This window comes from Periplaneta americana, chromosome 4, assembly GCF_040183065.1.
Source record: "Periplaneta americana isolate PAMFEO1 chromosome 4, P.americana_PAMFEO1_priV1, whole genome shotgun sequence".
NCBI lineage: Eukaryota > Metazoa > Arthropoda > Insecta > Blattodea > Blattidae > Periplaneta > Periplaneta americana.
In genome coordinates, this window is record NC_091120.1 from 96,115,641 (window position 1) to 97,269,073 (window position 1,153,433).

A 1,153,433-nucleotide genomic window follows, 5' to 3' on the forward strand; every position below is an offset into this window, starting at 1 on the left:
ATTATTGGGTAAACTGGAAATATGCTTAACTTTTTTTGACCAGTGTAGAAAGGATTTCTATATTAATAGGCATCGTTTTAATGTGAAAAATAAGATGACTTTTCATCAATATCCGCCTCCAAGTAATAAATAAGGTTCGGATAAAGTAGCTGTATCAGGATAAACTGTATAGCTGTATAGAATAGGGCCTTGACTTGTTTTCAGACTAAGTAAACACTACCCTCTTCCACTAGCTAAAACTCTACCTGTTGGGAAGAGTACTCCCCACCCCCTAGCTAAAACATCAGTGAATGGACAGTACAGCCGATAGGAACTGAATATACGTCGTCACTACTGTCGGCTGAGGGATACGGTACAATTAGTTAATGTTTGTAAACAAAACGCACGGACCAAGGATGCCTATCCTGATACAACTATTTTATCCGAAACTTTAATAAATCTCATTGTCCACCGCTGTGGAGTAACGGTTAGCATGCCTGACCGTGTAATTAGCGGGCCCCAGTTCAAGTCATAGTTGAGGTTTTCCCTCAATTCATTAAGAACAAATACTGGGTAACTTGCAGCGCTGGATCCTGGAATCATTTCGTCGGCATCAACACTTTCATCTCATTCAGACGCTAGATAACAATAGCAGTTGATAAAGCGTCGTAAAATAACCAATATAAAAAATAAATATAAATCTAACTGCAAATTAATTTTGAGACTATGTGGACTGCAAAATGCGTGGTGAAGCTCTCTTCAAAAGGAACAAAACATCGAATCTAAATACTTTAAAAGAACGTGTAAATACACTATTTGAAACGAAAAGAGTTTGTGGACCGAAATTTCACTATAAATAGAATCAGAACGCTTACAGAATGAATGGTTTCGACAAATTCAAAGCTTTTTTTTTTTACATTTAATTAATAATCTCAATGCTGAATACGGTAGACTTATTTCACTTAGGCACAACTTTTCTGGTCCGCAAAGATTGTTGTTTATATTACTTTATGTTTCACCTAACATTAAATACAAACGTGCAAATGATTATATTAGACTCAGTTTTACTAAGAAATGGCTTATTCCAGTGTTCTAGAGTTTGCCAAATTATATTTGAAACATATTTTGACATACATATTTGATGTTCGAGTTGGAATTGTATCTACAGTAAAACGTTTAGTTGAGAGAAAATTAATTATTGACATAGGGAATCAGTTCTTGATTTCGTTGCTGAATTTCGAAGTTTTGAAAACCCGAAGCAATGAAGCAAGGCAGGTATAGTGGAGAACATGCTCTTTTTCCAAGCATTAAAATCCATACTGAACACATGTTACGCGTGGGTGAAGTACTAGAGATCTTAGAGATTTATAATTTTGAAAGGAAGGAGTTTCAATGTATCACTGATATGTTCAAATTCAAGTATAACTTACAATTTTCGGTCATAGCAAATAGGAAAATAGGTTAATATTAGAAAAGATTACGATATACTGCAGAACTATAGGTCCAAATACAAGGTGGCAGTGAAATAAACCTGCAGATTAAAAGGGACGATAGGTACACTTAAATGAATAGAAAATCTACAATTATGTTTCGATTAATACACGGTTAATTAGAAAATTAAGTTGGAAGTTTCAGCAATCTGACAACATCGCTGCTAACACAGTCCTCTTCCTTCTCGTAATACAGATGTAAGAAGTCAACGAATTCTGGCTACATACAACTTTGTAATCTGATTGCATCATTCAGTGGCTTGAAATTAATGGTTTTTTAAGTTAAATTTACATGAAAACCGCCCACGCTATTGAAATACATCAGAGGGATAAATGAATCTTTATTAGATTTTATATCGATATGGCAAAAAATTACGATCCTACTCGTAATAGTTACCGAATAATAGGGTGTTAAACATTTGGGAACAACATTTTTTTTTATAAAACTATGAACTTCCACCAATGTGGTGTTAAACTTTTTTTTTTTACATATAACATGAGCTATTGCCTCTGTAGGGTTATTTCACTTTCACATGTATACTTAAACTATACACTCTATAAATAACGTTTGTTTTTATTTAGAGATTATAGAGAATGTCTTTTGTGTGTATTCAGAAAAATATAAATCATCATTTAATTTAGGTATGTCTTATGATTAAAGTTCAATAAAATATTCTTAAAACGGTAATATCATTCAAAATTTGATAAAGGAACTGAATTGTTACGAAACTGTTAATGAGAAACTACGTACCACCTTTACAGCATTAATTTCGTTTCTTTCTTTACTAGTAAGTAAGTTCATTTTTTTATTTCGTTATGTTTCAGTATACTTATAGGCCTATTTTACATCTGGACTGTATAGTTTTCGAAGATAATTTACATCAGGGTCTGCATGTTTGGAGTTGAAACTTTGGAAATATTCATCCTCGGAACGTACGTTACACAACTAGTTATCGTTTGTTTCATTTGTGCCGGTTTGGAATGTAGCGGCCATTAATAAACTTCAGAATAAGGAAATGTTATACGTGTAGGAGCACAGGAAACCATAAAGTAATCCTGAGCTCAGGAAGTAAGCACAGACCTTCTGGTTAGGCAAGTAGAACACTGTCCTGTGCCAATGAAGGAAATGTGTGAGTCTTGTACATAGATTTAACTTTCGTGCAAGAACTGAAAGAAATATAGTCATGATTTCTTCGGCGCTATTCACACTTAGTTGAAACAAACTAGATTCATGAAACTAGTTGGAATAAACCGTAGTTCAGTAAAACCAGCGGAATGAAAATCAATAAAGAAGAAATTAAACACATTTTACAATAAAGTTCGCGAAAATTAAGTTTCCTCCTCCAATACATACATCGCCGATTAGTTACATATTACCCTAGATCATATACATCCAGATTGCTCTGCGTTATAGGCTTTGACGGTAACAACTTTTGTTAGGTTTACTATGCTGCCATCTAGTTGTTACATAAGGAGTCACGTCATAACTCCCATTTGAATTGCATTAGCGACTATACTGTCATCTCGTGTTCGTTTACTCGCGGACGGGTGGTGATCCTGACGGTTGTCTTCAAAGTGCAACCGATTTCAACATAGGAATGAGTAATCTATATGTGATCTGGGATATTACACTAGACTTCAGATGCATACAATAGTAATATACGTTACAAGAGCGGTATGTTGACGTTTTCATGGTCGAGGAAGAGATTGAAAAAGCGAAACGTAGTTGAGCTTTTTTAATTTCCGAGAACATGAAAACAAACATACCGTTCGTGTATCGTACATTATTTTGTGCGAAGATCGTTTATTACATACCTGCAAGACGAATTTCTAATTAGTTGCAATGAAATCTCCATGTTGGTTTCTGTTTAATGACGGCAACTTCGGAACACCAAAATATCTTTCTGTAACATTGTTGCTGTAAAATGTTTTCTGTGTTTACTATACTCCAGCAGGCCGTGATTTACGTCTGTCTTTTTTTTCCCCCGGTCTATAAATGCGAACTTAAAACAAACGGTAAGGTTATGTAATGATTTATTTTTCATTTTAATATTTTAACAATATTATTTATATAACATATTGCAGTAATAACATCGGCATCTGGAATCTCGTTGATTTTTTCACGGCTTTCTTAATGTTACTTGTATCAGGAATACAATAAGTTTCGTGGAGTAGTAGACTTTACTTAATTTTTGCAAATATTTAAAAACAATAATTAACATTGCAATTTAGGTGAAATTGCAGTGGTAAGTTTCCAATTTATAATTATTACTATGTTAAACGTCTCTAAAAATAATATGTTAAAAGCCTAAAGTAGTAAAATGAATGTGGCGCTTAAGCGGTAAGAAGAGGGAAATTGTTGTGTGTGTTACGTTGGGAATACTGAATGTGGTATTTCACACTTACCGCGTATTGGTTCTGTGCGGAAAGCAAGCAAATACGCACGATCTCGAACAAACAATTTTTCTTCCTCCGACACATATCGTTAAGTAAGATGTACTGTCTGATTGTAAATGTAGGCCCTACATATCAGCCAGAACCTCAACCAGAGGAATTTTACTCAGTATAGTTTATAAAATATCACGAAATTAGCCGAGTTTGCCCTATAAAGCAAAATTACTGCTCCCGACAATATTGTAGTAATGTTTGATATCACCACAACCACCAACACTATCAGCATTATTGTCATTACAAAGAGTTTAAATCACGTTATTTGTACGGTGTAATATCTTCGCTTTTCTTCAGGTAAATCCACTCTGTCGGTTACATTTTAATTCGATGTGAAAATGCATCGTGTTGACGAAAATACAGAAATTTCTAATTGGCAATAAAGAACCCAACAGAAAAGTAAATTGAACACATTTTCACTTTTCAAATTACCAAATCGTCAAGTGGTCGGTGTTGTCATATTCTCAAGATTCATCACAATAATCATCTTCCATCAAAATTATCGCCAAAATGTGATAATTTGACGTACGATGATAAGGTAAGCGACAACAAACGAATTGTAGGTTTAATTACATTTTTAATATGTAACTTAAAGACGCTCTATAAACTACAAGACTATCTAGCACCGGTGGAGTTGGTGATGGCGAAATTGTATTTGTCAATATGTATCCGAGAATTCACCTTAGATTATGTCGCATTCGCCTTATAGCTGGGAAGAATTTCGAGAAAAAAAAAACAGCATGTAATCAGTTAAAATGAGATTCAAACCCAGGCTTAAGCTCAACTTCGGATCCCGAGCCCCACTTACCCTCTATACCAGTGGCAGTTTCCATAAAAAATAAAAAATACAATAACTAAAATAACAATAACAAAATTTAAAACCTTTAAAATTGTGAAACAAAATGTAAATAATAAAATGCGATAATGAACCAAAAAAGTCATTAAAATAAAAACAAGCATTAATGAGTGACTAAAGATATGAATGTTGGGAACAAAAAATACAAAAAGAAAAAAAAATTAAAAAGAATCCCCTATTCGTGACTATTGAGTTTTGAACTCATTAATTAACTAATAATGAACCTGTGTTCTATGTTATCGTAATTCTCTTATTTAAATAAAGTACAATTTAACAAGCACTAATTAGATAAATCGATAGGGAACTGAAACCAAGCCTATAAAAACAGCACAATATAAAAATGTTGAATGTAGCCTACTGTAATAACATTAACGGTGAACATATATTGTACACTAAAATTACACGTACAGTAACTAAATTTACCACTTTGTTGGAAAAGTAACACATTATGATGATGCAATCGGTAGTGTAGACTTAATAATGAAATTCTGATATTTATTTTCTATAAAATATTGACTTGAAGATATTCATATCAAAACAAAATCAAGAATACATACAATACACACGTGCACGTACACACACACACGCACACGTACACACACATGCACGCGCACACGCATTACATAACATAACAATACAATACAATACCATAACATACATACATACATACATACATACATACATACATACATACATACGTACGTACGTACATACATACATACATACATACATACATACATACATACATACATACATACATACATACATATTCGTGATTTTGTTTCATTAAGTTTAATTCTTTAAGCTAATTTTAAGCAAGAAAGGAAATAAACGTAGTAGCAGTTAATATGTTTAGCGACATTTTAACAGCAAAGATTATTCAGCGTTGAAATTCAACGTGGGCGAGTAATGACCGAGATTTATCTGGAGCTGTTAATAAGGGATAGAGTTCTTACACGTGCCGAGACTAATAGCTTCGCTTCTCTTCCGGAAGAAGCCATACTAAAGATTTTATTCCCCATTAAAATTCAACGCCACCGTCCGGATTTGAACCCGCTAACCATGGATCCAAGGAAAAACTTTGTAACCGTTATACCACTTCTTCTTCTTCTACGTCACGGTTTAGGCCTTTCATTAGCCTGTTCCGGCTCCAAATTGTTGCTGCCTCCATCTTTTCTTAGGTCTTCCTAATTTCCTTTTTCCTCGTGGTGAGTAATTGTATGCTGCTTTTGGTATTCTATTGTTCGTCATCCTTGTTAGGTGGTTTTCCCAATTTGTTCTATATTTCACTATTGTTGTATTTAGTTCCTCTACTTTTAGTTGATGTCTTATTTCTGTATTGTGTTTTTTGTCTGTTCTTTGATATCCTGCTATTGGCCTGAGGAATTTCATTTCAGCAGCTTGTATTCTAGCTATATGTTGTGCCGTCATTGTCCATGTTTCGGATCCATAAGTAATTGTAGGAACTGCCATCGTCTTATATAATTTCATTAGAGAGTCTTTTCTGGCTTTATTTTTCAAGATTCTTTTTAGTGTCCCTGTTATATAGTTAAACTTGTTTAACTTGTTATTTATATCTGTTTCTGTTGTGTATGATATTTCGCAACCTAGGAAATTGAATTTTGAGACTTGTTCTATTGCTTTATTTTCTAAAATTATCTTTGTCCGAACTGGATAAGAGCCCTTGAAAGCCATTGCCTTTGTTTTTCCTGATGATATTTCCATGTTGTATTTTTTTGATATTTCGTTTAATTTATATATCATTCTCTGCATTTCGTCCTCTGTTTTTGCAATTAAAATCTGATCATCTGCAAAGGCTAACGTTTTTATTATCATATTTCCTAAATTAATTCCTCCTGTTGTTATTTGTTTCCATGATCTTATCATGTCGTCTAGATATATATTAAAAAGAGTGGTTGATAATGGACAACCTTGTCTAACTCCTCCTGTTATTCTTATAGGTTCTCTTTGGTTTATTTTTATTTTTGTTTTTCCGTACATATCTTTAATTACTTCTATCAAATGTAATGGGATTCCCTTTTCATTTAATATATTCCACAATTTTGGTCTAGACACTTTGTCAAAAGCCTTCTTATAATCTATGAAAAGGATATGAGTTTCTAAGTTGAATTCCCTTCTTTTCTCAATTATTTGCTTTAATGTAAAAACGTTATCTATGCAGCTTCTCCCTTTCCTAAAACCTGTCTGCTCTTCTGATATTATTATGTCGACTATATTTGATAGTCTTTGGCTTATTATTTTTGCGTATACTTTATATGTTGTACATAGTAAGCTTATTCCCCTATAATTTTCTGGGTTTGTTTTATCTCCCTTTTTAAATATCGATATTATCTTCCCTATTTTCCATTCTTCTGGCGTAGTCTTTTGTTTCCAACATTTGTTATAAAAATTTAATAGCCTTTCTTGAAAATTTCTCGGGGCATATTTTAATAATTCTATATTTATATTGTCTATTCCACATGCTTTATTATTCCTACTTTTCTTTAGTGCTTCTAACATCTCTTGCATTTCTAAGTCATCTACTTCTATGTACTGTTTGTTTTTTCCTATAGTTTCTTCTTCATTTTCTTTATCAGTCCATAATTTCTTATAATAATTTTCTAATTCTATATCTTGTATAATTATCAGATTTGTTTTATCTTTTTCTTGGGAATTAAGGCTTCTTATAAATTTATATACTTTGTCCTGTCTTCCATGTAAATTGTGTTCCATTTCTGCTATGTAGTTTTCCCAATGTTCTCTATTTAGTTTCCTAGTATATCTTTTTACTAATGCTCTTGCTCTATTATATTCTATTTTATTCTGATCATTCTTGTTATTAAGATATTTCAGATAAGCCTCTTTTTTATCACTCACTAATTTCTGAATTTCGGGATCCCATTTTTTTAAGCCTTTTTTCCTCCCTTCTACTTTCTTTGTCCCTAAAACTTCTTTTGCTGTTTTATGTAAGAGTCCTCTAATACATTGCCATTCTTCTTCAATTTCCTCTTTTGGCTCTTCTGCGTTTGTATAATCTCTTAACCTTCTTTTATATAGGTCTTGTATCGATTCTTCTTCTAGTAACTTTATTTTATAGATTTCTTGTTTTTCCTCTTCTTTCTTTTTTGATTCTTTATTCCAATTTCTACACCATTTCTTTTGTATATTTATTTTGCTAATCAGTAGAAAATGATCGCTGTGAATGTCACTTCCTCTAAAGACTCTTGTGTCCCTAACCAGGTTTTTCATTTTTTGTTTAACCATAATGTAATCTATTATTGAGCATGATCCTCTCTCACTTCTCGTATATTTATGAATTTCTTTATGTTTGAAGTAGTTATTAGTTATTCTCAGTTGATTAAAGCATGCGAAATTTAGTAGCGTTTTTCCATTATTATTTAATGTTTCTTCTCCATTATTTCCTGTTACATTTGTGATTGGTGTTTTCCCAATACGAGCATTTACATCACCTGCTATGATTAGATAATCATTTTTATTTGTTTGATCTACTACTTTTTGTAGTTGCTGATAGAATTCTATTGTATCTTGCTTTCTGCCCTCTTCTGGTGCATAGATTCCTATTAGTGTAAGATTTCCTTTTGGTATTTTGCATCTTATTTTCATTATTCTCTGGTTTACCCATTCATATGTTGTTATTGTGTTTCTTAATTTTGTGCTTACTAATATTGCTACTCCTGCTTGAGCTCTTTCAGTTATTTCAACCCCACTATAAAATATTGTATAGTTATTTAGGTCTTGGCTTCCTTTTTGTTTCTTTTTCGTTTCTGTTATCACTGCTATGTCTATTTCTCTTTCTTTTAGTTCTCTTTCCAGTTCGGTTTCTTTGTGGTGTATTCCTCTAACGTTCCAGGTTGCTACTTTAATTTGATCTTGAATTCCAAAACGTTTGTCCTTATGGTTTGCTTTTGTCGTCATCCGTAGGTCAGTCCGGCTATCTCTTTGGAGCTTGTAAGTATTTTTAAATGTCCCCTGAGTACGGTACTAACGTTCTGCAGGGTTAGTCCTTTGGAGGGGCTGCCTCCTCAAAGCCTATGGACCTGCTTCCTTGTGTATTAACCCCGCAGGGAGGGTTGCCTCTTGCGCCTTCTGCCGTTGAGGTCTTCACTCTTGTTTCCCTGAGCTGGGTCTCTTATTTCATCCCCAGAGATTGGGTTGCCACTTCCGCCATTTTCGCCGTTTCGATGTTCCCATCTCCTCGCCATATCTGCCGTTGTGGTCTTCCGTGTTTGCAGCTTTCCAGATTGGTCCGTTGCTCCCACGTTGTGGATTATTCTTAGTTCCCTCACCTCTTATCTAACCGCAAGCCTAAGCTTCCCGGTTTTGATCGTCTGGTTCATTGGTACTAAGCCTCCCTACCTCATCAAGGTGATAATCCACAGGGAGGCGTTATACCACTGAACATGAAAAAAAAAAAAAGTAGTTAACAATAAAATAGTTATTTATGAGACAAGTTCGTAAAGGTTATCTTTTTGGCACGAGTGTGAAGTTTATGAAACGAGGCAAAGCTTTACATTCGTGCCAAATGTGTCATACAATGTTTTTCTACGATAGCACATATTTACATTAAATAAATATAAGATCACAATGTCATGGCCGTCTAAACTCAGAACCATTAAGAAGTAAGTATCCAAGGAATGGCAGCCTGTTTTATTCACGTTCACGGTTTCATGGCCGTCTAAATCGGCCATACAATCAACAAAGCTGTTAAGAACAGTTGAATGATAAATCTTGTTACAATGAATACTACAGGTTACTTCAGAATAATATGGGCTAAAATCTAGATATGAATGTTAAATTTATTATTTTTTTGTGTTATGTGTAATATTTAAGTAAGGTAAGATCTAGGTATTGCATTACATTCTTATTGAATGAAGTTTGTAGGCCTACTTTGAATACTACATTTTCTTTGGCAGTTGGTAAAATGAATAGCAGTGCCTAAAATGATTATTACTTACTTTTTTACGCACTAGAGTTAAAGGGTCACTTTAGGGATTAATAACAGTGGTTAAAATGCAACTTTAGCACTATCGTAGAAAAAATATACTTACTTACAAATGGTTTTTAAGGAACCCGCAGGTTCATTGCCGCCTCACATAAGCCCGCCATCGGTCCCTATCCTATGCAAGATAAATCCAGCTCTATCATCATACCCCACCTCCCTCAAATCCATTTTAATGTTATCCTCCCATCTACCTCTCGGCCTCCCCAAAGGTCTTTTTCCCTCCGGTCTCCCAACTAACACTCTATCTGCATTTCTGGATTCGCTCATACGTGCTACATGCCCTGCCCATCTCAAACGTCTGGATTTAATGTTCCTAATTATGTCAGGTGAAGAATACAATGCGTGCAGTTCTGCGTTGCGTAACTTTCTCCATTCTCCTCTAACTTCATCCCTCTTAGTCCCAAATATTTTCCTAAGAACCTTATTCTCAGATATCCTTAATCTCTGTTCCTGTCTCAAGGTTAGAGTTCAAGTTTCATAACCATACAGAACAATCGATAAAGAAAAAATGTATTTATGTTAAAAATAAAAAATTGGCAAATAAAGCTTCACTTGATTGCCTTATTCTTCTTAATCTTTCTTATTCCAAAATGTACAATCTTATAATGTTTTTTTTTATTATTATTATTTAATTAAACAGCGATGTGAAGATATACTAGACTACTGATGTCAGTGCTGTAGCTTGTATTTTACTCCTAAACGACTTTAGAAATCACTGTAGCTGCATTATTAACATTTCCTCCTAAATAACTTAACATAAAACTGTGAAGAAGAAAAAAAAAACACGATTCGCTAATATTACTAGAACAATTAGTCGTGCTAAAGTTTTAGAATGAGCAGAGTTACGATTTTTCAATAGTTTCCACTCATAATTGTTTATTACTCAACAATACAATACATGGCCATTGAAGCAATATAAACAATAGTAATATAATACACCTAGTTGTCAGATGTAGCTCCTATCTTATGAAACATTGGCATATTTGACAATAGGGGAATCAAAGTTGCCAAATTTTATAGTGCTAGTAAGCCTATTTTCGAGCGATATTGCTATTTCGATAATCGATGGCACAGTGATAATTATCGCACCCCAAACTGTGCGGTGCATGCACAATCCGGACAACTAACTGGTCGTAAGTTTTCGTTACGCCAACTAAACCGCCTGTTTGTACCTTTCTCTACCCGCGGAACGAGGGAGGGGCGAACAATCGGAGGCCTGCCTGCAGAACCTCGCTATTACGGCCGTAATAAATAACCGGCATTACAGAGGAATTGCGAAACTGGGGGGAGGGGCTGCAAAACTTTGTGCAGGGCAGTCAGCCAGGCGGCAAGCCTCATTCATACAATCAGCCCCCCACCGAGGGCTCACGGGATGCTCAGATTCTTATGCTTTCTGCTCAAACTGTATAAAAAAATTACGCGTCCTACGGTTATAAAGTCCTATTAATTTGTGTTGATGAATATTATAATAACCACTTATAAAAGAAATGGATGTGTCAATCACTATCAGGTAAATAAATAGCCTACGTTTAAAGTAGTGTTGTTGGATTTAATCCATTAATCTAACCGATTAATAGATAAATTTCTGTTGTAAGATTAATCGATCAAAAACATTTAATCGAATAATCGAGTCGATTAAAATTAATCGGTTGTAGTTGATATTAATTATTATTTTTAAATACAAACTGGTACTAAAAATTCCGACAATATTCATCCCTCGGAAATTGCTTACTTAAAAGCACAACAGTACTGTTGTTTTCTAACTGCAAAGCAGGTAGCGTAGGCAAAATCTTTGCACAAACACTTCAGAAAGAGATGGAGATATGAGGACAGTAACCTAGTCTTCCTCTAGTGAAAGTTGAAACACAATGCGAAACCGTTATTAAGTTTTATGGTTTTCCAAGAGAACTTCCACCTTGTTGTCAACTCATCTTACTACCATATGGAATACATGCTTTTCTGGGATTCGTTCCCCTCATCCCTTATAAAATAGCCATGTATACACTTTGTGCAAGTGAGAGCGTTACTATCTTTTTCTCTTTCTAAAATCTGGTAATTCGATTACAAAAGGGGCAGTCTTCTGTTTTTACCGCTGTACTTTTGCAGTTGCAGTTTCTGTACTGAGTTTGTATATGAAGGTTGTGCGTTTAGTTTGATAAGGGAAAAAAATCAGTTTTCTGTGGGCTATGAAAAGTATAAACTCCGTTATGTCATATGAGAATTTGAGAGGTAAACTCGGTGAAACGTTTGGATTTAAATTGAACGATCGTGGAGAAGTGTTTGACAGAAAAAATTTTTTCGTGTTTAATGATGTAGGAAAAATAGTTACTAAACGCAGGGCGGCACTTAATTCGAAGCATCTGAAAGCACTCACATGTTTAAAATCATGGATGAAGCAGTATTAACTAGGTGAGTCTTCATACTTTTTGTTATTTATATTTGTCTCGAAAATTCCCGGAAAAATTGACATAATAAATTATAACTCTCATAATAAATATGTTAGTAAATAATTAAAATAGTTGTTTTGTAATATAACAATACAATATATATAGATATACAACATTTAATACTTATGCTTATTACCAAACACAAGTTAAATTTAACAATAATTGTGTGTTACAGTATATTAAAACATTTTTTCAAATTGATCAAAACTCTATTAATCTATCGATTAAGTGATTAAATTTCAAATAGTTAATCGATTAAATATTTTGAGCTATCAACAGCACTAGTTTAAGGAGATTAAGTTTTGCAATAAAATAACTGCTTTTTAAGTTATATGTGGCGAGAACAATATTATGCAAACATTAATTTTGCATGGATTCACATATAACAGCTATTAGATACTGCAAATGCATCTAATATTATTTTGCTATTTAAAGAATTGAGGGCGCGCGAAACATCTCGGTTCAATTTTCGATGGGATCATGGATTTTCTCCATTGATCTATCCTCCCGGCCGCACTATGGCTGTGGGGTTTACCCAGCCTCTTACAGATTTGAGTAGTAGGGGTATTTCCTTGGGAGTGGTCGCCACACGGTTGATCCCTAGTTTAATCTCCCTTAATCTTACGACGAGGATGTATCTCGAGCTCGTCCTCATGCTGACGAACTAGGAAAATATCAAGAAAACTACCAGGTCCAGAATTGACCAGTATTTATTTACAAAGAACAGACAAATTTGTCCATGTCAAAATTAAGGGAACAGTCACTTCTCTCTATTATGATTCTAACATCAGACTAGCCTAAAACATAATAAATGCGAAACTGTAAGCCTGTCATACATGCTGAGATATGCTGCAATACTACCTGTAGGCCTATTGATACTCGTCTCGAGTTACATGATATCTGGGCCCTACATGTCGAGGCATGTATCGAATATCAAGTGACCATCGACGGTGACACCGCATATGAAACAGTTGCAAGAGGAGTCTGTATTAGGACTTGAAGTGGAAGCTCCTCTACAGTGTGGCTTCAGTTATTGTTCTAAAGAAAAAGAAACCGAAAAGAAACTGATTTATCGTCTATCAGAATTTCGGAATCCGCAATAAAACTTAGAATGTTGTAGTAATATAGATCTGATGTGTATATGTGGGTGGTGCTCACTATCTTAAAAAGGTTGAGAACCCCTGTTTATATCATAGCGTACGCACTTCCCTGGCAATCATTACATTGATCGATTTTCGGCGCGGAGTAGAATTATCTGGGTGTTTGTTCCTTATCTTTTACTTGCCATATGATGTTTCTGCTGTGACCCTGCATCATGCTGACTACACGATCAGGGAGGTCCGCAAGATATGCCTAAATAGGCCTATGTCTGGTGTTTATTCAACGATATACCCTCTTCTACACACCGTATTGACTCACAAGTCAGTATACGAGTAACATGACGACATGAAACATACAAAGAAAAAAGAGAACTGGTACTTAAAGTACAAGGTGGGCACAAAGTCCCATTACCCCTTATCAATACCTGAAATATACACACTATTTATGTAATTCCGGGCATAATGCAGACATACACCCACTTCACTCTAATTGTATGTCCTAAGTGTACAAAGGATCAGTATGTCCTTCATCATTCTATTCGCACAAAATAATGCGTCACCAGGTTCGGTGTGACATTCGCCTCAGCATTGCTGATGCAATCTGCCGGAAAGTGCGTCTCCAATTCATCAATGATGTCGTACCATACCTATGTAATAATGCCCTTGAAATTCCACAGCGCATTGTCACAGGTTTTCACAACGCTGGATTGGCTGTGGGTCACCCATCTTACCAGCTGACCACCTCGCAGCCCTGACCTCACAACCTGTGACAGTGCGCTGTGGGGTTTCATCAACAGCAGTGCTACAAGGAACGGTACGACACCATTATTATTTATTGAAAGACGTCGTGCGACGCGCTTTCCATCATATTACACCAGCAATGCTGAGGCTAAGGTAAGGTCACACTGAACCTGGGGACGCATTATTTTGTGTGAGGAAAATGATGAGGGACATACTGACCCTTTGGACACTTAGGACACACAGTTAGTGTAAAGTGGATGTAGGCTATGTCTGCATTGTGACCGGAATTACATGAATAGTGTGTGTATTTGAGGTATTAATAAGGGTAGCGGGACTTTGTGCCCGCTCTATAGATAGGATTATTAAAAAGGCATAATGAGATTCTACGCACACAGACTGTTATAGTACACTTTTTATCTCCGTCTAGAGAAACGTATAAAAATAGGATTAGATTTGATTAATGGGTAAAGATATGCTAGCAAAGTGATCAGGCGAAAGCCGGGATGAAGAGCACCGAGAGTTAAATGAAAATTCACAATGAGACTTGGGTACCCTGAGCTATGACGACCTCCCGCCTGGGATCTGTCGAGTGCTGCTTCCATATTTGCAATACGGCCGAATAAGCCAATCTGATGTTTTTAAATTCAACTTGCGAACACACCTGCTGTTTTCATTACTCTTGTGCTATATTGTAACGTCGGTGGTTCGTCGTTCACATAATAAAATTAGCGTCCCTTTCCTCATAACAGACATTTGAATAATGACCTGTTTCCACACGCTTGTTTTTATTCTATCCGGCTGGTTGGTTATAACTGTGATAACATCTCTTTCGTGGCAAGGCCAATTGGACCCTTGTTTCGCAGGTGGCAGGATACATTATGTTTAACAGACGGAGATAAACTATTAGATTCGTCTTGATTGACGATAGTTCGACTCGGTGCGTGGCAGGTAAGAATATCAGGATGAAATCTCACTTGCTTCACTATCGATACGCGCCAATCACAGCTTAATTTTATTCAGAAATCTGATCTCTGTGCGTTCCTAAACCATTCACTCTTGATTTTGAATGACAACATATTATATTACACATCACTGCGTGTATTGAAAGACCACAACCCTTAATATTAATTTTACAGAAGAAACTAAAAAATCGGTGTTAAAAAGATGGCACATACTCAACAGAGATGCTTTTAGTCATTTTGTAATAATTCAGGTATTTATAATGTAAGCAACGTTGTTTGTTATTTATTTTCTTTAACTATGCTTCAAATAATATAATATTTAAGTTGAACAATTTTCTTTATATTCACATAAGATAAATTTCCCTTTCAGTATTGCACACAAACGTGATACACTGTAATAAAAAACAAGAATTTTTTACTTGGTTATTTAACGAAGCTGTATCAACTACTGGACTGTTTATTGTCGATGAAAATTGTATTTGGTGAGATGAGGCCAAGGATTCGCCATAGATTACATGACATTCGCCTTACGGTTGGGGAAAACCTCGGAAAAATCCCAATCAGATAATCAGCCCAAGCGGGAATCGAACTCACGCCAGAGCGCAATTCCGGATCAGCAGACAAACGCGCTACCGCCTGAGCTACGCCTGTGGCTAGCAAGATATCTTAGTACTTAATTTATCAACTACAGAGTTAAATAGGTAGGTACTTGTAATTAATTTCACGCATATTGGCATTAAATAGCCATTAATTTCTTTAATTGTTTATAACATTGTTTTTAAATTTATAAAAATCGGTATTTTAAATTGATAGAAATAGTTAGGGTTATTAGCATCTATAATGGCAACTTGAGAACAACGCTTACCTATCAAATAATCAATAGTACCGTCAAATCGAACCGTTCCACTCGCCCAAATGTACAAAGACACTATCTCAAAGTAGGTATACAATTAATTACTGTTAGCGAACGAACAACGAACCATTGCTTTTGCTGACTCAGTTCGTGGAGGTTCAGAGAATGCAAACCATCGCTTGTTGGTATATCAAAGAGAATTCGAAGTCGCTTTGGAAGGGACATTTTCACTTCATCGTAGTTAGGTGTGAGAGCGAACACTAGAGCGATAAATGATTCTTTACAGTCTATCAAAATATCGAAATTAAATTGAACAGAAGATGTTATTGATCCAATCGGAGCATACAGAGATCAGGAAGTTTTATGGAATCCCGAGTATTCAGGTTAAACTACCCAACATGAAATTTACCTCCGTGAAAATAATACATGTTTTTAATCCATTTTCACGCGTAGATTCTGAAAATAATGCTTAAAATGTCACATCACGTCACAATTTTTACATATTTTAGATATCCTACAACGAAAACGAGTTCGCGTGCCACCTGGTAACACGCGTGTCATATGTTGACTACCTCTGTCCCACAAGATTACTTACATACCGTAGTTTTCCCTAACTATGGTCCACATTTGTCACATTTTTCTTTGTATATTCAGTACAATCATCCAGATTAAGTGAAATTTTGGCTTCGGACTCTTGTAAGTATCAATGCAACCACTTTTGCTAAATCGGTAGGACTTAGTGACATTTGTATGCAATGAATTATTCCAATACTGCCTCAAAAGAGCTTACCAGTCTGTAGACATCTTCAGCTTAGCTCGAAACGAGTCCGAGAAGTTTACACACAATATTACAAGAAGAACGAATCTTCTTTTCAGATCATTGTTGGCTATTACGTATTCAGTATTGCAGTGTTATGTATCACAAAATAAATGAATAACTAAATGAACCTCAGCACACCTACAATTATTAAAAAAATTTCCTACAATTTTAAAAATTTTTAAAGAAAATGTAGTTGGCTCGGTTTTTTTGCAGGTGAGTGTGTATCAAAGAACAAAAATACGGTATCAAAATAAACTAACACATTCTTAGGAAAATATTATGCAAATAAATTCACTGATAATGTTTATTTATCGTACTGAGAACTACATTCATTAGGCTTATTTCGATCCTTAGAATCTCCACTTCTTTTGTAATTCTGAAATTGAATCATAATCTGTATCCAATTCAATTTCATCGCTCTCATAGTCACTCACAGGGACGGTTGATTTCCTTCTACCCTAAAGTTTTCGTTTTACCGGACCATCATTCGTGCTAGTACCATTGATGCTGGAACAGTCTGTTTCTTTGTTTATTTGACTATAATGTTAAATGGTGTTTTAGACTATACTGAGATACCGTATTTGCAGAAGTAAATGATCACATTGATCACATTTTATTGAAACAAATATTTCAAAATGAAATACAACTATGGTCCACGAAAAATTGTGGTACATAGTTGAGGACTGACTTCTAGCCTTTAGGTTAAACATTTTTCACGTAGAGTCCTTAACTTCTGCAAGTATAATTATTACGTGAAAGCAAACACTATATAGCCAGGTTTAATTGTACAAAGAATCATATATCTACAACGTACCAGTTCTACAGAGGAGAGCTTAATAAAACAGACAATCACAAACTGAATGATTTCGTGTCTTCACACATTCAATAGAACGATGCACACTGACCTTGTTAAGCATCCATATCATTGCCACGTGTAATGGTAGATAGAAGCATCTATGGGGAACATAATTCCATAACAGTGGCGCCTTAAATGGCAAACACCGAACTCTTGGGTGACTAAGTAGTACATAATGCGTTTTGGACCATAGTTGGGTGCCTGGACCATAGTTATGGGAAATTACGGTACTTACAAAATGTGTTATTTGTTATACAATCTAACCAAGCCTTTATCAGTTATTAGAATACCGGTAATAAATCTGTCTTTTCTTCTAGAAGTAGACACGGCAAAGAGATAAACCCAAGTAGAGACCAGTCTGGCGCTTCTAATGGGGTTGTAAAGTCATATTAGTTCCTTAATAAAACGTGATGTAACTTATGTGAGAATATGTGTTTCTGTGTAGACGTAATGGTTTAATGAGTGAACTAGTACTCCTGACCGTAAAACGAGCGCGTCCCGTTGAAATTCTGGTTGGGACAAATTACCTGATTGGGGTTTTTCCTGAGTTTTCCCTCAACTAGTTGAAACAGTATTGCTGAGTAACTTTCGGCGTTGGACCTCGGACTCGTTTCGCCATCATTAATTCACATATCGTCATCATCATCATCATCATCCATACCATAGCCCTAGTTAAGTTCACGGTACGGAGTGCTGTACTTGTACCCAACCATTCACAAAATAGGAGTAGTAAGGACAATAAACCTTAGGCTGCAGTGTAAGCATTCGGTTCCCTCCTTCGTACAACAGAAAAAAATCACATTTCAGTAGACCTACTTACTCTTACTTTTCTTGGTTAAATTGCACACAAAGATTTTTTTTTTTATTCTTAGCTGTCATAGTGTCCTGTCAGAGAGAATGTTTTTCGTCACTGAAAAAGATCATTCTACTTTCACCAAAGTGATTGGAGCAAACTTAAAACATGGCGTTATGGACTGACTCATGCCGGTAACAATAGCGCAAACTAATCTGCTAATCCTATTAACTGCTTTCAATACGGTTTGACCTGTCAGAGGATTTATTCTTTTTTCCTCTCTGCACCGTTTTCTTGGAATCTGTAGAAACTGAATCTCTCAGACGAGAGAAACCAACTGCCTTGTGGTGTGAGATACAATAGCAGTAGCTGGTCCCACCAACGCTCTCGGCCGACTGATCAGCCTAGGACTGGTTTCTAGGCATGCAGTCACAAATAATTGAATTAATAATTGCGTGGAGTGAGATTCTCAATAGATTCCCATTATGCAAAAATATCGTTTAATTTTTGTAACAGGTGCTTCATTTATAAAATAAAAAATAGTTTTCATTTATATTTTTAATAGGTATATTCAGAATTCGTACAATTGTTTTCCTTGTCCTGATTAAGTTTAAAATAGGCCCATCAAACAAATGCTAAAAAGACAAAATAAGGCATTAAATCTTAAAATACGCAACGGAAACTAAATTAGGCAAAAAAAGGCAAAATAGAAACTGACCCTATCGTACCGAAATGTGCTGAAACATGTTTTTCTCGTTTAAATTATTTTGTATACCTAATCAATAGGGGGGCTGATGACCTAAAAATCTACTTAAAATGATCAATAAAAATACCCTTAAAATAATGGAAAAATTACATAAAAACAAACGAGAATGGCATTTAAATATTATTCAAAGTACTCGCACCACAACTTCTTAAAAATCAGTCACCTTATTTCAATGGCTGCCCACCAAACTCGGAGAGAGGAGGCAACTTCCTGGAATTTGACTAAGATAAATGAAGATCTCAAGGGAAAACTATAGATTTTAATGAGAGTTTACAATGTGTTTCAATCAGGGGTAGTCCATGTAAGTGCCTTTATTCTCCGTCGCCAGACCTTCCAGATGAGGGCGTGTGAATGACAAAACAAATTGTGGGCGCAGCGTGTATTTTTTCAATCTTTGTATTAAAAATACTGTCTACTGTCTACTACAGTAGATCCTTTCCAAACCATATTGGGGACACAATGTCCTATCGTCCAAGAAACGGTGAAAGTTTCCCCCCTTCCAAATGTAAATTCTAAAGACACTCTGGTACGACAAAAGAACAGTAGTGGTCAAAGCTCTCACTTAAACTAAGCTGTTGTGAAGCATTTTATATTACTTCCGTTGTGTGAGGTGAAGTCTTCAGTGGAATGAGTAATGAACTTTAGAGTTATTTCAAAGTATAAAACTCAAACTTCACTGTTATTCACCTATTCAGTAAGTAACTATTACTGATCTATTTGCTTAGAAAAAGATGTAACAGATCTATATGTAAAGAAAAAAAGTAAATTCCATTCTAAATTATCTAAAAGATCTTCAAAGTATTAAAAATAACCAAAAAATGCCGAAAAAAATATAAAAATAACATATTAGTTCAAAAACGTCAAAAATGCAAAAGATTCAATATAATAAATTATTTTTTACGTTGATATTAACACAGAAAGTATTTTCATATGAATAGGCATCATCCTAATGTGAAAAATAAGATGACTTTTCATCAACATACGCACCCTACTAAATAATAATCGGTTAAAAAAGGCATTTTGTGTAACTTTCGGGCTCTAGTCATGACCAAGGTCCGTCGATAAGTCTAAAAACTATTCAACAGCGACATCTACAGACCTTGGTCATGACTATATGGCATTTGCCTTACAGATGCGGGAAGCTCGAAAAAAAAAAAAAAAAAAAAAAAAATTCAACCAGGTGACCAGCGCAAGCGAGAATCCGAACCCAAGCCGAAACATAGATCCAGATCAAGAGGCAAAAGAGCTATCGTCTGTGCTATGTCAGTGGAAGATCCATAGTGCAGTTACATGATATCTGACAGATCACACACGAAACTGTTTCTGACTAGGGAAAGAAAACTTTTAATAAGAATTCATAAACCTAAAAGTTATAATATTCAATAGAAAATTTCAATTAATAGACCCTATAGAAATCGTTAATATATTTAACTCCCATGATTCAATTTAATTGAGAATCATACACTACAAATTACAAATTACAACAGTAATACACGTTGATATGATTTGGGCAACAAACGTATACTTGTTATCCAAATTTAATACCAAAATAAAATTTTAAATTGTTTTTAAATACATAATTGAAAGTTCGTAAATAGGTTCTGATTAACTTTTACAGAAACAGTAATAATTTTAAGAGTTAGACTGGACGCACACTTATCTAGCAAAACAGCTTTAAGCAAAAACGTTTTTGCTTAGACATGCTTGAACATACTGTATTTTTCCAATGATTAATATAGGAATGCCGCACACTTACCTAGCACGATTACAGCATGTTTAAGCAAGTTTAAACATGATTGAGCTAAGTGCAAAAACGATGTATACCACGATTAAGCAAGTTTAAGCATGATTGAGCAAAAGCAAAAACGCTGTATAGCACAATACAGCACTGGGACTACTCGTCACACAAACACCGACCATTGTTTGAAGGCAAAACACTTCGTTGTGCGCATGCGCATGGAATATGCAGAGCAGATAGAGCAGAGGCCAGAGGCCAGAGGGATCAGGTACAGCTGATAACAGTGTTGGCAATTGGATGGAAATTCCGTCAAAAGGGACGGAATTTCAATGTAGTGGACGGGAAAAGAATGGCATTGACGGGTGATGTATTTTCTGGAGGAAATTACGATTTACACCATCCTTTGACTATTTTAGCTGCTGTCATTTGTAATTGTTTAATTTTTGGGGGAGCGTACGCCAATAAAGCATATCAACTGCAGAAATAGAGGCAGATGATGTGGATGAATTATTATTATTATTATTATTATTATTATTATTATTTTAATCAAGATTGTTAAGGAAGTTGTGTTAATATTTGCTTTTATTTGTACAGTATATAGATATATTTAGTGGGTCTTACTTTTTTTTTAATTTTGACGGATTCTGGCGGATTTTCAGGTGATACACTGACGGGGATACAGTTTATGTGTTGGCAACACTGGCTAATAAGATGTGAGATGTCACTCTAGTAGGAGCCTGACAAAGAGTAATCTACCAGTCTGCCAGGTAAAACAAATAATCGATGCTCTGTGTCTATGACAGTAGAGACGATAGAAATGTCATTACGAATACGAAGTCGAACTAAATAATAACTTACCGTACCGATAGTTTATTGTTCTGGGTGGGTGCCGAGTGGACATCTAATCGTGCATGCATTAAAATATTCGTATTATTTTTTTAATCAGTACATAATTCACGAAGAAAAATATATTTTCGATTTAGTAACGCCCGATCCCTGCCCGAACCCGACAAGCATAGAGAATTTCAACCCGAGTCCATCCAGTGCCGTAACAGTACAACCACATCATTCTCCAGCGCCATTGCAAGGCTGATTTATGTTTCTGCTTCTGGTCCGCCATGACTCTAATGTTCTCGGAAAAAAAACAAACATTTTTGTTTCCAGCAAAAACGTTTAAAGCAAAATGCTTTTTGGGAAAACAAAATTGTTTCGGGTTACAGCAAAAAACGTTTAACTTTAACAATGCTTTAATTTTTGCCTGAAGATTACACCTTTCACCACTATATTTCTTTATTAATTTCTCGATTAACAAGCTTAAAACAGTTTCCCTTCTTCTTCACTTACTGTACGAGAATTTCTGACTTCCGTAAACGAACCAATTACAAAGAGGACGGTACCCTCTTGTCTTTTTGTATTCTTGAATTGACATTTGATTACTTCAACAGATAAATACAATTCAGCTTTCTGCATCCATTTGCTTTTGCAAATCACGATGGAAAACGGTGAGTTCTCAGATAATGATCTTGCTAGATCTTTTTAATTACATCGATAACATTCTCCATGCTTCTTATTCTTCGTATGTACCTACTTGTAAAAACTGATAAAGAGGACTATCATTTTGGATAATGAATACGAAAGAAATGTGATGAATTAGTTCCCTTTTAGAAGATAGGTCTACAAAAAAGCTATCTCCGCTTTGTTATATTCCTGTACCCTAAATGTGTAACACATAACGACAACAGCAATTATTATTATTATTATTATTATTATTATTATTATTATTATTACTACAAAAGTCACAAGTAACTGAGCTTACCTGCTGCTCAACAAATTGTACAGATTCTCTACCAACAGAGCACTTTCGTCATATAATTAGCAAACGCAAGTCCGTGGCTTAAGACAGCAGGAGAGAAACGAGAATAAAGTCACAATGTAAGTCCCTAAGGATAAAAAATAAGCCTCCACTTTCCTGCTGGGAGCAAGGAAAGAAGCTGAACAACGAGGGAAAAGCTGGAGTGAAATTAAAGCTTGGCACAGAACACAGTTCGGTGGCGTGCTTTCATAAAGTCCCCATGCTGCCCAGAGGAGCGACAGGAATTACTACTACTTCCTGCCGGGAAATGAACTCATGCTCATTTCCTAGCCACTCTACCGTCGATAATAAGCCGCAGTGGAGGATGAGAATGCCAAAATTTACGTATTTATCGAGGATTTCAGTAACCTTACGGACTTTTATTCTCAGTTCACATTTCGAGCTTTTTCGACCGACTGCCTGACATTGCACGAGACGTTATGTAGTGGTTAACATGCTACCTCTGCACGAAATGTTCGTGGGTTCGAGTCAAGCGATGAATTTTTAAAGCAATAAAAACTCGTTTCATAGCTTTCTTTACAAGAGAAATAAAGCTAGGACGCCAGTGTGTAAATGTGCGGCATGCACAGGAACTCTGTCCCTGAATGAGATGCCCCAAAGTATAACTTACTATAGAGAAGATTTATCTCCCACTCTAAAATTTAGAAGTAACACAACGAACACATAAGTGTAGCCTAAATGTGTATGTTTTGTTTTATCATCTAACTATAATTGCCAAACGGGCTCTCATGACGTTGGTTAACAGGACGCAAGGGGCTACATTTGAGAGAATGCAGGGCATCACATTAACAAATAAGGAAAATCTACGTCATTATGTGATTCACCACTGTGGAGTAACTACTGTTCTCCAACCAGGAGATCAACCGTGAAAGGAATGTGCTTACTATTGCGTCATCTATTGGAGCGAAGTAGATAGATAATATTACCGTTATAACGTCAGTTTAAAAACCATGTGCTCTCCTGCATATGTTATTTCCTGTATGGAGGGATTAAAAGGCCAGGAGATTAACAGTGATCTAATTTTGTAACTAGGGTAGTATAAAAATGTATCAGTGTTATTGTTTGTGCTGTGAGAGCTAGTCAATAGAGATACGAGTACCCACGTGTGTGACCTTATCACATCTTAGGACATCATTCACAGCATCACCCCGTTCGTTTCATTCCGCAGAGACTTTCTCGTGGTTGGAGAACAGTATTAGCATGCCTGACCTTGAAACGGCGCGGGCCAGGGTCCAAATACTGGTTGGGACAAGTTATGTGGTTAAGGTTTTTCCGAGATTTTCCCTCAACCAATCGAAGCAGAATTGCTGGATAGCTTTCGCCCATCATAATTAAAATTTCCCTCTTTCATCATCATCTCCGTTTCTTTCTCAAATTTCTGGCTTTCTCCGATGTAGATTGTATGTAGAAATTAGTTGCTGGTGGTTGTGCTACTTAGTGTGGGCTCTCCCCTGAGCTTATGGTAGCTCGTGGGACCGCAGTGATGTTTATGGAGAAAAGTAACGAAATCCAGTAGGCTATAAGTTAGTGGAGTTTAGGAATGGCGTGCAAGGGAATCTGTAGCGCAGGGTGCCTTAGAGGATTCAGTGGCGAGCGGTGACATTTTTCAGGGGGGAACAGCAGTAATAGAACTGTCATGACACTATTTAATAATAAACAGAAAAAAATATTTAAATGTGTTAGGTAATACGTATTACAACGAAAATAAGACTTACTGCTTACCACCTTCATGTGTACAACAACGGAATCCTCCTCTCTCCTTTTCGGGTAAATTTTTCTATGATGTCATCGCAAAAATGTCTTTGGCTTTGAATTTTGTTCAATAGAGCCTTTCCAATCGATAACAGTGAAAGTCGCGAAAGCCTGTCTTCGCATTGAGTGTTCCGTACGTAACTCTTTACCCGTTTTAAACAGGAAAAAGTACGTTCCACTGTGGGAGTGCTCACTGGAAATTGTAGCTATTAGGCAGCATAATTTATAAACTTATGGAAATGCCTAACTCGGTGTCTTTAAAAAACTTTGCTATTTCAGTCACTGTCCTGCTTGAAACGTCCGACAACCTATAAACAGCCACTAACTCACTTAAACAACAGGATTAAAATAATAAAACTTCCCAACGAAGTACCGATGCTTAACAAACGGTCCAAAATACAACATTGTGACTGTTGGCAGTCGTGACTGGCACCACTGCCGGATGGCGACGATTCAGACGATGCAGTTGGTAAGAGCTGCAGTGGGCTTGCATTTCGAAACGAGTCCCTTTCCATGTTTACTAAACAGCGTAAAACACACAATATTGTTTTAATTCATGTTACACTTCACAGACACACTTTCAATACTTAACTGATAATGCACAAAAACAATAAACGTACTAATATATTCTTCCTAACAAGAATAGAGACACGGAAATTGTTGACCAGGATTCGCCCAACTATTCACGTAGGCAAGGGAACAGCTTTAAATCTGCTAGTCCAGTCCGAGCTGACTGGTTCGCGTGGGCTGGACGAGTCCAATTCTACAGATGATGAGCGCTGAGGGAAGGAAACAGATTGAAGTCGCCAATATTGTCATGTTCTGTTCAAGTTTATCGAGTATAGCGAAGTTTGATATTCGCCGATGTTCGCTCTGTAGAGGAAGGCCTGTTCTGTTTGTTTCACCTTGTTATAAAAATATTCTATGTCCTCCGCTTCCATTCCTTAATGTTTTAACAGCTTATGGATTTTAGCACAGATCTTGTGATTAATTTTTCATATGAAATAATTCAAATTTTGTAATATCTTGTTTGCCTCTCTCATGTTCGAACAATGTACACCATTCCATTCCATGTAGTCTAATGGACGCACCCAAGCGGCCTACGTGCGAGGGTAGTCCCCAGTTCGTGTCCCTCCTTTATTGGAAAATTATTACATAGATACATAGGTAGATGCCATTAGATGATTCGAATTCATGGTCGTAACTTACACGTAATGTTAAAACTGTGTTCTTAGCCATTCCATACACCACAGTACCTCTTGAAAGCGTATCTTTTCGGACCGTAAGTTTCATTTTTTCCCTTGAAAAATATTGTTTAAAATATGAATGTGCTTTATGGTCCGAAGGTTCCGAATTACTGGAGTTTTTATTAGATTTATAATCAACGTAAATTAGCGACATGAAGTTCCTCACATTTTGAATACCTCATTGAAAGTAACTAGAGACGATAAATGAACTATGACTGTTACAATTAAAAATCCATTGCGTTGTTGTTATTATGAAGTTGTTCAGATAACACAAAACTCTTTCCAATGTTCATTTTTTATGAACGAACTGTGGCTCCTTAAGGAATTGTTCTCCAAGCTCAAGAAAGAAAATGAATGGACAGAAATTGAATGAAGACTGTAGTTGGAGAAAGTGTGGATAAACCATCTAGTAGTTTTCTGTGGCGGTGGGAATTCGAACATTCCATTTTATCTGATGTAAGTTCAGATCGCATGTACAAGTATTTTAAGTATAACTGAAAAAAAAAAAGATGATAATAAAAAGTTGAACTCTCAATAGGCGATAATTGCAGGGGCCAGTCATCTGCAACCATTTGACACATCAATAATAATCAAACAATTCAGAGTCATCATGCTCGAAGAATGGACAAGATGAATGGAAGTGTCAGATCTTCACGATGAATACCAACAATACGAATTAGGAGACTAAAACTTAGGCAAGTTTGTGAACAATAAAAGTTAAATCATAGTCAATCGGTATTAGCATTGTTCTTGATGGCCCGAAATGATAAAATTTTGAAGATACAGAAAATAAACGTAAAATTTTGAACATCAGCAGTGTAATTGGCAGTGAAAGTGGAAATATTGAGGACTTATATTGATGTACATAAGTATTTTCATTATGCAGTATGTAATTTAATTGCGTATATTTATTAATATGCAATATGTTAAAATCGAAGGACGTCTTATTGTGCAAAAGCTACGATAATTTTGACCGAGAGTTCATTCTACATTATTCATATACTAACTTGTTACTTCTAATTTTTTTCTTCGGGATTTTCTTCGGCCTATTCAGTCTGAGCCTTTAATCCCCTCAGTTAATATACTCGTAAGTGAATTTCTTTTAATAACTGAATGCTGTCTACATCATCAGCTATATTGCGGAGGGATTTTTCAGGACGATATCCAACAAATTGACTATTACAGACATTATTAGTAATGGAACATAAGGTTGAAATTCTGGATTTGTGCTGGCAGATGCGATGTTCCTGCTCTTTCTTCGTATGGAGGAAAAGGAGGAGGCTAAAAGCCGAATTCAGAGTCACGAGATTAAACTTTTTGTACTTGTATGAAAAGAAGTTGTCGCAGGGTCAGAAGTAAAATCCAGCTGACGTTGCATTATTGTAGAGGGACGCTTAAGGGAGGGTGGCGAGGAATATCTAATTGCGGCGGTTAATGGGGTGGTAGCGCTGTGTGGGGGTGGCTGGACGCACGGGTTGCCTAGAAGCAAGCAGCCCAGCTATAAGTCAAGTTGATGACTCCTCGGTGTGCTGTTATCCTGCACAGCGGTTCCACGGCATCGCTCGCTTTGTTACCGCCGAAACTAGAGCGAGACAGAACAAAGGCAGCAGACGCTCGAGGGTGAACTGAGACCTCGCCAAGCCCTTGTGGCATTTACGTGGACACCTCCCAATAAAGATAGGCCGTTCGGGGTACAGACCCTCTCAAAATTGCCGCGCTCCTTTTCCAACAGAATTTTTCGTAATGAAATGCTATTTCCGATAAACTGGTGTGAGGATACGGATTTCATCACCGTCTTCATCATTCAGTACGATTTTCCTTGGGTCTTCAATAGCTGGGGGAATTAACTATCCAACCATCACCTCACATCTCATCTGTTTTCAGAAACTTCATAAATATCCGTGCTGTGTCCAAGAGAGTTGCTTCTTGTGTTCCAAACAAATTCTTCGTCGGTATTTTCTGATATTCTATGGTAATTTATGTCTCGATATCAAGATATTCGTAGAATGGATATTTATTAGTGATATTTTAAATGATTTTAGGTAGTGCAGACATTAAATCCCATGAGGAAGCTTCTAAATTTTTTCTCCACTTTGAATAGATTTCTAGCCAGTTTTCATTAATAAGAATAGCTATAACAATATTATATAAGCTTCTCTGTTTTGAACACGTATAGTCAACATATGTCTTCTTATTACCATAACATAGGCTATAGTCTATCTTAAGTTTTTGACTGTAGTACTTTCATTAGACTTCCCACGAAGTAACTTAGTTATACCGATGTGAGAGGAAGATTTTCATATATCATTTATTCTCGGTAACTCATTATTTTGCTTCTACGAATATATTGCATATCACGTAAGTACACCAAACGAATTATGGTGTTTAAAAGCAGTGTAGCCTTTAGCTCATATCTTTCTTACTTACAAATGGCTTTTAGAGAAGCCTGAGATTCATTGCCGCCCTCACATAAGCCTGCCGTCGGTCGCTATCCTGAGCAAGATTCATCCAATCCCTACCATCATATCCCACCTCCCTCAAATCCATTTTAATATTATCCTCCCATCTACGTCTCGGCCTCCCCAAAGATCTTTTTCCCTCCGGCCCCCAACTCTATATGCATTCCTGGATTCGCCCATACGTGCTACATGCCCTGCCCATCTCAAACGTCCGGATTTAATGTTCTAATTATGTCAGGTGAAGAAACAATGCATGCAGTTCTGCGTTGTGTAACTTTCTCCATCTTTCTCTTCTGTAGGGGCGTGAGCATTCACGATCTCTTATTATGCAAAATAATTATGGGTTAATTTCTCAGTTTTAATAACAAGTCAGTCACGAAAGTAATGGTTTTACACTGTTAAAATGCTTTACTATATTGATATAATGGCTTAAAACCGGAAATAATAATAATAATAATAATAATAATAATAATAATAATAATAATACAGTAGTTACTCCGGCTTGGAAAATGGCTGGTGTTAACGGGTGTCCGCCTGGGAACAGGTTTCTACAAGTACGGCATTGTTCGAAAAGAGACATGGGCAGGTAACAGCCCGCTTAGCGATGATTCAGCGCATCAGCTTTCTGCAATAAAATTGCTTTAATTATACATTGAATTACAGTTGTAATTTATTGGTTCGCTTTGTAATTACTGGTACTATTAACCATCCTCTCTAAGGCATATTTCACTTTTTATTTTTAAATATTCCTAAAACACGCTGCATTTCTTCTCTATCGATAGAATTTAATCCTAGGCGCATTGTCCGTTTCATTCAGTTTATTGAAAACATTTGTCTTAAGACTAATTTCAACAATTTCATTGCTTATCGGCTTGAAAAGCAAGCCGAGCTTTCTTAACAATTTCGTGTGAGACCCTTCTAGCCTATAACTTATGTCATCGATTTTTCTTCAGTTACAACGCGATTTATGCGCCTTCTTCTAATTTAAATACGAGTCGGTTGCTCTCATTTTTACGCTAACGTTCGAATTGTTGAATCAGATGATTGTTCAACGTCAAGATATTTCCGTAGAAAAATAACTATAGCACAACACTTCTTATATGATTTCTTCGCGATATACGTATCATAAATGAAGATTTTCTGTTCTAATGTGTACTACACTGCCACGAACTAAACTGAACTGTATTGAATAGAAGTCAGTTGTATACTAATTTTCTAATCTTGACGTATCTTCAGCGTGTGTTATCTATCCACACTACGCAACGGAAAACCTTACGACTCTCAATTCAGGAGAAATGTACACACTATTCCTTCGGCAGTTGCGTTTGATCTATACAGTGTAAGGCGAAGGAATTTATTTGAACGAAATCTGATTTCTGGCGAATACTCTGTATATCTAAGTCAGATAATTAATGGTTGTAGGACGGGTTAGGAAGTCGCTAGTGGCCTTTTATAATTTATACTATCCGAGAATTTATCAGGAGAGACCTGAAAAACGAAGCAGAACCAAAGTCATGTAGTCGGGGCTTGGGTTCAAACCTCGAACCCTCTGAATGAAAGGAAGGAATATTGACCACGACACCACCATAAATAATACTGGTCCAAACATTGATGAGTAGAGCTGTTAAGAGTAATTCTGGCTTCAAATTATGCAGAAGAGTGTAGGAGACAGATTTGCAGGAATGTTCTGTTACAGTGAGGGTTTCACGACCTTCCCGCGCCTTTGCCAAAAGCCTGTGTGTGTATCCTAGAGAACGAGGGAGAGAAAGGGTGCGAGGGGACACGGCAGGCACGCAGCTACACCTGAGAGGATTCCGATGTCGTGGACGTTATTTGTTCTAATCCAATTGTGCTCGTTTGTCTCAGTTGTAAAGTTTCTACTGCCTTGTTTTCCTTTCTGTCAGCATTTCTATTTCCAAAACCCTGCATAAAAATATAGTATTCCCTATTTGTCTGGAGTTACGCACATTGATTACTCTTCTTGAATTTTATTCTGTTGAATTTGATAATGAAATAATAATTCTACAATTGAGGCGTTCAGAGCTGAAGTGGATCAAGTCACAAAATTTTCATAACTCGAGTTTAGCCTAATTCATTTTCTGATTATCTGAAGTTGGATCTTTTCCGAGCAGTAATGGATCAAGTATTAATTCCAAGCATTCGCCGGTAGGTGACACCAGTCACTTTTGGCTCAGATTATTTGTTCACGATGTTCTGAGCCATAGTGGATCAAGTCACCAAAGCTTTGTATCAATTAACATCACAATTGTTTATATTTTATAAATCTAGAATTTGAGAATGGCGTAATAAAATTATTGCTAGTGAAATTAGATAATTCACTAGAGCAAGTTAACTTTAAGTCCTACTATCTCAAAAGTACGTCTCATGGACTTGATCCACTTTAGCTCTGAACGCCTCAATTGTAAAGACAACCCATTCCCTATAAATACGTATAACAATATTCCCTTGTTAAAAGTATTATTTACTACCACCACCACCACCAATAATAATAATAATAATAATAATAATAATAATAATAATAATAATAATAATGATAATAATAATAATAACAATAACAATAACAATAATAGTTATAAAAATAACAATCACTCTCGTCCAGCGCTGTGAAACGAGCCCGGGTTCAAATCCTCATTGGAACAAGTTACCTGATTAAGGTTTTTATTCCTGGGTTTCCGTTCAACCCATTAGGGACAAATGCTGGGTAACTTTCGGCGCTGGATCCACTCATTTCGGTGGCATTATCATCTTTATTTCACTCAGACGCTAGATAAACATCGCAGTTGATAAAGCATCGTGAAATAAACCAATTTTAAAAAGTTATTCTATTATATGCAAATGACCAATTAATAATTCCAGACAATGAAAACAATTTACAAAGAGCAATGAAAAAATTAAGTGAAATTGCAAAACATTAGGATCTATTAAATTAAAATAAGCGTAAGTAAAACCAAATCACTAGCATTACAGTGAAAGATGAACAACGAGTTAAAATAAGAATAGTGTGACAAATGAAGCTACAATTCAACAACCAGGTTCATCATTCAACTATCTCGGAAGAATGAATTCAAATTTAAATATTGATGATATAGTAAACAGAAAGTACATAAATATAATTCTATAAATGACACGTTCAGATTAAATTTTGTAAAAATAGGTATCAAGAGAGATCTAAAATGAACTACATAATATAACAACAAAACAAATTTTAAAATCCAGAAGCGGAACGTGAACACTAAAACTCGGAGGAAATCATGGCTAGAAGCAGTCCAAATGAAATTGTTGTAACCGTTATCAGAATTGAATTAACAAGAGTAGGCCTATATTGTCAAAGAAATTAAGTTATAAGATCGAAATTACATTTTCGATTTCCAAAAGGAGCAATATCATGCAAGCCACAAGAGACGGAACAGACAAGGAGAGCCAGTCAAAAAATGGAAGGACCAGTGAAAGCATGAACAGGCAACTACAGTTTAACCCGAAATGTTAGGAGCAGAGAAAGAATAAATTAACAGTTACAAGAAGAACGAAGAAAATTTAGAACAGTCGTCTTCTTTAATCGATTATTTTACGACGCCATTATCAACTGCAAAGCATCGATAGAAGCGAGATGGTATTTTAGCGAGTCGAGTCCGAGATTTCACAGTGTAGGCCTAATTACTTACATTCGCCTGCCAGCTGGGGAAACTTACGAAAAGCCAACCAGACAATCGATCCGAGCTCATCATCGCAACATGAGTCCCGTTCTCTAACCAATAGACCACGTTGGTGGCTAACCTTCCAGGATCAAATTAAATTAAAACGGGTGTAAGCTGGTAATATAGGCTAATTCTGTGGAAGATATTCAGCTTGGTGTGAAGTATTTTCACTAGGGGAATTTGAGGAAGGCATAATATACACAATTAAAAGATGGTCTCTCAGTTTTCTAACCATTCGATCAATAAACTAAGCTAGTGAGGGAGTAAAATATGAAGATATAATTGAAGACATGCTCGGAGAAACGAGCTAACCCATACTTTTTTAAAATTGAGAAAAATTGAGTTCTGTGAATGAGGCTGAAAAAATATTATTCATATTTGTGGGCATGAGATTCAACCAGACAATATAAATTTATATTTTTGTTACAAAAAAGTTATTTATTATACCCCTAAACATGAAAACTTAAATAATAAAGAAAGAAAAATTATTTGAGAACTTGTTTCAACATTCACAAAATCTAACTTCTGCATAACAAATATTTCTATTCACTACTATAGTGGCGTCGCTGCTATTTCCGGCGTGACTCCTCCTCTTTGCTTACGCCTTAGAAAGTGAAGGCTCTATAAAGTCTAGGTAGGTTGTATCGTTCGCCATTTTTGTTCTTTCGTTGCCGAGCTACTGGACAAGGAATCTATTTGCCGTACCATTTAACATTGTCATGTCGTAGCTCCTATGATATTAAATCAAACGCACTGTAATTGAGCGGCAAATAACGTCCTCGTGTGCTTTCTGCGAACGCCAACGAAAGAGTCAAAATGGCGAGAGATTATATTAAGTATTTATCGAGCCTTAGAAAGTTCATAACGTCATCAGCAGCGAATGAAAAGACGTACATGTTTAAATGTAGCCACCTGCAATGTGATTGGCTGTCTGAAATAAGAGCGAAGGGACTATAACTCTAAAACATTTATTAAATCTTTCAACTAGCCTTTTATTAACATGTCACACTAGGTTTAATACAATTTTTAAAATATTATTTTGACTAGAAAAGTGTGAGCAGAAGACATTTAACAATAGTCACCGTTATCAAAGAATGGCTCACCGTTAATGTTCTCAGATTCTGAGGTAGATGGTGTATGGGTTCTGTAATAGCTATGATATATTGGTGGAACTTAATTAAGCAGTTCCTGTAAATCTTTGATTTTTGCAGAACTGATGGGTCTTGTACCATCATATTTAGGGGAAAATATCACATAACATTTTCTTCTTCTATTTCCGCCATTGTTTTTGTTTACATCCTAAGTTCAGTGCACCAACATAAACACTGTCCAAACACCACAGCTGACGTGGTTAATTTATTAGTTTCTTAAAATTCGTACATTATATGAGTAATGTTATGTTAATACTTTATTTTGTAAAACCAATAATGTACTGCTATAATAATTTCAAACTCTGTAAGAGTTTCTATTATTGTATTTTTAATTTATACTGCAGTGGTTATCCTACTTATCAAATACTTGCGCTACTCTCCACTAGAGAGCAGGTGTGATGCAGCGGTTGGTTAGCCCATTCTTGCCATTATAGAAAACGTCTTTCGAGAAATGCAAGAACTTCTACTTACTATATTATACCTAATATGATGGTTTGAGCATAGCCCAATATAAGAAATGGTAGTTCTCATAACCGACAACAGATGGCAGCACCTATATCGAACATTTTAATTTTGATGGTTTGCTCATTTTACTGTGCACGTCTTCAATTCTGTATTGTTACATATTCGCCCTCCTCTATTATCTCTTGGCTAATTGCCTCATAAGTGATGTCTTGTGGTGTCACTTGTGAGGTTCCAATCTGTTTTCGGATAGTTGACTAAGCAACATATTCAGAAGGACCACAAAAATAAATTTCTTCCTAAATAAGTAATGAACAGTAACACATATATTTTTTTTAATTTATAGTGTGTGTGTGTGTGTGTGTGTGTGTGTGTGTGTGTGTCTAATGCCTATCCACTTCATTTTGCATGATTCGGGTTCCGCATACTGTGGATAGATGCAGGACTATGACCCATTTTCAAAATGCACACCACTTGGGACGTTACTTATGCGTGATGTGTATCTGTGTAGAGTTATGTCGTGTACTAGGGTGAGTGTATGTTAAGTATTCTTGTAAGTGTAGTGTAGGGAATGGGTGAGGATGATAATGAAGGTGAGGAAGAGAGGAGGGGAAACCCGGTGCCGTCACGTAGTCTACTCCTGTAGAGTTCATTAGAAATTTTAAATGCAATTTTCTCAATAACAAGGAATCTGTACTTAACTCCTTACAAGGGCACCCGCGACTTTTCACCCGTTTCTCGTGCGCGAGCATCCAGCGTATCTTTTTAACAAATGAAGCTGTTGTATACGGTATTGCAAATTGTGGTGACACTCGAAATGCAATGTTTGCGACTGAAGGTTGTTTATCTACATTAATTAATTAATTCATTCATTCATTCATTTTAGTCTCCGCATTATCTTCCATATGTAGTCTATCTCAATGTAGTCTATCATCTGATATCTTTTTCTATTCTGAACTTTTTTTCCGAACACCGTTAGTTCCAGTGCGTCCTTCAGTATGCAGTTTCTCCTTAGTCAGTGACCCAGCCAGTTTCTTTTTATCTTCCTGTTCGGTTTCAGCATTATTATTTCTTCACCTACACTTTAGCACAGTTTCATTTCTTATTCTGTCTATCCATTTCACACTCTCCACATTTCTCCACATTGAAGAGGATAAAACCATTTGTGAGCAATACCACGGGACTAGAGAGGCTTTCGGCACTAGAAATGCTTTCAGTAGAAAAATACCTTATCATGAATATTTCCAATTTCAACCAGAAAGTTATCGATAAGTTCGCTAATAGAAAGGAGCGTAGAACGTAGGCCTACATTTTTTTTTCATGAAGGACTAAGTGATTTCAAGAAAGGACTACATTACTGTTTGATACCGTATTTTAAGTGTTTATACGACTTAGATAACAGTTGATTCTGTACATACAGTAGCCTACTTATGTTATGGTCTCACTTTCATTGTAGGAAGGAATCTGCTTTCTCATATTTCATTACTAATTTCTTTCCTTCAGGGTTAAATCTTCGTTGCGTGGTCTAAAGACCGTCTTCATAATGTAAAATTGATGTAGGGCCTATATAGTTAACTGCAACCAGCTATAAATTATACCTAAAATTGCCACTGATTAGTAGTAATGGTTATAGTAGTGGTACCGAATAATAATAATGGTAATAGTAAATTAATAGTACTAATAATAAATTATTAGTAGTTAGTTGTATTTTATTTAACAAAACTTTCAACTGAAAAGATTATTCAGTGTCGAAATTCAACGTGGGAGACAAATGGAGTTCTCTGTTAGGCCTACTGGACAGGATTCTTTTTACATGTGAAGTAAATCTGTGACACGAGACTCATTGCTTTACTTTTCTTCCGATGGAAGCCATAGTGAGGAATTTGTGTCCTTGACCACACTGAACAACGCGCAATAACAAAACTGTCATTTTAAGTGCTTCGAATTAAATATTCATGTCCCCTTTTCTATGCCTTCTCCTGTTCGTATATTCGCGACTATATCACACTTGTACTGGGGTACACAATAACCGTACTGCCCTCAGTAAACAAAACCCACTGGACAGCAGAAACGATCCGTTCTTGTCTCAAAGTAATAGGTAGGCCTATAAAAGTGTTCAATAATGCCAAGAGCATCGACACTTAAAAATATCCGCTGAATAAACTTTTTTTTTTTTTTGAAGTGGAACTTCTTTAGACAGGTTACTAGTCAAATGATATTAAAAATTATTCTGTGACGGACGTTTTAAGAGAGCTTCGAGGATTGTTGCTATGGGAATATGTATTACCCGACCATTCTGTTTGTGGAACGGCAGTTGCTTGTACTAATATACAGCGCGCAGCTGTTACGTCACCTGTAGAGTTCTATCTCTCTCTTATTCTAGTCATAGACTATGTCTCTCCCTTTCCCACAGAGTAAGAACATAAGGTCGCAGCGCCGTTGTTTACTTTCCACATACAAAATGGTCACCTAGTACGTTGCTATGTTATCGTGTGAATAAAGTGTTGATGTTAGTGGTTTTCCACCAATTTACACAAATTAGTGGAAGTGGGGCTGCATACACAAAAATGTTTGTTCTCTATCAGAGATATTTCCAGCGTCACGACATTTTCTCTAATGAGAGGTAAAATAAAGAAATACTGTTTAGTTAAATTTTTATTTATCTTAATTTTGTGTCTTCTCCACAAATAGAGACGCATTGTTCTATTTTATTACGACGAAGTGAAGGGAAGCGAATAGAAGTACTTAAAATGTGTATATTGAGAAGAATGGCGAGAATAAGAAACGTAGCTGTGCTGAAAAGAGTGTGTGAAGAAAGAATGATGCTGAAACTGATCAGGAAGAGAAAAAGAAATTAGTTGGGTCACTGGCCGAGAAGAGACTGCTGAAGGATGCACTGGAAGGAAAGGTGAACGGGAGAAGAGTTTGTGGCAGAAGAAGATATATGATAAACGGCATTAAGATATATTAATCATATGAGGAGACAAAGATAAAGGTAGAAAATAGAAAAGGGCGGACAATGCTGGATTTGCAGTGAAAGGCCTGCCCTTGGGCAAAAAACTAATGAATGTTCTATTTTGAAAAAGTTTGTTTCATTTTATGTGCTTCATTCTCAAGTAAATTTACTCGTGGATATTTAATATGAAATAATAAAAGCATTAAATAATTCAGGAGAAATTGCTGCACATACGAGTGGACAGAGAGACAAACTGTACTTCCTTTATGCACAAAGATACTGAAAAATGTGCATTTCTGTAAAAATTCTCTCAATAGGCCTACTACATTTTTGTCAACAGTAATCTCACTAGACGTTTTGATTTATCTAGAGAAAATCAAAACTCGAGTGGGATTTAATTGACTATTACACGATTAGAAGAAAGTATATAAAGATTAGAAGTAACGAAGTACTCCAATACAATAAAATATTAATTGACTTACGAAAATACAACTGTCTTCAAATGTATTATTGTACTATCTCAACATTACAAATATTACGCTAGATGCATGCTAGATGGCAGTAGTGAGCAATGCCTTCTCGTCGAGCTATTATACACGATGGCAATGTTACTAGTCAAGAAGGCTTTGTTGATTCAATTTTATTTTTATTAAAATGCAACATTCCACTTCAATTATCCAAATCCCAGTAATCAACGTCACTTGACAGATGGTTTTCAATAAATCTTAATATTAAACAATCTCTGATACGTGACTATCCATAATATCATAGCAGAAGCTATAACGTAACCTAACTAATATACACAAGTGTTAGAAAAGTTTTAATTAACGACGATGACATAAAAAATAAACATGAATAATTTTAAAATGAATAATTATTGAATGTACAATTTTCAAATTTGAATGTGGTTTGTAGTTCAATTGATGTTGGACATGTGCGTAATAGAAGTGGAACTCGTTGATTTAGGCGTACATGGTGTACTCAACTTATTCAGAATTTCCGAATGAATAATTTTAAAAGGAATAATTATTGAGTGTACAATTTTCAAATTTGAATGTGGTTGGTGGTTCAATTGATGTTATATTCGACGTGTGCGTAATAGAAGTGGAACTCGTTGATTTAGGCCTACATGGTGTATTCAACTTATTCAGAATTTCAGAATGAATAATTTTAAAAGGAATAATTATTGAGTGTACAATTTTCAAATTTGAATGTGGTTGGTGGTTCAATTGATGTTATATTCGACGTGTGCGTAATAGAAGTGGAACTCGTTGATTTAGGCCTACATGGTGTATTCAACTTATTCAGGATTTCCGAATGGTGCTCTTCATTTATTTGTAAATCGGATTTCAGAAGATGCATATGTATGATCAGTGATTTTTATTAATTCTTGTTCTTGAATGCCAATGCGAGTCATATTTGAAACTGCTGTGCATCGACTGGAGTGGTTTGTAATTTTATATACATTTTTGACGTCCAGACCAGCGCAGTTTCAAATGTTGGCAAACAAAGAAACAAATGCTAGGGACGTGATAAAATTAAACAAATGCTAGGGACGCGATAAAATTAAACAAATGCTAGAGACGCGATAAAATTGTGCGATAAGCAGCCATGATTGGTTGAAATACGTCCTTTCGTACCGTTTTATTGGTCAAAAGTAGTATGACGTAGTAAGAGTGTAATAGTCAGTATAATGTGTCTCTAATATGTATAAAAGTTGCTATAAACAGTTTCTCCATTTTCTAAAGTTAGGGAGGAAAAATGAATCGGTGAATATTGAGGCCTACAGTTAAACATTTTCTTACAGATATTCAAGTGTTAACAAATAGCTAAAACTGGCATCGTTGTTTAAATGAAAATTCAGATTCTCGGACGTATTCTTCACTGTGTACAGTAGATAAAATCGTGAACGATTCTGTATTTACAGTATTTTAGAACGCATCATTTCGGTACGATGTTTTGGTATCTTCATACAAAATTAAACACATTGCATGTTCTATGACAGGGGAATGAAACGTGAATAGACTCATAAATAAAATTTTTGTTCCTTTGTTTATTGTACGTAATTGGGAAACCTGTATTTTGACATTTGATTAGGATATTACAAATGGCTTTATACAAATAGAATATTGAAATTGAAGTAGCGCACTGAAATTATGTTATAATCATTTGTTCAATTCAAACGTTCATTTGTAACAATTAATCCTACTATTGCAGTATTGCGAATAGATACTGGGGAACTCTTTAAAGCAGATAGGTTGCGCGAGCAGCCAGTTTTGTATGTTAAAGTACACACGCAGTTATAGGGAAGTACAGAAAAGGAAATTCTACGACAGAGGCGAATATTCTTGCGCGAATCGGAAATGTTTTATTTTAATCTTTGGTTACTGAAGTTTCTAAAGAAAATTAATCGTTACAGCTTAATTATCGACAGCAGAGAATTAAACACAATGCCTTTATAATGCTATTATTTATGACACTCCATTAGCCGAACGCCTAGAGCGCCGGTTTTCCGCGATGGTAACCCGGGTCCGATCCCCTGTGGGTCCAAATGGAATTTGTGGCGGACAAAGACGGTGTTCGGTGGTAGGTTTGGCGGGTTACTCCCGTTTCTCCTAACGACATTCAATAATCATTGCATTACCATCATGCGGTGCGACTAAAAGAACTATAGCTTTGGTGAGTTGCCTAAGATGGAGACGATTGAGTGAATAACGGAAAGTCAAATATCCGCTATAAGAAGAAAATATATTATTTGTGTAATGGTCATTATTTTATATTGTTACCACTACAGTTATCATGATCGTCGAGATGTCCTCATCTGTGACTCAAGTAATAGTTTCTAAATAGAAGTAGGATAAACTCGGTTAATTTCGTGACACGGCTAATTTCGTGATATTTTTATTTGAATTTATCATTAATTTATACCAGGGACAAATGTAATTCTGATGGTGTAATATAAGTGGCAGAAAATGTATTATAACTAGACTTCAAAGTTGAAGTACATTTTCTCTGAAGTTAAACACACACAGAATAATACAGTTTCACAAAGCAGCTGACAAGGTAGTCCTCTCTCCACATACACATATTATGTCAGTTAGTTGGGGCTTTTGCAATTCAGACCCAATAATGAAAGAAAATTAATAAACGTTCGCTTGAAGGACAAAAGTAAATATTATGTAAGTCAGAGTATATTGTATTATCGTCTCTCGAGTGTAGAAATTTATTATTTCTCTTAGATGTATAAACAATCATAGAGTAATATTATTTTTACAAAGGTACTTAGTAATAGTAATAGTAGTAGTAATAGTAATAATAATAATAATAATAACAATAATAATAATAATAATAATAATAATATCAGAATATACATTATTTGTAATTGTACATAAATTACGTATAAGGAAACGAATGAACGTAATAACAGTAATTATAAAATATAGGCCAAAGAAACAGACTTGTCTGAGAACAATAAGATTATTATAAAAGAAACAACACTTACATAAAACATTTAAATATAATATGTTGTGTTTAATATAAATCTAAGTTCCTTATAAGCAAAACTCTAGTTCGTGGGGACAACTGAATATAGTACGAAAAACGAAGATAATATTAATACTTAAAATTAAAATAACTCAAGTATAACCTTCAGTAAGAGTTTATTAGTAAGAAGTCAGAATGAAAGTTTCGTAGGTTAACTTGGTAACAAAATAGAGTAAACTGAGAATCAAGTGAATTAAAATGAAGTACCGGTACCACACATTCACAAGATAGCCTACTTATTTAAAATATAGAGTATGTTAAATACAATATATTTGTGCTGATTTAAATTGCGTATTCTAAATATTTCCTATTTCTAATTTGGATTTATACATTACAATTTTTAATATAGATATCGGTACATCAAAATCATGTGATTATAAATGTTTAATCCATAATTCTGTATTTTTTCCAGCAGTTGTGACGCCGTTTGCATTTTTAAATAAAATATACTTACTTGAGGAGCATACTATCAAAGACAACTCCATTTTTTGCGATTTCAAGATATTGATTGTTTCTCATAGAATTTTGTATGCCGAATGCGATTCTGGTACTGTTTAGGTTCAAAAACGGACAGAACAGAGCGAAAACAGAACTTAATTGCACGCTTTATAATCAAAATGTAGACAACTCCACTATGGCTTTGTTTCAAATTGGGACAATTCCTTCAGTAGCCAATGAGAAGCCCTCATTATTATCACCTTTTGCCATCATACATCGCGAATCCAACATGTCTGATTGTTTATATAATCGGTTTGTGAATGAATAAGTACTGTTTTACGTAAGTTTGCTTTGAAACCGAGTTAGAAGTGACTTAGATTCAAAAGTAGACAATTTCACTTTAAATATGGCTTCGTTTGGTTTCAAAATAGACAACTGCATGACTTACTTTCAGTGATGGACAACTCCACTTTTTAAACGTAAATTTCGACCTGAATATTTTAATCACATTTTGAGACTGAAAAAATATTTCTATGACCCATGAGAATGTTTAAAAAAGTGTAAAAAAAAAAAAAAGCAAAAGTGGAGTTGTCCAACTTTGATACCGAGCTCCTCATTTCTACTTGTAAGGTTTTTTCTTGTAAAAGAAATTTAATAATTTATATTTTAAAATTTGTTCCGCTTGAATTGTTACACACATCGCAATAACTTCACCTTGTCCAAACTGTCCCAGCTTCAGTGCCAGTATGTACGAAACTTCCAACCAGTCGTAGACAATAGATAGTTTCGATATTCGTATATTAGGCCTATATGACAGCCCAGTCTCGCAGCACGAATGCAGCTTACCCCTACATCACTAGCCTCTTCCGAATTTCTACGCCCAAATTTGGAATTACTTTTTCATTTTGACACCAGACACATATAACAACTTAAGTGCCCTAACATAATAAAGAATGTCAAAATTACAGCCTTACTGTTTGGTCCAACATATCCTGTGGCTTTATAATTACAACGTAATTCTTCGTATAAGATTTTACATTTATGAATTAACTAGTTTTGAACAGTAATATGTAAGAGAATAAGGAACTTACTGTTTGTTAAATTATGTGTAGTTATCGATTACGTTAGTGTTATAAATCGACGGTATTAAGGTGAAAGACCGTAACCCACAACTTAAAAAAAAAATAGGAGAACTAAGACGCGAATTATTTATTTTATGTATTCATTTTTTATGAATACATCACATGACAATATAAATTTTTGTCGTTATTAATAAAAATAAAGATTCGGTAAAATGCTAACCCAATACCGAAGGGAATACAGAGCTTTGACAAGCTGCTATTAAGAGAATGAGGTCACAAATTCAAAGAATAAATTTTTAATTATACCAATAATAATAATAATAATAATAATAATAATAATAATAATAATAATAATAATAATAATAATAATAACAACAACAACAACAACAACAACAACAACAACAATAATAATAATAATAATAATAATAATAATAATAATAATAATGTCATTTTACATACAAGTAGAGTAGCTGTAAACAAAATAGTAAGTTATAGTGTGAAAATCTCAATTTTTGCAATTTTTTAAGGTTACGAATTTATCTTAACACCGTCGAAATAAGTAGTCTATTGAATGAGTCCAGCGCCGTAACGTCGTGGCCTAAGGCAATGATATTCAACCGGAGGTACGCGTACCCCTTGGGGTACACAAAGTAACCTTATTTTGTGAGAACAGGGACTGTTTCTGATTTGTATTAAGTAATATCGCTCTAAAAATGTTCAACAGGTATGAACTTAGAAGTTGCAAGAGGAAAAAATGCAACCCAGTGCTTTACGGCATTATAAGAAACATGTGGGAGAGAAGTCCAACCATACCGAACTATTGTAAGATGGTTGGAGACGAGGCATTCGCTTTCAATCAAGAGTTGACATCCAAAGAGCTTTAGATCGATCAGTGAGATAGAGATCCAGAAATGATGCTGCAGATGGAGTTCGTCTTCTAAGGATTTGGCAACATGTTGTTGACATAACAAGGGATTATCTTTGAAGTGTGTAATGCCAAAAATAACCTAAATGAATACTGTGAAACAGTAACTATGTTGCCATTACTTTTTGAATGCTCAGGTATTAAAAAAATCTCTCCATTTATAGCTGTAAATTTAAAAATCTGGATACTTATTTCTTTTCTAATTACTGTGTAAGTTATCAGGGATGTCGTAAAAAGGAGTCATGGATGAAACTTAAATTTTTAAAGAGGAGACAGATTTTGAAAATAGACTATGCATTTCTTTTAATTTGAATAAATAAAAAAACCATTCATCTGATCATAATGAAACTTATATGAAATAATATTTATAGGAAGGAGACGAAGTGTAGTCCTACAACATATGAAATCTGTACCTTAAAAATGGAAGAAAATAGAAATTTCACCCATAACCTCCCTTAATGTGCATAATCTTGGGATAAATTAACTCAATAGGTATTGAATATGAACAAAATCGATCCAATAGTTCATGAGAAATAGCTTACATATTTATATAAGTGGTATGAAAACCACTTTTACCTGTCAGAGAAGTTGAAGACGAGTATTTCCTGCAAAATTACGAAATAGATTATTTCAGCATTACAGTAGTACATCGTAAAAAAAAAAGATTGCATTCCATGATAGCAGATTTAAACCAACGACTTTGGGGAAAACATATAACAGAAAACGACTCGATAATTTTACAATTGCATGCAACTTGCCGAGAAAACATGGTCAAGAGAACAATATTTTTCGTAATTCTAAAGTAGCCTAACCTTCATGCATTACCTGAAATTAAAGGGAAATAACTGTGGGTTGGCGGACAGAGACCATGATGTATGCACAGTTTTACATTTAGATGAGTGATATGGAAATATATTCATGTATGGAAATTTTTGGTGGTTTTAGTGCAAGCCGACCGTATGAGAAAGAAATTTGTTGCATGATAGTATATGATATTGGTACATAATTGCCACAAATAAAATAGAACGCAAAATGTACAATAAACTAAACGCGTTTTTACATAGTTTGTGAATACGAGATTGAGACGAATAGGTATCGTTCGTGAAAAATAGAGGAAGCTCAGGCTAGATTAAGATCATGAAAAATGGATGGAAAATTGATCAAACACACAACATTGTTTCAATTAAGCAGATTTAGAAATTCAGAAAGTGTGATTATAAGTTAAAAGTCTGAAACATCATCACAGTCCGAGGTTTTGGGAAGAATTTTCCTAAAAACTAGCTTTTGTGAAATAATATCCGTTTTCTATGAATAACAACAGTTTGAAAAGCTTTTCGTGTTGCTCCTGAATGAAGTTGTCTCACTTGCTACTGTGTGTTTCTGATGCCGGTGCGAACCAACCGTTGGAAGGAGAACTAAATAAACAAGCAATAATTGACTCTGAAGTTAGTTCTGTCTCCGATTAAATTAAATTTGTATTAACAATGGAACGTGCTTAAACTAGTTACACTGTAACCGCGAATGGTTCCCCTCCTCTTACAGTTCCACTAATCGCCATTATTCTCTCACAATTCATTCAAAGAATCATTAACTTGCCTGTCCTTTTTAGAGTTCTGGAGGTATTGTTGAATAATTTATGTAGCCACATTTAAAACATCGTCGTCTCGATTCTGAAATCTTTTAATGCCACTCAAGTTGTCGAACATACAAAAGTAAGTACGGATCCTCGTCGTGTCATACTTGGCTCATGCTCGCTAACTTTGGGGTTCTTGAGTTTATTTGTTAAGTGGAAACATTGCCGTAGGACTCTTGGAGAGTTGGTCTTTTTGGAATGTGATGTAAGCAGCAGTTTTTCGTAGGAACCTACATATAAGATAGGAATGAGAAGGGAGTGGCAATTTCGGAGTCTCAAGGAAACAAGTTTTGCTCAGGTAAATGTCGTCGCCCTTTTAGAAGCCGTTCCACAGTAGTTAAAGCATGTCCTAGTCATCTTGCGCAGGTTATGTGGGCGGCAGCACGTGGAAATCTTATTGGGTAGACGCATTTTCCTCCACAGCGCATCCAAGGTCATGCTTCAACCGTCGTAGAGCGGCTTCTAGATTGAATTCGACTGACGAGGAAATAGCACAGTCTAGTACAGTAGTCGTCAGCACTCTCTGAAATGTGCAAAAGGTAAGCGGAGCCGTCCTGTGTGCACCGTCATGCACCAGGAAGAGGTAGAGAGCATACCCGCTAGCAGCTACGAGTGCACCATGGTGCACTGTATTCTCCGCGGGTAAGATACGCTAACCCCAGGGTGCTCTGTGCTGACGACCCCTGGTCTAGTATATACAGTCACGAAGCTTGAGTTGTGAGGGTGCTAGGAATAATTGACTGCGCCGTTACTATCTCGCATTGTCTATAATGAAGAGATAGTAGCGATCCTAGTGGTTAGTAACTATCTATGGATGTATATTTACTACGTACTGAGCTTCGTGACTGTATATACTGTACTACACTGTGGAAATAGTGTATATGTTTCCCCTGGCTCGAGCGTAGTATGGACAGATAACATAGACTGAAGTAGGGTGACCAGATTCACATCGATAAAGAAGAGGACACAAAGCTTCAAAAAGGAGGACATTGTTCGAAAAAAGAGGACAGAAAATATTTACTTAGATTTAGGCTTACTTTACTTTAATTTACTTTAATCTACGTCAATATCTATTTTATTACAAAATACAGTACACATTTAGGCTTATATCATACTTAAAAGTATGTTAATATCTATTTTATTACAAAATAATTATGAAAAAACTTAATAATAATAATAATAATAATAATAATAATAATAATAATAATAACAATAATAATAATAATAGTAATAATAATAATAATAATAATAATAATAATAATAATAATTTTACAGTTAGCTACATACGAAATTCAAGGGAACTATAATTATTAAAGAGGACAGAAAATATATTTTTAGATTTACATTCACACCTCGATCTCCCGATTTACTAGCTACCTGTAAGCAACGATCATAAGAAGAGGGAGCAAAAAGAGTTATTATGATCGTTGACAAAGAGTATATTCCAGCGATGCTGCTGCCACCTACAGGCAAGTTACTTGAAAATGGCGTCAAATCAGATAATTTCAAAATATCAGGCATACAAATTACGAAAAGGAGGACATTTCTTGACTTTTTAAAAATCCGCCCGGACCCCGGGCAAAGGCCTAAAAAGGAGGGCATGTCCAGACAAAAGAGGACGTCTGGTCACCCTAGACTGAAGAGACGTCGAGGATAGAGCATTAGTATACAGCTAACTTCCATTCAGTACAGTTCAGTTTAGTTCGTGGCAATGCAATATACATTATAACAGCGAATATTCATTTACGAGAAGTATATTACGAATAAATTGCGCAAAAATGCCATGTTGTATTTATTTGAAAATTTCGTGGCCTCAATAACCATCTGATTCACTAATTCAGAATTTAGTTAAACATGTGAGAGAAGAGATTTATTTTTAAATAAATAATAAAGCGCATAAATTGCCTTCTAACTGAAGAAAAACTCGATGACATGGACTATAGGCTATAACAGTCACTCTCGAAATCGTTAAGAAAGTCGGCTCAATAGGCAGCTGTATACAAGGCGAAAAAATTCCTTATGACTAAAAGATAACAGTAGTTCATAAATTGAATGAAGTGGACCATACGCCTTCACTTATGAATTCTCATGTAGGCTACTCGATGTTTGAAGAATGAAAATAATTTTTTTAAATTTTATTTTAGTAGGTTATTTTACGACGCTTTATCAACATCTAAGGTTATTTAGCGTCTGAATGAGGTAAAGGTGATAATGCCGGTGAAATGAGTCCGGGGTCCAGCACCGAAAGTTACCCAGCTGAAAAGGATTAGGTATATTCAAGCTGCAATAATGGAGTCACGAGTAGAATAGATCTGTAACAAGATGGCTGAATACAATTCAAGTAACTTGATATGAAGCGGCAAGTTGTTACTACAAAAATACACAATGAGAACTTATGTTGGCGTTTACGTGGTGCTGTTTATTTGATTCTATTCCAGATGAAACTTGATACCTAGTACAAGAAATGCACATTATGAATAATATCAAATTGTCAACTTATTTGTTCGTTTTTAATGAAGAGGGTAAATAAAATCCTGAGAGTAACCGACGTAAAACTACTGTTGTGCTTACATGGATATATAAATAATTATGCTATTTAGGAGAAGCCCTATATTTTCAAAGGAAATCACGTTATCACATCCAATCAGCATCAGGATCAAAATATCCGGATAAGGATATTCATACCGTAACATGTTTGGTTAAGAGAGGAGATATGACCTTCTGTAATTGTCATCGGATATCTCTGCTTTACCTTAAGACTTCGCTCATTATTTTGAAACATGGAAGAGTGGAAGGATTTACAAGCCGATCTTTAAAATTTTCGTTGATCTTGAAATTTTCGTTCTTTTCTTTTCAAGAGTTTTGATATATTTGACAGAATTAATCAATCTCTTACTACTCGGCAAGTTTCTGGAGAATAGTTTTTCGTAGATCCTAATAACGTATCTGATAGGCCTAGAGGCTAAACTTTGATGCTGTGTAAAAACTACGTTCTTGGTTTTCAGGCCCTTGTAGGACGTGAATGTTTAGCTGTGAACAATGAGCGTATTCCGAATCTCAGCGCTGAGCAATCTGATGGCATCACGGTGTTCCGAATTTCAACGATGACGTCACTGATGCTCCACCGGTGTCGCACCGATTCCATCAGCTTGCAGAGGTGGTGGCAGTAGCTATCCATCAGTGAATCTGATTGGTTCTTGTATAGGGCGGAAATTAGCAGACAAATGACATCGTGCACTGTTGTGTCATGGCGGTGTGTTCTGCTGTATTGTTTGTAATGAGCACAACGTAAAAAAAAATGTTACTAGCTTATGAGCGAACATGTCAACGGACCAGTTATTACCACAGGCTCAAGAAATAGATTATGCTCTTTTCTTTGAACGAGATGACAGTACGGATTTTTTTTTTTTTTTTTTTTTTTGAAGGCTCAGTGCCGAGCCGATTATACAGAACGTCCTCAAATTGTTATCCGTACAACTTGAACACTGAATTAAAAAAAAATAACCAAACAAGATATCGATGCGAAACTTTTTGCATTTGAAAGACAATCTCTCCAAGTTTTTTAAGATCATTTTTTGTCAGGTGTGACTACTAATTGATGACTGCAAATTAAATAAAATTACTACTCCACGAGAGAAAGCGCAATGTGTCTCGGTTTAATGAGACGAAATCAGACACACAAGTGCAAAGAAATTTCAAGACCAGGTGTGGAAGCGATTCACCTTCACCATCCTCTATCCGAGAGTAGCACACGGAGTTTATGGAAACTGGCAGCGTTCTACAGTGGAAGGTGCTGACCGACCAAGCACGAGCGCGTGCGTGATGCGTACCTGTGTACTCCTCGTAAATCAGTTCGCACTGCTGCCGGGCAATTACAGTTACAACGATCGATGATTCACAAAGTTCTGCATAATCATTTGCGTCTTTATGCCTACCAACTGCAGACAATAAACCACGACGCACAGAGTTTGCTGTTAGCATGGTGGTTCACATTGACAGTGATAAAACATTCCTCAAGAGTCATCTCTTCATTAAAGAAGCAACATTTCATATGTCCGGCTTACCAAACCGCCATAATATTAGGATCTGGAGCTCAGAAAACCCCCAAGACTCACGTGAACTAGCGCGCGACAGCCCAAAAGTGAATGTGTGGTGTGGAGTCATGTGCAATCAAATACCTGTCTCATTCTTACAGAAAAGAAATTGTGTATCTGAACACGCTTATTGACTTTGTGATCCTGTAGCTGGAAGACATTCAACTGATTCATTTTCTAACAGGATGAAGCAACTCCACATTGGGATTTGGCTGTGCGTGAAGTTTTGGATGAACAGTTTCCTGGAAGGTGGATTGGCAGAGATGGACCGGTTCTATGGCCACCTCGCTCGCCAGATATCACCCCCTCTTATAGGGTTATGTCAAATATGTAGAGCACCAAACACCTATTCGAGATTTGAACGATCTAAAGCAACGGATTGAGGCAGCCATTACGATTGTCGATGAATGAACCCTTGTGCGAGCCTGGTAGGAACTGGACTATCGCTTGGATGTCCTACGTGTAACACGGGGTGCACATGTAGAGTCTAGTAATTTTTGCATAAAACTTGAACAGATGTGCCTTCAAATGCAAATAGCCTCACAGCGATACCGTGTCTGGTTATTTTTAATTCTGTATTGAAGTTTTATGGAGACTTTGTGGACACCTGTATACCGTATGTCGATCTAATGAGCATTTCTAGCCTTTAAACGAGGTGCAACAGTGACGTAGAATCTCAGAATCGCATGCAGGCACATGCTAAATAGTTATCCTACGTCATTGTTGCACTTCGTTTAAAGGCCAGAATTGCCCATGCTGAACATGCCTGGTCTAATGTGTTGTCGAAAAGAGTTAAAAAATGAACTTAAAGTGAATTTCCATATGCACACGAAGAGGAAACTATTAGAAGCTTGGAGATCTGTCCATCTATAAGAAGACCGAGCTTTTCTGATTTAAGAATTAGCTTCAGAAACGAGAAGTTTAAGATAGATCACAGGACTCCTAACGAGTCTATATCAACTTAAGAAACATCTACATACACTTAATGAAAAATTAAAAATTAAATTATGATTTATTTAACGACGCTCGCGACGAGGTTATATCAGCGTCGCCGGCATGCCGGAATTTTGTTCCGCAAGAGTTCTTTCATATGCCAGTACATCTACTGACATGAGCCTGTCGCATTTAAGCACCCTTAAATGCCATCGACCTGGGCCGGGATCTAACCTGCAACCTCGAGCACAGAAGGCCAGCGCTATACCGACTACGCTACCCAGGCTGATAGATTCCATTATGTAAGAAATAAGAGTTGGATGATGCATCATGACCTCATATTACACTGGATTGTCCAGGTTCAAACCAGATTAGACGGAGGTGATTCGGGAAACAATGATATCTCTATAAGAAAGACCTAGAAGATATTTAAAAAATCAAACCCAGTAATGTCAACAAGTTGACCAACCACTGTTGCCTCCTGGGTTGATCACTTATGACTACGTGGTACAGCAGATAACTGAGCGCTAGGTTAAGAGAATCCATGTTAGGAAACCCCAATAGAACTCTTTGTAATTAGCTCAGTTTTTATGTTACCAATAGTACCATCACTAAACTCACCAATGCCAATATTTCTCGGTGAGGGAACTGAAAGTCCAATTTATATGGTCCATCATTCAAAAGTTGTATTATTCTTGCCGAAATAACTTTTCTGAGCAGTTTAGTGACTTAATTATTTTACAGTTAGTAGCATTATTGCCTCATGAAGAATTATTCATTAATTCATTACTGTACTACTTTCCAGTTTTCAACCGACGAAAGGGGAAGTAGTTTTATTTGTACGAACAAGTGAAAAGTGCGAGTGGACTAAATGGGTAGCGAATATAGCGCTGGCACATGAGGGAGAACGGAATAATTAACTGGCATCTCTCATGCAAAATGTCGTCTGCTAGCGATAAATTGAGACAAAGTAGCAAAACTTATCTTGCAGATTACGCGAGTTAAATGTGATGCGGACCAATAACCAGACCGTGTGCTATTATATTTTTCTACTGCAGTATTTCTGTAATACTGTACCCAAATCCTACGTAGGTCTAATACTCGAACGTTAAATATATTAGTGAGACGCTGAAAAATCTTTGCATCTTGAGGCACAGTATAACAGCAGCATCTTGACAACGTCCTCACTCGTTTGGAGTGAAGACGACATTTTACTTCAGATTTAGTCGGAATACAAGTAGAATATCAGAAGCATCCCTTTCTCGAGAACAACAGTGGCAACATTCCAAATTATTTTTAGGGCCACAGACATCAGTCAAAGCTTGAGGGGTCTAAAGCACAAGGAATATAAGTGCATATTTTTATTTACTAGTTAAACATAGGACAGAGAAGCTAAAATTTTCTTCTATTCAGTGCACAAAGGGCATAAGGCGTTATTAAAACAGATGCTGAATACTAGTGATGTAAAGAAAAACTACTTCATCAATCAACTCTTTGGTTTGGAGCACAAGGGATATGTTGCAGTTAGATTTCTTATGCTCCATTCTTTCCATTACATTGTTCTTACTCGCCGAGGCGATTGGAGCCGCGGAATAATGTGAACTATCGCGATGACGCTATACGAACGCAAAAGCAGTACAAGTGGCTCTCCGGGCTCCAGTACTCCATTGGCCTCGGTCGAGTAATACGTGATTACTGTCTGTTTCAACCAACAAAAAAGCTTCCAATGCTAATTTCGAGCTGCTATAGAGCTTACTATGCTCGGAATTGATGACTTAAAGATCGAAAATCAGTTTTATGTGGAATGAAAGTCAAGCGACAAGAGAGTGCAAAGAAATTGCTTCATGTCAGCTCAAATTAATCACGTTCTTGCCAAGCAATGTCACTGTCATGGCAGCATTTAGCGATTATTCAGGCTGACAGAAGAAAAGCCATTTCATAATCAAATTTTGGATCTTTGTTATCGGAACATTAATATTCAGACTGTAAGTCACAAATTCATAGAATATGATGGAATTTTGAAAGAATAGATAATGCTAGGAAGAATAGTGACTGGAAGGTGTTTGTTCCAGAACATATGGTGTACGAACTTATTGCAAGCCCGAAGTAAAATTATACCTTGCTACTCCTACTAAAACAGAACATTTACTTGTTCTACTCAAAGTGATGACCTTGAAATTAATGTATAATTAAAATCTCTGGATGAATGCCACCGTAAACCGTTCTAATGTTGCTCACTGAATGTATGTACAAGCATCAATAATACGATGCTGCATATCCTCTGGTATGATTGGAAAATTTCGACAGACAGCGTCCTTGACCGTTGGTTACTTTCGGTGCAGAACACGATAGGCTCTTAAGGCTTTGTGTGCTGGACATCTATCATGCTCGTACCATATAACCGTTCTGTTCCTCAAAGGCACAGGTATGGTCTTCAAAATATCAAGAAGAATGATTCTTAAGAATCTGGCATATCATCTGCTACTTAGAATACATTTTTTTTATGAAATGAGGCGGGATAACGGTATTACAATGCTATAAAGTATCATTTTACTTCAGACTTGCAGCAAGTACACTATGAGTTCCATATTTCCACATCTTTGGACCCTCAATGTTTTGTTTATTAGAATGGTACACTGTGATTCATTCTTGAACAGACCTTAAAAAGGTTAAATGATTCACTGAATAAAAAGTACATGGTGTCGTTAAAACATTAAATCATTATTCTTATCTCCTTACAAGATACAGTAATATACCCATTTATTAATTCCCCATTGTAGTTAAAGAACTTTTGTTTAAAACAATTTTTCATATGGAGCCTGAGTACAAAAATATTTTGGGTGAGAAAAACAAAAAATGGGGAAAGTAAATGACACACTCTGTATGTTTCAAAGACTTTAACTTATTTCATACTCTTAAAATTATTTGAATTTAGACTGAGTTTTTAATTTATACATTAGGCCTACAATATTTTTATACTTAGTTTGTACCGTTATTAAATCTGCAAATCAGTTTGGAACACAACAGATATCTATGCAACATCTTGTTATAAAATGGCTGTTTTCAACATTTTATGGTTTTAAATTTCTTCAAAATCTGTAATGAACTAATTCATATGACCAAAACTCAATATGTAAGCACAAAACACACATCGTAGACTTTGCATACAATTTTCCATTGTCACTTAACTTTAAACTCATTTTTCTCAGCATTACGTGTTTATCACTTGTATCCCTTGTGCTCTAGACCTCTCAAATGTATACAATTCAATTACACGTTATTTATACGGATGTAAAGTTCCCATACTTTTTGACCTCAGGACTGAAAATTTTTAATGTTGTCAACACCCATCCGGCCTTGCTTTATAGGACAGTGAGTGGACCTGGAAGTTTTGACGAGATGAAAAATCATAATTTCACCTGGTTTTGAACCCATGCCTGTCGTTCCACCAACAGAGTTCCCTCGGTTTAACTACCACTGCCACTAATAGTAATAGTAGTAGTATTCCAGTTATTGCTAGACCAGAGCGTTTAGAATAGAAAGTGTGGTAACTCGGCAAGGTGGTAATGGGACTTTTAAACCCCCTAGTGTCGCCGCGGCAACTGAGCGAAACATTGGCGTGGCGATCGTTCCAAGATTGCAGTTTTCCTCTTAATACTGTGGACAGAGCATGTAAAACTCGTTCTGCTATGGAATTAAGAAGATATTTCTTGTGGTGTTCGGGTGATTTTTATTGTGCCGTTTATGTGAGCGAGTAGTAATAAGCCTAATTGTTTTGTTCTTGATGTAAATCCAATTATAGATACTCTATAATCTGTAAGGAAGAGACTTTCTTTTATCCATCCATAGACTAGACTATTTTTCAGAAGTGGTGTAGAGCAATTCCACGAACACAGAAAACTGTATGCTCGTTCTTATATCTGTGATATCAATTTTTCTGCGGTTTTGATTGTGATTTTTTAAAATTATGATTTATTTAACGACGCTCGCAACTGCAGAGGTTATATCAGCTTCGCCGGTGTGTCGGAATTTTGTCCCACAGGAGTTTTTTTTACATGCCATTAAATCTACTGACATGAGCCTGTCGCATTTAAACACACTTAAATGCCATCGATCTCGGCCGGGATCGAACCCGCAACCTCGAGCATTGAAAGCCAGCGCTATATCAACTGCGCTACCGAGGGCGACTTTTGATTGTAAGAGCCGATAAATTTATTATTGCCAGTTAAGAGGTAGGACTTCCACGCAAGAACTGGCGACCAAAACCGTATGCTATAAAACATATTTTCCCAAACTTGCCTCGATATCTTAAAAAAATAGAAGAAGAGAAAATATCCAACGAAGAGGATTGTTATGAGAACGGATTGATATCCGTTCTCATAACAATGTATCCTTACCAAGTACCATCTGGCTATGACCAATTCCATTGACGCTAAATAATCCAGCTATTAATGCAGCATCGTTAAATATCCGAGTAAAAAATAATTGGATGTGACACTCGAAAATCAGAAGAACACGTTAGTTGATCATGCGCTTGTACACATTTATGTACCATTACTCCACACCTGAACGCCCAAAATTATGTCTAGTTACATTGACCGTAATTCCTTCCATTGAATGAACTCCAGATCAGCATTTCAGCTGTTTAGTGTGAGTTTTTCAAAATCGATACATTTTTTAGAGTCATAAACTGTGATGGGTTCGAGGAAAGTGAAAATACAAAAGAATTCAAAGGTGAATGAACGACCATGCATATACGTTGAACTCAAAGACTCCCTCGTCTGCCCTGTACAAAGGATTCTAGCATTACACGATTTTAGAAAATATATGACACGTAATTGACAATATAAAGAACACGTTTGCCTAAGAAAGAACCCTTGAATTATTTAGAGTGACAATTCAGAGCACTAGCGAAATATATTAATTCTTGTGGGATAGCAGATTTAAATATATTCAGACAGAAAAAAATAACTAGGATCCTCTAGAGCGATATTTTGGAATTAGAAAATGATTATCTTGTGATGATTACCATAGACTTTATACATGTGAAGATTTTTCAATCTATGTGCCGGTTAAAAAATGTGCTGTATTAAAGTGCTAATTGTGAACTCCTAATTGAATCCAAGCACCTAGCTTCTACTTCATTAAATATGCATGTTTAATTATTAATTATTTTATTTTTTATAATAGCACTTTAGTCGTAATTAACGTAAAAGTTATTTCGATAACAAAAGTACAGTATAATTCTACTTTGCATCTAGGCTAGAACTTAATCTAGTTTACAATTTTATTACAGTTGTTTATTACGTTTCCACATCATAAGAGATTTCTAATCGAGCATATGAGAAAGTAATAGACCTCATGGAAAAGTCGTTAATTTAATATTCTCCAATAAGTAGCATAAACTACTTAATACAGTGCTACCAAATTGTTTTAATTTTACAAAACACAAAATAACTTAGGTATTTCAAAAGGTCAAAACTTACATTATCATAGATATAATATCGAAGCTTAATTTATGAGTCTAAGTTGCACGTAATATTTTTTGTTCCCCTGAATTACGTATAAACCAGATACAACTGCAACTAATGACTAAATAGTAGATAAAAACTATTGGTGAAGATAAAGTGTCTCCTTCATTATATTACAATCTTTCTTGTGTATAAAAACTATAATTTCATGTCAATGCGTACTTTATAATGGCATAAAAATTTTCAGTTTTGCAATGCTGTACTTTTTTTTGCGTATTTCTGGCTGAAGCCGGCACGATGTTCCATTTTTCGGTTAATTATTATATTTACTATTCAGGGTTGTGTTATATAACTCACAATTTGTTAATATAGTAATATTACATTTTTAAAGAAGTAAAATATTGTAACTAAGTACTTTACAATACATTATTATCTAATGGGTTATTTTTAAAAACTTTTTCATTCACTTGAATAGCGATCTTGAAACTGGGCACTGAAAATAGGGCTAGCGCCACTCGGCTACGATCCACTGAACTAGAGGAAGTAACGTCTGGCAGTAGTAAAAAAGTATTGGTGAAAATATAATGTCCCATTTGATATATTATATTATACTTTCTTGTACATCGAAAACTATAATTTTGTGTCAAAATGTACTTACAACAACACAAAAATGTTCAGTTTTGCGAAGCTGTACTTTTTTTTTTTTTGCGTTCTTCTCTCTGAAGCTGACAGAATGTTCCAGTTTACTGTTGATTATTATACTCGTATTTACGATTCAGGAGTGAATGATATAACTCAAGAGTAGTTAATGTAGTAGTATTACATTTTTTAAATAAGTAAAATGTTATGATAAACTATAATATACTTTTATCTAATGGGTATTTTAAAAACATCTCCATTGACTCGAATAGCGCTCCTGAAACCGAGAACAGAAAGCAGAGCGAGCGCCGCTCTGCGACGAACCGCTGGACTAGTGGAAGTATCGTCACTTTCTCTTCTACCCCCTCTGGCTAGACCATTAAAATCGTTGAGCTTTCTGCTACTTAACACTACAGACAGGCAGACAGACAGATACAGACAGACAGACAGATACAGACAGACACATACATAGATACATAGACAGATAGACAGACGAATAGACAGACGGACGGACGGACCGGCAGAAAGAGAGACAGACAGACAGATTTATTCGTTCCATAATACTCTTACATTTGTTTTATAGCATAGAATAAAGAACATGTCCAATTCTTACGTTTAACATATAAATGCAATACATATAAAATTCAAATATGAAATATGTACAGAATTAATACCTTAATAACAGTAATATTTTATACACTGTAATATGTTTACCATTTAACAGTATTAAAATATTTACACAGTACTGTGAAATGTCAAGAATTTATCTACAGAATAGAAAGTGTGAGATATTAAGTAATTTTTTAGTTTTACCTTAAATAATGCAGGCTATGATTCTTAATGTCTTCGGGAAGACTATTGAACATTTTTATCGCCATGTAACATACTCCCCTTTGATAGCATGATAAATTTGATGATGACGTATGAAAAATCATTCTTTCTGCAGGTATTTATACTATGTATGGCTGAATTAGTTGCAAAATTTTCTTTATTACATAAGAGGAAATTTATTATAGAGTATATGTACTGATTTGTTAAGGTCAGAATCTCTAATTTTTTTAAAACATAACCTACATGATTCTCTAGCTTTTGCACCAACTATTATTCTAATGGCTCTTTTTTGTAATAAGAATATATTTTTACTATCTGCAGAATTTCCCCAAAATATTATTCTGCAGGACATAATGGAATGAAAATAGGCAAAATATATTGTCTTTAAGATACTGCTGTTTAGAAATTGTTGTAACGACCTAATTTCGAAGCATGCTGAGCTAAGTTTGGAGGTTATTTCTTTGACATGATTTTTCCAATATATTGTATTATTAATATGCAAACCAAGAAATTTGGTTGTTGATGTTTCTAGTAGAGGTATATTGTTGATAGTTGTGTCTAATGTTTCAGAGATTAACAACTGAAGGGTTGAGAGCCATAGTGAGTCAAGCGCCATTTATTAAAAACGGAGCAAGCAAGGGTTAAAGTCAGTGGCGGCTCGTGAACTTGTGGATTGGGAAAGCTGCAGTAGATTTTGGTCCATACAAATTTCACTTCTTGATACCATTACTAATAAGTATAGGACAAAAATAAATGCAATACATATCGAAAAACCAAAACTTTCTGACTTAGTTGGGAGAAGTCCGTGGTATCATTTGCTTTAAAAAAAATACCATCGATTTCAGTCTGAATTTCTGATCGGCAGACACTCAACTTGCAATCTACCTGTTCATTCTGAATTGTCTTAGAATTACCTTTAAACAGTGGCATGTTCCAAATGATTTTTGAGAGGCTCGTTTAGATTACTCACGGACTGTAGCAACCCAAGAAATACACCAGAGTCCTTCGAATCGTTTTTGCATCATGTCCCCTAAGGGGAAGTTCATATTGGTCACAAAATTTGATACAGTCAATATTTTTAAAAATAATTTCAGGATTTTTTTTCTCGCTTCTTGATTATGTTTGAGAATGTTTGTTCTGTTCGTTTCACTTAATTGCGCAGCATATTAATTTTGCCTAACATAGCCAATGAAACAACATTTTTCAGGTGAGATTGCGAAGATTCGTGCTTTTTTAATTTTAAGAGGCTAATGCCCTAAATCTGTCACACCACTCCTAGTCTATGCGGTATCACCACCGAAGAGGAGGCAACCACAAATGCTCAGCGTAAATTTCATTGTTATACTTCCTTGCACATATGCACTATTTCCGCTGGATGAAGCTTGAGTAACATTTAAGTCGGGTAACGAACGCCCTTTAATTTCACTTCATTGCATCAATTTTCTCCGCAAGGGAAAGTTGAGGAAAATAAAATTAATATTCTGTAATTCACACACACTCATGCTTGCACATTTGCACTGGTTAAGTTAAGGTACTAAAACGTCACACCAAAGCAACACTCAGATATACTGATAGTCAACAATTTTGTAAAACTGGAAAAGAAGACTCTTTCGTATTTTACGTGGTGTATGAAAAGGATTATACTCGTGCAATCATTTTCAGTTAAGGCAAATATTAGGTTCTGCTGGAGACTGGATATACTTACTTACTGGCTTTTAAGAAACCCGGAGGTTCATTGCCCCCCTCACATAAACCCGCCATCGGTCCCTATCCTGAGCAAGATTAACCCATTCTCTATCATCATATTCCACCTCCCTCACATCCATTTTAATATTATCTTCCCATCTACGTCTCGGCCTCCCTAGAGGTCTTTTTCCCTCCGGCCTCCCAACTAACACTCTATATGCATTTCTAGATTCGCCCATACGTGCTACATGCCCTGCCCACCTCAAACGTCTGGATTTAATGTTCCTAATTATGTCAGGTGGAGAATACAATGCGTGCAGTTCTGTGTAGTGTAACTTTCTCCATTCTCCTGCAACTGGATATACAGTATACGTAATAATAAGGCAAAATATAATATTAATTTCGTTATATTAACACGATAAGATTCTACAACAATAAGTATGTGAAGAGAAAATAAACATTTTGTCATCAAGTTTCAAGGGAATAGAGAATCCGTTTGACGTAGCATTACAATAGCGGTGTGGGAGCGGAGGAAAGATCTTCCCTTCTCGCCTGGCTCTGCAAGCCACTGCAGCGAAATATGAGTTTTAAACAGCGGCAGTTTCCCTCTGCTTCCCTTCACCTTTCTAACCCCTGACAGAGCAAGACACACTCTCTATGAACTGTCCCACCCTGCAGATCCCAGGACGACTTTGAATGCCGCGTCAATTCCAGTACAGTAGACGCGCAAAAATATAATGCATATGATAATAGTACATATTCCCGGCCAGATGAAATATAAAGCAATTTACCAATAAAAGCTGTAACAATTCTTCTACAAATTAAAATAAATATTATTTTTATTTTCCTGTCAAAGCAGGGAGTGCTGCAGCTCCGCAGCTCTTATGGACGAGCCGCCCCTGGTTAAAGTTAAGTAAATGCCATAGTTTAATGAATATTGACATATAATTTAGTTTTAATGTGTATACTTTGTATTACGTGCTATAGGTTTCCACTGAATTATGGTAAAAACTTAATTTTAACCCATGTTTTCTGTTTTAGTAGATGGCGATTGGCCCACTATGGTTCTGAACCCTTCAATTACTGTATTTAGATTTTCAGCAAATGGGCTCTCTGGTCACAAGTTATAAGTACCATGATGCAAGGATATTAGGCCTATGTAGAAAAAATTGAGCAACACAGTCTTTGGATAAGAAAATACTCATCGCTACTAGGAATCGAATCCGGGTCGTTATGACTTTTAGTCGAAAACTCTCTATATTTTGGCCACAGCTCCCGGTTGTTTACTCAGCTCATAATCCCGATGACCTCAGCCGCACAGTCACTTCGACATTACATGCTTCTGTGCTCACCGATGCAGCCCGAGGCCAGGCAGTAAGGCACACAACATAATAAAGAACAAAGAAGCCGTAGTGGAGAATACAAAAGTCTAGACTACATTACGCTAAACGAATCACACTAACAGAATTTGACTTTGTAATCAGGTTATTTTGAGGGCTAAAGCAGACAGCCAGACAAAGACCAAATGATGGAAATTATGTGGAGACGGGCGGAGTTTTCTTAAGGGTCGCAGAGGGGCCATATCCACCTCCATATTTCAAAAGAATATAATAACATGTAAAGTAATATCACCCTGCCGGATCAATACAGCGCCCGGGCTCCTCTGTAAATTGTGATTGGATACCAATGTTATGTTAAACACGGGCAACTCAATAGACCTCGAGGTGCTGTTACAATGTGGCAGGAGGGTAGAGTTACCCAACCAGTGTGCCACGTAACACCATCGTATCAAGTTAAACCTAAATTACATGCATTAATGAGGTCGTGACTGGCACTAGTAGATTTCAGCAGGCACAGAGCAGAGGTGTCTTGAATATTACGTGTGACACGAGTAGGTGAGATTTTAAAGAAAAAACAACATTCAGCGTAATTCTGTGGCTCCAACGCAAAATATGGCGTCATTTTTTTTTACAGTTTTTCAGGAACGAGAATTTGAAGTTTGAAGGACTGTTTCATAACAAGTGATTACAAAGATAAATAATAGAAATATGCGTCTCGTCTTTTGTCATAATAAAGGTACCACCAGGACGCACCACATCTCAAAATCTCTATTTCGCCAAAAATTGACATCACCTTTTGCCTTGAGATCACAGAATTTTAGAAAGAAGTCTTACGGAGGTAATAGGAATTAGTGTCCACACCTGTGGAGTAACGGTCAGCGCGTCTGGCCGCGAAAACAAGGTTCGAATCCCGGTCGGGGCAAGTTACCTGGTTGAGGTTTTTTTCCAGCATTTTCCCTCAACCCAATACGATAAAATACTGGGTAATTTTCAGTGCTGGACCCTGGACTCATTTCACCGGCATTATCACCTTCATCTCATTCAGACGCTAAATAACCTCAGATGTTGATTCAGCGTCGTAAAATAACCCAATAAAATAAAAAGTAAATAGGAATTAGTGTCGTGCATTTCAAGCGCTATGTTCGGTTCAAGTTTGTCGAACGTGACAAGAACCGAAAACTGCTTTGAAAAAGCGGATCTATCCAGATCGCTCAAATCTGCCCCTTCAAAATCGCTGGCCTCTCCTACCCTCCCCTGTCATAATACATATCATTATAACTTATAATATCTAACCTGTTAATAAATAAAATATATGATTTTATTTTCGTACTACACAATTCGTTGCAGCTGGCAACGTCCAATCGGAGAATAAACAAGATTATTTCATTTTTATAATACTCATAATAAACTTACAGTACTTTACCTGTTAATAAATAGAAACGAATCATTTTCATATTATACACAATTAGGGGAACGGAGGGTTGTACCGCTCAGAGGGCAATCGCGCTCATGCTAATATATCTCCTTGGTTTAAATTTTGAAGAGCTCAGGAGGTGATGCTATTTTGCGGACACTGTACTAAGTGCATAGTAGTTGAATGCTTACCGTGGGAAGGCACATTTCTTTGTTGTGAACGAGAATATTTTTGTTAGTATTTTGTTATAAGAACACGCATATTTCAAACTGAAGTTATGTGAACAAATATCCTTTAACATTATTAACAATGAATACGTTTATGTAGGGGATAAAGTCAGCTTCACATTGATATATTTATAAACATCTGTAATAAGCTTCTTTCGTCGCTACATGTTAAGAATTTCAATATTGCTATGGAGGGTTGTGGCGCTCAAGTGAGCGGTATTACCCTCCAGCTGAGGTTATTTCCTTGCAGAAAACAGTCCATTTAGGCCTATATTCTTATATTACTGCAATAAAATGTTATTTAAAGCATACAATATGTTAAATATTATTATGCTTTCTATTTTAACGAAGTGCGATGTCTCTATTCATTCTATTATTAATTAATTTCGTAATTAGACTATTAACAGATGCCGAAAAAAAGAGAAAGGTGTACAAATAAGGCAGCATGGACAATTGAGACCATGAAAACAGCTTTTAGAGCAGTTTCTTCAGGAACATCAATTCGGCAATCACCTCGGCAATTCAATATCTCTTTCAGCACACTTAAGGACAGAGTAAAAGCGGGAAAGTCTTATGCCCCCTCTTTAGGTGTTTTCAGAGAGGAACAAGAAAATGAAACTGAAGAGTATGTTTTGACGGTTTCTAGATTATACTTTGATATTACAGCTTCCGAGCTCAAAAAGATAGTTTTGAATATGCAGAAAAACATGAAATAAAAAACAATTTTTCCAGAGACAAAAGGGAAGCTGGAAAAGATTGGTTTTATGGTTTCCTAAGACGGCATCCAAAATTGAGCTTAAGGAAACCTGAAGCAAAAGGCGTTAACTGTATTCTGGCATTTAATGAGGATGAAATTCAACGAGCCTATAGCAATCTTGAATCACTGTTTTCAAAATTCAACTTTCCAGCCACGAGGATCTACAATGTAGACGAGACGGAGGTCTCAACTCTCCATATTCCTTCGCGCATTATTGCATCTAAAGGGACGACACAAGTTGGCGCCATTACGAGCTGGGAGAGGGGTAAGAATATTACGGTCTGTTGTGCAGTTAGTGCTGCGGGACATTACATTCCCCCGATGTTTATCTTCCCGCACCAACGAATGTCACCTCAGCTACGTGTGATGGACCTGCAGGAGAACTGTGCTCTAAAAATGGGTGGATGACGTCTGAACTTTTCACAGTCTGGTTACAACACTTTGCAAAGGAAACCAGTGCTTCCATCGATAACCCTGTTCTCCTTATAATGGACAACCACAGCAGTCACACATCACTTTCTTCATATTCCTTTTGGAAAGAGAAAGGCATCCACATCATTTCAATATCTCCCACAGATTGCAGCCCCTTGACCTCACCTTCTGTGGACCATTAAAATCATCGTTCAACAAAGAATGCGAAACTTTCTTGAAGACTCGTGCAGCTCAAAAAATTACTCCATACGACATTGCAAGCTTTTCAATCAAGCATATGGTAGAGTTTCTTCTATGGAAAAAGCGACCAATGGATTCAAAAGAAGTGGCATTTGGCCCTTGAACCCAAATGTTTACTCAGATGAAGATTTTATGGCTGCAATGAATTTGAGCCCACCAGGTGAAGATTCAGTTCTTTCATTGATTGACGACGAAAATCAGATTGAAGGAACAAGTCAGCAACTAGTATCAACCAGTGTGAAGGCAATATGTCACAAGAATGTACCCACAATATCTTCTGTACAGCCGACGACCTCTCAAATTCCATCGCATCCTTCTGCATTAAAACAAATCAAAATAGAAAATCAATACCAATCACCCAAATATCACCTATTCCTGGCCCCTCAAAAACCACCAGTGAAAGAAGATCCGGCAATACCAAACAGCATTCTGAGATACTTACAGCATCACCGATGAAGGAAAAACTAGAAGTCTTAGAGAAGCGCAGAGCTGACAAACATAAGACTAAGAAGTCTGAAAAACCAAAATCAACCATTGCTCCTTTATCAAAGATCAGGGCAAAGAACATTAAAAAACATAAGAAAGTTATTCGAAAGTACATCAGAAGATGAACTGGATGAAGATGATTTGTGTGACGATGATGAATTAGATGATATTAATCCAAACACACTTCTTCCAGAAGTGTAAGAGACTTGCGCTGTGTGTGGAGAATTCGGTGAAGATGGTGAAGTGTGGTGTCGGTGTACTGTATGTGCAAACTGGACACATAAGGAATGCAGTGGAGTTGATCGATCACATAATTATAAATGCGATCACTGCACCTAAATACGCATGAATGTTATTTACTATGTTGAGCGCCATTGCCCTACAGTGTCGGGCAATACCGCTCATTACTCATTTTCATTGTTTTCCTAATAGTTCCCTAAATATAATATTTTCTTAAGTAATACTATTTCAGATGTAAAGAAAACTATTTCATGTCTGCATTTTGTGAATGGAGTATTAAGATCGACCATTGTTTTGAAAACAAATAATGGTTTTCCTAAGGTGAGCGCCAATACCCTTCCTTCCCCTACAAGATATACTATCCGCTCTGTTAATAAAATAATAATATCCAACATATTGAATAAATGTTTTCAGTTTCATAATATTATACATAAATATAACATACTATCCAGCATGTTAAATAAATAATTTCATTTTCATCTAAACATTATCGTCGTGCATTACAGACACTCTGTTCTGTTCAAGTTTGCAGAGTATGGCGAAGTTCGATATTCGCCGATGTTCGCTATGCAGGAGAAGGCTTGTTGTGTTTGTTCCACCTTGTTATAAAAAATTTTCTGTCCTCTACTTTCACCACTTCATGTTTTAACTGCTTAAGAATATTAACATATATCTCGCGATTAGTTTGTCATGTGAAATAAGACAGTCTGTAAAATCTTGGTTGCCGCTCTCACGTTCTAACATTGCAGGACTCTGTTTTAAACAGCTTAAGAATTTCACCACATATCTTGCGATTAGTTTTCATATGAAATAAGAAGAAGTTTATGATGTCTTGCTTTCGCCCCCTCATGTTGGAACATTGCACAATACTAGTCGGTACTATGAACATATGCGTTTTTTCTTCAATATATTTTGTTTGATTTATTTATACGTATATTTTTGTGAATGCTTAGTCATATTAATAACAACAAAACTTACTTATACTCATTACTGTGCGTAACTTCGCAAGATATGTCTCTGGCATCCTTATGCAGCTAAAGCATAAAGGCGCAGGGAGAGGAAGAACTAAGGAGAAAGGCACTGAAGAGGAGGAGCTAAGGAGTATAAGAAAGGGGAAAGATTGAACAAACGCAAAGAGAGCTTCTGTTCTACAGAGACTCGGCAAGCTTGAACCGAACATAAGGCCTCTGACCAGTTTTCTATAGACTCATTTATTTTAGTATACATGCTTCACTTCTACGTATTGTTGGATGCCTAAGGAGTAGGGCGAGTTTCGTAGTATCTGATATCCTCTCTCATGTTCGAACATTGCACAACACTAATAGTAATAATAATAAAATCGCTGGATTTCTTGAAATACGAATCACAAATATATCTGTGAATTGCGCTACATCACACGACTCTAGTATAATAATTACTATAGGCCTAATAAAACTACCCAATTACACGTCCCACATGGCCCTTAGAGTGCTGGTATGTTAAGGCTCCCACCTCACGATACAAACGATACTGAATAGCAGTAGATGTCAGTCTCACCTGTTAGCCACCTTTGGTCCGTAGGAAACACATTAAAATTATTGTAGTCCCTAGAGTCGTGTATAACCGGTTACGAAAAGTAAGAAAGACATATTGCTACTGAACGCCTGGCGCTATAGACTGTATGCGAAGCTCTTGTGTCTCGCGGCGTGGTCCAATGTTCGGTTTAACGAATGTCCGACCCTCACTCGGGTGGACGGCTCTGGATCAAGAACGACGAAACTATTGAGCCATCCAGGAGTTCCAAGAATCCTTGCAAGAACGCGATTACCATCGTGTACCTTCCAATTGATATTTCTCCTCTCTTCCAATTCATTCATTCATTCAGGTAATGCAACAGCACGCATCATAAAGCTACAATCATTAGACTTAAAGAGTGCTTTTATTTTTGTTAATAACTTTTTATCTCCCTAAAAACGATTTATTAGAGAAATAATACTACATCCACTTAGAATAATTAAAAGACATAAGCTATATTAACAATTACTCAGAAGTAACCTAATATGTATTTTGAGTTTAAAGTATGAAAGTTACAATAGTAATACGTGTGTACATATTTGCTCTTCTATTTTGTAAGTAATTATAATTTATTTTATTTTTGTATTTGTTTACATGTCAGATTTTATGTATGCATTACGTTTCTTTCCATTGTTGTTACCGGTGTCCATTAGTTGATTTATATATCAGTTATGAAGATAAATGTACCAAAGTGTCCAATCAATTATAATCCTATTTCAACCTTAGTTACTTATGGCTTTTAAGGAACCCGCAGGTTCATTGCTGCCCTCATATAAGCCCGCCATCGGTCCCTATCCTGTGCAACATTAATCCACTCTCTATCACCATAGCCCATTTCCCTCAAATCCATTTTAATATTATCCTCCCATCTACGTCTCAGCCTTCCAAAGATCTTTTTCCCTCCGGCCTCCCAATTAACACACTATATGCATTTCTGGATTTCCCCACACGTGCTTCATGCCCTGCCCATCTCAAACATCTATATTTAATGTTTCTAATTATGTCAGGTGAAGAATACAAGGCGTGCAGTCCTACGTTGTGTAACTTCCTCCATTTTCCTGTAACTTCATTCCTCTTAGACCCAAATATTTTCCTAAAAATTTCTAGCTAACACTTTTTTTAATTAAGAAAAGTAAATTTCCTTCAATTATTACTCCATTTGTGTAGTTACAAAATGTCATCAGAGTTCCTGTATGATGAAATGCGCTTGGTATTCTGTCCTGTATAGCTATCTGTGGTTCTGTATAGCCAGGCGCAACCGCTTCAAGGCCGGATATTCGAACGAATGTCCAACCTCACAGGCTGATCTGCGACCAGTCGAATATAAACCTGTTCTAAACGTTCTTCTGCAGCACTCTGGTCCCTACAGACATAAGATACATAATCACATTTCTGTATGTTTAAACTTGGAAATTATTATCATGAAAATTATACAGTAATTGCCACCGCCACACTTCATTGTAGACCTAATCAATTTTCATCCCATTCATCTAAGAGACATGAATACTAGTAATCAAGTCTGCATTTTTAAGGAACTATCTTCTACTTTGCTTGTTTCTCAAAACTCAGGCGTCGGCGCAAACTCCAAAACTATCTGCTCTCTAGATCATCTGCCGTAGGGATTCCTTGATTTCATATCTTGCGGAAGAACCAAACAATTTTTTAACTGCTACTGCACTGGTTATAGCTATGGTTGTGTCTTATGAGGAATTTGAATGATAACCTATAAAAAATTGAATAAGTAGAAAATGCTGCCCTACACTGAATATTCCGTTCAATATTTTTGAGTCTGTTATTTAATCACGCTGTATCAAGTACTAGGTTATTAGCGTCGATGGAATTAGTGATAGCGAGATTTTATTTGGCGAGATGAGGCCATATACTTATCGTATATTTGCCTTACAGTTGGGAGAAATCTCTGAAAAACCCAACCAGATAATCAGCCCAAGCGGTAATCGAATCCAAGCCCAAGCGCAGTGGCAAACGCACCTGCCGCCTGAGTTACTCCTATGTTCCCGTTCAACTTTAATTACGCCTGAGTTCACAGGAAATTGAACTCAGGTCACCAGCTTTAAAAGCCGACTCGTTTTATAATATGCAAACCTAGCCCATATTTATAGCAAATTGTGCATGCCCCACACTATATTGATTATAAAATTACAATTAGTTTTGTGTGTATATAATGATACATATTCAGTGAAGGGCATAAACAAAAATGGCTGTTTTTACATTTTCCGCATATGAGCTGCCATGACGACCAGGAACCACTCAACCGCGATGCTGACCGCAGCAAGTAATTATTTCTGTTACACTGCAGTAGCAGCTTTAATGTTGAAACACGATGACGAGGATCATAAATTTACGTTCCTTATTCTATGTCCAGACAAATGTTTTATCCAATGTGTCGACATTTATGGAGCCAGAGCTGATGCCCCGTTTTGGTCACGTCTCAGTAGCTCAATACCCGTAGCTTTTCTACAATGCAACAGTGAATATTATTTTAAGGCTTTCTAATTTTGTCCTTATACAGGGAGGAAGTAATTTAACTCTGCTTATTTTAGCAACTTATGATATGGCGTTGTTAGCAGAAGAGGAGATGTTACTAAGGGATAAGGCACAGGAGCTAAATGACAGCTGTGAGCAGTAAGGAATGAAGATAAATGCCAAAAAGACGACGACAATGGTCATAGGAAGAAAAGTAAAGAAGGTAACCTTGCGAAATCTAAATGAGGCAGTAGACCAAGTGGACAGCTTCAAATACTTGGGGTATAGGCTACTATAAGCAGTAACATGAGCTGCAGCCAGGAATTCAAAAGGAGAATAGTAATGGCAAAGGAAGCTTTCAATAGAAAAAGGAGCATCTTCTGCGGACCTCTGGAGAAATAACTAAGGAAAAAACTAGTGAAGTGCTTTGTGTGGAGTATAGCATTATATGGGGCAGAAACATGGACATTACGACGAAGTGAAGAGAAGCGAATAGAAGCATTTGAAATGTGGATGTGGAGAAGGATGGAGCGTGTGAAATGGACAGACAGAGTTGAAAAGAGTGGCTGAAGAAAGAATGATGCTGAAACTGATCAGGAAGAGGAAAAGGAATTGGCTGGGTCACTGGCTGAGAAGAAACTGCCTACTGAAGGATGCACTGGAAGGAATGGTGAACGGGAGAAGAGTTCGTGACAGAAGAAGCTATCAGATGATAGACGACATTAAGATATATAGATCATATGCGGAGACAAAGAGGAAGATAGAAAATCGGAAAGACTGGAGAATGCTGAGTTTGCAGTGAAAGACCTGCCCTTGGGCAGAAGACTATGAATGAATGAATTCCTTGGATAGAGTACAACAAAAAATTTCCATACCATATTAGTCCCAAATGAATATTTTTCTCAGAAATAAAGAACTGTTAATACTGCTAATATGGCTTTCAGGTGAAGCTGACTTGAAAATTTTCGAAGGAAAAATTGTTTTGGATATCAAATCTGGTCCCAGAACAATTTTTCCCTTGACATTATTAAATGTTAATACTGTTTTACTCTATAAGTACTATCCTTACGATTCTGATTTTTTACTCTTACCATTAAAGAAACTGATAAGGAATGATTTATCGCTTTGCAGTTTTTAAATAAAATGGACGGTATTCTTGCAAATTAAGTAAAAGTATTAGCAAGTATCGTTATTTCCTTTCATTAGAAAGTCTGGCAATCCTACTGCAATGACCAAGGGACGGAACGCTGCTATTCAGACCGAGTGCGTGTGTTTTTTCGTAAATGATCCGGCGATGCGCTGTTGCTAAACCGAGCTTAATTTCTTAATTAACCATGCACCTAATTAAAAATGCATAATAGGTTTTTTAAATTTATTTTAATGTATTATGTTGTCCCCTTCAATCTGCAGAGTTAGGCTATATCACTTTCACTCTGTATATTGAAGAATTATATGTGCAGAATAATATAACTTAAGCCATTCCGACAAATACTAGACAGACACGTGGCATAAGTCCCGTTATGTGGGATCAGCATGTTAGCGGGCCTTCACACCAGAAACCAAAGGAACAAACATCTACGTTCTGTGAACTGGTGTATTGTGCACTTATACTCCCATTTTTTCTCCAGTATCTGTCGAATACAAAAAGTCTGATAATTAGGGCCCTGATGTTAGGCAAAATGCCTTTTTTAACTGAGTGTATGTGTGAAAGAGCTATTAGAGATAAACGCGTTTCCACACATTTGGGGACGATAGGCCCAATTTTTATTTTGCCTTTCTTGCCTATTTTAGCTCCTATTGTCTATTTTAAGGTTAAATGCCTTTTTTTAGCCTTTTTACGCCGTTATTGTTCATTTTTTATATTTTTAATGCATTTAAAATAAACCGCACATAAATTATATAAAAAAACAAAAAGAACGGTTGGACAAATTAAAAAATATATTCACCTCGCATAAATATTTGCTGAGAATCTTATTTTCCAGCAATACATATGTTTCCAAGAAGTCGTAAACTTTTTTCCTCTACCGATTCCATTTTTTAAGTCACTTAACAAAGATGTTTGAACAGTATAACCCTCAGTGCTCAGGTCACTTCGGGGTTTACCAGCGAAAGAAAGGGGATGAGGGAAATATTAAAAGCAAGTCTTCGGATCACGTTACTGTTGTCGCTTCCACGCACAAGTCACGCCTACTTTGAAGACTCTAATCCCTTCTCACACCCCTCTTTTTGAGACAATGCACAGTCGGTTTTTCTCGATCTCTGAAAGAAAGTAGAGACAATCCTTCTGAAATAAGTTGTTTTAAGTTTGCTCCAATCACTTCAATAGAAGTAGAAAGATCTTTTTCCACCATGAAAAACGTTCTCTCTGACAGTTGACAACTTAAAAAATCATCTTGTTGTGAGATGTCACCAAGAAAAGTGAGTACCGAATGGGATAGTTTATTAAGTATTTGTCTATTTTTTGTCTGTTTCCATGAATAATGAATGCCTATTTTTACTATTTTAGTGCCCATATACCTGCCTATCTTAACCAAAATAAATGTCTAAACATCCGGGCTCTACTGATAATAGTCGATCTATTATGGAAGGTTATATGTGTAGGCTTATGTATATCAAACAAAGTCTGCGATTCCGGTGTTATTTGGATATGTGATAAACGTGGGAGATGCAACTCTAGAATAACCATACAGCACGACAAAACGCCAATTGCCAACGGCTCATGCATTACATGGGGAAGGTTCCCCGTCACAGAAAACAAGGAATTGATTAAGGAAAGTGCGCGAACATCTTCAGCTATTGCCCAGGTGTTTCCAATGAAACAAATGTGAATCTACCAAGGGAAGAACCTCTAAAGAGAACTCTGCGTAAGATACGAAGAGACAATTTACCACTAGAACCACGGAATATAGATGATTTGCAAGATACAGATGATCGGTATAAGAGAACTCTAGACAGAAGTGCAGTAGAACCTCGATTTTCCGTCACCCTATTAACCGATTGATGGATTATCCGACTGACTTTCTCTCTCGCTCTTTTTTATGTAAAAAAATATTGTGACAGCGACGTGAGATTCGAACTCACGACCAGCGTCCCGCAAGAGAGAAGATCGCGCGGAGCACTTTGGGATGGCGCGCGGCGGAGAGGGGAAAGGGCCAACGCGGCGAGAGAGTGGAGAGAGAGTGCGCGCGCATCTGGTGCTGGTAGAGAGGAGAGGGCTCTGGATTTTTCTGGAGTGCCATCTCTAGAGACGCGTGGAACTTTCGAGGCTACGTCGCTGTGGTTATAAATTAAGGACGCGAAGGAACGACAGCAGTTTTCAGTTATTCAGTCAGTGAGTAAGCCAGAGCAAGCCAGACTTGTGTGCCGGAGTTCGACTCGAGTGTGCGTCCGCATCTGCGTCAGCATCCGAAGGCCTGAGTTCGAGTGCAGTGGACCGCAGTTGGAGGGACCTGAGTTCGAGTGCAGTGGACCGCAGTTGGAGGGACCTGAGTTCGAGTACAATGAACTGTCTCTGAAGGTCTGTGGTTCGAGATACTGTGAACTCGAGTGACTGAGATAGAAGAACTGTGAACTGAGAACTGATAGTTCTGATTTGTAAATAGTGCTTTGTAAATATTAGTTAAGATTAACAGTTCATTGTTGTTCGTACTAGTCTAAGTAAATTGTCATTGTCGTCGGTGGAGTGCTATAACGAATACTGTGTTGAGTGAAAATCCAATTGTTGACGAGAGCGTTTAAGGTGAATTGTAGAAAGGAATTATTGTTGTGACGAATAAATTACATTGTTGTTAATAATAAAATTCACAATATGAAGTAATATATGTACATTATATTAGTACGAATTTTTTTTTTCTACAGAGTGTTTGCTTTACAAACCTTTACCCTTATACATTATGGTCTACTCTTAAAGGGGCCGTGCTGTCTAACTTCTATGCAAAATGTTTTCTACAGGTGTCAAAAGAAAACGTGTTGTGCTACGAAAAAAAGTAAAAGTAATTGAATGGTTTGGAAAAAGAGAAACTGTGGTTCATCTCGCATCAGAATACGAGATAGGAATTACAACTGTGCATGATTGAATGAAAAATAAATATAAAGTGTATAAAACATGTAAATCTACAACATGAGACCTGTAGACCTACTATTCCTATCTTTTCACAGACAGCCGTCATAAGGAATTTTGTCGTTGAAAATCAGACTTAAATTAGTGAACGTCTGATCTATTATCTAGAATGTTAAAACAGAAGACCACGGAGGAAATTACGAAACTGTATTAATCTATGCAGTTAATTTATGAAAACCTTATATGGTACGGATTATCCGATTTTTTCGATTAACCGTTCACTCCACCCCCTTCATTACCACGGATAATAGAAGTTCTACTATAGATGATTTTTGTACTGTAAAGCTGCGCAAGATGAAAAAATGTTTACAAAGCAAAGTCAAAAGACATAAGTAAAAAACAAAGCAATAGCATTTGTGAAGGTATATGAAATCCTTCAATTTGGAATTTCTCGTTAGAGATTTTTCCTTCTCCATTCTGTCCTAGAATAGTGATAGAATTTTTGTCATCACGCTTCTCTAGCTGAAGAGGCGAATTGAAGCCGAAACAGAGAAAACGCCTTTGGAAAGTCCAAAGATTGCAAAGGATAATACCAAATGCAATCAAAGGATCAAACCTTTGGCAAAGATCTGTGAAAACACAAACTTGTATTTTAAGAGTGTGAACTCTATTTATTGCTTTGCATTTTCTCTGTTTCGGATTCAATTCGCCTCTTCAGCTAGAGAAGTGTGATGATAAAAATTCTGTCGATCACTACTCCAGGACAGAGTGGAGAAGGAAAGATCACTAACGAGAAATTCCAAATTGTAGAATGAAAAAATGCTAAATTTTCAACTGACAGGCAGCTGGGAGTGCTGCAAATATCAACATTCCGGACAGTGACCGGTACATTTAAGTCTGCTATCACAGACTTTCTTAAACTATACACGATCCATGTCCAAGACCTCGGACAGTGGCTGCCAGTAGTAATGGTACTTTTGAAAATAAAAACTAGACAGCATATGAAGCACTTCTTACATCACTTAAAGAAGAAGTACACCAAGATGGCTTACCTAGGAGCGTTTGGACGTAATCTAGCTCGAAATTTTTAAACATAAATGACAAAATACTGTATACAATCTACTAAATTTTATTTTTATTTCATGTACGACAATTCAGTTTTCATATCTACCAAACAGGTGACCAAGGGAGCGGTGACAAAGAGGTCGAAATAACAAAGAACGGTGGTGACAGAAAAGGCATGGTGATAAAAAAAAACCGGATGACTAAAAAGTAGTGACGAGATGGTATAATGACTAGTGTTTCGGTGTCGAGAATTCCGGATCCCATGACGACCTCTGTGTTTTAAGTGGAGGACCTGAGTCACGTTGACCCTACGTCGCGGTAGTTTCGCGAGATGTCCGTCTAGGAGAGTGTTATATCTAGAGAAAATTAAGATATGAACTGACGTGAGATCAGGGCGATACAGGGTTGTTGTGTCTCACAAGAAAACGAAGACAAGATAATAGTTACTAATAAGGATTAGTAAACACTTCCATCGTATGTCACCTATTTAACGTCGTTTATTTTGAATTGTGTGTTTATTATACCGAGAATTTGCATGAAAATGCATGTATTTATTGATAGGCCTTCGTTATAATTATTTAAGAAGTACTCGTATATCATTGCGTTTCGAACGAAGAATAATCGAATAAAACCAACTTTACGAGATTACAGGGTTGTTTCCGATCTCTGATAACGAATTTGAATGGTGTCATGTGCGTCAATAAACAAAATATGTATATTACATCATTAGGCCTATGCATGTTCCTGAATGTTTGTCTGATTCATATAGGCCTTTATGACGGCTCAAACATCGGCGCCAGCTACAGGGATTGTTTGTGTTGTCTGTCTCCTGGGACATTTTGCAGAAGAAGTTTCATGAGCGTGATCTCCTGCATATTATAAATCGATGCCTTGAACTTGGTGGCAAGAATAAGGAGTTTGCAAGAGTTGTGATCTGCCTTGAGAAGGACGATTAATCACGAAGTCCTGGATTCGATTGCCAATGACTTTGAGAGATGGCGCTGCTGACAGACGACCGAAACACGACCTAGTCCTGACCTTGGCTGGGCACTCTGTATATACGAACTAGCACTTGCGGCAGGCCTCAACTCTTTATGTATCCTAATTGGTTAGAAATTTTTTCTTTCAAAACCTTTTGAATTCTTCAGTGAACTGAGGATCACAGAGTTAGACAAGTGGCCGACATACTTTGAGCTCACATACGGGACATCATTTTATTTTTATTTAAATTTTTATTGTACCTGGGTTTTTGAATGTACTTCACTTCCACTCCTTCTAGTAGCAAACTTCCAACACAGCCAAAGCCGCAAGGTCATCTTACGGTCATAGTAAACAGTATAGAGTGAGTGAGTATAGTATGTTTCAGAAATATGATCGCATTTTTCAGTAAAGAAAGAGCATTCATTCACTACTGAATCATATTTTCGCACAGGTACTGTGCGTCAGTTTAGTTACGTCGCATCCGGGTTTCCCCCATTCGTTTCTGCTGGCTCTCCTGTAAAGACTAGTGGCTGAGCTGTCTTAGCTCTTTTCTGAAAACATTTGCTGTTAGGAATTGGACTTCTACGTAATATTATACAATTATTTCAAATAATTTAAATAAAAGGGCCTCGTTAAGTAAGTAATTGTCACGTGATTTCCCCCCTTTCTAAGAGCCTCTTATATAACCACATGGACAGACATAGATAGCATATCTGAGTAAATTTGTCTATGCGGATAGGGCAGAAGTGAAGATTGAATTGACAATACGTAAGGTACACTGTTATAGAGTAGGTGCAGAATCATTTCAACAGGCGTAAGATTATGGCTCGCCTGATTTGAGTGCTTTGCATTATTTCTTTGGGGTTACTGTGAAACAGTTGTGTTTTCTAAACATCCTACAACAATAGAAGAATTAAATTCAAGAAACCATACATTCAATTTCAGAAGATATGCTTGAAAACTTTTTTGATAATATGCACAAAAGAACTGAAGTCTGTATCGAAATGAATGACCACCATCTTCAATAATTTGTTTAAATATCCATATTTTGATTATTTTTTAAATTTAAATTCACTGTGAATATTGTATGCTAATGTGCTGTATAGTATACATTGCATAATAAATACGTCCGACTGGGTAGTTAACTTAGTGGATAAAAACACTTAGGATCTACTGTTAATACTGTACTGTATTTTGATTAGGGGAGACCCAGGCAAAACGAATAACCCGGGCAAAGAGAATAATGCCTATTTCTTAGAAACGCCAACAGGTAGCGCTTTCTGCATTGTTGGGGAAGAATCCCTACCAGATTTTGCTGCTGGAACTGACTTGTCGTCATTCTAGCTAGTGAGAGAAGAAGTCAGTGTGTGTTTGAAGAAAATTGACTGTTTTCTTAAAATATTTCAAGATAAGAGAAACATATGTACAACATACAGTACTGCAGAAACTCTTTGTTATGTGATAGTAATATATAGGCGATAGAATTAGTTCTAAAATGCCGTACTTACGAAGAAGATTATTGACGTTTATGTTTGTATAACCTTAAATGAAAAGCGAAGTGGCGTCTGCGGGCAAAGTGAATAGGGCAAAGTGGATAACTTATCCACTATGTAAGTGTCAGCTGTATTTTTGTATATATTTGTCTATTGTAATAAAGCGTGTTAGATCATTTTACATAGTGGAGGCATTAAGTCACACTAATTAAATTATAAATCAGCAACACTGATCTTAATTTTTAATTAAAAAGGTCGTAATGTGTTTTCAAATGGTTTAATTTTTCAAAGGGAAGACGGAACAAGCCAAATGGTTTGAAGAAGCCATGAAGAAAGCACTTGAAGAAATAAAATCTTCCAATCAGTGGTTCTGCTATCTGGCCATACAACCATAATGTGTTTGTTGATGAAGAGTTTACTCCAGATGAACTTACAGATCGCCCACTTGAGACAGAAATCAGCGAAACGACATCTGGCTCAGATTTAACAAATTCTGCGGTGCCAGCTTCTTCAGCGGCTGAAGAAACAGTTAATGCTTGCTCAGAATCAACCACCTCTGTGATGTCGGCATCTTCAGAGATTGACGAAATATTCAATACATCAATTACACTCATTAACATGGTGTTTATGTGTTGAATTAATTCTATTATCAGTGAATAGAAATTAAATAGAAAGGTGAAAATGTTATAGGGATATTCACTTTGCCTGGGTCAATTATTCGCTTTGCCCGTGTACCCGGGCAAAGCGAATAATTAACTATATTTTCTTTCTCAAATCATATCACTCTCCGTAGGTACGAGAAACGAATTGCTATTTTGTAGATATGTGGACAAAATGTGTCGCAACCAAAGTCACGAAGTTTTAATTTCTGGAACACAAAAATATAGCCTGTGGCACTGTTTATTCTTAGCTTATCCGCTTTGCCCGGGTTTCCCCTAAGTAAAAATCCGACGAAAATGATCGAACTCAAAATCGTAACATTTTCTAGTTTACGTAAATGGATGCACTACTTTTCTTCCCTCCTATAGCCCACCTAGTAAAGTTATTTGTATTGTATTTTACACTAGTGTCGTCAAACTTCTGTCGTGGAAGGGGGTAGCAAACAGTGTTTCCGATTCTCTATCGTTAATCCAAAGTTATAGTCAGGTTAATATTGGAAATATTAGTAAAAACATATGAGACTTGACAATGAGTGATTATAATGTAGATTATTTTCTATTCAATTATTACATATTCAGGACATAAGACATGTAGCGATTTAGTAGGAAGTTAGACAGGTAGATAGACAGATGTCCAAAGATTTTACTTTGTTCTTCATATTGGCTATAGGAGCCAATATGAATACTGGCAGAAAAAATAGAAATATATGAATTATTCCTTTCCTCTGCATAATAAATTCCAACGGATTCCTTCAGTGTTCAGAAATACGTATTTCTTAAACCTATAGTCTATTCCTGAAAGGAAAGTTTCGAATTAATAATTTGCGGAGATATAAAATTGCCTTTACAAAAAGTTTAAAAATTGTGCTGTAATTGAGGTGAAAATGTTGAAATATAGCCTAAATGCCAGTAGAAATTTATAAAATAAGTTTTTTGACTATTGCAAGGTCATATTTAGCTATCACAGTACCTTCTATGGTCAAATTTTATGCTAATGTAAAGCTAATGATTTGGATCGTTTTCCTTTGCGAATTTGTATTCTTGGTCTGTTTAGCCTCCGCTTCAGTGGGAATATGTACAAACACTTGACAAACACGAATAGCAGGACAACAACGTTCATGTTTGTGTAACGCTTTAATGTTTGACATGGGTGTGAGCTTATAGGAATGAACTTCTATCCCCACGCTCTATGTCGAACGACAATAGCTCTATATACAGACGTTTTGTGATACTCCAAATTTCGGTTTTGATACTTCAGTATAAATTCATAATTCTGCAGTCCAGTATTATAATGAAAATATATTTTCGGCATTCCACTCGTCATGCCATGGGAGTCAATTCTTCCTTTCAGTTTCTACGTCACCACCACCACCACCACCACCACCACCACCACCACCAAATTTCAATCACAAAGAATGTAAGTCACTTCCCTCATCTTTTTGTGGAGTCTAACATCTGAGTTACGAGTGAATTTACGAGCACATTACGTCATTTGTTTTAATAATTGAGGAGCAGACATGGAAAACGGTATAAGTGCCTCCGAGGTCAAATTTTGTTTTTGTCATGGAAAGTGATATACGTAGTAGTGCCAATGTCATAGTAATGGATATATGTGTCAAACATCCTTGCATATAGTCAAACGAGTGCAATGTAGACGGCACTCTATACGTGTCCCGTAGTATAGTCCTGATGAATGATATAAGTGCCACCTAGTGTATGTTCAGTGGAGGGTTACTCGCTGTGTTGATCTGCGGTGAATGTAGCGGTTTTGTAGCATTTATTATGGATAATAACAGGTTACTAACTGTAAAAGTATCTAAGGCAAAGAAGTATGTAAAAAATAGGAAAATACGGCAGCAAGGGAAGCCATACACAACTGCTAAGGGAGAGGGCTTGTAAAGTCATGGTTCCTGATGAGATGCAGTACCTACATTGTAGGTCGGTCAGAATGAAAAAAAAACATTCAAAGTGATTTCAATGAAATCTTAAGACTTTTTGGATGTGGCTTCAGATGCTGATAGGGGTCTAAATACGTTAACATTGCGCATTACTCAAGTATCATGGATTCGAATTGCTTGTGATCATCCAACTTTGGTCCTTACCAGAATAACTTGAGTGATTCTGAACAGTGGAAGACATGTCAGGTTCTAAGAAGAGGACGAACACTGCAGTCTATTACGAATCTGGAGAAGTTTGCTATGCTGACTCCTAAGAACTCTTTAAAGGCAGAGAAGAAGAAAAACCTTCTGACAACTCTAGGTTTCATCGACACTAAATAACATGATTTTTATAAGGATCTATGCCAGTAAGAAAAACAGTTTCTCATGCATACAAGTCAAATTGTTAGTGTTCTACCTTTTAATATTCACAAATCACTCGACTGTTTTTACCGTTTTCAAGGAAATTATACATTCCACTTATATCGTTGTCAGACTTTGATAATGTGGGAGTCAGTTACACTATATAATATTGTCAGTAATGGGTTGTTTCACAGCTCAATATGTTTGCAGGGAATTTAATTGGATGTTGAGACACTTTATGTTCAAACAATTAAATAGTAATTGCAAGTATGCAGTTTTTTGTGTTTTCCCACACGCTGTCATTTTGGCACATACACAGTTTTCCTTGTCCAGTCCACAATTGGTATTTCACAGAGTATATTTAGGTTACTGATTTCGTCTCGTCTAGTAACGCATCTTGAGAACTCTAATTCTGCACTTTGAATTTTTTTCTGTGTACTACATTCAGTACAGCCACATAAAAGCACTGTATGGCAAATACTTTATACAATTTTGGTTCTCTCTCTTTCCTTGTTTTTTTAGAAGATGTTTTTATGATGTTATACGCGTACTGAAATATATGTTATTTCTTGCAAATATTTGTAATTATAAATATGTCACAATCTCAGTAATTAAAATGGTTGACTTTTTCTCCAACTTTCTGTCTGATTACTATTTTATTTATATCTCCGTGGGAGCTTTTAGAAGGATCATCGCTTTGGCCTTGTTGCTGGTTATTTCTATTGACGTACTTGAGCGGTGCTCGACATCCTGGTTGTCCACCTAGTACGTCACTTCGCCCGACAGAATGCTCTCAGACGATATGTTATAGATAGCGCTACGATTTCCTTCATTTTCTTATCCAAATTATCCTATTGGCCGGTTGATTACGTCAGACGAAGAGAGAGGGAAAAGCGAGATTACCTGGCTACGCACAGATATATGTAACATTACTCAGGAGCCGGAGTCCGTATTGACAACACACTCAGGAGCCGGAGCCCGTATCGAGAACATTACTCAGGAGTCGGAGCTAGTACCGATAACATTACTCAGCAGCCAGGCCGTGTACCGACAACTTCATTCAGTCGAATCAACGTGCACTCAGGAAATAGAGCTCGAACTGTATTCTACACTGGTAACTTAAGTTCGTCGTGTTAGATTGTTCGAGAATAGTGTATCATTAAATTTTATTTTAGGAATCTATGGATTATATGAAACCTTGTTTGAAATATATACCTTGGGATTTAGTGCGGCAATAAGTTGTATCAGATTTGTTATTATTGGAGTAGGCAAATTTGGGTTGTGATATCATGGTTATTTTTGGTTGTATGTGTTAGAGATATTGTGGTGCATCGTGTATGGAAATCACTCGCTGATGATACGTCTTGGATTAAGTAATTGGGATTACGTGAAGTGATGTAATTGTGATATATGAGGTTGTATTGTATTGGGGGATTACGTTATGAGATATAACTTTGATATGTGAGGTAGTATTGAAGTTCCAAGACTGTTGGGGTGATAGCGTAGTGATTACGATCTCTTGGCTTACATCGTAATAGACGGTGTAATGAACTAGAATAGTATGGGTCTCTTATCTATTCTAGTACTTGCTACTCCATATTGGTTATTATTGGTTTCCACACCGGTATTCAGGAATCGAGTGCATTGTGTTTCATTTGCTATTCAAACGACTATTGGTATTTGAAATTATCGTCGGTTACTTATCATTTATCGTATCTCTCTCTCTCTCTTGGGCATTGTTTGATTGTAAAGTACAGAGATTATTGTTAGTGCTATCTGCACAGTTTATGTGAGACATATGTGGAATTGGTAATTTATATAGTGATCAGTCGTGTGGCAGTTTGTATTGGGTAAATTCTTTGTGAAATACTGAGCTCATGTGTGCGTTGAATTTGGTTAATCAGATTTTATGTTACCGGTATCTGTAATTGAATGGGGCATGTGTTATGAGTTGGTATACTGACTGGGCGTTCATGTTGAGGTTTATATCTAGTTGGCTCTATATATATATATATATATATATATATATATATATATATTGAGAGAATGTTTCAACGACTAAATGCTTAATAGGTCAGCAACTGATTATTGAGAAATGGGTGTATCAGATTGTATTACGACTTTTAAGTATGTTCGCCCAGTGTAGTTAAAGTTTCCACCATTCAGTTATTGGTTTACTGGTTATTCAGATTAATTTGTAATATTTTTATTCACTTAATTTCATGTCTATATGTTATTTCATTTATCATTCATGTATATTGTTAACCATTATTTGTTAATTATATCTGTTATACAAATTCACACTATTTATTTCTAAAAGTCTTCCACTGCGCACATCCAATCATCCAATGTACCATACATCTGGTGAATAACAGCCGCTATAAGAAGAAGTAGAGGAGGAGAGGATGATCGTACACCACATACTGTATTTCAAACTGTACTATAGCCTACAATAACTGAAAACCTCGGTGCAAAAACCGATCAAATCCATCTCTTTTTTAAAAATCAACATTTAGTATGCATGACATAGATAAATCTATGCTGCACACTTTTGTGCAAGAATCAGTCAACTCTGGTTTTTAGTAACGTCTGTACAGTTGAAAAGGACTTGACTGTTTCACTGATTTGCGTCAAAAAACAGACAGATCTTTCCGCTAGATGGAAGACAGGTCAATATTCTTTCCCCATAGTTCTATATTTCATACCACAGTCCGCTGAGTTAGCTCTGTGGTAGCCTATTCTTTATCCCTCGTAATTTACTGCAGACCATCTAGCGTCTGTGGAATTGGTGGTAGCGAGAGAGTATTACGGCGACGTGAGTCCGATGATACGCCATGAGTTTATCTGACATTCACTTTACATTTCAGGAAAAACCTCGGGGGGGGGGGAACCCAACTAGGTAATTAACCATACGAGAATTCGGAGTTACGAGTGGGTGCAGTCTTGGAATACGATCTCCATTCGTGAACCTTTAGACAACGCTCGTGGCCGATAGATTTGAATAACTAAATTATTCGAGAATGTGGTACAGAATAGATTATATTTTACGTGCGAACAGAGGACATCATTTCCAAATAAGATCTTCTCTTCTTTGCGCGAACTGTGGGGCCTCCAGTCAAAACCGACCTTTCTTTTTGCTGCAAGTAATGATTTTATTCAGTACACGAACATTGGAGGTCACCGGTCAAAAACTATTGTCTCTGTTGTACCTAGTGAAGAAGAGCTCAAATTATGTAGAAGCCTCTAATAGGTATTGAGAGCTATCCGATCGATTAATAATTTATTCGAAATATTTACATAGGCACAATTGTCATCAAAGGTAAGACAGCGTAAGAGAAAAGTGTCTTGATACTATTGTATGGAGTTGGGGAAGGGAACTGAAACAATGTTTAATTGTATAAATATATTTTACATACGTACAGTGTGATTGCTAATGGTAAAGGAATTCTTGAATGCTTAAAACATTAAATGCAATGACCACACAATTGAATACCTCGGTGCAAAAACCTGCCAAGTTCAGGAAAAAAAAAAAAAAAAAACATTCCACAAAAATTGATTGTGTATTAATTTCAAACTGATTTTTTACACAATAATTTACGAAATTAGTGGGTTCTTTTATGTGATTACCAATATTCTTGTTAGTCCTCTTACCATGTAATTTTTCTTAAATGGTAGAATTGAATTTTTTTTGTGTCCCGAAATAAAACATATTTTTTTCTCATGCTTGAATTTAATTTATTCCTTGTTTGAAAATGAATCTACGAAACTTACTTCAGTCTCAAATGAGTTACCGTTGAATGGTTAATCAAGGTTTTTTTAGTAGGTTATTTTACGACGCTGTATCAACATCTGAGGTTATTTAGCGTCTGAATGATATGAAGGTGATAATGACGGTGAAATGAGTCCGGGGTCCAGCACCGAAAGTTACCCAGCATTTGCTCATATTGGGTTGAGGGAAAACTCCAGAAAAAACCTCAACCAAGTAACTTGTCCCGACCGGGAATCGAAGCCGGGCCACCTGGTTTCGCGGCCAGACGCGCTAGCCGTTACTCCACAGGTGTGGACTGGTTAATCAATAAATGGACTTATGGTTGGAGCAAGCGGTACCGCTACTCTCTTCATGAAAGATGTATTTAAGAGGCTTGGAATACCTACATCTATTATTCCGGATGTAACCTTAGCTGCAATGAAAGGATCAATTGCTCTCCTGAAGCATCACCTATATTCGAAATCAAACCAAGTTCATTAGCATTCTTTACTTTTTGTAACACTTACCTCTCTAAATCTAGGTATATTTCCACTAATCTCAAAATGTATTTGCAGCTATGTACTTGTAGGAGTTTCATTGTAAAACAAAATCAATGGTTCAATGAACTTGTAAACATTTATACGGTTAAGTAGGCCTACTCTTTGTCCCTTGTGGCAACTCACGAATGGTGAGAAGATTTATAAATTAAAACGTCAATTATATATTTTCAAACATTTATTATTGTACTATATTTTAAAGCTTAAAGTGTTTAATGCAGTCAATATGAGTAAGCTTATAATAGTTTTTTTTAACTTAGTTATTTAACGACTGTTGTATTTCGGGACAAAAACAATCAAGCCTATCTTTAAAAAAAAATTATATGAACGAAAGAGAATTAACAAGAAGATTGGTAACCACATAAAAAACCCACTACTATTATTACTATTGCCAGATAACTGATCAACTGATACAGGATCATTAAAAGCAAACTATCGAATTTATTGATACTTTGTGAACAATTGAATGTATTATTGCAATATCCAGGAAGTTTAAATTATCCAATAGTTGTTGATTGGGTAAAGCAAATTTAGGCTCGGCGATTTTATCGATTATGCTACTGCGCGTTTTTAAGACATAATGCGACCATTCATTCCATAAGCGAAACAATCCAATATAGGCCTACGAGTGATATGTATCAACGCTTGATTAATCGCCTGCTCCAAATGTATTTTTTTAGATGTAATGTATTGACAATATTACCTTGCATTTATATTTATATTGTCAATGTAACGTTTGGTCAAATTTAAAAGTAAAGTTTGTTTTATGTGAAGTTTCCTTAGGGAGAATACAGAGAAGATCAAAAAACTTTCAGTAAAATATGTCTGTTTTTCCATGAGTTGAAATGGAATCCTTTGTAGTCATGGAACAGAGAGAAAGGAGCAGGACGCTGCTTTTTGCAACGTTACAGTACAGCGACTATAGATATGCAAGAGCTGCGAGCAATTCCATATCGACCAGGCTATTACACAACTCTCTCAAGTTGGGAAACACCAAATTCATTCGAAAGTGGATGCAAATCAAAATAAACACACAGCTTAATTTATCATCAAGTGAAGCGTAACTTCAATACTCGAGATCAAACGAGCAAAATATCAACCACGTGATTTTGATGTTATGTTTTCCTAAGACTTTATTAAACGAAATTTTCTAACATACTATTCGAATTTCAATTATAGCAAGAAAGAAAGGGATAAAATTTCTTTCAGTCTGCATTTGATAGAGTCCGGAATTTTTGGTGCTAAAAGTTAAGAATGACACTGAATGTAGATGAATAGATTTAGTGTTCGTGGGGAGAGTTTTAAGCCTAGTTCACAAGAGTCCGATATGTAATAATCAGGCTTCGTTCCTGGGCACAGAAACACATGAAGTTCAGAACGCATGGACGATAGTGTTGTGTTGGTCGAGTGGAGTGGAAGATGGAGCGCGCCGCTATTTCGTGTCTCAACATGTAAACAGTCCGTCATAGTACGGTACAAAATACATTTCACCCTGTACAGATGCAGTATATACAGTACATTCCTAGTGTAGACAATAAATGTCTCCCATTAAAATATTAACGTGAGTTATGACCTTCAATCAGGTGTCCCTACGCCGAAGCCTGTTACACGTACCGCAGCCAAGCAGCAATACACACAACGATAATGCACATTACGGACCCACCTGTGCTGTTGCAGTCACTCCTCCACATGAGTCATGACGTCATTTATACTCCGTGTACTCTAAACCTCATATTGGTTTTTCTGTGTCCCTAGACCGAAACCTGGTAATAATGGACAAAAGAGTCACAAGGACTGGACACTGGAGCTTGTAAATGGTGCGCTAGTTTATAAGTCATGGTTAAGAAGGTTAAAGACCTTTAACGGTACCAAGGAAAAATACTGAATGACAGGAGTGACATCTCAAAGAAGTGAGGGCATGGCTTCTATATTTATAAACTATAGCGAGGAATAATATTAATATTTAGCATCTGAAATTCCGGGCTCTATGATTACCTAAAGCCTCCAAACAACCCGCAACAATGTAGGTACGTATGGAGTATAGTTTGACGGCATTCAACGCTATTTAGTTCAGGTCTGCTGTTCAGTGAACAAACGAAAACAAAATAAAGCTAGACGGTTAGAACTGAATGTTCCAATAAAAGAATTTGGTAACGAGCACGTCATTAGGAGAGAAGAAAATGTATTTTATACAAAGAAAGAGAAATTTTTCATTTGAAACACTTAAAATGTTTCCAGTCATTGATTGTAATGTGTAAAGACTTAAAAAAACACGCACTCATAATTTGTTTTAGGTTATTTTAAGTTCTGTGCTGACATTTGTGTTTTTTTTAATTTGTTAATTCCAAACTTTAATTAGAACTGCAGTATCTACATGCGCTTTAATTATTGTAAAAATGAGGAGTAGACAAAATCTGGGAGCTAGGTAGTGACATTCTTATGGTAGCGCCTAAGTTTTTATTGAGTTCATATTTTTAAGACTTAGATTTCTTTTATATCACTACGACTAAAAATATTACATAATGTTAACAAAACGGTTGTAGGAAGACATTCAAATGCGCTTTTTAAATTAATATCGTTACATTTGTTGCGCATTCCAAAATATTGTTCTACATATCTTCAGAGTGTGTGTTTGCATTGGATATATATTTAATATCGTTTAATACTCGTATATTTCAGTAAATGTATCTTTATCTTAGCTCGAATGGTTTCTTTCATTGCTTGTGTGGGCAATTTGTGGTGGTATTTTATATATGAGTAATATTTCTATTGTTCACCAACTTATACACACGCGCACATGAATAAACAGATATAAACACAGTATCGGAGTGTGCGGCAAAACTGCTAAATCGCATCGTGAACAGTTCACTCGCAACTTGCTCTCTTTTATAATCGATATACGCCTAACTTGTATTCTAAGTAACCAAACGCAGGGCTCTAGTCATAATATTGAGTATTGGCTATTCCGGGGCATACGCATTTACTATCTGATGAAAGATTTTGCGATGATAGATTCAATTACGTTACTAAGAGTCGGGGACTACATGGCGTCAAGTTGGACCTTTTACACTATTTAAAACATGGCAGTCATTGTTCTGCATGGTGCATACGGAATATTTTCTTATCAATTAACAAATTATGTAATATTGTAAAATATAATAAACACAGAAATAATTCTTTATCAATTATCAGATTATGTAATATTGTAAAATAACAGACACAAGATATATTCCTTTATCAATTATCAGATTATGTAATATTGTAAACTATAATAAACAAAATAAATATTTCTTAATCAATTATCAGATTATATAATATTGTAAAACAAAATAAACAAAAGAAATATTTCTTTATCAATTACGAGATTATGTAATATTGTAAAATATAATAAACACAAGAAATATTTCCTTATCAATTATCACATTATGCAAAATTGTAAAATAACAGACACAAGAAATATTTCTTTATCAATTATCAGATTATGTAATATTGTAAAATATAATAAACACAAGAAATATTTCTTTATCAATTATGAGATTATGTAATATTGTAAAATATAATAAACACAAGAAATATTTCCTTATCAATTATCACATTATGTAAAATAACAGACACAAGAAATATTCCCTTAGCAATTATGAGATTATGTAATATTGTAAAATTTAATAAAGACAAGCAATATTTGTTTATCAATTATCAGATTACGTAATATTGTAAAATATAATAAACACAAGAAATATTTCTTTATCAATTATCAGATTATGTAATATTGTAAAATAATAGACACAAGAAATATTTCTTTATCAATTATCAGATTATGTAATATTGTCAAATATAATAAAAACAAGAAACTTTTCTATCAATTATGAGTTTATATAATATTGTAAAATAATAAACACAAGAAAATTTTTTATCAAATATGAGTTTATATAATATTGTAAAATAATAAATACAAGAAATATTTCTTCATCAATTATCAGATTATGTAATATTATAAAATAATAAACACAAGAAATTATTTTTATCAATTATGAATCCATATAGTAGGCCTACTGTAAAATAATAAACACTAGAAATATTTCTTTAACAATTATCAGTTTATGTAATGTTGTAAAATAATAAATATAAGAAATGTTTCTTCATCAATTAACAGTTTATAAACTATTGTAAAACAATTAACAATATTTACTTATCAATCACCAGATATATAATAATGTAAAATAATAAACATTGGAAATTTTATTTATCAATTATCAGTTTAATTGTAAAATAATAAACACAAGAAATTTTTCTTTGACAATTATCAGATTATGCAATATTGTAAAATAATGAACACAAGAAATATTTCTTTATCAATTATCAGCTTGTATAATATTGTAAAAACATTAAACACAAGAAATATTTCTAGATCAATTATCAGTTTATATAATATTGTGAAATAATTAAAACAAGAATTATTTATACAGTATATCAATTATCAGATTATGTAATAATGTAAAATAATAAACACAAGAAATTTTTTTAATTTATTATGACTTATGTAATATTGTAAAATAATAAACACAAGAAATATTTCTTTATCAATTATAGTATCAATATATATTTGTAAAATAATAAACACAAGAAATATTTCTATATCAAATATCAGTTTATATAATATTGTAAAATAATAAAAACAAGAAATATTTCTTTATCAATTATGGTATCAATATATATTTGTAAAATAATAAACACAAGAAATAATTCTTTATCAATTATCAGATTATGTAATATTGTAAAATTATAAACACAAGAAATTTTACTTTATCAATTATCAGAATGTGTAATATTGTAAAATAATAAACAAAAGAAATATTTATTTCCCAATTATGGTATCAATATATATTAGTAAAATATAAACACAAGAAATATTTCTTCATCAATTATCAATTTACATAATATTGTAAAATAATAAACACAAGAAATTCTTTTTATCAATTATGAATCCATATAGAAGGCCTACTGTAAAATAATAAACACCAGAAATATTTCTTTATCAATTATCAGATTATGTAATATTGTAAAATAATGAATACAAGAAATTTTTTTATCAGTTATCAGATTATGTAATATTGTAAAATAATGAATACAAGAAATTTTTTATCAATTATCAGATTATGTAATATTGTAAAATAATAGACACAAGAAATATTTCTTTATCAATTAGCTGATTATGTAATGTTGCAAAATAATAGACACAAGAAATATTTCTTTATCAATTATCAGAGTATGTAATATTGTAAAATATAATAAACACAAGAAATATTTCTTTATCAATTATGCTATCAATATATATTTGTGAAATAATAAACACAAGAATTATTTCTTTATCAATTATCAGATAATCTAATATTGTAAAAGGTTAAAAGGTATCCCCGTAATATGCCATGAAGGCACTTGAGGGGCATGGAGGTAATCTAATATTGTAAAATAATAAAAACAACAAATTTTTTATCAATTATCAGATTATGTAATATTGTAAAATATAATAAGCAAAAGAAATATTTCTTAGTCAATTATCAGATTATGTAATATTGTAAAACAAAATAAACACAAGAAATATTTCTTTATCAATTATGAGTTTATGTAATATTGTAAAATATAATAAACACAAGAAATATTTCCTTATCAATTATCACATTATGTAATATTGTAAAATAACAGACACAAGAAATATTTCTTTATCAACTATCAGATTATGTAATATTGTAAAATAATAAACACAAGAAATATTACTTTATCAATTATCAGAATGTGTAATATTGTAAAATAATAAACAAAACAAATATTTATTTATCAATTATGATTTCAATATATATTTGTAAAATATAAACACAAGAAACATTAATTTATCAATTATCAATTTATATAATATTGTAAAATAATAAACACAAGAAATATTTCTTTATCAATTATCAGATTATGTAATATTGTAAAATAATGAACACAAGAAATTTTTTATCAATTATCAGATTATCTAATATTGTAAAATAATAGACACAAGAAATATTTCTTTATCAATTAGCTGATTATGTAATATTGTAAAATAATGAATACAAGAAATTTTTTATCAATTATCAGAGTATGTAATATTGTAAAATAATAGACACAAGAAATATTTCTTTATCAATTAGCTGATTATGTAATATTGTAAAATAATAGACACAAGAAATATTTCTTTATCAATTATCAGAGTATGTAATATTGTAAAATATAATAAACACAAGAAATATTTCTTTATCAATTATGCTATCAATATATATTTGTGAAATAATAAACACAAGAATTATTTCTTTATTAATTATCAGATAATCTAATATTGTAAAATAATAAAAACAAGAAATTTTTTATCAATTATCAGATTATGTAATATTGTAAAATATAATAAACAAAAGAAATATTTCTTAATCAATTATCAGATTATGTAATATTGTAAAACAAAATAAACACAAGAAATATTTCTTTATCATTTATGAGTTTATGTAATATTGTAAAATATAATAAAAACAAGAAATATTTCCTTATCAATTATCACATTATGTAATATTGTAAAATAACAGACACAAGAAATATTTCTTTATCAACTATCAGATTATGTAATATTGTAAAATAATAAACACAAGAAATATTACTTTATCAATTATCAGAATGTGTAATATTGTAAAATAATAAACAAAACAAATATTTATTTATCAATTATGATTTCAATATATATTTGTAAAATATAAACACAAGAAACATTAATTTATCAATTATCAATTTATATAATATTGTAAAATAATAAACACAAGAAATATTTCTTTATCAATTATCAGATTATGTAATATTGTAAAATAATGAACACAAGAAATTTTTTATCAATTATCAGATTATCTAATATTGTAAAATAATAGACACAAGAAATATTTCTTTATCAATTAGCTGATTATGTAATATTGTAAAATAATAGACACAAGAAATATTTCATTATCAATTACCAGAGTATGTAATATTGTAAAATATAATAAACACAAGACATATTTCTTTATCAATTATCAGATTATGTAATATTATAAAATATAATAAACACAAGAAATATTTTTTATCAATTATGCTATCAATATATATTTGTGAAATAATAAACACAAGAATTATTTCTTTATCAATTATCAGATTATCTAATATTGTAAAATAATAAAAACATGAATTTTTTTTATCAATTATCTAAACACAAGAAATATTTCTTTATCAATTATCAGATTATGCAATATTGTAAAATATAATAAAGACAAGAAATATTTCATTGTGAATTATCAGATTATGTAATATTGTAAAGTAATAAACACAATAAATTTTTTTTCAATTATCAGTTTATATATGAGGCACTCAGAAGCAAAGTGATACAAGTGAAATTTAAAAAAAAATTGAGGTAAGTGCATGTTCTAAATCTTTAACGTCACTTCTGTTCAGAGAAAAAGTATTATAAGTGTAGTTCCAGTTAGTGCTGCTCCATGTTGGCGTTACTCTTATATTACAATGCATTCAGAGTTTTGTCTGAGAGGCAAACTAATATTAGTGCGTTGTTTACATAGTGTTGCTTTTTTTTTCTGTTTACGACTAATTCATTTGCCACAATGGAGAGAGGTAACATATTATTTATTCGAAACATCTTCGTGGAAGGCCTGCACACATTGGGCTGGACCAACTATACAATAAGGATAACTTTTGCTAAATGGAGCAACTTGCAATAGCTAAAGAAATTCATCCCACCCATACACTACTCTATATTTGATGACCTGAAGCATGAAGGATGGGCCTATAATAAGGACTGCAGGACGTGGAAGAGTGCGTGGAAGAGAAAGTTCAAGGAATACTCGCGGTAGGTGTCCTACAGATGTAATATTCAACCTATCAGACACTATATATTAAAAAAAGTTCTAAAAATACGTCATTTAAAATTGCAAGTCTCATCCAGATCTCAGATGTTGTCCAAACTGTCAGATAATATCCTGTGTAACTTCTACAAAATAAAGAGAGAAGAAATATCAATATATATCACAGACACCACTGATTGTTAAAACTTCAATTATGAAAATTTCTCCATGAAAATGGATAATTCCAGAACATAGCATACAAATTCCAGGAAATCATTCCAAAAATTATCCTCAATACATTCTTAAGTTAGATGCCATGGAACTACTCTGCAGCACATGTAAGGATCATCTTCAAATTTATACAGGTGGATCTCTAAACCCTGATGATGGGATATCAGGAGCAGGGTATTATATTTCAAAATATCAAGAAAGTTACTTCATACCATGTTCATCATCCTCCGTCTTGACACTGAATTGCTAGTTATTGATGGTGCTCTTCAGTGTGTTACTCAAATTTCTGAAAAATCTATTTGCATACTTACCGACTACAAGGAAGCTATATTTAATATAGTTAAATATGTACCAAACCTATACGCACATAGAATTATTCCAATTCAGAAACAACTAAGTAAACTAAAAAATCCAAAAGGAAATAACATTTCAATGGATACCTAGTCATTGTGGTATACCGGGAAACGAGAAAGTCAATAACGTTGCGAAATAGGCATCATATTTGCAACCAACATCTCTTCAAGTGATATCTCTATCCAATGCCTTTGCTTCAGTAAAGTCTCATTTTATAAACTTATGGAACAACAATTGGTTCTCTTCTGAAAAAGGAAATATTTTACAGTCCGTTCAAAAGAAACCAAATAACCTGGAAATGTACAAAAAATTGCCCAGACATGTTCAACATTTTTAACAAGAGCCAGAACAGGTCACATTGTCACACAATTACCTACACCGATTTCACCTTTCTGATACTCCTACTTGTCTGTGGTGTAATAATCATGATGAAGATCTTGAACACATTCTTCTATATTGTCCATCCATAAACCACAAAAGAAGTAAATTAAAATCATCAATATCAATTGCAGAAGACACAGCTTTGCAGTATACATTGATTATTCTGGCTACTAGCAACAGACATCTATAATGAAGACCGTTCAAATTACCCCTCACTTCTAGTGAAAAACAAAAACTGAATAGACTACAATGGACTTATGTTGTCAGCAAACAGCTGGATAAGTTAAGAAGATTGACTGAGTGATTCTTTTGGTTACACAGACACATTTTGTGTTATAATATGATAATCAGAAATCTCAAATGTTGTTAAGAGAGGAATGTTTGAATATTGTAAGAAACTTTTTGTTGTTGTTTTAAATAATATATAAATACTAAAAACGTTTGCACTTATATTACTTCTCCACAAAAATATTTTCGTGGAAAAATAATACAAGTGACTTTAGGACCCTATTTTACCTAAAATAATTTGCAATAGATAATTTCTATTTAGAAGTTAAAAAATATAGGTACCAACATACACAACTGTAAATTTACAGCACCGTAGTCCTGTACCAGATTTTTTAATTTCCTTCTCAACTTCAATGTCATTTATCTCAAAACTTACTAAATGTCACTTGTATCACTTTGCTTCTGAGTGCCTCATGTTATTATAAAATGATAGACACAATCAATACTTCTTTATCAATTATGCTATTAATACATATTTGTAAAATAATAAACACAAGAAATATTTCTTTATCAATTACCAGATTACGTAATATTGTAAAATAAGGTACACCAGAAATGTTTTTATCAATTATCAGTTTATATAATATTGTAAAGTAATAAGCACAAGAAATATTTCTTCATCAATTATGCTATCAATATATATTTGTGAAAAAATAAATATAAGAAATATTTCTTTACCAATTATCAGATTATCTAATATTGTAAAATAAAAAAACAAGAATTTTTTATCAATTATCAGATTATGTAATATTGTAAAATTAATAAACAAAAGAAATATTTCTTTCTCAATTATCAGGTTATGTAATATTGTAAAATATAATAAACATAAGAAATATTTCTTTATCAAGTATCAGATTATGTAATATTGTAAAATAATAAACACAAGAAATATTCTTTATCAATTATCAGATTATGTAATTTTGTAAAATATAATAACACAAGAAATTTTTCGTTACCAATTATCAGATTATGTAATATTGTAAAATATAATAAACACAAGAAATATTTCTTTATCAATTATCAGATTATGTAAAATTGTAAAATAATAATGACAAGAATTTTTTTTCAATTATGAGTTTATATAATATTGTAAAATAAAAACCACAAGAAATATTTCTTTAGTAATTATCACATTATGTAATATTGTAAAATGATAAATACAAGAGATTTTTTTATCAATTATGAGCTTATATAATATTGTATAATAATAAACACAAGAAATATTTATTTATAAATTACCAGATTATTTAATAATGTAAAATAATAAACACAAGAAATGTACCATATCAATTATCAGTTTATATAATATTGTGAAATAATATTCAAAAAGAAATATTTCTTTATCAATTATCTATATATTTGCAAATTAATGAACAAAAGAAATATTTCTTTATCAATTATCAGATGATGTAATGTTGTAAAATAATAAACACAAGAAATATTTCTTTATCAATTGTCAGTTTATATGACATTAAAAAACATTATCCACAAGAAATTTTTCTTGATGAATCATCAGTTTATATAATATTGTAAAATAATTAAGACAAGAATTATTTACATATTAATTATCAGATTAAGTAATAATGTAAAATAATGAACACAAGAAATTTTTTATCAATTATCAGTTTATATAATACAGTAAAATAATAAACACAAGAAATATTTTTTATCAATTACCAGATTATGTAATATTGTAAAATAATAAACACAAGAAATGTTTTTATCAATAATCGGATTATGTAATATTATAAAATCATAAACACAAGAAATATTTCTTTATCAATTACGGTATCAATATATATATTTGTAAAATAATAAACACAATATTTATTTTATCAATTATCAGTTTATATAATATTGTAAAATAATAAACACAAGAAATACTTCTTTATCAATAGTTATGGTATCAATATATATATATATATATATATATATATATATATATATATATATATATATATGTAAAATGATAAGCACAAGAAATATTTCTTTATCAATTACCAGATTATGTAATACTGCAAAATAATAAACACAAGAAATTTTTTTATCATTTACCAGTTTTATATAATATTAAAAAAAAATAAACACAAGAAAAATTTCTTTATCAATTCTGTTATCAGTATATATTTCTAAAATAATAAACACAAATATTCCTTTATCAATTATCAGATTATGTAATATTGTAAATTAATAAACACAAGAAACATTTCTATACCAATTATCAGATTATGTTATATTGTAAAATAATAAACACAAGAAATATTTCTTTATCAATTATGGTATCAATATATATTTGTAAAATAATAAACACAGGCAATATTTCTTTATCAATTATGGTATCAATGTATATTTGTAAAATAATAAACACAAGAAATATTTCTTTACCAATTATCAGATTATGTAATATTGTAGAATAATAAACACCAGAAATTTTTTTATCAATTATGAGATTATGTATTATTGTAAAATAATAGACACAAGAAATATTTCTTTATCAATTATCAGATTATGTAATATTGTAAAATATAATAAACACACGAAATATGTCCTTATCAATTATCACATTATGTAATATTGTAAAATATAATAAACACAAGAAATATTTATTTATCAATTATCAGATTATGCAAAATTCTAAATTAAAAAACATAAGTAATTTTTTTATCAATTATGAGTTTATATAATATTGTGAAATAATAAACACAAGAAATATTTCTTTATCAATTATCAGATTCTGTAATATTGTAAAATAATAGATACAAGAAATATTTCTTTATCAATTATCAGATTATGTCATATTGTAAAATATATAAAAAACACAAGAAATACTTCTTTATGAATTATCAGATTATGTAATATTGTAAAATAATAAATACAAGGAATTATTTTATCAATTTATTATCAATTTATATAATAATGTAAATTAATAAAGGGATGAAATATTTTTTAACAATTATGGTATCAATATGTATCTGTAAAATAATAAAGACAATTAATTTCTTTATCAATTATCATATTATGTAATATTGTATAATAATAGACACAATGAATATTTCATTATCAATTATGCTATCAATATATATTTGTGAAAAAATAAATACAAAAAAAATTTCTTTATCAATTATCAGATTATCTAATATTGGAAAATAATAAAAACAAGAATTGTTTTTTCAATTATAAGATTATGTAACATTGTAAAATTAATAAACACAAGAAATATTTCTTTATCAATTATCAGATTATGTAATATTGTAAAATATAACAAACACAAAAAATATTTCTTTATCAATTATCAGAGTATGTAATATTGTAATATAATAATGGCAAGAATTTTTTTTCAATTATGAGTTTATATAATACTGTAAAATAAAAAACACAAGAAATATTTCTTTAGTGTTTATCAGATTATGTAATATTGCAAAATGATAAATACAAGAATTTTTTTTATCAATTATGAGTTTATATAATATTGTAAAATAATAAACACAAGAAATATTTATTTATAAATTACCAGATTATGTAATAATGTAAAATAATAAACACAAGAAATATAATTTATAAATTATCAGTATATATAATATTGTGAAATAATATTCAAATAGAAATATTTCTTTATCAATTATAAATATATATTTGTAAATTAAAAACAAAAGAAATATTTCTTTATCAATTATCAGAATATGTAATATTGTAAAATAATAAACACAAGGAATTATTTTATCAATTTATTATCAATTCATATAATAACGTAAATTAATAAAGGCAAGAAATATGTTTTAACAAATATGGTATCAATATGTATCTGTAAAATAATAAACACAATTAATATTTCTTTATCAATTATCATATTATGTAATATTGTAAAATAATAGACACATGAAATATTTCTTTATCATTTATCAAATTATGCAATATTGTAAAATAATAAACACAATAACATTTTTTTATCAATTATCAGTTTATATAATATTGTAAAATATTACACACAAGAAATATTTCTTTATCAATTACCAGATTATGTAATATTGTAGAATAATAAACACAAGAAATGTTTTATCAATTATCCGTTTATATAATATTGTAAAATAACAAACACAAGAAATATTTCTTTATTAATTATGGTATCAATATATATTTCTAAAGTAATAATCACAATAAATATATTTTTATCAATTATCAGATTATGTAATACTGTAAAATAATAAAAACAAGAAATTTTTTTATGAATTATGTGATTATGTTTTATTGTAAAATAATAGACACAAGAAATATTTGTTTATTAATTATCAGATTATGTGATATTGCAAAATAATAAACACAACAAAATTTTTTATCAATTATCAGTTTATATAATATTGTAAAATAATAAGCACAAGAAATATTTCTTTTTTCCTAATTATGGTATCAATATATATTTGTAAAATAATAAACACAAGAAATGTTTCTTTATTAATTATCAGATTATATGATATTGTAAAATAATAAACACAAGAAAATTTTTTATCAATTATCAGTTTATATAATATTGTAAAATAATCAACACAAGAAATATTTCTTTATCAATAATGATATCAATATATGCAGTATTTGTAAAATAATAAACACAAGAAATATACCTTTATCAATTATGAGATTATGTAATATTGTGTAAATAATAAAGACATGAAATATTTCTTTATCAATTATCATATTATGTAGTATTGGAAAATATAAACACAAGAAATTTTTTTATCAATTATGAGTTTATATAATATTGTAAAATAATAAAGACGAGAAATATTTCTTTATGAATTATCAGACTATGTAGTATTTTAAAATAATTAACACAAAATATTTATCTATCAATTACCAGATTATGTAATAATGTAAAGTTATAAACACAAGAAATTATATTTATTAATTATCAGTTTATATAATATTATGAAATAATTTACACAGGATGTTTTTTCTTTATCAATTATAGTATCAATATATATTTGTAAAATAATAAACAGAATAAATATTTCTTTATCAATTATCAGATTATGTAATATTGTAAAATAATAAACACAAATATTTCTTTATCAATTATCATTTTATATAACATTATAAAGCATTAAACACAAGAAATATATCTTGATCATTTATCAGTATATATAATATTGTAAAATAATTAACACAAGAATTATTGATATATCAATTATCAGATTATTTAATAATGTAAACTAATGAACACAAAAAATTTTTTATCAATTATCAGTTTATATAATTTTGTAAAATAATAAACATAAGACATATTTCTTTATCAATTATGGTATCAATATATATTTTTAAAATAATAAACACAAGAAATATTTCTTTATCAATTATCCGATTATGTAATATTGTAAAATAATAAACATAAGAAATGTTATTATAAATTATCAGTTTATATAATATTGTAAAATAGTAAACACAAAAATATTTCTTTACCAATTATGGTACCAATACAGATTTGTAAAGTAATAAAAACAAGAAATATTTCTTTATCATTTATCATATTATGTAATATTGTAAAATAATAAACACAAGAAATTTTTTATCAATTATCAGTTTATATAATATTGTAAAATAATAAAGACAATATGTCATTATCAATTATCAGATTATCTTGTTGTTTAGTCGACTGTCCGAAGACAGGCCTGAAACTCACAAGTGATACCAATAAGAAAAATGACTTTTGAGGCAACTTAGCTAGGAGATAACGGCGTAGGTTGGCCACTTCCTTCCTCCACATTGCATACATCGTCTATTACCTACATGTAACACTAATCAGATTTCAGGTGTATGCTATACAAACAATTGTTCTTCCTGTGACACATATCAAGTGAGATGTATCATTGATTATAGATTATTATTGTAAAATATTAAAGTTAACAATATAATTATACAGGATGATTAATTGACTATGTTACAAACTTTTGGTGATAATAGAGGAGACAATTATGAACAATTTTCATATAGGAATCTATGTCCGTAAACGTTCCATTTGCTAGTTACAAGCTAGATATATTAGTATGTGTAACTAGCTAGAATCGAACTCAAGCCGTTCTTTTGAAGTCGGTTGCAGACGAGTGTTGTTGGAAACTTTGGTGATTTCTCATAAACATAGGATGAGCTAGTTGGCATCGTAAATTATATTTTGACTCATTAAACCTTGCTACTTTCCTTGTATTTCCTTTTGCTCTTCCATAAATCAAATGCATATCAGCAAGTTGCAAGCTTTAATGAGTCAAAATGTCATTTACGATACTAACTATCTGATACCATGTTTATTAGAAATCACCAACGTTTGCAGAAATGGGTCGCCTGCAACTAAACTTCAAAAGGATGGCCTTGAGTTCCATTCTAGCTGATTAGATAGACTAATATATCTAGGCTTGTAACCATCAAAGGAACGTACCCGGACTAGGTTCCTATATGAAAAATATTCATAATTGTCTCCTCTATCATCTCTAAAAGTTTGTAACATAGTTACTAAATCACCCTGTATAATGTGTGTATGTAACAGTCATTCGCACCAGTGATAGAACTTTTTTCCATACATACAATATAGAATATATTACTGGAAAGCCACATAATCGACATAAACAAATGAATACGAAGGATGCGACTGGATACCCCCAATTCATGTCACGAATTGGGAATACAGCACACTTCGCCGTCGTGTTATTCTTCATGCTGGTCCGTCTTTACTTCACTGAATACAGAAAACTGAATTTCTCGTCGTATCGAGCTGCACAAATTCATCTTGACCGTGTTTTAAAATTTCATCATTGATAGCGGGAGGGGCAGAGTGGTTGAAGGAGGGGTTCTCATTCCTGGCAGCGTATTAGAGACATCTGAATGCCGATGCCATGCCGGCGGTTGTGTTCCGCCAGGCCGCAGCTATGTCGCCTGACCAAACACAGCGATCTCATGTTCGATGTTCGTGCCATACTCGCTTCTGGTCGACCAGTCACAATATATTGTATCTGTCCCTTCTCCTTCCTGATTACTTATTTAGAAGTTGATTAAAGTATAGGTTCTACGTTGCGATTAACGTGAAAGAGTATCAAATAAACCCGGATTCAATTCTAGAAAAGAGAAGATTTATATCTGTTCTTAAGATTTGTTTTCTGATGTCTGTGTTGTGTTAGTAAGTGACTCCACTTTATGTTCAAGATAATCTCATTTAGATGTACACTATATGCAATGTTTGTAGTAATAAAGCTGTTATCTACAACGGCCTAATGCCAAAAAAAAAAATGCAGACAAGAGGAGGACGTTTATTGATGTTTATTGTTTTTTATGATTATGAAGGTGTATTGAACATTCATTCTACAGAGTCTTTCATACGTGACGAGTCTATCGAAAAATCAACTATTCTGGATAACTTTTTGAAATGATGTTCATCCTCACGAGAAAAAACCTTTCCCGGTGCCGTACGTCGATTTGGAAACAAACACCCCCTCCCCCTGCCGCCAGAGGAAGCTACTTATCCACGTGTAATGTGCATTTGATGCTAACTTAAAATGATCTGGAGCATGACCTTCTATACGCCAAGGATAATGGCACACGGCCATACTTATACACATTGTTGTGATAGACTGGAATGATAAAACGCCACGCAGCCGCTTAACGTTATTGCAGAAGAGAAAAAACTTGGAAACAATGTCGCTCAAATTAAGCGTTTATTCCGTAGACAAAGTGTTTCCAGGCAGGTGGATCGGTCGCACAGGCCCAGTCGTTGACTTCCTCGATCACCTGATTTCACTCCCCTGTACTTCTTTTTCTGGGGATTCATCAATGATCATGTCTATGCGATTAAATCACGCACTATTCCTGAATTAGTGGAACGAATTGAACACACGATACAAAATAATGGTTACGCCTTACATGCTCACCAGATCTATGAAGAGTTGAAACGTCGCTTACATTTGTACATTCAGCAGAACGGAAGACATTTTGAAAATTGTACACCATAATTTGTCAACAATTGAAACTGTTTTTACATTTAGTGTTTTAATAAAGGTTTGAGACACTAACCATTCTTTCGTTTAATAGCTCTGGCGGCGAGGGGAGGGGGGGTGTTTGTTTCCAAATCGATTGTACGGCACCGGGAAGGTTCTTTCTCATGAGGATGAACATCATTTTAAAAAAACCAGCCAAAATAGTTAATTTTTCGATAGACTCGTTACTTATGAAAGACCCTGCATTCCAAATTGGAATGCGCGTGGATGCTACATATTACAATCACTAATCACCGATTATGACTAGCAGGACGCCTGAAGCTTCGAAATCACTTGAATATCCATCCCATTGTCTTTCAAGATGGTGGTCATTTTCACGTGGCTGCCCAAGTGGTTAATTTGCACAACAGGTGATACTGGGAAATTCTCCGGATATGAGTCCCTGCGACTACTATCTTTCCCCTAAGATGAAAGATACACTTAGAGCAGTACATTTCAGAAATAAGCCATTATAACAATTGTACTGCAGTCATTTAGTTATAACTTAGAGCAAAGTGACGCTGTAGATCGCTTCTTTCGCCTTCTAGAGATGTGATGACGGGTACATGATACTTTTAAGAACTGTAATCGTGAATAAAGAATTTTTAATCTTAATTAAATTGTTGCTGCTAATTTTCGAATGACCCATTTAGTTATGTTCAGCAAGTTGGAAATTTGGGGAAAAGAGATGTTGTAACACCGGAGTAGTAAAATAATGAATGAAAACATACTGCACACATCACAATTCACAGATAACCAGATACTACTGGCTGAAGACTATGAAGACATAGAAAATATGACAAGAAAATTTATGGAGAAATATGAAATACGAAAACCCTCGATACAACTATAAGAGAGGAGGAGAGTTCATTATATTCTCCTATCGCACGAGCGTCATTCTCTGGTTATGACGTCACAGCCATGAAACTGAAATTATTAAGGAGAGTGACCTTTCGAGATGGAACAATGGGATCCCAGAACCAGGGAAGTGAAGGAAAAAATTCTTTGTTCCGGATTGAACCTTTCACTGTGTAACGAAATACTTCGACAAGCTAATACAAATCAGTCAGAAATAATGACTCCCAAGTCTTACGCAGTTTCTTAAACAGTAATAAACCAAGTCAATTAGCATTAAGAAGGCAGAAGGGAAACGCACAACGTTTTATGGTTCAGCGACTGTACGAATGCTGTCTTACGGAAGTGAGATTAGAATTGAAGGAAAACAACGAAAACAAATTAACGTCAGCTGAGGTTAAATTTTTAAGAGTTTTTAAGTTCTGGTAGATTACATAACCTAAGAAAAGATGATATTAGAGAAGATTTACTTTATGTTAAGAAATATTAAGTTACAAAGAGAACTTAATAGAAAATGAACTATGACATAGTGTAGATCTACTAGAAGTTGCAGTAATGTCGGAAGTTGAAGAACAATCTAGTCAAGTCGTAGATTTATCAAATAAGAGGTGAAGTGGAAACAGGATTTCAATAAGAATCGGAAAGGAAGTGGATGGATGGATGGATGGATGGATGGATGGATGGATGGATGAATGAATGAATGAATGAATGAATGAATGAATGAATGAATGAATGAATGAATGAATGAATGAATGAATGAATGAATGAATGAATGAAAGGTAGAAATAAAAAGTTAAGAAGAGAAGACAAAGAGAAAAGGAAAAGAAGCAAAAGAAGAAAGAGTAAAAAGATGAAGATGAAGTAAAGGGAAGAAAGAAGGGAGAAGAGAGAATGGAAGAAGAGAAGAAATAAAGGGAGAAACATATCTAAAGAAAGGAAGAAAGGGATTAAGCAGTAAAGGAAAGAAGAGAAGAAGGTAAAGACAAAATTGATGAATAAAATGAAAGTAGGAAGGAAGAAAGAAAGAAAATAGATGAAGAAAATAATCAAGCAAAGAAACATGAATTATTTAATGAATAAATTAATCGAACGATAATTAAATTGACTGACTGAAACAAATAAATTAATAAATGAATACAGGAATGAAATTAAGAAAGAGAAATGAAAGAGAGAAGTGTAAAATGGAATAGTATGCAGTGAAAAATTAATTTATTAATTAAAGGAAGAAGGAGTAATGAATGAATAAAAGGAACGAATGAAGGAAGAATGAATGAATGCATAAGTAACTAAATAATTGGCAGGAAGAAAGGGAAGGAGGAAAAAGAAAGAAAGAATAAATGAACAAGATGAAACAAAGAGAAAAACAATGGAATACACTGTTGACGGGCTGAATTAATTAATTAACAGCATATATGGATGAAATTCAAAAAGGAGGAAAGGAAATTAAAAAGTAAAAATTGAATGAAATAAATAATAACGAAAGAAATACACAATGAATGAAATAAAGGAGGGATTGGAAGAAAAAATGAATGATTTTATAAATGAATAAGAACAAAGGAAGGAATAAAGAAATAATTAAGGAAAAACTGCCAAAAACGGAACAACAAACTAATGAATTACTTAATACACTAATAAAATGAAGAAATGAGAAGGAGATTGAAAGAGGAAAATATAAATGAAGAAGAAAGGGAATACGAATGGGAGAAAGAGAAACGAATGAATGAATGAATTAATTAATTAATGGGAACAACGAGGGAAAAATTAATCAAAGTGAGGGGAAAGAAACCAAGAAAGAAAGAAAGAAAGAAAGAAAGAAAGAACTACTGAAAAAGAGAAGAGTCGTATGAAAGCGAGAAAGAAAGAAAAGAAGGACGAAAGAAAGAAATGACGAACAAATTAATGAAAGAAAGAACTAACAAAAGGAGAATACAGGAATAAATAAATAAAACAAGAAGGAACAAGTAAATGAAAGAAGAAGGATCGAATGAAAGAAAGAAGGGAAGAATGAATGAATGAATGAATGAATGGAAACAAAGACGAAAAAATTAATGAAAGAGAGAAGAAAGAAAGAACGAACTACTAAAAAAGAGAAGAGTCGTATGAAAGCGAGAAAGAAAGAAGGACGAAAGAAAAATGACGAACAAATTAATGAAAGAAAGAACTAACAAAAGAAGAATACAGGAATAAATAAATGAAACAAGAAGGAACAAGTAAATGAAAAAAGAAGGATCGAATGAAAGAAAGAAGAAAAGAATGAATGAATGAATGAAACAGAGAGGGAACGAAAGATAGAAAGAAAGGAAGAAAGAAGGAAAGAAAGAAAGAAGTAATGAAAAAAGAAGAGTCGTATGAAAGTGAGAAAGAAAGAAAGAAAGAAAGAAAGAAAAAGGAAAGAAAGAAATAAGGAAGGAAAAAAAGAAAAGAAGAAAGGAAAGAAGGAAGAAATTAAAGAACTAACAAAAGAAGAATAAAGGAATAAATAAATGAAGAAAAGAAGGAATAAGCAAATGAAAAAATAAGGATCGAATGAATGAATGAGACAAAGAAGGAAAACTTCATTAAAGAAAGAAGTAACAAGCAAATGAAAGAAAGAAGGAAAGAATTAATGGAAGAATAAGTGTCGTTAGAAAGCAAGAAATAAAAAAGAAAAGAACGAAGAAAGAAAGGACGAACAAATGAATGAAACAGAGAACAAAAGAAAAAAGGAGGAATATGTAAATGGAAAAAGAAGGAATGAATGTAAGAAAGAAAGAAGCGAAGAATAAATGAATGAAACAAAGAAGGAAAAATTAATAAAAGAAAGAAGGAACAAACAAATGAAAGAAAGAAGAAAAGAACTAATGAAAGAAAGAAGAGTCGTATGAAAACAAGAAATAAAGAAAGACAAGAAGGAAGAAAAAGGACGAACATATTAATGAAAGAAAGAACTAATAAAAGAAGAAAAATAAATGAAAAAGGAAGGAATAAGCAAATGAAAAAAGAAGGAACGAATGAATAAAAAAAAAGAAAGAAATAAATAAATAAAGAAAGAAAGAATGAAAGAATGAAAAAATAATGAAAGAAAGAAGGAACAAACAAATGAAACAAAAGGAAGGAAATAACTAATGAAAGAAAGAAGAGTCATATGAAAACGAGAAATAAAGAAAGAAAAGAAGGAAGCAATAAAGTACGAATAAATGTTTGAAGGAAAGAACAAAAACAGGGAATAAGTAAATGAATGAATAAAAGAAAGAAAGAAAGAAAGAAAGAAAGAAAGAAGAAAGAAAGAATGAAAAAATAATGAAAGAAAGAAGGAACAAACAAATGAAAGAAAGAAGGAAAGACCTAATTCAAGAAAAAAGAATCGTATGAAAACGAGAAATAAACAAGAAAAGGAGGCAAGAAAGTACGAACAAATGATAGAAAGAAAGAACTAACAAAAATAAGAAAGAAGGAATAAATAAATGAAAAAAGAAGGAATGAGTTAATGAAGAAAGTAGGAACGAATGAATGATGACACTTTATCTAGGCCTTAGAACAACTTTTATAAAGCATAATCGCCGCTTTGCCAGTTCGTCTTGAATCAACGGAGCAGCGATGCGAACTCTTTCGTTCCTCGGTCGCTGTGCTGAAAGAATATAGCGTGTTCCTTATTAAAACGTGAAATGGAATATTAATGCCGCCCGAAGCGAGATTCAATTCAATAATAACTGACGTAGGCGGTCGAGAAACTGTAATCAAAGTAGCGGAATTTTAAATTTCTCTCTTTGAGAACTAATCTCGCCATGTATCGTTGTAATATCCATCTAAACCAGTTTTAGAGCCCTCCTAACGAGCTTCCTTGACATATCAGGATACTGGCATCACTGTTACGGCTCGGCATCCGCCCGCGGTTCAATAAATACACAAGTCCAGCTTAATGCGCATATAATCTGACTAGGTGTAATTCAGTAGCGTGATTACCTGGTAACGAGCGTAATAAAGTAACTACATAGTTGGTAGGTACACTTTATTCGTTCTTATTTCTGATATTTTAATATGAACTACATCACAAAGTGCGTCTCATCTCCGCTACGTTTCATAATCTTCTTTACTGTTACTTCTGTTTTCTTCTTCCACTAATTCAAAACTGTTAGATTTTCAAAATGAATATTCTCAATGTCACATAAATCAGTTTTCAAGCGGCCTACTGGTCATGCAGCCATTGTAACAAGACTTTCCTTGGATCTCCTTTTCTGGATCTCCTTTTATTTTCGAAGCAAAGTTTAGTCTACTTCATGAAGGAGGGAAAGAAAAGTAAAACAGCAGAGATAAAAAATGAAGGAGGGGAAAGAGAGGCGTACGTGGAATAATAATAATAATAATAATATGTTATTATTATTAATTTATTTATACTGGCAGAGTTAAGACCTTCTCTTACACTCTATCAGGTCACAAAGTGCACAAGCAGTGAAAATTTAACAAAAAGTTAAAGAACAGAATACTAACATATTACAAAAAAATAATAACAGTATAACAAAATCGATACTAACAACATGAAAATAATACTATTATATAAAAAAGAAAGTAAAATACATTGGAATATAATAAAAGCAACTGATTTAGTACAAATAGTTAATATGGAAAACGTAAGGAAGAATATTACAAAATGGAATGTAATAATAATAATAATAATAATAATAATAATAATAATAATAATACTTACTGGCTTTTAAGGAACCCGGAGGTTCACTTCCGCTGTCACTTAAGTCGCCATTGGTCCCTATCCTGAACAAGATTAATCCAGTCTCTACCATTATATCCTACCTCCCTCAAATCCATTTTAATATTATCTTCCTATCTATGTCTCGGCCTCCCCAAAGGTCTTTTTCCCTCCGGTCTCCCATCTAACACTCTATAGGCATTTCTGAATTCGCCCATACGTGCTACATGCCCTTTCATCTCAAACGTCTGGATTTAATGTTCCTAATTATATCAGGTGAAGAATACAATGCGTGCAGTTCTGTGTTGTGTTACTTTCTCCATTTTCCTGTAGCTTCATCCCTCTTGACCCCAAAGTAATAATAATAATAATAATAATAATAATAATAATAATAATAATAATAATAATAATAATAATAATAGTAATAATAAAAGAAGAAAAGAGATACGAAAATTAAGTAAAATCCACAATAAAAAGGGTATGATAAATTCATCTGGTGATCAAGAGAACAAAAAAAGGGGTAAAGGAAGGAAAAGAAATATAAATATTTTTTACGGAACTATCGCAGAGAAAAGGGCTTATAATTGAAACGAATCTGAATTGAAAACGTGCAATTTTAGTTAATTTTGAAACTAGACAATATCCGACAGTCTCTGACATGGAATACGATAAACGAAGAATAAAACAAGAGAATAAAGATAATAAGGAGAAGGAAATAATACAGAGAAATTTAAATGAAAGAAAATAAAACAAACTGAGATAAAGTTTTATAAAAGGAGGCCATACTAGTCTTTGCGTATGGTTGCGAAACGTGAACCCTAACACAAAGGAACAGGAAAAGAATAGAATCAAGAAAAATAAGATTCTTGAGTTGTGTAGCAGGAGTAGCATGGAAATACGAAAGAAGAAGTGAAGACATATGAATCGCCTAGAATCCAACTGCACTTTATTAAAAAGTATGATTTTTCAGGAAAGAGGAAAAACTAATTTCATCTTTTCTGAAACATATTGGAAGAAGGAAATACATCCAATGTAAAGTGTACGCTTCAGAAGTGTACTTAAAGTACAAAACCTTAGATTTCGTTGATGTACTGAAAAATTTTTAGTGATTTATGTTAGGGAAAAGCTCATTTTTCCATCAAGTTGTGGAAGAAGTGCAGTTTGTAATTTTATTGTTAATATTTTTAGGTGGTACGGTAGGAGGATTTACCTCGCCTTAAATAGGAGTAAAGGATGTAATAATTCATTATTAAATATTAGATCGTCTCTCAATATCGACTCTTTAATAATGTTATATCAGAAATATTGTAAAAATGCACTGCATTTCAACACATGAATACATTTTTAAAATAAATATTAATTACTCTAGGAAAATTATATTTAAAACACTAAAGAAGACATCCAATATTTTTGTTTATCAACTGTTCAAAGACAACTCTGAACCTCACAAGTGATACCAACAAGGCACCACTTATGAGACAACTAGGCCTGGAGATAATGGAGTAGGATGGCCGCTTTTTTTCCCCCCTCCATTGCATATATCACTGATTAGCTACATATTATTACACTACTCAGACTTCAGATGTATACTAACAATTGAGCCGTTGAGAGCAGAAGTGGTGTAAGTGAAAAATGGGTATTGAGGGTTAAAGTAAACATTCTGTAAAATATAGCGGAAAGTAGCAATTAATATTAAATTAATTTAAACTATTAGTAGTCAGTGTATAGCACGAAGGGCATATTAATTTGCTACTTTGCGTTGTATTTTACAGAATTTTTACTTTAAACCTCATTACCCAATTTTGACTTAAACCACTTCTGCTCTGAACGGCTCAATTGTTCTTCGTCTGACACATATTGTCAAGTGAGATGCAGGCCTACTGCCTGCTAATAGATGTACATATCAGTCAGAACCTAAATCAGAGGCAACATCCAATATAGTGTCTTTGAATTGAATGTCTAAATGGAATAAGAGCCCATCCCATTACCAGTAACTTCTCAAATCTTTGACTTACTAATTTATCTTTATAAATATACATTCTTTCTTTGCATCGAATTACAATGACAGTTGAACAACACTGTAATATGTTCACTGTAGCATAGCCATTCGTTATCTCATGAAACAAATGCATGTGTGCGCCATAGCTTACAGCAAGAACTTTATTGGAGGTAAGTGAGCTATCTGCAAGTAAAAGCGTAGCGAGGTAAGGAACCTTCCTAGTCCAATTTCTTCTTTCCTTGATGCACAGGTAGGTTTAACGAGATAACATATTACCTAATTGCACATTTTAAATCACAATATATACAACGGATACTCTTTAGAAGCAACAAAACAACATGGCCGAGAACGAGAGGCTCTAATTGGTCGATTGTAATCATGGGTCTTAGACTCAAAACGGTGATTTTACTATTGAAGTCAACGTATATAAAGTACAGTTTTACTTCGACCGAGCAGTTTATCATATTCCCTGCAAAATTCTGCACTGAAACATATCTAAACCCCTTTTTTTCATAATTTTGGAGAAAGTGCAGTGTGATCCTAGGCTACTTATAAGAAAAAAGCTTGATGTGAATTATTTAACTGTAGAAATGAAATATCTCAGAAGAAAGTAGAAAGGACACATTAACTGTATGACAGAAAATCTAATTTCACACATAATATTGAATTATGTCCCCTGAGAAAGAAGACATACTGGAGGACAGAGCGCAATGGAAAGACCAGTGGAGACGGAAAGGACCAAGGAGCCCATACTGTGATGATGATGATGATGATGATGATGATGAAGATGATTATGATGATGATGATGCTAAAAAGAAGGGGGCAAAGACAAAGAAGATAGAAGTAGAAGATGAAGTATAGAAAAAAAAAAGATTAAAGACCATTCAATTTTTCTCCTGCTGAACAAAATACTCCTTGCTGGTGTGTTTATATGTATGTCAATACCGATTTTAATGTCGTGATTACTAACTAATACGAAATTAAATTTACTGAAACTTCAAAATCTGCATGTTTATTTTTTGTATTATTACAATAAATTGGTCATTTTCTCTCTGTATTGCAACGCGTGTGTCTGTCTCCAACAGATCTGGAAACAAAACTAATTACGGATTTAATTCGCATTCAATACTCGTGAAAACAATCTAAATGCAAGCGAACGTTGTAGATTAGCAAATAAAGTCTGTTTGCATTGAAACTAATTAACATTGCACAGAGACATAATAATTATTTTTCAAAATTAGTTCAAACGACGCATGACATATCCATAACTAATATTAACTTGCGTACACTACACAGCGTAGCATTAATTTTAAGAAACAAATTGTATTACCTTAAATATGTATACACAAAGGTGAATATATTTTATGCAAAACTATGCATACACATGACAGCAGGCCGTGGTGTACGCAATACTAGTTGTATAGTTGTCTTGAAACTGCATGGGCATCATGGTCTTGGCTGGTTCAACGCCAATTCCCATCTCATGCCACTAAGAGACAGCTCACGAAAACAAGTCCAGATATGGACTACTAAGTCTAAAGCTGTGTCTTAACGGGAGAATAAAATGTCCGACACTTGGTCTCAGACAGTTTCCGTGTTGAGATGGCCAGTTGGGCAGTATAGCCAGGGTTAGGCGTGTAAATTACCTTTACGTATTTTACGTGTAATTTACACGTAAAATACGTAATGTAGAAAACTGTTTTATATACGGAGTAATAAACTAAAATTTACTGATTTTGACAATCTAAACATCAATTACTTCATTCATTTTAAGTCCTGATAAGAAAAATGTCTGTTGCAGCATATTTTTATTTTTTTTTTTGTGATTTTATACTGTAGTTTTTACATAGATTATAACATTCGTTCATTCTTACTTTTATTCACTCTAATACTTAGAAAAATTGCAATGTTTTGCTTCAGGTTGTTTGTTGGAAAAACCCCATAACATCCTAACTATTTTTTAGAGGACTTTATATAGGCCTATATTATAAAAAACAACTAATAGTGAATAAACCCAACATTTAACAACTAATATCACTTGTTAAATACATTTTGACAATTAAAATAAAATTAATGAAACTAAACTGATTTTTATTGATTATAGTTCACTTTAACACTTTGTTAAAAACATAAAATTGTTTAGTCACACGTTAAAAAGTGTTAAACTGATTTTAATGATTTCCTGAAAGTTTTATTTTTGTCACTTGCGGGGTTTAAAAATAAATGATTCTAGTTCTAAAGGCCTTTTTATAGTATAACAGTTTAAGGTAAATATTATGATTTGAACATAACTCATTAAATGTAATAATTTTTCAAATTTTATGTGGTAAATGACTAATCATCAAAAAGTTGGGAAGCATAGCTGAATAGACTCTTTGTATGTTAGAACATAAACTTATTTTTTCTTCTTCGCTTCCACTGGCATTACTATCTTTGCTGATCGTAGAAAAATAGAATTGATGGTATGCAATTATTATTCTTAGTAATATTAAACCCTTATAAGTTATATAAATAATAGTCCATATGTACAGTTCTGTGTAGAAACCTTTCACTTCCTGTGGTATGTATTGCAAAATCTACTTAAGATCTCCATTTTCTTAACATTAATTGGTAGCCTCGAGTTATAAGCTGGGTTTGTTGCAGTTCAAACGGTAAATTTTCATCACAAACTGAACAAAGGAAGACTAAAAATAAAAGTTCTCGGAGGTCTTTTTTTAAGTATTTTACATTTATTATGTTAATTACGCATTATTTACACTATTTTACTGTAATGTAAATAACCTTTTTTACGCGTAAAGTCCCAACCATGAGTACAGCTGTCAGTCTTAGGAAGCCGCATCTTTCGCTTAGCGTTAGCGGGCTGTTCTTCGATACCCGGCTAGGTCGTGATGGAATCTGTGATGGACAAAGCAGAGGTTGAACAGGGTTTTCTCAGAGTACTCCAGTTTCCGTCCCATTCAACTAACACTCTCCACTTCCCTGTCATTTCATCTATAGAAAGAAGTTGGAGTTCCGGGTTCCGAAATTTATCAAATACGGGCTCTGGCTCCGTTAGAGTTAAGCAGGACGGCCCGCTTGCCAGCATTAGATTCACGAGTGCCGCTCAAGCCAACTGTCGGGCCTGAACAATAATCACACAATTGACCAATGCAAGCTAAGTGCATGAGTCCATTCTGGGTCCAGTTCTAGAAAAGCCAAAGTCGCCAATCAACATATATGCCTAACTTGGAGTCAGGCCACAAAGGGAAACACCGAAGGAGGAGAGTTCGATCCGGTGCTGTGGATTGAGTTCGGCGTAGCTCAGTGGTCAGAGCGCTTGGTACGTAGAACCAAGGACCCGGGTTCGATCCCTGGCGCCGGAGCGAATTTTTCTCCTCAAATATTAATTGTCAATATTACAGATAGTATTCTGTATGACAAATTAATAAAACCTTTAATATTCTCAAAGTAGCCAAGCTCTGTAAAAGGAAGAATAATTAAAATATGGCGTTACACTCATAACGTATCTCTAACAAAAGATAAGTGGTGGAAGAATTTCCCATTTATATGGATTATTTAAAAAAATAAGTCAATGAAATATTATATCACATTTCCAGTATTGATAATGCGTTGTCACATAATTATATGGAAGATATGGTGCAGGCTATGAGTGTTTGCATTGACTGTGGCACAGATAGAGACATCTAACGTTTCGAACCTCATATCTGCTTCATCATAAGGAAAGACAGGAAAAGAGGGAACCTATTTGTTGGATGTGTATCAAGACAAGCATATAGGTTCCTACTTTTCATGCCTTTCCTGATGACGGAACTGATTTATAGGTCCGATGTCTCTATAACTATGACAAGGAGCAAATACTCAAAACATATACCGCGTTTCTCCAATTACGCTTACATGGAAGACAGTAAAAATTACGATACTCCAAGTAATGTGTCGTGAAAGAAACGGAATACGTGCAGAAAAACGAGAAGGGACATGTAACTAAAATTCTACAGACTACTCTCTATATTGTGAAGCCTTAGATTTTTATATAGAGTAAAAAAAAACAAGAATGTACCGTAAGTAGTACAAATTCTTTTTCTTCGAACTGTTAAAGTTATGGAAAAATTATAAGAAAATAATACGGTGGGCTCTTAATAATTTATATTCTAAGGCTAAGGGAATTTGAAAAATCGAAACATCCAAAATTCGATTTGATCAGCATATTATTTATTTGGAGAATTCATATATACAGCTTGATTCACGGGGAGTTACCGCCATTTACTGATCTTATTTCCGAAGATATTCTGAGCAAAAAAGTCATATAAACATGGGCCCTATTCTCAATATTTTCGTAGTTGTACTAATTTGAAATTGTTTGTAAAATATCTTTTTTATTTAGTTTTAAGGGTAAAATAATATTACAAATAGAGAAGTATCATTTCTTTAATTGGCTAGTATTCTGAAGTTAAAAATGTGTTGTTACTACCTTAGTTGCTTTGCAAAGATTTTTTTCAACTAAAACTAAGGCCTACGTTATTCTTATGCACTTATCAAACAAATGTTACAAATCATGCGACTTCTAGAAACTTTTGATTCTTTACAGTTCAACTTTGTATCCTACTGTAAAGTATAATAATTTACAAGAATGACGTGATTTGTAACAATTTTTGTGGCAAGTGCGTAAGAAAAGTATAATTTTGTAAAGGATGGATAGAACAGAGAAAAATTCCCTCCGGCACCGTGATTCGAACCTAGGTTTTCAGCTCTACGTGCTGACGCTTTATCCACTAAAGCACATCTGATTCCAGTTCCGATGCCTGATCGAATCCACTCAGTTTAAGTTCTATATCTCAGTTTTCCCTTTGGTGGTCTACCCTTATGTACTGTGTCACAGAATATTTTACAGTGACACAATGTCCAACGCACTATGTACAGAGGTGCACTCATTACGAGTGAGTAAGAGGCCGAGATCCGACAGGATGAGCGCCGTCTTGAATCACTAATTACTTACGCATATCATATTATTATGATGTACCGAAGTACATATGATATTTCCGTGCAGGAATTCTGCGTTATGACATGATAAAGGATGGATAGAACAGAGAAAAATTCTCTCCGGCACCGGCTTAGTGGATAAAGCATCAGCATGTAGAGTTGAAAATCCAGGTTCGAGTCCCGGAGCCAGAGAGAATTTTTCTCTGTTCTATCCATCCTTCATCATATGATAACGCAGAATTCCTGCACGGAAATATCATATGTACTTCGGTACATCATAATAACGTGATTTTGTAGTTAAAAATCGAAAAAAAACAACAACAAAAACCTTTACGAAGCAACTATAGAATTCATAAAAATTTTTTAGTTCAGAATACTAGTCAATTAAAGAAATTATACTTCTGGATAGTTAATTCTCTATCTATAATATTCATTGACCCTTAAAACTAAATAAAAAAGGTACGGTATTTTACAAAAAAAAATACAAATTAGTGTAACTCTAAAAATACTGAAAACAGGACCATGTTTATATGACTTTTTTTTTCTCAAAAAGTCTTTGGAAATATGCTCTTTAAGTGGCGATAACTCGTCGTGAATCACCCTGTAGGCCTATATAAAATTATATACTCGTGTACAGTAATGGGTAAAGAACGTTCAGTGTATTTCAATTAACTGCTGACACGTTTTATCAATATTCATATAAGACGTAGGCTATCAATACAATTTAACTTTCTTTGGTAACCTTAACTCGCGATGCTTCTCGCTTCGATGTAGTGAATGTAGAAGAACCAGTAACACACCAACATTTGCGTACAGTTAATGAAGATTTCCATCAAAATTAGTGATCGGCGAGTAATGAAGACAGACACACACACCTCTGTAAAAAAAAATAGTGCTGAACATCCCGCTCACTGCTTTTATCTCTAGTAAGTCACAGGATGACACGAAATCTGTTAACAGTAGCAATGGCCAAATTCTGTTCAACTACGTGTCCATCATTATGATGTTTAAGAGCAGAATTTAAATTCTCTGAATCATTAATAACTGAGATTACCACAAAAAATCTTTGGACTTTCACCATTTTTATTAAAACCAAAAAAGTCCCGTCTTCAAATGAAAGCTTCAAGAATTCACATCAATTGTGAACTTTTAACATTGTTTTAAATGGGGATTTCATTAGTAATACGTATATGTTCGAATTAACCCAATTTCGAATTAACCAATCCATTTTTGTACCTATAAATAACTAGAAATGCATAACTTACAAGGTAATTTAAATATTACAGACCTTTTAAACGAAATCTACTACACATGAACAAAGTATAATACACGCTTTAACATTTTCCGTCATATCACGTGTTTAGGATCTTTGAATATATCAGTAGGCCATTTTTACCACTGTTGAGTTCTTCTTTTCTATTGTCGTGTGTTGTAGATGGCTTATGTTCATGTAACTGATTATAGATTTTTGTATTAATGTTTATGATATTGAGACGGTGATCAATCATGTTATGCAAATTTTCAATCTGGCATTTACCTTTGTGACTGGGAGGAAATCATGAAAAAATCCAGTCAGATCGGTCGTCCACGGGGTTTGAACCCGGGACCTCCCACATGCGAGTCTCAATTGTTACTTCTGATTCAACTCGGTTAGGTATTAAATTACAACCTTAGTGGAAAACATGAAGCGGAACGACTCAGTAAAGATAGATTTCAAATGCTGACAAACCAGTAACATAATGTAGGAATAAGCATAATTGAATAATCCTATAGCTGCTGCTGTTGATTGATTGATGTTGGTCATGATTATGATGATGGTGGTGATTATGAAAATTATGAAGAAGAACAAATATTGCATAGGTTAAGGGTGTTTGAGAATAAAGTTCTTAGGAAAATATTTGGGGCTAAGAGGGATGAAGTTACAGGAGAATGGAGAAATTTACACAACACAGAATTGGACGCATTGTATTCTTCACCTGACATAATTAGGAACATTAAACCCAGACGTTTGAGATGAGAAGGGCATGTAGCACGTATGGGCGAATCCATAAATGCATATAGAGTGTTAGTTGGGAGGCCGGAGGGAAAAAGACCTTTGGGGAGGCCGAAACGTAGATGGGAAGATAATATTAAAATGGATTTGAGGGAGGTGGGGTATGATGATAGAGACTGGATTGATCTTGCTCAGGATAGGGCGGGCTTATGTGAGTGCGGTAATGAACCTCTGGGTTCCTTAAAAGCCAGTAAGTAAGTAAGTATGTAAGTAAGTAAGAACAAATATTGTAAAATATGACAAAGATTACGTTTGTGATTAGGCAGTTTAGGTTTCTACTTGAAATTCGTTGACATCAGCTAGCCACACACGAGCGGATTTTTTTAAAAGATCTGTTCCCCAGACCAGATCATCGAAGCCGAACTGACGGACCTGATCCCCAGCGCAGATTCCTTCGCTAGCCACACACGACGTATGAGGCCGTGAATGCTGTGAGGGTTGCGTCCGCCGATGACGAAATCCGCTAGTTAGTGGTGAAGGTTTCAACATTTTAAGACTTCGTTGTGGCGCCCCATTAATCGAAAGACTAGCGCATTGGGTTACTAACCTAGAAGCATGGGATTAATTAGCTTTGAGTCCATGTGGAATTTAATGGAAAACAATTGCTGTGCTAGGTTTTCTCAGAAAATTCCAGTTCTCACTACCCAGTACAAAGGCACGATGTTAATAATAATAATAATAATAATAATATATCACTCACCTTATACTACAGTAAAAAGTGTAAAAAAGCTGAAAAGACAAATCTGAAAAATACTTTATAGCAGTGGTTCCCAAACTTTTTCAGCCACGGAGCCCTTTTTGATGCAAAAGTTTCTCGTGGAGCCCCAAGAAGTTTTTAGTGTTTAGTTCTATCTGTATATGTTCTATGAAGCATACTACATACAATATGTATACGGAAGTATAAATAATAAGGTATATATATATATATATATATATATATATATATATATATATATATATATATATATATATATATGAAACAATAGTAAAAAGAACTGGAGACAATATTATTTAAATGTACAAAATGATAATTATAACTAGTACCGTAGATAAGATACTTAAAAAATGTTACAATTTTACATTTACACCCGAATTAATGTGAAGGATGTGCATGTTTCTTGCGACAGAGTTTGTCAATGTCCAGCGTCATAGAAGTGAGTTGAAGATGCATATCGTCTTCTGCATCCAACGAGCTCGATATTTTGTTTTTGCAGCCGTGTACTTCGAAAAGGCCTTTGGTACGTACAAGAGACAGTAAGAACAATTGAGGACATCACCCGAATAAGGGCGTATACAGCAAAATGTAGTTCTGATATAAATTAATTTTAAATGTTTGTAAGTTGTCAGGCTCATCATAGTTGCGTCGAAAAAGTTTTTCATTACTGTTAAATAGTTTCGAGGATATTTAAAACAAAATTATTGAAACATAACAGCAAACAGTATGTTCTGCTATTAGTAAATATACATAATATGAAACTCTGTATACGCCCTTTTTCCGACGACAATATGTTTTAGTACTGTTTTTAATTATTCTGATGTTGTAGGTGTCTAACGTTGCATGAAAATTAATTATATATGGGAATATCTCGAACTTTATTAATAATTTTGTTTAAAAAAAGTAAAATAAAATAAATTCAACAAAGTAAAATGTACATTTACCATAACATATTAAATAAAAATATTGAATAATTATACAAGTAGGCCTACAAAATAACATTACATTTTTAGTTTATGGTTTTCTTGTTCTTACGTTTTTTTCTTCTTTATGCATCATCACTATTGTTGCTAGAATCATCTTCACCATTATGTGATGATGTCCTGGCTTTATTCAGCATTGAGTTCAGCCAACTTTGGCCATCTTCACCTAAAAACTGTAAGAGGCCTCTTAAGTCCTTCGCCTAGGAGGATTTCAGAGCCACTAAGTTCATTTGTGTTGGATTCAAAAGTTTCAACTGCGACACTTCCATTACCGTCTTGCAAATGTTGAAGGAAACAAATGATGCGGATGAGGTTCAAGCTGAAAATACCCCTCATGTACTGTATTGAGGACGATTTAAGTGTGTAGGCCTACCCGTTTTATCATTGAGAATGTCACCTGAAACCAGTTTATTCTGGACTGTTGTTAATTGTTTCTCTGAAATTTGCAATAGACTCAATAGAAAGTTTCGACACATCACATTTTTTACCCTCATTACAGAAAACCCTATATTTCCATACATTAACCCTATTCTTGAAAAACTGAAGCTTCTTAGTTTTTAGATTCACTCTTTCAAGGCAAGAAGTAATAAAATGATATTGTTCGAATTTCGAACCTATGTCCCAAAAGCGTTTGAAAATAGAGAGTTGATCGTCCTTTGAAATTTTTTGTGTACACATTTTCACACATCATCTTCTTACCGGTGTAAATGACTTCTTTTCCATTTCCTTGCCTTTGTGTATGACTTGCCACTGTTTCTATTTATTTTTCTTTCTTCGGTTTTCCATTTAGTTTTCTTCACAAGCTTCTTTTTTCCCATATTTTCGGTCATGATTCACTGCTGCAACTGACAACCTGAAGTAGGCCTAAACATCGAATGTTAGCCTACTACAGTACGGCTTGCAACAACATGTGATTGCCGCTGTAGTAGGCGCGTTTACTCGTTCAACGTAAACACGTAACATTGTTTCCTGTGTTACGTATTGAAGCTAGACTTACGAAAATCTACTACAGTGTACTACACTCATTCAACTATCTACTCCCTCGATCGTCGGAAAACGGGCGTATAAGGGTATACGCCGTTATTCGGGTGAAGTCCTCAATTTAGCTTTTGATCTTAATATCGAAAGATCCTCCCCTAACAACCCAAAATTCGGGAAGTGGTTTGCTTTTAAATGATGCCTGACAGTGTCTGCCCGAAACCATGTCCGTAAGGACCTCATATTCTATCGCAGTTAGGGCTGATGGTTTTGACTTCACTAAAAATGGATCTATAATCCACTCATATTTGTTTCGAATCGATTCCTGAGTTTCCCTTGGAAAGTATGAATTCATATTTTGAAGCAAATTATCATGGTACTCTTGTATTACTGATATGAATGAGTTATTCATTGTTATGTTATTTTCTTCTGTAAAGTTTGAAGTCAAAGAGAAACATGCCAGATTCTTATTCTAGACTCTTTCCATGTAGAACGTTATCTTTTTCTTCAGTGCGGCAATTTTGTCATTAACATTGAAAATAGTCTTCTGTTTCCCTTGTATGGATGTGATGAATTCGTTATTTTTTTTACAAAATGTGTGCTAAGTAACATAATTTGCACAACGATTTATGATGATTCAAATAATCTGCTAGCAAACTCTTTTGGTCATTCAAAACTCAAGACAAGCGACTATCATGTTTAATAAATAATTAATAACAATGACTTGTATATACTTTCCATATCTTCATACGGAATTTTGAGTAATTTTGAGTAGCTTACATTGCAAAGATCGTGCCTTAACAAAGTTGATAATTTAGACGACGTTCATTATTATTATTATTATTATTATTATTATTATTATTATTATTAATGATGGTATTTTTTTTTCGTTGCAAGGGCGTGTCGGTGTAGTACACAATGACTACTTGTGAAATTTTTTTAACTTTCTTGATCCTTTTAACACCGCCAGCAACAGGACCTACCATGGGCTTTGCGCCATCTGTGCATACATTAATGCAATTGTTCCTTGGTATCGTTGAAGGATAGATAGAACAGAGAAAAATTCTCTTCGGCACCAGGATTCGAACCCGGGTTTTCAGCTCTATGTGCTGAAACTTTATCCACTAAGCCACACCGAATTCCAATTCCGATGCAAGATCGAATTCCCTCAGTTTAAGCTCTATCTCTCAGTTTTCCCTTTGGTGGCCTACCCTCATGTACTGTGTCACAGAATATGTGACAGTGGCACAATGTCCAACGCACTATGTAAAGAGGTGCACTCATTACGAGTGACTAAGTGGCCGGAATCCGACGGGATGAGCACCGTCTTGAATCACTAAGTGATTATTTACGCATTCATAATATTATGATGTACGTACTTCGGTACATCATAATAATACCATAGTACCGGTATCGAGTTTCAATGAAGACATCTATCAGGGGAAAAGAAGTCAGAACCGCTTGTAGAGAATGGCAATGGCTTGCAGAACAAAATATCTTCATGAAAAGAATCTGAAAATTCGTACTGCACAAACAGCTAATCCGGCAACGTTCGTGGATTCGTGAAGTTGTAGCAAAAATTTAGTTTCATTGGTATGGGAAATTATGGTATTTTTAACATCATTTGATGGATCCTGGATCCCATTACGCAAAGTGTTATTTGATAATGGCACACTGGAGATCAAGTTTGCAGTTCTTTCGTCCACCATGCACTTCAATACCTTCACTAATAGTGGTTTTATAAGAATTCCGGCAAGGGTGTGATGTTTACCAGTAATACCCAGGTAATGACTAACCAAGTACGACGTTTCCAGTGCTTTATAGTTATTTGTCTTTACATGAGATAAAATTTTTGTCTGAACCGCATGGAGTTCGCCACATTTTCTTTTTAAGTAGTCTGCAGTTTTATTTGTGAAGTCAGGATGAGTTTCGAAATGCTGTCTAAGCCTGTCAGGGAGCATAGAACTATTGGGCAAAACTTTGTTGCATATCACACACTGTGGACGTCCATCAGCAAACTCAGTGAATCCCATATCCAAATATGAATCACAATATTTTCGTTGTTTTACTTCCTTTTTTGTACCTCTACACTAGGCATCGTAAACTCTGAAGCAGGATCATGTGTAGTATATTCTGAACTCAATCCCAAAGAATTCGCACTATCTTCTTCGAAAGTAAGGTTACAGCTGTTGTTATCCCCCTTTGACTGAGCATTGGTTGATGACTAATGACTATAGTAGATCTATTATTGCTGCTTCTATCTAGCAAGAAGAAATCAAACTATTTTCTGAGAAAGTACGTTTCGCTTGATGGAAGTAGTTTACGTTTTTCGCACTAGAGACTAGATGGAAACAGAAATGTTTGTTATTCGCAGTCGGAGCCCCTGAGACTTACTTGCGGAGCCCCAATGCAGTCATTTTTCCTTACTCTACCTGTTTATTAGGGCCTACATATCGTTTCTGAGAAGATAAATGAGAGAAACTTTTTCTGTCCTGAACAGTGAAAAATAATAATTAACATTTTATTGTTGAGAATCGCCTCTATAAAATTATTGTCTGTTACTTTTATCGATTTGTCCGTACATCGTTTATACACATAACCATTACAAAATAACGCAAGTCGCGTTGCGGTAATATTACTGACAAAATCATATTATATCTTCAAACACTATCCAGCAAATTTTGCGTTTCCCTTCGCTTAGACCTATTCTTTGGATTACGATTTCGCTTAAGTGATGTAGTAAGAAATGGATAAGAAAGACAATTCTAATGTAACAATTCAGGAAGTTAGCTTCAGTTCTTTCTTTGGAATTATCATAACACTCACAATCGCCATCTGCTGTTACGTATGTGGTTACTGACATCTATCTCGACTTAAGGGGGAAGTACATCATTGGCTTGCAAAAATTTAGAGAAATTAATTTTTTTATAGCTCAGCTACTATGAAAGCTAAATGAACAAAACTTTTCATTTAATATACAATATACATTACACTTTATAAAACACTATTCAGAATATTAAAATAGATAATAATTACCTGTAAAAATAATATCAAATTTGTATAATTTTTACAAGCGTAAAGCATTTACATAATAAAATTTACAATTAATAAATATTTGCATGATTCTTTTACAGAATTATTCTAAAGACCTACATCAACAACATAGTCTAAGATCTTTTACCTATTCTTTGAGGAAATATATTTTCTTAATAAAACAAAATTGAGAACATTTAATATTGAAGGTAACGATTAAGGAAAAAAAAATTGTCTCTTGAAGGAACAGGTAAAAGATCCTAGATTATGTTGTTGATGTTCTGATGTAAAATATTCCAGTAAAAGAATTATGCACTTATTTAATATGTAAATGCTTTGTGGTTGTAAAAAGAATTATGCAAATTTGATATTATTTTTACAGGGAATTATTAGTGTTTTATAAAGTGTAATCTACATATATTAAGCATGAAAAGTTTTGTTCATTTAGCTTTTACAGTAGCTGACATAAAAAAAAATGAATTTCACTAAATTTTTGCAGGCCAATGGTGTAGCTCCTCCTGTAAGCATCATCTCTTAATAGGTCTGCCGAGTCGCTTATTATTTTTTTTGGTCGATAATTAAGAATTATTTTCCCCTGTCTTACTTTCAGTATTATACGGATAAGTAATATTATCAATTTTTGTGTACGTTCTTTTTTCCGTATTATTCTAAATATTTTCAATTCTTAATCATTTCTATTTCAAATTTTATTCTACTTTCTTACTGTACATTTGATTTCAGGCTTAATAATCTCGTTAACAAGAAGCTGTTTTTTAATATAAGCTATTCAGAGTCTTCAAGTAATATTAGTACATATTATGGTTTCATGAAATTTTAGTAGAGTTTCTATTGTTCATTTCATATCTAATTGTGTTATTATTCCAGAATGCAGTATTATACAGTTACGAAGGCAGTTCGGAAGTTGATTTATAGAATATCAAACAGAAACAAAAAGTGAAACAAATGTATCATTACATCTATGCCTTACAACTATTGTTTTTACATAGGGTAATCAATAATAATCACCATTACCCCTGCGAAGAATGTGTGGTCTAGGCCAGGGATGTCAAGATAGGGCGACCTGCCATACATCCGAAGGGTTAAGGAAAACAATATCCTGTTATTGTGACATCCGAATCGTCACTGCAGGTCTATAGCCACCACGTTCGTCCGATCTTACAAACCATGATTTCTTTTTGTGGGGTTACTTTAAATTTAGGGGTTTTCATGACACTACAAATCAAAACAGCTAGAGAACAACATCTCTGAGGAAATCAGTAACACTGATGGTGTGATGTTGGCATTCGTAAAAGAAAACATGAAGCGCTGCGCCTAAACGTATCTAGCAAAGAACTGCCGCCACTTGTGATGTGCACGTACTTCACACGACCAAGGTATGCCTCCTGCGAATCTCTCTTCTATTAGTTTCCCTTGAAGAGAAGGGCACGGGCTAGGGACTGTCCTCGCACGTAGGCCGTTTGGATGAGCCCATTGTACTACTCGGAATAGAATGATATGCATGCTCTAAGGTCCACCGAGCTACAGATTCCCCTGCAGGCCTCCCCGAACTCCCCCACAATATGCAGAATCCCTTTTATCATTCTGCATAGGCATCACCGTGGTCCTTTAACTCCAGTTCCACGAGCAGCCATGAGATAAGGGGAGAGTCCACGATATATAGCACTACCGCCAGCAACTGATGACCACTTACCACGAGGTCCAAGTTTGGTGGCGACTCCCAGCCCTCTCTACATCAGTCGCAAGTCCGAGATATGGGTAACAAACGGAGATGATGATAAAAGAGGGAAAGTGCAGTTGTGATGGTGAAATGAGTTCGAGCTCCAACGCCGAAAGTTACCCAGCAATTCTGCAATTGAAGGGTTCTCTTGAAGAAAAAAACAATCATAGTCCAAGAGAAACAAAAAATAATCTGGCATGGGTGTTGTTGACACTTCAAGTATGAAATTCATCATGTCATTTCTTAAGATGTTATAGAAACTTGGAAAAACTGAAGTACATTTATAACTAAAACTGTCTCATAGAAATACACGTGTAAATGTAGGTAACTGTGAATAATGGTTATTTCAAGAAAAAAAAATACTCTGTTGTGGCTGAAGTGTGCCTCTTCTTTAATCTTATTTTCCTTTATTATATCCTGCTTCTTCTCCTTTCGTCCCTTACGTTTTTTCCATGGGGTTATTTTTGCACCTAAAGATGACTCCATAACTAATATTACAACAATTCACACGCCAAAGCATTTTTCTCTGAGATGGTTTTGCCGCGTACATAAGAAGCAGTACTGCGAATCTACTACACTTCAAAACTGTATGGATAAATGTTTCAAGGTGATAGTGTTCTGTCCAAGGACAGATCTTTCACTACAAACGCAGCATTCTCCAGTCTTTCCTATTTTCTGCCTTCCTCTTAGTCTCCGCATATGATCCATACATCTTAATGTCGTCTATCATCTGAAGCCAACGTGTTGATATTAAAGTTGGTTTTCTATTGAATATTGGCTCTATTTATGTTCCTGTTCCTCACAAGACAACCCGATAGGTTTCCACCTCATTTACTCCATTCCTCACGACACAATAGATTCACGGACGTGCTTGTAAGGGTATGGGTAGGCAATCCGCGTCACAACGCTAAGGTTCGATGAATATTCAGGTTTGGAGCAGGCAACCTCACTTTTTCCTAATCAGCCTCCTCCGAGCGTCGCCAGCTGGCGATCGGGTTATACTCGTACTATAAGATGATAATGGAAAAGACATCGGACGAAATGTTGATGGCTAACATGGGAAAACCCCGAGAAAAATCCAAGTACGACCTTGTCCGCCGGAAGTGTCATTTTAAGGAATTTCCAACGAAATATCCCAGGCATGACTGGGACCCGAAACCGAACTGCTTGCGTGACAGACCGAGATCAAAACTACTCAGATATCACTGGGATACATTCTATAGTTAGGCATACACATTTATGCCTTGTAACATCCTTGCACATGTCGAATAAAAAAACTTTCTTTTGATAGCACAACATTTCTGTATTTTTAAGCGATTAAGTCTTGAAGTCTATGTTGTAAGTTTGGAAAGGATGCTTTTATAATTCCCATTCTTTGTTTAGCAACCTTCATAAACTACAAACAGCATTCCTGTACCACTGTACAATAAGAGTGGCAGTAGAAACTGAAACACTGGATAAAGTCTGTTACATAGTCACTTTGTTCACCGCAGTTTCTCAAGACTTGTCTGGGATCGAAATCCAGCCCCTGAAGTTGAATACACCAGCAGAAAGAGCTTTGACTCCTGTAATTAGTTTCAATGTGAAAGCAGTATCCCGACACTCACTGAATTACATGAGGTGAGTCGGAAATGTACTAGTTAGCGTGAACAAGTTGTTCATTACAGTTTCACAGAGATCTTGCGTAGTTGCTATTGCACACCTAGAATAGCATACATAATAGCACTGATTATGAGAAAGATACAAATAAGAAACATTAGTACTCTTGCATTAATTCGACAACATAAATGGTAATTGCATTACCATAGAAATGTCTACCTACCACTTTTATCTACTAGATCTATCTTAAAATTATATGTTGACTACCTGATCCAAGATACCAAGATACTCAATCGTTTAGGGTCATGATAATGGTGATAGTACAGACGTGGACAAATTCTTTATTAGACTAAAACATTTTTCTTGGAAACATAATATAATTCGTCATATCAACTATCAGCATAATTCACAGTCTCTCTATTGTTGTAAATATGATTGTTTACATCTTCTGGTATATTTTTCCAATGGTCAAGTATATTTTTTCTGGCTATATTGGTACTACTGGTGTTCTAATTACATACTGCAGAAGATATTCTCCCATGGCCTGCAAGGAGACCGTACATGAACGAAATTGAAAATCTATGATCTATACTGAAGATGAAAGTGAACTAAAAGAGGCTTACAACAAAACATGGACTCATTTAAACACTGTCTTATATCTGGCTAAATGATGCTGATATTCAAAGAAAATGTCAAACTTTGGTTTCCAGCATCCCTGACAAAATCAAAGTGTTAATAAAGAATAAGGAAATGTTCACAAAATATTAGTAACCTCAAGACTCAATTTTCTGTTCATTATATCTGCGCAAAATACATTTTTGTTCATTATTTCTACCGATAAATACAGCTTCGTTGCACATATATTTAATTTATGTCTAGTAATTTGTCCACGTCTGTAGTTGTGGAGGTGCTGATAGAGTTGTCAGTGTTGAGGATAGTGATGGCCGCGTTGACGTTAGTGGTGGTTATGACGATGATGGCGGTCGGTGGCGGTAGCAACATTGTTGGTGATGGTGTTGGTGGTGGTGGTGGTGGTACTAATGTAGGGGTTACAATGGTAGCTTACCATGGTCACGGTGGCAGTGGTAGTGGTACTATTGCTGGTGGTAGTATTGTTGGCTGTGACATAATGGCGATTAATAGACCGCGGAACTTTATGCAAATTGCATGTTTTGATTGATCTGGAATATTGGAGAAGTAAAAGTGAATCTTTGCTAATCATTGTTTCTGCGTTCGAATGAAGCTGACTTTATTTTGCAAGAATGCCTATTCGAGAGTTTTTCTCTTTTGATGCATATTCATTTTTATTTTGCATGTTAAAATGGAATATATTAACGTCTTTCCTTGTTTTGTTCGATTTATTATCTAATTCAGATAATATCTGTGATAAAAATAAGAATAATACCCAAGAAATATAAAAATTATATGAGAGTGAATTAGTTAATTACTGTTGGGAACATGAAATTGCTGCGACAACAATGGATATTTCTCCCTAATGTATAAGTTGGGTTGTTTTTCACTTTAACATGAGACTGCCTCTGTATTATCGACGCGCTTTTTCCATTATGTCATTTACCGCGGGAAAGCATTTGATTTCTTGACAATGGTCTTTTAGTGTGCCCGCTCCAATAGCAATCCGACATTTGACCGTATACACCTTTAGTCTCGGCGCTCCAATGATATTTTTCCGCATGTAATGTTTCAGAAGGCAGGGAAGAAACCGCGCCGCGCCTGTATCTGACTTCGTAGAACCAGAAATGAATATTATATTTACCGTTTGCTTACGAGTTATACAAGCTGACGCATAGCATGATCAAGAGTGGAACTCGGAGCGTCATTACAATTTCTGCCGCTAGATTCGCATCGCAGTTCTATTAATTATGAATAGTTCCATTACTAAGCATTGTGTATCGTGAAAATTCTTTGATTAATTTTGCATTGCTGATCGAGTACCAAGATTATAAACATGCCAAGCATAGTATAGTCTTATTTCAGATTTATTGATGACTTGTTAAATAACAGTATGTAGATTTTTAGTGTGATTTAATGGAATTTACAATTTTGTTTTGTATAATCTCGTAAGAAGCGGTGTTTACACATCTACGACAATAAGGTCATATCTTGTTCAAAGGTGCCCGCAGGATCCAATCTCAGTGATAGCAAGATGGTTAGAAAATTAGAGGAAACGGATGGACGAGAAGAGAGAAAATTGAACATGAAAAATAGCCAGTTCTGAAATATAAATTATCCTGAACACGCATTTGTAGTTTAAACCACTCGCTTTTGTTGAATTGTTTACCGAGGATTTGAGAAAATATGTATCGAACACGTAAAGAAAAATAAGAAATGCTTAAAAAATAAAAATTTCAATGGTAGTAATTGCTACCACTGGCTACCCCCTATGGGCGCTCTTGATATTGTTGAGGTCATGAAATTGGCGCGCCCTAACTATTGCAGGAAATCACGAAGGATCGTCCATTGAAATGTTATTTGAAGAGACTTTAACCCACTCTTCTACAATTAGCCTCCTAATGTAGGCTGCAATACAATGTTATTGTAGAACAGGTATGTTCAGTGCGGACAATTCTAAATAATGTACAAATATTTGGTTGTTTGCTGCTGTAATAATTACGTGAAAGACAAAGAAAGTTAAAAAAGAAAAGTTGGAAGTTAAAAATGTATCTCATTCATTATGTATTTAAAATATGTACTTAACACATTTATATAAAAAAGAGATTTAATGAAAATGATGTCTTGGTGACTACTTTATATTCTTTTCATTTATATCACATCATTCAACTAAAGAAACCTCACGTGTATTTTTTACTGCATATATTTCAATTTTAGCGCATATTTCAATAGTTTTTACTGCATACTTGCATGCATACTTTCAGGTTTTTAATGTATGAAGTTCGGTGGTCTAGTGATTAATAACAGTAGAGGTGTTGATGATGGTAGAGACAGTATTAGTGGATTTGACGAAGCTAGAAGTGACGGTGATGACGATATATGTGGTGATGGTGGAGGCGTTGGTGAATGTGGAAAATTAAAGAAACATATATTCTTGTAATTACTTCCAATATTTCTGTTTTTCTTATTAATCTTCAAATTCTTAACTAACGTGATCTTCATAAATATTACCAAACTGCTACTTCCAGTGGCCATTCTAGTCATATCCATGACATTTTCCTCTAACTTGGTTCTCTTCCCCCTTCCGTCTAGCTCTTTCAATATTTACCATTCAAGCAGACAAATTATTTTCGTTCCTTTCATTCGTCAATGTGGATTCTCTTCTATTATTTTTTCATTCCCTCATTCTCTTGCCAACGTTTCCAATTTCTCATCTCCAGGGAATTAAAAGTTCGCTAGTATGATATTTGAAGTTCAGATAAGTTGCGGATTCCCTCTTCCTGTCAACTGTCTTTGCGGTCTTCTTATCAAGAAAAGTACAATTCGATTCTATCTGTAATTGAACCCCACATCAGAGCTAATGTAAAATCAATAATTCTCAGAACTGCTCGACCTAACTGAACACATCCACTAGCAATCCACTATTATAAAATAAAATTTCATTTTACAGTGATGAAAGCGGTATGATTTGGCCATTTCTTGAGTAAATCTTAATATTGCTACTTCGTTCATGAATGCATTCTATGTATTGTTTAAAAATGTTACCCTAACTAGTAAATTCTAAAGTTAACATACCCTTCTTTCAGTTTATTTATCTCTCTCTGCCTATGCAGTTTGTCTTTTATCGTCCTGTATTATCGACTACTATGATCAAAGTGCAAGATCAAAGAATATTGTAGTTTATACTCTAGAAAAATGGTTCCCAAAATGGAGGTCTTGTGAAGAGCTGAGGACATCGCGAGATGATTTACAAAATAAAATACAAACGCCTTATTAACATTACATTTATTGTATATTTAGAATCATACACAACGATGAACATAAAAATAAAATAGTTATAAAGTAAAGGTAATTAATAGGGCTATTCAACTTATAGGACAAATTTCCGATATTGGCCAATAACGTTTCAGAACCGCCTTAAAATTAACCAATCACAATTGTGTTTCTTGATAAGACGCTTTGTAAGGAAGCCTCGTACATACTGGATATGTAATCGCGGCAAATTCGGACAAATTTTAACTTTCAACATTGCGTTTTCAATACCTATAACATCAAGTAATAAATAAATATCTGTAAAAACCTTTCGTGTTTTTATTCTGTTAATGTAACATTTCAGCTTATCTTACTTTTGAGGTTAAGTATTGTTTCGTATTTCCGCTCAGAGTAGTTGGCAATAGATACCAATTTCTTTTTGAACTTCATTACAAAGAAACATAATGTCTTATTGCTGTGTTTTATAATAATCGGTATAATTTACGTAAGTAATTTGGTTTAGCAAGTTATTTGATTTTATTCGTTGAACAATCTTATAAAATTGGACTCGTGGCTTCATCTTAGCATAATTGAAGGGTTCAGAGCCAAGCGCCATTTATTAAAAACGGAAAAAGCAAGGGTTAAAGTTAAGTGAATACGATAGGTTAATGAAGATTGACATATCATTTAGTTTGAATGTGTGTACTTTATATTACTTGCTATATGTTTCCATTCAATTATGGTGATAACTTCATTTTAACCCTTGTTTTCTACGGTTTTAGTAAATGTCGCTTAGCCCACTATGGTTCTGAACCCTTCAATTTCACTCTCCATTCGGGCTCGTAAAATTATCATTAAGATGAAACAGCACTCGTGCAATTAATACAGATAAGTGTGCCTCTTTTTCAGAACGTAATCTCTAAAATCTGGATTAAGTATTCGATATACACGGTGATATCATTTTCAAGTTTGGGATTTCTCGTTTTTCTTTGATGGAAATCATAGACAAGAAATTTATTTTGTACGAATAAGAGGTTGCAAAAATTATAAAAAAATTTAAGAGCTTCTTTTGCGAAACTGAAGTTTCTTTTGATGCAAAAACTGGCAATTCTCTGCGAAAAATGGTATAGTTTCAATATTCCATCTGTAGATACATATTTCAATGAGTTTTTCCTTAATACTTTTTGGAAGTTCAGCCATTTGAACAGAACGGATTCAGTGTTCATCTATGGCGGTCGTAATTGTTTGGAGTTTCTTCCGGAAAATACAAAAAAAAAAAAAAAGCTATTGTTTAAATTTGTACTTCGGGTAGTATCCCGAGTAAAATTATAGCTGTTTGCGATTTTACGGCGATTTGTATTTTTCGAATGGAGTCGAGAACTACTGGGTGCTCATTTAAGTGTGTCATGACGTCACTGTTGTTGGGTCACCGATTTGAAGCGAGTTTCAGCTTATATGTTAGAGAAGTTGCCTATTATTTAAGGCGTTCTTCAATCTGAACTTGAGAACGTGTACGGTATAACTTGAACGTCGTAGCAACAGATGGCGGTCTGTACGGTCTGTGTGCTACCATAACCTCTTTCGAACTGTGTTTTGCGCCGGCAAGTCGTACGCAGGGTATTTGTTATCATTGGTTGCGTACGGTAACATTCCACAACACAAATCAAATGCTCCGTGTCCATGTTGACCGTCGAAGTTAATGTCAACAAATACGTAAGTAATCGTCTTAACCCTCTCCCCGTATCCCGACAGTACGTATTTCCAAACACTTCACATTCCTGCCACTGCCGGCGTTACCATACGTATCGGTACGTACTCTTCAGAATGAACGCCGTACTTGCTAGGCAACTTCTCTGCCTCTTAGGTTATACACCTCTGCGGAAGTGTAGGAAGATTGAATTCTCTAGGCTCATCAGCTGACCACATGACGGCATACAGCGAGCCATGACACATTTTGAACTGAACACCCAGTAGTTTCGTAGTAAAAGGAGATTCGCAAACTGAAGTCTTGCCCAAAGTGGGTCGCTCCTTTAAAAGTTTGAGAACTACTGCTCTAGAAGAAAGACAGTAGGATAAAATTCTTGTAAAAGAATTGAAAGTAACTATGATGATGATGATGATGATGATGATCGTGATCATGGTTATGGTGGTGGTGGTTTTTATGAGTAAAATAATAAGAAGAGAAATTCTAGTGATCGTCTTGACAAAAAGCATGCAAACATGAATACTTCATATGTAGCGAGAATTACTTGAAACTTGTGGTCTGCAAGGAATGTTGTCCATTTCCTTTATAACGAGTTTCGTTTCTATATATGTTGCGTGTCTTCCAGTAACATGCAGGATCTGTTTACAAACAAGTTATCTTAACTGTAACAGAAATTCTTATAAGTCATTCCTATGGTTCTTAAACCGTTTATATTTCTTATTGGATCTGCAGTTGACGTTAAATCCATGAATGGTGTTAAGTTTGCCTTAGTTCTGTAATTTAAATGTACAAGAAACATACAGGTAAATTATATTGCACATATTCAGAAGAGATATATCTTGTTGGTGATCGACATAGGTGAACAATATGCTGTAGAGGCAAGAAGACTATCGTACTCGTTGAGTTAGTTATAAATGGTTAAATCCACTCGGCTAGATTGTTCATCTGAAGACTGAGATAAGGATAATCTTGCAAATATAATGAATTTCTATATTCATTACCAGCAATATAGAAAGTTCAAATTACATTTCCCCTGATTAATCTACCTTTCCTTTCCCCCTCGTTTAGAAGGATTTTGTGTCGTTCATTTTCTCTCTATCTGTTTCCTCTTCTCTGCTCCATGTTACCATACTTGGAACCCTTCTCTTCAATCAAAAACTCCCTCTGTCTTTCTCTTTCTACTTCTCAGTCTGATTGAGCTTTAATTTCTTACGAAAGTGTAGAATTCTTAATCTGCTTCTTTAACAATCACAGGAGAGTTCCAGTTCCTTACGATTTTTGTCTGTATTCCCTGACACTACCAATGCATTATGGAAAGAACCAGTAAAGACTGCTTTGTTCGTGGAACTAGAAACTAGAATAAGTTCCGGTGAATTCTCCTAACAAAACCGGAACACCTAACCACAATCGTGAAAACGAATAGAAGCTAATATAATATCTGTTTTTACTTTCACATAATAATAATAATAATAATAATAATAATAATAATAATAATAATGTCAGAGCGACAGCCCATGGAGAAACAGCGCTGATCAACCAAAGTCCACATGCATCAGCAGAGATTAATCAATAGGCCTACGTGGGTAATGTGTGGACAGCATGATCAGCCATCACAGCTGACGTACGAATGTAGCTCCCAAATTCCTCACGATGCTGAGCGGCTATCAGTCCGGTCCCACACACTGGCAGAAATTTCATGAGAAAATGTCTTTCCTCATTAAGAATAGAACCAGCGCTCATTACGCCAAGGCACTACGCCTTAGACTAATATATAAATTATAAAAATAAAGTGTTGTGATGAGGAAAACAATATTGATTCGAGAAAATAAACAATAGCAGCGTTCCTGGCACCTAAAACAGATTTTGTAGATGTTGTCTATCTATGTATAGTAATATCTTATAGACAACTGGACGGATTCTTTTCACATTCAGTATCTACGAGTCATTTTATCTGGGAATGATGTGTATGAAACATATAAAAAAATAAATGGATCTTTATTTGGTATCTAAAACACGTGACGACGATTTAGATAAAAATAAAGCCAACGATTTCCTCACTAATATTTTTGTAGTAGGCCTGCATAGAAAAAAAACTAAGAAATAAAATGATAAAATTCTTGCAGAACAATTAATCAGAAGCAAAGAGATGTAAATATACTTAAGTTACTTTTTAGAAAATGGAGTTGAAAGTCTTTTAGCTTTCGTAAATTCGGTGAAATTTTTAATTTAAATTTTAATCTGCGATGTGGTTAAAATATATATCCCTTTGCCACTAAAATTTTAGATGCTTTAGCTTGCCCTGGAAGCACTTAACTCATGTTATTATAAATGTCATTTGCATCCCTTTGCTTCTAACCCCTTCAATTATTATTTAAGAGAAATTAATTGCATATATGATTATAATCATTGATAATTATCTACTATTTTTATGATTGCAGGTTAAGCTTTTAAGCCATCAGGAGCTGAAGACTTCAAAAGGACTAGAATTTGCCTGTTGTAAACTCTTCTTACGTGTTGATGGATTTTCAGGGAAAGAATTGGCTTTACAACGGTCTGAATAAGAATGCTGCAGGAATATATTTAGAATGTTATTTTATACCACTGACATCCGTTAACATATAAATCGCATTTTAATCCCAATTCTTCTTGAATAGAAAGCAACAATAGAAACTATTATAGTATGCTAATAGCAATTTTGTATGAATGTAAAATTTATAGAATAAGCTATCTTACCTTTCGGAATTACTATAAAGAATATGTTTTGTGTGCGATCCAGAAAACTAAATTTTATCTTCTTTTCAATAATGATTTTAAAAAAGTCACAAACGATGACAACCTCCGAAACATGATAAAGAACTAATTTTCAAGTGTCGTTCGACTGATCACTTCATTTCTTCTACATAAAGAAGATACCAGGAAGGTGAGGACGTTTTGGTGTAGTGAAAGCTTCTTGTGTGGCTTTTCAATCCACAGTAAATCTGTCTGTTAACTTAATACCATTATATATAATTGTAGTTCATAAAACAGCAAGGTGTGTTTTATTAGTTTTGAGATTATAATGATACAGTCAAGTTTCATTCTCCGTGCTTTAATACGTACACTGGCTAATTTGAAATAACTTCGATGTCTGTATACGACACCATTAAAGACACGCAACGAATTAATAAATAATGTCACTTTCATGGAAGTTAACTTCAGTAATATCCCTGCCTAATCAATATCTTCCCAGATCAAAGTGTTGTATGAAATAATGCATCACAAGAGTGGAAAACTTCACTGTAGCCAAGGATTTGACATATTTATTACAGGAATTTATAGATGTATAGCCCTATCGTGATCCTTTCAAACTTCCCACACTATAAAGCATAAAGTAGGGAAATTGAAGTGATAAAGCACGAAATGCAAGAGCAACGAAAAAAATGTAATTATCATTTATTAACAAATCTCTACGTGTGACCCATAATAGGCAATGATAACATACAACATGAAATAAATTTCTTGCCTTCTTCTTACCGCAGTAATCATACCATACATGCGTACTTATAAAGTTGGAGAGTAAGGCACATTACACACTTATACAAGGTTTTTAATATAACCCCACAAAAACAAATCCAATGGAGTGATAACGGTGAACGTGATGGTCACGAAATCGGTCCGTTGCGTTTGATACAGCGACCTGGAAATATGTTTTTGAGACAGTGTCGATCCTACAGACTCTAATGTGGGAGGAATTCCATCTTGTTGAAAGGAAACTTTTGGCTACAAATCAGTTACTTGAGGGTGCAAGAAATATTTCAGCACGTAAAGTTACATGACGACAGTTACTGTTAGGCCTACTTCATATAAGAAGAATATTCAGTGTATCTAGTCCTTAGTTACATCATATCGGACGTTCAATTTCGGGGCTATCTTGGATGTGTTCGTGTACTACTATCACCACTTATAACATGTTCAGTTACGTTCATACTTTAAAAAGTCGATCATAGCTCTTCCTGTCAATATGTTGAAGCCTATTTCACCGACATTCCTGTGTATATCTAACTGCGTTCAAATTAATATTCATTTTTCTCTTATGCCGACATTTCTTAGATAATCTAAACTCGTGAATTCTAAAAGTGATCATATAATTCGGCCCAAGACTTTATAATAAAATTACAAATCATTTTCCAAATTTCAAACATTTTAAAATTGAAACTTTTAAAAAAGAAATTTATAAAATTATTCATGATATATAATATTAACAAATGCATTTTTTACCTTTTATTTCTGTATACTATATTCATGTTTTTATTGAATATCACTGGCTTCTGTCTGATTGTCAAATTATATTAAATGTGTATTTTTCTCTCTTTTTTTCTATCTTCTTCTTTTTTTGCTCCTTTGTGTTATTATTGGTTTGAATTAAGTTACTTACTGTATTTAGTAATCCGTCCTTGTAAATTTTATGTTATATTGTTGATTAAGACCACACCGTACGGTAGTGGCTAGAAACATTTTTGTTTTATAAATTTAATTTGTACTCACTAGCTAGCTAGTTAAATAAATAAGTGAAAATAATGAACATATGAGCTTCTCCAATTGTTAACATCTTTTCAAAAATTCAAAATCCAGGCCGATACTTCTAAGTCGCTTTGGATTAAATATAATGAAAGCTTCATTGTGTGCTGATCAACATTCATTTAAAATGTAGGCCTATATCTATAATTCAATATCTGTTATTATTATTATTATTATTATTATTATTATTATTATTATTATTATTGACACGTCTTTTAGGTTTTCTACCGATGAACACGGTTATTCAGTTATTATTATATTATTACTAGTTACACATATATGAAGGTAAATCTCATTAACGTGGGTAACACGGAGCAAAGTGATCGCTCAAGATAATATAGGACAAAAACAAAGTGTAAGTCTCTATCATACAGACGTGAACCTGGGAAGTCATACTCGCTGGATTTAAAACCTGGAACGCTACAACCTTAGCTACTGCGAAAGATTGATTAGTAGGCCTAAGTAGGGCTACTACTGAAATAGTTTTGGAACACTTCAGTTTATTCCTTTGGAAATAATAGACTCTGGACTACAATAATTGTCTAGCAGAGTTTAGTTGTGCGGTCATATTCTTTTGTAGTTATATACAGTAGTTTCTAATTCAAGAAAACCTCCCTTGAAGCCGTTTTTCTGAAACAACCTGTAAAAATATCGTTAAATATTAATTGATTCTGATTAGACGTGATTTACGACTGTGAAATGTAATCAATTCTAAGACATAAATTATACCTGATAGCAAGCGCATAAATCAGTTAAATTCAATTTCAAAGATAAAATTTATGACAACATTGTTAATGGTATATGCTACAGAATGATACAGTATATGAGAGAGTTTACCATCTCTTTCACATTTTAATTACATAGTGACACACTAGTACAGACAAAGTTGTAGTATTTCATCCCCTTCTATATGACCTTTGGTGACTTTAGTAGGGTCTACTACACACGAAAAATAATTATAAAATTGCACATTGACTTGTTTTCTGGTAGCATTTTCGGTTATGAATCCAATTGACAGGGTTCGATTTGCGGCAGAAGTTGAAATTTATCTCTCTCACAGAAGATGAGCATGTCCGTCTTGTTTGCTGTCTTCATCAGCTGTTGTTCTTAAGCTAGTTTTCGTGGTGTTTTTTTTTTTTTTTTTTTTTTTTTTTGCGTCATACGAATCACTGTCTTCTTGGGCGGTCTAATGGTAACAATGTTTGCTATAGAAATCCGAGTTAGCTACTTCAGATACAACTGAGGGCAATGAACTCTCAAAAGGTAATAAATAATAAACATTCTTACCATTGTGTGATGAGAACAAGCTAGAGACTTAGTATTGTAGACTTTAAGAATGTAGCATAATTCAAGTTGAATTATCGGTTACATGCTCCTCAGCCAATCAAGTCTCTTGTTTTGCTGGTAGATGATCTGCGAGACATCTCGGTTGAATCGATAGTACTCTAGACATCTCTGTAGGATGTCTTGTGAGGCCATAGAGATCTCTGGCGTAAAACCAGGAAACAAAAACAGAATGAAATTGACTTATGAACGATCTAAAAGAAGGCAACCACAATAAACGATTTAGATTTAGATGCTAACCTCAGAGAGTACCACTAACTTACTTGTCAAAAAGTTCTCATAATTTGCATCATCATCATCATCATCATCACCGTCATCACCATCCTGGCAAACAGTGACTTGGTGATCCGTTCGGTCTCAAAAACAGCGCTTCATGAGACATAATTGTGAGCGCTTACCAGTAGGCTTAAGTCGGAAATTCAGAATAATAATAATAATAATAATAATAATAATAATAATAATAATAATAATAATGCAAACCACCGGCGTAATTCAGTCGGCTGAGGCACTTGCCTGCTGACCCGGAGTTATACTCGGGCGTGGGTTCGATTCCAGCTTTGGCTGATTACCTTGTTCAGTTTTTTCGAGGTTTTCCCCAATCGTAAGACAAATATCAGGTAATTTATGGCGCATCCTCGGCCTCATCTCGCCAAATACTATCTCGCTATTACCAATCTCATCAACGCTAAATCACCTAGTAGTTGATACAGGGTCTTTAAATAACCAAGTAAAAATAAAAAAATTAAATAATACTTAAATAATAAATAACAGTTTTTGGGAAGATTATTTATTTTAATTCTCAGTTGATTTATTTATTTCATGGTTTCAAACTTTTTCTTCTTTCTGCCCAAAACTTTGTTATCTTACTATTTCTTCTTATTTTGCTTTCTTTCTTTCATAAATTCTTGTGTTATTGTTTATTTTTCACAGACTGTAGTTTCATGACTTTTCAATTATATTGTATAACATATGTATGTGTTCTTGTATAGCCCCTACATATTATGAGCTATACTCGTTGGGGCATACTCAATAAATTTAAAAAATATATATGTGTATATATATACATTGATAATTGCCCTACAATAAGCACACAGCAATTCAGGCAATCTGTTTAACAGGTTGACTGCCACGGAGGTCACCGGTGTCCTCCCCTGAACATTTTCCTCCCAGCCACAGAGGACACCGGTGTCCGTTGCTACATGCTTGAATTTGCCAATGTCTCACTGCCACATGTCCGCTGGCTCAGCATTTTGTTTATGCATGTGTGTCCACTATAGCTCACAGTAACCTCAAGCATGTAGCAGTTCTTTTGGACTGTTTCATATTGGTGCAAGAATCTTCTTTATTTTTCTTCAAACGAATGTGAATATAAGAAACACATTTACGTACATACAATAGTTATGTGTGATTATTTTGATCAATTATAAGTTTTACACGGAAAGAATACAGAAAAATATTCAACCAATGGTTACGAGGTAGTGAATAATGTTCCAAGCCAGAGAGGCCAAGAGTGTCCGCTACTAAAAAATGTGTCATTTCAAGCTTAATTCCTTTTTATTTTGAAAAATATATATATTATAATCATTTGCAACCAATTTACAACATAATAGTGACTTTGGCCTGAGGAAGATATTTGTCAAATTTCGGCCAGGCAGTCAACCTAATTCTGAAGCTCACAGACATCCATCCTAAAAGAAAGTTTTCAAGTTCCAAAACAAGGTAATCAGAATAATGAAGGAAATACCAAGTATGGAATCTTACAGAACAGCCTTTAAGGGAGTACAGATTTTGACTCCGCCTTCCACTGATAATTTCTATATACGTATTAACAGCTACTCCTATAAGACACGCTACAGAAATTATGTTGATACTCCACATATAAAATTAAATAAAGCACAAAATTACCATAGAATTAATATTGGCGTAAAACTGTGTAAGTTATTGTATGATGTTGTGAAAAGTATGTACTGTATATAAGAAATTTTGAGGTGTATTGTCAAAATTGGTTAATTTGCAATTGTATAGGCCTATATAGGTAGTGTAGGCAGTCTTTAAAGAGGACAACAATGTTTAATTTGACATAAATATGAAATTATAAACTTTAATATTATCCGTACTTTTTATTATACCATACTCGTATGTAAACGTAAAAATACAGCTCTGTGCTGTCTAATGCAATAAAATATTCTATCCTATTTAAAGCCCCATAGCCTGCCTATGTTACATAACTTACTATACAAATTTGGATCTAAGATGGTATTAGTTGCACTTAACTATGAGTCATCTTCTGTTAGAGTCACTGTAATCAAATTTAATTGGAATTGATTTAGATAATTCATCATCATTACCATCATCATCACCCTGGCAAGCATTGGACCTAGTGATCCGTTGCGGTCTCAAGAAGAGTTTCATGCCAGCTCACAGTGTGCAATTTTCTTAATCTAGCTGGACAAAGTTAATAACTCCTCTTCTATTCAACAGATTTTCACGAAACTTTATGCTTCAAGGGACGTCCCGTGAACTTTTACCACCTGATCAGCAATGCAGCATTTGTACTTCATGCTATATATGATCTTCCATCCTTACAACGCGATCTTCCTGTCTTCTTCTGTAGTCTTGGAGAAAAGTTAAACCTGGGAGGCACATACTTCTTCTAGAATACAGTATGATCTGGTCTCTTTTATCAAGAATTGTATAGCTTGCTGTTTCACTCACGAATATAATTTTTTTCCTGATAGTCCAGACTTCACAGCCGTATGTAAGTATCGGTTTAGCCAATGTGTTGTATACTCTTAATCTGGCGTGCTTCTATACCAGTGACAAGCGCATTTTTCTGATCTTGACGTAGTGCGCGTGCATCAAGCGCTAGATATGGAAGGAGGAAGAATTATGTATCTGAATAAGCAGCCTGTTGGATTAAGAAGACAGTGGTGTACAAACTTCAAAATGAAATTTTATGTCGTTATTTTTATATGGTTTCTTTCTGTTTGATATTATCTATATTGTCTGTAAAACAAAAGTACTAACACCAATTTCTTAATATTGCTGTTGTGTTTTAAGCGTTAATAACATAATAAAGAATTAATAAGGATATCCACATAAATTCCATAGTAGTATAACTATATTGTACTAAGTGAATGAAACACACAATTCATAAAGGAAGTAATATCCCAAAGAAAGAGATTGAGTATGACATAAGTTGGAAATGATATTGATGATATCTTTAGCCTTATAAAAGAAATCAATAAACTAATCAAAACAATATTATAGTACAAAACAAAGTTACCTAGGTATATGTTCTAACTACATAACAAAACTCTTATCGCATTATGCCTTTAAGGTGATACTGGTGCGAAACTTCCTATCATCAGAATATTAAATTATTTTCTCGAAATCTGCTGAAGCTATAGAGCTGACGTTTTTGCAACACATGGACACAATATCTTTTATTTAGTTAATTCATTTCCTTACAAACATTTTCCATGCGAATATTTTCAAAATTTTCAACACACTACCTTCAGTAATATGTATATTATATTTACGAAAACATTGTTGAAGTACCTGTAAGGCTACTAAATAAATAAGTCTATATCTGAAAATTTCACTTTTCTATAAAAAAAAAAGAGAGTTGAGAAAATATTCTTTTTGAATAAAAAAACTTGTGAAAAATGTGCATTAAAATTAAAATTAAAATTTACATTCTTATAATGCACTTATACTTCTCAGACAAATCTAAAAATTAACGTGGATACAGTTTTGATAATTTCTCTTCCCTTTATCCATAACGAGTTCTACTCTTTCAGGGGCGAGCTAAAGTTTCTCTGTATATTTTATATTTTATGTTACAATTATTAGCAAAATAATAAATAAATAAATAAATAGAATTAGTGCTGACCATCGCTGTATATAGCTTGACCAAGTGCCATATAGGCCTACTACCTCTTTCGTCTGTCTCCCCCCTTTTCTCTGTAAAGCACTCAGGCTCTTCTGCCTATGGACATCTTTTGACATGACTGCTCTCGACTAAAGACGGCTTGAACACTTCATTTATTATAGATAGATAATACAGAGTCCTAAAATCTTTCTCTAAAGTTTCCGAAGATGTAATTCCAATGTAATGTAAGTGAAGTTTCTTTTGCTGTACTTGTGTAAAGGTGAAGACTAGGTCAATTTTGGAACATAAATATTGTATAGACATCAAGCCCTCTCCCTTTTTTATTTTATTTTTTTTTGTCTGAAAAGTTTTCGACGATTGAAGGTGCAGTAATTTAAATAATAAAATATAACATCTCAGAAACAAGGGAGACATAGCCTATTGTTCACACTATTTCATTTATAATTTTATCACATATAACAACAATTACGAGAAAATCCACAAACTATTAGAAAAACACGGAAATTTTACTTGAAGCAAGTAGAGATATAGTTTTGGAAGTAAATCTCGAAAAGACAAAGTATACTTATGATTATGTCTCGTGACCAGAACATTGTACGAAATGGAAATATAAAAATTGGAAATTTATCCTTTGAAAAGGTGGAAGAGTTAAAATATTTTGGAGCAACAGTAAAAATATAAATGACACTCGGAAGGAAATTAAACGCAGAATAAATATGGGAAATGTCTTTTATTATTCGATTGCGAAGCTCTTGTCATCCAGTCTGCGCTCATACAACCTGACAGAATTTATAAAACAGTTATATTACCTGCTGTTCTGTATGGTTGTGAAACTTGGACTCTCACTTTGAGAGAGGAACAGAGGTTGAGGGTGTTCGAGAATAAGGTGCTCAGAAAAATATTTGGGGCTAAGAGAGATGAAGTTACAGGATAATTGAGAAAGTTGCATAACGTAGAACCGTACGCATTGTATTCTTCACCTCACATAATTAGAAATATTAAATCCAGACGTTTGAGATGGGCAGGACGTGTAGCACATATGGACGAATCCAGAAAAGCATATAGAGTGTTAGTTGGAAGGCCGGAGGGAGATAGACCTTTGGGGAAGTCGATACGTAGATGGGAGGATAATACAAAAATGGATTTGAGGGAGATGGGATATGATGGTAGAGACTAGATTAATCTTGCACAGGATAGGGACCGATGGGGGGTTTATGTGAGGGCGACAATGAATCTCCAGATTCCTTAAAAGCCATAAGTAAGTAAGTAAGTAAGATATAACAAACAATATCTTGAAAAAATTGGAAGCAGATTTCGAATAAATTGCCATCTTTTGCATTTCATAAATCCAATTTCACATTAAAATTACTCGTAGATACTAAATATGAACAAAATCCGTCCAATAGATGGAAACAATTTACTCTACGCTTTAACCGAGACTGTACGTATAGTAAAAAACACTTTCGGTATCAGAGTAACTGAAAACATGTATTCCCTTGAAAATCTCTAATTTTGTGTAGCATCATAACATTTCCTTCTTTCACTTCATGTAACAAGATAGTAAAAAACGTTATCTGAAAATACCCTTCAGACTCCCCCACACACGACTGCAGTAATATACACCACAATCCGTGTAATACGTTCTTCGCACGCGTATTACAGTCGATAACTTCGATAAAGCACCCTGGAGGAAATTTCCGCTCGCAGGACCATTCCCGTTAATTTCAGCGCGGAAGCTATTAGGGTGACAATATTCAACCCAGCAGCTCACGCATAGCCGGCCATGATGTACGCAACGGCTACGTCGCAGCTTGAACGCCGAGGGAGCGAGTTCGTTTTCCATATTTAACCATAAGCTATTTAACACGAATGTTTGTCCTTTGTCATTCAGATGTGCCATGTTAAGTCTAATATCTGGAAGAAAACTTGTAAGGTGATATTATAGCAAGACTCTTTAAGAACTGCAAACGGCATCTTTTAACTGATTTACATTTTACCTCCCACGGTTACTCAGTGCTAGTGCGCTAACCTTACAACCAGAGGGCCTGGGTTCAAATTCCGATCTATTGTGAATATACAGCGTGATTCACGAGGAGTTACCGCCACTTACGGAGTATATTTCCTAAGTCATTTTGAGTAAAAAAAGTCATGTAAACATGGGTCCTATTCTCAATATTTACAGAGTTATACTAATTTGAAGTTGTTTGTAAAATATCCTTTTTTCTTTAGTTTTAAGGATAAAATAATATTACAAATAAAGAATGAACTATTCAGAAGTATAATTTCTTTAATTAGCTAGTATTCTGAAGCTAAGAATGTGTTAATTTCATAGTTGCTACGTACAGAATTTTTTTTGATACAGAATTACATTTCTCTTACGCACTTATCACTACAATTGTTACAAATGATACCATTCTTGTACAATCTTTAAGACTGTTCGGTAGTGGCAAAAAAACCGTCATATATGGAAACTCCCATCTTTTAAACATAATATAACCTACTGACAAGGTATGTAACAACATAGATGATTAAAATGGCTACTACAACTAAAAAAAATCAAATAATTCGAAAGAGTTCAAAGAGAATTTCGACGTGAGTATGTTTTTTTTATTTTTAGTTGGTTATTTAACGACGCTGTATCAACTACTAGGTTATTTAGTGTCGATGAGGTTGGTGATAGCGAGATGCTATTTGGCGAGATAAGGCCGAGGATTCGCCCGAACGCAACTTCAGACGGGCAGGTAAGCGCCTTAACCGACTGAGCCACGCCGGTGGCATGTGTATGGTGTGCGTAATGTACCTAATACGATTCCATAATATTTTGGTATCGAACATTTGTAGAAACAGATTCTGTGTTAAAAATATGCAGGAGGTCGCAGGCGAAACCCAATATGAGAAGCAGCTATCTCTTGGCTTGGACCCCCAAACTCCCCAGATTTAACCCTGTATGTGGGGTTTTGTTAAATACACTGTCTATTCACAGAAAACCAAGAAAATTGATGATCTGAGAGTAAAAATTACTCAAGCTTTTCAACAAATCATCCCTCTTATGTCACAACGGACATGGGCTGAATTGCATCATCGTTATGAGTTGTGCAGGGTGCGCAATGGGGGTCATGTTGAGCTTTGAGGAATCTCCCATCTTTCAATGTTTCAACAAATAAAGTTCAGTAGTAAATGTTTTACGGTGTTTTTATTTTATTCATACCTAAACGGATCATCCTGTATAGTCAAACGTGGAAGTGCGTAGTGTGTCCGATTTTTGCGTCTGAAAGGCATCTCAGCTGAAATTCATTGCCAACTTGTTGAGGTATACGGTGCGAATGCCATGTCACGGAAACAGGAGTGGGTTTGGTGCATTGAGTTCGATAACGGCAGGACAGATGTGCAAGATGACCAACGATGCGGCCGGCCAAGCACGTCCACCACAAATGACAATGTGTCCCATATTGAAGGTCTGATTCAGGACGATCGTCATATTCGACTTAGGTCTGCAACTCCAATGCACCTGGGCCCATTTCTTACGCTACGAACACTGCTAGATCAGTGGTACACTCTAGAAATTAGAGGACCAAAAGTGAGAAATAGTAACTTTCCGTGAGCCGCAATGCATTTCACTGTATTGAAAGTTAATAAAATGAGCGAATTTTTAATCATTCAATTATTAGTTGGCATTATTATTATTATTATTATTATTATTATTATTATTATTATTATTATTATTATTATTTTGTGAAAGCTTTTGATAAAGTCCGAAGAGACCTTTTATTCAACATATTACAAGATAAAAATATTCCAAATTTGCTATTACAAAATATAATAGAAATCTACACAGACAGCAAAATAAGTGTCAAAATAAATAACTAAAGGGTAAACATTGGTAATTTCGTGGAAGTGGCTATTTCGTGATACTTTTTCTTTGCTCTTTTGTGAACTAACCAATGGTGTTACGAGATTCAAATTTCCGCCAAGGGATTGCATATGTTGTCCAGTTTCCAGAAACATACAGCTAAGCTTTGTGCGACTATTGAAGTTGCTTCAGTGAGCTTTTATGTTTGAAGAGAGCAAGTTTGCGTCGACTTCTCAGGCATACAAATTTTGTGGATGTTTGTAATTACATTACAGGCTTATTACTAAAGGTAAGCATATGATATTTGGTACAAAGATTTATTGTATCTTCATGAAATTTTAGGGAATGTTTTTGGAATTTTAGATACATCTGTAGTCGCCATATAGGCTTAGCTTTACTGATAGAAATCTTAGCTGTTTGAGGCGAAATTTTGTTGAGCATTAAGTGTTACAATTTTTTAAATAGTATAAAATGTATTACAATAGGAATTTTAGAAATCTGAAGACAAGATGTGATAACAAAAAAGAAAACGGAGACGCAATGGGTTCAGTGTAGCTTCTGTTTGATTTATTATCATGCTAAGTGTCAATGATAAGTGCTAGATGACTTACTTGCAAGAATTGTGACAGAAGATGGAACATGGCTCCACCATTTTGGACCGGAGACAGAGGCAGACAATGGAGTGGCATTATGCAAATTCACCAAACAAATATAAATTCAAAAGTACACCTTCGGCAGGAAACGTTATGGCTACTGTGTTTTTCGATTCAGAAGGACTCTTGCTTGTGGACATCATGCCACACGGAACCACCATTAATTCTGACGGGTACGTTGCAACTCTCAAGAAACTTCAAGTTACACTGAGTCGTGTTCGACGACATCGGGAAAAGCAGGATGTTCTGCTATTGCACCACAACGCACAGCCATATGTCAGTCACAAGACCACAGACCAGATCAGAAAATTCGGAAACACTGAAACAGTCGCCTTACAGTCCTGAGCTGGCACCGTGCGATTACCATCGCTTTGGTAAACTGAAGGATCCCTTCGCGGAACGAGGTTAGAAGATGACTCCCTTGTGCACGCTGCTAAAGAGTGGCTCAGACGTGTTGGTCCAGACTTTTACCGTGCTGGTCTACAGGCCCTCGTTCCTAGGTTACGTAAGGCAGTTGAAAGGGACAGGAATTATGTGGAAAAGTGACATTTTGTTCCTTAAGGATGCATCTACATTCTGTGAAAATAGTAAAGCTGTAGGATAAAAATATAATTTTTTAACAAACGTTATGCATTACTTTTAGAGTTACCCTAGTAATATAGGCTATAGTAAAGTCCGTAATAAAAGTGTTTACCCTTTCAGGGCAAAGAAGATCCCTTTTCAATTTCAATTTTTACTTTGATTTCATTCTTATTATGTGTTGATATGTATTTCTATGTTTTCTTGCTATGAATATTAGACGGAATTACTATGTTTGAAGTCTTGTAACAATAAATGAGAATTTCATTTGACTTTAATGAATTTTTCCACAATTCTTCTACCTCTCACGAAATTATCAATGTAATATCACGAAATTACGAAGGTTATCACGAAATAACCAACCCTTCAGCTTAAGTTGTAAAAGTGGTTTTTGGCACATATTCAAGAACGTATCCAATCTTTTATGTCTCCAGATTTGTACAGCAAGTTATCGTCTTTTAGAAGAAAAAATCGGAATAAGGATATATTTACACATTTGCATTTTAAATTAGTTTTCATGAAATTATCACGAAATTACCAATGTTTACCCTATATCCGAAAGAAAATTAGTTAATAATGGAGTTCGACAAGGTTGTCCACTATCACCAACTTCATTTAATATTTATATAAATGAAATTATTTTAAAATGGAACCAAATCTACACATCAGGAATCAAAATAACCAATGCTCTAACATTAAATACCTTACTCTATGCCGATGATCAAGTCCTAATCACCAATTCAGAGGATAATTTACAAAGAGGATTATATACATTAAATAAAATATTAAAAGATTTTGGGATGGAAATTTCAGCACAAAAATCAAAAGTAATGGCATTTTAGGACAAGACCCAGTCAGAAATAAGATAATACACAATAACCAATGCCTTGAACAAGTACAAAATTTCAATTATGTGGGTTGTGAAATATCTTATCGAAATGAAAAAATGTGAACAAGAAAATTACCAAATTTACACAAATTCTAGGAATAATAAACAATACATTAAAATCTAAATTAGTACAAAAATCTACAAGAATAAAAATATATAATACACTAGCATTACCCTACCTTTTATACGGAAGCGAGATTTGGACATTACAGAAAAGACATGAACAGAATCGAAGCAACGGAAATGAAAAATTTCAGGACAGCAGGATATACTCTTTTAGACCAAAAAAGGAATGAAGAAATTTTAGAACAATTAGAAGTAGAGTCAGTAGAAGAAAAAATCAACAGATACAAATGAAATTGGCTAGATCATGTAAGAAGAATGGAAAATTCAAGAATCCTAAAAATTATGATGCCGTATAAACCTAGAGGACATCGTCGATCAGGAAGACCTTTTAGACGACTGCTAGATGGGGCCGAAACAGGTCTACAGAGGCCTAATTCGTGAAGGATGATAATGATTATTATTTTTATTATTATTATTATTATTATTATTATTATTATTACTGGCGGCCGGATAGCTCAGCTGGTAGACCAGCTGGCTACGGACTGGAAGGTCCGGGGTTCGATCCCATATGTTGACGGGATTTTTCTCGTTGCCAAACGTCCAGAACGGTCCCAAGGTTCACTCAGCCTCCTATAAAATTGAATAAAAGGCGGTCGGAGCGTGGTGCCAACCACACCACCTCATTCTAGTGCCGAGGTCATGGAAAGCATGGAGTTCTATCTCCATGTCCTCCAAGTGCCTTCATGGCGTGTGACGGGGATACCTTTACCTTTACTATTATTATTATTATTATTATTATTATTATTATTATTATTATTATTACCATTATCATTATTATTATTATTATTATTATTATTATTTACTATTATTATTATTATTATTATTATTATTATTATTATTATTATTATTATTATTTTAATATAAAGAAACAGACCTAACATAAAACTTATTACTTGTTATTTTGAAGTTGAAAGACGGAGTCTCATATTCTTCTGCAAAATCATATCAATACGAGCAAAATCATATCAGTACTGTAGCTTGAATTTGGAAATTTAGGAAATAAAGTGTCGCATACAACTAGAAGCCACTTAAAATCTATAATGACTTAATTTCTGTTAAGTGGTACGATACTTTTGTTGTCAAGTGGAATACATTACTTTCTGTTCAGATATTATGGACATTTTTAACATTTTCACTTTTTCTATCCTTGATTGGCAATATTTTGGATACCGGTACTTGTTATCAAAATTGGAATGCACTCTATTTTAATGTCTATTAAGATAAAAACGTTTATAACCAATTATTATATGTTGACATAATAACCACATAGACATGACATTATCTTTTTTAAACAAAACAATTACGTGTCGTTGAACACCTTCACTGATAGTAATATTAGCTCAAAAGCCGCAATACATGTCTTCGAGAGCTGCGTAATGAGTACCACTGGGCTAGACGCTATTATAATTGTGGAGGTTGCAAACAAAACTGGTAATTTCCACCGAAAACAAAAAATGAGTTTTTTACGGTTTCGGTATATTTAGAGAATATGCTACAATTTTTATTCTAACTCGGTCATTTCCATGAGAAACAGTAACTTATAGTAAAATCAGTATTTTCAATCAAAACCGGACAATTCCATATCATACTAATGCCAATATTTTCCTTGTCTTTTTCCTTTGTACCAAAAACGGACATTGTCAACACTTTGTGTGTGCTGCAATTAGCAATCCATTCAAAATGAATGCTTACAAAGTGTAAAGATTAACAAAACTCATTACTGATATTGTCACATAATTAGGTAACTTGTATTAGTTTAACTTTATAATATATAAAAATGACAAGTTTATTGCACAGATTTTTCTAATGGAATATTAAAGATTTTTCTGATATGTCTGATTAGATTCATAGAAGACTAAAGCGCCAAAGATAAAGTTTGTCAGATCAGCGATGGAATTTACATATATATGTGTGTATATATATATATATATATATATATATATATATATATATATGTGTGTGTGTGTGTGTGTGTGTGTGTGTGTGTGTTGTGTGTGTGTGTGTGTGTGTGTGTGAGCAGAATACCAAAACACATATTGTTCGAATACGGGTTGAACCTTATAAATGACATCAATAAGGCATCACTCATAACGCAAATAAGTCAGGAGTTTATGGTGTAGGATGGGTTGTTCCTTTTCCCCTCCAGTACATACATCCAATATAAAAGAAATAAAATAATTTAATTTTAAATAAACCAATGAATAAATAAATGAACATACTGTAGCATTTACGACATTTGTCACACAATGTTGTACCTCTAATCAGCTACAATTATTTTATGATATTAGTAAAGTAAGTTAACGCAATGAAAACAACAAAGTCTTACAACATTTTGAACATTTAAAGAGTACTGTTTTTGTACACAACACAGGAAGTAATTCCAACTCGGCGGCTCAGCAGAAAATTAAGAAAACTTTCCCCCTCTTCGTCTTTTAGATACAATGGAATTACTAGATGTAAGAAAAACAAATGAAACAGCTAAGCATCTTGTTTCACAAGAACTCTGTAGCATGTTTAAACTTAAACGACGCTCCAGGATTTTATGCTGGGTGTGTTTTCTAATCTAAGTACTTTGAGTTTTGAGGGTGAGCGCAAGTCGTAACCCACAGATGCCACCACTTGCTCAGACTGCGCTACTCTTTTGTTCCAGAGTTTCGTAGGGAGTTTTCTGTTTGGCTGATCTGACTTCGCCAACTCCTCCAATTGCACCCGAGATTGTGTTGGCACGTGGAAACTGCTGCAGGTTCTGATCAGCTGCGTTCCTCCAATTTATCCTTTCGTGGCAGTTCCCCTCTCTCACCTTGGTCGCAAGTGTCGATGCCATCAGATCGAACAAAGCCACACACGAACACGTGTGCGCTGATTGACTATTTCATAAAAACGAGAAGCATTCACTGCACTTCAGAAAAGTGGAATAAAGAAAATATTGTACATATTGTGTTGGTTCGGGGTCCGTTTCGGTAATTACAGATCGTTCTCAATGATTTCTTTGAATGTGAATAATTATATACTGTACGCAGAAAATAGGAAGTAACTTTTACTGAATCAAGCAATTACAGAGTAGACAAACAGTATGAAATCGGTAATTAATAGAAGTATATACGAAAGCCAGTAGGATGCTGGGGTTTATGATTTGCGTGTCTTACTTTTCAATGGACTTTATATTATAGCCTAGATCATATACTGTATACCCAGATAGGTCGGCCTTATAGGCTTTGAGGTTAACAAGTTTTGTCAGGTTTACTACGCTGCCATGTAGTTGTTACATAAGGAGTCACGTCATAATTCCCATTTGAATTGCATTAGCGACTGTACTGCCATCTCGTGTTCGTTTACGGCGGACGGGTGGCGATCCTGGCGGTTGTTCTCTTCAAAGTGCTGCCGATTTTGACATAGCGATGAGTTATCTGTTACTTATATGATCTAGTATTCCAGTTAAATCTACCAGAGTGACTCATAGATGTTGTTAATGCTGAGAAGCGTAGGCCACTTACTGTAGTTCGTCAGAGACTATCCAGAGTGCACCAGAGGGCGTGGATCTACATTATACTCGTCTCGCATTCGATGATGACGGACAATGTGTTGGATGTCACAAGGGAACAGGAGTACCAGTATAAAACCCCTGTGTTGTCCGGACCACAGGCTTGTCCAACACAAGTTATAAATTTAGGGTTGATCAAACCGGAATTCTAACCCCGAACCCCCTGGCTTATAAGCTCAGATTGCACTGAGTCACCGTGGCAGTGTTACCTAGACCTATATAGAGTGCAAGAGAAATAATCCTGGAAATTAAAATGGACGATAAGATGCACTTAAATGAATAGAAAACCTATATTACGTTTTGTGATTAAATGCACAGTTAATTCTGTGGTGTTTGGGTAAAGGGGGATAAGTCATTTTTTTGTGCTGATGGAATTTTGTTCCCCAGATGAACACACAAGTTGAATTATACAAGTGAGTATGCAAAAATCAAGAGAATACTAGCATTTTGTGTGTTTTATTTGTGTAGAAAATTATTTCCTATAAAGGTTCGAAGTTTAATTTTCATATATCTCCAAACTCATTTTTATGACATCTCCCTTTACCCAAACACCACAGAATTAGAAAATTAAGTTGAAAGTTTCAGCAGTCTGGCAACATCATCGCTAACATACTTCTCTTTCTGCTCGTAATACAGATGCAAGAGGTCAACGAACTCGAATTGTCTAAGGTGAACTATCCCCCACCTCCTTCTCTGACTACAACGTTGCAACCTGATCGCACCGTTCAGTGGCTTAACATTAGCGATTTTTAAATTAAATTCACACGAAAACCGTCCACGCTATTGAAATATTCCAGAAGGAAAAATCATTTTTTATTATATTTTCTATCGATATGGAGAAAAATCACGATCCTTCTCGCAAGTTACCGAATAAGAGGGCGTTAAACATTTGGGAACAGACATTTCTTTCTAACAAAACTATGAACTTCTCACCAATATGGTATTACACATTTTGTTATGTACAACATGAGCTATTCGGTCTGAAAATCTGCAGAACGAAATTTCTACAGTCAAGTCTTCAATTTGCCAGGCTCACCAGCGAATAGGGATTATATACAGTAGAATGGACACTCAGCAAATGTTCTGTTTTGTTTCTCTGTGCGTTGGCGTTTAGTTCTACTTTCAAGCGCTAGAGGTTAGTGTAATCGAGCACACGCTAAGATGATAATTGAATATAGGAGTTAAGACACAGGATCTAAACATCGCCTACCTTATTGCATAGTCCAGTTTCGCTTTGCTTCAAATAAATTCAAGTTAACAGCTTTTCCTTATTTCTCAGTGATAAACTAGTTGTAATAATAAGTTTTTATGTTTTATATATAATAAATTATATTATAAAATTATGTATCAAATTCGTTTAATATTTGTATACAATATAAAGGTATATGATTTTACTTCTCATGGGAGTTTTGTTTTTTCCATTTTCAGCGTTATCAAATCATTACATATTTTAATTGTTAAGGGGTCAACGTCTCAACTCTCATTATAAAGGAACTCTAGAGTCTAGACATTTCAGCTAATGACGGATTTATTATTTCATCGGTCCAATTTATTTTATTTGAATACATAATATACCTAGATGTATTAATTGCATGTCTGTTATATTCCGCTGTGCCGACTGCTAACTGATATGATGTCAGCGCCAACTCTAAGGGAAAAGAAGAATCTTACGCTCAAGCTAGTTTGAAGGTCCTTGAAATCAGTCCTGTTACATTAAAGATACAGACGCGAAGTGTTCATACTTGTAATTCCGTATACGCTGGGTTCACGTTTTAAGTTGTGACGATGGTTTTGATGATATTGATAATGATGATAGTGGTGGTGGTGATGACTCCGAACAGAAATCCATCTACTGATCAAATTGACAACTCAGGAAATTAACAAGTTATGTCGAGGAAGACGAACAGGCTAATTAATTGACCAAATCAATTAGCGTCTAAAAAAACTAATTTCAACACGCATTAATCAGTGTTATCGAGCGCATTCCTTCCTTGCAGCGACCAATTGGAGGAGCAGTAAAGCATTGATTTGGTCAACCGCGCAGTATGCTTTCAAAGCCCTTATCGTTATTCATGACTGCAGTCGGCCATACATCCGCTTTTCCTATGGGTGCTGTTCAATTTCATTCCACCTATTCCACTTTACAAATATATTACTTTGTAATCTACTCGACTCTCTGCTGCAAATACTAGATTATTCTGTGCCAACCATTTGCGTTTTTAATCCTATTTTTAAAAGTTAGGACTTCAAGTACTAGGAAGTGTCACAAACAAATCAACACATACTACGTTGCAAAAGAAATTAAATTAAGTAAGGTTTTATTAAATTCACGATACATACAAATAAGTGTTCTGCACGAGGTAAGGTCTTTCACTGTAAACCCAGCATTTTCCAATATTTCCTATTTTCTGCCTTCCTTTTAGTCTCTGCATTTCATCCACATATTTTCTGTCGTCTATCATCTGATGTCTTCTTCTGCCCCGAACTCTTCTCCCGTTCACCATTCCTTCCAGTGCATCCTTCAGTAGACAGGAATTTTTCGAACAAAATGGGAAACACTATTACAACAAATTAATGCCCTTTGATGTTTACACAAATCTCAAAACCCATACATCATACAAACATGTCAGGTTCATGAGGAGAGCATTAGATGTGCCCAATCTCTGAACATTGTTCCGGAAGATGCCTTATTTCATAAGAATGAACATTTCTTAAATGCTACAAAGATTCGTAACCTTCTGAGGAACAGAGAATTTGATATTTGGTATCGTCATCCACAGAAAGGGAAAGGCGTAGTTTTATTTAAACAATATCTTGGTGCCAACAAATGGATATATAAACACGAAGGACTCTCCAACAGCGAATGGCGCGATGGCATTAAAATGGTTGGAAATGTTGCTGCAGTACGTGCTGTGCCGGGAAGATCTCAGGACAACCGTTGTAGGCATTGCCACAACGAGGTTGAAACTCTTGCACACGTCCTGGGACCCTGTCCGCACGGCGAAGCTCTGCGAAACGCTAGACACCACCAAGTACGATCAATTATAGCCACTGCCCTTAAAGATGCCGATTATAACACCTTGAAGAAGTACATGGTCACTCCGTCTCCGTACACGGCGCATAGATATAATAGCTTTCAAGGAATCTACAAGATCTGGATTCATAATTTATGAAGCGTCCCTTTTCTCAGTAACTCTTTGTTCCATTCCACCAGCATGTGTTGTAGCCTTTCAGGTGAATATCCACATTTCAATTGCTTCTATTCGCTTCTCTTCTAAGATATTTCGTTTCCACTGCTGTTAATCTACTTCGATGAACAACTTACAATGCCATTCACAGTTTAGGTATATCATATATTATTAATTTATAGAGAAAGTCGTTGTAATTCAAGTGAGACAAGAAGATGTACCGTCAACGTTTTCCGCAATGAAGGTCGGCGAACTTAGGTACCAGTTTCTCAACGATTATTAGAAACTAGGAATCTCTTACCTCTTTTCGAAAATCACACAAACAGAAATTTCTTTAAAAATGGTACTGCTTTATGGAAGCGGGAGAGATTAAAATGTTGCATTTTAAAAAACGTTCGTGTTATTTTGTGCAGTAAACCATTATGATTTATTTTTAGACGTACAATAAAAAAGGACCAATATTGCTAATATTGTTAAATAAAATGGAAATTTACCATAAAGTTCTATTAATGAGATTGAAAGTTTGCATTTGCTGTTCATTTTATGTAAACAACAGTCCGCCCCTGCATTAGAACAGAGCATCTGTTTTTGTACCGGTATGTCTGTATCCGCTTGAGCTGTACTGTGTACTTGTAAACTCCCTCCTCCCCATCCAGCAGCGTTTCCAAACGCTTAATATTATAAACTTTAATAATTAGTTAAATATTGCAATTAGAAAAAAAATGTGAGGATATTTTTTCTTCCTTATGACATGAACAATCACCATTTAAAATAATGGCACTTATACCCCTTACATCCTGTATACTTTTCAGCATTACAATATTTTACTTTCACAAAATAAGAAAATAAAAAATAAAAATAAAACCATGGCGCTACAGCCCATGAAGGGCCAAGACTGACCAGCCGGCTGCTGGCCTCACGTCCACATACTGAAGCAAAGGTGGACGATCAGCCAACCAGAATGAAGGTATCGTGTGGCTAGCACGATGAACCCCCCCCCCCCAGTCGTTGTAGCTGGTTTACAAAACCGGATTTTCACTACCTATCGTAGCTCCCCAAGTGCATCACGATGCTGAGTGGGCACCGGTCCCATACATTGGAGGAAATTTCATTAGAAAATTTCTTCCCCATGAGGACTCGAACCAGCGCGCATTCTGTAACGCAAGTCCTAGGCAGGATGCCTTAGATCACGACGCCACGGCGCGGGACAAAATAAGAAAATACTCAAGCTAAAACTTGAACGTGTAACTTACTATGTAGTGAAAACATTATAGAGGGCACTTAGTTAGAATTCATATACATTCTTAACGTAAGCACCAGAAAAAGGGAGATTAGCATGATTTTTCTTCCGATTCTAATTTAATAAGACAGCCGTTCTGAAGTCAATGAGAAGGAAAATGTTCTTACCTAAGGCAGAAACCAAACCTGCTTTCTTCCAATGTACATCAAGTCGCTTTATATCCTGTAACACCTAACACCACAAAATTAAAGTTGATCTATGTCACCAAACCCTAGACAGAGTCAATAGAGTCTTAAAAACCGAGCCAGAAGGACTTACGTAAATAACTGTGACTGTTTGCGCTCACCACAATGTCGTATCAGAATAAGTTGAAAGGGTCTCAGAGTGTTTCGATTAAACTTGGAGTGGTTTGAACATAGGCTCACCCAGCCGATAGCTTTCCACCATAGCAGCGGAATCAGATCCCCAGTCCATTCTTGATGTGACGAATGAAGATGACCCGCGCCGATTTTCCGCCGTCTACGACTATTTTTATGCTCTACAGATCTACACCATTCTCATTCTACTATGATCAGTTAAATGCATTATCATCATATCATCGTAACTGGACATCTTCTTTACTTTAAATTCAGGAAATAGATTTTCGACATAGTTATTGTATTTTCTGTACATGTGCGCATCGAAATTTCGATAAAAATTTATACAGGCCTATACCCTTAATATGTACTTAACCCAAGTTTCTTCTAGCCTCTTTGAAATTAAATATGAAATCGATTGAATGATGTTACAGTACTTTTAAGAATATCAAGCCGCTTTTGTAAGGAAATTCTACATTTATTAAAAATTTTACAGTATTTATTAATATATCTATTGAATTATTTAAATAGTAGTGTAACCTTTACAAGAGAATCTGTACTTTAAAATTATGTGAATTAAAATATTTTATTACATATTGTGTATATTATTACATTACATATTATATTATTACGTATTGTGTGTGTGTGTGTGTATATATATATATATATATATATATATATATATATATATATATATATACACATATAGGGCGATTCACGAAAAGTTACCGGCACTTATGAAGTATATTTCCAAAGTTATTTTGAGAAAAAAAAATATCGTATCAACATGCGTCCTATACTCAATATTTTCAGAGTTAACTAATATGAAATTGTTTGTAAAATATCATTATTCTTTATTTTTAAAGGTAAAAGAATATACAGAAAAAGTATGAACATTCAGGAGTATCATTTCTTCAATTAGATAGTATTATGAAGCTAAATTCTTAAAGAATTTACAAGAGAGGCGTGATTTGTAACAATTGTTGTGAGAAGTGCGTAAAAAAATGTAATTTTATACTTAAAAATCGAAAAAAAAAATCTGTACGAAGCAACTAGAATTCATAACACATTTTTAGCTTCATAATACTATCTAATTGAAGAAATGGTACTCCTGAATGTTCATACTTTTTCTGTAATATTCTTTTACCTTTAAAAATTAAGAATAATGATATTTTACAAACAATTGGAGAGACAGAATAAGAAAAGAGATGGTAAAGAAATAATGATACTGAAACTGATTAAGAAGAGAAAAAGGAATTGGTTGAGTAACTGGCTGAGAAGAAACTGCCTACTTAAGGATGCACTGGAAGGAATGGTGAACGGCAGAAGAGTTCCAGGCAGAAGAAGATATCAGATGATAGACATCATTAAGATATATGGATCATAAAGAGACAAAAATAAGGCATAAAATAGGAAAGATTGGAGAATACTGGGTTTGCAGTGAAAGACCTGCCCTGGAGCAGAACAGTATGTATGTATGACGATACTACGAATATAAGGGTGCAGTAATCTCAGATATCGTAAAAATTGTTAGGCCTAAGAGTATTTAAATTGGATACGGCTAAATTCGGAGTAAACTATAGCAAAACTGTTCATTTAACTTTCTCTTATACATTCGCTCACTGCCTAGAATTTACACGTGGTTCACGAACTAGAAACCAGACTACGTTGTCCGTTTTAATCTTAACGTGTACCGCTGCACCAACATGAGCCGTTGAACTTATCGACAACAGCATTGCCATTTGTACTGGCCCCATTAATTCTCTACGGCCCGTAATACGACACCTGGTTAAATATTGCTTTGGTCCCTACCATTAACATTTGAAGCAGGACAGATAATGCTGCACAGGACATTTTAGTCACGGACTCTCTTTAGTTGGTAATTATACTTTCGCTTAATGATCCTTTGAAACTATATACCACCATTCTTTTATCAGTTTCATTCATATTCTTTTGAGGAATGTTTAACATATTAGGAATTCACTGCCTTGTTATATGGTTAGTATGGATGTTGTATATGGTTTACCAGACTAGATATGATCCCAGGATCAAGGGGACGGATCAATTAAACGTTGTATTAAGAAAAGATGAGAAAAATACTTAATATAGATAGTGTGACAGAAGGAAGTCACGACGCAGCTAATAGTAACTGAATAATTATCTTTGTCATCTTAAAATAACAACAACAAAAAATTAATAATAGTAGGTTATAACTTCCAACTAACAACATAATGAAACAATACAAATCTCTTGATATAGCTAATAAAAATTACAATATTCAATTTACATAGGAAAATATTAAATTATAAATATTTCCAAATGCACAAGATGGCCACAAGACACAAAAATATAATTATTACAATAAGGTTGAAAATTCCCAATATTGATAATAAATATAACTACAAAATAATGCTGGCTAAACAAAACTATTTTGAAAGGAGAGCTGAATTCGTACGTTAATAGCCTACAATTTAGAATTGGAAATAAAAAAAAAAGAGAAACGAAAAACAGTATTATAATTTACATACCACTGCATTTCTCGCTGACGACTCCGAACAGATAAGGCTGGAAGATCGACTTTCGAAGTACACAGCAAACCACACTGCTACAAGACAGTGATTCTCAACCGGTGAGTCGCGGCTCTCTGAAAAGTCAAAGAGGGGAATTGGGAAAATAATAATAATAATAATAATAATAATAATAATAATAATAATATTATTATTATTATTATTATTATTATTATTATTATTATTACTTACAAATGGCTTTTAAGGAACCCGAAGGTTCATTGCCGCCCTCACATAAGCCCGCCATCGGGCCCTATCCTGTGCAAGATTAATCCAGTCCCTATCATCATATCCCACCTCCCTCAAATCCATTTTAATATTATCCTCCCATCTACGTCTCGGCCTCCCCAAAGGTCTTTTTCCCTCCGGTCTCCCAACTAACACTCTATATGCATTCCTGGATTCGCCCATACGTGCTACATGCCCTGCCCATCGCAAACGTCTGGATTTAATGTTCCTAATTATGTCAGGTGAAGAATACAATGCGTGCAGTTCTGCGTTGTATAACTTTCTCCATTCTCTTGTAACTTCATCCCTCTTAGCCCCAAATATTTTCCTAAGCACCTTATTCTCAAACACCCTTAACCTATGCTCCTCTCTCAGAGTGAAAGTCCAAGTTTCACAACCATACAGAACAACCGGTAATATAACTGTTTTGTAAATTCTAACTTTCAGATTTTTTGACAGCAGACTAGATGATAAAAGCTTCTCAACCGGACTAAGTATATTATTATTATTAATTTTTAAAAGCTGTTCTATGACAATTTATGCATTCGACTATTATGATTTAAATAAAAACATAATTAAATTATTTTCTTATTTAAATGATACCAAATGTCACAGTATGTTCTACGACCTACATTCTACACCGTAGGCCAGAAGGCCGCGCAACGAGGTACGTTTGAAAAATACGTGGCTTGACACAGAGGCCTAAATGGCAATGAAGACTTGTCAACATTGCACTCGTTGCAGAAAACATCAAAGCACTTGTTAGTCATCATGAGAGAGTTTTTATACTGTGATGTAGCTGTAAACGAAGCAACTGACCAGCTTGCAAAAAATGGCACACAAATTCTTCAGTTGTCAATGTAAGAAGTTTCCTTCCATACTGTTTCCTCAGTTATTCATACTAAAATTAAGAATAAAAGGAACAAATACTGTCTGAAAGAATTAGAGACAGGAACTGAAACAATATGATAAAGTCATTACTAAATTGGCCATGTAAGGAAGCTGTTGCCAAAGTCCGACTGGCTATTGGACGTGATTGCTTAGCGAATTATCTGCACAGGTTGGGGATGTTGAACAGCCCAACTTGTATCCTATTTATCACGGGTGATGTTATGGATTCCGGACACCTGTGTCAGTGTCTTGCTCTAACATCTAGCACGATTTGTGACCTCTACTGGGAGACAAGAGAAAAAAATATATTCCAAATGGTTCGTAATTGATCTGTCTGCTGTCTGTACAGGCCAGTTACTTTATGGTGACAGCTCGGCGACGCGAGAGAGGAGAAGGTTCGACTGTGGGAGAGAGACCGATCCGAGACGGAGGGAGCGTCTTATGAATGGAGGGAGGGAAATAGAGTCATATTAGAAATGAAGTCTCACGTTGCACTCTCGCACGTTGCAGCGTCTGCATAATTTTGAGCTCCTGTCACTGTGTTCACTTCATACTCCGGAACAATAGTCACTAATAAACACTAAAGAAGTAAACTAATGGAAATACAATGAGCAGCAGTTCGGAGCAATAATAAACACTAAAGAAGTAAACTAACATGGAAATACAATGAGCAGCAGTTCGGAACAGTAATAAACACTAAAGAAGTAAACTAACATGGAAATACAATGAGCAGGAGTTCGGAACAATACTCACTAATAAACACTAAAGTAGTAAACTAATGGAAAAACAATGAGCATGAGATCGGAACAATAATAAACACTAAAGAAGTAAACTAATGTGGAAATACAATGAGCAGCAGTTCGGAACAATGGTCACTAATAAACACTAAAGTAGTAAACTAATGGAAATACAATGAGGAGTTCGGAACAATAATAAACACTAAAGAAGTAAACTAATGTGGAAATACAATGAGCAGGAGTTCGGAACAATAATAAACACTAAAGAAGTAAACTAATGTGGAAATACAATGAGCAGGAGTTCGGAACAATACTCACTAATAAACACTAATGTGGAAATACAATGAGCAGCAATCGAATCACTATATTTAACAGCGAAACACTAATTAACAATGAAATATACCCATGCGGAAATACCGGTAATATTCATCAGTGCTTGACTGTTACCTTTCCCATCATCATCATCATCATCATCATCATCATCATCCATGTAAAAGATGGAGCGGTCTTCTTCTCTGTACTTCTTTATTTTCCTCAAATACTGCAATATGATGCTCCATCACAATTTGGCGATTATTTTGTGTGTGTTTTTTTCCCAATCAAATCCTAATTTCAAAATAACTTTCCTCAAAGTCGAGATACCTCCCTGAAAGTCGATAGTCTTTCAATTTCAATAATATATATATTTTTAAGTGTGGGCCGCTGTTTCTGTGAAATATAGAACTCGTGCTTTGGTTCGTCTTATGACAGCTTCATTAAAGTTGTCCACAGTTGATTTTGGCGCCTATTATCAATGTCTTTAGTCTCCGTTATTATTTGGCTAACACAGCTCTCAGACACAGCGGTAAACTCTGCTACAAGTTTTCCAACATTCGTTATGTTTTTTCTTCCGACGCTATCTTCATAAAGCACTACACGTTGCTCACGACTTCTCGCGACTGCGAATGCAATACCCGACCTTTCAGTTTGCTTCTAACAGGCAGCATTTTCACAAACAGAAAATAGCAGTGAATCTAGACAACAAATACTACATACTAAACAAAAATAAAAACAGAAGCACTACAACTATTTAAGTAGGCCTAACTAAATGAAATGTACGTAACAAACACACTAAATTACAATATACAAGACAGTGGTGGTGTAGTAAGATCTTAGCGCGACTGTACGCCCACACTAACGCTCCCGAGATGTGACCGCTAAAGCAGCCAAGGGAAGACTAAAATGAACACCCCTTCGAACAAACACTGAACTCGCCCAAACCACTGCGTCGCCAGGCCAGAGCTGTCACCATAAAGTAACTGGCCTGTACCATCTATGTTTTTCTCTTCTTCCTATGTGGCATGTTTTCATTGTCCTTGAACAAATGAATTGTACTTCAAGTGCTCTGCATTAAAAAATTAGGACACGGTGCATATTTCTAGATAAGCGGCAATCGAGAAAGAGTAGAAAAAGAATGGCAAGGCAAACCGAAGTGTACTGGCACAACGTAAGTACAGATATGGATGGATTGCAGGCGGAGGGCGGAAAAACTCACGAGCACTTATGCCACTCGTATGGAACCATTATGTTCCCTCCAGTGTTGAGTTTTGACGTGGACGGTGAATGACAGACGAGTTTAACTTGGAGCCCACTCAGAGACTGAGTTCTGTTAAGTTTTACATGGGTCTTCCAGCCTTTTTTTCTCTTCCGAAGGATGCCGTCGGCTGATTTTAACCCGCGAATCATGGATTTATTACAAATATGGTAATCATTAAACCACCGAGAAAGACATTCTACGAACAATTGGTTTAATACTGCCTTCACTTCTACACACTTATCCCATATATTTCAGTATTAAAACGAGTTGAACATTAAAATGTAATTTTTCCACAATTGTATATAGGTATGTATTTTAACAGCCATTTTTAAACTCCTTTGCTAAAAAAAAATAGCTGTCAATACAAAACATATTAATAACCGTAGATTTCTATATCGATTAACATGGCGCACGATACCAATTTTGTAAAAGGAAAAAAAAAAGTTTCAACGGCGTGCAATGGACAACCAAGACGCTCTGCGGAGCCATACCGCACAGTTTGGCAACCATTTAGTCTACATACTTTTTCAGTATCTGAAACGACTAAACGGAATCAGCGTGTTGCCTTCAGTTCAGTCGAAACTCTTTCGCATAGTTGCTTAAAAATGAAAGTTCGTTCAACGGCTTGATTTTGTCACGAGATTCAAAGAACGAGTATTGCGGAAGGTTTGAATAAAGCCTTGGTTTTTCTGAACCGACGCATGCGACGTGCGAGGCGCGAGGCCAACCTCACCCAAATCCGGACTACACGAGAGATGGTGAGTGGTTTCTATGGCTGCGAGGTGCGCTGACCTCGCATCTCGCAGTTATAGAAACCACTCACTATCTCTCGTGTAGTCCGGATTTGGGCGAGGTGGGCCTCGCACGTCGCATGCGTCGGTTCAGAAAAACCAAGGCTGAAGCGTTAACAATACAAGATAGTATACAATTTGATACACGAGCTGTTTCCTATTCCATAAAGTGACATTTAAACATATTATGACCTACAAAGTTAAATTTTGCTACACTGTTTCTAAGAACATGTCAGTCTATCTCAAGCAGCCGACATTTGGCACGAGAAATTCTAGTGAATGTGTGAAAGTTATACTTTCTACCCTTCTAACTCGTATTTTTCTCTTCATTATAACTTCCTTTTTTGTCAGTTCAAAGCCTGGAACGTAGTAGAGCACAAATCCCACCAGATCTGCGAGGGATCGATACTCCGTCTCTTCGTTAAAAATCTATCAGCTGATTGAGCTGCAGTTGATGATATGGTGTTGTCTTTTTAGTATTTTGCCCGACGCAACGCCACCACATCGTGTTGAGTGCTGAACACCCATCTCACCTACAGCGATCCCAATGGATTTCTTCCTCCGTGATGTGAAGTCGTGGGACACGCAGTCGCCTCCCACTCCACGTGTCCTGCCTGCACTGGAGGGAGTCAGCTATTTCATGACCGACCTGGGAGAAACGACGGGCGGGAGCGCACTATAAAGCATTTAATGTCTGACGCGGAAGAAACTTTGTCGAGGAATTGCTTCCCTCCTCCCATATCCCTTTTACATGCTCTTCGCCTTAGGGTCGTAAAGTGGAGCAAGCGAGCAATACTGTAGAAAACAGCGACCTCTTATACATGGACGAGTACCCATGTTTGCCGCTCTCTATAAACAATGGCTCTGAAAAGTAGTCACGTTTGCAAGTGTCGATCTCACCACTCAGTGCTGGAGATGCATTGCCGGGACGTGCAGATGAGGTTCGCTGGATTTCCGATAACCGCCCTACAGGAGAATAGAATATCGCATTTTCTTAAATGCTTCACTCAAACTCAATTCCAGAATTCTCACAACTCCAGTAACAAGGACGCCTCCACTTCCAAAACCATTACAAAAAAAAAAAAGTTAAATATGATGCAATTTAAATTTTAATGGATTAGGTACAGCTTACAGCAGTAAAATTTTTTTAAATATTCAACATTTTTTTCCTCCATTACTGTATCTTGTACAATAATGAAAATTAGTATGTGTAAAATATTGTCCTTCTGCTATATGAAAAAAAATATTTTTACGATTTAAAAAAAAATACTTACTTCTTTTCCCAAAATTAAAAATGGTGGCAGTTCACTGTGCAGTGATGAAGCCTTTCCCTCATAACTCATAAACTTGTTAACTTTTTCATGTTCTCTCCTTTATTTTATTGCTGAAACTCATGTTTACAATAGCATACTCTTTCAACTACATTCCTTAATAAATATTTTTTTTTATTTTGTGTTAGAAAAAATACTGATATTTGACCATTTTTTAAAATGAATTTATTTTTTATCAGACAATCTATCGAAGTTAGAGAAGTGATCTTGCAACATATTGTAGATATGACATGCATAAATACACACAAAAAGTTCCATCAGAGAATGTTGGATAGTTTTTGAGTTATGTGGGAAACACTTCATCACTGCACAGTGAACTGAAGCAGTTAATATTGAATTTATTTAAACTATTAGTAGTCAGTGGACAGCACGAAGGACATATTAATTGCTACTTTGCGCTGTATTTTACAGAATTTTTACTTTAAACCTCATTACCCAATTTTGACTTACACCACTTCTGCTCTGAACGGCTCATATAGCAGAAGGACAGTGTTTTACACATATTAATTTTCATTATTGTACAAGATACAGTAATGGAGGAAAAAATGTTGAATATTCCCAAAATTTTGCTGCTGTAAGCTGTACCTAATCTATTAAATTGTTGGTGCAAATTATACAGTTTTACTGTCTCATCATAAGAACACAAAGGGGTAATTCTTCTGCAGATGAACACATACTCGAATATTTTCATGGAATCATAATATTTTAACTTTTTTAATACGAAAGCTTAGTTTTGGGCAAACTGTCTGTCTGGCGATTTCCCATTAACTATTTGATGGATCTTGTTCATAACCAGTTTTACCGCGTAGGGTAAACTTGGCTAATTCCGTGACTCATGTAATTCCGTTATACTGAATATAATGAGTATCACTGAATTATGTGTACATGACAAATTGTTGGTAGTTTGTTCAATGGATAGCAGCGCTAATCAGCTACCGTCTCAAGAAGTTTGGACTTCTGGGAGCAAGTGCACTGCTAACAGGAAGTCATTTCATAGTACGCCATTGCTAAGAAGTGTGGTTTGAGTTGGCCTGGTGTCGTACCCTAAAATAGGTTTAAAAAACAGGTATGTGTATAATTATACGTATAAATAAATATATATTTCTATAGAGATTGCTTTGAAGATTTAGAATATGTATATAGTTCTCAGTTAACTTATAAGATTTAGTCTATAAACCTTAAGTTGTTTGCACAATTTCTTAGGATTTTAAACATTTGGCAGCCATTATTGTATCACGGAATTAAGTGAACAGAATATGAAAATTCGTTAATGTACGTCACATGGCCTGTACGACTAGTCATCATCTATATTAATTATATCTGCTTAATTTTAAAACAAATTTGGATATATAAAATGTTTTATAATATTTATTTATAGTAATTAGATAATTTATATTACTGTAAGTAATCGAATATTAACGCCAATTAAAATGAAGAAAATTATGAATATGATATATCCTACATATTTAATAATGGCCATCTTTGCGTAGGGATCAGCACGTCTGTTCTCTGATCCGCAAGTGAGTTCGATTCTCGGAACTCTCAAGACATTTTCAGTCAGGAACTGGTCTGAAGCTTTATCTACCCAGATTCTTAAAGATAACTGAATACCTAAATCTCAACAAAGGGATGGATCAATTGTGATCTCTTTCTTGATTCGATGCGTCACTTTGTGAAGAACATCCCTCCAAGCAAACCTTTCCTTTTGTTGATGGACTCGCATGGAAGTCACGTAGGTCCAGAAGTGTTGGCTTTGGCGAGAGAAAACAAGATCCTTCTCTTCACCATGCCCTCTCATACCAGCCATATGCTGCAATTATTAGACGTCAGTGTTTATCGTCCCTTGAAGCAAGCTTTAGAAATGAGTTGGATAACTTTCATATGACGAAATCTAATGTTGCACCAACACGATTTGACAACCACAAGTTGTTCAACATGGCATATGAGAAGGCAATGACACCAACAAGTATCCGTTCAAGGTTTTATAAAATGTGAATTTATCCATTCAACCCATCTTCTGTGACAGATGAAGTCCTTACAGCTAGCAAGTTAACAGACAAGCCAACTCCTGGAAGCCAACAAACGCAGGGTGAACTTCCAGAAGAAAGGCATTGCTCAGCTGGCTGTTTCATCACAACAAAATGATTCTGTTCAGTTGCCTGTTCCAACATCAGAGAAACGACGTCAGGCTGTAAGAGATTTGTTGAAGACACCCACATATGATCCATCAAAGAAAAAGAGATCGGTTAACCGCAAAATAGATGTCAGAGCCAAGTGCCTTACGCCACCAACCAAATCTCCAGTTGATGCTTCACCGCAGAAGTCTACAAAATCTCCTCAAGGAAAGCCATTCACATCACGAGTCTGTTATAATGATGAAATTTAGGTTTGTGGAGTTTGTAATGGATCCTATAATGCTGACGTCAATAAACGAAATGGTGAAAATTGGATTGCTTGCTCATTCTGTAGGGAAACATATCATGAGAAGTGTCAAATTGCAGAAACTGATTCTGATATTTTTATGTGTGATAGTTGTGTCACTTCTGATTGCTGTTCCACCGTTCGCGGGTGCTCGATTCACTGACCTCTAGCGTTTGAAAGTTGAATTATACGCTAACGGACCGCATAGGCGCAGAAAAACAGACCACTCAGTGTTCATTCTTTACCATTTTTATTCGCTGGTTTCACTCTGTGAGTGATTTGAGGTTCCCAGGTACGAACCGTGCCGAGGGAAATGGATTTTAAGGACGATGTAAATCCTTAGCATGGTTTCCTCTAGGAGGAAAATATAGCTGGAAGGTCCCGTGTCGTAGATTTACGGCACTTAAAAGAACCCAGTTTTGAATGAGAGATGACAAGGAAAAATTTACGTTCCAGTTCTCGCACAGGTCAACATTTTGAGATGTGGTGATAATTCATGTTTAATTTTGGCACATACAACTTTTCGTATTATTGCTTTCTTACATAACTTATCTTACATATTCCATAAACGTGTTGTTTATACTGTGTATTTTACAGTCAATAATTGTTCAGAAATAACATTACTTTTGTATTTAATATACTATTATTGTTAACGTATTTTCTTAACGTCAATATAGATGTAACCAACCAAACATTATTTACATAAACATAAGAGTTTCTACACCTGTCTAAAATCACTCAACCTAGTCTCAAAACCTCTTTCCTTATGGTAGCCGAGTTTTTGAGTGACTCATTCTATTGGTTCATGAGAAACGTTTTTTTTTAATCGGGATGTTCGTTCAGCAAAGAAATTTTAAAATGTTACGTTGGTTCGGATGAAAGTTCTGCATATTTAAAGGACAAAACTAAAATTCTTTCAGTCAGTTATTAACATATTAATACACTGTTCTCTTAAATTGACTGAACATATTGGAATTAATTCAAGGCCTTTCCCAAAACACGGTAAGAAATGTTTCATATAAAACAATTTGTATCTCGAAGAGGAAGCAAAAACAAGCAAAATCGTACTAAACTTTTTATTGATATATCTCAAAGAATAACCCCCTGAAATTAATGACATTTCATCCTGTATATTTTTTTAAGAACGCACCTTTTTATATGATTCTGTTAAGTTAAAATGTGAATTCTGTAATGTGGAAAATAAAAATTATGGTTTATTTAACGACGCTCGCAATTGCAGAGGTTATAATCAGCGTCGCCTATAATGTGCATCGCAGCAATGTAATAATTATTCTCCATCGGTGTTAAAATAAATATAATGAACTAATGTTTTACAAGCGTGAAGTAACACATCTGTCCTTCTCTCTAACTTATTTTGGCAACTTCTCTTAATGAGAATACAAGACAATTAAAAAACTTAAGATATTTTACCAGTGGCGGCTCGTGGGTATTGAATTAAGGGGCGCTGCATACAAAAATAAACCAAGCAACTTACTTTATTTAAAGATTAGTTCCATGCGCCTTATCTTGTAAGTTATGTTTAAAAGAGACAGGCTCATGTTAGTAGATTTACTGGCATTTAAAAGAATCCTGCGGACAAAATTCCGGCACACCGGCGACGCTGATATAACCCCTGCTGTTGCGAGTGTCGTTAAATAAACCATAATTTAATTTTTTATATGCAGATTTGAACCTTAGAAATATCTAACTGGCGATGTTGTAGTTGGTTGTATAATATATATACACGATACATCAATAAATGAACAAAATAACTGAGCCAGAAATTGAATTCAGGATATTCAAGAGTACGTACCAGGGCGCTTGCCTCATTTATTGTGATGTTAGATGTTTCAGATTCCATTATGGTTTGAAAACATACTAGCAATGGCTCCTTCTTCTCATGAACAACATTTACTGTTCTTATTTTAAATCCATCTTGTTGCCCCAGCTGATGGAATTGTCTTTGAAATACATTAATCTAATACAGACTGTGTGGAGATCGAGAGAAGAAAGCAGGGATACTGGATAAATTATCAAAAAATATGCGAGCCTTTGTATTTTGTTTAGCGGCTCTTTCCATTATGAGATTCAACTGATGGGCACTTAATTTCACATTTCTCCTGAATTATTAAGGTACTGAACTGGATAGACTGTAAATATTGTACAGAATTAAACATTTTTGCACTTGTTATACTCACAACATTAAAGAAAATGTATTTAAAACTGCGCGCTACTGACAAACTGCTGCAAATTCTGCAGCGCCTGGAAACTCTGGATTCACGGCAAGGGTCAGCAGGGAGGAGGGGTAAAACTAACGCGCAAAGCATCCGAGACGAGACTGGCAGCTCCAGGGGAGGAAGTGGCTTCATCCTATAGTCCTTGTCTCTGGTTTCGCTCTGGCAGCACCAGGGGAGGAAGTGACTTCACTAACGATTGCGTTCATGTCATTGAGAACGAAATTTTTTTAAAACTTCGAGCCGCTAAATAGAGACTGTATAATAAATGTTTTTCACAACATAAAACGAGACAAGAGCCACAAATGTCTGGGGGTGCTGCAGCTCCGCAGCCCCTCTTCGAAAGCCGCCCCTGTATTTTACTATACTGATGGAGAGCTAATTACAGTAATAAAATTATAGATAATGAGATAGTCAATCATCAGATTTATTCGTAAGTTACTGTGCACCGTTCGAGTAGCATTCTATATTTTTAACTTCGACATTAGATATAGGGGTTAACTTTATACTCCAGGTTCCTCACTCCTAATGCGAGGACTGTGAATAAGTCGTTTGTCCCCACAATTATTCCTGTAGGGAAATTAAGTCGATAGTGCAAGAGCGATGACCTACTACCCAGACTTGGTCGCACGTGCTACTTGCTTTATCGTTAGGTACGCCTAAATGTTATCGCTTTGCAGGGTAGCGAAGTGAAGGGGCGATGAGCCAAAGAGCAAGATCCGCTGACGACGAATCGATTCGCCGCCGCTCCGTTCATTGCCATGGGGAGGAAATAGAATTGTGCTGCGTCTTCAGAAAAAACGGCGTTCTCTGAAATTATCTTCCACACAGGATTACCATGTTATCGTGTTCACTGACCAAGAGGCGAGTCTGCACGCTGGCTCGCTACTCGAAGAGCTCGCTGTAACAACGTCATTCTAATTCATTGGATGTCGCTACTTTATCCGTAGAAGACTCTCTAAATTCTATCAGCTAACTGTTTAGGCCTGTTTCAGAGTTGGAACATTAATACTATTCAAGTCTTGTAGTTTGTTTTGGATACTCGATCAAGACTATGTAAGATAATTCACAACGCCAGTTCAATGGCATGCCAACTGAATCAACTCATTAAAAGCGTTGATGAGAATTCGCAACTACCAAAAACAACAGAAAAGTTGGCAACGTCCATTGTTTTGCACAAATATAATTAAATGTATACTTAAATTAATAATAGAGTGGCAAGAACAAAATGTCTCAGACATAATTTCTCTATTTCTTTGTCTAGACATGTAAAATAATCTATATAACTTATAGCTTCCTGTAAACAAAAAGAAAAATGAATGGAATACAACACGGAAAGAAATAAAAATAAACACAAACCAGAGAGAAACGTCTTATAATATCTAGAAGTGCAATAAATAGATAATTGAAAAAGTTAATTCCGTTGACAATTGAGAAAACTTCGTAAATTAAATAATTAGATAATACGCATCCAGTACAGTCCGTGGTGTGAACAGCCCATGAAGTGCCAAAGTCGACCTGCTCGCCTCACGTTCACATGCTTCAGCAGAGGTGAACGATCATACGACCAGAATTGAGGTATCGTGTAGTCGTCACGATGATGATCCTCCCAGCCATAAAGCCGGTTTCTGAAGCTACCTATCATAGCTCTATAAATTCATCACGATGCTGGGTGAGCACCGGATCCATACACTGACCGAAATTTTATTAGAAAATTCCATCCCCACGCGGAGTCGAACCAGCGCGCATTCTTTAATGCGAGACCACGACGCAACGGCGCGGTACAAAACTAGGCATATGTTGACAGGCCTAATATATTTACACAAAGTATAAGATATGGCGGGTGATCTACCCAAAGGCACGTACCTATATCTCGTAGGCAATGACGTGGATATGCGAACCCCGACCTGCCCTAGGCTCACTGCATTGGTTTGTCTATTGTCTTTCGCGGTAATATTTATGAGAGAAGAGCAGAAAATTATACAGTGTTCCATATACAGAGCTTAGTAAATATTCATATGGACAACAGAGGACAATAAAAGGAGGAACAAAATACCTCTTCTGTGTTTTGGTATGCCTCGTAATGCTTTTCTCACATTAAAAATTATAACTATGTTATAGGCTAAACAGTATAGTATTTATTTTGCGAAATATTCTGAACGCTTCAACGTTAAATAATCTCTCATTTGCAGTAGGTACGCAGACTAATGAAAGATATATAGAATTATTATGCATGAGAGTGTAGGCAACAATCAAGAAAGTGCAAAACCTGTAGAAAAATGAGTAAAAGAGATAGAAAATAAGGCAGTCGTGTCTTATAGCAATACTTACGAGTTCTCTTAAGAAACTGAGAAATCAACATGTATATGAGTAAAAGAATTTCATGAACTTCTTCAAGTCTGAGTTAAGTACGTACATAGATGAGTAGGCTTACTGTACATAGACTATTATTTCTTTTTAAACTAACATTTACGTTAGCAGTTTTTTTGCTTGTTGTTTAGTCAACTCTCCAAAGATAGGTCTGAACCTCACAAGTGATACCAACAAGGCACCACTTATGAGGCAACTAGGCCAGGAGATAATAGGGTAGAGTGGCCAGTTCCTTTCCCCCTCCATTGCATACATCGCCAATTAACTACATATTACACTAGTCAGTCTTCAGATGCATACAAACAATTGTTCTTCCTCTGACATATCGTCAAGTAAGTTCTACTGCCTGATTATAGATGTACATATCAGCCAGAACCTCAATCAGAGGTTTTTTTTTTGCATTAAATAAAGAATATTCAAAGATAACAATAATGGTATAATGAACCAATAAGCACAATCATCAGCACTAAAATGATAATAAATTAAAAATAAATAACGATGTTTAAAGTCCTACAAAATTTCGTAGACATTATGTATTTCCCCATTCAGCATGGACAAATTGCAGACTTATTTTTTCATTAGACACAACTGCTGGTTAGACATTGTGTACTTCAAACCTCGTACATTCATATGTACTGACTTGAAAGCATAAGTACAGCTCATGCATTTTGCCAAGACACTCGCGATGTACAGTACGGGAACAACGCTTCAGCGGAGGGGGTAGGAGTAGAAGGGAATATCGGGCGTGTGTCTACCGAGTTCAAGGCAAAAACTAACCCATTCCCCTATAATTCATAACTAGACTGATACGATCTCGTGCGCAGCTCTGTAGGAAGAGTGGGGGAGTGTCTTGACAAAATGCATGCTCTGTAACAGCCTACATATAAAATGTATACCTCTATATAAGTATCTCATGTTTGTGAATATCTTTAGTTCTTATTTTTAGGCTCGATTGGAACTCCCGTGGTGTTAGGTCAGAGCAGGCATGCCAAAACCCTGCACATTATGCAGTCGCGCACATTGTGCAGTAGTCTCTGTGCGATGTGCCTTTCTATTCCCCTACCTGGAGGGAGTAAATCCCCTTGGAGGGGAACGCGACAGGGCTATACAGACTTGCAACAGCATATCAACTTTTCTTTCAGTAACGCGGTTTCAGTACGGGTGCTGATTTGGCTGTGTCGGTGAATGAGTTATGATAAATAAAGTGAGGAGTTCACAGATAACGAAGAAGAGAAATTACGAATCATATAACATAATTGGTATAATGTTTTCCTCAGCCAACAATAATTATTTTAAAATGAAAGGCTTTCATCAGCCCATGGCGAGGTAATAGTCTTGTGACAGTTTAGATCATATTAGTAAAGTTCTCAAAATATGATACAGCCAGCGCTTATTTCTTAATCGTACTCTCACGGCAAAACGAACTTGACAATGGCGTTGTTTCGGAGTCTGTACTAACACAGCCATCAAAGATTAGACGACTTACGACTTTCATTTCGTAAGTTTGTAAGTGATGAGAATATAGTCAGGAATACATATAAGGCTCTTGAGGTTGTAAGGAGCGAAGAAAGGAACTATTTGCAAGGCGGAAAAAAGTTCTGGAAAAATATATAATGGTAAATTTTCCATCTCACGTCACTATATTAATTTAATATTCTTACATTAATAAATCTTTAAACCTGACATAAATAGAATATCGTCGCTTCACAGCTTGTGAACTACACTTTTAGTTTCTTTCAGTAAAGCTTCCAACTTGTCGATACTTGCTCTCAACGTTTTCCAAATTAACTATATGTGAATTTAAATTCTAAGCTTAATTTATATAATTTATTAATATTAATGTTAATTTATATTCACATACAGCAAGGAAATTATTTCAGTATAAAAACTTCACAATGTCCTACTGCATGTGATTAATTGGGAGTATAATATTTTCTTCAACATTTGTACCAGTGGTCCCAATGAATAATAATGCTCGACGAACAATGAAAGAGTAGAGTCTATTATTTTAAAATAATTAGTACCTACTACGTAAAATGAAATACTTGTTCGTTTTTTGTTGTTTCGAAACTACTGCAATATTTTTTTTCTTCAAATCTATATAAAAATCATATTAATATATTATGCTTTACAAACCACTACTTTGTGAAGTATAACTGAGTAAGCCTAAGTTTTTGTATTACAATATTGCCAAGTATGGACATTGATAATAACAGTGTTTTTTTCCTTCTGCTAATTGTGTTTATAATGTCCAAATGCCTATTTAACCCAACCCTAGAAGTGCAGAATAGATTATTGTACACCCCTCCAGCTAAGAAAGGGTAAGAGTAACTCTCGAATGATGCAGTCTGCACAGACCGGCGATCCGCGCACAAAACTGCACATAAACCTCCAACTCGTGCGTCGCTCTGACCCAGGCATGCCAGAAATCATACTGAGCGAAAAGCATCCACGATGTTAACTACTCGCATTATTCAAGTTTCGGTTGAACCACAATGTAGAATGAATTACTATGGAATCATAACAAATTTCTTCGTTTTTTAACCATTTTATTCACCCTATTGCAATAATTGTGCTAATTTCATAGCACCTAAGTGAAACTGATATCATTATAACTTGCTTTCTTTTCCTGGCAAGGAGTTTCTTCATCAAGGAGGAGACCATTTCACTACTAAGTGGGTGTAAATAGAACTCCGGGGGCACGGACGTCCACCGTGCAGTATAATAAATGCAAGTAAGAGCCCTAATTTATATTCCAGCAAGGTATCACGTCGCCGAGGTCGACTTGAGGGTCAGGCGAAGCGGATGCCTCGTGAAGCAGCACTCGTGTCTTCAAATTGCGAGAGAAGCCTTCTCACTGCCCCTTACCGGGGTTTGGATTGAGTGCTCAGACATCCTTTACGTGATCACCTACCAGGCGCTCCAAAGGTTCGAATCTCTGGAAGGCATGTACTGTTTTAGCTTTCGTTTATAGAAATTAAGTGCGTCTGATTTTACAGCTTTCCATGCCGGAGACACGGCTTAAAGTGAAAATTACGGTGAACAAAGACGAAGTTTGAACAGATTTTCTCGAGATAATGCCGTTTAAATAACCTTCAGTTCATAATTTCACCACAATTCACAATATTATTTGCAGTTAGTGATGGCTTCCAGAAGAAAAGTATAATTGGAGGTTTCATGTCGTAGATTTAGGCATACGGCATGTTAAAGTTTCTGTCTCTGATGGCGAATTCCAGACAAAATTTTCCGGGCATTTCTCATCCATCGTAGAAAGATGGGAATGGTGGAGTAATATTCAATTTTTTCTGTATTGGTGGTTATGGGCCTAGAACCCCGCCTTCAGTCACGTTGGATACAAGTTAAACGACATTTCATACAAGTTGAGAGGATGCGAAAGCATTTCTTTCCCCTTCTACTTGCCCTGAGTTCGTCAGTAAGAGGGCGGTAGCTGTTACCTCTTATACCTGCACTCCCCAAGTTGTACATACAAGAAAATAAAATATTAAATAAAGTACGTAAGCGAATATAGGATACAGTGACAGATATGTTTGACAATCACATGGTTGAGTATATTTTAGTGTTGTTCTTACAATATTTTCAACTAGTAAATTATAGTAAGGAATGTTAGTTTGTATTATGAAGTTGGGGGGAGGGGATTGACACAGTACAGATTGTCCCATTGTGCGTGTTGTAGAGTAGCAACTAGCGGTGGAGAAAACATTTATCTTCTGCTGTCAGTAGCTTTTTAATGTGCCAGTTGATACAAAGAGCAATAAAATGAAATATAAACGCTTAGTATAGACTTACGAAATATGGATTATCAGTAAACATTTTCAATAATATAATTTTTCACTATGTTGAAAGTCGATTAGTCGAACGTTAGTAAGATGAATAGTAGCATCTTCCCCTTCACTGATAGTAGAGAGTGTGAGTAGAGGGGAAAGCCTATCAACCAAACTGAAATGTATATTAGCTATAAGTCGAGAATTTCTAACCTCGCTCTATACGGAGAGCTCTGTCAATCAAAACAGTGCAAGTAGCAGCGAATCAGTTTCCCCAATACTGTAATGTGTGTTTACATCTTGCGTCTCTGAGTGTGTACGTTGTGGACAGTAGGTACGATATATTTTACAATAGCCATGATATTGCAATTACATACTGTAGACGTCGTACGGGTTGGAATTATTAGTTGAAAAGACATACATCTCATTAAACAAAACTATATCTTCTATGAACTTTACGAGCGTCTATGCATTACAATGAATTATCATAAACATTTTCAGATCCCCTTATGCGAGCTACCACATTTTAATAGCAGGGCAGTAAATAATATGTACGTAATGTTGTTGCACAAGGAAGTTTTCTTTCTGTATATTTTTCCATGAATTCTTGAAAGCGACTATTTTCGATCTTGTGAAATGGAATATCCGCTAATACCAACATTTTACACAAGTCATTGTAAAATTCAGACCGATTAGCGGGAAAGTCGGAAGTGGAAGGCACTTTTCCATGCTTTGTGGACAATTCTTTCACACGTGTAACATGGGTTTTCGTGTTGCAATGTTTCTCTATAAAACGCCGTTGATGGTTTTTATTTATATGTTGCATACCTTACAGAAAATGTTTTCTTCTTTCTGCATGAAATACTCGTTACCAAATTATTCTATCAGAGCACTGATCGTCAAGCGCCTACCTTTGGTTTGTTTTGGCATGCTGACCGCGTACTTCATTCACTGAACAGCAGAACGCAACTGTGCAGCTGAGGGCTGGTGCCACGGAGCTATACTCTCACTACACTGCTGCGGATTGTTTGGATTGACCAAAGGCAGGGCTCTAGTTATGGCATACAGATGTACGATGAGACAAGTCTAAGTGCACATTAGTTACTGTATGAGCTTATGGAGCTACAAACTTTGATTTGGTTCTTTTTTTCATCTTCTTCGGCTTTTTCGGTCAACAGTTCTGCCGTCTTCATTCTCCACTTATATTTGTAATTCGAATCTTCCTCTTCCAAATTTCTATTTTCCATTTCAGTCTTCTTCTACCACCTTTGTTTGTACCCAGTGGTCAACATTGTAAAACATTTCTGCGCCATCGTTCATTTCCCATTTTTTTGCTCATGACTATAGACTAATATAATTTGCGAGTTTGGTTTTTAATTATTTTCACAACAGTTGTAATTGTATTTATTTCTCACCAGAGAAGTTCAATCTTTATTTTACTGTATCTCCTGAAGGCTTCTAGTAAGACAATCAAATTTAAGTGTACTTATTTTATTTTTGTAAATCAGTCAAGTGCCACGTTTCACTTCCATATAGCAATGTATTTTGTATAACATTCACAAATTTTTAATTTCTGTTTTTCGTTACATTTGTATTCCAAAATTTTCCGTAGTAGATCCTGGTAGCATTTTTAGATAGTAATTTTGTCTTGTGTCTCTTTTATATGTCCCTAAACTTGTGAAAGCTGGCCCTAGATATCAGAAACATTCGTATTTTCAACTTTTTATGTTTCAATAAGAATATCATCCACAACCTTTCCTATATATATATCTCCAGTTTTTTAGGTTGATATATAAACTCCATTTTCTACAGTTTTCTACAAGTTTGTTTATCAAACAGTATAAACCATCATCTTCATATCATTCAAGTAATACCTGGTAGTTGACGAATAAAAATTATTATAATGCTCTATTTTCTGTAGAAATAAATATTTTAGAGCATTTCTTATACCACTAATTGGGGACTTGGTCCAAGTAAAGATTAGAAGAAATCAGTGATAAGCCACATCCTTGCTTGAGAATTTTACTTTCACTAAATTCTTCTGTTAGTTTTTATTTTACATTGCTGTACAACCTACTAGCAATATTAATTCATCATATATATTTATATTTCTCATTACCGTCCACAGTAATTCTCGGGGAACTCTATTATATGCCTTTTCGAAATTTGTAAAAGTCATATGCACTCGTAACTCTTGAACATGATTCTTTTAGTACCACAAATCTAGAATATAGGACCCACATCTTTACTTTCCATCTGGGTGAAGCCATGCTAAAGGGTTTTATCCGCGAACCTCGGATCTAACGTCTATGGTATAATGGTTCTATTCGGTATATTTGGATTGTGTATTTTAGGCAAAGCTTTTAATTCAGGCACCGAGGGACTCGTTTGAACTACGTTTTTCTTCAGTGAATTCAATTGATTTGAAAACATCCTTTAATGTTCTTTTGTATTGAATAGTGGGATCTTTTTTTTTAATTTTCAAATTGATTTTCTAAAAGAAAAGTTTCTGTTTTACTAATATAGTCAACTTTATCCAATATTACAGTGGCATTTCCTTCATTAGCTTTTGTTATGATTAAATTTATGTCCGTAATTTTGTTGGAAAGATCTTTGATTAATTGCTTGTTTTGAGAAAACTAATTGTTGCGGTAATTATTATTCATTTTCAAGTTTTTTTTTTTTTTTTGCTATTTCATGTCTAACAACACTTTTTTTGGGTTCCTCAAGTTTTTGTAATGTTACTCCGAAATCTATAACAACTTGTTTAGTTGATTTAGTTTTGTTTTTTCCTTCCAAATTATATTTTTGTCCTTTCTTTAACAATTCTGTTTCTTCATGATTAAATAGGATATTTGACAAATTTACAATTCTATCTTGAAATACATGTTTGGTTTTTAATTGATTATTACTTTTCATAGAATTTGGATTTTGAGTTAATCTGAGGTTCTGAATTTTCTGAATTTTGATCCCTATAGACATTTTGCAATGGTTTCCTGCTCCGCAAAGAGAAATTCAATCACAGGTCTCCGCTTTGTACGTGTTTCACGTGCAGTGGCCATTTTAAAACTGAACTATAGCACAGCTATCTAACGAAAAACGGCGAAATTATATGACGAAATTCAGGAAGCTTTAAAGACGATATATATAAAATTTAGTTATTTTTCCAATGAAAGGCAACCGAGAAAAAAATTATATGCATTATTACTTATTGAACCGCCCACGTAATTTAATTCAAGCTACAATAATACGGGTAGAGAGGAGAGGTAAATGTAGGTGTCGATGTTCTTATCGGGCGGGACATGGAGCACCCCTAATCACGTCAGCCCGGTAGGTTTTTGAGCACCCGCAATAGAATGAGTTACGCACCAATTGTGCCGCCCGACTAAGCCGGCTCCGTTATCCGCCACACTACGAATTCCTCTCCAGTCATCAAATCCATAGACAATACCTCTAGTGATGATCTGCAGTACGCCACAGATCTACTTGGGTCTGCATTTCCCAATAATGTGAGTAAGCGGTAAAGTTTAGCATCGTACTAAACACTTGACTAGAATTCCACTACTCGCGAATGTGTAATGTTTATTCAAAATTCTCATCGTAGGACATAACGGAGTAAAATATCGACGGTGTTAATATCTTGATAACGAACAAATATCTGACATAGTAGGGTATTTACTATTTAAATATGTTCTTGTAAAGTTTGTGTTCATATCTGAACATAAGATGTGTTTGCAAAATATTCGGAAATACTTTTTTGTAGGGATAAAATAAAATTTCATTTCGTTCTTTTTTATTTTTTTCAATAAGCGTGGTTGCTGTTGAACACTATCGATATGAAAAATTATGGCTACATTAGTAGAGAAAATGTTACTTCTATGTTTATGAAAAAGTCAGCTACCATTGCCTGAGGTCGCTGTTATTTATTGTAAATGTATAAAATCACAATTTAAGCAACTGTTGTTAATATGATAGCAAATTATTTATTAAATTCAGCAAAGCCTCCAGTAAATGAAGATTATGAACGCTAACTAATGTGTGTTTAAGGCGAGATGTTGGTAACATTTCTGGATTAACAATTCGTCTTTCTCCGTGATCGGTAAACATAGGTTGTACGAGAATTGCAGACTTTTAGTCTGAAATTGAGGTACTATAAAAATGAAAGCAATAAAGGTCGCCATCCCGTTGTAATGACTCGATGAAAGCTGTTCGGCGAAGAACAAAATTAGATCGTTACTCAGATATGACTCGATTACCAAAGTTCGGTTTTAAACGTAGGGTGCGCCATATAAGCGAAGAAGAAATATCAGACGCGACCCCTCCTATCTAGAACTAAGGATAATGGGTTTATGGTACTGAACTTAAACATCGGTTCTGTATTAACAATGAGGTTTAATAAAATGCATTCTTTTCTCTGATGAATGTATACCCGAAAGCATTGTAAGAATTTTGAAAGATTGTATCTTTTTTCTTTCTTGTGAGGAGGTTGAAGAGGTAGGCTTATACATTAAAGCAGATTTCACTCTTCCAAGTAAATACATTTCTGCCAAAGGGCAGGTTTTTCACTGCAAACCCAGCATTCTCCAATCTTTCCTATTTTCTGTCTTCCTCTTTGTCTCCGCATATGATTTATATATCTTAATGTCTATCATCTGATATCTTCTTCTGCCCCAAACTCTTCTTCCGTTCACCATTCCTTTCAGTGCATCCTTCAGTAGGCAGTGTCTTCTCAATCAGTGACCCAGCCAATTCCTTTTCCTCTTTCTGATCAGTTTCAGCTTCATTCTTTCTTCAGCCACTCTTTCCAACTCTGCCTGTCCACTTCACATGTTTCATTTTTATCCTTATTCACATTTAAAATGCTTCCAGTCGCTTTTCTTCACTTCGTCGTTATGTCTGTTTCCGCACCATACAATGCCACACAACACACAGAACACTTCACTAGTTTCTTAGTTATTTTTCCAGAGGTCTGCAGAACATGCTCCTTTTTCTATTAAAATCTTCATTTTCCATTACTATCCTCCATTTGATTTACTGGTTGCAGCTCATGTTACTACTTATAGTACACCCCAAGTATTTGAAGCTGGTTACTTCATCTATTGCCTCATTCCGAATTCGCACGTTTACCTTATTTTTCTTCCGACAACCATGGTCTTCGTCTTCTTTGCATTTATCTTCATCCGATATTGCTCACAGCTGTCATTTAATTTTAGTAGCATAATCCTTAGTATCTTCTCCTCTTCAGCTAACAACAGCTTTCATTCTGGATCTGTTGTTATAACATTTTTATTTGATTGAATATCCTTAATATTTATAGGTTTTGTTTTTTTATCCCTTCTTTAGTTATTTTGTATAGTGATGATTATATGGACCATATCAGCGAGTCTTATGCTCTTTATTATTTTTCCTCCTACTATCACTCCTCCCTTGTTCTGAAAACAGTTCTTCACCAAATCCTCCAATAGATGTTGAACAGGGCAGGTGATAAAAGGTATTCTTGTCGCACTCCTCTTCCTATTTCACTTTCTTCAGACATTTCTTCTTATTTTCTGACTTTGACTCGCTGTTTCATAAAAAGGTTACATAACAGTCTTCTCTCTTTCAAATCCAATTTTCTTCAGGATCCCCATTAGTTTATCCCAGTCCACTCTATCAAATATCTTTTCTAGGTCCACAAATACTAAGTTATATACACTTCTTTATTCTTCTCTAGATATCTTTCGCCGATTGTTTCGCAACAGTCCAATTGCATCTCTCGTACCTTTTCTCTTCCTGAAGCCAGACTGCTCTTCTTCCAACTGTCCATCTTATTTCAAAGATAAGGCTAGAAACTACGAAATTGGCCAAAACATGTCCTTGAAATTTATGTTGCAACTGACTGGAAATTATGGAATTTTACCTACTGAAATAATAACAACTATCATGTTGTAATTTAATTATTATTTGGATAATTGCAATTAAACCATACTATGCCTGAGCAGTAATCTGAGTGTGGAAATATCAGCTTTGTTACGTGTCCTTAACTACATCTTCAAAGGCATTTATATTAATATCATTTAACAAATGAAAGAGTGAAACACAGGATTAAATGTTAGCATGCCTCCGTCATTTATTAGTTTATTACAAAAATAGTCATTCAATTGTTTCTTTAATGCTATAAATATTATTCAAATCAATCCCTAACAGTTAATGTCAGTTCTGTGACACATACTACAAGCGATATAAGTATGCACTGGATACAGGATACTGAATCTTGGATCAGAACAGCTCTCCAGTTGCTTGGTATGGACCACAGCGTAGGACTATTCAGTGAAAGGATTATTTGTAATTTTTAAATTAGAGAAAGAAAAACATATGTAACTGTTTTCCGGTGAGTATCTTTATTACCAATCAATTCTGAGATATGTATGTATGAACAGTATGTATGTACAGTATGTATGTATGTATGTATTATTATTATTATTATTATTATTATTATTATTATTATTATTATTATTATTATTATTATTATGTACGTATGTACGTATGTATGTATTTAATGCTCAACCAGATTGATTAAACATCATATTTGGTTTCTGGCAGACCAGTACAATCTCTCCATAGAGGATTTAAAATGTACAAGTTTTTTTACAAACATTTAAATGTTCCCAATTCATAATAAAATTTCTCTCATTACAAATGACGCACTGAGGTTATGTATGTATGTATGTATGTATGTATGTATGTATGTATGTATGTATGTATGTATGTATGTATGTATGTGCGTATGTATGTATTTAATGCTCTACCAGATTGATTAAACATCATATTTGGATTCTGGCAGACCAGTACAATCTCTCCATAGAGGATTTAAAAATGTACAAGTTTTTTTACAAACATTTAAATGTTCCCAATTCATAACAAAATTTCTCTCATTACAAATGACGCACTGAGGTTATGGTAAAATACTCAGTTTATATAAATATTCCGCCACGCAATCGTGTCCTATCGCGATCCTTATGGCAGCTACAGTCTTTACGGGGGTGATCAGGAAGTATCTCTGACTTGTCAACAAGACTAGCTCATTTCTTGCCATCACTCTTTATTTGAAGATCTGAGAGAAACTCATTCTTAAATGAGCGGTTAACTAATCGTTTCAAGTTGTAATACGAAAGTTGGGAGGTCGTCCGTAATAATATTTCAGTCCCTTTTTTTGCTAGGGAGTCCGCAATTTCATTCCCTGAAATATCAACATACGAAGGTATCCACTGGAGGACAACGGCGACTTCTAACATTTTGAGTGAGGCAAGGGATTTTCTGATCTCGACAACTCTTGATGTTACAGGATGAGGGAGAGATGACACTGCCAAAATGAGATAGTTAAATGCTGTAAAATAATGTAAAATGTATCGTGTAGATTTATGTTAACAGTCAGGTATAAGGGTGTGCATATTCAACATAAACTTAAATCCAATAATCAACATGAGATTCAATATTGAAAACATATTTTTGTCACAGAACTGACATTTTTGTGAACATTATTATATAAATTGTAGTATAAAATAATCTCCTCTTTTAAATAAACGTGGCCAGTTATGTAACACTGATCTACACATTAACATTAATATAAAGGAAAAATAAAATAAATAAATACATAGGCTAACTTAAAATATCTGTGAAACGTATCTCATTTTGTTCGAGTTTGTGAGTTTTAGCCATAACTATAGACCTATATCAAACAATAGCGAAATGTTAATTTTATAGTAGGCCTACCAAAAAAATATAGGTAATCAATTAAGGGAGTCCTAGAATGTCAGTTCGCTATATCGCAAAGTGAACGCAAACGCAATACTACTATAGTGCTACTGCGATCAGAGGAAATCAGATGATAGACGACTTTTATTTCATATTATGGAGCATATTCTTAATCATTCTTTGAGGGTTTTAAATTAGTCTCTTGTACGCACATACTTAAAAAAGTTTGTAAAAGAACTCTCCATTTGAGTGTATTATCATATTATTCAGTAGTTTTATTTTACTTTGTAACCCGTTGTCCACTCCCCTTGCGTTTCTGCTTCCCACAATGGGAGGAACTGAACTGTCGATTCAACCCTGTCTGTAGAAGAAGCCAGGAGTCCAACACGCTGGAATGTTATAAGATCTAGCCCTATCAGTTTTATTGTGTGAACACTTAAAAGAAAGGTGAAAGGAGAACACAAGCGACGGAGATAAGGTTTCTCCGAGCAGTGAAAGGATATACCGTACAAAAGGGGCAGGAATGCCCTAGGGAGTGATGTGCGAGGAAGATCTAGTATGCCTTAAGATCGCTATATTATTAGCCGAGAGGTCCAAGTAGAGTAGTCTAATGTGACTATGGTCACCTACAGTCGGACTATTCTTCGTTGGAACTTAGGATCAAAACAAAATGGAAATTCGTCAAATCATATTACCACAGTATAGCATATACAGTCACGAAGCTTGAGTTGTGAGGGTACAGTCCGCGTCACCGTTTTTGACGTGTGAAATAAGTAATGGGAACGTTAAGTGCTAGTGTCTTACCTTTACCGTAGTCAGTCTGAAAACTGTGTTTGACAAATGGCTGATGTGACGTGTGCAGGAAGTGGTACCATTCTCAGCAGCACTGGCAACATGCTCACAAACTGGGTACAATACTCTAGGACATACGCCAAAAACGCTGGCGCCAGCTGTAATAGGAACATTAGACTGTGCCTGTACTATTTCGCATTGTCTGTGATGAGGCGATAGTAGCGATCCTAGTGGTTAGCAACTATCTACGGATGCATATTTCCTATGTATTGAGCTTCGTGACTGTATATATTAGACTGTGATATTACGCTGAGCATAGTGTTGTCGGGTTGTGGCGTTTTTAAAACTGCAACCATTATTAAAATGAAATATTAAGCCTACGTTTTAATAAACTGTTTGTAGAAAACTGACTGTAATAGAGATTTTATTCTTTTCCGACCTCTGTGAAATCACCTTTGCTTCCTTTTCAATTTTCGGCACTTTCCTTACTTTTGTGCGGCAGTGAAGTTTGGACATCGTGAAGCTACAAGTTAAAATTTTATTATTTTTAAACTAGGGTTTTTATTTCTTAATCAATTTTACTGTTCCATGTTACTAAGCACATATGAAACATATGAGGACTACACTGTAAGAAGGATGAATAAGCATTCGAGCGCATTATGTTCCTTGTGCTTTTCTTGAGCGGAGGAAGAAGTTGTCCCCTATTCTACTATCCTCCTACTCCTGTAGTAACTCGCAGCAAAGAGCAAAGATTTTGCAATGCATTAGTACTTTGTTATGATGCAGTCATAGGGTCTATGTTATTTAATGCATACAATTTACAATGGGCTATTAATTAAACTTAATAACTATTACTTACTTACTTACAAATGGCTTTTAAGGAACCCGAAGGTTCATTGCCGCCCTCACATAAGCCCGCCAGCGGTCCCTATCCTGTGCAAGATTAATCCAGTCTCTATCATCATACCCCACCTCCCTCAAATCCATTTTAATATTATCCTCCCATCTACGTCTCGGCCTCCCTAAAGGTCTTTTTCCCTCCGGTCTCCCAACTAACACTCTATATGCATTTCTGGATTCGCCCATACGTGCTACATGCCCTGCCCATCTCAAACGTCTGGATTTAATGTTCCTAATTATGTCAGGTGAAGAATACAATGCGTGCAGTTCTGCGTTGTGTAACTTTCTCCATTCTCCTGTAACTTCATCCCGCTTAGCCCCAAATATTTTCCTTAGCACCTTATTCTCAAACACCCTGAACCTATGTTCCTCTCTCAGAGTGAGAGTCCAAGTTTCACAACCATACAGAACAACCGGTAATATAACTGTTTTATAAATTCTAACTTTCAGATTTTTGGACAGCAGACTGGATGATAAGAGCTTCTCAACCGAATAATAACACGCATTTCCCATATTTATTCTGCGTTTAATTTCCTCCCGAGTGTCATTTATATTTGTTACTGTTGCTCCAAGATATTTGAATTTTTCCACCTCTTCGAAGGATAAATCTCCAATTTTTATATTTCCATTTCGTACAATATTCTGGTCACGAGACATAATCATATACTTTGTCTTTTCGGGATTTACTTCCAAACCGATCTCTCTACTTGCTTCAAGTAAAATTTCCGTGTTTTCCCTAATCGTTTGTGTATTTTCTCCTAACATATTCACGTCATCCGCATAGACAAGAAGCTGATGTAACCCGTTCAATTCCAAACCCTGCCTATTATCCTGAACTTTCCTAATGGCATATTCTAGAGCGAAGTTAAAAAGTAAAGGTGATAGTGCATCTCCCTGCTTTAGCCCGCAGTGAATTGGAAAAGCATCAGATAGAAACTGACCTATACGGACTCTGCTGTATGTTTCACTGAGACACATTTTAATTAATCGAACTAGTTTCTTGGGAATACCAAATTCAATAAGAATATCATATAATACTTCCCTCTTAACCGAGTCATAAGCCTTTTTGAAATCTATGAATAACTGATGTACTGTACCCTTATACTCCCATTTTTTCTCCATTATCTGTCGAATACAAAAAATCTGATCAATAGTCGATCTATTACGCCGAAAACCGCACTGATGATCCCCAATAATTTCATCTACGTACGGAGTTAATCTTCTCAAAAGAATATTGGACAAAATTTTGTACGACGTCAACAAAAGTGGTATTCCTCGAAAGTTACCACAGTTGGTTTTGTCCCCCTTTTTAAAAATAGGTACAATTATGGACTCCTTCCATTGTTCTGGTACAATTTCCTTTTCCCAAATAGCAAGTACAAGTTTATAAATTTCGCTATATAATGCACTCCCACCCTCTTGTATTAATTCTGCTGGAATTTGATCGATACCTGGAGACTTGTACTTTTTCAGATTTTCTATCGCAATTTCGACTTCTGAAAGCGTGGGTTCGGGTATAAATGGCTCAGCAGTTTGTATTTCAATTTCGTCCCGACCATTTCTATTTGGCCTATGTACATTTAGTAGTTGCGCAAAATAGTTTTTCCATCTGTTTAGGATTGATGGAGAGTCTGCAAGCAAGTCACCATTCTCATCCTTGATCACGTTTACCTTTGGCTGATATCCGTTCTTAAATTCCTTTATACCCTTATATAAATCTCGAATGTTTTTATTCTTACTATTTGTTTCTACCTCATTCAGTTTTTCCTTCAAGTAACCTCTCTTTTTATTCCTAAGTATACGACTTGCTTCCCGTCTTTCATTGAAATAATTATCTCTCTTCTCCTCAACTGGATCCTGTAAGAATTTCAATTTTGCCTGTTTCCTTCTTTCTACTACCATGCAACAATCTTCATCAAACCACGGTTTCTTTTTCTTAGTTTCATAATAACCTATGCTCTGCTCAGCTGCAATTTTGATACTATCTCTGATATTTTCCCACACGCTATTAACATCTAATTCTTTCTCAACTTCGTCGGAACTTTCTAAAGTGGCAAACCTATTCGAAATTTCGACCTGATAATTTTGCTTAGCTTCCTCGTCCTTTAATTTCAAAATATTGAATTTAGTAATATTAACTTGTTGCTCTACTCGCTTGGCTACTGATAATCTTTCTCTTAATTCTCCAATCACCAAATAATGGTCAGAATTACAGTCTGCACCCCTGAAAGTTCGAATATCTACATTACTAGTATGTCTCCGTTTATCTATCAAGATGTGATCTATTTGGTTGTGTGTCAATCCATCTGGAGAAGTCCAAGTATATTTATGTATATCCTTATGGGGGAATGTTGTACTTTTGACAATTAAATTTTTCGATGTGGCAAAGTTGACTAATCTAACTCCATTGTCACTACTAATTGCGTGTAGGCTCTCTTTTCCAATAGTTGGTCTAAAAATATCCTCCCGTCCTACTTTAGCATTGAAATACCCCAATAAAATTTTCATGTGATATCTAGGGAACTGATCAAAAATATGTTCCAATTCCTCATAGAAGCTATTCTTTATATGGTCGTCTTTCTCTTCTGTAGGGGCGTGAGCATTTATAACTATGATGTCGCACCATCTACCCTTAAGTACTAAATATGATAACCTGTCACTGATAAATTCGACCTTTTTTACTGCTGATTTTATTCTTTTATGAACAAAGAATCCTGTTCCTAATTGGTGATTATTGTTTCCTTCCCCATAATACAACAAGTAATCTCCTATTTGTGATATGCCATTCCCATCTAACCTAACCTCTTGTACTCCTACAAAGTCTATTCTATATCTAGCTAGTTCTTTTGCTACTAATGTTACCCCTCTTGTTCTATAAAGACTAGTTACGTTCCAAGTGCCAAATCTCAAATCCTTATTCCTTTGCTGTGGTCGTGCCAGAGAATCAGTCCTATTCCGAGGCTTATTATAGGGATACGTAACAAGCTGTTTTTTACGGTGATGGGTTGTTAGCCCTTCGCCCAACCCCCAAGCTGGAGGACCACCCCTTATGGGCTGTCCACGACTGCTTATTCAATATATTCGCAGCTACCCTCCATATCTGGAGGCCGTCTCCTCTATCCGCAACCTGAGGACGCGCCATGCCGTGGTGATAGGGACCCACAATACATGGACTTAATAACTATTAGAGTAATATAATAAGAGAAGAGAATGAATGATCGGGTTAAAGAAGAAGACAAAATAAATTGTTATAATATAGTCTAATAGCTATTTAAATTAAGCCTTTAATGAGCATAAATTCTTAATGGAAAAATATTAATATGCTCTAGGTGCTTTGATACAATTAATACATAATATAATAAAGAGGCACTAGGTACAGTAATAAAAAATAAATTCATATATAAATACAAAATATCATTGACTGCTGAAATTATAGGCTTACCTCCTCTTATCAGGGACCTTCTGAAATATTCATTCCCAGCAGCTAAATTGCATTATAGGAAGTAGCCTATTCTTATAAGGTAAGGGTGTTGAAATCTAATGACATGGACGAAATAACAGTGTGTTTGAAAGCATTCATTTCCTTGCATGGGATCTCTTACAAGAGCGTTCAGGTACTACAGAACTCTCTCAAGTTTACAGGTATACCACCTAAAGATCAACAAGGCAAACATCATAATCATCACAACAAAAATTCTGATGATGTCTTCGAAAGTGTGCTCAACCACATTAAATCATTCAAGGTACGAAAAAGCATTATGGTCTGTCAAAAAGTGATCGAATATATCTTCCCGACAATCTCAACAGAAAAAATTATGAAATGTAGGCCTATATTTCACAAGGTCGTTCCGATGTGTCTTGTAAATACCATAGAAAGATTTTCGACACCAGATTTAACATATCATTTGGATATCCAAGCCGTGACACTTGCAGTACATGTGACAAGTTTCAGGCTGATCTCAAAGTTTATGAAAATAAACTCTCTGATAAAATTGTGTCTTTTCTTCCTGTACGTGAACGTATATTATACACTCGCATACTCGTAGAATAACACTGTATTCGCTTTGTTTCTGTGTTTACGTACCAGCTACAGTAGATCCGAACTGCCGTCTAATCTTCATATAACAATGGCATATGGCGCTGAATGTTCCGGCAACTCTATTCATCCTTTTTGTCGTGTACAGTTCATTTTTGTACGTTAGCGTATGGTGTGTAGTTCACGAGATATTAAACTATTAAACTTTTAAGTAGTGAAAACCGTAGGTGATTTTGGCATCTCTGCCATTTTGGTAGTTTTCAAGATCTCTCAATGATTCTTCTTTCAGCATATACGACGTAGACCAGGTGGCCCGGGTTCGATTCCCGGTCGGGGCAAGTTACTTGGTTGAGGTTTCTTCCGGGGTTTTCCCTCAACCCAATATGAGCAAATGCTGGGTAAATTTAGGTGCTGGACCCCGGACTCATTTCACCGACATTATCACCTTCATCTCATCAGACGCTAAATAACCTGAGATGTTGATAAAGCGTCGTAAAATAACCTACTAAAATATATATATATATATATATATATATATATATATATATATATATATATACTACGTAGACGCGGAACCTGAACAAACGTAAGTAATGCGAAAGCTTACACCGCGAGCGCAGAGGTGACCTGCCTATGTGTACCGAAATGTAAGATGTTTTACGTCAAGAAAGAATCAAAACTTCACTCTTCACCATTACAATTCCAAGATACCAGACAACGTTTGTTCCGCATATAGAAATTTTTAACGCTTATCTGTGCACTTAGTGGATTGCAGTCACGTGGGACGATGTATAAAATGACTATGGTCCGTCCCAGGAATCTGTAGAGTAGAAAGACGAAATAAGACCTGCGCAAGTGGTATGTGGGAGGGCTAGAACCAATGACTGCTCTGGGAGAGGTGTTGGTTGAACAAAGCTACCAATCGCTTGCTCTAACACGAGCATCTTGCCCCTTAGTGGCCTCCAGCTGATGCTGCCCGCAATACATTTGGCACAGATAGACTACGCCCCCATATGCGCCAAGTCACTTTACAGATTGTGGGACGGACCATAGTAGGGCGAATACATGTGTCAATCATATACAACGATAAAGACTGCCATATCTTCAACAAACATCGGTAAACGAGCCTCGATTACACATAATAATGTTATAAATGACAAACCAGTTTACATTACTTTAAGGAGTTGAGTTTGTTTGTTTGCTTGCTTGTTTGTGTCAAGACGCTATTTTTTCCCACCATTATCAAGTACAATCTAAAATAATTCAGAAAAACACAGAGAAAGTATAGCTACACACGAGAATTATCAAAATTTAGCTCAGAGAAAGTTGCAAGAGCAATGGGAGAGCATGATCTTTAACATAGACCTGTATGAGATACTCTTAATATATTTAAGAAAAGAGATAAATGCAACTGAATAAATCGATACAACATTTAGGAAATATTATATCAAGCAGTGGACTTCCAAACCTTGCAATTGAATAATTGAAATGATAAGGCGTATTGGAAGACTTGAAATAGAAACAAGATCCTTGTTTACCTCATAAAGGAGAAGAATAAGAAAATAATGGTGATTATGAGGAGGAGGAGGAGGAGGAGGAGGAGGAGGAGGAGGTGGTTTCCAAGACAGGCTACTTGTCTATCTTTATAAAGCAGGGATGCATCTTAATCCATATTTCGTATATGTAGGATGTAGACATGCACTCTCGCATGCGCACGCACACGCACACACGAAAATCCTAACAAATAAATAGGCAAGTGAGGCACACTTAATATACTTGGAACCTCAGTAATGAAACATTAAGAGAGTCATGTTTGGCAGAAAGAACTTCAGTTATTGAATGCTAGAATAATCCATCACTATCTTTTGAAAAATCTTTCGTCTCTTAAGAAAATAGAAACTGGCTCAGTTTCAGTCACTTCTTACTTCTTCGCTGACAATATCACGCCATACCGTATCTACTCCATTGAAGACCGCAGAGTTTTTATAAAGGAGCCATTAAAACATAGGTCGAGAATGTTGGGTTCCTTTCTTTCCATTTAGCGAGCGTTGTTGCTTAGATTAGAAATAAAAGCAGTGCGTCCAATTTCATTTATAAGTTTCGCCATCTTGCGAGAAAGTAATCTGTAACAAAGTACGACTTTTCGTGAGCTTCAACGGGAAACTTGATAACGACGTCTCGGTCACGTGATGTGCTATGTGCACACAATTAGAGAGAGAATCTCTGCCCGCCGCTGCCTCGCTCAGCGTCTTCTTACAGTCCCAATTCTTCTTTTCTTCTCTCCTACTTTTGCCTTTCTTTTCCTTTTAACTAACAAGATTAAATACCATCTCTTGTAAAGAAGAGTGCTGCTATTTCGGCTCCATTTTTCAAACTAACAAGGCACGAAGTGCTCCAACAGGACAATCAATATCTCCCTTCTCGCTCTTCATACTGTTCTATTGCAGGCCTAACTAGTCCACTCCAAGGAGCTGCCAACAGCGTAAGTACGGAGGGTCTCGCAGGGTGGTCCTCGTTTGAATGAACAGTCCACGCTTAACAGAACAGCAGCCCCAAATAAGCACCACTGAGTCACTACAAAGCACGACATTCTTGCCAAAAGGTCATCAGCGTCCTTCTTCCGGAACATGAAGTGCTACTGGACGGGCGGGCGCGGATACTGCAGATATCGACGAACTTTCTTGCAGTTAGCTTGCTGGTTCATACAGTCTAATAATACTAATACTAATAATAATAATAATAATAATAATAATAATAATAATAATAATAATAATAATAATAATAATAATAATTATTATTATTATTATTATTATTATTATTATTTATTTTATTTATTATTAATATTAGTGTGCTAGCGAATAAGAGGCTAACACAATAGATACAGTAATAGTACAACAATAAAATGAAAGTAGTACAAATTACATGGACTATTTCGTTTGTATGACGTCATTCCATTTTCGACCAATGAAGTGCAATGAAATTTTGAATTCCAACCAATCACTGTCGTACATCGCGATGATTTCTCCAGCTCGATTTATCACTATCAATTTATCGCATGGTCGTTCTTTTGTTTAGTCAGTGTCGCCAGCTGTTTCCACGTAAATCGATGAGCATGAATCCCTTGTACAAAATAAAGTATGAAATCCTTCTTCCACATCTACATCTTCATCTTCTAATTCCATGTCCATTGTATCTAAAGAAAATGACACTCCTTCATAACAATTGTTCATTTAATTAAAGTATCAGGTTTTTTTTTTAATTTATTTATTTTATGTCGCTTTAACTTAGGAAGTCATATCGCGACAATACGTACATAAACAATTCTTACAGTTTACATTAGTTTACTGTATTACAATAATCATTTAGATACATTTGTAAATGTTGATAGCTTTCAGAAATTTAATTAAGTTTGAACTGAATGATGGGTTGTTTAGAACTGTTGATAAGTCTTTTGGTATATGGAGTTGATCTCGATGAAGGTGATATAGTGGACATTCAGAAATTAAATGTCGTACAGAGATCCTAATGTGGCAATTGGTGCATGTTGGAGGAGGAGTTCTGTCTAGAAGATAAGAATGTGTAATTCTGGTGTGGCCAACTCGCAATCTGGTGATTATTACTTGGTCTTGACGTTTAAAATTCTGTAGTGGATATTTCATTCTGCAATGCTGTACTATTTCGTGAAGTTTGCTGGATGATGACTCTGTCCATGATGTTTGCCAATGGTTGTGCAGTTTTCTGGTTATGTATTTAATGGCGTCTGTATGAGGACTAGATGTGAAAAAATGCAATGGAAGTCTTGTAGCTTCTTTTGCTGCGGCATCTACAGTTTCATTTCCAGGAATGCCCTGATGAGAAGGGATCCATATTAGAGTTATTTTTCATCCTTGTTTCATCAAGTCAGTGAGGAGCAGATGGATTTCTTGAATTAGTGCGTTTGTAGAGAATATATCTTGAAGAGCTTGTAAACTTGATTGAGAATCAGTGTGAAGAAGATAAGATTTATCAGTCTCTGTTTCCAGAATATATTCTAAAGCTTTTTTGATGGAGTATAACTCGCATGTGAAAACTGAATAAAGAGATGGCAATGTGTACAACATCGTGTGGTCAGGGTAAACTACAGCACATCCACATCCTTGGTTAGTCTGCGATCCATCTGTGTATATGTGACGGTAATTACGGTACTGATCCCATTGTTCTCTGCAAAATTGTTGATACGTAATATTGTTCGTTTCGGTTTTAATATGATATGTTAGATCCAGATTTATTTCAGGTAACATGATTCTCCAAGGTGGATGGGCAGTGTTTTTATTTCTTTGAGAAATGGAAGGGATTGACATATTCATTTCGTTAAAGTATTGTTTCAGTCTAGAAGAAAAGGGTGCTGAATGTATTTGTTGTTTATCATGATGTTCAGAGAATATATATGAGTTCATGTTAGGTCTAGATGAAGCTGCGATTTTTAGAGCATAGGACATGCTCAGTTGTTTTCTTCGAATATCAAGAGGCAGTTCATCTGCTTCTATTTGTAAACTGGCTATTGGACTTGTTCGGAATGCACCCAATGCGATCCGAAGTGCTGAGTTTTGTATTACATTAAGTTTTTGTAAAGAGGATGATTTTGCTGAGTTGTACACGATACAGCCATAATCGAGTTTAGAACGAATGAGGATTCTGTAAGTGCACATTAAGACTTTATAGTCTGCGCCCCAGTTTCTCGCAGCAAGTGTTTTCAAAAAACTAATTCGTCGCAGGCAATCTTCTCTAAGAGCAGCTAAGTGAGGGGCCCATGTCAGCTTTCTGTCAAATATAATTCCTAAGAATTTTATCGTGTTTACTATTGGTAATTTATTATTGTTCAGATATAATTGAGGCTGGGCATGTGGTGTATTTCGTTTTGAAAATAATATGCATTCACTTTTATTAGCTGAGAATTTAAAACCGGTTTCTTGGCCCAATTTTCTATTCCTTTCACTGATGATTGGATAATGTCTTGCGTTGTTGTCGAGTTTTTTCCTGTGCAAAAGATAGTGAGATCATCTGCAAATAGACAGGTTTTTGCTGGTAAACTTACATGGGATGTAATATTATTAATGGCTACTAGAAAAAGTGTGACACTAATAACTGAACCTTGAGGCACACCGTTGTTTATTATAACTTTCTTTGATAATGTACCGTTAACTTTGACTTGTATTGTACGATTTTGTAGAAAATTGTGGATAAACCTAATCATGTTTCCAGTGATTTGGTTTTTTATTAGCACTTTCACAACATATTGGCGCCAAACCATATCATATGCTTTATGAATATCTAAATTAACTGCAAGAAGATGTTGCTTATTAAGAAAGGCGTTCAATATTTCGGATTCCAATGTAATTAAGGAGTCAATTGTTGAGTGAAATTGTCGGAAACCATTCTGTGATGTTGTGAAAAAGTTTCGTTGTTCTAGAGTCCATCGTAGACGTTTATTGATTATCTTCTCCAGCAACTTACACATTGTACACGCCAAAGCAATAGGGCGGTAATTTTCTAGTGCACTTCGGTTTTTATCAGGCTTGAGAATTGGTATTATAATAGCATTTCGCCATTGATCAGGGAACACTTGTTTGGACCAAATGTAATTATACACTTCATAAAGATATAAAACACCATCCGGTGGGAGTTGTTTTAGAAATTCATATGGAATATTGTCTGGTCCGGGGCTGTTATTCTTAGAGTGGCTCAAGGTGTCTTGTACTTCTCGTAGAGTAAGTATATCATTAAAGCTCTGGTCTGTATTGCAGTTCATTTCATTTGGATCGAGTTCAGGGGCATTGTTTTTAATGTGTAAGAAATCTTGTTCATAGTTGCAGTCACTGGATATTTTGGAAAAAGTATCTGCTAAGGTATTGGCTATGTCTTGTGGATTAGTTACTAAGACATTACTATTGGGCTGGCAGATAGCTCTAATGTAAGTGTTCCTGTTGATACCTCTGATTTTCCTCAAGCGGTCCCATATTATATGTTGAGGTGTCTGATGAGACGTAGATGAAAGATAAGATAACCAGGATGCTTTTTTGCTGTCTTTGATTGTCTTCCTCGCTATAGCTCGAAGTTTTTGGAAATTGATCTTATTTTCTACTGTTGGTTTCCGTTTGTATTTGTAAAATGCTCTATTTTTGTTTTTTACTGCTAATTTGCAAGATTCATTCCACCAAGGTACAGATTTTCTGTGGGATGATATTAATGTTTTAGTAACACTTTTTTCTGCAGATTTGAGTATCAGTGCGCTAAAATCATCTATTATTTTGTTAATAGATGAAGTGTGAAAGTCACATGGAGGAAGAAGAGTACTTATTTGTCCATTAATTGCAGTTCTGAAGTCAGACCAATTAGCGTCCTTGAGGTTCCATTTAATTATAGGGAGATTACAGCTTAAGTGTGATGTAATTTCGAACAAAATTGGAAAATGATCACTTCCAAAAAGAGTATCATGAGCAGACCACAAAAGTAGAGGAGCAATATCTGGAGTACAAAAAGAGAGGTCTATACTGCTGGAAGTTCCGTGAGCAGTACTGTAATATGTAGGTTTCAGTGAATTTAGTAATGTTACATCTTCGGATTCTAGCAGAGATTCTATGATTTTTCCCCTTGAATTCGTATTAGAGCATCCCCAAAGAGTACTATGAGCGTTAAAATCGCCGAGTAATATAAAAGGTCTTGGTAATTGATTGATTAAATCCTTCAGATTGTGTAAATCAATAGGTTGACTGTTAGGCAGATATATGTTACATATACATATTTCGATACATAATAAAACAATTACTGCTACTGCTTCAAAGTTGGAAATAAGTGGCACTTCTTTACTAGTTACATTGTTGTTAACATACGTAGCCACTCCTCCGCTAGCATGGTGGTATATATTGCGATTTTTATTGTATGAAGAATACTGTTTGATATTTGCGACATAATTATTACTAAAGTTAGTTTCCTGCAAACACATGACACCAGGTTGATGTAATGCAGTTAACTTTTGTAGATACTCATACTGGGTCCAAAACCCATTAATATTCCACTGGAGCAATGAAACGGGAATGATTCTAAGGATGGATTGGCGTTTGAATATTGTCTACAGCATCAGTTTCCCCATTGTTGTCACTTTCCATACTTATTATGGCACGCAGACAGTTTTCGATCCTCGTAGTTCTATTTTTAATGCCCTTATCTTGATAGTGTGGGTAAAGTTTCTGGAGCATTTCAATTAGACCCTCAGTGTCATTTGTATAAGACAAAGCAACTTTCAGGATATCAGTAACTCCTACTGTATTTTCATACAAACTTTTGAGCTGTGTGTAGTTTAGAATAAACTCACTCGGTGTTGCTTCTAATATGTGTTTTACTGGATGTAGTTGTTCATCCAATGTAGGTGGCTTCACCTTTTTCGACTTTTTCCTGGGTGGATTTAGTTTGGAATGATTGTTAGGGTTGGCAGTAGTTTCCCCATCAGTATTGTAGGGAGAGACTTCAGACAAAGAATCTATATGTGCAGGGGGATTACTAGATGAAGATTCACTTGGTGGAATCGGTCTTTTACATCGTATCAGTGCTTCAGTGGGAGGTGTAGACGAAATACTGGGAGCATTGGTATTTGTGTCCATGGTGTCGTGTACATTAGTGATACACTGCAAATCTCTGTTTTCGTCATCATGTCTCAAACTTTTGTTTTCTGAAAATTCATCCACTGCAGTATTTACATCTGTGTTTTGTGGCTCACTTAAGTTAAACTTTACTACTTCACTTAGCAATCTGGGAGTGTTACGGGGTTGCAATCTTAGTGATACAGTTCGTTGAGGACAATCTTGTTTCATATGAGTTGTGTCTCCGCAAACAAAACATGCCTGAGGTTGTCCGGGATAAGTGATGTTAGCTGTGTAGGAAGCTACCTGTATTGTTGCTGGAATATTTTTTTGGATATTCATTCGTACTGCTTTTACTCCATTGTAAACCGGAAGCAAGTATTGTGTACTCCAAATTTCATTTCGAATGTCTTGTATGGTACCGTATTTGTTCAGAACAGTCTGTAAAACTGAGCTGGGAATTTCTGGGGGGAGATTGAATACTCGAACTGTAACACTAGCTGAGTCTGGTGGTCCTATATTAACGTGAGTTATTTCTCCTGATTCATATTGAAATTCTATTTCTCCCTGGTACTTATCAAGTAATCTATTATACAATGTGGCTGTAGTTACCTTCAGATAAATTGCTCTCTCTCTCTGTTATGCAGTTGTAGTGTGTCCACTTGATCTGTGTTGATTACCATTTTCTTTACGATCCACTGATGAATTTCCTGTGCTGATGGTCTAGTAGCAGATTGTGCAAATTGAATCTTGATCGTGTTTTTCCTGTTGTAATTTTTTATTTGTAGGTTTCTGTTTATAGTATCCATGTTGTTTTCAGTGTGCAACAATGAAGAAGATTATAATTAAAGAATTTTAGATAGTATTAAACAAATTAGTCAATAATAATTATCTGAATCAAAATTTATAAACTTATAGATGTTAAATATAATTTATGTTTACTGAAATTGTGATTAGAAACAAACTTAAACGCTAAAAATCGAAGAACTTTTATACACACAACCTATGTATATCACGGCCTTCTTGACTCCTCATCAGGTTATTTGTAATTATACTATAAAATGTTTAATTTAAATTATGATTTCACCAGATAATGGAAACGTATTTCTGTTATGATAACAAAGGAAAGGTCAGTACATGTAATTAACATTTTTAAAGCTGTATTTTGTTTTTTTCAATTGGCAGTACTGAATAACATTAAATTTCTTTATTGCAGTAATTGTTATTCATCTATTTCACAATGTCTGAATAGGTTAACTATTCATGAATATGAGCGAATTTTAGGGATATATTATTTACATTTTTATTTTATTCACGAAATAGTAGCTTCGCTCGTGGATTTATCAGCAAATCTCAGACCTCGTGTGATATTCCTATAGATAATATTGACAACTTTTATAAAAGTAGGCTTTTACAATACTAAGATCAACCTCTTGATCTAGCAGTTAGCAACTTTGACTCCTAACCAGGAGGTTTAGGGATCGATCTCCGACTCTATCAAGGAATTTTTCTTTGATTAGCTATCGTTCTTTGGTATGTATGACGTGGGTGTTTGTGTTGTCCTTAGGTTTAAGTTAGATTTGATTGAAAATAGGCACAGGCGTAGCTCAGACGGTAGGGCGTTTGCCTGCTCATCCAGAGTTGCGCTTGGACGTGGATTTGATTCCCGCTTGGGCTGATTATCTGTTTGGGTTTTTTTCTGAAGTTTCTCACAACCGTAAGGCGAATGTGAAGTAATCTATGGCGAATCCTTGGCCTCATCTCGCCAAATACCATCTTGCTGTCACCAATTTCTTCGACGCTAAACAACACAGTAGTTCATACAGTTCGTCAAATAAGCAAGTAAAAAAAATAGATACAAGTGTTAGGAGGGAACTGGCACACCATACGAAAAATCCGCTGTGTATATCGCCTTAGGTGGCAAGGGACCGAAATTTATATCATAGCCTACAAAACTAAATCTATAGACTAAATTACTAAAATTAATAATATAATGTTAGAAATAACAGAATAACAATAATGAAAAATTAGAGATTAACAATTGTATTAGTGGTGATTATTTACAAGTTTAAAGAAGTAATTATTATTATGATTATTATTGATTTATTCATTCATTCATGTATTCATTCATTTATCCATTCATTTATTTACTTATTCATTTATTTATTTATTCATTTATTTATTCATTTACTTATTTAATTATTTATTTATTTATTTATTTATTTAATTTATTTATTTATTTACTTATTTTTGTTTGTTTATTTATTTATTTATTTATTTCAAGTATTAAGTTCCTAGGACCATTCTGCTCTCAATCTTATGATGATATGAACTGACCATAGGCATTCACAAGTAGCAAGACTCTGTGATATGGTGTTAACATGCCAGACGATCACGTTTAAAACAATACAAAACAATGGACATTCATTCATTATTTATAGAGGAAGATTATATATCTGGAACGCTAATCCAAGATAGCATTATAAGGAAAAGTACCAATTAAACCTCATATTCGTCATCATTATCATCGTCATCTACAAATAAGGTGTGGGCTCTAAATGCCAGTTTTCCTATGTTGTATGAGGATTGTCGTTCTAATTCTTTTCCTAATTCCCTCTATACTTTATGGTTTTGTCCCTAAGATTAGCAACTTTTAGTTCTTCTCTGATGTCCTCGACCCTTTCATGCTCCAAAAATGTGTACCCAACTAGCCTACTGTTCGTAGAAACTTCATTTCTGTTGTCTGAATTCTAAGATAAGTAATGTCTTCTGGTAAGCGTCCTTGTCTCACTGTCATTCAGAAAAATTGGCACTTCATAGCCTCATAAAATTTAATCATAGTCTCGTTTCTAAATTTTTCCTTCAGAGTCATTATGCAATTTTATTTTCCTTTTAAAACGTAATTAAAATTATATGAGACCATACATAACAAATATTTAAAAACTATAACCATTTCAATCCATTTATCTTCAGAATGCAATTTTACTTTGATGGGATTTTTCCGTTAGAAACCAATTCAAGCTGAAAGTCCAATTTCACTGAATAGTAGAAACGAATTGGTGGCGCTGATATGAAAGGACAATCTTGCCTTATTTTCAAAGATGGACACTTTTGCCGTTTCATTTCCATCCCTATAATAATTTAAGCATTTATAAACAAAGGACTATGATCATATGCTAACAATAACGTAGATCCTTAAGATAAACATAAGAGAAGGGGCAAACGCCCAGTCCGTACAGAGGGAGAAGGCCTCCATTTATCTCCCGGAATCTAATCCCAGTTTGCTCAATGTGTAGCCGCCTACAGCGCCACTTGAGAACATAACTGTGTCACAAGAGTTGTAACTGAATTATATAATGAAAATTCATCCAAGATACAAGAGACATGGAAGAAATTACTAATATAATAATTAGTGCTAGCAGGTTATAAAGAATCTGCCTTCCTGCATGCTGTTTTAGAGAGTCCAGCAGTTGTTGGAAAGACGATTGTCAGGGAGCCTTGAGACCATAATCCATGACTCTGAGCTGTAATCCTGCACAGGCCGTTGAATTCTCAGGAGAAGGATCTGGGTTAGTTTACCCCAAGTCTCGCGAATCCTACCTTGTGCAGGTCTATAATCATGCTGAAGAGTGTAAAAGAAATAGTTCAAGATAGCTTTGTTGAAGCTTACAGTATACCGAATTTATTTGACACATTGAGTAGTTACTCTCGAAATCTCGAAATCTGCTTAATAAATGATGTTTAAATGTGCATCACGTCATATAAATATAAAAGAGAAAATAAGGAAATATACTTTTAATGTCAGTCCATATGAGGTAACTGAAATAGTTTCAATTCAATTTACTCTTGTAGATAAAGTTAAATCGTCATAATTTTCTATAATGATACCTATACACTATCCATCATATTTCGAAGCAAGATCACTGAAGTGTAATTTCTCGCTATGTAGAAATAATGAAAGGCAATGGTAATTAACCTAATGATTTGAAAGTGAAGGAATAATTTTTAATTAATTCCAGTTAATGATCAAAGAGTGTAAGACATTACCAATGTAGTGCTAAATATTTGAGTAGTTTAGAACTTTATTTTAAACTCATCTAGAGGACAAGGGCATGATGGTATCTTCGTGATTAGAGATGTATACAGTGGTGTGCAGGATAAAATTAGAATTATAGAAGATACATGCATTATAGTACGCATCACTCATATCTCAGTTACTAATGAAGCCATTAAATGTGTAAGAGAGGCAGAAAACTCTTCCATTCTATTACGAAAACTGTATAATATTTTTGGCCACTGTATTAAACGATGCGACCTCCTTACGTCAATAACAGTGGAATCAAATGTTACACTGAAGAAAATTAATTAAACTTGGACGGAAAGATTTCAATCATTGGTGTTTCTAAAACCTAATTTTTTAGACACGTCAAAAGGATAAAAGAAAAGGATCTTTAGATAGCATGAAAGAGAGTGAAATAAATAGAAGCAATCACTTGATGAGTGCAATAGGCAACTTCTTTTTTATTTCTTTTAGTTATATTATCCACAACACTGGGTGAAGTAAATATTGCGTTTTAATTACTACAAGGAAACATATCGATCTAGAAATGAGATAATACTCCCTTGGAAACTGTGCGAACTGCTTCAAAGAGAAGAGAAATAATTAGCCTACAACAGTCGAAAGAAAACAAGAATAATTTTGCTTTATAAAAAATAAGATATCCAGACATTGTTCAAATGCAAAAGAAACGATCTTATCACGAGTTGTGTGAAGACAGCCGTCTCTGTGATTCATTCATTCATATTTTCCTGTCCAAAGCAGGTCTTTTACTGCTAACCTAGCATTCTCCAATCTTTCCTATTTTCTGCATTCCTCTTTGCCTCCGCACATGATCCATATACAGAGTGAGTCAGAAGGAAAGGTACATGGTTTGAGGAGTGATAATATTGATTATTCTGAATAAAAGACGTTATATGAACATATGTCCTGTTCTTAACGATTTCGCAGAAAACTAATCGAAACAATGGGGAACAGGAAAAGTGCACGCGATAGTAAATTAAAAGATTCTTACCATATGTTCTGTTTGATTGTGTACTTTTCTTTACAGAACATGTTCAAAAACTTCACAGTCAACTTCAGAGCACTTTGCAGCTCTTGTAGACAGCTGCTGTGTTGTTGATCTGAGCTGTTCGGACATATCTTTACGTGAGCACAAGTGTGTAAAATGCGAAGGAGAACTTCCTTCCTTGTTTCCACTTTGCGCTTGTAGACTTCGCTCTTTAGTTAACCCCACACACAGTAATCTAACGGAGTAAGGTCGGGTGCCCTCGGTGGCCAAGAAACGACTACACCGCGACCGATCCAACGCCCATTGCGCATTGAAATGGCCAATAAAGACAATACTGCAACCTAATGTCGTTTTGGTTGCGTCCCCATGTGAGTACTGATGAAGGACATGAGACTGACGCCCGTGATTTTCAAACAGCTGTATGTCAGATAATGTTAAGAACAGGGCATACGTTCATATAAGCTTTTTTTGTTCAGAATCAGAAATATTATCACCCCTCACACCATGTAACTTTCCTCCTGATTCATTTTGTTTCTTAATGTCGTCTATCATCTAATATCTTGCCCCGAACTCTTCTCTTCCACTATTCCTTCCAGTGCATCCTTCAGTATGCAGTTTCTTCTCAGCCAGTGACTCAGCCAAATCCTTTTCCTCCTCCTGATCAGTTTCAACATTTGTTCACCCGCTCTTTCCAACACAGCTTCATATGAGTCAAATTTTAGGATCAATATTTTGTTAAGTTGTTCAACATACAAAATGTTCAGCTGAATAAACGATTTACTTTTCTGCGTGAAATTAATCCAATTAAAGAAGGAAGAAAAGTTTAAGAAGGTAAACTTTATCAAAAAAGTTGTGATATTGATCACTCATTTTCCCTAGAAACAGTCTGCTTCTTTTTGTAAAGGAGATGAAATAGAAATAAGTGTTCACAAATTTGTGCATAATTTAATAAGAGTGATCACAGTAAAATATTTTTCATTAACTTTTAGCTTTATAGAAGTAATTATGGCATAGGCCTACATTACATTTTTTTTTTTCCGTGAGTTCCACTGCGAGATCATTTTCAAAACTGGAATGAATAAATATTAAATTATTTTATTGAATATGTTTCAGTCAAAACGACTTCTCAAAATTTTAAAAACAACAGCAAATATTTAGACATATAATAATTTGTTGATGTTAATAACATATATACTGCAAACGTTTTCACCGATTGACATCCTCAGGCATGGGTTATAAATACTTTGTTAGAAATGCAATGGATAAAGAAAGATTAGCTTATTTGGTTTCGCGAAAGGAAAAAAGAAACCATTTAATTAACTATTTCGCAATAAAAATGGAGGTTTTGTTATAGAGCCTAAGATACCAAAATGGCAATTAGTTTCTTTGTCTTAAGCTGTTTTCATTCATAATCATATAAATATTACACCATTAGCTAGAGTGAAAACTTACTCGTACATAGACAATCAAATTCAAATTGCGGCCTCAGGATGTTATTTTGTGGGTAGGCTGTAAATTGTCAGTTCGCCACTGCTTGAATGGCACGACAATGTGCAAACAGTACTCAGTTTCAACACAGATTTTCTCCAGGGTATCTGATGTGATTATTTCAATTGCTTACGCGTTGCATGCACATACGATGCTAATGCCATGTAATCTGCTGTGGTCCTTGATATAATTCTCAAAAGAAGAAATCTAAATAATGTTGGATGAACGTAGATGTAATTGAAAATATCCAATGGAATGTACTCCTGCAAAATAATATAACTAAAATAAAATAATTTAGATATAAATAAAGGAAACTTAGTTAAGAGTTTCGATTTGTTTCCGAGTTCATTTCTATAAAAAATATTTAAATGTTTATTCTTATTGTTATATACATTGTCATAAAGTGCTTTAATGAACACAAAAATGGACATTTAACCTTGAAATTGTTCTGTGGTCATTTTTAATAGTCTCTGTCCTTGCAAATCTACATAATCTTAATTTTAACAAATTATAGGCCTACATCATATTGATGGTTTAGCATTCCGTACATTATTCTGCAATTTTAATCCGTATCTGTATATTTCCTAAATTCAACTGTTAAGCATTTAAGCTAAAAAAATTGTATCAGTATGTCTAGAATATTCCTAGTTCTGGATATGAATAATTATATATACACACATAGGCCTATATATTCATTCGGTTTTAGAAAATACGTTTCCTCGGATTTTCTACTAGTGCATTAAAATCCACATTCAGGATAAATTATTAATCATTAATTATGAAGAGACAAATTTTAGTAGATTAAAAATTGTCAGCAAAAACATTGGCCGGATTAAACAGGATATTCGTTTTTATAACCAAACGAATGACAATTACCTTTTAATGGCACTTTGTTTTAAAAGCAAGCTAAGCTTCATTCCACTTCCGTTTCATATAAATATGAATTAGTTAATTGTAAATGCACGTAGTTTTATCTCATTAACTTAAAAAGGCAATAAGGCCTACTACACAATCATTAATCTGAGGTTACTATCGATTACTTTTCTTTACTCTTAATCTATAGGCCTAAGTTTCAGTTCTGTTTTACAATATTTGTGTTTCTTTGAATAAAATATTAAAATTTCATGGGACACAAAAGTACAATTTGGAGATTAGGACCCGAGAAACTTTAATACATTTTATAAAACATAAGAGACCTTAGTTGTCAGTATATCACTTTTTATTTATTCTACATATTTACTAATTAATTAGGTTGTATTTATTTTGTCCTTGTGTTATTAATTGCAACGTATAATATTGTTGTTTTAATCTTCCAAAGAATTCAAACTGAAGCATTTCATTCTGTAATGCTATTTAAAGCTTGACTCTAATATTGTACTTAAATTTTATAACTTTTAAGTATAATTCAAGAATAAAATTGTTAATTATGAATACACTGAGTGTTTTAGGCTGTACAAAATCCTCTGTGTGATATGTTTAGGTGACATTAAATTAACCTAATTATTTTTAGTGCTTTTACAAAACAAACTAGGTCTACATGATGTTTGAAAATGTGACAGCTTATAAATAACGCTTTAAACGTAATGACTTGCTGAAAATTTTCCTTTGTTTGTGAAGAAAACTAGAAATAAATTATTTCATTTTAAAGCCTACAAATTATTGCCACATACCTCCCACAGGCGTAGCCCAGCTATAGGATCATCTGCCTACTGACCAGGACTAGCGCTCGGAAGTGGGTTCGATTCCCGCTAGGGCTATCAAATGATTGTGATTTTTTCCGACATTTCCTCAACTGTAAAGCAAATACCAAGTAATCACATGGCGAATCCTCGGTTTCATCTTGCCAAAATACTATCTCACTATCGCTAATTCTATCAATGTTATATGACCCAGCATTTGATACAGTATCTTAACCGACTGAAAAAGTAGTAGGCTACCGTACTTAAAAAAGAAGTCAGTACTTTCGAAACTAAGTGGCTGTATTTCAGCCCCCATTTGTGTGTGTCTCCAACATCTCTATCTGTCAATTGGTAATAACGTTCCACTAAAACTTATATGTTGTTCCCATACTCTTATTACAATGAAGAGAGTTGATCGACTTAAATGCTGTAACAATAAAGAGATAGTCTTAATTATCCTAAAATATGTTTAATAACAGTACTGAATGGTAATAGTAATATATATTGCTCTAATTGGGTGAGGTCCTAGAAAAGCCATTGTTTTTGTTTTATTTAGAGATATTGTCATGTTAAAGTTAGCGACTATTTTTAACATGACAATATCTGTAAATAAAACAAAAACAATGACTTTTCTAGGACCTCGCCCAATTACAGCAAAACTAGTTATAGATGGTAAAGTAATAGAACAAGTTAATACATTCAAATATTTGGGTTTCTCCATAACTTATGGGAAACATTTTTAAATTGATAATAAACTACAAATATTTAATTATTTTTGTGGTATTACTCGACCAAGGCAAGTGGAGTCCTGCAGCCAGGAGCCGTGGCGCTGCTGCTCCTGCGTTCGTAATACCGCATCGCGATAGTTCACATTACTCCCGCGGCTCCACTCGCCTTGGTCAAGTAATACAATTCGCTGTACTTTAGGTAAAAAGGTGCGATAGGAAACTTTATTGAAGTTTTATAAAGCTATGGCAATCCCTGCATTCTTGTATGTTTGTGAAAGTTGGACTCTAACAAAAGACCATGAACGAAGAATCGAAGCAGGAGAAATGAAGTTTTTGAGATGCGTAGCTGACTAAACTTTGTTGTATAGAAAGAGGAATGAAGATATAAGGAAAGAATTAAATATACAAAGTATAATAAAACAAAACAACAGGACTGGAAAGAACACATTCATAGAATGCCAAAAACACGTTTTGCTAGAGCACCCATGGATTACAATCCAAGACGAAGAAGGTCACTACTAAGGTCAGTAAAAAGATAGAGAAACCAATGGAGGCGGAACAGATCGAAAGGCCTAAATCTTGAAGAGAATATATATATATATATATATATATATATATATATATATATATATATAAGCAGCCATTTTCAACCGGTGTGCCGCGGGGAAATGGAATTAGTGAAGGTTTTCATAGCAAAAATTAAAAAAATGAAAGTGAAAAAGTAGTAAAAAAAAAGTGAGTTCATAAGAGCAGATATTCAGTGAATGCGGAACAAGTCAACATTCAGTAAATACTATAGAGGCAAGAGAATGCCAGATCAGTAAAGTTAGAATATCGTATCAACCTTAAAAAATATCATATTTTACCTGCCTTTATGAAAAAAATTGTATACGTTAAATACCTCGGCAAAACATGTATTAATATTGTATGTTTACATATTTACTAAATAACAAATTAAGAAAACATGCATATTACCATAATTGAAGTGTTCAGAACCATAGTGGGCCAAGCGCCATTTACTAAAACCGTAGAAAACAAGGGTTAAAATGAAGTTATTTCCACAATTCAACGGAAACATATAGCAAATAATAAAAAGTATAAACATTGAAACTAAATGATATGTCAATCTTCATTAAACTATGGTATTCACTTAACTTTAACCCTTGCTTTCTCCGTATTAAATAAATGGCGCTTGGCCCACTATGGCTCTGAACCCTTCAATTATCATACTAATATTGCGTTGTAATAATTATAATTTTCTGTAATTAAATTTTACATTTCTGTCATGAACTTCAAATAAAAATAGAAACTGTGCGTTAGTTCTACTTGTGAATAATGTGAATTTTGTTTCGGTGCTTCTCAATATTTTTACCACCATGAGCCCTTTCGCCTTTCATCACACTATCATTCCCCTCTGTGATGACTAAAAAATAATGCATATAAAATTAAACATATTTTATTTTATATATTAATACATATATACTTAACTCATTCATTTGTATTTTGAAGTCCTCATTCCCTCCTAAAACTCCTCTAGTTGGGAACCCCTCGTTTAGATTATAAGAGTGTGCCGCTAGATTTTAAATTATACCTTCAGTGTGCCACATGTTGAAAAAGGTTGAAAAATGCTGATATAGAGTGTAGAAGAGTGTTCAAATAGTGAGGTTTTTCGATATTAAGGGGTTAGGTACAGCTTACAGCAGTACATTTTTTGGAAATATTCAACATTTTTTCCCTCCATTACTGTATCTTGTACAATACTGAAAATTGCTATGTGTAAAGCACTATCCTTCTGCTATATAAAAAAAATAGTTTTACAAAAAAAAAATGATATTGTTTTTCAAAATTCAAAGTTCACTGTGCAGTGATGAAGCGTTTCTTTCATTACTCATAAACTTGTTAACTTTGTCATGTTCTCTCTCTTTTATTTTATTGCTGAAACTCATGTTTACAGTATCATGCTCTTTCAACTACATTCCTTAATAAACAATATTTTTTTTTTTATTTTGTGTTAGGTATTTGACCATTTTTAAAAATGAATTTATTTTTTATCAGACAATCTATCAAAGGTAGAGAAGTGATTTTGCACCATAATTTGGATATGACATGCATAAATACACACAACAAATTTCATCACTGCACAGTGAATTTTGAATTCTGAAAAAAAAAATATCAATTTTTTTTTAATCGTAAAAATATGTTTATCACATAGCAGAAGGACAGTGTTTTACACATACTAATTTTCATTATTATACAAGATTGAGTAATAGAAGAAAAAAAAGTTGAATATTTCCAAAATTTTAATCCTTTAAGCTGTACCTATCCCCTTAAGGAAGAAAACTGCTTTGGAACATATTCCTAGCTTGTTTTAGGAAACCGTAGCAATACTGTTCATCTGTAGGAGTCTTTTACATAGCGCAACGCCGTTTTCATAGTATAAATATCCCTGAAATACTCCATAGACTATATCTAGTAAAACATCTCTGCTATATCTGTGGGGGGAAGTCGGACATCCTTTTGATTTTATCCCACCTAATCACATTTGCTGTACTAGAAATACTCCCCTTTTGTAGAGAGCAGTGTAAGAACCTCCTTCCTCTTTCTTTCGCTGGAGCAGTGAACATTATTGCGGCTCTCAACACGTCTTGATTGCGCCTTAAACCGGCGTGGAACCAATATGTGAGCGCGGTTTTCATACAACTCCGTGATACAAAGTGTCGGCTAAATGTCGTTCCTGATGGCTTGCGCCGACTCGGGGTAAATGTTACAGCTACACAATCTGAAAATTAAACGCCCGTGATTTACTGCAGTGCAAGAAGGAAAATGGCGCATCGAATTGAGTTACTAGCGGGCGGGCATCCTCCAGCCCAGCCGCAGTCTAGAAAGCCATTGTAATGAAGTAATGAAGTTCCACCCAGCTATTATCAGAAGACTTCTGAGACCTGAGTCAGACATAAAGGAGCTCGCGGCCTATCCGTTCTGCTACAAAACTTGCGGTAAGAATTGCAACTCCATCTCATTCGAGGCTCTATAATTAAAATGTGCCATTGAATAAAATCGTCGAACCAAAAAAATATAACTTTTAAGTCTTCTTAATGTTTACGCAAAGTGAAAAACTTTGGAAGTTGTGGAACCGTATTGCCCAATTGTATCCAACAGATTAAACTGAAAGTACAAATTAACTTTCTCAAACATTCAGCAAAAAAGAAGAAGTCCTAACGCCTTCCACTTCAAGTCCTTTAAAATGAAGTACAAAGACCTGCTTATTCAATTCCTGGGAATAGGATTTCTGAATCATATCATTTTGTATGCTACCGACTTCATTAGATATTGTTTGTTATGTTATCTGTTTGCAGAGAATATTCAGCTTCATTGGATCGGTATAGTAGACCATCGAAACAATGTGAAAGTCGTTTCGACAATGACCGTCCTCCGCCAGCGAAACTCGCCATAGCAATAAACTCGCCCGAGTACATGACATAACTCTCAACAGATACACATCATGAACAGCGTGGCTCGCAGAAGTGGTGTGCAACTAGAAAATGAGTCCCAGTCCTATCATCTATCCGCTATATACAGAACCCGAATCACATAAAATAAAGTGGTAGGCAATGGATACATCCATACATACATATATACATACATACATACATACATAGTAGTAGTAGTATTTATTTATTTAACTTGGTACAGATAAGGCCGTCAGGCCTTCTCTGCACCTCTACCAGGAGATTCCAACTATAATATGAAGAATAAAATTACAATTAGTATTAAATTTAGAATTACAATTTTATTACAAATAAAATTACAATTAGTATTAAATTTACAATTACATACATACATACATACATACATGCATACATACATACATACATACATACATATTCATTCAGCAATAAAGGCGAACCATACATCATATATTTAGGTAATAAACTGCATCTCTACCATTCTTCTAAGAAAATTGACATAATGTTAAGTCACGTGCATTTCAAGGTTATGTTGCTCACTTGCTGACAATTACGAGTAGTTGAGTGTAAATCGTGCCAGTAGTAGTAGTAGTAGTAGTAGTAGTAGTAGTAGTAGTAGCAGTAGTAGTAGTAAGAATGGGATCAGGAATTGTATTTTTAGTTGGTTATTTAACGACGCTGTATCAACTACTAGGTTATTTAGCGTCGATGAGATTGATGATAGCGAGACGGTATTTGGCGAGATGAGGCCGAGGATTCGCTATAGATTACCTGGCATCCATCTTACGGTTGGTGGAACCTCGGAAAAAACCCAACCAGGTAATCAGCCCAAGCGGGGATCGAACCTGCTCCCGAGCAGAACTTCAGATCGGCAAGCAAGCGCCTTAACCGACTGAGCCACGCCGGTGGCTAAATTGTATTGTACTTAACGGTTCTTTTTATAGATGTTATTCAACATCTAAATTCAACATTAACGAGAAATGAACGACAAATTGTGTCTGGATCCCTCTATTAGAAACAGGATTTTTTATATGCTCTAATAGATCACACGGCTCTTCCACCTTCACTTTCCTCTCGTAGGATGCCATAGTCCTACTAAGGATGTTATCACTCTTTAAAATCTATTTGCCCTCGGCCAAAATTAAAGCCGTGAAATCGTGCCGGGTTTAAATTTGGTTTAGAACACAAAATTTATAGAAAACTGAATAATTGCGAACAAGGAGAAGAAAATTTCATTTAAAAAATCACGATATATACGTTCCTAATACGGTCATGAAATTCAATATTGTAAATAGGCTAAAAACGAAGCCATTTTAGACAATGAAACGAGAAGAGTACTAGCAGAAGGGAAGTTACTTGAAATTGGAAATATCTCCCTCTAATTCAGCAATGGAACTTGCACCTATGGGGAAATTTGAAGAGTAACATGTGTAACTACAATAATTCTCAACCTTTACAAGAACTAGAAGATACTTATGAAAGGAATTCTCTCTTAAACGCAGAGAACTTCATGTAAATTTGACATTTTTAAAGACAAGCAGTTATGCCTAGATTGCAGAACTTCGATGAAATGATTGATTACCGTTTTTAATTTATTAGTACAAATTTTACTTTTCTTGATTTTCTAGTCAAAGTTTAGGTTAGACAGTTATCTATACGAGGTCTTCTTGCACTTTGTTGCATTGCTGGAGGATACCACTACAAACTGATAGAGATTTAGTAGATACGGTGAGAAGAATTGCCTGTGTATTACAAGATGATTCTCCCCTTATATTTGTTGATACTTATCACCCTGCCTTAAATGTTAATATATCATTAAAGAGACAAAAATCGTTTGTTAAAGAGAGTTATACTCATGTGTATTATTTCCAGAAAGCTCACTTCCTAGAATTGTATAAATTGTTTTCCAGTGCTAACTGGCAATTGTTATCACAGTTTACTGATATTGATGTTGCTACGGATTACTTTTACTCAGTCATATATTCTGTAATGGATTCTACTGCTCCAAAGAAAAGAGTTTCAGCTAAAAAGAAATATCCATCCTGGTTCACAAAAGAAATTATAAATAATCTCAAGTTGAAAGAATATTTCAGGAGAAGGATGCATTTATCTGAGTATAATAAAGAAAAATTTAAACAAATTAGAAAGAGAGTTAAAACTATGATAAATAATGCTTATCATAGTTATGTTATTGAGATAGATAATACTTTTAAAAACGACTCTAAAGTATTTTGGAACTATATAAAATAGGAGAACTAGCAAAAATATCACAGCAAAGTTAATGACTAGGCAAGATCACATTTTTGGTAGTAATGATTCTATTTCGGAAGCGTTTGTTGATTACTTTAGTTCGGTTTACTCTGTAAACATATCACACAACCCTCAAAAAGACAATACGGTAATACCGGATTATATTAATTATCCATTAACAACTGAGCCTATAACTAGACAAGAATATTTGACTGCTATAAAAAAAATTAAAGCCTAAAAAATCTTGTGGCCCAGATGATTTTCCTCCTTATGTATTGAAAGTTTGTTTCGAAGTACTTATGTATCCTTTATGTTTGTTGTATAATTTAATTTTAAAAACAAGAACTTTTCAGAAAATGTGGAAATTAACAAAGGTTTGCCCTGTGTTTAAATCTGGTGATAATAGTAAAATTGAAAATTATAGACCCATTGCAATAGTTTGTGCCCCGTCCAAGGTATTTGAGCAGATTCTATATACACAAATTTTTCAACATGTTTATAGTGCAATTGATATAAATCAGCATGGATTTTACGCCCATAGGTCTACCACAAAAAATCTAATTAATTTTACACAAAAGGCATTTAATATATTACATAATCGCAGAAATTTAGACGTGATATACCTTGACTTTTCCAAAGCGTTTGATAAAATTGACCATAAAATTTTATTTAATAAACTTTCAAGTTTTGGATTATCTTCTTCATACTTACAGTTAATAACATCATATCTTACAAACAGGCAGCAGTATGTTTCATTCAATCAAGTAAAATCGAAACCATTCACAATAACTTCAGGTGTACCCCAAGGATCCAATCTTGGTCCCTTGTTCTTTTTACTTTATATCAATGAATTACCTTAACAGATTTTGCACTCTAAATGTTTACTATATGCTGATGATGTTAAATTGTATAAAGTCATTGACAAACAACAAGACTTTTTGATCTACAGCATGATTTGGACAGACTATATAGACGGAGTATCGATAATTTTCTTCTGTTAAATCTTAATAAATGTTGCTGTTTGACGTATTCTAAAAATAAGACAGTTGCTCAAAATTCGTATGAAATTAATGGTGTGAAGTTACCTAGAGTAGAAGCATTTAAGGATTTGGGTATTTATTTTACACACAACTTATGTTTTAAAATGCACTTAAATCACGTGGTAAATTATGCATATAGAAAATTAGGATTTATAATCAGAAATACAAAAGAATTAAAAAATATAAATACTATTGATACTCTATATAAAACTCTAGTTAGGAGTAAGCTAGAGTATACGTCTTTAATATGGTCACCTCAGTTCCAGCCCCATCAGATGCAAATAGAAAGGATACAGAAAAGATTTTTACGTTATTTATATTTTAAAAAACATCATGTGTCGTTTTAAGACAAGCAAATTTCATATAATCAGTTACTTTTTTAATTTAATTATAAAACTTTAAAATCTCTACGATTAATAAATAGTCAAATTTTGCTCTATAAGACTGTTAACGGTATATTGAATAACTGCGATTTTCTTAAATTCCTTCAGTTCAATGTAAAAAAAAAACAGAATTACGTCACAGGCAACCTTTTATTATTCCCATTCCTAGAACTGTTTTCTTCAAGAACTCTCCATTGTTTGTTATGTGTAATACTTACAACTCTCTGTCTTTAAACTGTGATTCTCAATAAGATTTCAGTTTAACAGTTGAAAAATTTCATACAATATTAAAAATAATTGTATTTCCTTAGATATTTAAATTATGAAGAAGTGTATTATAATGTTTTTACTCTAGTTTTTAAATAATTTTGCATCATTATATTGACATTTGGCACTATATTAACTGCAATATTATATTCTAGCATTTATTACCGTTATGTATTTTTCTTTCTTTCGTTTGTGTTGTTTGTTTTGTTTTTTTTTCTTATTATGTATTTTGTGTATGTATCTGTGTATGCCACATGCAATTGGAAGCCTGCTTCTGTTGGTGGTTGATTTGAATGAATGATTAAATGAATGAATGAATGAATGAATGAATAAATAAATGAATTAATTAATAAATGAATGAATAAATAAATGAATAAATAAATAAATAAATTAATTAATAAATTAATTAATTAATTAAAATAAATAAATTAAATTAATAAAATAAATAAATTAAATTAATTAATTAAATAAATAATAGGCCTATGAGGCCTATCATCTCTAAATATGTTAGGTAGAACGAAGAAAGTCTCAATTCAATATTAAACCGTGTTATATACTATAACTTCTTTCATGTTTTATGAAGTAATAGTTGCTTTTTTAAAATGCAAGTCGAATGTCCAATATGCGAGACATGGATAAGTTTATAGAACTCACTTTGACACGCTCGTAAAAGTTGCCACCGCTAAAGTTTTCCCTTAGAATTAAAAGTTATATGCCTTTTGAATTAAATGGAAATAAGAGAGTTTCGTAACACTGTCTTGCGTGATATACCATGATTCATCAGCGATTCATCACACTAACATTATAACTTCGAACAGAAAGGTTAATAACTCTATAACAATAATAATTACGCCTTATTGAGCGTTATTTCACTTAAGTTATGTCGATTTAAAATCCTTTTGTTATGAATTTATAAATCGTGAACGCTTTACTTCTAAAAAAGAAAGTCTAAAATTTCATTTGGGTGAATATTCTTTATGTGAACTAGCACCGAACCATACCATACCCTATTATACATTAAATGCTCTCCCCTGCTGCAACAGCAATGGACTTTTTTCTTTTGTTACAAAAAATATGTTTCAATGTTTTCCAGTTCAGAATACATAAAGAACATAAAGAAATATGGCGAGTAAACAGAGCTTAAGTTAAAGAGCAATGTCAAAAAATTTGTAAAACTGAAGTGAGGGATTAATGTACAGTAATATTGAAATGTTAAGCACACAAATATCTAAGCCTATAACCTTTTATGTCCAATACTTGTTTAATTTTGTTTTAACTCCAATAGTGTTCACATTTTGAACGAATGTCAGAGGAATAAATCTTACTAACATTTCAACATTTTACGTCAGTTTCTTAGCAATGGCAATGAGTTATGTCACGCTATTCTGACGTCACTTGCTTAGCAATAGATCAGAGTGAAACGTTTATGCTCTAGTGCCAAATGACTAAAATGTTATGAAAATTTCAACATCTGACGTCAGTTGCTTAGCAACGGCAATGAGTTATGTCACACTATCTGACGTCACTTGCTTATCAAAGGATCAAAGTGAAACGTTTATGTTCGAGTGTCGAATAAAATGTTACGAAAATTTCAACAACTAACGCCAGTTGCTTAGCAACGGCAATGAGTTGTGTCACACTATTCTGACGTCACTTGAGTAGCAACGGATCAGGCTCTTACATTGATATGCTGTTTGCTAGAGGGATAGACTTACTTTCTTGCAAGAATTATATTTCTCACTTCTCTCGTCATAGATCCAAAATATCAATTCAGAAGAAACACAATATTCCATTGTAAATACTTAAGCAGATATATAGTATAGTCGACTTGTATGGCGCAGTCGTATAGTGCTGGTCTTCTGTGCCCGAGGTTGCGGGTTCGATTCCTGCCCAGGTCGATGGCACATAAGTGTAGCAAGAGTAGGAGTAGTATATAATGCGACAGACTCATGTCAGTAGATTTACTGGCATGTACAAGAACTCCTGCGGGACAAAATTCTGACATACCGGCGATGCTGATATTAACCTCGGCAGTTGCGAGCGTGCTTAAATAAAACATTATATATATATATATATATATATATATATATATATATATATATAATGCATTCAATCAAAATATAAAAGACATATGAATTGCATTAAATCTACTTTACACACAATCATATTCACAATCCTTACAAACAGGCTTGGGAAACAGCCGTTCTCAGAGAGCTTAGCTTCTCCCGCTAGAACTGCTGTAGCACGGGTACTCATATATCGACTGCTATGTTTACTATACGAGTTTGCTAGACCTGCTTATAAATAAGAACCATTTACGGTCATTAAAAATATAAACATAAAAAACAACACCCAACAGAATACATAAAGGTTTAACGCATTTGAAAATTAACGTCTTAGATATGGGAAAGTAACGTTAATGCCCGCCAGGGGACGAAGCGCGGGTTATAAAGAAGTTCGTTTATTCTTGTAACTTCAGTCTACGTGGTGCCAAGTTGTAAGTGACGTCTGTCACGACATTAACATGAGACACCTGGACATCCGATCTCTATTCGCTTTGAAAGAATCTGTTCTTTAAATTTGTTAACCAAATCACGCACTTATCTGTCTGTAGTCTGATCTTGTGAGACTTCCTGCCAATGGTTTCTTTCAGTTCTCCTTGCATTACTGTAACTCTCTTGAATTCGAAACGAAGTAAACATGGCTACCCTATCTGCCCATGTCAATCATGAATCGAAGCAAAACGGGATTGCTTACTGTATTACAATGATTTCATGATTAGAAGGAGTGAATTGAGATCAGTGTGTGCAAAGACAAATGATTCCGACAGTATGGCCACTTAATTATCACACTTGTTACATGTTTAGCACATGATACACGAGAAACAATTTGTAGAAGGAAAAATAACAGAGCAAGGTTATAGGTTGAGCCACCTTTGTTATATTATTCCATCGCCTGTGAAGACACTTTTGCCTCGTTACTTCGGGTGATGCCACTTGGATAAATAATTGATGAAAATGAAAGCACTCTTCCTTTGGTAAAGAATATTATATGATACATGTAAATTATAAACACTAATCATGAAACTAATAAATATAGTTAAAGACATAATTAAACTTAACATTTCTAAAAACAGCTAGAAAATACTGGGTAAACAGATTGTTTAGACAACGTCACAACCCTAAACTTGGCCGAGGCGCTCGCAGACTCCCGTAAATCAGAAAACTTGCTATCGGTGATACACCGTGATGTAATAATAATTCGATACATTGCACACTATTAATATAAAATATTACTGATTATCACTGAACAACGAATTTTTACTTCTTGCCTTGCTCCGAAATAAAAATAGGTGAATATTAATAAGTGTGCCCTAAATCTGAATTTAAAATCCAAATTGCCCCATTCCTTACCATTTTCTGGGAAAAATGAACATAATTTTTTTAATGAAAAACTTTTTTTTTTTCACTGCCACTGATGAAATTACAATACATTAGGGACTCAGAATGTCTCAATACTTGAAAAATGTGTATTGGATACAAAAATGATGTTACATAGTTTAAAACACAACAAAAATAAAATATTTCGTACGTATTATGAGAAAAATCTCGGAATTTGAACTTATCATTTAAAAGAATTTTCTGGATGACTTCTGTTCATAACTAGACCCGGGACTGTCTTTCACAAGGGACCAAAAATAGATTGCAAGCATACTGGATGATGTTCTTCCTTTATATCGCCTTTTCATTTGAGATATATCTTGATGAAATCTTTCCCCATGCTCGTCGCTTACCGCTCCAAGGTTAGGAGGAAAGAAATCCAAATGAGAACGTAAAAAGTGTATTTTGAGAGACATATTACACCCCATTTTCTCATATGCACTTAACATGGTTTCCACAACAATTTCGATGTAGTTGTCTGCCTTAGAATTTCCAAGGAAATTTGAACAAACATTTTTGAAAGCGCGCCATGCCATTTTTTCTGTAACGAAAAGTTTTTCCTCAAACAAAGAGTCAGCCATAACTTTGTGGATTTGTGAACCGATGAAAATGCCCTCTTTTAATTTACCTTCACTCAAACTGGTGAACGTCTTTTTTAAATACTGAAAACCACATTCTTGTTTGTTCATTGCGTAGGCCTCACTTTGAACTGTTATGAAATTTATTGAATAAAAGAGACCAATATATATTTACTTATTATAAGTACAAAAGAACATATCAACAACCATAAGAAACCGAAAATAAATTGTAAATTCATAAAATGTATTAGCTTTTGTTTTGGTTTATAACCCTCAATCTGCGCCATATGTTTCCTGGGGGAGCGCTTATCGAAAAGTGAAATCATAGTACATTTTAAAAACCTCACGTAATACGAAGAAACGAGATAAATTTTCGAATTTAGCGCACAACAAACCATTAGGAACACATTGTTTTAAGTCGGAGCAAAATTCTTGTTTTTCAGTGAAGCAGTTAAAACATCATTTACTTATCCAAATAAGAAAGGAGGTACTGAAACTGTTTTCTTGTTCCAACTCTGCAACCTTGAAATCTAATATGCTCAACATACACTAGCCTATTTCTGCAATTGTATAATTTTTTGTTTCAGGTTTAGCGAAATTATTGCCGTTACGGATAATTTTCAATACAAAATGGTACTCATAACCTATGCTTATTACAACGTTTTCTCAGATAACTCAAACAGTTTTTAAGATATTGCAGTGAAATTTTGCCTGCAAGTAGATTTCATACTTTGAAAAAAAACCTACTTGAAACAATTAGTTTAACAATTAAGTTTCTAAAGTTAATTTTTTTAATTAACCAAATAAAATTTAAAGAAAATTGAAGTTTAAAATATAAAGTACTATTGTAGATATTTCGAAAGTTGTGCTTATGTGATATGGTTCATATGTCATTCAGGAATAAGCAGAGAAAAGAATCACTCAGAAATATTGACATTTGTGGAAATTGCCAGGAAAATGACATTTCAATGCTAAAAATGTAGTTTTATAAATGTGTAAATTTTAATTCTAAAGCCAGCACACTTTCTACAATATTCTTTTTCGGTATGTAAAGTTTAAAAGTGCAACAAATTATTCATTAAGGAAATAAATAGATGTTCATTAAATTCGTATTTTCATGAGTAACTGGACATCATTAATAATCAAGCTAAATCACTAAAATTGTAATATTAACAGCAGCTTTCGTGACTCAGGCGAATATAATTATACAATTTAATCAAAGAAGACGTAATATTTTCCGGCCAAGAATTAACAACCCATTCATATCATATGAATACAATGAGTCCCGAATGTAAGCACTGCTGCAAAATAGGACATCATATCCAACATTCAATGGTATTACTCGACCAAGGCCAGTGGAGTCCTGCAGCCCGAAGCCGTGGCGCTACTGCTCCTGCGTTCGTAATACCGCATCGCGATAGTTCACATTACTCCCGCGGCTCCACTCGCCTTGTTCGAGTAATAAAAGGAGACCTTAGCCTTGCTTTGAGTACTGGGTGTCAGTTCCTGCAATAGCAAATATTCATGTAGTTTCTAAGCATTCACTTTGCAGATATCCTTTTTCTCCCTTAGTCTGTCATAACTGCAATTTTATTCCCATTAGTCACCGGGAAAGGACTCGTGCTGAACAATTCTGCATCTATTGAATTTTGCCGTTCCTATGGTCATTTAATTCGCAAACTAAACAACGCATTTGTATAATCGATCACATCACGAAACTTCATCGTCGTCAATCTAGCGAAATCTGGAGAGAGAAAAGTTTCTAAACAATATTTTATGTTTTCTATTGTTGAAATATAGCTTAACGAAATTATAATGTAATCTAGTTCTTTTGGGATAAAATGTAAACATATTCATTGATAGTGGTAAAAATATGGCAATTTTAGCTCTGCCCCTTAGCCACCTACCATCCTTCAACTGCAATTGGCAACATTGCGTAATAGATCTACATTATGCCGTTCGTAAATTTCTTTAGCTAATTTTTAAAGCTGTCAAATTTTACAAATTGCATTATTTCCTGGTTTTTGTCCAAGGATAGGACTTTCATCGCAAACATAGCATTCTCCAACCCTCCCTATTTTCCGCCATCCTCTTAGTCTCCGCATATGAGCCGTATATCTTAATATTATCTATCAACTGATACCTTCTTCTGTCCTGAACTTTTCTCCCGTTCACCATTCCTTCCAGTACATCCTTCAGTCCTTCAGTAGGCAGCTTCTTCTCAGCCAGTGACCCACCATTTCCTTTTCTCTTTCTGATCAGTTTCAGCATTATTCTTTTTTCGCTCATTCTTTCTAGCACAGCTTCGTTTCTTATTCTGTCTGTCCATTTAACACGCTCCATTCTTCTCCATATCCGCATTTCAAATGCTTTTAGTCGTTTCTCTTGACTTCGTCGTAATGTCCATATTTCTACCCTAAACAATGCCACACTCCACACAAAGCACTTCACTAGTCTCTTCTTTAGTTATTTTTCCAGAGATCTGCAGAAGATCCTCCTTTTTCTATTAAAGGTTATTTTGCCATTGCTATCCTTCTTTTGTTTTCCTGGCAGTAGCTCATTTTCCTACTTATAGTGCAACCCAAGTATTGAAGCTGTTCATTTGTTCCACCGTCACATTTAGAATTCGCACGTTTATACTCTTTGTTTTTCTTCCGATAACTATGATTTTAGTCTTGTTTGCGTATATCTTTTACAAATTATTAATATTATAGTGTGTATAAATAACATGGTTTACCAGTATTTATAACCTTTTACTTGTGTTTGTAAATTGTTATTTTGTAATTTGTTGACGAACCTTTAGACTCGTCGACTCACTTATTCAAATGGAGAGATTGAACTCAGCAGTATAATGATGTCATCTATGGATAGTTTCTATAATTTGAAAGAACACTAAATAAAAGGTTGGTATAGAATACAAATGGAGAGTGAAAAATATCCACCCGCAGTAAGCCACATTGGAAGCAGTGCGGTACCTCCAAATTTGGATGTGGGGGAGAAATTATCAGTAATTATTGCCCGCATCTCTCTCATTCACGTTTTTGTACGTGCCGTAATCTACTAAATCCCCAGCTGTTTCTGAAGGAAGTCACGTTATACAGAGTGTCCCATTTATCTTTTGCACCTACTATAAATTTTTTGTTTGGATAGTTATTGGAAATTTTGTTTTTGATAGTTATGTTAGAACGAGGGGCTGACATGAGTGTTCAGATTTGGTGCATGTAACTACATTATGATACAAGATACACGTGACGTCATCAATTTTTCAAATAGCACTACATACTTTAATCATATTACGTTGATTACACACATTAAGACGAGTTAAAAAATGTATCACAATGTCACCTTGTCAATAACAACAACAAAATTCAAAACGAATGCCATCAGAATGTGCCGTTTGTTGCGGTGCCCCATCTCGTGCATTAACTTACACAAAACGAAAGACGACTGACGTCCGTATACGTCGTGTGTTGTGCGTTTGCTGTCTTAACATGTAAACAAACCACAACAACTGTCGACGCCACAATCCACTATAGTAGCCTGCAGGTTCTCCGGACATATCGCCACTCGACTTCTTCCTGTGGGGAATTGTAAAGAAAGTGTGTATCAGAACATTCCGACAACACCAGACGGCATGCAGCAACACATTCGACAGGCTTGTATGTTCATTCAGCCAGCAACATGCCGGGCAGTCATACGGTCTTTCGGGAAACGCCTTCGAATGTGCATTAATGTGAATGGTCACCATTTGGAACATCTTCTGTGACTCTCAAAGCATAGCATTTCACATTGGAAGTACGATTTTGTTGTTTTTTATATTTTTTTAGTTGGTTATTTAACGACGCTGTATCAACTACGAGGTTATTTAGCGTCGATGAGATTGGTGATAGCGAGATGTTATTTGGCGAGATGAGGCCGAGGATTCTCCATAGATTACCTGGCATTTACCTTACGGTTGTGGAAAACCTCGGAAAAAACCCAACCAGGTAATCAGTCCAAGCCGGGATCGAACCCGCGCTCGAGCGCACTTCAGACCGGCAGGAAAGCGCCTTAACCGACTGATCCACGCCGGTGGCTTTGTTGTTGTTATCGATTAGGAAGGTGACATTGTGATACATTTTTGAATTCGTCTTAATGTGTGTAATCAATGTAACATGATTAAAGTATGTAGTGCTATTTGAAAAATTGATGACGTTTCGTGTATCTTGTACCATAATGTAGTTGCATGCCCCAAATCTCCACACTAATATTAGCCCTTCGTTCTAACATAACGCTCAATTCCAATTCCAATACCTATCCAAACAAAAAAGTTATAATAGGTGCACAAGATACATGGGACATCATGTATATATTATATCGTCCTTGGAAATTGAAATTTTATCGTCCTTTTAGACGGGCTTAAACACACCAACGTCGGATCTAATGAAAGCATGCCAGCCATGTGACCACCCAGGATGACTATACATAGGAATACAACTACCATTTATGAATATTCTTCATAAAAGTTTCAACTGCATAGGGAGATCAGTTCCGCAGAAAAGCAAACGTTGACTCTCCCTTGGAGGCGGCGCGCGTTGCGAGTAGTTTTCTCTTCCTCTTTGTTGCTCACTCACCAATCTCAAACTCCAGTCTCGATTGAATTACACTGGCGAGGAATTTAACGAGAAAGTTTTCTTTGCGGCGGAATATACGTTGGCTTCAAGCAGACCGAAGATCGTATTTTTAACGTCGCATCCTAGAGTTTTTACAGTACAACCAAGGACAGTGAGTACACTGCAGTACAGCCCCAGAACCTTAAGTCCAAGGTTTATTTTATCGTTCCTTTTGAGAATGCTGAGACCGATGCTTCAAGTCGTGTGGATAAGTGCTTGCAACACAAGATGCATGTGCTTAAATCTCTCAACGGTTGCCAGGGAACCATAAGAACGGTTGTTGTTATGCTGTAGAAATCCCCTGCAAAGAATCTTTATCTAGATTCTGTGTGGAAGATCTGCCATTCATAATGGAGAACAGCAGGGAGATGTGCTCACATGTGCGTCTTAGATCCGATTCAAGGATACATCTGTCTGTTGGAGAGGTGTTTGAATGCAAAGATAATCTTTAACGTGGTTTCCTCTTTAGATGTCTAAAAGCAGGGCACGTTTTCTTATAAGATGGGAAAGTACGTAAGGAAAACATTGTCGTGTGGAATTCTTGGAAGAATACTTCGTGACATAGAAACTAGGAGGTCAGATTAGTATCATGCTGCGGCGGCTTTATAGGCCTACTACATACTGTTACTATCAACGGTCAAATATATTTGCGATGCTACGAAAACTACTTCGAGATTTTCGCAGAAATACACGTTTTCAATACCCCTGAAATAAAAAAAATGTTTTTGACCTGCTCTCTGTCTTTCTGTCTCTCCGTCCGGGAGTGTACAGGGATTTCGCCTAAATTATTAAAAAGATTTTATTCATGTTCAGTACCTATCTACGAATAATTCATACGGAAATAATGTACGGTACATGAAATATAGTTAACATATTTTAGTAAAAAAAATACACAAAATGATCATGAACTCGAAAACAATTTCAACGAATTTTTAATTTTCTTCCTTGCATAGGCTAAAAGGAAGACATGAATGAAATTACCTGCTGAACAGGATATTCCCAGGCTTCTAAGCTTCGTCAAACAACCACTATTCTTACTTCAGTGTCTCATTGTTATAAAATTGACATCAATTGGCCTAAATTTGTGAGTGAAAGAAAGCAGTTTAATATATTTAATATATGGGCTATTGTATAAATGACGTTTTACGTCGATATAAAAATAATATTAGAAATAAATATCCTTACTCTAGGAGATTATGTTCAGTTGCAACATAACACACAGTTTAATAAATAGTACGATGAAATAAGTGTACAGACAAACAAAAATAAAACTGTTGAATAACGCACACTACACTAGCAATAAGAGTTTGACAGTAAATTGTGGGCTACATCACGACTTTTGCCTTCTTTAATTCTTTAATCTCGTTTGATATACAAACAAAATGTTTATAATTATCCGAGAATGATAATAATAATAATAATAATAATAATAATAATAATAATAATAATAATAATAATGAATTAAATTAAGTAAAGGGCCTCCATAGACGTTTAAGAGGGCAGAGCATGTAGCACGTATGGGCCAACCCATATATGCATTATATAAAGTGTTAGTTGGGAGGCTGGAGAAAAAAAAACCTTTGGGGAGATCGAGACGTAGACGAGAGGATAATATTAAAATCGATTTGAAGGAGTCGGAATATGATGATAGAGACTGGATTAATCTTGCACAGGATTGAGACCGATGGCGGGCTTATGTGAGGGCAGGTTCCTTAAAAGCCATTTGTAAGTAAGTAAGTAAAGATGGGGCTTTCTTAGAAATAATTTTATTCGCAGACGACCATATTTTACTGTAAGAATCAGAAAATAAAATACAAGGAAATATATAGGGCGAACTCGGCTAATTTCGTGACACGGCTAATCTCGTGATTTTTTCTTTTTTTAAATTTACCAATAAATTATAACAGCAACAAATGTAATTCTGATGATGTAGTATAAATGACAGAGGAGGTATCATAACATAGATTTATAGCGTCACTACATAGTAGAGTGCCTCTGTATAGTATATAGGTACTCTACATAGATTTTGTTCACTGCGCAGTGACGTAAGCGGATTTTTTTAGAACTGCTTGAAGAAAATGAATACACCATCAGGTTTCCTTTGTTAAAATAAGAGCTTTTTTCTGTGTTTTGTGGTACAAATTGTTTTCAATGATGTGTACTGACATTATATATTTCTTGGTGAAAATATAATATATGTATATAAATGCACTCATTATGTAACAGAGCCTTATCTTGGGAGGTTATTTTCTTAGCGTTTTCCTCATTGTCTCACATAAAGGAATTTCACAATTACTGAATAATACGAGTAGCTACAGTACATCTCGTAAATTTTGTCAAGACACTCGCGATGTGTAGTACAAGAACAACGTTTCTGTGCAGGGGGTAGAGAATAAAGGGAAGGGCGGGCGTGTGACTACAGAGTGCAAGGCAAAAACTAACCCATTCCCCTATAATTCGTAAGTAGACTCATCCGATCTAGTGCGCAGCTCTGTAGGAAGAGTGGGGGAGTGTCTCGACAAATTGTTTGAGCTGTATATGCTACGGACTATGAGCCACCAGTGTGGCTTGGCGGAATTCGCGTTCCGAAGCAGCTCCGAGACGTGCGCTCGAATTACTGTATGTTTGGGCTGATTATCTGGTTTGATATTTTTCCGTATTTTTCCCTAGCTGTAAAACGATTATTTGGTAATCCTATATAAACCATTAGACTGTTGGAGCCAAAATACCGTCTACCATCAATTCCATCGACATAAAATAGGCTAAGCGCACGGTTGATATAGAGGCATTAAATAACGGATAAAAATCACAGTACCCACTGGGCCGCATCAAGTAGATTTAAATCTTTGTAGGAAAGCTTAAAAGACTGCAGCAAATAATGAAATAGTAGCCCGTACCGTCGAGACGCCAACGCTGCACGATCCATATTCACTACGATAGATAAGACATGCAATCCTCCACTGCCATGTATTACTTATAGATTCGCGGACAGGAGAAGGGGAAATAGCACGTCTATGCAATGGCAGGATGAGAAAGAACGTGGATTTGCAGCAGCGTGACTCAAACTACTACAATCTGTAATCTTGCTTAAGTAATTTATTCTGCTTCAGATGTCTATTAACTTGTACAAAATCATTTACCTCTGTAAATGTAGGGATGTGGCAAGATACGGTGGAGAAATTTATGTCGTAAATGGAAGACATCTTAATGAAGAAAGTTAAAAAAAGAACTTACGTATCAGCCAATATAAAAGCAAAGCAGAAAACTCAATAATAACGTTCTTCATAAATTTAGAATGAGAAGGAGATAGAACAAAACTAAATAATACAAACGCCATAGAAAGTAAAATTAATTATATATTTTCAGATTTAATTTTATATCGGAGTCAAATCGGGAGATTTCAGTTCAGCTTCCGAACACAGCATTTAATTAAAATCTCGAATTGAAGAACGAGTGTTCTGCGCTCCTAGAGCGGATCGCTACGCACCGTTCAACAACGCACAGCCACGCAACACAACTGCAGATACTTGAAACAATAATTCAGAGTTCGTTATTTTCAAGTCCCTTTTTAATTCCAGTGGAAATGAGCGAGATAGAATCACATACTAATGGACATTGCCCATTACAAAAGGTTACATCATTTGCGCAACCGTGTCTCGAACCTCTATTCTAGCGTAGTTTCTTCAATTTATGCAGCAGTCGAAAGTTTCTGTGGCCATAAAATAAACAGCAAATGTAAATTTTAGCAAACACTAAGCTGGTACTTAAAGAGGATGCGCGGTAGCTGAGATTATAAGCTGGAATCTTTCTCCGAGAATGGACATTGTCTCTGAGTCACACCATATCGCACTCCCAGTAAAATAGCGTCGTAACTCGAAAATGGTGATTTGTAAAGATATGCTATTTCCTAGTAAAATACTACTATAAAAATATTTTAATAAATAGGTACAGTAGAGTGTCTAGTTTAGGCACAGTGAAAACATAAACAAAGTGCCGGTAACGTGTGGGGGGAGGACGAGCCGTGCGACAACAGAAGAGGGATGCACAACGTTTTAGTTACAACATTTATGGCGGAAAATTAACTAAAATTATATTTTCCAAAAACACTCAAAACAAAAGAACATAAATTTGCAAAACGTTACCACATACACATTTTAACAAAGAAGCAATTGTAACGTTGAAATAATTCAATATAACAAATCAAATTTTGCTACTTACATGATGTTACTTTCAAGCAGCATTTTTTACTGTCATGAATTTCATTCTCTGTAGGAATAACATAATATCACCGTCTTCTGTGGCCGAATTAACAAAACTACAGTTCTGCGCATAATGTTTTGACCGGCCAAACTATCTAAACACAACAGCACTTATCTACGGAACTGCTTCTACATTGTCCTTACATTTGTCCATAAACTGTTGAAGTTAAAAATAAATATCTGAGAGTACCGTACATCGTAAATTTTGTGTTTCATAAATGTAGTACATATTATTATGATGTACCAATATACATATGATATTTCCGTGTAGGAATTCTGCGTTACTATATGATGCAGAGAAAAATTCTCTCCTGCACCGGGATTCGAATCGGGTTTTCAGCTGTACGTGCTGACGCCTTATCCACTAAGCCACACCGGATTCCAGTTCCGATGCCGGATCGAGTCCCTCAGTTTAAGTTCTATCTCTCAGTACCGTAAGCACGTAGAGCTGAAAACTCGGGTTCGAGTCCCGGTGCCGGAAATAATTTTTCTATGTTCTATTTATCCTTCATCATATGCAGAATTACTGCACGGAAATATCATACGTACTTCGGTACATCATAATAATACGATATGCGTAAGTACCGGTAATCACTTAGTGATTCAAGACGGCGCGGCGCTCATCCCGTCAGATCCCGGCCACCTATAGGTAGTCACTCGTAATGAGTGCACCTCTGTACATAGTGCGTTGGACATTGTGCCACTGTCACATATTCTGTGACACAGTACATGAGGGTAGAACACCAAAGGGAAAACTGAGAGATAGAACTTAAACTGAGGTGATTCGATCCAGCATCGGAACTGGAATCCGGTGTGGCTAAAGCCTTTGTTTTTCTGAACCGACGCATGCGACGTGCGAGGTGCGAAGCCCGCGTCGCGCAAATCCGGACTACACGAGAGATACCTAATGAGTGGTTTTTATAATTGCGAGGTGCGCAGACCTCGCATCTCGCAGTTATAGAAACCACTCACTATCTTCGTGTAATCCAGATTTGTGTGAGGCGGGCATGCGTCGGTTCAGAAAAACCAAGGCTTTAGTGGATAAAGCGTCAGCACGTAGAGCTGAAAATCCAGGTTGGAGTCCCGGTGTCGGAGAGAATTTTTTTCTGTTCTATCCATCCTTCATCATATGTAGTACATAATATAACTTTTAAATTTCTTTACAAAAATTCAGTTACGAGACTTACACGTTTTGGTGAAACCGTTTCTCGGTCGACAGAGATTCGATTAACAGAGGTTTTACTGTAAGTATTTTAATTAAAAAGCATATACAATTATTGTGTATTATGAAGACAGAAAGGCAAGATATGTGCAGAAAAAAATAATCAGACAGAAAAAAGAGAAAAGAGTAGAGGAGGGTAAGAGAAGGAAGAAGTAATGTGATTAATTTAGTTGGTTATCGGCACTTTTATAACGATACTTTAAATATGTTGAAACAGTTTACTGTAGTAATCGATGAGGCTTGCAAGCGATGAGAGTAGACTGCTCGGGTTTCTGTGAAACCAATGCAACCTCAGCGATTTGTGTTCAGATTGATGCACAATCTATACTATCGAACCCTGCATTGAGCTTAGAGACGAGTACGCATACTGAGAGATAGAGAGATAGAGAAGTTGAAGGTAACTGGTTCTCTTCTTAGACAGGTGGAAGTCCAGTGGACCAACTAGGTGCACTGATCTCACTGTCGATGATAAACGAATTCCAAATGGACCAGTTTGTTTCTTTCGTTTTTTTTTTTATTTACTACAGTCGATTCATAGACTGAAAACTTTGCAGCTGTAAGCATGGCGAACAGAAGAGTAATTATAAAATTAGCATATGCGACAGGAATTAGAAATTTATAACATAAATGAAAGAATGGATAACTAGTTTCTATGTCACGTGTAAGTAGTGAACTCAGAGACACTATCTAAATAGATGTTATTAAATGGATCGGCTACGAAGCGAACTACAGGAAAAATAAGGAGAAGAAGTAAGTGATTGTATACTAATTTTGCTCCTGATCCTCTTTTTTCAAAAGATGACTTCTCACGGCCACCGAATTTGTCTATAATGAGTCATGACCTTAATGGACATGGATAAATGGTTGCATTTTTTTTATTTTAGTAGGTTATTTTACGACGCTTTATCAACATCTTAGGTTATTTAGCGTATCAATGAGATGAAGTTGATAATGCCGGTGAAATGAGTCCGGAGTCCAGCAGTCAGCACTGAAAGTTAACCAGCATTTGCTCATATTGGGTTGATGGAAAAAACTTGAAACAGGTAACTTGCCCCGACAGGAAATCGAACCTGGGACACCTGGTTTCGCGGCCAGACGTGCTAACCGTTACTCCACAGGCGTGGACTAAATGGTTGAATATCACTGATATAATACAAGGTGATTCACGAGGATTTACCATCCCTTACGGAGCTTATTTCCGAAGACATTCTGAGCAAAAAAGTCATATAAACATTTGTCCTAATCTCAATACTTTCAGAGTTGCATTAATTTGAAATCGTTTGTAAAATACCATTTTTTTTAGTGTTAAGGGTAAAAGAATATTACAGATAAAGAATAAACTATTCAGGAGTATCATTTCTTTAATTAGGTAACACACTGAATCTAAAAATGTGTTGTGAATGCCATAGTTGCTTCGTGCAGATTTTTTTTGTTTCGATTTTTAACTACAAAATTACATTTATCTAAACAATTGTTAGAAATCACGCCACTCTTGTGAATCCTTCAAGCCTATACATTAGGATGCAGAATTAAAATGTAAAGAATCAAGTTCCTAAAGTCGTATGATTTGTAACAATTTTTGTGATAAGTGCGTAAGAATAATTTAATAAGTAGTTAAAAATTGAAAAACAAAATCTGTACAAAGAACTGACAACACATTTTTAGCTTCAGAACACTAGCTAATTAAAGAAATGGTACTTCTGAATAGTTCATTCTCTATTTGTAATATTCTTTTACCCTTAAAACTAAAGAAAAAAAAACATTTTACTGACAACTTCAAATAAGTGTAACAGATATTGAGATTAGGACCCATATTTATATGACTTTTTTGCTCAGAATGTCTTCGGAAATATGCTTCGTAAGGAACGGTAAATCCTCGTGAATCACACTGTGTATGCAATCGGAGACCAGAACTTCATATTAAGAGCAATAGATAAGAGATTAATGATCGGTTACTGGTACACCTCAGTTAAGATTGAGTTACGTAACTTTGTAAGCTTCAATCCACTAATAACTTTGAAGAATTTCTGGAAAATTGAATGTAAATTTATCAGCACTTGCATCTAACAGTTCCGGTAACTTCATGTTTAATATCGCTCGTTCGCCATAGATGTCTCGCTAAATTTTGCGTGGAACAGTTTTTAGCTGCTTGAAACAAAATGTTTGTTGCTGTTTCAAACGTCTTCAATACACTCTACAGCTAAGAAGTCATTACCAATAACACAGTTGCTGTGAACGTAAGTTAAAATTGTCAATAGCAGGACGTTTTTCTATTCATACAAGGAGCTTCTCAGCATCACACTTCATCTAAAATATAGTTATTTTACTCTAGATAAAAATGCTCAATTTGTTACAGGACAGTACGTAGCTCATAACTTTTGTTTCTATACGTTGTATTTTATTAATCTATATGATAAAAGTGGAGGCTGTTCAGTAATCTTTATATGAAACAACGAGTCGAAGTCAGGATAGGAGAAGAAATGACAGAAGAAAGTAAGAGGAGTACGTCAGGGATGCCCTTTATCATCTACCCTGTTCGATATCTACTTGGAGGAATTAGTGAAAACTGTTTTCAGAACATGGGAGGAGTGATAATAGGAGGAAGAAGAATAAAGTACATAAGATTTTCTGACAATATGGCGTTGTTAGCAGAAGAGGAGATGATACTAAGGGATATGCTGCTGGAACTAAATGATAGCTGTGAGCAGTATGGGATGAAAATAAATGCAAATAAGACGAAGATCATATTTATAGTAAGAAAAATAAAGACGGTAAAGTTGCGAATTCTAAATGAGGCAAAGAAACAAGTGGGCAGCTTCAAATCTTGACGTGTACTATAAGGAGAAACATGAACTGCGGTCAGGAAGTCAAAAATAGGATAGCCAAGGAAGCTTTTAATAGAAAAAGGAGCATCTTCTGCGGACCTCTGGAAAAAGAACTAAGGAAGAGACTGGTTAAGTGCTTCATGCGGAATGTCTTATTCTATAGTGCAGAAACATGGACATTACGACGAAGTGAAGAGAGGCGATTAGAAGCACTTGAAATGTGAATATGGAAAAGAATGGAACGTGTGAAGTGGACAGACAAAATAAGAAATGAAAGAGTGGGAGAAAAAAATAATGATGCTGAAACTGATGAGAAAGAGGAAAAAGAATTGATTGAATCACTGGCTGAGAAGAAATTGCGTCCTAAGAGTTCACTGGAATGAATGGTGAATGGGAGAAAAGTCCGGAACATGAAAATATATCAGATAATAGACGACATTAAGATATATGGATCATATGTGGAGACTAAGAGGAAGGCAGAAAATAAAGATTGGCGAAAGCTGGGTTTTCAGTGAAAGACATGCCCTTGGGCAGAACATTATGATTGATGACAGGATGATAGTAAAAATATATATTTTTGATTCTGTAATTGTTATTTCAGAATTCAATAAAACTATACTCTACCTAAAATAACAAATCTGTTGTAAAATATACGTAACTGGTAGTAAGAATGTAAATAACAAATCAATAATAAATTGATAAAGAAAATCCATTTTCCTCAATTTTGGATTCCTTTCTGCGGAGCTGTTTCAAACACCTTCAATATTCACTATAGTAAACAAATCAGACAGTCAGCTCGAAAGATTTTTCTGGATTTTGACTGAATAGTTTCGTCTACAATAGGGGCAAGAGATCGTGGATCATGTTCCAGCTACTATTTTCTTAGTTGTAGGAATTCCGAGATGTACTATATGCTTTGTGGAGCTCTATAAAAAAAATCAGTAAGCTTTCGTAAACGATTCTGCGTTTGTAGCTGTTGCGGGAAAATGACGTCATTGCTAAAGAACAGGGGGAAGATAGAAAATGGTGCGAGAGAAATGTTTTTTCATTGGCAATTGGCAAAGAAAAGGACAGAGTATGAATAGCCGTGAGGGAGAAACATTTTCCTCCGTCCATCCATCACTTCTAGCTAGCCATAACATAATAATGGAAAACACGATTTGAAAAAGTCTTTGTTAAAGTGTGAGGCAATCCCCGATGGTCACTGCAATCTAATTTAGTAAGGCAAGTCAATGGTAGAAATATTATATACTTATTTTAGAGCACATCGTGTTGTGTGTCCTTCAACGTGTCCTCTGAGAATGTCGCAATATCTGCTGCATCCCTATCGAAACTTACTTGTTACTGATGTAGATTTCTACAGACGTTAGTTAAAGGCACAGAAACTGAATTCGACTTCTGAAAATATAAATACTGAAAGTAAAGGTGATCCACGTAAGTATAAATGTAGCCATTTATGTAGGTACGAGCACATATAATTCGTCACAGAAGTCATACGTAAATTGTTTTGCATTAAGCAAAAACTCAATTATTGATTCAACAAGATCCTTATTATTTTAAGTCTATAGTTTAGTTATCACCCGCTTAATGCTGCCTTAATTAAAAGGGATTGAATACAACTGGAAACGAGTTATTTCCATAATTTACAGTTTTTATTGCCAAGATCAAAGAATTACTCGGTAAATGAATGCGATTTTAAAAATTAAATTACTTGCTCTCATTAAGGTAATTCCTAAATCGATGTAAAATCGCCTATCACAATCAATTTTGAATGTGATGTTAATATTGCATGTGCTGATATTTAGGCCTACTAGTACCAAACCCATTACCATCATCACACATCACCGCCATCACCAATAATCACCGTCACCATATCACAATCACCGTTACCTTTGAATTCCTCTACCAACAACAATCGCCAAACTTTGAATCATCATAGTAATTTAAGTTTAGTAATATATAATTTTAGTTCTCCTATTTTTAAATGTACAGTACATGTATTCCTTTGAAAGAAGCTGCAGTTGTGAAATATTTGGACATCATCATTGATCAGCATCTGAACTGGTGTTCTCATGTTTCTTATCTATGAAGCAGATTACATATTTTATGTACAGTTTATTTAGCTCTTGTTTAGTCAACCATCCAATATGGTATTTTAGCGTGGGGTGGAACTTCAAAAATTTCTTTAGAACCTCTATGTTAAAATAATAATAATAATAATAATAATAATAATAATAATAATAATAATAATAATTATAATAATAATAATAACAATAATGATAATAATAATAAAATATGATTAAAACCTACTGATTACCTTTCTAAACTCACAATTTATAAATTTAAAGTCAATAAGATTGAACAATATACAAATACACATTACTGAAGTATTATCGCAAAAATCTTTAAAATCATATACAATTTTCTTATGTTAGAACACAATACCGAACGTTTCTTTACCCTTTCGTGAGAAAAAAAAATCACAAAGATAGGTTTAAAATACAGTATTAGTCTAAGATCAAGATAATGTAATTCCATATTCAAAATGCACCCTGAATTTTCAAAATTTCCTTTTTTTTAAGTTCAATGGGAAATTAAACACATGCTTATAAATTATACTTAAATTGATTATATATCTAATGTTTTGGTCCGCCGAGTTAGCTCTGCCGTAGCACGTCTGCCTCCAGACTAGCCGACCTGGATTCGACTCCCGGTGGGGTCAGAAATTTTAATGTAAAATTTCTACCTCGGGACTAATCACTAAATTGTGCACCAATATGCCAGGGTTTAATCCCAAATCTCTCCGCAGTGTATATGAAGAGAAGGCATGTGTCACTGTTGATAGTGATTCGTCCGTCGGATGGGGACGTTATGCCTGGCGGCCCCCTTGGTGCTATTCGATAGTAGGTTTCCCCTTCTCCCTTCCTCATCTTATCATCATCCTCACCTATTTCCTACACGAACACTTACACATACACTCACCTAGTACACGACATAACTTTTCACAGATAGACATCATGCATAACGTGGCCCGCCGAAGTGGTACGCAAGTTGAAAATGGGTCACAGTTATGTAATCTTTTCCGCAGGAACACGAATGACGCAAGTGAAGTGGGTAGACATTAAGACACATAAGGTAAGTGTACCAAAGGCTGATACTTTAAGGAACAAATTATGAATTTTGCCTCATTACAGGTAAGTTAAGTTATTTATATGAGTTGGTACAGGTATCAGAGGCAAGGTACTTATTTCTGTAAATTGGAGAATCAAACAAACAAAGTCTATATGAAGAGCAAATATATTTTTTTATTTTTTTTCAAATAAGCATGTTACTTGCACCAATAGCTGACACGTCAAAAATCGTTTTGTCCCAAAGGCTGACACATACATGCTCCAAAAGCTGACACTTAACATAAAACATTTTTGTATGAGTTCAATTAATTTATGACTGACAAATAAACATTTATATTAAACAGTACAGGGAAACAGTTAAGTTATAAGAAGAATATTGAAAAAATGAAACTTAACTTTCAAATACTGTGTATCATATAATGTCTTAAATTCGTAATATAGTTCTTACTCTAACAAAATTACCAAACTTTGAGGTCAATTTAAGTCAATGTGACACGATGTTTTTCAATTCTTTTACTTGATATATTTGTTTCTCATTGTCATATTTTGGAAGACTGATTTTTCCGAGGATATCTTTTGAGTTATACCATAGTTTATCCTCTATTCGTGGCCATTTCCATCCACTGCTACTCATTAACACTGCTTTAGCATAAGCTGTGTTTTCGTTTATATTTAATACAAAACCCGGAAGAATTATTATTCTTCGTATTGTACAATTACATGATCATTTACTTTTACCATCATTGAAATAATGTTACAAAAGATAGTTCACTTCTCTACACCCCAGTCATCTCCTTCTTCGGGTTCTAGCAACTCATCAATAGAAGAATGAGATGATTCTTCAGAAGATGTCTCTTTCCTTCTTTATTTGGTAGCATCTTTTTCTGTTCCCTTGTCTCCTTGTTTTTTTCTCTTTTCTATCGTCTTTTTTTCCTTTTATTTTTCTATACAATCCTCTTCTGTATTCTTTGCATGATATTTTTTCCACTCATCAGAAGTCGTAACTATTATAACCTTCTCTTAATTCTTTTGTTAGGTGTGCTTGTTTTCTGATGCCTAACGTGTGCATTTTTTAAGGGAAAAGGAATTGTTTGACCAGAACCACTTAGTGTATATCCTTCTTGTTCTTTGTATCCTGAAAGATTATTTGAAATATTACTTGAGTTTGAGATAGGACTGCCAGAAGTGTGTCCTGAATTTTCATTCAAATAATCTAAAGTATTACGAGGGTCAATCAAATGAAAACGACAATTCGGCTGCCAACAATTAGGTTACGCGCCGTCATGAGGGAACGTTTTGGAGTTGATACTACTGATTGAGAGCTGTATTGTCTGAGGTTGGCCAACCTGCATGCGCAGGGAGTGATGCGCGGCAGCAAGACGAAAATGACGTTCACAGTAACGGGAGCGTCCAAATTCCATAGACTTACTAAAGAAACACTAGACCGCTCACTGGCGCTAGTGTTATGCTCCCAAATTGAACAGCCGGCTGGCGGCCATTTGTTTGTTAGAGCTGAATAAGCACAGTTCTTTCGTGCGCTGCTTTTAATTGCAGTAATGCACACGGATGTAAAGATAAAGTAGGAAGGAATGTTATATTTCACTGATTAGTTAATCCTTCATTTCTAAGACGATTTTTTTTCTCCATATTATGTTAAGAAGACAAATTATTGTACTTGTCATGTGACTCTTTATGCTTCAAGTTTCATCTGAGTAAAGAATCTCTTAACCGAAAGTGGACAGGTGCAATCCGCAGAGAGATTTTCTACCCTACAATGAATCATTCAGTGTGTTCAACTCATTTCGAAGATAGTTTTTACCTTTCAAACTATGCTATTAGCATATACATTGCTATTGTACTTCATCTACTCCATATCATTTATTTTCTTCAAACAGTTCTTTTTTCAGTGCATACATGAATAATATTCACCGAATTTAAAGCTACAGAAACTGCATAATTTATAACATTTTTTTTAATATAACTGATTGAAAGTTATTCTTATCTTAGTTACGAATTAATTTAACATTTTCTTATGCTACTACTGCTGTTGTTACTACTACTACTACTACTAATAATAATAATAATAATAATAATAATAATAATAATAATAATAATAATAATAATAATTGTGCATTTTGACTTCATGCAGCAGTTTAACCTATAGATTGAATTTAGAAGTTGACATTAATTCTTTTATTAACCGTGGTTATGAATATTCACATTCCGAGTTCCTACGAAAATGATACAAGTCTGACAGCCAGGCTTTCCGGGTATCCCAAGTTAGGCGGGATTCTCCCAATTTCCTGGTTGAGTCCCGATTAAAGCGAGTCGGGATTGACAAAAAAACCCGATTTTACAGATTATTATTTAAACAAATTACGTCGGTATTTCCTATTATCCGATATTTTTATTTAAGCCTATATATTGATTCAAATAGTAACATTGTAAACATAGAAGTTACCACGGAAATTCAGTAAGTCTGTGAGGTAGCCCAGCTGATTGCCGTAAGGCAACTAATCTCGCAAAATAATACCTACTTCTCCTAGTTCTACCGCATTGTTGATTAATCCGTTTCGGTCCCTGGTCGCTGCTCTCACAATTATTAAATATTGTGTGCTTTGAGTGCGTTGAGTGGCAAAAAAAGATAGCGTTTTGATATCGTGTAAACAATTGCTGTGTTTTAAAATTTAGTAAACTATGTTTAAACATGCATTCATCGTCAGATAGTGAAACTGTTGCAGTAACGGTTACAAAGTTAATTTAGTAGCAAATGGTGAAAACATATTCGTGGTTAATAAAAGAAAAAATTATGATGTTCATTGTACTGTGTGTCCTTTGTACTTTAGTGTTTATCACGGAGGCGAATAGGCCTATTACATTAAAAAGCACGCAAACACTACTTTGCAGAAAACTGCTATAAATTTTATGGTAAAATGTTGATAAGACTGGTGTCTTAGGTTAGCTTCTGATATTCCGATTTCCCTCGCAGAAAACCTAGTAACTCTGCTGACAGCAGAAACACGGTATTAAAGGTATCTCGCAAAGGAAGTATTGTTCCTTTACACAAAAACATTTAGCTTTAGGATACGCAATACACGTATTTAAATAGCGGTTTCGAAATCTCGCGCGTTTTCTACCAAACAAATGGCGGATTTCTGCTACTTCAATTTGGGAACATATTTCTCACTTCTCCGCTACGGCGTGGTAGGGGCTCGCCAAATTCTCGCAGCATAGTGTGGTGCAGTTTCTAGCCGCCGAAGGCGTTTCATCAATTGAAATTTGTCGCCCTATGAAGAAGGTGTACGTGGACAACTGCATGTTGCGCGCCGGAGTGTATGAGTGGACGAAGCGATACCAACAAGGGCGAACATCACTGGAGGACGACCCGCGCCTGGCCAGTCCCACACAGTCATCACGGAAGAAAATGTTGCAGCAGACAATCTCATCCGGGCAGATCGGAGGTGTACAGTGGACGAAGCGGCTCAGAACCTGAATACCGGTAATGGATTTGCATACTCAAAAATCCACGACCGATTGAAATACCATAAACTGCGCGCAAAGTGGGTCCAAAATGGCTCACAAGTGAGTAGAAATAACACCGAATGGGACTGAGTTTGCAACATCTGATGAACAGTAGGTGGAGGCTTTCTTGGAACGTATTGTGACCGTGGAATGTAACATGGTGCAACTACGAACCGCAGAGCAAGCGACACATCATGCAGTGGAAGCACGGTACATCACCACGCCTAAAAATTCAGAAATTTCACAACCGTAGGCAAGGTGATGCTCATGCTGTTCTTTGACTCAGAGAGTCTATTACTCTGCCACTTCATGGAGAGAGGAGAATCTGTTACCTGCGCTCGATACTCCAAAATCCTCCGTACTGAATTGCGTCGCGCCGTTAAAAACAAGCGACCTGGACGTTTGCGTGAAGGTGTCATTTTGTTACACGACATTGCGCGACCACACACAGTTCGGCACACCATGGACGCCATTCGAGACCTGCGCTGAGAGGTGCTAGAACATACCCCTTACAGCCCGGACTTGTCACCTTGCATCTTCCAGATTTTCAGCAAGCTCAAATGTGACCTGGAAGGGTGCCGGTTTGCTACTGTCGGTGACGTGATTGAGGCATTGCAGCAGTGGTGCCAGCAGCAGCCAAAACAGACTTTTATAATCAAGGTATCACAAATCTGGTGAGCAGATGGGATAAGTGCCTAAACACTGGTGAAGATTATTTTGAGAAATAAAATTCCTCTGCGGAGAAAAAAAAATATTTTCATTTTACTGACTTGGGCCTGGGGTATCACTGTCATTATCATCTCTGTCCTGGCAATTCTTGTAGCTTCATCTTCAAAAATTACTATCTATCTTTCCCTTGAAGGACATGGTGGAGGCATGTGAACCCTTAGCTAAATTAGGAATCTATAAGAAGAACAAAGTATTCTAATTAAACATCCCTTGCAATTACCATAATAAAACGAAGTGATTTCAGTGAAAATAGAGATTTTTTAACTTCAATATGAACAAGAAAAGGTATTATTTTTAATAGCACTGAATCTCACGTGACAAAAATATTCATATGACAGGAACAAAATTAATGAAAACCACAATTATTAAAATTTTAATATGAAACACCGGTACAGGTACAAAAAAAAATAAATGTATTTTAATGAATATGATAAAAGCTTAAAGACTTCAGACAGAAGAATACAAGGAAAGAATTTGTTGGAAAAGGCGATTTAAAATTATTACTTGGGTGACAAAAAATTCTGTCAGCCTTAGGAACAAAATTTTTGAAACTGCTCTCATAGTTGACACACCTTGTCAGCTTTTGGTACAGAACTTCCTATTGCCAGTAGATTTAAATACCAGGTTCTTGTAACTTTTCTGGAATAATATGAACAAACAACTCATTTAAATGTGAATTTTTTTTATTTCACCAAAGCTTGACACATTGTGTCAGACACTGGAACATCTGTAAAATTAAGAGTACCAATGGCTGACATCCCTGTGACAGGTTATTCTATCTTCGTTTTCAAACAAACCATGTTCTTACTATCTTCTGCATACAATTTTACATATTCAATATTAATAACAACTTAAAATTCCACATAAAATTGGCATTATGATTAAAATAATTGTATGTGCACGCTTACCGTTTTGCTTAACAATAATGGCTATTCCATGCAAAATGATACAACAGTCTACTTTATGCAGCATCCATATTGTTGAATTCAGATGTATTTCCAGGAGAATACTGTGCGATGTTGCCAAGATAACAGGAAGTTAGAACAACTTCAGAAATTCTGTTTCTGACTACATGTAATCTTATTACGACATATTGAAACTGAAAGTGTCAGGCTTTGGGTCAGTGTCAGCTTTCGGTGCAGTTACCTTACACATGTATAATGTTTCTTTTATCTCCTTATTTGTTTACTTATTTTTATATAATATTTCTGTGTACTAACTTTTGTATTTCTTGTGTAAATTGGAACTACATTCGAACACGAACTTTGCTCATACGGGTGTTCCTGATTTTGTATGTTATAGGCCTAAGTAATTCACTTAGTATATATCAGGGGCGTACGCAAGGGGGGTTGTCGCATTTTGCACCGAGTTTTTTTTTTTATCCTTACACGTTTTCCTTTCTCTAATTTTTCCCTGTCAGAGTAACAAAATGTGCATCGACATAAGGAATATCCCTCCACTTCCTTCAATATATTAATCATGCCAGTTTCATTCTTCATCCTTGGTGAGTTCCATGCTCCATTACTGTGTTTAATTAAATTTATTTCGATATATTTTATTGTTTCCATGGATTTTCCTGTTATGTAAAGTAAAGCGTCTTACCTATTAGCGTCGTGCATTACAGGCGCTATGTTCGGTTCAAGTTTGCCGAGTATGATGAAGTTCGATATTCGCCGATGTTCGCTCTGCAGAAGGAGGCCTGTCGTGTTTGTTCCACCTTGTTATAAAAATATTCGCTATCTTTCACTCATGTTTTAATCGCTTAAGAATTTTAGCATAGATATTGCGGTTAGTTTTTAATATGAAAGAAGACGAAGTTTTTAATACCTTGGTTGCCTCTCTCATGTTCGAACATTGCAGGACACTATTTTCCTATCATATAGAAATAACTGTTGACTAATAGTCTTACTAATAAAAACTCTATATACAGACGTTTAATTGTCTTATACTTATACAATGCGTAGCTCGTTTATGAGTCGTGTGTAAATTCCTTACTAATAATCACTACATACGTCGTGTATAACAGTATAACTGTTACACAGCTACGTCATAGTTTCGTCATTACTTCGTTACGAAAGGCAGACTAATAGAATATCTGAGGTTCTCTACTGGATCCGGTAGAGCGCTCTAGTGTGGCGTGTTAAATATCGATAGTACAACTGGCTCTAATCGATTACCACACTACATTTTGGTCAAAGAGTACAAGCTACAGCAATATTATTCTAATAATTCTATGATCTTTTGTTTGTTCTTCTGTGGTTACAAGGTAAACATCATCATAAAATGACAGTCGATACGAACAGCTGTTAAAGGGGCGGCCATTTTTTCCCTATATACAACGCTTAAACAAGGGGTTTCGTGTATATAACTACTGCAAAGCAATTCCCATTGTATAGTTACAGCCTGTTTATACGTCCATAGCTTATTCACGGTTTATTAGTAACGTTTTCTGTCTCAACTCTGCATAAGTCTCGTATAAAAACTATACACGGTTTATTAGTAAGACTGTAACTATATAATATGATTATTGTGTAAGTGTAATAATGACACAAGCATTTTTATTAGGCTATACAAAATTAAACAGAAGCGAAAATTTGTTAAAAACTGGATGGCTGTGAAAAAATTACGTTTCAAAGATTTTGTTTGGATATTCATGAATATGTATTATTAGAACATAGTATAATATTAATAAATATACTCTAGCATAATAACAATAATAATAATAATAATAATAATAATAATAATAATAATACATAACATTTAAAATACCGATAAGGTAAATGGAAACAATTTTAATAATAATCCTCCCCCCCCACTCTGACAAAACTCTGCGTACGCCACTGGTATAATAAATATGAAATACCAAATTATCATCATCCAATATCACTCTTTAAAAAATCTGTCCCATGGCAAAATAAATTTAAATATTAAGGCGTCGCCATTGCCAGCATACTTCGCTGGAAAGAACACATCAAAATAGCTGACAGAGCTCTGTCACGCACCGTCCAATTATACACTTACTTGGTCCAAAAAGCACTCTGTCATCAGCACTAAAAAGACAACTTCATCTCAGAGCCATCTGTTCGACTATGACCTATGCTTGCGAAGTGAAGGTATGCAATCGTTATAGCAAGGTAATTGCATTACAGGGAGGTTCAAAATAGGTAATTTATCTACTACGAATTATGAGTGGTATCACAGATTTACTAATTTAGCACATTGTATGCACATACAATTCGACATGTCACTCGTTTCATCATATTTGAAGGACCTCACGACGTCTTAATTTACAAGAACTCCTTTACAATCCTAATAACTTAATAAAATAGCTCGAACAACCAGAGACAGTTCCAGGACAAAAGTATCTTCAGAAGCGATGATTAGACTATATGACTAGAAATAGGCAAACCTATCAATGTATAAATTAATGCATATTATGTAGTACCAATGCGCAATGATGTGTAAGACTAATGGAAGAAACATTATTCTCAAAATTAAAAAATAAACAATGTACGTACGTAGGAAAAGTCCATTGGATTCAGATCTATGTAATGGGTATGACTATCTCTGCCTGCTTTCTTTTCTGGTTTCTTATGCCAAAGTTTCTACCTTATACCGCTAGTCTCTTGTCACTTATTGCTTTATACAGTGTGTTCATTTCAAAACTTTCCACTTTGATTAATTTGAGATGTGCAGGGGACAAGATTTTGAGGAAAAAAGCATCGGAGAAGTTCAAAACCACTACTGATTGAATTTTTTGTTCCACCCCTTCGTCCCCACCTGCCTCCACTTTTCAATTTCAAATTGCACCATAATCTTCAGGCACACAATTTTAAAGGAGAAGATAAATCCTATCCATCTACCAAAATATAATAATAATAATAATAATAATAATAATAATAACAACACCAACAATAATAATAATTCGGTCCATTCTGAATAGAGTCAGAAACATAGTATCACTTAATGAACTAAAATTTATAAAAAAAAGTTATATTACAGGTTGTTCTGTATGGTTGTGAAACTTGGACTCTCACTTTGAGAGAAGAACAGAGGTTAAGGGTGTTTGAGAATAAGACTCTTAAGAAAATATTTGGGACTAAGAGGGATGAAGTTACAGGAGAATGGAGAAAGTTATACAACGCAAAACTGCACGCATTTTATTCTTCACCTGATATAATTAGGAACATTAAATCCAGACGTTTGAGATTGGCAGGGCATGTAGCACGTATGGGGAACCCAGAAATGCATATAGAGTGTTAGTTGGGAGGCCGGAGGGAATAAGACCTTTGGGGTGGCCGAGACGTAGATGGGAGGATAATATTAAAATGGATTTGAGGGAGGTGGGATATAATGATAGAGATTGGATTAATCTTACACAGAATAGGGACCGATGGCGGGCTTATGTGACGGCGGCAATGAACCTGCCATTTGTAAGTAAGTAAGTATTATTCCCATGCTATTGAAAGCAATAGACAAACCAACGCAGTGTCACCCCTGCCTAGTGAAATTAGGGCGAGTCGTGGTTCACATATCCACTGTCTTGCCTAAGGAATATACCTGCCTTTGGGCAGATCACTCACCATCATCACCATCAGACTGTATAATGAAGATATTGTGCTATTACAATGTGACTTTTAGAGAACCCGGGGGTTCATTGCCACTCTCACAAAAGTCCGCCATCAGTCCCTATTCTGAGCAAGATTAATCCAGTCCCTACTATCACATCCCACCTCCCTCAAATTCTCTTTAATATTATCCTTCTATCTATGTACGTCTCGACCTTTCCAAAGATCTCTTTCCCTCCGGCCTCCCAACTAACACTCTATATGCATTAATTAAAGTGTGTACTAAAAAATAAATCTGTTGTATGCTTGATGTTACTGGAGTTCCTGTTTTGGAATTGTCCTTTTTTTCTCTTTTTGTTAAGTTAATTTTATACACGCTTTAACATCTTAGGTCATATTATTGCGTGTGTAAGATCTTTGGATATTTATCGATAGGTCGTGAACTATTGTTGAGATTATGTTTATCATTTGTTATAATAAAATTACAAATATTAATCTTGATTACACAACTTTTAACAATATATCACTTCGGAAAACGTATTATGTGTCTTTCTCATGTTAAATTTTGCATTACCTCGTTAACATGTTTCAGGCTGTTATCGGCCATCTTCAGAACTGGTTGTTGCTGGTTCCCCGAAGTGATATCGTGTTAAAAGTTGTGTAATCATGAAGTCTATAATAATTAAATATTCTATGAGGTAGTCTTTGACGTAGTAGTTAAAGAAAATAAATTGTAAATGGCAAAATCACTCAATACACGATAGCGAAAAGAATTGTTGCCAAACGCAAAAAAACTTGTAATGAACAAGTATTTCCTCGCCCTCATCTCACTACATCTCGCCAAAAAAATGTAATTGCAATCTTGTAAAATTTTGACTTGTTCCACATCTTAAAGCTTCACTGGTAATGTAAGATCTAGACCTATGGAATACAATAAACGACATGAAATATCTATCGTCTTCATAACACTCATATTTCGATGTGGCCTCCAAATTATCCTCAATACCCAACAACAAAAGAATAAATAGTCTTTTCAGATTTTTAAATTCCGTTCTTAGATTCTCTTCTTCAAAAGTGTTAACGGTCATTCTGGCTTTGTACGTTAGTTTTTGCAAGACAGGCTAATGTTTTTTCATCGCTACAGCAAACGGCCGCCACGATTAAAAGTTTATTTTACTGAATTCAGAATTTTCAACCTAGATAAGTATGTTGAAATATTACAAATAACTGCTCTAGGGTTGTAATGAAAACCACTACCTTCTATGTATTATTCTACAATGCACTTAAAATTCAAACGCAAAATGCAGTGTTAATAATTAATATACATTATACGAAACAAATCACTGAATTTGAAATGTACTGAACTTTATTTAAACAATTCAAACTTTACTTAAGAAAAAAATTATTCCAATTGAACACGAAATATTATAAGTACCTGAATGTACTGTATATTAAGATTTTTAAAAATATTATTTTCAAAATATACTATCGAACAAAGACGTGCATTACAAAATCTCGGAAATTGAAAAAGGAGCTCTGCTCGTTTTTCAAACTTTTCCTCGATTTTGTAAAAAGCACTTTCCAACCTTGTATCGTAATATATTTTTTTTTAGTTGAACAGCATCTATGTCATGGTGTACCTTCACAGTACCGTAATATATCATTTCAATTTTTTTTTTCAATATGTGACTTCAGAAAAAATAACGATCATGTAAGATTAGAAAAGGCTTAACGATCTTTCCATGTTTTTAACGGGCTTTTTCGCCATAATTCTCGAAATGTTCAATTTTTTTAGTTGTTCGTCTTCATTGAAGTTCTTCTATAGGTACAGGGTGAAAGGGATATAAGTACCATTATTTTAACTGATGATTGTTCATGCCGGAAGGAAGAAAAAATATCCTTACAATTTTTTTCTTATTGCAATATTTAACTAATTATTAAAGTTTACAATATTAGGCATTTGGCAACGTTGCTGGTTGGGGAGGAGGGGGTTTAGAAGTATACAGTACAGCTCAAACGGAGTGTAGGGGTTTAGAAATACACAGTACAAACGGGTACAGACATACCGGTACAAAACAGATGCTCTGTTCCAATGCAGGAGCAGGTCATGACAATACTGTTGTTTACACAACAAATACAAACCACCAATCTCGTTAATAGAACATTATGGTAAATTTACATTTTATGTAACAATATTGCTCCATTTTTAATCGTACGTCTAAAAAGTAAACAATAATGGTTTCCTGCACAAAATCACACGAACTTTTTTTCTAATGCAACATTTTAATCTCTACCGCTTCCGTAAAGCAGTGTCACTTTTTAAACAAATTTCTGGTAGTGTGATTTTCGAAACGGGGTAAGAGACTTCTAGTTTCTAATAATCGTTGAGAAACTGCTACAAAAGTTCGCCGATTAGGTAACCTTCTTTCAGGAAAACGTTGACAGTATATCCTTCTTGCCTCACTTGAATTACGACGACTTTCTCCATAAATTAATAACATGATATTCCTAAACTGTGAATGTCACTGTCGAATAACCTGTATTGTAATACCATCCGCTCGGCAGTAAAGCTATGAACAGGGAGCTTGAACTCGACCTGTACTTATGTCTGTGCAGAGTACTGCCTGCTGAACATGTTGCCAAGACTCTCACGCCAGAATATTAACAAATTTAAGCATGCATTTTTATTTAATTTCACGAAAACGTAATAGAATACACTAATATTTATTTAAGCTAATATTAACTCTTTGCTAGATGTATCTACTGATGTAATTGTTTTCGTAATTTAGTAACGATATAAGCAGTATAACGCAAATAAAGTAAGGGAATAAATATTTTTTTCTGAGAAAAGTATCGAGTTTTGACCCTATGTTGTATGGACATTTTTGATCCTGTAGACCGTCCCGACGACTGTTACAAGGACGGCACTTATACTCCTTACATTCTGTATATCTCCTGTGGTTTAAAAATTCAAGTAGAAAGGAGAAGGCCCTACGTTTCATTTTCTTAAGAAGTACTTCATAGAATTTTAAAATAAATTTAGTTTCATTTACATCCTGTCATCCCGTGCAATTATTACTATCTAAATATAGAGCCCACAAGCTAGGTACAACTGAAATGCCACAATGAAGTACTTTCACTTAAATTCTCTTTGTCGAAGTCAACGAATGAAACCAGGGCGATGAATAATGCGCGTCTCTATATTTGGCTGGCGTTCGATACACGAAACTTCGAGTAAGACGTGATATGATATGGTTTACATAAGGGAGTCTAATATTTGTCCATGGTCTACCAAACACCAAGCAGATATATACTTTATTGAGAATGTATTCGTATGTTTTTAGTCATAGCGTGCGACATGCCTTCCTATTACTCCATGAAAAACGGTACATTTACACTACTTATTAATGAGAGTTTGGTGAAAGAAGAGGAATTGTACACTGAGTCGACTATTTCGTATTTGAACTATTGAACACGTTGAGATATATTAAAACAACATAGTTTATAAAGAACTTTTCGATAGTGCTCAAAGTGAATCTCCTTATAACGAATCGTAAATTCTCTTTAACAAATTCGTTTTTGTAAAATAAAGTAATAAAATACTTTATTGAATGACGCGTCGACCCAACTGGAACACGAACGTGGACGTCCTGTGTCACAGATCGAAGATCTTGGCCACTCAGTCACTACTGTACTCAAACCAGGAGAAAGTCTCAGGGGAATGAGACGCAGCGGGGTAATGCTCTGAATGAATGTTGATGTCATAAGATGTCACAAGGCCACTCACATGGGTGCACGCATCTCCATTGGCGAACTCTCAAAGCACAAACGATAACACTGTTACACACATATTTATACTACCCTAGTTACAAAATTAGATCACGGTTAATCTCCTGGTCTTTTAATCCCTCCATACAGGAAATAACATGTGCAGGAGAGCGCATGTTTTTAAAACTGACATTATAACGGTAATATTGTCTACTTCGCTCCAATGGATGACGCAATAGTAAGCACATTCCTTTCAGTATAGAGTTCTCTGCTAAAACGTGTTCAGTATGACAAAGTAGGTCGAAGGCAGAATGTTCATACTTTTTCTAGATTAGATCTAGATGTTTAAGTAAGGAGGAATTTATTGTGAAGATCACGGACAGCTATGTGAAGTCTGTTGTATTCCGAAAACCTAGCAAAAAGTTACTTTTATAATGCAGATTCTAAGCCACTTTGGATTCAATTTGACATAGAACTATGTCTTTCTTCTCACTAAGTATGGATGGGAGATTAACTTCGGAATTGACTTTCACATAAAAGTGCAATCCCCTGGTTATCCTTGTATTTCTCTTGTTCTCCTTGTTGTCCCCTTGTTCTCTTTGACCTCCCCTTCTTCTCCTTGTATTCTTCTAGTATTTCCTTTTTCCTGTTTGTCTTTCTCTTATTTTCCTTATCTACCTTCCCCTTGTCCTTCTTGGCTTCCTCTTGATCTCCCCGTGTTCCAGTTCTAATGTTCTCCTTGGCTTCCGTTTGTTCTTTCTGTATTCCCCTTGTACTCGTCTTCCTTTTGTTCTCCATGTATTCCCCTTGCTCTCTTTGCTTTCCCCTTGTTCTCCTTGTATTCCACTTGTCCTTCTTTCATTCCCATTATTCCCTTATTCTTAATGCATTCCTCTTGCTCTCCTTCTATTTCCATTGTTCTTCTTGTCAGCCCCTTGCTCTCCTTGTATTCCTCTTTTCTCCTCATTTTCCCCTTGTACTTCTTGAATTACCCTTGTTCTTCCTGTATTCGGTTTGTTGTCTTGTTACTCGCGATGTTCAACAACTCCCTCTACGGAAAGATATGCAGCATAGTAAAGCTATACACCTGTCGACAGGTGATCGAACTCAGATGTAGTTCTATGTAAATATAATAATAATAATAATAATAATAATAATAATAATAATAATAATTTAATAACAATAATGTATTTATTTATACTGGCTAAGTTAAGGCCATAGGGCTTTTTCTTACACACTACCAGGTGACAAAGTATACAAGGAGTGAAAATTTAACAAAAAGTTAAAGAACGGGATACTAATATATTAAAAAAATAATAGCATAACAAAATCGACACTAAACAATATGAAAATAATACCATGATAGAAAAAAAGAAAGTAAAATATAGATCTAAAGATTGGAATATAATAAAAGCAACTTAGTACTAATAGTTAATAAGAAAAACGTAAGGAAGAATACAACAAATGGAATGTAATACAATAAGAAAAATACGAAATTCAAATAGAATCGATAATAAAAAGAGTACGATAATAAATTCATCTGGCGATCAAGAGAACTACAAAAAAATAAATGGAAAATGAAGCAGCATAGTAAAACTATGCAGCAATAGATTTTTTTTATCTCAAATTCCGCATTCGAAAATTTCTCCCGCTATCACTCAAAAAAATACTAGCAATGCCCCACTTTGATTATTGTGATTTTATACTGACCGACCTCAGTGTCAACCAGTCGCAAAGATTACAATGTGTTCATAATTCTTGTGTTCTCTTCGTCTGTGATGTCCGTCGCACTGACTACATTACCCCATCCTTCCAAACTCTAGACTGGCTACTGCTTAACGAACGTAGAAATTTTCATTCCCTAGTTCTCCTTTTCCAAGTCCTTCATACTTCTACACCTACCTACCTTGCCTCCCGCTTCAGTTACCTTTCATCGTACCTCAATCTCTCTCACACGCACGCAAAATAGCCGCATGATAGCCATACCAACACATAAGATACCATCGTTTCCACAATTTCGCTATCGCGCTTGTGGAATACCCTACCCAGTGACATCAGAGACTGTCTGAATTTAACAGCGTTCAGAAACAAACTCATTAAGCATTTTCTTACTGCGTAGAGTGCAATGCAGTAAACTGAGTATTCTAATTCATTGCAAATGTTTCGAAATTGTTACTGTTTTGTTCCGTTTTACATTTGCACAGTCAGCTACTTACTTCAAGATATTTAATCATTTTTCTTAATCACTAATATATTAGGTAGAAAATATACTGTATTAGACCTTTCGCGGCCATGTGATTTTATGTTCCTCCTATGGTCCGTCCCAGGATTCTGTGGAGTACAAAGACGAAACAAGACCTCTGCGCAAGTGGTATGTGGGAGGGCTAGGGCTAATGACTGCTCTGGGGGAGGCATTGCTTGAACGAAGCGAGCTATCGCTTGCAGGAGGGGATAATTTCTATCTTTCTACCACGAGCATCTTACCCCTTAACGGAATCTAGCTGATGCTTCCCGCAATACATTCCGGCAAGCATAGACTCCGCCTCCATATGCACGAAGTTGCTCTCATTCTTTTTGCATTTGTCCTTTTTGTATTTATATCTGTGATTTTATTTCTATTTCTTATTTGCGTTTTTTCTCTGCATTTGTTTCTTGTATTCTGTATTCTTGTATTCTGATGGCGTGGTAGAGAAGGCCTGATGGCCTGATGGCCTTAACTCCGCCAGATTAAATGTATTATTTTTATTTGATCCATGTTTGGAGCACCTATTCGTGCAAGACTTTGATTATTCTGGAAGATTTTCTTGCTAGAATAATCTTCCAGTAGTAGTAATTATGACAAAAATAATAATATTAGACCCCATAATGAGATAGTAATAATAATAATAATAATAATAATAATAATAATAATAATAATAATAATAATAATAATACTGTAATCATAATAGCTATCTGTAATAGAAGATAGCTAGTTATTCTGCAAGAATATATCGTTAAATGCATACAAAGTTATAAGAATATTGCAAGGGTTCTCAGTGAAGTGAACTTAGCTTCTTTGAAGAAGATCCGGAATCCTTGTTGTTGTACTGATGAGAGTAGTGAAAACAGAACAGGCTTCGCGACTGAGAAGATACGGAAGTTAGATAATCTGAAACAATTAAATAGGCCAAATGTGTAGTTATTTTTCGAAGAGATTTATACGAAGAAATAAAAGCATTGTTTTCGTTTTCGCTGTACTCTTGTGTTATAATTTTTGTCAAAGAACTACAGCAACATAGACTGTTTTAATGCAAGTTTCATATAACGTCTAGACAAGGAATAACGATCGGATCTGGAACAACTAACTGCTTTTCTTTGAAGTGTATTTCTCGGTACGATTGTTATACAGTTTATCTGAAGTTCGTCGACATTACCTAGCAGCTATTCAGCAGTACTTCCTTTCCTTATTTTGAATGTAGCCGTGTTCTGTATAAGGTTTCTTTGTGCTGAACACGAACGGGAGGAAGGCGGGGGCGCGGCGAAGTGGGGAGGGGGGAGAAAGAATCTAATTAAGTGAGTCAACGAGCATTTGTGTAAGACGGTGGCGGAGAGCTGTTGTCGCCACCCGGGCAGACGTCCCCTCCTCGCGCACCCCAGACTCGTGCAAGACCACGTCCATTCTAAAAATTGCACTAATTATAATCATCAGCGACCCTGCAAGTGTCTTTGTGCGTCATAGCACATTGTTAGCCAGTGCATCAGCATTTCATGTAACAGACTGGGTCCAAATCTCTAAGATCTTACAGTGAAATGTATGGTGAAAACTTCTTACTTCTTTCCTTATTGCTTGCTTATACTTCCCCTAAATGTTAAGCATCTATTTATAATGGCCACATTGCAAAAGCATGAGTTTTTATGTAATTACGTTGTGAAATAGGCAGAAGAATATGTAGCAAAAAAAAAAAAACCCCTAAGCATATTAATACGTACATTGAAATATAATAACTACAAAATTATGGATTTCCAATTACGATTAATGGGATATTAACTGTCAATGTTAAATTTGTCTGTTTATTTATTTATTCATTCGTTCATTCCGTAATTAATTAATTTACTTGTTTATCCACTTATTTATTTATTTATTTTATTTACTTATTTACGTATTTATTTATTTACTTGTGTATTTATGTATTCATTTATTTATTTGCTTTTGTATTTATTTATTTAGGAACTACTGAAGATATAATGAAATTTTACAGGACAGATTTACAAAGGTTTCTGAGCAAATTGTCGCAGATTTATCAAGAAATACAAGTTGTGAGAAAAGTTTGCGTATTTTAAAATAATGTTGATTTTATTTCATTATTTTTTATTTAAAATATGTTACACCGCTTAAAGTGCATCCATGCCATTAATGCATTGTTGTCAACGTGTGTTTAAAATTTCATCCTTCTATAATTTATAGTTCCTGAGAAAACGGAGCATTTGTATAAAAATAACAAAATACCGACATTATTTTAAAAACTTAAATATTTTAGAACTTATATTTATTAATAAAATCTGCGTCAGTTTGCTTAGAGATCTTGTATCATCATCCTGCAAAAATTGCAGTAGCCTATATCTTCGGTACTTCCTGAGATAATGGGTCATAAAATAAACAATTTGACATTAATCTTTCCTTAAAGTATTTTGTCATTAATTTTGTCGAATATGTCATGGTGATGGAGATGTTTAAAGGCGACATTTCAGTTCAAAGCGAAAATAAACTTTAAATTTTCGCAATCAAATGATGAAATAAATATATTTTTAATTCTCGAGGGACTGAGAAGATGTGCTGCCATATTTTCAAACATAGCTCCTTGTACCACCGAATCAAAATTATAGTATTTTGACAGAAATTCTCGCATGTTTACTTAAAAGCATTATTCGTGACAAAAAAAAAGTTTCCCTAGGTGAAATTAACACAACTTAGAACACAAAAACTGTGACAAATAAAATGAATATTCGTATCTTTTAATGACTAAATTGTATGTAGGCCTACTCCAACTTCAACACAGAAGCGCTAGAATCACAATTGAACCTCCTTTTCATGTTCAGCATCCTTCTCAGGGATAGAAGACTTAGAAATACGATCATTTTCTTTCTCATTCTCTCTCAAATTAATGTAAAATTAATACACTAGTAATAATTGCTAACTGCATACTGTTTTTTAACTTCATTATAAAAAAAATATTATTTGTAAACTATTTTCAATATTTAACATAATATTAGATTTCATTCCTTTAATTGGCACAAATAACTGCTTGTTGCACCGGTGAAAATATTGTGTCCATCGATGATGCCCTAAACTTTTCTTTCGTTGGTTAGGGTCATTTTGGGAGATCTCGATGAGGACATTTATTCTTGGAAACCTCTGGACTTGCATTCTCAGGATGCAGTTGCGCCTCATTTGTTTCGAGGATATACGTATATATATATATATAATTATATTCATATATTTCATATGCATTTCATTAAAAGTAGCCTATAGCTCAAGGGTAGCGAGCAGGTCTTCTGACCTGAGACTGTGCTCAGACTTGTGTTCGAAGGGTAACCTACATTCGCGCAAAAAGTAGGAAATTTTAGTATTGCATTAACACAAATTTTAGTATTACATATCACAAAATATATTTTTCGCATAGTTATTCGGCATCTTTGTATACTTCTGCAATCGAAAAAATCGAAAAATCGAAAAATCGAAAGGGGATGATTGGAAGGAAAAAAAAATAAAGGTAAGCAAAAAGCGTCCTTGCAAGGGGTTGGGGGGCTGTAAGAAACTAAATATGTGAGCTCCAAGCCTGTTGGCCACTAGTCTCACTCCGGGTTACGCTGCTCCACTGAAGGAGCTCTAAAAAATTTTGAAGGGGAAAACCGAAAATGGACGTAACCTCTTAGGTACCACATACGCGAGGGGGACGGAAATGTGATCAAGTGATCATGGGACGGGGCGAGGAGGAGATGGCTGGTGTTCGCAGTTAGGATGGCAGGTGTTATCTTGCACATTGAAAGGGGCTTAGCCATTTCGCAGTGCAAGTGGAGTCGTGAAGACTCTGTCATCTGTTGTTCGATGACAAGGCAAGTGAAGGCCGTCAGAAGAAGCGCCGTGAAATCTAAATCTGCAATTTGAGAGGTTCCCTGTCCTTTCAAATTGCGACTAATTGAGTGACCTCGTACATTTAATAGACAATTTATAGGTTCTGGACTAGGGCATACGTCGTTTACAAGAAAAGGGGAATATATATGGGGAAGGGCATATAGGTCCGTGGCCCATTTCTTATAGGGCTCCTCCCGACATTTGTCTTACGTCTAAGGAAAACCACGCAATACCTTAGGCAGGATGATGCAATCTGCATGTAACTAATATTTATATGGAGCGCTCGAGTCGTTCAGACAAAAGACCGTTATGTTACATCGCTTAACACCCTAAGAGGAACATGAACTAGTGCTTAGAGTAGCTACAGTTAAGCTACATCGAACGCAATCCATTAATAGGAAATCAATGGCAGTTTAAGAAGTCTTGGCTTCACTCCTGATAAGCAGCCTAACGTACGGATTCTTCGGAAAAAGTTGCGTAACCAGCAGTTTGAGATAAAGAAAAACTTACAACATCGTGGTAGAGGGGTGTCACAATTTTCGGAATGGTCAAAATCGAACTCCTGGATTTCCACCAAAAAAGGTCTTTCATCTTCCCAATGGACAAATGCCATAAAATGAATTGTAATGTTATCCCTGTCCGCAGTCCCAAGAGCCAAGAACCCCGTTGCCGTCACTGCAACGAGAATGAAACTCTCCCTCATGATATTGGTTTCTGTCCGAAAGGGGAGCTATTAAGAAATAATAGACACCACATGGTAAATTGATACCTTTGAAATCTATGAAGAAGTACCGTGTATCTCAACCGAAGGTTCAAACAAACGCGCTGACATCATTACAATCGACAGAAAGATGAACATTGGCTTTGTTATTGACCCAACAGCACGTTTTGAAAAAAGAGATGCACAGAGCAGAGAAGTAGATCGTAAAAAGAAGAGGCACTATGAACCTTAATTCAAATATCTGCAGTGCTTGGGAAAAGTGGCATAAGTCAGTTTTCACAAACATTATTTATTACTTCGGAATATGTATGATATGAACTTTCTCGTACTTTGTTAACATGTTTCGAACTATTTTCGGTCATCTTCGGAACTGGTCGTTGTTGGTCTTGGCGCCTCTTCTTTCCTGTGTGGGTGCGTTCGTAGTGTAGAGTCAAAGAGAGTATGTGTTTTGAAATTGAGTTGTGTGTTGAGAATATCGTTGGGGTGTGTTTTCGTGTGTCAGTATATTTCATATTGTTCTAGTGTATTAAGTTTCCGGCTTTTTGGTTGGATGTGCAGTACTTCCATGTCTGTGTTGATGTCTCTATAGGTGTGGTTGGCATTTGTGATGTGTTCTGCATATGTAGAGGTGTTTTGTAATTTTTTTATGGCTGTGATGTGTTCTTTGTAACGTGTTTGAAATGATCTGCCTGTCTGTCCTATGTAGAAGTTGTTGCAGGTGTTACATTTGAGTTTGTATACGCCTGTGTGGTTGTATTTGTTTGTTTGTGTTGTTTGTGTGTTGAGATGTTTTTGTAGAGTGTTATTTGTTCTGTATGCGATGTTGTAGTTTAATTTCTTGAATGAGGTTGCAATTTTATGTGTGTTTTTGTTTTCGTATGTTAGTGTGATGTATTTTTTGTGTTCTTGTGTTTGTGTTGTATTCTTCTGTTTTTTGTGGTTTTGTTTTGTCTTACGTATTATGTTGTCTATTATGTTAGGGTTGTATCCGTTTTCTTGTGCTAGGTATTTTTTATTAATTTATTGACAACTTACGGAACATATGCTCGCTTGGGAAAAGAGACATACGTATTTCTCCCATTACAATAATTAATACAGAAGAAAATCAAATCGACATAAACCAGTGTGAAGACAGTTTTTTCCTTCTCCTGTAAAATTAACATTTTTGACTTGTGTCACTTTTTCCCAGCACTATAGATATATGGAAGAAAAATACAACATACTGAAAATTGCTGGGAGATAATTAGATTATTGTTTGGAACACGTGGAACTATTTCAAAATTGTGTGTAATTTTTTCCCATAGATTTCATATCAATACATCAATTCTCCAAGATCTGTCTATACAAATCTTAAATTCCTCTTTCTTAATTGTAAATCACCATTTATACAATTTTATAAATGAATAAATAAATATATAACCCGGTTAAAGGGTACTAAAAAGAAAAGGAAAAAACAAAACTAAGCTATATATAAAGAAATTATAGTTCATACGCTTTTAGAAGACATATAAGTTCAGTCAATACTCGTCCAACATTACGGCGCTGTTGCCAAACTGCTAGCGGGAAAGAGAGAAAGACAAAGGGAATTCGTTACGTATCGAATATACAATTAATGCATATCCACGTCGCACTTCTGTCATATGCCAATCGCTCTATACAAGCTCCGCCTGTCCCCGTCTCAAATGTCTTCTAAAAGCGTATGAACTATAATTACGTGGCTGTAACCAAACGGTACTCCTTGTTAAAGAACAGCTATCCCTTTCTAGATTTTCTCTCTCTAGTATCAAGACAGAATTGTGTGTTGCATTTCGTCCTCCTTCCTTACCGGCTGGAATAAATTAATATATATTTTCTTATGGCACTAGGGTCGTTAATTCCCATATTTTCTACAAAATATGACATAGTCGTAAAATGATTTCTTATATACATATATATATATATATATATATAATATATATATATATATATATACACACAAATTAGTGACATAGACAAATTAATGATGAATCCGATATCGCCTCAAAACGATCTTAACGTTATTCAAACCTGGACGACAGAAAAGAAAATGAAAATCAATGTAAAAGTAGACTAAGTCAATATCCTTCAGTAGAACCCATAAAGAAATTTGTCTCAAATATCACCTGAATGTACGCCGGTATCACAAGTGAACATGGGAGGAACAAGTCACTAATAATTTATAATAGGAGAAAAGCCTGGAAAGCACTACATTTCTCTATGCTTATTCTTAAGAAAGCTAATTTAAGGTCAAAAGAATTAGCGTACAAAACCCTTGTTCGCCCAATTATGGAATATGGAGCAGTAAGTTGGAATCTGTACAGACAAAATCAAATCGATTCAATAGAAAAGGTTCAACGCAGGGCAGCAAAGTATGTCAAAATGGGAAAGAGACATGGCGAAGAGATAGTAAAAGACTTAAGATGAATTTCTCAAATCAAGGCGACGAAAAACCAGCCTGAGCGCACTGTTTAAGGCACAAATGGGACACAAAGCATGGAAAGACATCAGTTCTAGATTAGTGACACCATCATACTTAGGTAGGGCCGATCATATTAGGAAGTTTAAATGCAGAAAACAAAGAACGGACGTTGCAAAATTTTCCTCTGCTAACCGCACAATAGTAGGCTGGAACAGCTTACCTGCGGAAATCTTCAGGGTGGTCCTCTCAAAATCAATACATAGGAAAGGTTGAGAAGATTAGACTGAAAATTTAATTGTAGGTGCAGTGTAATTATCTAAGTTGTGTCATGTAATTAAGTTGATATGTAATTAATTAAGGTGACTTGTAATTACTTAAGTTGATGATAGTTGGGTTTAATAGAAGAACTTATAAGTTAGGTTTACTTTTGTTTATAGTAGACGTTATTATAGCATAGTTTTTATTTATAGTCCTAGGTTTATTGCATCTATTTATTTATAATTAGAATTACATTTACGTTTATTTTATTTTTATTGCTGTAATTATTGTAATTTTATTACTGTAACTAGCCGTACCCATGCGCTCCGCTGCACCCGTTAGAAATAAATATAAAGTAATTACATAATTAAAATAGGACATTTGATCCAGGGAACATTCGTGTTTGATAGAAGGATAAATCGTTTAATATGTTACTTAATTTAAATTGCATCCAAATAATTAAAATGGGACCATTTTGGTCCAGAGACACTCATTTGGTGCAACGACAATTCCTTTAACATGTTTCTTAATTTTTATTACATGCAACCATAGTTTAATGAAGATTGACATCATTTAGATTTAATGTGTATATTTTATTTCACTTGTTATAGGTTTCCATTGAATTATGGTAATAACTTAATTTTAACCCTTGTTTTCTACGTATTCAGTAAATGGCGCTTGGCCCACTATGGTTCTGAATCCTTCAAATAACTTAAATTATATCATATAATATTACATATTATATTATATTATGTATTATATTATATTATATTATATTATATTATATTATATTATATTATATTATATTATATTATATTATATTATATTATATTATATTATATTATATATTATATCAGACGTTACTGTAATAACATTATAGCATTATGTCCATCTAGAGAAACTACACTTTCCAATGGTGAAATAATAATTAATTATACAAATCGGTTAATTTAGCTTCCGATATTACTTCATACAAACACAGAAACATTCTCTGTAGGCTATCTTTCATAGCTTTCGATTGTTGCTGTCCAAGGCCCCTTGTAGACGAAGTCATTTGTTTTTTAATTCATTACACGGCCTTAGATGGCAGTTATTTTAATTTTAAAACTCATTTATCTCATTAAATATCAGTCCTATCAAAATTTTTCAAGGAATAAAACTTATCGCAAATTATTTTCAAAGAAACTTTTGTTATGTAACATCTTTCATGAAAATTAATAATAAGGGAGATATTTCGATTTATTTAATTCAGGCCTCCTTATAACCCCCCTTTTAAATAATGTATTTTGAATGCCATATAGCCTAAAATCTAAGTTACAACGAACTTAATTTATATTCCAATTTTCATCGAAATCCGTTCAGCCATTATCGCGTGAAAAGGTAACAAACATACAGACAGACAGACAGACATACAAACAAAAATTTCAAAAAAGCGATTTTCGGTTTCAGGGTGGTTAATTATATATGTTAGGACCAATTGTTTTTGAAAAATCGAAAATTACCAGAAAAATTTCGGCTACAGATTTATTATTAGTATAGATTATAGGCTATATCACTGCCACCGGCTGTATATCCAAATTGTAGTGTTAAAAAAACACACACACACACGATGTTGAGGAATGCAGGCTGTTCAAAACTTCCTTGAATCATCATTGTATGTAGTGTTTTCTGGACGGTCCAGGACCAGTTCTTAAATAACTTTTTTTTTTTTTTTTTTTTTTTTTTTTTTTACAAATGTACCTACTTATTGAAGATATTCAAGTTCTCTTGGTTTCAGCAACACAAAATATTATGTTCTACAGCGTAACGAATTTACTGCAAAGCAGTTAGCCGAAATGTATCATATAGCTCTACGGGGAAGGTCGTCTTGAGTTTCGAAGAGTACAAAGAATGTATTCTTAACAAGCAACAGATATGGAAGTTCTCTTGGTTTCAACATAAAGAAATATGTGCTACAGCGTAACGATAATTCATCATATTGTTGTACAGCCGTGATTCGTACAAGCTGCAGGGAAATGTAAGAAGAATTTGTTCTGTTGAAACGAGTGGCCAGCGGAAACCAGTACCATCGGACGAAGACGGAATTCCCGGACCAGCAACATTGGCGCTTTCCTTCCGGAAGTAGCAGAAGGACACCACCGTCCCCTCTAATGCACTGGAAGTTCATCTTAGGTTAGAACCAAGGATTGTTTTTTTTTTTCTAACAATCGAACCATTTTGTATAGTGCACAAATTCAACTCCTTCCAATAAAACCAGATCCCATTTTAACTGTCGTTTTACTTTATACTTAATTTTCTTCAATGTAGAAATAAATTTAGTATACCTATATGCAGTGGTCGATAGGGGCTTTTGAGAAGTTTATAATATAGAGTGACGAAATGGAGGACAGAATAGTAAGGAGGATGGAATTAGCGAGGAAGAAGAGTGCTAAAAATGAGTGCAAGAGAGTCAGAGGTGGCAAAAGCGATAAAATAAAAATAGAAGGAAGTGTCAAGTGTCAGAAGAAAGTGTATGAGTGTAGTAAGATAGACATAGAAATAATGACTTAAAGAGAATTAAAGTAAAAGAGAAACTGAACAAATGGGAAGTGGAAGAGAGGAATTGGAAGTGTAATTAAGTGAATTGGATAATAATTCATGTGAATCAATGTTAAAAGATTCATGAAAGAAACTGTTGATACAATATCTACCGAGGCCTGCTAGAAATTATAGAAATTATTACATATATATTAGAATAATTAAAATCACTACAGCCATCGAACAAACTTGAAATTTGGATTCAAGGAAGTATCTTGAAGCAGGGTGGAAGTAAGAGATCTCTTGTCTATGTGCAATATCTCGTTGCACTAGACCGGACCTGCAGAACTGTACTCCTCTGAGCGATTGCCTTACCATCCCTTCTACCCCACCCATCTTTTCTATCAATCCGGTCATAGCGTTCTAGTTACGCTCGGTTGCATCAACATTCATTCTCGCGGCGGCAGGTATACAATACGCTATCAAGAATTACAAATGAACAGATAATAAAATTCTTAGGAACATACCTTTAGAAAGTAAGAGAAAAATGAATGAGGGAAATAAATACGTTGAAAGACATGTAAAATAAAGTTTAAAATGCATGTGTGCATACAATGTAAGAAGGTCTATCTATATATATATATATATATATATATATCATTCTATTATTAGTAAAGCCGATTAAGTCCAATTTTTGTGTAAAATAAGTTAAGTACAGTTCTCGACTTGTCTTTCCGTGCTCTGTATTCTACTGAAATGAAATAAATCCGAAATGTTGCATGCAGGCAACAAACCAATTACTTTATTTGAAGAATTTATTATGATTTTTCGTGCATTAATAAAGTTTTAATTCCTGTTTTTATAAAACTTGCATTACTGGTCTTAACTGGTTTTACTAGTAATAGGACGATAAATAAATTGTACGTTGATAAGTGAGTGATAGTTATATGATAGTTGTCAATGCTGTCATTCAACATTGTAACGCACTCCAGCCATATAAATAAATAAATACACAATACGCGTACTTCAGTTTAAAGAGAATTGGAACATGGCAAAATCTAAACCCGTGAAGAAATACTACTTTCAAAGGAAATGGGAATATGATTATTTTGTTGTTGAAGATAAAAGAATTGCTTATTTACTGTGTCCCATCCAATTTATTTCTACTCGTCATTTCAATATTAAACTACAATTCAATAAAGCCCATATTAAGATTTATGGAATGCACAAACTTTCGGGTAAGTTCATTATTAAGAATTGTATATTGATTATTTATTTATATACTGTAAAATTAAGGACGTCACTCGTTGTGTTCATTTTGAATTGAAATTAATAGTGACTTTCAAGGTTCATTACTTAAATGCTATAAATTTATGTTTCCATAGGTGATGATAGGAGAGGAAAGTTTTCGAAAATCTAAAGCAGAATAGGTGCAAAAAATCTCAAAGAATCAACCAATAGGAAATCTAGCATAATTGTAAACTTTGAAACGGGATAACGCATTATAAATACAATGAATTTATTACAATCCTTTTTGAAAATTACAGTGCCGCCACTGATGGACCTTGCACGGGAAACGAATGTAAACAACTACGCGGAAGTCGATCCTCCCCAATAGAAGTGGAGTGAGGCTGACGTCATATTTCCCCTACTTAAGGGTTCTGCAGGCCTGCACTAGACAGTCGTCAGCAGACCGTCAACGTAGGTGACGTCAAATGAAACGCACCCCGCCTTGCAAGACGAGGAGTGGTAGAAAGAAGTAGGATGGATTTGAAATTAGTCATCAATCTATCCCGATGTTTTAATTAGTGAAGTGAAATCTGGTTCTTCTAGATTCATGTGACGTCATTGTATCGTAACACACAGGCACCTGGTCGACTGCAGCGCCCTGACTTACAAGGCAAAGTTGGAAGTTCGTCTTGCCGGGTAATACGACTTCAATAGAGAATAAACTCAGCATCCGTGAGAGAGTAAAACGAACTCTAAAATAAAAGCCTTGTAAACAATTACTTCTTAACAGCATTAGATCAAAAGCTGTGCAGGGCACTTTGTACTAAGAGTACATCTGCAGTATGGCTAATACTGTTCCCAGAGATTTGCGATCTTTGAAGAATCTTGGTTTTTGTCTTTTTTCAACGTTACACTAGATGAATATACCAATGGACTCCTATCACAGGGGTCGGGCCTCCAACTCACACTGGCATGAGCAAACATCCATGTCCTAACTATAATTAAATCCACGACCGTAGATCCAACGCAGCGTTAAATCTCACGGCCGGCACATTTACTGCATGAAGTTGACCATAACAACGATAAGAGAAGTGACTGGTAATACATCAAACTAACAGAGTTCAATAATCTTCGGTAACATTTCCAGTGAGACCAAAAAATTCCTCTTAGGAGAAACTTGTTAGGATATCATTAACATCTTTGAAAGAGTCTGTAAAATTAGTGTGCCTTGAGACAAAAACGTAAGTCGTTCTCTTCAACCATTTTTAGCAGAATTCGTAGAACCAATAAAATTACTGGTCACGAAAACTTGGACCATGTCTAATAGAGAAAGTGCTTCGAAAGAGGATGAATAGGATCTAAGTCTGCACATATTCCTTCTCATTCTTCATCATCATTAAGTCAAAGAAGTGCTAAAGCGCCATTTAATAAAATGGCTAGGCCTAATGACAATTAGTTTTAATTTATTAAGTACTACTGTACTATTTTCCCATTCTATATTTTAGACATTTAGAGCAATTATTGGTTTCTTGACATCTTCTCTTCTGATTTTTCTACGCTTATATTTTCTGGTCGTTGAGTTGCTATTGAGTAGGCATACTCTGTTTCATATTTTTGGCCAGAGACATCTGCGAACTAAAGAGACAACGATCTGCAATTTTAATCGACATGTTTGTCTACACAGATAGCTTAACAAAACAAGAAACTTGGTGGGACGAGGAACAATTAGCCTGTAATCATGTCACGGTCAGGGTTTTTCTGTGTGCTGCAGTAGCTACAAGAACCATTAGGACTGAAGCCAAGCTAAGAATCGTATTGTCTGTCAAAAATATATCAACCCCAGTCGCATATGAATCCTCAAACTTCGGATTCAATAGTAAGCATTATAAATACCAGATCACAAATCTGTGGCATTCTATCACTGTCAGTTGTCTGTATATTTTACCATCCGATCCTAAATATTTTATCATATGTTTAAATTTTATACAACTACTCTATATCAGTTATACTGCATTTAAGTGGTGTCTTATTTCTTCATTTTTCATTCTATTATACCTTACCACAAGACATCTTTATATTCTTCATTCTATACAGTTTCAGTTGCTAGAAATTGAAACTCGCTTCCGAGTGATGTAAGGGGTGGTTGGACAATAACTACATTTAGGTCAAAATTACATACATTCTTATTTAACAGATTGATTACTGATTAATATTTGTTACTTATACTGAAACTAATATCTATCCATTCTTATTATTATCATTAATTTCTCTAAATAGAATACAAAACCTCTAATGGCAAAATCCCATTACATTAATAGCCCTATTCTCATTATACCAATATCTTTTAGATTTATATTTTGCTCCCTGTAACATAGTTCTAGTAAACTTCTATTAAATCAATTCTCATCATTTTAACCACCTAGCTATCTCAACTTAATTATAATTCTTCACATATTGCATATAGACTGAATTGAATTACTTTAGCTCATAAATTAAATTAGTACTTTTTCTTATAAATTTTATCTCAATTTAAATGAACATGTACTAGTCGTTAAAACGTAACAGAATAATATTGTAAACATTCATAATTTAAATATGTATGTAACTATTATATATCTTAGGTTATAATTTGTTTTATTAGATTTATTTATTTTTATTTATTTTTAGATGTCGATGCATTATTGCAACAAGAATATGATTTTCGACATGTTGCATTATCGCAACGAGAATACGATTTTCGACATGTTGTTGCATTATCGCAACGAGAATACGATTTTCGACATGTTGTTGCATTATCGCAACGAGAATACGATTTTCGACATGTTGTTGCATTATCGCAACAAGAATACGATTTTCGACATGTTGTTGCGTTATTGAAACAAGAATACGATTTTCGACATGGTGTTGCATTATCGCAACAAGAATAGTTACGCCACTATGAACGTATGTATTTCAAATTTTTACCCCCTCCCCCATTTCCAACTCAATTTCCAATTTATGACGTCACACTTTAACCTCGCACTCGTAGATAGCCATTTATGACGTCACACTTTAAGTTACGCCCCTTCGTGACGTAAGCCACACGTGACGTCATACTTTGACCACGCCCACTTCTGACGCCACTTGCCACGCCCACTTCTGACATCACTTGCCACGCCCACTTCTGACATCACTTGTCACGCCCACCTATGACGTCACTCATCCTCGCACCCGCCTCGCACCACTTTGGTGGTGGTATGACCACCATTTGTATTCTACTATCAGCTTCTTGTCTATGCGGATGACGTGAATATGTTAGGAAAAAATCCACAAACGCTTAGGGAAAACACGGGAATTTTACTTGAAGCAAGTAAAGCGATAGGTTTGGAAGTAAATCCCGAAAAGATAAAGTATATGATTATGTCTCGTGACCAGAATGTTCTACGAATTAGAAACATAAAAATTGGAGATTTATCCTTCGAAGAGGTGGAAAAATTCAACTATCCTGGAGCAACAGTAACAAATATAAATGACACTCGGGAGGAAATTAAACGCAGAATAAATTTGGAAATGACTGTTATTCGGTTGAGAAGCTTTAGTCATCTAGTCTGCTGTCAAAAAATCTGAAAGTTAGAATTTATAAAACAGTTATATTACCGGTTGTTCTGTCTGGTTGTAAAACTTGGACTCTCACTTTGAGAGAGGAGCAGAGATTAAGGGTGTTTGAGAATAAGGTTCTTAGGAAAATATATGGGGATAAGAGGGATGAAGTTACAGGGGATTGGAGAAAGTTACACAACGCAGAACTGCACGCATTGTTTTGTTCACCTGACACAATTAAGAACATTAAATCCAGACGTTTGAAATGGGTAGGGCATGTAGCACGTATGGACGAATCTAGAAATGCATATAGTGTTAGTTGGGAGACCGGGGGGAAAAAGACCTTTGGGGAGGCCGAGACGTAGATGGGAGGATATTAAAATGGATTTAAGGGAGGTAGGATATGATGATAGAGACTGAGTTAATCTTGCACAGGATAGGGCCCGATGGCGGGCTTATGTGAGGGCGGCAATGAACCTGCGGGTTCTCTAAAAGCCATTTGTAAGTAAGTAAGGTTGATTATTTCTTAATAATTTAGCTTCATCCAATCCCTAAGAAGGCACCAAACTATCTCATACCATTCCATACCCCTATTTTAGTTTAATATTGGATTATGAGTATAAAATTTAAACAACTTTAAATGCTGATAATTCGGATATTTTTCGCCAGAGATCCTGAATTTCCTATCTCAAATTGCTTGTCTATAACTCCTCTCTTACTAGATAAATTTCTTCGGTTGAATTCTGAAACACTCTGTATATACTTACTGTCAATCTGGATTTAGTGAAGTCAATTAAAGTGAACTCAAATTATTGGTCCCCTGGCCAAGTGCAATGACATCTGTCGCGAACCTGCAGAGTAGTGTAAAGTACTAATGGAAAATTATATTTTATGTTTATTTTTTAATATAAAGCTACAGTGAAGTCAACCCCATTACAGGCCAAATGGGTCCAGAGAATGAAGGGAAGTTAAGGATCCCACCTGCACAGACAATAATTGACATTATTAATGGCAGCAGGGATGTCAGTCCCACGTGCCCGCCGCCTTTACTCTAAAAAAAAAAATACACTGTTACTAATTAATGTTAGAGGCTGAGTAAACCCCAATGGGGAAAATTCCATGACTCCATCGGGAATCGAACCCCGATCTTCCGGCTTTGCAATGTTGCTAACGCGCGCCCCATTTCTTTATATAGAGCATAGGCCTATCGTCGGTTTACAAGCCGAGCACATTAAGTCAAACATAATAATTCTGAGAAAAAGGTTAGGCTATATAATGCACATAATAAGAATAGTCTGTTATTTCCCATTTAGGGCAAAGGCCTCCCCGAGGGGATAACTCTTTACTAACTCACACGGGGAGCTATTCCGTGTAAAGATACGTCTTAGAATGTGGCAGTTGCTTCACCACAGTCCGTAAAGTTTTGGTTCACTGACAAATTTTCTTCCTAGTTCCTGCGCACGCACTCTGATACACCTATATATAGTTCGGATCAGTTTACTTCATGCCCTAAGGGTGAACCTAACCATTTTCCCCCCTTACAACATATGCTAGTAGATTATGGTGATTTTCTAGTTTGCAGGTTGAATTTTCTTTTGCCAACTTCGTTTCGAATTTGGATACTGACAAATGCTACAAAATGGTAGTGATTTTGTAACTGTTATGTTGGCAGTTGAGACAGACGTTGTCAGTTCTGAAGTTCCCTGAAATTAAAATTGTGCTAGATTTCTGAGCCGGTTACTGGAAGCTGGTGAAATTTGAAAATACTAATAATTAATTAATATCAGTATTAATATTAGTACATAATAGTTATCTTAACATACTTGGTTGTGATAATGCAGGTGGCTAATCGATAGAAATACCATTTCACATTTTAATGATTTTCTTTCGTGTTTAGATTTTTATTACAATAATGTCAAAAAGAGGAAAGAGCATGGCAGCGACTCCTCCAAGAAAGCGTAAAGCGTGGTGCGAGAGTGGAGATAACTTCCCCTACTGGCGTTATTCTTTCAGATTTAACCGAAAGAATATAATGAAGGAAGTATGCTCACGGAGACAGCAATTATAACTAGAATAGCAAAATTATTAGAAGTAAGTATTCTTAAGCATACATTTCATGATGATATTCGGTTTTCGGAGTTAGTACTAAAAATTTCATGTAATCAAACAAAATAGATTTTTCGGTTAGGTCTCGTGAATCGTTTAGTCAAACCAATGAATTTCATACTGTCAGACAAAATACCTAACATGCTGATCCCTTTCTCGTACAGTTTATCTATGAAAATATGTTACAAAGTATCGAATATTTTGAATAACCTTCGACCATAAAGGTAAAGTACGGTAAGTAAACAAGTCATTCAGTACGGGATCGTGATTTTACTTCATATGGTGACATCTGATAACGGTTGGTAACACTGACAAGACGGCAATATTTGCTGTTTAGGAACTGTTCTTACATGACCCTCACTATACATTGTTTTAGTGTTGACTTAAAATTGGAAAATTAAATACACTTAAAGAGAAACAACTTACTAAAAATAATATTTTGAAGATTCAATTTTGTTAAGAAATTTCAGACGCCTATTTCTCGGAAGTAATATTTTTGACTTACTGCGTTTTGCTTGTAAACCGACGATATATTATTTTCTGTTTGTGTGCGTGTAAAATATACAGGCAGGAACTGTATAGCCTAATTCGAACCTCAGAACGTGTACCGGAACTTTTAAAATTAATTGTTAGATAAATGTTGTGTGTATTACCAGTACATTTTTGAATATGCAACTTCCTTTTGCTACATCATACTTTCCTGTATTACATCTCATATTATTTTATTTTAATTGATTTTATAAATGCAATCAGAACTTAAAAAAGAAAACTATTTTGTCTTTTTAGAACCTATTTTGCATTGGAATGGAACCTATTTTAGGTATCTAAAGTACGATATTAGAACTTAAAATCCGAGGTCTACTGATCGCAAATTTCACGCAAAAAAAAAAAAAACAATAACAACGCACCCATGTCTATTGTTTGTTTTCTGTAAAACTTGATTTTATTGGAAAACGTACTTCCATTTAATCTTAAAATTATTATGTGAATAAGACACGAAGATATGTAACTTCCTCCATATTTAATAAAATGGTCTAATACAGAATAGATTATGTAGTTATGTCCTTAAGTCTTGTTATTACAGCACTTCAAAACATTCGTTTAACTATGACTGAACAATCTACACAACAACTACGTAATTGTCGATTCACATAGGCCTACTAAATATGAATGAGAAACCAAATATAACTTCTCCTTCTTCCGGCTCTACAGCCTGTTTCCGGCCTTGACCGCCCCGATGATTATCCACCATTCATCTCTCTCTCCAGCGCCCTCCCTTTTTATCCTCTGACACATGCAGATTTAAGATCTTCAACCTCTTCCAACCATCTTAGTCAGGGTCGTCCAAATTCTTACGGTTCCATGTGTAAAGATGAGAGTTAGTTTTTACAAGAATCATTTCCATCCTTCATCTACACATGTCCCAGTTATGTAACTCTTCACGCTTTGACTTCATTTGTAATGCCAGGTTCACCAAATCTATGACACAACTCGTCATTATAATAAGTTACTCATATATATAGTTTTCTAAGTACAGAGGAGTAATTTAGGATATGACAGGGGCAATTATTGCCCTCCTCTCGGTTTAAGACTAAGAAAAATAATAATAACTTAATTGAGTAGAGCTACTGAAGAAAAATATTAGAACTGTACTTTTAATATTAAAATATTCCACTTTTATAATCACGTAAGAAATAATAGACGAGCCTAATAACTTTGCTGAAATGAAATCAAGACGTTACTCTTTGCTGCATTAGTGATTGGTACCTACTGAATATAAAAGTAGCTCTACGTTTTTAAAATTCATAAAATTGTGTGTTCATTTTTTCGTATCTACGCCATATTAAGAGCAAGTGCATGTACATTACGTGTCGTATAAGTAGGATGAGAAGTTGAAATTATTAAATTGAAAATGTACCGTAAAGTGGTGTAAACGTGACCATAAAAAGTAAACCATTATATCTGTTGTATTTGTGACTTCAAATGTTTTAAAACGTGAAGAAATGGCGGGGAAAAAATGTACTTTAAAATATTTTCACTGTTTCTGATATCATGGTTTAAATCTTTTAATGGTAAAGTTTACCAAGTATACGGCATGAAAAATAGTTCATTTCAGAGGAGCTGGGGAGGGAGTGCGCCAAGCATTATACTCTACAAGTCTTCTCTTAAACATCTTGCCTCCTCCAAGCAAAAACTGAAATAAGTGCTACTGTCATTTACGGATATTCTTTTTGAAAATTCTCAGTTTATTTTCGTCAATTTTACTAATAGCCCAATTTTCACATCCATTTTAAATACAATACTATCAAGATTTTCTGTAATTGAATGGTTTGTTCACCAAAACCTGCTATTATCCTGAAAACCCGATTCTGACCCAATTACATAATAAACATATTTTCTTCGCTTCACCGATCATTCATCATATTTCTTACATTCTGAATCTAATGCAAAAGTTATTTTTTGCCAATTCCTGCTATTTAGCACTAAAAATTATATTTAAAGGTATTATTTCTTTTTCAAAACCTTCTATTTCTTTATTTTTCAGGTCAAAACCTATTATCTTATATTTTCATTGAGAAATTTTTGGTAAACTATGAAGTATTCTAATATTCGTATATTTAGTACATAGAATGGTATAAAATATGTGCAAGATAAGAATAAACACACATTTTAAAAATTGGTTCGTATATTTCAACGTCAGTAATTTTTCACCTTCCTGCAAAACTAACAAAGTGAAATAGCAGGTTTTGGAAACAAATCAATCAATTTATATTTTGTATTGATATTTATATGATGTGCTTATGTGGTCCATAATAAATTAATAATATCTATCGGTTCCCATTAGTCGCCTTAAATTATTTATTTCTATATTTGTATGCTTATAGCAGTTTTGGAACCTCATTTATATATGCGAACGCTTCTGCAGCTGGCTGTATTATCAATTTCATGTTATTATAAGTATATTAAATTGATTAGAAACCAAAATATTTTGTTACATTGATTTATCACGGATATACAGTTTTGTTTTCATACAAATATATTGTACTTGTGCTGTTCCCATATTATCTCAGAAGAATGGATCGCGCTCTGTTAGTGCATAGGTGCCCTACCGCCACTGTGCAGTTGAACCTTCTCTCCACGCTGTGCTCAGTTTGCAGAGATTGCCGAGCAAAGAGCAAGGCGGCTCCGTAGTATGACGTCACAGAGCACGGAACATGTCGGCCACTGCTTGTAGTGAATTTCTGCACTCAACTTGCTACTTGTAACAAAGTTTTCTAGTTATTTAAATGAAATTATCTCCTTGAGCCTCTCTATTCATTAACTTCTAGATACAGTATTTCAATCTTGATTGGTTCAAAATATATCATCATCATCATCATCATCATCATCATCATCATCATCATCATCATCACAATTAAGTTCATTGATTTATTTTGACTCCAACAAGATTTTCCTATTTCTATATACTTTTCCCTTTTATATATATATATATATATATATATATATATATATATATATATATATATATAATACATTTTAATAAATATTAATTGTAATGTCGTGGAATATTCTTTAGGCTCTTAAGAGTTATATCTGTTTTAAACGTGGTAGCACATCTGCTAATCAGGTATTCAACTCTCCTTCCGTCAAAGTATGAAACATCAATCTTCAACTACAAAATAAAAAAGAAATGAGTAAGAAGCAACTGAGAAAAGTTATTATACACAATGTAGGCTAGTTGTAATAGCTACAATCTTGCAGCAGTGCGCCATCTGCTGAATACGAAGTGAACATAAGGCTCGTTCCCATTGATTATATTTTCTCTTAAATTCAGTAACATAAATCGATGTACAGAAAATTGGACATCTCCGGCAGTTTCATTGAAAGTAATGCTTCTATGAAGTTTAAGGGAATACCAATTACGACTCTCTCCTATCTTTCTCTTTCTCTCTACGTCTTACTCTAGCTCAATTCTTTCTCTCCTCCTTCCTCGCCTCTTCTTACAGATGCTGAAAAGTCATTAGCTATCGCAGCTCGCCCGACAGTCTAATATGATTGGGGACTCTTACTTTATTCAGCCATAACGGAAATTATGGACGAGAGAAAAGTGAGAGCCTGTAAAAGGTACTTAGTCACTCGCAGAGCATATAAAAGAAGGATAAGCTGAGTCTCTTTTCATATAGTAGTACGTTGAAATATAACCGGCTGTTACAATCAAATAATAAATGAAACACTCGTGAAGAGGGCACTGAAGGCGACCGCAGATGTACGAAATCGTCTGTTCAAAACAACTGATTTTCTGAAACTCACCGGACAATTAAAAAATTGAAATAGTAAAGTCTTTAAATGCCATAAAAATTATTGAGATTTTTGGTAAAAACTAAAATAATTACCAATAAACAGAGCTGAGTGCATAAGCAGTTTGCTAAACACAAATATCAATTTCGAAGTGCAGTTTTACATACAATCCCTGAGCAGCACTCCCGGTTCGACCTCCTATGTAGTCTAAACGCGGCACGAAGAGTAAAGGCCCATTCACAATGAAAATTAAACATAACCGTAACTTAAACACAGAAGTTTGCGCCCAGGCTACCAAATGGGATCATTCACAATGATTCACATAAGCATTGACATAAACATTACCGTAAGACGTTAACATGAAAGTTTGCAAACTCCAAACTTTCATGCTTATGCTTACGTGATTTGCAAACAGAACACAATCGTGGAGCGCTGAAGTATACGACAGAATATGAGGAAATAGCGTCGTTGTTATGTTTCCATGGTTACCAAGTATATTTGCTGTTATGTTTATGTTTCCATCGTGAATGATCTTGATTTTTACCGTAACGTTTATATTCTTAATTTAACGCTTACGTTATGTTTAATTTTCATTGTGAAGGAGTCTTAAAGCGTGTTAACTTCATTGACGGCTTTGTGTGAGCAGCTCCAACTTTCGTCATCTAGGCTATAGTTCTGCAACTCGGCGAGTTATTTGCATTAGTGTACGACTCTGAATATAGAGATTCGATAGCATTGCAATGGGAAAACCTGAATTAAAAATAAAATAGTAATAGTAATAGCAGTAACAGTAGCAGTAGCAGTAGCAGTAGCAGTAGTAGTAGTAGTAATTTGCTATTTTTATTTCTAATTTCAATCTAAGACGATAACTTTATATTAAAATCAATACATTCCATAAAATGGACAATGACTATGAACAAAATCGTGTGATAGAAGAATTCGCTGTACATAGACAGATAGAGGGCATGTTTAAAACTCGGCATCAGTCATTAGGAAAAATTGTACACGGTTGTTTTCGATCTCAGATTATGAATCTGAATGACATCATGTGCGTCAGGAGTCACACGACAGCTGAACTGTGGAGCGAGGTGACAGACCAGTAATGAGTGATCTCAGAGTGCACGGCGACTCACAGCAGAAATTCACAAGAAAATAGAGCCTTTTTTGAAGGGGTACATAACAACCCTTTCCGATGCCAAGTACAGTTAAACAGTTAAGTGAAAATAAAAGAAGCCTGCAATAAACGAGGTTTCATTATTTCAAGAAAGGCATCTTGTGTGTACTTAGTAAGACTGGTAAAGCTCGAATGGAATTAATTTGTATCATCTCGTGAGGTGCGGCGACTTGTGACAGGGGGTGGATTTTTTTTATTTTATTAGGTTATTTTACGACGCCGTATCAACATCTCAGGTTATTTAGCGTCTGAATGAGATAAAGGTGATAATGACGGTGAAATGAGTCCGGGGTCCAGCACCGAAAGTTACCCAGCATTTGCTTGTATTGGGTTGAGGGAAAACCCCGGAAAAAACCTCAACCAGGTAACTTGCCCCGACCGGGATTCGAACCCGGGCCACCTGGTTTCGCGGTCAGACGCGCTGACCGTTACTCCACAGGTGTGGACCAGGGGGTGGATTTTCTTGCTTTTTCCACTCTGGAATTAATCCCATCCGAGCTTTGCCAGTCTTATTAGGTACACACAAGATGCCTTTCTTGGAAATAAACGAAACTACGTTTTTTTGCAAGCTCCTATGATTTTCACGCAACTGTACATCGGAATGGACTGTTATGTACCCCTCTCAAAAAGGCTCGATTTTTCTAGAGCATTGCTATTTGATACACAGTGCTCTCTGATTATGAAATCACTCACTACTGGTCTGTCACCTCTCGCTGCAATTCAGCTGTCGGTGTGATTCCTGACGCACATGACGTCATTCAAATTCGTTATCAGAGATCGGAAACAACCCTGTATTTCCGCAAAAATCTTTTTCTCTCCCGCTGTAGAAAAATTATTATTCGTGGTAATGAAAGGGGTGAAATGAACGATTAATCGATAAATCTGATGATCCGTACCACAAAAGATTTTCATAAATTAAGTGCAATACTTATAGTTTCGTAATTTGAAGCCTCTGCCGTACTGTAACCACTGACGTCTTCACACTACATACCACACTAGGGTATGGAATATTATGCTGGTTATTATAAACTAACAAACACAATGAAGTACAGTAATACGCAGCACTTTTTCCTTGCTTTTTATTCAATCACGCACAGTTTTAACGCCGAATATTCTGATGCGAGATGAGAGACAGTTTTTCCTTTCGCAAGCCACTCAATTATTAGTTTTTTTTTTTTCGATAATTAGCTTATGTTTTCTTTAGACACCAGTGATAGACATTTTCCATAGAAATCATACAGGACGACTACTTAAACATTAGGACAATACTGAATGGTGCACAGGTTTGCAGTTGTGTGCAAGTTTTTGGGACCATTTCTTTGAAAGCAGGTAGTGACTATATTACAAGTTTGGAAGAACACCCCCTCCCTAAAGTTGCTGTTTCTGTTGCCAGCAGCAGCATTCCTACTACATACTGTAGTATGTAGTAGCTTGTAATAGCTCTCTGTAGAAAAAAAATCATATCAGTACTAACGTAATGTACAATATTTATATTTTTCTGTAGCAAAAAAAGAAAAGAGCGAGAGAAAAACAGTCGGATAATCCGCCGATCGGTTAATACGGTGACAGATAATCGAGTTTCTATTGTGTTTCATGCAATGAGAAAGTAAACATTCGTTTCTCCTGCTGAAGTCATAAGATGTAATGGAAATTTCAGCAGTAGCATTAAGATTGCTTACTGTAAAAGATTAAAATGTTTCATTTTGAACAAATTATAGGTCTATTAGAATACTTTGTGAATTTTTTATTTTGTCTTTTGATCAGTAGGCCTATATTGCAAGAAGTACAAGTAATGTTAGTGACGTACTATCCATGTACTATATGATTTTGAAAATAATGTTTGTACTAAAACATCATTACAATTCCATGGTTTGTGAAAGCCATATTGTGAAAATTGGTGCGATATAGGCACCCATATTTTATTTTTCTTCCTCACTTTCTTTATCATCCTCGTCCTCTCTATTCTTTATTTTTTTTTTCTTTCCTTTTTCTTATTCTATCTTTCTACTTCTTCCTTTTCTTTCCTTTCTCTTATTTTTTTTCCATTTTCTTCTTTTCTCCCGTTCCTGTCATTTCTCTATCACCCTTCCTCTCGAATATCCATCCTCTCTTCTTTTTTTCCCTCTCCTCACACCTTCCTTTCTAAATTTCTGCATTTCGTTTTTCCTTTTTCACACTTTCCTATTTCCTTCCCTTCCTACTTACATTTAGTCCTTCCTTCTTTCTCTGCCCATTTTATTTCATCCCACATTTCTTTCTTAGAGATTATTTATTTTTACAGTTTTTCCTTTCAGTTAGTATAACCTTCGCACTAAACCTTTCACAATCAAAGAACCGACTTCTAACAGCTCCGTAACATCTATTTTTGAACTCTATTCTACCCGCAACCCGCAACAGCTCCGTAACATCTATTTTTGAACTCTATTCTACCCGCAACCCGCAACAGTCAACCAATTAAAACTATATTTGTCACTCGTCTTTCTGGCGCCACAAGGCAAATGGAGGTAGTGCTGCCTCATATAACCTTACTTCAGTTGACATCGTATTCTTAACTGTAAAGAATAAAATATCTTTTCCTGCGTATCCATCTGCAATTTACCTACTTCCTAAGAAAGAGAGGGTAGACCCTAATGCTGCTAGCTGCAACTACGCACTCTGGCCCTGTACCTTCCACGTGCTTCACTAGAGACGGAAAAATTTGATCCTTTAGTTGCGGTAGCAATAGACAGACATACGACATCGACGAACTGCAACGACTGCATTTAAGACATCTTAGAATCTGTGGCGACTCGTGGTATTTTTTGTTTGTGGAATATGAGATTGACGACTGATGACAAAGACAGAAACTAATAATAATAATAATAATAATAATAATAATAATAATAATAATAATAATAATAATAGAGCATGCGCAATTAATTTCTTGCTACAGTTGAATTCTTCTAAATGCTCAAATACAATTTCAGATATTCTTTCGGCAGTCCTGTCATCTGAAAGTCCTGTTAATTCTTGTGTTTATTATAGCTTATTTTATTTATTTTTATGTAATTTTGGCTTTTATTCCCTTTATTTTTTATATTATATAATTTTAAATTATTTATTATTTCGTTTATTCCGTTCTTTTAAAGTGACCAATGAACTGCATTTAAGGAGGCTACAAGGGTACTTGAAAATTCGTATTGTAGTCTCATATTTAGCCATCGACCTGGCCCGGGATCGAACCCGCAACCTTCCGCATAGAAGGCCAGCGCTATACCAACTTGCCAACCAGGTCGACTTTGCTGTAAGATGTATGTATGTATGTATGTATGTATGTATGTATGTATTTATTTATTTACACTGCAAGTGGGCAAGCACCCGGTGGCAGTGGTATATACAATATAGCCTAAACAATACACAATAAAATAATAAGCAATACACAATAAAATTTGCAATACACAATACAATTTTACAATACATATACAATTTTATACTCAATACAATAAGAATACACAATACAATTTAACTCAATAATAATAAAACATAAATAAAATACCTAATTTTACAATACAACCTACATAATTATGTATAGGCCCTACATAAGTTTCAATAGTCTTTCACTTTACTCTCATCTCATTCCCTGTAGTGGCACTATGACGCATTTCACTGACACTTTGCACACATTTCACTGACACTCTGTAACACATTTCACTGACACTATAGAACACATTTCATTGACGCTATAAATTATCACTGATCGGAACTGTTCATTGCACTGTAAAACCATAACTTCACTGACTCACCTCGCTTCACTGATACAACAGTTCAAATAAGTCAAATAATTATATCCTTATGCATACTTATAAACAGAACTACATTTAAACTAAACATTTCTAGTCTAAGGCCCTCTTACACGCTATTTTTAAACAATTTACAATTCAAACCAAGGAAGTAACTCGTCAGGCTAAATAAATACATGTCACCTTAAAAAATTAAATGTTGAATGTCACCTTAATTTTAATTTGCACTTTATACACAACTTTTTAAGTTATTTTTGAATCTCCTTAAGGAAGGACAGCCCTCAAAGACCGCTGCAGGTAGGTCATTCCAATCATTTATAGTTCTATTTAAAAATGAGAATTAACCTACATCCGTTTTCTGTTTCCTACATTTGATTTTAAAATCATGATCGTCCCTACCATAGTACATTGGCTTTTCTAACCGATCCGTTATGTCTACCCATGCTTTCTGACCTAGATGTGCTCTATGCAATGATGTTATTCTAGTTTTCCTACGTCTGTTTTCCAAAGTTTCCCATTTAAGTTCTTTTATCGTATCGTTTCCATCTTCTCTTTTACCTTTAACAAATTTAGCTGCCCTATACTGGATTCTTTCTAAGGAATTTATCTGATATATGCTGTAGGGATCCCAACATGTAGTTCCGTATTCCATTAACGGTCGCACTAACGTTAGATATACTATTTCCCTCGATTTGGGGCTAGCCTTTCTCAAGATTCTCATAATAAAGTGAAGTGCCCTCCATGCTTTACCAGTAACATTATCAACATGCTCTCCCCAAGAAAGTTTGTAGTTTAAATACGACATCAAGGTACTAGGTATTTACAAGATATTTGGATGGTTCCTCGGAAAGTATTCCTAAGGTCTGAGATGTGCAGTGGCGACAACTCAAGACAGAAAGTGGAAGTTTGAAGAAAATTATTACCGTACATCGGGACGCATTAAAAATAAAATCTGTAATTAAAATGTTTTCTATCCTCAGGGGCACGAAATTAAACTGTAGGATCATCCTTATATCCTTCATGGAGGAATCGCCACTGCTTAGAATCTCAAATTGACAACGGACAAGCATTCATGCCTAAGACAAAATTCGAATCCACGACATTGCTTCCACAAAATTTAAAGTTGCGTCTTAGCCATTATATACTGTGTATGGTTGGGGCCAGCTGAGAATTAACTGGAGGGGAAAGTGTAAAAATATCTCAGTTGACTACACATCATGTCATGAAACTTACTCGAGGCGCAGAGATAAGTCCCTGCTTTCGCAACCACGTGGCGGTTATAACTCCCTAGCAGGAAGAACCCCGATAACTGACAAAGGGCTGAGTGAGTAAAAGGACTTCTCTGAAAGTGACAGTGAAGAGAAGGTTCTTTACCCTATCTGGAAGAGCACTCGTTGTCCTCCATTACGCAGTTGTGGTTTTATCGACAACTAGCACGCCCATATAATAGTAAGTAAATACACAAAGGAGCACACAGGCATTTGCAAGGGGCCAGAGACTTCTGAAGTACTGTACAGTATATGTAACTCAATACATAACTCGACGAGCTCCTGCATCTCCCATTCATAGTTTACAGGCACCCTATAATTGCGGTAATGAATAAACAAAACAGTCATAATTAAAATATGGAAACGCTTTAATCTCAGCATTAATTTTACACATGGTTTGCAATTAATTATTTAGTGAAGCAATTAATTTTCATAAATTGCAAATAAACTCTATTTTTAGAACTCGTTTTCCCGCTTCATAGCTCAATGCTTGTCCAGTGATATCTCAATCAGATTGCAAGTCCTAATCGAAGATATCTGGCTTCAATTCCCAGCACATCCTGTGAGATTTGTGCAGTACAAAGCAATTATTGTATAGTCCTACCTCTGATTAATTCTGCTTAATCCACTATTGTCACCTCATGTATGTTCATTATTGTCACAACTTCATTTCATAGAACTGTCAGGTGAGTGAGGTATGTGTGGACTCCAAAAATAGTTACTAAATTGCTATTTTTAATATTAAACATCACCTAGCACTTTTGTTACTGATGTTAAACTTCTAACAGCAACGATAGCAGCAACATTCAGAACTTCTATAAAGACGGATGCTACCATAGATATTTTATTTACCAAATGTACTTTTAAAACACTCTATATAGAAAAAAATAATACTTCATGAAGGTTTTTTTTCCGGTAGGTTATTTTACGACTCTGTATCAACATCTCAGGTTATTTAGCGTCTGAATGAGATGGTCATAATGCCGGTGAAATGAGTCCGGGGTCCAGCACCGAAAGTTACCCAGCATTTGCTCAAATTGGGTTGAGGGAAAACCCCGGTAAAAACCTCAAGCAGGTAACTTGCCCCGACCGGGATTCGAACCCGGGCCACCTGGTTTCGCGGCCATAAGCGCTAACCGTTACTCCACATGTGTGGACCTTATGAAGATAACAACATCCATGCACCTATAAGTCCATACAGACTTCCATTAAATTTATATTCACAAATAATAATCATATACTCTCTGATTGAGGTTCTGACTGATATGTACAGTACATCTACTATCAGGCAGTAAATCTATTTGATTTTATGCGTCAGAGGAAAAAAAATTGAAGGCTGGACATAAAAAGTCTGTAAGTGCGAAAGACACAAACAGTAGAAAACAGAGCTTTCTTGTGCGATTAGTAAGCCTAATGTAATACATGTTTTGTACATCTATGGGAGAAGCTAGGGCCTAAATAAAATTATTTTCAATGATATTGGTACTTACAGCCTTTTTTATCCCCAGTCTTAAATTGTTTATATTCATCTGGAGCCTGAGTTACTAGTCAGCGATATATGCAATGGAGAAGGAAGTACAGACCGATTATTTAGTCCTGACAGCTCAGCGACGCGAAAGAGGGGAAGTAATAGGTGTAGTGGGGAGAGCTCCGGAGTAAGGGCGAGCTGTCGGTAAAGGAATGCAGTACAACTTAACTGTATTGAAAACACAAAACTCTACCGCATGCGTGACATCCGATAGCTCCGAAGTGACTAAACCAAATACCGCTTGGCGTAACTAAATGGACTCATCTGATCCAGGCGTACATCTCCGACGACTGTCAGGACTAAATAATCGTACTGTAATTGATCACACTATCCCGTTATCTCCTGGCTTAGTTGCCTCATGAGTGATCTTATTGACGTCACTTATGAGGTTCAAACCTGTCTTCGAACAGTTCACTACACAACAGATAACCATATCACAATTTCCATTTAGTTTTGCAATATTACTCGTCATCGTCACAAGCTGCATATTTTCAAAAAGAAATAAACTGATTCTTGGCACAGATTTCCTCAAGGGACATTAGGCCTAGATATGTTATGGTTATAGGCTTCAGAAGTTGTCGAGAGACACATAACAATATAGCTTATATGAATAATTTATTTCTAAAACCCCACAAATGACAAAAACAAAACTTTTCGGAAACCAATAAAAACTGTTTAGTTTCATTACTTTAATTTTTATTGTCAAAATGTATTTAACAGGTGATATTAGTTGTTAAATATGAGGTTTATTCACCATTAGTTGTGTTTTATAATATACTTACATAAAGTCCCCCCAAAAGTTAAATTAATCAGGATGTTATGGGTTTTTCCAACAAACTGAAACTAAGCAAAGCATTGCCTTTTCCAAGTATCAGAGTGAATGAAAGTAAGTATCAACAAACTTTATAATCTATCTAAAAACTACAGTATAAAATCACAAAAAATTAAAATTTTTTCTATTGCAACAGACATTTTTCTTATCAGGACTTATTATTTTCCTAGTCTTCGCTTCCACTGTCATTACTATCTTTGTTGGTGATAGGCCATGTGCACAGTTCTGTGTAGAATTCTTTCACTTCATCCGGTATGTACTGCAAAATCTTCTCAAAGTCCTCCATTTTTTAACATTGATTGGTAGCCTCGAGCAGTTATAAGCTAAGTCTGCTGGTAGTTCAAATGTTAAATTTTTAGCACAAACGCTTTTCTCAGGAATTCGAATGATGAATACTTCTGCCGGTACAATGTTGTCAATGAACTCTTTACAAAGAACTTTATCTTTTTGTTCATTGCAGCGAAAAAACTCATTCACCTTAGAAATTTTAAAATGCACCTTTTTATCCTTTGGTACACCACGGACATAAAATGAATCAGACATACTAGATAGCTTATAAAACTTTCGCCACCAAGCTTTGAAGTTAACCACAACATTAACTGTAAATCGTTTTACCTTGAACTTAGACGAGTTCTCAGTAATCCTCATTAGCAACATTTTCATCACTTGAACTAACCACTTATTGTAACAAAATACTCAAAACAGATAATAATAGTAAGGGCAACACTTAATCAGCGATAGACAGAACAAAACACTGATCCGGCTGTGACTGAAATTAGCTGTTATGTGCGACAGTGCTGCTGTCAGCTAGTGTGGCAGACTAGTTTATTTGAAAAACACCATATGTGATGTTAGTTGTGGGTTTTTTCCAATAAATACATATTTCTTGACCAGTTTTTTTACATGTTACAGTCATGCTAGACATAAGGTTTTTATATCAAAAGATGCGCATTTATGCTGGCAATCAAAATCCATAAAAAACGCATTTTGTAAAAAATGTCGGTTGTGATGTTTTTACAATAAACGATTCATAAGCAAATAACTATGCGCACACGTGAGATCCATTTACTTTTGCAATTAAACTAAGCAATAGATAGTATAGTAACAGAGAAAAAAAGAAAAAACTGTGATAAATTCCGTAATCTGTAACCGCGGACAATATTCTGGTTTTGGTCTACCCCTGATGTAGATTAACTCATTTTGGAACTGAATTGTAGCGGGATTTGAGTGCCAGCTTTTGGCCCTGGAACGATTCCCAAACAAGAGAAGCTCTTCGTGCCAGATAATTGTAATTGCTGGCAGTACACGCTATGTGAGCAACTATTCTTTATCACGACGAAGTCTCAGAAAATCTAGATGTGCTGTACATTGGGTACGAAGCGAACGAAAATATTGAACATGAAAAGAAGAAAGAGTAATAGAACAAATCATTTGTGGTACAAATAGATTTAACGCGGTTAGTGGTACATGCGATCCCTTTTACTAACTGTTCATTGTATTTAACGTGTTATCAAGAGATAACACAGCTGAGCGTGTGGGACATGATTCGATTATTATCAATTCGTTTCCAAATTCAGTTTCAGAGTAAACGTCACATTTACGAGGGAACTGATCAATACTCAAAAATGTGTATTTCGTTGTAAGAATTTGATACTCAACAGGTATCATCTGAAAGTGAAGTTTTTGTAAAAACTATATGAGTATATCTTAGCAAATATAAGGATTAGAGAAGAAATTGAAATCTTACAACACAGAGGAGATGATTGCAGATAAAATAATTGGCACGAATATATTAAGAATAATTGCTTTTTAGCTTGACTATTACACTCTTACTACGTCATACTACTTTTGACCAATAAAACGGTACGAAAGGACGTATTTCAACCAATCATGGCTGCTTATCGCACAATTTTATCGCGTCCCTAGCATTTGTTTCTTTGTTTGCCAACATTTGAAACTGCGTTGGTCTGGATGTCAAATATATATATATATATATAAAATTACAAACCACTCCAGTCGATGCACAGCAGTTTCAAATATGACTCGCATTGGCATTCAAGAACAAGAATTAATAAAAATCACTGATCATATCTACTGCCCGTGTCTCACGTCCTGAACCGAGAGCTCCCTAGTGCTTATAACCACGCCTCTTAGGTCTGCTCGGAGCGGCACGGTAGCTACAGCGTGCGGCACGGCAGCATATTACATGTGTTGAAAACATTATCTTATGCCAGTGCAGGGGTTTTTACTCTTTATAATACTGGATACTCTAATCTTGGTTACCACTATTGCTATTATCTCTGATGGCGATTTCCGAAAATGTATGTACAGTTTCCCTGGAAAAGGATGAGACGATTGAATATTCCTAAGTCTCTGATGTAAGACACTGCGCATGATCGGAGACCAGAGCACTGATACACAAGATAACGAATATTGAGTTACTTAAATTCAGGCTATTTGGTTTGTTACTAGCATCGTTCCGAAATTCACTTCAAAAACTGCAAAAAAAATATGATAATATTACGTAAATAAAAGATAAATGTATACACAAATCGTGTAGTTAAATCGACAATGGACCTTCATGACTAGATCGACACTCCGCACAGAAAGGAAAGTTTTCATGTCGTTTCAATAGCTCAGACGGTAAAACTTCTGCGTGCTGTGCAGAAGAGTGCGAGTTCGATTCTTAGTCTACACAACGATTTTTTTTGTCTAAATAACGTTGAAATAGCTAAGTAACTTTGAAATGGGGTTTTACAAAGTCCTGAGATTAAGTGTTAATGATCGCAAACAATACAAAATTACAAGTTATGATATTATAAACGTTAATCTAATGAATGCATTTATACACACACATATATATACAATGTAAATGCATATATATTAAAAACTAACAATTAAAATGAAATTAAAAAAATATATAATAGACAAACTTTTACAAAGGTTTAGAGTCCTTAGGCTATGTCATTTGTTGAGTAATTATTACAACATTTTATTAATAGCTTTCCCATATGTGTAAGAAGTGCACTCGCACAAAACAATTTTTGTTAAAAGTGTGGCTTTGGATTATTTCATTCTCACCCCTTCTGTTAATTTTAACTATTTTATCTACGTGTTTGCAATAGTGTTTAATTTAATGTGCATTCAATTTTATTCATGTTATGATTGAATGAAAAAGCACTGTTGCAGTTATTGACTAATTACATATATTAATACTAATTATTAAATGCATCTGTTAAGTAACCAATTGCAGTATCTTTTGCAAAATCTTGAATGTTTAAGTTGTCAATATTTCTGTACTATATACTATAATATGTTAAAAGAATTTGCAATAGATTTGGGATCCTCTACTTTATAATCATTGGTTTTAATGAAAAAATATTTTCTTTCTTAGGATATCTACAAGTTTAAATTTAATAATATTCCGAATAGGTTTAATTGCATTATCTGAATTTTGTACTTTTCTATTCAAATATATTATATTTCCCTCTTTCATAATTTTTGATAAATTAAACTGTACTTCTTGCGGTATTTAAGAACATGAGGAACATTACATTGCAACTCATTACATATAGATTCTTCTTTTTAATACACGAGATTTTGAAGTCCCTGCGTTATCTACATGTTTTTACTTTTGAATTTTTTCACATTGAGTGGAGAACATCCACTGAAATGATTACGAAATTAAGTGAATAATTCAATACATTTACTCTTAATATCAATAGTACCAATATCATATATGTTTTTCCAAGATTCATTTTGTAGACATAAATATAAATAATCACTAGATACAGCATTTACGATCCTTTCTTAGTTTTTAAATTAATATTTTGAAATTGTTCAGTGACATTGGAAACACTTAGGATTTGTTTCTCATGTTCAGACAAGCCATTGATTATAGATTCTGTCGAATAGAAATTCAGTCTAATTCTGTGTACAAAACATTTATCAATGGCTGTGCTACTTCAGCTTGTATGCTGTGGGAAAATCACTCTGCGACGAAGTTTTCCAGTTTCAAGGAGTGAATTTAATTTACTTTTACGGAAAAGTTCCGAGAGATAATCTATGTTTATGTCACTACAGATCACAAATTCCATATGGGATTTCTAAAGTCTTTTCTTTACAAATTCAATGTTGGCTATAAATATTAATAAATAATGTAAGAAATATGAATGATTGTAGTTAGAAGTCTGATTTACATTATAAAAAGCAAGAAGTTACATTCCTGCGCAAGATTCGAACTTTCGATGAGGGTTTTGTCGTCCAACGCACAACCACGGACCTATTCAATGCTTATGTTAATAACCTACAATTTAGCTGTAGCAATGTGGTGTCATAACTTGGGGTTTGTTTACTTAATGTAATTAGATTTAATTTGATTAGTTTCGCAACAATTGGACTTCCTGTTATATCCTGTTATTTAGATATTTAATTTAGGGTTGATTTATTAACTCTTACTATGCAAGATGCCTGTTATTTCAATAATTCTATATCACGTTAAATAGTCATTGTCTGCACTAAAGTATTATCGTCATCCCTCATTTCTCATCGTAATGGCGAACCGACGTGACATAAGACAGCGAGTTATAGTTCTAGTTGAGGCTGGATATGGGGCTAGATTTGCTGGCCGTTTGGTCGGTGTTCCTGGAAGTACAGCCGCGAGGTGGGTTCATCGTTACCAAAATTTAGGGAAGGTCGGAAATCGCCCTATTCCTCGGCGTCCGCGGATTTCTTCATTGGAAGAGGATGCTGTCTTATTCGAGACAGTTCGACAGGACCCTTTTCTGACTGCTAACGAAATAAGAGCAGCATCTAACTTTCCCGGCTCTTCACAGACTGTGATCAACAGGTTGAGGAACCGCGGTGTTAGGAGCCGGAGGGTTGCGCAAATGGAAATATTGGGGGACGCACAAGCTGTCGACCGTCTTGCCTTCGCTACCAATCGAGTGGATATCGAGTGGAGAAATGTAATTTTCTCCGACGAAACAACCATCTCGAGTGATTACGAAGGTTCTGTCCGTGTCTATCGTGAGGATGGTCTCCGACATGATCAGCGCTATATGCACCGACGTGAAAGATCGGGGCGCTTTAGCATATCGTGTTGGGGGTGGATGTCTTACGATGGACCTGGCGTTATAGAACGCATCGATGGCCGGTTTAATGCGGGAACTTACGAGCACATTCTGGAAAATATATTCCTTCCCTCCACCCGAGAACGTTTTCCCGAAGGAACATTGCTGTTCGAGTAGGATAACCATCCCGTGCACTATGCTGCAAGCATTCAAAGATGGTTTCAAAGGAGACCCGAGATCGAAATCATTAATTGGCCTCCGAAGTCACCTGATTTGAATGTCATCGAAAATTTATGGGCGGAATTGAAAAAGAGAAGGATAGCCACCTATGCCCACCGACGCCCTCGAAATCGAGACGAATTGTGGGATCAAGTTGTTGACACCTGGGAAGATCTCGCCGGGGATCAGAACTTATTCCACAATCTCGTGACATCCATGCCGGATCGACTTAGAGTTGTAATAGAAGCTGATGGCATGTGGACAAGATTTTAAGTTAACAGGTCTCTTTTTGTTTCTTATGATTTTTGTTTGAGGAAGAATACTTTTAACTTCCAAGAAAGATTTATTTTTTTTTTTTTTGACGAGGTTCAGCCCATTTGTAAGACCCAGAAATTGAGCATAAATTATTCCATATTTTTTGACAAATTAGACAGTCGAGGAACTCTGAACAAATCAATTACACCTCAATAAAAAAAAGTTTTACCCGGGATCGAACACGAGACGTTTCGGTTATACAGTGGAATCGACTGTATATGAGCTACCGAGACAAGACAGTGATAGCACCAGTCCAGAATGTAGATCCCTTAGCAGGCATTTGCCATTCGGTACAGAGAAGCAATGATATTTTGTGACTCGAGCTATGTTGTGAAATCCTGGCCTTAAATGGCTATCTTCTTCGTGATCCTTATTCTGGTCCTTGTCCTTGTTGTGGTTTTTGTAACAATTCTTGTACTATTTGTCGTGGTATGTATCGTTACGTCGATATCGAGTGAACCGCGCTGTAGAACTTTAACTTCCGACGACCAAGAATCGTCTCATTCTTTTTCAGGGTAACTGTACATACTAGGCCACTCTTCGTTCAGTCTGGACAACTGCTGAATTACCATAGAGCAGTATTTCTCAAAGTATGTTCCGAGGTTCCGTGATCCCTATATGATTTTAAATGTTATTCCATACGTTTTTTTACTTGGTTATTTAACAACATTGTATCAGCTACTACGTTATTTTGCATCGATGGGATTGACGATAGCGAAATGGTATTTGGCGAGATGAAGTCAGGGATTCGCCAAACATTACATGACATTCGCCTTACGGTTGGGGAAAACCTCGGGAAGAAATCCAACTAGGTAATCAGCCTAGCGGGAATCGAACCCGTGCCCAAGCGCAACCCTGGATCGATAGGCAAGCGCCTTAGCCAACTGAGCTGCTCCGGTGGCTATTTTATACTTACCGTTAGTGGTTACCATAAAAATATATAAATATTACGAAAATATGAATCCATAATATCATGAAACCACCGATAATGATGATGATGATGATGATGATGATGATGATAATAATAATAATAATAATAATAATAATAATAATAATAATAATAATAATAATAATAATAATCCAATAATATCCCTAATGACAATATGTTTGATGAACATATAAAACGGAAAATACCGATAATACTTATCACTTTCATCACTGGATTCTCTGCATATGTGTTCACTAAAATCAAGAGGGCTTAGATCTAAGCCCTCTTGACTAAAACAAAATACCGAAAAGACAAAATGCAGAAGTACAGTAGAAATGAGACCACAACTTTCCGCCATAAAACCAGATTGCAGACTTAAAAAGCAAATATATTCGTCCCACTGAACAATTATTGAGATACTAGCTTTCACTTGTGTTGTTATTTATTAATTACTAATAAAATATTACAAGGATTCCGAAGTTACACTTTAGATTAAAAGGGGTTTCGCGGTGGAAAAAGTTTGAGAAACACTGCCATAGAGGAAAGAGTTTACTGATGTGTACACGTGATAACCGTAATCGCGATTAGGTCGATAATCTCAAGCAGAGACTGTAGTCTACCACTGGTATCAGTGTTTAGTTACAGGAATTGATGAGAAGGACATAATTTGTTTTGTGAGGGGACAGCCTATACATTCGCTTGTCCATGGCTGATCTTGCTCCATAGCTGACGAAAGCAATCCTGAGAAGGTCGATGTGCTGAACATAGGGTAGTAGGCACATGCGGTACCTAGGATAGCCCACTTTCCCCCTCTGCATCTCGCCCCGCAAAGAAACAGCTCAGGAAGTGAGGCACGGGCAGTATGCATCTTCTGAAATCCGATTTACAAATAAATGAAGAGCACCATTCGGAAATCCTGAATAAGTTGAATACACCATGTAGGCCTAAATCAACGAGTTCCACTTCTATTACGCACACGTCCAATATAACATCAATTGAACCACCAACCACATTCAAATTTGAAAATTGTACATTCAATAATTATTCCTTTTAAAATGATTCATGTTTATTTTTTATGTCATCGTCGTTAATTAAAACTTTTCTAACACTTGTATATATTAGTTAGGTTATGTTATAGCTTCTGCTATATGATATTATGGATAGTCACGTATCAGAGATTGTTTAATATTAAGATTTATTGAAAATCATCTGTCAAGTGACGTTGATTACTGGGATTCGGATAATTGAAGTGGAATGTTGCATTTTAATAAAACTGAAACAATCAACAAAGCCTTCTTGACTAGTAACATTGCCATCGTGTATAATAGATCGAAAACTTCTCGACGAGAGGGCATTGCTCACTACTGCCATCTAGCATGCATCTAGCGTAATATTTGTAATGTTGAGATGGTACAATAATACATTTGAAGACAGTTGTATTTTCGTAAGTCAATTAATATTTTATTGTATTGGAGTACTTCGTTACTTCTAATCTTTATATACTTTCTTCTAATCGTGTAATAGTCAATTAAATCCCACTCGAGTTTTGATTTTCTCTAGATAAATCAAAACGTCTAGTGAGATTACTTTTGATAATTCATTAAATAGGTCCTATGGGCATAGATTTATGATGCCCAACAAAGAAATGGTCACATTTTCATTAATTCATCCATTCATAGTGTTCTGCCCAAGGGTAGATCTTTCACTGCAAACCCAGCTTTCTCCAATCTTTCCTATTTTTTTGTCTTCCTCTTTGTCTCCTCACATGATCCGTATATCTTAATGTTGTCTATCATCTGATGACCGAACCAATTCCTTTTCCTCTTACTGATCAGTTTCAGCATCATTCTTTCTTCATCCACTCTTTCCAACACAGCTTCATTTCTTATTTTGTCTGCTTCACACGTTCCATTTTTTCTCATATCCACATATCAAATACTTCTATTCGCTTCTCTTCACTTCGTTGTAATGTCCATATTTCTGCCCCGTATAATGCCACACTCCATACAAAGCACTTCATTAGTCTCTTCCTTAGTTCTTTTTCCAGATGTCAGCAGAAGATGACCCTTTTTCTGTTACAATCTTCCGTGGCCATTGCTATCCTTCTTTTGACTTCCTCGCAGCAGCTCATGTTACTGCTTATAGTATACCCCAAGTATTTGAAGCTGTCCACTTGCTCTACTGCCTTATTTAGAATTCTCAAGTTTACCTTCTTTATTTTTCTTACTATAACCATAGTCTTCATCTTGTTTGCATTTATCTTCATCCCATACTGCTCACAGCTGTCATTTAGCTCCAGTAGCATATATCTTATAGTCGTGTCGCTGTTATTTCCAGTGTGACTCCTCCCCTTTGCTTACGTCTTAGGAAGTGAAGGCTCTATAAAGTCTAGGTAGGTAGTATCGTTCGCTACTTTTATTCTTTCGTTGCCGAGCTACCAGATGAGGAATCTATTTGCTTCACCTTTAAACATTATCATGTCGTAGCTCCTATGATAATAAATCAAACGCCCTGTAATTGAGCAAATAATTGAGCGGCAAATAACGTCCTCGTGTGATATCTGCGAACGCCAACGAAAGAGCCAAAATGGCGGGCGATTATATTAAGTATTTATCGAGCCTTAGGAAATTCATTACATCGTCAATAGCGAATGACAAGACGCACACATTTAAATGTAGCCGACCTGCAACGTGATTGGCTGCCGGAAATAAGAGCGACGGGACTATAGTATCAACTACTCTTCTGCTAACAACGCCATATCATCAGCAAATCTTATGCACTTTATTCTTATTCCTCCTACTATCACCCCTCTTACGTTCTGAAAACAGTGCTTCTCTAAATCCTCCAAGTAGATGTTGAACAGGGCTGGTAATAAAGGGAATCCTTGATGTACTACTCTCCCGATTTCACTTCCTTCTGACATTTCTTCTCCTATCCAGATTTTGACATGTTTTATATAAAGATTACTGAACAGCCTTCTCTCTTTCCAATCCATACCTATATTTTCTTTACGACCACCGTCAGTTTATTCCAATCCACTCTGTGAAAAGTCTTTTCGATGTCCACAAATACTTCATGCACTTCTTTATTCTTCTCTAGATATCTTTCGTAGCAGTCCAATTGAATCTCTCGTACCTTTTCCCTTCCTGAAGCCAAACTGCACTTCTTCCAACAGTTCTTCCATCTTAGAATATAAACGTCGATTCAGTAATCGCAACAGAATCTTCGCCGCGTGTGTACAGACTTCCTCAAAACAGATTATTTTGTTCTAAACAGTGGTGGTGGTGGTGGTGGTGGTGGTGGTGGTGGTGGTGGTGGTGGTGGTGGTGGTGGTGGTGGTCACTTTAGAAATTGACGATTTTGGTGATCATCATAATCATAATCATAATCATTATCCATAATTATCACCATCACCTGGAACGTGGTGGTTTTGACTATTCAACATCAAAACATTTGAATCAAAGATGTTAATTACACGATCTTGTTCTTGCGAGTTAAATCATGCGATAACATAATTTCTTTAATAGACCCTATAATTTGATAACGTCGTTGTTCCTGCAACTCCTATATGACATATTTATCGATTTTCAGATTTTTGCTCTATTAAATAACTTAAATAGTGATACAGCAAATAATAAAATCTCCTATATGTAATTATATTTATTTCTTTCGAAAATGTAAGAATTCACAATCCCCTATGTGGGCTGCCATAGGATGAATAAATGTGTTTTTTCCTCTTACTGAAAAATTGTATATTTTGCACATAGGAGTTATTGCAAGAACAACGACGATATGTTTGGCTTCCGATGAAACATTTTGTGTAAAACAACACAAATTATAATATCAACAAGATGTTCAGTCACTATAATAAAATTACAATATTATCAGCAGTATTTCTTGACTAAACTTGTCTCAGACTATTGAATTAGTAGGCCTAGCTAATATTAAATGCATCAAAATAATTTTAAATGCCATGTTAAAAGCCTATTTTGTGAGAGACAGAGGAGAATCAAGCTTCAGGTTATTGCCAAAACCCCGTGAACTTTAGTGCTTTTGTCCTGTCTCGATGGTAGCTTCAAAAATAATTTGTAATATGAAGTGCGATACCTTGTCGCCAAGAGGCGATTGCAGGGGCAAGAACCTTTCTCGTACCTTGTTATGTCTTTCTAGTTGCCCTAGTACAACTTATACGTCGCGTGAACATAGCCTACAGTCTATGCTAAACTAGTACCAAGTGATTGTGCTTCGCCAAGTGTTGTTCGAAAAGTATTACCTCAATTTTGTTAGACAGTCTGAATTTACTTTAATTTCTGACATACACAGTAATTTGTAACATTAAATATTGTATTATAACTTCTCTAATAAAATATAAATTTAGGTGAATTATTTTCATTTTAATTTTATTTAATTATTGTTATTCTTTGAGATATTACAAACAAAAAGGTTTAATAAAATGTTGCTCAGTTTGGAGCTAAAAATTGTTTTATATGAAACATTTATACCGTGTTTGTGAAAGTCATTAATTTAATCCCCAATATATGCTCATTCAAAGAGAGCTGTGCATTATGATAATAAATGATTGAAAGAATTTTAGTTTTGTCCTATAAATGTGCAGAAATTTCTTCCGGACAAATGTAACGTTGTAAAATTCCTTTGCAGAACGGAAAGTTAATTTTTTCGCACGTCTAAAGGATAAAGCAAAAAGGATTATTATCATAACACAAGCTCTCTTTGACTGAGCATATATTGAGGAGTAAATCAATGGCTTTTACCAAACACTCTATGAAATCTTTCATATAAAACAATATTTAACTCGAAATGGAAGCAAAAACGAGCAAAATTGTATTTAACTTTTGGTTTGAAATATCTCAAGGAATAAGCCCCTGATGTTTTGAGACTAGAATTCATGCTACCCCACATTGGAATGTAAAGAGAAGCCATACTGTACATGCATTACCTTTAAGCGCGACTATAATCATAGATTCATGATTTTGTAAGGATTGTGCAGTTCTGATTAATTAAAAAAACAACAGAAAACAATCAAGATCAGACATTAAGTTGAGTTTACTATCATAAAGTAGAGAGATATAGTAAGTGCAAGTAATTAGCTTAAGAATTTTATACTGTACTAATAAGATAAAATCAAGTGGAAATAACGAGCACTTCCTGATGTACGTCAATAAATGTTGTAGAAAAACACTAAGCCGTAGAAATATCACTCTATTAATGTTAGAGAGATATTAACTCTTCACAAAATTCTTGATAGTCTTCATTTAATTCGGTGACTACACAGGTACTAATATCGATTGGTAATCAGCATTAAACAATAAAGTACCGTATATTTCATCCAAAAATGTGTAGCATTTCCCAATAGTCCGGTATTAATTATTTCACGCTTTCAATATTAAGTTGGCGAAAGTTAGGTCAGTCATCACATATTCAGATAATCTGTTATTATTTATTCCTCAGTAATCTAATCAAACAATAAGTAAATCGATTAGTCAATATCAAGCCAATAGTCGCGTCGGTCAGATAGTGAGCGAGTATATCAGTTAGTCAGCGAATGAATCAGGTAGTCAGCAAATGACTATTCATATAGTGTCAGTCAGATAATCAGCGAATAAGTCAGGTAGCAACAAGCGAATCAGGCAGCCAACGAGCGAGTCAGGCAGCCAAGAAACGTGTCCGAAAATAAATGATTAAGTTAAGCTAGGTAGTCAATAATTAAGCCAGGCAGTGAAAAATTAAACAATACAGTAAAAAATTATGTCAGGCAGTCAATAATTAACCAGGCAGTCAATAATTAACCAGGCAGTCAATAATTAACCAGACAATCAATAATTAAACCAGGAAGTCAATAATTAACCAGACAATCAATAATTAAACCAGGAAGTCAATAATTAACCAGACAATCCATAACTAATCAGTCAATAATTAACCAGTCAGTCAATAATTAACCAGACGGTCAATAATTAACTAGGCGGTCAATAATTAAACCAGGCAGTCACAATTAAACTAGGTAGTCACAATTAAGCCGGGTAGTCAACAATTAAGCCAGGTAGTCAGTAATTAAACCAGACAGCAAATAATTATGCCAGCAGTCAATAATTAAGTCGGTAGTCAATAATTAAATCAGAGGTAAATAATTAAGTCAGAAGTCAATAATTAAGTCACCAATCAATAATTAAGTCAGCAGTCAATAATTAAGTCAGAAGTCAATAAGTAAATCTGCAGTCAATAATTAAATCAGAAGTCAATAAGTAAGTCTGCAGTCAATAATTGTCAGAAGTCAATAATTAAGTCGGTAGTCAATAATTAAGCCAGAAGTCAATAATTAAGTCACCAATCAATAATTAAGTTAGCAGTCAATAATTAAGTCAGCCGCCAATAATTAAGTCAGCAGTCAATAATTAAGTCAGCAGACAATAATTAAGTCAGCAGACAATAATTAAGTCAGCAGTCGATAATTAAGTCAGGTAGTCAATCATAAAGCCAGGTAGTCAATCATTAAGACAGGTAATCAATCATTGTCAGATAATCGATCATTAAGCCAGGTAATTGATTATGAAGTCAGGTAACCAATCATTAAATCAGGTAATGTATAATTAAGTCAGGTAATCAATCATTAAGACAGGTAGTTAATCATTAAATCATATAGTCAATTATTAAGTCAGTCAACCATTAAGTCTGTAGTCAGTAATTCAGTTACTCAATAATTAAGTTAATCATTGTCAGTCAATCATTAAGTCAGTTAATCATTATGTCAGTCGATTATTATCGTATTTGCTCGCGTAATTTGCGCCCCCGCGTATTTTGCGCACCCTAATTTTTAAGGGATTATTTTGAACTTTATTTTTGCTCTGTGTATTTTGCGCATACATTTTACGTACATATTTTTTTCAGTGTAGTAGGGATTACGTACATATTTTTTTCAGTGTAGTAGGGATTTTCCTTACCTACAGTCCATCGTAGGTCATTCACCAGCAGCTGAAGTACCTGCTTCAGAAAGAAACCCCAAAGTCCCACTACTTTAACAATGCTTGTCGTTGGTAAAGACAAGTTACCGGTATAGAAAATTAGCCCTACCGTAAATACTTACCTATACATATACTAATTGAGATAAACTCAGAACAGGACCTCTTATTTGAAAAATCCGCATATTTTACGCACCCCAATTTTTCAGTGGCCAAAGTTAATTAAAAGTGCGCAAATTACGCGAGCAAATACGGTAAGTCAGTTAGTAGGTCGTTAAGTCAGTTAATCAATCATTAAGTCAATTAATTAAATCAGTTATTCATTAAACCAGGTAGTCCATAATTAGGTCAGGTAGTCAATCATTAATTCAGGCAGTCAATAATCAAATCAGGTAGTAGTAAATAAGTCAGGTAATCATTATGCCAGGTATTGAGTCAATCCATAACTGGGCCAGTTAGTCGATAAATTAGTTAGTTGAAAACTCTGTTAATTAGTCAAGTCAGTTAACCAATAAGTTAATTAGTCAATAAATAAGTTGTCACTGCAGCCTACGTCATATTAACAGCAAGTGCATATAAACTACGTATCGTCAAGTTGGATAACAAGTTAAAACTAGGCCTGTGTGTGGAAATTGGAAATGTACTGTAAAATGGGGTAAGCTTGATCCTAAAGCAAACAAAAGAATTAAACCACATTACCCCAATTTGTGACTTAAAACAATAAAGAAAATTGAAGAAATGAAACAAATAATGGACTAAAAATATGTTCAGTGCATCTGATATGGTTTAAATTCACTCTTCTTTTTTTTTTATCTCAGCGGTCTCGTTAACCCCAGTTCACGTGTGAAAAATACTTCATTTCAGAGGAAAAGTGGGGTGGGAGTACGCCACGCTATATACCCTATAACAGTGGTCGTTAGCACTCGCTGAAATGTGCAAAGGGTACGCGGTGCTGTCCCGTGTGCACTGTCGTGCAACAGGGAGAGATAGAGAGCATACCCGCTAGCAGCTACGGAGTGCACCCTAGTGCACTGCGTTTTCCGCGGGTAAGAGAGATTAGCCCCAGCGTGCTCTGTGCTGACGACCCCTACCCTATAAGATACACCCTAAAAAATCTTGCATCCTAAGCAAAAACTGGAATGACAGCTATACAGTTAAACGTGCTTCTGGTTAGATTATTTCAGTCACATTTAACGTTGTGTATTTCGTGGAAGTGTTAAATGGAAATCATTGCTTAAACATTACTTAAAATTCTGGAGTTACAGTAAATAACGAAGTTAAATGACGCAATTGCAAATTTCGAAGTCAAGTCACGTAATTACAAATTTCGAAGTCAAGTCACGTAATTACAAATTTCGAAGTCAAGTCACGTAATTACAAATACCGAAGTCAAGTGACGAAATTATATATTCCTAAGTCATGTGACGAAATTACAAATTGCGAAGTCAATTAACGAAATTACAAATTCCGACGCTAAGTGACGGAATTACAAATTCCGACGCGAAGTAACGGAATTACAAATTCTGAATCTGTGTGAAGGGAAGTACAAATTCTGAAGCTATGTGAAGGAATTAAAAATTCTGAGGTTAAGTAACGAAATTACAAATTCTAAGGCTAATTGACGGAATTACAAATGCTGAAACCAAGTAAAGCAATTACTAATTCTAAAGCTAAGTGATGGATTTACAAATAATTGTTAAGTGACATAACTCCAAATTCTGAAATAACGGAATTAAAAAACTCTGAAGTTAGGTGACGGAATTACATATTCTTAAGTTAAGTGAGGGAACTGCCAAATCCTAAGTTATGTGATGGAATTAACAATTTTATGAAACCTTCTATGCGACAGAACAGAGCATAATTTTTAGGAAGAAGAAAAAATTAACTAATATCAATAAACCTACATTGATCCTCGACGATGTCGTTGATGGATATCACATTCACCAATGTTTTCTACCGAATTACCTCATATTCTTACGTAGGTATATTGATATTTAATTACTTTTTCTTCCTCTTGAAAAATTATGCGCAGTACTGTCACACAGAAGGTTTCTTAAAATCAAAGACGAAATTCCATGTTATGTAACTGAATTACAAATTCTGAAATTAAGTGATGAAATTAAGAACTCAAGTTAAATGACAGAACTAAAAATACTAAAATTAAGTAACGGAATTACAAATTCTGAAATTAAATGACGGAATTAGAAATTCTGAAGTACGATGATCGAATTATTATTGAATTTTAGGAATGTCATATTTTAACAAGTATCCAGAAAAAAGTTTATTTTCTTGGTTTATAAGCATTAATCTTCGAAACCATTATCAAAAATATATTATGAGATCATGACAGTTTATTACAAGATTTAAATTGTGACTGTCAGAAAGTAAACAATCACTCCATTGACTTTATATTAAGCAAGGTTTTAATTATTTTGAGAGATAGTGACGTTAGTGACGTAACACAATAATAAAAGTAGGAAAACTGTATTTACTGCATTAAATAATGTAACATTCACATGATGATAAATAACGAAGCTATCCGAATACGTAACAAAACTAGCATGAAGTCATTCGAATTATGAACAAAACAAATCAACGCTACACAATGTACAATTAATTAATGTAAAACACCTGAAATAATAATATTAATTTTAAACCAAAAAGTAATAGGCTAAACATACTGCGACCGAAGAATCTATTTTTTTAGCAATGAGAGCAGAAATGAACTTCAAAGTCAATACTTACAGTACATGGATAATGATGATAATGTGTTGGCGGTGGTCATTACTTCGGAGATTAAAGTTTGTAACATTTAATTATCTACACAACCTGATTACAAAATGCACAATCATTTTGAAGTAGTTTATACCGGTCACACGGAGCCAGCTATCTCGCTGGCTACCTGCTGCACGTCCAACCCGCACAAGACACTAACACAAACTGAACATAAACTATCTATTTCAGTTTTTTCAAGACAATAATTTTCAAGCCTCGATTTCTCTATTTATCACAACAGAATCATTATGTTCTTGTTGGAATTCTTAACATTATTGCATATATTATTAATTTATATATGGATACGAATAATATTTTTAATTAACGTAGTCTACGCCAGTCGTGCTCACAGAGGGCAACCTGCACTCAGTGCATATACGTAGAGCTAGGGCAGGGCAAGGTACATTACGCTGTAAAAGCGCGCTAGCTGGAGGCTTTCCCCAGCTGATCGACCCTTTTTGGCTCGTAGACTTGGCTTTCCTGACAGATGTGACATCATTTAATGACCTAAGTATTTCCTTGCAAGGTAAAGATCTCCTGATTATTGATTTGTTCAATAAAATTAAAGCATTTCGAATGAAACTTAATTTGTGGACACAACAAATGCAAGAATGCAATTTGCCTCATTTTTCAAAACCTAAGCAAATTCGTGTCTAATGTTACGGATTCACAATATGCTGCATTTATGGAGTCTTTGACTAACTTAGATAAGGCATTTGAGGAACGATTCAGTGGAATAGAAACCTCCAGTTGGATTTTCAAATATTCATGTTCCCATTTTCCGTTGATATATCCACAGTTCCCTCCACGCTTCAAATGGAATTAATAGATCACAAATGTGACAGCTTTCTTGAGGTCAAGTTCAAAATAACTGAAGATATAACATACATTCTACCATTATATCTCAACTGATCGTTTTCCACGGCTCCTCAAGCATGCAGCAAAAATAATGAGTGTGTTTAGTACGACGTATTTATGTGAGCAGGTTTTCTCTGTTTTAAAAATACGTGAAACTAGCCACAGATCACAACTAAGCGATAAGCATTTGACATCTATGATTCGACTGCATTCGAGTAGATCGATTGTTCCAGATATTACTCGTCTGGTGGCACAAACACACATGTCATGCCTAGCATTTTAAGTTTACGTCTGTTCGTAAAACGCTATTTCTGTTTAGAATTTCTTTTGTCAATGTAAATGCAATAAATTGATTTATATTTTTTATATTTTGTTTGAAAGACGATGCTACATCCTCATCTTCTTGCCCCGCTGGCTCCGCCGAGTTCTATAGCAGCGAGTTCTACTCGTTGCCTGGTCCACTTATACCTGCCCAGTGAGCACCCTTGCTCTATATTACGCATCTACATTACATTACACTACATTACATTCATTCCGTCTGACTTTCATTCCGTTATAATTGCATAACATTAGCATTCCCCCGAACGTCGACTGGCGACACACGAAGGGGGCTGGTCTAGGGGCGAGTGGGGTTGTTTGATCGAAAACTGACTAATTAACAAAAGTTAGTATAGTCAGCCGGCGTGGATTAGGAATGTGTCTAGCTCGAGGGTTAGCGCAATCTATTTTCTAGGTCGTAGTCTCCCCTTCCCAAAATTCAACTTAATTCAACTGACTGCGGAGAACCTAGGTTCAATCCAGGTTAACTGTGGGAATTTTATATTTGCCAAAACTTCCCAAAACGGTCACACCCACACACCCAGGGTACACTCAGCTTTCTATCAAATTGAGTATCGATTCTTCCCCGGGGTAAAGGTGGCCAAAGCGTGGTGCCGATCAAATCACCTCATTCCATTACAGAAGGTCATGAAAGTTGAGAGTTCTATGTCCCCCAAGCGCCTACTAAAGGGGATATACTTTTAACTTTAGCTATCTTAAAAATATATCTAGTCCACCACTGTGGAGTAATGGCGAGCCTGCCTGACCGTGAAACGAGCGGGCCCAGGTTCAAATCCTGGTTGGGACAAGTTACCTGGTTGAGGTTTTTCCGGGGTTTTCCCTCAACCATTAAGCTCAAATGCTGGGTAACTTCAGGCGCTGGACCCTGGAATCATTTCGCTAGCATTATCATCTTCATCTCACTCACAAGCAAACGTTCAGAAGTGTCAAATAAAAATGTTGGATTTTATTGCACTAGCTGATGCCTCACACTTATATTATTAGTTAACCAGAATTTTACAACCCGGGCGGAATTATATTAAGCGTGCGAACGGCTTAAAGATGACGATATTAGATCGTCATAGGTTGCGCACAGTTATACCAGGCCTGCAGTCACTTGACGTTGAACAGACAAAAACAAGGCAGTAGTGTAGCACTGCGTATAGTGTGTGTTGGCTGCGGGTAAACCTGTTTTGTTATCTTGTGTGTCAAAATGAATCTGAATGTAGGTAGAGTACTTGTGACAAAATTTCAAGACGAAGGCTATGCAGACAGTTCAATTACAGAAAAAGAAACAGAATTGGCAAATGAAATGCACAGAGTGGTTAAAATGTATGCATCGGAAAATGTTGAAATAGACCGCACTCTTGATATTGAAGTAAATGAATCTGAAGAAGAAGGAAGAGACAATATGTATTATGAACAAGAACGTAGAATATTGGAATCAGTATCTTCTTCTGACAATGACACAGGTAGTGAATTCTATATCTCACAGCAATCTGGATCACAGTACGCACCATCTGCAGAGAAAAAACCCGAGAGAAATTTCACTCGAAGATAAGATTAAACTGATTAAATACTGGTTACTTCCTGGACCTCCAAAACATCATAGACAGAAGTTCAATCACAGAACCTGGTCGTCCATGAAACATAATTTTGCTTGGGTTTCAAATGAACGTCAATTAGATAGGATGAAAGGACAAGTTGGACGTCACCAAAGACTTCTAGACCAGATTAAAGAAGTGCATAAATATACATTTAATGAATTTATGAAACGGAGATCAATGAAAGAAGTAGTTAAAGATCGTGATTTACAGAAAATCGCTATGTTTAAAGCACATCAACTAGGAATGGATGTCTTCAAAGCAAGGTCTTCTTGGATATTCCGCTTCAAACAGCATTATAATATAGTTAGTCGGAAAATGACATCTTTTGTAACAAACCGACAAACACAGGATAAGGCTGTAATGCAGTCTTTTAGAAATGAATGTAGTGCAACTATGACTACTTTCAATGATGACCAAATATATAATGCTGATAAATGTGGATTTAATAAGGAAATGCCCATGGGGAGGACATCAGAAATTAATGGAACAGCCGACGTTTATAGCAGAGTGCAGTCTAAAGGACAACGACACATTCATACACCATCATGCCCGTAATATCACGAAGTGGAAAACTTTTACCAAAACTGTTTGTCATTCTCCATGAACCCGGTGGTGTCAGTTCTAACGTTCAGGAAAAAATGATTAAAGCAGAAAATTTAATTCTAAAATGGAGTTAATCAGATAAGATGACACAACAATTATTCGCTTCATTTCTAAGAGAAGCATTTCTTCCATTTTAAAGTAGTACTCGCAGCCTGTTTTGCTCGATTCTTATGGCGTCCACAATATTAACACAATCTAGTATATATAGTCACGAAGCTCAATACGTAGTAAATATGCATCCATAGATAGTTGCTAACTACTAGGATCGCTACTATCGCCTCATCACAGACAATGCGAAATAGTACCTGCACAGTCTATTGTTCCTAGTACCCTCACAACTCAAGCTTCGTGACTGTATATACTAGACTGTGGTAATAAAGAGTATATTACACAAATACTAGAGGAAGTGCATCACAATCCTGAAAATCTGTCAATAAAGATTACACCTCCGAATACTACATATGAACTACAACCTTTAGATCGTTATTTCTTCCGAATGTACAAGTATATGATACGGGAGATATCTCATAATGTGGCTTTCGACGATTCATCCTGCACTCTACAACGTGACAGGATATTGAAGCTACAGTCTTTGGCGTTTCAACAGTTCCTGTCTCAAAGGTTTGAGCATGCTCATCAGTACGAATGAGTGTTAGCTGGAATGGCAACAAGAAGAGAAGGGCATTTCCAAAACACCACTTATTATTGTTTCAAAAATTTGAAAGGACACTATCATAAGTGCAATAAAATTTCTGTTATCAGGTGTGGTTAGTGTGCGCAGAAATTATGTTTCACACATTTTTTTTTATAAATTATCATTACTGCAGTGAATATGTTGCGGAAGGACATGAATATCGAGGATATGTAATTGGACATGTGTACAAGAAAGATGAATTTTTGCCTGTTTTACCACAACAATATCCCGTCAGCAGTATCTTGTTTAATGGCAAATATGGCGAATATTCTAAATATATTATAAAATAGAAATTCAACATTCTTATTTGACACTCTAAAATGTTTGCTTGTCAGATGCTAGATTACCAGAGCAGTTGATAAAGCGTCATAAAATAACCAACTAAAAAAATCAATCTACATCTGCGAACTTCAGATCCAATGGAGAACCACTAGAGCATCGACGACAACTACAAGGAAGAATGAAACGGATGTAGCCTATTTGGAGAAATTCTTACGGAATTCATCGAGGTTTCGACTCATGCCTGATTGGTGATAAATCTCACTTAGCTGACCTACGGATCGAATATGATACGGTAAAAAAAAATAAATTATTACTAGACTTAAAGGAAGTATGGTAGTTGTAGGCCTATTGCATAGTCTGTTTTGTTTAGAGATTATGAAAATCTAGTGTCTCGTAGTCATCACTACACCAATAGAATTGCTTCTTTTAGGTCCAGCATAAAAAAGAGAAATTGAAATGATATTGTTTTCACTTTTGCTTCATATGCTACAATTCATGTAATTGGGTTTTGTTTAAGCGTAATACATGAAAATAATAATGCAAATTGTACGCCACGATTCTGTAGTGTTACAAAGCGAATGTTATAATTGAGCTGTTCAGTGATAGAATGAGTTAACTAGTACACAAATATTTAGTACGCTTGCATTGAAATTATGATATCCGCAGGCCAACAGACTATGATATTTCAATAGTTTATTATCGTGTTATATTGGCATTTATCCGTACTATTCGCATTTACATCGGCGTAACTTTGGAGGTAATATGAGTAGGAAACAAATCGTACATATGTTGAGAAAAAATGATGTTTCATCTTTTAAAGTTTAGGTTTGTTTATTCCAAGAAAAATTAATGTCTTCTTGCCTCATATAAGCTTCCGATAATCTTATTTATATTTCGCCGTGGCCGAGTGGTTAGGCTCTCTGACTTCCACCGTGGCAACCCGACTTCGATCCCTATCTGGGTCATAAAGAAATTTGTGATCGACAAAGCGGGCACGAGGTGTTTTTCTCTGAGTTCTCCCGTTTCCCCTCACCATTATCATCATTCCACCAATACTCCACAATCACCCTCATTCTGCGATGTTCCGAGGCAGTTCTCCAGAACAAATAAACAATGACTGAAAGTCGCATACTTTTGTCTTTAATAAAGATTATTATTACTTACTTACTTACAAATGGCTTTTAAGGAACCCGGAGGTTCATTGCCGCCCTCACATAAGCCCGCCATCAGTCCCTATCCTATGCAAGATTAATCCAGTCTCTATCATCATACTCCATCTCCCTCAAATCCATTTTAATATTATCCTCCCATCTACGTCTCGGCCCCCCAAAGGTCTTTTTCCCTTCGGTCTCCCAACTAATACTCTATATGCATTTCTTGATTTGCCTATACGTGCTACATTCCCTGCCCATCTCAAACGTCTGGATTTAATGTTCCTAATTATGTCAGGTGAAGAATACAATGTTGCAGTTCTGCGTTGTGTAACTTTCTCCATTCTCCTGTAACTTCATCCTTTTTAGCCCCAAATATTTTCCTATGAACCTTATTCTAAAACATCCTTAATCTCTGTTCCTCTCTCAAAGTAACAGTCCAAGTTTCACAAACATACAGAACAACCGGTAATATAACTGTTTTATAAATTCTAAATTTCAGATTTTTTGACAGCAGACTAGATAACAAAAACTTCTCAACCGAAGAATACAGTCATTTCCCATATTTATTCCGCGTTTAATTTCCTCCCGAGTGTCATTTATATTTGTTTCTGTTGCTCCAAGATATTTGAATTATTTCATCCCTACGAAGGATAAGTCTCCAATTTTTATAGTTCCATTTCGTACAATATTCTGATCACTAGACATAATTTTACATGACTACAGTAGCGAATTCTTTCTCTCTGAAAACGTCAGACAGAACTCAGTTCCGAGACGGAAGAAAACAAAAGATAGGCAACCATATTTAATCGAATGAAATAAAATGTTTGAGAGATATATAAATCCATCTTGATTTCAGAGAGTTTAGCAGGTAAGAGATTTACTCTTGTGACATAAACGAATTCCGTAATAGTTAAGTACAGTCAACATAAATAGGACAATTGTTGGGATAAAAATGTTGCTAAAAACCCCCACAGTGAGTCTCATGTGTTAAGATCTTCCTTTTGCGTAAGCGTACTACAGCTGACGTAACTAAAGAACCTACTCCATACAGCTCCGTATAGACAACCAACAAAAACCGAATTCGTCACTCGCCTTTCCCGCGCCACAAGGCAAGTGAATATAACATTGCCATATATTATATATTTAGCTTAGTTGCTATTGTATTATAAACACTTCCGCATTTATCAATAATGAGCACAAAATCTCTGCCTGCCCGCTGTTTGCTTCCGGGGAGGAAAGGAGAATTCTGCTAGCTGCAACTCTGGCTCTATACCTTCCATGTGCTTCAGTAGAAACGTCAGAAAGCAGTTATAATGTGGCCTTCCACGTCTCTTTCCCCAGTACTAGAACAACTGCGATTAGAGTGAATCGAATTATGAACGAACTTATAAGACACATTGCTAATGTACAAGATCGTTCCTGCGGTGGCTGAGTGGTCTGAACCTTCGAATTGTCACGCAGGCGATGCGGGTTCGAGTCCTGGACAGACTTGCGATTTTTCATTGAAAAATCAATAGTGTTATTTGTAGCTGGCAAGGTCTCAGTTTGAGTTTTTCTCGGACTTCTCCCGTTTCTTCACGTTGAACATCAACATATTCCTCCCTATTTGTATTCATTATTATCAATACATAACATTCTTCGATCGCCGGCAGAGAATGTTGGTCTTGGGCAGTGGTATTCAATCTATGGTATGCGTACGCGGGGTTATCTGAAGGGGATGCGTAGGACATAGGAAGCATCGCATCTAATCTGGTCCCTTATGGTGAGAAACTGACTGAACTACGGATGATCATTTTTCAAGGAAATTAAACCAACTTCATTATAACTGATTTCATTTACAGTTCGAATTTTAATTGCAAAATCAATTTCAAATAAGAGACTTAGAAAACACTATAATGAAAAGCTTCTTTATATTAGGAGAATGTTTAATTATATACCACTGCGTAAACAGAATGTTTACATGCAAAACTGTATTCCATCACTTGGATCAGCACTCGTGCATGGAGAACAGTGATTATCAGGGAACGGATTTATATGGACTAAAAATATATGAAATATGTAAATATATATGTAGTTATTTTTACCAAAATATGGAATTAAATATGGATTTTTACCAAAATATGGAATTAAATATGGACTTAAAATTATAAAAAAATGACTATGTACGTTAAATATTGGTACATTTTAATCAAACTAAACAAAAAATATAATGGACGTACCTTATCTTCCAATGTAGTTTCAACAAAACACAATTTTTATTGTCTGTTACCATAACAATAGGTTACAAACATTTCTTTCAAGTGCTGAAAAGTGAATCTTCTTCTATTGTCTCTGAGGATAGATTTATACTGACTAAAAGAGCGTTCGACGTCACAAGAAGTAACTGGTACATAATTCAATTTCACAATGTCTGCTGGGGATAAGTCCAAGTTAATCTTCACTGTTGATTCACCACTCATCACAGCAACAACCTTTTGTAGTTCTTCATATCCAGGGTTTTTTGAAAGTACAGTGTCCACCTTAGCTCTTACTGCATCTGCAACTTTACCTCTACCACGATTCAGTTGTTCCACAGTACTATTTATAATTTCAAAACTTTCAGATAGTGAAAGGTGCCTATTTTGGAGACTTTTGAGCGTTTTTATGATGCATGAAAATGTATGCTGAATGTGAGCTAAGTCATTCTTCACACTTATGTCACAGGTAACTGTTTTCGCAGTATCAATTGAGACTGCATCTTCAGAGTCCAATGCAAGGAGAACATTGTTAATAGAGTCTATATGTTCGGCATAATATTCAACTGCTTCTAGCCATGTACCCCATCTAGTTAAAATTGGCTTTGGTGGCAATGGAATTTCAGGGTACATTTCTTTCAACACGTTAACTCTACTGGGAGCTTTGAGAAATACTTTTTTCACTGATGAAATCAACAAATCTACTTTAGGGAAATTGTCTCTGACCACTTCTGCCACACGATGAAATGCATGCGCCACACAAGTAAAATGAGTCAATTTAGGATATACAACAGATAATGCTTGTCCAGCTTTGACCATATAAGGGGCAGCATCGCTAATAAAGAATAACACATTATCGTACATAATACTCTTTGGCCACAGGATACCCATAGCTTCGTTGAACAGTTTAACTATAGTTTTGTTATTGCACTTTTCTAGAACATCACAATGTAAAAGAATTCGTTCAGAATATTGTTCACTTAACAAACCGATAACTACATTACCAACAAGTCTACCTTCTTTGTCGGGAGTCTCATCAATGGAAACCCAAATTGAACTATCTTTAATTTCATCTCTTATCTTCTGTATTGTCTCATCGTAGATGGATGGAGCATACGTCTTCCTAAGTGTTGACTCATCCGGGATTGTATGTTGAGTATATTTTTCAAGGAATTCCCTGAAGACCTTATTCTTTAGTTTGTAGAGAGGAATATCAGCAGAGATGAGAGAACGGCACAGGTCGATGTTAAACTCAGATCTTACATTCGATGTTGTTGGTTGTGTTAAAAACAATTGTCTCTGCTTGGAATTTAGTTGTTTGTTGGCCTGATGTTTACTAGTTGTAATGTGTTGTTGCACCAGGAACTTTTGTGTAGATGATACTGCACACTGACACAAATTACAAAATAATATTTTATTGTCAGTTGATAAACCATCTTCTTTAAATTCTGAAATGTAACTTGTTAGTTTTGATTTTAAATTGACTGAATGACGTACTTTTGGCATATTTACCGTCTTTATAGTATGATTTACAAAACTGAACCTATGTGTACTCTGACTGGCATTTAACTGTTGAGCTGCACAACTGAAGTCTGTTAAAAATTTTAAATTAAATTAATACAGTTTTGTAACTTACTTTCCCATTGTTGATAGGACTGCTAATTTTCAAATAACTCTGATGTTAAAGGGATTACTGAACATGTGTTTAAATCTCTATTGTTGAAATGTATTTTTAAAAGTTAATGGAATTTTGTTTTGTTTTATTGTTAAACCTAATATAATATGGACTGTTTTATATGAAATATGGAAAATATATGGAAATTAACGAAAATATGTACTAAACTCTAAAATATGGAAAAATATGGAAAATAAAAGTAGGATTTTTCAACCCTACACATTGTGAAACATAAAGATAATGCAAAATATAAATTATATTAGCTTTATAAGTAAATATGTATTTACATATAAATCCTTTCCCTGGTGATTATTGTATCTCAACGCCACTATGTGGCAGTGAGTGAGTGTTTACAGTACTTCCGCTTTAGTCACTGCTGTGCAGTGAATGGAAGGTTCAAACGAGCGACTTTTGGAAAATTCCCTTCAATTCCTAGAATCCAGTCTACATGTCCTAGCCTAGCAACACACTCTCTCTTTCAACTTCGTTGTACGAAGGTAAACATACTTCGTATACACGTATGGATTATAACAAATGCATGCGTGCAGATGTATTCTTAACATTCCTAAGTAGGTATATATAGAGAGATTTGTTCTTAAATATTGCTATTAGCCCATGGATATTGTCGATAGAAATCGTCTTCTCTGATCTAGTGGCTGCTACGCCCGTCAAACCCGGCTGAGAACAACGAATTTTAAGGATGACAAAAAAATCCTTCGGAAGCTGTGTAAAGCTAGGGGTCCCGTATCATAGATTTGCGCCTTGTAAAAGTTAAATGTTATGGCTTGTTTAACGATGCTCGCAACTACAGAGGTTATATCAGCGTCGCCGGATGTGCCGGAATTTTGTCCCGCAGGAGTTCTTTTACATGCCAGTAAATCTACTGACATGAGCCTGTCGCATTTAAGCACACTTAAATGCCATCGACCTTGCCCGGGATCGAACCCGCACCTTGGGCATATACCAACTCGCCAACCAGGTCGACCGTCTTGTAAAAGAAACCTGTCACTGATAGACGGCTCCATTTAAACTTTTACCGATATTTTTTACCCACATAAAATTTTGAATGTACCACAATGACTTATACAGAGTGTAAGAGGTATAAGTGCCAGTATTTTAACTGATGATTGTTCATGTCATAAGGAAGAAGAAAATGTCATCATAATTATTTGTAATTGCAATATTTAACCAATTATTAAAGTTTACAATAATAGGCGTTTGGCAACGCTGCTGGATGGGGAGGAGGGAGTTTACAAGTACACGGTACAGATCAAGCGGATACAGACATACCGGTACAAAACAGATGCTCTGTTCTAATGCAGGAGAGGACCGTTGTTTACATAAAACGAACAGCAAATACAAACTTTCAATCTCATTAATAGAACTTCATGGTAAATTTCCATTTTATTTAACAATATTGGCAATATTGTTCATGTTTTTATTGCACGTCTAAAAATTAACAATAATGCTTTACTGCACAAAATCACACGAACTTTTTTTTAAATGCAACATTTTAAAATTTTGTGCATCCCTAGTGTTTATCGTACGGCTCGTCCTCCCCCCACACGTTTCCTGCACTTTGTTTACGTTTTCACTGTGCCTAAATGAGACGCTCTGTTGTATTCGTTTATAGACTTAGCGATCTTTATTTCTTTAACTCTAATGTCTTTTTGAACCGTATTTCTAATTTTAATACTTTTCTTGATCCTTGAACCTATTGTTTAATGCTTTAACATTCAATCAGCATAGTAATCGCTCTTATGAGGATTTAGTCACGTAGTCATACGGCCTTTAAGACGCAAGGTTACCGCTTAAGAGAATGCAAGACAAATACAGCACAAGGAACACACAATCAGGTCCTATGGAACGATTATATATCTTCATTTCCGTGCCGGAAATCGAATTTGGGTCTTCTGCATTTGTACTACCACTTAAAACAATAATATATTGCACTGTAGTGAAACTGTTCAAGCGGTGAATAAAACCAATACAGTTATTGAGCTGATGTGTTTGATATAAAATTCAGTAAAATGAACTTACCACTTTTCGTCTCGTAAACCAATGAGAACTATTGCGCATTATTAGGTCAACTCTTTAGAATGAACTAAAGTGAAACGACTGAAGTGAACTTTTATGTACCCGTTTTGCACTGAGATGTCGTCCGAGACTCCGTTGCCAGGGTAACACAGTGCAATGCCTCATAACGCGGATGCTTGTGCGGGGTAGTGAAGTTTAGATAGAACCTCGACCACCCCTTCCCACCCTGTGCCCCCCTTAACACTCTATATAGCAAGTATACCAGAACTGTACATGAATTATACAAGCTAACAGTTCCCCAGCTTTGTCCACGGGTTATTCCCCAAGTTTATGCGCACATTACGGAATACAATAACTGCTTATAATACAACACATCTTGAATTAACAATGTCTACACCAAGTCTGTGGGTGCTTAAGGGAACTCGGTTCAATTTAGGGTTTCCACATTTTCTACAGGAAGAATTAAAGACACCCTTTTCCTCGCAGGATGTAGCTCATGGTAGAATCTACAGAGGTGAAATACCAAGCACATAAAACCATAACAATTTGAAAGAAAAATCTTTAGTCTGTTGTATTAGGCATATTACTATTATTATTATTATTATTATTATTATTATTATTATTATTATTATTATTATTTCAAGATGTGTTTCCTTATACTCAGAATAATAAAAACAATTATATTATTTGTAAAAGAATTGGTCTACCAAACATGTTTTGAAATTAAAAGTAACTACATTTTGTAACGCACCGATATTCAGTAATAACAGCTGGATTGAAATATGTACTATTTTGTACGTTTTGTTTATGTGTCTGTGTATGTGAGAAGCCCTCCCATCCCATTTTTCAAGAAATATTTAAAAATTATATTCGGTTTAAACCATGAAGAAACAATTCACCACTGACATTGCGAGTGCGACATTGAAAGAAAATTATTATTTGACTGTTTCTTTCGACAATGACTAATATTTAGGGGGGAAAAAAAACCTTTTACATCATTTCTACTGACAAGTTGTTTCAAATAGGCCGATGATTTTCGAATAAACATGAAGCTACCGATAAGTTGTTTTAAATAGGCCGATTTTCGAATGAACATGAAGCTACCCTTCTCAACACAATTACTACAGTCGCGCTCAAACCTCCTGACGTTTGCAGGTGTGTCCGCTTATCGGCGATAGCCAATACGGGCAGTGCTGCGTTGCAACATATGGGCACGCAGACTCGCCGCATACTCGCCGCTCAGAAACTCTCTTGTAGGGACCTTGCATGTATATATGATGAATATTTAATGTTTTCTGAACACACAGAAAGAAAAATCACATTTATACCCCGAGAGATTCCAATTTTATGGGTTAATACAGTAAAACCCCGATAAGACGCTGTTCAAGGGACCGCGTGTAAACCGCGTATAGACAGGTATACTAATTTTGACTTATATACAGTATCTATTAGCATTTTTCTTTATTGAAATACATGATTCATGAAAGGCAATACAGTATTACTCCATTATGTAATTACTGTACTGTACGTCAAAGACATTTGCAATATACGCTGAACTTAATTCATTAAAAAAAGTCACTGTGCTTTATTTTATTGTACCTTATATTTTAAAATGCTGAAGCAAAAATAATTCCTTGGTTTATTCATTTCTGAATGTCTTTTCGTTGACATTATTGGCGTTGGGTTGCCTCAGACTCATTTCTTTTCTGCTGACTTCCAGAAATGAAGTAGTGGACGATGTTTATACAGCTGCGATGCTTATCATATGTAAGAGTTTTGGGAACCATAACTTACAACTTCAAACAAAGGATCCCTTCAGAATGTGACTGTTTGTGAGAGGAGAGACTACTAAAAATTGAAATGTCAATCCGATTTCTGGTTGCGTTGTGTGCAGTTCGCTCTGTTTAAAGTACGGTATATGAAAGTGTAATGTAATATCTTCTTCGTATCTTGCCAATTTGGTATTCTCAAAACAATTAATATGTCCCTTGGTGAGTCCAGTTCAAGTGAGAATGGTGGATCGAGTGGATATGGCAGAAAAATTTGGAAAATGGTGTCTAGTGCTTATAATTTCTTCAGCAAGTACTCTTCTGAAGAAATGCATAAAAATCTTAACTTTTAAAATTGTCTGACTGCCAAGACGTGTTCTTTAAGTGTCTTTACAGTGTCGTGTGTATGGATAAAAGTTAAAAGAGCGAAAGCACAGGGTGCCGATAAATTGTTCCATTCCCCTAGAAAGCATATAAATGTTCTTAAAAGAGTTACAAATCTAAACGACTTCCAAAAAGACGTTTTACGACGTACAATTTTTTACTTTTATGATAATGGAAAATTTCCGACAGCTGAGAAACTAACCGTACTGCTTAGAAATAAAATTAATTACTCAGGTTCAGTTTCTTCCACTGAAAGATTATTGAATCTGTTGGGATTCCGCTACAGGAAAACCAATGATGGGCGAAAATACCTCACGGAACGGAATGCAAGGCTGAAGTTTCTACGCAAAATGCACATCATCAGATCATTAGGTGACACTCGATCCACATTTTACCTTGATGAAACTTGGGTTAACAAACATCATTCTCTAAAATATGTATGGCAGGACTCAAATAGAAATGAAGGTTCAAAAGTGCCAACAGGAAAGGGAGATAGACTTATTGTTTGCCATGTGGGATCAGCTGAAACAGATTTCGTTCCAAGTAGTAAATGGGTATTCAGATTAGAGAAAACCAGTGATTATCACGAAGAAATGACGGCACGATCATTTAGAGATTGCTTCTTAAACATATTTCTAAATCATCTAGAGGAAGGGAGTATAATTATAACAAACAATACTCCATACCATTCCGTCAGTATTAATAGAACACCTAATACCTCCTCTAAAAAAGACGAATCAGTAAATGGCTGAAAAATAGTTTTAGACAGGACAGGACAGACAGACAGCCAGACAGATTAGATAGATAGATAGATAGATAGATAGATAGATAGATAGATAGATAGATAGATAGATAGATAGATAGATAGATAGATAGATAGATAGATAGATAGATAGATAGATAGATAGATAGATAGATAGATAGATAGATAGATAGATAGATAGATAGATAGATAGATAGATAGACAGACAGATAGACAGACAGATAGACAGACAGATAGACAGACAGATAGACAGACAGATAGAAAGACAGACAGACAGACAGACAGACAGACAGACAGACAGATAGATAGATAGATAGATAGATAGATAGATAGATAGATAGATAGATAGATAGATAGATAGATAGATAGATAGATAGATAGATAGATAGATAGATAGATAGATAGATAGATAGATAGATAGATAGATAGATAGATAGATAGATAGATAGATAGATAGATAGATAGATAGATAGATAGATAGATAGATAGATAGATAGATAGATAGATAGATAGATAGATAGATAGATAGATAGATAGATAGATTTAAAATACTTAAGAAGTCTGGAGGTACTTGAGTTTATCGTTAACATGCAGCAATACCACCATTTTAAACAACACAGATCATAAATAAAATAAAGGAACTAACATAGGCCTAATTTTCTTTGTCTGAAGCAGTATCATGTAGCCTATGTAAATCACAGAAAGAAACATAATACATACGATATAGGCTAGATAAAAAGCGGTTCGTTGTCAATGTCGAAAACTACTGTTAATTGTATAAAATTTAGACTTTGCTTACTGTGGTTTCGTGTTTTGTCATTTAAAGTTTTCGACTTAAATGTGTCTATTTGCGGAAGGGTATTCGACAAGGAGAGCGTTATGTTAGATTTCAGCGTAAGATCCAGTACTAAGATGTCTTCAACTGTTTATTACTCAGGAATGGATATGCAAATAAAGGTAATACAACCTACAGGGCTATATAAAATAATAATAAGAAAACAAAATATTTAATAACCTTTAATGTATTTTATTGTAACTACAAAAGGCGTTTCCGTCCTGGTACCCCATGCATCGGTCTGATTTTAAAAACGTATTCATCTCAAAATTACAAATATTTCTTTATTAATGTGAAATAAATGGAAGACTATTGTAAGCGTAAGAAACTTCTCTCTGAAGGTAAAGAATTAGCGTTTTGTTATGGAAATAATCACAAGGTGAAGAGGAAATTTAAAAAAGAGGGAAGACATGAAGGATAGAAGAAGCAAAACATAGAAAACTTTGTGACCCGATATCAAAACAGGTACTGATAAGTTTGCAGCATCAAACACTTGAACACTAAGTCATTGAACTGCAGTATTTTCAAATGATCTCAGCTTAATTCAGGGCTGGGCATCGGGAGCGGAACTAGACTCTAAACGGGGATGCTTAATATTCATCCGTCACTCAATCAAAGCTGCGCAGTGTTCGGCGGGGAAGAAAGGGGATGAAGTGAAATCATACGGCTCCCAGTGAGAGAGTAGAATCCGCTCTTGCTGCCCAGCTCTGGCTTAATTAATACCCATTTTAAATTTGTGCACCTCGTATAGCCTTGTATGTCAGCAGATAGAATACTGTAGCCCAGCGGGATTTGCTTATTCTTTCATAGAGTCTTTAAGGACCATTATCGTAATGCATAGCCTATGTTATTAAGAGTTGAGAATAGACTAGAGAGTTAGGGGTAGGACTCAATTTTACTTTCATTTGTTTATGTTATGCTATATTTTACGTGCAATACACCAGCTATGCCTATACTGAGCCAACGGCTCTACTTAGGTGTCTCAAGGAAGTCATATATGGGAATTTTTTCTACTAAAACCCATCGCTCACGTACCTTGAGACCCGAAAGCACAGTAACCACTAGACAACTGAGGATTGTTATGTTGTAAGATATAAATAACCAAAAAATACTGTAGCATTAATAGAAAGGAAGAAGAAAAATTTCCCTCGAAAGCTATGCGTGCTGCAGAAAAGAATGACGTGAGGAACGAAGTATATGCATAGACATAATATAGGCCTACAAGTCTCAGCTTCGTGACTCTAGGAGATGAGGTAAGGAGAGAAGGGGACCGAAATCGATTTGCCAGTGGGCTCTTTCTGATATGAATTAATCAATTAATTAACAGGTTTACAGTGTTTTTAGCATATTCCTGCGCTCAGTTAATATCCTGCCTTTTTCCAATCTTGTCTGTTATTTCAAACTCCATTGTGCAACCTGTTCTCCCTCGTGCTGCTTAAAATGCCGCCCGTCCATGTAATTTTAAATTCTCCACTTTTTCTCCTCCTGTATAGCCCGGCTCAGCTTACTTCATACCCTAAGGGTGAAACCTAACCATTTTTCCCCCATTACTACATATGCTAGTGGATTGTGGTGAATTTCTAGTTTGCAGCTTGAATTTTGTTTTGCCAACTTCGTTTCGAATTTCGATACTGACAAATACTACAAATGGTAGTGATTTTGTAACTGGTTTCTTGGCAGCTGAGACAAATATCGACAATATTTATCGGTACTGGAGTTCCATGAAATTAAAATTTTACTAGATTTGTCAGCCGGTTACTGGAAGCTAGTGAAATTTGAACATAGTAATAATTATTTTATGTGTTGCGTTGTGGTTATAATTCACGTGTATAGTCAGATAAATTTTCGGAGTTAGCACTAATAATTTCATTCGGTCAAACAAAATACATTTTTAGGTTAGGACTAGTGAGTCATTTGTTTAGTCCAATGAATTTCGTATTGCCAGACAAAATACTTGACATGTTGATCCCTTTTCCGTATAGTTTGCTTACGAAAATACGTTACAAATTATTGAATTATTTAGAATAATCTTCCAACATAAAGTACTGTATGTAAATAAGTCATTAGTACGTAGGATCGTGTGATATCTGGTAACAGTTGGGAACACTACAAGACGGCAATATTTGCTGTTTAGAAACTGTTCTTATGTGGCCCTCACTATAGTATTTTCTTAATGTTCATCTCTTCATCTGTACTTTCTTATGGATAACAACCCGATTTGAAGTCATAGTTTCAGAGCTAGGACGCGAACAGTAAATATTTCTAAAAGCCACATTTGCCTGAATCACATGTTCTGGGAAGCATATATCCGTCATCACAGAAGTCAATTTTTTCTAGATTTTAATAACGAAATAAAAAGCGAATAACTCTTCATCGAAGTGAAAGGAGCGTTTTCTTGGAAATTATTAAGACTGTGAAGAGGAAATTAAAGAAAGAGAAGATATTAAGCATAGAAATGAGGAGAAATAAAACTCGGTGAAACTTGTCACTCGATGTCATATTAGTAATGCGCATTACAGTTAAACAATTCTAGCGCAGATCTCTATAACGTAAGAACTGCCTTCTCCCTGTGAATGTAATAGCACAGCGAACCATTAAAAATGAAAGTGACTCTGCGGCAAGGATTATGCTCCTTGGTGGGGCTGCAGTCCACTATGACAGTCTGATGCTATACAGCTGAACATGACCGATCTGGGACCTCCTAGGGCACACTCCCCGGAGAGCTGACAATAGCACCCGCCGCGCCCCGGTGACAGTTGACGATCAGACGATGGGGGCAGTCTGGACCCCGGGAGCAAGGGAGGGGGAGAGATTGATATTGCCTGCTGCCTGTAGCGGCTCAATCGATTCCTACCGCAGTTGATGTCAAGCGCTCACCAGCATCTACTGTAGTGCATTTCATATGTGTGGAGTCAGTCTCCAGATATCAAAGAATTATTAAGCACTCTCGACGCACGATATTAAAATCTGCAGTGACAATCTCAGCTGCTTAATATCGCGTCCCCGCAGGCAATTCTCTGCGATTGTCTTCGTAAAATACGTACTTGAAGACTGTAACTACCGCACTATTATCGACATCATTTTCACCACCACCACCACCACCACCACCACCACCACCATCACCACCACCACCACCATCATCATCATCATCATCATCATCATCATTAGACTTTATGATCTGTTAAACTGATGAGAAAATACTACCACAATTACAGAAGAGGAAATTATTAGGGTTCGGAAAACTTACGCTAAACAGTCGCTTACTAATGCTAGGCCTCAAATATTTTAATAATTTAGATGATAGTGATCAGATCAATCAGAGAATTTTAATATCTAAAGTTATATTGCCATTCAATTGGTTGAATATAGAAAAGCGCCGTTACGAGGAGAAACTTCACGTTTAAAATCTGGATAATAACTAGACCGCAGAACTTCATGCAATTGTATATTTTTATTGATTTTCCATATTGAAAAAGTAAAAGTGAATCTTTGCCGGTCATGGTTTATACATTCGAATGAAGCCAACTTTATTTTGCATAAATGCATATTTCGAGAGTCTTCCCTTTCAAATAACAATAATAATAATAATAATAATAATAATCATCATCATCATCATCATCATCTCCCTAACAGGTAATAGTCCTAGGACTGTTCCGGTCTACAAAAGTTTTCCCACCATCTCTTGACAGGGCGACCCAGTGATCTTAATAATAATAATAATAATAATAATAATAATAATAATAATAATAATAATAATAATAATAATACATACATACATACATACATACATACATACATACATACATACACACATGTTCTACTCAAGAGCAGATCTTTCACTGCAAACTCAGCTTTCTCCAATCTTTCCTATTTTCTGCCTTCCTCTTAGTCTCCGCATATGATCCATATATCTTAATGTCATCTATCATATGGTATCTTCTTTTGCCCAGAACTCGAACTCTTCTCCTGTTCACCATTCCTTCCAGTGCATCCTTCAGTAGCCAGTGACCCTACCAATTCCTTTTTCTCTTTCTGATCAATTTCAGCATCATTCTTTCTTCACCCACTCTTTCCAACACAGCTTCGTTTCTTATTCTGTCTGTCCATTTCATGCGTTCCATTCTTCTCCATATCCACATTTCAAATGCTTCTATTCGCTTCTCTTCACTTCGTTGTAATGTCCATGTTTTTGCCCCATACAATGCCACACTCCACACAAAGCATTTCACTAGTCTCTTCCTTAGTTATTTTTCCAGAGATCCGCAGAAGATGCTCCTTTTTCTATTAAAAGCTTCCTTTGCCATTGCTATCCTCCTTTTGACTTCCTGGCTGCAGCTCATGTTACTGCTTATAGTACATCCCAGGTATTTGAAGCTGTTCACTTGCTCTACTGCCTCGTTTAGAATTCGCAAGTTTACTTTCTTTATTTTTCTTCCGACAACCATGATCTTGTTTACATTTATGCTCACAGCTGTCATTTAGCTACTGTAGCATATCTCTTAGTATCGTCTCCTCTTCTGCTAACAATTCCATATCATCACAAATCCTATGCACTTTATTCTTCTTCCTCCTACTTTCACCCCTCCCACGTTTTGAAAACAGTTCTTCACCAAATCATCCAAGCAGTTGTTGAAGAGGGTAGATGATAAAGAGCATCCTTGTCGTAGGCCCTACTCCTCTCCCTATTTCACTTCCTTCTGACATTTCTTCTCCTATCCTGACTCTGACTCAGTTTTATATAAGGGTTACTGAACAGCCTCCTGTCTTCCTAATCCACACCTATTAATAATAATAATAATAATAATAATAATAATAATAATAATAATAGTAAAGCGAGTCATAGTCAGAGTAACATCACAATTTGGGTATAGCCTGTTGTACTTAGGTGTATTCAGCAACAAAAATGAAGCTTTTCTACCCAAGGAACGTCAATTTCTCGTGTCTCTGGAGTTAGGTCTACTCGTCAGCCTTGTTAGTAATAAAGATTACATTTTCCCAGATGGCTATGTACCATGTCTCTCAAATGTAATTGAAGCATTGTAGCAGAGACTCATTTATTTCTAATGCTGCTTTGTTCCTCCGCTGTGCAAGGACTCAGTTCCCAAATGGATTGAAGATTCAGTCCGTTGGTAATTGCTTCTGTCAATTGAGTTTCCTTTCTATTTTATTGCTGTCAAAGCCATTTCTTTTTTCATCCATATATCCCTATCTTTTAAATTTTAGATTCAATTATATAATTATTATGTATAGCCCGAGTCTTTCAACTATCTTCATTAGTTCTTTCCACGAATTTACAATCCTTAGACATACAAGAGATTTACTGAAGTAAGGCCGTGTATCCACAGTGATTAATTTAGTCTGTCTCATAGCTAAAACTTCAATCCAAATTCTTCTGAATTTCTTTTAAAAGAGAAGAAGATATTGCGGTAATCTAAGGCCAGCATCTTCGTCATCCCTTAAATCAGTGTGTGTTTAAGTTAGATTTCATTATTTATTCCCTGTTGACTTGAGGATAACTCTAAATTTTTGGTCAACATATGGCCTAGGAGGAAAGGAACTGGCCATCCTGCCCCATTATCTCCTGGCCTAGTTGCCTCATGAGTGTTGCCTTCTAGGAATCACTTGTGGGGTCCAGACCTGACTTCGGACAGCTGACTAAAGAACAATACATAGCCTAAATCAAGAGTGTACAACAAGTCGATCGCGATCTACCGGTAGATTGTGAGAACAGAATTTAGTAGATTGCAAGCTTTATTTACTACGGAAAAAAAACATTAAAAATCTTACTTACAAATGGCTTTTAAGGAACCCGGAGGATCATTGCCGCCCTCACATAACCCCGCCATCGGCCCCTATCCTGTGAAAGATTAATCCAGTCTCTATCATCATATCCCACCTACCTCAAATCCATTTTAATATTATCTTCCCATCTACGTCTCGGCCTCCCCAAAGGTCTTTTCCCCCCGGTCTCCCAGCTAACAAACTATATGCATTTCTGGATTCGCCCATACGTGCTACATGACCTGCCCATCTCAAACGTCAGGATTTAATGTTCCTAATTATGTCAGTTGAAGAATACAATGCATACAGTTCTGCGTTGTGTAACTTTCTCCATTCTCCTGTAATTTCATCCCTTTTAGTCCCAAATATTTCCTAAGAACCTTATTCTCGAAAACCCTTAATCTCTGTTCCCCTCTCAAAGTGAGAGTGCAGGTTTCACAACCATACAGACCAACTGGTAATATAACTATTTTATAAATTCTAACTTTCATAGTTTTTGACAGCAGACTAGATGACAAAATCTTCTCAACCGAATAATAACACGCATTTCCCATATTTATTCTGTGTTTAATTTCCTCCCGAGTATCATTTATATTTGTTACTGTTGCTCCAAGATATTTGAATTTTTCCACCTCTTCGAAAGATAAACCTCCAATTATTATATTTCCGTTTCGTAGAATATTCTGGTCACGATACATAATCATATACTTCGTCTTTTCGGGGTTTACTTCCAAACCTATCGCTTTACTTGCTTCAAGTAAAATTTCCGTATAATAAATAAATATCTTTACTCATGATCTTTAGTCAAATCGGCCGAACTAAATATTGCAACAATGAATTAAATGGGAAATTATATTTGTTTACCATTTCGACCTTAATTTTGCTCGTTTGAGCAAACATAGTACATATATTGTAATTTAGATTCCAGATTTTTCTTGTCAACTAAAATGTTTAGGATACACACATGTTACATTATGACGTTATTGATGTGTTCAATAATTTTTTTGACATAAGCTCTGAAAATGCCTGAACAGACGAAAACGTTTGTCTCATATTTTGTATTAAATTTTAAGGTAAGCATGATTTGAATATATATTGTTCACAAACATAAAAATAAGATGTCAAAGACTGAACAACTCAATAAATATATTCTACCACTGTAACTCTTAACTTGTCATAGAAAGTTCAATACATATATTTGCAATATTTTATTTCCATAAGTAGGCCCATTTAATTACATTTCCTTAAACGTTTTCTTAAGTTTTACTGTTGTCATATTAACTGAGTTTCTCAGAAATAAAAAATGGCATGGTAACTGTATTGTTATAAGAGTCGATCATTTCAAAATGTGAGAAATTCTTCGCAGATTATCAAAGCTTTAAGGCTGCCTGTCCCTGATGTAAATAGTCTTAAAATGAATTTAGGATACCCAAGTAGGCCGGCTACCTTAACAAATGCAAATAGCCTATTCATATTTCTGTAAGATCTCAGATTATCTAAGCCACAATCTAAAACTGTATTAATCTCTTCATAGAAAATTGTTATAAAAATGTATGGTTTATTTAACGACGCTCGCAACTGCAGATGTTATATCAGCGTCGCTCGTGTGCCGGAATTTTTTCCCGCAGGAGTTCTTTTACACGCCTGTAAATCTACTGACATGAGCCTGTCGCATTTAAACACACTTAAATGCCATCGACATCGGCCGAGATCGAACCCGTAATCTCAAGCATAGAACGCCATTTCAACTACGCTACCGAGGGCAACGAAAATTGTTATATATGATTCCAAATGAAAAAATAGAGGTTGCATTTTAATCGTACAAAGGAACCTCCTACAGCATGAGGTTGGGACATCTTTCAGTTATTAAAAATATAAGAAACTTAAAAAAATATAGCTACCAACGTGATGTGAGTAGACTGATATCACGGCTGCCAATGCAAACTGCAAGGCATAAAAATATATTTGAAGTAGGTCTATAGTGTGAATTGTACCTCTCTACTAGTAATTGAATAACCTTAATACTTGCAGTTATTGAAGAATATCAAATGCTTCTCATCCTACTCAAAATTAGAAGCAACTTGTTGTGTAAGTCGGAATTGAATTCAGTGTCTGCTATGTCTGTACATTGCGTGTTCCACTATCACTTGAAATCTGCCAATTTTAATCCTCTATGAAAAGGAACGTCGAGTGCGGAATGCTTGTATTTTGTTTAGAGGCATAACGGATGAGGCAAATTAATGGCCATAGCAATCTCGTAGAGCCAAACAAAATCTCTACTTAAATGTAATTTTTTGGAAGTCTTACAGTTTTTGTTGGCAGGTAATTTTTGTATGTACCTTTTCTTTTACAGTATCTTACTACTGTATACAGAGTGAATGGTAACCTCTGCACCAAAATGAAACCGGTAATAGGAGGAGAGATTTCAAAAATCTAAATAAGTTTTTCCTCTAACATTTACCGTTTTAGAGGAAATCGTTATGTTTCTATGAAGCATTTGACAACATGACGGCTGCTGCAATAACTCTAGCAAGCGCGTCTTGCACTCCTTATCTTTCCCTCCCCTCTGTTGTACAACTCATGCATATTGTCAAGACACTCGCGATGTGCAGTACGGGAACAACGTTTCTATTCAAGAGGTAGGAGTAGAAGGGAAGGTCGGGCGTGTGTCTACCGAGTTCAAGGCAAAGACGTACCCATTACCCTATAATTCGTAAGTAGACTCATCCGATCTCGTGCGCAGCTCTGTAGGAAGAGTGGGGGAGTGTCTGGGCATAATGCATGCGCTGTACTTAGTAACACGCGACGTGCACGCATTGCAAGATTTATTTCAACGATTTTCCCTATTATTCATTTTAAATTCACGGATAAACGGTTTAAGTTGCAAAAAAAGATTCAAGACATTAACTGTTCAGATTAGTTTTACCTATCTGCTTGTATAATAATCAGCCATTTCTCTCGGGTCATTACAGCAATAGAGCGCTGCAAACATTGGGAAAATACTATTTTTTCCCCGGTTAACGGTGCTTCATCGAAGGGAAAGTGTAATAAAAATTTTGTTATATTTAACATGTAGAATTAGCCTACTTGGTAAATTTTGATGCAGAGGTTACCATCTACCTGTATAGCTACGACATTTTAAGGGAGATTTCCGCCTGACTAATATTTTAGATCCTTACAGTAGTCCGTATCAGCTCCATCAGTTCCTCCTATTGTGAAGCCATTAGTAGGCCTAAACCATATTGTACTTGGAAGTGTTTCACATCTGCTAAGTCCACATTAAATGCTGCCGAACCTGCAGACATTGAATAAAGTTGCTCTGATTGAATGTCATAGCCAGGCCGAGTTATGGAACGTGATTCTGACCACATAGTGTCGATGTTTCGACAGTCCGGATACGCCATCTCTACGGCCCTTCAGTTGAGGTAGCCCACTCAGTTTCAATGTGTTTAGTTATACATTAGTTGATGGACATATATCTCATTACTTAATCTTACTGAATGGCCTTAGTAAATGGACGTGCCCTACAAAAGACGAGTGCCCGTATGCGTGAGCATGGCAACCTAACCTAACCTGACACATAACTTGAAGCACGGAGACGTGGCATTATTAAGAGCGTGGTTCATGCTAGCACGCTAGAAGAGAATCGCATGTAGCAGAGCTCGAAGTGCACTGCTAAGAATCCTACATAACAAGAAGCAGCGACATGCAATGCGTCGATTACATCAAGTTTTCACACGAGGGGCGCCAAGCATGGAACTTAAGTTTTGTATTATCATTATTATTACCAAAATAAATTACAGTAGAGCCGCAATTATCCGTTACCCTATCAACCGATCGGTGGATTATCTGACTGTCTTTCTTTCGCCCTTTCTGCAGGAAAAACCTGTAGTGGTATTATACAGTACCTTGTATTAGTAAGTATTTTTCTAGACTTTATTATAAGTGTTTGCCCTTATAAAGTATTGCTGCTGCTGTTAATAGGAACAGTTACTTGTGGATGTTTTCCCAACTTGTAAAACCGTCACTACTTGCTTTCAAAGAAAAGACATCAAGAACTTCCGCACAATTGATAGCAAACCTGTGTACCATTCAGTGCTTGTCCTACTGTTCCAGTGACCGTACCGTATACAGACTTGGACAAATTATTAGATTTCTTGGAAACATAATATAGAATCTCTATTGTTGTAAATATGATTGTTTACATCTTCTGGTATATTTTTCCAATGGTTAAATATATTTTTTTCTGGTTATGTTAGTACTACTGGTGTTTTAATTATATACTGCAGAAGATATTCTCCCATAGCCTGCAAGAAGACCGGACATGAACGAAATTGAAAATCTGTGATCTATACTGAAGAAGAAAGTGAACAGAAAGAGGTTTACAACAAAACATAGACTCATTTAAGCACTGTCTGATATCTGGCTAAATGATGCTGATATTCAAAGAAAGTGTCGAACTTTGGTTTCCAGCATCCCTGACAAAATCAACGTGTTAATAATAAGGGAATGTTCAAAAATAGTAACCTCAAGACTCAATTTTCTGTTCATTATACTGTGCAGAATACATTTTTGTTCATTATTTCTACCGATAATACAGCTTCGTTGCACATATAATTAATTTAGTCTAATAATTTGTCCACTATGTAACTTCTACACAAAATGTCTCCCACGAGTGTAAAAGAAAAGTGTTTGATAAATATTGAAAAACGTGACAATAATTGAGAGGTTTGGGAAAAGGGAAACCGTAACGCGTTTCACATCAGAAAATGGGATTGACGTTGCAGCTGTGCGCGATCTAATAATAATATAAAGACAAAGTGTTTAAAATATGTGAATCCACAACACGAGACCTGTAGTATTCGTATATTTTCCGCAAATATCCATTACAAGGAATTTCTTTGACAATGAGAAATTAGTGAAATTTTGATCCATTATCTAGCATGTTAAATACATCACCGCTGAGGAAATTAGGAAACTGTGTATTATGCATTGACTTAGGAAAATCTTTTATGTTACCAGTACGAATTATTCGATGTTTTCGATTAATCGTTCAGTCCAAGCCCGAATAATAGAGGCTCTACTGTAATGCTGTTCAATTCCTTCTGTCGCTGTTACTGAAATAAAATCCACATGGAACACAATTCTGATTTCATTCATTTCAGAATCGTAGAGTATATCAGGATGTAGGTGAATCTATACGTAACAACTTTTTCATCGATTGGTTACCATTCCATGAAGTCGGGTTTGACAGAAATAAAGACGTCTTTTTACACAGGCGCTGAAAATGTATCCTTTGTCTTCTGTTTGTCCTGTGCTGTCTTAACCGATGGTATTGTGTCATGCTAACTACACGACCAAGAAGAGTTCACTATGTGTGAATGTGTAGAAATATTTAATAACAATAATGATAATGACAATTTTGACTAATTTCCTAACTCAAAGAAAATTGAATCGGTCATTTGTAAAACCACATGAGTCCACATTTTTACGAAAATGAGTTACCGATACTATAGGAAGTATTATGGGTAGACGCCATCATTTCCAGTCAAAACAACATGAGTCCGATCATTACTAAGCATTCTGTAAAATCTTGAAATATTGAGTTCTTTCAAAACCACATCAGTCCCGGACTTATGTGGCTTCATCGCTGATGCAGCCATGGCGCATTTACTATCATGCACTTCTTTGTCAAGGTGTTGAACAGTGAGTGTAGTTCCAAGAGTTCTGTAGAAGAAAAAGTAATCAAGAGTGTTCTATGAAAGTACCTGTACCAGATAGAATAGACATTTTTAACAAAAGTACGTCATTTGAAAGCAAAAATGAACAAGATGTGCGCCCGTGTATCTTCAAGGACTTGTAGAAGTGCATGATATAAAGAGAAAAAGTCTTCGAAGAGAGATAATATACAATTTATGTTATGGAGGGATAATATACAATTTATGTTATTTTCTTATTGTGAGCTGTACTCATACATGTGACACAGACACACTGGTATGAAAATTAATTACTCGCGAATAACTTTTTTTATGTCGGGTATAATATTTTGAATCTAATTTGTGAATGATATGGAATAATTTTGAATATGAAATAAAAATAGCAATATAAATTGATTGAAAACTGTATAATAATGTATTTCACACTACAACAAACAATACACTCCACATTTTGTCAGGATACTGGAGTTGTTATTATTGGGACTTGTTAAAACAATATAAGTCCAAGAAATTAAAAAATATTTTAAGGTGATATGAAATGAGATAATTAAGATACAATGCTTTTGTAATCAGACATACTACTGTATGGTTCTTCTGTAAAAATTTCACAGACCTAACAGAAAATTAATTAACTATAGCTAGTTTTTGCTATTTTTCTCGAAACTTATTTTCAGTTACTCATGTGGTTTTACAAATGACCGATTCAATTCAAGGAAAAGCTTGGAACCAAATAAATGAAAATTTAGGAATACATTTTGCCAGTAACTAAAATAATTGAGATGAGAATCCTCCAGTAGTGTGGACATGTAAGAAGAATAAAGGAGGAAAGGTGGCCGAAGATAATTGTCCAGTGGTCACCCCGTGGAAGACGGAACGTGCGCGACCGAGAACAACGCGGAGAACTGGGGTGACGCAAATGATGAGGAACTGGTATCTGCAGGAGGAAGATAGGATCGACCGTGACGGATGGAGAAAGGGAATTCAGGGCAAAGAGTTTGTAATATATAACTAGAGACACCAACGGCGCTAGTTTCGCGTACAAAATTGAACCGCTGTTCGGCCGCCATTAAAGGGAGTTGATGCTTCGCCGAGAGTGCAAGCAGTTCATTCTTATTGAGGAGTACGAATAAATATAAGTACACTTGAAGGGACATAATAAGAAAATGGTGAAATACTGCGTCGCAAATATTTGTTCGAACATAGCTATTATTATAGGATGCCCAGGAAAGCATGCATATCTTAATATTTGGAAGAATGTTCCAAATGCAGTTCCTCCTTTGAATGTGTTTACAGAATGTCGGAATATTTCATGGATAAAAGTTTTTCCAGAAACACATTAATCAGATTTATAAGACTGATTTCAACAATGTATGTAAGGGTTAGGTGCCATCACATTACAGTGGATTATAATAGCAGAGTGCATAAGAAAATCCACACACTATATCTGTCTAAAACTGTTTTGTTTCACAATAAATGAATTAATCATGTAATTTCCGTTTTGTACAGCATGTACTTCTAATTTTTGGTTATATTAAGTGCAAAGAAATTAGTGAAAATATAGCTGATGGCCTAGCTAGGCCTATTATTACCACTGCTACTAGGTCTATATGGCCACTACTAGGCCTACTATTACCACTACTACTAGGTCTATTATTACCACTAGCACTGACTAGGTCTCACTACTACTAGGCCTACTAATACCACCAAAACTAGGCCTACTATTACCACTACTACTAGGCCTATTATTACGACTACTACTAGGCCTACTATTACCACAAAAACTAAGCCTACTACTACCACTAATACTAGGCCTACTATTACCACTACTACTAGGTCTATTATTACCACTACTACTAGGTCTATTATTACCACTACTACTAGGCCTACTATTACCGCTACTAATTGTATTAAAAAGTCTGTACTGACCTCTAACTTGGTGGTCATCAATTACACAATGAATAGATTGTTTTATGATAAAATTTATTCTCATATTTTAAATCAGTTTCCAGAATTTTTATGACCTCATGTTTCACCACTAAATATTTTCTAGATCATATAGATATTTATTACAGTAAATATCCATTATTATGTCTTTAAAACAATACTAGTAATACTGAAAATTAATGTTGACATTGCTATTATTCAATATTTCACATACTTATCCCGAGTGTATATGGTGATTTAATTTATTTTTTAGAATATCGCCATTATAATACTTTGATAAATATAGCGCTCCTCTGCCATTCACGTTTATTTCAACACGACTCATCCTTTGTAAAAGATGTTTAAAACAGTGTCTATCACCAGGCTACGTCAATGTATTGTGGTACTGTTTTAGAATTTCGCGCCGCAAACACTCCCTTTAATGGCGGAAGCTAGCCGGTTCAATTTGTGACATTTTTCTTGCCTGCCACTCACAGGTATGTGTCTCTAGTAAGTATTACAAACTCTTTGATTCAGGGTAACCGCTGAAGAGTGGAAAAGCCCTCAAAAGTATAAGTAAAGTTAGGAATACATTTTAAACAAACGTTGGCCAACACAAAATTTCATCGAAAATAACATCGCAGCAGAAAAGCGAAAATTAGATTTAAAAATAATAATGTCGACAACTGCAATCAGCTCAAATATTTTCCCCGAGATCGTTTATAGGCCTATACCGTAATTCACATTTCAGTTCATCAATTAGATATTGGACATGAGGTAAAATTGTGAGTTAAATACTAGAAAATATACAGAAATAGCTCCAATATATTGACAGATTAAGCGAATACTGACTATCCAAAAACTACTGCTTTTTCGTATAGAATTGACGTGCGATAAGACAGCGGAAGGTTCAAAAAGAGATGACGGCAGGGATATTTGAGTTTTGTTGTTGTTGTTGTTGTTGCTGCTGCTGCTGCTGTTGTTGTTGTTGTTGTTGTTGTTGTTGTTGTTGTTGTTGTTCGTTTAACTGTCCGAAGACAAATCTGAACCTCACAAGTGATACAACAATGCACCACTTATAAGGCAACTAGACACTGTATAATTTGGTACAATTTGTTAATAAAGTTTGTTATTTTGAAAAAGACTATTACGTAGTCCGCTGTAACGTCATCTACAGATGAGGTATGTCGGCAAGAAGTAAGTGTACCAAATACATACACGGATATACTTACTGTAATATTTAACAAAATTCAAAACATACATATACAAATATATTAGCTTACATAACGTTATTCAACGGTAACTTGGGAACCGAGGTTCTTCTGTGTCTTTTTATTCGGTTATTTAATGACGCTGTATCAACTGTGCGATTGCCTAGGGTCGATATAATTTATGATAATGAGATGGTAGGCCTATATTAGCGAAAGGAGACCGACAATTCACCATAAGATTACAAGACATTAGCCTTGAAGTAAGTACAAAAACTCGGAAAAAGCCCAGCCAAGTAATCAGTCCAAACAAGAATCGAACCCACAAATAACAATAATTTCTGAGCATGAGTCCTGCTAGCTACCCCTATACCACGCCGAAAGCTTAAGTTGATGTTGAAATCAAAGTTTGAGGTACCGGTATAGTGATGTTAATGGCATTTTGAAGTGAGTGAACGGTGATTATTGAAAGTGATGACACGGGAGAAGTAACTATATCAACAATCGCCATGGTTTCAGATTAGACTCTGTGGTTCCTGCCTCGATTGCATAGTTCATACAAATAAAATAAATGTAAGTGCAGGCGAGTCAGTGTTTCATGTTCAACATCATTTAAGTTTAAGTGTGGTTGTATCATGAAGGCACTGAACTTACACAAGACGCTTTCGTGAGGTCAGTAGCCAGAACATGTTCATGTGATGTACGATATGTGCAGAGAGTGCAATAAATAAGTCAGGGTTTTGAAATGGATGTCATGTCTTTCTTAACCGAATTTAATTAGAGAGTGTTGTGTAACGTGAAGGGTTTCCGAGTGCATGGCACAGAGACAAGAATAGAATCCAATACTTCCGTAAGTCACGTTGCGTTCTGAACCCTTACTGTGCTTTACAAGTTTGAGTCTTTTATCGTAAATCAGTCAAATGACGACTTGTGGTAAAGTGACTAGCTTTTTGTGGTTTGTTGAGACAGGTTTTCTTTAGTACCTATTTCAAATTGACTTTCCAACTCAAGGCCAATCTATTATGCCTTTATTACTCGTCATATACAGTATATTATTTAATAAAACTGTAAGTAATCTCTGTGTTGGCCTTTCGTCTAGACTCGACCTGAGCGACGGGACACAGCCTTTCTCAGAGAGCTTCTCCCGCTCCCTTAATTGCTGTTGTATGTAGTTACTATAGGTACTCATGCTAACTGCTCTGTTTACAATACGAGTCCCTGGACTAGACCATCAACTTGTCACGTAGACTGTACTGGGTTCAAATTCCAATCAGACATTGGATTTCTCATTTAAAAAATCCATAATGACACTTGTGGCGCACAAATTCCCAGTTGGAGTTTTTTTTTTTTTTTCGAAATGCTTGAAGTAATGAAATAAAGCTATATTACTTGTCTAAGGATTGGTAAATAATAGTTTCTTGTCTTCAACAATAGTGGTTTTACGATGATTTATTCATGCTCCATTAAACTAAAATTACCTCTGATTGAGATTCTGGCTGATATGTACAGTTCATCTATTATCAGGCAGTACATCTCAATTGACGATATGTCAGAGGAAGAACATTTGTTTGTAGACATCTGAAGTCTGATTAGTGGAATATGTAGCTAATCGGCGATGTATGCAATTCTTTATTTACTATTTAATTTGTTGGCATTTAACAAAATTACGCATCAGAATGGCTGTACATTTGTGTCTAACACAAGCTCGTATTTATATAAGTTATTGAATGCTGAAATATCATAGAACATATGGAAGCATACATAGACTTGAACAAAAAGAAACAAATAATGAACAGAAACTGCAGAAATTATTTCAGGAAGAGTAAGGCTGCACTTTAAAATATCAAATCCGAAATGAAAATACAAGAAAAGAATAAGATATTTATTGAAAATTGTAAAATACTACATATATGATAAAGATAAATGAATCCACTACAATTGACAATCTTCCTCGAAAAAGGGTGTAACATCAAATTAATGAAATATGTGACTTCGATGGAAAAAGTAATTTTGAAGCATTCATTTACTCGTATAACGGACCTGCAGAACTGTAGTTCCTCAGAGCGACTGCCTTCTTACCCCCTTCTACCCCTCCCCACATTTTTTTTCCAGTGTGGTCATGGCGTTCTAGTTGCGATTGGCTATATCAACATTCATCCTAGCGGCGGCAGGTACACAATACGCGTACTGCAGTTCGAAGAGAACTGAAACATGGCAAAATCTAAACCCGTGAAGAAATACTACTTCCAAAGGAAATGGGAATATCATTATTTTGTTGTTGAAGAATACGAAAGAATTGCTTGTTTACTGTGTCCCATATAATTTATTTCTACTCGTTATTTCAATATTAAACGACATTTAAACAAAGTCCATATTAAGAATTATGGAATAGACTAACTTTCGGGTAAGTTCATTATTACGAACTGTATATTGATTACTTACTTATGGCTTTTGAGGAACCGGGAGGTTCATTGCCGCCCTCACATAAGCCCGCCATCGGTCCCTATCCTGAGCAAAGTAATCCAGTCTCTACCATCATCATCATCATCATCATCATCATCATCATGATACCATCATATCCCATCTCCTTTAAATCCATTTTTATATTAGCCTCCTATCTACATCTCGGCCTCCCCAAAGGTCTTTTTCCCTCCGGCCTCCCAACCCAACGTCTGGATTTAATGTTCCTAATTATTATGTCAGATGATGACTACAATGCGTGCAGTTCTGCGTTGTGCAACTTTCTTCGTTCTCCTGTAAATTCATCCCTCTTAACCACCCTACAAATTCTAACTTTCAGCTTTTTTGAGAGCAGACTAGATGACAGAAGCTTCTCATCCGAATAATAAAAGGCATTTCCCATATTTATTCTGTATTTAATTTCCTCCCGAGTATCGTTTATATTTGTTACTGTTGCTCCAAGATATTTGAATTTTTCCACCTCTTCAAAGGATAAATTTGCAATTTCTTTATCTCCGTTTCGTACAATATTCTGGTCGCGAGACATCATCATATTCTTTATCTTTTCGAGATTTACTTCCAAACCTATCTCTTGTATATTGATTATCTATACTAATAATAAATCTGTAGCCACAATTTTTCCGGTAATTTTCGATTTTCCAAAAATAATTGGTGTTAACATGTATAATTAACCATCCTGAAACCGAAAAGTGCTTTTTTTTTATTTTTGTTTGTATGTCTGTCTGTCTGTCTGGATGTTTGTTACCTTTTCACCCGATAATGGCTGAACGGATTTCGATGAAAATTGGAATATAAATTAAGTTCGTTGTAACTTAGATTTTAGGCTGTATTGTATTCAAAATACGTTATTTAAAAGGGGGGTTATAAGGGGGCCTGAATTAAATAAATCGAAATATCTTGCTTCTTATCGCTTTTTGTGAAAAATGTTACATAACAAAAGTTTCTTTAAAAATGATTTCCAATAAGTTTTGCTCTATGCAAAATTTTTATAGGACTGATATTTAAGGACTAAGACTTTTAAAATAACAATACAATACATTTTCACCGCCGCCTCAGATTATAGCGTTGTTGTTCCTGCAGTAACTCCTATGTGCAAAATATAAAATTTTTGAGTAGGAATAAAAAACACATTTATTAATTCCATGGCAATGGTACATAGGAGATCGTGAATTCTTACATTTTCGAAAGAAAGAAATATAATTACATATCACTATATATGCTGTATCACTATTTAAGTTATTTGAAGGGTTCAGAACCATAGTGGGCCAAGCGCCATTTACTGAAGACGTAGAAAACAAGGGTTAAAATTAAGTTATTACCATAATTCAATGGAAACATATAGCAAGTAATATAAAGTAACTTATACACATTAAAGCTAAAAGATATGTCAGTCTTCATTAAACTATGGTTGCATGTAATAACAATTAAGAAACATGTTAAAGGAATTGTCATCGCACCAAATGAGTGGTATCTGGACCGAAATGATCGCATTTTAATTATTTAAATACAATTTAAATTAAGTAACATATTAAACTATTTATTCTTCTATCAAACACGAATGTTCCCTGGATCAAATGTCCTATTTTAATTATGTAATTACTTTATATTTATTTCTAACGGGTGCAGCGGAGCGCACGGGTACGGCTAGTTTATTTATATATTGTTAAATTAAGGACATCACTCGTTGTGTTCATTTTGCATTGAAATGTATAGTGACATTTATATTAACTTTCAAAGTTCATTACTTAAATGCTACAAATTTATGTTTCTGTAAGTGATGAAAGAAGGAAAGTTTTGGAAAATCTAAAGCAGGCTTGGTGCAAAGAAATCTCAAAGAAACTACCGACAGAAAATCTAGCATAATCGTAAACCTTGAAACGACATAACGCATTATAAATACAATGACTTTATTACAATCTTTTTTTTACAATTACAGTGCCGCCACTGATAGACTTTCCCACATGCAAAGAATGTCAACAACTCTACGTAGAAGTCAATCATCCTCAATAGAAGTGGAGTGAGGCTGACGTCATATTTCCCCTACTTACGGGTTCTGCAGGCTTGATTTATACCAATAAATGAATGCATCCAATAGCTCAATAAACGTGTATCCTTGATTAATCAAATGGTTCTGCTAGTAAATATAAGACTAACGATGTATACCGCTGAAATTATTTTCTTTTCTCCTGTAACGTGTATTATAGATTTGTTGGTTACATCCATATTCGAGAAAGGTCTTCAATAATAGAAAAAAATGAAAACAAATTAAACGCAAAACAATGTATTTGTAAATGCTATAAAACAACAATAAAATGATATATACTACGTCCTAGGAAAAGAAAGAATGAAAATAGAACAACTATGAAGAGAAGACATCGCCTCATTTCTTATGTCTATACATATGTGCAATGTACCTAGTGCCTGGTAAAATTAAATTACCTGTTTCAAACCGGAACAATCTGCAAGCAGTGCTTTATTTTAAATTCTATGCGGACTACACAATATTTACTTAGCTAGAGCGACGTTAGTAGCGATTGCTGCGCCAACGGCCCTTGCCTTGATAGAGTAAGAATGTTGTCCTCTGATAAAAAGAAAAAAAATTATCTATTGCATTGAAGAGTAAGCAAACAAAGAAATAATATTGAAGATTTATAAAACAATAAATAGACTACCCCGAAACGTTTATACGGAAATGATATAGAAGTTAGGAATAATAAACAAACGTGGTACACAAGTATCAGAAATTAGGGTCTTAAGCTAGGAGTTTCCTAACCGACGGATTGGTCAGCGAGGGAACGTAGAATGGCCCTGTCTGTCCCCTGACATCACTCCGTAAACGTTTCTTCTGTAGTGCGGTGAAAGAGAAAGTGTTCGTCAGGATCACATATTGTGCTGCTGTTGATCCAGTACATTACAGACACTTCTATGAGATCGATGTGAATAAGGAAGTGTGCGAAGCTGTGTATCTGAGAGTTGCAGATAGTTTACAGCACCATGTTAATGCTGAAAAAGGACACTTTGAACACGTAAACAGTAAGTAGTATCTTTGCCGCAAGTATCATCTACTTTTACAGCACCCAGTATATTATCATATTAGCAAAAATAGTTAATGATTGAACATTAATATATAAATTTCTTCTACGATCTACAGTGAGCATTTATTGTAAATAACAGTAACAATACGCTGTAGCCTATTCTTACAGATCTCATATTTTGAAACATTACACTATTAAGTAATTCTCCATCCTCTCTGCCAATAAAACTATGTTTGATAAAAAAATGTCGAAGAGAAAATGTGTAGGCCATTCAGTCTATAATTCTACCGAATGGAAAAAAATTAAAGATGATGGAGAATAGAATCAAACACATGTGTTTCGACAACTTGCAGGTCGTAAGACATTTTGGAAGCTGATTTTTGTCCTTGTCGTTTACAGAGACGGATTTTTTTTTCCGTAATTATAGTAGATACCCGAGTACGAGGAGTTTCTACCTGATGAATCATCAGTGATATTACAAAACACTTTAGCTCATTCTTCAAGTGTGGAGATTTTTCGATCCAACATTAGACGCACATAATATGATGGTACTCGCACCATTTCGGGTAAACAGATGTGTCGGCTATGCTCCACAATACACCATGCCCTAAGCGAGATTTGAACCACTACCATGGCTTCCAAACAATTAAAACTGTGGACATAAATCTTTGCATTTACGGTATGTGAAAGGAAATGAGTGCACAACAGAATAAATACACCGCACATGTTCCGCCCAAGCCAAATTCCTTGCTTGCGGCTAAAGAATTCGGCCTTAAAAGTGTTCTCGGAAATCTTCAAACCACTCGAGACTAGGGCCTGAAAATGAGAACTTCAGTAACCCAGGTAATAGCAGACGTTTCGAGAGGTATAATAACATCGATACATAATTAGTGAGTCTTACAATCTTACTCGGAATCTAGGCCATTACTTTGTAAAGGATGTTACATATTATCATTCATGCGAGAAGACTCAGCTGCAGCTGTCAGATAAATCGCATCTTCTCTTAAAAAGGGTAGAGGTTTCATCACCGTTACATTGTGTGAAATCCATCATAGACAATTTAAATCCACTATTGCATGCTAATCTGTCTCGATTCATTCCCGGTATGTATTAGTTCTGTAACGGTTACCGGTACATAATATTATTTTGATAATTTTACTGATTATATAAATTTTTCTAATGTTGGTACTTCTCCTGTAATTCACTGGACTAGGACTATAACTTCTAGTTCTATGGAAGCTCGCTCAGCTACTTGACATTCGAGAAATCTGGCCACAGTTTTTAATATGATGACGTCATTAATTACAATAGGCCTTGGATAACTGAAACTATGTGTTTAAAACAAAGTAATTTCTAATCCAGCCAACCGTGATAAAATATGAAAGGGAAGCAAATGAATGTGACATAATGACTTATTTTTTGGCGTAAATGCAAAAGCTTAAATAAATAAAAAATCATTATACATACAAAAGTGGGGGGGGTGATTAATGTAGAGTGAATCGGGGGGAGATGACTTTCGGGAAAATATGTTTATTTCTTTGTAGTTTCACATTCTTCCAAGAAAGAACGCCACGCGCATGTCTTCATGATCACTGAGACAGTTAAATGTCTGTAGAGTGGAAACTAACTCATTTTCCACGTATTCTTGTTGTGAAAAGAAGAAAAGCGAGGAAACAGTTCATTTTTCTGCTATAAAATAATTGCAAAGGTATGTTAAAATTTTAATACATCCTTTAACTCGTAATAACTGTCAAACCTTTGTAATGAATATTGTAGTAAAGGTTCTAAAGTTTGTATTGTTAACAACCAACAACCATGTTCCACCATTTTAGGTTGGGTCACAGCACTAGGCATCTTACCTCGATACTTGGGGGGTAAGATGGCAACTTGTTGCAAGAGTTTTATATTTTGTTTTATTGCAGGGAATGTGTAGGCTAAACATTATGTAAGGTCCTCTGATAGAGGTCAGTGGATTGAGGACAGTCTTCAACTTGCGATGGAACGTATTAGAATTTGGCGTATGAACTGTTTCAGGCCATCGCAAGCATAAGGGATTCCTTACCGTACCCTTAAACGCCGCCTAAAAAGGATGACAAAAAATGTATTGGATTGAATTCATTGTATGCAAGAAGTAGTTTCACGAGTCTTGCACACGGCAATAAAATCTGTGCAATGATTGTATTGCTAAGTAGTGATAAACGAGTGACAAAGTGTCCATGAGCTTCAGATTAACTCTGCATTACTCAGGTGGGGTGTGGTAAACCCCGGTGCGTATATTTCAACGAAAATCTAAGAGATGGAGGTAGTATGTGCTCTGTGCATCTGTATATCTTTCAATCACATCCAGAAGAGTTCACTTAAGAAGTTGTTTAAGTGAACTAAGAATAGTATATTTAATTGCGTTTATCTGATTTCTGAAACTTGCGGAAAAATATATTAGTTATTTAAAATGGGATTTGTGAAACCCCACCTGCGCAATGGTGAGAATATTTATAACATGAGTAACGCAGGGTTAAGTCATTTTTGTTATATACATGTATCAAACCAAGTCAGGTAAAATACATATATCAGTAAATGTGTTAATTGCACTAGCCATCTTACCCGACTATCGGGAAAGAAGTGCAGGTAAGAAGAAAACCTGTATCTACAGCTCGACCAAGTTAAGTCTGCGAGCCGAGAGAGGAAGTTGGAGGCAGTTCTGTAGTGGAAGGAGGCGGTAACGAGAGGAGACCAGTACAGTCTCATATGAAGCAAAGTTTTCCTACTGAGCTTCAGTTCATAGAGCGGTAACAATTTAAGACGCTTTGAAATAGACTGTACTTCTACTTCTGCTTGACAGTGAGGTTTGGCGTTCTGTTTGGCAAGCGTGGGCGTAGCTGCGTAGGAGAGAAAGTGCATGAGAGGGGAGGCTCTTGCCTTTATCTGAAGACAAGGACAAAAAATGCGTGCGCTCCGTAGTGTATTTTAAACGATGTGCACACGTTGAAATATGAGCGTCAAGTGACCTATGTGGCAACTGTGTTTTGCCTCTACATTTCACCCCGATATCCCCACTCGCAGACTTGACTTGGGCAAGCTGTATAAACAAGATTAATGTTTTCTGTTTTGTACCAAAAATATAGTTTCAAAATATCTTCCAGACTTTGATATTTTAATATGAAATTCAAAACTAAATGAACAGTATCTTAAATTTTCAATCAAAGAAAAAGTCAGACATCTTCCCCCGATCCACTCTATGCGGAGAATATCAAAAGAGAACTAATTAATTCAACATAGTCTATTTCTAAAGTATTTAACTCTGGTATCAATATCCGAATGAATCCAATTCTCTTCAGTAACATATTGTTTATTAATGATTACAATAAATTTCACATATCTCTTATTGAGGTTCTGGCTGATATGTACATCTATTATCAGGCAGTACCTACATCTCACTTGACGATATGTCAGAGGAAGAACAATTATTGTTTGTATACATCTATAATCTGATTGTGTATACAATAGAGGGGAAAGGAACTGGCCACACTACCCCAATATCTCCTAGCTTAGTTGCCTCATGAGTGATGCCTTATTGGTGTCACGAAATTAAAACCCGTCTTCGGACGATTGACTAAAACAACAATTTCAAAGAACTTATTGGCGTCATATTAATGTGTAAATTGTTTTGACTACCAATTGCATTGTTTTCTCGAGACTAGGTCTCATGGAATGCGGTAACAATTATGAAAGTTTCTGAATTATTTACGTATGATAATTTACTGCATATATGGCTCAGCACTAACAAGCTTTCCTTTCAGACATGTTGAGCGGGTTCGGTCCTCGGTCTGGTTATGATGGAATTTGTGCTAGAAAAAAGAAGACGTTGCAGATGTTTTTTTTTTCTCTGGGCGCTCCCGTCAGTTTCTTTAATTCCACAAATACTCTCCACTTTCCTTCATTTCATCTATCACATGCAATAGTTACTTGGAGTTCTGGGCCCTAAGGGCTTTCAGGTACTTGTCTGGGGATAGGACATGACTCTGTCAGGGCTGAGGTAGGATGGCCTACTTGTCAGCATCGGATTCATTCATATCACCCAGCCACAATAGTCATTTGGAGTTCCGCACCCCAGGATCTATCAGTACTTGTCTGTGGATAAGACATAACTCTGTCAGGGCTGAGATAGGATGGCCCACCTGTCAGCATCGAATTCACTCATGTCACCCAGCAACAATAGTTACTTTGAGCTCTGGACCCTAGAGTCTTTCAGGTACTTGTCTGGGGATAGGACATGACTCTGTCACGGCTGAAGTAGGATGGCCTACCTGTCAGCATCGGATTCACTCATATCACCCAGCCACCTGTCGGACAAGAACAATCATCGTATTTAGGGCGCAGAATGGGTCAATGTAAGCCTAAATGGATTGATCCGTCCCGAGTTCGGCCCTCGAAAACCAAATGGAGGTTGTTATGGATCATATAGTTTTACAGAACTTCATAAAAGTATCTATTCCTGCATATTTATTGTGCCTTTTTTTTACAATACCTGTTATTTCTCTTCATCTGAATATTTCTTCTTCAGCATAATTTAGACATAAGATGTACAGGGTTGTTGCCGATCTCTGATAACGAATTTGAATGACATAATGTGCGTCAGGAGTCACTCGACAGCTGAACTGTGGCGCGAGGTGACAGGCCAGGAGTGAGTGATCTTATAGTCAGAGTGCACGGCGACTCACAGCAGAAATTTCCAAGAAAATCGAACCTTTTTGGGAGGGGTACATTACGACTCTTTCCGATGCCAAGTACAGTTAAGTGAAAATAAAAGAAGCTTGCAATAAACGAGGTTTCGTCATTTCCAAGAAAGGCATTTTCTGTGTACTTGATAAGATTGGTAAAGCTAGAATGGAATTAATTTGTATCATCTCGTGGGGTGCGGCGACTTATGACGGGGGGGGGGGGTGGATTTGCTTGCTTTTTCCACTCTGGAATAATTAATCCCATCCGAGCTTTGCCAGTCTTATTAGGTACACACAAGATGTCTTTCTTGGAAATAATGAAACTACATTTTTTGCAGGCTCCTATGATTTTCACGTAACTGTACTTGGCATCGGAAAGAGTTGTTATGTACTCCTCCCAAAAAGGCTCGATTTTCTTGGGCATTGCTACTGTGATACATCGTGCACTCTGATTATGAAATCATTCACTACTGGTCTGCCACCTCTCGCCGCTGTCGGTATGATTCCTGACGCAAATGACGTCATTCAAATTCGTTGTCAGAGATCGAAAGCAACCCTAATAATTTTCTTTAAGTCTTATTCAAAATTAGCTCCCAAACCTGCCATAAATATTGTAGTTAATTAATTCTTCCCATCACACCAACAAAATATATTAAATATTAAATAAAATAATCAAACAAAAAAATAAATAATATATATAAACTCTATAGGGTTTTCTTGTCCCATAAATAAATTCAAGCTTTTTAACTTAAAAATTAAATTCAACAAAAATAATAAGAAACAGTTTATTCCTACCGTATAACACGCCGTGTAACGGAACTTGATTTCTTCTTCTATGTTTGGTTTATTTACAATTAGACCTATAGATCCTTCACCTTTAAATATCAAAACTTAATCTTTTTTTAGTTATTTTTATAGCCTAGCTATATGAAATCTCGTACAGCTTAAAGCCTAGTAAATCCTTGTTAGTTTCCAGACTCAGCCGATGTTCAATCAGCTAGCGGGCCAGAGTTTGAGCTCGGACAGATCGATGGGATTTTTTGTTGACGAACAGCTGTCATACCATTAAACCATTATCGCCACATCGGCTCTGAAGAACCCGTTCAATTTAACAAAACCATTAAATAAACACTTATTTATTACGTAATGCCCATGCTTATGGATTCAATTCAGTCAACAGCTAACAACTCGGGTGCCGGAGATTACATAAGCTTGCAATATAGATTTGTTAATTACAATTAAACTAGATTAAAAGCAACTGTAGGAAATTATCTGAAAGAGGTGCGGAACTGTAGTACTGTAGTTAGCTCGTCTCTTTAATTAACGACGCTGTGCACGTTGCAGCGGTTGCGTGAAGCCAGACAGACGGAAGCTTGATAGGCCTAGTGTTTTTGTCAGACGCGACATTTTCCACGGTTCATTTTGAGCTGTCACACTACCGTTAGACTAGAAAGAGTAAGGAAACCAAGGAAATCTTGACTTTCTCCGAGAGCCTGAGCAATCCAGAACATGATTACTTTACCACTTGCAATTGTAATTCCATTAACTCTGCGTATCTCCCACAACAGTCGGAGCGCCTCCAGGTAAGTTTCTCATAATAATAATAATAATAATAATAATAATAATAATAATAATAATAATAATAATAATAATAATGAGTTTGATTAGCCTAATATAATTTCATATCTTCAGATTAAAACACAAAAAAGTAGTAAAATAGCATTTTATTTAACTACGCTTTTAACTGCAGACGTTAATCAGCGTCAAAAATCGATACAGAAATGACCGACAAATTTTTGCCTGAAGCCCATTATCACAAACAATCTCAGGAAAAAATTCAATTCCTCTATCATGGACAGGGTTCTTTTACGTGCTGTACTGAGGATTTCATCATACCTTACAAATCCAACGCCCTCGGCCGAGTTCAATCCGCGAACCTCGGATCCAACAACTAACATGGTAACCACTAGACCACCGAGGATGGCAAGAAAAGAAACTGAAAAGATCCTGATAGAGGACGGTAATCAATGTTATACATTTTTATGTAGAATATGTCTTTGTTCGCACTATATATCTGCGGTGCTTGGGAAAAGTGACATAAGTCAGTTTCCACAAACCTTTTTTGATAATTTGATAACTTACGCAACATCTGCTCGCGTGGAAAAAGAGACATAAGTATTTTCCTCCCATTACAATAATTCATACAGAAAAAAATCAAATCGACATAAACCAGTGTAAGTTGTCAATAAATTATCAAAAAAGGTTTGTAGAAACTGACTTATGTCATTTTTCCCAGGGACTGCAGATATATGGAGGCAAATTTGCTCAGAGTGTGTCACGAAATTAGACGAGATTAGAAACTCTTTACAACTTATTTACAAATGGTTTTTAAGGAACCCGGAGGTTCATTGCCGACCTCACATAAATCCGCCATTGGTTCCTATCCTGTGCAAGATTAATCCACTCTCTATCATCATATTCCACCTCCCTCAAATCCATTTTAATATTATCCTCCCATCTACGTCTCGGGCTCCCCAAAGGTCTTTTTCCCTCCGGTCTCCCAATTAACACTCTATATGCATTTCTGGATTCGCCTATACGTGCTACATGCCCTGCCCATCTCAAACGTCTGAATTTAATGTTCCTAATTATGTCAGGTTAAGAATACAATGCTTACAGTGATTAGAAACTCCTAGTATGAGAAAACTAATAAAGACATTCAAATAAACCAAATTGCACTTTATATTATAGAGACAAACGTTTCCCACATGCGCGGTCCAAGCGATGAGTCATCGCTAAAGGAGTGGTGGGGACAGTGACGGTATAGAGAGAGAAAACGTATCACACACCAGTAAACGACCATAACTCGGGAACGACACATCATACAGAGTTCGTTTGGATGTCATTCGATTCAGAATTACAAATTATGCTAAAATAATATCAATTTCTAAAGTTTCGAGAAGTTTGAACGAAAATAATTTTGAAAGAGCTATGCTCAAAAGCTAGTTTCAGTGAAATGTCGAAGCAGATGAAGCGAAAATGCGATCACGCGTATCGGGAACGCTTGAAAATGAAGACAGCAGATCAGCAGAATTAGGACAATGTGCCACTCACCCCGGCAGAATGTCAGCGGTTAAGCAGGAAATGTCGAAATGTGAACACGGGCGAGGCGCACTGCGCTGCCGAGTCCGTGGGCCTGGAGACTGCGGATGATGACGGCGAAGATTGCAATGATCGAAACATTACTCAAGAACAGGATTGCCGGGTGTTCAGGGTGAAAAATATGGGACGAAATTCCAGAAACCCAAAAATTGCAATCGCAAAGTGGAAACAAAGGAACAATGGTGTTTAAATTATATTCAAGGTAGTGTTTAAGATCACTTACATGTTGATAAACAATGAAATTTAAGCCAAGGGTCAGAAAGTTGTATAACTATTAATTAAAAATAATCTGAAATCTGAATACACATGTTTTGTGTGATATACAACTTTACATTTTTACGATTTTGTTCTATAAAATCAATGTGACACTGCTACTAACTGCTTTCAATACTTTTTGTTATTTTTTACTTTATTGTATCTATATTTAAAAATTATGCTGTATAAATCCAAATTAGAAATAGATATTTAGAATATCTAATTTAAAATAGCATTAATATATACTTAACATACTGTATATTTTAAGTAAGTATCTTATGAATTTGTGATACCGGTACTTCATTTGATTCTTAGTATACTCTATTTTGTTATCAAGTTATCCAACAAAACTTTCATTCTGACTTCTTACTAATACTAAATTCTTACTATATACAATATTTGAGATATTTTCAATTTAAGTATAATATTATCTTCGTTTCTTCGATGCTCAGTTGTCACCGCGAACACTCATAAGGGGGTTAGATTTATATTAAACAGAACATATTATTTTCTAAATGTCTTATGTGAATGTGTAATCTTATTATTCCCAGACAAGTCGACAAGTCTATTTCTGTGACCTATATTTTATAATTACTGTAATTTTTTTTCTATTATTGTATTTGTATTCCTGGTGTTGTGGAAGAGAAAGTCTGATGGCCTTAACTACACCAGAATAAATAAATAAATAAATAAATAAATAAATAAATAAATAAATAAATAAATAAATAAATAAATAAATATGTCGCTTCGTCTCTTTATATTGTAATTTATGTACAATTACAAATTATGTGTTCTGATATTCTAATAATAAAATATTGTTACACCATCATTGTTATTATTATTATTATTATTATTATTATTATTATATTATTATTATTATTATTATTATTATTATTATTACTATTATTAAATTGTTACAAAGTACCTTTGTAAAAATAGTATATCTCTGTATAACTGTCTATAGACCCAAGAGAAATAGTACGTTTCTACACCCGAGAGACGATAATACAATATATTCTGATCTAAATAATATTTACGTTCGTCCTTCAGGCGAAAATTTAATCTTTTTCCTTGCTCGGCCTGTATTGCAAACATTCCATCTAACTGACATGATCTGTGTATGAGGGCAGAGGGCTATCTTGCCAGCTACTTTGTAGACCACGGATGCAGAACTGGCGAGAAAGGAGTGGAAAGCATGGGGAAAACGTTGATTCCCCGTCCAAAGTCCACCGGCGTTGAATGACATCTGTGGCCCATACGCCATCACATACGACAGACACAGAATACAAATTCCCTCCCCTATCAAGTCAATGACGCGGGGATGGAAGGAAGGGGTAAGTGACGTATCCGATGAGCGACGCAACGCCACAATTGTCGTCCTGTTCTTCAGGCCTGTTGTAGACACTATATTATTCTGTGTGTACTTAACTTCAGAGCAAATTTGCCTCATCTTCGAAGTCTAATGGAGTCAGCGGATAGGCAATTAGGTAAAGTCTTCGAATATCATAGATCTATATAAAGCGTGTTAATAATAAATAAAATAGGCTATTTTAAAAAGGAACATCGTAGTCTCATTCTACCTCAGCGAACTCATCAAACGTATTCTACGTGAAAATATTACGGCTGTGTCAACGTACACAGACCCTAAATTATTTTTATCATTGTTACTGTTACAACTGTTACTTTTTTTTAAGTTATTTTGTCTTGTTGGTGCTGAACATATTTATTCGGCTTTTGAAAAATATAACAGCCATTTCATAAGCAGCGAGTCTCTGTTATGTAATTAACACTATGCAAGGACACAGTATAAGACTATTTAGGCCATTCCCAGAACGAATGCCTTCAAACGGAACTACTTAGCAAGCAGGGCTAGTTTGGCAATGCGACGTATTTTTTGTTTTTGTTTATTGTAGTTAGTGTGTCTTTTGCTTTTATTTCGGTTTATCATATCACTTCCATTTTACAGACGTTCAGTCTCTGTTTATCATTCGAAACGACACTTGGGTGGTCTATTATGTTGTTGTGTCTCTCAAGACACTTTAGGTTTTTTCTTTCTTTCTTTCTTTCTTTCTCTCTCTCTATCTCTCTCTCTCTCTCTCTCTCTCTCTCTCTCTGAGGTCGGGAGGGGAACATCCCTATGCACAGCGACCTGAGGTCTATTGTGCGCTCCTGGGATGAGTTGTAGCCCAACGATCTCACCCACGCCGAACCGACCTAACCCCCAACACCCTAATGACCAGTCCTGTCATCCCTCTAAATTTGTGTACCATTCCACCCCAACAGCCCCCCACATTCCTCCCCAAACGGTCTGAGATGTAAGCCACCACTCCCGTCTGGCCAACGTTCTGAGGTGTAGGCCACCCCTCCCGTTGGGAGGGGAGTGAGTTCCGCTGCTGGCTCACCATCTACCATGCTTTGGCATATCCATGGAAGCCGGCCGAGAGCGTCAGGAGCTTCGAACGGCCGCCGCATGTGCGATCTAAAAACCAAGAAGATAACCGGAATGATAAGGAAAGGATGATGAGAGGGGAAAGGAAGTGGCGAGAATGCGTGGGGTTCCATAAGCCTGATAAAGTTACCTGATATCCATCCATAGTAGTAAGGGAAGAACCCCGAAAAACCTCACCCAGGCAACTCGTCCTAAGCGGGAAATCGAACCCCGGCCCGCTGGGTTCGGGAGCGAACACGCTACCACGAGACCAAAGCGGTGGACCACTTTAGGTTTAGTGGCGAAATGGGGATTTCCATTAAGTAAGTGCGATATTCATGCAATAGTGAAAAAGTTCCTGGACAAACAAGGAAAAACAGTGCCTATTTGGAAAGATAATTATCAAGGACCCGATTTTGTAAATACATTTATGAGAAAAACAATCTTTCTGCCAGAGTTGCGATCAATAAACTGTAGAGAAATCCCGATCTTCCGTGGACCTACACCTACATTTTGTTTCTGCGTCTAATGCGAGTATATTTTGACACCAAAGCGTTTACGATGCGTTTTACACGGAATTTTTCTCGGAGTCAAAGTAGCCCCAAACCCGGTGTAACTTTGACATACCTGTTTTTATTTCTTCCTAAAAAAACTATTCACTTCAGAGCAATTTTGAACGCACCAATTGATTCAGCAACCCAAGTTTGTTATATTACTGTTTCTTTGATGTCTTTATGTTAATAACTGGTGATGTAATAACGAAAAGGTGTCAAAGTAGTACAATAAACGGTAACCGTTCCATATAGCGGGGAAATGAACTTCAAATGCTTGCCGGGATTCCAGCTTGGTTCCACTCGATTTTTAGCAGGAGACTCTAGCATTTGAGTGACGTAGGGTTTCTCACAGTGTCGATACTTATTTGGGGCGTCCCTGATGCATGGAATGATGAGTAAGGCGGTGTTTTATATTCCGCCAACCGGTTGTTCTTGTACTGCCGGCACACTTCACAGCGACAGTTTGATAAGATATACAGCTGCTGACTTAATTGTTAAGGTAAAGGTGGAGTACCACCACAAGATCACTACCATCGTAGAGTAAACAGCGGTTAAGGTGCAGTTTTAATGCTACATGGAATCATTGTCTTTTGTTCGTATGTAGAGTAAGACAATACATATAACCAAAAATGTATTTAAAAATAGGCTTAAGAACTTTACTAATAGACGGTAGTATATTATACACACCACTTAAAGGGTGTAATTGATGTTTTGTTATTTTAAGTGTTGTATCAGTGAAGAAGTGTGTTGTGTCAGTGAAGTGTCAAGTGTATTGTGTAAGTGAAGTGTATTTGTGTCAGTGACGTTTTATAGTTTATAATGGTAGTGCAAAGTATTTGATCAGCGAAATGATTTTGAAATGCTAGTGAAATCAGGATAGTATTAGTGAAATATGTCGCAGTTCCAGTGCAGTGAGTGATTTGACAGCGAAATGAGTGTAGTGCTGAAAGGTACTTGTGTATGTATGGACATATCATACTCGTGGATTTTAGTTCGAACTTAGGGTTAAGATACAAATTAGATTTACTTTAAATGTTATTTTAAGTGATCGTGCTTCATTTAATTTGGGATGCTCATTATTATTGTTATGATTATTATTTTATTATTATTATTATTATTACTATGACTATTAATTATTATTAATATTTATTATTATTAGTATTATTATTAATTGCACTTTTATTAATTGTCATTATTGAGTGTAATTAGTTACCACTGCCACCGGGTATTTACCCATTTGCAGTGTGAAAAAATACATACACATATACATATTTCCCTTTGTTAATGTGATCTTAGGATATAATCTTCATATACAATAAATGCGTAGTATTTATTGGAATTTTCACATAGGCTAATTTAATTGTTAGCATGTTAAGACGATAACTTACAGAGATGGATTCTAAGGTGGGCAAGGAATAGCCGGTAAATTTCATATAACTTACTATATTTGCTTCCGAAAGAAGCACACCAAGAATTTTGGTTGCCCTTAAAAATCCAGTTTCCTCCGCCCAGTTTGAACTAGAACAGCGGATCAGTGGTGAACATGATAACGAATCGAAGATTGTGGATATCCAAATGTTGGAAACTAACACGGTTTTCAAAATGTCGCTATTCGTGGCATTAGTCCGTGGATGATCATTGATCACGTTCCTATGATTCTACTACAGTCTAGTATATACAGTCACGAAGCTCAATACGTAGGGAATATGCATCCATAGATAGTTGCTAACCACTAGGATCGCTACTATCGCCTCATCACAGGCAATGCGAAATAGTACCGGCACAGTTTATTGTTCCTAGTACCTACAACAACTCAAGTTTCGTGACTGTATACAGGGTGTTAAAAAAATACGGGGCATAATTTCAGGAATGTATTTCCCACAAAATAGTTCATTACAACATGTGTCCGGAAATGCTTTATTTCCGAGTTATGGCCTTCACAACATTGAAATTCACCGGAACGTTTTTCTTTCCGCAGGTCGTTGCCGTCAAAGGAGACATTAAGAGGGCACTCTCACAGTTCATTCCGAGGCGAAGGTTACATTCAGTGTTATGTAGGCGTTAGACTGTGCGACATGTATTCAACTCAAGAGCTGGCAGAGATACACTTCATGTACGGTAAGGCGGACGGCAATGCTGCGCTGGCTCGTCGTTTGTACCAGGAGAGGTACCCACAGCGACAATGTCCAGATCGGAAGACATTTGTACGTCTCCATTACCGTCTGTGCGAGTATGGAAAATTTAACTATCCTGGTTTGGGAAGGGGACGACCAAGATCTACAACTCCAGAAGTACAGGAGGAGATTCTGGAGGCTGTGAACATGACTCCTTCTATCAGCACACGAAGGGTAGCGTTGCAAGTCAATGTTCCTCATACGACTGTCTGGAGACTGTTGAAAGAGTATCAATTGTATCCTTATCATTTGCAACGTGTACAGGCCCTGTCACCAGCAGATTACCCTGCACGAGTTAGGTTCTGTCAGTGGTTCTTGCAGCAGTGAGGTGTAAATCCGAACTTTCCTGCCTTAGTATTATTTACAGATGAAATACAGTTCACACGAGATGGCATAACAAATTTCCACAATCAGCATGTATGGGCGTATGAAAACCCCCGTGCAACTGTTCCATCTTATCACCAGGTGCGGTTCTCACTCAACATGTGGGCTGGTATCATTGGTGATCGATTACTTGGACCCCATGTACTTGTAAACAGGCTTATGGGACAGGCGTACACAAACTTTCTGGAAAACACCATACCTCATGTTTTAGAAGACACTCCACTGATCAATCGTCAACACATTCACTTCTTGCATGATGGCGCTCCTGCACACTTCATTCGTACGGCTCGCCGGTACTTGGATCGAAGATTTCCTGATCGATGGATAGGTAGAGGTGGCCCAGTTGCTTGGCCTCCACGCTCACCTGATCTGAACCCTCTCAATTTCTACTTGTGGGGACATTTAAAATCATTGGTTTATTCGACTCCGGTGCCTGATTTGGAATACCTTCGGAATCGAATTGTGGCGTGTTCTGAGGACATACGCAATACTCCTGGAGTTTGGGATCGTGTTCGCAGGTCAATGAGACATCGATGTGAGGTCTGTATTCAAGCAGGAGGTGGACATTTTGAACATCTTCTGTAATGACAACGACCTGCGGAAAGAAAAACGTTCCGGTGAATTTCAATGTTGTGAGGGCCATAACTCGGAAATGAAGCATTTCCGGACACATGTTGTAATGAACTATTTTGATTGTCTACATGTGGGAAATACATACCTGAAATTATGCCCCGTATTTTTGAAACATCCTGTATACTAGATTGTGATTCTACTTAGACTCTACTATGTGAACTTCTCGGTTTCTTTTTTCTCTGAATCTCCCCTTCTTTCGACCATGAATTAAATAATATAATTAATTTCTGTAAATTCCAAATTACGAGGCGTAGTCTCAGGAGAAACAGACGCATTTCATTGCATGGAGCCAATATTTTAACTTCTTGTTTCCTTTCCTTTCTGGGAGTATTTCGGAGAAAAATAAAATAACTAAATATGCAAATACTCCATGATATTGCATGATCCAAGTGAAGTTATAACAAAAAGGAAAAGAAAATTTCAGATCGCAGTCAATCCAATAATATACTGCAGCTGCACAGCCAAAAGAGGATTCATGCCTAATATTCGACGAACTGGCTAATGCGACAGTTATTTCGCAAGCTAATTTATTTCTAAACATGCAGTGTGTTCTGAAATAGTTCAACAGATAAGTTAATTAGCAAAGCAATGTCTAACCGTGGTCGTGTTTGTGGCTCAGCACTAGCGCGCTGGTCTTATATTCAGGAGACCCGAGTTCGACCCCTAGCCGGCCGTGATGGAATTTATGGTGGACAAGGCAGATTTTGCATAGAATTTTCATTCTAGTTGTACTCCCGATTTCCTAATTCATTTCACCAGCATTACCTACTCCTCATTTTTTTCATCTATCATTTGTAGTAGTAAAAATTGGCTGAGATGAAGTGTTGGGATAGTACGGGTTTCCCATGCTGATAACCAGACTTCGGCCTAGGAACACAGAGTAACCAGTATGAAGTTTAGAGTACACGGAGTATAAATGACATCATGACCCGTGTGGAGGGGTGGGTCCGTAATGTGCATTACCGTTGTCTGTATTGCTGCTTGGCTGCGGTACGTGTAACAGGCTTCGGCGTAGTGACACCTGATTGAAGGTTACAACTCACTTACTTTAATGGTAGACATTTATTGTCTACACTAGGAATGTACTGTATAGCCTATACTGCATCTGTACAGGGTGAAATATATTTTGTGCCGTAATGTGACGGACTGTTTACATGTTGAGACACGAAGTAACGGCACGCTCCATCTCCCACTCCACTCGACCAATACAACACTATCGACCGTGCGTTCTGAACTTCATGCGTTTCTGTGCCCAGGACCGAAGCCTGCTGGTAACATAGAAAGGGACTTGAGGCTCAGGTACGCATCTGGGGATTGAAGCTCGTTCTACCAAGGCTGAGGCAGGACGACCCAGCTGTCAGTATAGAATTCACGAATTCCACACAGATCATCTACCGGTTTGCAACAATATTATAGCATATACAGAGTGCACAATGGGCTATGTTATCCTAAGAGCATGGATCAATCCCGGGTCCGGTCCTCGAAAAGTGAGCCAGCGAATGCCTAAACGCATGACGTGCGTTCAATTATAATCCAGGACATGGATCTTTATCCATCCTATGTTATACAGAGTGGAAGTGGACTATTCCTGCAGATTGAAAAGGCCATTAGGGTACTAAACTTAAATGAATAGAAAACCTATATTACGTTTTGTGATCAAATGCACTGTTAATTGGAAAATTAAGTTAGAAGTTTCAGCATTCTGGCAACATCACCGCTATCACGTTGGTAGTTTATTTTACAGTATTTCGTACAGTGGAAAAGTAATACAGTAATACTGTCTTTGTATAGGAAATTACTGGAGCACTAGGCCTTGTAAATGCATTCTTTGGTGGCGAAGGAAGCTATTCTTAAGTAGTTTTTCAATGTTTTGCTTAAGGAAGGGTATATTATGTCTTTGAAAACAGATCCACTAATTATTTCACAAAAGTAGGATGCTTGATATTTCAACACAAGATTGAGCAAATAAAAAAATGGTATTTTCCTTATCTATTTATATTCGATACATCAATTCACCAAAAGCAGGTGAAGCGCACTTCTTAATTCCCTATATTTATGAACTGCACAAACGTTTTCGCCTTAACATTTCCACGATATAAGATCGAACGTCCATCTCAGAGATCGGCGTGTTTGCTGTGGCTATTCTCTACAGTTCAGTGTAGTTTTCAAGAAGATCGTTATCTCCGCCAACTTGTCGCTTTCACTGAAGCGAACTAGAGGAATGGAAGTTGAGAACCACGACGGCATCGATCGTTGATGTCCCTATGTGACCCCCACCCCGGGTCATTCGAGAGAGTTTAGATTCTGACATAGGACCCGGATTTCCAGGGTTAACAAGCTAGATTTGTTACAGTTCCACTATGAAGGTTCTTCTACGCGTACGCTGAGCACACGAAACTCTAGTGGACGAGAAGGCTTTTTATTTATGGAAAAAGTAGAGAATATGTGCTTCTTCTATTCCTCGAAAGGTAAACAATGAGGGGAAGATCCCTAAACTTTGTGCCGTGAGCTTCCAAGCAGAAGGTAGCAAGTCAAATAAAATATCTATTTAATTTTTGGATTTGCACAAGTGAAAAGTGTGCAAGCATCCCTACATCCCTTACAATTGTCGTTACCTTTAAAACATTCAGTTTTAGCCTAATGATAAGACCGTCAGCTACTTGTACCGGAGACAGAATAAACTCTAATATGTAAAAGTGGAATTTGTAATGATCATAGACAGTTTTGTGACAGATTTCTTAGGGTGGGTCCGTTTTTCCTGCTCTTTTTCATCCGTTTCTTCACAATTCACAATCAACCTTATTAACGATGGTAAAACCAACAAGCAATTACATAATATCGTATTCCAACGAGGGGGCAAAGGCTAATAGGAATATTCCGGCCTCTGATCGAGTCAAAGAACCCTGATAGAACTGATATGTAACCCTTGCGGTGAATTTCGGTGAAGTCCGGAGAGTCTAATTAGTCAAATCCACTCTCCTCACCTCCACGCTGGGGCCTCTGGTGGTGTGTGAAAAGCAACGGAAAGCTACCGCATTTATCTTTACCAAGAAAAACAGCAAATATGAGAAGATATTAAGGGATATGCTACTGGAGCTAAATGACAGCTGTGAGCAATATAGGATGAAGATAAATGCAAACAAGACGAAGATCATGGTTACCGGAAGAAAAATAAAGAAGGTAAAATGGCTAACTCTGAATGAGGCATTAGAGTAAGTGAACAACTTCAAATACCTTGGGTGCACTATAAGCAGTAACATGAATTGCTGCCAGGAAGTCAAAAGGAGGATAGCAATGGCAAAGGAAGCTTTTAATATAAAACGGAGCATCTTCTGCGGTTCTCTTGAAAATTAACTAAGGTAAAGACTGTCTACCGCTGTGGTCTTGTGATAGCGTCTTCGCTCCCGAACCCAGTGGGCCGGCCCGCTTGGAATGAGTTGATTTTTCAGATCGCGCCTCTGCGGCGGCCCTCCAAAGCCGCTGACTCTCTCGACCTGCCGCCATGGATATGTCAAGCATGGTAGCTGGTGGCCAGCAGCGGAACCCACTCCCCTCCCGACGAGAGAGGGGCTTACACCTCAGCCCGCTGAGGAGACGGGAGAGGGGGTTTACACCTGAGACCGTTTGAGGGGGAGTGTGGTGGGCTGTTGGGGTGGAATGGTACACGGATTTGGAAGGATGGCGGGACTGGTTGTTAGGGTGTTAGCGGTTAGGTCGATTCGACGTAGGTGGGGTCGATGGGCTTGCAACTCATCCTAGGGGCGCACAATAGACCTCAAGTCGCGGTGCACAGGGATGTTCCCCTCCCGGCCTCATAGAGAGACTGAGAGAGAGAGAGAGAGAGAGAGAGAGAGAGACGTATTTGAAATGTGGATAGGCCTATGGAGAAAAATGGATCGAGTGAAATGGATAGACAATATGGGCCGTATTCATAGACATTCTTAGCGCGGGCTTCCGGTGGATGATCAGCGAACTAACGTTTTTTGTATTCATAAACCAGTGTTAGCGATATGATATGAATCCTGTTTAGCACGCTCGTAACCCGGGCTAGCGAAATGTCTATGAATAGCACCCTAAGAAATTAAGTTTGTTGGAAAGAGTGGGTGAAGAGAGAATGATGCTGAAACTAATCAGGAAGAGAAAGGAATTAATTGGATCACTGGCTGAGAAGGATGCACTGGAAGGAATGATGAACGGGAGAAGAGTTCGGGGCAGAAGGCGATATCAGATGATAGACAACTTAAGATATGAAGAGTCCACTGCAAAAATGATGGATGTCATTTGGAATACATTTTCCAGGAGAAGCAATTGAAAGTTTGAAATGCTTAGCGCTCAAAGCTTAACTGTGATTTTCCAATCATTACTGGACAATGACTATTAGTGTTAATGCCATATAACTCTCTATGTACATTCTATATGTCTTAAGCTATGCATTGACAGTCTTGGTTCATTTTCGACAAGAAAGTGACATCCATCATTCTTGCAGTGGACTCTTCATATACGAATCATATTCGGAGACTAAGAGGAAGACAGAAAATAGGAAATATTGGAGAATTCTGGGTTTGCAGTAAAAGACTGCCCTGTGGCAGAACACGTATGTATGTATGTATGTATGTATGTATGTATGTATGTATGTATGTATGTATGTATGTATGTATGTATGTATGTATGTATGTATGTATGTATGTATGTATGTATGTATGTATTCCAAATAATCCACCTCTATGGGACGCACAAACAGCGGATAGTGAAGTCACGGGTTTGTATCCTGGTGACACAGTGGAATTTTTCTCATCATCATAACTTCCAAGATGGTTCTGGGATGCACTCAGTCTCTTGTACAATTGAGTTCCGGTTGTTTTCATGGATCATGAGGCAGCCTCGCTTCGTGGATACGCAGCTTAAGTAAGTCCGTTGCCGGACATAGAATAGAGATTATAAAGACTTTCATGAAAACTCAGGGTCAAGCGAAAACATCTCAAGGTTAACTAATTGATAAATATACTTCATAAACTGCATACAATTAAGCACATCTTTGCAATGAATCAATTGCAAGCTCAATTGAAAGTAGGCTTATGGTACCTCAATAGTCCTCGTCCCTTTTACTGAGGAAATCACACGGCGACTGCTATAAAAATAAAAATAATACTGTACAGCTGTCAAAAAAAAAAGTGGCCGCACTCGTGAACAGCGAATATTTTCAAAGTCCACTTCGGGTCGCGGCGATGTTACACGATGCATGTGCTTGTACAAGCAGTTCCGGAACTATGAAAGTGTTCCATATCTGCGCCTCGTAGAACAGCGGTAGAGTGCTTGTTTAATGATTCAAAGGTCGTGGGTTCGGGCCTTCTTCAAGTTTTCACTTTATTTTTTAATCGTTCTTTAGCGATGTAAATGATATTCAAATTATCATTTATATCCAGTTATCGTTCTTTATGGATATCAAGTTATTTATATTTTGTTATCGTTCTTTAGAGAAATGAATAAAATTCAGGTCATCATTTGTATTCTGTTATCGTATTATAACGATATGAATAATAATTATTATTATTGTATCTCCAATGGGGGATAGCCCTATTTTACATATGTATGTTAGGGCTATAGTTTTATACACAAAAAAGATAAGCATAAAGAGAAATGGAAAAGAAAATTAAATTAGCTTACGCGATGTAAACAAAACATAAACAATCCGTAAATTAGGCATTGCGATTGCAAAACAAATATCAGGTATCAATTTGAAACATACAAAAACATTAACAACACACATACGTAACACTTCTATAACACAAATATGCAGCTTTCCGTACCATACATCATAAATTAATACACAATAGTCACACAAACACAATTAAACTATAATTACGACATTGCGACGGCATCAAGCATCCCATAACTGACTCACATACATAACAAATCAAGCATCCGTTACAACACATACACTTCAACATAGTAACCACACTTTTAAAAGTTACAAATTTGGCTCCAAGAAGAATAAATAGGACACTGTTACTAATTACTATTCTTCTACAATTTCTTAAATACATCTGTAATAAATCTGTGAAATTCCGATATGAATAATATTCACGTTTTTTATATTGTTATCGTTCTTAGCGATTTAAATAATATTCAAGTTATCATTTATATTCCGTTTTCCTTCATTAGCATTATAAAACAATATTCAAGTTATTTATATTGTTATTGTTCTTTCGCAATATATTAATTAAACAAACCGATATTTATCATTTATATTCTGTTATCGTTCTTTAGTGATACAGTATAAATAATATTCAAGTTATTTATATTGTAACCGTTATTTAGCGATATAAATAACATAAATTTAATATTAGGTTTGGAAAAATCCAGTTGCATAATACTGCTATTAGTTTTTCTTTTTGTATTATTACATTATACTATCTTGAACCACAATAAAATGAAAAGGAGTAACGAGGAATTGAACCCGAGACGTTGACATCTAAATTCCGACGTTCGTCCGCTGAGCTACGAGAGCAAAAGTGTGGAAACATTTTCGGAAAAATTGGCCCAATCACACTCTAAGATTTTCTGATGGTTCGTAGAAGCTAGTCCAGGATGCGGGGGGCAAAGGCTAATTGAGATTTCCCGGTCTCTGACCGGGTCAAATATCCTGATAGAATTAATATTTAACCCTTGCCGTGACTTTCGGTGAAGTCCGGAGGGCCCAATTAGTCAAATCCACTCTCCTCATCTCCACGCTTGGGCCCCCTGGAATTTAATAAGATGCGAAAGAGATAGTGGTGTGCGGAAAGCAACGGGATGTTACCACATTTAGGCCTATCCTTCCCAAGAAAACTGCAAACATGAAAAAGGAAGCTTTTAATAGAAGAAGAACGATTTCCTGCGGACCTCTGGAAAAAGAACTAAGGAAGAGACTAGTGAAGTGCTTTGTGTGGAGTGTGGCATTGTATGGGGAAAGAACATGGTCATTACGACAAAATGAAGAGAAACGAATTGAAGCATTTGAAATGTGGATGTGGAGAAGAACGGTGCGTGTAAAGTGGACAGACAGAATAAGAAATAAAATTGTGTTTGAAAAAGTGAGTGAAGAAAGAATGATGCTGAAACTGATTAGAAAGAGAAAAAGGAATTGGTTGGGTCTCTGGTTGAAAAGAATAATAGACGACATTAGGATACGTGGATCATATGCGGAGACTAAGAGGAAGGCAGAAAATAGGAAAGATTGGAGATTGCTGGGTTTGCAATTAAAGACCTGCCAATGGACAGAACATTTATGTGTGTATGTTCAGAATGCCTGGAATATCGTGTCTAAGAACAGTCGCTATTTGCAAAGACTAGTCAATTCCATGCCCACTCGACTGCAAGATGATCGAGATAATAGGAAGACAGACTAAATATTGAATTGTGGCTTTTTGTTTTGTTTTTTGAACGCTTAATTGTTTGAATTTTTTAAGGCCGACGCCAGTAAATTTGTTATGTTTATGCCACGAAAGATATTTTATTGAGAATAAAATCTTTTTTCTTTCCATTTGCAGCCACAATATCATAATGATAATGATAAAGTCATGGCATAATATATTCATGAACCTGATGTTAATTACTAAAATAATCATAAAAGAGAAAGGAGCCATTATGTCTAGTTTGTCTCTCTCAAAAACAGAACAAAAAAGGACATAAAAAGCACGAGGTTGTAGTCGAACGCAGGACCTCATGAATAAGAGACCTGAACGCTACCCTTATGCTATCGAATAACACACAGTATACTTCAATTATAACTGTAGATATCAGGCAACGTGATCCAACAACATGTAACATCGCCTGTCTCCGAATTGTAACGAAGATACCCGAAGGGAACTTTGTTCCAGGAGAGCGGCCACTTTTTCTTTTGACAGCTGTACATCATTAAGCTCATACCCTTAATCTACGCAGAAATTTGCTCCAAGCAGCAGTTACTTCCCCGTGGTAAAAATCATACACTCTACTGTAATTGTTCAGGAATATTTCTCCTTATTACGATGATAAGGAACATTGTGATTAAAGCATACTCTCCTCTGGACTGTACTAAACTGTGTACACACCTAAGAATATAATAATATTTAGGTTTATGGAATAGATTATATTTTTTGTACTTATTTGAATTTATAATTTGTTAATAGCACTTGACAAGGAAGCTGTTTCACATTTGCTGCACGCACACTACAAGGGAATGACTAAGCAAGAGATCGAATTCCAACTCTGAGGCCGACTGTAAAGTTACAAGTAAGGGTGCGAAGCCCTGGTGCGCACTTGTAAGGTTTTGTACAGTCCGTTTAGTTAAAGGCGCTTCCGCAATTCAGCAGACATCGATACAATGAAACACGTGTCAATTCTACAAAAAATATATCTAAACATAACAATATTCAAGTAAACACGAATAATGAATATGTAGTTTAATACAATTTTGTTCAGAGACAAAAACTGTTTTATATTAAACATTTCATAGCGTATTTTGGGAAAGCTTTGATTTAATTCCAAATATACTTAGTTAATTTAAGAGTGTAGTGTATTGCGATAAAAAATTATTGAAAGAAATTTGGTTTTGCCTTTTGAATGTGCAGAAATTTGATCCGAACAAATATAACTTTTCGTTCAGAAAAGGGAATTTTACATTTGTGCGGATCAAATTTCTGCACATTTAAAGGACAAAACTAAAATTCTTTCAATCATTTATTGTCATAATACACTGCAATCTTAAATTGATTGAACATATTGTGAATTAAATCAATGGCTTTCCCAAAATACACTAGGAAACGTTTTATATAAAAGAATTTTTATATCGAAAAGGAAGCAAACACGAGAAAATTGTATTACACTTTTTTGTTTGAACTATTTCAAAGAATAACCCCCTGAAATTAATGACATTACTTATGATTCACTCTATATAATTCGGACCTTCTTACTTCATACCCTAAGGATGTAACCTAGCTACTTGTCCCTGTTACTAATATTGTAGCCTCCTAGGGAAAAGTGCGGTCCTTAGTGATAACTGTAAAGATGACGATGACTGTTGTTTCGGGAACTCATTTTAAATATATCAGCATGTAAACTCATAGTTGTATGTATACGTTCTAGAAAACGGGTAATAGTATAATGTGTTAAGTAAATCGATCATATGAAGTGTAATTGCGTAAATATGTTTTTTTAATATACGATTATTGATTTATTGATTTGCTTTATTTATAAAAACAGTCGTGATATCACAGATACATAGACAAAGTCAAAAGATAAGCAAGATAAACAAACAAATTAAAATACTATATCAACACTAGTTTCCATAAATTCATTTATATCATAAAAAGGGTTTTCGATTAGACAGTAACACACCTAAATCTATTAAAATTACAATATGTACACTATAAGCACGTATATTAAACACAGACAATGCAATTGATGTAAACCATTGTTTAGACTTGGCTAATCTAACCCTAGGGGTCACAAGGTGGTAATTATATCTTGTACCATAACGATGAATCTCACTATGTGGATAATAACTGTTTAAATTTGACTTAACTTTAATCAAACAATATACAAATTCACAGCAGTTAAAATTCTTTCAGAAATATACAAAGGTTTGCAGTGAGCATCAAAATCAAAATCAGTCACAAAAGAAGTACTTTACCAATTTTCTGACAATTTCCCCACAAATGAATACCATAAGTAATAATACTATTTAAAAAAGCAAAATATGAGGTTCTAAGAAATTCTTTAAGTACAAGGTATCTAAGTCTCCTTAATAAATAGATTACTCTTGACAATCTAATACACAGGTCAAATTAGATTACTAACTTATATTCACAAAGTTCGATTTTAACTGTAACTTAATGTTGATACATTACTTTAGATATTAAGAAAATACCGGTGTACTGTATTTTTCATTTTCATTGTGTTACATATGAAACAAATCTAAACATGACCGCTAAGAGATAATTGATTTCATTATGGTCGGAAAATGGGGAAAAAAAGTGAGCTCTTATTTAAAGAAGATACTGCAGGAAGGCTTTCTAATATAAGATGAGGCACTTTAACGGAGCCTTATAAGAAATGGCAGATCGTATTGCGACGCATTTAACTCAATATTGAATAACTGGTTTTCAAGTGGTAGGCCTATGTCTGAGAAGCCAAAACTTTCTGAACAAGACAAATTTTCTGCATGCTTTTGTCTCAACCTTCGCCTTTTCTAAACAGATCTGTAGTTTGCTGAAGAAAACGTAGGCCTATAATATATATTTATTAGAAATGAATACGGTGAAACTAAAGTGCTGGCAGGTAACGTAGTTTTAAATATGGTACCTCAATGTTCCTCATCCCTTTTAAGCCTTGGTTTTTCTGAACCGACGCATGCGAGTTGCGAGGCCCGCCTCGCACAAATCCGGACTATACGAGAGAGAGTGAGTGGTTTCTATAACTGCGAAGTACGCAGACCTCGTACCTCGCAGTTATAGAAACCACTCACTATCTTTAGTGTAGTCACAACTCGCATGCGTCGGTTCAAAAAAACCAAGGCTATAGACGTTCGCAATGCCCAAGGTGAAGGTACTGTAGATCTACATTGAATAAAAATAAAGATGATGACGATGATATGTATATAGCGAATTTATTCAGAAGAAACAGAAGTAACCCATGTGGAAACCTTTACCAAAAACAAACGTCTTTTTCCAAGACAAATTGAGGGGGTCAGCGCAACAGTGGTCTAACCCTGAGGAAATCACATGGCGACTGCTACAAAAAATCAAAATAATACTGTACATCATTAATATTATTTTGTCTTAGAGGATTTTGAAAGTTGGACTAATTAACTTTCAGTTCCTCTTAGGCCTACTTTGGTTATTTTTAATATTTATATTTTACGACACTTTCTACGGTAATGTCCACACCTGTGGAGTAACGGTTAGCGCATCTGGCCGAGAAACCAGGTGACCCAGGTTCGATTCCCGGTTGGAGAAGGTTACCTGGTTGATGTTTTTTCCGCAGTTTTTCCTCAACCCAATATGAGCAAATGCTGGGTAACTTTCGGTGATGGACAACGGACTCATTTCACCGGCATTATCACGTTCATCCCATTCAGACGCTAAATAACCTAAGATGTTGATAAAGCGTAGTAAAATAACCTACTAAAATAAAAAAAAATATATATATATAAGTCTACGGTAGTGATTATTCAGTGTGAGATGACGCAATGATTATGAATCAACCTTCTGAATATACTATTCTGAAGTAGTAATAGAGGAACATATAAAAATTCCGATTACTGTTCTCAAATATCGAACTCCACACTTTCAGAATACGAAGCTAGAACTCTACTCTGCATATAAACACTGGTATAATATACAATAATTAACAGAATCAGTATAATGGATTATGTATCAGTTTCTAAATTCATTTAGACTGGTTTCCAAGCCTCAGTATATTGAAGTGATTATGTGGATCACAATATTATTATTATCTGCACTGCGCTACAAATACAATAGAATAATACTAGTAATATCATAATTACTCGTAAACACAGTGCATATGCAACGTAAATGCAGCCTAAAATGGTAGCTGAATTTCACTACAAGCATTTACGAGGGACTTCGGTCCAATTAACTGATCAAATCCTATTTTCGTTACATTTTTCATTCTTGACCGTTATTTTTCAACTAGAAAGTATCTTCGGAAGCAATTGAATAATAAAATGGCGATAACAAAGCAATGACACATTTTCAACCAATCAGCTACTATAAAAATTATCTGAAAACTTTTGATAACATTATCAGAAGCAAACTCTGGAAAGTAATGATGATTTCCACACAATCTCATATAAGTACCGCAATCCAAATAGAATGAAAATTGAATACCAGAAGCAAAGTTTAACTAGGAGTTAATGACAAATCAGGGTGTTAATCAAGCATTTCCTTTACATTCTACTGTGTATCTTTAAGAACATACATATATATTCACAAAAACAGGATAATTTAAAGTCTTTAAAAAGAGTTCAAACAAGAATTCAGATTTTTTAAGCTAGTGGCGGGTACTCGACTTTTCGTCATTCACCCATATGATTTTGCAGAAGAGTATCGGAGTCCGCGCTTGAACTTCAAAATACCAATAATATGTAAGAGTGAGTTCTGTTACTTTATATATAAATAATAATAATAATAATAATAATAATAATAATAATAATAATAATAATAATAATAATAAAAAATATAATAATTAAAATTCGCGCACTCTTTTATTAATTTTCATATTGTGAAATGATCGTGGCATATATACATACACACACACGGACCTATTACCTGATTTTGAATTACTATTTTTTCCATAGGATAGCATCCATGAAAATGACGTGAATATGTTAGGAGAAAATCCACAAACGATTAGGGAAAACACGGAAATTTTACTTGAAGCAAGTAAAGCGATAGATTTGAAAATAAATCCCGAAAAGACTAAGTATATGATTATGTCTCGTGACCAGAATATTGTACGAAATGGAAACATAAAAAATGGAGATTTATCCTTCGAAGAGGGTGGAAAAATTAACATATCTTGGAGCAACAGTAACAAATATAAATGACACTGGGGAGAAAATTAAAAGCAGAATAAATATGGGAAATGCCTGTTATTATTCGCTTGAGAAGCTTTTGTCATCTAGTCTGCTGTCAAAAAATCTGAAAGTTTGAATTTGTAAAACAGTTATATTACCGGTTGTTCTGTATGGTTGTGAATCTTGGACTCTCACTTTGAGAGAGGAACATAGGTTAAGGGTGTTTGAGAATAAGGTGCTTAGGAAAATATTTAAGGCTAAGAGGGATGAAGTTACAGGAGAATGGAGAAAGTTACACAACGCAGAACAGCACGCATTGTATTCTTCACCTGACATAATTAGGAACATTAAATCCAGACGTGTGAGATGGGCAGGACATGTAGCACGTATGGGCGAATCCAGAAATGCATATAGAGTGTTAGTTGGGAGACCGGAGGGAAAAAAGACCTTTGGGGAGGCCGAGAAATAGATGGGAGGATAATATTAAAATGGATTTGAGGGAAGTGGGATATGATGATAGAGACTGGATTAATCTTGCAGAGGATAGGAACCGATGGCGGGCTTATGTGAGGGTGGCAATGAACCTGCCGGTTTTTAAAAGCCATTTGTAAATAAGTAAGCGTCCATGAAAATCCGTAGTTTTAGTTTTTTGTAATGATGTATCATATTCTGCGCAGATTTTATTAAAATTGAACACTGGTTTCTGTAAATCGTCTTCTGTGTATTGCATTATAACCTTGTCATCCGAAAAGAGCATTATGTTTATATTTTTGTTATTATCTTAATTCCTGTAAGCATTATTGTCTTCCATTTTCTTATTATGTCATCTACATACAAATTAAATCACCTAGATGACATATTGCACCCTTGTTTCTTCTCTTGGTTAGTTTTTATTTTCAATTGTTGTGTTGTTGTACAAATTTAGTATTACCATTACAACATATTTTAACTTTCCTCTTCCTTTCAATTCTTCCACAAATTTTCTCTGTTGATATGATCGAATACTTTGTCGTAGCCTATGAATGCCAGTTATATCTCTAGATTAAAGTCAGAGCGCTTTTCTTTCGTCATTTATCTTGTTTCAGTATAAAATTATCATCTGCGTAGGTTCTCCCATAACGTAAGCCTGCTTGTTCTTCAATTAAAATTAAATCCGAGATATTCTGAAGCCTTTCATGAATTATTTTACTGCATATTGTATAAGCTGAATACAGGAGCTTTATAATTATATTTACACATGTGCTGCCATTATGTTATAAATACAGGGTGTTAAAAAGTATCCAATATTTTAGGAGGTGTTAGTATGCATCAAAACAAGAAAATAATGTCTAATAAATATGGGTCCTACAACACGTACTTTCTGAGATCTGAACACGTCTTCGTAGGAGGTGCTAAATCTTACGTCCATTCATGGCAATGCATTCCTCTGCCCTTTGGCGTAAGGAATCACGCACTCTTTGAAAATGACTTGATTCCTTCATGTGTCCCCATAACCAAAAGTCTAGGGGATTTAGGTTTGGGGAACGAGCAGGCCAAGGTGTAGGGCCTCCCCGACCAATGCAGTGGTCCTGAAATGTCAACGTCAGGTGTTCGCGCACACTGCGGAGAAAATGTGCTGGTGCGCCATCATGCATGAACCACATCTGTAGTCCTGCTGACATGGCATATTCTCCAGCAAGGCAGGCAATGCGTTAATAAAAAAGTCCTGAAAGTCTCTGAGGTAGCACGTATGGCCCTGTTAATCTATCGCCAAGAACGCCTGCCCATACGTTGATTTAGAATCGGTGCTGATGCCTTGTTTCCTCAACTGCATGGGGATTTTCATCAGCCCACACATGCCGATTACAAAAATTCACAACACCATCTCTGCTGAATCCCGCTCATACCTGAAACGAAACTTTTGTTTTCACTATTTCTTTCGACGTATCATTATTCCATGCCAAGGGTGTCAACTACGGTATGATTTTCTGGTACTCTGCTGTATTGTAGGGTAGAGAAATGCATTGTCATGAATGGACGTCACATTGAGCATCTCCTATGAACAAGTGTTCAGATCTCAGAAAGTATGTGTTGTAGGACCCATGTTTATAGACATTATTTTCTTATTTTGATACATACTATCACTTTCTAAGCTACTTACTGGCTTTTAAGGAGCCCGGAGGTTCATTGCCACTCTCACATAAGCCCGCCATTGGTCCCTATCCTGAGCAAGATTAATCCAGTCTCTATCATCCCACCCCACCTCCCTCAAATCCATTTTAATATTATCTTCCCATCTACGTCTCGGCCTCCCCAAAGATCTTTTTCCCTCCGGTCTCCCAACTAACACTCTATGTGCATTTCTGGATTCGCCCATACGTGCTACATGCCCTGCCCATCTCAAACGTCTGGATTTACTGTTCTTAATTATGTCAGGTGAAGAATACAATGCGTGCAGTTCTGTGACGTGTAACTTTCTCCATTCTCCTGTAACTTATTCCGAGGCTTATTTGAAGGTTTCGAAACAAGCTGTTTTTTACGGTGGTGGGTTGTTAGCCCTTCGCCCAACCCCTAAGCTGGAGGACCACCCCTCATCGGCTGTCCGCGACTGTTTATTCAATATATTCACAGCTACCCTCCATATCTGAAGGCCGTCTCCTCGATCTTCAACCTGAGACGCGCCATGCCGTGGTGACTTTCTAAAATACTGGCTACTTGTTTTTTCAACATCCTGTATAAAAATAATGGGATTTCTCTCATTTTTGGGATTGATTAGTTTTACACAAATTTGTCATAAAATGTAAAATTCTGAGTTGTAAGAATAACCCACTAAAGTTCAATAATTCTGATTTTAATCCGTATGGACCTGTTCCTTTCCGAAAGTATGAATATTAATGTAGCCTATATAATCGCGTAATGCTGAAGATCCATTTCTCCAATTCCCCACGCAAGTGACTGTACATCAATACTGTATCCAGAGACGGACAGCCATTTTCCATTTAAGAGGAAACTAATATTATTCTGGAGTCTGTTTCATTAATCCAATTATTTGTGGACATTAATTCAGGCAGCATATTGCGGGATTAACGGGATCAAACGTGAAAAGCAGAGAGCAGTGATGGACAGTGAACAACAAACACCACCAATTGATGGATCGCTTCGCAAATTGAAACGGTAATACTGATGATTCCGGCCGACCTGCGCCACGCCCGCGCCATGCAATGCTAACACACCGACTTAATGCAAGTTGCATGCACTGCGCTGCCTGCTCCCATCAGGTACAGGTGCACCCAAATTCCACTATCCCTCTCTATTTAGCTCGCGGTTTAGGCCTTCATATCTCTTCGTAAAACTATAAACTAACAATTAGATTATAAGATCCGTGGTGGAGTTCTTCTTCCTGTGTTATGGAGTTATGGTACATGTCTGATTTCTGTACCAAAATGAGTATAATGATGAATGACACATCGGCTTTGAGTTGTGGAAATAGACTGACTGCGATGTTTCGCAAAAATATCACAGATTGAAAGAAAGGAATAATGTCATAAAAGCAAGAACGCAATGAATAGAAAAAGAGAAAAGTTTGAACTTGTTTTATGGGAGGGAAGAGATAGCCGAAAGCGATATATCGTCCCATTATAGGCATAAGGGCCAATGTAACATTTTGTCATGAAATGAGTTATGTTGACTATGTGATTCTGTACCATATTTTTCATCAACATGCAAAAGAACTGACGTTTTCTCGCAATATTGTGGCCGTAAATGAGAAAATAATGTTGGTTGTTGGGGCCGATGTTAATGAGATATGACCACCAAAAGGGCCAACGTTCTATATTTACAGTAAGCGATATTGTTATGATGTCATAAATACTTACTGATTTTTCCTTTTAAATATCACAGAGAGGCAATAAGAACAAAAAATAGCTTCCAAACAACCAGTTCTTCCTTTATAATTCGATATTTTTTGTTTCAATTAATTTCTTTAATCTGCGAATGTTGGTTATCCGGCGTGTTTGATGAGCGAATTTCGCTAATAGAATTGTTACTGTGTCAGTTATCTAATACATTGCAATATAAATATTATTTATCACCACTGGATGTTTAAAATGTATAACAGTAACAGGTAAGTTTGAATTTCATTCACTGTTTTGTGTTCTAATAATATTAAGAAGCTTTTTTAATTGTTACGGTTTCAAAAATGAGGTTGAGGTCGTCGAACTTATAATTTTAGAATAAAGTTTAGAGTTTTTCAAACATCATTTTGCGAAAGGTATTAATATGAACATTTCTGAAGCTAATTAAAATCGTCAATTTGAATTGAGTAATAACTGTGCTTTAAAATATGGTATTATAATTAGTTCAGAGTTCTGAATTGCAGAATTGCGGCGTTCTACCACAAGGGCAAACGTCTCAGTTTTTACATTAATTTGGCAGTTAAAACTAAACTCTTTTATCTATTTTGAAACCATCACAACGCCTTGAAATACGGAGTTGTACCAGCATTTTAAGATAGTTATTAAATAAATTATTAAAGTGGTAATTTTTTAATGTTTTTCTCTCTCCTGTAAAATCAACAACAGTGTTACGTTGGCCCTTATGTCTATAATGGGACGATATAGTAGCTTACATAAGGCGAGTGTAGAAAACTCCCGGCAAGAGGACCAATTATGTACGCGTAGATCTGAAGAGGACTGTAGAAGAGCGAAATCTGGATGTGGACTACGCACAAGTGATAAAATGGAGCTTTGATGTTGTTAAGCGTTTGGTGGTTTGTGTAATATATATTATAGGTCTATGGCTCACAAGCAAACATTCTCATGGGGGCAGATACAAAAGTTAATTTTTTTCTTCCACAATGTTTACAATGCCAAAACAAGTGCTTATACAAATTTTGGCCACTCGAGCGCAATTACGAGGGCCCCCCAGAATCTCCCTGGCCCCGTTTACAGAAAGAAAACACAATTTCATGAAAAGATTTATTGGAACAGATATAGTAATTGTTGAGCTGCTTTTCAACATATTCCCCACCCGAAGTAAGACATTTCTCATACCGTGAGATCACAATGGTTCCGATCAGGCGGCAGACTTCTACGACACTGGGACACAAAAGTTGATCTCACGGAATAACAAACATCTAATGTGGAGAATATGTCGAAAAATAGTTCAATAATATCTGTATCTGTTCCATTTTATTTTATACAAACTTCTCCTAAAATAGGGCTTGCCCTGAAGGACAAAGTATACCAAATACACAAGTATTAGTAAATAAGTACAATTTTATGAAAATGTTTTCGTGAGAAATATTATTATTGTGTTATTAATTTACTTTATATATGTGATTTCTCAGAAGACAGATTGAATATTTTAGAGCTATCAAAGAGACAGTATTGGCCAAAGAGGATTCAGGATTGAACGCTTTGCAGAAATTAATAAATTATTTTGTAATCGTGTCTCTAGCACACACCAAAAACTTTCCATGAAATAGTGTTTTATTTCTGGAAACGGCGCCAGAAAACTTAATTTCTGTGGGGGTCCTCGTAATTGCACTCGAGTGGCCAAAATTTGTAGAAGATCTTGTTTTGACATTATTAACGTGGTATAAGAATGTTTTTTTTATCTGTTCCCATGAAAATGTTTGGTTGTAAACTATGCTAGTAGTGATCCCCGGTAGTCTTATAAATCAGTGAACAGAATACCAGTGTTTTCATAAAGGACAAGTTATTTTCCCTGGATCAAAAATACAAAACAAATTACGTAAAAATCAGTCTCTTACCTTGGACGTACACGTTTTCGTAGATCAGTACAGCTGTTCCAAACACACGGACACCACGCATAAAGAGGTTCCGCTTAATACAGCTCCGTTTGAAAAGTGACATGGGCAAGCAACAGTCTGCTTAGCAGTGATTCTGCGCGTCAGCTTTCGGTTATAGACCTAATATCTCATGACTTACGTGTAAACATTACATTACAGATGTAACTTATTGGGTCCACTATCCTTTCACATACTTTGAAAACATGTGAGTACAGGACACTCTATATTTTGTCTCTATCGATAGAATTCAACCCTAGGCATACGATCCGTTTCATTCAGTTTATGAACGACGTTGGTTGTCATATAAGGCTTTAGCTTTAAAAATTCCTTTGTTTTCTTTCATTCAGTTTATAAAAGACGTTGGTTGTCTTGTAAGGCTTATTTTTTTAAAATTCCTCAGTTTTCTTTCAATCAGTTTATGAATGACGTTGGTTGTCTTATAAGGATTTAGTTTTAAAAATTCCTTCGTTTTCTTTCATTCAGTTTATGAACGACATTGGTTGTCTTATAAGGCTTCAGTTTTAAAAATTCCTTAGTTTTCTTTCATTCAGCTTATGAACGACATTGGTTGCCTTATAAGGATTTAGTTTTAAAAATTCCTTCGTTTTCTTTCATTCAGTTTATGAACGACATTGGTTGTCTTATAAGGCTTCAGTTTTAAAAATTCCTTAGTTTTCTTTCATTCAGTTTATAAAAGACGTTGGTTGTCTTGTAAGGCTTATTTTTTTAAAATTCCTCAGTTTTCTTTCAATCAGTTTATGAATAACGTTGGTTGTCTTCTAAGGCCTTAGTTTTAAAAATTCCTTCGTTTTCTTTCATTCAGTTTATGAACGACGTTTGTTGCCTTGTAAGGTTTTAATTTAAAAAATTCCTTAGTTTTCTTTCATTCAGTTTATGAAAGACGTTGGTTGTCTTGTAAGAGTTTAATTAAAAAAATTCCTTAGTTTTCTTTCATTCAGTTTATGAAAGACGTTGGTTGTCTTGTAGGGCTTTAATTTTAAAAATTCCTTACTTTCCTTTCATTCAGTTTATGAATGACGTTGGTTGTCTTGTAAGGCTTTAATTTTAAAAATTCCTTAGTTTTCTTTCATTCAGTTTATAAACGACGTTGGTTGTCTTATAAGACTTCAGTTTTAAAAATTCTTTCGTAAAAATTCCTTCGTTTTCCAAACTGAAATCTTGAATACACCTGTTGAAATCATTTTAACATTTTTTCTTGAAAATGTACTAGCCAATTTCATTTTTGAGCCGATTTCTGTCACTTTCTTCGCTTAATTCTGGATTGTTGAATCAGATAGCTGTTGGGCGCCAAGTTATTTCCGTAAAATTATAGCGCGATACTTTTTGTGCGATTTCTTCGTAATATACGTATCTTAACTGAAGATTCGCTATATTAATGTGTACTGCATCACCACGAACTAAACTGAATGCTCTAACCTTACGTTCCTTCAGTCTGTGTTGTCTGTCCATAATACGCAACAGTTTATTGTGGTAAGAATAGTTTCTAAACATGCCTCCAATTTTCAGCTTTATTGTTTTTGTATTTTGATAAAATAGATGAAACATGTACGTTTGTCATAGGTTTGTGGTTGCATGTGAACTAAAATAAATCGGTCTACAGAATGAAGCGATTACGAAAATCTAAACGATGTGACGTAGATGAAGGGGTGCCTAAGTAGCCTTCTTTTCATGAAAAGTGCCTAGAAATGAACTTCAATTGAAATTAAACGCTACATAAATTATAGAATAAAAATATAAGAAATGCAAAATCTAGTAGTCAGAATTGCATCATTCCCTATCTCACTTGCTGATAGCACACTACTGTATTTCATATCGATTACGACACTAATTTCGGCCTATAACGACATACTTTTTCAGGTTCATCAAAATACGATATAACCAAGTTTTAATGTATTTAGAGGTGAGTTACCAGTTTAGTAAGAAATTGTACCTATAAATAAGAGTCTAGTTTGAACTTTATGGTTGTGCACCGATTAAAATAGAATTTGAATCATAATTTACCTCATAATCATCAGACCAACTTATCATATCTGGTATTACTGGAGGTTTCAAAAGTTACAAGCAATAACTGACGCGAGTACATTCTTTTTTATTTTTTGTGAGAATTAAATATATCACGCTCTAGTCTAGAATATGACGTTATATGTTTTATGGACATATTTTTTTCATGGATTTCGAATCTCCGGTTCCCTGTCAATCAGGAGATAGAGATCTAACGTATAATTCGATACATTTTAGCCCATATTTCTTTCCGGATTTATATTGGCAGTTGGTCGCTATGAAACTACGGCCGATGAGCTAGACTGATAGGCTGAGCCGTGTCATGAGAGTCATGTGACTGTAAAATCGAACCAGCGTCATTACAATTGAAGCTACAGCTGTGTGCCACGTGCCAACAAATCTATTGATTTATTAAGTGTTTTGTTTATAGAACGCTTATGGCATTTGTATTAGAATAAAGTTGACATGACATAATACGAACACAAGAGAGAGTGCTCTATAAACTGGAAAGGAACTTGATTTATGAAATACACAGCTATTCTATACAAATGGGGATATGGGGAAGCAGAAGACAGCCAACCTTAGTGCAGAGTTACCAATAACCAATAATGAGAGAAATTTCCACAACTCAGTTTTCAGAAAAAAAAAAAAAAACAGATAGGCCTAATAATATAATTTGAAGGGAAAAATTGTTCCGGGGCCGGTATCGATCTCGAGACCCTTCGCTTAGCGCACGAATGCTCTACCGACTGAGCTATCCCAGGAACTATACACAACACCGTCACAATTGAAATTATTCAAGCCTGCTTCACAGGGAGCTTTACCTGAAAGCCAGATTTGCATAATACATTCGTTACTGTACTGTAGGTATGTTAACAGAAAGCCACAATTTAAGTCACACAGAATTGTGTGCACTCAAAGTTGGGTTTCTGGCGTCTTATCAGCCCATTTGAGTTGTGTGGATATAAAGGGAAGAATTGTGACGGTGTCGTGTGTAGTTCCTGGGGTAGCTCAGTTGGTAGAGCATTCGTGCGCTAAGTGAATGGTCCCGAGCTCGATACTCGGCCCCGGAACAATTTTTCCCTTGAAATGATTCAAGCCTGCTTCTACCTGAAAGCCAGATTTGCATAGATAATAATATAGTTTTGGAACTATGTGGTCAAGCAAATCAACCGTTACGCCTCACTTTTATTTAGAAAGGTAATTGCAGACAAATGGTTAGTTCCTAACATAATTTGTCAATTAAACCACTGGCTCTTCTCGACTTCAACGATAGGCCTATACATTTTTCAATGTCGCTACCTTCTACACGTAGATTGGCAGACTGGATGTAAGCGGTCTCCAAAATCTTCACTGTGGGCAATCTGTTACGAAGAGTTGAGAACAGACTATTTTATTCCACCAATAATCTCAATTTCGTCTACCATTCCCTTCTTTGCATTATGCTTATCTCATTAAAAACCTCTGTGATATAAGATGAAGATCACAGCCAGGCACAACTTTATCTCTTCGGTGTTTACTTGCATGGTCAGGTGAACGAGACGTCGGGAATAAACAGGACGTGATGTGATTCGTCAGTCCGGGTTTGTTTTTAATTTGGTGACTGTTAAGAGAACTGACTCCATGTATTGTGGGTCCGTATCACCATGGCATGGAGTCGACCTGGTTGGCGAGTTGGTATAGCGCTGGCCTTCTATGCCCAAGGTTGTGGGTTCGATCCCGGGCCAGGTCGATGGCATTTAAGTGTGCTTAAATGCGACAGGCTCATGTCAGTAGATTTACTGGCATGTAAAAGAACTCCAGCGGGACAAAATTCCGGCACATCCGGCGACGCTGATATAACCTCTGCAGTTGCGAGCGTCGTTAAATAAAACATAACATAACATAACATAACCATGACATGGCGCGTCCTTAAGTTGCGGACGGCCTCCAGATATGGAGGGTAGCTGTGAACTGACTGGTCTCTGAGAATTCAGATTCACTTATAAAGTTTACTCATCTTATCCTTCCGAAAGGCTTCAGTAAGTAGGCCTACAGCAGCGGAGTTCACAGCACAGAAGAATTTGTTATCCTTCTCCGGAAAAAAAATAATAAATAAAATAAAGAGTTTCATACCTTTACTATGCTGCATTTCTCTACGTATAACTGCGTGTTATTGCAAAGAAAGGTTAATGCAATTACCACAATTCGATTTCGCAGCCTCCAGCGCCGATTTCTACAGTATATGCAGCTCACATTTTCGTTCAGCCGTTCCATGAAGTCTCCATTTAGTGCAGCCCGTCGGTCGCGATAGTAAGGTAAAGTGGCTATTTCCGTGATACCCCTAATCCCGTGATACTTTTTAAATTGAATGTCAGTCAAAGCTTTGTCGTTCGACTATAGCGCTGACATCTTTCTCAAAAGATTTCATCTTTCGCCTACTTTTGAGACATCGGTGAACTTCCTAGCAAGATACCAAACCCCGTGACATTCAATGAAAAAAACGTATCATGAAATTTTACCTTTGCGTTGCGTTTATTTTATATATTTGAAATTTTTAAGTCAATGATCTGCCTTCGGGGCCCCTACTTCAGTCTAAATTTAGATTTTTCTGCCTGGCCTATATACGTCCGATAGGGCAGCTGAGGTGCTGACGTGAACGATAATTTGGTAATTCTGAATAACTGTGTTCTGCAGGGAGTAAATTTTGCAATCATTCAATTGATTTCTTGTTTGTGTTGGAAATAAAATTTATCGATTAGTTCCTATTCTTTCTCATATAATGAAGATAAATATTAATACACGATATGACGTTTAGCTCAAACGTTGTGACGTCTAACGCAATGCACGGCAACTCGATAACGAGAAAAATGTGGGACATTTTCGCGACGTTGCCAGCTCGCTCATGCTCAACCGTCAGCAGCCGTTCATATTTCATATGACGCAATGCCGTGTTGCTTATTTTGTGCATTATACCTCTGAGCATTTTTCATTTGTGAGCAATAGCAGCGAGAGGGGATTGCATTTCTATGTGACAGTCAATTCCCAAGTTAACCCCCTCCTATTCCCTACGTCAAAAACAAGGCGGAATTATAATTTTTCGTTATTCATCTTCATTCAAGACCAAGGGGATCTATACGTCGTCGTGGTCTAGTGGTTACTAGGCTTGCCACAGGATCCGAGATTTGCAGGTTCGACCCGGTTTTCATGACTACCTTCGTAATAGAATTAAAACGGGGGCCCATGTAGGTTTATGAACTATCCCTGAATGAGTCGGTTCTAGGCAAAATTTGCTTTCTCTTCATAGCTCACATCAAAATGTAACTCTGGCGGCAGCACAGTAGGGCCGTTACTTACAGCGCGCGTATGTATACTCGGCGCATTGGATATCTCCAGAATGTCAACAGTCACGCAAGGTCACATGCTGTTTTCCTCCCCGCGTGGTTGGCTCATAAGAGGAGGAGACAGGCTGCGGATTGTTTATATTCTCCAGATATCCATTGCATTGTCTGTAAAAATTTAAATTATGGTTTATTTAACGACGCTCGCAACTGCAGAGGTTATATCAGCGTCGCTGGTATGCCGGAATTTTGTCCCGCAGGAATTCTTTTACATGCCAGTAAATCTACTGACATGAGCCTGTCGCATTTAAACACACTTAATTACCATCGACCTGGGCCGGGATCGAAACCACAACCTCGAGCACAGAAGGCCAGCGCTATACCGACTACACTACCGAGGTCGACCATTGTCTGTAGCCTATGTCATAACTCCATTTGTAACACATCTATCCAAGCAATCTTTCCAGCCGATAGAATCCTTAAATTTCATCGTCCAAAATTCAACTCTCATAACTTAGGTTCAGAGGAAAGTAAGGTAACCATTTCATCGACGAAGATGTAATTTCAGAGCATTATGCAATGAATCAATAGCTAGATATATTATGAAAAAGCAGTGCTCTAACGACAGGCGAGTTATAAATTTTTTTATTGATGTACAGTACCTTATTTTATCATAAACAACAGAGAAATAGAGTCTACATCAAAAACCCTTGTTACATGACTGATGTTAAGGTAAGGTAGGTAGTTACATGACGGATCGCGTATTTATAATATAATATTTATATGCATTGTATATATGTACTGTACATTCGTATCGAAGAATCGCTATAAGTTAATAAGTTATAATACGAATCACGACGACTTCGGAAGAGAATTGTTGGATTCTGACGAATTGACTGAAATATTTTTATCCAATCAAAACTGTGTTATTTCCAAGACAGAGTCATTCTGTCAAATTGTGAGGAGTATATTATTACCGTTTAATATGATTTTTATTTAGGCTTCTTCAGTGTGATACAAGTTACGTGTGTTCAGAGCGACAGCACGATTATGTAAATAATATAATACAAGAGAGGACTTAGTATTACAAAACAAATGGCTATACTATGCGTTCAATGTTAGCTGAGCGCTAATGTCGCCACTGTCGTATACGGAGCGCGGGCATTTAAAGGGATCAAAGCATTCGTGGAGGGAGATGACGCACTCTGCTAGTCCGTGGAATCAACACCGGTCAATTTACAACGGACGGATAGTAGCTGTGCCTAATGAGCAATTGAAACACTGGATCCTGGTCTGAACGTAGCGCTAAACCTATACCTTGACTGTGACGTACGCTACAGTATGTAGTTTGTCATTTTAATCTCTTTTTACGAACTAAAGAGAATGTATAGTAATATTGCAGAAATTTATTTCAGATTCTGACTTTTAGAAATCCTTTCTTGTGTCTATCTGCCTACAGTTTTCTGCTAAGTTAATAATAATAATAATAATAATAATAATAATAATAATAATAATATGTGGCGTAACAGAGCCTACGGCTACCACCCAACTGCCAGCCTCATGCCTTCTTACCTCAGTCAGCAGCGGTGAACGATCGTCTGACCAATACGGAGTTGCATGTGGTAAGCTCGTTGATCTCCTAGCCGTTCAAGCTGGTTTTCTAGACTGGATTTTGCTACTCATTGTAGCTTCCCAATTTCCTCACGATGCTGGGTCAATGATTAGGTCTACATTTATCCATTTATCTATGTCTTGTATTTATGTCGGTATATCGATAGCTGAGAACCAGATTGTTCCAAGTCCATTTTACTATTTTTTTTCAGGAGAGCTATTTTAAGCTCCTGAGATTCAAAGCTTCATGAAACAATTTGGAATAGCTTCATAGGAACCTAATGGAGAGGAATTTTTATAATTATTTTATTCGATTCATATATGCAGACAGATTTCTTCCTTACAAAAAGTTGGACTTAGAACAGTTTTGTTCTCAGCCATTAATTTATAGTTTTTCTTTCATTTTCATTTTTATGTTATAAGCAACTACAGAGTGTCCCAAAATCTCCATACATACGGAATGTCGGTTTAAAATATAAATACTATATAACATAACGTGGCAGCCTTCGAGAGTCAGACATAGGTAAATGTGATCCAACCAGTTCCGACACACATTCTACAACGTGTCCAGCATTACAGACGTCGGTACAGGCCTGCAAATGGTGCAAGTCCCGGATTTTCTCCTGGTAGACCTGCGGCTTAAAGTAACACCAGAGACAAAAATCAAGAGGTGTAAGATCTGGGGAGAGGTTTGGCCACATTCAGCACATTGTGACATTTCTATTTGAAACTGACATTCCGTATGTATGGACACTCTGTATAATTTTGTCCTGTCTATTGCAATAGGGACTTTGCCCTATTATAGACAAATAAATATATTATTACTACATCCAGGTGATATGCATATTAAATATGCATCAACTATTCTTTTTGAAAAATAACAATATTGCATTTTAAGTAAATTATACAAAATGGTGACTGATTTGAAATATATTATAAATAATATAGTAATAATAAATTGTTTCCTTCTTCTACAGTCGGTAATTTAAGATCTTAATTATATTGACAAATATCCCAAGTCCAAAATGAACTGAATTTGACTTTTTACCTGATATGTTGTGTTTCGAACAGGCGATCATCCTGTAAAAAAAGAATATCCCACGTCTGACTTTAAGCCTATGTTTTGAATAACACAAATATTTATAACAAAACTCTTATATTGCGAGCCTGTTTTATATATTACTCTCCTGAAAAATTCACTTCAAACGGACTTACGATGTTTGTGAATTCAGATCTTCAATTTGAACTGTCCAGTCCAGAATAGATATCAGTCATCACTTTACCGTTAGCAGCAGGATAAGTAAGGAAACAGGACAGCCATAATTAACAAAGCGTGACAAGAATCTCACAACTGCGATGTTAATGTGGCCATCCTGCACGTGGAGGGGTATCAGATATCGGTTATTGCAATGGAAACAACAACGATACATTTTAATCTATTCGTTCGTTTATTTATCTCTTTATTTATAACATTTCTCCTAAACACGTTATCACAGTCACTTTGAAAAGAATCGAACATTTATCTTTTTGTATGTAATTATCGTAAAAGTGGATCAGCCCATGGTGCTACACGGGAGGGAGAACTTCTCGTCTACATCCCTTTCCAAAACCATACAACCCTGTCCATGCATCACTCTCTCTCTCATACTGACAAACAAAATTATACACATACTTTCGGGAACATTGAAGTATTCTTCTCTCAGTCAACATTCTTTCTCTCAACAACGTGTGGATCTTATCAGCTCAGAACAGCTGTACACTAATGTAATAAATCCGCTTTCTTGCAAGAAAAATTCGAGTGAAATAATCAATATTCCACCGTACTGACGGCTCACAATTCAAGGAATCATATTTCTCATTGTTTTCTAGTGGAGTAATGCACTTCATTCGTAACTCTCAATTCTGTAGTATAAAACATCACCTTAATTGTATTTGTATTTACGTTAACATTCATTCGCTTCACAGTAACTCTTAAACGACTGGACAGGAACTCCATATCAACATAACTTCATACTCATCACTCGAAGTTTGACACGTTCTCCTACATGTATATGTATATATAACACACAGACATTTTCATAGTGGATCCTTTTATGAAACATAACGTATTTTATTACTTCCATATCAAAGTTTGGCCATCTCCTTCCACCATCAGATTTACTGCTAAATATTGTGTTTCCTAAGTCTAGTTTATCTCCGATAAAGTAATCAGCATCCATTAAACTACAAACAAATAAAATTCCCTATACTGAAAATCTGAACTAGGATATAGTTAGGATATAGTTATAAACACTTAGACTTTTCATTATTGTGAGGGTTCTAACTTACTTCCACTGTTACTTCTGACTAGGTATGCATTTTGGACTATGTACAGATATCTCCCAGTAGTCGCTCTTAACATATGATACACTTAATAGTAGTTGGTGTAAGGATACTTGTAAATTCGTTACACCAGGAAAGGGACTTCTGTGTTTACGTAATGTGACACACATCTTCCCGGAAAGAATTATGCAAATTGTGGACATATTATTTCTAAACGTCCTCAGCAGTCTATTTTATATGCTACCTATAAAAATAGTTTTATTACATTGAATTATATAGTACCAAAAGTTTTGTATATTGTTGCCTCTAAGCACAATTAAGCCTTATAAATGTACATAAAAATAATGTACTACCCAAAAAAATATTGCATTAAGGGATGACATAAACGCCTGTAGTACAGGACAAGCTTAACTTTAAAAACGAATAGTCGATTCATTGTGAATGCTGCCACATAGCAGAGGATTAGAGTCTAGCTGATGCCACCTCAGGCCACGGGACCTGAATGAAAGACTAGTTGATCAGACTCTTCTGAATGGGCGACGTCAATCATTGCCAATCCACAATCTGAACACCGAATTTTCGGTGAACAATATCCTCAGGCAGTGATGCAGAAATTATTAAACATTGCTTTTCAAATCCTTCTTCCAACAGTTTTCCAGTACTTTAAACTGGAAGGTAGGTTCTTGAAGACATATTTAACCCGACGGGAGTGACATTATGTAGCCTAGCTTGTTACAGTCAGTATTACATAACAAAGGGCATTGCATTGCATTGCAGCATTTCAAGTCTGACTCTAGTTGAGTTTTGCCCTCAACATACGACATGCATACCGTAGTTACTAAAGACCGTTGCGATTCACTTCCTTGTTTGGCAACGCCACTAAGCAGGGATGTATGCTTCTGAAAGTGCAGTTCTCGAGTGTCCCATAAGCACCACAGGCCCAACGTGTGTGATTAACCTGCTACAGTTTATATACCAGGGCTGCTCGGATATAGCGAAGGCAAACTTTTTGTTCCGAACAAAGAATCGGGGCTAGCAGGGACTCAACCCCCGACTTATTCAGAGAGTAGTAAGCAAACTATACAGTCATAGTATTCAGTACCAGTCAAGTATACAGAATAATAATAATAATAATAATTAATAATACAATATACACTATATACAAGAATGATATATGTACCCTGCTAGGTCGAGTCGCGCTGCTGGAAAATGTCGCCGTTTGTTGTGGCATCCCAAGGCATTACAAACATTATGTCCAATCCAAGCACACTTCCAAGAGAATGATGGAAATTGGGTACATGTACAGGCATAACTACAAACATGTTACATGTTCGTGAATAATTATCATATCTGTAGTCATTTTAAACAAATTAAAAGACAGACCGAGATTAATAATTTATTATACGTAATCATTAGTCTATACAGGATGGGTGGTAACCTTTGCACCAACATTTAAGAGGTAATTCTACATGTTAAATATAACAAAACTTTTATACACTTTTTCTTCGATGAAGCACAGTTTTTTTTAATTGGGTTATTTTACGACGCTGTATCAACATCTAGGTTATTTAGCGTCTGAATGAAATGAAGGTGATAATGCCGGTGAAATGAGTCCGGGGTCCAGCACCGAAAGTTACCCAGCATTTGGTCGTATTGGGTTGAGGGAAAACCCCGGGAAAAACCTCAACCAGGTAACTTGCCCCGACCGGGATTCGAACCCGGACCACCTGGTTTCGCGGCCAGACGCGCTGACCTTACTCCACAGTTGTGTGGACATGAAGCACAGTTAACCAGAAAAAAATACATATATATATATATATATATTCTTTGCCCAACGTTTGGAGCGCTCTATTACGGTAATGGCTGATTGCTATACAAACAGACTGGTAAAACTAATCTGAATAGTTAATGTCTTGAATCTTTTTTTTTTTTTGCAAATTAAACCGTTTAGCCATGAATTTAAACTGAATAATAGTGAAAATAGTTGAAATATGTAAATCTTGCAACGCACCGTGCTATTATGCCGACTGATACAGCAGAGGGGGAAGTAGTGCAGGCCGCGCTTGCTTAGAGTTATTGCAGCAGCCGTGATGTTGCCAAATGCTTCATAGAAACATAACGATTTTCTCTAAAACGGTGAATGTTAGAGGAAAAAACTTATTTATACTTTTCAAATCTCTCCTTATGATCTATTACCAGTTTCATTTTGGTGCAGAGGTTACCATCCATCCTGTATATATTTGGTTTTTATAGACATAACACGAGAGGGCAGTAACCGCCAGAATGGGAAATAAGATTAGTGACTTCCATCATTGTCCTCACATTCTGTGGACACTCTGCTTGCTTCACAGTGGAAGGAGTGCTTCTGCGTCAGCCAGAACCTTGCCCGTATGACAAACCAGGTATATGGCTCTTTGGGTAAATCGGTAACATGGCAATATAGGCCCACCTGATATCAAATATACACACACCGTGGACAGGCAATGGCTGGCGCTAGCACATCCTCGGGCCCCACAAACGACGAGTATAGGCAACACGCAGCACAAGAAGCGTCACGCTACAAGGAATGTCGTCTTCAGTCGCCGCCTCCTCCGCCTCATTCTCTCTCTTTGTATATATTATAATAAAAAAGCCACACATCCATTTATTACGATATTTTTGGTACTTGATAAATGGTTGAAGCGTATAATAACATCCTTTTTGGTTGATATACCTGGCTACAATTGTTACATCTTGGTCATCGTACGGAGCATACGACGGGGGAACTAGAATTACGTTATATACGTGGACACTCACTTTCACACTAATATGTCTTCGAGATTTATACTAACAAGGGGAATAAAGAATAAGGGAGATTCATCAGGAACTATTAGCACATTTGCTGTTTCATCTTCTTTCTTGTAAATGTTCAAGTTTCTTTAAACAACTCTTCTTAATTGGTTATTAATAATTTCAACATCCACTGGATTTGAGAGATACTAACAACAGAATGGCTTGGTAGGGGTCCTTTGTTTTGTACAGGGCCTACCCGCAATATATTTGTTTAATATCGAAATATACACAATTAATATTAATATATCTACATACCGTATAATCAATTACTTTCCGATCTGTATACAGTGAAAGCTCTCTTAATACAATACAAATACATGTAAACTTGATCAAGAACCCCTATAATTACGCGAGGGGCTCGTGTGATATACACAATGATGGCGACTTTCCAAATCATTATGACTATTATGGTTATTAGTTATCTTTATGAACTTCATAACTGTGGGTTACTGTAAATCCTTTGAATAACTCAATTTCATCGAATACAATAATTTCACTTGGCCTACAATATTAAATACAAATCCAAAACAAGGAATAAATCTTTACATGAACACCAGATGTCAAAGTAAATAAACATGCTTAAATTAAGAACTTACACATTGAGCAATATTACAGAAATCCATCCAGATTCTTTGTGCAGCAGACCGTTTCTAACGAACTCACAATCAGTGTGGCTTGGGGAAATAAAAATGAATCTGTACAGCAGCGATAACATAAAACAGAATAACAACAGTAACATTAAAAATGTAGAGTAATGGTAAAAATGGAAGATCCCACACGCGTATATATAAACAGCCTAGTAAATGCTATACTAAAACACATTCAGGCAGACTGAGTTCTGTAGAAACAAAAATATGGGCTCACGGGCTGTCCTGCTCTCACCACACCGGGCATAAGAGTCATCCTGGCGTGGTGCTAGCTATAATCTTTTCGCTGTTAGAATAATCGTGACTAAACTGACGCTTGATTGGCCGCAGCTTCGCGCCATCGATTCTCAGTACGTGACTCCGCCCACTGTTGTACATTTGTCGTTACTCGTCAAAGTAGGACTAACGCCACTACTATGCATTCGATTGTTTAGAAAACAGTTACCTTCTAATTAATTAAGTTATTTTAAACTTTCATATAAGATCAATTCTCTGTCGGACAAAGGTGTTATTCCTCTCTTAAGTTTAACCACGCACACTACCACTTGTGTTGAGAAATGAATAGTAAATAGCAAGTATAAAACTACCCTTTCTTTTAGATAACACTGCACATATGAGTCAAGTTATGTTTTATCACATTTACCAACTAAAATTTAAATTTCTTTTTGAAATAAATACAAGCTTATGGTCCTCAAATACATAGTTACTTACTTACAAATGGCTTTTAGAGAAGCCGGAGTTCATTGCCGCCCTCACATAAGCTCACCATCGGTTCCTATCCTGAGCAAGATGACTCCAGTGCCTATCATCATATGGTCCTCAAATATGGATTTTTATTTTCCTGCGTTGTGTAAGTGTTTCGACTAGTAACCAATCACGGGTATGACAGTCACGTGCTTGTGTTTACATTAGGATTACTCTAACAGCAAAAATATTACAGTACAAGACGATGTTTAAAATGTGATTCTCAATAAGCAATTTTATTGTATTTAGATTAGAAAATAGTATTAGAGAACGCGACTGCCTGCACATAAGCACACGCTTGTTCTTATTGTGCTCAATCTAACCGAAAAGACCAGGAAGTACATTCGATCGATGTCCAACAATTCACACAAAACAATGTCTCTCACTGCACATAGATTAAGGATGTTTCCCTCAATGTGTAAGTTTTCACTCCTTACGTTATCACAAAAAAATATACATTTTTCTAATATAAACTAAAGAAAAAAGAACGAATAAAGCTAACCCTTATATGGCAAAAGTCGTTACAATTAACCAATCAAGGCCTGAAAGGTAAATTCGTGGCCTAACATTAATTTAAAATGTTAACCTGATATGCGAACTGTGTTTCATTATATACTGTGCGGATTTTTGCCATACAACGGTAAATAAATAAGTGCAAATGATTTCATCAAGAGATGGAGATTCATCATATAAGGCCTTTCAAATGGTTTATATTTTAATTATCAGCTCTTACTTGTACAGAGCGTTTAACATCATTTATTTTCACGTGGTTCAGTATTTAAATCGCTCTCTCTCTCTCCGTTTGCACGACATGTAACTTCGACTGGTGTCCACGGAATGCCCAATACCATGAAGTACAGTTCCTTCATTTTAGAATATTAAGGACTTAAGGCTGAAAGACTGCACGCAAATTGACTGGTCGAATGAAGTTAAAGTTAAGATAATTAGATAGACAGACGCAAGTCATCAGAATACAGGACATCCGAGTATAATATGTGTCAAATGAAATACAAAGGAAGTTCCTTGGTAATAATCCAAAGTAGCATATCGCCATAATACAAGTCATATAATTTTGGCACTGAAAGCATCTCAGGAAAAAGGAAGACTTTTGGATAAATTATAAAAGAGACTGTGGTATTAAAAAAATAATAAATATATGTACTTTTGCTTTCAAATTTCCTATTCTTTGGCAGAATATTTGTGAAGGAAAATTCAAACTCATATACCAGTCAACCAAGGCTTTCCGTATACTCCAGCACCATGACAGCTCTCCATTACTGAGAATGCCAGTGATCTCCATACCAAGACCACAAGGAACATAAGTCCGCACAATTATAGCAACAACCTTACATATTTGCATTATATTGCTAAACAATCACTAATAAAATGCTTCTATTTCTATTAAAGCAACTGCTGTAAATCGTCTCTCTCTAGAACACCTTTTTTTTGTATGGACAAATATTTAAATTACAATTTCAGAATATTACTTATATATGTATATATGTGGTACCTTTGACAAAAGGGCCACAGAACTGCTTGATTCACACATGGGACATCGTCTTCAGACCACAGCATGCAAATAAGAAAGCAGTATGCTGCAAAATAATTACAAAAGAAATCGGATATATCTGAAGAGGGGAAGTATATTACTTTTTTTCCTAGAAAGCTTCAGTAGGTGGATTATTTCCTCTCTATACAACAGGTGTTGCATTCTCACTAATGAAGGCACAGATACAGACATAAAAAGAAGTCATCTCAGTTTTCACATTCTGTGAATATATCGAAAGAAATATATAGCTATATCATGTACTCGCAAGTATATGTTGGTCACTTAGGAAGTACTGCAGGTGTAGAGTAACTCTACTCATGTGTGAGTAGGGGTAGCCTCCGGCGAAACAGATCTTGCAACAAAGTGACTGTTTTTACAAGGCAGCAAATTTGTATCATTGCATAGTTCAGCAGTATAGTCTAACAATCAACAGAATTTATTATGAGTCAAGGTAGCATAGGCTACTCACTTCTCTAAACAAAGAGTTAGACCTCATTAATACCCACATTAACATTATTTAACAAACTGTAACTGAAATATATTGAGGTACCGTTAACAATAATCCTACGGACACGTAAGCATTTAGGTCAGCTGAAAATGAAGACCATTGTCATATAAAATAACAGTCAAACAAGAAGGAATGGAATTAAGTATTTTCAATTGACTGACTAAATGGAACAAAGAATAAATAAATCTGTCAGTGTAATCAACGAAGACAATATTTATAAGCTATCACAACGTAAGTATGTTACATGATGAATTATCTAGTTGAAATAGTGCAAGAACAGCCACTTTTCTCCATTCGTTGGCATATGAACTTTCTATTTAAATAGTGACAAGTTTTATACATTGAAGCTTTCTCTTAATATCATTTTACAGCCATTCAAGTAGGAGATGGTGAAATATCAACCAGAACACTGAAATAAACCAGTAACAACATGGAAATGCTGGTGTAAAATGCAACTACTGCCCAGTAAATCGAATCCTGTTCTCTGTATTAAACTATTGATAGTAATAACTTGCTGGAAATATTTCCAAACTATATGTATAACAGAAAACAATAAAGAATGGTGGTTACTTATTCGTGAAAAATTGAAAATGTTGCAACATTTGTCAATAGTAATTCAAACTGGACGACAAAATTCTGGAAAAAAAACACCGACATTTACAAAGTTATGTTGCTAAATTTGTCTATTATCCAATGAAAAGATACTTCACCACGAGTCAAGATAAATATTAGGCCAGTACTATTGTATGGCAAAGTTATGACGGAAGAAGGCATTATTTATTTAAACATGTGTAATTAAAATTAAGGTTTTATATAATTTATATGAAGTTATGCCTTGAGTCTTGAACAACATACGCTCTAAGGACTAATCCTTGTTAAGAATTTGAGCTGGAGATGAAGCATAGATTGCTCTCGTCTAAAAAATATTTATAAAACTTAAGTGTACGTGCAATTGCTTCCAGAATAATGTCATCCAGAGGAAATGAAATGTATAGCTGGTTTGGATGTCTTGCTTCAGTGCATCCGCATATATCTGATGCATTTGATAGCACGGTACCATATTCACATGGCGCCTTGGCATTACGCATTCTTGTCATGTGCTAAAATGGCCAATTTTTATGCCCCCAGAGATGACTAACTACGTGCACTACACTCCGATGCCCACTACTCCTGCGCTCATGCACTATCGTGCTCTACACCTTACCATGGAGGACTTGAGCTACACTTGGAAGAGTCGCAACATGTTCTCATTGTTCCAGAGAATCCTGGAACCATCCTCGCTAGCCCCTCGGCAATGACCTGTAACACCGTAATACGACCCCCACTGGGGCTGCTGCTGCTGCTGCTGCTGTTGGTGTTGCTGCTGCGGGTCGGCGACAGGGGCGGGGGCGGGGGCTGGTGCGGGTGCCGGTACGGGAGCGACCGCGGTCTGCGGGGGGTGGCAGCAGGCCTTGCACACGCTGCCGCAGGTGTCCTTCTGCTGCTGCTGTTGCTGCTGCTGCTGCTGTGCGCTCCAGGCGGTGCGCGACGCCGTGTCGCCGGGCGTCGCATTGTGCAGGTACTGCGGCTGCACCACCCACGAGTTGGTGGTGGGCAGAGGGGCCGGCGCCGGGACGGCCGCCTCCTGCGCGTGGCTGGTGCGACTCCTCTTCACGGCGCCCGTGGACGTGGTCCTGGCCCAGGGCACGGAACGCCGCACGTGGACGTGGTGCAGCGACGAGGCCGCGTGCTCGGGGCCCGGCTCCACCGCCCGCACGGCGCCGCCGCCGCGGTGTTTGCTGCCGCTGCCCGGCACGGCCGCCAGCGCCGGCTGCTGGTAATGGGCTGCCGCGGCCGCTGCCGCCGCCGTCATGCCCGCCCACGGCTGCTGCAGGATGCGCTGGTACGCGGGCTGCGAGGTGTGCGGGTGCAGGAAGCCGGGGCGGCACGAGGCGCAGGCCGGCGCCACCGCCGCCACCCCCACGGCGGGCTGCTGGTGCTGCTGCTGCAGCTTGCTGTGGGAGGGCACCGCGGACGAGTGGTGGCACTGCTGGCACCGGCTGGCCGCGCCCTGGTGGTGGTGGTGGTGCCGCTGCTGCTCCTTGCTGCTGCTGTTGTTGTTCACCTCACCGCCGCCGCATGTCGCTGCCAGTAGTTCTGCACACACAGAGGAAACATTGCTCAGATCGAAATACAGTTTGGCGTTTATTACGCAAAGCACTGCACAACAAAGCGAGTCACATAATCATATGCTGCCAGGAATTAACTTAAAAGTACCTTTTTCTATCAACAATTAAATATGAATCTTCATGAGAAATGAAACAATGATTTGATTACAAAATGTTAACACTGCGATTAATTTACGAACTACCAAAAATGAAGATATTCAGTCCTTGTTATACCCTGTCAATAGCTTTTAAAATTAATTTAAAGCCTTAAAATGTATTTAAAACTATTAAGGAACTCATTTCACAATCTGTAAATATTATCACATTCCCTCAACCATAGTCTACTAATGCAGCAGCAACAAATCGTCCTCAGTGGTCTTGCGATTACCGTGATGGTCGTAGCATCCGAGATTCTCAAGTTCAAAAGTGACCGAGTGCAGTGGATTTTAAACACAGATAAAATTCTTACTGTGGCTTTACCCTCACGTAAAAGAACTCCGTCTCTGATAGCCTACAGGGCTTCGGCCAAATTTGTTGGAACATTTTTTCTCTACGTTGACTTTCTACGCTGAAAACATGTGGTCTTAAAACGTCTACAAATAAAATACTGCAGCTATATAGCAACAAATACATGCATATGATATTAATGAATACAAGAACAAGTAAAAGTATTTATGTACGTATGTACAAACGTTATATAATGTAAATGATTGCGTGCTTGTATTCGGATACTGTACTTCGAATTTAAAATACACAACAGGCTACGTAACCCGAACAGCTCGTATAGTTAGTATTACGAAACGCTGAAACTATGTATGTATCCAATGCCTGCCCACTTCACTTTCCGTGATTCGGGTTCCACATATGCGGATAGATGACTGGACTGTGACCCATTTTTAAGTTGCACACCACTTCGGCGGGCCACGCTGTACATGATGTGTATCTGTGGAGAGTTATGCCGTGTACTGTATGTGTAAGGTTCGTGTAGTGTATGGAATGAGTGATGGTGATGATGATGATGATGATGAACATTAGGGAGAAGGTGAAACCTGGTGCCGGCACGTAGCCTACGCCTGTCGAATAGCACCAAGGGGCCACCAGGCTTAACGACGAATCACTATCCAAGTTCCGAGGTATAAATTTTACATGCAAATTTCTGACCCCGCCGGGGATCGAAGCCCGACCGGCTCAGACACGCTATCACAGAGCTAACTCGGAGGACACGCTGAAATTAATCTAACGTTCGTTTTGTATCAAATACAACTAATAAGCTTTATACAGAGTTCAAGCTTCATTACGACGGCTAACAATACAATGACTGGTCATCCAAGAATCGCAGTATTGTACCCAGGGTTAAGTAAGATGTGTACAGCACCACGGAGAACGTATCGTGACGTTCTTGGGTGCTGTGCAACGCCAAGAGTACATGGATAATTGACCTTACACAGACTTCACGATAGCTATACGTTCTGGCAATTAGATACAGAGAAACAAACACAATATAATTTTATATTGTATGAAGGAGAACCCACGTTTTCGTGATTCCGCCTTGTAATATGAGCCCACTTCTCGTGCATTGTGCTGCTCTACACAGTTCCCTACAGAAATTTCACACGTAACTCTCTGATAAACCCGACAACACGAAACTTTATTAAGGGCCTGGTTCTCGTATCTCTGTGCTGTTTATCATCAGCAATATAATATTGTAATGAAGTGGAGGGTGTCTATAATCCCCAGCGTACTCGTAATATCACTCACTAGTTTATATGCAACTGAAATCAGAGATCAAATCGAAGTGAATGCTCGTAAATATTATAATCGAAATTCATAGCACGGACATAAGAGATGGTCACATAAGTTTATTCCTGATTTTAATATACAACAGATGAAGACCAATAACCTTCCTCCCACAGAGGCTGAAGACCTACCGATGTACAGCTGTCAAAAGAAAAAGTGACAGCTCTCCTGAAACAAAGTTCCCTTCGGGTATCTTCGCTACAATTCGGAGACAGGCGATGTTACATGTTGTTGGACCACGTTGCCTGATATCTACAGTTATAATTGAAGTATACTGTATGTTATTCGATAGCGTAATGGTAGCGTTCAGGCCTCTTATTCATGAGGTCCTGCGTTCGACTACAACCTCGTGCTTTTTATGTTCTTTTTTGTTCTGTTTTTGAGAGAGACAAACTATACATAATGGCTCCTTTCTCTTTTACGATTATTTCAGTAATTAACATCAGGTTCATTAATATATTATGCCATGACTTTATCATTATGATATTGTGGCTGCAAATGGAAAGAAAAAAGATTTTATTCTCAATAAAAATATCTTTCGTGGCATAAACAAAACAAATTTACTGGCGTCGGCCTTAAAACATTCAAACAATTAAGCGTTCAAAAAACAAAACAAAAAGCCACAATTCAATATTTAGTCTATCTTCCTCTTATCTCGAACATCTTGCAGTCGAGTGGGCATGGAATCGACTAGTCTTTGCAAATAGCGACTGTTCTTAGACACGATATTCCAGGCATTCTGAACATACATACCTAAGTGTTCTGTCCATGGGCAGGTCTTTCATTGCAAACCCAGCAATCTTCAAGCTTTCCTATTTTCTGCCTTCCTCTTAGTCTCCGCATATGATCCACATATCCTAATGTCGTCTATTATTCTTTTCAACCAAAGACCCAACCAATTCCTTTTTCTCTTTCTAATCAGTTTCAGCATCATTCTTTCTTCACTCACTTTTTCAAACACAATTTCATTTCTTATTCTATCTGTCCACTTCACACGCACCGTTCTTCTCCACATCCACATTTCAAATGCTTCAATTCGTTTCTCTTCATTTCGTCGTAATGTCCATGTTCCTTCCCCATACAATGCCACACTCCACACAAAGCACTTCACTAGTCTCTTCCTTAGTTCTTTTTCCAGAGGTCCGCAGAAGATCGTTCTTCTTCTATTAAAAGCTTCCTTTGTTCATGTTTGCAGTTTTTCTTGGGAAGGATAGGCCTAAATGCGGTAACATCCCGTTGCTTTCCGCACACCACTATCTCTTTCGCACCTTATTAAATTCCAGGGGGCCCAAGCGTGGAGATGAGGAGAGTGGATTTGACTAATTGGGCCCTCCGGACTTCACCGAAAGTCACGGCAAGGGTTAAATATTAATTCTATCAGGATGTTTGACCCGATCAGAGACCGGGAAATCTCAATTAGCCTTTGCCCCCCGCATCCTGGACTAGCTTCTACGAATCATCAGAAAATCTTAGAGTGTGAATGGGCCAATTTTTCCGAAAATGTTTCCACACTTTTGCCCTCGTAGCTCAACGGACGAACGTCGGAATTTAGATGTCAACGTCTCAGGTTCAATTCCTCGTTACTCCTTTTCATTTTATTGTGGTTCAAGATAGTATAATGTAATAATACAAAAAGAAAAACTAATAGCAGTATTATGCAACTGGATTTTTCCAAACCTAATATTAAATTTATGTCATTTATATCGCTAAAGAACGATTACAATATAAATAACTTGAATATTATTTATACAGTATCACTAAAAAACGATAACAGAATATAAATGATAAATATCGGTTTGTTTAATTAATATAAGATATTACATAATACGTATTTAAGTATCTAAATAAAATAACCTATTTTACAAAGAAAGATGGTTATTTGTGTTATAATAATTACTTACATAAAATACAGATTATTTATATTGCGAAAGAACAATAACAATATAAACAACTTGAATATTATTTTATAATGCTAATGAAGGAAAACAGAATATAAATGATAACTGGAATATTACTTATATCGCTAAAGAACGATAACAATATAAAAAACGTGAATATTATTCATATCGGAATTTCACAGATTTATTACAGATGTATTTAAGAAATTGTAGAAGAATAGTAATTAGTAACAGTGTCCTATTTATTCTTCTTGGAGCCAAATTTGTAACTTTTAAACGTGTGGTTACTATGTTGAAGTGTATGTGTTGCAACGGATGCTTGATTTGTTATGTATGTGAGTCAGTTATGGGATGCTTGATGTCGTCACAATGTCGTAATTATAGTTTGATTGTGTTTGTGTGACTATTGTGTATTAATTTATGATATATGGTACGGAAAGCTGCATATTTGTGTTATAGAAGTGTTACGTATGTGTGTTGTTAATGTTTCTGTATGTTTCAAATTGATAACTGATATTTGTTTTGCAATCGCAATGCCTAATTCACGGATTGTTTATGTTTTGTTTACATCGCGTAAGCTAATTTAATTTTCTTTTCCATTTCTCTTTATGCTTATCTTTTTTGTGTATAAAACTATAGCCCTAACATACATATGTAAAATAGGGCTAACCCCCATTGGAGATACAATAATAATAATAATAATAATAATAATAATAATAACAATAATAATAATTATAATAATAATAATTATTATTATTATTATAATTATAATAATAACAATAATAATAATAATAATTATCATTATTATAATTATAGTAATAACAATTATTATTATTATTATTATTATTATTATTATTATTATTATTATTATCGTTATAAAACGATAACAGAATACAAATGATGACTTAAATTTTATTCATATCTCTAAAGAACGATAACAAAATATAAATAACGTGACATCCATAAAGAACGATAACTGGATATAAATATCATTTACATCGCTAAAGAAACGATTAAAAAATAAAATGAAAACTTGAAGAAGGGCCGAACCAACAACCTTTGAATCATTAAACAAGCACTCTACCGCTGGTCTACGAGGAGCAGATATGGACCACTTTCATAGTTCCGGAACTGCTTGTACAAGCACATGCATCGTGTAACATCGCCGCGACCCGAAGTGGACTTTGAAAATATTCGCTGTTCACGAGTGCGGCCACTTTTTTTTTTTTTTTTTTTTTTGACAACTGTACATATGTCCACAAGAAATAGTCTGGAAGGTATTCATACCTCCTGTTTGATTTTATATTTTTGGACTTTCTCATCTAATAGAGGCAGACTTGGGGTCCGCACAACATCGGGCAAATTGTCATATGCTAGACGGGTTTTCGAACCGAGGACAGCGATTTACACGCAGTGCTAGAGCTGCGGCCAACAGTTCATTAAATAAGAATCGAAATCAGGATTATTCGCCTCATCTACATGTTGCGCTTGAAATAAAATTAGAGCCCACACCTTTCATAGGGTTTAGATCGTGTTTCTCATACAATTGCGCTTAACATACTACAGAATGGGCACAAAATCCCGTTACCCCTATCAATACCTCAAATATACACACTATTTATGTAATTCCGGTCATAATGCAGGCATATCCACTTTATACTAATTGTGTGTCGTAAGTTTCCAAAGTCAATATATCCCCCATCATTCTACTCGCACAAAATAATACTTTGTCAGATTCGGTGTGACATTCGCTTCAGCACTGCTGGTGTAATCTGTTGGAAAGCGCGTCGCACGGCGTCCTTCAATTCATCAATGGTGTCGTACCGTTCCTGTGCAACAATGCTCATGATAAAACCCCACAGGGCATTGTCACAGGTTTCCACAACGCTGATTGGCCGTGGGTCACCCATCTTACCAGCTCCTCTCGACTGGCCACCTCGCAGCCCTGACATCACAACCTGTGATAGTGCGCTGTGGAGTTTCATCAAGAGCAATATTGCAGAAGAACGTACGACACCATTGATGAATTGAAGACCGCGTGCGATGCGCTTTCCTAACAGATTACACCAGCTATGCTGAGGCGAATGTCACACTGAGCCTGGCGACGCATTAATTTGTGTGAGGAGAATTATGGGGGACATACTGATCCTTTGGGAACTTACGACACACAATTAGTGTAAAGTGGATACATTTATGACCAGAATTATATAAACAGTATGCATATTTGAGGCATTTATAGGGGATAACGAGACTTTGTGCTCACCATATATAAAGCAATCAAAATCCCCGTGTTCGTCTTTGAAGATGATTTCTGCATACTGGCCACATAATCAACGAGTTTCCAGTCCTTGACAAGGATATTTATGATGTCATTGATACATAAACTGCTATAAAACGCTAATAAATTGACTGTGATACTTCCATTATTTATTGCTCCGTTTACATTTATTTTATAGAGGAAAAACCTATACTCTTTTAGATTACAATCAATGTTGGATATAATGTAACCCTAAGGGCTCAAGGGGTGAGATGAGGGAGCCCAATGGGTGGATTTACAATAGAAAGATACCATAGAAATAGGATCGCAAGTTCCACAAATATCACGGGAACTCACAGGCAATGCTCTTAGGCCTATGGCTGCAGAAGAAATACGAAACGTAGGGGAGAGTCGGGTAGTATCGGATATCGGGTAATATTGGACAGTGAGTTTCTTTCATCTACCACACGATAATAGTATCTGATTGACATGGTTACGTTTCTGTGATGTCGCATAGAGAAACGTAACCATGTCATTCAGGTACTACCATATGGTGGTAGATGAAAGAAACGCACTGTCCGATATTACCCGATGTCCGATACTACCCGACACTCCCCGAAGTCTTGTTGTATTTCATTCAACTATGTGCGTAACTCTGGATAAGAGGATGAGATGAGGGAATAAAATCAGTGAATTTGCAATCTAAAAATACCATAGATTCCACATTACCACTAAAAGTCATGCATGATGTCAAACAAGAAGTGCAGATTTAAAGCACAGAAGAATAGGCTGCTAGAAGTCACAAGAGTGAAACGATAATACTAACATAACACACTAACAGAACTGTTACATCTGTATGCTCGCAGGAAAAAAGAAACCCTGGGAAAACACGAAGCAGATGGTCGGGGTTGTGAAACGGTTGAAACAGGTTATAAACCCACAAAAGTAGAAGACAAAATTACCACAGTCATTATTCACTACATTACATTTGGGACAGTAAGTTGCAACCGTCTTCCACCAAATGGCGTTGCGTATTTACAGAGAGATTCTTACTCTACTTGTTTACAATAAGAAATCTTATAAATTTTCATTCTATGCAAGCCAGACGCACTGACAATCGACTTGAGTAAACATCTTCCGTGTTCAATGCACATTTGATTAAGGCCCTGCCCTCTCTGAATTGCCACATTCCGCAGAGTGGCGCAGAATGGTCTGCTCCATCTTTATGGTAATTGTGTACATATATTTGAGTTGCAGGTTTGTATTATTAGAAGAGGTCACAATGTTTTGACTATAGATATCTGGTGGATAAAAAAGAAATTTACAATATTACTGTTTAACACAGATATTTAGTTAAGAAATGTTGTGAGGATAACATCGATGGGCTGTGAAGGAACTCGATAGAATTAGGCTCCCCTTAATTGAAGAGGATAAATACGAAAGGTGGTAAGTTCAAAAATGTAAGTTTTGATAAAATCAAGAAAATGTCTTATTATGTGTAAAACAAAAGTTAATGCAGTTTATGCTTTTATGACTTATATTCGGTTTCTTATGGTTATTGGCATGTTATTTTGTGTTTCTAATAAATAAACAGATATTGATACCTTCTATTCAGGTCTACGCAGTGAACAAGCAAGGATGTGGTTTTGAGTATCTAAAAGAAAAGCTTACCATTTTGAGTGAAGGCAAATTAAAAGAGTGCATTTTCATCGATCCACAAAGTCACAAAGTTATGGCTGACTCTTTGTTTGAGGAAAAATTTCCGTTACAGAAAAAATGGCATAGCGCTTTTTCCTTGGAAACTCTAGGGTAGACAACTATATAGAATTTATTGTAAAAACCATGTCAAGTGCATATAAGAAAATGGGATATAATATGTCTCTCAAAATACACTTTTTACCTTCTCATTTGGATTTATTTCCTCCTAATCTTGGAGCGGTAAGTGACGAGCCTGGGGAAAAATTTCATCAATAAATATCTGAAATGGAAAGTGATGTAAAGGAAGTTCATCAGCTAGCATGCTTGCAGACTATTGTTGGTTCCTTGTAAAAGACAGTCCCGGGTCTAGTTATAAACAGAAGTCATCAAGAAAATTCTTTTAAATGCTAAGTTCAAATTCCGAGGTTTTCCTCATTATACGCATGAGATATTTTTATTGTTGCTGTGTTTTAAACTATGTAACATTATTCTTGTATCCAGTATACATTTTTCAAGTATTATGGGGAATTTTCAATCCCTAGTGTGTTATAATTTTACCAGTAGCAATGAAAAAATAACTAAAGTTTTTTCTTAAAAAAATAAATTCATTTTACCCAGAAAATGGTACATGATGGGGCAATTTGGATTTTAAATTCAGATTTAGAGCACACATATTAGTAATATTCACTTAAGTTTATTTCGGAGCAAGACAAAAAGTAAAAATGTATTGTTCAGTGTTATTAATTTTGATACAATTGATTAATCAATGACGTGGAAAAGATATTTGTTCAAAACGTTTCGATTGTGCAAACCATTAAAATTAAGTTGCAGTGTTGTCATGACTTACATTCACCGTAGGCCTACTATATCGCCATTTATATAGCGAGCGTCGGACATTTTAACTTCCTCCGTACAAGGTTGTATTCCTCGATAAATTAAGTGTGACAAAAATGCGAAGTCTGATTAGAACTACCGAAGCTGAAATCATTTCAATAAATTTCCTTTAAATATGTGATATTAGATTCAATTATACAATGCTCTAGGGCAGCCAAGTGCTCAGAATTTGATGAGAAGCTAATGAACGCTGTAATTATCCCCACTTCCTTACTTCTGTTCTTTGTATCTCACAGGAGAGGTCACCACAAGCTGACTTAGCATGAGTATAGGATGCCAACGTTTACTGTATCAAAAAAATCCAGTCTAACATTCTTGTAAGAAAAATATTTTCCTCTTGGCGCCTTCGTGTTATTGTTATTATGATAAAGACTGAGACTAGGTCTTTCTTCGAAAGGAAGTCTGACATAAACTTGCTACGCTTCACACGGTGCCTGATCATTTTCTGGGCATGAAATAATAAACATTATTCTTATTACCACCAGCTCATGAGTTTATCTTTCCTGTTACTCGAGACAAACAAAACTGTACAATATACCACATAATGTTGTTTTACGTCTTTCTTTTTCAGTTTGTGTTCATATTTTATTTCAATTTCAAGTTTATTCAGGACGGAATCTGTTCTATGTATATAATTACCTGTCTTCAAGTGACAAAGCTAATTTTATCACAAAGTGTTTTATATTAAATCTTTTAAATCTAAGAAATTTCGGCAAATACAGATAACTCAAGCTAGGAAGCTGCCTGGAGAGGGGAGGTAATACAGCTAACGAAGGGGGCCCACCTACGCTCCGATACCCATGTATAGTCACATTAACTGAAAAATTGACCTCTTGACAATGTATTCAAGATGCATTCTCCTTAGAATATATTGAGCAGTATTTTAATGCATAATAATTCATTTAATGTTATTCGTGTTAATGATTTATTTTCTAATAGCAAAGGTAGATCTATACATTAGTATAATATATGATTGACTAATGTTCCATCATTCTCCTAGTTATATGTGCCCAAATTGTAGAATATAGCGTTGTCATTAAACTTTAATGTTTCACTATTAATCGAGGAAAATAGATCACTTATTTATCTACACAATACGAACAAAACAATGAAAGGAAGATACAATTGAGTTTCTATTTAATAATTCCAAAGAAATCTCTTTACTCCCGATAAATTTTCATCTGAGTCGCTGCTCACTTCTTCTTATTCGTCTTCGCTAGACTCATCACCTAAATGAATAATGCAATGTCCATGGCTTCTTCTATTAGAGGAATCTGCTTCACATACTCCTCTTCATATTTCATGGATTTTTCACACTTATTCTTCCAAGATTCTTTCGTGATTTCATTATTTTTTTCTTGCCAATGCTAAGACGTCATCCATTTTGAATGTAGTGTTGTTTGTAATCGTAGAAATTTCTACTGCAGCTCCCATTCTTTCCCGCACCTTCTTAACATCCATGAGAAAAATCCCGGCTTTGCTTTTTTTTTTTTCATGAATTCCATCATATTATAAATCACCTCGCGAGTTGATTATTAAGAACTTTGCCCGATAATGTACTACTCATTATAATACAAGACATACTTTATTACAAACGACAGCCACACACAGACATGTTGTTACACAGAATACAGCCTTCGCAACTGTTAGGCCTATTAGAACTGAACTGTACCGTTCTAGTCCACAGTGCATAGCAGTAGGCGGATAGTGGTAGGGGAGATGTGCTCTATGCACCTGCGCAAACGAGACAGCTTGCTACTTTACGTACATATTTTACCAGTTAATGAATTTAGTCGTATGATTTTATACCATAATTCACATAGAAAAAAATTCGATAGGGCTATCGCGAAGGTGATACATACCTTCTCAATATAGCTACGTGTTACAAGTTTAGCAACAACCTAGTATTTTTATCGCCTGAAAATGGTACCGTAGGTTACAGCAGAAATCGATTCTTAAGTACCGGAGTCAAAAGTTAGGCTACTAAGCATTATTCCTACGGTATCATGCGGCTCACTGCGTCACTGAAACTCCCTAATCTGGGTCGCCAGTGGTAGATGTGGAATGAAAGATTTAGACACATTCACAAGGCAAACTTACGTTCACATGACACTAGAAACCACGCCATTAAATGCAACCTCTCTCAGTACGTTTACATAGTCATAACAGTATTAGTATAAAGTAAGAAGCTAGCTCCAAGCTTTTACATGTAAGTTTACGTAAAAATGAAGAATTAAGTCAATGACAAGACAGAAGCGAAGATAAAAAAAGGAATTGAAGTACAGGATAGATCTACATCGCATTTTCCAATGTTTTTTCCATCAGTGAAGGAACAACGAATCGAATAACACTGCAAAACCTAGCCTACTTGAAATAACAAATAACACCTATATCCCATTATAAAAAAATACAGTGTCAAAGAATATTTTGAGACGTGATAGTAGTCATCATAACAAGAAAACATAGTCTAATAAACATAGGCCTAAAAGTGAATATCTTCCGATATGAGTACAACTGGCACCAGCATTTTTGGCGTGTGTCCTAGAGTATAGAGTCCAGTTTGTGAGCATGCTGCTAGTGCAGCTGAGAAGGTACCACTTCCTATACACGTCATATCAGCCATTTGCCAACCACAGTTGTCAGAATGACTGTGGTAAAGGTAAGACGCTAGCACTTAACGTTCCCATTACTCATTTCACACGCCAAAAACGGTGACGCGACCTGTACTTGTCCATCAACATCATGGAAGATGCTCAATGTGAATTCGATTAAAAAAAACAGACACACATACATTCAATATTCTGAGAGGTGATGGTATTCACCAAAACAAGAGAAAAGTCTAATAAATATGATCTTGATATTAAATGTTGTATAAAACAACGACTTTGAATTTGGTATTTTAAGAACAGCATATCTTCTAATGTGGGATCTTTACTTATTGGCTATAGGACTACAATATCATAATTATCGGAAATGCAATAAACAAAATCGTAACAAGGTGTGAGTACCTAAGACATAGGGCAGAAGGATGCACATTGAGAATGTATTATGATATTGAGGGACACGTGCCCATATCTCGGAAAATTTAATTTTAGGACTCAAATTTGTTAGAATTTGTTTTCTTGTTTTGATGAACACTACCAACTCTCAAAATATTGAATACTTTTTCTTAATATCCCGTAAAAACACAAGTTATTGCCACGATGTTATACAATCTACGTGCCCTTACAATCGATTCCAATCGATAATACCACTCGAGAACGAATATAACTAGTTACTTTTTACTTAAATATTCTTTATGCCATCCTAACATTATGAACAGGTTGTTACTACATCCAATATCGTTCGTAATCGGCTTATTATAACACGCGTGCCAATAAAAGCAATGATGTATTCGCTATGACGTAATACCGGAACGCTTGCTATCTCGCGCGACGCAACAAGAAATGAAATGCAGGACAGAAAGTAACGTATTATTTATTTCCAATCTTTAACAGTTTTGTATCACTTTTGTAATATCACATAAAACAGTTCTGTAGTTCAGAGAAACTATATTAATAAAATAAAGGAACATTTGTAACATAACCTGCAAGGTCATCCATTTCTCTTTATTCAGTGTCAATGGCAGGCGCAACTAATCGATACGAACATATGGAGACTCTGTCAGCGTGGATCCTGAATTTCTTTAATAATTTGAGCCGTTCAGAGCAGAAGTGGTGTAAGTCAAGAATGGGTAATCAGGGTTGAAATAAACATTCTGTAAAATACAGTGCAAAGTAGCAATTAATATTCACTTTATTTAAACTATTAGTAGTCAGTGGATAGCAAGAACGATGTATTAATTGCTACTTTGCGCTGTATTTTACAGAATTTTTACTTTAAACCTCTTTATCCAATTTTGACTTGCACCACTTTTGCTCTGAACGGCTCATTTATTTCCTACAATTTATGATGCTAAGAAGCCATGTTGTAGCCAACTCGTGCACAATCTTATTATGACACTCGTGAAAAAAGTCGCAAGAACGATCACTTGTTGCATAAATAACTATTATGTGAATGTTCAAGTGTTTTCTTTTTTATGTTACTGTTTATGTCAAACTATTATGTTCACGCTTAGGCCTAGTTCTCTTTGTGACTGCAGATTTAAAGTAATATTTGTTTGAAATATTATACCGAGTTCGTAGTCGGAGTCAGTTTTACAGACTCCGACCCTCCCAGAATTGATACAGTCTCCGGCTGTACGCAGGGGCCGCAGACTCCAACACCACAGCCCTGATGTGACTCAAGCCTTATCCTACTTTTTTTCTTCCTGAAGCAAAGAAAAAGAAACGGCATTCATCTTTCTTCAGAATTACAGTCAGATCGATGCGCGCAAGTCCGCATGGTGTACAGTGACCAGATTCACATCGATAAAAATGAGGACACAAAGCTTAAAAAACGAGGACATTGTTAGAAAAAAAGAGGACAAAAATATGTACTTAGATTTAGGCTTAGGCCTATATTATACTTCAAATGACATCAATATCTATTTTATTACAAAATATTTACAGTACAGATTTAGGCTTATATCATATTAAAAGTATGTTAATATCTATTTTGTTACAAAATAATTATGAAAAAACTTCTTAATAATTATTTTACAGTTAGCTACATATGAAAGTCATGGGAACTACTGTATAATAAAATTATTAAAGATAACACAAAATATCTATTTAGATTTGCATTCGCACCTCGATTTACTAGCTACCTCTGAGCAACGACCATAACAAGGAGGAGCAAAGGGAGTTATGATCGTTGGCAAAGAGTATATTCCGTCGATGCTGCTGCCACCTACAGGCAAATTACTTGAAAAGGTGTCAAAGCAGATAATTTCAAAATATCAGGCATACAAGTTACGAAAAGGAGGACATTTCTTGACAAAAGAGGACGTCTGGTCACCCTAGCATGGTGTGCACTCAGAAGAAACAGTTCACAAAATGTTGTTATAATCGTGTTTCAGTTGTTACTGATGAACAGATTATTCGCACCATTGCAGGCACACGCTGCACTTTTCATTAATTTTACAGGCCACCTCTTCATCAATATGAATAAAGCTCGTTTGAGTGGTTGACTACGACGCGACGCTCCCAGTAAGTACTGCACCGTTCATAATTAAAGAGAGTTACAAAGTGACCTTTTGACTGTGAAACGTGTATGAATTGACAAATAAAGGCGTCACTGCTGTCGAGACACATTCACTACAATTGCACAATACATTTCACTCTATTTTATTAAGCATCGTAGCTGTTATTTTTGCTCAACACACTTCACAAATAACGTCAAGCACGCACAAGTTCTTTCCAAACAATAAGCGACATATTTATAGACGTGTTCGTGACCTATTTATTCACATCGAAAACAATCTTCAGTCAGACGACATTAATGTTACACTGTTTGTATTCGTTGAAAACAAAGTCACATTCCTTCTTAAAATTTCCAAAGCACTTTGTAAACATTTAAACTTTGGACTCAAATAAAACACATTTATATTCATATAGCAATCGGTTTGTTTTTATTTTAGTTTTTGTTGCTGTTATAACACGAGTGTTAGCAAATATTCAAATATTCCTTCATTACTGAATTTTAAGAGCAGATGTCAATTTTTGTATTGTGTGGAAATGGGTTTGTCTTTGCAAGTTCATGTAGGCACTATTTACGTTATTGAAAACAAACTTCAAGAAAGATTTGCACATATCTTCTTATATTTATATTTATATACCAGCAAAACAACTGCTAATCCAAACGTAATCGTGTCATAAGCGGACATTTTCCGGTATCTGTTCAGCGTAGACCTATTCAAGATATTAACGTAACAGGTTTTCGGCTGTGAGGTAGTCTTAAGAGAAGTTTATTTATGAGTATACGGGTAGCTGAGAGATTCAATTTGACGACGAAATACAAAAGAGAATAATTTTTTATGCTTTAGGTAATTGTGTAGTTTAATTCTATTAAATGTAGTGAAGGTAACAGTAAGTTACATTAGGCCTACTTATTCTATTATTTCACCCGAATCAGCGAAATAATCTATTCATAGTAGATAAGAAAAAATGTTACTTGTTGAAAAACAAGTCTGTTTTTTCATCAATTGCAATTATATCTACGTAGAAGTGTAATATACTGTAATTGTTACGGTGAACATTACTTACTTTTTACATATTTTCATAAGAACTTCGTTATCATTAGTAGCACTAGTAATAATAGTGTAGAAGGCTATGTTGCAACATTTAGGTATACGAAACATTGGAGTAAGATCTTCTTTCAAAAGCTTGAGTATTCTCTTTGATCTCTCCCCTAATTTCTGTCGAATATCCATTAACTGGCGGTAGATATTTAGGGCACGCAACCTGTACAGGTGAAGTGGAGGGCCATAAAAGTTGGCAAGGGTTGTTAGGAGATTCTCATTAGAGGAAACGCTGCACGATTTCATTAGGCTCTGCAAAAAGAGTGCTTCAACTCCACCCTCCATCATCTCCGCCACAAACTACGTTACTGGAACCACTCTCCGATCTTCACCGAAGATGGACGTCTTCAAGAGTCGCTGAAACCCACTGTCACGAGAGTTGCTTCATTTTGTTACATTTTAGGATATTCTCTTTGTTTCTAGCGCAGCATTCTTGAAATTATGGTGGTTAAGCGCTTTTACGATGCGAGTCGAGCAAGCCAGAGGGCCACTGAAACTATTCCTTTGTGACTCCTCTCATCCTATCCGCTTGTTCTCCTTCTCAACTCAGTTTCTGTGAACCTTTGTGTAAGCCGTCTTCCCACAAACCCTTCAGCGTCGAGCTTGTGGAGATCTAAGTGACGCAAGTCGAGGTGTATACTGGCTGCATTGTGTATCCTTCCAGATAAGTCGTCAAACATTTGTATTGTGAATTCTCATCAGCAGACTAAACATTGTAATGCGGACTCTAAAAATTCGAGACAACAACTCGCACATAGCTATTCGTTCTGCATAATATATTCTTTGTAATGAACTGTGCAAAAATATTGTAAGTGCCTTAAGGCGTCGTCTACAGTACGATCCACTTGCTTTTAAAACCTAAAGTAGTTTCGGCGCTAACATGGCGAAAGAGAAGAAGTAGTGGAGAGATAATAACAAAATAAACCTAAGTACTCGCGAGAAGTCTACACACAAATATCATTCACAAAAATCTCATAGCTAGAGCACGGATGTTTGGCAAAATGCCTTTTTTTTTTACTAGCTGGAAGTAAATCATTATTTGCATAGTCTAAATGTGATTTGGAGTAAATCAAAACGATAGGCCCAAATTTTATTATGCCTATTTTGCCTTTTTAAGGTGTTTCTTACTAATAAATACCCTTTTTTGTCATTTTAAAGCAATATTTCTTGTTTATTTGCAATTTTTTAATTAATTGTAATGTAATGTGTATAAAATTTCAATATTTGAAACAATGACTAACTTAGAATAACGCTTCTCGGGTTCTCAGCCAGGTGAGTTGGAGATTTGCTTCCAAGCTTTCGACGGCTAACTCTACCATCTTCTTCATTCGAGAACCCGAGAAGAGTCAGCTATTCTACATCAAACGCCGGGAAAGCCTAAAGTCATACAATGACTAACTTTATTAACAATAGTAAATAAAAGCAATTTATTTCGGTGCTTAATCTGTTAATAATCGTGCTTTTATACTACCATTGGTGTAATATAAATAATTATGGACAATCCACAGTTACAAATATAATATTGTCAAGTCTTCACAATACCAACAATCAGTTTTAAGAAATTTGAGTGAGGAACAGTCAATTATTGTCGGGTGACAGAAGGTATAAGATCGGTTAGCTAGAATGCTAGATAGGCCTAATGGCACAGTTTGATACAGCGACGTTAAATTGCTATAGTTAAAAATGTAAGAAATAAATTAAATGTCTCGTGAAGTTACAGAATGAATTCATTATGGAATTTTAGAACAACAAATCATGAACTATAACTACGACTCAAACAACGCAACAATATCGTGGGAAGAAGCATTTTAAACTATTTCCACAAAAAGGGACGACACTAAAGAGCATCCTTTTACAGCCTACGCTGTTCATATCAACACGATTGAGGCCCAGTTCTTTAATGCTGAATCACAAATTCCGCCTATTAAAAATAGTAACCGTAATACGTAGTAGAAATCCAATAAATGCACTATAAAAGTTACTGCACCATACAAAATTTCAACAAGACAGCTTAATGCCTGAGAGCAACTACTGATGACAACTCTAAAAAACTGAAAGTTGCATTAGCCTATAATAAGAATTATTGGCATGAACTGCTGTTGTTGAAATTTATTTGTATGCTAGCTGAGCGAAGTTCACGAGTGCCCAATCACGGACGAGTAGTCGTTGTGCCTGTCATCTACCAACGAATTAGCGGGAATATCACATTGACGGCACGACTTCCACAATATACAGTCAACTGTGGATATAGTGAACTCGGTTGTAGTGAACATTCGGCTATAGTGAACCTTCACTTCGGTTATAGTGAACTTAAAACTAGAATTTCCAAGAAAATGTAGTCATTTGTAAAATTACCAAAATGGTAATTTACGAAAACCTTTTCTCGTATAAACTTCCAAGAATACGTTTGGAACAAAATTTCAACCCTGGTACTCTTCAAGTGCATTGAAAGACAAAGAAAGGATTTGTTGAGCTTCGTGACAGCTTTAAACATGTTAAAGAGAATAGTGTACGCAGTGAAGGATATAGGAAGGTTTAATTCTGAGGTTATTATTCAAGATAACTTTAGAAATCTCTCTCATTGGGCCTATTCCGAAAACCAAAGCTGAGCAGCTAGCCAAGTTACTAGACAAGAATCAAGAGTCTGTGTGTTCGGAGGGGTGGCTATTTTATATTGTAATATATATTTACTTCATTTGTTTATTTTTTTAGAGAAAACGTACTGTATTGCATGCATAAGACTACAGTATTATTTTAGTTACATTATGTTCTATTCCTCTTAATGTCAGATTTATTTATTTACTAGCCGTACCCGTGCGCTCCGCAGCACCCGTTAGAAATAAATATAAAGTAATTACATAATTAAAATAGGACATTTGATCCAGAGAACATTCGTGTTTGATAGCAGGATAAATCGTTTAATATGTTACTTAATTTAAATTGCATCCAAATAATTAAAAGCGATCATTTTGGTCCAGAGACACTCATTTGGTGCAATGATAATTCCTTTAACATGTTTCTTAATTTTTATTACATGCAACCATAGTTTAATGAAGATTGACATCATTTAGATTTAATGTGTATATTTTATTTTACTTGTTATTGGTTTCCATTTAATTATGGAAATAACTTAATTTTAACCCTTGTTTTCTACGTATTCAGTAAATGGCGCTTGGCCCACTATGGTTCTGAACCCTTCAAATAACTTAAATTAGATTATATTATATTATATATTATGTTATATTATATTATATTATATATTATATTATATTACATCAGAAGTTACTGTAATAATATTATAGCATTATGTCCATCTAGAGAAACTACACTTTCCAATGGTCAAATAATAACTAATTATACAAATCGGTTAATGTAGCTTCCAATATTACTTCATACAAACACAGAAACATTCTCTGTAGGCTATCTTTCATAGCTTTCGATTGTTGCTGTCCAAGGCCCCTTATAGACGAAGTCATTTGTTTTTTAATTCATTACACGACCTTAGATGGCAGTTATTTTAATTTTAAAACTCATTTATCTCATTAAATATCAGTCATATCAAAATGTTTCAAGGAATAAAACTTATCGCAAATTATTTTTAAAGAAACTTTTGTTATGTAACATTTTTCACAAAAATCAATAATAAGCGAGATATTTCGATTTATTTAATTCAGGCCCCCTTATAAACCCCCTTTTAAATAATGTATTTTGAATGCCATATAGCCTAAAATCTAAGTTACAACGAACTTAATTTATATTCCAATTTTCATCGAAATCCGTTCAGCCATTATCGCGTGAAAAGGTAACAAACATACAGACAGACAGACATAAAAACAAAAATTTCAAAAAAGCGATTTTCGGTTTCAGGGTAGTTAATTATATATGTTAGGACCAATTATTTTTGGAAAATCGAAAATTACCAGAAAAATTTCGGCTACAGATTTATTTTTAGTATAGATTTGCCATTTATTGCTAGAAATATTAATACTGCAACGTCAGTAGTATAAAAATAGACACTTCGGTTTTAGTGAACGTCGGATACAGTGAACGAAATATGCTGGTCCGCACAGGTTCATTATAACCGGAGTTGACTGTATTTCATTTTTATAGAATCGCCAAGATTTAAACCCGGGTTTCCAACGTGAGAAACTAAAACAATTACCACTTGATTGAAAAAGCAAATAGTGTCTCCATGAGTTAATTAATTTATTAGCAAATCATTAAACATATTTTTCACTCATAATGTTTGGCATTATTTTGTCTACATCAGCTTCAAAAACATGGAGGTATTCCAAAGACGATATAGAAGCCTAGTCATGCAATTGAAGAATGTGATACCAAAATGCGTTCAGTCCATTTTTACCAAAGGGCTGGGCTAGTTTTTTTTATCCACTGGTCTACGGACTGAGCGAGTTTTTCAAGTGACATGCACAATAACACAAACTTTTAGACAAGGATTGGCGTTAGTTCGGAAGAAAACAAGCTTAAAATGTGATAGAGGTCTCAAACATAGTCATATATATGTAGTAATCATAAAAATGGCTAATGAACTGAGCGAGTTTTAAGATCACCGTCTTCTATTATTCAATATACCAAAGACAGTTTCTCGAACAATTATAGCCTATAGCCTGCACGGAGGGTGTAAATAAATGTAAACATTAAAACTGAAAAATTCTACTCACGACCGTGTAAGACTCTGAACCGAACATTTTCCTTTAATTAAGAAACTGAATTTTTAAGGTTTAATTAGGCTACATACACCTAGAAACAACAAATGTGAACTCGCTAATATGTTTTCGCGGGATATCAGCCGAGTTAAGATTTTGGAATGCTCCAAGTTTTCGACTGCTATCTCTGCAGCCATCTTCAGGGAAGTGATGTCCGAACAGAAAGTCGAAAGGTTATATAGATGTTAGGCTGTCTCAGGTGAAACGGGATTGGTTGGCGGATCGGCCAATGCGGGGCCGGGAATTGTCATCGCTCGTAAGCTCCGCCCCTCCCGGGATTCCTGCGTGAAGTTTGGCGGGCGGCGAGCCCTGTTCCGCCGGTTGGAATCGGTTGCCGTCCTCGGTCCGTGATCTTCATGACCTTGATTGTAAGAGGGCCTGAGTTGGTCTAAGGCTACTACTTACTTCACGTACAACAGTGAGTTCTACGAACAAACCGACGGCGTGGCAATGGGCTCCCCGCTGTCACCTGCTATTGCTAACTTTTACATGCAGCACTTCGAACACCAGGCCCTAGACTCAGCCACACACAAGCCGAGCCACTTCTTCCGCTACGTAGACGACACCTTCGTGGTCTGGCCGCACGGACAAGACAAGCTACAAGAGTTCCTACAACATCTCAACAGCATCCACGCGAATATCCAGTTCACCATGGAGGTGGAGTCAGAGGGCTCACTGCCGTTCCTGGATATCCACATACACAGGAAAGCAGATGGTACTCTCGGACATGGCGTGTATAGAAAGCCGACGCACACAGATCTGTACCTGAATGCACTCAGCCTCCACCACCCTTCGCAGAAGAAGTCCGTCCTGACTAGTCTACTACATCGCGCCATAGTCATTTCCGATATCAACAACTTGCCTGCAGAAATGGACCATCTTCGTAGAACACTACAACAAAACAACTACAGCCGGAGAGACATCAACAAAGCCCTCAAACAAGTTACCACGAGATGTAACACAATAGACTTAGACAGCAAGCAAGAACCGACAAAGAAAGCTTTCATTCCATTCTGCGGGAGCGTGTCACACAAAATAAGCAGAATCCTCCAGAAGGTAAATATCAAAACCATCCATAAACCACAGAGCAAAATCCGGAGTCATCTACGTCAGGTTGAAGACAGTCAGGGCTTAAGGACTCCAGGGATTTACAAGATTCCATGCGAGTGTGGCGAAGTATACATAGGGCAGACTGGCCGCACAATAGAACACAGAATCAAAGAACATAAGAGGAACCTGAGGCTGTATTACCCGGAAAAATCTGCAGTGGCGCAACACAGCATAGAAAAGGACCATAAAATACTGTTTGACCACACCAAGGTCATTAACAAATCAAGCCACTACTGGGATCGTACAATCAAGGAGGCCATAGAGATCAAGCTGGAGAAAAACAACTTTAACAGAGACAGTGGACTCCAGCTCAGTCAGGCATGGACACCGGCCTTAGACCAACTCAGGCCCTCTTACAATCAAGGTCATGAAGATCACGGACCGAGGACGGCAACCGATTCCAACCGGCGGAACAGGGCTCGCCGCCCGCCAAACTTCACGCAGGAATCCCGGGAGGAGCGGAGCTTACGAGCGATGACAATTCCCGGCCCCGCATTGGCCGATCCGCCAACCAATCCCGTTTCACCTGAGACAGCCTAACATCTATATAACCTTTCGACTTTCTGTTCGGACAGTTCCCTGAAGATGGCTGCAGGGATAGCAGTCGAAAGCTTGGAGCATTCCAAAATCTTAACTCGGCTGATATCCCGCGAAAACATATTAGCGAACCAACGCCGAGAAAGCCTCAAATCATACAAACAAATGTGAACTGTTTAGGCCTACTTAAATCGCGCCTCACGCATGACGTTTTTAGATAAAAGTCACAAACAAACACATGCACAGATCATCTCGTAAGCAAACAGCTATAACAGTAATTCAACTCGCTCATTTATGCGACGGGAGTGCATACTATGTGAAAGATTCTTGTCTGGAGGGGTCTGTACCTCTCTGGCGGTGGTTATATTGCTGCAGCACGCAACAATCATCTCCGCATGCACAATGGCCGAGGAAAAGAGACGGACGAATAAATACGTAAGCTTCTTCCTTCATTCAGGCATGACTTAGCAGGAATGAATGAAGAAAGCTTCACTACTACATCTTTCTTTTTCAGTATTTCATACAGTTTTCCAACTTAAAATGAAATCTCCTCTGTTCAAACTCCACGCATATTTTACTTAAAAACTGGGGAATATTTAATAATCGTACTCAACGTAACGAAATTCAAAACTATAGCATATTTCAGTTTTGATTTGACTAGTACAAAATATTCGCAAGGTATTAAAAGTTCATCAACTGTATAGGAGGAACAAGCAATGGATGTAATAGTTTCTAAATTATAAGTGCGTTAAAAATAATAATATGCCAAAAATTATTATTTGTTTCACAAATATCTTAATTCATACAGTAATAAAGGTAATGACGACAGCAATAATAATAATAATAATAATAATAATAATAATAATAATATAGGTCTAATAATAATAATAATAATAATAATAATAATAATAATAATAATAATAATAATAATAATAAATATAACTCTTACTACAAAACACAATAACGTCTTCATTTTAAAGAAACTGTTCAGTTCTTTAGTGTTTATATAAACCAATTGAGAGAGGGGGGGAGAGGGAGTGAGGGGTAGAAGATGAGAGGGAGAGGCAGAGAAATCATTGCAAGATTGTCATGAATTCACGCCAAATGTAAAATGTTGGTTAGGAAGTAAAAGAAATCACACACGATTTTATTTTCATTTACTCGGACTTAACATCTAGAAGCACACAACATGCAATTACTGAAGCTTCAGGATACATGTCTGAATAATGGCAGCTAGTCGTGATTGCAAACTGCATGTATTGACTAATAATAATAATAATAATAATAATAATAATAATAATAATAATAATAATAATAAATGCGTTTCAGATGCAACAAACTGTTCACACTTGTAGAGTAACGGTTAGCGCATCTGGCCGCGAAATCAGGTGACCCGGGTTCGAATCCCGGTCGGGGGGAAGTTACCTGGTTGAGGTTTTTTCCGGGGTTTTCCCTCAACCCAATATGAGCAAATACTGGGTAACTATCGGTGCTGGACCCCGGACTCATTTCACCGGCATTATTACCTTAATCTCATTCAGACGCTAAATAACCTGGGATGTTGATACAGCGTCGTAAAATAACTAGTACTTCACTTCACTTGCAACAAACTCACGCGCAGTTTGGTCACTCAATTTTCCTTTGGGCTAGACATGGCCGGACATTTTGCCCGAAGCTGTCTCATATCAGGGCAAGATTATTTATGTGCCATAAAGCTAGGGCATCGGCCTTCCCGGTTTATTTCTCTTTCGAAGGAAACCACGCTAAATAAATCCATCGTTCTAGGTCAGGCTTGAACTCGCAAGCACGAAAAACTAACGAGTACAACAATATCAGCAATATTAATTAATAAAGGATTTTTTTCACTAAATTCGTAAGCAGATTTTGACATGACAGTCCCTGTCGAAAGGAATGTATTTCTCCAATTCCAACAGCGTTCCGCTGGATTTGTAGCCGGAAGCCTGCCACTTGAGCCATAACGGAGGACGTGTCTTGCACTTATTTATAGTATTAACTCATGAATGAACTGGATCTCATAAAAGAAACAAATAATTTAACACGTAGAGTCGTCGATGCAGCAGAGCGTGGCCTTGCAGTAGCGAGGCTCTGATTGGTACACACCTCAACCGGCCGGGCCGGGCCGCGACTCAGCCGACCGTGCGAGACAGGTGTCGGAAACGACGTGTACGGGGCCGTCTCACACACGCGTGATCCATTAATTAATTGATAACGGCGCCTGCAACCCATCTGTCCGACGGAAGCTGCTCCCCGATTGCTCAGCTCCACTTGTATGTTCACGTGAGAAACAATCAAAATTAAAATTGAGACAAAGAAACGTGCTTGTCGGTGGTCTAATGGTTACTGTGCTCGCTTTTGGTCTCCTAGTATCGTGCATGTATACCCAGACGAGCGCAATGGGTTTCCAGGCAAAAAAATAATAATGTTAAGTGATATTTCTATCAGATGAGAATGGTCCTGTGGTGTAATTGTAACTCTTAGTAACAATAACTATGGATTTAATACAGCACGTCAGCCAGTTGACCAATTGTTTGGAGTAGCCAATCTTATAAGGAATACAAAAGAGCAGATCCTATTAATTTGCCCTGAAAATGAAACCTGTATGCAGTTCCGAAACGCTGAAAGTAACAGCACACGAAAAAATACCCAAAAGTTTAACGTAATTTTGAACATAATCACGACGAACGCCAATGTCTAAGTTATATTGTAAATAACGGCATCAATATGAAGGTGTGTGTGTGTCTATATATATATACTTACTGGCATAAAACGGACAGAATAAGTGATACAGAATTTCAGGTACCGGTAACTCATATTATCGACTTCTGTCCACAAATAACAGGAATTTGTTCTTACTGAAATAGGACAATTGGACCAATCCGTGATGTAGACGAGACAATGATAATGATAATGACGACGACGACGATGAAATAAAACTTATTTACAGTAAGTTATTTTGAGAATGAACGGCATTAAAATCACCAATAATGCTTTATAATACAAATGGAAAGTGTATTGAGATGAGATGTCTTAAAAATTATGGTTTACTTAACGACGCTCGCAACTGCAGAGGTTATATCAGCGTCGCCGGTGTTCCGGAATTTTGTCCCGCAGGAGTTCTTTGAAATGCCAGAAAATCTACTGACATGAGCCTGTCGCATTTGAGCTCACTTAAATGCCGTCGACCTGGGCCGGGATCGAACCCGCAACCTCAGCACAGAAGGTCAGCGCTATACCGACTACGCTACCGAGGCCGACTGAGATGTCTTAAATCCGGAAAACGTCAGGAAAATCTGAAGCAGAGAAGGGATGAAAAAGATAACATTGTCGTTATTGTTTGTGTTGTTGCGCATGTGACGATGTAGGCATACTACCAACATGATGATAAACCCGTTTCATTATGTACGTACTACGTAATTTGCGAGCGAGAGAAAGAAGAGAGATGTAACTTACCGTTGTAGGTTTGCAGACATTACGAGTATAGTTATGTGATCTTTGTTCATTATCTTACTAGCTTAGACCTTCATGAAATCAGGAAGTACGACCAATGACTTTCGAAAGCCAGCTTCTTTGCTACTGTGTAAAATATTACTGAAGTTTAAAATCCAGGAGGCTCCGTGATTTATTGTATCCCTCAGAACAGAACTTCTCATTCATTATGATTCAGACTTAAGCGCAAGTAACAATCAGTATTAACAGACGCATTAAGCTAACCCTATTTGTCTTTTACCTTGCTTAGAAATACTATTACATCTATGTTAAAATTAACAACACTGCAATGCACTAGAAACGAGAAACATACTGTAAACCAAGTCACACTAACGGGTATTCAATACCAAATTTCGTTTGTGACGAGTGCGAGACCTAGGATGAAGTTTACCGAAGGCGAAAACGCCGACTGGCATTTCACATAGATATGTATAAGTACATAAGCTATTACAAATTCGGTGATAAATGCAAATCTGCAGAACACACAGAGTAAATTGCATTTGGATTCAAGATGCAACTCGCTTCTGTGCATAATTTTACTATTTATCTGTCTGCATATTATTATTATTACTACTATTTTTTCATTAGTGATGGTAACAGCAGTAGCAGTAACAGTAATGCTTCCTGAATACAGAGAGCGTAGCTAGAGGTACTATTGCGGTTATAAGAACTGGAAAGCTAGACATTTGTATTTCCCATGAACAACCGACATTTCCTCTCACGAATCCTTTGGGTTACGGTTACCATCGGTTGAGAAACGATCACCACATCTCACGCCACTACGATTACAAAAGAAAACACGAGTGAAAGAAAAATAAAATACAAGAACTAACCAATGGCTTAGAACCCGCATGAAGCTCTCCGACGAGTGAGCATATGACAAGTGCCCGTGGCCAGTTTTTGCTGCGGTTAACTTTTCAATCATTGTGATACAAAGTTGCAAGCATCTGTTTATGTAATCTGATAGGCCTACAAACTATTTTGCTCAAACTGAATAACTTGAATGGAAATGAGGAGCCGCCAGTGAAACTAAAGGTTATTGCTACAGGCGATGTGTTTCTAGTCGTTTATTATATGCAGGTCTATTACGGGTTTCCTTCAACAGAGATAAAGCCGAGCTTCTGCATACAAGAACCCAAAATTCTTCGAAACTTTTCCTGTCTTTTATTTTGTTCCCTCCAGGTCATTGTTTAATGGACGAAAGATAGCCTGCTATCCTGCTTGAAACATAAATAATGACAATTAAAACGTAGCTGTCCAATAACAGGTTCCAATTTTAAACTAGTCAGTTCTATTGCTTTCATTACGCAATTATGTGATGCCATGGAAGGCAACTCAGCACGTGACATCTCGGCACGCTGTAACGCAGAGCTGGGGGGTTGGAAAATGCACTTCAGTGAGTTCAACATTTCCATTCCGCTCTCCCTCCCCACATTCACCACCCCATCACCATTCTACGTAATCTTCTTCCCTGCTTGTGATGGCACTGGCACTAAGTAGATTCTTTTGTATTTATAAAGATGAAGGGACGATCAGTTATTCCCCTATATGGCAATAAAAGTAAAATGCAAAAGTTATAAGTAGGCCCACTTTCTCATATCTGATTTCAGACAACTCAAAACATTTCTTTTGTTTTGTGTTATAAGTCTTGAAGAGCAGTTTTGTGCACTTACAATATCGGGATACCGTTAGTCGAACAGGCTGGAGCGTCTGTTTCTCACGCCAAAGACCCGGGTTGAAATTCCAGCAAGTTCATAGGAACTTTGATGTGGACAAAGTCAGTATTTATAACAAGTTTTTGCATAGTTATACCACAGTCTAGTATACACAATCACGAAGCGTGAGTTGTTGAGGGTACTAGGAACAATAGACTGTGCCGGTACCATTTCGCATTGTCTGAGATGAGGCGACTGTAGCGATCCTAGTGGTCAGCAACTATCTATGGATGCATATTCTCTACGTATTGAGCTTCGTGACAGTATATACTAGACTGTGGTAATACCATCTGTCATACCAGCATTCCACTACATCTTTATTAAGTACACTACCATCATCGTAACCATCACCACTCTTCTGGTACGATGTAGGGTCATCTCCCATGATTCACCAAGGCAAAGTGGCCTAATTTCAGCGTGTTTCTCCTACAAGAGGGAATACATACTAGAATAATTTCAAGGAAAAATTGTTCCGGGGCCGGGTATCGATCCCGGGACCCTTCGCTTAGCGCACTAATGTTCTACCGATCGAGCCATCCCAGGAACTATACGACACCGTCGTGGATATAAAGGAAAAATTGTGACGGTGATCGATACCCGGCCATGGAACAATTTTTCCTTGAAATTATTCAAACCTGCTTTACAGGGAGCTACTACCTGAAAGCCAGATTTGCATAATACATACTAGAGACAATGATGTAAAAGTGTTCGCCACTGGGGGAAATATTACTTTGTGTGTTTCTATGTTATAAATATCGAAGTAAACTCATTTATAAACCAAATGTTTGTGCCAAGTGTTTCCATAATAATTATGAAGACACAGATAGGCTATTAATACAAACAGATTTGATTCGTTGAAGTTTTATCTAAAACAGGATTATGCACCATCGATTTTAAATAAATAGGCCTCAAGGCCGTTCTGCAATTTTGGACGAAGAGAAAAATCCCTCGAGTTCGTCCGCGATCATTTTGTTTCTTAATCGTACTGACAAAGAAACGCCGTATTTCGTATTTCCTGCTAGAATAATAGCTACACAATTAGAATTCGTCTGCGATCTATGCCAACATTTCAGAAGTGCAGTGCCACGTCACTCCTCATAGGAATGGCTATCTGTGTGATTTGTATACATGCTTTCTGGCGTAACAGCGGGAGAGGAATGAAGTACTGACCGTAAACACAATTTCAAAATGTGACGGCATTAATGGAATTGATTGTACATTAAGATTTCAGACGATTAGGTACAAGTAGAAGTCGTCATTCTCTAATCGAGTCTAATCCTGCAGTCCTTTCACAACATAATACTATAAGGAGTAATGTTCAATATGTACGTACATAGTGTTTATGTGTATATAAATTGTTTTAAAACAACAGTTCGATGACTTTCCTTACTAACATAAAAATGGCATGATAATATCGGATACACTCATAATATAGTCCGGGACAGCTTACTTCATATCCTAAGGGTGAAACCTAACCATTTTCCTCCATTACTACATATGGTAGTGGATTGTGGTGATTTTCTTGTTTGCAGATTGAATTTTCTTTTATCAACTTCGTTTCGAATTTCGATACTGACAAATACTACAAATGGTAGTGATTTTGTAACTAGTACGTTGTCAGCTGAGACAAATATCGACAATATTTGTCGGTACTGGAGTTCCATGAAATTGAAATTGTACTAGATTTCTGAGGCTGTTACTGGAAACTAGTGAAATTCGAACATACTAATAATTAATTAATTAATATCAGTATTAATATTAATACATAAGTTATTTTATGTGTTGCGTTGTGGTTATAATTCAAGACTATAGTCAGGTAAGTTTTCGGAGTTAGTACTAATAATTTCATTTGGTGAAACAAAAGTTAGTACTAATAATTTCATTTGGTCAAACAAAATACATTTTTAGGTTCGGTCTCGTGAGTCAATTGTTGAGGCAAAGCAATGAATCCCTTTCTCGTATAGTTTACCTATGAAAATATGTTACAAATTATTGAATTATTCAGAATAACCTTCCAACATAAAGTACGGTAAGTAAATAAGTCATTTAGTACGAAGGATCGTGTGATATCTGATAACAGTTGGCAACATTGACAAGACGACAATATTTGCTGTTTAGGAACTGTTCTTATGTGACCCTCACTAAGTGAATGTATAAAAATAAACCAAAAATGTCAGGGTGAACGAAACTACCACGCTGTAGCAGAACGGACTGTACTCAGTTCAGAGACTTGTAAACGCTTCCCGGCCCCCTCAAAATTCCCTTGTCATGGATCAACACAAATAATATCACTGGCCAGATGCATGTAACGATCCTTATTAAAACATCACGCCTAGGGATATATATCTACATTACTGGTGGATGACAATTTTTATAACTTGGAATTATGTTTTACCCTTCCAATACATCACACACGTGTGTGTGCGGGGGTACAGCTAGTACTTCAGTGTAATTTATCGCAACAAAAGCGCCAGTCTAAAACTGAAAAGCGAACAATGTGCAATGCAGAGTGTCAATAACAGATACGGATACTATGAGAATGCATTTTAATGAATACCATTTATCATGTGCTTCAGGAACGATATAAATGTATACTCACTACAACTGTCTTGGCATTACACTATTTTCCACTTGTCTATCCATTAAAACAATGTATGTTTACATGCCCGGTCCATATTAATAAATTTATAGACATTTAATTGTCTGCTGCCACAAGTAGCAATAATGAAATTAATTAAAATCGTCCCTGTTGCAAAGCAGTATCGAAGGGGGGGGCATTAACGCAAATTCCATTACTGTCAGTATTAAAACCAGAGTTAGAATAAACTTACGGCGCTGTGAGGAGAACTGAATAACACAAAATTCCTAAATGTCAGGTTCAATATTCTTACACAAAATAACCCACGTCGAGTAGTGTAAAATGAATATTTTAAAATGTTCCCTGGAATTCTGTCCCCGTGGTAAGAAAATCTGATTAAATGTAAATGGAAAGAGTAAAAACACACAGCAATCAACAACTCATCGCTTCGCAGATGCCCGAATGTTTGCCGAAACGGTCGAAATTTAATTTGAATCGTAGCGGCAGCACGGATGGTTAATAAAAAATAAACCTACTGATATTTGCGATTCGGTTCCTAGAATCGCACATCCTACGTTTCTTTCTTCTGTTATGTAGCCTATACCAGCATTTAAATGTACATTCTGAAGGTATCTGAGTACGTAGGCAAGTTTTACGTAGCGCAGAGATGGTTTACAGTCATTTCATAATATATAAAGTACCTAGTCGTCACTCGCCCACCTAAATTTACAAATGAAGCTTGTACAATACGATGAGTACCATTCTTTTAACACAGGTCATAATAATTCTTTCTACCTTCCAACAGTACTTCGAACTCCAACAGTTACACTTAAAACGATCAATCTAATAAAATTTTAAGTAGTGTACAAATTACCCTTATGGTGGCCGGGTACAAAGAATAGTCCCAATGTAGCTCTTACATGTTATAAAAGGCGACTAAAATGGGCAACCAGTGCCTAGGGGTATAACTGGGTCACCCTGTCTTCAGGAGTTATAAACATGGAGACCTGGTCCTCCAGGTCGAAGGTTTGGCGGGTGGCCAGTGTCCCCCCCCCCCCTGTAAAAAAATCATCATTCAGAAAATTGAAGAGTTGCCTCGGATTGGACAGATCACACGGAAAAAAAAAAAAAACATGGCAAGACGAACGGATGATTTTGGTACATGATACCTTTAAAATCTTTAAAGAGAAAAAGTATCGAAATAGACCAATAGGTAGACCAAGAGATAGATGGTTTGATGAAGTCGGAGAAGATGGAATAGGGATTTTGGAGAGTAGAAATATGGAAAGGGATGCGACAAACAGGGAAGAGTGGAAGCAACGTCTGAAAGAAGCCAAGGCCCGATTTGGGCTGCAGAGTTACAGAAGAAGAAGTGTACAAATAACTAAATCGATGTGGTGGAAAAAAAGTTTTCGAAATGGTAGCAATCTGTCAATTAATCGTGGTGTACGCAAGGCAGAGCACTGATGGTAAACCGGTCGTGTGTGAATGAAATGTATGGATAGACATAGTCCTCGAGCTGACCTCACGGGTGTCAAAGCACATGTCTATCTAGTGTGTGAAGTTGAAATGTCACCAAGATCAAAAGTCAAATCCCTAATAAGGGTCCATTTCAAAGAAGAAAATAAAATTAGAAACGTTACTTATGATGGAGTTGCAGTGCGGATACAGTGAGTCGTGTTTCAGATTCCAGAATTTGTCACATATTCGGTCGTATTTATTCATGGGCCGACTTGGACCACGAGTCAGGACGAAAGGTTTTTGGAGGGGTTGATGAATAGTTCTATAAATTTTTCTTTCATATTGTAGCTCGTAAGTATTAATGAATGACAAGACAAACATTACACATTTTTATGAATGATAGTCGATATTTTTCTTATCGTTCAACTTATTTACTGGGTCATCTGTCTCTTGCGATAGTACTTAATTTTTCACGTAGTTATGATTACAAGTATAATTTAATAGGAAATTTAATTTAGTTTTTGTTGTTGAAAGTAGCTACAGGAAGCGGTGGGGTGGTTCTTCATACATGGTCGATGGCGACGATAACCTAAAATGTGACTTTAATCACATACATACATAGCCTACATACATTACATCACACATTATATTATGTTGACGGATAAATAAATTGTTTGAACTCGGCAATAAATTATGGAGACGTATACTGCACAATGTCTGATCACTTTACTTTTAGGATCCTTTTTTTTTTTCTTTTCTTTTCTTTTCTTTTTTTTTTTTTTCTAGATTAACAAGTTACAAAATAAGTTCATGATGAATAGTTCTGAGACTCCTGGATGTCATTTCATGGTATTCCTTTCTTGTTTATTATCTTAACGGTATTTAATCAATCTCATTTTGAATGTACTCGTATTTAAAATGCTCTCGTGATAAATCAATGCCTTAACCTCAACTATTTACAAATTCGAAGCCCATTACACCATTTTTTTAAATAAATATAATTTTTCTGCAAATTTATTCAAATTGCACAGGTTAATTCTTGAAAGCATGTTGCTTCTACCCATTCAATGAAATCGCCCATTCACATTACAATGCAGATAGCCTACTTATTTATGCATTTTGAAATATAAAAATTATACAAAGATTATTGAAAACCAATAAAAAAAATCGGCAGACATAAAATAAACAAGGAACTCAAAGTTCACAACGCATTCTGTGTTTAACGTCACTGAAATTTTCTATGATGGTGCAACTAAAAATACATGTTACAAGTGACTACGTGATCAGTCACTTACAAGAGCATTCACGTTCTCTTATTACCAACTATGTTCAAATTTAAACGACGAGCACAAACATGCCATTGCCAAAACGTATTTGTGACGGCAAGCTTCCTGATATCTTTAAAAATGCAGCCTCTCTTACTTGTTGCAAGTAGCGAGAAATGTTCACTTCTCTTTACAGGAGAATGGAGAAAGTTACATAACGCAGAACTGCATGTATTTTATTCTTCATCTGACATATTTAGGAACATTAAATCCAGACGTTTGAGATGGGCAGGGCATGTAGAACGTATGGGCGGATCCAGAAATGCATATAGAATGTTAGTTGGGAGGACGGAGGGAATAACACCTTTGGGGAGGCCGAGACGTAGATGGGAGGATAATATTAAAATGGATTTGAGGGAGGTCTGATATGATGATAGAGACTGGATTAATCTTGCTGAGGATAGGGACCGATGGCGTATGTGAGGGCGGCAATGAACCTTCGGGTTCCTTAAAAACCATAAGTAAATAAGTTAGTAAGTGTTCACTTCTCGTCTGTAGGCAGAATTCAGTGCAACAAGACGAACAACGAGTAATTGCGACGCGTGATACAGAGAAAAGGTGTGTATCTGATTAAACAATGTAACAGAACGCAAGCGCCAACGATGCATTGGAGCATACGACGAACTGGTGTAATCTTTTATTTTTAGGAAGTCACATTACACAGCCAATCGCTGCGGCAGTATATTCGGAGAATGGTGTTTCCTAGGAAAGACATTATCGACAAAGAATGAAATATAATTTCCTATTGCGTTCATTTTCATTAGTCAACAAGAAATGGTTTGGGTGGGGGGGGGGGAATAGAAAATAAAATGTAAAAACGTTGTGTATGTGCGTGACTTCTCCAATTCAAAGTATGTTTCTTTTTTTCTTTTTTCCAAAGAACTCTATGTCCCCGCCCGATAAGCACCTCTATACCATCTTAGAAGGACGAGCGATGTGAGGAAAATTATTTATCTCAATTTCCAATTAGATTGAAGGCTTAGCACAATAAATATAATATGAAGACCGCAATCCCGACAGGCAGCAATAACCTGAATAATACGCGTATAGGCCTAGAAACACACACACATTACAAATCCATTCATCCATCCATTCACCCAGCCACCCATCCACTCAACTCGTCTGTCAGTCTGTCCGTCCGTCCCCCCACCCACTCATCTATCTATCTATCTATCTATCTATCTATCTATCTATCTATCTATCTATCTATCTATGTATCTATCTATGTATCTATCTATCTATCTATCTATCTATCTATCTATCTATCTATCTATCTATCTATCTATCTATCTATCTATCTATCTATCTATCTATCTATCTATCTATCTATCTATCTATCTATCTATCTATCTATCTATCTATCTATCTATCTATCTATCTATCTATCTATCTATCTATCCATCCATCCATTTCATTCTATTCATGTACCTATTTGGGATTTCCATACCCCATCGAAGTTAACTGAATCAGTTATTTATTCGTATATTATTTGACAAGACAGTAAGCCTCATATGGGCATAAAGTAAGACTTCCGGATCTACATATAAACAAGCAATAAAGCAAATCATATTGATAATGACCCACAGCCATGCCTTTGGCGAGAGTCGAACTGACGACTATAAATTTCGCATAACGTTCAAGCTTCACAATTGCATATACCAAAGTTGGCTGTGCAAGTAAGTCAGAATACTTATTTGATGAATGTATTAAGTTAATTCTCTGTGTCATAACGTCGTCGTTGCCAGAAGATGTTTCAACACGAGAATTTATACAAGCACAGGGGTGAAAGCAAGTTACGTGCATCTGATTACGTCAAGTTCTTGAGTTTACAGCGTGGCTACGTCGCAGAAGAATTTTAACTATTACTATCATACAACGTATCTATTTCAGGGTCTATAAACTGCGTGCTGATTGATGAGGGTTTCCAGCATGCAGCATGTCGAAAAGCACTACTGTATAGTGTATATACGTGCCCCCTTTCCGTTCTCCGAGTCGGCTTTGATGTCAAAGCTCATGAAAATCAATTCAGTCACGCCATTCGTCAGAGCACTCGTCTCTGCAGAGCGGACCAGTCAACATAGCGGGTCGTGATCAAATTTTAAACTCCTTGTTATTCTCTGAAAATATCAGCCGCGCTGGGTTCATGTCATGATTCATCAGGCAGCCAATTTCTGATAAAATAGTGCGCGCAATAAAGACAATTGTTTTAGGTTAAAGCACAAGATGTGATGGGGAGTGCTTGTATAAATCATCTTGTTTTTAGAAAGGACATGTTCTCGTATTCCGGATATTGTGGTGACGTAAGATATATAGCTATAAAGAAGAGATTTACATGTCGCTCTGTCTAGTCTTCAGACATTTGCATGAAACAGTGATAGAAGCACATCTCTTCCTTTGTTCCCGAGGGTAAATAAACGAACATAATTTAAATGAGCAAATGTAACTGAAGAAGTTCAACTTACTTCAACTTACGACGCGCTGTTATAGTCGAACGGCTACGTCCGTCTGAAGTATCAGAAAGAAAGGAGCTAATCAGTTTTATTCGAGTTCTGGCCTATCCGAGATAGTCTAGATCCACATTAACTCGGAAAATCGAGATTCTACTGTAATATTAAAGCGATTATAATTTACGTAGCCTATAGCTAATGTAAGTTAATTTAAGCGAAATTAGCCTATATGTCTACTTAAATCGTAAAAGGTAAAAAAGGTAAAGGTATCCCCGTAACATGCCATGAAGGCACTTGGGGGGGGGGGCATGGATGTAGAGTCCCATGCTTTCCATGACCTCGGCACTAAAATGAGGTGGTGTGGTCGGCACCACGCTCTGACCGCCTTTTACCCCTCGGGAAAGACCCGGTACTCAATTTTACAGGAGGCTGAGTGAACCTCGGGGCCTTCTGAAAGTTTGGCAACGAGAAAAAGCCCTGTCACCACCTGGGATCGAACCCCGGACCTTCCAGTCCACCGTACAATTTTTAAATGAAGTTAGATATCTTACAATTTATAGTTATATGGATGACAAAGAAAGTACGCGTTTATTTGAGTGAAAGTGTACAACTTCATTTAGGCCTATGTGCAATATACACAAGATGAACCGTAAGTAATGTCATTAATTTCAGGAAGTTATTCTTTGAGATATTTCAAACAAAAAAAAAGTTTAATACAATTTTGTTCGTTGTTGCTTTCTTTTCGAGAAAAAAAAATGTTTTATATGAAACACTTCACTGCATGTTTTGCGTAAGCAATTGATTTAATTCCCAATATGCTCAGTCAATTTAAGAAAGCAGTGTATTATGATAATAAATGACTGAAATAATTTTAGAATTTGTCCTTTAAATGTGGAGAAATATGATCAGAAGAAATGTAACATTTTAAAATTCCTTTTCAGAATGAAAAGTTACATTTGTTCGCATCAAATTTCTGCACATTTAAAAGACAAAACTAAAATTCTTTCAATCATTGATTATTATATTACTGTAACGTTTCCATCCATACAATTATCGATTGTAATTACTTTCGAAAGTAGTCTAGGCTATATAACATTTTAAAATGCAAAACGCCATTTAAAACCGTATTCCGGCGATTTAGTAAAATCCCCCCGAAAGTACCCTGACGCGTGAAAAACTAGGACACGTCGGGAAAAATACGGACGTCTGGTCACCTTACTCTAGGCATTCACAAGTAGCGAATCGCCTTGATCATACTGATTAGCGTGCCGCCAGGTCAACATCAGAACATGCCACGAATCGAATTCGAACTCACTGGATCTATATTATGGTAAATATTCATTATTCGTGCTAACATTTCGTAGAAGGTTCTCTGTTTCCTTCCACACACCTAGGACGAAACAGATTTGTGGAATGTACTCAGAAAGTTTCATAAACTTTCCCCGGTTCTTTCAAACAGTATAATTTATAATCGAGAAGACTGTAATTTAAGTTGAAGTACTTATAAAGTATAATTTGTGCATTTACACGGCCTCATTATGTCAGTATGGCCAACTGGACGTGGTCGTCGAAAAGATGCCAATCAGATGGCTCATCAGAGTGAGGTCGACACTTTCTCATGAAGTTGTTTGAAGTATAAACTGTGCAACAAAGTGTTGACCGAGCATCGACCGCTCGTATGGGTCATCCCCGAAGGTCAGAAATATCGCTTACAGACTATGCAATCGTATTTAACAATTTCATTGCATCGATCGGATGCAGTGCCCATGAAGTGAAGTGTTGACTTGGGAGTTCAGTGGTTCTTTGTGGTCTTCAACGAACCTGTATTTTAAAATAATCCATGACTGCATCATTCCAAATCGCTATTTATTTCTAAATCAATAATAATAATAATAATAATAATAATAATAATAATAATAATAATAATAATAATAACAACCATAATAATAGTAATATTTTTTACAACTATACCATCGCTAAGACGCCTTCGTAACTCAAGTGGCAGATCGCTAACTATATGACACTCACGGACCCAAGTTCAAATACTGGCCACGGCTGATTTCTATTTGTGGCGGATAAAGCCACGCAATTACAGAGAGTTATCCTGTAAATTCTCTGTCACTCCTTCTCTAGAAGATTGATAACCACTTGACGAGGATGGCCTGAAATGTGAAAGGAGCCTACACTTTGAACTTACAAATTGCAACGAAGGCATGACTTGTTACATTATACCTACATTTACGGTCTTATTAATAAACCGTGTATAATTTTATACGAGACTTATGTAGAGTTGAGACAGAAAACGTTACTAATAAACCATGCACAAGCGATGGATGTATAAACAGTCTGTAACTATACATGGGAATTGCTTTGCAGTAGTTATACACGAAACCCCTTGTTTAACCGTTGTAGGCAGATATAGAGAAAAAAATGGCCGTCCTTCTAACAGCTGTTCGTATCGACTGTCATTTTATGATGATGGCTGCCTTATAACCACAGAAGAACAAACCCAAAGATCATAGAATAATTAGAATAATATTGCTGTGGCTTGTACTCTTTGACCAAAATAGAGCATGGTAATCGATCAGAGTCAGTTGTACTATCGACAATTAGAGCGGCACACTAGAGCGCTCTACCGTCTCTAGAGAACCTCAGATATTCTATTACCTTTCGTAAAGAAGTAATGACGAAACTATGACGTAGCTGTGTAACAGTTATACTGTTATACACGACGTATGTAGTGATTAGTAGTAAGGAATTTACACACGACTTATAAACGAGTTATTCATTGTTAAAGTACAAACTGACTATTTAGTCCTGACAGCTCGGCGACGCGAAAGAGGGGAAGTAATAGGAATAGTGGAGAGAACTCCGGAGTAGAGATAAGAGCGAGCGGTCAGTAAAGAAATGCTGTACAGCTTAACTGTACTGGAAACACACCATCTACCGCACGTGTGACATCCGATCGCTCTGAATGCAAGCGACTGACTAACCCGAACACCCCTTGGCGTAACTAAATGGACTCACCTGACCCAGGCGCACATTGTCGGCGACTGTCAGGACTAAATAATCGTATACTGTATAAGACAGTTAAACGTATGTATAAGAGTTTTTATTAGTAAGACAGTTAGAGTAGACAGTAAGAACATTCTGCGATGAAATTTCATTCTTCTGAGCATCCTCCTCAGCTAAGCTGGACATACTGCTATGGAATGTATTTCTTCTTAAAACAACTAACCTGAAGAGAATCTATTCGTAATGGCACATCGTTTCCGCTTCCGTTCGAAGGACTACGACTATTGTATGTTCCAAATGAAGCAGACTTGAGAACGAGTGGGTTAAACGTTCCATTTCTAACCACATGTGCGAAACATGATAGACATCCTTAATTGCTACAGAACTACGTAGTAGAAATTATTGGTAACTATTGTGGTGAGGATAGAGCCAGTATTTCACACTGAACTCCAAGTAGGAGACATGCGCTCAGAAGTATTCGCACCTACATACATACACGCAACGATGTGAGACAAATACAGAACAGCTTATGCAAATAAAATATATTCATTGGATCTGGTAAGCAGGTGCGGTGTAGGCCTATAGCGTTATCTTAGCAAGCGGTGCGAGGTACCAACGTGTCTGTGCGGCGAATTGCAGGGCGTGGCATGGAAGGAGGTCGCAAATCACATGTATCAAAATACATTTTTATCCAATCACATTATGATGTATCGTTAAGTTATTTGCTATTAAGCTTTTCTAGAATACACGTTTTCCTTTATCCAAAACTACATCTGATTCCCACAATACTCCTGCATCTTCGTCTAGCTCTCTAGCATATTACGGAAATTCACACTCTATCCATTACTTCTTTAGCATTCCAGTTCCTCTTTTTCTCTTGTGGACTTATAATCTTCTTCAGAACTCCTTGATTTGACACCCCTTTTAAGAAGCCTGTACTACCCCAGCTTTTTCACCTCAATCACTTCATCAATAGTCTTCCTCATAACCATAATTTCTCTGACAAAAGTAATTCGAGCTTTATACGTTCCATTTCTTTGAATCTATTTCAGTTGCTAACAACCTGTTTAGTTCAGTGAAAGACGTTACTCAACCACAATAAAGAATTTAACTTTCCAATTATTCTCCTTCTATTTAGTAACAGGACACAATAACGCTGTCTAAAAATGTAATGGAATGTGTGTTTTATAGACTTTTAGAAAAGATATAAAAATAAAAGTCTAGAATGGTTCAGACATGTGATGAGGATAAATGAATAGGCTATCGTTGACAATTATCAAAAGGGACATGGATACCAGAGAGCGACAGAGAGAGAGAGAGAGAGAGAGAGAGAGAGAGAGAGAGAGGGATGAGAGAACGGCGGAGGAAGTTATGGAAGGAATCAATTCTAGAAAGAATGCAAGTAAGATAGTCTACCTAAATACAGTGGCGTACGCAGAATTTTGTCAAGGGAGGGTCATTATTAAAATTGTGTACAATTTACATTAGCGGTATTTTAAATTTTGTATATTATATTATTATTATTATTATTATTATTATTATTATTATTAAAACATGAACTGTCAAATGCACAAAAAATTTCAAACAAACGTTTCACTATACATCTTGATTACACTATATCACTTCGGAAAACGTATTATGTGTCTTTCGCGTGTTAAATTTTACATTACCTCGTTAACATGTTTCAGCCTGCTATTGGTCATTTTCAGAACTGATCGTTGCTGGTCTTGGCGCCTTTTGTTTGTGTTACACTATACAAACACACCCTAACAGGAAACACAAAGAAAAGGCGTCAAGACCAGCAACAACCAATTCTGCAGATGGCCAATAGCAAGCTAAAACATGTTAACAAGGTAATGTAAAATTTAACAAGTGAAAGACACATAATACGTTTTCCGAAACGTTTCACAATAAAGTCAGAACTCAAACTAAGGCCAGATGCACACTAAGCATTAAAAGGACGCTGTGACGGAGCGTCCCATTGATGCGCGGTTTACGGTCGGATGAATACCGCTCTAAAAATGAGCTTAAAATCGACAATGCACAATATTTAACATTGGCACAACAGAACTGTCAAAACAGTCTTTTCAATATATTTCAGGACAAGTTAAATTTCATATTGTTTCGGCTTCAGTTTATTACAAGGTCGGTAGAAGCCGGTAGGTCTCTCTCTATAATAAAGAGAACATTGTTATAATTCGAACGTGCCGCAGCACTAAGCACAGGAATAGAAGGTCTATGCGTTGTCGATGTAGATTTTGTTACTCTGACAGTGAAAAATTATAGAAGGGAAAACGATTATGGATAAAAAATAATCACATCTAAATAGGCTATGTAATTAAAAAAAAAGTTCAAGGAATGGGGTTAAACCCGGTAACCCTCCCCTTGCCTAATAAAAGTCTACTGGTCTTTAGATGTCACAAATCGACGCATAAATGGAAAAAGGACCACTGGCGTGGGTTTGATCCCTTCTGACCTGATTACTTGATTGGGTTTTCATGAGATTTCCCATAACCGTAAGAAGAATTTCGGGTAAACTAATCCCATGGCAAATGCTCCAACTCCATTTCGCATCACCAATTCCACCGCCACCAAATAACTGTGCAGTTGAAACGGCATCGCTAAATAAGATAGGCCTATGGGAAAAGACATGATTTAATTACTGATCTCTTCAGATGTCACTAATGCGATTGCTTTCTTCCTAGTTTATTAATAAATTTTGGCCTTCATGCTTTGCTACTGCACTAAAAAATCGTGAAGTTGCAGATTTTGTCATGTGTGAAAGATGAAGGCTGGAGTGCAGTAATTTATATCTTGCTGCACGTTCACAAATAATGACGCAAATTGTAACAGACATCGAAATACGCTACTATGTATTAACTGCGCATTCCACCACATGTGCGTGACCGAGGATCGGCGAGTAATTCCGCAATGGAATTCATGATACCTGTCATAAGAGTCCAAATAAAGAGAGCGGATGAACTCAGCGACTCCACGTCTTCAGCGACTTTACATTCCTTATTGCAGGCAGTGCGGTTAGCCTGTATGTAACGGTTGGAGGAGTGTGTGACGACTCTGCATCGTGTTGACCACACGATCCGGGAGACCCGCCATGTATGATAGTCCAGCGTTGGTCCATAGAAAGGCAACACGCCTCGATTTTATGTTTGTTCTGTTCCGTTACTAGTTCTTTGAATTATTGTTAATTTTAGTTCGTTATAATTTGCCATTTACGAGTAATTAAACTTTCATTTGTATTCTATTTTAAATTCAGTTAGGTTGTAATTTGGTATTTAATTCAAAATTCTTTTGCACTGCTGTTTACTTAGCTTGTGATCTGTGATTTATTTTACAAATTCTTTTGTAATATTGTTAATTTTATTTAGCTTGCAATTTGCTATTTACTTTAGAAATGTACTTGTATTGTTTTTCGCAAATTTTACTTAGCCTGTGATTTGCTATTTAAAACATTCAACTAAACTTCTGTTGTTAATTTTACTTAGTTTGAAATTTTCTATTAATTTGTGCCTATTTTATTTTGTTCGTAATTACGATTTATCAATTAGTACATTATTATATAATCTTGTTATTGTATTTATATTCCATTGTTCAAGCACTGTATCTGTGTAATGGAAAATAAACTACTACCACTACTACTACTCCATTGAACAAATTCAGAGAGTCACTCTTTCTTGATTAAACACACCTAAATAAAGCAATCAATTATTTTTATTTGATCACAAAAACATTTATTATGTTCCTAGAAAAGCGACACATAACCTTTTGTCATAGTAAATTTCGTTAATGTCCTAAATTAAAAATAGTGTTAGGCTTACGTCACTGACAAAGACTGAAAACCGCTTCCTTAAAGTAAAGAGAAATTACTATCTGGCGAAGAATTAATTTTTGGTCATTATTTCTCTATCTCATACTTCTATTATTTAGTGACGTATATTCTGAGCCACCAGAAGTTTGTCGGTAGACCTTCGGTTTAACTCTGCACAGACTAAGAAAACGTTTTGAATATGATCCGATAGGAAATTAAAATTCCTGAAGGAGAATGAGGATATATACATAGAAGTTTAGTTTTCAGCTACGGTATGACAGAAAAATTCTATGGCTTTACTTAAACCCACGTAGCCTGTCAAGAAAGATAATTATGGCTGGTCTATTTTGAAATAATAACCTTGAATTGTTCAAGGAGCCGCGACTGTAGCAGTCCCAAGGATCACATTGTAATCAACATTACAACACGTTCGTCAATATTAATCATAACGCCTTCGTCAAATATGGACATCAACATTACCACCGGCGTTGTCATAACAGCACGAACCTATAGGTCTGTTTCGCTCCCCATCAAATACAGTTTTCATTTCTCTATTACATCCTTTGTATTTCTACATTTCTCCGTCATTCTTTATTATGGTTTAGCACCTTCCATTAAAAATAGAGATTTTTTGGTCATGTGACCATTATTGTCTATTGCATTCCAATTTTTTCAAAATATTGCTTGTATCTCAGAAAGCGCAACCCCATCGACTCAATTCTTTTATTTTTGTGTAACATCAAAGTGCCTGCACTGTGTGAACACTATTGCAGTCTTCTTTTAATTACGATATCTGATTTGTTTTCCCTGTTTTTCCTCTTACGCTTCAAACTACTTCACACGGCTCGGTTAGAGAAGCCAACGTACTAAGGTAGGAACGATAATGATTTTAAAATAAATGTAGGAAACAGAAAACGGATGTAGGTAAATTCCGATTTTAAATCGAACTATAAATGATTGGAATGACCTACCTGCAGCGGTCTTTGAGGGCTGTCCTTCCTTAAGGAGATTAAAATATAAATTAAAAAGTTGTGTATAAAGTATAAATTTAAAAAAGCGATACGTTACATGACTTAAGGTGACATGTAGCCTAGTTACTTAGTCTGACAAGTTATTCCCTTGGTTTGAATTGTAAATTAGTTTAAAATAGCTTGTAGGAGGATCTTAAAGTAGACTTTTTTTTTTAGTTTAATGTAGTTCTGTTTATAAGTATGATTCTACGGAACAATAAGGGTGTAATTATTGTTTGTCTTATTTGAACTGTTGTATCAGTGAAGCAAGGTGAGTCAGTGAAGTTATGGTTTACAGTGGCAGTGAATAGTTTCGATCACTGATAATTCATAGTGTCGATAAAGTGTGTTATATAGTTTCAATGAAATGTGTTATATAGTGTCAATGAAATATATTCTATAGTGCCTGTGAAATGTGTTCTATAGTGTCAATGAAATGTGTTATATAGTGTCAGTGAAATGTATTCTATAGTGCCAGTGAAATGTGTTCTATAGTGTCAATGAAATGTGCTATATAGTCAGTGAAATGTATTCTATAGTGCCAGTGAAATGTGTTCTATAGTGTCAATGAAATGTGTTATAAAGTGTCAGTGAAATGTATTCTATAGTTTCAGTGAAATGTGTCACAGTGCCAGTGCAGTAAGTGAAGTGAAAGAGTATTAGTACCAATGTGAAACTTATGCAGATCCTACATATATGTATGTTAAGGAAAAATTAGGTTCACTTATTAATTAGTATGTATTAATTGCATTGTGTATTAATTTTTATTGTGTATAATTAAATTACCACTGCCACCGGGTGTTTGCCCACTTGAAGTGTAAATAAATACATACATAGACATTTGCTAAAAATCTATGGATTATATTATGAAAGTTAAGGAAAATAATTTGCTTCTATGTTCTGCCATTTTCTTCTCTTCCACAGTCTCTTCAAGACTATGTATTTGAGTCTATATTCAACAAAACCTATCTATTTATTTTATACCATAAGAATTGGACTATTTAATCGATCTGTGTCTTATTTGAGCTAGCGTATTTCCAAGCACGTCTACTGAACTCAAGCACGAATAAGGTAAGACATTCCGCTGCAGCAACCTGTCGTCAGTCTGTCCATCCATCCGTCGCAAGTACTTCCGCATACTAGACCAGCTCGAAACCCGTTGCTTTCCAAATTACAGCTATTCACATGCAAGTTTCCGCTCGAAGATGTTGTTGATCAGAATTTCAACATAGTAGTAGATGTGACAGACCGTACTGGCAAATATGTTGCTATAACCTGATCAAATCGATTCTCACCATACTGCACTGCCTTTTACGGTTCAAATGCGTGCCCTCAATTAAAAAAAATTATATATTTATAACAACAATATATATCAACGTTAGCCTATCCGTAATTGATTTTGTAAAAAATGTCAATATAGAAAAATCCGCGCATCATTTCAACAAAAACTATTTCGAATTTAAGGCAACTTAAAAAACAACACTAAAAGTACAGCATATAATAATGAAAGAATAAATTATATTCAAGTAGGTATATTGAAAGAACAAAGTACAAGTCTCCGTTCCGGGAAGGAAGGACGAGATGAGAGATACAACGGCACCTACTGCCAGAGGGAAAATTCCACAAGATTGTATCCAGTGAACAGCGAGCTATTGCACACCAGAGGTTAAGTAGTTGTCATTACCAATAAGAGGAAAAAACTGATTAATATTAGCAATTTAATACAGTATATAAAATATGTAACTAATGAACAATATGAATTAATACAATATAACAAATATGAGGAAACACTTGGAATGAAATGCAGAAGCAGCAATAACGACAAACAAAAAGCAAATAATTCTCCAATTAAATAAGCAGACTCGGAAAGAATGGTTAATTAACATGAAACAATGACCAAATCGAGATTAAATAATGTTCCTGTATGTATGTATTTAACCCATCGTTCCGATGCCGGAACATAGGTACCTACAAGGAATTTAGTTACACTTATTTGCCAACAGAGTTTTTTTTATCTTTGTTTTCTGTTTTCGTTTTCACTTGTTTCCTTTGTTTTTACTTACACTAATACAAACACAACACCCATGCCCGAGGCGGGACTCGAACCCACAACCTTTCGGACCAAGCGATAGAGACGAGACATGCCGTGCCCCTACCGCTTGAGCCATCCGGGCCGGCAGAGTTAGAGGGACAAGCTCATCGACTCAAACACCACCTAGTATGCAACTAAGGTATTACTAGAACGCGCGAAATGAGAAATTTGGTCCAGAAGCTCTATTTTAGACTTGGAAGTTTTCAACGTGCCGGAAAACTTCGACGTGGAAGGCACGGCTTAAAGTCCCCCGGAGGATTTTTTCGTCCTGAAAAATCCATCGAGTCTAGAGGAGAGAAATCGCAACCTTTGGATCTGAAGGAGAGAAATCTCAACCTTTGAGTTTAGAGGAGATAAATAATGCTTCTAGTATATCACAAAAGACAGGAGCTCGACTCGGCGGATTATCAGATCAAAGACTCGATCAAGTGTGAAAGAAGAATCTTAGGCGAGATAGCAGAAGGAGATAAGACAAGGAAAGATGAAGTGTAAATATAAGTACGAGTAGTAGGATATACAATGAGCGACCTTCAGGGAAGAGGTTATTGAAATGTATAAGTAGGATTCTTGAAAGAAATTCGTACAACCATTATAGTGAAATTCTCATAGAGGGTTCAGGAAAGTCCCGAACAGTTACCAGACTTTAACTAATCATCCACAGTTACTAGCGTATCTTGTCAACTTTAAGTCGTCCGATCTTATGATTTCTTGCGTTCTAGTGAGAAACTATCGGTCACATAAATAAAAAACTAGCTTCTTATTATTGCTGACTTAGTCTTGATTTATTTACTTTTTCATGCAGCGCCATAAATTATTTTAGTTTCATAAACAGCACAAGAAAATACGATTTCATAATACATTTTCGTTTTAATACTCGAGGCTCAAGTAGCGGAATGGAAAAGCGAAAGCATGCAGGTATAATATAATAAAACCGAGCAGGCCATTTTAATTGGAAGGGACTCATCCTGGCGCATGTGGGTGTGGATTGCAGAGCTGCTTTACTAAATATTTGGAGTGCGAAATGGGATAACATGCGATAAGATTACTGTGCGATGGATACTCAACAAAGGCAGCCTCTGTTTTAGTGCTCTCTTTTGCGGCGATTGGAGAGTAGCGATAAGCAGTCGCACAGACGTGTCCGAACTTATTCAGCATGTACTGTGTGTGTTGTTAACTTATCAGGTTCATTTCAGCCGAAGTCAAAAGGATTAAAATTATCAGGTAAGTGGAAGCAAGTTAAGTGCCTTTCAGAACATTGGTAAGGAAATGTGTACATAACACACATTGTTACAGCTTTCTGTTTCCCTGCTTACAGACTTGTTCACAACGTTTTTGTACCATAAAACAGTAAGCAAAGGCCACTGCGGAGATTTCGTGAAGCTGTCCTAGTTAGATACTTCAAAATGTATACGGTGCACAATAAAATCTGTTTATATGGCAAAATAAAGATTAGAAATTCTAACCTATTTTACTGAGCAAAAGCTCTTTGTTTTTTTTTTTTTTTATTTCCTGGAATTCATAATAGATCTATGGAACTATGAATTTAACTTCATATTATTCTGAAGGATTGTGTACAGTAGTGGCAAAAAAATTAAAAAAAACCGGACCGACCCTTGTAGCTGATTTCAGAGCCGTGTTCACAGTAACAGCACGATAGATTGGTAACTAAGACTTTCGTGGTTCGAATCCTGCCTGGGAAGGAAACTTTTTTTTGTTCCTTATTCAAATTTATTCCCAATACTCAGCGATATTTTACTACTTAATTAACTTATTATTCCCAGAACATGAATCTGACCAGTTTATTTTCTAATGGCTTTAGAAATGGGCTACGTCAGCAGTCGAAACTACAACAATTTCAATAGATTACTCGCTATCTTGTGAATGCGAGCGTGGCATGCGCAGTGGCTTATTTCGGGGACTTTGATTATTCCGTCGGTCCGATTTTTTTTTTGACACTACTGTAGTATTTTCGAAGATTTATAACTTTTGAATGAAAATCTCTAACTTGGAATGAAGAAAATAGTTTTCTTCTGAAACATTAACTTGAAGATTAAACTTTTCAAAGTATAAACTGTGTAGGTATATTAAAGAACAATATCTAATCTGTTTGGGACAAGTTGCTTGGTCCACCCCCCCCCCCCCCCAGGTTTTCCTCCAACCAACCGAAGCGGAATCGCTGCGTAACTCTCGGCATTGAACCCCGGACTCATTTCGCCATTATTTATTCACATTTTATTGTCATCTTTATCATGGTTCGTGTTAAGTTTAAGGTTCAGCGTGCAGCATTCATACAAGAAGGCAACTGTTCAGTGACAAATATTCACAAGCATTCTCCGAACGCCGATTGGCGATGCACAGAGGGGGCTGACCTAGGACCGAGTGGCGTTGCCTGCTCGAAACGCGAGTACGCAGCCGCTGCGGCTTGAGAATGTGCTCACACGCAAACATTCTGATGGGGGCAGATAAAAAAGTTATTTTTTTTTCTTTCACCATGTTAATAATGTCAAAAGAAGAGCTTATACAAATTTTGGCCACTCGACAAAATTACGAAGGCCGTAAAAAAATGTTCGCCAGGGGCCGTTAACAGAAAGAAACACAATTTCATAGGAAAAATTTATTGGAGCAGATACAGCAATTGTTGAGCTATTTTTAAACATATTCTCCATCGGAATTGAGACATTTGTCATATCATGGGCTCGACAGAAAGGTGCTGTCAAATGCTGGTTCTGATTCCAGGCGGTTGACTTCTACGACACAAGGATACAAAAATTGATCCCATGGTATGACAAATGTCTCAAGTCCAGTGGGGGATATGCTCACAAATAGCGCAACAACTGCTGTATCTGTTTCAATAAATCTTTCCATGCAATTGTGCTTTTTTTCTGTAAAGGCCTCAGGGAAAATCACTTTCTGGACGGCCTCGTAATTGCAGTCGAGTGGCCAAAATTTGTATAAGCGCTTCTTTTGACATTATTAACATGGTGAAAGAAAAAAAAATAACTTTTTATCTGCCTCCACCAGAATGTCAGTTCGAGAGTTAAACGGAACAGATCTTCTAGGTCGCAGTGCTGGGTCGTAAAGGAGAAGCGAAGCGAGCATCAAGTCGGCCGTCGTTCAATTCAAACACATCCATATTTCTGCGTCCTCATTCCCTTCGTGAGGAATCACACCAACGAGGAAATAATAATATATGTTGATATTCTGAAATCTGTTATTTAATGACTGTATCAATTGCGCTATTAGTCTATATAGCGTCGATGGAATTGGTAATGACGAAATGGTATTTGCTGAGATGAGTTCGAGGATTCGCATGGAAGTATTGTATGACATTAGTCCAACAGTTGGGTAAAATCTCGTAAAATACTCACGCTCAAGCTCAGCCTAGAAGCACGAGTCACGTTTGTTACCCCTAAGGTCTAGGCCACAATCTAGTATATACAGTCACGAAACTCAATACTTAGTAAATATGCATCCATAGATTAGTTACTAACCACTAGGATCGCTACTATCGTCTCATTACAGACAATGCAAAATAGTACCTGCACAGTCTATTGTTCCTAGCACCCTCACAACTCAAGCTTCGTGACTGTATTTACTAGACTGTGGCCTAGGCCATGTCAGTAGCACAAATGCTGATATTTGTATTTATGGTATAAGTCTATATTTATTACACTTAAAATGTAATGTTTTTATTATAAAAAACTGGCGTTTTACTTGTATTAACGATGCACACGTATTGTTTAAATTACATTAGATGTGTTTATAACAAAAATTCACTAGGTTTACAGGACAAAATAATATAGGTCTAGTAATTGATTTTATATTCGAGAGGTGGTTCACTTACTCAATACATTAGAGTTGACTTAAGGCTAGATAACTGGATATCATCTTTTAAGACGAATAATACACGCACAATCCGTGTTACGTAGTATACCAGCAATAAACTAAATTTTAAAATCAACTACTAATAAAAAGGATAACGAAAGAATTTTATTAGTGACCTCAATGCTGTATTTCTTGGCTATAATCCCCCCCCCCCACCAGTCTCAAAAACTGGTTTAATGTAGCCACGCATTTCAGACCGTACCGGAAGGTTTCAACTCAAAAGATGGGAATATGAAACAGCCATACAAATTAGCTACTGGAAGTTCACTTCAGTCACTTTCTCCTTGGATATGCCAGGTCGAAGCTCTTACTCACGACTACTGATCACAAGAGAACGGAGTCCAGTAACAAACTGGATACATTTTATCCACTTTCAAGAAGAGTTGAGGAAATGATAACAAGGCCTCTTGTGAGACGAGAATCACGCTGGATACAGAGAAGATTGCGCTATTTGTTTTGTAAATACGGAGGGAAGGAGGTCGTGGTTTATTTATATGCTGAACAGATAACGTTATGTTAGAATGAGCGAGTAAGAGGGGTATATGGTACACATTACTTTCTAAACTAAAGCTTTCCCACGGGAGATGTGCTCTACCGGGAATTAAGCTAGAAAACTTCATGTGATACTAAAATTATTAATCATTATCTTATCTTTCCGTCATCGGTGGTTTAATGGTTATCATGTTTACCACTAAATCTGAAATTCGCAGGTAAAAACTCTACCGAGGACAATGGATTTAAGGGCGATAACTATCTTTCTTCGGGAGGGAAATAAAGCTAGGATTTACGCTATGAAAAAAACTCTGTTCCTGATTGAGAGGTATGCCGGCAAAATTTACCGGTCATGGTCCATATCAGCAGACTTGCCCTACCCTTCATTTTCAATCCATGCCATACCATTAGGTCTGATATCGAGGACTGGGCATTTTTCTTCCTTATTGGTATAAGAACTGTGAACCATTATAGCACATTAGATATAAGACAAATAGACCGCCTACGCACACAAAACTAATAATAATAGCAGCAATCCTTGTACATCGGGTATGCTTGCATGAATAGAAATCGGGCGTAACTTTGTTCACACCAGATACATAATTAGATTTGAAAACTGTCTTTCATCTGCAATCCAGGAAAGAAAAGTTTGTCTGAATTTATTTGGCGCGCAGTAAATTATAATTTATATGTCTTTTGAATAATGGTTCAAGAAAAACTACAAATAGTTCACAACATGATAAACTGAATTTTTGCAAGCATAGGTCTATAATGATAAATTACATGCCATCTTCGTGAACCTAGTTCTTCTTGAATGTGGTAGGAAGTCAAATACAGATACATATATAAATTTCATGTTTTCTAAAAGTATTATTTAATGATGCTGTATCAACTACGAGACTATCTAGCGTCAGTGGAATAACTGGTGATAGTGACATGGTACTCAGTATATGCGGCGAAACGAACAGTAGGCCTACTGGAAATTCAAATTCAAATTTATTCACAATTTACATTTGAAATGAATACCTATGAATAGATACCCGAAATGAGCACATGCTCGTGCTCGGGTACAGAAAAATAGACTGCGCTTTTATGTAACTAGGAATCTACAAGTTACAGAAGTAAGTAAAGCGCTCTAATAAATTGGAACATAAACATATCTTTGAAAAAAGAAATTCCATGACCACCGACGTCTATATATATATATATATATATATATATATATATATGCTCAAGATGCTTTCCATTATTTTCTATAAAACATTCATAACGTTCACATAGATTTTCAAACATATTTGCAAATAGAGGTTGCTGCAGTTGGTGAAAGAGAACGAAATTTTTCTGCGTAATTCCACAATAATTGAAGACCTATCTTTCCAAAGGGGCTAAGCGCCAAAAACAATTTTCTGGTATATTTATTAAAAACACACTGCCAAATACATGCTGAGATACCTCCGATGCCATCTTTTGACGCGCGAATGAGCCACAGTTGAGCTACGACAGAGTCCATTTAGTATGGAATTCTCATAACTATGAATTTGCCTTTTTTTTTTTTTTTTTTAGATTTAATAAAATGAAATATGAAAAATTGGCACTTAGCCCTTTTTTAAAATTAGGTCTTCAAATTATTGTTGTCGGTGGAGTCTTCATAAAGATGGACTGCTTTCACATACCCATACCTAGGCATCAGGTTGTGAAAGGTTAGGTGAATGTGATGAATAAGGAAAATGTGTTCTATGGAAAATTATGCGTTCGACAAGGTGGCCTTGGAATAAAGCGAGTGTATTTATGTCCACATCAACAATTTGTGACATAAGTGTTACTCGGTGACGGCTTGTGAAACATTTCATCAAAGTTATTGGTCATTTGTAGTCCATGATGATTTATGGGTTGTTATGTGTTTTACACGTAAGGCGTCAGTATGAACAGAAATAAATAATCCACAATAAAGAATTTTCCTCTGTTATGACAACCATAAATAATTGCAGTACTAATGTCCAGTTGCATAAAACTAATGATATCTATTCCATTATCTGTATCATAAATGTATGGAATAGATAAGTCTGTGTCTGTTTCTGAAAGCAAATCTATCTATTAAATTCATTCGATAATACGCTTTAATTTCGGCCGCTAGATGGTGACATGTGTTTCCAGTTAGATTTGAGGAGTCTTGCCAACTTATTGAGTTTGAACTTCAATTTATCTGCAAAATATTACATATTTACTTTTGCTGATACAGAAATGTATCGACTTTTTAACTTCTCGGCGGATAAAACATAACATCTATCAAGAATGATAAGGATATTTAACGATTTCAGCACAGTTTCTTTAAGGCCTTCCATGAATTGGAGTTGCCAACGCTGATTGTAATTACTCACTGTAAACATGAAAACCAAACATGGAAGAAATTTCTACGACATTTAAAAGAATTTAGCTGTGGAAATATTTTGCACTTTTCTGTTCCTATATTTCAAGAATTCTTAGTAGGAGATGGTTGTCGTCTATTCACGCCACTGAAGTTCGTATGTACCTATTTACCTACGTATGTACCATTAGATTTGAAGGTGATAAAATAATTAATATGGGAATAAAGAGAGCTGACAAAAGTATAATATAAACTATAAAATAATACAGTGATACAGTGAAATAAAAGAACTAGAAGAAAAAAAAAATGAAATGCGTCTGATCGATCCACTGGCCTCCCTGTTATGTGCCTTACGCGTTATCAATTAGACTACGGAACTCGTTAGGACTACAGACCATTACGTAACATCTTTTCCTGTTATAAGGGTGAGAATACAATTCAAAAGCTAACATCTTGAAAATGGACGTCAATTCGACAGAGTTTTCGAGTGGATATTGATCTTTTCGTGTATCTAAAGGTCAAACTTTAGCTTATTTTAAGATAATCTCTCATAATATCATGAAGAATATAATTGTTATCCGACATAATTTTTCAGTTTTACTGAAATTAACTTTATGTAATTATTGTCACAGTCCAATATAAATATGATAAATCTGATTTTACTCTTTAACTAAGATAGGAATTAATTATATAGCCTTCCGAGTTGCATTCCCTTGGACATCATCAATATTTGTAACATCAAGATTTTCTGGCTTCAGTATCAACTGTTCAGTCGCATATTGAATGTTTATCGGATACTATTCTCCAACCAGGAGATTAACCGTGAAAGGAATGTGCTTACTATTGCGTCATCTATTGGAGCGAAGTAGATAGATAATATTACCATTATAACGTCAGTTTAAAAAACATGCGCTCTCGTGCATATGTTATTTCTTGTATTGAGGGATTAAAAGACCAGGAAATTAACCGTGATCTAATTATGTAACTAGGGTAGTATAAATATGTATCAGTGTTATCGTTTGTGCTTGGAGTGTTAGGCAATGGAGATGCGTGTACCCACATGTGTGACCTTATGACATCAGCATTCATTCACAGCATCACCCCGCTGCGTTTCATTCCCCTCAGACTTTCTCCTCGTTGGAGTATAGTACATACGGAGTTATCTAGTCATTTATCTTCAGATAAGTTATGGAAGGGTTTATGCAATCGATTACTGCTATCCGAGGTTTCAGAAACACTTATCGGACAAATAGTGTTATCGAATAGATAGCTGATGTTCCAGAAACCGACCATTAGCCAAGCACTGAATCTACAGTAAGTCTAAATATGTTTGCACATAAATAAATACTTGGTTGCTAGGCACACATGCGCATTAGCTAAGCGATAATTTCAGTAATGTTTGTTTTGGAGCTACTGTATTTGGCGAGATGAGTTAGAGGATTTACCGTAGGATTATCTAACATTCGCTCCATAGTTAGGGGAAACATAGCAGAAAACTCAACCAGGTAATCGGCATAAGGGAGATTCGAACCTATGCCCGAGCGCAGTTCCAATCACGAGTATCACTCGTTACCCCGAGATTACGCCAGTGCAATGGTAAAATTTCATGTTCAGAATATTCAAGCGCTTTCTAAGTGTAAAATTAAGAGACAAGCAGAAACAAGTGGCCGTGTTATTACACTGAAATCAGATCGAAAAAAAGATATAAGACAAATTGCGGCGATAGCGAATATACGAACAATAATTACTCTGATTTGAACAGATGTCGATTTTATGGGATGGAAATCCGTTACGAACTAAGCCATACTAAATTAGTGAGCTTAATACAAAGCAATGGCTGGATTAAACTATAATTTACGGAAAACCGTCGAATCCTGTCCGGGCTGGCATACATTGTTTGATGACCTATTTTCATAATTCCATAAACCATTGGAGTCCAGGTATAGTCGACTGCCACACATGGCCTGCAGATTGAGAATGTTGGTAATCACTTCTCTAGATACATAGCGGCTGCAATTATATTCCGAGCTCTCTGGCTGTAGGGTGGTGGTGGTGGTGGTGGATTTCCACTCCACTGCTTTCTATCGTCCCTTGAATTATTACAAGGCTTCATGCTCATTCCGGCGATGAGTCAGCATTTGCCTTGGGTTATTACGTACTGAGAATGATTGTGTCGTTAATTGGATTGTTCAATAACGCGGTACGTCTACATCGTGTGCACGAATTGCGTGGGGTTGAAACTGGACTTTCACCATGCCAAACAAAGATCTAACAAACGCAAAGGAAGAAATATAAGAAAAACGTTTGTTTCCCCAAAAGTTAAATTTCTACAACTGCAGCGAGACAGTACAGTACTAACCTACGTATATAAATGTATTACTTATTTGAACATTTAGTAAATAGCGATACCAACTAACTGCATGATGTGACAGCCCATGAAGACCACTGGTCCTCCTTTAGAAAGGGGTTTTAATCTCAATACTAAATGCACACAGAGTGGGATTTTCGTAAAGCAAGTCATCATGACGCACAGACTCAACCTACAGCACATTACATTGACAAGGACAACGGAAAACCTCAATGTCTCATGCAGAATTCGAAATCACGACCATGGCTTCCACGTGACAATGACTCTATTCTCCCTATCATTACACGTCTATATTGCGGCCGGTAAACGATGCCTACAATTTATTTTTTCTGAAGTTTTGGTTACTTGTAGGATTTGAGTCGACTTCCTTTGATTTTGGAAACCATATTAAGATTCTTCGATCCTGGAGTCGTGGAAGCTGAAAATATTTTTCTCAAGACCTTATGTTCGAAAATGCTTAATTAATACTTATCCAGCTTTTTAAGTTCATGCTTTGTACTATTGACTTGCCATATTATATGTCTGTATATCCATCCATCTCTCTGTCCCTTCATCCATGCCTGCATCCTTCCATTCTCCCACCCATTCACCCCACCTATTCGTCCATACATTCATTCATTAATTCATTCACTCAATCATTAATTCATTCATATTTTAAATGATTACGATTGCATATTATTGTCAATTCAGAAACGATGAGCTTGCATAGTCAATACTTATTTAATTTTCGTATTCGGATATTGATTTATCTTTTCACACTGTTCTAATGAAATACATGATTTTTTTAAGTACTTGAAGTTGCTAACCTTTTAAAAAGGGTAGGATATAAATGTGAATTTTGAACTTATTATCTGTAGTTAGGGTATGAAAAGCTCTAAGTATTATATATTTTGACCCTTATTTACTTGAAATCAGATTCTATTTTGAATTATTATTTCTTCTATATTTCTCCTTATGAAGTTATGTAAATTGTATATAAGTGGAAATACTGATTTTAATTCTTCGGCTTAGTTCTTTATCCGAAAAGCTTAATTGTAACTAGCAGACTATTTTACTTTAATTTGTAACAATTTAATAATAATAATAATAATAATAATAATAATGATAATATTTCTGTAGAAGTTCAACGGTAATGTGTATGATGACAGGCTAAAATGAATGCAGGTTTGATATCCGGCAAAGGAAGTGAATTTATAATCCCTCTTCCTCACGGACTGGTTGCCTGGATCTTGTCATACGTTCGCTCTGTGTAGCGTCAGGCGATGACCTCACTTCATCATGACTACAAGACAAAGTAACTCCCTACTCCAGACGGGTCTTCGTAAATGATCTCAGAATGACTGAAAACGAAAAGGGTTAGTGTATGAAGTCCTGAAAGTACTTATGTAATTCAGCTTCAAGGATCTTCTAATCCCAATCCCAAATTTGTTTTTTTTTTTAACCTGATACTGGACGGGCACAAGTTGGTGCTCCCACGGCATGATGTCTATACAGTACGATCCTGGGCGGAATATTGTCTGTGCCATGAACAATCAATAAGTATAACATTATAACAACATCAGTGTTTGGTTATCGTTATCATTATCAAGAAGAATAGGACAGGCGGATGCATCTGTCTTACACTCGCAGTATTGTCAGTCTCACTTCTGCCGACAATTTATGGTTCAAGGAAGAAAGAAGTAACACAACGTAGGTCTACAGCAATAGCAGAGGTGACACGTCTATTTGTAAAATATACTGATCTGTCTTTTTTGCACTCCTTGAAGGGGAAAACGAAGACTTCATTGTCTTAAGAAGAGCAGTAGTTACTGAAAGCTGTAGAATGTTACTGTAAACAAGACGCAGATATTACCACATTTATTATGTAAACACCAATGGCGTAGGATAGATTCGAACTAACTATCGTAGTTTCCACACAGCACTAGAGTTGTATCATAACTAGACAGCGGGAAAAAGTCAAATAAAAGTCATGTTTACGGTTTACAAGTACTGTACGCATAGACTTTGCCATGAGGTGTGCATGCTTCCCAAGTAGGTAGCTACAACACGGTACCGTCCGCAGAGAGCACCACGCGAACAACGAAAACAACTGCCACTCTGCGTTCTCAGTCAGTCCTCGTCTGTACGTGAACAGAGAACATTGAGATACGTAAACATATTACTCATTTGTGTTCGGTGAAGTGATAATAATGCCGAAGACAGATGTTAAAAAAACACAGGGTGTATTCCTTAATACAAGAATATGGCGTCGACATTTTTAGTAGTGATACTGGTGAAACAATTAAGTGTCGGTTATGTGTATGTGCATTAAAAAAGATAACAAAACAATCGACAGAACATCAATGTAATACACAGAAACACATGAAAAATGTCGCTCTATGTTAGAAGAAAATAAGGGTTCAAGTTCAAATTCTGCCTCAAATATGAATACGACTTTTGCCAGGATTTGTGTCGAATGATAAGTTGCAATATTCCATTCAAAACGTTGGACAATCCTCATTTTAAAGGGTTTATAGAAAAGTACACAAAATATCAGGCACCTTCTGAATCATCGATTCGAAAACAGTTCTTACCTGCACGCGCCTCTAGTATGCCTACTGTGCTTACGTAAACAACGACCCTCTGACGAGACAAACTACTCGCGTTGTAGTTACCTTCACATCCGAATGATTTTTCTTCAGCTGTCTAATCATAACAGTTGCGAATACTTTAGCCGACAATGTTAATTAAGGAAATTAATAACAGTAACAGAACACAGAACACGGACACAACATTGAAATAAAGAAAACTGAAGCTTCCCATTAATGATAACATTATGTTACAGTTTAATAAGACCTATATTTTGAATAGGTTTTAAACTGCAGGAAAGGACCGCCTTGAATTTTATCTGACGTAACAGGACGGCCCGCTACTGAAAAAGTCAGACATATGGCTGGGCGGGAAGCGAGTATCTCCTCCCATCTGTCATAATACGAATACCTCGTCTTGTTTACATACAATGATTTTGACAAGCGCTTTTCATAAATAATAATAATAAAGCAATTATTTAGGTATAGGGAGGGGAATGCTTAATATCAAGACAAGACAGTGCCTGGCCGAGAGGGTACGAAGTGGAACACACATGTTGTGAATACATTAACAGAGCATGCTCGTGCAGCAAGAAAAGGGTTGGGGTCCGCAAACATAGAATTATCCAGACGAAAACGACGCATCGATCCCTCGGACTGACAGCAACATCCGTGAAAAACATGGAAATTGCAATGCGTACGTGACAGTGCAGGAGACTGGCCGAGGATTTTCGATTTAATCCCTCGCAGGGCAGACAAAGCGGAGCAACCAGTCATGTGGACTAAAGACGGGATTAAGAATTCACAGGATGTATCTGCGTTATAGTACTAGTGTAAGTAGGTCTTTAATTTTCCACGATTCAAGATTATAGCAGCTACATGTTGTGCCACAGACCTATGTTTCGAAAAATTAAATGGTTTATTCTTCTTCTTCTTCTTCTTCTTCTTCTTATCATTACTGTTACCAGCTTCCTGTGATTGAGGTTCTGGCTGATATGTACATCTATTATCAAACAGTACATATTACTTGACGATATGTGTCAGCGGAAGAACAATTGCTTGTATACATCTGAATTCTGACTAGTGTAATGTAGCTAGTCGACGATGTATGCAATGGAGGGGGAAAGGAACTGGCCACCCTACCCCATTATCTCCTGACCTAGTTGCCTCAAAAGTAGTGCCTACTTGGTATCAGTCGACCTGGTTGGCGAGTTGGCATAGCGCTGCCCTTATATGCCCAAGGTTGCGGGTTCGATCCCGGGCCAGGTCGATGGCATTTAAGTGTGCTTAAATGTGACAGGCTCATGTCAGTAATTTACTGGCATGTAAAAGAACTCCTGCGGGACAAAATTCCGACACATCCGGCGACGCTGATATAACCTCTGCAGTTGCGAGCGTCGTTAAATAAAACATAACATTAACATCTTGGTATCACTTGTGAAGTTCCAACCAATCTTCGGACTACTAACTAACATAGGTATTATTATTATTATTATTATTATTATTATTATTATTATTATTTATCACGTTTCCTACAGAACGCTATGCGCTTTTAGGTAATTTGAGTTTAACCTTACAATTTGGTTTGGTAACAACATTTAATAGTAATAAAATACAAAAATTATTAAATGTGTTCAAGTTTTCGTGGGAATTCGTGTTGTGCTTTTCTTGTATTCGACCATGATATGATTGGTAACTGTCGTTAACGTTTCTAAATACCTAAACGAGTATCTGACAAGAAAATGCGTTATAGTAATACATTCCGAAGGAAGGCTGGCATAAATATCCAAATTGTCTTGTTCTTCTCTTTTAGGCCTAATATATTTACAACTTACTTCTTTCAGTGCTGAAGTCGAATCATCTCTCGCTCAGTCTCCCAGAACTCTTTCCCGAGGCAAATGTTGTGTTAATCAGCTCGAATGATTCTTCCGGAAGTTATGCTTGATAAATAAAAAACGCTCCATTCATATCATATCGCCTTTTAAAACTAGTTCTTCTATTCTTAGCATTTTACGCACTTATCTGATATCATCACCAAAGCTCGGAACTTGGGGATTTGTGTGTCGTGTGCATGAGTAAGGTTACAGGTACAACGAACACAAAGCTCACGCTGTAAGTGCTCAGGGACAGTCGTATGTACTAAGAAAGTGGTCACATCGAATAACAGGAAGACGGATGGGGAAACTGTGTCATTTCGAAGCCAATGACATTCAGAGAAGAAGAATTAGAAAATACGTGTTATTCGAAAAGTGTATTATAGAAGTTTAAAAATAGAAAGAGGTAAAAAGGAAGCTTTTGGAAATCTAGGAATAATTTTTCCTATATTAGCAAGTTTCGACCTGATATTTAGATAAATATTATCCTTATTTTTAACTGAAACCAAAAAGAGGTATATTACTGTCAATAATAACATTGAATTAAATCTTCCAGTTAAGGAAATATGTAGAACAAGTAAAAGCTGCTAACTTATTACTTTTTTAAACTTTAGGTACATAATTTCGTCGATGAATTCAGAGGAGATACATTATTTGTTTTCGAATGGAGAGTTTATATTTTGTAAGTTGTGCCACACACAAACTAGATGCATTCATTGAAAGACATTGCAGTCCCTTAAATTGGTGAAAAATTTGTCCATAGCAATAGATCAAGTCGTAGAGGGACCTGCCCCAGTAGTGACACACAAATTGAAAACTATTTTCGAGAAAAATTTAGGATATACTTATCTTTCTCAGATATGAGATCAGCTAGCAACTGCTGAAAATCGAACAGAAAACAGTGACAGTGAAAACGTTCAGTATTTTAAGTTTGCTCCCATCAATTGATGTAACGTGGAAATAATTTTTTCTCGTTTCATATCAGGTTTAACAGGCGAAGAAGTTATGGGTTCGAAAATCTTGGAATGTACGTAGTCATACACTGTAATAAAATGTACAGAGGAGAACAGTAAAGTTGATATACGAGTATTTCTCATGTTTATTTTTATTATATATTATATGCTGAAAATTACGTGTTTCAACCTACCGTAATATCATCAATATGTTGTTCCATCAGACCTGACAGTACCTCCGTGCTGGAAGCGGGAGTTTGTTTATATTGGAGTCCGGTCTCTTAACCACGTGCAAAGACACAAGTCCCCAAGTTCCGAGCTTTGATCATCACTTATAATTATAGCCGATTTTTTTTTACAATCAACGCCGTCATTTAAACAACATGAATTAGGCCTAAGGGTAGTTCACAATAAACCGGGAAAGGAAACGACAACGAGAACGAGAATGGAAATATTGTTAAATACATTTATTTTAACATTATTTCCGTTCTCGTTGCTCTTTCCGTTCCTGGTTTATTGTGAACCAGCCTTTAGGCCAGAGATCTATTCCTCATTATTTTCCAACACTCCTTTCGGTGTTCTCAAGTTGTTGAAGTTTTTGTGCGCACTCTTGTGTGAGCACACCTCTTACGACTACATTATAATATAGGCTATTTCTACTTTCGCATCTGCCTTTAAAAAGTAGTAACGATCTATGCAAAGAAAAGGAAAAAGGAATCTCGGGAGAAAGATTTAATCAGAGTCTAACCATAAACTGCACTACAGAGTGTCTGCACAAGTGTACTTTCTACTGCAAAGTCACTGAAGTATTTTCTACAGTTACCTCCGGAATGAAACAGCGGTGGACCATGTCTGCAAGGAGGGACTTCCGTTTAGATACAAAAGCTGAACTTTGCCCGACGCAATCTCCTATCCTACATGTTACAGTTTTATGGTGGCATATAAACTAAACACGTCCGTAATATACCACAGTTATTGCCTCTAAAATTACCATCAATCATTGAATTCGGTATATTAGTAGATGCAGGGATTCCGGGAAGGACTTTTTATTACTAGAACTGGTGACGAATGCGATCAGATAGGGGATGTCCAAACTATCATGGGTTCACATACGCGTAAACGGATAATTACACTTAATATCATAATTATACTATTCAACTAAGGAATAATGTAAGATCATTGTATTGTATGTGACTTAAAATTATAGCTTAGATCAATTTAAACTTCACGGCTTTCCCATTCTGAAGCTCCGATCAATCTACAACTTTACTATAATAAAAAAATAAGACGGCATTTAAGAATCTGAACGGAGGTCTTTACAGAGACCATACGAAAAGCAAAAACATACTTCACAAGTAAGTTGTATAATCGCATTTGTTCCTGCTCTCCTGTAAGGTTAAGAATATTTTCTTTCTTGTACTTAATTAACAACGCTTCATCAACTACTAGATTATTTAGCGTCGATGGGATTGGTGATAGCGAGATGGTACAGAGTCAGCCAGGGCTAAACCGGCGTCAGAGGAAAGTCGTACGCGTAGTAACTCCTGCGCCATCGCAGTGCTCAGACCTCTTGCTCGCGTACGTTTCGTGTTTAGTTACGTAAACACGTTCACACAGTGAGTGTGGGCTGTATACCGTACATTTAGAGTGCAGTAGTGCGTGCATTATGAAATATAGCTTTGAACAACGAGTATTTACGACAATTTTGTGAAATATGAATCTTGGAGAATAGTTGTAACAAACTTTCGTCAGTCATTCCCTGATTCGCCAGAGCCTTCTAAAGCAATGATTTACAATTTACTGAAGAAATTTCATATAACTGTATCAGTATTGGATAAGAAACGAACATGTGTGAAGCGTGTTCTCACTGAGGAGATATTAGATGGAATTGGCCACTGACTAGAGAGAAATTCTACGACATCATTCCGCCGTGTAGCTCAGCAGGTAGAAGTTCACAGTCTTCAGTAATAAGAGGTACGAAACAATTAAAATTAAAACCTTACAAAATTCGTGTAGTTCAGAGTTTAACGGAACGCAATTATCAGAGCAGACTTAGGTTTTGCATGTGGTTCCAACAGTCAGTGTATGATGGACTACTTGACCCCACCTTAATTTTTTATAGTGACGAAGAATGGTTCCACCTCAGTGTTACGTGAACACTCAAAACAATCGTTACTGGTACAATGAAAATCAACACCGTTTTCACGAACAACCGCTACATTACATAAAAATAAGAGTATGATGTGCAATGAGCGGACGAAGACTGATTGGCCTCATTTTCTTTGAGGAAACTGTCAACGAACAAAGATATACACAGTTCATACTCCGTCCATTTTTTAATGAGCTGAGTGAAGAACTCAAAATATTCGGCACGAAATTCGAGCCATTTCAGAGAACGAACTGCGGCCAGTCTTCAGGAGATACGCAGCCTGCCAGATATCACAAGGACGTCATTTCGAACATGAACTTTGAATTCTGTAAGTACATCATTACGCTTTACTAACCGCAAAAGCGCGGAACGAATCCTCCGCATATGGTAGCGTCGTTACATATGAATCAGCCGCCGTGAGTGCGGTTATGAGTCTAGCCCAGGGTGGTTCACCCTGCATTTGGCGATATGAGGCCGAGGATTCGCTATAGATTATTTATCTGACATTTTCCTTACGGTTAGGGAAAACTTCGGAAAAAAAAAAACAATCAAGTAATCAGCCCAAGCGGGAATCGAATCCACGCCCGAGTGCAATTCCGGACCTACAGGCAAGCGCCTCAGCCGACTGAATTATACCGGTGGATTTCAGAATATTAGGTACATGCTAAATAAGAGAGAATAACATTTGTCGCTGGATACAAACAAAACAAAGAAATAAAAAAGGAAAAAATCAACGAAGAGTAAAAACTGCACCGTATAAACCTGCTAAGAAAAACTGTTACGCCATATCACAGAATAAATGGTGAAAGACTCACGGTACATTAACATAGAAATTAGAGGTTGTAAGAACTGGGGAAAAACATTTTAAAGAAGACCGAACGACTATAATCCCGAAAACTGTAATATTTTGAGTAGGAAAAGGCTTTTAAGCTACTTCTTTGACGATGATATACAATTTACGAGAAAAAATAATCAAGGCGTACGTCAACTGAGCGAACAACTTCAATGCATAAATCCAATAACGAGAAAGCTTACAATACACAAAGATAAAATAGCGCTCTGGTACTACCGGCCCACCAAAGACGCACATGTGGATATTTACTGGAACTTAGTGAGGTACCTTGACATAAACTCAAAATCCCGTTATTGTATTTAAGTTAAGAAATATTTACTACAGTTCTCTTCTGCATAGATATCACAGAAATCGAAAGTTAAGTTAGTCTATATGTAAAATGAAGCACGGAGTACATTCTAACATGGATGAAAATGAGATAGAAGCTGTCTACCCAAAAATTTGTCTGATTTTCCACATCTTAATCTCAACTGTAAATGTTTTCGAGAACGGTTGTATATACACATTCGACATCAATTCTTAAATGTATTAACTTAAGGGAAGTCCAATAGTGAAATGTCTTAAGTCTTATAGGTTAAACAGAGACTACTTACATAAAACAATTTCAAGAAGAATAATTTACTTCCACATTAAACTTCATCTCCAGTAAATCGCAGATCCTATGCGCATTATAAAATCAGACTTGAAAGAGGATATGTAACATAATACCTCATTTCCAACCTCTATATAATACGTAGTGCTGGATATCAAATTACAATATTGTTTTCACAAATTAATGTAAGTTCCACATGTATCCCTGTGCCAGATCATAGAGAAAAGCCAAAATTTGGGCTTAAAGTAACCCCAGACAAGTTTATTAAGGGTGAACTGTGCTTGCCGCATACAACTCAGCTATATTTATAAACTCCATTAAAAACATTAACAAAGGAATGTAAATATGGCGTTGAAACTAAAAGTAATATGAATTCTCAAGAGTAGGCCTACCTTAGCAACTATAATTCTGTTAGCCCATTTACAGCAACTATCGTATTGATTCTACAGTAACGTTGTTAAGCCATTGTAAAATGCACCTTATAAATTGACTCTTAACCATCTAATTTATGTTGTATAATGCATATCGAATCTTGTTGTCTTTCGCAATATTTGGGGCTCTCAATTCGTAAATCGCACAAACCGCAAGGCACTGATAGTGCTGATACATGCCAGACACCACAGCGCAGGTCTCAACGCGACAGCCGAGTCGAATGTCGAACTGTGCAGATAATTGAAGAGGCATATATGTTATCAGAGACTCCCACTAGGGGCGGCAACACGAAGACGACAGACTGGCTTGGTGGCTTCTGATAATGACTGCCGCAGTTCCAAAACCTTCCGTTCTCGCACGCAAAGAAACCAAAATCTTACTTGTCTAGACCGGTTCTCGTGAACCGAGATGCCAGATATCTGCGTGAATAATCAACTGACTGCTTTGCTTCGAACTTTATCAATGTTACGCCATAGGGCATGAGCTTTACAAGCACGGGTTGAATTATTTATACAAGCATTTTTTGTGCGTGGCACCGTAAGCTAGATATGTAATCTAAATAGAAATTAGCGCGGGTCAGTGTGGTTCAAAAGTCTTTCACATTGAGACTTAGATTATCTGTGTTTGTTTACGTATTTGTTTATTTTGCATTATGTTTGCCAACTCTTCAACAGTTACCGAACACTATACACAAAAAGATCAAATAAAACTGTGTCAGTCGTTTGACAGCATCGGCCGAAGAACGCCTAGGTCTCGTATAGTAAACAGTGTTGCCAACTGGACGGAAATTCCGTCAAAACTGACGTAGCGGACGGGAAAAGAATGACTTTGACGGGTGACGGATTTTCTGGCGGAATTTACGATTTACATCGTCTTTTGACTTTTTTTTTAGCTGGTGTCATTTTAATTGTTTATTTTTTGGGGGATTTTACTTTTTCTTTGAACAACCCTGCCTGTGCCATACCATGTTAAAGAACGCCTTGTTTCAGATTTCGTCGTAATCAAGTCAGAGGTTGACGAATTATTATTTTAATCAAGAGTGGTAAGTACCTAAGTTGTGTTAAAATTTGCTTTTTATACTGAGTAGGTGCTTTTTTTTTTATTTTGACGGATTTCCAGGTGTTAGACTGACGGGGATACAATTTATGACTTGGCAACACTGATAGTAAAATCGTTCAATTAATATCCTAATGATAGGCTTTGTGTTGGATATATATTTTTTGCACGCATTAATACTTGTAATGTCAAACGATGTTGTCACATTTCCGTTGTAAAGATTACAATTAGTTTCATACAGACATCAATACATTAATTCTACCACCATCATTCACAGTAAAAAATGTTAAGCTTTAAGATGACTTTAAAATGTAAATTAAAATTATTAACCTTTTTTGACGTCATCGAACAACTCGAGATAGGCATATGGCAATGTTGTTTCATTTCCCACGTGGAGTTAAAATCGGCACATCAATTAAAAATGCTAACTCATCATTGTAGACATAATTATATTACCGCTCCTTGTGATTTGGTCGGCATTAAGAATGCCCACTCAATAAATCGACCCTTTATCTTCTCTCTTCAAAGGAAAGCGGTGTCTTTGACACTGGCTGGGCATTAATTAAGTATGGATATTATATTACGTTCTACGCAACCAAACTAAATTCTCCTTTCAGGTCAGCGCGAATTTACGATAAAATTTGTTTTACATAATAAATTTGTGTAATATTAAATAAACAATGCTATTAGTTACAATTATTGTGGATTTGAACAAGGGGTATAAGTGCTTAAAAGGGGGAAAGAAATTAAAACTGAAAGAGAAGTGAAACTATAGAAGAAATAGTATTGATTAAAATAAAACTGGCACGTAAGAACAACAGAACGACTTGAAGATGGGATACAAGGAATTTAAAAGGTGGTGAAAATCTACGAGAAACTCCGTAAAAATAAGGCAGAAATTATAGAAAAGAGAAAGAATAGAGGAAAATGAGTAGCAAGATGAAAGAGGATGGCGTCTGAGATGCGAGTCGGCCACGGTTCATGAAAAAAAAATGCTTAATAAAACATTGCACACTCTGAAGCACACACTGGTAAATCAGTAATTCATTTATTCTAATATGACCGCACAGTTTTCGTTGAAGTTTACTTCCTCTACAAAGAAAAAGGTAAAGGGTAAAAAAATTCTTGTACAGTAGTGGCAAAAAAAACTGGACCGACGGAATAATCAAAGTCCCCGAAATGAGCCACTGCGCATGCCACGCCCGCATTCACAAGATAGCGAGTAATCTATTGAAATTGTTGTAGTTTCAACTGCTGACGTAGCCCACTTCGAAAACTATTAAAAAATAAGCTGGTAAAATTCATGTTCTGGGAATAATAAGTTAATTAAGTAGTAAAATATCGCTGCACTCGAAAAGTATTGGGAATATACTTGAATAAGGAACAAAAAAAAATTTCCTTCCCAGGGAGGATTCGAACCACGAAAGTCTTAGTTACCAGTCTATCGTGCTCTGGAGTGAACAAGGCTCTGAAATCAGTTACAAGGGTCGGTCCGGTTTTTTTTTTTTTTGCCACTACTGTACATGTCATGGATTCGTATGCGGAAACAGGAGGTCAAGAGCCTAATCTTTTCACAATATCGACATTAAGACATACGAGTAAGTACCGGTATTCCGCTTTATCCTCGAGGAAAGAACACTTCGTTCTGGTTCCATGAGTGGACACCAGAAAGTCGATTGCTGTAATAAGGTAAATCCTGACTATTGCATAGAGATTTATATTTTAAAATTAATTAAAATCCTAATTGGAGACGTAAAATCTCCCATATATGTAACAGATTCTATTACATTCGATTCATCTCTGTGGTCAATGACACCCGAGATACTCCAATATATCCATGCAACATACAGGAAGTATCGTTTTCCAATACTAATGAATGAGGCTTACAGACAGCAAACAATATTCCTCCTCTCAAAGAAATTGATAGGAGCTGTAGAATTTGTAGATGATAACAGGAAGTATGCCAATTATCTTTGGACTGAGTGGGACTGAGTAAGGATTTCCTTACGACACCATTCGACTTTAAATTCTAGCAATTTTTTCAATGCAATTCATAATCGCAAAGGTGTTAGAATATAAATGCTAGGTCTATTCACAGGAAGTAGTCACATATAGAACAGTAAATACCCTTCAATTAGCAACGTAAATTAAACATGATCTATTGTAAGTTACTACATACTTAGGTTTGCTACAATTACGTACGAAAACTATACTGTTTCTACGACGGTTGTGTACTTACTGGCTAAGCAGTAGGTAGTTTTTGACGCTGCATGGAAGCCACGTAGATTCAAATGAAGTTTTGAACATGTATTGTTCCTCCGTACAGGAGGAAAGACCCGAAGGCTTGCACTGCAGCCTGGGGCTTATTGTGCTTACCACTTCTATTCTGTGAATGATTGGGTAGCCGAACGGCTGCGCTCTTGTACAGGGACATCATTTTGTTTTTACTCACATTTTCAATATTAACCTGATTATACCTTCGGATTAACGATTGAGAACCGGAAACACTGTTTGCTACCCCCTTCCACGACCGAAGTTAGACGACACTAGTGTAAAATACAATAGAAATAACTTTACTAGGTGTAGGAGGGAAGAAAAGTAGTGCATCCTTTTACGTAAACTAGGAAATGTTAAGATTTTGAGTTTCATCATTTTCGTCGGGTTTTTATTTAATCAAAATACAGTACAGTATTAACAGTAAGTGCTTTTACTCACTAAATGAACTATCCAATCGACGTATATATTTTGCAATGTATAGTATACTGTCTACAGCACATTAGCATAAAATATTTACAGTGCATTAAAATTTTTTAAATAATCAAATTATGGATATTCATTATTAAATTAAATTATTCAAAATGGTGGTCGTTCATTTCGATACAGGCTTCAATTCTTTTTGACATATTATAAAAACCGTTTTCAAGCAAATCTTCTGAAACTGAATGTATTGTTTCTTGAATGTAATTGTTTAATTCTTCTATTGTTATAGGATGTTTAGCAAACAGAACTGTTTCACAGTAACCCAAAATAAATAATGTAAAGCACTCAAATCAGGCGACATGGAGGAGCCATAATCCTACGCCTGTTGAAATAATTCCGTACCTACTCTATAACAGTATACCTTACGTACTATCAATTCAATCTTCACTTCTGCCTGATCCGCATTGATAAATTTACTCAGATACGCTATCTACTGTCCGTCCATGTGGTTATGTAGGAGGGTCTTAGAAAGGGGGAAATCACGTGACACTTAACGAGGATCTTTTATTTAAATTATTTTAAATAGTTGTATAATATTACGTAGAAGTTCAATTCCTAACAGCAAATGTTTTCAGAAAAGAACTAAGACAGCTCATTCACTAGCCTTTACAGAGACCCAGCAGAAACGGGTGCGGAAAACCGGAATGTGACGTAACTAAACGGATGCACAGTACATGTGCGAAAATATGATTCAATAGTGCATGAATGCTCTTTCTTCACTTGAAAATGCGACCATATTTCTGAAACGTACTATACTCACTCACTCTGTACTGACCGTAAGACGACTTGGACTGCATATGTGACTTTGCTATGTGGAAGTTTGCTACTGTAAGGAGTGGGAGTGAAGTACATTAAAAAACTCAGTACAATAAAAACTGAAGTAAAATAAAATGATGTCCCTGTAGACCTACAAGTACTACACGCCGCACCGTGAACTTAACCCGGGATATAGTCTGGATGACGATATGTGAATTAATGATGGCAAAATGAGTCCGAGATCCAACGCCGGAAGTTACCCAGCTATTCCGCTTATTTGGTTAAGGGAAAAGCCCAGAAAAAAGTCCAACCAGGATTTGAACCAGGACCGCCACGTTTCACGCCTACTAACCGTTACTCCATAGCAGTGGACTTGTTCAATGTTAATGTAAAATTCTGTGTTGACTGAGCAGGGGTCGACGTTGTGCCGATTCCGCATCTCAGGAGTCGCACTGTTTGTTCATATATTGTTACGCCCAAGTCTTAAATCAAGGCGCAGATCATGTTATATAGCAGATGTAGAAGAAGAGTTGAAAAGTAATGATATCATCTCCATTCTTGTATGGCTATGCCGCGCAACTGGATTAATTTGATGTCGAAAGTGTCAATGACAACGAACGAAAGGGGAAATAGGAGAGATACAATTGAAAGATACGCGATCGCGCTCCTTGCAAGGGAACTTGGGCTGAGAGGAAATGTCTATGTGAGCTCCAAGCCTTTTGGTCACTTGTCTCACTCCGATTTTGTCGTTCCATTTGAAGGAACATAACATAATTTTGAAAGGAAAAGGCCGAAAATGGACGTAATTGCTACCATATGAGATGCCAATGTGTAACATGTTTAAATAGGAGACTCTGGAAAGAACATATGGAACACAAGGAAAATTAAAGTGCTGCCAAAACAGAAATATACAATAATCCTGAAGGAAACACAAGATACGTATACGTATGTCAACATAATATGCTTGCCGTTGGATCTAAGGATCCCGGTTTCAAAAGTGCCCGAGGGCGATGGATTTTAAAGAATGATAAAATCTTCAGGGTGGCTTCCTCCAGGAGGGAAGTGAAGTTGTTGGCTCTGTATCGTAGATTTACGGCACGAAAGAAAACCCTATTCTTGAGAGAGGGATCCAGGAAAAAATTGTTGGTTAGTGTACTTCTCGGCCATATTGCATTTCGACGCTGAATAGCTTCTTCAGTTGAGAGAGACGTTAAATAAAAAATGCTACTACTAGTACTACTATCATTACCACTAGCATTTAATAGGCGACGGCAATGATGAAGATGGCGCAAAAATACTTAAACAAGAAGAGAGCATGAGCACATTGTAGGCTATAGAAAGTATTGACGTCGCGCAATGAGATATGTTATTGCCAATGAGGCAAATTAGGTCTTACATTACAATCCATGTAACTGTAGTAATCAAGTTCACTTTTGCGATTTCTTGAGGCTTAAAATCCTAAAAGAACTTTGACTCGAGTCCATATCTGGGCGGCAAGCTCAAAAAGACATTGTGGTACTAACATGTCGTGGTCTCAGAATGTTGTCAGACCTCCAGATTATACAATAGAGGTGTGAATGGGACGAACCCGCACTTTCTTAATCTACTCATACGGACCAAATATCCTATCTCCAAATTTTTACTGGTAAATTTTCCCCAGAGTTCTCTCATTCGGGGGCATGATTTCTTTATGTACTGTAAATCTACGACATAAGGACCCCGACTTTACTTCACAGACAAAGAAAGCCGTGATAAGAATTTTATCGTCCTTAAAATCCACTGCCCTCAACCGGATTTGAATCGCGTACTTCAGGACCTAATTTCCACTAAACTGCAGAGTACAAATAGACGATATAGAACATCTAATTTAACATCCGTCCTTAAGGCACGTATCCACAAGCAAGGGTGCGAGGCTGCCTCATCCGTGAACCAATTCCAATCGGTTTTTGGATGCGATCGAAAGTGTTTTGTAGTGATTAATTCATCCTTGTGGACTATTCGTTGGTGCAAATGTCATCACGCAACCCGATGTTACTGCCTCAATTGCCGCGCACTAACTAGTAGCTCACGCTACTTCGCGTTCTTGCCTCGCAACCAAAAGAACAAAACCGCGAGGCAAACAACAAGCGAAGCTGCCGCGATGGGAGGTCACGAGCCTTTAGAGACATTCGAACTCTGAGCCATAACGCTGTGCCTCAATCGCTACATACGGTACGGGTTTTGTCAGCTTATTTGAATTATATATTTATCTGGAAGATTATATATATATGCTGTATCTGTCTAGTATACAATATAACGACAGCAATTGTTTCTACGTAGGGTTAATGTTATGTGTGATTATATGTTTGTGTTTAAACTTCAATAACGTGCACAGTTTGTGTATTTTACTTTTAAATTACAGCATTAACGTTTACATCTCACGTCGTTACGAACTGAATGCATTGAGTGTTCAATGTGTAATGACCTATGACCTAATTCCCACCCAGAATATGCAATGTAAAATTTAAAAATCATTTACTCAGCGTGGAAATTAATTAGGTTAATCACACTCAACAGTTTACGATTAAGTAACTAAGTTCAATAGACAGAAATCATTAAACAAGAGTAACATTCTAAACATTGTTAAGCTATCTGTATTATACGGCATCGACCTAAAAAAAACACACTGAAGAGCCAGAAAAGCACAAACCGGAATGTAGCTCATCCGAATACTGACAGCGGGATCAGCAAGAATTTTGGGTTGTAATTAGACAGTCAACTTGTGTGCGTGTGTGTAGGCCTCAGGCACTCACAATTCCTTGGGACTGCCTCGTTCCACACAATCTCTTCTATCGGCAGTTTCTATCGCTATTTCGTTCACCACACATTCCTCGCTTTCTGTTTGCATCGGACCAACTACAGCTTCCAATTGTGAAAGGACATCCGAACAAATCTTTCCTGATTTTAAAAGAATTTAAAGGATTCTAATCTAATAACTTATTGAAAGTTCGCGTGGCAGTCAACATTGGAAGTGAATACTTTTATGATGAAGAATTAATTAAACTTTTAACTCTCAACATTTCTCTAAAACAGGAATACGGAACTGGCGAGAAAGGGGTGGAAACCATGGGGAAAGCTTCGGTTCGCCGTCCACATTCACATAACACAGACACTGAATACAAATCCCTCCCCCTACCAAGTCATTGACGCGGGGGTAGAAGGAAGAGATGAGTGACGTTTCCGATGAGTGATGCCCCAGTTGTCGCCCAGTTCTGCAAACCTGCTCTAAAATGAAGCCTAAATACGTAAATCATTATTGACGTACGATAAACATAGTGCGAGTTTGTATCAATACAAAATTGCATGTTCTACCCCGAAGAAAAACAAATGTCTTTACTCGTTACACTTCCAGAAAGGTACACTACAACCCGATATTCTTATACTATCGTTTCTGGGCTTTCAACTTTTCTAACATTCGAAGTCCGAGTTGTATTTCAACAATAGAAATGTCTACTTGAATCCAGATCGTAGCCTATAGTTGCTAATAGGTATAATGTTATTTCCTGAATAACATTAATTATGAAATTTAAAAAAAAACAAACAAAGACAATGTAGGTCTAAATAAAACAAAAATACTTACTTAAAATGACTACAATCTTGCATAATGTAATTTTATTTTACAACATTAATAACGCAGAGTACAGAACAATTACTATAATTTATTCTAATTGGTGCAGACAGATTATTTAGTCCTGACAGCTCAGCGACGCGAAAGAGGGGAAGTAATAGGAGTAGTGGGGAGAGTTCCGGAGTAAAGATAAGTGCGAGCGGTCGGTAAAGGAATGCACTACAGCTTAACTGTAGTGGAAACACAACGCTATACTGCATGCGTGACATCTGATCGCTCTGACTGCAGGCGACAGACAGTAACTTAATGGACTCGCCTGCCCCATGCGCATATTGCCGGCGACTGTCAGGACTAAATCGTACTGTACTTAATATACAGTAGTTCAGTAGCCGGCTTATACAGAGTGGTAAAGTGACATTGTTACAAACTATTTTATGGGCGGTAAACCAAAATTAACAATTTTATATAGATACCTATGTTCGGAAAATCCCACTTGGTAGTCATAAGTTTTGATGTGTGTGCTAACCAGTCTAAGTAACAATGGTGAACCACGCGATGGAAAGATGGAATGGAATTTCGGGAAGAGGCACTACAACCCAGCTTCAAGACCTTTCAAGATCTATTGCTCTAACCCACAAGCTAGGAGCATTCACAAACTCACACCGGCTGACTACATTAAGGTTTCTGCGTACCCAGATTTTGAGCAGGCAATTCTCCTTCGTCCCTAGGCCAGCCTATGGGAAAATGCTTTGGGCTGATGACGAAATGGAGAGATGTTGGCGGATTGATGTAGGTGACATATGAGGAAACTGAAGAACCCCGATAAGAAACCCAACCCGTGACCTTGTCCGCCACAGGTGTCACTATGGATTTTTTTTAATTCCAGGCCTGATCGGTATTCTAACCTGATTCGCCTGCGTAATAGACTGAAGGTCTAACCACTCAGCTACCGCAGAGGATGAGGGCCATGGTAGAATAAATAATTTTGCTTTATTTAATATACGCCATGATGATGTTAATAAACATTACAAAGTTCATGAAAAGGCACAGAACCTTGTTTACAGCTGACATCAAAATATACATTTGGCATTGAACTCTTAGAACTCCACGTTTACTGGGTCAGGGTACCCGGGAGCCACTGTGAGACACCACACACACACGTGGACAATGGACAGACAACCAGTCCCCGTGAAGGGGTCCGAATTAAATCCCTCTGACTTCATGACCGGGGATAGAACACGGGCCACCTTGATCAGGAGTCCAGCACGCTACCTCAAGACCAAGGAGGCGGACGCTAAAAGCATTAGTAATTCATAAAATTATATAACGGACAATAATACAAATCGCAATGTGTAAACGATCGCTGTCGATAACAACATAGACGTGCGTACAGCCACTGAGCACAACAGTATGAGGACATTTACTGTTCTCCAACCAGGAGATCAACCGTGAAAGGAATGTGCTTACTATTGCGTTATCTATTGGAGCGAAGTAAATAGATAATATTACCATTATAACGTTAGTTTAAAAAAAAACATGCGCTCTCCTGCATAGCATATGCTATTTCCTGTATGGAAGGATTAAAAGACAAGGGGTGCTATGCATAGACATTTCGCTAGCCCGCGCTACGAGCGTGCTAAACTAGCCCCGGCTATCGACTGATTACTTGTACATGATTCATATCATATCATATCATATCATATCATATCATATCATATCATATCATATCATATCATATCATATCACTAACACTGGTTTATGAATACGAAAAACGTTAGTTCGCTGATCATCCACCGGAAGCCCGCGCTAAGAATGTCTATGAATATGGCCCAAGGAGATTAACCGTGATCTAATTTTGTAACTAGGGTAGTATAAGTATGTGTGCATCTCTGTTATCATTTGTGTTTTGAGAGTTAGCCAATTAAGATGCGTGTACCTACGCGTGTTACCTTATGACATCAAAATTCATTCACAGCATTACCCCGCTGCGTCTCATTCCCCCGAGACTTTCTCCTGGTTGGAGTACAGTACATTACGGCAGTGTTCCGCAACCGGTGTGCCGCGGCACACTGGTGTGTGCCTCCATAAAGTCAAAGATGTGACGCGAACTTTTACCTATTATTGTAAGAAATTTATAACATTAATTAAAATTAATAAAAAGTAAATTAAAATTAAAGTATTGGACTTAATTAAAGAAGGTTTAGTAATCTTGCAGCAGAAGTTCAAGAATTATTTTGGAGAGAGTGTTCAAGATTTCGACTGGGTTCGTGGTACATCCCATTGTGGATTCAAAACATCTTCCGAATAATATACCCGTAAAAGAGAAACTGGCAAATTTAAAAGCAGACAGAACATTGAAATTAAAACTTCTCGAAGTGCCTTTGGTAACATTTTGGTTGTCAATAAAGAGTGAATGCCCGGCTATCTCTGAGATGGCAGTTAATATGTTATTGCCATTTTCAACTACATAATAACTTATGTGTGAACTGGCTTTCTCGACGTTAACTGAAATTAAAACATCAATGAGAGAGAGACTCACATTCATTGATGAAGAAATGAGGCTTGCACTGTCAACGATTCCGCCACGATCAGCCACCTGCGTGCAGCTAAGCAGCCCAAGTATCACATTGAAGATTGAGTAGAGTTATTTACTTTAATATTAGTAATAGACATGTTTATTTTCTACAGTGAATTAAAGTTCATAAATTGTTAATAAATGCAAGAGTCTATTTCTGTTTAATAATAATAATAATAATAATAATAATAATAATAATAATAATAATAATAATAATAATCATAATAACAATAAATTTGATATCATTAGAGCCTACGTAATTATAGTCTATTAATAGAGTCACATCATATGTTTTTGAAGGGATTAACATTTTGGTGTGCCGAGTTGAGTCTAGGCCCATCTAGGGTGTGCCGTGAGTAGAAAAAGGTTGCGGAACACTGCATTACGGAAGAGAGTCAGGCTTGACACATTGATATTTTCTCGTCAAGAGTGTACTGAAACGACCCATGGGACAATTAAGCAACAGGAATTTCTAGAAATGGGGCCAACGCCCAGAAAGGGAGGAGGAAGGAAGAACAAGGCGATGCATAACGTCTCTGCTACTGTTCCACTTCCCTTCCAGCATGAAAAGGCTCTTAGAAAACTAATGAATAATAACACATAACCCTCTGTTACAAGAACGAAAGAAATCCCACGAATACATAAATGCAATATGTAGGTAGGTGGTCACTTCTCACTTCAGGCAGCTCGAGTCTTGTGACTGTAACAAGAATACGTAAAACACGCAGTCACGAGTTGCTTGGCATTGAGCTCAAGACCTCCCAAATGCATGCAGCTTTTACACGCATGATAACGCACGGCGTTGCTTCTGAAATACATAACGAGCATTTAAATTTTCTTTTCAGGACTGATTCCATTGTTTGGTATAAATATCTGTGCAATATTCATCACCACGGCTTTTTATGCAGAGTCGGAACAAATCCGAGAAGGAACAGTTACAGCACGTACAAGGATCCATGAGAATGCACACTTTCAATTACCCGTCCCGTACACAATACGCTTACGATGCTCGAATTACGTGCACGTTAAAATGAGATAAGAGGAAGCGGAACTCCACGCCTCCTACATCCAATTATGAGTGAACGTAATCATATAGCATAAAGTGTTTAATTTAATATTGTTATTACCATTGGTTTTATAATAATCTATCATTTCAAGAAGGTTAAAAAGCGCATTGTTAATTGTCTCATTTAGTTATTAATTTTACTCCATATTATATTTAATTACGACCAGCCTCTTGGTCTAATGGTCAGAGTTCCTACCTATAGTTCATGAGGTCCCGGGTTCGATTCCCCGTTAGAACACAGGAATTTTTCCTTAAAGGGGATTATTCCTGTGTTCGTCCATGGTCTGGAATTTAGGTTAACTTTAGATTTAAGACCTCTCCTGGCACCACATAATCATGATCATCCTATCATATCATCGGGGTAATGTAACTCTGCCTTCCAAGCGTCCCAACCTCAGAAGTGGGTTACAACTAAGCCAATACCAGGAGAGTGGACCACAAATGACGAAAAGACAACCTCGTGGCATTGGGTAAAAAAAAATTATTATTACAATGTTATGTAGGCCTACATTTATACTTGCTTTCTGTATTCAAAACCACTCCATTTAAAAATATATTATGTAAGTATGATGTGTCATTTTAAGCTAGCCAACATCCAGCAATGTAACGGTTATCAGAGCATGTCTGGCCGTGAAATGAGTGGGACCGTGTTCAAATCCTGGTTGGAACGAGCCACCTAGTCGGGTATTTTCCGAGGTTTCCCCTCAACCAATTGAAGCAGAATTGCTGGGTAACTTTTGGCGTTGGATCTCGGACTCATTTCGCCATCATTTACTACCACATCATTATCATCATTACCACAGCCTGGGTTGTTCACGCTGCAACGAGCTGTATTCGTACAAAAACGCGACCGTTCGGCGACAAATAGCATTCAAAGAACAGGAGTGCTAAGCACAATAAGCCTCAGACTGCGATGCGAGCCTTAGGGGCACCCCCTCCGTAAAAGGGAAAAGGAAAAAGGAAAAAAAAAAAACTATCCAATACAATGCATCATATAGTTTACCGGCAACTACCATTACTCCGCCCGCAAAAATCACTTACTCTTACTGTAACAAAGGTAAAGTTTCCTTCTTATCAATATATTAAACAACAGTATATATTCATTTTGTACTTCCATAAAAGTTGCTAGAAATGTTCTCCGTCTTCACTTATTACTCGTATCTATCCAAGCCAAGAACCATACTAATGTATCACTACTCCGCGTGGTAAAAAGAAAAAAGCAAGCAGACATTAATGTATAGGTACATTAGGTTTCTTTTAATCTAGCACAATGGTTAATTACATTGCACTTATTTGAATTGACATAATATGTGTAAAAACGTTAATTATAATTAAATATTTACGGGACTATATTTTATAAAGTGGCTTTCAACCAATCGTAGATAAGTCAGTGGTGTCATATTGTTTTGGTCTAATAGGGGTCTTGGCTTGGACAGACATTAGGCACGAATGGCACCGACTTAAAAAATTTGGAATTACAAGGAGTATTTGGGGGAGGGGGTTAGGAGACAGATCTCTATTTTTTTTTCACTTAACCATTCGAGCATGATATTATATTAAATTCTACAAACTGCCGAAATTAAGCGACTGGCCTGACGGGGGAGGGAGGATGAGAGAAAAAAATGTATTTACACACCTACTGTCTTCCTCCGACGAGTTTAGCGCTGGGACCTGAAGTATTCTTGCCATCGGTGCGGGGGGGGGGTTGCTACACCCAAGCCGAGCCGAGCGGAGAGGGAAGTATTAATCGTCCAAAAATATGCAGTCTTCAGTCTTCTCCCTGATGTTAGTTATGTTAATATTATATGAATTACTCATTAAATATTTCACCGTTACAAGTCATTTTTAAGGAAACATGCTGTGGAAAATTTTTGGTTTTATTCTATTGGAATATTAGAATATGTATGATTGGTATCGTGAAAAACAGATTCCTATAATGCCATGCGAAAATCATTTGTTGGTGATTTCTTAAATTAAAAATCAAGTAGTTATACTTCTCAAGTGAGTTCAGCAGTACAGTATATTTAAATTGATTACTTTACAAATTTAATTCAATTCTACTACTCACTAAATGTTATAGTATGTTTCTTCTTTTCATTTATATTATTGTAGTTGTATTATGATTTTTCTTTTTATTTATTTTATTGTATTTGTATTTCTGGTGGTGTGATGGCCTTAACTTCACCAAAATAAATAATAAATAAATGAATGAATAAATAAATAAATAAACACATAAATAAATAAAATTTTCTACAATACTTTCCTTCTCTGAACACGGAAGTACGAATGGTTGTATCTCTATCTCAACAAAAATACGTTAGAAAACTAATAGGCATACTGCTCTCGTAAATTGGGCGAATGTTTTCAGTATGATTGTACTTCCTTCTGGACTGCCCTGTCACTGTTCCCTCCCACTCCAGTACCGCGCTAGACTAGTCGGAACCGCATTCCTCTCAGCACTAAACTCCTCAGAGGATGACAGTACATCGGATACGAAAATTTCGGTCCTTCAAGCAGTACAAGATTCTGGCTGTTAATATTATTGTTAAAATTTATTTATTAATTTTTTTTTTAATATTAATCTTGGGAAGTATTAAAATGCCATTTCTAATTTAGTTCAATTAATTATTAAAACTGAATTTTATTATGTTATGTTTCATTAAATCACTGCATTATCGTGTGACAACTCATTCCAAGGGCTGAGTTCAAAGAGCACAATCAGGAGAATCAAACATGTTTCTTTCGCTGCACTGTACACTGCCCACACTGCTGATACAGAAAACATTCCCAAGACATGTAGGCTAAGAGTATACTGGGTGGGAAATCTCCCTTAGGCAGCGTTCATGATGCTGAGGTTTTCATGGCCATTAAAAGGACATAGCGTAACCATCCATTTCTGCAACACACTGCGGAAATAAACTAACGATATCCGTTCAAAACGCTGGCCTTCGCACGCTTGTAATGCTTGTCACATAATGTACACTTTTTATTTATACTGTACGTCAAGAAAACTTAAAGTTGGATTTAGTATTGTTCAGCTTCTTGCTACTTTCTAGGTGATCTAGTGCTTAGACACACGAATTCATCAAGTTCTTGATTCGCGGATTCAAGAACAAGGAACAAATATCCTTGGCCTGAATTAATTAAGAAAAATCGTAAAAATGGCGTCCTGTAACGTAGATTTACAGTCTAGGAATGGGAGTATTCAAAACAAAATTTATCAAACGTATCTTACCCATGTTAAAATTTCACTCTCTTCCATATACTGGTCTAATATCCTATCTAGTTGACACTGAGTAAACATTGCAGCTCAAAGCTAGTTAAACGCGAAGTTTTATAAGTAATTCCACACGAAAAGTTGTTTTTTAACTTGTGGACTTATAGCCAGCCGAATGCGAAATTATTTAGTATGCATGTTAAAATATCAGCACCCAAATTCTACTCAGAAAATGAAATTGATGCGTTTTCTGGAATAACAAATTAACGTACCTTACGTCGTTTTTCCGTCTCCAGCATATATTGAATTCTTAATAACGCAATCCCTCCTGTCAAAATATTTTCTTCTAAAACTCATAGCGTCCTCCACAAATATTTGAAAGTCGTTCTGGGCAATGCTATTGTGGCCATTGGACTGTTCAACTTTTCACTTTGCAGTTTGCACTTTTCATTGCAGTTTATGTTCCACTATCACTTTTCAAACATATTATTACTTTTCTTCTACCATTACAATAATTTTGAAAAGTGTAAAATCTTCTGCTGAAAAGTAAACGAGATTTTTGCAAAGAACCAACTCTCTTTGTCTTTAAGTTTAATTTCATTATATTCAGCATATTTTTGCTTTGGTTTCAAAGTAATTTAGAAAAGAAATATGATAAGAAGAGAAAATTTACTATTAAGTGATTCAAGTGACGAAGAACCCTTCATTCCCCAAGAAAAGAGTATATAAAAACTGGATAAATTTCCATAATTAAATTTTGTCTCAATTCTGTAAATGTTTTCCAATTACGCCAACTCAAGCAGATTATGTTCTTGAAAGAATTGGGCCTATTTTATAAGCAAAAACAAGAAGACATGTATCTGTTTCATCTACAGAACAATTTATTATTCACATGAGGAAGACGAAAAATATGGAATATTGAACAATTCTGGGTTTGCAATAAGAAACCTACCTTTGGGCAGAGAATGAATATCTTCATTGGCTAGGAACTGAGCTCAACAACATGGAGTTCCAATGACTAGGCCTACTGTTATGCAAAGATTTTGCATAATGAAATTAAAAGTGCAAAGTAATCTCTAAGTTATGGAGGAACAGAAAGACTTTTCACTTTTCAACTTTTGAAAGGTGACATTTTTCGATGTTGCAAAGTTTAATAGTGGAATAGGCCTGAGATCTAAAATGCTTGATGCTCTGTAGCTCAAATTCAAGATTTTATAGTCAAGTTCTTGTCCCAGAGAATGACTCAATTCATGCTCCATATTTGCGAGGTCCTGGGTCAATCTGACAACCTATCTTGACAGGAGGAGGACGAGGTTTGCGGTTTCCCTCCTATCTTCCTCTAGACAAGTTCCTGAAGAGAACCTCGATGAAGGCCATTAAAGCTACATTCCGCACCCTTATCAGCTCGTCATTCAGCGTCACACTGTCATTTATCACTGCATGCTCAACAGCAAGTGAAGCGCAGTTTGATAATCAGAGCAACTAGACAGTGGTAATGTCAGGGATAGAATTACATATCTTAATCGAAAAGTTCGATAAAATGCGCATATTACATATCTAATTGTTTTCATAATCAATATGAAAAGCACGCGAGCTTTTTTTTTTTTCTGATGACTTTATTATACATGTCGACGGCAGTTATACAGCGGCCAAATCAATTTCACGTTGTGATTTGGCATAAATTCTGCAGAGCGAATTACGCATAATTTAAACTCTAAAACGGGATAAAGGGCTTAAAATACTAAATGTAACGCTTTTAATTATTCCGAAGGTTCGTCAAATATCAAAGGTTAGTTGTAAATACGCAAATGATTTTTGTAACAATACACACACTTAAGGCTGTCCTCATATTTTTCGCTATACATAGAATAACGTAATTTTGAAGCTCAAGGGAACAGAATATTCGCTAATTTGATGATCAGCAGTCTCCTTTAACTGTTTTATCATCTGATCACATTCATATCCCTGATATTTGTCATATTCACTTGCGTCGCACGAAAAATAGCACCATTGTACATTAAACTTTAACTCAGTGCATTTCCTTGCCACAAAGTAAACATCTTTGCCTCTTCACCACACTACACAAAAAGGAAAAGATTCTCCCATTCTGACAAGAAACTAGGCACCGATTCATTAGAAGCCATCACTAAGATATGTTTACTTTCGAAGCTTACAACGACTGAACACTCGCAATGCCTTTACATTGAATTCCCCATACCGTACTGCAACACGTGCACTCAGAAGACGTCACTAGACGAGCCTCGCACTCGCTGCACATACGTCACAACTAGGTTGAATTGTCTAGGCCTGGCCTACGTGTTGTCACCAACGCTTTCTCTGCTAGTTAATATTAAACTCTTGTATGAACCATTCCCTATCCATTGTGTTGTCATTGATTTCTGTATTCAATTCGAAGTTCAAAACAATCTGATGGTGTGTACCCTAATATAATCACTACTGGCCTTATCTTTCCTTGCTACTCCCAGTCCTTAAAATCTGAGCTAACTCTACTGTACCTTCAACTTTGTCCTTCAAAATTTATACAAACAGTCCATCACTTCCATACTTCTAAGAACATCTAGAAAGGATATGCCTTAATGCACAGAATCGCTTAAAATTGCAATAGGTTTAACGGTGTCTATCATAAGGCTTCAATGATTAATCTTTAATCACTGTATATATTTTGGAATGAATAATGGAGCAAAGCAAAGATACAGAAGAGCTCCTCCACTTGTTTTGAGGACAGCCCGTGTGGAGTGCGTGTTTACCTGACAACAACACTGCCAAGCAATATGACCTTCGTCCCTTCTACAACGCCATGTATTAGTCTGATGATCGAGGAAACAATGTCATCATTGTGCTAGTACCTCCAACCTAAACACAAAGCCATTGTTTTAGCGCTGCCAATCAAATTAACGCGACCCATTACATTCACGCGCTTGTCTGTGTATACGTGGGTTCAAATAATAGGGACCGGTGGATCTACTTACTAGCGCGGCCGGTTATCCAAACACGAATCACGAACCCATTGTTCTATCCGATTACCTGTAACCAAATGCAGGACATTCATTTGCAATGAAATGAAAACATTACATTAAGGATTCAACACCTCGTTACCAAAATATTCTGATCGCGCGGATTATTAGGGTCAAGGAAACATGGCAACAGCGTGGACACTAATTTAAGAGCTCCAGTTGTGATATGCACGCCACGAATAGTAGACGCCATGGAATTCGCAAAAGTGGCACGAAATAATAAAATTAACTACAGCCTTTGTTCAGAAGAATAATTCAAGCAATATACCAATGACACGCGAAAGAATACGGCGTACATCGTTCTCGACTGCGACTTAAGATGTTAGTCGTTTCATGGATTTCATACGGAGTATCATATGTGCACAGAGCAATTCAACTGAGCTTACAATTTGTCAAGGTATACAATACCTATTAAAAGGAAATTCCGTAAACGCTGCATCAGGATGTGTTATTGCAAGTTTACTAGTTTGATGCACAGTAACAGTGATCTATTGTGTTTGACAACGTAACGGCCATCACGTTAGGGTGTTGCGTAGAGGGTGCGAGTTCAAAACACGATAAAGAAAGTAACAGATTTTATTCATACCATGGATCACTCTAGAATAAGAAAATTACCAAATCACTTTTTTAATTTCTTTTTTTACTTTGTTCCTTAACGACGCTGTATCAACCACAAGGTTATTTAGCGTCGATGGGGTTGATGATAGCGATAAGATATTTGGCGAGATGAGGCCAAGGATTCGCCATAGATTACCTGACATTTGCCTTAAGGTTTGGGAAAACTTCGGAAAAAACCCAACCAGGTAATCAACCCAAGCGGAAATCGAACCCGCGTCCAAGCGTAACTTCGAATCGGCCGACTGAGCTACACCGGTTACCGAATCATATAGACTACCTTCTTATAAGAACAAAAATTGATACAAAAACATTATAGAAGCTTTGGAAGCTTCTGTGAACAAGCGATCGCGCGTGAACGAAAAGCGATATCTCACTGTCACCATCAAAAGAAAGGAACATTTGAAATCCGAAAATATTTTAGACGGACCTAATGCATGAAGTCCAAACTTCGATAGCTAATAATGATACTGTAGAGGAGGCTAATATCAAATGTACAGAAGTCCAACGAGTACAGTATCTCGACATGATATTGCACTAGCAAGAGGTTCAACAAAATGAGGTACCACAAAAGCGAAGATTATGGCAATGAAGAATTCTAAGTGATGATAGGCCCCTATACTTCACTAATCCATAATTCCTTACATGCTCAGGAAGTGTTAGAGTGTACCTCCTGAAGAGATACCACAGATGCATCTATAAACAAGGCCGTCAATTTTATTTGCTTTCTTGAATCATTCAAGTCAAAAGTGACTCTCTCAATAAAAATCTAAAACTGAACGATATTTCTGATCGCTTGTAATTCATTCTAAATATTAGGGTTATCAATTCCTTGCTTTAAAAATAATTTTAAATGTTATGTTGCAAAGAAATGACTCGCGAGCGCAGAGTATAGTTGCGGTGGAGGAGTGTGGTACTACTACTACTACTACTACTACTACTACTACTACTACTACTACTACTACTACTAATAATAATAATAATAATAATAATAATAATAATGAAACAAGATCGCAGTATTAAACGTAAAATACATCAGAAAAAATATTTTTCCATCTGGAGTTACCATAAAGTTAATTAACTTAAATTTAAAATTGCATAGGTAGACAATTTTATTTCTTTTAATTTCTTTCAATATATAGGACTCTGATCAATATACTCTCAAAATAAATACAAAGAAAATCAATTAGTTCTAACTCCATATGAAAGAGCTCTTTCTTCTGTGTAAATGTATACATTTTCAGTCGTCTGTAAACTCCCAACCTCTCTTTTACCTCTTCTCCCCTCTCTCTCCTTTTTCATACAGCGGCCGAGCGTTTTAAGCAATCTGTTCCGCTCGCGAGTCGCAAGTCTGCTCAGTGAGTAAAAATCGGGTAGGCCTACAGTCCTGATCTAAACCATCACCGTATGTACATACAGTATGTATGTATGTATGTATGTATGTATGTATGTATGTATGTATGTATGTATGTATGTATGTATGTATGTATGTATGTATGTATGTATGTACAGTATGTATGTGTGTATGTATGTCTGTATTCAGGCTCTATGTATGATGTAGACCTACATATACATTATACTGGAAAATCTGTTATATTATTATACAACCGCGAATGCAATTCAGTCTATTGATTTGTTGTGATCGCTCTCTCATTTTTCATACGCATACATCTGACAACAAAGATAAGAGGTACAAGCAAAACAAATGAAGTTTTAAGACCATTAGTGAGTTTAACCAGACTTGAAAGGAAAATAAATAATTATCAAATGTAGTGAAAAATTAAAAGTTATTAATACTATAAACTAGATCATGGAATATTACTGACAATGTAACAACATATGAAAATGAAGGCTAAACTAATATCAATATAATATACAAACGAGAGGTGAACACGGATGTCGCAATCTCATATAAGCAGACAATATTAAACCTACAAATGATTACGATAATTACGAATATGACAGTGATGATGATGATGATATTTCTTTCATTAACAATCATAGGCCCCCACAATCACACAAGGCGTGCCTGCAAGGGAGGATATTTCGTAAGCCAGAAATGACATAGGTCTACATTTTTACAGGCCAACGCAATACCCCAACTTAACTTTATTTTCTATTGAAGCCGCCGGCGTTCGGGGAATGCTATAGAATGATCACGAAATGGAGAAAGTTCACGGAATGTAGATGCCTAATATGGGAAAACGGGAGAACCCCGAGATAAACTCCAACTGCGACCTTGTCCACCACAAGTGTCACTAGGGATTATTCAATGAAAAATCCCGAGTCTGACCGGGCGGGGACTCGAATCCGCACCGCCTGTGTGACAGGCTAAAGGTCTGATCTCTCAGCCACGGCAAAGGATATTATGGTTGAATTTTCTTTATTGGCTTTCGTTACTAAAAATTCTCTACAATTTCTTACCCATGTCGTTATCAGAGCAGTTCGTTCTTATAATTTATGTATATTAATTGAAACTGTACCAAATTGAACGGAAAACATTTCAGTGTAATTGAAATACTGTACACTACATTAAAAGCTTACTATCAATACAGAATAAAATATTATTGTTTACTGTAAGATACTACTACATAATAACGCCGAATAAACTCATTATTTAATAACATAATTAAATGTTAATTATTATGTTAGTTATCTGCATATTTAATTAACAGTTATTGATATATTTTAAACGGATAATAATGATACGGAATAAATTGTTCTAACATTATTAACAATAGAGTTTCAACTATGTATATTATAAAGTAAAAGATGACCTGAAGTTTCCTCACAGCTTTTCTTTTTCTCCCTTATGCATATATTTCTTCGTAGTTTTCGTAATCATTTCATCTCCAAGAACTCACAAAATAATCACAGTTGTAGAATAATATACAGCCTTATATATACACATATACACAGGCTAAACAGTTACGCTTCCTAAAACACACGTGTGTACATGTGAGCCCACAAGGAACTTGAACACTGGAAGACTTGCATGCAGATGGTTAAATGAACTTTTAAAACGGAACAGATAATGATGCTTACTACTACTACTACTACTACTACTACTACATAATAATAATAATAATAATAATAATAATAATAATAATAATAATAATAATAATAATACACAAGGACTTCTTTACACTTGTGATAAGTTTAATTTCATAATACAAATCCTATGAGCAATAATACTCCATACATGTCAAGATTTTTGCACACGGCATCTCTTTAATAACGAAAAAACATACGTAACCTAGGTCACTACGCGGAATTCGAACATAGAGCCGTAGACTGTACGTTGCATAAAATTTGCTTCTTAACCTTGCTGCATGACAAGGCCGATATTTTCAAAAATACGTAAAGAAATAATGTTAACTTTGAGTATTGTTCATTTATGTATAGGCCATTTGTTAAAGTTATAGGTTTTCCCCACTCTTAATAGTTGCCCAATGCCACCTTTTTCTATCCTTCCAGTGACCAATTTCCAATCCTCAGTTTTCTATAGCTTTTAAAACTCCTTCCATTCATGCTTTAAATGATGTGCCTCTTCCCCGTCTTTCCCGGTAGAGACAATTCCATTACTTTCTGCGGTAGTCGCTCATTTTCCATCCTTTATACATGTCCATACCGTCTCAATGACCTTGCTTCTAACCTCTCCGTAACAGTCTTCACTGCATTCATTTTTTCCTGACCTCTTCATTTCTGACATGATTCAATCGCGTGTACTGTAGGCTTCTTCTCAAAATATTCATTTCTACTGCCTCTTTTCCTTTTCATTCTTTTAATAATCGCTCAATTTTCTCCCATAAGCAAATATACTTTTTTTTTAATCGTTCTAATGATATTCTTTTTCTGTTTCCATAAATAGGCTATACCTTATAGTACAAGAGTATTTACTCGCTCTATACAAGAGTAAATACTACAAAAAACTACAAGAACATAGTTGTCAATACAAACTGTGAAAATAAAAAAATTGGTATGAAACATAACGTTAAATGTTTCTTTATACCTTCTATAATCTAGAACTTCAGAGACCTTTCTACGTCTTGTAGTTAACGAATACAATCCATAGCCTATGCTATGCATCATAACTTACAACAGAGGTCGTTTGGTAACTGTTTTATCGGTGATTTAACGACGATGTATCAACTGCGAGGTTACCTTGTATCAGTAGTTGTTGCTTAGTGGACTGTCCGAAGACAGATTTGAACCTCTTAAGTAACACCAATAAGGCATCACTCATGAGACAACTAGGCCAGAAGATATTGGGGTAGGGTGGCCAGTTCCTTTCCTCCTCCAATGCATACATCGCCGATTAGCTATATATTCCACTAATCAGATTTCAGATGCATACAATTGTTTTTCCTCTGACACATACCGTCAAGTGAAATGTACTGCCTGATAATAGATGTGCATATTATTGGGTTATTTTACGACGCTGTTAGATGTGCATATCAGCCAGAACCTCAGTTAGAGGTTATTATCAGTACATGGGAACAATTTTATTAAGGACAGCTTAAAGAGATTGGAGCTTACTACGAAATATGTTGGATACCTTCACAGCCAATAGTAATTCTGTATTTATGTATTATAAATATGGTCGAAAGCTGAATGTTTAGGCCTCTATTTGGTTTACAGGCCTACCTGATGAGATGTGAAGGATCACAAAGTACGCTGTCAAACACTTGTGCTCTAACAGAACAAAGATGACATTGCTTATAAATATTTCCTGAAATAATATGAAGAACTCGATTTAAATTTCAATTAACTACAATGCACCATTGTTCTAACAATGTTGTACAGTGTGAAGAGAAATAGGGTATCAAATAACCCCTCGTGCGTTACCTTTAAAACTCGTAATCAAAGTTAGGAAGCTTCACAGCGGCTATGGGAGCGTCGGGCTGTCGGGGGGAGGGGGAAGGAAGGCTCTGTGCTTGCAGACCGCCGCGACGGCGGGTCGATACGAACAGCTGATGCGCGTATATAGTATTCAGCCACACACTATAGCTACTATTCGCGTACATCGTAAACTCGCGTGCCCCATCCATGGTCGATGTGTTACTCCGCATCTTGAAAGAAAGCATCTACAAACATCACCACAATTACAACTATATCACTGGCCGCCGTAATCACAAATACTCCTACTACTGCCGATTCTATAATACTATTACCACAGTCTACATACGAGTACAATATACAGTCACGAAGCTTTAGTTTATGAGGGTACTAGGAACAATAGACTGTACAGGTACTATTTCGCATTGTCTGTGATCAGGCGATAGTAGCGATCCTAGTGGTTAGCAACTATCTATGGATGCATATTTACTAGGCCTACGTATTGAGCTTCGTGACTGTATATACTAGACTGCTATTAGTACAACCACAACAGCAACGTACTACCACTACGACACTGCCGTTAGTACTTGACTGATCTTTGCAGGCTGAGATGCTTAGCCGCATTCCTGATGGTTTCTCAACAAAGGGTTTGAAGTTCAATATAATGCAAAAGTTGTGACATTTATAAGAGCTACAAGGCAGTTTTCTCAGTACCTTTTCGTTTCACCGGCTTCTCCTTCAAATTCTTAACTTTCCTTCATTACGGCTGTATTTTTATTTCATTGTCTCTTAATACGTCTTGTTGAAAATAAATGTTATGTAAAGAATTTCTAATTAGCCTCCAGATTGAAATCTTAATACATAGCTGCATACACATGGGAATATTTCAATCTTCACGTTCATGTTCTTGCTGTACACTACCCATCAGGTTTTAAATTCTATAAGTTTCCTTGAAGTCTTCAATTTTACAGTTTTACAATTTCCCAGACTTAATTTTCTTCTTATGTTCTCGTATTTATCTCCACTGTGATTTTTACATGTATGTATACCGAATCTAGGCATAGAACAGGCCTGGGCGCTATTAGTTCAATTGAATCATAACAAATTTCTTCTTAACTCCTCACTCTACCTTCACCGGCTTAGACGAGAAGACCGGCAGTTAAGCATTGCTCAGTGACGGATTGCATCATAGCTTTTACGATCTTTCGCTCCCGCTGGTCGCCTGAAATCCATCACTGATGCATAGTGCCCATGTGCGGCCTTTGTTTATAAGGCAGTGAAATGGAAAGGACATAGGAGAGGGTTTCAGAGTTCCGTTTCACTTCTCCGTTGTGCCCAAGGCTAGCATAGAATAAATCTCAACATGGCTATTTTTTCTTGCAAAACTATTTTAAGTCAATGTTTGTATTTCAACAACGAGTAAAATGAACTGCAGGAAAGTTTAAAAGCTACAACGCATCCATTAAATTATGAGTATTACTGCTGGTTTCATTTCATTTGCTTGGTGCTACAATCGATTCAATGGCCGGAAGTTTCTGTGAAGTACAGGGGGGCAAAATAGTTACTTTTTAATTACAAAATTCGAAGATAAAGATCATTGTAAAAGTTGGAATTCATGATTCTCTTGTGTAAATTTAAGAAAAATACTCTACACATTGATCCATTCGCAACATTAAGAACAGTGCACTTCATAATATTCGCGTATCTGGGTTCACTGATTGACCAGGAACCGTGACAAAAGTGTCACTGCTTTGAATCAGTATTCGTGCCATTACAGAATAACGAAAATTGTTTATATCTTTGAATTTCTGGCTGATATATACATCTATTAATTATCAGGCAGTATATCTCACTTGACGATGTGTCAGAGGAAGAACAATTGTTGTTTGTGCAGTCTACTGTACATCTGAAGTCTGATTAGTATAATATGTTACTAGTCAGCGATGTATACAATTGAGGGGGAAAGGAACTAGCCACCATACTCCATTATCTCCTGGCTTATTTGCCTCATGAATGATGCCTTATTGGTGTCAACTTATGAGATTCAAATCTGTCTTCGGACAGTTGATTAAACAGCACGTGAAAGACATTATATGGAGAGGAAAGAAAATAATTTTCATTACTGTCCTACCTTCATGAAGAGAAAATAATTTTATTACAGAGTACGCTATGTTGAGCCAATAAAGAAATATTCCTTAAACCATTTGTAACTAAGTAATAAGAGATATATTTAGTCAACAGTCCGAAGACTGATTAGAATCTCATAAGTGACACCAATAGGCATCACTCACGAGGCAACAAAACCAGGAGATAATGGTGCAGGGTGGTCAGTTCTTTTCCCCTCCATTGCATACATCGCTGACTAGTAATATAGTTCACTAATCAGACTTCTGATATATATGTAATAATGTTAATATAGTGCGTACACTAACTGGCTCTGCAGTGAAGCAAACGGCAATATTCGACCTGGCAGCGATGTAAAGGTGGTACTGTGAAGCACCTTGTTTGAACGAAGGAATATTATATGTCTTTCCACTCGCTCCCTCCCTACGCCATTCAATGCGGTCAAGGTCATTGACTCACTAATTTGCATTGATACCAACACAACTCCTCGAGTCCCCGCGTTCTGCTTGCCACTTCTGCGGAGCGAGTTAGTATACGCACTGTATATCCTAGTTCAGTACAAATCAGATAATGTATTTTCTTAATATACAAGATCAAGAAGACAACATCTACTATAGATATTTATGTTCCTCTCACAGCTGACTTATGAAAAATAGAGAACATAGGTTTTGAAATATGAAGCACAAGAACTGAAAATGATCAGATCTGGAAGCAGTCGCTGTCCTACAATCAGAATGCGAAACAGTTGCAGTGTTTATTTAGTTTATTATTATAAAAATGTTTGATTATTTGAATAAAGTATGATAAAAAATAAAGAAATTGAGATGATTTTAATTACTGGATCAGCACTTTGTGTAACTTCAAAACAACTGAATATAAATCTCACAAAATTGTGTTTAATTGACAACTGAAACTTATAGAAAAATAAACTAATTCTACGTACTAAATCTACAATAGCTGGTGTCGCTTAAAAGTATGGATTGAAATTCATAAAGCTTACAAAAAGTCAACGATACAGCTGTTTCCCATGAACTGTTTCACAGCCAGATTTCGACACAATGTTCCAAACCGTCGCTTAGACGCTTAGAGCTTCCTTCCAAACTTAAAACCTTGCTTGATTTGAGGCCACGCGTTAAATGTAAATTTAAATAAATTCTGTTTACAACTCAAGCGAGTCATAAGCATTTAAATTAATCTTTAGTTATCACCAAGGCTGGCCTCATGGCATTCCGGGGCATTGGAGTTGTCGACGCACATGCTTTTAATATCATTAATGGAGTGATTCTCTGGAGAGTTGCCATGTCATAAATAGCGTGTTCCAGACAGATGGCCTTTCTGTTCCTGAAAACCTGTCCTGCACGACAAAAAATGACATTTACTGCCTAATAGTGTCATTAATATCCATTTTTGCACCATGGCCACTTAAAAGAGAGGAGCTTAAAAAAGTATGTCATATTCCTCAGCAACGAAAGCCGCCTCGTTGTCCGACAGTCAGACTTTGACCAATGCGGAACAGTTGCAGTGTTTATTTTTACTATTATAAACATTATATACATATACAGTATGTCTTATATCGTTATTGAATTACTTTTATATTCTTTGAAATATCTAACCAATCTTTTGTATTAACATATAAGCCAATTTTTTTTTGTCTTGAAAGATACAGAAAATTAGTTTTGAAGCGCTGAAAACTTTCCATTTCGAAACAAGACTTCAACACCCAAAAAACTACAAAATTTCGAAAGCTGAAAGCTCTCTATTTCGATACAAGGTAGGAATATGGAAAAACTCTCCTACATCATAGATTTATTTTGTATATACAAAATTAATCCGGCTTCCTAAAACCAAACTAAAGTTTACCAATTTAACAATGATGTATCAAATTGAAAGTTAACTACCATCGGTGTTAGCGATGACTGCGATATGGTATTTCGGTAGGATTCGCCATGCGATTATCTAACATTTGCGTTACAGTTAGGGAAAGTCTTGGTAAAAACACGACTAGGTTATCAGCCTACACGGGATTCGTAGCGCAGCCTAGATCATGAGTGCAACTCGTTCCCTGACGTAAGCGGATAACTCTTTTCGAAATCAATTGTAAGAAAAATTGTTTTATATTTGGGGGGAAGGGCTCAATGGAAAAGTGGTACAAGTAAGATAACTTGTATGTATGTATGTATGTATGTATGTATGTATGTATGTATGTATGTATGTATGTATGTATGTATGTATGTATTTATTTACACTGCAAGTGGGCAAGCACCCGGTGGCAGTGGTATACACAATATAAACAATACACAATAAAATTACAATACACAATACAATTATATAATACGCAATACAATAAGAATACACAACACAATTTCCTTGAAAAACACAGGAAAAAGGAAAGCTTCTATAAAAATGTTCTTATGAACCTTTCCAATACTTGCTGCGTAGAAATCTTCATAAATTTCTTTATTTAGAAGCATAAAAATTTTTCAGCCATCGTTTTAAGTTACACACAGTTTTCCAAGAATTGTACCCCTGTCACTTGTACCATTTTTCCACTGAGCCCTCATTTGTATTTATAAGAATCCCATTTACCAAACACATCACCGATATTATTACTACAAGTCTCGTCGTCTTAATAATAATAATAATAATAATAATAATAATAATAATAATAATAATAATAATCCACGAATAGGATGTTTTTTTCTGGCTGAGATTCATCGCTTCGTTGTAAATTCGTCTCGTTCGGATTTCAACTAAATTTACAATCGCACTCTATAATAACAGCTAGAAACAACGAAACAACATTCTGTATTTGGTGATTACCAGGGAAAGGATTTATATGTAAATACATATTTACTTATAAAGCTAATATAATTTATATTTTGCATTATCTTTATGTTTCACAATGTGTAGGGTTGAAAAATCCTACTTTTATTTTCCATATTTTTCCATATTTTAGAGTTTAGTACATATTTTCGTTAATTTCCATATATTTTCCATATTTCATATAAAACAGTCCATATTATATTAGGTTTAACAATAAAACAAAACAAAATTCCATTAACTTTTAAAAATACATTTCAACAATAGAGATTTAAACACATGTTCAGTAATCCCTTTAACATCAGAGTTATTTGAAAATTAGCAGTCCTATCAACAATGGGAAAGTAAGTTACAAAACTGTATTAATTTAATTTAAAATTTTTAACAGACTTCAGTTGTGCAGCTCAACAGTTAAATGCCAGTCAGAGTACACATAGGTTCAGTTTTGTAAATCATACTATAAAGACGGTAAATATGCCAAAAGTACGTCATTCAGTCAATTTAAAATCAAAACTAACAAGTTACATTTCAGAATTTAAAGAAGATGGTTTATCAACTGACAATAAAATATTATTTTGTAATTTGTGTCAGTGTGCAGTATCATCTACACAAAAGTTCCTGGTGCAACAACACATTACAACTAGTAAACATCAGGCCAACAAACAACTAAATTCCAAGCAGAGACAATTGTTTTTAACACAACCAACAACATCGAATGTAAGATCTGAGTTTAACATCGACCTGTGCCGTTCTCTCATCTCTGCTGATATTCCTCTCTACAAACTAAAGAATAAGGTCTTCAGGGAATTCCTTGAAAAATATACTCAACATACAATCCCGGATGAGTCAACACTTAGGAAGACGTATGCTCCATCCATCTACGATGAGACAATACAGAAGATAAGAGATGAAATTAAAGATAGTTCAATTTGGGTTTCCATTGATGAGACTCCCGACAAAGAAGGTAGACTTGTTGGTAATGTAGTTATCGGTTTGTTAAGTGAACAATATTCTGAACGAATTCTTTTACATTGTGATGTTCTAGAAAAGTGCAATAACAAAACTATAGTTAAACTGTTCAACGAAGCTATGGGTATCCTGTGGCCAAAGGGTATTATGTACGATAATGTGTTATTCTTTATTAGCGATGCTGCCCCTTATATGGTCAAAGCTGGACAAGCATTATCTGTTGTATATCCTAAATTGACTCATTTTACTTGTGTGGCGCATGCATTTCATCGTGTGGCAGAAGTGGTCAGAGACAATTTCCCTAAAGTAGATTTGTTGATTTCATCAGTGAAAAAAGTATTTCTCAAAGCTCCCAGTAGAGTTAACGTGTTGAAAGAAATGTACCCTGAAATTCCATTGCCACCAAAGCCAATTTTAACTAGATGGGGTACATGGCTAGAAGCAGTTGAATATTATGCCGAACATATAGACTCTATTAACAATGTTCTCCTTGCATTGGACTCTGAAGATGCAGTCTCAATTGATACTGCGAAAACAGTTACCTGTGACATAAGTGTGAAGAATGACTTAGCTCACATTCAGCATACATTTTCATGCATCATAAAAACGCTCAAAAGTCTCCAAAATAGGCACCTTTCACTATCTGAAAGTTTTGAAATTATAAATAGTACTGTGGAACAACTGAATCGTGGTAGAGGTAAAGTTGCAGATGCAGTAAGAGCTAAGGTGGACACTGTACTTTCAAAAAACCCTGGATATGAAGAACTACAAAAGGTTGTTGCTGTGATGAGTGGTGAATCAACAGTGAAGATTAACTTGGACTTATCCCCAGCAGACATTGTGAAATTGAATTATGTACCAGTTACTTCTTGTGACGTCGAACGCTCTTTTAGTCAGTATAAATCTATCCTCAGAGACAATAGAAGAAGATTCACTTTTCAGCACTTGAAAGAAATGTTTGTAACCTATTGTTATGGTAACAAACAATAAAAATTGTGTTTTGTTGAAACTACATTGGAAGATAAGGTACGTCCATTATATTTTTTGTTTAGTTTGATTAAAATGTACCAATATTTAACGTACATAGTCATTTTTTTATAATTTTAAGTCCATATTTAATTCCATATTTTGGTAAAAATCCATATTTAATTCCATATTTTGGTAAAAATAACTACATATATATTTACATATTTCATATATTTTTAGTCCATATAAATCCGTTCCCTGGTGATTACATACGGTGAGACGTGAACTAATTCCATAGTGTTAATCCAGCTTCTACAGAACCTCCGAAAATCAAATGACTTTTCCTACAATCTTGTCCATCGTGGAGCCTCATGAATTTGTAAGCTAATTGGCGCATCCTATCGTTTGCTTACATCCTCTAGCCAATTAACGAGCCAGATCGATAATCACAGCCTCCGCCGGACATCATTCCTTGGTCAACATCTGTGTGCGTCTGTGCTCCAGTCTGTGCGAACATCAAAACGCACAACTGAGCTACGACCTTACAACACGATTTCATTTTCGTTCGCATTATTCTTCTATGTACCAAAGGGCTAAGAGCGCTTGTACAAGCCTTAAAGTATTACATTCACGGCAGCTGCTACAGAATTTCACACAACGCCGCTAATTAATTCTTTTCCTACACGTAACTGCTGTTTCGTTTCCAGCTTATTTTACGAACTAAAAGTGATTTTATACATCTTTGTACTCGAATTTAATTAAAGAAGCTTTTATAAAAGCAAATTAATACTTCTCTTTTATAAAATAAATAGCGCCATTTTAAATCGCACATTCTTTCTCATTATAACTGTAGCAAATATTTTAAAGGAACCTGCGCCAAATGAATTGTTTAAGCGGTTAGCGAGGATCGTCTGACTGTTTTCGAATACATTATCTTACTGACAAATACAAGAGTCTATCTAATATTTTTAAAAAATCTGACATTTTATTTCCCTATTTTGTTCCAACTTACATTACTTTTCATTGTTTTTTTTTTTAATGTTGGGATACTGATATCTCGGATATATCCTACGAAATTCTTGGTGAAAGTGACTTCGGGGTAGCCATTCTCCGAACACTTTTATACACCTTATTAATCTCATTCCGTCATTAATTTGTACAGTTTCATTATCTCTGTCATTATGCCAAAGTTTCATGACAAGCTTTGAAGTATAAAGGGGCGTTAAGCAAATAACTGCCAATTTCCAGTTACAAAATAAATGGGGCAAAATAATGCCGATCGCGAACTAATAAATCAGTAATCCATGAGAGCTCAATAAGATAAGCCATTTCAATATCTCCCTGATGAAACACGTAAACTCCAATCTAACTCTCTTGTATTCGTTCTAATTTAAAATCACATACTTAAAAAGGAATCGGATTTGGAATAATCAGCGCTCTATTGTATTCAGAACATGTCGCGAGCAGATCAGGCGAGAGATAACGCAGCACAGAGGAGCATTTTCCGTGGGAACCGAAGCTGCGCCTACAGAGATGGCGAACAGCCAAGATTAGGACCATTAACGATTTAGGTCACCCGTGTTTCTTGGAAAATAATGAGAACTGTGAACAATTTCCCAGCCGTAGCCTTCTTACCTTCCATTTAACTGAAAACACGAGACGTAGAAAGTTTGCTGATCATGCGATTCACTTCGTGGCACTCTTCCGATGTCTTTCAATTTATGTACATTCCATGCCTCCATTTTAAAATTAAAAAGACAACACCTGGGAGATGTGAGGGTAAAGAAAAACACATGAATACGAATGAGCGTTGGGACATGACCTGTATCCTTCTAACTGAAGGATAGAGGAAAGAGCAAAGCCGATAGGCTTCAGATTTATTTTGCTTCCCGCCCGGATTCTGCTCTTGGCTTTTGATCACTATCATTCTTGGCTTTTCCTTCACGGCTTGTTTTAAATTTAAAATGTGAAATACTTCATGGTATTCCATTTTATTTCACTTTCGTGACTGCGAAACACGTGTACCATTTACACTTCTGGAGGATGCGGATAATCTGAGCAGATCGCATTTATTGATCTCGACTGAATTCTGAATCTGAACAAAATCATGGCGAGTTCCACTTCTGCAAAATTATAAAAAAAAAAAAAACAAACATAGGCCTATGAAGGATGCAGAGGCATAGTGGGCCAAGCGCCATAAATAAAAAGCGAAGAAAACAAGGGTTACAATTAAGTTATTATTATAATTTAATGAAACACATAGCAAGTAATATAAAGTATGCATATTAAAACTGTGTGACATATCAATCATTAAACTATGGTATTACCTTGCTTTCTCCGTTTTTAATAAATGGTGCTTGGCCCACTATGGCTCTGAACCCTTCATATATTTGTTACGATTCCTGAAAGCTTCGACGGTGAACATCAGATAATGCCTCAAACAGTGTAAAGAAGTTTTAATTTGAATTACAGTGTTAATTCATTCTGCCGTCTAGACACTAAAAATTGTTACCCATCAAAGAGGCAAGAAATCTACGAGTATGTAGTATTAAATGATCAAATAAAATATAGCCTATAAAACACTACATAAAATAAACACATAGATTTAAACTGAACAAAATTCTGGCAAAATAGTTCGAAGTTTGTAATCATTTAAAAAATGTACCTAAGCACACACACATCGGATTTATAAAATAAAACCATCTGCCCTTCAATAAAAGTGACCACAAGGATCCAGAAAACAAATACATAAATGAAAGTTTACAATGAAAATACATGCAATAAATTTCAAAAGAAAATTAAAGTGAATCATATTACTTGAAATAGAGATGAAATTGCAAAATTTGAATTGAGTCCTTAGATTTTCTTTAAGGATTTTCTCAACATTGTAAAATGTGCATTCCTTTGATTTTAAAAGGTTATATAGGTGTATTTGGAGATGGTACCACGAACTCCAAAAAGAAGTCCGTGTACTGACCAACGATTAGCCATGACGTTATACTACTTGCTAAAATAAGGAATGCAAGGTTCATAGATGATTCTCTTTTCATCATCAGAAAGTTTTGGCTGTTGCGCATCTCTTTCAAACCTGACAGTCTGGTCTAGTATTGTTCCTGTGTTCTTTTTGCTATCAATGACAACAATATCTGTTCGTCTTCTCTTCACATACTAATAAATTACATTTTAATAAACTATTGACAAGGAAAAGCGACATAACTTACACGAAGGAATTACTTTAAGCGTATAGAATGTGTTACTTTTTTTGCCTACTTATGTATTGACACAGGTTCAATATCTATTAAAAATTGTATTATCAAGGCAATTATTTATACAGAGATCTGCTAATCTAAGAGTTGTTCTGTAGCCTCTTACATATAAAATAATTTCTTCATATTGGTTTTCAAATATTTGTAAACTACAAGAATTAATATCTTCAGAGAAAAGTATAATTTCAATATATGTTTAGTGCAGTATACTCTGGAACGATCACAGATGGGCAGGGCATATAGCACGTATGAGGGAATTCAAAAATGCATATAGAGTGTTAACTGGGAGGCCGGAGAGAAAAAGACCTTTGGGGAGGCCGAGACATAGATGGGAGGATAATATTAAAATAGATTTATGGGAGGTGTGATATGATGGTAGAGACTGGATTACTTTTGTTCAGGATAGGCGCCAATGGCGAGCTTATGTGAGGGCGGAAATGAACCTCTGGGTTCCTTAACAGATATAAGTAAATGAGTGAAAAAGTCTACAAATGTTCATGACGAACTTTACAAATAAAAATATGTTCATGACGAACTTTACAAATAAAAATATATTCTTCGTTTGGCGTATTTGTTGTTATTTTAGTTTCCATGCTTTCCAACTGCCGAATCGTTGAGCCGAGAGCTATCAATAAGCAAAAATTTAGAAAAAGAGGATAAGCACTGATCCGTATATAACAATTGTTATACAAACCTGAAAACTTTATTCTTTGTAACGGGTAACATGCCGCTCTGGTCTTCCATCAAAAACCGCCCGGGAATCGATGCCCTGCCTGATCGTGATGAAGTTTATGGTGGACAAAGAATGCATTGGAGCGGGTTTTTTTCTCGGGGCACTCTAGTTTCCCTTTATCATTCCAATAATACCTCCATCTCTCTCTCATTCCATTTATCATCGGCAATAGTTAAAATAGACTGGAATGAAGTCTTTCGTGGCCATGGGGCTTATCAGGTATTCGTCTAGAAATGGGACCTGGTTCTGTCAGGACTAAGGCAGAGTGGGACAGTTATCAGCATCGTAGACAATTATCGCATACATGGGGCACCCAATGAGCCAACGCAAGTCTAAATACAAGGATTCGTTCTGTGTCTGGCCCTCAAAAAAGGGCAAATCATGTCAAACTGGTATCGTGGATCAAACGCCGCCATGTTGCAATACTAAGCCAGTACGCTAAACCGCTGCAAACCAGTTCGATAGTAAGTGCTGCAATACAATAATTAGACCTATCGATAAGAATTGTGGAAGAAGGAATAGATTCCGAAATAATAGGCCTACAGCAAGGAATTGTCTAAATATGAAGATATGCCATCGCAGGAAAAATAGGTGATTACCGAAACAAATGGTATGATTGGGCATGTAAAAACAATGGACTGATAAAAGTAACAATAGCCAGTAGGGCCTATTACGTCTGCGTGGCCGCGGAGTCGAGCACGCAACTTCCGACTCCAATAATTCCACTTTTTTGTAAAAGCTCGTATACTGTACAGTAATAATTACTATACAGACGTGGACAAATTATTAGACTAAATTAATTATATGTGCAACGAAGCTGTATTTATCGGCAGATTTTGCACAGATATAATGAACAGAAAATTGGGTCTTGAGGTTACTAATATTTTGTGAACATTCCCTTATTCTTTATTAACGCGTTGATTTCGTCAGGGATGCTGGAAACCAAAGTTAGACAACTTCTTTGAATATCAGCATCATTTAGCCAGATATCAGACAGTGCTTAAAGGAGTCCATGTTTTGTTGTAGGCCTCTTTTTGTTCACTTTCTTCTTCAGTATAGATCACAGATTTTCAATTTCGTTCATGTCCGGTCTTCTTGCAGGCCATGGGAGAATATCTTCTGCAGTATACTGTATAATTAAAACACCAGTAGTACCGGGTAGTTATAATTTAATAAAGTTTTATGATTTCCAGGTTTATATATGAATATATATATATATATATATATATATATATATTTACATTTCCTTTATCGATAGTTTGATTTACTACCAACATAGCCAGGAAAAATATACTTAACCATTGGAAAAATATATCATAAGATGTAAACAATAATATTTACAACAATACAGACTCTGTGAATTATACTGATAGTAGATATGACGAGTTATATTATGTTTCCAAGAAAAACGTTTTAATAATTTGTCCACGTCATGGTAAAGGGTACAAAAGTCACTTGATCACTACTAAGTAAATAAATAAGAATCAGACTACTTCATAGACTTACAACCTGTCTATTACTATTATTATTATTATTATTATTATTATTATTATTATTATTATTATTACATAATTATTTTATTGGTGTGCTGGGAAGATAGAAGGAATTGTTATTGCATTATATTAATTATATATTTTGTACAATATTATATTAATTATGCAAAAATTATTTTGTTTATAGTAATGTTGTAATTTTGTAAGGCCGAATGGTCTTAACTCTGCTAGTTAAAATAAACCAAACCATTATTATGATGATAATGATTATTATTATTATTATTATTATTATTATTATTATTATTATTATTATTATTTAAGGGCAAGTCCAACCCTTATAGTGAGCTACAGCAGAAATCGCTCATAAAATTACTGTAGTCATAATATATAATTCCCTTAATATGTGGCTCACAACGCAACTAAATCTTCCTAAGTGGGTGGTAAGCAATGTCTCATAGCCACTGACAATATTGAAATATTTTTTTTTAAGTATGTCATATCGAGGTTGGAGTCGAAGTAGATATTCCACGGCTCTGATCATTAAAACAGAAGTCTACAGGACATGGGACGAGACAACATCTCGGAAAAGATAGACAGCACAATAAACATAATAACTGCCTAATCATGAAGTGCCAAGAAGGGAAAGGATATTCATTCATTCATAGTTCTCTACCCAAGGGCAGATTTTAACTGCAAACTCAGCATTCTCCAATCTTTCCTATTTTCTGCCTTCCTCTTTGTCTCCTCTTATGATCCATATATCTTAATGTCGTCTATCAACTGATATTTTCTGTCGTTCACCATTCCTTCCAGTTTATCTTTCAGTAGGCAGTTTCTTCTCAGCGTCCACACCTGTGGAGTAACGGTTAGTGCGTATTGCCGCGAAACCAGGTGGACCGGGTTCGATTCCCGATCGAGGCAAGTTACCTGGTTGAGGTTTTTCCGGCGTTTTCCCTCAACCCAAAATGAGAAGTGCTGGTTAACTTTCGGTGCTGAACCCCGGACTCAGTTCACCGGCATTATCACCTATATCTCATTCAGATGTTGATAAAGCGTCGTAAAATAACCTACTAAAATAAAATTCTTCCCAGCCAGTATCCCAGCCAATTCCTTTTTCTCGTTTTAATCAGTTTCAGCATCATTCTTCCTTCACCACTCTTTCCAACACAGCTTCACTTCTTATTCTGTCTGTCCATTTCACGCATCATTCTTCTTCATATCCACATTTCAAATGCTTCTAGACTCTTTAAAACTAAAAAATAAGAAATGGAGAAGGGAAGAGAAGTTAAAGAATGATGAGAGAAAAAGAAGAAGAATGGAGAAGATGAAGTAAACGAAGATTTATCGAAGTGTTCCGCGCAATAGTCCTGTAGTGTTATCAGTCTAGTCAAGAAAAGAATTTAAAAAATCTCGTAGACAACCGTTTTCAAAACTACAATAATTCATCCGAAATTTGAGACTGAACATGAAACCATTTAAGCAAGAAGAAACATTTATCCTTCCAATTCAAGTGCGAGACGAGACCTGCGAGTCACAATGGAGCCACCATCGCGTAACTGATCCGCAGTTCGTTCTGGTCCAGCGCAGTGAATTTGCTTATCCATATCAATCACTGTCATAAGCAAGTTCGTGGTTTCCATTCATGTAAAACTGCGGTCTCGGCTCTGTCGCATCCAATTATGTTTAAGCAGGCATTCGCTCGAGATAAAACCACAAAACACTTTAGCTAATTATGTAAATTAGAGGACGGAACTAAAGGAAAAACAGATAACAGAGAAGACATTTCTAAGCATTGCCTGCCCTTTGATCCAGCACACAAACATGTCATTCTTACAAGGCGAGAACAACGGCGGTACCGTCTGGGAATGCAGAATATCTACATCACAGCATCTGCCATATGAAGATGCGACAATGTGTCCAGTTCTCTGGAACTCGCCACATAAAAGCTTCAAATATAGCATCGAAACCAATATTCTGCCTCACGCAACTCACGTTTCTTGGCTTGACGATCTAAGAACTCAAAATAATGTTATATTGTTTTCTGCTTTAATATGAATAAGCAAGCTGTGATGTAATCATGAGTTGAAGTACGGCTTCACTCCTACTTGGAAGCAACACGTGAATTCGAATCTTGTCTAGAAGTGGATGTTTGTACGTTAACAATATGGTGTACCGTGCTGTTTTAATTTATTTTTTGAGTTTCATAGGCATGGTGCGAACTCCACATACCGAATGTGGTCCAGTGAATGTCAAAAGGAGTCCAGTTATAAAAATAAAATACATTAAGATTAAAGGAGATATACTACAGTTGTATGAGCACTTTATAAGTCTGTTGAGCTTCTTAATCATACATATTTCGGAGAATGCTTCTCCATCTTCATTGGTAACAATTTACAACGACTGCAACGAAAACAATTGCAATTAATAACATTAATAGTTATTTATCAAATGTTAAAATTTTTAAAATTGTAAAAAGAATTTTAAAAATTAAATTATCTTAAAATTGCAATATTTTACGATATCTTTTGTTGACTAAAAAGATTAAAACGAATATAAAATGTAATTAATTTCTGATTAAACAAATTATATCTTCTACATATAAATGTACTAAACTATTAAAAAATGTTTATAGGAAACTGCATTAATTGTGTAATTAATTAAATTAAAAGGTATTAAGGTTGAGACGACGTATAAAAATTAAAAGAAGTAATATCTTTTAATGTATGTACAATTATCAGACAAAATTGACAAAGGACATTTTAAAATAAGAATAAAAATAAAAAGAAGAATAAACAAAAATGCAATTTGAATGAATGACTCACCGAAGTGGTTCCAGATGTCTGAACTGTGTTCTTGCTTAGCATGATGTAGACTGACAGAGGCAAAGGGAGGGACAGAAATTACGTTAACTTGCAATTACGTTGGACTTTTACTGTTCAATTTGAAAGTAATGTATTAGTGAAAGAGAATATTCTTTTCGTAAATTGCTTTTTCCATTAAGATTGTGGAGATTTACGAATTTGTTCTTGTGTATTTCAATAGACTCCAGAATATTTAATACTTTCTTCCTGTTAATATGTAAAATTTCCATATCTGAATTAATATGTGAAATGATGTTGATTATTGAATATACGTTCGTTAAAAAACACATATACAATAATCAAAGATCACACTAGGTTGCTGAACGGAGATAAAATACCATCCACTTACTCAAACTTCCAAATTGCCAGCTCATAATCTACTATAACTGTAACGAATATTTATAATAAATGTACAGGAGCCGGCTGAAGAATGAGCGATTAAAAATAGTTGGTTATTGACTCAGGAATTTATTTAAAAATGCGATACATGAAATCATAAAGTATGATTGTCATTTAGTCTATTTCTTGAAAAGGTAGGTTACGTGCGTCTTTTATGTGACTACCACTGAGATGGAAATGTAAACTTCCTCAGATATCCGCAAAATGTCAATGAAGTCTTAATTTAAAATCTCCTTACAAAACGTCTTTCGGTTGAGAAAATCGCGATGATTTAATTGATGTATCATCTGAATTTCATATGGATGAAAATGAAAATCGCATGAGCAGATGGGACAAGATTATGGCGCCATAAATTAAAATGACGAAACTCACGCCTAATAGCCTCAACGCTGTTGTTCTTGTTCTTGTAAAGGCTTTTCATTGCAAAAGCACGTTGTGCACCGCTCCACCTTTCCATAATGACTAAATAGCATTCTACTGGCAACAGAACGTGCGCGCAATTGTGTTGTAAGAGGTATACGCCCCTTAAAATCGCCCCTTCCTCTGCCGGACCTCGCCAATGAAGTAGCCTAAATCCTTGGTTTTTCTGAACCGATGCATGCGACGTGCGAGGTGCCTCGCACAAATCCGAACTGCACGAGATAGTGAGTGGTTTCTATAACTGCGAGATACGAGGTCTGCGCACCTCGCAACCATAGAAACCACTCACTATTTCTCGTGTAGTCCGGATTTGTGCGAGGCGAATGAATATTCAGAACCTGTTCTTCAAAATAATTAAGTGAATACACGTCAATCGAAAATTGATTAATTTCCAGTGGAAAATGTCAGGATGAAGACTGACAATATCAAACGCCACAAAGAAATTTTTCCACGACAAACCTGGTACACATCCGCTTTTGGCTGGTTATACACATTGACCGGAACTTGCGATAAATTTTCTGTGTCGAGGATTTGTGGCTAAAGCATGAACTGTTTCTTGGACACTCCCTTTCCCGTCCAGATAAAAAGGCACCAAGAATGTGAGATAAAAAGCCGAGTTCTTCCAATGTAATCTGTTTGACGGCAAGGGTCGAAAAACACAATGGCTCAAGGTGTACCTTCACTTGGTATGTTTATACACGAATGCTTTTCTATGTAAACGCGGGCTACATTCAGTGGTTGAGCGAGAGAGAAAAAAACCTCACTCTCTCAAGGCATTGAAGAAACCTAAAAGGGAAAGCCAAGTTTCAGCGTATCAAATCGTCTAACTTAACACCTGAATAAATCATTAAGCCATTATCTTTGAAAGATTCTGTAAATCTGTTAATACATCTTATAATTCATATCTATGACATTTTCTTCTTTTTCTGCTTCTCCTTCCATCACTAACAAACATGTACACTTCACGAAAAATACACTCGTGTATAACTTTATTTAATGCATTTCTAGCATTCGAGAGGTAAAAAAATATAACCGAATAGCCTCAATCATGCGAAGTACTTAGGGGCTGATCTAACCCACTTCAGTTATACCTTATTTTATTTCAAGGAGTGCAGTTCGGTGATTCCTTTGAACACCCATTTACAGATTTATGACTTTCTACACAACAGCTCTGACAATTCCATCCTGTCCCCTAATCCCAACATTGCACAGTTGTCACAATCCTGATGACCTTCATAATTATGCAGTGAAACTGACGGGATTCTTGGAATTCGGAAACGATGCGGCAACTCTGCTTCCACGTGGATTTGACGGGCACCTGTCAATTCTTCTGAACGAGGGTTGTGATTGGTTACTAACAAGAGAAGACAAGATTTCCGTCATAGTAAGGAAGACATTTATTTATGACAACCAATTAGTAGGGGGCAGTAGAAGGTCTGTCGGCAAAGTCCTTTCTATGAAACTGCACTCCATGAAAAAAAATAAAGTATACACTAAGTTATATTTCTGCCGGTAAGATGACAGTAATAATAATGATAATAATAATAATAATAATAATAATAATAATAATAATAATAATAATAATTTTAGTTGGCTATTTAACAACGTTGCATCAACTACGGGGTTCTTTAGCGTCGATAGAATTGTTGATAGCGAGAGGGTATAATGATAAGAAGAGGCCGAGAATTCGCCATAGATTACCTGACATTCGCCTTACGGTTGGGAAAAACTTCGGAAAAAACCAACCAGATAATCAGCCCAAGCGGGAATCAAATCCATCTTCTGAGCTACTCCGGTGGCTCAATAATAATAATAATAATAATAATAATAATAATAATAATAATAATAATAATTTGTGAATTCATGACTTTTACGTGTATAATTTCAATTATCTATTCTATAGGCTATATAAAAATTACGTGTAGAACTAGAACATTCCTTTTCCAATTGCGAATAGAAGTATTTAAAACATCCGATATACGTAGCACATTTTTTATAACCATTACATATAGGCCTAAATACAAATGATCAAACTTGCGAGGAACGTCTGTGCGCTACGCATGCAGTTGCTCCCACTGCAGGCAGGTAAATGTTTAATATCCGTGATTAAACGAAGTTTTCATCAATTTGTGACGGGAAAGCATATGCTGCGTTAGGAGACTGAATTGCGAAAATGACGAATCATTTGCAGCTGACGCCAGTTCGAGCAAACATGGAGCTCCACAGATGAGATTTCAAACGCAACTAATGTTGATTCATATCTTAAGAATGCTTCTTTCTAATAGCAACGAGATGGTTTTTCTGTAATATATTAAAAAGTCTTACGGGTAGACTCCCCATTATTTCGTTTTCCGAATCACAGCCCCGAATCGTTCATTTTTTTCTTCTCTTTATTTGATAGCATCTTCACATAGGTACGTATTCTTTCACTGATTTAACTTCTCCGCTACATTACAATATTACATGGACGTTGAATAGCATCTAAAGCAAAGATGTCCAATTTATTGTAACTCGTACGAGGTAACCCCTGGTGTAAGCAACCCGCAGCGCATATTATTTAAGGCCGTTTTTCCTATTTTATATGGAAAGTTATTTACCTTAGCAGAACATGCTTGACGTCCATGTTCTAAAGTTTTGATACTTATAAAATCAACAACTTTCAAGGATTTGAAACTCTCACGAATTCAATTTCCACTTCCGAGAAGGTTACGAAACCGACATTAGGCAATATTATGTAGCGGGAATCCCTAGTCATTGTCGGCATGTTAGAAGGTCACCACTTCAGAAAGTATACAGGACAAGAATCATAACGGAAGGAAATAGAAAATATCCACGTCCTTACCGGAAATCTAACCATAACCTGTTGGTGGATTTGTAGCTGGAAAAGCTACGTTAACAAAGAAGGAGAAAGAATGGAAACAATAAAAAATAACACCATCTTTTCGTGCAAAGTTGTTAAATACATGTAATTAAACAGTGGAGCATCAGTTACACCGCCAACTACACAGATCTGTGGGCTCATTAAGAATGCAAATAACGCTGGATTTTAATCAATCTGTTACACCGAATATCCCACATATTAGTTTCCAAAGACACACAGAGAACTGATACTCCCTCCAACCGTTGGGTAGGTGTCTATTGGTTGCCGAGAACAAGACCAGAGAGAGCTGCTGATGTATATTTCATGCACTTCCCGCTCGGCGTGTAGGTACGTATGGCGGCCTCTATTTCCTCCCATTTACATATTTTATATCCTCTCCTCTCTTACTCTGTATACATCAACATAAAAGCCCCAGTTACATGTCTGTGTGTGTTATGCGATTTGCAGCTGTATATGTGTGTATTCTGCCCGTCCTGTTTACAACTGTCTGCGGACTGGCTGCTCTGAAGACGCCGCCAAACACACATATACAAACACTGGTGTCTGTCTGTACAACAGCGTGGAGTGGCAGGCAGGATGGCTCATTAAAAACGAGCCAAGTACAGCACTATTGAAAATAACATCCTCAAAAATACAGACACGCTTCGATGTACAAACATCACAAGAACTACTGTACCGTGTTTGTTTCCTTTCGGTGTAATTGAAAGAGCTTCGTGTCTATTAAACCAGCAGTACTTTTTTAATTTGATGTTAAGGAAAGACTACTCTTTAAATTACATAAAGAGAATCACATTTAAATGCTGGTAATGAAAATAACAACTCATTACATTTCCTACATAGTTTCTTTTCGGAGGGCCGGGTCTCAAAAGAGGAAGAAAGACAATTTTGGGAAAGATTTTATTAAAGTACTTCCGTTTCTGTATCCATAATAATTTCATTACATTCGCCACATAAGAAAACACTCGCCCTTATAAGCTAACACAATAACATGTTCTTCGCCACATAGTAGAGGCTTATCTGAACAGACAGACGCTTGAATTGATAACATATTAAGAGAGGAAGGGAAATATGAAAGGAAAAATATACCGATATAGAATAATGTACCGTAATATCCATAGCCTAAATACTTGGCCGAAACTTAGATAGACTTTAAGGGCGAAAAAGAAAATGAAAAAATGACAAATCATCAAAACTATCGCTACCATAAATCTTTTTCCCTCTTACATCTCACGTTGTTACGATTATCTTGGTTATGTAAGAAGAATAGATTCCGTGAAAAAATCTATTGCTATTCAGAAAGAATAAATTTAATGACAGGCTTCACAAATATTACATTAAATCATAGCTAAGAACTCGGTACACAAGACTTCTAGTCGATTACGTCTCCAGCATTGTCATAAATACAATAAATGGAATCATAAGACATTTTATCTCCACCACTTGAATCATCGAGCTACTGTTTATACAGGGACATCATTTTATTTTTACTTCAATTTTTATTGTACCTGAGTTTTTTAATGTACTTCACTCCTACCCCTTCTACTAATGAAGTTCAACCGTCCTCCATACAGATCCAAGACCGCATATACAGTCATAGTAGCCTTACGGTCATAGTAAACAGTACGTTCCAAAAATATGTTCGCGTTTTCCAGTGACGAAAGAGCTTTCAATATTGAATCATTTTCGCACAGGTACTGTCGTCCATTTGCCTACGTTATATCCCGGTTTCCCCCACCAGCTTTTATTCGCCAGCTAGTGGCTGGGCTGTCTTAGCTCTTTTCTGAGAACATTAATTTCTAGTAGGAATTGGACGTCTTCCTCGTATGTAATCGTGAAAACTTTGTAACTAATTCAACAGTTCATAGCATAAATACACGTCAAAAAATTACTTTCATACTCCACCGGCAAGTTTATCGTGCTATCAAAAAGGAGTGCGTTATATGGCAGTAAGAATTTTTAATAGCCTCCCTGTGGATATAAAAAATTAAACTCAAAACATAAGATTACTTAAGGTCAAATTAAAGAAATTCCTAATTTCTCACGCCTTCTATTCTGTAGGTGAATTCATGACATTAAATAACGCTTCATGAAATTGATACTAAAACTTTGTGTTGTACTAGTACACTATATTGTAAACCTCGTCTGTATATGTTTCATCTAGACTGTAACTATAAATTAAGACTTTATAATAGTATTAAAGTTTTTGACTTGTTCCATACTCTACGTAGCTGTGAAGCAATGTATGAATACCATGGAATGTTAATAAATACAATACCATACAATACGGAACTGTCGAAACCCACTGTGGTACTAGAAGCGCATACACTAGTCTCGGGGCGGGCAGGAAATGCAAGTACAGTACTGTATTCATTGATGGATAACCAATAAGAATTTGTATTCATTTCACCTGCCACACCCACTACCCTTATTGGACTGAACTTTCAATTCTGTTCAGTCGAACTTAGGAGAGTCCACTGTACTTCTATTTCACGGCTAGAAGTACACCTACTGTATTTTCAGAGGAAGAAGTTTGGCCAACACTGCTTCAATTCGTTCCATCTACCGTTGAGTGCAGAAACAGCAGCGAAAGTAGGAACAACAAATCAATACTGTCAAAGATTTTTAACCCTAACAGTGGTAATATGAACGTCCATTTTCGCTCATTCCTCATGAGTGGACAGAGCAACATTGGAAGCGGAGGTTTGAGTGACCATGCATGGTTGGGTACAAAACGATTCCGTCAATACCAGACGGTGACAAGTATTGCTTTATCCACTTCGCTGCACGATTTCGGGAAAAGTTGAAGCTTCTCTCGTAATAAACATCTGTCAGTGACTGATTGACAGACTTCAATAATAACCACTTCGTTTTCCAACTTCCAACAGTTCATTTGGATTCTCAGAATTGATTGAGAATAAAACCGACACACATCAATATTTGTACTGGGACTAAAATACCTCCAATATCGTATCAATTTAGCAACGAACGGTTATCTTACAAGACTGCCAACTCTGGTTCTGTATGCACTTATCCTTACTCACTCTTAAATCAATCAAGTAATTTAACGAAAGTCATTATCATTTGTTACATCAACGCTACATTATTTTATCGCATATCACCTCAACTTAAGCAATTTAACATGCGGTATTTTATTTTTGTATGGTGATAGGCTGCAAAATATTAACGAACTTAACTGAAGCAATATTTCAAAAAATGAAAACAACAATACGATGGCCATGCGACAAACTATTAATTTAAAAGTACAGACTATTTCTTGAAATAAAAATTTCGCAAAGTTAAAAAGATGGCAGTGAAATAGTAGAATCATATAGGCCTAGTTTAATTGTTTGGAATGTCTGCGTGGTTGGTGGCTGTGTAATTTCAAATAATCGTAAGTCACCGCCCGATGAGAAACATCTTGAATAATTTCGAGGGAAAAATTGTTCCGGGGCCGGGTATCGAACCCGGGACCTTTGGTTAAACGTACCAACGCTCTCCCAACTCAGCTACCCGGGAACTCTACCAGACACCGATCCAACATCTTAGCACAATAATAAAACAAATAACTTAGAACTTTTACTGAATATGGGAACCAGTGCAGAAAATAAATGCAGCATTCGCTATTTAAACCGTTAGTAATATCGTGAAAGTAATACATGTAAGCTGATATTCAACTTCATTACATATATTGTGGGTTGCATCGACCTACTGCCTGTAAATAGCAATTATACAGATAGTGATTCACGAGGATTTACCGTCCTTTACAGAGTTTATTTCTGAAGACATTTTGAGCAATAAATGTCATATAAACATATTTCCTATTCTCAATATTTTCAGAGTTACACTAATTTAAAGTTTTTTCTTTAGTTTGAAGGTAAAAGAATAATACAAATAGAGAATGAACCATTCAAAAGTATCATTTCCTTAATTGATAAGTATTATGAACTGAAAATGTTCTGTGAACTCCTTAGTTGCTTCATACAGATATCTTTTTCTACTTTTAACTAAAAAATTACATTATTCTTACGCACTTATCACAACAATTATTACAAATCATACCACTTCCACCGACTTAATTATTTGCAGTTCAATTTTGCATCCTAATTTACAGCCTTGGAGAGTTTGTAACACATTTTAAAGAATGTCGCCGTCCGCTTGAGTACACTTGGCCGCACGCTTGTGAACGGCACTCGTCGCTCTACGTAACTGCATACGGCTATCTTTGATTTCCGTAGCTCTCGCGCTGGCTGCTGACTGCACGCTGACCAAGATCACGCGTTCACAGTAATGCGTTCCAATAACGAAACGTAACTCTGTAAATATTGAGAATATGACCCATGTTTATATGACATTTTTTGCTCAGAATGTCTTCGGAAATAAGTTCCGTAAAGGACGGTAAATCCTCGTGAATCACCCTGTATGTTGCAATTTGCACCGGCGCGCTCCAGCTAAAGAGTAAGGTGCGCGTAGGGCATTAGCTACAGAAATTATAACGGTATTTTCCGAATATGCGCTCACTTAAAAGATCAACGCTGAAAATAAGTAATTGATATTATGTTACGCCAATGTATTCTACATTATTACAACAGGTAATGTTTCAGAACATATATATACAGACACAAAGAATTCCAAAAGGTTAAAAATATCATCCATTACAAACTCCAAATGACGAAAAGACCAAGAAGGACTTGAAAAGGTGAAAGAAGTCAATCAGAGCAAACTAGCCTAAATTATGAAGTGAAAGTAATAATGTCTGTCTGCTGCAGTGATGAGGCAGCTACTATATTGTAATAGTAATAATAATCGTAACAGTAATTATTTTATATTTATATAAAGTTAGACACAGGATACGAGATCACAGTAACAATTACAATCAAAGTGTCTATACATAACTGGCTTGGCAAACAAATGATTTTATGTGTGATTAGCGTTATGACTTGACTGTTTTAATTAAATGAAAGTACGTGCAATCCAATGTTTCATTTTAAATCTACTCCAACGCTGTGCGAATCATAATACTGTCACTGCAGTGAAGTTCTACTGCGTGTGCTTTAACGCGCGCCATGAACTATATTTCTTTAATGAATATAAAAAATATATATTCATAATTGGGTTATCGGAATTTTAACATCCATGTTCCATTCCATTCCAACATGGGAATTAACACAATTGTTTATTGAACGATGTACATTTATAATAATGCTATTATCTACAACGTGTAGTTGCAATGCTTTTCATTTTCCTCTCCAGTCGCGTGTAATGCACGCAGGGAATGCAATATCATTGCTGGCAGCGGACATAAATTGTCCACATGCATTAGTGATGTCACTACTTTTTAAATTCGTGTTTGATTACAATGCTTCAAATACTGCTTATTCCAGCCGAACATCCAAACAGCGATAAATAAAAAGGCTGGAACATTTGGAATATCTATTCCCATTGAGAGAGAATCTCTATCGAAAATATTAGAATATTAATGGATTCCGCCTAACAACACAAAGCACCTGGAGCCTGCTCGCCTATTGTGCGCAGACTAGATAGCTGTGGTCCGAGACAATGCTGCTAATACCGCACAACCGAACAATGAGGACCTCCCCTCCCCCCCACCCCGCACCTTCCACTCATTCTTTCAGTTCACTATCCCCCAGCAAGAGACGCCACTCGTCGATTGCGCTCGTCCTCAAAAAGGAATTCCTCCGTCTTTCACCAAAGATGGTAAAAACTCATTGTTTGTTTCGGTTACTTTCAAACAATGGGCACTGAGAACTTCCTCTGCGGAGAAGATAAAGACAGACTGACTGTTTTATACAAATTGAAAAGATAAAGACCGCCACACTGCTCAAGACAAATTGTGCACAAACCACATCACATATGCTAAAGGCGGACCAACTGAGATTTTCAAACACTCAGGTTTCTTTAGCCGTGTCTTCACAGTGCATCGCCTGGTCGAAATTTCAATGCTATGTTGTCACATGTGGCAACTATTCGTTATCTTATACATGATACATTATTTAGCAATGGGAAGAAAGTTGACATGGCCAGAACGCATGACTTCATTCTACATAATAAAAATAGCCACGCTAGAATGTGCATAATTGAACTTTAAGCACTTCGAAACTGCATTACTGAGCAGGTAAACCCTGAAATTTAAAAACATTAAATGGATATGATGATGGAAGAGTGGAAAAGAGAAAAATTCTCTCCGGCACCGGGATTTGAACCCGGGTTTCCAGTTCTACGTGCTGACGCTCTAGCCACTAAGCCACACCGGATTCCCATCCCGATGTCGGATCGAATCCTCTCAGTTTAAGTTTCACCTCTTGGGTTCCCTCTAGTGGCCTACCCTCATGCACTGCGTCATAGATGTATGACAGTTGGCACAATGTCCACACATGTGCAGAGGTGCACTAGTTATGAGTGACTATGTGGCCGGGATCCGACGGAATAAGAGCCGTCTTAAATCACTAAGGGCTATATTCATAGACATTCTTAGCGCGGGCTTCCGGTGGATGATCAGCGAACTAACGTTTTTCGTATTCATAAACCAGTGTTAGCGATATGATATGATATGAATCCTGTACAAGTAACCAGTCGATAGCCGGGGCTAGTTTAGCACGCTCGTAGCGCGAGCTAGCGAAATGTCTATGAATGGCACCCTAAGTAATTATTTAATATGCTACCAAACAAAAAAAAAACAATAAACTGAATAATAAAATTAAACAGTTTGTCAACATCATCAAATCCTTATCCGAATACAAGAACAAGATGGGACCTAACTAAATTTTTTACACTGCAGAAAAAAAGAAAAATTTTTTACATTGACTGGACTCAACACTGGTTACAATAGGTATAACAGAAGTAACTTTTCTATGTTTTATAATAAAAGATTATACCTTCTGTCAGTTAATATTGGTTTGTGCAATGACAAAAGCATAGTTACGGAAAAAAAAGAAGAATTTAAAAAACAAAATCGATGATTGAAACCTATTTAAAACATTTTGTACATAGTATACAATTATAGACATGACAACACTGAAAAGACTTTCACTGGATTCGAAAGAAAGAGCGAAAGTGGAATGAATCACTTATTTTGTTTTGGCTTCTCAAATTCGTTGACTCTACGAGTTCAATGACTCTAAAAGAGAATTATAATATTTCACTTATCCTTAGAGTCCCGGAATGTCGGTTTGAATATTTCCAGTATTTCTTGAAAAAAAAAACAGCTCAATTAGCCTAATAGATCTATCTGAAAAACGCGGTTCAATGGTACTGTAGTTATAGAAATATTAACGGCGAGGTAGAGGAGAAATCGCTCAACATATGCGAGAATATAACATTTTAATAAAATAATGAAACATTTTACCAAAATATTATGAAATATGAAAATTCTTTGACGTCAATTGCATTCTACACATGATAAATAATGAAAATCCTTGTTCTTATAGCCTACCTCTAGCAGGAATGGTTGATGATGATGATGATGATGATGATGATGATGATGGAGTTATAAGCAATATACAAGCTATCTCTAAAACGCAATCCTCGTTATTCAAATAGGAATGGGTAAACATGTTTAACAACTTTTAATACTTAAAAGAAAATAAACCTTACTTGAATATAACATATAACATTCTTTACCCCTTCCGCCGAGTTAGCTCTGTGATAGTGCATCTGCCTCCAGACTAGCCGGGCCGGGTTCGATTCCTTCGGGACTATGAGGGATGGCAGTGCACAACTTCTAATCACTAAATTGTGCACCAATATGCCTAGGTTAAATCCCAAATCTCTCCGCAGTACATATGAAGAGAAGGCATATTATGTCACTGTTGATAGTGATTCGTCCGTTGGATGGGGACGTTAAGTCTGGCGGCCCCCTTGGTGCTATTCGACAGGAGTACGCTAAGTGCCTGCACCGGGTTTCCCCTTCTCTCTTCCTCACCTTCATAATCATGCTCACCCATTCCCTACACTACATTTACACGAACATTTACATATATACGACATAACTCTTCACAAATACCCATCATGCATAACGTGGCCCGCCGAAGTGGTGTGCAATTTGAAAATGGGTCACAGTCCTGTCATCTATCCGCAGTATGCGGAACCCGAATCACGCAAGTGAAGTGGGTAGGCATTAGACACACACACATTCTTTACCCCTGATACTCCTTTAAAATGCATCCAACATAACACGTGAGCCATGCCAGAATACCATAGTATAACTTAAGAAATGGAAGGCGTTTCAGGGACATGGTTTAGACCTACGTATAATTTTCCTACAAAACGTATGTAAATTAACACTTTTATGACGGCTGCTTCTATACAGGACGCTTTAAAGTAACAAAGTGTCAGAAATTTCGTATCATCAGTGAAGCAGGTTTCTCTTGGGTGCAGCAGGCACCAGAGATGGTCGACTGTGGCCAATGCGTAAATATGCACCCCGTGCACTTACGTTTATAGTACATTTTCTCAATATGGCTAAAAACACACACAGAAATTTAGAATAACAAACCAGTTTTATATGCACGTTACATGTTTTGTTACGATCCCTCAAATCAAATAAGAGACCTTATTGCTCTCCATATAATAGGCCTACAGATTTACAGAATCACAAATTGTACAAATTAGCAAAGCCTGCAATGATTTAAAGACTTTGTTTACTTGACTTTTCACAACGAATGACATTATTATTATTATTATTATTATTATTATTATTATTATTATTAATAAAAAAGTGTGAGTATACTGAAAAACACGTACGTTGTTCTTAATTTTAAAATTGGCAAAACAGAAAGCTATTATGATCTATACTACCTAGAAATTTCCTTATAAGGAGTTACGCCTTCCAGATCGCGCAGCATACTGCCCGAGATTGAGGCTAAAACCTGAGGTTGTGGTTACAAACATACGTAATACAATGGAAAATAATTTACCCTCAATGTATGTAATTTTTCCAGTCCTAAAGTTGCAACATATTTAAGTTAAAGACACCGTTAAGTAACTTCCTTTTGTCATACTGTCATGCAATAATTTTGTGTCGATGAAAATGATAAAACCGCAGCACAGTAGGCCTACATAAGAAAATACTAACAACCTTCCCCCTTCCTAATACTGTACAGTAGTTACTATTGCAGCCAAGATAAAACGATGAAAGAGAGAGTCAAAGGGAAGCACAGAAAGACAGAAAACCCTTATTTGCGACATGCAATTGGAACAAATGTGCTGGATCAATTATTGGCTGTTCCATATCCTAATGGTTGTAGATTAGATTGAATATACGCAATTACTGTTCCGAACATAAATTCGATCATTTAATACAATACACATATCGCATTTCCTTTCGACTTTCACAGAGCGATCGATCAAGTAATATAATGCAGTTACGCTCATGTGCTATCATATATCGCAATCGCTTTCAGTTCTCGCCGCAGTCACAAGCTCAAAGTCATTGTTCGGGGGGTGGAGGACTATTAACTTTGTTTATCGAAGTGTTTCTAAACCCAATGCGAATCTATCAGCACGTTATAAAGCAACTTTGAAGCTGTAAGTTACATCAGTGCTGGAACTTTATCTAATCTATAATGCAGATCATCCCCATATCAAAGAAGAATTTCGTATCGCTTAAATGTTCTTTTCCTTTTGCCGACTGTGTTGTAGTCTACGTCATGTAGGGAATATTTTAAGAGTTTTAATATTTTAACAGTTTATGTTTTATATATTTTTAAGCTTATGGAATTAATACATTCCAATAAGAACCATTTATCGAAATAGAGATTTTCATTATTACAACACATGTTTTAAGAAAAATTTTAATATTCCAGCACATCGATTGACAAGTTTTAACAAAACGTATATGGTCTATGGCTTAAAATATATAATGGTTTGCCTCATGAAATTAAAAATACGAATGATTTAAGATATTTAAAAAGATATATCAAAACAATTTTAACAAGCCTCTGTCCCTACAATTTAGATGAAATACGTATGGGTTTACATTGGTCCTAATTTATTGTATTTTTATCTATTTTAATTATTGTTTTCTGTTTTAATTATTGTTTTCTCTCTTTTTGACAAGTCCTATGGTTTTAACTCTTTTATGGACAAATAAAAAATGAAAAAAATACGCATAAGACAACTTTAAAGGAACCAAATTCGTCTGTTAAAGACCTACCTACAACACGGATGTTATGTTTAGAATAAGCTGTAAATGCCTATTTTATAGGCACAAATTACAAATATACGAATAATAATAATAATAATAATAATAATAATAATAATAATAATAATAATAATAATAATATGGCCCTGGTTTATAGTACATTTTTAGCTCTCCGTTATAGTCGGTCGTAAAAGCCTACATATGGGACTGGACGTAGACTAATATAACTGCACAAAAATAACTGTGCATATTTTAACAGCTTATTCCTTGGATAAAAAAATTCGAATGTACTTTTCTGAGAAAAAAAGTTCCTTAAATTTTAAGGCTGTTTTACTCGATAGGTAGGCCTACTGTTCACACGATTCTTATTTTTATTCTTATCATTAGAAAAATTGATAAGGAATGACTTACCCTTTTGTAGTTTTTCAATGAAATTAACGGTTTTCTTGGAAATTAAATAAGAATATCAACACGCATTGTTATCTCCTGCCATTAGGAAGTATGTTTATTAAAGCCCTGATTTCTAAGCAAAATGCATATTCTTTTCTATACTTTTAAAGATTAGCAGAAAGGTTATGCTTCGTACGACACACCTAGGTAATTAGTTTTAACTATGTTTGTTAGTGCTTATAAATGCTTATTTCGCAGGAAAACGTTTTTTCTTACTGATTTTACGATTTTTAATTAAAACAGCATATTTTACCCAAAACTGTAATTTTAAAGTACATATTTCATTCCTAGCCGTCATTTATCATCGATTCCCTTTCTTTTATTGGCTAATAAAAAATTAACTTCAGTCGAATGCGTAAGAAAGCAATGCTAAGGTATGACCCAGGATGCTGTGAAATAATACTGTGTAGTTCTATTTAGGAGAGAACCTTGGGATTCCCCGCCAAGCTTCTGCGACTAGGCAGGTCAATCGGTTATCGCACTTATCGGAATGATGTCATGTGCATGGATGGTGAATCCCCGAGTTCCAAGCTGCAGTGTGCAAGTTGTGCAACACGCGTTGTTTCAGTAAGGTGTGTGTGATTGCTCGCTGTTGTAGTTAAGAAATGCCACCCACAAAAACCACTCAATCAGCATTCTTACGCAAATGCGTAAATGAGTTTGGAAGTAATATTTTCAGTGAGGACGGCAGTGCCTTATTTTGTTTGGTGTGTGAAAAAAAGTGTTTCTGCGAAGAAAAAAATATGACATTGTGCAGCATATTAATACAACGCGGCGTAAGGAGAGGTTTAAGAATAAATATAAGTTAAACCAGCAACTGATTAAAAACAATATGGGTGAACGATCGAGTTCTAGTGATACATTTTTCAAAGACTTGTGTTTAGCATTAGTGGGTTCCGACATTCCGTCGAAAGAACATTTTCACTGTACATATCATTTTTCACTGACAGACGCAGGAGCTTCACACAGGAAAATCTCAGGATGACCTTCCTTGTATACTGCAACAGCCTTCAATAAGGTAAGAGTTCTACGAAACAAATAATTTATCGTCATATTTCCGTGTATTCGTTTTTGCTTATTTTGGTGCTTATTTTCACCATTTTTCCTGCTTATTTTACTGTTTTCGCTTTGCTTATTTTGGTACTTATTTTCACCATTTTTCGTGCTTATTTGCTTGCTTATTTTACTGTTTGATTGTAAGCCGCAGACGCGCTGTTGCCGAAGTACGCAGACTTTCAGTTTAATTTTCGAATTAACCATGCTTTTAATTACAAAACGCATAATAAGTTTATTTATTTTGATAAGTTGTATTGTCCCTTTCAATTTGCGCAGTTATATCACTTAACACCCTGTATCGACTTAATATAAACCCTGTTAGAGTAAAAAATCTAGAAAGAGATTAATACAAACCCTGGTTTATGCAGCATTAACGCTTCGTTTAGAATAACTTATTAATAGTTTGGGATTGTGCATAGATACGGCTATTCTATCTCTTGTATTGTTTCCCTGACATATTTCACACTCCTTCTACACTCGAGAATGTGATATCTCCCGCATTGGTCCCCACACAGTTCACAAATATAGAATAACTTATATGCCTTATAAACGGGCAAAAGGCAAAACCTGTTAGGGATACAAAACCTCGAAAAACATTATTAATGCCTTCTCTGGTTTATGCAACGCAAAAAAACTCCATACAAACTAAGGTCTTCCATTTGAATTGCGCCTTGAGCATGGATGTTTTTCTATTGTTAATGCAATATCCTATGTTGTTTTGGAAGAGACTACTCAATCAATGTTGTGCTGTTCGTGTTCACATATCACATAAGTTTCACTGTATGTTTATGCAGTGCATAAGATCGAGTAAAGTGCAAATAATAACTCAGGGAATGGTTTCTCAACATCTGAAAATTTAAGAAGGAAAGGGGTTTTTGTTGTTTCTTCATACAGTCCACTATTGCGACTGTAACAAAAGCGATTTGAACGACCAAGAGAAAGCTCGGAGCTTATAAACCAACATGATTAATAGCTGCGGTTATCTTGATTGTTTTATGCACTTCATTAATCCTACAATGCTTAAAATTGTTTCAGGCACAACAAGGAAAACGATAATTTTTGTTCAGTCACGAAGGCCCTGGCTGTTCAATGCTTCCTTCGTGCTTTGTCTCAGGGAAGGGACATAAACGTTGCAACCGCAACATAGCGATTCTAAATCCACTTGATGAGTTGTCCATTACAGGCGTGTCGCTGTTCCATGTCACTCTGTGAGAATGACAGTCTGGGATGTGGTTTATGCAGGTTGCAAATAAACATGGAAGGGGTCAAATGTCATTACCTTATACGTTGTAGTTTCTCTTCAACGAGTAACGAGATGTCGATATGGTCGGTTATGAAATCCGTGCTCAAGAAACATTTACAGAAATATGAAAGTCGATTTCAGACAAATAGTCTACTTCCAACCATGTTAAGGCAACTTTCAACGAGCCGAATTTCCTCTTTGTACAGCCTCTCAAGACCTGAGACATTTTTTTGTTTTATTTTTGAAGTTCAATACAATTCTACATTTCTAAAAAAAATCACTGAAAGGAGGAACAATGTTGAAAAAATTCTGAAAGTTACAATTAGAGCACAAATGCAGGTATATTGTAGGCCTACTATATCGGATTTCTGCACATAGTCTACATCTTATAATTTCTTTTACCCTTAAAATATAACTTTTACTACTTACTTCGAAAGCATGTCTTACGGTGCCTTGGCGTTGAGTTGCTGGTCACCATTTTCATTTACAAACAGTTGAAACACGCATTGCAATAATTGAATCGATCTTCTTGTGCTTCCTGCAAGTCTCAAGAGATGTCATGAGCTTGACAAGCACAGATTCAGAGAGATGCGGTGTACACCTAATCAGTAGATTGTCATCAATATACCTGGGTTAAATCCCAAATCTCTTCGCAGTGCATATGAAGTGAAGGTATATGTCACTGTTGATAGTGATTCGTCCGTCCGACGGGGACGTTAAGCCTGGCGGCCCCCCTTGGTGCTATTCGACAGGAATAGAGTAAGTGCCGGGACCGGATTTCCCCTTCTCCCTTCATCTTCATCGTCATCATCATCCTCACTCATTTTCTACACTACACTTACACATACACTCACCCTAGTACAGGACATAACTCTCCACAGATACACATCATGCATAGCATGGTCCGCCGAAGTGGTGTGCAACAGTACTGTCATCTATTCGCAATATGTACAACCCAAATCACGCAAGTGAAGTGAGTAGGCATTAGATACACATACAATATTCCGTAATAGTAAATTTATTGGGTATATGATATAGGCCTATTCAATGCTGAGAAAATTAATATTTATTGATCACTTCTGAGTTTATTAAATTGGTTATGATGTTTCTCACTGATTTGTACGGACACACTACAATTTCTATTATCTTCCAGTTACGTAACCTACCAAGTAGGAAACAACTGCGAATCATCAGCGACAAGACCAAAGTAACTAAACAATATGATTTCTTTTATTGGTTGAAATTCGGCGGACTCTGATACTGCATTGATGAGTTGGTGCACGACGAAATAGCTACAGATTCTTAACAGGAGTTTAAATTCTCATATTGCCTTACAACAACTTCTTAAAACTGACGTGTCTCAGATGCTAATAAACGTCCGTGCATAGGAGTGGAGCTCAATCTGTATCAAAGCAAGGAATCGCAACAAATTGTGAAAGTCTGATATCATCGTCTTAAAGAAAAGCAAAGGTTCGCAACAATGTGTAACAGATGTTCGTCATTGCCAGAGTCTGATATCACCGTCTTGAAAGCAGATCATAAAGTATGAAATGACGACAGAACAGTGGGAATCTTTTGAATAAATTTCTTGACTACCTAATCGCATGCAAGCATGAATTAGATGCCTACATGATTCACTCTTAAAATAAGAACTCGCTGTAGAAATGAAATCGTCGCCAGAGAAAAGTAATAAAAACAAATTTCAACGTTTCATTGCTTTTATCATGCACAGCGAAGTCATAAAGAAGTCGTGCAAAGTGACAAAACAGGATAGCTAATCTCCACGTCTTAATTATAAGCCCTCAATTTCGTGAGCTTACAGATAACGACTTCAAAGGGTTTCTTCTTATGTACTGAACTCTCCCTCGTCCCGTAAAAAGCATCTTCAAATCCCATGTGCAAATAAACCATAATATCAAAGAGAAAATTTCCAAGTCTGTAAAATGCAGTGCTTGTTTCCGGACGCTCTGCAGATATCCAGGGTCTGGCAAGCTGCAAATGAGAGTGGCGTATCTTTTTTTTTTTTTTATTCTGCTTTCTGAAAGAATTCTTCCATATATAAATGTGAAGAGGCGTAGATGGAGTTCGAAATTTAATCCGAGATTTTCATCTAAATTATAAAAAGTGAAACTTTCTCCATCTCGCTTGGTTCCTCCGCACAGCACAGCCGAATAGAGATATTAAATAAAAGAGAAAGAAAACTCCGCAGTCTCTCATCCTGACTTTGTGTCAAGAAGAGCATATAAACCACGTCCCGGTCCTTCAGATTACACTCTGCTTGTCACTTGACCTGAATTATGGTGGCGGAGGTCAATACTTTTAACAGCGGCGGTATTTCACGTCGTTACTACTGATTCTCGCCCATTCGGGAAGCATCAATAAACCACACCAGACCACACAGTACAGTTCTACGCGCATCATTCCTTTATATTCACATGCCTGCAGTCAAAGCACGTGATCCTGAAAGTCTTCAAATGATGGTAAGAAAAAAGTAGTTACTCCTATTATTTATGATACAAGAAAGGCTGATTGCATTGCATTGTGATAGCCTTTATAATTCTATATTTCAACAGGTATACATTTCTCATGAGTATAATTTTAAAAAGTCGCAACATTTTCTCTCTAAATCCTTATTTCTCTATGAATTCATAAATGTTCTAAAGTCTTGGTTTTTCTGAACCGACGCATGCGGGTTGCGAGGTTCGGGTCCCGCCTCGCACAAATCCGGACTACACGAAAGATAGTGAGTGGTTTCTATAACTGCGAGGTACGCAGTTCTCGCACCTCGCAGTTACAGAACCCATTCACTGTCTTTCGTGCAGTCCGGATTTGTGCGAGGCGGGCCCCGAACCTCGCAACCCGCATGCGTCGGTTCAGAAAAACCAAGGCTTGAGATACTGACAATTAAAAATCTCTGTAGTTAATAGCAATGTTAAGTACCTACAATTAAACATAATAATAATAATAATAATAATAATAATAATAATAATAATAATTTTTTAACTAATTGTGGGCAATTGATTTGCACTATTCACCCAAAGATCCCCATCGAAGATTGCAATTCTTTCAGCCGCCACGAAGGCGTTGCTCTTGGTGCACCACAGAAGGCGAACTGCGTAACATTGTATGATGATGATTGGAGCAATAGTGGACTGCCGGTAGGGGAAATGGGAGTATCCCGCGAAAGTCTACCACTACAAATTCCAGTTGGACCCGCCGGGATTCGAACCCCGGTTAGCAGCGTGGAAAGTTGATGCTCTAGCAGTTCTGCTAACGGTGCGCTTATATAATAACATTATTATTATTATTATTATTATTATTATTATTATTATTATTGTTGTTGTTGTTGTTGTTTAGTCAACTGTCCGAAGACAGGTTTGCACTTCGTAAGTAACACCAATAAGACATCACTCATTAGGCAAGTAGGGCAGGAGATAATGGGGTATTGTGGCCAGTTCCTTTCCCCCTACAATGCATACATCGCCGATTAGCTACATATTCCACTAATCAGGCTTCAGATGCATATAAACAATTGTTCTTCTTCTGACACATATCGTCAAGAGAGATGTACTGCCTGATAATATTATACATATCAGTCAGAACCTCAATCAGAGGTATTTATTACTATTATTATTATTATTATTATTATTATTATTATTATTAATTTTCCATAGGCTTATAGCAGCGATATACTAAGCCACGACAACAAATTCTGGTGTGAAAACGCGAGCAGAAATTCAAAGCTAAACTATGAGTCTAGATAGCCTAGCTTTTCTTAAAGTAATGAGGATTTTTAAGCTTCCAAAAATTAATTAATTTTTATAATTTACTTAACGGAATAAGAATATCAAACGTGATAGCACACCTTAGACTGTGCTCTGACGTATTAATACAGTACACATAGGCCTACTATGAGAGATGGAAATAAAATTGTAAAATGATTCGTAAAAATGTGCCTCAAAGGAGATATTCACTGAAATTTGCAATTAGGTACTAGCACTTCTCCTTAAGCTTATTTCAGAGCTGTATGAATCATGATTTACTCTGGAGTAGCAGAATACATATGAATTAATTATACTTTGAAATTCAAATGCTATTCACTTCACGTGCGCATGTTTATTCCTTCCTTAATTGGTCCCTAAATGGGATTTTTAAATCAGACAGAGAAGTATACGGCAATTTCAAGAGTTGTTTTCAAGACTTCCCTATGTACACTAATGGTTTATACAACTTCATTCTACTTGACTGATGAAAATTACGTTATTCTTAATTGGAATAAGTTACTTCCTAGTCTCTCGATCACTAATGCGGCTAATAAGCTTCATGCAGTTTCATGACGGCAGGATATGCATTCCCCTGATAGTTAATGAAGCTCATGGTGATTTTATGTTCAGAAAAACGAGACAAATAAAAATAATTCACGGCAGTCTTGTAGCTTAACCTCCTGAATCCTGAAACAATTTTTGTTGTTTTATTTTTGAAGTTCAATACAATTCTACACTTCAAAAAAAAAAAAGTCACTGACATGAGGAAAAACGTTGAAAAAGTTCTACAGGTTACAATTAGGGCACAACTGCAAGTATATTATACTATATTTCGGGTCTCTGCACATCTTATATCATATTCATGTTTGAAGTATACTGTACTCTCAGGACTCTGGAAGTTAATGGGTAGCATACACTAAATCAACCGGATAACAAACTAGCACATTTTATTCTATATATCGATGGCTGAGAACCAGAATGTTCTAAGTCCAACCTTTTATAAGAAAGAAATCTGTGTTCCATTGTGTTCCAGTTCTTGTCTGCATATATGAATCCAATGAAATTATAAATATTCCTCTCCTTAAGGTTCCTATGAAGATATTTCGAATTGTTTCATGAAGCTTTAAATGTCAGGAGCTTAAAATAGCTTTCCTGAAAAGAAAAAAAAAACAGTAAAATGGACTTGGAACAGTCTGGTTCTGGGCCAAAGATATGTCAATATTTTAACAATGTCCGCATAAATGAAACACATGATCAGAGATAATTAAAATTGACATATTTCTACAATAATAAAAAAAAGAAATGCTGTTTCGTACTGAGCGATCTAAGAAAATACACCCTGTGTGTTCTAAAGAAATAGACAGACAGACATACGAGAGAGAAAAATTGACAGAGAGAGAAAAAAAACACAACCAGCCACGTAGATCCTAAGTCGTGTACTAAAATTGTAAAATATTATTACTAGTACTAGGTTTATTTTACCAAACATGTCGGTTCTTAAATTTGGTATTCGGGCAAGACATATAAATAGTCCACAATTTAATTTCCTATTTTCGCTTGGTTTTAGTGCCGTGTTCACGTTCACTTTACGATATTACGGTAGCAGAGACATGAGAAAGGAGTGGCAGATAGCCTACGCTTACATAAGGTAAATATTTCGACATGTGTAGAGTTAGCTTAGCACTACTGAACTAATGATCCTAATGAGTAAATCTTGTTTATGTTTGTACTTCTTTATCACGGAATTCGATTGCATCACAAAGAGTAGTTCGGCTGTCTGTCAGCCTCACCCGAATAACGGTAGGCTTATAACAGATAGGAACTGTAGCAGACTAATCCACTACATTTTATTTCACTGGTATGAAATTAACTGAGTGGAATCTTAGGGTATCAATAACTATACTGACTACAGATGACTACACCAGTAATACATTAGACCTACTATATTTTTAGATCATACATAAGTTGCGTCCTTTCTCAGTTTACAAACTTAGAAGTCGCTGTAACATCACCAATTTAAACGTTACAGGTAGATTAAAAATGTTATTTGTGGCATCTTCACCATACAATGTTGGTAGTGTCACTTTTCACCATAAGATGTATTAAAATTAATGAGTTGTATTTTCACCATAAAATTACAATCGTATTGGTTGAAATGTGAATGACAGATTCCCGATGAAATCCAGTCTTGTTATATCACCTTGCTGAAAATCAATCTCGTTTTTACAAATAAAAGCTTCTTCCTCCCTCCTTGCTTGTTTAAATGGCAGAGCTCTATCAGTACGTAGTTTTAAGTATGTTCCGCTTTATATTTCTTTCAAAACTTCTATGAAATGGTAAATATTTGGGTGAGCAGTATAAAATAATAGACTATTAAGTTTTGAATGAAATGACTCGCAGCCATTAGTCGTTCTCATTGTTGTTGCTGCAAATTCTGTCCATGCTGTTGATTAACACTTGGTCTGATTTGTTGTGGTTGTGTTCTTGATTGCTTTCAATGATTTCATTTTTAACATTTAACTTTATGAAACATTTTACAAGATTTCATGCAGCATGCCCAACGCGAAATTTGAATCCATCGATCACAAATAAAGGTCTCACTTGTCATTGACTCCATGGCTCGTGCATAACTCTTACGTGTTTCCAATTTAACCTTTACATTGTGCATGACGTAGTAGAACGCGTTATATACAGTGCTTTGTATTGTCTTGTCGCAGAACGCGTCCTTGGACTGTATTAGTTTTAGGAACATAACATCCTAAACCGGCAGGTAGCTGTGGACGCAATGAAGTAGGCCTATATATTCCAAAAACCCCGGACGCAACTGACGTATTAATTTTTCGTCAACATGTTTACGGAAACGCAACTGATACCTCCCCGAAAAAATTGTCTATGCAATTACAAATTAAAAGATTAAGTTGTTTCGTATTATGAGAATTCGTCAGCTTAATTAACATTCATGTTAAATCGTGTTTTCTACAGATAACTTCGATGAAAAGTGCCTTGTCAAGTCGTCAGGGTTATCTTGGCATTGAAGATTCGACATTGCAGGCTTCCCTTGCTTTGTGATTAACAACGGCTGCTATACGTATGACGTGCTTGCGTTAATTATGTGTTCCTGTAAATGGCATCTATATAATTCCGAAACTTTGGCGACTTAACAGTTTACCACATGGCTGAAACACGGGAAACAGCTTTCAATGTCATTTATTTTGTAATCACTGCGACATTACACTGCGTTTAACGATAAACGTTTAGAGGGAAAATATGTTGGCGACAACAGTGAACGTGTTTCCGAAATAATTAATTTTCTAATTGCTGTTCCTCACTGTACATCCGCAGTGGTAACAGTGTCAGCAACGGACATCCTCGACTCATGTGATAGAGCAGCACAGAGCATGCAGGGATATTCTCTGCGGATTTCCCATGCCTTGATTAGTGTCTTAAAATAGGTCACAACCAGAGCCCTGCATTTACTAATTTCGCTCGAGCGTGAGAAAGCGATCATGTAGCTGGCTATTAAACCGCTAGATGCTGCGTGTGTACGAGGCTTTATTGCTCGCCAATAAATTTAGAGCTCGAGACGAGCAAAACACATTCGTGAGAATTTTTCCAGTAAACATAGATTGGGGAAACTAGTCTGGTTGTGGAGGCTAAACTTTTAAGCCATCAAAAGTGATGTGTGGGAAAAATTTGTTACGGAAGAACGTAAATCATTATTTAATTTCCTTTGCTCTCAGTTGTTATTCTTGTATTATTTTTATTTTTGAACGAAAAATAAAATTTAATACGGTATTAATTCTTCTATCATTTCTATTTTTGATCCAGAAACGTAATTTAATATAAAAAATTATTTAAGTTTCATGTAGTGTACAGGATGAAAAATATACAATTAAGTTTCATCGACCATTACACTTTTACTACATCATACTACTTTTGACCAATTAAAACGGTACGGAACGACGTCTTTCAACCAATCATGACTGCTTATCGTACAATTTTACCACCTCCTTAGCATTTGTTTTTATCACCTCCCTAGCATTTTGTTTTTATCACCTCCCTAGCATTTGTTTCTTTATTTACAACATATTACTTTCAATAATACCTTTCAAAATGATTCATGTTTATTTCATCATCCTCAATTAAAACTTTTCTATCATTTATCTTGTTTATATTATTTATGTTATGTTATAGCTTCTGCTGTATGAAATTACGAATGGTCATGTATCAGAGATTATTTAATATATATTGATAACTGAAGTGGAATGCAACTGTTTTAATAAAAATGAAACTGAAAGAACAAAGCCTTCTTGATTAGTAATCGTCCATAGAGTTCAATGAAGATTGTATAGTTGGCACAACTGGTAACAAGAGAACATCTAATCATAACACACTACTGCCATCCAGCGAAATATAATACAATAATACATTTTCAAGACAGTTCAGTATTTTAGTAAGTCAATTAATATTTTATTGTTTTAGAGTACTTCATTTCTTCTAATCTTTATATACTTTCTTCTAATCGTGTAATAATCAATTAAATCCCATGAGATTACTTTGGATAAAACATTTAAAAAACAAGAAAAATGTTAAGTTGAGCATAAAATGTGGTAAATATAATGGCAAGTCAGAACGAACATTACTTTATCCTTCATATTCTCAGAGAAGATGTTTGTTGTTTAGTCAAGTGTCCGAAGACAGGTCTGAATCTCACAAGTGATACCAATATGGCATCACTTACAACCCTAGCTAATTCATTAGGTTACAGTAAGGAGTACTGTAGACTATGTGCTCTTCCGAAAAAAAATTTAAATGATTTGCGGTTGTTTGGAGGGAATCTCGTTTTATGGGAGCATAGTTCGCTTGTTACATGGTTTAGAGCGAACTTCGCTCGAAGGAAATGTCCTCGAATGCGGGATCTTCGAACGAATACGAAACATTTGCATTGCAGTAATCTATGTATTCTTCGATGCTGACAGTTATATAGCTAATGATAGGGGGTTGAAAGCAACCATGAAAAAATAACTAGTTTCAATATATGAGAAACATAATTTTGCGCGCAAACTCACGATTTTAATCTCCACAAAATGGAGTGAATATTTGCGAAACCAAGCTGTGATGCTTTCCTTAAATGATATTACTTAACGAAATTACAAGCGCTATAGCGATACAGACAGTCGCGATGGTGAGTGATTGTGATGAACCAAGACAACATGAAGACAAGCAAGCGTACCACGGGACTATTTATGGCATATTAAAAATACAGCCAGTCGGGCTTGCAGACTACAGGAGAATGCTTTTTGTTCCCTGCTTGTATTTTCCCCCCACACAGGAACAATGGCGGCCTTGCCCTCACCACAGCTACTGCCAACTGCTGTAAATGATTGTTGACCTCGTACATTGTCTTTGAGAGACCTCCTGCCGCCATTCTCAAACCAAATTTACATACTAAGGCACTTGCTTCAAAAAGAGAAGGGTGGAAGCAAAGAAAGAAGAAATAAAAATAGTGCCTCTTCTCCACCCGCTTTACCCCGTTCGAGTTTTTTCAATACATTTCTGACCCTTTCGCTTTCATCTTTCTTCCATCCGACGTCTATATATATGCCTCCTCCGGCAGACCGTTGCTCTAGGGTGGCGGATCTTCAAATTCAGGGGTGGTCCGACGAGGTGGTCAAAATTCTATGTGTTATATTTCGATTGTTAATAATTTGCATTAATTTAGATCTTTGAACATTAAATCAAATACAGTAATTATATTTATTATTCCATGTCACATTTTATTCAAACACACGTATATTTTACAGAGCTAAGAATTACCTGGCAAACACGCATCTGCAACATACGAAACAACTACTTAAGAAGAAGTTTTAACTTGCATCAAAACATAATTATATTACATGTATATACAAACACACGTCATCATAACATCACAAACATTCATGCACAATTAATAACGTCAATTTTTTCATATCAAATCTGAATTTTAACATATATGTATAAGTATGACGATATTTTATATTTTATCAATTTTAATTTTTAACCGTGTTAACCGACACATATAACAGAATATTATAACATGAGTTCTGTGTATACATACACCATATCACGTACAAGTTTGGCAAATTAGTAATTCAAATACAAATTAATTGAAATCAACATATTCCCTATAACCACAGTCTTGAGTTTTGAGGGTGCTAGGAACAATAGACTGTGCCGGTATTATTTCGCATTGTCTGTAATGAGGCGCTATTGGCGATCCTAGTGGTTAGCAACTACCTATGGATGCATATTTGCTACGTATTGAGCTTCGTGACTGTATATACTAGACTGTGCTATAACTATATTAAACTATTACTACATATAATTCATGACTTTATTACTTCCTGTTACACAATGTAAAAATTAATATTTCATTACAAAGAAAATACATTCTATATTATGCTGTATTTATGTTAGATATCGTTAAATAATTATATATCTGATGATGCAGTACAGGTGAAAACGTTTATATTTTTCCTTCAGTAACATGTTGTAACAAATGTTAATTTGCAATAAGAATGATAAGTCATATGATTGAAAATTTTAAATAAATATATTTCATAACTTTAAGTACGTCTGCATATCAAACACATTTGTTGGAAATAGGCCTACAGTAGGTGCTTGATTTTGCATACGAATCCAACTGTGAAAATGAACATGAAAAAGAATCAATTACGAAAGGATATAATTTTAAGCCGTTGGACATGTGTCGATAAATGTAATTATAGTAACGGTGTAAAAAACATCAAACACAATTAACTTGTAAGGCAAGAAGCAATGTCAGGAAACGATGCGATCTAAGCATGTTAAATAGTAAATAACCCATTTTCATAGCCCGGACATTATACTATGTAGCTCTTGTTGAATTTTGCCCTGCAGAATTTTCAACACGCCTTGTTTTGAGAGAAAATTTCGTGGTGTAGAGTTATCATTGGATTGCAGCTCGAATTTACAGGACTGGGTATTTGTCCTTAGTCTTGTCCTGTTACGTCTTCGCTGTGGCCCTGCGGTTAGGAAGGCCCGCGCTGTGAGAGTTTAGTGTCCTATGATATTGTAGCGCCTAAAGAAGCTCCATCCTTATCCACAGACTAAATCCACTATCCTTTTCTGGCGAAGGATACATAAGCCATATGTTTTCTAAACACTCAAAGTACACTATTCAGCACCAAAATGTCATTTACTAAATTGATTACGAAATCTGTGTAATAAGCTATAGGGAGGCAATTTTCTTTCAACCAGTATAGCTATTCGATCAAGTTTCTCGACTGTATAATACTTCCTCGACTTGAAGCTGGCGGATCGAAATCTGATCTTCAAATCTGGTCATCCGCTTGTCAAATGTCAGAGATTACGAACTCTGATGAAATGAAAATAGCATTTGACAAATGTCACATTACAAACGTTGATGAAATGAAAGTAAGTTCTTTGACAATCGTTAAACATTTTACATCCGTCATTTTGTCCTGATCACGGTTAGTGAAGCCCGCTGTTTGGCTTCTTCCCTTTTTACCTTTCTTTCTCTTTTTTCACATCGTACTCATAATACAGAGTAATCTGCAAATCTGGTTTTCAGGTAGAAGCTCCCTGTGAAGCAGGCTTGAGTAATTTCAAGGGAAAAATTGTTCCGGGGCCGAGTATCCCGGGACCCTTCGCTTAGCGCACGAATGCTCTACCGACTGAGCTACCCCAGGAACTATACACGACACCGTCACACAGAACTGTATGTACTCAAAGCTCGGTTCTGGCGTCTTGTCAGCACATTTGGATTATGTGGATATAAAGGGAATTGTGACGGTGTCGTGTATAGTTCCTGGGGTAGCTCAGTCGGTAGAGCATTTGTGCGCTAAGCGAAGTGTCCCGGGATCGATATCCGGCCCGGACCAATTTTTTCCCTTAAAATTACAGAGTAATCTGTTTGGGAAAACAAAAATCAAAAACACTGTAAGATGAAAAATGTTATTTATTTTTCAGTAATCTGTACGCCTAAATACATTCTAGAAGCAAATAAGTTTTATCCACATCAGCTCTTAACGTAATGCAGTTGCGTACAAAACACAAATTCATATTTGTGACTTATTTCTCCAATGTCCGATATGATGTAATACCGCGGGGTAATTCTTATACTTTGAGATTAAGGATAATTCCTGAGTCGCTATGCATATAAATCATTCTTCAAGAAGCTCCAATATCTGGAGAATCTGGAAGTCATGTAATTGGCCACCACGACCTCACCGATGTTAATGCTATTCACGAAGTTCTTTTCCTCAATGAGATGGTGCGCCATCCTGCTGGAACACCATCCCCAGGTTGTTTTTCTGTTGCAGCTATGGTATAAAAATATGCAATCCGTTTCTGTAGATTCACAACGTGTAAGCACGTTGCAAGCGAGAGAAATAAAGTTAAGGTTGACAAGTTGTGTATGGCATAGCTATTTCTGCAGATAGTAGTCTAAGAGTCTTCTTAGGACTTGTCATACCAGCGCTAACAACAGCTTCGGTTTCGAGACCACGCTAATGAACACCAGTGGCATATTCGAGATCTGATACTTTCTTCAGGTGTGAGGTACCATAACCTTATCAACTTGTAATTCGGAGCTCTATGAACATTACACTAATGGTTAAAATGACATTGAACAGATGTTACGCCTACAAATTTTGCTAATCACAACATACATTTCGTCAGTTTCCTTGCAGTGAAGGGCGTTTTGTTTATTCAGGCGTTGTTAAGTGGCAATCCGACTTCTTTTGTTCGTAAAAACAATAAAAAACTCCCGTGTTTTAACGTCATCTTCGAACTGATTTAATTTTATAGTGATTTTATTTTGTCTTCCCAAACGAATCAGACTGTAGAATTCAAGCTTCTAAGATTATGAACCTTATGCATCAGACACACGCAGAGAGACTAGTCGACACGGCATGGCATGAGATTTAAGTCAACGCAGGGCATCATATTCATGTCCGACGCAGTGTTTGAAATAACTACTATTGACTACACGCAACATCAACGTCGACTTGACCGTTGCGTTCAACATGACTGTCCCTTAACCATGTCCTGCAATTGCTGTTACTTTGACAAGGGCATTCACGTCCAATCGTTTGGTGCAACTTGACGCAAGCGCAACTCTATAACAACTGAAAACATTAATCTAATTTATTTGTTTCCCTCTATAGTAGAACGTTATCATTGTCATCTGTCTAAAATATTACATTTTAAAATAGTTGTTGCGACTAATATTTTCTTTAGATCAACCAGAACGTACCACGGACTTTTCGTCACAGTGTATTAAAATGTCACGCGGACATTGCCACAATATTAATATTTTCACAAGTACAGTACATCACACTAAAAAATGTTCGAAATGCGATTGCTTCAGCGTCCAGCGAAACGAATGTTAAACTCACAAAGAAGAAGGAAACATTGAGAAGAACCGTAAGACGTATTAGGAGGCAGAACTTGCCTCTGAACCCAGAAGTATGCAAGGAATTAAAAATTTGCCTAAAAATATACAGTTACTAAGGATAGAGAGCTTTGGTTGCTTTCACTTCGATGCACGAAAAGGAGTTATATTTTGTTCGGAGGATAAATTAGATGGCTCCTAAAATTATAACCCAGTTTTCTGCCCCATTGTATTTGTACTTACAAAGAAACGTGACAAAAGGACGTACGAGGGAATATTTGGCGTCTTTAAACAAGAAGTTTTGGACCGATTTCAGAGAAATCTGCAACCTGACTATATATCAATCGATTATGAGCTCGTAGCCATATCAGCTGTGGAAGTTTTCTCCAAAACTGAAATTGCTGGTTGCTTTTTCCATTCTGCATAGTATATAGCGTAGGATACAGATGGAAGGTATAGCGGCCCTGTACATGGAATAGAAAAATGTGGAACTTAGTGCACAATTCTACTCTATATTAGCTTTACCCTTTGTTCCAGTAAACTATGTTCCTGAAGTTTTTGCGTTGATGAAAGAAGATCTCGATGAAAATCTGCAGGTAATTTTGGACTACTTGGAAACAAATTATGTTTTGGAAGAAGATGTGTTAGAGGGCGAAGAACACCAATGTTTCCTCCGAACACATGGAATTGTCATGGTAGAGTTCTTTTAAATTTGCAGCGTACAACCAACACGTCTGAGGCTTGACATAGCCGCATTAACAAAACGGTGGGCAAGGATCATCCTTCAATCTATCATCTAATTGAACATCTAAAAATGAAGCCGCGGAGATACGTCGCGATACCGAAAGACTGGAAAGCGGACACTCACCACAAAAGAAGAAAAAGTACTCGGATCTCGACAAGAGGATCGAAAGGGTTGTTGCAAGGTATCAGGAATATCGCGATGAAAACAGGGCCTTACGATACCTGCGAGCACTTGAGCACAATTTTGCAGGTGCATTTTGAACTGCTTCAGGAATATTTTATAAAATATCTAATGCTTGCAATAGATTTACCTGTTTCTTTACAAATTTCAACAAAGTTATATACCCCATATAACAATGCTGCACATGGATATAAATTCTGCTGTGACGTCAAGCTCCCATGACAAAGCAGCCATGTGACATTCTTCTCCTTACGGCATTAATTCCGATGTGACATAATATCTCTGTGACAAAAAATCTGTGACAAGAAGTCTGTGGTACTTTTTACCTGTGACAAAAAGTCCGGGTATCCTAGAAAGTATATTGAAATTTCAATGATCAGCAACAGTGAAGTGTTGCGGTCACTCACCAGCAGGCCAAGTTCACTCATGAGCGCAGAGTAGACCATTTTATCGTGGCTACATGAACGTACTTAGAGGTTACAGAGATGATTATCGATTGAAAGTGGAAACTATGAACAACATGAACAATTATGCAGTTAATCATGTGCGGTGGCAAGCATGAAGGGGCAATGGATGGATCCGTTGGGACGAGATGGCGAACCGTTCAGGCTTGAAACCCTTTGGACAAATCATTACATTAATCAGGATATGCCCTTCCGCTGTACATATAGGTAATAAACAATTTAATTTACAATTATACATAATAATAACAACAGCTTTATGCGAAATAAAGTGCGTATTGAACTGAATAAAATATCAAGCAATTCTCTTGAATGCACTACATCAATGATTTGTTGCAGGCAACGAATTCTACAGACAAATGTTCTAACTGAATCAAAAATAAAAAATTATGTTAATACATTAAATGTCTGATACTGAAATTATTATTTTTTTTGTTCTCCTACACCATCCATAATTACAAAAAAAAAGTCTGTTACTTCCGCGACTATTGGTTAATCCAACGTTACTTCGACCCGTTGTATTCCTCTACAAATCTTGTTTTTATTCATTCGACTCATTACTTATCCGATTATTGTACATTTATATAAATAATTGAAATATTATAATTGAGGCGGTAGCCGGAAAAAGGGATCATAAGCAAAAGTCATGTTTCGAGAAAACAATGGTTGAAAGATTTATTGTTATGTAATTGCGATTTGAATGCACTTTTACCAAAATAATAATTTGCATACTGTTACAATAATATTTGTCTACTAGTTTTTCTTCAATAAAGCATTCCGACTTTAATTAATAGTGTTATATATATATATATATATATATATATATATATATATATATATATATATATATTATTGGAGCATTTTGTAGGCCCTTTTTCCAGAGAACAAGTTTATTTTATCAAAATACTTTTAAGTATGATTATATTTTAGCAGAAATTAAACACCAGCATTCAACAGCGCACATTACAGACGTTTACAAGTTCATAATCATTTTAATAAAATTATACTTCTTACATATATCTCATAGTTACGTAATAAATTGTATCGAATACGTAAAAATTAAGAATATCTGTTGGGTACAGAATACAGATTACAGGTTATTTAGTATTAATTTAAAATGGATTCAACTCACTTTAAAGTTTATCTTCATAGTGCAGTTTACACTTTAGTCACATCCTGGATGGACTCTCACTCACTTTGAGGATAATTTTTACTGATGTTTGCTGAGTTCCACAACTACGCATGGGTGCATGGATTCATCAATTAGCTACCTGTCTTCTGTTTAAAAGATATTGAAAAGAAACTATGTAAGTAGATTTTAAAACGTAGAATCGAATTAAACGTTCTCCCGAAAAACGACCTACAGACCTATGGGCCCATGTTCCAGCTACCGCCTCAATTATTGTTAAAACGCGACAATTAAAGAAGTGTCAATAAAATAAACTAGAATAGTTAATTATTTTAATACACATATTTATGTCAACAAGCGTTAAGTCTTCAATATTAAATAAGTTTAAAAATGTATTACGTTATTTACAACAAGGAAATATTTAATTATGAGAAAAGGGGAATAACGTTGAATGATAAAACTAGTAGGAATAGCTTTTAAGTGTAGCTGAGAATAAGAGAAGTGAAGTAGGATAAGAAAGGGATAAATTAGAAGGAGTGTTAAGCGAAAGTGAAGGGACATGAAAGACATAGTCAAGAGCAGGTATTAAGTCACGTTACTCAGTTACGTCTGTGTTTTGAGCTGTAAATAGTGTAACAAGGGACTGCTGGCCCAAAATCCAAATACAGATATGTGAAGGGTCAACAGGACCGAATATTATGTTGAGAAATACATATCATATCATATCATAATATCATATCATATCATATCATATCATATCATATCATATCATATCATATCATATCATATCATATCATATCATATCATATCATATCACATCATATCATACCATATCATATATCATATCATATCATATCATATCATATCATATATCATATCATATCATATCATATATCATATCATATCATATCATATCATATCACATCATATCATATCACATCATATCAATACACATTTATGCCATATTAGTGCTTCTCTTATATACTAATTTTCTCGGAAGTTCCGCATGGAATAGGTATATAAATATTGTAGAAAAGTATTTTCGTGACTAATATTATCATGTTCTGGCCGTCATTACACATGGAAAAACAGGTAGGTACAGTAAAGTCTCGATTATCCGAGGTTCCATGTTATCCGAGCCCGACCCAAAAAGATTACTGTAAATAACGGTCGCGTTTTCATCAGCGCCAAACGATTCAATTTGTTTCACGGCTCGAGCCTAGCCGCTTACGCGAGGCAACGTAATCAAACAAAATATTGTTAGTCCTTTTTTACGAAATTAAAAGCTTTCAGTGTACTGCTTGTTAGTTGCTTTTTAAATGTATACGAACTGTAAGCTTATTTTTAAACGCCAAGAGTTCATATTAACCTGGTTTGTTCATTCTATTTAGTCTAGTGAGTAAACAATTTGTCTAATTTCTAATCATAACAGTTTTTCAGTAACCATCCGTTCTATCCGAGTTTTTGCTTATTCGAGGTAGTCTTGGTCCTTGGATAATCGAGACTCTACTGCACAGCTTTACTATCTGGGTGTCGCGACAATTTGGGGTGTCGCTTGTAGGTTTATGGGGTGTCACGAACTGTCTGATATATTTCATTATTTGAGCTATTAGCTCATGATAACCGAAATGAAGTACGAAAATCGCTGATCACTCCTTGTTTACCTAGCTCCCTTGTAGATACGTGTCCTTGATAGACGCATACATGTGTGTATAGTTGTAGTGAACAAGTATGATTCTAGTCTGCAAGGTAAGGATGAGACAAAATATCTGCCTTACGAGACAAGTTATCAATTTGGTCTCGGAAAGTGAAAGAGGGCAGCTATGAAATGTTCCCAAATACATCTCACTGTGATTCGAAGAACGAAATAAAAGATTAAATTTACAACTACCTAACATTACTCACAAATAAACTCGAAAGTTATTTTCCAGGTCTGAACACAAAAGCTTAAGACTGGATAAGAAATCCATTTTTGTCATCTGAAGTTAGTGGACTTTCATTAGCAGAAAAAGAAGAATTGGCAGAGATTAAAACTGATAGGAACTTGAAGTTAAAACACCAAAGAGTTGTTTTGAACAGATTCTGAATTTACTTGAAGATTTTCCGCATCTTGCTAAACGGGCTATTGTAGTTTTGTTGCAGTTTTCAAACATACATTATTGCGAAGTAGGATTTTGTGATGGCCAATATCAAAACAGTAAAACGTGGCAGTTTAAAAATGCTGGTTGAAGAAATGCAAGTGAATTTATCCCATATTCGTCCAAACATACAATACATTTGTAAGATCCGTCAAGCACATGTGAGCCACTAAAAAACTAAAACCAAGGATGAAAATAAATGTGATTGTTTTCCTCATCTTGGAACTTTACGTAAATGTCTCTTTCGCCTCATATAAAATGTTAATAATACTGGAAATACAGTCAACTCTGGATATAGTGAACTCTGTTATAGTAAACATTCGGCTATAGTGAACCTAAATCGTTGGTCCCGACCCGCATACATTAAAAAGTACATTAATATTTCCGTTTATAGTAAACCCACGCTTCAGTTATAGTGAACCTTAAAAATTGAAGTTACAAGAGTTGTATCCTGACAAATTCTTATTTGAAGTCAGACCTTCCTGTATAAAATTTAAAGAATGTAGGATCAGTGATTCCTAGACAGTGAGCTGTACTGTAAATCCAGGCAACGCGTGATGACCTTGCCTCACTCTAACGTCGAAGGGTTGTCATTCTGTTCTCAGGCACACTACTCTACTGGTTATTGAGTAATCCTCCACCGTTAAAGGGTTGCTTTTTCTCTCAGAAACACTTCCACTATGACGGATACAATCGAAACAACAGAAAATGAAATTGCCTTCTTTTATTAAAAGGGGACGGACAGTATGTCCAGAGCATAAAATATGAAGGTAAGATTCCGATGGCTTTCAAACTCCATCAATACCCTTCTAATTTCCATTAAGTGACCCGGGAAATTCCAAGGCTGAGTACGCAGTCACATCATAATAGCGTTTGTCATTTCTACCTCATCAGTCTGTTTTACTGTTCGAACTGTGAATGTATACTGTATAAAATGTCGAAGCGTAAAGTGTTTTCTTTGGAAGATAAGGCGAATATTATAAGTGACATTGAACGTGGTCTTTCGCAGCGGACGTGGATAGACAGCATAGTTTAAGTAAACCAACTGTGAGTAACAGTATACAGTGTAATTCATTCCACAAAAATGAAATATTTTAAATACTGTATAGTATATTATTGTCTTATTCACAATTTTATTCATTCCTGTCATTTAAGGTTAGGGGAGAGACACTTCGGATTTAGTGAACCTCGGATATTGTGAACGAAATGTGCAAGTCCGCAGAGGTTCATTATATCCGGAATCGACTGTATGTGTGTTTATTTTATTTTATGAAGGTTGTGCAAGTAGCCTATTAATGTGTGGGATACTTTCATAAATTTTTAGATTTTGCTAGGGTATCGTTATATAAAAAAGTTTTGAAAGCACTGCTCTACTGTATCCATGTCACAGGAGGAGAGTACACAACAGAAGAGTTCTTGGGATTACGGTAAACAATAATAAATAGAAAAATTCGTTGTCTCCTGGAGTAGAAACGCAACCTTCAAGTCCGCAACCTATCGCTGCAGCTTCTAGTTCGCAATGTTTAATTGAAGACGCTAATCTAAGTGAGTAACTTGTGCTGGCTTGCTTGTAATCTGCTGTTGCGAGTCTGAAGCTCCACGACAGTAAGCCTGCCCTGCAGCGCCAGCATTCCCATTCAAGTTTGCGCTCTGTTGAGAATTTCATATCCCTCGGGCTGGTAACCAGACCGGGGGAAGAGCACACAAATACTGCGATCCGGATGAGGTCCCCCACACAGACTCCCGCGGGTCCCTACTGAATCGCAGTCACTGCTAGATCGAAATACCCATGTTCAAGCTTCAGACCCAAAAAAAATATATTGCAACATATTCATAACACACGCACATACTGCAGCAAAACTACTCAAAATGATCTAATAAAGTCCAAGCTAAGACTCAAACTGCGAATGTGGTAGCTTCATCACACCACGATAAAGTCTTTTATGTGTAAGATAGGAAGGTAAAATCTCCAGGCTTTCTAATACATTATTGGTATTAGGAAATATGTTCCACACCACAGACGGAATTTTTCTTCTAAGAAATACCCAGTACTCAATTTAGAATCCAGAATGAACCTCAAAATCCTCATATGAAATGTATGACTACATGAAAAGTCCTCTCTTCCTCTTAGTAGGCCTACGTAGTTTGTCACCATACCTACAGTACCAACTTGGCATTTACTAAGAAGATTAATGGGAAAGGTGTTCTAGTTCAACAAGAAAATCGGTATATATGTGCCATTGGTACTTAATTTCTCAAATATTTTGTTTGTATTTGTTATCCTCGTTGGTCGAGTATTTTGTCATATACGAGGTTCAAGGTTCAAAACGAGTCGAGTCATGAATTTTTTTAAGGACGACAGAAATTCTTAATATTACTGTTTACGAGAGAGGTCGTTATTCATCTTCATCAAAATTACAAGGTTATCATTCCGATATTACTGTACTCCAAACAGGAGAAAGTCTCAGGGGAATGAGACGCAGCGGGGTAATGCTGTGAATGAATGTTGATGTCATAAAATGTCATAAGGTCACACACGTGGGTACACGCATCTCCATTGGCTAACTCTCAAAGCACAAACGATAACATTGATACACTCATACTTATACTACCCTAGTTACAAAATTAGATCAAGGTTAATCTCCTGGTCTTTTAATCCCTCCATACAGGAAATAACATATGCTGCAGAGCGCATGATTTTTAAACTGACATTATAACTCTAATATTATCTATCTACTTCGCTCCAATAGATGACGCAATAGTAAGCACATTCCTTTCACGGTTAGTCTCCTGGTTGGAGAACATTATAAATACTGCCTCATGACTAGATGCAAATGACTACAGGTTCGTATCACAAGAATCCAATCAATCTTACGTTGATCTAATGAAAAGGGTAAGTAAAACACGAAAACATCGAAATTGCTGAAGACAGAAGCTTACATATATACATAACGTTAGGCCTATATTTTATATTACATAAAATATTGTGTTAGATAACCCACTTTCAAAGTGCAGACTGTTAAAAATTCAACAGTTCTCTACTTTTTCCACGCAAGATTGTGTGTCTCTTGCATCGCACATACTAAATTATTCTCAAAGCAGGGGCCTAGCAGAACTGCGGGTTATTGGGCATTCCGTGCAATGAATTTGTGTTATGCAGCAACCGACAGCCATTAAATCCGCCACTTCCTCTGAACCATTTATTCTTTCTTGCTTCTTTTCCGTCTCTCTTCAAGCTGTCTTTGAAGCTTAAATAAATGAGAAAATCTGCAATTCAAACTTGCAGGCAGCAGCCATCCGGGCAAGGAACCTAGTATCTGACAAACACAAGCACGAAAGCAAGACGAATGACTTATTTAAAACCTAGCCATCCAACATATCCTATTGTATGCCCATGCGCGGAAAAAAACAAACAGATAATGACGAATGGACAAAGATATTGGATATTTTTAAGAACCAGAAAGATATTGGTACTAAAACGCATTGGAATGCAATTCTTAATGTACATTCTAAATTTCGTATCAGTTGCTTGTCTGTGTTAAACAGTGTCATTTATTTCATGAAGAAAGATGTTTTATAAACAAATGCGTTTTATTACGTTTCTGGAATGCAACATTTTAAAGTAATAGTTGCAGTTTATGAATTAGTTTCTATTATGCTATATCGCAAATTCATGGTCTTCTACAATCTTACTTAATATGATTATGGAGTTCTAAGTTGAATAGCAGTGGCGTATCTTCAATATTAAGTGGAACGTGGATAATTCTGTGTTGTTTGGGTAGAGGGAGATAAGTCATAACAATGAGTTTTGAGATAAATGAAAATTAAACTTCGGACCCTTACTGGAAATTATTTTCTACACAAATAAAACACATCAACTGCTAGTATTTTTATTTTTTATTTTTGTACACCCACTTGTATAATTTAAACTGTGTGTTCATCTGGGAAATAAAATTCCATCTGCACAAAAAATGACTTAACTCTCTTTATCAGAACACCACAGAATTATCCGTTATAGATGCGATGCCTTTGTTGTCTTAGGCGGAAAGTCGACAAGCGGACCTCACGGAACGGAAATCCACTTTGTATTTGAAAAAAAGTTCAAATAGGAACAACCCAAGCTACGGGTACAAGCTCATATATACCAAGAAAGAAGATCTCAGATGTAATTTATGAGTTTCCAGAAACCATAATTTTAATTAACATTAAATTTTCCTCGACCGCAAAATTACAACTTCAGCACTTTTATTTTTATACTATTCATCAGAACTGGAAATAAATATACTTACTTACTTAAAAATGGTTTTTAAGGAACCCGGAGGTTCATTGCCGCCCTCACATAAGCCCGTCATCGGTCCCTATCCTGTGTTTTATAAATTCTAACTTTCAGATTTTTTGACAGCAGATTAAATGACAAATGCTTCTCAACCGAATAATAACACGCATTTCCTATAGAAAATAAATGTATAGTAGTTTGATTTTTGTATTTATACGGAGCAGTATACGTGCATTTGTAACTGCTGAATTTACTTTGGAGTGAACTGTCAGCATGTTAACGAATATTGCTATAAAAATTTAGAAAGAGTTACGGTTCTAACCTCGACTCACATCTGACGTGACTCACAAAGTCACGGATTCGAATCCCAATGACTGTAAGAAATGGCGATATTAATCGAAGATTAATGTGAGATACGAACATGAGGAAGAAGAAGCTTTGTCTTTTGGACTAAATGTACCTGCTCAGCGATACGCTTTCCCTCCTCAAGTATTGTACAGTCGGTTACATTTTCTCTTCGGCCTTTTCTCCTAACTTCATTTGAACGACATACCTAGAAGAAAGATAAAGACCCTACGGGCTTGGAGCTCGCACAGCAAATTAAATTATCTCTTGCAAAGACTTATTTATTCACCCTAGTTTTCATTAATTCAATCCACTTAAATTCAATTGTTACTAACATTTCATTTTTATAGACTAGTATTTTCTTCCCTTGAAATAGAGGAATGAAAAACTTAGTTTCAAAACGTCGAAAGAACTTTTGTCACAGTTGTGACTTTCAGTGGCTTAATATTGTTCTCCCATGGAGCGCGAACGATTAGCTAGGTGACATTACAACGAACATTATTATTCAGAGAGAGACAAAAAGGAAATAGCGGAAGTGTCTGTTTTATATAAAAACAAGATTGTTACGTGCCACCACAGCACACGTAGTCTATATTTCTTTCTTCGGACATTACTGCAAAATTTCATTTTCTGCATTACGCAGAGGAGAATGTGCTTACTAGAGAATACTAAACGTAATTCTATCTATACTATAACTCACTTACTTACTTACTGGCTTTTTTAAGGAACCCGGAGGTTCATTGCCGCCCTCACATAAGCCTGCCATTGGTCCCTATCCTGAGCAAGATTAATCCAGTCTCTACCATCATATCCCACCTCCCTCAAATCCATTTTAATATTATCTTCCCACCTACGTCTCGGCCTCCCCAAAGGTCTTTTTCCCTCCGGCCTCCCAACTAACACTCTATATGCATTTCTGGATTCGCCCATACGTACTACATGCCCTGCCCATCTCAAACGTCTGGATTTAATGTTTCTAATTATGTCAGGTGAAGAATACAATGCGTGAAGCTCTCCGTTGTGTAACTTTCTCCATTCTCCTGTAACTTCATCCGTCTTAGCCCTAAATATTTTCCTAAGAACCTTATTCTCAAACACCCTTAATCTCTGTTCCTCTCTCTCAAAGTGAGAGTCCAAGTTTCACAACCATACAGAACAGCCGGTAATATAACTGTTTTATAAATTCTAACTCAGATTTTTTGACAGCAGACTAGATGACAAATGCTTCTCAACCGAATAATAACAGGCATTTTCCATATTTATTCTGCGTTTAATTTCTTCCCGAGTGTCATTTATATTTGTTACTGTTGCTCCAAGATATATGAATTTTTCCACCTCTTCGAAAAATAAATCTCCAATTTTTATAGTTCCAGTTCGTACAATATTCTGGTCACGAGACATAATCATATACTTAATCTTTTCGGGATTTACTTCCAACCCTATCGCTTTACTTGCTTCTACTAGAATTTCCGCTTTTTCCCTAATAGTTTGTGGATTTTCTCCTAGCATATTCACGTCATCCTCATAGACAAGAAGCTGATGTAACCCATTCAGCTCCAAACCTTGTCTATTATCCTGAACTTTCCTAATGGCATATTCTAGAGCGAAGTTAAAAAGTAAATGTGATAGTGCATCTATACTATAACTAACGAGAGAAATATACACATTGCAAAATTTACAAAAATGAGTTTAGACTAGAGATAAACGGAAAAATTCAAACAATAAATTTTGGAAGAGGAATCTATGTAAAGCAAAATTGGAGTAAACAACAAATGTTTGAACAGTTATTACTCGACCAAGGCCAATAGAGTCCTGCAGTCCGGAGCCGTGGCACAACTTCTTCTGTGTTCGTAATACCGCACGCGATAGTTCACATTACGCCCGCGGCCCCACTCGCCTTGGTCGAGTAATACCAGATTTTTAGTTTCGTGGGCTATAATATATAAAACCGAAAAAATTTTTACAAGAAAAAAAATACAAAATTATAGTAATCTTGAGAATATTTAACACTGGTTCAAGATCTAATTTAGCTTAAAAGTCTTCTAGAAAAAAGATAAATACACTAGCTCTTTTCAGCCTGCTCTATGGCAGTAACGTTTGCAATCTAAAGAAAATAAGGAACAGATTGAAATCAGTTGAAATTATAAATTCGTAATAAAAATATCAGAGTACACAATTTTCATCCAGAGGAGAACTTAGGAAATTTCATAGGAATAAAAATCAAGTCACTCGTCCATAAAATCGAAAATACAAAAATTATTAGACTCTATTTGAGTCAGAACAAAACCAGAATCTAGAATAACTACAGAATACAAATGAAAGATCGCAGAAAGAGGGACTATTAGATGAGGACGAAACAAGCCTACGGAAACTTAATTCCTGACTGGCAACGATATATCTATAGCTATAGAGCTTTTTTTTTATCTAATGGCGGGCACTTTACGGGCAATGGTGGAGTGACGATCCTTCTCAAAATCCAGTTCGATCCGCGGGGATTCGAACTCGGATTGGCAGCGTAGGAAATCGACGTTCTAGCCACATATCTATATTTATATATAAATATCCATTCAACCGTCCATCCATTATTCCAACCGACGCGACGTTCACCCTAACCATATTTTGATTATTTCGTTTTATTTATTAAGATATTTTACCCAAAGGCATATAATAACTGTAGATATTGCTACCATTACTATGTGAAGGGTACGGAGGAAAAAAGATCAGGGTCCACCAAACTCGAAAAACGAGTTATAGCTACCAATAAGTAATTACAATTTTATCATGTTAAATATTACCGAGCAAAATCGAGTAGCGTCCGAGAACATTCCGTTCAAATTTGAGCAGTGTATAAAAGAACGATCAGGGTAGAACTTTCAATTTGCTCTCCTGAAAAATCTGCTTTTGTGACCCTGATCTTTTCTCCTTTACATACGCCTACATATAATAAACTAAACTAAAGTTGTGACAGTGAACTAATTCAGCAAATAAAAAGCATAACAGCTATAACCGTCACAAAAAACATTGAATTCCTATGTAGACTGAAGTTCTATACGTACAGGCTACACTCAGTTGACTACTAAATTTCTAAATGCAATGAATAAAAGTCAAGGCATCTTTACATGATTGCTATTGCGAAATAGTTTTTGTAGAGAGAATGGGTAACGCCAGAAATATACATTCCAAATCAGTTTATATGTCTAGTGGGCATTGAAACAAAATATGCCTCACCATTTGGTTCTGCTCTTCGCACTTACATTATCGTTCTCTTATTATCTTGAACCTTTTACCGTGATCCCCGAGAAATTGTATCAAAACAAACTTAGGTAGATCTACTAATACTGGGTGAACAGTATAGAGTACAGATTTCACGGCTCGCGCGGCCTTGAGTCCCCCACCTCCGCGCGCATACCGGCCGGCCGTGAAACCTGTTCTGCTCTATACTGTTCACCCAGTATTTTACACTTCAATCTGTCGACCATATTTTGGTTGGCCTATTTGACGAGACAAATGAATGGATTCTCATGATCTAGGATCAACACTTCGACGGTCTTCCTCCAATTAAAACGAACAAAATATGCCACACTGACAACAGACCAGCATCTGTACTCTACAAGACATTGGAACCCATGACCGCTGTTTCTACACAGCGTCGAAGCTGCGTAAGAACTGCATGACAGGTCTAGCTAAGTTTTTAACACGGTTTAAAATAATAATTAGTCACCAACAAGCTTTCACAGACAGCGGTGATGGGTCTCTGCGGTCATTTATTTCTGAGTTAATTAATGACCAGTTGGCGAAGTCAGGCACTATGTCGAGTGCTGCTATAAGCAGACCGCAAAAAGAAAATGTCTTATATCGTGTTTCCTTTTGTGTTCCAAGTGTTTTCAGAACCGACAAATAACTATGAAGAGCCGTAACACAGATCTGGGAACTGAGATAAGTTGGTCAGCCATTTGGTCTGCTACACGACTTATTCAGTTCGGTTTTTACATAAACGTGAATATAAGAATGTGTTATATATCTCTGCAAACTAGCAGCTGAGCCTAAATAATTAATAATATTCATAAACTATTAACTTGATTAAATGCGTGAGTGTAATAAGTTATAATGACGCAAGACAATTACTTTTCAAAGTTTATCTTCCTCTTCTTCGCCTCATGGGCCTTTTCCAACATCGGATTTTTTTTCAGATATACACTCACAAGGCCGACCTAGATATATTTTATCCTAGGTTTCATATATTATTATTATTATTATTATTATTATTATTATTATTATTATTATTATTATTGTTTAGTCAACTATCCGAAGACAGGTCTGAAACTCTCAAGCGATACCAAGAAGGCATCAATTATGAAGCAACTAGGCCAGGAGATAATGCGGTAGGGTGGCCAGTTCCTTTCCCCCTCCACTGCATACAAACAAATTGCTCTTCCTCAGGCACATATCGTCAAGTGAAATGTACTACCTGATAATAGATGTACTCGTACATATCAGCCAGAACCTCAATCAGAGGAAATTATTATTATTATTATTATTATTATTATTATTATTATTATTATTATTATTATTACAGATTTCATACTTAAAGTATGTGTTCAAGAAAGGGCTGTATAAATTGTATTTTGTAACTACAGTAGTTAAATTTTACTGTTGCATTCAACATCACCATGAACAGTTTAGCTTTAGGTTCATTTGAGCCTGTTCCTATGTTTCAATATGCTCTTGATTTGACCACTGATGTTGGGTCTTCCTCTATGTCACTGCCATTTAGATTGTTACTGAAATGTTTTCTTCGGTAAACGAGTTGGTTCCATTCTCTCTAGATATTAAATTATTTTGTTACATCTCGATACCGCTGCATTCACGTCTGTACTTAGAGAGACAACCAATTCTGTTTAAATAAAAGTAGCCAATTCATCTAGATATATTCATAATTCACGTTATAATTTTATTTTATATAAATACAAGTTGTTTATTTGAGTATTTTACTTTAATGAACGTAAATACATTTTATCCCTAAGTTATTCGTCTGAACGACAAGTTGTGTTCTCCCATGATACACATGAAATGAAATTCCTGATGCTTAAATTGAAAGAGGGATATTTTAAAATGGGGTTTGAAAATAAACTATACGAGAACGGAATATATGATGGAAATTATTGGGGACGGAGTCTGAAATTATGAGCAATTATGAGGAATTATCAATGTGAAAATCTTTGACTATCTCAAAAATTAACAAGTACGGGACAACAATATACAGGAAAATAAAATTATCAGGATATTTAATAAAGTCTGGATGAACAGACAAATAATTCAAATAGCAAGAAGGTGACTTACACAACGTCACTGAAAGTACAGCGGCTTATTGGAAATTAAACATACGTGTATAACAAAGACGATGCAATTGTATATTACCACAGTCTCGTATATACAGTCACGAAGCTCAATACGTAGTAAATATGCATCCATAGATAGTTGCTAACCGCTAGGATCGCTACTATCGCCTCATCACAGACAATGCGAAATAGTACCTGCCCAGTCTATTGTTCCTAGTACCCTCACAACTCAAGCTTCGTTACGATACAAAGTTGGGAAATTAATTATATAAAATCGAGAAAAAGTTCGAAAAACGAGCAGGGAGAGTTTTCTATCCGATATTTTATAATGCACTTCTCAAACGTGTATTGTACAGTATTTTTGCACGATAGTATATTTTGAAAATAATACTGCATTTAAAAAATCTAAATATAGAGTACCTACGTAGGTTAGGTTAGACTATGAACAGCTGACTGATTCTCAGCAAGAAGTTTGTCATAGATGTCGGTAGATGGCAGCAGTAGTTTTAATTACAACTCTAGAGCAGTTATTTGTAATATTTCAACATACTTATCTAGGTTGGCAACTCTGAATTCAGTAAAATCAACTTCCAATAGCGGTGGCCGTTTGCTGTAACGACGAAAAAACACACTATCGTGCAAAAAGAAGTTTATGAACGGAAAAATGCATGCTATAGGAAAGAATGATGGAAGAAAAAAAGTTAATACTATAGGGTGTCCCAACAAGAACGCTGGATTTAATAATGTGAATAAATGTAACAAAACAGCAGTGCCGTCAACCCAACAACAACAAGATATTGTTGGGACATTGTGCCATTGTCTTCTTGTTGTTGATTTTGCGACACTGTTATCTATTTCGTTGAATTTATTACATTATTAAATCCGGCGTTCTTGTTGGAACACTCTATAGTAAGAGTATAAAGAGGAAGGCAAATCATAGACGGCTGAAGTTAATTTATCAGTGGATACCACTAGAAAGAAGGACAAAAACAAAAAAGACGTGTCAAGAACAAATAAAGGAAGTTATGAAAAAGAGACAGCTTAATGGAAAATATGGAAATGGCAGGAAGGAATGGCTAAAGCGCGGGCGTGACGATTCATAATAAGCTCAGTAGAAGAAGAAGAAGAAGAAGAAGAAGAAGAAGAAGAAGAAGAAATTGTTTTCATTTTTTTACAGAATTTATTAAATTTGTATGATAAAACTTAAATGTCTAACTACTTAGTCTACAATTAGATAGGAATGTGGCCACACATGGGCGTCAGCGCAAGATTATGCGTTGAATAATACCTGGGACTACCTCACCATCTTTACGTAATCGTGCTCATTATAGGAAGGGTTCTCCTGAAAATCAGCTACTACGTCATGTAACATGGCTACTAACGCGATCTAAACAGACGACCTTCTTTCTCAGGAGGATGCTGTCCAGCGAATTAACTGTAAGTATGCTAACTGAATGCCAATATGACAAACAGCACGGCATTCATCTAGAGTTCAGTATTTAACTTATTTTATTTGCTTCATAGGTCAACGATTCAAATTCCTACATAGTTTATAACGACTTCCAGTCAATCCAATAGAACACGTTCAGCTGTTTCTCACAATACTATGTGACATATTTGTGGTAGAGTTCGGACCCTTAGGAAACATTTATAACCGAAATATCCACAGTAATGCTTATCACCACCACCACCACCACCACCACTAATAACTAATAATGTGTTACTTAGAGTCTTTAATTGCTGATGAAACATACAAAAACGTTTCGAATGCTGTTTCTACAGTCTTCAGAAGAATAAAAACGATGAGGACACACCACTACTTGGCTATTGGAAACAGTCACATGTACATAGCCATTTGTAACCCTCTTCTTTCATCTGAAGAGGGAGGTACAGCGAACCTTCGAAACGTTGTGATTTTGTATATTTCAACAGTCCGAATTACGCCTTTCTTGAATAATCCATGTTTCCTTTTCTTCCTTATTTAGATCATTATTAAATTATATTGTAATTAAATCAACAAGAAGCAGAAGTAAGAATAATGTTACGGTAATCCAAGATTCCGATTTATTTTATTAATTCTCAGCAAAGCACCACACAATTTAAGAAATATGTCACGTAAAACTGTAAATAAGTTCAATTCATTCTTTTGTAATGAAAACGATATGCATGTCTGAAGACTTTATATTTTGAACTACGTGTGAGGCGTTTCTTACAAGATTATACAAGCTGGCGCATAGCGTGATCAAGAGTGGGATTCGGAGCGTCATTACAATTTCTGCCGCTAGGTTCGCCTCGCAGTTCTATTAATGATTAATAGTTCCATTACTAAGCACTGTATATCGTGACAATTCTTTGATTAATTTTGCATTACTGATCGAGTACGAAAATAATAAACATGCCAAGCATATTATAGTCTTATTTTAGAATTAAATAACAGTATGCAGATTTTCAGTGTGATTTAATGGAATTTAAATTTTGTTTCCCGAAAGTCTGGATTTGTTCAATTAAAAATTTTGCTTTCAAATTACATTCTTCATTTAGTTCATTTACTTTGGCAAGTTGATTGTTTTCAGTTCCGTGTGTTTCCTTCAGATTTCGTTCCCTCTAATTAGTTGTAATTGCTGAAAGTGAACTACCGGTGTCTTCTACTTTCGGACATATCATCATCATCATCATCATCATCATCATCATCACAGATCTGAACTAATAACAGCCTAATAATTGCCAGGATCTTCATAGTAAATATTACAACATAAATTGTATTATCGTATCAATAATAATTATTATCACAAAACTAATTACGAGACAAAGGTTTATGTGTGGAGGTAGAAGCAGATAACTTAATACTGTACCAATCAAAATAAGAAAAGACAAGTTACGGTAAAGTCAACCTTATTACGGGCCAAATCGGCCCAGAGGGTGGCTGGAGAAGGCTCCCACATTTACAGTCAGTCAGTATTAATGGCAGTAGGAGTGGCAGTCCTGCGTGCTCGCCGTTTTTACCCACAAGGAAATGCCCTTGGTACTCATTTCTGTTAGACCCCAGAGCCATAGTGCGGCCAGAAGGATTACAACATTGGAGAAAATCCAAAACCCCATCGGGAATCGAACTCGCGACTTTCCGGCTTTCCAGCGTTATACGATAACAAGAGAAAGACAAATTCAAACATCGTAACGCCACATGTTGAGAAATGCTTGATATCCATTACAAGGCTAAATATAGTAAGTGGAGCATTGCAATGCTGAGACTGAACAAAACAATCGATGAAATCTTTTTTATCTGATCCAAAAAAGTCTTCTTACCTGTTAATGAGCTGATACGAAGTAAGCAAACATAATCAGCAATTCCATTGTTCTCAAGAAGCACAAAAAATCGTCTTGAAATGGATGGGATGTTTCCACTTACCTGCAAAAAAATAAAAAGGAGACATATAATCAACTGAATCACTCAACCTATTGCCATTCTATTGTAGTCAAGTATGCGACTCAAGTTGTATTTTGCGTAAGTGATGAGAAAGTACAAGCAATCTGTCTTACTGAGCACGCAACTTAAATTGGTGACCTATACTGAAGGCGATCAAAATTATGTATATTACTCTTATTGAATGGTAAATACGTACTCAAGCAATCTATGATTTTGAAATAAGAGTACACACAGTGCTCTTTGCTAATTCGTGACTACGGTTTCGATTTACGATGAAACCAGATGTGACGAAAGATTTATTTCTTCCACAATGAGCAATATTTAAGAATTTAAAACAGAAAATTATTGATCACACATTAAAATGTCCTCTATAATAATCCAAGTTCAACATTCCAATTGCGAGTAGCGAAATGAAAAATTACAGCACAGTACTTTAAATGCATGTAGTCTAGGTATGTATCTTGTGTTTGTCCACTGTTACCTTGACTGCCTTGCAACATGCTAACAATATGGCCTAGGAATCCCGCTGCTTCTGAATGTTCAGTGCCCCTTAAGAATCTAAATAGATATGTTCAGTAGTAAAAAGCCTGACTAACGTGAAAAAACTTAATGTCTTAAGAGTCTCTCTGTCTAATCACTTTTTAAGTATTACCGTGATGGAAGATAATTAAACTATGATGTAACGTAATTATATTTCTTACGATATGTAAGAGGCAATTATTTAATTACTTAACACAACCAAATTAATGAAAACGATTAAAAATTCTTCTTTTTCTTCTTAGGACGTTACAAAAACATCTAAACGTTTTGGCCTTTCTTTCGATCAACACTAGATTCTCTCACATAGCGGGTCTCCAAGACGATGTGGTCAGCACTATGTAGTGTCATCGCAGATACGTCACAGGACAATTACAAGGCAAGGAGCAAACACCTAGGATAGATATAAATCTCTGTCGACGCCGGAAATCAAACCACGGACCGTATGGGTAGGAATCACGTAGGCCTACGTTATCCACTAAGCCAAGACGAAGGGAAATTAAAACAGTTCCATTGTAAAATTGAAGAGTGTGATCCCAAAACGCGTTAAGTCCATTTTTATGACAGGACTAGGACTGGGCTAGTTTATATTCTGCTGTCTAAGGACAGAGCGAGTTTTCAAGTGACATGCACAATTACACAAACTTTTAGACGAGGATTGGCACTGTTTTTGGAAGAAAATAAGCTTAAAATATAAGGATAAAATCTAAGAAAAAAAAAAAACATATATATGTATGTATGTAAAATCATAAAAATGGCCAAATGGACAGAGCGTGTTTTGGGATCACACTTTTCAATTGTATTTCTTCATCACACTACGTTCATTTACCAAACAATATCGGTAATTTAACGAAGCAGTAACAACTACTAAATTCCAAACGCCGATATGGAATTGCGAGACATTGGCGAGATGAGGTCGAGGATTCACCAAAGAAATGCCTTACAGTTGGGAAATACATCAAAGGGGAAAACCCAATCACGTGATCGGTGCAAACGGAAATCGAACTCACGCTGGAGCGCAGCACCGAATCAGCAGGCAAATGCGCTACCGCTTGTCTTACGCCGGTGGCCATCCGCATTCTTAAATACATTGTTACCGCATCAGGGATTTTATATTGTACGTCTTTAAAAATAGATCAGAGGGTGAGCTTGAATACATGACCCTACTTAAACAGGAGGTCGTCAACGGAAAACACAGTATTATAATGAAGCCCATACCAAATTGTAAGATTTGAAGAGTAGGCCCAAACACATTTAGGTTATAGGCGGGTCAGCCAATGTTAAAAAAAATCTAAAACGGAGTTATGGTGTGTTATCAGATTTCATGCCTATCTATCAGTGATAAAATGCAACAGACAGTATCAATACATGACACAGTAATTAAAAAAATTAGTGAACAGTAGAAAATATTAAGGTAAAAAAGTAGGAGATTAGAAACCTCATTTTAATTTACATCATTATCCTTTCAGCTATGCTGACTTGGCAACTAAGCTGCAACTTATATGTAATTATGAAACCTGAAGAGAATATTGTCTTATGGAAGCAGTAGTGATCGTCTACGCCTGTAAGGTAGATAGTTGCCTTATAAATTATGCTTTTTGGTATCACTTGTGAGGTTCAGACCTGTCTTAGGACAGCTGACTAACAACAAGAAGTATTAGTTGAAGGGGAAAGGAACTGGCTACCCTACCCCATTATCCCCTGGCCTAATTGCCTCATTAGTGGTGTAATGCTGTATCACTAGTGAGGTTCAGACCTTCTTTCGGACAGTTGACTGAACAACAACAAGTATTAGTTAAACGATTAATTTAGTCTACATACAGGCCTACAGTAGACTACTTACTTACTACTCGGCACTACAGCCCTATGTGAGCCTTGGCCTCCTCCATAATCAGTCTCCATTCTCTTCTATTTCCAATCTTTTCTCTCCATCTCCTCACGTTCATAATTTTCAGATCTTCCATCACATTATCCATCCATCGTATTCTAGGTCTTCCTCTCTTCCTTGTTGAATAACATCTTTCTTTAAACACTTTTAGAGGTATTCTATTCTCATCCATTCGTTCTAGGTGACCTAGCCATTGCAGCCTTAGTGATTTTATAAATCTTACTATATCTTCTCCTTTAATAAGTTGATTTCCTCATTATATCGAATTCTCCACATGCCGTTATCCAAAACAGGTCCATAAATTCTTCTCATTATTTTACGTTCAAATTTCCTTAAAGAATCTTGGTATGATTTTATCACTGTTCAAGTTTCTGCGCCATATGTAATTGGCCTTATTAATCTATACTAATAATAAATCTGTAGCCAAAATTTTTCTGGTAATTTTCGATTTTCTAAAAATAATTGGTGTTAACATGTATAATTAACCATCCTAAAACCGAAAATCGCTTTTCTTAAATTTTTGTTTGTATGTATGTCTGTCTGTCTGTCTGTCTGTATGTTTGTTACCTTTTCACGCGATAATGGCTGAACGGATTTCGATGAAAATTGGAATATAAATTAAGTTCGTTGTAACTTAAATTTTAGGCTATATGGCATTCAAAATACATTATTTAAATGGGGGGTTATAAGGGGGCCTGAATTAAATAAATCGAAATATCTCGCTTATTATTGATTTTTGTGACAAATGTTACATAACAAAAGTTTCTTTAAAAATGATTTCTGATAAGTTTTATTCTTTGAAAAATTTTGATAGGACTGATATTTAATGAGATACATGAGTTTTAAAATTAAAATAACTGCCATCTAAGGCGGTGTATTGAAATAAAAAACAAATGACTTCGTCTATAAGGGGCCTTGGACACAACAATCGAAAGCTATGAAACATTGTCTACAGACAATGTTTCTGTGTTTATATGAAGTAATATAGGAAGCTAAATTAACCGATTTGTATAATTAATTATTATTTCATCATTGGAAAGTGTAGTTTCTCTGGATGGACATAATCCTATAATGTTATTACAGTAACTTGTGAGTGAATTGAGGACAGGTAAGATTAAAATAGCTTCTTATGCACAGAAAACTTAATAGGTTATTCTGTATATTCATTTCCTGTATTTCTTAAAATAATGATTATGGACATATTCATTTTTATCTCAGAGAATTAACGAACAACGAGAGTGTATTGATTTAGTATGCAGTAATAGTACGTTAGCTTAGCAATCCATTATTTTATAATTCAGATTTTAACTATGCTCAATTGAATCGTGTTAAAATACATAAAATATATATGCAATAAATGCAATGCAAAAAAATTGGGTAATGAGCCAAGCACATTATGTTGCGCTGTTGTAAAAGCTGTTCCTCCTGAGATTCAAGAGCTCCCACAACAAATTAAAAACTTTCTAATTCGAGTACATCCGTTATCAACACACTTTTTACATAATATAATACTAATATAATATAATATAATATAATATAATATAATATAATATAATATAATATAATATAATATAATATAATATAATATAATATAATATAATATAATATAAACATAATAAATCTGTAGCCAAAATTTTTCTGTTAATTTTCGCTTTTCCAAAAATAATTGGTAATAACAATTAATAACATGTTAAAGGAATTGTCATTGCACCAAATGAGTGTCTCTGGATCAAAATGATCGCATTTTAATATTTTAAATACAATTTAAATTAAGTAACATATTAAACGATTTATCCTTCTATCAAACACGAATGTTCCCTGGATCAAACGTCCTATTTTAATTATGTAATTACTTTATATTTATTTCTAACGGGTGCAGCGGAGCGCACGGGTACGGCTAGTGTTATATAAATCTGTATTTTATCTGTCCTGGTTAATATTTTACTTTTTTAGCAATTTCAAATTTGCAAAATATGCTTTATTCCCTGCTCGAATCCGGTCTTTTATTGCGGTACTCATTTTGACTTCATTATCCATTATATTCCCCAGATAGCGGAATTTTGCTACTCCCTTAAATACTTTCTGTTCAATCTGCAAATCACACAGTGTTCTTTATTCTCCTGAGGCTGATACTATCATATATTTTGTCTTTTCTATATTAATTCTCAGTCCCATTTTTTCCGCTTTCTTCTTTTCATATAATTTCTTCCTATTAATATTATCAAATGCCTGTCGGAAATCGATAAACAATATATGTAAATCCAACCCATATTCATAATGTTTTTCCAGTATTTGTCTTATGATAAAGAGCTGATCAGTAGTTCCCCTACTGGGCCGAAACCCACACCTACAGTAGACTAAAAGCATAAATAAATAATTTTTCTCTTCTGCTAATTCAAGCATGGATTCACCTTCTGTTCCGCAGTAAATAAAACTGCTTTTCGATGTCGTAATTTACATAATTAAAATTATTCTTGTCTAAATGATAGAATGAGAAAGTTTAGTAGAAATGTTTACGAAGTTCTCAATCTCGCATCACCGTAAAGATGAATCTCTTTACTCGTCTTCTACTCAACTTTCTAGCGTAATCTTTCGTTGAAAAATGTATAACAATGAAGTAGCTACATGGAGAACAAACAAACTCATAGTTCAAGATATAAACTGTAATGCATTCTGGTTTTACAATACAACTTTCACATGAGTATGTCGTTTCACCAGCTAATGTTGTTCATATCAGTGAGAAACGCCAAAACACAGTAACAAAAACAAGTTATTAGTCAACATATGAGGGTCTTAATTCTAGTATTCATCATCTTAACTCAATTTCATTGCATCTAATAGATGTAAAAGCTACAGTAAACTAATTTCGATGAGGGTTTCCACATTCCTGCTGAAATTTTATCCTATGCCTATATATCTCGCATATGTGGTTCACAGCTATCGCACTGGTCTTCCATCCATATGACCCGGTTTCGATCAATGCAGAGGGTTTTTTCAGGGTATTCCCGTCCCCTCTTTCATTTCAATACCCTTCCCTTCATTTCATCTATCATCTGCAGCAGCTAAAGGTTGGGGTTAATTCTTAAAAATACAGGATTGTTTCCGATCTCTGATAACGAATTTGAATGACGTCATTGCGTCAGGAATCGCACCGACAACTGAATTGCGGCGAGAGGTGACAGAGCAGTAGTGAGTGATTTCATAATCAGAGTGCACGGTGTATCACAGTAGCAATGCCCAAGAAAATAGAGCCTTTTTGGGAGGGGTACATAACAACTCTTTTCGATGCCAAGTACAGTCACGTGAAAATCATAGGAGCCTACAAAAAGCGTGGTTTCGTTATTACCAAGAAAAGTATCTTGTGTGTACCTAATAAGACTGACAAAACTTGGATGGGATTAATTCCAGAGTGGAAAAACCAAGCAAATCCACCCCCGTCACAAGTCGCCGCACCTCACGAGTTGATACAAATTAATTCCACTCGAGCTTTACCAATCTTATTAAGTACACAGAAGATGCCTTTCTTGGAAATAACGAAACCTCGTTTATTGCAGGCTTCTTTTATTTTCACTTAACTGTACTTGGGATCGGAAAGGGTTGTTATGTACCCCTCCCAAAAAGGATCGATTTTCTTGGGAATTTCTGCTGTGAGTTGCCATGGATTCTGACTACGAGATCACTCACTACTGATCCGTCACTCGCGCCACAGTTCTGCTGACGTGTGACTCTTAACGCACATGATGTCATTCAAATTCGTTATCAGAGATGGAAAACAACCCTGTAGTACGTGTTTCCGATAATTAAATAGCAAGGGTTAGGGGCTTCGGACACTGATAATGATGCTTATCAAGTTATCAGGTACTCGCCTGAGGATCTGTCCTGTCTCTGTCAGGGCTAAGGCAGAGTGGCTCACTTGACACCATCGAATTCACGAATGCCACCCAGATCGCCTATCGGACTTTGACAATCATCGTATAAGGCAAGCTATACAGGGCGCAAAATATACCGTTGTTACAACCATAGTGCAAGGAGCCGTCCCGGGTCTGGCCTTCGAAAAGTCAGTCCAAACCTAGCTCACATTATACAGAGCGTTCAACTTGCCTCCGGTCAGAACACACGTATCAGACATGCTTACATGGCTGACATAGACTGCGCCATTATCGACCCCTAGTCTCACGCGCATTTTATTCATATAGATTTCATTAATAACAGCATGCACAAAATTATATTTTTATTTCATAAAAAGTACTAATCTGTGTTACAGGAGTTCTTCAAAGTTGTGTCCATCTGCAATCACACATTCCCGATATCCTTTAATGAAATTCTTATTCACACACAAAAGTTCGATGTATTTCCAAAATTCTTGCATTTTCTCTTCTTATAGGCCTACTGCCTCTATGTTCGTTTATATTACAATGGTATTCAATCTATGGTACGCGTACCTCCACAGCATACCTACCCCCAGGGGTACGCGGGGTTGTCTCAAAAGGTATGCATTCCACTGACCCACTGACTGCGTATGTAAAAATGCTGACATTTTTATTATATTTGTTGCTAATTGTTTCAGTTTACACATTTCCATTGTTTTTTTGTTTTTTTTTTTTTTTGTTATTTCTTATACCTATAATTACAATGCAGTTTGGGGGTGTAAAAAAAATCATTTTAGTGGTATGACAGCAAAAGAGATTGAATACCACTGATCTATAGTGTATTCACTATTTCTTTAAGCTGCGTATCAGTTTCGTCAAATATATCGGGAATATATGAGTGCAGACGGACACCACTCTGAACTACTCCTGTATCACAGGTTAGTAGGGTTGTTGTTTAGTGTTTAGTGAACTGTCCGAAGACAGGTCTGAACCTCATAAGTGATACCAATAAGGCATCACTCACGAGGCAACTCGGCCAGAAGATAATGGGATAGGGTGGCCAGTTCCTTTCCCCCCCCCATTGCACAAATCGCCTATTAGCTACATATTACACTAATCAATCTTCAGATGTATACAAACAATTGTTCTTCCTCTGACACACATCGTCAAGTGAGATGTACTCCTGATAATAGATGTACGTAAAGTTGCCTAAATCCGAAGTACCGGTACCCCCAAACGCTTTTATCGCACTGACACTTAACGACGAACGGTGAAATTCTCTTAACATGAGGATGGAGTTCCAGCTAAGATAACACCGTTTTTATTTAAACGAATTCCACTTGGATTCGCCAGGATTATTGGAAGACCATACAGCTATTGAATCACATACCATGTTTTACTCAAGTCCGCGTACTGTGCATTGTTGAGAATATTTCCTTCCTACATAGATTTCAGTCACTTGGCATGGATATTAGACCATCTATATGAAAAGTTGGCTATAGGGAACCACCAGTATGTTTTGCAGTGCGATGTATCCGCTTTTGAATTTGCACACCATTCAGAGATATCCTCCATAGGTCCCTGACAGATGATGTGGGTTTCAAACTACGTAAGAAGCTTTACGCATGTATACTCAGACAAGTTTATTTCCTACTCCGAAGGCTTCTATGCAATCACGAGAGGTGGGATGGGGTCGTATCGCCACCCCTTGTAGCTGTCAGATCATTAATTCTGAATACTGCCATGTTATAATAGTGAACCTCCATCCAACGTAGAACAAGTCCTTGGCTTATTGAAACTGACGCATGCAGGCTCGCAGTAAAGTCCGGTTCTATAGCTTTCATCTTCCAATGTTGAAAAGGATAATCTTTCAAGATTCTAATAATACTTCCTAATCCCTCTGAAAAGTGTCACTGAACGAACATAAAAAATAGTAACACAGCATGCTTTGAAAGGGACGTAAAGCCAAGAGGTTCCATGTTAGCTCTGTGCTTGTGTTAGAACCGTGGTTCGAAAAAAATGAAAAGCTAAAAAAATAGGAAGAAATAATTCGATGGTGTTCGGGTAAAAGGAGTTAACTAATTTTTTTGTGCAAATGGAGTTTTGTTCCCCAGGGGAATACACAAGTTACATTCTACACGTGGGTGTGCAAAAAACAAAAGAATACTAGCATTTTATGAATTTTATTTGTGTAGAAAATTATTTGCAATAAGGGTCCGATTTTTAATTTTCACTTAACTCAAAACTCATTTCTATGACTTTACTTTTTACCCAGACATCATCGGATTACGGCATGCGATTTTTATTTAAAGACCTCGCCAACAAAATAGATATTTGTCTACTGCAGAGGAGAACGAATATCCTGTAGACTTCTCGTCATGGGATCCATATTATGTCTAGTGTCAGTCGAGAAAAATAAAGAGGCACAACTCAAGGTTCTTTAAAGTTGGTAAGCGCCATTGCGGAACAGTAATAGTAATAATGGAGATTTTTGAACGGCGATAGCAGTATCACTGGTAGCGGTATTAGTAATATTTGTAGTAGTGGTGGTAATGCAGATGAGCAAATCTTCGCTATACCACTACGCGCCATTATTATTGTAGACTAGTGCGCTAGCATAGTTACCATTATCAAGTACGGCCACGACAACAGTATGCATAGCGTAAACGAAAAGGTCACACGTGCGCTTGTACTTTTATGCTAGTGTGCTCGCCGAGAGAAATATTGCTTGTTCTCGCTGTATGTAGTATTACTATTGATAGCAATATTAGCGTATGAGCAGCTTATAATGGTTGGGAGAATCATTGCGCTAAGCACGTTACCTCGTACTAGTTGCATAATCATTCATCTCTGTTTAGGTATGCGAACATGAAGCTAAGCTTTGCCCTCCATGGGCTGTTGCTCAACATATCGGGTTAGCAGTGTAGTAGTAGTAGTAGTAGTAGTAGTAGTAGTAGTAGTAGTAGTAGTAGTAGTAGTAGTAGTAGTAGTAGTAGTAGTAGTAGTAGGCCTAGTAGTAGTAGTTGTCAAGGGTTAATATGTAACCAAAAAAAAAAAAAGAACTCGTCCTGAGAGCATTCCCTCGAAAAAAAAATAGGTATTTACATTTTCGGTGTCGAATAAACCTAATTATAAGGTTAAAATTGATGGTATTGAGATGCAGAAATGGTAAGAAACTGATATATGCCTATGCATTTCGAAAAACCAAGTGTCAGAAATGAACTGTGCTTTATAGTTGGAGTAGTGATAGTAGGCAGAGAAATAAACCACCACCACCAAAAAAAAAAAATACTCGTATAAATGAAACAATACAGCAACCCTCATAAGCTCTTCTAAACATCTTAATATGGCTACTGTTTAACTTAAATTGTGCGATGGTCCGATCAAAATCGTTCCAGCCTAACATGACTGCAATAACCTCCTTTTGTCATTCTGAAGTTAATACTGTCGAATTACATTAAAGTGAAAATTGTAGAGAATAAAAGTCAAAAATTGATTTTCTAAAAGACTTTCATCCTTTCTCATAAAATCCTCCAGCAATTCGACATTCAAGGCAGTCTGATATCTAACACTCCCTCCAGTAAAGGAAAAGGGATGTGATGGGATTGTAGAGGGATCCGAAGAAGAATGGGAAGATAATGGCACGCAGTAATTGCGCGAGTGTTCTAGCAAGAGCGGCAGGCAAGACAAAAAACTTGGGCGCTGCCACGAAGAGACTCCCAGTAATGACTTTGCTCAAATATGTATAATTACTGCGGTCCGAGAATGGATTCCCTCACGGGGACCAAATACAAGGATTGCCGCTTATTTTATAACCATGTCTACTTTTCTGGTAATTAATTTCATAGCTGCTGGTAATAAAATTGAAAATCCCTTAGGTACGATGACCAAAATGGATTTGTTCGTCAAAAAGTTTCCTATTACGAATATGAATTATATGTTTGAAGAACTTTATTTTTATAAAGTTAGAGGAAGAAGTCGAAGTTTTCCACATTGCAGTCATAGCTTCATTGATTAAAGTCTGCTCCTTACTAAAGAGAAATGAGTTCGGTTCTCAGTATTTCTTTTTAAAATGTTGGTGAATAAATCAGCTATATACGTAGCAGCTGTTCTTACTCCACATGACAATGACAATAATAATATAGGCCTAATCAATTCCTTATTCTTTGCCAGGATTGTAATCGGTGTTAAGCGGAAGTGTGATGTATACGGAAAATTGAAGGGTTCAGAACCATTTTGGACCAAGCGCCATTTACTAAAATCGTAGAAAACAAGAGTTAAAATGAAGTTATTACCATAATTCAAAGTAGTAAGTAATATAAAGTATACACATTAAAACTAAATGATATATCAATCTTCATTAAACTATGGTATTCACTTAACTTTAATCCTTGGTTTTTCCGTTTTTAATAAATGGCGCTTGGCCCACTATGGCTCTGAATTTGTATAAGTGTCGCTCAGGATAACGCGCGATTCACACGGGGAACTATTAGGCATCAAGGTCAGAGGATACGTAAAGTCTTATGTGTATGTCACGAAACGACAGAGCTCTTTCTTCTCGTTTCAAAGACAGGTCTTCGAATCTCTTTATGTAAAATGCACGTGTATAAACATGGCGTACACGAAGATTTCCGAGCTATTGCGAGGTGGGACTTTGTCTCTTTCAATTTCCGTATGAAAGGGTGTACAATTACCAAAGAAAGATTGTGTCGTTGGAACATCCAAAGTCCCAGATGCAAGACACTGCGTATGACCGGAGAACCAGAGCACAGATACATCAGATAACGAGTACGAATTTTTTAATTGAGTTATATAAATTTATCTACTCTATTTGGTTTGTTGTTGGAACTAAACTTGTTCGAAGCTCACTTCGAAAACTGCAAGAAATAATAATAAATAAAATGTGAATTTATTTTTTCCTTTTATGAGTTTCGTAACGATGCAGGTAGTAAAGTGGTAGACAGGTAGCTAAATGAAACAAACTCTTTAATTTTTATTTTGTTTATAGCAAAGGAAATGAACTGACCAAAGACGATTTGTTTTACTTTTATTTTTATTGCTTTCTCAACCGTTAAATTATAATATAAAAACTTTCAATTACTATTTTAACAAGGCGCTTGTCTGCCGGTCTGAAGTTGCGCTCGGGCGCGGGTTCGATCCCCGCTTGGGCTGATTATCTGGTTGGGTTTTTTTCGAGGTTTTCCCCAACCGTAAGGTGAATGCCAGGTAATCTATGGCGAATCCTCGGCCTCATCTCGCCAAATACCATCTCGCTATCACCAATCTCATCGACGCTAAATAACCTCGTAGTTGATACAGCGTCGTTAAATAACCAACTTAAAAAAATAAAACTATTTTAACAATATGTTTTAACAAATAATAATTATAATTAAGATCTTATAATGTCCTTGTAAATGGTGTGATTTTTCTTTTCAATAATAACAAAAAAAATTGGAAGTCCTTTTCAAAAATATAAAAATCTTAAAACGCATTAAGAATTTCGTATATCCCCTTTCTGCGAGAAAAATATGTATTTATGTTACTATATAAGTAATATTTGGATCTTGTACTTTTATAGTACGTGCACGTACACATGCTACGAACTAAATATAATCATTTAATAAAATTTGATCAGAATTTTCGCGAGATCAGAGTAGGTTTATTGATCTTTTTAAAGAGTGGCATCGTTGCGTAACATCACGCTTATTCACTTTCTAACGCGAATGCCGTCTAGCGAGTGGGAGGAGATCTAGTATGACGTCACTGTCATGCGCTCAAGGTCGTACTTCCGGTTCTACACCGTCGCGTCGCGTCGCTCCGGGACATCAGCTGATGCGACTGCGGTCCGGGGGATGCAGCTGCAGGTTGCGCCTGCCCGATTGCGCTTTCGAAATCAGAAACATTTGAAGGTGAATGCCTTACCACAATACCCTGTAAGAAATATGGCGCTGAATTATGGAATACGAGACCTGAAATGCAAAGAACTCGTTTCCTGAAAAGGATACGAAGAGATCCCGCTACAACAGAAGAACGTGTTCACTTAAGTATAATTTAGCCTCTAAAAAAGCAATGTGTAACCATTAGACTCAGACATATGCCAGCGAACACATAAAAAGAGGTAATTTAGAAGTAACCACTTAAAGAAGGGTATTAAAACCACACACCATAGTCAGATGGCATTTAAACGCTAGGTGGACAACTAAGATCCATTCGGAACATTGTGGATGCGTATGCACATATGCACGTACATGACCCAAATCATTAAAAACCTTCTCTTATTTTATGCGCAATAACAAATGGGAGTACCAATCTATTCGCTCCATAGTACGGAAGCCACTACAACAGATTTACTACCGAAAACTTTCGATTTTGTATTTTATTTATTCAACTTGGACATCTATCTTATGGTCATTTAAATCTCAGTCCCCCCCCCCCTCACCCAATTTTCCATTTAAATTATTAATGAATGCATTTCTATAACCAATAAGGCTTCCATGGCATGAACGTAAGTTATTTATTCAGATTAAAGAAAATATATTAGATACTGACAATAGCGGAATCAATAATTAGTATGCTGCTGACATAGCATAATATTAATATTAACTTATTAACAGAAAACTACTGGAGTGCAAGTAAATATCACACTCCCAGTAAAATAATATCGGAACTCGAAAATCGTGATTTGTATTTGCGATATGCTATTTCCTAGTAAAATACTGCTGTAAAAATATGTTAATAAATAAGTAACTTACCAAAACCTTTGATAATCTACTGTTTTACTATTATAATTTCATGTCTCTAACTAGTAAAAGAGTGTTGGAAAAAATTACGAAAAGTAATATATGATTTTCGATTTATGGCAGCATTTTACTGGGGATGTGATATTTCCATCCATTGAATATATTTTCATCTACTGAGTCGGTTTACAAAAGACTATAGAACGTGCTCCAGGAGAATAACTACATAATAATGTTACACTTATTCACAGAAAATGATGAACAAAATATAACTGAAGTGTGAGCATAAAAATACCGTCATCCCTTGAAAGAGTCATGAAATTTAAAAAATATCAAACAAATGAACAACAACAATAATGTCTAGGTTATAGCACAGTCTAGTATATACAATCACGAAGTTCAATATGCAATAAATATGCATCCATAGATATTTGCTAACCACTAGGATCGCTACTGTCGCTTCATTACAGACAAGACGAAATAGTACCTGCACTGTCTATTGTTCCTAGCAACCTCATCAACTCAAGCTTCGTGACTGTATATACTAGACTGTGGTTATAGTATAGTGTATGTATAAAGAGTTTTCATCCCTTAAAACGGGTTATGAAAATGTAGAAAATATACTCAAGAATCTTTGCAAAGTAATGATCTTCCGTCACACTAACATTCGATATAAAAATGAGAGCTGAGTGCAATAAGGGCGTTAATGTGTTAACGCTCCTATTGCATAGATAGCTGTTCTTAAATATAACATATTATGAAACCTCCAATTTTATTAGTAACCCCTTTTAATTAATATAAGATTAATTATTACCAAATGTAAATAGTTTGTTCCTAACAATTTTAACATTTTACATCAACGCTGTTATTACACCCAGCTCCTCAAATATTATCACACGACGAAGACGTTGGGAAAACATAATAGCATCCATAAATCTTCACATATATGTGCAACACGTAATGTTCGTATTACTGCGCACATTAATAATGTATGAAAACGTGTTCCAGTTAGAAACAATCGCTACTTCTCGAAACAAATTCAAGCCCGTCATATTGCTCCATAATTTTCTCCAGGCTCTTGATGAAAAAGTCCATTATTACAGCTAACCCAAAAATTTTTCCATACGAGGAAAACATGCAAGACAGCTTACAACAGAATGAGAAATGGGAACTCAATATGGGGTTATGATGAAATACAACTTTAGTCCAAGAATGGACAGATTCTTTGCTGATTTATTTGTCATTTATATTAAAAGCGATAGGGAGTGGTGGAACGGAACAATTATTTTAACGAGGTTTTCTGCTACATCTCGAAGATGAATTCATTGGTCTGTACACAATACGGAAATATGAGGGCTGCATGAATCCTTAATCTGGCACGACATATCAACTGGAGAGCATCACGCTCCGGGTATTTTATTTCACAAACAACTCTGAATTATATGCAGCCGCTCACATGTCATGTTCATATTAATGATCTTATCCCTGTGCTTATATAACATTTATCATGCTTTAAAGTAGAACTACTGTGAGACATATCGTGACAACGTTGATGATTTTGAGCACATCCTTCTTAGGTTTCCTAATTTCTCTCGTTTCTTGATTTATCTTCACTAACTTCATAAGTACGCTTCTAATATTGGTATTTCGTTCTTTTTATTTATGATTATTTTTATATTATGTATTTGTTCTGCTATTTTGTGTAGCTAGAGTTATTGATTAGTAATATCAAAGACGACCAGAGCAGCGCTCCGGTCGACTTTCAGCATAGATATGCGTTTGCTTCACCAAAAGCTTCTTCAAGCACTCTTAATGTCTTTGAAGGAGATTTGTGAAAAAAAAATAAAAATAAAAAAATTAAAAAATTGAAAACAAAATTTGATATTTGCGCGTTGTTCTGTTTCCCACATTCCGAAACGCGACGAATGAATAATCACACAAACAACAACAATTATTGTTTTTTGTTTTTGTTTAGTCAACTCCCCGAAGTTAGGTCTCAACCTCATACTTATGAGGCAACTAGGCCAGGAGAATATGGGGTAGGGTGGCCAGTTCCTTTCCCCCTCCATTGCATACATTACCGACTAGCTACATATTACACTAATCAGACTTCAGATGTATACAAACAATTGCTCTTTCTCTGACACAGATCGTCAAGTGAGATGTACTCCCTGCTAATAGATGTATTGTGCATATCAGCCAGAACCTCAATCAGACACACAACAATGATTATGATCATGAAAATTCTACGGAGTGACGTCATGAATGATGTCAACACCATAAACAGAAATATACAACATAATTTTATTCATTTCGGCGAAAAAAAAAAGTTTTTGAACAGAATATGGAAAACTGCAAGGCAGGCACAGATATTTGGTCGTAATGTTTGCGTATTAATATCTGTACACGATGTACCTACACTCATATTGTTATTTTTCTTTTTGAAAGGATACGTCCATGCATTAGTTTGTGGTTTTTTTGTTTTGAGAGGGGCCGGTGGATAATATGTAAACTGACGTTCACTACATGCATACTATACACACGGAGTTAAAAACACTATTTGCATTTCAGTACATTGTATACTGCTTATAATATGTTTTGTACTACAATGACTGGTAATGACCTTTGACTGGTTTTATTCTCATGGATGTAGGCCTATAATGATTCTTCTACCCTGGAGCTGGAGGTGAAGGTTCCAGCTCACTGATTGGAACCTTGGGATTTTATCGGTCTTGAGAATGAATATGTGACAAGATTGCCCAAGTGTAGTGCGACAAGTGGGATATCGAAATCTGTTTGCATATTCATTATTAAACTGCTATTTTGGATAATTTCGCTTGTTTTATTTTTTCTTAGTATGGTTAATGCTTTAGTGCATTAATACCTGCCGTAGAATTATTAAAAAATCTTATGTTATGTCTTTATATTTTTCTTATTTTCATACAAAATATTCCTAACTCAAGGGGATCTGTTATTTAAGCCTATATTCTAAATGTATGTATTCAATTACGTTAAATGTCAACTAGTTTATCGTAATTACTTATTAATTTTACATGCATTATATAGCCAAAAAATTCTGTATTTGCAGCAAGTATTCATATTACTTTCTCATAGGAGAAAGTATACGACTATAATTTGGAGCATTTCGCGAAAATAAGCGTTTTCATTATCTCTGATATCGAAAAAATGGTTTATGCTGTCCGTATGCCCGACTTTATGAGTGGACAGTAATTTCTCATGAACTACTGGAAGGAATTTCTTCATACTCAGTTACTGCATCTACGAGCCAACTTATCCGCGAATGAGGCATATAAAATGAAACAAATTTTGTAAATAAACTGATGGGACTCTATTTTAACTGTACATTACTAAACGTAATCATTCGTCTGACAGACAACTCAGATTGGAAGCTTTGCTAATTTAAGGCATTTCTAGTTGCGCGAGACGTATATCAGTTTTAGTGTCTTCAGCAGTCCACATGAAAAGGATATCGCTGTGATGACTGTTGAAAATATACAGAATTTTTAATAAGGTATCAATGAGGCGTCTTCTGACAGACGAGTGTTAAATGATGACGCAGTACAATTTTTTTTACATTATCAGCAAATTGTTATAAATCAAAATCCTGAATATGAACCAAGAATCTGAAACTTCACGCCCTAACTGAACAGAATCATAAACAATTTACGTATTTGTGCAACAATTTTGCTTAGAAATACCCAGTTCCTCTGTCGCCATTGCTTAATAGTGTTCAAAGAAAAGGCTCCTGTGAATGGAAGTGGGTGGATTGTAACAAATGCAAACGTTTCAAAATGATTAATCAAAAGTTTTAAATGGCATGCTCTTGTTTAAGTAAACACAATTTGAATTAATACAATATTTCTGTCCACATGAAGTCAGTAGTAACTTACTTACTTACAAATGGCTTTTAAGGAACCCGGATGTTCATTGCCGCCCTTACAGGTCCCTATCCTGTGCAAGATTAAACCAGTCTCTATCATCATATCCCACATCCCTCAAATCCATTTTAATATTATCCTCCCATCTACGTCTCGGCCTCCCCAAAGGTCTTTCTCCCTCCGGTCTCCCAACCAACACTCTAAATGCATTTCTGGATTCGCCCATACGTGCTACATGCCCTGCCCATCTCAAACGTCTGGACTTAATGTTCCTAATTATGTCAGGTGAAGAATACAATGTATGCAGTTCTGCGTTGTGTAACTTCCTCCATTCTTCTGTAACTTCATCCCTTTTAGCCCTAAATATTTTCCTAAGAACCTTATTCTCAAACATTCTTAATCTCTGTTCTTCTCTCAAAGTAAGAGTCCAAGTTTCACAACCATACAGAACAACTTTCTACCTTCAAGATTTTTTGCCAGCAGACTAGATGATAAAAGCTTCTCAACCGAATAACAGGAATATTTAGTAAAATGTTCGTTCAACAGAAGTTTAGCAATCTAGGGTTAAATAAAAAAAACACATATTGGCGACCCTCGTCAAGAATTGGAAAACCATTTCCATAATGACTTTTAGTATCACGCAAATAGTCACATTGATCTTTGAGATGATGTAAAACTCGTTTTTCTAAGAGATTAATTGAAGAGTTTCAAACCAGATATGACTAATCCTCATGAAAGTGTTTTGGAGATATTCAAGGTTTAGCCTAATTTTAACAACGAATGGTTAAATCCATATACAGTAGTGCCAACCATAATCTCACAATTGCAGTCTTCAGCAGTTATGGAAATATTCGTGTTGACCATAAGGTAGACTAACATAATAAGGTGTGAATGAAATAAGAAACTTAAATTTTGTAATATTGTGGGATAGTCACACCTGGCCTCAAACCCTTCAATTATAATAGGCCTACATACATAAGTATTCTGCCCATAGCCAGGTCTTTCACTGCAAGCCCAGCATTCTCCAATCTTTCCTATTTACTACCTTCCTCTTAGTCTCCGCATATGCTCCACATATCTCAATGTCGTCTATCATCTGATGTCTTCTTCTGCCCCGAACTCTCCTCCCGTTCACCATTCCTTCAAGTGCATCCTTCAGTAGGCAGTTTCTTCTCAGCCAGTGATCCAATCAATTCCTTTTCCTCTTTCTGATCATTAGTTTCAGCATCATTCTTTCTTCACCAATCTTTCCAACACAACTTCATTTTATAATACATAGAATTATTTAAATATTACAGTTGAATTTTTTTTATCCCCCCCCACTCAACCAGAAGTCAGGTTGTGGAGGAAAGTGGAGGAGGATTCAAGTGTTTCCCTGGTTAAGGATGAGTTAACTACATAAAAGAGGTTTAATATAGTTTACTATCACTTTAAATACCGACTGTTGTCCACACCTGTGGAGTAAAGGTTAGCGCGTCTGATCGCGAAACCAGGTGGCCTGAGTTTTTTTTCCGGGGGTTTCCCTCAACCCAATATGAGCAAATGCTGGGTAACTTTCGGTGTTGGACCTCGGACTCATTTCACCGGCATTATCACCTTCATTTTATTCAGACGCTAAATAACCTGAGATGTTGATAAAGCGTCGTAAAATAACTCATTAAAAATACCAACTGCCGTAAATACAAGTATGTTATAAATAAATTGCAATATAATATGATGTCATTATACGTAAATGTGCGTAAAATTATTTGTGCGAGATCGTGCGTATTTGCTTGGTTTCCGCACAAAACCAATCCGCGGAAAGTCTAAAATTCCACATTCAGTATTCCCAACCTAACACACACAACAATTTCCCTCTTCTTACCGCTTAAGTGACATATTGATTTTACTGCTTTAAGCTTTTAACATATTATTTTTAGAGAAGTTCAATATAGTAATAATTATAAATTGGAAAGTTACCACTGCAATTTCACCTAAATTGCACTGTTAATTATTGTTTTTAAATATTTGCAAAAATTAAGTAAACTCTACAGTTACTGCATTCGTGATGCAAGTAACATTAAGGAATCCGTGAAAAAAATCAACAAACTTGCCGATGTTATTACTGCAATATGTTATATAAATAATATTTTTAAAATATCAAAATGAAAAATAAATCATTACATAACCTTACCGTTTGTTTTAAGTTCGCATTTATAGACTGGGGGAAAAAAAAGACAGACGTATATCACGGCCTGCTGGAGTATAGTAAACACAGAAAACATTTTAAAGCAACAATGTTGAAGATAGATTTTTTGTTTTGCAAATTTGCCGTCATTGAACAGAAACCAAGATGGAGATTTCATTGCAACTAATTAGAAATTCCTCTTTCAGGTATGTAATAAACTACGTTTCGCTTTTTCATACTTTTCCTCGAACATGAAAACTTCAACATACCGCTCTTGTAACGCATATTACTATTACAGTATATGAGTATATTCCTACTCAAATCATATAATACGCGAATGAAGTTAAATATCTTGCTTTTAGGAATGTTCATCTTCTTGTTTGTGTGCATTTAAATTATGTCCTTTGAACACTAGTTCAAGAAAATAAACCATAAACAGTAATCTCATTTCCAATATGATAAAATAACTAAAAAGAAACTCTTAAAACCTAAGCAGAGAGTACAAGCACACTCACGAAGCTCAATACGTAGGCAATATGTATCCATAGATAGTTGCTAACCACTAGGATCGCTACTATCGCCTCATCACAGACGATGCGAAATAGTACCGGCACAGTCTGTTGTTTCTAGTACGCTCAACAACTCAAGCTTCGTGTACTGTATATATTAGACTGTGGCATAAGGCAACTTGGAAATTATTTTATTTATTCAGAACGTTGTAACTGCTTTCCTAAACTTTAGTAACTTAAGCACACAAACAGTTAAAATGTTCGACACGATTCCAAAGTTTAAGAAGCGGGTACAGGACTTCATGGAACACTCCCAGAGCCAAAATAATATTGGAGAAACACTGTAAAATAATTTGTAAACGTATCGATTACGTCATGTAATGCAACGCTTGCTATCAGCTTTCAGACCACTACTACCCGTCACCCATTTGTGTCGACAAGACTGATGAAGTAGCGTTAATGCAGGTCGCGACGCCATCTTGGTGCTATTCCTGACGTTCAGTGCACATGGCTGTAACAAGCCGACACACTCATTACACAGGTAATTCACATGGTAATTAATACACGAATGTAATTAAGTGGTACAGTGCTCATTACGTGTGGATATTTTAAGCATTTTCAGCGCACACACAACATCCCAATGTTATCCCCAGCGGCGCATTTAATGTTATGGTCGATGTTGATGTTGACACGAAGTTTCGCAGGATGAGGTAAACGGACTTGTCAGTAGCAAATAATGAACGACATGGAACGGAGCAACAGTTTTAATCCGAGCCGAAGTTGCAACGGATGTTGGATTTATTTCATGTCAGTTATTTTCTAACTACATGCAGAACAGCCATCAAAATATCGTTACATAACACATGTCCAAACAAACAATTTTAGACAACTTCAAAACTCTCAATTTTTCTCACACAAACGACATGGATATGTGTAAGCGTTAATGTCTATAATTTTGTCCCATACAATTTTTTATTTAAATTTAAATATACAGAATATAATTACAACAATAGAAATAGAAATAAAATAATACAATCAATATAAAAAAGAAGAAGATACAGTCTATAAGAGAATATACAAAATAAAATAAAATAGGAACTAAAATTAAAATTACAGCTACAGTGAAATTATATAATATAATATATTAATATAAGAGGAATATAGAAAAGAAAATAAAACAAAATAGAAACTAAAATTAAAATTAAGGTTGCAATGAAATAATATAATATAATATTAACATAGAGAAGAATAATATCGTACGTGAATATGGTAGTAGTAATAATAATAATACTAATAATAATAATAATAATAATAGTTTATTTTAACTGGCTGAGTTAAGGCCATTCGGCCTTCTCTTCCACTCAACCAGTACGATATAAAATTACTATATTGCTATAAACAAAACATAGTTAATACAATACACAATTAATATAATATAATAACAATTCTTTTTATTTTCCCAACACACCAATAAAATAATTATATAATAATAATAATAATAATAATAATAATAATAATAACCATCATCATCATACCTAAATATAATTAAATTGTTAAACTCGATCATGATTATAGTTATAACTTCAATTTGACTGCGTCCGTAAGTAATCGTTCAGCCTTTTCTTGGAAGTAGTTATTGGCTGGCAGCCCCTAATCTTGTGAGGTAGGACAATTTATGAAAAAAATATATATTCCAAAATTATAGAATACAAATATAATATACAATGATTAATTCATACACATAGGTTATAAATTTATTTCATCAAATTGAAGACATTAACACGCTTCTAATTTTCTTGTTATATGTTAGTGGGTTACACATTACAAATTCTGGGTGTAATTTAGCTAATGAATTATACTACTGAGGGCCAAAATTAATGCTATGCTTTAGACCAGCAGATGTGAAATATTTAAGTTCTACCGATGTTGAATTATTATTTCGTCTTGTGTCATGATTATGTGCCTGTAATATAAACTTATTAGACTACGATTTTTATTTTTTCCCAACTGTAAGAGAAATGCCCTGTACTGTAATTGCAAGGCGATTCCTCGGCCTCATCTCGAAAAAATACCGCATCGTTATCACCAATAACATAAACGCTAAATAAATAGTTGATATAGCATCGTTAAATAACCAATTAAAACTTATTGACTGGCGGCTAATATTTTCGAGACTTCTCAAAACTCATTTTAATTACCGTATATGTTTTTCGGTGCTATTTCTTTACTTTCACATTGATTATTTTTGTTAGGCTTTCTTTGCCTCTAATGCTCTTTCATCTCGATAAAGGAGGGACATACCCAGCCAGTTGCGATACTTCTCTGATAAATGGCCGGCATGTCGTGGAAGGTAAGAATATGACAAATAAATGATACGATGACTATAGGTTTGGGAAGATAGCGGGTCGTGGCCTTTGGAATTGGTATTATCCCAGCATCGCCTGGAGAGGCTGGGAAACGAAGAAAACCCCGTCAGGATAGCCAGCGCCTTGGTTTGAACTCCAGATCTCCCGAACATATAACGGACTACACCACCGTGCTCGGTGAAATTCCTAATTTTAACTTCTAAACGAATATAAACAGTAAAGAATGTCGGATGACTAACAGCTTATCGGTGTGATCGAATTGTTTCCTCGTATTGCACTGAAGATACAAAGATATCGAAGAATACACAGAACCAAAATCGTATTTATCTGCTGAAAAATTCTATTATTTATCTCGTTAAAATTGGAAGCCCATCAGCGGCCAAAGGTTAAAGGCCTATTTCTCGGAACACATACCATGCCAATCACTTTCGCTTTAAGTGTTAAATAAACAGAGAAATAGACACGATACAAAATGAGAATTTCACGAATTGGCGCATTACTATTCTAGCTACGACATTGTTAACGCTAATGGTCTAGGACTGAAGCTGATAAATCTCTGAACAAGGGTTAGTAACCCCTCAACCTCTGCATGGCTTCTAAATCTCCTTTAATTGCGTCTTGATTTAACTGTAAGGTCGCTTGTGACGTCAATGTATCTTGCGATGGTAAAGCATTCAACATTTTACACATCGCTTCCCCTTCTCCGACACTCACGACGCTGCACTGTACGAAATGACAGGGCTCACCCAGTTTAATAGACTGCGACAATCTTCCGAGGCAATATAACACAGAACGTGAGACGGAGTTCTGTGAAAGTAGCAAGACTTTACGTCGCGAGACGGGAATGTGTTATTTGAATTTTAGCATTATCATCAAGTAACATAGTAACATTTCCACTCTCTCCTTTGTTCGGGTAAGCAACACTTTTGTAACATTTTTACAAACACAACGAAAAAAGGAATTCGTATAATACATGTAAAACGAACGTGTGATCTCAAATGTTTTTCATTTTAATTCCACTATCGCCATTTATTCTTCTTCAGATACAAAAATTGGTTCATGCGTTATTTAATTAATACAGTATCACATTTTTTTAAATAAAAATTATTTTCTTTCGTGATGTTAGAAGTATTACAGATAACTCCTGCACAAGTATTTATTTTAAAAAGTTATTGCAGTTAGTCTTCTCACCGGTTGGTAGAAAAGTGACTGAGAAAAACAAAAGAAACGCGATATGGTGGTTGCTACAGCCTAGCACCACTGTCTACTATATACAGTCACGAAGCTCAATATGTAATAAATATGCATCCATAGATAGTTGCTAACCACTAGGATCGCTACTATCGCCTCATTACAGACAATGCGAAAAAGTACCTTCACAGTTTATTGTTCCTACCAATCTCATCAACTCAAGCTTCGTGACTGTATAATATATACTGGACTGTGCTAGCACTGTGGCCGTGTAGATCTACTGCGCTTACCCTTCAGCTACACGTATATCCAACTCACACCAGCTGACTGCACTAAGGTTCGATGAGTATTCAGATTTCGAGCAGATAATCCTTCCCGTCACTAAATCAGTCCCTTCCCTGCATCGCCAAATGCAGTGATTGGAGAAAGCTATCGAATATTAAAATGACATGAATATCGGTCAGGATGATACAGAACGAGGAGAACCAGGATAATAATTCTCCTCAAAAGAACTGCGACCCTTCAGTATGAATTTTTACAATGAAAAATCCTATGTATAACCGGGACTTGAAATCGTGATAGACCGAAGTTCTAGACCAGTCAGCCGACGAAGGGATAATTTTCCTTACATAACGTTCACAAAACTCTTTTCTTGCTAAGCTAATTCTTATGACAGAAAAAATACAGATTAATATTGAAGAGCTGGAGCATTATAAATCTAATTTTTTGGTCGGTTATTTAACGACGCTGTATCATGCACTGGGTTATTTAACGTCGATGGAATAGATGATAGCGAAATGGTATTTGATGAGATAAGGCCGGGGATTCGCCATAGACTAACATTCTACCGTACAGTTGGATAAAACATCGGGAAAAAAACCTATCCAAGTGGTCAGCTCAAGCGTCAATGGAACTTAACACCCTGGAGCAGCTCAGAATTAGTAGGCAAATCACCTGAGGTACGCCGTTGGCTATATAAAATCTTATTAACAAATTTAATCTTAGTTGGTTGCATAAGTTCTATAAGTCTAAAGAGAAGCTCTTCGTATGTGTGCCTGTGTGTGTGTGTGTATGTATGTATGTATGCATGTATGTATGTATGTATGTATGTATGTATGTTTTAGTCCAAATATGGGCTTCTAACTTTTTTACCTTGCGCCTTAGCCTAGCATAACATACAACGCGGGCGGTGAGGGTTCTCTCCTAGGGTGACCAGATTCACATCGATAAAAAAGAGGACACAAAGCTTCAAAACGGAGGACATTGTTCGAAAAAAAGAGGACAAAAATATGTACTTAGATTTAGGCTTAGGCCTACATTATACTTTAAATTACGCCAATATCTATTTTATTACAAAATATTTACAGTACATATTTAAGCGAGAAATACGTAATGCTTTTTTCGAGCTATGGAAAATACTTTCCTTTAGCACGGAGTAACGCTTGGACTAAGGGACGTCTAGAGATTTTTTAAAACGTAGCTATCCAACCATTTATGTTTCCCGCTCCCACAGGTAACCTAACCTAATTGTAACCTATAAAAGTTTATTACATGAATGAAATTGAACAATTAATAGAAAGTCAGATGTTCAAATTCATGTAACTTTATTTCTATCGGCGCATATCAAACCCAAAGATCTTGTTTAGTATAATTATATAAGGTCTTTGATCAAATTACCTTCTGTATGGCAAAATAAAATTCAATCATCTATACAGAGATGGCTCCACTGTGTAGCAACATATTTCTAGCTGTTCTGTGAAGACAGAAGCTGTTTCGACATATATTACATAGTTCATGGTTCTCGGTGTAGTGTGTTACGGGCCTTAAGGCTGGTTCACAATAAACCGGGAACGAGAAGCAGAGGACGTGAATATGACAATTTTTGATTCACAATAAACCGAGAACGTAGACGACTATGCATCAGTGGCGTAGCGTCAATGTAAGCTAAAAAGCTTAGCTTCCCCAGTTAATAATAATTTCATAATAAACCTGCAGTTTATGGAGAAAATTATTTATTAATTTTAATAGAATTTATATTTACGCGTTAAATATTGTGATGCGGCAGCTCAGGATTATTTGTGATGCAGCAGTAAACAAGAAGCCTGCACACACCAGCTTCCAAGCAGACCGGTTTCTTCTGTGTAATCCACCCCGCAGATTTTCCATCCCTTTTAAACTACCCTAGTTGCAAGGCTCGAAAAGAAGCTAGCTTTAACATTTAAAATAAGTAGTTTCCGAGTTATCCCTATTCGTCAGTTGTGTTCAGTTGAAGTGTTTGTGTGCATTGTGGCTGATATAATAAATAATGAGCGAAACAACAGTTCCTGACACTAATTTACTTGAATTTTTTAGGAAAATTGTATTATCAAGACTGACTTACGAACAAAAGTGTGATTTAAAAAAACAAATGACCGACTTCCTTGCTGTCAATGAAGGACACAACCAAAAGACAGATGCATACTTACGTAATGATACTAATATTGTGATTTCTCTAAGTATGACACGGAGTGAGCTAATGTTATACTTATATGTGTTTATTTGTTAGAGATATGTGTAAACCGTGAAATCGTATTTTATTACGTCTCATTTGAGGTCATACCTTATTGGTGTTACTTACGATGTTCCAACCAATCTTCGACTGCTGACTTGAAATTGACTACTATTTATTTTAAGACTGTATTTTTGTAATACGTTTTCTCATATTGCATGAAAGACAACTTGAGTTAGCTTCCCCTGCTCAAAATTTCATGCTACGCCACTGCTATGCATATCGATATGTATGTCAATAACGATATGTAAAGTCGATATTACGCATTCTGATGTTATTTGTGTATAATTTACCAATGGCGTTCTCTCATGAGTACAAGGCAGCCAACATAAACACAGGTTAACCAACTTCAAAATTTCAACTGAAACATTTCATTAGGTACGGTACTATAAATATGCCCATGCATCTTTATTATCACAACCTATTTTAAGTCTACCATAACGTAAAATAATTAGAGAACAAACATTTGTAATATAACAAAAATGAACACAACAGTAGTTATTGAATTGAAGCATGAATATGTAGTGTGTAATACAACCAATATAGTAATAAAATATGATTCACTTACGATCGGTGTTCAAAGACGCAGTTATTGAAAGTCACGTATTCTCCTTCATTTTCTCATCTTTACACGAGGCGCGCCGCTTATCGTAAACGTGAGAATTTTCCTCAACACTCAAAATTAGAATCTCATCATGCTCCATGATGCACAGCACAGAACAAACTAATGCATAGGTTATGTCACGGTCTTCTTGCTACAAAATATACGACGACAAAATAGCTTTTAGGTGGCAATAGAATGAATCTAGTTGGCTGTGATCGGAAACGTGAACGCCAAAGTTAAAATTTGGCCAATTCTCCGTTCCCGATCCCGGGCTCCGGCAAGCTTTTCGTTAATTGTGAATGCTCACATTTAAATGTATACATTTTAACAATTTTACCGTTTTCGTTCTCGTTCCGATTCTCGTTTCCGGTTTATTGTGAACCAGCCTTTAAGGCTTATATCATACTTAAGAGTGTGTTAATGTGTATTTTATTACAAAATAATTATGAAAAATTTAATAATAACGATTTTACGTAGCTACATATGAACGTGGACAGAAAATATATTATTAGATTTATATTCGCACCTCGATCTCTCGATTTACTAGCTACCTCTGAACAACGACCATAACAAGGAGGAGCAAAGAGAGTTATGATCGTTGACAAACAGTATATTCAGTCGATGCTGCTACCACCTACAGACAAATTATTTGAAAAAGGAGTCAAATTAGACAATTAAAAAATATCAGACGTACAAGTTACGAAAAGGAGGACATTTCATCCCTCCCGGACCCCGGACAAAGGCCTAAAAAGACATGTCCGGACAAAAGAGGACGTCTGGTCACCCTATTCTCTCCTATGAAATGTAATAAAGCTCGATAACGCGTCTCAATTATTTTGAAATAATGAACACGTCAGAGGCGTCAAATTTAATATGGTAAGCCCGATTTTTACCGGGATATATTCGGAGTGTGAAAGACTCTGCCCGCAGGAACTGCAGTTATCACACGCCTCACGATGTGTCTGTTATGGGTATGAGATTCGCTCGCAAGAACCGGTTAAACAACAGGCGGGCGGGCGAGAGGCTATTGATTGCCGAGACTCTGAATTATGCCACCCCACTGCAACAACAGAGGCGCCTGTCGCTCTCTTCACCCGCACTTCCGCCTCGGGCTGTGTCGTTGTCGTGCTGCGAAGTCGCGAACCCTCACTCACAAGGCGGCAACCCCCTTTGTCGCTGAAATGGGGGTGCACATGTCCTCCCTGCGAAAAGGTTTCTTTGCAGCAAGTCTTTCATGCCACGTGAAAGGAACGCAATAACGCCCGCTGCCCACATCAAAACTCTAGGCGGAAGTGAAGATGTGGGAGGGGGATGAATTTAATTTCATAATTCACTCTCCACCACCTACTCTTCTTCCCTTTCTCTCTTTGCCTTCTCCTTCCTCTCTTCTTGCCTTAATCCTTCATTTTAATTATCATCATCATCATCATCATCACAATCATCATAATCATCACACCATTCTATTATCATCACTGTTTGTTTTCCTTTTTTTGCCAATGCTTCCTCTTCTTTTTTCTACTCTTCTTTCTGTCGTTCTTTCCGTCTGAGTTAGATACACCAAGTGGGTGTAATTCAGAGCAACATTAGACTGTTAAATCCATGCCGTCACCATGCCCACGGCCAGCCACAGAGCGTATACATACACCATTATAAAAAGGAGCATTCACTCAGTCACTACTGCATAGAATTAAAGGCTCGCTTCCATCACTGTAAAAGTAAACTACAATTTGTTTTATTACACGAGGCAGACCGAAGCCCTTCTGTATTACGACCTCAAGGTCTATTATAATTTCCGATCAACTGATTACCTTATGAACGAGGGTAAGACAAACTTTTCTGGGTGAATTTTCAGCCCTGGAAATAAAAGAGAAAAGCGCCACGCAGTTCCACAGCATTTACCAGATCGAAAGACCAACGTCAGTTAAGGAATCGAGCCTACACTCTATACCAGATGTCTTTGCAGCAGATATAGACTAAACATTAATGAAATGCAGGAGACCGCGGTTCATACGATACTAAATGTCTGTGTATGAATTAAGTGACCGACTACCTTCATATAACGGAAAGTGAAAATTAAAGTAATGTGTCTTTGAACACACCTCCTTGCATCAGTCACTAGTCGTCTGCTCATACACCGCACAGAAGCTAGACGCAATAGAACTGTAGTAGTGGACGCGTCTCTGAATACCGTCTCGTAACCAGGATATGCACGCGCTAGTGTCTACAACGCTCTCAGCTAAGTAATGACTCGCCAACCAATGGGAGCGCAGCGATAACATGAGATGCACCGAGACCCTTCTTATGGTCTGCTCCAAAGACATCTGGTATACAGAGTAGCTGTAAGCATCCTCAAACACCACCGGTTCATGATCGTGGACATTACAGAGTTGTAATAATATCACCGATGTTCGTATGCCACTTTGTGCAACATTTTCTTTTTATGAAATGATACGAAATAGACGAAAGGTCAGGTAACACAGAGATGAAATAAAGTTTGTAAAGTTCAGGGAGACGGCAGCATCCCGGAAAAAATTCTCATAGTTCAGTCACAGTCTAGTATATACAGTCACGAAGCTTGAGTTGTGAGGGTGCTAGGAACGAAAGACTGTGCAGGTACTACTTCGCATTGTCTGTAATGAGGCGACAGTAGCGATCCTAGTGGTTAGCAACTATTTATGGATGCATATTTACTACGTATTGAGCTTCGTGACTGTATATACTAGACTGTGGTTCAGTCTTATTCACCATTAGCAGGCCTACTACAATTTCAGTGAATGCTGAGAATCGAATGTGAGTTCACGAAATGGTAAGCTGTCCAGGAATGTTAAATGGGTGGAATATGCCGAAACGGAGGAAAGCTGTTCCCTCACGTTATTTTCATATTGTCGTCAACACTTTCTCCGAGAAGAAAAGGTATTTATTTTAAGAAGTAGCGGACTATTTCCTTCACTATCTGTAACTAATTACGCATTCAATAACAGTTCCCACACTTACAAAGAAGACTGTAACTTTGCGATCTACAGGCGAGTTTCTCTATGTCTGTGCCACTCGGGTTCCAGTACTCCGCAAACATGTATTTTCTTGCCCTCTGTGCTACAGTAAACATACCTTTACTTATCCCGCGACACGACTTTAAAAAGAATGAAAGTGTTAATGACGACATTTCGATTATTTAGAGTCGCCGTCTGCTTACATTTGCAAAGTATATTTACAAAGCACGACTCGACTGTTACATAATTATTGCGATTGAACAACATGACGTTGCAGCACAGGTCCCAGCCGACAAAATACCAGTAGTTTCCAAAAAGTCAGGTCAGATCGAAGACGGCATGCAATTAAAGTAGCCTTGAGCCCCTGAATCAATACAAGTGCAAGTCACTGTGGCGGCTAAATTACAAGTATTGTTTCATTCAACTAAGTTTCCCATCGCAAAGGTTATTCAAAGTCACTGATTTTGAGGTTGCATTATGATACACCATCACTGGTTGAGAAGAAACTGTCTTCTGAAGGATGGACTAGAAGGAATAGTGAATGGGAGAAGAGTTCGGTGCAGAAGAAGATATCAGATGATAGACGACACTAAGATAAATGGGTCATATGAGGAGACTAAGGGAAAGGCAGAAAATAGGAGACTGGAGAATGCTGGATTTGCAGTGAAAGACCTGCCCTTGGGAAGAACACAATGAATGAATGATAAACCAATAATTTGGTGATGATAAGGTTTTGTTTATAGCACTGTAGTAATTTTCTATCATACTGGTTGAATGGAAGAGAAGGCCTCATGACCTTAACTGTGCTAGTTAAAATAAAACAGTATTGTTATTATTATTATTATTATTATTATTATTATTATTATTATTATTATTATTATTATTATTATTACTCCATGCCCCCAAGTGCCTTCATGGCATGTTACGGGGATACCTCTACCTTTTACCTTTTATTATTATTAGTCTATTATTATTATTATTATTATTACATAAGTGTTCTCTCTCAGAGCAGGTCTTTCACTGCAAACACAGCATTCTCCAACACATGGTATATGATTCAATAGATGTATGGTCTTCCAATAATCCTGGCGAATCCAAGTGGAATTCATTTAAATAAAGACGGTGTTATCTTAGCTGGAGCTCCATCGTCATGTCGTTCAGTGTCAGTGCGATAAAAGCGTTTAGGGGTACTTCGGATTTAGGCAACTTTACGTCATCTATTATCAGGAGTACATCTCACTTGACGATGTGTGTCAGAGGAAGAACAATAGTTTATATACATCTGAAGTCTGATTAGTGTAATATGTAGCTAATCGGCGATGTATGCAATGGAGGGGAAAGAAACTGGCCACTCTAACCCATTATCTCCTGATCTAGGTGCCTCATAAGTAGTGCCTTCTTGGTATCACTTGTGAGGTTCAGACCTGTCTTCTGACAGTTGACTAAACAACAAAAATAGACAATAATAATCCATTCATTCATAGTATTCTGTCCAAGTACAGGTCTTTCGCTGGAAACTCAGCATTCTTCAATCTTTCCTATTTTCCGCTTTGCTCTTAATCTCCGAATAATAATAATAATAATAATAATAATAATAATAATAATGATAATAATAATAATAATAATAATAATAATAATAATAATAATAATAAAAATAATAATAAGGTAAAGGTATCCCCCTCACACGCCATGAAGGCACTTGGGGAGCATGGAGGTAGAGCCCCATGCTTTCTATGACCTCGGCACTAGAATGAGGTGATGTGGTCGGCACCACGCTCTGACCGCCTTTTACCCCCAGGAAAGACCCGGTACTCAATTTTATAGGAGGCTGAGTGAACCTCGGGGCCGTTCTGAAAGTTTGGCAACGAGAAAAACCCCGTCACCACTTGGGATCGAACTCCGGACCTTCCAGTCCGTAGCCAGCTGCTCTACCAACTGAGCTACCCCGCCGCCAATAATAATAATAATAATAATAATAATAATAATAATAATAATAATAATAATAATAATAAGTGACCTCCTGTAAAGCAAAAGGATCCAAATCTAGGCTAGTCCAGGGTCAAGAAATTTCAAATCTTCCTCCCTCCGGAGCAGGACGATGTAAAAGTGGGTGAGAGAAATATTGGTTCGGCCTCATTACTTTCCAAAACAGGACTAACCAAAGGCCCCTGTAAATTAGAGTGAGACAACCTATAGGACTGCAACTATTAACTGAATGTAATTCTCAGCAGTTTAATAGCCGTTCATAAGCAAGAGAGATTATCTCTTTCTCAGTAATTTATATTTCATTCAAACATTTTAGAGCCTGCATGGCATCTATTTTAGCAACCAATTGTGTATTATGTATTGACGCTGGGGCGGGGAAGGAGAAAATACGCGCATTCACTGTTATAATATAAGTGATACAGAGAATAGTAAATCTCATTGTTCGTGGATTCAAATGACATCATTTTCTCTTAAACAAACGACAAATTTAGAAAACAGGAAGAACTGAAGAGATATTCATGTTATTGTAGTTACGTACTCATCTCAGAACAGGAAATAAATACGTCCATATAATGAGCACCCCATCATTGCATATACGAGATACGAGTATAATGTTCGATTTCCTTATTCTGATTTTGTAACTGTGTTACTTGCAAACGCATGTCATCAATGAATGATTAATTATGTCGATTGTACTCAGTTTAATTATCGCTGGACATTGACCTATACCAATTACACTGGGGCAAATAGTGACGAACGTGCGGAAACCAGTTAATCGAGAACGATTTAGAATATGGTTTTATATTGGCAATACTGAGAGTTATTTGAGGGCATATTCTCGCTGATATATAATTGTGCACAACTATTATCCGTAGCGGCAGTTTATTGCGAACAATTCATAAATAGGCTTTATCTAGTTTCACAGTACGGGTTTATTTATTGTTAGATACTAAAATACGGGTAGCTATGTACACAGGTGGATAACATGCGGTCTTCCGGCACTAAATCTCGCTCATTTAAATAGAAAGAAGCAAACACAAATCTAGTAATTTATATGTAATGATCTTTAGTTATGCAAAACTGACACAGAGACAATTGCTAGAAACAATCACCTACAGCAAAATCCATTAAACTTAAACCTAAATTGCTAGTGTTTTGCACTGACCATAAGATATTTCATTTCTTCATGCAAGCCGATTAACATTTTAACACCATGAACTTTTATCTAAAATTTTAATTCTACGAGTACAATGGAATTAATTACTACTAAACATAAGCATTTTTCCGCAGCCACATATAATGGTTTCTTTGTAAATATGTATATAGACTGACATCGTTCGAATCGATTTCGAATGAACCGTCACTTTTAAATATCTGGCCCAAAGGTCTGAAATAAACCACTAATATTTTCTGAGTAAAATTCTGACATTTCATGCGCAAACTTTGCAAATTAACTTGTCGATAATATAAGCAGTTCATTAAGTAATATAGAGAACAAAGCTGAGTGCATATTTATTTTATTTATTTATTTATTTAATAATAAATATACATAAAAACGTTACATTAAAATACCCCGAAAGAGCAAAGATCGTGTTCGGGGACAGTTCCGTTACATAGTTACACATACTTTGTAGACAAAATACTTAAGAAAAAAGCTCACATAAAGATTGTAATAAAATTAATAAATAATAATACTAATAATAACTGAGTGAAAAAGAGACTATGTTTAGATTGATGGATTAATATTAAATTATTATTAGTAGTATAATTAGTGCAGGTCATGTTGATATAGAAACCAAGATAAAATAGAAAAATACACTTAGGATAGAAATAAACTTGTTTTACAATACATGGTACATAATATAATATATACAGGGAGGTCTGTCATATACATTTTTTAATTCTGGATCTGAAAATTTCATTGCTTAAAGTAGTCAATTCTGGATGAAATTTTATTATCCAATTATATAGCCGTGGACCATAATTTGTACTGTGTAGTAAAGCAGCAGATGTGAAATATTTAGGTTCAACTAATTTAAGAATATGAAAACAGCTTTTTCAAAGGACAAAATCAAAAGGCAATTTTTGTTCTTGTGTTATTAATTATTTACCGTCTTATTTCAATGGTTTAGTTTGTAATATAGTTTCATGTTAGGCTTTTAGTGGACTTCCTAGACAGATAGCACGGCATAAGGTTACTGCTTATGATAACACATTACGAACACAAAAAAAAAACATCCATGCTACACAGGAAGAACACAGACCTCCATTTCAAAAAAGTGAAAAACACAAGCCCTCAAGTTTTAGGATATATTATTGTGTTTTTAAAAAATAGTTTCGTGACTGTTGCGAAAAATTCTAGCTTCAAGAATAACAATAAAATAACTTCCAGTACGCCATTTATCTATGCAAATATAATCTTGTAATTTGGTGTAACTGTAATCATTCTTTCTCGTGAAAGTAGTTATTGTACTTTCGATCTATTATCAGACATACATTAATATATTTTTACCAATAAAGTTATGAAAAGCTTTAAGTTCAAGTAAATTTATCTAGGGAAAATTAAAACATCGAATGGTATTTAACAGGACTATTTCGCGAATAAAATGCTAAATAATTAATAAAAATGTAATAAAGAGTATTATTAAATTTAATAAGATGTTTAATTTACTTAGTAGTGACAATGGAGTTAGATTAGCCAACTTTGCCACATCGAAAAATTTAATTGTCAAAAGTACAACATTCCCCCATAAGGATATACATAAATATACTTGGACTTCTCCAGATGGATTGACACACAACCAAAACGATCACATCTTGATAGATAAACGGAGACATACTAGTATAGTAGATATTCGAACTTTCAGGGGTGCAGACTGTAATTCTGACCATTATTTGGTGATTGGAGAATTAAGAGAAAGATTATCAGTAGCCAAGCGAGTAGAGCAACAAGTTAATATTACTAAATTCAATAATTTGAAATTAAAGGACGAGGAAGCTAAGCAAAATTATCAGGTCGAAATTTCGAATAGGTTTGCCACTTTAGAAAGTTCCGACGAAGTTGAGAAAGAATTAGATGTTAATAGCGTGTGGGAAAATATCAGAGATAGTATCAAAATTGCAGCTGAGCAGAGCATAGGTTATTATGAAACTAGGAAAAAGAAACCGTGGTTTGATGAAGATTGTTGCATGGTAGTAGAAAGAAGGAAACAGGCAAAATTGAAATTCTTACAGGATCCAGTTGAGGAGAAGAGAGATAATTATTTCAATGAAAGACGGGAAGCAAGTCGTACACTTAGGAATAAAAAGAGAGGTTACTTGAAGGAAAAACTGAATGAGGTAGAAACAAATAGTAAGAATAAAAACATTCGAGATTTATATAAGGGTATAAAGGAATTTAAGAACGGATATCAGGCAAGGGTAAACGTGATCAAGGATGAGAATGGTGACTTGCTTGCAGACTCTCCATCAATCCTAAACAGATGGAAAAACTATTTTGCGCAACTACTAAATGTACATAGGCCAAATAGAAATGATCGGGACGAAATTGAAATACAAACTGCTGAGCCATTTATACCCGAACCCACGCTTTCAGAAGTCGAAATTGCGATAGAAAATCTGAAAAAGTACAAGTCTCCAGGTATCGATCAAATTCCAGCAGAATTAATACAAGAGGGTGGGAGTGCATTATATAACGAAATTTATAAACTTGTACTTGCTATTTGGGAAAAGGAAATTGTACCAGAACAATGGAAGGAGTCCATAATTGTACCTATTTTTAAAAAGGGGGACAAAACCAACTGTGGTAACTTTCGAGGAATATCACTTTTGTTGACGTCGTACAAAATTTTGTCCAATATTCTTTTGAGAAGATTAACTCCGTACGTAGATGAAATTATTGGGGATCATCAGTGCGGTTTTCGGCGTAATAGATCGACTATTGATCAGATTTTTTGTATTCGACAGATAATGGAGAAAAAATGGGAGTATAAGGGTACAGTACATCAGTTATTCATAGATTTCAAAAAGGCTTATGACTCTGTTAAGAGGGAAGCATTATATGATATTCTTATTGAATTTGGTATTCCCAAGAAACTAGTTCGATTAATTAAAATGTGTCTCAGTGAAACATACAGCAGAGTCCGTATAGGTCATTTTCTATCTGATGCTTTTCCAATTCACTGCGGGCTAAAGCAGGGAGATGCACTATCACCTTTACTTTTTAACTTCGCTCTAGAATATGCCATTAGGAAAGTTCAGGATAACAGGCAGGGTTTGGAATTGAACGGGTTACATCAGCTTCTTGTCTATGCGGATGACGTGAATATGTTAGGAGAAAATACACAAACGATTAGGGAAAACACGGAAATTTTACTTGAAGCAAGTAGAGCGATCGGTTTGGAAGTAAATCCCGAAAAGACAAAGTATATGATTATGTCTCGTGACCAGAATATTGTACGAAATGGAAATATAAAAATTGGAGATTTATCCTTCGAAGAGGTGGAAAAATTCAAATATCTTGGAGCAACAGTAACAAATATAAATGACACTCGGGAGGAAATTAAACGCAGAATAAATATGGGAAATGCGTGTTATTATTCGGTTGAGAAGCTCTTATCATCCAGTCTGCTGTCGAAAAACCTGAAAGTTAGAATTTATAAAACAGTTATATTACCGGTTGTTCTTTATGGTTGTGAAACTTGGACTCTCACTCTGAGAGAGGAACATAGGTTCAGGGTGTTTGAGAATAAGGTGCTAAGGAAAATATTTGGGGCTAAGCGGGATGAAGTTACAGGAGAATGGAGAAATTTACACAACACAGAACTGCACGCATTGTATTCTTCACCTGACATAATTAGGAACATTAAATCCAGACGTTTGAGATGGGCAGGGCATGTAGCACGTATGGGCGAATCCAGAAATGCATATAGAGTGTTAGTTGGGAGACCGGAGGGAAAAAGACCTTTAGGGAGGCCGAGACGTAGATGGGAGGATAATATTAAAATGGATTTGAGGGAGGTGGGTGTGATGATAGAGACTGGATTAATCTTGCACAGGATAGGGACCGCTGGCGGACTTATGTGAGGGCGGCAATGAACCTTCGGGTTCCTTAAAAGCCATTTGTAAGTAAGTAAGTAAGTTTAATTTACTAACCTAATGTTATATTACATTGAATGACATAACCTACTATACAGGGTGGAAGTGAAATAATACTGCCAATTGAAAGGGACGATTGGGTACACTTAACGTAAATGAACAGAAAACCAATATTACGTTTTGTGATTAAATGCACGGTTAAATTATAAAATTGAGTTGGAAGTTTCAGCAGTCTGGCAAAATCGCTACGAACATCCTGCTCTTTCTTCTCCTAATACAGATGTAAAATGTCAACAAACTCAGGTCTGTCTGCCTTAGTGAGCTACCTCTCATCTCCCTTTCCGACTACAATGTTACAAGCTGGTATCATCGGTCAGTGGCTTCAAATTAGTGGTTTTAAAATTAAATTTACACGAAAACCGTCCACATTATTGAAATATGCCAGAGGGACAAATGATTATTTATTACATTTTCTATCCATATGGACAAAAATCACGATCCTATTTGCAATAGCAGTAGTGATAAAGCAAAATTGATCATTCAAAACTATAATATTACAGTAACAGATAGTTCTGATGGCTGAAATCCAAAGGACTGTTGCACTCCACCGGTGAATACGTACAAGAGTGAAATAGTCTTCGTAGTTCATAGCGTGTTACTTTTCTAACTCTGTCAATTCTATCTTCAGTGGCCCCTCTCATCGTTTAATAAAAAATTTACATTTATGTTTTAGAACAGGAATGTTTGTGTAAATTTAATTAAAAAAAAATATGTTGTTTTAATTCTTGGCAATGGCTACATAGATAAACTGCACTCCTCGGACATAGAAATATAACCTGCATACCTAAGCAATAAATTATACAGTTGTGTCATGTCACTTTACAGGCGACCAAATGTCCGCGGCAGCACATACCATAATATAGTGATGTAATTATGTCGCCATCACGAACTACTGTTACTTAAGTTCACCAATATGCACATACAATTTGTTTGCCGATATTAACGTCAGTGGTAACCTTCCTCTGGTTGAGGGAGTGGGAGGAGTTAACACTGCTGCAGTCAGCATTAAGCAGACAGTGATGAAGGTAAATCAGTGCTGCAAACCGTGCCCGCAACGCACCAGGTGCGTTACAAATGTTCAGACTGACATTAGAAATTCTCGCCAATTTTCACTGACATCGACAGCAGCCATTAGCTCTTTATTGTAACTACAGTTCAAACTACAAAAGCTTGTGCTGTCCAAAGAATAAAGGTGACGATGATGTAACTGTGGAAAAATATAAGAAGCTTCGAGCATGTTTACCTGCAAACCAAGGTACAGTATAATCCAGTACAATGAATTTTTGGGCGAAAAAATCCCAAGTGTAGCTTCCATCAGATAAGAAAATATTATCTCCATGCAGGCCTATTACATGTCTTGCACATAGAAAAAGAAAGGTTCCTTTGTTCATAAATACAAAAGAATTAAGATGAATCCTAGGTTCATGTATGCCATTGTAACATAATATCATCGGCATAACAATTGAAAATAGACCTCTGTTGAGAAACAATGTAAACAAATTTGTCCGTGTTCTTGCTGGTAAACAACCACTTATGTATGTGATGAGTCCCCCGACGTACTAGTACGAAGTGTACTAATTGAGACAGGTACCACGTGAGCAAAGATCAGTTTATTGTCGAAGTACTCGACACTAAAAACCAATAAAGAAACATTAAGCAAATAATATTTTCGTATGTTTAGGTAATGTTCCCGGCAACGAAACTACGCTTTGCAGAAAAACGAATATCCGTGTTCTTTCCATAGTGTTACTGTGGCCTTAGTGTTTGTTGCCCTTTATTGACTGATCTGTTTTCTATGGGGTGGACGTCATTACGATCACTCTCTTAAGACTACTTTCTGGTCCATTGTACTGACTTAAGTTGAATGCATTCTCACCAACACTGGCCGTTTGTGCTAAGGTTCGCTGCAAGAAATCCCTTTCCGTATGTCGCCGATAGGTGATTGGAGAAATACTGTGAATATGATAATGAAACCAAGAGATGTTGCTAGAACGATATCGATACTTATAGTCTACTGGGAAAAGGGAGCGCCATAATTTGTTGTCCTTAGTCTACGCTATAGCAATGTCCCCGAGTGAAACGGTACAAGAGAAAAATCACTTTAACTTTCCCTATTTCTTGGTAATGTTATACAAAACAAGTATAAGTATTAGGGCGGAAATACATGTCCTATGCATCCGTCATGCAGAATCGGGGCGTTCTGTAAGCTTACATCTACTTGTCTGAATGTAACCTTATCAAATTATTCTATTACTCGACCAAGGCCAGTGGAGTCCTGCAGCGCGGAGCCGTGGCGCTACTGCCCCTGCGTTTCTAATACCACATCGCGATAGTTCACATTACGCCCGCGGCTGCACTCGCCTTGGTCGAGTAATAACACTGTACGTATCTGAATTTAGTGTTTCTTAAACATTTATTATTATGTTTACCGGAGAAGTATACACTATAACAGGGTGGTCCAATCTTTCATTACTTGAAAACCAGTCGAAATATTTTATGAGTGAGCGAGGGCCATCACTTCAATTACCCATATTAAACAATATAGGAAGGAAAGAAGAGGTATGTCACGTTGGTGTAACTTCACAGGAGATGACATTTAAAGTTGTAGGCCTACCTCCCATCATTTATTTTACATTTACACTAATTGTTATTCATGGAAACTTCAATATACTAATTGTATACTCGTACACCTTACAAATAAGTTGAAAATACATTAGAATTAGATGCAAATACGATTCACTTCCTGAGGTATCTGCTGGCTGAAGAGTAATATTCTTCTGCTTCTGCCTCAAAGTAGTAAACATACAACTCTTTGCGGCTCCTTGGAATTTGCCGTATATTTTATTTTATGCAAGTTAGCATAGTGTTTGGTTAGGTCTATAGCATATTCCTTTGTAACGCTTAACACATTGTGGTTTAGAGTCATATTCAATAAAAAAAGACTATCTTGCCACTTGGACTTAAATTGTCTTTTTTTCTTCTGCAAAGCGTCTTTTTGGTTCCGCCATTTTGAATTATATTAAATATTATAAATAACAACTTTAAGCAAATACCTCCGTCTTTCACGGTCTTATTAATCAATTTTGTTTTAATATTACAGTAGCCTATCTACTTTTATTTCGATTTGTATAATTTGATTTTTTTTTAAAGACAAGGGTCCAAAGAGACGTGCTATTTAATACAATATTCTTAAAACTCAAATTGAATGAACTCCATCAAACGGAAACTACAAAACTTGAATATAAAATTTTGTACTGAATTCTAACTTACAATAATTTATCTTTTGATTTACATTATGATTAGTCTATAATTTACTTAAAAATATATAAAAGGGTCGAGAGCCAATAAAATCGGTACGAGGGCCGCGGTGCACTATAATAACACAATTTGATTGCTTACTAAATTCACTTTATCAATGTTGTTATAAATAATAATAATAATAATATTATTATTATTATTATTATTATTATTACTATTATTATTATTATTATTATTATTATTATTATTATTACTATAATAAGAATTGCCCAGTAAAACATAACTCTGTCTACGCTCATAAAAATTCTGCTTTACATAATTGCCTGAAATTCACAAACGTTACGCCGATCGTAGTAGTATGCAGTATGCATTCATACCGGCACTCTATGTAGTACGTCATGGAGAAAACTACTTCAGTGCCGTTAATGTGACGTGGCAAGAATGCATGGCTTCTAGTTGATGTAAGCAACCCTGTGGCATGATTCAGCTCAAACACTTAGATGTTTAGTTCTGACGTAAGTAAAGATGATCGTAAATTTGCGAATAGAAAAATTGTGGGAAATACATTTCGTACAACTTTCTATAAAAAGTGATTACGTACCGAAGAAAATGGACAGTGAAAAAATGAGCATTTTCATATTTATTTTTTTTTTCTTTCTCTGATCTGCGCATACGCTAGGTTGAACGGATTGGAAAAAAAGGAAAACACACATAGAATAATTTCTCTATTATTATCTGTATAATCCTCATGTTCTTTAGGCCCCAGAATCTCGAGTGAAGATGGGATTTTTCATTTTGCCATCTCATTCAGGACGATTCCAATACCTGAGTATCGAGATTTTACCTGTGTCGTCGATAGGTAGCCCTACTTGTCATTGGATTCCAGATTCGCGGATTCAAATCCGATCAAGAGGAATAAAATTAATTGGCGCAACTTTCTCCACAAAGTTAGAGGTCCGTTTCGTACATTCACGACATTCGCACATCCCTATCCCTGAATGAAAGGAATGCAGGCAAAATTTACCGGACATTTATGGCCTAAAAATTGAAGTAGCAAACTGAAGCTTTCCTGAGACTAAAAAACAGCTAGAGCATGATTACAACATGACCTCTTTCTAGTGCAGAGGTCAAGAAAACGTAGGAATTCAATCTCCTACCTTGTATGGGATACATTTTTTTTTTACATTGAAATGTTATAGCAACTATATTTTCATTCGATTCCCTTTGCACACGTTATTGAATCTTTAATTCTTTGTGCAATTTGTCACTTTCTATATTGTCCAAATATCATCCGAGCTCTGTCCGTCTAAATTTATTTCTTTTTATAAGTTTTCTCCTTCATTTTGTTTCTAAAAGCTATAAAAAACTGTCATGCCGATCTTAATCTGATTTCGCCAATTCGACACCTAAGAGATAACATGAAAATGAAAATAAACAGGTAGGCCTACTCTAAGAAATACTGCACCAGTACTCTTATCGTATTTGAGAACACGTTGACGATTTCATCCACCCCGTTACGCAAGATCGCCACGATAGAAGAGGTTCGTGCCCCACTGCTTGAGCCACAAAGTGCTTTCTTGCTGATGTCTGTAATGCAGCAAGATCACGAACGAGATACAAGTATCATGCCATTTACATTTCCAGTTTCCATATCTTATTTGTGTTCTAGAAATGTTATTCGTTAACATTTTTATTACTATGAGTGTGCAACAAGGAAGTCTTGATGATAAATTACACTCTTCTATCTATTTCAGTTATCAAATCAAATGTTACACAAGCACGCAGTATAATGAGCATTTCAGCTGAACAAGAATCCTTTCTGTTACGTTAATTACTTCCAACCCAATTAACCAGCCAAGTCGTTTTTTTTTTCTGTGTGCTTTTCTTATAAGCGTGCAGACTGCAGTAGCATTCGAAATAGAGGTGGAACGGAAGTTTTTGCGAAATATAACAAGAAGCTCCTAACGCAGACACCCTAAGAGCGTGGAATTGAATTGAAAAATAAAAGCTCTGCAGTGATTTAGCATCTATTCTTTAGAAACAATGATGGTTATCAAAAAGTAAGCTTTAAAACAGTGACCTTATAGATCACCAATTCTGAAGGAAATGAATAAAATACCAATGTGATTTGACAATTCATTTCACGAAATACTCAGTGGCAGATTTAAGATCGAAATCATGCATTTTATGCAGTATCACAGCGGAGAAGTCACAGAACAAGTACAGGACAGAGGACAAAAACAGTGAATCGAACCACTGATCCTTGTTGGGAAGCGTATGCGCTATCTACTGAGCAATAATGGCAGACCCTATGAACCACTAACTATAAGAGACAAACAGAGTTGTATGAAGAATGAATATTACACTCGCTTTATATTTGTTTTAAGTACGATATGACAGTTTCAAGAAAAAAACTGCTTCACAATAGAACTCAAAGGGAATATCACTTGGACCTAAGAAGAGTTGGCGAGGCCAATTTTGAAAGGAGACGGAAGAGATCATTAAGACTAATCCCTTTACTAGGTAACGATGATTAATATTTCACATTAATATAAATACTGCGCCCTTCAGTGATACGCGATAAAATTTTCTTGAAAAAGGATAACTATTCATACAACAGTCTATATGTTCTATAACATTATAAAATCCTGGGACTTTCAAAGCAAAATGTGTAGTTTCTGAGGATACAAAGAAGCAAACTGTCCATTAGTTAGGCTTTCATGAGCGGAGATTGCCCTGGATTGCTGCCGACAAAGAAACCTTTATTCACAACTGGTTCTCGCTACGCTATTCAAAATGTCCAAGTCAGTGGGGCGGATCGGTGGCAATCAGTACACCCATTAATCCCCGTAATTCATAACAGACACCCATTGTCGAAACTTTGGTGCAGAGCTTTAAATATCCCTTACCAAGGTAATTTTAAGACTAGGGTCAATGTGTCGTTTAAGTTAGGTATACACCTTCTGAAGGACGTTGGAATTGTTAAGCGAAAGGACACTAATGTAGGCTACATTTAAAGTCCCAACATAAATTGTTTTCAACACAATGATCGCTACTCCTCTACGTTTCCTATCTTCTTTAGCGTTAATGGTGTCCACTATCTGAAACTAGAACCCATTAGTGATATATTCATTGTAGGCCTATCCTAAGTCGTTATGATATTCATGTCACACATAGGCCTACTTTGAATACGATTTGTAAAGCGTACTTACGTAATCGATGCCGAATATGGAGATAAAAAGTACCTCGCTTTGATTCATAGCAGACAACCTAAAACGTATTGCAATGAATGGGTCCACTGATATGAGATTAAAAACTTTTGACAACATAACAAAAATCTTGATAATTTTATACAGATTCTTTCATAAGTAACGAGTCTATCGAAAAATTAACTATTTTGGATAATTTCTTCAAATGGTGTTCATCCTCACAAGAAAGAACCCTTCCCGATGCCGCACAGTCGATTTGGAAACAAACACCCACTCCCCTCGCCGCCAGAGCTATTAAACGAAAGAATGGTTAGTGTTTTAAACCTTTATTACAGCACATAAGTGTAAAAAAAAGTCTCAATTGTTGACAAATTATTGTGTACAATTTTCAAAATGTCTTCCGTTCTGCTGAATGCACAAACGTAAGCGATTTATCAGCTCTTCAGGCATGTCAGGCATAACCATTTGTATCGTGTGTTCAATTCGTTCAACTAATCAGGAATGGTGCCTGGCTTAGTCGAATAGACACGATCCTTAATGAATTCCCAGAAAAAGTCCAGGGGAGTCAAATCGGGTGAACGCGGAGGCCAACGGATTGGGTCTGTGGGACCCATCCACCTGCCTGGAAACATTTCGTCTACGGAATAAACGCTTAATTTCAGCGACACTGTTTCCAAGTTCAAACCAGGCAGCAATTTTTCTATTCTGCAATAACATTAAGCGGCTGCGTGGTATTTTATCATTCCAGTCTATCACAACAATGTGTATAGTAATGGCCGTGTGCCATTATCCTTGGTGTATAGAAGGCCATGCTCCAGATCATTTTAAGTTGACATCAATTGCACATTAGGCCTACACATGGATAAGTAGCTTCCTTTAGCATCGGGGGGAGGGGGTGTTTATTTTCAAATCGACTTTACGGCACCGGGAAGGGTCCTTTCTCTTGAGGATAAACTTCATTTTAAAAAATTATCCAAAATAGTCGATTTTTCGATAGACTCGTTACTTATGAAAGACTCTGTATTTTGATTTACATAACAAACCTGCTTAAATTTATTGTCTACTAAAATGGCTGCATAGGAACTTATAGTAATGCTGCTATAGGAGTAAAAGAGACTTCTGACAGTGTCCATCATTAAATACGAAGGCAGCTCCGGTAGCTCAGTATAACAGAGCGGGCTATCATTTTGAAAAGTGGGATTTGGTCCCAGGCGTCGACTGGACTGATATTTGTGGTGGGAAAGATCGGAGGTTTTCTTTTCTGAGATTCTCCCAGCTTCCCTCAACATCACAAATTTCATTCCAGAAACACTTTGACTGGTGACCGTTAAGAATTTTCCTAAGTATGGTATCTTAGGGCTGAAAAATCACCAAGAGGGTTCCTCATCCATCTAATTTTTATCTCCTGGGATATGCGAGGGTTGTAGGTCTATGCATATTGAACCAGACTGAATGGTCTTCATGCAGGTTTTCATGCAGATGGGTTTCATATCTTTTCCCTAGAAACATCGATCAAGAAAATCCACAACCATATCTATTAATTCAGCTGAAAGAAATGTTAATCATTTTATGAAATAGATCACGCAATTTACAACTTTACTTTTAATACGTTCTCAAAACAGAGAGTTCTGAAATGTGAGGGACAGATTTGTTTATAGATATAACTTTTCTTCAACGATGCCAGGATTATAATTATATTATATCTGTGACTAAGAGTATTGCAATAATTAATTAATTAAGCTTTCTTTATGAAAAGGTTGCCAGGTTTGACAAAGCGTTTTATATATCATTTGGAAAACACACCCAACAGATAAAAAGATTTAGGCTACATTAGAAACGGTTTGGGAATCAAATATATTAAAACGTCAGACAAATTTACACCCAAGTAGCGTAAATGCTCATTTGCAGTTAAAAAAGGAATAATAGTATCATCAGAAAAGTTTGAATGATTTGAATGCCATATACCGCGAGAATTAATAGCCATCGGTTAAGATAACTTGAAATTTCCATTATCACTCCCATACATGTGATTTCTCAATATCTTTGAGGGCAGTAATGGCTATTCCTTTCACAATGCTGTGTGTTAGACTTAGGTTTTTACATTTGTTGGCAAAGAAGGGGGCTATGATACCTCGTGTCCCACCATCAGATCTATTACATCAATGTGGGATAGGCTATATTTATCTTTATTGTTGGTTCATAGATGCGTTTCTTTCCACTGTCCACCTCATGCGGTTGATCTGGGTATGTCTCAAATCTGGTGGTGGGATCGAGAATGTACGCTGAGAATATCTTTTTCCTGTAGCAATAAACCAATGTCATAAACTGAGAAATAAATATAATACAATTTACATTTAAATGCATCGACTAAGTTATTTTCCTCATTCACAAGCTTGAAATACGCCTTAAATTCGAAAACAATTTTTCGAATGAAGCAATTCAGCTTCATCACAACTTTTTATCACTCTAAGTGGTTAATTTATCCTCCAACTGTCAGTGTTATATAAACAAGTACGTATGTGCCAATATTACAAACTCTCTTTTCCAAGATACAAAACAATTTATATGTCGTACTTTCTGGATTCACTAGAACGCTTTATAAATAGTTTTATGAACCAGAAGAATAATTCTTGAGAATTCTGCATCACGATGCAGATATTTATTGCGATTCCGCCAACTGTGACGCATTACTAGTTACGTGCCGCCCACAAGTTGCAATAATGAAATTCTTGAAAGCGGGTTCACCATTGCAGATACCTACATCATTAGGCATGGATTTCAAAATCAGAGAGCAGATGTCTGTCTGCGATATGTGCCACTCTTGCCGAAGAGCGCACGCCTACATCAGCACAGCAACTTGCGTCGCACACAGGTGCTCCATCCGAGCGAACATACAGACACTTTGTAATGAATACAGTCATTATTTCGCATCACGCACGCGCTTTGTATAAAACACACTATTTACGCAAAGTAAGATTCTCTTTAGATACGCTCTGACGGTAACGTGCACTTACAGCTAGTGGTTACAGCGCACACGAATGGCGTATGATGTACGACCTGCATGAAGGACATTATGGTCAGTAATGGACAGGCACTTTACATGCTTCCTAATTAACATTTCATCATTAATATGGCTCCTAAACAGTTTAAATGCAGCAAAGAAAATGCGTTACAGACGCAATTGTCTCCCCGTTTAGCTCAATTAAAACACAGAAACATGTAATCTGCAACTAACTGTATCGCAGTTTGAAGTAAAAAGTAATCAGTGTCACGAAAAAGACACATATGTCTCATTATTTGTTTTAGGCGTCTCGCAATAATTCAGTTCTCTGTGACACAGTACATAGCTAAATGAGATCATTTGCTATACACTCAGAGAACAAATTGGCTTCCGAAAAGGCTGATGATCCTGTACTTTTGCAACATTAACTCTAGAATTATTAATAGACTAAAGGAGAGAACATAATTTAGAAACGCATCTATTGTTTCTAGAATTTTAAAAAGCATTCGGTACCCTACACAGGCGAAAGTTGTTTGAAATATTAGAATCAATTAACATCCCAGAGAAATTATTACAAGCAATAGCGAACATATTACACAGAAAACAAAATATCAATAAAATTAATACTAAAATCTCATAGTATGAGGATATTAACAACGAAGTACGGTAGGATTATTCGCTTTCGCCAAAATATTCAATACTTAAATGGATGATAGTCTAAACAAGTGGAGAGAACTGAATAATGGAGGAACGCATATTACCACAGAGAAGACAATTTCAATTAAGGCTACTATTCGCCGACGATCGGCTCATAATATCAACTAAGAAGATAAGTTATAGTGGATTGCAAGTCACAAACTAAACACAATTCTAAAAAGACTACGGTTTTTCTCATAATAAAGTAATGGCGTTGCGAGAAAAATTCCTCTCGTCTTGGTTTTTCTGAACCGACGCATGCGAGTTGCGAGGCCCGCCTCGCACAAAAATCCGGACTACACGAGAGATAGCGAGTGGTTTCTATAACTGCGAGGTACGAGGTCTGTGTACCTCGCAGCTATAGAAACCACTCACTATCTCTCGTGTAGTCCGGATTTGTAACTCTCATGCGTCGGTTCAGAAACACCAAGGCTTTTCTCGCCACAAATAACTTAAAAGTCAGAGGATACTGCACGACCATTTCGGATCACTTCTTGTAATAGAGTTACCTGTTTTCTCAATTAGCTGTAAAGATACTTTTGTCCTCGCAGCGAATGCCCATTAAATATACTTCTTCTTGAACGATTTGGCTTTAGAGTGATGTTCGTTTCTTGTCAAGTATACAGTTAGAATTCCATTATAAGCTACATTCTGTATAACATCTCTGTCAATTATAAATGCTGATTTTCATAAATGTCTAGTAATGTTAGAAGCTATATGTTTTAGGAAGAGCTTTAGTTAGAATCTCATAAGCTACAATATTTTACAGCATTTCTATGAATTATAAATGCTGATTTTCATAAATATTTAGTAATGTTAGAAGATATATGCTTCACGAAGAGCTACAGTTAGAATCCCATTATAAGCTACACTACCTTACAGCATTTCTATCAATTATAAATGTAGGTTTTCATAAATATTTAAGTAATGTTACAAGTGATAATATACGAAGCGCTATATCATAACAATTTGGGTGAAATCAATGATATACATTCACTTAAACCCTACAACCAATAATTTAATTAAAGACAGAAATCTTATTTTTGGTATGTTTTATTGTCATTGGGGTGCGCGGTAGCGTCGCGGTTAAGGCGTTATGCTGTAAGACGGAAGGTCGCGTTTCTATTCTCGATTCGGCCAAGAATTTTCTCCATTTATCTAATTCTTCTGACCGGACTATGGCCCTGAGATTTACTTAACCTCCAATAGAAATGAGTATCACAACAGGTCATTTCCTTAGAGGTAGCAGTGACAAGTATTACTCGACAAAGGCGAGTGGAGCCGCGAGCGTAATGTGTACTATCGCGATGCGGTATTACGAACGCAGGAGCAGTAGCGTCACGACTCCGGGCTGCAGGACTCTACTGGCCTTGGTCGAGTAATACGTAAGACTGACATCCTTGCTGTCACTAATGCCGATTTAAAAATGGAAACCTTGACCTCCAGCTACGGGTTGACTCATGATCTCGCAAAACAGGCACAATATTAAAAAGAATGGACGATAAATAACACGAAAGGAATACAGGAAATAAAAAACTCTTGAAGACTGAAAAGAATTCTTACAAAGGAAATACTTTTAAATGTAGCCTACCTTGAAAGTTTTGATATTGCTAATTCTTTTATTCCAGCAGGGAGCTTATTTTAAATATCTGAGACTATAAAAATGCTGTTTTCTAGACAACCCAAAAATTGATATTTCATTTTCTTCTATGGGTGCACAGTAAATAATCTCATTTCCATGTGTCTTGTAACTTATAGTGTTTGTGCTAATGCTCTTGGCTTTGGATGTCCTCCATTTGACGTTGTAAATTATAGTTAAAGAAAATATATTACAAACAAGGATAGGCTATTATTGATAGTATGCAACAGAACTGAATTGTTACGAGATTCGTAAACCGATTAGTGAGAAACTGCGTGTCGTTTTCACGGCAGATTTTTTATTTGTCGCAAAGAAGAGCATCCATCATTCATCAGTCAATCTACTGCACACACAGTGATTTGCTATTGAAGAGGCATCATTTCGTGTGGAGGTAACATACGCTATGCGTCCCTAAACGTCCCGTGGCCATGAACCAAAGAATTTGTTTTGTCGCTTCTTGCTCAGAAGCAATACCTACAGGCGCCGAACAATGCAGTCCCCGCAATCCGAATAGAACACCGTCCAGGGGGACCGCATCCGCCCACTACACTTCTGCACGACGAGATTCTGGCTCGGACGTTATCGGATTTTCAACACAACGAGAGGTGGGACTCAATTCTTTTGAAGCAGCGTAATTCTTCGGAGAAACTACGGACTCGGAAACAGCTACCCATTTATTTTCAGTTCCTTTAGTGTGGGAAAAAACAAATTGTGCCACTGCTACAGAAATGTACGTAAATTAAATAAAAAGACAAAACTTCCAGCTAACCGAATTCTCATAATATCGGATTACGTTCATATAAAAACAGGTACAGAAGAATACTAACAATTTTTTTGGGGGAAGGAGGAGTAGAAAGTCGAGGAACTACCGATGCAGAATGATAATAATTCCTGAGGCGACAGCCCGTGAAGGACCGGCCAATGCCAAATGGTCGGTTGCTGGCCTCACGTCCACATGCCTCAGTAGAGGCGAACGATCATCAAACGGTCTAACCATAACCGTAGATCATATACAGCCCTATAACAGATATCTCATCCCTATGTTAAAATCGGTAGCACTTCGAAGACAACAACCGCCAGGATCGCCACTCGTCCGCCGTAAACGAACACGAGATGACAGTACAGTCGCTAATGCAATTCAAATGGGAGTTATGACGTGAGTCATGTAACAATTAGATGACAGCACAGTAAACCTGGCAAAAGTTGTTACCGTCAAAGCCTATAAAAGCCGAGCAATCTGGATATGTATGATCTAGGCCATAACTGAGGAATCATGTGGTTAGCACGTTGATTACTCCAGTCGTTGTAACTGGTTTTCCTAACCACATTTCGTAACATATTTCAGCTCCCCAAATTCATCACGATGCTGGGTGGACATCGGTGCCATATACTGGTTCAAATTTATTTCCCATTATGACTCAAACCAGCGCGCATTCCGTAACGCGAGTCCTAGGCAGAGATGTCTTAGACCACGACGCTACGGCGTAAGATGATTCAGAATGGCATAAGAACAGGCCATTCGTTATCTTGCCCGTGAGGGGAAGTAGAAAATTAACTGAGAAGTTTTCCTTCCTCACTACGCTTTCACCTGTAGTTAGCCAACTCACTTATCCCCACCATAAATTTCTTACTAAGCATTTGGTTTCACGAGATAACGAATGATCTATAATAGGCATATAACAGTAGGTCGAATCCGGAATGATTGCATCTCTATCATTGGCTATCAAAGCTTTTATCAAGGCTTAAAAGATGAGAAACTGCGAATTCGAAAACTCAGGTGTATTCGGTTGCTGTGGTGTGAAATAATATTAAAACAAATTATATCATTGTAGCAAAGTTTCAAGTAAATTGAATTAAAAGGCCGTATGCTAGTATAAAGGATGGATGGTAACCTCTGCACCAAAATGAAACTGTTAATCAATCATAAGGAGAGATTAGAAATGTCTAAATAAATTTTTCTCTAACACTCATCGTTTTAAGGGAAATTGTTATGTTTCTATGAAACATTTGGCAACATCACGGCTGCTGCAATAACTCTAAGCAAGCGCGGCCTACACTCCTTGCCTTCCCCTCCGCCTCTGCTGTACTCAATCGGTAACACGCGACGTGCGCTGCGTTTCAAGATTAATTTCAACGATTTTCGCTGTTATTCAATTTAAATTAATGGCTAAACGGTTTAATTTGCAAAAAACGTTTTAAGGCATTAACTGTTCAGATTATTTTTACCTACCAGCTTGTATAGCAATCAGCCATTTCTTTCGGGCCATTACCGCAATAGAGCGCTGCAAACATTGGACAAACACTATTTTTTTTTCCTGCTTAACGGTGTTTCATCGAAGGAATGTCTAATAAAATGTTATATCTAACATGTCCGAAGAATCACCTCTTACATTTTGGTGCAGAGTTTACCATCCATCTCTATAGACTACAGTTCCAGATTAGTAAATAAAATTACTAACGACACAGAAGGTAAAGACGCCATGGAGGCAATGCTCCGTAATTTCATGACCTCGGCACTAAAGTGAGGTGGTATGGTCGGCACCATGATCAGACCATCTTTTACCCCCGGGAAGGATCCGGTACTCAACTTAAGAGGGGGTTGCGAAGGTTGCAACATAAATCACCAACACTGTTGGACTTATTGTATACTGCAGCCTAGTACTATTTCAAGGCTTTCCAGGAGATAAAAGTTATCGCATATGTCCTTCTCATTCTCTTCTTGTACTAACAGTGTCTCAAGATTCCGCTTATTTCGGAAGGAAATAACTACAACACTATACTATAACCACATCCGACTTTGTGCAGTTCTTCTGCATAAGTTGTCGCGTAGTAAGTGAAAGCTGTATTCAAATATTCAGACTTTTACTTCAAGCTGGTGAGAAGCGGTTTCATTACTATTCACAATACGCCAGGAAGCCATGTTTATGGTGACAGGGCAATGAGGGTGCCTGTACCAGCGATTCATTACAAAAACTGCAAGTCGAAGCCCGTGAAACTCAAACTGGGTTTGTTTGGCACAGTCGTCACGTGGAGCGGTCGACGACCACAGAACACGTTCGTGGCGGAACAGACGTCGTATGCATCACCGTGTTCTGCATTTGTTTTCGACTCATTGCCCAGAGCTAGCTCAGCAGGAGACTATCATGTCATGCGCCTGCCAATGTCACGGGCGCTGCAACGTGCACGAAGCCTGCGAGTCGTGAGTTCGTGACCGTACAATCTTACCACCACCATCTTCAAATCGACAGTCCAAAGTTGCGCATCAACGCAGCGGAACACAGATAATCAAAGTCGGCGCCGCGTTCAGAGAGGTCGATAGTGTGCAATACCCGCTGTCTTCGTAGTTGACTATAATACACGATGAGAAATAACATTATATTCTCTCATTTTAATCACAACAAATAGGCCTATAATTAATGCATACTTGCAAAGTGCAAGAATACCCAAAATTATTATTATTATTATTATTATTATTATTATTATTATTATTATTATTATTATTATTATTATTATTATTATCCTCATCATCACCATCAGCACCAATTTTCCAAGTCACTGCAACTTTTACGTTGCTGCACATTTCTATTCAGATTTGTAACCCTGGACTTAAAAAAAATAAAGGTTTCCTTGATATGCCTAATAAAACACGAGGATATAGCCTGATACTATAAGACAAAAGCAGGACAAGGGACGGAAGATACGAGTAAATCTCAATCCTCCGCCAGAGATCACATCCAGATCCGCCGGATATGTGTAGTCGACAACATTTATGGACGTCCTGAATTAAGACAGTGTACCGTGAGAAATTACATTCACATAATGATATTTTGTCCGCTCTTTTAACCTTCTTCCTGTTAAAAATCCATTTCAAGAGACGACTGATAGCAACATCGACAGATTATCTTGTCCAGGAGAATGTAAAATAAACTTTTAACTGTGCATTTGATAACAATATATTGACTACCTATTCTATTTTCGGAATAGATTTAAAATGAAATGTAACAATAATAAAATATGTCAAATAGAACATTTTGAACTAATGGCACGATTAGTCGATTCTCTGAATAAAATACTCCAATTTTTCTGCTTAGTTGTTTGGAGTTACTAGACGTAACAAACCCAATACAGTAAGCAACCCCTTCTCGTTTTATCCAAGTTTCTGATGATTGAACTTATATGTAGGTTCGAAATGTTGGAAATATTAAGTTCCAAAATACAGTGGAATGCCCAAAAGTCTACATCTGATCACTAAAAAGCGGAAAAATATGTAATTTCATATTTTACATCATTAACTTAATCAGAGTATCGCAGAACATAATTTTTATGCTTTTTATCATGAATAGAATCGAAACGGAGTATTTTTTTCTTTTCATATTTCATAATATTTCGTAAAATTTTTCATATTATGACCAAATCTTCATATTTGTTCATATTTCCCAACTGCGGCCCTCATTTATGGCAAGGAAAGCATGGCTATTTTCAGTTTTATTTTCCTGTTCCTGCTATGTGAATAGCGCCTATTATCTCACTAATTCTTGTATTCGTGAATTTTCCGACATCCGACAGGGTCTTTATTAGAGTTCGCCTACCCAACAAAAATAAACCGACCTTATCCCCAAAAAATGATTCCTCCAACATAACCATATTTCAACTTCAAGTCTATAGCATTGGTCGTCGGTTCTCTTTATTATTCAAGAATAAGGGCTCTCTCTAAACCATCTACAGATGTGCCGCTCTTTATGATTGGACTTCTGTTGACGCAATGTTTACAATGTTTTGCACAAAGTGTCGCTATAAGTGAATAATGAGACAGATATGCGTGGGTAGAGCCGGGTCTTACTTTTCATTGTTATTATTTTATTTGCTTTTACGTATAACATCATCTGGTTTTGAGTGTTGCTTAATTTTGGTATTTGTACTTGAATTTCTGGATGTTTATAGCACACTTGCTCATGTTAAGGTTGGTAACGCTACAGATGTTAATTTCGCGTCGTGCTTCCCGAATTAGGATACGTTGATATATATATTTTTTTCAAGAATATTTAATATTTTTTTCTTACTTTGAGGTATGGATTCAATATTTTTCAATTTTTTTCTTCATATTTTTCCGCTCTTTACTGATAATATTCAACGTGAAAGCCTGAAAATGCATAGGGCCTATACGTAGAGTCATAACAAATAATATTATTACTTACACTGGATCTACCTTAAACAAAACGTAAACGCAGCAAATAGTAAGAATAAAGGCCCATTCACAACGAAAATTAAACATAACTGTAACATAAACACAGAAGTTTGCGCCCAAGCTACCAAATGGGTTCGTTCACAATAATTCACATAAGCATTGACATAAACATTACCGCAAGACGTTAACATGAAAGTTTGCAAACTCTAAACTTTCAAGCTTATACTTACGTGATTTGCGAACAGAATACAATCGTGGAGCGCTAAAGTATACGACAGAATATGAGGAAATGGCGTCGTTGTTATGTTTCCATGCTTACCAAGTATGTTTGCTGTTATGTTTATGTTCCCATCGTGAATGATGGTATGACTTCTCGATTTTACCGTAACGTTTATATTCTTAAGTTAACGCTTACGTTATGTTTAATTTTCATTGTGAATGAGCCTTAAAGTGATTTATTTTCCCAATTTCGAACCCTTGGGCTTCAATTTTCAATTTTTGAAGCGTAAACGATTACTCTACAAGACGCTTACAATGCTGATATACAGCGTTGCTATGTTGCCTTAAATTTAAATATGTGTGTGTGTGTATATATATATATATATATATATATATATATATATATTGGAAAAGTAAGCTCCGGACGCAAAAGTTGACAGCTGTATTTCTGACTCAATTTTGAACAAGAAATAATGTCGTGATGTTCCCTTGAAACGAATTACACACCATTCTGTATACATATATGCGTAGAATTTATATAATAGGCCTATAACATAGCATTCCACAAATAAAAGGTATGATGAAATCGAAGCATGTACTCGCAAGTCATATCAATCATATTTTCTCTCAGGCTTGACTTAAATGTGATATAGAAACAAAAGAATGACAAACAATACAGATATCCTTGGTGAGTTTACTTCCGAATCGACTAGCCGAGACGATAGCAAGACACGTACAGTTACTAAAATCTAGCAACGCTTTCTAAACATTCATAATTAAGCAAAATGTCCTGTGGTTGACGAAATCCAAGGACTAATGAAACAAGACAACACCGATAGACATCATGCATCAGAAGTCGTGACCAAACGACAAGATTCTTCGAGCTATGACCTATATTACACTCTCTAAGCAAATTCCGGACTTCAGTTTCATCAGTTCACTGATCCTTGACTATGGAAAACGATGTTACAACTAATGAAGAAACTCTATTATAAAGGTACTGTTAGAGGAGGAAATGGGTCAATTTTCTGATTCAAAGCACTGTAAACTCTCAGTAACAACTCTGAGCAGGTTCGTTAACGTTTCCCACAACGTGACAGGAATAATGCGAATTCTATAAAACGAATTACTTACACTTACGTGCAAGTTACATAAAAAGCGCTAATGTGCTCAATTGTAAAATAAAGCCTACATAGTTACCGTTTGTTTTTATTTATGCCATTCCATCAGTAACCGTTAACTAGCGTTTACATGAGCAATCACTTCCTGTGTCGCTTTTCGCCTCCTTTCTCGATGTGACTAAATGTGTTCCATAGGGAAAAGTTCGTTCACTTTTAAATATATGACGTACAGCTTCTCATTCATATTTACAATGATGAGAAAATGCAACAGTTCTCAGTAGCAAAATCAAGAACTTCCATTAACTTCACAACCACGCACGGATCATCGGAATCAAGTCAGTAACTCTTTGATTGAAGCTCTAAGTCAATTTCTCAAAACTTCGATTTCTTTATCCCCTGGCTGTTCGTTAATATTCTTACAGCGGGCTAGCGGCCGGCCACAAAGACAAAATTGTACTTCAATGTTTTCTGGAAAGAAGGAAAGACATCGCTTAACTATCGCTAAAATATGACTTGTTAACGTGGGCTATGTGCATGTTTGAAAGTAAGAAATATTCCTACTTTTCATACTTGTTGACTTGGTTTTTTTTAACGAAGTGCTATTTATAGCTTACAGTTTCTAATAGTGTATTTTACTTATTGTACATACAGAGTGATTAAAAGTAAATATTACAGGGAGTAGAATGGACTATTCTAATTTTTTAAAAGTTCAAATTAACATGTATCCAATTTCCAATGGGTGTGGAGATGCAGCTGTTTGAACCTTTTACATATCAAGAGTTTCAAGTGGCAAGAAGGAAACACTTAATGTTACATTTATTTGTTTATTTACATTTCAACAGTTCAATGCACTTTTTCGCGCTGTTGATGGCAGTAAGTCTTGTTCTTCTGTAGTCATTTTTTCGTTCTTTGTGAGGGCAGCACTATTATACCAATTCGTCCCTTATGTTTGCTTTGTTTTTATACACTTCGCCTTCATCTACCCTCTCAGACAAAAATCGACAGAAGGTCTGGAGACCTTGATGGACAACGAACATGATCACTGCGGTCGATCCATTGTTCGCGGAATCTGAAATTTACATGATGTGTCACCTGACGGCTCCGTCATGCTGGAAGAACATGTACATCCTTGTAGCCAACGGAAGTACAAGCAGCTGTTTCTCTACTCTCATTATGAACACTGCTGTCCTCAGACGATCTCAGAAGAGCGACAAGTACTATTCTTTTGTACATAGTCAATGGCACGAAGTCATTTGTCGTTCCTTCATACCATTTATGCGTAATATTCAAATAGCTGTAACTACACCCATTGAAAATTGAACGTATATTTATATGAACTTTTTACTCAGAGCAGTCCATACCGCCGCCTCCTAAAATATATACTATTCCTCTTGAATCACCCTGTATAATTTTCACCTTACTTTTGAAGCCTACTTTTTCAGTAAGACTTTGGTTAGGAGCGACAGTGTAATGTATGAATTAGTGGAGGAGGTTGGAATAGGCACACGAACACTTAGGCAACAAATATGACCCACTGTGATACTTCCAAATTTCGATGTGGCATTAAATTCCCGGCAAATTTTCCCTGAAGTTCTCTATCAGTGACAGGTTATTTTAAGTGCAGTAAATCATCGACACGGGCCACCCAGCTTTTCTTCTCTTCCGGAAGAAGCCATACAGGATTTTACCATTCTTAAAGTTAATCTTTCTCTAGGGAGGCTTCAAACCCGCGAATGCCGGGTAGCACGGCAACCGCTGGGCCAACAAGCACGACGGTAGGGGTGGATGAGAAACTAAAAATTATTTATGGTATCAAAAACACCAAATTCTAACAGCAGCAGTATAATGAAAAAGTTGATGATGATGATGATGGCCTAGTAATATTTATTGGTAGTTGTGATAGTACTGATTGTGAGGATGGTATGCAGAGAAAAGTATCCGAAGTGTTATTTTAATGTACTTCACGAATTTTCAAAACTGCACGCGCAACCCACTGAAACAGCAATTTTCTTAGTTTCACGAAATCGTCTGCACCGTCATTGAGTTCTGTTTGGAACTCCAAACATCTTGGCTTAGAAAACTGCCATGTTGCAACACCATGTTGGAGACGTTTTGTTCTACTCTTCAGTATGAATGCCTTGTGACAGCTGATTACCACGTCAGTAGCGACGAGCATAAACTGGCCCATGCTATTTTTCAACACGGGCACGAACAGCTGCGTCTCTCTGCAGACTGGTTAAACTACATATTAGACGTCTCAACATAATACGACGGTCACGCTAGACCCGAGCGTTGACACACCACCAAGTAAGAATAATAAAGTGTGGGTCTCGCTAGTATGGGACGACGTCAGCCTCTTCTATTCCACGCTGGTAACCGGCCTCAAGGGTTGCCTATTTTATTTTATTATAAAGAATTTTACTTCGTTCACACTATTCAGGAAGGATTAATGGTATCGGGCGGCCAGGTGCTATCTGACATTCTTCCACACTAATGGAAGTTCACTGCAAGCATCTGAGACTGTCCAGCACTGATAAGGGACTGACTGACATGTCTCTCTGAAGCGAGTTCTACTTCCGAAGGAAGTGACGGCTTTACTCGGTGTATCAAACCTTTCAAACATACCTGCATAACCACTTTATGTTCCTGCTCGCAGCGACATCTAAAAGCCTACCGAAACACTGTGTTTTAACTTCAACAAGGTTTAATTTCCCTTACAGCTCACAGAAGCAAAAAGATCCTTGTTTAGAATTTGTAAATTAAAATTTAATCACAACATTTACGGCACTCATATTTTTTGTCTATTGGAGACTTTGCCCCCCCCCCGAACCACATATCCAATAAGGAAATAAATGTATAAAGTCCTACATCACCATGAACAACACGTATTGTGTTAGGTTCGTCAGTGAACAGAATTATCGTTTCACAGTTTGCCTTCAGGAAGGGAAAAGGTACGAGAAATGGAATTGGACTCCTAAGGACAATCGGCGAAAAATACCTAGAGAAGAATAAAGAAGTGTATGTAGTATCTGTGGACCTAGAAAAGGCTTTTAATAGAGTGGATTGGAATAAAATGATGGGGATTTTAAAGACCTGCTATATCAGTTTATTATTTATGTATAAATGTTTCAATAAATTCTAATGAATTACTGCACAATACGGCGATTTTCGCCAGTTGCATCGTTTCAGGTTCTGAGAATAAAGAATAAATACCGTATTAGCCCGAAAATAAGCCACACATTTTATTCAAATTTCAACTGTGAAAAGTTAGGATGCGTGTTATATTCGCGACCCTGGCTTTTACGACATTTCATAATATCGTACGCTGTTTAAAAATGATGAAGTTAACAGTGAGGTCAGTAATGATAACAGTGAATGTGGGAATGTGAATGATAACAGTGAATGTGACACTGTGCCGGTATACACTTTGTTAAGAAAAAAGTTTACTTATTAGCCTACTACTGAAGTTAATGATTAATGCCACAACAAAAAAATAAATGTGTTGAAGGGAAATGCTATGGTATTGTTTTTCAAATACTACATATGTATATAAAATAAAATTACTACCGATAATTTTTCTTCCCTTAATCTCTCATTATTGTCTTTTTTTCTTTTTTCCCCTTCAAATTTTAAAGGTGCGGCTTATTTTCGAGCCAATACGGTAATGAGAACAGGCGTAATTTCTCTCGAACACTTTTAGTCACGAGAAATAGTTTTTTTCAAAAGGAATGCCAAACTGATTGTATTTTAATGGAAAACAAACTGCATAACATATCGTACACCCAGTACAATACTGTCGTATGTTGAATATCACATAAGTTATTACTTTCGTATATTATTTTCAACACTGTTTTAATAGTTGGAGGTGTGAAATTCTAATAAAAAGTAGTATATTATCTAAGGTTTTGGTACCTATTTATTGAAATATTTTCACAGCGGTATTTTAATAGAAAATAGCATATCTTTGCAAATAAAAATTTTTTAGTTACGGCGCTGTTTTACTGAGAGTGAAATATAGTAGAACCTCGATTATCCGTCGTAATGGGGAAGAGAGGAACGGTTAATCGAAAAAGACGAATACTCCGGTCTGTTTGTTCATATCATATTTTTTATATTTCTTACATAAGTCAATATTCTCTGAACTTACCTTCAGAATTTCTTTGTGACCTCCATTCTAACTTCTCCGAAGTAAAACAATATCCGGGAATGAAGTATCTTTTTTTGCACTTAAAACTTCATGAGGATTTCTGCTTATTCAAGTGCAGTTTGTAGTGAAACACGCGATTAAGGGACCATAAGATAATCTGACGATCGGTTAATCAAGAAACGGATAATCGAGATTTTGCTGTATGCACATAAAACGAACCACTCCTCACATCTCACAAGATATGTGGCATTCCATGCTATGAAACGCACTTCTAGTTCAACTGCCCGCCCCCAGAGTTGAAAATGAAACCTGACAGATTAATTCCTCAGCCGAATATAAAGTTTCGCCATTGAAAAAGACTTTCCTTAATGTCTACAAAACCTGCTTTGCCAGGTATTACAACTGTACGGCTTTATCAATCTACGAACTTTAATTATTCTTTATACCGACTTCAGACGTGAGTTGGTTTTAATTAACGGCACAAAAGAAAGTCGTCAACATGCAGCGACCTTATTCTTGATGCGATACACAATCCACACTCCACCCAACAAAACACAGACCATCCCCATCACCATTCAGTGTTGCTTCGTGAACGTCCATTTGCAATATGACAGGGGAGACCAAGCTTTGAGCTCACGAGTTCATGCTGGTTGTCTAAAAGCAGAGTGGCTTATGATGATCACGAAGACATTATTTTTCACATTAGTTGTGTAGCTATAAAGTTTCAGTGGAATGACATTAAAGGAATATTACAGCACTTCTTTACATTTCTGTTTGACCTCTTTTAAGACTATTTATTTAAATTTATTGCTACCATTTCACTGGAAGTTCCAAGAAATGTAATGTAATACCACAGTCTAGTATATACAGCCACGAAGCTTGAGTTGTGAGGGTACTAGGAACAACAGTCTGTGCCGGTACTATTTCGCATTGTCTGTGATGAGGCGATAGTAGCGATCCTAGTAGTTAGCAACTATCTATGGATGCATATTCCCTACATATTGAGCTTCGTGACTGTATGTACTAGACTGTGGTAATACATAAACGGAGCTATGTTTAAAAGTACCTCACCCGGAAGTAAAAAGGCGGGAATAATGGATCAAATAAATTGGGCTTATGTACCCTCGATACTGGCAATTTAACCAAAGAGTCATGCTATTTGTGCCCGTCTAATGTTGAATAAAATTCTCATAAGAACATGAACACAACGTGCAAAGGGCACAAACCTGCAGAACAAAGTCCGCCGACGTGACGTTCGATTTACACTAGCAAACTAAGTCAGTGGTTTTCAAACGGTGCGGTGCGGCTCTCGGAGTGTCGCAGTTTTCGATCAGGAATGTCGTCGAAGATATTTTTCTAAATTACAATAGAAAGCTAAGATTAGCTGCGCGTTAGTGACATGTAATTAATATATCTTAACTTCAGTTTATTTGTCCTCATATGTCTATACAAATTTTCATACAAAAAAAGCTACATTCATACTTTTTTTGGACCATGTAATGCAAAGAATGTCCATTAAGAGGACACTATACTGAAATTACTAACCACCATATTTTTTAAAGCTATATTCACCAAATTTTTGTCACTGGTATATCTGGTTAATAATAACACATGCAAAAAATTTAACTTCTCTATAAGTATATTATTATGATGTACCGAAGTACATATGATATTTCCGTGCAGCAGAAATTCTGCGTCATCATATGATGAAGAATGAGTGGAACGGAGAAAAATTCTCTCCGGCACCGGGATTTGAACAAGAGTTTTCAGCTCTACGTGCTGACGCTCTATCTACTAAGCCACACGGATATTAATTCCACAAGAGTGGAACCTTGAAAATACGAACTTTGTAAATTTTAGTAGTCTACAGTGTCCCCTTAAAAGGCACACACCAATGTGAAAAATTATGTTCCAATATGGAACTCCCGGTAGAGTGGAGTCAAGGGATTTTATGTAGAGCGGACCAAAAAACTTTTAAAACCATTAGACTACACAAAAGCAATAATGAACGTCGCGAAATGTAGCAGCCAAGTGACTAGCGTAAGAAACTACATACAACATATCTTTCTCATAAGAAACATACATTTTTGCAGTAAGCTGTAAATATCTGAGTACAAGATATGACTATGGAAGCAGTTTTTACTGTTCGACGAAGATCTCGCAGGGATATGCATATTCGTTTCAGACTTCCTACCGTTTAACTTAACATGCAAAGAAAAGAGCTAGAAACATAGTCAAAACTCTTTACATTTAAGAAATAACTGTAATGTGACGACGAATAGACTAGTCATTATTCTGCAGGAGTGACTTTGCAGATCACGAAAATATTCAAGCAGAAATGCAATGCTGCTTCCTTCCCGAAATCCTCTTCATGCAACAAACCAGTCCCTACCATTAATAAATAAGTAAAGTTTTGCCTCGAGAAACGTTATATCTTCCAAAGGTTTCATTTAGGTCCGTCAGCTAAGTGGGAGGTCGGCCCGGTAAATATCCCGGCAGCTGCAGCACACTCAAGAACAAAACCTCGGCTTGGTTAACCCCACCTAGCTTCAATATTTGCTTTTTCACAAGAAGAAAGGGTCACTGCAATTTGCACATGTGTGTAAAAAAAACTCAACCACCACCGCTAAGCGTCGTTCGAGACTCTATGGTCTGTCTGACAGTGTTTGCTCTCCACGATGAGTTCCCAAGGCCAAGAATTCATTTCTAGGCAAGAATGATGTAAATAACCTTCATCGCTATCGTCTTCAAATGGATCTTCCGAAGATATCTTCTATTACTTTCCTATAAAAAAAAAAGGTATACTAACACAACTAGGGAGGTACGTATCCGCCAGCGAGCAGTGTTGCCAAAACAGCGTTTTCCCGCTAGATCTAGCGTCTTTCGATGTTAGTTTACAGGATAAAATTTATGAAATTTGTATTGCTGATACAGGGATTTAGCGAGTATTTTGAGCACTCACGGCGGCAAAATAATCTAATTTTACATTGACAATATAGCAATTGAGCAGTTTCTGCACGGTTTCACAGCGGGTTTTTAAGAATCGCGTTGGCAAAACTGCCAGCGGAAATGAACACTGCTGTTCGCACCAGAAAGTCGTGGAACCCTCTCACACTCTAAAAGGAAATCAGAAATAGCATATACTTCACTGTAAAAATGCTGTAGACGTGTATTCGTTTATCCTCTTATGCCTGTCTCATTACGACACATTAACTCGGCAATAGGGTAACAAATCACAACACAGTGTTACACTCCACACAGTCCCCCTCTTCTATAAAATTTAATTTCACAAAACTCATGAATTATGACTGCTATTAAAAATGAATTTGTTCGGTTATTGCAGATATAGCGTAAACGAGACGCAAACAGCAGTCGAGTTTTAACATTTCGATTCCAAGTTTAAGTAATACAATGTGAATAAGTTAATTTAAATAGGAAAGGAAGATGTGATTCGATTTGCAGAAAGTAACATTAGTATTACAGACGTGGACAAATTATTAGAGTAAACGTATTATTTTTTTCAATTTTTTTTTACTTTATCTTTCTGTAGTTCTGTAAATGAGCACATAATGTTCACAATACTGATCCCATTACTATTCAATTAATGTGACAGACTAGGCTCCTGCCACAGATAAGATACTAATTTCCTCACAATGACTTCATATTCATGCAAGCTGGTTCCGCCATGCCATATGGCGAAGAAGGTTTCGAAATGTCTTCAGGATTCACACATCAAAACAATTAATTTGCCAGACAACAGTCCTGATATGAACCCAATCGAGAATCTCTGATCTTTTTAAAGAAGAAATTAAAGAAATTCAACATTATCATTAATAGGTATTTGGCAAAGAGAAATTAAAATTTGGGAGTCTTGCAGAAAGCTTATACAAAGAATGTCAAAGAGACTTGAAATGCTCAGCAAGACGGAAGGAATGTATACAAAATATTAATATGATTGCATAATTGTTATAGTAGATCATGAATTACGTAACTGTATTTCATTTTAAAAACAAATAAAAAATTACGCAAATAATTATACTTAGTCTAATAATAATAATAATAATAATAATAATAATAATAATAATAATAATAATAATAATTTCACGTCTGTAGTGTATTAGTAGTAGAAATAGCAATGATAGTAGTAATAATACGAGTATTAGTATTAATAGTGGTAGTGGTAGTAGAGCAGGTTTCTCAGTAGTAATATTGCATTTGTATTAGTAACACCTTCATGAACATCTACATTATAGACTGTAAGATAAAACTATATAGAGAAATGGAAAGAATATCTCGATATGATGAAGAACTCCCGATTATAGCAAAAATAGTGAGACTTCATACTCCTGAAGGAAAAGAAGCGTCGTTCGACCAAAATCAAAGACCAAATCTATGTATATACAGAGAGATTCACGAGGATTTACCGTTACTTAAGGAGCTTATTTCCGAAGACATTCTGAGCAAAAAATGTCATATAAACATTTGTCCTAATCGCAATATTTTGAAAGTTACATTAATTTGAAGTTGTTAGTAAAATATTTTTTTCTTTAGTTTTACGGGTAAAAAATATTACAAATAGAGAATGAACTATTCAGAAGTGTCATTTCTTTAATCAGTTAGTGTTCTGAAGCTAAAAATGTGTTGTTAATTGCTTTCTACACATTTTATTTTTCAATTTTTAACTAAAAATGACATCATTCTTACGCACGTATCACAAAAATTATTCAAATCGTACGACCTTGGAACTTGATTCTTTACAATTTAATTATGCATCCTAATGTACAGTCTTAAAGAATTTACAAGAATGGCGTGATTTGTAGCAATTGTTGTGATAAATGAGTAAGAAAATGTAATTTTGTAGTTAAAAATGGAAAAAAAATATGTACGAACCAACTATGGAATTCACAACACATTTTTAGTTTCAAAATATAGTTAATTAAAAAAATGATAGCTACTCCTGAATAGCTCATTCTTTATCTGTAATATTCTTTACTCTTAAAACTCAAGAATAATTATATTTTACAAACAACTTCAAATTAGTGTAACTCTGAAAATATTGAGATAAGGACAAATGTCTATACGACTTTTTTGCTCAGAATGTCTTCGGAAATAAGTCCGTAAGGGACGGTAAATCCTCGTGAATCACTCTGTAAATGACAAAGACAATCAAGGGTTAGACCTCACCATGCTTATTCCGTTTTCATAACTGTTACCTCCATCTTTTTTCTTGGTTTTCCCAGTAATCCATGATCTCGTGAATTGTAAACCCAAACAATCTTGGTATATGTTGTCCCACATCCTCAGTATATGGTTCTTCCAGTTATTCTGGATATGGTTACCGATGTCGCAGATACGAAGTTTACTTCGCATATCTCCATTCCTTTTTCTATTCAAAGCTACATCCAGCGATTCATTTCAGCACTAATTTCTGAGGTTCTAATCTCAACTTTTAGTTTTTTCTAAGTCCAAGCATGCTTCATTTTTACATAACATACAGTGTATATTTAAGAAGAGTCTTTTCATGAACTCTCCTTCCTTCGACATTTGTATTCTTGCCGCACATCATTGCACAGCCTTGATACAGTATTTTGAAAGACGCATCACTATCACCATAATGCAACAAATGCAAGGACGGGGGAAGTCACTCTCACTAAGCTACGAACTCGTAAAAAAACTGACTGAACTGAACTGACATGATCACGTTCTTCAGGTTCAATATTAAGCTGAAATTTAAAGATATTTCAGTGAAATATTATAAAACAGCAATCTACAGGCGTGCTTTACAAACGTTCTCCTCAATTTAATATAATTATAAATTGCGAAATCCAGAAACGGCTTTGATATAAAGAACCGCTAACAAGTTCGTTAAAATTGGAGTCAGTTACGTGACACTATTTCAATCTTGGCATACGAGTATACTAAACCGACTGAATCTTTGACAACGCACCGAGAAACAAATGACAAATAGGGGATGCTTAACAGCTGCCGCCAAAGTAAAGGAAGGCCTTGGCACGTTACATGTATACTACAGAAACACCCAACAAACTTGGAGGGTATTTTAGTAAGCACAGTGCATCGCTGTGATGTCTAGACATCAGGTGTTCCTCTCCTTGTACAATTAAGTTACACACATTTACTCAATCGTTTATGAACTAATAGTCTAGGAATGAGAGAATTACATTAAATAGAAGACCAAAAAATTTAAGAATAAAGTTCGTATTCGTTCTTTATTCAGAGAGTTTCATTTCTGACCATTAGCTGTGCCATGCATTGCACACTGATTTGTTTTCTTGTACGCAGAAAATTTCTATCCTTGCATTCAACTTCCATCAGCATAAGATATTCTTTGTGTTAGGATTAAAGAATCCTCGTTTACAACAACAATCTACAGCTTTCAATAACAACCGTTCTTCTTAAAATAAAGAAGATTTGTCTTCCTCTCCAATAAAGACACAAACTGGTTCCTCTTAAAATAAGTTTTGCAATTTCTATTGCTGTATGTATATTATTTATTTCATCTGTATTTCTTTCTATCTTTTAATTATGTTTTCAGCATTGGAAATATTGGCAACATTGTGAGTTTAAGAAATCTACATGTGCCTGCTTACTGTGGTTGATATAGCGAAATACAGATGCTGTTATAATAGATATGTTTGTAGACTGTAAACGAGGTCTATTTATTTCTGGCATAGAAACAACTTACTTATTTACAAATGGCTTTTAGAGAACCCGGACGTTCATGGCCGCGCTCACATAAGCACGCAATCGGTCCCTATCCTGAACGAGATTAATCCAGTCCATCACATCCCACCTCCCTCAAATCCATTTTAATATTATCCTCCCATCTACGTCATGACGCCCCAGAATGCGGTAGAAACAACTCAGCATCTAATTCAGAAGTTGCTAAAACCCAGGAAAAAATTAAGAAAAGTACGGTATGTTGTCTTAGGGCGAATTTCATGTCGTTCTGACCACACAATCTATGTCGATAAAAATACAAACACAGGCTTACGTTAAATTTCGTGCTAGAAGTATTAAAACTCTCAATAAATAGGCCTAAATATCATATGATGAAGAATCAGTGGAGCGGAGAAAATTCTCTCCGGCACCGGGATTCGAACCCGGGTCTTCAGCTCTACGTGCTGATGCTCTATCCCTTGAGTCACACCGGATTCCAATTCCGATGCCGGATTGAATATTCTCAGTTTAAGCTCCATCTCTTAGTTTCCCTTTAGTGGCCAACCCTCATGCACTATGTCACAGATGTGTGACAGTGGCACAATGTCCAACACACTAATGTGCAGAGGTGCACTCATTACGAGTGAATATGTGGCCGGGATCCGACGGAATGAGCGCCGTCTTAAACCACTAAGTGATTATATACGCATATCATATTATTGCGATGTAAAGAAATAAATTTGGTATTTCCCTGCTGGAATTCTGCTTTATCATATTATGATGAAGGATCGGTGGAGCGGAGAAAAATTCTCTCCGGCACCGGGATCCGAACCCGGTTTTCAGCTCTACGTATTGACGCTCTATCTACTGAGCCACATCGGATTCCAATTCCGATGCCGTGTTGAATCCTCTCAGTTTAAGCTCCACCTCTTAATTTCCCGGTGTGGATCAGTGGATAGAACGTCAGCACGTAGAGCTGAAAACCCGGGTTTGAATCCCGGTGCCGGAGATAATTTTTCTCCGCTCCACCGACCCTTCATCAAATGATAACGCAGAATTCCTGCACGGAAATATCATATGTAGACCTACTTCGGTACATCGCAATAATACAATATAAAATAAAATAAAATAAATTACGTTATTGAAAGATACGAGTCCAAAATTATTCCAAGTGAAGAAGAAACCACAAGACAATAGACCGAAGAAGACTTTTTAATTGGTTATTTCACGATGCTGTAACAACTGATTGCCTAATATCGATGGAATTAGTGATAGCGAGATATGTCGCAGGATTCGCAAAGAAATTACTCGATATTCGAGTTACAATTGGGGAAATCCTAGGAAAAAAAATCAACCAGGTCAATCGACCCAACTTGGATTCGAAGCCATGTCTGAGCGATGCCTCGGACTCGGATTCACGAAGTACAGTAAATCCCGCAGTACACTGACTGTGAAGGCCGCAGAGACTACATAATTCGAATCTAAGATTGCGGCTTCGCGATTAGAATGCAAGCTCGTTTAATAGAACAGACTAATGACGGTCAATTTAATTAAACCCATTCCCATTCACGACTAATTCTCTGTCTTCTTGACAATGGTGTCTTGGTCTGCAATGAGGATAGCAGCACATTCAATTACTTTGGTCTTAAGTGCAATCGAACGTAATGTGCAAAGGTTAAGTTGATTCAGCACCCACAAATTTGACTCGATGTACAGTGTTCGAGATTGTTTGAGGTAAATTCCGTCCGAATGTCTCTCACCTGAAACTGAGATTTAATAGAGGGCAACGAAGACACATCTCTGTGTTGCATCGTCCTTCACAAGAGACCGCTCCGACGTCCTTAAGATTATCTCAAGCGAATGCACTCGTTTGTTAAATACTGCGAGGACTAAAGTTGGACAGGAACAGTGATTGAGAAAGGACCTCTCGCCCCCTCCCTTGATTAAAAAAATAATACTGAACAACAAGACTTCTGCTCCGACTTAAAACAATTTGTCTCTTATAGTTTGATGTGTGCTGAACACGAAAATGCAACTCTTTTCTTCGTATCACGTAAGATTTTTAAGATATAGGCTAGTATGATTTCACTTTTCGATAAGCGCTTCCCCAGTAAACATCTAGAGCGGGTTGGGGGTTGTAAACCAAAACAAAAGCTAATGCATTTTATGAATTTATGTCCTATTTTCGGTTTCTTTTGGTTGTTGGCATGTTCTTTTGTACTTCTAATAAATAAACACATACTGGTCCCTTCTATTCAGTAAATTTCATAACAGTTCAAAGTAAGTACAAATCTGGCTTTCAGGTAGTAGCTCCCTGTAAAGGACGTTTGAATAATTTCAAGGAAAAGCGTTCGCGCGCTAGGCGAAGGGTCCCGGGATCGATACCCGGCCCAGGAACAATTTTTCCTTGAAATTATTCAGTTCAAAGTAAGGTTTATACAATGAACAAACAAGGATATGGTTTTCAGTATTTAAAAGAAAAGTTTACAGTTTGAATGAAGGCAAATTAAAAAAGGACATTTTCATCGATCCACGAATTCGCAAATTTGAGGCTGACTCTTTGTTTGAGAAATAACTTTCCGTTACAGAAAAAATGGCATGGCGCTCTTTCAAAGATGTTTGCTCAAATTTCCTTGGAAATTGTAGGACAGACAACTACATCGAACTTGTGGAAACTATGTTGAGTGCATATGAGAAAATGGGGTGTAATATGTCTCTCAAAATACAGTTTTTACATTCTAATTTGGATTTCTTTCCTCCCAACCTTTGAGCAGGAAGCGACGAGTATGGGGAAAGATTTCATCAAGGAATATCTGAAACGAAAAGGTGATAAAAAGATCATCATCCAGCATGCTTGCAGACTATTGTTGGTTCCTTGTAAAAGACAGTCTAGTTATAAACGGACGTCATCCAGAAATTATTTTAAATGTTAAGTTCACATTCCGAGATTTTTCTCATTATACGCAAGAAATATTTTTATTGTTGTTGTGTTCTTTTGTATTTTAAACTATATAACATCATTTTTGTATCGAGTATACATTTTCCAAGTATTATGAGGCATTTTGAATCTCTAGTGTGTTGTATTTTTACCAGTAGCAGGGAAAAATATATTTTTTTTTTCATAAAAAATTCAAATCACTTTCCCTCGAAAATGGTACGTGATGGGGTAATTTGGATTTTAAATTCATATTTAGGGCACACATATTACTAATATTCACCTATTTTTTTTCGGAGCAAGACAGAAAGTAAAAATTTCTTGTTCAGTGTAATCTTTCCCGCAGTACGTCATCCACAGTTAAGTTAACGAAATAATTTTTTTATCGTTTTAACCTGTTCAATAGGACGGTCTATTCCACAGTGAGACTTGTAGTCTAAGATCTTTAAGTTCTCGGTACTATTAATTCAATCAGCACCGCCGTCCTTATGCGAGGAAGCGTAACTCGCCCTACTTGTTACAATTTCTTTTTAATTTCTCCGTCATAAGATCCTTCTTGAAGCGGTCACTACAAGACAAAAATGTGAAAGTTGTCCAGGAGGAATAAACACCATGCCATAATGGAATATGTCAGCAGGATGTTCTTGAAGTTTACTAGGTGGAAGAATGTTTCCGTGGCTTGTTTGGTTGTAGTTTACATGGAAGTGGTACAAAACAGATAACGGCGAACTAACTCACAACCCACCAGCAGACAACTAAGTGCTTTTACTGCGTTATCATGGTTTATAAATGTTACTTAAATTCACGTTAGGGTCTGAAAATGACCTCCTAATGACTTCTCAGCTATCTGTACAGTATCTTACACACTTATTATATATGAGTACAAGTATCTAGACACGCAACATTTGCTCTACGTCCACTCTCTTCTCGCACTCACATCTTATTTAACTACAGAAGAATTTCTAGAAATCGCCGATGATAGTAAAATCCATGTTCTTTTCTCTGTATCCCTTCGTGGCAATTTGCTTCAACTTTCACCATTAGTTTCTAGTTGACAGAGCAATAGGACCTGCAAGAAAATTTCATCCAATTCGCTTTGAAACATGAGCTGTCCAGCCTGTCCTTTACTGGCACGGAAGGAACTGTTATCCATCAAGTTTCTGCATGTAACAATAACGCAAAAATATTCTTTACATATTGAATTTCCGAAGTGTAACGCTTCAGTTTCTCAGGTAGAATTCTCTCCAGTTCCTCCTCGGCTTCCATATTCGTGCTGCAGACAGAATACTTGCCACAAAAATCTTTTGATCAAGCGCAAGCACAATCGATCAGTTGAAACCGAAGCGACATACAGAGATGGGGATCTCAGCCGGTCTGGGTTTGACATATGAGCACTGAAGGAAGATATCTTGTTACAGTCTTGGATTCACTCTTATAATGAAACCAGACAGGGAAATATTCCGAGTCATCTCCATCCGCCCTCTTCTTGCTAGAATCTTCCATGAGACCTCGTTTTCTCTTTGCTATCCTTAGGCATAGCCTATGCTGTATTACTGCCTTTATCGATTTAACAGACCAAGCAGGCCTGCTGAATAATATCAAACACTGTATATACATTTCACTTACATTTATTTCCTATGAATATGAAATTCAGGAAAATCATATAAAGCAAATTTTAGATATAGACCTTATTAAATTGTAAGTACAATGAATCAAAATTTAAGTCAGCATGGCAGGCAAGTAAGTTACTCATGGCCATGACACAACCGTATGTGCAGGAAACACAAGATACACTCACAGCCAATGGTTCGGTTGTTGTTAAGGTAGTCCCGCTACTGAATCAAATATAATTAATTTATGTTGATATTTAACCCTCTGCTTCCAGTATTATTCATACAGTGGATATAGACTAAACAACACTTGCGTTACTGCGATCAGAGAGAGTCACATGTTGATGTGCGAAGTACTTACTGTTTGTCAGTAACAAGATCAGATAATACGAGTAATATGCTAAAATTGCTAAATCCATGCGCCTTTCATCAGTTTGTTCTTGAAGAGCATAATAAAATGAATGTCACAAGCTGTAGCCTAGTTTAGAAAACAGACTTCTGTAGCCTCTTTTTGTCGGCGTCCATGTCTGTACGTAAGGTACAGATCGAGAGGCGAGACAGAACATATTATGAGCTACGCGAGAGGGGAAAGGATGGGGGATACATTCAAACTAAAACCTTATTTTCCCCCCTCCATATCCACTGTTGATATAGCCACGGCGCGTGTTAAGGTCACAGGACAGGTCCTGCGTCTCTACTATACTTGTTAGTATGGCCTCAAATCTGTTAGGAAGCAAAGAACTGCTGAAATCGTAACATAGTAATTTTGAATATTAAACTTCCTTATTTCCAGGAATTATTCCTATCTCTCACAGAACTACCACATCCATGACAAATTGAAGCGGTGAGATCAAAAACTATTCAAGTCCACTTTTGGCCATTAATTTTTTTGCAAATTTTAAATTAAATTTTGGATATTTTCACAAGTGTTACGACTTTAAAAGTTGGTATACTACTTTCTCTTGATCTCTAAAACAACCAGAAATATTACGTGCAAAAAATAATAATTAGGTAAGAAATAAAAAAAAGTTTTTTGCATTGTTCTCGAAACTTGTGTGAATGGGCTTCAATGGTTATTGATCTCACCGCTTCAATTATGGCAGATTCAGATGTATATCTGTCAGATATAGGTAGAATATACAACAAAAATGCTTTGAAGTTGAAATTCTCCTTACACATCTTTGTAAGTTCCATTCTTTTTCACCCAGAGCTGCATTTTCTACATCCCTCAATTTTATCTAATTCCACATTTTTATTTTGTTTTCAGAATGGAAGGGAGCTCTCGAAAAAGCTCCTTACGTCAAGTTGTCCCACAAACAATCCTGACAAGAATACTCTGTCCCGTAATCGCTTCGTCAATCTGGTGGGCTATACCTGAGTCGACTCCTCGATCGGGATGGGCGGCCCTCGAGATGACATGCGATACGGGGCGAAGTCGCGGACCACACCTGCGCTCTGCCTTCGTCATTAGCCGGCACAACACTGTGTCAACAATGAGCTTATTGCTGCGCCTTGGAATGCGGGCGTCAGCACAGGCGCCGCGCTGCTCAAACAACAACTAATTTCAATTGCAGGCGAGCCTTCAAGTCGAAAGTACACGGTTCGATTACCTATTATCGTGTCCAAGTCATTCTTTGTCATTCGTTTACCATTTCCAGACTTTTGTTGTCTAGACCATAGGTGTCCAAACGCCTATAGAGCCAGGAAATATTGCACGTCAAGCATGCTTTGCTAAGGTCAATAACTTTCCTTATAAAACAGGAAAAACGACCTTAAAGAATATGCGCTGCGGGTTACTTACTCGTTACCTCATACGAGTTACAATTTGAACATCTAGGGCCGTATTCATAGACATTCTTAGCGCGGGCTTTCGGTGGATGATAAGCGAACTAACGTTTTTCGTATTCATAAACCAGTGTCAGCGATATGATATGATATGAATCCCGTTTAGCACGCTCGTAGCCCGGGCTAGCGAAATGTCTATGAATAGCACCCCTATGGTTTAGACAAATTTTACTTCGGGTTGGGTTCTTTAACACAAAATACCATGATTATGTGCTTTTTTTCAGATGAGATTTCGATATTATATTGTCTACTAATTTTTATGGAAATGATAGCTAAACTGAGCGTTGTAAACCTTCTGAAGGCGCCAGAAACGCTAGGTCCACAAAAAGGAAAACGTCGATTGCATTATTTGTATTTTATTGATATATGTGTGTATATATACTGGCCGTGTCTCACTTCCTGAGCTGTTTCTTTGCGGGGCGAGAAGCAGAGGGGGAGAGTGGGAGGTCCTGGTTACCGCATGTGCCTACTACCCTACGTTCAACACATCGGCCTTTTCAGGATTTCTGTCGTTAGCTATGGAGCAAGATCAGCCATGGACAAGCGAATGTATAGGCTATCCCCTCACAAAACAAATTTTGTCCTTCTCATCAATTCCTGTATTTAAACACTAATACCAGTGGTAGACTACAGTCTCTACTCGAGATTATCGACTTAATCGCGATTGCGGTTGTTATGTGTACACATCCGTAAACTCTTTCCTCTATGGTAGTGTTTCTCAAACTGTTTCCTCCACGAAACCCCTTTTAATCTAAAGTGTAACTGCGGAATCCTTGTAATATTTTATTAGTATTTAATATAATTAACAGACAAGTGAAAACTAGTATCTCAATAATTCTGTTCAGTGGGACGAATGCATTTGCTTTTTAAGCCTGTAATCTGGTTTTATGGCGGAAAGTTGTAGTCTCATTTCTACTGTACTTCTGCATTTTGTTTTTTCGGTATTTTATTTTAGTGAACACATACGCAGAGAATCCAGTGAAGAAAGTGATAAGTATTATTTTCCGTTTTAGATGTTCATTAAACATATTATTATTACGCATATTCTTGGAATATTGTTATTACGCATATTCAGTAATAATAATATATTACTATTATTATTATTATTATTATTATTACTATTATTATTATTATTATTATTATTATTATTATTATTATTTCGGAAATCGCCATCAGAGATAATAGCGATAGGGGTAACCACGATTAAAGTATTATAAACAGTAAAGACCCCTGCAAAGGCATAGGATAATGTTTTCAGCACATGTAATATGCTACCGTGCCGCACGCTGTAACTGCCTTGACGATCCGAGCAGACCTAAGAGGCGTGGTTATAAGCACTAGGGAGCTCTCGGCTCAGGACGTGAGACACGGGCAGTACTGTATACTGTACAAGGCAACAACCTTGTCGAACGCCAATACGGATTGGTCTCCAGCCTGTTATCTTCAATTTTGATTGATTTGAGTATTTTAATGAATTTATATATATTTAGCCTATATATCATAAATATTAGGAATGATTTACTGTGAGATATTTTCTTATGCTAGAATTTCTTACAATTTACATCTATCAACTTCCTCAAATGTATTTTCGAGATCAAAGAAGGCAATGTGAGTTTCCATATTAAATTCTCTCTGTTTATCTATTAAAATGTTTAATGTGAAAAAGCCATCACAACAGGATCGTCCCTTTCCGGAATCATTTTGCTCTTCCCCAATTTTATCATAATAGGCCTACTGTTTACTTAGAGTATTGTTGATAACATTGGCGTATTATGTTATAGCTTGTATTTAATACCTCTGGTTTTCACAGTCTTTGTGATTTCCTTTCTTGTGAATTGTAATTAATTGCAATGCATTTCAACCATATTTCAGGCTCTGGGACATGTTTCTACCACTCGGTTTCTCGTGCTCACTCATTCCACCACTGCTCCATTGTCATTCAGTGTTACAGTACAGTTTCACAATTATTGGCGTCTAAAAATATAAATTAGACAGGAAAACTGAATTGATCAAGCGTGGTCTCCAACAATAAAAATATACGTAGCTATAAATGAATATCCTGTATGTTCCTAAAAAAAGATGCATGAAGGTGACTGGCAGAGCAAAGCAAGTTAAAAAATAACAATATAGAAAGTATCTTCATACACACACACACAAAACATCGTAAATCCTTCTATAAATACCATTAAATTTATGAAATGAAAACTGAAACCTAGTCAATGGAAATAAATAAGCTGTAAGAGGATTAAAATGATTAATTAAAATATTGAAGAATGATATTTGCACTAAATGTAATTAGCAGTTCATAACAATAATATCATCGCTGAAGACATAATTATGGAAAATACAAAACAAGAGAACACACAAAGATCCTTTAAGTTGCATAATAATGAAAAACAATATACAGTAATAAGCTTACACAGTATTTATACCTGTAACTCGGCTTTATATGCGAGCAACATCTTGGGTCAATATTACCAATGTGGCTCGGTTCAATGCAAGCTCGAGTTTCAGATCCACCATTAACAGAAACATAACGTAGTTGTTACGACCTCACTATCCGTATTTGCCATGTCTCCTTAAAGTCGGCGTTGATAATAAAGAAATTATACTCTCTAACTTACACGTTAACCCATACTTTTTACTCGTCAACATTACCTAGTAATAACGAACGTCTGAGATAACAGGTGAAACACATCTCTAAAACGACAGTACTATAATTTGGATTCATACGGTATGTTCGTGGCATCCTTGACATGAGACTGTGCCTTCAAGCACAAGAGAGGAAAGTCACGCAGTTTCAACTACGAGTAAACATTATGAGTATTTGACCACAACAAACGTAATGCAAATTGCTCGGTCAGCGTTTAAGTAAAATTTCGAAATATGCTTAATCCAACGTGTAGCTCTTCTGTAGTTTCACCTTGGCAGAGAGGAACTTAGAATATACTTAAGCGGTTTTGAGTAAAGTAAACATTTTAAAGAATTCCATAAACTTTAACCAGAGGTCTTCACAAATATCTTCACTCTTAAAATACCTTAAGTAGTATGTTTTTAAGTTAAAGAGAAATTGCAATTCACAACATTAAAGCGCTGGATAGTCGCAGCTACTCGTAAAAGATCTTGCAGGTAAAGGCTGGTCCACAATAAACCGGGAATGACAACCAGAATGAGAACGAGAAGTTAAGAACGTGACAGTGAAGATTTTTGATTCACAATAAACTGAAAACGAAAACGGCTATGCACATGCCTATCGATATATGTCAATAACGAAATGTATAGTCGATATTACGCAGTCTGATGTTATTTTTGTATACTTGACCAACGGTATTCTCTCACGAGTACAAGCCAGCCAAACAAACACTGGTTAACCAACTTAGAAATTTAAGACACGGAATATTTAAGAATTCAATTCACATATACACATACGTAGCATATATGTCATTCTACTGAATTTCTGCGTTAGATACAAGCAGTGAATGGACAAGATAGGCCTATGTCATGGTCTCCTTGCTACAAAATATACGACGACCAAATAGCTTTTTGATGACAACACAATGAATCTAGTAGGGTGATCGGAAACGATAACGGCAAAGTTAAAACTTGGACAATTCTCCGTTTTCGTTCCCGGGCTCTGGCAAGTTTCTCGTTAATTGTGAATGCTCACATTAAAAAAAAAAAATCCGTTCTCGATCTCGTCGTTCCCGTCCCCGGTTTAATGTGAACCAGCCTTCAGCTAAGACTACAGAAGTTCTGCGTTTGAAATACGTTCCTTACCGTCCTCACACTATTTATTAAAAACTATATAAGATGTTACATTGTCAAGCAATGAATTTATGAAAGAGGGACGCAAAGGTGTGAAGTACCATTCTTACTTCCCCATATCATTATCATTATCATCATCATCATCATCATCATCTCTTGCAAATTAAAGATCAGCATTACATACTGAATGCAAACTAGTCAATTCAGATTGTTAGCATTTTAATCTACTGATAACAGTGGTTCCGAGGCTATTCCCTAACGATGCGATAGCGGCAAAACTAGGGAAGGAGAAGAAGATAATAATTTACGGACTATGTGGTAGAGGCCTATATTTAAGATTAGGTACCGAATTCGGTATTACAGATAAAATAATACGGATACAGTTCTTTCAAGGAGGATGAGTGAAGCCTGCGATGCGATCGCAGCCACGAAAATGAACATCTGCACAAACATCAGCTATGTAGTTTCCTATATTTCTTTCAATTTCTGTGGCTGGTTCGTTGAGGATACAGACTGTAAATTGTGGTTCAGTGGAACAGTTCCGTCTCGTTTACTGGCAAGGTTCGGTCTGTTTTTATCTCAGCAATCCAACGTTTCTTTTTTTCCGTTGGCGGACCAATACTATAGGCTACCCTCTGTAGTGACCGGGTTGAGGAACAATCCCAATGTAGCTTATGCAAGTCGTAAAAGGCGATTCAAATTGGCAGCCAGTATCTGGGGATATCACCGAGTCACTCTGTCTCCAGGGGGCACAAATGTGGAGACCTGGTCCTCCAGGTTGGAGGTTGGGCTGAAAGTTGACCTTTATCGTAAAAAAAAACACTGTCTCGAAATCTCAACCTAAACCTTGGAAAATAGGAAGGACAACCCGCATAACGACTGCAGTTGTGACAAACGGATATAAATTAAAAGACTGCAGTGGGCAAGGTATGTTATAAGTATGGAGGAAGAGAGGATCCCAAGGAAAGCCGTATCTCAACAAATTTATAGTAAAAGCAAGCTGGACCTTCAGACCAGTGGCGACTCGTGATATATTTTGTTTGTAGGAAATAATAACAGTAATAATAATAATAATAATAATAATAATAATAGATGCGCAATTAATTTCCTGCTACAGTTAAATTCTTCTAAATGATCAAATACAATTTCAGATATTCTTTCGGCAGTCCTGTCATCTGAAAGTCGTGTTAATTCTTGTGTTTTATTAGAGCTTATTTTATTTATTTTTATGTCATTTTAGTTTCTATTCATTTTAATTTTTTTATATTATATCATTTTAAATTATTTATTATTTCGTTTATTCTATTCTTTTAAAATGACCAATGAACTGCATTTAACGAGGCCACAAGGGTACTTGGAAATTCGTATTATAGTCTCTGACAGGGTTTCCACACCACCACCCAGAAAGAAGGGTCGTAGTATTAGGATATACGGTCATATCCCCAAACGCGGTTTAAAGGGACACTCAACTATATTTTGGAAATTTCTTCCTATTTGACCAATCTTTTTCAAATTTGGAGAAAAGTTTAATATACACATGGAAAGTAACATGCAAAATCTCACCTCATTAGAACCAATACTTTTCAAAATAAAAAAAATATTTAAATTTTTAATCAATCATTAATTGAAATATCACTTTTAATTATCATTTTTTTATTTTTTGGCTTTGTGCATTTGACTGTGACTTCTCAATGAATAGGGGAAGAATTCTGCGTATTGGTTTAGTTCTGTCACGTAAATTAGTGTAGAAATTTAATTTTTCATTTCTATGACACTTTTTCTCCAATTTTTAAGTTGAGTGTCCCCTTAAGTCAAGCCATACCCCGCCCTCCGCACTCACTCCTTTCCGTAACTTCACTGCTAGAAAAAAAACCCTTTGCTGCAAGATATTTGGATGGTTCCTCGGAAAGTAAGGTCTGAGATATGCAGTGGCGACAACTCACGACAGAAAGTGGAAGTTTGAAGAAAATTATTACAACGGGACGCATTAAAAATAAAATCTGTAATTAAAATGTTTACTATCCTCAAAGGCACGAAATTAAACTGTAGGATCATCCTCATATCCTTCAGACTACTGGGGATACGGGCATGAAAACAAAGGCTAGAGATAGAGAGTATTGGAGACGACGTATAGGGCCAGCACTCAATTTGGGTTGTAGCGTCATAGCAGCAGCAGAACCAACACTATTGACTCGGATTATTATTATTATCATCATCATCATCATTATTATTATTATTATTATTATTATTATTATTATTACAACGTACTGCAGCGTCTGAAATTGAATAAGGCCTACGTATGTTCAGATTCTCAGCCAACACTAAGACATATCACAAGTAGAAGAATTCTGGTTTTGTGGTTAGCATGACCCAGGCTACCGCTCCCATAACGATACAGGACAAACACAATATGAAAGAGGGATAGGCCATACATCTTCATTCCTAAGCCAGTAATCGAACTCGGGTCCACTAGCTTTGTAACCGGAAACTCTCCCACATAAAGGCAGTACGTACTCACAGAAAGTCGTTAAGAGGAAGCACTTATTGCAATCCGTTCTCTCTTTCTATCCACAACAGCAAGAGATACGAAGCACTAAGCTTCTCTCTTAGCTGTGCACGGCTGGCTGCCCTGGAAAAAGTCAAAGCCAAGGAGGAAGCCAAACAAAGCCAAGCACAAAGTAACAAGACCTCACGCACACAGCTAGGATTACGCTCACCCCCATTACACACGGCTGCGCGTTCCGTTCTTTCACCGCAAGCTGATGGATTGGCACACGACGCAACGACCTACAGTATTTGCATCCCGCCTTATGTAACAACTCAGTGCCGTCAATTTGGCGATTGGTTCTGCTTGAAAATGTGATGCCCACGCTGTTTACCTTGACGTAAGTGATTGGCTGCAACGACATCGCATATTAATAAAAGATGATCATCACTTCCCACATACGTCATTGTAAGAGGGCGAACAATTCTCTCAGATTTTCAATTCTGAAGTTAGACACGAGTTTAATCAGCGCTGTCAGTGTAACACATGACTATCAGAGCAGACAAGAGCCATATGATGTATATTGTAGTAGACCGATCTCTTAGCGCCTAGTGATCAGTGCATGGTTGCATAATCTATAGTAAGTACCGGCATTACGGGGGACAATTCTAAAAGTGATCCTGTGTTAAAAAAAACAAGGTCAGTTATCATCATCATCACCACCACCACCACTACCACCACCAGAGCAGTAATTCCTATAGCAATAGAAAATATATGGATTATTTATTTCCTAATTTATTCAATATTAACTTTAACAATCATTATAATTGTTAGATCACATCAAATCTAATTTATTAATCAAATATTATTCCAGTTGAATTATTGTTAAACTTGTTACCTCATTAATTCACGGCCCAGCAACAAGATATATTTTGAAAGAGCCCATTAAAATGCCCGGGAAATTATTTCAGTGGACTCAGAACAACATTATCAACATTACTTTCAAGTTCTTTCTATATACATTGAACATCAGAAACGTAATGGAATGTTATGAAGCAGCCAAGATAAAACAAAACCAATACGTGGAACTTGAAATTGCACAGATTATTCTGGTTATTAAAGACTGGAGTTTTATTGAAACAACACTCTTTCGAAGATGGAAAAACAATGCAGATTTAATGCTACTTATGTTATTTATTTTATTTATAAACTGAAAACATCTTCTTCACTTATAATTGTTGTGTTAATTATATGAAAGGTGACCCATATTGGTGACACAGTGTTGATGAGAAAATATAAAACACTGCTCCACTGCAACATAACATAGTTCTGCATAAGCAGCATTCACAATAATATTGCAGTAGCTACACTTCGCACCAAACCAATTACTCACGCACTGCTTGGTAAGTAATTTAATTTTGATGTAACTAATCAGAAGTTTAATCTGATGTTTGGTATGTTGATACAAAAGCATCCAAGAAGTTATGGTGCATATGGTTAAAAAAATGTAACATACAAAGACAATACTGGGAGTTCATTTCAAAGTGTGTCATGACGTCACCGTTGATGAATCAGCGATTTGAAGCGAGTTTCAGCTTTGGTGTCAGAGAAGTTGCCTATTAATCAAGGCGTTCAATCTGAACTTGAGAACGTGTACGGTATAACTTGAACGTCGTAGCAACAGATGGCGGTCTGTACGGTCTGTGCGCTACCATAACTTCTTTCGAACTGTGTTTTGCGCGGGCAAGTCGTACGCAGGGTATTTGTTATCATCGGTTGCATACGGCAACATTCCACAAATCAAATGCTCCGTGTCCATGTTGACCGTCGAAGTTAATGTCAACAAATACGTAAGTAATCGTCTTAACCCTCTCCCCATATCCCGACAGTAAGAAAAAACTCACCTCAGTACATGTTTCGAAACAGTTCACATTCCTGCCACTACCGGCGTTACCGTACGTATCGGTAAGTACTCTTCTGAATGAATGCCGTACTTGTTAGGCAACTTCTCTGGCAGATAAGTAATACACCTCTGCGGAAGTGTAGGAAGATTGAATTCTCTAGGCTCATCGACTAGCCACGTGACGGCATACAGCGAGCCATGACACACTTTGAACTGAACACCCAGTATAATTATTACAGTATTAAAACACACATTGAAAATCATGTTTGAACCATACATGTTTCAGGACTTGCGGTCCTATCTTCAGTGGTCATCTGTAAGGAGAATAATCTCTCGATATAATGTTACTCAAAAATTACAATGTTGAAAATGAAGTTTAATAATGTGTTTAAAATTGAAAACAGCCATAGTACAGAATGAATACTTACGACTAATCAGCTGGTGTTCGCTGAGATGCGACGCCGGTGTGGGTAGGTGACTGCATTCACTTATTGCAACAGCTTCACTAATATAATTACAAATACGTTTAAGAAATTTAAATATAATATAGCGTACAGAACAGATAATACATTGCAAAAAAAGAGTATATAGTATTTTGGACCAGAACTTCAATAGATTCAACACTTCCGGCGTTTATAAATTAAAATGTCAATTTCCTGATTGCGAAGCCACAGATATAGGTCAAACTGGCAGAACATTTTTTACAAGATATAAAGAACATGAACAAATTTCACACAGTAATAGCACAGTCTAGTATATACAGTCACGAAGCTCAATACGTAGTAAATATGCATCCATAGATAGTTGCTAACCACTAGGATCGCTAATATCGCCTCATTACAGACAATGCGAAATAGTACCGGCACAGTCTATTGTTCCTAGCACCCTCACAACTCAAGCTTCGTGACTGTATATACTAGACTGTGGAAATAGGGTTCAATCAGCGTTCATGGAACACATTTATAACAACAACATTTCTTTACGAATATAGAATCAGATATGACTATCCTGCATGTACAAAGTAAAGGTCAATCATTAAACATTCTAGAATCCATAGAGATTTATGAAGATAAAATTACAAATAAAAATAATTTAAATCGTAAAGCTCCAATTGAGAATAACATTCTCATTGATCTGTGTATTGCTTTTCAATTTGACCAGCGTAGTCATAACACACGCCGCAATCAGTAATTTTATACCAGTATTAGGCGTACTCTGTAAGAACAGCAAGATTATCTTAGCGTTGGTGGAGTTCGTGATAGAGAGACAAGACCAAGATTTTGCCATGAAATAAAAAAAACACACACACACACACACACAAGGAAATCGGCCCAAAAGTGATTCGAAACCAAGTTCAAGCTCAGTCTCGGAATATGAGACCAGCTCGTTACCTCTTAGGCCTGGCCAGCTATAAAAGTGCGACATTAATGGTAGTAATTAGTATTATTTTATTTTATTTGTATCAATTATGTAAAGAGCTTTTGAAATGTCAATTAAGTAGAAATAGGAACACTTCTCGCGTCGCATGTCTCTTCACTTTCACTGCAATGCACTGCACTGCGTTCACAGCCCTCAATTAACGATTGTCAGAGTCTGGCCAGATGATTAAATGACAGTGCCCTTGGGATTAATTATAATTTTAGTTACCCATGCATATTGAGATGAAAGCGGGTAATTCAATATTATGAAAATGCTGCAGCAAATTTCGAGCTCAGGGCGCCAGACTACACTAATGATCCCCATTAACGAGACTGGACTCGACGAAATTTATAATATTAAACTGGAGACGCGCCATCGATTTGATTAAATTATGCACTCCACTAAAATTAATATAACTTTTATTTCTCCGCTCTCAGCCAAAGCACATTTCGTTTAAAACTTTATTTAATAGGCTTTAAACTTCAAAAAGAAAGATGGAATTTATTAAAATATACTTTACAAAGCAATACCGGCACTTAAAAGCCGAGCAATATTACATAAACATTATTCTTCTTTCTCTTCACCACCACCACCACCACCACCACCACCACCACCACCTCCATTTTTAACTCTATTAGAATGATTTAACCCGTTATGTCTTCTTCTGTGTCAGATCAACCTTACTATTAGGTTGGTGCATAATTCCGTAGCGATTTTTCATAAGTTTATCAAACATATCAGATACACATAAGAAAAAAGTTAATTAACAATATATTCTCCTTCACTATTTACAACAGTCTGCCAACGCTGGAGTAGTTTTTCGATTTCACGCATATAAATTCACTTGGTTTTGAGTTAAAGAAGTCGTCAAGCCATGTTCGGAGCGCATTTTCATCCGGAAAGGAAGTTCCTTGAAGGTTGTTCGATAGAGAGCGGAAAAGGTGAAAATATGAGGGCGCAAGATCTGATGAATAAGATGGGTGCGGAATGATTTCCCAACTCCTGGATAGTGTTTTGTGTCAGGTTAGCAGAATGCGGACGGGCGTTATCGTTGGTCGTTTTTCTTGGATTCCGTGTGCAAGACTTTCAGTTGGTGGCAATAAATGTCGGCAGTGATGGTTACACCTCGTGGAAGCAATTCGTAGTACAGCACACTCTCGCAGTTCCACCAGATACATTACGCAATATCTAAATGGCTGCACCCTTGAACTTCATTTCCATGCAGATTTTACAAGCCGTTTTCTCAAACTTTTTTTTCAACACATTTCGTCAGGTTCGAAGTGCAAAGGCTCTTACAATTTTGATACTATGAATATGAAATTTTTACTGCATGTTCTATACGCTATGGTTAACAAATTAGATAATCAGATTTTTGATATGTTAATTACATTTTAAATTAAAAATTAATTTGTGTAACAATAGTTACTAGTAAATTAAAAAAAAAAAGTGTTTGATTTTTTTTTTCTATTCTAAGGATATATTTCTAAAATATGAATGCTTAGTGCGTTTATAGAAAGATACTGTAATTTTTTCTAGATCATGTACTTAAAATTTCTATGAGGAGATAGATTTTGAAAATATACCCCAATTTGTTTTTAGAAAAAGGGCATAACTCAGAAAATAACTGTGTGGCATGCATGGAAATTTGTAGCATGTACATATATCATATGTGGAATATGTGTGCCAAAAATGAACCAACTAGCTCAAAAACTACAGAAGTTAGAAATTTCATCCATCTCCTCCCTTTTTGCAGTTTTACAATCCGGCACCTATCTGATATTAGTCTACTTCTAGTTTTCGTCCTCTGCATGGATTCCCTTTACTGAACTACATGAATAAGATATTAGCAACGCGTTTAGGTTAATCTCTTCAGAATAAGAAGAACACATAGCCTATATTTCTCAGGGTCTTCAGTGATACTGGAATATACAATGATAGAGAGAAAAATATAACAATTTCCTGTAAAAAAACCATTCACCTAATGAACAAAATAAAAATTTATAGATCTAATTTTGTGTCGAAATGTAACCCAGCAGGTGGCTTTACAAATAACGTAGTCTGTTCTTCCCAGAATCAGATAAACGGCTTTATTCGAGTTTTGCTCCTAGAAGGGATGTATGTCATGTCGATAATTCAACCGCTCACAGTTGATTTCTTAAACGAAAATAACAGAAAAACTACAAAATAATTTATTTATTAGCTCTATCGCAAAATCCAATGCAAAGTGATATTACTGTCATTTATAAAAACTAATTAAGCTTAATTAACGGTTGCTAAAACTCGCTCGATATGGATTTATGTTTTCCGACCATGTCCCTTTAGTACTGATACGTTATAAAAGATAGAAAACTGTGCCACATTAAAGGGAGTTGTTCCGTTTTCCAGCAAGGATAAAACGTGGTGTCAACAGTCCCGATTTGAAATGTGTTATTTTAAGTTCTCTCACTAATGTGATTGACACAAAAGGACTCTATGTATTTATCACGAAATAACTCGGCTCTTAAATAAATAGTTTTCACAGTTTCATAAAACTCTTCTCTCAAAGTCTCACTTAGGTTCACATGGGTCCATTATTTCACAAATACATTACCTGGAGAAAGAAGTACAATTTAATTAAGAACTCTCGATTCAAGTATGTAATAAAGATTTGTATAGATGGCGTCACTTATCTTTACTCAGCTTTATTAATGAATCGTATCCTAACACCAATGTACCAAGCAAAATTGCTAAACGAGTTAACTGTTCACGTTAAATGCCAATAATTATCTACAGCCGTGAATGTTCTCTTCTGTGTATAATGCAAACTGAAGACACCTGCCAAGACTTCCTGAATAGCCAACACAAGTGTTTACACACTCTGTACAAACAAAAGGCAATGGATGCGAAATTAACAAACAACGCAGAATTACCTGTAATGTTGTAAGTGATCATTTCTAAACATTGTTTAATCACAAACCACAATGCCATCGATGTGTTCATTACATTTATATTTAAATATTTTTCCATCGTCAAAATTACTTAGTTCCTAACTGAAACAATACTGGAGTTTGAATCCAAAAACTTCTTGAAATGAGAATTCCAAAGCATTGAGTTCTAAATTTGTCCAAATTTTATTTTATTTGTTTAATATCCCTAATAAATATGTTGGTCAGCCCTGTCTGAGTGATAATACAGACCTATGCCCAGCCACCTTCTATCTAAGTGTCGATATAGCTTTATCTTTCTGAACACACTACCGCATAGGCTTATAGTGAGATCAAACTCTCAGCTGTATCGACGAAATACTGAACTAAACATCTTATGTCATTCTTGGATAATCCCAGAACGCAAGTAACATCAGACCTGCCAACCTTTGTTAGATGAACTGCGCGAGATGGGAAATCAGTAGTGAATATATTTTTAAATAATAATAATAATGGTACGAAAACATGACATTAAACACGAAAGTTATGCGACCATCTCTAAATCCGAAGATATCGTGTGAATGCGGGACAGCGAAAGTCAGCTAATTTCGGGTGACTCGCGCATTAAGGATGAAAACTGATGGCAACAAACCTAAAGCAGTGACGCGCTTCCAACACGACTTATTCCTTGGCTGCACAATGGCATCGTATCTCATGAAAAAGTAAGAATATATCTTCCCTCCCCTCTACCCCTCTCTTTCTTAATAAGAAAACGTATCTGCTCATGTGTTCCTTATGCATGTTAACTGCTTTAACTCTACAAAGGCCTAAGTACTGGGTTTGGCAATGATACTTCCTGTATTACGTAAGTGCGAAAGAAGTTGCCGCTCCAATAAGGGGCATAAAGAAGAAAGCAGTAACTGATTTGTTCCAAATCTTCTGGCTTGATCGTTAAAAAGACATAGCTAACATCCACATTCAGCATTGCACCACAATAATCATGAAGACTCGACGAGTAAGTTTTATGCCATTAAATTTCAACTCATATTGTAGGCCTACATATCTGGAGAATGCATGAGGGCACTGCATGCTCATTTCTGAGGCAAAATAAAGTCAACATGAAACCGAGTTGCCAGAGGAGACCGCAGTCCTTCAAACACTATCATCTCATCGAGTGACAATCACTTTCATTCAGACAGCAGTGCAAAATCAGTCACTCATTCTGCTCTCCACGGACTCTCGTGCACAGACAAACACGTGTGTGACTTGCACTGTTCCTTATTTGCATATAAATAAGATAATTCATCATTCTCCTTAATAATATTACAAAGGAGACTTCTTGATCGGTTCAAGAATTATTTGCTTCTATAGAACTCGAACTTTCAATAATGTCCTTGAAACGGAGCCCAAGAGCCAAATCAGTTCTGCTAGAATTTCTACTAGGCTGCTTGTCAAATTATGAAATCACTGTCTTCGTCTCCTACAAGTCCTCGCCATTTAAGGCTTTCTACACGTTTTAATTCCGCTTATACAATAGGTTAACTCTCTGTACAGAATAGCAAAACGACAAAAATATTATAGATTTACCGTAGCTTTCCTATGAACTAACACAGTTATATTTTTATGAAAGTTGACAGAATAAGTTGTGACCAATGCTACAAATTGTACTTAAACATATTTCATTGTCAACACATCAGATTCAATACAAGTGCAATTTTCGACAACCGTTATATAGGTACATAGGGTATGCGCTGTACAATGGTAGGCAAAGGATTGCTCGCGTTGACGTTATTAAGTTCTAACGCGCGGTTCGCATGAGCTACAAATTGCACGTCAGATGGTGATATATTATGCTACTACATGTAACTATTAGTTTATACATCTTTATTACACAACTTTTAACACTATATCACTTCGGAATATATATTATATGTCTTTCTCGTGTTAAATTTTACCGTACCTGGTTAACAAGTTTCGGCCTGCTATTGGCCATCTTCAGAACTGGTTGTTGTTGGTCTTGGTGCCTTTTGTTTTGTTTCTTATAGGGGTGTGTTTGTGTAGTATAATGTGGAGTCAAAGAGTGTGTGTGTCCTGAAATTGAGTTGTGTGTTGAGAATTTCATTTGAATATGTTTTTGTGTGCCTGTATATTTCGTATTGTTCTAGTGTGTTTAGTTTCTGGCTTTTTGGTTGGATGTGTAGAATTTCCATGTCTGTGTTGATGTCTCTGTAGATATGGTTAGCATTTGTGTTGTGTTCTGCATAGGCTATGTGGAAGTGTTTTGTAATTTTGTTATGGCTGTGATATATTCTTTGTAACGTGGTTGAAATGATCTGCCTGTCTGTCCTATGTAGAAGTTGTTGCAGGTGTTACATCTGAGTTTGTATACGCCTGAGTGGTTGTATTTGTTTGTGTTGTTTGTGTGTTGAGATGTTTTTGTAGAATATTATTTGTTCTGTATGCGATGTTGTAATTTAATTTCTTGAATGAGGTTGCAATCTTGTGAGTGTTTTTGTTTTCCTATGTTAGTGTGATGTATTTTTTGTGTTCTTGTTTTTGCGTTGTATTCCTATGTTTTTTTTTTGTGATTATGTTTTGTCTTTCGTATTATGTTGTCTATTATGTTGCGGTTGTATCCGTTTTCTTGTGCTATGTATTTGATTGTGTTTAGCTCTATTAGCTTATATGCTATAAATCGTGTCACACCTTACTTATCGATCATCGTAACATCGGAAAACTATTACGTAAGAAACTGTCATACGTATGCTACAAAACGAGTCGCTCTTTGCGTATTATGATAGGCCTAATATTTTGAATAACACACTCGTAAAACAAAGAAAAAAGACACATTTACATTAAGGAACATATTAGATAAATAAGAAGGATACCGCTAGGACGAGTTTTTACGCGGAAATGGACACGTTACATAGTCGCAAGTGTTGTGAACAGGCGCTTTTGACGCTGGGCATGGGCGATGCTTAATTGTTGGACTTAGAAATATTCTACCTAGGCAATCTTTTTGTCTACTATTGTACATGAGCATATGCTAGGTAGGCCTGTATCAATACATGATTCGATCTTTCTTTTCGAACCAACCAGTCTAATGTGGGAGACGTTAAGTAGTTCATATAGGCCTATAAAATTGATTGTTCTACTGGTTGACGTTCATTTCGTACTTCCCTTCTGTATTTTAAGACCTTCAATTGAATTCTAAAGCCGATCAAGTGCTGATTCGATAGGCGATATGGGTTACAACAGTCTTCACATATCAATTATTATTAATTCAGCAAAGAATCGGTTCCAGGCAAGGGATTTTAGGATAAAATGTAGTAAAACTCGCTATATGATAGGTTTGATCCGAGTACTTCGGTTTCACCTGACAATATAATTTATTTTATCTTCTTTTTGTTATTGTCATGTGATAATTTTCCTTCAAAGTACTGTAAGTAAAGAATTAAGCCAATTAGCTAACACTTCATAATTGAGGCACTCAGAAGTAAAGTGATACAAGTGACATTTTTTAAAGTGAGATAAGTGTATATTCTAAATCTTTAATGTCACTTCTGTTCAGAGAAAAAGTAATATGTGTGCAGTTCCAGTCAGTGCTGTTCCCTGTTGGTCTTACTCTTGTATTACAATGCATACAGAGTTTTGACTGAGAGGCAAACTAATACAAGTGCGTTGTGTACATTGTGTTGTTTCATTTCTTCTGTTTATGACTAATTCATTTGCCATAATAGAGAGAGGTAATATATTATAGCGCTGACTTTTCGAAACATCTTCATAGAAGGCCTGCACACATTGAGCTGGACCAACTATACAGTGATCCAACAAGGATAACTTTTGCTAAGTGGAGCAACTTGCAAGAGCTAAAGAAATTCATCCCACCCATACAGCACTCTTTCTTTGAAGACCTGAAGCATGAGGATAGGCCCATACAACAACGACTGCAGGACGTGAACGTGGCAGAGGGCATGGAAGGGGAAGTTCAAGGAATACTCGCGGTAGCAGGCCTACAGACGCACTTCATGATAGAAACACAGATGTTGCAGCAGAGAGAAATGTGACTTATTCAGATGAGGCTAGTGACGTAATGGACAGCGACTAAGGCTGAATTTAATTTAAAATTAAAAATTTTCTTAACCCTTTCTTTCGGTTCTACAGACACATTTTGTGTTATAATATGATAATAAGAAAGTTCAAATGCTGTTAAGACAAGAATGTTTCATTGTTGTAAGCAATGTTCTTGTTCTTGTTTTAAATAATATACAAACACTGAAACCCTTGCCTTACATTACTTCTTCACAAAAATATTTTCGTGGCAAAATAATACAAGTGACTTTAGGACCCTTTTTACTTAAACCGTTTTAGAATAATAATTTATATTTACAAGTTTAAGAATATACATATACAACTGTAAATTTACAGCAACATAGTAGTGTAACAGATTTTCTAAATTCCTTTTGAACTTCAAAGTAATTTATCTCAAAACGTACTAAACATCACTTGTATCACTTTGCTTCTGAGTGTCTCAATTATAACTCCTGTTGAATATAAAAATTAAAGGAATTGGTAAAATAGTTCAATAACCTTAACTTAATGACATTAGCTACTTTGAGACGTAGAAATTTGTAGACTTTCAGATGTCACAGTTTACAATTGCCATTTGTATACTCAAACCTCGTTGAAGACATCCATTAAATCCATACACATGTAAATTTAATGAGGTCGTGCAGCTATGAATAACGCCGTGATGTAATTTGCAGCTTTGTTGTACATTTTCAGCCAACGTTATTAGATCTGTGTTGTGAAAGTCAACAACTTTTAGTCTACTAGACTTCAAAATTATATAAAATGTTTCCATATACAGTTCTATAATTTTCTATTCACTCCCGCTACACAAACTTTGCTGAACTCTAAGAACTTCTAGCCTTGTAGTGTCTCATATTACACAATTTTAAAAGCTCGACCCTGCGCAAATTGTTTCCAGCCAAAAACATTCAATTCTACTCTTCCTAGAAATAATTGCTACAAAGTAAGTTTGTAGCATTCCGTCCGATAGCCAGTTGCGACACAAATCATTCTGTCTGACGCCTCCTCATTACTTCACCTGGCCTCTATACTGTAAGTTCTTGGCCGCATATAAACAAAAACCGGTGACAAAGCAGACTGCCTGGTAGTGGATAAATCGAATATTGTATATAGAGTTGAGTAAAACCCGTTCCCTCAGCCTGCACATCGTTATCTCCATAATAATGTATGACATTCATTTAGTGCCGCGCCTAATGACACCTGCGATACCATAAACACGCAGCTGTAAAGCAGCGGAGGTAATTATGTCTGCGAGGAGGAGCTGCAGATAACTCCAATGTGCCAGCAAGACCCAGTTCAGATAGGTAGCCTATATATACTAGGAGTGCTGTAAAAGTAAGTTTGGCAATATTGCTGTCGCTATGGCAGTCTACATCAGACACCCAAATCAGCAAATTTCGTCTGAGACAAGAACAAAACGCACTAATGCAAAACTTGGATCTTCCAGGTTCTTACTGTTATGCCCAGTTTGTGGTACACATCAGTTAACTCTCAGTTACTTAACTGCGCTTATAAATTTAACTGCACTGATAACTTTCATGAGTTTCCGGAAAGTTAAATGTAGATTTATCAGCGCTTGTAACTAACAGTTGAGGTAACTTCAAGTTCAGTATCTATTGTCATCCATAGATGTCTGCACTAGTATTTTGTTAGTCATTTTTTTAGTTATTTATAGTTACTTTTGTTTGCAGAAGTTTTCAGTAGTAATATGGCTGGGAGGTACAACTGAGCTATTACTATTAGTAGGTGCAAGGCTTTTTAATTAAACAGCCGTGTGATAAATGATAGTGTACATGTACACTTCCATCTCAATCTTAATATGATTAAAAAAGCGATAATTTTTTATATTTGGCATGATTATCGAGGTAAATAATTCTAATGGAGAGAGAGCTAGATGTAACTTCTGCTACAAAACTACAACCGTATTCAGCTGTGGTGGCTATAGCAGCCATACTGAAAACGTGTCAAAATATTTTACATTCGTCTATATGTCCACATGAATGCTTTCATGCATTCAAATGGACTTTTCAGAGCCCGAAATACCATTGGTATTGGTAGAACCCAAGAATAAAATATTCCTTGACTGACGACATACACTCTAAAGTTGATGACGAAAATTAAGCTAGAGATATTCGAAATTGTCTTCACAAACACACATTATTATCCTAATATGTCATAGAAAGTAAAACATTTACCGTAACTTACGTAAATAAAACGCCAAATTTATAAAACTGTACAGATAATATAGTAAATTAAATTATTGTGGTCTATATTATTATTTAATATCAGTTATTATAGTTTATGAAACTGTAATGCAGTAGCGCCGCATGTCGGTATTTGTTGGAATCAGTACTAACAGCCCGGTAACTACAGGCCGAGGTATAGTTACCAGTTGAAGCACAGATAACTGTGAAGATTACGATAACTGTTGTTTCGGAAACTCGTTTTAAACATATAAGCACGTTAAATCATAGATAACTCTGTTTGTACAGGTAACTGTCTTTCCAGAAACCGGGCTGTGATCAAGCTTGGGGCACAGAGTAGAAGCAAACTTAACACGTTTGTCAGTTACTCTAATCTAGTGGCATGCAATTTCACGTATAAAATGATCCAGACAATGGCGATTCCTCCACGAAGGATATGAGGATGATCCTACAGTTTAATTTCGTGCCTCTAAGGATAGAAAACATTTTAATTACAAATTTTGATTTTCAATGCGTCCCGACGTATTAATTTCCTTTAAGCTTCCACTTTCTGTCGTGACTTGTCGCCACTGCACAGCTCAGAAATAATTTCCGAGGAACCATCTAAATATCTTACAGCAAACGGTATTTCTAACAGTGAAGTTATTGGACAGCGGAGGGTGCAGAGGGCGGGGTATGGCTTGAGTTTAACCGCGTATCCTAATACTACGACCCTTCTTTCTGGGTGGTGGGGACCCTGTCAGAGACTACAATAAGAATTTTTCAAGTACCCTTATAGCCTCCTTAAATGCAGTTCATTGGCCATTTTAAAAGAATAGAATAAACGGAATAATAAATAATTTAAAATGATATAATATAACAAAATTACATGAAAATAAATAAAAACAAGCTATAATAAATATTAGAATTAACAGGACTTTCATATGAGAGGACAGCCGAAAGGATATCTGAAGTTGTAAGTTATTTGATCATTTAGAAGAATTTAACTGTAGCAAGAAATTAATTGCGCAAACGTACGAAGGAACATCTGTAAATATCAGACAGTGCAATGGCTTAAGAGCCATCTTCGCAACTAAAAAGGAGAGGAGAATCGAACTTCACTGCTAATAAATTGCCAGTTCCAGAATGGTGAGTCAAAGACTAACACAGGCCTATTTGTATTGATTTTGCATGTTATATTATAATTACTTTTATTATTATTTTTTTTTTCTGTCTTGGTCATCAGTCGTCAATCTCATATATCTATCTATACAAAAAATCTATCTATCTATACAAAAAATATCACGAGTCGCCACTGGATCCAGAAACACACAGACCTAAGCACGAAACTCAAGAAACTCTACTGATGGAACCGTTTGCAGCCATACAGGTTCAAGACGCTTTATTATGTATTTATGATTCTCTATTTCACCATCGTCTCGATCTACACAAAACAGTCCTGTCCCTCTGAGTTCCAACTCCTAATGCTAACTATTAATGCTACTTTTGTTACTGTTACCTCCTCTATCGACGCTATTAAGAGGAATGGATGGTATTAATGTGGTGGAAAACCAGGGAATTAAAAAAAAATTAAATATTTTAAAATACACTTTTATAGGCTTATGTGAAAATTATAGACTAATACGTAAAATTTAATGTGCATTTATACCCTTGCTAGCTGCTGTGGCGACATGTTTAAACCTCTCGTGCATAAAACTTTTAAATGACACTAAACTTTGATTACAAGTATTTCCCGTAACTTAACTTTTTTTTTTCTTTATTCTCATACAAAAACTTATAGCCTATATCTTTCGAACTATTAAAGCTGCACGCTATTACGAAACTTTTTTTAATAACAGAAATTTACTATTTTATTGCATTTGAAAAAATATTCCTTCTTATGTCTACAAAAGTAGGCCCACCTCTAAAATGCATTCTTAAAATGCAATTATTTATCTTAAAATTGTGAAAACCAATACCAAAATTGTGCTACAGACATTTTAAAGAACGTAATTTTATGAGTAAAATGCCATAACAATTTTGAATTGATCTTTAAAAATGGCTAACATATAGGCCTATCCATTTTAGTGGATTACTGCATCCTGGTAGTCTTTTTTCCAAAATCTGGATCCCAATTCTTAAAAAAAAAAAAAAACTAATCTCGAATTTAAGTTGTTGCAGCAATGATATTTCTAAACAGAAAAAAAAAAAAGAATGTGCACCAATTACGTAAGAAAATTTCAAATTATACCATAGTAGTAGGTGTCGGTTGTAACAGTAATGGTGGTAGTCGGAGAAGTCTAAATATTTGGTTTTATTACTTAAATGTTGAATATCGTCGTTGTTCGTGCAATAACTCCTATGTGACATATTTATCGATTTTCAGGTTTTTGCTCTATTAAATAACTTAAATAGTGAAACAGTAAATAATAAAATCTCCTATATGTAATTATATTTCTTTGTTTCGAAAATGTAAGAATTTACAGTCTCCTATGTACGGCTGCCATAGGATGAATAGATGTGTTTTTTCTTCCTACTGAACAATGTTATATTTTGTACATAGGAGTTACTGCAGAAACAACGATGATATTCTACTCTTATTTAATGCCAACGAGTTTATTTTAATTTGCACGCATTACTTACACATACAAATTTGCATAGTAGGCCTATCATACAAATAATACTGTTCCACGTATCATTTTCTTTTCTTATTAAGTAATCAGAAACCGATTAGTCACTACGCTGCGACTCATACCCTCTCTTTAGTCATCCGCTAGCTTAGCAATGGGCCTGCACGCTGCTTACACTGTGAAAGCAGATGTTCGGAACTCGAACAAACATAAAAGAGAGCAATCTTCATCCCGGATGCCTGATTATAGATTTTCAAGATTTGACGGAGCGCAGCCCAAGAATTAAATTAGGTGCTGCGAGAAAGTGGGATTCAATTACGTCTGCCACACCCAAAATATGGAAGCTGCCAGGCAGAGGGAACGTAAAAATTGTAAAATGTACGTAAGCACGCGTCTTCCATTTGGACCTACGTAGCGCGCCCACCCCCGGGCCTGTTGCCTTGGCTACGGTAGGTCACACGGGGGTCAGTATCGGGGCTCTGAGCCACGTCTCACGAAACTGATTGGATGGAGGAAGGGAGAACCATTCCCTTGGAGCTGATTGGTCCGCGCGACATGCGACGAGGACCGGACTGCCCCGAATAGTCCACAAGAAGAAGCGGCGAGAGCAGCAGCATCGATCTTAAACCCTAGCTCAGCTTTTCTTAGACATCCAGCGAGAATCGATATGGAGGAAGCGAGAAGACGAGGGAGAGATAAGCACAAATGCCAAATACTCGCGTCCTACTAAAATGTTGGCGTTCAAGTCTCATCCGCATGTTCCACTCGAGTGAAGTGCGGACGGGGGGAACGAGACACTTTAACACGTTAATTCTATTATGCACGCAACAGTGGGCGGTTCCATAAACCAAATAATGATACAGAAAGCTTGAAGAGAAGCAAGACGTCTGACACGGATTCTATGTCGCATTCTTTTGTTGCAACATTAACAGCAATTCATCGGAATAAGCGATAATTGCTGTCTTGGTTCACAGAGCCCAAGCACTCTGCCAAATGAAAATGTCTCCATTACAAACACAAAACCCTCTAAATATTTTATAAAATGGGTATACGTCAACCGCATCAACTCCATGCCAAGAACGTATCTCACTGTAAATATCAATGCGGCTTTATGCTACAACAGCGGGGCTTCAATATTCAGAAACATTTCAGTTTCATAGAAACTGCCGCGAGCCCGATAGGGAGGTGGAAACTAGATTGAACGTTATACCTGACTTCCTGAAAGGCGGGGTGTATGTTACAGGTACACTGATGATGCGATAAAGATCGAGTTTCTGAAAAGAACACGTGACCTTCGTCTATGTGTGAGTTTACTTAATAGTGTACGTAAAACATAAAACGCCTTGCAGGCTTGACTCACGACTGCATTTCATCATACAGACATATCGCTTTAGTGTCAGAGGAAATACAACTTTTCTCCTTAGCGAAACCTAACAGAATTTTAGAAAGCTTGCATGTACCCGACAAATTTACAGAACTACGAAGCATACATTAAACATTCCTGTGCTTTGCAATGCCATTCCATTTCACAAGCACTCTACGTGCCGCACAACAGAGCGACAAAAAATGCTGAGACTTCCTGCAGCCTTTCTCGGAGGACGACAAAACACATCTAAATATTTCCATAAAATTTAATGTAGCTGTAGTAATATATGCTACAATGAACTGTGTGGCAGTACCGTATACTAGAAAATCCAAAAAGAGTTATCATCGAGCTCGATAGCCTCATAAGATGAACATCAAAATGCAATGAGCAACAAAACATACATTACTGTACTTGAAGTCAACACTGTCGTGACATTTTATGGAAATTATTAGGCCTGCATTTGCCGTAATATGAAATACATTCCAAGCAGCACATCAGACGACTACATCTTCTTTTAGAACTTGATAGAATAATATATCAAACATACTTTGCACTTACTACAACCGTAGACCTAATCATGATAGTATTGTCATTAAAATTATATTTAAAACAGGTTAGGACTATAAAACTGATCACATGAAAGCGTCCGTATGATCTATATTATCAACAGTAATCTCACTAAAGGTTTTGATTTAACTAGAGAAAAACTCGAATGGGATTTAATTGACTATTACTTGATTATAAGAAAGTATATAAAGATTTTAGGAAATAAAGTACTCTAATACAATAAAATATTAACTGCCTTACTACAATTCTATTTCACTAATGTTAACTTCACCAAAACTTTGAACGGAGCCGCCATTTTCAGTTGACTATGTATGCTGTAAACAAATGATGATCGCAAAGCATATTTTATAGTACCGTAAAGAATTTGCAATTTGAAAAGTTTCCAAACAAAGAAACAAATGGTAGGGAGGTGATAAAAACAGAAGAAAGAATACAAAAATTAAAAGAAATAAAGTACTCTAATAGGCTACAATAAAATAGGGGCCTATTAGGCCTATTAATTTACTTACTAAAATTCTATTTCACTAATGTTAGCTTCACTAAAACGTTTGAACAGTGCCGCCATTTTCAGTTTACTATCTATGCGGAAACAAATGACGATCGCAAAGCACGTTTCATAGTACAGTAAAGAATTTGCATTTAAAATGTTAGCAAAAAGAAACAAATGCTAGGGAAGTGATAAAAACAAACAAATACTAGGGAAGTGATAAAACTGCAGCGAAAAACAGCCATGATTGGTTGAAACACGTCTTTTCGTACTGTTTTATTGGTTAAAAGTAGTATGACGTAGTAAAAGTGTAATAGTCAAGTAAAAATCTATTTCATATATTTCATAATAGTTAAGCCTATAGGCCTAAATAGAAGTAGTAAAGTTTTAAGATCTTGTAGACCCTCAAAAAGAATTCCAAGAACATTAATTCAAACAAACAATGGCACACAAATTGCTAAAATCATTTTATAAATGTATTCATACCCATAATTAAATGTAGGAATCTACATGAAAATATAAATGCTAATTAAAATCATTAAAACTCTTTCGCCCTTTTAGAAACGACAAAATTATCAAATTAATTAATTTATATTCTCCCATACACGCTTCTCACATTAAAACGTAATACTCCTGCAACCAAACAGATTTTTCATCATACTGCATTGTGGTAAATGTAATTAAATACAGCTGTTTCGAATGGCAGTCTTTTATTAACATAAAACAACATATTTTCAAATCCTGTGAACACAGCATGCGTCACATTTCATCTAATGTATGCATACTGTATCAGAGTATGGTAACAGTAAAAAGAGAAGAGGGAAATTTGTTGGCTGAAATATTATCTTTCCACTCACATTAGGGTATTCAAAACGTAACGTACCTAACAGAATTCATATTCACTGTAGAGAATTCGTATATGAAGGTAGTTTTGCCTTTATCACTAAAATATTTATTAGCCTTCTCTCTCCCTCTCTCTCTGAAATCAAAAATATAAATTTAAATTACAATATTAACTATGGTCCGTCCCAGGGATCTGTGGAGTAGAAAGACGAAACAAGACCTCTGCGCAAGTGGTATGTGGAGAGCTAGGGCCAATGACTGCTCTGAGGGCGAGGTATTGCTTCAACGAAGCGAGCTATCGCTTGCAGGAGGGGATAATTTCTATCGGAACTCTACTCTACCTTCTACCACGAACACCTTACCCCTCAGCGAACTCGAGCTGATGCTGCCCGCAATACATTCCGTCACAGATAGACTCCGCCCCCATATGCACCAAGTCACTCTACAGATACCTGGGACGGACCATACAAGATTATTTAGATAAATAAATCATTCATTAGCAACGAGTATAATATTATTATCAAACATGAACGTTTTTAATTAGCCATACAGGGAGAAATTCGCTATCGTTGAGTTTTATTCCTGAAGAAGGAAATAAGTTTTAAAATGTATCATTTAATATAGCGTTCTATTTAAAGCTAATGCAAGAAAACGAACTACAGTTAAATGGAGGTAGAATCCATTCATGAAGCATGAAATAATGTGAAAGTTGTTATAATATAATTTTCAACAAAGTTTTCCGCTGTTAATCAAACTGTAGGGTATCTAGCGCTCCTGGGTTCGTCTTCCGATATGAAACTGGATATGTATTTTCTATATGAAATGGGTCTCTGCTGGTCACATACTAGAGAACCCAACTATTCGTGTACCAGTAGGCCTTCACTTAATTTCGGTTCATAATTCTCACTATTACTTCACAAGAAAGGAAACGACGTTTCTAGTGAAGCAAGTGGAAAATACAGGGCCAGAATTCCAGCTAGCAACATTCCCCCTTCCCTCATGTCGGAGGCAGCCAGATATAAGTAGTGTGTTTATTGCTGATAAAATCGTAAGAGTTTACAATACAATCACAAATAAGCAAAGGATGTATGTGGTAATCCGTCTTTACACTGTAGCGCCAGAAAGGTGAGGAGGAATTCAATTATGCAAGATCAAACACAGACGCTGCTGAGCTGTCAGAAGTCGATTCTTTGATTGCGACAGCTGTAGAACAAGAGAGAAAAGAGCCGTGTGGGCCTAATTATAATCTTGAAAGCAGATAATGTTTACAGCAATGACTGAAATATATTTACGCAGTTATTTTGACACGTAAGACTTGTCTTCAACTCAGAGTGCCAGAATAATTTTGTTTTTAATTCATGATCAAGAATAAACTAATACTGTAATGATATACCTTCGAATTTAAGAAGCATCACTTTTCCTATTAATAATAATGGCCATTTCCACAATTCATAATTCAAGTCAACCATTATCGCTTTTTCTAACAAATTAACGTATAACTTGCAATTTGTAGGAACTATCATATTATTATTGTGCAGTTTCAGCGTAGTGCTGCATGGTGTCATTGCCAACCCCAAGTTTTAATAATATACTGTATATTAGGAATAATGTGTCACGCGCAGCTTCCGCTAGCAGAATAAATGAGGAGCCATTTAAAGCAGCCGTTGGTGCGTTACATTGTGCCCATTTTCAGCCCTCGCTCCTTCTCTGGAACTCTCTTCAGAAACTGCGGCAACAATGAATTCATCTGGGTGAATATATCAACCGAGTCAAAAACTGTATTTCAATACTACAGTGGAAGTTTCTTCAGTAAGAAATATACAATTGCTCGCAATGAAGCGCATCTACGGCGTTGTGTTAGGAAAGTTATAAAATAGAGTCTTACCACTATCGAACTTTGGGACTGAAGAACTAAATATCTGCAAATGCGGAAAGTAGTCATGAACGAAAAGAGCTATTAACCGTCACGGTAATTTAATTTATTCTGAGTAATATTCAAAACTACCTAATTTGACTGTTATCACATTCTTCACATATTCGAACCAAATTGAATTATTTCTTAACACCGCACTGATGATGACTGAATGTACAGCAGTCTACACTTAGGCCTACTGGAAAAACGATAGCATTCGCAGAAGTCAAATTATTCCCAAATCCTGTTCTTGGGAAGGCTTATACATATGATAATGAGTTTCAGAGACAAACGGAGACTAAGAATGGTTTTATAATAATAATAATAATAATAATAATAATAATAATAATAATAATAATAATAATATACTTCCATCGCAATCTTCCAGCTAACTATACTAATTATAGCAACCGCGTAGTTTAATAGGCAATGATAAGATCGGTTATCCGAAACGATTACTGAAGAGGCTATTTATTCGTTTTATTTTTGTAACTATCGCTTGACCCATAAATACAGTACGAGCATGACAAAGCTTCATGTTCGTTCGAATGCTTCCTCATTTCAGAGAGAATTTACTACGGACCTGATTAGCGAAAGAAAAATCCATTATTTTATTATTTATGGTCATATGTCTCATGTAAGTCACTCACTGTGAGTTTAGATCCTCTTAAGAAACCTACCAATTGCAACGACTTCGGGTAACTTTGGAAAGTCCATTTTTTTAATGAATGTACCCCTGAAAATGAACGTGTCTTTTATTCGTCAATCATCTATGAACATTACTCACTAGTTTAAAACTACATTTAATTTAATGTGTGTGTTACTTTTGCAATGCTAGGCACGTGTACTTAAATTACAATGCGAGTTACCCTAATTAAAAAAAAAAAAAAAAGAATACGATATCGTCACGAACTGTGACAGCATTACCGCATTTACTTTTATCTACTTGGTTCTCTTCCTATTCTTTCTGTCATTTCGATTAGCCAACCATTCAAACAACAAAGGCGATAGGACACAGCATGCCAGTGACATATGAGAAGTGAAAAGGGGGTAAAAAAAAAACAAGACGTCCGGGAGTGGAATGGGAGACCGCTCGCAATAATGTCGTTGGTTATTGTAATTAATACACGAACCTTTGCGCATCAATTTTGGCCGTAGCTTAATTGCAATCCAAGGGATGGGTGGACGAACGAGGTGGACGGCGGAAATGACTAATTGGCGCTGTCATGCAGGCGAAGGGAGAGCCAACTAACTGCACGTCACGCCACGCAGCGGCAGCGGCAGGCAGAACAAATGACGGGCAGGGCGCGCACGGGAACCAAACAGCTGGTACACGTCTTGCGGCCATGTTGGTACTCAGGGAACACATTACAATTACTCGTTAGCTACAATCCCTACTACAGTTGCCGCAGACCCCTTAAAAACTAAAAAGGTTTGGGTTAATTACACGCCATTGTACTCTTACAAACGTCCATTTTCGTAGCCTCAGTAGAAAGCTTTAGGGGTTGATGGGTTTTGAAAACAAAAGCCCTCTTTTCCTATGTTTACCTTACAGGACCATGGCTGGACTATCTTCGAGGCACTCTCTTTACGTAACCCATAATTTAATTTATGAAAACACTAGTAAAAACTCAGACGCGTCTGTATTTATAATTAGTTACACTGAGTTTGCTTAGGCGATAAAATGTATGCACAATTCTTTAATGGCATAATGCCATACGTCACATCTTAAGTGCTTTACTCATAAGAACATAACCTTGAGAGTCACAATTATTTTAATTTCGTCAGAGTTATGTTCTTCTCATGCACATTATAATAATCTGGGGCAAAGGAGAACGTATTTCACATTTCAATCCAAATCAGTCTTGTTATTCAGCATCTCACGAGATTAAATCTTGGTGTGAGCATAAACAACAAAAAGGGAGTTCTTTAAATTAAGTATCATTTCAAAGAGGCAAGTTTTTCGCAGACTTACAAACATTCATGTACACATTTCTCCTCTGTTTCGCTCGTGCACTGATTTTTGACATGCACTTCTGACTATAATATATGTAGTACAATCCTTTCGTTGTCACCACGAATGTAGCAAACTCTCATAAACAATAAAAAACATAAATTTATTACACATGTGTTCGCCGACAATACACTTTTAATTGTGAAATGGTGATTATAATGCCCGAATCCTTTTCGCTCACAACTCGTGATACTAACTTTTAAGGACAGTGAGCCTTCAAAAACTGTTAGGCCTATAGGCCTACGGTAGGATGATCGTTTACGGCGTTCGAATAGCTGTGCAACAAATAATGGACAGTCAACGAGGGTAAACTTACTGCGCAAGCTCAGATCTTTCAGAAGCGAAAGGTTCTTCTTCTTCTTCTTCTTCTTCTTCTTCTTCTTCTTCTTCTTCTTCTTCTTCATACTAGTCATATATAATAAAATAACTCATATGACAACGTTCATACGGTCATTTTCTTAATTCAGTTTTGTAAACAGAAAGAATTTTATACTTAATTCTAAATAATGAATAATCAAGTTTCCGTTACAGTATAGACGCACTTTCGTTCACCGAACAGTGAAGGATATCGGCTAGAAACTGTGCAATGTCTTTCCAATTTTTAATATAGGAACATGGCATTGGTATGATAGAGATAACAGCCATAACAAAAATTATTTTCATCTCACGTGTCTATCCTAAATTTATTTGATAAATCACTGGAAAGCAGAAAGAAATGTTTGTTTGTTCTAAAAACTTTTTTTCTCCCCTTAATCTGTTCAAGTCAAGTAATATTGTGTTTTATTACACTATTTACATAATACGAGCATAGAAAATAATATTCCCCATTCTATTCATTAATGTGTTAGGAATGTTGGAAGTACTTTATTTTTTAAATAGACATGGTTTCCGTGCCCCTTCCAAGCACCAAAACTGTCAATGTGCTACAAAACTTGCGGTCATGAGTGGACAGAATAATATCTTTCTCACTTGGTCTATCAAGCTATTACTATTTTATTAACACCTATAAGCCTACCCAACATAGCCTTTATCAACCAAACATTCCACTAGCTTCACAGTGATTTAAACGTAGGTCCGGCGCAGAAACTCACTGCTTTACTGTAGTCATCTAGTAGTTGCTTCTAATACAGTGTTAATATTAAGATCAGATATATAGATTCTCGCCGCAAGTTTTTATATATTTATTTACTGTTGCGGATGCAAATGCGGAAATGTAAATTTTCGTGTCAAGCTGTCGTTTCCAGGAAAAGATTTATGTCGTTATATTCTGCGAAAAGGCCTGAGGGCAGAAAAGCTGGTTCTGTCTTTGCTTATAGAAAGCCTTACTAACAACGTTTGCTACTAATCTATTAACCAACATGAAATGCCTCGTGTCGGGGTTGGCTAATAGGATACACATTTTCGTACGGTGAACTGTGAGATGGTAGTCGTTCCCACACGTTCAGCATCCGGCTCCTGCTGCCATGACAACTGCGGAAAAGTGAGAGAAACACTTGATAGCGGACGTGTACACAGCTGTTTCTCCTCATACTGACTGCTGCAAGGATAAAAAAAAATGTAACAGCAGATCGATGCACATTGGTATGACGCATATGATTAAAAAAACTTATGATCGAGGTTGTGAAGTTTATTTTGTACTTCATTATTGATTTCTGACTAGATTTTACGTCTACGTTGTGATCCTTTCAAATATTCAACATTTCAGTAAAGCGTGAAAAATTATAAATTTTAAGTCAGCGATATAGGTAGGCCTATGCAATGGAGAGGAGAAGGAACTGCCCAGCGGTCACTCTACCCCATTATCTCCTGGCTTAGTGATTAAAAGGGAACAAGTTGTGGTTATGTAGAACACATTTACGACTGCGTGTCTTATTTCCGATATATTGTAATTCTATAATATAGGCCTACAGTATGTACCTAACATGGCAAATTGGACATGCGAAACGTAAGAAAGTACTTCGAATCAAAGCATAGGCACATATGAAGATAATACCTTTGGAATTTTCTGCAAAACCGTTGTATTTTCTTTCTTTCTTTTTGTATTAAGATACTACTAAAATAAACTTAAGGAGAATTGTAAACAAAAATACTTACATGAGAAGCAAAAAAGCAGCTAGATACGTTTTTGCGTAGTAAAGTGACAACAATAATAATAATAATAATAATAATAATAATAATAGCCTAATATATATGTCGACAAATTATTTATTAAACTAAATTAATTATATGTGCAACGAAGCTGTATTTATCGGTAGAAATAATGGACAAAAATGTATTTTGCACAGATATAATGAACAGAAAACTGAGTCTTGAGGTTACTAATATTTTGTGAACATTCCCTTTTTCTGTATTAACACGTTGATTTTGTCAGGGATGCTAGAAACCAAAATTTGACATTTTCTTTGAATATCAGCATCATTTAGCCAGATATCAGACAGTGCTTAAAGGAGTCCATGTTTTGTTGTAAGCCTCTTTTTGTTCACTTTCTTCTTCAGTATAGATCACAGGTTTTCAATTTCGTTCATGTCCGGTCTTCTTGCAGGCCATGGGAGAATATCTTCTGCAGTATATAATTAAAACACCAGGAATACCAACATAGCCAGAAAAAATATACTTAATCATTGGAAAAATATACCAGAAGATGTAAACAATCATATTTACAACAATAGACACTCTGTGAATTATACTGATAGTAGATATGACGAATTATATTACGTTTCCAAGAAAACGTTTTAGTCTAATAATTTGTTCACGTCTGTAGTAATTATAACGTATCCAATAGCATTTTTTAATTCCTCATAATGAACTCAGAGTTATATTAAGCAAACATAAGCTCTAACATAACATTGTGGCCCTATGTTTTTACACCGATATTAAGTTGTTTAATGGTACATAACTATTACTGAATTATTTTTTGTGTGACGAATTTCATCTTAGAAAGCCCTCATAGCATAGTATTAGTTGAATAACATAATTATGTTCAGTATATGCTTAAGATTTCTTAAAGACTTAATACATCAGATCAGATTTATTAAATAACACTCCAGTGTGAGTTATACGAAAAATGTGCTTTTGGTTCACCGACTGAAACCATCGTTCTGGGGCGGCTTTATTTTGTCCAGCATTTTCTGGGCTGTCCAAAGTCACGCCAATATACATAAGCTTATTTATTCTTATCATATGTCTACAATTCGAAATTCCTTGTATATGAGATTACACCTTATGTCTCCATTTCATATTGTCAGTTTTTAAACATCCTTTGATAGATTTCAGGAATCTCATATCAACAGCTGTAATTAGACCTACATTTTGGCGATTTTTACGCCCATTTATCACTTCCCTACAGAAAAAATGAAAAGTCTTTACTTCCATATTTATATTTCTTTACCTTCCTTCCAACACCCATCTTTATTGCTCCATGTATTTGAATATATTTACTTAGTTTCATGAGCCTTTATTGCGCATATGAAGAATTTTGTCCCAACGTGATGTTTACTGTGGACTATCATAAATTCTGTTTCCTTAGTGTTGTCCTGAAATTATATTCGTCGATAATTTGTGGAAATAACTTGATCAGAAAGAAGTTAATAATTTTAGATTTCCATTTTAAGAAATCTGAAATGTCTTATTGCATTATGAGAGAGAAATTTCATTTCAGTAATAGAGGAAGCAAGCGATGTGTAACTTCTGATGCCGTATGCGTCTTTGAAATCTTATATGCGCAACTCAACAGTAACCATACAGAGACGTAATGCCTTGCATGTTGGGTAACTTGTTTCAAAACTACCCATTTAAATAACTCATAAAAGTATACGCTCCCATTGAACAATAAATTATAATACAAGGGCATTTGCTTGCCTCCTTCGCTTGCCTGCAGCGTCTCTGATAATAGTTACGAGATGTACTGTATTTCATTACCGGTCTTTAATGACATCGTACTTGTTACATCGTTCCGCCCGAATTACATTAATCCCAGATAAAAATTACTGCATTCTTAACATAAATGTTACACAAATTCATGTACAGGGCAATCTTTTATATCAAACGACGCTTCAACAAAGATAAACATTCAACCCATGTCGTAGAGGCACTAAAAGAGATGACCTTCAAGGAATACGAAGTCGTAAACCACCAGCAAGCTTTTCTTCGCGTTCTAGTAATCCTGCAATTTTGTTGCAAAGACAGCTAATAATTTACGATCTTTCACTCCAATAATTCTGAATAATAATACAGCAATATGATATAAATACAGAAATAAGCTTATGTAAATTTTAAAAGTAAAGTCTTGATTTGTTTAAGCCTTTGGTCGTGGACAAGCATTGCCGGCGGCCATTGTCAATAAACTACGTCGTGGTATTGTTTGTTTATTTTTTCAGCCGAACATAGTCAATCAATTGCCTATTCTATGTGTACTGGTAAAACCTAAATATGAATTACATGAGAAAAAGTTTCGACATTATTTTTATTTGTAATTATCATAGAAACTAATTCAAGGGATACAAGTATTGAGTTCTTACAAAAATGTTCTTTGGACACTTACGAAGTTGATAGAAAGAGATTTTTTCCCTTCAGGCATTTTTATTATTGTTTTTATTATTTATTTAATCTGGCGGAGTTAAGATCACCAAGCCTTCTCTACCACACCACTAGAATATAAATAGGCATATACAAAAATCAAATACAGACAGAAGAAGTAAATAAGAAATAAAAATAAAATTACAAATATAAATACAAAATGCACAAATGCAAAGGTTCGAAAGAGGGGGGATAAAAATACAAATAGAAAAATAAGATCACAATGGGCACAGAAAGTACCAATGCAATATATTGACTGCCATATATTAGTGATTAAAGAAAATAACTATATATTTAGAAATAAGTAACTGATTGTACAAATATCAGAGAAAGAAAATAGTAACAATTTAGAAACATTTGCAAGTTAGAATACTAAATTTACTGCACTACACTCAACACAGTAAGAAGATGCTTAATAAGTTTGTTTTTGAATACTGTTAAATTCCGACAGTCTCTGATGTTACTGGGCAGGATATTCCACAAGCACGATATCGAGGTAGTGAAAGATTTTATTTAGGCAACTACATTTTTATATTTCAAAATGCTGCATGCTCATACAGATTTTTATTTAGGCTTGGTACATACGGCAGTATTGCATCCTCTTTCACAAAAAGGTTCCTTTTTCTCGAAACATTTTTTAAATTCAAAATGCTGCATGCGCATGCAGTTTTCACCAAATTCAATGACAATTTTCAAACGTGTTCATGATTGTATTATCTGATATCTAACGCTAAGGAACCTTACGTATCTTCAGAATTAAGACTTTAAAAAATTATGATGTAGGATATAAATTTGAAAAAAAAAAATCTGAATTTTAAAAATGTATTGTGTCTACACTAGGGCTAATCTAGATATCATGAATTTTTCAAAGTTAAAATATGAACTTGTTGTCTTTAAATGTAATGCGACTGGAACATTTTGATATCATTAATTTGCATAATTAAAAATAATTAACTTCCAAACTATTACTCTGAGCTGAAAATATGCATAATCTTGTTCTTAATGCATCTAACAAACACTTTAAAAAATTAAATCTGAAATATGTAATCAGTCTACTGCCCCATAATTGGAAGAACTAGTAACTTTTCCAGTATTCAGGATGTTATTAAAATATGTTCAAAATATATCTAGTTCAAATATTATTACAAATCCATGCGCGAAGAACATTAATACTTACAATTATTCCTATTTAATTTTGCAGCACCTTATTACGTCATAATCAGGGCTGATCAGAACTTATGACGTTTTTCGATGTATATCCAGTCAGCATTTCCTTTCACTTTTGAAAAATTGCAAAGCTATTTTGCTTGCTATCTTAAAGAGGTATAACAAAAACAGCTGTTAATTCTAGAATGCTTCAAGATATGCATCATTATGACCTTTTTCGAAGATGGCCTTCGTTATTCGAACGGTACAAGATGTTAATCGGTGTGAAATTGCTTTACAATCAATCAATAGCGACGATCACCGAAGCCAACGATCTGCGCCAGATTTCATTGTTATAAATAAAACAGTCCCGTTAATTTTAAATATAATGACCACGAACAGCGGCGATGTTTGTCCAGCGATCAGTACCGTAAACAAATCTAAGCTTTATCGCTGCCACAGGAATTCGACTGCCCTCTAGATTTATAATCTACATGGTAACAGTTAATTTATCACATACTTATGGCCAAATGTACTTAAAATGTACCGTCGGCTATGCTCTCTAAATTTTACCACTATATTGTGAAGCTATGTCCAATGAAACTCTCGTCCAAAATACCCAAGGGCCTTTGAATTACAAAACTACTTGATAGAAACCCAAACAACCGGTCAACCGGTATGTTCATTTTAACGCAACTTACAATTATTATGGTAGGCTACACCTTGTTTATTGAAAATGAAATTAAGATTGTGTGTAATAAGAATTTCAATTAGGCATATATATATATATATATATATATATATATACATTCACTTACATACAGACAAAATTCTACGTCAAAGACAACGTTAATAACATCATCAGCTCACGCACAGGCCTTTTAGGAAATAACATGTACGCCTACAGTACCAGATCTTTCAAGTACAAAATCTAAAGCCTTGGTTTTTCTGAACCGACGCATGCGACGTGCGAGGTGCGAGACCCGCCTCGCACAAATCCGGACTACACGAGAGAGTGAGTGGTTTCTATAACTGCGAGGTGCGAGGAATATACACCAAAGCCAGTAAGTTGAGTCAGGGCGATTCGGGAAAAATATAGACCACAAGAACTTTAGTTTGGTAACTTGTTAGAAGAAAACGTACTCCTATCAACAAAACAATAGTTCATGCGACGTTAAGATAACGTTGGACTGAAACAATGTATATTACCTCAGTTAATTTATCATTAAACCTGTATTGAAACGAACATTGATACTGGTGGAAAATATGAAGGTCTTGCAAAACATGAATCAGCTAAATTGTGTGAGTGAGAAGTTCGGGCTTAGAATTAATACAAAGAAGAACGAACTATTGGTTGTATGAAAGTTACCTCTTCAGGCTTCATTAACACTTAATAACACAGAACTAGAACACGTAAAAATTTATAAATATTTAAGGATCTGAGTAAGTATTTAACCTGATCATCGAGAAGAAATTTTAGCCAGGACTGAACAAACTAGAGCAGTATTCATTTAAAACAAATATAAAAAATAGAATATTTATTCCACTGGAACTATCACTAAAGTTGCAAATGAGAACTGTTCGCTGCTATGTCTTTCCTGTATTTGTTATGTATGTCCTTGAGGAACGGGGATTAAAACAGAAAGCTATAAAACTTAGAGAAGCATTTGAGTTATGGTTTTATAGACGTAAGTTGAGATCTTGGATAGACCAAGTTACTAACCATGAGATGTCAAACAAAATGGAAGTGTCCCATGAAGATAGTTTCACCACAATCTAGTATATACTGTCACGAAGCTTGAGTTGTGAGGGTATTAGACATACCCTAGACTGTGCCAGTACTATTTCGCATTGTCTGTAATGAGGCGATAGTAGCGATCGTAGTGGTTAGCAACTATCTATGGATGCATATTCCCTACGTATTGAGCTTCGTGACTATATATACTAGGCTGTGGTTTCACAATCAAGAGACGAGAACTTCAATCACGCACCACATTATGGCCGTATAATTTATGTGAATAGTTCGGCAAGTAATCTATGGGAATCTTCCGGGATTGTATGTAATTAAAAATTATTATGGTCAATATCACCGCTAACCTTCAGGAGACGGCGTAAAGAGAAGGAGAATAATTTACCATCGTCATCATCCTTCTCCTGCCATCATCATAATCATCATCATCCTTTATATTCAAGAATTGTGAGCATTAAACAGTAAAAATTCACAAGTATAGATTGTAGGCCTACACACTGTTTAGTAGTGGTAATAATGTGTAGTCACATCAGAAAGAAACAAGCAAGATCATCGCTTACAACAACACAGTGCAAAGACAAGAATATAGGCTACGTCAAATGTGGAAGATACAGATCTACTTCCCCTTCATTGCCGGAAATCGAAGGCAGGTCCATTGAACATGTCGCGTGAGATAAAACGAAGGACTCGCATAATTCGTGAATAAGCTGGATTGTGATTGTTTATTAATTTTTATTTTTCACACACTTAAACACTAGAGCGAAACTCTGATTATGTGATTAAAATGGTTCAGTTACTCCCGTTTAAGATGTTTCATGCCAATCACTTACCAAATTATAACCCGAAGTGAGACAAGTGACCAACAGGCTTGGAGCTCACATATTCAGTTTTTCACAGCCTCAACTCCCTTGCAAGGACGTGTTTTCGCGTACCTTTAAAGTTTCTCCTCGCATTTTCCATCTCTTTAAAAAATTACAATATATACGATGCAATGGACACCCTTCAGTCCATGGGCCATATATCTCCACTTAACTGCCTGGAATTGAATCCGGGTCCGCTAAATTATAGTATGTGAGTCACAAAATAGACCAAAATCTAATTTGTTGCATATAAACAATAGTATCATAAAATAGAATTCTATAATATGAAGAGTCCACTGTAAGAATGATGGATGTCATTTGGAATACATTTTGCAGGAGAAGCGATTGAAAGTTTGAAATGCTTAGCGCTCAAAGCTTAACTGTGATTTTCCGATCATTACTGGACAATGACTATCAGTGTTAATGCCATGTAACTCTCTATGTACATGATATATGTCCTAAGCCATGCATTGGCAATCTTGGTTCATTTTCGACAAAAAAGTGACATCCATCATTCTTGCAGTGGACTCTTCATGTTATATAATTTTGTCGTTTTCGCCGTGGAATCTATGGGCCATGGTGTACGTAGCGAAGTTGTTAACTTCTGATATGGGCAAGTATTTATCAGCACTTAACGGTGACTCTCGCTCTACGGCTTTCCTCCGCCAAAGAATTAGTATTGCCATACAACGAGGGAACGCTATTAAGTGTTATGGGGACTTTTCCAGAATCTAAATCGTTGGAAGAAATATTTTATTTCGTGTAAGGGTGTAGACAGTTTTTCTCATCCTTTAGTCTTGTTGCTAATTTTTAGTTACTCAATTGTTTAATTTAAATTTCAAAATTATATTAAATTTTATTTTGTATAGGACAGTTTGCTATGTTTTTAAATAATATTGTTCTAAATTAAAGCATTAGGTAAAATTGTTAAGTAGATAAAACCACTCTGTGAATTATTATTTTTACAATATTGTGTTGTTAGTGGTAATTACATTACCTGTAATTTGTCATGACAATATCTATTTGATCATAATAGTCTTCGCAATTGTATAATTGAGGGAGTCAGAAGTAAAGGGGTACAAGTGACATTTCTAAAAACATGAGTTAAGTGCAACTAGGGCAAGCTAAAACATTTAAAATTTCAGTGACAAAGGAATACATCTTTTAACCACATCACACACTAAAATTGAAATAAAAATTTCAAGGAATTTACGAAATTGTAAGTACTCTGAACCACATTTTCTCACAAATAACTTAAGTGCACTTATACCCCTTTGCTTCTGACCCCCTCAATAATTAGGGGAGAGTCGGGTAGTATCGGACATCGGGTAATATCGGACAGTGAGTTTCTTTCATCTACCACACGATGATAGTACCTGATTGACATGGTTACGTTTCTGTGATGTCGCATAGAGAAACGTAACCATGTCATTCAGGTACTACCATATGGTGGTAAATGAAAGAAACGCACTGTCCGATATTACCCGATGTCCGATACTACCCGACTCTCCCCTATGTTCGTGTATCTATGTTCTCTTATTGTCATGTACAAATAAATGATACTTCATTATGTAAAATAGTAGTAGTAGTAGTAGTAGTAGTAGTAGTAGTAGTAGTAGTAGTAGTAGTAGTAGTAGTAGTAGTAGTAGTAGTAGTAGTAGTAATGATAATAAATCCTGTTAGATTAAATTTCATTAAACTGAGATAATTCATTGTTGAACCAAACTTAAAGCTGTAGTGATTACACTCATCTAGCCAAATGGGCATACACTAAATGTAGTTTTAATTTGGTGTCCTTTACACATTGCTAGGTCTCTAAACCTGCCCTAATCTGACACAACATAAACTGTCGTTGAACTGAGGCAATGTTACAGTGAATTTAGATTTAATTAATAACAATCAGGGCTGATTTACACGGAATCCTGTGCGGCGGCCTGGCTAATTAGCAGCCTCACACTCGCGTGCCAGCGGCGCACAATCGCCGCCCGGAAATTAATTAACCCGCCGCATATTCTTTCCTGGTTCGGCTTCTTGATATGGTCCGCAAACTCAGTCGCCCTAGCCTATACATAGGCTATACGTTTTTACTCTTTTTCCCTCCTTATGTCGTGTGAACTCGTCACAGTACACAAGTCACTGTTAACTTGTCAGACATATAGGTCCCTACTGTAACAGTGTAACATTTCATGTACAGTCTTAGAAAAAGGTTTTGTCGCACAGATATTTTATAGATCCTATAAATGAGGCAGTACGCATGATCAGACATACAACGAAACAAAGCTAATTTCATTATCTCAACTAGTCCTTCTCTTGTTAACCAGGTCGCTCGTCCTTGATCATGCGCACTGCCTCCTTTCTAAAACTTGTAAATAGGGTGATCAGACGTCCTCTTTTGTCCGGACATATCCTCCTTTTTAGGCCTTTGTCCAGGGTGCGGGCGCATTTAAAAAAATCAAGAAATGTCCTCCTTTTCGTAACTTGTATGCCGGATATTTTGAAATTATCTCATTCGACGCCTTTTTCAAGTAATTTGCCTGTAGATGGCAGCAGCATCGACGGAATATACTCTTCGCCAATGATCATAACTCTGCTCTTACTTGTTACGGTCGTTGCTTTCATATGTAGCTAACTGTAAAATCATTTTATATTATTAAGTTTTATTACAATGCTGTAATAAAATAGACATTGACATCATTTTAAGTATAATACAGGCCTAAGCCTAAATCTAAATACGTATTTTCTGTCCTCTTTAATATTACAGTTCCCTTGGCTTTCATATGTAGCTAACTGTAAAATCATTACTATTTTTATCGTAATTATTTTATAATAAAATAGGTATTAACATACTTTTAAGTATGATATAAGCCTAAATCTATACTGTAAATATTTTTTAATAAAACAGATATTGACGTAATTTAAAGTACCTATAATATAGGGCCTAAGCCTCAATCTAAGTACATATTTTGTACTCTTTTTTTCGAACAATGTCCTCCTTTCTTAAGCTTTGTGTCCTCTTTTTTATCGATGTGAATCTGGTCACCATACTTGTAAAGTATCTGTGCGACAAAACATTTTTCTAAGACTGCACCCGTCTCGACAGCAATGCACTGGAAACTGCAAGCGATTGTTTCTTCTTCCAAATTGCCTTAAAAGTATTTCAATGGAATCATATTTCCAGATTTATGTTTTTAAATAAACAACGATATTGACAATAAAATCTAAGAATAGATTTCGACAATAATAATTATCCAGACTGCACTGTTTCATATAGCCACTCCCTAACAATCTCTAAAGAATGTGCGAAATAAACTAATAAATTAACTCAAATATAGAATATATCCTTAAAAAAATAAGTAAAATTTTATAAAACGTTAATAATACCAATATGTTGGTAATCAGTAAATAACCATTATGATATAGGGTAAAGGTTGGTAATACTGTGATAAGAGGAATATTGTGATAGTTCTTGTTAGAATTTATTACAATTTTACTGAGCGAGAGAAGGACCGGATTTGTGCAGCAACTTGTCCACGAACATTCCCTTAATACGTTGACGCAAAAAACCGATCTTCCTCTCGCTCAATAAAATTGTAATAAATTTTCAAAAGAACTATCGCATTATTACTCATATCACAATATTAGCAACCTTTACCCTACATAAAGTAGGGTATAAATAAAAAAAAATATAATTTTTAACATCGTTGGATGAATGTAGATTAACAGAACACAATCACAAGACAGTCATTAATGAATCAATACATAACAATAATAATACTAAAAAGCCACATCAAATTATACACTTTTCTTTTTTCATCTAAGAAGAAAGCGGACGGAACAGAGACAATACGGACACTCCCTAACGATCACTAGATTATTACAGAAAATCTCCGTATGCAACTAGCATCGCGGCTCAGGCGATAGCACGTTTGTTTGTTGATCAGGGGTTGCGCTCGGGTGTGGGTTCAATTCTCGCTTCAGCTGATTACCTAGATGGCTTTTTTCCGAGGTTTTCCCCAACTGTAAGGCGAATGCCAGGTGATCTGTGGCGAATCCTCGGTTTCATCTCGCCAAATAGCAGCTCGCTATTACCAATTCCATCGACGCTAAATAACCCAGTAATTGATTGATACAGCGTCATTAAATAAGTAAAAGAAAACTAGCGTCGCCTATTGGGCGTTCTACGGTAGACACAGTGTCCATACCTCATAGCTATATTAACGAGAGTCACCAACATAGTGTTGGTCGACGAGCACGGGACAAAAAATCTTTTATCATCCGACTTTACCGAAGCTCGTACGCACAATGTTGCACAATACTCTTATGAAATTAAATGATATGCACTGAAAAGAAAGGGAACATGATATATTATGGAGATGATTGTAGTATGAAATTTACAAACATGAGGAAAACGGGGAAAAAACTCCCGAAATAAGTAGACATATTAAATACCTTTAAATATTTTCCCCAACAATATATTCATTTCCGTCAACTCCGGTGTGGTATAAAACTGCGCTTTTCTATTGAGCTATTAGAACTGCAACATTAAATCGCAGACTGGAAGAACAGGAGGATTGTTGGACGACCAAAAGTAGACGGACAATGATCTCCAATTATCTTTAATGAAACGAGTCTCGAAGTCTAAGCTATGATCCTTGACGACGACAATGGTGATGAGGCTGATAAAGAAGAGAAATTACGAGTAAATACGTGGTGATTCAAGAGGAGTTACCGGCACTTACGGAGTATATTCCCGAAGACATTTTGAGCACAATATGTCATATAAACATACATCCTATTTTCAATATTTTCAGAGTTAGGTGCACTAAAGTTGTTTAAAAAATACCTTTGTTCTTTAATTTTAAGAGTGAAAGAATATTACAATTATTAGAGGATGAACTATTCAGAAGTATAATTTAATTGGCTAGTATGCTGAAGCTAAAAATGTGTTGTTAATTACATAGTTGCTTCGTACAGAATTTTTTTCTTAATTTTTAACTACAAAATTACATTTTTCTTACGCATTTATAACAATAATTGTTACGAATCACCTCATTCTTGTAAACCCTCTAAGACTGTACATTAGGACGCAAAACTGAACTGCAAAGAATCAAGTTGCTAGAAGTCGTGAGATCTGTAGCAATTGTAATAAGTTTGTAAGAATAATTCTATTTTTAGTTAAAAATTGAAAAAAAAAAAAAAATCTGCACAAAGCAACTAAGGAATTAACAACACTTTTTAGCTTTAGAATACTGACCAATTAAAGAAAGTACTCGTATACTTATGAATAGTTTATTCTCTATTTGTAACATTCTTTTACCCTTAAAACTAAAGAAAAAATATTTTTTAACAACTTCAAAGTTATGTAACTCTGAAAATATTGAGAATAGACACATGTTCATAGGCCAGTTTTTTCTCAGAATGTCTCCAGAAATAAGCTCCGCAAATGGTGGTAAATCCTCGTGAATCACTCTGTATATACCAAAATATTGAGATTCTAGGACAAAAGAAAGCTATTTTTTCTCGTTCGAAAAGGAATACTATTAATCTAAATAATTGGTGAACAATACCAACATAACACAGGCCATAAAATTACTGTACAGTACATTACGAAATCATCTAGCCTCAAGAGTTCTGTAAGGAATCGCTTCCTGAAATAAATAAATAAATAAATAAATAAATAGCTAAATATATATATATATATATATATATATATATATACACATATATTGCAAAACATTCATTTGAATGGCGTTGCCTTAATTTAATCTTGTTTTTAACCATTTTAGAAAAGAATACTGGCTATGGAATCACTGGTGTCCTAGAGACAAGGTCATATGCACAATTATACAATTATTTTTCCAAATAAAATTCCGTTATAGGACAGTCGTATACACAGCCACGACCGCTTAACAGATTCATCTTTGAAAAATGCCCTTTCTCTAAATATAGGTGTCTTCTTTACACACTATCAAACAGCATAGAGGCATACTGACGTCAGCACTAAAATGAAGCAGTATTATCAGCACCACCAGGCTCAGGCTATCTTTTAATCCAAGAAAGATCCGGTAATCAATTGGACAGGAAGCTGTTTTAGTTAAACAAGAATATTTTTGTACTAAAAGATTTGCAGATACTCCCAAGGCATGGTGTTAACAAGACAATACAAAACAACTGCGACATCGCACAGATAACCGTAAGTGAAACAGGGTTCGAACCCATAACTGTAACTCCCCCCCCCCCCATAACACATAAAAACTGCATTATATACCATGATCACCCGTGAAGCTTTCCTTAATGCATTGCAATTTTTTATTAAATAATGCTCTTCCCACATACCAGATGCTGTAAAGTGCAAAGCGTATGCGGAGGGAACAGAAATAATGAATGCAGAATACCATGTGATACTAACAATTCAGTGACGAATACACGGTAATTCGTACCTAATCTAAACAGTGATGAAAAATGTGATCCGTGCTCTCCTACATCATTGATAGTACTAGATCAGCCGTTGTTTCAGATAATATTAAATTATGACGTCAAATTGCACATCAAGAGGTAGCAAAGAAACACAAGAGGGTGCGCAGAGCAGGTGTCGCTGTGTGGTCCATTGTCTGGACCCACGCTGGATTGCAATCAAGTGCGGGCATGCCACATTACTGTTTTATTACAGCACTCCAACCCCCCGGCACTGGCACAAGAAAAATAAACAAACCGGTTCCACCACACGGTCCACTTCGATTGACATGCCAATATTATGCTGTCACGTATTATCTAAGCGCTCCACTAACGTGGATGTAAATATTACATCTTCAGTTGTAATTGGACTAAAAACTCCAGGTCGAGATGAGAAAACTCCATTCAGAAGCGGCGATGAATATGATGTATAATGCTGATGTCTTCATAAACAATTATTTTTGTGATATTTAAAGTTAAGATTTAATTTTATTTACAGTATGTCTCCTTCTTGCTCAAGTTTACGAGTACACATACAATACAAATACACACGTTATATATACAGTATATATATATATATATATCTTTTAAAGCAAACATATCCATTTAGTGTCAGATTCATTGAAGTAATTCATCAAATGATGCCTTTATATAGCCTATATAGCTCAAGCCGTTACACTTATTTAAAAAAGCATTTGTGGCACAATACGAATTTGCATTTCCTTACCAATTCAGTAATGTTTATATCAAACAACGAGTCAAAGTCAGGATAGGAGAAGAAATGTCAGAAGGAAGCGAAATAGGAAGAGGAGTACGACAAGGATGCCCTTTATCACCTACTCTGCTCAACATCGACTTGGATGATTTAGTGAAGAACTTTTTTCAAAACATGGGAGGAGTGATAGTAGGAGGAAGAAGAATAAGGTGCATAAGATTTGCTGACGGTATGGCGTTGTTAGCTGAAGAGGAGATAATATTAATGGATATGCAATTGGAGCTAAATGACAGCTGTGAGCAGTTTAGGATGAAGATAAATGCCAACAAGACGAAGACAATAGGTCTAGTCATAGGAAGAAAAGTAAAGAAGATAAACTTGTGAAATCTAAATGAGGCAGTAGAGCAAGTGGATAGCATTACAATTTTTCAACCTCCAATTTGTATGACTAGATACTAACTACCTTTGTCAATATAAAGGCTATTGTTTAATACGAACCTGGAGAGAGAATCAATCAAAATTGTCCCCCGAGACATTTTAAAGTACAAAATTGTGTTGAAAGTATTAGAAACGTTGGCAGATCGAGGGACAAAATTGAGAGTTGAAGTCAGAACAGATTTCTTGTTACGTAAGCTATAAACACAGATCATTAAGAGAATAATGCTGATGAAAGCTAAATTACAGTAAACAGAGATATATTCCCATGATCAATAAAGTACAACACTCTACCTCAATGTGGATGACAGATTACTTAAAGAGACATATACAAAAGGAAAGTGTGAAAACACGTGCATACAATTCGACACAGCACGTCGATGTAACTCACGGCCCTCTTCACATTAAACGTGATATTACATTTCTCGCTTAGGAAATGCTCAATTACTATTAGACATCTGCTTCTAGCAGTCTTCGTGTTAACTGCCCAGATTTTGTCCACTTTCATTGGAGTCAATAACACACGATCACGCTTGCGCTTAATTCTTTTTATTTCAGTAAGTCACACTGGAATGGCGTTTTGAGGGAAACACCATCTATAATGTTTTAGTACTTAATAACTTTCTAAAATCAAGAGATGCTGCAGACTGTAGGACTAAACGTTTCACAAAATTTTAAATATCTCAGAGATAATTCACTGGATCTTTCTCATTTTTGTACACAAATAAGTGGTATTTGGGCCTCTCATTTAGCATTATCAAATTTATATTTATCAAATTAATTTATTATTGTTATTTACAAAATTTAAAGGGAATAATTTCCTATTACATAACAGGAAAAACATAGTATCTTCCCAACCACTTCTCAGATTCTAAGTTTCTTTTTTATTTCTGACTCCAGAAATGTAGTGTTAGAGGATGGACCACAATGATTTTTCTAAGTTATAAAGTTTTTAACTACTTTTTTTTGTAATAAGGAAAAATGTCAGTTTAATTTTACATTATTTACTTAAAATTTATGAAATTATTCTTACATCTCTAGGAAAGTGATTTGAATTGCTACAGATATCCTGAAAATGTGAAACAATTTGAACAATAATTTCAAGAGATATAATGTTTTTAGTTTGAAAAATAGGAGCAAATTATTTCCTTTAAATTGTGTAAATAAAAATAATGAACTGTTATGATAATTACAAATGGGTTGATGCCAAACGAGAGGTCTAAATACCACTTATTTGTGTACACAAAATGAGAAAGATCCACTGAATTATCTCTGAGATATTAAAAATTTTGTGAAAGGTTTACAATGTGCAGCACCGCTACTGTATGAGCTCCCTTAAACTCCATGCTTGAAATTAGAGCCACCTATAACATGGAATTAATATTCGTATCAATTTGCACGTTTATACTTAATTGAATATTCAGTACTTTCACATTACAGAATTTTTTGCAAAGAATCTTGTAGAAGTTCTTGTAAATAGACATGAGAAAATGTTTCATGTTACACTGAAAATGTGCCCAACTAAAAGCTTCTAAACATTAATTTATGTCTAATAGATATTTTCCTTGAGATTACATTTTATTTCTATATAGTATAACATTCATTTTATAATCATGGAAATAATCATAGTACAGAGATCTAAAACGAGCATTTAAAATGTTTATGGGACCTTTGTCATCACGTCGTCAGTTACATACACTGCACTTGCGTCAACTTCTGAGGCGAAGGAAGTGACTCGTTGATTACTTATTTAATTAAGAAAAAATCATCACGCGATTATATAATGCAAGATATGTTCTCTCGTTATAATTCTTACATAATAATGATTTCCAAGGAATTCCCAGTATAATATAAAAATATAATATCTATTGAAAAATAAAAAAGTGAAATTGTAGCTCAAAATTTCGGGGGGGGGGGGAACATATTACAATATTAATAATATAGAAAATTGTTTGGAAAGCAATACTTACTGAATTTGTTAATTAAAAGTTATTATGGGCATATAAACTTGGAAATAAGCCAGACAGTGTGTTCGATCTTTACAATTCTGGTAATTTGTTTTCACTATGTTACTATCTCTTAATATAAGGCAATACTTACACTAAAACCATAGTCAATTAACAGTTTGTGGTACAGAAGTGGATGACATATTGTCTCTCATTACAACAACACACGATTTATCACTGAAATTTATAAGGAATGCAGTCCACACCTGTGGAGTAATGGTCAGCGCTCTGGCCGCGAAACCAGGTGGCCCAGGTTCGAATCCCGGTCGGGGCAAGTTACCTGGTTGAGGGTTTTTCTGGAGTTTTCCCTCAACCCAATACGAGCAAATTCTGGGTGACTTTCGGTGCTGGACCCCGGACTCATTTCACCGGCATTATCACCTTCATATCATTTAGAAGCTAAATAACCTAGATGTTGATACAGCGTCGTAAAATAACCCAATAAAATAAAAATATAAGAAATACATATTTTCTCTCATTAAAACAATATACGATTTAGCTACACTAAATATACGAAAAATGTTATTTGTATGTTTCAGATGTATGGAAGGATATTCTTCCTTAATTTTCCTGTTTTTTTATATTATTTTGCAATAACTCATACAGGCCCTAATATAATCCATAACGCGGACACACAGATTTCATACACGTCCAAGCACTAATCAAATGACGTAAATTTATTTCAACACTAGCCTCAAAACATATTTAAATAAATATTTCTCGAGCATTTAAACCACGGAAACTGACCACACCAGCGTTTTCAGTCATGAGTGTGTAGACATGAATTAGGTTTATATAAATGAAGTAAAAGCGTATGCATAGGCTTATATAGCTATATATATATGTACTTTAAGTACAAATACATACCACTTTAACAAGTTAAGAAAAATTTCGTTCTGATCGTGTGGATGTGTACAACAAGCAGATAATCTTATGACATGAAAATCTTTGACATGCAGGACTATGCAGTGCACGAAAACTAAATTGTTCCACATCTCAGCTTGAAACAAATTACAAGTCAGAAAAACCTGTTTAATTAGAATGTTAAGGAAGTACTGCATGCTGAAATAGGTCATTTGTTAATAAGCAACTTCCTCTACCTGGACTTAAACAACCGACGTGTTCAACTAATCGTAGTCTTATAGAAAAGGAGTGCATAATAAACTCCAAGTGGAAAAATGCAATATTGCGTTAAGTTAGTTACAATAGGTTACTTCTTATTGCTAACAAAGATTGTTCCTTGTTTTGTTCCTTCTTACGACACTTTTCATATTCCAAACATTTCTACATTCTCTACTCCTGATTTAAATATCCCATTATATTAACAATTTGCATTTGCATTAAAAAAACTGTCTCCTCTCAGTCTTATCACCTGCTGGGGGATAGACGCAATATTTATAATGCCTTTCTTCGTCTTCTATTACTTCCGTATGGTCATCTGCAGTAAGTGTTAATTTTCAAGGTTTCAATTATTAATACTCATGTCTCTCCAAAAAAAAAAATCCACAATCTGATTGCTGCTTTAAATAACTTACACTATATTCTTAGCCACAACAGTACAGTACGATTATTTAGTCCTGACAGTCGCCGACAATATGCGCCTGGGCCAGGCTAGTCCATTACCTTACACCAAGGGGTGTTCGGGTTAGTCAATCGCTTACATTCAGAGCGATCGGATGGCACGCGTGCGGTAGAGCAGTGTGTTTTCAGTACAGTTAAACTGTATTGCATTTCTTAACTGACATCTCGTTCCCATCTCTACTCCGGAGCTCTCCCCACTACTCCTATTACTTCCCCTCTTTCGCGTCGCTGAGCTGTCAGGACTAAATAATCGATCTGTAATATTCAATCATAAGTAATTTAAACGTGTGAAAAAAGATATAAAAAAGGGAGCAGAAGTGTTTTTTTTTCGAAAACACAAAATAAGAAATGCCACATGAAAATTGCAATATGGCATGCGTTTTAAAAGATATCCATTTCAATTTTCTAATTGTAACGATTTAGAATAGTTTCCTTTAAGCACTGAATTTATTTTACATCAATACCAACGGAAGTCACCTTTGATTTTGTTATCGCCAAAGTACAATTTTTATTTATTTTTTCCTCATTCTATGACATTATTATTATTATTATTATTATTATTATTATTATTATTATTATTATTATTAGAGGCCGGATTTTAAAGGGAAAATTTTTCATCAAAAAAAGGACAAAAAAGGGAAAGTTATAGCAAAAAAAAGAACTTGGAAAGGGACTATATTACTCCCCAAAACACACTTCAGCACATTCATGGGTATATATGGCACACAAAATCTTACATTTATGTCTTCACAACATAAGGAAAGTGTTGTATTTGATATAGTCAAAAAAGAACTTCAAAAAGGACTACATTACTCCCTCAAAAGGCTATTTTAATTGAAAACACACTTCAGCACATTCATGGATACACATAGTACACACAAGCTTATATTTATCGCTTCATAACATAAGGAAAGTGTTGTATTTAATCACATTCAACATTTCAATATGTTTCAATATGATTTTGCCTCCTTGAATGCAGAATGTCTTTATAAAGAGAAAATGACCGCTCAACATCAACTGAAACCAGAGGTAAAAAATTTCTTTTTATCCTGAACTCTAAATCAGCACACTTTATTAGTTTTTCAATGTCTGGAATCAGAAGAAGAACGATAATTATTTTCGCTGGCTCAGGAAGTTATAGGCCTATCAGAAAAAAAATATAGGAAAATTATCTAAATGTTTGTGATATTCTATCAAAAAAGGACCAAAATAAGAATGTATTTTAAAAAGGGGACAAAAAAGGGAACATGGATTGAAAATGGAAAAAAGGGAAGTCAAAACCACATAATTTGGTCGGTGGAAGATAGTTTTGAATATCGTAATTATTTCATGTTTCGTGTTGAAATAAGAAAGGGATTCCCTTTAAAATCCGGTCTCTAATCATCATCATCATCATCATCATCATCATCATCATCATCAAAGTAATGGAGGTTTTGCTACAAAATATATTTCTTTCGATACAATGATAAAAACAGACACTCCAGAACTGCGAATTTTTTTCATCATACAGTTGGCATAGAGCAAGAACATTTCATGAAACAAGAGAAACACAAGACAAAAAAATGCACAGTTAGTCCATTTGGGAGAGAAATAAATACCCATAACTTTGGTATGAATCGAAATCGGTCCTCGTACAATTAGTAACGGGAAAAACTAGCATTTAAGCTACGGTAAAGAATAGTATTTTACAAATAATATTTGAGTAGCATGAATTGTAGTTTATTAGTGTGTGCATACCTACATATCAGTCATTTTGAATACCTCTGAGTGCGGCTTGCACTGAGGGGCCTCACTATTACCTACTTGGCAATAAACTCGGACTCCGATGCAATAGGTTATTGTGTACCTGTAATTTACTATTCAAGTAAAAGGAAATCAACATGAGCAGTTTTAACAACAACCGTATGGAAATGAAAGCACAAGAACAACATATATTTATGGGACAGGCTCGCTCCAAGGAATCCGCATCTGTCTGTTATTCTAATCATGCAATTGCCTCAACAGCAATATAATTAGTATTCCACCAACATTTCGATCTTACAAGTACAATTACAAAAATGCAGGGATATGATTTTTACTCTATTACAAAACTAGCTTAGAAAGAATAAAAAGCTAAAGTCATCTGTAGAGTTGTGAGAAATTGGCAGCGTTAACCTCTGGGCCTTTCATTCATAATATCTATCCCCTCCGTAGTTGTCTTGGAGCAGTGCGGGAAGAGGGGGATATGAATGGATTGCGTCATAGTCAGTGGTGGGTCTCTATACTTAGCTCCACTTCAACAGAGACGAGGTGTAATATTGATCAAATGATAACTGCCTTCCTTTCCTGCAATACAGACATGCAATATGTAGGGGAGTAGGGCCTTGCACAGATATTAAACGCATTTCCCTGTGTGAGAATAAATGAGCGTATGTCTAACGGTCTGCCCATCGCTTATGATGCCCATGTAAGTGACGGCCGGCGTCGCCTGCTGGTTGTATAATAATTTCATCCCCATTTATTTCCAATAAAAAAAAACCGTCGACCTGCTTACGTCATGCGATAGCATTGAGTTTTAGATTGGATTCGTACAGCATGTACTAATAATTCTTAGAAAGTGGCCAACGAACCATGAATACAATTATGTTACATGGACATATGGACATGAAAGTAAAAATATCTAGAGAATAATCAATTTCACAAAATTCTATACGAATTCGTCATTATCTAAAGTGCCTATCTGTAACGGTTCATGAAATGAATTCGAGATTGTAGGTACTGCTGATAAGGATAAAGATACCCACTGCCATAACTAGAATTCGGAAGGTACAGTATACAGTCTGCTGTCACTCTATTCTGCATGTGCCGTAAAGAAGAGGAAGTGACGTAGACTACACTGGTCAACAGTCACAGTCGCCAGACATAAAAATTACAAATTCTTACTAATTTCGACTTCCTGAATTCAAAAATAACAACCAAAATGTTCCATTCGAGATACACAATATAAATCATTTTCTACATATTTTATTTAAAAAAATCACCGTATTTTGTGTGTAACTTTTTTTTTACAAATGAAGAGTCCACTGCAAGAATGATGGATGTCATTTGGAATACATTTTGCAGGAGAAGCAATTGAACGTTTGAAATGCTTTGCGCTCAAAGCTTAACTATGATTTTCCGATCATTACTGAACAATGACTATCAGTGTTAATGCCATATAACTCTCTATGTACATTCTATATGTCTTAAGCTATACATTGACAATCTTGGTTCATTTTCGACAAGAGTGACATCCATCATTCTTGCAGTGGACTCTTCAAATATGACGATCCATTATGTGAAAACAATATTAGTATAAATAGGCCACCATGTTAGAAGCACTTGTAGAAACGAAAATTATTTTATTGCCCTTTTACGAGTCTATTTGGAGGAGGTGAAACAGGTTCGCTGTACGAATTCCCTTTAGTATACCTGATTTTACTTGAGATGTATATTTCTTTCACTGTAAGCTTTAATGACATTACTGTAGTTTATATTTTGCAATAGCCTACCCTGTCAAAACTACTTCTAGAAGCGGAAATTGTTTTATTGCCCTTTTCGGTTCCATTTGGAGAGGGAGAAAGAGATTCGCCGTTCAGTTTACCAGGAGATTTCTGTGGTGTTAATATGAATGTGCAGCCAAAACAATGAATAGGTACTGTACTCCAACCACGAGAAAGTCTTTGGCGAATGAGACGAAGCGGGGTAATGCTGTGAATGAATGTTGATGTCATAAGATGTCATAAGGTCACACACGTGGATACTCGTATCTGTATTGGCTAGCTCTCACAGCACAAACAATAACATTGATACACACATATTGATACTACCCTAGTTACAAAATTAGATCACTGTTAATCTCCTGGTCTTTTAATCTCTCCATACAGGAAATAACATATGCAGGAGAGCGCATGGTTTTTAAACTGACGTTGTAACGGTAATATTATCTATCTACTTCGTTCCAATAGATGACGCAATAGTAAGCACATTCCTTTCACGGTTGATTTCCTGGTTGGAGAACAATATTAAGTTTTGTAAGAGGATAGCCTATATTAAAACGACAATGTCCATTCATAACTAAGACAAAAAATAATTACAATATTGCAAGCTGTCGGGCAAATATGGAGAAATATCACTAAGTTGAAAAAGGAAGATGTTTCCACTATTGTGTAAATAAATGCTCTGAAAGTGACGGTACTGCGGGAAGGAAAGTCCGCCTTGCTTAGCGTATGCCAACACGCAGGCTGCGGCGAATGAAAAAGATAAAGCATTTTTGATATCATTTGAAGTACGTAGGAAAGCCCGCAGGGAAATAACGAAATTAAAATGGCGAGGAATGTGTAATTTGGCTGTGCAGTGGCTCTCCGTCTCTCTCGTCGGCTCCACTGTGCTCAGGATGGGCTGGAGCCGGCAGGCCGGAGATTGATTGCAGCGTGGGGCAACTATTGACGTAGGCCAAGAGATGAGGGATGGTGCGGGAAAGGGCACCAAGCAGTCGTTAAGCCAGCCCTCGCTGCACCCTGGATTAACTAAACCTAAAATACGATCTCGAAATATTGCACGTCTGCGTGGATCGATGATATTACACAGCAATACGCAGCTACGAAATCTGTGTACACAAGCCGAGAGCGCGAATTGGGTGCAAATACGCCGAGATGTGCTCGCAAGTTTCGGTTGAGCTGCAAATGTACACAGCGCCACGGCGAAGTGGAAGAGTGCTCCAACCGCATTTCATTATGTACGTACACAGGTTGGATATGAAAAATTTGCATACTTTCAATTCTAAACACAAAAACTTGCTACGTGGTAAACGTAGAATTTACAATGAGGGAGTTCAGACCATTATTTACCTTTGTTGTCAGTCTAAAAGCCATAGATTGTTATTCAAACAGGGTTGGAAATACCGACGTCTAGTTTCAGAGATTTCAGTGCTAACGGAAATAATGACATGAATTGAAATACTCGGTTCTTTTTTATTGGGAAGGTACGACCTATTTCGCTCAGAGGGCAGTGTAAACGATTTCTGTACGCTATAATTACAGGGCGTAGTTTTGTTCCATCCCTCAAAATTTTAACTTATCGAACCAACAAACAATCGTGGTTAAATTACTTTAAATATATTTTTTGGATGATCGTACTCTTCACTCGTATATATCAATGTTGTTTACATGCCTCGTAAGTTCGCAATATCACACGTTGCTTGGTTGCTATACAAAAAAAAGGCTGTAATGATTTCTTACCGTACTAGTGCGGGAACTTTTATTTAGAAAAATTAAACATAATAATACAATTTGTGCAATCATTGAACGTTAATGGAGCAGTACTGTCCACCTCCTTTAACTTCAAGGTGTTATAGGCTATTACCACAGTCTAATATATACAGTCACGAAGCTCAATATGTAGGAGATATGTATCCATAGATAGTTGCTAACCACTAGGATCGCTACTATCGCCTCATTACAGACAATGCGAAATAGTACCGGCACAGCCTATTGTTCCTAGTACCCTCAACAACTCATGCTTCGTGACTGCATATACTAGATTGTGCTATCACATTACCATCAAACATCGAAATTTAGCTGCCTAATTATTATATCGAATTAAGTATTTGCACCTAAACAAGAGAAGCTAGTGCCCTAGCAACGACATGCAAATATAAAACTTTTTAAAAATTTTAAACTTAAAACATTTTCAAGTTAAAAAGGTAACTACTCAATACATGCTGACCCCAGTGTCGAAACGGTGTTGTCCGTCATACAAGGTGTGTTACCTTTTTAACTTTACCACGTTTAAACTTTTTAAGTTTTTAAAGTTTTATATTTTATAACAGGTGTTAAAGTGAGCATCAAGAGAAAAGGCATGCAAATGTTTCTTACAGCAATAATTTTTTACTTTCGAAAGAAATTGATGTTTAATACCTATTTTTTGTACACAAGCATTATAATAGCATATTATGAAACATCTGAAGTCTGATTAGTGGAATATGTAGCTAATCGGCGATGTATGCATTGGAGGGGGAAAGAAATTGGCCACCCTACCTCATTATCTTCTGGCCTTATTGGTATTACTTATGAGGGTGAAACCTATCTTCGGACAGTTGACTAAACAACGATTATGAAATAAGCTTATAATATTATACTTTATGACACGAGTTAATGTTTAGGGAACGAGTGAAGAGAGTTTCCTAATTTTGACGACTGCAATAATTGCATAACATTATAAAACAATTAATAAAGAAATAACATCCAATTTGTAATGATGGGTAGTTTGATATCATGATCTATGAAGAAAGGAGTTGCTATGACAATAATCTATTAAATATTAGACTATAGCACGGCAAATCGTTTCATAATATTAACTTTCGGTAAAAGTTATGCCGTCATAATAGAAGTCATGACGCTTTAGTCGGCATGGTAATATTTTGGTAATATTTTACAACACTGGTACAATACTTACTTACAAATGGATTTTAAGGAACCAGCAGGTTCATTGTCGCTCTCACATAAGCCCGCCATCGGTCCCTATCCTGTGCAAGATTAATCCAGTCTCTATCATCATATCCTGCTTCCCTCAAATTCATTTTAATATTATCCTCCCATCTACGTCTCGGCCTCCCCAAAGGTCTTTTTCCCTCTGGTCTCCCAACTAACTATAGGCTATGCATTTCTGAATTCGCCCATATGTGCTACATGCCCTGCCCATCTCAAACGTCTGGATTTAATGTTCCTAACTATGTTAGGGGAAGAATAAAATGCGTGCAGTTCTGCGTTGTGTTACTTTCTCCATTCTCATGTAACTTCATCCTTCTTAGCCCCAAATATTTTTCTAAGAACCTTATTCTCAAATACCCTTAACCTCTGTTCCTCTCTCAAAGCGAGAGTCCAAGTTTCACAACCATACAGAACAACCGGTACAATAATGTGGAATATTATGAACGATTTCCAATAACGATAAAGACTGTTTTTTGTACTCCAGCATTATAAACACGTAAGGACGACAATGAAGAAGATGATATGGGAGCAAAAGGAATGAAAAAGGAAGAGGATAACAACACGCAGTGATAAATTATTAGGAGTAGGCAATGTATGAGTTGTCAACAGAAAATACATGCCTATTTTAATAATTGAGTCAAATTCACAACAAAGTGATGTGAATTTAATTAAATTTTACAGCCTATTACGTCCTTGTCTAGTAAAATACCTATAGCAGCAAACACCGTATTCAATTCACATAAAATTACTTGGTCTGCAACATTTCAATTAACGTATACAATGAGCCGAACTAGTTCACAGCAGTGAGTGGGCTGAGAAGAGATTTATATGTAGGTCACAGAGAAACAGGAGCATTCATAACCGCCACAAGTCAAAACTCTCAACGCATTCACCCTCTCTTTTAACAACAGAGTTGAAAACCCCTAGACGGAAAAATAACTTCAATTATTTGACGCTTTGTCACACATCGTAATTCGTTATCTCCACATCCTGCTTGGCGATACAAGTGTCAGAACAGCAATCACAATGCGAAGATCTCGACACAATTCAGCTAATATACGGCAGCCATTATTCTGTTTCGTAACAATGGCTCTGAATCATGTTGGCTTCGAAGGCTTTTAATGGTTTCCGTACAACGAGAAATAAAAGAATAGTTAAAACAAAATACGTGAGACGGGACAGAGTTCTTGATAGTGGGAAGCACACAAGCATAAAACGGCTTCAAATGGCACACATTTTGCCCGCATAATGTTCAGATGTCATGACTCAACACGAAACCGCGAAGTTGTGTGAATAACTTACAGCACACATTACACAACAGAAGTAACGACAAAGAACTAAATATGACACGGAAAATGTGAAAAAGTGGGCATTAAGAAAGGCTTCCCGTGTTAGCAAGAAATGTAACATTTGAAAATTATACTCATAGCATCCTTTCTTTATATTCTTGCGTGACATTAATGTTAAGTAGATATCCCTATAAAACATTAAACTCAAAAATAAAGTTTTCACAAAACCATGACATCCAAACCAGAGCAAATAAGTTGATTGACAATTAAAGAAGCTGATCTTAAAATGAAACAAATTCAATGAATCATCTTGAAAAGGGGCATTATTTACAAAGACAAGGTAAATGAAATAAGTATAATAATCCTTCAATAACTGTCTTATTAACCTAAGAAATCATACCAAAATTACATTAGGTCATTACCAGGGAAAGGATTTATATGTAAATACATATTTACTTATAAAGCTAATATAATTTATATTTTGCATTATCTTTATGTTTCACAATGTGTAGGGTTGAAAAATCCTACTTTTATTTTCCATATTTTTCCATATTTTAGAGTTTAGTACATATTTTCGTTAATTTCCATATATTTTCCATATTTCATATAAAACAGTCCATATTATATTAGGTTTAACAATAAAACAAAACAAAATTCCATTAACTTTTAAAAATACATTTCAACAATAGAGATTTAAACACATGTTCAGTAATCCCTTTAACATCAGAGTTATTTGAAAATTAGCAGTCCTATCAACAATGGGAAAATAAGTTACAAAACTGTATTAATTTAATTTAAAATTTTTAACAGACTTCAGTTGTGCAGCTCAACAGTTAAATGCCAGTCAGAGTACACATAGGTTCAGTTTTGTAAATCATACTATAAAGACGGTAAATATGCCAAAAGTACGTCATTCAGTCAATTTAAAATCAAAACTAACAAGTTACATTTCAGAATTTAAAGAAGATGGTTTATCAACTGACAATAAAATATTATTTTGTAATTTGTGTCAGTGTGCAGTATCATCTACACAAAAGTTCCTGGTGCAACAACACATTACAACTAGTAAACATCAGGCCAACAAACAACTAAATTCCAAGCAGAGACAATTGTTTTTAACACAACCAACAACATCGAATGTAAGATCTGAGTTTAACATCGACCTGTGCCGTTCTCTCTCATCTCTGCTGATATTCCTCTCTACAAACTAAAGAATAAGGTCTTCAGGGAATTCCTTGAAAAATATACTCAACATACAATCCCGGATGAGTCAACACTTAGGAAGACGTATGCTCCATCCATCTACGATGAGACAATACAGAAGATAAGAGATGAAATTAAAGATAGTTCAATTTGGGTTTCCATTGATGAGACTCCCGACAAAGAAGGTAGACTTGTTGGTAATGTAGTTATCGGTTTGTTAAGTGAACAATATTCTGAACGAATTCTTTTACATTGTGATGTTCTAGAAAAGTGCAATAACAAAACTATAGTTAAACTGTTCAACGAAGCTATGGGTATCCTGTGGCCAAAGGGTATTATGTACGATAATGTGTTATTCTTTATTAGCGATGCTGCCCCTTATATGGTCAAAGCTGGACAAGCATTATCTGTTGTATATCCTAAATTGACTCATTTTACTTGTGTGGCGCATGCATTTCATCGTGTGGCAGAAGTGGTCAGAGACAATTTCCCTAAAGTAGATTTGTTGATTTCATCAGTGAAAAAAGTATTTCTCAAAGCTCCCAGTAGAGTTAACGTGTTGAAAGAAATGTACCCTGAAATTCCATTGCCACCAAAGCCAATTTTAACTAGATGGGGTACATGGCTAGAAGCAGTTGAATATTATGCCGAACATATAGACTCTATTAACAATGTTCTCCTTGCATTGGACTCTGAAGATGCAGTCTCAATTGATACTGCGAAAACAGTTACCTGTGACATAAGTGTGAAGAATGACTTAGCTCACATTCAGCATACATTTTCATGCATCATAAAAACGCTCAAAAGTCTCCAAAATAGGCACCTTTCACTATCTGAAAGTTTTGAAATTATAAATAGTACTGTGGAACAACTGAATCGTGGTAGAGGTAAAGTTGCAGATGCAGTAAGAGCTAAGGTGGACACTGTACTTTCAAAAAACCCTGGATATGAAGAACTACAAAAGGTTGTTGCTGTGATGAGTGGTGAATCAACAGTGAAGATTAACTTGGACTTATCCCCAGCAGACATTGTGAAATTGAATTATGTACCAGTTACTTCTTGTGACGTCGAACGCTCTTTTAGTCAGTATAAATCTATCCTCAGAGACAATAGAAGAAGATTCACTTTTCAGCACTTGAAAGAAATGTTTGTAACCTATTGTTATGGTAACAGACAATAAAAATTGTGTTTTGTTGAAACTACATTGGAAGATAAGGTACGTCCATTATATTTTTTGTTTAGTTTGATTAAAATGTACCAATATTTAACGTACATAGTCATTTTTTTATAATTTTAAGTCCATATTTAATTCCATATTTTGGTAAAAATCCATATTTAATTCCATATTTTGGTAAAAATAACTACATATATATTTACATATTTCATATATTTTTAGTCCATATAAATCCGTTCCCTGGTCATTACACAATCAAACATGACTAGCGCTTTCGCCAATTAATGCATCTTCAGGTCTATTAGCATATAGTAATGCTTTGAGCATAAAGACATAGGTAAATGGCAAAATAATAAAATATGATGAATTGCAGGTGAAAAATTGGAAGAGATTAATTAAAAACAGCATTACATGAATAACTGTACAATCACAAAGTAATGTAATAATAATCACTTAAAGACGTAGTGGTTGTAGTGATTAAACTTCATACTGAGTCTAAATGTTAAAATACAGAATCCATGCATTAAATGGAAGGCTAAAAGAACATGTGTGCAACGTAGAAGTGATTATTATTACATTACATTACTGTGGTTTTACACTAACTTTTGTGGCTGTTACGAAACAAAATAAAATGTTTCTTATAAATTGTATTTATGCTATTTGTATGGCTTATTAAATTTGTAATCAAACATTTATAAAGGATGTGATATGAAGATATTTTACTTTTTCCAAAATCTTCTTCTACATAACCTGACATACCATTTTCTTAATAAGTAAAAAAAAAATGTATCAACTAAAGAAATTAAGACTAAATTAGAATAAAGAAAAAAGAAAAAATTATTTTATTAAAAATAAAAATAACAGAGGGTCGTGACTCATAAGTTGTGAAACACTGAACTAGGGTATAGTTGAGTCGACCGCATGGAGTTTGAGATTTTAAGTCTCTTCACAATTGAAATACGAGTATTACGTTGCAAATAAAAAATCGCACAGCACAGAAATCCAAGTAAACAAATTACATCACAGTATATCATCCTAATTAAGTACTTGTAATGATAAAATACAATTTTTTGGTCAATTTTGTAACAGTGTTCATAAAAATTGATAAAATACAATAAAATAGAAGAAAATATATGACAGTTGTATGAGCATTATGTCTTCGATTTTCTTTATTTATTATACATGTTTCGGGGATTGCATCCCCATCATCAGTGATGTCAAGACTGAGGGAATCCGGATGTTTGATCTGTACTCCTGCGTAACATGGTGTTCTGCGTTCACATCTTGTCACGCAGATTATTTTGTTAAAAATAGTTGCTGTTGAAATAAAGAAGCTCAACAGACATAATGCCAATAAATGTCATACATATTATTTTCTTCTATTTTATTAAATTGGCAAAGCTCATTTCTCACACCAGTTTATTAAACCTTGTCGGACCGTAAAGGAAACAATTATCGCAATGTCCATATTTTGTATGTTGTACAGTATTGTGAAATTTTAATTTTCGTACCATTTTTTTATTGTTCTATTAAAATTACAGCATATAGCCTATTAACCTGTTGTATCCTATAGGATACTTTGTCAATTTAAGGGTTAAGTACTTGTGTTTGAATTCTGGTAAACATCTCTTATGTACCACATTTCAGCTCGCCAGTCCCAAACTCATTAATCTGAAAGCTCACAGTACGACCTACGGAACACTGGATTGATTTTAAAAACACAAGCCAGATGTATTCCTGCTTAATATTTAACTTGGGGGCACATTCATCCCCGCCTGGATTGAATACTCCTCCCAAAAGGAGGAAGGACTTACACGAGAGACGGGAGGGATCGTTAGTCGTCAGCAGCACGAACAAGAGCATGTCTGCCCAGGAATATTTCACATTCCTTCGCTTCGGGCCATCAATCATTCTAAAGATGGATGAACACTCCCTGGCAAGGCAACGCAACCGCTCATTTCCAGGTGAGACCCGTACACCCACTATGATTAGTTTCACTTCCACCCTGACAAGTTAAGGCCTGCTGCAATATCCACTATCTAACATGCAGTGTCAAGTTAATAATAAGCAGGTTCAGCTATCGATAGAGGACAGGACTTGACTGAAAAGACGTCCGGAGTCACAAGATAGGATTACTCTCACAGGTGCCATGGGCTATTAATATGCAGGTGAAGAATTGGATGAGAGAAATCTGCAACAGCTGCAGGCACCAGTCGCGACACGCGTAGCGAAATATGAGCATTACACGAACAGGAAACATACGAGATATTCAGGAGTAAATTAAAACGTTAAATAAATCCCAAAACATCAAGTATGTAGCACGCAAAGCTTGATAAACATAAAGGAACAAATATTTATTGTGTAGCAAAGCAAATACATCTAAATTAAAACAGAACAGGAAGTTTGCAGCGACAGCTGCCACTGACTGCGTTGAGACTATGAGACATGCACGAATGCTTTTAATGTGACCAGATTTTTTTTAATTCTTTACATTTCCAAGGCCGTTATTTTCTAGTACGAAGTTTCGTAACTAAATCCCTTTTTCCTAGTGAGATACGCTACGGACTGGTACCACTAATTCAAAAAACGAGATGTTTTCTAAACAGAGATTTTTGGTTGTGAATAAAATGTTAATATGGAAAGAGGCTGCGTGTAAATGTGCGGCCATACAGACATGCAAAATTTTCGGGTCAGCAGATATGTAAACATGTAGACCAAGACCGCTGGCAACGAAACTCGCTGCTCTTGGCGTAACATCATGACAGTGCAGTGCTGATAGCAAATGGAAACTCATCATATATGTATGTGTAATCAAATAACGTAATAACTATCATTATTGTTACTAAGTATTATTAGGCCCTATTATTATTGAATTTCACAAATGAGATTTAGTCTTGGTAGCTAGGCAGCTAGGCCTAATATGTAATTTCAATTCTAAAAATATTCATACCCGACTTTACTAAAGCTTTCCGATTATTTTAAATACACAAAATGATTAAATTCAGTCTTGAAGCCTAATACCTGTATACGTTTCACGCGTCAACAGAACGAAAACAAGCTCTTTCCTCCAATAACAATAAGGGGAATTTATCTGCAAAGACAGAAAAGGAAGTAAAATATAGTCTAGTCATATTCTCTTTGTTTTGTCTCGTGATCTGTCGTTTTTAATAAATTACAACTTAGATGATTAAATGCTGAATGGATAAACACTTTCATGAAAAATGTAACAAAAGAAGCGATTATGTAATTTAGAGTACGGTATCAACAATAAATACTCTTGCGATAATGAGATGAACTAGTGTACGAAGACTAATCCTATCAGTCGAATATTTCCCGTTTGATAAGATGTAATTTGAGAAGACTTCGCACCATAAATGCATAAAGAATAAGCCTGTTTATCAAGTTGGAGCGACGAAGTATGAAGCAACATTACAAAGTCTCTCAAGTATTGAGCTGTTAATACTTTAAATCGGTCGCCCAATACGTGCTGCATTCCCAGGCGTACGATTCCGTGGCATACATTGAGACAAGGTAAGCAGAGAGAATAAAGCTGACGCCACACCAGAGTTTCAGAACTGTAGCAACTTGGATATTGACCATACTCCCGGCTTGAATTACAGTCCTCATGTACTTACTGTAAGAAGATGTGTAACAAAGGCCCTAATAGTATTAAGTTACATATTCTCCATAAAGTCCTGCTAGATGCAAGAACTGTGATCGGAAATGAGTAACAGATATAGTAAAAAATCGTATTAAACTCTGAAAGCATAACAATATAATAGTAACTTAGGCAAATTTAATGTATGTATGTATGTATGTATGTATGTATGTATGTATGTATGTATGTATGTATGTATGTATGTATCGCATGTACGTACGTACGTATGTATGTATGTATGTATGTGTAACGTATGTACGTACCCGCGGATAAGAGACTGCACTACTATAGTGCATCCCTAACTGCTGGCGGGTATGCGAATACCCTTTACCCATTTCAGCGAGTGCTGACGACCACTGTTGTAGACCATAGAGGACCCGATCTGTGAAAAATCCATAGTAACACTTGTGGTGGACAAGGTCTGAATTGGAATTTTTCACGGAATCTCCCGTTTCTCTATGTTATACATCAAGATCATTCCGTCTTAGCTCGATTCTAGTATCATTCCATAACATTCTCCATTGCCGGCTGCTCACTTGCGAAGGTAGCTGACTTGCGAAGGTAACTAGTCTAGAGATGAGAGAGATTGCTTCGAAACCTATAACACTGCGAACTTTAGCTTAGTAAACCTGGTGTGGGTTGAGAATACGTCTAGCTGGGGATTTAGCATAAACAATCTACGAAGTATCAGTCCTGACTCTCCCTTCCAATGGTATGTATCAGTATGTTTGCATGTACTACACGGTATGTTCGTAAGATCATTAAATTCCATTCCGTTCTGTAATAATTTCTAGATTTCCCTCATTTATTGCAAGAACTCTGATCATAAAAACCAAGAGTAATTTATTATTTCAATTTATGAATGATTCAGCAACAATATTTACTCGTCAGCTCATATATTATTTTATCCATTGCATTTCAATGATCTACTAATCTGATTTCCGGAAGTTGATACTTTAATGTTCATTAGTTTGCTCTAAACTAGAGGTGTCTATATGAATGATTTTTTCATTGTTTTATTAAATATTAACTATAAAATCCACATTCACATTTTTATTTATGGTTGGCGCACCGTTAGCCCAACGGCTAGAGCGTCGACTTTCCACGTTGGTAACTGGAATTTGTGGTAGACAAAAATTGTACTTAGTGGTAGGTTTTAACGGGGTAATCCTGATTCCTGTTGCATCCCTACGGACAGCTAAAAGAACTACAGCTTCGGTGCAATACCCATAGATGGGGAAGCTGGGATGAGTGAATAAGTCAAGCGCCCACAATTAGATTAAAAAATATATTTACCTTCCTTTCGATCCAACATCACATGTCCTACAACCGTCCGTACAGCAGAACCTCATCTGTGGCAATGGCAATTCAATTTCGAAACATTATTTTTTATCAATAACCATGTCTCGCTGCCGCAGAAGTATCGAGGTGCTTCTCGGGCGGACATGGAGCATCCCTGTGCACTGCAGCTTAAAAAAATAACTTTTTATGCACCCTTGATGGAATATGTTGCGTACCAAGTATGCTGCTAGACTAAGCCAAGCTCACCATTCGCCACATTACACATTCTTCTCAATCATTCTAATCCGTACACCATACCCATCAGTCGTCATACCCCCTTCACGCAACCAGATACCTGTGGGAACTTCGATGCCTCTTATACAAAACTATAATAAAGCCTTGGTTTTTCTGAACTGACGCATGCGACGTGCGAGATGCGAGGCCCGCCTCGCACAAATCCGGACTACACGAGAGATAGTGAGTGGTTTCTGCAACTGCGAGATGCGAGGTCTGCGCACCTCGCAGTCATAGAAACCACTCACTATCTCTCGTGTAGTCCAGATTTGTGCGAGGCGTGCCTCGCACGTCGCATGCGTCAGTTCAGAAAAACCAAGACTTTAGACGAATAGAACGCACCATCACTGATAACTACTAATCCCTAAACAAACCACGAGGATAATCTACTGCGACGGACGGCAGTTCTGACGTCACACCAATACAGAGATACTATATTTTCCAAATTGAGAGGATAATGAAAGGGAAAGTGTGGAGAGAGTAATTGGAATGTTACCGTTGGGATATGAACTCGTATCCGTGGTCCTAAGCTGGCGCTCTGTCAACTGAGCAACCAAAGCGGTTTGTCTCGCAATCGTAAAAAAGCCGTTAATATCTTGTAACAATCCAAAACTATTTCTCTTATTTTTCTCTCCCAAATACTTAAAAAATATTTCATATATATTATGATGGTCACACAATTTCAATACCTACACTAGATCTATTATTAATAGTTGTCACACCTTGCTTTCTCGAAAACAATATTCTACTTTCACCGAGAAACCATGGTTATAAATACAGCCACCAAATTAGAACAATTTATCAAACACAATAAGAAACAGTTACAAGCTAAAATTAAATCATTATTAATATTATATATTATTTTAATGTACCGAAGTACATATGATATTTCCATGCAGCTCTGGTGGCGCCGTCATCGTATGATGACGCAGAATATCTGCATGGAAATATCATATGTACTTCGGTACATTAAAATAACATATATGATATGCGTAAATCACTTCGTGATTTAAGACGGCGCTTATTCCGTCGGATCCCGGCCAACTAGTCACTCATTACGAGTGCACCTCAGCACATGTGTGGACTTCGGTCCTAGGTTCATATATATCTATGACGTAGTGCAGAGGGCGGCCACTAGAGGGAACCCAAGAGTTGGAACATAAAACTGAGACGATTCTATCCGACGCCGGGGTGGAATCCGGTGTGGCTTAGTGGATAAAGCGTCAGCAAGTAGAGCTGAAAACCCGGGTTCAAATCCCGGCGCCGGAGAGAATTTTTCTCCGTTCCATTACTCTTTCATCGTATTATTAATCTTGAGAAGATATGGCTTCATTGCAATGCCACCAGAGCTCCATAATATTGTAAAATGTTCGTTAAATATTGGATATATCTCTTACTACACAACTTTTCAACTATAAAATGTGTTCATTAAAAATGTGTGGTATTCCACTTCGAACCCAAACGGCTTTCATGTCTCAATAGTAGAGCATGACCCACTTTTCAGAAAACTTTATGTACCATTAATTTGACCGACTATACAGTGGCGTTACGAAAAACTAGAAAAATAATAACTGTTCTACAGTTTTAATGCTTGTTATGTACATATAATACTTTCGGCATATAACTTCCTTACAGTAAATAGGACTATTTATAAGGCGCTGAGTTAAGAGGGCAAGAATAAAAATAGAGTTGAGTATTGATCTCTGTAAGAATCTAGGACGCCACTGATCACGCCAAGATAAATAAACACGAAAATGAAATAAGCATATAAAATGCTTTCATAACGATCTGACGGAGCCAATTCATCTGTTCTGGAACATACATCTATCTGCGAAGATGCCGATCTCTACGCATAAATGAACCGCAGAAATAAAATTTGTACGACGAAATAACATCTGTATTCTGAGAGAGGATGGAGTACTTCTACTTTCGTTGAAAGTTATTTGGTACTTCTCATGTTAGGAACAGCATACAGTAAAAGATTTCAGTGTTATTCTGTTCCGCATCTAGACATCCATCATCTATTTATTATCTCTCCGATACATGGCAAATAAATACAATTTTCCCCTAAGTAATTGCGATCCTTCAGTTCTGTATCTTTTCCTTAAATTCTGATCCCGATTTATATACTTTAAGTAATTATGTAACGTAAGCTATAGGTAAATGTCCAATTTATAAGAATGAACGTTTATTGGATTTGAAAATACAGTAGATAGCCTACAAGAATCACGAAAAATAAAGCGATCTAATGAAGTTGTAGGTTATATAGTCTATTATTGGCTTTCTGGCAAGAGTCCTTTCTTAATGTTAATTTCCTTTCGTTATTTCTTTGCTTACAATTATATCCAGCATAAAATATAAGTAATTTACAGAGCAAAAAAAAAATACAAAAAAGGAAAGAAATTGGGCACCAACCACGAAAAACTTGTCATGTACCATTTTAAACACTCTACATTTTCCTAAGAATGCGCAAATGATCAATTGTAGAAATAAATTCCTAGATATTTCAATACAGTTTATAATTTTACAGCATAGCGTTTATCTTTTCCATTCAATAAACACTCATATAAAACACAGATTGAGTTTTATGATTCTTTTCTGGCAAAATTTCAAAGAAGATTATTTTTCCTTTTCTGTAGTTTTTCCCTGAGCGTCCTTCTCAGCACTACTGTATTACAAATAGTGTTTAAATACAAATTAGTGCCGCATTCTGTGTGGGTTTCTATACAGTACAACGCTGAAGTCTGCAAGTCAGCGCTTTGTCGGCAATGGGTAGCAGAATTTTCTTAAAGCAAGCTATAGCAATATCATAATGTGCCATCTCTGCAACAAAGCTTTAAGTTTTAATTACAATTTTAGTTTCTAGATATATGATCAACGTTAATTTTATTAAGTGGAACATAATATTGCGTTGTCTTTGTATTATTTTATAATTATATTGGCCTATCTCTCTCTCTTTCTCTCATTTGTTTTTTTTTAATCCCATTTAATGCCATTTCATTCCTACATTTGTTTTAATATCTTTCTTGGTTATTTTTAGTTCCCAGCTGTTGCATTTGATAAAAATTTGAAACATTAACAGAAATAGCATGAAGTTCTTCGGTAACACACGCACACAGAAAATTATTTAGCTTTAGTACTCTACTCAATAAATTCAGTCATTTCCTTAGATATTCATGAGCATGAATTGAGTTGCTTATGGAAATTTTAAATTTCATTTCGTAATTATCACGAAGGAAAATAGTTCTTTTAATAATAATAATAATAATAATAATAATAATAATAATAATAATAATAATAATAATAATAATAGTTTTTTCAGTTCAATATAATTACGCATTAACCAATAAAGTCACGAATATCTCATCTTTTGAGCGGTGTATTATTATATTAAGATGAAATTATACACAGTCGATCGCGCGAGGGAATACCACACTTCTTGCTTTCAAAACTGAATCGAAAATATCCTTGTCAATATTTTAGCCGACATTTATTTTTCAGCATTTCCAAAGAATTTACCGATCCCGTCTACTTCTGAATTGTAGTCCTAAGGGCAGAAGATCACTGGGAAGGCCTTTTAAACGCTGGCGAGAGACCGTAACAGGTCATTGGCCTAATACGTGAGAGGCTGAAGAAGAACACTTATTATGTTAAATAAATTATCGTAGTAGAACTACGTATAGCCTAGTATTAACTTTCCATTGCTGGAGTAACTTATTCTCTGTGCAACGTACACCCCTGTCTGAGGGTATCGCTTACATTCACAAACTACACTCTGATGGAAAACAGTTCGTAACTTTGCCCATGTCCTTGACATGTTTGTCATAGACCTATACGTAAATATACTCTCTTCAATTCTTACTTACTTACAACCGGTTTTAGAGTACCCGAAGTATCATTGCCGCCCTCACATAAGCCCGCCATTGGTCCCTATCCTGTGCAAGATTAATCCAGTCCCTACCATCATATCCCAACTTCATCAAATCTATTTTAATACCATCCTCCCATCTACGTCTCGCCCTCCCCAAAGGCCCTTTTCCCCTAGGTTTCCCAACTAACACTCTATATACATCTCTGAATTCGCCTATACATGCTACATGCCCTGCCCATTCAAACTCTGGATTTAATGTTCCTAATTATGTTAGGGGAAGAGTACGAGTACAATGAGTGCAGTTCAGCATTGTGTAACTTTCTCCATTCTCCTGTAACTTCATCCCTATTAGCCCCAAATATTTTTCTAAGCACCTTATTCTCGAACACCCTTAACCTCTGTTCTTTCTCATAGTGTCAGTCCAAGTTTCACAACTATACACAACAACCATGCTGGGTAACTTGCGGTGCTGGACCCCGGACTCATTTCACCGGCATTATCACCTTCATATCATTCAGACGCTAAATAACCTAGATGTTGATACAACGTCGTAAAATAACCCAATAAAAATAAATAAAATACACAACAAGCAATAACATAATCGTTTTATAAATTCTAACTTTCAGTTTTTCTGAAAATAGCCTAGATGACAAACGCTTCTCAACCGAATAATAGCAGGCATTTCCCATATTTATTATGCCTTTTATTTCCTCTCGAGTATCATTTATAGCCTATTTGTTACTGTTGCTCCAAGATAATTGAATTTCTCCAACTCTTCAAAGGATAATTTTCCAATTTTTATACTCACATTTCGTACTATGTTCTGGTCACGAGACATAATCATATACTTCGTATTTTCAGGATTTACTTCCAAACCTATCTCTTTACTTGCTTCAAGTAAAATTTCCGTGTTTTCCCTAATCGTTTGTGGATTTTCCCCAACACATTCACGTTATCCGCATAAACAGGCAGCTGATGTACTTCGTTCCATTCCAAATCCTCTCTATTTTCCTGGACTTTCCTAATGACATATTCTAAAGCAACGTTAAAAAGTACAGATGACAGTGCATCTCTTTGCTTTGAACCGCAGTGAATTGGAAAAGAGTCGGACAGAAACTGGCCTATACGGTCTCTGTTGTATGTTTCACTGAGACACATTTCAATTAATCGAACTAGCTTCTTGAGGAAAACAAATTCAATTAGAATATTATATAAAAGTTTTCTTAACCGAGTCATATGCCTTTTGAAATCGATGAATAACTGATTACTGTACCCTTATACTCCTATTTTTTCTCCAATACCTGTCGAATACAAAAAGTCTGAACAATAGTCGATCTATTACGCCTAAAACCACATTGATGATCCCCAATAATTTCATCTACATGTGGAGTTAATCTTCTGAAAAGAATTTTAGACAAAATTTTGTACGACGTCAATAAAAGTGATATTCCTCGAAAGTTACTACAGTTAGTCTTGTCCCCCTTCTTTAAGCTTGGTACGATTATGGAATCTTTCCATTGTTGTGGTACAATTTCATTTTTCTAAATAGCAAGTACAGGCTTATGAATTTCGTTAGATGTGTTTCCATTCTCTTATATTAATTCTTCTGGAATTTGATCGATACCTGAAGATTTGTACTATTCCAGCTCTTCTATTGCAATTTCTACTTCGGAAAGTGTGGGTTCGAGTATAAATGGCTCACCAGTTTGTATTTGAATATCGTCCCGATCATTTCTATTTGGCCTATGTACATAGTAGTTGCTCAAAATAGTTTTTCCACCTGTTCAGGATGGAATGACAGTCTGCAAGCAAGTCACCTTTCTCATCCTTGATCTTGCTTCTTAAATTCCTTTATGCACTTACTTCTTATGTTTTTATTCTCACTTACTGGTAATTTGAAATTAGGAAATTATTGTACAGATATGGAAATAAAATTTGGAGCTTCCTTATTGTATGTGTCGCTTATAACACATTGCGCATACGGAGTAAACATAGCTTATGCTACTTGTAGACAGTCGTGTGAAATTGCTGCCTATATACAGGAGGGCTCTCATCAAGACTCGCTCCAAATTTTAATTCCGTATCTGTAAAATATTATCTCCGTGCATTTTATTAGGTGCGCCACTTGTTCTTCCTGTTATACTACTGTAAATGGAGGCTCCACTCGGTAAATCAGGACTAGCTCCACTTAAGTGCTCGCGATTACAAGAGTTGGACACACACACACACACACACAACCGGTTCAGACTCTTGAGCCAGTGAAATTTCAAGAAATAGGTTAACAAATTTATGACCCTATCTATCTCCTCCCAATCTCTTTATTTACTTGTAACATAACAGTACAAAAGGTATTATTTTCACATAGTTTATGAGCGGAAATACCATTTTAACATAACTATCAAAGATCTACTACTCGAGAAAAATTGTAGATGTATTAACTTGTGTGTGCCGTATATCAACACATAAAACGAATATATGGTATGAAGTAAGATCCGTAAAACTCATTCATAACCATTAAGCTTACAAGTAAAGCACTTATGTTCAGGGGCGGCCCGTCCTTATGTGCTACAGTGCCACAGCACAATGATAATTTTTGCTCAAATAATGTATTTGTAATACCATAGTATTTTTCATTTAAAACATAAATATAACTACACTGAATTTATTTCTAAGTATTACGTACACAAAAATAAATAACAAAATTATGAAGTTATTACGACATGCATTTGTTTCAAAAATAATTTTGTTAGAAACATATTACAAAACTCTATAGTGACAAAAGAATAACGAAACCGGTTCCCTTTTTGTTTTATATTATAGCACGTGTTATTCAGTTCTCGCTAAGATACAACTTTTTTCTATGAACCATTTTTTAGTCCCACGTGTTAATGCCTGATGAGTGCTAAAATAACGGGTTTTCAAATGGTAATCTGGTAGCTGTATTCAGTGGCGAAGTTTACTGATTTCCAAAGTAAAAAAAAAAAATGCTAGCACATAGCCTACATGTAAAGCCAACACGCACCAAATATGTGGTTCGCGTTGCAAACTAATCCTGCATTTGACATTTCATAAAAATAATAAATAGAACAATAACTCAGTCGGCAATACAAACACAACAAATACAAAGCCTACGGATAGTCACCTTTGCTCCATCACGTGAACTTCACTCTTAGTCACGTTTCCTGTGCGCCGACGGAGGGGGCAATTATTCGTGCTCGGAATTCAGCGAAGTGACAATAATTTGTGATATGAAGTAGCACAGTGTGATAACACTGACCGCGAACTCCATCCATGCCATAGGTGGGAATCAATCTCAAGGCTATGGTTTAAATGAATCGTTAAACCTAAAAGCTCAACTGCTGTATTTACTATAAGCGACCTTTTAAATCACTCCTCCATAAAAATTCATGGATTATTTTGTTTGTTCTTGCAAATAAAAGTTCTCGGTGTGTAATTAAACAACAATGAAAGACCGGAGTAGCAATTTCCAGTCTCTTTTATCAAAAGGATTTTTAAAACAATATGATATGTTAAAATACTTCACACGAAGGTTTTAAAATGTCTTAAGTTGCTTTCTGAATCAAGTGCAAAACAAAATTCTTTACGAAGTAATATAGTATTTCATATCACAATTACTTCGGGTCCCATCATGTGCTCCTTACCAATGAAACAACGAAAAATTCCATATCCAAAGCTTAATGAGAACACGTGACAAATGTATTCCAGTTCAATGAACCCAGACGCGCTAATTCGAATGCAGCTGAACGGTACGACAATTGCAGCGATGGAAGCTTCAACGATGACTAAAAGTCTTCAAATGTCGGTATTTGCAATAACGGTTCCGTCGTCGAGATAAGGAGTGTTCTCGTTCACGGGTCACTTCGCTTTCCTGTTTCCCGAAACTTGTTCATAAATTTCCTGCTGATCTTTATCCATTTGGTAACTGACTGTACATGGCTATAAAATGGAGTCTCTCATTGCTTCATGAATTGCACAGTGCCCACTTGGAGAATCAGAAGCGCAGTACGAGAGGCAATAAATTAGTGCAGCACAGGGGAATTCTTAAGTAGAGAAGTGTTATATATATGTCACCAGAACAGTACCAAGAACCATGTATATGAAACTAAAAGCAACTGCTGTAATGCGCATTTTCAGGAATGCTTTTATTACCTAACTGATGATAATAAACAATTAAATTTAGAACAAGCATATAAAATATAGTTATCTTCTGTGATGCAGTGGTTATAGTTTTTGCCAAAGTATACTATCCTTCTTCTCTTTTTTAATGTGTTACTTATGATACTGCATAACCTACAGAGGGTCGTACTGGAAGTCATGAGCAACACATTCCTATAATTTCAATTTCAACAATGTAACAAAAACGATTATATAATCATAATCTACAGACTTTACACTATGTATTTGCATATTGCGACGTCATTAACTTCTATCATGTGACCACAGGCAATGTTTGCAAAATGGTCGACAACAATGGTTCGTTTCGTCAGCATGCTGTCATTAAATTCCTTGTTAAAGAAGAAAAATCTGCTGCTGAAATTGACCTCAGACTTCAGCGTGCATGCGGAGATGTACATGGAGCCAGCAGTGTTAGGAGATGAGTGAAACATTTCAAAGATAGGAACACGAGCATCCAAGATAAGCCTCGTCGCCCTCGAACTGCCTCCACGGAACGTAACAAGGAAAGAGTTGATGAGTTCTGGGATGCATTTTGATTGCATTTCTTGAACCTGGACAGACCACAAATGCTGTCCGCTATATTCAGACAGTTTTGAAGCTCCGTCGTTCATTGCGCGAGAAATGGCAGGAAAGAAGATCATCCTGCAACACGATAACGCGTGGTCTCACACTGATCGTGTCACCGTAGAGAAAATCAGAACATTCGGATGGGAAACCCTTCCGCAATCTCCCTACAGTCCTGACTGGCACCCTCCGACTACCATCTTTTCGGTTCTGTAAAGGAGCAGCTGCGAGGCCAACGCTACGAGACGCTGGAGGACATCCGGAAAGCAGTACGTCAGTGTCTTCGGGAAAATGAAACGGACTTCTATAGCAAGGGAATGTTCAAACTTACAGAACGGCGGGAAAAATGTGTGCAAAGAAATGGAGATTGTGTTGAAAAGTGACAGAAAAGTCTGTAGATTAAGATGATGTACCTGGTTTGTCTAAAAAATAAAAATTAAGATTTACAACAACGGGTTGCTCATGACTTTCAGCATGACCCTCGTATAAGATATGTAGTGATAATCACGAGGTGACTCCATAGAATTAACTGATCTTTGTCTTACAATCCCAAAAAAACCTCTAATAATCTTAACCGTGTAATCAACCGAAATGGGATTCGAACTTATGTCCCAGCACAGTCTCGAAGTACGAGTTCCGATCGCTAACTACAACGGTAACTGATCCGAGATTCGAGGGTTCCTTCAGAAGAATCCTTAAGTTGCGACGTCAATATTTTCGAGCACGTAAGTAAAACAACCCTGTCTCTGAATGGAAGAACTCTTAAGTAAAATTTACCGTTCATTCACTGCCCATATTGAACTTCAATTCCGGAAGTAGTGCAATGGGTCCAAATTTGTGGTATAAATATGCATGAATGTCTCACTTTTCACCTGTAATCTATTCAAGCGTGTAGATACAGAAAGTTGGTCTTTGATTGCAGAATGAAAGAATACCTTCTTTAAAAAAACACTTTCATCAAATAAAATCTGATATATAAATACACAACTCTGAATTTAATTTACATTACAGCCGTACAGTAATTTTCCGGTGTCAGCACTTCAGGTCTTTTTCGAATGTATTTTTCCAACTCAATAAAATGATTCTTAGACATAATATGGTTTGATCCAAACATTTTACAAGACCAAGATTTGAAACAACAGCCACTTTTGAACACTCATTTTCACGCAATACAAATACGATTTGAAACGATCCGACTACAAAGCATAAAAGATCGAATAAGAAACAATACAAAAGCGTATCAAACTCAATTTCGTCCTCCGGTGAACTTAATATGGTTTGAAACGATGCTCATTACATAACAGATGACCTAAATAATATAAACTCCTAATTCTAGTAGCAAATAGTAAACTCGCAACTTTTTCCGATACAGCCTACAGAAGTGTAGAAACTCATTTTAAGAATTCAAGTATTCTAGAGAGATTCTATAAGATGTGAAAGAATCTTTTATGCAAGTTATATTTGCCAGTCAAGTTTCGGACTGAATATTTCATTTTTAACAGCAGCTTCCGACGGGGAGTGTTAAGAACAGCAGATAAGAGGAGCAACTCCTCTTGCTTCTCACTTCCCGTTTAGTCTTGAAACATGAGTTTGGCCCTCTTTTTTAATGCAAGGCCGACATTTATTTTCACTGCTCTTTATCTTCACCGCTATCCATGAAGACAAGACAGTAAATTACTCCCGGAGAAGATATAGCTTCAGGGTTGACCGTGACTGAGAAATAACGCACAACAGTCCTCATTAGGGAACCTTCTTGATTGCATTCCCAGTATCATCATCATCAACATCATCATCATTATAATCATCCGCATTTCCACCAAAAATTCTGTTCTGAAGTCAACAGTGCACTTCAACATGCAAGTTAAGGTAGAGCAATTTAATGCTTCCCGCTAAATGTAGTGCATATCGAATGTTTGCATCCCACGTAGGCTATTTGAAATTCACTCCATTACTAATTATTAAAGCCCTGATTTCTAAGCAAAATGCATATTGTTTTCCACACTTTTAAAGGTAAGCAGAAAGGTTATACTTCGTAAGACACGCCTAGATAAGCAGTTATAACTATGTTTGTTAGTGCTTATAAATGCTTATTCCGCAGGTAAACGTGTTTTCTTACTTATTTTACGATTTTTAATTAAAACAGCATATTTTGCCCAAAACTGTAATTTTAAAAATACATATTTCACCCCTAGCCGTCATTTATCACTGATTCCCTTTTTTTTTATTGGCTAATAAAAAATTAACTTCAGTCGAATGCGTAAGAAAGCAATGCTAGGATACGACCCAGGATGTTGTTAAATAATACTGTGTAGTTCTAATTAGGAGAGAACCTTGGGATTCCCCGCCAAGCTTCTGCGACTAGGCAGGTCAATCGATTATCGCACTTATCGGAATGATGCCATGTGCATGGATGGTGAATTCCCGAATTCCAAGCTGCAGTGTGCAAGTTGTGCAATACGCGTTGGTTCAATTAGGTGTGTGTGATTGCTCGCTGTTGTAGTTAAGGAATGCCACTCACAAAAACTTCTCAATCAGCATTCTACGAAACAAATAATTTATAATATTTCCGTATATTCATTTTGCTTATTTTCACCATTTTTCGTGCTTATTTTACTGTTTCCACGTATTCGTTTTTTGCTTATTTTGGTGCTTATTTCATCATTTTTCGTGTTTATTTGCTTGCTTATTTTACTGTTTGATTGTGCTTAGGAATCCGGGCTTTACTAATCATTCATTTAATATTTAACCAGCATCACATAAATAGATACGTAAGTTCAGAAGACGCAAATTGATTTGTTGAGAATACCTGCGGGGGGTAGCGAAATCACAACTGACATCATAAAACACAAGAAGAAAATTAGTTTTCACACGAGAGTAACGAGGTCTGATACTCAGGCAGACGAGATGTGTGTGAGCATCTCCACAGACTCTATATTACATTAATAACGACCACCAATCTTGCTTTTCATATTATGCCTTACCATTCTGCAGATAAAATCATCTTTACACCTCAGAGATATAACCACATTACTTAAGCGTCGTTAGATGTGATGAAGGAGGAAAACAATTTCTACTGGACTGGCTCTCGTAAAGGGTTTCATCGCTTACTATATCACCTCTGAATATAAAGGCTACTCATCCTTTCTAAAATCAATAATTGAGCATTGTATAAACTTTATCTTATAGTTATCAGAGGTATGTTAGCCAATACTCGAGACCAGATGATGTAACATATATAATTTCATGTCCAACTATTTCATATTTTACAATAAAACTATATTCTCAATCTTCTTTTATGACCAGTTATTTTCCTTGGACTACAAGGTTTTTAAGAAGTTTCCCTTCAAAATCTATAATGCATAGAGTGTGACACGCACGAACGAGAACTTTTCCAATAACATTTACATTAAACACCTCTGAATGAACTACTGATCAAAATTATATAATGTAATTTAAATTTAAATTACGCCTTTATTGCTATATATTTATTATTAAACACGTCTTTAACTCACACTGTTAGAGCAATAATCTCTATGGAAAACGACACAGAACGTGTAGTACAGCAATCCCGTTGTTCTTACAGTTCTTGCAGACCTGTAGCGTGTGTGTAAGATTCTGATGGCGTGGGCTAGACATACATTAACTGCAACGCCGCGGTTATTCAGAGCATTAGCCTGTGCAGTGTGCATAAGAATCGGAGTATTAAAAAACCGTATCCGACGATTATAATATCTATATAGTTAAATAAGGAGGGAATAACAGAACAAGACTATTTTAAGAAAGGTGTATAATTTATTATTATTATTATTATTATTATTATTATTATTATTATTATTATTATTATTCAAATATTCTAGGTAGAGCAAAGATCTCTTGCACTGTAGCAAGGCAGTTTGTAATTAAACATTCGGACTGCCATCCTCAAGAAATTCAATTGTACAGTCCCAGAAACAAAATTAGGGCCACCTGAATTTTCCAAGTTCAGTTATAACATACCGTGTATGCTCAGTAAGCACTTCGAAAATTCAGGTGGCCCAAATTTTGTTTACTGAGCACGTGTAGTATGTTATAATTGGAACTTGAAAAATTCAGATGGCCCAAATTTTGTTAACTGAGCATGTAACTTTAAAAATTCAGGTGGCCCAAATTTTGTTTACTGAGCATATGTAGTATGTTATAACTGGAACTTTAAAAATTCAGATGGCCCAAATTTTGTTTATTGAGCATGTTATAACTGGAACTTTAAAAATTCAGATGGCCCAAATTTTGTTTACTGAGCATGTGCACTATGTTATAACTGGAATTTGAAAAATTCAGATGGCCCAAATTTTGTTTACTGAGCATATGTAGTATGTTATAACTGGAACTTGAAAAATTAAGATGGCCCAAATTTTGTTTACTGAGCATGTGCAGTATGTTATAACTGGAACTTTAAAAATTCAGGTGGCCCAAATTTTGTTTACTGAGCATGTGCAGTGTGTTATAACTGGAACTTGAAAAATTCAGATGGCCCAAATTTTGTTTACTGAGTACGTGAAGTATGTTATAATTACTGGAACTTGAAAAATTCAGATGGCCCAAATTCTGTTTACTGAGCACGTGAAGTATGTTATAATTACTGGAACTTGAAAAATTCAGGTGGCCCAAATTTTGTTTACTGAGCATATGTAGTATGTTATAACTGGAAGTTGAAAAATTCAGATGGCCCAAGTTTTGTTTACTGAGCATGTGCAGTGTGTTATAACTGGAACTTTAAAAATTCAGGTGGCCCAAATTTTGTTTACTGAGCATGTGTAGTGTGTTATAACTGGAACATGAAAAATTTAGGTGGCCCAAATTTTGTTTACTGAGCATATGCAGTATGTTATAACTGGAACTTGAAAAATTCAGATGGCCCAAATTTTGTTTACTGAGCACGTGAAGTACGGTATGTTATAACTGGAACTTGAAAAATTCATGTCGCCCAAATTTTGTTTCTGGGTCTGTACTGTACGGTTTCTAGGGTAAAGTTGCCTATTTCCGTGATACCCCTAATCCCGTGTTACTTTTTTAAAATTGAATGTCAGTAAAAGATTTCCGTTCGACCATAATGCCAGACATCTTTCTTGAAAGTCTACAACTTTCGTCTACTTTTGAGACATCGCTGAACTTCCTAGTAAGATACCCATAACCAACCTCATGACATTCAGTGAAAAAACGTATCACGGAATTAGGCAACTTTACCCTAGTTTTCCGATAGTTCGGACTAGTCAAGCATTACGTATTAAGAGAAGGCGAGACCCTTCAAAGTTTTGCATAATACTACTATGTTGATGAAGCTTGTTAAGTGGTTTCGAATCGCTAAGTAAAATGAAATCATAGTAATCAGCTGAAAACCCGAAAGTGATATTTTCAATTCATACAAAATTAATTTGAGTATACTGTTTGCGATCCTCGTTTTCTGTATAAATAATACTAGTTATTAATTTTATGAAGAGCAACTCCAAATTATACAGTATTACGATTACTCGAGTAAGATTCTTTTCTCCCACTTTTCGATCGAATGGCCAGCCTCAGGCAAAACAAATGCAGAAACAAAGCGAGCATATCGAGCATGCTATCCTGCTTTGCCTAAGTGTCATTTTTCAACGCCGTTCAAGACAGTCGGATGCTCCGTTTAAATGACTGAACTGTAATGCAATGTAAAAAGAAAATAATGTAAGATTTCCACTACCGTGCACATACTTGAAAGCAGGCAAGCTCTCTGGCGATATGACAGATGGTGCAATGCGCTGAAGGAATTCTGCAATGACGAGAACATGAGTTACTGTTACTCCAGTGACGGTGCATGTAGCACGAAATAACTGTTTAACTGCACCTGGGACAGAGTTAAAACAATGCATCGAAATGCTGGACTCGGTCTCTACGAAGACAGTTTTCAAAGTTTATGATGTAGAGACAATAACAGTACTGTCATAATAATATGCACAAAAGAACATAAAAATTACTAGTGTTCTGTAAAAAGAAAACATAAGAGATACTTCTGGTGTATGCTTATAGGGATGTATTACATACTCATACTAAAGTTACAATAATTGAGTGGTTCAGTGCCAGAGTTGCCTAAGCCACAACTACACTCAAAAAAGTTATTGAAGTAGGAACTCGTTTTTAAAACTACCTGCTCTCAATTGTAAATTATTTCTCATTTACTCTAATCTATTATTTATCTAATACATCTACTTTGGCACACATATAAATGATAATTTACGGTCATTTTATTCATAAATCTGCGGCAAAAAATTTATGGTTTAGAAACTCTGGCACTGAGCCACTCAATTATTACAATACAAACATATTACATAATTAGCTTTACAGCTAACACAATAATTCGAGAGCTATTGCGCGACGAGATGTTTCTTCTTTTTCTTTTTTTTTCTTTTTTTTTTTTTTTAGTTTGTTACTTAACGACGCTGTATCAACTCCTGAATTATTTAGCGTCGATGAATTGGTGATAGTGAGATGGCATTTGGCGAGATGAGGCCGAGGATTCGCCACAGATTACCTGACATTCGCCTTACGGTTAAGAAAAACCTCGGAAAAAATCCAATCACGTAATCAGCCCAAGCGGAAATCGAACTCACGCCCGAGCGCAACTTCAGTTCGGCAGGCAAGCGCCTCAGCCGAATGAGCTACGCCGGTAGCTACGCGATGTTAACAAATAAGGAAAGGATTTTCTGATTTGCAAAGGAAGGCTGTTATTGTGTTTTGGTCCATTTTAGAACGTTTCTGTACGTTTGATTCAGCAGAATTGTTTCAACCAGTCAGCTTATCGCTTACCCGTTTTCTTAATTTGTACATAGCTGATGAACTTATTATTGAATGGTTTCAAGAGAAAAATTGTTCCCGGGCCTGGTATCGATCGCGGGACACTTCGCTTAGTGCACGAATGCTCTACCGACTGAGCTACCCCAGGAACCATACACGACACAGTCACAATTCTTCCCTTTATATCCAAACAACTCAAATGGGCTAACAAGACGTCAGAAACCCAACTCCGAGTGCACGCAATTCTGTGTGACTTAAATTGTGACTTTCTGCACAATAATTTCATGTTAGTTTTCTTGTAATTGGACGCTAGTCGTATCCTTTAAACTTGTAAATAAGTCGCATATTATTGCTATGGGAAATGCTGTGCATGGGAAGTGAGCCGAAAGTCACACTTTCAAACTTGAATTACACTTACGGGAAGCGTGCAGACACTTGGGTTAAGAGGAACATCAATGTTTTCTATAAGGTAAAATACTTAGCAAACAGGAAATTCCTACTCGTATTGTTTCTCTATGCAGCAAGGTGTGATAAAGGCGTTAGCTACTTAAACACAACCTCAAGTTTCCCCAAGTATTTTCCACTAACATTCGCAACGTGAAGCAGTAAGCTCATTAACGTCTACTGTGTGCAAGATTTCAAGTGTTGCAATTTAATATTTCTCCGTTGCTCCAAGGAAGTGGGTTTTAAGCTGTACCTACACTTTCGTTAATGTTGTTTACAGAATGGTATTGCCATCAACAAATGAATTATTTGATATTATGAAGTTTCATAGTGAATTTTAATTGTGCTGTAGTTTTTGATACTTTATAGTTTCTAATGCATCTGAAATATTTGCTATTTCCACCCTCATGAACACGTAGCTTGTCAACTTGAAGGTCCGCCTTTGCTCCTTCTTGATTGAAAGTCCAGACCACCTTAAGCCCTGGTTTTTCTGAACCGACGAGATGCGAGGCCCAAAGCTTTAGAGTTTAAGATTATTCGACACAAGGTAGACGAAACTTTCTAATTGATGAGACATGTATCTGACCATAGAACCAGAAGTTTTCATCATAATAATAATCACCACCATCAGCATTATGGATTCAACTCTAAAGCTGGTCGGGTTCAAAAATACAATTTCAACTCACCGCTGATCTATTCAACTTTTAGTAGATTTTCCTTGACATCTGTCAAGTTTTTGCCTGTATGACATAATTATTGTTCATGAAATTCATTGTTTGAATAAATTATGTCTTTTTTTTTCCATAACCCAAAAATTTCACTTCTGCGACTTCAGCAGTTTCAGTTAATCGAGGACTTATTCATTTATCTTCTTTCATTGATTAATCTGCATCAAACTACAGCAATAACGAGTTCCATTCCTGGTATTTTGCTACGCCCGTTCCTTCAGTTAATTGTTTATTTATGTCTAATATTCAGAAGTGTATAGTAAAGCAGGAACAACCAAAAACATCATAAAAATTTTGTTCGAAACTATATAAAAAGTGAGTGAAACAATCAATGGCTACACTCAAAAATGGAAAATACTTGTATCCATGAGAATTTCCATTAACATCAATTCTTAAGCGTATAAAGTATGCAGTATATTTTAATGGCATTGAATTTCGATTTCTACCATAAAAACAACTCTAAACATTTTCGAAAATACTGCACAACAAGCCAATCTCAGACATTTTTCCGGCACGAATACTCACATGTCAAATTTTCTCTACGAAATCCAGCAAACGTCTCGTTACAGCATTCCCACTCTCCTGGGAACAAATTCATCAAATTGGGTGAGAGAGAGAGAGAGAGAGAGTCAGAGATGAGGTCGACTCGTGTCAGGGCGAAGTTCGGTAAGAATCATCGTGTGGACCCACGCGAAAGTTGACCGGACTGATCATATCGAATGCACACAGTAGCGTTCACTCATGTATATTACAGTAAGGTAATTCCAGATAGGAACGAGTGCTGGCCGATGTAGCAGATTATTAAACTAAGGCTTACTCGACCAAGTTCCACAGCTGAAGAATGCAACTCCACTGCAGCAGAACACGCGACTGTAATAGCAATCATCATCTGTTGAGATTTAAACAAGTCTACACATGTGCAGCGTCTTATACGTTTCATTTTATAGGTAGGCTACAAAAAGAAGAGGAAATGCTATAATGATGCAAAAAGTTGGATTCAAGATATTCACGGAAGTACATGGTTTCGTGAGCTTCCACAATGCTGTGTCTATCCATCTATAGCATGGGTGTCCAAACGCCTATAGAACTAGTGGATATTGCACGTCAAGCATGCTCTGCTAAGGTCAATAACTTTCCATCTAAAATAGGAAAAACGACCTTAAAGAATATGCGCTGCGGGTTGCTTACGCGAGGGGTTACCTCGTACGAGTTACAATTGGACATCTATGATCTACAGAGCCCCTTTCATTAACTGATGGAATGATATTGTCAACTTATTCGGAAATAGGCCCATAAAATACTAGAATTACTGCACCAAAAATAAGATACTGTAGTTTATTTTAAGCCCCTACGCGAAAACTTTACAACAATTTGAATTTTCCAACGGATTCCTTAATTATCTTCTTCTGCATGCTTCTGTTACAAGAAAAAACTGAATCGAGTGATTCCAAACTGCTTCTACTAAACGACTGTTTAAAATAAAAATGTATGTCATACAGTAGTAAGTCTATGAGGGATCTGAAGTCATGGTTCGTAATTCGATAAACCTTCTTGAGCAAAAAAAAAAAAAAGTCGTGCACTTCAATGATAAATATAAATATTGTACAAAAATTTATAAATTTAAAACAATACTTCAATGATAAATATAAATATTGTACAAATATTTATAAATTTAAAACAATCAGTTATTTTTTCATCAATATCAATAATTCACACCTTGCTTTCATTAAAGCTATTTTAATAAAATTCCAAATATTATACCTTCATTGGAATCAAGAGAACTTACGCTTGTGAAAGCTGTGGGAATGTTATGCGACATAGAGAACGGTCTTGGTGAAATTCCAGGTGATGTAAGTAAGGCAGTCATTTCGAAGTTCGCAAAGATAATGCAGAGGAACCCTGGGTGGTGTGAAATGCAAAGTCCTGTCAGGAATTTCAGAACCCTCTGCTGTGGCAGGGTTTGCACCAGTGACTTTAGCTTCTGCCCCATCACCTCGTGTGAGATTGAGAGGACCTTCTCTCAATTTAGAAACATTCTGACTGACGAAGACATCATTTTAGAGCAGAAAAGTTGGAAAAATATATGGTTATTCATTGTAATGTAGCTACAGATGTTAATTGCTCGATTTTCCGTGTTGTGTGATATTCATTGAAAATTTAGCACTCAATTTATAGTGCCTATTTTTAATTTTTAGTGCCTTTTAGGCCTGCCTATTTGAAATGTTTTAGTGACTAAATGTCCTCAGTCTAGGCATCATGGTGCAGTACTGAATTAAGAAGGCAGTGTCCTAATGCAGTTTCATTACGAGTTATGTGGAAAAGATAAGGGTTTAAAATATTACAATATTTAAAAAATGTAAAGAAGGTACCAGAATACCAATGTCAATGTTGAAGGTTAACACAATGCTCTACATTTTACATCTAAAAAACTTTAGATTTCATAGCTCCAATTGCAGGTGAGGCATCCATGTTTGTTTAGTCTACAAGTCATCAATCAAGCAAGCATTTTCGTTTACTAGCTATTACGGATTTGATTGCTATGCACTACGTAACTTTGGATCATGACTTCTGACGTCATGTCCGGCTATTTAATCAACTATCTACGAGGGAGAGTCAAAAAGTAACCTTAATAATTGTTTCATAAATTGAATATGTACAATAACACTTCAACATAGTCCTCAGTACGTTCAATGCAAGTGTTCCTGTTATACTATGTTAAAAGTGATGAAGTGTTTGTAGTCTTATTGTACATATTCAATTAATAAAACTATTATTAAGGTTACTTTTTGACTCTTCCAGTTTACTTTTATCTGTAAATGCAGCTTTGGGACACAGCCTAAGAATCCTTTATCCCCAATCCAATTCATATCTAGTCCAAGCTTGAACCCATGATCCTAACATACAAGGAGTGTCGAAGTTAACAGTAACAACTACGTGTAACAGTGACGCCTGTTCTTCTTGAATTCGAAATTAAAATGTCTCTCTGTTTATTTGAAATTATGACAATATTAAATCGAGGAAAACTTGTTTGAAGACAACGTAATATTTATGAACGAAGATAACTTAAAAAAGTGAATGAATATCTAAGCATTATTCCGGTTTGGGCAGACAAGCTCTGACAGAAGTACGGGCAGCCAGTAACTTACATGAATGCGCATTAACAGACGGAGACTTGCAAGAACATGGGCGACTATGCATGAACAAGCGATACTATTCCACAGCGAGCATAGGGCCGCCATCACAACACCTGTTCAGTAAATATAATATTGCAGAGAACAAGTGGGAACGACTTGTTCCATTATTGCGATCCTTGGCATAAATTATGCAGTTTAGGAAGACGGAATGCAAAGTCCTTCAATCCATCAATGCACCGGATCAGAGTGAGTACAGTTTCAGCAATGAGAAAGGCGACAATCCAGAACACAATGATGATTTTTTCCCATCTCTTCGACATAATTCTTAACCCATATTGCTTCATATAAAATGATCACCAGTATCCTTTCCACTCCAGGATCCTATTCCATAAAAGTACGGTTTATAATACACTAAAAATTAGAACTGAAATTTACTGTAAAGTATGGAGTTCTATCCTTTTGTTCTACAAAATTATGTATAACACAACATATTATTATTATTATTATTATTATTATTATTATTATTAGTAAATGTGTACACGTGATGCCATAATAATGATGACGTATATACAGACTGCTTGCATTAGTACATTACGCCTATAACGAGATTATGTTTCTCTCTCCTATTTATAATAGGCCTAATCTAATTTTTAAGGAACTATGATAAAAATTAATGTTATTAAAATATTTTTCTGAATTCTGTCACCATAGTATCACAGTCTAGTATATACAGTCACGAAGCTCAATACGTAGGGAATATGCATCCATAGATAGTTGCTAACCACTAGGATCGCTACTATCGCCTCATCACAGACAATGCGAAATAGTATCGGCACAGTATATTTTGTTCCTAATACCCTCAACAACTCAAGCTTCGTGACTGTATATACTAGACTGTGATAGTACCTCGCACTTCTTAGAGTTTTACAGTGTATTTTTGAGCATATATTGTGACAACTGTCTTTTTTCAAGGCAATCCTAGTTTTTGGTTTCATATGAATTGCAATAGTATCAATTTTATTCAACACAATGCGCTAGCAACAATCTTCTGTTCTTCCACCTCTATAGAACATAACCTAAAACGTTCACTACACTCAGATGTTTTAAATTTGGAAATTTATTTTTTCTTTATAAACTATGATTTTTATCAGCATTCCCATCACTTTCAATCCTACTAGACCACGAATTTCATAAATTATAAGTTCATATAATAATAATAATAATAATAATAATAATAGTTTTAGTCAACAGAATTAGCTAGCAACCTCTACAGCAATTAAGCTAAACATTCACTCTACTCAGATTCTGTTTTAAATTGGAAATATAATTTGTACTGTCAAAACGTTGTTCATTATCCAACATTACAGCAGAAATTAGTTTATTTCCAACTTATCTGTATATAAATTGTACTTAATGGAAATCTATTTTTTATAAACTCTCTGACATTTATTATCTTCCCCATCACTTTCACTGCTACTAGCCCACGAATTTAATACATTATAAGTTGATATAATATTAACAAAGTTGTTTAAAGATATTCTTGTAACAGCAATCTTAGTTCCCGTTCATCGGTCGAGAAAATTGTACAATTGTATATATATATATATATATATATATATATATATATATATATATATATATATATATATATATGGATTATTAGTAACATTTTTGCGGAACAAAACAGTGTTAATTTCACTTGTAATTTGTGTGGAACAAAACCATGTTAATTTCACTTGTAATTTGTAAGTGTGGAGTAGGTACCGGTATAAAGTACAACTATAGGCCTACACCATAATTCGTGAAACATAATTTTCATTATTTGTAGAAATTACTGGTAAATTTACTTGTAATGTATTATACCATACTTTTATTAAGTGGGATTAGGAGAAAAAGCAGCTGAAGCGTGACGCAATCAACTCGTCACTCATAAATTTAAGGATACAAGACATAAGACAGTTGGCTACTGCTACTATTGCTTGTCCTGGCATAATCGCCCGTGTTCTTGTAATTCCCAGTCTATTAAACGTTGAAGCCTAGATCATATATGTATCAGATAGGTCAACGCTATGTTAAAATCGTTTGCACTTTGAAGAGAAAAACCGCCAGGATCGCCACCCGTCCGCCTTAAACGAACACGAGATGACAGTACAGTCGTTAATGCAATTCAAATGGAAAGTATGACGTGACTCCTTATGTAACTAGATGGCAGCGTGGTAAACTTGACAAACGTTATTAACTTCAAAACCTATAAGGCCGACCTATCTGTCTATATATGATCTAGGGTTAAAATCATAAGCCTAAAGGCTCCTCATAATTTTCTTTAAAAAAACATATAATGCAAACTACTACTTCTACTGCTCCTACACGCAACAATTGAGTGCTATCCCCTTCCACTTCCGAAGCCAAATTCAGATGAACTGTTCTCTTCATCGCGTTCTCCGTCGCCCTGCATAATACCTACTCTGTCTTCTCGATGGCTGGTAATAAAATGCTTGCAGTGGCAGACGATAAGGGGACATCCTCTCCCCTACGATAGTACCATTTCTTCTTATACTTCTCTAATTTATTCCACCAGACTCGTTTCCATCCCTAATTCTTTTACTGTATAATTACTTTTAAGCTTAACTCTTAAAGTTACTCCAAGCAAAAACATAAATCTCACTTCCGCTACTTCTGTTCCTCTATATCCAGTTCTCTCATCAAGTCATCACCCACGTCCCACTCTCGTAGAGTAGAGCAGGTTTTGATACGATGTTGTAAGCTACAATCTAAAACCGGAATAGTATTTCTTTATTAACGTTTTATGTCTGTGGTTTTCAAACCGATGCCGCTGTCCTCTAATGCGTCGAGGTCTTCGGCCAGGGACGCAATCATGGTTTCTGGTAGTTTTATTATCACGAGACACGACAGCAAATTTCGGGCTACTGATCTTCATTACACTACTAATATCTTCATAATTTCAGTATTCTCCCCAGGCTCCAAATCTTTATCAATTTACATACAAAAACAGTCATTCTCGTACATTTTTAAGCAACTAATGCGAAGATCATTCATTAAAAGACACAAAGCCAAATGTCAAAAGTTCTCTGTGAAAATCCATTCTGATACAGAGATTCGCGAGAATTTATCTAGAGATTAAGAGAAATGTTAGTCCTAAAGGCTCCGTAGTCACTTACATTGACTGTCATTCCTAACAATCTCTATTAAGTATCGGCAAGACGAACAGACGGTGATGGAACAATGAAATGTGATTATTTGAAATTTTATATCTAAAAAATAAATATTAAAATAGTATTGTATAAGCAGCAGGCCCGGGTATAAAACCGAGCTGAGGTTTTTTCCGGGGGTTTGCCTCTACCCATTAAGAGCAAATGTTAGGTACAATTAATATTAAGGAGTAAAATTCGCTCCGGTGCCGGGGATCGAACCCGGGTCCTTGGTTCTACGTACCAAGCGCTCTTACCACTGAGCTACGCCGAATTCAATCCACATCACCGGATCGAACTCTCCTCCTGCAGTGTTATTTCCCTTTTTTGGCCTGACTCCAAGTTGGGCATATACGTTGACGTTTATATTTCAAGTCAAGTGCTATTATACAAGGAGCGCACTCAGCTGAGTGACTAATGGCCGGGAATCCTCAGTAAAGTGCACAGCAATCTGCACAGAATCATTGAATTCGGCGTAGCTCAGTCGTCAGAGCGCTTGGTACGTAGAACCAAGGACCCGGCGCCGGAGCGAATTTTACTCCTGAAATATTAATTGTCACTATAACAGATATTATTCTGTTCGACCAATTAATAACATCTTTAGTAAAATGTTAGGTAGCTTTCGTCGCTGGACCTTGGACTCATTTCGTTGATATTATCACCTTCATCTCATTCAGACGCTAGATAAAGCGTTGTACAATAAACCAATAAAAAATCACGAGAACTAAATCGAATGCCATAATCCAACATGCCAAGAAAGAAACAAGTGTTACAATTGTATTAACAACAAGATGGGTCCTCACAGCATGTATCTACGTCCCACACCCTAGACACCGCAGAGTGAATTTTGATGACCTCCGCCTGCAGGTGTCAGAAGAGTTGCCGCTTTCTGAATGCAGGTGTTGTACAGCATGAACACTGCACTAAGGTAAAGAGATTGTTTTTACGTCAGTCCTTGCAAAATTCACACTTCTGTTACAGGTAATGACATACAGGGTGAACCGTAAGTAATGCCGTTAATTTCGGTGGGTTGTTCTTTGAGATATTTCAAACAAAAAAATTTAATACAATTCGTTTTTGCTTCCTTTTCGAGATAAAAATTGTTTTATGCGAAATATTTTATAGCGTGTTTTGGGAAAGTCATTGGTTGAATTCCCAATACCTCAGTCAATTTAAGAGGGTAGTGCATCATGATTAGGGCTAGGATTTTGATGAAATTACATCTTTTTTCTAGTAAGCCAGAAACATAGCTGCTTTAGTATTTATATGTTATGTGATAAACAGAGTATTTTGAGACATATTTGTTAGGGAATATTTTGCATTTTTTGCCTGTTTCAACTCATAAAAGCATCTTTTGTTTTATTCGGTCATTTTTTAGCCATTTTAATTTAATTTTGGCCATAAATCCCCATTATTAATGTAAAATAATGTTTATTTCCTTTCATATTTTCTTCACATATTTTGTCCATTAATACCTATTATTTTTGTATAATATTTTAATCGTTTTTCTACACAAATATTGCCATTTTAACGTAGTACATCCCATGTAATGGATCAGTACAACCACCCCTTTAATATAGACTCCTCTATTCCTGCTAATTCAAGAGAAGAGTGGCCTTGTAGTAGACTACATGGAAACTAAAAGTAAAGTAAATCAATGGCGCTACAGCCCATGAAGGACAAAGACCGACCAGCCGACTGCTGACCTCACGTCCACATGCCGAAGCAGAGGTAAACAATCATACATGGAAACAACATCAGGTAAAATAATTAATTAAAGTGTACTACTTAGACAAAATTATGTAAAATTTAATTTAATTATTAGTCTAAATATTAAGTAATACAAAACCTCTTTTCCTACTAAGCCAATTATGTAATATCAATTTTTAGGGCATTCTTAAGGGCATTTTTTAAAGATTTTAGGTCATAAATGCATTGTTTTTAAGACTTTTTTTATGATTTGTAGGTCATCAAAATCCTAGCCCTAATCATAATAATAAATTATGCATTTTAGTTTTGTCCTTTAAACGTGCAGAAATTTGATCCGAAGAAATGTAACATTGTAAAATTCCTTTGTAGAACGAAAACTGTCATTTGTTCGGATCTAATTTTCGCACATTTGAAAGACAAAACTATTTTTTTTTTTTTTTTCAAATATTTATCATCATGATGCATTGCTCTCTTGAACTGACTGAACACGCTGGAAATTCAATAAATGACTTTCCCAAAACACGCTATGAAATGTTTCATATAAAACAATTTTTATCTCGAAAAGGAAACAAAAGCGAGAAAAACTGTATTAAACTTTTTTGGTTTGAATTATTTGAAAGAATAATACCCCAAAAGTAATGGCATTACTTACGGTTCATCTGTATAATAAACAGCTATCTCATAAAAGCATTAGGTACTGTAAACAACTGCACGAATTTCTCTTCACAGCTACACATTTGCCTACAATTCTAGGATATTTTATAACTAGGCTTATCTGTTGTAGATTAATGCCAATTGTTAGCTGCAATAAAATGGCAATATGTATAAAATTTTAGACTTCAGTGCATATAATGGAAAAGGGGCATATTTAGCGCCCAAGAGGACTAATTCTTGGGTTCAAATCTCGCCTTGAGTGCGTGAGTGGACACAGAATTTTGCTTTTACTAATATTTATTCACGAAAAAATGGACTTTCACATGTAGTAAATCTACTAAATACGGACAGTGACTTTGAATAATCAACCAATAGAGACCTCACATCAGATTCCCCCCCCCCCCTGTTTGAAAATTTCCCGTCTCTGGCTGACTTTGAACCATATTTGGATATAGAGGCAGCCATGGTACCACTAGGTAACTATAGAGGATTTCACGTTAAGAAAAAGAATTCGTTTTATGGCCCTATCTAGTACTGACGACAGCGTTCCTGGAGCGTGTCCTTGAGTACAATGCACGGTCTGCGAGCATCTGTTGATATTGTAGCTGAGAATGGTACCACCTCTTATACACGTCACGTCAGCAATCTGCCAACCACATTTGTCAGTCTTGCTGCCCAGACTGCGGCAAAAGTAAGATACTCGCACTTAAGTTTTCCTACGCTAGCGTTCCTGTGGTGTGTCCTTGAGTACAGTGTCCAATCAGTGAGCTTCTATTGTCACTGCAGCTGAGAATGGTTCTGACAATCACAATTGCCAACTTTATCGCCCGTACTCTGCTATAAATGTAAGACACTCGCACTTAAGGTTCCCATTACTTATTTCGCATGCCAAAAACGGTGGCGCGGCCTATCATTGTAGAAGCTCTGTGGTATGTTGACTTTCTATGGCAACTGGTCATTTGATGGAATAGTCCCATATGATCAATGCTGTTTTCATAACCTGGAATGCTCTATAAAGACTCTTGGCGTTCAAATATTTTGCTAATGAAATAAATTATAACATTCAACGAGCGGAAGCGCGAAATACGGTGGGTTTTTTTTTAATACAAAGCTATGTAATAAGACCCGAGTCTTTTTGCGCAGTTTCAGAGACCGTGTAGGAAGAAACGATTACAAGTAATGGCGCACCCGTCTGCACAGCAGAGGCACATTATCGTAACTCATGATATTCACGACAGTTATAAAAACTACTCAAGTCCGTGCTGAACGCGAAACACATGCAATCATATTACGAAATTTCATTCGGCAGTTGTACAACAAGTATCGCGCTGAATGAAGCAAGAGGGAAAATCATAAGGACCTAACTTACGTGTCGTTCTAAACTCCTTGTCACGAAATCAGTATTCCGTCCGTAATTGCCATCAGCCTAAATGTGACATTGTAGTGTATGCTTCGTGATACAAAATTGCTTAACGACATCACAGGTAGCACATGCAGCACACGTAAAACGATCGAAATAACTTCAAAGTTCAACGCTTTTCATTCTTTTGTCACGAATACCGTATAGGAAGCACATTAAAATTTAAGCCATGTTTGTTCCTACTTCTATTGACGAATACAAACTTTACATATTCTACTGCAGTGTATGACAATCACTTTTGTACGACACGATTACGACATTTCCTTTCTTAAGATAGCGCTTTTCAGATGTGATATATTTAAATAAACCTTTAACAAAATGTAATTAGTAAAGCTTAAATGAATTCATTTCAGGGACAAAGATATTTCTTTCTTCATAAAATAATGCGTTCAGTTCAACTTCTTATCTTAATTTCTGTAAGAATACTAGCTGGTAATAAACCTTCTGAAGATAGTATCTTCCTTATTGCAAAAGCAATAAGAACAAAAACGTTGACTGTAATTTTCTGGAAGTTTATTATTCTCTTTTATCGAGTTCATTACAGCTCCAAGGTGTTCAGATTTATTTAAGAGTCTTATTCTAAATGCATGACTTGGCTTTCTTTCGACTGATACAACAAGGGATTCCTGTCACATAAGACTGGAACGTATCCTGCACGTAATTTGCCACATCCTACGTCTTTCGAAACATCGAAGCTTCAAAAACAAGCCCTATATCACAATGATACAGTGCCTTTATTTTGTTAAATATGACGAACGTAAATGGAAGATTTAGAGTTAATAAAGTGCATAAATTTTTGTTTCTGAAAAGTGAATTTTTAGCTACTTTTTCTTGTCTTAACATAAATATTTTGCTTTTACCTATTTCTCTAGTTATCCCGCGCCGTGGTGTAGTAGTCTAAGGCATCCTGTCTAGGACTTACGTTACGGAATGCGCGCTGGTTCGAGTCCTCATGGGGGAAGAAATTTTCTCATGAAATTTCGGCCAGTGTATGTGACCAGTGCCCACCCAGCATCGTGATGCATTTGGGGAGCTACGATAGGTAGTGAAAATCCGGTTTCGTAAACCAGTTATAACAGCTGGGGGAATCATCGTGCTAACCACACGATACCTCCATTCTGGTTGGATGATCGTCCACTTCTGCTTCGGCATGTGGACATGAGGCCAACAGCCGGCTGGTCGGTCTTGGCCCTTCATGGGCTGTAGCGCCACGGATTTACTTTACTTTACTATTTCTCTAGTTAATATCTACAATTACGACCGACCATGTTTTAAGTGACAGCAATCGTCAATATAAATAAAAACAATCCTTATGCAGCGATGCTCCCGCTCTCTCCATTCTCAGAACTAACTTTGTATAATACAAAAGAAGATAAACATTAAAACTCCAGCACTTTTTATTTTAAAAAGTAGGTTGAGTGTATGCAAATCATAAAACAATCTCAGTCGACGGCCATTCCACAGTTGCGCAGTTATCAAATGCATACAGGTTATGTTCTATTAACTAGTGTCAAGGTGACGCTGAAAATGAAAAGTTTAATGCCGTGTGTTATTAAGCAACTTAAATTTATGAGAATGACTGTGTCATGTACAACTTCTAGCAGCTTCATCACTGCGTAGAACCGACAGTTGTGGGTTCGAATCCGCCTAGCGTATAGACATTTGTTGTCGATGCGATATTCTGCGTCGCATAGGTGAAAGCCCGGTATCTTGCTGACGTCATATCTGATGTGTCCCAGAGTATAACCTTTAGGGTCATGTTAAGAGAAGGTCCAGATATGGACTTGTACCAAAGCGAGAATAGGAATTGAGGGCATTAGATGGGAGAGCAATTGTCACTGTGCAGTCGGTCTTCTATCCCCATTGATTACAATACTTAAGCACAAAACTGTGTTCCAGATAACATCTGTCAGGCTACGGAAGAGAACGCATGGAAACGCAGCATGCTATTTGGTTTTAAAGTACATAGCAGTTACGCGTTTTACTTGAATTCCTTCTGTGGGAGTTCAGCTGGTCCATTTGCACGGTTAAGCTAAAATAATGCAGCTAATTGGGGAGGGTTTTCCACAAAATAATCATTTTCTTTTATGGCCGCTTTTGTCAATAATAAAATAAATAAATTTTAATACACGCCTGCTATAAAATCTTTGTTATAACATACTGTACAAGCTACAAGACATTTCTACTGTGTAACCGCATACTGCAAGCAACCTCCTCATAATAAAGACAGGAATATGGTTATAAGGACCGCATTTGGAAGGATTATCTGTACAATAGGCACATAACTATTTCTATGAAGTGAAGTCTAATAAATGTTATCTGAAAGTGCAATTTATCTTACTACAATCTGATGTTAACAAGCCTAGCATTGAACAAGCACTGCGATAGAGTGGATATTTGTTTAGCAATATATTGTATGAGATACGGTGAATAATTCTCTTTTCGGTTTTATTATACCTAAAGTAATAAAACAAGTTTTCTCAGGTGTCTAATTTATTATTAAACAAAAGGTAACAATTCATTGCACTTTGAATATAAGCACCATTTGTGAGGGAGTAAATCTACAGTGCACCCGCTGTGTTTTTAACTGATTCAACTACCCAGCTTTCTATATTAAACAGGGGGCCTTACAAAAGCCTTTCCAATGTCGTCGTCTCTTAACGCGTGACCGGTTTCTGGTCGCCATTTTCACAAACAATGGCAATAATTATTGCAGAAACTCACCGACTGCGTTATCCAATGAGTAATGGGCATCAAGTTGCCGAACATGTATTCCACACTCACCTGAAAGGAAAAGAAAAGAAAATTAGGCGTCAAAAGATAAAAACCTTCCGTACTAAAATATAAGGTAAAAGTATTGGGTTAATTACAGAAATTAAATACATAATCAGAAAATAATGACCAACCACAGCGCTTAAGGCAGAGTTAAGCTTTGACACTGTTTTCCCCTCCTGACCCGACATTCTTCCCACAGAAAAAGTTGTCGCCGTATTTTGAGTCACATTACCATGTAGGTTTCTATTATCCTCAGTTTTGAAACATTATAGTGACTCATGACGTCAGGATCGATACTATTTCGAAATGGATACAAAAAAAACCGTTGTAGAAGCGTTTCATGTTGAAACGAGCAGTTGTTTTGTCGTTGCAAAGTTTCATTTTCAGATCAATCTACATTCTGCTTTTGCAGTGGAGTGAATAAGTCGGACAGCTTTGTGGATACATTGGACGCAACGCCATTGTGAAGCCTGACAGGAAGGCGAGGCAGGGAAAGTTCCGCACTTGGAAAACATCAGATGTAGTCGACGTTTGTGTGCCGACTTTTGAAGAAGAAAAGTTCATTCTACTTGTATTTATTCTCCTTTTGAGAAATCTCTTCGCTTTAAAAATGCATGGTCATGTCAGACTCACTCTCTGGCTAGATATAAGTACGCACGAATATTCAGAACGAAGCAAGTCTGCTTGGGGTTTCGATAAAATTAAACAAACTCAATTAAAAGAAAAACATTTCGTGCCTTTACAAAAAACACTTCTTTAAAGAACTTTTTACAGAACAAATACAAAGTACTCTCGCTCGAATAAACCGAGTCTGTTTAAAGGATCTTGGGAAGAGGGCGGGTTTAATTTAATGGTTGTTATGGTGACGGTGACGTAGAACCAATGGTGCTGTCAAACGCATTTAGTTATGTAACGCTTCTCGGATGTCTAAACTGTTAATCGCACAAACAGCATGCCCAAGGCAAGCAAGCTTTCAAAACGTATTCGTGTTTCACGACAACATACCGACTTATGAAGTTATTCGTCGAAGGGAACCCACCTCACCTGACCCACCGCACGTCTTTCCACGGACCGTTGCATTTTATATGCACATACACGGGAGAGCTGACATTTTTATTGCTTTTTCATGCTTATTGCGCTAGGCTGGTGAGTGGAGCCGCCCCCGTAACACAACACACGGTGGTGACAGTGACAGGATACCTATGTGGCCCTCCAGCCCGTCAACATGCATGTCACTGGCTGCTGAGAGCACGTCACTGCAGTAAACACAGGATCCTCTTCAAAATGACACCCATTCTTCCAAACAAAATCGGGAGCGACGATATGGAAACATGAGATTCCCGGCGCAATATCTGCTGCCTCTCCGCAAACAGTCCTCATGCAACTGCAACTCCTCTTTTTCGTAACTTTAATTTCCCCGACCGCGATGTCACGATTCATGAATTCTGCCAAGGAAAGAGCGGATGGGTGGAAGTTACACGTTCACACAAAGCTGAAGCTTTTAAATTAATGCCCCACAGCAGACCACATCTCACAAGTGCGTTGCAAGATTTTAGCTTGGGTTCTAAGAATTATGATGATACAAATAAAACACCAACATCACATTATCACCGCTACCGTCACAGTCATCCCCAACAACAAACAGCAACCACTGCTCTTATTGTTTAGACATTTAATTTCCTCATTTGTAAATGTTCAGAAATTTCTGAGATTTTGCACTGTGCCACAGATGCAAAAACATCTAATATTTCGGAACTACGTATCGGCTCCATTAACAAGCAAATCAAAGAAAAGGGAAACTGCGCATTTGCTGGACACCTCAATAAAACCTATAGGCCTATTCTAATTCTTGGAAACTGATCCCCTTGCCATTCCGATCATGGAGTCGATATAGTTCCTAAATTTTGCATGTTGCTCCATATAATTATGACGCAGTGAAACCATACACAGAAAGTCTGCAACACCTTGAACATCGTGAAAGTCTCTGAAGTAGTACTTAAATTTACTCAGTCCAAAATTTCGTTCGTTATATGTGAGAAACCAGAATATATCCTTGTTCTTTTATTTTTATCAACAGTAATCCCACTAGAGGTTTTGGTTTATCTAGAGAAAATCAAAACTCGAGTGAGATTTAATTGACTATTACACGGTTAGAAGAAAGTAGCCTATATAAAGATTAGACGAAATCAAATACTCTTCTTCTTCTTATTTGGTATTACAGCCCAGGTGGGCCTTAACCTCCTCTATGGCTCTCTTCCATCCTTCTCTATCCATCGCCAACTCCCTCCAATTCCTTATTCCTAATCTATTCACATCCACTCGTACACAGTTCCACCATCTTGTTCTCGGTCTTCCTCTTAATCTGGTTCCATCTGGATTGTTATTGAAGACAATCTTCACTTTCCTTGTTGTTTCCATCCTTGTGACGTGTCCCAACCATCTCAGTCTTTGACATCTTATGTGCGCCTCCAAATCCGATTCCTTGTACAGTTCGTATATCTCATTATTATATCTGGCTCTCCATCCATCCACTGTTTCGATCAAATACTCTAATACAATAAAATATTAAATGACTTACGAAAATACTAAACTGTCTTCGAGTGTATTTTTGTACCATCTCATCATTATAAATATTCCGCTAGATGGCAGTAATGTGTTTTGATTAGCTGTTCTCTTATTACCAGTCGTGGAAATACACAATCTTCATTGAACTCTATAGACGATTACTAGTCAAGAAGCTTTGTTGATTCAGTTTCACTTTTATTACAACAGTTGCAGTCCACTTCAATTATCTATATATAGGCTATTAAACAATTTCTGATAGCCTACGTGATTATCCATAATCTCTTACAGCAGAAGCTATAACATAACCTAAATAATATAAACAAGGTAAATGATAGAAAACTTTTAATTACGGATGATGAAATAAACATGAATCATTTTAAAAGGTACAATTATTAAAAGTACAATGTTGGCAAACAAAGTAACAAGTGCTAGGGAGGTGATAAAAACAAACAAATGCTAGGGAGATGATAAAAGCAATTAAATTCTAGACAGGTGATAAAAACAAACAAATGCTCTGGAGGTGATAAAAACAAACAAATGCTTGGGAGGTGATAAAATTTGTAGCATAAGGAGCCATGACTGGTTGAAACAGGTATTCCGTACCGTTTTACTGATCAAAAGTAGTATGACATAGTATAAGTGTAATAGACCTAATCAAGTTAAACATTTCTAATTTTCCTCTCGGATAAGCGGCTATTTCCTCATGTACAGTATGTATGTATGTATGTATGTATGTATGTATGTATGTATGTATGTATGTATGTATGTATGTATGTGTTTTTATGTATGTATGTATGTATGTATGTATGTATGTATGTATGTATGTATGTATGTGTCTAGTGTCAGATAAAAAAATCAAAATGGAGTTGCATGGCTCTTTAAGAGCTATGGAGTTAAAATACCGAATATCATAACGTATTTGGACATTTCCCTTTTCCTTGTCATAATTTAATTGCATCTTCAATTATCATGATGTCAACTTGTTAAAGCACTGTTGACACACTGACTGTTCCGAATAAAGCCGAAAAATCTCGCATACGATCCTAGAACTCAGTATACACTGTAAAGATAAGTAAATAGAAGACGTTAGATGACATGTAATTTTCTTAACGACTTCTGTACCGAGCGACAGTTGATCCACGGACCTCTTGACTTTAGTTCAACGCCAGAACTATAATTCTTGAGCTTTCGGTAACTGATGGTATAACAACAGAGTCCAGCGAACATGTACCCCAGTCTCACTTAAGAGCGCACGCAAAACTCAAATATAAAAAGCCAAAATCAACGAATCTACGTGACTAACTTCTCCGAACAAGCTTTTCATCTTGAATGTAATGATTATATTGCCCCTGAGAATCCGCTACGATGTTCTTAATTTAATATATAGTCGAAACTACAAGTGCATAGATAAGCAAAGTTAGGGCTGACTGTAGGCCTAGTGAGCACAACGCTGCTGTGAGCTTGTAATTAGCACTGTTCAAACCAAGACTTCACTATCCTAATGGAAACACGTGTGAATCACAAATATAAGAGAAACTAATCTTTCTGAGTTTCCGAAGATATATTCTAAGACATTAAACTGTTCTTCATTAAATTTCACGATATGGTGGCGTTAACTGAAATGTGAAGACGAATAAAAATTCGTAGCACGAATTAAGTTTGATTATTCAGCAATAATAATAATAATAATAATAATAATAATAATAATAATAATAATAATAATAATAATTTGAACAGTTAACACTGTTCCGTCTTTTAGTAATGTTATATTGCGGCAAGGACGTTTAAATGAAACTTACAAGTGTATTTTTACTGTTCACAATTTGTTTACGTCAAAGACTCACATTTAAAGTTAGATTGAAAATTCCGTACTAAAGATAATGTCTTAGTTAAATTTTTTTCAACTGGCCTGTCCATTCTTTCTTGGAAGAAATTCTGCAGTCCTTCCAACATGTTAATTCCACTGTGTTTGGAACTCAGGTACTGTATTATCAATTTTCTCTGCGATATTTCCAAAAGAGCCACAGTATTAAGCAGTAACTGAATGTTGTTCTTTTATGGTCTAGACTGCGGATTTTGGTCTAATTACTGCAGCATATAATCCTATTATACAAAGAAATATTAATGTTAATGTCTCAGATCTACGTAGAAAGAATGAAAAGTCACAGTGCCAAGAAATTTTAAAATCTCGTATAATAATAATAATAATAATAATAATAATAATAATAATAATAATAATAATAATAATAATAATAATGCATCATACTAATTCTTCATTCAATACCAATACCAAGAAAATTGTTCAGATAGTCAAAATCAATTAACTCCTATCAGTTACAGGAGTAGCCCAAGGATAAGGAACTTGTCTCGTGATCCAAGGCTATATTCGGGAGTCATGGGTTCGAATCGAACTTGTCATGGCATAAATTTCAACTACTAACGTTTACACACATACTTGTTGGGTTATGACAGTCTCCTGGACGGTCATAAATGTGTTGTAAACAGTCACTGGTGTTTCCTTCTTGCGATTATGGAACTGCGGAATCTTAAAAAATATACCGGTAACAGGAAATAATATTTTCTTCCATTTCATCGTACACACGCATAGATTCCAACGCTCGGCGCTTGGATGACACAGTCTTTAACTCTGTGCCTCTCAGTGATATAAACTTTCAATTCAACAAAACTGCGCCATTTGTTTTTGCTCACAATATTCACATTAATTCTGAACGGACTCTTGTGGAACTGGGGTCTTTGTAATTCCCGTGCACTACCGAGGGGAGGGCGGATGGCTTTGTTGAGCGCGCTGTTATGTCGATTATGCCTCCGTGATGAATGTCGGATTCGCGCCTCCCGGCACAATGGCCTAACCACCAACGAAATATGAGCGAGGCTTCAGTCCGTTACTATGCAGACTGGTATCATTCAGCTAGTTGTATTTCATTCTTTCATTCATCCATTAATTATATCTTAGTTTAGATTTTTTACATTCAGATTTATTGAAATTCAAATAATACAAAATACAAATTATATAATAAAAAATAAAATAAAACACAAGGGCACAAAACAGCAGTAACAAAAATGAAAGAAAAAAAATACAAGTTCCTTTCCGTTAAGGTTCCAAATCATACTTAAACTAACTTATATTCGGAATTTCAAAACTGCGTTTCTTAATTTAGAGATCCTTAACAGCTCCAAAAAGCATTTACAGTCCATCGACCTCAGTGCAACATTCTGGTCACAATAGTCTACGACGCTTATGGTTGGAGAAATTTAGGGGTAGATACAGCCACCCTTCTCGAGAAGAAAATGGAAATCTAATTTTTATGGTCAACTGCCATTCATCACTGAACGGTGTATAGTACCTACCGAAAACATTGGTCCAGCAGCCCATTGATTCTTTATTATTCGTATTTATTATCATCATACGGCTTTCAGGTAGTGGTTTCCCTCATATTTCTGCATACGGTCCACTACTACTCTTGATTACATTCAATCATATATCCTAATATATTTCTCCTATCATCTATATCTCCCCATTTCTTCCAGTTACATAAAGTTAAAACCTATTTCTGTCTACTTCTTCCTCCATCCTTTCTGATGTACAGTATTTTCAACTCTTCACCTTCTTTATCTTCCCTCAATCCCATTCCCGAATACTATGCAATGCTGTCTACCTTTCTCTTATTTACAGACATTCTCGTCTACATCTACTCATCCATCTCTACTACTATCATTGTCATCTTTCATTACTGTTATCCCTAATTTTCTGTTTATCTTAAAAACCTTGTTATCTCTGACTAATACTCACTAATTTTTCTACTTTCTCATCTACATCATATTATATTATTTGTCTCATTTATTGTTCCAATGGTCTAATGGTTGTAATACTTCCTTGCTATTACTTGGTCAATTCATTTACCACTTTTTCACTTTATTGGATAATTTTACGGTTCTCTCTCACTACTTGCACTCACTTTCTACCTCCTCACTTCCCATATTCCTCCTCTCTCGAATATTTGCAACCCTAAATATTATTTACTTACTATTTCCAACTCTTATTAGCCTCACTACCTTTACTGCTTTTCTTCTCACTGTTTTATTCTATTAATCTTCTCGTTAACACTTCACTACTTATTCCTCTATCTTATTCACAGTTCCACTTCAATTACACTAATTGATCTAATCCTCATATTCTTTATTATTTTGTATGAAGCTTTGTAATTCAGTTTAACTCAGGTTAGTTTATTATTAGATTTCGGACAACGTGGTTTAGTTAAATTAACTCCATAGTGGATCACTGATGGGTGGAACATTTTCATTACTAATAGTAGACTAACAGTATCTTTCTTTCGTGCGTAGCAACAGTGGATTGGGCGAGTTAAGAACCACCATCCCAATTTTTTACAGGATTGGCAAACAAGTCAAAGACAGTACAATCGGAACAAGCCGGAAATGCGAGGTCATATAGCTCTTCGCACAGCGTTGTCAAGTTGTGGCAGCGCATTCCAAACTGATTAAATGTTTATTGTAATACTTATTTAAACTAGACTACTTCATGAAACGATACTAGCATAGATGTAAAACAGCGAAGTTTTAAAACAATTATATTGGAAATTAATTACAGCACTAACTAAGAAGTCACTGTAATGTATGCACGTAAATTAACAAATAAAACTAAAACAATTTCAACTACATAACCTGAATTCATTATTAACTTACGTTTATGTATATCTGCCAGTGTTGCTTCAGTCTTTACATACGTGTACTAAAAGCAAAGTACGGTACTTATTTTAATTACTAAATAATACCACCGAAGTTAAGTACTGTATACGTTGAAACCTCGAACTAAGAATAGGGTCGCCAAAGAAAATAATATGAAAGCTATATCTGTCAACGCGGTGATTTTCAAGAGCTTCCAGAAGCCTCATAATGAACCGAAATTCGCGCTGGCCTTGTTGAGTAATTTCATTATATTCTTAATTTCTGAAGAGACCGAAGCTTGCAGACAGCTTTCACCACATACATATACTTGAGCTATAAATTGACAGGAATTTTGAAATGTATACTTTTAGAACATAAAATGAGTGACATATTACAAAACCACATTACGAAAACAAAACTAGATCAACATATTTTGTCTAGTGCACTACCTTGCTGCTTCTGCTTACGAAATGATAAATTCCTTGCACACAATGCAATTTCGTACGAATAACGAAAAACACAGCCATTTCAAGTGCCTCAAAATATCAGAAGAGAAGTTAAAGTCATACAAATAAAGTAGTTCCCAATAATACACCGTCATCACTTAGGCCTACTTCTCTGAAAAATATTTAACTCCAACCCTCTTGGTAATAGTCACTCTGAAGTCTGCCTCAATTTCAATTTTAAAATTATTATATATGATGTCGAAATTATCGAATATGTATACCTGTTTTCCTCTGCGTCTCAGTCGGTAGCACTTGTAGGTAAAAACTGAATGGACTTTGATTTGACTCCCGCAAGAAAGTGACGGTTGATTTCCCTTCCAAATGAACTGATGTGAACTGAACCTAATCTATTCTCTGCAATGTGTTTGTGTTGTCTTAAGCGGTGATATTTCCTGTGTTAACCACATGAATAGGGAATCCCGATACTGAAGCTAGGTTCAAGGACTGAAATGTATAAAATAAAATATAATTTATATTTAGACAGAGGATTAAAATGATTAAAAAAATTACTCCATATCACACCAGCTAAGAAAAATAACACAAAAGTGGGTTCTGAGTCATATGGGTCATACGATTTATCGCTACGTTCTCTGCCTTTCACTTCATAAAATAACCTTCGAGAATGCACAACAAAATGTCTTAAAGTTTGTTCCCTTTATGTCCACATACCTCAAGTGGGTATGACAAACGCCAACGGACTGACAGAGTGCAAATAATAGGCCTACTGTATGACTTTGTGGTGTCATGTTATAACGCACATGCGCGTAATGTTATACTGATCTTGGTTTCCAGGTTCATCTTCCAGTAAAGCTGGTTTGAATAATATTAAAGGGAAAAAACTGTTCCTGAACCGGGTATCGAGCTCGGGACCTTGGGCTAGGCACGCTAACGCTCTACCACTGAGCTATCCAGGAACGATATACAATCTCTTGCCTATTTTAGCTCCCATTGCCTATTTTAGGGTTAAATGCCTTTTCTAGCCTTTTTTACGTCGTTACTGTACATTTTCTATATTTTAATGCATTTAAAATAAACCGCACATCAATTATATAAAAAAACAAAAAAGAACGGTTGTACAAATTAAAGATGTATATATATATATATATATATATATATATATATATATATATATATATATATATATTCACCTCATACAAATATGTGCTGAGAATCTTATTCTCCAGCAATACATATGTTTCCAGGAAGTCGTAAACTTTTCTCCCCTACCGATTCCATCTTTTGTGTCACTTAACAAAGATGTTTGAACAGTAATAACCCTCAGTGCTTAGATCACTTCGGGGTTTATCAGCAAAAGAATGAGACAAGTACTCGGATTAAAAGCAAGTCTCCAGGTCCCGTTACTGTTGTCGCTTGCACGTACAAGTCACGCGTACTTTGAAATCTCTAATCCCTTCTCACACACCTCTTTTTGAGACAATGCACAGTCGCTTTTCCCGATCTCTGAAAGAAAGTAGAGACAGTCCTTCTGAAATAAGTTGTTTTAAGTTTGCTCCAATCACTTCAGTAGAAGTAGAAAGATCTTTTTCCACCATGAAAAACGTTCTCTCTAACAGGCGGCTCACTTTGACAGTTGAAAACTTAAAAAAGCATCTTGTTGTGACATGTAACCAAGGAAAGCGAATATCGTATGGGATAGTTTAATAAGTGTTTGTCTATTTTTTGTCTGTTTCCATGAATAATAAGTGTCTATTTCACCGCCTATTTTTATTATTTTAGTGCCTATATGCCTGCCTATTTTAACCAAAATAAATGCCTAAACATCCGGGCTCTAATTATTATCATATATCTATAGAAATGATGCTATCCGTCCTCATTATGTGTGAATTTTGAAGTAACACTATAGTCCATATCATATAAAAAAAAGGTGGACGCACAAAAAACTGTATAGGCTATATTTAGGTACAAAATACACTATTGCAACAGAAGCAAGAGGAAGAAAACGACCTTTTGACTTCTCCACAAGCTTCAGCAGTAAGTTCCTGCACTTTACTAACATTGGACACGAAGAATCTGTCTCTTTCCCGCTGAAACATATCTCTGTCATGTCCCTGAAAAATCTGATACCTACTGAAATCACTTTCTATTACGAAATTTTAATATCGAGGTATTATTAAGGTTTTAATATAATAAATTCAGTTAAACACAATACAGAGTATAATAATTACAATTTTACTACCGATGTAGGGTAAAGTTGCCTAATCCCGTAATACGTTTTTTTTCACTGAATGTCACGGGATTGGGTATCTTGCTAGAAAGTTCACCGATGTCTCAAAAGTAGGCGAAAGATGTCTGGCGCTATGGTCGAACGGCAAAGCTTTGACTGACATTCAATTTTAAAAAAGTATCACGGGATTAGGGGTATCACGGAAATAGGCAACTTTACCCTATATCCGAAGAAATTGGCAAATGACTGAAGTTCATTGGTTCAAAAAACACCACATAATCACAAGCTCAGAAACGTTGTAAAATGAGGTGCCTTTCTGTTTTATGAACACAATAGGCTACATAGCAACACATTCACAAATAGCAACATTCCCTGGACAATATTGTGTAAGGCCACTGTTTAGGCTAAACAGGACAAATTTAAGAGAAGATAAATAAATGCACTCAGTTTTATGAAAATGACAGACTTTCTCCATGTCTTGAATAGTAGCCGGGTCTGTTGATTTCACAGCTAACATCTAATTAACTAAGATAGATTTTTATGTTTCATATAAAGTTAAAAAGTAAAATTAGAACCCAATTTTCCACCCGTTGCGTTGTTAAAAATGAACTTCTCTATATGAGTAGCAGCAAACACATTCGGGTCGCATAAAACGCTTAAGCAACGCAAAGTTGTAGAGAACGTACGTACTTTTAGTGTAGTTTTATAACATGCAGTACCACATTTTAGGTTCTGTAATACGAAGGACTACCTACATACAGTAATAAAACGTTGCAAGTTTTTATCAGAGACGGACAAACCTGTACTTTATACTACCTACCAGTAATGTAATATACATCAGAGTTGCCCCGACACAAATCCCCAGCCATCGTAAACTGCATGGCGGTATCGATTAAATTCGCTTTGTTCCTAAATGAACTGTAATTATCATGCCGATTAGATAAATGTTTTAGTGGAATACAGGAACTAAATATCAGCATAAATTATGGACAAAACCCAATCATTAACTGTAGTAGATACTGGCGTATATCTCTCAGACGCTAAGTGGCAGGGTAAACAAGTAAAACATGTTTGCAACAACTATCACGAGGAAAAAAACTACTGTTCCATAGTCTTTCACCGAAAAAGTGGATTAGTACTGTTCCGTCTTAGTCCTCCTTCCCACCTACTAGTAACAAGCATCATTCAAACCCGTTCTGGTTTCAATTTTGAGGCACCTTTAAAATTGTCTTAACTGCCTTTAAGAACAGCTCTGAGTATATAAAAATCCGTTATAATTATTAATTAAATAGTAGTAGTATATCCATATAGGCTTCAATTTATTTTTCATTTTGTACAATCAGCTGAGAGAGATGTTTTATATTATTCATTTATTTTTACTCAGTAAATTAAGTACTATACTTTTGTTTTATTTCTTTTTCCTTCAATTCTGAAATGTCTTTAAAAACAAAAATATAACTTACAAGCCTGGTGCACATTAATTCTTATTTCTCAATTAACTAAATTCAGAGAACGTAATGGCAAAGTTTTATTCCAAATGGTCAAGTATACAAAAACATGCATTGTCTGCATATAACAAAATACAACATTATATCCAGGGTCAACCGTAAGTAATGTCATTAATTTCATAGGGTTAGGCTATTCTTTGAGATATTTCAGAGATACAATAGAACTTGGTTATAACGACATCCAAGGGACCTTGAAAATTATGTTGTTATAAACGAGTGTCGTAGTAACCGAGATTCATATTATCAGTCTAGTGAGGTGGAAAATGAAAAATAATAAACATAATTAGGCTTATTTTAGATTTATATATTCACTTTTAAGCATACCATGAACACAATAAAATACATGTACAATTATAAATACAGTATTCTGTATTAAAACAGTTTGTTCATTACTCACCAAACTTATTTACTGAGGAGTGAAGTAATCAGTCATTTTACTCTGTTGTCTCCTACTTGCCCAATATATACTTTCTAAATTAAATTCTATGTTCATTATTTCAGTTGCAATTTCACTGCTCCTTCTCCTAGCTTCATACTCCCTCCTCTAGCTTCATAGAAATGTTCACAATTCTAATGGCTTCTAAAGTGTCACTCACTTCTTTTAGTGGCCATACTGCGTTAAAATGCGTGCACTTAGTGCAAACTTCCTGTCGAAACTGACCGCATGCAGGTATCATTAATACCGCATGAATTCGGGCAGGTTACAATGGGATGGGGAATCTGCCTGCGTTCCAGAGGTCTATGATTAAAGGGAACAGTAAAGGATTTGCCAGATTTCAGCAAAATATTTCTTAAAATACTTTGGTTCTTAGAAAATTGTATTCCAAACTGAGGTTGAAAATGACGTTATATGCGAGGTAGACGCATATACGTTTGTCGTATTAAGCAAGGTAGAAGAGCGTATGTCTTATGAGGAATTAGTTGGGACCACAGAATATTTGACGTTATAGGCGAGGTGTCGCACAAAACGAGGTCGCTATAACCAAGTTCTACTGTAGTTATATACAATTTTGCTCGTGTTTGCTTCCTTTTCGAGATAAAAATTGTTTTACGTGAAACATTTCATAGCGTGGTTTTTTTTTTTTTTTTTTTTTTTTTTTTTTGGGAAAGTCATTGAATTAATTCTCAATATGGTCAGTCAACTTAAGAGAGCAGTGTATTATAATAATAGGCTAAATGATTGAAAGAATTTTAGTTTTGTCTTTTAAATGTGCAAAAATTTGATCCGAACAAATGTAATATTGTAGAATTCCTTTGCAGAACGAAAAGTTACATTTGTTCGGATCAAATTTCTGCATATTTGAAAAATAAAACTAAAATTCTTTCAATCATTTATTATTATGATACAATAATCTCTTAAAATGACTGAGTATGTTAGGAATTAATTCCATGGTTTTCCCAAAACACGCTATGAAATATTTAATATAAAACAATTTTTATCTAAAAAAGAAAGTAAAAATGAACAAAATTGCATTCAACTTTTTTGTTCGAAATATCTCAAAGAACAGCCCTCTGAAACTAATGACATTACTTACGGTTCACTATGTATATGTGAGTTGATACGGCTATGTGCATTAAATGTATAGGCTAACTAAGCCAGAAATGATCAGCGACCATAATTCCGACATCATGCTCGTACAGTGTAGCAGCAATAACAGCAGTATGCCTAAATGTGGAGAACTGTGAAATTAAGAGAAATGCGTGTTCGAATATGTCAGCCACTGAAAAAAAATTTCACCATTAAGGATATGAATGTGGGTGTCCACGTCCATCATTAAGGATGCACCCTAATGAGAACAATTTCACCATCAAACCTATCGGAGAATTTTAAGCTGTCGTTAAAAGGGGGTGTCAGCTATTAAGAGGTAGGTTTCACTGTTTTTATATATCCTGTACAAGGTGATTTTAAATAAACTGTGCTTACTTAACCAGTTCTGGACCTTAAGCTATTGGTCGGAAGAATGTGAAAATGTGTATATTTTGGAGGCCATGCGGAAAAGAAATGATGAACTGACCACTCCATTAAAGAATGTTTGAAAACATTTGTGTGCAAACTCTTTCCTGTAAGAGCTGGAATCACACGCTGGCGTCGCAGTTGTCAGTAGGCCAATATTTGCCCGTCACTCTTCACATACATGACACTTGGACTTCATTTAATCAAAGAAAAGCAGGGAAATTATGAAATTACTCGTTATGCTGCACCAAACTGTGATTCATTCACTACGTAAAGGAACTTCGGGACTTTCGTTTGGGGGCCCAAATCCCCAAATTCGTCCAAATGTCAGTGTTCACTCTACAAATAAGAAACTATTGTGCTTCACCACTAGCTAAGATAGGCCAAGACCAGGAGTCATCACCAGACAGCGGATTTTCGGTTCAGATACTGAACGTTAGCAGTACGTCAGTTTCAGGGAGGTCACTGAACTCATTGCTACGCTCCGTACGCCAAGGGACGGGACGTCTTGTTGCTGTATAGTGTATAGGGACCGAAAATCCGCTATCTGATCATCAGTTTCTATCCTTGAAATGTATCAAGGATGCAATGTGTAACCAAAACAATTATAAAGCACACAGTCTGGACTTTCCTAGACAGAATTTGATCAATAGTTCTCCGTCTAGAGTGCTTAAGTAACCACAGTTTAATTATAACCAACTTGTAAATCTAGGCAACTTTCCTTTTCCCACCTCTCTCCTACTTCACCTTTCCTTCACTTCTCACTTCTCTTCTCGTTTTGTTTTGTATTATCTATAATATCTCAAATTGAAGGGTCTACAAGATAATGTATTAAATTGCAAGGGAATACCTTCTCTTGGGTAAGGAGTGTTAGGCCCTTGTTATGCTGAAATTCTGGATGTCACCATGCCGCAGCTTGCTACACATCAACGCGAAATGCACGTCATGGTCGGTGGATTGTTAAATATTTTGCATAGCCTCATGTCAAGTTTCCACAAGCTGAAGCGATGCGAGCTCTAGTTAGTACAAAAAAAGAAACATGTCTGCGGGAAGCTTCCTATTAATCAATGCGTGCGAGAGCTTAACTGACTACTCTTGCGTAAGCTTTCGTTTATTTCCGACTTTTCGCGATGTTTCAAAACATCGCTGGTATAAAATTCTCGCAAACCCCGAGCAACTTGAGGCTCTTATTTCAATTGGATTTGAAAACTGTTGAGTCTTACAGAAAGATGGTGCATCTAAGTGCAATTTTCCACAACGGCTAGGGATACTAGATTAGCTCTTTCGATCATACAACAAAATACATCTTCACAGAATCACATTTCTTGGACGTTCACTTATGTTCCTTAATAATGAAATTAAATGAAATGCTAGTACACTTAGTATTTTGCAAAGTATTTTGTAACTGCCTTTTGTAAATTGACGGTATTAAATTAATATGCATGTCACAAATAAAATAAAACATGTCACTTATGAAACTCTGATTAGACGTGGAATCCTGATCAGTCTCCTTATTTGTATTTATTTCATACAAAATTGGTCTTGTTTTCTTCTTTCTGATTCGTCATAGTGTGGAGTATTATTGCCTGTTCTGGTTCGAAGTTAAACAAACCATTTCGCAGAATGTTTAGGAGATTTTTCTTACTTTTCAGAAAATCTATAGGAAAATCATTCTGCTATGAAACCTGATATGAAACATTTATGTATTTAAATAATATAATTTTAAATACTATATACACAAAACAAACACTGCATAATGGAGGCCGATAAATTTCCTCACACTGGCATCTAATTAGTATTTCCTATCTTGCTTCCACGTGACACAAACACACACGCACTCACGCGCACACTCCTATTTTTGTCATCATTGTCCTCATTATGAATTTCCATAATTATAGTTGCTTAAATTTAGACAGGCCTACATTTTTTGAATTCACAAAATTATAGCATTGTTTTGTTACTAACATTTCCCTGGTTCTCTTGAAATATGTGACTTCAAAAATACAAAGTAAATAAGTTGAAGAACATAGTGACGTTTCTTATAAATCATCATTATAATCACTGATAACAACTGCAGGGCTCCCTACGGCTTATTAGGCCTACTCCGTGGAATGTTGACTGAATACATTGTATGAAGTTGGTCTCGTGAGAATATGGTACGATGTAGTAGTGTCGCTCTAATTTTTACATCGTTGACAAGAATTGTTTTGTGACTTATCGAGAAATAATGAAACGGTGGCTAAGAAAATGAGATTATTTTGAGAATATATGTCAAACTCATTTACGTATGTCAAACAAATATCGTCTAGAACCCAAAACCCTCTCAAAATGTGAAGCTCTAGTTTGGACATTTTCTCTCTGGACAAAATCGAATGGACAATACGTCTTTGGATATTTTGGAACAGATCTTTTCCCTAATTGGACTAAATTTCTACGAAGCGAAGATACAATAGTTACAGAAATATTGGTTGGACCCATCAATGTAAAACAACCGTTAAGCAAGAGATATCTCTTAAATCAACAGAGAGTGGGCACTGATAAAATATCAGGAGTATAAAAACAAAACCATCTCCCAGTAGCTATGAGCAATCTCTTACTGTATCATTTAAAACTCCACGGGGATTGGCAGGATGAAAATTAATTATAAATATTTGCATTATCCTAAGTAGATAAACGTTTGACTTTTATGCTGTTTTTAAACATCCCTTGAAAATTATTCAAATTGGGGACTTTCTAATATGAATTTGGTTACTGGACCTTATTCAATCCCTGGACCTTTTTAAATTTTGGACATCGTATATAGAGGACATTTTTAGTTTGGGCATATTTTTAAGTGGATAGGATCTTTTCAAGGAGTGGACCTAAACATGTAGTGAACATACGTAAATTGAACCTTCCCGTATTAGACTTTATTTCTGATAAATGATAACCTGTAGCGATCCTTCGATTAAAGTACTAGAATAAGGACTGTTAAAGAGTTTATCAATTCCTCCTGGTAAAAAAAAAGAAAAACATTTCCCTTAGTAACGTACGTCGTATCGCTGCTTTGAGAAGGTTGAAGTCTTGCTCGTGAGAGGAAAAGCGCGAAAATATCACTTTGTAGGGAGCGGGCTCCCAGTGTGATCGATCGACGCGCAAGAGTGAAGTTATAAGAGCCGAAGTGAAATAAAAATGCGTCTCTGACTCGTGGGTATATCTTGGAGAAGTACAGCTGCAATCCGCGTTATCTGCAAAAATCTACTCATTCACAGAACACTAAGAGAATATCAACTACGTAATATCAAACATGCGCTCAAGTTTATAGCATATTTCCTCACTATAAATCACACGACCCACGAGATGTTGTACCACGCCTTGCAAAAACAGACCAAAGAAAAGTAAAACATCCTCGACAAACGTAGTTCTGGCTGTAACACATAGGAGGACGATGATGCTTGTGAAGGAAGACAAGTAGAAAATGGCGTGTCAGTTTTCAAAGATGAGCTAATGCTGTGGAATTAGAAACAGTATAATAACGAAGTATCTCGTATCTAACAGATGAATAACAGCGTATGCATAATTTTAAGCAACGCTATCCCATTAGAGGGTCCCAAGGGCCCTTAGGGTGGCGGAATGTCAGAGACAATCGACACTAATTAACAAATCGAACGTCAAGTCTACATGCGTGCTGCCTTTGACTCCCAAGAAAATGCCCTTGGTATTCATTTATGTTAGACACTGAGTGAACCCCACGTTAAAGTAAGGCCTGAAGCATTACTTCAACCGAGATAATCCATGATCTTTCCGATTTACAGCGCGATGCTATAGCGCACCCAATATAATTGTGATACTAATTATTAAATTCGACCGATGCTATTTATAATTTCTAACGTATGAAAATTCCATGACCTGATACGCGCTATATCCACACAGAATCAGTTAACGGATTGGCCAGTGCATAAGAAACTTTGAATTCAAATTAGAATTGTGACACACAAAGACTGTATCCAATAACCCACGTATTCATTTTTTTTACTTGGTTATTTAAAGACGCTGTACCAACTACGAGGTTATTTAGCGTCGATGGAATTGGTGATAGCGAGATGATATTTGACGAGATGAGGCCGAGGATTCGCCATAGATTACCTGACATTTGCCTTATAATTGGGGAAAACCTCGGAAAAAATCCAACCAGGTAATCAGTACAAGCGGGAATCGAACCCGCGCCCAAACGCAACTCCGGATCGGCAGGCAAGCGCCTTAGCCGACAGAGCTACGCCGGTGGCTCCCACGTATTCATGCTCGTCAAGTTTATCTCTCTATAACCCATTAACAATAAGCTCATCATAACCTCAAAGCCAATAAGAAGATTGAAAATAGCTTAAGAACTGAAGCACTGGAACAATACCTACTGTATATTTCTGAATCTGGCAGAGTCCGAACTCCCGTTTCTGCTGGTATTGTTCAGGTTTCGTTCTGCAGATATGTGTGGATGCCTGGCGTCATGTTGAACAAAAGCTGCAGAAGTCTCACTATACGTTCATATCAGGGTTTAAGCCACAGTCGCATTTGTCGCATTTTGCTACTCGACTTCTAAAAATGCAACAAACTTTCAATGTAAATGTGCAAAAATGCGACAACCACATTGGATTTTAGAAACGAAGATTGTAATGGAGAAAATGAAATCAGAGATGTTTGAACTAATCTGAATTTAAATGAAATGTTAATGGCATGACAATTTTCGAAAAGGTATTGAACAATAGATGTTCAGGAATTGATTTCAAAGGACTAATGCAATTCATGTAAGTTAAGTGAACAAATTCTTCTAATTGATTTATATAATTATTCGATCGCATAGGCCTAATGTAAATTGTGAGCGAGGATTTAGTTGCAAGAATCTTGTAAAAACTGGAATTAATAACCGCCTTTCAGTAAAAAGACCACTCTGTTAACAATAAATCTTGTAGAGCCTACTCGTACAAGAATTTCAATGCTTAAAAGGCCCATAAAATAAAGTATTTTAATGCGATGTAAATTCAGCAGTAATTGATTCTAATCATATTTATGTGTAATGATTTATTTACATGAATATATCTAGAGTGTAGTAAGATGGATTGAAAGTAGTAAACTTCAAGAAATAAATTACATAACTTTTTGTTTCTGCATACTTTATTAATTTTATCTTTCTGTAGAACTATTTATTATATTGAATAATTTTTCTTTTGAATTTATTCAAATCTGGTTCATAGGTAGATTTACCTGAAGCTAGATTTGCTTTGCACAAGCTTTTCGCAATTTGCACAAATATAATTTTCCATTTCTGCATTTTTTAGACAATAATGATTTATTTTCTAGCTTAAACCATAGTGACATTTGAATTTGCAGTCTATAGAAAGTATAGATCAGTGGTCGTCAGCACTCGCTGAAATGTGCAAAGGGTAAGCGGTGCCGTCCCGTGTGCACCGTCGTGCAGCAGGAAGAGATAGAGAGCATGCCCGCTAGCAGATACGAGTGTACCATGGTGCACTGCGTTTTCCGCGGGTAAGAGACGCTAGCCCCAGGGTGCTCTGTGCTGACGACCCCTGGTATAGATCGTTGGTGTGGGGAAGATGGAGCGGCAGCGTCTTATTGGCCAGGAAGAGAGAAGAGAAGAGACGTTGAAATGTCACGCCAGTTATTTTAATTTCACTTTAGTATGTTTTATTCATCTCGAGTGTCTATCTATCGTCTATTCAGTACCATATACAATGCAGACTACCGACTTTCTTTTGTCCTTATACTTTATACTTTGTTTAAAATTGAATTTATAAAAACTACCGAGATCTCACGAACATCATGCAGGCATATGAAGTTTCAATCCTCGTTTCACTCGCCATAACATTTGTCCATAAAACAGAAAATTAGTAGGACGAGAAACAATTCATTAATATTTCCTGAAGCTGCACCGTTTATCTGCGACATTATATTCTGAAAATGAAAGTTTAATTCCAGAAAAAACACCCAGAATAAAGTTCCTGAATTAAAATGAAATACCCGCATACTATGACAATGAATACCATCATTATCTGTCTACAGAACGTTGTTGTTGAAGCAGTTTATTCCATGGAATTGTTTATAATTTTTGTTGGGTTTTGGTCCTCTGCACAGTTTCGTTCTCAGAACTATGAGAATTATAGTTACAACACTGGACTGCACGGCGGAGGCCAGAGTGGCACGAAAGACAACACAGAACAAAGACAAGACAAAGTGATAGGCACCCAGTCCTATAGGAGAGAAATCTCCACATTTCTGCAGGAAATCGAACATACAGAAAGAAACCTCTCATAGCAACGAATTTCAATGTCAAAATTGTTAATTATTTTGATTTCAAGCGTTGAATTAAATTTACCACATTAATGTGGTGATATAAAATACTATGAAACAACATGAAAACAGACGAGGAAGTCAACATACGCAACACACGGCATTAACTGCAGCGCGCCTGTAAAAAAAACATGTTTTATTACAATTGCTTAACAAACATATGAGTTTGTTGTGCAAAAATGGCTTAACGGAAAACAAACGGAACACTTTTCAAAATTACACTCGACCTTTAGATAATATCAAAATTATATCAACATTATTTTCCACACAATTCAAATTGCAATCCGTGCCGTCAGAGGAAGAACTGACATTAAACTTTACTGCTACAAATGTTTTTGGGGTTGGGTGTCCTCGGGCAGGAAAACGTTCAACGTGCATGCGAAAATCAGCAGGATCTGAATTGTTTCTTACTTCACCGAAAATCAAGATCACATCCGTCACTTCACTGTTTGTGTATGGAACCCCCATTCTGTATTAGTGTCAACTGTTATGTTATGCAATTCAGTAAAGTAAAAATAACACTAATCTCAGTTACAATACTCAACATCACCATAACTACAAGACATGGCCAACTATAAATACTTCTCTTTTTAACCACAAAACATCACCGACTGTTAGTTCCGATTTTAGCCACGGGTAATTGGTAGACTAGCTTTCAAATAACGCAATGTTTCAATATTTCGATAACAATACAGTGTCGGCTATGGGCTCTACGTATATATGACAAAACATTTTGTTTTGGTGTATAGAATACTCTGCAATACTTTATAGTACACAGTCACTACTCACCCTGTATTACAATATGGAAAGAAAATTGAGGTTTAAGTATTATTATTATTATTATTATTATTATTATTATTATTATTATTATGCATAGTGTTCTGCCCAAGGGCAGGTCTTTCACTGCAAACCCAGCATTCTTCAGTCTTTCCTATTTTCTGCCTTCCTCTTTGTCTCCGCATATGATCCACATATCTTAATGTCGTCTATCTGATATCTTCTTCTGCCCCGAACTCTTCTCCCGTTCACCATTCCTTTCAGTGCATCCTTCAGCCAGTAACCCAGCCAATTCATTTTCCTCTTTCTGGCCAGTTTCAGCATCATTTTTTCTTCATCCACTCTTTCTAACACAGCTTCGTTTCTTACTCTGTCCATTTCACACGCTCCATCCTTCTCCATATCCACATTTCAAATGCTTCTATTCGCTTCTCTTCACTTCGTCGTAATGTCCATGTTTCTGCCCCATACAATGCTACACTTCACACAAAGACTTCACTAGTTATTTCTCCAAAGGTACGCAGAAGATGGTCCTTTTTCTATTAAAAGCTTCCTTTGCCAATATTATTATTATTATTATTATTATTATTATTATTATTATTATTATTATTACTCTTATCATCACCGTCATCATATTTATCGCCATCATCACTGGGAAGTGTAAAATTTAGTTTACAATTTCTTAATCTAATCTGTTACATGAATACAATATGCGAAAATTACACAACAGACACGGTTCATGGTTTTAATCGCTTTAAATTTCGTTCCATTATATTCCCGAGCTGTCTGGTGCCAGGTGTGTAACCTAGCAACAGAGCTGGAGATTCTCTAGCTGACTGCCATATCCAGGAGAATAGGCAAGACTGTAATCTCCCTTCGCCCGGGTAGGATTATGTATCTCCCCAGTTTGAGAAGCTTGGGGAGCTTCAGGAAATACCAGAGGACTTCAAAGTTCTTCACTGTAACGTGCTTCAATCACAGACAGTATCCGTTTACAGAAATACAAACACAGTCTGTTATCCATCAAAAGAGAATAGATCTACAGAAACGTTTCATATATGAAGCATGCTGAACGTATTTATTAAATATGCTATGTGAATAAAAGTAGCTATTAAAAACAGCTTCTAAAAGCAGGTTATTTAATTTGGACCGTTATCGATTTTTAGTTCGCTCAATACAGTATATCAGTATTAACGTTTTAGTTCCTAAAAAAGTTTACAATAACAAGAAAACCTACAGCTTATTTTCGAACTGTGATCCGTGAATATTTTAGTTCACAGAACAAGCTGTGGACTTGCTCTATGCTTATATGAGTTGCAACAAATAATACATACATAAAATGTGGACATGAAAATTTTTAATTTTTAACATGTACATGTGTGTATGTGTGTCAGAGAGGGGAGGGGAGAGAGCGAGGCAAAGAGTTTTGTACAATATTTACTTCAGTCTACAGGCTTATTACACTTGTGCTATTATACCTCGTTTCTTTTTGTTGGGTTATTTTACGAGCTTTATCAACTGCGATGGTTGTCTAGCGTCTGAATGAGATGAAGGTGATAATAAAATTATGTTTTATTTAACGACGCTCGCAACTACCGAGGTTATATCAGCGTCGTCGTGTGCCGGAATTTCGTCCCGCAGGAGTTCTTTTACATGCCAGTAAATATACTGACACAAGCCTGTCGCATTTAAGCACACTTAAATGCCATGGACCTTGGCCAGAATCGAACCCGCAACCTCGGGTACAGAAGGCCGCATTATATCAACTGCGCCACCCAGATCGTCTGAAGGTGATAATGCCAGCGAAATGAGTCCAGGGTTTGGCGCTGAAAGTTACCCAGCATTTGTTCTTAATGGGTTGAGGGAAAGCCCGGAAAAACCTCAACTAGGTAACTAGTGGTCTAGTGCAGTGGGATCTGTGGTACAAATTTAAGGGGTCCGTTGCGTTTTTCACATCTCATAATTTATAACCCACTCAATTTTGCAAATAATCGCTGCAAAATTTTCCCTCTGTATAATCAATGCACTTCTGTATGCAAAAGTGATGAAGTACGACTATTCTGAATGATACTAAATTTCCATGTGATTAGTTGAATCTTGGTTGTCTATGGCAGCCTACTTAGCCGATATTTTTGCATACTTTAATACACTCAATATGAGTCAAGGCAGTGGTATGAATATTTTTGACGTTGAAGACAGGATTGAGGCAGCAATTATAAAAATACGGCTGTGGGCAATCCGAGCTGAAGGAGGTAGTCTCAGCATCTCCCCAACATTGAAGTCATTTCTGAAGTCCATTGATGAATTGCCACAAGAAGTTCAACATGTCATCCTTGAGCATCTGAATGGTTTAGCGACTAGCTTCAGAGATTACTTCCCTCCATCAGATTCTGAAAACTCGTGAATAAGAAATCCTTTCGAGTATGATGTGGTACAATTAAAACCTTTGTCTGACGAGGAGCAAGATGAACTTGTTGATGTTACTTGTAATGGCTTATTTAAAATATTTTTCAAAAAATGTACACTGATTTCAGTTTCGGGTGAAGGTATTTACGGAGTATAAAAAATTGGTGAAAAGGCATTGAAACACCTAGTTCCATTTTGTAGCACATATCTTTGTGAACAGACATTTTCAATACTTTGTTTCATGAAAAACAAACTTAGAAATCGCCTCGATGTTGAACCTAATTTAAGGCTAAAAGTAAGAAATATTGAACCAGACGGGGAAAGAACTGCCCGAAACAAAAAGAGGTGTGATTTTTCCCCACAACATCTAGATTCAGGTATATACTGTATTTTGAATTTAATTGTTGTTAATATTACTACCTACCTCGCAACTATTACTTCTACGCAGATACCAAAATTTAAAGCATGTCTTAAAAATAAAAAGGAGCCCACAACTCTGACGTAATCGGGAATCACTGGTCTAGTGAGTTGCTGGAATAATGGCATATGAAACGGTAGTAACCGGAGAAAACGTGTCATCATAAATTTTGCTGCGATTCGCTGGAATATAAACTGAACCCTCCGGTGTCAAAGACCAGAGTTTCATCCCTTCGGCCAGCGGTACGGTCGGTTTTCAACATGATGAATCAATACAACATTCAAAATCTTCCGCATGTTACCAGCTGGGTTATTCCAAGAATTGTCGTTGCAGCCACACTCTAGAACGTTTCACGATATAAACAGAGAATGTAACGAAAATACATCTGCAACACTTGAAGTAAACAGGTTCCTCAAGTTTATTATTGCATCCATGAGAACACCAGAGAAATAATACCAGATACTGAGTACAGACAAATGAGTGCCACACGGGCTTCGAGTAGTAGAATGAATGGAGATGGAAATATGAGGGAAGCAATTTCTGCAGTATGTACTAACAGATTTGTTACAGCAAATCACTTCCTTGTTGTTATAGGCCTAAGTGTGAATCATAATATTTATCTGTAGCACTAGGTAATTTTTTCGTACTTTGATTTTGATTGTAATTGTAATTTAAATTTAATATTAATTGTAATTTTAATTGTATGCTTCATATTGTAATTGTAATCCCCTGGTAGAGAGGAAGAGAAGGCCTTATCTCTACCAGGTTAAATACATAAATACTACTAATACCTATAGGTTCATTAACTGACGTCTAGAAGAAAGAAAATATTTTTCCCTCACTAATCGAACATAGAGATTCTCAGAGATAAGAAAATGTTCACAGCATTAAACTTCAATAGCAGCATTGTTGCACTTCTGATAAATTCATTTTATTTCCCTGTTTTACAAATTTAATCCGCATAATTATTTGATATATTTTTCTTTTCTTACGCTGTATTCAGGGATAGAGAAAGCAGCATTCAACTGAAGTATACGAAACAGTTTCCAATGCATGAACGACTATTAAATTAGTTTCTGCGATCTGTGATCCGTCCCAGGAATCTGTAGAGTAGAAAGACGAAGTATGACCACTGCGCAATTGTTATGTGTGAGAGCTAGGGCCAATGACCGTTCTGGAGGGAGGCATTGGTTGAAGAAAGCTATCAATCGCTTGCAGGGAGGGGATCATTTCTATCTGAACTCTCTAGCACGAGCATTTTACCCCTTAGCGGTCTTGATCTGATGCTGCCCGCAATACACTTCGGCACAGATAGACTCCGTCCCCATATGCGTCAAGTCACTCTACAGATTCCTGGGACGGACCACAATTAAAATGGTGGCGTTTTCAGTTGCAAATGTAGAGGGCTCAAATTCGACTCCAGGCATGAAAATAGAGATTTAATAATTTCCATATCTCTGGTGTTGGCCGATGAAATTGGTGATAGCGAGATGGTATTCTGGCCAGTGAGGCCAAAAATCGCCAAAGGTTACCTGATATTCGCCTTGTGATTGCGGAAAACCTAGGAAAAAATCGAACCAAATAATCAGCCCAACAGGGAATCGAACCTACGCTCGAGAGCAACTTCACTCAGCAGGAAACGCGCTACCGCCTGAGCTACGCCGGTGGCTCAGTTTTGTTTCAAATGACGTGCATGAGTCATGTAAACTACATGACCGGAGATTCCTGTAACTCGTCAACTATAGTTAAAACAAGAAGTTCACAAATATACACTAATCATTGCGCATTTTATTACATTTCGTTAGTTATCCTTTAATCAGACAACATTTCTTTGATTATCTTCTAGCGTTGCACTCACTATCTGAATGGCTCGGAGCAGTGTCTCTCCTAGTAATATTGTTTCTCCTCCCATTCTAGTTCTACCATTCCTGCACTATCTCTGTCATTTCACAGACTCTGAATAAAGCAACCTCTCAACATGCACACGCGTTCCTCTCATTTTCATTAGTCCTAGTATCTACTCTAAGCACCTGAAAAAACAAATGCTTATGACATTATCACTTCGCTGCCGCGTTCAGTTCCTAATGTAAATTGAATGTAGCTTTTTATAGTCCCTTTAATTAAATTGATATTAGTTTATTTTATATATTTAATTACGCCTACATTTCTCCCTGAGGCTACCGCCCATGCAGACAATGAGCAAGTGCATAATAAAATGAATCCAGGTTTATATGCAAAATACATGTTGCATATTAATTTTTGAAACGCTAATTTTAATTTTAGTCATACGTTATATTTAGTTGTTCGTGCATATAAATGCATACAGTCATCCATGGAAAAAATACTGTATATGCATATTCTCTTACTTATAATGATACGTTCCCCTTTCAAAGCCAAGATTTAATAACAAAAGGTGAAAAGAAAAACAATCGTTTTAATAAATAATTACATGTATGTAAATTTGCAAACGTCGTCTTTCTCCTGTTAGGATCACCCCACACAAGCATTAAAAATGTCGCTTCATTGACATTGGCGAGCCCCGCGATAAACATAACAATAACAATAAATTGTGACAAATTTTACGAGAATATTATTTACCATACTGGACAACGTTGACATAGCGTTGCGCTTATTCAATGTCTCTAAAGGGTTCGATTCGCATCGATAAATAAGTTATATCTGAGGGGAAAACACGCGTCGTTGGAAGAGAAAGAGAAATTATGTGTGTTCCAAGCCAGTAGGCCACTTGTCTCACTCCGTTGGTCGTCGTTGTATTGACGGCACCCAGGGTAATTGTGAAGGGAAAGAAAGTCGAAAATGAGCGTCGCCCAATAAATATCACGTAAAAGGGAAATAAATAACGCACGGCACTGAAGCAAGAATTAACAGCACAAAGCAGGGTACCCAAAATATTAGCCAAAATGGCGAGAGAGATGAGGACAACAATCTTAACTAATGAAGAGAAGCGAGCACTTAGATTGAATGGGTGAAAGCCGAAGGTGTTAGCAATGCCGGAGCGAAAAGTGCGAAATAAACTACTCTCTGTGACTTTATCTAAGACCCTGCAAATAATACGTGATGCTGACACTGTGAACTTACCTGCAAAAAAGGAATCACTAAGCTATGAAAACATATTTATAGAATATTTAAAGTAAACTTAATCAGAAGACTTGGCTACATAGCTATTTCCACGCCTAAATTTCTCCAACCGCTAGGAATGTAGATCCTAACCAAGGAGAGCTTTGGACACCACATAGCACTACAGCTATAATACAGAAAATGGTATGTTGATTGGTTGTAGGTACATACAATATCATGACTGAACAGAAAAATCAATTTGTGAATTGAAGTTAAGAAAAGAAAATAACATGATGCAAAATCAAAATGCTCGAATTAGATTAGTGAAGTGTTTCCGAACTGGAATTAATCTTACACAAATGAAGACAAAAGTGAGGAAAGTTTATATATTTATTTATTTTATTTTATATGTCCAGACACTTGCTACATATCATACGTGTACGAACTTCTCAATACAAATCACCTATTGTCTTATACTGAAAGTGCAAAGGGCACAGCACTTTGATATATAGTGCCAGGAAAGTAATGACTGAAAATCTCAACTGATAATAGGCCTAATTAAACAGTTTTGCGAACTGTACAGACATGTAACAGATATGTTTTCATTTATTTTTATGGACAAAATTTAATCCTTCAAGAAAACTATTTGCTGACATTCCGTAAAAAAAAAAAAAAAAATCTGAATACTTCCGATTTGTGCAAACGTAATATGAAAACGTTGTCGGTAGACGGTTAGACAGTAGACGAGTCCAATAACGCCTTCTATTCATGTTCTGAAAACAAGTACGTATACTACATTTTTAACGAAAAGAAGCAGCGCAATTTATTTGAACTATGTCAATTTTGCACAATAAGTAGGTGCCATGATATATGCTAGTGTATTTTGGTGTAACGTTTTTAACGTCCACTGACGCAATGTTTTGACTCTCATATTTATTTCTAACTTTGTCAGGGCGTTGGCAGGTGTCAGAAACAAGGCGTTTTTAACATTCGTGAACAGTGGTTCGTGTGAGTGGGAACCGGTAACACATTGTGATCTGGAAAGAACATTTTCACTGTGTACAAGATTTTTCGACGACAATAGTACATGAAAAAATATTACGACTTTCATAACACACTACTTCAACAGAAAATGAAGTAAATTGAATGGCATATCTATACAAATTATAATTATATGCCTAAATTCATTCATCCATAGTGCTCTGCCCAAGGGCAGGTCTTTCACTGCAAACCCAGCATTCTCCAATATTTTCTATTTTCTCCCTTACTCTTAGTCTCCTTATACAACCCATATATCTTAATGTCGTCTATCATCTGATATCTTCTTCTGCTCCAAACTCTTTTCCCATTCACCGTTACTTCCAGTGCATCCTTCAGTAGGCAGATTTTTCTCAACCAGTGACTCACCCAATTCCTCTTTCTCTTCCTGAACAGTTTCAGCACCATTCTTTCTTTATCCACTCTTTTCAACACAACTTCGTTCCTCATTCTGTCTGTCCATTTCACACGCACCATTCTTCTCCATATCCACATTTCAAATGCTTCTATTCGCTTTTTATCATTTCGCCGTAATGTCCATGTTTGTGCCTCATACAATGCCACACTCCACACAAAGCACTTCGCTAGCCTTTTCCTCAGTTCTTTTTCCGGAGGTCAGCAGAAGATCCTCCTTTTTCTGTTAAGAGCTTCTTTTGCCATTGCTATCCTCCTTTTGACTTCCTGTCAGCAGCTCATGTTACTGTTCATAGTACCTACACCCCAAGTATTTGAAGCTGTCCACTTGCTCCACTGCAGCTTCATTTAGAATTCGAAAATTTACCTTCTTTACTTTTCTTCCTACGATCTTGGTCTTCGTCTTGTTGGCATTTATCTTCATTCCGTACTTCTCACAGCTGTCATTTAGCTCCAAAAGCATATTCCTTAGTATCATCTCCTCCTCTGCTAACAACGCCATATCATCAACAAATCTTATGCACTTTAGTATTCTTCTTCCGCCTACTATCACCCCTCCTATGTTCTGAAAACAATTCTTCATTACATCCTCCAAGTAGATGTTGAACAGGGTAGATGATATAAGACATCCTTGAAGTACTCCTTTCCCTATTTCACTTCCTTCACATATTTCTTCTCCTATCCTGACTGTGACTCGTTGTTTCATATAAAGGTTACTGAACAGTCCCCTCTGTTTCCAATCCACACTTATTTTCTTTAGGATCCCCATCAGTTTCTTTCAATCCACTCTGTCAAAAGCCTTTTCTAAGTCCACAAATACTATATACAGTTCTTTATTCTTCTCTAGGTACCTTTCACCAATTGTTCGTAGCAGTTCAATTGCATCTCGTACCTTTACCCCTCCTAAAGCCAAACTGCTCTTCTTCTAACTGTCCTTTCATCTTAGAATATAAACATCGATTCAGTATTCGTAAGAGAATCTTTGCCGAGTGTGATATCAACCTGATAGTCCTAAACTCGTTACATTTCTTGGCATTATTTGTTTCGGTATTGGAAGCAACAGTGTCTCCGTAAAATCTTCAGGCCATTCGCCTTTCTCATATATTTCGTTGCATAGTGATAACATTTCCTTCTTGTCTTCACTCAAGGATTTCACTAATTCAATGAGGATTGCATCAACTTTTGTTGGTTTCCCATTCCTCATTTTCCTATGCGTTAGTACTACTTCTTTCCTTAAAATAAAAAATCCTTTTTCGTCTTCTGATACGTTTGCTTCGTCTTCTATAGCTAAGTCATCTGGACGATTCCCTGTCTCATATAACTCTTCTAGATATTTCGTCCATCTGTTCAGTATTCGTTGCTTGTTTGTCTGTTCTTTCATTTCCGATTTCGTCCTTTATGAACCACATGGATTTCCGTTTTTTTATTTGTGAAGTTCAAACATTTTACTTCGCGGAACATTAAATCATACCTTCCTCTTCTCTCTAGAATACGTCTAAATAGTAAGTGGAACTGGGTATTTACTAAGTTTTTGCGCTGATTTCACAATGTTTTATTTGCTCATTGAGATTCTATTAATAAGAAAAATATAAAATACATACAAATGCAATACAATATTAAAGTACAAGCGCTGCTTCACGATTCTCTGTTGTTTCTTTATCTTTATAGCGTCGAAATGTAGACGTATTAGGACATGCTAGCGACGTTCCCCACATATACATCAGAATTATCGTTACTTAAGCACTTAGTCCAAGTTTTCTTTCCTTCACACGCAACACTTTTTCACCTTGATGAATGCAAGCTAAAGTAGGAAACAGTTTCGTGATGCAATAAATTCACTTGTTGTGAAATCAGAAGACTCACCCTACCAAAGACACGACCCCTCCAATTCACTGATATTCCCCTTCTCACGTTCCATTCCCTTAACGAGCTTCGTTATCCCCTTACACGTTGGCCACCAAATGATCACTTCCTTGAAAGAAAATATCTGTGAACTATGTTTATCACATCATAGTATCTTTGATAACAAAGTACAATCATCAGTACATCTTGATTTCACGTATAAAATACTCATACAAAAAATGAGTAATTAGAATAAACTTTTTCAATAAAAAATTAAGGTTATTGCAAAATCACAGATTTAGCCTATTTGTTCTACATTATTATTGGTCCATTTGTGACAACTGCTCACCTTCTATTTCATATTTATATAAGGTTTATCATTTATTAAAGATTCTACTAGATACGTAATGTTTAGATGAAAAAAAAAATACATTCGTATATGTGATGCTAAAATGCATATTCAAACAAACAAACAAACTGTGATAATTAACAATATATTATTTTATTTTGGAGGGTTTAGGAAGTTCAAGGAATAACCCTTCAATAAAACTCTTTTAAAATCGAATGCGTTGACTACCGTTAGCAATTCCATAGTTCGTGGTTTTTTGTTGTCCAAGACAAACTGCATAAAGACCAAGTAAATAAAAATGTCATTATACAGCACCTATTTCTCTTTATTTTTTGTGAAAAAAATTACATGGTCCCCTTTATAATCGGATCAAAATCAGATCCGAAGTGATTATGGCTAATAGTAACTACAGTATTATTATTATTATTATTATTATTATTATTATTATTATTATTATTACTGTAGTTCTATCATCATCATAATTATCTCGCAATTGACGTAAGAAAAATGCAGGTGCGAAACAAGAGGTCGTATTATTCTGAACTGGTTCTCTTTGCCTTATTATCACGAAATACACTGCAAACTTTTCAAACCTTTCAGGACAAAGTAGACCTGTTCCTGGGAAATGTCCGTATTCTTTGTAAAGAGTTGCCGAAGAAAATCATATTCTCCGAATGTGTTTTAAGGAACCTATTGGGCTACGCAAAGTGGAGTGGATCCTCAATACGCTACCTGTAAATTATACTCGTATCGAGATCAAGGCTAAAATTGTAACGATATTAACTTGCGATTACATTATTATAACCCCTATCAGCGATGTCTTAATCTAGAACGATTAGTAAAGATGTGCAAGATTAGTGTACGATACAAAAATTCTGACAATAGCTATTGTGTAATGTATACGCTGAATAAAATAGTTTGCACAACATTATTAATCTGTTCCACAAACTAAAGCAATCCACAAAACCTTGCAGTAAGTCAGAAAATCCCCACTGTTACAATTCTCATAAATTGCAAAAGAGGTTAGACAAGAACGTAATGTCTAAATCACTTTACGATGGAAACTTGCAGATTTAATTACTTTCCTCTTAGATTCCATGATGATGCAACAACTGCAGACAGCGCGGAATGAAATACGACAGGTATAATTAGCTTGCATGATAAGTCGGGAAAACCGAAGGAAAGGTAGGAATGAATGCCTTGTGTAAGCAATGTTGCTATCGACTAGAGCATTTTGTTTTATTAGAATGACAATTATCCTGAGACTGACACCAGGGCACCACGATTCAAGTGCTAGGTTCAATGGGCTTCCCTTCTCGCGGGGTAGATGTTATTGAGGTTGATAGGACCGACAGGCAGGCTGTCAGGGACAGCTGGGGGCTCTTTCATCTTGAGGCAACCTCATTGATTCGCTCGACTCTCAACTTCAGAATCCCACATAGACCCGACCCGGCTTATACATACCTGTCCAAATTACTTACTCTGCACACAAACGCCAGACTATAATTCCGCTGCTAGCAAAACTAAAATACAAGCGAGGGAGAAGGCATTTTTCTTCGCTTATACGTGCAGTCACATGAGTAGCGTACTATTCGTCATACAGTAATTTCAGAGTTCTCGTCATTTAGTTTACAGCATGAAATAAATCCACAGAAAAGTGAAATATGTATAATAATATATTGCAGCGCTCGAGAGCGAACGTGACGCAGTATAAATTGCAGCAGCACCACCTTAAGCCTTAGCTTTTCTGAATCGACGCATGCGAGTTGCGAGGCCCGCCTCGCACAAATCCGGACTATGGAGAGATTATGAGTGGTTTCTATAACTGCGAGGTACGCAGTTCTCGCACGTCGCAGTTATAGAAATCACTCACTATCTCTTGTATAGTCCGGATTTGTGCGAGGCGGGCCTCGCAACTCGCATGCGTCGGTTCAGAAAAACCAAGGCTTTAACAAAAGGTGAACGCTACATGACGATTCTCGCAGAGAGACACAGGAAAAATAAGCAAGAAGCTAAACCAAACTCGAGTTACGTAATTGTCATATACATTCGGTATTAATAAGACTTCCGTTTCACATAACAATACTGCTAAAAATTGTCTTTTTCACCTTTCAATATTTTCAAGTAGATCTATCGCTATTTTTCATTCACAGTTATACCTTTCAGAACATTTCCAGTGTCCTCAATAACTGAGAACGAAGTAATTAATAAAAAATCACACAACGACATTACAGAAGACCATCAGCATCACCATCACCATAAGAGATAAAGCGTAATTGCTCTGCTCCGCCTCTAGTAGACGTCCTGGTTTTTTTTTTTTTTTTTTTGTATCTTTGATCGCTTCTTGATTATTTTCTGATAGCCGCGATGAAATGTTTTTCTACATATATTCCTTGAATAGTAATATCTGCCACAGGCGCAGCTCAGGGATAAGGAGCTGAATCCGTAATTCGAGACTGCGCTAGAGTGTGGGTTCTAATTCCGCTTGGTTGTTTTTTTTTTCTGAAAATTTATTCCAACTATAAGACAAATGTCAGGTGATCTCATAGCAATACTCAATTCTATCAATTCTTCTAGTTAATACAGCGTAGTTGAAAAACCAATTATAAAAAGAGAAATACTCATGTTTTCAATATGTTGTAACTTCTCCCTTAATAACACTTTCGTTCTCGCGAATGTTATAACATAAACTAATTTCAACATATTTGTACAAAAATGATATATTTGGTACCAATTCATCCATTTCAAAAGTTTTAAATATGTATAACTATAAAATATTCTCGCCATGAATCATCTAGGTGGCAGGGAAGTACAATATAGCCTGTATTTATATGGATAAAAGTTTAAATTGGAACATTCAAGTTGCAGAAACCTGAGAACAAGTATTCTCACTAATCCACGCGTTTAGGCGATTGAAGAATTTTCTACACTTTTCCCTGAAAAAGGTGTTAGTGCAAACACTCGTGATGCCACACTTCTATTACTGTGATATTCTGTTTACTGACCTAAGCGTTACTTCGGCGCAGAGACTACAACGTATTCATAATATGTGCGTCCGTTTCATCTGCAATATTCGCCGGGCTGATCACGTAACACCATTCCTCGAAATGTTCTAATGGATCCGTCTAGAAGATCGTAGGAAAATCCACTGTCTTACCCTCCTTTTTCACATACTGCATTTCTCCATCCTGTCTATCTTGGGTCTCATCTTCAAAATTTGTCCACCCCCATAACCTAGACACGATCACAACACTCCCCAATATTATCCATTCCCTCCTACCAAAAATCCTCATATTCATCTTCTTTCACTGTGGCCGTTCCTCGACTTTGGAATTCCCTACAGAGAAATGTCAGGGACTGTCAGACATCAAACCAATTTAAGAATAGACTAAGGAAAAATTTTTCTAACAATTCTTGTCAACAATAATAGCTGTTTCAAGTTTCTCAATGTTTAATGGTTATGTATATATAATTTTTTTAATTATTTCATTATTATTATTATTATTATTATTATTATTATTATTATTATTATTATTATTATTATTTCTTACCAATGTTTATTACCGTCTCACTAACATTACTTATCCAACTTTCACTATTTACTTTCATGTTGGTTTATGGTCTAGATAGTAATGTAATAACTATGTAATCAATTGTATTTAATTAGAATTAGAGTCTGGCTGGGCGGAAAAGAAGTCCTACTGGCCTTAGCTCTGTCAGATTAAATATATTATTATTATTATTATTATTATTATTATTATTATTATTATTATTATTATTATTAGTATTTCGGCATTATATAGATGTTTGGTTAACATTTGACAGGAAGCACAGCTACGAGTCACACATAGGACTTGCGACTCTTAACTCCAACTCTTTTATTTTTCATTTCATTTACTGTACATCAGTATTGTAGCTTTGAGATATTGAACAAGTCGTTATGCAAAAATACATGATACATAGCCAGCAGATTAATTCATTACAAACATAAAAAAAACTTATTAGTCGAGTAGAAGGTGTGACTAGGTCTGGGCAGAAAATTTGTTAATTCTGTTCCAGATCTTTTTTTTTTTTCTTGGCCCTTCAAAGCTTTAAGAAAAATAGGCAGTGGATTGAAGGCCATAATACATTAACAGTATAGTCATTTTTATAACAATTGAGAGTAACAGAGGGTGAATGGAGATCTGATTTGTGTCTTGTATTAAAATTAGTAATGTTTTGATTAGTACTAAATGTATCTTCGTTTTAATATAAAACATTGTCAAAAAAAATGCATCCACAAGGTAAAGTTAATATTTCTAAATTTTGCAAAAATCTTGTTACGTGTTCTTTTATGCACGTCATTATCCTTATACGAGTATTAATGCAAACCTATTAGAATGGTAAATTGTACTTGAAACATTTCACTGACATTGCACGAATTTTTTTTAATATAACCACAATAGTTACTGCTGATTGTATCAGAAATAGCTTTCAAAAGTGTCAAATACAAACATGGAAAGCATTATCAATGCGTCATTGCATTGTCCTATATGAGGCTGCCGGCGGTTCACACTACAGCAAAGTCTTCAAAATATATTTTCTATAAGAGGATGTCTCGAAGGTTGGAGTAGAAACATTTTACAGATTCCGACTCTGATTTTGACTCCACGATTCCGATTTCACAGTCCTGATTGGAAGTTCAGTGCCCCCCAGAGCCCCGTTTTGGAAGTCATGGCGAAGAGGAAGCCTCCCTCCTCCCTCCGTAGCCGGTCACTCCATCGAATGAGCTAACGCGGCCCCCCGTAAAAAATGTCAGTCCCACTTCAATAAACTTTGATGAAACTTTCCACCATGTAACAAGTTCAATTTATCTCAACTTCGTATGTGACCATCCTGGAGGAACAATGGCTCGCTATCTGAAGGACGATTTCCCCCACGAAATACTATCGAGGTAGAACAATCGCCGAGGGTTATAGTCATCATTCTTCATTCAGACGGTACAAAAAGTGCCGAGCCTATTATTTCTCGTACCCGGCAGAAGTATGCCATCTCGACCTATTGTGTGGGCGGATGTGCGAGTCTCCTGGGGTTGGCAGCTCCTAACCCACCAACTGCCTAATTGCCTGCAGTGTTGATTGGTGAGGGCCACCTCATTACGACGCCCGGTGCTGTTGCGCGGAACACAATAGTTCTTCCTTCGACTTCGCGCAACAACGCGTTAACTTCCGTCTTACGTGCTCCAATAAGCCTTGAATCAATGCACGCCAGAATAATGGGCTTGTACATTGTCGACTTTACTTGGAGTTCCGCTAACAATGCCGAAAACTAAGCCCGCCTCTAATGATATAACTCATCAGAAATAGGGAGACTTCGCAATACCGACACCGAAAAGTTGACACTTCCTTGCCATGATGGTGACGGCATAATGCATTGTGTAAGTAAAGTTCTTAGTGTATAATTTTATATAGGAACTATGGAGACGCCCTAGAAATAAAACTGGAATCGAAGTTCAACTAAAAGTCTATAAAAAATGATAGTACAGTAGCAATTAATATTTATAGAAGAGCGACATGAAAAGAAACACACAAACAGAATTCGCATCTATCAATTCAAAGGAGTTTGCTGGGAATGCGGCCGGAATAATACTAATAAAATGACATATAAATTCAAAAATAAAGAGCATAAGCAATAAACTGAGACTACGTCTATTTGCAAAAGTCGATAACTAACAATTGGGCCGTATTCATATACATTCTTAGCGCGGGCTTCCGGTGGATGATCAGAGAACTAACGTTTTTCGTATTCATAAACCAGTGTTAGCGATATGATATGAAGATTCCACTGCAAGAATGATGGATGTCACTTTCTTCTCGAAAATGAACCAAGACTGTCAATGCATAGCTTAAGATATATAGAATGTACATAAAGAGTTATATGGCATTAACACTGATAGTCATTGTCCAGTAATGATCGAAAAATCACAGTTAAGCTTTGAGCGCTAAGCATTTCAAACGTTCAATTGCTTCTCCTGCAAAATGATTCCAAATGACGTCCATCATTCTTGCAGTGGACTCTTCATATGATATGAATCCTGTACAAGTAACCAGTCGATAGCCGGGGCTAATTTAGCACGCTCGTAACGCGGACTAGCGAAATGTCTATGAATAGCACCCATGACTTACCCACGCCTAAACAATAGATTGTAAAATACGTTTTTGAATTCTAGTAGCAGAAAAAGAGAGTCTAAGACGACCGATGAAAGTATGAAGAAATAAAAATTAGGACTTGTGATAGGATTACCAAACCAGAATATGAAGAAGATCCGAAATAGTTTGGGCATTTGAAAAATATAAGCAGTAATATTCTTGATAGGTGGAAACAATTTTGATTTTGTTCCTCGTCACCTCCTGCAACAAGTCTGGCGTTACTCAAAGCAAATACAAATCCGAGTCACGATTCTAAACTCTCGCTTCCATATCGCTTAGAAGTCACGAAACTGTGTCACCTTCCTTCACGGTATACAACGGGCTTCCTAAAAGGAACGAGTTTATGAGAATGATAACGTGACAGCGATAATGATGTCCTGTGTAAAATAACGAGATTCTATGTTAATCAACATATAGACCTAGACGTCTCATTACATTACGTCGATAGTTTCAGCCTACACCAAGCTTCATTATTTTAGTCATGCTTTGTGAGTCTTCAGAGATTTTTCCTTCCTCTCAGTTTAAATCAGGGATGTCAAAACGCCTGTACTGGATGCTCTCAAGAACCCGATCAACATTCCTTAAGAGCGATGATTGTACTTTATCTTGCTGATACATAAACCTTGTTGAATTTGTATTGCTTATGGTATGAGCACGTAATTCAGGCGTTTTGACATCTCTGGTTTAAGTAGTTACACTGAATGGAACTGTATGACGTCATTCTCTTTACATGGGATAACTACTTTTCTTTCCAGGTAGGAATTTTATTGGACCTACTTCTATCCGACAGACGATTACGGTGACTATTACACTTTTACTACGTCATACTACTTTTGACCAATAAAACAGTACGAAAGGACGTCTTTCAACCAATCATGGCTGCTTATCGCACAATTTTATCACTTCCCTAATTTTTATCGCTTCCATAGTATTTGTTTGTTTTTATCACTACCTTAGCATTTGTTTCTTTGTTTGCCAACATCTGAAACTGCAAATTGTTTACGGTATTATAAAACATGCTTTGCGATCGCCATTTGTTTCCCGCACAGATAGTCGACTAGAAATGGCGAATCCGTTCAAACGTTTTGGTGAAAGTAACATTAGTGAAATAGAATTTTAGTAATTAATAGGCCTATCTATTTTATTGTATTAGAGTACTTTATTTCTTCTAATCTTTATATACTTTCTTCTGTTTTTATCACCTCCCTACCATTTCTCTCTTTTGTTTGCCAACATTTCAAACTCCAAATTCTTTATGGTACTATAAATCATGCTTTGCGATCGTCATTTGTTTACCGCATAGACAGTCAACTGAAAATGGCGGCTCCGTTCAAAAGTTTTGGTGAAGCTAACATTAGTGAAATAGAATTTTACTAAGTCAATTAATATTTTAGAGTACTCTATTCCTTCCAAGCTTTATATACTTTCTTCTAATTGTATAATAGTCAATTAAATCCCACTCGAGTTTTGATTTTCTCTAGATAAATCAAAACCTGTGGTGAGATTACTGTTGATAAGTTAATAATTGTAGGTTATAGAGGAAACGAATCTTTTTTTTTTTATCTTTTGTTAATTTTACTTATACACACTTTAGTTTAACATCTGTGGTCATATCGCGTGTGTAGGATCTCTGGTTATATCTATTTTTGAGTTTCAGTTTCTATTCGTGTGTGTTATAGATGGCTTGTGTTCATGTATCTGTAGATTTATTTTAATATATATATGATATTGGTGATTAAGGCGATGATAAATCATGGTTTGCCTATCTGACTAAGAGAAACCATGAAGAACCCCAGACAGATTGGCCGGTCACGGGGATTGAACACGGAATTTACTGAATGCGAGTCTCAAACCGTCTGAGTCAACTCGCTCGGTCCCTTGGCTTTTGTTACACAACGAGATTTCACAACTGAAAATTAAATAAAATGCTTATCTATTCCCATACGTTACGAAAATAACGTTTTCTGGACTTGACATATTGAACGCTACTCTGGCCATACTGTGAGAGGCATATTGGTAAAATCAATCTTTACTATACGTTACTCTATTGCAAAAAAAAATCGTCAGATGTCTTCTCAATAACATTTACCATAAATTAAGGACATTTACTGCATTGAATAAATTGAAACAACATGTGTAGGTGTATTGCAGCATATAAACTGAAACGAAAATCCAAGTCCACATATACAGTACTAATGCTACGAGACATGTTTAATAACGCGTACATTTACAAGTAATAAAATTAATGGTCTATACAATTACACGTGATTTTTAATCAGGCCATAAACCTCCACAAAGCTGTGACGTGTGCATGCAACAAAGACACACAACCCTACACTCGCTCTACCCCTACTCTTTCTCTATCGACCAATCGGCAAGAGAAATGTGTGATTCAGTAGACCTTGTCCCGAAGCATAGAATCTTTACTATAACGCTTTTGCTTCGTTGGAATCCACACAATGGAGAACGAGGCAGTACAGCAAAGAAAAGAAAACCTCTTCCCCCTCTTACGAACCCAAACGACGACCATTCCATTTAAATTCACAAATATACAAACTGAAAAATGACATTTAAGCACATTTCTCTCAGCTAAAATATTATGCTATACAGTTCCTCGGTTATAACGAGGATTTTCGGGGAGGACGGGACGAATTGTGCGCCATGTTACAATTTATAAGACAACAGTGCACATAACTGATCCTACAAATTCATTAATGGTGCTCCAAACGGACTTCCGAGAGTAAAATCTGAACATATCGTTTCATTCTTGCATTAATTTTAAATCCCAAATTCAGACAAAAAATCTGCGCTGTATCAAGGATACACCGACACGTAGAATATGTCACCCAGTTTCAGTAATGAAATTACAATTGCATTGGTTTGAATAGTTCATTTTTGTGTCGGTTTAGAAATGGAGAGTATCGGTCTAAGATAAGAGAGGTAATTAATGGAGTATAATAGAGATTACCAACGATGGAGAAAGCTAGACTAACAGCGCCCGCCAAGCCGAAAACCAGCACGACAGTGTTGTATACGTCGCATCGTTGAAGTAAAGACTGCTTGTGAGTGTTTCGAGACGTCGAGATTGATCACTCAAGAAGTCCCGAACGTCAAGCAGCCTTGAATCGACACAGTTGTTTATACTTGACTGAACTTTTACCTACTTTGGCAACTGTCATAAATGTATAAACAATCAAGTAGCTTATTTGAAGTATCATCTCTACCTTTCAGTGTATAATAATCCGTTCCCCAGTCTTTATTTAATTATTAGGTCCTTATTAAAAGGCTAGGAATTTTCTTTTCATATGTTTGAGATCAAGTGTGCAATCTCAAATAAAAAGATATTAACGTTATGTTTTACGTTTCTTAGAAATACAAATTTATTTGAGAATTGTTTTTCTTTCTATTTATATAACCATAGGTAATGTCATCCTAATAGAATCAGAACATTCTGATAACTAAGATACTGTTCTGTTGTCTTTTTGTCTCAATTAAACATTTATAATGTTATTTATTTCAATGATGTATGTTATTTAAAGTTACGAAATCTTTCCACGCCGACCAAATGCTATTTCGAGAATGATGAGCGAGATTCGAAGCGAACGAGAATGACGAAACGAGACTCGAAAGACAAATGCGATAGCGGCAGTTAGTTTTGTTCATCTCTGGAGTATAATATATTTTTTCGACATTCCGAAATTAAACCCAGCTCAAAACATTTTTTTCATTACAGTTCACTCAAAGTGTACCGTGCGTGCCTATTATCACTTCAGTATTGCAGAACTCGAGAGTACAATTCAAATGAGGGGTCGCAGAAGTCTATAGCTGCTCTCGATGCTGAGATATAACTGAGAGAGACCACGCGGAAAGGCTAATTATATATGCAACTTCGGTCTCTAGGCGTGATGACGCAAGTTACACTGGTTCATGGCCTATCTACTAATGACATTAGCATTCGGCTGTAGTTCATAGTCTTTTTACAATAAGCATTTTAAATGCTGTAATTTTTTGTTTCACCAGGGATCCCGGAACGGGTGCCCATACTCGGTGTGGGGAAAGATGTTATTCTATGTAAAAACAAAATGCATTACTTAGGGAGGAATTTTTCCCAACGGCAGTGTGGGGTAGTAAGATCTAAGGTATAAACGAGTGTTTTCTACCCGGGAAGCGCTGCAAAAAAAATTAAATTTATTCAGAATTCATATATAGAAGAACTAATTTACGAGTTTATAAACAAATATGCTGCGTAATAAATTATCTGAACAAACTGTTTGTTTCAATATTACAAAAAGTAAAACCGTATCAACATTCAAGTTCTTAAGGTTCACTTTTGACTTTTGAAATATGCCTACAAACCTTGTTTCCTTTATCTTTCTTCGTATAACCGGAATTAGGCCTAGTTATTGGCTTCCCCCCCCCCCCAGAGTTTCTATTCCGTCGGGGCATATCTTAAACCAACGGACAGGCGTTTGGACTCCCGTAACGTGGATCAGCAAACGCTGTGTTTTCACTTACAATACAAAAAATAAAAGTGAATACAAAGAAACTGAGCCTCAATCCATGCATACAATAATTTTAGATTAATTGTTTCTGATAGTAGCATCATCATATTGATAGCCGTCCAAATTTTGGCTTTAAAATATCGGCATCCTAATCAATTCATATGAACAAAAAATATATAAATTAATGTTAGAAATATGCATAATGAAATTTAAAAAAATAATAATGATCTGCAACAAGACGTGGTAGCTATCGATACGGTAAGAATTTATTGAAAAATAAATAATATATAGGCCTAGTGATACATTATAAAGATTAATAGAGATGGTGATTGATGATGTTCAATGAAGATTTTTAAATGGTTAATGCAATTGAGGCACTCAGCAGCAAAGTGATACAAGTGACGTTTAGTAGATTTAGAGACAAATGACTTTGAAGTTTAAAAGGACATTAAAAAATCTGTTACAGGGACTATGTTGCTGTAAATTTACAGTTGTATATGTTGGTATCTATATTTAACTTCTACATAGAAATTATCTATTCTAAAAGAGTTTAGGTAAAATAGGGTCCTAAAGTCACTTGTATTATTTTGCCACGGAAATATTTTTGTGGAGAAGTAATAAAAGTGCACCGGTTTTCAGTATTTGTATATTATTCAAAAGAGCAAGAACATTGCTTATAATATTAAAACCTTTCTGTCTTAACAACATTTGAGCTTTCTTGTTATCATACTATGACAAAAAATGTGTCTATATAACCGAAAGAAATGTGTTAAGAAAGTTTTAAATTTTGAATGAAATTCAGCCTTAGTCGCTGTCAAATTACATCACTAGCCTCATCTGAATAAGTCACATCTCTCTCTGCTGAAACTTGTGTTTCTGTCATGAAGTGCATCTGTAGGCCTGCTGCCGCGAGTATTCCTTGAACTTCCTCTTCCATGTCCTCTTCCACGTCCTGCAGTCTTTATTATAGACCCCTCCTCATGTTTCAGGTCTTCAAAGAAAGAGTGGTGTATGGGTGGGATGAATTTCTTTAGCCCTTGCAAGTTGCTCCACTTAGCAAAAGTTATCCTTGTTGGATCACTGTATAGTTGGTCCAGCTCAATGTGTGCAGGCCTTCCACGAAGATTTTTCGGAAAGTCAGCGCTGTAATATATTACCTCTCTTCATTATGGCAAATAAATCAGTCATAAACAGAAGAAACGCAACCACAATATGTAAACAACGCACTTGTATTAGTTTGCCTCTCAGTCAAAACTCTGTATCCATTGTAATACAAGAGTTAGGCCAACAGGGAACAGCACTGACTGCAACTGCACTTATATTACTTTTTTCTCTGAATAGAAATGACATTAAAGATTTAGAATGCACATTTCTCACTTTTTTTTAAAATGTCACTTGTATCACTTTGCTTCTGAGTGCCTCAATTGTCTGAAGAGTATCTTCATGAATCTTTAATTTTACTCATTAATCTTACTAATTCTGTGTTTCAGGCACCAAATGTAACGAATAGAGACCTAAATCCACAATTTGGACTTTTTAAATATAAGTAAAAACAAATTTTTTTGGTTCCGATAATATTTCTATACGATGTCTGATCCGCTCAGTGCATTTCAGTTACGTCAGTAGCTCAATATTCTATGTCGCCCTGTGTTACAAGTTTGTTTTAAAGCGCTCTCATTTGCACATCTGCGGAACTGGAGTGCACGAACTCTCTTATGAAAGTGTATGTAAATGAATGTTAAACTGGATTACAGTTTGTTTAATTTGTGGTACTGTCAGACCTGTCGTATAACCCTGAGGAATATGTGACCAGAGTGACCACTATTTCTGAGTCACAACTTTATGTCCCCACTCGCCAGCATATCAAATGATGTCACTATTAGTTCTTTGCATGCAAACGTGACGTTATAAATAAGATTAACACACGCGAACAAGGGTTCGGAAAAATGAGTAAGAGTGCACTTCCATAAATTTCCTGCACTTAAGTTTATCAGCAAACGTTTTACAACAGAACCAGTCGAACTTGTCAGCTCGATACAGTGAAGGAAATTTGGAAAGAGGCATCGAAACAAACTACGAAATCTGAAACACAGTATTACCTATTACCACGTCAATGAACTGAATTACTTTTAGCCTATTGTCTTCAACAAACCCTCTCGTACTGACAGGTTGCGAAAGAGGGAAGCAAGGTTTCGACGTTTATTGATCGCTATATATAATTCCATACAACACTAAGAATGCTTTGTGTTTCGTAGAACAATAACAATTGTATTGTAATTGCAAAGAATATAACAAATGAATATGTACCCGGAAAGAGGACTACAATCACAATGTCCTCTTGTTTCAGCAGACCAATATACCGTATGCTATGTTACAGGCTAGCATGAATAATAGTTGAGGATCACAGCAGAAAGGAGTCTATCTGTAGAAAAATGTGTTCAGTGTGCTGTCTAGAAACACGTTGATGTCCGCGTTGTTAGCACAGCTATGAGTAAAGTCGAAAGTAATTCTGGGACAGATTGGGTGAAAAGGTACCAGTCCCGATTTCGATACTGTCTTTCAAGAAAATATTTCAACACTTTCCTTTCAAACGAGCTGCCGTCTGCCCGTGCTTAGTGAAATTCTTTATCTGTTGAGCCTCATAATGTGAGAATAATGTTCAGTAAACTCGACCAATAGCTACTTTAACAACTAATTTCTTCTGTAGCTTACAATTGAAGAGTCCACTGCAAGAATGATGGATGTCATTTGGAATACATTTTGCAGGAGAAGCAATTGAAAGTTTGAAATGCTTAGCGCTCAAAGCTTAACTGTGATTTTCCGATCAATGACTGGACAATGACTATCAGTGTTAATGCCATATAACTCTGTATGTACATTCTATACGTCTTAAGCTATGCATTGACAGTCTCGGTTCATTTTCGACAAGAAAGTGACATCCATCATTCTTGCAGTGGAGTCTTCAATTACCAACAGAAATTACATTTAAATGATATGCAGGTAACTTATACGTCTAAAAGTAGCCTGATGGTTTTAATTATAATACGTTAATACATGTTAGGTTTTATAAATGAGTCTGATCTTGACATTTTGTGTTCCTACTCCACAACCGAAGTAGGCCTAAATTAGTAAACTATGGATATTCCTAATGCGCATGATATTTAATAATCTGGTGTCAAAACTGCAAATTCTATCAGTATAAACTATTAACATTTAACAAGAGACAGCATGTAGCCTATTTCCTGTTTTCGGTAGTCACGGTTCGATCCCAGATCCCAATAAACAAAATTTGTGATGAACATGATACGGACAGGTAGACACTACGCCTCCGTTGGTCTCGTTTTTGATATATAGAGTGAAAGGAGTATAAGTGTCATTATTTTAACTGATGATTATTCATGCCATTAATTAATTTATTAAAGTTTACAATATTAGACGTTTGAAACGTTGCTGGATGGGGAGGAATGGGTTCATAAGTAGCCTACACAGTACAGTCCAAGCGGGTACAGACATACCGGTACAAAACAGATTCTCTATTCTAATGCAGGGACGGACCATGATAATACTGTTGTTTACATAAAACGAGCAGCAAATACAATCTTTCAATCTCATTAACAGAACATTATGGTAAATTTACATTTTATGTAACAATATTGCTCAATTTTTATTTTATATCTAAAAAAAATAAACAATAATGGTTTGTGCACAAAATCACACGAACTTTTTTTCTAATATAAAATTTTTATCTTTCCCGCTTCCGTAAAGCAGTATCATTTTTAAACAAATTTCTGGTTGTGTGATTTTCGAAACGGGATAAGAGAGTCCTAGTTTCTAAAAATCGTTGAAACATTGCTACAAAAGTTCGCCGATTAGGTAACCTTCTTTGAGGAAAACGTTGACGGTGCATCTTTCTTGTCTCACTTGAATTACGACGACTTTCTCCATAAATTACTAACATATGATATTCCTAAACTGTAAATGACATTGTAAGTTGTTTATCAAATACCCTATACTGAACTGTCATCCGCTCAGCAGTAGACCTATGGACAGGGAACTTGAACTCAGCTGACATGTACGTACGTCTGTGCAGAGTACTGCCTGCTGAACACGTTGCCACGTCTCTCACGCCAGAATATTAACAAATTTAAGCATGCATTTTTATTTAATTTCACGAAAACGTAATAGAACACACAAATATTTATTTAAATTAATATTGATTCTTTGCTATATATAACTACCGATGTAATTGTTTTCGTAATTTTACTAACGATATAAGCAGTATAACGCAAATAAAATAAGAAAAGAAATATTTTTTCTGGGAAAATGTCAAGTTTTGACCCTATGTTGTATGGACATTTTTTGATCCTGTAGACCGTCCCCGACGACTGTAAAAGGACGGCATTTATACCTCTTACACCCTGTATATCTAATTCGTCGTTGAAAGTTTACAGGATCATGTGGTATATCTATCTCTGTTACGTGTTTTACAGAAATATAGCCTATTGCCCTTTTCATCATTCAAGAATATTTCATACCAATAGGTTGTAAAACAATCCCCATCCCTAATAATAAACGAAACATTTCAATAGTCCCAGTACTAGGGTTGGAAAATTCCTCATAGTGATGCATAAGAGGAATTAGGGAAAATTACACATAATAAAAGGTTTAGTATTGCCACTATCCGCCCAGAATGGTCACATATAAGATGTATTAATGAATTGCAGCCTCTAACTAAAACTGGAAAGGTTTGGTAAATCTCAGATAAATAATTTATTTAAACATTAAGAAATTCTTTACCAGCTTCTTCAATAAAATGTGAACAATGAATAAGTAAAGTATAAAAAAATCCAATGTTCTTTGAGGCGTTTAAATTGTTTGTTGCGTTTTTAATTTTAAGTCTCAAGTTTGAATATCGATTATCGAGTGAAACAGGTATCAATATCGATTATATCGAAAAATTATGGTATAGCCCAATCTCTAATTATTGAGGCATCCTTATATAGACAGCATTGGTAACCGCAAGGATTAAGGCACACAATTTTAACGGTGCGCGAAGACTACAATCGTGCTTTCGAATCCCGCCTAAGGCATGGATGTTTGCTCGTTGTAAATGTGATGTCCTGTGTTGGCTTAGGCAACGGTCCGGAGTTGTGTTGATCTTATGTCATGGCATGGGGGAGTCCAGCAATTTGTGTGTATGTTTAACGTTAAGTTGTGGGAACAACGTTTTTAAGTTGGCTACGACTCAGAGGGCTGTTGTGCCAATGATGAATTAGTTTAGATTTCATTACTCTTCATTTAAAATGAATGCAAGGTTGAAAAAAGTATTTTCTATCAATATTTGATTCGGAAATTCAGTTGTTAACACACTCTGGTGTCCCTGGCACGGGTGTAATATTAATGCGCACTCAGTACATGCATCCAGTCACAACTTAGTGCGACGAAGGGCAGGAATGAATATTAAAACAGAGTTATAGATGGGGTTCCTCAACAACAGGAAGTCCATCCAGGTGTTAACTTACACGTCGACGTTGCGGATACTGCGAGCTCTCAACTCAGAAGCCTCTGAAATGCGTCTCGCAACTCAGTGTTAAATTATACGAAATGAACGCTTACACCATAAATCGCTCGATTTCGTTTCAGCTACCTATGCTACGGTGCAACAAACAGTTGTCACTACGTATGTCAGCATGGGACAATTCAAGACGTTGCTACTCGCTCACTTCGTGCAACGGTTTGAATTTAGGGGTTTTTAAAATTAAATTTACACAAAAACCATGCACGCTATTGAACTATGCCAGAGGGATAAATTATTCTTTATTAGATTTCCTATAGATATGGACAAAAATCACGATCCTACTCGCAATATTTACCGAATAAGAGAATTTTAAACATTTAGGAAAAACATTTTCTTTTCTGAAAAAAAAAAAAACTATGAACTTTCCAGACTATTGCTAATCAACTGTGGTTATTACATAAGACAATCTTTAGTTCCAAGAAAAATTTAGGTATGTCATTTCTTGCAGTTTTCCAAGAGCGAGTATTTAGAGTTTGAACGACCGTATAAAATCATAGGACTCATGTTTCATAACAACGGATTAGAGAAAAAAATAATAGATATGCATGTCATCTTTTGCCACAATAAAGATACCATAAGAATACATAACATATCGCAAAATCTAATTCTCGCCAAATACTGACATAACCCCATTTTACTTGAAATCACAACTGTTGAAGAGCTGGCCTTTTATCTCGATTTTACTAAGACACACGCTGGGGCTCTCGTAACGTGTAATAAGCTTGATTCCTCCATCAACTAACGACAGTACAATGAGAGCAGACAAACATCTATAACACAGAAGAATAATTTAGATCGTAGTATCCATGCATCAATAAAGTTACGCCTTACTCTTTTCGAAGTCCACATCCGGGAAAGCAGAGGGTGGAATGTTAAGAAAAATAAATATGAAAGGAGAGCATTCCCAATTCATAAGCTAATTGTGATCAATTAACTTAGTACACTTACCAAACAAACTTCATAATATCTGTTTAAAATAGTCAGATTGGTAACCAGTTTCTTCAAATCATTACCATCGGAACACAGCTAGCAACTCTCCAGCCCCAATGCGGCAAACTAAAGAACTTCTAAGAGGATATAACTTGCATCATAAGAGTTAAACCCTCTTGGTATCAACTGTGAGGGTATCTAGCGTCGGTGGAATTGCTGATAACAAAATGACATATAACACGGTGGATCAAAAGTCGCTTTCCCCAATATTTGTTCTTAGGTTTCATACTTGTACACATATGCAGATGTCATAACTTGAACAAACGAATAGTTGGTGTAATAAGTGGTGAGTTGGCAATCACATTCATGCGTCATCAGTTTTTCCGATGTAATATCTTTAAAACAGTCCTTGTTTTGCAGTTTATGTAACAACAGGATGGAGCACGACTTCATTTTGGTGTAGGAGTGAGGGACTTCTTAAATCAGCAATTCCATATAGGATTGGCCGTCGTGGCACAACAAAATGACCATCCATATCATGCGACCTTCCACCATGTAATTTTTCGCTGTGGGATATCGTGGAAAAATGATGCTTTTGCTCAGAAACAGCAGGCTCTGCATCAGTTGCGACAGATGATCAAACAGTCATTCGTGACAATCAATGAAAATCGTGAGTTATGTTCTGCCAACTGTTAATCAGTGTCTAAACGTTATGAATTGTGTATCACGAAACAGGGCCTCCATTTTGAACAAAGTCTGTAAAGGAATTGTAGTCAAATGTAAATTGAATGTAATTAAATGTAATAAAGTGTTTGGGGAAAGCGACTTTTGACTCACCTTGTATATGGCGACATGAGTCCGAAAATTCGCTATGTAATTACTTCACATCCGCCTTACAGTTGGGGAAAGCGTCGGAAAACCTCAGACAAACAATCATGCAAAGCGGACCCACGCACGAGCGCAGCCTCGGATCATGAGTTCAATTCGCCACCGCCAGAGCTACAACAGAGGCTACGACTTCCGACCAAGAGGGTAATAATTGAAAGGTACTCTTCCACTTGCAATTAAATGGACTGCACATCTTTTCTTGGTATGTTGTTATGCCAATCACTATACTGCTCACAAGAGATCGTCTCCGATAACCACATTTCGCTTCAGAAATGTTTCGCTGGAATAACACAGACATATTACGCAGTAACTTTTATCTTTGCTCTGATTAATGAAATACTGCCGTAAACGTATTCTGCGAGAAGCATACGATAAAGATAAGAGGATAATATTAAGCTGTATGCCAGAAACGACTTGTGAGGATAGGATCGATTCTTTATTCATCAGGCTTATATTAAGGCGCACATGTGGCGACTTACGAAATGCCATGTTTCCCATTAATTAGCTCATCACGGACACTTGTCTGGAGTTGCATTGCTTCATAATTTCTGCAACATGCTTCCATGATGTGCTATCCCTTTGCTTCACCATACCTTCAATGGAAGTGAAGAACCTTGCTTTTACAGAATCTCTTTCATTTGCAATGGATTAAAGTACCCGGAACTAACTTAATACCGAATTGTGTCTCTATATGACGCTTCAAATTAACGTACTATGTGGTTTATAAATGCATTGAGTAGTACGGATGGGGATAAAGTGAAGACATTCTTCGGCATATACAGAGTGTTCCGCTTATAAGTATAACAAAAGAAATAGCTATAACTTCTGAATTAATACAAGTATATAGTTGAAACCAACTGCTACAAAGAATGAAAACTGGGAATTTTTGTTATCTTATGTTCCATAAACCTCAACATGGCTTCCATTGGTGGCACGGGAAATATCCAACCGGTATTCAACCTCGACCCAAGTGTTATGAAGCATCTGTGGTGTAACATTGTTGACAGCAGCATAAATTCTTTCTTGTAAGTCTGCCAAATCACGTACTGGCGTGTTGTAGACCTGGTCCTTAACAAACCCCCACAGGAAAAAATCAGGTGGTGTTAGATCTGGTGATCTGGCAGGCCATGTGATGTACGGTGATCCTCTTCCGATCCATCTTGCAGGGAATTGTTCGTCTAAGAATGTGCGAACCATGTTGGCAAAGTGTGGTGGAGCCCCATCTTGCTGGAAAATTGCTCCATCTGGGAGTTGTGGCACAGCATACAGTTGCAACATATCCAGGTACGTGTTTGCAGTGACTGTCTTTTCAGCAAAGAAATAGGGACCAATGATTCTGTCACGCATGATCCCACACCAAACATTCCATTTAGGGGAATCCCGTTGGTGTTCAATTACGACACTTGGATTTTCCGACCCCCAGATGCGACAATTGTGTCGGTTTACTTTTCCACTGACGTGGAAGGTTGCCTCATCTGAGAAACAGACTCGAGTTAGAAATGTGTCGTCATCGTCCACTTTATCCAACATTGTTTCTGCAAAGCGTTTTCGTTCCAGTTTATCATTCGGCGTAATCATCTGATGAAGTTGCAGCTTGTACGCTCGCAAACGCAATCTTTTATGGAGCACTGTATGCACTGTTGTTGGTGGGATGTTCAACTGCACACTAGCCTGTCGAATGGATTTCCGCGGGCTTCTCTGAAATGCCTCGCGAATGCGTTCGACATTTTCGTCAGACACTTTACGCTTGGAATGTTTACCTGCATTAGACAACAAACTTCCTGTTTCTCTAAGCTGCCTATCCCATTTCATTATTGAGACGTACGTCGGTACAGCTTCCCTCGGTCTAAGATTGTACTGACGGCGAAACAAGCGCTGTATACGAATTATGGATCTATGTTCTGCTAATGACAGCACACAAAAGGCTTTCTGCTGTGGCGTCCACATGCTGACTGACTAAAGATACGATACGAATTCTCTTATTTAATGATCTGCGCATGCGTGAGTCTTCTAAAAATAAGTAACAACAATGGATTAAAACTTCCCAATTTCCTCTTTACAATGGTACCAATCTTAACCCATTTGCATGCATTGTTATGAAATTATAACTATTTCTTTTATTATACATATAAGCGGAACACGGTGTATATTATAGCTATGTCTTTCTCGTGTTAAATTTTACCGTACCTGGTTAAGGTGTTTCAGCCTGTTATGGGCCATCTTCAGAAGAGTTAGGAGACAGAAGTAAATAAAAGGAGAAATAGGAGACAGAGAAGAAACAGAAGAATGTGATAGAGAACAAGCAAACAAAGAAACAGGAAATAGAGAAGAAACAGAAGAACGAGATAGAGAACAAGCAACAGAAGAAACAGGAAACAGAGAAGAAACAAAAGAACGAGACAGAGAACAAGCAAAAGAAGAAACAGGAAGTAGAGAAGAAACAGAAGAACGAGATAGAGAACAAGCAACAGAAGAAACAGGAAGTAGAGAAGAAACAGAAGAACGAGATAGAGAACAAGCAACAGAAGAAACAGGAAACAGAGAAGAAACAGAAGAACGAGATAGAGAACAAGCAAAAGAAGAAACAGGAAGTAGAGAAGAAACAGAAGAACGAGATAGAGGACAAGCAAAAGAAGAAACAGGAAGTAGAGAAGAAACAGAAGAACGAGATAGAGAACAAGCAACAGAAGAAACAGGAAACAGAGAAGAAACAGAAGAACGAGATAGAGAACAAGCAAAAGAAGAAACAGGAAGTAGAGAAGAAACAGAAGAACGAGATAGAGAACAAGCAAAAGAAGAAACAGGAAATAGAAAAGAAACAGACATAAAAGGAGAAGGAGACAGAAAGAAAAAATAAACAGAAGATGGAGAAGAAACAGAAGACATAGGAGATAAAAAATAAACAGAAGCAGGAGATACAGAAGAAAAAGAAAAAATAGAAAATAAACAGATGAAGAAGGTAGAGAAGGAAATAGAGAAGAAGCAGTAGAATGATAGAGAGAAGAAACAGAAGAAGGTGGTAGAGAAGAAGCAGTAGAAGAAAATAAAGAAGAAGCAGAAGATAAAGGAACAGAAGAAGTTTGAGATAGAGAAGAAACAGCTGAAGCAGTAGATAAGAGAGATAAAAAGAGATAGAGAAGAACAGAAAATTGAGAGAAAGAAGATACATTCGGACAGGCAAAAGGAACAGCTGGTGGACGAAAAGAAAAAGCAACAGAAGCAGACAAGAGAAGAAAATGTTGAACGAAAGAACTTAAGAAGAGGAAAAAACGATAGTGACGATGATAACGATGAAGAAATAACGCTCACTACGAAAGATAGTGGATTGCCATCTTGATTAAATTTTCAATGCCCCGTGTGAACTGTCAATTCTTCTACCACCTGTGTCAACTGGCCATTTAGTAGAGATGTTCAACATTATAGTTAGTTACTAAAGTATTTGTAACTGTTGTTCTTAATGACCTGTCTCATTTTCAGCCAAAATAGAACGCGGAGGCACTGTTACCAGCAGAGATGTGCCGCTGTTGCTCTGAAAATCCATTTCAGGTACTGTATTGTACAATATCAGCTGTTGTGCAGCGCGGCAACCGGGCCAGGCGCCGCAGGTAATCCGCGTGCGTCTCCCGGGTTGCCATCCAGACCTCGACCTCGTCTACTGCATTAGGAGGTGAAGCGCCTTGTTTAAATTTAGCTACATTGATCTATTACAACTGGGGTAAATAAACATTCATTCTAGCCGCACGTTCTTCTTACTTTCAACGGATTACTAAACATCGTGCAGTGATGAAAACAGGCTTAAAAGCTCTATGAGTTCATGCACTCTCACTGAAAAGCATTACACACTCAAACGTCCACTCGTATCTCAAATGGCTTCTATGTCTCAAATATTTCTGAATAGTGCTTAAATAAGAACAGTGCTTGTGTTAGTCTTTAAAAGAAATGGCGTACTGACGACATCTTAACATCTACAGCAGCATTTCTAAAATCATGGTCCACAGAACATTAGTTGTACTATAGGTGCAGATTAGTGGTCAGCAATCAATTATCTGAATTAGTACCACTTTTAATGTATTGAAATACTTTAACATAAAGTTGATAATATTTCAAATAAAATACATACTTTAAAGCATTTGTGTGAAGGGTGTGAAGTCCGAATGGGTCGGAAGAAAATATGAAAGAAGTCGAATTCAATAAGATTTTTTTACTTGGTTATTTAACGACGCTGTATCAACTACGAGATTATTTAGCGTCGACGGGATTGGTGATAGCGAGATGATATTTGGCGGGATGAGGCCGAGGATTCGCCATAGATTACCTGACATTTGCCTTACGGTTGGGAAAAATTTCGGAAAAAACCCAACCAGGTAATCAGCCCAAGCGGGAATCGAACCCGCGCCCAAACGCAACTTCGGATCGGCAGGCAAGCGCCTTAGGCGACAGAGCTACGCCGGTGGCTTCAATAGGAATGTACAGTTACCCTTAAAAAGAATGAGACGATTCTTGGTCGTCGGAAGTTAAAGTTCTACAGCGCGGTTCACTCGATATCCCGTAACGATACATACGATGACAAATAGTACAAGAATTGTTATAAGGACCACAACAAGGACAAGGACCAGAATAAGGATCACGAAGAAGACTGCCATTTAAGGCCAGGATTTCACAACATAGCTCGAGTCACAAAATATCATTGCTTCACTGTACCGAATGGCAAATGCCTGCTAAGGAATCTACATTCTGGACTGCTGCTGTCACTGTCTTGTCTCGGTAGCTCATATAGTAGCGTGTCGGTTCCAATGTATAACCGAAACGTCTCGTGTTCGATCCCGGGTAAAACTTATTTTTTATTGAGGTGTAATTAATTTGTTCAGAGATCCTCGACTGTCTAATTTGTCGAAAAATATGGAATAATTTATGCCCAATTTCTGGGTCTTACAAGTGGGCTGAACCTCGTCAAAAAAATAAATCTTACTTGGATGTTAAAAGTATTCTTCCTCAAACAAAAATCATAAGAAACAAAAAGAGACCTGTTAACTTAAAATCTTGTCCACATACCATCAGCTTCTATTACAGCTCTAAGTCGATCCGGCATGGATGTCACGAGATTGTGGAATAAGTTCTGATCCCCTGCGAGATCTTCCCAGGTGTCAACAACTTGATCCCACAATTCGTCTCGATTTCGAGGGCGTCGGTGGGTATAGGTGGCTATTCTTCTCTTTTTCAATTCCATCCATAAATTTTCGAGGACATTCAAATCAGGTGACTTCGGAGGCCAATTAATGATTTCGATCTCGGGTCTCCTTTGAAACCATCTTTGAATGCTTGCAGCATAGTGCACGAGATGGTTATCCTGCTGGAACAGAAATGTTCCTTCGGGAAAACGTTCTCGGGCGGAAGGAAGGAATATATTTTCCAGAATGTGCTCGTAAGTTCCCGCATTAAACCGGTCACCGATTCGTTCTATAACGCCAGGTCCATCGTAAGACATCCACCCCTAACACGATATGCTAAAGCGCCCCGATCTTTCACGTCGGTGCACATAGCGCTGGTCATGTCGGAGACCATCCTCACGATAGACACGGGCAGGACCTTTGTAATAACTCGAGATGGTTGTTTCGTCGGAAAAAATTACATTTCTCCAATCGAAATCCACTCGATTGGTAGCGAAGGAAAGACGGTCGACAGCTTGTGCTTCCCCCAATATTTCCATTTGCGCAGCCCTCCGGCTCCTAATACCGCGGTTCCTCAACCTGCTGATCACAGTCTGTGAAGAGCCGGGAATGTTAGATGCTGCGCTTATTTCGTTAGCAGTCAGAAAGGGGTCCTGTCGAACTGTCTCGAATAACAGAGCATCCTCTTCCAATGAAGAAATCCGCGGACGCCCAGAAATAGGGCAATTTTTGACCTCCCCTAAATTTTGGTAACGATGAACCCACCTCGCGGCTGTACTTCCAGGAACACCGACCAAACGGCCAGCAGATCTAGCCCCTTATCTAGCCTCAACTAGAGCTATAACTCGCTGTCTCATGTCACGTCGGTTCGCCATTACGATGAGAAATGAGGGATGACGATAATGCTTTAGTGTAGACAATGACTATTTAACGTGATATAGAATTATTGAAATAAGAGGCATCTTGCATAGTAAGAGTTAATAAATCAACCCTAAATTAAATATCTAAACAACAGGATATAACAGGAAGTCCAATTGTTGCGAAACTAATCAAATTAAATCTAATTACATTAAGTAAACAAACCCCAAATTATGACACCACATTGCTACAGCTAAATTGTAGGTTATTAACATAAGCATTGAATAGGTCCGTGGTTGTGCGTTGGACGACAAAACCAAACATCGAAAGTTCGAATATTGCCGAGGAATGTAACTTCTTGCTTTTTATAATGTAAATCAGACTTATAACTACAATCATTCGTATTTCTTACATTATTTATTAATATTTATAGTCAACACTGAATTTGTAAAGAAAAGACTTCAGAAATCTCATATGGAATTTGTAGCACTGAAGTAGCACAGCCACTGATAAATGTTTTGTACACAGAATTAGACTGAATTCCTATTCGACAGAACCTATAATCAATGGCTTGTCTGAACATGATAAACAAATCCTAAGTGTTTCCAATGTCACTGAACAATTTCAAAATATTAATTTAAAAACTAGTATCTAGTGATTATTTACATTTATGTCTACAAAATGAATCTTGGAAAAACATATGATACTGGTACTACTGATATTAAGAGTAAATGTATTGAATTTTTCACTTAATTTCATAATCACTTCATTGGATGTTCTCGATTCAATGTTGTGAAAAAATTCAAAAGTAAAAACATGTAGATAACGCAGGGACTTCAAAATCTCATATATTAAAAAGAAGAATCTATATGTAATGAGTTGCAATGTAATGATCCTCATGTTCTTAAATACTGCAAGAAGTACAGTGTAATTTATCAAAAATTGTGAAAGAGGGAAATAGAATATATTTGAATAGAAAAGTACATAATTCAGATAATGCAATTAAACCTTTTCGGAATATTATTAAATTTAAAATTGTAGATATCTTAAGAAAGAAAATATTTTTTCATTAAGACCAATGATTATAAAGTAGAGGATTCCAAATCTATTGCAAATTCTTTTAACGTATTATAGTATATGGTACAGAAATATTATTGACAACTTAAACATTCAAGATTTTGCAAAAGATAGGCGTACTGCAATTGGTTACTTAACAGATGCATTTAATAATTAGTATTAATACATGTAATTAGTCAATAACTGCAACAGTGCTTTTTCATTCAATCATCTATACTAATAATATAATAAATTTGTAGCCGAAATTTTTCTGGTAATTTTCGATTTTCCAAAAATAATTGGTCCTAACATATACAATTAACCACCCTGAAACGGAAAATCGCTTTTTTGAAATTTTTGTTTGTATGTCTGTCTGTCTGTCTGTCTGTCTGTCTGTCTGTATGTTTGTTACCTTTTCACGCGATAATGGCTGAACGGATTTCGATGAAAATTGGAATATGAATTAAGTTCGTTGTAACTTAGATTTTAGGCTATATGGCATTCAAAATACATTATTTAAAAGGGGGTTATAAGGGGGCCTGAATTAAATAAATCGAAATATCTCGCTTATTATTGATTTTTGTGACAAATGTTACATAACAAACGTTTCTTTAAAAATAATTTCCGATAAGTTTTATTCCTTGAAAAATTTTGATAGGACTGATATTTAATGAGATAAATGAGTTTTAAAATTAAAATAACTGCCATCTAAGGCCGTGTAATGAATTAAAAAACAAATGACTTCGTCTATAAGCGGCCTTGGACAGCAACAATCGAAAGCTATGAAAGATAGCCTACAGATAATGTTTCTGTGTTTGTATGAAGTAATATCAGAAGCTAAATTAACCGATTTGTGTAATTAATTATTAATTCACCATTGGAAAGTGTAGTTTCTATAGATGGACATAATGCTATAATGTTATTACAGTAACTTCTAAGTGAATCGAGGACAGGTAAGATTAAAATAGCTTCTTATGCACAGAAAACGTGATAGGCTATTCTGTACATTCGTTTCCTGTTTTTCCTAAAATAATTTTAATGACCAAATGAGTGGTCTCTGGATCAAAATGATCGCATTTTAATTATGCAAATACAATTTAAATTAAGTTACATAATAAACGATTTATCCTTATATCAAACACGAATGTTCCCTGGATCAAATGTCCTATTTTAATTATGTAATTACTTTATATTTATTTCTAACGGGTGCAGCGGAGCGCACGGGTAGGGCTAGTAACATGAATAAAATTGAATTCACATTAAATGAAACACTATTGCAAACACGTAGATAAAATAGTTAAAATTAAATGAAGGGGTGAGAATGAAATAATCCAAAGCCACACTTTTAACAAAAATTGTTTTGTGCGAGTGCATTACTTACACATTACACTAATGGGAAAGCTATTAATAAAATATTGTAATAATTACTCAAGAAATGACATAGCCTAAGGACTCTAAACCTTTGTAAAAGTTTGTCTATTATTATATATATTTTTAATTACATTTTAATTGTTAGTTTTTAATATATATGCATTTACATTGTACAGTATATGTGTGTGTGTGTGTGTGTATAAATGCATTCATTAGATTAACGTTTATAATATTATAACTTGTAATTTTGTATTGTTTGCGATCATTAACACTTAATCTCAGGACTTTGTAGAACTCTATTTCAGCGTTATTTAGCTATTTCAACGTTATTTAGACCAAAAAAAATCGTTGTGTAGACTAAGAATCGAACTCGCACTCTTCTACACAACACGCAGAAGTCTTACCGTCAGAGCTATTGAAACGACACGAAAGCTTTCCTTTCTGTGCGGAGTGTCGATCTAGTCATGAAGGGTCATTGTCGATTTAACTACACGATTTATGTATATATTTATCTTTTATTTACATAATATTATCATATTTTTTGCAGTTTTTGAAGTGAATTTCGGAACGATGCTAGTAACAAACCAAATAGCCTGAATTTAAGTAACTCAATATTCGTTATCTTGTGTATCAGTGCTCTGGTCTCCGATCATGCGCAGTGTCTTACATCTGAGACTTAGGAATATTCAATCGTCTCATCCTTTTTCAGGGAAACTGTACATATCCCGACTTCGATAGTTATTTTAAATAAATATGTTGAAATACAAGGTAGGCCAAATGTCGCTTTCACCAATATTCCTTTTTAGCTTTCATACTTGTACACATGAATGGATTGGCCGTCGTGGCACAACAGAATGGCCACCCAGATCATGAGACCTGACCCCATGTGATTTATCGCTGTGGATTATCCTGAAAAATGATGTTTTTTCTCAGAAACCGCAGGGTCTGCATCAGCTGCGACAAATGATCGAAAAGTCATACGTGAAAATCAATCAAAAACGTGTTATGTTCTGCAATCTGTAAATGAGTCTAAATATTGTGAATTGTGTATAGAGAATCAACAAAATCTGTAAAGGAATGTGTAGTCAAATATAAATTGAATGTAAGGAAGTGTTTGGGGAAAGTGACTTTTAACCATTCTGTATATTGTACTTTGAACAGTGGTTTAGTTGGACCGGAACGCCGTTCCGGAAAATACAAATTCATGTTATGTCGGAAACAAGAGGATGCCGAATTTGACATTCAGTACGATTGCGAAATTATGACGAGTTCCTGAAAATATTTTTCCTAACTAAATCACTGATTTTGAACACTTTCCTACTGTGAGCTGTCGGTAGCCGAACACCAATGGGGATTCAATGACGTTGTACTTCGTGGTGTGGGAATAATACTTTCTACTTTGTACCAGGTGCTGTAAGGACCGATTTATTATATTACAATAGGTTTACCGTTGTTAATTGCATCAAGTAGTCAGATTCGAAGATGGAGACGGACGTTTTGTGTACTGACTCAGCATTCCTCATAAGAATTGTCAATGACAAGGTACCTAACAGTACAATACTTTATGGCGATCCACGGAATTATTAAAATTCTTGAAAGTTGTCCTTACTTTTAAAAAGTTTAAGGAACGCCCCCTATACTGCCGCTTTCAAGTTCATAAGTGGAACCTCCATAAATATCCTCATAAATCTTGAGGGGAAACAGACTCTATTCAAGACAGTTACGACTTTTTTTTTGTTTATAGTTGTCGGCTGCATGACGAAATATTCACTTCTCAGCAGCTCCATGAAATTGCGTTTCCGACAATAAATATCAAACTATGGCCTACATGTAAGAACAGTTGAGAATCTGCAACCTTCCAAAAGTATGAATTTAATAAGCTTCAGAGATGAACTAAAAAACTACAGAAAGAAAATGTTTAATGTAATTTTTGTTCCCCTTACGTTTGTTCAACTTTTGTAAGACAATTTGTATCTATTCAATAAAATATTGTATTTGAGAGGATTAGTTGTGACTGTCATTAGCAGTAATACTGAAGAATTGTGGTGGGACAATATTAAGTTAACGTGTGCGCTCGGCTAATCGTTTCCAGATAGTGATTATCGTGTCTTTACGTGTGGGTTCAGAATTAAGTTTGGAATTACTTCTGTTATTGTACTTTAGAAGCCCTACTTGCACAAATAAATGCCACACGAAAACAGAAAAGCCTTCTTTGTCTAATCCGATTATAAATTTTCCAACCTGTAATCAAGCATCCGTCATAAGCAGCCAACTTTATCGCTAACATAAGAATTAATAACGAATGTTGAGTGTCACGCATATCTTTAATTCCCCTATATCAGGCTATGCAGCTATGGCATGTGTAATTCTTCATTCCAACGTTAGTATACTTACTTCTCATTAAAAATAAAAAATAAAAAAATTTTAGCGTCCGCTAAGTCACGTCTTTTACCAAGCAAAACCCGTTATTAAATGTTATACTAAACACTGTTGTTGGCGTTAAACCTGTTTTATGATTAACCAGTAAAAATGTCAATTCGACTATTCTCATGAGTTCGTCTTCCCTTATCAGCATGGCTGGTGAATCCCCTAATGTTTAACTAATTTAATCACTCCTGACTGGAGTTTATGTTATCCTTCAGGTATCAGCATTTTCCTTTTTTGTCAGGAAGAAGGGAATGAGGGAAAGAGAAATAGATCACCATTTGAAAACTGCATGGTTGGTGAATCCCCGTCCTCCGAAATTAGCTGTGTCAGTCTAGAGCGGCAATAAACCTACAGTGGCTCTTATAAGAATAAGTATAGTTTATTACAGCTGCTGTGTTTTGTAACAGTTACATATTTATTGTGTCAACGTGTAGAGTGAACCGGGGGGAGATGACTATCGGGGGAACATGCTTACTTCTTTGTACTTACACACTGTTCCAAGAGAGAACGCCACACGCATGTCTTCACGATCACTGAGCCAGTTGAATAACTGTAGAGTGGGAGCTAACTAATTTTGCTACTTGTTCTTGTTGTGAGAAGAAGAAAAACAAGAAAACAGCTCATTTTTCTGCTCTAAAATAATTGCAAAGGTATGTTAAAATTTTAATACATCCTTGAATTCGTAATAACTGTCAAACCTTTGTGATGGATATTGTAGTAAAGATTCTAAAGTTTATATTGTTAACAACCAACGACCTTGTTCCGCCATCTTAGGTTGCGTCACAGCACTAGGCATCTTACCCGATACTTGGGGAAGATGATCACATTTTTCGAGGTAAGATGGCAACCTGTTGCAAGAGTTTTATTTTTTGTTTTATTGCAGGGAATGTGTAAACATTACGTAAGATCCTCTGATAGAAGTCAGTGGATTGAGGACAGTCTTCAACTTGCGATGGAACATGTTATGACAGAGGGTATGAACTGTTTTAGAGCATCGCAAGCATACGGGATTTCTTACCGTACCCTTAAACGCCTCCTAAAAAGAATGATGACAAAAAAAAATGTACTGGATTGAATTCATTGTATGAAAGAAGTGATTTCACGAGTCTTGCACACGGCAATAAAATATGTGCAATGACTGTGTTGCTAAGTAGTGATAAACGAGTGAGAAAGTGTCTATGAGCTTTAGATTAAGTCAATTTTGTTATATACATGTATCAAACCAAGTTCAGGTAAGATACATATATCAGTAAATGTGTTTAATTGCATTTGCCATCTTACCCGACTATCGGGAAAAGATGCCTACAGTGCAGGTAAGAAGAAAACCTGTATCTATAAACAAGGTAATTAATGTTTTCTGTTTTGTACCAAAAATATAGTTTCAAAATACCTTCCAGACTTTGATATTTCATATGAAATTCAAAACTAAATGAACAGTATCTTAAATTTTCAATCAAAGGAAAAGTTAGGCATCTTCCTCCGATCCACTCTACACATTTTGGAAAAGTACATAACTTACGGAAAAAAGAAATCGTGCGGCAGAACAAGGAGAAACTTTACACGTAAATTTCCTAGCTTGAAATTTTCCAGTGCTAGCGAAGTATACAAAAACACACAATATTTCGAAGGTGAAGTCCAGGCACCTTTAAAGTTTCCTTACTATATTTTGTTTGTTTGTTTGTTTTATATTACTGTCTCGTCTTCTGTTGTCAACCGTCGAACAGTCACATGAATTTACTATTTGTATCCCAAACGAGGAAGATGCCGTCTCGCTTATTTATTCACCTAAAAAGAAAGGTATATCCCAACGACTAAACGTTATACGGTATTTTATGCAGGCCTAATTCATAGTCATGGAAAAATCCAAGATACAGCTCATATAATTCTTGGTCATCGACCGGGTATGAACCCGTGAACGGCGGTTACTCTGGGAAATAAAGTAAAAACTAGACCGCCGACAACGACAACTATGAAACAGGACAGCCATTGTACAGTATGCATACACACTCTGATCCTCACTTTTTGTAGGAGATGGTTACCGACTCCATACATGAAAAACCGGGTTTTACTAACAAAATGTATCACCCATAACATGAATGTCGACATAAGCAAACTATATTACTTTTTTTCTACTCACGCCAGCTGTTTTATCGCTTTATGCTGTTCAACACACTAGCTTACACTGAGTCAGTGATGACTGATGACATGAATAAAAACTCTCGTTATGGGAAGTTCTGAAGATCTGAGCAGATCACCGGATATGCTACAGATAACACACAACAACCATACACATACAAAATACGATTACAGTTCTCATTAAGTAAAACGATTTCCCTCTAAATGTATGTTATTTCTGTTAACAGTGTACATGTCATGGCCCGGCCTCACATATTCCGAAAGCCGTGATCTTATCCCTTGATCGCTTACTGCATCACTCTCTATCAATATTGCAAATTAATTTTAAAGTACTGAACAACATAAATGCATTAGATCAAAGTACAGATTGTGATACAGCTTTCGAATGTTCAAATGTTGTGCTGAAATGTGAAGCCTCCAAGGTTTCGGAACTACTTTATTTAGGCTGCTGGTTACATTTTCATGAATATGTCATTCGTGATTTTGAAAGGTTTATCTTCACATTTCCGTTATGTTCGGACAGCCCAGACATTCGACAAACCCGGTTTCGCTCCAAACGTGTCAAAGTAATGAACGAACTATCACTGGAGATTAAACTATTAAAAGCTATTACATTTCAACACGCAGTTGAAATGACCTAAAACAATGTTGACTCATAAATAGGCACGTCTGGCACGAAACCACCTTTCTCTGGTTGTCGGAATATGAACACATAGGAAACAGATTACGCGAATCTCCCAATGATATCAAGCACATGCTTTACGACTAGAGTTGCGACCTTGTAGAATACCGGCCTGGAAGATATGATAAAATACGGAAATCGGGTATTTTATAGTAGAAATCGCTCTAGAATTGGTAGGATTGGTCAAAAAAGAAACCTGAATCGATGTCGAGGAATTGAACGATTTTTTTTAATTAACAGTTACAGAATCATATATAAAAACAAATAAATTCCTTTATAGGATACTGAAATATGGTTCTGGGCTGGTTATGAGCGTCATAAATTTATTGGTGTGAATGGTAATTTTGACTTCTGTGTAAGATATGAAAGACATTTAGCTAGCATTTCCAGACGTGTGGAAAGAATTTGTGTTACTTCTCTTAAACAATGCCAGATGTGTTTCTATCAATCATGTGGTGTTTTCGAAACCATTCGTTTGGTGGACACATGATACCATTAAAATGTTCTCTCTAGAGAGCTGCAAAATAGGGCTTACAACCGGTTTTCATTCGACTTATCAGAGTACATCCGTGAAGGTCGAGCATCCGACCGAATGTTCGACCTTCAACCAGTTGCCCCTTATGTTCTGCAGGTTAGACAAAACATTGACATTTCCTGAGTACACAAAAAGAGTAAAAATTGAAGGAAATTTACTATGTGTAATTTAAAAAAAATGTATTTATTGATATAGGCCTAGAATTGATAGGACACTTTACACTAATACACAGATGAACAAATAGACACCGGTAACAACAAAGAAAATAAGTGTAATGCATAATATGAAATCTGGTGTATAAAGAAATGCAAGAATAGAATAAATTATAATTACTTACTAAATATAAGATCTAATAAGTAAGCTACATACATTCTGCTGTAACGTTTACACTTTAAACTTGAAATGCATACCCCTAAAACAGTAGTTGTAACATCGTTTAATTACTGTAGGCAGATGCATTATTATTTCATTAATAGGGAAAATAATTTTTAAGATGATGTAAATAAAGGTACTGTCAAGCTCTAAAGCTTGTACTTTCACGATGCACGTTTTGCTCTTGAAGATACAAATTGTAATATCTGGATAAATGAATGAATCAATGAATGAATAAACCAAGCAGTGAATCAATTAATCAATCAATGAATCCATGGATAAATGAAGCAATGAATCGATGGATGAATGAATCAATGAGTCGATGGATGATTGATTGATTGGTCTTGAGAGAGGAAGAATTATCAATTAAATGGTAGGCCTACATGATGATAATCGCGTCCTTGCAAGGACTCTTGAAAGTCCTGCATAGCTCAATGTGGTCTGCCTTTACCGTCCACTCACAGAGTGAGAAACAACAATATTCGTTAAACCGAACACTGAAACACTCCGCGAGCTTCCGTACTCACAACGCCAGGCGTTCAAAAACAATATATAATTTCTATTTTTCGTAACCGGTTGTGCACGGCTCTAGTTCTCTCATACGGGTAGTCACTGCATTATGGTAAAATCGACTGTAGTAGTATTTGAATTTCGCTTTCTTCTTCTTGTTCATGATTTTTGTATCGTACACATTCCACATTACAGACCTACGACGCATTAAGAGGGCCTTTAATTGAACGCTCAGGTGCTCCTGCCTATATAAACTTTTTATATGTTAGTCAAAACTCGAAATCCGTCAAAACCAGTTTCAACTAGTAAAAACTAGTTCAAACAACCAAAAGGATGAACCTGTCATTGATTTTAGACCTTACGAAAACTCGCTATCTATCTACATTTGTTTAAACTTATTTTTACTAATTGAAAGTGGTTTTGTGAAATTTCGGGTTCTAACGATAACATACTCACTTAGCTTCTAGATCTTTACGAGTTCCAGAAACATTGTCTTCTAGGAAAGCTATTTATAATTCGGGAACAATAATATGCGTTCAGGTATTTTCTGGAACTTTATGAGCAAGAGCCCTTGCAAGGAAGCGATTACCGGGGATCTCACGATTTGTAGTCAGGAATGCTGACCGCTAGACCATGAGGTCGCATGTTGTAGAAACTGCTTATTCTATCGCCATTTTAATAGCATTGATAACATCGCCTGTTGTATATGTATATGCAACTAGCAGAACCCTGCTATTTCTAATGTTGCATTGTATTCTACGGTAGTCAGTCTACCGCAGTTTTACAACACTATTTACGACAGAAGAAATATTCTGAAACGTTAGAAACTAAATATTTTAATACACAGTTGGAAGGCGCATGCAAAATTATATAATCCACATACAGTTGAAGCCTGAAATCGCCACACAGTAAGTCTTCTACAATTCACAATCTCCGCCATGCCCCAGTACAAACATCCTCTAATTTTAGTATTTAGCAATCTTCACCCGAGAAAATTATTTAGTATTGTGAATACGATGCAATGTTAAGAGCTTGTGTCAGAATCCATAATTATTTTTCAATATTATAAAACCTTGAAATAACCAAACTGGTGTCAAGGATAAAGCGTCAGCAAGTTTCACATAGCCCAACAGTTTGGTTTCTCAACAGGAATGCATTATCATCACAATTCTTAAAAAAAAAACTGAAAGCGACGTCATTGCTACTAACAAGATGAATATTATTATGCACCTTCAATCATGGAGCGCTCAAAAAGCATTTTAACAATAATTAAATTTCTTCCTGAATAACCTTCTAACGATTCAAGTAACATTCTTATCAACCATTATCTCATTTACACAAGCAGTAACGCTGGATACTTCATTGTATTGCATATCAATTTATTCTCATTACACTGAATGCGTTGTACGTCCTTAAACATTGAATATACTAATAAGTGTTGTATAAATCACACATACTTTATAAATGAATACTTACACAGCAATGTATTTTATTGAACTATGCATCAAGCAAACAATAAAGTCATATTGAAGGCAGTAAGTAAAATACTTTCACTGTGAAGTATATATCTTCGTGAATTATGTAGATAATGGTGTTTTTTTTTTTCTATAACATTTATCTCGAAAATTTTTCGAATTCAGATATTTTTATGATTAAACACTTTTGAGAGCATGCTCCCTATCATGAATTGCTTTAATACATTTTCAAGTATGGAAAATATTAATAAATCAATCAGATGAAATGTCTCCACTTTTACTGAAATCTTTTAGAGCACAATTTTTGATAATGCAAAATACCAGAATTTCACTGGCAATTTCGGAACTTCTTGAATATAATAATAAATACGAACAAATTATTTCCAGTAGCTTAAGATAAAAAATGGATATAACAGATCTATTAAACCAGAGAATTCTACAGAGGATTGCTGAACCGATTCCAACCAAGGCCAGACAGACAGAAGAGATGGATAATAAGTCATGCATCATCATAAAAAAAGATTATGTACAGAATAATTGTCTAAAATTGCATTATCACCTATTATGAAAATGAATGCATAGGCCTATCAAAGTCTATAAATAGATTTTAAGCAACATATTTAGTCAACTGTACAAACACAGGTTTGAGCCTCAGAAGTGTCACCAATAAGGCATCACTTATGAGGCAACTATGCCAGGAGATAATGGGGTAAGTTGGCTAGTTCCTTTCCCCCTCCATTGCATACATCGCTGACTAGTTACATATTTTATCAATACGTTTATTAGCACTCAATTGCCAACTGCTATTAAACAGGTCACAAACCGACTTAAAAATATTAAATTCTTAAACCCTGACACGTTACACTAATGAAGAAGAAGAAATCGGAGCATTACTATAATAAATTGGAGCTTCCCACTAAAAGTGCCTCTACGATGACGCAAGAACCCAACTTTCCCCTCACTTCCCGCACAGAGTCACATTGCTGCATACAAACTACTTTTCGCTAATTGGAGTAGTAGACTTTTCTCTTTCTTCAATTGTATTCCCTACACAGACTACTCGCAGTTACTTCGGAGAATATTTAACAATATAATTTGCTTAGTGTCGAAGATGATACAATTGATGAATATCAATAAAATCTTGATATTAATGGTATGCTGAGAGTATAGGAGTTTTTTTTAAGGTAAGGTCCTCTTTTTCATGAAGACAATTAAAAAAATTGAGTTTCATGCTCGAACTTTCTGTACAATATCTTTTCGACAGCAAACTTTGAACTTTTGTGGAAAGTGAAGTCAAACATTCATTTCACTCGTTATTTATCTTGCATATACACTGTCCTCGAGGGAACAAAGCAATAAAAATATAAATAACAAACTTAAATGAAATGAAGTGGCGTGAAGGGGCATTGAGAACGTCGCTGTTGTGGGACCAATGCCATCACATAAATTTTCAAAACTCTGTCTAGGGCATAACTATTGATCTGTGTTTGCCTTGGGCCTATATACATTTTTGTGACCCCATGCTCCCTTTCAACGAACAGCCTCGGGCCTCCTCTGCCCAGCAAGCTATTTCCAGGCAACACAGGCCGGTTTTTGCCACAAAATTTATAGCTAACGGAAACCAATAAATCGTTGTATGGTACAGTGCAATAGTTTCATAGAGACAATCTTATAAGACAAAGATCCGCACCGCACAGCACGTCGAAGAGGATTTGTGCTCGCACAGCCAAGTTGCTTGTTGGAATCTTCAGCAAGACTATAAATGAGATGCAATACAATTAATCAAGTCTGAATGCAAGCGCAGTACGGGTCACGGCTGTACAAGCTGGTATCTGTCAAAGCTCAAGCAGAAATCATTTAATACTTTATAGCGGGATACAATCTTCCCACAGTTATCATCCTTCACAGATTAGGATCGTAGTCTATACCAGTTTGTAATCATCGCTTTCTGAGTTTACGGACATGCATTCTTACTTCCAGTTACTCTTCAACGTCCGTAAAGGTAGTCTGTCTTAGTTATTTCACTGAAGTGTTTTCAAATAATTCTGTATAACATATACTTTATGAATTCTGACTCCATCACATACAATGTTTCAAAAGTATTATTATTATTATTATTATTATTATTATTATTATTATTATTATTATTATTAGATCTATAACTTATTCTTTTTCTGCTCCTATGTGTTTATTAACAGAACTGCATGCATTGTATTCTTCACCTGACATAATTAGGAACATTAAATCCCGACGTTTGAGATGAGCAGGGCATGTAGCACGTATGAGCGAATCCGGAAATGCATATAGAGTGTTAGTTGGGAGGCCGGAGGGAAAACGACCTTTGGGGAGGCCGAGACGTAGATTAGGAAGATAATATTAAAATGGATTTGAGGGAGGTGGGATATGTTGATAGAGACTGGATTAATCTTGCACAGGATAGGGACCAATGGCGGGCTTATGTGAGGGCGGCAATAAACCTCTGGGTTCCTTAAAAGCCAGCAAGTAAAGTAATTAAGTATGTGTTTATTAATTTTATATTATAAATGGTCAGATCCAAGCTTGAATATGCATCTGTTGTATGGAACTCCATTACTTCCACTGACTCGGCTAAGCTGGAGAATATTCAAAGAAAAATTATTTCCTTGTGTTCTTGTAGATTTTTACCTAATTCTGATGATTATAAATATGAGGTTAACTGCAAATATTTTAATTGCTGTAGTTTATTTGCCAGACGTCACAATCTTGATTATTTATTTATTTTTTTTTTGTAAAGCTCTTAAGGAGGATATTGATTGTCAATCTTTCCTAAGCAATATCAGTCTTTGTATTCCCGCTAAGGGTTTAAGATTTCATAAAATGTTTTATGATAGAAATTCTAAATCTCTCTCCCCGGTCTGCAGATGGATCTAACTTGGATCCATTTAATGTTAGTACATAATTTTGGAGTTTTATAACACTTTAATTTATGTCTCTTGTTTAAATATGTATTATAATATTATTCTCATTATCTTTTATATCATTCTGCAGTTTATTCATTTATGTGATACCATTCTTTCATTTTCAATTGCAATTACTTTTAATTGTCATTATTTTATGCATGTCAGTCATCCATTTTATTCCGTCCATTCAATGTCATTATTGTCGTTAATTGTAATTATTGTCTTTATGTGTAATAATTATTTTATGCACTTTCATTGTGATTTTGTCATTATTAATTTTGTGATATTATAATTATGCTTTGTGCTGTTATTGGCTTCTAGCTGTTGTACAGAACAATAAACAATAGTAAATAAATAAATAAATAGATAAATAAATTATTATTATGATTATTATTATTATTATTATTATTATTATTATTATTATTATTGCTTCTACTGCAATAATGTTTACGAGCCTGCAATTGTTCAAAGAACCTAAATATACCCGTTTATAACTGTATAATATTCTCGCAAGACCACTTTTCTCTTATGGAGATGAGGCATGGAACTTATGAGCTCATATTAGCAGAATCACAGCATGTGAGATGAGATTCATGAGGAGGACTGCGGGATACACTAAATTCGACCACAAGCGGGATGAGGATATCATGAAGAAACTCGAGGCTGAACCAGTGATGGAAAACATTTGGCGATATCAAGAAAACTGGAAAAATCGCTCAAAAGAATGAACAACATATTTCCAAAGGCAATTATTTTAAATTGTCGACCGAGGGGAAAAAAGATCCATCGGCAGACCTTAAAAGAAGTGGACAGAATACAAGACTACAGTCTAGTATATAGTCACGACGGTTAATACGTAGTAAATATGCATCCATAGATAGTTGCTAACCACTAGGATCGCTACTATCGCCTCATTACAGACAATGCGAAATAGTATCTGCACAGTCTATTGTTCCTAGTACCCTCATAAACTCAAGCTTCATGACTGTATATACTAGACTGTGACAAGACGTAACAGGTCACTTGGTCTAATAGGCTACTTGTCAGGGTGATGATGATGATGATGATGATGATGATGATGATGATACATCACTATCTTCCTATGACGGTATCACTAAAAATCACATTTCGGTCGAATTATATATTTTTATTTTCTTATCAACTTATGTTTCATATCAGTTAACGTGGAAGATTCATAGTGGATACTGAAGTTTTCTTCCGTGCTTCACTTTTAAAAGTTTTACTAATAAAATATAAAACTTCGTACAGCGTGAAATTGACTTATTTTGTCAGTAACCTGTATGTCCCTGTTATGTACATTACCCACTCTTACAGGGCTACCTAAAATGAGTAAATTGTTCTGAAACTTCATTTCACACAATTATTGTGTTTGTCGTCATTGTAGTCCTCTGAAAGCCAAGAATATTGCTTTAAGTAAAGTTAATACTAATTACGTTTTCCGTCCCCAGTCAGAAAATTAAAATAAAACATGAAATTGCTGCTTAACAACATTTAAAATTTACTTTCAATACTTGATGCATGATTTTTGACATGACTGTGTTCCCAACTAGCTCTATTACTATGTTATAGAGAAAAGATGTGACCCAATCTCTTCAGCAGCGGTTCTGTCACATAGGCTATATTTCTGGTAAAATTCAAGGAAAAGTGCACTGTTATCAACAGTAGATTTAAGAGAAAAGGAGGCTCACAAATTGTTTCGAAAGCTATGTTTTGTTAAAACCTTAACTCTAACGATAAGACATTTGCATACGAGCTCAAGTTACATCACAAAATATGAATCTAGATTACGTCTTACGCAAGAATAGCAATTACGATAGAGATGAAGGCTGCACAGATTACAAAATCGATTGGCCCTATTGTCACTGTATTTATTATGTCTGTATAATACACGTGGTAAATAAAATGGCTCCTGCACAATCGTGAAGCGACGTGGAAGCTTTAGTCGTGAATTGAATTTCGATATTTCCCTGTTGTCAGTAATGCATTCTGTGTTGTCTTATGTGTAAGTTCAGCTTAACACTAATTTCATGTCTATCTATGAATAGACTAGTAACAGACTGAAAAAAAAAAGTTCAAAATATGGGCTTAGTGTAAAGTCTGCTCAAGATATCGAAACCTTGCAGATCACACTTGAATAATGAATTGCAGAAATAGGTCTACCACATCTCCATTTCAGTATTTTTTTCAGGATGCACAAAATGGTTTGTTTAATATTTTGTGGGAAAAAAATCTGAATTGTCTGGACATATGGGATTTTGCAATTCACAACTGGTAACATTCATTTAATTTAAGGTGGAGGAGACGGGGGACTTTTTTATCTTATGAAGAACTTTAAATGTAAGAAATTGAAAAAAGTACATAAGCATACAAAATTACGCGAATTACATATTTCATTCTTCAAATTTATTTAACCCCCCCCCCAAAAAAGCGGACTGATTTTTTTCTTTCTAAAAAATGTCACATGCTCTGGTTTTGTGTGATGTTCCTGCAATTCCTCGCAATTCACTGTAATTTATTGCCACTGGGCACTGGACGTGTTGGATTATGAAAAATTTAAATTTGAGAAAAATTGTGACTTGTGGCATTTCTGCTGTAATTCATAATAATTAAGAACAAAATCCGTTCTATGAATTACAATTTGAAATAGAACAAAATACTCCAAAATCATGTTGCCGATGATACCTAAGAAATAATTACGTAGATACTAAAGATTCTTCAGAACTTGCAGTATTTCATTATTAGCCTCATTTAGCAAAGCCATGTATTATTTTAAAAATTATAATATTCACATATGTACAGAAAGATGATATAATGGAAAGAAGGTAGATTATTTGCACAGTACAGGGAAATAAACTGCTCTGAAAGCAGCGCAATAATTAAATCTTTGGTAGAATAGAACTCAAACTGAAATTCTTGTACGTGTTCTCACAGAATACTTACTCGAGCTGAAATCAATAAAACCCGTAACTATACAAAGGAAGGAACGAAGAATGAGGAAGAGAGACGGGAAAATACAGAGAGAAGTGGGATTCTGTTAATGCTTCCATGGGGCGTAAAATTTGATTAAATAATGAACAATGTAAACTGAAAAGGTTCTTCAGAACGGTTCGCTGAGAAATGGTTTGAAGAAATACAATGACGAGTTTCAGCTGCACATTGTTAGCAAGGTTCTTTTAACTACAATGCCAACAGAACTGTTTTGAATGCAGAATTGAATCAGCTGCTGATACTGGTCAAGATAACTTGCTGGTGGACAAGCTACAAACATCGATTAATAACTAAAAGCATTTCAATTAATCACGACCCCTGGCATCATCACCACCACCATCCAACCACTACTTCCAAGAACTGGACCTAGGCTCGTTTTCGTCGCCTGCCAAAGATTATAAACCTATGCTGAACACTTAATAGTGGCATGCTAACTTGGCAAATGGTCACGACATTAAGTCCACAAAGGATAAACGACGTTTTTTTATTAATCCCTAGAATCAAATCTCTCAAGGTTATGAACTTACACTGAACACTCAATAGTAGCATGCTAACTTGACACAGGGTCACGACATTAAATCCACAAAGGACAACAAACACAGTTTGCTATTCATCCCTAGAATAAATCTCTCAAGTTTATGAACTTACACTGAACACTCTAGCATGCTAACTTAACACACGGTCACGACGTGAAGTCCATAAAGGAAAACAAACTCTCATCATTAGAATCAAATACCTAAAGATTATGAACTTACACTGAAGACTGAACAGTAGCATGCTAACTTGACACAGGGTCACGACATTAAGTCCAAAAAGGACAAAAAACACTGTTTTCTATTGATTCGTAGAAACAGATCTTACAAGGGATTTATGTATCACTCCGCGTCTTACGACAGGATTGGTTTCCGGCTTGTATCTCAATTGGGCCCTGATTTTGCCGTGATGAAGGCTAATTTGTTTGAGGTACATTATAAATGTTCATAGATAAGAACTGTTACATAGTAATCATAATGAATGTAGTGTTGCACTATACTGTATCACTTCAGAACGTTCTCGTGGCTATGGTGAAGCAGCCAATGAAAATTTGCATTGCGTGCATTTGTTTATAAGCGACTTCATTTGTTCACTGAAGAGAGATTAGTCATATTCAGTCACTATTATCCAGACGTAGTTCATCCAGTTTGCTCACGAGTTATCAAATGGAATCATGCTTCTATCCTGGGTAGATTTTATTAAACTTCTTATCAACAAAGCGTCACTGGTTTTCTCGAGTATTTCTGGCTTTTCTTTCTACACTCCTTTCACCATTGTTCCGCTATCTTAATCCCCCAATCTTCCTGAAGAATATTTGTATTTGAAAAGAGATCTCAGTAGTGTTATATTTAACGACACTTTCAACATCAGGAGTTATACAGAGTTGTCGAAAAATGGTCGACAAACATTGCCTGGGGCCGTCTATAAGGGATAGAGTTTTTTTACGTTCCGTACACCTAAAACATGGCTTCCCAACTTCAGTTTGCTCCCGGAGGAAGTTACGTTAAAGACTTTACGCCCTCCACAGCGTCTGAACCTAATACATTGACTAGCATAGAAACCAATATACCCTCAAGCGTGACGAAAATGAGTAAATAATAATAATAATAATAATAATAATAATAATAATAATAATAATAATAATAATAATCCTGTATAAAATGTATTTGAGGGAGGTGGGATATGATGCTAGGGACTGAATTAATCTTGCTCAGGATAGAAACCGATGGTGGGCTTATGTGAGGGCCAAAATGAACCTCCGGGTTCTCTAAAAGCCATTTGTAAGCAAGTAATAATCCTGTACACGACAGTTCACAGAGAACCAAGGCCTACCAGCCGACTGCTGGCCTCACGTCCATATGCCTCAGCAGAGGTGGACGACAATGTAACCAGCGCGGACGTAACGTGTGGTTAGCACGATGATTCATCCCAGTCGTTATAGTTGGCTCACGGAATCAGAAAACAAATAATATCGTGTACTTATAAACACAAGAGAGAGAATGGTCATTCTAAGGAACGATAGTATGAATGAAGCTGAAACAGATTATTTGTCTAATCTTTGTGGTTGTGATGATTATGATGATAATAATGTCTATAGCAAGATGGAAATTGATATCCCTTTCTCAACCGGGAATCGAACCCAAGTATGCTGGTTTTGTAGGGAAGACATCCCTTGAAGCCTAGCAATGGAATAATTAATACTGACACAATATGAAGCATGAGAAACTAATTCCTATCCAAATTGTTTGTTTGTAATTTTGACTTGAACCATTTTGTCAGACACAAAGAAAGAAGGCAATGGATACAGTATGTACAGTACGTTCCCAAACCAGATTATGTGTCAGTGCGTGCGTAAGCTAATTTGTGCCGCTCAACTACCCGCTTATCTGAGAAGCGTATTCAATTCCCATATTGTAATTAAAGCTTATTTACATAATGTAAGAGACAGTACTCTCTAAATACGATATTCAGAATGCTGTCTTTTCATCACTATTTCAATGAGCTAGCCTTTGCCTTCACTCGAGGGGGGGAGGAGCAGTTGTAAGATAAATAAAGCACTACTTTTATGATCTTCAAACCGTCTTTGTAAAGCAAACAACGTCTAACATGCGTCTTTCGTCGGTGTTGGCTGGTGTGGGTTTCAAAACCTCTAATGAACACCACATATAACATACACACGACATCCAGGCGGACGGAGATAAATACAACAGCGTTCTTTCATACAGTTGGGGTTATGCACGGATGTTACTCCCGGAATATAAATAAGCGGTCCGTTTTCCAGCTTACTTGCTGGGTGCATATTGATGATTTTCCGATAGAGGCAAGTAATCAGTACGACGTCGCCAGCTGCAAGGAAATCGAGCCACAAAACAGTGCATATTGAATGTCCACTAATAAAGGTGGAACGTGTCTCTCGCAACCGAACTTCCAGATTGTCTTCAATCTGCTATTAAGATAACCAACTTTGTGTATGCGCTCTTAAATGTAATGGCTTTGCTACAGATTCCTCAAGAAAATATCGGCCACGTTCGATAGAGTTACAAAATTATACCTAACGTCTCTCTTTTACACGCACTCGAAAATGAAAATAAAAAATGAGTATCATCTGCAATGTACTACGCATTGTTTACACCAACTTGAAGTCAAACCACTTCATACTGTGCTCAGGAACCAATAACGTTCCGTTTATTAACGTTCTGTTTATCAGAATGACCCACTGTGATATATTTTTGAACAGGTATTGACGAACTTAATTGAAATAGGCCTATTGAATAGTAAATACATAGTGCAATTTAAAGAAACATTGTTAATACTCGTATCCCATTAATAAATAGCGCTACAAGGTTGCCTCCCCATCAGCATTATTTCCCCTTTCAGTTGTACACCTTTTGTATGAAACAATTTTTCATTTCGTTCTTGCGAATAAAGTTATTTTGGGTGGTCAAGATAAATGCGACACTCTGTGTGTGTGTGTGTGTTTTTAGAACAGCGGTCATCAGCACAGAGCACCCTCGGGCTAGCGTATCTTACCCGCGGATAAGAGAGGCAATAGCGTGCATCCAAGACTGCTGGCAGGTATGTTGTCTCTCTCTCTCTCTCTCTCTCCCTTCTGCACGGAGCATATTTGCACTCCTTACCCTTTGCCCATTTCAGCGAGTCCTGACGACCACTGGTGTAGAACGAGTACTAAGAGATTTAGAGAGAAAGAGACAGAGAGAGAGAGAATGCGGGAGAGCATGTAGACAATATGAAAGAACGGAAGAAGTTCTCTTAATTCCTTTATCTCATCAAACAGAAAATTTTAGGCCTACACAACAATAGGCTACTTATGGCTGAGGACATTGCGATATGAAGCTTATTTTTAATTTACTGCTAGAATGAATTACTGTATTACAATTTAAATAAATTAAGCAATGTCCCACTAGTCCTTCAAAGTTTAATTGTGTTTTTACCTTAGATGGTTCTCATAGGACAAATTAACAACAAATTATTAATTTGAATTAACCATTCCTATTAGTACTTCATTAGGCTCCAATAACACTTGAAATATAGGCCTGCAAAGTAAGAAATCACTAAAGCATATTTTGTACAGAAGTTCCGACAAATTACCTACAAATAAATATAAAAACTGAACAATAATAGCACGGTATAGCCTACCTGTATGAGTTCTGGTAACGTTTAGGCCAGCGTTGTCAGACAGGGACTAAACGGAGCGTAGCGCTCCACTAGACTCGTTGCGTGCTCCGGTGTATCCACAGACATAGCAAGTTCACGCTCCGACTCTAGATCCACAACCGGTTTCGGAGCTTAGAACTCTGACACTACTGGTTTAGGCCTAGGTTTTTCTGCGAGAATTTCGCTATGAATTTATTTTTATGGAGTACACCTCCAGTAATGGAAAAGTAAGACTGACAAACTCTCTGAAATATAATGAAAGAAGCACTAATTTATAACATATTTCGAAATGAAATAGAACAATTATTGTAGTTGGTTCATAGAGAATTATATGCAATACAAATAGACGCGTTCTTTAATACATATGCAGTTCCCCCGACAGAAATATTTTTCGATGACATGCACCAAAAAAACTGCACCATTCTGAGTCTTCACGTTTCAGAAACAAACGAAATCTATTACTCGCTGCAATACATTCTGGTACTGCAAGGCAGACTAATAATAAATCGCACTGTTTTAATGGTATGAATTTGAATGAGCGAGGTTATTTTGTTTTCACTGCGAAATTTCTTTACCCTTTCTACCATCAACAGCCGCTGAAGAGGCGGCGTAACATGTCTTCACCCTCGGGATTTTTACAGGGCAAAGCTGCGGGTTTATATCAATATGCCGACTGTTATCGCCTGACAGTTGGCTCATTACGGGCAGTAATGATGACTGGGAACAGAAAGCGTCGCTCTGCAAATGTAGTCCAGACGTGGCGGAGCAAAAAGTAATATTTCGCCACTCCGTGGAAAGACCACATTTATTCCCAGGCGTACACCAACAACATTTTTATGGGCACATCAACAATACTGATGACGTCACATGCGATATTAAAACAGATCGACGAATGCGATCAGTTTTTTCCCGCGATAATGAGCGATACGTGTGCCTATTCAGCTCTAGGCTTGACGCATGGGATGAATTTGGCGAGGGGGATGCAAATAGAATAGGTTATCTCCGTTTGGCCAGTAAACTGATTGCCGGTCGATCAATAACTGCAGATGCGAGAAGATGCTTGATAGGACGTGTTGCCGCTGAAAGCGAACATGATGTCAAGCTGTTGATCGCAGTGCGCTTGTTCCCAATAATTATGGATATGCAGCACCGGAGAAACCGACCTAATTTCGCTACCAAAACATGCTAGTCCAGTTAAACCGACACATTCCATACTTGTAATTCACTATTTTTCAACACTCCATTAGTTTGTTGGAGATAATCCAAACGTGTGTCTATATAAGGACACGATCTCCTTGGTGATTCACGAATACAGCGCCACGAGAGGTTGGAAGGACACATCGCGTTCTGACCACTTCAGACAAAGAAAGATACCTCACACCCGTCATCGTCAGTTGATGGTTTGTTGTAAGAACAATCAGTAATCGAAGTACAGCAAATCTCCTGAGAGGCTGTGAAACTTCGGTTTCTCTTCCAATCTTCATTCCGTGTTTACGTCATAAGAGCCATAGCATTTTCGCTGAGCGTCTGCAATTAATAAAATATCTAACTCCAAACAGGCCCAAATTCTGATGTGATTACAACGGAAAAGAAATCATCCGAATAGAAGTCATCTCTAAATGAAATGATGACGGTACACATTTATAATCAATAACCCTCCTTTATAAAGAATCTAGATTTTCTGGTTTTTCAACAGTATGTTCAGATTCTATTTATTCGCCACTTCGCAAATGCTTGTAGATTCCAACATCATGATTTGAAAGTGTCGTCTAACTCATTTTGTTCGTTATGTTTGACTACCCCACAATCTTCTTTACAATCAATCTCCTCAATGGTCTAGATCAGAGGTCATCAGCATAGTGCTCCTTACCCGTAGATATGACGTTGCACTAGCGTGCAGCCGTGGCTGCTGGCGGGTATGCTGTCTCCCTATCCCTTCTGCACGACGGAGGATATTTCGTTGCACTCCTTGCACTTTACCCATTTCAGCGAGTGCTGACGACCACTAGTCTAGATGATTCAAACCCGCGATGGATTTTAAATACAGCTTCCTCAGGGGGAAATAAAGCTAAGGGTTCCGTGTCATAGATTTATAACATATAAAAGAGCCCCGTTCCTAAGAGCAGACTTCAGGTAAAATTTGTCCGTCATTTCCACTGATTTTTTGGCGCTCAATAACCTCTGCATTTGAAAGGTCATTAAATAACATACAACATCCCAATCACCGTGAAACCCTGAAAACTCGTTATTACAAACATGTATTGAAATCCAGTTTGATTTTCAGTTGGTGAAGTACGTTCTCTGTTCCTGGGTACTTATCAGTTTATCACTAATCTCTTGTTTGTCCTGCGGTGTCTCAAACAGGAGTGTTTCCCAATATAAACACGTAGTACTACAATCTCACATTTTGGGACAGTCTAGTCTTGGTATATAAACAGAATAGGCCAGAGAGTCAAAATCCTTCAAAAACGAAAGCAACTTGCCAGTATACTGAATGGTTTCTTCCAAGAACACATGAAGACCAGAGAGTGGATTTCCCCTATTCGTTACGTGAGTGTAATGCGGGTAACTTTAACACAAAAGGCTGAAATTGAGCGTAGAGGGTGTCTGCAAAAAACGTTTCAAGATTAGGTGCTACCTCCGACACGAACTCTCTGATTCGGAAGACCGGTAATGGCCATATTTGCGCAAGTCAGGAGCTGTACCCGCACTGAGTATGGCGGTTTTATCGGGTTGCTGCTGACTGCTGGTACTTCCTCGTTTATTTGCTATTTGAACAAGAGGGTGGGGAAGGGTGGTTACAGGATTACACGACTGTGCTTGCGTACATGCGGCAGCGGTAGTTACAAGTGCCGTTTGCCATGTCCAATTCGCAGCAGCAGACTGGCTAGTTAGTAGCAGGGAGCTCGGGCGTGGCCACATTACATTACACAATAGCGAGCAGTGTGGTCCGTGGCCAAAAACAGCCACCAAACAATAAAGAGATCTACAATTATTATCCCTTTGTTGAAAGTCGCTACCCACGGAAATAAAACATAAACAAGTTCCGAAATCATTTCATTTCCTTATATTGTTTTATGGGTTCATAACCCGAAACTGTTAAGAAAGAGTCAGAAAGCCATGAGATCTCTCGCATAAATCTTACAAATATTTAATTTCGGACCAGCGAATTTTGATAGCCCTCTCTGCACCATGCAGCGCCCTTGCGTGACTAGCATAATACTGCAGTGCGAGACACACTTGCAGAGCAGATATCGATGTTCAGCTATGGAAGTCAAATTATAAATTTTATTGCATTTGATTTTCAACTTCTAGAAAACAACACATATATATCATATCTTGTTCATCACGATGTAGGGTGTAACGTTTTTGCGTATGTGGTCAAGTAGTTATTGAAGTCAAGTCATTACCTTGTTGTGTGCATACTGATCCACTGATCCAACTGAAGCGGTGAGATCAATAACCATTCAAGTCCATTAACAAGTTTCGAGAAAACTGCAAAAATATAAAAAAAAAAAGGAAAGAAAGAAAAAAAAAATGTTTCTTACCTAATTATTATTTTTTGCGCGTAATATTTCTGGTTATTTTAGAGATCAAGACAAAGTAGTATAACCAACTTTTAAAGTCGTAACACTTGCGGAAATATCCAAAATTTAATTTCAAATTTGCAAAAAATGAATGCCCAAAAGTGGACTTGAATGGTTTTTTATTTCACCGCTTCAGTTATGGTTATTTTATCCTGAATTTTATTCTGTACTCGTACGCTACTTTGATTCCATTGAGAGTTTCAAAACACTAGAGAGAGAAAAAGAAATAATTTTAATAAGCGATAAATTTTTAGCAGACTAGACAGAAAATTTGTTTTGTTTACCGCCTCTTTTTTCATGGCGGAGACAGTTTGCCACTCATATCCAACGTTATCAGAGTGTAGGAAGCATATGGAGAGAGGTCAAACTGGAATTTATCCTTATCGCCTTCTAATATGACGAGGACTCCGAAACAGATCTTAATATTTGCCTTTCACTGCAGTTTTAGTCAATCAAATAGTCCTTTTGGTGTATATAGTATGCGGGATGATGATTATTATTACTATTATTATTGTTATTATTACATCACCATTTAATCAATTTTAGCATGGAAATATGTAATTACAATGTAATTACAAAATTTACTAATGTATATAGCCTTTTTAATTCTGTGTGCGAAGTGATAAAAGGTACCGTAATGAGTAAGAAATGATAATATGTAAAAATCGAACAACGCATATAAAAATAATTTCATACTTGACTAAAGAAATCCAGCATTTTGTTTCCACTAATACGTTTCTTTTATCATACGCCATTCACCCACAACTAGGTAATTTGGCCAGAAGTATCTGTGTTCACTGGGATGTTCAGTTCCCTCGGAGAGACTGTTTTCCAAAACTGTAAATTCAGTCAATGATTGCGAAACTGTCTGCACCCCAACAAAATGGAAATGCTTATTTTAATGAGAAAGTTGTCCTTGGAACACTGGTCACATGTAAAAAAAAAACATAATGATGGGTAATGTTGGGACTTCGAAGACAGATAATATTTTTTATGATCAGTATGTAATTCAGATTAATTCAGTACATTTTATTAAATAAGCAGTTCACTAATTTGTTTAGACATTAATTCAATATTCAGTTTATAAACAATTAAAGAAAAAATTCGTAATGACTATCGATAGTTTTGATTATAAGTATCGATTGCAAGAATTACAGTCGATAGTACAATCGATACTATTGCAAGTGACTATCGCCCCCCTCTAACATAGGCCTACTGACACGATCTTATCCACCGATTGCTACTAGTGGCCTGAGGAGCTCAAACATGCCAGTATGCCTTTTCAACGTACAACTGTTAGATAGCTAGGCCTACATTTTAAAAGCACGTTTTTATTGAGTGTTCAGATGGTTCTTTTGTTGATGTCCACTTTGAAGGACAGAGACAGAAATGCGTGACAGATCTAAGTAAAGATAAATTTTTGGTCCTACAGAATTTGGAAAAACACTAGAGGGGAGGGATTCAATCCGGTGCTGTGGATTGAACTTCGACGTAGTTCAGTAGTTAGAGCGCTTGGTACGTAGAACCAAGGACCCGGGTTCGATCCTGGCGCCGGAGCGGATTTTTCTACTCTAATAACAATTGTGACAAAACTAAGTTTGTAAAACAACGGATCTCAGTTTGGCTTTGATACATCGACGTCAGCACTATCCTCTGGAATAGGCCTAATGTTACTCCTGTGTGTATGAGGTTCATAGCTGAATCACTGTGCCTGTACTAAGCTTCACTGCTAAACTAGCATGCGTCTTTCGCATTTCCAATCTATAAAATCCATTTGCAGAAAAGAACTTCTCAAACATCCTTTAGGCCTGAAAAGGAAGAAAGGAAATTGGCGAAGGGAGAGAACAATTGTATCGTCCCAGAACCACGAATTCGTATTAATTTAGAAATGGCCGTTTCACAAGATCCGAAGTGAATAGCGAGACAGGAGTGAATAAAACGAGTGAATAAAATTACGGGTGAGCGAGAGGGTGCACAGCCATCTCGACCACAATGCTGATTCTTCCCAGCGATTACACCATGACAACCACTACAGCATCTGCAGCCGTCTCTGTGGTTTCCATTCACTTCCCTCCTCCCACGCAAGAGCCCTGGAGCCCCGACTGGGAGTGGTGACACAGACCAGTCTTCCTAATGGATGCGAGCAATTGCTCCCACATCGTGACCAATCCATCCACTCTGTGATTTAAAAAGAGGAAGGTTCTCTTCTTAAGAAGGTCTGCATTCAGAACGCCCATGACTCAGCCTCATGATTAAAACGAGTAATTATGTTCCGCTAATTGTATAAAATAACACATAAATCACGTTTATATCTACCTTATTTCATAACCAACTTCAGTCACCTTCGAAAGTAAAAATTTTCGGAGTATTCTTTTCCTGGTTATGCACAGCTGTGACTAACGTATAGCTGTGGAAAGTGGTATTCGAATTGCTCAAACAAAAGTGAAATAAAATTTAAAAAACCGACAATAAATTATCATGGCCCACCAAAAGAGTAAAAATATCAGGAAACTACAAATATTCACCTGAGAACAGATAAAAACAACAACGAAACTGTTATGAGCACATACTCCAGACTAATTGTAAGCAGTCGGCCTGGGCAGTGTAGTCGGTATAGCGCTGGCCTTCTGTGCTCGACGTTGCGGGTTCAATCCCGGCCCAGGTCGATGGCATTTAAGTGTGCTTAAATGCGACAGGCTCATGTCAATAGATTTACTGGCATGTAAAGAACTCCTACGGGACAAAATTCCGGCACACCGGCGACGGTGATGCATAGGGAATATGCATCAATAGATAGTTGCTAACCACTAGGATCGCTACTATCGCCTCATCACAGACAATGCGAAATAGTACCGGAACAGTCTATTGTTCCTAGTACCCTCATCAACTCAAGCTTCGTGACTGTATATACTAGACTGTGGTAACATCTTCACTAATAAATAGTCCACGCGGAGCGAGTTAATCACTGCGAGGCACCTTTGATGGCATCCAAAAATCGACTGGAATTGGCTCACGGGTGAGGCAGGTTCGCACCATTGTGAGGAAGCCTCATGACGACATGAGGCAATTTCGTTTCGTGGATACGCGCCTTAAGACAGCATGCTTACAATTAAAAAAGTATGGTTTATTTAAAGTAGCCAGTTGTTGTTAGACAGACTAACGCAACATTTGCAATACAAAACATAGTTGGTTCCCATTTTAAAAAAAAGAAAGTTGACTCTAATATCTTGCAAATTATTTCACGTTCAAAAAATACATTATGTGTATTAGATGTCCTCTTCGATGTAACTGTCGATTTGTGTATATCTGAAATTTTTCACATGCTATCAGAGGTTAAAGAATTAAGTGGGTCACTGTGTATATACTGTATGTTATAGTTGAACAATGTCCCGCGCCGTGGTCTAAGGCATTCTGCCTAGGATTCGCGTTACGGAATGCGCGCTGGTTCGAGTCCTTATTGGGGAAGAAATTTTCTCATGACATTTCGGCCAGTGTATGGGACCGGTGCCCATCCAGCATCGTGATGCACTTGGGGAGCTACGATACGTAGCGAAGTCCGGTTGCGAAAGCCACCTATAACGGCTGGAAGGATCATCGTGCTAACCACACGATACCTCCGTTCTGGTTGGATAATCGTCCACTTCTGCTTCGGCATGTGGACGTGAGACCAGCAGCGGGCTGGTCGGTCTGGGCCCTTCAAGGGCTGTGACGCCACGGATTATTATTATTATTATTATTATTATTATTATTATTATTATTATTATTATTGTTGTTGTTGTTGTTGTAGTTGAACAATACACTGCAGTTCAATTTAAAATTTAATATTTTAAAATAAAACGAATAAATGAAAGCATTTATGTGAAGGCTTTTAAAGATTTATATATAAAAGTATGAACATAAGGTACTTATTACAATATTAGAATAGCTTAAGGTGGTCCACAGAACTTATACAGTTCTTCGCGGTGGTTTTTTCCTTAAAAAATTAGTAAGATGCAGATACTTCCGAATAAGCATGAAAAATGACTACAAACTTGCATCAACATTTAAGCTAAGATAATACAAGGGTTAAACCAACAATAAATTTACTATTATCAAGCACTACAATGCGCAGATAATTAGACCTAACTTAAGATTTAATGCACGTCTTACAGCACAATCTAATCGGAAGCACACTTCATATTCACTGTCAATTTCGAACTTAACTCCATTGTATAATATTATTATGAGTTGTAAGGACTCGTAAACCAGCTTCAAGATTACATGATAGCAAGGAGACAGTCCAGAGCCGCGTTATTATAGGTTCCCCGCCGGGCGTTAGCGTCCCACAGAAGTGGTCCGCTGATGAAACAGATAATTCTGCTAACCACTGTACAAATGTATACAGACTCATATCGTTACCGAAGAATAAAAACGTTATATCTAAACTTTCGAATTGACTTATTGCTATTGGCTATTGAGTGCCATATATTTCCACTTATCACAAGGCTTGAAAGTTACTACTCTGTCCAAAAATTATAAATAATTTAGTATTGTTATCATTATGTCCTTTAGTAAAGCTAGTCTTGGTGTACTTATATAATATTCTACTTCCAACACAGGGGAATATTTTCTTTTAAATAGTCTGTACTGCGGTAATTCCTATGCAGTAACTAGGCTGGACACTACGTTAAGTATTACTCGACCGAGGCCAGTGGAGTCCTGCAGCCGGAGCCGTGGCGCTACTGCTCCTGCGTTCGTAATACCGCATCGCGATAGTTCACGTTACGCCCGCGGCTCCACTCGCCTTGGTCGAGTAATACCGACTAGAGGTGACACAATAACGTTAAATCTTGCAGAGCAAATGCATTTGTTGCATTATGAATCACGGCATCGTTCCTTGAAAGACAATACCACGAACGGATCCCATATTCATTGGATCTCCATTACTAGTCCGGCATTTGGGCTCAGAACTACGGGAGCTAACCCAAGTGCGAAGTTTGATCAAAACAGAAAGGAAGTGCGACAGGTGACATAGCCCTTTACAAAGTTTTGCAAGTTGTGGCAGTATGTTTAAAACCGGCTAACTGATGTATGCCTAATAGGTAAAACCAAAATAGTTGTACTACAGTAACACTATTATTAAATTACTTATCAGTATTGATATACCTATTACAAAGCTACTTCAGTGTTCTGTATCTATCTGTACGAAAAGAAAAGCACACTTGCTATGGATACAGTTGCTATATTTTCTTTAACAGACAACAGAAAACGAAATTATATTACACAGAGCAAATCAGAATAACACGAAACAATTTTTAAAAATGTCTCAGGGATATTTTCAGAAATGACTCAGGAAAACTACAGGAATAAATTTTCACAAATGACTCAGAGAAGTCATACCAATAAATTTTCAAAATTTACTCAGGGAACCTGTTACTACGGACTGTATATGCATTAAGGCCTGTTTTTATGTTATATGGTAGTAAAGGCATTTATAGAGTAAAGTTGCCTATTTCCGTGATACCCCTAATTCCGTGATACTTCTTTAAAATTGAATGTCAGTCAAAGCTTTGTCGTTCGACTATAGCGACAGACATCTTTCTCGAAAGATAGCATCTTTTGCCTACTTTTGAGACATCGGTGAACTTCCTAGTAAGATACCCAATCCCGTGCAATTCAGTCAAAAAAGTATCACGGAATTAGGCAACTTTACCCTACCGGCGAACTAAATGAAATTCCTCATGGACTATAACGTTCCCTACATTTAATCTACAGCCCATACTGTACAATGCATTCAAAATATATCATAGGTCAGCTTTTAATTAAATAGTACCAAATTTAAATGCTATACAGCAGAAAAATTATTCATGAAAGCTGCACAAAATTCCAGCTCTTTACTTCAGCTGATAGCACAGTTGTAGAGACTTCAGTGTTCTTTAAAAAATACCTGTTATAACGCAAATACCGTCAAATCCAGCAATAATTTTGGTCATTAACTTCTCTTCTATACTAACTGGAGCTTCGAACATGAGCATTTTGAAATGTCCCCACAGAAAAAAATCCATAGGTGTCAAATCTGGCGAACGTGCCGGCCAGGTTGGTAGGATTGCATCTATCAATCCAGCGACAAGGATAAGCTGCATTTAGGAAAATCTTTATCTTATTTCACTGACTACCTTGTTGCAATCAGAATAATACAATAATCACGTCTGTCAATGATATTCTCATAACAAATCCGCTAGAGAATAGAACCAAAATTATTGAAAAAAAAATTAAAATACTAATTTATTGGGTGGTAGAATATTATAAGGTTATATGTAATGTTTACCCCAATAAATTGTCCACATATTGTAATATGTATTTTGGCCGGCGGACAAATAACAGTAACGGAAGGAGATATCACTTGCATCATGATTTGAAGCCCGATGGCACATGGAAAGCTGAATCATTAAGCACTTAACTAACAGTGTGACTAAAATATTGTAACAAAAGAAAACCAATTCCTTTTTCATGTGCTCGAACCCTACATTTGCAGTAGATAATGTACCTCCATAGTGATCCGGTTGGTTACAGCACTAAGCACAAATGCGCCATATAGTAAAGTGAAGCAGAGCACCGATTGCACTACGAAGCTGTAATTTGTAACCATCACTCACTCGACGTTACACAACCTCTGCAACTGATACAGCGTCGTTAATAATCCAGAAACACACCGAAGCGTTTAAGATAATAATGAAATAACTCACGACTTCAACAAAGCAACAGCATGTCTTCCTGGAAGGCTTGCCCCAGTTATAATTAAGCGCATCGAAAGAAGCAACGGAAACCAGTGGTTTCACTTATCATAAATATTACGTCCACACAAATGCTCAGATTGAGCGATTGCCTTGTCTGGGTCCACATACAAATTGCAAATCTTCTCAAATTATACAGTGCGAACGCTAGCGCACCTCCATTCGTTACACACAGGCGGCGCATCCATCTCCATCTGATTATTTCTGCTCTTTGCTCTTACTTCTTCTGAGCGAACGGATTTCGATCTGCACATTCGAACGCGATCAGCCTAGTACGATATTAGCTTAGTTTATAACGCCATTAATGCAATGCCAGCTGAAGCGATTATTTGACGTCGATTATAGACGATTACGGTGCGATAAGAAATAGTCGCGACCCGTTTTAAATTTCTTTCTTGGTATTTGTTAGGGATTTTAGACGCGCTGTGCTATTGGCCGTTCCTTATACAGGATGTATTTAAATTGGTGTTAAATATTTGAGGAGCGAATTCTTATCAACGAAAACATTTTTAAAAGTTCATATAATGGGTCTAGAAATGTTTTTCTCTTTCTCTACACCTGACGGTTGATAGCTTATTGCATATCCATTCACTTCAGTCCCGAGGTGTGATAACTAGGTGGCGGATGTTGTTGACCTAAAAATCTACTTTTAATTATTATTAAAACTCCCTTAAACTAATGGAAAAATTATATAAAATTAAAAGAAAATGACATTTAAATATTATTCACCGTATCGCACCACAACTTCTTAAAAATTAGTCACCTTGTTTCAATGAGTGCCCTGCAAAACTCTGAGAGGAGGTAACTTCCTGGAATTTGGCTAAGAGAAAGAGAAAGAACTTGCAACAAAATGAAGGTTTCAAGGGAAAACTATAGTTTTTAATGAGAGTTTACAATGTGTTTCAATCAGTGGTGGTTCATGTCAGTGCCTTCATTCTCCATCTTCTTCTCCTTCCGCGCTTTACTTTGTTACAAGATCTTCCAGATGAGGAAGTGTGAATGACCAAACAAATTGTGGGCGCAGCGTGCATTCTTGCAATCTTTGTCTTAAATTGACATCCCTTCCGAACCATGGTGAGGACACAACGTTCTGTCAAGGATACTGTGAAAGTTTCCCCCCTTCCAAACATAAATTCTAAAAACACGCTCATACCAACAAAAGAACAGTACGTAGCAGTCAAGCCTTCATTTAAACTAAGCTGTTGTCAAGCATTTCTTATTACTTCCGTTTTATGAAGTGAAGCCTTCAGTGGAATGAGGGATGGACTTTAGAGTCTATTTCAAACTATAGAACTCAAACTTCACTGTTATTCACTTATTCAGCAGGTAATTACTACTGACCTACTTGCTTAGAAAATGATTTAACAAACCTATTGGTATAGAAGAAAGTAAAATGCATTCCAAATGATCTAAAAGTTCTTCAAAGTATTAAAAATGACCAAAAAATGCCGAAAAAAATATTAAAATGACCTATTAGTTCAAAAACGTAAAAAAATGCAATATAAGAAATTTATTTTTTTACGTTGATATTAACATAAAAGGATTTCTATATTAATAGGCATCGTCTTAATGTGAAAAATAAGATGACTTCTCATCAACATCCTCCCCCTAGTGATAACCGAAGATATCCTTCCATCGTAGCTGAGGCCCTTATAAAAGTTTTTCTGTTAGATATTCAGTCGCAAATTCTTTTCACTAATCTGCTGTCTTTCATTTTGTGTTCATTCCAAATCATTCTTCTGTCACCAATCCAAAGGTTTACAAATATCAAACAATTAATAAACTATCTAGTAGAACAAGTAATGCCATTAAAAAGACAAATCTAGCATAAACAAACAAAAACAATGCAAAAACAAAACAGGATATTTTCTTGTGCTAAAACGGTCTCCTCCTGCTTCGATTAATCTTCTAACCCAGCGTTCCACGATTTGTTGTACTCTGTTGAATGAATACATCTGGAATGTTACATATGTTCTCACATCATCCATTTTCAATACTCTCTCTTAAAACGTTAACATCAGTCTCTGCTACTTCTTTAAGTTTATCTATACACACTTTAACATCTGTGATCATATCGCGTGTGTAGAATCTTTGGGCACATTAGTAGGCCCTTTTGCTATTGTTGAATTCCTGTTTTATTGTGTGTTATAGATGGCTTGCGCTCATGTAACTGATTTTAGATTTTTTATTGTTTATGGTATTGATGGTCGACAGAGGTAGGACGTTCCTACCAAAACAATAGATTCCAGATGAGTACAGCGAGGAGTACAGATTGTCACTCGCGCCTCGCCCTGCTCCCGCTCGCTACAGACGATACGCAGTTCACTTTAACAACGCATAGTATCATTCTGTGGAGCTGTGTACAGTCGTGAATAATTTGAAGAATGTTGTTAAAAATATTAATATTTTAAGTCCTGAACAAAGTGAACTATTCTGTTATTACTGTATTATTTACGTAATGTTAATATTATGCATGATTCCAAAAAAAGTAAACTCATTTGTTATTAAATAAATACACGAACAGGAGTTTATTTTTTCCTGGATTATTCTTCGTTAAATGTTGACGTCTCGTGCTGCTATGCATTCGGTTGCGTTATAGCCCAAGTTCAACATCGGAATTACGATACGAAATTCCTAGCTATCATTACAACAGAAATGAAAATTTTTCTTGAAAACAATTATGGGTTTAATATTAGGTGCCACATACGAAATACAATATTAGATCACATTGCAATTGTTCATCTGATGACAGTAAGATCTACTGTAACACATTTTAGATTTGCTCCGGTAACGTCTTGCGACGTAGAACGAATATTTACAGAGTACAAATATTGTTTCTTTTTTCCTGAATATAAAACGAGCATTTCCTTTGATAAAATAAAAATGTTAATTGTTATTTGTTATACTGAGGCTAGAATCATAATTGTATATTTTGTATCTTATTTTTATATGTATGGGTAAATTATTTTATATTGCGAGTTACGAAGTTTATAATTACAAATTATTGTTTTTTTATATTATTCGTTTATTATTTTCTTGTTTTAAGGCCGTGGACAATAATTGGAGCCATGTTTGGTTACTATCCAGCTGTAGGTACATGTCTGTCGTTCTGGTTCACTGATATTGCTACTTTTCATTCGATAGAGATATAGTCCAAGCTCACACAACTTAACAGTTTTGGTACCAACTTCCCCCAGCTCTGATGATCGAAGTGGTGATGAATCATGGTATGCAAACCTCCAATATCATGTTTACATCGGAGAAGAATGTTAGAAAGAAACAAGCGTTTATACATTCTTGTTTATATTAACTTTTTTCAATGTTTGGTCGATAGGAATACTCTCCTAGGATCAATGCTGAACAACAACCTAGAAAATATTATAAAGAAAAAATTTCTGAAGAAGCCTATTGTCTACATGAATAGCTACTCAAAATTCTGTAGGATGCTAAGCCTTTCTTTTTAATCGATTATTGATCAATTTTATATCAACTGCGCAGTTATCTAGCATACATGGAATTGGTATTTCGGCGAGATCAGACCAGGAATTACCTGACATTCGCCTTAGTTGGGGGAATCCGAATCCTCCAAGACGCGTAAAGCTCTGTAAAGCCTTGGTACACTGGTGACCGATCATCATTGTACCTCCAAAGTGAAATCTGAACGTTCAGGCAACCAGTCTTTAATGAAGACAAAGAACGTATCAATTCTGACATCAAATAATAACAATATTCTCATTCACAGAACACCTGCATAGCATTATGATATAAATATTAACAATGAGCGGTGAGGAATTAAAATGCACAAACATACGCACATTCATACACATAGAATACACAAAAGACAGTCATACACAAACAATGATGTTATTTACAATGCATATTAGATGCCCCTTAACGAATGTTTTAACACCGCTCGATTATTCTTCATACAAATGTGTTGCGCACTGTGCCTTACAGCGAGACGAATCAGCAGTCTATTAGTGAAGGTTTTCAAATTCTCACTTTACTCCTGGCCTTGCCGAGCGATTACAAATCCCCGTCAAATTTCGGTTCAACACTCGACCAAGGTCCATGGTGCACTCGGTCAATCAATCACATAAGACAGTTGTTTTCATTGGCAGAGATGTTACTCGTCCAGGTAAGTGTGTCCTATTTTGAAGTGCAAGAGCAAGTTTGGCCATTGCTAAGATAGAAGACTATGTAGGCCTAGTACTTGGAAGTCAGGTAGTGCACTACAAGACTCCAAACATGCTGTTACTCAAGTTTATCACGTATGACATTTCTAAGAGACAGGATCCAGCCGTAAACAACTATTGTCACATTGGCTGCGAACCCACGCTTGAGGTCAGTAGAGTCGTTAATGCATATTTATGCCAAAGTCGCAATACAGCAGCACTATTTCTTTCAGAAAGAATGTTCAACTGCTCTTCAGACACTGATGAGGTGACGTATGTTCATATTGTTATATTCGTGGCTAAGATAATCTCGTAACTTCTGCACACTTCATTTGAATACACTTCTAATCTCAAACGAATGAAATTAATAATAAATTCCTAAATGAATCTATTAACACTGCTTGTTACTCAGCACCTACAAAAAAAGTTCTTGTCTAACATAATAATACCCTACAATGTGCACTAATGTCGCATTTAATTGACAAAAATACGGCCAGCAAAAATTAAACAGTTAATTGTTTTAAGACGCGTTATAAATGTGCTTACATGTAAATATGTAACACTGTAAATATATTTTAGACAAAATGAAAATAAATAATTTCGGAATATGTATTATATGACTTTCTTGTGTTAAATTCTATCGTGCCTGGTTTACATGTTTCGACCTATTATGGGTCATCCTCAGAACTGGTCATTGTTGGTCTTGGCGCCTCTTGTTTTGTTTCCTGTGAGGGCATGTTTGTGTGGTGAAATGTGGAGTCAAAGAGTGTGTGTGTGTTCTGAAATTGAGTTGTGTGTTGAGAATTTCATTGGGGTGTGTTTTTATGTGTCTGTATATTTCATATTGTTCTAGTGTGTTTAGTTTCTAGCTTTTTGGTTGGATGTGTAGTATTTCCATGTCTATGTTGATGTCTCTGTAGGTGTGGTTAGCATTTGTGATGTGTTCTGCATATGTGGAGGTGTTTTGTAATTTTGTTATGGCTGTGATGTGTTCTTTGTAACGTGTTTGAAATGATCTGCCTGTCTGTCCTATGTAGAAGTTTTTGCAGGTGTTAAATTTGAGTTTGTATACGCCTGTGTGGTTGTATTTGTTTGTTTGTGTTGTTTGTGTGTTGAGATGGTTTTGTAGAGTGTTATTTGTTCTGTATGCGATGTTGTAATTTAATTTCTTGCAAGAGATTGCAATCTTGTGTGTGTTTTTGTTTTCGTATGTTAGTGTGATGTATTTTTTGTGATTATGTTTTGTCTTACGTATTATGTTGTCTATTATGTTAGGGTTGTATCCGTTTTCTTGTGCTATGTATTTGATTGTGTTTAGCTCTTCGTTGTAATCCTGTTGGTTCATTGGTGTGTTGAGTAATCTGTGTACCATAAATAGTTTGTGTTCAAAATGTTCCATTTAGAATTTTTATTAATTCTGACCTAGCCTACATTAACAAAGTTTGACGATATCTGGTAAGTATGAAATGACGATATCCATTAATACTGAAATGAGCAGATGGAGTGACATTACTGAAAATTTACATGTAATTAGTTCGTCAAATACCAAATGAATGCTGAAAGACATAAATGGAAAATTTATCTTCATCCTGAAGTTGACCTGACATTCAAATGGCTAAAACTCTGGTATCAAATTGCAGACAGAACACTTTCTAGTGGTACATCTTCCTTAAGTAAACCTTTCAAGACGAAAAGAATTTATATATCACACTTGTAGATCTAATTGGACTATTAGTTAATTAATTTTTTATTGCTAGTAAGTTTCAAATAAATACAAGTTAATACAATATAATATAAACTAGCCCACTCTTAAATGAGTAAGACTCGTGCTCAGGAGGGGATTTCAATACAAAGAAAAATAAAATTGAGAGTGAATAAATGAGATTGAAAAGTGTTAAATATCTAAACCCAACTATAAATCCAATACCATTTTTTATTAATTTGGAGATGATTAGTGGTTAAAATAATAATTAGAATAAAATTTCTTTAATAATCTTGGACCTTGACTCATGCTAAGATAAAAAGCTGCATTGGTCTTACATTTAGGTTCAGATAAACGCAGATAATTCATATTTTTAGATCTATATTTATGCATATACCTTTCAAAAGTCATTAAGATTTCTGTGAAAATATTTTAATAAAATAAAATAATAAATATGTTATGTTGAAAACTTTGAAATGTTTAAACAACAATTAAGTTGAGTAATCTTTCTGCTTTTTAAAACACATTTTTAATACTTTTTTCTGTAGTACAATTAACGGATGAAGGTTGGATTTGTAAGTTCCACCCCAACTATAATATCATACATAAATATAGATTGAAATAATGCTAAATAAATTGTACGTAAACAGTTAACTGACAAAATATTTCTTACAACAAAGTAATATGTTTTACGCAATTTATTACAAATATAATGAATATGATTATTCCATTTTAAATGATTATCAATAATTATCTAATTATTTAACTTCATTAAAACTGAACAATTGCAATTTATACCGAAGCTCTTTGAAAGGCACGGAATTTGGACAAAAAACCAAGTCTGAAGCTCTCCATAACGTTAAGACTATTCCATGCAATTTCGCAGTCTCTTATTTACATGTTACATCAGTGTTCTCTGTTTAGTCGAAATTAGTTCTCTCACTACGCGTAGGGCTGTCCCCCCTCCCTATACTTTAAGAACCGCCGCTGTAAGGCATTAGACCAACTGAATTAAATTAAAAGCTCTCCGCGATGTCCTAGGGGTGTGCTCCGCCACTGATTACAACTCACCAGGCCGGGTATCAGCGTTCATGTCACATATCTCGCTGTAGACAATCTTCAAAGAGGAAGTTTGTGCTCCAAGTTGAGTGCCAGCTGCTAGGCGCCAGGGAAAACTTGCAGTTGCAATCAATAGTGTGCTGCTCCTCCCTGCCAGCAGCGCGCTGTGTGGGAATGACAGCAAGGCTTGTTTTGTTTTTGAGAGGGCCACGGCAGCTGCAGCGAGCGCCGGGAGGTCGGCCTCACGTATGGAGAGGGTGAAGCCGCTGCACTCCATTTATTTTTCTTTTAATATAACATGACGGAGGTCGTTTTCCGCCTTAAACTACGACTCCCTGGTACTACGTAAATCGCGATCGATCTTCGGAACAGACCGGATTCCGCTACACCCCCACCTATTTTCGTTTTAGCTGCAAATGGTTTCAGTTCAACTCAAGAAAGTGCAACTACGGTTCTTCCACGAAGTTTTCACAGTTAGGCTATTTTAAAATGAAGATAAGGTTTAATAAGAACATGGTAGACTATATAGAGATTTTCAACATGCGAAGGAAACATTTAAGAAAGCTGGGTTTGCAGTGAAAGACCTGCCCTTGAGTAAAATACTATGAATGAAATGCGAAAGGACACATTCAAAGCACAATTACGTGGTCAATGACAACAGCTACCCCACGATAGATATAATTTTCGGTGAATATCTTTCTCATTGGGATAGGTTACGTCTCTTACACTAATTTTTTTTAACGAAGAGGTCAGTACTTGGAATCCCGCTTCGATTGATTACATGGTTGGGTATCGAGAGCAAAATCTCGGACTCGTCTCGCTAAAGTAATTTCATCGACGATAGGAGCACCACATTTGATACAACGTGTTAAATAACCGATTTAAAATATTGATAACTTTCATAAGAGATTAGAAAGAAAGGTAAAGGAAACGAAGGAAATAAGAAAGAAAATGGGAAGGATGAGAAGAAATAAAAGATGAAGAAAATTAATGAGATGACGATTATGATGAAGATGAAGTGATGATTCAAACCAAAACAATAGTAATAATATGCTGCTGGCTTGTAATCCGAAGAATAAGGTTTGAAACGAAATGGAAAATATTTGTACAAATTAATTATGAACGATTAAATGTCATTAATATTGAATTAATTGCAATTAATTTTCACTACGAATTCTTGCACCCTTGCAGTCAACCTCTACTTTCTACCTTCACATCACATGCTTCAAGGTTTTATTGACTTCAAATCAGGTTACGTACAGTATGAGAATAAACACGCAGTAATTCTATCCTATGTGAAACCCTAAGCGTGCCTAATTACCTAGTAAAAATTTTCTAAATTTAGAGCCGATTGAATGTACAAGGTTATTCAAAAGCAATTTACATTTTGATGTCGCCAAAACAAGAACACACTTATACTCATAATGATATGGGGCTTATTGGATTCAGTTTAAATGTTGAACATATCCGCCATTTTGTTCTTCAACGAGTAAATTTCTTCTATGTGGTGAACAGCATTTACTAATAGATCTGGTGGAATATCTTCAATTCGTTGCGAAACTGCATATTTTAGTTCGTCGGTAGTCGTAGAATTAGTTAAAAAAAACTCGGTCTTTTAAATAACCTCACAGCCAAAAATTTGCTGGATTGATATCAGAGGCGCTGGCCAGGTGTTAGGAAAATGGCTGCTTTTATGCGATCACCAAGCATGTTTCGTAACAATCTTTTAATTGGTGTATAAATATGTGGAGGTGTACCATCTCACATGAAGATTATGTTCTCGATGTCACGATTTCGTCAATTTGGTATAACATTCTGCAGCATGTAAAAATAACTTGTCCGGTAACCGTTACCAGGTTAACCAAAACAAATGAGTGTGATAAATGAATAAATTCCTTCTGAATAACCCTATAATTCTAAGACTCCTCACTGAAACATGGACTTTCGGGTAATCCCTTGCAGTCAACATCTACTTACTTAACTTTAAGGGTTGTTCACTGTACACACAAATTAATTTTTTACGAACATATCATTCAAACATCTGGGCATGAGTTATAATTTAGCGTCACTTTTCAAACCATGAAAGGAAGACTGTTGGGCTAGAAGTAGGTGGTCACCCCTGAAACCTCTCCACAGCAAGTCTCTGCAGTGCTGGTAGCACTGGGAATGAATGGACAAGGACGAGCGATAGTATTAAAAGCGACAAGGTCTGTTGTATGTCGCTTCACTCATTCAGCACTTGATGAATATTACAGAGATGACCCATCCAGTACCCGGAGATGTAACCTCATACCTTTTAGCGAGGCATGGAAAACCAAGTACTTTTCTTTTCAGTTGCTGGCAGCGGTCCAGGGACACGATAGCCTTGTTCTCGTCTCGCGCAAAATACATATATTTCAATGCTGTCATTTTTATTCGGGAATAACTCTCTTTTTCTGCGAAAAAGTATTTGCGTGAATTTAAAACAGAGGTTTTCATTGCTCGATACGTTTCGTTATTCAGCCAAACCCTGTTTGTATTTATTATTTTATAGTCTAGAAACATGGGATTCCCATGTAAAGGGGAAATCGATGTTCGGTAATTCCTCGGGGCTTCAAATCTCGTTACAGCGTTAATATATCAGTCTGGAATGAACAAGATGGGAGATACCGCAGCCACGATCAACTATACACAGCCTCCCAGTCGTGCGTTGCACTTCTGATTCACGAATGACATTTATGTGGTGATGCAAATCAATAAAACTTGTTCTGTACATTTCCAGACCCTGTCATGGTTGTCAATCAGCTGACATTTTGCTGAAAGGACATGGGTTCGATTCCAGAGACATATGCTGCAAAATTTGAAAGACAAATCGGGCAATCATGACACTGTCATTTCATCATACCGCACACTGCTTCATGCTTCCAGGTCTTATGTGATAGCTCGGACAATGTTAATAAATGTTGTCAAAATATGAACTAAATTGGAGACGGCCAAAGCATATTCACTTTTATAAAGTTACTCACTGCAACATTACTCATATGCCATTGCCAGAGCTGTGTAACAGCTGTAGTAAATTCGTATTCCATGCATACGTCATATGTTTGAACTTGAGTCAGCCTGCTGCAATGGAACTGCAACGGGGAATTTCGAGCCAATCGCCAGTGAGGCGATTCTATTTCAGTCTATTTTATCAAGAGAATCTCTACTAAATGGAAGGCGTGACAAAAAAAAGTCTAAAAGTCTAGTTCTGTCGAAATAATACACATGCGGGCAAAAAGGTATTCAAAATGAATTGCTGAAAACCTGTCACACCATAAAGCACACATACATTCATAATATACCAATTTAAACGAACAACCACAATTTGAAAACTTAAGCGACTGAAATACAGTTCCTTTTGTACGTAGCTAAAAGTGAACACGTAAATAATTTATTAACAAACCACAATGCACAAAAAGTGAAAGGAAATAGGCCTAATCGATCGACTTTTTGTTTCTGGCACAAACTGAAGGTTTAGTGGCGATAATTAATTGCGAACAGAGAAACATATTCAACTTCTGTTCTACTCTAAAATATCCAACGTTTCTAGTAAATCAAATATAATAACACGAATTTATTGGGCTCTCTTAAAAATGTAACACTAAGTAATCGTAGTTTCTGCTTGAAGAACAAAAAGCAAGGAAATAACATGTACGAAAGCAACTGCACGAATACTAATTAAAGTTACATGGTACATTCACATTCATAGAACTTTACACTCTTTGTCTTTACTCTTTCGAATTCTGCACACTTCAACACCAAATTACCTTTCGTCTCGTTTCTCTTATCTATACTCTAACCACTACGTAAATACCAGATCACTTATCTGTGGCACGCTAAGTATACCTCTTCATAGAACATCTTGTTATTCATCATCTTTTACAATATCCACCTCGCGTCAATGGAATTCCTTGTCACAAAGTATTAGGGGCTGCAAGACAATAAACACCTTTAAGAACAGCTTAAAAGATAACCTTATTAGCATTTCACTCCAATCATACTGATTTAAACTATCACTGACTACATTGTTACTTTTTTCTTTAGACATCATCCTGATTGTGCTGTATTTTAATTGTCTCGTAATAATCTCTTTCTATTATCTAATATTATTTGAAATATATTAACATTCTATGTATTTTAGTTTAATTCTGCTACACAGTTTATTTCAGTGTTTAATTAATAGTTCATAGTATTTTGTTGTTTAATTTGTAAATAACTTTTGTATACATGTAACTCTCATCTCAATCAAATTGTTGGATTCTTTGTAAGTTCATGCATATGTATATACACTTTTTGCTGGTTGAGTGGAAGAGAAGGCCTTACGGCCTTAACTCTGCCAGCTAAAATAAATCATTATTATTATTATTATTATTATTATTATAAATCTTGAAGGTAAACTAATAAATTTGAATTTGAATTGCAAGAGTAGATATCATGCGTTAAAGCTACAATATCAGTGTCGTCTTCAAGTGAGGAAGCCCTGTTTGTTGTCATTCATTGGTAGAGCGTTTTTGGGGTGTGTCCTGGAGTATAATGCACAGTTCGTGAGCATGTTGCTAGTGCAGCTGAGAATGGTACCACTTCCTACACACGTCACATCAGCCATTTGCCAAACACAGTTGTCAGACTGACTACGGAAAAGGTAAAACACATTTATACTTAACGTTCCCATTACTTATTTCACAGGTCAAAAACGGTGACGGTGTAGCGGCAGATGACTGAGGAGTAAAAGACGAAGACATGTGGCGTACATCCAGTCAGTATAAAGTAAGAATGCGATCAACACTGACAATTTCTCATTTCTCTGATTTGGCACTTTATGATGATGTCTATTCTATGAACGTAAGTGCACAGTGTCTGGCCAATGTCTAATTTATTTCAATCTAATATTTTAACGTGTGCAATTGTTAACGGTCTCATATAGATATGAGAATTAAAATAAGTTTCTATGCAAGATTTTCCACGTGGAAAAGCGCTTGATGAATCGTCCCAATAGTGTATACTGATCAAATAGCTTTGGATTACTAATGTTCACTACTATGTAGGTAAAGAACCCTACGCTTCTTTTCTATTTCTGTGAACTGAAATGATTGTTTTGACAAAGCCGTGTTCAAATCATGAGAAGTTTGTTAATTTTCGACAAGACACTACACAGTTTAACTGACATAAGATTATGCAAATTAGTAGTTTTATTAATTACTTCGCAAGGTGTATGAGAAAATATGTGCAATTTGTATGGCACAGATCTTTTATATTCATTATTCTTACTTTTCATTAAATCCGATTCATGAATAGGTCTATTGACTTAATTATGCGGGAAACTGCTGCTTTTTAACATAGTTATGCCTCTGCTAGCAAAGAACAGTTTTTTCAATGCTTCTTTCTCCTGTGCTATTAGCGAAGATGTCCTTGGAACCAGGCCCACATTTCACTCTGTCTCGACTTTCCCAATGGACGTGATGCACTGTATAACAAAGCCAAGTGTGAAATTAGTGTCATTCTCCAAATGTTCATCATCATTATTATACCACCATCATCATCGACTTCGCAATTTAGGTCTGAAAGGTTTGTTCCGCTCGTTTACAGGCCCATAAATTAAAATTATCATTTCTTAGACGGCCTCCAACGTCCTGAATTCAATGTCACTTCTAGACACCGTATTTTAGGCTACATGCTTATTTTTTCTACAGATATAAACTAAAACCAGTTAAATATCTTCACGTTTTGTATAAAATATGAACGTTTGGAAGCGGTTTTATGACGCATAAATACCTATTTTTCCCATTGTGCTCTATTTGAATGCTTTAGAGCCTAAAAATGCCTATTTCTATTTTGTTATATGTTTTTAATTTGTTCGTGTAGCAATGAAAGAGAAAGTTTTGAGTATAATGGGATGGGTTTGGTTCAAAGGACCTCGTAATAGTATTGTAATTGTAGGTATGAAGAAATTCCTAGAAAGTGACTGATTCTGTTGAGCATTTGAGCAATCAGCAGGATTCTAATAAATGGGGAAGATGTACTTCTTCTAAAGAAATCAGCATGGCAAATGTTACTAGATTTAAATATGCACCCATTACTTGGATTCCAATGGAAAGATATTTTCCCGCTTTAAAAAGGTTAGAAGCACAAAGTTTCACTACAGAAAATAATAAAAAAACTTGTTATGTATTGCAATTCTAATTATGAATAATTTGTTAATTGTATATTCATTGGTAAATTATTAATTAATTTAATTGTAATATTAAAGCAGTAAGACTGATGAATTCTTCATAATTTAATACAAAATGAAGTTTCCACCTACAATAATTTTTTACTTTTTGTGTCACTGTAAACCATAATGCTCAATACTCAATAATTAATTGCATTTTACTGTAGTTTGAGTGGATAGAAACACATTTTAAGTGCATAAAATCGTATTTTCAGCTGCCTGAAATTGCATTTTTAGGTGCCTAAAACTATATCTTAGTGCCTATTTTTATAATTTTAGAGTCTATTTTAGATACCTTAAAGTTGATTTTCAAGGGCCTAAAATTCCGAGGTCTCTCACTTCATTGCGCGTTTTATTGTGGAGACCTTTTCAACTTAGATCTACTCTTGCTATATTGAAAACTATCGTCTGTGTATGTTTAAAGACAATTATTTTCCTCGGTGAAAATACTGCGGTTAGTGAGTACATACATCTCTGCTTGTACATCCAGAAACACTATATACTTAGAAACTCCGTTTATGTAGTTTCCATTTTACTTTTTCGATTTCTATTTAGTGCCAGAAACCTCACCGTCATATAAAACGAATGGAGCAGGTTACCCATAACCTTTCAGATTTAATCTTATACTCCAGTTTTATATAAAACGCATATTTTATGATTGCAGGCATATATTGGAAAAGTTAATGAAAGGCATTCTTATAGTTTTTTAATGTATGAGTGGAACATAAAGTACATTTCAAATTATAAATCCAAAGAGTACCGTATATAACTTAATTTTTATTGCACACTTAAGAATTCATAAAGTTCACTTTGATATTCTTTTAACTAGAGCATTGTCTCGAAGCGAAAAATTGTAGAACAAAAAAATTAGTTTAGTTTCTATAAAATAAAATACTAGATAGGGAATTAATTTACTAATGCCTTAATGACCTGCTATTCATCTCGTGAATGAAGTTGTAGACACGAAAGTGTTGTTTTCTTCAATTATGAATGTACCGTATTATTCTTTTGAAAGGTAAATATCTCATAACAATTTATGAACAAAATAAGAGTGATAGGATTGAGGGAATTTTCTAAAATCTAAGTATATGTGTCTTTGGATCGAACCAGATCCACCCGAGTGCGAAGCCAGCTAGCTGACTTGTTAGAAGCAAGTCTTGTTTTAAAATGTAATTCCGATTAATAATATAACCTGAGCTGTTACAGTATGGTTTCTCAAAGGGACAGGAATTTGATCCTGCTTTTTTAAAGTGGTTGTAATGACAAAGTCAAGCAGAAAAGTCATCCTAATTCCACTATTGCTCTATTTCGATATCGTTTCATCATCTTGTATAACTGTTGTCTAAAAGAGTGGTTCAATAAAATAATTACAATAGTTGACGATTTGATCTGATAATCTTTAGTCTAGCATTTTTTAAGTCCATGCCAATATTTTTGTTCGTTTGTTTCATTTAAGCTAAAATATATTTAGTCTTCATATTGTATCTATGTTCCTCACATAGTCTGTGAAATATAATTCCCTAAAGGCAGGTTTTCACATGGGTACTGTGTGGAGACTGTAAGGGGACTAATCGGAGACTGTGTCGTGTGTCGTCGGTATTCACATGAGAGACTGTGCGCTGACTTTACGTTGACAGTTTTTTCTCATATTTTGCAATTTACATACGCCTCTTCTTGGCTAGTTGTAATCATGTTGTCATAGTTTGTGCGTCCTACCCTGTGTTACAAAACCGAAAGAAGAGGAAAATGAAGAGGAAAAATGTATGGATTCATGATTTGTGGAGGGCACGTGATAAGGAGAGGGAGTTCCACCACAGTCTAGTTACTAGACTCTAGTATATACAGTCACGAAGCTCATTACGTAGTAAATATGCATTCATAGATAGTTGCTAACCACTAGGATCGCTAATATCGCCTCATTACAGACAATGCGAAATAGTACATGCACAGTTTATTGTTCCTAGTACCCTCATAAACTCAAGCTTCGTGACTGTATAGACTGTACTAGACTGTGGTTCCACACCATCTTTTGTCGCTTAAAAGATGATCCAGTGAAGTGATCATCCTCTTGCACAAGTATTATTATTCCTGTCCAGAGTTTAAGCTTGCCCTTTCGGAACGAAACAAGGAGTTTGACTAACAAATTGCAGAACAACAGAGAAATGCAATATGGAAGTTTCGGAAGCTCCAGATGTCTGGTGCTATATCCGAATGGAGAGCGGTAACACCCGAAGTTATCTGAAGACGGTCTGTGGGCGATTTCACGTTATGCAGTGGGGTCTCCTAAGTTCGAATTGAAAGTTCAGTCCAATAAGGGTAGTGGGTGTGGCAGGTGAAATGAATACAAATTCTTATTGGTTATCCATCAACAAATACAGTATTATAGGCTACTTGCATTTCCTGCTCGCCCCGAGACTTGTTTATGCGCTTCTAGTACCACAGTGGGTTTCGGCAGTTCCGACTCACAAACGGCACAATTCTCAAATAGAAAAAGAAGAGTTAATTGATTTAAAATCAGTGATTAAATGTGGATGCCCTAATCAATACAATAGTCCGTTTTCTTAAAAAAAAGTATCACTATAAGACAAAACCAATTCCCATTCAAATGAGAAACCCATTTCTTAGTGCCCGTATAGGGGCGTGTCTAATTCTCCTAGGTAAGCAGTCGAACTATAGGATGTTGAACTTGAACTTAAGACCTTCCACTGTATAACTACAACGTTTCCACATAGAGGACTGCGCGTACTGTGTCGTAACCACCGGGGATCACGGGACCGAAATCGCCTTTACAAATCAAATAGGGAGTAGGTACTTCTTACCCATACACGACACGACAGTCACCGTACAGTACCCATGTGAAAACTGTCCTTAAAGATTAGACGAATTTCTTAAGAACATCATTCAAAGTGCATAAATTTTGTTCGTATAGACTAGAAATGACACAGATTTCTTTTCATGAAACATCAATTTTTAGTTCCATTATCATGGAAATCCTCATTTTGCCAGGCATTGATTGAAATTTGTTTAATTCTGTGTTATCATCGAGACTGTATTATATATAACTTACAATCAAAACAGAATTAAGAAGAGGCTAATCTGTTGGTAAGAACAGTAGACCTACTCTGAACAAGAAATATGCAATTATTTTATTCCGTTTGATTAATCGAGTTTATACTGAATGCAAAGGAACAATTAACAATTTACGATGATCCTATTATTCTTCCTAATAGGAAGGTTCAATGATTGTAGACACTTTACAAGAGAAGCAATAAAAAGAGAGCATTTTCTTTCTGGCAATGTCTGAAACTAGCATTAAAAACAATGAGATCTGATCAACTTCAAACGACTGACGTACATTGTAATTCTTTGATATAGTTGGCAGTCGTACGTCATACCCGTGGTAGATACTTTATTTGTGGAACAGAGGCTGTCACCGGCTGTGCAACTGCGATGTAGAGAAAGGTAAATGAGAGGATACGTGGCAGACAATAATATTCCAGTAGAGACAAGCTTTCACAATTGTCATTTGCATACCTTCCCGCTTCAACATTGCTGTCTGCACGTCTGTTGGAATGGAGATTGCTGCATTTACAAGAGTCTATGTATGTTCCGAGCTAGGAATGGAACATCCAATTCATCGGACGAGCATTGTAATACCATCAAGAGTCGAGAGCAAAAAAAGTCAATATAAAAGACAATTTCTGTTGATGAGTCATTAAGATGTGTAAAATCTACTGCCATAACTGGTTATACTGTATAAACTATCTCTGTTATTTTAAAATTAAAATGTTATTTTATACATTCCAATAATGCTCCAAGAGTTATGAATAGGCCTATATTTTGTAAAAAAAAAATCTATCGTCATAATTCGTTATATTTACTATTTAAAAAGCAGTATCTATGTTATTTTCAAAGTCATCTTTCTTTAAATTTACATTTTAAAATATAACTTAGGCCTACTACGATAAGTCAAAAATGTGAACAAACGAACATGTTTCATACAGTATTATTCGTACATAACACACAACGATGCACTTAAAAAGTGTGTTATAGGAAAGGATCACTAGTAAAATTTCATACTAATATTAATTTTGTTTACATTTGCATACGGAAGTAAATCCTGGATCATTAACACGAATAAATTTTGAAAGGTTTTAAGTACCCATGAAATAAAGGGTTACCATGAGAAGAAATTCTATAGGAGGGCATGGAATCTGAAATAAGAGGACATTGCTGAAAAAAGGAGGACTTTTTAAAAATTGCTATGAACAAAATTAAAGATAAAAACAATGGCACACCTTAGTTTTCTCACTAGTTGCTGGATCAGTATTACATCTGCACCCTACTTATCGGTGAAGCCTACTTTGTGCACAAGAGCCTGAAGAGACAAATTTATATCTTGTACCAAATGATTATGGAACTGTTCACAGACATGTCCTTGAAATTATATTTCGCCATGATGATATCTCTGACTGTCTCCGTTATCATGCGATTTCGTTCTTTGGATTGCCCCGTTATTTTGTCCATTGAGCAGATATTAGGGAAAAATACTCTCTCAACACTTCCATTGTGACTTGGGAGAGAGAAATAGAATTGACATATTTTTAAGAGTTCTGAGAAAGTTTCAGTGCTCGCAGAACTTGGAATTGAATTTGCATCATTGTTTATCTAAACTTAAATCTTTGTCCAAATTAGCTTGATCGGCTATTTTTGTACACTGAAGTATAAATTTCATAAAATAGCTTAGAATCATGAATAGTGACATTTTTTAAAGTGTAAGAATTCAATGTATGTCAATAGGTCATCATATTTTATGTTTTTTAATGTGCTCCAGCTTCAACCATTGAAAGCAGTTAAATTCTTTCATAGGTTTTCACCATTTGTGTAGATATTCTATGCATAATATCGCACATTATTCAATATTCATATTAATTCTAGTTGAAATGCGAAATGCCGGACATTTAAAATTTTTTTAAATGCCTGCCGGACAGGATAAAATGATTAAAAGAGAGGACATGTCCTCCTTTTGCCGGAAGGATGGTAACCGTAATGAAATATAACTTTTCAGCAAAAACAAAAGATTGTAAAATACAAGATCTATTAAAGAACACAGATATATACTGTAGATATAAAGAACGAGACAGTTTAGTATAAATTAACATAAAACATGTACAAGGAAAATTTTACAGAACGTGTTGAGGGAATAAGAAAATCGCCTTCTGCAGAAAGTTCTAGACGCCAACCTATAGGAGGAAGAGATAGTGGCAGACCAAGAAAAATATAGTCAAAATGTAAAGCTGAAGGAAAGTTTAGTTCGTGACATGAGCATAAGGAATTATATAATGCATTCCGTAACACAATTTGATCATGTAAGAGAATCTTATTGAAAGCACTAATTTCTCTCGGATACGGTTGTGAATGTGATTATCAATTTGCATCTGTTTGTGAAACACACCACGAAATTCAGTATTAAAAAACTAAGAAAACGGATGATTAAACATTCGGATACACACCTGAGTGATGATATAACGTCCTTCACGGATGGGCTAGAGAGCGATGATTTCTCGGGTCGGCAAACTTTTGTGGTTCTTTAGTCTACTCTTGCATTTACTGAACCTCATTTATATTCAAGCGAGTGTACTCAGTGATTTCCATTTAAGTTTTCAGTATTTTGCGTTCTATTCGACTGACTGCACTACGTATTTCTAAACCACAAGAGCTTTCTCTTTTCGACCAAACCAACAGCAGAGTACCCTTATGAGATTTCTATAGAAATTATTCAGAAAAGGTTATTAGAATGCATTTCAGAGTGGGAATTCAAATTTTTGTTTCGTATCCTTTTAATGTTAATGTATTTATTTACACTGCAAGTGAGCAAATAACCGGTGGCAGTGGTAACTTAGTTTATACACAATAAAAATTAATACACAATACAATTAATACACAATATTTACAGTTAATAATAATACACAAAATAACCTAATTAATAAGTGAACCTAATTTACAGCCTCAGAAACAGTAATAGACAAATACCGTTATTCGGCTTGTCACGAAAAATCAAGTTTCAGTCCTCCCCAACACATAGTACTGATGTCACCACGATGTATTCCGCGAAAGCTCAGAGCAAGAGAATAGGTAACTTAGATTTACACGTATTTTCTTTCAGAGCGACGAGAAAACGAGAACTGGAATTCCTACTGCAAGGTTCTCTCAATTACGTCTGATTCAAAGAAGGGCGCGTAGTTTTCAAGGAAGCGAGAGTTCCTAGTACGAAATCCTTCCTTAAAAATTAAGTATATAACATTACTCAAATCCTTTGTTGTCAAACACCACCAAAAACTGTAAATCGTACTATCTCCTCAGCTTAAAGAAGTAAACGACAATATTTTCTTAATAATATTTCGAACACACTTTAAAAATAACTTCATCTACAAATATAGCATGACCGTTGCTTTCAACTACAGTCACTTGACTGTTAAGTCAGTCAGTTTCCCCTCCACCCCTCCTGAAGAATTTTGTAGAGTTTTGAAATCAATGATTTAATTTAATTCAGCTGAAAACAAAAATTTAACGCTTTCTTCGCCGAAGAATATTGAAATGACAATTGTGATGTTTTTCAAGAAGTGCAGTTGCTTATGGAGGTTATTAGTTGAAATTCTATTATGAAATTGGATTTAATTGTAATTTTTTGTACATTGTAATGGTGATTTTGGCTCTAAAATATGTACACATCGCCGTCGCTCTCATAAACGTCGGCGTCGCCCGTTTTGTAACATTTTAGGCTACAATAGTTTTCCAGGATTGAAATTCACCGTCCAGAATATTTAAATTTTAAGGTGAACACTTCAACCTTCAATTTCTATATTATGATACATTCAAAGAGAAAAATAAGAGCTGCCTGGAGACGTCTAATAGAGATATGAAAAGTATTTCATTCGCCTCTCAAATTAATTGCGTTGAATATTATGGATTACATGAAATAATCATGATACAAAAGTTCACATTTCTCTTTCCGCTTGTTTTAAACTGAATAGAAAGAATGTTTTATTTTCGCTAGCAGAGATAACACCATAAGTAATAACTTAATTTATGAGCTAATACAGTATAATTAAATTTAGTCTATATGTAGTATGTAAAGAATTATAATAGAGTTGAGATTGCAAGTTGGTTAAATGACTAGGCTTAATTTAATAGTGGTTTACTAGAACTATGTTATAGACAGCAAAATATAAATCTAAAATAGGCCTATATTAATAAAATGAGAATAATATTAATGTAATGAGATTTTGTCATTAGTGGTTTTATATTCTATTTAGAGAAATGAATGGTGATAATAAGAATGGACAAATGTTAGTTTCATTATAAGTAACAAATATTAATCAGTAATTAATTTGTTAAGCAAAAATTTACGTAATTTTCACCTAAATGAAGTTATTGTCGAACAACCCCTTACATCACTCGGAAGCGAGTTACAATTTCTAGCAACTGAAACTGTATAGCATGAAGAATACAAAGATGTCTTGTGGTAGAGTATAATGAATAAATTGTTATGATGAGACCTGATACTTTAGCTGATGATATGCGGATAAATTTGAAAGCGATAAGCCAAATAGATTGGGGTAGCGTGCGCAGAATTTTAAATAAGAGAATAAGAGAATGCAAGGCTCGTCGATCGCTTAGTAAGTTATTAACCAAGACAGAGTTTGGAAAGACTGGGAAACACGATCATATTTACGAATTTTGCAAATGTAACGGACGCACGCATTAGCCTGCTGCTCAAATTTGCATTTACGTTACTTAATAATAACATTGCAGTAGTCGAAGTGTGGCATCACGAGTGTTTGCACAAGGATTAATTTTAGTTTGTCAGGAAGAAAGTGCTTCAGTCGCTTTAATGAGTGAATAATCGAAAATATTTTTTTGAAAATGTGATCCACTTGTTCATTCCACTCCAGGTGACAATCCATATAAATTCCAAGGTTCTTCACAGTCTAGCTAAATGGAATAATAGTATTATTTACAATTATCGGTCGCAAATTTTGTTAGTCACACTTCGATCTTTGATGTTCTATTAATATAGCCTGCGACTTACTTGCATTTAAATCAATTCCATATTTTTCGACCATGTGACTACTCGGATATGAAACTAGAAAACATGTTATCGTACTGGAAGATAAAACAAAAAATTCGCTTCCTCTCTTTATGATGTAATGATGGCACATTGGTGGCATGGCAAATTGAAAGTACGCCAAGAAAATCCGTCTTCTTAATATCTTCAACCTCTGTGGTAGCGTGTCTGCCTCCAGACTAGCCGGCCCGGGTTCGATTCCAGACGGAGTCAGAAATTTTCATGTAAAATTTCTACCTCGAGACTATGAGAGATGGCGGTGCACAACTTCTAATCACTAGATTGTGCACCAATATGCCTGAGTTAAATCCCAAATCTCTCCGCAGTGCATATGAAGAGAAGACATATGTCACTGTTGATAGAGATTCGTCCGTCGGATGGAGACGTTAAGCCTGGCGGCCCCCTTGGTGCTATTCGACAGGAATAGGCTATGTGCCGGAACCGAGTTTCCCCTTCTCCCTTCCTCATCTTCATCATCGTCGTCGTCATCGTCATCATCATCATCATCATCATCATCACTCATTCCAGACACTACACTTACACGAACACTTACATATACACTCACCCTAGAACACGACATAACTCTCCATAGATACACGCCATGTACAATGTGGCCCGTCGAAGTGGTGTACACTAGAAAAATGGCTCACAGTCCTGCCATCTATCCGCAATATCACGTAAAGTGAAGTGGGTAGGCATTGGATACATACATACATACATACATACATACATACATACATACATACATACATACATACATACATACATACTGTCCACACCTGTGCAGTAACGGCTAGCGCGTCTGGCCGCGAAACCTGGTGGCTCGGGTTCGATTCCCGGTCGGGGCAAGTTTTTTAGTAGGTTATTTTACGACGCTTTATCAACATCTCAGGCTATTTAGCGTCTGAATGAGATGAAGGTGATAATGCCGGTGAAATGAGTCCGGGGTCCAACACCGAAAGTTAGCATTTGCTCGTATTGGGTTCAGGGAAAACCGTCGGGGCAAGTTACCTGGTTGAGGTTTTTTCTGGGGTTTCCCATCAACCCAATATGAGCAAATGCTGGGTAACTTTCGGTGCTGGACCCCGGACTCATTTCACCGGTATTATCATCTTCATCTCATTCAGACGCTAAGTAACCTGAGATGTTGATAAAGAGTCGTAAAATAACCTACTAAAATAAAAAGTACATACATACACACATACACATACATACATACATACATACATACATACATACATACATACATACATACATACATACATACATACATACATACACACATCTTCAACCCCTAACAAATTCCACTTGGACTCGCCAGAATTTAAATTTTTATCTCCGGCGCCGGCGGAGAAAACCGACGCTAGTTATTCGGCAAAACGGAATTTGATATAGATCTATTTATTTAAAGCGATAAACTCGCAGTTAAACAATAAAGGGCAGCAGTCAAGAGGCAAATGGATGAATAAATTAACATTGTAGGGATTAGCTATGTACTACAGCGCGACTTTCCATTTATCTTCATTACTTAGAAACTCAAAGACGATAGCTGCTTCGTTTCTCTACGATCCAACACTTGGACACTTATAAAAGCAATTACTTTACTATTATGTATCCGAAGTTATGTCTAATGCATTGATGTTAGCTAGAACTAGCCCATTATAGTAAACGAGAAAGCACAACACTGTCAAGTTACAGATACTTACGAACTTTGAAGGCAAGGCTCGTCACTGTCAATTTAGAGTTGCAGCGTTTTGTCGCTTGTTACCTTCCCAATCGATTAAATTTGTACTGCAATCATAGTTCATCTTCGCAGCACATCAGTTCGGAAATACAATTACCATTTCGGAATACCAAATAATTTCCACATACCTGAAACAAAGAAATACACGTTTAAGAATATAAGGTAGTTCCAAAATAACTGATTCTACAACGTCATATTTTTTAAATATTAATATAAACATACAAAACATCACCAGTAAACACTGAATTAAAATGCATTAGTATTTCTTCTAATATAAAAAGAATCCTTACTTAAGCCATACACACAACAAATTACATAGCACTGTGCATAGCAGTGTTAGTTCACAAACATATTAGTTTATAGTATTAATTTATCTTCATGTATGCCATATAATGTTGCAAGATATTGCATATCGTCGTTGTTCCTGCAATAACTCCTATGAGCAAAAAATAAATTGTTCAGCAGGAAGAGAAACACATTTATTCATTCTATGGCAGCCGTACATAGGAGAATGTGAATTCTTAAATTTTCGAAAGGAAGAAATATAATCACATACATACACACACACATACATACATACATACATACATACATACATACATACATACATACATACATTTTATTATTTGCTGTATCACTATTTAAGTTATTTAACAGAGCAAGAATCTGAAAATTGATAAATATGTCACATAGGAGTTATTGCAGGAACAACGACGATATTATCGTAACACTTCCATGGTAACTTTAGATATTCCAATTAGCAAAATCAATTAAAGAGAAATATTAGGTATTTGTTCGGTAATAATTATAAATCATTAACATTTAGCATTACTAAACAAAAACTTACTTCAATAGCAAGCATTTACGAACCGAGTGAGAAAATATAATTAAGAACAAAGCAAAAATGTTTGCTCTCACACATGCCGCATCTATTAAAGTTTCATTTGTAGCAGAATTACAGCTTCAGACAATTAAAAAAAAAAAAAAAAAGACAAGTCTCGATTCATCTTTTCTTTGACATTTTTCCACATACAATTCTGCCACTAACTGAAGTTCGCGTGGATTTGTGGAAAGGATATAGAAGTCGACGGTTGCAATAAGTACCATCTTTTATTCCCACTGCCTGCAGCAGGTTCACATCCTACTTCTGGGAAAGCGACGAGCGTTTCAGACTCGTCGTAAACTACCCACGTACCAGATTATCGAACTTCTGCTTCAAGCTACAGTATAAGACCCAAACTCAAGACCTGTCATACTACACATGTTTATACATTTTTTTCTTTCAGCATCTTTTGTATTCTCAATAAAGGATAAGAAATTGTCTGATATAAATCAATAATTCGAATGTGTGCAAAAATAACAATGAATCACATCAATAATAACAAAAAATCGTTAAGAAAATTAATAATAATCTCTCATTTACATATTTTACGAGTTTCACAATAGATAATTCCAATCTCTTATCGTGTCGCAAGTGATATTCCTAATTTTACATACATAAATAAAATCATTTACTACTCACCCAACTCAAAAACAAATTTCGCTTTCTGGATTATACACAAAAATGATGCCCCATAACCTCAAACAGTAAAATATTCGACTGCACACATGTGAACCTAAGTCTTTAAACTTTAAACTTTAAACTTAACGATCCATATAGACTAATCCCTATTGTAATCATGTCTAATAAGTAGCCTATATTGTATGTTGTTTAGTCAACTGTCCGAAGACAGGTCTGAACCTCACAAGTGACGCCAATAAGGCATCAGGCAACTAAGTTAGGAGATAATGGGGTAGGGTGACCAGTTTCTTTCTCCCTCCATTGCATTCATCGCTTACGAGATAAATATTACACTAATCAGACTTCAGATGTATACAAACAATAATTGTTCTTCCTCTGGCACATATCGTCAAGTGAGATTAAGCTTAGGCCTACTAGCTAATAATAGATGTACATATCAGATAGAACCTCAAACATTCATAGTGTTCTACCCAAGGACAGATCTTTCACTGAAAACCCAGCATTCTCCAGTCTTTCCTATTTTCTGCTTTCCTCTTTGTCTCCTCATATGATCCAATATATCTTAATGTAGTCTATCATCTAATATCTTCTTCTGCCCCGAACTCTTCTCCCGTTCACCATTCCTTCCAATGCATCCTTCAAAAGGTAGTTTCTTCTCAACCAGTGGCTCAGTCAGTTTCTTTTCCTCTTTGTGATCAGTTTCAGCATCATTCTTTCTTCATCCATTCTTTTCAACACAGTTTCGTTTCTTATTCTGTCTGTCCACACGCTCTATCCTTCTCCAAATCCACATTTCAAATGCATCTATTCGCTTCTCTTCACTTCGTCGTAATGTCAATGTTTCTTACTCATACAATACTACACTCCACACTAGTCTCTTCCTTAGTTCTTTCTATAAACCTTTAAACTTCGCACAAACTCACATAAAACAACGATCCATATAGGCTAAACCCTATTATAATCGTGTCTAATAAGCATATTGTATCTTGTTTGTTGTTTAGTCAACTGTCCGAAGACAGGTCTGAACCTCACATGTGATACCAACAAAGCAACAAAAGATTTATAAATATGCGGACAGCATTATCGTGAAATCAGACTGTTGAAAATTACGTTATAAAATTAGCTGCTTCTGCTAACATTTACATATAAATAAGAAAGGAGACATAGAACAAGTGATAATTAATTCTCTCAGAATAACTCGCAATAATTAATGTAAGAAGCTACCTGCACATCACGTGATCTTTAGCAGCGATTCTTCTGGGCCGGAAGAGATATAATTTTAAAAGAAATCTCAAACCCTGGGTAGATATAATTCTGTAGGTTATTAATATATCTATTCTACGATATGAACTATACAATTATTTCACTTTCCAATTTAGTCTATATAATATAATAAATAATTGTTTCATTTCATTTAGGATAAATTATCACTGTGTATTGATTTGAACTGAATATATGTTATTCTTTTACTAACAGTTGTTATTCTTCATGTGCATCATTCCAGACAAATACGAGTAAATCACAGACACTGAATATGAAAAAAAAATCCGCCCAATAGTTTCGGAGAAATCACAATACAGAGACAGATTGCATTCACAAAGTTTTTATTATTATTATTATTATTTTAATGTTCAGAACATGCATTTCCGGTCAAAATGTCGACATATACGTATATATTCTGCATCACAATACTTCCTTTATACTTCACACAATGAAATATTATAAACAATGAGTACCCAGGTATATGAATGCAAAGAAAAGAGTTACGGTACTAAAATGGTTCGAAAATGTCCTCCAAATGAATAAAAGACGGCCATGAAATACAAACACGGGAAATTCGCAAAACAGACACACGAAGGCACTCTTCAAACAACACAATATAATAATAATAATAATAATAATAATAATAATAATAATAATAATAATAATAACAATAATACAGAAGATGAAATACAAAAATTTTCAAGTTTTCGAAATTTCTAAATATGACGAGAGGTTAATGCAGATTTCTATTGAAAGTTCTCAATGCTGTTTTATACATTCAATTTAAATTTCAACCTCACAATACTTATAACTAGAAAGAAAGCAATTCTAAATCTATTTATACAAGCTGACTAATATAAATTTACACTCCCGTTGTGGGTGGCAACCATTTTATTTCGACAACAGCATTCATTAGTTAGCAGTGCATACATGTTTTTTTTTTTTTTTTTTTTTTTTTTGAGTCGACGTTGATTTGAGTTTGTGTATTTCAACTTAAAGTTGTATTTGCACATACCGGCATTTCTACCCAAACAACTTTCATGAAGTAATTGTCTTAGTTAAACTCTCATTAGTTTAGGTTAGTCAGTCTTCTATAATGTTTCCAAGTGAGGAGTTCAATGCTCATTAGCAGTAAACGTGCCTGGCAATACGGGAAGTTGCCGGTGGTGTTGAGAAAGAATTACAAACATTCCGATTCGGAATATGAACATATGACTCTTAAGACGGCGGGAAGTGCTATCCATAACAGCTCCCTTTATACTCTGAAACGTAATGTACAATCATGTGAGATACCTTTCAAACAGAACACAAAAATGGAAGTTCCAATAATAACGACGGCACATTCTTTATTACATGAAAGGAAACTTGATAACACAGCGTTACGACTGCAAGGTATTATTTACTGGTTATCAAGCAGAGAACACTGAACTTACAACGATATGCTCAAGAGCACACAAAATACATACGACTGTGACAAAAGTGCAAAATTCAGGGAAATAATTTGATGAACAATATCGGTATTATTTTTTTTTCCGGAAAAAGTGCTCTACTCATGCAATCAGACAGTATGTCGAAACGTCTTGATATCAGGGACGCTTAAAATTAGGAAATTTATTTGTGTCCAACTTTCGAGAACGACTTTTTTAATAGAATCGCAATATTTCTTCTATAGGTACTTGGTGAGATCAAAACCAAAAAGAACAATAAGTGCAATAATAATAATAATAATAATAATAATAATAATAATAATAATAATATATAGATTTGGAAAGTGAAGAGTATTGAAATCCGCTAATTTCTTCTAATAATAGGCCTATATAAAAGTTCATGTCTGCAATATCATTCAGGCTTCGATTTGATTTTGTATATATGAAATTCAGTTAATTTCTCATTTATTAATGGAAATGAATTACAATTTTTATACGCTGTTAAAAGGATTTTAATGATTTTACTAACTCCTTACTCTAAAGAATCATGAACACAGCAGAAATGTTGGACCCAGAATATATAATTCATTAATTAGAGCTTACCCTGAACTAACAATTTAAAAGCCATATTGGAAATCCGATAAGCTGATTTATTAAGTTATCTGTTTGGGACAATTAACTAGAAGTTATTTGTGTACATTTTGTTTAATGAATATTTAACGTTTTTGACTCAACTGAGTCATCTTCAGAAATTGTGCCAATGAATACATAAATACATCTGTTTAAATATAAATGTACATATGTGTGATCCAATGCAATGTGAAACACTATTGAAATTAAACAAAGTGCAAGCATCTGTTGTGACTCAATACAAATATAATTATTGTACAGTAATTGTATTCTTAATATTGTAGTTGTAATCCTCTGGTAGAGGGGAAGAGAAGGCCTGATGGCCTTATCTCTACTAGGTTAAATAAATATATATACTACTATACTATACTACTACTACTACAAATGTAAAATTTAAAATTTTTTAATTTAAAACATCGATAAGATATTATGCATGTACGAGTATAAACTGTTATGTAAGTAAAATATTGTACTTCATTTTTAATATTTTAGCTAATATTTTAACTTACATGTCAGAGGTTATTCAGCGTCAAAATTCAACGTGAATTGTTAATGGCCGTCGAATTTGCCTGGAATCATTTATCAGGGAAAACAACCTTTTACGTGCCGCTAATCTGCCATAGGAGCCTTCCAGCTTTACTTCTTTGCCGGAAGCCTTGCTAAGGACTTCATAAGTCTTCAAAATCTAACGTTTTCTGCCGGGTTTGAACATGCGAACCTCGGATCAAGCAGCTAGAATGATAACCCTAATACCATCAAGGGCGACAACAGAAATATCCAACACTATACATTAATGGAAGGATTCAGAGCTATAGTGGGCCAAGCGTCATTTATTAAAAACGGAGAAAGCAAGGGTTAAAGTTAAGTGAATACAATAGTTTAATGAAGAATGACGTATCATTTAGTTTGAATGTAAATACTTTATATTACTTGCTATATGTTTCCATTGAATTATGATAATAACTTCATTTTAACCCTTATTTTCTACGGTTTTAGTAAATGGCGCTTGGCCTACTATGGTTCTGAATCCTTCAATGAAAGTAGATAAAGTCCCAACAAATGGTTCAAAATCCCAAATTTTTCTGAAAATCTCACAATATCTGCCAAAGATAGAGCCCAACCCTCATTAATGAGAAACTCTCCGCCAAAGCCGAATCTCGCCCCTTCAAAAGCCTGGTTCAGATTACGCCGACAGGACCCCAGTCCTCACCTCATTGACCCTCTAAACCGGAGTTCGAGCAGTACAGTGTGACGAACGCAAAGATATACAGCAAAGGACATTTGTCAGCCTGCATCATGTGACATTTCTGAAAGGGCACGGAGGGACGAGGCTTTGTCGTTTTTCACCTCGTGCAAGCACGGACATGAGCATAATGCTACGAAACCTTCTGTGTTCGATTTCCGCGCCGAGGGGTTGAATGACCCACCAATCCCGAGTAAGAGGGAACACGTATGGAAGAAAGAACTACACGGCCGTGTCTCACAGAGCATATCCAATTTTTTTAAATCACCAAAATATAATCCGTGGGGGACGACTACATGTACAATACGCAACCACCATGTTCATTAAACTATATGTGCGTTTATACCGTACAAAGTCGTTTTTACAAATTTTGTTTATTAAAATATTATTGCAATAAAAAGTTTCATTCGCCCAAGGCCTTTCCACTCTAATGGTGTACATGTACCCGACTCACGAAATAACTACATAAAGCGATTAAAAAGTGAGTGAAACATATAAACATGCTCATTAAACGACAGAAAATATCCATCCGAGAATATATGAAATAGAATACTGCCAACGAATGTTTCCACCGAAGAGCGTATTAGCACGGACAATTATATACAGTCAATTATATACGTAGTAAATATGCATCCATAGATAGTTGCTAACCACTAGGATCGCTACGATCGCCTCATTACAGACAATGCGAAATAGTACCGGCAACTCTATTGTTCCTAGCACTCTCACGACTCAAGCTTCGTGACTATATACTAGACTGTGGTATTAGCCTAAGTGAATGATTACTTGCACACAGACGACCAATTATTGCGCGGTAATTATGAACAGTGAACTTCAATCAACGCAATCGTGATATCCATGAAGACAGAAGAAAACGAACATTCCCTGCAACATCGGCCTGCCTCGAGTATCAGACATTCAATTCCCATGTGAAAAATCCGTAATTATTTATATAACCTGAACAATTTTATGAACTTGCATAAAATTATAGTCTATAGTGTACGTGTAAGTAACGGTAAAAACACAATTTGGGCGTTATATGGTTACATTCCGCCTTGGAAAGGGGCATTGCTTTGTGTTCTCACGTCAGTGAAGGCTCAAAACCATGCTGATCCCAAATCACAGAGTTCTCGTCCTTTGTCTAGTATATTCAGTTGTAAAGGTAAAGTCAACCCTATGACAGGCCAAATCGACCCAGACGATGCCTTCCAAACAAATGCCCCTGGTGCCCATTTCTTTTAGAGTCTGAGTAAACCCCAGGGCCAGGATTTGCCTAAGAATAAAACGTTACAAAAATTATAAAAACGCTTAAAACCTATAGGTAGTAATTAATTACAACACGTATATTTTTACTGAATAGGCAAGTTTTATTTTATCCATTATCTTTGCACAATAATAAAATAACAGTAAAATAATAATCATAATCATTACGCCTGGATTTATTTATTAATTTATTTCATCAATCATTGTTCACGTCATGGCGGATTAGATGTTACGCCTGGATTAATCGTTATCGTGTCGACTTTTCGATTTCTTATAAATTGTTTTAACTGCAACTGCGAGCTCATATCATAATTATGTTGGTAGTGTTACATTAGTTTCTCATTTTTCTGTCACCTACCGGCCATTCTACATACTGATGGGGCTCTACCTCCATGTCCTCCAAGTGCCTTCATGGCATGTTACGGGGATACCTTTACCTTTTTTTTTTTACCTACATTTGATAGTTTTGCTACTGTATCTCTACTACTTATGTGTTTAAAGAAGGTCATATCTGAGAAACCAACAAGTCTACTTAAAAATACCTTCCTTTTGCAGTGGAAGCGGGAAAAACTTCGGCATTTACGTTTTAAATAATTAATTTTCTGATTTAATTCAACTTATAATCGAGGAAACCACTACAAATCCCTATCAGATTGGCTGCCTCCGGCATTCGAATCTGCGATCTCCCGAATATGAGTCCAATGGTTTATGAAACATTTTTATGGCATAAAAAAATATACATAAGTTAGAATGTAAAGTTCAAAGATTTCTCTGTATTAATTTTATCTCCCAGCCTACATTTGGAGGGAGATGACTGCTTCCTATAACGTAAAGGCCATCAACAATCAATTTTCAGTGGGATGAATAACGGCAAATTTTAGAAATTCCGCTCTTTGAGTTCAAACTAAGTTTCCATCGTTAGGATTGATCCTCGCGAGTCTCTAATAAAAGCTTCATGCTTGGATTAATGAAAAAATTGCTATGGAACTTCACTGCCACCATGTGAATAATCAAGTTTCTTAACAATTTGAGGAGCTTATTTTCAAAACGGTCCTTGTCCATTCCCATAGCTTTGTGGGAGATCACGAAAAACTTTTTCAGGTTTAAAATTCCTTTCCATCTAGACAAGACATTATGAAACCAAGACGGTTGGGTGCATTTAGAATTAAATAGGAGCATCAGAGTTTTTAATTCCAAAGCAGATACTAATATTTTGTCGCAATTTTGCTGTGGGCAAGAGTCAGTTCGATTCCAATACTCACTTTTAACGCATGATTTTTGTGGTTCAGAGGGCGTTCATAAGTCAAATCATGACAGTTGTATGTAGACATTTTTTAAGAATGCATTGATACAGGAAGCTCATTTCCTGTTATCAGGTGGACAAGAGATGTTTTGAAAATGTGCTCCTCAATTACACATAAATACAAAGTCTACACAGCATGAGGTTGAATGCCACACAATCTTACCTATCCTGAGGCAATCAGCGACTAATTACGTTTTACATAGAAAGTATTACAATAGTATTTGCTATAAGAATTTAATACTGAGATCAGAACCTCTGTCAAATATTATATAGGCCTAGTCTATTTTTACTTCTGCGACTCCGTTTAAAATTTCTTCCTGATCCGATTCTATAACCTCTATACATTATTCAAAATTCCCAACATGCATATAAAATAAATGTAACTTATTAACAAACAAGTTATTATTCATATTGATTTAAATTCTTTACTTCACAATTTTTCTCTCCCTCTCTTTATCTATCCTCCACCGCATGGGTTAGGAATTTGACATGAGCAAGAAGATTTTAGAATGCAGCTGTTTACCATTATTTCCACATGGTACAATTTTATGTAAATAAAAGACATTTTTAACATAAGAATATTAATTATTAATTTGGCATCCTATACATTTACTTATTTTTAATGTACAGTAGAGCATCGATTATCCTGAACAATTGGGGACGGGGGTGTTCGGATAACTGATCATTTACGAAAACAAATTGTACCGGTGTCATAGAAGCAGTACGAAACAAAGAAACACTGATATTAAACACAAAACTGTACATACAGTATATATTTTGTATCACAGTGTTACAAATAGGCCTAACACAGAGGAATAGTCTCGTTTAACAAGTTCAAAATGGTCATAAAAGTAGGCCTACAGTTTAGGAACAGCGCTAACGAAACTTCTACATGGCGCGCACGCGAATTTGAATTTGCCGACTGGAACTCTTTCGGTTAACCGATGTTTCGATTGATAGATGTTCGGATAATCGATGCTCTACTGTATTTACAAAGCACAAAACCCTTTGGTCGGTCACGGCGACTCCCAGAGAGAAAACAGCTATACATATTTTCTAATTAGGTCAAACTGTTTCGATCGCTTAATGACATAGACATTTAAGCATTAAGTAAACAAGAAAATTAATCGAATTACCACACAGTGGCTCCACGCATTATAGGGCAGCATGAACCTTCAATTATTACAATAGCCACTCCACTAAATTAAAAAGAAAGTATTTTCCAGCGTGTTGGATTAATACGGCAATAAAAGCACATGAGAAATACAACAAAATGAACTTAGTATCCACGGAGGAAAGAACATAAAAGCCGTGCTCTAACCGAACACCGCGTTGCAACTCGGGGGTCCCGGCTGAATCACAGGCAATTTTCGCTCACGCAGGCGGAGAAGAATGGCCTGTGGAAATTGCTGCAGTTACACCAAGCGAATGCTTGCCGGCACACCATTTCAGTTCGTACCAACGAGTTAGAACTCTTCCGTACGGAATGGTTATGCGACAGCGAGCCTTGGAAAAGATTTTCAACTACGGTGACAATGTAAGACCTGTATACCGCACCCCTGCTATTTTCAGTGCAATTTCACGAACTTCTTAGCACTGTGCGAACATAAAGACCCACGCAGACCTATAGAGAAGGGGCATAGAAATTCTGGAATACCTTCTGCACAGGTATACAAGCAACGCCACAATGCTTTCCCTGACATCTAATCACGGGACAGCAACACCCATGTAATGTATTACTCCGCCCTTCAGATCGACACGCCGTCCATGACTGCTGATGGCCTACGTTATAGGAAACAGTCATCTCCCTCCAAATGCAGGCTAGGAGATAAAATTAATAAAGAGAAATCTTTGAACTTTACATTCTAACATGTATATTTTTATGCCGTAAAGAAATTTCATAAACTTTGTTTCAAAAAGTTATTAAATTAAATTCCAATCTCTACATGGAATTTAGACTCATGTTACCCTACAGGGCATACATATTGGAAGTGGTATGATTTAATTCGTCGCAAGTTCCAGAACGCCTTCGAGGCCCACTCACCACCCCTTATAGCGCTGATATTTCTTTCCCCGTGTGGAAGGCAAATGAAGCGTATTTCTTCCTATATCACCTCCCCTTAGCGCCGAGATCTGAAAGCGTTGAACCTCTATTCCCTTGCTTCCTGTACGCCTTAATGATGTGCAGTAAAGGAACATTCTTATACTAAGATGACATTTTCTGCAGCAAGCGTATGCTAATGGATCATTGAAGCAGCCTATACAAAATACTGTATTATAACAGTGAGAATAATTTTACAAAGCATTCCTCTCACCGCTGTAACATGACAGTCTGATGGAGAAGTAAATTCCGATGACTGGCCGAGGATGATATTGCTATACTTACTTACAAATGACTTTTATGGAACCGGAGGTTCATTGCCGCCCTCACATAAGCCCGCCATCGGTCTCTATCCTGTGCAAGATTAATCCAGTCTCTGTCATCATATCCCACCTCCCTCAAATCCATTTTAATATTATCCTCCCATCTACGTCCCGGCCTCCCCAAAGATCTTTTTCCCTCCGGTTTCCCAACTAACACACTATATGCATTTCTGGATTCGCCCATACGTGGTACACTCCCTGCCCACCTCAAACGTCTGGATTTAATGTTCCTAATTATGTCAGGTGAAGAAAAGAATGCGTGCAGTTCTGCGTTGTATAACTTTCTCCATTCTCCTGTAATTTCATTCCTTTTAGCCCCAAATATTTTCCTAAGAACCTTATTTTCAAACATCCTTAATCTCTGTTCCTCTCTCAAAGTGAGAGTCCAAGTTTCACAACCATACAGAACAACCGGTAATATAACTGTTTTATAAATTCTAACTTTCAGATTTTTTGACAGCAGATTAGATGAGAAAAGCTTCTTAACCGAATAATAACACGCATTTCCCATATTTATTTTGCGTCTAATTTCCTCCCGAGTGTCATTTATATTTGTTACTGTTGCTCCAAGATATTTGAATTTTTCCACCTCTTCGAAAGATAAATCTCCAATTTTTATATTTCCATTTCGTAGGATATTCTGGTCATGAGACATAATCATATACTTCGTCATTCGGGGTTTACTTCCAAACCTATTTTCCCTAATCGTTTGTGGATTTTCTCCTAACATATTCACGTCATCCGCATAGACAAGAAGCTGATGTAACCTGTTCAATTCTAAACCCTCTGTGTTATCCTGAACTTTTCTAATGGCATATTCTAGAGCGAAGTTAAAATGTAAAGGTGATATTGCTAATACGTACAAAAATCTCACAGTTAAGTTTACTAATAATTAGTAACTATACCTAGAGGAGAATAGAAGAAAATATTCTTTCAAAATTCTCCCAGGGGTCCAAATTTCCATAGCAAACCTCCATGATATAAAGCAACGCAATTCCTTTAGAAAACAACGCAATTACCGAGTATGGATATGTAACTGAAAATTGTGTTGCAAAAAAAAAAAATCTAAAATTTCCTTACACATATAGGTCTAAGCAATTTCTTCTTTCTGCAAGCACGCAAGTTGTTGTACTCTCCTGTGTAATAGAATAAAATGTAAATAAAATAAGATAACCACATAAATAAAGCAATTATAATGCACAAGATCTTTCAGGAAAGATTCTCCAGGGCATTAAAATTTTTTAAATATGTTTACTCTCGTATGATCAACAACATGACAAAATAATTACTTTTAGACCTTTCATCTCCAATCAATTAATTCACCTCTAGTCTAGCATTCCTGAAGTTGCTTATATTAATACATTACTCAGTGACACAGCGAACAACTTAGTTAAAGTGAAGCAAGACTATTAATCTAGAGAAAGACGCAGAGTTACGCAATATAAATGTGCGTGTCCATTAAAGATAAATTAAAATAAATCTCTTGCAAATTTGGCACAGTTCCAATACTACACAACAATAACAAATTTTATCCCTCCGAGATGACACAACAATAAATTCTGCAAGATGATAATGCTCTGTATCCTGGAAGTGTGGTGGGAAGTGACACACATTCTTAATCATGTATGGTGTGGGTACAGCATTACATTATATAGTTTACAACACACATAGCTTCAAGCTGCACACTAATAGAGTTTCAGTTTCGGTCCAGATTACAGCTTTAATGATTGACCACAACCAATATCAGGGTCCTGAAACGTTTCTGTGGTAAGCTCTTGAGGTGTTAAAAAGTCTCTTCCTGTTCGAGGGTTTTTACACGTTATGTGAAATTTGCCTCAACCACAAATTTTTACCTTTATCGATGTGACTCTAGAAGACATATAGTGAGATTGTATGATGTGGAATTAACATGATTGCAGATGGTAGATCTTAGCAACGTAAAATAAAAAAATTAACACTTTAAAAATCAAACATAGCATATTATTGTACTTTTAAGGTTAGAATTTAGTATTTTATAGCTTTTGTGGCGAAACAATTTTTATGGAAAGTTTAGTCATAGGAATTCAATGTCAATTTAATGCCAATGGCAAATAACACTGAACAACAAATTTTTACTTTTTGTCTTACTTCGAAATGAAAATAGATGAATATTACTAATATGTGTGCCCTAAATCAGAATTAAAAATCCAAATTGCCTCATCACGTACCATTATCCGGGAAAAATGAATTGAATTTTTTATGACAAAACTTATTTGTTTTTAATATTTCACTGTTACTGATAAAATTACAACACACTAGGGATTCTAAATTCCTTATAATACTTGAAAAATGTGAAGTTGATACAAAAACGATGTTACACAGCTTAAAACACAACAACAATAAAAATATGTCATGCGTATAATGAAAAAATCTCGGAATTTGAATTTACATTTAATATAATTTTCTGGATGACTTCTGTTTATAACTAGACCAGGGACTGTATTTTACAAGAAATCAACAATAGTCTGCAAGCATGCTGAATGATGATCTTCCTTTATATCGCCTTTCTATTTCAGATATTTCTTGATGAAATCTCTCCCCATGCTCGTTGCTTACCTCTCCAAAGTTTGGATGAAAGAAATCCAAATGAGAATGTAAAAAGTGTACTTTGAAAGACATATTACACTCTATTTTGTCATATACACTTAACATGGTTTCCGCAACAAGTTCTATGTAGTTTTTTGCCCTAAAATTTCCAAGGACATTTGAGCAAACGTCTTTGAAAGCGCGCCATGCCATTCTTTCTGTAACGGAAAGTTTTTCCTCGAACAAAGAGTTAGCCATAACTTTGTGATTTGTGGACCGATGTAAATGCCTTTTTTAATTTGCCTTCACTCACACTAGTAAACCTTTCCTTTAAATACTGAAAAGCACACCCTTGTTTGTTCATCCATAGACCTCACTTTGAACTGTTATGAAATTTACTTAATAGAAGGGACCAATATATGTTTATTTATTAGAAGTATAAAAGAGCATGCCAATAACCATAAGAAACCGGAAATAAGTCATAAACTCATAAAATGTATTAGCTTTTGTTTTGGTTTATACCCCCAACCCGCGCCAGATGTTTCCTGGGAGAGCTCTTATCGGAAAGTGAAATCATAGTGTATCTTAAAAACCTTACGTGATACGAAGAAAAGAGATGCATTTTCGGATTCAGCGCACATCAAACCAGACACATTGTTTTAAGTCGAAGCAAAATTCTTGTTGTTCAGTGTAATTAGGGCAGTATACAAAACGGTCGGGGGCTGGAATCCTACCTAGGGTATGGATGTATCTCAGTTGTCAACTTGATGGTCTGTGTTGCATTAAGTGGAGGCGGGCGTCATGTTGACCCCAGTGAGTCCCACCTTGTCTGTCTAGTCTCACGTTTAAGAACTCCAAAAAGGGAAGACTACGGTTCTTCAATTACTATAGTGCCACTTAGAGGTAGCAATACAGTAATTACCAGTCTCTCACATCCGCGGGAAGTTCCAACATTTTGGGGTGTTTAGACCAAACAATTTTTTTATATGCCTTCCCCTTCGTCAATAATATCAGGAAGATGAAAAGACAATATACTTCTAAACGTCGCTGGCAGTTCCCTCCCTGACATGACACAGATTCCCAAGACCTTAACATCTAACATATCAAAGAAGCTTAGAAGAATGGAGGGAAGGGCGAAATGGTTTGTACTCTGCAGTATGTACAGGAACCACTCTGATGCTGTTCCTTCCGGACCTGACAGGCGGTTTCGAAAGATCCATGGGAAAGGACGCAGCGGAGTCTGCTGGCTGCATTACCGTCAGCAACACAACCGCACGATTCCACATTTCTCAGCAGACAACTGCGCAAGAGGTGGGAATCAGCCATCAGGTTCAGAGTCTGCGACAGTGAGGCCGCTGGAAGCAGATAACGCGATGACAAATGCCGCCCGTGTAGCGAAATGGTCCACTGGCCATTATCTCCCGCCATAACCCGCGCCCGCTAATGGAGCCATTTCAGGGCGCATGAACACGCCCCTCACCCCAAATCAAATATCAGCCAACTCAACGCATGAGTGGTATATCTTCTTCCGAACCAACTTCTGAACTTACATTTGCTGCCTTTTGTAAGGAGTCGAGAAAAAGGACTCCAAAATTCCGTTGGCGAATAAAACAGCTCACTGTATTATATTAAAAGATAATATCATCATTATCATAATCTTCATCAAAAACTTCACAATTTGGACCTTCCATTGGTCTCTTCCGTCTTCAACATTTCTAAGACTGAATACATCGTCACAAAGACCTGTTTTTCAGTCTGTAACTGTAAATTTTAAATGGTAATTCATTGGGGCTCTCCATTGTTGTGTGTTCAAACCACTTGTTTCGATTTATTTCATTTGATGGTTTCAATTTAAGTTTTTGTCTTACTTCTTGAATAGGTTTATAGTCATGCTACAGCCCTACAATTCATGACAAGCCTCAATTTTATCTTCGCGCCGTCGCAATGTGTTTGTCTTGCTGATTTTATAGACCTAATATCCATTTTTCAGACAATGTAACAGGAACCTATAAGTTGTTGATACATATGCAGCTGTAGGATAAAGTCAGCGCATAGTTTTAATGATATCACATCCACTGACATGGTCGTGCAAGACCGACCAAACAGTGTGCCTGAAAAGAAATAGGCAAGTAATTTCTGTTTAATCAGTGACTATTCAGAATCAGTCTGAATGTAGAACGGAACTGAACTTAAACTTGAATTGAACACTTTTATGTTGAGGGTCACGTGACCCTTAACGATCCCATTACTTCTTATGAGAGTGCTTTCCTCTAGATTAGAACTTAACTGAATTAAGGGAATCTGAACATAACTGGTACCTGAATCTATACTTTTTCAGTCTGTCACTAGAATTTTAAGTTTTACACCAGAAATCTAGGCGAGAAAAATTATGGTAGCATTCGTTTTTTTCGTTCTAATTCCTCTCCGAACTCCTTCCAATAACGTTGTTTCTTCTCCGTATTTCTGTAAGTTATTCTTTGTCTTCAACGTTATATAGAATTCGTTTTGGCGTACGAAATGGATTATTCTTTCTTCTTCTTCTTCTTCTTCTTCTTCTTCTTCTTCTTCTTCAATAAAAATGAAAATTTTCGTCTTTCACTCATATTGTTGAAAAAACACAAAACTTCTATAAAAATTAATATTAAATAAAATTAATTAATTGTACATTCATTTGTTTTTTATGTCATATTCATTCTGTCACTCGTTATTACTCGTTTCTTTTGCATTGCTGGTGGTGTGGAAGAGAAGGCCTGATGGGCTTAATTCCACCAGAGTACATAAATGTCTAATAACCTTAGCTACACGGGAACACTCACACCGAAACTAAGAACTGAACCGATCAGTTAAATAAAATTCACATTTTCAAAATTAACTTCTTGTTAATAATTCTGTTGACTCTCTTTGACAGAAAGAGTTTATTTTTTAATAAGTGCAATACGGTACGACCAAATAACTAGTATAACTGTAGGCCTACTGATTAAATCCAACATAAACCCATCAGTGAAGAATATTTTGTTTATATATATTGTTGTTTTTTTTCATGTATAATATTGCTGCTATAGCACCAAACAAGCCTATCGCACACGTATTATAATTAAAAAAAAAACAATAACTTCATAAGCTCACTCTTAACCATAATTGGCAAACATGGGATTACTTTAGATTTTTTGCAGAATGATGTTCATGATCTGTATTATCTATTAATTCGTCCACCAAAAGAACATCAAAGTATTCAACTCTAGCTCAACTTCTTCACTTTCATGTATCCTTGTCAACCACTGTTCAGCCATCAGCGCAAATACGGATTTTCAGTTCAGTTCAGTTCACGTTTTCAGTGTTCTAGGAAAACTGAACTTGGAATACCTTAACTTAACACGTCAGCTCAGTTTTTAGTTCTAGTTCAGTCTGATATTGGAGGAAATCGAAGCTTTACAGCATTGAAGCAATGTGGTGCATAAGAATGACAATCGAAATAATCTTCACGGCTACTTCTGTCGCTCCTATATTCAAAAGGTACAACTAAAGCTACGACTAGACTCGAGAAGCAGAGAAGAATGACAACTTAGCACGGGTTTAAGAGTGAATACAGAGTATAAGAACGAGTGGGGTAGTTGAAGGGGATGGGAACGGAAAAAGTTTTCAATCCAAGATATCCATTTATTTACCAGGACACTTTTTATAAATGTCCAATGTTGGTTTAAAATCAATATGAAGACAGAACAATAAAAAACTCAATTTCAAGGGAAAAATTATTCTGAGGCCGGATATCGATCCCGGGATCCTTCACTTAGCGCACGAATGCTCTCCCTACTGAGCTGCCCAGGAACCTTACACGACACCGTCACAATTCTTCCCTTTTATATCCACACAACTCAAATGGGCTGACAAGACGCCAGAAACCCACACAATTCTGTGTGACTTATATTGTGGCTTTTTGTGCCGTGTACGGTTCCTGGGTAGCTCAGTCGGTAGAGCATTCGTGCGCTAAGCAAAGGGTCCCGGAATAGATAACCGACCCCGGAACAATTTTTCCCTTGAAATTATTCAATTCTGCTTCACAGGGAGCTTCTACCTGAAAGCTAGATTTGCATAAAAGAACTCAATGTTTGAAGATAACTACAGTGATTGACATAGCTCACAAAGTTCCTGGGCATAGGTTTACAGCTTCTAGAATGAAGTACATAGGCCTATTTACTAAAAATAATTACCGAAAATTTTACACAATTGATACAAATTATATTTAACGCTATACATATTCTTAAAACGTACGCAGTTTCCAAGAGTTGTCTTTCTTTAATTCTGTAATGCTATCGGTCACTGCATTATCAATTAAGTACACATCTACCAAAAATATAACTACTGTACAGGTAACGCTACATAGGCCTACTTAGTACAGATTATATTTTACATTAGACGTTTTCTTAACTTGCACGCAGTTCAAAGTAGAACTATCTTTGTGATGATGTTTATACTTACAGATAACTGAGGAGTTCTATGTAATAGGTGCCTATGACAGGAAACCATATTTTGAGAAAAATAGGAATAAAGAATTCAACTATGCATAACATTTTATTTATTGCTCTTTTACTTGTGCAGCATTAGGCCTATACAAAAAAAAATACTCTTTCATATTTATTCAATAAAGTGCTATGTATAAACTAAGGTTTTCTTCAGTTTTCATATAGATATTGATGTTCGAATAATGCTTAGGCCTATATGGGTCTTTTTAGAGAGAACAGCTGTTCATGATACTCTTTTGCATGGAAGTGTTTGGTACATTGTTATGTTACACAATGTAGTAATACAAAAATACAACTTAGGAGTAAACAGAATACAAAAATTATCTTAAACATATTTTAACAAAATGTAAACATAAATCACTTTGTATTAAATTTGAAACATAAATGATTCTTTCTTAACACTAAGTGGAGTTAATCATTCATATTTAGTTCATCATCACTAGCTCCTTGTGCATTTTCACTTCTGGTTTGCAGGAAAACTTCTTCTTACCAAGCAACATCATTTGGTTCTAGGAATTTAAATAAACTGCGCACATCTTTTTCTTTTGCTGGGTTCGGTTGCACAAGATGGCTTCAGTCATTTTTCTTAAAGTATTTCTTGTTTAAATCTTCTTGTTTTATTACTGTACATTTTCAAAACATTTATTTTTACAGCATTGTGTAACTAGAAGAAACTGTTTGCTAGAAATACCTTCACCAATAACAGATATTGTATAGCTTTCGCCGGAATTTCTTTTTAATCTTCTTCGCAGCATGATCTCTTGTTGACTGCCCCTTGCGTTTCTTAATTCCATCATTAACAGCTATCTTAGACATCTTCAAATAACATAATCAATAACACAACTGCAGTTCATAACCATAATGGCTTGCCTCTCCTACAAAAACTGATTTCAAAATGGCTGTCACACATTCATAAATCGAGATATCACAATGAAAATTTGCAGGCGTAAAAATGTAACTATAGATGCCAAAAAAAATGATATCTCCTTAAAAAGGGCCCATGACGGTATGGGCCCGTATTACATAGAACTCCTCAATTCTGAAGTGGCGATATGTTGTCAGTTATACCAATAACGTTATGATTTCTGCTTTGATGCTTCACATCCGCTGTACTTCAATAATAATAATAAGATCTTTATAATATATGTAATTCAAAATCTTTCCAGTCATCTTATAACGTTTCATCTAATGGAATTGCAAAAAGAAAGTCTAGCATTGTACTATTATTGTTATTGTAATTTATTAAAATTTAATCAAATGCGCTTATTTGTGATCAAAAGCAGCAGTATGGTGCACAACAGTTCGAAGAAAGTACGAATGTAAGAATTTCAAATGTCGAAGTCTCCGCGCAATAGTGACAAGATCAATAAAAGGAATCAGCTCTGGAGAGAACACAAACATCTTACAATATGAAAACACATTTACATGAAATATCCATCTATCTCACGTTCTGGGAAATACAATGAGTCTCACAGGAAGTAGATAAAAACACGCTTGCCATCGGCAACTCTGCAAAACGCAATTTCATTAATACCGGTACTAAATAAACACGGTTCTTCTAAACACGATACACGTGTGGCTCTTAAAAAAATAACGAAATAGGATTCATCGCTATGGTATGAGCAAGGTATAAAGAAAGTAGAATACCTTTATTTTATAGATGTATAATGAAATCCAGTCTCACAAATAACAATATGACATGTACTGGGTTGCAAGAACCATGCATGAACTGCAACTTTGCTTATAAAAGTGACATTACGCTGCCACGGCATTCTTCTATATCAATTAAAATGCTTTTACTGGTACACAACAATGCGAGTGCAAAATTCCATTACTCCAAGTACAGGGAATTTAAAGCGTCATTAATAGCATTCCACGACAAAAATAAATGTTATTCACAAATGGATTCTTTCACAAATTCTTTGCATAGTAGCGTGACCTAATAGCCTTCATACGAATTCTATTGACATGAATAAACCGTAAATGGCAAGTACAATACACCGCCATGGCTCAATCGCCCGTTTCTGACTAAAGGGATAGCGGTTCGATTTGCTCAAATGAGAGGTTTGAGTTGGTCAAAGCGAATGTAGGACACGTGCCGTAGTCTCCAATATTTCGACCTTCCTTGACAATCTCATTTCCATCATCACAGCTGTAAACAGGCTCTATAGTTCAAAAGTTAGTTAAATAAAGACCTAACAGTATAACATCCAACAAATGCGTTATATTTCAGGTACATTCTCAAATCAAGCTCAGCAAGTAACAATAAGTAGCCTACTTAGTACTACCTGACAGTAAGTTGTGTAAACTGTAAACCATTCACGTACACCCTTTCTCACTCTAATAAAAGAAACCATTCAGGTTAGTTAATCCTATCTATATAACTGGTGTTTTCGAAAATTAGTTGGATCTTCAGATATATACATTACGAAGTCCACACCTGTAGAGTAACGGTCAGCGCGTCTGGCAGCGAAACCAGATGGCCCGGGTTCGAATCCCGGTCGGGATAAATTACCTGGTTGAGGTTTTTTTCGGGGTTTTCCTCAACCCAATACGAGCAAATGCTGGGTAACTTTCGGTGCTGGATCCCGGACTCATTTCACCGGCATTGTCATTTTCATTTCATTCAGACGCTAAATAGCCTGAGATGTTGACATAGCGTCGTAAAATAACCCAATAAAATATATACATTATAAAAATGCATAGGACCTGTCCTTTTCAGAGAACGCTTTTCAAGCGATTTAGTTCATAAGTCTCATCTCCTTCGTAGCTACAATATTTTGTCTGGGTGCATGTGATATTTAAGTTAACATAACTAATAGCGACTGACTCTTAACATTAAAACTAGCAAATGGCTCCTGTTGTTCTGGACGGTTAAAAAAAACCGCGACTTCTATGAATTAAGCCGCTTCAAAAAAAAGGAGTATAGACCTATCAAATTGACTATACTGAGTTTCTTTCAATCTTCACTTGATGGATGATGATAAAGAGGAAGGAGGAAGTGGCTGTTATGGTTATGATGACGGTGGCATACTGAGAAGAAAAACGAAATTTTCCTAAGAAATCTTCCTCACAACCGAGTTTGTACAAAAAAAATTCCATATGTATCATCAGGATTTGAAATCGCGTATGAAAAAATCCGACGCTCTAGTTCTTCGGGTAACTGTGCCAAAGGATATTATTGCTCTGGATAGGGTTTGAATTCATATAAATGGATGATACAAACTTGACCGTCCAGGCTGTGTCAAAATCATATAAAATGTTGCATGCTGCACGTTTTACATACTGGGATTGAAGCTGGGACTAATAGACTCAATGTGCAGAAGGTAATTATATTATTGTGCTCAGTAAACTATTATACAGGATGTTTCATAATTACTATTACAAACTTCTAGGGGTTGTATAGGGGACTAAGTAGATAACGTTTTGATTAGGAACCCATGTCCGGCAATGTATCGTTTAGATGCAAAATAAGTTTGAAGATCGATTCGATTTAAAATCTCCCGCTTCACGGTGCGCAAACAAAATAAGCTGAGGGCGACTTCTGCAGTCCCCTGATATCGTGTCTCTTCTGTTTACAATCAGTTCTACGAAGTCGGCTTTCACATCGGTTGTGATTCAGTCATTGAGCAGTACAGAACGAGACAGACGATATCAGAGACTACTGTCTCTTCCTGTATTGCTCAATGACTGAATCACAATCAGCAATAATAATAATAATAATAATAATAATAATAATAATAATAATAATAATAATAATAATCAGGGAACGGATTTATATGGACTAAAAATATATGAAATATGTAAATATATATGTAGTTATTTTTACCAAAATATGGAATTAAATATGGATTTTTACCAAAATATGGAATTAAATATGGACTTAAAATTATAAAAAAATGACTATGTACGTTAAATATTGGTACATTTTAATCAAACTAAACAAAAAATATAATGGACGTACCTTATCTTCCAATGTAGTTTCAACAAAACACAATTTTTATTGTCTGTTACCATAACAATAGGTTACAAACATTTCTTTCAAGTGCTGAAAAGTGAATCTTCTTCTATTGTCTCTGAGGATAGATATATACTGACTAAAAGAGCGTTCGACGTCACAAGAAGTAACTGGTACATAATTCAATTTCACAATGTCTGCTGGGGATAAGTCCAAGTTAATCTTCACTGTTGATTCACCACTCATCACAGCAACAACCTTTTGTAGTTCTTCATATCCAGGGTTTTTTGAAAGTACAGTGTCCACCTTAGCTCTTACTGCATCTGCAACTTTACCTCTACCACGATTCAGTTGTTCCACAGTACTATTTATAATTTCAAAACTTTCAGATAGTGAAAGGTGCCTATTTTGGAGACTTTTGAGCGTTTTTATGATGCATGAAAATGTATGCTGAATGTGAGCTAAGTCATTCTTCACACTTATGTCACAGGTAACTGTTTTCGCAGTATCAATTGAGACTGCATCTTCAGAGTCCAATGCAAGGAGAACATTGTTAATAGAGTCTATATGTTCGGCATAATATTCAACTGCTTCTAGCCATGTACCCCATCTAGTTAAAATTGGCTTTGGTGGCAATGGAATTTCAGGGTACATTTCTTTCAACACGTTAACTCTACTGGGAGCTTTGAGAAATACTTTTTTCACTGATGAAATCAACAAATCTACTTTAGGGAAATTGTCTCCGACCACTTCTGCCACACGATGAAATGCATGCGCCACACAAGTAAAATGAGTCAATTTAGGATATACAACAGATAATGCTTGTCCAGCTTTGACCATATAAGGGGCAGCATCGCTAATAAAGAATAACACATTATCGTACATAATACCCTTTGGCCACAGGATACCCATAGCTTCGTTGAACAGTTTAACTATAGTTTTGTTATTGCACTTTTCTAGAACATCACAATGTAAAAGAATTCGTTCAGAATATTGTTCTACATTACCAACAAGTCTACCTTCTTTGTCGGGAGTCTCATCAATGGAAACCCAAATTGAACTATCTTTAATTTCATCTCTTATCTTCTGTATTGTCTCATCGTAGATGGATGGAGCATACGTCTTCCTAAGTGTTGACTCATCCGGGATTGTATGTTGAGTATATTTTTCAAGGAATTCCCTGAAGACCTTATTCTTTAGTTTGTAGAGAGGAATATCAGCAGAGATGAGAGAACGGCACAGGTCGATGTTAAACTCAGATCTTACATTCGATGTTGTTGGTTGTGTTAAAAACAATTGTCTCTGCTTGGAATTTAGTTGTTTGTTGGCCTGATGTTTACTAGTTGTAATGTGTTGTTGCACCAGGAACTTTTGTGTAGATGATACTGCACACTGACACAAATTACAAAATAATATTTTATTGTCAGTTGATAAACCATCTTCTTTAAATTCTGAAATGTAACTTGTTAGTTTTGATTTTAAATTGACTGAATGACGTACTTTTGGCATATTTACCGTCTTTATAGTATGATTTACAAAACTGAACCTATGTGTACTCTGACTGGCATTTAACTGTTGAGCTGCACAACTGAAGTCTGTTAAAAATTTTAAATTAAATTAATACAGTTTTGTAACTTACTTTCCCATTGTTGATAGGACTGCTAATTTTCAAATAACTCTGATGTTAAAGGGATTACTGAACATGTGTTTAAATCTCTATTGTTGAAATGTATTTTTAAAAGTTAATGGAATTTTGTTTTGTTTTATTGTTAAACCTAATATAATATGGACTGTTTTATATGAAATATGGAAAATATATGGAAATTAACGAAAATATGTACTAAACTCTAAAATATGGAAAAATATGGAAAATAAAAGTAGGATTTTTCAACCCTACACATTGTGAAACATAAAGATAATGCAAAATATAAATTATATTAGCTTTATAAGTAAATATGTATTTACATATAAATCCTTTCCCTGATAATAATAATAGTTACTTACAAATGGCTTTTAAGAGCCCGGAGGTTCATTACAGCTCTCACATAAGCCCGCCATCGGTCCCTATCCTGAGCAAGATTAATCCAGTCCCTAGCATCATATCCCACTTCTCACAAATCCACTGCAATATTATCCTCCCATCTACGTCTCGACCTCTCCAAAGGTATTCTTTCCTCAGATCTTCCAACTAACATTCAGATGCATTTCTGGATTCACCCACCCGTAATAATAATAATAATAATAATAATAATAATAATAATAATAATAATAATAATAATAATAATAATTAATTTTGCATACACCAGTCATAGAATTTTTGTTGCTTCTTATACAATTGCAACGCAGTTTGGGGTACGAAGTTAAAAAAAAATGTATTTTGGGGGTACATTAGAAAATTGTTGAATACGACTGATGTAGACTACGCGTATACTGTCTTGCGTATAGTGAATTTGTAGCTCAAAAGAAGGTATAAAGACACAAGCTGTAAAATATATAGTGAATGAACTCTAGTGTAGCTCTGACGTTATAGACAAAGAGCGTTCGGAGATCAGAAAACACCTTTGGATATAGAGCATCTTCTTAGCGGATATTTCCACTCATGAAATATAACTAAAATAAGCCATTTATGTATTTTATAACGTATCTAAAATAACTGTAGTAGGCCTAAATCTAAATACTGTAACAAAGTATTGCTTCAAATATAAACGCTTTATATTGCTTATAAATATGCATTTCCAATGGCCGAATAAATGAAACCAATTTACTTTTGTTATTTCATGTATTAGAAAGTAAGTAAACAACTTAATTAAATTATATTACGAAGAGTGGGGTAGTCCGCTAAGAAGATGCCTACATACCAGATGATATTTTCTAAACTCCGAACGCTCTTATAGGGCAGGCCTATCACAGACTAATGCTTTTCATTTTGAAAACCGCTACTCACTGCTACGTTAGCATAAAAAAAACAAGCAAAACATTTGTATTAGTACCTATGTACTTATCTTGGAAATAAAATATATTACATATATCTGGACTTGAGTTGTAATTAATAAATGTGATATCGACACTAATGAGCATACATAGCCTAACTATGTTGTAGGGTTTAACAGAGATCTTCAAAGTAATCGCTGTAGGCTACAACAGAAATTCTGAACCTATGGAATTTAAACAACTATTCCGTGGTGCGTTCAGTGTTCCAAACTAAGACAGACAACGGATATTTCTACCTTCCCTTACTTTTATTCGAAAGAAAGACTAGGACATTTCCTGCAATACTTTATTTTTGTGAAAATGGTGATTTCCAATTTGCAGAAGAGTGTAGTAAGATTAAATGAAAGTTTTCTGCATTTTTCGCGAAAGAGCATTGTTATTTACACACAATTCAATACTAAGATTGATTTAAGAACATAAAATAGTTGAAGTCATAGTGCTAGAAATTCCGCAGTCCATTATAAGCCCCTTTTGTTCTCAGGACATGCATACAACAGGCACGTCGAGTGCACTCATTTTCTCAAAATATCCCATTACAGAACATTACTGCCCAACGCTATCGTCACAGTAACGACCAACGGGAAATTCCACCATCGCCACTCTCACGCGCATTTCAGAACCGATCTCGACACCGTCTGCTCCAATATGATGAGATCGATAAAATGTACGGAGGACGCCTTATTGCTGTACTTCGGCACGGCAATTTGTGTCGTCAATTTCTTGTACCCCGTCACTCCGCCATTACAGTTACAAGATAACTGACTTAAAAGTTGCATTGCTGCTGCACAAGGCAATGAATACTTCAGAGTATCGTGTTTCTGTTTTATTGCAAGAGCATGCATGGCAATGCAGTGTCTGTGTTGTTCCCTGCTCTGGTTAACAGCCCTCTAGCAACTCCTTCGTCTAGTAATATCTGTGGAAGTAATTAGGTAGTTCCACCAAAGGCAGAAGCGTGCGTTTAACAACTGCCACTTATTTATTTATTTATTTATTTATTATTTATTTATTTATTTATTCAATAACTAAACACTTTCATATAAATGTAACAATAAACCTTCCCAGCGGTGAATGAGTGGTCAGACCTCCAGCCTGTCACGCAAGCGGTCCGAATTCGATTCCTGGTCAGGCTTGGAATTTTTTTATTGAAAAATGTATAGTGACACTTGTGGCGAAAAAGATCACAGTTGAAATTTTTCTTGAGGTTCTCCCGTTTCCCCGTATTAGGCATCTACATCATTCCGTCAACATTTCTCCATTCCGTCATTCCATAAGATTCTCGAACACCGGCTGGCGACGCACGGAGGGGCTGGCCTAGAGACGAGTGGGGTTGCCTGCTTGAAACTTGGGTACGCAGCAACCAGTGCAGCCAGCTGGTGTGGAATTGGGATTGCTCGGAGCTTGAAGGTTAGCGCAACAGATCTAATAAGGTCGCAGTGCTGGGTCATAGTGCCCCCCCTTCTTCAAATTCAATTCAACAGTAACTCTTTATTTAGTGTTCCACTTCCAATTAGAATAAGTGAAAAAATCGAAGCAAATACGTCCCATTGTACTTTCTCGATCAAAAAATATCTCAATTTTTTAGATCAAATCCTATTCCATTGTAATAAGAATCTGTAAGCTGACTGAGCTTCTAATGAACTACGTTTGTGGGTAATTCCATGAATGCTGTTCGTTTGGGACGGAAGTAATTATAATAATGTTGTTTAAAATATTAACTTTGTCTGCAGTCTACGTGTTGCAGCAGTGAAACCAAGTTCAGAAACGTAAACTGTTTTTGTATATAAAATAAATTACTTTTAGTGTGACTAACGTAACATTTTAATGGGATGACACTTGTCCATCCTCTATGAGAATCTGTATGGATGAGAAAAGAGCTTACCAACAGTATGGGCTATTTTCACATACAATGAGGCAATAATTGTAGCTTTTCAATACTGCCTTTCGTAATGTATGCATAACGTACGAGTGAATTTTTCTGCGACTCTTTTAGATTCGACATAAACTTTCAAAACTGGAAGAAAAAAAACACACACACAATTAAGCAATAATAGAAGTAGCTTTCTACAGCAGCATCAAAATTACATCTGAGCAACAGGATTTTTTTTGCGTGCCGTAAATCTATGATATGGGACTCACAGCTTTATTTCCCTCCTGTAGGAAGCCATGCTAAGGATTTTACCGACACTTAAAACTATCCTCGGTAGGATTTAAATCCGAGAACTTCGGGATCCAATGATTACATGGTAAATAGAGAGTACTTTACACTTACGACACTTGGCCGTATGTCAGAAGAATAATATCAGCATTTAATGAGGAGGTATACCACAATGACATCGTTAAATTAATTTAATTGACTGTACTGAAAGTGAGTTTTGTATGAGTCCGTCAACATTGTGGAAAGTCAATTCGGAATGAACGTTTTTTATTAAACAATCTGATGAAAATTCATGTCAATCAGTTATCTATTCCACGTAATTTATGAAAGGTTCTTTGATAACGTTGGTGTTCCAAATACCCACATGTTGCAAATGACTTGCATTGATAAATGTAAAACGAGAAAATAAAATTTCAGTAATCCACATTCAAACAAATTGTCTTCTATTCTGTTTATTCATTCTAGGCGCATTTACATAGAAAAAAGACGAAAAAAAAATATAGAATACGGTGGGAAGCAACAGCAAACACTGCACAAATGTCATGACTAATCACTTATTTGTTCCAAAACTGTCCCTCCCACGGATGATAATGTAGCTGCCTAGATCAACAGAAACTGTCATGTCAAATGAACGCTTTTCCCACTTCGAAAACAAGAAGCAAACATTTTTAGACAAACTGCTGTCAATATTGTGGTTATGATTTTGTGAAATGATTACTCGACATGTTTATCGATTTCATGTGTTTGCGTCATCGGAACGACCGTTTTAAAAACGGCAAAGCTTATGGACGTTAAATTCCATACAGAGACGTGCTGAATAATCTGCTGATAGTGTTGCATTATTGCTTGTATACACAGACATACATACGGGCATTATTCACTTTTAAATGCATCCGTGTTGGAAAATGGGTACAATTATAACAATATTTTATCTATAAACAAGGAAAGTGTTTCAAGCATTTATACTGCGGGAAACCAAAGAAAAATGTCAAGTAATGTATCAAAAGAGCGGTCTGTCTGATAGTGTATTTTGTTTCGTGTTCAGAGTTTTATTAGTCAAATATATTACAAAGAAGTACGGGTGGTTTTACATTGATTTTTCTGTTTCAACTCGTAAATACTATATGTATGTATGTATGTATGTATGTATGTATGTATGTATGTATGTATGTATGTATGTATGTATGTATGTATGTATGTATGTATGTATGTATGTATGTATGTATGTATCTATATGTGTGTGTATAATAGTAAGTAATTCAAACTAAGTCTCATTAAAATCATCATCTGCCTCATTAATTTGACATTTGTCCCGTTTTATCATTACGGTTGTCTTCAAAAGCACGCTTATATTCACAAACAGCGTGGAATTCAATACTGCTGCATTACGAGAAAATATTCTACTTCAAATACTAAATGAGTGCTTCCTTGATTCAACTGCAAAATAATAAATAATTTTGAGAGTGATTCTTGAGTTAGGGTGAGTGATTAGCCACAAATTAATATGGGTCAAACCTGTATCCACGGTTGAAAGGTCAACTGATTTCAAATTGTTCCATGTGACTGGCTCGAGATGCACATTCAGACTTACATTTCCAGCAATAGAAACTTTTCTTGCAGTGAATTTAAATGAATACCAATGATGCCACACCTAGAAGCAATGACTAGTTTATTACTTCACTTCCTGGTTGCTAAGAAGTTTCGTGCACGCTTGCAAAATGACGTCATTGTGACATCCGACATGGAGCACAACAGCCCATAACAAACTTCATCAACGACACTCATTAACAAAATATGGTACCGCACATCAGTAAACCGCGATGCATGTGTCACAAGACACCACCATGAAGAATTAATGTGCATTCAAGAAGTTCGTCTGTTGCCCGCGGCACATAAGTTATTTATATCGTGATCAAATCTCATCAAACATGACAGCATCGTGCTCAAGTACACAATAATCGTTAACAAGTTTTTCAAGCACGAATAACCCAAAGATAAAGAATTCTGTAGAATCGAGATGAATGAAAGAGCTGTGTCACGTATCTGTGAACTAAAAATGACTTCGTATATAAAAAGTAGCTGACGTGAATATAGCAATATGATTCACTATATATTTCAAATGTGTGTTACAATGTTGAAAGTTTTTTTGACGCCACAAAGAAAAAAGAAAATACAATTCAAACAATTTATATTTTCACAATACGGTTATTATTATTATTATTATTATTATTATTATTATTATTATTATTATTATTATTATTATTATCATCATCATCATTAGGCCTCTTATCATTTTCCACCCTAAGATTGGAGTTTCTCTCTTAGTTTATATTTGTTCAATGTATTCATAAAATTACTGAGAAGTATTAGTTTGTACCAACAAACAATTCAAGTGTATCATCTTACAGTTTGATGATGATGTAATAATAATAGTAACAATAACGTAGGCTACTTGGGAGTTCAGGATCAGACCTCCATAAGCCAGCTATTCTCATACGAGGTTTTCGGTACTCGATGTAGATAAACATTTTTAAACAAAACACGAACGACTCCTTTCAAACAGCTTTACATTCTCCTTTTCATAACAATACATTATCCCCCCCCCAAAAAAGAACAACATCTGCACCTACGAGCGCAGTTATATAGATAATAACAAACATTGCAAACAACTGTTGTAACTCAATATTTTCAAAATAACGCTCCAACATTTCCACGCAAAATGATCCTACAATTTTAAATTGTACATTTAAAAATAAATTTCCATGCGAGTCCTTTCTTTAAAACCTGGATGAGCTCTCAGCAACTCACAACAGGAGGAAATCGTTATTCTCGTAAAATTACACCTCTCAACTGAACGGAACAAAAAGAAGTGTTCGGTAGTTAGTTCGTTAAAAACGTTTTGTTCACTAGAATAGCCTGCCATTACAATCGCTTTAATATTCTAATCGCCACTTACAAAACAGCAGAAAATTCGAAGAGGTTAACTGTAGCAGGAAACTAAAGGCATAAAAGCTACTAGAGTTTCAACTTTGCATTTACATTGATGGCTTTCTTTCTTTTTTTTCATTTAGCGTGACCCTATTCCATGAATCCTCTACAACCAACTGTGACACATTATTATTCTATACTGCAGCTAATTAACATTCAGGCAAATTATGTTCAGTAATAACAACACAACTAGCGTCATAGTATTGAAGTAAAGAATTCATTACAGCTTCAAAACAAGCTGGATGGTATAATTGAAGTTTGTGTTGTTCGTGTAATATAGACTTAGTTATTTCTAGTCCTCCGAACCATTTTACATTTTATTCTTTCAGCTTTCCGACAGCCGAAGTATTTGAAGCTTCTCCATCGTATAATTGTGTATGACTGTAATAGTCACAGTAAACACCTCCACGAAAGTGTCATACAACGAATGCAGGTTCCAATTCTGACTTAATAATACCGGAATATATGACCTCCATAAAATCTTTAGACGTCACGAAGGACCGTCATATTCTTAAATATTATCGTATTTGTCTTGTTTGCTATCTGGCGCGGGGCCAAACGAATTCGGGAGTTCACGACATTCTTGAATTTTTTTTTCTTAGTATGTATGTTGAGTGACAGGCATGGACAAGAAAGATCGAAGTCGATTCCCAGAACAAGCAAAGGGTAATAAATTTCGTTATAGCTTTCTCCAATAGGGCAAAAAGGGGAAACATTAAAATTTGCGTTTAGGTTCTCGCGTTCAGACAAAGGATCATAAAGCTAAGTAACATCCTAGATCATATATACCCAGATTGCTCGGCCTTATAGGCTTTGACGATAACATTTGTTACGTTTACTATGCTGCCATCTACTTGTTACATAAGGAGTCACGTCAAAACTCCCATTGGAATTGTATTAGCGACTGTACTGCCATCTCGTGTTCGTTTACGGCGGTTGTTCTCTTCAAAGTGCTACCGATTTTAACATAGGAATGAGCAATCTGTTATATATTGTGATCTGGGATAAATATAAGAGCTCCGTGGACTACTTCTCCCATTCCGAAAAACACCATGTAACACAAAAACAGGCCTTTCATAGCCTGAATGAAGAAAATCTGGACACGACGCAAACAGTTACAAAGCAACGCACCTGACAATCAACGAATCCATATTAATTAAAGAAAAATGTAATCCGTAAATTATAAAGGAGAAGGTGATGTAAAATGGGACACGGCTGTTTTTTTTTTCTGAAATTAGTGGCGCCATCCGTTACGTACAGTGGCATATTTTCCTCCTCGGGTAGTCTTTGTCTGCAATGGGATGCAGTAGGTCCATCGAGTGAAAGTTGTGTGTGAGAGTGGGTCATGTTCATTACACCAGTGTTATAAGTTTTTGCAAAGGGTGCTTTTCTCGGCTGTTATTCAGTAACAAATTAAGGTAGAGGTATAGATTTGAATTGCCCAGCATCACGGAAATCAAATGTCATTGTAAATTAAATTTATTTAAGGTTTTATGTTATGGTATGAGTGGTGGTATTATGGGACACATTACAGCATTACTATTCCTGTGAGAAAAATAGATGTTGAGGACAAAACTAGTCTTAGAACCTTCTAATTTGTGTGTAAGGTACTGATAAACGTGCATGAAAGGTGCTGAGGGCATTCACCTATGGAAAACGGAGAACTTCATATTATTTTATATAACTATCAAGACATCGACTTCCGTATGAATTCTGTGTCTAATGTGTTACTAGTGTTCAATGTTCATGTCTTAAGCACTGTATGTGACTACAGGTTTAATTATTAGAACTAACGCAGGCAGTTTGTCTGTCCCATATTGCATCTAAGTAGCATGGAATCTAAAGATTTTAATCAAATCAAACAGTAGGGGCCTATTCAATACAAAAATTTTAATATCCAAGACATTCCCGCCCTCTAGTGGAAACCTTACAAAATCTCTACTGGTTTATAAATGTTTCATTTATACAAACTTGGACAATTTGTAAACCATTTTAAATAATCCCGAAGTTTTTATATTTTTTCGACAATCCGGCCCGAAGAATTTCCGTATTTTCAGAACGTTATGGGAGCTTACATATAAGGGGCACAAAGATTTTACTAGACGGAGAATGCCGAGAAAAGAATAATCCACTAAAAACCATATTATGCTCTGCTATGAGTGTCGGAATTCGAAGCCTGATGGCCAGAGTTCCTGACACTAAGCTCAAGACCCAGACAGACATGAGAAATAAATGCGAATTAGATTTTTAAAAAATTATCAATGACTTGCGTAAAAATTTCCCTTACAAGAAATAAGTACCGGTAGATATTATTTCCCGACGATAAAGACGGACATTGCGTGATAATCTCACTCCTCTTTCAGTCGACGTTAAGAAAGTACAGTCTTACCTTCCAACCAAGCCAAATACGCCTTCAGAGCGTGTATGTGGAGAATTTTACAACTTGACGTGCACAAGGGCGTATTCTAAATGTGATACAAACACGTAAATGCAATCGTGATATCCGATAGGTTTCTACAAATTTAGCGCGGACAACGTGACAATTAATATACTCGCTTCCGGTAGTCGGACATGACATTAGGGAGCGATATGGAAGTACTAACAATTACAATAGACGTGAGGGAAAAGCAAGAACACTGACATATGAACAATGGAGAAAATAAATATTACTGTACACTTTCAAGGAGCGTCGGAAAGCCCAAGGCACTCAAGGAACTGTCACATTGTCACAAGCCAACACCTATCAAACGTACACACAAGACTCGCATTGTGCAGTGTCCACGTACAAAATTCTGTTGAAACCTGCGACAGTCATGCTAGATGGAATAAATCCAGGAACTGTACACAATTTTGCAGTACTTTACACCCCGTTTGAAATAAAAAAGAGATATGCAATCTAAATAAATATTGGTTCAAATTGATGTTTATTTCCCAATTGAGACGTTCCCTGGAATATCAACTTAACGTACGTTACGTCGTTTTTTCATTTACAGCATGTGTTGAATCCTTAATAACACATCTCCCTCCAGACAAAATATTTCCCACCAACAAACACAGCGCCCTTTAAAACAGCGGTTCCCAACATTTTGTATGTCACGGACCCCTGAAATGTTTTGCCTAACTTAGGTTACACTCATTAAACATTTGGATAATGTACTGAAGTAAGCATCGTTAATAAATTGATATCAATATAACATTTTAGTTACAGCTTTGAATACAATCTGAAAATAGTGCATAAATGCAGAGTTAGTAATCTACGTTGTAACATGTATTTGCTCTGAAAATTTAACCAGTTCTTTTTTTTAGATTTACTGTAAGGTTTTCATTGGGATGTTTCCTTCAACTATTTTTGTCAATAAGAAGGGTTTTTTATTCAATTATTTTTCCATTGCAGGAAGGAAGTATTCCCTTAATTTTAATGTTAATGAATCAAGATTTTTTTGTTTATATTTCCAATGATATCCAACTAGAGATTATCATCATTATTTGCTGCTAGAAAGTCACTGAGACCACAAGTTTAATTTAGTTATCGTTGTTTCAATCTTATCCTGTTTAAGTTGGATTCGGAAGACTGGATTTAGAGAATTTTAAAATCTAAATGTATCAGATAAGTAGGCAAAACTTGCAAGTCAAGAGAAGTCCTTTAGGCGAACTCATTCTTGTTAAACTTTATGTCTGAAAAGTCTGAGATTGCAACAATCTAAGAAAATCAGAAAACATGATAAAGTTAAGCAAAATTAAAAACACTGTATAAAAACACACTTTGGTTCCACGGCCCCTTTTCAGGTCACTCGGGTCAGCGGACTACAGATTGGGAACCGCTGCTCTAGAATATTTGGATGTCGTTCTGGCAATGTTGTTATACCAGATCTAAAATGTTTCTCAAGTTCAAGATTTTGTAGTTAAGTTCTTCTTCCATAGAACGCCTCAAGTTCTGGTTCAAATTGATGTTTATTTTCCTATTGCAATCCATATGTTAATTTTATTTCGAAAGAAGAAAAAATTAGACAACTGTAACCACGCTGTGTATGAATGTGTAGCCTATTCTTTCTCATATTTTTGCAAGCATACTTCAATTTGTATGCACTTAGAAGGCACAATTTACTTCATAATCCTTTTATCTTACAGCTGTCTGTAATTCCTTAGAAGTATAAAACAATACCATTATTCAAAGTGAGACTCTAAAATAAAGAGCAGATATCCTGTAATTAAATACTAGTTTTGAGAAATTAAGATGAGACGTGATAAGTAGTTGCAACTGAACAAATTAAAATTGGTATAATCAAATATCGTTAGTATACGTACTGCATTATATTCGTAGATATGCGTGAACATGAAAATGTTCGATGTTGTGGGTTATACTAAGGCATTTACTGAAATAATCCCTAACAATGAATCCTGCATTGCTTTTAATGACGACGACAAATCCTGAAAAATAATCTACAACAGAAAGACGTCTGGGCTTCATAGCTAAACAGTGAACACCACTATGCAAGATTAAATCCAACTGACATCTTTTCAATTCGTTTTCTAAGTCGAGAGATCAAGTTCTGATCACTAAAATCAGAACTGGCAAGACTTGGTCATACAAACTGGTTAATATTATTTATATTTTCTGCACAAAGACCATCTCTCAGAATGTACTACTGTACATGCAGAATACCAGCCTTATTTAGCATCACCGAGTGTATTTTTCACAACTAGAGAAAACTCTAAATATCTTCCTTACGTGAATATGGTTGAATGTTCCAAATCCACAATCTCCTGTGAAAGTTTTGAAGTGTGTACAGTACGATTATTTAGTCCTGACAATCTCCGGGGATCTGCGCCTGGGTTAGGCGAGTCCATTTAGTTACGCCAAGGGGTGTTTGGGTTAGTCACTTGCTTGCCTTCGGAGTGATCGGATGTCATACGTGCGGTAAAGCGGTATGTTTCTAGTACAATTACGCTGTACTGCATTCATTTACCGACCGCTCGCCCTTATCTCTACTCCGGAGCTCTCCCCATTACTCCTATTACTTCCCCTCTTTCGCGTCGCTGAGCTGTCAGGACTAAATAATCGGTCTGCACCTGACTACACATATCAAATATGAAAGAGCAATTTTGTGACTCGTATACTCTTAACGCAGGCAAAAAACTAATTGAAAACATTTTTATGCTCGACCATGCCGAAATGTAGTAATTATACACCTGGTAGCAGTCCTTTAATGCATGTCATTAAAGTACACCTACTCATTAAAGTACAGGTGTTCAGCCAATGACAAGTCAGCTTTGTACCGTTATAAAACCTCAGCCAATGACAAGTCAGCTTTGTACCGTTATAAAACCGCAAGTATCGATTATTCTCGGATATGCAATCGAAGAGAATTAGCGAAAAGTCACGGAGGCTGGAAATCCAATACTGTCGCAGAAGGTTATGCTCTGTTACTATAATAATTAGCGTTAATTGTAAATAATATTCAAATAAATTCAATTTGTCATCTCGTTTTTCAATGTCTAATTTAATTACAAAGTTATATCAAAGTTAATATTTAGCTTACTCTGTAGGTTCTTATAGGCTATCAAAGTCAATGTGGACATCTGTTCCTCGGAAAAAATCAATACTTTCGCGTCTGCGCACATCCCACAATTTACCAGGTATTGCTCGAGGTCAGATACAAATAAAATGAATAATTTCAAGTTAGAAATATGGTCGCGCATAAAATGTATGAAACTCGCCTATAATGGTAATTAAGAAGCTCGTATGAAAATTATGAAACTCGCTTGCGCTCGTTTCATACACATCCATACTCGCGTCTTAATTACTATCATTATAGGCTCGTTGTATAATGTACTATTAATCCAGGATAGCCTACTTCTTTGGCAGATAAGACCAATAAAATACTGCCCATTCCAATTAATAAAACATTACTGCTGAACATTACTCGACAAGAAGAGGCATTTTCTCAGCATCACGGTGCGTTTAAAGGAAAGAAAATTATAAGAATTCGGCTTGTTCTCAACGCCCTTCCGTGTATGAACAAGCAGGAGAATAGAGCCGACTTTCCAAAGCGTCACTGGGATCCCGAGCGCTGTGAAAGTAACAAAACAGCAATTTATATTTATACTCACTCACCCACCCACCCATCCATCTATCCACCGACAATTTCATCTTTAAAATGGGTATACCATGCAGACCTCACCCACCCTCCCCAGGAGACTAAACCCTCGTCTATCCGATACGCCGGACTATAGCTGGGCAGGGCAGTAAGTTGCCACAATAACAATACAAAAGGCTGCTTGCTTGTTGATCATCCATCAATGCGACCAGACAGTTTTATTACACTATTGCTGCATCAGCTATTGTACATGTTTATCACAGAGTTTCCTCACCCCCTCCCTGCCAGTGACTGGCCCCAACCAAGTTGAACATTCAAACGTCCAAAAATATGGCTACCGATTGTGGAAGTGAAGCAAATATAGGCTATTGATAAGTAACCGCAGCTATCTGAAAACGGCCGCGTTGTAGATATGATGACGGAAATCTGATCTGCTTACTCCAATTATCTGACTGGGCTTTGTGTAAATTGCATAGCATTCGAGTGACGGTGTTGGCAATGAATATATATCACCGATAATAATTTCATGTCATGAACGCTACACATAAATGGAAATTCACAGAATTTTAACTTAACCCAAGTTACGAAGAACAAGCTTATGTAACGTATAAACAGTTTCTCTATTTTATATCCGTACTTTCAAAACTATAGAAAGAAGATCTGAACAACTATAGTGGTGTTTGTTGTCTTTGTAAATGGTGTTCCGTTGACAACAAGACATGCTAGAAGTGGCTATTATCATTAGCTATGTCGGCAAACGGGTGGACAACTCCAGGAAATAAAATGGCTCTTATCACCACAGCAATTTAATTGAAATCTACCTTTATCTTTAAAAGTATTTATGTAAACGTCTGCCACCTTGTCAAATGCTTGTCTCACATTTCCTGAATAATTTCTGAAAGACATGTGCAGTTCAATGCGTGTAACTGATCTGATTGCTTCAGAAAGATTGTTTTAGTGTGTAAAAATTTGCTCCGTTAAGACCTCCCTACGATTTAAGATCGAGGATTTTCGGTACCGTAGTAGACTGCATTATTTCGTTCGAAATGCCAATAGAAAGTTTCTTCATCTAATAGTTCATTAAAACATAGTTCATAGTTTAATGTAGATTTATACTCTTTTTGGAGTCGTAAAAATATCGGTCCCAGAACTATTTCAACACTAATTCCGCATTAATGTTAACAAGATTCAACGCCATCAAGTTTCCCTTGAAGTAAAATACGCCGGCGCCATCTTTACAGGTTCGTGTTCTTCACTATTTATTTTATGATACTAATGTTTCAACAGTTTTCGTATGAGGCTTCGTAATGCCAAGAATATATTTTATGAACCTAATTCAGCACACATACACAGTATATATCAACGACAGGAAACAGCCTCTCTCAGAGACTTTAGCTTCTTTCGCTGTCTGTTGTATGCTAACCGCTCTGTTCACAATACGAGTTCCCGACCCTGATGTATACAATATTTATAATTACTATCCGTCAGAATGGTTATGTCGCAGAGCGATCGAAACGGGGAAATCATGTGACAGTTACGTGCATAACGGGGACCTTTTCTTTAAGTTATTTTGAACACTTGTATAATATTACTAGAGACCGGATTTTAAAGGGAATCCCTTTTGTTTTTATTTCAACACGGAACATGAAATAATTAATTACGATGTTCAAAATTATCTTTCACCGACCAAATTATGTGGTTTTGACTTCCCTTTTTTTTTTTTCCTTTTTTAGTCCTTTTCCGCTTTTTAAAAAAACATATCTTATTTTGATCCTTTCTTGACAGAATATCGCAAACATTTAGATAATTTTCCTATATTTTTTTCCGATGGGCCTATAACTTCCTGAGCAACCGAAAATAAATATCGTTCTTCTTCTTCTTCTGATTCCAGACATTGCAAAACTAATAAAGTGTGCTGATTTAGAGTTCAGTATGAAAAGAAAATTTTCACCTCTGGTTTCAGTTGATGGTGAGCGGTCATTTTCTGTTTATAAAGACATTCTGCATTCAAAGAGGAAGAATCATATTGAAACATATTGAAATGTTGAATGTGATTAAATACAACACTTTCCTTATGTTGTGAAGCGATAAATATAAGCTTGTGTGTGCTATGTGTATCCATGAATGTGCTGAAGTGTGTTTTCAATTAAAATAGTTTTTTGACTATATCAAATACAACACTTCCCTTATGTTATGAAGAGATAAATGTAAGATTGTGTGTGCCGTGTATACCCATGAATGTGCTGAAGTGTGTTTTGGGGAGTAATATAATCCTTTTTCAAGTCCTTTTTTTGGATATAACGTTCTCTTTTTTGTCCTTTCTTGATGAAAAATTTTCCCTTTAAAATCCGGTCTCTAAATATTACGTAGAAGTCCAATTTTGAACAGCAAATATGTTCAGGAAATAGCTAAGACAGTCCAGTCACAGGCCTTTACATAGGGGCCAGCAGAAACGAGAGGGGAAAACCAGGATGCGACATAACCACTCGGACGGACAGTATGTACACATATTTTGCTTTGTGTCTGGGTCATGAATTAATATCCTCTTGCTAAACCAATGAAACAGAAACAATTATGGCGTATTGAATTTCCACAGCCTATGATATCAGAAGGTAGGAAACTCCTGTTTCTAAAGAAATGAGGACGTTAATAGACAAAGATAATATGCAAGTCGCTTCCATCATAGATAGCCTATTAGACTAGTTTATAGACACGGTTAAACTTATTTTCTCATTAGCTAACTTTAACAGACACATTGCCGAAGAAAATGAACACAGTGGGGACAAAATAAGTCATTGGAACATTCGTTAATAAACTTGTAGCCTATTCTATATTACAGTCCATTGCATATTACTCGATCAGCTTATAATAAAACAATGTAGCATGCAGTAAGAGTATGTACGGAGACTCCCTAAGTAAATTCCGTTCTATATTAGTGACAAGTTATAATACATTTTACAATGTCGTTTAATGATGGATTTTATTTCTCATGCTATTCAAACGAATGAGCGACTCGAATCCTTTGTGTAACATACCGAAAATTATGCAGGCAATGTTACATAAAAGCAAGCGTATCTGTGTAATTGAATCATCGGATTTCCGTATGACAAGTACAAGTCCATCTGCTTGACACTTGACAGAGTAGGCTAATCAGCAAGACGTCACGCGAACCACAATACGCAAGTTAAGGTCGCACAAACAGCATTCACTTTTCTCATTGCAGACAGATTACTCTATAGATCTACAGGCTGAAATATTCCACATCAGCTATGAGACTATTTCTTCGGGCACGTTTCTCTGCCAATAACTGTATCTTCGTTAGTGACGTGATTATCAAGAGCGGAACTGGGACACAATACATAATTATACTGCATAAAAGCAATGCCATTACAACCTGATACCGTTTCACGGAAATGATTCCCACAAGATTAAGCTACAGAGTGCCGTCTACTATCTTTCCCAGAGGCCAAAAGTTGGAAAATCAAGGAATAATGCTTAAAAGGACTTCCCTCGTGAATCAAATTACATTCCCAGAAAACTGAAACTTAATACAATGGACTCCACCAACATTTCTAAAGTCGCAGTCTCAAGATCAGTTCCTAAGAAGAGGAAAAGAGAATATCGCATTACTCAATTGTTTTACATTAACAGTTTTCAAGTGTTTAATTATTGAAAGTGAAACTAACTTTCACTTACAGTTAGGGTGACTATACGTCCCGATTAATCGGGATTGTCCCGGTTTTAAGCCTTGGAAAACCTGTCCCAACTTTTTTTTTCAACAAATAGGCTTTTGTCCCCATTTTTGGCGTAAGTTTGCAAGCTATAAACTTTTTACAAGTGTACCGATAAATTTTATCTATAAAACTTGCATACAGTCGACATGGAAGATATTTCTCTATGCTATCCTAGATTGTATCTATTAATGATAGAAATTTTAGGTTGGTATAACCTGTTTTGTTTATCGATAGAACGATAATATTCGGGAATTTTTTATCTTTTTTGTTCAGTTGCCAAGTTCAGCTAGGGTTTAATCAATTTAATGCGAGTTTATAGTGAACATTAGAACTGTGTTTTACTCCTTACAATAATGCCAAAGAGGCAATGTAAATTTACAGAAGAGCTTGAAAAGAAATTTCCTTGTTTTAGAGCTACGGCAAATAACTATTCAGCTGAATATAACTGCAATGATTTTTATTCATATTTGCTTGCAAAACCTGAGTTGCTTAATGCAATAGCAATTTCTGTTAAGTATAATTGAAGTAAAGAAAGTAAACATAGCTTTTTAGAAGCCTAATTTCTGACTTGAGCTAAATATTAAAGAATTTGAAAGTGTATTTAATTTCCTCTTATTGTTATATCTATTTTTAACTGTGTAATTTGAAATTATTATCATCTGTTCCTTCTTTTAGTTTATTTATGTTTAATTTTGGTATATGTATCCGTCTTATGATTAAATTTAAATCAAATAAATACTGTATGTTAGAAAAACATGGTGTCCCATTTTTTTCCTAAAGAAAGTGATTACAGTCCCATATTCACTCCAAAGAATTTTGGTGACCCTACTTACAGCTGCCAATAAATTTTGGAATTTACTTATCACATGCTTTACATTCTACATTCATTTATTCATTCATTCATTCATTCATTCATTTAGTGTTCTGCCCAAGGGCAGGTATTTCACTGTAAACCCAGCTTTCTCCAATCTTTCATATTTTCTTTGTCTCCTCATGCCATGTTTGCATTTTTTCTTGGGAAAGATAAATGCGGTAGCACACCACTCTTTCTTTCGCATCTTAAAAGATCCCAGGGGGTCCTAGCGTGGAGGTGAGGAGAGTGGATTTGACTAAATAGGCCCTCTGGACTTCACCGAAATTCAACTCAAGGGTTAAATATTAGTTCTAACAGGGTTTTTGACCCGATCAGAGACCGCCCAATTAGCCTTTGCCCCCTTACATTCTACAATGATAAATTTAAGAGGGATTTTTTCTAGTTGTCTTTATCCAGAATTGTTAATAGAAGAAAATGGTGCATAATTTTAGGTAGGTACTTAAAACTGAAGACAAGTGGGTTGATTTTCCATAGCATAGCGTATTTTAAAACGATCACTATAAACTATCCTCCTTATATCTACTGAACTGTCCTACATTCACAAAAATCAAATGCATTCCAACTGGTTCCTCCAGCGCTTCGTTGTTCAACTCATATTCTGTCTTCCTATTGGTCTATAGTTCAAGAGTTGAAGTGGAATATTTTAATTAAGATGTCATGCAAAGCATTTCAAACAAAATATGCCCCTCTTACCTATTAATAAGATAACAGGTACCGGTAGCAGAACACACAGTTCTGAATGAGGAAGAAAGCAATTGTGGATTTATCAGAAGAGGCAAGACTTGTGTCAATAAATGCACTGAGTAGTTTATAACGACCCCGACGAGTAGGATTCCCATCTGACTCCTATGTAGTTCACCGGAAGACGAAAGCAGTGTTAGACCTCGAAAAGATTTTTTAGTTGATTATTTAACGACACTGTATCGACGACTAGGTCATTTAACTTCAATGGAATTGGTGATAGCGAGATTGTATTTCGAAAGATGAGGTTGAGAATTCGCCATAGATTACCTGAAATTCCCCTTACGGTTGGACAAAACCTCGGAAAAAAACAAATAATCAGCCCAAGCGGGAAACGAACCCGCGCCCGAGCGCAACTTCAGATCGGCAGGCATCGGCTCAGCCGACTGAGCCACGTCGGTGGCTTCGAAAAGTCTTAAATTCGAACAATGGAAATAGTCTCACCTCTTCTGAGATAGCATTCTAAAATGTTTACAGAAATTGGAGATAAATTTTGCCATACCATATACTTTTTTATTATTATTATCCAATGTAATAAACCCTATTTCACCCTGAGGTATATTAAGGTTATAGTTGGCATCAAAATTCATATTTCATAATAAATTATAGTAAAGTGATATTACAAATAGTCGTTACAGTTACAAATCACATAAATTATGTAGACGCATGCACATTAGTGACAGAATGGCTCCTGTTAAAGATTAATGAGATGTTTGAGGAATAATCAATGCAAAATATAGGCCTATACAAGAATGTCCAACCGTTTCAAAGTAAATACATGACTTTAAAAAGATAATCAACAGTAGACTGATAAAATGAAGTTTGGCTTTCAGTTTCAAATTAATAATTAATTCGTGAACAATGAAACAGTTGAGAGTAATAAAAGGATGTTACAAGCGTTGATTTACATTTACGGTTACAAGTTACATACATGATTCATGAACAACTACAATAATTAAAATATAACACAAGTAATGACTTACAACTAACGAATAACGAAATTCTTGAAGGGCAATATATAATAGTAGAGGCAATACATAAGGTTTAGAAACAAAAGTAAACAGTAAAGGAATAATAGAATGAATGACTTAAAATTACAAATTAAAACATATGATTTTTAAAACAATAGTTAACAATAAATAGAAACTAATAACAATACATTGACTCCAGTTACAGATAAAACACATTATTTTAAAAACAAATACTCAAAGGATCAATAGCTATTTTCTGGCATCATACATATGGACCATGACTTAAATTCACATCTCCTTGACGTTACTTCGTATATTATTATGTGTTTCAATCTATTTCAATTTATTTTTCACTGTAATAACAAAAATATGTTTCATTAAGCCTCAAGGCATTTACTCTATATTTATTGTATCATGTTACTCTTTGTCAATGGCAACATGTAGTCGTTATAGGAAGAAATACATATAAATAAAAATAAAATAGCTATTAAACACATTATTTTCATCATCATCATCATCATCATCATCATCATCATCATCATCATCATCATCATCCTCAACCACATGGTTTAAGCCTTGTTTGGCTCGTTCCGGTATCATGAAATATATAACTTTTAAAATTGTTGAAGCCACCTTTTCCTGGGTCTACCTATGTTTCGTGTATCAGTTGGTCTGTAGTCGAATATTAATTCAGGAATACGGTCTTGAGTCATTCTTTCAAAGTGTTGCTTCCATTTATTCCTATATTCTGTGAGTTTTTCAATTAAATTGAATATATTTAGTTCTAGTCTGATGTCTTCATTGCGTTTCTTGTCTGAGAGAGTATAACCTGCTATACGCTTCAAAAATCTAATTTATATCACCTCGATTCTTTTTTCTTCGGATTTAGTAAGAGTTCAGAATTCAGAGCCGTATAGTAACATAGGGACTACCAAAACTTTATAAAATAATTATTTTAAAAGCAATAATTATCTATATAAAAAGATGAACTTAAAATTCCCGAATGAAATACATTATTTACTAACAATAAATGGTAATAAGGAGATATTACAAGAAATGGCTCAAAATTAGAAATCAAATACCTAATTTAAAAATGAAAACCAATAGTAAAATTATAGTATGCGAAATTGAAGACTTACAGTTTCATAATAGTTGATTAGAACTAATAGGATTTTTTTTTCCAGATTAATTTTACCATTTACTTCAACGCTGAATGTGTGTCTTCCCGACTCTATTAGTCGATTAAAGAAATAGAAGTTTCGGACCACACCTGCAAGACATACAACCAATATTACAAAGCAACGTACTTAAGCATGGGGCAGGAGAGGCGAGGGAAGGAGCTCTTTCTGAAGAATAGGCCTACACGTTGAGGGCCTTTCGCCCATTCTCTTTTGAGTCTGAAGTGGCATATTCCACCCTTTACCAGAGAGCCAGTCCGCTTGAAGCAGCTGTACTGCCGCTAGGACGCATTAAGGACGTGTGCACTCCATGTGTACTGGAGCGGCAATACGACATTCCGAGCAGAGACCTACTTGACATTTTACTCCTACTTTGTCGTAATGTTTGCACGTCTTTACCAGACACTACTGCCAGTATGCCTACGATAGCATTTCAAACTCCTCGGCACTGCGCAACATTTTCCCATCAAGCACGCGGAGGCGACAAAAATACGGATGTCACTGACACGAGAGTAAGTGAAGCGAAGATTCAATTTGCTGGCGACATTACAAAAAAAGTGTCCGGGTCGGTACACTTTCCTGCCAACACGCGGGCCCTGGGTATCGTTATGTAAACAGGGCACGGACATATCGAGTTGTATTCCAGATTATTTTGTACTCAGGAATCTGCGTTCTTAAGTAGGCACTTCTTGTTCCCTGTGACCCCTGTCTCACTTCAGTTCTGGTAACACAGACATATTCCAGATATCCCTGAGGAGCACATCAGGGTAGAGACCTCAAAATTTGGTTTAACCATACGTAATCAGCGCAATATCTGTGATTTTTTACGCCCTTCCTACTTGATTCGTTCGAGGCTTGTTTCCCGTGGGGAGGTGGTAATTAGCCACACTTTCACTTTTTTCCCAACCAAGATGGTGTACACTCCGCCATATGTAAAATGCGCCAACTAAATGGTGCAAATAACGTCACTGACATATGTAAAGTGCGACAAGCTAACATCCTCCTTCCAACTTTCCCAGACTTAGGACTGGCTGGTTAAAAATGTTGGGCTTAGTAACTGTCACTTATAAAAGGGTTAAAAATGTTAGGCTTAGTAATTTTGTCACTTATGGCTAAAAGTGTTAGGCAAAGTAACTTTGTCACTTATAAAATGAACATTCTTCTGAACTTCATTTCTTTTTCATGAGCACTTTGTTTTCATATGACTTATTTTAATGAAATTGAAACGGGATATTTCATAGGAGAGAATACTTGTCATTTATTTTAGCTGATATTCTTACAGGTATTCCTTGTTGAACACTTCTTACTTTTATGTAGGTACTGCTTTGGAATTGGAAAAGTACATCTAAGAAAAGAAAATGTTGGGAGAGGCGTGATATTTTGGTATTATATTTTGCATGAAATGGTTCTACTGCATTAATCGTTTCTTTGCATTCAGTGGATTATTCATACGTCCATAGCGCGGGTGAAAAAAGGACGTCTGCAGAGATATAGTTGTCAAATATATAGCCATAGAATTTAGTGACGTTACCATTTTCAGGTTTTTCAGCCATGCAGTTGTCAGTAAAACAATAATCTATTTCGTCAATTTGCAAAAATGGAAGCTCAAAAAAATATACTAAAAATACAGTTGGCAAACCGTATCAACCTAGAGATAAGATTCAATATCGATAGAACTCCTTCGATTTTGTTTACCGTATTTCTTCTGGCGCAATCTACACATTTACGTGGCGTAGTTTACAAATCTTCGTGCAGCACTCCACTTATCTAATTTTCATTCAATTACAAAATCTGAGTTAACCGTGGCCCACATTACATACACCCTTCTTGTGAGATAACATAACGACGGTCGTTGGTATGGTGTGGATGATGAGTGGAGACGGGGCAAGCTCACAACACACTTTGGCTATTAGTGTTTTGACCTTTAAACAGCAAGACCTATGGTTTCGAGTGGTCAATTACTACTGTATATATTTCCAACTAACAACAGATTATACAATATCAGATTAGCCCGAACATCACTTTGCCCCTATTGTCAGGAAGAGGACAAGTTTCAACATCGCTTTCTTGAGAACTAAACAATACTGGGATACTACAATTCAGGATATTAGTGACATCGCGCATATTCCTGTGACATATATAGATTTAAACCTTATACCAAATCCATGTTCTTATTATAAACCAAAGACAACACAGGCAACTATTGTAAAGCGATTAGCACTTTGTATGGAAACAATATTGGAATAAATGTTAAGGCAATGTCCACACACACATATATGGAAATAATGTAATAAAAGTATGATTTTATAAAATTGTAATACGTAGAAAGGGTATCATTTTCATTATCAGTACAATAATTGTTGCTGTTTGACTGGTAATGTGATCACTGAATATATTTTGGGGGTACATTATTGTCATTATTGATGTGATTACTGTAATTATTATGTTTCACAAGTACTTAAGTTTCTTTAATTTTTTTATACTTATTTTTTGTACGTAGTTATGTGTTAACTCATAACATTAAGTAAAGGAATTGAAATAATTTTGAACTAAATTTAAAAGTAATGTATATACAATGTCACAATGTTTCTTTGTTGTATAGCTTGTAATATGTAGGAAGTATAATATTTGTATCATATGTAGAGAAATATTTACTTTTGTTAAACTAGGTGATTCTCAATCAGATTATTCAACATTGTTTGAGACCATTCTTTTATTAAGTATTGTCTGCTTGAAATGTTTTTGTTAATGCTATAGTTGTATATAGTTTTGTTGTTGTAATAAAAAAAAATAAAAAAAGATAAGGATTACTTCCGAAATTTAACATGAGAGAGAAATGTCCTGAAAATTATTTTGCCTACGGGCCTCTTACCATGGAAAGAGTGCTAAGACATGAGAATTCCAACTATATTCTCTTTTGACGGAAGCCATGACACGAATTTTTATCACCCTTAAAATCTAACATCCTAGATTGGGGTTTGAACTCGCGAACTTCGGATCGAGTGGTTAGCACGGTTACCACCATCAAAGATGACTCCAGCGGTCGGTAAAACGCAAGAATGACATTAAAATTTCTTCGCTTATTTTCGGATGTTAGCCGTATTAACTTCGGAATGTCACTCCAAGAGCCGAGCCACGGGTCGCGTATGCAGAAACAATCTAAATACCACTCTCACACATTAATGAGACGGGGTCGATATAAAGTAATGCCAGTTGTGCTTTCCGACCAAAGGGCGGAAGAAGCGGAGGGGGCATGCTGGGGGATACGACGTTCCGGTCCGCTGAGATAACCACTCCGGCGGCTATGGAAATGCTGGCAACCCTCTACGCACCACATGCCTACGTTGTATACCGATGCAGGGGGAGATGAACAAGCACTGAATGCCACTGATTCGCCCGCCGCTCCCACAGGGAGCAAGCACAGATTAATGTGGAGCCTGCAATTTCAAATTGATGAGTGACGTGCATGTTCCGATTTAATTATTTCTCAATTCATGACTAAATACATTCGCTGCATGTACAATTTGCCATAAATAGCTGAAAGGTAATTGAAATTGGTAATGCGCTTTCCTGCCACATACTAGTACAACTAAAGAGAGAAAGAAAACGCATGTTTTCACTTCTCTGCGTGAGTACCAAAGGTGAAATGCACGGATCGACCTTTCGCTGGCTGATGGATTACTTCAAAGACTTCTTGCCTATTCTATACATTACGTTGTGACTGACAGTGATTGAAAGTGGAAAGAACTGCGACGCATGGAAGAGATCTCTGGTGAATCATCGGCTATAAAATGTTCGAAACCGCACAACACTGAAAATTCAAACTTCCATCATCTGATGGCCTTAAATGACATCGTTTGCTATTTATACCCGTCACTTTATTTCTTCAAATACCTAAAGTAACGTTACCTTAGATCGCCGTGTAAATTGCTTTAATTTGTAGCTAGATTAAGAATAAAAGCCGCCTTCCACATACCAATACAAGACTTTAAAGAGTCTACCTCACAATAGCTAGGACTATTTTATATGCCAGGTCTCTTTTGAGACAGACAGCTGCATATCTCTCTATTAATACCTTAGCTTCTCACATGTTTCAATTTGAAAATTATTTCATTTCTTTGCAATTAAGTCAATTCTACTGCCATCATTTCCCTTTTAAGAAATCTGCACTTAATGCCCATATTTCACTTTAAAATCTAAATACATTAATGTATTTGTAATGTAATATTTACTATGTATTTATATCTAATGTCTTTTTTATGTCGTATGTATGAAACTTCCATGTAATATGTCAGTTTTGTGATAAATATGTAAGTAATTTCTATGTAATATATTTTTGTATGTCATATGTGTGTAATTATGTACTATGCATTTTTTTCTGTCGTGTGTACATTAGCTATGTAGGCCTACTCGTAATATGTCTGCTCTAATGCAATATGTTTGTTTTTGTGTCTGTTTAATTTCTGTTTAACATTATTATTATTATTATTATTATCACCATCATCATTAAATAACTACGTATTTCTTCATATATAATATTTTTATAGGGTTATTTTACGACGCTGTATCAACATCTAGGTTATTTAGCGTCTGAATGATATGAAGGTGATAATGCCGGTGAAATGAGTCCGGGGTCCAGCACCGAAAGTTACCCAGCATTTGCTCGTATTGGGTTGAGGGAAAACCCCGGAAAAAACCTCAACCAGGTAACTTGCCCCGACCGGGATTCGAACCCGGGCCACCTGGTTTCGCAGCCAGACGCGCTGACCATTACTCCACAGGTGTGGACCATATATAATATGCTTTATGTCATATGCATGTAATTTTATGTAATATGTCTGCTTTTATATCATATATATATGTTTCTGTGTGTAATATATTCTACATACTTACATATGTACTTGCATGTGATGTAATTGTCTGTCTGTTATAAGTTATATGTATACGTTAGTAACATTTGTGTACTTATTTATATCTGAAATGTATTTAATTATAACCCTAATATACCTTATGGTAAAATAGGGTTCAATAAATTTGGATATTAAAAAAATACCTCAATTTAAAGTGAGTCGGTTTAATAACTAAACAAAAATCATAAATGAACAGGACTGGAGGAACCATGGCACTGGGTTACGAATAAACCGGAGAGGAATCATAAGAGTAGAAAACCACAGTGGGTAGCAATTTTTCTGTTATATGTAGACCCTAATAAAATAAAAGTGACAATTTAAGAACATACTCTCTAAAAAGGTGTACTCTGTTTAGAAAGTCATTATGGCATGATGAGCAATATAAATCTATAACGAGCAGAACATTTCCACAGGCAGATTAGGATTACGTCACACACGAAACACGAAACCCTCCAACTTGGTAAAATCAAAATAAAACTGTGATTTCTAGAGCAAGAGCAAAACATATATTTCGGTCTTATTTATACAGCAATTGTCTACGTTCTGATAACAGAGGGGAAAACGAATATTATAGAAATAAAAATAGCAAATTTATTTCACCACGTCATAAATACAACAAAATTAAAAATAACTGCTTGTAATTGGTGATGTTAAAAATACGTGATAAATAATTTAAAATGGATTTTTAATTTTTCCACCTCTGCGCTCTACTATCGTAAAATGTTAAATTACAACACTATATGTATTTTACTTTGTTAAGTTCACTGTATCCAAGGAGGGAGTCGAACAGAGAACTGACCATAGTTGGAAGCTGCAATATCGACCAGCCAGTCTGCCTACGCCACCTTAAAGCGACTCCGACAAGCATTCACACTAACTGCAGTCAATAAAATTAAAGTCTAATAGGAGGTAGTACGCGTTTAGCGGCAGCAGTCGTTTAGAGAGGCGATGCGAAGCGCGACGCGGCGGTGGCGCCTGCCCAGAGTGGAATTCATCCCGACAAATCGATAGCTCCCTCTTCGCAGCTGCTGTCGCCGAAAATGCAACCAAAGTGGAAACAAAGGAGTGAGGCGGACAGCATGTGTTGTGCACCGCTACGGCAAAATGTAACACAAAGCTGCACCTACTCCTGCCAACAATTGACTCTGACAGATAGGGCCGTCCAATTATTTCAATTCACGTACCGACAAAAGCGAACTATTCGACCGGATTCTTGCCGGCATCATTCGACAGATACTGCAACCATTATTTTACACTCATAATATATATCAACCGGTCCTATATGGATTCTCCAACGTCCATTTTTCTTATCACTAGATTTCAAATTAAATGAAAATACTTTAAGTGCAGCCTTAACCAGTGTGGCGTAAATAGAGATTAATGAAAGAGATAAATAGCTAACACAATAATAAAGAGAAATACACAAAAAAAAAAAAACAAAGACATCTATGTATAAATGCTATGGGAATCGAAAAAACTATGAAACATTTAAAATGTAATTATACATCTAAGGTAAGTGTATCAAACAAGGCGCATCTAAAGTTTGGGACCATGTATGTTTTTAATGGTTAAATGTGAGAAATCGTTATTTTTCTGTGTTCACAATTGAGTTAGTACTCTCTTGGAAATATATATATATATATATATATATATATATATATATATATATATATATATATTCTAAATGTATGTTTTTAAGATTTTGGCCGTGGTAATTATTTCAAAATTAGTTGTCATGTGGGCCTTATTGAAAGCATAGGTTCTAAATAAGGCCCAGGACTGTCTTTATCGTTGTTGAACACGGGGGTGTTTGAAGATTCTGCTGATGTTAGATCAATGACATCATCAGGATTAACTTCCGCCTGTTCGTCGGATGACAGGTCTGGTACATCTGCATTTGAACCTGAGTTTTCTACAACAGATCGCAGATTCAGGTATAGCTTGAGAATTGAAAGGAAAAATTCCTGTTCCTCGAAACCTTGCAATCAAATTACCTGGAGTCATTGCTGTGAGTCAAGCAGATGAAAACAATTCACCAAATCTTGCACGTGTAATCGTTCTGATACTTCAGGCACCAAATAAGGCCCACCCACAGTTTTTCTTCAGTCCCTTAAATCTAATTACATTATCTTCAAAAGAAATAAAAGTTTTCGAAAAATGCATAATACCTGAAATATTAGTTACAAAAGGCTGCAGAAATACAAAAAAAAATTGCATTTTCCACAATTAGCCAGACAACTCAAAAACAGCAACATACAATGGCGGCAAACCAGTTACAGCTGACATGTGATATTAGCACTAGTAGAAGATTCAATCACTGTTGTCATCTAGCAGATATCGTATATACTTTTTAGCACAAGCAGGGGTGGGCCTTGGTAAGAACTGGTTGGGCCTTGTTTGATACACCTACCTTATATATCGAGGAAAATATAAATTTTTCTGAAACTACACTACAAACGATTTTTATAAAACTGAGTAATTTATCATCCAACTATAAAAACCGTTGATCGGAGGAAAACTAAGGCAACTGATTGAGATTGTGATGTTTTAACCTATCTACACATAAGTGCTAAAATTTAAAAAATAGACATTTTCAAGTATACAGACTTTACATAGAGTGCAATAAAGTATATACAGTATACACTCTCACTGGCACAAAAGCGAAACACTTTCTCTTTTTTTTTTTTTTTTTTTTACTTAAGGTATTCAGTCAATTGGCTGTATGTTTGCGAGTAGAAAACAATTGAATTGTTAATTAGACGAAATATCAGTAAAATGTCGGTATATTATTGTGGTAACAAAAATATTTTCGGTAATTATGGTTACCAATAGCAATAATTTTTATATTGTTTAGTTAACTGTTCGGAGACAGGTTTGAACCTCATACGTGACACCAATAAGGCATCACTCATGAGACAACTAAGCCAGAAGATAATGGGGTAAGATGACCGATCTCTTTCTCCCTCCATTGCATACAATAACTTACATTTCATAACAAAACTGAAGTGTTGCGCTTTCTGTGCCGGTGAATGCATTTATTTTAATTTTGCTTTCCATCATATGGCGAGCAAGACAGTCGCAAAAGAATATCTTGGACAATCACTCACCATTATCATGCAGTGTAGGACGACTAGAATTTTGACACATGAAAAATTACCTGCAAACCTTCTTTGCACGTAGGGCAGAAATAGTAAGTACACGAGAAGCAAACACCAGCTATTGTATAGTTAATTGTGAGTATACATTACAATCACACGATAACAACTAAAGAAATTTTCTCCCATATTGTCTACCAGATTCATCATGAAACTTAACTTCCCTCCATAGGAACAAGGTGAGTCAAATTGCCTTCTGTTGGTCCTATGTTATCTTATTGTCAGATCAGACCTTGATCTTTGCCAGCATATTAGGAATATCGTGAGGCGCGTAAGGGAAAATACTAACTGCGGCAAGAGAAAAACGGCAGTACTGTACTTCCAATTCGCAAAGAGAAAAGGAACCGTGATACATAGTTTCTATGAATTACCATAAATACTTTCGAAACTATATAATTTGTGAGAAATGTCACCGTCATTTATACAACAAACAATGTAAGTATCGCACTCAAAATTTTTTAACTTTTAAAAAATATCAATCATATGACTACTTCTGTAGAACCCCGATTATCCATCACCCTATTAACCGATCGGCGGATTATCTGACTGTCTTCCTCACGCTTTTTTTTTTTTGCTGCAAAAAAAAAGTACGAAGTTCTGTACATTACGTTAGAGAGAGTTACAACAATCCTTTACCTCTAGCATTACACAAAATGCAGTAGGAATGCTTCTGCCGATGTCGACAACATAAACAGTTACTTGTGGGAGAGAGTGTTTTCCGAACTTGTAAAATAGTCACAATCTGTTTTCAGATAAATGTCCTCAAGAACTTCCAGTATTGTCCTCCTGTTCGAGTGGCCATACTGTACCGTATACTTATATGCAAAATGTCTTTCACAAATGTCAAAAGAAAAATTTTGTGCTAATTATCAGAAAAATGTGAAAATGAGCGACTTTGGAAAAGAGAAACTGTGGTATATGTCGCAATAGAATACAAGATTTGCGTTACAACTACGCGCGATTTAATAGAAAACAAGGATAAAGTGCTACATAATACTGAACTGCAATGTGTTTGTTACTTATTACGAGCATAATATTGCAGTGTAGTGTCTAGTATGAAGACATCAGTGGTTGCAGCACGGCAGGAACTTTAAATTACGTACGAAACTGTATTATATACTTAATTGATGAAAATAATTCATGGTATGGATTATCCGATTTTCGATTAACCGTTTAGCTCACCCCCTTCATTACCGCTGATAATAGAGGTTCTACTCTTTTACAGTCTGAATTATCCCATTAAAAGGCATAATTCTAATTTTACTTTTAAATATACGTTTTGCACTTATTATTCATTTAACTGACTTATGTTGATATCGTAAAAGACGATGAAAAAAAAATTCATTACGTCACAGCTATACATACATTATTTCGCGTTTATGGGACATGGATGCCCGTACAAAATGGGTACAATGAAGTGCAGACAGCTAAAATTACATTCTTTCAAAGGCATGTAAGTAGGCTACATCTAGACTATGGGTGTCCAAACGCCTATAGAACCAGCAGACATTGCACGTCAAGCATGCTCTGCTAAAGTCAATAACTTTCCATATAAAATAGGAAAAACGACCTTAAAGAATATGCGCTGCGACTTGCTTACGCCAGGGGTTACCTCGTACGAGTTACAATTGGACATCTATGACCTAGACGAAGAAGATATTATGATGATTATGTTAAATTAATAAATATGAGACTAATCCACTAAAAAAGTATATTTCAACAGACGTTAAATAACAACTACGCAGTCTAGTATATGAAGCAATTTCAGTCGAAAAAGTTAGATGGCTGTTCTCCATCCTTTATTTAGAAGTGACCGTAGAGAAGGAAAAATAGTTACACCTAGCAACATAAATCAGTTTACAAAACAGATAACTCCACCGCGCGTAAATCCGACTTACAATCAAGCCAAACCATATATTTTAAATATGCGATATGCTGAGTCCTGAATGGAAAGGAACAGTCTTTGTATTTCGGGGAGTGCGTCGATATTTTAACCTTTCCATTGCATAGTATTTCAGAAGCTGTCGCAACGTTCCATAAAATTATTTTTTCTAATAAGGTCTGTAAGTTACGAGGCACCACGTATGTCTCATTTATCACGCGCGTAAAGCACATTACGTAAAATACGCAGTCATCAATTTCAGGTGACGTCACTTTGTTAGTCCACTTTTTTCCCTCGAAACTCGCATATAGTACCGAACTGATGTTTAATGCAACATCGACGTCATTTAATAGATTACCCATGTCAAATAAAACAATCGACATAGATTGAAGAACCTAGTATCTGTCATCCATTATTTAAAGTTGACTTCAATGTTGCAGTGAACAATTCCTGTCGCATGACGTCACGAAAGCCGTTAAGTGTAACTTCGTTCCAGTGTTTTTTATTTTATTTTGTTTCAGGCAATAAATAAAGCAACCTTACAATTTTATGTCACTGGTGCAATTAGAGAAACGACTAAAACCTCACGAACTATTGAGAAATAGAGATGAAATACTACCCAAAGTTTCACTTCGTGTCCAAATTAAAGTCGGTGCCATTAATGTACACAGGATGTTAACAATGTTGATATTATATTATACGCTATCATCCGACTCTATAACAAAAATAAATTTGATTAAAAACTTTACTGTTCATTTCCTGGGCTCTAAAGAAGTTACATCAAGGAAAGCAAGGATTTGGGTGGTAAATGAAGTCGCTCAAAATTCAGTATGCCGGCAATAAGAATCAATCATCATAAGCAATCTTCTATAACCTGTATCACTGCCCAGATATGAATAGGCTTATAGGATCTGCAGATTACTAGACTAATTAGCCCATATCATTACCAGAAGAAACATTCTCCTCTATGTTCACATTACGTTACTCGTACTTTCAAATTAAATAGAGGTGTCAATATTTCTGAAAGCTTACGCATGATTTTCCCCCTCTCGAAATTAAATCCACAATGGTCATGGATGAAGAAGAATGGGACGTGTGAAGTGGATAGAAATGAAGCTGTGTTGGAAAGAGTGGGTGAAGAAAGACTGATGCTGAAACTAATCAGGAAGAGGACTGCCTACTGAAGGATCCACTGTAAGAACTGGTGAACAGGACAAGAGTTCGAGGTAGAAGAATATATGAGAAGATAGACGACATTAAGAAATATGGATCATATGCGGAGATAAAGAGGAAGGCAGAAAATAGGAAAGACTGGAGAAAGCTGGGTTTGCAGTGAAAGACTTGCCCTTGGGCAGAACACTATGAATGGATGAATGATGATGGTTGGCCTACTGTCTTTGAATTGTTTCTCGTTCTTGGATTCCTACGTTACTGCAGAGTTCTTCACTTACGAGCTTATTAACCCAGATAAGACTGACGTCCTATAAATAGGACACCGGACGTTTCACACAGATATGTTAATAACAATGACTTTGAGACTAAATATAAGAAAAAAATTGGAGGCAATTTATAACACATAAGAATTATGGTATCATGATTGCCGACTATGAAAATCTTACACAGCAATGTTAAAAAAATAAAACGTTCCGTCCTATATATAGGACGTCAGTTTTATCTGGGTTAAACAGAAAGAGATTGAAATTTGTACGCAATGAACGTTTCACATCAAATATTAAAGCACTATACAGTATTTCGGTTCTGAAATTTTCGTTCCAAGCTCAACCAAGACGTCAGTTAGTTCCGAGGAGTGGAGATGATTGGATTAAAACTGTTTCTTGCAGTTAGTGATGCAATAAGCATTTCACATTATTCCGAGTCCTGAAATGAAGTGTGGCAAACGAACATATGCTGCATCCTACTCCGCTTGAAACAACTCCATCTCTTTCACATTAATTATTTCCATTATTCTCACATGCCCATAAAATTCAATTCAAACTTGCGGAATGCTTTGATCCAGAACCCCGTGTGTAGTCTAATCTGCAGCAACACATGCGAAGATCTGCACTTGCTGCATTGTTCTTCCTATCTAAATGCCATACTTCGTTTAAATACCGGCAATGTTATTTCGCCTCCACACCGGACGGAACTAGCGTCTGAAGTGGGAAGAATGTTGCAAAAGTTGTTTATTGCAGCCCACCTGACGACTCAGACGTCAGCGCCAACTACAGAGATTTGTATGGCTATTTGCTTTGTGGAACGTTCGCTGTGGTATCCCGTGAAGGTCTCAAAAGGTGATCTGTTGCTTTTTGTCTCGATAAAATAATTAATTTCGAGTTATGAAGAAATGGCAGAATCGTAGTATAAGAAAGGTACGGCAACTTCGCCCATAGCAGAGTGATTAGCTTTCCACTGTCGCGACCCGGGTTCGATCCCCGTCTGGGTCGTGAAAGAATCTGTGGTGGACAAAGCGGGCTCGAGGGATTTTCTCGAGGTTCTTCCGCTTTCATCACCAGTATTATCGCCATTCCACCAACATTCCACAAGCACCCCCACTAGACATGAACAAATCTAACTGCCGCTCTCTCTCGCTGAGTTCGTTGCACTTGTCTTTCGAGTCTCGTCTCGTAACTCTCGTGCGCTTCGAGTATTGCTCATCATTCTCGAAATAGCATTTGTTCGGCGTTGAAAGTCTTCGTAACTTTGAATAACATACATCATTGAAATAAATAATATTAGAGATGTTTAATTGATGCAAAAAGACAAAATAAAACAGTATCATAGTTTTAAAATGTTCTGATTCTATTATCAGATATTAGGCTACCTATGGTGTCATAAATAGAAAAAAAAACTCTCAAATAAATTTGCATTTCTAAGAAACATAAAACATAATGTTCAATAAAGCGTTAGTATTTTTTTACTTGAGATTGTACACTTGACTCCAAAAATAAAAACCTAGCCTTTTAATATGGGCCTAGTAATTTAATAAAGATTGGGAAACGGATTATTATACACTGAGAGTCAGATATGATGTTTCAAATATGCTTCTTGATTGTTTAACAGTTGACAAAATAGATAAAAGTTCAGTCTGGTATAAACAACTGTGGCGATTCAAGGCTGCTTGACGTTCGAGAGTTGACCACTACCGATGTCTTGAAATTTCGCTTAAGCAGTCAACGACGTAGGCAATACTATCGTGCGGGTTTTCGGCTTTGTGGGCGTTGTTACTCTTACCTTCTCGATCATTGTTCAAATCTAACCCCCACTCTTTGGGTCCAGGCCTCCAGAACAAAAAATGGCTGAAAGTTGTACACTTCTGTTTAATTAACACTACTAAGAAACGTACGGTAAGTACTCCGAGAAGCGTCTTTGTTCACAATAAATTTCACTTGGAGTTTCCAGGATTTGAGCCCATTTCTTTGGCGTGAAAATCCGACGCTTCAGTCATTCGGAAATCAGAAGCGTACTGAATGTACGTACGTTCATGAAGTCACATTCTGATTGAGACTGTGGCTTAGTGTAAACATCAGCATTTCAATGTAACATCATCGATGAAAGTTAATCTACAAAAGGGCTCAATATAAAAATTTGGAAGAGCTGTACGACGCTGCAGGCTGCAGATTCATGTGGCTGCTGAGTAACGACGCGCGCTCTGCATCTGAGCAGCCAACTATTTTCGGCCATGGTGTAACAGAAACAGATGTACTCGTACTTATATGAGTGGGAAACATAACTGATGCTCCGTGACAGTTGCGATGTGGTTTTTTTCTGACTTGTACATAAACACATTAGCGTGTTTATAGTTACCGCCTTATTAGCGTCAAGTTCTAAAATAAAAGGAGTTTGCCAACCAAATATGTGGTTGAACATTATTACCTAAATTCGACTTGGATTCTGTGTAGGTCTGTATGTACTTAGTCGAGATGACTGTAAATGTTCATCCGAACGCGATTTGAAAGTTATGAACAAAGAAATTCGTTTAAAGCATGCATATATATAGAGTGTTTCAAAAGCATAGGCACAAACTGCAGGGGTGAATAGAGGAATGAAATAAAGCAAAAAAGTCCTGAGGCAACCAGCCGTTACCGAAATCTATCAGGTTTTATTATGTCTCGTCAGTACAGGTCCTCTAGGGTAACATATCTGATGTGCACTGGAGAAAGAGAGCGTTAATTTTCACATTTCAAGTTAAGCTATTAAATATTCAGTGACTGACCATCAAATCTTAATTAAACGACTTAAACTTACGACAACTGTTGAATTTATTTTTGTGAACTGCTACTGGACAAGCTCTTTCGTGATTTTCTTCTCTTAGGGTTTGAATTTGCTCCTTAAAGACTGTACTCACTTTGATTACTCCCCGAGATAGATTAGAAATAGGCTACTTCTCATTCGGCATATTTCAGTGATATTGTGTAAATGCTACTTTGGTACTGGATAGCAGTCTGACTACTTATGTACAGTAAACGAAAGTTGTTTTTATGGTAGCTCTGATTCTAATACGCGAAAATATAGTATACCTATATACCAATGTACCGTTCAACTCCTACATTTCTGATGTTATTAACGACCCTGATTATGATTGAATAGATGTCAATGGAATCAGTGATTAGTAATATCAATATTGTAATAGAATTAAATTTCAAAGAAAGAGCTTGCCCAAGAGCTAGCTTATCATAATCGCATATTAGTCAGGTTTCAAAATTTAATTCTCAAAGGATATGTATGGAACACAGCAATTGTAGTTGCAATAGCAGTGATATGCAGGTTGTATAGAAGTAATATAAATAAAGAAGAAAAATTATTAACGTGGTGGTAGTAGTGTTTCTTAGTGTTGTATTACTTATTCATAGATTTCAAAAAGGTATGACTCGGTTAAGAGAGACGTTTTATGTGATATTCTTATTGAATTTGGTATTCCCAAGAAATTAGTTCGATTAATTAAAATGTGTCTCGGCGAAATATACAGCAAAGTCCGTATAGGCCAGTTTCTGTCGGATGCTTTTCCAATTCACTGTGGGCTAAACCAAGGAGATGCACTATCATCTTCATTTTTTCACTTTGCTCTAGAATATGCCATTAGGAAAGTACAGGATAACACAGAGAGTTTGGAACTGAACGGGTTACATCAGCTGCTTGTCTATGAGGATGACGTGAATATGTTAGGAGAAAATCCACAAACGATTAGGGAAAGCACGGAAATTTTACTTGAAGCAAGTAAAGAAGTAATATATAAGTATAAGAAAAGACAAAGTATATGATTATGTCTCGTGACCAGAACATAATACGAAATGAAAATACACAAATTTGAAATTTATTCTTTGAAGAGGTGGAAAAATTCAAATATCTTAGAGCAACGGTAACAAATATAAATAACACTCGGGAGTAAATTAAACGTATAATAAGTATGGGAAATGTATGTTATTATTCGGCTGAGAAGCTTTGTCATCCAGTCCGCTCACAAAAATGCAGAATGTTAGAATTTATAAAACAGTTATATTACCACTTGTTCTGTATGGTTGTGAAACTTGGACTCTCACTTTGAGAGAGAGACAGAGGTTAAAAGTGTTAGGGAATAAGGTGTTTAGGAAAATATCTGGAACTAAGAGACATGAAGTTACAGGAGAATGGAGAAGGTTACACAACGCAGAACTGCACGCATTGTATTCTTCACCTGACATAATTAGCAACATTAAATCCAGACGTTTGAGATGGGCAGGGCATGAAGCACATATGATCATATAGCGTATTAGTCGGGAGGCTGGAGAGAAAAAGACCTTTGGGGAGGCCGAAACGTAAATGGGAGGATAATATTAAAATGAATTTAAGGTGGGATATGATGGTAGAGACTGGATTAATTTTGCTCAGGATAAGGACCGATGGCGGGCTTGTGTGATGGCGGCAATGAACCTCTGGGTTCTCTAAAAGCCATTTGTAAGTAATTAGTGTTGTAATCGTGATGATGATGAGATAGTGCTGGTGGTAACTTATAGCGGCTAAAATAATTTCCAACTGTTGGAAAATGCGGACAATCTAATAAAGATATATTACTGCAAGGCCGTAAGGTCGCGGGTTCTATTCCCGATGAGGTCATGGATTTTCTCCATTGATCTAATCCTTTCAGCCGCACTATGGCCCTGAGGTATACTCAGCCTGTAACAGAAATGAGCACCAGGGCATTTCCTTGAGGGTAAAGGCGGCGGGTACGTAGGACTATTTCTACTGCCATTAATGGCTTATCTTCCTGGCATCGTCTGGGCCGATTTGGCCTGCAATGAGATTGCTTTTACCTTATTGTAATCGGGCATATGAATTCTTAAGGCAATATGAAATAATTATACGCAACATATACTTACTTACACTCAGTGGGACTTTCGTAGGCCCTGGGGAAATCGTCTTTATTTATCAGAAAAGGGAGGCCTTTCTAAAGGTTAGGGGATCAGCTGCGTCGTTTTAAAAAAATCTCAACAGTGGACTTACATCGTAAAACTCAAAATTAAAGCGAACCAAGGTTCTCCCAATTTCGTGCAGTTACGGTATATGTGCGAAGGGCTTATATAATATCTAGTTCGTTTCATTTCCGTGACGAACACGAGCGATTGACTGATGGGGGAACGTCCCCAGCTCCATTATCACAACGTACTCATTAGAAAGAGGATGTGGAGCACGACAAGACAGAGAGCGTCGGCCGCTTCTTGTGAGAACAACACGGAATAAAGTCCTGCATGTTTCGTTACGTATGCAATTAATCAATGAATACCTATAGCACTCCACTAGGTCAGGGTGTTCAAGTCCTGCTAACCCGTCAGGCCTGTTTGTTCCTCAACGTAGAGGCGAAGATGGGTAATTGTAGAATATATGACGGGGAAGAGGGGGATACTGCCGACCTTCACGTGACCATGGTTCAACGCAGAAGAGAACTTGAATCCTCTTAACAAGACGTGTTCTCTTCCTCTTATAGATGGCGTAACTTTCCTTTTCGATTATTACGACTAAGGTTTCATTAATCCTCGTCAGAGGAAAGACGTCACTCGATGACTGAATAATCTCTACGTCACTTACCTATAAATGATGCACACTTTTCAATAAGTACACGAACTATATTTATGGTAGTGAATATTATTATAACAGTGAGATTACTTTATATACAGATTCTCACTTTTTTCAACCAGAGGCCTCCACAATATAAGGAGATTAAGTCCTGAAGTCAATTGTTGTTACTCTTCACGAAAATTATAGGACCTATATATAAGGACAAATAAATATCTAGAATGACTTTCAGGTTTCAACTACTCTTCTGGTACGAACTCGATTCCGAAAAGGGTGAAATTTGAATATTTTCTACGACATTTTCTTTGAAATCTCCATAACGCACTCTTAACAAATTGAAACAAAAAATAAAAAGAAAGTTCTTTATTCTATGCTGAACTCAACTCATCACAAATGCGACACACAGAAAATAGGTGTAGGCAGTCCCAAGTCAATTCTATAAAATGAAGCTCGATAGCGTGGTGTACAACGCAGTGGAGCCAGTCCGGGGATAAGAAAAACATCTTGTACATAACACATAAATAATTTAACGGAAATTATTTTACCACAGATGACTATGAATAAGTCGACTGACTCAACAAGCGCGGTTGCGAAGAATATGAAAAGCACTGCATGTCACATATAAGTAAAGAAATACACCATCATTTCTTCAAGTGAGATTAGCGAAATATGTTACTGATCAGAGATGTATGCAATGGAGGGAGAAAGTACCCGCCACCTTCCCCATGACATGCACATACTTGAATACAACGGCCATATCTTTGCTCACATTAATTTATACCATTGGAATAAGACGGAGCACAACGTCCAATATCTGAAATGACTCTAGCTTTGATTCAACTCTTCCTTCAACGTATGTCATTTGGACAACAGATAGAGTAATTAAAGGTCCCGCATCCCATTACTTCCTACAACGAGAAAATTCGACTATTGCAGCATCGACTGATTTATACACACATTCAGTGTCTTCTCATCTCTCATGAGGACTGCGCTATCGGACTGTGCACGGTTTAAAATTCTATAGTTTTAGTCACAATTACGCTTTAATTAATGTGGACATACATTATTCCAAATGCCGGTGTGTTTTAATGTTTTGAGATTACGGCACATTCATCAACGTGACTTTGTAATGAATCGAGTCATTATTAGGGCTAATATTAAATGTCATTCACCATAACTGCGCTTGTAACCAGTTTTCATTCCGTCAGAAAAATTATTCCTTCCTCTCTCTCTCTCTCTCTCTCTCTCTTCATGAGAATTGTATGTGTGTTGGCTTAGGCGGTAGTTTTACTGCTACTGACTTACATGAACAAAGAGCCCTGCTACTTATGAATAATTGATTCAAAATGACTCTTAAAAGTTTAGTCAACAGGGCTCATTTCTTAAACAAAGTTTAAGTTATATGTTGATACTTTGTCATGTGGTTATGCCAAAACGACAATGAATTTCATGAGCCATGCGAAGTTGTAGAGCGTTTTTATTACTGGGTTTAAAATTACGCACACAACTTATATCCTGTTCGTTATATAATATAGACCTACTCAATTTTAATTAATTTCGTTGTTTAATATTTGTTAGAAACTTTTCAGTGAGAGCTATAAAAACGACAACGCAATGAGCAATGTGTACAATTATGTACCTGCACGAGTTCAATTCAATACATTCAATATATACATTTAACTTGAATTCTGTTATTACATTCGGCTTTCCCATTAACTCTTTGAAATTTGCAGCTTTTGTTACTGCTAAAATGCCTTGAACTGAATAAAATAAATTCTCTCTAGAGATGCAAAAATTTCCCCCTCTCATTTGCCTATTATCTTTTCCTATTACCCTTTCTAATTTGCTTATCATCTCTGAATTATCTGTGCTAGCCCAGACAGTAAAGAGCTTAGCAGAGAACTTTTAAAGTACTAGATTCGTTCTCAGACCAAGAAGTTTTCTCTTCACAAAAAAATCTAATGTAAGTTCTAACTGGTTTAACTTTATACCTATTCCTTAATCAAGCATCTGGATGTGGTATTAACTGTTTTTTTTTTTCAAGCATGTGGTCGTGTTTCTTTGCGCATTTATGGTTATTTCGGTGAACAACAGAGTCTATGGGAGTTGCTTTTACCGAAGTATTGCTAATACAATTACCTTAAGGAAATGTTTACTCAGTTTAATGTTTCATTCGCGTTATTTGAAGGTAGCGCTAGTCAGGGCAGGCTGGCGTCTGCTAGCACTTTTTACAAACTCGTGCTATTGCGATCAACACTGTTATCTGAAATATGTTTGGTATTATGCTATAAATATACGTTTTCGGTTATAACTAAGCACTTATCCGTGAGTTCACGGGGAGTGAATTGAAGTTTCCTGCACAGCAGCAGAGGGAGGGATGGGTTCGTCAGCCACCCCGGCGAGCAGTGGATCAAGCGGGCCTGCAAGAGGCGGCCAGAGCGGGCTTGGAATACAAATTAGCAGCAGTCTATTGAACAAGTCTCCCCCATAATGAAACGTGTGCTCATCCAAGTCCGTGCTGGAAGCTACATGCTCACCGAAGCGACCTACACGCTAATCTGCGGTGCGGTCCCCACTTCCAAGTGTAAAAAATTTCTTTAGAAAACGGGCAAAAACAAAAAGTAACTCCCTCAAAGCAGAATCAAAAGAAAGGGGACTCATAAATGTTGATTTCAAGCTCTAGTATTCTTCCGTTACATAAATTTCATAGCGCCATCTCGGAGATCGACAAAACACAGCCTTTCCAATAGGTAAACAGTTGCAATCATTTTACATAATAAACAGTAACTGGAATTCTCGAGAAAAACCTAATGCATCAGTCGCTTTATCAAATCTCACAGAAAGAGCTAGAGACGAGAATCCATTTGGTTACAGTCATAATGGAAACTCAAACGTAAAGATAATAATTGGACGTAAACAGTAACATAAGCAACATAACTTGAGCAGCAATCACAAACAAGGAATTATATAGTCAAAGAGTGACAATGTCGATTAATAGAATCGATTACATATATGGGACGATATTAATTTACGATGTTGTCGTGGCAGTAAGTTTTGTTTACATTCTGCATTATAGAGTACCTTTGGTGCTAATTCTGATATTTAAGCAGGTTTTGCAGTGCTCTTCTGTTCTTTGTACCTTCAAGGGCAGAAAACACGTTGGAAAATGCACTGCCAAGTTCATCATGAGCTTCGACCGATATCTCGACATTTGATCGTCAGCGTCACTCCTCTCTTACGACTGGCTGAATTCTTCTTTAAGTAAAATATGCATAAAAGTTTGTGGTTACCAAGATTCTATGTAAACACAATGTGACTGATTGAATTGATTAATGGCACGGTTCCTACTTTTCACATCATCGTTAAGTTTGCGTTGTAAAATGGAGGCCTCAGTAAGAAGCCAGCTCAAGACATGTTGATTTGGGTTGGAAAACAATACAACAAGAAACTTACGAACCTATGAAGACTTACGGTGATAGTACTTCACTTCACTTCATAATTTATTTTCATTTACTATTCACTTTTTTATGTAAATATTTTATACAATACGATCCCAGGTGGTGACAGGATTTTTTCTCGTTGCCAAACTTTCAGAACGGCCCCGAGGTTCACTCAGCCTCCTATAAAATTGAGTACCGGGTCCTTCCCGGGGGTAAAAGGCGGTCAGAGCGTGGTGCCGACCACACCACCTCATTCTAGTACCGAGGTCATGGAAAGCATGGTGCTCTACCTCCATGCCCCCCAAGTGCCTTCATGGCATGTTACGGGGATACCTTTACCTTTTACCTTTTTACTAGAATTAAAACTGTACCCTAAGTTGAATACTACCGAAGAGTAAATGACAAAATGCGACACACTCTACACATTGGGCATTTTTCAAATGAAGTAATCAGTGTTACAGCTGTGAAAATTGAAAATTGTAACAAGTGCGATTATCGAACTTTTGATTTTGAGAGTTGTCATTCGCTTCGATGTCAAGGAACTTGTCTCGCGTTCCGACAATTCATCTAATTCCTTGAATTGTATGTATGTATGTATTTAGTCACACTGGAAATGGGTAAAATACCCGGTGGCAGTGGTAACTAATTACACTCAATAATGACATTATTAATAATAAATACAATTAATAAAAATACAATTGATAAATTAATAATACTAATAATAATAATAATAATAATGATGATGACGATGATGATGATGATGATAATAATAATAATAATAATAATAATAATAATAATAATAATAATAATAATAATATACATGCACAAGTACCTTTCAACCCTACACTCATTTCGCTGACAACTCACTCACTGCATTTGAATTACGACACATTTCACTGTTACTAGTCTATCCTGATTTCACTGACACTTCAAAAACATTTCACTGTTCAAATACTTTGCACTGCAACTATAAATTATAAAACTTCACTGACACAAACACCCTTCACTGACACAACACAGTTCTTCACTGATACAACACTTAAAATAACGAAACATCAATTACACCCTTTAAATAGTGTGTATAACAACAATAGTTTTATAATTCAAAGACAGCAACTAGTGACCAAATGTACAATGTCATTCTTTCATAACAGATACTTCATACTAAAACAATTAAATTATTTACCCTGGTGTGAAAAGAAGATAATGTTTAGTAAAATATTTGAATATTTCATAGCTTAATGTGTTTACAGAATATTTATGAAACATTAATTTGCCATGTAAAATAATGTAAAGTAACATCCGTTACAGAAAATATTTTTAAATTAAAATAAATAATCATGGAACTTACCAATACAGTTAGTTAACGTCATCCTTTAGGTACCAGTAAATAATTTTTAAATATAATTAGAGAAGGATTAACAGATTATTAAGCTAATATAAAATGAAATATTGAGGTGCGTGACATTTTTGTCACAACTGTTACACTGCAAAAAATGAGGATAAAATGAAAATCTTCAGAGCAATAATGATGAAAATTCAAATTAGTCTAAGAAAAATCGGAATCTGAATGTTTGAAACTCAACTTCTAAAACGGTGTGCATGTCGAATCCATTACAAAGGAATGGCTGTACACTTAAAAGACATCTGCTGCTACAGCAGTAGAAGTAACAATAACAAATAGTAAATTGAAAAGCAATTAATACTTCAAAACATTTTAGTAATTTACACAGCTGGAATTTTAATTATAAATAAACAGCTTTAATAACCTGTCATCTGCCACATCTGAATTGGCGAAAGTGGCAATCATATCACTTACGGGAGTGAAGTACTTACAGGCCGATAAAGTGGCTATGATATAAGATGTCGCGAGTTCAAAACAGGACGAGAGCAACGATTTTCTAAAGAAACGCTTCCAGAGAGTGAAGCTATCTACGCCATTCTACTGCGTATCGAGTATAAGAAAATTCCCATTCTTAAACATAAAATCTTTACGGCGTATAAGATTGTACTCTCAACTCTTTCTACTTCTGTGAGGATGACGATACCACGTTTTTCCTTCATCTGGTTATTATTAGTATCATTATGAGGTTAAGAAATAACTACACAAAGAGAAACCGAAGATGCCTTTGCATGTAGACTTACCCAGAAACTATGCCACGTAATGAATTGAAAATTAGTTGCTGCTTTATAACCCCTCCATTGATTATACGCCCAGGTGAAAATAATCTCGGATAATACCTTTTCTAAGTAATGAGGGACCGCATCTTGCCTGCCTTTCATTTTCGATCATTCCCTTAGCTTGGTCCCGTTTGAACAGTTCGTCCGTCATTCTTCAAGCAAGTATTTATTCATAGCCACCCGCTAGCAGGGCAACTCAAATAAGACAGACAAATACCAGGAGGGCGAGCAAGCTATTCCGTACCTGAAAGCAGCCTCCACCTCTCGCTGTCCCGAGCCTTTCTTTGCTTTACTACCTACCACTGTAGTCGTAACAGCGCCTCGAAAATGTTCTATAATAACACGGTTTGTTCCCTTCTTTATTGCAACCCCCTTACATGTTTTCTCAGATAGCTGGCTGGCTGGCTGGCTGGTCGTACAGATGAAACTCCACCCTTACAAACATCCGGGGATAAGAGCTTTGCTTTCATCTCCATCAACAAGTACAAGTTTCCTCAAACGAACGAACCGAAGTAATAAGGAAAACTACCTAGCGAAGAAAATTACAGAGGCAGATACAAAAACGTATTTCATAAAAAAAAAATGGCACTTCCATAGCTAAGCAATGCTTCTCAAAGTTCGGAACTACATCACATTCACTACAAACAGTAGAAATTGCTAAGAGCAAGAAAGAGTTTTCTATCAAAAGAATTAATTGGATGTATGTATCCACTTTACGAGTATAAAAATCTTTGTTTTCAATTTCTTACCAGTTCAAAACTTTACTTCTATACATCTTGATTACACAACTTTTAACACTATATCAGTTCGGAATATGTATTATGTCTTTCTCGTGTTAAATTCTATCGTACCTAGTTAACATTTTTCGGCCTGTTATGGGCCTTCTTCAGAACTGGTTGTTGCTGGTTTTGACGCCTTTTGTTTTGTTTCCTGTAGGGCTGTGTTTGTGTAGTGTAATGTGGAGTCAAAGAGTGTGTGTGTTCTAAAATTGAGTTGTGTGTTGAGAATTTCATTTGGATGTGTTTTGTGTGTCTGCATATTTCGTATTGTTCTAGTGTGTTTAGTTTCTGGCTTTTTGATTGTATGTGGTTGGCTATAAAACTTGACTGACACAAACTCCACTTACACAACACACTTTACACTTCACTGATACAACACTTCAAATAACAAAATATCAATTACACCCTTTAAGTAGTGTGTATAATATACTACCGTCTATTAGTAAAATCCTCAAGCCAAAAAGCCAGAAACTAAACACCTACAATAATACGATATATACAGACACACGAAAACACATCCAAATGAAATTCTCAACACACAACTCAATTTCAGAACACACACACTCTTTGACTCCACATTACACTATACAAACACACCCCCAAAGGAAACAAAACAAAGGGCGCCAAGACCAGCAACAACCAGTTCTTAAGAAGGCCCATAACAGGCCGAAACATGTTAACCAGGTACGCTAGAATTTAACACGAGAAAGACATATAATACTTTACTTCTGATAAAAGTTAACACTCAAAACAAACTCATTTACCACTGTACGAAGGTATGTAGTCATGCACTTTAGATACGATGTCGCTTGAAATACATGAGAAAATAATGATTTCGAACTCATATGCATTTATTAAACATGATCATAAATTACGATGACTCACGCAGAAACGTGCAAAGTAGTATCAAAAGTACGTCATTTGAAATAATGAGTTCGTTTTAGGTAACATACATTATTTTGAAGCAAACCGTAAATAAGTGCTGCATGGAAAATAACCGTCATTCTAGATAAGGTACAGTACTTAAATAAAAAAAACTCGTATTTTGCACTTCCCGACCCGACCTGCCGACGAAGGGAATATCCAATATTACTGTACTCCGTATAGCACGTCTATAAATACAAACTGTATTGAGCGGTCTTGGATCCAAGGAAGCCTTTGGAAATGGCACGATGCCCTTGCCTGTCAGTATGAAGGAAGAAAGACGGGCATCCTGCTGGTTTTATTGCCGGCCTGATCGCACAATGGCCACTATGGGCTGGCGAGTCATTATACTCCGCCTGCAGATCTGCACTGCAGCGATACTTAACACCGAGCGAAGCAACGGCCCGCCTAGCTGCTATATAGCTTGGGGCATGGCTCAGCAAAAACGGTGCATGTCACGTACGCAAATTCTTTTGTTTCCCATAACACAACTTTGTAATAACTATACTTTACTTTGTGCGGCTCAGCTATGAAATTCAGGATCATTTGTAAGAACCTACGCCAAGTGCACAATCTCACTTTTATAATCTCACGTCGTCCCTCACAGACAGCCGTGCTCAGAATAACCTGCATGCCTCGCATTGTTGACCGAATGAGAGTCGTCCATGATAAAACACGTAAAAAAATCTGTATATGTGTGTGCCTACACATATACACAGCTGGAAAATACCAAACATTATTATTATTATTATTATTATTAGTAGTAGTAGTAGTAGTAGTAGTAGTAGTAGTAGTAGTAGTAGTAGTAGTAGTAGTAGTAGTAGTAGTAGTAGTTCAATCGTACTATCAGGGACTGGGATGCTTTATTTCCAGACTTATTAAAGGCTTTACCAATAACCAAAAAAGTATTTAAAAATAGGCTTAAGGACTTTACTAATAGACGGTAGTATATTATACACACTATTTAAAGGGTGTAATTGATGTTTTGTTATTTGAAGTCTTGTATCAGTGAAGTGTGTTGTGTAAATGGGGGGTGTTTGTATCAGTGAAGTTTTATAGTTTATAGTGATAGTGCAAAGTATTTGAACAGCGAAATGTTTTTGAAGTGTTAGTGAAATCAGCACAGTATCAGTGAAATATGTCGCAGTTCCAGTGCAGTGAGTGAGTTGACAGCGAAATGAGTGTAGTGCCGAAAGGTACTTGTGCAGGTATGAACATAATATACTCGTGGGTTTTAGCTCGAACTTAGGGTTAAGATACAAATTAGATTTACTTTAAATTTTATTTTAAGTGGTCGTGCTTCATTTAATTTGGGATGCTCATTATTGTTATTGTTATTATTATTATTAATTGTATTTTGTATTAATCGTGTTCATTATTAATTGTCATTATTGAGTGTAATTAGTTACCACTGCCACCGGGTATTTACCAATTTACCAATTTGCACTGCGAATAAATAAATATATACAGCAGCAGCAGCAGCAGCAGCAGTAGCAGTAGCAGTAGTAGTAGTAGTAGTCTGCTGATACTACTATTACTACTGTACACATAAGCAAGAATTAATGAATAAAAAGGCAGTACAGTACATACATGGCGTTCTGCCAAATGGCAGGTCTTTCGCTGCAAATCCAGCATTCTCCTATCTTTACTATTTTCTCCCTTCTCCTTAGTCTCCTCATATTATGACCCATATACGGGGTGTAACAGGACCTCACCGACAAACATTAAGGAATGATAGATCACACAGAGATGGCCATTTTTTGTTAAAGAATATATGCTCGATGACACGTCCTTCATGAGTTATGCATTATTTTTAGAAGCGCATTCCGTATTATGTATGTAGCAAAAGTGTGCGCCTTAAATCCTTATCATCTCTGTTACACTGCTGTAGTTTGTTATTGGTCTGTCTGATGCATCTTCAATCCGTCTTATCATCCAATAATCCAACACAACACTGCCATGCTTAACAGAGTTGTATGATGAATGCTGCTAAAGTGTCAAAATTGCTATGAGTTTCTGTAACAGGATATGTAATTATAACAGCTGTTATTAAGTGTCAGAACATGTATGGAAAATTAAATTTCATTTCTGTAGAAAAGAATACTGGACGTCTAACTTTTGGATGCATAGTTCCTAAAGGTCGTGTCAACGAGCATACATTCCTTAACAAAAAGTGATCCTCTCTGTGTGACCTATCATTCCTCAAAGTTTGTCGGTGAGGTCCCGTTACACCCTGTATATCTTAATGTCGTCTATCATCTGATATCTTCTGCCCCGACATCTTCTCCCATTCACCATTCCTTCCAGTGCATCCTTCAATAGGCAGTTTCTTCTCAGCCAGTGACCCAACCAATTCCTTTTTCTCTTTCTCATCAGTTTCAGCATCATTCTTTCTTCACCCATCCTTTCCAACACAACTTCATTTCTTATTCTGTCTGTCCACATCACACACTCCATTCTTCTCCATATCCACATTTAAAATTCTTCTTGTTGCTTCTCTTCAATTCGTAGTAATGTCCATGTTTTTTCACCATACAATATCACACTCCACAAAGAGCATTTTACTAGCCTCCTCCTTAGTTCTTTTTCCAGAGGTCCGCAGATGATGCTCCTTTTTCTATTAAGCTTCCTTTGCTATTGCTATCCTCCTTTTGACGTCCTGGTAGCAGCTCATGTTACTGTTTTTAGCACACCCCAAGTATTTGAAACTGTCAATTTGCTCTATCGCCTCATTTCGAATTCACACGTTTACCTGTTTTATTTTTCTTCCGATAACCATGATCTTCGTCTTTCCATTTATTTTTACCCCATACTGTTCACATCTGTCATTCAACTCCAGTAGCATATCTCTTACTATCGCCTCATCTTCTGCTAACAACGCTATATCATTAGCAAATCTTTTGCACTTTATTTCTCTTCCTTCTATCACCCCTCGCATATTCTGAATACAGTTTTCTACTAAATCCACCAAGTAGATGTTGAAAAGGGTAGGTGATAAAGGACATCCTTGTCGTACTCCTCTCACTATTTCACTCTCTTCTGAGATTTCTTCTGTATCCTGACTTTGAATAGTCTTATATAAAGGTTAGAAAACAACCTTCTCTCTTTCCAATTCATACCAATTTTCTTCAGAATTCCCATCAGTTTATTCCAATCCACTCTATCAAATGCTTTTTTCTAAATCCACAAATACTATATAAGTGCTTAAATTAATTATTATGAATTGTATTCATCTGCTATTTCTAAGACACAAGAGCGGATTATTTAGAACTGACAGCTGAGTTCAGCGTCAATCCTATCATGGTTTTACCGTTCAATGCAATTTTTTTAACTAAGCACAGACATCTTTGAATGCTCTTATGTCAGAGCAGTTTTTAATAATATTTTATACTGCAACGCTTTCATTTATATATAGGCTACGAGCAGCTAGTCAGTGCATGTTGAAATCCAGAATTCTAGACATTCTTAAGAACGGAACATGTGGTTAACATGGCGCAAGATTACAGCTCAAGACGACATACAGTATACAAGAAATGTTTCCATATTGTAACAACAAATGGCGTTCTCGAAACATGCCGAATGCATGAGAATTATGCATATATACAGTAATTTGTGTAAACACTTTATTACAAAAACCTATTTTATTTTCGTGCTATGGGATATGTGATAAGCCATGTGGATGCAACAGTATCAGCAGAAATAAGCCTTAATGATTTGTGTGGATTTCCATTTTTTGTTCAATAACCCTAAAGCTACGCCCAGGTGCTCCATTGTAAATTGAAGCGCAGAGCCCGGTCGGGCAATGCGAGCAAGCGAGCGCGCAGGATTTGTAATTCAAGTGTGACTACAGAAGCGGAGAGCCTCCCCATTCTCATGCACCACCTCCCAGATTGTGTGACCAGAATCGACACTCCTTGCTTTATCGAGGTTCAGTGTAGTTCCTGTTGGCTTCAAATTCGCGTTAGTGTCATTCAACTAGCAACCAAATGCTTCGAACATAAAATATCGAGGACACTGCAGGTAAAGAACAATGATGGGAGTGTGAAAAATAGAGTGCGGGAGGAACAAAGGAACATTCTAAAAATAAATTAAAATAAACAGGTTTACCATTCTAATTATTTAGGTTATTATGTGTCACATAATTATAAAAACAGTACTGGTAACTAAGAAAGTGAATACATTTCAATATATGTAAAAAATACTTGGAAAGGGATTACTACACCTTTTCCATAAGTATTTCAGAATTGATCAATTTAATTTCAGAAAGCATGATTTGTATGTAAGACTGTTGTTGTTAGTCAACTGTCCGAAGACAGGTTTGAACCTCATAAGTAACACCAATAAGGCATCACTCATGAGGCAACTATCTAGGAGATAATGGGGTAGGGTGGCCAGTTCCTTTACCCCTCCAATGCATACATCGCCTATTAGCTACATATTCCACTAATCAGACTTCAGATACATACAAACAATTATTGTTCTTCCCCTGACACATAACGTCAAGTGAGATGAGATGTACTGCCTGAAAATAGATGTACAGTGCATGTCAGCCAGAACCTCAATCAGAGATATTATGTAAGACTAATCAACTTAATTTCAGAAAACGTCATTTGTATTTCAGATTAATCACTTTAATTTCAGAAAGTGTCATTTGCATTTCAGAAATAGTACAACGCATTTCAGAAAACATCATTAATTGTTTTTCAGAAAACAACATTTGTATTTCAGAATAAAAGTAAATTGTATTTTAGAAAGCGTGATTTGTATTTCAGAAAAAGTAAATTGCATTTCAGAAGTACGAACCCACAATTTGCTATTTTCAAGATATTTTTAGTTGGTTATTTAATGACGCTGTATCAACTACTAGGTTATTTAGCGTCGATGGGATTGGTGATGGTGAGATGGTATTTGGCGATATGAGGCCGAGGATTCGCCATAGATTGCCTTAAGATTGGGGAAAACCTCTGGAAAAACCCAACCATGTAATCAGCCCAAGCGGGAATCGAACCCGCGCCCGAGCGCTACTTCAAACCGGGAGACAAGCGCCTGAGCCGGCTAAACTACGCCGGTGGTTCAAGATCTGTTCAATCTAAAAAATTTCACTGTGGTGCTTCATTGGATCATAAAATACCAGGTATTTCAATACAGTAATTTTATAAAGTCTAATTTCCCCCCCCCCCTGATGGGATGATATTCCTAAAAAGGTATTTGGAAGTGTCACCTGGACAAATTTTACAGCAAACATCAATGTGTTAAGAAATCAGCGCCTGTATTAAAATGTTATTTCATTATGCAATTATCTGAAATACGAATGATGATTTCTGAAATACAATTAACTCAACTGATTTACAATTGATGCTTGCTGAAAGACATTTGATTTATCTCACATACAAATGATGTTTTTTGAAATACATCTGATTCATCTTATATACAAATGATGCATTCTGAAATACATCTGGAAAAGGTGTAGGCCAATCCATTTGGTTGTAACAAGTACTGCAGCAATTCTGTTCACATAACCAAATCACGGTATAATGCAGGAAAATGAAATACATAACATATTTCTGGCATGAATACATTTAAATAGAAGACCAGATAATATTTCAGAATACAAATTAGGTTCTGTTAGGCCTATTATTATTATTATTATTATTATTATTATTATTATTATTATTAAATAGGTCAGAAATACTTGATAATTACAATTATTATCATTAGCTCATTATTAATACTAACATTAATATAATTATTTCAACTTTCTTCAAGTACAAAATCAGTAAACTGAAGAGCAATCTGGTTGTGAAAGATGAAAAAAGTATGTCGCTTCGCTGCATGCTTCCAAATGTTCGTCATTTATTAGTGTAGGATGATGGTACAATGCACTAATCAAAGGTGGAACATTTAAAGGAATGTTTCAAAATAAAGAAATCCTCAACTGAAACAATGGATTCCTTCGAGGCGGAACACATGCGTTACCTAATAAGATTAGATTAGATTAGATTAGATTTATTTATTTAACCTGGTAGAGATAAGGCCGTCAGGCCTTCTCTGCCCCTCTACCAGCTGACTTTTACAACTTCAACAGTGAAAATAAAAAAAAACTATAAAAAACTTGCTGCAACCAATATACATGGTTTCTTAACGCAGTTTCTCTCAACCTTGAGAGAGAATTCCAGAAAATAACTTAGTTCCAGCTCACGGCTAGCTGGTGGGACCCAGAGTAACGTCAAACCACAAATAGGATAATGAATCAGTTACATGAAAAGCGCACAAAGAGCACTCCCACATGGGCCAAGAGATTCCTTTAACGCCCTTATCCATCTGACCATGAGAAAATTGCACTCTCTCAGTTAGCAGTTTATTTCAGGAGAGGTCGCGGTGGCAGTAACAATATCATTAGAACAGTAAAAGTTTCTCTTTACTCCATAGTCTAGTTTTGCGAGGTAGCATTCAGCCATGCTGACCATGTTGCAAACAATCTCGCCAATTATTCAATGTACGTATAAAGGCCTCAAAAATTCTGATCAAAGATCTAATTGAAGGAATTGATTTATAGTATCAGCATCAAAATACCGAAGAGGATTCGTACTTTACGGATATTACGAATGAAGCGATTTTGAACTTAATATATCATTTTACAGTCTTAGTATAAGACTCCGTCGAGCATAAAATAATGACAAGAGAAGAGCTACCATGAGAAGAAATTCTATAGGAGGACATGGAATCTAAAATAAGAGGAAATTGCTGAAAAAAGGATGTTTTTAAAAACTGGTATGAACAAAATTAAGTAAAGATAAAAACAATGGCTCACTTTAGTTATTATTACATCTGTAACCTACTTATCGGTGGAGTCCACTTTGTGCAGAAGAGTCTGAAGAGACACACATATCTTGTAACGAATAACTATGGAACTGTTCACAGGACATGTCCTTGAAATTATATTTCACCATGATGATACCTCTGACTGCCTCCGTTAGCATGCGATTTCGTTCTTTTGTCCAGAATACTCTCTCAGCACTTCCATTGTAACTTGGGATAGAGACATAAAATTGAATTATTTTTAAGGGTTCTCGCAGAACTATTGGAATTGAAGAATTTGCACCATTGCTTATCTAAACTTTAAGCTTTGTCCAAATTAACTTGATTGGCATATATTTGTATATTGCACAATAAAATTAATAAAATAGCTTAGAATCATGAATAGTGACGTTTTTAGAGTGTAAGAATTCAATGCATGTCAATAGGTCATCATATTTTATGTGTTTTATGTGCTCCAGCTTCAACCATTGAAAGCAGTTAAATTCTTTCACAGGTTTTCACAATTTGTTTAGATATTCTATGCATAATATCGCACATTATTCAATATTCATATTAATTCTAGTTGAAATGCGAAATGCCGGACATTTCAAATTGTTTTTTTAATGCCTACCGGACAGAATAAAATGATTAAAAAAGAGGACATGTCCTCCTTTTGCCGGACGGATGGTAACCCTAGACAAGAGTTAAAATTTAATATGACCATCTCTGGTTGAGAATATCGCGATTACGTTCGGTGACTGGATCCGAATTATTGAAGAAATATTATTAATGAAATCGTGATTAATATGTAGAAATGCAACTATCTGCGTTTCTGGCACAGTGTTAATAATAATTAATTTCTTCTGCTTCAAGACAAAGTATATAAAATAATGAGGCGATATTTTAAGTAATGTATGGAATTATCGGTTTTAAATACATAGTGGATGTTCTTCCAATACAAAACTTACTTTATGTGTGTTTATGTTCAAAGTAAAATAAAATAATATTATTTTACGGAATTTATAGTTCCTAATTAAGACACAGATTAAATATAAAGGTAGGCGCAAAAAAAACCTGTGAACTTGGTGTCTACATTATACATAAGTAAAATAAATGTGTAAAAACTAGATCTATAACAATATCAAATTACAAATACTTCGACACTTATTTTGAAACATTTACACAACCGACAAATTCAATAAATACCTATTTTACTTCACTTCTCATAATTTATATTGAAGTAATATTTATATTCCGCTAACTAGATCCATTTACATTTTGTGGTAAACTTTTCTACATTTCCGTTAATGTCTTAAAACACGTTGTAGTCTACATAACAGAATTCACAACGAAATTCCAAATATACGACATGTTCCTTCTCCATTCCTTTCTATCATTCACGTCGTTCCGTCGTAAAGAATCAATCTTATTTCAAATGTTATATAGGCCTACATGTTTATCCTAACCTCCTGATCCTGAATGTACTACAATTCATACATGATTATGATATAAGTTGTAGGGTAAAGGTTGGTAATATTGTAATATGAGTAATATTGTGTTAGTTCGTTTTGAGAATTTATTACAATTTTACTGAGCTAGAGGTAGACCGGTTTTTTTGCGTCAATGTATTAAGGGAATGTTCGTGGACAAGTTTCTGCACAAAACTCGTTCTTCTCTCGCTCAGTAAAATTATAATAAATTCTCGAAAAGAACTATCACAATATTACTCGTATCACAATATCCTCTACAGTGTAGTTGGGTGGGGGTCTCTTTGATTACTGAAAAGTACGAAATGTAACCATAGTAAAACATGTTTGCAATTACCCCAAGCAATTAAAACTATGGGGCAAATGTAAACACGTCATAATTTAATGAACTAAGGTTATGGGAGATCTCAAAACCATTGTATTAAATGTTAACTCTATACATTACTTATAAAAACAACATATTCTTAAAAAATAGCACTGTACGTTTACTTACAATGCCAAAAATGAAGGTGAAGCAAAATTCTTTCTCAACTTTTTTGTAGACTCTTACAAAACATTCGTTCACAACTAAGCAGTTACTCCTACTTGGCGCCAAACTGCTTTGTAGGTTAGCTAACATGTTAATTTAAATATTCCCCGAATTAAAATTTTTAGATTGACAGTTTTGTATTTCTCACAGCATTTTTTTTTACAATTACTCTGGTCTACCCTATTCAAGTTTAAAAATAAGATAAAAAATGTCTCAGAACTTAAGAGGCTAAACTGAATTAAGTGCACGAGTCATTCATTTTTCTTCCCAACACAAAGCAAAATAATATTAATTATTACACATCTAAAGTTTTCAGCTAATGACTTTTGTATATCAATGTTTTAACTACCTAATGCCATCTCGTTCGAGATAAGATGAATTATATTGATGTTCCCGACTGCACTTCATATTACACAATGGTTACATATTCAGAATTTATTTAAAAAGAAATATAGATATTTACAATCAGATTGTAGTCGATATTTATAACACTAGAGCACCATGCAGACTGCGATAAGCGTTCAAATATTCACCAATTCAGCCCAAAATCAGACAGCGACGTTACAAATTGTCAGCGTTCCGTTCTAGATATTACAGAGATAATTGTGCCAAATCAATTGACATGCTTGCAGTGTAGTAGAAAAAGTAACATGAGATCATTTGACTGACTTATTAGAAGATAAGGTAAATGAAGTTAGTTAAGAATTTGGAAGTTCTGCGGCACCCCAGTCAGTAGAGCAGGTCGATACACCTTGAAACGCGGCACAGGCGGCAGGTATTCAGCATTGTTCTGCTCGGCACAGACCTCTCCCACTCTTCCTCCTCCTCCTCCACCTCCTCCTAACTTATTTTAAGTGTTTCCCTCACAATGACGCAGCTTTGTCTCAGACAAGGGGGAGGGGTGGACTCCATTGTTGAGGGGACAAACAAAGCAATTGCTTCATAAAATATGGAATAGATCCCATTTGGAATTCTATTTCTATAACAACAGCACATGCATTTCCTATGGGTATAGTGGAAAAAGAATGGAAGCATGAAAAAACACGTTATGGTAACATTGCATTCACGTGACGCAGTACAATGCAAATGCCGTATGTATAAAAAAGATACAATCGAGAAAGTATGTCGATCGGAGACAGTATTTAATTTAGAGGCTTTTGTTCGGGGCAACGGCTTGATTGTTTCGCGACCGTGGCATGCAGCAATCCATCTCGCGGGCTGCTGCAGCCACATCTCTGTCCGTGTCCAATGCGAGGTACAAGCAGAACAGATAAAAACGGCACACTGCTGCTCATGCCGTCACACTGCTCGGGTCTCGGAGCATCGCTTGCCCCTACGGAAAATAATTAAAACGTTTTCTCAGAACTCAAAATAACTGGAAGTTTCAAGTTCAGTTTCTCACAAACCAACACTCGAAAAATTCTTTGTGCTAAGAGCAAAACAAAAATACTGAGCAGACTAATTACGGACAGTAAATTTAACGGAAGGAGAGCCTCGTCATTTCGCCTTAAAATATGATTTTCTCTTGCACGAATGTAATTAAGCTTTTACAACAATAAATGAAGGAGAGTGCAAATGTTCGTCGGTCTTACACTAGAGTACATGTTGCTTTATTTTATTACAAATAAACACCAAGTCAACTTGTACAAGACAGAAATATTGAGTTAATTTTCAGCGAAAAAGTTTGAACAGATCTTCCTGATGGAAAAAAATCTTTCTGTACTACACAATGAAATTCTTCAGAAAGTTAACCGGTATGTGAAATTTTAATGGAAGTTCTAAACTTCGATTTAATAACGTACATTTCCAGGAATTAATATCTTTTCTACAAAAGCGTTGTATTTGAAGCATAAAAAGTTTCTATTATAATAAAATGGCATTTATGCTTTCTACATATAAAAAGTAGACTACTATAGCTATTAATACATATTCGTACAAGTCTTTCAATTGTGCACACAACAATAACTGTTTAAAATCGTTTCTTAGAAATTGTTCCAGCTGTTATGAAGATTTAATGTATGAAACGTGCAGGAAGAAAACTTTTCAGTTTAACTTACTCCCGTTCGTCCACACCTGTGGAGTAACGGTCAGCGCGTCTGGCCGCGAAACCAGGTGGCCCGGGTTCGAATCCCGGTCGGGGCAAGTTACCTGGTTGAGGTTTTTTCCGGGGTTTTCCCTCAACCCAATATGAGCAAATGCTGGGTAACTTTCGGTGTTGGACCCCGGACTCATTTCACCGGCATTATCACCTTTATTTCATTCAGACGCTAAATAACCTAGATGTTGATAAAGCGTCGTAAAATAAAAAAATAAAATAAATACTCCCATTCCGAGACTTCCTTCTCGAAGAAATAGTATGTTATTGTCAGATTTCGTTTACTCTGTCATTATGAAAACTATTAACAAAGTTACAAAGAGGCACCCAAGGTTTTTGTTTATCTCAATTTGTTTTTATGGACACAAGGGTGAATAACGAGATTGTGCTAATACCGACACTGTGACACGAAAAGCGTGCACAAAAATGCCAAGCATAAATGACAAATGTCTAAAAACTCTATACCAATGTGTGATGTTTTTAACTTTCAACTTATAAATATACTTGAACAAATATTTAGTTTGCAGATAAATAATAATAAATAATAATACTTTCAGCTAGCATAACCATAAAGCACCAATAGATGCTATAGAGCAGCGGTCATCAGCACATTGCATCCTTGGGCTAGCGTCCCTTACCCGTGGATAAGAGACAGCACTATGGTGCATCCGTGGCTCCTGACGAGTATGCTCTCTCCCTCTTTCTGCTGCACGACAGGGCATATTACAATGCTCTGCTTACCCGCTACCCATTTCAGTGAGTGCTGACGACCACTGCTATAGAGTTAACAACGAAAAAAAAAAAATGTTACAGCTGTAATTTTAAAAACAATTAGATATTGCTATATTTTAATTTGTAACTTAGAACTAAGAGACATGTTTACAGTTTCAGGTTGATATTCATTATGCCGATACAGACTGATGAAATACAAACCGCTCTCAAATTCGGGATATAATCTTTTTCCAATCCAATTAATTAACAATAAGGACGACAAAATATAGTTCGTATTGTCTCATAACTATTTCAGAAACTACCTAAATAACAGGCATATAGTACGTCTTCATAACAATTTTGTAGTAATTCTTCCCCTCAAGACTGCTATAATGTAATTATCAAATACAAGTACAAAATTCTTCACAGCTAGTAAAAACAATGAGGCCTACAGACACAAAGCACGTGCCGCTCTTCTCAAGAGTGCCACAGCTTACTGGGTCCTCTGGGAAACCTTTTCTCTTTTTCCTTAAAAAAAGGATCTAGACCTAATTTCATAGAAGAGACTGTAATTTATACGTATGTTTCAATTTAAGTAGTTTCAGGTGCTCGATATGATGGACTGAGAGATTTAGCTGAAAATGCGACTTCTTTTGAATACCGTTCAATTTGTGAAATAAACCTTAAAAAGCCCCAACTTATAGAAAAAAAAACTTAAAAGAAATATATAATTTATCACATGCTACAAATTCTTCTGAAAGATTTGAAATAGCAAATAATATTTCACGACGAAGTATTATGTTGACACAAAATTGTAAAGAAAAGTTATGATACTGCTTACGGAAAACGATCTTATGGTCAAACTCTATCAGAAACCAAATATTCAAATATATATCTAATTTATCACATGCTACAAATTCTTCTGAAGGTTTGAAATAGAAAATAATATTTCACAACGAAGCATTATGTTGACACAAAATTGTAAAGAAAAGTTATGATACTGCTTACGGAAAACGATCTTCATACTCCATCAGAAACCGAATATTTGGTACAAGAAATTTCATTCTCTTTCTGGATATTCTGAAGGAATTGATGCATGGAATGTATGCAACACTCAGCTTTCTCTAAAACCTTCTTAAAACTCAAAAGACTAAGAATAAAGAGCGGAACGATTAACCATAAATAAAAAGCCAGTTTATGTATTAAACAGATTTTCCTTGAAGATTCTGAGTCCTTAAGAGATACACATCTAACATATTGTATCTTCATGCTTGGGCAGATGGGGCCGTTCGACAATGGAAACTCTCATTTCTTTCTAAGTTGGAAAATCGCAAGATTCCATTAAAGCAGGCAAATTGGCTACGCGATTATATAATTAAACATAATTTCAGTTTTTAATGCCTTGCGGTCCTACCTCTACGTTATTGCAACCCGTCCAGTCTACACGATCTTCTAAGATGAGATTTCGTGGCGAACAGACATGTAGGCTTGAGGGCGGGACCCGCTCGGCTCGGCCAAGTCTGCTGCAGGCCCTCGCCCGCACCCAGCAGCAGCGTGTCTAATTCATGCGATCAACTGCATGGCCCAGTGTACTTCCCCACAAATACAGTATTAGACTACATGGCTGTATATTCCCATTGTGATCTTGTCTACATTTTCGCTACGTTAAAGCATCATTACATCCAGAAGACTCAAGCCATGTCAATGTCAATGAAGAAATAGTCGGAGAAACATTTAAAAGGTACGCGAAAACGCGTCCTTGCAAGGGAATTTGTGGCTGAGAAAAACGGAATATGTGAGCTCCAAGCCCGTTGGCCACTTGTCTCACTCCGCGTTTCGCCGTTTCACTAAAAGAATTTTATAGAGAATTTTTAAGGGGAAAGCATAAAATGGACCCAATAGCTACCAATGAAGGGAGGGGGAAAGCGTGACAGAACAGCATCAGGAGAGGATCGCCGAAGATGTTAAACGTCTGCACATCGAGTGGAACACCGCTGTGCTCGTAAGAGATAAGATCCGAGTCCAGTGACTGTGCGAATGATACTCGAGATGAACTCGCTCCAAGTACCGACGGCATATGCGAAAACCAAGGCTCAGATTCAAAAGGCATCAATTTGGAAAAATGCTGAGCGACAAAGGAGAGCAAAGGAAAATATAAAGCTTAATTATTATTCCAATAAGGTGTAAAATAAACTTAAATTTTAATCCTATTTAAATAACCGCCAATATCACGATATGAGATATTTGGACCACTGTTCCTTCATTAAAATGTCTTACTTCATCTAACAGCAATAGATCGCAAAATGGAAGATACAATTCGAGGGCTTAGTGTGAAACTAACGCAACTACAAAAATTTATATATATTTTTTTTGTAGGTTTTTACACCAATCGATAATAATTCGTTATTCTACTTGGTCACAAAAAAAATCGTAATTCAGTACAGAACAGTCTTGTATATTGTACAACTACAAAACATGATGGCATAGTTCATGTGAAAGGCGTATTGCCTGTTAAGAATTTTGTTGTGAATAAAACATCGATTGTAGTTACATTAGTTTCACATTAAGCTTTCGAATTTCTGAATGAGTTCCATAGCGAATTACAAGGTTTTGTCTTGGCTTGGCTTTTCGAGGGCTGGACCCGAGATATGTTTTGGCCCCTTTTTGCGTCCTTTATAGCCTATACGACAATTGTCCAAGTCTGACAGATGGCCTAATGGCATTCGTGAATTCGACACTGTCAGTGGGCCATCCTGTCTCAGTCCTGATAGAACTAGGTCCTATTCGCAGACGAGTAGCCTGATAAGCCTCAGAGGCCCGAGGTCCAAGCCCTTCCTGAATCAGCATCGTGAAACCAACACTCACAGGTGGGCCATCCTGCCTCGGCCCCTCATATAGTCAGATCCCACTAGCAGATAGTAGCCTGATTAACCCCAGGGACCCGGAGCCCCAACTCCCTCTCATATCAACATCGGAAACCTGTAGGGTAAAGTTGCCTAATGCCATGATACCCCTAATTCCGTGATACGTTTTTTTCACTGAATATCACAGGATTGGGTATCTTGCTTGGAAGTTTACCGATGTCTCAAAAGTAACTGAAAGATGCACTCTTTCGAGAAAGATGTCTGTCACTAAGATCGAACGGCAAAGCTTTGACTGACATTCAGTTTAAAAAAAGTATCACTGGATTAGGGGTATCACGGCATTAGGCAACTTTACCCTACTACACCCAAGATTTCACCCAGACAATTTTTACTACTGCAGATGATAGATGAAATAGGGTGAAGATGGTGCTTTGTCCACCACAAATTCCATCCCGACCTGACCGAAACAACAGCAGCGCGCTACTTTAGTCATAGATGCGGCTACACATGTTTTATTTATTTTATTGGGTTATTTTACGACGCTGTATCAACATCTAGGTTATTTAGCGTCTGAATGATATGAAGGTGATAATGACGGTGAAATGAGTCCGGGGTCCAGCACCGAAAGTTACCTAGCATTTGCTCGTATTGGGTTGAGGGAAAACGCCGGAAAAAATCTCAACCAGGTAACTTGCCCCGACCGGGATTCGAACCCGGGCAACCTGGATTCGCGGCCAGACGCGCTAACCGTTACTCCACAGGTGTGGACGCTACACATGTTAGAGACGTAATTGAAGTTCTAAGACGTGTAAAGTGCACCTCATGCTTTTCATTGGGCTGGGTAACTGAATCGCTTTAGATTAACCTACGTGAGGTCCTAGGATCGAATCTGCCGATCTAAATTTACTTTTCTTGTTCTTTCTATTCAAATAATTTTATTGTTCAGCAACCTTAATTTACCACCGCACTACCACCACACCTTAAACCATGTTGTTCTCTCACGACAAAAATCGCTCTCATTAATACAAACGACTGAAAAAAAAAAAACAGTGGCGTATAGGAAAATTTGGAGTCCCCTCTAGTCTTATATTGAGACCCTCCAATAACAAGCAGTACGCAAGCCCAAATCATTCCTTCCTTACATGATGCATTCTCTCACTTTTAAAATACTGAGAAAGCTAAGTTAAATTTTAAAATGATAAAGATTTAAGAAATTTTCTAATAAGGGACCTCAAGGTTTTGCTATCGCGAGAACACCGATGACAAACACCACACGGACTTGATTCCTTAGGCTTATGAAATCAGCTTCCTGTTTGTTAGTTCATATCCACCACAAACTTTCCAAACATTGTCAACTGCACAGAACATCATGCTAATAAGAGACCAAGCCGAAGTCGCATTTCATAATCTCGTTGTCGTTGTTATCCTAACATGAGACTGGTTGTTATGGCCTAGAAAAACACAAAACTTCAGACCTGCACAAGGAACAAATTTACACACCCTAAGCGGGATTCGAACCCGCACTCGTGAATTCCTTGTGACGAGAAAGGTTAACGTTGAGTGATGCTAAACATAAGTTAACTATGTGGTATACACGCCAATCATCACTAAATCTACTTCGCGAAGAAGCTAAACATAGGCTACTACAAAGATTTGAATAATTCAACACTTCTAAGAAAGATTACATTTGTTTAAGTTGAACATAATGTCTATATTTCGCTTCTTTCTTTAATTACCAGCATAGTCATAATGAAAGTGGTGTTGGTGGTGGTAATATTGTAGTAATGAGAAGAGATGCAGCTGGCACTGTTTCCACTAGTTTGGGATAGTTAATGATGACGATGATTATAATAATAAAAATAATAATAATAATAATAATAATAATAATAATAATAATAATAGGCCTAATAATTCAGTTCTTTCTTACCACATCACAAATACAATGCTCAAGTTTCTCAACATCAGAACGACTATTACTGGGATTGAAAGGAATGCCAGACAGGACAATGTATTATATTGTAATAGACATTATCTTACTTATCATCCAGTCTGCTGTCAAAAAAATCTGAAAGTTAGAATTTATAAAACAGTTATATTACCGGTTGTTCTTTATGGTTGTGAAACTTGGACTCTCACTTTGAGAGAGGAACATAGGTTAAGGGTGTTTGAGAATAAGGTGCTTAGGAAAATATTTGGGGCTAAGAGGGATGAAGTTACAGGAGAATGGAGAAAGTTACACAACGCAGAACTGCACGCATTGTATTCTTCACCTGACATAATTAGGAACATTAAATCCAGACGTTTGAGATGGGCAGGGCATGTAGCACGTATGGGCGAATCCAGAAATGCATATAGAGTGTTAGTTGGGAGGCCGGAGGGAAAAAGACCTTTTGGGAGACCGAGACGTAGATGGGAAGATAATATTAAAATGGATTTGAGGGAGGTGAGATATGATGATAGAGACTGGATTAATCTTGCTCAGGATAGGGACCAGTGGCGGGCTTATGTGAGGGCGGCAATGAACCTCCGGGTTCCTTAAAAGCCAGTAAGTAAGTAAGTAAGTAAGACATTATCTTACAGTAGGTAGACATTTCAAGACTAAAAACATACATTATACACTGTCCAAAAGATAAAATTAGTTACTCCTTTAGATATTCATAACTTCATTGGTTAGTACATATAGCATATGTAACTGAAAAATGTAATAATAACATTAAAATAACAATTTTTCTTCGTAACAATTATGAAGGTTCCAATTCATGGTCATGAAATCAAGAATTCATAAAGAAGTGATTAAATTTATCTTTTGGGCAGTGTAAATATTGGCATTCTACTGAAGTGGGGAACAATAAATTAGTGTTTTACAGTTTTGCAGTAAATCTATGGAATTTGGGAATAGAGAGAAGTTGTAATGGGTGCAATAATTTAATTGGCATTAGAAATAACACGATAAATAACGATGGCCAGAGAGCACGTGACAGATTAAACTCAGATGGATAAATCGGGTAGAAAATGAGGCCAGGGCTCACATCGAGCTGTAGAACCGACGGCGATGATGATGATGATGATGATGATGATGATGATGAATTAGTTACTCCTTTAGATATTCATAACTTCATTGGTTAGTACATATAGCATATGTAACTGAAAAATGTAATAATAACATTAAAATAACAATTTTTCTTCGTAGCAATTATGAAGGCCCCAATTCATGGTCATGAAATCAAGAATTCATAAAGAAGTGATTAAATTTATCTTTTGGGCAGTGTAAATATTGGTATTCTACTGAAGTGGGGAACAATAAATCAGCGTTTTACAGTTTTGCAGTAAATCTATGGAATTTGGGAATAGAGAGAAGCTGTAATGGGTGCAATAATTTAATTGGCATTAGAAATAACACGATAAATAACGATGGCCAGAGAGCACGTGACAGATTAAACTCAGATGGATAAATCGAGTAGAAAATGAGGTCAGGGCTCACATCGAGCTGTACAACCGACGGCGATGATGATGATGATGATGATGATGATGATGATGATGATAGAAATTAATAATAAAATTAAATAAAGTATCGCTGAAAAAAAAACATACTGCAAACATATATGACAACAAAATTGTTCCTTATTTCCTTTTCCTATAAACAAAGTACACAATGACAGAAACTTAAATTATTATTATTATTATTATTATTATTATTATTATTATTATTATCAGAAATAAACAATTTTTTTTTGTCATTTTATCAACAAAAGCAATATAAAACCACATGTTGGGAAAAGATTTTCTAATATGACTTTATACTTGGAGGAAATTATTATTATTATTATTATTATTATTATTATTATTATTATTATTATTATTATTGAGAGAAGTGTTCTGCAAAGTCTACATTCTCCAATCTTTCCTATTTTCTACCTTCCTCTTGGTGTCCGCATATGATCCATATAATCTTAATGTCCACCATCTGATTCTTCTGCCCCGAACCCTTCTCTCGTTCACCATTCCTTCCAGTGTTTCCTTCAGTAGGCAGTTTCTTCTCAGCCAGTGACCCAGCCAATTTTTTTTCCTCTTCCTGATCAGTTTCAGCATCATTCTTTCTTTACCCACTCTTTCCAATACAGCTTCATTTCTTATTCTGTCTGTCCATTTCACGCGCTCCATTCTTCTCCATATCCACATTTCAAAAGCTTCTAGTTCCTTCTCTTCACTTCGTTGTAATGTCCATGTTTGTGCTCCATACAAATAATAATAATAATAATAATAATAATAATTATTATTATTATTATTATTATTATTATTATTATTATTATTGATGTTGATAAAGCGTCGTAAAATAACCTACTTACTACTACTACTACTACTAATTATTATTATTATTATTATTATTGTTATTCAAACCAAACAATAAACTTTCGTCACTTTATTAACAAACGTATTATAAAAAGATAAAAGATAGAATATACTGAGACTGCGAATTAGTTAATGACACAAGCCATATTTCAGTCTAAAGTTAAAGTAGATCTCGCGAGTATAAATGAACTGGCCATTCCCACATTCCAGAAAATTATCAGCATTAAAAACAGGCTTCTATTAATAAAATATATGTTCTTGCCTCACAAATTCTTTCATTGGACGGTTTAAAACTAACTGGATGAGATAAGTAGCTTCACTTCACACACAATCCAAGCCTTAAAAATGCCAAGTAATGAAAACAAAACGACAGATTTACTATGACTTAAAGACCATCAATCAGTTTCTTCTGGCTGGAATTCGGACATGGGGTGGGTGTGCTGGCGCCATCGCAGCAAGAACTCTGAAGCGAATGGAAAGCTTCCAAACCGTCCACCACCGAAGGAAAACGTTAAAGCTAAAAAAGAAATATCAGCAGTGGATATCAGACTCAGGTAGTCATAATAACAGTGATTTATTAATCACGAGACGCGGTACCTTAATACAGGCAAGTCTGATGACCGACACTGCATCAACTGTTTCACTGCCGTAGCAACGTCGAAAGAAACCTACAATTTTGGATTTATAATCTCTTGGTGTCCTCTTGATTGAGGTTCTGGCTGATATGTACATCTATTATCAGGCAATACATCTCATTTGACGATATGTGTCAGAGGAAGAACAATTGTTTGAAGTCTGATTAGTGTATATGTAGCTAGTTGGCGATGAATGCAGTGGAGGAGGAAAGAAACTGGCCACTCTACCCCATTAACTCCTGTTGGCATAGTTGCCTCATAAGTAGTGACTTCTTGGTATCACTTGTGAGGTTCAACAACAATCTCTTGGTCACATATTCGAAATTTTTTCTTTTTTTAATTCCATATAACCGTCTTCATGAATGCACTACTCTTCTTTCCTCTCCTATTTGTGTTTAGGTATGTTCTGAAATTACGTAAAATTTTTTAATTGTTATAGTCGATTTAGGTAGCAAGTTTCAGAAAGGTATTGAGTATTAAAGTGAACTAACTCACTACAAAAGCAAATTAAGTGTATATTAACACATGAATTAGTTCTTTTGGATCTACTGCCAAATAACTGACTTAATGTGGAACATAATTTATTACTTGATTTTTCTTTGTCGGCCCTGCCAGTTTCTTTAACGGGCGTCCTATGCCAAGCCAATTAGATTTTCAGTCAAGATTGAGGAACTTCCTTGTAAAATCCCATGTCTGTAATATTAATACTTTTGAATTATTCCAGGTAAAACATTTATTCTTAAGGGTAATTTTGACAGTTGTACTTTAAGTGAGGTTTGTATTAGTCCTGCAACAGATGTAATTAGAATTACTGTAACTTTTTTCTGCTTTTAAGCCGTCAAAATTTAACTTTTCAGTGCATATTTCATAACTTTTTCTTCTGTCTTACTAAAGTTGGCAATGAATTACTTGACGTAATTCAGATAAATTAGGTATCCCTAATTAAACTGATATAATATCGACTCCAACGATTCTCTCCGGTGGCTGAAGCATTGCACACATAATCCTGTGGGCTAGGGTTCGATTCCTGGCGTACCCCCGATTTTTGACTTGTATTGGGCAAGCCCATGGTCCAGATGACAGAAGGGTTTTTTTCCCGAGAACTCAGATTCCCCTGTGACTTCCCAACAAATCCCCATCACCATCTCATCTCATAGCAGATGCAGCCTAGACCAGCCTCCTAAGGTGCACTCTGGGCAATGACATTGTCGATCTACAGTTCTACGCAACTGGTTTCATACGAGTGAATGACGAACAGGCATCCATTGTTGTGACTGTTGTTTTGTTTCGGGGGTGACATATTGAATCCAGGTCTCATCTCCAGTCACAATTGATTTAAAAAATCTTCATCTTCAGCCTCATAACGGGTGAGGAACGTCAGAGCTGATGCCATTCGGCAACTTTTGTGGTCATCAGACATCGTTGAAACTCATCGAGCGCATAGTTTTTATGTAACGTTGGTGTCCTGTTACGATCGTGTAAACAAATGATCTTGAAACTTCAAGAAATTACACACACAACTCACTTATGGTAAACCTCCGTTTTTCTCGAACCACTTGATCCAACTCATTGAGCAATGTCTTCTGTTGCGACAGACTTGCGTCGTTGTCCCCCTTCATTGGTTCGGCCTTCTTTAATTTTCATACGTCATTCACGCACAACACCATCACTCAAAGTTTTCACCGTATACTCGGCTCATTTTTCGATGAATTTCCGCTGCACTATTCCCTTCTGCTTGAAGTAACCGAATTACACTACGCAACTCGAACTTGGCGGGAGAATCAATCGTAGCAGCCATGTTTATGTGCCTACAATTCAGCTTAAAATTGGGAGGAGGGGAGGGCAATGTCAATAGGACTCGGTATTTTTTCTTCTTCACTTTTTTACTGCCTGTTGTTACTTCTTTATCTAAATAGAGTAGAGCAGCGTTGTTTTGAAGAATCGGAAGAGGATTGTGTTTTTAATATGATGGGACTGTAGTGATTATTTTCAAATTTTCGCCAATCACTGATGGATAATTTTCCTAATTTTGTTATGCCTGTAAATTACCATAATCGATACAAGCCAGCAATATTTTCATGAAGAAATTTTCTCGTGTATTCTTTTTTCAGTATAAACTACATAAAACCCTCCAATTTTTAATGTCATAAGGGAGATTGTTCTATATCCATATTTTCACCTTGCAGTGAATGAGCCTATTCCTTATTATTAACATTATTACATTAATCCTATGGAAGAAGGTAAAATAAATAATTGTGGCTCAGAATTTAGATTGCATAACTGAAAAAAAAATTAATTACAAAAATGTAACATTCAAGTCCGCTTAATATAATATTTCACTTCAACCTATCATAATGAACTCATTTACAAACGAAGAGCTGAGTTTCAGACGTTGTTTCAATCAAAATATATTTTTTTTAAATACACGAAAAATATATTTCATTTCAATTTATTATGATGACGTAATTTACAAAATATTATTCCATTCGTGCAGAGAAATTTATCCATCACAACCGAGACGATTCTGGTGCCGCTGTTTTTTTATGCAATAAAACATAAGGTATAGGCCCACATGATAGTACCAGAATGGAAAGGTGTCCTACATTGTTTTAATGTAAGAGACCACAGGCGGTGAAGTGAAAAGAAACATAGTCTTGCATTAGGAAGTTGTGCGTTATTCTTCAGAAGCGATAAACAAAACAAAAGAAAAAGAGAAAATTTAGAGCGAGTAGATTAAAAGCATGCAAGCATTTCAAATCTACCGTCAATAAGGAATTACTGTCATAAATATAACTAATGTTATAATGGCAGAACTCGAAACGCGCAAGAAAAAGTGTTGCCTTTAATAGAAATGAACGGTCTTGTTAGACAAGAATGCTTTTTAAGAGAGTTCAAAGAATAACCTCACTTAATAGAACGTGAGACGACTCTTGAACCCACAAACGTAATTCAAAAAAGGAAAACAAAAATTAAAGGAGAATCTCTACACCTTGTTAAGTCGAGCAATAAAACCTGTGACGGCACTGCGGTAGCATGCACAGCGTGCGTGAGTCCACCTCTAACTGTTAATACAGATGAAACCACGTTTTAGCAGATAATTAATACACATCGGTATCAGTTCGTCAGGATCTCGACGAGTATAATAATGTAACTTTTTCTTCTATTTAGTTACGGATTCCTTCCACAGTTACGTTTTCCACGGAATGCGGGTTTGTTCGGTTGAGAACAGCATTTCTTCTAGAACCAGAAATGAGACGAGAGCTGGAAACGACTTCAAGAGGACGATCGCCCGCGGGTAACGGTCACAATTTCCTCTCTCGCAGACGACAATCTCGATTACATTTCAGAAATCGATCACGTCTACTGGCGTTCTTATCCCTAGCGAAACCGGAAGAGAATTCCAGCCGACATCTCAGAAATCGTACAAATCTGTCTTGCATTAAGTGATTTTAAAACCATGCATCCGTAGCACAAAGCGTTAGCATATATCAGCACACAGCTTTACTTTACTATCTTAATAAAGAGTAAATACCATGCACGGGAGACGGTATAAAGTTGAGGCTTCAGTGACGGCGAATCGGATTTATGTAGTACGCTATAAATTAATCACGTAAGAAGCACATGTTAAGTTCTTCACTATCTTTTCATCTAGGAAGGTAATTATTCAGACTCGGTTGCAACGCTGTAAAGGAGCAAAGGTGGAATGAGAATGGTAGGAAAAACCGAATAAAGTTGAAAGAAAGCTATGTTCTCTTAGGGTGGGGCAATGAAGTCTTCGCTCATGTCATTAATAATATTACAGAGGAGAATGATAAAAATATGTATTAAGAAAAAATGGATTAACATACACGCCTCATATAGAAGGAATTCAATGTACTGAATATTAAACAAATATACATATATACCCTATTAAAATATTACCGGGTACCATAAAAATAATAACTATTATGACCATAGTTACAGTACAAGAAGACACATTATATCATGTCCTTTGTTTGAACCCAAATGTAATTCTGAAGCAGTACTAGGGCATGCCTCAAATTTCGACCCGAGATTGTATAGTAACTTCATTAAAAAACATTCAAAATTAGCATCTTCCAATAATAAATTATTTTAAAAGCAAGCACTTCAACTGATTTTAAATCCTGATTAGTTTACATTATATTATTTCATTATATTATTGCATAATATTTTGTATTTATTTTACAATTATATTATTTAATACTTTTTCATTTTACTTTATTATTATTTAAAGGGGCCATCGCCCCTTGGGCTTTCTAGTTAACCTACTCTCGTGTGTGTTACCTGATATAATTTGATTGTATTTCTTGTATTTATTATTTATTGTATTATTATTTTGGTATTTTTCACTTTACTTCTGCTTACTTATACTTGATTAATTCAATTTAACAATTAAATAATTATTTTTGTGCTGGCTTAAGCGTGTAACATTACTTTTTTATTATTTAAAGTAAACTCCACTCCCGGCCGCAAGCTTTTGCGTCATCGGGAGTGCCAACTAAAAGTGTACTATTAGGCTATTATATTTAAATAAAAAGTATTATTATTATTATTATTATTATTATTATTATTATTATTATTATTATACATGAGTTGAAGTCGGAGCCAGGAGTTTAAAACTTCAAATTGAGGCAAATTTCTCAATCCAGTTAAATGTGTAGCAATGATACATAATGCGTTGGGCTGTTCTTCCACAATCAGAAACACATTTATGCACAACGCGCAAGGACACACATAAATCAACTTGGAAAATGTTTATATCGCGTGGAAAGCAAGACATGGGTTCGCACACGGCAAACCTGCCATTACGAATTTCGAAACAATCGCATATACGCGAGGGGCTCCCTTCGGAAACGTGCAAGGCAGATTAAGCCGCAAGCAGCCAGCTGACCCGAACACGGATAATAGGGTTTCCATTGTAATCCAATGGACGGTGGCGGGGTGCATTAAGAGCGGATCGATGTGGGGGCGACGACGACAACACGCCGCTCTTCCCATTTCCTCGCGCTTCCTGCTGTCCCGCCCTCTTCCGGATTATTAAACTACCCACACAGTCAGGCGGGTAGGATCCGTGCTGCTCCGCGAACAGGTTTCCACACATACGTAATGAGGCAGGCAGGCGGACAGACCAATGAGTAAAATAAAATTACACCAGTTGAGCAGGAAACCTGCTGTGCTGGCTGCAGCAGAATTCGCATCAATAAAACAGGTGCACTGCACGGAGGAAATTGAAGCACTGATTACGCGCGAGTCGGATTAGTCATTACGTGCATTACATATGAATTGACATGTAAATCGACTAGCTGCAATTGCTGTTGCGAGAGTGGACAAGTGGTCCTTGGTACGCATGTACATTCTGTGCCGTGTATTCTTCTGAAACCTCCCAGGAGCTGAACAATGCGTGTCATGAACGTGGCTGCACGAAATTGCTAGTGTTGACACGGCTATTGCTTCCGGGAAAGAGACGTTCCTCCAGGAAGACTGAGTTTAACATTATGAAGTCAACAACACAATGATGAAATGAAGCTTCGTTTACACCAAAAGTATTTAAAAGTTCTTTATATTGCTTCGTGACTCAATAAAATACCTAAAAAACCAATGTGTTGGCTGTGTATTGCAACAGAAATTTCTCTATTTTGCAATGACCAGTGTCAAAGGAGTTGTTCGTTTTTTAAAATCACGAGGCAATAATACAAAAAAAAACTGGTTTCATGCAAGTGCTAGGTGTAAACGATTTCACACATTTCAGTTTTTCATAATGTTAACACCACTGTTCACAGATTATTTTCCTTGAATTGTGCATTTGAGACTACGTCTCCTTTTAATGTGTAACTGACAAATTTAGCGATTTCGTTGTGTAGTGCAGGAAGATGTGTCTGCTTCCCAGATGCAATACACTGTGGGTTGAAAGTTTTATGAGTGCAAAAATAAACTCTTCTACTTCCATTAACGATTATATTGCCACTAGTTATAATTCCTTTCCTTAAATTATTACTTTCGGACAAACTTAAATTAGTTGTTGAAACTTACAAAAGAAAAAAAAAAAACTTGCCGAGAAAGCTCAAGTTTATCTACATTGAAACAATTTAAAACTGAACCCGTTACTATTAGAATTGATGTACGAAGTAGCGCAACTCACGATGCAAGAGTTTTAATGCTACCGAGAATTGTAGTCAGAACGTTAACAGAATTCCACGAATATACTAGAGTTCCACGAATATACCAAACTGTTTTAATAATTCATATACAGATGCTCAGTTTTTTGCAAGCACAAAGACTCTTAAAACCGTAACCATTTGTAACAGTACAGAAGTTTCAGATTTCACTCATCCATTCTATAAAATTCATCTTTGTGCTATTTTCTTCACATGTCATTACAACTATTTTCAACAGTATAAATTACATACTAAAATTTAGCATTAAACATATTTTTCTGTTACATGTTTCACGCTGTAACTGAAATAACTAGTGTATTATGTAAAAATAAATTAAATGTCATCGTCCGTGCCAATCCTCTAATTGTACAGATTTTCCGAAACCGAATCTTTCCGTTTTAATCTAACAGATAACATTTCGTACAACAGGAAAATGTTATGAGGGATAAGCAATGTTGCCTATGATTGAAAGAATTTGTAGAACTATTTTTAAATAATTTAGCATGCAGTCTCATTGGAAACTTTACAAGCGATGAGTTAATATATGACAGTGGTTCTTATAAATGTCTACACAAGGACGTTTATAAATATGGGAGTTAAGTCCTAAACTCAATTAAAAAGTTACAAAAATAAAGCAAAATGAAAGAGCGTTCGAAAAAATAATACATATTATAGCCTATTAGCTGGAAAATATAAAACGTTCTAAGAATTAATGTTTTTTTACCAGAGAGAAAAAAATTCAAATTCGGTGCACTGGCTTATACTGTATTTACCTTCATGGGTTTGGATAAACTTATACATTCAATTAATGGTGACTATTAATTAGTATACTAATTTTAGGAAGTTTTACAGGATGGAAGTAATATAAATGTGCAGATTGAAGAGAGAATAGAATACATTAAAATAAATACAAATATAATTATATATTAAGCGTTTTATAATTACTTGTATAATTAAATAGAAAATTAGACTGAAGACTGCGTAGTTTGCCACAGCGCATTGCAAGCTCACCTACGAATACATACGCGAACACAGGACTGAACAGCAGCATTCCGTCCCTTATTCACTGCAGTAGGGCTGTCAGACTTAAGGCTGGTTCAAATAAATCAGGAACGGAAACGACAATTAATTGTGAATGCTCACATTTAAATACATTTATTTTAACAATATTTCCGTTCTCGTTATCGTTTCCACTCTCGGTTTATTGTGAACCAGCCTTTAGTAATGGTACGAAATAAGGATACGTCTTAATCTTTTTATTTAAATTACAAGAAAACCGTCAATTTTACTCAAAACTGTAAAGGGATAAATCATTCTTTATCAGTTTCTCTGATACTAAAGGGTAGAAATCAGAAATGTACGGATAGCACTTGAGTAAAACAACGTTAACATTGTAGGGGAAAATTATTTTTTTCTCAGAAAAGTATTCATTTGGGACTAAAATGGTGTTAGAATGTTTTTGTTGTGCTCTATCCAAGGGATAAGTTGTTAAAAACTGCACAATTATATTACTTCCAACCTGTATAAACGGTGCAGTTATGTAGTGCCCATAGAATAGGTGACAGTGAGATAGTGTTTGGGGAAATGAGACCGAGAAGTCATGGGAGTACCTGAAATTCGCCATGGAGTTGGGAAACATTTCGAAAAAAAAATATAACTAGGTAGATAATCAACATCCACCAGTAGCGCCGAAGCATGTCATCCTTACTACATCCTGGCTACGCGCGCCGGTAGCCTAAAACCAGATATCGGATATCTATTATTGAATATCCGCATATGGAACGTATTAAACTCAACACAAAAAATTAATTTTACATGAAAAACTGTCCCAGGCGAAGTTAGACTGAGCGAGAAGTAATCTTTTTACGCAGTCACTAACCGTATATACGAAACACGAATAACTCAATTAACAGTAGTGATCATTATTTTTTGTTGTATATAATTGTAATAGGTTTCACTTCAGCTCGCGCTTTGCTATCTGTAAAGACTTACACTGAGGGGAAATGCTCCAAACTTGAGAGGTTACGAAAATAGAATTGCTCACTACTCATTCGTGCGGGAGACTGCAGTAATTTTACCTCACGATGGACAATTCCTCATTCCTGCTACCTTGCAGTTCCCTCGTCGACTATACTGGCATAAAGAGAAAGTTCTTTTGCTAGACAGGGAAGGTGAGATAGAGGTTATAGATGAATTTCGCATCATTAGATAACAGAAGTAGGCCTGACTGCCGTCATCACATAAGGCTTCGCTTCCCCCGTGCTTAATGCCGCAGGTGTTTTCTGATAAAACACAGCACGCCCTCTTGTCTCGGCACATATTCAATAACACGTGTGCGACGAGTGACGAGCAACATCGTCGCAAACAGGAAGTTTTAGAGACGAACAAATTCAATAGATCTAATTAACATAAACTTTATTTTTGTGTCATTAAATAGTCAATTTGTTCAAATCTACTGCATAGTATTTAGTAACTTTACTTCAAAGCTTTTAATTCGTACTCAAGTTCCATTCTGAGGAGTCAGCGAAGTGAAGTTGCATCTTCAATTTCAAGATATCAAGCCCATTGTGGTTAATCTACACTCTACACTAACACACAACTTCAAGGGGAAAGAAACAGAATGACTGATGCTCTTTTGTGAACAAATTAAAGCTAAGATAGAGGCAGAATTTAGGATTGGCCAAGCAAGTGGTTGATTTAAATTATACGATCAGTTACACAAGGTTTCTGACTTTCGCGGTGACAGACGGCTTTGAAGTTTCCAACTAGTGTTAAAATATTTCTCAGGCGTTCCGTAATGTCTTATATGTCCTTCATCTGGGTCGTACCTCACAAGATCCTGTACTTTACGTACGACTAACCAAACCAACTGGATCTGGACAAAAAGTCAATGTTTTAAACCTTCGGCAGAGTGGTTAAGAGCTTTCAAAAAAGCATCTAAGCTTCAAATAAAAGCGATCTGCACCAAAATCGACAAAAATTGCCCTATAAATCATATTTGCCAACCAGATAAGAGCCCAATCAGGATTCGCACAAGTCTATCACTGTTATACGATTACAAATTTAAAATTATAAATTATAACTTAGCAATGAAAATGGACAACGTACAAGATTATGCCACACAATGTCAGAGGTAAACAGGAATAGGCCTTAGTAGAATTTCCTAAGGTACATGTAAAAAGTAGACGTTAAGAATTTTGTAAAGATATTTAGATATTTATTTGTCATTAACATTTATATTAGTTATGGTGTACCAAAATTTATATATACGGGTTTCACCATAACTTTCTATTACATATACCTACAATTAGCATGCAATCCCGACAGCCTGTTAAACTAATAACTGTTCTACTCTCACTATTAACTTAACTCCAAACAGTCAATTTCTTCTCATTGAAGTAGACGTTAAAAATTAATTATATAATGTAGGACATACGTACCAAGCACTTCACGTTTACTTTTTAGTTGGCTATTTAACGACGCTAAATCAACTACTAGGTTATTTAGCGTCGATAGGATTGGTGATAGCGAGATGAGGCCGAGGATTCGCCAGAGATTACATGACATTCGTCTTACGTTGGGGAAAACCTCGTAAGAAACCAACCAGGTAATCAGCTCAGGGCAGGATTCGAACCCAGGAACCTTCGGACCACGCCGCCTAAGGGAAGCGTGCTTTATACCGCGTAGCCACCCAGCGCGGCAACCGAATATATCAAAATATGTTCAGTTAATGATAGGACTGTATCGAGTTGATGTATCAAATGTAAGAAAACGTTGATCCTGATCTGAAAGTGAGCATATTCGAGTGTAAATGTGTTATTTAGTATGGCGCAACGTCTTTACAAACACATTTCAGCTGCTTTACATGCCAGTGACCGGGACAGCACAGTGCGTGCCTGACTCGAGATGTTATCGCTGTTTGTTCTGTATTAAGGTAAGCAGAGACAGCTTCCTGTTATTTTTCACGTACCTCGCTGCAATTTCTTTCATTCAATTAAAATAACCTTAAAACGCCATAAATTGTTATTAAATGTTTACCAATCACATATGCTATGGATTTCCAATATCACGTCGTCATCCTTTACGGCAATGAATCACGTGATATCCCGATGTTTTCGAAAAAATCAATACAAACACACACATATAGGCCTATTCCTTGTTAGCATCATGCCTTGATACAGCATTGGTTTCAGTGCACTGTATGTATCATACTACTAAGACAAATACCAAAGTCATTATTTATTATTCTTGACATTATCTTGAGTACAACCTGTAATTATCACAAACTACTGAATTTTATGGCATAATAGTCTGCTAGGTAATATTTTTTGTAAGCTTCAGAAATAAAAAAAGTGTTTGCAAGTGTTATCTTAAGCACTACGTTTCGTAATCAATTTTATGATTTGATAGTAGCAGTTCAATTAATGTTTTTCTCTCCAACTACTGCGTGTCACGAAAGTATGCGACGGAGGCGCAATCAAATAACCATAAATTAAATGAAACATTCCTCGTCCCAAGAAATTTACAATAAAACTGAACTAGACCAAACAATGAATCCGGAATCTTCAACACAGGGTAAACTTGTTAACAGTGATTTTTTTTTTCTAATTTACTAGAGGAAAGACAGTTGTTACTAAAAGTACTATGAATGTTTTTACTAAATCTGAAAGATAGTGCTGTGCCATGCTTACAATTATAATTAAGAAAAAAAAATGCAATAGGAGTTGCGAAACATGAATTCATAAACACAAGCTCGGTCGTTTAACAATTTGCCAAAGTCGAAGCTAGTGAACAATAAATCAAAGTGAATTAATTTGTCAGGGATACTTTTTGAAATTCGTAAGATCCTTGGAACTTCTTTTTTCATGTTAATTCATCACTCATCAATTAAATTCACATCTGCGATAACCAGTTCTCGTATGAAATATTAACAAGGCATATATATCACAAAGCAGACTATTTATCCGATATCAGATTACCATCAATTTTATTTAAATTCCAATTCATAATTTGACGCTCATTATTTTTGAACCGGCTCTCAGTTGTCATTATTCTTGAAGCATAACACAACGCTTCGTTTAACAAGGTAATACACCAATTAAATCAAAATTTGCAATATTTCGCATGGAAAATTCTGGAATGAAACAAAATCTAGACACCGATAATTCAGCAAACCCAAAGGTCGTTGTCGACAATATTCCAAGAGACTGCAGTATGAAATAACAGTGGTGTAACTACGAAATGATATGAGAGGACTGTATGATTATTAACAAAATACGATGTAGCTATTACGAGCGGCTTCTAATGTGGCCAATTTATTTCTAACAACTTTGATAACAGCAATTTAATATGATCAGTACGCCATTTACGACGTAATATTTATGCTGGATCTCATTTTTCTCTATAAATCCCCCTCTCCCCTAAGAAAGGTTTTGGATTATGACTAAAACCTCAATGAATGTGGACAATATACCGCAACGATATACCGCGGCAATAATCGTGGCTGTAAGAAAGCGTGAAAGGTTCCTATTAAAGGCGAAATTCTTATTTATCACTATTCGATATAAATGCAATTGCTTCTGATATTGTTTCAGAGTAACGATAAAACATTCTGATCCCAAACCGCTCAAAGCCAATTACATGGGCAATGACAAAGCACGTCCAGGATGCGGAGAATACATCGACCTACCATGTTTTAATACATGATGATAGTCTATATACCAGAATTATCGATTTCACGCGGCACCAATTCCAGCCACAGAGGGCGTGACAAAGCAGAATGTTTCTGATGAATACAAAAAAGAGTGAGAGAGGAGATATGTATCAAAGTATTTAGTGATTCATTGTGAAGTACTATGCTCATCTAGCCTTGTGCCGACTACACAATGACGATAGAATTACGTCACGGGGCGTCAAATAAAGGCACACATTGTACTGTGAAAAATTATACATTATTCGTGAGAAAAATACGTTCTGACGGGTACATCTCAGCCGAGTGCAACCGTCCTTCTACCCGAATGGTACTACCATCCTCACGACAACTATCTGAATTTTGGTATCTATTAATACTAATACAATTACATTTGGCGAGAGGAAGTGACGAAAAGAAAACGCGGCATTATAATTAAATCCATACCAAATTGTAGAGTTTGAAGAGCAGAGTCAATCAAACCTAGCGTACAGGCGTAGGCGGTCAGCCATTTTTCAAATGAATTAATTTTAAAGGTGTTACGAGTATCTTCATGTTTAATGAATATCCTTTAGTTTCTGCTCGTTTGCCGTAAGTGCAATAGGTCGCGGATCGTAGCTCTGGACTAACCACTATTTTTGTGTCATAATTTTCTAGTTACATAAATGTTTATATTATCATAATATTCATGTTCCTTTATTGAAATCCTATTTCTTTATGCGCCTTTATCCAGATGAGTCTCGTATGTTGCTACAAGACAAAAAATGTTTAAACATACTGTACATTAAATTCAATAAAGGAAAAGAAACAATGTCACTTTAATGTGAAACTTGATTCAAAATAGAACTTCGCAAGTCCGAACCTCGTTAATCCGAACATGCAGAAAGAGAAAGAGAGGGAGGGAGAACAGGGAGAACAAAAAAAGAGTTTTTGAACTGAAACTCAATTTAATGTTACAGTACTTAGTAACTCAGAATGTGCAATAGACTATACACTTTACTTTATCATTAGTGAATGAAATGCAGTAGTGCTTGTTTTCTATACTAGGCTATTATGATAAACTCTCAACTTCTTTTGACCTCAGAACCTAAAAAAAAATGGTGGACAGTGAAACACGGGGAGAATTCAGTCATGGTTTCCCTGTTTGTATTTCTGTCCCCTGGTTAATATAAAATTCCGATAATCCGAAAAAGCTCAGGTCACAATTGGTTCGGATTAGTGGGGTTCTACTGTAATATAATAAAATAATACTGTATAAACTGGAAGTGTTTGTACGTACAAAGTTTCAAAATGGCCCTCAAACGCAACGTTAACCGTTAAACCATGCTTACTGCAAACGAGCTGGAACTGACGGGTAGACATGAAATACTGTTTTTAAAAGTAATTATTGGGAAAATGGCTTACTGAATGCGTTTAAATCTACTCTTCAAAATATTATAGATTTATTAATTTGTCCTACAATTTAGTATGTTAATACACACGATTAATTATAGAGTTTTCACAGCGCGACTTCCCCTTGTGAGATGTTTCAAAACAAGAACTAAATTCTGTTCTTATATCCGAGCGCTGCGCTGATGAGAAGTAAATTTTACAGCCAGAAATTGAAGGTACGACTAACTCTGTAGAACTTTCTGTATTTCTATACAGCCAATAAAGTTTATTAAGAACAATTCGGCACTGATGGCCTCTATGACTCTACTTTTCGAATCATACTATACATAAGCACAGGCTCCTGTTCCTACCAACTGTAATTTTATCAAAACAGCTTAACATCACGCCAAATTCTGACATTTCAAATTTGTAACTCATACGAGTATAGGTTCAAAGATGAAGCACAAAATTGGCTCTGCTGAAATTAGCTAAATGAAAAAACGAGTCTATAGTTCATATTTTGGATATCTGATAACATAGGGTAATTATATTTCATCTTCAAACACAAAAATTAAAATATCAGACACAACAGGATTTTATTCATAATGCTCGTAAGACAGATGACTATATTAAACAAATTCGCGACATCCCAAAGTAAGAACAGCCAGCCACTGATAATACTCAAAAGTTAATACATCTCCTGATTTTCATGTCTATTAAAAGCCATCTTCAGAAGTTATAAATCAATGTAGATTGACAGCGTAATCTAATAAATAAGTCGGTATCGGGTGACCTAACTCGGATCAAACTTTATGCTCCGCTACAAACAAGGTGATAATATCCAAGAACGTGATTGCGCATAATTCAACTTTATAACATTTCCATCTGATAATTTGTATGCAGTTTTCGTAAAACATCCTATAACTTATGCATCTTGTCAAAAAAGTATTTAAAAAATTTAAACATTTCCTCTCACAGTTAACGTTCAAAAGTCACGGTAGCAATTAATTTAAACTCGTCTACTCTGACTACGTGGTTGTTAATACTCGCTAGGGAACCGCATCACTTGCCGATATTATGTTTGTTAAGAATGGTAATATAATTGTGGCAACCTGGGAGCAATGTGTGCAAATCATATGTAGCAATTAAAATGCGACTGTAAATGCGGACTGTTAAGTTACAATCACAGATAGGCCACGCATGCACGCAAGATTTGTACCACGCCCAGTCGAAACGTGGCAGACGGACATGGCGTCTGCGCAAGCGACGGGGCCAAGGGCGTCGTCCCGGTTTTCCATTCAACAAACGACGAACAGTCCGACCGACGGTGTTATCCCTTTGCCTCCCCCGCATCCCGCATACACATACACTTTCTCTCTCGCAGTGTAACCCAGACAAGCGACGATCTAGCAGCGTCCTAATGGCGGACCACCTATCCGACACCATTACATCTCACATTCGCACATTCATCATCGGTTTCAAATTATACGACCGCCACCAATAACTTATCCACCAAGCAGAGCTCTGAATTTATCTACACGTTTCAACTGCCTCACACCCTTCGTTTTATCGTTCAGTACTATTAGTTTACGTAAAGCAATTACCGACAACCATTAGGCATCGATGTATGAAAATAGCCCAATTATTACGTAATGCAATAATTGTAGTGCGAATGCCTTTCTCTATTACTATACAATTTTACGAGAAGCGTTTTCATCAATTTAAGCACCCACCTAAAAGCGACTTCACTTCAGGAATGAAAATCGTAATTATTATTGTATATTGTAACATACCACCAAACCATTCAAACTCCAAGCTAACCGCAAATTTTATCACTACAGTTTTTCAACATCGCTATTGTAATTACATCAACTTTATTAAGTCTATGATACGTGAACAAAACCACAAATGAAACTCTTTTAGACATTACCTACAATCAGGCATTGAATTCTTTGGTCCGGTTTGTCCTCTTTCTGTGAGGATTATGAGCCGGCATTAGGCATTCACATAGTAGGCCTAGCGAATGAAGTGGTTATGATGGCACAAGGGAGTTCGAACATGCCCAGTTCAGACGATAAGAAAATGTATCTTCATTTTCCTGTCGGCAATTTAACCCGTATCCAATGCACTGAAAGAAATAACCGCCACGATCTCTTGAACAGCAGTGAAAGGCGTGAAATTCTTAAATCTCAAAATAAATTCAATTAGGTATAAAAAAAAGAAAACTTTTCGTGCGTGTATATATATATATATATATATATATATATATGTGTGTGTGTGTGTGTGTGTGTTATTACAGACATTAAAAGCTTTAAAAACTTCTTGCATACTTGACCATTCCATTACTATTATGTACGAGTATTTTAGAGAGACTGTAGCTCACGAAGATGTCAGCGGATATAATAGATACTATTTTTCACTTGTCTAATTGAATGGTGTAACTTCGTGCTCGAATTCCAAGGTTCACGGTAGAAATATAGGTGCTATCTTTTTTTATTGTTTTTTTTTGTACCCAGTACTTAAATGACGAAACAATACCTCAGAACTGACGACAAATTCTTGCTTGTTGGCCTGTTAAATGTATTATTCTTAATCTTATCTTACCGAAGTTGACTAACATCAGCTGTTCATGTAGCCTACTCATAAAGTAAAATATTGCGTAATAATAATTTATTTATTTATTATTAATATAATATAATATAATAATAATAATAATAATGTAACCATCCTTATAGTTAACACAAAATAATATAAACAATTGTGCAGTTTTCTTCAACGTTTACAATAAAAATGGGCTTCCGCCGCAAACAGATTAATTTTTCTAAAGGAAGACAGGAAGATTATGAAATTTCATAGTACAATTTAAGATACTCTTCAAATCTAAATATAAACACCTGATGTTAAGTATGCATTACTATGTAAAATTTTATCTTGCGTAAAGCATAAATAAATTTCAAACTGAACATCGGATCTTAGGCCTCTGAGTTAAATTAATTCGTGGCAGGAAAGTATTTCTTTAATTTACAAGCCCATTGTTCGCAGAGGAAGTTTATATGACACGTTTCATGAATTTAGGGCGGATAATCCCCCTCCTCTGCATGACCTGACTCCCCCACTTTCAATTCGTTGCGAATCCTTCGTTCCGCTCTGTAAAACCATGACGACAGCACAAATCACGGCGATATGCCTCAAGACACGCAGAAACCTTTTTATGCCAGGAGAAATATTTGAAATCATTTAGTGCTGTAACGTGATAAACAGGATACGGCGAGACACGAGTGCCTGGATACTATGTCTTGAAATGGACGGTCTTAGTTTAATACAGCCATCCTCTAAGCTTACCCCTTCCACGTCTTGTTTTTCCAGTGATTTATAGTTGGAACTAAAGTTTATTGGAGCTGTTATTTTTTAACTATCAGCTCTCTCATCCGCCGTATTCTGAAAGCATTTATAAAACACGAAGGACTGTATATGTTTTAGGGTAAATTTATCACTCAGAACTGGAAACTGCTGGCGGGGGAGCTTAGGCAAAATTCTGGATAAAAAGTAACTTGCGCATGCACATATAGTGGACCACTGAGATAGATAACGTAGAGACAATAATAATATGTTACGCAGCACACTGACGTAGACAGAATGTAGTCCCTTGCCAACTGCAGAATGAAATTATAAACTTGCCCATCATACAACATACGAACAAAAAATAATAAAACAAGAAGAAAATATCTGATTTTTAAAACACGCAATGAATGGGAAATTATATACAGATAAAAATTAAACGCAAAACTGTAATACAACCATTTCCGTAAAACTTAAAAAAAAAAAAAGCCAAACTAACCAGAAACATAACAATAATAATTTTTACTCTTCTGTGAGGCTAACGCAGAAATATTACCGGAAGACAGAAAACTAATTCTACCTGATGACGAATGAAAAAGTTGTTTTAATATATGCAGTTTTTTTAACCAAGATCGGAACTGGAATTCTATTAACCTTGCAATTGCGACACTATTACTTACTTCATGACTGACATTATTCAGATAACGATCTTAATATAAAGATGTGAGTCTCCAGCTTAAAAAAAAGTAGCTACATTGAAGTGATTATTTATCACTTACAGAACGAGATAAAGTATCGCAAACCTACCGCGTTGATTATTTTTGCGAGTACTACCTATCATCTCTAATATTTGAGGCTAATGTTTTGGGAAATCAGAATTCTTATATTCATCTTCCTCCGAAGATTAAATAAGTCTCGAATTACGGCACGCAACTACATACTTTCTATAACGAGGAAAAATTTAAGATTATCTCTATACTTCCGAAATCTAGTCACTATTATTATTACCATTATCAAATTGTTAGCAGGCCTATTAACATCATTAGGATCATCCATACAGTAAAGAATACGAAACAACAGGCTGCGCAAATCTATGAACATTATTGAGTCGACGCTATGTAGAAGAGAAAGAAGATGTGATGTGTCCAGAAATCGAACCTGGAACTGCCGAATTTTTACCCATCTGTTTACTGTTTCGCAGCAGATACGTAATGAAGACACACAGGGAAATTAATTTTCAAAAATTTCAAGCAAAGGCCACACTGTAAAGTTACACAGATCTCTGAAACAGAATATAAAAACGCATTTCTACAATGTACACACAATTATTCCGCCGTTGCTTAATGGCTGGCATTACTGGGAATGCATGAACATTTCAAAGGTTACAATATTGTGCCGATTCAATTGTTAATAATAATAATAATAATAATAATAATCGCAAATACTTCCCAGCGTCAAGAACAGAAAAAGGATCGTCGAAGTAAAGTTCTCGATGGCCTTCACTATAGGTTTTTCTGTCTCGCCAATTCATTAATTAAATTGTTCTCTTCTTTATCAGTATATAGTATGTATATATTTGAAATAATACAAATGGTACCATTAAAATGTCCATCGGCAAATTCAATTCAACATCAGCATTCGGAACGGAAGGCACCACTAACGCGCAATGGATGCCGCAGATAAGTAAATCAGCGCACAGAAACCGCTAAGCTAAAAGAACCGTACATACCGATGATTATGATGCGACATTTCGTAAGACAGCATTTTTCATCATCATGGTTCGATTACGGAAAATTTCAGTTTTCCCATAACTACAGAAATAAAAGCAGATTTCATACAAAACACGTTAAATATGGCTCTTCGTGAAATATAGGCCTACTGTAAGTGTAACAATTAGAATAAATTTGCTCAGGCTAATTCTAAAAGACCGTTTAATAATATAGTAAGCAACTCAATGCACGGATTTACTACAAAATGGTTGTCCTCTAATGTTATGAACTAAACGAAATAAATGTGTAAAAAAAAGTCATCCACAGCCATTTATGAGGTTCGGAAAAGAGGAGCTATTATATGCATACGTATATGTTTATAAATGTATTGTTGAATAATTCAGTTTCTATAGTTTACTTCCTTAAACTTTCCCTGTGCGCCTTATTTATACAATGTAAAAATATTGGATAATACGAGTATTAATCCATATTCAGGCCCGTAATTACGCATGGGACGGAAGGGCCACATGGGCAGCAAATTCGTAGGGACGGCAAAATTTTGAGAAAGAAAAAGCTCGAGTTGAAAATAAACTTTCACATGCGCAAAGAAAAAGTAGAGATGGTACCAGTTAGTCACCCGTAGTTCAATGCGTTTCGCTTGCGACATTTTTCTACTTTGCAGATGTCTGCTTTATATTGTAGCATATGTTAAATTGTTGTTACATGCCACAGTCTGCTAAATGTCTAAGATGTGCAATAAGTTAGTTAATGGGATCGCAATTTTTTTTCGAGTCTATGGCCGCAGCACTACTTAAATACGGGGCTGTCCATATTAGTTCCGTAAGTTAGATAAAGTGCCGCATACCAGTTCATCACAAAATATATTCAGTACACTTGGTTATACGTTTTCAAAAACGCATTTTCTGTCACAATCTCAGTCACAATTCGCTCGTAGGAATATGCATCATATTGCGCTAATAATAACACTGGACTACAACAATGGGAAAGATGCATATTTTGGTTCACGAAGTAGGAAGTGTCCATACAATCAATTTCCACATAATTTTAGTCTCAAGTAAATAATAATCTATATATGTAGGACTGCCGTAAATAACAACACTATTTGATTTAAAAAAAAATCACAATCTTGTATTTTCTTTGCAATTAAACTTCTTTGCAGTACAACGCGAAATTCAACCGTAACGTTTCAACACGGTCTCGATTTAATGAACTATCAGTTTCTCTTAACTAACCGTACTCACACTGCGGTGGAGCTAACACAGCATTTTGTACCATCTGTGAAACTTTCGTCGCATTTCTTTCACTACGATCACACACTGACACGATTAAAAAATGTCACCTCGGGATGAGTGCTTACCTGAAAGTACAGTCTTGTCGTCTGCCAAGGAGACAGGGGTAGCAATGCCGCTGTCGGTGCCACCCCCGCCACCACCTGGCTGGTTGTTATGGAAGTCTCTCTGCAGTCTCACTTCCGGAGCCAGGGGGCTGCGGTCCGAGTCAGTCCAATGCCCCGCGCTCACACCGCTGTCTGATCCGGAACTGAAATCGCCACCTCCACAAAGCAGAGGATCCCGTTTTCCTGGTTTGCCTGTCGCGGGTTTGGAATATACCGGGGGTGGTTCCAGATGCTGGTTCCACGTGGGGGGCTGCGGGTTCGTGGCCTCCAGATACCTCACTTGGTATTGTTGCTGTTGTTGTTGTTGCTGCTGTTGCTGTTGTTGTTGCTGTTGTTGTTGCTGCTGCTGCTGTTGTGGTTGTGGTACTATCCTAACCTGGGAGGCCTGTGATCGCCGAGAGGCAGTCACGACACCGCGTGGTGTGGGCAGATTGTTTATAAACGGGCTCCGGCGCTGACTTTCTGCCCTCCGGTAATAACACGGGTGGATCATCAGCAAGGGTTCACTTCTGGCGCCTTCGGGAGGTTTGGCTTGGTTCGGTAGTTCGTATTCGACACTGCAATCCACGTGCAACGGTCTGCTATAATCTTTGTGTGGCGCCGGAGTGCAATGACGCGTCGTGGTTGGAGGTGGACCGAGATCGAAACTCGAGTAGCACGTCGCCATAGCTATGTGACCACACAACACCAAACAGACACAATGATAAGCACAAATAAAAAATATATAATAGGTTGTTTGCAATCACACACACAAATCACAAGCACTTGTGTCACTTTTCACACTTGACAGTTGCCGGCGCTAAGCTGACAAGGCCATAACAACCTCACAGCACGGCCGACTCGCCTCGACTGAGATGGACATTTCAACTCCTAAAATGATCGCTGTAGGGCGCTAGTGTTCCTCCCCACCACATTCGTGGCCGCGACAGGCCAATACTCAATGGGAACTATGCCGAACAGCTAGAGAGCCATCTCTTGACGCATGGTAGAACTATAAAGAATCTTGCAGAAAGCTCTAAAATCGATGAATGTGAGTGAGATAGACTTCCTCATTTCTCCGATATGACATTTTAAAAGACCTGTCGTCTTTTTTCTTCCGTTTCCTTCTTCCTACATAAAACGCTATACATGTGCGTATGAATCATGCTTTCAGAGACTTCTGGGACACATCATGAAATTTCCTGTCGACCGCGAATTGTCCGAATAATAAAAATTCCCTTTCATGGAATTGGAGCTCACTCTTTCCCCCTGCAACCCATTTCCCTCTCATTGCTCGTTCCAAGCATTTAATTATATTGCGTAAGTCGATGTTTTGAGACTCGGTCTTCAGAAAAATACTAACTACTATACTAAGCTTATGCGACAGAACGCCGTATGTAAAAGACAGCTGACGCAGAGCTCGAGAATTAGGAGGGACTAAAAAGAAACTTCAGTAACGGGATACAGTCATACTGTACTTCCACAGTGAGTAATCAGAAGCGTGACATAATGGGTTGTAATATGCAATGGCTTTTAACTGTTTAAGTATAAGATAGTTAAACATCTGTATAAGAGTTTTATTAGTAAAACCAGTAGTGTTTAAGACAATAGAAGAAAAGGAGAAGAATTTTACTTATTTCTTTAATTTACTGTTTTTCTTTGAGCGATATGTTAAAATTATCCACTTAACGGAAATAACAGAAATTTCACTGGCTACTTTTACGTCATCATGACCACTGCATGAAGATGATGGCATACACATTTACGTGTTTATCACACAACCAACTCGAAAGTATCGTTCTCAATAATTATTATCATTACCTATCTAATCAGGATAAAATTATGACTACTGACTAGTTGAGAGTCCCATGTATGTTCTTTCTCTCCATCAGACAGAAACATGTATTTGAATGTAATCATAGGATAATGATATTATTTAGATAATTTCGCTCACAGTAAGGCACTGTGTTAAGCAAAGAAGCAATGCTGGTACGTCTATTCTATTATTTAAATAAACCTGTGCCAGAGACATGATCATAAACAAATTACAGCGATAATTTTAATCATGGAATGACATGACAAGAAAGAAGAAAGGAGAAACTGAGGGGGTGAAAGCAAGAGAATTAAAAACTTGGCACATATCCATTATCAATCTTACGTGTACGAACTAAACTACAGTGGCTATCTGACGAAACTAGAAAGACATGAGAAGGTCTATGTTAAATAAAAACTAAATTTCTTATAAACTGAGAACATATCCATTAACAGATTCATAAATACACACTAAGCTACAGTAGCTGACGAGAAAAACTACAGCGGGTAGGCTTATCTGGTTAAACTATAAAACAATAGAAAGCCTACTTCAACTAAAATGGCTACAGATCACACATTTCACTACCTATGACTCGGCAACCTTTGAACAATGTATCGTCCACCGCACGTGTCGCTGTGAAACGAGCGGGCCCGGGTTCAAATCCTGGTTGGGACAAGTTATCTGGTTGAAGTTTTTTCCTGGGTTTCCCCTCAGTCATTAAGAGGAAATGCTGGGTAACTTTCGGCGTGGACCCTAGACTCATCTCCCTAGCATTATCACCTTCATCTCACTCAGACGCTAGATAACCATAGCAGTTGACAAAGCGTCGTAAAATAAGCAATAAAAACATTGTATAATTTGGCTGTGCTATAGGCTACTTTGTTCTACATCGTTAATCAGTCATCCGCGTTGCGTATCCTTTTCTTGTTAGCGATGATGGAATACGGCTTCTTAAATACCGTAAGCGATTAAATTAATTTTTATTATGTAATGTGATATGTCACAAATTACGATTTTTTACCCGTCGCGGGAGTCGAGTCCTTCTCTTACGACTTGGGTTAATTAATTGCTTGTATGTCCCAAACCCAATATAGATATATTATATTGTAATAAATTACATATTATTTCAAGAACTTCAGTGAAACTCTTTTAGAATGCGTATCAAAACGTATAAGCTCTTATGAAAAACAGATATGAGATTACGGAGGCATTCCTCCAATAGCGTGAGACCAGAATTGAAGGGTTGAAAGCCATAGTGGGCCAAGCGCCATTTATTAAAAACAGAGAAAGCAAGGGTTAAAGTTAAGTGAATACCATAGTTTAATGAAGATTGACATATCATTTAGTTTTAAGTGTATACTTTATATTACTTTTAATGAAGATTGACATATCATTTAGTTTTAAGTGTATACTTTATATTACTTGCTATATGTTTCCATTGAATTGTGGTAATAACTTCATTTTAACCCTTGTTTTCTACGGTTTTAGCAAATGGCGCTTGGCCCACTATGGTTCTGAACCCTTCAATTGTCCTTATTTAATATAATTATGTTTAAGAGTACTGCAAAGCATTAAACAGGGCAGATATAAACAACATAGGCCTACATATATTGCATATATCAACGTCTTCTACTAAAGATCATTATCTGTACAAGAGTGAAATAGTGTGATGCTATACGCAGAACAAGGAACTTCCATTGGGATTATTCAGTTCAATACTCTTTCAACTACTCAGAAATTTAATGTTTAGTATACTGTAGTAGAAACTGACGTTCTTTTTTTTAATTAGTCTTCTCAATACCAAACATTGAACATTTTCTGTAAATCCCAAGATTAACATTAATTGAGTGAATGTTTAAAATCCTTTCAAGAGAAAAAACTTAGGAGCGAATTTAAGAGAATTTCAATTATTGCGTGAAAGGTATACACTCAAATTAAAGTATTACAATACAATATATACTTGCTTTAACATTGCAGCGTCTTTTATTTATTATTCATATACAGTCATAACCCATGTCTATTGGATATTTGCATGACTATAGTATGAAAAATCCGTGGCTAACAAGAAAACCTCAATCAATCTATCTATCAGATAGGGTGAAGCCAGAATGAATTGTAATGATAGGCAGAATAATTCTCTCATGCCTCCATGTTAATTTTAGTATCAGCGCACTCATTAGAACCAGGTACTCAGCTGCCGAAGTCGTTAGTCCTGTGAATTTGCAGATTACTTATTTCTCATCTGTTTAAATTGACGTGTTATTAAGAGAATCAAGTTTTTAAGTGGATGTGGCTAAATTATGTTAAGCATGTGCATATCAGTCCGCATTCTGAATGTACAACAGTAGTTACTATTAAGTTCATTGTTCTAGTGTTTAAAATTTTGAATACAATTTGATTTTACACTACAGCCTGGAGAGGGTAAACCACTCGGTAGACTTCAGGATTGATGAATTCACAATGAAGATCGTTCACGAAGCCAATATCTGAAGAAGTGAGACCTCAACGAAGAACATGAACATCAATAATATAGAAAAATATGCTAAGAAATATAAGGGAAATTTTTTATGGAAGGGATAAGGTCCATAGTCCATTTCTTTCAGGTCTCATGCCGATACATGTCTTGGCGCCCAAGGAAAACCACGAATTAGTTGTACTAACGACAAGTTAATTGAAGACATAATATTAAATAGAGAAAGCATCGAGACGGACCTCGTAGAAAATCACGAGGCACGAAGTTATTTTGCACTTCTGTTTCTTTAGAGCAGCGGTCATCAGCACAGTGCACCCTCGGGCTAGCGTCTCTCCCGCGGATAAGAGAGGCACTAGCGTGCATACGTGGCTGCTGGTGGAACATATTTCGTTACACTCTTTACCCTTTACCCATTTCAGCGAGTGGTGATGACCACTGCCTTAGAGGCACGAGTGACGTAAGAATAAACTTTTTTTATCAAAACATTACATCTCGCATCTCGAACATAGACAGTTCACGTCAAAAAAAATGTGATTCAGCTAGCGGGATAAAAGCAAATTGGTTGGTATTAAACTGATATAATATAGCAATTATTTTTAAATTAATACCACTATTTAGGCTATACAATTTTTCAGTCGATTGACATGAAATAAATTATGTTGAACGAACTAGATATAATATACACTGATCACACCGATTCAGAACACTTCTGCATATGCACGATCACGTGATAACAGAGCCGTTCTGTTCCAGTCAGTTGGGGAAAGAGTCTTTTTTTGTGAATATGTATGTAATAATAGAGAATATACCGCAAATTTTACAAAAAAAATGTGGTTTGTAGCGAAATTATTTTTTGCGGGGAAAAATACGAAATTATTCCGATAATCATGCATCATTTTTTCTTTGTCATATACACACATAAATGAGACGTAGGTACATAACATACACTTATTATTATTATTATTATTATTATTATTATTATTATTATTATTATTATTATTGTGTTACAAGGGGAACTATCTCCACACTCACTGCATCCAAATTTCATCCGTAAACTTACTGAATTTCTCTTGCAAAGAAAAAATTAGTCTAAATCTCTCTAGTTGCATTGTTAAAACTGACTCCACGTTTATAGTCTCTCCCTTAAAAAAGGCCCATCCTACCAAAATGATAGGCGTACAATGGTTAATTGATTTACAAAGAATTGACATATATTACTTTGTATTAATCTTATATTTAATACGTCCTATTTTACATATAACTGCAGCTGCTATTCAAAATTATGGAATTCCGAAATAATGGTAGAACAGCGATTTTTACAGAAAGTCATTATCATTAGGGATATTCTAATGATATAATTTTAAGTCATCTCATACAAACTGAAATACTAATGTTCTACTAATAGGCCTGAGTTATTTCTACCAATTTGACAAAAGATATTCTAGCGAATATTTTTTGTAAAAATATATTTGCTGAATAATTTCAAGGGAAAAATTATTCCGGGACGGGTATCAAACTCGAGACTTTTTGTCTAAAAGCGCCAACGATCTACAGACTGAGCTAACTAGGAACTGCAACCGACACCGGCTCAATTTTTACCTGGGTAGCTCAGTCGGTAGAGCATTGGCGTGCTCATCCAAAGGTTCCGGGTTCTATACCCGGCCCTGGAACAATTCTTCCCTTCAAGTCAACTTCACAGGGAGATATATCTGAAAGCTAGATTTTCATAATATACGTCACTGTTCGTTAACAGAAAACCACAATTCAAGTCACACCGATTTTGTGTGCACTCAATGTTGGGTTCTGGCGTCTTGTCAGCCCACTTGAGGTATGTGGATATAAAAGAGAAAAATTGAGACGGTTTCGGTTACAGTTCCTGTGTAGCTCAGTCGGTAGAGCATTGGCACGCTCAGTCAAAGGTCCCGGGTTCTATACCTGGCCCAGGAACAATTTTTCTCTTGAAATTATTCAAATCAGCTTCACAGAGAGCTATACCTGAAAGCCAGATTTTCATAATATACGCCACTGTTCGTTAACAGAAAACCACAATAATTCAAGTCACACAGAGTTCGTAAGCACTAAGTGTTGGGTTCTGGCGTCTTGTCAGCCCACTTGAGGTATGTAGATATAAAAGGGAAAAATTGAGCCGGTGTCGGTTACAGTTCCGAGTAGATCAGTCGATAGAGCATTGACGCGCTCAGCCAAAGGTCCCGGATTCGATACCCGGTCCCGGAACAATTTTTCTCTTGAAATTATTCAAATCAGCTTCAAAGGGAGCTGCCAGATTTGCATAATATATTTACTGACACGACTTGTCTATACTGCTTCATGCTACAAATTGAAATTTACGGAATAACGACGAGCTGAAAAGGCTTGTCCTTCAAAAGCACTGTACGAGAACAAAGCAATTTCAGGGGAGGTATGTGGGCTATTTAAAAAAAAAAAAAAAAAAAAAAAAAAAAAAAAAAAAAAAAAAAAAAAAAACATTACAATAAAATTTTCCATTTCTAAAACGAAAAGTCAAATGGACGGAGTTACGCAATAATAGACCAACCGACAATTTGAAAAAATGAGATATCTGCACAAATCTGATAATGGCAGGTTAATTTAACTCGGAAAAAATTAAGACTGTGATATCTGAATTTTGCTGCTATTTATAAGCAAAAATTCGTTTATTGCATAAAATCCATTTATTTATTTTGCTTTGAAATGTTAATTCAACTGCTGGTCTCTTATCAAAAATCGGTTAGCCTTTTTTGGTATTATTTGTGCCATGTTTTGTAATAGTATGAATGTTAAATACTTCTTGCATAAAATGTTTTATAAAAAACAACAGATTTATTTCAATAGCCAATATCCCGAAACAGGTTTTTGGAGCTTGGTCTATTATTCCGTAACTCCTTCCAAATCATGGGTGACTGTCTTGACTTTTCGAAAGCCAAATCACTACAGATCTTTGCACTTTAAACTTGACTTGGTACATTGTGTATCCCATATGTGATGATTGCCCAAGTCTGACACGTTGCATGGATGGAATAAGTGAATCCCATGCTGGCAGGTGGGTCATCTTACCTTAGCTCTGACAAATTCAAGTCTCATCGTCCGACAGAAACTCGTAACTACCCCCAAGACTTCACCTCAGCCTATTTTTAACTACTTCAGATGAGAGATCGAATGAGGGGAAGGTAGAGAGTGTTGGTGGGATGAAAAAGGGATAATTCGTATAATTACATATGAGAGAAGAATAACAGACTAGTATTGCATGTTACTGAATACATACTGAAAGGGTGAGTGCCTTATATCTTCCGGGAAATTCAAGAACATTATTAAGAGTTTTGTTTTCGAAATCATAGAAAATTAAACAACACTGTCTTTACGATTGATACAACGCAGCGATATCTCATTTATATGTTCTTTGGGTAACTGCTAGATTTCAATGAGTGAATGTCATTATTCGTCATGTTTCATATTAAAAGTATATTTCGTTCCAACATGTTTTATTTAAACGATGAAGGAGTGCACAACGAAATTGAAGGAAAGTAATCTAAGCCTCTAATGCAGCGGTGACCAAAACTCGAGCTGCAGCGATTACATGCGACAAACAGCCTACGAAGTAAGGAGGCGGAGGAAAGGTACTTGGCATGAAAATTACAACAGTGGTGGTTCCTGTACTAACCCTTGATCAATCCCGCGGATAAAAATCTCAAGCTTTGCTGTACCAGTAATGTCATTGCTGTCATCAAGAGCCAGTGAATAATATACGATTTTTCTTGTTTCTTTTTTTAACCTTCCTCTTAAATATAATCAGGAATTTTCTAAATTCTTCTCTCGATACTTGGTCGAGAAATTCGTAGTTTTTCAAAATCAAAAACTTCTTATGGACAAGTTATTTAATATGTTTTAATCATTACTCTTTTGAGAAATTCTGTTCTATTAAAAGACTTTAGAACACGAGATATTTCAAACCCCATTAGGTAGCAGACTTCCTTGCATTTATTTATCTTTTCTCTTCCTGGCTATGATTTAAGACATGTCAATTCCTGGCGTTTAACAGTTCGTTGTCACATAATATTGAATCAGTTTTTCTACAATATTATTATTAAATGAATAACTAATAAATAGTTATCCTCATCTAAAGATTAAGAAGATTAAAATTGAGATAAAACTTGATAATTTTTATCCTTCTAGGGAGAAGATCTAAAAATATCAATATTCATAATAAAATAAATATATATATACATTTCAATCATAAGACACATCTGTTTGCAAATGTTTATTTGCTATATGAATATGGAATATATTAACGTTTTCGCCTTATTGGGCATCATCAGATATAATAAAATATGTACTCTGAACCTTGATCAAATTGAGCAAATAACAAATGAGCAATATATTATAGGATGGTGTTTAAATGTTAAATGTTTAAATGTTATGTTTTATTTAACGACGCTCGCAACTGCATAGGTTATATCAGCGCCGCCGGATGTGCCGGAATTTTGTCCCGCAGGAGCTCTTTTACATGCCAGTAAATCTACTGACATGAGCCTGTCGCATTTAAGCACACTTAAATGCCATCGACCTGGCCCGGAATCGAACCCGCAACCTTGGGCATAGAAGGCCAGCGCTATACCAACTAGCCAACCAGGTCGACTACATGGTGTTGGATCTTCATGAGCTTTATGTATAAAACTATAAATAAAATTGGAGGATAATTAATTTCAAAGTGAGGCAAACAGGAAACGCAATCAGAAGGCGCGAAGACCATTCAGTTTTGAGGATAGCCTACAGGCTGAAACTAGTCAACAAGATACTGTAACGTAGTATTTAACACATGAAAGCAATATAAACTAAACTTTATATTCCGAAAGTCAACTCCTGCTATAATGAACCTCTGCGTACTTGCATATTTCGTTCACTATATCCGAGGTTTACTAAATCCGAAGTGTCTCTCCCCTAACCTTAAATGACAGCAATAAATGAAATTGTGAACAAGAAAATAAAATATTATACAGTAATTAAAATATTTAATTTTTGTGGAATGGATTACACTGTATACTGTTACAGTTGATTTACTTAAACTATGCTGTTGACCCACGTCCGCTTGCGAAAGACCACATTCAATGTCACTTATAATATTCGCCTTATCTTCCAGAGAAAATACTTTACGTTTCGACATTTTTATACAGTACATTCACTGTTCGAACACTAGAAACAGACTGATGAGGTAGAAATGATAAACGCTGTTAAGGTGTGACTGCGTACTCAGCCTTGGAATTTCCCGGGTCACTTAATGGAAACTGGGAGGGGGTTGATACAATTTGAAAGTCATCGGAATCTTTCCTTCATTAATGCTCTGGACATAATATCCGTCCCCTTTTAATAAAAGATGCTATCCGTCATAATGGAAATGTTTCTGAAGACAAAAAGCAACCCTTTTACGGTGGAGGATTAGAAATAACAGTAGAGTAGTGTGCCTGAGAACAGAATGGCAACCCTTCAACGGTGGAGTGACGCAAGGTCGTCACGCTTGACTGGATTTACAGTACAGCTCATTGTCTAGGAATCACTAATCCTACCTTTGTCCTTTGATTAAAGAAGTAAGAAACTTAGAATGTTGTTCTCAACATATTCTTTCAATTTTATACAAGAAGGTCTGACTTCAAATAAGATTTTGTCAGGATATAACTCTTGTAACTTCAATGTTTAAGGTTCACTATAACCGAAGCGAGGGTTCACTATAAATGGAAATATTAATGTACTTTTTAATGTATGCGGGTCGGGACCACTACAGCCGAATGTTCACTATAACCGAGTTCACTATATTCAAAGTTGACTGTACTTATCATTTGCATATCATTCGTTTTTGCACAAAAATATAATTGACTAATCGCCTTGTAGGCTATATTTTGTCCCTTACGTACGATTACATTATATTCCGTCAACAAACAAATTTTACTTCCCTTAGGCTATGTTCAAATCAATTAGACGCTCGGATATTGTAGGCTTTATCCCGAGAGTTGGGGAGCTGAACGATGATTGTCACATGAATTCTAGAAACTGTCGTTAGTAGCGGTTGAGAATTAGCTTATAATTTATTAGGAAATCATCTGTCCCAAGCTGCCAGTAATCGGTGTGCCCTACTGAAAACTACGGTGAATTATGTTTTCCAAATAGGCAATACAAAGTAACAGAATCGTCGTTTTCAACAAAAGCTTCTTCCTCTCGTACTTTAAAACCACCATCACTCCGAGCAAGGTCGAAGAGCTGCTGACACTTATGCCTCAGACTCATTGCGCTTACTATAATGGACGTACGGTCATGTAGCAACTAACTACGGACTGGAAGGTCCCGGGTTCAATCCGTTATTAAAACTTTTAGAACGACCCCGGGGTCCATGCAGTTCCTGTCAAACTGAGTACAGGGTACTTGGTGCTGACCACAACACCTCTTTCAAAGTAAAGAGCCCTACTTTCAAGCGCCTTCATGGCGAGTAAAGAGAAATATCTTTATCTTAACATAGTGGACTACGAATGGATTATGTCCACCGCTGTAGAGTAACGGTTAGCATGTCTGATCGTGAAACGAGCGGGTTCGGGTTCAAATCCTGGTTGGGACAAGCTATGTGATTGATGTTTTTTCAGGGTTTTCCTCAACCCATTAAGGGGTTAGGTACAGCTTACAGCAGTAAACGTTTTAGAAATATTGAACATTTTTTTTTCCTCCATTACTGTATCTTGTACAATAGTGAAAATTGGTATGTATAAAACACTGTCTTTCTGCTATATGAAAAAAAAAATATTTTTACGATTAATTTTTTTTTTTTTTTTTTTTTTCAAAATTCAAAATGTTGGCAGTTCACTGTACAGTGATGAAGTGTTTCCCTCATAACTCAAAAACTTGTTAACTTTTCCATGTTCTCTCTCTTTTATTTCATTGCTGAAACTCATGTTTACAATATCATGCTCTTTCAACTACATTCTTTAATAAATAGTATTTGTTTTATTTTATGCAATACTGATATTTGACCATTTTTTAAAATGAATTTATTTTTATCAGACAATCTATCAAAGGTAGAGAAGTGATCTTGCATCATGTTGTCAATATGACATGCATAAATACACACAAAAAATTCATCACATAATGTTGGACAGTTTTTGAGTTATGTGGGAAATGCATCATCACTGTACAGTGAACTGAATTTTGAAAAAAAAAAAAAAAGTAAATAATTTTTCTAAATCGTAAAAATATATATATATATATATATATATATAATTTTTTTTTCATATAACAGAAGGACAGTATCTTACACATACTAATTTTCATTATTGTACAAGATACAGTAATGGAGGAAAAAAATGTTGAATATTTTTTAAATTTTACTGCTATGAGCTGTACCTAACCCCTTAAGACAAATGCTGGGTAACGTTCGACATTGGACCCTGAACTCTTTTCGTTTGCATTATAATCTTCATCTCATTCAGACTCTAGATAACCATAGCAGTTGATAAAGCGTAGTAAAATAACCAATTAAAAATGGATTATGGATAATTAGCCAATGTTAGTATGGGGAACAGAAAAGTACTTCACAGAAGGCCACTTTAATACCGTTTTTGTCCACCGCAAATTTCACTTAGCTTCGCCAGAAATTAACCTGGAATTCAGATACATGAACTCCACACGTTACTTATTCGATTAACAGGGAGTTCATGGTAGAGGCCGGCAAACTGTCGATCAGGCTTGCCCATGACTGTTTACGTCCGTGAGCGGGCTTACACTTCGTATCGTTCGCCCGCCTGCAACCTTCCCTCACAAGCAGGTAGGCAGTGTGGTTGCAGGTGACCCGAAAGGCCTGTTGGGTTCCGCCGACCCTGCAGTAGACTGCTGCTTTCAGATGCATGATAAATATGAACCAAGTCATTCAAACCTGACAAGAAGCCTATAGATATAGATAAACTACTGAAAACTTAATTTGTTGTCTTCTGAAACGTACCGTTAATAAAGACAAAGAAAACTATTTCTCGTCAACATAATATCCATTAAATGCCAACAGTTACTGTATTATAAATTACTTGCACTTTCCTTTTCATCGTAGTAATATAAATTTAATGCAAACCATTCAAACTTTCAGCTTCATAAATAAAAAGAAATCTGTCCCTCAGAATTTAAATAGCAAATCAATATTCTGAAGAACGAAAAACTTTTATACAGTTTACAGGTATTCATGAGGCTTTTAATTGTTGATAAGGAAAAAGTTAAATGAAATATTTTTCTATAATAGTTGTTGATATTCATAATAATTGTTACCAATAACTTTTCAACATATCTCTCTCGTCTCTCGTCTCTCCTCGTCTCTCGTCTCTCCTCGTCTCTCGTCTCTCCTCTCTCGTCTCTTCTCGTCTCTTCTCGTCTCTCCTCGTCTCGTCTCGTCCCTTCCCTTCCCTTCCCTTCCCTTCCCTTCCCTTCCCTTCCCTTCCCTTCCCTTCCCTTCCCTTCCCTTCCCTTCCCAACTAGTCACAAGTTACGAAATGTTACTATTTTGTTGAGTCAGATGCACTTTGCAGGAATATGAAATGTATAATATTGTCTTATTACTTTATGAATTCTGTAGCGCAATAAATCGTAAAACTGTGTTTCTTTAATCAAGAAATATCTGCCGTGTTGGACCATAAGATAAAGATTTTTTGAAGTGACTAAATAGCCAACGAACTTAGGCTTCAAACTAATACTGTTTCATCTTAACCAGCGCAAACTGGTTTCCGTGAATGCAAGTCACTCTACCTTATAATATGAGCAAACGGGCAGGCTTTCTTGGGTCCCGCCTGGACTGAACCTATAAAACCCGGGCTCAATGGGTTCAGGCTAAAAGTTAACTTGCTTTGTAGCGTCACCGGAACCCAAGCCTGACGGCAACCGGGTACGGGCGTGAGTCTTGTGTGATTTGCCGGTCTCTAGTTCATGGGGAAATTATAATGACGATTCTGAAGGTAGAAAGAGAGAACAAGACAAACGCGAGTTTGCACACTCCGAATTCTAGAACATTTCAGTTCAGGAAACAGGCCTAGAAGAACACGCACCGGCCATGTGCATCAGAAGATGGAAACAACAACTGTTTCAAAGTGTTGGGGTGAAATGATGTCTTTTGTGTTTCATGTAATTTGCTTTCGACCTACCACAACGGCACGCAATGGTATAAATAATGGACTAGTTTATAACAGACAAAGACAATTTTCTTTACCAAGACTTCCTATTCAGCAATCATAGGCCTATCATTATACATATAACTCTTTTGACAGTAGAAAATTATTAAAGGGGTGAAGAAAGAGCGAAATAAAAAAAAAAGAAGGACCAGAACACAGAATGACGAAAGAAACAGAATAATGAGAGAGATAAGAATAAGATAAACAAAGACAGAAGAGAGAAAAGAGAAGCACAACAAAAGAAAGAAAAAACAGGAAAGATATAAGTGAGAGAGAGAGAGAGGAACAGTTGGTGACATATACCGGTACTTTCTCATAATCCTTTTTACGTTTGATGAATTTAGTAACAATTCAATTCCTTTAACAAGTTCGGAACGATATTCCCATTTACATGTCATTTTCCTTAAAACTATTATTCGAAAGATACACCAAAATGAAACAGTTTAGTACGCAATCAATTAAGAAGATGAAAGTTCTTTTCCTGGGCTGCACAGAAAAGGCACTTTCTATAATTCCAAAGATATTTGACTTCATTTTATAAACTGTAGGGTTAAAGTAAAAAAAAATCAGTAATTTTTTCGCAAATTTATATTTTATATAATTTTTATATTTACTAAAATCGGAATTTAAGTGTCAAAATGTATATATATATATATATATATATATATGTATATATATATATATATATATATATATATATTACAGGTTTATTACAAGACATCGAAACAAATTCTTTCCTCTTTCTTCAGCTTAAACCTTCCATGTGAAGGGTTCAGACCCATAGTGGGCCAAGCGCCATTTACTAGAACCGTAGAAAACATGGGTTAAAATGAAGTTATTACCATAATTCAATGGAAACATAGCAAGTAATATAAAGTATACACATTAAAACAAAATGATATATCAATCTTCATTAAACTATGGTATTCACTTAACTTTAACCCTTGCTTTCTCCGTTTTTAATAAATGGCGCTTGGCCCACTATGCTCTGAACCCTTCATATGTTCTGTCAATGGTTCAATCACGCGTAACAAATGCTTTTACAACAGAGCGCAAATTTCTCATAACAATAAGAGTATTAGGGTCTTCAATAACTAGTCATCGATGAAGTTTAAAATAATTCGCACTGAAAAATAGAAGTAACTTTGTATACGATAATAAATTCCGCTTGGCTAATTTTTTGTCAATTATAAGTAGTCTGTCCCATTTGTCGGTTTATTCCTCAAAGAAAAATATTAGAAATATTCTTGAATTTAAACGCCATTGTATACTTTCGATAAAGGCCCGTAATTTTGTACTTAAGTTATTATATTTCATATGCGTTAATCATCGAATAAACTGACTCATAGATACCGAATAAGTTATGAAAAATATCCGAACAATAATTTAGAAGAAATTTCTGTAGACCTACATACAGAGGGACAGACAGACAGGTTATTGCATACCCAAAATTACTTTTTCGATATAGGGGTGCTGAATAGTAATAGTAGTAATACACCTACTAATAGTAGTAATATCACAGTCTAGCATATACAGTCACGAAGCTTGAGTTGTGAGGGTGCTAGGAACAATAGACTGTGCCAGTACTATTTCGCATTGTCTGTAATGAGGCGATATTAGCGATCCTAGTGGTTAGCAATTATCTATGGATGCATATTTACTATGTATTGAGCTTCGTGACTGTATATACTAGACTGCGGTAATATTCTCTTTAACGACGCTTTCAACTCCAGAGGTTATTCAGCATCGAAATTCAACGAGCGAGAAATGACCGAAAAATGTTGCCTGAAGCAGAGATCAGGTTTCTTTAACGTGACGTAAATTTGCTTTCTTTACGGAGGAAGCTATGCTAAGAATATCATTAGTGTCTTCACCCTTTAGTAATATCGATCGCCCTTGGCCAGATTTGAACCCATGAACCTCGGATCTAACGGTCAGCATGGTAACCGTGAATCCACCAAGGACGACTTATGAATACTGAAGATGTAGGCCTATATTTCGAAATACTTATTCCTTTTTTTCGAACGATGATACCGGACTTTCTCTGATGAGAAATTAAAAAGAAACGAAGAGAGTAAGCGTGAGTGAAAAATTTAATCAATTCAATAATTAAATGCGTAAAGATATTAAATACAAAATAAATCTGAAATTGAGAAAATAACTTTTTCTTTCTTGAAGAAAGTAACCTCGGAGATCTGACTAGAACCTTTGAGTCTTTTGTAGTATAACCTTTATGCCGCCTGCAATAACTCCTAAGTGACATATTTATCGATTTTCATATTTCTGCTCTATTAAATAACTTAAATAGTGATACAAGAAATAATAAAATCTCCTATATGTAATTATATTTCTTTGTTTCGAAAATATAAGAAATCACAGTCTCCTATGTACGGCTGCCATAGGGTGAATAGATGTGTTTTTTCTTCCCACTGAAAGATTTTATATTTTGCACATAGGAGTTATTGCAACAACAACGATGATATGTTAACATTCGACAAACTTCCGATGAAATAAACCGAAAAATAGAAAAGAGCGAAAACTCTAGAGACAGAAGGATCGAAGTTGTGTGGTTCCTGCGTACGGCGTTATGAATTCCCAACTTCCAATGAGAACTGAACGGAATGTATGTTTTGTGTCATCTGCAGGCTGCGGTCACCCTTCTTGGGATGGCCGTCCCTTCCTTCCCCTTGAGCCACATCAAATTACTGCAGCAGCACGTAGCCCGAGCCTTACCGGTGCTGCATGCATCAGGAGATGAAGGCCCAGCCATCGCTCCTTAGCGCACGAACCTCTCGTCTCTCCTCGCCGTAATTCCGGCTGACAGAATAAGCGAGCAAGGATGAATGCTATCGAGCGTGATGGGGCACAGCAAGCAGCCGCGCTCCAAATGGGGAATAACGAGGCGAACGCAGGGGTGTCAAGCGTTCCACAGCATTTATATAGGTCATCTACAACGGCACTCTTCATCCCCTAGTTGCTCACACTCAGAAGCGCCCGACAAGCCTCAAGTAATTCATTATATAGATTCGTATTATTATTATTATTATTATTATTATTATTATTATTATTATCACTTACTTACAAATGGGTTTTAAGGAACCCGGAGGTTCACTCCCGCCCTCACATAAGCCTGCCAACGGTCCCTATCCTGTGCAAGATTAATCCAGTCTCTACCAACATATCCCACCTCCCTCAAATCCATTTTAATATTATCCTCCCATCTACGTCTCGGCCTCCCCAAAGGTCTTTTTCCCTCCGGCCTCTCAACTAACACTCTATATGTACTTCTGGATTCGCCCATACGTCTGGATTTAATGTTCCTGATTGTCAGGTGAAGAATACAATGCGTGCAGTTCTGGGCTGTGTAACTTTCTCCATTCTTGTATAACTTCATCCCTCTTAGCCCCAAATATTTTCCTAAGAATTTTACTCTTAAACACACTTAATCTCTGTTCCTCTCTCAAAGTGAGAGTCCAAGTAATTTATTATTATTATTATCATTATTATTATTATTATTATTATTATTATTATTATTATTATTATTATTATTATTCTGGTTATAGCGTTTCTGGCTATGGAATATTGCATATCAGTCAAAAAATGGAAATTTATCTTCCACTTTTAGCAATTAGGTGTGTGTCAAGCATTGTGTCTTACAAAAGAGTGTAAGAGTGGACAGGAATATGTGTATGTGTGGGAGTGCGCGTGTGTGTGTTTGTGTGTGCGACTGGTTTCTTGGGCATTTCATTTTTTCTAGCAGTTTGTAAATACAGCACGACGAGCAACCGTGTTCGATCTTTTAATTATTATATAATTCCTTTTAAAATGTTGTATTGTTTTATTGCCGCTCAAAATTTCGGTCCGTTTCTAACAATATGTAGACGTTTTCTTAGCGTTGGAATTTAATTTTATAATATCCTTTCTATTCTAAGAATTTTCTACTCATGCACGATAGTTTTCTCAAAATTATCAAACGAAATCCTTATCTGTTTTTTATAACTAGTGTTGACTGACTCTGCTTGTCATCCGAGTTTGTGAACAACACAATCGTAGCTCATTTGCGTCCCAAGCGCACTCAAATAATAGTCGACTTGTAACACAAATTATATTTCACGTTGGTAGGTACTTTGCATGAATATTTCCTGGGATGCAGTGTGTTCAGAGGAGATATTTAAGATAATTTTGAAGTTAATGCTATAATTATTTCCGTTGAACCAATCTTTCACTTCTTGAGGCGCTACAATATCATCTAGAACTAGACTTTTTGCCTATTTTTGGGCCTACACTAGACTATTTCACGTAGCGAGCCACCGTGTTGATGCAGGGCCACCCAGGACAAGTACAAGGAAAGTGACAAAGACCCAGTAGCGGTGCAAAACAGATAAATCTCCGAAGAAGGAACCGAACCACGAATCGCGTAATTGGGAAGTGCACGGGTTTCATATGGAACGTGTATTTCTGTAAAAAAAAAAAAAAAAAACTCAAAATGTATTTTTTGCAGCATCATAAAGATTTGACTAAGCCCTTGTGATGTAGCTGACAACTCCCACTAAAGGTCGGATGGGTCGATCCCCTGCAGGTCTTGTATGATTTGTGGTGGATGAATCGATTATGGACAAGTTCTCTTTGCTATCCTCATCCCACCATTTTGAAATATTTGACATGTTTTACTGCATTGACTTGAAATAGTTAAAATTGTATTTAAATGAAGTTTATCAATCTGATATTAGGCACGAAACAAATAATGAGTATGAAGTAAAATTTGCAGTGCTCAGCCATTCATCTGAGACCGTGCTCACACGGTATTGTAAACACGAAAAAATAGCTGTCTGCGGTGAGATTCTAACCCACAACGGGGGTTCCACGAGTCTTAACTACGACTCTAGCAAGGACACCATAACAACGATTTTAATAATAATAATAATAATAATAATAATAATAATAATAATAATAATAATAATAATAATAATAATAATAATAATAATAATAATAATAATAATAATATATATCCACCAGCGTAGCTCAGTCGGCTAAGGCGCTTGCCTGCCGATCAGGAGTTGCGTTCGGGAACGGGTTCGATTCCCGCTTGGGCTGATTACCTGGTTGGGTTTTTTCCGAGGTTTTCCCCAACCCTAAGGAAAATTTCAGGTAATCTATGGCGAATACTCGGCCTCATCTCGCCAAATACCATCTCGCTATCACCAATTCCATCGACGCTAAATAACCTTGGAGTTGATACAGCGTCGTTAAATAACCAAATAATAATAAATGATAATCTAATATTAAAATCTTAATGCGTGTCATATTTTACGAAAAATTTTAATGCAGTAGATTAAACTTGAAACATCTGTATTGGCTTTAGTTGATTTGTTATCTAACTAGAATATTTATTTCCTAACCTGAGATATTTATTCAAGTAATAATAAGAATAATAATAATGTTAGTAATAATAATAATAATAATAATAATAATAACTTACTTACAAATGGCTTTTAAGGAACCCGGAGGTTCATTGCCGCCCTCACATAAGCCCGTCATTGGTCCTTATCCTCTGCAAGATTAATCCAGTCTCTATCATCATATCCCACCTCCTTCAAATCCATTTTAATATTATCCTCCAATCTACGTCTCGGCTTCCCCAAAGGTCTTTTCTCCTCCCAACTAACACTCTATATGCATTTCTAGATTCGCCCATACGTGCTACATGTCCTGCCCATCTCAAACGTCTGGATTTAATGTTTTTTTAATTATGTCAGGTGAAGAATACAAAGCGTGCAATTCTGCGTTGTGTAACTTTCTCCATTCACCTGTAACTTCATTCCTCTTAGCCCCAAATATTTTCCTAAGAACCTTAATCTCTGTTCCTCTCTCAAAGTGAGAGTCCAAGTTTCACAACCATACAGAACAACCGGTAATAGGATAACTGTTTCATAAATAATAATAATAATAATAATAATAATAATAATAATAATAATAAATTACTTTGACTTTTCAATTAAAGTTTTTGTTAGCCCACTTTCTTTTTTTCTTAAAAGCATTGTTCTAAGTTACAGAAGGACTTGGATAGTTGTCATTCAACAGAGCAGATTTTAACGCCAAATTCATCTCTTGAAAGAAGCCATATGAAACGTAAAGCTCTCTTACATTCTTTCCCCATTTATTATGCGCTTTCACGACATGGTGATTATTTATTTAAGTTGGTAAAGTTGTTAATTTATGCAGCAAAAAATGAAGAAATGGAGTATTCTCGTTTCGATATTCGAAGCGGTCATAACAGTTAAGAAGTTTGCAATTCTGGTGCAATGAACTGAACGCATCTGCGATACAATTCTCGTACTCCAAAGGTAATCTGAACTGAGTACTAGGGTAATGACTGTATTGCAGAGAAACTAGTTTAAAACACATTTCCTAAAAGAGAGATTACTCCATAACACGTAATAATATCTTTCAATTCTGTTGTAAATCTAGGAATGCAAACACGATCGTTTTTGGTTACACCGCCCTTCGATTTACGTCTGCATATTTTCAACAATTAATACAAAAACGTGTTTTGTATGATATCGTTTGTATGATTCTAAAATCTCTCTGAACACAGCCAAAACAAGCCAAACTTTACAAACAGAAATGTAATTTCGTAACAATGGATATTAATCTACGTAACAGAAGAATGTATGTCATCCTCTTTAACTTTTCAGAGCTGAGCTATGCGGGTATTCCACAAACGCATACATACACGCATGCACGACGTAATGTTTTGTTTCCACTTCTGAGCGTGGAGTGGAAATGTCATGTGAGATCGATGCCACTGCTTCCTCTGCGCATTGCAACTTCACACAGCGGGATCGAATAGTTCTCAACTAATGAAACACAAATGTGGACTTTAAGTATGTGTCATGTTCGGTAATAAAATTACGTATGTCATAACTTAAAATTCTAGCTCCCCACTATTGCCCAAACCCCACAACCTAATGGATCCAAGTTCGATTCCTCACTTATAAACTGTCTTCTATTTGCAAAGCTAAGTCAAAAGACAAAGCAATAGCATTTGTGGAGGTGTTTTGCAAATGCTTTGAAGTAGTATCACCTACTCAGCAAAATTGTCAATTGCGTTTGCTTTGTCTTTTGGCTTACGCCTTTTGACTTTGTTTTTGCAATATTTCTGACAAGATTACCGTTCCACGAATTCTTCGTCGTACTGATGAGAACCGAATTGTTCGAAACCGAAGATTCGCAAATTGGGTAAAAGAATATCGTCCCATTTTGTGTATCACAGGCCAAAGCCTTTGGAAAATCCAAAGATTGCAAAGGATAATATCAAATGCAATCAAAGGATCAAACCTTTGAAAAAGATCCGTGAAAACACAAACTTGTATTTTCAAGAGTGTAAAGTCTATTTATTGTTTTGCGTTTTCTCTGTTTCGGCTTCAATTCACCTCTTCAGCTAGAGAAGTGTTATGAGTTCTGTCGATAACTATAGTGAGGGTCACATAAGAACAGTTCCTAAACAGCAAAGATTGCCGTCTTGTCAGTGTTGCCAACTGTTACCAGGTATCACGCGATCCTTCGTACTAAATGACTTATTTACTTACCGTACTTTATGCTGGAAGGTTATTCTAAATAATTAAAAAAATTGTAACATATTTTCGTAGGCAAACTATACGAGAAAGGGATCAACATGTCAAGTATTTTGTCTGGCAATACGAAATTCATTGGTTTGACTAAACAATTGACTCAGACACCTAACTTAAAAATGTATTTTGTTTGACCACATGAAATTATTAGTACTAACTCCGAAAATTTGAATTATAACCACAACGCAACACATAAAATAACTATTATGTATTAATATTAATACTAATATTAATTAATTATTAGTATGTTCAAATTTCACTAGCTTCTAGTAACAGACTCAGAAATCTAGTACAATTTCAATTTCATGGAACTCCAATACCGACAAATATTGTCGACATTTGTCTCAGGTGCCAACATACTAGATACAAAATCACTACCATTTGTAGTATTTGTCAGTATCGAAATTCGAAACGAAGTTGGCAAAAGAAAATTCAACCTGCAAACTAGAAAATCACCACAATCCACTAGCATATGTAGTAATGGGGGAAAAATGGTTAGGTTTCACCCTTAGGGTATGAAGTAAGCTGAGCCGGACTATAGCCTAGGACAGAGTGGAGAAGGGAAAATCTCTAACGAGAAATTCCAAATTGTAGAATTTGTCTTCTATTTATTCTTTGTTGACTTTAGCGGTGATTTGTGGCATATTGAACACATGGTCAAAAAGTTTTATTACTTACGTAGACCATTCAACTATTTATTGTCAGAGTATTTATTTCACTCTATCATAGCTATCAATCTATGTATTATCCTGAGATCTGCGTTCAAATTCGGGTTTGTTATTCTAATAATTTTGTTTGAATTATTCAACTTCTATATTTTTCATTGTCTTGCGCCGTAGCGTCGCGGTCTAAGACATGTCTATGCAAATAGGATTCTCACGGAATGCTCACTGGTTCGAGTCCTCATGGGGAAAGAATTTTCTCATGAAATTTCGGCCAGTGTATGCGATCGGTGCCAACCCAGCATCGTGATGAATTTGTAAAGCAACGATAAGGAGCGAAATCCGGTTCCGCGAGCCAGTTATAACGGTTATAATGGCTGGGGATCATCGTGCTAACCACATGATACATCTTTTCTGCTTTTGATGATCGTTCACCTCTCCTGAAACATGTAGACTTGAGGCCAGCAGCCGGCTGGCCGGACCTGGTTCTTCATGGGCTGTCGTGCCTCGGATTTATTATTTTTATTTATACTTTTCATTGCGATATGGATAAGTAGAGCCCTACTACTGACAATGTTATGTATGCCTGTGATAAAAACTATTGTTAATAACTAGAGGGCCGATGTTGATGAAAAGTCATCTCCTTATTTTTCACATTAGGACGATGCCTATTAATATAGAAATCCTTTCTATGTTAATATCAACGTAAAAATAATTTCTTATATTGCATTTTTTTTTGCATTTTTTGACGTTTTTGAACTAATAGGTCATTTTTATGTTTTTTCGGCATTTCTTGGTCATTTTTAATACTTTGAAGAACTTCTAGATCATTTTGGAATGCATTTTACTTTCTTCTTTACCAATAGGTCTGTTAAATCATTTTATAACCAAATAGGTCAGTAGTAATTACCTATTGAATAAGTGAATAACAGTGAAGTTTGAGTTTTATAGTTTGGAACAGATTCTAAAGTCCATCCCTCACTCTACTGAAGGCTTCACTTCACACAACGGAAGTAATATAAAATGTTAGACAACAGCTTAGTTTAAGTGAGGACTTTGACCGCCACTGTTCTTTTGTCTGTACAAGGGTGTCTTTAGAATTTGTTTGAGAGGGGAGAAACTTTCACCATGTCCTGGACAGGATGTTGTGTCCTCAACATGGTTCGGAAAGGATGTATTTTTTAACATAAATATTGTAAGAATGCACGCTGCGCTCACAATTTGTTTTGTCATTCACACTCCCTCATCTGAAAGATCTGGTAACAAAGTGAAGCGCGGAAGGAGGAGACGGAGAATGAAGGCACTGACATGGACCACCCCTGATTGAAACACATTGTAAACTCTCATTAAAATCTATAGTTCTCCCTTGAAACCTTCATTTTGTTGTATGTTTTTTCTCTTTCTCTTAGCCAAAATCCAGGAAGTTGCCTCCTCTCTCCGAGATTTGCAGGGCAGTCATTGAAACAAGGTGACTGATTGTTAAGAAGTTGTGGTGCGAGTACGGTGAATAATATTTAAATGCAATTTTCTTTTAATATTACGTCATTTTTTTATTAGTTTAAGGGCATTTTAATTATCATTTAAGTAGATTTTTAGGTCATCAACATCCGCCCCATAACCATAATCTGAAGTCTGATTAGTGTAATATGTAACTAGTCAGCGATGTATGCAATGACGCGAGACAGAAACTGGCCACCCTGCATCATTATCTCCTGACTTAGTTGCCTCATGAATGACGCCTTATTGGTGTCCCTTGTGAGGTTGAAACCTTTTCGGACAGTTGACTAAACAACAAACAATAACCACATATTTAACTATTTTGAAAGTCAAGCTATTACACATACTATTCCAAAATTCAATCGAGTTGTTCATTTAACTTAGGGGACAGACTTCGTCCTCGGTGGTCTAGTGGTTACCATACTAGACGTTGAATGTGTGGGTTCAAACTAGGCCGAGGCGATTGATTTCAAAGACCGATAAATCGTTACTATGGTTTCCTATGGGAGGTTGTGAGTCCCGTGTCCTTGATAGAGGGTTCCAGAAAAAAAAAAATTATTAGCCGTTTCTCACCGACGTCGGAATTTTAACGTCGAATAATCTTTGCAGTTCAGAGTTGTTAAACTAACTACTACTACTACTACTACTACTACTACTACTACTACTACTACTACTACTACTACTACTACTATTATTATTACTACTACTACTACTACTAGCCTACTACTAGTCGGCTTGGGTAGCGCGGTCGGTATAGCGTTGATCTTCTGTGTTCGAGGTTGCGGGTTCGATACCAGCTCAGGTCAATGACATTTAAGTGTGTTTAAATGTGACAGGCTCGTGTCAGTAATTTACTGGCATGTAAAAGAACTCCTGCGGGACAAAATTCCGACTCACCGGCGACGCTGATATAATCTCGGCAGTTGCGAGAGTCGTTAAATAAACCATAATTTAAAAAAAATATTATTACTACTACTACTACTACTAGCAAAAACAGTGGTAGTACTAGCAGTCAAGCTAGCCTAATCTAACGCAGGAGTAGTTCAATAGTTCTCAGATATTTGGGATGGCCATACATAATGGACTCACCAGAATACGAGTAAGCGACCCTTCAGATCATGGATGACGTCTCCAAGAATAGCACTAGATTCGGAAAGACGGGATATTGAGCTTCAAATCACGGCAGAAAACTCCAAATTCTTCTCTTACACTAATCATCATGAGTGTCTGAAACCTGCCAATAAATTACATTGATACATTACGGTATTAATATTGAGAAGGAAGCGATTGCGCTGCTAATTTTTCCCATTGTTGCAGTCAAGAAATTGTCTGTGTACCTAACAAATGGCGTAACTTTTCCTACCATTTCTGAACGAGCTCCCTTCAAGATATGACACAGTCTGAAAACTGTGCACTCTTTAGGATGTTGTTTTAAGGTTTTTATTACTAGCAGCGGTCAGAACATTCTTCAGTCTTGTGGAGGTGGGGGAGAAATACTGGATAGGAAACGAACAGAAGAAGTTAGATTGCCTTTCTTGTATACCTTATTGTGGTCCGCATTTTTTGTTAGGAACAAAAACATGTTTACCAGACAACAGACACGAACAATATTTACAAGAAAAGCAAACTTCAAAGTTTAAACTTGAAGTAAAATGGATTAATGCTATTTCCGACGCCATACGCCTAGCTACTTATAGTATTACTTGCACATATCATCGTTGCTCCTGCAATAATTCCTATGTGCAAAATATGAAATTTTTCAGTAGGAAGAGAAAACACATTTATTCTTCTATGGCAGTAGTGCATAGGAGATTGTGAATTCTTACATTTTCGAAAGAAAGAAATATAATTACTTATAGGAGATTTTATTATGTGCTGTATCACTATTTAAGTTATTTAATAGAGCAAAAATCTGAAATTTGATAAATATGTCACATAGGAGTTATTGCAGGAACAACGACGATATATTTCAATTAAATCCATTTGTACAAATTTTAAAGTATCGATAACTTAGACTAATATAAGAGGCAATTCAATATTATAATTATGTAGTTACAAATACCTATTAATAATGGAAATGTTACGAAACATGGATAAATTTAGTCAAATTCGTAGTCAATATTATCTTTCTTCATAGTGTAACATGTAGCTAATCGGCGATGTATGTAATGGAGAGGAAAAGGAACTGGCCACCCTACCCCATTATTTCCTGGCTTAGTTGCCTCATAGCGATTCCTTATTGGTATCACTTGTGAGGTTCAGATATGTCTTCGGACAGTTGACTAAACAAAACAACATCTTCTCCACTAGTCGGTGGTAGGTAGTCCTTTATTACATTTTAACCTAACTTCGAGGAGGTGCACTTAGCGACTCCCTTGACGTGAGGTCAGCACCACACCAGATCTCTTCCAAAGACAACGCAGACAAACAGTGGCAATGGATAAACATCCAAACACTAGGAAGAATTCCACCTCACAACTGCGATCATCACGCCTGCGTACCTTAGTCGTTGTCCATAGATAAAGGACTATTGAACTGAGGTCTGGTGACCTCGATGACCATAAAACTATGCAACACATTCAGTTCATTGTAGAGGATATTGTTCATCAAAATGATTTCTGACGCGATGGGATGTCTCATCGTATATAAACTCATATATTTGTCTTCTTATATTCAATTGTACATCCTAAATGTGGCAACCAAATAGTAAGAAGTGTGGACGAAACTTCCTATTATTCTGATAAAGAACTTCTTGCGACCCTAATTCAAGGAACATTTTGAAGAGGAAGGTAATACATGGCACAATACTAAGCTACAACTAGAGATAAACAACGATCGAGAAAGCAAGACTAACAGCGCCCGCAAAGTCGAAAACGCGCACGACAATGTTGTTTACGTCGCGTCGTTGACGTAAAGACTGCTTGTGAGTGTTTCGAGACGCCGAGATTGATTACTCCCGAAGTCCCGAAAGTCAAGCATCCTTGAATCGCCACAGTTGTTCATAACTCACTTTACTTTTATCTACTTTGGCAAATGTTATATATGTATAAACAATCAAGTAGTCTATTTGAAACATCATCTCTACCTTTCAGTGTATAATATTCCTTTCCCCAGTCTTTAATTACTAGACCCTTATTAAAAGGCTAGGAATTTTTCTTTTTATATATTTGACGTCAAGTGTGTAATCTCAAGTAAAAAGATATTAACGTTATGTTTTATGTTTCTTAGAAATGCAAATTTATTTCAGAATTTTTTTTTCTATTTATATAACCATAGTTAATATACAATAGAACCAGAACATTTTGATAACTAAGATACTGTTCTGTTTTGTATTTTTGTCTCATTTAAACATTTATAGCCTAATGTTATTTATTTCAATGATTTATATTATTCAAAGTTATTAAATCTTTCCACGCCTACCAAATGCTATTTCTAGAATGATGAGCGAAACTCGAAGCGCACGAGAATGACGAGGCGAGACTCGAAAGACAAATGCAACGAACACAGTGAGCGAGAGAGGCAGTTACATTTTATTCATCTCTAGCTACAGCGTATTACCACTACTCCATTGGGTTTATGTTCAAAAGTCAAATGCATTCCAAGAAGAAATATACAAATATAAGGTATGCTATTTTTTCCTGCACAAAAGCAAGAGTGTACCGCAGACTAATTACACTAACAACACATTTTATTAAGTCCTTGTTATGTCACTGCAAAAGTGAATATCATTCTGTGGAAAGGAATGCAACTAAATAAATCTGAATTGTCTGTCCGTGATGTTCTTATGCAACACCAAGACGCGTAGCTCTAATGTTGAGTGAAAGCTACGTTGTGGGTTTGAATCTCGTGAAGAGAATGAATACGCATTTTTTCATGTGATGTCGTGTGAAGTTTTAAGTGAAGAATCATCGCCCTACTGAGACCATTCACGAGGGTCTTATACTACATATCTTTAGTTTCAAATATTGATATTGACTGAAAAGGGAAGAATAGGTAAAAAGGTAAAGCAGCAAAGTAGTTAAAAGATAGATAGAGAAAGCTTCGAATTCATTATGAAATTTCTGATAAGTCGATTACTAATTTCAATACTATTATTTACTAATAATACAGCCAATATGACTTATCATTCAATATTGTAATCAACATTTTGCATCATGCATTTACATTAATGTGGGTAGTAGTTAACGTTTTTGCCATTTCTTCAGACTACAAAAAACATACAGTATAACGATATCTAAATGTGAGTTCATATTAAACTTATAGTGTCACATAATTATAATGTAATATGTCTTTGAACCCGGGTTCTACTTTAGGTTACATAGAATAACCCAATCATTTGTTAAAATGTTATACTATATCTTAATTTGTTAGAACCATTAGTGTAAGCTACATTATTATCTCATCATTAATCAATATGAACTGTTTTAAAAAAGCTTTGAAACAACCTACTTTACAATAAATTGTGTGTTCATGGTTAACATTATGCTATGACTAAAAATACATATCAGTGTTTACATATTAAATGGATTATTGATGTTTTAACAAATTATTGAATTGTATAACCTAAAGTAGATCCGGCTTCAAAGATGATAATCATACATATTACATTATACTTGTGTGATACTATAAGTTTAATATGCACTCACATTTAGATATTGTTATCGCTCAGAACACAAGAAATTAGAAATTTGAAAAGTTCAGCGCCGTAACGGGCCAAGCGCCATTTATTAAAAACAAAGAAAGCAAGGGTTAAAGTTAAGTAAATACCATAATTTAATGAAGATTGACATATCATTTAATTTTAATGTGCATACTTTATCTTACTTGCTATATGTTTCGTTAAATTATAGCAATCACTTAATTTTAACTCTTGTTTTCTCCGTTTTTAATAAATGGCGCTTGGTCCACTATGGCTCTGAACCTTTCATTTGCTATTTTAAGGTTTAATGGATACATCAGTGTAAGATTTTTCTAAATGAATAATAAAATGAATCTATTATTTAATGATTTGGCAGAACACTGAAACAGATTACCATTTTGTCAGAAGACAAGTGAAACAAGTTCACCTCATAGAGCAGCATGTATTGTTTACTTTTCGGTTTGTTTTTTTTTTTTGTTCAGTAATCAATGCTTTTTCGATTGTGCGATTAATTAAAAATTACTTGAATCAAACTAAATGGATAGTGAAGAGTTGTCGGTACCTGATGCAATGAGAAGCAAGTGAGATATTGAAAATGAAGGTAAAGAAAATAATAATTCAAGTAATATATTAGTTACGTTATGGTTATGTTATAACTGTGTTTCATTTTGTTTCAAGTAACTCCTCAAGTGATAAACTGTTGTCCTTATGTGTAAAGATTATTATTAATAAAACGTCATAGAAAAGTAACTTACCTATATGAAAACAGAATAAAATATAAACTTATTATATATTCTTTCCGGGACATTACTGTAATTATTTATAATTACTAATACTGACAGAGAATTATTAAAATTGTATAACAAATGAAAGTCATAAGCAAGTGATTATTTTAATGTACACTGGCAATATGTCACGTGAAATATTCCAACATCTTCAGCGGACAAGTGAAGCATGTCCATGGTTTATTTGTCATTATTTAATTTCAGCCATAGGCCTACATTTTGTGTCAGGTATTTATATTCCTATTGTATAGGTAAATGGGTATTTTGTGTTTATAAATAAATGTACATTGGATGAAAAATTGTGCTACTAATTATTGTATTTGATTTTTTGTAAAACAATGAATATCTCACTAACAGTCTCTGAAGACTTGCATAACTTGTATTCTGAGTCACTCATAATGTTTTTTTTTTTTGTAGTCTGAAGATGCCGAACTGACGAAAACGTTAACTGCTATTTTAATATAAATAGCATACTGTAAAAATGTTAATTACAATATTGTATAATAAGTCATATTGACTATTATTAATGAATATTGAAATTAGATGGAGAAAGAAAAACGTAGTAGGTCTACATTATTTATAAACAATGATTAAGTAATTTTTAGTCATATTATGTACAGATATCATTGAAATATTAATTATATTCTGCACATTTCCTGATAATGGTATATACAATCATGTGACATCTTGAGCTACTTATAATCATAATTTTCCTTGCTGTTTGTACCTAATAAATATTGTGTTCATTGAATGCTTTGTACTTTATTATTTTTTTGGTGTCGTTGTTATGATTACTATTATTATTATTATTATTATTATTATTATTATTATTATTATCGTTTTATATTTCTATACTTTGTATGTCTCATTTATTTTGACTTACTGTTCACACTTTATTATGCCTTTTCCTTTCTTTCTACATATATGTTGTATAAGTATGTCTCATTTCTACTGACTTATTGTTTACATTGTATTATGATCATCTACTTGTGTGTGTGTGTGCTGTATTTTGTAAATTTGTAGTGTTTTTGTATCTCAGTTTCACTCCTCTTAACTCTGTCAGATAAACCATTATTATTATTATTATTATTATTATTATTATTATTATTATTATTATTATTATTATTACTATTATTACGACAGGTTTTTGGTTGCTACAATAGCAAACTTGATTATAATTTATTAAGATATTCAATTGTTAATATTAAAACTACAAGTAAGAAGAGAGATGTTGAAGCAGATCTCAAAGGTTGTTATTTCTGAATGAAAATATTTTGGCTCATAACATCAATAATCTGTAGAAAGGAACTTATATGTGAGTCTCACTTTTCGTAACTTTCAATATCGCTTCTTTTCTACAAAAGTTAACAAAATGGGTCTTCTTATATAATAAGTGCTTAACACTGCTCCAACTTTGTGTAAATTTGACACAAGAAGGTAAAGGCGGGGGTATGAAAACTCATATTTATTGCAGGTTACAGTGGAATTCAAAAGCCGCTCATATTCTACAAACGAAGCTGGCATCCAATGCAGCTCAGTCAGCTTTATATCCGAACCACTTTTGTCTGCTATTCGTTACATGACTTACATTGGAGGATAAAATGTATTCATCGAATCGTTCTGACTTTGAAACTAATATCCGTGCCAAGAATCGAACCACAGCTACTTGGATAGTTGGATTGTAGGACTGAATTCACTGAACGAGAAACGATAATCTGTAAGACTCGCTTCAGTTTTCGGATGACATCTATTTTTCTTTTGTTCTTCTTCTTCCATGAGCAAATTTTTCTATATTTCTCTCTTTCTATCTAATATTCTTCCCTTCTTTCTACTCCGGTATTTTTCTTTCTCTTTATTATTTATAACTACCTTGCTTCTTCCTTTCTTCTTACTAATTTTACTTTCTTTAAATGTCATTTCTTTTTTTTTAATATTCTTTCTCTTTTCTACTACTCTACATTTCTTTCTTCCTTTCTGCATTCCTCCAATTTTCTTCTCCTTTCTTTCGTTTTTCTTTCTTTCTTTCCTTCTTTCCTTCTTTCTTTCATTCATCCATTTTTTGTTTACTTGTTATTTTCCTGTATTTTCTTCTTTTTTTTCCTTTTTCGCTCTGCACTCTATGGAAGCTCTTATTCGAAGTACTTAGCTATCTGTTTTTCTTCTCTCTCTAACACTATACGAATGCACGGTGGGATTCTCGTAATATGAGGTCGTTATGACTTCGAGTTTCCACCTAAGACGATGTAGAACAGTGGAAAAATATATTTGCTGTAGTAGGGGTTCGAACCAACCACCGTACCTTATACACAATCTTAAAGTTTCACTTACATACTGCGTACAGCGTGTTCATAACGCGTGGGCCCGCTTCATTTGTAATGTTCGATACTATGATCATACCTCACCTTCTTTCGAGAAGTTATCATAGCTTAGATTACATGAGAGGAGAAATCTGCACTCGCTTTCTCTCTTACATCGAATTAGGCACACTTCATCCCCCTCTTATTTATTCGCCCGTTTCCATACTCTCTCTAGCTATCATAATATTAATACTCGATCACAACGCGATGCACACGCCAGAAATTCCACTCCACACATCATCATTCTTCACTTTTGCTGCCTCCCGTCACTGCGCTACCATATAGACGTACAGTAAATTCACGGTGCACTTATTTTTTATAGTCGCGATCATTTGATTGTAAAGACGTTCACAGTAACTAGACGGCAGTAACATAGCAACTCAATTAATACAACGATTTTCCAGCAGACTGCTCAAAGTCGTGACGCAGTATGGAGTTCACGCTTTAAGTGCAAGTAAAAAGAAGTGACGAATGATTCAGCAACCTTTTTAACTTCGAGTAAGGACCCCTGTCACCATCTCAGTAGAAGGATTACAGGACATTAGACTCGTTCGGTAATTGTGTATGGAAAGATGAATTCATTGCTCTCACCTCGAATTTTACTCGTTTTTTACATGCAAGTAAACATTCAAAATTATTCAACATTATTGAACTACAATGTCCTTCTTCATGACTCACAGACAGCATTTTCGTTTACAAAACTGGAGAACTCGATTTCGATTTCTGTGTATTAAAATGAAGACATATCGCAGAAACTATGAGTGTTCTTTGTTCTGTGTTCGTGCTCATCCTGGAGTTGGGCCCTGTTGACCACAAGAGTAGGAGATACAGCTACTTTGTAACCTCTAGTGACTTTCAAAATCCTCGCATGACTAGTGATGATGACAGTGATTCATTATTTCGAAAGTACTTTACAGTACGGTAGAGATGTCGCCATGTAATTTGTCGCGAGGTGCGCAGATGGAGGTGAGAGGGCGAGCGGGCGGAGCTTACAGCCTGATTAGTTTGCGAGAATACAGCGCCTCTCATATACTATATTTTCATGCTCTCGCGAAGGCAAGAACGGGATCGGGATGAAGTGTCTATAGTGCCGATACAACTCCTGCGCAAAGTTGCAAAGGGGAAGATTCCCGTCATGTGATCTGAAGGTAGGCGTGACAGACCAGAAATTGCTTTCTGCGTCGCGGACAAATTACATGGCGACATCTCTACTGCTAGTTATGATGATAATGATGACACGTATGTATGTATGTATGTATGTATGTATGTATGTATGTATGTATGTATGTATGTATGTATGTATGTATGTATGTATGTATGTATGTATTTTTAGTAGGTTATTTTACGACGCTGTATCAACATCTCAGGTTATGTATCGTCTGAATGAAATGAAGGCGATAATGCCAGTGAAATGAGTCTAGGGTCCAGCACCGATAGTTACCCAGCATTTGCTCATATTGGGTTGAGGGAAAACTCCGGAAAAAACCTCAACCAGGTAATTTGCCCCGACCGGGATTCGAACCCGGGCCACCTGATTTCGCGGCCAGACGCGCTAGACGTTACTCCACAGGCGTGGACTGTATGTATGTATGTATGTATGTATGTATGTATGTACGTATGTATGTATGTATGTATGTATGTATGTATATGTAAAAAAATGTTATGTTTTATTTAACGACGCTCGCAACTGCCGAGGTTATAACAGCGTCGCCGGTGTGTCGGAGTTTTGTCCCGCAGGAGTTCTTTTACATGCCAATAAATCTACTGACATGAGCCTGTCTCATTTAAGCACACTTAAATGCCATCGGCCTGGCCCGGGATCGAACCCGCAACCTCGAGCATAGAAGGCCAGCACTATACCAACTGAGCCAACCAGGCCGACTGTATGTATGTGTGTATGCATGTATGTATGTATGTATGTATGTATGCATGCGTATATGTATGTATGTATGTATGTATGTTATGTGTGTTGGAATTTTATCGTACCGTACTCATTGTATCAGGTGGTTTAAATGATACCCGGCAATAGCTAATAGAAGGAAATTAAACTTAGGCCTACTGCTTAATACTCGCCACGGTTGTTAAAAACTTCCCCCACTGTGACGCTAGATCATGAATTCCACCTTAATAGAAACCCTATGGCTTGGAGTTGATCCAGTGTTTAACAACATTGAGCACCGCTTCGTCCTACGAAAATGTGGTTTCATTCAGACTTTTCTTAAAATCTCCAAAAATATGGAAATCGCACGGCGATATATATAGGCTGAAGACGAGTCTGGTAATGTTTCTCAGCGAAATCTTTACAACCAGTACCTTGCTTATCAGGCAATGCGAACTCGACTGCCGATGGAATAAGATCACTCTTCTAATTGAAAGATATGGGCATTTATTCTTGATGTTTTGTCTAAAATGCCCGAGAGTCGTCTGTATAGCGCTCGGCATTGACAATTTGTCCACGATCCAGAAATTCCATTAGCAACGGACCTCGAAGGAAAAAAAACATAGCGTGATTTTCTCTGCATTTCCTTGTAACTTGAGCTTTTTAGGGCGATGTGTTTTTCCATGCTACACCGACGGAAGTGCCCTCAAAATAATGAAACCAGGACTCTTCACCTGTCGTAATGCGATACAAGAATTGATCACCATCGTCCGTAATCGTCTGAGGCAGATTGGCAGATTCTCAGCAGTTAAAAAGTGTGTCACTCACCACGCGCGAACTTTGTGATACTGCAGGTATTTGTCGAGAATTTTGTGGATACTTCCCTGTCCAATATTGAGTACGTAATAAACTAAGTTTGTTTATTGTTATTCTCCTATTCTCTCGGACAAAAGCATCAACATGACGAATTGAGTTTGACATGATAGCCTTGAGCGCTCACCCTGGTAGCGGATTGTTCTGTAGAGATGTCCGTGCATGCCTATCCCTTACAGCTGGTTTTCCTAGGCATATCATATGCTTCAACTATTCTGAGATGGACTTCAGCAAATGTAGCCTATGTGTTCTGCAGCAAAGAAACTAATTGCAGCATGCCGTTCACTTTTGGATGCTCTCATCTTCCACCATTAGCTTTTCTTTTTTCATTTATTCAAAGTAACAATGACATATGCCAAATACACCTACTAATTGAAATGTTCAGAGTCAGTGGGCCAAGCACAATATATTAAAAACGGAGAAAACAAGGGTTAAAATTAAGTGATTACAATAATTTAGTGAAACATATAGCAAATAATGTAAAGTATGCACATTAAAATTAAATGCTATGTCAATCTTCATTAAGCTATGCTATTCCCTTAATTTTAACTCTTCCTTCCTCCGTTTTTAATAAATGGCGCATGGCTCACTATGGCTCTGAACCCTTCAATTGAAAGTCTATAACTACTGCTGCCAATACCCCTAAAGCGAACTCCGTGTGATACTCTTGATGCACATAGCAAGCTTCGGCCGACTTTCATTGGAGCAAACCATGTATTTTATTTAGCAATTACTGCAATTGCAGAGGTTATTCAGCGTCGAAATTCAACATGAGCGAGACATTTCCGACAAATTTTGTATGAAGGCCTCTATTATTCTACTGTGGACAGGGTTCTCTTACTTGCCGTAAATTTACGACATGGATCCATAGCCTTACTTCCACCCGAAAGGAGGAATGCTAAGAACCTTATCACCCTTTAAAATTCATCGCCCTCTGCCGGGTTTGAGCACGCGGACCTCGGATTCAACGCCAACATGAAAATATCCTTAATCCACTTTTGGGAATTTTCAACCGACTGTACTTCGAGACATGGGGTCTACATTCAGAGGGCATACGTCATCACTAGATTCCGGATTTCCATGAACTATCAAATCTTAAAACATAAATGCATTCATGCACTATCATATGAATCATATGACAAAACATCCACAATAAAACGAAAAACAGTAAAAAAATATGCTCCATCAAAATTGAATTATACATTATGTTACATTTTTATTTCATTTTGAAACAACGTACTACAACTGAAGGGTTCAGAGCCATACTGGTCCAAGCGCCATTAATTAAAAACGGAGTAAGCAAGGGTTAAAGTTAAGTGAATACTATAGTTTAATGAAGATTGACATATTATTTAGTGTAAATGTGTATACTTTATATTAGTTATTAGGGTTATGGTGATAACTTCATTTTAACCCTTGTTTTCTAAATGACGCTTGGCCCACTATGGTTCTGAACCCTTCAACTAATTTCTCGACATTTTCTTCATTTAAGCTCATTTTTTTTATCTGAAGCACGTTCTTGAACACAGAAAATGATCTTTCTACGTCACAAGAAGTGACATGTATATATATATATATATATATATATATATATATATATATATATATATATTTGGTCCAAAGTGAGGTCGAATTGTAAGTCTCTTTCATTTCCGCACGACCGTGACCATAACCAAGTCTAAATATGTGTTATTATACATGAATTTACTTCCAAAAAAAAAAAAGGTCAAAACATGCAGACATACACAAAAAGTACGGTTATTTGAAATCAAAAAGTCATAAAACGAATATTTGCAAGGTTTGAGAAGTGTAACCAGCTTACATAAAAACATGCTTTTGGTGGAAATCCGAACTCTAGTTATCACAATGACAAGCCCTTTCGTGCAAGCCTTCTTGTTTTTTTTTTATCGACGTTATATCAAATACGCCGATAAAAATTACACTTAAATAAATTTTAATATAAAAATTTTAATAAACAATAATCTAAACAATAAATACAGGCTAAAAGTAATCCGTCAATAAATACAGTGTATATCAATCAATTTTTATTTACAGTAGGAGATCAAATAACAATATAATTAGTATGAATAGGTCGATGATAATATACGTATAGTATTTTGGCGAGATGAGTGTAAGGATTCGCTATGGAACTACCTGAGATTTGCCTTGCAGTTGGGGAAAAAGCTGGAAAAAACTGAACCAGTTAATCAGCCTACAGGATTCGAATCCGCGACCGAGTACAGCTTCGAAGCACGAATTCCTTCCATGCTCCATCTCTAGGCCACGCCGATGGTCTGAAGCGTGTTGATGATGATGATGATGATGATAATGATGATGATGATGGTGATGATGATGATGGTGAGGAGGAGGAAGAAGAAGAAGAAGATGAGCATGAGGAGGAAGAAAGCAATGATGGCAAAGTATGGTAAATTGTGATTTATATTTCTGCACTTTTAAACGAAGTGTTTCATCTATTCAGTTTTGTTTTCCAATTATGAAATATATTGTTACATTGATTCACTTACGTAACTCCGCGTTCAGCATTACAATTTTCACATTTCTGTCAGTAATATGACATCTGCTTTGGGCGGTTCATTTCTACTCGCAGCTTCTCTTTGTCCTTCCCGTTGACAAACTCCACATCATTTGAAAGGGAGCGTTTTAATTAATTTTGATTTGAAAGTGCGACAGAGAAGCGTTTACTGTGACAGAGATAATCAACAGCCGTATTACACAGAATTCAAAAGTTGCGATGGCTGCCCTCTTTCGATACTTTCAGTTCGAATTCTGAGATACAAACTATTACAGTTCTTTAATTATGAGTAAGTAATGACTAATAATAACGTATAACAGCGAAACTTACACAAATTTACGGCTGCTTTGTTTCACAATACTCCAAACAGTTCATTCTTACTCACTGTCATATCGACATCACTTTGCATTGTTTCTGCAAAAGTAATGATATTATGTTTGCAATACAACGCTGTCTCTGCTCAAAACGAGAGTTTGGATTGCATTATTTTACGCTTACATAACATTATGACACATTGCATTATAATCCAATCGCTCCCACTCACGATCTTTGTTGTCATATGAACCACAAGTCATTAACATTTTCTCAGCTAACACAACCAAAAGTAACAGAAGTAAACAAAGTGATGGCAAAGAAAATAAGTGATTGTTTAAAGACTGAACTCATGAGAGACAGTACCGTATTAAAAAAGTTGGAAAACTTCTGAAACTAATGTTTCAAGCCTAGACTTGAAGTGGATATTAATATTATTACTTGGGCTAGGATACTTAGGTAAATAAATATTTTATTTGCGCTGTAATAGAAACTCGTGATTGTATTGGTCCCTGTTATCATATCCCACCTCACTCAAATCCATTTTAATATTGTCCTCCCATTAGCGTCTCGGCCTCCCTAAAGGTCTTTTTCCATCCGGCCTCCCAACAAACACTCTATATGCATTTCTGGATTCGCCCATACGTGTTACATGCCCTGCCCATCTCAAACGTCTGGATTTAATATTCCTAATTATGTCAGGCGAAGAATACAATGCGTGCAGTTCTGCGTTGTGTAACTTTCTTCATTCTCCTGTAACTTCATCCCTCTTAGCCCCAAATATTTTCCTAAGAACCTTATTCTCATACACTCTTAATCTCTGTTCCTCTCTGAAGTTTCACAACCATATAGAACAACCGGTAATATAACTGTTTTATAAATTCTAACTTTCAGATTTTTTTGACAGCAGACTGGATGACAAAAGCTTCTCAACCGAATAATAACAGGCATTTTCCATACTTATTCTGCGTTTAATTTCCTTTCGAGTGTCATTTATATTTGTTACTGTTGCTCCAAGATATTTAAATTTTTTCACCGTTTCCAAAGATACATTTTCAATTTTTATATTTTCCATTTCGTACTATGTTCTGGTCACGAGACATAATCACATACTTTGTCTTTTCGGGATTTACTTTCAAACCTATCTTTTTACTTACTTCAAGTAAAATTTCCGTGTTTTTCCTAATAGTTTGTGGATTTTCTCCACGTCATCGGCATAAACAAACAGCTGATGTAACCCGTTCAATTCGAAACCCTATCTATTATCCTGGACTTTCCTAAAGGGACATTCTAGAGGAAAGTTAAAGAGTAAAGTTGATAGTGCATCTCCTTGCTTTAGCCCGCAGTGAATTGGAAAAGCAACAGATAGAGACTGGTCTATGCGGACTATGCTGTACATTTCACTGAGACACATTTTAATTAATCAAACTATTATACGGATCAACAAATTTTCATTGAAAGTGTGTAAATGGCATGAAATTGAGTTTTTCAGATTCATTTGAGCATAATATGATAAAATATCACCATCCACAAAAATACTTAGCTATAGTCTTTTTAAATAAGTCATCTGCATTTTAGCATCAAAGTACTCACAAAACAAATATACTCATATTCCATAACCTAGTCAAACAAATATTTTTCCAAGTAATTAATTAATTTAATGGTGTTATATGATAGGCATGATAAATTTCAGTGCCGTTCACAAATACAAACATAACATATTAGGAGTAACAATAAAATAATACAACATAAACAAGTGAATGGAGACACGTCAGGTTTTACTAAACGTTTAAGGACACCCCTCCATAAGTGATGTTTCACTCTGATTCTTATACTTATATGAAATCCCCCGATGTTTATACAGGGACCAAATGCCTGTGAGAAGTAAAGTTTTTACTGAAAACCCAATCTGTCTATCTTCCAAACTGTGGATTATATAACATTTTGTCTGTTATGAAACATGTTGAAAAATTACATACGAGTATTGTGTAGAAAAAAATTAGTTACTCCAGAATGGATTGACTTAGATCAGTGAATTTTGTAATGGACTTAGACATATCTAAAAGACTTCTTTTACAATTATTGTTTTCTATTTAAAAAAAATATATATGCCAGTTGGTGCAGACACTGTAATCCAGATTGTTTTTTTTTTCCTTCAGGAAAAATGGTCCTTTTCTAAAATTCTCTTGAGCTTGAAATTCATGCAAATAGACCCGGGTCCGCCACTGCCATTTACAATATTACATTGGAAGCTGGTAACATTGGTCAATCAGCTTATTCCCTTCAGTTTTAGTAATCTGTTGTGGAGTTTGTTACAAGTGTGGAAAGATTGTATTTCTTACTTGAAAAAAAAGAATGAAAATAAGTCGAAATTCAGTGATTGTGGACGTGAAGTCGCAGATTATTGGGATGTAGAAGAATGACTGGAGATACTATCTAACTCCAGTTTCTGAAATAATTCCCTCTTGTCTAATTTATATTACTATTATTATTATTATTATTATTATTATTATTATTATTATTATTAAAGTATATTTCACAGAAGTTTATACATCTCTTGCACTTCTAAAAATGTTACAATAAGGTCTATATATTTATTTTTATTAATGTTACAATAGGGTCTATATAAGTTACTTATTTTTATTTATTTATTATTATGACTTATAGAAAAGCACCTTCTTCACATAAATATACATGAACAATTTACCTTATAATATTATTGATAATGATTCACATGAGGAGCAGTTATAAAATAGGTATATGTAACTCATTAGCAATAGAAATAAAAAAAAAATGAAAGAGTTGTAGCTTATTATGATTCAGTATTGGCAAAGATTCAGACATTTAATAAATCGATAATAAATAATTTCAGGGCCAAAACAAGGAAAAAGATAGAGATATTAAATACCAAATTTCTTCTACATATATTTGGAGGGATATAAAATGCAATTAGTTTGAGTATTTCAGCGGAATCAGTATTATTTTTGTTCATATATTTTTTTTAGAAATGTCATCGAGTAAGTCGTTGTGGCTGAGGGGTTAGCGAGTCTAACTCCGAACTCAACGGGCCCGGATTCGATCCCTGGTCGGGGCGAGTTGCCTGGGAGAGGTTTTCTCGGGTTTTTTCCCTCACTCCTATGGATGAATATCAGGTAACTTTATCAGGCGATTGGAACTCCACTCATCTTCGCCACTTTCTTTCCTCCCTTATCATCCTTTCATTCATCATCCCGTTACTTCTTCTGGTTTTCAGATCGCTCTACAGGCGGTCCTCCGAAGCTGCTGGCTCTCTCGACCGGTCTCCGTGGATTGTATTCATGTGATGATGGATAGCTTCTACAACGTAACCCGGGGCAGACCTTCTCGAGGGAGGACTTCCGCCTCGAACCGTTAAGGAAGCCTTGGGGGGGGGGGGGTTGCCGAAGCAGGAGTGGTACTCTGTTGGCTGTAGGGACCGGTCGTTAAGGGGGTCAAGTGGTTAGGTCGGTGCGCGTAGAGGATCGGTGGGCACGCAACTCATCCCATATAGGGGGTGTACAATAGATCTCAGGTCGTAGTGCGTGGAATGTTCCCTCCCTCCTAAAAAAAAAAGTCGTTCTTCTGTCACTGAGCGTATGGAAACCAAAAATTCATCTCAATAATCTAGTGGGAACTGATATGGACAAGCTATTTTGAATTTCTTATAAATAGGAACTTAAGGAATTTATTCTATATCAGCTCGATAGAATGAACGTTGTTTTTGCAACGAGGATTCTAAATTATTGTAGCATATTCCACTTGCTTCTAACCAAGGTATAGACCTATCTAAAAACAGCAAGTGATTTGTAAGCGGAATTAGTAATTATTAAAATGTGGGGTCTGAAAGTTAAACTAATCTCAAATTCGATTACCTAAATGAATTAGCTATTAATTTAGACAAACCATATACACACTATCCACAGTATCTACTTGCAAGTTACTACAAGTTAGCATTCACACGCGGAAAGTGGTGGAGTCAAGTTGATCACGTGACGGGAAAGTGGACACAAAAGTTGACGAGTCGTCAACTCAAATTCTGCTTGACCGTCAAGTCATACGGGGAAAGTCGAAGGAAAGTCGACTTGTTTCAAGCACTTGATTCCTGTAAACTATCCCCGTGTGAATTGGCCTTAAGCAACATAACCTTCCAGCCTTTTATTAGGTTGATGCATAATTTTGCAGTGTTTTTGTTCATCACAAGACTGCGTTGTGAGATTTTTTATTGTTTGTCATTTGTTATTTGGAATGTTGTGCTTGCAAATACGCAATGAATTTTGAAGATCTGAAGAAAGTTTGTACTATTTGTGGGAACGAAGATGGAGCGTCAAGTGGGGAGGAGAAATTCCGACATATTCTTCTGTTTGAGTTTAATATAGGAGCTGCTCGAAACATTAGTGCCGTGCACGGAGAGAATATCATCGGAGAAAGTACTGCAAGAAAATAGTTCTGTCGTTTCAACGCACAATATCGCGTACAAAAGTTAATGTCCACATGTTATGCGTCTGATAGGATAAAGGCGTCGTGGTACTAAGACTTGCTTCCCAGGAATGTAATCATAACTGCTAGCATCTATTGCCAACAACTGAGACGCCTTGCAGCCGAAATTGAAGAAAACCAACCGGGAATACTGAATAAAGTGCTGCTGCAACACAATAATGCACGCCAGCACTCCTCTAACATGACGAAAGCAGCTATTCATGAGCTAGATTAGGAAGTGATTCCATCCACCATATTTTTCTTATCTTGCGCCCTCAGATTTCCACCTTTTTTATTCTCTGTCCAACAATCTTCAAAGAAACTCCTTTGATAACGAAGATGCTTTAAAAACTTGGCTTAACGAATTCTTTCAACTACAAACCAGGAGATTTCTTCAGACGCAGAATAGAAAAAATAAGCCAGCGTTGGCAGAGGGTCGTAGATAATGTAGGAGAATATAGGCTACAGGGTGAACCGTAAGTAATGTCATTGATTTCAGGGGGTTACTCTTTGAGATATTTTAAGCAAAATAGCCTAGTTCAATACAATTTTACTCTTTTTTGCTTCTTTTTCGAGATTAAAGTTGTTTTATATGAAATATTTTATAGCGAGTTTTAGGAAAATCATTGATTTAGTTCCCAATATGTTCATTCAGTTTAAGAGAGCAGTGTATTATGATAATAGGCCTAAATCAGCGGTCATCAGAACACTCCATTCTCGGACTAGCGTCTCTTACCCGCAGGTCTCTTACAGCACCAGCGTGCATTCGTGGCTGCTAGCGGGTATGCTGCTCTTGCATGTGAGTGCACGTCGCCATGCACTGCTTACCCGTAACCCATTTCAACGTGTGTTGACGATCACTGGCCTAAATGATTCAGAGAATTTTAGCTTTGTCCTTTAAATGTGCAGAAATTTGATTCCAACAAAAGTAACATTTTAAAATTCCTATTCAGAACAAAAAGTTAGATTTGTTCAGATCAAATTTCAGCACATTTAAAGGACAAAACTAAAATTATTTCAATCATTTATTTTAATAATACACTGCTCTAACTTTTTGTTCTGAATAGGAATTTTAAAATGTTACATTTGTTGGAATCAAATTTCTCCATATTTGAAAGGCAAAGCTAAAATTCTTTGAATCATTTAGGCCAATGGTAGTCAGCACTCGCTAAAATGGGTTACGGGTAGGCAGTGCATGGCGACATACACTCACATGCAAGAGCAGCATACCCGCTAGCAGCCACAAATGCACGCTGGTGCTGTAAGAGACCTGCGGGTAAGAGACGCTAGTCCGAGAATGCAGTGTTCTGATGACCGCTGATTTAGGCCTATTATCATAATACACTGCTCTCTTAAACTGAATGAACATATTGGGAATTAAATCATTGGGTTTCCCAAAACACGCTATGAAATATTTCATACAAAACAATTTTCATCTTGAAAAGGAAGTAAAAACGAACAAAATTGTATTAACCTTTTTGTCTGAAATATCTCAAGAAATAACCACTGAAATTAATGACAATACGGTTCACCCTGTGTTTCTGATAAATTTCTGTCTTCTATTAATGTCAAATAAAAAATTTGCATCAACCCAATATATTGCATTTCAGATCTGTTAATATTCGTGGTAAAATGAATAATATTTATTATTATTATTATTATTATTATTATTATTATTATTATTATTATTATTATTATTAAAACTCAACAGCAGTAGTAGCAGTAGTAGTCTAATAATATTTAAAGTGCGATATTCAGAAAAAGATATCTCTGTGCCGCCCACAATTCAGCATTAGAAAACGTAGGCCGGATGGAAGACTGCAGACCGGCCCTGCTAGGGCTGCTTGTTTTTAAATAATGAGGTTACGACTGCCACATTATTTATAAGGGAAGGGAATTTTACAAGCAGCGAGCCAGAGCTAATACCGCCACACGAAGTTTTCCCACCGGTTTCCGATCAATTTAAAGAATGGCTCGCAGAGGATGGGAAGCAGCTGCTCCTGCTCGTCTTTATGGTGCCGAATCTCAAGAATGTGACGTAGCATGTAGCGCAGTTCTGCATTAATTAAACCTGTTTCTAATAGGAAGTGCAAAACAGACTAACTTTTTAAAGTTCACTTGAAATAGCATAATCCATACAAGCTACCCATTCTTGCATATCAACTCCAGCAAGGAAGTTATTCGGAGCATTACCGCTTGTAGCTCAAACTACCAACTTCACTTCTTTGTCATTCTGATCTAGAAGCACCTGGATTGAACCCGGGAGAGCTATCAATGCTTTAGTTCGAAAATGCAACAACTGAAAAGCGGTTCTGCGTTTGAATTATTTAAGAACCAGTCAAGTACAAGATACTCGTTATTTTCTTGGTAATCTATTCCATTCTGCTTGGCTTAGTGCGGGAATACATAATGCTAAACGACATGGAATTCAATAGAAGATATATAGTGGACGCCATCGATTTCGGCAGATGGATTTTGTTAATCAACACTCTAGAGCGAGTTACTCATAGCTGCAAAGTCGGTTGTTATCTTCGTTGCAAGCAAACTGCAGCTGGAATGGGTAAGACATAAGAGTAAACATACATTCCCGATTATCATAGTGGACTCGGATGGTCAGTCACCTCCAAAAACAATACACATAGGCAATAACCAATTTTATAGAACTGCAGTAGTCTGTGTGCGTGCATGCGTATGAAAAGGGACCAGTTCCCGGCACACAGTTTTCGAGATAATTCCAGTTCCCGCTGCATAATCTTTTCCTCGTTACTAGAAAGTATAGATAAGCTAAAGACAATCTATATACAACATACTGTATATAAAAAAGCTATTCTATAATTAACAGACAGACTGACTAATCACCTTAAACCCTGTGTGTAAGTTTCTGTTAATCATTAGTCAAAAGATACGACGGAGTTTTACGAAATACGAACATTGAGGGATGTAAAATGGGAGGTAGTAATGATCAAAATATACTGATTTATTTTTTCAACCAACAGACATGCAGCCCCTAAATTTAACACAAAGGCTCCTTTATAAAATTGAATTAGACTATTCATCTCATCTCTTATTTCAGCATAACTCTTCTTTCTGTTATTTATCGAACGTGTCGATTTCTGTCGCTTCCGCAATTCATTCTTGTGCTTCATGAATATTTGTTATTAATGAAGACAATTCGATACAATTCATATCTTTTTTTTCGCCTGTCATTTCATGAACTAATAAACATTTGCAATAATTTCTTGGTTCTGGTTATGCAAGGGTTTTTTTTTTTTTTAGAAAATGTAGGAGGCGAATTGTAAAACTATTACGAACAAAAGTCATTTACGGTACTCCTATGAATCGGACTGTACTGTGATTGTTTTATAATAATGGCGATACGAGCTGCTGGTGTGTATAAACAACGACTGACAGCGTTATCGCAACTCATTCATTCCGTCCAAACAGAACATTTGGTTCGCCTATTAACAATGCCATCGAGGTCACCTGCCAAAATCGCTGACTCCAACTGTAACCCCAAGAACGAAATCTTTGAGTTTTCAAAAACCATCAAAATATCCCGACTGAGGATGAAGTTTTAATATGACACCTTACGAACAGTGTCTCCACCAAATCCTTTCCAATTTCTATTCCCCTTTTCTTTTTGTGTGATTGAAATGAGACAGAACAATCGCAATCGTGAAACTCGTGGCGCTGGTTTCGTGAACGCAGGGTCAACGCACGCTCGACATTCAGCCATCAAACACATATAAATCATTCATCGTGGCTGCTGATTTTTTTAGCATTGGTAAACCTGAACGACCGCTGGACTGCCCTGTCAACGGTTTGAGAAGTATCTAGCATTCCAAAGAAGATCGTAGTGGAACGAAAACATCTTTCATGTCACAATAATAACGATCCATAAAGCGAATTAAGAATGAAACAAAAACATATTTTTAAGCGATAACATTTACACTGGACTAAGTTTTACTTTCTCATTATACGAAGTGCTCCCATTGTTCGACTCGTATTTATTGTAAAAGCATTATTTTGTTTCGCGTGCGTGAACTAAAGTTTTAATGCACATTAAAAGCTCCAACTGTGCCTCAAGCGCTAAAATGCTGATTTTCCATTCAGGCGACTCGAATTTGATCCCCGATAGGTCATGATAGAATTTGTAGTGAACAAAATAGATTTTGCAGAAGGTTTCTCTTGGGGACACTCTCGTTTTGCTCTTTAATTATACCAATGCTCTACACCTTTCTTTCATTTAATGTACAATTTGCAGTGGTTAAAAATAGTCTGGGGTGAATTCTTGAGTTAATGCTTTTTCCGATGCTGATACATAGTATGGGAAGGGTTTGGGACTTGAGTCCAGGAGCTTATCAGGTACTCGTCTGGGTTTAGAACCTGGATCTTTAAGGGCTGAGGCAAGATGACCCACCTATCAGCATCGGATTCACGAATACTACGCAAGCCACTTGTCGGACTGAAACAATAATCGCATATAGAGCGCATAAGACTAATAAGCAAACATTCTGATGGGAGCAGATAAAAAAGTTAATTTTTTTCTTCCACCATGTTAATAATGTCAAAAGAAGTGCTTATACAAATTTTGGACACACGACCGCAATTACGAGGTCATCCAGAAAGTGACTTTCCCTGGGGTCGTTTACAGAAAAAAAAAGCACAATTGCTTGGAAAGATTTATTGAAACAGATAAAGCAATTTTGCGCTATTTGTCTACATATCCCCCATTGAAATTGAGACATTTGTCATACCATGGGATCAATTTTTGTATCCTTGTGTCGTAAAAGTCAGCCGTTTGGGTTCGGAACCAGCGTTTGACAGCCGTCTGCACCTCTCTGTCGATCCCATGATATGACAAATGTATCAATTCCGGTGGGGAATGTGTTGAAAAATAACTCAACAATTGCGGCGTCTGTTTCAATAATTTTTTCCAGTGAAAATGTGTTTTCTTTCTGTTAACGGCCCTTGACGAGCTTATTTTTTGCGGCCTTCGTAATTGCGGTCGAGTGGCCAAAATTTGTATAAGCACTTCTTTTGACATTATTAACAAAAATTAACTTTTTTATCTGCCCCCATCAGAATGTTTGCTTGTAAGTGCAAGGATCAGTCCAGGTTCGGTCCTCGAAAAGCCACGCCAATAAATAATAAATTCATAACTGTTACTGCCGACTTTTGTAAATAAAAATAAATATTAAAAATGATTACAAATATATGCTGTAAACTTGTGCAATACTAATTAAATACAATATAACTATTTAAACCGTACTATGTATAAATTAAGTCAAATGCCTTATTATGTAATGAATTAGCCTCGTGTTAATTCAGAAGGCTGGAAGTTCATCCTCTTATTTGGGTGTATACTAAATAATTTAATATTAATATAAACAGGAAAAGGCTAACCAACTTGCGCTTTGCAGACACTATTTGCAAAATAAAGCACAGAATTGGAAAAAATGCTTCAAGAACTCAACCACTATAGTAAAGAAGCAGGAGTAGGGATCAATCCGTAGAAGACCAAAATTATGACAACAGGAAAATAGACCCGTCATGATAGAAAATGAGGCTATGCAACTGGCTCGTTAACAAGCAAATGCGACACCGAGATAAAAAGAAGAAATGGACTGGCCTGGAGAAAATTCTAGAGCCTAAAGGAAATCTGGCAAAATAAGGGGCTCATCTTGAAACTTAAATCTCAAGTAATAGAAGGACACGTCATTCCATTATTATTATTATTATTATTATTATTATTATTATTGTTATTATTATTATTATTATTATTATTCTTATTATTATTATTATTATTACTATTACTATTATATGGATGCCAGACATGGCGTCCCACATCAAGGGAAACAAAATCCAAACAGACATTCCAAAGAAAAATGAAGGAAACCATGTTGAACATCAGATTAAGGAATAAAATAAAGACTGAGGACATCAAAAAAAAAACAGTATTAAAGACGTACTGACACAAGCAAGTCAGCTGAAGTGGAAATGGGGACAGCACATAGCAAGGATGGATGAAGGACGATGGGCATACGGATCAACAATGTGGGACAACCGACTGGAGAAGAGAGGAAGAGGGCGTCCAAATCGCAGATGGGCAGACGACTTCAATTCATAGCCAACGTTAATAAGGAAAAACACTAGACACCATGGGAGCCACTTACCTTGCCCAATAGGGATCTACTAGCTAACATATCTTTGTTTATTGAATAACAATTCAAGAAACTATATTCTAAATAATAATGTTATGATAAAGAAACTTAATTGCTGTGAAACGCGCAAAACGTAGCTATACCGTAATGAGAAAATACGGTGCGTGTTGTATTACATTCGTCACACTACATTTTTGTATGTCCTTTTATTTCTCGATAATATAGCCCGGGAAGATTCTTAACTAAATCCATATATTGGAGTCTTTCGTAAACTAATATTAGAAGAAAACATCATATTTTCAGCTGATATATGTGTGTATATACAGTATATGGGCCTATGTGTGTATGTGTCCTAAATGGAACTAGGATACACGACAACGACGATCTAATGCAATGTATACGAAAAGTACCTCAAAAGTTCGTACAAAAGAAGCATTTGATTCAATAAAGATGATGTCAGTTACAACTTTCAGTTTTCGAAAATAGATTTCATTAATGCATTACTCTGTTTTCTTAATCATAAAATTGTTTACACAGCTCTTATTTCTTCTCTGAGAAAGTGAATGTTTAGACTTCAAACGTTTACTTCCAAAATGCACGTGTCTGTTTGTCTCTTAACACATTCTGAATGAGAATTTAAATCAATTTCCATTCAAATGTTTCTGAAAGCTTCCTTTGGCCTTTAGATTATGCGACGTCAACAGACACCGACAGTTTGAAGACTGCGAGTAAGCACAGAAGAGCAACATATAGGGAAAACGAGTTACGTCCCCGTAAATAAAACTTGGGAGACATGAAACATGTTAGGCTAATTCACTACATAAATATTCTAATATATTTTAAAAGAATATAGATTGTATAGTAAACGTGTGTGGAAGGACATAAATCTAATTTAAAAAGAGTATCTTACATATTCAAAGGATGCTTAGACAAATCACATTTCGCAGCAGTCGTAAGTTGTAAATAGTGCGATTATAATTTCCGTTAACCGTACAAAGTTTTAACGTTGAAAGAAAAAATTAGAGTTTAATAACATATAAAATGTAAATACTAGCGCACTTGGAGGCAGATTTTTTTTTTTTTTTTACTTCTGTAATAAAATTATCTCATTGTATTATATTTCTCAAAGATGTGTTGCGTCAAAATGCCTCAAATGTGTTCGTAACAAAGACAAATAAAAGTACAGTAAACATACCAAAATATGGGACAGGCCTAATATCCTGACATTGTCATTCCCCTCGTAGATCAGTAAGCCAAAGTCAATTCTTCTTCTTCTTCTTCTTCTTCTTCTTCTGCTTCTTCTGCTTCTTCTTCTTCTTCTTCTTCTTCTCCTCCTCCTCCTCCTTCTACGGTTTGTAAATGGCTCGTAAAAGAAATTACTAAAATAATACATCTTTATTATTTCTGAAAATTAATATGGTTATGAGAAGGGAATAAGTGGAACACAACAGGTGTGTTCATCAGTCATTTTAGTGAGGTTCGGATAAAATTTGTTTCATACGCACAGTTTCAAATGAGGACTTAAAACATTCTACTATTGTAAAATTAAGGCAAATAAGTTGTATATACAGGGTGTAAAAATATATATTACATGGGTAGATGGGTACCATGTGATGAAGGATGAGTGGAACGGATATATGATGATGCAGAATTTCTGCACGGAAATATCATATGTACTTCGGTACATCGTAATAATATAAATATTATGAAGCTAAAAGTGTGCTGTGAACTCCTTAGTTGCTTCGTACAGACATCTTTTTTCTATTTTTAACTAGAAAATTACATTATTCTTACGCATTTATCATAACAATTATTACAAATCACACCATTTCCACCGACTTAATTATTTGCAGTTCAATTTTGCATCCTAATTTACAGTCTTGGAGAGTTTACAACACATTTTAAAAAACGTCGCCGTCCGCTTGAGTACACTTGGCCGCAAACTTGTGAACGGCACTCGTCGCTCTACGTAACTGCATACGGCTATCCTTGATTTCCGTAGCGCTCGCGCTGGCTGCTGACTGCACGCTGACCAAGATCACGCTTCCACAGCAATGCGTTCCAATAACGAAACGTAACTCTGTAAATATTGAGAATAGGATCCGTGTTTATATAATGTTTTTTGCTCAGAATGTCTTCGGAAATAAGCTACGTAAAGGACGGTAAAACCTCGTGAATCACCATGTATACATGTAATAGGAATGCAGTGAAGTAGATACAAACTGATGTAGTAATAAGTTCTAAACAGTGAACATGTATGTGTAAGTGTGTTTGCAGGTGTTGTCCAAAAATTAATGAAAACATCATCATCATCATCATCATAACTCTGACCCGTTCCATACTCATCAACCAACATTAGGAATTGACAAATGAGCCGTTCAGAGCAAAAGTGGTGTAAGTCAAAATTGGGTAATGAGTTTAAAGTAAAAACTATATAAAATACAGCGCAAAGTAGCAATGAATATGGCCTTCTTGCTAACCACTGACCACTAATAGTTTAATTAAATTGAATATTAATTGCTACTTTGCGCTGTATTTTACAGAATGTTTACTTTAACCCTCATTACCCATTTTTGACTTACACCACTTCTGCTCTGAACGACTCAAATAACAGTAATCGGCAGAGCCCAAGAACATTACTTAATACAACATAGAACGAACACAAAATAAGATACAGTAGCCTACACACATTCAATCCCTGTGAGAGAGCAAAAATCTCCCATTGCAAGTCGAACCCGAGACCCCAGAATTTATAATCAGAAGCACTTCTACCTGAGCCTAATGAGAAGGGTTAATGGAAATACAAGAAAGAAATAGAAAGTATACTGCACTGCAATGAAATGTTTGTGATCAGCGAGTAGATCCAAAGGGAACGAAACTGTCCCTGGCAAAGAATGAACGTCACTCGTTATTTTGTATGTGTGCGTGGAGTCGCTATTACAGACAGACTGCGTTACTTTATTGATTTTACACTATACGTCAGTAGCACGGTGAGATTTACATTCCACTTAATTACTCAGCACAGTGACACTTAATCGAGATTGAAAATGAACTTCGCCGTATCAAACCAGTGATGTAACTGTAATTTTCATGCTTGACTCTCATTTTATAAAGCGTGGAATAACGTGATTAAGCTCCGCTGACTGAAATACTGCCGGTTGTACACATGAGGAATTACACAACTATTATTTCGCATTTCGTGGCGTACTCCGAGCACTGAAAATCGATACCAACTATAGTATTTGATAAAAAGAACAAGTTAGGGAAAGAAAGACTCTTTTTGTAGAGTTTTACAATAAAGACTTCACATACACATTCGTAAGCCATCTCCTAAACTAATAATAATAATAATAATAATAATAATAATAATAATAATAATAATTTATTTATTTAATCTGGCAGAGCTAAGGCCAGCAGGCCTTCTCTTCCGCCCAGCCAGACTCTAATTCTAATTAAATACATTTGCTTACATAGTTATTACATTAATATCTAGATCATAAAACAACATGAAAGTAAATAATGAAAATTGGATAACTAATGTTAGTGTGACAATAATAAACATTGGTAAGAAATAGTTATAATAATAATATTAATAATAATAATAATAATAGTAATAATAATAATAGTAATAATAATAATAATAATAATAATAATAATAATAATGAAATAATTTAGATATTTATCTGTGATATATATAACCATTAAACATTGAGAAACCTGAAACAGCTATTATTGTTAACAAGAATTGTTAGAAAAATATCTCGTTAGCCTATTCTTAAATTGGTTTGATGTCTGACAGTCCCTGACATTACTCGGTATGGAATTCCAAAGTCGAGGAACAGCCACAGTGAAAGAAGATGAATATGAGGATGTTCGGTGGGAGGGAATGGATAATATTGAGGAGTGTTGTGATCGTGCATCTAGGTTATGATGGGTGGATAAATTTTGAAAACGAGACGCAAGATAGACAGGAGTGGCGAAATGCAATATGTGAAAGAGAAGGGAAAGACAGTGGATTTTCCTACGATCTTCTAGACGGAGCCAGGACAACATTTCGAGGGATTGTGTTACGTGATCAGCCCGGCGAATATTGTAGACGAAACGGACGCACATATTATGAACACGTTGTAGTCTCTGCGCCGAAGTAGCGCTTAGGTCAGTAAGCAGAATATCACAGTAATCGAAGTGGGGCATCACGAGTGTTTGCACTAACATTTTTTTCATGGAAAAGGGTAGAAAATTCTTCAATCGTCTAAACGAGTGGATTAATGAGAATACTTTTTTGCTGGTTTCTGCAACTTGAATGTTCCAATTTAAACTTTTATCCATATAAATACCTAGATTCTTTACTGATTCACTGAACGGAATTTCGGTGCCGTGTATTTTAATCGGGGACAAATTTGGTATGGTAATACTGCTTAACAAACGTGAATGGCCCACATTGATTGACTGTGATTTTTCTGGATTTAGTTTAAGTCGGAATTTCCGTGTCCATGTCCAGATGGAGTCCAGATCGTCATTAATTTTAGTTATTGCATCATTTGTTTCGTCAGTGTGGAATTTTACATATATTTGAAGGTCGTCTGCATAGAGATGGTGTCGGCAGTACTTTAGAGATTCTGATATGTCGTTGATATAAATTGTAAATAGTAAAGGGCCAAGAACTGATCCCTGTGGGATCCCTGACCTCACGGCCTGCCAAGAGGAAGAACGATTTCCAGCTACCACACTTATTATTATTATTATTATTATTATTATTATTATTATTATTATTATTACTTACTTACTTACTTACAAATGGCTTTTAAGGAGCCAGTAGGTTCATTGCTGCCCTCACATAAGCCCGCCATCGGTCCTTATCCTGAGCAAGATTAATCCATTCTCTCATCATATCTCACTTCCCTCAAATAAATTTTAATGTTATCCTCCCAACTACGTCTCGGCCTCTCCAAAGATCTTTTTCCCTCCGGTCTCCCAACTAACACTCTATATGCATTTCTGGATTCGCCCATAGTGCTACATGCCCTGCCCATCTCAAACGTCTTGATTTAATGTTCCTAATTATGCCAGGTGAAGAATACAAAGCGTGCAGTTCTGCGTTGTGTAACTTTCTCCATTCTCCCGTAACTTCATCTCTTTTAGCCCCAAATATTTTCCTAAGAACCTTATTCTCAAATACCCTTAATCTCTGTTCCTCTCTCAAAGTGAGAATCCAAGTTTTACAACCATACAGAACAACCGGTAATATAACTCTTTTATAAATTCTAACTCTCAGATTTTTTGACAGCAGATTAGTTGACAAAAGCTTCTCAACCGAATAATAACACGCATTTCCCATATTTATTCTGCGTTTAATTTCCTCCCGAGTGTCATTTATATTCGTTATTCTTGCTCCAAGATATTTGAATTTTTCCACCTCTTCAAAGGATAAATCTCCAATTTTTATATTTCCAATTCTTATAATATTCTGGTCACGAGACATAAGCATATACTTTGTCTTTTCGGAATTTGCTTCCAAACCTATCGCTTTACTTGCTTCAAGTAAAATTTCCGTGTTTTCCCTAATAGTTTGTGGATTTTCTCCTAACATATTCACGTCATCTACGTAGACAAGAAGTTGATGTAACCGTTCAATTCCAAACCCTCTCTGTTTCCCTGAACTTTCCTAATGGCATAGATATTATAGAGCGAAGTTAAAAAGTTATTATTATTATTATTATTATTATTATTATTATTAAATATAAATTACTTAACGCAAATTTATATCGTTATGTTTTCATAAACGTTTTCCCAATAATATTCCTAAATCAGTATCGCTATGAGAAAAATTGTGACTATTTCAAGTGTCAGATTTTATATTCCAGATATTAAGATGCCGCTTCCTGTTTTTATTCAAGGTCCTCAAAGGTAATATAAACAGGATATTTCTCCTACAAAACGCATGAGAAGTCACAATATGTTTTACAACAGAAATTCCACATCTCTTCAAATACTTTAAAACTGAGAATTTGTATAGTAATAAATTTGATTAATTTCCTTTAAAAATGTATAATTAACATAACTGTAAAATATTTGTCATAATTGAAGACCTAACATTCTAAATGTGCTAAGTGCCAATTTTTCATTCAATCTAAAAGAGGAGCATCCATATAAGAACATCATACTATAAATTGTCTTTGTCGTAGGTCAACTGTGAGTGACTCATTCGTGTTGTAGGTATCTCAACATGTATTTCACAGTATGTTTTTCATCTTCATCAATATCTCAGAAAGTTGTTTTTGACAGTTAGCTCATTTAGAATGTTAGGTCCTCAATTATTATTCCTATTATTATATTCGTTACCATTAATACTCCTGTATTACCGTTAAAAACTTAGGTTTCCATTTCGACTCGAATCTCAGCTGGAATGTACAGGTAAAATATGTCTGTAAGAAAACTTTCTCAATCTTGCATTCACTGAAAAGACTGAAAGATTTCTTTCCTTCTAAACTGAAACAGATCTTGATACAGACTCTGGTGATGCCTTTCTTTGACTATTGCGACGTTTTGTATAGTGACCTTAGTGTTGAATTGTCATGGAGGTTTCAGCGTGTTCATAATGCTTGTGTCCGTTTCATTTTTAACAGCCGTCGCTATGATCATGTCTCCGAGTATTTCTTACAATTATCTTGGCTTCGTTTACGAGAGAGACGTTCAATTCATTCACTCTGCTGTATCAGATTTTAAATAATTCCACACACTTATATATTATTCCCCTTATGTTTTGTAACTGACTTTGATTACCGGTACATGTAATTTTCTACTTTATTGTATATTGTCCTTATATTATGTAACTGATCTTGACTATTTGTAATTTTCTACTATGCCTATATTTTATGTAATTTCTAAGGTATCTTCTTTTGTGTTGTTTTGCAATCTATCACATAATTTTGTATTTCATTTATATTATTGAAACCTGGTTGAGAAGAAGAGAAGGCCTTATGGCTTTAACTCTGCCAGGCAAACTGCTGCTGCACACAAAATGTTAAAATACACACTCATTGAAAAGATGGCAAGAGGAAAACCAAATAAACTGTGGCAAGAAACCGTAACGGGCTAATATATATGCAATACCTAGCAGAAAGAAGAAAATTATTATCACTATTGGCATTTCTAAACTCAGAAACTGAAGACATTTGAACGTAAAATATTGAGAAAATTGTTTGGTGCAGTACGTATGTGACCCAATCAGTTTATAATGGAGTAGATTCATAAAAGAAGTAGCTTATAATCTCTATAGGGAACCCTAAGCAGTTGTAAAAATCAAATATAAAAGGCTAATGTGGATAGGGCATGTAGTAAAATTCTTAGATGGAAACAAAGCTAGGAGAGTTTTGAAAGAGCTTCTATATGAAAGCAAGCCACTGGATAGGCTAAGACTTCAATATTTTGATAATATGAAGATGTTAAAAATTTGTGACTAGAAGACCTGTACAGATAGAATACGATGGCTGAGGAGCATCGAATCAAAATGCATTTAGTCCAAACGAAAATACTTTTCAAAAGGTAACAATATTTAATTAATCAATGTTTTTGAACCAGTCAGAATATTTTTATACGTATTTTAAAACTGTTGTAGATAACAAAAGCAAACCAGGAACAAAGGATGATTCATGATCATAAAAAGAGGGTAAATCTCTAAGAAAGTAAAATGGACTTAGCGCACTTCGAATCGACACTCCTCACTGTTTATTGTCAATTCAGCAGCTTATAATAATAATAATAATAATAATAATAATAATAATAGTAATAGCTAATTTTTTCTAAGCTACACAACAGCTTGCAAGTAGGCCATGTACTGGCAATAATCAAAGCCCGGCCCTCGAATTATGTGGCAACTCTGAGTAGAAAAGCTGAGAAAGTTGAATTTTTGTATTAACACATTAAGAACAGCATTCACCCATTTTGTAACACTTGTTAATAATGTTCTGTACCTGCACCTCCTTAAGAGGTCAAATCTAATAATAATTCCATTTTATATAGCACACACGATATGCAGAGATTAGTAGTGCAGAAGTTCGAATTTACATGAAGGATTTCTTGGGAAATTGTGAGATATAATCCTTTCCTGACATTGTCTTTCAGCTCCTGTGAAATATTGAAATAAATTATTACACTTATATGTTGTTCTTAAAATTTCTCCGCAGGTGTAGCTTAAAACACGCAACTTGAGATCGAAGGAGGAATTTACAGTTTCTATCACATTCTCTAAGGCGTCTCCATTTCTGTTTCCTTGCCTAAAATGGAACCTCTAAATTTACTTTACAATTCTGATGCCTATATCGAGGTCCCATTGTCAGAGGTTATATCAAAATATTTCCTGTGTAATTTTCTTCTTCTTGTCTCCAACAACTCTTAGTTTTTACGTAAGTAGATCTCATTCATTCATTCATAGTGTTCTGCCCAAGAGCAGGTCTTTCACTGCAAACCCAGCATTCTCCAATCGTTCATATTTTCTGCCTTCCTCTTCATCTCCACATATGATCCGTGGTATCTTAATGTTGACTATAATCTGATATCTTCTTATGCCCTGAACTTTTCTTCCGTTCACGATTCCTTTCAGTGCATCCTTAAGTAGGCAGTTTCTTCTTATCCACTTACTCTATCGAACATAAATAAACGTTATTCTAATGCGTATTGTACTCTCGGCATGATCACACTCAACCACTGATTTCCAGCAACTTGGTTTTTGCATATAGAGTTCATGTGAGTTAACATGCCGATTTTCCTTATAAATAATAACGATGTGTTTTATGACAGATATTTATGCCAATGTTTTGCGGGTGGTATTTTATAACCGAAAGGTATGCAGCATATTCCGCGGGTGATTGATCGATCGTTACAGCTACGCGCTCGGCTTGCAGGTTGTTGCATAGCTTAAAAATGACTGTATTTTCCAAACACTAGTAACATATCAGGGATAATATATTTCAGTCTAGCCAAGAACAGTAAAGTTCATTCTTAAAATCATCTTGTGCAGTCAACGACTGAGCACAAAGGGCCGTTTATCCTCCCTTTTGTAAGGGCTATAAATCAACATTAACATGTAACTTAATTTCCCCGTCTAGTGGTTAACATGACGCGCTTAAGGCTGTCTGGAGATGGCAGAATTTTTTTAACGTAGTATCTTGAAAATTTTTCTCGCATTGTTATGTGTTTAGGATATTTTCATAGCTCCTAATATAAGCACTTTGAGTATCCTGCAATCTTTTAAGTTATCATTCCAGTTGCATTAGACGGCGGAACTTTATTTTGTGAAATAATTACTTAGTATATGATATATTGTAGGCCTACAATATTATAATTATAAAATTGTATCTCCGTCTCTATCCATATGGCAACAGTAACTCCTCAAAACCAATACTGTTCTCTTTATATGAAAAGTCTTATAGTACTAGTAATCTGTAAGAAGTTGAAGAGGAAACATGTTTAGTTTTGCCAATAATTTAATAATACTATAACGCTATGGAAACTTCAACATGTATTCTTGTTTCAGGTAAGTAATTTAAACAATGAAACATAAAAAACACACACAATAGTCTGGCTATTTTAAAGGCATGTAATTGGTAGTTGCTCGGCCTCCATGTGACCTGAGAATCACGTGTCAGTAAACAATTTATGGTGTTCGTAATTTCGTCCTTCACAAATTCCAAATTCAGCTGCGGAGAAGAAATTGAGAATGGTATAAGATCTTATTTTCATATAATTTCATTTTCATGTGAGAATGGAGTAAGAGTGTCTACCTTCTACCACATTCAATACCGAACATGCAATTAATAATGTACAAAAGGTTGACATTTAAGTTTACCGTCACTGATTTGTGTTTTGTGTCGTATTCTTTTTTGTAGGTCGTTCATTGTTTTATATTTATCACGGAAAATAAATATGAATAGAGCCATGAATGTGTATAAATGTACTGTTTTTTCATTTACGAGCTATTCTATAAAACTTGACACAACGGATGCAATTTTAAACAGTATTTATTATTCAAATAATACACATTAATTTAATTTCCATATAATGGAGCATAAAATCAAAAATTTCACACAAGCAGGTGACATTTAGAATATTTTTCATTATTAAAATAATGTATGACCTGCAATATATAATACGTCATTTCCACATATTGGGACACAGTGGCGTAGCCAGTGGGTGGGCCAGGTGGATCCAGGCCCACCCAAAAAATATGCGAATTTTTGCGTTTTTATGGAAAGTACTCAACATTAAAACTAAACCATTTATGCAGAGCAATAATTACAATCGACAGCATTAAAGTAAGAAGTCAAAAATACGTTCATTTCTTCGGGAGCCAATTTAACTGTGTTGGATTGGGCCTAAAAAATTTTCTGTCAGCGATAAAAAGAAGAAAGCTGTGAAGGCTACTGAATTGTTACCTCAGCTAGAAAAATTTGACACTTTATTTTATTTGGTATGTTTAGACGATATACTTGCAAATTCATTATCGGAAGCACCTCAGTCTCCAAAAATGGATATTAGTAAATGTTCGTCCTTTGTTAAGGCAATGATATAAAACTTTTCAAAGCTCTGAAACGAAGAAAAATTCGACAATCATGTCAAGCACAAGGCTTTGTAATCTAGCAATTCTATCCATTGAGAAGGAAAAAAGTTAGGATTTGTTGAAGGACCCACCATCAGTAATCAACAGATTCGTTGCTAGGAAATCTCGACAGCTCCAGTTCACCTTATGAAGCGTTTGTATAGGTATGCCTTGCATGATTGTTTATCATAATTTTGCGTGTTATTAAATAAGACTTCCGAGAATGAGTTCCAAGAAAGTTGACGGCATTGTCAGGAGGTGGGTCAGGTATTTTCTAAGCCGTGCATATCTGGCTCACCTAAAATAATTAATCTGACTACGCCACTGTTGGGACATAAAAGTATATAGTCCTACACAAGCGGGCAGAATTTAAAATACTGTTTTAATTATACAAATAATGCGTGTTAATTTCATTTTCAAATACTCAGATATACAACGAGTTAGTTTTGATAATAATCTATTAAGCACCGGTCTTCAGAGTGCAAAACATAATATTCGGCACAGACGCTGCAGTGTTGCCACTGGCCGAAAATAAAATGTACCAGATTTCTCTGAAAATTGTACCACATTGTACAGATTTTTTTCTATAATGTACAAAATTTGTACCAGCAAAGGTTTCTCATGAAGACACCTGTACATATTACAAATACAGTACAGAAAAAAGAGCATGAACATATTTACATAGACAAGGAAGACTATGGAAATAAGGAATACATGTACCTGCAATCACATTTTATTTTAACAAACAAAATCAGACACATTAAAAAAAACTCACGAACTTTATTTTAATCTTGTAATATTGATGAAAACGATTGTTAAACAATACAAATTGAAATAGATCAGTAATCGTATCAACGTTGCCAAAGTTGGTAAAATATTTACGACACTAGAATAAAAAAGTCATAAATAGTGTTTAGACCTTGCAACAAATGCCATATTGCGAATTGCAGCAAAAAAATAGTAACTACCTATAGTGAAAAAATTAATACAATACACAGAATTACAAATAACATAGATAATAATGCGTTACGTTGAGACAGCTGCTAATAATTGGGCGGTTGTAAAAAAATATAAAAAAAAATGCTAATAAATGCATCTCTTTCAATTTCAAACATGCTTACAACACTACCTTTGTTTAGAAGTTCTGAATATTTGTTTGTTCTACATCTAATCTTCAGTGGAGATATTCAGAATGCAACATAAATATTCAGTACGTATTCTGATAGACAAGTAAATATGATTACGAAACGTGTTCATTTTGAAAATTTATAACTTGCTATGTTTACAAAAGAAAAAATAACACAATATATTATACTCTTTAATTATAAAGAGAAAATGCATCATCGTAGTCATTTTAGAAAAATAAATAAGCACTTACAATTGCATCATAATAACCAGTCCATTCATACTTCTTGCAGCAGTGACAGTTATCGTAGTAATCTGTGTCAACAATGGCCAATGGGTAAAGAGGTGAATGAAAGAAAATAAAACTTCAATAGCCCACCAGTTTCTAATTATTTAAGTACATTCTCTGTTGATGTGTTGACCTTAACCCTTTGAAACACAAATAAATTTTTTATGTTTTTCATATCATAGAGCATAACAAAGCTTCGAAACATTTTTTTTCAACATTTTAACTCACAATTTCAAAACACAGATGGCACCTCTATGTATGCTCAAGGAGGTGGTTCCTTGGTGGGATATCCGTGCCATAAAATTTAGAAAGAAAGAAAACGGTGGTTCTTCTGAATAACCACTATGCTGCAAAGGGTTAAAGTGAGCTGTAAATCTTATCGTCGGCTGCCGATAATAATTAATCAGAACGTTGGTACTACTAACTTGGTAGCAATCATAATAATGATTGTTTTCAACTTTATTAAAATCAGTTCTAATAATGTCTGTTTTCATACTAAAAAATAGAATGAAGTACAGATTGTACCAAATAATTGAAAATTGTACAAAAAAAGTAGATGTACGTACCAGGGTACAGATCACTTAAAATTGTACCAGATCAGTACAATTGTACCAAAAGTGGCAACACTTGGACGCTGATGTTATTGACGCACAGTAAGCAAAAATCAAGAAAAGGATGAAATAAGCATTATAATATGATGGCATTCTTAGTGATTTTAAGTCTATAAGAAGGAGTTAATATTATTACTATAATAATAATAATAATAATAATAATAATAATAATAATAATAATAATAATAATAGTAGTAGTAGTAATAGTAATAATAATATTAATATATATAATAATCATATTAATATATTATATTATTATTATTATTATTATTATTATTATTATTATTATTATTATTATTATTATTATTACTGCTAACATGTTCGTTCAAAATTCTTAAACATTAGACAAAATTGTTCTAAGTTCCTTCAGTAGGACTGCAACCCAAAGATTGAGATAAGAGATCAACAGGCTTGGAGTTCACATAGTTCACCTACTCTACTGCCCCAAGATCCCTTGCGAGGACGAGTGCTTTTCAAGAGAAGAAAGAGTATGTAGATCACAAAATCTCTTATCTGTTCCTCTATCGCCTATCCAACAATATATGTAGCCTACATTGTTAAATAGTGTACGTACTCCATTATGGCTCGATTGGCATCGTCCCGGCTATAAATCTACTGAACTCGAGTTTGATTCCCGGAGAGGAAATGAGAATTTATCACTCTTTTCGTAGTATTGGAATGAGTCTTTCTTGTACTTGTCCTGTGTTGTGTAAAGTGGTACGCCATGCTAAGTAAGAGAAATGAGATCCTGATGATGATGATGATGATGATGATGATGATGATGATGATGATGATGATGGAATCTGGTGACAGAAGACGCACACAACAAGAAATATGCATATGTCAGAGTGCTTCGAAATAGATTGATCGGAAGAAAGGTACCGATAGCCTACACGTGAGAGGCCTGCAAGATTACCTGGTGTCCCAACTTGATTACTTTTTATGATGATATTTTAAAAGTAGGGTCGTTGCTGCAATACATAACGATGTTGACGAGTTGAAGATAAGAATAAGGAAGGCATGCAGAGAAATGCAACCAGCAGCAATTGGAAATGTTCAAAAGGAGTCTGTAGGTCCACTGCGCCTTAGCCAATGACAGATTGTAAATGCGAACGTCTCGAATATCTAATTAAATAAATTCAATTTACGATAATATTTAAACTCAGAGAAAGCTATTTATTCACTGATATATTCATTTTTGTAAAGCCAGTAAGGTTAAACTGAATTTTAAGTGTCGGCGTAGGCTTCCGCGGCCGGTGTACATGGTCTGTGGAGAAACTTCCGGGCTTATATCGCGTTGTCTTGGTGCTAGTGGCTGACGTTTCGACCGCTGTGTTGTGGTCATCTTCAGAGCAGTTGGATAAGGAAATAGTGTGTGAGCTTATATATATATATATATATAGGAGTCTCAATGGGAGAGGACTTCCAATGATAGGTCGTAGGTTCTCCTATTTCCTTATTCCACTGCTCTGAAGTTGACCACAACACAGCGGTCGAAACGTCAGCCACCAGCACCAAGACAACGCGGTATAAACCCGGAAGTTTCTCCACAGACCATAAACTGAATTTTGTTTGTAATAAATTGTGATAATATGTCTTGTTCATAGATTCAAGAAATTCAGAGAAACGCCAAATTCAAATAAAAAAGGGAGATTTCCTATGAACCAAAATGTAAAAATGTGCTCATTCAGATGAAATTAAGCTACTGAGCGTCATTTGAAAATGTTCTCGGTGACGTCCTAACTATCACAACAATAGTCGCAGAAATATTTTGTTCTCATAAAAATACTTCCTTCTAAATATAAAATTTGACTTCTCTGACTTTGCTGTCCAAGATCTTCTCAATCATTTAATTGCAATTATGCGTTATACGGTCTTTGGTCCTCTACGTTTCGCCCACTTTTTGTTTTGTCCACTGACATATTTGTCCATTTCATGATTCTTCCATTAAGTTTTGTCCACTGACCATTTAGTCCATTTTCATGCTTCGTCCATTATGTTTTCGTGGTGAAAAAGTAATTTACTTGTATTTAAATGTGTTGTTGATGTACAGTAGTGGCAAAAAAAAAAAAACCGGACCTACCCTTGTAGCTGATTTCAGAGCATTGTTCACTCCAGAGCACGACAGACTGGTAACTAAGACTTTCGTGGTTCGTATCCTGCTTGGGAAGGAAACTTTTTTTGTTCCTTATTCAAATTTATTCCCAATACTTTTCGATTGTAGCGATATGTTACTACTTAATTAACGTATTATTCCCAGAACATGAATTTTACCAGCAATCGAAAAGTATTGGGACTAAATTTGAATAAGGAACAAAAAAACGTTTCCTTCCCAGGCAGGATTCGAACCACGAAAGTCTTAGTTACCAGTCTATCGTGCTCTGGAGTGAACAAGGCTCTGAAATCAGCTACAAGGGTCGGTCCGGTTTTTTTGCCACTACTGTACATACTGTTTGTATTATAAACATGATTAGTCATCATTTTCTTCTTCCCGAAGAACTTAATCTGTACGAAATTCCTCTCATATGTTTCCTGCCGGCCGTCGTTCTTATAGTCTTCATACCGTGTAACCATTTCCCTGATGCGTTCATGATTATTGACATTATGTCTGACTTAATGCTGCACGGACTCGAGTGTGTCCTCTCAACAACTTCCAAATACTAGGATATGAACAACCATGAGTTACCATGCCAACCTTCGACGGCATTGTTAATCTTCTGTTCCCCACTCAAGACTGCTTCGTACACATTCCATAACCATGTTCCCGTTGTTGTAATTTTTGTAGATGAGAAACACAAATATGTATTCTATGATGGACGAAAGGTTATGGACATAAAAGGTGTGGACAAAATGTATGGATGAACGTAAATTGTATGGACCAATCGGTTGTGGACAAGAGAACGTGGACGAAAGTGAGTGGACGAAAGTTAATGGACGAAACAAATTTCGGATAAAAGGTAGTGGACGAAAGGCCCGCAAACCCAATTATGCATTTTTTTTTTTTAATTCTGTAGGCTATATTGTATATGTATGAGCCGTCATATCCCTTTCAAGGACCAAAAACCTGCGGGGGCAGGTTCTTATACAGAACTACATCAAGTCATCTAGAACCAACAGACTCTGTCCAGAACCAGAGTCCGTGGATATCCAGAATACCGCAATCCTTCGCGCCGGCAAATACCGACAAATCGGCCATTGTTATTCCAGCGCGCTATGCAGTAGGCCTATACAATTGTATAAGAAACAGTTGTAATATAAATGCGAAAAAATGCCGTGCTGTTATGTTTCAAACTGTTTACAGAGTACTGAAAAGGGTGCACATTTCTTTTCTCTGTTACAAGGTGAAAAAAATAGGAAACAGTAAAGAAGTGATTATAAATATGAAAAGTAACGATCCACTATCTAAGCGAGCATACATTAATGAATTGTGAGATTAGTGAATTACTGTACCTTGGCATTTCTTTTTTCAAACTTTGGGCCCAAAATGTTTTTCTACAACTAATCTAGAATATAAGTTCTTGCAACAATGATATTTCTACATAAAACAAATGAAAATTATCTATCAGTTAAGAAAAAAAAAGTCAAATTTCATCATCTTCTCCCTTTAACACCAAAAATTTCTGAATTCCATCCTAATTGCTATTTGCCATTTGCCAGAATACTATAATAGAGTTGCTAAAGTTCTAAATTCATTCTTTAAAATAAGATTGTATTGTTTGGCTCTATTGCAAAATACAAAGAAAGGCAGTAGAAATCCTATTAAATGCGAAAGCCGAAGCGTAGGCACGAGGAATGCAGTTGGAAATATTTGGATTTATTATTACTTTTTTTTTAATTTGCAACATTGTTCTTTTAATTTATCACTTGTAATTTATTAAGTTTATGTTGCTGTAATGCTCATAATTGAGGCATTCAAAAGCAAAGTAATATAAGTGACATTTTTTTTAAAAGTGAGATAAGTATATATTCTAAATCTTTAACGTCACTTCTGTTCAGAGAAAAAGTAATATAAGTGCAGTTCCAGTCATTGCTGCGCCATATTGGCCTTACACTTATATTACAATGCATACAGAGTTTTGACTGAGAGGCAAACTAATACAAGTGCGTTGTTTACATATTGTTGTTGCGTTTCTTCTGTGTATGACTAATTCATTTGCCATAATGGGGAGAGGTAATAAATTACATATTCGAAACATCTACGTGGAAGGGCTGCACACATTGAGCTGGACCAACTATACAGTGATCCAATAAGGATAACTTTTGCTAAGTGGAGCAATTTGCAATAGCTAAAGAAATTCATCCCACTCACACACCACTCTTTCTTTGATGACCTGAAGCATTAGGATGGGCCTATAATAAGGACTGTAGGACGTGGAAAAGTGCGTGGAAGAGGAAGTTGAAGGAATATTCGCGGTAGGAGCACTACAGATGCACTTCATGACAGAAACATAGATGTTTCAGCAGAGAGAGATATGACTTCATTAGATGAGCCTAGTGACGTAATGAACAGCGACTAAGGCTGAATTTCATCTAAAATTTGAAATTTTCTTAGCCCTCTTTTTTCGTAGTACCAAAAACCACATCAACTGTTGCCCTAGAAATTGAATATAATATTCAACCAATAAGACACTATGTATTAAAAAAGGATCTAAAAATACATTTAAAATTTCAAGCCTCATCCAGATCTCAGATGTTCTTCAAACTGTTAGATAATATCCTATGTAATTTCTACAAAATAAACAAAGAAGAAATACCAGTCTATATCACAGACACACTCATTGCTAAAACTCCAGTTGTAAATGAAATTCCTCCATGAAAATGGATAATTAAAGAACATTGCCTACAAATTCCACGAAATCATTTCAAAAATGATCCTTCATACATTCTTAAGTTAAATCCCATGGAACTACTCTGCAGCTCATATAAAGATTACCTTCAAATTTATACAGATGAACCTCTAAACCCTGATGATGGAACATCAGGAGCAGGGTATTATATTCCAAAATATCAAGAAAATTACTTCATACCATGTTCAGCCTCCTCCAGTCTTGACATTGAATTGCTAGCTATTGATGCTGCTCTTTAGTGTGTTACTCAAATTTCTGAAAGATCTATTTGAATACTTACCGACTCCAAGGGGGCTATATTTAATATAATTAAATATGTACCACACCTATACGCACATAGAATTATTCCAATTCAGAAACAATTAAGTGGACTAAAAAAACTCCAAAAGAAAATAAAATTTCAATGGATACCTAGTCATTGTGGTCTACCTGGAAACGAGAAAGTCGATAACGTTGCGAAACAGGCAGGCCTAACATATTTGCAACCAAGACCTCTTCAAGTGATATCTCTATTCAATGTCTTTACTTCAGTGAAGTTTCATTTTATAAACATATAGATCAACAATTGGCTCTCTTCTAACAAAGGAAAAATTTTACAGTCCGTTAAAAAGAAACCGAATGACCTGGAAATTTACAAAAACTTGCCCAGACATATTCAAACATTTTTAACAAGAGTCAGAACAGATCACATTGTCACATAATTGTACCTACACCGATTTCACCTTTCTGTTACTCCTACTTATATGTGGTGTAATAATCATGATGAAGATCTGGAACACATTCTTCTATACTGTCCATCCATAAACCACAAAAGAAGTCAATTAAAATCATCAGTATCAGTTGCAGAAGACACATCTCTGCAGTATATATTGACTACACCCTACCTCTGGCTAGTAGCAACAGGCGTCTATAATGAACACCGATCAAAATACCCCTAATTTACTATGAAAAAGAAGAACTGAAAATACTACAGTGGACTATAGTTGACTTTATGTTGTCTGCAAGCAACTGGACACATTAAGAAGATTGATTGATTGATTCTTTCGGTTATACAGACATATGTTTTGTTATAATATGATAATAAGAAAGCTCAAGTGCTGTTAAGACAGAAATGTTTCAATGTTGTAAGCAATGTCCTTGTTCTTGTTTTAAATAATATAAAAATACCGAAAACCCTTGTACTTATATTACTTTTCCACAAAAATATTTTCGTGGCAAAATAATACAAGTGACTTTAGGACCCTATTTTACCTAAACAGTTTTAGAATAGATAATTTATATTTAGAAGTTAAAAAATATAGGTACCAACATATACAACTGTAAATTTACAGCAACATAGTCCTGTAACAGATTTTTTTAATTTCTGTTTCAACTTCAAAGTCACTTATCTCAAAACTTACTAAATGTCACTTGAATCACTTTGCTTCTGAGTGCCTCAATTATGATGTGTATGAAGGAATATATTGAATATATCTACTTTAATGGTATATTTATATTGAAATAATTATTAAATGAAATTTTTGTACATTAGTATGTTGACTGACAATAATGTTCTAAAATGGAAGAAGATTCTTTTGAAGTTTTTGCCCTTAAAGTTAAAAATATCATAGTTTTACTTTAAATATTCCTATCCCAAGCGTGTTGATCTTGAATAACAATAGCGGCCGACTCGGTGAATGCGCTACACTACAACATCCACGGTCTCTGTCCAGAATTCACTATCACTGCCATCTACTAGTGTACTCTTTGGACAAACCGCGAGGAACATCTACTGTGGTGGACAGCGGCTCTTACGTCAAACAAACATAGTAGATTTCATATTTTTCGAAACGGAAATAATAATGAAAGGGAAATGTGGAAAGTGTTGATGGACTGACAAGAGAAAACCGGGACAGCTCTGATAAAGACCCTCACAACTTTGGATTGTCCACTATAAATACAATTTCGCCACCATCGAGATATGAACTCAGGTATGCGGTTGTCGAAAGCCAGCGCTCTATCAACTGAGCTTCAGTAGGCCAAGTTTTTAGCATAGTTCTAGGTTCTCTCAAATCGTAAGCTATATATGTATTTTAGATATTTCCTCATAGTGACAAGAGTTATCACATCAAAATTATTTAAACATTTCAAGCGTGGTAATTTTACACAGAATATTCATTTATTTTTACAGTTACTTTTTTCCCGAGTGCACAGTGTGTTTCACAGAGTAATTGTGTCACTCAATACAATTACTGTTTATACATTCATATTAACGCATCCATAATAACGGAACATACATAAGAGAGGTTTGAATATTTGCATTTCATGACGCTCTGCAGTGTTCTATTTCTCATTCCTTTCACAATACTATTTCATTAGCTTAAAATCCACGGGGAATTTTTCTATCCATATTATTGACGGCATGAAAGTTAGTCGTGAGCATACAAACACCCTGCAATAAAAATTAATTCCCAAAGTAAAATATTTTTAAAGAGTATTAACATTCCCGTAATGGATTATAGCATGTTTAATTTACAACTGTATACATTGAAAAATAAACTCTATTTACTTTCTATCTGCAGTTGTATAGTAATTAAACAAAAAAATGCAATAACATTCTGAAACTGGCATTGGAAAAACAGCGGAAACGCGGAAAAAAGTACTGCAAACAAAATACGAGTTCAACGAATATTGCAAATCTATATGTACTTTTCAATAAGCGAAAAGGGCGGTCTGCTGAATCAACAGAACCTCGCAGATACTGATATAAAGATTGATTTCTTTTCAAACGAAATGTTGAACAGAGAATCATTAGCTTTCCTGTGGCCGATCGTGAAATACGAAAGGTTAAAGTGAATTTTTAACGTTGCATGGCAGCCACAGTTGTAGGTTCGAATCCCGAGAGGTCATGGATATTTGTCCTTTATTTCTTTATTTTTTTACATCCTGTGTTGTCTTATACTCAGGGCCAGAACCGTGGTGACTCCAAGCAATGGAACTCCCACTAAACATAGAGAAAAGACTTCTAAAGTGTGAAAACCATAGAAAGAGGAGGAGGAGGAGAAGAAGAAGAAGAAAACCATAGAAAGAGGAGGAGGAGGAGAAGAAGAAGAAGAAGAAGAAGAAGAAGAAGAAGAAGAAGAAGGGCTTACACTAATGACATTAATTTCCGAAAATAAATACAAAAAATAGTGTTACGGAAATAACACATTTCCTCATTATACTTTTACGCATTGCAACAATTCACTTTCTTTATCATAATGCGGTTGGCATTACTTACTTACAAATGGATTTTGGAGAACAAGAGGTTTATTTCCGCCCTCACATAAGCCCGCCATCGGTCCCTATACTGAGCAAGATTAATCCAGTGCCTATCATCATATCTCACCACCCTAAAATCCATTTTAATATTACCTTAGCATCTACGTCTCGGCCACCCCAAAGGTCTTTTTTCTCTCAAGTATCCCAACTAACTCTCTATATGCATTTCTGGATTCGCCCTACGTGCTACATGCCTTGCCTATCTCAAGCGTGTGGATTTAATGTTCCTAATTATGTTAAGTGAAGAATATAATGCGTGCAGTTCTGTGTTGTGTAACTTTCTTCATTCTCCTGCAGTATTATCCTTCTTAGCCCAAATATTTTCCTAAGCAACTTATTCTCGAACAACCTTAACCTCTGTTCCTCTCTCAAAGTGAGAGTCCAGTTTCACAACCATATGGAACAACCGGTAATTCTCGTATAACTGTTTTATAAATTCTTTTTTACGTTGATGAGTTGTTAGCTCTTCGCTCAATCCCCAAGCTGGAGAACCACCCCATATCGGCTGTCCGCGACTGCTTATTCAATACAGGGTGGAAGGTAAGGTAGTACATTAATTGACAGGAACCATAGATCTCATTATTTAGAGTAAGTTTCGTCAAATAAAAAATATTATAGGACTTACGGATAGTGAGATAATTACAAGTGTTTCGAAAGCACTGACGGCAATTGCAAGATGTCTCAACGCCACATAAGTAGTACCCCACACCCCATGCGGTCAGCGACTTGAAGGGGGTGGGTTAAGTTCAACTACCTTTCACCGTGAATCTTGCAGCAGGTGAGGGGAGGACGGCAGCAAACAAATGTACTGGGCTTCGGTGCAATACTTCGCGAGCTAATTTGGGGATAAATCTTCGCACAAAAATGACCTACGTAAACTCCGGAAAAGGAAGTAACTGTTATTTGTTTAGTTTGTGTAATTTAATGTCAGAAAATGTAAATTAATAACCCGAATGAACAAAATAGCTCGTGTCCAGGCGCAGTTCAATAATGAATGCAGAATTATCAACTTACAATTCAATACTAAGTATGGCGTAATAATTTTAATGTAAGCAAAAAATACGTACAGCGATAACAAGAAATAACGTGAAAATCAGGAAATTATGTCCAAATTAGTGAAAGCACTTAGGATTGAAGTTTCAGTTACAATTAATGAAAAAAGAAAACCCGTGTAACTTTGTGAACAAGATGTAATTAACATTACAGTTTGTTGTTTTACGAATCACTAATTCTGGGCGCTAATAATGAAATAAAGAGTAATAAACAGTATAAACCACATTCCACTCACATTTTACAGGTATTGTTCAAAATGTCCACCATCACGTGCGTGCAGCTTTCACATCTTCTAGTCCAATTATGACGAACTCTGGCCAGTAGTCCTTTACTGTTCCGAATTTCTTCCGCGGCCTGGATCATGTCTAAGTACTCACGATTTGTGAACTCTGGCATGCTAATGCAATGTAAACATCACAACACCTGATCACATGCGACTACTACGCAAACCGTCTGCCGTCTCGATTGCGATGCCAGATTTTTAGACCTTCTGTACGTGACTCGACAATCAATGTTTCCAATGTTTCTTCAATCGATTAATTCGAAATCTGTGAACTTTCCAATTAAAATACTGCTGCAACGTGAACACAACAAACGTTCTCTTCGTTGTTATTCAAGAAATTAAACCGTATTTTAAACAGTATTCATAAAATTCGCGATCGAAATGTCGGCATAAAAGTATTATTTCTTCAAAAACCTCGCAAAAACGAGCAAAATGGTATTAGATTTTTTTGTTCGTTATATTTTAAGGGATCACATCCTACAATTAATGTACTACCTTACCTTCCACTCTGTATATTCGCAGCTACCCTCTGTATCTGGAGACCGTCTCTTCTATCCGCAACCTGAGGACACGCCATGCAGTGGTGATAGGGATCCATAATACATGGTTGGTTTAATTTTTTTTTTAACTGCCGCAAAAAAAAAATCATCGTCGGCTTACTTCTAAAATCCTGTAAGTCCAATTTTTACCGAATGTCGAAATCTGTGTATAATTTAAAAATGCGTCTGCTGATAACACCTTGTGGGTGTTCAAATTTTTCTGTAATATTTTATTAATAATATATGCATGACAGTTGTTAGTTGACGTATGAAAAGAACAAGAAGTTATTTTGCTCGCTTGTACAATTTCCTTGAATGCAGTTACGAGATTTTAAAAGTAAGCCAACGATATAGACAAATTAAATATTTTTATATGCACCCAAATAAGATGAACTTTCGTTCTCTGGATTGCACATAAATTGAATTCTCAATAACAGAAAATTTAGTTATTTTGGTTTCATTTATAAATACTTACTTACTTATGGCTTTTAAGGAACCCGAAGGTTCATTGCCGCCCTCACATAAGCCCGCCATTGGTCCCTATCCTGAGCAAGATTAATCCAGTCTCTATCATCATATCCCACCTCTCTCAAATCCATTTTAATATTATCTTCCCATTTACGTCTCAGCCTCTCCAAAGGTCTTTTTCCCTCCGGCCTCCCAACTAACACTCTATATGCATTTCTGGATTCGCCCATACGTGCTACATGCTCTGCCCATCTCAAACGTCTGGATTTAATGTTCCTAATTAAGTAGGTGAAGAATACAATGCGTGCAGTTCTGTGTTGTGTAATTTTATTTACAAATAGCACTGTTTAAATATATTATGTACAGTACTGAATATGGACAAAATCCATCCATTAGTTCGGGAGAAATCTCTGTGGTTACACAGACGGCTGGACTACTGACAGATGCCATGCCAAAAAGCATCTCTTCAGCATTAGGGATACTCGAAATATTTCCGCAAATATTTCGAAATAAATTTTTTTGGCAATAATTCATCTATCATATTGCGAATATTAATACTTATGGCTTATTTTCTGAAACTTCTATTCAAAATGAAATCGTCCGTATATGCACCCAAATAATACTTCCTTTTGTGGTTTCAGTGTAAGGATATGCAACATAAAACGATTGTTTGCCACTTGAAATTTCTCGAGATCAAAAGCGAGAAGTCGTTGGATGAGTTATGGCTGGTATAGCAAGAAGATGGTGAAGCTTTTTCGAATTAAGGCATCTCAACTATCTAAACCTAGCATTACAGCATCACAATGGTTGTACCGTAAAAAATTGAAACAGTAAAGGAAAGCTGCTACGAACCGCCGTTCCTGTGGGTTCACCATTGTCGTCGTAAGTCCATGTCCGTTCAAACATTCACAATAGAAAACACTGCGCAATGGGAATTGCGTTCTCCATGAGAGACAATGTAGATGGAGGATTAGCCGGTATTGTGTACTGCACTTCCTACATTTTATGTAGAATAACAATACCAGTCAATGAATGCAGTAGTAGCTCAAACAGCTCGAAAAATAATTCAACAACCCATACCAACACGTCACTACTTATACCACCATTGCTGTCGTCATCAACAACTAGATTACTTAGGAAGGCATTTAGTTCTCTTCCGTCATAAGGACTTTATTTACTCTTTCCACTTCCTTTTAGATTTCGCTCTACAGAGGGTTCATAGTCTAAAAGTCTCTCCCTTCCCCCGGAACTGTTATCTTAAAGTGCAAATTTTTTCGTTGGCATATGAACATGAATCGCCATAATTTCAAAATTACAACATTTGATTTAATTTACACATTGTAAGGTTTAAGAAAATATAGGCATGTAATTAATCTTTTTACAAATTGGTATAAACAGAAAATGCATACCCTAATAATTTAACTTATATTATTTTTCCATTTACAAATATAGGAATTTAAAAGTGGCAGGAATGTTAATAGTTATTTATACAACTAGTGACTGAAGTGAAACATTATATCACGAGTAGTTCATTCTTCTCGTGTCGTAAAAACCACGATGTAAAGTTACTTTAGCCTCTTGTTGTACACATGCTTCTTTTACAACACCTTCATGTGAAATTTAAATAAATATGTTAAAAGTAATAATAAAAATATTAGTACCAGCAACTAACAGCTAATGGCTTCTATTGTTTACTTACGGATTGTCAAATGTTTTATGTTGCGTTTCTAAGACTGCAAATAAATAACGAAGACATTTAAATTAAAATAAGTTGTTTTTGTATATAAAATATGAATGAATATATTGAAGTTGTTGATCTGCCTGAAGAAATAAAAAAAAAAATGCTTTACAAGAGAAGAGATAGGGGAGAGTCGGGTAGTATCGGACATCGGGTAATATCGGACAGTGAGTTTCTTTTATCTACCATACGATGATAGTACCTGATTGACCTGGTTACGTTTCTGTGATGTCGCATACAGAAACGTAACCATGTCATTCAGGTACTACCATATGGTGGTAGATGAAAGAAACGCACTGTCCGATATTACCCGATGTCCGATACTACCCGACTCTCCCCTAAGATAATTTTTGCTTTTTACGCTTCTACACGTTAAAAAAGTTTTACGTGAATCTTCTAAGTCCACTTGATACAGAAATTACAGATTTACAGCAACTGTAAAGATATAAATCACTGAAATAAAGAAACACCAAAATACATCACTAATTTATTAATTAATATAGTCATCGCTATTTTTCCAATTGCCTACATAAAGAAATGACATCCTCGATAATTGGGTGCTTTCGTTCAGGGAATGCTGTGATGCACATTACTTGTATAAAGAATTAAAGAAATCGTTCGGAGATAATACAATTCCACAATAATTTATTAGAATGGATATAGTCGGTAGCCTGAAAACATTACAGAACTTGGTTTGAATCCGCAACAGACTTAAAGATAACCATGAATTATTAAAAAAAAAAAAATAATCATTTCCTCGTTTTAGAATGTCACTAAGTAACAATCTTTCCAAAAAAAAAAGAAGTACCTAAAGGGGAATACATCTTAATAATGCTGTTACCAGATTTACAGAACTGTCTTTCACAACCAAATTCCACATAGCTTCACACATTGCGGAGGAAATCCGCACGCACGCACGCACACACACACAAAGCGAATGGATATCTATCATAAATCCTTCTCTATCGCATTTCTCTGCTGCCACGGCTGCAAACAACAGGTTCCTTCACTTTAACAAAGAAATTCATTCACCGAAAACCGAAACAAATGAAATAGGTCACGCACACACGCGTAGATTTATTTTAGTTGGTTATTTAACGACGCTGTATCAACTACTAGGTTATTTAGCGTCGATGAGATTGGTGATAGCGATATGATATTTGGCGAGATGAGGCCGAGGATTCGCCATAGATTACCTTGCATTCACATTACGGTTGGGGAAAACCTCGGAAAAAACCCAACCAGGTAATCAGCCCAAGCGGGGATCGAACCCGCGCCCGAACGCAACTTCAGACTGGCAGGCAAGCGCCTTAACCGACTGAGCCACGCCGGTGGCCACACGCGTAGATAAACACAGTCTCAGAACAGGCGGCAATAATATAAGGCATCGAACAATGAGCAGGCTTACCCTTAAAAGTAATATCACGAATAATGTAAAGCAATAATTAAGTATCCTAAGATTTTCAACAAACTTCGTAGTAATATTGTAAATCAAATCATATAAAATCTGGAATAAATTCTTGGTAAATTTTTTTAATTGGTTATTTAACGACACTTTATCAACTGCTTTGGTTATCTAGCGTTTGAAAGAGTTGAAGGTGACAATGCTAGCGAAGTGAGTACAGGGTTCGGCGCCGAAAGTTACCCAGCATTTGCTCTTAAAGGTTGAGGGAAAACTCCGGAAAAACCTCAACCAGATAACATGTCCCAGCCAGGATTTGAACCCAGGCCCGCTCGCTTCAGAGCCAAGCATACTAACCATTACTCCACAGCGGTGGCCTTCTTATTAAATATTTGGAGAATTTCATTGAAGTACACATAACTATTGTATACAAAATTGCACGCGATTATTAAAATTAATATGAAACATTGTGTAGAAGCATTAAAATTATGCAAGTATCTTAACTTTTAAAAATTAAATATACAGGGTGTAAGGGGTATAAATGCCGTCCTTTTCACAGTCGTCGGGGACGGTCCACAGGCTCAAAAAATGTTCATACAACATACGGTGAAAACTTTATAGTTTTCCCAGAAAAAAATTATTTTCTTATTTTATTTGCGTTATAGTGCTTATATCTAGTGCTGTTGATCGATCAAAATATTTAATCGATTAACTATTTGAATTTAATCGATTAATCGAGTTTTGATCGAGTTGAAAAAATGTTTTAATATACTGTAATACGCAATTATTGTTAAATTTGTGTTCGATGATAAGCATAAGTATTAAATTAATATTGTATATCTATATATATTGTATAGTTATATTACAAAACAACTATTTTAATTACTTACTAACATATTTATTATGAGGCTTATAATTTATTGTGTCAATTTCTTCGGAAATTTTTGAGACAAACATAAATAACAAAAAGCACTTCTTTAGGATAATTCCAAACGTTTCACCGAGTTTACCTCTCAAATTCTCATATGATATAATGGAGTTTATACTTTTCACAAACCACAGAAAAAAGATTTTTTTTTTTCCTTTATCAAACTAAACACACAACCATCATATACAAACTCAGTACAGAAACTGCAACTGCAAAACTACAGCGGTCGAAACAGAAGGCTGGCCCCTATTGTAATCGAATTACCAGATTTAAAAAGAGGAGAAGGTAAGTTACGCTCTCACTTGCACACAGTGTTGACATGGCTATTTTTTATTTAATTGGGTTATTTTATGACTCTGTATCAACATCTAGGTTATTTAGCGACTGAATGAAATGAAGGTGATAATGCCGGTGAAATGAGTCCGGGGTCCAGCATCGAAAGTTACCCAGCATTTACTCCTATTGGGTTGAGGGAAAACCCCGGAAAAAACCTCAACCAGGTAACTTGCCCCGACCGGGACTCGAACCCGGGCCACCTGGTTTCACGGCCAGACGTGCTGACCGTTACTCCACAGGTGTGGACTTGACATGGCTATTTTAAAAGGGATGAGGGGGACGAATTCCAGAAAAGTGTGTATTTCACATGCTAGGAAGATGAGGTGACTAGGTGGAAGTTTTCTTGGAAAACCATAAAACTTAATAAGGGTTTCGCATTGTGTTTCAACTTTCAATAGAGGTAGACTAGGTCACTGTCCTCATATTTCCAGCTCTTTCTTAAGTGTTTGTGCAAAGATTTTCCCTACTCTACCTGGTTTACAGTTGCAAAATAACAGTACTCTTGTGCTTTTAAGTGAGCAATTTCTGAGAGAGAAATATTGTCGGAATTTTTAGTATGAGTTTGTATTAACAAAATAATAATTAATATCAATTAATATCAACTACAACCGATTAATTTTAATCGACTCGATTATTCAATTAAGTATTTTGACCGATTATTCTTACAATAGAAATTGATCGACTAATCGATTAAATCCCACAAAATTACTTATATCGTTAGTAAAATTACGAAAACAATTATTATAACAGTAGGTATATCTAGCAAACAGTTAATATTAGTTTAAATAAATATTTGTGTTATATTATGTTTTCGTGAAATTAAATAAAAATGCATGCTTAAATTTGTTAATATTCTGGCTTGACAGACGTGACAACGTGTTCAGCAGGCAGTACTCTGCACAGACGTAAGTACGAGTCAGCTGAGTTCAAGCTTCCTGTCCATAGGTATACTGCCGAGCGGATGACAGTTCAGTATAGGGTATTTAATAAATAACTTACAATGCCATTTAGAGTTTAGAAATATCATATGGTGTTAACTTATGGAGAAAGTCGTCGTACTTAATTCAAATGAGACAAGGATGTACAGTCAACGTTTTCCTCCAAAAAAAGATTACCTAATCGGCGAATGTTTGTAGCAGTTTCTCAACGATTTTTAGAAACTAGGAGTCTCTTACCATTTCGAAAATCACACAACCAGAAATTTGCTTAAAAATGGTACTTATTTTACATAAGCGGGAGAGATTAAAATGTTGCATTAGAAAAAACGTTCGTGTGATTTTGAGCAGAAAACCATTATTGTTTATTTTTTAGTCGTACAATAAAAAATGGAGTAATATTGTTACATAAAATGGAAATGTGCCATAATGTTCTATTAATGAGATTAAAAGTTTGTGTTTGCTGCTCGTTTTATGTAAATAACAGTATTATCATAGTCCGCTCCGGCGTTAGAACAGAGCATCTGTTTTGTACTGGTATGTTTGTACCCGCTTGAGCTGTACGGTGTACTTATAAATTCTCTCCTCCCCATCCAGCAACGTTGAAAAACGTCTAATATTGTAAACTTTAATAATTATGTAGTTAAATATTGCAATTAAAAAAACTGTAAGGACATTTTTTTTTCCTTACGACATGAATAATCATCAGTTAAAATAATGGCACTTATACCCCTACATCCTGTAGTAGGCCTACACATAAATATTGCATGCAAAACTGCAGGTTACTATGAAAATCCCACAAAATTTTAAGATGACAAATAGACCTAATAAGGATTTTCAATTAAAATGTTGGCAGTTTACATGAGAAGCCTGATTTTGCAATATTAAATTTTATTAATTTCTATGTAAAACCTTAGCCACGCAAATGAAGTCGGTAGGCATTGGATACACACACATTCATTTTAATGTTTCGTTTAACGACATTTTCAACTGTAGAGTTTAATTAGCATCAATAAGAAGATGATATTGTTATAATATATCGTAGATAAATAATTTAAGAAAAATCTCTAATAAGCAATTTGAAGTACCTATTATCCCGTCATTTACTCGAAAGAACTGAGGGAAACCGTTAAAACACCTGTCAGGATAGCCGGCGACAGGATAGAAAATCAGCATACTACACGGCATTAGTAGGCCAGTAGTCAACTGGTCGGCCCTGGCCCTTCATGGGCTCTCGCACCACAGATTAAATTACAATACATAGCAACTAGACGTTTATTGTAACTTTTTACATGATCATTTTAGCGCCAAAACTAATTTGTCACTCATAATGATGCCTTAAGCATACGGATGAAACCACGGACGTAACTCAGACGGTAGGAGTTGCAATTGAAGTCTGAGACTACTCTCGGATATGGGTTCGAATGTAGCTTCGGCTCATTGCCAGATTTGGATTTTTCCTGAGATTTTCTCTATTAGGTGAATATCAGTTAATCCCATGGCGAATTCTCGGGCTCATATCATCAAGTAACATCTAGCAATTTTACCGACAAGCACAATAAGCCTTCAGGGTGCAGTGCGTTCGGAATATAAAAAGTATACATGTAATATGTATAGTTAAGAGTAATTTCTTTCCTGTAAAAGGCAAAAGTTAAAACAAATTCAGCACTGACTTTCTTACAACAAAAGCTCACGAGAAGTACTATGATCTCTATTACTCAAGTAGGTGTCACACACAAAAGTATTCAGAAAACAAAACATTACTGACATGAAAAAATAACGTCACCTATATGAAGGCAGCGAAACTTATCTGCTGACAAAACAAATGAACAATTCAGGTAGTCAACATAAAATTTTTAACATTCTTTGAAATAAAAAGGAAGAGACACTAATGACGAAATCAGACAAGCATCAACGATTAACAATTTTAATGAACAATTAAATTAGAAGGAAAATTGTTGAGCCATATTATGTTATTCTTTCAGTATCTAACACCAAGCTACAGCACATGCTCGCACGAGCACCAAAAAGTAGAACTGATATAGACATAGTAAAAAGAATGAAGTTAACTTCAATTTGAAGACGACATTGAACAAGAGATCAATGTTTAGGGATTAAAGAAGCTTTGCTTCGTTATATACAGTTTATTTCTCGATAATTACAGGTGCGACGCCAGTAGGAGATGTTAGTGCCCACCCAAACCTTATCTCTGCCCACATTCATTCCTCTTCTGGACAAAAATAATACATATTACAAGAAAATTGATTTAAGAATGCGTAAAATCAATTTAATAATTGCCTTCATCACTGTCGTATTTATTTCAAAAACGTAACGATTACTGCATACACTCTATTAAAACTGCATAAATTGAAGATGTTAGTATTTGAATTTGTTAAATGAGGAGCATAGCATCAAGGTTAGACAATTCTATTTTTTTGTGATTTCGAGATATTGATTGTTTCTCATAGAATTTTGTGTGCTAAATGCGATTCTGGAACTGTTTAGGTTCAAAAACGGACAGAGCGAAAATAGCACTTAATTGTGCGCTATAGAATCAAAATGTAGACAACTCCATTGTGGCTTGGTTTCAAATTGGGACAATTCCTTCAGTAGCCAATGAGAAGCCCACATTCGTACCACTTTTTCCCATCACGCATCGCGAATCCAACATGGCTGATTGTTTATATAATCGGTTTGTAGATGAATAAGTACTATTTACGTAAGTTTTCTTTGAAACCGAGTTAGAAGCGACTTAGATTCAAAAGTAGACAATTTCACTTTAAATATGGCTTCGTTTGGTTTCAAAAACAGACAACTCCATGACTTAGTTTCAGAAATGGACAACTTCACTTTTTAAACGTAAATTTTGACCTGAATATTAATTTCAATCACATTTTTGAGACTGAAAAAATATTTCTATGGCCCATGAGAATGTTTAAAAAAATGTGGTGACATTGGTTTCCAAGGATCTAGTTTTTCGCCTCTCCTGTAAAAAAGCAAAAGTGGAGTTGTCCAACTTTGATATCAAGATCCTCAACTGTTCTTTAAATTATGCTTTAAAAGTGTTTACTTTTTCATGTAAATAGCACGCAAGTGGAAAATTAATCTTAACCTAATTGATACCAATATGTAATATTAAAACGTTTTCCACAAAACGTATGAAAACCTACTCATAGTAAAAAAATGTAATGTTTTGAGGCAAACGAAATGTATCTAACGTGATTAAGCTCACAAAAATTGAGGCACTGACATTAAAAACAGGACTAGCCATGCAGAGGTCATTTGGAGAAAAACACGAAAAAATTCACAGACTGCACTGTACTTGCTTTAACCCCTCGTTTTTGGTATCTTGTTCCACAAAGAGTTATTTTTTTAGAAAACGTAACATATAGAAAATAGTTTTGAAAACTGTTGATATATCCCCTTTTTGACCTAAAGGAACAGAATTTCATAAAAAAATAGCAAATAAATTAAATATGGTAATCTTTTCTTTGGTATTATATTACAATTGTTATGTAAACATTAAAGCACAAAATTATATTTATAAACAAGTTGGCACTTCAGTAAAACACTATCCACACTGGAATGCTGGGTTATTTTAACACTGTATCTCGAAGTGCATGAGACACTTTGTTAGAAGAAGGGGACTAGTCACTTGACAAGTGTCACTTTTCAACTTAACGCTAGAATTCTACAATATTCCACGCAAGTGACAACTTCCATTTTCACATTAAACGATGAAGGGTCGTTCATATAATATGGGCGCACTCTCAACTCGGATACCCCAAAATTAATGACAAGTTCCGTTTTTGATCTCAGCTTCTCAGTTAATGTTGGCATTGTGTGATTATAACCCAACTTGAATTCTTTATAATGTAGATAAATAGGCCCATGTATTTTGTTGCGTGCCTATCCGAATGTTTTAAACGTGAAAATGATCAATGTAGCATAAGAAATAATAGGAGAAAAACTGATCCTAGGTATAGGGATTTTCCAGGAAACGGTTCTTCCGTAACAAGTCGTAAACCGGCTGAATTACGACTGTTCCCAGATGAGGAAGGAGTTCATAGAAATTGAAGTACCGGGAGAACATCTTATTTTCTTCCCGGAAAGTGGAAGCATTGGCTGTCGGCGGACACTCCCACAAGCTGGTAAAGCCTTGGTTTTTCTGAACCGACGCATGCGACATGGAGGTGCGAGGCCCGCCTCACACAAATTCGGACTACACGAGAAATAGTGAGTGGTTTCTATGGCTGCGTGGTGCGCAGACCTCGCATCTCGCAGCTATAGAAACCACTCATTATCTCTCGTGTAGTCCGGATTTGTGTGAGGCGGGCATCGTACCTCGCACGCCGCATGCGTCGGTTCAGAAAATCCAAGGCTTTACGGAGACAAAGCAGAATTGGTGAATCGACAAACCATGAATTATAAACGTAAAATATTATTAAATAGGTCTGTAAGTAGTAAAACCGCCAGTTGCTCACCCCAATTAACAAAAGGGATCCTGTATCTGTCTCTCTTTTTGTTCCAAACAAAGACTCTGCAACAGCACATACAGACGATTTTTCTATAGAAAGATTTCATATAGGTGGGGAAATACTCGGAAAAGCCCCCAACCAGGCACTCAGTCTAAGCGAGAATAGAACTCACGCTCGGACGCATCTTCGAATCAGGAGATAATAATAATAATAATAATAATAATAATAATAATAATAATAATAATGATGATAAGTTTATTGCCTGAAAAATATAATAAAATGAAATTATGAATTTACAAAATTCTAGCACTGCACTAAAAGAGAGTGTTCTCGTGCTCAGGGGAGGATTCGATACATACTAAAGTTACATGCATAAATCACAATAAAATAACTTACTTACTTACTTACAAATGGCTTTTAAGGAACCCGAAGGTTCATTGCCGCCCTCACATAAGCCCGCCATCGGTCCCTATCCTGCGCAAGATTAATCCAGTCTCTATCATCATATCCCACCTCCCTCAAATCCATTTTAATATTATCCTCCCATCTACGTCTCGGCCTCCCCAAAGGTCTTTTTCCCTCCGGTCTCCCAACTAACATTCTATATCCAATTCTGGATTCGCCCATACGTGCTACATGCCCTGCCCATCTCAAACGTCTGGATTTAATGTTCCTAATTATGTCAGGTGAAGAATACAATGCGTGCAGTTCTGCGTTGTGTAACTTTCTCCATTTTCCTGTAACTTCATCCCGCTCAGCCCCAAATATTTTCCTAAGCACTTTATTCTCAAACACCCTTAACCTATGTTCCTCTCTCAGAGTGAGAGTCCAAGTTTCACAACCATACAGAACAACCGGTAATATAACTGTTTTATAAATTCTACAATAAAATAACACCTAAAAAATTATTTACTCATAATATATCGCTTACATACAGGGTGGCCCAAAAGTCACTACCCATTTTTCAATCTACAACTTACTTTATTCATGATTATTTATTTAAAGAAAGTTTTTTTTTTTTTTTTTTTTTTTTTTTTTTTTTTTTTTTTTTTTTTTTTTAACCCAAATTGTTGTCGCTCTGTGTCGACACATCTCTGAAGATGTTAAGCATACTTTTCCGCACAGTTGTAGATTGGAATCAATGTCATGAAAAGTAGTATCAATGGCTGATGTCAAGTCCTCTATTGTGATTGGTTTTGAAGCGTAGACTATATCTTTAACCAATCTCCAAAATGAAAAATCCATTGGAGTGAGATCTGGTGATGTGGGTGTCATTTGTATTATCCCTCGTCTTCCACTTACTCTTCCACCAAACACCTCAGCAACGTAGTTTCGCACAACTACAGCCCTTCATGCTGAAAGTATAGTGAGTTGAAATTGTCGTAGTTCATTTGTAGCTATGGAAGAGATAGATAGTCAACATTTGTAGTTAGGCTACTTTTCAGCTGTTATTGTTCCATCAAAATACCACGGCTCGAGGACTCCATGACATGAGATACCACTCCACACAGTGACACCAGATTGGTTAAGTTGTCTTTCAAGAACGATGTGACGATTGTCGGTATACCAGTACGTACAATTGTGCCTGTTGACGTGTCCAGATAACTTGAACCATGTTTTAACAGCTAAAAAACCTTTCTTCTGTCGACAACATATCAACAACATCCTTGAGCACTGAACGTAACTAACACAAATCTCTAAATATACATCTGACAGCAGAATGATCAGAGCAGTGAGAATGATCATTTAGCAATGTACTCTAGTGGTAACATTAGTAACTAATTGTTAGACAAACAACACAGGAGGGTAAGTTGAAATCGTGAGGAGATTAAAACTATATAGTAGTAATTGGTAGTGACTTTTGGATCATTCTGCATATTTTTAAATCTGAAACTGTTGGAGTTAAGTAGATGTAGGTATTCCTTCATTAATTTGTTATAAATTGTAGGGTCGATGTTACTACTATGATTAAAAGCAGTGCTCGTTAAACACTTGGGTTCAAACAAACGTATTGTATCCATGCCTTTGGTTTTGTGTTTGTGAATATATGCTCTGAAATACTGTATATATAAAATTTAATAATACACTGACATAAGTTCGGCTTCAGGAAGGGAAAAGATACGAGAGATGCAGTTGGACTGCTACGAACAATTGGCGAAAGATACCTAGAGAAGAATAAAGAAGTGTATGTAGTATTTGTGGACCAAGTAATGACTTTTTATAGAGTGGATTGGAATAAACTGATGGGGATCCTAAAGAAAATTGGTGTGGATTGGAAAGAGAGAAGACTGTTCAGTAATCTTTATATGAAACGAGTCATAGTCAGGATAGAAGAAATGTCAGAAGGAAGTGAAATAGGGAGAGGAGTACGTCAAGGACGCTCTTTATCACCTACCCTGTTCAGCATCTACTTGGAGGTTTTAGTGAAGAACTGTTTTCAGAACATGGGAGGAGCGATAGTAGGAGAAAGAAGAATAAAGTACATAAGATTTGCTGATGATGTGGCTTTGTTAGCAGCAGAGGAATTGATACTAAGGGATAGGCTACAACAGCTAAATGACAGCTGTGAGCAGTATGGGATGAAGATAAATGCAAACAAGACGAAGACTATGGTCATAGAAAAAAAAAAGAAGGTAAACTTGAGAATTCTTAATGAGGCAGTAGAGCAAGAGCTTTAGGTACTTAGTGTGTACTATAAGCAGTAATATGTGCTGCTGCCAGGAAGTCAAAAGGAAGAGACTAGTGAAGTGCTTTGTATGGTGTGTGGCATTGTATGGGGCAGAAACGTGGACATTACGTGGAAGTGAAGAGAAGCGAATAGAAACATTTGAAATATGGATTTGGAGAAGAATGGAACGTGTGAAGTGGACAGAATAAGAAATGAAGTTGTGCTGGAAAGAGAGGGTGAAGAAAGAATGATGCTGAAACTGATCAGGAAGAGGAAAAAGAATTGGTTGGGTCACTGACTGAGAAGAAACTGCCTACCGAAGGATGCACTGGAAGGAATGGTGAACAGAAGAAGAGTTCGGGGCAGAAGAAGATATCAGATGATACACGACATTAAGATATGGATCATATGAGGACACAAAGAGGAAGGCAGAAAATAGGAAAGATTGGAGAAAGCTGGGTTTGCAGTGAAAGACCTGCCCTTGGGCAGAACACTAAATGAATGAATGACTGCGCTGTATCTTAACCGAAATGTGGGACAGTGACAGCCGATAGCCGAAGTTGTCGCTTTCCGGAAGGGAGATAATTTGCTCAACCAATGTTATGTAGACTACCCATGATATACAGCCCTATGTTGGTAGTAGAGTAAATTGACGACTATTCAACAAAGGGAATGTAGCACAAACGCCAGTAGCTTCTGTGAGATTGGGGTGAACAAAGTTCATGTCCAGCAGGATTCATCTAAGTATTTAGGTTTCCGCCATTAATATCATTCCACCGTTGCTTGGTCGTCATTATATCATCACCACAGCGGCTTTGCAGATTAAGAGAGTCATTAAACAAAGAATCTACCAATGTTCTTGAATAAATTAAAATTCTCAGAAATAAGAGTGAAACAGCAATTAGCGGTGAAAGCTTTTTTCCACTATAAAAGTCTGTATTGCAGACGCTTTTTCCGCTTTGCCCTGGCATCTGAATATGAATGCGGGGGTAGAAACTTAAATAAGGCCACGGCCGTATTCGCGATTCCTCATCTTCAGCATCGATCGCCTACACCATTAACCCCAATACAAAGCGGCGCATTGTTGAACGAATCGCTCACATTGCGCTGCTGACAAGCCAAACATATTGATCTGTTCGCATATCAACAATCTTGTCGTTCCCAGGGCGTGAAGCCGGGCTGCTGAGACTATTACACAGCGTAATGCGGTAATAATAATAATAATAATAATAATAATAATAATAATAATGATAATGATAATGATAATAATAATAATAATAATAATAATAATAATAATAATAATAATAATAAGCCTAATCTTAGACAAGTAAACGTATGAGTTACTGTACATTTAAATCTCAGCTAAACGTAAGCATTTACTGTAAGTTTCTACATTAGGATATTCGGATATTCAGTAGGGTAAGTTCGGGATAGATGGCCGTAGTTTTTTCAATGCTATGTAATTTGAAGGATTATTGAGAAAGTGTCATTGAAACAAGTTAAATGAAGTTGCAGAAGATAAACCATTACAATAACATGTGTTTGTGATGAAATAAATTCATTTAGGATGAGAAACTCTAACATATTAAAGAAACAATACACTGACCATCTCTCCCTAGAGTCAGGGGAAGATGGGCATGTGATACAGGAATAGATGGTCACACAGTTTCCATAGTTAAGAAGTATATCTAATAGTGTATTAAACTAGACGTAGTAGTTCAATGTATTTACACATATAAACAATTATAAATTAAGATCATTCTTATTCCACATTCCGTGTTATCAGCCCTTTCGTATTATGTCGGCATGTAAAAGTATATGACAAAATGTAACTCTTAAGTTAATCTACCAATTAATTCGGTAATTTCACCATATTACATAAGGATAAAAGGGGACTGGCAAATTAATTTATATATAAAAACACTGGTAACTTTCCATATCGACATGTTAAACCGCAGGATAATAACAATACTAGTGAGAGTAATAAAAATAATAAATCGATATTCGAACCATAGACTTTCGAATCAATAAATGCCACATTCATGTTATAAAAGGCAAAACATTTACTATGAAAAATCAAAATATCAATTCAAATACGCCTCTTGAGTGGCTGGCCAACTCTTTACATAACACCGTATGATGATTAAGGGAGCAGCAATGGTGTAATATCGATAGGGAAAACGGCAGTAAGAGAGAGGGAGGCAAGTTGGCTCAAATTTTACGTATCATTTTGTTCTGTAATTTGCATAACATTTTATGAAATTCTCAAAGATGGTTGTTCTACGTGGTTCTTTGGCTATGTAGAGAAATATTTGAATTTAGATTTTACTACGATTTAAATTTAAAATTTTGTATTATTTTGAAACGTGCAAATTGAGTCAACTTACCCCGTCCTGGAGGCAGATTAACATATGGTATGGGGTAAATTGGCTACATGTTAAATAAGAGCAAACTGCATATAAGATTAGATTTTTTTTAAATTTAGAATTTATTTCTTTACATACTGTAGGCAAATGTTTCAATATGATGAACACATAAATATATAACCATGGAGTTAAACATTCAGATAAAAGAAGAACTGAATCCTAGAAAAACAAGGTAAAAAAATAATTTTGAACTTGTAAATGATTATATATTGTCATATTGTCTTATTAAAAATATCTGAGAAGAAGTTTCTGCATATAAACTTTCTGTTTCCATCTGTAAAAGTTTTATGTGCCATAATTTACTCTCCAGGCACTGTCACCTGGTGCACATTCTGATTAAGATTTAACACAATACAGGCAATATGTCTCTCTGTCTTCTTCATTACTTTCCTTTCTTGAATTATTCTTTGTCTTTCGACTGGTCTTAAGATTCATTTTCTCACTACTAAAGTCTCCTCTTGTATTTTTGTTGAAAAAATTCATTATTCTTTTTCGATTTTCTTTTCTCTAGTGTTTTCTTAACTGGAGAGTCAGTAAGTATCGCAGTATACAATTTTCTCCTTATGTCCTCGTCCACAGGTTACCTACAACACCGAGTGGGAGTCTGGAATGGGATATTGAAATCCTTGGCCCCTTGGCCACAATTGATTTCTAACTTTATACCACTGACACCTCGTAGCATCATTTTATCAGTACAAGTAATTGCTCTGTCAGTTTTTATACGTTCTCATTTTCTCATTCACTACAATGAACATATATATATATATATTTTTATATTTACAATCAATTAAATTGAATTTATATAATAACAAATTGTATGAATAAGTAAATTATATATTGTATAATTTATATAATCATTTAAAGTAACACAGTGGGGTAGGTTACACACCGTGCCAATCTGTCCCTAACAACTGTGCCAACTTGTCTCTGGTCAAGATATTTAATTTGGGTTAAAATTACGAATTAGAATAATGAATGATCGAAATGAAATTAACACGAAACAGAGCCAATTAAATGTAGCCTACTTTTCAACGATGTATTTAAAGTTCACCTAATATTACATATGTACCTTGTAAAAGAATAAACATGATGTGGTGAAAATTTACTTATTTTGCTGCAAAAACAACTTTAAGGCTTCCTTCTTCTACCGCTTGCCACAAAGGTCAGATGCTTCCGTGGAGCATGCTTTACGAGTATAAAGCAGGGATCATATTGTCTGCGTGGTGCTGCAATCCATCGCATAACTTCCGAAATAAATCTGGTGTGCCAACGTGCCTCTGTAGCCAACTTGCCTCCATCTCTCCTACCCCACGAATCCTCTCACCAAGTACCAGTTGGACTAGCCGGAATTCGTATCCGGGTTACCGCGTGGAAAGCCGACTATTCGTTCGACTGACGGTGCGCCCTATTATTATTATTATTATTATTATTATTATTATTATTATTATTATTATTAAAATATCATTAGAAAATATCGGCAGTAAATTCTGATAGTTTTCTGTCTGCCATAGGTCTATATCACATCTCTAGTCTTATGAAAGTTCACAGTACACATCTCGGTATAAATATTTGCATTAATATGTTTCTGAAAGAAATTATTGAATATCCGCTGTTTGTTACTGTTCTATTTGTTGGTCTATAAGTATGTTTTATGTCATTATCATCGATTCGTACTACTACATTAGGTACGAGATGTTTATCATGGAGATGATGATGATGATGATGATGATGATGATGATGATTCGATAATTATTGACAGGAAAATGTAGATTTAACTTCATTGTGAAGATACTATGTGCATGTCTTGTTTTGTTAGTGAAGTGTTATCTTGAAGGATGACTAAACTGTGATACATTTATCAAATCACATCAGGAAGCTCTGCTATCTGTGAATGTCTAGTGTTGGCTGAATAAAAAGAAGCTCTATGCCTGTCCTCTTTGAGAGTTTTAGGAATACAAGGAATATACCAGAAAAGGCATGACAAGACAAAGCGCACAATAACATATTCAATAACGTGACGGAAGTAATTTTTAAGAAAGATATATTTTTGTGGAAGTACGGTAGATATACTGTTTTTTAAGATTCAAATGGAATCCGCCCTTTGCGCTATGGAATGCTTTATGAATAAAAAAAAAACTTTATGTTATACCTAGTTCTGAAACTTGTGGAAACTTTTATATCCAGTTACGAAAAGGAATTTAATCTTGAAACAATAAGGCATATATTTTCCAATAAAATCTTAATTCTACTATAGGAAGAGATGAAAAAGTAAAACCACTTCTATTACGGACTGCTACTCTTGGCTGACTGCTACTGCTACTGGTTAGACATGTTTGCGAACATTAGAATACAATGTGAGTGTTCCAGCAATGTGTGTTCCCCTCTACAAGTTCTCAAAAGTTGTTGTGGTATTTCTCAAACCGTTTAAAAGCACTGAACTCAACCACTTCCTGTTTGCAAATTAAAATACCTCATTAACCGGTGTGGTACAATTTGTGCTTGGCATTATAGCAGAGCGCTTATATTATCCTATTTCCTCACGCTAATTATACGTTAAAGGCAACTTTAATTTATCAAAGCCTTCATATTATTGAGGACTAAAATCAGAGAAATTCTAAAGGCAACGTCATTAAGTTTGAAAGAGGAGGAAGTTAAGTGCGTAAAAGACTCTGAAAGTACGGGATATCTTTCAGTTTGAAGAGCTTCTGTTGTTTCCCTTTCTTTACAACGAATTACAGCTTTCCTCTTGCTGATGTTGTTCGTGTTTCTTTAAACTTACTGGGATATTCTTGCAGGCTTTCCACGCAGTAGCTTACCGACGGGGAGTAACCCCAGTGGTAAAAGGAAAAGGAAAGGAAGGAAAACAAAGAAATAATGAAAATAAGTTAAGTTACATTCATCACCCACTTCCTTCGCAATCCTATAACCTTTCATCACATAATTCAACTACCCATCTTCCTCGACAGACTGACCATCTGTCCGAGAAATACCATAAGTAGCTATGTGGGCTTCCTCTGTCAAGAGGCAAGGGAGGCAGTAATACCATGAAGCAAATAAAGACTCCACTGACTTATGAAAACACCTCCATGTAGGTCTAATAAGTATGTGTGCATGAAACGTATTCGAGTACTCGAACGCTTATTGTTTACTTAATGCTAACAGCGTACTTGTGCCTGCGATTAACAATAACAAGTCCTGTTCCATCATCATCATCATCGTCATCATCTACAAGGTGTGTCTAGTAACCAGTTCGCCCTCAGAAGTCATTTGGTGTGTTGTGCAACCGTCACTTTGGTCGCACTGGTTGCTAGCTGGATGGCTACTGCGTTCGACTTCTGCTCTTTCTCATCAGGATTTCTGACACCACCATTGTACACAACAATGGAAAACTATTTTGCTGGAAGAGCTGGAGCTCTCAGGATACTATAGGAAAACTACATGATTACTAAACTTAGTTTGAAATGATTGCAATATTGTAAACTCTACTTGATATATTATATATTTACAAAATGTACAAGCAAAGTTATTTACAAGGTATTTCGTTTTCTGCCGCCGACGCCATCACGCTACCGTCTCTTCTTGACCAAAAAGACCTGATTTACACCTTCCGTCAATCTCAACTAACTGCAGCATCTCCTCACCAACACTTTTTATGTTTCGTTATCCGTTTCCCGCCCGGGGTACCGACCACGCCATCCACCAAGTGAGATGGGCTTAAAAGCACTTCTGATTTCACGTATTTACAAATGATGTCGTAATCAAACATCTCTTACATTTAATTTGATTCAGTGCGTTATAGTGATAAGTTGCTATAATGAGACTACGCGCAAGAAAAGAATTCGAACAATGTGTGATATGATTTTAACCAATTAAAATGCATGCTTTGTTCTACTGGACTAATGCGATTAGTCCAGCAATGATCTGTGGCGTAAGAATACTTTCATTGTAGGCAGTGATTTACCACACGCCCGATAAGACTCTATAACGCTGGCTAAGCATCTTAAGACCAGGGGCGTATTTTGCGGACTACCGGGGCTACCGGCGGTAGCCCAAGGAAATTACAAAAGAAAAAGTTTATAATATAACATAATGTAATAATTTTGTATTACCGTATTAGTTTTACCACAGTAATTGAAATTAAAGTAATTGTTAGATTTATATGCGCTCTCTGCTCTCGAAAAGAAACAAGTTGTCAAGGCGGCATCACTGGAGAAACCGCTGCTACGAAGGGTAGCCTGTGACCGTTCCGCTCACGTCGCACAACTGCCCGTCCCCCCGCTCTCTTCTGTTTCCATCGTGCAGTGTAGGCGGGTGAGTTGCCGCTCTCGTGATCGGTTTTTTGGAAGGCGCGAAGCAACAATATGCTTAGTACACTAGCAATTGAATGTGATTGTGTCCTTGCAGTGCATTATTTTAAATTTGTGATTTGTTCGAGTGTCTAAGAGTTATATTAATTGTGAATTATTAAGTTTTTAATTTCCCAATTAAGTGATATTGTGAAAAATATAGCAGAACAAGTTTCTGGAGAGGTTTGTGTTGAAAATGACTGTGTAATAGAAGGTTTATTAAAAGTGCCTTTTAACCGTCGTACATACAACGAGAAAGTTGAAATTGTGAAAATGGAAAGACCAACTCCTGAGTTAAATTTGTCCATGGACGTAAAAGAAAAACAGCGTGAGTACACACGCTATTTCACTTCAACATCATATGGTAAGTGGAATTGGTTGTGTGGTAGTTCTAAACTGTCTAAACTACTTTGCTGGCCATGTTTGTTATTTAGCCGCGAAACTAATGTGTGGTCAAAAGAGGGGTTTTCTAATATGAAGTCCCTTCGAACGGCAGTCCTAAAACACGACAAATCAAAAGCTCATATTTATAGTAGCATGAACTTTGCAAACTTTGGGAAGACAAGAATTGATTTACAGCTAGATAAGCAAAAAGTTCTACACATCAACCAACACAATGCTCTTGTGAAAAAAAAATCGGGAGATTTTACTGCGTCTTATTAACGCAGTCTGCTTTCTAGGAAAACAAGAATTGGCTTTTCGGGGTCATAATGAGAGTGTGGAATCAGACAATAGAGGAAATTATATTGAATATTTAAGTTCCTTAAGTGAATTTGACCATTTACTGGCCAATCATCTTGAGAGTTCAACAGTATTTCGTGGTACTTCTCCCGCAATTCATAATGACTTAATATTTGCTATAAGTGAGGTTATGATAAAGAACATAAAATCTGAAATAGAAGAAGCACCTTTTGTGGCCATTGTTGTTGATGAAACAAGTGACTGCTCTAATCAGAGTCAATTGTCCACTGTTTTAAGATACGTCGACAGTACTGCCAATGTTCAAGAACGGTTTATAGGATTCACAAATGTCAGTTCGGGCAAAACTGCTGCTGCTTTGTTTCAGCATGTGGAAGGTGTTATAGCAGAATACAATGTCGGCAATAAGTTAATTGCACAGACATACGATGGTGCTTCAGTTATGGCGGGAAATATTAATGGCTTAAAAACAAAAGTTCAAGAAAAGTATCCTCAAGCACTATTTGTCCATTGTTACAGCCATGTTCTCAATTTAGTTTTGCAACAAACTACTTCATCCATTCCAGAATGCCGCATTTTTTTCAAAACACTATCGGGTTTAGCTGCATTTTTCTCATCATCTCCTAAAAGATCAGAAAAACTCAAGGAATTTATGAAAAAGAAACTCCCAAAAGTAGCACCAACTAGATGGAATTTTACATCTCGGCTTGTAAATACAGTAAAGGAATACAGAGAACAACTGACTGCTTTCTTTGAAAATATCATTTGTAATGACTCTGAAGAAAACTGGGATGATGATGTAATTGTGCAGGCTCAAGGATATTTGTATTTTTTCACACAGTTTCAGAATATATTTCTTCTTGAAGTCTATGCTAGAGTGTTCGCACATACAGATGTGCTCTACAATATTCTTCAGACAAAAAGTCTAGACATAGCATACTGCTTGCAAGAGGTACAGTATCAAAGTTAAAACATACTATATCCGAGTTCAGACGTAGTGGGTTTCCGTCCATATGGAGTAATATGGAAAATGAAAATTCTTCAGACAATACAATGGAACCACCATTAAAGCGAAGAAAAGGAGATGATGAATTGAAATACAGGCAGTTGTACTACAGCATGCTAGATCTTATGCACATGGAAATTACTGACAGATTTTCTAATTATGGAAAGCTTCAGTTCACACATCTTCTAGATTCTCAAAAATTTTCTGCTTATAGAGAAAACTTCCCGAATGAGGCACTAAACAAATTATTTCAGTCCTATAACAGTCACTTTGATCAAGTACGTTTGAAAAATGAATTAAGTGTAATATATTCAGCAGAAGTCTTTGATTTTTCGAACAAACCTATCCATGAAATATTATCTGCCATATATGAAAACCAGCTGAACCAAGTTATTCCTGAAGTCCTTAAATTGGCAACATTAATTGTGACAATACCAGCTACGTCAGCATCGGTAGAAAGAACATTTTCTGCGTTGAAGAGAATAAAATCCTACTGTAGATCAACTCATACACAAGAACGTTTATCCGGCTTGGCACTGATGTCCATTGAAAAGTCATTTCTACAGAAACTTCGCAAGCGGCCCAACTTTAATTTCAATGACGAAGTCATCAAAGTATTTTCGTCCCAATCAAGACGTCTGGAATTCACATATAAATAGGTAAGGAATTTTATTATAGGGTTTTTAAAATATATTTTGTGTAATAATAGGGTCAGTGGTAGCCCAGACCCTTAAACCAGTATACGCCACTGCTTAAGACCGTGTATTCCGCTGACACTGTTCCTGTTTCAAATTTAATACTCCACAGGAAATCATGCTACAGGGCGTTCTTTAGCCCTGGGGCATAACAGGTGCAAGGATAATAGAATATTCTGCTTTCCTTGATTTGGTGATCCGTTGTACGTGAGCGTGCCAGTTAGAATTACTATTCTGCATCTTTTAGTTTAAGATAAAAATATTTAGCTCTTGCTGAAATTTTATCATGTGGGTAGTAGCTCTTCTTGCTCAGTTTCTAAAGTTCGACTTATTGTACCACACATATTTTGGCATTTCTACAGATTATTTCTTAAATCTTTACCATAGCTATAAGATATATGATAACCCAGCAAACGGGAATTCTGTGCCTGTCAAATAATTCACTATTTATTATCATTTTGTGCTCTTTGGCTATTTACCTCGAAATGTCTTGCTCTGTTTTTTTCTGTTGATACAGCCAAATTATATTTTCCATTTCATTGGTTAATTGTAAATCAGCCAATTGAAAAAATTTGTTCAGATTCAGCTAAAATAACTTAGTCACCTGCAAATAGCTTAGGGTTCTATTCATAGACATTTCGCTAGCCCGCACTATGAGCGTGCTAAACTAGTCCCGGCTATCGACTGGTTACTTGTACAGGATTAGTATATGATATGATATGATATGATATGATATGATATGATATGATATGATATGATATGATATGATATGATATATCATATCATATATCATATCGCTAACACTGGTTTATGAATATGAAAAACGTTAGTTCGCTGATCATCCACCGGAAGCCCGCGCTAAGAATGTCTATGAATAAGGCCCATAGTGTTTATAACTGTATTATCATATTTAAAATTATATTTCAGTTTTGAGTATCTTTGTTCTGAGTGTTTGATCTTACTCAACATGAGAATTTTAAATGCATTACTAACATCATGCCACTCAGAACAAATATAGACCCTACTCAAAAATTTATGAAATCTTATCGCCAGAATGATACCATAGACGGAGTTATGGGAGGGCATGGGGGAGCACTGTCCCCCCCAAACTTGTCTCAGCTCTTTTTTTTATTAATATTACAAAATATTTAATTCGAAAGATCTTTTTTGCTTTTGTTTATGATTAAGTTTCTATGTTTAAATTGTTAAATTAATGTGTTCAGATCATGTGTCTGGACTATAACATTTATTTTAAATTTCTGAATATATAAGAACTGTTATACCTCATTTCAGGAATTGAAGCACTGTAATGTTTCTTTTATAACAGCCTGTGCTCATGTGTTAGAAGTCTGCAGGTGTCACTTGAAGAAATATGAGTAACGCTGCAAAATAATGCAGAAAGTGATCCCGGTATAATGTGTGAACTTAAAGACGAGATTAAATAAAATAATTAGAGTTTACATTTCATATGATATCTTCAGGAAGGTAAACTTCATAGGTATAAAAAGTTTCTGTTAGCACTGTTAGGTAGTTTTATTGATGTATGCATGTGTTTCTGTACGAGAGAGAAAAAGATGGAGATTGTTTTAAGTTATGCCCTATTATAATTTGTAGTTGACATACAGTTCAAGCCCTATACAACTCGGTCCGAAACATCGCGGATATGGATGTAACACTGTAAGAAACATGCCCCCGAAAATACTTTATTAAATGATCATATTCCGATATACTGTATCACGGTCAAGCTATAACGGCGGGACGAGGTAAATGATGTCCCCCATAACACCGTTATATGGGGATTCTATGGTTTTGTTTTGCCCCCTCAAGGAAACGGTTCTCTCTCCGGCTATGAATGATACAGAGATGAGTGTCCTATTACACCATGTCCTTCCATCCTGGGGATGAACATTTTTCGGAAAATTTAGAAAAGAAACAAATTTAAAATTTTTCATATGGTATAACCACATTAACAACTCCTATATTACCTTCATCCTGATCGGAAGAATAACTAATTGTTGTTCACAACACATATTACGGTATTCTTACTACACAATTTCTAAAAAAAATGTATATACGTTACACTTATCAGAATACCAGTACGTATAATTAAACAGCTTTTTCTTTCTTCTCACTCATAATGAAATCACCTAAACTTTCAGGAGTTGGGAAAGGAGGTGAACTGTTTACGTAGGTATGGAATGATGCGGCTCTCGAACATTTGTATGCTAAATTTGATTATTCCAACTCTTTAAGAAAACACTCAGGTCAAAGTCTATTTCATTATACACTGATATTGCATACCTACATAACGCTTTATTTTGGAATATGAGTTAGAATGTTATTAGTAAACAATCCTTGTTTCACGTCAAAAGTTGTCAAGAATTACGGATCGAATATGGGTGAAGTAGATAAACATGATTGGCTGGTTTCTAAATAAAATGTCTCTATAAATGGTAAAAATGGTATTGGACAGTTTTCAGTAGAATGTTAGAAAAGAGTATTTCGAATTCTTGGCTAATTTACAAACTGACAAATCCGCAGCAGAAGGTTTCAAAGTCTCTTCTTGAATGTAAGAGGAAAACCATGTAGCTATTGCAATGCAACATTGTGCGTTGGTCGTTTACGATCTTATCATGCAAAATAAAAACGAAATTTTAGTCTGTGTATAAATTGAAAATTATTTATAACAATGTTTCTGTTTCTTGTAAGCTCGTATATCATATAACGCCAGTGTTCTCATTTGAAGACAGGGATTTTCACCCTCTTTCAGAAACAATAAAATTATATAGATAATAATTATGTGTTTTCTGACTAATATATATTAATTTCCTAAAATTTCACCTTATTTAGACGCAAAAAATTAATTTGACAGTTAATGGGTTATAGAACACCTATGACCACATTGGGAATCGAGTCCTCGATCTTCGGGCTTGGAGCGCAACGCCATAACCGCTACACCACAGCGCGCCCCATTTATTTCTAATAGATGTCTATTTCTTTTTAAAAAGTTCAAAATAAATTTTTTAAATTGACGGTCTAAAAATAAAAGAGGTGTGTGCATTGAAGTGTTATAGTACTGAGAATGCATTTGACTGACCACTAGCACTTCAAGTGCTCCCAACGACTAGGATGATCCTTCAGTTCCGTTTCCATCTGAAGACGGTCGAAACATCGTGGTTTCCATATTCACTATGAATAAAGTAGGCTATGTTCAACCCTCTTGGAAAATCCATCATTGCTTCCTCCTACACATAGAACGTTGTTGAATTAAGACAAGTTCTCAATTACGGATACTTGCTGTCAGTATCTGAAATTGAGGTGAAGACAATAAAAAATTCAAACTCACAAGGCAATTTGAACAAAAGACAGTAATAAAAATCATTCAAAAGATACTTACATCACTAATACTATTACTTCATAGCACTTCCAGCTCTTAAAAAGTCATGGAAGAATTACAACTAGAACCTATAATTAATCACGTAAAACATTCTCGGAACTGAATAAATCATCTGCATCGCATGCGTAGAGACAGAATCCCAAAAGTCATGCTCCACTATCGTCCAAACGGGAAGAGATCTCTCGGTCGTCCAAAAAAGCGCTGGATTGAAAATTCAACTGTAAGATCGTAACAGGTCATATAGCCTAATACTTTAAAGGAAGAAGAAGAAGAAGAAGAGAAAAGGAAAAAGAAAAATAAGAAGAAAAAGTCATGGACTAAGTACAGATATGGAATTAAAATTTGGAGGGAGTCTTAATGGGAGTTCACCTATATGTAGGCAACAATTTTGCAAGACTGTCCATAAGTAGCATATATATATATATATATATATATATATATATATATATATATATATATATATAGGGACTCTTGTTTACTGTATGTGCGCAGTGTGTTGTAAGCGAAACATACAATAAGGGAGCTCCAATATTTATTTTCGTATGTGTACGTATCTTGCCTGCTGATCTGAAGCTCCGTTCAAACGTGGCATGGGTCCGATTCCCGTTTGGACTGATTATCTGATTGGAGCTTTTCAGAGGTTTTCTCTAACTGTAAAGAGAATGTCAGGTAATCATACTTCGAATCCTCGATCTCATTTCATCAACTACCATTTAGCTCTCACCAATTTCTTCGACGCTAAATAACATAGTAGCTGAAACAGTAAAGCTAAGTAACCGAGTTAAAAAGTTCATATCTGGATTTGTTTGAATGACTAGACAGATACAGTACATGATCGGACTGTGACATGAGAGATCGGGATAAATCTCAAGACAACACAAGAAATCATATTGACGATGGATAGATACCATGTCCTCCCGGAATTCGAATCAATGGTCATGACTTTCATCTAGCGTTAAAATCTTAAAAGTGGGCGCTCACTAGCGGAACGGATTCGTTCGGCGCGTTCGGATGTTTATTCTTTGCATTATTTTAAATGGAGCATCGCCCACTTCGCCGTATCGCGTCTGTCCGCATAACCGGATTCCGTCCAGAATTATTCTGGCCAGACAATTCTAAACGAAAATTCGTACGGTCTAAGATCGAATTAAATAATGTCATGGCAATTATATCGATTGCAAGGCCTCCTACCGCGGTGATATTGAAGGTATAAATGAAATAGATGACACGAAGATTATTTTGTTAGTTCAACAGTATGAAGAGCTTTACAATTTGTCAAGTTATAATTACAGCAATATAATAATGCAAAAAAGAATATACGGGATGATTTTGGAAAAATATTGAATTTGCCAGGCATGTTCTTTATAGTTTAAGTTACAAAGCTATTCATTTTATTTCCAGGCTCAGTTCAGAACACTACAATGAAATAATGCACTCTAGCGGTAAATTACAACACTATTTCATGATCAATTCGGAAATGCGTATAAGTGAGCGATACTACAATAAAAATCCGAACGCGCCGAACGAATTTTTTCCGGTGAGTGCCTACCTTTATTTAACGTTGCGTACACCACTGCCGACTATAATTGAGCTACATTTTCCAGATATTTCGGAATACTATGCATTGTTATAAGTGAAAACACGCATAATATTTTCGCAGTCACTCTCAACAGATTTCTCCTTACTAGATATAAAATCAAGAAAACGCGCAGTTGATAGTTGTCTCGGCTAAAACATTCCGACACGATCTTGTCTTTGGTGCAAGCTGATTAGTTGCGACAGACGTTAAAGCTTATCTTCAAAGACTCTACAGAAAGACATTTCCAGCTAGCCTCATTATTCGAAAATGAGTTTGCCACCCCTGCTAATGGGATAATGTGGAAGAGTGGATTAGTGTCAAGTGGCAGGCTGTCACAGCACAGGAGCACCCGGATGTCCTCGCAGCTGCCTGCATCACACGCAAAATGGATCCGAGGATGCTAAAAACAAAGAACTCGGTTCCCGTGGACCATGTAGCCCTCATATTTACAGCTCGGGTCACGGCCCTCATGGGGCAACAGCCTAATGACGAAACACACTCGGACCGGAAACACGCTCAGAGGAAAGAAGTATTACTTCAGGGTTTTAGAATCGGCATGAAAACCGAAACTTATTAAGGACGCCGGCTGCTAAACACACCCATAGCCTACATTCAGCCAGAATCGAGAGCATGTAGGCCTATAGGACGATAATGAGGAACTAGCACTATATTCCTTTATTTTGAAATAGACTGTACGACTTTTAATTAAGAGTGAAAAGTACATGATTTTATTTTAATTGAAACATCTCTGTATTGCAAATCATCTTCTTCTTTCCTAACTCTGCAGCCCTGTGTGGGTTTTGGCTTTCCTCAGATGTATTTTCCAATCTTCTCCTTATTGTCAACATCCTCCTATTCTTTTTCCTTAATGTTTTAGCGTCTTTACCACCCCATCTTCAAATCTGAACTTTGGTCTTCCCCTCCGTCTAGATCCCTCTAGTTTTACAATAAGGAACCTTATTAAACGGTCCCCATTCTCAAAATACGACCAGCCCATCTTAATACATTAATCTTAGTAGCCTATGCCTTACTATAGACTATATGATTCATTACATAGACTGCTAAACTCCCAATTATATCCTTGCCTCCATTGTTCTCCATCCCGTTTAGTTCCGAAGGTGCACCGAGAGTTTGTATTGCACATATTCCAGCTCATTTCTTCTTTCCGTGAGGCATCTGTAAACGGGAATGACGCTCTAGCACACTGTTCAGCTCCCTGCAGGCACTGTCAATTAGAGCCCAGGTTCTACTCTGCCGTTGTTCAGGCTATGTTCGTTATCTGTATTATTGACATCATTCCAGTGATGAATATTCTTGTATCCAAAATCGAAGCGGCGATTTATGATTTTTATTAATGGTTCAGGAAGGCGCAATTTAATCTATTAACGAGAAGCTTTTTTCGCAAAAAGAACTTGCTTTACGGCACCACGCTTTTTTTATAAACATTAATTATGCTTATTATTATTATTATTATTATTATTATTATTATTATTATTATTATTATTATTAGTATTACTCACTTTGAGAGAGAAACAGAGATTCAGAGTATACGAGAATAAGGTGCTTAGAAAAATATTTGGGACTAAGAGGAATGAAGTTACAGGAGAATGGAGAAAGTTACACAACGCAGAACTGCACGCATTGTAGCCTATTCTTCACCTAACAAAAGTAGGAACATTAAATTGAAAAGTTTGAGATGGGCAGGGCATTTAGCACGTATGGGTGAATCCAAAAATACGTATAGAATGTTAGATGGAAGACCTGAGGAGGAAAAAAAAGACCTTTGGGGAGGTCGAAAAGTAGATGTTAAAATGTTATGTTTTATTTAACGACGCTCGCAACTGCAGAGGTTATATCAGCGTCGCCGGATGTGCCGGAATTTTGTCCCGCAGGAGTTCTTTTACATGCCAGTAAATCTACTGACATGAGCCTGTCGCATTTAAGCACACTTAAATGCCATCGACCTGGCCCGGGATCGAGATCACAACCTTGGGCATAGAAGGCCAGCGCTACACCAACTCGCCAACTAGGTCGATTAGAAAAGTAGATGGGAGGATAATATTAAAATAGATTTGAGGGAGATGAGATATGATGGTAGGAACTGAATTAATCTTGAATAATTTCAAGGGAAAAATTGTTCCGGGGCCGGGTATCGATCCCGGGACCTCTGGTTGAATGTACCAGCGTTCTGCCAACTGAGCTACCCCGGAACTCCACCCGACACCGTCTCAACTTTTCCCTTTATATCTACACAACTCGCGTGGGCTGACGAAATGGCAGAGACCCACATGGAGTGCACACAAACTCTGTGTGACTTGGAATTGTGGTTTTCTGTTAACGTACACAGTGACGTATATATTTTCCCTTGAAATTATTCAAATCTGCTTTACAGGAAGCTTTACCTGAAAGACTAGATTTGAATTAATCTTGCTTAGGATAGAGACGAATAAAATTCACCGTGTGGTGTAAAGGTCTACTTGTCATGCCGCGGTTCAAATCCAGGTTAGGAGAAGTTACCTGGTAGAGTTTTTTTCCTGGATTTCCCCTCAACTCATTAAGAGCAAATGCTGGGTAGCATTCCGCGCTAGATCGTAACTCATTGTCACTTTCATCTCACCCTGGCGCTAGGCAGCAATCGAAGTTGATAAAGCGTCGTAAAATAAGCCAATTAAAGTATACAGTATAGCCTACCTATTTCCTTCTAATTTTGTAAACATTATCTCTCTCTCTATCCTGTGTGTTTGTGTGTGTATATGTGGGTGTGGGTGTGTGTGTTTGTGTGTGCGTGCGAGCGCGCGTGGAGGGTTGCATCAATGTACAGACCATGCAATTGGGTCCATTACACGTACAACCCTCGGGAGATAGAGATGACATGATTGAATGATCCTACGGGTCCAACTCCCAAGACACCACGGAGCTGAGAGGCATGTCCCTAACGGTCACTAGATAACACAGACTGCTCCCCGAACACCAGCAGGACGCTTACAGGTAGTCCCCGTCTGACATGAGCAATACAATTGGTAAGCCGAAGGACATACCAATAGGCCTAGTCTCTCGTACTCCTCTGGGATTGGAACCTGGCTCTGTCAGGGCTGAGACAGGATGTCCCACCTGTCAGAATCGGATTCTCGAATGCTATCCAGATCACTTGTCGGACTAGAACAATTCTCGCATATAGTGCGCATAATGGGCAAACGTGAGCTTAAGTACATAGATCCATTCCCGGTTTGGCTCTCGAAAAAATAGCCACCGAGCCAATACGAAGGGGAATTAATCACAACTTTGTACTTTGTTTTAAATTCCTAATTATGCAGAGTATGCAGTGATTATATTGTGAAGCTGCAAAGAATTGATTTATAAAATTTCACGAAAGTAGGCCTATACGTCTCTGATGTCGAATATGTGTATGAGCAGTTTCTGTACGGCATTTTCTCCCCACGTATCTCATCCAGGAATTGTATACATAAAATGTAACTAAAGTGTGCTGCTAACAATGCTATTACTACTGCAATAATAATATATATTAATAATTTGTTCTAGATTGTCCGCAACGGTTTTTGTCTTGATTGATTTAAACGATAAGTTATAGGCCTATCCTCGAAATGGTTTGTTTTAAAGATATTATCATACACAGGACTAGGACTTCAATCGAAAACAATATAGACATTACATGGAATTAAAAAGGTCTACATTTTTTAGCCTTTTAGTATATTAATTTTTCCGACGAATATGGAGCTGATCTGATACGTCAACCCCCAACCTGGAGGATCAGAAGATTGATTTCGGGCTCTCCTTCCCATAGAGAATATGTTATGATGTAAACAAACAGTTAATTGGTATGTACACGTAAAAAGGATAACAGAAGATAGATTTTTCAAAGTAAATACTAGAATGGGTCCCAATTGGCAGAAGAAAAGGTGATGACCTAAATGAATGAATGACATTTTAAATAGCATGCTGGAGAAAGGACTGAGTACGTAACGACGCTTATTTGACAAAGAATAATAATTTGGTTATTTCCTTACCTACATTCTGTTATTATTAACAATATTTTTAAGAAACCATATCTAGTGACATAGACATTGGTTACTACTGCAGTGGATGTCTATCGTCACGTCGCCGTGAGAGCCTATTTTGCGGAATAGTGTAATTCTCCGATTTTTTTGTATTCTGGTGGAATTCTGGTAAGGGAAACTGAAATATCCGCAAAAAAACTTATCATTAAACACCGTCTTTGTCCCGCGCCGTGGCGTCGCGGTCTAAGGCATCCAGCCTAGGACTCGCGTTACGGAATGCGCGCTGGTTCGAGTCCTCATGGGGGAAGAAATTTTCTCATGAAATTTCGGCCAGTGTATGGGACCGGTGCCCACCCAGCATCGTGATGCACTTGGGGAGCTATGATAGGTAGCGAAATCCGGTTGCGAATACCAGCTATAAACGGCTGGGGGGATCATCGTGCTAACCACACGATACCTCCATTCTGGTTGGATGATCGTCCACCTCTGCTTCGGCATGTGGGCGTGAGGCCAGCAGCCGGCTGGTCGGTCTAGGCCCTTCACGGGCTGTAGCGCCACGGATTAAAAATTAAAAACACCGTCTTTGTCCACCACAAAGCCCACACCTGTGGAGTAACGGTTAGCGCTTCTAGCCGCGAAACCAGGTGGCCCTGTTTCGAATTCCAGTCGGGACAATTTACCTAGTTGAGGTTTTTTCCGGGATTTTCCCTCAATCCAATTTGAGCAAATGCTGGGTAACTTTCGGTGCTGGACCCCGGATTCATTTCACCGGCATTATCACCTTCACCTCATTCACACGCTAATAATAACCTAAGATGATGATACAGCCATGTTTGCTACTGACATAGGGTACTCAGATCATAATTATTTATATACTAAAAGAACCGAAATCACAAACTGAATAGGAAGATTTGTAAATAATAATAATAATAATAATAATAATAATAATAATAATAATAATAATAATAATTGCCAATTCTCTTTACCAGTTCGCTCCAGCATGTGGAGTCGGAGAAGTAAGCCTATTTGCGGAGGTAGTTAAGTAATTTTTCATCGGACACAATGAACTGAACGGGAAATAACCAAATCTCTAAATTCATTACTCCACGCACTAGCTAGAGAGAGATTTATTCATCGGTCAGCAATGTTTCTCTTCCTTCAGATTCAGTAATTTGAGATAAGCTAATTTCAATATTTCAAGCATTTCAAGTCGTGACAAGATATGATATGATATGATATGATATGATATGATATGATATGATATGATATGATATGATATGATATGACATGACATGATATATGATATGACATGACATGATATGATATGATATGATATGATATGATATGATATGATATGATATGATATGATATGACATGACATGATATATGATATGACATGACATGATATGATATGATATGATATGATATGATATGATATGATATGATATGATATGATATGATATGATATGATATGATATGATATATGATATGATATATGTAAACGTTTAGTTAACTCTCTTAATAACAGTAATCTTCAGTTGTTACACTTAATAACACACTAATCCCTTATTCATTTGTCGTAAAAAAATCTTGGTTTCTTTCTCGATAATAATAATCTAAATTGAAAATTTCAAGTTAAAGGAACAATTAAAAAATATGTTTCTCCATTCACTGTTTGACTCACTTAAGAAACTTCTTGCCCCAACAACTAAAACTTACCCTAGTACAAACCCTAGTAATGCCGCACTTCGATTATTGTGACGTTCTGTTAAGTGACCTAAGTTCTGAACTGTCAGTCAAATTACAGCGAGTTCAGAATATGTGCGTCAGATGCGTGTGCAACATCCGACGATATGATCACATATCACCGTCCTTCTCAAGTCTTTCGTGGCTCCGACTCAAAGAACGTAGAACTTCACACTCTTTGTCTTTACTCTTTCGAATTCTGCACACCTCAACACTAAATTACCTTTCGTCTTGTTTCCCTTAACTATACTCTAACCACGACGTAAATACCAGATCACTTATCTGTGGCACACTAAGTATACCTCTTCATAGAACATCTTGTTATTCATCATCTTTTACAGTATTCACCTCGCGACAATGGAATTCCTAGTTACAAAGTATTAGGGGCTGCAAGACAATAAACAGTTTTAAAAATAGCTTAAAGGATAACCATCTTAGCAATTCACTCTCATTATAATGACTTAACGGTCACTGACTATATGGTAACTTCTTTCTTTAGACATACATCCTGATAGCGCTGTATTTTCAAAATTGTCTCTCAATAATCTCTTCCTATCATCTAACATTATTTGAAATATGTTAACATTCTATATATTTTAGTTTAATTCTGCTACACAGTTTGTATTTCATTGTTTAATTAACAGCTCATAGTAATTTACTGTTTAATTCATAAGTAACTCTTGTATGCACGTAACTTTTATCTAAATCAAATTGTTGTATTCTTTGTAGCTTGTAAGTTCATACATATGTATGTATACCTTTGCTGGTTTAGTAGAAGAGAAGGCCTTATGGCCTTAACTCTGCCAGCTAAAATAAATTATTATTATTATTATTATTATTATTATTATTATTATTATTATTATTATTATATATTTTGCCACAGCACTTCTTTACATGTAATGATGTACCTCATATTTCTCATATCCGGTGCCACCATTAACCTAATAATAACACTTTATTAGCAGTACACGTCTACACAAATACTCTAATTTACTCTATGTACTTTTTTATTACTCGGTCTAATCGTCCCTTAAATATTTCTCCTACATTTCATTTGCTATTCTCTATTTGTTCATTAATCCTAATATAGCTAATATTGTAGCCTATACTACTCTCAACCCCTCCTTTCTCTCTCTCTCTCTCTCTCTCTCTCTCTCTCTCTCTCTCTCTCTCTCTCTCTCTCTCTCTCTAACTAACTAATATTCACTAAAATCTCAATTTCGCTTTTTTTTCTATAAATTGTCATATTGTATTACTTATCTTATTTGTTCTTTGACATTTCCTCCTATCTTTCTCTTATATTAGCTTACTGTTCCAATGTTCAAATTTTAGTACAAATTTTATGCTGTCACTTGTTCACTTCTCGTAACACTTTTTCACTATTATTATTCATTCTTACCTATTTTTGCTCACTTTCACTTTCTCATTACTCCACTTACACCTAATCCTTTCTCACTATTCTCACTTCATATAAACACTATATTTTATCTCTACACATCTGACTGTACACTTCCTCTCTCCCCTATATTTCTCCATCTTTTTACATATCCACTTTACTTGCACTTTTTGATCACAGCCACACATTTTTTTAATCGCTTCTAATACCTCTGACATATAATATCCACATCCTTAGCTTTCGTAGGTTCTGACCTTTCTTTACTGTTCATCTCAGCCTTATTTCTATCTCTGTCTTTCTTTCTATTTATTTCTTCTTTCCTTTCAATTTCATTGTCTCTAATATTCACTGACTCTACAAATGGGTTAACTATGCTGGTACTGATTTGAATGGTTTCTTCTATTTCTCTTCTATCCCCCCCCCCACGCTTTCACTTTTATATGCTAGAGTTTCACTTATATTCGCACCTTTACTCTTCTCACTACTTTCTTCCCTATCACTTCCCGGCTTCTTGTTGCTCTTTTTATTCCCACTCGCCTTGATCCATTATTGCCCGCATTTCTTCTGGAGTGCGCTAACCTTACCGCCATCGTATGTAGACTTGGATCCCGCTTACGATGCATGATCACGTTACTCTTTTCTTCTCCTTGTGTCATCATCTTTACACTTCCTCCTACGTCAGTACCAGTAGATGGGTTCCTGAACTCACTAAACTCACTACCAATCCCTCCTGTTACCATGTGTTGATCTGCGACTATCACTTATTCCGTCCTTGAAGTTGGGATGATATTTTTCCTCCACTCCTGCTCCTTCCCACGGCTTCCGTAGTTAACGTCGACTATCTGTTGTCTTCTTGTTGCTTCCCTCTGCAAAGCTGAAATATGTCCACTGTTCTCTTTCGTTCTTCTCGTTAGTCCAAATCCTGGATGATCTTCATTCCTCAGGAAAAACTCCAGATCATACCATTTTCCGTTTACTTTCAGTTTATCCTCTTACATTTCAGCAAAGTGATCTTTCGACTTAAGGTAGTAGCCGTTTTCTTCTATTTCTTACTTCAAATGGCATATCTGTTTCCACTGTCACTCCTGAACCACAGAGCCGTCCTAGATTATTCAGGATAGCTACCCTTACTTTTGTATTCTTAAAGTTGAAGAAGATAGGTCTTCTCTCAACTCTATATTAAAGATCACTTCACATAAATCTCTCACTTTCTCAAAGGTATCCATCTCTTCTTCCCGGCTTATTTCTTCGACCCCGAAAATTATTAAGTTTTTTTTCCTCATCTTAGTCACTCATTTTCTTCTTTAATTTGTTATTCTCTGCTATCAACTCTTCTATCTTCTCACTGATATTTTCTACCTTTAGTCTTAAGTTTTCAAAAGCCTGGTTCTTCATTTCTACTTATTCTTGATTCAATCCTGCATTGTGATTTATTTCCCCTCTACTTAATTCACTTACTTTATTCTTTCCTGAAGTCTCTTTCTGTAACCAAATTCCATCTTCTCTTACTGTATCTTCGCTTCTTCCAATCAGTTCTTCCTCAGGCCAATAGCCCTTATACTGTGTTAGCGAGTTACGCACACGCGACTGCTATCTCCGGCGTTCTGCTGTAAACTGGAGTCGTGACAATAAGTGACAATGTTTCTTTTTAGTATGCAAGCATCATCACGTATAATCTTCCTATGCCTGACGCCGCAACGAAACAACAGACAAATTAATGAATTAATCTCTACACCCGCCCCAACACGAGACAAGTTCTTCTTTTCCTACATAACACCTTCTGACGTAAAATCAGCACTAAAGCGCATCAAGTCAAAATCACAAGGAGTAGACAATATAAATATAGAACTTCTGAACAAAATTATGGACATAATTCTTCTGACACTAACCCATATATTCAATGCATCAATAATGACTTCACATTATCCAGACATATGGAAAAAGGCTATTGTACGTCCCCTTCCTAAAATTAAGCTACCTGTAACACCTAATGATATAGACCAATTAGTATTCTTCTTGTTCTCTCAAAAGCTTTGGAACGAATTATGCACGAACAACTGACAGATTACCTCAATACTCTCAATATTCTTGACCCTTACCAATCAGGCTTCAGAACGGGACACAGCACATCGACTGCACTGCTTAAAGTGACTGAGGATACACGTGAAGCTTTAGACAAAGGACAGATCACAATACTAACACTTTTAGACTACTCCAAAGCCTTCGACACTGTAGACGTTGACTTACTAATTGCAAAATTAAGAGCACTGCGTTTTTCTGATAATGCCTTAGCGTGGATGGAGTCCTATCTTCGTGAACGCCAACAGTGCGTGTCTATTAATAATCGTTATTCCACTTGGCGGACCACGAAGACTGGCGTACCACAAGGCTCTGTCCTAGGACCTTTATTATTTTCTATTTATATTAATGATATTTCTTCTAATCTAACATACTGCCGACACCATATTTTTGCTGACGACATACAAATCTATCTGCATACCCGATCTAACTACATAAATGACGCTATAACTAAAGTTAATGATGACTTGAATTCAATATCCATATGGTCGAAAACGCACGGACTTAATTTAAATGCAAATAAATCGCAGGCAATCTTAATAGAACATCAAAGATCGAAGTGTGACAAACAAAATTTGCCACCGATAATTGTAAATAATACTACTATTCCATACACCTCGACTGTGAAGAACCTTGGTATTTATATGGATTGTCACCTGGCATGGAATGAACAAGTGAATCACACTTCCAAAAAAAATATTTTCTATTATTCACTCATTAAAGTGACTGAAGCACTTTCTTCCTGATAAATTAAAATTAATCCTTGTACAAACACTCGTGATGCCACACTTTGACTACTACGATATTATATTAAGTAACCTAAATGCAAATTTGAGCAGCAGGCTACAACGTGTGCTTAATGCGTGCGTCCGTTATATTTGTAATATTCGTAAATATGATCATGTTTCCCCGTCTTTCCAAACTCTGTCTTGGCTAAGGCTAAACGATCGACGAGCCCTGCATTCTCTTGTTCTCTTATTTCAAATTCTGCGCACCGCTACCCCAATCTATTTGGCTTCTCGTTTTCAAAATTTATCTGCATATCATCAGCTAAGTACAAGATCTCATCATAACAATTTACTCATTATACACTACCACAAGACAGCTTTATATTCTTCATCTTATACAGTTTCAGTTGCTAGAAATTGGAACTCGCTTCCGAGTGATGTAAGGGGTTGTTGGACAATAGCTTCATTTAGGTCAAAATTACATAAATTCTTACTTAACAGTTTAATTACTGATTAATATTTGTTACTTATAATGAAAATAACATCTGTCTATTCTTATTATTATCATTAATTTCTCTAAATAGATTTACAAAACCTCTAATGGCAATTACATTAATATTCTCATTATAGAAATAGATTTTAGATTTATATTTTTTCTCCCTGTAACATAGTCCTAGTAAGCTTATATTAAATTAATTTTCATCATTTTACTAGCTATCTCAAATATTAAATTAATTATAATTCATTGAATTAAATTAGCTCATAAATTAAGTTACTACTTTACCTTATAAGTTTATCTAAATTTAAATAAATATGTAGTCTACTAGTCTTTAAAACTTAACTGAAGAATATAGCTGGAGAACCTTTTAAGTGTAGTGTAAATATTTGTAATTTAAATATGTATTGTATTGATTAAGGCTGGTTGAGTGGAAGAGAAGGCCTTATGGCCTTAACTCTGCCAGCGAAAATAAAACATTATTATTATTATTATTATTATTATTATTGTTATTATTACCTTTCTATACATCACACCTGACGTCCTCGGTGGTCAAGTGCCTACAATGTTTACCATTAAATCCGAAGTAGGCCTAAGCAGTCTCGAACCCGGAAGAAGACGATGGGTTTTCTTCGGAAGTGAAGTAAAGCAGAATATCCTGCGTCGTAGATGTAGTTTTTTTACTTGTTTATTTAAAAACGATGTATCAACTACTGGGTTATTTAGCGCCGATGAAATTGATGGTAGCGAGATATGACCGAGGACTAGCCATAGATTACTAGACTATCGCCTCGGAAAAAACTCAACGAGGTAACCAGCCCAAGCGGGAATCGAACCTACGCCTGATCGCAACTCCGAATCAGCAGGTAAACGCGCTAATGCCTGAGCTATGCCGGTACCTAGATTAGATTTACGGCAAGTAGAATACAGCAGGCCTATTTGAATGAGAAGGCCGAGCAGAAAAATTTAAAGGCAATTTCTTGCTCACGTCAATATTTGGAATTGTACTAAACGGGCCCACAGCCACTTCAATCCATGCTTTACTATACACCATACTTATCTTATGCATATTAAAATTATTCTATTTTATACACATTTTAATAAACACACGAGACATTATTCTTGTGTTGACAAGCATACGAATTAAGTATAAAAGCGGTCGCGGACAATTCGTTCAACGCGACTTCACTTAAAATAAAGCATTACCGGTATGTATAATTTACATATTAGCATCTAATTCTTTAATGATTTAATTACATAATAATAACTAATATAGATCAAGTACATGTTCTTAATATATAACAGAGGAAAATTAGACTGATAACTTCGGGAGAAAATCCTGTATTCGAGGGATACCTGCCCATAACAGCTTTATTCACCACAAATCTCAATGTACTCAGCTAGTTTAGCGCAAAGAGTGGATCATTGTGTACTTTCGTGTCACACTTTGTGCTTCCTTTCTTTATGAAAATCCAATGTTATCTATTATGCCCTAAATTAGAAATACTCCGGACTTCTCAGTTCCTGTCTTCTTCTTTCTCTTTCTTGACCTCGGGTTCAATACACTGATCCCATGTAACCAGCTCAGTTCTCTAACACAAAACTACTTTCTATACTATAAATGAATAAACAATACTGAAGTACCGCATCCACAAATGACCAACTATTTTAAAAAAACATAAATGAATAATGGATGATGAGATGATAATGAACACGTTTGCACTTCACATAGAAAGACCGATGAATATGTCAGTTCCTTTATTAAGATGCGTCGCTATGGCAACCGTACGTATCAACCAAACTCAAATTAATGACATCATTGCTATTGCCAACTCTTACTGCTATTTGCTACTTTTTTCGTATGCATTCCATGTGATGTGTGAGCAACGTTGTTTTGTGTTTTATTTAGTTGATTTTTATGTGATATCCGCATTGCATTACATTTGTATATTTTGCAAATGTAGTGCAATGCCAGATAATGTACCATCATAATTAATCCTATCTCACCCATTATAACAAATTTCATCATTATTATTAGTATTGTAAATTTGTTCACAGGTTAGGCAATTCTGCCTGTTCCGTCCTCAGTTGTTGGTAAGCTGTATGATATGGCATGTTTCAAATACAATTAAACCCGAAATGAAAAAGTAATGCCAAAATATAGGTAGTGAAATTAGTCTATCAATTGTATTATTTACGTTGAATTGACACAACTAGATGTTTCTATAGTATATTTTTACGATTTGACAATGAGGTCTTGAATTGTTGAAGCAAAACTTACTTGTTAGTGACGCAGTGTAGACACGAAACTTCAGCCCCCACCCAAGATAATACAGCGAAATATTACATTAATAACATACGAACATACAAGCAGTAGAAGAGAGTTGAGCCAATAATAATAGATTCCACGCAACGTCAAAGTTACACTTTAGTAAGATTGTAACTGCTTGAAAGAGCAAAAATGATCAACATAAGCAAGGATAAAATGCGTTAAAAGCGATTTTATCATATAGGTATTTCATATTACATACATACCATTATTATGCTCAAGAGCAGTGGCGTAGGCAGGGGAGGGAGCTCACCGGGCTAAAACCTTCCATTTTTTTTTCAAGAAATATTTTCAAATTATGTTACATTTAAAGCATGAAGAAACAATCCACCATTGGCGTTGCGAGTGCGACACTAAAAGAAAAATATTGTTTGTTTTTACCGACAATGACGAACTTTATCCAACTATGTTTAAACTAAGTTTAATTAACAATAGTTTAATCCATGGTTTAAGCTACAATTGGTTTTATCCAATGAAGTTTAATCTCTAGATTCGTTTTAATCTTTGAAAATAGTTAAACCTTCAAATAGGCATGTTTAAACTTTCATTTAAATTAAACCATTTGAGTAATAACAACAGTTGCTATGCTATTCTGCTAATTGAGGTTATGTAAGTACAACTATTCACAGCATTGTAAAACAACTTTGCAGAAAAAGGAAAAGGCAATTCATGAATTAAAATAAATTAATTTAATAATAATAATAATAATAATAATAATAATAATAATAATGAAATATTACATTAAATTGATGAAGAGGACTGTGAACTGTGATACCATAATGAGGTGAAGAAAACTAAGACGCATTCACACACGGATTAACCGTACTGAAAAATGAGATGGAAATGAGTTCTTTAATAGGTTCTGAATTTACAATCATACAGCACAAATAGTTTTTATAATATCATATTGAAAACGAAATTTATTTTAAACAACAATGACTTGTGTTCTTTCACCTGATATTATGTTTCTTGTTGCACTGAGGTTCTGTACTTCAGGAAATTACCTTATTAATGTTGGAGATCATAGTGGTATCCACAGATTCACCACTAGTAATACTGTCAGAAAAATATCAGGAGCTGTTGCACGTTTTATCTTTACAGTTTTTCATAGATACTACCCTAGTTTTTTTATCTGATTTATTTTATGACGCTTCATCAACAGCTATGATTATCTAGCGTCTGAGTGAGATGAAGTTGATAATGCTAGCGAAATGAGCCCAGGGTCCAGCGCCGAAAGTTACCCAGAATTTGCTCTTAATGAATTGAGGGAAAACTCTGGAAAAACCTGAACCAGGTAACTTGTTCCAATCAGGATTTGAACCCGAGCCCACTCGTTTCATGGTGAGACGTGCTAAGCGTTACTCAACAGCGGTGGACTACTACCCAAGATAAGCTAGGTTTTTATGAAATAGCTCGTTTGCCAAACTGCATTTGTGCGTCTGAATATACATGTTAAAATACGAGGTGTAGCCTATGTTGAAAATGCTGAAATTTTCAGGAATCGCAAGGGCTGTATGTCCAAGCTGTATGTGATTCATCATTGGTAATGAGATACCGTACAATAGGTAGGTGGCCCGGTTCTGCATATGATTCACACATCTTCAACTCCTCAAATCTCAAGAGAATATTCGAAGGCGGAGAGTATGGTACAGCTGTTCTAACAGGTGACAATGCATATGTTGTACAAATCAACTATAAAAAACATATAGCCTAACCCCATTATTGAATGAATGAATGTAAAGAATATCAGCTGTTTTATATAAATACTGTTAAATTGGTCTTCATTCGTCTCCATAAATAATTAAAACAGACAAACACATTGAAGTATAATTTCAGATGACGTGGTTTAAACTAAACCAAGGCTAAAAAAATATTGTTGGTAAAGTGGAAGTCAGTTTAAAGCACGGATCAACGTTTAATATAATTTAAACCAAGTTTAACTTTTGGAAAAAGTGCGCCTATGAATAACAAATCATTTATGCTTCTGCTGACAAGTTATTTTGCTCGTAAATTGATCGATGGTTTTCAAAGAAATTATGAAGCTACTGTTCTTAACACAATAACTAGGTTAAGTAACTTATCTAGGATCGGCGTCTGTTGATTCTCTCTGCAAGGACGGAGAATGGATTTTGCTTCATAACAACTTATGAGTAGTCTAAATTGATTTTAAATTTCAAAGTACTGGTATTAAACAACATTTTAAATATGTTGCATGTTAATTTATGGACCAATTTATAATAATAATAATAATAATAATAATAATAATAATAATAATAATAATAATAATAATAATAATAATAATAATAATAATAATACTTAGGCCTACTTACTTACAAATGGCTTTTAAGGAACCCGCAGGTTCATATAAGCCCGCTATGGGTCCCTATCCTGAGCAAGATTAATCCAGTCTCTATCATCATATCCCACCTCCCTCAAACCCATTTTAATATTATCCTCCCATCTACGTCTCGGCCTCCCCAAAGGTCTTTTTTCCTCCGACCTCCCAACTAACACTCTATATGCATCTCTGGATTCGCCCGTACGTGCTACATGCCCTGCCCATCTCAAACGTTTGGATTTAATGTTTCTAATAATGTCAGGTGAAGAGCACAATGCATGCAGTTTTGCGTTGTGTAACGTTCTCCATTCTCCTGTAACTTCATCCTTTTTAGCTCCAAATATTTTCCTAAGAACCTTATTCTCAAACACCCTTAATCTCTGTTCCTCTCTCAAAGTGAAAGTCCATGTTTCACAACCATACAGAACAACTGGTAATGTAAATGTTTTCTAAATTCTAACTTACAGATTTTTTGACAGCAGACTAGAAGACAAAAACTTCTCAACCGAACAATAACACGCATTTACCATATTTAAGGTGCGTTTAATTTCCTCCTAAGTGTCCATTATGATATTAATAATAATAATAATAATAATAATAATAATAATAATAATAATAATAATATTTATTTATTCTGGCGAAGTTAAGGCCATCAGGTCTTCTCTTCCACATAGCCAGAAAAAAAAGAAGCTGATACAATTTGCAGCAATACAATTTATTAAGTGATGTTCCCAAAACTTGTCCCCCCCCCCCGCATCTTAAATTCCTGGCTATAACACTGCATGTAAGTTAGGCAGATTTGCCAAAAACGGACACCCCACCTTAAATTAGTAGCTACGCCACTGCATGTAAGTTATGGGAAAATTTGCTGAAAGATGTTTCCAAAACTTGCCCTTCGCTTAAATTCTTGGCTAAGCTACTGATCAAGAGCGAAATCAATATTGAATATTATGTAAGTAGATTATCCGTTGAGGAATTTAAAAACAAATTTCTTGTGTAGTTTTGATAATAAAATATTTATATCATCACACTTGTGATTATTGCTACGCATACTAGCAATTGAAATTAAAAAAAAAAACAGGAAAATTGAAACACACTTATAGGCTTCCTAGTACAATAGTAACCCGTAGGCCGTATTAATTGACACTAAACACGCGTCACAAAGCCCAGTGAAACGCAGACACTAGCACATTGCTGGTACGGATGATACGTGACGTTCCTCCATATTGAATCGCCTGATAATATTGTGCACTTCGTGGGACCTGCTAAAGAGACTATCGCATCCTACCGTGCTCACATTGGACGGATAACGGCCATTGTAATTAACAGTTTTCATAAAAGTGATCAGATAGCAAATTTATGTCTGCATAACATCACACTCTTCCTACGTGGATCACTGGACTATTAATATGCATGAATATGAATAATAAAATTTGAAATTAACCGTACAGTGTACTACGTAAAATGAATAGAAAAATCGTTCTCAATACAGCAATTTTGCAAAAGTAAACATTTCGAAACACTAGGACCAACAAAGCGAAAATACGATTTCCTTTGTGACAAGTGCGAGCTATAAATTCAGGGGACCCGGGTTCGATTTCCACCAAGGAAATGCAGATTTATCTTCCTTCTTTAGCGTGTGACTATATCCGTTGTCTGTAGTATGCTGTATTCTCTAGAATGGTGATGACCAAGAAATATTTTTGCTTATGATGCCTATTATAAGAAGAAATATATCCTCTTTAGAAAGAAGACACAAAGGCTCATGGAAGCATGGGAGTAGACTTTTATCACCTCGGCACTATAATTAATTGGTGTAGACCCGAACTCAGTTTTATAGGAGGCTGAGTAGATCCCGGAGCCGTTGTGGCAACGAGAAAAATTCATTCACTGTCCATGAATGCCTGCTGTAGTGCTGGAAAAGAATTTTAGCAATCACTTTCAGTAACAATAAGCTAACCGTAAGATCCATTGAGTTACGAAAATTAATGGTAATAATAATAATAATAATAATAATAATAATAATAATAATAATAATAATAGTAGTAGTAGTAGTAGTAGTAGTAGTAGTAGCAGTGGTAGTAGCAGTAGTAGTAGTAGTAGTAGTAGTAGTAGCAGCAGCAGCATCAGTAGTTTTTTTCTCTTTCTATGAGGTCGGAAGGGGAACATCCCTATGCACAACGACATGAGATCTATTGTGCGCTCCTGGGATGAGTTGTAGCCCAACGACCGCACCAACGTCGAACCGACCTAACCCCCAACACCCTAACAAACAGTCACTCCATCCCTCTAATTCCGTGTACCATTCCACCCCAACAGCACCCAACACGTCTCCCCTCAAACGGTCTGAGGTGTACGCCACCCCTCCCGTCTCGCCAACGGTCTGAGGTATAGGCCACCCCTCCCATAGGGAGGAGAGTGGGTTCTGATGCAGGGTCACCAACTACCATGCTTTGGAATATCCGTGGAGGCCGGCCGAGAGCGTCAGGAGCTTCGGAGGGCCGCCGCAGGCGCGACCTGAAAGCCAACAAAGACAACCGGAATGCTAAGGAATGATGATGGGGGGGAAGGAAGTGACGAGAATGAGTGGGGTTTCATACGCCTGATAAAGTTACCTGATATTCATCCATAGGAGTGAGGGAAAAACCCCGAAAAACCTTACCCAGCAACTCGTCCCAAGCGGGAAATCGAACCCGCTGGGATCGGGAGCGAACACGCTACCACGAGACCACAGCGGTGGAGTAGTAGTAGTAGTCAGGGGCGGCTTTGGGGTAGTGCCCTCGTGCCATGGCACTGCCTAAATAAAATATAATTAAATCTTATTTTTAACTGTACATTCAGAGCGCTATAAGATCACAAATAATATAAAAAATATGGATTAATCATTGAGTGATTCCAGCAGAACATCGATTTAAACTACAGCGCCGTGCCGTGTCAGTAACAATGCCGTTCGCCCGCTCATGCGCTATTGCATAGTTGTACATGTCTTTGTCATTCGAGTCAGTTTCCAACCAGTGTTGCCAACACATAAATTGTACCCCTGTCAGTCTAACACCTGGAAATCCTCAGAATCCGTCAAAATAAAAAAAGACCCACTCAATATATCTATATACAAATAAAAAGCAATTTTTTACACAACTTACTTACCAATGTTGACTAAAATAATAATTTTAGTCAATCTCTGATTTTATTACGAGGAAATCTGAAACAGAGGATTCTTTAACATGGTACATCACAGCCCTGATCACTATATAACAGATTGCTCAGCCTTATAGGCTTTAATGGCAACAACTTTTATCAAGTTCACTATACTGCCATCTAGCGACAGTAGGAGTCACGTCATAACTCTCATATGAATTGCATGGAGCAACTGTACTTCCATCTAGTGTTCGTTTCCAGTCGACGGTGGCGATCCTGATGCTTGTTCTCTTCCACATGCAACCGTTTTTAACATTGCGATGATCAATCTGTTAGATACAGGCAGGGCTGTTAAAATAAAAAGTCAAATACCCAAAAAATTGAACAATTAAAATGACAGCAGCTAAAAAAAAAGTCAAAAGATGATGTAAATCGTAAATTCCGCCAGAAAATCCGTCACCCGTCAAAGACATTCTTTTCCCACCGTTACGTTGAAATTCCTTCAAAACTTGAAATTCCGTCAGTTTTGACGGAATTTCCTTCCAATTGGCAACACTGCTTCCAACCTCTTTATTTTCTCAGTTCCAATCACTTCTGCATATACATGCGCAAAAGTGTTTTGTAATAATCCATTTGACGGAGTTTCACCAATGCTTTCTCGATCTAGATCACGACGGCAGTGGGCTTCACGGTGGTGCAAAGGGCAAGGGGAAATGTATTATCCGTGCCATTCAGTTGACAACTCGATTCGAGATGGCAACACTAAATAACGAATACAAGGTTGCCAGATAAAGGAAACACAACCGTCGTACCAACTTATGAAAAATGTCGTAGTTCGGCATAAAATTGTCGTACATTTCTTACCTTACTATTTTTTATAGATAGTGTGTACAAACTAATTCACAATACACTAAAAAAAAGTGATTCACAGGCCTATTTATAATTATACCAGCAAATTTTTTTCATGTGAAGAATAGCCTATTATTAATTATTGTTCACATCCACAATGACATTTAACATTCAAGCAAATCACCATTTCTTCATCAACACTGTGAACTCCGTAAAGCATGCACGATGACGCTTGATAAGAAACAACATCATTATACTGAAAGTCAGCAGAAACTTGTCTTTGGCCAGCGCGACGGAGATATTTAGGCTAATATTAATCAATGCTTCAGCTGATAGTTACATGAAATTAATCCACTTGCAGTCCACTCAAATCCAACACCACTATAATATCGGCGCGTTTGGACTTCTTAATCCTATTGCGGTACTATTTCATTGATAAAAAAAACTTCCATTGCAGAATATATAAGGAAGATAGCAGATCTCTGAACTCGTATTACTTTGATATCACCGCGCAGTACAATGAAACAGAACTGAAGATGCCCAATTATGAGTTGCATGGCAAGCGTAGCCGTCATATCGATTTTCAAAACATCTTTTATACTTATAAAGCATGTTTTTTTTTTTTTTTCATATTAGTCAACGACATACTGAATGAAGAAAACTTGTCTAAAAAGGAACAAATAAAATTAACCTGTGATTTTATTTTAATTATAGATCAACATAAGTTTCAAAATAATTGTATTTCTTCATTAAAATAGTTGTACAAAGTAGCGTAAGACATAGAGTTCGGTCGTACCTCGTACAATTAGTCAAAAAATCGTATGCGTACAACTATAGTCGTACATATGGCAACCTCAACGAATATTTGTTCCGTGCCAGAGCTAACTTTCTTGCCGGCAAATACTTTATTGAAAAGAGCGCGAACGTAGGGCAAACAGTCCGGTATTTGGCGTCATATTTTATAATTATGCATGTAATTGTGCTGTGTTGATGAGAAATAACATATGAATAAAATAAACACAACATTATAAACTACACTTTCTTCATCAAAAGAAGATAAACAGAAAGTAAATACATATGGATAGACTAACTAGATTTGTAAATAAATATACTGTAAATAAAAGGTGCTAAACTGTTTACGCAAAAAACAAATATATCTGTTGATGTGATATTAAAAATCCTTTCTTCTGTTTTCCTCGTTCTTTTTTATTGTGTGATATTAAAAATTCTTTCTTCTGTTTTCCTCGTGTTCTTTTTTTATTGTATCTGGCATTATTGGTCTAAGAAAGGTGTGCTGAATTTAGTTCACTTCTGGTAGAAAGATCTTCAATTTTAGCCAGAAAGTCATTGAACTATTTGCTGAAAATTACAGAACAGTTTAGAAAACTTAAAAGTTCCGTGAATTAATCGTATTAAATTATTATTATTATTATTATTATTATTATTATTATTATTATTATTATTTAGGTCTATATAAAATATTCACTATATAAAACGATACATTATCGTTATTTTTCTTTTCTGACTCGAATGTTCTGGCACTACTCAAAGTGGTTTCAACCGCCACTAGAAAGTTGTACTTTTCACAATGAAATTTTTTGATGTGGCGAAGTTGACTAACCTAACTTCATTATCATTACTAGTTTATGTGCCGCGTGTATATTTGTAAAATTATTCCATCTCTGACTTTCACTCGTTCATAAATAAACGCAACGCAAATAAAATATAAAATTTTATTACCTTAAAATAGCATTCAATTTAACTACATATTGTTCATTCATCTTCAGTTTCAACAGTATACGTTTTGTGTGCATAAGGATCTGTTTTAGTTCCACCTTGTTATGCATTTGTGCCCAATCCTCGATTCATTCAGGAGTTTCTGTAATGACACAAAGTTTATGTCCATTTACGTACAATTTTCAATGGTGAAAGAATTTGATTTACCTGTGCATCACTTCGCACATTTTTCTTCTTCTCGTCTGCCTTCCTTTCCAGCTGTTCGTGGCTTTCTGCCATCATCAATCTTGTTTTTGTTGATCTCGTCATGTTTTCGTGTTCATTGCTCTGCCGGTTTAGTTGTCCTGATATGTTCTTATTTATCCCAAATTTCAGATTATTAATCATTATCTTTACAAAATTCTAAGTCGTAATACTTTCCATTTATACTTTCAGTTTGTCTTCATATATTTTTGTAAAATGGTCCTTCTTACCATTCATGAATGAAAGTAGTAACTTGCGTTCATTTCTTATTTCATATGGCTTATATCTTCCTACTGTCACCTTGTTTTTTTTTTCTTAAATTATTCAGGATTACTTTTCTAATTCTTATATTTTTAAATCTCACTAGTATTGGTCTACTAATATACTAAGTTCATTTCTACATAGAAGTACATAGAGTATAAAATAAAACAGAAAGTGAAATAAGATTTTATTGGATCAGTAGAATCTAGTACAAAATGTTTAACTTTTTTCAAAACCAACAGAAGAGGAAGGTGCTAGTTGAACATCCAAGCACAACTTGTTCTCTGGCCGACTCAGTTCCGCTGCTGACATCAACTTCTATTTGGAGTTGTTCTTTACTTTCTTGACAGGCAGCCTGTGGCGAGAGCGTGTTCGCCGACGGATGGGAGAGCTGCGTCGACGACGCCCTCAGCTCCTGCGTCTGCGTCCGGAACTAGAGCGGCGACGTCTCCTGCGTCTAGAGCTTCCACGGCGTCCTCCCCTCCTGTGCCTGCCTCCAGAAGGAGAGCGGCGGCGACGTCTGTGTGACCTCATGTGCAGTGACCCGTCGTCCAGGTCCTCGAGCTGGTAGCGGCCCCTGTCGGTCCTCAGGATTCCCCAGGTCACTCCTCATTTCAAGGCGGTGTCTACCTGCCGCTGCAGCTTGCTGGCATCAGTGGGGTAGCGCGACATGATATACTTTGCTATCTTCTTCGGAGTAGGACTTTTGGGCTCTCGTATATCCTTGACCGATATCACCAGCTGCATTGGCTTTGGAGCTTTCATACCCGTTGACTGTTGAGTTTTCATTTTTAGCACAAGATTCTTGACGGAAGCTAGACAGGATCTTAAATATACACAGTTGACTGACAAACAGATAATTTACCTCGCAATAGAAATCATTTTGCCTTATAGGGCTCAAAAATGTAAAGAAATTGACGCACCATTATCATTTTTCTTTTTCCTTTTTAGCTTTCATTGATTCTTTACTTGAAATTTTTTTTTTTGTGTAAACTGCCATTGTTTGTTTGTGTATTTCTTTGCCTTTTTCTTACTCTTTTAGCTCTCATCTTCTATTCTGTTCTTGAATTGTTTTGTATGCTTTGTCTAATGGCAGCCACTAATTTGAGGAAGCTCTGATAAATAAAAAAATATCAGGTATTTAAGTATTTGTCCCGGACTGTCAAGGAAACGTAACATACAATGATTTTAAAAACTCTTGAACAGTGTGCATTCCTCAAAATCAACGGATGTATAACGAATTATTTTATGACTGTGCCATAATACAAAATATAGAATATATGAGAATATGACAAAAGTATTGGTGATGTAATGATCCTTGTGCAAGTGACAAGAATCTTATAAAAACCCAAAATACACTCAGGGACAAAAAAACCGGACACTTCTATATTTGCTTGTATTTTGTTGCCAATTATTTCAAAATGAAACAAAACCCATTTAAACAAAATAATGTTTCATTTAGCCCCTTTTACGACAACATTTGAAAAAAAAAATCTCTGATGAGAACATTTACAAAAAATTACAAAGGGCGTATAACTATGGCATCGTTTGGTCTAACTGTTTTTTCATTTTATGGTGCCTTAAACATTAAAAACTCTTTTTAGTAACGGGTATTACCCCCTCTGGCTTGAATAACTGCATCCATACGTCTTGGCATGCTCTCAATTTGGTTAGCAATGTCTTCTTGACGAATAAGTACCCATTCTTCGCCAAGTGCTAGCCTCAACTCTTGTAACGATTCTGGTCTCAGTCGTCTATTCTCAACACGCCGTCCCAGCATGTCCCACACGTGTTCAATTGGGTTCATGTCTGGACTCCTTGCTGGCCATGGAAGAACATGGATTCCCACTTCTTGGAGATAATCTCCAACCGCATGGGCAATATGCGGCCGTGCATTATCATGTATTAAAACAAAATTATCGCCTACAAATTGGCCAAATGGCACAACATGATCAGCCAAACATTCATTTATATACCTATTAGCTGTTAGTCTTCCATTTTCAACAAAAACCAACTCTGTACGAGCATCCGTACACACTCCTGCCCAAACCATCACTCCACCACCTCCATACGGCACATTTTCGGAAATGCAACACTGTGAAAATCGTTCTCTCCTCCTTCTCCAAACTCTTTCACGTCCATCAGGTGAGCACAGATTGAAACGGGACTCATCGGTGAACAGAACACAGCTCCACTGTCCATTTCTCCAATCCCTGTGATCATTTGCAAAACGCAGTCGTTCAACTCGATGCATTCTGAGAAGTCTGGGACCAGTTGCAGGTCTACTTGATATCAGTCCACTTGCTTTCAACCTCCTTCTAACTGTTTTGGCTGAAATTGGGCGCCCATGCATGTTAACAAATTGCTGGGCTACACTAGTAGCTGGCAGGTTGCGCTCCCTAAGAACTCTCAACACCATATACCTGTCTTCATTTGGATTTGTAGCTCTTGGACGACCCGAACCTGGTCTTCTGGTATATTCTAGGGTCTCTCTATACCGTTTTATGGCATCATGAGTTGTGCTTCTAGCCATATTCATAACATTTGCAATGTAACGTACACTGTGTCCATCATCGTAAAGGGCTACAGCTCGAGCCACATCTTCAGGTCGCATCTTGTTTTAAGAAAAATGTTACAACCACGCTTAAACTCAGAAAATGTAAAAATAAAGAAATAACGAATGATAACGATAATGAAGCACAAAATGGTTGAGACAAAATTGTTATAGCTGAGACTCCGAAAGCAAAATTGGAATATTTGGTTGTAATGGCTTGTTTATAAAACAAAAAACAATCAACAATGTATACACGTCTCCATAACAGCAGATGGCTACCATAATATTGTATGAGAAGATAATGTTTTGCAAAATACCAGCAAATATTAAAGTGTCCGGTTTTTTTTTTGTCCCTGAGTGTATATTAATTTATTCCAGACAGTGAGAAAGGAGAATGAAATTCAACACACAATTCTGACGTCATACTAACGTTACTTAGCAACGCTCAATTTTAAGATGTATTAAAAAATTAATTAGGAAAATACATTAAAATGCTATAACATGGAGCTGGTTTGAATACAGTAGACGTATAAGCCGGAAAAAACAATGGGTAAGTAAAGTCAACAGTAAGAAGAGGTTAGAATTTGCAAAGCAGTATATTAGCAAGCCACGTGAGTTTTGGAAACAAGTATTATTTACTGATGAGTGTAATTTTCCCCTTATTTGATTCCTCTGACAAGCGACAGGTATGGAGAAGGAAGAACAAGGAGCTAAGAATCTACAGCCCACAATAAAATATGGACGAGGATCCATAATGATATGGGAATGTATGTCGGAGACTGGGGTAGGTGAATACCATGAAATGGCTACAACTATGGACAACATGCGACTCCAAGTGTGCAAAAATTAGGAATCGATGGCGACTTCTTTTCTTCAGCCTCATAGACAGGGAGCAGAAAAAAAAGACGTTTCAGTGATTAAAGCATTCACATCAACATAACTGAGTGTCTTGCGTTGCTTAAGAAAATAAATAAGCATTATCGCCAGTTACTATCCTAACTCCTAAAATTTCAATAGTAATAATAGTAGTAGTTGTTGTTTAGTCAACTTTCCGAAGACAGGTCTGAACCTCACAAGTGATACCAAGAAGAACCACTTATGAGGCAACTAGGTCAGAAGATAATGACCAGTTTCTTTCCCCCTCCAATGCATACATCGCCGACATATTATGATAGTAGTATAAGACAATAATAATAATAATAATAATAATAATAATAATAATAATAATAATAATACAGTATAACAATATGTCACAGCCTTAGTAATAAAAGGACAATTTTATTTGAATTTGTCCTTAAGTTAAACTTTCTGAAGCAACTAAAATATAATATACATTGGAATTAAGTTTTCTTGTCTTTACATCACTTTTCAAAGAAGCAGATTAGCAGAATGACTTCGTGTTCCCATTTTAATGCAAATTTAGAAATGGTTAGTGACAATTCGTTATAATTATTCATCTGACGTCAGAAACGGAAACATTCGTAATTAAATTTGATTAAGTACGTAAAACACACAGTTAACGAATTTCAAGAAAACTGTTATAATTGAAGTGACAGCAAGTACAGCTTCGTGTAGTTCGTTTGTATTTGACTAAGAGTTGGTTCAAAATACAGGTTTCATTAGCACATCAGCTCATTAACACTTCATTAGTCAAAGGACTTGGAATATCTAAATATTACAAACACGTCATTATCTAAAAGAGAGATTTATGTAGATGGACACACAATGACTTCCTTGTAACTCAGGGCACAGGAGAGTTGCTCTAATTAGTGGTATTAGAGCAATTTACTTACTAATGATTTTTGTAAGCCTCACATCAAATGCAAATGTACGTAGGCTACTTCCATCTTGTTGCTATTTATAAGTAATCTTTAAGCCTTTCTTTAGTCATTCCCTAAGCGTGTTGATTCTCTTTATTTTATTGTATTAATATGCATTCACCCCCGGCTGGCAATGCACAAATGGGCTGGTCTAGGGACAAGTGGTCCTGCTCGAAACCTGGATACGCAGCGAAGCTTAGTGTAATCAGCTGGTATGGATTAGGAAATACGCCTAGCTTGAGTATTAACGCAATAGATCTTGAAAGGTCGCAGTGCTGGGTTGTAGTGTTCCCCTTCAAAAATCAATTCAACACGAGTTTTTTTAGATGATTTCATAGTTTATTTTTCTAGTAGTAGATTTCCAAGGTCACATGGCTCATTTGTTTGTATCCGTAGTTTGTCCTCTTTAACCTGTGATTCCTAGCTTTCATATCTCTTTCATTTGATCTATAAAGTAGACGGATACGCATTGTGAAGTCACAACGCGACGTCCGAGCTTCACATAAAGAAACACAGGACATTCTATTGGCAACGTACGAACATCTGCAGTAAACAACTGATAGATATTACCTGAAGCTTTCCCATTCGGGGGCAGGCAAAAAATTGATATCGTAAGTGTATTACACGGAATCCCCAACTTTGTCCTTCCAAAAGAAGTTTGCCAAGAATCTGGCGTGGTCCTTATAAATCATAGTTATTTGTTTTCTTGGTTATTTAACGACGCAGTATCAACTACGAGGTTACTTAGCATCGATGGAATTAGTGATAGCGAGATTATATTTGGCGAGATGAGGCCGAGGATTCGCCATAGATTACCTGACATTGCCTTGGGGTTGGGGAAAACCTCGGAAAAACCCAACCAGGTAATTAGCTCAAACGAGAATCGAATCCGCACCAGAGCACAACTCCGGATCGGCAGACAAGCGAGAACTGAACTACCCCGGTGGCATAAGTTATAACTGTAAAACAGATTTAAATCCACGAACTTCAGTTCTTTAATGTACTGTATTCGTACTAGTATTATAAGTAGGGCTAGGATTTTGATGAAATTGCATCTTTTTTCTAGTAAGCCAGAAACATTGCTGCTTTCATATTGCTATGTTATGTGATAAACTGAGTGATTTAAAACATATTTGTTAGGGCATTTTTTTTTTGCATTTTTTACCTCTTACAACTCATAACAGCATTTTTTGCTTTATTCGGTCGTTTTTGAGGTGTTTTCATTTAATTTTGGCCATAAATCCCCATTATTAGGCCTAATGTAAAATATTACTTATTTCCTTTGATAATTTCTCTACATATTTTTTCAATTAATACTCATTACTTCGTATACAGTATTATTTTAATCGTTTTTCTACACAAATATTGTCATTTTAACATAGTACGCCACCACGTAATGGAGCAGTCCAATCACACCTTCAATATAGACTCCTCTGTTCCTGCTAGTTTCGGATAATAGTGGCCTTGTGGTGGACTACACGGAACTACATCAGGTAAAATAATTAATTAAAGTGTACTACTTAGAAAACTATGTAAAATTAAATAAACTTGAATGTTGGTACTAGAATTTAATTTAATTACTAGTCTAAATATTAATATGCCTTCTAGGCCAATTATGTAAGATCAATTTTTAGGGGATTTTTAAGGGGATTTTTTAAAGATTTTTATTTCATATATGCACTGTTTTAGGACATTTTTCCATGCTTCATAGGTCATCAAAATCCCAGCCCTAATTATAAGTTATTTACTTCTTGATGTGTCTCTGTTCAGTTTTTATTAAGATTTATTAATATTGTTAAGCTATATTTAAAGAAAGAATTGTAGCTCAACAAACAAGAAGAAGCCGTTCCGATTAGCCATAATGACTCAAATTTGCTTGTCTGTGTAAGCTTCCATCTCTTGGTACGAATACTGAGAGATAGGGCTCTGTTCTTTTTCTGCTGTCTGCAAACGATTAAGATTGATTATCGATCCATCATTTAATTAAGTAATTTTATGCATTTATGAGATATAGAATATTACTTAGGCATATATACGAATATCATCATAAAATTAATTGTAATTGACCCTAGAATAGGGTGACCAGTCGTCCCGCTTTTAACGGAATTGTCCTTTTTTACAGCCTCTTGTCCCCTGTCCCGAGAAAAGTATGCTCGGGACGCCAAATGCCCCGTTTTTTTTAAATGGCGTCCCGTTTCCCTAAATTATTATTGAAATATTTCTTTTTTTTTTTTAATTGATTTAATAATCACGTAAAACATTGATTAATTGTATATTGTTTCCATCAGATGTCACCCTAATAAATTAAATAAAGGCCATGTTAATCACAAAATGTAATTTCAAAATTGTGTCTTGCATGGACGTCTATAGTTTCCTGAAGGAAAGGCCAACATTTCTAGAGCAAATTCACTCATCAAAGAAATATGACGCAGATTGTACAGTTCATCTTCATTGAGAATATTAAAATAGTTAAAAGGTAATATGAGGCAAAAAAAGTGTTATGAAACAAGTTCAGAATATAGTGACAAGGATATAATGTAAATTTAAATTTGAATTTTGGTTTATTTAAGGACGCTCACAACTGCAGAGATTACATCAGCGTCGCTCATGTACCAGAATTTTGTTCCGCAGGAGTTCTTTTACAAGCCAATAAATCTACTGATATGAGTCTGTCGCATTTAAACACACTTAAATGCCATCGACCTGCAACCTCGAGCACAGAAGGCCAGCGCTATCCAGATCAACTGGATATAATGTAAGGTTCAATTAACCTAAAGTATTTTTAAACAGATACGTTAACCTAATTAATCCAGACTAGTTGCAATATAAAAATATGGTTAACAATGACTTAAGCCAAATATCCATGCTATTCTATTATGTATAATTATTAGGTCTATAGCCTAGTTATTGTAAACAGTGTAGTATTTATTACTTTAAAATAAACAAAACTGGACATTATTGCTCACTGACTTTACAGTATATAAACACAAGTAATAATGAATGTTTAGACTTTAATAGGTGTCCCTTTATTTTTCTTCTAGGAATCTGGTCACCCTACCCTAGAAGGAAGTATAAATTTTTCTCTTCTGTGCAGAAATAGAGCCTAAGCCCCTTCTCTTTTATTTCTTGTTTGTTAATTGGCGTAAGCTTAAGCAGTGGTCTTCCACAACACTATCACATGACCAGAATGTCTCGCTGCTTGTGAATGAGTAGAGTCGACGGCATTTCAGAAGGCGGTCGTCTGCTATATGCACCGTAGCATTTCTGGTATGTGACGTCACAAACTTGTACAGCAGGACCAAGCGGAATCAGTTTCTAACAAATGCTTCCCGAATTCATCTGTTCACGTGTGAGTGTTTCAATACATCTATACTAATAATAATTTTTTATTTTTATTTTAGTAGGTTATTTTACGACGCTTTATCAACAGCTTAGGTTATTTAGCGTCTGAATGAGATGAAGGTGATAATGCTGATGAAATGAGTCCGGGGTCCAACACCGAAAGTTACCCAGCATTTGCTCATATTGGGTTGAGGGAAAACTCCGGAAAAAACCTCAACCAGGTAACTTGCTCCGACCGGGAATCGAACCCGGGCCACCTGGTTTCGTCGCTAGACGTGCTAACCGTTTCTCCACAGGTGTGGATACTAATAATAAATCTGTAGCCGAAATTTTTCTGGTAATTTTCGATTTTCCAAAAATAATTGGTCCTAACATATATAATTAACCACCCTGAAACCGAAAATCGCTTTTTTGAAATTTTTGTATGTATGTCTGTCTATCTGTCTGTCTGTATGTTTGTTACCTTTTCACGCGATAATGGATGAACGGATTTCGATGAAAATTGGCATATAAATTATGCTAGTTGTAACTTAGATTTTAGGCTATATGGCATTCAAAATACATTATTTAAAATGGGGGTAATAAGGGGGCCTGAATTAAATAAATCGAAATATCTCGCTTATTATTGATTTTTGTGAAAAATGTTACATAACAAACGTTTCTTTAAAAATAATTTGCGATAAGTTTTATTCCTTGAAAAATTTTGATAGGACTGATATTTAATGAGATAATTGAGTTTTAAAATTAAAATAACTGCCATCTAAGGCCGTATAATGAAATAAAAAACAAATGACTTCGTCTATAAGGGGCCTTGGACAGCAACAATCGAAAGCTATGAAAGATAGCCTACAGAGAATGTTTCTGTGTTTGTATGAAGTAATATCGGAAGCTAAATTAACCGATTTGTATAATTAATTATTATTTCACCATTGGAAAGTGTACTTTCTCTAGATGGACATAATGCTATAATGTTATTACAGTAACTTCTGATATAATATAATGTAATATAACATAATATAATATAATATAGGGGTAATTACCCAAAGAGCGCGCAGTCCTACAAGAGTACGCAGCTTTAATTTTCTATGTTGGCTGCATTGCAACGAGCTGAAGTGTAACTTGTAAGAAGGTATCTTCATAAGCGATGTTCTGATATAGAAGTCACTTTTTATTGCTGAGGATTATATTAGTTATTGGTAAGTTGCGATTTTTTGTACTAATCTTGTAATTTTGTGTATATTGAAATTAGTTTCTTTCTCAGGAAATAATTTTGAAATAGGGTTTACAATGTGCACATGGAAAACGTTCTTCCATAGCCTGTAAGTTCGCACAAAGTGGGAAATCAGTTATTGCATGCTACTTCCACCTATTGTAATTTTTTGTCAGTACAACCTGGCCTCAAAGAGGGCGCACAGCTGGATCCCTCAAGAGTGCGTGCGTACTCTTGGAGGACACTAACATTTCTAGCATTGTCGGATAAAATAAAGCAGTTTAACCTTCTTCTAGAAATGTTAGTGTTTCTTGTTGATATTTATAAAGGTTAATTTTATATAAAATTTTCTACTAAGTAGGGATACTTTAGTATATTTACAATTTTGCAGAATAAACATCGAATGATTATTCATTTTAGGAAACGTCGTGTAGGGAAAGTTGCATCAGCTGAGAGAGGACAGATAGTTTCAATTGTGTGTTGTCTGTCTCCAACAGGCATTTCCATTCCTCCAGCTATTATTTTTCTGAGGAAGAGACTCAATCCTGAATTGTACAGAGATGCTCCTGAAGGCACCTTGCACCTAATTTCGGATTCTGGATTCATGAACACGGAGCTTTTCGTGGAATGCCTGCAACATTTCACAAAATTTGTAGAGCCAACCAAGGTTGATCCAGCCCTTCTAATCCTGGATAACCACACTTCGCATTGCAGCTTGGAAGCAATATTTTACTTGCAGAGAAGACTTCATCACACTTCTTACTCTGCCCCAAATGCGAGCCACATGATCCAGCCCCTTGATAAAAGCTTCTTTGCGCCCCTTAAATCTGCCTATTCTTCAGAATGTGATAAATTTATGGTCAGCAATCCAGGACGTGTGATAACTCACAGGGAAGCGTCTTCTCTGTTCTGTAGAGCATATGAAAGGTTAGCTACTCCGGAAAAGGCGAAGAATTCATTCCGTGCCACAGGAATCTTCCCTTTTAACCCAGAAATGTTCACGGAGGATGATTTCCTATCGTTTGCCGTGACATCTAGACCAGAACCCAATCAAGAAACTGAAGAGAGGAAGCCTCAACAGAAAATTCAGTTAAATCCTGATGTAAAGGAATCTCAACAAGTCCGTCAAGATACATTTCAAACAAATTCTATCTCTCGTCCTGACGGTGAAAATAATCCGAATGGACTAGTTTGTTCGCCGTCGCTCTGCTTCGTCTGCCTTCAGCAAAGCTCCAATCAAAAAGGAAGAGGATGGGGAAGAAATCAGAAATAATGACGTCATCTCTATACAAGAATGCTCTGGAGACATCAGGGAGGAAACAAACCGAAGGAACTGATCAGAAGTCCATTTGGTCAAAGGAGAAAAAGCGACTGAGGATTGACCCAGAAACTCCCATTACATTCAAAGAAAATTTCAATATTTTCTGTCCAGGTTGTGGTAAAAAATATCAGGAAGCGTTGACAGAAGACTGGATACAATGTGAAAACTGCAAAGAATAGTGGCATGAAGCCTGCTCATGCTATGAGGGAACTGGTGTATTTATTTGTGACATATGTTAGCGCGTACTCTTGAAGGACTGTATGCGCACTCTTAAGATGCTTATTCCTACAAGAGTGCGCAATGCCCAGACTTTGATTAAAGGGCCAATACTCATCTATAATTTCTTGTGTAACTGATTTGTGTTTTATATTTAAATAAGCAATGTTCAATGACTTCAATGACATAAAAAGTTTTTGCTTTATCACTCAACTTTAATGCTGGCAAGCAAATTAATTTATGTGCGTACTCTTAGAGTCCTTTCCCCTAATATAATATAATATATGTAATGTAATATTATATAATACTAGCCGTACCCATGCGCTCCGCTGCACCCGTTAGAAATAAATATAAAGTAATTACATAATTAAAATAGGACATTTGATCCAGGGAACATTCGTGTTTGATAGAAGGATAAATCGTTTAATATGTTACTTAATTTAAATTGCATCCAAATAATTAAAATGCGATCATTTTGGTCCAGAGACACTCATTTGGTGCAATGACAATTCCTTTAACATGTTTCTTAATTTTTATTACATGCAACCATAGTTTAACGAAGATTGACATCATTTAGATTTAATGTGTATATTTTATTTTACTTGTTATAGGTTTCCATTGAATTATGGTAATAACTTAATTTTAACCCTTGTTTTCTACGTATTCAGTAATTAGGGCTTGGCCCACTATGGTTCTGAACCCTTCAAATAACTTAAATTATATTATATAATATTACATATTATATTATATTATATTATATTACATCAGAAGTTACTGTAATAATATTATAGCATTATGTCCATCTAGAGAAACTACACTTTCCAATGGTCAAATAATAACTAATTATACAAATCGGTTAATTTAGCTTCCGATATTACTTCATACAAACACAGAAACATTCTCTGTAGGCTATCTTTCATAGCTTTCGATTGTTGCTGTCCAAGGCCCCTTATAGACGAAGTCATTTGTTTTTTAATTCATTACACAGCCTTAGATGGCAGTTATTTTAATTTTAAAACTCATTTATCTCATTAAATATCAGTCCTATCAAAATTTTTCAAGGAATAAAACTTATCGCAAATTATTTTTAAAGAAACGTTTGTTATGTAACATTTTTCACAAAAATCAATAATAAGCGAGATATTTCGATTTATTTAATTCAGGCCGTCTTATAGCCCCCCTTTTAAATAATGTATTTTGAATGCCATATAGCCTAAAATCTAAGTTACAACGAACTTAATTTATATCCAATTTTCATCGAAATCCGTTCATCCATTATCGCGTGAAAAGGTAACAAACATACAGACAGACAGACAGACAGACAGACAGACAGACATACATACATACATACAAAAATTTCAAAAAAGCGATTTTCGGTTTCAGGGTGGTTAATTATATATGTTAGGACCAATTATTTTTGGAAAATCGAAAATTGCCAGAAAAAATTCGGCTACAGATTTATTATTAGTATAGATAATTAAGTTATTTGAAGGGTTCAGAACCATAGTGGGCCAAACGCCATTTACAGAATACGTAGAAAACAAGGGTTAAAATTAAGTTATTACCATAATTCAATGGAAACCTATAATAAGTAAAATAAAGTATACACATTAACTCTAAATGATGTCAATATTCATTAAACTATGGTTGCATGTAATAAAAATTAGAAACATGTTAAAGGAATTGTCATTGCACCAATGAGTGGTCTCTGGACCAAAATGATCGCATTTTAATTATTTGATCGCATTTTAATTATTTGGATGCAATTTAAATTAAGTAACATATTAAATGATTTATCCTTCTATCAAACACGAATGTTCCCGGGATCAAATGTCCTATTTAAATTATGTAATTACTTTATATGTATTCATAACGGGTGCAGCGGAGCGCACGGGTACGGCTAGTTAAATAAATAAAACTAACATTTACTGTGTGTAAGATAAATAAATGGAAGGAGACTGTATAAAGGCAAGTATTATACAGGCAGGCGCGGGAAATAGTTTTTAAGACGTATAATTATTTTAAAAACGTTGACGAGCAGAACGCTGCCGGCCATCATGATGTTGGCTGCAACGTTGCCAACGCACAAGAAACGACTGAAGAAGATGTGGTATTTGATTGAAATCGTGCAAAGAATATTGTTAGTGAAGGAAAGATGGTTTGTTTTGGTATCATGCTTACAGTAATCAACGGCTAAGGTCATTACTCATTATTGTCTTTTGATAATTTAAATTCTCTCCTCCGCTATTTGTATTGCGCGTGCGCGTGAAGTACGATGTGGCTATGTTTTACGCTGCCTTTCTCTCTCTATCTCTCTCGACGCAAACGCTATCAGACGACCGCCGTCGACTGCTGTTTAAAAATTGTTCACATGTACACTGATCCTGATCCTTAAATGAGTGACAGGACAAATTCAAATCTAAGCCATCTAATGGCAAGCGAATTAAAAGGGCCAAGATTGAAAATAAATCAAACATTTTTCTACTGTATAATGGTGAACTTTTATGACGACTAAAATATTGTCATCCGTTCTGGGATGTGGATTGTGGAAATACCAGGTTGTCATGCTCACTAACGGATTCCACATTCGTGACCCGTTCAGTCATAAAGCTCATTGCAGCATTTACATGCACGACATATTGGCTCTGCGGACAGGAAATTGCATGTCATGTACTATCATGTTAGTTTATTTTTAATTTTATCTTCCGAAGAGCAACGGACGCGACGTGTCGAAAACATATAACCTTCAACTATGCTACGGAAGAGTAAGATCTATTAATGAACCCCATGTACACCGCTCTGTAAAAGTTTAGAGACATTCGTGCCAGAAGTCAGAGTGTCAGTATGATAAGTCATTAGTTTAGGAAATATACAATGTTGGAATTGTCAAATTCAAATTCAAATTTCAAATTTGTTTACAATTTACAATTGAAATGAATACATATGTATGGATACCTGAAATGAGCATATCCTCGTGCTCGGGTACAGTCCAGTAGTCAATTGTGAATGTGTGTGTGTGTGTGTGTGTGTGTGTGTGTGTGTGTGTGTGTGTAATGCCTACCCACTTCACTTTGCGTGATTCGGGTTCCGCATACTGCGGATAGATGGCAGGACTGTGACCCATTTTCAAGTTGCACACCATTTCGGCGGTCCACGTTATGCATGATGTGTATCTGTGAAGAGTTATGTCGTGTACTAGATTGAGTGTATGTGTAAGTGTAGTGTATGGGATGAGTGAGGATGATGATGGTGAGGAAGGGAGAAGGGGAACTCGGTGCCGGCACATAGCCTACTCCTCTCCAATAGCACCAAGGGGGCCGCCAGGCTTAACGTCCCCATCCGACGGACGAATCACTATCAACAGTGACATATGCCTTCTCTTCATATGCACTGCGGAGAGATTTGGAATTTAACCCAGGCATATTGGTGCACAATTTAGTGATTAGAAGTTGTGCACCACCAACTTTCCTAGTCCCGAGATAGAAATTTTACTTGAAAGTTTCTGACTTCGCCGGGAATCGAACCCGGGCCGGGTAGTCTCAAGGCAGACGCGCTACCACAGAGCTAACTCGGCGGACAGGAATTGTGAATGTCAATTGTACTGTGCCTAAGTTTATTACTAAATGACCCACTTCAGTTAGTGTCAAAATAGATTTCGTTCGTAGCAGATGAAGCAACAATGGAAGTTACATCGAAAATAATTTCTAAGAAAACTGTCCCAAATTTTATTGGTAGGCGTATTCTTCGGCAGGGGGGAGGGAATTTCTTGAATACAATTATTGCACTTAAATTTATGTGTTTTATGTATCTACGATTTCTTATAATATGTATTGCATCAGAAGACCAAAAGGAAGTAAGCGTCAAAACATGAATTTTTAGGTTATAGTTGAATCATAAGTAAGATCGTATTTTTGTTTTGATGTTGATACTCCCGAATTGCAGATATGGATAGTACGTATGTTTTTCAACATTCGAAGAAATTAAATGACAAAGTTCTGTGGAAATTTGTCTGTTGATTGTTGGCAAAAGGAAGCAGTATTGAATAATGGCAAAAACTAAAATGGCGAGTCGGTTGTATTGTAATATGATACACTTCACTGGTAATATTATGGGATTGTCACATATTTCTATAATATTTTAACATCATTGGTTTAAAATGTTATAGTCTATAATTGATTGATTTCAATTACCGTTCCAGGGGCTCGGAATAAATTTAAAGAAGAAAATAAAATACTAAGAAAGAATTTCAACGAAGGAGATGTGATAAAAGCTATTGAAGTTAGTAAAGGTCAGGAATGAGGTTATCTAAAAGCATCGAAAAAAAACATAGTGTGCCATATTCTACTCTTGCACGATGTGTATATTGATGGCAATAAGATATTTCTATATTGAAGCTCAGATTCATTACTTGTTTTCTTTTTATGAAATAACATTGTAGGCCTATCATATTACTACCCGATTTCGAAACTCTCCACTATAGACAGTGTTTAGAAAAAAAATTAACTAATTATATGAAGAGTCCACTGCGAGAATGATGGATGTCATTTGGAATACATTTTGCAGGAGAAGCAATTGAAAGTTTGAAATGCTTAGCGCTGAAAGCTTAACTGTGATTTTCCGATCATTACTGGACAATGACTATCAGTGTTAATGCCATATAACTCTGTATGTACATTCTATATGTCTTAAGCTATGCATTGACAATCTTGGTTCATTTTCGACAAGAAAGTGACATCCATCATTCTTGCAGTGGACTCTTCATATATATGGTGACAATATTTGTTTTATAGAGCACGTTCAATATAAAATTCACCAATTAATTTAATTTTATCTTCTCATCTAGGCCTATGTATATTCTGAGAGCTCCTAGAACCAAAAACATAATAGGTGCCTCATAGCCTACTCCTACCCCCTCCTTACCTTTATTAAAAAATAATATAAAATGGCTATTTACTCAAAAGAAGCTCCAACGATTTTCTTCTTGAATGTATGCTGACAAGTGAAATGTTATAGACTATGATGCAAGTACAGTAAAGGTGAAGGACTAGAGATGATTGTTTTTGTTGTCTGAGTAGTGACGTCAACTTGACTGCACTTTGAGCTGAAGGTAACAGTGGCTGAATAGGATTTCAGTCTGTTCACAATGTTTTAGAGCGTGGACGTTAATATGGCCGTGCGATATGTTGCAAGCGCAGTTTATGTTGTGATGGCGCATCCGTTTATCACAGATTTAAAATAAGCAGAGTTAAAATCGGTTATTTAGCGATGTTATATCAACTGTGAGGTTATCTATCGCCATTGGAATTGGTGACATCGAGATGGTATTTGGAAATATGAGCCGAGGATTCACTATGGGGTTATCTGACATTCTCTTTACAGTTGAGAAAAACTTGGAGAAACCTTAAACAAGCTGTCAGCCCAAGCGGAATACGGCGATGACTGAGATAAATGTTATAAATTATGTCAAAGTTGAGTCTAATAATTTATTACGTAACAAGTCCTTTGTATGTGTATGTATTTATTCACACTGAAAGTGGGTATACACCCGGTGGTAGTGATAACTAATTACACTCAATAATGACAATTAATAATAAACACAATTAATAAAAATACAATTAATAATAAATTAATAATAATACTTATAATAATACTTATAATAATAATAATAATAATAATAATAACAATAATAATAATAATAATAATAATACAAGGAGCATCCTAAAATTAAATGAAGCACGATCACTAAAATAACATTTAAAGTAAATCTAATTTGTATCTTAACCCTGAGTTAGAACTAAAACCCGAGAGTATATATGTTCATACCTGCACAAGTACCTTCCAGCACTACACTCATTTCGCCAACAACTCACACACTGCACTGGAACTACGACACATTTCACTGATTCTATCCTGATTTCACTAACACTTCAAAAACATTTCACTGTTCAAATACTTCGCACTGCCACTATAAACTATAAAACTTCACTGACAAAAACACACTTCACTTACAGAACACACTTCACACTATGCTGACACAACACACTTCTTCACTGATACAACACTTCAAATAAAATACCAATTACACTCTTTAAATAGTATGTATAATATACTACCGTCTATTAATAAAGTCTTTAAGTCTATTTTTAAATAGACCTACATTTTTGGTTATTGGTAAAGCCTTTAGTAAGTCTGCAGGTAAAGCATTCCAGTCTCTGATAGTACGATTGAGAAAAGAAAACTTTCCAGTGTCCGCTTTCCCTCAATTTATGAGTGGTCGTTTCTTGAAGAGTAATTTGGCCGCTGCAATCAATTTTTTATTTCTCTCCAGGCAGGCTCACCTCTGTATGTTTTGAACATTGCGCATAATCGAATTCGCGTTCTCCTGTCCTGAGTGTGTCCCATTTTAATGGTGAATTATTATGACAACGCTTGAGAGCCCGTTTTTGAATCTTTTCCAGTGTCTTAATATGTTCTAATCTGTAATGATCCCAACATGCAGCACCATACTTCGTTACTGAACGAAGTAGTGATTTATATGCAAATTTAGTACACTCATCACAAAGTATCCTCATCACAAAGAGTACCCTCATCACAACTCGACAACTTTTATCGTAATTTTAATTCAAGACATTGAATATTAAAATATTGTAGTAGCTTACTTCGTACTGTATTTCTAAAAGGTGAAAATGCAGACAATAGGCACTCATTATACCAGCTTAATTCTTCATTCTTTCAAAAGTAAGTTATAATAAAAGGTACCTACAGTATTTTTGCAAGGACAATATACGCTAATAACCATTTTCATTTAGTTTGTTTTCAAACAAACAGGACGAGTGGAACAATTTCGGAAAAGGAACAATTTTTCACACACATACACACAGATATATACACACAGTGAACCGTAAGTAATGCCATTGATTTCAGGGGGTTATTCTTTGATATATATCAAATAAAAAAGTTAAATATAGTTTCGCTCGTTTTTGTTTCCTTTTTGAGATAAAATTTTTTATATCAGTGTATAATGATAATAACAGATTGAAAGAATTTTAGTTTTGCTCTTTAAATGTGTACAAATTTGATCCAAAGAAATGTAACTTTTCGTTCTGCAAAGAAATTTTACAATGTCACATTTGTTCGGATCATATTTCTTCATATTTAAAGAATAAAACTAAAATTCTTTCAATAATTTATTATCATAATACACTGCTGTCTTAAATTTACTGAGAATATTGGAAATTAAATCAATGCTTTCCCAAAACACGCTATAAAACAACTTTTATCTCGAAAAGAAGGTAAAAACGAGCAAAATTATATTAAAATTTTCTATTTGAATAACCCCCTGAAATTAATGACGTTACTTACGTAATATTTATTCAAGTCTGCTTCACAGGGAGCTTTACCTAGATTTGTGACGTTACTTACGGTTCATTCTGTATATAGGTAGGTACTGTGCAACAAATCGCGCCTTATTTTCTACGCACCGCTTCTCTCAGCCAATAGAACAACCGGTTACCTCCGACCGGTTTAGAATTTGTTTCGATTATTCTAAAGATGTTGTGAATAGATTATACACAAAGCATGCTATGAATATTTTATCACTATGAAAGAGTTTAATGAATGAATACTAAAAAAAAAAAAACTAATAGTTTTGCTGCATATTCCAGATTTAGGCTAACATATATGCATAAGCAAACAAGATTCAAACATTGTTGATATTATTGTGTGTAGTAATGAAATAAAAGGCGGCCGGATAGGTCAGTTGGTAGAGCAGCTGACTACGGACTGGAAGATCCGGGGTTCGATTCCTGGTGGTAACGGGATTTTGTCGTTGCCAAACTTCCAGAACGACCCCGAGGTTCACTTAGCCTCCTATAAAATTGAGTATACCAGGTCTGTCCCGGGGATGAAAGGCGGTCAGAGCATGGTGCTGATCATACCACCTCATTCTAGTGTATGGGGCTCTACTTCCATGCCCCTCCAAGCACCTTCATGGCATGTAAAGGGGATGCTTTTATCTTTCACTGAAATAAAAACATAAGATCTGTTTGCATATAAGTTTGCTTTTAAATAACACACAGAAAATTCTCAGTAGAAGCATAAATACTGCCACAACGCCACCTGTGGTGATGCAATTTCGGCATTATACATTTATTCAACGCGTCGCTTCTCTCGGGGACTCCGCCCCTCTTTTGTCCCAATAAAATCATTTTCAAAAAAATCATAAAATCCATATGTTTATGCCATTTTCCACTAAAATTTTAGTTTCTTTTTAGTCGCCTAAATTCGCGTTTTATACTTCGCATCAACACCTAAGACGACCAAGTTTACTACCAGATATTAGATCACACTAACATAAATGGAAGTAACATTTTCAAACTGCGACAAATGGACATATATCGAATTAGGTAACATTTAAATTTCTAAATTACAGTCAATTTTCCCGTGGATCCTTTCACTCATTAATATAGAATTGCAGTGATCTTTCCACCCCGGATCAACTAAGTGTAGAACTGGAAACGGTTTTCTCTCCAAAGCAAATAGTAACGTTCTACGAAATGTATTTCAGAAACCTATTTAAAAAATCTTTGAAAACGAAAGAAAATTCTTTCCGAAGCCTTGAGAATGTTCTGTTTCATAACGACGTTCCCCGGTTCTAGTATTTCTATTTAAAGAACTATTTCTGGCCTAAAACATGTAAAAATGATTTGAGGAATAGTACGTCTTACGATCATTTAACAGCATTTGCTTGTGTGACTATTGCAAAGTGAGTCCTGTACACACCTGGGAACCATAACACGACATGATAACGTCAAACGATTTGCTAAGAAGAAAGATCGAGTAGATTTATTCTACAAGTAATGACGTTTAATAGTTTAAATTACATATCTAAAAACAAAATGTATAGACAAGTTCAGTTAAAATGGAACAAGTACAAAGAGATTGTACAGTAGTGGCAAAAAGAACCGGACCGACCCTCGTAGCTGATTTCAGAGCCTTGTTCACTCCAGAGCACGATAGACAGGTAACTAAGACTTTCGTGGTTAGAATCCTGCCTGGGAAGGAAACTTTTTTTTTGTTCCTTATTCAAATGTATTCCCAACACTTTTCGATTGCAGCGATATTTTACTACTTAATTAAATTATTATTCCCAGAACATGAATTTTACCAGCAATCCAAAAGTATTGGGAATAAATTTGAATAAGGAACAAAAAAAAAGTTTCCTTCCCAGGCTGTATTCCAACCACGAAAGTCTTAGTTACCAGCCTATCGTGCTCTGGAGTGAACAAGGCTGTGAAATCAGCTTCAAGGGTCGGTCCGGTTTTTTGCACTACTGTACAATCAAAAAATCCATCAAGATTATAAAACGGATTTAAAATTAACCAACTAGGGGTGTAAACTTTAAGAGCAGCTCTGCTTAAATTAAAAATATGTGATGGAAATTTATTTGCAACTTTCAATGACATTTGACAAAAGGTTTTTTTAGGATTTAGCAAGTCTACATGTTATGATATTAAAATCATTTCCTTGTCTTGTGTCATAGGAATGAATATCATTTCTTAATGTTAAAGTTGGAAGATTATCTTTAACATACAAAATTAACTCTAGAATATATAAATTTATTACAGTCATGATTTTATTTTTCACAAATAATGGTTTACAATGTACATTTAAAGCTGCATTTGATATAATTATTATGGCCCTTTTTTGAAGCATGCACTAATGCAACGCCATTTAATATTATTGTAGAATACTACTGAACTTAGGTTATTATTAGACTATTTATCCGTTAATCACAAATATGTTTTGAAATGAGAGTGCGTGTACATGCGTAGGCTATGTAGGGAATAGCAATATGTGAATATATTTGGGTTCTACAGAATTTAGGCCCAAGGCCACCATATCAATAGTGTCTTATACTTCGATAACGAGACAATGAAAATAATAGATACATATACGTTACACAAACATGTGTAAAACAATTTTTAGAATTTTAGGCGTTAATTAGGTACAATCAATAGACTGAAACATTGCACTAATATGCATGTCTGTCACTTAATTAAAAACCTTTAATGACACAAACACATTTGTATGATGAAAATTAATTACGAAAATGTAATTAATATTCTGTAATATTTGTTGGATGCGTTCAAGTATGCCTGCGAAAATGAGATAAGAGCCATATTCATGAAAGGAACTGAATTTTTACTTTAGTAAAAGACCTCTTTATTTTCTACTGTTGTGCACTTCATTGTCCATATCTCCCCTTCCAAGTGACAAGTCCTTTATTACGAGCAATATGAATGTGCGTGGTATCAGAGGAAAGCAGATGCTCTGCAACCTTTTTTGAGACGTTCCCTTTGGATGACTATCACATTACAAATGAATATGCAGGGTTCTTTCTCTGGAGACACGAGGGGGGGGGGGGGCAGGAGCATGATACTGACCATTAATGCCGCGGCCATAGAGGGAAGAAAGATCAACTGTACCTACCTATCTGCAGCCTATAAGTCTTCCTTAACATGCACGGAAACTACCTCCACCATCTGTCTGTTACGGTACTTCACCAGAGATTTTCCTTACATTCTTTCTATCATAACTGTACAATTGTTTATAAATCAAAAGGTTTACGAAAACACATAGAGCCATTAAATGTTCCCTTGTATTGAATGACCACCCATCGAGGAAGTTCTGCCATTTATCGTATGTACTGATGGAGTAGCAAACGTTTTGGGGCCACCCGCAGAGGAACTTAGTGGGTCGTACATCTATCATTTTATTTCTATTTTTAGACTCTCTTTTGACAGCCTAGTCCTACTCTTCCAATATGGGGTCAGCTGGGTAGCTACACACGCCCTATACATACACCAAAGCAATAAATTGTATACTGTAATATAAAAAAAGTTTAAAAAGGTTAATTTTATCTTGAGAATTGCACATGTTGACATAAAAATGAAATTTCAAATTCTGATACAAATAATTCTTTATATCAGGAAAATCATTTTTAATAAGTCATCAGGCCCGTGTGGCGTTGTTCGTACGTATAAATGAACCAAAAGGGAGAGGTTAAACTAAGGTAAAGAAATAAGGAATAAGTCATCAGCCTCTTTTCTCCAAATATTATATAAATCCTGTTCAAAATTATATTATTACATTTCAGTCCGAGAAGTTTACACATAAAATGTCAGAATTTCTATTTGAAGAACAACGATACTTTATGCTATACAGTTAGGCGACAGCAAAGCTATAACTGACGATTTGTTCGAAATCGATCCCAATCATTTCATTCTTACCCTATTTATTATTATTATTATTATTATTATTATTATGATTATTATTATTATTATTATTATTATTATTATTATTATTATTATTATTACTTATGGCTTTTAAGGAACCCGGAGGTTCATCGTCGCCCTCACATAAGCCCGCCATCGGTCCCTATCCTAAGCAAGATTAATCCAGTCTCTATCATCATATCCCATCTCCCTCAAATCCATTTTAATATTATCCTCCCATCTAAGCCTCAGCCTCCCCAAAGATCTTATTCCCTCCGGCCTCCCAACTAACACTCTATGTCAGCGGTAACCAAAACTCGAAATGCAGTAATTACATGCGATAGACAGCCTATGAAGTAAGGAGACTGAGGAAAGGTACTTGGCATGAAAACTACAACCAGTGGTGGTTCCTGTACTAACATCTTGATCAATCCCGCGGATAAAAATCTCAAGCTTTGCTGTATCAGTAATGTCACTGCTGTCAAGAGCCAGTTAATAATATACGATTTGTCTTGCTACTTTTTCTCACCTTCCTCTTGAATATAATCAAGAATTTTCTAAATTCTTCTTTCGATATTTAGTCGAGAAATTTGTAGTTTTTCAAAATTAGAAACGTCTTATGGACAAGTTATTTAAGCTATTTAAATCATTGCTCCTTTGAGAAATTCTGTTATATTAAAAGGGTTTAGAGCACAAGTTATTTCAAAACCCATTAGGTAATTGATTCCTTACATTTATTTATGTGATCTTTCTCTTCCTGGCTATGATTTAAGACATGTCAGTTCCTGGCGTTTAACAGTTCGTTGGCATATAATATTGAATCAGATTTTCTACAATATTATTATTATTATTAAATGTAGATAACTAATATATGGTTACCCTCATCTAAAGATTAAGAAGATTAAAATTGAGATGAAACCTAATAATTTTATTCTTCTAGGGAGAAGTCTAAAAATATCAATGCTCATGCACGTACAGAAGAATTATAGAAACACATACTTAGTGGTCAGTAATAATAATAATAATGATAATAATAATAATAATAATAATAATAATAATATATTATTATTATTACTATTATTATTATTATTATTATTATTATTATTATTATTATTATTATTATTCTCCTTCTCATTCTTTACGAAACCACCTCTTACTGCTTGTAGAGACAGAGTTTGTAGAGCAACATGATACCCCACCGCTTCTCTTCAGTACATGAATGAAACACACAGCAATGTACAGGAAACTCCTCGTACTCGTTTGAATGTCTGTGATTACACGATGTAATCACGGCACCCGCTTTGGTCACCGCTGCTCTATGTGCATTTCTGGATTCGCCCATACGTGCTACACGCCCTGCCCATCTCAAACGTCTGGATTTAATGTTCCTAATTATGTCATTTGAAGAATAAAATGCATGCAGTTCTGCGTTGTGTAACTTTCTCCATTCTCCTGTAACTCCATCCCTCTTAACCCCAAATATTTTCCTAAGCACCTTACCTCGAACACCCTTAACCTCTGTTCCTCTCTCAAAGTGAGGGTCCAAGTTTCACAACCATACTTCGGTAATAGAATAAATTCTAATTTTCAGCTTTTTTGAGAGTAGACTGGATGACAAAAGCTTCTCAACCGAATAATAACACGCATTTCCCATATTTATTCTGCGTTTAATTTCCTCCCGAGTATCATATTTTATAATTGTTACTGTTGCGCGAAGATATTTGAATTTTTCCACCTCTTCAAAGGATAAATTTCCAATTATTATTATTATTATTATTATTATTATTATTATTATTATTTACTCAAACAGTTCCCAATAAATATAGTTTCCTTGTGCGATCACTAAAATAAATAAGTTTAGAACTAATAACACTAATTACTTGTACCTCATAAACAAAAATTTAAGGACATAAACGTATAGGCTTAAACAAATAATAAATTGTTATAAATTATTACGGCATAATTGTTGCAGATTGGCTTCTGCAAAATGTTTCACCACATCATTTACCAAGTATTACGAGTTATTTATAGCGATTTGCACATCAGGCGTTTTTTCACTAACAATTTATTTGACGTAAACATCCGTGAGTGTTTAACAGAAACTATGTATATACAAATAGAAAAAGTATGTAAGATGTACATGGCACAGTTTAGTGTTAATATCTTGTCTATCGCAACAGTTCTACAACATCGTAACAACAAAAAAGTATGTTTGACAGCCGAACATGTTTGTACTTCATTACAGAGATCACAAACAAAGCTTGAGATTGACCTTAATTACATGATCGATGTATTTACGTAAATACTCTTGCAGACATAAACATGAAGTCATTTTGTTACCATAAAAATGAAATGAGAAAAGTATGACGTAAGCTATAGTGCAGGTTTTAAGAGGCAACTTATCTTCTGTTACACATATGACACTGAGATAAACTTAAATGTCATGTGTTCTTATTAAATTAAATTAAAATAAATTAAATCAAACCCGTGGTCATGGCACGATAGCATAAGGAGTGCCAAGGCCGACCAGCCATTACGTTCACATGTCTCATCAGAGATTAACTATTAATTATCGTTCTCTTACGCCTATAATATTCTATAATAGAAGTTTTTGGGATTTCCCGATCTTTGATCAAGTCAAAAACTCTGATAGAACTGATATTTAACCACTGCATTGTGGTGAATTTTGGTGGGCCTAATTAGTCAAATCCACTCCCCTCTCCTCCACGCTGGAGCCCCTGAGATCCTTTAAGATGCGAAAGAGAGAGTGGTATGCGGAAAGCAACGGGAAGCTACCGCACTTACCTTTCCTAAGAAACACTGCAAACATGGAATGTGGATATGGAGCGTATGAAATGGACAGACAGAATAAGAAATGAAGGTATGTTGGAAAGAGTGGGCGAAGAAATAATGATCCTGAAACTGATCAGGAAGGAGAAAAGGAATTGGCTGGGTCACTGGCTGAGAACAAACTGTTTACTGAAGAATTCACTAAAAGGAATGGTGAACGGGAGAAAAGTTCGGGGCTGAAGAAGATATCAGATGATAGAAGACTTAAAAAAAATGGATCGAATATGGAGACTAAAAGGAAAACAGAAAATAGGAAAGATTGGAGTATGGGTTGCAGTGAAATACCTGGATTTGGACAGAAAACTATGAATAAATGAGTAGAAGTTAATTAACATATTTGGTTAAGTTATTATTTTCGTAACACTTTTCTGTACTTGGTCAGTGTTGCAACTCTGTTGTTTACCGGATATATATATATATATATATATATATATATAGTGGGAGTTACATACTTTTGTGCTGACACAAATCAACATTGAAAACGGACAGAGAACAGTGGCTCACTCGCAAGCAGAGTTTCACAAGGCTTCAAGACAGAATTCTAAATGACGCCTGCTATATGAAACACTGAAGGAAATGTTAAAATGTCTTCTTTGTTATGCTCAAAGAATTTTCAAAGAAAGTTCCGTTAGTTGGTAAATATATGGAGGTTTTTTTAAGGAGAAAGAATACCTACATAAAATAAATAAAACTACAGTTTCTGTTGAAGTTTTCGGTCGAAACTTAAACATGTGACATGCGCCATGAATTTCTCAGGAGCATCATTTTACAACACAAATCCCCTCTATATTGATCTTGCGACATCTGACGTAAAACTATCATTTATGATAACGTTATATGTGACGTTGACAATTTACAACAAGGTACACAAACTTATCTGCCTGATTTTTTTAAGGTATCCCCTTTAGACGCCATGGAGATAAAACTTCATGCTTTCAATGATCTCGGAACTAGACTGAGGTAGTGTGATATGGTCGCATCACATTTTGACAGCCTTTTGCCCCCTGGAAAGAACTGGCAGTCAATTTGACGGGAGGCCGAATGGATCACTGGGCCGTTCTCGAAGTTTCGCAATGAGAACATTTCGCCAAAACCCGGAATTGAATTCGAGACATTCCAATCAGTTGCTCTACCAACTGAATTAGCCGAACGTCTATACGTCTGATTTTGAGTGGGTTAAAATATCTGATTTTGAAGTCTTCTGTTTGGCACTCAAAAACGTAGCTTTTTAGCGTGACAGGATGAGTTATTGTTGACGAAACACGATGAGCCGTAGAAAATATCTCATTTTAACAAAATTAAGAACTTTAAAATTTAAAGAAGTCGCAAATTTAGTTGTGATTATGGTATTTTACACTTAAATTTACTTGAAGAGAAAAATTCATTCTTTGAGAAGACTTAACAGGGATTTTGATTCGAAGTCTTCTTGGATCCAGCTGTAGAGGACAAAAATGCATCCTCATCTGTTTCTCTACCACCAAGAGTAAGACAAACCTCTATGGATGTGGTTGAATAAAATAATATTCCATGTATTTACCTAATGCAGTGAGCAAGTGATTGGGTGAGTTTAGAGAGCTTTGGTAACAATGTTTTTTTTCCTTCAGTTATCTAAAAAATCAATACGATTATGAAAGTGATAAAATAGTTATTAACTTGAATAATATGCATCAGTGCATTATTATTTCAATGTGTGAAATCTTGGCATCATTATTATTACCACTAACAACTGAGATTAAGCTTGTTAAATTCTTGTTCCAACTTCAAGAATGAAGGAATAGGCTATGTAGTTTGATCATAATTGAATTAATAGTTAAATTGTTCAATTTATTTTCTACATAAACGTCCTCAACGTGTTATGGTGGGATATACATGTTTGCGCACTAGAAATTAGGAAAATTCAATATCATTTTTCTCAGCAACTAATGACTCTTTCATCTTGCAATTTGACATGCTCACTATTCACTGCTTATGCAATTATAAACTATTTTCAGATTTACTAAAAGTTTCACCATTAATGAGTAATTATCATAACAAAAAAGTGGCCGTTTTGTGCACTGATGTGCCGTTTTTATGATAATGTCCACAAATATGAATATTTCTGAACCATTTTTCTTCTATTTATTCCTGAATGTCAAATGAACAATATTAACTATAATCTTTAAAACGTTTACAATAGAAGATTTTTTTAAAATTTCTTATGAGAAGTTGAATTTTTTGTTTTTTTTTTTTTGGTAAAAAAAATTAAAAAATAAACTAAAATATTACAGCAATAGAGAGAGAGAGAGAGAGAGAGAGAGAGAGAAATAAATCGTCCGGCCTTAATTAAGGATGACCACGAGGATCCGAAAATTAATAGCAAATAAAAATATAATTAATTAAATATGAGTATTTTTTATAAAAAAATGAAATGTAATAATTAAGCACCACTGATTATAAATTATAAAATAAAATCTTAGAAGATGACTTTAAAATTATACTTATAAATAAAAGATTTTATTTAAAATTAGCATATCCTTAATTAAGGCCTTCTGAGTGGTATAAATGAAATTTTATAATCTGCAGGGAATCTTTAAGAATTTGCGAGATTATTTTTTTAATTTCAAAAGATGATATTGATAATTGTTTTAAAAAATTATATGTAAAGTTTGGTAAAGAACTCCGAGCACCAACAAATAAACCTGTCACTGACCAATTGAAGAGAGGGATGTTATACTTGGCACTAAGGTAGGGAATACATGGTTCATCTTGTTCACAAATATCCATTTCTTCTTATGTTCTCGTCTATTTTTAGATGTTAATTCTTGAAATTATCCCTTCAATTTCTAGTTCTTTCTATGCCTTCATTTCTTCTGTGGTCTACTATATTGCGTTCTACTTCTTGTCTCAAAAATGCAATTCTAATATTTTATTTTGAATTATTAAGTTATTTTTCATCATTAGGATCCACAAAGAGAAATGATATTGACATGACTTCATCCTAAAGCTTCAGAGTCTGTAAAAGTTTCATGACCAGCAAATAGGCCTATATACGGCAGCCAAGTAAATTAATAGTGGGGTTGATTCCTCAGGCCTTTGGCGTCTAATCAAGACACTATCAGAGAGAATTGATGGTTCTGCTTGAATTTTCTCAAACGTAAGATATATACTCAAAATCACCTTTGGGAAACTGAATATACAAATATACGGATCTCTCGATGATTTTAAAATTAATGACATGAAAATTAGAACAGTGTAAATGTAAGTATTACAAAGAAATAAATCATCCGATTTAGACTTGAAAGAAGAATTTCTGAGACAAAAGAGTTATTACTTTACTTATTTAAATTCTATGGAGTAGAAACTTTATAAACAAGAGATTTCCTATACAATACAATAGCTTAGACAAAAACATTTTACTTAATGGGACTGAAGCAAGGACAATCAGATGGAAACATAAAAATAAATTGCTAGTCGCAGAAATGGATTACATGTGACGTTCAGTAAGTTTTTTTTTTATTGGGTTATTTTACGAGGCTGTATCAACATCTACGTTATTTAGCGTCTGAATGGTCTGAATGATATGAAGATGATAATGCCGGTGAAATGAGTCCGGGGTCCAGCACCTAAAGTTACCCAGCATTTGCTCGTATTGGGTTGAGGAAAAACCCCGGAAATAACCTCAACCAGATAACTTGCCCCAACCGGGAATCGAACCCGGGCCACCTGGTTTCGCAGCCAGACGGGCTGACCGTTACTCCACAGGTGTGGACACGTTCAGTAAGAAATTAAAGAATGGATAAAGCTAAAAATAATGGTAATAGGAGAAAAATAGTAGTTACAAAAATATTGTTTTAAGAAATATAACAACTATGGCTAAGATGGTATGGGCATGTAATGCCAAGAGAAGATAGAAAATTAAAATCATATTCATAATATTTATTCATACATCATACTTACTGACTATGGTTTGCCACCACATTGCTACCCATAACCTTCTAATTCCAATATTTACTATTTTTCTCATCTCAGACGTGTGCTTTTGCTAGGCCTATGTTTCTTTTAATGTTATTTATAGTCTACTATTATAATCATAACCTATAAAAATCACTCACTCTTCTCTGTCCTATTTTTAAGGTAGGTATGACATATCATACGCGTGGGTTTTAGTTCGAACTTAGGGTTAAGATACAAATTAGATTTATTTAAATGTATTTTAAGTGATCGTGCTTAATTTAATTTAGGATACTCGTTGTTGTTGTTATTATTATCATCATTATTATTATTATTATTATTATTATTATTATTATTATTAATTTATCATTCATTGTATTTTTTATTAATTGTGTTTATTATTAATTGTTATTATTGAGTGTAATTAGTTACCACTGCCACCGGGTATATAGGCCTACCCATTTGCAGTGTGAATAAATACATACACATACATTCACTCAAACAGCAAACTAAATAGCAAATCTTATGTTGGACATCACTGGAAGAAGGAAGCGTGGAATACCACAACCTACAGTTAATGGTATCTACATGAAATTACGAATAAAGAAAAACATGTTTTTTAATTGGTTATTTAACGACGCTGTATCAACTACGAGGTTATTTAGCGTCAATGAGATTGGTGATAGCGAGATGGTATTTGGCGAGATGAGTCCGAGGATTCGCCATAGATTACCTGGCATTCACCTTACGGTTGGGAAAACCCTCGGAAAAAAAAACATCCAGCCAGGTAATCAGCCCAAGCAGGGATCCAACCCGCGCCCAAGCACAACTTCAGATCGGCAAGCAAGCGCCTTAACCGACTGAGCCACGCCGGTGGCTAAACACATGTTGAAAAGGGACATGCAAGATGGAGATTATTTGGATCGTGGTATTAGGAAAAAGAAGACTCTATTTTTTGGTTGAGAAAGTCTCTGTATATGATAGAAATAATGAAGTACTTTTAATCAATAATGGAAATAATCCAATCTAGACCTCTTTCAAATAAATTTACCACTGCTTCGTCTTAAACGACATTAAAAGCTTCGGACAAAAACATCACATGTCTAGGTGACTGATGAAACATACTATAGAAAAAAGTGTTAGCCCCAAACATAAATTAAAGAATTAACGTCAATTTAAATTAAAAAAAAAGAGTAAAATGTGTATAGCTGTAAATGATGAACAACAAACAATTAAGTTCATCTTTATGTTTAAAGAATAAGTTAAAAACCGAACAGTGGGAAATGTTAGCAGTAACAGCTTTCCAGTAAAAATACTAACTGTCCACGCTTGCACACTAGGGTGAATCCAGTATCTAGCTCCTCATCTGCTGTAGGCAAAGAAAAATTACTACTGTAAGGAGGAAACTAAATAGCCACAAAAATATCTGACTTAACATAGGAGACGCATGACAAATTTGCATTCATCTTAACATTTGCCTCCCTGTAACATTTACATTACAAAACATTCTTCACTGAATTGTCTTTATCGCTCCATTCTTTGTTCTTTTATAGAAAATAGAATTTCTACAGATTGTTCTCGAAGAAAAGACTAGCCTACCCGTGTGGTTGAAAGCATCCATCCATTGTGAAACAGAGAAAACAGTTTGGCATTCAGCTTCATCTCGTGTAACGAAACAGCAGACAGTCGTAGTGCGAATTTCAATATCCGAACTCGTTCTGTCAGAAGAGCGCTTTGTTAGCGTTCAGCAGGAGGGTCAAGGGGGTGAGAGTCTTGGAAGAGAAGGGTCTTAGCAACCCAGCGCGCAAGTTTCGCAGGATCGGATCCGATCGGTTGTATGCAAACTGCACAACTACGAAGAACAGTCGTGTTCTACGCATTTTTGTCACACTTTTTCTGATAATTCACATCTATTTCTGGATAAGACATTTATGTATTCCTGTACTGCACTAATAAATATCACCTTCTCTATTATCTTCTTACATAATTGAACTTAAAAAGGCAGAATTTTGGAGTGAATTTTAGGTATTTTATTTCAAGACAATAGAAGAAAATTCCGCAGTGTCAAAGGCATTATAACAACACAAAACGTAATTTTGAAGCAATGCAACAACCTGAAAACTGTTCGCATACCTAGTGGAAAAGACTACTTAATACTCCCCCGTCGTCGAATGGTTAGCCTCTTTGCCTTCCATCGTGGCGACAGGGGTTCGATCGCCGTCTGGGTAACGAAGGAATTTGTGGTGGACAAAGCGCAAGGAAGAGGTTTTTCTCGGGGTTCACCCATTTACTCTCGCCAATATCATCATTCCACCAATACTCCACAATCAACTTCACTCTGCCCAGGTTCCGAACAAGATCTCCAGAACAAATAAGTAGTGACTAAAAATTGTACATATTCGCACTTAATAAAGACTATATTATATAGCGGAAGAGACATCACTTCAAACAGAAGAATAGGCTATGTGCCGTACCTTTCGATAACAATGCACATCTGTAGAGCTATAACAGGCCAAGTCCTAAGAAAAAATCGGCGTATTGTTAAGTCATCTGCACCTCAGGTTCGGATAAATTTAAGTAATATTTTGCCCTTCTTCGATGCGAAAAAGAAGCAAGTAAATAGGTACTTCACAATCAGTTGTTGAATGTGATCGTACCTAGAGTACATGATTATTTATGTACTATACTTACGTTATAACTAGGAACAAGAGAAGAACACTTCACAGAAAATGTTTTATATAACTGTATTCATTCATAGTTTTCTCCCAAAGATAGGTCATTCACTGCAATCTTTCCTATTTTCTGCCTTCCTCTTAGTTTCCACATATTACGATCCATATATCTTCATGTCGGTTATCATGTGATATCTTCTTCTGCACCAAACTTTCTACCGTTCACCATTTCTTCCAGTGCATCCTTTAGTAGGCAGCCAGTGACCCAACCAATTCCTTTTTCTCTTCCTGATCAGTTTCAGGATCATTCTTTCTTCACCCACTCTTTTCAGCACAGTCTGTCTATCCATTTCACACACTCCATTCTTCTCCAACACAACTTCATTTAAAGACCTCTCCGGAAAGTAAAATTATGTACGTAACATCTAATTAATGAAATGTGTGGTTAAGGAAACCTCTATATATGACAGATGGTTCTGCTAGTAAATATCTAATGAAATATGCCCCTGAAATTACATTCCTTATTTAGACTGGGAAGTTTTGAAATGAAAGCCTAAGTATTTGAAGTTGTACAGTTGCTCTGCTCCCTTATTTAGAATTCGCACGTTTACCTTCTTTATTTTTCTTCAGATAAGCATAATCTTGTTTGCATCTATCTTCATTTCGTATTGCTCACAGCTGTCGTTTAACTCCAGTAGCATATCTCCAGTATCGACTCCTCTTTTGCTATATCATCAGCAAATCTTATGCTCTTTATTTTCTTCTTCCTACTACTATTACCCTTCCCATGTTCTGAAAACAGTTCTTCATTAAATCTTTCAAGTAGATTATTACTGTAGATAATATAATAGACCCCTACTATAATATTGTAAATAAAACAAGTAGAGAATCTGTTTTAAACAAGAATAAGCAAACAGAAGAGAAGTTATGAAATAGAAAATCTGTTTCCTGATCTCTCCATGTAATTTTTACTTGTGAGGTAACTGAAAGAACAAACTACCTAAGCGGATTATCATACTTCAAAAGAGGAAGTTCTGCCATAAATTCCGAGAACTCTTTCGTGAAAATTCGAAATTATCAAGTAGATATCAACTAATCAACTACACTTAGATGCAGACAGTGAAGATTTCCAGCAATTCCACGAAAGGATGAAACCATCGTCAATATATTAATAGAAACTCGGCCTTCCCTGTTGTTTTTTACCGAGCGTTATGTCACCACATTTCGGGGGAGGAGCGATGGTAGTGACCTGCTGTTTTTAGCTTTTTGTCAATCTTATTACGACTACTCTAATTATGGATCCTGTATGTAATTCGAAACGTTGAAGAGTTGGAAACTCAAAATTTGATTTCTAAGCACATTCACAGTGAAAACTTAAAATTTCGTGTTATATCCTTCTTCATTTTGCACGTACTTTTGATATTCTCTGATAACTCTTTCATTGTACACTTTATAATTAATAGATAACATAGGCCTATATAAATTCCCAAAATAGTCTTTTAAATAACTGAAAACTATCTGTAATTTATTATTATTATTATTATTATTATTATTATATTGCTTTCTATTTATACCGGATAGCTCGTTTAATAGAGCAACTGTTTACGGACTGAAAGATATTAGATTCAATCGCAGGTGTTTTAGGATTTTTCATATTGCCAAAAACTTCCAGAACGGCCCCAAGGTTCACCCAGCCACTTATCAAATTGAGTCCCTAGCCTTTCCCTCGGATAAAAGGCGGTCGGAGCGTGGTGCCTACCACACCATCTCATTCTAGTGCCAAGGGGATACCTTTACCATTTTTACATACTAATACACACATTTTCAGCATCCTTGATATCGGAAAAGTGGCATTGAACATACTGTTTGTCTTCTGTGCACAACGATTTCTCTCAAATTACTTGATGTCTTCTTTTCATATGGAATAGAAAAAACACCATGACACCTTTGTTCAATAAAATTGTACGATCTTCTAGAATAAGCTGGCAAATGAAACGGCACATTTGTTATCGAACGTGAAACAATTTACAAATTGTTTTTCTTTTTCTAAGTTCTTATCTTCTCCGGGTGAGTAAGACTAAATAAGTCGGCTACTTAGGCCTAAGTAAATTTTCACAGAAGTAGTTAGTTTCACAGCGATCTGATGGTTATTTGAAAAGTAAAGAATATGATTAGAAATACTAATATTTTTAATACTTGTCGCTTTTTAAGCAGGTTTACGTAAACAGAAAGATAATATTGGGACTGAGTATAATTTATGAATAGCTATTAGGTTACTTAATTAATACATTTAAGCGAATTAATATTTCTATTGAATTTGTAAATAAATGTTTTAGTAGGCTGGTTGTCCTCCAGCTTGGGAATTGGGCGAAGGGCTAACAACCCATCACCGTAAAAAAACAGCTTGTTACGAATCCATACAATCAGCCTCGGAATGAGACTGATTTTCTGCCACGACCACAGCAATGTTATTATTCGGTTGAGAAGCTTTGTCATTTAGTCTGCTGTCACAAAATCTGAAAGTTAGAATTTATAAAACAGTTACATTACTGGTTTGCTCTGTATGGTTGTGGAACTTGGACTCTCACTTTGAGAGAGGAACATAGATTAAGGGTGTTTGAGAATAAGGTTCTTAGGAAAATATTTGGGGCTAAGAGGGATGAAATTACAGGAGAATGGAGAAAGTTACACAACGCAGAACTGCACGCATTGTATTCTTCACCTGACATAATTAGGAACATTAAATTCAGACGTTTGAGACAGGCAGGACATGTAGCACGTATGGGCGAAACCAGAACTGCATATAGAGTGTTAGTTGGGAGACCGGAGGGGAAAAGGCCTTGAGGGAGGACGAGACGTAGATGAGAGGATAATATTAAAATGGATTTGAGGGCGGTGGGATATGATGATAGAGACTGGACTAATCTTGCACAGGATAGAGACCGATAGCGGGCTTATGTGAAGCCAGCAATGAACCTGCGGGTTCCTTAAAAGTCATTTGTAAGTAAGCAAGTAATACTTGAAAACTGAACTCTGATCGGTAAACCCATTGGAAATACGATGAAAGAAATTAATTGTGGTGAAATTCGTATAACGTAGGCTATATTGAGAAAGTATGTGTCATCTTCGTGACGCCGATTTTTGTTTCACTATAAAATTTGTGTTTTGAGAGTTGTGCCCTTTTAACATTTAGTCATTCGCTTCTATCAAACACATTAGCGATAGAAGGAAGAAGAAAGATGCACGGAACCGTGCCAAGCGAAGGGTTGAAATGCCTGTGCTTATGAGCTTTGGATGCGTTGGTCCAGTCCAAGATGAGAGGATAAGACACGGGCAGTCGTGAGACAAGTCGAATGACGGGGATTGTTACTCCAAGTTACAGTGTCTGAAGGGTATTTGCGTGGGTTGTGCACTACTTTGTTCACCGCAGTTGGCATCGTTCTTCTAGTGGTAACCACTGGATTCGAGGGTCTGTGGGTTCAGATTCTTCTGAAGGAGAAATGTTTTAATTATACTCAAAACAGCTTCTTTCAGAAATTCCTTTTCGTAGATTTTGTTTCTTATAAAGAACTCTTTCTCTAAATGAGTAAAAGTTGTTTTTTTCCATAGATTTTATTACCACTGACACCATTCTTCTGTTTCCAATTTTAATCTAATTCTATCTAAACACATAGTCTAGTCTTCATTGCATCTTCCGCCTCATCTCTCCATTTTCTCAGCCGTCCTCTTTCAGTGTATTCCGAATCTCACCGGACCGGTGGACAACAATGACGTCACGCTGCAGCGAAATAGGAACAAAACTGCTGGATGGTTCAATGGCTATCATGGCGGCTGTATAAGTTGTTGTCTGTGCTACGCTAGCAAGATTTTGCGAAATTTCCGTACTGTCATCTCGTTCAAAGAAAAGAGAGCATAAACAATTTATTTCTTGAACCGGTAGTAATAACTGGTCTGTTGACATGTTCGCTCATAAGCCATTAACATATTGTTTTTACGTTGTGCTCATTACAAACAATACAGCTGAACACACACCCATAACACAACAGTGCACGATGTCGTTCGTCTGCTAATTCCCGCCTTATACAAGAACCATTCAGATTCACTGATAGAGACTGCCACCACCTCTGGAAGCTGATGGAACCGGTGCGACATCGGTGGAGCATCAGTGACATCATCGTTAAAATTCGGAACACCGTGATGCCATCAGATTGCTCAGCGCTGAGATCGGAATACGCTCTTTGTCTTGCTTCAAGTGGTACCCATTCTAGAATTTTTCTAAGCCATTTAAAGTAAATTCACCTACTTCTGCAAAAGACTATAGGCTAATCTCCATTCTTTCCGTTTTATCCAAAGCCCTGGAACGCATCATTCATAAGCAGTTGTCAGACTACCTAATAGAATTTAATCTTTTAGACCCTTTACAATCAGGAGTCAGAAATGGCCATAGCACTTCTACTGGTTTGTTGAATGTTACTGAGGACATACGCGCAGCCATGGATAAACGACAGGCTACTGTACTAGTTTTATTGACTTCGATCTACTATTGACTAAACTACAAACGCTACACCTTTCTGATAGTGCTATCACCTGGATGTACTCCTACCTTACTGGCCGCCAGCAGCGTGTCATATCTAATAATCTTTTCTCATCCTGGCGTACTGTAGATACAGGAGTTCCTCAGGGATCAGTATTAGGCCCCTTGCTCTTCTCTATTTATATAAATGGAATTTCTAAATCATTTAAGCACTGCAGATATCAAATATATGCAGACGACGTTCAATTGTATATTTCAGCCCGTCCTGATGCACTAAATGATAGCATTAATAGTCTTAATGAAGATCTTGATTCCATCTCTTCCTGGTCTCAACAATTTGGGCTTAACCTAAACGCATGTAAATCACAGGCTATTCTGTTCGCGAACCGTAGATTAATTCCTGAAGTCAACGACCTGAATATTCCACCTGTGAAACTGAATAAAACAATCATCCCGTTTAGCTCTACCGTAAAAAATCTCGGAGTGCATTTCGAATCTAATCTCAATTGGGATACGCATATTAAATATACATGTAAGAAGCATTCTCTATTCTCCATTCACTAAAAAGATTGTATCATTATCCATCTAAATTAAAACAGACGCTGGTACAGACACTCATTCTACCTCACTTCGATTATTGCGACGTTTTGTTCAGTGATCTCAGGATTGATTCCGCTCAGAAACTACAGCGTGTTCATAACGCGTGCGTCCGCTTCATTTGTGATGTTCGATACTATGATCATATCTCACCTTCTTTCGAGAAGTTATCATGAGTTAGGTTACATGAGAGGAGAAATCTGCACTCACTTTCTCTCCTATATCGAATTATGCACACTTCATCCCCCTATTATTTATTCGCTCGTTTTCATACTCTCTCTCGCTATCATAATATTAATACTCTATCACAACGCGATAACACGCTAGAAATTCCACTTCACACATCATCTCTGTATTCCTCATCTTTCACTGTTGCTACCTCTCGTCACTGGAACTCTCTGCCGCCTGAAGTCAAGGGCAGCCGAACATTGAAATCTTTCAAATACAAGTTAGAAAATTATCTTATGACGAGTTGCCAAACTAACTTCTTATTATTATGACAAGTGTTGTATTGCATGTTTCTACGTATTCACATTTTTTTTATGTTCTAGTGATATTTAACTTATTTCATATTTTTGTTATCATATTTTCCGATAATGGTATATCTCTAATGTGATAAGTTGAGCTATATATAATCATAATTTTCCTTACTGTGTGTACTTAAAAATATTGTATTCATTGTATGCTTTGTACTGCACTATTTTATTACTACTATCAGTATTATTATTACTATTAGGCCTATTATTACTATTACTATTATCATTATTTTTGTATCATTATTATTATTATTATTATTATTATCAATAATTGTAACATTTTTTTATACTTTGTATGCCTAATTTATTTTTACAATTCATTTTAATATATCAATATGCCTGGTAAATTATTAACAAGTATTTAATGAATTTCAATCTTAAGGCATATAAACTTGCAAATGTTTATTTGCTATTTAATAACAATATATGAACGTTTTCGCCGTTTAGGGCATCTTCAGATATAACAAAACATATTATCTGGACCTATGATAACATATTATGCAAATTACAAGGAAAATAGAGAACAATATATGTGGTACATGAAATTCATGAGCTTTATGTAGATATAACATGAAACAGGATGAATATTGAGATAATCTTTGAATTTGAACTTAGACTGGACGAATATTTTATTTTATACATATAGCTCATGTTACAATTAATATACAATGTTTAAAATTTGTCAATGATGTTAATTTTAAATTTTAAAATGATGATAATAAAATATTTAAAGTAATCATGGCTGAAAGTTGTCGTAAGTTACAAGATAGTATGAGCAGTTAATGTTCTTGTGTTTTGTAATTATTTCGCTTAGAGAGGCCGTTGGCATTTGAATGAATGTTGTTTGACGCTGATGACTACTTTACAATTGATATACAGTGATTAAATTAGTCAATGTTAAAATTTAATTTTATAATGAAGATAATAAAATATTTAGAGTAATCATGGCTGGGAATTGTCGTAAGTTCAAGATAGTTTTCGTAGTTGATGTTGTGTGTTTTGTAATTGTTTCACCTGAAAATAGAGATTAAGAGATAATAATAAATGCAAATATAGACAAGTTATTATATAGAGACGCAGATAATTATTATTATTATTATTATTATTATTATTATTATTATTATTATTATTATTATTATTATTATAAGATTACTCGTTAAAAATGTTGTTTATGTTAAAGAATTACTGTTGGGTGTAATTAGTTGAGATATTGAATAAATGCTCGTTGATTGTGAATGTAGTGGAATGTACGATAAATTTCGTAATAGATAAGTCATGAGTTGGGTATGATTTTTAATCGTTCATTGAAATTAATAGAAATATCAATATTATAATTCGTAATAATTAGATGATCTATATTACCAAATATATGTAAAAGATTTTACGGCAGCAGTAATAATTATTATAAGATTACTTACTTAGAGGTCATTGACTTTGAAATGGCTACTCTGATGTGATGACATCCTATTACGTGTTCTCAGGTTTAATGAAGTATAAATGAAGAAGTTCTATAACTGAAAGAATATTAACTATTAATTTACTTTCAATTTTGATATGGGATATAATTGTTTTAATGAATTTTGACGGCATTCGAATACTTACATTTGTGTGTACTGGTGTTGATGTGTTGGAGGTTTTAAGAGAACTGAAGCCTAGATAATCGTGTGTATTGAGGCATGTAACGGCGCAAGAATATGAAAGGAACTATTTGAATGGCGTATTAAAATCAATGTGAATAGGTCTGTTTTAAATTGCATACAGTGGACTTTAAAGTTTAATAAATTTTCGTTGATTATATTTTGTTCTTTATTATGGTAGTAGGCAATGAAGAATTCTTCTGCTGCATTTATGAATTTATTGTCATTGTATGTTTTTAGGATACTTAATGTGTTCTGGTGATGACCTAATTCATGTCCAGTATTAATTGTGTTGCATATTTTGATTTTTCTCTATTATTTTTTAAATCGTTGACATGTTCCTTATATCTTGTTTTTATATTGCGTTTAGTTTGGACTATGTATTTCTTACTGCATGTGTGACATTTAAGCATATATATGCCTTTGCTATTTAATTTATCTATAGGATTTATTGTGTTAAGGATATTATTGTTTAACTTATTATTTGTTTTGAATGCTATGTTTATGTTTTCTTTATTAAAGAAGTTTTTTAATTTGTTAGATATGTATTTATTGTAAGTGAGTGTTGACCAAAATTTTGATTTATTATTGTTTGTTTTTGTTAAGGTAGTGTTTGTCTGTCGTTGTGTATTGTTTTCTTTTTTCCGAATTAATTTTCGAATAAGGGTTTTACTGTATCCGTTATCATTTGCAATGTCTAAAATTCTTTGTACTTCTTTTTTATATTTATTTTTGGATAATGGTATTTGTGTTAATCTATTTATTAGGTAATTAAACATACTTTGTTTTTGGTTTTGGGGATGTATTGAATCTGCGGGTATACTATGTGTTGTGTGTGTTGGTTTTCTATAGATATCGTATTTCAATTCAAATTTAGGTTTCATAATTTTTAAATCTAAAAATGGAATCGAGTAGTTTGTTTCATGTTCAACTGTAAATTTTAGATTTTTATGTAGTTTATTAAATGAATCAAGAATGGAATTGTCTATTGTAGTGTTCTCATAAATTATAATTGTATCATCTACATATCTATAGTAAGATTTAATGTTATGTTTATTTAGAATTTCATTGATTTTGTTGTCTTCTATGTTTTGTAAAAAGATTTCAGTAAGAGTTCCTGATAAGGGGTTGCCCATAGCTAGGCCAATATTTTGTTTATATATTTTCTGATTAAAGATAAAGTAATTTTGAGATGTAACTGTGTTTAACAATCGTGTTATTTGCTGAATTATATTTTCTGCTATTTGTAAATTTTGTAATTTTTCTTTAACGATAAGTATGGTTTCTTGAATTGGGATATTTGTATACAAATTCTCTATATCTAAAGACATCAATTTTGATTCATTGCTGATTTTTACTTTATTCAAATTGTCTATTAAATGCTTTGTATTTTTAATGGTGTATTGATTTTTTAATTGTAATGTTTGTTTTAGCCATTTGTCTAAGAAGTTACTTAATTTATAGTTCGGAGCGTTTATGTTATTAACTATGGGTCTCATTGTTAAATCTTTTTTATGAGTTTTTGGTAATGTTCTAAGAGTGGGGATTGTTGGATTTTGGTTTATATATTTATGCCTATCTGAATTTGGAATAATATCTGGTATTAATTTTAATGTATCTTTTATTTGTTTTTGGTAATTATCTGTCGGATTGTATTGTATTTCTGTTATTTGATTATTATTTAAAAAATCAGTAGTTTTCTCGATATATTGGTCTTTCTTCATAATGACTATTGCATTATTTTTGTCAGCCTTAACATGTATAAGATTATTATCTTTCATTTTTTGGTTTAGGTTATTGATTTTACGTTTTTCTATTTTGGCTTTGTGAAACTGTTCTTTGGTTTCAGGATTTGTTTTATAATTTTTGATAATTTTAGCGGCGTTGTATCGTAAGTAATCTTTATTATCATGATTACTGTTTGTATGACTGTCTCTGTTTCAATAACTAGATTTTCTATTGTTTTAGTTAAACTTGTCTGTGGATAATTATGTTTATATCCTTTATTCAATATTTCAATATCCTCATCTGAGAATTGCGTATCAGTTAAGTTGACAAATCTGTTATTGTTCATCGGTTTTTGGGTATTACTTGATGATTGTGACAAATTGGACCTGAGTTTTTGCAATTTATTATTCAATGTTTTATACTTATTCTCCATTAAAATCTTTATTTTGTTATTTATTATTTGATCTAAAATAGGCCATGCAGTAGTTGAAGCTTTTGAATTTTGTAGATGAAGGTCATATAACTTAGATTCATGACATCTTTTTTCTTGTGTAAGAATTTAATTTCGTTTCTGATCCAAATTGTTTGAGCCATAGTTTTTGTTCTCTTAGCTGATTGGGTTTTGTTTTTAATTTTGATTTTTGCATAATTGAGTACTAAGTTTTCTTTTAAACATTGTTTGTTAAACCAAATGTTTGCGTTGGTATTGTGTAACTTAATCTTTAGGTTCAGATAGCGTTTATACAAAGTTGTCTGATTGACATTGAATAATTTACAATTCATTTTAATATATCAATATGCCTGGTAAATTATTAATAAGTATTTAATGAATTTCAATCTTAAGGCATATAAACTTGCAAATGTTTATTTGCTATTTAATAACAATATATGAACGTTTTCGCCGTTTAGGGCATCTTCAGATATAACAAAACATATTATCTGGACCTATGATAACATATTATGCAAATTACAAGGAAAATAGAGAACAATATATGTGGTACATGAAATTCATGAGCTTTATGTAGATATAACATGAAACAGGATGAATATTGAGATAATCTTTGAATTTGAACTTAGACTGGACGAATATTTTATTTTATACATATAGCTCATGTTACAATTAATATACAATGTTTAAAATTTGTCAATGATGTTAATTTTAAATTTTAAAATGATGATAATAAAATATTTAAAGTAATCATGGCTGAAAGTTGTCGTAAGTTACAAGATAGTATGAGCAGTTAATGTTCTTGTGTTTTGTAATTATTTCGCTTAGAGAGGCCGTTGGCATTTGAATGAATGTTGTTTGACGCTGATGACTACTTTACAATTGATATACAGTGATTAAATTAGTCAATGTTAAAATTTAATTTTATAATGAAGATAATAAAATATTTAGAGTAATCATGGCTGGGAATTGTCGTAAGTTCAAGATAGTTTTCGTAGTTGATGTTGTGTGTTTTGTAATTGTTTCACCTGAAAATAGAGATTAAGAGATAATAATAAATGCAAATATAGACAAGTTATTATATAGAGACGCAGATAATTATTATTATTATTATTATTATTATTATTATTATTATTATTATTATAAGATTACTCGTTAAAAATGTTGTTTATGTTAAAGAATTACTGTTGGGTGTAATTAGTTGAGATATTGAATAAATGCTCGTTGATTGTGAATGTAGTGGAATGTACGATAAATTTCGTAATAGATAAGTCATGAGTTAGGTATGATTTTTAATCGTTCATTGAAATTAATAGAAATATCAATATTATAATTCGTAATAATTAGATGATCTATATTACCAAATATATGTAAAAGATTTTACGGCAGCAGTAATAATTATTATAAGATTACTTACTTAGAGGTCATTGACTTTGAAATGGCTACTCTGATGTGATGACATCCTATTACGTGTTCTCAGGTTTAATGAAGTATAAATGAAGAAGTTCTATAACTGAAAGAATATTAACTATTAATTTACTTTCAATTTTGATATGGGACATAATTGTTTTAATGAATTTTGACGGCATTCGAATACTTACATTTGTGTGTACTGGTGTTGATGTGTTGGAGGTTTTAAGAGAACTGAAGCCTAGATAATCGTGTGTATTGAGGCATGTAACGGCGCAAGAATATGAAAGGAACTATTTGAATGGCGTATTAAAATCAATGTGAATAGGTCTGTTTTAAATTGCATGCAGTGGATTTTTAAAGTTTAATAAATTTTCGTTGATTATATTTTGTTCTTTATTATGGTAGTAGGCAATGAAGAATTCTTCTGCTGCATTTATGAATTTATTGTCATTGTATGTTTTTAGGATACTTAATGTGTTCTGGTGATGTCCAGTATTAATTAAGTGTGTTGCATATTTTGATTTTTCTCTATTATTTTTTAAATCGTTGACATGTTCCTTATATCTTGTTTTTATATTGCGTTTAGTTTGGACTATGTATTTCTTACTGCATGTGTGACATTTAAGCATATATATGCCTTTGCTATTTAATTTATCTATAGGATTTATTGTGTTAAGGATATTATTGTTTAACTTATTATTTGTTTTGAATGCTATGTTTATGTTTTCTTTATTAAAGAAGCTTTTTAATTTGTTAGATATGTATTTATTGTAAGTGAGTGTAATCTTATAATAATAATAATAATAATAATAATAATAATAATAATAATAATAATAATAATAATTATCTGCGTCTCTATATAATAACTTGTCTATATTTGCATTTATTATTATCTCTTAATCTCTATTTTCAGGTGAAACAATTACGAAACACACAACATCAACTACGAAAACTATCTTGAACTTACGACAATTCCCAGCCATGATTACTCTAAATATTTTATTATCTTCATTATAAAATTAAATTTTAACATTGACTAATTTAATCACTGTATATCAATTGTAAAGTAGTCATCAGCGTCAAACAACATTCATTCAAATGCCAACGGCCTCTCTAAGCGAAATAATTACAAAACACAAGAACATTAACTACGCATACTATCTTGTAACTTACGACAACTTTCAGCCATGATTACTTTAAATATTTTATTATCATCATTTTAAAATTTAAAATTAACATCACTGACAAATTTTAAACATTGTATATTAATTGTAACATGAGCTATATGTATAAAATAAAATATTCGTCCAGTCTAAGTTCAAATTCAAAGATTATCTCAATATTCATCCTGTTTCATGTTATATCTACATAAAGCTCATGAATTTCATGTACCACATATATTGTTCTCTATTTTCCTTGTAATTTGCATAATATGTTATCATAGGTCCAGATAATATGTTTTGTTATATCTGAAGATGCCCTAAACGGCGAAAACGTTCATATATTGTTATTAAATAGCAAATAAACATTTGCAAGTTTATATGCCTTAAGATTGAAATTCATTAAATACTTATTATTACTAATTTATTTTGACCTGCTGTTAGCATTTTATTATGCTTTTTTCTTTCTTTCTGTATGTTATATATTATGTCTGATTTCTTCTTACTTGTTATTTATATTTTATTATTATTATCTTATTCAGTTTTGTGTGTAAAATTGTAGTGTACTTTGTAAATTTGTAGTGTTTTTGTAACGCAGTTTTTACTCCTGGTTGAGTGTTAGGGAAGGCCGTATGGCCTTAACTCTGCCAGGTTAAATAAATCATTATTATTATTATTATTATTATTATTATTATTATTATTATTATTTATCGTCATTATCCTCTTAGTGTGACCAATCTATGTAAACATCTTCATTTCCATTTGTTCAATAAATGTGTTTTCCAAAGTAGTTACTTCTGATTTCCTCATTTCTTATTTTGTCTAATCTTGATATTTTACAGCTTTTCCTTAGCTTAGACAATCCATGTCTATAGGAAGTAGCTTGCTCCAAATTCTATGTTTAGTATCCACACCTCACATCACTACAATAAAATGCTCTGGATAGGCCTAATAGTTATATACAGTCTCTTCTTTGTTGTGGGTAAAAATTACCGCCCGTTTATCGCTAGTAAGAGCTCAGTTGGCAGAGCGTTTCCTTGCAACGTCCGTAAACTCGAGTTCAAATCCTGGCGTTGGCGGATTTGTATTTGTAATGGTTACAATGATTTTTCACAGGTTTTCTCCTTTTTTCACCCTCTTATATCTACTAACACTCTCCACAATAAATATTCCTCTTTCACCATTTATGTTTCGAAAAGCAAAGCACCTATATAGTATATCATGTTTGTTTGGCGACGGATCGTCTGTCCTCCGTGTTGGATGTTCCTCGTGGTCTGTCCAAAGATTCGTAGATGGCAGTGGTAGTGGATTCTATAGACTTAGATGTATACAGAGAGGAACAGGAGGGACAGACTTTACTCTGGTGGGAGCTTGATGATTCATGCGGATGTCTGAGGTACGGCAGACCATCACCATTGCATTGGTATGGTATTCGGACTTGTTGGCTTGACAACTATACGTAATGCTGCGGACGGTGGAGCCAGTTCCGCTGTGTTGGATAGCCGGCACGCAACTTATTCCTTAACGAGTGCAGAAAACTCTACTTGGCCTGCAGTGCATAGAGATGATCCCGTCCTGCTTATAGTCACAAATACCAATAGTACTCGCTAGTCACTGTCCTCTTCTGTCACATATCACAGGGGCTATTAATTCCATCTTGTTTTATCATTGAAGAAGTTGATGAAAATTCTTCAACGCTACGGCCATGTAATCTATTATGCATGCATTACGAAGGGGAAAACAGGAAAAACTAAGATTTCATATATATTTAAAATGTTTCCTTGCGCCGGAGATGGCCAGACTGAAAATTAATCAACTAATACCTAACTTCTGTAGTGCACAATGATCCTCTTTGTGACCCCTATAACGCGGCAACCAGGCATTTCCGGACATATGTTCATATAACCTCTTTTTCTTCTCTACATATGAGGAATCCATACCTGAAGTTTGGCCCCCTTTTTTTCGTTACTATATATATATATATATATATATATATATATATATATATATATATATATATATATTAGTCCACACCTGTGGAGTAACGGTTAGCTCGTTTGGCCGCGAAACCAGGTTCCATATCCCGGTCGGGGCAAGTTACATGGCTGAGGTTTTTCCGAGGTTTTCCCTCAACCCAATATATGAGCAAATGCTAGGTAACTATCGGTGCTGGACCCCGGACTCATTTCACCGGAATTACCTTCATCTCATTCAGACGCTAAATAACCTAAGATGTTGATAAAGCGTCGTAAAATAATGTACTATATATATATGCTCTGGTGACTGTCTATTGCAGTAGATTTCTGCTTAAGGACAATAAAATATTATTATTATTATTATTATTATTATTATTATTATTATTATTATTATTATTATTATTATTATTATATGGTAAACACAATCATTACTGAATTAGAATTTGCACATTTGCGTTAAACACTGAAATTTCTGGATTGTAATACACAAAATAACAAAAATCTCATATTTAGGCTTATTAAAATAAGGTGTATTCTCTTTCAAATGTAAAAACTATAAATAATTACACATAAAATGAATATTATGATTTGTTACACGTAATACTCCTAACATATGAGAAACTCTTGAAAGTGGAATAAAATTCCAGCTTGAACAGTAAAAGCTTCGGTCCATATTTCTAAATGCTTAGTTTGTTTGTTGTGCAGTATTTTTGTTGTACAGTTTCCTGTAACACGCTCATGCGCTGTCGCGCACAAGTTAATTCCTCCCAGGCGCATCTTTCGTTCATCCACGCTCTATATGTTTCGACTAGACTATGCCTTTGTGTGTTTAATTATAATGCACAATGTTGCGTCTGTGCCACTACAAAAATTACATTGCTCACACTACAACACAGTCTGTTGTGTATCACAGGCCCGCTCTGACAACACATTTACAGTTCCTAACAAAACCATGATCTTGGAGTTCTGAGTCCGTCACACTCGATTAGCACTGAATTCCATTCGTTGTCGTCATCGTCATCCTCATCATCATCGTCGTCGTCGTCGTCGTCGTAGTCGTCGTCATTATCATCATCAACATCATCACAATCATTCAGAAACAATCTGAAAATAATTTTTAATCATAGATTCAAATTTCTGTTTCTAATAATCTTTGTTCCATAAATTTTCGACCAGTTTTATAATTTATAATACGTTATGTGTTGATATGTCTTTTACTGTCTCATTATATGATGGTTATTTTTATAAATAATGCACAGATTATATGACTTGGCTTTCCCGGCGTTTGATGTAGAATAACTCTTCTCGGGTTCTCAGCCAGATGAGTTGGAGATTTGCTTCCAAGCTTTCGACGGCTAGCTCTGCCATCTTCTTCAGGGAATGATTGCACAGATTGGCAGAACTGTGAAGTAGATGACACAACAACAATGAAAATTACGTCAGTTGCAGTTGAAGTATTGAGGAAAAAGCACGTGTGTTCGTTTCATCCACAGCATACTCTATGTTTAGGCAAAGAGAGCTAGAAATGGAGTGCGCACGTGTCTCGGGTACTGTGACGATTGAAGAGCAAAGATCGAACCTTTACTTGGCAAAACCACACACACACGCACACGCACACGAACACACACACACACACACATGTAATATTACTTTTGTAATGGGGCATGTTGCGGCAATGGGGGGGGGGGAACACACACACAGAAATTCATACTACCATAGTGCTTTGAGTGGAATTTGTGGTGAACTTACAGTGGACCGTAATACACTTTCGTTGGGCTACTCGTTTTCGTGATAGTCCTAACAGCAAGTTTGCAATGTTCAGGTGTTTCTGCTTCTGTTCAGTAGTCAAGCAGCGAGGGATCTATCGCACAGAATTTTTTTTCTTCTTCAAATTCTTTGTCAAAATACGGAATACTGAATTTGACGAAATCTCCGTAGCTTCTGAAAGTTTCTCACACATGCCTCGACGATCTTCTTGAAGATTATCCGCCACAAGTTTTACACTTTGTTCATATGTTGAGGTTTTCGGCCTTCCTGATCTTGCATCATCGTCTTAGCTGACACGAAAACGAGTAGCCCAAGGAGAAATTGTACTACGGTTCACTGTAAGCTCACCACAAACTCCGCTCCGCTGTGGATTTCCTTCAGATTATGTCACATAAAGATTCGATCTTTGATCTTCAATCGTCATATTACCCGAGAGAGGTGTAGGGTCCATTTCTAGCTCTCGTTACCTAAACACAAAGTATGCTATGGACGAAACGAACACACGTGTTTCTCCCTCAATCCTTCAACTGCAACTGGCGTAATTTTAGTTGGTGTTGCATCATCCACTTTACAGTTCTGCCAACCTGTGCATTATTTATGAAATGACCCTCGTATAAAGTATAATAAATTGGAAACAATTTTGATGCTGAAGAAAATAGATTTGGAGATTATTATGAAAATGCATATGCTTCTAGAATGCCAAATATCGAGAAAGTAGTTTAAACTGTTTACCTCTTCAGTATCTAGAGAGTCATTTCAACTGAAAATAATACACATGAAAAATATAATATAATAATAATTTTAAAAAATAATTAGTATTTCTTTTAGAAAACAAAAGAAAAAAAAGGTCATTTTCAAAATTCTTTATTTCAAATTGCTTCATAATTGTTTCTGCCATATAACATTATACAATAGTCCATATTGAATGATACAGATGGTATATCTTTACATAAATTAATTATTTATACAGTTTTATTATATCTCCAATCAGATATAAATGTAGAGACTAAAGATGTGTATAGAAATTGCTTTAAAATTCATTAATGTAATCCTAGTCGTTACAAAAAAGAGAATAAAAATACTTTGTTTTTATGTAACAAGAACTGTTATAATCTATGTAACTTAATTATCATCCAATTGAAATTTCCTCACATATAACTTTCAGAGTTTACTTTTAAAATGAACTTAACCCCAGCCATTACGGATATAAGCAGAATAAGACTACCTTACTTTTCTGGAATAACATAAAGAAAATAAAAATGATCTAGAGATGGACATATATTCTACCTTACACTGCATTGAATTGTAAGTCATGACAAAATGAGTAGGAAAAACAAGATAAATAAAGAGAAAAACAAAGTATTATTTGAAAAATGCATCCTTCGCTGTGAGTCATGTTGTAGAGCAGCGGTCATCAGCACAGAGCACCCTGGGGCTAGCGTCTCTTACCCGCGGAGAACACACTGCACTATGGTGCATTTGTAGCTGCTAGCGGGTATGCTCTCTACCTCTTCCTGCTGCACGACGGGGCACACGGGACGGCTCCGCTTACCCTTTACCCATTTCAGCGAGTGCTGACGACCACTGTTGTAGAGCATCCAATTACAAATCCACCGGATTCGGATTCAATTCCTGACAGACAGTATGTAGTCCGTTATGCTGTGTTGTCTCAAACGGTGACCTTTCGTTGTGCTCACCACATGATCAGGATAAATGTCTGTTGTTGGCTCAAAATTCTTACCGTAATGAGTACAGAACACGGTAAGGGTAAAGAGACGCGAAATTGTGACAAAAATAGAAATGTTTAATTACTTTAATAAACAGTACCGGTACATACTTTTCTGTATTAAATACTGAAATATTGTGCTTGTCTGAAAGACCTATGTGGTCTTTAAAATTTAAAAATCACAGCGCGGCAAAATGTACCATTCTCCCTTTCAGTAGCCATTTTGGAGTTCCTGTGTTATAGAAATTTTCTTGGAATTTGGACAGGCAAACTATCTGACTAGTGCTAGGAAGGCTGTGGCTTACTACTTCCTCATGGATATGGAGAACATTGAGTGCACTGTATGACAGGGCCGGGCGTGAGAGCGGCTCAGTCTAGTCGGCCAGAGCTGCTCTCGCTCCGCAAGGCACTTCAATTCCAAGCCAGAGCAAAACGCTCACTCAGTGGCGGACTCGCATTACAGCTACCTTCCCTGCATTAATATAACAAGAGCCACGGTTGTTCTAATCATTCAGTCTGTCAGTACATAATAGTTTATAAGGATATTACATCAATCCATTGTACATTACAGAATTTATAAAACTCTTATTAATTTATTGGAATAAACTTCGCTCTATGCACACACACACAAATCATTACGCTTATTTACATAACCCGTACGCACATACTGCAACCCCACTCACCACGGTTCTACGAGACAGGCATATGGCTTCCACTTCCCCTACTTGCTGTGGACAGAGTTCATCTGCCAATATAATTAACATCGCTTGATGAATTCACCTTCGTTGAATGTTTTCAATTCCTTTGCAATTTCGTGGAAAATTTTGTAGCTAGTTCTCATGGCCGATTAGTGCATTATTGTCATCCTGTTAATATGATACATGATACATGATACATGATACATGATACATGATACATGGTATGATATATGACCATAAATTAATACAACTTAAAGAAAATGTTTCTCAGGTACATTATATTAGAGTATCTATTCGATATTTATATTTCATTATAAGTTATTATAATACATTTAGTAATATATAATTTTAAATTATACAAATATTATGATATATCATAGTATAGTGTATTACAGTTCATGATATATAATATTATATATTATATATCATAATACTTGTATAATTTAAAATTATATATTACTAAGTATATAATAACTTATAATGCAATGCAAATATCAAATAGATACTCTAATATAATGTACCTGAGAAACATTTTCTTTAAGTTTTATTAATTTATGGCGTTCATTACCAACATATTTGTCATATTCAGTAGCATGTTGTAAAGAATAATGCCGTTTGATATTGAACCTCTAAATCAGTTGGAGTGTTTTATGCCAAATTAAACACTTTGCTAATCCACTGTTCTCTACCAAAAAGAACTCCCCCTCCCATGATACATTAAAAGCATTGGGAATAGCGGAACGCTTTAGTGTATGAGCGGAAGCTCAGTCTTGAAAGTTCGCCTTCATACTGCAGAGTCACCACTGCACCGACACTGAATGACGTCACACCGCTCGCGAGATCCGCTCTTTAAAGCACACAGCGCTCATTTCTCAGAATCACGTAATGTGCCCAGCCCTGCTGTATGAGTTGAGTATAGTAGATAAATAGTACTACAACTTTTTCCGTAACTTACGTTTTCTATGTTTATGTACCTTTTTCTCTGCAACCATTACGAATATGAAATTTTGCACACAAGCTTAAAACTTTATTATCTATAATTCCCTGCAACAAAATTTTGATGTAATATTTGTGAGTTTTATACATTACAAAAGTTAGAAAAAAAAATTTTAAAGTGTTTCACGCCTAATATTAAAAAAAATATAAAGCCTAAATAAAATATTTGGATGTACGGAAATTTTACTTTAGGTATTGGTAATACATCTGCGAAGTTTTAGGTTTATTGGTTTAGTAAATTTTTAGAAAAACGTACATCATTTTCTAATTTTTTTAAATGAAAATTTTGAAAAATATAAACTAGTGTGCATAAAATTCTGAAAAAAAAAATGATGGTAAAGAAAACCCTGTTTTAAACTAATATATAAAATTTCAATGTCTAAGTCCAAAAGTGTGAAAGTTATAGGCAATTCAGTAACATAATGTTATTTCTCATCCATCCCCTCTTAAAAGGTCTGATTCTTCACGAGATTGCAATTATTGGGAATGAGATTTTAGCTGCTACTTTCAGAATAAAAGAGAACAACAAACACAGGCCCCTGACGGTAGATTTTCTCTTTAAGTACCGCATATTCTTTTGCAATAAGTTATGTCTTCTCTTCCTTCTTTTTATTTTCTTCTCTACTACTTCTTCTCTTCTTATCTTCCTCCCTTTGTCCCCAACACGTTGTCTTCCTTTCCTTCCTCTTCTTTTCCCGCGCATAATCCTTTTCCTTCATTACCTTCTTAACTCGTTCCTTTTTCCTTTCTTCTCTGCAAACTGTCTGTATGTTTGAAGGCTAGGATATGTCATTCACGAAACAAATTTCGTCGAGCCGTTTCGTAGTTTCATCAGCTTATTGGTGGTTCAGAAAACCAACTTACGCGTTTCATTTGAAATATTGACAGAACTTCGATATTTTCCTCCAATGACTTAGCGCACCCATCACTCTCTCCGCCCCTTCCCTTCAGATGCCATCCCAGGCAATTTCATCATATGATGGATGCTCGAAGTGACGTCATCAAAGAGAATTTACACCTTTTCCACGTTTTAGTTAATTTTTTATTTATAGCAAGTGAAATTAAACTTAAATTTAACCTTTAAAAAATTGATGGCAAACGACAATTTAACATTGAGTAATTTGAAGGAACATTTAAAACAAAATAAGTAAACCATGCCCTGCCCACCGCTGTGGAGTAACGCTTAGCGTTCTTGGTCATGAAACGAGAGAGCCCGGGTTCAAATCCCGGTTGGGACAAGTTACCTGGTTGGGGGTTTTCAGAGGTTTTTCGGCGTTGTACGTCACACTCATTTCGCCATCATTAGTATCATTTTATTAATCATCTTAATAGTTACAGGTTACCAGAAGGACATGGTACATAGTTCTAAGATCTGCTTATAGGCGGCATCTGTCTACGGGAGCTGCACACATCCAGTGAAGCAGCAGGGGCTTTTAAGCGGAATGTTGGCGACCAGGGTAGTGTAGCTCCTTGGGACAGATGACGCCTTGGTGAGTCGTGGAATCGACTGCGATATGTTCTTCTGGTTAAGAATGCAGCAGATTCAAGCACATGAATTGCGAACAGATGCCATCGATTTGAGGAGACTGCAGAACAACATTACAGGAAGACGGTGGATTAGATCTCCAGTCAGGACTGGATGCTGTGGCTGAATCGATACGATGACACTATGAAGAGCGATCCTAATGGACTTCAACTATCATTCCAATACAAAAGGGTTATGCAATAAGTCTACGGCTGCGGTGCTTGCCTGCGGGCCTTCCTCTGAGAAAAAAAACCACACCCTTCTGAAAGAGGTTTGCACTTTTTTAATGAATTATACAGATCATCACGTTTCGGAAGTTAAATATATCTTTATCTTCAGATTACGAGTAGATGCGGGGAAAAGAGTATCGTATTCCTTGGAACCTCTGCAAATAACTAGCGTCACTTACTTACTTACTTACAAATGGCTTTTAAGGAACCCGAAGGTTCATTGCCGCCCTCACATAAGCCCGCCAGCGGTCCCTATCCTGTGCAAGATTAATCCAGTCTCTATCATCATACTCTACCGCCCTCAAATCCATTTTAATATTATCCTCCCATCTACGTCTCGGCCTCCCTAAAGGTCTTTTTCCCTCCGGTCTCCCAACTAACACTCTATATGCATTTCTGGATTCGCCCATACGTGCTACATGCCCTACCCATCTCAAACGTCTGGATTTAATGTTCCTAATTATGTCAGGTGAAGAATACAATGCGTGCAGTTCTGTGTTGTGTAACTTTCTCCATTCTCTTGTAACTTCATCCCGCTTAGCCCCAAATATTTTCCTTAGCACCTTATTCTCAAACACCCTGAACCTATGTTCCTCTCTCAGAGTGAGAGTCCAAGTTTCACAACCATACAGAACAACCGGTAATATAACTGTTTTATAAATTCTAACTTTCAGATTTTTGGACAGCAGACTGGATGATAAGAGCTTCTCAACCGAATAATAACACGCATTTCCCATATTTATTCTGCGTTTAATTTCCTCCCGAGTGTCATTTATATTTGTTACTGTTGCTCCAAGATATTTGAATTTTTCCACCTCTTCGAAGGATAAATCTCCAATTTTTATATTTCCATTTCGTACAATATTCTGGTCACGAGACATAATCATATACTTTGTCTTTTCGGATTTACTTCCAAACCGATCGCTCTACTTGCTTCAACTAAAATTTCCGTGTTTTCCCTAATCGTTTGTGTATTTTCTCCTAACATATTCACGTCATCCGCATAGACAAGAAGCTGATGTAACCCGTTCAATTCCAAACCCTGCCTGTTATCCTGAACTTTCCTAATGGCATATTCTAGAGCGAAGTTAAAAAGTAAAGGTGATAGTGCATCTCCCTGCTTTAGCCCGCAGTGAATTGGAAAAGCATCAGATAGAAACTGACCTATACGGACTCTGCTGTATGTTTCACTGAGACACATTTTAATTAATCGAACTAGTTTCTTGGGAATACGAAATTCAATAAGAATATCATATAATACTTCCCTCTTAACCGAGTCATAAGCCTTTTTGAAATCTATGAATAACTGATGTACTGTACCCTTATACTCCCATTTTTTCTCCATTATCTGTCGAATACAAAAAATCTGATCAATAGTCGATCTATTACGCCGAAAACCGCACTGATGATCCCCAATAATTTCATCTACGTACGGAGTTAATCTTCTCAAAAGAATATTGGACAAAATTTTGTACGACGTCAACAAAAGTGATATTCCTCGAAAGTTACCACAGTTGGTTTTGTCCCTCTTTTTAAAAATAGGTACAATTATGGACTCCTTCCATTGTTCTGGTACAATTTCCTTTTCCCAAATAGCAACTACAAGTTTATAAATTTCGCTATATAATGCACTCCCACCCTCTTGTATTAATTCTGCTGGAATTTGATCGATAACTGGAGACTTGTACTTTTTCAGATTTTCTATCGCAATTTCGACTTCTGAAAGCGTGGGTTCGGGTATAAATGGCGCAGCAGTTTGTATTTCAATTTCGTCCCGATCATTTCTATTTGGCCTATGTACATTTAGTAGTTGCGCAAAATAGTTTTTCCATCTGTTTAGGATTGATGGAGAGTCTTCAAGCAAGTCACCATTCTCATCCTTGATCACGTTTACCCTTGGCTGATATCCGTTCTTAAATTCCTTTATACCCTTATATAAATCTCGAATGTTTTTATTCTTACTATTTGTTTCTACCTCATTCAGTTTTTCCTTCACGTAACCTCTCTTTTTATTCCTAAGTGTACGACTTGCTTCCCGTCTTTCATTGAAATAATTATCTCTCTTCTCCTCAACTGGATCCTGTAAGAATTTCAATTTTGCCTGTTTCCTTCTTTCTACTACCATGCAACAATCTTCATCAAACCACGGTTTCTTTTTCTTACTTTCATAATAACCTATGCTCTGCTCAGCTGCAATTTTGATATTATCTCGGATATTGTCCCATACACTATTAACATCTAATTCTTTCTCAACTTCGTCGGAACTTTCTAAAGTGGCAAACCTATTCGAAATTTCGACCTGATAATTTTGCTTAGCTTCCTCGTCCTTTAATTTCAAAATACTGAATTTAGTAATATTAACTTGTTGCTCTACTCGCTTGGCTACTGATAATCTTTCTCTTAATTCTCCAATCACCAAATAATGGTCAGAATTACAGTCTGCACCCCTGAAAGTTCGAATATCTACCATACTAGTATGTCTCAGTTTATCTATCAAGATGTGATCTATTTGGTTGTGTGTCAATCCATCTGGAGAAGTCCAAGTATATTTATATATATCCTTATGGGGGAATGTTGTACTTTTGACAATTAAATTTTTCGATGTGGCAAAGTTGACTAATCTAACGCCATTGTCACTACTAATTGCGTGTAGGCTCTCTTTTCCAATAGTTGGTCTAAAAATATCCTCCCGTCCTACTTTAGCGTTGAATTATCTCGCAATAAAATTTTCATGTGATATCTAGGGAACTGATCAAAAGTATGTTCCAACTCCTCATAGAAGCTATCCTTTATATGGTCGTCTTTCTCTTCTGTAGGGGCATGAGCATTTATAACTATGATGTCGCACCATCTACCCTTAAGTACTAAATATGATAAATTCGACCTTTTTTACTGCTGATTTTATTCTTTTATGAACAAAGAATCCTGTTCCTAATTGGTGATTATTGTTTCCTTCCCCATAATACAACAAGTAATCTCCTATTTGTGATATGCCATTCCCATCTAACCTAACCTCTTGTACTCCTACGAAGTCTATTCTATATCTAGCTAGTTCTTTTGCTACTAATGTTACCCCTCCTGTTCTATAAAGACTAGTTACGTTCCAAGTGCCAAATCTCAAATCCTTATTCCTTTGCTGTGGTCGTGCCAGAGAATCAGTCCTATTCCGAGGCTTATTATAGGGATACGTAACAAGCTGTTTTTTACGGTGATGGGTTGTTAGCCCTTCGCCCAACCCCCAAGCTGGAGGACCACCCCTTATCGGCTGTCCACGACTGCTTATTCAATATATTCGCAGCTACCCTCCATATCTGGAGGCCGTCTCCTCTATCCGCAACCTGAGGACGCGCCATGCCGTGGTGATAGGGACCCACAATACATGGAACTAGCGTCACTTGAATGGCTAAATGTAATGGCTTCAGTGAGTAGGAATCCACTTTTCAAACTCTATTTCACCTGAAAATAAAAGTTGATCCAACATTCGAAACGTCGCGTCGTGATTTTTATACTTCACCAATAATGGAAAGAATGCAATCTCAAATGCTCTTAAATATTCGATAGTTTAATTAGGAACAACAGTATTTTAAGCCAAAAGTTTATGTAGTAAATTAAAAACAAAGCGAAAGCAATGTTAATTATAGTAATTTTACTGAATATTTACAAATAAGTTTGGTGAGATATACGCAGAGAAGGAATTAAATGATTTGATATCAGCACTGAAAAGACCAAACAGGTGAAGAAAAACAGGAGACTGTCGTTTCCTATTTTAATAATACAAATGCATACATAGAGAATAAAATTTAAATATCTTGTAAATCCGAAGGTGAAACAGAGAGAATTAAAATATCTCGTTTACATTTATCAATTGTCAAATAAAAGCAGCCGAGAGAAATAAGTTCAATCTAATCCTTACGTACCACGTTACTATTTGGAGTAGAATCACGGATGGTGAAGACTGTGAGTAATACAACGTCTTAAAATGTTTAAAAATTTGTGCACAAAATAATAGTAATAGAAAGATTTTGCAAAATGTTCTAAGAAAATGAGAACTCCCTAAAATGGTAAATTCTTTTGGTAAAAATTTATTTTCTTTAACCTGAACTCCTCTTTCCATGCTCACATTTCCCTCAAACTAATCAAGATCCGCGGGCTAGTATTGTATTGTATTGTATTGTATTGTATTGTATTGTATTTGATTCACATTCCATGGTATTCGTACATCGCTTCACAGCTAGAATATGGAACATGTCAAACGGAAAAAAAATCTTAATACAATGAAATCTTAATTATAATCACAATCTAATTAAAACATACACAAAAGACTTTTACAATATAGTCTACTAGTACAACAGAAAGTTTCAGTATCAATACTTAATGCAATACAGAAATATTCATGAAACGTTGTTGAATGTCATGAATTCACCTACAGAATAGAAGGCGTGAGAAATTAGGTACTTCTTTAATTTGGCCCTAAATAATCTTATGTTTTGACTTTCATTTTTTATGTCACTAGGGAGGCTATTAAACATTTTACTGTCATATAACGCACTCCTTTTTGATACGACGATAGACTTGCCGATGGATTATGAAAGTCATTTTTTGATTCCTATTTATGCTATGAAATGCTGATTACATACGAAGAAGATTATTAATGAAAAAATATACTGACAAGCCATGGGCATTATTTGTAGTTTTTTGAAAATGATCCTACATGATTCCATAGATTTGGCACCCACTATTATTCTAATTACTCTTTTTTTGTAGTAGGAATATACTGTTACTATCTGTGGAATTTCCCCAGAATATTATTCCAAAAATCATTACCGAATGGAAGTATGCAAAGTATATTGTTTTTAAGATATTGATATTTACTATTTCTTGCATAGATCTAATAGCAAAATATGCTGAATATAGTTTATGGGGTAATTTTTCAATACGATTTTTCCAATTTAACACATTATCGGTTTTTAAGCCCAGAAATGTGGTTGTTATTGTTTCTATTAGGGACCTAATGTTAATTATTTCACTTGAAATTTGTGAGGTTGAATTTGGACAGATTGAATTGAATTGTGTTAGTTTTGTTACAATTTAATATTAATGTATTGGCTGAGAACCAATCACATAATTTAAGAAGAATTGTCTCTGTTGAAGATTGGAATGTGTTGGAGTTATTGGCTATTATTACTATGTTTGTGTCATCTGCAAATAATATGGGCAGACCTACGTCTTTTATTACGAGGGCAAGATCATTTATGAATACTAGAAAAAGTAGGGGACCTAATATTGATCCTTGAGGAATTCCTCATGTCGAGGAAGATTTCATATTTGTATTGATTTCGACTTTCTGTTTCCTATCTATGAGATATGAGTGAAACCATTGGTGTGCAACGCCTTTAATTCCATAATAATCTAACTTGTCTAGCAGTCAAATGCTTTGGATAAATCACAGAAAATTCCTCCAACTTGTGTAGTTCAATGTGATATAGAAATGACAAATAATATGTGCCGGGTCTCGTTCATTGAACAAAATAATAATATGAATCTTATTCAAAATGATAAGATAATTCAGTCTAAGATTATATGACTTGTTCTCTTGTTCTTGTGAAGATATATGAAAATAATCTCAAAATTATTAAATATAATAATTAATAATAAAAATAAATTATGATAATTAATAACCTTTTGTCCTTAGAAATGTTTTGAATTCTCTGTGCAGATTAATCGATAGCTATTATTGCAGAATATGTGCTGATGGAACTCATTAAAGTAATACTGCGTAATAACTTATTGTCTTTAATATACAGTAGTACAATACTTACTCTGTTTGATATAATGAGGCGCTCAGAATACAAATGACGCAAGCCCACAGAAACTGTTAGTGAAATATTCAATGTTTTAGAAAAAATCAAATACAAAAATCAGTAGCATAATTTTTCATCCAATGTACATTTATTTATAAACACAAAATACCATTTTACATATAGCATAGGAATATAAATACCTGAAACAAAATTTATGGCTGAAATTAAATAATGAGAAAGAAACCATCAACTTGCTTCTCTTGTCCGTTGAAAAATGTTGGAATATTTAACGCTGTACTATACATTAAAATAAACATATGCTTATGACTTTCACACAATTTTAACAATTCTGTATCTGTATTAATTACAGATAATTACAATAACATCCTGAAAAAAGACATAATAAACTTATGTTCAAGTCTGTTTTCATATGCTACATTTGTATGATGTTTTATTAATAATAATATTATAATCTGCACACATAAGAACAATAGTTTGTCACTTGAGAAGTTACAAAATGAAACACAGTTGTAACATACGAGTAACCATAACATTTTCAGTACTTCACTTGCTTCCAGTTGGATCAGGTATCGATAACTCTTCATTATCAATAATTTTTCAATCCATCGCACAAATAAAAATAACATTAATTACTGAATAAAAGAACAAACTGCAAAGTAAATAGCACAAGTTGCTAAGTGAGTTGTACTTGCTTCACACATCTAAAAAAGTGACAATCTGTTACAGTGTTCTGGTAAAGTGCTACCATCTACTGCCAAACCATTAAATATTATATTCATATTATTATTCATTTAGAAATATTTTACAATGATGTACCTATTAAGGGGACACTCAACTTAAAAATTGGAGAAAAAGTGTCATAGAAATGAAAAATTAAATGTCTACACTAATTTACGTGACAGAACTAAATCAATAAGCACAATTCTTCCCCTATTCATTGAGAAGTCACAGTCATATGCACAAAGCCAAAAAATAAAAAATGATAATTAAAAGTGATATTTCAATTAATGATTGATTAAAAATTGAAATATTTTTTTTTTATTTTGAAAAGTATTGGATCTAATGAGCTGAGATTTTGCATGTTAATTTCCATGTGCATATTAAACTTTTTCTCCAAATTTGAAAAAGATTGGTCAAATAGGAAAAAAGTTCCAAAATATAGTTGAGTGTCCCCTTAAATCTTAAATGAGCAAATGTTTAATTTTTGGACTTGTACCACTTATATTCTGTTCGCCTCATATACTTTGTTATGCTGATTTATAGGTTAAATGAAGAAAGCAAACTTACCATTTTAGATACAGTATACAGTATATTGCTTAGTACTTTGGTAAAAATCAATCAGTTTTATTTTAATGGGGGTCTAGATACAGTAGACAACGGCCATACTAATTTTTTGTGCCGTTAATTCCAGCACACAGATAAACTATAGGAAAGAGCATCTTGTGTATTGCAGTTTCAATATTTGGCATGAAATGTGCTTTATTTTATCAAGGATCTCTCGTTAATATTTTAAATTGTGTTACACATAACAACTCATGAAATGTTTCCGGATTTTACGTAAAAAATTTAAATCCCTTTTGTGGAAATTGAAATTACTTCGAAAGGGAAATTTTTTTCGGTTTACCGTTATTAGCTGAAACAACGAAAAAAAATATATGCCATATTGTACCTGAGGCATATAATTAGATGAATAAAACAGTATTTGCAGCAGAATCTGGATGTCATTGCTGAGTAACATTAGGGGGTATACAGTTGGTAAAAATCACTAAACCTGAGAAAATGTTCAGAATCGATGAAAAATCGAATTAACTCTTCATATTAATTGTCAACTTCTAAAAGACACGCTATAGAAATGTCAATGGTTAAAGGGATAAACATCTAAAGTAAAAAATTACAGATTTTCCACCACGGCTCAGGAGGTAAGAGAATTTAGATTTGATTATAGACATGAAGTATATATTTATTTCTCTTTCATAGGAACTTGATGTATGTTTCTTATATTAAATCCGCGTTCTTTTGTGTCAAAATGTAGTCTTGTGCCTTGCTAACAACATGACCAGAGGTCTTGCATTTTTACTTCAACACTGGAAAAGAATATGAACATATATTGTCTATAATGAAGAACATACATCAGATGTTGAAAAAAATGTTTAAATTATGGTTTATTTAACGACCCACGCAACTGGTGAGGTTACATCAGCGTCGCCGGTGTTCCGGAATTTTGTTCCGCAGGAGTTTTTTACATGCCAGTAAATCTACTGACATGAGCCTGTCGCATTTAAACACTTTAATGCCATCGACCTGGGCCGGGATCGAACTCGCAACCTCGAGCATAGAAGGCCAGCGCTATACCAACTACGCTACCGAGCCGACTCATGTCGATTCTTTGCACATGGCCTAGTCCAATCATTTTCAACAGGTGTGCCGCGAATGATCCGCTGGTGTGCCGCGAGAAAATGAAAATAATAAAGGTTGTCGTAGCAAAAATTGAAAAAATAAAAGTGAAAACAGCAGTAAGAAAAGTGAGTCCACAAGACTCAACTTTCAGCAAAAGCGGCACAAGTCAACATTCAGCAAACACAGTGCACTCATAGGTGTGTGGTCGGCAGAGAAGATAATGACTGACGCGGAACTAGGATTTCCAGATCAGTAAAGTTAGATTATCGTACCAACCTTGAATTGAATTTCAATTTAAGAGAGTGGACATTATGAATTCCCAAACCCACACGGGCTCAACATCGCTGCGTATCCAGGCAACACTACTCGTCCCTAGACCAGCCCCCTCCACGCGTCGCCAGCCAGCATTCGGGAATGCTGTGAAATGATGACGGAATGGAGAAATGTTGGTGGAATAAAGTGAATGTCTGATATGGAAATCGGGAGAACCTCCAGAAAACTCCTAACTGCAATCTTTTCCGTTACAAGTGTCACTAAGGACCAACCGTAAAAAAATATATATATATATCGTGTTTTACTTGTTTGTATGGAAAAAATCCCCCCGGTCAGTAACCACTGGTTTAGAATATATTAGTGTGCCGCGGGATTTTAAATTACAACTTTAGTGTGCTAAAAAGGTTGAAAACGCTGGTCTAGTCGCTTCCTTCTGTAATCGTATGTTTTAACATGAGACCACAGTTTAGTACTTACAGTCACGAAGCTTGAGGTGATTTTTTGCATTTCTCGCGTTACTGCGCTCCAAGCGGCTAGAGACTAGGAGCTACTAGGAACAACAGACTGTGCCGTATTTCGCAATGTTGTGAAGAAAAGGAAAAGTTGTCGTTATCGGTTGTAATAAATGTTAATGGCTAAAATGCAATAATTGGAATAATAATAATAATAATAATAATAATAATAATAATAATAATAATAATAATAATAATAATAATAATAATAATAGTAATAATACGAGTAACATGGGACCAGGAGGAGACGCTTGTAGTGCTATAAATTGTAAGAAAATGAGGTCAGAGTTATAATTCTTCCGAAAGATCAAGCAAGGTGAGTTTATAAAACATATTATATACTTTATGAAAATAATAAATAAACCTTATGTATTTAATATTACAATAATGAAAGGAAGGTGTTAATTTTTCCAAAAGAACACGATAACGAAAGTACAGTACAGTATTACATTTTGTCGTCTGCTAGGGAAGAGGTTTGTGATGAGTAGAGCTCTATATAGACAGAGTACCGCAAAGGTCGACGGTGGACCCAAGCGCTCGCCCTGCTAACATTGCTGGAATAGGGAAATTGACGCGCTCTCTCAGTTTTTATGCTGTAAATTCCATTCTAGGGCACTGATAATAATTGTAAATATACTGACATGTAGCTAAATGTCTCACGCATGACACTATGAATTTTTAAATGTAATATCTCAAATAGAAGAGTTGCAAATACATGTTATTCGTGTATCAGCCTTGGCAAGAAGGGAGAGCAAATATATAATGTAGGCGTACTGCAAGTATTATTCCATGATATTTTTTGAACTAGGAAACTCAGGCAGACCATAACACTCTTGTTTTACAAGTAGAATTTTAAGAAGTATATTATGTAGTTTGATGGCAGTTACTTACATACAATATCGAACAGAATACATGAAATAAGGTGACTGGCCTATTCAGTTTCAGTGGAACTCTTTACTTTCATATTTGTTTGCAATATTCTCCAATAAAAGCTCAATATTTTAGTAATTTTAGTACATTTGTTTTTAAAGCAAACACAGACTTATAGATAAATAAATTAGAACATTGAAATAAAATTATTTGAAGCAAATACTGGAATATAAAATTATTATAATCATGGCCATTTTCGGTCACTCTCAGTAAAATGCGTTGCCTGAAATATGTTTGTAAGGCTAGCATTAATTGTCGAGATTGATGGAAGAAGTGCGTAGCTAAAAATGCAGTTATGAGAAAATTAGTAAAAAAAATGTACCAATAAAAAAATTTAGTTAAAATTCTCATACTTTCATAAATGAATCTTTACAATAGCTCGTAAGTGAAATTACACTTATTCAATTTTTTAATAATAATGGCTTTATTTAACCTGGCAGAGTTAAGGCCGTAAGGCCTTCTCTTACACTCAACCAGAATTGAAACTTCCTTACATAGATGAACAACAACTGGATCGGAATTAAGTAATTACATACTGGTACGATTTAAGTACATAATGAGATCAAAAGAGGTAGTTACATAAAAATTTACATCATAAAATAAAATTAAACATAGTGGAATACATATTAATGTTGTTAGAATCAAATACTAATCACACAAAAACAGAAGCCGATATTCAATAAAAAATTTACACAGTAAAAATAAAAATAAACACATTGGAATACATATTACGTAGTATTAGATTACAAGTAGGTAAGATTCACATAATTAAAGCAGAAACCGACTATATCAGACTGAAGCTGTCAGACAAAAAAACTGACGTTTAAAGTCAAAGTAGTACAGGAGAAGGATTTTAGAAAGCTGAAGGACAAAAAAATTCTTTATTTTGAAAGGAAAATTGACACATATAAGACTCTTGAAAATAGGCCTAAAACCTTTGTTACACGTGCACTTAGAATAATGGGAGAGAAATAAAACCATAAAAACGAGGCACGTCGGTCGCACAAGTTCAATGAAGAGAAGGAAAAACGGCAAACCTTGCCCTTCAACATTTCTGAAAAGTAGAGACTTTCATTCTATATAAAAAAGGAGTTACCCATTTTTAAAGTTTATTGTTTTCGTAACGCGGTAAATGGGTTGGGTGACCCTTTCAATATTTCGTTTTAGAAATTCGGTGTCCATCATTCCTCCACCGTGGCTGTTTGTGGATCACTAGAAGAAAAAAACATTACTTGAGCTCTAAAAATTAGTTTCCTTTTAACATCTCTCTTTAGTTACTGCTTACGGAAGGTCAATATTTTTCTTCCCCTTTTATGACTCTGCCTTTCCGAATACTGTATTCAACAAAACTTTTCCCCTTTTACGATCATGTATGCTACATAGCGAAGAGGAGATTTTCAGTGTAAAGTTACAACACATTATTGACCAGTATAACTAAAAACTATCCTCTAAATAAGGCTCCGAACATATTACAGATATTCCTAAATGAAATGAAACAAAATATTATTTTGTTATTAATTAAAAGGGCATGATAAATCGGCGAGTAGTGCAAAGTGTGGTAGTAGAAGTGTTGGAATGAGAGAGGCAGTTCGAACTTTGAAGTAATTTAGGTCCCATTATAAAGATTGCAATGTTAAAATTGATAATATGGATGGAAGAACTCCCTAAGTCAGGTTACGTACTTATTTCAGATAATTACTGCAGAATATGATTCTCTGGTGCCTGTAGAATGTAACAATAGTTCGAACTAAAGTCATAAACCTTGATATTACATTATTTTATTAAAAACAAGCATCTGAAACTGGAATAAGGATGTAACTCAAGAAAATGAGAAACCATAGGCCTAATAATAAAATTAGATTACTAAACCATCTTTCACTATTGCTATTTCTCGTCACTGGGATTCTCTGCCACCTGAAGCCAAAAGCTGCCGAACTTTATTTTCTTTTAAATGTAAATTAGAAAAATATCTTATGATGAGTTGCCTGACCTAACGCGTTGCAAATATTTAATGCATTGTATTCCACTGTATTTATTTTTATTTTTTGTTTCTTATTTTTATTGTGTAATCATGTAAATCGTGTTTATTTATCACTTAACACCAATATGTATCCCACTGTTATTATTATTATATTTATTATATATTATTTATTATTATTATTAGTATATTTTTTATTGTGTACATTTTATTGAATTGTCGATTTCTGGTTTAATTATGTGAATCTTACTTACTTGTAATCTAATACTAATATGTATTCCAATGTGTTTATTTTTATTTTTACTGTGTACATTTTTTATTGAATTATCGGCTTCTGTTTTTGTGTGATTAGTATTTGATTCTAACAACATTAATATGTATTCCACTATGTTTATTTTTAATTTTATGAGGTAAATTTTTATGTAACTACCTCTTTTGATCTCATTATGTACCTAAATAGTATCAGTATGTAATCACTTAATTCCGATCCAGTTGTTGTTCAACTATGTAAGGAAGTTTCAATTCCGGTTGAGTGTAAGAGAAGGCCTTACGGCCTTAACTCTGCCAGGTTAAATAAAGCCATTATTATTATTATTATTATTATTATTATTATTATTATTATTATTATTATTATTATTATTATTATTAAACCATTAAAAAAGTTAGTTATTAATATTCATCCATGTGTTTGTGTCAAAAATCTGTGTAACGTGTGTATGAAAAACCGTGTGGCTACAGTTTCTAGCATAATAAACTTACGAAATATTAAGTTTATTAATTTTCGTACAGTGCCATTTCTCTGGATCGGTGGCTAAAAAACAATAAAGGTGACAAAGAAAAAAATCAGAATACCGTCATCGCCTGGATGTTGCGCCAGACAGAGAATTCAACTTTGTTCAATTTTCCCCAACTTCAGAGAAATTTGTCAGACGAGGTAACAGCAACTTCCTTCATGATAGAAATTATAAAGTATTATTTTCATAGCTGTGCATGCAATCACTGAAATTATAGAAATATTAGTATACAGCAGTACAGAGCTCCAATGTAGTAAGCTTGTCCACTTTATATTACCTTTTTCTTATATAATTCGTACTTAGTATGATAATTTACTTTCTAAATGGACGCGCGGTTTATCCTTGCCACCCAAATTTTTCTTCTTTTCTTATCTCTCTGCCCTTGAGGTATCCGATAAAGATGTACACCTTCCTCTTGCCTTGTGTAACATCCATATGCACAACACTGTGGCATTTTACTGCCTTTAAACTAACAAGAAAATTGGTATTTAACTAAACTCAATGGTTTTCTTATGCTACTACTAGCGGGCTTTGGGTCCAGAGAAGCGCGCGAGGTCACGTGAACCAATCGGAGCGCCGCATTGTCGGCAAGCGGTAGGGAAGACAGTTGCGGTACTCTGTCTATATAGAGCTCTAGTGATGAGGCGATAGTAGCGATCCTAGTGGCTAGCAACTAGCAAGTTCAACCGTCAATGGATGCATATTCCCTACGTATTGAGCTTCGTGACTGTATGTACTAGACTGTGATTATACAGTGACTAAATATTTTCAATTATCTTGATGTACCGTCGCGAGGGGTGACTTTGTGCCATGAGGGTGACTTTGTGCCATGAGGGTGACTTTGTGCCATTCGCGAAAAACGTATGGAAGTATTCTTTAAGACCGTTACAAGGTTTCAAAGTCTACTTCCTTATGTTTAGTAGTCTTTAAAACCTTGTGACGGTTTTAAAGACTACTTCCTTACGTTTTTTATGAAATGCGCGAATGGCACAAAGTCACCCTCATGGCACAAAGTCACCCCGCTCGACGGTACCTTATTTCCTTAGTACGTCGATTACTTTAACCCCGGCGGAGACATTAAACATTTTATTTCGATGCCTGCAATCTACTTTTATCTTCTGCCGTCATCGTCCAAGTTTCGCTTTCATGTCGCACGCATTGTAGGATGTACTGTTATTGCTTCGTAACTCCTTGTTTTGTTTATTTGTTACTATTACAGTGATCTCTTTTTAGTAGTTTTCTCATATTATGACAAAATTGTCCATTTTTATAATGTATAACAATGATGACAACCTGCGGCCCTTCGAAATAAGTAAGATAAAACATAATCACAACAAAGAAGTCCTAGAAGTCACTCACCATAGACTAAACAGAAGTTCAAATGTTACGTTCGATATGCTTGCCGCCTTTGCAAGCAGAGGTTCAAACGATGACCCAGTCATTCCACACTTGTTCCAGATGTCAGGGGTTACAGCATGACATTCCTGTGTGATTCTTCCCTTCAAATGAGGAAGTGACTTGGTCTTATAGTCATAAACGTGGGTAACTCTACAAGCATATGTATAATCAGAGGTTAACATACGTCTTCTGCTTCCTCACTAATCTACTTCAATAACTCAGTAGTCATTTAGAATAGCCTATTCTTTTATTCTTGCTACTAAAAATACTTCATATATATGAGGCGCTCAGCGCAGAAATGGCCCAACCCACAAAATTTGCATATTCAGTTTATTGCTTTAAAGAGCTCCTCATCTTGTTCTCTTCAAAGTGTACATCGGCCTAATCATCATGTCCAGTTTTTCATGACATTTCGGCACAAGTTTGGTTTGTATATCGCATTTCGTGCACTGTTGCAAAGAGGTAAAGTGAAAATATAATTTTGTGGGTTGGGCCATTTGTGCGTTGAGCGACTTATATGTCATTATCTTACGTTAGAATTGTGGTGAACTTTTATCCGTTCCCTTATCTACAAATTGAAGACCATTAATTTATATAAATTTCTCCATTGTATTTTAAATACCTGATATTATGTTCAATTTGCTTAGGTCCTATTATTTATAATGAATTCATATCGTGCGTGTAGTTTATGGAATTTCATTTAATTTTATTTTTCTGTAGCTTATATGTTTTAATAATTAAATTTTTAATTTGTTTGCAGAACTACAAGGATAACATTAAAAAAGGAAAACTCGAACAGATGCCAATTAAAACAATGACTACCACTACACTTCAGGCCCTTGTGAGATGAAACCACTAAAACAATAGGAAGACAATCAGCACACAAATTGTTAAGAACTTTGGCTGTACACATTACTGGACAAAGCATAATCTCATAAATACTTGAATGCTTCATATCTATGAGGTAATTAATGCATAAAACTACAAGAAAAGAAAATTTCTGCTATGAGTAGACATACAGAGAATGGATGAAATCAGACAGACGAAAATTCTATTGAACTAAAAGATACTCTTTTAAGGTGAAGGGGTCCGAAGTCTTGCACTGCAGCCTTAGGCCTATTGTTTTTTAGTAGGTTATTTTACGACGCTTTATCAACATCTCAGGTTATTTAACGTCTGAATGAGATGAAGGTGATAATGCCGGTGAAATGAGTCCGGGGTCCAGCACCGAAACTTACCCAGCATTTGCTCATATTGGGTTGAGGGAAAACCCCGGAAAAAACTTCAACCAGGTAACTTGCCCCGACCGGGAATCGAACCCGTGCCATCTGGTTTCGCGGCCAGACTTGCTAACCGTTACTCCACAGGTGTGGACAGGCCTATTGTACTTAGTTTCTTTTTGTAGGGATGAATGTTTAAGTCCGTAGTGTCGCATTCCTGTAAGCATCGTGATTCACTATTTTGTGCCATCTATCGATTCAGCGATTAACGCCTCTTCATTCCCCGGGATTTCTGCAGCCTCCTCAGAACAATGTCGTCTGTATGCAAGTCACGGTAATTACACCCTGCGGCATCCTGTATTAACACGAAATTATTGAATGATGATAGAGAGGAAGTTGAATTGAATGATGACGAAATGATTCCGAAGACCAACGCCGAAAGTTACCTAGAAATTCTCCTTAAATTTGTTGAGAAAAAACCTCGAAAAAAAAAACCAATCAGGATTTTAACCCGGGCACGCTCGTTTCACGGTCAGTAGGCTAAGCGTTACTCCACAGCGGTGGACATATACAGAGTGTAAATGATAATACATACATACATACATACATACATACATACATACATACATACCTACATACATACATGTTTTGATTCGGGACAGGTCTTCCGCTGCAAACCCAGCATTATTCAATCTTTCCTGTTTTCTGCCTTCCTCTTATGATCCATATATCTTAATGTCATCTATCATCTGATATATTCTTCTGCCCCTAACTCTTCTCCCGTTCACCATTCCTCCCAGTGAATCCTTCAGTAGACAGTTTCTTCTCAGTCAGTGACCCAACCAATTCCTTTTTCTCTTACTGATTAGCTTCAGCATCATTCTTTCTTCACCCACTCTTTCCAAGAGAGTTTTATTTCTTATTCTGTCTATCCATTTCACACGCTCCATTCTTCTCCATATCTACATTTCAAATGCTTCCAATCGCTTTTCTTCATTTCGTCGTAATGTCCATGTTTCTGTCCCATACACTGCCACACTCTACACAAAGCACTTCACTAATCTCTTCCTTTGTTCTTTTTCCAGAGATCAGCAGAAGATGCTCCTTTTTATATTAAAATCTTATAAACTGCCAAAAAAATAGGCACTGGTGGCAGAGCATAAATAAGCTGAAGCAAAAAGTCAGGCTATGTTTTTCTGTAAATGTCAAGGTTCTCCCAGAAAAAAAAAATTGTTCTGCGAGTCTAACTTTTTTTGAAAATGGCAATAGACAGACATTATTTATTTTGTCCGATACAGTACGTATTCTGTTGTGTATTCCTATGTGTTGGGCGCAAGGTCATTGGCAATGGCATTCACGTTCAGTTGAAATATTTTATTTAAATAATAGATTTATATACTGTAAAATATCTATTACAAAAAAATAAAATTCCCAACAAATAAGAACAAAATACATTACCAAACCAAGAACCTAAACCAATACAGAAAAGTTTTCTTAAAACAATAAAAATAAAGTGCCGTAAGCAAATAATTAGACTACTATAATTTTTTTAAAACATTGTATTTTACAAATAAAAAATAACATTGTAAGAAATAAATAAATTTCACTAGATCTTTTGTTCAGTAGGCCGATATGTACTGTCTATATAATTTTGGCAGTTTATATCGTTTACATTCTGTCTATATTTATATAAAGTACAAAATAAAATAAACTTTATTTCAATTTAATAACAATAATAATGGTGTATCTTTTATATCCATACTACCATGCCTACATTACTAACAGTAACTCTTCATTAAAGCAAAATTTAAACCATTTATGTTACGAACAGTTGTGTGATCACTGATTATTATATTTGAGACAGAAGTTACCAGCTGCATATTTACGCCAATATGTTATAGGTAGGCTAATGCCAGTTTTGACTTCATCGGAAAAGCGTGATCAACCCGGTTCCACGACTGAAAATTCTGTACAGTATTCTTTACGTGACAGGACGGGTACAGAGTGGACAGCTGTGTTCTCGGCCTCTGGTTAGTTAAGCTGCCGTAACAAAGCACCAAAACGACTTAACTACATGTTATGGCAAACCGGTTTGAACTATAAAGATGCTTCATTATAAGTTCCAGCTCTTTTCTTCTAGTCTCGATTATGTGAATTTTGCTTCGATGCCGATATTCTAAAATAGACATTATTGCTGCTACAAAGAGTATAAGACTGTCATTGTTCTCATAATAATTTTGAACTTCACGTCTTTCGGACGGATTTATGTGATCATTCATCGGTAGTAGAATACAGTACTATGATTATGATCTTTCAAACTTGAATTGGAAGCAGGAATACTTGTAAAATTTATTACTATTATTATTATTATTATTATTATTATTATTATTATTATTATTATTATTATTATTACTTACAAATGGCTTTTAAGGAACCCACAGGTTCACTGCCGTCCTCAAATAAGCCAGCCATCGGTCTCTATCCTGTGCAAGATTAATCCAGTCTCTATCATCATATCCCACCTCCCTCAAAACCATTTTAATATTATCCTCCCATCTACGTCTCGGCCTCCCCAAAGGTTTTTTCCGCTCGGTCTCCCAACTAACACTCTATATGCATTTCTGGATTCGGCCATACGTGGTACATGCCCTGCTCATCTCAAACGTCTGGATTTAATGTTCCTAATTATGTCAGGTGAAGAATAAAATGCGTGCAGTTCTGCGTTGTATAACTTTCTCCATTCTCCTGTAACTTCATCCATCTTAGCCACAAACATTTTCTCTAAGAACCTTATTCTCGAAAACCCTTAATCTCTGTTCCTCTCTCAAAGTGAGAGTCCAAGTTTCGCAACCATACAGAACAACCGGTAATATAACTGTTTTATAAATTCTAACTTTAAGTTTTTTGACAGCAGACTAGATGACAAAAGCTTCTCAACCAAACAATAACATGCATTTCCGATATTTATTCTGCGATTAATTTTCTCCCGAGTGTCATTTATATTTGTTACTGTTGCTCCAAACTATTTGAATTTTTCCACCTCTTCGAAGGATAAATCTTTAATTTTTATGTTTCCATTTCGTACAATATTCTGGTCACGAGACATAATAATATACTTTGTCTTTTCGGGATTTACTTCCAAACCTATCTCTTTACTTACTTCAAGTAAAATTTCAGTGTTTTCCCTAATCGTTTGTGGATTTTCTCCTAACATATTCACGTCGTCATCCGCATAGACAAGAAGCTGATGTAACCCGTTCAATTCCAAACCCTGTCTGTTAACATCATCATCATCATCATCATCATCATCATCATTATTATTATTATTATTATTATTATTATTATTATTATTATTATTATCTTTACCTTCAATAAACAGATTACATACACAGTCTGTTGTGTTACACTTTAGTAAGCTGAACTTCCCAGTGACTTGTCTACAAATGGTTTACATACAATTAATAGCTGCTTGCCTCACAACCATCGTGCATTCTTTTTATTTGAAGTAAATATTTACTTTCATTTTCTTGTATTTTCTGGCCAACAGGATATATTCCGATTGGTCCTTTCATCTTGTTTTCGTAATTGAACTCAGAATATGAAACCCTCTATTTACCTACGAATTTCATCTCTGTGGTCTGTATTTATAGTAAATCTTCCTTTGCTAATTCCATGTTTCGCTTCTCTGTGTTAAAACAGATGTGGACGTTGCTTAATGGAATTTCATGTCTGTATATTTTATGTTTTGCTGTTTATATTCCACGAATTTAATACCTGTTAAATTCACTGTCCACACTGTGTTTGCATTCGCAGCTTGTGTTGCGCAATGGATAATTTAAGCGAGAGGCTTGTTTTATTATGTTTCCTTTTACGACTATTTTGAAATGTACTGTGTATTTCCCTCTAAAAGCCTTGACTTCCGTCTTCTTATAAGGTATGAAATTGTGTTTGTCGCATATTTCCTTCAAACTGTGTACCCATGACTCTTGCAATGGCGCCAACTTTTGGGAAACATTGGGTTGGCTCAAACACGAGTTATAAGTTAAAATTAATAATAATAATAATAATAATAATAATAATAATAATAATAATAATAATAATAATAATAATAATAATGGTTTACACCGCAAAACTCTTGCAACCATAAAAGAGACACCGACAAATACAAAGTCTAAAGTTAATTTTATGGGGGGAATTTCAGAACCTTTCGAAGTAAAAACAGGAGAAGATGGACTCTCTCTATTATTTTTCAACAGTGTCCTTGAAAAAGTAATACAAGAGCGGTATAAACAAAAACAATCCTCAAAATTAATCAACCAGTCACATTAGGCAGAGGAAAATTAAAGATAGATTGCCTAGCATTTGTAGACGACTTAGCAACTTTAATTCATGATATAACAGCTCAAAACCAGATTGAACTGTTAAAAGAAATCGCGGAGAAATTCGGTCTCCAGATATCCTTCGAATAAACAAGAATACATTAACTGCAACAAACAAGCGCCAAAGTATATAGAAACCAAATATGGTAAAATTAAACTAGTCTCACAAACTAAATACTGAGGTGACACGATTCAAGAAAATGGAGTTGAAACAAAAGCGAAAGAAATTAGATGCCAAAAAATGGAGACAGCATTTCGGTTCACTCAAAATATTCACAATAAAAAGTTCATATTCAAACATACAAAAGTAAGACATTATAAACACTCATTAAACCAGAATGTCTCTATGGAGCAGAAACGTTAATTTTGAATAAAAAAGCAGATGTCGAAAACAATGAGGAAAAAGAAGGAAAATTTTTAGGCCCAAAAGTCATAGGCGAACAATAGCCTACAGACTGAGAAGTAGACAAGAAATAAAAAGAAAATACATAGACATTTATAGTGACACTAGAAAAAAGGAACATTTTACGGACACATCAAAAGAATGAACTCCGACTGACTCGCAAAACAAATTATTGAATTTCATGAAAATAAGAGTAAAACACAAACAGATACTATAAAATGGATTGGCGAAAAAAAAAATGACTTAAAATTGCAGGAATCACACAAGAAAACATCTTAAACAAAGAGATCTTTGGATTCAAAGTTCATAAAATGGCTAGTTGACAAAGATGAAAAACGGACGAAAAAGACTGGAACAATGTGGACTGAAGAGGACTGCCAAAGAATGAGAGAACTATGGGCAAAGAAACGCCTCTAAGTACTTTGCGTAGTCCTAAATGGGCTTATTCGTAACTAAAATAATAATAATAATAATAATAATAATAATAATAATAATAACAATAGTAATCATAATAATAATAATAATAATAATAATAATAATAATAATAATAATAATAATAATAATAACACGACAAATACCTAATTACAGGGTGGGCTCGGGCCCCACGGGCCTATAAAAGTTGGCGCCATTGCTTGCAGGTGCTGTCGGCGACTCAGGAGAAGACGAGAGCGGACTGAGGAGGAAGGGATGTGAACAGATAACGTAAGACAACACGTTCAATATTTGTACAGCAGTAAGCGGAAACATTAGGTCTCCTTGTGTTCAATTTAGCTTTAATTTCCATACGCATTGTTACTCATGTTTCCTGCACGAGTAATAACCTGGCTACTGGGATGCTTATCTGAGTGATGTTTATAATAATCAACAGCGATAGTCAAGAAGATCACATTCTTTCCGCTCGTCTTTTCCTGTGTAACGGACAGTAATTCTTACGTTACTGTCAAATAAGTTTAATTTTGAGAGAAATTAAGCTGATTGTGGAACCTGCAAGTTGTTAAAAACATACAGCAAGCAAAGTACAAATTCCTTTTCTGGTCATAATCATCGTAAAAGCCTAAGGTATAAGTTAATATAGATGATAAAGAATAAAATAAGATAAAATACATCCTTGCCTTTTAAACTACTTCAGTTTGTGAGAAGAAGGATGAAGGGAAAACTAGAAAAACCACAGAAACGAAGACAGATAAAACAAGAGCATTAATGGATGGTTGTTGTTAATCGGAAGGTGTTAATTACAAAACCAGATACCACCACCACCATACTTCTGTAGGATGTTTCGCAACTTAGAGTAACGGCGATTCCGTTGATGATGAGCCTTCCCTCCAAACTTCCTTATGAACATTTCAGTCATACCTTCGTGTATTTATCCAATTGACAAACTCTTGTTTATCGCTTGTAAATCTTACTTTTTTTAAGGCCTTGCTGTGTGAAATTTTAATCTCTGATGTTGAAAAAAATATAAATTACAGTCCATATCGATTAAACAAAGAAGACAAACGCGATAGAGTTTAAATACGATCAACATAGTTCTGCATTACAATATTATCACAGTCTAGTATATACAGTCACGAAGCTTGAGTTTTGAGGGTACTAGGAACAATAGATTGTGCCGGTACTATTTCGCATTGTCTGTAATGGAGCGATAGTAGCGATCCTAGTGGTTAGCAACTATATATGGATGCATATTTCCTACATATTGAGCTTCGTGACTGCATATACTAGGCTGTGATATTATCGAGATTTAAACAAATAACCTTTCAGATTGTAAAGGGCGATAGGTTACACTGAAATGAATAGAAAACCTACATTACATTTTGTGATTAAATGCACGATTAATTAGAAAATTAAGTTTGAAGTTTCAGCAGTCTGGCAACATCGCCGCTAACACACTCTTCTCGTGATACAGAGGTCAGCGAACTCTGTGTCTCTCGCTAGATGAGCTATTCTTTGGCGCTGTGTTGCAACCAATTCGCATTGATCAGTGGCTTTAAATTAGAGGTTTTTTAAATTAAATTTACACGCAAACCGTCCATATTATTGAAATACGCCAGAGGGATAAATTATTCTTTATTTGTTTTCCTATCGTTATGGACAAAAATTACGATCCTACTCGCAATAGATACCGCATAAGAGGTTGTTAAACATTTGAGAAAAAAAAAACTTTTTCTTTCTGAAATAAAAAAAAAGACAACTTTCCACCAATATATATTATAGTTTTTTTGTTACATGAGCTATTCGCTCTGAAAATCTGCAAGGCTATTTTACTTCCACCCTGTATATCTACATACTGTAGAATACGCCTTATTATATTAGATTACTAGTCAAACAGCATCCACTGATGGACAATATTATCCACTTTTTGTTTCGTTTAATCGTAAGGAATGAATCATGTTCTTTATGAGTAATAAAGACAGAATAATTTATCCGGGACGGAGTTCGTTGGCCCTTATCTGATATGGAAAGCATTAATCTCACCACGCAGAGGGAGGCCTAATTACCGAGTCTTGTAGCAAGTGTACCGTACCCGCAACTTCACTAATAAAAAATACACAAATAAATGTTTACGTGCAAATAGGATATACTTGTTCATTATGCATTTTATACAACAGTCGATTGTCTAATGTGCTGCCCAAACTGATCTTTCTGCATGTCCATTTATGTTCGAAAATTAACAAAAATTATTTTATTACACATTTTAAATACAGGGTTGTTTCCGATCTCTAATAACGAATTTGAATGGCATCATGTGCGTCAGGAATCACATGACAGCTGAACTGTGACGCGAGGTAACAGACCAGTAGTGATTGACCTTATAGTCAGAGTGCACGGTGTCTCACAGCAGAAATTCTCAAGAAAATCGAGCCTTTTTGGGAGGAGTACTTTACGACCCTTTCCAATGCCAAATATAGTTAAGTGAAAATAAAAGAAGCCTGCAATAAACGAGGTTTCGTTATTTCCAAGAAAAGCATCTTCTGTGTACTTGATAAGATTGGTAAAGCTCGAATGGAATTAATTTGTATCATCTCGTGGAGTGCGGCGACTTGTGACGGGAGTGGATTTGCTTGCTTTTTCCACTCTGGAATAATTAATCCCATCCGAGCTTTGGTAGTCTTATTAGGTACACACAAGATGCCTTTCTTGGAAATGACGAAACCACGTTTTTTGCGGGCTCCTATGATTTTCATGTAACTGTACTTGGCATCGGAAAGGGTTGTTATATATCCCTCCTAAAAAGGCTCGATTTTCTTGGGCATTGCTACTGTGATACACCGTGCACTCTAATTATGAAATCGCTCAATAGTGATCTGTCACCTCTCGCTGCAATTCAGCTGTCGGTGTGATTCCTGACGCACGTGATGTCATTCAAATTCGTTATCAGAGATCGGAAACAACCATGTATATCACCTAAATTACACAAGTCACTTCTACATTGTCGATGTCTTTTGGACGACTAAAATACGTTGAGATGATGGTTTGAGACTGTATAAGCTTGCAGCTTATCCTTACAGAAGAAGAAGAAGAAGAAGAAGAAGACGAAGAAGACTGTTTGTGTTCTGTCTGGCAAACTCTCATTTTGTTACATGGGATGGAATGAGAGTTGTCTATACACTATGATTTATTTTTTTATGATTATTTAAATATACAGAATACAGAATATAATTACAAACATTCAAATAGAAATAAAATAATACAATTAATATAAAAAAGAGAATACAATAATATTAACAAAATTTAATGAGCCGTTCACAGCAGAAGTGGTGTAAGTCAAAATTGGGTGATGAGGTTTAAAGTAAACATTTTGTAAAATACAGCGTAAAGTAGCAATTAATATTAAATTTATTTAAACTATTAGTAGTCAGTGGATAGCACGAAGGTCATATTATTAATATAAGAGGAATATAGAAAATAAAATAAAATAGAAACTAAAATTAAAATTACAGCTACAATGATATTATATAATACCATTATAGAGAAGGATAATATCGTACGTGAATAAAGTAGGACAATTTATGAAAAAAATATATATTCCGAAATTATCGACAAAGACGTTTACGAAAGGAAGTCTGCTGTCTTCAAGATACAGTTGTTATTCGACACTACTTCCATTACTGGCCAAAAGATTCCGAAATTTAAAAATTACTATTATTTTTTTAACACTGTCCTGAAAACACATTATTTATGTTTTAGAGCTCATGAGTGAGTATTACCTAACCTGTCAGAAACACCAGTCGTGCACAGAAAATTCGGGTGCAAAGTTATTACCTCCACGACCTTGCCTAAAAAGTCAATATTACTGATAAAGCTTCGTTTTCCGATAGTGACGAAGATGACCCACTACAAACTACAATTTCTCATTATAAGTTTAATGACTTTCAGGTGTTCCGCAACAATTTCTATTATAATGTTGTATATTAAAATCCCTGTTTACAATTCATATCAATGAATTATACTATAAAGCTATAGGCCAACATAAGTTAAATAACTTATTATACAGGTACCTTCAAATAAGAAGGCGCAAAAAGGCATTCTTCATAATCTCAAAAAGTAAGATATCGCTGTTTGAATTGATAAATTATTTAATTATATGGATTAATTAGTTGTATGTCATTAATTTTTCACAAAATTACATAAAATATTCGTATAATTGTAATCATATTTTTCAATTCAGGAATCCGCCCCTGAGCACGAGTTCTACTCTTTCAGGGGCGAGCTAAAGTTTTTTTTCTGTATACATTATATCTTATGTTACAATTATTAGCAAAATAAATAAATAAATAAATTACTAACATAATGTTTCTATTTACGAAAATTATTTTTTTAAATTAAGATTTGAAAGATATTAATATTTTATAACGAGGTTCTAAACACATTCCCTTCCTGTCAAAGAACCATCAATACTAAGGGGTCCACACCTGTGGAGTAACGTCTGGCCGCGAAGCCAGGTGGCCCGGGTTCGATTCCCGGTTGGGGTAAGTTATCTGGTTGAGATTTTTTCCGGGGTTTACCCCTCAACCCAATATGAGCAAATACTGGGTAACTTTCGGTGCTGGACCCCGGACTCATTTCACCGGCATTATCACCTTCATCCCATTCAGAAGCTAAATAACCTAAGATGTTGATAAAGCGTCGTAAAATAACCTATTAAAATAAAAATACTAAGGAATTGCCACCCTACACCATTATTTCCCGGTCTAGCTGTCTCATGAGTGATGCCTTATTGGTGTCACTTATGAGATTTAAACCTGTTTTTCGGACAGTTGACAAAACAACAATAAACAACTGTGATATAATTTTTCTCAGAAATTTAGAATTGATTGGGTACGGTGCTATTTATGCATATATAAAATAGTTATATTTCTCTCATGTGCATAAACCCTGAATAAATTCACTCGTAGATACTGGATGTGAACAAAATTCCGTCAAAAGTTCAGCACAAATCGATGTATACAGACAAGGGATATACCGAAAACTATTTTTTAGTCGCTTAAAATGTGAGGACGTGATTTTGCGTTAAAATCTCGAAAATGATATTTCGCAGGAAAGCAAGATTTTTCTTTATAGCCTACCTCGTATTGTGAAGAAGTAAAAAATAAAATAGAAGCTGCTCAAATTTACGAAGCTGCAGAATATACAAAAGATAAAAACGAAAACGGACAATAATAGAGTACCTACTAGAAAATACCACCAATTTGAGCTACAATGAAAATGTATCAATAAAAGGATATTACATAAGATTGATGATGATGATGATGATGATAATAATAATATTTACTATAATTCATAAAGACGAAGAAACAAAGAAAGACGCAAGTGGAATAGATGCAGCAGTTCAACGTGAAACCGAAATAGACCAGCAGAACTTAATCCTTGAAACAGAAAAAATGATGATGATGATGATGATGATGATGATGATGATGATGATGATGATGATGATGATGATTAGCTACGTTACTTTGTTCGACTCTCTTATTCAAAGGAAATTGTCACAAAAAAATACCGAAGGAGATTTAAAGTAGAAACTATTGAAGTAATCTAATGATTAAAATTATAATATCGTAGAAATTCATATATGTCACGTGCATACTGTAAACTATCCCGGGTGAAATGAAAGCAGCAAAATTCATCCATTACCTTATGAGAAATATCAGACAGACAGAATGTGTGACAAGAGTCACGTGTTATTTCTGTGAAAGTATGCAAATAAAGTTTTGCAGTACAACAATCCACTCCCCTGTTTTTCATATGGTGTTAAAAACGAAGTAATTGGCAAAAAAAAAAAACTGATAGTTTTAGTCCATCTACCAAAAGCTTTGTACTCCTGTTAGTGTTTACCGACGTCCATAATTGGGTCTTTTCAAATCTAGCACCATATAGCTACACGAAATGCGCCTCCAAGTAAGACAATACAGGACATCACAATGACAACGGACGTCTATGCTTGAGGCCGGATTATAGCACATTACCCCGGCTTCCATTCAGCATCAAAGCTGCTGCTGCTGCTGCTGCTATTGCTGCTGCTGCTGCTGCTTAACTGATGAATAGGACATGGCCGGCCTAATCTCTTTACTGAAGCAAAAATAGCTTAATTGACTTTGATAGTACCGTTATTTCATTGTTATAATTCGAATTCCATTATATTTTTCTAAACAAAATTTTGTATTAGACCTCTACTAATACTTTAACAATCATAATAATAGTTGAAGTCACTAATAAACTTAAACTTATATTCAAATTAAATAAAAGAAAGGGATTAAATGCAAGATCTTCTTTTCCTCAGTGCGAAAAAAATTAAAATATTTACATTACAGCAGAGTTAACAGATGAACTAACGCAGGTATGGCATAATAGATAACGTAACTTGCATATGTCTTCAAGAGGCACAAACAGTGAAACATTTAGCATACATTTGTAACGAACTAGAATACAAGAGAGACAAAAATTAACGAGTTCAAGAAAGAGAAATGGTCAGTACCACAAGAAGGACTTGTATCAAAAATATTTAAAGCAGTTTAACACTAAGGAAGAGACTGGCGAAGTGCTTTGTGTGGAGTGTGACATTGTATGGGGCAGAAACATAATTATATATAAAGTGAAGAGAAACGACTAGAAACATTTAAAATGTGGAAATGGAAAAGAATGGAGCGTGTGAAATGAATAGACAGAATAAGAAATGAAGTTGTGTTGAAAAGAGTAGGTGAAGAAAGAATTATGCTGAAATTGACCAGGAAAAGGAAAAGGAATTGGTTGGGTCACTGGCCGGAAGAAACTGCCTACTGAAGGATACACTGGAAGACAACATTAAGATATATGGATCGTATGCAGAGATTAAGAGGAAGGTAGAAAATAGGGAAGATTGGAGAATAAGCTTACTGGATTTACAGTGAAAGACCTACTTTTGGGCAGAAAATTATGAATGAATGAATGAATGACTATGGAGACCGAGCGAGGTGACTCATGCGTTCCGTACGAGACTCGCATTCGGGAGTTCCTCGGTTTACATCCCCGGACCGACCAAACTGACTGTGGTTTTTCCGTGGGTTCCCAGTTACTTAAGCAATTTCCGGGTTGGAATTTTCATTGCCGCGATCCATTTCCCTTCATCTTCCCTGAAGAAGAAGGATTTAGATTTCATAACATTATCATTCATCTTCATCATCTCATTCCATAGCCATATTCAGGTCATGACGCATGTCTTCGACCGCTTGCAGGAGGGGCGTCCTCTGCGAAACCGTATCTGGTTCCAAGCCTTCCGCAATATTTCTGCCAGAATTCATTCTTTAAGAGCACTTCCAAGGGCATTTTGACACCTTTGAAGGGCCATTGGAATGGATTCTGCGCTGCTTGGTTAGCTTGGCGGTATGAACTTAGAGCGGAGGATATAGGGGACCCATGGGTGAGCGGGTGAGGGTTCTCATGCGGCCGGTGGGCTAGTACACCTCATTCTCATTCATCCCATAATTCGGAGTGCACAATAGATCTCAGTCTAGCCGTCCGTAGCCACTGTTCCCTAATCCCTAATCACTAATGACCATGGAGCATTGTAAATGCAATCAACATAAAGTTACAAACATGTTATTATTTAATAATATTAACTTACATATTTTCCAACAATATGTAGTATTAAATATTTTGTAAAGGAACGTTCTAAATAAAGTCACGAAAAATATGATACGAAATATACATAGTCTATCTGTGTTGAAAATTAAATTGCTTTACTTCTGCAATACAAAAGTAATGGCTACTCTAAAAAGTGACACAATAGTGAGAGTTATAAAATGGGTTTGTGGAAAGCTAATGTGCGAAAAAATCGTAATAACTGAACATGTTGACGCTGTCATCAGATTTCCCGAAGTAATAATTCGTGATCTTCATAACACATCGATTGACAGTATCAAAGTAATGAAACCCGAGATGTTGTAGCAGTTTGAGTTACAGTATTTACTTGCATTTTCTTATTCTACAGAGTAGCTATGAAGAGAAATTGCTGCAAAAAATCGACTTTAAGATTATTATAGAAATATAAATTTTCAGTAGCCTACACCTGGACACAGAAAAATTAGTTCTACAATCGTCTGTCCCTCCGTGTAGTCGATTTCTTCTGAAGTATTAAACTATTGGACGGATTTTGCTCATATTCAGCATCTATTCGTCAATTTCAATTAAATGGTGTACTTGAAATAGATCACTTTTACTAAAACATTAGTGAATCTTTAACAGGAAAAAATAATACAAAAGAATATTTACTCGAAATCGGCTGCAAATTGTATTTCTTTTTTAAGCTATTTTTTCTGACATAGGTAATAGGCATAGAAAATATAAATGTGTACCGGTATATAAAATATTTGTGTCGGAGAGAATAATAATGTATGTATATGCATATATTTACAGTGCGATCGAAAAGTCCCTCTGCAGCTCTATTAGTTCTAGTAACCCTAAAATACAACCCTGTAGAAAGTTGGCACTCCCCCATTCCGGTTTGCCAACTTCACACTCTCAGTTCATCATATGCTTAGAGGCCAGTACTGCCACTTGAATTCTCTACCAAATACACTTGAATTCTTTACCTAGTGAATTCTCGGCTACACAAGCACTGCGGAGAGATTTCGATCGCAATGTATACTTATATATATATGTGTGTGTGTGTGTGTGTGTGTGTGTGTGTGTGTGTGTGTGTGTGTGTGTGTGTGTGTGTGTGTGTGTGTGTGTGTGTGTGTGTGTGTGTGTGTGTGTGTGTATGTGTGTGTGTGTGTGTGTGTATATATATATATATATATATATATATATATAGGGAAAAGTCAAATGCTACATCTTGTAATGAGTACCTATAGATGTAACTTCAGAATAATACCGGTTAAATGTAAATACGAGAGAAATTTGTTACTTATTTACGTTCAGTGTAATATTCGTATTTACGTCATGAAAGATGGAAGTAATGGATTAATATCTTATTGAATGAAGTTTGTACATTAAATATTGCATTTTCTTTGACAGTGTGTAGGCCTACATATAATGAATAGCAGGTGTAAAGTTACTTTTTACGCAATAATACTAGTGTTTTGAAGGCTCACTTTACGTACTGGTTACAGTAAGTAAAATGCAAGTTTACGTCCTATCGTAGAAAAAATTGGTTTAAAGATATCTACACGAAATAATTCGTAAAATTGTCATAACTCTGGCCATTACGAAAATAGTGCAAATGCAAGACAAATAGGACGAAGAACTAAATTATTAACAAGTATATAACAACTTTAATGAGAAAATGTGTCATCTTCATAACACTGTTTAATATTTACTGTCAAATGATGTTAAAAAGAAATGTTGTAGTAGTAAATGACTATTTTATTTTGCACGAATAGCACCGTACTCAATTATTCACAAAATTCAGTTAGTAGGCAGTTAACTTTGTTGACAAATTGAAGAGGAGTATTGGAAAATCCAATATGACGATGTACTGAGTGCTTACTTTTTATATACTTTTTATGTATATTCGTATAATACATGGGAATGGTAGGACATGTCGATGAACTTTAATTGGTAGGCAGCCGCTCTGTTTAGATAATGATGATAGAAACTGAAATATCAAGAAGTTATAGGAGTAGTAACTGGTTACAGTTTTTTATAAATCAAGAAAAATATTTAAACATACAAGAACTTGTATAATCATTTATTTGATTTATATCTCGAAGAATTAAGCAGTTCACATATAGGCAAATATGTCTCGAAAAATTGAAGAAAGTGTAGAAGTACAGTAAGTGATCAGTTTTTATACACCTATGAAAAGTGTCTAAATATAACAAAAATGAAGTAGAAGAAAGTTGTTTACATAAGAACGAATATCTAAGAAGTTCAAGAAGTTAAACAATGTTATGTTTTATTTAACGACGCTCACAACTGCAGAAGTTATATCAGCGTCGCCGGATGTGCCGGAATTTTGTTCCGCAGGAGTTCTTTTACATGTCAGTAAATCTACTGACACGACCCTGTCACATTTAAGCACACTTAAATGCCATCGACCTGGCCCGGGATAGAAGGCCAGCGTTATACCAACTCGCCAACCAGGTCGACAGTTCAAGAAGTAGTAGTTAGTTTATTATAATAAATACATCGATCTATCCATCGGAGGTTTCTCATTGTCCTTAGAGAGTTTACCCTAAGCCTATATCTTGCACTTTTCATTTTTCTCTCCACAGACACAAGGCTAATACCCCATAACATGGCGTCAAAATGACGCCCTATCTTCACTAAGACAACACAGAATATTACATTAACAATGAACAAATGAGTCGCCTAGAATCAAACTACACTTTATAAAAAAATTTGATTGTTCAGAAAAGACGAAAAACTAGTGCAGTTAAATTCCGAACGGTGATTGTACTACTAAAGTCAAGGCAAATAAATTCCAGTTTGACTCCAAACGAGCAGTTTATCACATTCCCTGCAAAATTCTGCATTGAAACATATCTTAATCCCTATTTCACAATTTGGAGAAATATTAAATATTGTGATGCGATATCTTCGGGATTTTGCACCGTGTCCTAGATGTAGAGACATCAAAAGATTCGGAGCTGCATATCAGGGAAAGTAGGGAAAGGGGAAGGAGGAAACCTTTCTGCTGGATCCGTTATCAAGAGCTACGCTGCAGGATTGGCAACAAATCCAACAATAGATTTTTCTGTTTCCCTTTTCCTCCTTTCGCTGATGACATGTATCCCCGAAACGTTGGGTGCCTCTATTTGAAGATACCCAAAAATCTCGCTTCACGTTAATGACTATGACAGTCTGAAATCATACTTATATATACACTATACGCATACTCTAGGGCAGTGATGTCAAAGCAAGCGCACCTGAACCTTAACGTCGTGCGCGGGCATCAAGCGCTAGGTATGGAAGGATTATGTAGGCTATATGAATAAGCAGCCTGTTGGATTAAAAAAACAGTGGTGTGCAAACTTCAAACTTAACGTGAAATTTTATGTCGTCTCTTTGATATTATCTATATTATCTGTGAAATAACAGTACTAACACCAATGTCTTAATATCGCTGTTGTGTTTTAAACGTTAATAACATTATAAAGAGTTAAGAAGGAATATTCACATAAATTCCATAGTAGTACAACTATACTGTACAAAGTGGATGAAACACATCATTCATAAAGAAATTGATATCCCAAAGAAAGAGATTGAGTATGACATGATAAGTTGGAATTGATATTGATGGTATCTTTAGTCTTATGAAAGTAATCTATAAACTAATCAAAACAATATTACAGTACAAAGCAAAGTTACCTAGGTGTGTTTTAACTGTAACTAATATAACATAACAAACTCTTATTGCAGTATGCTTTTAAGGTGATATTAGTGTGCGAATTCCTATCATCAGAATATTAAATTATTTTCTCGAAATTTGCTGAAGCTATAGAGCTGACGTTTTTACAACACATCGGCACATATATTTTATTTATGATGTAACAGTAGTTGCTTTGTTAATTCATTTCCTTACAAACATTTTCCACGCGAATATTTTCAAAATGTTCAATATACTATCTTCAGTAATACGTATTTACGACATATTAGATTTACGAAAACATTGTTTCAATACCTGTAAGACTACTAAATAAACTTATCTGAAAATTTCACTTTTCTGAAAAAAGAGGTGAGAAAATATTCCTTTTGAATAAAAGAACAAACTTGTGAAAAATGAGCATTAAAATTAAAACTTACATTCTTATAATGCACTTATACTTCTCAGACAAATCTAAAAATTAATATGGATAAAGTTTTAATAAGTTCTCTTCCCTTTGTCCAGTGAATCAGTGCTGACCATCTCTGTACATAGCTCGACCAAGCGACATATTATATCACCTCTTTCGTCTGTCTCTTTCCTTTCCGTTGTAAAGCGCTCAGGCTCCTTAAAGCGCGCGCTTGCGCCTATGGGCACCTTTTGACATGACCGCTCTAGGGTACTCATTAGATGTTGCATCCACTGCAATAGGCGATAGATCGAAAAATAATTAAACTATAAAGTACGTGAATTATAGCAGCTTCACGAAATAACTGAAAGCATTAAGTTCTGTTAGCCAGCAGCATCGATGAATTAAAATGTGTTTGAAAGACGCAGATTCTGAACTCTGCTGCCCCTGTCCTGCACTGCGGCGCGGCGTGTCAAAAGTCGTGTAGCGGGCTCAATATCCGGCTGCTAATTAGCCAGAACTAGCAGCAGGAACTAACGAAATGGCGCGGTTAGCGTTTTCTGTCCTGCAGCTGGGTCAGATTCAAGGAGGAGGTTCTACCGTCTGCCTGTGCAGTATATCCGTGAGAAACTGAAGTAGACATATGACAAGAGGCCTTTCGTTTTGGCGCTCAGTGCAAGGGCCACAAAGAAGAAAGCTTCTATTCCCTTCCATAATTCCATAAAGGGTGCACAAAAGCCTATACTTGGGCTTACACATTTACAAGTAACGGGACTCATTTGTCTTGTGGAAAGCATCGTGCAAAGCCATCACCTAAAAGACAATACGGGACAAACGCAAAACAAGGAACATGCTTCAAATCCTATGGGTCGGAATAAATTTCCATTTTCGTGTGGGGACTCCAAACCGGAGTCAGCTAGCTTTGTAGCAGAGAGTCTGCAGTTTAAATAAATTTTTATTCATGTGTTGGCTACCTATTTCAGTTACGTTATGAACACGTAATATCGCGTGATCAACAGTAGCAAGGACCTACCATATCCCTCAATATTTCCGCAATGCCTTATTATGTTCTTTAGATCCGCCGCTGTAACAGTAGTTCGTTCTTTGTAAATACGGTTCATCAGACAACTCTTGAGTTATAATCCTATTATATAACAAAAGTTTCGAATAACCACACTGCTTTCAACTAACAAAGAGTGAACGCGCAAAATAGAATCACCAGTTTTCATGATGCAGTTTTGAATAGAAGTTAATGATATAAAACGAAATAAGTTTAATATTATCCAACGATCAAAGGTTGACGACATTTTAACAAGGAAAGTTGCTATCTGATGCTTCTTCCAGTCACGTAGGTGACTCAGAGCGCAAGCTTCGAAATAATAATGGAAAACCATTTTTAAGTAACGCCTTTGGTAATCGTGTTATCAGCAGGTTGTTTAATGTAAGTTGATCTATAAGATCGCCAGATGTAACATTACGAATTTCTGATTAAAAAGTATTTAAAAGAAATGGAATTTTAAGCGGATCTACGGAAATTCATCAGTTGAAGGAATAGGTGCCGCAAAATGCAACAGCTATTCCATATCTGTACTCAGTGTTGGTTGCTGTAATGAATAGATACTACGAGGAAGAGTCAAAAAGTAACCTTGATAATTGTTTTATTAATTGAATATGTACAAAAAGACTATAAACACTTCATCACTTTCCAACATAGTATAAGAGAAACACTTGCATTGAACGTACTGGGGACTAATTGAAAAGTGGTGAAGTGTTTGTAGTCTTATTGTACATATGCAATTAAGGTTACTTTTTGACTCTCCCTCGTATTACAGATCTCGTATTCTATCTCTGTCTCTGTGGAACATCACAATTAACGGAGAGGGGGAGAGGGATAGCAAAATGTTGTATTAATCTGTGAGAAAAAGTATATCTACGTAAATTCTGAGGCAAGCAGTGGCCAGAGCATTGGAATAAAGGCAACCAGATGTGTTTTTGTTTTACTTTTTAGTACTTTGACACCCACGGTCAAGATAAGCCATTCGAAACCCAATCGTTGTTCCTCGTACAAGAAGATGGTGGACATATACAATATTATAATTTATGCGACTTAATAAACCCCATTTCTTGTGTAAAAGATAGTTGTTTATTTTTAAATTAGAATTAATTAAAATATTAACATTTTAAAAATGCCTTTTAAGAATATATAAATATATTAATCTCTGCATTGAAAGGCCTATTTGTAATATTTCCTGCAACGTCTGCGTGGTCCTGCATCGTGGTGACCACACGGTGAGGGAGTCCCGTCATGAGAGAAAGTGTAGTGTTGGTGCAAAGAGAAAACCAATGTGATGTGTTACAGCGTCTAAGAAAATTTAGCGTTTAACTACGGTTTTAAGTGTAAAGGTTATTCAGTGTCGAAATTAAGAGCACGTACGAAATGGCCAACAAATTTTGTCTGAAGTCCTTTATCAGAAAATGGATTCCTTTAAGAACTGTAAATATAATATGGCAACAGAATACCAAGATATACAGTATAATGAAATGAAAGGCAAAAGGGAAAAGAGGAAAAGAAAAACCACGATGGATGGAAGGGTGGATAGATAGATAGATAGATAGATAGATAGATAGATAGATAGATAGATAGATAGATAGATAGATAGATAGATAGATAGATAGATAGATAGATAGATAGATAGATAGATAGATAGATAGATAGATAGATAGATAGATAGATAGATAGATAGATAGATAGATAGATAGATAGATAGATAGATAGATAGATAGATAGATAGATAGATAGATAGATAGATAGATAGATAGATAGATAGATAGATAGATAGATAGATAGATAGATAGATAGATAGATAGATAGATAGATAGATAGATAGATAGATAGATAGATAGATAGATAGATAGATAGATAGATAGATAGATAGATAGATAGATAGATAGATAGATAGATAGATAGATAGATAGATAGATAGATAGATAGATAGATAGATAGATAGATAGATAGATAGATAGATAGATAGATAGATAGATAGATAGATAGATAGATAGATAGATAGATAGATAGATAGATAGATAGATAGATAGATAGATAGATAGATAGATAGATAGATAGATAGATAGATAGATAGATAGATAGATAGATAGATAGATAGATAGATAGATAGATAGATAGATAGATAGATAGATAGATAGATAGATAGATAGATAGATAGATAGATAGATAGATAGATAGATAGATAGATAGATAGATAGATAGATAGATAGATAGATAGATAGATAGATAGATAGATAGATAGATAGATAGATAGATAGATAGATAGATAGATAGATAGATAGATAGATAGATAGATAGATAGATAGATAGATAGATAGATAGATAGATAGATAGATAGATAGATAGATAGATAGATAGATAGATAGATAGATAGATAGATAGATAGATAGATAGATAGATAGATAGATAGATAGATAGATAGATAGATAGATAGATAGATAGATAGATAGATAGATAGATAGATAGATAGATAGATAGATAGATAGATAGATAGATAGATAGATAGATAGATAGATAGATAGATAGATAGATAGATAGATAGATAGATAGATAGATAGATAGATAGATAGATAGATAGATAGATAGATAGATAGATAGATAGATAGATAGATAGATAGATAGATAGATAGATAGATAGATAGATAGATAGATAGATAGATAGATAGATAGATAGATAGATAGATAGATAGATAGATAGATAGATAGATAGATAGATAGATAGATAGATAGATAGATAGATAGATAGATAGATAGATAGATAGATAGATAGATAGATAGATAGATAGATAGATAGATAGATAGATAGATAGATAGATAGATAGATAGATAGATAGATAGATAGATAGATAGATAGATAGATAGATAGATAGATAGATAGATAGATAGATAGATAGATAGATAGATAGATAGATAGATAGATAGATAGATAGATAGATAGATAGATAGATAGATAGATAGATAGATAGATAGATAGATAGATAGATAGATAGATAGATAGATAGATAGATAGATAGATAGATAGATAGATAGATAGATAGATAGATAGATAGATAGATAGATAGATAGATAGATAGATAGATAGATAGATAGATAGATAGATAGATAGATAGATAGATAGATAGATAGATAGATAGATAGATAGATAGATAGATAGATAGATAGATAGATAGATAGATAGATAGATAGATAGATAGATAGATAGATAGATAGATAGATAGATAGATAGATAGATAGATAGATAGATAGATAGATAGATAGATAGATAGATAGATAGATAGATAGATAGATAGATAGATAGATAGATAGATAGATAGATAGATAGATAGATAGATAGATAGATAGATAGATAGATAGATAGATAGATAGATAGATAGATAGATAGATAGATAGATAGATAGATAGATAGATAGATAGATAGATAGATAGATAGATAGATAGATAGATAGATAGATAGATAGATAGATAGATAGATAGATAGATAGATAGATAGATAGATAGATAGATAGATAGATAGATAGATAGATAGATAGATAGATAGATAGATAGATAGATAGATAGATAGATAGATAGATAGATAGATAGATAGATAGATAGATAGATAGATAGATAGATAGATAGATAGATAGATAGATAGATAGATAGATAGATAGATAGATAGATAGATAGATAGATAGATAGATAGATAGATAGATAGATAGATAGATAGATAGATAGATAGATAGATAGATAGATAGATAGATAGATAGATAGATAGATAGATAGATAGATAGATAGATAGATAGATAGATAGATAGATAGATAGATAGATAGATAGATAGATAGATAGATAGATAGATAGATAGATAGATAGATAGATAGATAGATAGATAGATAGATAGATAGATAGATAGATAGATAGATAGATAGATAGATAGATAGATAGATAGATAGATAGATAGATAGATAGATAGATAGATAGATAGATAGATAGATAGATAGATAGATAGATAGATAGATAGATAGATAGATAGATAGATAGATAGATAGATAGATAGATAGATAGATAGATAGATAGATAGATAGATAGATAGATAGATAGATAGATAGATAGATAGATAGATAGATAGATAGATAGATAGATAGATAGATAGATAGATAGATAGATAGATAGATAGATAGATAGATAGATAGATAGATAGATAGATAGATAGATAGATAGATAGATAGATAGATAGATAGATAGATAGATAGATAGATAGATAGATAGATAGATAGATAGATAGATAGATAGATAGATAGATAGATAGATAGATAGATAGATAGATAGATAGATAGATAGATAGATAGATAGATAGATAGATAGATAGATAGATAGATAGATAGATAGATAGATAGATAGATAGATAGATAGATAGATAGATAGATAGATAGATAGATAGATAGATAGATAGATAGATAGATAGATAGATAGATAGATAGATAGATAGATAGATAGATAGATAGATAGATAGATAGATAGATAGATAGATAGATAGATAGATAGATAGATAGATAGATAGATAGATAGATAGATAGATAGATAGATAGATAGATAGATAGATAGATAGATAGATAGATAGATAGATAGATATAGACAGACAGACAGACAGACAGACAGACAGACAGACAGACAGACAGACAGACAGACAGACAGACAGACAGACAGACAGATAGATAGATAGATAGATAGATAGATAGATAGATAGATAGATAGATAGATAGATAGATAGATAGATAGATAGATAGATAGATAGATAGATAGATAGATAGATAGATAGATGGGATGCGAAAAAGCATGGAAGGAAAGATCTATGTGAGGAAGATGCCATGGACAGATCTATCGCAGCAGAAGATTTTTTAGGATGAAGAGAACCTTCTATAGTGGAATACTCATTAATAAAATTATTATTATTATTATTATTATTATTATTATTATTATTATTATTATTATTATTATTATTATTATTATTATTACTATTACTATTACTATCTATTTCATTTTTGTTCATTTTTTATTTTCATTTCTAAATTTATTTCCATTAATGTTTAATACTGTATTTTAAATTTTATTTATTTACACATTTTTATTAATTTTTTAGTTTTTATTTTTATTCGCTCACTCTTGCTTTATTAACTATTTAATTAATTAATTTATTTATATATCCACCCACCCATTCATCAATCCATCCATCCATCCATCCATCCATCCACCCATCTCCATCCATGTATTCATTTATTATTTATTTATTTGTTGTTATATATATATTGTAATAGAAAATGAATACACGGAATGAACATAGCACACATCCGTCTGAGCAAGCTCGTTTTCGGGGGTAGTTCCTATAAATAATAATTTTGTACTAAAATACAATAGGCCTATAACAAAAATTCAATAAAAGTACAAAAGTAATACAATAGTTACAAAATAGAAATCACTAAGATAAAAAAGAGAATCAAATTATAAAACAGAATATAAGTCTGAATGAATAAATACGAGTACATTGACGGTGATGACATTATTATTATTATTATTATTATTATTATTATTATTATTATTATTATTATTATTATTATTATTATTATTATTATAAAACATTTGACCACTGTGTTTCTACCACAGGACTTCAAAACTACATTGCTTTTTACTGCCCTATAAGCATTTCTTGTGCAGTTTATTTTATCTTCCCTCTTGTATTGACATCTGTGCCCGCCCAAACAAAAATTTCCTTCAACGCCACTGGTCTTATATCGCCTACCGACGTTGGATGATTGATAGCACTAGAAGAATCAAGAAACTAAGGAGGATAAAAAATTATGTGATCAATTTTAACGTAGCCCAACTGCCATCAGACTGATGAGGCCAAAGAAAATGACTTCTCGATCATGATAGGTCGAATCGATATCAATTTGAAGTCGTTATATCTCATATAGGAACAGTTCTGAAAATCATGGCGACTATATAACATGTATCATGCATTACCAGAAAGATCTCTCGCATACTTTGAATTCGTAGGCATCCGGTGCAAAAATACAACAGAGGTTGTCATAAACGCATTCGGATTTACGTAAAATTGAGTGAAGAAATTAATAAAATTAAGATCAGACTCTTTGCTCAAGACGTATCTTTTTTTGTCAAATCCTGTCATCTGACTTGCAATAAAATAGTTCTCTTTTTTATTACTTGAATCTTTAACGACACTATATCAACTACTGGGTTATTTAGTGTCGATGGAATTGGTGATAGCGAGATGGAATTTGGCATGATGAGGCTGAGGATTCACCATAGATTACCTGACTGTTGGGGAAACCTCAGAAAAAAACCAACCAGGTAATCAGCCTAATCGGGAATCGAACCCACGCCCAAGCGTAACTTCGGATCGGCAGGCAAAAGCGCTACCGCCTGAGCCACGCCGGTGGCTTCGGTTTTCTAATGCCGCTGTGTCAACTGAGCTGTTTGTGGTGTCCGTGGAATTGATGACAGCAATATGGTATATTGGCGAGAGGAGTTCGTGGATTCACCATTCGCTACTACATTCGCATTATGGTTGGGGAAAATCTCGGAAAATAACCAATCAAATAATCAGCCTAAGAGTGATTCAAACCCACACGCAGCCTCGGAGCAAGAGTTGGGAAGTTGTGCGCAAAAAATTAATTTCTACACGTGTATAATTTATCGCATAAATGTAAAAATGTAATACATTCAAAATTTGCTGTAATACATTAAATTAAAAAGTATTAAATTGTTCCTGAGTTCCCAGCTACTACCTTGCATTACTTGCGGTAATTCATTCCAGCTCTTCGTATCAATTCTTCATTTCTTCTATCTCAGGCCTGCACAAACAGCGCTCAGCGAGCGCGCGCGCTCCTTTGGAGCGGGAGCGGTGTTTACCGCTCGCCGAAACGGAGAGGAAGATAAGTCAGAATGACGTAGAGTTGCTATAGGTAGAGGAGAGGGAAACAACCACTCAGTTATCTAGTGAAGTGCAGTGTGTAGACCTATTCTCAGTAACTGTTTCACGTTGCTTACCTACTGCTACAGAACAGTATGGAGAAATCTAAAAGACGGAATATAACATTTAGCATTTAACGATTTACAGCTCGAACTTATTGATCTTCAATGTGACCTAAGGGCTAAAGATCGCTTGAATTATACTACTAGCCTGGTTGAGTTTTACAAGACTAAACATTAGCAATAATATCCACGACTACACAGGCTGGCTGTGAAAATGATTGCTATGTTTGGCTCAACATTTATATTTGTGAGCAACTGTTTTCTATAGTCAACTTTCATAAAGGCAGACATCGAACATCTGTAACTGATGTTTCATTATGATCAGTAGGCTACTGTTCCTTTCAGCTGCCAACAGCATAAAACCTCATTTTGATGTACTGATAAATAAAATTATAACAAAATGATATTGCACATTTAAGTAGCTATAGAATTTCTATTACTTCTGTAAAATAAATATTTCTTTATTAATTTATAATAGTCCAAGATAGTTTTGCAAACACTGAACGGGAATTCATTTCATAAGCACTCGTAATAGTACTTCCTTTTGTGTTTATTTTGTACGAGATCCATACCTTCTTCTAGACCACCCCTATACAGAGCGCAGCTAATACTGCATTCCGCTCATGAGTGTTGCTGTGAGCCGGCTCGGAGAGCGCAAACCTTGTGCAGGCCTGTTCTATCCTTTGCAATGATAAGTCGGCGCTACACAGTGTCTCCACAGTCTAGTATATACAGCCACGAAGCTTGAGTTATGAGGGTGCTAGGAACAATAGACTGTGCCGGTACTATTTCGCATTGTCTGTAATGAGGCGATATTAGCGATCCTAGTGGTTAGCAACAATCTATGGATGCATATTTACTACGTATTGAGCTTCGTGACTGTATATACTAGTCTGTGGAGACTCCGCGTATAGCTTAGCTACTCGCCGTGCCGATACATATTCAAGACATCAAAGACTGCCGACGGTTTTCATCAAGTACATTGTGTTTCCCATGGTTCCCTCCGCGTATCTTTCGTCTTTATATTTTTTTGCTGAACGCCTTATATCATTGTGGTAATGGATAGTGTCTTTGTGGGTAATGCTGACTTCGTTATTTTCCTTCATCCGCTGATCGAAGAAGTCCTGTTCACAGAGGCCAGTATTGAAAGAGAAAACGAAAAATGTGTTGTCCTTTTGAGAAACTTCTGTGGAAAAATTTCCAGATGCGGCACATTTTTTTTTTTTTTTTACTTTTACTGCACACTTCTACATTGTTCGTGATTATATTATGATATGATAATCTAGAAATTTTAAAAGAATTAAGTGATATAATCAACTTCAGTTCAAAGCATAGTTGAGAAGCGTTGGGTAAGAGTTTATAATCAGTAATTTTGAAGTTTGTAAGAGCCTGTATTAAAAGTAAAAGTTTAAGACGATATTTTGTAAGCAAGAAGACGAATTTGCTTTTATTCTCACAAAGCTTGAAAATAAAAACTGTGCAAAATGTATATTTTATGGCTTGATAATTAAAATAGAGCAACACATCGTCTTCGTAGTCAACGTGTGTAACTTATTAATTTATTTTCATGAAAATAATTTATTATGCCTCGTAGAAACTGAAGTAAAAATATCAATTTTTCTGCGTGAAGTAAATTACATGTAATTTACGTAAAATATGTAGCTTGTAGCCTAATTTATACGGCCAACCCTCCTCGGAGAACAGTTCCGTTTGGTATCTCTGGACCAAGCCGGTGGCCAAATCAGTTTTTACGTTTTCTCATTGTGAAAGTACAGAGAAAGTACTTCAGTGATATAAAGTCGAAGTTTTGCCAAAATAATAAGTCTTCACTGTCCCTGGAAGTAAAAAGATTTTGATATGACGTTCGTCTGTCCGTCTATTCTTTCCATCAGTCTACTTATACGTGGCACATAGTTCTAAACTAACAACTATGAGACTAGAAGAACGGATGACTAATGTAGTGGAGAATGGGACAAACTCATATGCGTTTAGGAGGCCAAACGCACTATGTGAATTTTGACGCGTGCGAGAAATAATCAAAATATTTTGTCTGGAGCTCTGTCGTTTAGAAACTGAGTTTTCTTTACGTACAGTAAATCTAGGATACGGGTGTTCAGTCTCTACATCTCTTCCGTAGCAAGCCAAGCTAAGAATATATAAGTTGGAATAAGTGCATACCCTAAATATTAAAGTTCAACTTTGGTGCATAGTAACACCTGAACCCTTCGTAATTTTAAAATAAGATTTTATTGGTATATCAAGTGGTTATTCTGTGTATTTTCATCTTAACATTTGCGTAAATTGTCGAAACATGCTTTATGAAATAAATATATACGATTATAATGTTGTGTGTATGCAGTTGCCCCGTGATGTGGGGCAAGAGCACCTCCAGGCTGTAACTTTCCGTGGTAATGGATAGAACATAATCAAGGGGCAAGTGCGTATTCTCTGTTCTTTGCGCTACAAATGCACGTTTCAAATTTTATTTTATTAATTTTTTCTGATAAGTTATGTATTTCGGCAATAAATGGTGTTCAGAGAGTAAGATTAACACTCCCCGAGATGGCAGGACGAATCTCAAATGAACTACAGAGATGGACTTAACTTGCACTTGCCCCAGAAATGCACTTACCCCAACTCACCTTATACAAATATATATATATATATATATATATATATATATATATATATATATATATATATATATATATATATATATATATGATGTCCTAACCTTTAAAAGTCCGAATTTGAACACGTGAACCTCGAATTTAGTGACAAACATGACTGGTAACCACTATGTCATCGAGAGCAACAGTATTATATTTATTTTCTTTGCGCAAAATATTTCTCTTCAATTTAACCGGAAGGTATAATGTCAAAAATTTTAATAAATAAGACAATTATATATTTGAAGTCAGTGAAGTGGAACTTGCATAAAATACTAATTCATTTGCAATCGGCTCTCGCGGATTTCATAGTAATTTTTTCAGCAGTAACACCATTAAATTTATTAAGCTCTCTGGAACTTCATCAATTGCTATTCAGTTATAAACTAGTTTTTCTATTCTTTAAACTGCCATTCTGTCAATATAGTGCCATGAATTCTTTTGCATATTTTACATTGTTAAAGATTTCCTTCATGGTATTTTTACAGAATATGGAAAAAGTGCCAAGGTATTCATCTGATCCCTGTAATTGCTTGAAACTTTTATGTTCTCGGTTGTGTGTTATAAGTACCTATTTAGGTTTTTAAGGAATTGGTTTGTATTTATAACGATTTTGAAAATGATTGTTATTGAAATAAATTTAATGTAATTTATGTGTTCTATTATTATTATTATTATTTTTCTATATTTCTTACTGGAATACATACTATATATCTACACAAGTATTTACAATGGAATTATTCCATTTCATCAAAATTAGTTTTGGAGAGCCGTTAGTATGGGTATGTGATAAGAGAAATAAATATATAGTTTATTATAAAATAACCTCCTGAATTGGCACTCGGAATAACACAAGGTAAACAAAAATACAATAATAACGGGAATAACAACTTAGGATTTAGGTAGGATAAATGTTGGTAATACTTTGATAAGAGTAATATTGTGATAGTTCTTTTGGAGAATTTATTACAATTTTACTGAGCGAGAGAAAGACAGGTTTTGTGCAGCAACTTGTCCACGAACATTCCCTCAATACGTTGACGCAAAAAACCGATCTTCCTCTCGTTCAGTAGAATTGTAATAAATTCTCAAAAAGAACTATCACAATATTACTCGTATCACGATATTACCAATCTTTACCCTATAGATAAAATAACTGTTGAAGAAAATGAATATGAAATCAGAGATAAAAATAACATTTAAGTTTTACCCCTAAAAATTATATATAAATGGTTTTTAATAATATCAAGAACCCCCTAATTACAATGATAACAATGCGTTCAATTTTGTTAATGGGCAGTCCGAGACTTTTACAAATTTCCACGAAATAGCGTGGTATAATGCCGCGTGCTCCCACCATCAATCCGAACACCTTTATCTCGGTTAGCTTGGATTTCGCTTTGTATAATCCAACGTAGGCTCATTAATGCTCCTCTTCTCGTTGTTCACTTCTTCAGGCTGACCTTTGTGGTGTTCAAATCTCATAGAAGGATTGAGGATATATCCTTTAGAACTATTTTCTCTAAAAGCGATCCTACGACAACTACAATGAACGGCAAGGCAATAAAGTCAGCCTATCCTTCTAGCAAACTCCGTACCAATACAAGAATCTGATCCGCTGCTAAGGAAGTGTAAAATAGTATGACGTAACTCATTGTAATTTTTAAGCAAGTGACGTTAGGTTTTGAAATTGCCTAAAACGAAAGGCGTCCATTCTATAAAATAGTTGATTCATAACTGTTAGAAGTTTAAAATGTCTAAAATGAAAACATAAATCTCTTTTAATCAGTTGTTTAATGACACTGTGGCCAACTGCATAGTTATAAACCCTAGATAGACTAAGTGATAACGAAATTATCTCCGGCGTAATGAATCTGTAGATTCATCATAGGATTATCTGACATTCGTCTTAAAGTTGGAGAAGACCTGGGAAAACGCAGGACGGCAATCATCTCGAATGGAAATCTGGCTTTCAGATAGTAGTTCCCTGTAAAACAGGTTTGAATAATTTCAAGGAAATTTGTGACGGTGTCGTGTATAGTAGTGGGGTAGCTTAGTCGGTAGAGCATTCGTGCGCTAAGCGAAGGGTCACGGGATCGATACCTGGCCCCGGAACAATTTTTCCTTGAAATTATTCATCTCGATTGGGATTCGAACCCATGTCCGAGTGCAAATTCAGAGACATTCTTCTTCTAGGTATTCAAATCGTAAAATATCCATATAGAATACATGTCAAAATTAATATAATTTCTACATAAAAAGACCCATAGTGATGTAAGTTCCACGACTTTCGATAAGTTGCTTTCAGCACAAAATATGCCTATCTCGTATGAAAGGCGACAGTATTTCGTCAAGAGTCCTATCATAAACTTCCAGAAGAGTAAGAATAATTCAATATTTCTTCTAATATCGGTATTTCAGCTTCGAGTCAATAATGTTATGGGCTCCAAATTCTTGCTGCTCTCTCAACATTCTGCATTATGGAACGCACACAGACTTTCTATTCTGTAACGCATCCAGTTCTTCCCTCAGTTTCCCTGGCCACCCCTAAAAGTTCGGGATCTTTCTTGATGTCGCCAATCCATCTTCTTTTGTGGCAAACTCTTCGTCTTTCGCCTGTCATACTACTGTATATTTTACTGGTTATTCTTTCTCCCTTCGTGCTTTTCAGACGAATTCGCTCTCCTACTGTGCTTACTTTAATTCTGGAAGCAGTGTTTGGTCGTCGATGTAATTCGAAATTCGACACTGCAGAACAAAAGTAAAAGGAACTATGAGTTACTACACTCGCAACTTTCCTTACTATTGTGTTGGCGCCGCTGATTTTTAATTTATGGACTACCAACAAGAAATAAGATGTAGGTATTCGTAAGTTGCAGTCCTTCTTCGCTGTGACTCAAGTGGTAGCTTTTCCAGCTATGAACTCAGAAGACCAGCAGAATATTGGTTTTATTCTCATGACTGGTTGTGTTTGGCGGTACAGTACGTACCATGTAACTATACATTCAAAATGCAGTTTATTTACTTGTGAATGTCTTCTTCTTCTTAAGAGTGGGACTTATGATCCGAGGCTGCTCTCGAGCGTGGGTTCGATTCCTGGTTTGATTTATTTCGAGATTTTCGCCGACTGTAAGGTGCCAATGCCAAAAATCACATAGCAAATCCTCTGGTCCATCTTCTTATCAGCAATTTAATCGTTGCAAGATAACTGCTCAATTGATACAGCGTCGTTGAATATCGATTAAAAAGCAAGTTTACATACGACAAGCTAATTTTTTACGAAACATAAGATGAACTTCAAAGAGCAGCCAACAACATCAGAGAAGTAACGGTGACATTTAATTTAAAGACTTCTGCTGCTAAAACAAAATTCATGGCATTTAAGAAGAAAAAGATGTAAGATAGTTACAAACAATGAAATAATTGAACAAGCCTCGCAATTTTAATTATCTAAATTTTAATTTGTTATATTGTGCTCAAGAAGTTTCAAATATAAAATGGAACGAATTTAGACAAATTAATGGGGTAATAAGAACATTAAAAAACGAAACACTAAAGACAATGTAAATGAAATTTTACACAGTCGAGACAGTACAAATGGCAAGAAGAGCATTGAAAAACAAGGCACTAAAAATAGTGTAAATGAAATTTTACACAGTCAAGACATTAACTATGGCAACTTATGGTTGCAAATACTGGGCTTTAAATAAAACTGATAAAAAGAAAATAAAACTCGCTAAAATTAGGTTCTTGAAATCGGTAGCTGAATTTATCTCCTTGGATCAAAAAAGAAGTATAGACACCCAGAAGAAATTAAACATATGTATACAGTTTAAACACAAAAACTGAGGAATAAAAATAAAATGGTATCAACATATAGATGGCTGACAACCAGACTGTTCCAAGCCCATTTTACTAAATTTTTCAGGAGAGCTATTTTAAGTTTCTGACTTTCGAAACTGTAATAATATATTAATATATTACCACAGTATGTTGCTAGCATGTCTTTAAGCATGTTTTTTGGCATTGTTAATTAATAGGAAATTTAAAAAAAATAATTTCTAAATATTAGTAGATATGGTGTAAGGAAATCTTTATAGCAATAAAACCAAAGTGTTCCATGTCCAGTTGAAATCAATAAATGATTAATTTTGTTATGTAATGAACAATGATACAACACATTTTCCTCTCATTCTTTCAATATAAATAATATGTGGCGCTACAGCCCGTGAAGGGCCTAGACCGACCAGCTGGCTGCTGGCCTCACGCCCACATGCCGAAGCAGAGGTGGACGATCATCCAACCAGAATGGAGGTATCGTGTGGTTAGCACGATGATTCCCCCAGCCGTTATAGCTGGTATTCGCAACCAGATTTCACTACCTATCGTAGCTCCCCAAGTGCATCACGATGCTGGGTGGGCACCGGTCCCATACACTGGCCGAAATTTCATGAGAAAATTTCTTCCCCATGAGGAATTCTTTCAATATAGCATTCCAAATTTGCCTTTCTATTAGAGAGAAGTATTTTCTTTTCCTTTTTTTAATTTGGTTTAAAAAGACAATTCCATAACCTTGAGAAATGCGTCTATTCAATTCCATTTTCACTATAAAGATATCTCTGCTATTTTTTTTATCCCCAATGGTACACCATTTGCTCAGATTTTATACTGTAACTAGAGAGAAGTATTTGCACAGAGATTTAATGTCCTTATCTTCTTCTTACCAATTTTCTGTATACTAGCACTTAATGTTTGAGGGATAGGTAGTTGCATACTGGTATTATGCTGTCTGTTTTTTCAGGTTTCATTATGACTTCTTCCTAGAATTTCTCTTCAGGAAAAATGTATTGTTGTCCAGCTTTCCTCTTTAATTTCCATTCAATTTTTTTTAAGCTTTTAAAAGTCTTCTTTCTCTTTCCATTTACTGAAACTGATGTTTGAGAAAATTTTCACTGGTATCTCGTGATATCCCTGGCCCTTGCTCCACATTAAGGCGAAGAAAGTAAAAAAATAAATAATTCTTCGGTTGTTTCTTTCAAGGAGATACAACAAAGAATGAATTTATAATACAACTACTGAACTGAAAAATAAAGGAGAAAAATTTCACTTCGAGTAAACTGATTACAAACCAATCACAATAACTTTATAACGTATAAGTTTGTATTTGAATTTGTCTTGAAAGTAATGCGCTGACAAAATTTCCATCTTCTTTCATATCATAAGTAGAAATATACAACATATTTGTAAAAAAAAAAGTGACAGGAGATCCATAGCAACCCTGTAATTGCGTAATCTTCTCGGTTGGGTGATTTTGTGATATTCAGATTTTTAACCAACGGTCCTTATGAACAGGGCCTGATTTAGGCAGGAGCCTATGGTACCTTTGCTCAGGGCCTCATGATTCTGGGGGCCTCAAAATCCAGGAACAAGCCTTTTTATATGAATTATGCAAATGAAATAGACAACTCTGTCAACTGAAAATCAAAACTGAGGAAATAAGTAATTACGTAATGAATTATTATGTTAGAAAACACATAAAAATCACTTTATTGTTTTAAGTTTAGAGTGATAAGTTGACTACAGGGTTTAATATGTTCAACTTGTAACACTAGGCCTATTTAAATAATAATTAATAATGAATTCAGCAGTCAAAGTCAACAACATTGTCAGTTCTCGTTGTATTGAGTGTTAAACCAAGTGCCTAGTGCTTGTGTTGCTTGAAGTTTATCTAACTTTTGTTGGTATAGGACCGTTACCGATGTGCAGTGGTACTGTTAAAGTGTTTTTGTAGAAATGTTCATAATTAAAAATGGAATTCCCAAGCAAATTTGAGTTAGGAGTCATTAAAAGAAAACTATAAGCTATTGAAATTCAACAACAGGAAAAACAATGCTGATCATTGAGCAGGTATCTCGTTCATATGTTACTAGTAGTAGTTATTCCTTTACCCATAGATACCTCCAGTTTTAACAAACTAATGAATATTTTGGCATACAGACATAACAATCGCCACAGCTACTAAATTGTGTAGAGTCAAGGTATCTTTTTGCATAAGCCTGACAGAATTCAGGAAAAATGAAATTCCTTGCAAACTCCTGAATTACTGCACTAGAGGAAACAAGGGATAGTGCCAGTAATACAGCCAATGCAATTAACTCTGTAGTGCTCGAGAAAAGTGGCACAAGTAAAAAAATGTTAATTTTACGGGAGAAGGAAAAAAACTGTCTTCACACTGGTTTATGTCGATTTGATTTTCTTCTGTATGAATTATTGTAATGGGAGAAATACTTATGTCTCTTTTCCCAAGTGAGCAGATGTTCCGTAAATTGTCAAATTATTAAAAAATGTTTGTGGAACTGACTTATGCCACTTTTCCAAAGCACTGCAGAATTCTGACCCTGGCTTTTGGCCACATATAATCACTGATATTTTATGGACTACTTTATTTTTAATCCTTCTGCTCAAAATAGAGAATTAATAAAAACCTCTGTGAAATAAATACATAGGTACATGGTGAAAGGAGATAAGTGACAGAATTTATATGAAATAAGATATGCCTATTTATCATATGTGAAAAGAAGGGGCTTCATAAAAAGAAAATTAAGTTCCGGGCCTCTGAAATTGTAAATCAGGCTCTGCTTATGAATAGACTAAGGATTATGAATATGACAGAATGAAATAAATTTAATGCATTAAATGTTGTGTTATTAACCATTACTTTTTTCTTATATTTTATTGAATTTACATCATATATCTGTACAAGTATTTACAATGGCATTATTGTGTTTCAACTGAATCATGCGTCAAGAAGATCAAATAATGTGACGTAACTCATTGCCGTTGGTGAGCAATTTGACGTCAGATGTTGAAATTTTTCGTAGCATTGTATTCATTTGATACTCGTCAATTTGTTTCACGTTAAAATAAGAATTTTCTTGGAAGCATGAATATTGCTATGAAAAAGAGAAGTAAATTTATTGTAGTGTGCCTATTTAGTTAAGTTGAGTGATGATTATAATCATTTTTATTACATTACTATTATTACGATGATGATAATAATAAACAGTTATGTTCTATGCTTAGAAAGACTCAAATAAATTTACCGATTGAAGTATGGAAGTGTGAGCATCTGTTGAAGTCCATACATTCTTTATTCTACTCAATTAACTCGCCATTATAAAGCCTTTTAAAGTGAGCTGGTAAACAGAGTCGCTGAGTTAATTCATCTGAATCGATTGAAATCAATTGCGTAATCCAATGGAATTGATTTGCCCATCGCAACTCCTCATCCCTACTGACAACGCGTTCAAATGTTCGTTCTTTCCGTCAAGCACCAATAATTCCACATTTTCTACCGAGCTGCATATTATTGAATAGTGCTATTTGTGATCGCTAAGCTATCGAAGTTGATATAGCAACTCCATAGCACATTATTATGTTAGTTGCAACTTACAATCAGCCCGTTTCTTTTGTGTAGGAGTAATTTTATTAATAATTCAGATTATACTGAGTGCGCTGTAACTGACGACCCATAACCGACAAATTAGTCCGTTGAATTTCGTCAGGGCGCATGCGCAGCCTACGTATGCCCTCCTGAGTCCTGAGAGTATAGTATACTATACTTATACGTGATTATGATATAAGATGTAGTGCAGAGACCCGAAGTATACCATAATATACTCGCATTTGTACCCTAACTGTAACCTGCAGAATTTTTCAGCATTTTTCCTCATGTCAATGACATTTTTTTTTAAGTGTAGAATTTTATTGAACTTTAAAAATAGAACAACAAATGTCTGAGAACTCAGGAGGTCATGAATATTCGACGGTATTATCAAGAAGAAAAAATGTAAGCCTATTAGTGTGGCGCGTGGTATGTTCCTCGTAATAGTATATTACGTCACAAGATTTCGAAGTGTGTTTTACAAAATCGAGGAAAAGTTTGAAAAACGAGCAGAACGAAATTTTCAGTTTCTGAAGTTTTGTAATGCACTTCACAAACGTGTATTGTACAGTATTTTTTGCACGATAGTAAATTTTGAAAATAATATTTTAAAAAATCTTAATATGCAATACCTACATACGTTAGACTATGAACAGCTGATTGATTCTCAGCAAGAAGTTTGTCATAGGTGTCGGTAGATGGCAGGAGTAGTTTTCATTACAACCCTAGCGCAATTACAGTATTTGAAGAGTCCACTGCAAGAATGATGGATATCACTTTTTTGTCAAAAATGAACCAAGACTGTCAATGCATAGCATGTACATAGAGAGTTATATGGCATTAACACTGATAGTCGTTGTCCAGTAATGATCGGAAAGTCACAGTTAAGCTTTGAGCACTAAGCATTTCAAACTTTCAATTGCTTCTCCTGCAAAATGTATTCCAAATGACATCCATCATTCTTGCAGTGGACTCTTCATTTGTAATATTTCAACATACTTATCTAGAATGGCAACTCTGAATTCAGTAAAATCAACTCCCAATAGTGGCGGCCAATTTCTGTAACGACGAAAAAACACACTATCGTGCAAAAACTCATAATGTGATGTGCACATCAAGCGAGTTGTAACAAGAACATTGAACATAATACTTTTCGTGCTTTTCTCCAAGTGCTTCATGACCGTTGTATGTAGTATGTACAGTAGGTGCATGAGAACAATACTTAGGAAAAAATAATGCCCAGATTGTCAATACATAGGCTCATTATTTTTACCCAACATCAGTCTATTTTCCAGTTTCCACATTATGTACATGTGCTTAATTCTATTTATCACTGACGGTCAGCGCTCTCAATGAATAAAACACACTCACACGTCTTCTTCTTTGACCTTAAAAGTTTGATAGGGTCAATGCAAAGCAGGAACTCTCCAGTTAATATGCTTGGCAGTGTAAAATCCTGTCTCACTTGGCAGTAACGTGCAGCAGTGAATTCGAGAATGGCAATATAGTGACAGTATGGTGATAGGATAATTAATGTTACACTAGTCAACAGCCATTTTGTAACCTAAATAAAAACACGTGATCTAACATGATTTTTATACGCTAAATTCGAATACATCATCAAAAAAAGGTCCACCGCCGTGGAGTAACGGTTACCATTCCTGACCGTGAAACGAGTGGGCCCGGGTTCAAAACCTGGCTGGGACAAGTTACCTGGTTGAGGTTTTTTTCGGAGTTTTCCCTCAATCCATTAAGAGCAAATGTTGGGTTACTTTCGGTGCTGGATCCTGGACTCATTTTGTTGGTATTATCATTTTCGTATCATTCAGATGCTATATAACCTTACATACTCAGGCCTACATACTTACAAATAGCTTTTAAGGAACCCGGAGGTTCATTGTCGTCCTCACACAAGCCCGCCATCGGTCCCTATCCTGAACAAGATTAATCCAGTCTCTACCATCATATCCCACATCACTCAAATTCATTTTAATATTATCCTCCCATCTACGTCTCGGCCTCCCCAAAGGTCTTTTTCCCTCCGGCCTCCCAACTAACACTCTATATGCATTTTTGGATTCGCCCATACGTCCTACATGCCCTGCCCATGTCAAACGTCGGTCCCATTTCAACTTCTACCTATCAAAATCTGTTGGCGGGCAGCGAGTGGTCGTTCGGCGTATGGACAATTACTTGTACGCTACCCTACGCAGACGGGTCCCACTCCACTACTTACCGCCTAGCTTCCTCAAGCCAGGTGCTCCTCACTGTTGTCATTAAGCCGAGGGAACATTACTACTTGGGACCGGTCTTAATAGGAACTCTGTACTTTATTGTACGAGTCAATATTTAGGAAACGGACGAAGCAAGCTTTCTAATTTTTGTTTCATGCTACCGGTATATCGAATTTTACTTCTTTCCGTACTCCAGACTTCACGTTATAGTTACTTTTCGGACTCCAGGCCTACCAACATATGAATACACTATGATGAACCTAGTACGAGAAAACTCAATTTTATTAGCCTTTTCCTTGTTTTGTGGTATTATTTCCTGTTTTATATACATTTTATATTATGTATATATGATATAATTTTTATTTTACGCGTTGTCATAAGTCAAACGACGTTCCTCAAAATAATTAATAAATTCTAACTTTGGCATACTTTTTTGGACGGGTCTATGTTATTGGATGTCATTCCTATAATCACAACTATGTCTTCAACATATTAGAATACTGTATTTAAAAATAATGAAGTAACATAGCACAAAACATACATATACTTCAAATCATTTTTATGAAAATACAGACATAGAAAAGCTTCAGTTCAGAGACATACTACCCATAATATCAAGCAAATCTTCATTATCAATCGGAGTGCCTTCTAATGTGCATTATATATACAGGTTTGCATTTACCTCATTGGAGTCAATAAATTAAAGATACGTGCGATATTTCTGTCCGTTCGCATTAACTTTAATTTCCTAACTAAACTAAATTAATTTACTTACATAAATATTAATTTCACCTTTGTTGCATTGTTTCTTAAATATCTTGTATAATTTTCATTGTTACAATAATTGCATTTACTGCATTTAATCCTTCTTTTGAAATCTCACATCCCTCTCTTAAACCTCCCGCCTTATTCGCAACAATTCTGTCCTGCTCGTCAACTGTTTTTTCAATGACCCTTTATAGTACGAAACAAAATATTGTACGTAACTCCTTAAGAAAGCGTTTTAACGACACTCGTCACGATATTCCGGACTCGCACCACGGCTCGTCCGTAAACATCTCACTCGTACCGTAAAGACTCTCTTAAGGAGTTACGTAAAAACTATTACGAGTGAAATAACTGTAGGCCTATAACATTATGAACGCTTTTTTGCATGACAGCATTATAAAACAGTTAATAGAGAAATTACATCAAATTTATAATGCTGGGTAGTTTCAGTTTCATTTATTGTTTAAAGGGGACATCGCCCCTTAGGCTTTCCAGTTAACCTACCCTTCTGTGTATTACGTGATATAATTTCATTGTATTTCTTATAGGTCTATTTATTATTTCTTGTATTAGTATTTTGGTATTTTTCACTTTACTTTTGCTTATTTATACTTGATTAATTAAATTAAACAATATAATTATTTTTGTGTAGGCTTAAGCGTGTAATATTACTTTTTCATTATTTAATGTAAACTCCACTCCCGACCACAATGTTTTGTTTCATCGTGAGTGCCAACCAAAAGTGTACTACTCTATTATTATTTTTTCAAATAAAAATTATTAACTTATTATTATTATTATTATTATTATTATTATTATTATTATTATTATTATTATTATTATTATTATTATTATATAACATGGTCTATGAAGAAAAGAGTAGCTATGACAACAATTATGTATTAAATATTATTGCACGGCAAATCGTTTCATAATGTTAACTTTATGGCAGAAGTTATACCGACAAAGTGTAAGTCATGACGTTTTAGTTTTTTTTTTATATTTAACGACGCTGTATCAACTACGAGGTTATTTAGCGTCCATGAGATTGGTAATAGCGAGATGATATTTGGCGAGATGAGTCCGAGGATTCGCCATAGATTACCTAGCATTCATCTTACGGTTGGGGAAAGCCTCAGAAAAAACCCAACCAGGTAATCAGCCCAAGCGGAGATCGAACCCGCGCCCGAGCGCATCTTCAGACCGGCAGGCAAGCGCCGTTTTAGTTGGTATGGTAATATTTTACGGCACTGGTACAGTGGTATAATACGCAAGTTTTTCACTAATGATAAAGATTGTTTATAATGTAGAATACAAAAAATTATGTTTTTGTCTTTAAGTAATCCTTATTTATGACAACACTGTTTCAACTATTCAAGAATGTCCTTATTGTGAATAACGTAGAGCCATATATCGTAATTATTCTTCATCGACATAATATCAATATAACGCCTGTGCTCAGGACATCGCATTGGCAATGAACAACTAATAGCTATGATCTATACAGGATTGAAACCCAATATCTTAAGATCCACATAACGTTAAAAGCGACTTAGTCGTAGCATACACCGAGAGAAGCGAGTTACTATTTGTTTAAATATCTGGGAAAATCATGGAATATCATTCGTCCTGTCCCAGAAAGAGAACATCCAATCCCCATATAAAAATGTAAATCCATACCTCGAGTCTGATTCTTCAGAATGACATGGTGCCCAATACATTTCATTACTGTTATATACTCCAGTGGGCACGCAATACGGCGGTCATGGGAACGATGCTTGCCTAGCATCTTGATAACTGAACCGAAACTGAACCGCAGACAAGTTAACGACTATATAGCAACGTCCGTTATAATTCCTAATTCCGAACGTCTGGTTTGCCTGAGTGGATCGAAGCCATTTTCTATTCTTATATTCTATAGCAACACAGGATCAATGAGTATCATTTTAACTGCATAAAACAGCAGAAATTGCATCGCAATTGCTTGGCAAACCTCCTCGCTCAAGTAACGGCCTTCCTACTTGGCAGCACTGCTGAACGAGTTGTAACAGTCGGAGGGAGCTCATCTTTATTCCGTATTGTAATTTGGATCGACTCGCCATGTTGAATCAATAAGATTGGGCGAAGAGAAAATATTCCTTACAGCAAACCTGACTAGATTCTTAAAAACCACCATCAAACAGTCCTCTCGCGGTTGAGATCTGACATGTCATTTATTTTGTTAGGGAAATATCTCGAGCATTACAAATAAACAAACAGATCTCTTAACATATTTTTATACGCTGCTAACCAGATTCTACTCTCTTTACCAGAAAATGGCGTACAAAATCTTCTTTGTAAACTAAATGAGACTATTAAACGTTGCTAGGCTGATTAATAAGCTCGTAGCGTTTTTGTTCGCCATCACAACACTGCGTTGTTATGAGATTGTTTATCGTTTGCCATTTGTTATTTGGAGTGTTGTGCTTGTAAATATACCTTCAATTTGCGGATATGAAGAAAGATTTCTATTTTTTAGTAGGTTATTTTACGACGCTTTATCAACATCTTAGGTTATTTAACGTCTGAATGAGATGAAGGTGATAATGCCGGTGAAATGACTCCGGAGTTCAGCATCGAAAGTTGCCCGGCATTTGCTCATATTGGTTTGAGGGAAAACCCCGGAAAAAAAAACCTCAATCAGGTAACTTGCCCCGACAGGGAATCGAACTCGGGCCACCTAGTTTCGCGGCCAGAAGCTCTAACCGTTACTCCACAGGTATGGACAAGATTGTGCTGTTTGTGGGCTAAAGAAGACGGTGTTATCAAGCTCCGCAAATATATATTCAAACTCCGCAAATATGCTTCGCGGTCACAACAATAATAACTACCCCCACCGTTTTCCCATCCTCTAATTGATAGGTCGTGTACAATTTGCCGTGTGAGCGCGCAGCTACGGCACACTCACTTCTTCTTTGTTCTTGCAATACTTCCTGTATTTATATCCATCAACTGCAGTTAGTTTCTCTCTTTGACTGTACATTTTAATCATATTGCTTGTAGTTGCTGCAGGCCGAGGTACGTACAAAATGAACAGTGCGCCAGCTGTGAAGTAGTGAGTGTAACAGAAATTGAGGTGCATAGTGAAAATGTGTAATGCCAAAATAGTGACAACTGTTGAAGGTGAAAAAGATGTAACTGTACACCATCACATGATTACAAATACCTCGAAACGCAAAGCCAGTGAAGAAGACTTGTTCGACAGACCTCCAAAATTAATCACGAGAGAAATCTGCTCAACCCCACAAGAAATAAGAGAGAAAATAACGACCAGGGATATAAACCTAACAAGAAGGAACTTATACACGCAAAGAAGAAAACTTCGTCCAAGACTACTTAAAAGTAGCAAGAGGTTCATGAAGCTCTACAAGTGGTCCTAAGCCTAGAACAGAGTACACAATATTGACATTACTAATTTGTTTACTCTGAAGTGTGAAGAGAATTTGCTTAGTATTGATATGAAAGAGTGGGGGTAACGCGCACTTTGAGATAGTTGCGCACTTTGATACAAGGTTTGACGAGGGGTTTTTTTTTTTTTTGTTGCGGAGCTTGATATTGCCCAAAGAAGATGGTATGTCAAGTGGGGGCGGGAGGGAGAGGGGAAAAAAACGAACACTTCAGATATGTTCTTCTGTTTGAGTTTAATAGAAGAGCAAAGGTAGGGGAGGACTGCAATATTTGTGCCTTGTACGGGGAGAATAGCATCGGAAAAAAGGACTGCAATAAAATAATTCTATCGTTTCAATATACAACATCCTGTACAAAAGTTAATAATAATAATAATAATAATAATAATAATAATGGCTTTATTTAACCTGGTAGAGTTAAGGCCGTAAGGCCTTCTCTTACACTCAACCAGGATTAAAACTTTCTTATATATGTAGTTCAACATAAAACTGGATCGGAATTAAGTAATTACATACGGATACGATTTAGGTACATAATGAGATCAAAAAAGGTAGTTACATAACAATTTCCATCCACAGAGGATGTTACTGTATATGTCTGGTAGAATAAAGAAGGTGTTGTGTATAACGAATTACTTCCCAGGAATGTGACAATATCTGCTGACATTTATTGCCAACAACTCAAACGCCATGAGGCCGCAATTGAAGAAAAACGACTGAGAAGACTGCTTCAAGTGCTGCTGCAACACGATAAGGCACGTCCGCACTCCTCTAACATGACGAAAGTAGCTAACCAGGAGTTTGGTTGGAAGGTGATTCCAAATCCTTTATATTATTCCGATCTTACTTCCTAAGATTTCTACCTTTCCCGTTCTCTATCCAACAGTCTTCAAAGGAAGTCCTTTGATAACGAAGATGCTTCACAAACTTGGCTTGACAACTTCTTTAACTCCAAAACAACAGATTTCTTCAGATGCGGAATCGAAAAACTACTCCAGCGCTGGCAGAGAGTAATAAATAATGTTGGAGAATATATTATTAGACTTACTGATTAATTTTTGTTTTTTATTCATTTCAAATAAAAACTTTTATCACAGCGAAAAAAAACCCACGAACCTTTGCACCAACCCAATATATTATTTATCTGTAAAACAACGGTAATCGTTCCTATACGAAAATATCCGCTAGGAGAAAAAATTTTGCATAAAAACAAGATAGCAGCATAGATTCTATATTTGACCGCAATGGTGTTCAAAGTACGAATATTGAGCGAGAGGGGGCAGAGTTGTCAAGAAGGATTAGCAGGTACAGTTACACAAACAAAGCTTCTCAACATGTGACTCATTGACAGGTTTAGCTTAGCAGCAGCTGAAGTATTGATCTTATGAATGTACGGTATCTTGGTTATGTTTCCCGTACCTGCTTATCATAGCATTTAATTCCGTCACAAGCGTAACCCGCTTACCTGTCATGTGCACTTAAAAATAATTCTCGACTTACATGTTTAACTCAACTAGATATAGGCCTACAGCAATACGAGTACACCCAACAATAAATACAATGAGGTGATTAACAGTCAGTAAATTTCAACAAATATGCGACACAAACTAAAAACTATAGAAATATGAAGGAAACAAATTAAAAAATTTACGAGGTAATTGTGTTGCCTATTCTCCTTTTATCTACGAAATATGTACAATCACCAAGAAAGACTACTACCTCAGAATTCCGGCAGCAGTTAACGTGTTGCGGTACCGCCTGTGAGCTGTAGGTTGTGTAATTTAAAAATTACAAACGTAAAGCAAGAGTTACAAATATTTAACATAAATAAAAATAATAAAGTAAATTAAGAACAGTTTAAATCGTCAGTCAGACCAACACATCGTAAAAACATTTATATAAAAAATATATCAATTTTAATAGTTTTGATTATACTTTTTTATTACTAGTGAAATATATTCAACTAATTTTCTCGAATATTAGACCTACATTCATCTCTAGGTGGAAAAGTAGTGATGAAAGGAGTATCCTTCTCATTGGGGTCGTGACGAATGGCTGAATGCAATTTCCTAGATATCGTAAGCTCTATATTTCACTAACAATGCAAAAGGCCAATTCTGACTTATGAAATATTTTTTAGTAGGTTATTTTACGACGCTTTATCAACAGCTTAGGTTATTTAGCGTCTGAATGATATGAAGGTGATAATGCCGGTGAAATGAGTTCGGGGTCCAGCACCGAAAGTTACCCAGCATTTGCTCATATTGGGTTGAGCGAAAACCCCGGAAAAAACCTCAACCAGGTAACTTGCCCCGACCGGGAGTCGAACCCGGGCCTCCTGGTTTCGCGGCCAGATACGCTGACCGTTACTCCACAGGTGTGGACTCTCATGAAATAAAAATTTGTGGAAACGTAAGTAATAAAACTCCACACTAGGTCAGTTAAATATATTTAGCTATTCGTCGTTCTCCAAACGAGTATATGTAATACAATACACATTTTCTCTTCTTTTTCATGTAAATAAAAAGTAGGACTACATGTAACCTTAAAAACCTCATGATCTCTAAATTTCACTTTAATTCTATTCATATTAGAAAAGGTTGTGTTGGCATGGGTGGCTCAGTCGGTAGAGTGCTGGCCTTTTGTGCCCGAGGTTGCGGGTTCAATCCTGGCTTAGGTCGACGCCATTTAAGTGTGCTTAATTCAATAATTTTATCAATATGTTCAAGAATCTGTCTTACTTCCCACTGAAATAAGTAGTGAATGAAGAAAATCAGCACTCTGGCCTGTCTACGTCTTGATGCATGATGCAGTCACTTTCCATGGCGAAATGTAAAGGCGCATGTCCACGAAGCGAAGCTGACACGAGGGGTCGCCTCTCGCTGCAACCTCGCTTGTTATTTGCCTCGCGGTTTTGTTCTTTTGAGACAAGAACGCAAAGCAATCAGTTAGTGCGAGGCAATTGAGGCAGTAACATCGGGTTGCGTGAGGGCATCTTTACCAACGAACAATCCACACGAAGCGAGTTAATAACTGCGAGTCACCTTTGATCACATCAAAGAACCGACTGGAATTGGCTCACGGGTGAGGCAGCCTTGCACCCTGCGAGGCCGTCGCCCACTATTTCGAGGCAAGGTATCCACTGCCTCGATTCGTGGATATGTGGTGTTAAGATATTACGCCAAGCAGGAGTGAAGCTAAGGTGTAAATGCTGAGTAGGCTGAAAAAATCTGCTTATCTTGTATCTTTTTATAGAGCAGATGTTTATCGATTTTTCTATCAAACTTTTTTGTGACATAGACATCACAAAAAGATGACCACTCATTTTCACATCCAAACAGAATACAGGTAAAACAATATAACTTATTTGTCTCAGAGCACCCTGTTAGCCAAGAATATTTCTTATACCATGAAAATTGAAAATTTATATTTTGTCTTCCTCTATCCGCTATTTTAATATATAAAATGTGGTGTCGATGTCCTATCTTTGTGAGCACATTTTGTTTCATTCATTCAACTTGAAAACGGTTTCTTTTTTAATTCTACAAATAATGAACTCAATGTTCTCTCAGTATGAGCCATTTTACGCAAAATTAATATGCAAAACACACATACACGCGCACTTTTAATTAAACTAAACTCAACAACGCTGAGCGTTCAGAGAACACCAATATAGCGCGACGTAATATTGTGACGGAAGGCTAGCCTCCTTTCGTACGGAGATGTAGCGAATCGATACTCCCTCCCCGGACCTCTCTCAAGCTTGCGAGTCAATTTCGTAGCCATGTCTTTACAGGCTTTAAACCACAAGCCTCGCGGTTCGCACTGCTTGCTCCATACTGGAATGATTGCCAACAGTGAACTTAATATATGGAAGGATCGGAGTGCAATCAAGTGTTACGATACATCGTTATTACGAACTTAAGGGCCTAAGTTTATTAGGTATAATAACTCATATATTTTGGGTATACTAAGCCCAAAAGCCTCTTAAGAGCTTCGCCATTGAAGCGGTATCATACTGTGTTATTAAAATTATAGGAACCTTCAATAAATTTTTAACTCTTCATAATGTGAAGTTTATATAAAACTTTATTCCCTGTTTTTTTTACTAAGCAATCACATCCTTAAACCAACAATTCTCTTTAAACTTCATAACCTTTAATTAAACCAGCCTCATAGTATTTAAAATCAATCAGACAAGCCAAATATTGTTTTGACAATAACAGTAGAATTAGAATTCAGTAATTTTAAAATTTTTCATCTCATAACTCAACACAATTAGCACATGATTCTTAATACTTTATCAAACAAATCATAACCTATACTAACCATTACAGTATACAGACTTACGATGTAGGTTAATTTCAGCCTAGCAAATCCTGAGTACCACGACTAATCTTCAAATCATTGCCTGAAATATATCATTACCAAGCAAGAACAGCAAACACCTTTCAACCCCAGCTGATGGCTCCAGCTATAGTCAACTACAGACTGCCACAGCCTGCACCATCCAGGTGGCGGCCAAAGGGCCATCGACGCATGCGCATAAAAACGAAAAAACATTAGAATTTGTCACATCGAAAGTCTTTCTTTCCTGAACACACATGCTCTAAGATCGTAAAGAAACACCACTCATACATGTGATTACATTCTGCCGGATTACAAATACAAACCACTCATACATACCGTTACACCACTGACGACAAGTCACAGTCTAAATTTGAGACTAAATAATCACAATTACTCTACGGATCTACGCAGCAACTAAGTAGTGACTGAAGCTGACTTGTTTAAAGGACATCACGTGATCATTCTCTAAAACACAATAGGAATATAAAATATTCAATCCAACTCTTACTGAAATAACAACCTGTGATAATTAAAATACCCGCCTTCCACCTCCCCATCCCCCAAAAAATGTTTTTGATAAAGTTAAAACTAATTTTTCGAATATATGGGAATAAGCAGATATTGTTCAATCTCTGACTATAGAAGACGATAATAATTATGATAATTTTATACCCTGCATTTTTAAAAGAACTAATGTGCTCCGTCTGCCAACTGGTCCTTTTATAATCCTCCCACCCAGAGTCGAGCGTTTTGAAAGTTAATCTAGAGTGTAGCTTTATTTATGCCGCAATTTAGGTCAATGGAAGACCAGCAGCACTCATAAAAAGTTAGACATTGAAATTTCTGAAGACATAATGTCATCCATTACGTTTTAGCCGTTTTTATCCTCATAACGGAGGGCAGTGTATGGAAAACAGCGGTAGAGAAGTTACAGGGAAACGAAACTACATGGCGTATCATTACTCCTGAGTGACGTGGGCTAATGGTCTTTATTAATTCAGTAACGCATCATGTTTCCCATAAACGTTGCTTTCTGGGGCACACGTTCTAGAGGGTATCCAAGAGGGATGCGCTGCACAGTCCGACCCTGATTTAACGCCACTCCATAAAGAGCCACCACTACCACATAACACCGATGACAGTATTGCATCAGACTTCCAGTATTATTTGGCAGATGTACGAATGGATTCTAATTCTGTCGGCCATGATGTACGCAACTGCTAAAGCGTACCTTTATTACTGTGTTGAAACCACGATCGTATATTCGAAACTCGCCTAAGGCGTGGTTGTTGGTCCTTTGTCAATACAGCCTGCAAACGATGAAAGCTGTCAAACTTACACAGGTGGTACAGCACATTCCATTAAACAAACAATTCTAATAATGATTTGTTCTAATTGTAACGATTCACGCGGAAAAAAAAAATTATTTGAAGATCTACGTTTATGTAAAAATGAATACCAATGCAAGGTTGAGAAATTCACCTGAGCAAGGTCAGAAACATAAACCAACAAACAGCAGAACCGCCAGGATTAAACGATTTACTCATATTTATCAATTTTACAGACTACACAGATTTATGTAATTGACACAAATTCAAATAAAACAGATATTATATTAAAAAATCAAGACATCTGACTACATTCATACATAAGTAAATGTATGACATTAATTTAATACAAATTTATATAAAATACTGTAATAATTTCAAATTTTTTTTTTATTTACGAACATAATTGTCTAAAAGTAATATAATGTAAATGTTAAACTATTTTATATCTTAGTTAGGTTCATGTGGCTTATTCATGCGTAACAAATAGGTCTATGTCAGAATGGTTGAGCAATAAAGCTTTCCTCCACTCATCTTTAGTAGTAGAGTTCTCTGAATTATTTCTTTAGAGAGAAGTCCAATTAACTTTCAGTAATAATAAATATTATATTTCATATGCATTATTCTCGGTAGACTGCTTCGCAGATCCTTAATACGAACAAAATTCGTCCTACAGTGTTCAATATTAAGCTACTACTACTAATTGTTAGAGCGCCCTTGCAGTGCCCTCCACTGGTCCCGTCTGGTTTCCATAACAATGCATTTTTTTGCGGGGAGGAATTGTTAGCCATTCGCCTAACCCCGACTATCGAGGACCAGGTCCCATATTTATCATCCCTGGTACAGGGTGGTGTGGCTATACTCCCGGACATTCGGTAGGTCAGGTACGTCGCGTCGTCATTCCCCTTACCCACTAATGGTTTTCTGAAAATATTTTGAGTAGGGAGGCCAAAATTACGTACAGCCAAGAATAACTCGAAATCTAATTTTTGTAGTATCATAACTTTATACTTTGTACAATGAGGAAATATAAATAGAACAATTACATAGGCCTAAATACGGTAGTTTTTTATTTATTTATTTATTTTTTTTATACGTTTATTTATCACGTACAATTTTTACATGATATATGACATGAGTTATATAACACTATTTACACTATAATACCTGAGATCTTGTGACACATTAATTACATAATAAACATTATTTTATGACATTACACACACACACACACACACGCGAAAAAAAAAATTAAGATTGTACTACGATAAAATCTGCCAAACTATGACATTTATTTTGACAGTATATGAACATATGAAACCAAATACTGTAATACTAAAATATATTCGATCTTAAATAATTTTTGGAGGCTTCCATCACTATTTACAAAATAACTTTTGGAAACTACCAACTACACCTACCGTTAATATGGTAGCAATTTAAAAGATACATGTATATACATAGGCCTATATATTAACAGAGTAGAATTAATAACGTAAATTATTCACATAATCGCCATATCTTTTTATACAAATTCCTGAGTTTTACTTTCATATACTAAGAATGTTTTTCTTATTTTCAATTATTAACAAATTGTTACGTCCTTTTCTTCTCAGTTTCCTTTCAGCTTCCATTAGTAACTTTTGTAGTCCAGCTATCGTTGAATTGTTGTCACTGATCATGTAGTGTAAGTATCCCATAATTATCCATGTTAGTGCGAATTTATTGCTGTGGGTGGGCATTTACAGTTGAAGTACCATCCTTCGAACTTCGTTCGGGTTGTCCGTGTGAGAGGCATTTATTAGTTTTCGACACAACCAAGACCATACTGCAGGTCGGCATGTTGTTAATCGATGGTGAAGAGTATCAAAACTGCCACAGTGTTGACATAGAGGTGAGTGCGTGATGTTATGGTGGTACTTTTTTGCTTCTGTGGGAACAATATCATTTACTACTTTATATGCACTTGTTTTCCAATCAGTTGAAATATTTGGTAGTGTGAAGATTTTCCATATTCTTTTCCACTTCATATTCGGGTATTTGGTCATAATGGAGGGAACGGTTTCTTTAACAGCTAATAATGACGTATATATTTCCTTTGTGGTCATAGACTCCGGATCGTTGAGAGGCCGCTCTGGTATTTTATTCAGGCACATTTTTATCCTTCGGAATATGGGATGTTGCAAAGCAAAATCTATTAATTCAGATGTAATGGAATTTTTATATTTAATTTTCCTTTGCAGTAATGTTTTAATGAGTAAAGCTTTGCTTTTATTATTAACTGCAATCAGATCGCATCCACCTTGTTCTGTCCGTTTCCAGAGTTGAGATTTAGCAATTTTATAAATATGTCCTGTCCACAGGTAATAAGTAATTCCCAATTCAATGCGTTGGGCTACATCTTCCGGCAGAGGTATTATTTGTGCAATGTACCAAACTTTAGATAGTATGAATAAATTTATGTTCCATATTTTTTGTATCAGGTTTAAGTTCCTAGTGAGCTGTTTGGAGAACATGTAACGGATTGTGTTTAAAATTGGATTCCAATTTAGTTCTATCATCTTCTTTATATCTGTGTGTATGAACATACCAAGTATTTTAACAACATCTTTAATTGGTATATTTGCCATAGTCAGAGATGGTGGCCAATGTCCCAAGGGTAGCAAGTTTGACTTCCTGAAATTTATGTTAGCAGTAGATACCATTGCATAACGGTGTAGAACCTGGTGAAGAACGGGAAGTTGCTGCTCCTTTCTCAACAAAATAACCATATCATCCGCGTAAGCCAATGTTGTGAACAATTTGTTATTACGAATCTCGACATGAAGATTATGGTGAATCATTCTAATTAATGGTTCTGTACAGATGGTATAAAGTAACATTGACAAGGGACAGCCTTGTCTGATTCCACTTGCCAGTCTGATTGGTTTTGTAAAAAATCCATTCATTTGTATGCGGGAGTGTGCATCCGAGTACATAAAACGAATGACATTGATAATCATTTCCGGAATGTTCATCCTTTTCATGGTTTTAAATAGATATTGGTGGTTGATATTGTCAAATGCTTTTTGGAAGTCTAATGAAAGTAGTCCAGCCGATTCATGTCTATTGGTATCAAAATAAAATACTGTATCTCGTAGTGCTTCCAGGTTGTCAGTTATTTTCCGTCCCGGTATTCCACATGTTTGTTCTTCCCCTATAAGGTCCTTTAAGTGAAATCTGATTCTATTTGCTATAAGTTTGGCAAATAGCTTGCAATCTGTATTCAATAGGGTTATAGGTCTATAATATTGTATATTCTGTGCCTGTGACAGTTTTGGAATTAGAATGATAATACCTTCATTGAATCCCATCGGTTGTCTTGTCGCATGTAAAAGTTCATTGAAAAGTTTCGTTAGCGGTTCTTTAATAATGTTCCAGTATATTTTATAAAAATTATACCCAATACCGTCAGGTCCTGGTGCTGATTTTGAACTGGCCGTCTTGAGTGCTAATAGTATTTCTTCAGAGGTTATTGGTTGTGTAAGGGACGATGCTTCTTCATCGGAGAGAGAGGATGTTACATAGTCCAGTACTTTATCTTGCTCGTCATTGTTAACCTGTTTAGTTGCAAACAATTGCGTGAAATGTATTTCTGCCTGGTGCATTATATCTTTGGTGGAGGTGATCAACCCATCATCTCCACTTGATAGTGAGTGTATATATTTGTTTGACCCTTTCGACTTTTCAGATGCTAAGTGATACAATGATCCACGTTCATCATCTGCAACTGATGTAGTGCGTGATCGAATTTTAATGCCGTCCATAATGTATTCTTGTATTTGCACAATTTTTGTTTTAATGTTTTTAATTTCCGCATCCATATCCTGACCAGCACGTTGCTTCATCAGTAGTTCTTGTAATAATCGGTAATAAAATTCACTCATATTTTTCCGTTCACGAGCTTTACCAATACTAACATATTTAAAAAAAGGACCTAATGGTAGGTTTATATATGGTAAGCCATTTTTGTATATTTGTTAGTGCGCGGTTGTTCGCTCGTTTGTCAGCTGCTTTCCATCTCAGCATAAACTCTTCTTTGATTTTATCATTGTACAGTAAGGATTCATTTAACTTCCAATAACCTCTTCCATGAGGTGGGATGGTATTGTCGACTTCCATTTTAACTAGTAGAGCATGATGATCACTGAAGACTGCTGGTTGTACTTGTGCATTGAGAATGTTGTCTTTTAGCTGTTTATTCACATAAATTCTGTCAAGACGAGAAGCAGCTTGACCTCAATGAAAAGTAAATTGTACATTGTTTCCATGAACAACTTCCCAAGCATCTAAAAGTTGTAATTCATTACACAGTCTCTGTAAATTTGGAGATGGATGATATTCACCTTTCTGATCCCTTGCATTTAACACGTTATTAAAGTCGCCACCCAAAATTAAGATATTATACTTATGTCGTAGATAAAATGGCAAGTCTTGAGCAATCATTTGTTCACGTAACACCCTGTTGTTGGAGCCAGATGGTAAATACAGATTTACTCTTAAGACACCAGTGTTAAGCAATAATGACGTTATTCTACCACTCTGATGTTGTTCATAAAGTTGTATTGATAATCCACTGCGGTAAATTATAGCTGTTCCTCTGTTTGAATCACCAACATTCACTATCGAATTATACTGCGGACCTATAAAATTGAAATTCTCAATATTGACTTCCTGTAACAATAAGATATCAATATCATTGTTATAGAGAAACTGCTTTAGCATCTGTTGTTTTGGTTGACTTCTTAGGCAGTTTATGTTTAAGGTAGCGTAATTAATTACAAACTGCATAATAATCAGGTAGATGGCACAGTTAAGTCGCAGCCACATGATTAGTCTGATGCAGCTCTATTATTTGATTAGAAAGGAAATTATTTGCGTAAGAGTGGAAAACCCAGTTTGGTTTCTTCACGAGGTTTAGGTTTCTCTTTTCTATATGGATGTTGTCTTGTTTTGGTAAAAGCTGATGATGTTTTATTTGGTACCTGTATATCTTCGTCTTGTTCCGTTACTTTCGTACTTTCTTCGTCCATCATATCGTCGCTCCAGGATCTAGTCAAGGGTTCTTGTTTATTTCCGTCATCTGTAACAGTGGGGTCAGTATCTGGGGTTGCCGCTTCTGCTGCTTGAGTCTGTGTAGTTACTACCGCGGTAGACTCTGGTAGAATGTTAACAGCTGTTCGTCGTAATCGCGGGTCACGCGAGTGTTTTATCTGCATAACTTCTGGTGTTGTGTTATTTGACTGTTTGTGTGTTTCCTGAACATTAGATTCGTCCTCTTGTCGTAATTTTTTGTTGCTAGGTTCTTCATTTTCCTCTCGTTGGTCAACATTACTGTTAATGTCAGTGGGCATTGTCTGAACATTCATAATATTTTCTGTGCTTGGAATTGTATGTTTACAAGTATCACCTACCTCCGTACTGCCTTGAAGATCGCCATCCGTTGGAATATCCATATGTTGAGAAGAAACTGCCTCAGGAGCTGTTGAATCTTGTATGGAAGATGTTTGATTCTCTTCGAGTAGAACATTTTCACAATTTATGAGTGTGTGTTGCCGAACAATGTCACTTAATAGTCTATTCTTGTTATGGGGTCGAATGGGTAACGTAGTAAATTGTTGTTTACAGTCTTGTTTGAAATGTCCTGGCTCACCACACCGAAAACAAACTTGTATTTGCCCCGGATAATTTAAAGATGCTGTGTACATGCCGATTTTCAATAATGTGGGTATCGGAATTTTAATGTCCATCTTTACAGCTTTCACTCCATTGTTGACCGGTAGCGGATACTGATCATTCCATTTCTCAGACCTAATATCATGAATCTGTCCATATTTACTGAGGGTATTACTAATAATTACGTTTGGTATTTCAGGTGGAAGATTGAAAATTCGCACTGTCGTACTTTGGATATCCGCCGCACTTACAACGATCTGAATTTCTTCGCCCGATTCATATTTAAACATCTTGTCTCCTTTGTGTTCATTCAACAGTTTGTTGTATAAAGTCACGGAAACTAATTTCAGATAAATTGCAAAGTCTCTATTATGTAACTGTATGGTATCTACTTGATCTGTATTAACACGCATAGTTTCCACTAGCCATTGATGTATTTCATACGCCGATGGTTTTTTAGCCGTAGCTGGAAATTTGATTTTTAAAGTATTGATTCTCTTATAAGATTCCATATTGCTTTTTAATTACTGTAAATCTCAATAAACAATGACTGATGTATACCTGATTATGCAGTAAGTCACTTTCACTGTTTATATAATATTATCTATTCACTATACTGACTGAAGCACAAGTACACTTATACTAACAGCGCGTACAGAGGTTGTTTACAAGACGTCCGACAGCTGCCACAATCAAGTCGAGACTGGAAACCGACTCATCACTAGTGGCTAGTAGTCGGAGTGATGTAGACAGAATTCAGAATAAATTACATAACTATATAACGAGGGATAGAGGAGACGTTGACGGTAGCGGGAACTACAACGGAACACGCCTGTGGTCTAATGATGATAAGGAAGATGATATTAAAAAGATGCTGGTTAGGGAACTTAGCCCATTGAACTTCCGTTTCCAACAATTTGTTATAGGCCTATTCACATTTGATAAAAAAGAAAAGTAGACTCCTTTTTCCTTTCATGAAGTAGGCCCTTCGGCCTGTCTTGGTCTCAGGATTTTACGCGTAAAAAAGGTTATTTACATTACAGTAAAATACGTGGAAATAATGCGTAATGGACGTAATAAATGTAAAATACGTAAAAAAAAACATCCAAGAACTTTTATTTTTAGTCTTTCTTTGTTCAGTTTGTGATGAAAATTTACCATTTGAACTGCCAACAAATATAACTCGAGGCTATCAATTAATGTTAAAAAATGGAGACCTTTAGAAGATTTTGCAATTCATACCAGATGAAGTGAAAGGTTTCTACACAGAACTGTACACATGGCCTACGACCAATGAAGATAGTAATGCAATTCATACCAGATGAAGTGAAAGGTGTCTACACAGCAGTGGCGGCGGCTGGGTATTCGCACGATCGCAAATGCACACCCTAAGAAACTTAGTTTTAAAAATACGTTGCTTGAGTGTTCATTTATCTGTCAAATTTCGAGCATGTTAACCAAGAAACAATTTTAAACGAATTTAAATCTGCCGCCGTTTACTCTTGCCTCTGCCGCATCGCGCTGGTGTAACAGGCTTCAAGAGACAACTCCTGGTTTTGCTACAGAATGTGGGGAAGGTGCGGCGAGGAGTGAGAAGGGAGGATTGTGTTTCTATATACGTGGAGAGGAGATCGCCAAGAGGAATGCGAATGCGCGTACGCAGCCGACTCGGCCCAGTTGCTCTCTCGCTCTCTCTCGTCTCTCCTTTTCAAACATACGGTATGGCCAAATCAACAACTTTCTTTCTTGGCGAACATCATGATATTTCATCTTTATAAAATTGCTGTAATCCTTATGTTGATGGTTTAAATAATGTATGTTTGTAATTTAGCAACTCGATGTCACGTAGTAGATGATTAAACATAAACTTTTCATTTAAATACCGGACTGTTAAAAAAAAGTTTAGAAACTCTCTGCAGACAGAAGTTTGCGATACTGTAGATCGACTCCGGTTTCTCAATCGTTTCAATTTCAAAGAGTTCGCACTTTGCAGCCAGGAGCCAGCACCATGCTGTGATATAAGTGTGAATCTTCAGTCTTGCTTTATTGTCACTGTGTATAGATATTGCAAAAATGAACCGCGTTCGAGACCTGAAAGTAGTGAATTTCTTTAATCTCACGATTGAAGAAAAGCTTAGAATAAAGGAGAGAGATAGGCCTGTTCCAGATATTAAACTAATTCAAACAACGAAGTGCAAAGGAAAAGAAGTTAAAAGAAAATTCAATTGTAATGTCTACTCGACTTATGAGTGGATATGTGGTTGTGACGAAACTAATTTTCTCTATTGCTTCCCATGTTTACTTTTAGCGCGAGGCCAGGATGTAAGCGGTACGTGGACGAAAGTTGGTTTCGGAAATATTAGTCACTTAAAACAAAAAGCTTCTAAGCATGAAAATTCCAGATGTCACTTGAATGCAGAATTGGACTTAAAAATGCTCGGTAGAAGTAACATTGCACAACAATTGGACACTGCTTTCAGAAGAAATACTGAGCAGAAAAATATGCAAATTAGTAGAAATAGGTATGTGCTATAATAAACTGTATAAAGTTTTGTGGTGCATTTGAGTTAGCTCTACGTGGCCACGACGAAAGGGACAGTTCCGCAAATCCGGGAATTTTTCGCGGATTAATAAGTAAAGCGATCGGTTTGGAAGTAAATCCCGAAAAGACGAAGTATATGATTATGTCTCGTGACCAGAATATTGTACGAAATGGAAATATAAAAATTGGAGATTTATCCTTCGAAGAGGTGGAAAAATTCAAATACCTTGGAGCAACAGTAACAAATACAAATGACACTCGGGAGGAAATTAAATGCAGAATAAATATGGGAAATGCGTGTTATTATTCGGTTGAGAAGCTCTTATCATCCAGTCTGCTGTCCAAAAATCTGAAAGTTAGAATTTATAAAACAGTTATATTACCGGTTCTTCTGTATGGTTGGAAACTTGGACTCTCACTCTGAGAGATGAACATAAGTTAAGGGTGTTTGAGAATAAGGTGCTTAGGAAAATATTTGGGGCTAAGCGGGATGAAGTTACAGGAGAATGGAGAAAGTTACACAACACAGAACTGCACGCATTGTATTCTTCACCTAACATAATTAGGAACTTAAAATCCAGACGTTTGAGATGGGCAGGGCATGTAGCACGTATGGGCGAATCCAGAAATGCATATAGAGTGTTAGTTGGGAGACCGGAGGGAAAAAGACCTTTAGGGATGCCGAGACGTAGATGGGAGGATAATATTAAAATGGATTTGAGGGAGGTGGGGTGTGATGATAGAGACTGGATTAATCTTGCACAGGATAGGGACCGATGGCGGGCTCATGTGAGGGCGGCAATGAACCTTCGGGTTCCTTAAAAGCCATTTGTAAGTAAGTAAGTAATAAACTTTACAGCTGAGTTGGATTCCGCACTTAAAGAGCACATGAAAGAAGCAACTGTGTTTAAGGGCACTTCAAAAGACATACAAAATTACCTGTTACAGTGCATGTTGGAGGTGTACCATGAGAAGGTGAAGGAAGAAATAGGAAACGCAGACTATGTATCAGTCATAGCAGATGAAACTACGGGCGTATCATCCCTAACACAAACGGTGATAGTGTTGCGTTATCTTTCATCCAATGGGAAGCCTGTGGAACGATTTTGATCATTTGTGAACCCAAATAATTGTAATGCGGTGTCTGTCAGACTATGTTAAAGATGTTTTGTCGCAAGTAATCCATGACAAAAATAAGCTAATTTCACAAAGCTATGACGGAGCTAGCGTTATGAGCGGCGGAAATGCTGGTGTTCACGTTATAATCAGGCAGGACTATCCTTACGCGCATTACGTCCACTGCTATGCTCATAAACTGAATTTAATTATGGCGCAAGCCACTAGTCAAAATACTCAAGTGAGGATCTTTTTTTCTGATATTAATGAAATTCCAGCTTTTTTTTCCAACTCACCACAACGTGTACGATTACTTGATGACATCGTAGGCAAGAGATTTCCTGGTATTTCAAACATAAGGTGGAACTTCAAATCAAGATTGGTCTAAACTGTATATGAGCATAGGGAATCTCTGATAAACTGTCTTGAAGAAATGCAAGAACAAAGCAAGCAAATGAGTACAATTACTCAAGCAAGAGGGCTTCTTCTTCGAATCCAGTAGCCATTCTTTCTCTTTTGGTTGAAAGTGTTTCATCTGGTAATGCCTCATGTGGATATTCTGTATAACCAACTGCAGAAAAGGCAAATAGACTCTGTTTCAGCGAATAAAGCAGTCACAAATTTTCAGCACAACATCCAACAGGTCAGAGATAGCATTGGTACGATCAACGAAAATCCACCATCTGAAAAGAAACGGAAAGTGGAAACGTCCGATACGAGGAAAGTTGCTGCGAAAGAAATATGTGACACTGTCTTACTCAAGCTGTAGATCGGTTTAAATTTACCGGGCATCTCATGGCATCTAAGCTTTTCGTTACAGAGAAATTCAACAAATACAACAAGGAGTTTCCAGAAATGTTGTTAAACGAAATCCACAAAGCCTATCCATTCATTAATGTACCTGGACTCCGAACAGAGTTAGAAATCATTTACATGCGTCAAGACTTTAGTAACACCTCCAGTGCAAGTGTTTTATTGAAATTTATTATTGAAAACAATTTGGAGTGTACATTCAGCGAAAGTGTGAAACTTTTGAAGGTTCAAGTGACAATACCCATGACTACCAGTGAAGCGGAAAGATGTTTCTCGACATTAAAACGTGTGAAAACATTTCTACGTAGCACCATGGGGGAAGACAGACTAACAGCTTTGGCAATGTTGTCCATTGAAAAGCAAGTGATTAGTGACATGTGTGACTTCAACGAGAGGGTAATCGACAGATTCGCTCAGAGAAAGGAGAGAAGAATGGATTTTCTACCCCGCCATACTAATATAAACGTAGTTAATTATTAATTACATATAAGTACCAAAGTTTATGTTTGTTTTAGGCCTATTACTTGTTTCCTAACTGCACACCCATTGAAAAATGTCACCAGCCGCCACTGCTACACAGAACTGTACACATGGCCTACGACCAATGAAGATAGTAATGCAATTCATACCAGATGAAGTGAAAAGTTTCTACACAGAACTGTACACATGGCCTACGACCAATGAAGATAGTAATGCAATTCATACCAGATGAAGTGAAAGGTTTCTACACAGAATTGTACACATGGCCTACGACCAATGAAGATAGTAATGCAATTCATACCAGATGAAGTGAAAGGTTTCTACACAGAACTGTACACATGGCCTACGACCAATGAAGATAGAAGATTGAAAAAAATAAGTTTATTAATGTTCTGACATACAAAAAGTCTATTCAGTCATGCTTCTCAACTCTTTGATGATTAGTCATTTGCCATATAAAATTTGGAAAATTATTACATTTAATGAGCTATTATGTTCAAATCATAATATTTATCTTAAACTGTTATACTATATAAAGGCCTTTATCACTAGAATCGTTTATTTTTACAACCCCACAAGTGGCAAAAACAAAACTTTTGGGAAATTAATAATAACTGTTTAGTTTAATTTTATTTTAATTGTGAAAATGTATTTAACAAGTGATATTAGTTGCTAATGTTAGGTTTATTCACTATCAGTTGTGTTTTATAATATATAAAGTCCACCCGCAAAAAATTAATTAGTTAGGATGTTATGGGGTTTTTCCAACAAACAAACGAAAGTAAGCAAAACATTGCTATTTTTCTAAGTATTAGAGTGAATGGACGTAAGTATAAACACATGTTGTGGAGTAACGGTTAGCGCGTCTAGCCGCGAAACCAGATGCCCCGGGTTCGATGCCCGGTCGGGACAAGTTACCTGGTTGAGGTTTTTTTCGGGGTTTTCCCTCAACCCAATACGATCAAATGCTGGGTAACTTTCGGTGTTGGACCCCGGACTCATTTCACCGGCATTATCACCTTCACATCATTCAGACGCTATATAAACTAAGCTGTTGATAAAGCGTCGTAAAATAACCTACTAAAAATGAACACATGTTAAAACCTATGTAAAAATACGGTTTAAAATCACAAAAAATATAATACTTAATATTTTTTTCTGCTGCAACATACAGTTTTCTTATCAGAACTTAAAAGGAATGAAATAATTGATGTTTACTTACTAACTTACAAATGGCTTTTAAGGAATCGCAGGTTCCTTGTCAAATCAGTAAATGTTAGTTTATTACTCCGTGTATAAAACAGTTTTCTACATTACGCAGATATATGAGGGTTGATATATGAGGGTTTAGGCATAAGTCATGGCAACTAATGTGTGAGAATGCGGACACTGCGCCGTTCGAAATTTTGAAATATGCAAATGAAAGGGCAGGGAGTGCGCACTAATAGAGTAGGGTAGAGTAGGGTAGGGCAGGGTAGGTAAGGTAGGCTAGTGTAGAGATCAAACATCCATAAACAACACAGCATCATGCTACTTGAGAGGGCAGTATTTTAGTGCACCTCTTTACAGATCTTAGAAATCTCATGTGATACTTAAAAGGATGTGTACTAGTGAGGTAGGATAAGATAAGGTAGCTATCAAACATCCATAAACGGCACAGCATTATGCTAGAATAAGATTACAACACATAGCCTACTCATCCTAAATACCCATCGGGTCACATTCATTCTGCACGACTGTCGGCTCATAACTGCATTACGAATTACGACCTGTGCGATAACCATATCACACTAACATCTCCATAGTGATGCGACCACAGACTTGTACTATGGATGCACGGCGATCGACTCACAACTGAATTCACATTGCTCTCTGTGCGATAACGATACATCACACTACCATCTAGGAATGCGATCACATATTTTGAATGTCATACGGTATATGGCTTCATTCTGAAAAAATAAAATAAAGCTTATCTATGCCTGCGAATCTGGCTTCCAGATTTAGCTTCCTGTACACCTGATTTCAATAGTTATTATTATTCTTATTTATGCTTGTTTATTTTGTCATCCATTGACAATAAACGCCCTGTTTGTTCTATTCACAAACTGTCCATTTATAGTTCTAGGTCCATATATCTGTTTAAGAAAGATATAAATAGTGCAGTCTCTTCTCCGCAGGTAAGAGATGCTAGCCAGCGTGGCTGCTGGCGGGTATGCTCTCTACCTCTTCCTGCTGCACGAGGGGGCATATCGCGTTGCTCCGTTTACCCTTTACCCATTTTAGCAAGTGTTGACGACCACTGATCTAAGCCTTCCTCTTTCGATAGAGGATATGATGATTGGTTTTCTAAGCATCTCCATTAACTCCCTGTTTGTTCAATTCACAAATTATCCATTTATAGTTCTAGATCCATATATTTTCTAAGAATCATCTCCCATATTGCCAGCATATTTTCATTATCTTTTGTTAACGTCCATGTTTCGCCTGCGTACACTACCACTGCTTTATTATAGTTTTATAAACTATTTTTTGGCATGCCTAGGTAAGGCATTGCATTTTATTACTTTTTCGATGGCATAGAAACATCTGTTGCCAGCCATTATGCGTGCCTTTAATTTCTAATGATGTATCATTATTAGTTAGACATATAAAAAAGTTTCAAGTTTCCGTGTGGGTTTTTCTTCTTCAATTCCCTTAAGACATCGTCAATGTAATATTAAAAAAAAGTGAGTGGTACTGTAAAACCGTGCTTGATTGATTATATATTTCCGCCATTGTAGTCATCTATTTAGGAAAGTTCAGGATAACAGAGAAGGTTTATAATTGAACAGGTTACATCAGCTTCTTGCCTTTGCGGATGATGCGAATATGTTAGGAGAAAATCCACAAACGATTAGGGAAAATACGGGAATTTTACTTGAAGCAAGTAAAGAGATAGGTTTGGAAGTAAATCCCGAAAAGACAAAGTATATGATTATGTCTCGTGACCAAAATATTGTACGAAATGGACATATAAAAATTGGAGATTTATCTTTCGAAGAGGTGGAAAAATTCAACTATCTCAAATATCTTGGAGCAAAAGTAACAATTATAAAATATGATACTCAGGAGAAAATTAAACGCAGAATAAATATGGAAATGACTGTTATTATTTGTTTGAGAAGCTTTTGTCATCTAGTCTGCTGTCAAAAAATCTTAAAGTTAGAATTTATAAAACAGTTATATTACCGGTTGTTCTGTATGGTTGTGAAACTTGGACTCTCACTTCGAGAGAGGAACAGAGATTAAGGGTGTTTGAGAATAAGGTTCTTAGGAAAATATTTGGGGCTAAGAGGGATGAAGTTACAGGAGAATGGAGAAAGTTACACAACGCAAAACTGAACGCATTGTACTCTTCACCTGACATAATTAGAAACATTAAATCCAGACGTTTGAGGTGAACAGAGCATGTAGCACGTATGGGCGAATCTAGAAATGCGTATAGAGTACTAGTTGGGAGGCCGGAGGGAAAAGACCTTTGGGGAGGCCGAGACGTAGATGGGAGGATAATATTAAAATGGATTTGAGGGAGATAGGATATGATAGAGACTGGATTAATCTTCCACAAGATAGGGATCGATGGCGGATTTATGTGAGGGCGGTGGGTTCCTTAAAAGCCATTTATTTGTAAGTAAGTAGTCATCTATATTTAATACAATTTTGGTGTCATTAGCCTATAAGGAATTTTTACACAATCTAGTAGACAGTGTACAAAGTTATGTCATTTAGCTTTCAGCACACAGAATAACGATAAAAATTAACGCAGAAGAGACCAGAATATGCACACAAGCTGCAGTATTCGAAAAGAAAATATCCTGCTCTTTCTCTACACAATGATGTTCATATGGCTCTTTTAATTACTGCTGCACACAGACATTGTATAGCAGTTCCTATGCCATGTGGCTGCTCAGAATTACAATGGATACACATTCCAACTGATGGCGACGCCGTATCGGGTTCGATATTTGTGACGGACACGCGGTTTGGCGTGTGCACGATGAGATTCTTGGCCACGACGCGCCAGACGCTGAACACCCGCACTCCGAGTTAATCCCCCGCCCTCATCTCACGCCCGCCCTCGGCATTTCATGCAGCAGTGACTCGAAATTTTACTCCCAACGTCAAAGCGAAATTGGTGCGAAAACGTGACGGCCAGCACATCATAGCGTTGCTATTGAAACGACTAGCACAGTGAAATAATCCCTAGGGCTTTCCACAATCTCGGTGTCCGGTTAAAAGCAGAGGCAGTATGATAATCAGGTTCGAGTGATTATTTTTACTTAACGACACTTTGCAAGGAACTCGTATGTTTACTAAATTACATGATTCATGTAATGTAATTAATTAATATGGGAAAGGAA

The 1,153,433-nt window shown here is 35.8% G+C and overlaps 1 protein-coding gene across 1 annotated transcript; it reads right to left on the reverse strand.

Moving 5' to 3' along the window:
* Positions 1 to 365,959: 365,959 nt before the first annotated feature.
* On the reverse strand, positions 365,960 to 906,026 carry LOC138698069 (methylcytosine dioxygenase TET-like). Its single transcript, XM_069823768.1, has 2 exons — positions 905,143 to 906,026; positions 365,960 to 375,272 (listed from the first exon to the last, which is right to left on the reverse strand). Exons 1-2 carry the CDS (start codon positions 905,846 to 905,848, stop codon positions 374,356 to 374,358), a joined length of 1,623 nt encoding a protein of 540 aa, XP_069679869.1. The 5' UTR covers positions 905,849 to 906,026; the 3' UTR covers positions 365,960 to 374,355.
* Positions 906,027 to 1,153,433: the final 247,407 nt, after the last annotated feature.

Excerpts from the sequence above, each read along its gene's own strand:
- LOC138698069 (XM_069823768.1), bottom strand. The coding sequence starts at position 905,848 with ATGGCGACGTGCTACTCGAGTTTCGATCTCGGTCCACCTCCAACCACG. Across the intron at positions 375,273-905,142 it reads CGACAAGACTGTACTTTCAG|AACTACTGGCAGCGACATGC; the intron begins GTAAGCACTCAT and ends CTGTGTGTGCAG.